The sequence below is a fragment of the Staurois parvus genome, unplaced genomic scaffold (assembly GCF_062004578.1).
Source record: "Staurois parvus isolate SC_StPar_1 unplaced genomic scaffold, SC_StPar_1.0 ptg000544l, whole genome shotgun sequence".
NCBI classification, from domain to species: domain Eukaryota; kingdom Metazoa; phylum Chordata; class Amphibia; order Anura; family Ranidae; genus Staurois; species Staurois parvus.
The window spans coordinates 7,592,239-8,415,022 of NW_028318340.1; the positions used below are offsets into that span (position 1 = coordinate 7,592,239).

Consider the following 822,784-nt stretch of genomic DNA (forward strand, 5'->3'; position numbering starts at 1 on the left):
CAATGTGTTCAACATAACGGAACAGATTGTTCAATGAACTAATGCAGAGGAAAACCCCCGGAGTGCCCATGTCTATTAATTGACATTTCTGCATAGGGGCCCCTGCTCTGGGGGATTCAGAGGAACATGGGACCCTTCCCCCTCCCTCATGGGATAAGTCACCTGACTCAGTGGGACCAACATGCGGGGGTGTTCATTTCCAGCAGGCGGCGCTGTGTTGGAGGGGTCTGGTTGTCAGGGTAACAATGGAGGTAGATAGGGGGTCTCGGCGCCCCGGAGGTGCAAGCAGCACAGGCTATGAGCGCTGACCTCTCCTCTACACTCCCCGGTCCTCTCCAGCCCTACCCCACCCCCCCGGTCCTCTCCGGCCCCCAGCACACCCCGTCTCCCCGCCCCCTCCTGTAGTGTGATAGAGGAAGCGGGCGGGGGACAGAATGGCTGAACGGCTCATCAGCTCCTTCGGGAACTTGAGCCTGGACGGGCCGCCTCGGCAGCGCCGTAGACCGCGACCACCTGACAGACACCCCGCTCCACAGCGACCCCCACGGTCCAGGTTCAGCAAGCACATCTACCTCCTGAGGGGGCTGCCGGGCTCCGGGAAGAGCAGTCTGGCCAGGTATTGAGAGCGCCGTGTCCCTACACCCTGCTGATGTGTATGGTCTGCACAGTGTGTGGAATGGGGTGTCACTGTGTCCCCTTCTAATAAAGTTACAACAAAGTAAACAGTGCCATGTGTAGTGACAATGTATCCCGCCCCTCCAGGGTACGCCTGTTATCCCGCAGCCTGGTGTGTGGGGCCCCTGCCTTACTACGCCTCATACTGCAGGGGCGGACTGACCATTCCAGCACTCGGGCCCTCCCCGGGGTCAGTAGGGGGCCCCATGAAATGCCCCTGGTACCTTTTTATAGGCTTTGTTTGAGTGTGGGCGAGGACACAGGGACCCCATGATCCCCTATGGTCCGGGGGCCCCATGAGTTGTCAGTCCACCCATCAGACTGGTTACTTTTTTAAACTTTATTATAAGGCTCACAAAATGACACTTTATTCCACACTGAATTAACCCCTTGCCCCCCAGAAGATTTTCACCCCCCCCCCTTCCTGACCAGGCCTTTTGTTGCTAACTGCGTTACTTTGACAATTGCGCAGTCATGCAACACTGAAATGTATGTCCTTTTTTTCACACAAATAGAGCTTTATTTTGGTGATATTTGATCACCTCTGCCTTTTTTACTTTTTGTGTTTATAAACAAAAAAAGACGGACAAAAAAAAAATATTTTCTGCTATACAACATATCCAGTAAAATGTAAAGAGAAAAAATCAAATTTCTTCATAAATTTAGGCCAAAATGTATTCTGCTACATATTATTGGTTAAAATATTCCAATAAGTGTATATTGATTAGTTTGTGCAAATGTTGTAGCATCTGCAAACTATGGGACATATGCTGGGATTTGTTAATTCATTTTATTTTATACTAGTTATGGTGGCAATCAGTGACTTATAGCGGGACGGTGATATTGGGGAGGACATTTGTACACTAACTGACACTTTGTGGGAACCAATGACACCAATACAGTGATCAGTGCTAAAAAAATACATTGACACTGTACTGACACTGGCTGGGAAGGGGTTAAACATCTGGGGTGATCAAAGGGTTAACTGTGTGCCTAGCTATGTGATTTGTGTACACTGGTTGGTGCTTTTATTAGGGGAAGTGAAGGATTGTGTTCCCAACTTTGCAGGGACAGACGATCCTTCACTCCTCCACCTGTCAGAACAGAGCTCTTCCTTGTTTACATAGGCAGAGCTCTGTTCTGTGTCCTGCCCAAGGATCGGCATGTGCCGGCGGACATCTGTTCACCGGCACTTGCAGATCGGCTACTGCTGTGAGTGTTCACTGCAGAAGAGATCCACTGGCGGCGTGCGTGCCCCCTATGGTGGGAGTGCTAGATCACGTGTGTGTATATATGTGTGTGTGTACATACATACATACACACATGTGATTTTGCACAGGAGGCCCGTCCTGCAGCAGTAAACTGCTATAGGATAGGCCTTAAGTGGTTGCCCCATGTCTGCGTTATACACCACACACCTTAGTGCAGCATTGTGGTTTCAGCTAGGCACAGTGGAAACAATTGTTTTCTATGTGCCATTCTGCTGAGCACATCTACACAGCTTATCTGATGTGGTGTGAACGAGCTCTTAAAGTGATTTGTAAAGTTATTTTTTTTTTCTGTTTTTAATTAAAATAATAAACATGGTACACTTACCTGCTCTGTGCAGTTATATTGCACAGAGCAGTCCTGAACCACCTCTTTTGGGGTCCCCCGCTGGCGGTCTGGGCTCCTCCTCTTCTCCGAGTGCTTTCATAGCAAGAAGTTTGCTATGGGGACAGATGTGCAGGCTCAATCCCAAGCTGGACTATGTGTGTCTATAGCCACACACAGCACAACTGGGCCTCGCTCCCTGACAGCAGCAGGAGTCAATGGCTTCCACTGCTCTCAGCCAAGCCCATGAATGCAGGGAGAGAGCACAGCAGGGCTGCCAGCAGGGACAGCACTTTATCGCGAGTGGTGTCAGTGTTCAGGGGGACACACAGATAGTGGAATGTTTTTTTTTACTTTAATGCATAAAATGTATTAAGCTAAAAAAAAACCCCTCAGCCTTTAGAAAACTTTAAAGTAGTTGTTAACCCTGTACCCAATGAAGTGACTGGCCTCAGGTGATACACAAATGAAGCACATCCTTCAACATAAGGTGTACCTGTTTATCTGAAGCATTCTTCACTACAGGCATTCAAATTTCAGAATTTATACAGCTTGCCTGAGCTTTCAGAAATCAGAGTGGGGAGCTGAAATTACACACTGCAGAGCTCATTGAAAAGAGCTCTGAGCGCTGAGGGTAGACACACATCCCCCTTCACACAGCTCACAGAAACAGAGCTGAAGCTGTCAATCATAGGCTATGTGCTGGAGGTCTCTCTCCATCACAATTTTTTTTTGGTGTCAGGAAAACCTGTCAGAAATGATTCATGCTGATAGACGAGGAACAAAACAGCAGACAGACATGACAATTAGTATTGTATTGAAACAAGTACACACTATAGAGGGATATGCTTTGTTCATATTTCAGGTCTGAGATTTGGAACCACTTTAAGCCAGCCATGCACTGATTGCAATTCATCTGGTTTATCAGGGAGAGGCTGAATTTTGCTCAGTGTGTGGCTGTCCCTGTCTGATAGAAGTTAAACTATGAAGCTGTCAGGATGGAAAGCGGGGGGGGGGGGGGGGAAGCTTGGTAAACATGCGTATACCAGCCCTCCTCCCTTTCCTTCAATGGATACCGTCAGCAATCACTTCTTTCTGATCGCTCTTGTATGCATTGATAACAGGATAGTGAACTGCTTGTGTTACATGTGTCAGTTTATGAATGAAAAGGAGACTATACGGACTCCTTATTCATTCATGTAATGTGCAGCTTAGGCTGCAGAGCAAGGGACTGTCTGTTAACAATGTCCCCCCCTCCCCAAAAAAAAAACAATTAAAAAATATTTAAAATAAAAAAAAATATAAATGTAAAAAAAACCCCATAGTAAGTAGGAATGCACCGATACCCCTTTTTAAAAAATCTGTGAGTACGAGTACTGATACTTTGCGGTGCGATTTGGTCCATACAAAACGAATGGGTGCAAATCGCACCTCAAAGAGTGGCATGCAATTTGAACAGGAATGCGGTGCGATTCCTGTCCAAATCACATGGGGTTTCCCCACAGCCCCTGTGTGAACCCAGGCTTGTCATAGTGATTTCAGCCTGAGTTCTTCGCACAGCATTCCCGTTCAAATCGCATGCCATTCTTTGCAGTGCGATTTGTGCCCAGTCATTTTGTATGGATGCAAATCACACCAAAAAGTAACAGTTTCAAGAGTACAAGTGAAAATACTCGGCACTGGTGCACTCCTAATAGTAAGACCTTATTCACACAGCATATGTCCCTGCAAGGCTGTGTTGACCTGCACATGGATGCACAAGTGTTCCGTGCATCCATCCCTGTGCAGGTAGTCCCATTGATGTAATTTGGGATGTAGCAACTGCACAAACACAGCCGTTGCTCCCAATTTGACATCCATGTAGGTCCGGGTGCATGTCCCTGAGCTCCCAATGTCTGCGTTCTGGGTCATGCACCCAGACCCACACAGATGTCAAACATGCAGCCGTTGCATTCCTTTTGACATTATTGGGACTACCTGCATGGGGATGCATGGAACACCTGGGCATCCCCATGCGGGTAAAAACGGCCCTTCATGGGCATAAACTTTAGTACGCCCCACATGAACGAGGCCTTAGTAGCAATTTAGCAGGAATTTAAAATTTGTGTTTGTGTGCACTATTAATGATTTTAGTATATTTTTTGTGAAAATAGCGATTTGATGAACATTTGCGCAACTATTGCGGGGCCTAAAAAGATCAGAAAATGTATGGTTTGGGGGTCTTTTACAAACTCTGAAAGCTGTAAGGGAAAAATAAAACACAATGGAAAAATTGCAAAAACGGCCTGGCCACCTAAGTTTAAAAGTGGAGTGTAGGGCCTGGCAGCAAAAGGGTTAAAGCAGATCTGACCCTTAGTTAGATGACAAAAAAGCACCATGTTTCCTAAACATTTGCCAAGTTTTTTTTTCATAAAAAAACATTTTTATCCTTTTCGTATCTCAGTGCTGCTGATCTTTTGCAGCCTTTTTTAGTCACTTCCTGTCCACATGCGCTCACTCCAGCAACATCTGCTCATCATTGCTCTGGACCGGCTTCCTGATAGTGACAACAATGAATCTTGCTTGTGCAATTAATCTGGCACAGCTGTGTGTAGTCTCCAGCAGAGGTTCATGTAACAGGTTGACAATACAGGAGCCCAAATGGGAGCTGTCACCCCATAACATGAACTGCTTGAACAAGGACAGTTATACAGGATCACTAGGTCTCTTTTCATGAAAGCTGTGTACACTTTTGAAAATACATTCACAAAGGTAAAGCTTATATAAAATTTTAAAACAGGAGTATGGTGTTTAGAAAAAAGAAACATTTAATTGTTTAGCATTTTGAGGAAGTGCTGCTTTATTGGCAGTAGCACCACGTTCTTCCTGTTATTCTGTTATTTGTATTCTTTGTGAAGCATGGTGGAAGTCAATAGACTATTAAACTGATATACACTATTTTGCCAAAAGTATTGGGACACCACTGCATTGTGTAAAAAGGCCATTTGATCCCAACTTCCCTGATCCTCCCCTTGTTCCAGTGTCCCCTTCAACTCCTGAGGAGACATGTGGAGTCACTCTGCACATGCTCAGTTTGGTGTGTATTGCTAGAGGTTTTTTTTTTTTCAAATCATTGGATTCAGGTGTTCCAATCACCTCCATGGCCACAGGTGTATAAAATCAAGCACCTAGGCATGCAGACTGCTTCTACAAACATTTGTGAAAGAATGGGTCGCTCTCAGGAGATCAGTGAAGTCAAGCGTGGTATCGTGATAGGTTGCCACCTGTGCAATAAGTCCATCCATGAAATTTCCTTGCTACTAAATATTCCACTGTCAACTGTTAGTGGTATTATAACAAAGTGGAAGCAACTGGGAACAACAGCAAGTCAGCCACGAAGTGGTAGGCCACGTAAAATGACAGAGTGGGGTCAGCGCATGCTGAAGCACACAGTTTGCAAAAGTCGCCAACTGTCTGCAGAGTCAGTTGCTAAAGACTTCCAAACTTCGTGTGGCCTTAAGAGTAGCACAACAGAGAGAGCTTCATGGAATGGAGTTTCATTGCCGAGCAGCTGCATCCAAGCCTTACGTCACCAAGTGCAATGCAAAGCGTCAGATGCAGTGGTGTAAAGCACGCCGCCACTGGACTCTAGAGCAATAAAGACATGTTTTCTGGAGTGACTAATAATGCTTCTCTGTCTGGCAATCCGATGGACATGTCTGGGTTTGGCGATTGCCAGGAGAATGGTACTTGCCTGACTGCATTGTGCCATGTGTAAAGATTGGTGGAGGGGGGATTATGGTGTGGGGTTGTTTTTCAGAAGCTGGGCTTGGCCCTTTAGTTCCAGTGAAGGGAACTCTTGAGGCATCAGCATACCAAGACATTTTGGACAATTTCATGCTCCCAACTTTGTGGGAACAATTTGGGGATGGCCCCTTCCTGTTCCAACATGGCTGTGAACGAGTGCACAAAGCAAGGTCCATAAAGACATGGATGAGCGAGTTTGGGGTGGAGGAACTTGACTGGCCTGCACAGAGTCCTGACCTCAAACTAATAGAACACCTTTGGGATTTATTAGAGCAGAGACTGTAAGCCAGGCCTCCTCCCCCGACATCAGTGCCTGACCTCACAAATGCACTTCTGGAAGAATGGTCAAACATTCCCATAGACACACTCCTAAACCGTGTGGACAGCCTTCCCAGAAGAGTTGAAGCTGTTATAGCTGCAAAGGGTGGGCCAACTCAATATTGAACCCTACAGACTAAGACTGGGATGCCATTAAAGTTAATGTGCGTGTAAAGGCAGGCGTCCCAATACTTTTGGCAATATAGTGTATTTCATTGTCACGTGTTAAAAATGGTTTCTGCACCAGTACAATGACAAACAATAAGTTGTCTTAATTCGTTTAGGAAGCTGAAGAGAGATTTTCCCAGTGCTGTTGTGCTTAGTACAGACGACTATTTCCTACTGGAAGACGGAACCTACATATACAACCCTGATCTACTACAAGATGCACACAGGTGGAATCAGAGGAGAGGTGAGCTACTGATTTGTCTGCAGGCGGTCAGACTACATTCATCAGTCAGTGTCTGCTGCTGTACAGTACAGGAGGGGTTTCAAGAAAGGTAAATTAATACAATGAACTTTCTGACTGGAGTTCTTCTGTTTAGTAATATGTAGGGGTGCCTACCTCCCAGAACACAATAGTGGGGCTACCCTTGGGAACTCTGTTGCCAGCGCTGACATCTTTGTCATCATGATGCAAAAAGGAAATAAAGGCCACAAAAATTGAAAACGAAGGACAGATTGCAAAGGATAGCAGGATAAACCCCCCAAAATTCTTCAAATATATTAATAGTAAAAAGGTCAGGTCCGAGCATGTAGGCCCTTTACAAAAGAATCTAGGATGGGTGACTGGGGACAAAGAAGGCAAATTTATTAAATACCTTCTTCAGCTCTGTGTATACAAAGTAGCATGGGGGAGCTCTTGTCCATAATGGGCATGGTATTGACACAGCTCCAGATGATCCACATGGAATCACAATTGATATGATCCAGAAATATTTAGACAGAATAAAGGTGAATAAAGCACCTGAACCGGATGGCATACACCCACGGGTCCTTAAAGAATTGACCTCTGTCATTTCAAAGCCATTGTTTCTAATTTTTTTTTTATATTAACCGCTTCCATACTGGGCAGTTTTACCCCCTTCCTGCCCAGGCCAATTTTCAGGTTTCAGCGCTCTCACACTTTGAATGACAATTGTGCGGTCATACAACATTGTACCCAAACTAAAATTTTATCATTTTCTTCACACAACTATACACACTTCACACAGCTTTCTTTTGGTGGTATTTAATCACCGCTGGGGTTTTTATTTTTTGCTAAATTAACAAAAAAAGACCAAAAATTTTGAAAAAAAAAACCCCACATTTTTCTTTGTTTCTGTTATAAAAGTTTTCAAATAAATAATTGTTCTTCATAAATTTAGGCCAAGATGTATTCTGCTACATGTCTTTGGTGAAAATAACCCAAATTAGGATGTATTATTTAGTCTGTAGGAAAGTTATAGAGTTCACAAGCTATGGAATAGATCTGAATATTGATCAATCTTGAAGTACTGACAGCCAATCTAATTTCTTGAGGTCCAAGATTGTCAGAACAGTACAGATATCCCCCAAATGACCACTTTTTGCAAAGTAGACAGTCCGATGTATTTCATAAGAGGCATGGCGAGTTTTTTGAAGTTGTAATTTTTTTGTCATAATTTTTCAGAAATGAAGAAATTAAAAAAATGATTTTCACAATTTTTTTTTTACATACTGTCACCAGTGCAGTACAGCGTCATCATATAACTGGCATGGCGGCGATCAAGGATACTGACTGGTGACAGTACAACAAAAAAAAAAAAATTATAATTTTTTTTATTTTTGTATTATTTTTTAATTTTTATTACATTTTTTTCATATTTCACTATGACCAAAGTAGTATAATGTTACCATAGGAACATTGTACTACTTTGGGGAAGTGATCAGTATTTTTTTTTTTTACACAGTTTGCTTATAGCAAAGAATTACTTTGCTATAAGCAAGCATTTACCTGAATGAAATTAATTCATTCAGGGTTTTTTTTTTTGTGCTTAGCTGTGATTTGGCCCAGCTGGGCTGTGATTGGCCCAGCTTGTGCATGTGATCGCTGTGATCATTCACAGCTAGACACACTTGTATACAATGGATGGCATGAAAGGAAGCCATCCATTGTATACAACTGTCATGTGACCTGCTGTGATTGGTCACAGCAGGTCACATGGTACTGGCAACGGGGCCGGTACACAGATCTGTCATCGGCTGTGTCCGAGGTACACGGCCGGTGACAGGTTGCGCGGCCCTGCGGGCAGGCTCAATGCGCATGCCTGGAAGGACGCCATATGGCGTCCACCTGGAGGGACGAGCTGTTCGTGCAGTCGCCATCTGGCTATAGGCCGGGTGGCAACTGGTTAATGACTGCCATAGTGCCACTGGATAGGCGGAAGGCCAATGTGGTGCCAATATTTTAAAAGGGGTCAAAATCTTTACCAAGTAATTATAGACCTGTTAATTTAACTTCTATAGTTGGGAAGATACTGGAGAGTTTAATAAAAGTCCACATAGATGAGTTCTTGCTGCTGGAAAAAAATATTTTAAGCAACAGACAGCATGGATTCATGACAGACAGAAGTTTTCAAACAAATCTGATTTCTTTTTATGAGGAGGTGAGCAAAACCTTGGACAGAGGGGTGGCGGTGGACGTGGTATACTTGGGTTTTGCAAAAGTGTTTGACACAGTTCTCCACACACGGCTAATGTGTAAGGTAAAGTCTACAGGCTTGGAAAAATCTGTATGTAAATGGATAGAAAACTGGCTAAAAGATCGTATTCAGAGAGTAGTGGTAAATGATTCATACTCTGAATGGTCTAGGGTTGTCAGTGGTGTACCCCAAGGTTCAGTGTTGGGACCCTTACTTTTTAATATATTTATAAACAATTTAGGGTCTGGGATTAATAATCCCATTTCAGTCTTTGCAGATGACACCAAGCTGTGCAGTGGAATAACGTCCTTACAGGATGTCTCTTATAGATCCCTAAGTTGGAAGGTAGGTTTGTTAAACTGGTTGTTACAGGGGATAGCTCTCAGAAAGTGTCTCAGATGACATCCAATGCTGGGGAAGTCAGATTTTGTTTATCTGTATAGGTAACCAGCCAGTTGGGGTTAAAAAGTGAAAGTGTAGGAGGTAAAATCTGTTAACATACAGAAGACTTTTGATTATTTTCTGTATTAGGAGGGAAATACAGGTCTCCCAGGACTGGGGTATTAGGTGATGGGTGAGGGGAGATTGTTGGCAGGGGAAAAGTTTTGGTGATAAATCAAAGCATAGCTCCTATTGTCAGGGAGGAAAATAAAGATCTGGAGTGGCATGAGGGTAACCTTGGAAGACGTTACAGGGATATAGGGGCATTGGATGAGTGGCCACACCGGTCCATGACCTATGTGTGGTGCAGTGCCCTGTAATACTGGGCCAGGTCTGATAGGCTGATACCAGCATTGCCTTTTGGAAGGCTAAGGCATTGCGCACTATTCCCTATTTTGTCCCTGTAGTGACGAGTTCACTTTAATGACTTAGAAAGTACTGGCAACAGGAATAGTACCGTCCTCTTTTTAGGAGTAAAACTGCCATTGAAAACCTTTTTATGAAAATACTAGTTTCTGATCTATTTTGTTGACTTTTTGACTTCAATGCTTTGTCACTAACTCAGAAAAAGTAGTGGCAGTGCAGATAAAACCTGTGATGTCATGAAAAAAAGGAAGTCACAGGAAGAGGAACTGTTTATTGACAGCAACCCTTTCAAGCAGAATACTTGTATACTTGTACACAGGGACTCATTTATTACTGAACACACGGCCCATTGCAACTAGAATTCGGTGGGTTTTCTTCTCTAGAAGAGGGCAAAAGAATGAAAACTAACATCAGACCAGTTTTTACAACTTGAATTCAAAAGTTGATATCGTGTCATTGGGACAGTAGGTAGTTGTGTATGTGTGCGAAACAATATTAATTATTTTTGCTTTGTTAATGACTTTTTATAGCTGATATTTATGTTGCTGTAAGTGGGAACTACCAGAAGCTTTTCTTTCCACAGCACGCAAGGCAATGACCAAGGGAAGGACACCAATTATCATCGATAATACGAACATTCTGGCCTGGCACATGAAGCCGTATGCGGTTATGGTAAGTACAGTTAGGCTTTCCTGGCTTAGTGGTTCATGGAGCAGTTATAATTTGACATCTCATTTTTGCTGCAGTTGTGTAGTTGCTTATCTATATGTAGTAAATGGGAAGATCATAAAGCTCAGTAGACACATTTTCTGAGTAGCTGTTTACCCATGAAAATAGATTATTAATAATGAGCTACTAAATTCAGAGGTGAACAAGATATAGTTAGGGTGTTTTTTTGTTGTTTAGTGGAGTTTGCTAGATAATGGACTGATGGTATTTATTACAGGTACCTGTATAGCACCATCAATTTATGTAGCGCTTTATTATTATTATAATACAAGATTTATGTAGTGCCAAAAGTTTGCTCAGCGCTTTACAATATAATGGGAGACGATACAGCAACAATACAGTTCAATACAAGATAGGAAAGAAGGGCCTGATCCTTGGAGCTTACAATCTAAGAGTTTTACATACATATATTGTACATTCACATCAGTCCTTAACACTCAAGGAGCGTACAATCTAATGTGAGTCCTTAACTCACATTCATACATACACATACTAGGGTCAATTTAGACCGGGACCAATTAACCTACCAGCATGTCTTTGAAGTATGCAAGGAAACCGGAGTACCCGGAGGAAATCCACACAGGCACAGGGAGAACATGTAATGACCCTAGGTGCTACTTAGCCAGTGTGCTGCCCATGTATTCATGGGCACAAGAAATATATGGCTGTCAAACCACTTCGTGACAAATTATCGGAAGTGCAGGTCATCACTTCATAGTCATTGTGAAGGCCTTGTTGTGATTCAGCCAGCAGAATGCATGCCTGCAATGTAGATATATCATTGGGCTGTGTTTGCAGCACTTCAAGAGGAACTATAGCTATGTTTTGGTTAATGTGGGGAAGGTTTAAATGTCTGTGAGGTTTTTACTGCAGTGCTCCCATTAGAAAGTTTTCTCCTCATTTCTGATCCCAGTGAAAGGCAAATTTCCAAGAATTAATTAAAAGGAACATCTCTTCAGTAAATACAGAGATAGAAAAATGTGATCTTAAAAAATATGGAAGGGTTAGAGCTCCTGGAGAGATCTCATCACCCTTATTGCCCTTGGCAGCCACTGCTCTTAGGACAAAAAAAAATTCCTTAACAGGTTAAAAAAACACCCGGCCAGAAACTCTAACTATAATTTACTAAAATAAAGTGCTCCTTTTGTTATCTGTGTGGTCTTATATCCACTCTCACTGGAGCTGGAAGTAATCGGGGCACAGAAAGTAATGCAATTCTGGTGAACTTCCCTGACTCTATTGCAAACTAAAAAAAATTGAAATTGCATTTAAAGGCTAATATTTTTCATGTCCTCACTTGTCTTCAGGCACTTGAGAATGCATATCAGGTCATATTTCTGGAGCCTGACACACACTGGAAGTTCAATGTCAAGGAGTTAACAAGGTACATTATTAATCTCAATTCTTTATTCTATAACACGTTGACTACAAAGGATGAATACAGCTATCCTTTCAGCTTCCCTTCCCTGACCTAATCCAACCCACTCCTCTCCCCAAGTGAATACTTATCTTTATCTGCTGTCAGAGATGCTTGAGGTACAGCCCCATAGAAATCTATGAGCTGTCATGCACAGGCCCAACCAGGACACCAAAGACTTGCAACGCTGGATATAAAATGGTGGAGGCTGCACCCTTTGCTTCACGATAAGTATTCTTCTGGAGAGGAGAAGGGTGGCCTGGGTTAGGGAAGGGAATCAAAAAGTATAAGTGCACTTTGTTTGAAAGCTGAATGCCAGGTATGGACATTTTTTTCAGTTACATTGGTCCAGTTTGGACCAATTTAAAGGATAGGTTCACCTTTGGAACATGTTACATGTTCCACCCACAGCCGCTGCCCCCCTCCCTCTGACAGATAGTAAGGGGAGAAGTCTCCCCTTACTTTCTGTCAAATTTGAAAAGAGCGCGTCTCCCCCTGCACAGCCACATTATTAATTCACAGACTTCTGTGAATGAATGAACTGCAAGTCCTGGCAGCCTTAGCAGCTGTGGGCTTGTAGGTTTCAATGAACTTCCACAGTGCTGTGGAGCTCCCTGGTAGTTCATTGAAGCTTCCTGTCAGTATATCTGCGGCTCGCACATCCTGTACAGCAAACAGATATTCTGACAGGTCTGCAGGAGACCTGCATGACATCAGCGATCTACTGATCACTGGTGCAATGCTTTCCAGGCTCCTGTGGACAAATAATAAATACATTTTTTTACCTGCAAAAAATGTGCATTTATTATTTTTGTCCAAAAGGTGAACTTATCCTCTAAGTACGTTGCATGCCTGATTGACCCCCAAGGAAGCTGGAAATCGCTGTAGTAGGCACCACTACTACAGTGATTGTCACTGGCTTCAGTGCCGAGAAGCTGCCCTGCTCCTTAGTGAACACAGGAGGTTACTCACTCAACATGGGCGCCATTTACAAAACACTTTGCATTTACTCAATGAATGCAAAGTGTTCTCTGATTGGCAGAGGTGAAGAGGCATCATGATTTCCCCCTTGGCCGATCAGAGAATGAAAAAGGTAAAGAACTGTTGCCCATCTGTTGCACTTTATATCTCCATCACCGGATGATTGTTAACAAGCTTTAAATACACATTTGCGTATAGCTCCACTAAACAAGAAAAAAATAATAATGCAGTGACCCATAGCAACCAATCAGGAATCTTCTGACATGTGCGCTGAAGACTGGAGCTCAGTCATTTGTATTTGGTTACTGTATGTGTTCTCATCCTGCAGTAGTAAAACATCTTCTTCTGTATATACAACAAATGGAGTGTAAGCTGAATTGCTCTATTGCCTTCTAACCTTTTTATGAGATCATATAAAGTGTTTATAAAGTGTTTACATTCTGTAACCTGAATCCAGTCTGCAAAGCACTAGTCTCGCCTACTGTACAGCGATGAGCAAACTCAGAGGATGATTTGCCTCCTCTACTCACTTACATGGTTCTTAAAGGGGAAATCCAGAAGAAACAAAGTTGCCAGTAAATGTATGGTAGTGCAAAGTCCATAAAGCATGTCAATCATAATTCAGTTTGCAGTAAAAGGACTTCATTTTGTACTGCTGTAGATTACTGCACTTTTGAACAGGATCATTGCTCTGTACAGTGTCTGAGTAACCAGTGGCTAAATCAGAGATGTAGGTGTTCGGAACCCAAGGCTTGGGCATGACAGCCTACCCAACATGAGATGATGCAGTGCCTTTTCCAGCACACTACAGGTCTGATGGTTGTAGGAGATTGTTGAGCTGTCACCACAGTATTTGTTCTAGAATGGTCCTAATGTTTCATGTGCTTCATTAAGATGATCCTAAAAATCTATTGATATTAAAAAAAAAATGGTCCTGCTAATATCTGTAATTGTAGGAGAAATAGTCATGGTGTTCCCAGAGAGAAGATCCAACGAATGAAAGATGTCTATGAGCACAATGTCACTTTCCGTAGCGTCCTGCATGCAGAGAAGTCATCTTAAACTAGAAACCGCTGCTGACAGGAGGAACAACTCCCAGGGGGGAAATCTATAGGCAAGAAACTTCTCTATAGGTGTAGAGTAACTACAAGTCTCAGCATCCCTGAGAGTCCTACACAGTGCTGTCCTTCAAAAGGTAACTTCCAAATGACATACAAAGTTCTGAGAAATGTGGGGTATGGGTGTTATGCTGCTTAAAGGGGCTATGGACAGCTGCATATATACAACTTTAAATTCACTTTATCTCACATCAAATGACAGTACAATGCTGGGAGTGAGTAGTATATAGTCTATGGGGAAAAAAAAATGGCAATTTTTATTGTGCCTTGCATTGTTACAACGCAAGACACCATGGCCAAAATACAACAAACACTAGTCATGTCTGAATAGGATCTTACTGCAAATATTCCCCAACAAAAATATTTTGATACAGAATCTAAAGTGGTTGTAAACCTCAGATGTGAAATATGCACAAAGTATATCCTTCTACAGTGTGTACTTGCCTCTATCCAGAGCACTGTCATCTCTCTGTTCAATCCTGTACCTTTTGCTATCTGCATGAGTCATGTCTGACAAGTTTTTGTGACACCAAAAGGAAAAAAGGGGACAGGAGAGGGATCTGAAGCACACAGCCTGTGACTGGCAGCTTCAGCTCTGTTTCTGTGTGGAGGGGATGTGTCCCTTCCATCCAAACAGCTCTCAGACCTCTCCTCACTGAGATCTGTAGAGTGTAACTTCAGTCTCTGCTTTCTGAAATCTCAGACAACCTGTACAAATTCTTAACTTTGAACAGATGTAGAGAAGATGACAGATAAACAGGTACAACTTATGTAGGAGGATTTGTATCATCTCTGTGTATCACCTGAGGCCAGTTACTTCACTGGGTATATGTAAGGGTTTACTACCACTCTAAGTAACCTGTGCAAAAAGAAACATGGAGGCTGCCATTGCAGACCTCTTTCTGAAAAATGCTATCTAACTGGCCATCTTGCTGAACCCCTTGCTATTTTAAGTCACTGATCATAAACCAGTATATGTTCCCTGATCTGCATTCTTATTGTGGGTCAAAGATTTAAAAACAAATGGCTGTATTGCATACATATGACATTAATGCATACGTTGACCACCAATATGTCCTTGGTAAAAAAAAAAACCTAAATAAAGAATGAAAAAACAAAACTGTAGAACAACAGATAGGCACTTACCATTTTTAGAAAGTGATCCTTTTGACCTTGAAATGCTGGTCTGCATACTGTAGAAGCAGATGTACAAACCCTAACCAAACTATATCAATTTTGCTAAGAAATGCAATTTGAACATCACTGACAACATTCCTGTATAGATTAACAAGAGATGACAGCAAGAATTGCTTATGGTTAGACATTTTCTGTCATGTCCTTACAGTTCCTTCAGTATCTAGTTCATCTCTGAGTCATGCTAGGATATGTAGTTCCCTAAACGTGATTTCCTTGCTATTAAACATGTCCTTAATTCTCACTAGGGCCCCATGTCATACAACTGATCTGTAGCACTAATTCTGACTTATCATTCAGCTTGATGGAAATCAGCGGTATTAGGTAAATATTTGTTGTAGTTTAGTGAACTGAGCCTGCAGTGTCTTAGAATGGTCCTGTCACATACAGTTGTGTTCAAAATAATAGCAGTGTGTTGAAAAAAGTGAATAAAGCTCAAAATCCTTCTAATAGCTTTTCTTTCCATACACACAAATGCATTGGGAACACTACACATTCTATTCCAAATCAAAACATGAAGAAAAATATATCAAATTTGTGTTCCTATAAAAAAATTGAAGAAAAGTGAATATTAGACTGTTCAAAAAAATAGCAGTGTTTGTATTCTTCTTTACAAACTCAAACATTCACTATATAAACTGAAAAATGTTTGAAGATTTTGCTTTCCTTTGAATCACTTAATGAATATTTAGTTGTATAAGCACTGTTTCTGAGAACTGCTGTACATCTGTGTTGCATGGAGTCAACCAACTTCTGGCACCTGTGAACAGGTATTCCAGCCCAGGATGATTGGACTACATTCCACAGTTCTTCTCTATTTCTTGGTTTTGCCTCAGAAACTGCATTTTTGATGTCACCCCACAAGTTTTCTATTGGATTAAGATCCGGGGATTGGGCTGGCCACTCCATAACGTCAATCTTGATGGTCTGGAACCAAGATGTTGCGCGTTTACTGGTGTGTTTGGGGTCGTTGTCTTGTTGGAACGCCCATTTCAAGGGCATTTCCTCTTCAGCATAAGGCAGCATGACCTCTTCAAGTATTCTGATGTATTCAAACTGATCCATGATCCCTGGTATGTGATAAATAGGCCCAACACCGTAGTATGGGAAACATCCCCATATATGATGCTTGCGCAACCATGCTTCACTGTCTTCACAGTGTACTGTGGCTTGAATTCAGTGTTTGGGGGTCGTCTGACAAACTGTCTCCGGCCACTAGACCCAAAAAGAACAATCTTACTTTCATCAGTCCACAAAATGTTGCTCCATTTCTCTTTAGGCCAGTCAATGTGCTCTTTGGCAAATTGTAACCTCTTCAGCACATGTCTTTTTATCAACAGTGGGACTTTGCGGGGGCTTCTTGCAGATAGCTTGGCTTCACATAGGCGTCTTCTAATTGTAACAGTACTCACAGGTAACTTTACACCTTCTTTGATCTTCCTGGAGCTGATTGTTGGCTGAGTCCTTGCCATTTTGGCTATTCTTCTATCCATTCGAATGGTAGTTTTTCGCTTTCTTCTACGTCTTCCAGGTTTTGGTTGCCATTTTAAAGCATTTATGATCATTTTAGCTGAGCAGCCTATCATTTTCTGCACTTCTTTATATGTTTTCACCTCTCCAATCAACTTTTTAATCAAGATACGCTGTTCTTCTGAACAATGTCTGGAACGACCCATTTTCCTCAGAATTTCAGAGAGAAATGCACTGTAACCAGCATGTACAACATTTGCTGCCTTCCTTCCTTAAATAAGGGCAATAATTGCCACCTGTTTTTCAAAGAATGAATGACCTCACTAATAGAACTCCACACTGCTATTATTTTGAACATTCCCCTTTCAATTAGTGATTCAATTACACAGAATCAGCAGCATGCATGTCATGACTGTTGGGTCTGTTGGATTTCTATTACTCTACTACACCTGCTAGTAAATTATTTGCCATGTAGAAATATCATTTACCAAAAACAGTGATTGATCAGGTTAGTGATGTCTGACTGCTATTATTTTGAACACAACTGTACATAGGATATGTGCTGGTTCCCTTCCATGTAGCAGAACTATAGAGCTCACTGTCATAGCTGGAGCTCAGAACTAATGTCTGAAATGCAGCTAATTGGTGGACATGCACAAGGCACTAAGGCTTTTTGCTGGCAGAAACAGTCCAAAAACCCACCAGCATCCTACCTGCAATTCCTTTCCTATCTGTTGCTGCTAGGTGATCTTCATTGTTCCTTTGGTAATCCTCCTAGGGAGTCCATAGTCATACAAGCGATGGATTCACAATTAGGGCCTGAGTCCTACTAGTGTTGAGAGTCCCTGACTGATCCCAACAGTGCTGTATGGCAGACAGTAAAAGATTCCTTATGGCTTTTCAGCAATAGTAAGGTCACAAAAGGCCTCCTTCAATCGTGTTTAGGAGAATTGTGAAGCTTTTGCTCTAAGTGGTGTATTTATAAAAATGTGAATGGAGGCAAAAATGAATGTTAAGCTATTTTCTCTTCAGATTGAATATTTATATTGAAATCAGGAAATACTGCATTATGGCTTTTAGATGGAGCCAACAATCTTATTAAGGGTCCATGCACACTAGCAGATAAAAAAACAAAAAACAGTAATTTTGAGCATTTTTTTTCTGCCAGAAAAACGCTCTAAAATATGCAAAAACAGAAGGTTTTTTTTTTCTGTCTCTAAACGGTGAGCTTAAAATATGCCACTAAACAACCCAATGTGCATGGACACATATGATAACATTTATTATTTCAGGTACTTATATAGTGCTGTCAATTTATGCAGCGATTTACATATATATTGTACATTTACATCAGTCCCTAACCCTCAAGGGTTGTACAATCTAAAGTCCCTAACTCACATTCATACATACACATACTAGGGGCCATTTTAGACAGGAGCCAATTAATCTACCAGCATGTCTTTGGCGTGTGGGAGGAAACCAGAGTATGCGGAGGAAACCCACGCAGGCACAGACAGAACATGCAAACTCCAGGCAGGTGGTGCCATGGTTGGGATCTGAACCAGCGACCCTAGTACTGCCAGGTGGAAATGCTAACCATTCAGCCACTGTGCTGCCCATGATAATCATGCTAATGATAACATTAGTTGCTTCTACAGGCAAAACACTAAACTCCTCTAGAAGCAGCGTTTTTATTTAAGCCAGTGTGCACAGAGCTTTAATAAGTATTTATTTCCTGCGACCAGCAGCTGCATATAGTAGCTTTATTGCAGTTTTTGCCTACCTCACTCTATTCCTTATGCATAAATAACATTCCACCAGGAAGAAAATAGCCTAATGACATTTCTTGTTGTCCCCCCATTCAAACAGAAGGAATTACATGTCATTTCAAGGACAAAAAGTTTGCATTTTTTTTTTTTAAACAAATACACCACTTTGTGTTCTTTTGTGCTGCATGTACTAATCCAATGACAATACAAACTTGCACATTTTCTCTTTAAACATAACTTTCTTTAGTACCTTTAACATTGCACAATGATGTTTTTATATTTAACTAAAAATCTAGTTGTATTTTTTTTTTCTTTTTAATCAAGGTAACAGATTTATATTTGTTTTTTTTTATGTGTTGTAAGACTTTTACTGGCAAATGCTGTAATCTGTACAGGGATTTGAAAACAATAATTTTTAAGTATAATTAATTGTACAAGTGTATTTAGTGTTTTTGCAACTTCTCCTAAACACAGTTCTGTTCCCAATACCAGCCATACAGAATGACAAACACCTGCTAGGTTTGTCCGTCAGGAGTAAAACCACAGGAAAGGTTAGCAGTTGATCACCTAGTGGAAACATTCTGATTTCTTTGTGAGTGACAGTAAAGCAAGGTGGGGGGGGGGGGGGGTGATTCATAAAGTGCAGCCCATGTCAACTCTAATGCAGGCTATAGACGGGTCGTTTATTGGCCGAACTTTCATCCGCATGGAAAATCGGCTGATAATCACGCTGTTAGTGGGGTCAGCCCGTCGGCTGTTTTTCGCGAATCTCCTCAATTATTTTTATCGGTCATGCTGGAAAATCCGCAAAAAACAGCAGTTTTTCGTGGATATGGGTGGCAGCATCGACAATTTTTCATTTATCGTCCAAAAATTTGGCCGATAAACGGCCCGTCTATGGCCTGCCTTACTAAACAGATCTGATAAATTGGTTGCCACAGGCTACCTGATTAAGTCCAGCCCCACTATATAATATGGCTTGTGTATGACATGTAGAGTAAACAAATACTTTTACAGGGTCTGTCTGTGTATTGTCTAATGGTGACAAGCACAGAAGGAAGTTTGAGAATAAAAGTAATATATTTGGAAAAAGTATATATGGGGACCAGTCCAAGCCCTATATTGAAGTTTCTGCAAACCGTACCTGCCAAGTGTATGGTGGTAAAGGGCTCCTATATTTCTCCACGTATAAAGTTACAAAACAAGAGTCAGGGATATTCTCCTATTATAAGAGCCCAACTCTGAGTTCCTTACTTCACACTAGACCACTTAGTCCAGCATGTCTGAGGTGACCTAAGCAGAGTAGCCTTGGATGGATTAAGGCTAGGTTCACACCTCTGCATGTTGCGATTGATGCGTTTTTTGGGCTTGTTTTACCGTGCATTTTTGAAGAAGTGTTTTTAATACTTTTCTGTTGCCAATAAGAAAGTATTGACTTTGATGCTACTTTGGATGGATGTGACTTTAATGCTACTTGAGTGTCAGAGTGTAAAGTTGCATCAAAGTCGCACTACATGAACAGAACTGTCATACATTCCTGTTAGCAAAAAAAAAAAAAAGTATGACAGTTCTGTTCATGTAGTGCAACTTTGATGTGACTACATTCTCTAGCACTCAAGTAGCAATACAGTCACGTCCAAGTCGCACCCATCCAAAGTAGCATCCAAGTCACCTCCAAGTGCACCCATCCAAAGTGGCATCCAAGTTGCATACATCTAAAATCACATCCAAGTCACCTCCAAGTTTCACCCATCCAAATTCACATCGAAGTGGCTTCAGTACTTTCCTATTGGCAAAAAATACACTACATCTGTTTCTGCCACATGTCTATTGAAGTCTTGAACCACAAACACACCGTACTTTGTTTAAAAAAAAAAAAAAAAAAGTCCCTGACCCTTTACAAAAACACAGCTGCTGAAAAACACATAGTTGTGAACATGTACCATAGGAAGTCATATTAAATGAAGATTAATGTGTTTCAGCAAAATGCACTAATAAAAAATAAAGGTTAGAATCAGGCCCAAGGAAAGAGATGAATGCTGAGACATTAGGTGGCACTTAATTTGGGATGAGGGGGTTGTCTAAGAGGTATCGTAGCTTTCATGATTTTGAATCCCATCACATTACCAGCTATTATTGCACAGTTGTCTCTAAACTTTGTCAGCCACACAGGCATCTAGCAGGATGTGGTTACCTGTATAAAACGACTTCTAGAAATGTCCATGCCTATGGAATACTATCATGTATCTTTTTATATTAACTTGCTTCCTAAGAAATATTTTGAGAAATTGTAATTACTTGTGAGCAGTTTATAGTTGCATTAGAGCATATCCCTGACACCGGGAAGGTTTTACCAGCATTTGCAGACAATGCCCCAGGGCTGAACAATTAGGCCTAATCTACAATGGATTAATGCAGCGGCTGCATGAGGACATTGCTAGTGAAGGGGATGCAGTTGCTGGATTAAACTCACCCATATAGTTTAGGTCTAAAGCTGCAGACAGGAAGGCTCACAGGCCTGTTTATACTCCTGACAGGCCTCTGTTGTACACTTGCTGGAGGTCTTTAAATCTATTCTTTCCAGAAAATACTGTGATAAAAGTGTTTTAATGTGTACATTCCAACACAACAATTTTTATATTTACACTGTATTAACATTTTAAACATATGTACAGTTTCCAGTGTCTGTATAAATAAAGGCCAGATGTTGTTTAAAGTTTGTGTTTCCTTCTTCTGCGGAGTTTTCTTTGGTCAGTGAAGCCTGTGTCTTCTTTCTTTGTGGTTGTATCAATATCTGTATGGCTGCTGGTAACTGATGGATCAGGTTTACCCGTGGACTGATTAGGAGAGATCTTTCCTTTTTGCAGATCAGCAGATGTTTCTGCTTTTGGCTGTCTATTCCCTTCCTCTATACCTGAAACAAGAGCTTGTGTATTAATCATGGCCAGTTCTTCATCGGCTACAAATTCTCTTTTACTTATTAGAATGGGCTGTTCACTTGTCTGTACATCTTTCTGCATGTTTCGAGGAGGACGAAACGCTCTCTGTAATGATGGTGACACAAAGGGGTGCACTGGTGTTAGCGGTGGAGGGGAAGGTATCCGGCTAAGGAAGTCCAGACCTTTCATCTTCTTGCAAGTCTTTGGATCTCTGTCGCTGATAGAGCTGATTATTGTATTACTACTGTCCGGGGTATTCAGAGGATTCATCTGGGCTCTTCCAAGTTTGGCCACTGGCGTCTACAAGTGAAAATATTAGGGTGCAAAGCTTATTGCTTTATACAATGATATTATAAAACAAAATTCATGTTTTCATTTCAATGCCTGATAAATTTATGTTATTCAGAAACAATGAGATGGATACAAGAACTATAGTTCCTACTTGCAGGAAGACAGAATGCCAAATACTTTACACACATCTGCTTCAATATGTTACAGTAGTAAATACAGTGGAGGACAGGTAGCCCACATTCACGTACAAAATGTACATCATATGGAAGCATACATACATATGCCATTTTCTCTTGGAAAAAGAAATATAATTGGAAAAGAAAATGTGTTACGCTTGCCGTGCCATTTATGGTTCATGACATCCCAAACACAAGCAAGGATGCACAATAAACACAAGGCTGAAAAAAAGTGCAAACTGCAAAAAGGCACATAAGCTTCTATGCTGCCATTAAGGCAACCCATTGAGATGATAGGCTGTCCAACACGTGAAGCGCAGCAACACTCGGCACCTGATTTTGAGCTGCAGTAGTGTGAATGGAGGCTTAAAACTATCAAGTTTATTTCCTAAATATTACGTACATCAGTCACTGGTCTCGTGCTGACAGAGTAACTGCTGCACCTTGGTCGAAGGTCTGACTTCTGAACATTCACATACGTGTCTCTGTGATTCCATACAGTATGGCTCTGCTAAGAGTCTGCAAAAGCCTAATCACAGAGCTACAAGTGGTACTACTATTACTAATTAAAGGGGCAAGCAAGTATACAATCAACACTAAAGACCCTGATTTTTGGCAGGTCTAGCCTGCCTTCCAGAAACAATTTATTGTGTTCCTGTTCTTCAACCACTCAGGTATGTTGGCTGATTTATTTCAAGTTGCTGTGTAAACATAACATGGTCCTGCCAAGACCGGGTACTATGTTAGAAAAGCAGCAGTGAACTTACCGAGAACTTGTTTGTGACAGTGTGTGAATCTGAACTGTGCTGAGCCAGAGGCCTTTTCTCCTCAGGATGGGGGACTCTTAGGATGTCGAACAGTTTTATCTCTGCTTCATGGCGGAACTTCTGGATAGCCTGTGTACAGAGTATGTTCAGGTTAGCACGGTAATAGTCACCCTTTTACCTTGAATGCACAATATATCCAATGCGTTTTGTCCCTTCTGCTTCACGTCCTTAGATCAGTTGTATACTTACCAAGACAGCCTCATTCTTTTATTGAATTTTAAACGCGATTACCCTACTACTGCCCAAAATTTGTTTCGTGGGGGGATGGGATTCAATCTCTGCCTGGTGTTGACAGCTCTCAATGACATCACTGGTGGCAGTACTGGTCAGCACTTTTTAAGTGACCTGATGGAGTTCTCCATTTATTTTATATGAACATTCCACTAAAAGGTATGAGTGCAAAGACTGCATAACAGCAGCAAGTGTCAAATGGACTTTTATTTGACCTCTTCACTTCCTCTTCTACTAGCACAGTATCTACCAGGACACATGCATCTGCCATCGCAGCCTACAGCCATTGTTTTGCATGCTAGTCTCACATCAAAAATGAAGAGGTTGCTAAAGTTTCGAAAAGTCTCGTAAGACAGAGTACAACTTCGGAAGTGATGTAATGTACCCTGAAAACCCATCTCTTCAGGGAAGCCTACCCCACCCCCTGCTAACTTGCTGACCTCCTCCACTCTTCCTACCACTCCATCCCCCACAGCTATTTCCTCCTGTGCCACCATCCCCTCCCTTCTAGATTGTAAGCTCGAAAGAGCAGGGCCCTCAATCCCCTCATGTTTTGCATTGTATTGTATTGTTATCGTTCTGTCCCCCATTGTAAAATACAGCGCTGAGCGAACTATTGGTGCTTTATAAATACTGTATAATAATAATAATGTATTATATTCTTTCATTTCCGGGCATACTCCATCTTGTTAACTCGATTTTTTTTATGGACGAATACTGTACTGAATAAACGAAAATCTTCCATTCTGCTATTGTATGAGAAAAATTTTCGTGCTTGTCCGTTCGGTATTTTCACATGAACTGTCAAGATCGGCTCTTGCAAGCTGTGTACTAATGAACAGATTACCGGACGAACGCTCTGAATGCAGTATTTTTTGGCTGATTTTCTCATCTAATGTTTTTACTATTTTAGTGTTTACTTTATCAAAAGCTTGTGAATAAAATGATGCATATACTACAAGGGACAAGGATCCTGCTAATAAATAAAGTTCAGGATCAATAGATATGTTAAAACTATGTAGTATTTCCTAAAAACATTCCATAGTCTCAAAAACTGTTCATGTGTTGTGAAGGTCCACAGAGCTGGAAAAATCATATTGCAGGGGCACCAAAGATTTAACTTGTACAGGTGTGAAACTTGACATTGAACTGAGCTATGTCCATGTCTAATAAAAGCCCAAATGTAATGTGCACAGCCATCCTGAGCAGTGTGCCCAAGCTGACAAGGAGGAAGACTGTCAGTAATCACCGGGTGCCGGTGGGCAATCACCGGCTGGGACACGGTGATTGACATCCGCGGCCGCGAATGGTGGCGCGGGTAGGCAGCGCGCGCCCCCTACCCGGAACTGAAAAATCACGTATATATACACATGATTTTGCGCACAGGTACCGCTCTGTAGCAGTATTTCTGCTATAGGGTTGTCCTTAAGCGGTTAACATAATGAACTTCTGAATGGATCCTATAGCCTTCAATGTGTCGCTTTTTTGTGTTACAAACAGAAGTGGTACCTGGACAGACTGGCGAAGTTTGTGAATAGTCTTTTGCAAATGTTGCTCTTTGGGGTTAGCAGTAATATAGGACAGATCTCCAAAAGACACAATGGGAATTCCAGCAGTATATTCTGATCTCCAGCGAAGGTTACTGGCTGCAATTAAAGTACCAGGTTTTGTGAGTTCCTCCAGGGTCAGCTGGGATAGGTCTGTCCAGAATTTAACTGCTACAATGTCTTGGGCTTCATCAGACAAATACACAATAGGGGCGGCACCTGTAAAACACAATGTTCATACATGAAACACTATCTGCTTTAATCTGGCATTCCAAATCTGTGCATTTTCATTATATCATTTTTTTTTTCAAGTGTTAGTATAGTCTTTGGTTTGTACCTATTTTTTGGTGTGTGGATATCACCAAGCCCACAATGTCAACCTCACAGTACTCTGTTGCAAAATTAGGCTTCACAAGCTGGCTGAAGTCAGTCACTTGCCTCTCTGTGTAAATCTGTTCCAGGATATCCTGTGAGGGCTGACACATACACACTGATAAAAGCAGGGGTAAATTTAAATTGGGTAATCAAAAAACAAAACCATACTTCTACCAAACATAAAATGTGTACTCATTAATGTTGCCTAAAAAGCCAATAGGATTTTTTAACTCACCATAAAATCTTTTTTTGGAATCCATTGAAAGAAAAAAAAAAAAAATAGGTCAGTCCATGATAACACCTTCCACTAACAGCAAGCCTTGGTTTGTAGCAAAGCAGTACTGGGAGCATGATCACAAACACAAAGGGGTGGGACCCGTGAATCTCAATGGACTCCATGAAAATGGGATTTTTGGTTTACTTGTAAAACCCTTTTCTTGGAGTACATCACAAGACACAGTTTATCTTCATCATCTGGGTTACGATAGGGTTATGCTGCTACCTTCAGGTGATGAACACTGGACATAAAGATCCCCTGCTAGCTGTCAAACTGGGTGAGCGGGGACAGGTCCCAATCATAATATGTTACACCCTGAACTTATCCTTTAAAAACGGAAGGGCATCACAGCAACAAGCCAACAGGCCCCAAACACCAAACCAAACAGGTTTGAACCTCATGAAGCAATCTGTAATACTCGCTGACCAAAGGAAATGTCCCCTGCAGCTTGAACATCCACTTGGTAGAAATTCATAAACGTATTAACTGAAGACCAGGTAGGAGTCTAAGTTACAGAAGCCTCATGATTAATAGCCCTGAAAATACCAACACTCCTGGTAGAATGAGCTGTCACCAAAAACTTTTCAGACTATATGCTTGAGAAATAAGCTGACTGATCCATTCAGAAATGTCAGACTTAGAAGCTATGTGACACCTCTCCTTGGCCCTCGGGAAGCACAAAGAGGGAATCCGACTGATAAATTGCAGCAATCTGTGGTTTAGCAGAGAAGGATGGCAAGACAAGATGAAATGAAGAAACCACTTTAGGTAAAAATTATGGCTGATGCCAAAGAACCTCCTTGCCACAGAAGAGCACCAGAAACTGTTCCTTACAGGAAAGAGCAGCCAATTCCAAAAACTTGACAGAGCCATCTATACCTCCTCCCTTGGCAAACTCATACACTCCCACGGCTTCAACTATCACCTCTATGCTGATGACACTCAAATTTACCTCTCCACCCCTCACCTCACCCCCACAGTCTCCGCCCACATCACTCACCTCCTAAACGACATCTCAGACTGGATGTCGCTCCATTTCCTCAAGCTTAACCTCTCCAAAACCGAGCTCCTCGTCTTTCCCCCTGCCCACGCCCCCCCCCCCCATCCTATCCATCACTACCAACGACACCACCATCAATCCTGCCCCGCAATCCAAAGTCCTTGGCGTCATTCTGGACTCAAACCTTTCCTTCCAACCTCATGTCAAATCACTTACAAACACATGCAGGCTCCACCTCCGCAACATTGCCAAGATACGCTCCTTCCTTACCCCAGACACTACTAAACTACTCGTACACTCCCTGATTATCTCACGCCTTGACTACTGCAACTCCCTCCTCACCGGCCTACCCCAGCGCAGGCTCTCCCCGCTTCAGACCATCCTGAACTCAGCGGCCAGACTCATCCACCTCACCAACTGCTCCACCTCTGCCCCCCCCCTCTGTCTATCCCTCCACTGGCTCCCGATTGCCCAATGCATCAAATTCAAACTAGTAACTCTGACCTACAAAGCCATTCACAACACTGCCCCTGACTACCTTACCAACCTGATTCCCAAGTACCACCCTACCCGTACCCTTCGCTCCTCACAGGACCTCCTATCTTGCTCCCTGGTCTCCTCCTCCCACGCACGACTGCAAGACTTCTCCAGTTCCTCCCCCATCCTCTGGAACTCACTACCCCAATCCATCAGATTATCACCTTCCAGCGCTCCCTGAAAACCCACCTCTTCAAGGAAGCCTACCCCACCCTCACCTAACAGCCGTTCTCCTTCATTCCTCCTACCACTCCATCCCCCACAGCCACTTCCTCCTGTACCACTACCCCCTCCCTCCTAGATTGTAAGCTCAAAAGAGTAGGGCCCTCTAACCCCTCATGTGCTGTTTGTTGTTGCTGTACTGTTTCATGTATTGTCCCCCCCCCCCCTCTTTTGTACAGCGCTGAGCAAACCCTTTGGCGCTATAAAAGCTCGATGTAATAATAATAATAATAATAACAACTGGTGAAACAATGCGACGCCTTGTACAAATGCACATACCAAGGAATGTGTAGCAATTGGTCTCTGAAAAAGGACTGAAATATAACCCGTAATCGTAGTCAAGGCCAGTCCCAGATTAACTCCAGACTGCAGAAAAGCCAGGATGCGACCCACAACATAAAATCTCCTAACATCATGCTAGGCAAAAGCTGATTTCCAAGTTTTGTGTTCAATCTTCCTTCAAGTCGCCTTCCTAGCTTTTGGCAGGGTAGGAATGAAAAAAATAGCTACTAGAGTTGGTTCTGGCCAGCTCAGTGGATTGCTTCAAAAAAGGCCTGGATTGTTTCTTAGATACACAGAAAATAACTGGATACTAACATTTATAGGTAAAGTTGATCCAGGGAATATCCGATTGCCTCTCGGGGGATCAGGAAGGATTTTTCTTCCCAGCAGGAGCAAATTGGATCATGCTTTGCTGGGTTTTCTTGCCTTCCTCTGGATCAACTGTGGGTATAGGATTATAACTTTCTTTTTTTATTGTTGAACTGGATGGACTTTTGTCTTTTTTCAGCCAGACTAACTATGTAACTATGTACCCTGTCTCGCAAGACTCTGGCTTCAACAACCATGCCAGTGATTGTAGTAAAGAGGGATTGAAGATTGAACCTTGCAGCAATAGGTCAGGTTGATCCGGAAAGGTCCAAGAGGTTCTCCGCCACCATGTTCACAATGTTGCAGTACCAAGTTCCCTTTGGTTAGGATGGGGAGATCAGAATCACCAGAATTACTTCCACTGAAATTCTGGGAAGCAGATTACTTAGAAGCCACAATTATGGAAAGAAATATATTAGGGAGAACTGGTCCCACATTGTCCTGGAAACAAACCCCTCCAGTTGAACATTGTACTTGGACTCTAAAAAATCCACATCTGGGGTTTTGCACTGTGAACACCTCTAGGTGAAGAGCCAATTCCCGCCGGAGGCAGTTAACAGCTGACAAAATTCACCTGTCAATTTTCCTACCTGGAATATGGATGGTGGAATGTGCAGGAAAATTAAGTCCTGCCCAAGACAAGATGAGGTCCACTTCCCCCTGGCTGCCTGCCTCCTGGTGCCTCCTTGATGAGTTATGTACACTGCCACTGTGACTCTGTCTGACTAAACCCTCACAGAGAGGCCCTTCAGCTGCAACAACCAATGCAGCAGGGCAAGGTGAATCTCTACTGTGGTGGCCAGGTTCCCTGGACTGAGAGATTGTCCAGAATTCCACTCAAGCTCACCAGGCTAGAATCCATCGTCAGGACCCTCTAGGATAGAGAGGGAAACGATTTTCTCATCTCCAGCATCTGTGAGCATATCCACCAGTCAAGAGCCAGTCCTGTGGGCTTTATCATCATTGGGAATCCAATAACTGTATCATACTGTCCCATGCAGCCAAGACATTCCATTGGAGGATCCTGCAATGAAACTGGGCAAAGTGCACAGCCTGGAGGGAGACTACCATGTGTCCAAGAACCTTCATGCAAAAGCGAATAGAGGGATATTTTTTGTTAAGCATCTTGTGCATGTCCAGCTGAGTGCTTAGAACAAGACAAGTAATAGAGACAGCCAGCCTGCCCAAAGCTCCAGGATGTTGATTTGGGAAGGAGGTCTCAAAAGCCTGGAATGTTCACAGTAAGATAGACCAGTATTCTACGAAATCCTCCTCAAATCGATAAAAAGACTAGTAAACATTTGGGAGGAGTAAACATTTTTGTTTGGCTGATTCCATTCACCGTGGAGGAAGACTTGGAACAGCAGGTGCAAGAAGAATGTTTTTGCAGTTATAGGGAACTCTAAATATCTAAGACTGGAAGAAGCGCTGGTAGAAACAACAGTCTGATTTTCTGTGGCGTGGTACATACTGCATCGATAAAGTGGTTGTAAAGCCTTACATATATCTAGTAAAGTGAATAGCTTCAGGTGATACACAAAGATGAAACAAATCCTCCTACATAAGTTGTACATGTTTATCTTCAGCCCTCTCTTCTCTACAGCTGTTCAAAGTCCAGACTTTGTACACACTTGTATGAGATTTTAGAAAGTGGGGAGCTGAAGTTACACTCAGTGAGAAGAGCAGATTGAAAGGAAGGGGTACACTCCTCTTCACACAGTAACAGAGCTGAGGCTGTCAATCACAGACTGTGTGCTAAAGCTCCCTCTCGTCATCTTTAAAGCTCTTGGTGTCAGGAAAACTAGTCAGAAGTGACTCGTACACACTATAGAGTAGGGGTAGGCAACCTCCGGCACTAGTGCCAGAGGTGGTACTTGACAGCATCAAGGACGGCACCCAAGACCAGTCCTGGGATACCCACCTCCCAAACAATAAAGCTGGACAGCAGCTGCATACTGAAGAAGCAGCGTGGCTGGTGCCTGCCCACCTCTATTCCCACTGGTGTCAGTGTCTGTGTTGATTTCTTCACACTGAAGCTGTGTCTAGTCGGTTTCCCCAGGCTGCTTGTTCTCACTTTGGGAAGGGTAATTAAATTGAGTATTTTTACTCCTCTGTGATACAGCACTGTAGCCTGAGCCAGCTCATTTCCAGGCTTTTACCATTGGTGGACCTGCCCTCCCTCTGAACTTTTCTCTCCCTCAGCATCCATGCGTCTAGCTCAGCTTGGAGGGAATATAGCTAGAGAGGTTTATATTCAAGTGGATATTAATCCCTTCCACAGCAATCTTTTATGAGTAACTCAGCACAAAGAAGGTTTTAGAGAATGTGGAGTTTTCAAGGCTTGTCTGACATAACAGCTATTGGGAATTACTAATTTAGGCTTCATTCACATTGGCATTTAGCCATGGTGTGAATGGCAGTGACAGGAATGTGCTGATTCCTACTGCTATTTTCGACACCAGTGAGCAGTTAGCTGCAGTCGCCAAGCCCATACAGTACACTACAATGACAGGTTACTGGGTGCTGCAGATATTCATGACTGTTCACATAGTCAGTGATTACCTGCATTGATGGCTGCTGAACACACACTTTGTGTGCATTCAGCAGCAATCACCACAAGTAATTGACAGTTGAGTGAACAGCCACAAATAGCTATGGCCACCGGCAACTTGTAATAAAAGTGTACTGTACAGGCTTCGTGGCGGCAGATAGCAGTTCACAGGTGTCAGAAACAGCAGCAGGAATCAGCAGATTCCTGTCGCTGCTATTCAACGTGGCGTCCAAATAGAAGGAACTACTACTTTAAAACAAGATTTGGTAACTACTACTTTAGAACTTCTATGGCGAACTACAACTTCAGAACAGATATTGGAAACTACAACCTTAGAAAAAGGAATTAGGAACTGCAGGAACTGGTACTCAATTCTCCAATTCTACTGCGGTGGTGATGTCTTCACTGGAGCATTGGCTGGTATTAATTTCTAGAGCATCTATCTGGAAACAGCTCTGGTCCATTTATGCCAGAAGGTGCAGGAATTGGGGCTGATCTGAGGTCTGAAGGAGCAGAACTTGGGGCTGATCTGGGGTGTGAAAGTGCAGGAATTAGGGTGGGCTGAAGTGTGAAAGTAAATTAAATTAGGTGATCAAAGGTGTGAAGGTGCAGGATAGGAGGTGATCTGAGATGTGAAAATGCAGGATTTGGGGTGAAGTGTGAAGATACAGTAATTGAGGTGATATGAGCTGTAAAGGTGCAGGAATTGGAGATGAGCAGAGGTGTAAAGTTACAGGTATTTGGGTAATCTGAGGTGGGAAAGTGCAGGAATTGGGACTAATCTGAGGCCGGAAGGAACAGGAATTGAGGCTGATTTGGGTTGTAAAAATGCAGGAATAGGGGTGAACTGAGGTCTGGAGGTGCAGGGATGGGGGCTGAACTGAGGTCTGGAGGTGCAGGGATGGGGGCTGATCTGAGGCGTTAAGGTGCAGGGATTGGGACTTACCTGAGGGTTGAAAGTGCAGGAATTGGGGCTTCTCTGAGGTTTGGAGATGTAGGAACTGGGGTGATCTGAGATGTATAGATGCAGGTAATTTGTGTGATCTGAGGTGGGAAACTGCAGGAATTGAGACTAATCTGAGGCCTGAAGGAATGGGAATGGGGGCTGATCTGGGTTGTAAAAATGCAGGTGAACTGAAGTCTAGAGATACACGAATTGGGGTAACCTGAGGTGTGAAGGTGCAGAAATTGGGACTGATCTGTGGTGTGAAGGTGCAGGAATTATGGTGATCTGAGGTGTGAAGGTGCAGGAATTAGGACTGATCTGTGGTGTGAAGGTGCAGGAATTATGGTGATCTGAGGTAGAAGGGTACAGGGATTGGGGTGATCTGAGGTGTGAAGGTGCAGGAATTGGGGCTGATCTGAGGTGTGAAGTTGCAGAAATTGGGGCTGATCTGAGGTGTGAAGTTGCAGAAATTGGGACTTATCTGAGGTGTGAAGGTGCAGAAATTGGGGCTGATGGTGTAAGGATTGGGGCTGATCTGAGGTCTGGAGGTGCAGGAATAAGGGGCTGATCTGAGGTCTGGAGGTGCAGGAATAAGGGGCTGATCTGATGTCTGGAGGTGCAGGAATTAGGGGCTGATCTGAGGTCTGGAGATGCAGGAATTAGAGGCTAATCTCAGGTGTGAAGTTGCAGGAATTGGTGTGATCTGAGGTGTGAAGGTGCAGGAATTGAGGCTGATCTGAGGCCGGGAGATGCAGGAATTGGAGTTGGACTGAGGTCTGGAGGTGTAGGAATTTGGGTGATCTGAGGTGTGAAAGTCCAGGAATTGAAGCTAATCTGAAGTGTAAAGGTGAGGGAATTGGGGCTGATCTGAGGCATGAATAAAAAGGAATTGGGGTTGTCTGTGGTAGGAAGGTGCAGGAATTGTGGTTGTCTGGGGTGTGAAGGTGCAGGAATTGGAGTCCGATCTGGTACATGAGAGTGCAGAAACTGGAGCGGATCTCATGCCTGAGGAAGCATGAATTGGGCCTGATCTGGGGTATAAAAGTGCAGGATTTGGGGTGATTGGAGGTGTGAAAGTGCAGGGATGAGGGCTGATTGAGGGTCTGAAAGGTGCAGAAATTGGGAAAAGGGGTGAGTTACCATTTACCATCCTTGATAGCTCAATGTTTTCTTGCTATTATTTAAATAGTTACAGCATTTACTGTATAAAAATTCCTTCTCGTGATTGAGTGTGTAAAGTTGACATTTTTTCTATAACTGACACTCTCAGTTTCTTCTAAAACATTTTTCGGCACACCATGCTCAAAAGGTTGCCTAACCCTGCTATACAGAAATATGCTTTATTCAGATTTCATGTCAGAGGTTTACAACCACTTTACTGAAACAGTTTCTCTTGTGAGTAAAAGCAAAAGCCTGCGACTCCTACACAATAAGCTAGTCAGAAAAAGATTGAAGCAACTCAGAATCACAGAGCCTCTGTGACCAATGGCCTAGAAGCTGCTAAGGGTCAATCAAATAGAAAATCTGCAAGGCTTTGTGGTCAGTCAGCAACTGGTTCGGGCCATAAGGCACGACTGTGGTAAAAACATTCAACAGGACAGAGGAATTGTCTACACCCAAAAGACCTAGGGAGGACTAAGAATAGAGGGCAACATGATTCTAGGCTGCAGACATTGACCACAAGTGCATTGCAAGCAGTGCTTCAATGCAATTGTGGCCAATGTCTGCAGCCTAGAATGCTGCAGACATTTCATGCCACTTTCAAAGTCACTTAAATCCCCTGATGCTCGGGTTGAACTTCAGCAAGTCGTCTTCACCATGTCTAGATGCCTAAATGCATTGAGTTGCTGCCATATGATTGGATGATTAGCAATTTGTGTTACCACGCAATTGAACAGGTGCACCTAGTAAAGTGTCCGGTGAGTATATGTCTCCAGTCCATGACTGTCACCCGAAGCATGGCCCCAGCCTCCAACAACTCCCTGTAGCATGTACAGTCTCTGTATCATGCCTATAGTCTGCCTATATCCTGGTTGTGTGTCTGCTTTCTCTGATAACAAATATTCAATTACATTTTCATGCAAACCTTTGGTAATATTGGGGGCCACACTTGAGGCCCCCATATCAAAAAAGTTCACCACTACTGGTCTACATACAACAAAAATGAAAATATCCCCCAAAAAATGAAAAAAAGTGGATTTTCACCAAAAAAAAAAAAATGACAGTCAACGTCATTCTCTTCCTTTTCCTTTAGCCTTTGGTATGTATGTATTTCTTAAAGGTCAGCAGCTAAAGTACAAGTAGCTGCTGACTTTTAGTTTTCCAATAGCCCGATGAAAATCCTCCTGAACTGTGCATATCTGTGTAGGTCTGCATTTCAATGCAAAAACAGTGGTAGTTTTAATAGATTAGGAAAAAAGCTGCAAGGGTAGCTACAGTGCCTTGAAAAAGTATTTTGTCATGTTACAACCAAAAACATAAATGTATTTTATGTGATAGACCAACACAAAGTGGCACATATTTGTGAAATCTCTGATCAAAGCATATTCATGTGTTTGAATGGTCCAGTCAAAGTCCAGACCTAAATCCAATTGAGAATCTGTGGCAAGACTTGAAAATTGCTGTTCACAGACGTTCTCCATCCAATCTGACAGAGCTTGAGCTATTTTACAAAGAAGAATGGACAAAAATGTCACTCTCTAGATGTGCAAAGCTGGTAGAGACATCCCCAAAAAGACTGTAGCAGCTGTAATTGCAGCAAAAGGTGGTTCTACAAAGTATTGACTCAGGGGGGCTGAATACAAATGCGCCACACTTTTCACATATTTATTTGTAAAACATTTTGAAAACCGTTTATCATTTTCCTTCCACTTCACAACTATGTGCCACTTTGTGTTGGTCTATCACATCCCAATAAAATACATTTACGTTTTTGGCTGTAACATGACAAAATGTGGAAAATTTCAAGGGGCATGAATATTTTTTCAAGGTACGGTATACAGACATTTTTGTTTCATGACTTTCATGAATATACATGCCCCACTGGCTGTCAAAATATCCAAATTGTGGTTGCTTCCGACTGGATGCAGTCACTGTTCCACAATTTTTAATCGAACAATGTCAGATGAGAAGGAGCCAACAGGGCAACCTGCTAAGTGAATTTTGGCCAGCTCATCAAGAACCAGACGAAATTCGCACTGTGTGTGGCCAGCTTAAGTCTTTTTAGCTCTAATAGTATCTCTGAATAGGAATATTCACATCCAGCAGATGAAGAACCGTTCATGGTGTACATGTTTACACAACTCATACTGTAGATTTACTCAGGCAGCCCCAGGCCCAGTGCCAGACTCTTAGTTTAGTTAACCTATGTCAATAGCAATAGTACAGGGATCAAAGTACACAGACTAACAATAGATGGATGTCTAGTATGCTTTTATTTTCTCAGTATAAAGAGGAAATGATAATCACTGGCTGAAGACATGTGGCCCAACACACCGAAAGTACATACTCCACTGTCAGAAAGTCTCACCTGCTGTTGCTGGAACTGCGTCTTCTTTGTAGCGGTCAGCTGCACAGCTGCCATGTCTGCTTTGCATTTTGAGTGGGAGGCGGCCAACTGATATATCTTGAAGCGGCATCCCTCTTTAAGAAGGGAGACTACATCAGGTAAAGGACGCCATATGTTGAGCAAATAGTCTATTAAAAGGAGAGGTGAAGATAAATATTTCAGATAGGACTGCCACAAATGCACATGTTATGAACTTTATTTTTTTTCACTGAACATTGCAGATTTTAGGCCAAGAGAGAAAACTACTGTGAGCAACACAGACAGTTCTTAATTGAGGCACCTTGATGGAAAGACCTGCATGCAGATTCTTACTTTTAGTTCATGCGTAGAGTTCACAACAACATTTTCATACACAGGGGAATCTTATATAACAGCATAGTATCCTGGGAAATCCACAATTCAAAATTCTTCTTAACACTTCTAAACACTTCTTAAGTATCTGTTACAGTAGCATTCCATATGCATACATTTAATCCTACTTATACCCTACAGATCTAAATAGCACGACCGGTCATACACTAAACACCTCCAAAGCATTCATTTATCATCAAACTTACAAAAAAAAAGTAAAGAAAGCTGCTGCTGCCAGCTCAGATGTAATTCAGAGTTTAGGGCTAATTATTGCTTTTACTGTATGCCTGCAAGGATGGGATCAAGGTGGAGGTGAGGCACAGGAGACAGGATCAAGTTTGTACTGTACTGTGAGCAGGAAACTTGATGGATTGCTGGGTTACTATAAAGGAAGTTACTGTTTCCAACACTGGCAAATGAAGTCAAGTGTGTTTTAAAGTTATTGTAAAGCCTTTTTTTTTTCTAATAATAAATATGTTATACTTACCTGCTCTAAGCAATGGTTTTGCAGAGCAGCCCCAACCCAGCCAACCTTTTCTTCTGGGGTGCTTTGCCGGTGATCTTGGCTTCTCCTCTTCTTCGAGTACTCCCATAGCAAGCTGCTTGCTATGGTGGCACTCATGTGGGCTTGATCCTGAGCTGGGCTGTGTGCGTCCATAGACGCAGCACTGCTCAGCTCAGCCCTGCGCCCCACTCTCCCCACAGGATTTGACTGACAGCAGCGGGAGCCAATGGCTCCCGCTGCTGTTGTGTCTTTTGTGAGAAGAGGGAGAAGGGAGAAGAGCTGCTGCAGATAGGCACTGCGCTGGATCAAGATCAGGCTCGGGTAAGAGTTTAAGTGGGGGCTGGGGGGAGCAGATTTTGAAAGTTTGTTTTTACCTTAACGCAGAGAATGTATTGAGGTAAAAAAAACCTTTTGCCTTTAAAACCACTTTAACCACTTCAAGCCCGGACACTTTTACCCCCTTCCTGTCCAGGCCAATTTTCAGCTTTCAGTGCTATCACACTTTGAATGACAATTGTGTGGTCATGCAACACTGTACCCATATGAATTTTTTAGCATTTTTTTGAGACAGATAAAACTTTATTTTGGTGGTATTTATTCACCACTGGGATTTTTATTTTTTTTGCTATATAAATGAAAATGTCAAAATTTTTTTTAAAAAAGTGTTTTTCTTATAACATTTTGTAAATAAATAATCTTTCTTTATAAATCTGGGCTAAAATGTATTCGGTTATCTTTTTAGTAAAAAAAAAAAAATAACCCAAATTAGTTTATAACCAAAAATTATAATTTAAAAAAAAAATATTTAACATTTTTATTTTGTTTTTATATCATTCTTTATGTTTTATTTAATTTTTTTAAACATACTGTCACCCTAGCAGTACAGTGACACCATAGTGACACTGTACTACTTGTGGGGGGTGATGAATTTTTTTTTTTTACACTGATTGTTTTTACACCCTTAAAGGCTGTAAAAGCAATCATTTCTCCTCCTCTCTACCTGCATTCCTGCAGCCATTGAGAAATACTGTGAGAGCTGTGATTGGTCACAGCTTGTCACATGGTACAAGGCTGTTGTGAATAGCCTTGTACCATGTGACCTCTGTGATCATTCACAGATTTCACAAGCAGTAAGCAATGATGTCACGAAGTGACATCTTGGCCAATCAGTGATCACATGATCAGGATCTCACACAGCGGTCCTGTACAGCGATCGGTGTTCCGCTGTGACCTCCGGACACAGTGGGCAGGCACTGGGTCGTGGTGCTGTGCGCTCTCAGGGAGTGCGCACAAACTGAAAATGCGGGTGCCGTTTGTGAACGGCAACCCGCTCCTGCACTGCTCCTGTCCGGCCGTTTATGTACATGGGTGTGATGGGAAGTGGTTAACGGTATTCCTGGCTTATGCAGGCCATAGATGGGGAGAAAAACTGCAGATTTTTCTTTTAAAAAACGAAAAATCGGTTGTTCAAGTGGCCGACGTTACCATCAATGGTAAAAAAAATCGGCCGATTTTCTACCCGTCTAGAGCCGGCAAAAAGTGTCCCTGCAGAGAGCTCTGCTATTTCTTTGACAGTTCTCTGACAGTTCCTTGACATTTATAGAAGTTGCAACAATGTATCTATTTGTTTCCATTTAGGATACAGATGTTTTTATTCGGAAACAAATAGATACAATGTTTCAACCGCTGTAAATGTCAAGGAACTGTCAGAGAACTGTCAGAAATAGCGGAGCTCTCTGCAGAGACACTTTTTGCTGGACTGGAATTCTTATTTTCATCCTACTTCTTCTTCTTCTTCTTCTTCCTCTTCTTCATCCTCATCCTCTTCTTCTTCTTCATCCTCATCTTCTTCTTCATCCTCATCTTCTTCTTCATCCTCATCTTCTTCTTCATCCTCATCTTCTTCTTCATCCTCATCTTCTTCTTCATCCTCTTCCTATTCTTCTTCTTCATCATCCTCATCCTCTTCTTCTTCATCATCATCCTCTTCCTCTTCTTCATCATCATCCTCTTCCTCTTCTTCATCCTCTTCTTCTTCATCATCATCCTCTTCCTCTTCTTCATCCTCTTCCTCTTCTTCATCCTCTTCCTCTTCTTCATCCTCTTCTTCTTCCTCTTCTTCTTCATCATCCTCTTCTTCATCATCCTCATCCTCTTCTTCTTCATCCTCATCTTCATCCTCATCATCCTCTTCTTCATCCTCATCCTCCTCTTCTTCATCCTCATCCTCTTCTTCTTCATCCTCATCCTCTTCTTCTTCATCCTCTTCTTCTTCTTCATCCTCTTTTTCTTCCTCTTCTTCATCGTCTTCCTCTTCTTCTTTTTCTTCTTTTTGTCTTCCTCTTGCAGGTCACTGCTCATGCACAGATTTTTTAATCGGTAAAAAATCGGCCGATTTGCCCACTAATTGCCGCGAAAATCGGCCGATCGGCAAAATCGGCCGATTTTTTTCCAACTTTACCGGAAAAAAAAAAACGGCCAAAATACCGAAAAACGGCCGACCAAATCGCCCACCAACGATCCGAAAATCGGCCGATTTTATTTTCGGCCGAAAAATCGGCCGATTTTCGACCCATCTATGGCCTGCATTAGAATTACTTATGCACATCAGCTACACTATGTAGAGAACACAAGATGTTTTACGTTTCATACCATTTACAATAAGATTATTAATATAAAATAACAAGACTAATATATCATGTAAATGTGAAATAAATAACATGTCCTGTGTTTAAGCAGACCTGAAGTTGGGTCCTGCTCCTTGTAATCCACAATCCGCATTTTCCATACAGGTGTCACCTCTCTTCTTGTGCACCCTTCAGATCCCTGCTCAGCAGATTCAATGGCTTTCCTGAATTCTGTCTGTATCAGAGCTTGTTTCTTATCAGTAATAAACTGTTTGTGGTGATTCAGGGCACGCAGTTGCTCACCGCTCATACATGACTGAAATCAGAAGAAATTATTATAACTTAATTAACATACTGCAACGCAGAGAGGCATATTTTATTTAGGAAGGTGCCCAAATAAGCGAACTATCCTTTCAGTATATATGAACACAGACCAGCCTTTCTCACCTGGGGTGCTGGTAAAATCTTCAGTGGTGCCGTAACTAAAGGATTAAAAACTGCTCCAACTAAGGAGGTTAAATCAAGCCTTTTTTTCTTCTGCCCATGCTGGTCCAGTCCAATTTAAATCCTCATTACATCTAAACAGAGTTTCTGTGCAAGGCTGGCTGCCCACTTGCGTCCTACCAATCGATGGGGTTGGTTGCTAAGGACACGTCGGGCGCCTGCACAGTTTTAGGGGTTACTGCTCTCCTGCCTCTCTAGTGCAGAGGCCAAATGCAGGTGTGGGGAGAGCAATGGAGGGAGAAGGCTGATCAACAGGCTGCATATGAGCTCTTTTGAGCTTCTTTAGGTACAAAGCAATATCTGTGGACAGTTAGAAAAGTGCTAAAGCAGAACGTCACCCTCTCAATACACAGTGACTATTTGTAATCCTTATGCTGCTAGCATTAGTAAATAGTTAGAATAGTATATCTTATTCACTTGTTTTAAACTTTTTATTTTAATGTTTCTTCAGTTACTTCCTGGTTTCCAGGCATAGGCAAATGATGTCATACATGTCAGGAGACTTCAAAGGAGGGGAGGAGGTGTTTTATCAGCTAAGTACACCCTTCTGCATATGCATGCCTGAGTTAAGGGCAGATGGATTCCAGCAAATAAAAGCTACATGAATCATCTGCACTTACTCAAGATGGCCATGGCCAGAATAGCTAAGGGTGTTTTTCAAAGTGATTTCTTAGCAAAATAAAGCATGGAGACATGGAAGGAAGTGGGTGTTTGTGCTGATTATTAAAAATGAATGAAATGGCATTCTTGGCTCAGATGCCATGTAGTTCTGTTTTAAGTATATGTAATATTTTCATATAACGGTTTTTCTGCGCTAAATACTACTGATCTGTTAATTCTGCTTTTCTATCTACTGAACTTTGAGTGTAGAGTTCAGTAGTTTGTAATGCAGAGTTCTCTGCCCTACAAACTACTGAACTCTGTTTTACAAACTACAGATCTCTGCATTACAACCCGCTGACCACTCAACTCTGCTGCATAAACTACATTTTAGGGCTTGTTGATACCAGGTGTGCTGTGGGAATGCATGCAAAGTTACACATTTTTCCACAAAAATGTGCTGCCTTTTGCAGATGTGTGTGGGTGCCAATAATCTAATGGCACCCCTGAAAATCCAGCAAATACATGTGTTTGCCCCATTGTGCAGGCACCTTATATGCGTTTCTCTCATGCATAGGATAGCCCACTAAAAGATGCGGAGTGCAAGAAAACGCAAAAAAGTGCATGCTAAGATGCTCCTCCTGGAGCCTCAGACTGGTGTGCCCCGGGATTGTGCACAATTCTAAAGAGTGTGTGGACTGATAAAAGGTTGGGAAACACTGCCAATAGGCATTAGAAGGTGGTCAGACCGACTTCAGCACATCTTGAGCACTTCATGTTGAGGCTTATGGAGAGTCTCCTTGCAGACACCTACAACGCTGGCACAGGTGAAAAAGCAAACAATAATAAGACAAGGTTTACTAGCCTAACATTGTCCAGTGAAGGTGCCCCATTATATTATATTCCAAGCCAAGCGATAAAAACTAATCAGGAGACTCCGCTAATCTCTATGTGCACCCTTAAAGGAAAAAACACACAGACCTGACATTGCTGGCTTCCTTCAAAGTATACTCTTTTCTGGCTGCCTAGGGATTTAAAATTTTTAATCGCTGACTCAGAACATACATGTAGATTAGAGAGATATTATCTACATACTTCTTCCACCCTGGTGACAAGTACTCAGTCCAATAAATCAGCATGATAGCCAAGAATTTCATATTTTCAGTATAGGTTTCTTTCAATCTTTGAACTATGAGAGAAATCCAAAACTGAAAAGCAATAAAACATTAAATAACATTTGTGCAAAAACTGAAAATATTGACTTTGGTTGAAGGCAGTTAAAGAAGTATGGCCAAAGTTCTTTTAGCCATACTTCTCTTGCAGATCACAGGAGTGCACTAGCTTACTGTTTCCTGGACTTTTCCTTTACTTTACAATAATAACAATCATGAGGTGGTTTTCATAAAACCACATAACACAAGCAGACAACAATACAGAAGGCTAAAAAAAAGTTGCTGAGACTTTACTGCACTTTAGCCATTGGAAAGTTTCCATTTACAAAGCAGGCAGCTCCATGTAAAAGAATGCATCTCTCTAATCATACCTCTAAGTATCCTGGATCAGGTTCATTCTGAAGGGCTTCATAGATCTCTGCACCATCCTGAAGCGCAGCAATTTGGGTTACACTTAAAGAATTTCGCTTCGTACCTTTTGCTTTTCTTTCACATGCTAAAAAAAAGTAAAATATATGTAAACGTGTTCTTGGTAATCCACATATGTCTTTAAGGTTCTCATTTATTGCATTTCAGGTCATGGTTGTGTTCACTGTGGTTATTTAGATATGACAGGATTTGTTCTGTAATGTTGCAGATGTTTTCTACTCACCCAGACCAAGTAGAACTGAACAAGTAGCTTGGATAAGCAGTAAACCATCTTCAGCATTACAGAACAAGCAGTTTATTGTGTCTACCAGTAATGATATGTGAAATACAATTACTGCTATAAATTAAGAACTTTTATTCAATGAAACAAATATGCTTTCAGGGAAAATATCATCTTCATCTGCTTATAACACCGAACCTTAGGCTTATAAATATTATTTACCAGTTGTACAATACCCTCATTTTCTCTCAAACCCGACAGCATTCATTCACCCGATCATCAACCTGCCATGTTACTAATTGCAGCATGAATAAATGCACATTTCCTATCACAGGTAATGCTGGATTTGTACCCTCTTGCTGTTCGAACGCTTGCTGAATCTTCAAAAACAAGGCTTCCAGATTTTTCTGCTGGTTTGAAGAATGTCGTTCTGCTTCTCTTTCCTCTGCACGGTCATTACGGAATACATATGTACCGTTGGCCATTTTTTCCATCCACTGAAAATAAAGATTTTTTTTTTTTAAAGATTCTTCATTTCTGCTAACATCAAGAAAATTACTGCTAAACAGATTGAATGTACAGCAACACCGCAAATAGCAGGTCTTGCGAGCTATAAAGGTCTTTTTGGCTTTGATCCCTCTCTTTTTCACCTTACAGCCAGTTCCATTTTTGCGGACTTGCACACCAGAATATTTTCCTAGCTGCTAGTGTGATTTTTATTACACAGGCAGCACTGGATGCTAGTGATGGTGTGGGCTCCTACAGAACTACAAAAATATATTGGTAAGATCTTCTAAAAGATCCCACTGATCACAGCTTGCCCAACACCCTGAAATGCCCATGCATAAACAGCTTGTTGAGAAAGAAGGTGACGCCATTAAGTGCAGCACATCTGAAACATTTAAAACAAAAGAAAGCAACTCACAATGATGCTGATATAAAGCGCTTGTATAGGATTGGTCATTAGCTGTGTTCCGGGTGTAACTGTGTCCACAGGAAAGCTGGGAGCCACCAGCGCTGCCCCAAGACATCGACCTGACACCCCGGATCACCTACACATCCCGGAACACAGCGGATGACTAATCCTATACAAGTGCTTTATATCAGCATCATTGTGCGTTTCTCACTTTTGTTTTAATTGTTTTGGATGTGCTGCACTTAAATGGCGCCGTCTTCTCTCTCAACATTTTATCTCCAGAGTCCTTCTAGCTCTTCACAGCTGACAGCCTCCAAGTCAAGCACCTAGTTTATGAACTATATAAGAGCATCTTTTTAAAAAGACTATCTTGTTTATAAATACAGTGGCCACTGAGCCTGCGCTAAGTGTGCCAAACACTCCTGATCTTATTCATAAACATCTTGCCTATAGGTGTGATCTGTGCCTGGCTAAGCTAATCACATGGTACAGGTACCATGTGATTGCTGTAGGCCAATCACAGATCACAACAGTAAGCAAGATGTTAATGAATGGAAAGCCAGATTTACAGTGTTATGTGATCGCTATTACCAATCATAGCAATCTCATGATAACCGGTTAGGATTACCAGTAACAGTGATCACAGGAGGGGAGCACGGTGAGGTCCTAAACCGCAGCAGGTTCAATCATGTATATAGACGTGACTGAGCCTGCACTTGCCGCCCTGCCGCAGTAAATGTATTGTGGCAGGGCGGCAACTGGTTAACCCTTTGAGGACCAAGGGACGTATTTGTCCCATGTTTGTAATTGCGTGTATCATCTGATTAAGAACTTAAAACTCTTTTTTTTTTGGTTTGAGTCAAAATATTAGTTCTTATCAACAAACAACAAATGGATCTAGCTTTTTGCCAATTATTTCATGAAATGGCTTAGTTACAGCAACTGAAGTGTACGAACTTTAAAAACAAAAAAATTGATTCTTTTGGCATTCCAAAACCTTACGGTCCTCAAAGGGTTAAGCACATCTGAAAAAATGACCACAGCAATGGTGGGAAAAGGCTAGAGCACCACCTTCTGTCTGGATAGGAGACTACACATGATTAATTTACAATATTTCTTCTCTACTAAGTGATAGATATAGATAGATATTTTATTTTTTGTTATGTCTTGACATAATAAAAGAAAATATGTACAGAATCACTATACGTTTATTCCCAGGCCTACCTGCATAGGGTAGATCCTTTGTATGACAATGTCAATGCACCCCACAATGCCTCCTTCAGCAAATAGGGATGATAGAGGAACGCAGAAAGGTCTGGGGTCACAAAAATACCCAAGCTTAGCATACCAGCGAGCAGGACGAGTACTGTTTGCCGCAAGCTAAGGGAAAATATGAAAAGATAATTCAGTGTTAATTGGTTTACTAAAGCCTAAAGTCAAAAACACATTTAAGCACTGCTCCCTGGTTGTGTAAAGCTCTCTGTGTACAAGTTTTGCTTATGAAACAAAAATAATATCCATTCTGACAATATGTATGCATAAGTAAGAAGCCATAATGAATAGCAGGAAAAGAAAATCTCTGTATTTCTGGTCAAAGAAAGCACATGGGATGGCTTTTGCTACTTCATATAGTTATATGGAAATATAGTGTGTGGCTGAGAAAAGGAAATAATTACTTAATTGAAGGAAGAGTTCAAGATTAAAAAGGACCAGTAAGGAACCAGAGAGCATAGATGTCAACTGACCAATAAGAAAGGCCTTGAACAGCAATATTCAACTCAGCTGTCCCTATCAAATTTCTAAAGACCTGCAGATAAATCCAATTTCTCTATGTGTAAGGGCCTGTTCACACAGGGATGCACACGTTCTCATGAGGTCTGGTTTTGCAGCCCATTCATTTGCATGGTTTGCCAAAGTCACCAGAATGGGGAAAATGTAGTGCAAGCACTACTATTTCAGAATGCATTACACCAAACTGCATGGAGATGTGTTAACAATTCATTGTCATCCTCACGCTTTCACAAGGGCAGTGCTACCACCTACAGTGCAGGAAACTCGCATGGAACGCAACTTCCCCGCACAGAGTTTTGGTGTGAACCAGTCCTGAATGGCAAAGCATGGGTTTGCTTTAAAAACACTGAAAGGAAAAAAAAATAGGGGAGCCTAATCTTCTAATGCCATTCAATTTTTACTTGATATACAATTCAAAAGTTTATCCAGTAAGATCTAGAATTGAGAGAGGATGATTTATGAAAACTGGGTAAACTCAGGCTGATGCCCATAGCAACCTGACAGGTTCCATATATTATTTATGGTAACAAATTAAACAAGGAATCTGATTGGCTGTTGTGTGGAATTGATTTTTTGCTCCAATTTTTTAATATTTGCCCTTAGAGATTGCTGCATCCACTATCCAATTTAACTTGCAGTGACCAAAAAGCCTTCACACTTGAAACAAGCATCCCGCTGTTATGGAGATGAAGAGTGTGGAATTTTGAATAGTCTTAGGAGGCCTTCTTTAAAATATACACTCACCGGCCACTTTATTAGGTACACCTGTTCAGTTGCTTGGTAACACAAATTGCTAATCAGCCAATCACATGACAGGAACTCAATGCATTTAGGCATCTAGTCGTGGTGAAGACAACTTGCTGAATGTCAAACTGAGCATCAGAATGGGGAAGATAGGGGATTTAAGTGACTTTGAACGTGGCATGGTTGTTGGTGCCAGATGGGCTGGTCTGAGTATTTCAAAAACTGCTGATCTACTGGGATTTTTACACACAACCATCTCTATGGTTTACAGAGAATGGTCAGAAAGAGAAAATATCCAGTGAGTGGCAGTTGTGTGAACGAAAATGCCTTGTTGATGTCAGGGGAGAATGGGCAGACTGGTTTGAGATGATACAAAGGCAACAGTAACTCAAATGACCAATCGTTACAACCAAGGTATGCAGAATATCATCTCTGAACGCACAACACGTCAACCTTTGAAGCAAATGAGCTGCAGCAGCAGAAGACCGATTAGCAAGGTGTACCTAATGAAGTGGCCGGTAAGTTTATATCCATTGTTTCTATGAAGCATAATTCAGCAATATACAGACCTTAAATTCAGAAGCATCAAATGTTCAGAAAAATACAGAGGAGAATTATTTGTACCTTCAGCATAAGAGATTGTGGAGCTTCCAGAGGACTGCATGCATCTTCTGAGCCCACTAATTCTGCCCCATGTACTATTATTTTCTGACCAATGAACAACCGCCTTCTGTGGAGCAGTGCAGTTAGTGAAGTGTCCAGCAAAGCCTTGATTCCATACCAGCCATCAGTCACCTCAATGACAGCAGAAGCTTGCTTGGGATCATTGAACTCACTCTTATCATTGCCTCCCCAGGAAATGACTTTAGAAACACAAAGCACAAGGGTCTTAGCTGCTGCATCATCTCTCTCCATGATCCTTCTGAGAGCTGATCTCCGGCTTTTATCAATTTCCACTTCATACCTTCGAAAGAGAACATTTCACAGTTGTACTGTTATTTGTAATTGGAGAAGCTATGTTCACGTTACCCTGAATTAAATTTACACATGTGAATCCGCACTACTGTGTACTGCTTGGCTGCAGACAATAATCCCTTAATGTGGTTTTAAAATAGGCAAACATTTTCAGTTGTCAGCTGCTCTATAAACTTTGTATAGCACAGAGCACAGAAACATTGACTTGAAATATTTGAGTGTCCAAAGCCAAAATGCTGATTTTTTTTTTTTCTTGTAGTCACGAGGAAATAATAAAAACTAGCATGCTTATCAAACACTTTACTGAAATAGTAAGAGTCTATTTACAATACTACCACCTTGTTTTACAGTGTAATCTGTCAGAGGTAATCAACTACTGTAGATAAAAGGCTATAGAAACCTATTGTTTCCACTGTAATAAAAATAAAACCCGAACTGAAGCCCCAACTACCACCTACTGTGTAGCTATCACTCACTTTTGCCTTAACTTGCTTTTCCTCACCCATTCTACCATCCTGGGCCCTTGCTGCTGCCCCTGCAAAAATCCAAGTAAGGATTAATATCTTATGGTTGTCACCTGTACCCTGCTGTTCCCCTGTGGACAGCACTTCAGTATGTCGCTGGCCATTTGGGAACCAAGTACTGCATTTTTGGAAGGTAAGGGGAATGTGCATGCATGCTCCATACTGGGACTCGCTGGGGTTACAGCACAGAGTGGCTGGGGGACAGGATTGGAGATGGCAAGTAACAAAGGATGCTTTCTGCACACTGAGAAAGATGGGGTGTAGTTTTTCCTATCTAAGCAAAATGTATTTTTAAAGCACTGGACAGAATGAGGACGTTAGAAGATATTAACGTCTTTGTTTTGGTCTTTGTCCACACACCAATAAAAAAGTCTTTAACCGATTGCCGCCCACCCACTGCCAACCCATGCGGTGACTGGACACAGCACAAGTTTGGCAGCTGATTTCAGCCAATGATTTTATTGGCTGTGGCCAATCACACACAGAGTTCTGTGTTTACAAAAACACAGAACTCTGTGTACTGTGAACAGTGATCTGCCTGCTTCCTCTCAGGAAGAAAAAACAGACTTGATAGAAAAGTAAAAGCACATATTGCACACATCACTAGGCACACAGTTAACCCTTTGATTGTCCCTAGATATTAACCCCTGCCCAGCAGTGTCATTAGTACAGTGACAATGTACAGTAGTAACACTGATTACTGTGTTAGTGTCACTATTGATGTCAGTGTCAGTTAGTGTACCTCCCAGCCAGCATCAGCTAGCACTAGATTGCCCGCCACACTATCACAGTACTACTATAAGTCACTGATCACCACCATTACTAGTATAGCGTCAGATGTGAAAATTTAAATATATACACAATAGTTTGTAGATGCTATAACTTTCATACAAGCCAATTGTTTTTCAACAAAGACATGTAGAAAAATACATTTTGGCCTAAATTTATGAAAAAACATTAGATTTTTTTTATTGAATGTGTTTTATAACAGAAAGTAGAACACATTGTTTTGTTTTTTCCCAAAACTTTTTATCTTTTTTCATTTATACTGCAAAAAATAAAACCCAGTGATGATCAAATACCACCAAAATAAAGCTCTGTGTGAAAAATGATAAAAATGTAATTTGCGTACAGTGTTGCATGACTGTGCAATTGTCAGTTAAAGTATCGCAGTGCTGAACAGCAAAAAAATGCTCTGGTCGTGAAGGGGGTAAAACCTTCTGGAGCTCAAGTGGTTAAAAAATTATACTAGGAGAAGCACTGAGGAAGGTTACCCAGGATTCGGCCATTACTGAATGGTTTCTATAAATGTATATTTAAAGTGAAAGCAACTAATGCAATGTTTGGTTTTTCTACATTGTGACTTAAAATTACTCACAATTAACCTCTAACACAATGTTAATTCACACATAAATGGTCCAATAAATGTGTATGTGCTACTGTCCAACAGGCCTTAAGTTCCTCAGAAAATGACTGAAGCTACATAGTTAGTCTGGCTGAAAAAAGACAAAACTACATCCAGTTCAACCATAGAGAGAAAAAAAAAGTTATAATCCTATAACCACAGCTGATCCAGAGGAAGGCTTGAATGTAACTGTTTGATCTGGATGATACTTCCTCCATAAACCAGTTATCTCTAGAAACAGCTGCCCACCATGCACTGCATTAGAAAGGAAATGCCACTATAGCCAGGTAGTTAGTCACTGGACCAAAGGGTTTACTAGTATATATAAGACATATCATGTAATACTGACCTGTATTTGAGCTGTAATAAGACTCGCTCTGGTGTCAAACATCTGCCTGCAAACTGCTCAGGGAACATGACCTCCATTGCTGCCAGTTTCCATACAATCCACCTATAATGATTATACACCCACTCTGAAGAGATCAGCTTCGGATCCACGCCTGTGGTATCACACAGAGCTCTGTGGGGACATGGCATTTTCAGCACAATGCACAGGAAAAATGTTGAAAGCTTGTTAAACCTTTAACCAACTCCAACCCGTTCTACATTCAAGTTAAAATCAACATAATTAGGAAACACATTTTTGTAATACACCAATAAAAACACAGTGTAACATGTAACAAAAAAAATTCCCAGAAAAGCATCAATCAACATTAAAGTTGAGCACCAGTAACAAAATATTGCCATTTAGTGCTGGATAAAATAAAGAAGAGTTGGATTCATTATCATGTTTTTATTGCTTTGTGTTCTCATTGGAAAGCTCTCCCCTTACTTCTTATTGTGTCATGGGAGAAAAGGGGACATGCAACTTTGAGGAAGGGTCAAAAAGCAGTGTCAGGTTTTTACCTTCTGTGTCACCACTGGAGAGATTTGTCTCCACAAAAACAGGAAAAAACAGGAGCAACAAAAACTTGGCAGAGGTTCAGTCCCCTCTTTTGGCTGATGTTCTACTATAAATCATTATTACTTGAGAATATTGGTGACAGCACAAAGGGCAAACCTTACAAATCTTGTATGATATACACACACACATACACACACATCTACATACATACATATACACACACATTTACACATACACGGGGGTGTGGAAAGTTTTTTAAAAACTACTAGTCCAAGGACTACATCGGGGTCCCAAACTACTTGTCCCTTATGACAATTTACTTGTCCTGATGAAAAAATATTTTTTTTGCAGGATGGAAAATACGAGGGGTTGCTGTTTATTAGGCTGAGGTGCTTAAGAAAATGAAAGGGGTTTATGGCAAATTCAACTTTTAATATTTTTTATTCATTGCTAGAAAATTTCTTAGAATAGCCAAACATTATATATTTTTTTTAAAGCAGAGGCCCTAGAGAATAAATTAGTGAGGGTTGCCATTTTTTATGTCACATGGTATTTGCGCAGCCTCCCCATGCCATGGCAATAAATAATGTATATTTTATTATCCATAGTTGCCCATCCAAAAGCCTTTACAGGTTACCACTTTAGATTTACAGAGGAGTCCTGGAGCTAGAATTACTGTCCATGATCTGACGTTCGCGGTGATACCTTGCATGTGTAGGACGATTGCTGTTTGCATACGTTCGCTTTTGTACATGCGCACAGGAGGGTGGGGACCCAGATCCCTCTTCTGCCCTTAAAAGCATTTAATCACACCACGATCAGTGTGATCAAAAGCTTTCCATTTTTAAAATTGGGGCTGGGGAAAGTGCAAGCGATGTATGGTCATCTCTTCCTGTTTCCTATATCATAGAGGTGGACAGAGTGGGTGCGGTCTTTTTCTGCCTCTTGGGAGGTGCAGCTAGAACCTTCAGAGCCCCATTGTAAAAAACCAAGAAGGACCCCCGTGACCCTTCTCAACGATCCCAAGGCCCGCAGCGGACCCCTTTCCTGTCGTCTTGGGGCCCTCCCATGGTGGTGAAATGGCAGGGCCTGGTTGCAAGTGTGACCTTTGAGACCCTGGTAGTTCCATCACTTGGTTAATCGTGTACAAATCACCAGGGATCTTCCAGCAATGAAAGTTTAATTGCTAGAAGATTCATGGTGACTGGACATGGTTAACCCTTTTATTGCCGGCAGATGAGATTCCAGTTGGAAGTGCATGATTAACCCTTTCAGATATGTGTTGGAAGCATATGTTTAACTGTTTTAATGCTAACCATACCCTAATGCAAATGCATATTTCCACCAGGGATCTGCTAGCAATGAAAAGGTTAATCATACACTTCCAACACAGATCTGAAAGGGTTAATCATGCACTTCCAACTGGAATTTCATCTGGCAATAAAAGTGTTAACCATATCCACTCATCTTCGGCAATGAAAGTGTTAGCATTTGTTTCCCGATCACCATTTCTCCACTCAGCCGCTACACAGCACACATACCAGTCCTGCAGACTTCTCTCAAATCAGCACACCTGTGGCAAGCAATGATCAACTCCGAGGCCTGCCACACCTCCTCCTTGAGTTCTGCCCAATCACAGCGAGCCTCATAGCAGGCTCCTCCTCGGGATCGGGGAGGAGTAGAACACTGGGGAGCTGTGATACATATGTGACATGAGTGTATAGGATGTATGGATGAGGAGTGATTGACACTCAACTGTCATAATGCTAGCGATTATATCCATTAGTTAGGTAACTGGAGTTCAAAACAACAAGTTGGAAGTATACATTAAGCTGGATAAAACCAGTTGAAACCATAGCTATAACTCATATTCACCAGATGTGCATTCTATCAAAATAGGTAACTAGGCATGACGGCACAAGCCGATCACGCGTTGACTCTAACTACTACGCAGAATCATACATGATGTTATATAACCAGGAGATACTGCGCATGGCAGTAGATAAGGACACTGCAAATTATGTATATAAAAGACGGGGGATTCTAGGGGAATTTGGGACTCATTGAAGATGTGGCAGACATGCTTTACGGTGATTTCCCGGATTTCCCCTGCTGATGTCCCCCAATCGTTGGGCAACGGGTGATGCTACAATATCCAGTGATGTATTGATGCTTTATGCTCGCTATAATACGATCTAAATATGATTTGCAATTCTGACAATTCTTATGTTATACTAACAGAACTTATTCAATAAATCATGTTTTGCTTTAATACTTATTAAGCCTAATACGTGTATTAGTGAGCGATTGTAGTAGTCTTAAAAACACTTTGTTTTGAGGCAAAACAGGAGCTGCCTGGTCTCTGCTAGGGGAGAAAGTACTGATCTGCCCACCACTGCCGCCTCTATTATCAGCATACTGCATGTCCTGGGCATCGGCAATAGGAGTTCAACGTGTGTGTGCGTGTGTGTACGTGTGTGTGTACGTGTGTGTGTACGTGTACGTACATACACACACACACACACACACACATATATACACACACACACATACATATATACAAACATATATATATACATACATATACATACATACACACACACCTGCAGGGAATCTGAGCTTGAGTCATTTAACTGTGTAATCAGTTAACGTTTTTACAACAAAATATCACCAGAAAATATGTAATAAGATGACAAAAGTTTTAGGTATTGGCTGCATGGACAACTATATAACATTCAGTATACTTGACTAAAGCAAAAAAAGATTTTTGACATAACATAAAATATTTAAAATGTAAACTTGTTCTCTTCATTGTTCAAGGATAGAAAGAATTGTGAGACAGAGAATGTTCAAAAGCAGTCCCACTGAGGAATGGGAAATACAGCAGCAAAACACCAACAAGTCCACAACAAAAGCGTAAAACTGGGGGCTACTTGCAGCTCAAAAAGCGTCTTGAAGGACTTTACGGCCAAAGCCTGCATCAGCTAGTGGATGAAGTAGAACCTTGTCCTTAAGCCTGCAAGCTTGACTGATGAGCTGCTTAAGCCACCTAGAAATGGTGGAATGTGGTGGTGGGGACCCCCAGGAGTGACTAAAAGAGAGTCAACCTGAAAGATGTGGCTGTGAGATAAACTCAAACATCTTGCACTACATCCAAACAATTAAAGAAAACCTGGGGCAGGACAGAAAGTCGGAAAACGAATGTACTGGTTAAAAGAAAAGTATGGTTTTTTTTCCCTCTAATTACAGTTGTGTCCAAAATTATTCAACCCCCAATGCTGTAAAGGGGTTTAGGGACTATAGTGTACATTTGGAATTGTATTCAGAATCAAATCCTACAAGGACGTTGTAACTACCCAAATGCAACTAAAATGACATCAATTGTTTATGTAATACAGTAGTAAATGGTTCTTATGTGGTTTCTTCATTGCCACAATTATTCAACCCCTTAAAGACTACCACTCTGAAGAACAGAGGTTCATACAGGTGCTTTCCATCAGGTATTGAAAACACCTGTGGATGTCACCGAGCAGCAATCAAGCATAATAAGCACCAATTAGGCAGCTTTAAAATGACTGTGATACTCAGCTCCTTCTAGACATTTACTGGTGTGGTTACAAACATGGTGAAGGCAAGAGAATGGTCCAGGAAGACAAGAGAAGAGGTGATTTCTCTTCACAGGAAGGGCAATGGCTATAAGAAGATTGCAAAGATGTTAAACATACCAAGAGACACCTTAGGAAGCATCATTCGCAAATTCAAGGCAAAGGGCACTGTTGAAACGCTACCTGGTCGTGGCAGAAAGAAGATGCTGACTTCGACTGCTGTGCGCTACCTGAAGCGTAGAGTGGAGAGAAGTCCCCGTGTGACTGCTGAGGAACTGAGAAAAGATTTGTCAGATGTGGGTACAGAAGTTTCAGCCCAGACAATAAGACGCACACTGCGTAATGAAGGCCTCCGTGCCAGAACTCCCAGGCGTACCCCCTTGCTGTCTCCAAAGAATAAGAAGAGTCGACTGCAGTATGCCAAAAGCCATGTGGACAAACCACAAAAGTTGTGGGATAGTGTTCTGTGGACTGATGAAACAAAATTAGAACTGTTTGGGCCCATGGATCAACGCTATGTTTGGAGGAGGAAGAACAAGGCCTATGATGAAAAGAACACCTTGCCTACTGTGAAGCATGGTGGAGGGTCAATCATGCTTTGGGGCTGTTTTGCTTCTGCAGGTACAGGGAAGCTTCAGCGTGTGCAAGGTACCATGAATTCTCTTCAGTACCAGGAGATATTGGATGGAAACGTGATGCAGTCCGTCACACACCTGAGGCTTGGGAGACGTTGGACCTTTCAACAGGACAATGATCCCAAGCATACCTCCAAGTCCACTAGAGCATGGTTGCAGAGGAAAGGCTGGAACATTTTGGAGTGGCCATCGCAGTCACCAGACTTAAATCCGATTGAGAACCTCTGGTGGGACTTAAAGAAAGCAGTTGCAGTGCGCAAGCCTAAGAATGTGACTGAACTGGAGGCCTTTGCCCATGAAGAATGGGCGAAGATACCCGTAGATCGCTGCAAGACACTTGTGTCAAGCTATGCTTCACGTTTAAAAGCTGTTATAACTGTAAAAGGATGCTGTACTAAGTACTAAGATTGAATGTCACTTGGGGGTTGAATAAAACTGATAATGCTGTGAGCACAGAAAAGACATTTGTGGTTATTTCATTATAACTGTTATGTTATATTTGTCTGACCTACAAGTGCCTCTTTAATGTAAATGTAAGCAAGATGACTGAATGATCAAAAGCAATGTCAAACTGGCCAAAACACTCAATTTCAGTGGGGGTTGAATAATTTTGGACACAACTGTATACTTGCCTAGGTGGATGCATCATTGATCCAATGCTGCATCTGTCCCCTGCTGGCTCTAAGGGTGAGAATTGGGTGATCAAACACCACTTGTTGCTCAGTGCTCTCTGTCGCTCTAAGCAGAGAGCAGTGACTTGCAATCTCCGGCTCTCTGCTCTGCCCCTCCAGTGCTCACTGGAGCGCTAGGCTGTGGAGGGGGAGGGAGAGGCTGGCTCAGGCTCTTGACGGCTCGCTGATAGGCTGAGCCAGGTACTGGTCCAGGCTCCTGGGTGGATCCCAACCATATGCTGAGTGATGTCAGCTGACAGAGGACTTTAGCCCGCTGTCAGCTGAAAACGGGTCACAGGAGTGCAGAACGAACTCAACACAACAAACACTTTTCTCCTGCGCTAGGAAAAGACTCAGTAGACCCAACAGGGATGTTCTGGAATTTTCTGGAATATGCACTGCTTGCTGCCCTCAACAGACCGGGGTGGTCCAAATACACTGGATGCAAATGGAGAAACAGAAAAAGGGCGCACCGACCTAGTGCATTATCGTTTAAAATATTTATTGAAGAAACAAAGTAAGTATCATACTCACAATAGACATAAAAACACAGGCATGTCAAACTGAACAAGATGTATGATCCAAACAGCATCTGAGTCCATAAGATGGAACCCTGGATGACCAACTGGCTAACGTGTTTCGAGGACCAAAGGTTGGCTCTGAGGAAGAGGTTATGTCCTCGAAACACGTTAGCCAGTTGGTCATCCAGGGTTCCATCTTATGGACTCAGATGTTGTTTGGATCATACATCTTGTTCAGTTTGACATGCCTGTGTTTTTATGTCTATTGTGAGTATGATACTTTGTTTCTTCTATAAATATTTTAAACGATAATGCACTAGGTCGGTGTGCCCTTTTTCTGTTTCTCCATTTGCATGCAGAACGAACTAACTGCATACCTGTGACCCATAGAAGTACAACCAAATGGGCCTTGGCTGTACTTCTACTTTAAGGTGAAAGGAAAAGAAAAAATGGACCTAGGCTTCAAGACAGCTTTTCCTAATGTAGGACAAGAAGGGTTTCCTTACACGAAATAATGCATCCACCAACTCAAACTTGCTTCACAGAGGTGATAACAGGAAGGTTACCTTGAATGAGTGTAGACAGAAGAATATCTCTAATAGATTCAAATGCGGTTTGTGAAGAGCTGACATAACCAGGCTGAGGTCCCATGGAGTCACAGACAGACATACAAAGGGAACTATGTAAGCAACACCTTGTATGACAGCTTCTACCACAAAATGAGGGGCAAGCGGTCTTTGAAGAAATAAAACAAAAAACCGCTAGAACCGAGATCTGGTCTTGGATAAAACTCAAAGCCAAATGTTGATCCACAGCACATGCCGAGAAGGAGATTTCCTGACTTTTTCTTTACCATTGTCTAATCATCTTAAGATGGCAGCATAACCCTATCATAAGGGATATGAAGAAACCCTGTGTCCTGGGATGTACGATAAAAAATGCTCTGCTGTGACACTGGGGGAGATTCAGTAAAGCATTTGAGTCACTTTTCTGTCGGTATGGCGCTTTAAAAGGTTCTGCGCCAGATTCAAGAAGCCCAGCCCACAGTTTTGGTAGCTTTACTGAAACATGCAGCAGATTCAGGTAGTTCTTAATAATGCTACCTTTACAAAATGGTGCCATAGTTGCACTAAATTCAAAAGGAATTATCTCCGTAAATGGAGGTAATGAAAACAAACTCTAGGCTGGTGTACAGAGATGGGCAGAGTGCCTCTCTCTGTACGCCGCTGTTTAGCAGAGTGGTATGTTTACCACCACTATCCCCCCTCCTCCCCATCTGTCACCGGTTGTCATGGACACTGTCGGTTTCAGTCAAAAAGCTCCTAGCAACCTAGTTGATCCAGGGAATATCCGATTGCCTCTCGGGGGATCAGGAAATAATTTTTTCCCCTGAAGGAGCAAATTGGATCATGCTTTGCTGGGTTTTTTGCCTTCTTATGGATCAACTGTGGGTATAGGATTATAACTTTTTTTTTTTTTTTTATGGTTGAACTGGATGGACGTTTGTCTTTTCTCAGCCAGACTGACTATGTAACTATGTAGCCAGTGGGCGCAGCCTGATGGGGAAGCCGAGGATTAGTTCCCCCCTATTAGGACTGCTCTCTTCTTGTGACTGACAGCAAGCAGAGAACAGATTCTATAACCAATAGCAGGCTGTCTACTGGTTGTGGACCTGTCAGCTGCCATTCTCAAGGGGAGCAGAACTGATAAAGATTTAGTTTCTCTGACACACACCAAGTCCCAAAACTCCTTGGCTACTGCGCTGTCTTTGTGGCAGGAATTATAAAGAGTGTCGAAGACATCCTTTATGAATTCCCCAGACTGTATATAGGGGGACTTGTGGCTGGCTGAAGTTTGGCATCAACTGGTAAAAGTCCATGCCCCATTCCTTTCTGATAAAACAACCCACCTGCTTGAAGCCCTGAACCTCCACAATATTGTAAAAAAACACACACAAGATGTTGCAAAGCATGCTCACAAGTGTACTGAATAACAGGCATTGTATCTTATTACACTCCGCTCCAGCACTGGGACAGCCCAATTGGTCCCTCAATGCGATAGGCTTACGTGTTTTGTGGACGCACCCCCTTCCTCAGAGCTAAGAAATTTAGGACCATCATCCTCCTTTTTTATATAAAATGTAACCACTCTCTGCCCACTCTCACTTTAAGTCAGTGGAGCCAGTGTAACAGGTAGGGTGGTAGGATAGTCAAATTGCCACATAATGTTGTACACAGTCCCCCCCCCAAAAAATGGATGAAACAACATCTCCGTAAACAAAAGAACAAAAAAGTAACATCAAAGATAACACCAGCTTATAGATATAAACATTTATTATAAATTCACATTAACCAGATCTACATCACCTTGCCACTCCACCATATTGTGCCCAACTCCTTGACAGAGGCCTTCCCATGTCATCCCTGGCCATTAGCTTTTATACCCCCAAAGAAAGGATGGTCCACATAAAGGAAGTATAGTTGATTTACTGATGTTACTTCAAAAGATGGCATTTACAGTCACATCAGTAACATACAATCCAGGGTCACTTAACAGTACTTTGTCAATCACACATAGTGGACAATCCGCAGCAGTCCCATGTGAAAGCAGCATACCCTTAAGTCATCTTTCCTTTGCAAAGTCTCTCTTCTTCCCAGGGTGATTAAAACTCACCCAGAGGGCTCTGGCTTGCCTTAGGCTATCTGTGTCCAGCTCTCAACCCCTTGAATGCAGTTTCTGAGACAGGATCACTGCATTTACACCTCTAGCTTTAGCACACTTCTGCCACGTCCACCAGGGGGATAAACTCACTTCAGAGAACACCTAGCCTGGCCCAAAAGGCCTTTTGAAACCTGCTCTAGCCTCCGCCACCATAAAAGACAGGATAACTACAGCCAGCTCTAGTGAGTGCAGGACTACCTCACCCTGTATTTCAGCCCTGTCCAGGACCTCCACTTAGCTGACTACATTTGCATAGATGTGGGTTATTTGGCTCCCATGCCCTGACTACCCTAGGCTCCTCCAAACCGGCAAATATATGCCTACTGACTCAGTGACGACATCAATACAAGAGGGCTCTAGATAAAAGGGACCTAGCACCTAATTACACTATCCACGCACTATTCTGGGACAGAGCCACCTAGTGGCCAACTAGCTAACTGCACCTGCATACACCTGTATACCCTTTTTTGGTGTTTAACACACTGGTATACACCCCCTACAGTGCATGCTGGTTTATTATAAAAATTGGGACAGCAAATGTTTAATTTTTAATATGCTGTCCCTTCCATTGAAGTCAAACAAACATCACACAAAATGTGCCCATCTGATATCCACCATAGGTCAGGGTTTTCACATCAATCCAACATGGAAATAAAAGAAACAGCATTACCTGTAGAACTCCTCCTTGCCGGCAGTCAGTTTATCAGAAGGTACCAGCCAGGCACCATCTGCGATCTGCACGCCACCACTAGACAGACAGCTCTTTGTGAAATAATCCAGACAATGGAAGTCAAACATTTTGGCTGTCTCACTGTTGATTCCAATGTGTTTTTTCAAAATGCCAAACCTGTACAACTGAATGAGTTTGAAACAATCACACAAATAGTATTTATAGTCAATATCATATATATATTTTGAAGAAGCAGTTTGAAGCAGCCTTAACTGGTCTCAAATACAATCCCCTTTCCCTGAGCATCACAAGACTCAATTTATATCAGTGTTGCCTACTGAAAAAAAATATGACCAAACATTAGACAAAGGTAACTAGGCACATTAACATGGTTTTTGTTTTTTAGAACCTACCCATGTTTAAAGATACCCCGCCACCAACTAGCAAACCCAGGCAAGCAGTCTGTATTAGGTGTACTTGCAGAAGCTTTGCCTGCTGCAGCAATCTGACACGTCAAAGGATAAATAACACTGAAATGCTACTAGAAAATTAATTTTTTTTCTAATGTTTTCCTATTTGAACAATTTCTTTAAAGTGGCTGTAAAAGCTGAAGGTTATTTTTACCTTCATGCATTCTATGCATAAAGGTAAAACACTTTCTGTGTGCTGTTCCCCCCCCACACCTCTAATACTCACCTGAGCCTCCTCTCCCATCCTGCGATGTGCACGGGAGCCTCAGCTGTCCCGGATCTCGCTTTCCTCATTGGCTGAGACACAGCAGCAGGAGCCATTGGCTCCCACTGCTTTCAATCATAGCCAGTGAGTCAATGAGGAGAGAGCAGGGGGCGAGGTTAAGCTGCAGCTGCATGCATCTTATGGATGCATAGAGCAGGGCTCAGGGACCGAGCGTGCACCACTGTCCTCATAGCAAGCGGGTTGCTATGGGGGCACTGGTCAAGGGGGAGGAGCCAGGAGTGCCGGCAGGGTACATGAGAAGAAGAGGATCAGGGCTGCTCTGTGCATAACCATTACAAAGAGCAGGTAAGTATGACATGTTAGTTATTTAAGGAAAAAAAACACCTTTAGAAGCATGAGCAAAATAAAGAAGGTACTGTAGGTCTTTTCAAATTCATAGAATAGTACAGATCTTTTATTACAGAAGTGTGAATACAACCACACTGGCTTTTGATGGGTTTGGTAGTACAGATACTCGCTTATCTAAGGTGTTAGGACTCTACCTACCTGTGCCTTTGTGTACACTGTAGGCAGCTTTCCTTGTACTGCTGACACCAATGGAATTCTGTCTGCAGAAGAGGCTTTTAGCAGATACAATGATCCTGGGTGCGGTTTAATTCTCTGCCTTTGTTTCTTTCGTATTCTCATTTCCTGCATATCTCTGGCACAATGTAGATTTGCAACCAATTGGGAAACATCTTGTAACAGAGAAAAAAAAAATACTGAAGCTGTTCATTAAAAATAGGACTTTTGTGCTTACCTTAAAACCTTTGTCAATGGAAGGGCAGCATAACTTCAAGTTATATTGCCGCTTGCAGAAGGATTGAACACTGGCAAACAAAAAACTGTAGGCCAGCCCTTGAAACTTCTCTCTCTACCAGCATGCCTTGGGTTTTGCAATACGATGACACGATCATAAACACAGTATGATGGGATCTGTGTCCCTCATTGGACTCCAAGAAAAGAAGTTTATGGCGAATAGGAAAATCCTATTGTCTTTGTCTATTGAGGGACACAGGAAGACTAACCTTTGGAATGACCAAAAATGGTCCAATGCAAGAGTGAGCACTTGCAGTTCTCCAACTGTCCTGGAACTATGAGGCACTGCAAGATTGACAGTTTATAAGCATGATTCCCAGAGACATGATAGGACTTGTAGTTCCTCAACAGCTGGAGAGCTGCAGTTGCCCAGCCCTGAAATAAGGGGTAGGCTAAACCAAACTAAATCCTACAGGCCCAAGAAATCAAGGAACTGTGGACTTCCTGCAGCTTAAAGTATATTTTCACTGCTGCAGCCAAACTGGGCGAATGCTTACTTTATATTTGTTACATATCTTTATTCACATAGCATGTTTTAAAGTGGTTGTAAACCTCAAACATGAAAACTAAACAAAGCACATACTTATACTGTGTTTACTTGCCTCTCTCCAGAGCACTAAGTGTCAAATATCTCTGCTGTCTAATTCCTCTGTTATCAGCCTGAGTCACTACTGACATGCCTTCCTGATACCAAAAGCTAAATAGGTGACAGGGGAGGGAGCTCCAACACAAAGCCTGTGAGTGACAGCCTCAGCTTTGTTCCTGTGTGCTGTGTAAAAAGGGTGTGTCCTTTACCTCCAATCAGCTCTCAGAGCTCCTGAAGAGTGTACCTGCAGCTCCTTGCCCCCTGCTTTGTGAATCTCTGAAAAATCATTTTCATCTCCAGGTTTTCTAAAGATGTACAAGACAAATGGCTGCAAATAAGCAGGTACGAACATGTATCACCTGAGGCTAGTCACTTCCCTGTGTATAGGTAAGGGTTTACAACCACTTTAATACATTTAATTGGAGCTTACCTTTTTAAATGCTTTATTCTGAAGCCTCCAGCAAAGAAAAACTGCTACTATAGTTCTATTAGTACTATTGTTTGTAAGGGGGCTGGGCAGCTGTGTTTGCCATAATTAATATTTTCTGTACTACCCAGGCAAATTTTAATTACCAATTTGAACACAGTTTGTCCTAACAAAGGGTTAAAAATGTAGACACTGCCCTCCTAAATTGTATGTAATGAGGACAGACCTTGGGACATACTAACTCTAACACTATTCAAAGAACCTTACAGTCAGTCATGACATCTCCTCCAGAGAAACATCTAAAAGGTAAGAAATACTTCTAAAAATATATATATATTTTTTGGCATGTTGTATGAATAGGAACACAAAACAAATAGTGGGGTTTTCTCAAATTTTATTGCAAATGTGGAAATACGTTTTAAGAGTCACTAAAAGGACTTTACGCCTGAAGCTGGCATAAGAGGAGGTCAAAACATCTATCAGGTATAGCATAGAAAAATTGTGAACAAAAGACAAGGTGACATCCCTGAAAACCTGGGAAACAATTATTTGATGCCGAAAAGTGAAATAAGCACTCGCAGATCTAGTAAAGTTAGCCTACACAGGAAAGGATGGAACCTGACACTTGAGACCATAAGCTTGGAGGATGGTCTGCCAGCACCATCCAAACAAGATGCAGTTGCACTCTTATGGGGTCCATACTGAAAAAAGGTTGTAGGCGAGAGACTCTTAGCCCTAATCCCATCCAAACAATGAAAGAAAATGTTCTTGTGATGAACTGGGAGCCAGACAGAGGGATAGAAGAATAATATTAATAACATAATAAATAATAACATAATAAATAATAACAGACACTTCCTTAGGCAAGAAGGTATCCCTGGACCTCAACACCACCTAGTCCTCATGGAAAACCAAAAAGGGTTTTGTACAGAATAAGGCTGCTAGTTCAGATGCTCACATCTGGTGATGGCTACAAGAAACACCAACTTGTGGGTTTAAACAGCAGTTTCTGAAGTACAAAGAGAACCAGATTCATATCCGACAGAGATATGGGGGAATGGATAGGGGAGCTACATGGAAGACCCCCCTGTACAAAGATCTTAAATAAGAAGTGAGAAGCCAGCAGTCTCTTAAATTTAACAGAAAGGGCAGAAATCTGACCCATGACAGTGCTAAATGTCAAACACTGGACCAGACCCAGCTTTGGGAAGAAGATTTGTCTCACAGACAAAACCCAGAGACTCACACCAATTAAAATATTCCTTTCAAGTCTGATGACAGACCTTGTAGGAAGTAGACTTCCTAGCTTTTAGCATCACAGAAATTACAGAGTCAGATGTCTCTGTCCCTCAGAACCTAAGCTGCAATGGCCATGCCTTTAAATAAAGTGAACCCTAGAGCAGGGTAGCAAATCGGTCTTTGTAAGAAAAGATCTTGATGATCCAGGAGAGCCAATGCAGCTTTTGCCAGGAGCCTTACAAAGTTGGCATACCACATCTGCCTGGGCCAGTCCAGAGCAATGAGATTCACTGGAATGTTCTTCATCTCAAACCTGTAAAGAGTGTACTGATTCCAGGGACCCACCAGAGTATCCAATGCTTCCACTAGAAAATCCCTGTACATGGAGACAAACCTGTCCAGTTTGTTGTTCAACCTGAAGGCAAGGAGATCCACATCCAGCATCCACCATGTGCAACACTGGTCCTGGAACACCTCCAAGTGTAGGACCATTCTTCTGGTTAAAAATGTCTGCCACTTGTCTACACCTGGAGTGTACACAGTTGACAAAAAAGATTATAACATGAAGTTCTTGCCCAGTACAGAATACAATCTACCTTTCTTGCTATGGGAAGATTGATGATTGATGTACTGTACAACACCACTGTAAATCCAGATTGGATGACCCTCTATTAAGATGCCTCAGAGCTGCAGAAAGCCAAAGCAACCAACGTTACAGGGTGTTCGGACACTAGACTTCTCAAGTGTGAAAGTCTCCCAGGGTGCCTAGGACTCCTTCCCAGCCTGATGGCCCATCACCAGTTTCATCCAAAAGATGGTCCTTACTGATTAACAAATTAGTCTGTCCAGGGACTGGATCAACTTGTCCCACAACAACAGAATGTTGTAATGCAGGAATCAGGAGTGTCATGGGCATACAAAGCCACCTCAAAAGAAGTGGAGAGGCAAAAGTGGAGACTCAGAAAGCTCTTGAACTGGAAGCTAGACCTTTCTATTTCTGAACCACTGTAACAACTGGACAGTCAACTCACACTCTCAAAAAGCCTGCACCAAATGTTTCCTCAAAAGGAGAACCTTTGAGACCTTGGAGGCCAAAGGGTAGGCACAGATTGCAGTCACTAATGAACTAGAAATATGGGGATACGCAAGTAAGCATCTTTGACCTCCAGAGAAGCCAGGGCTCAAATAAAGACATTCAAAACATTGAGATGCAAAATGGGGTGAATGGCCCCTTTGGTCTTGAGAATGGTAAATAGGTTGGAACAAAACCCCTGGAACTGTTCTGCTACAGGGACTGGGGCAACAACACCTTGATCGGGGCGGGAGGTAAGAAACCAAGGTGGCTGCAGCTCCAGTCTATATCCCTAGAAGACCACCTCCAGCCAAAAGCACCAGAGGTGCAAGCAGGCCAAGAGTCTACAAAGTTTACCAAACGTCCCCCTTCTTCGGAAAGTGTGCATGACCCAGGACTGGAAACTGCTTTGGCAAAATAAACAGGCTAATACCGTGTTTTTATGCATAAATGAGCCACAACACAGCACCAATAAAGACCTGATTCCCCACTCTATCCAAAATATATATATAAAAAAAAAAAAACTATTGCAAACCACACAGAGTTATAGTATATCCCCACCATTTATAATAAATAAATATTAGACATTGATCAAAATATGCTCACCTGAATCAAACTCTGTACACTTTTCAGACTCCAATTTACCCTCACTATTATGTGGTTCTAGGTCAGTTTGGTCACTTGCTTGTTCCTCAGATGACATATGAACTGCCTTCTTAAAACAGGAGACAAGTGTGCCAGTGGCTGGTCTATAAGAAAGCATGTCGTTCAGCTGACTTTCATCATCAGATGCATTTGCAAAGTTGCCTGATGAGGACTGTTGAAAAGCAGCAGATCTGTGATAAAAATTGCTCTGAGTAGTAAGCCGAGATAGCCGGGCTTCCTGCTTTCCAGCAGAAAAGCTGAAAAAGAAAATAAATGTATTTACACTTTATCATCATAAAATAGCCACAAAATCTAGTGGAAGATTTACTAAGTTCATACACTAAGTTCCATACAGTGACATTAGCAAGTATGATACACTATGGATACAGTGCAACTACTGTATTACTTCTTCAGATACTTTAAATTCCAACTGTGACTATTACACAGATATCCCAATTACAGTCAGGTCCATAAATATTGGGACATCAACACAATTTTAACATTTTTGGCTCTATACACCACCACAATGGATTTGAAATGAAACAAACAAGATGTGCTTTAACTGCAGACTGTCAGCTTTAATTTGAGGGTATTTACATCCAAATCAGGTGAATGGTGTAGGAATTACAACAGTTTGCATATGTGCCTCCCACTTGTTAAGGGACCAAAAGTAATGGGACAGATAATAATCATAAATCAAACTTTCACTTTTTAATACTTGGTTGCAAATCCTTTGCAGTCAATTACAGCCTGAAGTCTGGAACGCATAGACATCACCAGACGCTGGGTTTCATCCCTGGTGATGCTCTGCCAGGCCTCTACTGCAACTGTCTTCAGTTCCTGCTTGTTCTTGGGGCATTTTCCCTTCAGTTTTGTCTTCAGCATGTGAAATGCATGCTCAATCAGATTCAGGTCAGGTTATTGACTTGGCCATTGCATAACATTCCACTTCTTTCCCTTAAAAAACTCTTTGGTTGCTTTTGCAGTATGCTTTGGGTCATTGTCCATCTGCACTGTGAAGCGGCGTCCAATGAGTTCTGAAGCATTTGGCTGAATATGAGCAGATAATATTCCCGAAACACTTCAGAATTCATCCTGCTGCTTTTGTCAGCAGTCACATCATCAATAAATACAAGAGAAGCAGTTCCATTGGCAGCCATACATGCCCACGCCATGACACTACCACCACCATGCTTCACTGATGAGGTGGTATGCTTGGGATCATGAGCAGTTCCTTTCCTTCTCCATACTCTTCTCTTCCCATCACTCTGGTACAAGTTGATCTTGATCTCATCTGTCCATAGGATGTTGTTCCAGAACTGTGAAGGCTTTTTTAGATGTCGTTTGGCAAACTCTAATCTGGCCTTCCTGTTTTTGAGGCTCACCAATGGTTTACATCTTGTGGTGAACCCTCTGTATTCACTCTGGTGAAGTCTTCTCTTGATTGTTGACTTTGACACACATACACCTACCTCCTGGAGAGTGTTCTTGATCTGGCCAACTGTTGTGAAGGGTGTTTTCTTCACCAGGGAAAGAATTCTTCTGTCATCCACCACAGTTGTTTTCCGTGGTCTTCCGGATCTTTTGGTGTTGCTGAGCTCACCGGTGCGTTCCTTCTTTTTAAGAATGTTCCAGACAGTTGTTTTGGCCACGCCTAATGTTTTTGCTATCTCTCTGGTGGGTTTGTTTTTTCAGCCTAATGATGGCTTGCTTCACTGATAGTGACAGCTCTTTGGATCTCATTTTGAGAGTTGACAGCAACAGATTCCAAATGTAAATAGCACACTTGAAATGAACTCTGGACCTTTTATCTGCTCATTGTAATTGGGATAATGAAGGAATAACACACACCTGGCCATGGAACAGCTGAGAAGCCAATTGTCCCATTACTTTTGGTCCCTTAACAAGTGGGAGGCACATATGCAAACTGTTGTAATTCCTACACCGTTCACCTGATTTGGATGTAAATACCCTCAAATTAAAGCTGACAGTCTGCAGTTAAAGCACATCTTGTTAGTTTCATTTCAAATCCATTGTGGTGGTGTATAGAGCCAAAAATGTTAGAATTGTGTCGATGTCCCAATATTTATGGACCTGACTGTACCTTAAAGTGGTTGCAAAGGCTCAAGGTTTTTTACTTTATGTGTACAGCAGCCCTCCCCTAAAAATTACCTTAGCCCCATCCCTCACGGCGGTGTGCACAAGAGCCTTGGCTTTCCACGGACTCTCTCTTCTCATTGGCTGAGACAGCAGAGAGAGCCAATGAGAAAAGAGAGGGGGCAGGGCCGAGCTGCAGTTCTGTGTTGAATGGACATGCAAAGCAGCAGCTCAGGAGAGAGCCTGCTTGGGTGCCCCCCATAGCACACTGCTTGCTCAGGGGGCACTCAGCAGGAGGGAGGGGACAAGAGCGCCAGCGGGGGATCCGAGAAAAGAAGAATTGGGGCTGCTCTGTGCAAAACCATTGCACAGAGCAGGTAAGTATGACATGTTATTTGGAGGCACAACACATATTTGTCTATATACAATTAAAATGGTAATAAATGTGAAGAAAATCAGGATATTCTTATTGTATGGAGAAATATAATAATACCAATAATAATGATAGTAAAGGCTTTAAAACCATTCCAGATTCTTCATTGAGGTTTTAAAAACTTGTGATAACTTTCCTTGGCTTTTCTAAAAAGCTACACGCATGGTATACCTGGTAGACCATTAAACTTTTTCAATCATACAGAGTGGAAGTTGTTTTGTAGGCAGGAAGGATAAATTGTAGAATTTAACCTACTGTAGCACTAGAGTTAGCGATATCAGCGTTTCATTCTGTTCTTTGGACACTCCATGGGAGTGATCTCGTCAATGTGCTTCATAAGAACAATACCAATCGTTTTTGATATGAGACGCTGTATACTGGACAAGCCATAAAAAGAACTGTTGCTACAATATACTGCATGAATGACACATTAACAAGGAAGTAGGAAGAGGATCCTGAGGATCACAAGAGAGCGCATCATTCTTCACTCCTGTGACCCATATTTTCAGCCGTCAAGACTCTGGAGAGATCCCAACATTAATGTTGGGATCCACTCAGATGCCTGACCGGCAGCTGGCTCAGACTCTTAGCGCACTGCTGAGAGCCTGAGCCAGCTGCTTCTGCACACTCCACAGCCCAGTGCTCCAGTCACTGGCTCTCTGCTCATTGAAGACCGAGAACTGAGCGAGCAGCGGTCTTTGATTGCTCTCTTCTTGGTGTAGAGGCGGAGGGGGACAGATACAACACTGAACCAATACTGCATCCACTTAGGTATGCAGAAATGTTTTTTTTTTTATCCCACACTTCTCTTTTAATAAATCAGATTTTATCATCAGAGAAGCAAATCTGCATACTGTAGGAGATGGTCCATTTATGTTACTTGTGAGCAGACAATAATCCAATTAAAAAAGATCTTACAACATACTGATCAAACCATTCTATTTCATCTCTGAGCAGTCTTACTACAAAGAGATATTTATATTCTACACAAATTTAAGTAGTTATTCTGAAATAGTTCATTAGTGCTTTAAGAAAGATCTGTCATTAATTTTGACATGTGTGTTGGTACCAGATGAGTAACGGTCTGAATCCCCCCCCCTTAGTCAGAGCTTCAATGGTACATTTGATGACACTGAAAAGATACAGCCTTCTTAATCCCAAATTCTAAGCATTTTCTGGCTGTCTATATTTTACAATGCAGATAAGATTTTGAGGTTCCTTTTTGAAAACATTTCACAGAACCAGCTGGACTTAACTGCATTCAAGATAATTATTTCATTATGTGTTCATATTTCATGTCCAAAGACAAGAGATAATATACAAGAGAATAACAATATCAACATAGCAGAACATTAAATGTGTGAAGTTTCCTGGGGTAATGGATAATTATATCAATTTAAATACAATTCAACAGGCTTAGCTATTATCAGGAATAAACGTATGTAAGGTTTTGCATTATTTAAATATAAGAACAGCTGTTAATTCTTTAAATAAATTATGGAAGAGGACTAAACTGCTTATCAGATGACGGACAAATTCTTCCGGAAAGGATATTTATCTTCCTGGTAATTTCCATTTAGTTTGAAAGCACTAGCCAATATGTACAGTACATTATACAGAAAGTATAAAAACAGTGGCAGATCGTATTTGCTTCCACTTTACCTCATAGGATCACAGAATGAGGCTTTTAAAGAAACGTTGTAAATACATTTTCTTCTATCTTTAAAATCACCTACAAAAAAAAATACATAATTAAACATTAGAAGGTTTAATGTGGACCAAATCTAGAATTGCTGGAATTACAGAAACTAATTAAAAAAGGGTTAAACATGTGCAAATGATAAAAGGCTAAATGAAATCATTAAAATACAAAATATCATAAAAAGGGAGAGCAATACCTTTCTAAATTTACTAACTCTAATTTTAAAGATAAAAAAAATTTAATAAAAGTTTAGAGTAAGTATTCTTTTTAACCATTTGCCTACAGGGCACTTATACCCCCTTCCTGCCCAGGCCAATTTTCAGCTTTCAGCGCTCTTACACTTTGAATGACAATTGCGCAGTCATGCAACACTGTACCCATATGAAATTTTTATAATTTTTTTGAGACAGATAGAGCTTTCTTTTGGTGGCATTTAATCACCTCTGGGTCTTTTATTTTTTGCTAAACAAACCAAAAACACTGAAAATTTTGAAAAAAAAACAAAAAGACCCAACTTTTTTCTTAGTTTTTGTTATGAAATTTTGTAAACAAGTGATTTTTTTTTTCCTTCACTGATGTGCACTAATGAGGCTGCAGTGATGGGCACTGATAGGTGGCACTGATGAGGAGGCACTGGTAGGTGGCACTGATGGGAATTACTGATGGGCACTGAAAGGCAGCACTCATATATGGCACTGATAGGCAGCAACTGGCACTGTTAGGTGGCACTGACGGGAACTGATAGGCAGCACTGACTGGCACTGTTAGGTGGTACTGACAGGTAACACTAAAAGGCAGCTCAGATGGGCACTGATATGTGACACTGATGTGCACTGATATGTGGCATTGGCAGGTGGCATTGATGAGCACTGACAGGTGGCACTGCTGGGGCTACACATCATCAGGACACACTGATCATCAGTGCTCTCATGATCAGTTCACATGTCCCCTCTGAGTAAAGCCGATTACCAGTTCTCCTCTCGAGTTGTCAGCGTGACAGCTCGTGAGGAGAGAAATGTCGATAACCGGCATTTCCCTATTTACATGTGATCAGCTGTGATTGGACACAGCTGATCACATGACTGAGCCGACATCTTTGGCTCTTTCCGTTGATCGGTTATCCGCTGTGTCTGAGGGACACAGTGCACCATCGATCGCCATGCGCTCCCAGAGCCACGCACGCCTTGCGCCCGTCATTATCTTATATGGCGGGTGGGGAGGCGGTTAAAGTGTATGGAAACTCTAAACAAAAACAATTCACTTAGTGAGTCATGCAGGAGCCACTGCTGCAAATCTGATCAGGTACTGCTCTTAGGAGCCCATCTTCACTCCCTAAAGATACAGGAAAGGAGAAGCCGCACACCAATGATTTCACTTGGCTCAAATTTTATTCAGCTATAAAAAGCAACATACAGTAGATTTTGTAAGTTTGCTCAGAGACAGGATAATCAACCAAAAATCCAGAAAAAAAAAAAACACGATACAAATGTTATAAACTGAATTGCAGTTCAGTGAGTAAAATAAGTATTTGATCCCCTAACAACCAACAATAATTCTGGCTCCCACAGACTGGCTATGTGCTACAGAGATTAGTTCTGTCAATTTATCAGCTTCCGCGCCGCCCTATAGCAGAAATACACAAAATAACAAACAAACACACACACTTTGTAGTTTGGGGTAGGGGATGCACGTGCGCGCCCTAACCGCACTGCTATTCGCGGCCTCTGTCAATCACCGGGTCCCCACTGGTGATTGACTAGTATCTCCGACAGGGGAGACCTGTGCATAAACGACACAGATCTCTGCCCTGTCAGCTCCTGCACACTGCTTTATATGGCTCTGCATAGCAGAATCATACAAAGCAGTGTGCTTACAGTGTAATCATTCACACAGTGCAATCATTCACACAGTGCACAGTGAAACCGCACACAATTAACCCTTTGATCACCCCCATGTTAACCCCTTCCTGCCCAGTGCTATTAGTACAGTGTCAGTGCTTTTTATTAGCACTGATCACTGTATTGGTGTCACTGGGGATGTCAGTGACACCAGATCAGTTCCCCCAGTGCCAGAATGCCCACTGCAGTCCTGCTATAAGTTGCTAATCACCGCCATTACGAGCAAAAACAAAAATTCCAGTATACATACTGCCATTTGTAAATGCTATAACTTTCACGTAAACCAATTATTTTACACATATTGGGATTTTTAGTTAGTAAAGACATGTAGCAGAATACATTTTGGCCTAAATTTATGACGAAATTTGATTTTTACATTTTTTTCTGGACATATTTATTTGCAAAAAGTAAAAAATATTGTTTTTTCTCAAAATTGTCGATCTTTTTTTATTTATAGCGCAAAAAATAAAAAATGCACAGGTGATGAAATGCCACCAAAAGAGAGCTCCATTTGTGGGGGAAAAAAAAAAGGACATAAATTTATTTGGGTGCAGCATTGCATGACTGCGCAATTGTCAGTTAAAGTAACGCTTCGCCGTATCGCAAAAAATGGCCTGGTCAGGAAGGGGGTTAAATCTTCTGGAGGGCAAGTGGTTAAGAAGGCGCTCCTAACAACAACTTGTTATGTTTATAAAAGACACCTGTACACAGGATCTCTTTCTTCCATTCAAACCTCACCACCATGGGCAAGACCAAATAGCTATCAAGGACAAGATTGTAGACCTGCACAAGGCTGGAATGGGCTACAAGACCATCAGCAAGAAGCTTGGTGAGGAGACAACTGTTGGAGTGATTATTTGCAAATGGAAGAAATGCAAGATAACTCCAAGATTTCGTCTCATGGGATAAGGATGATCAAGAGAAAAATGAGGGATCAGCCCAGAACTACACAGGAGGAGCTTGTGAATGATCTCAATACAGTTGGGACCACAGTCATCAAACAAACCACTGGTAACACAAATACGCCACCATGGATTAAAATCCTGCAGTGCCCGCAAGGTCCTCCGCCTCAAGAAGGCACATGAACAGGCCCCTCTGAAGCTTGCCAGTGAACATCTAAATGATTCAGAGAAGGATTCGGAGAAAGTGTTGTGGTCAGATGAGACAAAAGTTGAGTTCTTTGGCATTACCACCATCCCTACAGTCAAGCACAGAGGTGCTTTGGGGCTGTCTTTGCCGCATTGAGGGGCCAATGGACACAGCCATGTATTGTAAAATCTTGGATGAGTACCTTGCTTCATCCAGAACACTGACGATGGGTCGTGGATGGGTCTTCCAGCATGGCAATGACCCAAAACATACCACCAAGGCACAAAGGAGTGGCTCAAGAAGAAGTACATTAAGGTTATGGAGTGGCCTAGCCAGTCTCCAGAACTTAATCCTATGGAAAATTTATGAAAGGAGCTGAAACTTTGAGTTGCTAAGCAACAGCAAAGAAACCTAAAGGAATTAGAGAAGATCTGTAAAGAAGAGTGGACCAAAATCCCTCCTGAGATGTGTGCAAACCTGGTAACTACAGTGCGTCCAGAAAGTATTCACAGCGCTTAACTTTTGCCACACTTTGTTATGTTACAGCCTTATTCCAAAATGGATTAAATTTATTTTTTTCCTCAACATTCTACAAACAATACCCCATAATGACAAGGTGAAAGAAGTTCGTTTTGAAATCTTTGCAATCTATTAAAAAACAAAACAAAACAAAAAAACATATGTATATAAGTATTCACAGCCTTTGCCATGACACTCAAAATTGAGCTCTGGTGCATCCTGTTCCCACTGATCTTCCTTGCGATGTTTCCACAACTTGATTGGAGTCCACCTGTGGGAAATTCAGTTGATTGGACATGATTAGGAAAGCCATAAGCCTGTCTATATAAGGTCCCACAGTTAACTGCATGTCAGAACACAGACCAAGCCATGAAGTCCAAGGAATTGTCCTTAGTCCTCCGACACAGGATCAAGGCACAGATCTGGGGAAGGGTACAGAACAATTTCTGCAGCATTGAAGGTCCCAATGAGCACAGTGGCCTCCATCACCCATAAATAGCAGATGTTTGGAACCACCAGGAATCTTCCTAGAGCGGGCCACCCAGCCAAAATGAGCAATCGAGGGAGAAGGGCCTTAGCCAGGGAGGTAACCAAGCACAGGTATCTTGGATTTGAAGATATTTTCAACGTTTGAAGATCTAATAGTGTGGACTTGTGGTGGACTAATTTTGAATTTATGTAGGACATTTTTGAGATAAGGAAGGGGAGTAATTTTTTCATGAATGGTTTAAAGAAAAGGTTTTTTATATTTGTACTTTCAAGGGTGAAAGGTTTACTTTTCTTCGGGAATATTTAGAGAATTTGAATTTGTGACTGTATGGTAGAGTGGCCAGACGGATGCCACTCCTCAGTAAAAGGCAAATGGCAGCCCACCTGGAGTTTGCCAAAAGGCACCTGAGGGACTCTCAGACCATGAGAAACAAAACTCTCTGGTCTGATGTAACAAAGATTGAACTCTTTGGCCTGAATGCCAAGCATGATGTCTGGAGGAAACCAGGCACCGCTCACCACCTGGCCAATACCATCCCTACAGTGAAGCATGGTGGGGATGTTAGTCAGGATCGAAGGAAAGATGAGTTCAGCAATGTACAGAGACATCCTTGATGAAAACCTGTTCCAAAGCACTCTGGACCTTAGACTGGGGCGACAGTTCATCTTTCAACAGGACAACAACCCTAAGCACACAGCCCACATAACAAAGGAGTGGCTACGGGCCAACTCTGTGAATGTCCTGGACTGGCTCAGCAAGAGCCCAGACTTGAACCCGATTAAACATCTCTGGAGAGATCTGAAAATGGCTGTGCAACGACGCTCCCCATCCAACCTGATGGAGCTTGAGAGGTACTGGCAAAGAATGGGAGAAATTGCCCAAAAATAGGTTGTCTTTTACTCTCTCTCACCTCCCCCTTCTCATCTTTCTTTACCCCCCCCCCCTCCTACTTTTCAATCTCTCTCTCCCTCCCTTCTTCTGTATCTATCTCACTACCCCCTCTTAAGTTTCTAACAGGAGTTTCTGTCATAAAATCTGGCAGATTTTTCATGGTCTGTCAGGAAAAAAAAAAGGTTTGTGGGGGGTTAGCACCCGTCAGGAAAGAGGCTGAGTGGGTGCTGAACAGCCACACAAGGCAATTAACCTCTCAGTAGATATTTAAATACCACCCTATGCAGCTGAGCTGCAATATGTAGGTGGGGCATTGTGGGTGTGGCTTGAGTGTGGGCGGGGACACAGGGGGCCCCATTATCTCCTATTGCCCAGGGCCCCATGAGTTGTCAGTCCGCCCGTCTGTGTGTGTACTGCCAACAGAGATGGCATATGTTCTGTCCCAGACAGAACGTTGTTCACCTTTTACTGAACCGTACAACTCCTGGTGCCGCCCTGGTGGTTGATATACGCCACTGCCATGGGATTGTCAGACCGAATCCTGACCACAACCCTGTGCAACTGGTTCGTCCAATAATCCAGAGCAAAGCGTACTGCCTGAAGTTTCAAGATATTAATGGGCAGTATTCCCTCCTGTGGAAACCAAGTCGCCTGCACTATAGTCACTTCCAAACCAGTCCCCTCATACCACAGAGACTGGCACAGCTATTGTCAAATGAATGTTCTGTTGCTCCTTCAATATCTAATCATTTGGCTGGGAGAAGTAACTAAGGCAGGTCATAGAAGATGTGATTTTCTTTCCTGCAACCACAGGCTGCAGGAAAGAAAATTGCTCGATTCCCCCAGCGCAGGGAGCTGTTCCTGAATGGAGAACACAGTGGTTATTGCTGCTGTGAATAATCACATGCTAAAATTCCAACACGCTGGTTGTGTTCAAGTCGTTTGATGGATCAACTTGGGTACAATCAGGCTGCCCATACACCCACACATGGTACAAATCTCGGACCAGTCCCTGCTGAAGCATCTATGGCTGGCTTTAGAGAGCAGCATTTCAGAAGGCCATAGCAAGCTTACTAAACTGAATATCAGGAGGAAGTTGCCAGCTATAAGAAGTAAGGTAGGGCCATATAGTGCCGATCCTAGGAAGGGGAGGGGGGTTGTTTGAAGCTAATTAAATTAAATGTTAAATAATTTGTATATGTTTGTACTGAAAACAATAGGGAAAATTTAAATTAATCATTTGCTGTTAAGATGAAGAATGTTTTCAATTTGTTTACACAATAACTTACTAATCTAAGTGGTGGGGGTTACAAGATAACTTTAAACAAAGAAAACCTACTATGAGGGCTGCTTGTTAAAGGCTTCAAAGTCAGATTTGATTCTTGACACAACGACCTGTCAAATTCTGGTAAAAGCTGTCTTTTGATTGCAGGTTCACCTATGGACAAAGTTTTAAAAGAAGTTAAAGGGAAACTATAATGGTATTAGGACTATTTTATTATAAACAATCAATGTGTTTTAAATCACATACAAACACACACAAAATCTTGATATACAAATATCTAATACATGGAGAATTATTCCCAGGGGCACAATGGGTTCCCTAAAAAGACAACACAGAAAAACTTGGAAGCTTGGAAAGAGGAGTCATTCACTTGTGTATTTACATTTAAGCTTGAGCTATTGTAGTCAAAAACTGTATCCTAAAACTCAGCCCTCTGACATAAAGGAAAATGCATGTATAAATATACAATATTCAAATATTGGCAGGAAATTTTTTTTTTTTTGCCCTGAAAATAATAAAGACAAGCCCACACCTTGTCACAGCTACAATTCAGCATTCAGCAGTACGTGCTCTTTTGACTTCAAGTGAGCTTTAAATACTGCAGTGTTTTGGGTATGCATTGCTTTTAATAGCAAATAGGTGTTGGCCACATTACGTATTCAGTAAGTTGTATGAAATCACAAACCCAAACCCCTTAAGAAGTGGATGGTTTTCACAAGAAACAGAATTTTTGTACTCAATGTGAAATCCTTTTCTTGAAGGCCATTGAGGGACACCCAAAGTCTGACATTAAGCAAAGATACACACAGCAAGTCATACATCCCTTCCATATTTACATTTTCTGTATAAGCTTTACACTGGCTTAAAGCTGATTTCCATGCTTCCTGTCACTTTAAATAGTGATGGAGGGCCAGGCTGATGATGTCACCACCTAAGTCAATCAAATGAAGCTTTGTATTTACTCACATAATATGAAGATGCCTATGAATGCCTAAGCACCACTCAAGACTGACTCTGTATTGTCCCGGGTGTGAGAAGGGATGTCTGTCTCACAGCCCGAACCCAGCACTGTATGTTATTGAAGCTACATGCAGTATATGCAGTGCTTAAAGACACTGCAGCATTTAGTGAAGGAACTGGTTCATTTGGACCAGCTTGGTCCAAACTATTTAAAGTGAAAGGATACAAGAAATCAGCTTTAACCTCTTGTCAACCGAGCTATAGCCGAACGATGGCTACAGCGTGGTTGTCCAGTTCTGGGAGGACGTCATAAGACGTCCTTCCAGAACGCACCCTCCCGCATGCCCCCAGCGATCTCCTTGATCGGACACAGATAATCATGTGATGAGGTAAAAGGCCAATCACAGCAGCCTTTTACCACATGATTGCCTATGTCCAATGACACAGCAGATCACTGAGTAAATACAGTTGCCGGTTATCGGCAGCACTTTCCTCACGCTGTCACAGTGTGAGAAAAGTACTGCCGATAACCGGCAATTGTCATAGAACAGATTGGCAATGATCATCAGAGCACTGATGATCAGTGCCCAGCAGTGCCACCCACCAGTGCAAATCAATGCCCAGCAGTGCCTCCTACCAGTGCAAATCAATGCCACCCATCAGTGCCCAACAATGCCGCCCATCAGTGCCCAGCAGTGCCACCCAGCACTGCCGCCCGTCAGTGTCACATCATCGGTGCCACCTCATCAGTGCTATCCATGCGACCTCATTAGTGCCACCTATCAGTGCAGCCTCATCAATGCACATCAGTGAAGGAGAAAATACCCCTTTGCAAAATTTTAAAATAGAAACAAAGAAAAACTTTTTTTTTTCTAATTTTTTGCTACTTTTGTTTATAGTGCAAAAAATAAAACACCCAGTGGTGATTAAATACCAGCAAAAAAAAGCTCTATTTGTGTGAAAAAAATGATAAAAGTTTCATATGGGTACAATGTTGCATGACCGCGCAATTGTCATTCAAAGTGCGACAGCGCTGAAAGCTGAAAATTGGCCTGGGCAGGAAGGGGGTAAAAGTGCCCGGTAGGCAAGTGGTTAAGATGAGGCTGAAATGTCCATCTAGTAGAACTTAGAGAACTTGTGAACAGAAGGTCATGGTGGCAACTTTGAAAATCTGGGGACAAATTGTTGCTTGATGATATAAAGCCCAAGAAGCACTCACAGATCTAGTTGAGTGCACCTTGACATGAAAGGGTGAAAAACGGTCCTTGAGAACACAGGCGTGGGTGATGGATTGTCTGAGTCACCTAGATAAAGGAAACAAAGCTGGAGAACAAAAAGTGGCGCAGACAGAGGGACAGAAGAATGCCATACGACAAACTATTCAAAACAAAAGTTCTGAGTCCCGACACCACCTTGTCCCTATGCAGAAACAAAAAAGCTTCCATTCAGGAAAGGGCTGCCCATTCAGAGACACGCCTAGCGGAGGTAAGGACTACAAGAAACAGCTTGTGGATGAGGGAAGGTAAATAATGTCTCTAATTGTTTCAAACAAAGGTTTTGAAAGTGCAGAAAAAACAACAGATTCAGAGTCCATGAAGTCACAGGAGAAAGTACAAAACTGATCCTTGACAGGGCTGAAAGCCAGACGCTGGTCCAGACCCAGTTGTATGGAGAAACAGGTGCAACAAGGATCAATGGAATTCCCTCTAGCTTGATCTTGTGAAGCAGAAGAAGAAGAATTTTAAAGGAAGAATGGCATGGATCAGGGTGTACAGATCCTACTAAAGTATCCACTGTTAGAGGATCCCTGTACCTGGATACAAAACTGTCCAGTCTGTTGCTGAACCTGGAGGCCAGGAGATCCACATCCAGAGCCCCCCACTTGTGGACACAGGCCCTGGAACACCTACAGGTGTAGGAAGTTCAAAATTCCCACTGCACATGTTCCTGAAATGGGCTCAAGGATAGCAGAAGTTGCAGCAACAGCCAGCTGGAGCCTGGAAACATCACAGAGCAATGTACATATTTGCCAGCACATGCTGGAACTTCAGGTAACGTCTAAAAGTGTTTATTTAAAGTGAATAATCACATCACAGCGGAAGAGCGCAATGTTTTGGGGCCACGCAGGACCCCTTCGTCAAGCAAGTGATGATCACATGCCTGATTAAGAGGTCCTGCGTGGTCCTGAAACTGCATTCTTCTGCTGTGATCACTTTGAGTAAAAATCTTTGGACATTATCTGATCCATAGAGTGCTGGCAAATATGTACATTGAACTGTCTACGCCTGGAATGTACAGGACACACAAAGCTGGTATGTTCTGCAGAGGCCAGGATCCAATATACTTCTCTTGATACAGTGAGACTTCTTGCTCCTCCCAGATTGTTGCGTGCCACCACCATGGCATTACTGAACTGGATCCAGATTGGATGACTCTACAGTAGGATGGTTCAACACAATAGACACACAAATTGTCCAAATTTCCAGAATGTTGATCGTGAGAGTTAACTCCAACGACCACCTATCCCCTGCACTAAAAGGGTGCCCAGGACCCCTTCTAGCCTGACAGGCTGCCATCCGTTGTGACGATCCTCCAATCACTGCACTAAAAGGGTACCCAGGACTCCTCTCCAGCCCAACAGGCTGCCATTTGTTGTGACGATCCATCAAAAGATGGAAAGAACGGACTTCCCCAACTATAGAGCTGGATCCCTGAGCCAGATACAACCCATTCCCAGATGATAGACGAATCAGACCAGTTCGCCCTGTGATGGCAGAATGTTGCATTGGAGTGAAACTGGGCAAATGGGACTGCCTCGAAAGAGGCTACTATCAGACCTAGGACACATGCAGGTTTAAAGTGGTAGTGATTTAATTTGGGAGTAATAGTAATAGAATGCCCTCAGAGGCAAACTCATCAGTCTAGAACTGAGGAAGCCCAGATTCAGACTGTTTCTGCGACTGGAGGCTCGGATGTAAATAAGGCAGCAGGCAAATCAGACTTAGGATCTCCAGGAGAGGACATGGTATAACAGTGAGCTTGTAGTCTGTGCGATCAGTCAGCAAATACCTGGGTAATTGTGGGACATAAAATCTGATAGTGGTAAACAGACTCTGATCAGAGGATAACATAATTTCAGCATTGTCAGAAGGTGCTCTGCAAACAGACCTGAAATGTCCAATATAATACTTGCTTGCCTGTCTGATGTCAGCTACACTTTTTTCCTAGATCACCACAAAATGTACAATAACACAGCTATAAGGAATAACTTTAGTGTCTAATGGATCATAGAAACACCTGGAATCTAGATTTCTCAACTATGTATTCCTTCGTTAGACAGGAACATCTGAATGATGCCCACAACAACTAGTTTTCACTACGTTTTGAAACAGATATTAACAAAACTAAACAGTAGAAAAAAGTGACATACCATATGGAGTTCTATCTTCAGATCTTAATCGCTTCCCATTTCTAAGATTCAGAGGCTTGCTGGTAGCTTCTACTGCCTTTATACCATCAGTCAAATCTTCATCATCCATAAAAGCTTTTGCACTTTCAGCAGCCTCAATTTCAAAATAGTTCTCAGGTGTGTGAGATGTAATTGAAGAAACAAACTTCTTCCTAATAGGGACTCTTGTATTGTGAAATGGAGTGGAATGCCTCAGCATCGAACACTTCACATCAGAAGAGCTTGTAACAGTCGGTCTACCCACACCAATATTCTCTATAGTCCTTGCCCCGTGGTTCTGCAAGTCAACAAGCTTTTCATTAAAGTTAGTAATAATTTCAGCTTTGTTTACTAATGGATTGACCATGTTTGCCTTCTTACTACCGTCGCTATCACCTTTATAATTTGGACAATGTTCTTGAAGGTGTTCAGATTCTGTAAACTCTTGAAATAGATCTTTAACTGTCTGTACTACAGTTTCTGAAGCAGAGACTTGTTTTCCACTTGCTGTGCTACATCCAAACATATTAGTAGTTACTTTAGTTAAATTACTTGTTTCTGTTCTTTCTAAAGCTACTTGTTCTGCTGTTTTTTGATGTAATGATGTATGGACTTCGGATACACATAAAGGATGGTCACTAAGAGCATCTTTAGGTTTGTCTTGTTTCAATGGGCAGTTTTCTATTTCTGAAAATATTTCTTGAGCTTTCCTCAAAGCCTCGTCTGATAAAGTTACAGTTTTACCACTGGCAGTGCTAAAACATGACACCCCAGGCATAAAACTGTTCTCTAAATCTCTGGAAACATTTCCAGGCATATTATCTTTAGAAAAGGGACACATACCAGAGTTCTTTTTAGGAAGTGACATTAATTCTTTAATGTCTGAGTGAAATGTACCAGGCTTTAAAGTAATTTCATTTTCTTCACAATTTTTAACATTGATTGATTTTATTTTGCTTTGAGCTATACTCTCAGCAGTATAGCCATCTCCACCATCAGTAAACAAAATCCTTGCTTTATGGAGGGCATCAGCAGACACTGCTACAGTCTTTCCACTTGCAGTACTAAAGCCTGGAGCTGGAAGGCCAAGGACTGTTTCCTTGGACAATACAGTAGGAAATGCTAGATCTGCTAGGCTACTGCTCTCTGGGGTATTCCACTTAGTGTTTCTTTCTACACTCTGTTTAAATGAGTATGTGTTTTCTAATTGCTTATCTATTTCAGAAAACATTTCCTGAGCCTTTTTCAAAGCATCATCTGACATTTGAACAGGTTTACCACCTGCTGTGATAAAAGATGGCTTCATCATCTTGGGGGCATTTCCCTGTGGTAAATGCACTTTTTCAGGCTGTGCTAGTTTAGATGTTTTTACTATAGGCGGTAAATCAGGTTTTTCCAAACAAGAATCAGTAGTGCCATCTCTAAGGAATGGGTTCATTGAATTACCTTCTGCTAGATGTATCTTACTAAGTTTTGTGTTTTCTGAGGAGCACAAAACACTATCCCTGCATATTTCCTGATTACCTATTCCAAGTCTAGAGTGACTGGATTGAAATCCATTTTCCATATTACTGTTGTCAGTATCAGCTAACATCACCCTTGCTTTTTGGAGAGACTCATTAGAGACTGCTACTATCTTCCCACTAGCTGTGCTGAAACCTAGAGGTGGAAGGGCATTAGCAGTCACTTTTGTGGTGTTCTTCATGGCAATATCACAACCCTTTATGTTCTGCTTACTCAATTTAATTTCAGCTGGATTTGACTGATATCTGTTTTGCAATTGCTGGGACTGTATTTCCTCAAGTCCATTATGTATTGCCAAATCAGCTTCTGCAAACAGATTTCTTGCTTTCAGCAGAGAATCACAAGAGACTACTACAGATTTTCCACTAGCTGTACTGAAACCCATTGGAGGGAGGACAGGCTCTTTTTCTTGCCGTGTTTTGCTTAATATATCTTGTACGTTGTTGGTATTGGGTGACCTAATACCGATCTTCTCTACTTCACACAGACTGACCTTAGAATTCTCCCCAACAGTTACCATCTGTTGGTTATCCATATCAGCAAACATCTCTTGAGCTCTCCTCAAAGACTCTTCAGAAAGATGAACAGGTTTACCATGTGCAGTGCTAAATTGCACCTTCTTTGTAACAAGAGTATCTTCTTTAGGCAAGGATATGCAATGAGCCAGTTCTGACCCAGAGACACTCTCAAAAATCTGCCTTGCTTTCTGGACAGAATCATGAGGAATTGCAGCACCTGTTCCACTTCTGGTGAAAGCAACTGCAGATTGTTCAACAATTAGTTCATATGTTTCCTTGCCCTCTTCACCTTGACTAATTGTGCTTATATTTTCTTTTACAACCACACTGGAGGTCACACCTTGATTTTTATATATATTATCTGGATGTAATATATCATTAAAGATGACTTTTGCCTTTGATAGAGCTGCCTTATCAACACTAATAACTTTGCCTTTTCCAGTAGAAAACGCAACTGGCATTGTTGAGGGACATGCAGCAGAAGTAGGACTTCCACAGGATACATTGTTGATATTTTGTTCACAGAATCCTTCTGCAGAATCCCTCACCTCATTATCACCATCCACAAACGCATTCAAATTGGTTGTGGGATTCTGTTTTTCCATATTAAACGTACATTCATTAAAAGCTGAACTCCTTTTCTCAAATGTTGTAGAGGATTCTGTTTTGGAGTATACAATGCTGGATTCCTGAACATTATGTGGAACAGCAATACAATCTTTTGAAACTTGCTGAACGTTTGCTGTTGCGGGAGCAGCTGAAGAATTTGTTAGAAAATGACTTTTGTTGAAATCTGTTGAGGGGTGCTTTAACGACAGTGTGGTATCATCTAAATCATGAAATAATTCAAAAGCCTTTATCATATCCTCATCAGTAATGTTTATGCATTTCCCACTTGCCAAGCTAAATCCACCAAATTTCTTTGCCTTGTCTTCGGAAACTGATTTTTCAGATGCCAAAGGCACACCAGAGTCACAAGCAGTTGGTCTGACAGTGGTATCTAATGACAACTTGATACAGGAATCTTTATTTTCTACATGTTCTGCTCCAGCTGCAAAGCTATCATTAAAGTCAACGTCTTTCCACACATCAGAATTATTAAAATTCTCAGATTCAATCATATGATCTTCTGCATTCTGCAAGTTTTGATTATTTAATGTTACAGTACCAGTTTTCTTAAACTGTGTGAAGTCAAACTGACTGTCTACATTCTCCAGAATAGAAGACAGTTCGCTGACTTCAGCTTTTTGGCTTTCTGTCAGTATCTCACAGAAGTGAGACTGTATTTCAGAAGATAAACTTGTTTTTTTCATCTGGCTTTTTACATCAGATGTGCTGTCCTTGCTATGTTGTGGGAGTAAAATATTTTGGTCACTCATCCCTTTAGTTTGGACTTCTTTGGAGGACTGTTTGTCTAAGCTTAATAGAATTGAAGTTTGGCTATTATCCTTTGTCTCCTCTGATGACAGCTTGTTCAAGGGCTCAAAAATATCTCGTTCTCTTACTTTCTCATTTCCTGATGCCAAGTTAGCAGCCGGCCTAAGAAAATCCTCCTTGGTAATGTTTTCACATATTCCATCTTCAATATCTTTAAACAAGAGCATTCCCTTAGAGATTTTACTTTCAGGAACGTTGATTTCCTTATGTGACGCTGTTCTGAATCCACGGAAAAGAGATGTTGAATCAGCAATGTCATGGGTGTTGTTGATGTCAGCAATTGGAGGTAAAGGGTGACTGATATGATATACAGGATCATCGTCTTTAAACAGAAGTTCTCCTTTTCTTAGGTTTTCTTCTGAAATATGAATATTCTTATTAGATGCTGTTTTAAAGCCTCCAAAGTTCTCAAACCTAGTTATACAAAGAGATACGTCAGGTGGAAGCCTGTCAGTGCTGGCATTGTGATGCTGTGTACTTGAAAAAGCACTTTCTTTGTGGCTATCTAGCTGTTCTTTATTGTCTCTAGTAACATCTAAAGAACGGTCAGTTTCCTTCACCTGTTTTTTAGCTAACCTAACATCACTGTGTCCAACATTATTATCGTCAATATTGTTCTTTTTGGATGTACTAATAGATTCCAGCAATGACTTTATTATTGATGCATCTCCAGTTTTCCTGTGTTCTGTCCTCTTTACAGCCTCTTGGATATTAATGTTTATTGAATTGTCAGCAGTAGTGTCTAAACAGGGCGCTTGCTCTGAAATTGGTCTGTCCACATGCTTCAAGTTCAAGAGATTTTCTTCAATTTCATGGATATCCAGAGAGTCCTCTTTTAAATATTCTGAGTTTTCTTTAGGTGCTGGTTGTGCGTCTTGCTGGCTAGGTGCACATGCTACATTTGCCGAATCCCGTGCCTCTGAAATTACAAAAACACAAACACTATTTAAATTCATTCATTTTTAGTAAGGAACCAGTTACAACATGAACAAACATTGTTTAACTGCTTACTTGTCGCAGTATAGCAAATATACTGCTACAAGGCAGAACACGTGCACAAAATCACGTATATATACGTGATTTTGCATTGCCCGGTAGGGGGCGCATGCGAGACGTGAGCACGCCCTACCCGTGCCGCCATTCGCGGCCGTGGATGTCAATCACTGGGTTATGGCTGGTGATTACCCGCTGGCGCCCAGTGATTACTGATAATCACTGACGGGGAGGAAGACTGTTTTTTGTTTACAAACAGTTTTCCTCCCTGTCAGCTCGGCACACTGCTTACAGTGAAGCACACAACCCCTAGTAAAACACTCCCTACACACAGTTAACCCTTTGATCACCCCTCACATTAACCTCTTCCTGCCCAGTGTCATTAGTACAGTGTCAGTGCTGTTTTTTTTTAGCACTGATCGCTGTATTGGTGTCACTGGGGATGTCACTGAGACCAAGTTAGTTCCCCCCAGTGCCAGAATGCCCACCACAGTCCCGCTAAAAGTCATTGATTGCCGCCATTACTAGTAGAAAAAAAAAATCCCAGTATCTATACCGCCATTTGTAAACGCTATAACTTTCACGTAAACCAATTAATTTACACGTATTGGGAATTTTTTTAGCAAAGACATGTAACAGAATAAATTTTGGCCTAAATTTATGATGAAATTCGATTTTTAAAATTTTTTTACTGGACATGTTTATTAGCAAAAAGTCCAAAATATTGTTTTTTTCTCAAAATTGTCGGTCTTTTTTTGCTTATAGTGCAAAAAAAAAAAAAAAAACGCACAGGCAATCAAACACCACCAAAAGAAATTTATGGGAAGAAAAAAAGGGGACGTAAATTTAATCTGGTTGCGGCGCTGCATGACCGTGCACTTGTCAGTTAAAGTAACGCAGCACAGTAACGCAAAAAATGGCCTGGTCAGGAATGGGGGTATTTACTCAGAACATAGTATCATATAGACAATGTTCTGGGGACACACAATCCTACTTACTATGTAAATACTAAAAAGACATTTACAGAGTGCTGGCCTTTCCTTAACTTACTTTCTACAGTGCCACTGTCACCCACACAACTAAGCCAAACACGGTGCTACTGCAGTACATGTGTGAGGTGGTTATCTTCAACAATGAAGGGAAATTAAACGTAGGAGCTAACCTACGTACATTTAAACAACTTTGATTGTAGTGGACTATTCCCACACAAATACCTACAATTAACTAGAACATACTTTAATCCATGCAACTTCATGCTCCCACTGGCACATATTGTGGATATGGGTCCAATGCCCAACACTTGCTCTTCACACTCAGAATTAGTCATACTGTGGAGATTACTGTGGAAATACTTGGTGCAATTAAAAGATCTCGAGAACACTAGCCAACTCTGGGCAAAAAAAAAAAATTTCCCTTGCAGCGGGGCTGTGCCCGCATTACAAAGGTTAACTGTTCATTTTTATCTATGGATTGGAGAAGGGAAATGTACTTCCCTAATCCTCTGATCCTCTCTGCGGGTCCCCCACCACGATATACAGCAGTGGAATGTTCCCAATGTCATCAAGCCCATAGACCTGCTCTGGATAAACGACGTCAGGAACATTCCACTGCTGGATGGTGGGGGGGGCTGCCTGCCACTGGATTACTCTCTCTGATCTCTCCTGGTCAAAACAAGCAGTTACCCCATGCAGTGTAGGCACAGCCCCACTGCATTGGGAGATTTTTTTTTGCCCAGAGTTGGGCTTTAAAGATTTGCTGCACAATGGATTTTTGATTGTCCAGTTGCACAATGAACACTCTCACACCCACACCTGACTGCAAATTAGGCACTTTTTTTTCGTTCAGCCAGCAGGCTGTATGGAAAAATTCACTGATATCACCTCAAGTGTGTGGATGTTGTAGATCGACTTCTGTTCAACTGTAGAGGCCACACATGGATCGAAATTCAGCTAGTCTTTGCTGAACTTGCTGAATTTTGATCCACATATGGTCAGCTTAACTCCAGGTTTGATTGAACTTTAAACAGATTGTTTGGACCAAGCTTGTAAAAGCGAATTACAGAGGCTAGACAAAAAAAAATGGAAACACTACCTGATTTGCAGGTGTGAAAGTTATGACGTTTCACACTGAAAGCAGAAGTGATGTAACACTCTTTTGCTTCCACTGTGTGATGAGACACCTAGCTAACAGGTACGAAACCTTACTTTCGTCATTCACTGCATGCGCTGCTAGTACTACATGTCAGAGCTTACTGAGCTTCAAAGAGGGCAAAATGTTGGTGCCCACATAGCTGGTGCCACTCTGACTGAAGTTGCCAAATTATTTGCTGTGTCGCGGGGTACGGTATCAAAGGTTAAGACTGTATATACAGTTTCCAGGAAAACATTGTTTGAAAAGTATAAGCGTGGTCGACTGACTGAAAGAGACAAAAGGACATAGCACAGAATTGTGACCCAGAATAACAAAACAACTGCTGCAAAAGTGACTGCAGAGCTCAATCTCAGTCCCGTGAAGACTGAATTACGAATGAGAGGCTTGCCAGCTGTTAGCTAGGTGTCTCATCACACAGCGAAAGCAAAAGAATGTTACGTCACTTCCGCTTTCAACGTGAAAAGTTCTCACTTTCACACCTGCAAATCATGTAGTGTTTCCATTTTTTTTGTCTAACCCCTGTATCTCCTTCACTTGCTCCTACACTGTGTTTGCTGTCAGTGCTGTATAAACTGTATGCAACATCAGCTACATACAGTATACAGCAATGCTCAGCCATTCAGATTTGTATTTCCTGGATGAATATAAGGCTTTTTCCGATTGGCTGTGGTGGAGATTGTACATGTCGTTTATATAGCACTGTCAGCAAGAGCACCTGTTAGCGAAGGAAATAGTTTGTTTAGTTCAAATGAACTATTTAAAGTTCAATCAAACCTGGAGTTAGGCTATAACTGCAGCTAGTCTAATTCTGCAGCCTGCAGAGATACGCAACTGCTGCTAACAAAAAAATCGAAACGATCAGAAACTATTCGTTTTCTCTGATCTATGAATCAAAGCAAATTGACATGAGGAACTTACTAAATATGCAGCTAACTGCAGCGGGAGGAGGACAAGCATAAACTGTAGTGCATACAGGTATGACTTGTGTAGCAAAGACCTTCCCTAATTCCAAGTATTACATTAATTTGTAATACTTGTGATCCTATGCCTGATTTTGTTACTATAAACATGTTTAATATAGTACATATGAAATATTAATATAGTACAGAATATCACGCTGCTACCTTGGGTGATTAGTAGTTTTGCTGTCTCTTTAGTATTATGTTAGCATATGACACACAAAGTGACAAAATGTATTTTGATGTATTTGATTCTACTTTTTTCTGAGAAAAGGTAATTAACATACTTGGAATTCCTCCAAATCCAGCCTCTTTTTCACGTGTTCTAATAGGCTCACTGTGTGAAACTTTCACAACGTCCCTTGTTTTTCCATCTTCATCATTTTTCACACCATTTAAACAATACAGAAACTTTGGCTGCCTCTTCAGAACAGAAAGTGTAGACTTTATATTAGTACTCTTCATCTGTGGTCTTTTTTCATTTCTTTCGAACAACACTTGTTGACCAGACAGCTCCAGGTCAGCTGAAATAGTTCCGCCTACGTCTCTAGTGTTATTATGACCACTGTGAGTGAAGTCCACATCAGGTTTTTTGTCAGGCAATTTTTGTTGTACAGTATTGGGAATGGCCATTTCCAGAGAATTGGCCACTTTACAGGAACCAGTATGTATATGATATGAACTCAATTTTTCATTGTTCCTTGTTGGTGAATAATTAGATATTGAAGGCCCTAAATGATTTCCTCCCCCATAAATCACAAGATCTGTTTGAACTGGCAAATGCATGTCTCTCTGTGTGTTAGGCAGATCAGGCAGGGCTAGTGGAGACCATTCATATGAGGAAGGCATAGAAGAGGGATCATAATTCGGAACTTGTATGTTTCCTAGTTCAGGTTTGTTCCATTTACTCTGGCTCTCCACATCAAGAAATTTATCCAAGGAAAATATACTCTGACCAGCAGCAGATTCTTGAATCACGTTGTTATCAATTTTTTTTCTTCTTTTGGCTCGACTATCAACCTTCATTTTTCTCAGTCCTGAAGGTTTGTCACTAGTAAAAAATATGGACAAGATGTCTTCCATCCCCTCAAGAACATTCTCAGTCACCCCACAAGCATCTTCGTTCTTTTGCACCTTCACAAACTCAGAAGATTCAAATGCACCTCTGGCTGCTTCACTAGGTACAGCAAAAGCTGAATCAGCTAAAACAAAGCAACACAATCAAATATTTCATGGAACTTTATATGCTTACATGTTCTTAATTAAAAAAATAAAATCATATAAAGAGGTCCTATAAAGCAAATCCAAAAGGATAGAACACATTTCTTCAGGACAGCTAGCCATACATTAATAATTTTTTTTTATTCGTTCAAAAAAATGTTTTTAAATAACATGTCATAATTACTTGCTCTGTGCAATGATTTTGCACAGAGAAGCCTAATTCCACCTCTTCTCGGGTCCCCTGCCAGCCCTCCAGACCCCTCCCCTCTTCTGTGTGCGCTGTGGGGCTACAGGCCCCTCCTCCTGCTGCTTGCTCTGTGGGCATTCAAGCATGCTTGCTCCCCAGCTGCCTCTGTGTGTCTATGAGACATACAGAGCTCGGCTCAGCAACATCCCCAACTCCCTCCTTACTGGCTGACTGACAGAAGCAGAAGCCAATAGCTCCTGCTGCTGTGTCTTAGCTAACGAGGATGCAGAGACTCAGGAGAGCTTCTGCTCTCACACACATCGGATCAGGCTCGGGTAAGTAGAAGAAAGGGGGGGGGGGATGAGGGGGGGGATGAGGGGGGAGCTGCAGTGAAGGTTTTTTATACCTTCATGCAAAGAATGCATGAAGGTAAAAAAAACATCAGCCTTTAGAACCACTTTCAGCTAACCGGATGAATCTTGATCCGTGTATGGCAGCCTCCATGTATGCAGGGTTTTAATGTTAATAGAATGCTGGCACTCATACTTGATAATACTATGCAGAGTCTTGTTCTATATATTCACACTATTATTAAATACTGCCATGATCATGAGTCTAATTTCTTACTTACCCAGGTGGTCATCAACCTTCACATGCAAGTCCTTGTCAATATTAGGGTCAGTTGGTGCCATGGAAGATGTCGCTGCATCATTATAAAGCTTAGAAAATAGGCTCCGCACAATCTGCCCAATAAAGTAATAGATAGGATTAAACAGATCTCCATCAGTGAGGAAAATGCAGTAACCATTATTTTTATGCAGATCAAGTTCAAAGAAACTGGTGACCATATAACAAACCCAAATATAGGGAATGTGAGCAGACAGAAAGTATTACTGAGTACTGACACTAAGACCAAATTAGGAGAACATTTCTACCTAGTTCACATACACAGGAACACACTGTATCTTGATAACATGATTAATAAACATAATACAGTACTAATTATCTGTGATCATTATAATGTGCACTATCCCTTTAAAGTGCTATAGCTAAAAGTGTCTGTGCTCCTAAGACTTCTTAAAACATCTTATATACATACAATGCAAGCAATCCTGTGCAAAATACAATAAATCTTACTCTGTTGGAAGCTGTACATGCACCAGTTCCTTAACATATAATAATGTGCAAATATAAACAATTCTGAGCAAAATACAAAAAGTCTCTGTACAAAAGTCCTTCGTGCTACACTCTACCAGAAGCTAGTAAAGCTGCCAGAAGAAGTAAAATGGTTAGACTGAAGCAAACTAGGCCCCTAGTATAACGATCCTGATGATTATCAAAAATTAAAAACAAGACTACAGTCTACAGAGTAATAAAGTAACTTACCACTGCATCTTTATTATCAAAAAGCCTTCTTTTTGAAGTCTCATCGTTAGCTTGAGCTTAAAAAAAAAAAAAAAAATATATAAAAGATCAAATGACAGATGGCATTCAGGAAAAAAAAGAAACAATTCATAAAGCAGAAAATTACAGTACAAAGATATTGGTCCACATTAATTTCTAATTATTTTCATGACTAGAACAGCGTCTTTCAGTTTTTAAACATGGGAGGAACCCTTGAGATAAACTTTCAGATCTACTTGTTCACAGGACTATAGTCTAAGAATGTTCTAGAATTTTGTTTTGTACCTTTTATAAGCATAAGGTGTAAGACACAAATCTCAGTAAAAGTTTTATCCAAAATTCAGTAAAGACTTACCAATTATCACTGTTGGAGAGGGTGGTGTTGCTAAAGAGCTTGACCAGGACATCTCAGGGTCTGCTTCTGCACCAAGACTTTCTGATATACACTTTGAAGTTGTGTTCTAAAAGAGTTAAATATGTATCCCTATTATATTACAGTAGATTAGGAAAATATAAAAAATCAATAAGTATGGCTAAACAGTTTGTAACAAAAATTGCGACAGAAACAATTGAGTACTGTCCGTGATACTTTTTTTATTTGCACTAACATACAATTTTGAGGACAAGCTTTCGGGGTATGTCCCCTTCTTCAAAGTCCAAACAGTACTATTACAAATCACAAAGTTTAAGCAGAATGTTAGAAGGGATTGACAAAAAAAAAAAGGTTACAGATAAGTTTAGTTCTGAAAGGAAAATTCAAATCCATCCAGGAAAGAAAAACATTTGAACGAAGAATGATAATTCTATTTGACACAAAAGATAACGGCCTTAACTTGGACATGGGATTCCTCAACCATTATCCAACAGTTTTATGACTATTAGCTGAAGCTTGACCCCCTCTGTGTGAGTGTAGTATCCCCCCCCCCCCGTCACTTTTGATGTATCTTATCTGTAGCCTTTTTTTTTTTTTCAATCCCTTCTAACATTCTGCTTAAACTTAGTGATTTGTAATAGTACTGTTTGGACCTTGAAGAAGGGGACATACCCCGAAAGCTTGTCCTCAAAATTGTATGTTAGCGCAAATAAAAAAAGTATCATGGACAGTACTCAATTGTTTCTGTCGCAAATGCACTAATACGGCTACAATCACCTCTAACAAAAATTGCAAAATCAGTCCAGTATCTCTCCATATGTAGTGGAACTAGTGGTTAGCAGGGTATGGGGTAGTTGGCCATTCCACAATTACTGGAGAGCCAGAATATCACAATGCACCAACCTCTATGATACCATTACTGAATAACAGAAAATATTTGCTAACTTTTTTTACTGTTTTATTGAGATTTACCAAAACAGGCAGTTTCTTAACTTTTTCAATAATTTGTTTATTGGGATTCTTCAAACGTACTTAGCATTAGGATACCAAGTAAGGTCGTAAACAAAAGCAGAGGTACAATCTAAACATCAAACGTATTATCACACATATGTGCATAAGGAGGAAGGAGAGCACTGTTAGCTGGTTTGGATAGCAAGTTTGAGAAGTAGAAACATACTGATCCAAGTAATTTCAGTGACAGTGATCACATTTTATTCAGCATAGGTAAACTGTAAATTATGTGGAGAGAAGGAAAAGAGGGAATGGGGCAAGCTTGGGGGTATTAAGGAGATGGGAGTGAGAAGAGAGAAAGAGGAGAAAGAAAAAAAGGTGATAAATAAAATATTGCTGGATCTAAGTGCTGAATTGGCTTGTTAACCTCCTTTCATCATATAGATAAAAGACAGAGGTCAGGTCAGACAGAGATCAGATGGCACAAGTGGGCAATCCAGGGATTTCAGATTTTATGAAAACATGGGGATTTTGTCTTGCTTTAGTGTAAATAACACTCTGACTGGAATTTCCCCTATAAAAAGTTAAAATTTCACCCTTGAAAGTGCAAAATATATAAAACCTTTTCTACAAAACCTGTATACAATATAAATCTTCCTGTAAATAACCAAAGTAAGTCCAAAATGTCCACAACAAATATAGTCCAAAGTTTCCACAACTACTGTTTTTCAGTCTTCCAGTCTTCCAAATCGTGAGAAAATCCCAGATACCTCAAAAAAATTAGAAAACTGCATATAGTGCATTACCCTTATTCAAAAACAAACATTGAATACATGCACACCACTCGTGAGAGAAAGAAAAAAAACAAAAAAACTTTTAAATTTATATGTATATGCACTTACATAAAGTGAATCAAAACACACAGCACTCTGTGACACTAAACAAACATACTAAATACTCCAATTTGTAAATAAACAGTCTGTGACTCTTCATAAATCCACAGCAATTACACAATCCGTGATAATGTGCTCAATTAAGTGGTTCTACACTTTAGTGTTTTAGTGTAGTTAATTTTTCATACAACATGCAATGGTGCATGCAGGATTTCAGTTTATCAAAGGCAATGGTGGAGTTTTAACATGGTCTAACAATTGTTTAGCTTTTAAAAACATGCCTCAAATAAGATTCTGTTTTGATGCAAAAAAGGTTTTTGTTTCATTCAAAACCAGCCACCCAAGGGTCCATTGAGAAGTTTTGGCTCCCTGGGCATCATATGTGGATAAAGAAACCAGAGTCTAAATAGCCCCAAAAATAGATGGATGGACTGTATTTAGTTTCAGTCGCAGGAGACTAAAGAGAACTCTTTGAGGTAGCTAGCGAAAGGATCGAAGGCATTCCGTTTTTTCTGCTGGTTGAATGAAAAGAACTGCCTCAATTCCCCCATCCACAGAGTCTATGTGGATGGGGAAATCCTCCCCACTGAGGTAATGTACTCTGTAGAGAGTAGGGAGACTTCCCCATCATCAGAATACACTGATCTGCATTGCAGGTTATAGCCTGCAGTACTGATTGAATGAAGAAAATCTGACAGGGTGACTGTACAGAAATCTTCAATTGATTTCTGTAAATCTCCCTGCCCATACATGGATTGAAATTCAGCCGGTTCAGCAGAATTTTGATCTATGTATGGTCAGCTTAAAGTGGAACTTCACCCTCTTACTTAACATTGACTATTTTGAATCCTTATAATGCTAGCATTAGAAAATAGATAGGAAGGTATAATATATTTACTTGTTTTGAATTTTTATTTTTACATATCTTCAGTTACTTCCTGGTTTCTTGCCTAGGCAAATGATGTCATACATCCCATGAGTCTTCAGGAGCAGAGGAGGGGTTTTCACAGCTAAGCACACCCTCCTGCCAGTGTGCTTGAGCTAAGAGCAGATGGATTCCAGGAAGTGCTACATGAACAATCTGCCTTTACTCAAGATGGTCACGGCCACAAATGCTGGGAGTGTTTTTCAAAGTGATTTCTCAGCAAAATAAAGCACGGAGTTATAGATAGATGGGGGAGGTGGCTTTGAATATTACAAATGAATTAAATTGTGCTTTTGTGGTGAACAGTGAATTTCCACTTTAAGTTGCTTCTCTCATTGAGTAGAGTAGGTCAGCTGGAAAGAGGGCGTGATGGTATACAGAGGATGATACCCTAGGTGATTGAAGGCCATTCTTGCAAAGAAGTCAGGAGTAATGGTAAGGCAATGTGGCAAAGAGAGGTGCTGAAATTTTTCAGCTTTAGGTAGTGGAAAAACTTCTGTAAGAGGGGAGCCAAGGGAAATTTCCTAAAGAATCAAAATGTTTTGACTTCTAGGAGAGAAATTAAATAATAGATCAGTGAGATATTAGTTGACCACTAATGTCAGAAGTCAGTGTAGGCAACATGCAAACTGGAGCACTGAGTATAGGAGCCACCCTTTAGGATCTTACTGATGGCTGCAGCGAACTGAGGGTACAGAATTGCAAAGTTCTTTTCTTTTTATAAAGCAGGAAAAAGCTGTCTAGGCCATATTGTTTGAGTAGATCGGACTTCTATAAAATGGAGCATTTTCTTTAAAAGACTTTTAGGACAGAAAATGGTATCCAGGGCAAAGATATGCATGCAAAAAAGACAGCTCACTTTCTGTTGTTTAAAGGGTTGTTGTCAGAAGTATAGGGCCGATCTGCGGCACTGAAAGATTCCGATAATTTCAAGACGATCACTAATTATTGATTTATCAGAGGTTTTTAATTTAATAGATTTGCAAATAAGGTTGGGGTGCTGGTGAGAATTGGGCTACTGGACAAAGAATCAAATTTTTGGCACTGAAGCTGGAAATTCGCATTGCTGAGTGGAATGTGCAAACTGGACACCAAATTGGACAAAAAAAACATGCCGTGGAATTGTCAAAATGTAGTTTGGATACTGCAGCGATCAATATTTCACATTTCACTGGGATACGGACATCCAGCCACCAAAGATGAAACAATAACGCTATTCTTCTCTGGCCAGTGAGAAAAAGAGAAGTGGACATTGGTTTTAGGGTGCAGATGGCATTTTTATGAGCTTCCCTTGTGAACATCTGCAATGGTGAAAATGATTTTTAAAAGCTATGAGCAAAAAGTGAGATTGAAATGAAAAGTCCAATAAGATCATTGAAGAACAGAAAGGCACCCAGAGTGGACCAAGTCACTGCCGAAAAGTAGCAGTAGACATCCTGCCATAACAGCTTCACGCTCTGACACCCAAGCCATTTGCTTCATCACCCTCTTCTTTTTAGGCCCTTTCACAAGGTGGCGGATCTGCTTGCTCAGCAGGGGATCCGTCTGCTGATCCAGTGGATGACAAGTCCACGTCCATTACGCTTTTGCAGAGCGGACACAGCCCACTGTCCTCTATGGACGGTCGGATGGAAACAGACCGCGCCTCTTAGTTTCCAACTGACTGCCATGCAATCCGACGAAAGGAAGGGGAACAAATCCCCACCCATCTCTTTTTGGCGGATCAGTTGTCAGCACTTGTGAACGGACACATGTCCATTTATACCACCCCTCCGTAGAGAAGAGAGGTTCTGATCGGGTCCGCCTGAAAAATGAGCAGGCGGACCCCATCAGTGTGAAAAGGGCCTAAATGTTGGCAAACTATGTATGAAGATCATACAATCAGGGCTGCAGAGAAAATGTGAACAGACCAGCCAAGAAGGACAAGCAGGATTTAGGCCACATCAGGACTGCAGAGATCAAATATTCACCACTCGTCAACTGGTGGAGGAAAGGATCAGGTTTGGAAAGCGAGCCATCATCATCTTCATTGACTTCAAATCCACATTTGACTGTGTTCACTGGCCAGTCTTTTAGAGAGCATTGGAGAATTAGCAAGTAATCATCAAACTTCTCCAAGATCATGTAACGGGCCAACCAGCAGCGTGCAGATCCAAAATAAACTATCAAAGTAATTTCCTATTCAAATTAAAAGTCAGAGAGATTAAACTTCATCCCTGCTTTTCAATATCAATGCCATAATGAGAAAAGCATTCAAGGACAGATGTGGGGTCCAGTACAAAGTGAGTAATTCGCTAAGGGTGGAAGTGTTATTGTGATCATTTGGAATCCAGTGGCGCCTACAACAGTGTACTGGAAGGAAAGAGAGAGAAGAAAAAAAATAAAGAATGAAAGAAGAAGGAGAAAGAAGAAGAAGTGGAAGAGAAGGAAGAAAATAGAAGAAAACCGATGGAGAGAAAAAAATGGGAAAAAAAGCAGGAAGTAGAGTAACAGGTGGGGACAGAGGTAACTAGGGTATTAAAGGAAAGGTAAGGTAGTGATGATTGGAAAGGGGGGGTGGGGGGGATATAAGGACTGGGGTTTGTTAAAGAAGGTGGGAGAGCCTGAGGTTCTGTTAGTTGGGTTTTGTATCCCTGGGGAGGTAACTCAGTGATAGAAAACTGGGAATGACAATGTACCAGGAGCACGGACCAAGCAGGAGGGACTGGGTAGACACATAAGACATACAGAAGTGCTACAACTGTATTAAGAAGCTTTAGCAAGCTAAGAAGAGTCTATAGGCAGCATGTCTAAAATACAAATTATGTTAAGATAGTCAGTAACAAGGGAAAGCCATCAGGAAAGGTTGGGCTGCATCCCAGCACATCATTTGAAAGGTAAGCATCAACAAGCAGGAAATCAGTGATGGCGGAAAAAAAGCCCCCTTCTCCATTCTCAGTAGAAAAAAAATCCACTCACCCCAATAAACTTTGGTGTGCAACAAAGGCTATCAAATACATCTGAAAGGCATAAAATTGATACATTAGAGACTGTGCAACAAGATACACTTTTACCAGCTGAAGAAAAAAAAGAGAACTACTCACCATTTTTCGCATCTCTCTGGGGTGTTCTGTGTGTGTACTTTTTATCCCACAGAGGAGTCTTAAACATCTCCCTCATAGCGCTAGGACTGAAAACATCAGGATAAAATTTCAATAAAAAGTGCTGCGCTACAAAGGACTGATTATAAATAGTAGTTTGCTGAAGGCCTATAAGCTTTTACATTGATGGTATCATAACCCTGCTAGACTAAATAAACACTTTCCTTCCCACTCACGTATTTCAGGAACTAAGCAGAGGTTGGCACTTGACATATATTATATGGTGATACTACACAGTGGCAGCACAGATTGGAAAATGACTTCCTATTGACATTTGTGAGTTGGATTTCATTAACTCCTTGGTCTGAGGTATTTAATATTTATCCACACTGACTACCCTCACTCCCAATAACAATGGCGGTGGCATGGGGGGGGGGGGGCACGAGGCTGTCCAAGACGGCTGTTCAACCCCAGGGGTGCCTGGAGTTCTACATGCCACCCTCCTTTGTTCCCTGATGCAGGGTCACCTTCCCCGTGTTATGTGGGTTCACCTTGATGGCGTTTTTTTGGCAGCATTTAATGGATATTTCCGCTCATGGCGGTATGCCCATTATGGAAAATTGTTCTTCTCTTCTAGGGTTTCCCTCTCTCTTTATGGTAACCCTTTTACTCTTCTTTTATTTATTTTTTTTTTCTTTATGATCACCTTGAGGGGAGTGAGAGCTTCGTCCTAGGGCCCTGCCAAATATAACGGATGCTCAGAAAGATATGTTAGGTGCAGATTTCACACAAGATGAACTTAGACAATTCAATCTCTAAAAAGGTACACAAGCGCGCAGGCCCGGATGGCTTCCCAGCTCTCTTTATAAGAAATTTAGTGATATTGTAGTTCCTTTCTTAACCCAGGTATTCACCCAACTCAAAAGGGATGACCAATTGACCTCGGAAATGTTGAAGGCCCATATAGTGATGATCCCTAAACCAGGGAAAGACCATCAATCCTGGCCAAACTACCGTCCTGTCTCTTGCTGAATATGGACATAAACATTTTAACGAAGACCCTAGCTACCAGATTGAACATGTTAATCCCTACCTTAATCAATAAAGCTCAAGTAGGTTTTGTACCTAGACGTCAAGCAGCTGATAACGTACGACGCTCTGTACACTAAAGTTCGTTATCACGGGGTTGAATCCCCCCAATTTCAAATACGAGGTGGAACGCGCCAGTGCTGTCCTCTGTCTCCTCTTCTCTTCATTTTGGCCTTAGAACCCCTAGCCATTCATATACAGCTTCATTCAGACATTTCTGGCCTTGAGTTGGCGGGACTGCATCATAAACTTGCACTTTTTGCGGACGACATTCTGGTATAGCTTTCTTCTCCGTATGTCTCTCTCCCTAACCTCCTGACGCTACTCACCCGCTTCGCGCATCTCTCGGGCTTGCATGTAAATCCAGCTAAATCGGTGGCTATGAATATTTCTCTTCCTCGATCGACCCTGACACATCTTTAATCACAATTCCTGTTCCAGTGGACTTCCACACTCCCATATCTGGGCATTATACTTACCCCTTCTTATGATTCATTGTATCAAGCAAATATTCCTCCTATAGGCTACGTTCACACTAGCGTTGTGTGCAAGCGGCAGAGAGGCGTTTGGGAAGAGTTTTTACCGCTTCCCAAACGCCTCAGACACTTCTGCACATTGCAGCACATAATGCTGTTCTAACGGGAGAGTTAGCGTCGTGGCAAAACGGACGTCTCTGGTCAAGTGAGGAGGCGTTGAAGCCTCCTATTCTAGTCTATGGTGCCGCTCCGCAAACGCCCGGTCGGCGTTTGCGGTGCGGTTGCGACGCGGTTGCGGGGCGTTTGCAGTAACACCATTTAAACTTTATTATAGGCGTTTGTGGGGCGTTTTTAACGCTCGGCAAACGCCTAGCAACTGCCGTTAAACCGCGCATGCTCCGAAAACGCCGGACCAACGCTTGCCAAACGCTATAGGGGTGTTTGGCAAGCGTTGGTAAAACAGTCAAGTGTGAACGAGCCCTTACTCTCTCATTTAACTAAACTAATTTCCTTTTGGCAATCCATGAACTTGTCTTGGTTCGGTAGGGCCCATGCGATCAAAATTACATCTTCCTAAACTGTATCCTTTTTGAATGCTTCCTATTCGTGTTCCACCCAACATATTACGTATTTTACAGCGTTAAATTCTTCAGTTTGTCTGGGCCTCGGTCATCTAAGCAACAGCTTTATTGACCAAGACTTCGGGGCGGCCTTGGACTCCCAAATATTCACCACTACTACACTACAGCTCAAATCACTTCCCTTATCCAACTTTTTTATGACAGGGATTTACCCCTGTGGTCACTGATATCATAGATACGCATCCCGCTCTGCCTTCTGCTTTGTTATGGCTTCCTCTGTCTTCCAGTCCTAAACCATTGAACCAGATCCTGGCCCACTCCTTAAGAATTTGGGATTTGTGTAAATATTCTGTGGGCTTAGTTTCTTCTCACCTACCCCTTCTTCAATTATTTGATTGTCCATTATTTCCTCCAGGTGAATCTGACAAGGAGACCTTTCGCTGGTGGATAACTCATGGTTTTACGACTATTTACTCACTGTTAATGGTTCAAGGTATACGTACGTTTGCTCAACTCCTTGAGAGTCATGATATTCCACCCTCTGAGGTTTTTAGATACCTACAAATATGCTATTTTGTTGAACCTCTCGTTCGTAAGCAAGATTCTTCCAGAACTTTAATAGGTTTCAAATCACTTTGCAAGGCGTCGGCATCCACCAAGGGCGCTCTCTCACGCATCTATTTATCAATCCGGAATCATATAGCAGAACCCTTACCTACCTATTGTATACAATGGGGTAGAGAGCTCCAGGAAGAGTTCTCTACTGAGGACTGGGTGCCTATTTGGCAGGCGGTCTCTCTGTGCTCCTGCTATATACAATCGCTGGAAAACTCGTATAAGGGGATTTTGAGATGGTATTTTAAGCCGGTTCAAATAGCTAAATATGTATCGGGTTATGACACTAGATGTTTCCGTGGGTGTTCTCTACACGGTACAATGCTTCATATATGGTGGACCTGTCCAATGGCTTACCGCTTATGGACCAGGGTCTAAAACCTTATCCATTCCATTATGCATGTCAATTTCAGGAAAGATCCCATTGAAGCATTGCATTTCAGACCTCTACGAAACCTACCTCGTAAAATCCATGTGCTTGTTAGTTTTTTTTTTTTATGATGGCTAAACAAATCATAGCCAGCTCTTGAAAGTCCCCCACGCTCCAATTTGAGGAAGTCAAGTCTAGGATCCAAGGCTTCTTTATGAACGAAAAACTGTCAGCGGTGCTGGAAGATAATCATTATAGGTTTCTTTCAGTCTGGTAGCCCTAGGTGGACTATTGTCTGATCTCACACTTCACCACAAAACTAACTAATCTATTATATGAAGAGAAATACTCCTCCTGTCCCCCTTCCACGGGGTGACGTCTTCTTGTGCTCCTCACAGGTAAACTTTTCTTTTTTTGTTCTATTTGCTCTTCTCCTTTATTTTTTGCTCTTTTTTTCTGCATTTTTCTTTTTTTTTTTTTTTTTTCTTTCTTCAGTTTCTCCCGTAGATGAGAGTTCTTCTTTCCCCACCCTCTCTGTGCTCTCTGGACTTCATTTCACTTTTTTCCTACCTTCCCTTTTGAATGATTTATTTATCTAAGACCTAGAGGTCACCATTTGCTACTGATGTCCGTTATGCCTCCATATCCTTTTTATATTTTCCAAATGTCTATGGTAGTGGTCACCGCTGTCCTGTCCCTTCGCTGTTGTTTTCCTCTTTCCCCATTTTTTCGGAGGTGAACCAGATGTGATGTGGATAGGTGACGTTTGGACACATAAGCCTTATGACTCTACATTGTTTATTGCAGGCTATTAGGTTTCATCATACTTCTGGTCTTTATGTTTGGCATCTTTTTATGTTCTTATTGTTATAGTTAGTGGTTTATCAGGCTTCTGCTTTTGTAAACCATTTAGGCCCCTGTGTGGGTCATATCTGTTTTCTTATGTGCATGGTATTTTTTTTTTTGTCCTCTAGTTGATTGTACTTTTCTGTATCGTGCAAGTCACTATACTTTGTATAATTCTTTGCTATACTTAATAAAAATCTTTTGGTACCAGAAAAATGGTGGTGGCATAACCTAAGCCAGACCTACCACTCATCATGGTATATGCCAAGTTCTCCAATATGTATATGAATGAGAGAATCCTTCATATACTGGAAGATATTCCAACCAGTGAGGCAGTCATGGGAGGCATAATCTCGATCCCACACTTCTCTAGTGCCTCAGGGAGTGGCCCAGCCTGGAGATGGTTAACTACTTGGGGACTTCAAATAATGAACATTTAAATAAGCAGTTTATAGGGGAATTATTGTAATAATATATGCTAGTATTAGCCTTAGGGATGTCCTTTCTTGAACTACATCGCATTGGAGAATTTTGTACTCTTTATTGTAAACAGTTTGTTTTTGAGTTTTGTGTTGCAGGCACAGCAACGTAACTGTATGTTGCATGGCTCATGCGAAAAGGTGTGCCCCTGTGCAATGGCGCAATCCTGTGACCACTGTATTCAGTGGATCACAGTGCCAAATACCTGGCCACTGTGAGTGGCTGGGGTATCATGTATCCAATCATAGTGGTCACAGAACATAAAAAAATGGTCATGAATGGCAGCCTTGAAATCTTGCTTACTACTGTGATCGACCACATAGCACAAGGCCATTCACAGCAGCCTTGTACCATGTGATAGCTGTAGCTAATCACAATAGTAGACAAGCTGTAATGAATGAAAGCCATTCATGACAGGTAAAGCGACTGCTTATAAAACAGTGACACTGAACTATTCTGAAGACAGTTATGTAAATAAATATGTATTTACTTATTAATGTATTTTTTACATATTGCCATCAGTCAGTATCTCTGATCACTGCCACACCACTCATATGATGATGCTGTACTGCATTGGTGACAGTATGTATAAAAAAAAATTACAACTTCAAAAAACTTGCCATGCCTCTTACTAAATACCTTGGCCTGTCTACTTTGAAAAAGGGATCATTTGGGGGGTATTTGTACTGTCCTTGCATTTTGGGTCCTCAAGAAATTAGATTGGCAGTCACTGGCAATCACAGCCAGTGAGCCAATGAAGAGAGAGAGGGAGTGGGGCTGAGCCACGGCTCTGTGTGTGAGAGCAGTGGCTTGGGAGTGAGCCTGCTTGAGTGCCCTCATACCGAGCTGCTTGCTCTGGGGGCACTTGGCAGGAAGGAATGGCCAGGAGAGCTGGCGGGAGACCAGGGAAGGAGAATTTGACTGCAACTGTGCAAAACCACTCCACAGAGCAGGTAAGTATGACATGTTTGTTTAAAAAATAAAAATGGCCTTAAATATCACTTTAATAGCATAACAGAGCCTAGAATCCATACAAATTGTCAGCAGGTATTACCTGTTATTATGACACTGCTTCAAGGTACCAAAGACTTCATCACGAAGACACTGTGTTGCATCTCCAGGACATTTTTCTGGTTTACTGACGCTTCTGACATTCGCTATTAAAAAAAAACAAAAAAACAAAAACACAGGTGTATATGTATACACAATATAGAAGAATAAAAGGTGCTACTTAGGCCTAAGTAAACAAGCACACAATACATAAAGTTCTGCTACAGACTTTGTCAAGTTATGGAGAAAAAAAAACATGGAAAAGACACTGATCATAATATATTTGGGTATAGTTCATTAAAGAGTGCCAAAACAAGAAAAGGAGTTTCAGAGATGTACAAGGGAGATATGCAAGATGATTATGGGATGACTGTTGTTATTAATTTCTGGACTATTCTGACATGCACAGTCACCTTGAAGGGCCCCCTTAGACTCATAGGCAATATTCTAAGGCCTCATGCACACTGGACGTTTTTTCAGCTGCTCTTAGGGGCACCTGGTGTTTTTTGTTTTCTGACTCTAAATGTCCTTGCATGTTAGCCTATTTGTTCATGCACACATAGGCTTTTATAGAAGTTTAGAGGAATTTAGAGGCAGAAAAAAACCCACAGCCATTTTGTTCAGAACAGCAGCATTTTGGCCAAAAAAAGGCCTGACGCCTGTAAAGGCATGTTAATGCTCGGCGTGTTTAGTGCTTGAGTGTTAATTGATTTCAACAGACAGAATAAATTTTTATTCTGGCCAATTAAATCAGTTAATGTCCAGGCATTTGACATGCCTAAACGCGTTACACACTTTTACAGGGAATGCATTAGAGTAAAAAAATGTCTTTAGAACCACTTGAATGCGATCAATTAAAAAAAGGCAGGAGAGCATGTAGAGTCTTCTGTGCATTATCCTTGTCTAAGTCTGCGCCTACACTGACCAAGATGCATAGTCATAAGAAAAATAAGGGAACACAGACTGGTTCAATATCAGCAAGGGCGTTAGGTCACCATTCTTATTCAACCTACAGTATATGCTGAACATATAATGAGAGAAGCAGGTGACAGAGTTTTCTAGATTGGTGGTTGACACTATTGCTGTTGACACTATGCTTATAGCTAGAAATGTAGTGGGCCTCAAAGAGAAAGATAAAGAACAGATTGTGAGAAAAGATGAGAATTTAACTAAATATCAAGAAGACAGAAATAATAGACATCTTCTGCGTCCTTGGATTAATTATTAACAAGGGATCCACCAAAAATATGACATAGGCTGCTCATTGGAATAGCAATGTTTTCTGTCACTCTCTATGTAATATGCCCAAAGAAGAAACAGGACAGAAAAAGTATGATGCCTTTCAACTTAGTTGTTGGTGAACAATTCTATGAATAGCATAGGACAGCAAGGAAAACAGACAAACTGATCTTTCAATAAATCAAGCCCACCCATTCACTTTGAGCTTAGATGGCTAGGCTGAAGCTGTTGTATTTTGTATGTCTTATGAGAAAACCAGCTCACTGGAAAAAAAGACAATTGTGCTTTGAAAAGTTAAAGGAAAAAGAGGAAGACAACCACTAATAAAGGTGGATGCATACAGTCACAGACATTATGAACATGCCATTGTCAAGATTTAGATCCCACTTCCTATAACACCACAAGGGTTAAATGCTTGTTAAACCCTAAGTTTATCAAAGCTAAAAACATAAAAATCAGCACAAGGGACATAATTTACAGTTCGTATGAGGCACCCCTTGCCCTGATTGTTCCAATTTTAGCAAAAAAAATTGCTGTGTCCTACCCCCCTGTTCCCTCTCACCGCAGTCACCTTGCTGTGCAGCAGGGGTTCATAAAGCTAAGGGGCTGTCAGGAGCCGTCATCAAGAGAGCTCGACTATGCCCACCCTTTTCTGCCTGATTTACCATTCACAGAAGCCGTACTACCGCTTCCACGAATGACGCAGAATCTGGAAATGGAGGGGGTGGAGCTTTCAATCATCTGCCTGTCAGTTCAGAAATCCTGTGTCACTCATAGAAGCTGTAGTACAGCTTTCGTGAATTGAAGATTGGGCAAGAAAGTATGGGCATAGTTGAGCTCTCTTGACAAGAGCTTCTGACAGCCAAATAGTTGTATTAGAGTGATATTAAAGCTTCACTTTTTTTTGTAATTAAAATAATAAACATAATATAATTACCTATAATAAGGAAAAATGAGCGCTAGATCTATGAGGGTGGAGCAGCTGGCATGAAAGGTAACAACCTCAGAACCTTCTATGTACAATGTATATAACGACATGCAGCGCTAAGATAGATATTGTTCATAAATCCATACCAAAATGTAATACTGGAACAGTATATATAGTCATTATATGAATAAAGATTAAATAGTAGTTCAATGCTCCATAAGTCTGGTATGTGGTATATGGGTGACAGTCTATATCAGACGAAGGCGGTAGTAGTGACACTGGTAGTAGATATGAGTACCGTATTTTTCGCTCCATAAGACGCAGCTGACCATAAGACGCACCTAGGTTTTAGAGGCAGAAAACAGGAAAAAAAAATTCTGAACTAATGGACTGCAGACATAGTACAGGAGATGACCAGAGACTGCGGACAGCACAGGGATGACCAGAGACTGCGGACAGCACAGGGATGACCAGAGACTGCGGACAGCACAGGGATGACCAGAGACTGCGGACAGCACAGGGATGACCAGAGACTGCGGACAGCACAGGGATGACCAGAGACTGCGGACAGCACAGGGATGACCAGAGACTGCGGACAGTACAGGAGATGACTGCTGACCTTTGAGGAGGGGGGGGGGGAGCGGGTACCTGAATTTGACAGGTACCCGCTCTTACTTCCGCGGAGTTGTTCTTTGATCTTACCTGTTCCTCTATCCAGCCGCGCGCTGTCTTCCCGGCTTCTGTAGTGTGGGCGCTCGGCATGACAGCCGGGTGCCCAATGCGCATGAGCAAGAAGCGCTGCGCTTTGTGATTGGTCCGGCGGCTTCTGGGATCTGTCATGTGTCCCAGGTACCACCTTACCATTCACAAAAAGCACCGCTTCTTGCGCATGCGCACTTGGCACCCGGCTGTCAAGCCCAGCGCCCACACTACAGAAGCCAGGAAGACAGCACGCCGCTGGATAGAGGAACAGGTAAGATCCATGTTGTGTATTTACTTGAATGTACCTGTGGAAAACAGTACATCGGTAGAACTACGAGAGATTACGAGACAGGCTTAGAGAGCATTTGACTAACATTAAATAAAGGATGCAGAGAACATTCTGTCTCGATGCATTTCCGGGTTGCCCACAACAAAAATCCACATAATCTTAAATTCATCGGGATAGATAATATCAACAGTCATTGGAGGTGTATTGTTAAACGTAGAGCTGTGTCGAAACTTGAAACGAAGTGGAATTATATACTACATACTTCAGCACCACTTAGCCTTAATATTGACTGGTCCCTAAATACTAGATACGTTTTAGGGGTATTGCCCTATCATAACATATCCTTCCTGGTATATTATAAATCCAACTAACATTGTTTGCATATATTAAGTCCAAGCAATGGATATTGGAGGGATAATACTATATTAATTAAAGATATATGTGTCATTTTTCAATACTCTACTAATGACAGGCCCTCATCATCGCTATATTCCGTCTTGCCCAGTCCTCATGTTAATAGAGAGTGGTGGAATTGGTTTAAAATGGAAGAACAGATATCCTTACCTATCGTAACATAAATATTCCTTCAATAAGAATATGATGTTTTTGTTTTATATATATATATATATATATATATATATATATATATATATATACCTATGAGATTTTAATTTCTATTACCTTTCTGATTTTATATGTATTGAGGCTGTTTTTATATATTAATTTGTAATATCTATTATGTATGCGGGTTTTGCACATGCTATATAGATATTTGCTGGCACTTGTAGTCCTACTGGTGGTATTAAACAATCCCACTTGTATAAATCAAATAGGGCCACCTTTCAACAAGTGTGCCTCTCCTAAATAACAAATACTCATTCATGGATCACCTACAAAACGTTTAAGATCTTTTTGTTATCTTAATTTGGCTATTTTGCCTCTTTACTGAAGCATAATATCAGAACTTCCATGGGGAAGAGATAGAGTGATGATCTGTTCACTTCTCCTTATGACCTGCCATGTCTTCAATACAAGTCTATGGAAACATTGAACTTCAAAAAAATGGCCGCCGCGAGCGCGATCTGCGCATGCACGAACGGACGGCGCAGTCATTACCGCTAATTGATGTGCATGTGCTGCCCTGGATATATAAGAACTGTCACTGAGGGGGCCAGTTTCCTTTGAAAACGTGCCATAGCACGAAACATGTCAGGAAGCTGCCCTCAGTGACACTTACCACGTGGTTTCATTCTTGGCCAAGGGCCAGCCACACTTAAAGTGTAAGTTTTATCTTTTGATTTGTTATGCACCTTAATAAAGCAATGTTGCACTAGGACATTCTTTGTGCTTTGGCTCATTTCCTTTGAGCCTGCCTTTTTCTAACGAGTTCGGAAACCTGGCTGACATGTTGTGATTCCTGTCGCTGCCCGTTAGAAAACCTGAGTCCAGATGTCCTAATCCAGATGACCGGGTTGGTTTTCATCACCTACATGCTCTTATAATAGCGCTATCTGGTTAGTGCAATATATACTCATATCTACTACCAGTGTCACTACTACCGCCTTCGTCTGATATAGACTGTCTCCCACATTCCACACTTATGGAGCATTGAACTACTATTTAACCATTAGCCGCCCGGCCAATGGCCGTTTGGCGGCTTCAAATGTGTCTCTGCACTCCGGGTGCACGCCATTTGGCGTGCTCCCGCACATGCGCAGTTTGAGCTAATGCAGAGCGGCGCAGCAGTGCGATCTGTCACCGGCCGTGCACCTTGGACACGGCCGATGACAGATCCGAGTACCGGCTCCCGTTGCTGGTACCATGTGACCTGCTGTGACCAATCACAGCAGGTCACATGACAGTTGTATACAATGGATGGCTTCATTCATGATGCCATCCATTGTATACTAGTGCCCAGCTGTGAATGGTCAGTGATCACATGCACATGTCATGTGATTAGCTGTGACCAAATCACAGCTAAGCACAAAAAAAAAAAAAAAAAAAGAAGCTGAATGAATCGATTTCATTCAGGTAAATGCTTGCTTATAGCAAAGTAATTCTTTGCTATAAGCAAATTGTGTAAAAAAAAAAAAATACTGATCACTTCCCCAAAGTAGTACAATGTTACTATGGTAACATTGTACTACTTTGGTCATAGTAAAATATGAAAAAAAAATCTTAAAAAAAAAAAAAAAATGTAATAAAAAATTAAATATAATAAAAAAATTAAAAAAAAATATATATATATTTTTTTCATACTGTCACCAGTCAGTGTCCCTGTTCACTGCCATGCCAGTTATATGATGACGCTGTACTGCACTGGTGACAGTATGTAAAAAAAAAAAAAATAGTGAAGATAATTTTTTTAATTTTTTCATTTTCCGAAAAATTATGACAAAAAAATACAACTTCAAAAAACTCACCATGCCTCTTATGAAGTAAGTCAGACTGTCTACTCTGCAAAAAGGGGTCATTTGAGGGATATCTGTACTATTCTGACATTCTTGGACCTCAAGAAATTAGATTGGCTGTCAGTACTTCAGGATTGATCAATTTTCAGATCTATACCATAGTTTGTGAACTCTATAACTTTCCTACAAACTAAAAAATACATCCTAATTTGGGTTATTTTCACCAAAGACATGTAGCAGAATACATCTCGGCCTAAATTTATGAAGAACAATTATTTATTTGTAAACTTTTATAACAGAAACAAAGAAAAATGTGGGGTTTTTTTCAAAATTTTTGGTCTTTTTTTGTTAATTTAGCAAAAAATAAAAACCCCAGCGGTGATTAAATACCACCAAAAGAAAGCTCTAGTTGTGTGAAGAAAATGATAAAATTTTAGTTTGGGTACAGTGTTGTATGACCGCGCAATTGTCATTCAAAGTGTGAGAGCGCTGAAACCTGAAAAATGGCCTGGGCAGGAAGGTGTAAAATTGCACGGTATTGAAACGGTTAATCTTTATTCATATAATGATTATATATACTGTTCCAGTATGACATTTTGGTATGGATTTATCTTAGCGCTGCATGTCGTTATATACATAATTACCTGCTCTGTGCAATGGTTTTGCATAGAGCAGCTTCAACCCTCTTCTTCTCCTGGCTCCTCCCCATGCTCAGTGCCCCCATAGAAAGACGTTTTTCATTGACAGGAGTAACAGCCAATGGATCCCGCTGCTATCAATCTGCCCAGTGAGGAGACACAGAGGTGGGAGAGCAGCAGCAAAAGCTGGATCGAGATCGGGCTTAGATAAGTAGGGGGAAGGGGGGAGTTTGTGACACAGAACGTTTTATACCTTAATGCATAGAATGCATTAAGGTGAAAAACCTTGAGGCTTTAAAACCACTTTAACCCCCACTGCACCAGAAGATTATGGCAGTAGGTGAGGGGGAAATGAGAATCACTGCTGCCAGTTTTTAATTTTAGCTAAACTTAGGCCTGAAGTCTAGGCGTAAAGCAATGAGCTGTAAAATCTTCCCTATTTCTCACTCTGGCAAGCTTCCTTCATGATGTGCAACTGATCTCCTGAAGCCTCTTCTCTAAGGCACTACAGCCAGTTGTGGCATTCTGACATCACATGCAACACAAGACTATTAGTCTCAGCTTTAACCCCTTCCCGCTGCCACCTCCGGGCCCCTTAGGAGGCTCTAAATGCCGGGTATCGAAGGTGGGCCTTCCAATCATGTGACCGCTGTGATTACCAGCAACAGCAGTCACAAGATCGGAAAGCTCCCAATCGCACGTATGTATCAAGAGCTTTCCTGTGCCAGCCAATTACTGTGCCAGGACTGAGAGCGCACTCTCAGCACAGTAACGAGCTTACATAGGGATGCGTATATGCGGCCGCTCGGCATTAACGCCCACCCGCCAAGAGGCCATTTATATGAGTACGGCAATGTGGCGGTGCGATTCCCAGTGTGAACCAGCCCTGACAGGTAATTTCAACTGCAGATGATCTTTAAGCTGTATGCACCTGTTTCCAGCTTCTTCTGCATTTCTACTGACTTATAAAAGAAAAGCAGTTCTTCAATAAGAAACAATCAAAAAATTCTTACTTGCCACAGGTTGATTTCTAGGCAAATCTCTTGTAGGTGAAAGGAAAAGGGGTGAACACAGGCTTTGTTCTTTAAATATGATTGGTGTAGAGTCAAGCTGGCTGTAGATGGCCTGTTTGTGTTTGGGGGTTTTAAAAAGGCTGTCATCCAGTCCTTCAACTCCTTGCTCTTCATCTGCACATAGCCTGGACTGCCTGTGTACAGCTTCTGCAGTAAGCTCCTCAAACCAGTTCACACTAATAGGACCTAGATCTGTAAGAAAGATTGCAAACAGTATAAAAAAGAAATCTCAACAATATGGTGTTACCAAAGAAAAAAAAAAAATATATATATATTTACATATAGTTACACACACACACAAATTACTGTCCAAAGTAGTGGTGCACCAAAATGAAAATTCTGGTGCCAAATCAAAAAATTTTTAACTGAAAAGTTTTTAAAAATGACTATATATCTTTTTGAAAAAAAATACACTTTGATTAAAAAAAACAATATATACCCCAATGTTTTTGTAAAATATGAAAGAGGATGTTATGGAGAGTAAATAGACCAAACATGTCACGCTTTAAAATTGCGCATACTCGTGGAATGGCATGAAACTGCGGTACTTACAAATATCCATTGTTGATGCTTTAAAAATTTCTACAGGTTAGCAATGTAATAATTCTAGCGTGAGAATTATTGCTCTTGCTCTGACGTTCGTGGCGATACCTCACGTGTATGGTTTGAACACCATTTGCATGTGGGCATGACCTATGTATGTGCATTCACCACTGCATGTGAGCACGGGGGAGGACGGGGGCACTTTAAACTGCATAGGTGTGAACCTAGCCTTGGGGGGGTGCTTCCCAGGATCCATTCTGTTGAGAACAGGATTCTAGTATAAGGGGGAATGCTGCACACTCTGATTTAAAAAAAGGGGGGGGGGAATATGATGGAAACGGGGCTTATTTTGACTGCTGCACTCTACATGTTTTGTAGAGTGCACGTTAATAATACCAAGTACACATGTACCATACTTTTGGTATGTGTGTACTCTCTCTTCAACAGTGTATTCTGGCAGGGGGCTCAGCATGAGAGATCCCTGTATCACACATCGTTGTGTTAATCCAGGGATCTATCATGTTTTTGGACATTTTCACTTTGGGGTGTCCTCACATCTCTTGCCAGCGGTGTAGACATTAATGGCTGTGTGTTGAGTTATTTTGAGGGGACAGCAAATTTACACTGTTATACAAGCTGTACACTCACTACTTTACATTGTAGCAAAGTGTCATTTCTTCAGTGTTGTCACATGAAAAGATAGAATAAAATATTTACAAAAATGAGAGGTGAACTCACTTCTGGGAGATACTGTATGTGTGTACAGCCAGCTTTACTGCTGAAATCTGCAACTGATATGTTATGTAGCTCTGACTAATGGGTTGTCACAACAGTTACAGGTTTTAATTAAAATGGTTGTAAACCACCCCTGATGTCTCATTAAGGAGAACCTGTCACCAAAAAAGCATCACACGGGACTATTTGTCCCCTGTGATGTAAAAACAAAGTTAAGCAAACAAAAAAAATGCATAACAGTGTAAAACATTGAAGTTACACCCAAACACTTAAATTCCCCTCCCACCCCTCACATACAAATGTAAACACTTACAGCGGGGCACCTACACATGGAAATGTTGATTCTGCTACACATATTACAGATCGTCAAGCATGCCAGAGTGAGAGCAATAATTCAAGACCTGTTATTTATGGTTAACTCTAAACTGATGACCTGTAGGGGCTTTTAAAATATCGCCTATGGAAAGTATAGGGTACCAAAGTTTGTGGCGGTTTCACAGGTGCATGCAATTTTAAAGTGATACTAAAGGTTCCCATTTTTTTTTCTTAATAACAAACATGCCATACTTACCTTCTCTGCGTAATGGGTTTGTGCAGACCAGCTCCAAACCTCCTCTTCTTTGGTCCCCCGCCCGCGCTCCTGGCTCCTCCCCCATAGCAAGCTGCGTGCTCTGGGGGCACCCATGCATGCTCACTCCTGAGCCACCTGTGTTTGTGTCTACAAGATACACAAGGCACACTGTGTGTCTATAAGATACACAAAGCTCCAACAGCTGTGTCTCAGCCAATGCAGAGGGAGAGCCGCTGCTCTCGTTCACATTGCTGGATCGAGATCAGGCTCAGATAAGTATAAGAGTCCATTCACATTTGTGCGACTTGCCATGTGACTTTGGGGTCTAAAGTTGTATGACAAGTTGCACCCCACATTTCCCAATAAGTACCATTCAAATCTGTGCAACTTCAAGTCACAGCAACTTGAAAGTAGTTCCAGCGCTACTTTGGTACAACTTTAGTCCAGTGAATAGAAAGTCGCATCAAAGTCCACTTTGGAGACAAGCTAATGTGAATGGAGCCTTGGGGGGGGGGGGGGTGTGCACACTGAGGGTCTTTTGCCTAAGAAAAACCTTCAGCCTTCAGAGCCACTTTAAAGTTTGGGTATCAATTTACTCTGTACAAGATCATTTTTTATATTTTATCAAGAATTGGGTAACTGTTGTGTACCATAAAATTCACTTTAGTGTATTATTATTATTATACAGGATTTATATAGCGCCAATAGTTTGCACAGCGCTTTACAATATAAGGGGGCAGTACAATTACAATACATTTCAGTACAGAAGGAATAGGAGGGCCCTGCTCATGGAGCTTACAATCTAAAGGAAGGAAGGAGAGGTGGTACAAAAGGTGATAGCTGTGGGGGATGATCTGATGGAGGTGACTCAAGTACAGTTCTTAACTACATGCTGCCCAGCCACTGTACATATACGGCGGCAGGGCGGCACGCACAGGCAAAACCACGTTTTAAGACGTGTGTTTTGTAAACAAATAGGGGGCGCGCACGAGGCGCGCCGCTGCCCTATCTGTCCTGCGGATCACCCCCGCAGATGTCAGTCGCCGGGTCACAGCCGCTCATTAGCGGCTATGTTCCGGCGATCGGCGGCAAACAGTGACAGACAGCACAGCTGCAGTAGCTGTGCTGTCTGTCATTTCCCTGTCAGTTCGAGGATGAGCTGATCGAGAAAGAACAGTTTCTCTTTCTCGATCAGCCTTGTCCCGTCCAGTACACACCCCCGCCCCCTAGTAAAACACTCCCCTCACTCCTATAACCCTTCCCTGCAAAATAAAGTTAACCCCTTCCTCCCCATTGCCATTAGTACAGTGTCAGTTTTTTTTTTTTTGCACTGATCACTGTATTAGTGTTTTTGGGGATGTCAGTGACCCCAAGTCAGTACCCCCCAATGTCAGAATGTCCGCCGCAGTCCCGCCATAAGTCGCTGGTCGCTGCCATAAGTCCCTGATCGCCGCCATTATTAGTATAAAAAAACCCTAAAAATCCCAGTATCTTTCCCGCCATTTGTAAACGCTGTAACTTTCACGTTAACCAATTAATTTACACGTATTGGGGTTTTGTTTTAGCAAAGACATGTCGCAGAATACATTTTGGCAGAAATTTATGACTAAATTTGATTTTTGCATTTTTTTTACTGGACATGTTTTATAGCAAAAAGTCCAAAATATTGTTTTTTTTTTCCTCAAAATTGTCAGCCTTTTTTTTTATAGTGCAAAAAATAAAAACCGCACAGGCGATCAAATACCACCAAAAGAAAGCTCAATTTGTGGGGAAAAAAAGGATGTAAATTTCATTTATGTACCGTATTGCATGACCGCGCAATTGTCCGTTAAACTAGCGCTGCGCTGTATAGCAGAAAAATGGCGTAAATTGCAGTATCTATACCATAGTTTGTAGACACTATAACTTCCACACAAAGCAATCAATATACACTTACTGGGATTTTTTTTTACCAAAAACATGGAGCAGAATACATTTTGGCCTAAATTTATAACCAACTTTGAGTTTACTATATATTTTTTATAGCTGAAAGTAAAAAATATTGTTTTTCTTCAAAATTTTTGGCCTTTTTATGTTTATAGCATGAAAAATAAAAAGCGCACAGATGATCAAATACCACCGAAAGAAAGCTCTATTTGTGTGAAAAAAAGGACGTAAATTTCGTTTGGGTGCAGCATTGCATGACCGCGCAATTATCAGTTGAATTAGTGCAGCGCCAAGTAGCAAAAAGAGGCCTGGTCATTAAGGGGGGTAAATCCTCTGGAGCTCAAGTGGTTAAGCTTTCCTATATAAGTGAGTTTGCAAAGATCACCTAAAGGCGGACAGCGTGGGGGCTGACTGTACATACTAGGGAAGGGAGTTCCAGAGGATAGGAGATGTGCTGGAGAAGTCCTGGAGGCGAGCATGTGATCAGGTGTATGATGTTTACTGAAAGTTTGTGTTTCCTAAACCATTGCACTAATATAGTGCAATAGCATTGGGCTTGATGTTCAAGTCAAACATACGTTCGACTTATCAGCAGTTCGTGTGTTTGGCAAACACATGAACGGTAAGGGCGTTGTATCCCACAGGTCAGGTGCAATTCTTTGGCCAATTACATGATGATGTCACAAGAGGGTGGGGGTGACCTTGCCCCCTTGTGACATCATCACAGTATTTAAGAATGTCATCCAGGTGCAGCTGTTGGACAGCGGGAACCAGCGTCGAGTTTCTTTTTTTCGGGACGGCGGGCATTGTGATTGATGTTGGCTCTACTTAGGGGGGCATTTTTTTAAATTTTTGTTTTTAATAAAGGACTTGTCAAAAGGCGGTTTACTGTCAATTTTACACTGCACTTTTTTTGTGAATAAGCAGTACCTGGGGGGCGAGATCTAGGGGGATCCACAATTGTGGAGAAGAGGCCCTTGTCCCCATCAACATGGGGCAAGATGCTTTGGGGGGGCCCTGCCCCACAGCACCCCCTCCATACTGAAGGCATGTGGCCTGAAATGGTACAGAAGCTCGCTCATCCCCCTCCTGACCGGCATGTTCAGATAAGGATCTGGTATGGATTTTGGGAGGACCCCCACACCATTTTTTCAAAATCTCTACCAGACCAGAAGGGCTTAGTATTCATGGGGCGGGGGGTTAAACCCCAGACAGGTTTATTTTTTATTGCTGGGCAATGCTGGCTATTCGTTGACATTCAGCTGTCAGAGAGGAACCCCGCTGACATCTGAAACATTAAAGGATGTCTTCACTACTATAATACCACATGACTTAATAATAGAACTCGTGATATTGTAGTAGCAGTGCAGTATGTCACCGCACGCTCCGATGTGGCAAGATACCGAGCGCTCCGATGTGGAATGTCACCGTGCGCTCCGATGTGGCAAGATACCGCACGCTCTGATGTGGCATGTCACCGTGCGCTCCGATGTAGCAAGATACCGCACGCTCTGATGTGGCATGTCACCGTGCGCTCCGATGTGGCAAGATACCGCACGCTCTGATGTGGCATGTCACCGTGCGCTCCGATGTGGCAAGATACCGCACGCTCTGATGTGGCATGTCACCGTGCGCTCCGATGTGGCAAGATACCGCACGCTCCAATGTAAAATGTGACTGCGCGCTCCGATGTGGAATGTCACCGCGTGCTCCGATGTGGCATGTCACCACGCGTTCCGATGTAGCAAGATACAGCGCGCTCCGATGTGGCAAGATACCGCGCGCTCCGATGTGGCATGTCGCCGCGCGCTCCGATGTGGCAAGATACCGCGCGCTCCGATGTGGCATGTCGCCGCGCGCTCCGATGTGGCAAGATACCGCGCGCTCCGATGTGGCAAGATACCGCTTAGTGAAATGTCCTGTTTGAAGTTGGCGGTCGAACTTTCGATACGTTCAAACCGAACAAGGGGGGTGTTCAGCCCATCACTATTGTACAACATAAAAAACTGGCACTAGCACTATTTTATTCTCCAGGGCGTCTGCCTTCAGAAAATATATAATACTTTGGGCGTTCCATGTAATCATCAGACCTAAAATTATTTTTTTATAAACCCGTTGCTGGCAGCAAACAGGTTAAACAGAAAGCCCAGTGTGCCCTCTTGACCTTGCTAGTGGGTCAGTAGTCAGATGTGCACAGTAACCGCACTGTCAGGCTGCGCACACAGTGCAGCAGGGCCATTCCTCCTCCACAAACATGGCGCTCGTGTACACAGGGCTCCACACACCCCTATACCAGCCAGTCCAGTGCACAGCAGTCGGGATAATAACACACAGCCATAGAATGCCATGAACTCAGCACAGTACCTGAGGGCGCGCTGTGTGCACGGAGGAGGTCCAGGAAGACGGAGCCCCCCTGCTGTACAGCAGCCATGTCTGTGTAGTCGCAGTGCAGGAGGAGCACAGAGCGAGGGCCACAGGAAGTCCTGCACTGCCCCGCACCGATTCCCCGCTCATGCCCTTCCACACAGGGACACCACTCCACGCTTCAACTTCCCGCTACCTACAAGAACGCATCCCCTACACCCGCTAAAGCCAATCAGAGAGCTTCTCCTGTGCCGTGCCAGGTTCCCTGTAGATAGAAAAAGAGCTATGATTGGCTGTGGCGCGGCAGGGCTCCGCCTCCACTTGTTGTGGAGCTGGCGGAATATTGGAATGATAGGTCTCGGCATGATTTGTAGTCTTCTGACGCCATTCCCTCACAACTGCCCCATTGTAGGCCTGATGTACACAGCTCGAGAAATAAACCAGCAGACAGCAATATGGCCGTATTGCATATGAAATATCTGAAAATGGTGCCAACCCTGCCGCCTTTTGGCACTTTCTGTGCAGCTCTCATGGACCACTGCAGACACAAAAGTTTATTGCCCTGTGTTAGCAGCCATTTCAAGCACTCTCAAGTAATATGTCCCCGTCCCTTGCAGCATGTCCACACTCTGACCATCTCTAGTATCCTGTCTGCAGTCTCTGACTGTCCCTTGCAGCATGTCCATACTCTGACCATCTCTAGTATCCTGTCTGAAGTCTCTGACCATCTCTAGTATCCTGTCTGCAATCTCTGACTGTCCCTTGCAGCATGTCCATACTCTGACCATCTCTAGTATCCTGTCTGAAGTCTCTGACCATCTCTAGTATCCTGTCTGCAATCTCTGATTGTCCCTTGCAGCATGTCCATACTCTGACCATCTCTAGTATCCTGTCTGCAATCTCTGACTGTCCCTTGCAGCATATCCACACTCTGACCAACTCTAGTATCCTGTCTGCAGTCTCTGACCATCTCTAGTATCCTATCTGCAATCTCTGACCGTCCCTTGCAGCAAGTCCAAACTCTGAACATTTCTTGTATCCTATCCACAGTCTCTGAATCTTTTCTAGTATCCTGTCTGCAGTCTCTGACTATCTCTTGAAGCATGTCCACACTCTCTGACTGCCTCTAGTATCCTGTCTGCAGTCTCTGGCCATCTCTAGTATCCTGTCCGTGGTCTCTGACCGTCTCTAGTATCCTGTCCGCAGTCTCTGACCATTTCTTGTATCCTGTCCGCAGTCTATGACCGTCTTTAGTATCCTGTCCGCAGTCTCTGACCATTTCTTGTATCCTGTCCGCAGTCTATGACCGTCTCTAGTATCCGGTCTGCAGTCTCTGACCATTTCTTGTATCCTCTCGGCAGTCTCTGACCGTCCCTTGCAGCATGTCCACACTCTCTGACTATCTCTAGTATCCTGTCTGCAGTCTCTGACCGTCCCTTGCAGCATGTCCACACTCTCTGACCATTTCTTGTATCCTGTCCACAGTCTCTGACCGTCTCTTGTAACCTATCCGCAGTGTATGACCATCTCTAGTATCCTGTCCACAGTCTCTGACCATCTCTTGTATCCTGTCTGCAGTCTCTGACCATCTCTTATATCCTGTCCGCAGTCTGACCGTCTCTAGTATCCTGTCTGCAGTCTCTGACCATTTTTAGTATCATGTCCGCAGTTTCTGACCATCTCTAATATCATGTCCGCAGTCTCTGGTATCCTGTCTGCAGTCTCTGACTGTCTCTAGTATCCTGTCTGCAGTCTCTGACTGTCTCTAGTATCCTGTCCGCAGTCTCTGACCATCTCTAGTATCATGTCCGCAGTCTCTGGTATCCTGTCTGCAGTCTCTGACCATCTCTAGTATCCTGTCCGCAGTCTGACTGTCCCTTGCAGCATGTCCACACTCTCTTACCATTTCTTGTATCCTGTCCACAGTCTCTTTTCTTTTTTTTTTAGCCAAACAACTTTTATTGTCAAGATAACTGAGAAAATGGAACAGTACTTACAGAATCCACAAATGACATTACTGCAACAGCAGGATTACACATAAATAGAACAACGTGGATACGCAGATCCCGTAATAAACAGAATAACAGAAATGGTAATCAAACAAAACAGAGACCACAAGGATCCAAAGGTTCCTTGACAATAGCTTGCTTTTTCCTTTTTACGTCTTATTCCTTCCCATCCAGATGTAAACAGAAATGGGGGAAAGGAACAAAGCCCAAAACATGCCTTCAAACAATAAAAAAAAAACCCACATCAACAACAACCTCTGGCACATAAACTCCCCCAGGGGGAGAAGTGGAGCCTCACACCTGATATAAAATGTCACAGCTGCAGAAGTCGGTCCACTGTCAATTGATGGGCAAGCCCAGGTGTATCCGGCCAACCCCACCATGCCTACTGGAACGTACGATAAGCATTGCGATGTTGGTACATTTCTCCCGTGGTAGTAACGAATTAACATAATCTATCCATTGCTTACTAGTCAGAGGAGCCGACGATAACCAGTACCTTGCTATATCAACTTCCTAGCCAGGTATAAAAGTCTAGATACCATAATATACACTCCTGGTTGGAACAGTTCTTGGTCCAGTATCCCCAACAGACAATGCAAGGGATCCTGGGAAACAGTGTATTGCGATACTAGAGAAATAAATATGAGAACCTCACTCCAATATCTATGTAACTTGGGACAATGCCAGAGTATATGAATGAAATCGCCCTGTTGGACCCTACACCTCGGACAATCAGGTGAATCCTGCCTGAATGAATGTGACAAATTCCTGTTAACCCAGATTCGGGCACTAGGGGCCGCATAGAGAAAGAGCACCCAGCTAATGAACTTGGGACCAAAGACGAATCTAGACAATACTTCCCATAGATAAGGGCATTCCACACTATCAAATGCCTTGGCCTCATCCAAAGATAAAAGTGCCCTCCCCCCAGGATTGTCCAATGGAATTTGCAAATTCAAAAAAAGTCTGCGAATATTATTAGCCGCCGCTCTAGAAGGAATAAACCCCGACTGATCTTTATATATATTGCCAATAATACACGCCAGTCTAGTAGCTAGAACTCGGGCCAACAATTTAGCATCCGTATTCAGAAGCGAAATAGGTCGGTAGGAGTCAGGTTTTAAATGATCTTTCCAGGCTTCAATAGTACTATAATAACAGCTTCATTCATGGAGGGGACAAACCATTTCCATCCATGGTGGCATTCAGGGCATTGACCAATGCCGGGAGGAGTTGTTCACCGTATCTATTATAGATTTTGAATGGCAATCCATCTGAACCCAGAGATCTATTACTGGGGGTGCCTTCCAAAGCTTCAGATAGCTCCTCAACAGTAATTGGCATCTCCAGTTCTCTCTGGTCAGTCTCCGATAAAACAGGAAAAGAGCAGGTGTCTAGAAACTGAAAAACTCAGAATGGGTAGTTATAGTTTTAGAAGCATACAGATTGTCATAAAAGTGATGAAAAACTCTCAGGATTTCCACATGACTTGTGCAGATCACTCCATCAGAATCCTCAAATCTTGTCTATAGTGGACACCCCTTGTTGTGACTTTGCCACAAGAGCAAGAAGGTGCCCTGTACTTTCCCCCTCCTCAAAATATTTTGTAGCAAAATATACCTCTTTTTATCTGCCACTTGAATAAGCACTGATTCATAAAAGGCCTGGGCCTCTTTCCAGGAGGTGCTGTTACAGGGGCTCGGGTCTTGGATCATCCCTGGATTTATGCTTAACCGATGAAATCTCCTGGATAGTCAAGCCCCGCAGGAAGGCCTTCATCGCATCCCAAACCATTCCTGGCGGGGACAACTCCCCTGGAATCAACACTGACTCTGGAAACAGTGTCAACCAAAATGGGTTCACCTTCCACAGCGGACGAGAGCGGGTGTAACACACCTGTAGCTTGACCCAAAAAGGGGCATGATCAGATAGAGCCCTGGGTTCATACGCATCAGACACATATGGCAGGATAGTCATGTTCCCAAGGCCCAAATCTATATGTGAAAGCCCATCATGAGTAGCAGAAAAACAAATAACATTTTGCTGTCGGATACTTCATCCACCACACATCCCAGAGGCCCAGTTCCACCATTAAGTTAGCAAATGGGTTAGGCTAAGAGGATAATTGTCGGCCCCTACCGCCCAAAGGCAATCTATCCAAGCTAGAGAGTAAGCAATTGTTATAATCACCCAATGCCAATAGGGGAACATCAGGATGATTGGCCATAAATTGAGCTAGGCGTTTAATGACCTCTGAAGAGTAGGGCGGAGGGATATATATCGCAGCCACTATGCAGCAAAACCCATTCAAAGTACACAACAGGAAAATATACCTGCCCTCCGCATCGATCCACTCCTGCACATGAACAAATTGAATAGAATTAGAGATGAGGATACACACACCTCTAGAAAACGTGGAGTGGAATGATATTGTACGGGAGATAAACGAGAGCGGAGGTTACCGACAGTTACAGATTTCAAATGGGTTTTCTGCAAACATACTACAGACGGTTTTAAATGTTTAAGTACATGGAAGACAGCACCCCGTTTGGTTTTATCTCTCAGGTCCCTTACATTCCAGGATAAAAACATATATTCTTTATGGGAGACAGACATAGTGTAATACATATGTATTAAATGGGAAGGATAACTCAATCGTGGACAGATATAACGCCCTCCGAAGGGGGCAAAGAGTGGGTAGGCAGTAAGAGGGGCACAGATCACATGGGTCGGAATGACCAGGAGGACAGCCGCAGGAAGCGGGGAAGATAAACCCAGCAACATGCACTCCACTAAACACAGACATACCAGCTGAACCATAAACAAAACAAGGGAGAATACTGAAATTATTACCAGCATGTAGGCCAACAGAGCCATAATAAGATTAACTGAAAAAACTGGCAGGAGGACAAAAGGTCCCATCAGGACCAAACGCAGGTTGGGGTTTGCACAATGTCTCATGGACAAGCATACAGCAGATGAATGTAAGGAAAGCCCAAGAGGGGAGGAGCCCCAACTTAAGCCAGAAAAAAATCCAATACAAAAAGGGAGGAAATGTCAGAGCAATACCCCGCCGTTCTGCAAAGCTAAGTTTAAGGCACTAAGGATCAACCAGGTCCCCAAGGTCAGGTTCCAGGGGAGTTTGCCAGGCGATGTTCTGCTCCATCCAACCACTGCAAGACTGCAGTAGGATTATCAAAGAAGTGAGAAGCGTCATCCACGACCACGCAAACTTTAGCCAGATATAGCATGGCATATTGAAGGCCCAATGCCCAAAGCTGTTTCTTGACATCCAGGAATTTTGTGTTGCTTTTGAACTTCCACGGAAAAATCTGGAAATAAGGATACTTGGAACATTGTCAACTGACAGGGCACCCTTGCTTCTGGCCCTGGATAGAAAGGTATCTCTGTCCCGATAATTGAGGAGTCTGAACAAAAAGGAGGAGGAACGCCGACCGGAGGAGCACATGCTAGGACTCTGTGCACGTTCTACTGCAAACATGGGGGACAATGCATCACTGCCAGAGGTAGAGGTCAGCTAGACTTCAATAAAGGCTACAGGATTTTTACCCTCAGCGTGCTCCGGGATACCCACTGCACGCACATTGTTGCGGCATAACCGATTTTCCAAATCTTTCAATCTAGAAGCATTAGTAGAAGCGATCGATTGCACATATCTCATGTCCCTATGTAATGGTTGCCAATCGTCTTCCAGGGTACTCACTCTCCCCTCCAAGGCCGCAGTGCGATCCCGCAGTTTCTGCATATCTTGATGCACCAGGGTCAATTCCATCCTCATCCCCTTCACCTCCCCGGTTAGAACCACTACAGATGAGGTGCATGTAGTGACTGCGGAGAGAATCTCTCTGAGGATGGGTTCAGGATGATCTACAATGGAAACAGCAGGCTGTGCCCGATGAGACTGGAATGGTGGGATACTCATGATGGGACTGCAGGATGGGATCTCTCGGTCTGCCAGTGCAAGAGGGATCTGAGTACAGCCTGCACAGTCTAAGTCTGGATCAGTAGCTGAGTCCAAAAGTAGTTTCTGGGATGTTTCCCTGGTGAGCAGACTGGCAAAGAACTTTTGAGCAGCCTCCCTCTGCTTCTCCTTGGATGCACGGATTGGAGTACCGCCATCTTGCCCAGCTGACTCAGGCAAGGCCCGAAGTTCTTTCCCCCTTTTAGCCATCTCATATCAGGATAATCGGGGCACCAAGTGACAGCAGGGGGGTTGGAGCACACCCTGGGGACCCAAGATGCCGTTGTAGAACAAGGTGCCAAACAGGATAATTGACAGCATGCAGAGCAGAGCTCACTGAGCATACGTCCTACTGCATGCAAAGATGGCCACGCCACCCTGTCCACAGTCTCTGACCATCTCTTGTATCCTGTCCACAGTCTCTGACCATCTCTAGTATCCTGTCCGCAGTATCTGATCGTCTCTTGTAACCTGTCTGCAGTCTCTGACCGTTGCTAGCATCATGCTCGCAGTCTCTGACCGTCCCTTGCAGCATGTCCACACTCTCTGACCATTTCTTGTATCCTGTCTGCAGTCTCTGACCGTCCCTTGCAGCATGTCCACATTCTCTGAACATTTCTTGTATCCTGTCTGTAGTCTCTGATCATCTCTTGTATCCTGTCCGCAGTCTCTGACTGTTTCTAGTACCCTGTCTGCAGTCTCTGACCGTCTCTAGTATCATGTCCGCAGTCTCTGACCATCCTTTGCAGCATTTCCCCACTCTCTGACCATTTCTTGTATCCTGTCTGCAGTCTCTGACCGTCCTTTGCAGCATTTCCCCACTCTCTGACCATTTCTTGTATCCTGTCTGCAGTCTCTGACCGCCCCTTGCAGCATGTCCACACTCTCTGACCATTTCTTGTATCCTGTCTGCAGTCTCTGACCGTCCCTTGCAGCATGTCCACACTCTCTGAACATTTCTTGTATCCTGTCTGCAGTCTCTGACCGTCTCTTGTATCCTGTCCGCAGTCTCTGACCGTCTCTAGTATCTGACTGTTTCTTGTATCATATCTGCAGTCTCTGTCTCTTGTATCGTGTCTGCAGTCTCGGATCATCTCTGAGCATACCATCTGTGGTCTGCATCACTTATTTTCTGTGCAGCAATCAGATTGTATAGCGTAAAGGTCAGCCTTATGGTGGCCACACACATTTTGATAAATGATCGGTTTATGATCTAATCGATCCTATCTAATAGAAATAATCGATCTATAGTCAACAACCCACATGATATGCAAAACATGGGGAAGTGGATTCTAACAATAGATAAGTGACAATCGTAACCTAAAACTATCACATTTTCTCACCTTTTTCCTCCTTGTAATCTCATAATCTGATTGACTGAAATGTAATACTTGAATAGTCAGCTCTGTCCATCAATGGAAAATGGTTGATAATTTTTCTGCCCCAATCGACTCGGTTTATTCAAATCTGATCTCTTGAATCTACATTGATCGGAAGGAAAGTTATGGCTATTAAATCATTTGCAGATTTGATCATTTTGATCAAATTACACATCAATCAGACATTACAATTAAAGTGTGCATGGCCACCATAAGGGTCACCATACATGTTACAATCCAACCATACAATCCCTGTATATATTTAGATTTACCAAAACTGTGTAATATAAGGGCCTACCTAAATTATCCGATAAACTTGTATGCAACTTTGCACTACATTCTTTTGTGTTTAAAATAGAAGATTACTGATTCGAAATTGCAGAATGACATTACTAGTTGCACTACCTACTTGATAGATCTACTGGAACTTGTGCAATCAGATTGTAATGTGTGTGGTGAGGTTTAAAGTTACCAAAAATATGTAACAGGAGTACAACCCTAAGCAACTAATTCAAATAATTTTGAATCAGGCAGGCCCTTACACTACATACAGTGAAGGAAATAAGTATTTGATCCCCTGCTGATTTTGAATGTTTGCCCACTCACAAAGAAATGATCAGTCTAAAAATCGAATGGTAGTATATTGTAACACTGAGAGACAGAATAGCAACAAAAAATTCAAAAGAAATGCATGTCTAAGAAATGATGCACTGATTTGCATGTTCATGAGAGAAATAAGTATTTGATCCCCTTCACAAAACATGAATTAGTACTTGGTGGCAAATCCCTTGTTGGCAATCACAGAGGTCAGACGTTTCCAGTAGTTGGCCACCAGGTTTCTACACATCTCAGGAGGGATTTTGGCCCACTCTTCTCGGCAGATCCTCTCCAAGTCATTAAGGTTTGGTGGCTGACGTTTGGCAACTCAAACTTTCAGCTCCCACTACAGATTTTCAATCAGATTAAGGTCTGCAGACTGGCTAGGCCACTCCAGGACCTTAATGTGCTTCTTCTTGAGCCACTCCTTTGTTGCCTTGGCCGTGTGTTTTAGGTCATAGACATACTGGAACACCCATCCACGACCCATTTTCAATGCCCTGGCCCTGGTTCTCACCCAAGATTTGACAGTACATTGCCCTGTCCATCATCCCTTTGATGCAGTGCAGTTGTCCTGTCCCCTTAGCAGAAAAACACCCCCAAAGCAGAATGTTTCCACCACCATGTTTAACAGTTGGGATGGTGTTCTTGGGGTCATAGGCAGCATTCCTCCTCCTCCAAACACGGCGAGTTGAGTTGATGCCAAAGAGCTCGATTTTGGTCTCATCTAACCACAACACTTTCAACCAGTCCTCCTCCGCATCATTCAGATTTTCAGTGGCAAACTTCAGACGGGCCTGGACATGTGCTTTCTTGAGCAGAGGGACCCTGTGGGCACTGCAGGATTTCAATCCTTGTCGGCGTAGTGTGTTTTTACTAATTGTTTTCTTGGTGACTGTGGTCCCAACTGCCTGGAGATCATTGACAAGATCCTCACGTGTAGTTCTGGGATGATTCCTCACTGTTCTCATGATCATTGACACTCCACGAGGTGAGATCTTGCATGGTGCACCTTACCTAGGGAGACTGACAGTTGTTTTGTGTTTCTTCCATTTGCAAATAATTGCACCAACTGTTGTCACCTTCTCAGCAAGCTGCTTGGAGATAGTTTAGTAGCCTAGTCCAGCCTTGTTGTTAGCAACCGCCTAGCGGTACCTCTAGCAGCCCACAGGACAGGATTCCCCAGAGCGCGGAGTCTAAGCCCCAGCCTGCTTGTTCACCAGGGCCCCTGATGGTGGGGATGGACTTGGAGCAGACTGGAACCAGGTTGCGGCCCCTGAGTACACTTGTCTGCGGAAGAGGAATCCGCCAGGGGTCTGTGCAGGTGGAGAGCCTGACGTGAAGAGGCAGAAGGCGGAAGCAGGGATGGCTGGATCCGTGCCGGATGGATGAGCGTGGTCAAACGGGCCAGGTCGGTTACAGAGGGGTCAGGGTAGTACAAGGCAGCACTCGCCGGAGTTGGTACCAGTAGTTCAGATCAGGTAAGGATATCCAAAAGAGGGGTCAAACTTAGCCAGGGGTCAGAGCAGGAGAAGTCAGCAGAGGTCAGGTCCAGGCAGGTCAGCAACGAATCTCAAACAACAGGAATACAGGAACACAGGAATAAGACCATACGGCAATGAGTGTAGGTGCAGGGCAGGTTTAAATAGTGCGCCCTGCCATTGGTGCCAGGCGAGTGGCCGCGATCGCAAGTGCGCCTGCGCGGCCGCCGCCATCCAGGTCCTAGTGTCTGTCGGCTAGAATGGATCGGCGCTCTGCGCATGCGCGGAGCCATTCGTTGCCGCAATCCCTGACACTTGTGTAGGTCTACAATCTTGTCCCTGACATCCTTGGACAGTTCTTTGGTCTTTGCCATGGTGGAGAGTTTGGAATCTGATTGTTTGATTGCTCCTGTGGACAGGTGTTTTTTATACAGGTAACAAAATGAGATTAGCAGAACTCCCTTAAAGAGACTGCTTCTAATCTCAGCTTTTTACCTGTATGAAAGACTCTTGGAAGCCATAAATCCTACTGAATGATAGTTGATCAAATACTTACTGTATTTCCCTCGTGAACATGCAGATCAGTGCATAATTTGTTAGACATGCATTTCTTTTGAATTTTTTTGTTGCTATTGTGTCTCTCAGTGTTACAATACACCCACCATTTGATTTTTGGACTGATCATTTCTTTGTGAGTGGGCAAACATTCAAAATCAGCAGGGCATCAAATACTTATTTCCTTCACTGTAGTTGATAGTAGAGCCAAAGGAAATTGTACAATCAGACTGTATAGTGTATGATCAGTCTTATGGTAGCCATTAACGTTATATAACTGAATAAGTGATGTCCGATTCAACAAAATGGTCACAGTGGACAGTAACTAGGTGAGGAAATGACATGGCCAAGTAATGAGCGTCAGAAAATGAGAGTTTTGCTCAGTTGTGGTGGAAAAAAAATCACGATTGATGTACATCTAAAAACAAACATCGCCCCTAGGGTGTGAAAAAACACTATCAATTGGCCCCATATGATCGATTTCTTCCATCACACACAATCATCTTGGGTAAATTGAAAGTGTCCCTATCTGTCACTCATCCATGCTGTTTTTGGCTCGCCCACTAGATGTCTGGTTCGATCATTTTGCGTAATCAGGCAATGATTTTTCAGTTGTATCTTACCTTGTATGGCCACCAATAACCTACTCCCAGGGGTCAGTGATCGCTCCCAGGATTGCAGCAGTATATTGCAGTGCTCTACAGAAGTATATTGGAATGGTCTATATGTACTGTATATTGGAGTGCTCTATAAATACCTTGGCAGACTGACCACACCCGAAATCTCAAACGACACAGTCGCGAGCTGGAGCAATTATGGCGTAAAACCAAATCCCACCAAGCATTCACCCGTTATAAATCTGCCTTCCTAACATACACTTCCTCCCTTCACACTGCCAAGCAAGCTTACTTTGTCACCCTCATCAATACCTTCTCTTCGAGTCGTTGGCTCTTCTCTACCTTTAACTCTCTACTTTCTCCACCCCCACCGCCACCCAGCGCCTCACTAACTGCCCACGAGATTGCACACCACTTCCAAAACAAGACTGACACAATTCGTAGGGATATCGCCACTACACAGACACCCACCCCACTTAGCATTCCTCATACCATACCTCCCTCAACATTGTCCCCCTTTTGACCTCGCTACCACCGAAGAGGTCCTTAAGGTCTTCTCAGAAGCCCGCTTCACCACCTGCCCCCTCACAACTCCTTCGGTCACCCCCCTCTTCCATCCTTTGCTCTCTCACTCACATCTTCAATCTCTCCCTCACTACAGGTGCATTCCCCTCCCCTCTAAAGCACGCACACATCACTCCCATACTTAAAAAACCCTCCCTAGACCCCACCAACCTGAACAACCTTAGACCCATCTCCCTGCTGCCATTTACCTCTAAACTCCTAGAACGCTTAGTCTACAATTGTCTGAGCTCTCACCTCATGGACAACAACCTTCTCGACCCCCTACAGTCTGGCTTTCGCCCCCTACACTCCACCGAAACTGCCCTACTAAAGCTCTCTAATGACCTACTAACTGCAAAAACCAACGGCCACTATTCAATACTGCTACTACTTGACCTCTACGCGGCTTTTGACACGGTTGACCATCCCCTCCTCCTCAAAAAACTACACTCTTTTGGCCTCAGCGACTCCGCCCTCTCCTGGTTCTCCTATCGCAGCACTCCTTCAGTGTTACCTATAACGCTGCCACCTCCTCCTCACTCCCTCTCTCTGTAGGGGTCCCCCAAGGTTCTGTCCTTGGGCACCTTCTCTTCTCCATCTACACCTCCTCCCTTGGTCACTTGATAAGTTCCCACGGCTTCAATTACCATCTCTATGCTGATGACACGCAAATCTATCTGTCTACCCCTCACCTCACCCCTTCAGTTTCCACCCGCATCGCTAGCCTACTAAGCGGCATATCGGCTTAGATGTCACTCCACTTCCTCAAACTCAACCTTTCCAAAACTGAGCTCCTAGTATTCCCCCCAGCCCATGCCACCTCCACTGACTTCATCATAAACATTGCTAACACCATCCTCAGTTCATCCCCTCATGCCAGTGTACTAGGGGTAATCCTAGACTCCCATCTGTCCTTCCAGCCCCAGATCCAATCGCTGACAAAATCATGTAGACTTCACCTCCACAACATCTCCAAGATACGCCCATTCCAAACCCCGGAAACCACTAAGCAACTCGTTCACTCCCTTGTCATATCACGCCTCGACTACTGTAACTCCCTCCTCATTGGCCTACCACATCACAGGCTATCCCCCCTCCAGTCTATCTTGAAAGCTGCTGCCAGACTCATCCACCTCACCAACTGTTCTATATCTGCCACCCCTCTCTGCCAATCCCTCCACTGGCTCCCAGTTGCCCAACGGATAAAATTCAAAACTCTGACAATGACATATAAAGCCATCCACAACACTGCCTCAACTTACAAAACCGATCATATCTCTAAATATCACCCAAACCGTACACTCCGCTCCTCGCAATACCTCTTACTCTCTAGCTCCCTTATCTCCTCCTCCCATGCTCATCTCCAAGACTTCTCCATGGCATCACCCATCCTCTGGAACTCCCTACCCCATTCTATCAGACTATCACCTACTCTACTTGCCTTTCGGCGATCACTGAAAACCTTTCTCTTCAGGGAAGCCTATCCTGCTCTCTGCTAATTCTGGAATCCTCCACTCTTCCATCCACTCCATCCTCCACAGTGACTACCTACTGTACCACTCACCCCTCCCTCCTAGATTGTAAGCTCCAAGGAGCAGGGCCCTCAAATCCCTCTTGTATTGAACTGTATTGTTACTGTATTGTCTCCCACTATAATGTAAAGCGCTGAGCAAACCGTTGGCGCTATATAAATAATGTATAATAATATATATTGGCGTGATCTATAGATATATATTGGAGTGATCTATATATATATTGGAGTGATCCATAGACATCTATTGGAGTGATGTATAGATATACTGTATATATATTGGATCGATCTATAGATATATATTGGAGTGATGCATAGATATATATATTGGAGCGATGTATAGATATATATTGGAGCGATGTATAGATATATATATTGGAGCAATCTATAGATATATATTGGAGTGATCTATAGATATATATATTAGAGTGATCCATAGACATCTATCGGAGTGATGTATAGATATACTGTATATATATATTGGATCGATCTATAGATATATATTGGAGTGATGCATAGATATATATATTGGAGCGATGTGTAGATATATATTGGAGCGATGTATAGATATATATATTGGAGCGATGTATAGATATATATTGGAGTGATCTATAGATATATATATTAGAGTGATCCATAGACATCTATCGGAGTGATGTATAGATATACTGTATATATATATTGGATCGATCTATAGATATATATTGGAGTGGTCTATAGATATATATTGGAGTGATGTATATATATATATGTTGGAGCAATCTATAGATATATATTGGAGCGATTTATATATATTTATATATTGGAGCGATCTATAGATATAAATTGGAGTGATCTATAGATATAAATTGGAGCGATCTATAGATATAAATTGGAGCGATGTATAGATATATATTGGAGCGATCTATAGATATATATTGGAGAGATCTATAGATATATATTGGAGAGATCTATAGATATATATAGGAGTGATGTATAGATATATATTGGAGCGGTCTATAGATATATATTGGAGTGACCTATAATTATATATATTGGAGAGATCTATAGATATAAATTGGAGCGATCTATAGATATAAATTGGAGCGATCTATAGATATATATTGGAGAGATCTATAGATATATATAGGAGTGATGTATAGATATATATTGGAGCGGTCTATAGATATATATTGGAATGATCTATAGATATATATTGGAATGATCTATAGATATATATTGAATCGATCTATAGATATATATTGGAGTGGTCTATAGATATATATTGGAGTGATGTATAGATATATATTGGAGCGATCTATAGATATAAATTGGAGCGATCTAGATATATATTGGAGCGATCTATAGATATATATTGGAGAGATCTATAGATATATATAGGAGTGATGTATAGATATATATTGGAGCGGTCTATAGATATATATTGGAGTGACCTATAATTATATATATTGGAGAGATCTATAGATATATATTGGAGTGGTCTATAGATATATATTGGAGTGATCTATAGATATATATTGGAGTGATCTATAGATATATATTGGAGCGATGTATAGATATATATTGGAGTGATCTATAGATATATATTGGAGAGATCTATAGATATATATTGGAGTGATCTATAGATATATATATTAGAGTGATCCATAGACATCTATCGGAGTGATGTATAGATATACTGTATATATATATTGGATCGATCTATAGATATATATTGGAGTGATGTATAGATATATATTGGAGCGATGTATAGATATATATTGGAGCGATGTATAGATATATATATTGGAGCGATGTATAGATATATATTGGAGCGATCTATAGATATAAATTGGAGTGATGTATAGATATATATTGGATCGATCTATAGATATATATTGGAGTGGTCTATAGATATATATTGGAGTGATGCATAGATATATATATTGGAGCGATGTATAGATATATATTGGAGCGATGTATAGATATATATATTGGAGCGATGTATAGATATATATTGGAGCGATGTATAGATATATATTGGAGCGATGTATAGATATATATATTGGAGCGATGTATAGATATATATTGGAGCGATCTATAGATATAAATTGGAGTGATGTATAGATATATATTGGATCGATCTATAGATATATATTGGAGTGGTCTATAGATATATATTGGAGTGATGTATAGATATATATATTGGAGCGATCTATAGATATATATTGGAGCGATTTATATATATTTATATATTGGAGTGATCTATAGATATAAATTGGAGCGATCTATAGATATAAATTGGAGCGATCTATAGATATAAATTGGAGCGATCTATAGATATATATTGGAGCGGTCTATAGATATATATTGTAATGATCTATAGATATATATTGGAGAGATCTATAGATATAGGAGTGATGTATAGATATATATTGGAGAGATCTATAGATATAGGAGTGATCTATAGATATATATTGGAGTGGTCTATAGATATATATTGGATCGATCTATAGATATATATTGGAGTGGTCTATAGATATATATTGGAGTGATGTATAGATATATATTGGAGCGATCTAGAGATATAAATTGGAGCGATCTATAGATATAAATTGGAGCAATCTATAGATATAAATTGGAGCGGTCTATAGATATATATTGGAATGATCTATAGATATATATTGGAGCGATGTATAGATATATATTGGAGTGGTCTATAGATATATATTGGAGCGATGTATAGATATATATTGGAGTTGTCTATAGATATATATTGGAGTGACCTATAATTATATATATTGGAGAGATCTATAGATATATATTGGAGCGATCTATAGATATATATTGGAGCGATCTATAGATATATATTGGAGTGACCTATAATTATATATATTGGAGCGGTCTATAGATATATATTGGAGCGGTCTATAGATATATATTGGAGCGATGTATAGATATATATTGGAGTGGTCTATAGATATTGGAGCGATCTATAGATATATATTGGAGCAGTCTATAGATATATATTGGAGCGGTCTATAGATATATATTGGAGCGATGTATAGATATATATTGGAGTGGTCTATAGATATATATTGGAGCGATGTATAGATATATATTGGAGCGGTCTATAGATATATATTGGAGCGGTCTATAGATATATATTGGAGCGGTCTATAGATATATATTGGAGTGGTCTATAGATATTGGAGCGATCCATAGCCATCTATCGGAGTGATGTATAGCAGTGTATGGGAGTGCTATGAATCCCGTCTCTCCCCATCCCCGGGCGGTGATTAGTGATGGCCCTCAGCTGTTCCGCGCAGTGATAAGCTCCCTCTCCCCGCTCCTCCTCTCTCACACTCAGGACAGGGATGGCGGGGTTCATGTACTCGCCGTACAGCGCCTACCAGCACTACAACCCCCCGGCTCCGCAGCCCCCCGCCCGGAACAAGCAGGCCAGCTGGAAGTCCGGGAAGAGCTCGGAGCCCGCCGACTACCTGGACAATCTGCAGAGAGCCCAGCTGAAGGCCATCCTGTCCCAGGTGAACCCCAACCTCACCCCCCGCCTGCGCAGGGCCAACACCAGGGATGTGGGGGTGCAGGTGAACCCACGGGTGGACACCGGGATACAGTGCTCTCTGGGGCCCCGCACCCTCCGGAGACCCCCTCCTACTCCTCCACCACCGCCCGAGGCTACACGATTCACCCGCCCGATGGCCGTCTATTCGCCGGTTCTGGAGCGCCGCCTCCTGTCTTTGCGTCCAACCGACTACAAGAACGACCAGACTGAGGAGCGCGGGGCGGAACAAGAAGAAACAGAGGCGGAGCCGAGCACAGAGAAAAGCGCAGCTGACGAGGAGGAGCTCGGGAAATCTGCCTTTCAGGTAGCCGTACTAATCTCTACTGCACCCCCACAAGATACCCTGAACCCTACTATCCTTCATCCTGTAATAGGACTGGACAGACAAATCTCACTCCCTTCACCCCCCCCAATCTGGTACATCTGAACCCTAGTATCCTTCATCCTGCAATAAGTCTAGATGGATGGAGTAATGTAACCTCCACACTGGACACCCTGCACTCCAGGTCTCTGGTATTAACCATGCAAGAGGACTAGATGGAATCCCCCTCTTCTCCCCCCCCCCTTGCAGTCCCTACTCTCATGCAGTAAGCAGGACTAATCCAGACTGCTCCCCCCCCTCAACCGGTGTCTTCCATCCTGTTATAGGGCTAAATGGACTATACCAACCAATCCCTTTCCTGGAAATGCACTGCACCCTTCACTTTGAATAGGACTAAGCCCAACTGTGGACTGGTACCTCCCCCCCACCCACCCCACCCCTTCTCAGTGGCAGTAATCCTCAGTGCACTTCTCCCACCAAGTGGACACCATGTACTCTTTGGCAGAAAAATGCTTGTCAATGTCTAATATTTTTACAAGTCTTTAGGTGCGTTTATTACAAGCATCAAGTGCTTGGGCGTTAATTCATTTTATTGGCTAGAATAATTTATTTTAGCCATTGAAATTAATTAACGCTCAAGCAATAAACATGCCTAGCGTTGACATGCGTTTAGACACCTTTACAATAAAGCAGGGTTTTTTTTTGTCTGCCGAGATGCTGCTGCTCCTGAATGCACTGGCATTGGGTTTTTCCTGTTGGTAAATGCTGCTGCTAAAAGCTTCTACGTGTGTGTGTGTGTGTGTGTGTGTATGGACACATAGGATAACATGGAGGGCTGTTTTAAAGCAGTAAAACAAAACACCTGACACCCCTAAAAGTGGCTGCAAAAAACGCCTTGTGTGCATGAGGCCTTAATGTGCCATGCACTTTATGGCTTTATCTGGAACTTTGCTTCAAATTTGTAACTAGTGTATACAATTTTGGAGCTTAGTAGTGATGGGACGAACACCCCCACGTTTGGTTCATGGTCGAACATTCAAACCAAATTAACAACTTCAAATTTTGAATTTAAAGTGTTACTAAACTCACAACAGTAAATTCAGTCTGTATATGCAGTAAAACATGCTTGTTATACTTGCTATGCAACCAAAGGGGGTTAATCCTCTTTGTGTAAAAACACTTGTTTGATCCTGACCTCTGATCCTCCCCTTCTTCCAGTGTCCCGTTATATCTTGATGATACCCCCCCTAAATTCCTACCAGACCCCTGATCCAAGCACAGGCCTGGCAGGGTAGGAAAGGGGGGGGGGGTATAATTTCCCACAACCCTGGCCTGGTGGTTGTGGGGGTCTGCAGGAGAGCTCATTAGCATCTGGGTACCCCTTTATACCCCCCTTGTAAATAAGGGGTACTTGCACCCCCTACCAATTCACTAAAGGGTTAAATTTAGTAAAAAATAGACCAGTATTTTTTTTTTTTTTAATTCCTTAACAAAACAAGTTTGAGTCCTTTATTAAAAAAAAAAAAGAGCCAAAAAATTAGTCCATCGTGTCCAGCATTGTCATGACTCCAACTCCATGGGGGAAAAAAAAAAAAACGCCGACCAGTCCGCACTTGTGTTCGACTAAAACCTCAAGCCCATCCCTACTTGTCAGAACTAAACTCCACTCCCTTGCCTCCAACTCTATTTCCTGGTTTTCCTCTTGCCTCTCCCAGTACATTTTCAGTATCGTATACAACACCAGCTCCTCCGCTCCTTTTCCTCTTTGTGGGTTACCCAAAGACTGTCCAAGAGGTTGCCTCATATTCTATCTACACCTTTCCTTGGCCAATTGATTACCTCCCATGGCTTCCAGTACCACCTCTATGCTGCTGACACCCAGATCTACCTCTACTGCTGCAAATCCGTTCACTGGTTTCTACTAGCCCAAGGTATACAATATGAAATTCCAACCACAACACACAAAGCCATCCACAACACTGCCCCCCAGCTACATCACCAACCTTATCTGCAGATATTGTCCAAATCGTCCTATCCACTCCATGACATCTTGCTTTCTCGCTCCCTTGCCGCCTCCAGAACTTCTCCCATCCTCAAACTCCCTACTTCAGTATGTCTGGTCAGTTCCCAATCTGGCCACCTTTAGGCAATCTTTGACTGCTCTATTCAGGGAAGCCCACTCCACCTAAGAACTGAACTTGAATTGCATCCATCAGATTATCGCCTTTTGTACCACCTTCCCCTTCCTTTGGACTGTAAGCTCCATGAGCAGGGCCTCCCATTCCTTTGGGATTGAAATTTATTGTAATGCACCGCACAAACTGTTGGCACTATATAAAATATGAATCCTGTATAATGTGATCTATAAAATGTTGTGTTGAGTATGGCTTTACACATGCTATGCATTTTTCTTGTCTTTCAGTTCTTGGAACAAAAATATGGCTATTTCCACTGCAAAGACTGTAAAACGCGATGGGAGAGTGCATATGTCTGGTGTATTTCTGGAAGCAACAAGGTGAGTGCATTATCGCATACAAAGTAGAATCCCTGTCTTGACAGGTTACCTGTCACATTAGATGGCTTGGATGTTTCTTGGTTTGTACTCTGCTTTGCGATTAATAGGCTCATGGTGTGGCAATATGAAGGGGGAAAAAAAGAATCTGGCATCTTGAGATGAGCTGGGTAGTTGTGTGGTGGTTTCTACTAAAGTTTTTACTTTTCACCTGTTGGCTCAGCCAGAAACACATTTTCGTCCTAAAGTGATTAAACATTTTCTTTATTGCGTAGAAGGGGGTTTTCATTCTATTACAGAATAGATGTGTAAAAGCTGGTAACATTGAGATTGCTACAGTACACAGTTACAAATGTGCTGGAGTTTTTGACAAGTCCAGCTGACATTTTCTGTACCTACAGCAAATGTACTTGGCCTGAAAACACTAATGCAGGCACCATTCTAAGGATCAATAAATTGAAATAATCCCTTGATTGTTCTTGGCTTTGGATATTCTACAGTATATTTAGTGCTTGTTTACACCAGATGCAGTATGAATACACACAAGAAACCTGTTTCAGTGATGCTAGTTTATGCCATCGCAGTGTTTTCATGTGCCGAAAAAATAGTTTTGTGTTTTTTTTTTTTTTTGTTTTTTTTTTTTAATATGGGTAAAACATCCTTTACCCTAGGTTTACGCCTCTGCATTTTGCAGAAACGCAGTACAGTCCATTTAACATTTCCTATGGGACATATTTACACCTGTGCATTTTTGGAAAGGGAGTTTTTCTTTCTATAGACTTCAAAAATGCAGCAAAAACGAAATACATGCTTTTTTGCAGCATTTCCACTGATCTGCCTAGGCAACAAGAAAAATAATAAAAATGAGTCCCACAACCTGCTTAGGTGTGTACCAGTGGGTTTGAGCTACCCGCTGTCACAGGAAGGGTGGATTTGGGGGGGGGGGGGTGTTAGTGGCAGGGAGGTTGCAGGTGCTGGAACATGTCCCCTTTTTTGAAGGGGAACTTCTAGAAAAATGCAATGGACACAACCAGGGCTGGCAATAAGGGGGTACCACTTGATGCCTGGGAAACAAGCAGAAGGGGAACCTGGACAGGGGGCAGAATTTATACGGACTAATCCTTGCAGTTCCCCCTAAAGCAGCCAAAAGCTGGTTTCTCTCCCAGAAAGGTGAAATGTTTGCATCACCCCTGCCTGTGGGACCATGGCAGACCCCAAAAAGTCTTCACCTGTTCTGACTTCTACCATATATAGATTACCTAATTGCTTTTAAATGTAGTGTTTGTCACTCATGGATTTGGACAGCAGTCCTGTCATGAGGAGCGAAGTGTGTGGGGAAAAATTGGCAACATTTGAAAGCGGACAAAGCATATTGACTATTTTTATTTGAAGTTAGTCTATTTGCCAACTCTAGCTGTGATGGCTGAGTTGATCTTGTGGCTTTATAACCTTTGTGTTCATTTAGTCTTGGTTTGGTCAGGTTCTGGTAATTTCTTGCCAGTAGGCTAAAGAGATGGAGACCTAATTTGCATGTTTTTTGGGAGTCCAACCAATCCCAGGTTTGGAGACCCTGGTAGAGTGGTGGACCAGCCCATAAATATAGGATAGTCTAGTTGGGTGGATGATGGAGTGCTGAGGAGACTGGCCTGGGAGGGATCCCTTGGGGTCAGCAGTACAGGATTACCAGGATCAAGGACAGTACATCAGCACACCCAGGGATTCACAAGGGGTCAGACTGCCACATGTAGCAAGCTTTCAAAGGACAGCTCTGTGCTTTAGCCTTCTGGGAGATCTTCAGAGCAGCCAGGAGGGCTGGTAGGGTCTACAGGCTGGGGAGCTGTTCTACAGGGGAGAGGAGACCTCTGCATGTAGTTTACAAGTCAAGCTGGTTTTCAGAGGGGGGCTGCAAGTCCCTCAGCTGTTGCTACTGATCCACAAAGACTGACTGCTTTCAAGGAAAAGAACAGTCCAGGAAGTTGTCCCAGCGCATTGATTTAGTCAAGTTGGAAATCCCATACCTATTGCCCTATCTTAATATTTATTTTTTTTTTTCCCCTCTAATATAACTCCAAAGCTCATGGACTGTTCAGACTGTAGATGAATGTGGAAAATGCATGTTGCCTGGCTGTGCAGAGCTTAGGGGTACCTAGAAACGGTGATCTTCATGAGCGTAGTGTTTCCCTAAACTATACAGCAGTTTCCCTCAATGCCTTCAGGTTGGAGTAAGTGTAAACATGTTTAAATATATGGAAGAGAATCGGTACTTCATGCCATTTCCTTGAATTACTTTCTAGTCAGTGGTAGAACCAGGTGTCACCGGCAGGTAAAAAGTTTTCCTCTTTGGTGTGGCACCAAGTGTAGTGCTTTAGCCTCCAGCCATAACTAGCACACAAGCTGTAATGGATGCTGTGAAGGTCACAGCGTCAGACCCCCAGCCCTTCTCACCAACCTGTGACTGAAGGACTAGCCAATCTAAAACCAAGCTGTCATGTGCGTAACAATGCCACACTCAACTGCACCCTGCACAAAGATTTTCCAGCTAATGGACCACAATCTATGTACCTGAAGCCTGAGAGCGATTGTTACTTGGTCAGGTTAATTATGCAATTAACCCTTCATGCCACCTCTGCCTTTTTGTGGAGAAAAGGAGGAAACTCGCCAATATTAGCAATGACACTATGATGTTTGAATAAGCGTCTGTATACACCATGTCACCGCAGACAGATGTATGCAGAAGTTTAAAAAAAACACAGTATCGTTCTTCAGAAACAGGGATTCTTAGTTTGCATTAAAGAGCTTTAGAAACAGTTCAACACTTTTCAGGAAATAGTATTTATTACTAAAAAGGTCAAAAGGGTGCAATCAAAATATTTACAGACAAAGGTGTGTGTGTGTGTGTGTGTGTGTGTACACAACAGGGGGATAACAGAAAGTTAGAGGTAGAATACTTGCCGTCAGCCTTGGTACCCTTTTGTTCAGGAAACTTGAATCTTAAACCATCTCCCAAGTTGGTTCCTGATGTTAAAAGGGGAGAATTCTTTAACTTACTGCTCTAAGCATAACAGCCTTTTTCTAGGAACCCAGCAGGGTGTCCTCTTACAGCAGAGAACTAATCGCCTCATTTGGGGAGGGGTGTTTTAGGCTATGACCAAATTACTCAGTTCATATCATGGTCAATAACCTTCCCTAGGTGCATGTAGCAGCCTAGCCACTAGTAGGTTCATATGCAGAATGATATCCTGAACGTCCCGACCTCAAATGCCATATCGAACTATATGGCTCTCTGCTCTCCCCTAGACTTCAACTAGGGGTGTAAGATATCAGGTGACTCGCATTAAACTGAGCTATCCGAATATATGCTTTGCTTCATTGCAATTTCCTAGCTTAAGCAATGAAATTGTATGGACAAGTGGGTTTTAAATGTGATGCCTGTTTTTTGGCTATCTTGGAATGCGTTTGAAGGACTGGTTTATAGCTTTATGATCACCTCCAAACAAGAGTCTGACATACTGGGCCCAGGCTAATTGGGGTTTATTACCATGAAGCTCTCCCGCTGTGCCTGATGCCTGTGATCTCCGCATACATACAGACCACATTCCTGAAGGAGGGGGATTGGAGGGAGACAATGATGCAAGATGGATGACCGCATCTGTCACGATTGCAGCATCAGACCCCAGACCTTCTCACCCAAACTCGTGACTAAAGGGCTAGCCGATCTAAAACTGCGATATGACGTGTGTAACAATACTGCACAACTATTTTCCAGCTAATGGATACAGATCACTGTACCGGCAGCCTGAGCGATTGTTACTGGGTCAGGTTAATTACGCAATTAACCCTTCACACTGCCACCACTTTTTGTTCGAGAGGAAACTGGGCGATCTCAGCTATAACACTATAATGATTGAGAATTGTCTGTATAAAACGGTCATAACACAAGCCTGTTATACTACAGTGTTAAACAGTAGCGTTCTCTTTAGAGGCAGGGATTCATAAATTTCAATACAGAGCTATAGAAACAGTTCAACACTTTCAGAGATTTATTACTAAAAGGTCAAACTGGTGCAATAAATATTTACAGAAACAAGATGTAACTAAGATATACATATGCAAAGATATCAGAGGTGAAAGGGTTAAGGTACTTGCCAAAGTCCTGGGTTAGCAGATCCAAGTTTCAGAGCAAGAGGGCACGTGTCTCCCCAGGTGGTATTGCTGTTATAAAATGGCAGACTTCTTCAACTTAACTAGTCTTAGGCCTGACAGCCCAATTTGTAGTTCCCAGCAGGGGGTGTTGCTGAAGTCAAAGGACCAATACCTTGTTTGGGAGGGAACGTCTGGGCATAGACCTAAACTAGAGCCAAAATCTTTCCTAACTCATATTTTGGCCTGTGGGTAGATTATTATGCAGATAAGTCTGAGGATTGATTAGATATGAATTATGTAATTCTATATTGAACGGTTCATGATCTATTTTTCTGCTTTCCTGTGTATGCGAGACGAGTCGAGTGACCCATCAAACTGTTTGGCTCCTCCTAGTCAATCTGACGGTATGTCTGGTTTTTATGTAAATTTCTCATATTCCAAGATATGAGAAATGGATTTTGAGGAGTGTTATCTGATTCTGTCACCTATGCTGCATTAGGTTCATTAGGTCAGAATCTTTCAACTCTTGAGAGCTTGTCTTCTCTTCCGAGGTGGGAAATGGCACAGGTTCTTGGGACAGTGAGGCACCTCATGGCTACCTGCTGGGATCTGGCCTGTGACACTTTTAACACATCTATCACTGCCTCTGAGTGGGGGGGAGGGGGGGAAGAATGAGGGAATAACATGGCTACTCTTAACAAAATGGCAGACTGCGTCAGTCTCTGGTGCACATGTTTGCAACAGCGTCAGTCTCTACGTACAGATGCAGTCTGTAATTCTATAAAATTGGTGGCATGCAGTTTCCTTCACCAACATGTGTTCTGTGCAAAAAAAATTTGGCTATACTTTTTGGCGCATTCTCACTGACTGCTGTATACGGTAACATTTTTCATTGCCAATGTGAGGGAGCAGTAAGCTTTTCAGCAGCTGCAGTTCTGCTCTAAGCTGTACTGTCGCCTGCAGTCATTGTCCTAACACTGCTGTCATGATGCATGGAATGCCAAAATGTTACTTATGGAAGTTAGAACCTCTGTCAAGTGTCTGTGCCCTACTGGGTAGGTTCACACTCCATTATGGTGACCATTGCCACAGGTACATAGTTGTAACAGGGACAAGAATATTTATTTTGGGTAAAACCTTTTCTGGTGACAGGGGGATAATTTCATGTTTTGGAGAGATCTCAAAGGGAAACTTTACAAAAAAACATCTATGTGGTGTGGGGGGTGCTGGGGTCTTTAGAACTAAAAGCTAGTTTTAAAAAAGAGAATCAAGCTTTTATTGTAGAAGACATGGAATGTATACTGACCTGCTTAAGTGCAGCTCCATTCAGTCATTCCAGCACACAGATCTATGCCAGAATGAGCTCCTGTGCTAGTGATGTCCTCCAGTGCCAACCAATGAAGACATCTGCAGCCCGGTAGATGCCAGAAGGTTGCATTGGACCATTAGAGGGGTATCAAACTTTAGTTCTGCTTTAACATTCTTTCCTCTTGTCCAAAAATGTTTCCATACTTGGTTTGCCATGTACAGAATGGTAGCTTTGACTTTTCTCTTTTCAGGTGTATTTTAAACAGCTATGCCGCAAATGCCAGAAAGGATTCAATCCCTACAGAGTGGAAGAGATTCAGTGTCAGGTGACTGTTCTGTTTGTTTTCAGTTCTAAACAGGTTTGTATGTATGGGGGGGACTGCAAGTCCACATTTGAGGTACTTTAACTTTGTACTAGTGTGTAACTTTGTACTGGTGTATATCCTAACTTGGGTTTTGGTTGGGTTTTTAAAATGTGGATACCATTGTACAAATATTAGGCTTATACAGCTTCCTTAAAGCCTTTAAAGTTGAAGGCTAAGCATGTGAACACCTGTTTAAAGTGCAGGTTGGTGTTTTGCCTGTCTCTTGTGATCAGGCACATCTACCAGGTCCTATGGTTGGACAAAGGATCCTGTGTAATACTAGTGGACTGTTGGTGCACAACAGCATTCTTCACTTGGTAGGTGCCAAGTCCTGATCTGGGTAACCATTAGTCTGTGTTCTGCCACTTCTAGTGCCAATGCAGTTAGAACCCTCTATTGACATTGCTTCTTCCCCTGCCTATAGATGGCAGCAATGTATTGCCTGTTCAATGCTTGAGTTCTTTGTAGAATAAGCATGTTGTCATGTAACTACATCAAACATTGACGCTATCTTTGCAGCCATCCTGCTAAACTGGAACTGTGGCTCTTTGGATCAAGGTGGTCGGGGAGGTTACAGCATGCCCCAGGGTGTTCTCTTCTGTTGCCTTTTTTTTTTTTTTTATTTTTTTTATTTCACCTGGTGATCTGGCCAGCAAGTGTTTCAACAGGAGCTGACCTGCAGATGTGGCAGTTGGGTTTGTGGCAGGGTGCTTACAATGGTCAGCTATTTATGTAGAACCTTTATCCCAAAAACGAAACCATTGAACTCTGCCTAACTCTTTAGGCAGTTACAGCAACTTTATTTTAGTGTATCTAAATCTGCTAGTACACTTAGCATCCCCACCCCATTAACAATACTGCTGTCCAAAAGGTGCTTCTGTTGCTGCTTCAGAGGGCAGCATCAGTCCAAGCATTTTTGTTGTGTTGGGCCCTCAAAGTCACGTTGGGGAGACCCCTGATCTAGAGTGTAAGCAATCTTAATACATGTGGTGTTACTGGCCAGATCACCAGGGGGAAGGCCTAACGAAAACTAATGCAGACATTCAGTCTAAGTATTGATGAAATGCAATATTTGTTTTTAATGCTACTTTAAGCCGCTACCCAATCCTCCCATTTGGATCAAATAAGTTTGTGTAAAAAAACAGGATAAACAAAACCAATAAATATGCATGGAGCCCCATAATCTACTGCAGAACTGTCAAAATATGGTATAATGGCACTGGTGTTTAACTGCAATTATCCTGCTACAGTGTAATCTGCAAACTACTGTTGAATTGCTTGCAAAAAGCAATGGAAGGTTGGCTAGCTATATTAAAGCCAGCAAGGCTCCTAATTGCATGTGCTTCTAGAATAGGGCAGTTGAGGCATACATAGGGAGCTATGCAATGCTTCTATGTAGAAGAGTAAGGCTTGTCTTCATATGTGCTTCAGCTTGTTAAAATAGTGTGAACTTCAAGCTTTTATAAGCTTTCAGCCTTTAAAATTCCTCCTAGTGCCTGTCTGGAAATGATGAACCACAGATCTGAGTGCTGATTGTATTTTTTCAGTGTGCTTCAATTGGTACTGAAAGCTGCTAGCAGCTTATATAAAGTGGCAATCAACACTTCCATTAGGATCAGTCCCAACATTTACAAACTGGAGCTGAAAGCTCTACAAATGCTTTGTAGAAGCTTGCTGTTCCTCTTTTACAGGATGAAGCCTTTGGAAAATAGGCCTAATGGACCAAAGATTGCTTATGGGTGAAGACTATGGCACTTGAACTCTGGGCATAGATCTCCAAATGAACATCTTGCAAGTAGCAGCTCTTGGTCTGGCACATGGGTATCCCACTTCCTAGCAAGGGTTTTTTTTTTTTTTTTTTTTTTAAGACCAGTAGTTTTAATCATGCATGTTATGTTGACCTTTTCATACTATATTGGCTTTGACAGAGGATTCAAGATTTTGCTTGTGGCGTTTTTGTAATCTGATGTAAAGGCAGACTATCAAACTTTATATATTTTATATATTTTTTTTTTTTCTTCCCTTCCCTCAAGGTTTGTTCAAAGACTCGTTGCTCCTGTCCCCAAAAGAAAAGACACATAGATCTGAAGAGGCCTCACCGCCAGGAACTGTGTGGTCGCTGCAAAAACAAAAGGCTCTCTTGTGACAATACATACAGCTTTAAATATATAGTCTGATGTGGAGCATAGCATTGTAACTGCAGAGCACTTTGTTCAACTGCATAGCACTTTGTGGCGTTACTTGAGATTACACTGAATCCTGGTTTTTGACCCCGGCACTGGATAATGGACTGATTTTTGTATCTGTCTTGTGTGGCAATATTTTGTATACTTTGTAAATAAAGTTTCTTTGACAGTATGTTTCACAAGACTTTGATTTGATCAATCATCCTGGAATTCATGTCAGATTTTGTTGGGAGCTGTGCTGCAGTTGCCACATACTTGGCGCAACAAAGGCACATGTTGGAAGTGGCATGTCAATACTAGGCTAGTGGCAAACCTTAATGTCCACTTCCAAGTCTGGACACTTTCACACCTTCCTGTCCAGGCCAATTTTCATCTTTCAGTGCCATCACACTTTGAAAATTCTGCAGTCATGCAACACTGTACCCATATGAATTTTTTAGCTTGTTTTTTGAGATTACTTCATTTGTATAGCAAAAAGTAATCCAAGTGGCTAATAAAAGACTAAAATAAAGTCCAAACATTTTTGAAACATTCTTATAAAATGTTGCAAATCTTTCTTCATAAATCTTGGCCAAAATGTATTAGGCTATTTTTTTTTTTTTTTTTTGTGAAAAAATACCCCAAGTTAGTCTTATAACCAAAATTTATTATATTTTATATTTTTTAGTCACCCTAGTAGTACAGTGTCACCATAGTGACACTACTTGTGGGGGTCATGGTTTTGTTTTTACACTGATTGCTTTTACATCTATAAAGGCTGTAAAAGCAACTCTCCTTCTCTGGCTGTATTCTTGCAGCCATTGAGATGCTGTGATTGGTCACAGCTTGTCACATGGTACAAGACTGTTTATAGCCTTGTACCATGTGACCTCTGAGGATTCAGATTTCACATGGTACAAGTAGTAAGCAATTATGTCTGGGAGTGACATCTTCTTTACTACTATTCATGTGATCACTGATTGATTAATCGGTGATCACATGAATCAGGACCTCACACAGATGTCCTGTACTGCAATTGGGCATCAGATCATGGTGCCACACGCTCCCAGGGAGTGCAGAGGCAATTAATGCAGGGGCCATGCACTGCTCCAATCCAGCTGTTTATGTACATTGGCCGGATGGGAAGTGGTTAAGGTTCGATCTTGGGTTGATTGTGAAGGGCAAATTGGATAACTGCCAATGAAGTTGCACTTGTAAGGGAATTTTTCCAGAGCTTGGGGCAGAGTGAAATTGTCACTTTGTACTTGGAGCTCTGCCAACTTCAGCCAATCATTCTGAGGCAGCCTCCCTTGCAAAGTGATCAGTCTGGTTGCCTTTAACAGATTGTCCAGTCTAGTTGCCTTTTTAATAACTGTGTAGTAACTGTATGTGAGTAGTTGTAATTAAGACATGTGTAAGCATACATTGGTACCTAAAAGCTAGTTACTGAACACATAACTGTAACTTTATGTATGGAAGGGTGTCCATTCAGAAAAATGGAGGGATCTTTGCAAACTCCACTTTAGGGGAACTTTTGCCTTTTGGAGACCATGTTCCCTTGTCTGTGGTTTATGGAAGACCACCTCTAGGGAGAGTAGGCAATTAGCTAAGTTCCTTATTTTCAATTTCTATAAACCTTAGTGACTAAAATTGGAGGCAATTCCCTGCTGTCCAGGAAAGTGAGTTACCAGAGAAATGTTTCTTGAACCTCTTCCTGGACAGCACATGAGGGGGAGAATCTGAACTGTATTTTCAAGGTTCCTCCAACTACCAAAAAGGCCTTACAACATCAATGTTCAAATTGTTCTAGGCCTAACAGGTTGTTTGTGCTTCTGTCTGTCAGTGTTTCTCAACCTTTCTCTCTGATGCAGAACCCCTTAAAAGTACATAAAATCTGGTGTCACCCCAGTCTAAAATATAAATGTTACTTATGAATTGGAAATCTGAATTAATTTCTGAGATCATGCATAACTGCCTTAATGAAATTTTAGGTTCACATCAGAAGCCCCCCTTCATATGAAGATGTTGCCCTCTTGCCTCAAGGGACCCCATCATTACAGAACACCCCAATCAATCCCCTCTTCATATCAGAACCCTACCCTTTTGGCTCCAGCAGTGTGGCAAAGGGCAGGAGATAGAGGTGGAGTTCCATCTTCCACTGAATGCTGTATGCTACCTACCCTGGATCAGTCATGTAATGCCATGGTGGGTGAGCCAGCTGCCATCACCATAGCAACAAATGATGCTACATGTCCTGGTCCAAAGTGTTATTGGTTGTTATGGTGCTGACAACTTGTGATGCGGATCCAGAACAGGCTGGGTCTTGTGCTCACACCACCCAGAGGGAGCTCTGGTTTAGAGACACTGATCTATGAGCCTTGATTCCTGTTTTTATGTTGGCAGAGCCACAATATTTTCTGTGCTGTCCTAAAAGTTGACTCGTGGTAACAAAGATTTTACTATACAGTATTTTATCTAGTTTTGCAGACTTTTTTACTTTAACAATATAAAATTGAAAACTATTGAATCTGGCTTTTCAAGATGATAGATCTGTCACTTTAAAAGGCAGACTCATCATCCAACCAGCTGTGACATCAGTAACTGAGGTGGGAATGTATGTGTTTTTGTAATGTATCAACTTGAAAGGTAAAAGCAGGCTGCTGTAGCAGAATATACCCAAACTGTTACAAGTGTTTTCTTTCAAAAGAACAAAAAACGGCTCCAGGTCAGTTCCTTCTTCCACTACCATACACATACTAAATGCCAGGTACTGGCCTTGTCTGCACCAGACTCCAATATACAAACATCTGATGGCTACACATCCAGTAAAAACACCTTTTATTTCTCCTAGCATAAAGGTGAAACTCAAAGAATTAGAATATCGTGCAAAAGTTCATTTATTTCAGTAATGCAACTTAAAAGGTGAAACTAATATATGAGAGACTCATTACATGCAAAGCAAGATAGTTCAAGCCATAATTTGTCATAAGTGTGATCATTATGGCTTACTGCTCATGAAAACCCCAAATCCACAATCTCAGAAAATTAGAATTACATGCAATCAATAAAACAAGGTTTGTACTTAGAACAATATTGGACCTCTGAAAAGTATAAGCATGCATATGTATTCAGTACTTGGTTTGGGCTCCTTTGGAAGCAATTACTCAATGCGGCGTGGCATGGAAGCGATCAGCCTGTGGAACTGCTGAGGTGTTATGGAAGACCAGGATGCTTCAATAGCGGCCTTCAGCTCTTCTGCATTGTTCGGTCTCATGTCTCTCATCTTTCTCTTGGCAATGCCCCATAGATTCTCTATGGGGTTCAGGTCAGGCGAGTTTGCTGGCCAATCAAGCACAGTAATCCCACGGTCATTGAACCAGGTTTTGGTGCTTTTGGCAGTGTGGGCAGGTGCCAAGTCCTGCAGGAAAATGGTCAGCATCCCCATAAAGCTTGTCTGCGGAAGGAAGCATGAAGTGCTCCAAAATCTCCAAGATTTCCCTTCAAGGAGTATGAGTCCCGGGTTTGGAATAAATAGCCAAAGGTAAATGCTGCCTTCTCACACGTGTCCAGCTGTACGGACTTTGCGCTTGAGGATATGGGCATCCTCAAGGATGCGATGGATAAAAGGGTGGATTCCCTCCTCAAAAAACATCTGTCCAACCTTAAGCTTGCGATGGCTTCAATGGTAGTGGGCAGGAATTTAGAATCTTGGCTCGACCAGTTGAAGGAACACATGGAGGCAGGGACCTCTAGAATAGAGTTGTTAGAATCCTTCCCAATTCTTCTGAGGGCAGTAAGAAACATGGTGGACTGTACATGGTGGAATCAATTAGGATGTCGGCCAGGTCCTTGGCTCTGGTTAACTCGGCCAGGCGAGCCATCTGGCTCAAGACATGGACCAGGGATACGACTTCAAAGGTAAAGTTGTGTGGAATTCCCTTTTCAGGGGACCTACTGTTTGGGCTGGACCTTGAGACCATTCTGTACAGGACAGCAGATAAGAAGGCCTTCCCAGCCAAGAAAAAGAAGCAGCCAGTCAAGTGGAACTTTTGTAATTTTTTGCAGTCCCAAAGAGATGGGAAGCAGAGCCAGAAGAGAAGTTGGAACCCTCGAAAGAATAGGGGAAAAGGAGGGGTGCTCTTCAGGTCTCCAGCACAGTCTGCAAAGAGCCAATGACGGTCCCCGCTGGGTAGGGGGAAGGCCTCTGTCCTCCTTTCCACAGTGGGAAGAGGCAACATCAAGCACGTTTGTCAAAAACATCATCGCTCAAGGTTACAGCCTGGAGTTTTCAGAAGTTCTGCCGAAAAGGTTTTTAGTTACCAATCTCCCAAGGGACCAGGAGAAGGCACTGGCAATGACTCTTAGAGGAACTGATGCAACAAGAGGTCATTGTTAAGGTTCCCAGAGAACAAGAGGGTCAGGGTTTCTAGTCACATATTTTTCTTGTCAAGAAATCCTCCAGGAAGTTCCGTTTAATTCTGAATCTTAAAAACCTCAACAGGTCCATTCGGTACAAAATGTTTCCGTATGGACACAATTTATTCTGTAAGGAAACTACTGACTGTAGGTTGCTTCATGGCATCTATAGACCTCTGAGATGCTTACCTGCACATTCCAATAGCCCTCTCATCACAGAGATTTCTCCATTTGGCAGTCAATCTAGGGACAAGAATTTGGCATCTGCAGTTCAGAGCACTACCTTTTGGACTCTCGTCTTCCCCCAGGGTGTTCACCAAGGTGATGGCAGAGGCTTTGGAACCCTTAAGGGACAATTGAGATCCCCCTTCAGCCTTATTTAGATGACCTGCTCCTGTTTGCAGAGTCCAGGAGTCGGTTGTTGTCGGAGTTGCAAACGACCCAAGTACACCTTCAGAGGTTGGATTGGCTCTTAAATGTAGAGAAATTGAACTTGACACCAGCTCAGACAGTGAGGTTCTTCAGCTATACAATAGATTTGGTGCAGCAGAAGATATTTTCCTTCCGGAAGCGAAGATGGAAAAAATCCAGTCAGCCCTGGCTCAGGTCCTGTCCAACCTCTAATTATCAGCAAGTGTCGCAATATCAGCTCTCGGACTTCTCACAGCCCCCATTCCGGCAGTTCAATGGGCTAGGCCGCACGTTCTTCCACTCCAGCAGGCTATTCTTCAGAACTGGTCTCATCAGGACTCTCTGGAGAAACCTATAAGGATCTTTTCTTGGGTGAATTTAACAAATTTAGAGAAGGGGCTGCTCTGGTCCTTCCCCATAACCAGGCTCTTAATAACAGATGCAAGCACAAGGGTTTGGGGAGCCCATCTAGAAGATCTAGTGACAGGGTTCATGGTCAAAGGAAGAGGCCAGAAGATCATCCAAATGAAGAGAACTAAAAGCGATGCAGCTGGGTCTCTTACATTTCCAGCAGTCGATCAAAGGCCATCATGTTCAAGTCCTGTCAGACAATATGACAGCCATTGCATATATATCAAAGCAAGGGGGAAGGAGAAGTGAGAGTCTCCTGGAGCTTTCACTCCAAATCCTAACCTGTGCAGAACAGAATGTAGCTTTCCTGTTGGCAGTCCATCTAAAAGGCGCTCAAAATTTTTTGGCAGACTACCTAAGCAGAAAGCAGGTGTTAAGAGTCCGAGTGGAGTCTGAATCAGGAGGTTTTCCAGATGATCATAGAGCTCTGAGGGGGGTTCCCCAGGTTGACTTGCTCGCAAGTCAGGAAAGCTCAAAAAGCCCTGATTTCTTCTCCCTATGTAAAGATCAGGCAGTGGGATTAACTCATCGGTGGGATTACCCCCTGTGCTACATGTTCCCCCATTTCAACTGATATCCCGAGTGCTCATGAAGGTTAGGAAGGAAACCACGGAGTTAACTCATCGGTGGGATTAACCCCTGTGCTACATGTTCCCCCATTTCAACTGATATCACAAGTGCTCATGAAGTTTAGGAAGGAAACCACGGAGTTGATCCTAGTGGCCCCATTTTGGCTAAAAGGCCTTGGTTTTCGTCACTCCTAAACCTCTCTGCGAGCCCCCTTGGATTTTGCTGAACAGAAGAGATTTGTTGGTGCAGGGTCCTCTATGCTATCCTGAGGTGGAAAGCCTCAAATTAACAGCTTGGTTTCTGAAGAAGACCTATTAAGAGGAAAGGGACTGTCAGACAAGCTTATAGCTACCCTCCTTTCAAGCAGGAAGAGAGTAACCAAAGTGATATACTTTAAAGTATGGAAACATTATAATTCTTGGTATTCATCCAAGGGTTTTCAGTTGAACAAGATCGTTTCAATGTTGGAGTTTCTCCATGAAGGAATGGAGATGGGCTTAGCGGCAAGTACTCTCAAGGCTCACATAGCAGCTTTGTCGGTGTTCCTGGAGAAGACGCTATCGCAGAAACCTTTCATTATATTTTTTAGGGCTTTGGCCAGGGCTAGGCCAGTGTCTACTAAATTTTTTCCCAGCTGGGATCTTTCTTTTGTGTTACAGGGGCTCACAGGGGACCCATTCAAGCCCCTGAGGGAGGCCTCGTTAAGGAATCTGGTCCTCAAGACAATCCTGTTAATAGCAGTCACTTTGGCTCGAAGTATAAGTGAAATTCAGTCACTATCCATTTTTGAGACATTTCTAGTTATGTTTTCAGATCGAGTGATCCTCTGGACAGACCCAGATTTTCTTCCAAAAATGTCACCTGCATTTCACCACACTCAAGAAATTTTTTTACCTATCTTTTGTCCAGCTCCGTCTAAGCCAGGACAGGAAGTCTTCCACGCGTTGGATGTAAGGAGCTGTCTCCTACAGTTTTTGGAGGCAACTAAAAGCTTTAGGAAATCAAGCTCTTTGTTCTTTTCTCCAGAGCTCGCAAGGGCGAGAAGGCTTCCAAGAGAACCCTGGCAAGGTAGTTCAAGCAGGCTATTAAGGAAGCTTACGTGGCAGTAGTAAGGCAACCACAGAAGGGAAATACAGCCCACTCGACAAGCAGTGGTAGCATCCTGGGCTGAAAGGGCTGGTGCATCACCAGATCAGATATGCAAGGCTTCCACTTGGTCTAGCTTCTCTACTTTCATCTGACATTATAGGTTAGACCTACTGTTGGCAGCTGACCAGTCCTGTGGTAGGAAGGTGCTGCAAGCAGTGGTCTCACCCTAGGGTAAGTTTCTCAGTTGTCATCTCCAGGTGCTGTCCTGAAAGATGAGGTGAGAAAACTTACTGGTAATGGTATTTCTAGGAGCCTTTCAGGAAAGCAGCTTCTACCCTCATTAGAACATTAGTTTGCTTTTTAAGTTATCATTTTATGGTGGCACTTGGTCTGTTTGTTTTCCAGCAGACGAGGTTTCTACAACTGAAGGCATGGTGGAAGAGGCTGTTTTAAAGTTTGGCTGCAGTGTTGGTGGGTGGAGCTACACTCTCTTCAGGTGTTGTCCTCAAAGGCTGCCAGAAATACTGTTACCGGTAAGTCGAACTGAGGTTTTTTGTTTTTTTTTTATTGGCTGGGAGACTTTTTTTATTTAAAAAAAAACAAAAGTTGGGTTTTAAAAGCAGAGCTCCACACAAAAATAAGATACAAATGAACAACCCATTAAAAAATAAAATACCTTTTGCTGAAATATTCCACTTCAAACTAGAGACTTCTCCAACACCCCTTTTTTCTGCTGCTCTCAGTCTAATTTAACCCATTTTCTCTGAGCTCAGGTTGTTCTGAATCTGACTCCTGGCTCTGACAGGAGGGGTGTGTTTTTGATGCGTTTTTGCTGTGTTCTCCATTTTAGTGGGGAGGTACATTTTTGTTGCATTTTTTTTTACTGCACCAAAAATGCGACACACCCGCAACTGACCAATCCGAAGAGTTCCATAGAATTTATTGGTCATGCGTTTTTCTTCCGCTTTCTAAGCAAATTTAGAAGAAAAACGGATCAGTGTGAAAACAGCCAAAAGCAAGCTTTACTGGACCATGTATCCCATTGATGTATTTGCTTTGTATTTGGGGTACAACATGTATCGTGATGCAAATGGAATCCTCCACAGCAGCTGTTACTTTTGAAATGAATAAACTCTAAGTCTTGTCTGCCACCATGCCAGACAGACTTGTAGATGTCAATGGAAGACAAGTATGGTGTTCACCGCACTCAGAGTCCACTGACACTTCCTCCAGCTCTGCAACTGAAAGTCCATACCTCGGTATAGACAGGAGCATGGCATTGCACCTGCCATCCTCTAATCTCCTCTAATCGCAGGTGCAATGCTTTGCAGGCTCCTATGCAAAAAAAGATATTAAAGTGATACTAAAGCTAAAAACACACACAGCTGCATATTTTCTCCCCTTCCTTCCTCTTTATACATAGACTCAAACAACAGCAGCCATTCGCTCCCGAGCTGTGTGCCTATTGAGCCGTGCTCCATAGACACACACATCAGAACTTGGCCCTGCCCCCCCATTCCTCACTGCATTTGATTGACAGCAGCAGGAGTCAATGGTTGCAAGGTGTCTGGCACAGGAGTTGTGGGAAGAAAAACATGGCAGCCCAAGGGGAATTTTTTCTTCCCACAATTCCCAGGGCAGACACCTGGCAGCGATTTCCATTTGGAGGTGTTAGACTGCTTTTATAGCTGATTTGTAAGTATTGTTCTATCAGTGGACATATATAAACACTATACCATCTCCCCGTTTTGAGGGGATTTTGTGAACATACTTTGATACTGTTTTTTTTTTTTTTTTTCAGGCTTACAGACTTTATATTGGGCATCTTCTCCTGAAGAAGTGCGATTATTGTCACGAAACACATTGAGCCAAAGGGTGTACCCATTATTATGTTTTGTCAAATACTTGGAAAAATGGAATTTATACATGTATTATCATGTGAATATCATATATAGGTGCATCTCAATAAATTAGAATATCATCAAAAAGTGAATTTATTTCATTAATTCAATTAAAAAAGTGAAACTCCTATATTATATAGATTCAATATACACAGAGTGATTTTTTTTTAAGCATTTCTTTCTTTTAATTTTGATGATTATGGCTTACAGCTAGTGAAAACCCAAAATTCAGTATCTCATAAAATTAGAATATTGTGAAAAAGTTCAATGTTGTAGATTCATGGTGTCACACTCTAATCAGCTAATTAACACAAAACACCTGTACAGGTTTTCCAAGCCTTTAACCACTTGCCCTCCTGAGGATTTACCCCCCTTAATGACCAGGCCTCTTTTTGCTACTCGGCGCTGCACTAATTCAACTGATAATTGCACGGTCATGCAATGCTGCACCCAAACGAAATTTACGTCCTTTTTTTCACACAAATAGAGCTTTCTTTTGGTGGTATTTGATCACCTGTGCACTTTTTATTTTTCACGCTATAAACAAAAAAGACCAAAAATTTTGAAGAAAAACTGTATTTTTTACTTTCAGCTATAAAAAATATATAGTAAACTCAAAGTTAGTTATAAATTTAGGCCAGAATGTATTCTGCTACATGTTTTTGGTAAAAAAAATCCCAATAAGTGTATATTGATTGCTTTGTGTGAAAGTTATAGCGTCTACAAACTATGGTATAGATACTGCAATTTACGCCATTTTTTTGCTATACAGCGCTGCGCTAGTTTAACGGACAATTGCGCGGTCATGCAATACGGTACATAAATGAAATTTACATCCTTTTTTTCCCACAAATTGAGCTTTCTTTTGGTGGTATTTGATCGCCTGTGCATTTTTATTTTTTGCGCTGTAAAAAAAAAAGGCTGACAATTTTGAGGAAAAAAAAAAACATTTTGGACTTTTTGCTATAAAACATTCTTACTCTATCCAAAATGAAAAAAACACAGAAAATTGTATCATACTTACCGTAATTTTCCTTTCCTGACGCTAATCCATGGCAGCATACATGTGATATAGCTCCGTCCCTATATCCACGCACAGGACCTGTGTATATCTATAAAAGTCTGACTGAGAGCAACCTTCCCCATTCTCTTTTTTGTCCTCAAGATCTACACCAGACACACAACATGGAAATGCAATTATTTTAGTAAATATAAACTGCTAAATACCTTTTCTCATTAGTATTTAGATCAGTCTTCTCTGTACAATCAAGATCAAACAAGGGAGGGTTCGTATGCTGCCATGGATTGGCGTCAGGAAAGGAAAATTACGGTAAGAATGGTACAATTTTCCTAACGCCAACATGGCAGCATACATGTGATAAATAACTAGCTAAACAGGGAGGGCTAAACTGTATAATCAAACTGCATTACAATGAACATGGAAGCCTAGACTACCATTCTGTTGAAGTCCATTGATGTATAAGCCCCTGGATCTTCCCCGTAGTGCCTGAGGCAGGTGCACTGTGGTAACTAGCCTGCTGCTTTGCAAAAGTCTTCATAGATACTTTGCATGCACTGCCCCGAATGTAGAGATGGACTGGCCTGAATGAGCGTCTACCACTTCTGGTAGCTCTTGCCTGGCTGCACTATGTTTTCAGGATGACTTTGACACTCCAAGATGACAAGGTTTGCTGCAGCTTCCTCCTTTTGCCTGATGGAAACACGAACAGCCTCCTAGAGGATTTAAACTATGAAGTAGCTTGAAGGTAGGCATCTTAGATACCTGGTACATCCAGTTTGTGTAGGTTAGGTACCATCTGTGCCAGAAAGGATGAAATCGCCAATTTGTAAGATGAAAACTGAAGCCACCTGGGGACAAAGGTGCTTGAGGGGCATAGGCCCCAACTCGTTCAGAAGAAAGAAGATAAAGGACTCTGTAGCTTGAAGCGCTTGAAGGTCCAAAACTCTCCCCTTGAAGTTATCGAGGGACACTGCTTCTTGAGTGATGTCCTAATGAAGACTCCTTTCTATTGGAGCAAACAGAGTCCTCGCAAGGACATCCAGTGCCAGAATAAAATCCCACAGGGGGAAATGTTTTTCCTCCTCAGGGCAAAGTCTCAGGACCAACCTCCTGGAATGCTCCCCTGGAATCTCACATGCTCATATTCCCTGATGAAGCTGAAATGGCTCAAATTTAAGCCCTTACAGAACTAGGCTGAGCCCCAAATCTAGATCTGTGGGAGGAAATTATAGCAACTGGGCGTCCACCAGGTTGCTAGGATCAAACTCCTGATCAGCTGCACAGACTGTGATTGGTAAATCCTGCAGGGTTTCAGGAAGGACGCCACTGAAAGGATGGCCCTAATCCTTCCCTCTCAATTTCCGATCCATCCTGGGCCAAGTATTGTGGGAACACTGGTAGCTGAAGTGCTTGGTCCAGACACCTGTTCCATGGCTAGGGTAAAACCCAGACCTGCAGGCTAATCAGGCATGTGTGTTATCACAGTGAGAATCTTGGACAAGTCTCCGCTGGAACTTCATGATCAAAGGCAGTAGAGGAAAGCCATTTGCTAGGCAACTGTTCCTTGGCTGAGTGAGCGTCCACTTCCTTCACTAACGGGTGTGGGTAGCATGAGAGGCAGCTTGTGAAAGGATGGGGATGCAAACAGGAACAACTGAGGGAGGTCCTTGAGTAATATGGTCAAGATCTTTTCGATTAAAGAACCAAAAACACCTGGCGCCACAGCCTCTTTTGGCATCCTGGGCACCCGCAGCCTCTGAAGATTACATGCGGTCATGGACATGATAGCTCCACTTCCATTGGAACAGGCCATTGAGTTTCCTTTATTTCTAAATGCATGACACTGCTGCGATGTGTGAACCACCAAAAGTAACCGAGTTTGACCATAGAAGGCACCCATGGATCCCAAAAATGGGCTTCACCATCTGTGCGCTGAATCAGCCACACTAGCCTTGGGGGGGGGGGGGTTCTCTCAACAAAACTCCTGTTGGGGTTGAAAGGAACAAAATGGTTCTTTCTTCAGAAAGGTGCCTTTACCCACTCTTCCACTCACTCTTGAAGTTTCTAATTCTGGCAAAATAGTCTTGAAATGTAAAGTGGGCCAAACTAGCCGAGAGAACTCACCTGAGCCTTGACCTCCTATGAAGAGGAAGGCCAGACTAACCATTGACAGCTCTTGAAATAGTGCTTAGTGTAGGGATGATTGGTATACAGAGCTGCCTGTCAAACATGAGCATTAGGGCTTGCTTGAATGTGCGGATAACATAGCCGCTCCTCTGAAAAATGATCGCACGTAATCGCTTTTCATAGGACATTTAACAGTTTAGTATTGTCCATATCTTTGCAGTGGAGTGCAGTGCTGTAATGTGTGTTACTGCAGTGCATGTTAAGTGTGTTAGCATGTGGCAGTGCCTGGTCTTCAACAGAGAAGCAGCGTTTTCCTCCTGGGTAGGGTATCATTTTGCAGCTGCTTACTAATGAAAAATTTCCTACCACTATTGCCACTCCTCTTGAAACAACCTCTTCATCCTTCCATTCATTGGGGGGAATGGAAGGCTGTGCCTTGAAAACGTGAAGTATGTTCTGACTTCAAAATGCAGTCATCTGGGTCATCCTGTTCTGGGCCTGCTACCCTAATGAATGACTGGACTTGAGACACTTGAACCCTGCTTAGCCTTTTCAAGGAGGATGATCAACCTTCTTCTACCTCTGGTGAAGCCAGGTGCAAGGCAAAAGTGAATGGCTTGTATAAAGGTGCCAGGAATAAAGATGGCTATGATGGGCTTGGGGCCTCCTTGGTAAGGAGGGCTAACTGGTGCCCTGTACTCCTGTGCAGGGCTGTGTCCTTGAAATTGTGCCTGGAGTCTGCTGGCATAAGTGGTTAGAGAACTCAGAGGATCATTAAAGTGTTACTAAACCCACAACAGTAAAATCAGTGTATATGAGGTAAAGCATGCACATTATATTCACTGAGGAACCTAAGGGGTTAATCCTCTGCATTGTGTAAAAAGGCTGTTTGAACTTTCCTTTCTCTGCCCCTCCTCTTGTTGAAATGACCACCTGATACAGACTGAACCCATGGTCACATGCACATGCTCAGTTTGGTGTGTATTGCTATAGAGGGTTTTTTTTCTTCTTCTTAGGGAGGGTGCATGTGATCAGCACAGGGCCAATCAGCACTGTCCAGACAGAGGGTCAGAGGTTTCACATCCTCCTAGAGCAGAATGAAAACTCCTCCTACAATCTTTAACCAATGCTCAGCTGAACACTGATAGAAGTCACAAGACTGATCTAAATACTAATGAGAAAAGGTATTTAGCAGTTTATATTTACTACAATAATTGCATTTCCATGTTGTGTGTCAGGTGTAGATCTTGAGGACAAAAAAGAGAATGGGGGAGGTTGCTCTCAGTCAGACTTTTATAGATATACAAAGGTCCTTTTGGTGGATATAGGGGTGGAGCTATATCACATATATGCTGCCATGCTGGCATCAGGAAAAAGTTTTACCTGTAGTCAAGCCGGCCATACACGTATAGATTTTCATTCAAGAATTTTCATTTGATTTATTAATCATTAGTGGGGACAAACCGATGTTCGTTTTCAACAGCAGTGACGGGAAAATTTGAAGGGGAAGGAAGGAAAACCTTTCTCGATCAAATGAATTTTTGGCCAGTGTATGTTATCGTTCAGAAATTATATTAATTTTAAAATCGAATGTTAAAAGCAAAAGACAATTTTTGAACGGCATTCATCCATTCATCGAATGTTCAAAGAATTTTCGTACGACTTACGGATATTCTCTTCTGAAAATCTACATGTGTATGGCCAGCTTTAGTTATTGTTCTACTTTAAGGCAAACACACTGTGCACTTTGTGAATTGCTTCAGAGCTTAGTAAATGAGGTAACGCTTCACTTTACAAAGAATACCCAATCACATGCAAGGAAAAAAAAAAAAAATGAATTGGATGATGGAAGTCTGCAGAGCTTCCCCACATTTACTAAGCTCTAGCGCAATATCACTTGCAAAGTGCTCAGCCTATGCGCCTTTAGTAAATCCATCCCATTACATGTAGTAAAATATTTATTTTCTCCTGTCATTTCACCAGATTTCAAGAGACTTTTTTTTGTGTATATAGTCACGGCCAATCATTTTGTCCAGTCCATTTTGGGGTTTTGCATGGAGAATGCCTAAATATTCGCAACAATTGTCTGGGCGAAGTGGTGCATTACCTGACAGAAATGCAGGGGTGCCAATATTTTTGGCCATGACTGTAGAAGCATATACATCATTTCCTGCAAAAATCCTCCCAATCACTCAAACATAATACAATGTACATGCAAATCACAATGGTCTAATCCCTTGATAGAACATACGTTATATGTACTGGGGATACTTTACTTTTTCACAATTATTTTTAGAGATCACTATGGTGCAAATATTCTGAAGAGAGAATCGGGTTTAGGAAAAGACAAGTATTCTTACAAAGGCGAGGACCTTGAGGTGTTAGGAAAGGGGTGTCATCAACTGGAAGGTTGGAGAGCTAGATACCAGACTGACACTCTCAAGAACATCAGACAATGACAATAGCTGTCCTCTAACACAGCGGTTCTCAACCTGGGGGTCGCGACCCCTTTGGGGGTCGAACGACCATTTCCCAGGGGTCGCCTAAGACCATCGGAAAACACATATTTCCGATGGTCTTAGGAACCGAGACACCGCTCCTCTGACTCAGTCGATGTGTGGGCGGGATGACACGCTGCCCTGTCACCTGGCCACACCTCCGGGATCCCTCAACAACTCCGCCTCCTCGCCGCTGATTGGCCACCGGAACTGTAGCTCAGGAGAGGCACACAGGCGGCCAATCACCGGCGAGGAGGTGGAGCTTGGAGAGGAGGAGCCGAGCGGCAGCGCGCGGAGATCTAAGAAGATCGAGGGAACTGCCGGAGTAAGTGAAGAGGAGAGCGGCCAGAGAAGGAAGACAGCTGACAGGTAAGTGAGAGAGCGAGCCCAGGCTGGAGCAGGGGTCAGCAAGGTAAGTATCATTGGTGTCAGTGGGAGGAATAGTGCTCCATCATTTGTGTGACTAATACCAACAATGGGGCACTATTTCTCCCACTGACACCAATGATGGGGCACTATTTCCTCCCCCCCCCGCACTGACACCAACGATGGGGCACTATTCCTCCCCCCCACTGACACCAACGATGGGGCACTATTCCTCCCCCCCACTGACACCAACGATGGGGCACTATTCCTCCCCCCACTGACACCAAGATCGGGGCACTATTCCTCCCCCCACCGACACCAACGATGGGGCACTATTCCCCCCCCTGACCCCAAAGATGGGGCACTATTTCCCCCTCCACCACACTGACATCAATGATGGGGCACTATTCCTCCCACTGATACCAATGATGGGGCACTATTCTTCCCACTGACACTAATGATGGGGCACTATTCCTCCCACTGACACCAATGATGGGGCACTATTCCCCCCACTGACACCAATGATGGGGCACTATTCCCCCCACTGACACCAATGATGGGGCACTATTCCCCCCACTGACACCAATGATGGGGCACTATTCCTCCCCCCACCGACACCAACGATGGGGCACTATTCCCCCCCCGACCCCAAAGATGGGGCACTATTTCCCCCTCCACCACACTGACATCAATGATGGGGCACTATTCCTCCCACTGACATCAATGATGGGGCACTATTCCTCCCACTGACACCAATGATGGGGCACTATTCCTCCCACTGACACCAATGATGGGGCACTATTCCCCCCACTGACACCAATGATGGGGCACTATTCCCCCCACTGACACCAATGATGGGGCACTATTCCCCCCACTGACACCAATGATGGGGCACTATTCCCCCCACTGACACCAATGATGGGGCACTATTCCTCCCACTGACACCAATGATGGGGCACTATTCCTCCCACTGACACCAATGATGGGGCACTATTCCTCCCACTGACACCAATGATGGGGCACTATTCCTCCCACTGACACCAATGATGGGGCACTATTCCTCCCACTGACACCAATGATGGGGCACTATTCCCCCCACTGACACCAATGATGGGGCACTATTCCCCCCACTGACACCAATGATGGGGCACTATTCCCCCACTGACACCAATGATGGGGCACTATTCCCCCCACTGACACCAATGTTGGGGCACTATTCCCCCCACTGACACCAACGATGGGGCACTATTCCCCCCACTGACACCAACGATGGGGCACTATTCCCCCCACTGACACCAACGATGGGGCACTATTCCCCCCACTGACACCAACGATGGGGCACTATTCCCCCCACTGACACCAACGATGGGGCACTATTCCCCCCACTGACACCAACGATGGGGCACTATTCCTCCCACTGACACCAACGATGGGGCACTATTCCCCCCACTGACACCAACGATGGGGCACTATTCCCCCCACTGACACCAATGATGGGGCACTATTCCCCCACTGACACCAATGATGGGGCACTATTCCCCCCACTGACACCAATGTTGGGGCACTATTCCCCCCACTGACACCAACGATGGGGCACTATTCCCCCCACTGACACCAACGATGGGGCACTATTCCCCCCACTGACACCAACGATGGGGCACTATTCCCCCCACTGACACCAACGATGGGGCACTATTCCCCCCACTGACACCAACGATGGGGCACTATTCCCCCCACTGACACCAACGATGGGGCACTATTCATCCCACTGACATCAGTGATGGGGCACTACTCCTTCCACTGACACCAATGATGTGGCACTAGTCCTCCCACTGCAAAATTACAGTTATGAAGTAGCAACGAAAATAATTTTATGGTTGGGGGTCACCACAACATGAGAAACTGTATTAAGGGGTCGCGGCATTAGAAAGGTTGAGAACCACTGATCTAACAAGATAAAACAGTCCTGTCCCAAGATATAGCAATGACTTTGCCAAATATCACAGAAAAAAATGACATTAAAGTGTAACTAAAGGGAAAACTTTCTTTTTCATTTTGGATAGAGTAATGGAGGGTTAGGACCCCTGTCAGGGTTTTTGCCATCTGTGTCCGATTGTGATTTTCGCCACTATTAGTGTTTGATGTCAACCAAAAATGTGGAAATTGCTTTTCCCTTCACTTTCAGTGATGAGGAAAAACAGTAACAACAGAGAGGGTGAATCTTCCTAATGGGGGCACAGAGAGCAATAAAAACCTGACAGGGGTTCTAATCCTTCTCCACTCTATCCATTCCACAGGATATCACGTCATGAGATAAAATACCAAATGGTTTCATGAGATAAATACTGCACATTTCCATGAAACACCACATGCTTTATTTTAGTAGAGTTCTTTTGTGAATTTCGAAAACATTTAAAAAAAATACCTCAGATCCTAAAGAGGAAAATAGCGGTTTGAGAATGGAGCCCGAGTGGTTAATGTTCTGGAATGACCGAGGCAGAGTCCAGATCTCAATCAGAGTATTTTTGGCTATACTATAATAAGGCTGCTCACTTACAATCCCTATGTGACTCGGCATAGCTGGAGCAGTCTTGCAGAGGAAGACGCAACAATTTGTGGTGCCCAGGCCCCTATCTCCTGTAATTTCTGCCAAAGGTGCACCTGCTAAATATTGAATTAAAGAGTGTGTTTACTTCTTTACAATTAAAGTGTTACTAAACCCAGGACCCTGCATTCACTATATCTGGTCTCCCACAGTACATGGAAATGCAATTATTTTAGTAAATATAAACTGCTAAATACCTTTTCCTTTTTAGCAGTTACAGCAGTCTTATGACTTTTATCAGAGTCCAGTTGAGCACTAGTAAAATCTTGTAGGAGGAGTTTTCATTCTCCTCTGACTGTCCTATGAGGCTGCATAACCCGAAACTCTGTCTGCACAGCACTGATTGACCCTGTGCTGATCACATGCACTCCCCCAAGAAAAAAAAAAACTCTGTCAATACACAGCAAACTGAGCATGTGCAGCTTGCCCCCATGGCTCTGTTCTATCAGCAGATGGATTGGGGACAGTAGAAGAAAGGGAGGATCAGAAAAGACAGGATCAAACAGCCTTTTTAACAATGTGGATGATTAACCCCTTAGGTACACAGGGAGTATACCAAGCATGCTTTACTGCATATACAGACTGATTTTACTGTTGTGGGATTAGTAACACTTTAAGTTACATTACTTTTCATTACATTTAATATACATTATTTTGCAGAGAATTGATTACTGGTACTTTAGAAAAATAAATAAATTGAATCCACTGTGATTCAATCTTTATGGCATTAAAACATTCACCCAAGAGGGTAAATACTTTCTCCAATAGAATTGAATGTTTCAGAATCATTGTGGAGACACTATAAAACAATGATAATTGAAGCCCACATGCATTCCAGCTTTGTTCCATACAACTCGCACCCATCCTGAACTGCCAGCATAACACATAAGCAGTCCAAAAGTATATTTTAATCTAAAAACTTGGCCAACTGAAACAAGTCTATACCGATAAAGAAAAGATACTCCATTGTCAGTAGTGACTGAATAACTTTATCATGTGTCTCAGTAAGTGTACTCAACAAAAATAGTCTTCATTACATCACAAAACTTTAAGTTTTCTGTACAAGGTGAATAAATTACATAGGTTATTCAAGAATGGAAATGCCTCAAATGTGCGAAAGAATTACATGCAATTCAGTTCACACTCAACACCAAGAAAAAAAACAAAACATACATTTATACCAATATATATATATATTAATATAATATGCATATAATAAATCAGAATTATCTTCTACTAAATAAAAAGAACTTAAAACTCCTCTTTGTGACATTCAGACTTTGCATCATCCAAATATACATAAAAAAACATGCGTGACAGATGAAAAAAAGGTGTAGTTATTAAACTCCCACTTTCAATATGGTCGTCATATCAGCCGCCTTTGTCATAGTATAAATAGTCAAAAAAGCAAATTTTCTTTTAATAAAAACTAGCCAGATTTTTTAAAATAAAAGTTATTTTTTAAAATAAAAGGGCATCCTGATACAGATTATAATCCAGTATCGCGGCCACAGTAGCGCAGTGACAGTAGGAAATGTCAGTTCTAGCAGCGTTTAATACAGTATTCCTTCTCAAAATGACAGTGTACAGGATAATTACAATCTCATTATACAATCAGCCTTCATCCGAACAGGCTCTCAGCTATAGACCAATCACAATAACCAGTATTCTTCGGCCAGCCTCATTCTGCCTGTGGACTGATTAAAAGAAATTAAAAAGTATTTTAAACGTATTAAGAGCAACAAAAAATATACTATACATATATCATTTTTTTTCTTCTGTAAAGGAAACATTGCACTTTTACCATCCTAAGATTAAGGATTAATATAGAAAGGAAGTAGGGTTCAGATTAGTAGGCTTTGGTACACAATGGAAGTCACTTTAGACAAAGTATTTTGTTGAAATAATAAGAGCTGTCTAAAGCAACAGGCTATCAGCGAGATCGTCCTGGGCCGCTGTGGTGCAGCTTCAACCTTTGCTGTCCTTACAGTATTGCTACGGATCCAACTAGCCTGCTTGCTTTGCCTGACAGTAAGGCTGGAGGTCAGCAGGAATGATAACATTGTGATTGAGTCATAGGAACACTGAGTAGATACTGAGTGATGTCAATCAGGCAGGGCAGTACCTCCAGCTGGGGAGAGTTGAGCGGCACAGGATTCTTGTCAAAGATTAGTGCCAGAGACACTGGAGTCAGGGAGGTAAGTTGAAACAACACGATAATTCTGGGCACGTCGTATCATGTCCCGGATCTCCATGTTAAGGTCCATAAGCTTGGTGCAGATATCAGTCAGGTTCTGGTTGGAGCCCACAAGAGCGTATGTGCCAGTCTGTCCAAGGGTTTGGTGACGGAAGTAGATGTTCAGTAGTGTTTGGACCTCATCATCAGCACTGCTTCCAAATATGTCATTAGGCCACAGTTTCCTACAATACAAATATACATTAGTTACCAATGTGCTTGTCTGTGGTTCCACCCCCATACTCCATTCATAAACTGTACTACTGCTTCCTGCAATAAAAAGCTCTCTATGAATGAAGGACGACGACCTTTCATTCATACATCTGTCCTCCATTCATAGAGTGAGTTTCATTCTGGCCAAACCCACTGCGTGTACTAAATGGATTTGCATATGCCGATATTTCCCTGTTAAAGTAATGGTGACATCATCACTGTACTTTCATGGACGTTCTCAGATCATTTTCTGCAGAATGCCTTACTATGTACATTCTATCCCTTCAAAACGTCTCAGTTACAGTATCCCTCTCCAAGCTGCTAGCTTAGACAATCACAATGCGCTGTGTAGTTTTTACACACCTGACAATACATTTTTATACACGTAACAATATGTTTATTTCAGTTGATAGTGTGGGCACAAATTTTCTGAAACCATCATTCAATAAGTGGAAACAACTACAGTATAACAGGCAAACTCACTTGCCAAACGTAAGACTGTGCTATGAATAATTTTGTTTCTAATTTTTAATCCATGTAAAAGGATACCTGGAATCTAACTGGTTAAGTACCTTCTACATATTCCTCAAAGTTTTCTACATCATTGCTCTCAGGGAACGAGTACTTGTGCAGCTAATGTTCGCATGCATGTGAAAGTACATAGACGGACTCAGGCTAGTAACCAGCATGCACTGACACACTAGCGCATTAGTGTGCACCAGCACGCATCAGCACGCCTGCGCACGTCCAGTCTCAAGAATGGCAACAAGCTCTCCAATCAATGGAGGTCCTAACGTGCTGAATGCTGGATGTTCTGCAGCTCTGTGATTCTTGTTCCTGTGCTTTCTGGTTACAAAGTTGCCCGACTTCTTGTTACAAACTCTGACTGTTCCTGGATTTCCCTCTGACTATCCCCTGATCATGGACCCTGGCTTGCTGCTTGGCCTCCAGCTTGATCTCCTGTACTTGACCCAGCTTGTCTTCAGACTCTGCTCCTTCTACCTCTGCTCATCAGTGTATGATGCTGGCCTGGCTCTTGATGTCTGACCACGTATAACCTTCCAGACTACATCTCTCTGCCTGCTCCTTCAGAACCAGGTTACCAGATCTGCCTTCCAGACCCTGCCTGGCATTCCCACACAATCAGTGCATGGTCTGTGTACTACTGCTGATCGTGAGGTGCTCTCTTACCTGCATCAACCTCCATCCCTGCAGACCATCTCTACTGATCACCACCTGCCATCCAGGACCCAGCACTCGTGCTACCCTGAGCCTTGCACGCCTCTTCTGACATTCAGGTGTTTCCCGTGTACATTTTAAAGCAAAATCTGCTAATTATGCCACCTGGCCAGTGCTGTGACCAAGGGGTTAACAAACACAGACTCAGTTTCCCAGTTCTGGGCCCAGTTTAGGAAGGCCTGTCTATTTAAACCAACAGGAAACTCTTACAATCTACAACAGAATGTCTCACAGAACCATGGTTCATTGTTTTGTGATCAGAAAGTTTGCATATTAGCTAAAATTGTTATTTACAATATTGGTAAAATTGTCATAAGGTTATATTTACAGTGAGGAACAGAAGTATTTGAACACCCTGCGATTTTGCAAGTTCTCCCACTTAGAGTGGGAATGCACCTACAATGTGAATTTCAGACCCCTCCATGATTTCTGAGAGACAGAATTAAAAAGAAAATTCAGGAAATCACATTGTATGATTTTTAAAGAATTTATTTGTCTTGCACGGCTGAACATAAGTATTTGAACACCTAAGAAACAGCAAGAATTCTGGCTCTCAAAGACCTGTTACTGTGCCTTTAAAAAGTCCACCTCTACTCCACTCATTAATCAAACTTAGTAGCACCTGTCTGAGCTCTTTAAGGACACCTGTCCACCCCTCAGTCAGACGCCAACTACTACCATGGGCAAGACCAAAGAGCTGTCAAAAGACACCAGAGACAAAATTGTGGACCTCCACAAGGCTGGAAAGGGCTACGGGGCAATTGCCAAGCAGCTTGGTGAAAATAGATCAACTGTTGGAGCAATTGTTAGAAAATGGAAGAGGTTAAAGACGACTGTCAGTCTCCCTCGGACTGGGGCTCCATGCAAGATCTCACCTCGTGGAGTATCACTGATAAGAAAGGTGAGGAATCAGCCCAGAACTACAAGGGAGGAGCTGGTCAATGGCATGAAGAGAGCTGGGACCACAGTTTCAAAGGTCACTGTCGGTAGAACACTGCACCGTCATGGTTTCAAATCATGCATTGCACGGAAGGTTCCCCTGCTCAAGTCATCACATGTCCAGGCCCGTCTGAAGTTTGCCAATGACCACCTGGATGATCCAGAGGAGGCATGGAAGAAAGGCATGTGGTCAGATGAGACCAAAGTAGAACTTTTTTGTCTAGACTTCACTCGTCGTGTTTGGAGGAAAAAGAAGGATGAGTTGCATCCCAAGAACACCATCCCTACTGTGAAGCATGGGGGTGGTAACATCATGCTTTGGGGGTGCTTTTCTGTAAAGGGGACAGGAAGACTGCACTGTATTAAGGAGAGGATGAATGGGGCCATTTATTGTGAGATTTTGAGCAACAACCTCCTTCCCTCAGTCAGAGCATTGAAGATGGGTCGTGGCTGGGTCTTCCAACATGACAATGACCCGAAGCACACAGCCAGGATAACCAAGGAGTGGCTCCATAAGAAGCATATCAAGGTTCTGGAGTGGCCTAGCCAGTCTCCAGACCTAAATCCAATAGAACATCTTTGGAGGGAGCTGAAACTCCGTGTTGCTTAGCAACAGCCCCGAAACCTGACAGATCTAGAGGAGATCTGTGTGGAGGAGTGGGTCAAAATCCCTGTTGCAGTGTGTGCAAACCTGGTCAAGAACTACAGGAACCGTTTGACCTCTGTAATTGCAAACAAAGGCTTCTGTACCAAATATTAACACTGATTTTCTCAGGTGTTCAAATACTTATGCTCAGCAGTGCAAGACAAATAAATTATTTAAAAATCATACAATGTGATTTCCTGAATTTTTTTTTAATTCTGTCTCTCAGAGTGGGAATGCACCTACAATGTGAATTTCAGACCCCTCCATGATTTCTAAGTGGGAGAACTTGCAAAATCACAGGGGGTTCAAATACTTCTGTTCCTCACTGTATATACCTAAAGAGCACTATTAGAAGCTAGTCCAGTGTCCTTTTTTAAGGGTTGCGATGAACATTTCTATTGATTTTGCATGCCTGGACTCACCTGCACTGGCGAATTTGCCGTATTGCTTTCCCAAGCTCATTATTCTTCAAACATTCCAACATGGACTGTATGGCAAACTCAGTGGAACTGAAGGAGGGCTCAAAAGAGGTGGCATCTATATTGAGAGACTCTGCTACAATGTATACACTGGCCTCTTTCAGGTTCTTCTTAAGCTCATTTAGTTCTCTTGACATGTTTAACAACTGTAAGGGAAACAATGAGAAGGGTTTATGGAAGAATACTTTTTCAAAACTGATACAGAGGATTACGTCTCTCAGTACAATGAGATGCATATTGGTAGCTCTATGGAAGCTAGCTTTAAAGGATAAGTCCACCTTGTGTAACGTTACACCCCTATTCAGGTAACATATTACAGATGCACAAGCCTCCACTCCCCCCAAAGTCCCCATTTTAACATTGAGTGGGGGATCTTCTCCCCTCACTGGTTGTCGACAAACTTTGCTGATGTCGACTTGTAGCTCTCAATGAGCTACAATGGTAGTCCATTGATTTTTCCTGTGAGAGTGTAACGGCCTGCCTGTATCAGAAAAATGGGCAGACAGATACACAGACAGTCTGTAGGACTGTGGCATTACACCCACAATCTGCTGATTATGGGTGCAATGCTTTACAGGCTCCTAACAATGAAAAAAAATAATAAATTCATATTTTTTCACCTTCAAAAGCATGTACATTTATTTTTTTGCACCATCAGACCTGACAGGCTGTCATGAGCAAAACTACTAGGTGCTATTTCTATGTAAACCAGCCACATAAAATATATGCATGCCACATTTAGAAAAATATTCACCCTTTCTGTTACAAATGACTGTTTGTAGTGCCTCTTTGCGGTTATATACACAGTACATATGCAGACACTGGAATTTTAGATAATTTTAGATTCTTTCTATGAAGTATGTTATAGGAGCTACTGAAGTGGGAAAAATGCACAGATCCCATAAAGCAATAGAAAATTCTGTTCTCAATGGGAAACTTCTTCTCAATGAGCTGTATTGTCAGCCAGCAAGATGTAGTGGAGAGCTGATGGATGCAGACATATTTTAGGAGGTTAAATACTACATACAGTTGTGTTTAAAATAATAGCAGTGTGTTGAAAAAAGTGAATAAAGCTCAAAATCCTTCTAATAGCTTTTATTTCCATACACACAAATGCATTGGGAACACCACACATTCTATTCCAAATCAAAACATGAAGAAAAATATATCAAATTTGTGTTGTTCTTCTAAAAAAAAATTGAAGAAAAGTGAATATTAGACTGTTCAAAAAAATAGCAGTGTTTGTATTCTTCTTTACAAACTCAAACATTCACTATATAAACTGAAAAATGTTTGCAGATTTTGCTTTCCTTTGAATCACTTAATGAATATTTAGTTGTATAAGCACTGTTTCTGAGAACTGCTGTACATCTGTGTTGCATGGAGTCAACCAACTTTTGGCACCTGTGAACAGGTATTCCAGCCCAGGATGATTGGACCGCATTCCACAGTTCTTCTCTATTTCTTGGTTTTGCCTCAGAAACTACATTTTTGATGTCACCCCACACGTTTTCTATTGGATTAAGACCCGGGGATTGGGCTGTGACAGCCGGGTGCCCACTGCACATGCACGAGAAGTGCTGCGCTTTGTGAATGATACAGCGTCTTCTGGGACACATGACAGGTCCCAGAAGACTCCGGACCAATCACAAAGCACAGCGCTTCTCGCGCATGCGCAGTGAGCACCTGGGTGCTCACACTAAAGGGAGGACAACCCCACGGAAGTGGGAGCGGGTACCTGTCAAATTCAGGTACCAGCTTCATCCTCCCTCCCCAAAGGTCCGCAGTCTCTTGGTCATCCCCTGTACTGTCCGCAGTCTCTTGGTCATCCCCTGTACTGTCCGCAGTCTCTTGGTCATCCCCTGTACTGTCCGCAGTCTCTTGGTCATCCCCTGTACTGTCAGCAGTCTTTGGGTCATCTCCTGTACTATGTCCGCAGTCTCTGGTCATCCCCTGTACTGTGTCCGCAGTATCTGGTCATCTCCTGTACTGTCCACAGTCTCTGGCCATCATCTCCTGTACTATATCTGCAGTCTCTGGCCATCTCCTGTACTATGTCCGCAGTCTCTGGTCATCTCCTGTACTGTGTCCGCAGTCTCTGGCCATCTCCTGTACTATGTCCGCAGTCTCTGGCCATCTCCTGTACCATGTCCGCAGTCTCTGGCCATCCCCTGTACTATGTCCACAGTCTCTGGTCATCCCCTGTACCGTGTCCGCAGTCTCTGGTCATCCCCTGTACCGTGTCCGCAGTCTCTGGTCATCTCCTGTACCGTGTCCGCAGTCTCTGGCCATCTCCTGTACTATGTCCGCAGTCTCTGGCCATCCCCTGTACTGTCCGCAGTCTCTTGGTCATTCCCCGTACTGTCCGCAGTCTCTGGGTCATCTCCTGTACTATGTCCGCAGTCTCTGGTCATCATCTCCTGTACTATGTCCGCAGTCTCTGGTCATCTCCTGTACTATGTCCGCAGTCTCTGGCCATCTCCTGTACTATGTCCGCAGTCTCTGGCCATCTCCTGTACCATGTCCGCAGTCTCTGGCCATCCCCTGTACTATGTCCACAGTCTCTGGTCATCCCCTGTACCGTGTCCGCAGTCTCTGGTCATCCCCTGTACCGTGTCCGCAGTCTCTGGTCATCTCCTGTACCGTGTCCGCAGTCTCTGGCCATCTCCTGTACTATGTCCGCAGTCTCTGGCCATCCCCTGTACTGTCCGCAGTCTCTTGGTCATTCCCCGTACTGTCCGCAGTCTCTGGGTCATCTCCTGTACTATGTCCGCAGTCTCTGGTCATCATCTCCTGTACTATGTCCGCAGTCTCTGGTCATCTCCTGTACTATGTCCGCAGTCTCTGGTCATCTCCTGTACTATGTCCGCAGTCTCTGGTCATCTCCTGTACTATGTCCGCAGTCTCTGGTCATCTCCTGTACTGTGTCCGCAGTCTCTGGTCATCTCCTGTACTATGTCCGCAGTCTCTGGTCATCTCCTGTACTATGTCCGCAGTCTCTGGTCATCTCCTGTACTGTGTCCGCAGTCTCTGGTCATCTCCTGTACTATGTCCGCAGTCTCTGGTCATCTCCTGTACTGTGTCCGCAGTCTCTGGTCATCTCCTGTACTATGTCCGCAGTCTCTGGTCATCTCCTGTACTATGTCCGCAGTCTCTGGTCATCTCCTGTACTGTGTCCGCAGTCTCTGGGTCATCTCCTGTACTATGTCCGCAGTCTCTGGTCATCATCTCCTGTACTATGTCCGCAGTCTCTGGTCATCTCCTGTACTATGTCCGCAGTCTCTGGTCATCTCCTGTACTGTGTCCGCAGTCTCTGGTCATCTCCTGTACTATGTCCGCAGTCTCTGGTCATCTCCTGTACTATGTCCGCAGTCTGAGGTCATCCCTGTACTATGTCTGCAGTCCGAGGTCATCCCCTGTACTATGTCTGCAGTCCATTGGTTCAGAATATTTTTTTTCTTGTTTTCCTCCTCTAAAACCTAGGTGTGTCTTATGGAGCAAAAAATACGGTATTTGTTTTGAAAGAGTTTTACGTACGGCTGTAAATTCCGAAATGTGGGGTGATAGGTTGTCTATGAACATAACCTTTTTCTCATGGACAAATATTTTGGACAATAAAACATGCTGATTATGTGCTTGGTCTTTTCCAGAAACAATTTATTGAGGGCTTGTATTTAGAAATATATTACAATGAGCAAGCTTACTTACCTCTGGCATTGTGCTGACCTCATGGATTTGCCCAATTAGTTTACAATAAGACTGAAAAAGCAACAGCAGCTGGAAGTGAAGCTTGTACAATCGCTGACACAGTTCCAATTGCTGCAATCAGATGAACAAATATTTATATTAGAATACACATTTAATAACTTGCTGCAATAAAGCTGAACTCCAGGTATGATCTTTACGGCATACTTACATTGCTCCAGCTTGGACCAGTGTAAGGATGCATACCTCATACCTGGCTGCTGGGGAAGCGGACATTCACTGCAGTAGTAGGCGTTACTACAGTGGCAGCCGCAATCTTTCAGGTCCCGAGCTGCCACTAACAGAACACTTTGTATTTTTTCAATAAATACAAGGCTTTGATCTGATGAGGTGTAGATCATGAAGTCACTGCCCCTCCTCTCCACCTTGTTCAATCAGAGAACACCTTGTATTCACTGAAAGTAAAAACATAAAACCACATTCTGTAAATGGCAGCAATGGTATCAAGGTTACAGGTATCACTGTAGTGGTGCTGACTATTACAGTGATTATCTGCTTCCCCAGTGGCCCCTCAGGTATAAGAAATGCATGCTGACATTGTGTCAAACTGAGCCAATGCAAACATGCAATACAAATCATACCTGGAGTTCAGATTTAAACCAATGTACATTTTATTCTATACAAGCCAATGTTACCATTACATGCACAATCCAAATAATCACTTCTCTTACATTTATGCAAATGAACAGCCTAAGTCCAGGCTTTGTATATTTGACAGATTGAAGCAGCACATGGGATCTGACACTAAAGTTTATTCGACACAAATCAGTACTTACAATGGGCACAATGTGGAGTTGGTTTATTATTTTTAATCCAGCAAACTGCTTTTTTTTTTGATGTCTCAAACTTTATCTGTTTGGAATACACGTGCCATGAAAGCTTTTTGAAGAAAACCATTGCACCAAAAAAGGTATAAACTGGCATTTAAAATCTTAAGTGGGTTCCCAGACAGAATACAATGCTTCTGTATCCTCTGTGGGGCAACCTCCAAATTTCACAGGGACCAGTAAAATTAGATTTCAACTCCACTGCCTGCTGCTGACCTTGTGATCTTGTTTTTAGAAATATTACTGTTCTATTCTCTCTGTACCCTACTCACCTCTATATACAAGCAGGCAAATCATACTTATGTTTGCAGATATTTAATCAGACACCTTGAGGTTTATTAACTAAGTGTAAAAATGATATTCATTTTGCAAGTGAAATTGCACTCCGCAAAGGAATTTGCCCCAGAGCTTAGTGAATGAAGTTCCATTTTGCAAAGAATACCCAATCGCGTGCAAGGAAAATAAAAAACAAACAAAAAAAACAAATTTTTGCTTACAAATGATTGTATGACAGAGGTCATCAGAACTTCACCTCATTTACGAAGTTCTGGAGCAAATTCACTTGCAAAGTGAGCAGCCTACACTCACCGGCTCAAAGTGAGCAGCCTACACTCACTTTATTAGGTACACCTTGCTAGTACCAGGTTGGTTCCTCTTTTACCTTCAGAACTGCCTTAGTTCTTCATGGCATAGATCCAACAAGGTGTTGGAAACATTCCTCAGAGATGTTGGTCCATATTCACATGATAGCATCACGCAGTTACTGCAGATTTGTCGGCTGCACATCCATGAACCGTTGATACAAGGCAGGATGGATCCATGCTTTAATGCTGTTTACACCAAATTCTGTCCTTTCTATCTGAATGTTGCAGCTGAAATTGAGATTCATCAGACCAGGCAACATTTTTCCAATCTTCTATTGTCCAATTTTGGTGAGCCTGTGCGAATTGTAACCGCCATTTCTTGTTCTTAGATGACAGGAGTGGCACCTGGTGTGGTCTTCTGCTGCTGTAGCCCATCTGCTTCAAGGCTCAACATGTTGTGCGTTCAGAGATGGTATTATTGCATATCTTGCTTGTAACGAGTGGTTGTTTGAGTTACTGCTGCCTTTTTATCATCTCAAACCAGTCTGCTCATTTTCCTCTGACATCAACAAGGCATTTTCGTCCACACAATTGCTTCTCACTGGATATTTTCTCTTTTTCAGACCATTCTCTGTAAACCCTAGAGATGGTTGTGTGAGAGAATCCCAGTAGATCAACAGTTTTTGAAATACTCAGACCAGTTTGTCTGGCACCAACAATGCCACATTCAAAGTCACTTAAATCCCTTTTTTTCCCTATTCTGATGAACTTCAGCAAGTCATCTTCTTAGCATCTAGATGCCTAAATGCCACGAATTGCTGCCATGTGATTGCCTGATTCACAATTTGTGTTACCAAGCAATTGAACAGGTATACCTAATAAAGTGGCCGGTGAGTGTATTTGCCTTTAGTAAATCAACCCTTGTGTATCTTCTAGCAATCACTGTACCTCATTGCCTCCAGATTTATTTTTAACAGCATTTTCCAGATTGCTTTTCTACTATACTAAAAGGTAAATCATAATAAAAATGCCTGGATTTACTGTGTTAATAAACTCCAAACTCCTTATATGTTAGCATGAACTCACAAATGTGAACTTAAGTCAACTTATTTATATTTGTATTCCACCGTGCAGTGAAAAATCTAATATAGGATTTATATACTGAGGTTAGGTTTGGTCTATTTTTGCTGTTGTAGCCATAATCCTGAAGTGAGGACTAGAAGAAAGAAGTCATGGATGTACTGGAGACAAGCTTGTAGTAATATTTCATTTCACATTTTACAAAATGAATACATACCACTACAAGTAAACTGTGAACCAGTATATTTCAAATGGGGTGCCATTTGGGTTCCCCCAGGGTGCCAAGAGCATGGGACTCAGTTTGCCCTGGATCAGCATCATGGTGCAGGCAGGATGGCCACTAGCACCATAACAACCAATGACACTCTAGGGCAGTAAGAACAGCATCATTCATTGCTATGGTATTAATACTCAGCCCAGCTGCACCAGGGCAGCTCATGATGTTGAACCAGGGCTGGCAGCATGCAGGGCCACCTCCAGAATTCAGGACAGGACAAAAATCCGGCTCCCTCAGACCTGTTTCACCTCCTGGCCTTTGCCGCACTGCTGCAGCCAAAAGGTATGACTCGGATGTAAAGAGTGGACTGTGGGATTGGGGACTCTGTGATGAGAGACTGTGTGATGAGGGGGAAGGTTGGGCTGATTTGGGGGATAAGTAACATTTGCATATTTTACAATTCAAACTGAAGTGCCTCAGGATTCTGCATAATTTTCAAGGGTGCTATGACTTATAAATGGTTGAGAAACTCTGCTGTAAGCGGTCAACCTTCAGCCCTTTGAGCATTAATAGTGGGATGGGCCGTGTTGCTCGTAAGTAGTATGTAATACATGAAAGGCCCAAATACACTGAGGAGAAGCTGGCTAATGCTGAGGTTTGTCTAGAAAACCACTTTAGGGCTTTTATTTATACTACAGCTTCTCCATCTGGGCATTTGCAGATGGTTCTGACCTCTGGCAAAAGAACGGGAATAGAAGTGCATACTGTGATGATTGGCTCAGTTCACTTTCTCAATTGGGGGATGTTGCTACATGGCAATCCATATGCATATTGCAGTATGTTGCGGGTGTCAATTGTTTTCTATGGTGGTCCAACCCAATACAGTCATCAAGACCTAAAGTAGATGACAGTTAATGCAGTAAATGGTATGGACACCTGTGTATAAACAAACCAGGACTAGAGAGTTTAGAGCTTAAATGTAGTGCTTAGAATATAAAAATGAAAAACAACCACCTCTCTAACCCCCAAAATATATTATAAACAAAAAGAAACTATGTGTTGCCACCAAGCACTCATATGCGTTCCCACACCTCTCAAATATTTAAATAAAAAGTGCATCGCAACAAAAATGATAATATATGAAGAACATAAAGCAAATTTCATTTGCAATCATATATATAAACGAATAAACATGACCAAAAAAGGGTTTTCCCTATGAAGAAATCAATGTACCACGTGACGAAACGCATCAGTGGTGGAGCTCCGTGATGTTTACAGAGGTATAAGATTAGCCATCTTTACATATCCTCTCCATAGATGTTTATGCTTAAGGGGGCAATATGAACATTGTTTAAAAAGAAGATCCTGTGCAGTGCACTGGATGATTTAGTGCACTTATTTTGTGAGTAATCTTTTAACTTTTTGTTTAATAAAGCATTTTAGTGGGATCACACTGCACCATGAAGGTTTCTGTTTTTTATTTTTACTGCTGAGTAGGACGGTTCCTGAGCTGCAGAATGGAGTAAGACCTATCATATATTCTTTGAGAGGATTGCTGCAGTGATGTAACCCTGCTATTTGGGAAAGCTCTGGCTGACCTTACCATTGTGTGGGTCAGTCTTTGAGGTAAGAGGCAGCAGTGACAAGTGGTGGACACAGTGATGGAGCACTTTTGTGGTGTCATGCATTATTAATATTGTGGAGATATACAGTTGTATGGACTATGATTTAAAGCGGAACTTCACTCTCTCAATCAACATTGAATATTTTTAATCCTTATGAAGCTAGCATTAGTAAATAGATAGGAATGTATATAATATTTACTTGTTTTAAACTATTTTTGTAATGTGTCTTCAGTTACTTCCTGGTTTCTTGCCTAGGCAACTGATGTCATATGTCCCAGGAGTCTTCTGAAGGGGGGAGGTTTTTTCTCAGCTAAGCACGCCCTCCTGCTTGTATGCCTGAACTAAGAGCGGATGGATTCCAGGAAGTCAATACTACATGAATTATCTGCCCTTACTCAAGATGGTCATGGCCAGAAATGCTAGTTGGGGTGTTTTTCAAAGTGATTTCTCAGAAAAATAAAGCATGGAGACATGGATGGATGGAGGAGTTTGCTTTGAATATTAAAAATGAATTAAATACCATTTTTGCCTTGTGGTGCTCAGATGCAGTGCAGTCCAGCTTTAAGAAGGAATGGTGCACATAAATATTTATTTATAGTCATATTATCAAAATGTTCACGTTCATTCATACACATATATGATTGCAAATGAAATTTGCTTTATGTTCTTTGCATAGTTTTACACATATCATTTTTGTTGTGCTGCTTGTAACGTCTAGCTCTCTGGTTATGCGCAAATAATATTCAGGCTGCCTACATACCAGACATAGATAAAAAAGAACAAATAAGACATTGGGAGGAGGCAGATTCCTGTGGATTTGGCTGCAAATTGGTCTTCTGCAGTGCTTGTTTATTAAAGTCTCTGAGCTGCAGATATAAATCATAAACATAGGCAAACATGCAGCCAATTACACAGCCCATTCATGTCCAAAGACCTAATACAGCAGATTTTTAGTAAACACATATACAGCTATTGCTGTAAAGATGATCATACAGTGACTTTTAAATTGGCTTTGCAGTTATTACATCCATGGTTAGCTGTACTACAAATGTCTCCCTCAAAGTGGTTATATGTGTTTCTTGTCAGTCACTGAGCTCCTGAGGTTAAACACACTGGTGACTTTTTGTTTCAGTTTTGGATAGAGTGGAGAGGGATTAGAGCATCTGTCAGGTTTGTACTGCTGTCTGTGCCCCCACTAGAGCAATTCACTCTATTTGTCCTGTCTTCTGTTATCACTGAAGGTGAAGGCAAAAGAAAATTCCAAATTTTGGGTTGTCACCAGCAGCAAAAGATGGGAAATCCTCCAAATGGGACACTAGTTCTGATGACAACCAGGGATTCTCTCGCCTTGGAGGGACTTCCTCTCATGTACTATTGTGGTTATGGGGACAGCAGGTGAATGGAAACAGATTAAAGAAATTACAGATGTTGTAACCCTCCCTTAAACTGGCCATATATGGGTCAACTTTTTACTGGCTGCTTGAAAAAGAAAAACTGCACCAATGCCCCCAATCCATACAATTGAGGTAGATGGGGGAATTCTCCCCACTGTGTTATTGTATTGTGAAAGCAGAGACTCCTCCGCTGTCAGAATACACTGATCAGCGCTGTAGCCAATGGGCTGCAGTGCTGATCGAACTACAATTATTCAGCAAGACCTTCATGAGCAGTCGATCATTAGATATACTGGACCGGTTGAATTTCAATCCACCTGTGGAAGCTCTACTCTATCCAAAATGAAAACAAAATGTTGCCTTTAGTTCTTCTTTAACCACTTCCCACCGACATCACACACAAATATGCCGCCTCACAGAACTGGGCTGTTTTCCGTAAGGCCGCATATTTGCGTATCTGTCTTTGTGCTGGAAGAGCACCGACAGCGCACCGACACCGGGGTGTGACTGGGAGCCCCGGGTCCCATTCTAACGATTGGGACCCAAGACTCCTGATTCCCGAGTCACATGATCGCTGTGATAGCCTCTGATTGGCTATGACAGTGATCAGTCCCTGTATCTCTATTTCTTTGCAGAGAGAGAAAAAAAAAACCTGTTTGTAAAAAAAAAACAATAATAAAAAATAAAGAAAAAATACCTAGATCAAAGTTTGATCTAGTTCAGTGCCAGGGTTAGTGTTCAGGTCAAGGTTAGGGTCAAAGGTCAGGATTTTGTTTTTATTTTTAATTGGTATCAGTGTCAGTGTGTTTTAGGTAATAGAAAAAAACAAAACAAAATGCGCACTATTGTTTCTGGGCTGTACTACAGGTACAAACAACAAATCACATACACATGTATGGTATCGCTGTGATCGTCAAGAGCTGGAAAATTTATTTTGGGTTGTTCTTTGGTGGTAAGTTATGGTAGTAACAAGAAACATACAGCTAAATTACAAAAAAAAATAAAAATTATGTGTTTTTTTACTATTTTAGGCTAGTTTTGCTTTGATAATAAAAAAAAAAATCAGGATATTAATATTTACCACTAAATGAAAGCCCAATTTGTCCTGAAAAAAAAACGTGGTATAATTCACCTGGATGTAAAAAGTAGTTGTGATGATATGTACGGTTTTACTAACACATGCCAAAGCTGTAAAATTTTACTTAGGCTTTAAGATTTGTTTTACCCTTAGGCGTGAAGGGGTTAAATCTCAGCCATACTGAAGAGCATATTTTCAATCAGTGTCCAGGCTGATAAACTGTGAGAATATAACAGTAAGGTGACCACAAATGGCCCAATAATAAGCAATGCTCCTGAGCTTGAGAACAGTTGTGATTAGAGATGAGCGAAGTATTCAAAAATTCGATTCGACTGATTCGGCGAATTCGTGGAAAAATTTTGATTCGAGTCGAATATATTCGCTGCGAATTTAACTTATAAAAGGGTGTTTCTAGGCTTCAGAGAGACTTTATATTAGTGCAGAACACTGTACCTTTAATTTAAATGCCCTTGGAGTCTGCTGGGGAAGAGAAATAATACTGACAGTCAGTATGACATGCAGATGAGTGCCATCGATCTTAGAATCACCGCACACTTCACTCATTTGGGCAGTCACGGGGCCAAAACCACAGTGTGGAGCCACAGTGTGGCAGTGGAGGCAGCAGCAATGGGAGGCCATACAGCACCCTATGACAAAAATGGAAACCACCAGCAGTGTGAGGAGACCTGAAAGTGGCACATGGCAGAGTGTGGCGATGGAGACAGCAGCAATGGGAGGCCGTACAGGGACCCATGACACACTCTGGACCTGGCAGCAGCATGAGGAGGCGGTATAGGGGCCCATGGCAGATTAGGGGCCTGGCAGCAGCTATGGGAGGCCCGTAATCTGCCAGCACCCTATGACAAAAAATGGAACACACCAGCAGTGTGAGGAGACCTGAAAGTGGCACATGGCAGGGGCATGATTCATGGCGGATTTAGTCAGTTGTGTCAGGAACTGGTGGTTTGAAATCCAGACTAATCCACGCCTGATTCATTTTCACAAACGTGAGTCTCTCCACACTTTGGGTGGACAGTCGTGTCCTCCGCGGAGTTGCAATACCTCCTGCCGCACTAAACACGCGCTCCGATGCCACGCTACTGGCCGGGCATGACAGCCTTTCAAGGGCAAATTCAGCTAGTTGGGGCCAAAGGTCAAGTTTCGTTGCCCAGTAGTCAAGGGGATTGTCTACCTCGGTTGGCAGGGTGCTGTCCAAGTAGGCCTAAGCCTGTTGTTTGAGGTCCTGCTCCAGGTCCAGCTGATGCTGCTGCTGCTGCGGCTGGTTATTAGTTTCCTCACTGCGCTGGTGAAGAAAGCTACTCATCATCGACTGCAGACTGAGGCAGCTGCTGCTGGTGGAGCTGCCACTGCTCCTACCACCCCACCCCTCCCCTGCTGCCATGGCAGCGGAACGCGAGCGCACAGGGCCCACAGTGTCTGAGGATGGACGTTGGCGCAGACAGGCAGAGACCAGCTGACTACATAGGTGGTTTTTATAGTACGTTATTTTGGCCTCCCTCTCAGCAGGTGTGAAAAAGGCCACCATTTTTGAACGGTAGCGAGGGTCCAACAAGGTGGACAGCCAAAAGTCATCCCTCTGTCTGATGGTTATTATTCGGCTGTCGGTACGCAAGCAAGCGAGCATGCTATGGGCCATTTGTGCCAAGGAATGCGAGGGACTCCCTGCCTCCATCTCCACAGCATACTGCCACGGTGCGTCTGGGTCCTCTGTCTCCTCCTCTACCACATGCTCCTGCTCCTCCACTCCTGTCCGCTGAGTGGAAAAACCACCCATTTCACTCAATAATTCCTGAGCACCAATGTCCTCCTCTACCTCCTCCTCTTCTTCCTGTCCTGCCCCCACAGGGGTCATGTGGCGTTGAGATCTGTGCGCCACGTCTACCGCACCCTGACCAGCCATTGTTAACAGCATTTGTTCCAGGACGTGCAACAGAGGAATGACGTCGTTCATCCCATAGTCCTGCCGACTCACGAATAGCGTGGCCTCCTCAAAGGGCCTGAGCAAGCGCAGGTGTCACGCATGAGCTGCCAATGGCTGACATCTAAGTTACACAGGGAGTACCTTTATCCGCTTTTAACATCAGGAAATCTGTGATGGCCTTTTGCTGTTCGTAAAGGCGGTCTAACATATGTAGGGTTGAATTCCACCTTGTTGCAACGTCACAGCATGAGGAGTCGGTACGGGGGCCCATGGCAGATTACGGGCCTGGCAGCAGCAATGGGAGGCCCGTAATCTGCCAGCACCCTATGTCAAAAAATTGAACACACCAGCAGTGTGTGAGGAGACCTGAAAGTGGCACATGGCAGAGTGTGGCGATGGAGACAGCAGCAATGGGAGGCCGTACAGGGACCCATGAGAGACTCTGGACCTGGCAGCAGCATGAGGAGGCGGTATAGGGGCCCATGGCAGATTAGGGGCCTGGCAGCAGCTATAGGAGGCCCGTAATCTGCCAGCACCCTATGTCAAAAAATTGAACACACCAGCAGTGTGAGGAGACCTGAAAGTGGCACATGGCATGAGACACTGTGGACCTGGCAGCAGCATGAGGAGGCGGTACAGGGGCCCATGGCAGATTAGGGGCCTGGCAGCAGCTATGGGAGGCCCGTAATCTGCAAGCACCCAATGTCAAAAAATTCAACACACCAGCAGTGTGAGGAGACCTGAAAGTGGCACATGGCAGAGTGTGGCGATGGAGACAGCAGCAATGGGAGGCCGTACAGGGACCCATGACAGACTCTGGACTTGGCAGCAGCATGAGGAGGTGGTATAGGCGCCCATGGCAGATTAGGGGCCTGGCAGCAGCTATGGGAGGCCCGTAATCTGCAAGCACCCTATGTCAAAAAAATTCAACACACCAGCAGTGTGAGGAGACCTGAAAGTGGCACATGGCATGAGACACTGTGGACCTGGCAGCAGCATGAGGAGGCGGTACAGGGGCCCATGGCAGATTAGGGGCCTGGCAGCAGCTATGGGAGGCCCGTAATCTGCCAGCACCCTATGTCAAAAAATTGAACACACCAGCAGTGTGTGAGGAGACCTGAAAGTGGCACATGGCAGAGTGTGGCGATGGAGACAGCAGCAATGGGAGGCCGTACAGGGACCCATGAGAGACTCTGGACCTGGCAGCAGCATGAGGAGGCGGTACAGGGGCCCATGGCAGATTAGGGGCCTGGCAGCAGCTATGGGAGGCCCGTAATCTGCCAGCACCCTATGACAAAAAATGGAACACACCAGCAGTGTGAGGAGACCTGAAAGTGGCACATGGCAGAGTGTGGCGATGGAGACAGCAGCAATGGGAGGCCGTACAGGGACCCATGACAGACTCTGGACCCGGCAGCAGCATGAGGAGGCGGTATAGGGGCCCATGGCAGATTAGGGGCCTGGCAGCAGCTATGGGAGGCCCGTAATCTGCCAGCACCCTATGTCAAAAAATTCAACACACCAGCAGTGTGAGGAGACCTGAAAGTGGCACATGGCATGAGACACTGTGGACCTGGCAGCAGCATGAGGAGGCGGTACAGGGGCCCATGGCAGATTAGGGGCCTGGCAGCAGCTATGGGAGGCCAGTAATCTGCCAGCACTCTATGTCAAAAAATTGAACACACCAGCATTGTGTGAGGAGACCTGAAAGTGGCACATGGCAGAGTGTGGCGATGGAGACAGCAGCAATGGGAGGCCGTACAGGGACCCATGACAGACTCTGGACTTGGCAGCAGCATGAGGAGGCGGTATAGGGGCCCATGGCAGATTAGGGGCCTGGCAGCAGCTATGGGAGGCCCGTAATCTGCCAGCACCCTATGACAAAAAATGGAACACACCAGCAGTGTGAGGAGACCTGAAAGTGGCACATGGCAGAGTGTGGCGATGGAGACAGCAGCAATGGGAGGCCGTACAGGGACCCATGACAGACTCTGGACCTGGCAGCAGCATAAGGAGGCACTATAGGGGCCCATGGCAGATTAGGGGCCTGGCAGCAGCTATGGGAGGCCCGTAATCTGCCAGCACCCTATGACAAAAAATTGAACACACCAGCATTGTGTGAGGAGACCTGAAAGTGGCACATGGCAGAGTGTGGCGATGGAGACAGCAGCAATGGGAGGCCGTACAGGGACCCATGACAGACTCTGGACTTGGCAGCAGCATGAGGAGGCGGTATAGGGGCCCATGGCAGATTAGGGGCCTGGCAGCAGCTATGGGAGGCCCGTAATCTGCCAGCACCCTATGACAAAAAATGGAACACACCAGCAGTGTGAGGAGACCTGAAAGTGGCACATGGCAGAGTGTGGCGATGGAGACAGCAGCAATGGGAGGCCGTACAGGGACCCATGACAGACTCTGGACCTGGCAGCAGCATGAGGAGGCGGTATAGGGGCCCATGGCAGATTAGGGGCCTGGCAGCAGCTATGGGAGGCCCGTAATCTGCCAGCACCCTATGTCAAAAAATTCAACACACCAGCAGTGTGTGAGGAGACCTGAAAGTGGCACATGGCAGAGTGTGGCGATGGAGACAGCAGCAATGGGAGGCCGTACAGGGACCCATGAGAGACTCTGGACCTGGCAGCAGCATGAGGAGGCGGTATAGGGGCCCATGGCAGATTAGGGGCCTGGCAGCAGCTATGGGAGGCCCGTAATCTGCCAGCACCCTATGACAAAAAATGGAACACACCAGCAGTGTGAGTAGACCTGAAAGTGGCACATGGCAGGGGCATGATTCATGGCGGATTTAGTCAGTTGTGTCAGGAACTGGTGGTTTGAAATCCAGACTAATCCACGCCTGATTCATTTTCACAAACATGAGTCTGTCCACACTTTGGGTGGACAGTCGTGTCCTCCGCGGAGTTACAATACCTCCTGCCGCACTAAACACGCGCTCCGATGCCACGCTACTGGCCGGGCATGACAGCCTTTCAAGGGCAAATTCAGCTAGTTGGGGCCAAAGGTCAAGTTTCGTTGCCCAGTAGTCAAGGGGATTGTCTACCTCGGTTGGCAGGGTGCTGTCCAAGTAGGCCTAAGCCTGTTGTTTGAGGTCCTGCTCCAGGTCCACCTGATGCTGCTGCTGCTGCGGCTGGTTAGTAGTTTCCTCACTGCGCTGGTGAAGAAAGCTACTCATCATCGACTGCAGACTGAGGCAGCTGCTGCTGGTGGAGCTACCACTGCTCCTACCACCCCACCCCTCCCCTGTTGCCATGGCAGCAGAACGCGAGCGCACAGGGCCCACAGTGTCTGAGGATGGACGTTGGCGCACAAAGGCAGAGACCAACTGACTACATAGGTGGTTTTTATAGTACGTTATTTTGGCCTCCCTCTCAGCAGGTGTGAAAAAGGCCACCATTTTTGAACGGTAGTGAGGGTCCAACAAGGTGGACAGCCAAAAGTCATCCCTCTGTCTGATGGTTATTATTCGGCTGTCGCTACGCAAGCAACCGAGCATGCTATGGGCCATTTGTGCCAAGGAATGCGAGGGACTCCCTGCCTCCATCTCCACAGCATACTGCCACGGTGCGTCTGGGTCCTCTGTCTCCTCCTCCTCCTCCTCTACCACATGCTCCTGCTCCTCCACTCCTGTCCGCTGAGTGGAAAAACCACCCATTTCACTCAATAATTCCTGAGCACCAATGTCCTCCTCTACCTCCTCCTCTTCTTCCTGTCCTGCCCCCACAGGGGTCATGTGGCGTTGAGATCTGTGCGCCACGTCTACCGCACCCTGACCAGCCATTGTTAACAGCATTTGTTCCAGGACGTGCAACAGAGGAATGACGTCGTTCATCCCATAGTCCTGGCGACTCACGAATAGCGTGGCCTCCTCAAAGGGCCTGAGCAAGCGGCAGGTGTCACGCATGAGCTGCCAATGGCTGACATCGAAGTTACACAGGGGAGTACCTTTATCCGCTTGTAACATCAGGAAATCGGTGATGGCCTTTCGCTGTTCGTAAAGGCGGTCTAACATGTGTAGGGTTGAATTCCACCTTGTTGCAACGTCGCAGATCAGGCGATGCTGTGGAATTCCGTTCTGCCGCTGCAGCTCAAGGAGGGTGTGCTTTGTGGTGTAGGAATAGCTGAAATGCATGCAAAGTTTACGTGACATTTTAAGGATGTCTTGCAGTGGGATGGTGGATTTTAGGAACCGCTTGACAACCAGATTGAACACGTGAGCCATGCATGGCGCATGGCACAACCTTCCTTGACGTAGAGCAGACACCATGTTCTTTCCGTTGTCGGTCAACATGGTTCCGATTTTGAGTTTGCGCGGAGACAGCCATCTGTCGATTTCTCTGTTCATTACACTGAGAAGTTCCTCCCCTGTGTGACTACGTTCGCCAAGGCATACCAGGTGCAGCACAGCGTGACACCGTTGCGCCCTGCACATGTGATATGCCGGTCGGGTAATGGGACTTGGCACGGGGGTGGCGGCTGAGGACACGAAGGAAGAAGAGGTGGTAGAGGCGGACATCTTTTGTGGACCAAGGACGTGCAAACGTGGAGGCAAAAGCGGCGTGACCTGTCCAAGTTGCTGGTGCGGCTGTGACGGCACCACGTTCACCCAGTGGGCCGTAAATGACATGTACTGTCCCTGACCGTAGTTACAGCTCCACACGCCGTGCACTTTGGCAGAGACCGACATGCTCAAAGACTGGCCCACCATCTCTTCTACATGTGAATGCAGGGCTGGCACTGCCTTTTTGGCGAAGAAATGACGGCTTGGCACTCTCCACCGCGGCGCGGCACAAGCCATCATTTCTAGGAAAGGTGCTGAGTCCACCACTTGGAAAGGGAGGGACTGCAGCACCAGCAACTTGGACAGGAGGACGTTCAGCTTTTGCACCGTCGGGTGCGTGCTCGCAAACTGTTGTCTCTTGGAAACGGATTCCAAGAAAGACTGCTGACGGAATCCGTGAAGAGGAGTAGCAGGAGAAGGAGCATCTGAACGAGCGGAAGATGGCAACGAGCGACAACTCCCCTCAGCAGAGGTGTTGGAGCCTTGACTGGCTGATAAAGGGCGATTGACGTCGGGTGACGGAGCAAGTAACGGAGCGGGTGATGGAGCGGGGGCTGGGGCAGGCAGAACCGCCGTATCTTTATCACGGTTTTCCCAGGCCACCAAATGGCGACGCTGCATATGCTGCCGCAACGCTGTAGTCCCAACATGGGCCCCCTGGCCACGCTTGACTTTCTGGCCATATAGTCGACATACGGCTACGTTTACTTCCTCGGGCGGCTTGACAAAAAATTGCCACACCGCCGAGTAGGAAACTTTGCCCCCGATACTCCTCACTGGCTGACTGCTGCTTCCTCCGTGCACACCGGCACCACTACTGGCCGTGGTGGTAGGCTGCAGTGGAGCTGGTGCTGTACTCCGTGGCCGTTTGCCTCCACTGACACTGCTGCGACCCTGCTGCCTCCTGGGCAACCCACCGACTGTTTTGCTCACTGCCAAGCTGCCACCCTCTTCTCCTGATGATGCGGAAGCAATAGCCTGATGACGACGAGGCTGCCAAGTGCAATCAGCCTCCTCATCATCAATTAGGGTCTCCGCCTCACTACTAGCCCCCTCGGCTGCGTGTGGGTCAGGAGACAGACCTGTCTCTAGACCGGCTACCGAGCCACTCTCCTCGCCACTACTTCTTTGCCTAGCTGCTGAAGAGGCGGATGTCTCCCCCCGTTCCTGACCGCCCTCTGTTTGCTCTTCCTCACTGTACAGTGGGGCTGAGCCCACAGCATGCGATACTTCGCTTGTGTCTGACGTACCCACCGACCGTTGGCTGTAGGTGTCAGAGGTGACCTGGGAAGAGGAAGACGACCGAGCCAACCAATCGATGACGGCAGGGTTGTCGGTGGAGACACGACCGCTGGATGACACCGGGAGCACTGGCCTCTGGCTGCGAATAGTGCTGCCTCGACCCCTTCCTCTGCTGCCACGTCTACTCGCTCCTAAAACATTGCCTCCTCTGCCACTCCTCTGCATGTTGTCTGACATACTCTTTAATTAAACGATTCTGTGTCCCTGAGTAACAATTCTGTGTCTGTCCCTGAGTAACAATTCTGTGTCTGTCCCTGAGTAACGTTTCTGTGGCCCTAAGTAACAGTTCTGTGGCCCTCAGTAACAATTCTGTGTCCCTCAGTAAAAATTCTGTGTCCCTCAGTAACAATTCTGTGTCTGTCCCTGAGTAACAATTCTGTGTCCCTGAGTAACAATTCTGTGTCCCTGAGTAACAATTCTGTGTCCCTCAGTAACAATTCTGTGTCCCTCAGTAACAATTCTGTGTCCCTGAGTAACAATTCTGTGTCTGTCCCTGAGTAACAATTCTGTGTCCCTAAGTAACGGTTCTGTGTCCCTCAGTAACAATTCTGTGTCCCTCAGTAACAATTCTGTGTCCCTCAGTAACAATTCTGTGTCTGTCCCTCAGTAACAATTCTGTGTCTGTCCCTCAGTAACAATTCTGTGTCCCTGAGTAACAATTCTGTGTCCCTCTGTAACAATTCTGTGTCCCTCAGTAACAATTCTGTGTCCCTCAGTAACAATTCTGTGTCCCTGAGTAACAATTCTGTGTCCCTGAGTAACAATTCTGTGTCCCTCAGTAACAATTCTGTGTCCCTGAGTAACAATTCTGTGTCTGTCCCTGAGTAACAATTCTGTGTCCCTAAGTAACGTTTCTGTGTCCCTAAGTAACGTTTCTGTGGCCCTAAGTAACGTTTCTGTGGCCCTAAGTAACGATTCTGTGGCCCTAAGTAACGATTCTGTGGCCCTAAGTAACGTTTCTGTGGCCCTAAGTAACGTTTCTGTAGCCCTAAGTAACGTTTCTGTGGCCCTAAGTAACGTTTCTGTGGCCCTAAGTAACAGTTCTGTGGCCCAAGTAACAGTTCTGTGGCCCTCAGTAACAGTTCTGTGGCCCTCAGTAATAATTCTGTGTCCCTCAGTAACAATTCTGTGTCTGTCCCTGAGTAACAATTCTGTGTCCCTAAGTAACGTTTCTGTGGCCCTAAGTAACGGTTCTGTGGCCCTCAGTAACAATTCTGCGTCCCTCAGTAACAATTCTGTGTCCCTCAGTAACAATTCTGTGTCTGTCCCTAAGTAACAATTCTGTGGCCCTAAGTAACGTTTCTGTGGCCCTATGTAACGTTTCTGTGGCCCTCAGTAACAAATCTGTGTCCCTCAGTAACAATTCTGTGTCTGTCCCTAAGTAACAATTCTGTGGCCCTAAGTAACGTTTCTGTGGCCCTAAGTAACGGTTCTGTGTCCCTCAGTAACAATTCGGTATCCCTCAGTAACAATTCTGTGTCTGTCCCTGAGTAACAATTCTGTGGCCCTAAGTAACGTTTCTGTGGCCCTAAGTAACGATTCTGTGGCCCTAAGTAACGTTTCTGTGGCCCTCAGTAACAAATCTGTGTCCCTCAGTAACAATTCTGTGTCTGTCCCTAAGTAACAATTCTGTGGCCCTAAGTAACGTTTCTGTGGCCCTAAGTAACGTTTCTGTGGCCCTAAGTAACGATTCTGTGGCCCTAAGTAACGATTCTGTGGCCCTAAGTAACGTTTCTGTGGCCCTCAGTAACAAATCTGTGTCCCTCAGTAACAATTCTGTGTCTGTCCCTAAGTAACAATTCTGTGGCCCTAAGTAACGTTTCTGTGGCCCTAAGTAACGGTTCTGTGGCCCTCAGTAACAATTCTGTGTCCCTCAATAACAATTCTGTGTCTGTCCCTAAGTAACAATTCTGTGGCCCTAAGTAACGTTTCTGTGGCCCTAAGTAACGTTTCTGTGGCCCTAAGTAACGATTCTGTGGCCCTAAGTAACGATTCTGTGGCCCTCAGTAACGATTCTGTGGCCCTCAGTAACAATTCTGTGGCCCTCAGTAACAATTCTGTATCCCTCAGTAACAATTCTGTGTCTGTCCCTGAATAACAATTCTGTGTCCTTAAGTAACGTTTCTGTGGCCCTAACTAACGATTCTGTGGCCCTAAGTAACAATTCTGTGGCCCTAAGTAACGTTTCTGTGGCCCTCAGTAACAAATCTGTGTCCTTCAGTAACAATTCTGTGTCTGTCCCTAAGTAACAATTCTGTGGCCCTAAGTAACGTTTCTGTGGCCCTATGTAACGGTTCTGTGGCCCTCAGTAACAATTCTGTGTCCCTCAATAACAATTCTGTGTCTGTCCCTAAGTAACAATTCTGTGGCCCTAAGTAACGTTTCTGTGGCCCTAAGTAACGATTCTGTGGCCCTCAGTAACAAATCTGTGTCCCTCAGTAACAATTTTGTCTGTCCCTGAGTAACAATTCTGTGTCTCTAAGTAATGTTTCTGTGGCCCTAAGTAACGTTTCTGTGGCCCTAAGTAACGATTCTGTGGCCCTAAGTAACGTTTCTGTGGCCCTAAGTAACGTTTCTGTGGCCCTCAGTAACAATTCTGTGTCCCTCAGTAACAATTCTGTGTCTGTCCCTAAGTAACAATTCTGTGGCCCTAAGTAACGTTTCTGTGGCCCTAAGTAACGATTCTGTGGCCCTCAGTAACAAATCTGTGTCCCTCAGTAACAATTCTGTGTCTGTCCCTAAGTAACAATTCTGTGGCCCTCAGTAACAATTCTGTATCCCTCAGTAACAATTCTGTCTGTCCCTGAGTAACAATTCTGTGTCCCTAAGTAACGTTTCTGTGGCCCTAACTAACGATTCTGTGGCCCTATGTAACGTTTCTATGGCCCTATGTAACGTTTCTATGGCCCTAAGTAACGATTCTGTGGCCCTAACTAACGTTTCTGTGTCCCTAAGTAACGTTTCTCTGTCCCTAATTCTCTCCCTGCATACAGCCAGGTCTGCCTCTGTTGAATGACTGGAGGCAAATGGAGAATTCTAAAATGGCCGCCATTTATAGCTCGACCATTACACAGTGCTGGCTGGCTGGCTGCTGATTGGCTAATGCGATCACATGTCATGAATGAATGCATTATGGGTCAGCGCGCCTTGTCTGCGCGCCTTCCCAGACATCCCCGCTCCGTCGCCGCACATGTCGCCGCCATTTTAGGAAAAATTTCGATTCGCGCATCCGAAGTCTGCTTATTTTCGGATTCGAAATTTTCCTAATATTCGAAACGAATTCCACTTCGCCTACTTCGATTCGCTCATCTCTAGTTGTGATCATCAGGCCACTTCTGACTCTGACCTCCTAGGGGTTGATAATGAGTGTCTGTGATCAGAGTCTGATCCTTCCTTCTATTAGAGCACAGTATAAAAGAGCACTGAACATGCACTGCACAATCTATTAGTCAGGCACTGTGGTGGATTCTGAAATTAGAGACAAATTTGAGGACAGCTTGGAGGAAGCAAAGCCTCAATATGTAATGAGCAGCTAATGATGCCCATATTACAAGATTACAAGCTGTGCATAAAAGCAAGGATGTTAAAACAATATCACACAGTGATTATTACATAATTGGTAAGTTACATCATTTGTAAGGTTGAATAAAAACACCAGTTCATCCAGTTCAACTTATGTGCATGTGTGTTTAGGTCACTACCATTTCCCATACCCTTGTATACTGAATTCACTCCCCACTGGTTATTTACATTAAACCAATCATTCTCACACTTATATCAAACGAAGCTTTAAAAAGACTATATTTTCCTTTTAAAGTGTAATGGTTAATCAAAGATTTCTTTGTTTAGAACAGTCTCATTCACTGGAAACTAGTGACTAGTTAGGCATAAGGTACAAGTCTGCGATTAACTAGTTTCTAGGCATTATTTCCATTGACCCTCTATAATTAAGTTTTAGCAGGGGTTCCCTAACACCTGAAAATTACTGTACTTCAAGGGTTTCTGTTTGGTAAAAAAAAGGATGGTATAATCCCTGGTTCACACTAGATCCGACTTGGCAGTACAACTTCATAGGCATCTGTGCAACTTCATGCACAGATATCTATGAAAGTCGCACCCCAAATCGGCAAAAGTACTGCAAGAACTACTTTTCTAATAGTTATGACTCCAATGAAGTCGGAGTTGCAGTCATTAGAACTGTTCCATTGCCAATCATTGGATGCGATTTGCCAAGCGATTTGAATGGTCAAATCACATGACAATTCACATCAGTGTGAACCAGGGCTAAGGGTTCACAGCTCAGGAGCAAAAACAGAAATGCAGCATTTCAGTGCACATACTTAGATCATGCAAACGTGTAGGTCTACAAATATGCCTCAAACATACAAATATGGGCAAGATTTCAATAATGGGAGTTAATATATGTGTCACCCAGAGCAGCTCCTTCCCCCTGCTTGGATTACCTATTTTATACCTAATCTTCTTGTTTTAATGATTCTAACCTACATTAGAATATTGTTACAAAGACATATACAGTATCTCCCAGGAGTGAGTACACCCCTCACATTTTTGTAAATATTTTATTCTATCTTTTCATGTGACAACACTGAAGAAATGACACTTTGCTACAATGTAAAGTAGCGAGTGTACAGCTTGTATAACAGTGTAAATGTGCTGTCCCCTCAAAAAAACTCAACACACAGCCATTAATGTCTAAACTGCTGGCAACAAAAGTGAGTACACCCCTAAGTGAAAATGTCCAAATTGGGACCAAAGTGTCAATATTTTGTGTGGCGACCATTATTTTCCAGCACTGCCTTAACCCTCTTGGGCATGGAGTTCACCAGAGCTTCACAGGTTGCCACTGGAGTCTTCTTCCACTGCTCCATGATGACATCACAGAGCTGGTGGATGTTAGAGACCTTGCGCTCCTCCAGCTTCGGTTTGAGGATGCCCCACAGATGCTCAGTAGGGTTTAGGTCTGGAGACATGCTTGGCCAGTCCATCACCTTTACCCTCAGCTTCTTTAGCAAGGCAGTGATCAAACTGGAGGTGTGTTTGGGGTTGTTATGTTGAAATACTGCCCTGTGGCCATCTCCGAAGGGAGGGGATCATGCTCTGCTTCAGCATGTCACAGTACATGTTGGCATTCATGGTTCCCTCAATGAACTGTAGCTCCCCAGAGCCGGCAGCACTCATGCAGCCCCAGACCATGACACTCCCACCACCATGCTTGACTGTAGGTAAGACACACTTGTCTTTGTACTCCTCACCTGGTTGCCGCCACACACACCTGACACCATCTGAACCAAATCAGTTTATCTTGGTCTCATCAGACCACAGGACATGGTTCCAGTAATCCATGTCCTTAGTCTGCTTGTCTTCAACAAACTGTTTGTAGGCTTTCTTGTGCATCCTCTATAGAATAGGCTTCCTTCTGGGACGACATCCATGCAGAAGAATTTGATGCAGTGTGCGGCGTATGGTCTGAGCACTGACAGGCTGACCCCCCTTCAACCTCTGTAGCAATGCTGGCAGCACTCATACATCTATTTCCTAAAGACAACCTCTGGATATGACGCTAAGCACGTGCACTCAACTTCTTTGGTCGACAATGGCCAGTATACGTCAGATACGTCACTTCCGGCCAGACGCATTGGCGCCATATATGCTGACCGTCAGTGGAGGCAGCCATATACGCTGGCCACGAGCGGTGCAAGGCTGCACAAGTACCGGGGCGGGAGCGGAGCTCGTTGGATAATAGTCCCGATGGTGGCAGCTGCCTCCGGGACTGCAGCTGGATATCCAGATGAAGGAAACTCAGTTAGAGTATCACCTATGGCCTTGGTGGTTAGTGAACAGCAACATAACTAAAAGGAAACATGGCGCATGTGCGCCACTGCATATTTACTACCAAGAACTTATATATTGACTCTCCATATGTCACGCATTTGTTTCAGGATGGGGACATCATGCTTCATTGTATAGGTGCATGGCACCCTACACTTATTACAAGGCACGGAAGGTCCAGCACTTTACATTACAACATCAATATTAAGGTGGTCCATAGCCCGCATGTTGCGGTGAAGAAACCCCTTAAGGCAGGGCCCTGCCAGATCTTCTACATTGAGGAAGCCAAATGGTGACCTGTATACTGTCTATTCAGCTTATTCTATATATTACTATTTACATTTGTATTGCTGCTTGATACTTCACCACCTACATTTGCCATTATCCATTGTCATTATTGTTTCATCTGGCCACCATAGAGGCTACCGCATCCCTCTCTATATATCTCAATGCATTTTAGCCCAAATATTTACAAAAATGTGAGGGGTGTACTCACTTCTGGGAGATACTGTATATGTACATATACAGTGGATATAAAAAATCTACACACCCCTGTTAAAATTTCAGATTTTTGTGATGTAAAAAATTTAGACAAAGATAAATCATTTCAAATCTTTTCCCACCTTTAATGTGACCTATAAACTGTACAGCTCAATTGAAAAACAAACTGAAATCTTTTATGGGGGGGAAGTAAACATAAAAAACTAAAATAAAGCGGTTGCATAAGTGTGCACACCCTCTTATAACTGGGGGATGTTGCTGTGTTCAGAATTAAACAATCACATTCAAAATCATGTTATTAAACAATCACATTCAAAATCATGTTAAATAGGCATCAGTACACACCTGCCATCATTTAAAGTGCCTCTAATTAACCCCAAATAAAGTTCAGCTGTTCTAGTAGGTCTTTCCTGACATTTTCTTAGTCACATCCTACAGCAAAAGCCATGGCCCGCAGAGAGCTTCCAAAGCATCAGAGGGATCTCATTGTTAAAAGGTATCAGTCAGGAAAAGGGTACAAAAGAATTTCCAAGGCATTGGATATACCATGGAGCACAGTGAAGACAGTCATCATCAAGTGGAAAAGAAAACTGGTCTGGGAGGCTGCCAAGAGGCCTACAGCAACATTAAAGGAGCTGCAGGAATACCTGGCAAGTACTGGCTGTGTGGTACATGTGACAACAATCTCCTGTATTCTTCATATGTCTGGGCTATGGGGTAGAGTGGCAAGATGGAAGCCTTTTCTTATGAAGAAAAACACTCAAGCCAGCTAAATTTTGCAAAAACACATCTGAAGTCTCCCAAAAACATGTGGGAAACTGTGTTATGGTCTGATGAAATCAAGGTTGAACCTTTGGCCATAATTCCAAAACATATGTTTGGAGCAAAAACAACACTGCACATCACCAAAACAACACCATACACACAGCGAAGTATGGTGGTGGCAGCATCATGCTTTGGGGCTGTTTTTCTTCTGCTAGAACTGGGGCCTTAGTCAAGGTAGAGGGAATTATGAACAGTTCCAAATTCCAGTCAGTATTCACACAAAACCTTCAGGCTTCAGCATGACAAAAACCCAAAGCATACATCCAAATCAACAAAGGAATGGCTTCACCAGAAGAAGATGAAAGTTTTTGAATGGCCCAGCCAGAGCCTAGACTTGAATCCGATCGAAAATCTGTGGGGTGATCTGAAGAGGGATGTGCACAGGAGATGCCCTCGCAATCTGACAGATTTGGAGTGTTTTTGAAAGGAAGAGTGGGCAAATATTGCCAAGTCAAGATGTGCCATGCTGATAGACTCATACCCAAAAAGACTGAGTGCTGGAATAAAATCAAAATAGTGCTTCAACAAAGTATTCACTTGAGGGTGTGCACACTTATGCAACCATATTATTATTTTTTTTATTTTTACTTCCCTCCACCTAAAAGATTTCAGTTTGTTGTTCAACTGAGTTGTACAGTTTAGAGGTTGCATTAAAAGGTGAAAATGGTTCTGAAATGATTTGTTTGTCTCTTTTTTTACATCACAGAAACCTGACAATTTAACAGGGGTGTGTAGACTTTTTATATCCACTGTGTATATATATATATATATATATATATATATATATATGGAAAAAAAAGTGTTTGTTGAGAAAAGTATATTTGGATAAGCTGCCCTTTACCTCTGCTGTCTATACGCATATGCTTACTGGGCCTGATAAGAAGTCCTGCCCTTCCTACCAGTAAATTTGCCTTTGGCTAACTTTGTACTGTCTGTGTAGCCTCTTTCCAGTGATGGACATAATTTCATTCCAATCCTACAAAGACCAGCTTGCTGGGATAGTAATTCTGCAGCACCAATTATTATAGACAATAAAATTAAAGACCATGTGAGAGAACCGTTCTAGCTGGAAGAGAATATAGTAAAGAAGGGACATTTACTGCAAAGAGAACATAGTAAAGAAGTGACACTTACTGCAAGAGATTCCATTTGCTAGTCAGGGAGCATGGAGTAAGAAAATAGGAGAAGAGAGGACAGTGTCAAGTCAATGCATGCAACACAAAGAACACAGATCTGTCACAGCTTCACGCTAAGCAGTGCTAGCGGCCATTTTTCAACCTTCCGAGGGGTTGAAAAGATGTTATACCTAAAGCATGCAGGGTGGCTACACAAGCTAAGTAAAAGAGTGACAGGAACACCAGACTACTGAGAAAAAAAACACTATTTTATGAAAACAGTGGACTCTGTGTTCAAGTGGGATGGAAACATGAACTGTATTGTCCCTTATAACTTTCTCCTTCATCTCACTGCAGTCCGTTGCTTGAAAAATAACATGTTTGCTAATGGCAACACAGACAGTCCATCTTTCAGGCACTGCCATAAACAAAGCCCAGTGTCACAGCAATGAAGGCTGTTACTGGTTTTAAGTAGTAAGAAAGAATGGGCCTCACAAATAGAAATTGGAGGTAAGTATGAGACGGATGTTTCCAATAGCAACCAGAATCCAGATGTAATTTTTTGCATGTACTGTGAAACTCAAATCAAGTAGCTGATTGCTAGAATTAACACTTTCATTTTTCTTTGCGTTCAAATTTTTTCTTGTAAGAGTCCCAACAGAGACAGCTGTCTAATAACACACAGTGAAATACTTATGACTATTGTTAGTGGAATGGACTTCTTATTTTATATTTTGCTTGGTCTACTGTCAAGCCTCCAACATTACTTTTTATTAAAGGATAAGTTCACCTTTGTCAAAAAATAATAAATGCACATTTTTTTTATAGATAAAAAAAAATGTGCATTTATTTTTTGTTGCAGGAGCCTTAAAGCATGCAGGACTCCTGCAGACCTGTCAATATATCTGCTTGCTGTACATCCTTTATGAGCAAACCGATCCACTCTGATAGGAAGAATCAATGAACTACCATAGAACTCAACAGCATCGTGGTAGTTCATTGAAACCTACAAGCTGACATCTGCTAAGGCTGTCCGGTCTTGTAGTTTTCTCATTCACAGAAAAAGCGCTGCGCTTTTTAAATATTTTGAAAACTAGCAGGAGGAGAAGATCCCCTGCTAGCTGTCAAAGCAGGGGAGCAGGGAGAAGTGGAGGCTGATCCCTTCACATGTTACACCCTGAATATGGGTGTAACATGTTATGAAAGGTGAACTTATCCTTTAAAACTAATTTCAGGCTGCAGCAACACTGTTCCCCATCTCCGTGAACTGGACTGGCTAGGAGTACAACCTACACTGATATATAGTACCAGTATCCTGCTTTTATTTTTTAACCAACTAAAGTGATTGGTCTGTTCATGACTTCACCCAAAACCTTTTATTTAGTTTTGGATAAGGCCTGGAAGAGGTTAGATCCTTCATAAGGTGTTTCTCGTCTTTCCCTATTGGGAAGGTTTCATCACTTCCTTCTCTTGATGGCAGACACGGAAAAAAACCCAAAATCATAGTTTAGAAGAATGAGAAAGGCTTAAAAAGGTGATCTTCACCCTCAATTGGTTGTTGCCTGCCCTCCACCCCTCCTGCTGTGAAAAATGGGCTCTCTTTTTTTTTGCCATTTACTTTTTTTTAAAGAAAAATCTCCAGGCCTATATTGAAATTTGACAGGTACAGCCTAATTTCGATCTGTGCGGCTTTCCCTGTTCGACATTAATCAACTGTTAGAAGAAGTTTGAAAATTTTTGTCGATCGGCAGCTGTACTGGGCCAGAGAATTTTCTCTAAATAATTCTACAAAGAGAACTGTGTTATTGGAGGAGAGGGTAGTCACATGACTGACAGCGCATATGATCAGGCTTTCTCCTCTGGATTTTTTCTATTTCTCTGCTATAAATACTTTGGAGTCCCAAAGGAAGTGAAACACGATGCACATTAATAAAGCATAGTGCTGCGCTGTGGCAAAAACTTATGGTTAATCTTTCAAGCAAAACAAGGAATCTGCTGTTATGGTCAAACATTTTTGTTAAAACCCACTGATTGTAGATTAGGAGAGGACTACTAATGACTCAAGCATTCAAATAAAATATGCATGTAAAATAATACAAACGCAATGTGGATGAAGGACTCATTTTCTACTGGTTGAAAAAAATCTGTATATAACAGAAAAAGTATGTTGACAAAGAGGAGAAAATGCTCTGGTTTTAAAAAATGTATTTGTTAAATGTATTAGAATTATATGGTTATTGCTTTGCTGAGTTTGAAAGTCTATTAGGTAATGCAAATAATAATTGGTTTGTGAAAAGTGTTAGGGTCACACATATGCACGCTAATCGCACACATCCCCCCAACCTACAGGCAAAACGCACTGATATTTTGCAGACGTGTGGGAGTGCTATTCATTCTTAATGGCACCCCCACAAATCACAAAACGCTGCATGCTTTTGAGTGTGTGTGAAACCGCATGGTGCCACAGCATCATATGGTTCCATATGGCTGTGCTTTTAAATAAAGGTCAGGGACATTTTCCCTTTGCTTCCCTCAGGTACAGCTGCCCATTTAAATGCATGGACTGCTGTGCACGCACAAATGCGGCACACAGAACCCACTACAGTGTGAACCTAGGTTTACCATGTAATTGTAAAAGTGTGAACTGTATTTTTTTAATACAGTCTGAGGGTTTTTTGAGGAGTCAATAGTGCTCAGGAGAGGGGTTTAATCCATTAGCTTTTAGGAGGTGTCATTAGTCTGGGGAGGGGGTCCTCTGCTGTCTTCAATCCAAAGAGTATGTCTGGGAGTCCTCCTTAGGTATCATGTATGCATAATGGATTTATTATAAGAAACCATGGAGATGATTTACTAAAGGCAAATAGGCTGTTCATGTGGCAAGGGAATTTTACCCAGAGCTTAGTAAATATGCCCCAAAAAAATACCCAATCACTTTGCAAGGAAAACAAATCCAGGATCTTTACTTGCACAATTAGATGATGGAAGACAGCAACGCTTCACCTCATTCACTAAACTCTGGGGAAAATACCTTTGCAAAGTGAACCTCCTTTCAAATGAACAAACTTTTGCCTTTAATAAATCCACCCTAGGTGTCTGAATGCATGACCAAGTCAACTGTGTAAAAAGTTAGGATGACAATATCAATATGAGGCCATGGCTTATCTACCAGCAGACATTCAACAGAAACAATATAATCAGATTCAAAAGAGGCCAGTCTAAAGCAAGTGAGATGAAATGACAGTGTTGCCTTTAGCAACTAGACTATAGTAACATACTTAAAAGGCAAGTCTTTAGTAAGTCACCACCCTCTGTCTAGCTGGCCTTTCAAAACCCTTGCAGATATTTTCCATACATTTTATTGAGAATTAAACTGAATGAGATGGCTAAGATGCATTATGAAGGGTTTTACAGAAAAAGGAATTCAGTACAATATTTTTCAGCTCTACCTAGATGGTTCTATCACTAGATCGTAATAGGAATTTAATCTCCTATCCTGGAGAGTGTCAGAGATCTAATTTAATCTGCAACACAGATATCACAAAGTGAGCTTGGCTTCTCCATCAAGGTATCATTATAAAAGGGACACTGTAATTTTGCCCATTAAGTAAAAAGTGACTGTGCCCCCTAAAAAAGCACCTTTCAGTATGATATACAGTATTCACTTATCTACCAACCATCAAAGCCCTACTCCAACAGAGCAGGTCTTTCTTGTGTGGGAGAGAATGTGATTTCCCACATGTGCTTGGGCATAAACGCACAATCACCAAAACAATTTAGTTACCTGTATGAATATCTGCAAAATATAAAATTTTGTTGGGAGTGGAGGACAAGTCTTAAAGCTGAATCCTACACAAACAAATGAATTTTCTGTGTCTGCTGCAGAAATGTAAGGTGAATTAACTGGTAACACCAGCTCAGCTAAAAATTAAAACACGGTCAATTTGACTCTGATAGGTTCTGGTTGACATTAAAGAACCAAGAGAGGATTACCTCCATGCTGCTCCTCCTGAAAAGGACAAGTATTTTTTGGGTTGAGGTTCAGGACCCTATTAGTAATCTCAGTCCTGATAGAATCACATGAGCTATAATGGCTATTGCTACAACACTGATCCACATATTTTAACAGAGCCACCTCATGAAGATCTGTTTTCTGTGGATGGGCTTGCTGCTGGTGTTAAGACAGGGGCTCACTTTACAACAAAATGAGTACAGATATGGTTACAATTTGCCATGGGAACATTAAATTAAGCACAAGCAGCAGTGACTCAGAATATTATTTAATGGAATATATGATAAAATTGAGCATATATACCTTTGCCAGATGATATAAACTTAACCTGAGGAAATATCTGAGTCAGCTGTGTCGGCTTAATCTTAGCTACATGGAATGATTGTATTTATTGAAAAAATAAATGTGATTATGTAAGCAGGAAATATGAATGTTATGAAGGTTGCAAGCAAGGGCCGCTATTGCCATGCTATGATTACTGAAAGATATGACATACGTACAATCTTGGCGGAACCTGATGCAACTTGTGTCAAGCACATCCTGACTTTTGCATAAACAGAACCAGGTAAAACTGATTTCATTAACGTACAAATGAATGAAATGAGTTAAAGAAAACAAGACATATTGCTACCACGCCATGCAACCACACAGCATTGTACAATCTTACCAAGTGTGTAAGGGTTCCTTTTAATGCCTGTATCTATATTTTAAGTTTCAAGGATAGAAGTTTTAATTACGAATTCTACCTAAAATTATAACTTGGTTTACGATGAAACATTCTTAATAAACCCAAGGTGTTGATGGCAAATCAATTTATCTCTGCATACAAAGTGTGCAAGAAAGCCTAAACTGTTTTACGAATGATACTTTATTCACACGTGGAACTCCGACAAGTTACTTAGTGGTGTGGCTACTAGATAGCCAAGGTAGCGACTGCAAATAAGCCCATAGCCCTGGAATGAACTATCAAAGGAATGCATAATGTCTATGGCACTCTCTGTAATTCTATTGTTGCTTCATACAAATGGTGGCGTGGACTATAGATTCACATACATGTTGTAAAAGCATGCAGAGGTGTCTGTAATAATTGATCGCCATCATTAAACTTGCCAAACCTTAGGTTAATACCTGAACATTTACATTTTTATGTAAACTGTACAATGCTGTGGCTTGCAGATACATTATTTTCTATTGTTGGTATTCTTACACTGAATACATTAAATGAGCTGTGATGAGTGGGATGGTATGCTAATGATCTGCTTTAATGTTTAATGTAAACATCGAAGTATGCTTCCTTACCTTCTCTTCTGAGTCTCCAGGCTGACAAGTGATGACTCCATCTTTTGAGCCCCCCGCAAATGTTGACTTACAGTTTTTTAGCCACTATTAAAAAATATATAATTTATAATATTATCAGTACTCTAACAAATACATGGGTAAACATTACATTTTTACTAGTAAAACTGCTGAGGTCTGGAGGTGTCCATACATATTGATCCAATACTTTACCACTACCATCATACACTAGACTGAAAACACAGAACCACAGAAGATTTTGTTTTCCTCTTCCATTAGCTCATACACCTTGCATGGGTATACCCTATATGTACTCATATCCATGTAGTCCTTTTACACCTTCCATGCAGCCCTAATGTGGTAAGAGCAAAGGTGACTGATGGGGGAAAAAAAGCTGTCAAACTGATACTCTTGTGGAGAATAACTGAGTGTGGTGAACTGTACTCTTTCATTTGCCTACAGGTATGCTGATTACTGCTTAATCCTAACATTATTTTAATATTTTTGAATACCTTAAAGGGTTACTAAACCCAGAACCCTGGATTCACTATATCTGGTCTCCCACAGTACACAGAACACGTAAATGCAATTATTTTAGTATATATAAACTGCTAAATACCTTTTCTCATCAGCAGTTAGAGCAGTCTTGTGACTTCAGCACAGCACTGGTTAAAGCTTGAAGGAGGAGTTTTCCTTCTGCTCTAGGGGGATGTGACACCCCCTCGCCCTCTGTCTGGACAGTGCTCATTGGCCCTGTGCTGATCACATGCACTCGCCAAAGAAAAAAAAAACACCTCTCTAGCAATACACACCAAACTGAGCATGTGTATGTGCGCATGGATTCAGTCTGTATCAGGTGGTAATTTCAACAAGAGGAGAGGCAGAGAAGAAAGGATCAAATAGCCTTTTTACACAATGCAGAGAATTAACCCCTTAGGTTCCACAGTGAGTATAACAAGAATGCTTTACTGCATATACAGACTGATTTTACTGTTGTGGGTTTAGTAACATTTTAAGAGACACACTAAATGTAAATGCTTTATGCAGCAGATGTGGGTGTTGTCATATTCATGAATTATAAAAAAAAAAAAAAACAACTCGTGGTGATAAATGCTATACTAACCTGGGATGCCTGGTAAATTGTAGCACTATCAGGTGCCAATTCATACCTTTAATTTTACAGCCATGACAACATTTCTGTAAATCTCTCTAAACTCCCTATGCAAATAGTGTCTTTCTAAAATTCATTATTTCAGAATGCTAAGGTACAGTATGGAACTAATGTCGGAAACAGATGGTTCGAATCTCAGCCGGTTCAGCAGGAACCGGCTGAGATTCGAACCATGTATGGCCAGGCTGAATGTACTCAAGTTGATTGATCTATCAACCTGGGCACAACCAGTCTGCCAGATTTTACATGCGATTATCGCTAGGGGCTGTTAATGCAACACAATGGCTTGGAAGGAGGGATTTTTGTCCTGTCAACACATACTGTGGTTGCAGGACAAAAATTCACTCTGTCAATGGCCTACCTAATTACAGGTGGTGATTGAAAGCAATCCAGCCAAGAAATACAATGCTGTCCTGTGTACCTTGCAATGTGATCTCAAACAATGTTATCAGCCCTATCCAGTTCAACTCTGTTAAGGACAGAACACCTCACCCCATGTCATCGCGATGAGGAGAGGGGGAGGTGTTCTGTAGTCCCAATGGCACAGGGTGACAATGCTTATTCTCCACAGGTATAGTACAGTGAGTGCTGTCCTTCTAGGACAGGAAGCTTGCTATTGGCAGGATCACCAGGTCAACATAAGAGAAAAAAAAAACAGTAAAAAAAGACAACTAAAGCAGTCACAACATTTAAGGACTGCAATATATTACATTTTTGTTCTTTAGATTCATGTCAACTGAACGTGGATACTTACAGAGACTGTGGCTTCCTTTCTGTTGTTGTATGTGTCCAGATATTCCTGCAGTTCCAGCACACTGAACTTTAGTTTTTCTAAAAGTCCACAGGATAACAGCTGAAAGGAAAACACATCTTTATTAGTTGTGCATTCACACAACAGACACTCCAACAGACAGTGTTTACTATCTGCACAGGCCACCCAACATGTCATCCTGGTAACTAACATTCCATAACATACTGAAAACCATAAAGCTTCTATATAACAAGTGTTATTCATACACATTTACATAACACATTCATAACTGACTAATCGCTTACCCTTAATTATATTATATATTTTATTAAAAAAAAATTTCTCCAGTAATCACTAAGTATATAACTAAAAAAGAATCCGAGCTTGTTGTTAAAGGATGAGAACAGATATAACAGCATGAATCGGGTGTACTCTGTATGACTAGGACACTTAGGATGCAGGGAATGTTACAATTTCAGGTGCTATATTTTACCTCATCTGAAGTCTCGGGTTCTATACCTCCTCTAACTCAGTAGATAGGATAATGCTCTAATATCATTGTATACATACAACAATATTTATCAAGGTACTCTTTACAACAGCAATTAAAAATATATTTCTCAACACGACCATACAGTCTGCAGATTTTATTTGCCCACTTACAAAGAAATGAAGGGTCTATAATTTGTATAATAGATGTATTTTAAATGATAGAGAGAGAATATCAACCAAAAAATCCAGAAAAAAACATATGATACAAATGTTATAAATTGAGTTGCAGTTCAGTGAGTAAAATAAGTATTCAATCTCCAAGTAAAATATGACTTAGTATTGGTGGAGAAACCCTTGTTGGCAAGCACAGAGGTAAGACGTTTCTTGTAGTTGGTTACCAGGTTTGATAATAACAGAGTGTAGCGCTGCACTCTGTTATTATCATTCCGCTTTTTATGGGTATACTGTGATAACCTTTAGTGCTAGCTGCTTGGTTAAGAGCGCTCACTTTATACCATTCTTATTGGTTACCAGGTTTGCACACATCTCAGGAGGGATTTTGGTCCACTCTTCTTTACAGATCTTCTCTAAATCCTTAAGGTTTCTTGGCTGTCACATGGCAACTCAGAGTTTTAGCTCCCTCCATAAATTTTCTATAGGATTAAGGTCTGGAGACTGGCTATGCCACTCCATGACCTTAATGTGCTTCTTCTTGAGCCACTCCTTTGTTGCCTTGGCAGTATGTTTTGGGTCATTTTCATGCTGGAAGACCCTTCTTTAGTTTTCAGCTGAGGGAAGAAGGTTCTCATCCAAGATTTTACAATACATGGCCCTGTCCATTGGCCCCTCAATGCGGCAAAGTCAGCCTGTACCTCTAGCAGAAAAGCAGCCCAAAAGCATAATGTTTCCACCTCTGTGCTTGACTGTGGGGATGGTGTTCTTAGGGTCATAATCAGCATTTTCCTTCCTCCAAATATGGCGAGTCGAGTTGATGCCAAAGAGCTCAATTTTGGTCTCATCTGACCACAGCACTTTCTCCCAATCCTTCTCTGAATCATTTTGATTCATTGGCAAACTTCAGACATACTTGTACAAATGCCTTCTTGAGGAAGGGGACCTTGTGGGCTCTGCAGGATTTCAATCCATGATGGCGTATTGTGTTACCAGTGGTTTGTTTGGTGACGGTGGTCCCAACTGCATTGAGATCATTCACAAGCTCCTCCCGTGTAGTTCTGGGCTGATCCCTCACTTTTCTCATGATCATCCTTACCCCATGAGGCGAAATCTTGCATGGAGCTCCAGACCAAGGGCTATTGATGGTTATTTTGCATTTCTTCCATTTGCGAATAATCGATCCAACAGTTGTCTCTTTCTCACTAAGCTTCTAGCTGATCGTCTTGTAGCCCATTCCAGCCTTGAGCAGGTCTACAATCTTGTCCTTGATGTCCTTTGACAACTCTTTGGTCTTGCCCATGGTGGTGAGGTTTGAATGGAAGAAAGATTCCTTGGACAGGTGTCTTTTATACACATAACAAGTTGTCGTAAGGAGAACCTTCTTAATTTGACAGGGCTAATCTGTGTACCACATGAGAATATAGCCAGTCTGTGCGAGCCAGAATTATTGTTGGTTGGTAGGGGATCAAATACTTATTTTACTCACTGAACTGCAACTCCATTTATAAAATTTGTAATCATGTCTTTTCTGGATTTTTGGTTGATATTCTGTGTCTATCATTTAAAATACACCTATGATAAAAATGATAGACCCTTCCTTTCTTTGTAAGTGGGCAAACGTACAAACTCTGCATGGGATCAAATTATTATTTTCGCCACTGTACATACCCCTAGCACATGCCCACATATCTATATAACATATTTTTAAAAAAGTAAAATTTCACATAAAATTCCTAAAATTTTGTACTTGGTGGACAATACAGCCCTGGGGAGAAAACTATACTTTAAGAGATTAGTGTGTGTTTTGAGTGTCCTACATCTTCTTCTTGGTGGCAACAGGACAAACACACTGTAACTTGGATGGGTTGGATCACTACTAAAAGCTCTTGTCCGCTTCTTTAATCAACTGGCATATTCTGTGTCCAAATTCAGTAGCTCCATAAGTAAGATCCTGTGTGTTGTTTTCATAACACAAGACAGGTAATTCTTATCCTCCACCCTGCAGTTAGTATACCACACTACAGCACAGTGGAGTAGAATACTCTGAATGGTACAATGATATAATTTGACCAGAAGCCTTAAGGGCAATTCAGCCTGTTTCAATCACCTAAAGAAAACAGTCTTGCTGCTCTTTTTTTCACTAAAATTTTGAGACCATGACAGCTCCCTTGCAATATGCACTCCCAAAAGTTTGATACTGTCAACCCTTTTACCTCCTCACTGCCTATATATACTGGGCAATGATTGATCTGTCTTGATTTCCTATAATCCAGTATTATTTCTTTAGTTTTTGCAGTATTAACTATTAAATCATTTTCTCTACACCACTCAACCAAATGTTGAATTTCCTGCCTATAAGCTGTCTTGTCATTATCTTGTATGACTCCAATTAAGGTGCTGCCATCAGCAAACTTCACTATAAATTGGCAATAATCTGCCCATAATTTAAACTGAAGGAATAATACATAACCTAACATGGATCACAGCTGGATTACAGCCAAGATCAGACTACAAAACATCACAAGCCAAGTTTCTGGGCAGACCAATTGGCAGTAAACTGTTGCCCAACATCCAGGCCTGATGCCCATCCATGAGAATCCACGTATGGTCAGTGCAGGAAGGCATAGCCAGCCAGCAATAAAAACATTGTCAGATATTCTAAGCCAGGGGTAGGCAACCTTTGAGAGGTGGTGATCTACCTGAACAACATGAAAGAGATCAAAGATCACCAGGGTTAACTAGCAAGGTCTAGCTATATAGTAAGGAAAATTAGAAAAAAATATAACAAATGTCAGCGTAACAATATAAACTTAGCGTACCTTAGAAGTGAACAGTGTCAGTCAGTAGGGCAGTGGACAGTGTCAGTTTTTTATTTTTGTCAATTTATATTTTATTAATTTTTACAATTTAATTAATTTTTTTTTTTACAATTTCACTTTTTATTATTTTTCACATTTTTTAGCAGTCCTGCTGGGGGACTTTGGTGAAATAGGTCTCAATTTTGAGATAAAGAAAGGAGATTAAGGACACAGTGCTTATTCTCTGCAGCAGCATAGAATGAATGAACAGAAAGAGCTCTGCACTGTCTCCCTGTTCATTCACAAATTGAAGCATAGTAAACACAGCTTACTATGCTTCAGTTATGAATGAACACAGTGAGTGATCAGTACCGTGGCTGGTCGGCCAGGAAGGGACACGATCTACCTGTCACCTACCCGAGTTCAATGGGTAGATCATGTTTCATGGGTTGTTGCCCCCCCCCCCCGTTCTAACTCATTCCCACAATACTAAGAATGTGTTTTTGTTCCTGGCTGTGTTCCCATTGGAGAGATTTCCCATAGCATCCTGACAAGAAGGAAGAATCTCCCTAACAAGGGAACAAGGGAACAAAGGCATCAGAAATCCTTCCTTCTGCTATAAAAAACTAAATGTGTTTTGGCTGGAGTTGGGCTTAATCTCTGGCGGACAACACCTATAAGGTCACTGTGGGGTCAATTCACTAAGAGTTAAATACTAACATGTGGCATTTATCTAAAACAAAAAAGTCAATTAAAGTATTACTAAACCCACAACAGTAAAATCAGTCTGTATACAGCATAGCTTGCTTGTTATACTCACTATGGAAACTAAGGGGTTAATCCTTCGCATTGTGTAAAAAGGCTGTTTCAGCCCGTCTTCTCTGATCCTCCCTTTCTTTAACTGTCCCCAATCCATCTGCCATAGTACAGAGCAGCAGTGGAAAGTCTGCACATGCTCTGTTTGGTGAGTATTGCTAGAGGTTTTTTTGGGGGAAGGGTGCATGTGATCAGCACAGGACCAATCAATGCTGTCTGGACAGAAGGTCAGGGGTCATGCAGTCTCATAGGTCAATCAGAGAAGAATGAAAACTCTTCCTACAAGATTAACCATTGCTCAGCCAAACACTGACAGTAATCACAAGACTGCTCTAACTGCTGATGAGAAAAGGTATTTAGAAGTTTATATTTACTAAACAATTGCATTTTCATGTTGTGTGCACTGTGGAAGACTGGACATAGGATCCTGGGTTTAGTAACACTTTAAATAAAAAACATGTGTGACTTAATAATGCATTTAAATATTTATTTGCGATACTTAGCACTGAAAGTGGAAGTTAACTCTGTTAGCTACAGGCAAGTCTTTAATAAGGCTGACCTGTAGGTACTGTAAATATCTCCTAAACATGCACTATGTCTAGGAGATATTTACTGTAGAAGAGCTGGTAATGTCACCAGTGCATGCGCACTGCACACTCAATGGACGGCATGTAGTCCATTGGCAGAGCCGTGCCGTGGCCAAAACTCCGTTCGCGCATGGGCGGGAGTGATGATGTTGCGGCTTGGCCAATCAGATAGCTGCAGCTTGCGAACCCGGAAAGAAGACCGGGTGAAGATGGAAGCCTCGGGGATCCATGACAGTGCTCCGCTGGAGGGCTTCATTTTCAAGTCTTTCCTAAAGTACTAATATATAATTCAAAGTTTTTTTTTTCATGGTTTACTACTGCTTTAAAAAAATAGTGATGCACCTGTGAAAATTATCAGCCGTTTGTGTTTTTAGGCAGTTGTCCATAAAAATATGGTCTGGCAATTCTGTCTGGCACCATGGGAAGTTATTTTGGTTCCAAGTTCTGACAGTTGTCAGGATGAGCATACTCACCGTTTCTGCATCTACAAAGAGTGTTGGGCATTCGGAGCACAGTGTCAGTAGCTGCGATGTGCTTACAAACTTTGACCCGATGCCACGCAGACTGTCCCCCAGGTAACAAGCTGCATCGCATGTCAGGAAGCAGAACCTCTTCTGTATACTCTATGAGGTGCAATAGGGTCCAGTTAGGCTAGGATAATAGCTTGCAATAGAGCAACACTGGGCAAAATTACACTCTTACAAGAAAAACTGTAATGAATAACAAAATCTGCAGCACACTTTGCAATACTGTCATATGTAATATTCCGTATTGTTGTATTTAAAGTGGTTGTAAAGTCAGAAGGCTTTTTACCTTAATCTATCCTTTGCATTAAGGTAAGAAAACCTTCTGTGATCAACTCCCCCCCTCCCCGAGTCCCCTAAATACTTACCTGTGCCTAATCTTTACCCAGCACTGCTCTCTCTCTCCTCACTGGAGGCAGCAGTGGGAGCCATTGGCTGAAACACATTGCTAACTACACTAAACAACAAGTCAAAGAAATATTTAACATTTTTCAGGAAAGGAAACAGGAAAAAACAAACAATGCAAGGAAATATTTGCTTCTCCTATTTAGAAGGCTACAAAATGTTCCACATAAACAATTCTGAACTGTACACTTCATTGATTTTATTCTATCTAATGCCTTCAAGTTTAGCATTACGCTGTAACCTTGTGCCAGGCACTGACAGATTTGGCACAAACAAGTCATTTCATCTAACTGCTGTATGTTAAACATTGTTGGGCAAATTCCCTATAAATGTAAGCCTTTACTAAAATGTACATTACATGTATTCTACAGTGAAATATATGCATATTCAACTCTGCAGAGATAGGTGGGTGCGCTTTGTCTTCTAGTCAGCCTCCCTCCTAGATTGTAAGCTCCAAGGATCAGGCCCTCCTTTCCCTCTTGTATTGAACTGTATTGTTGCTGTATTGTCTCCCGTTATATTGTAAAGCGCTGAACAAACTGCTATATAAATCCTGTATAATAATAATAATAGTCTTATACACCCAGTTTTTGGACCAACATCAGAAAGTTCAAACTGAATAACAAAATAGGTTCTACACTGCTTAGTAGACTACAGTATACGGAGGAGCCTTGACATGGGCAAGGTGGCTTTCACATATATTTGCAAATGTGTGCAACAAAACCCTATTTTAATGTGAAATGCTAGACAGGGTCACTTTGGTTTGTTTGCAGGCTAGCTGGTAAGTGTGCTGGGAAATCTTTGTTTGTGATGTGTGTTGCCCTACCTTTCCCCCCTCCTGCAAAGGCTGGTTATAAATTGGAGTGGTTGCCATCTTTTTGTATAGCTTGTGCACTGATTTGGTGTGGGGACACCAGGTAAACCAGCCTTAATTTATTTACTGCTATATGTGCTCCAACTTGGAGACTTTCAAAAATATAGAGTTAGGGCCACCGTATAAAAAAGAGACTTGATGTGGGCACTGAGCCTTTCACATACTGTAGATTTGCAAATGTGTGCAACAAAACCCTCTATTTTAACACGAATTGATGGAAAGGGTCAAATTGGTTTGTTTGCAGGCTAGCTGGTAAGAATGCTAGGACATTTTTGTTTGTTTGTGAACTGCTTAGTCTGAGTCTGGGGGATGTATGACTCAGTTCCAGAGTTGTATCTATTCCCGTAAACAAATTAAATATTTTCACCAAATGACTATTCACTATACAATTTTGGAACTTCTCATCTGCAAATTTCTCAATGGAGCTCATTTTTTTTCATTAATAGATTGTAGGCCATCTTTTGCATACCATTCCAAGTTTAGTAGCTGGCAAAACCCTTTAAACTCCTATAACTGTATCCTGCTGGCATGCAGTTGAAATGGCTAATCGCAAAAGAGGAGATGACACTGATTATTGGCTTGTTCCCACCAGAAAGCTGTGCTTTATGCGTAGCTCCTGATGCACCAATCCTTGCACTGTTTACTTATCATGACATGTTATTCTGTTCTACGCACTGAAGTGGGGTGACACACTGAAAAAAGTGCCACATTAATGCAGGCCATAGACGGGTCGTTTATCGGCCAAATTATCGTCCGACCGAACAATCAGCCAATATTCACACCGTTAGTGGGGCAATGTCGTCAGCCGATTTTCGCGGTTCTTCTCATTTCTTTTTATCGGTCATGCTGGAAAATCTCCGAAAAACGGCCATTTTTCGTAAGCATTGGTGGCAGCATTGGTGGCAGCAATGAACGATTTTTCAATTCGGCTGATAAATGTCCCGTCTATGGCCTGCATTAGTAGTTTTTTCCGTGCACGCCACCACAATGTAGTGGTGTGAACTGACTGCTTGGCAAACAATGCAAACTGCCTTATCTCTGCATTTGCATTGCACTAGGCTATGTTGCCCAGGGCGGCCAAAATGTTATAAATGAAACCTAAATCTGTCTTACAGCAAGGTTGTGCTAAACAGAAACAGTTTTCAGACAGATTTAAGGTAAATAGGCAGCTTTATTTATAAATTCCTTTCACAGCTGCTTTAAAGCAGTACTGGACAGAATAAAATTTAAAGGTGTACTCACACTCGGGCCGGTTTAATTGAACCATGCCAAATTTGATTCTCCCCCCTTCCCTGTGGGTATGTACTCAATCAGGTTTGTAAGGAAGTGTTCCTGGTAACACTTACAAGTGTTCCTGGGCACACTTCCCTTCTAATCAGACCAAATATCCCTGCTCAACTATACAGTTCTCTATGGCAAGAACTGTGCTCCGATGTGCTTTCACACAGACTGCAGCAAACTGTACCAGATCGCAAATAAACCATGCCAGGGATCACCCATTCAACGCTGTCCTGGACACTTTTCCTTTCTGTTAAAAGTGCTAGATGGAATGCACCCTAAATGTTTCATCTAAATTTCAAAATCTGTTTCAGCTGCCCACCTAAAGCGGAGCTCCTGACTCCCCCAAAAAATGTAAAAGTCACCAAGCAACAAATACTGTAGCTGCTGACTTTTAATATAAGGACACTTACCTGTCCAGGGATCCAGTGATGTCCTCACCTGAGCCGATTCTTCAATTGGCTTCAGGTGCAGGCGCCGGCATCTTAAGGGACACTGGCAGTTCACAGCTGCTTTCCTACTGCACATGTGCTGCACTTTGTGAATAGTCCCTCAGTCTTCTAGGACCTGTGAAGTGTTCCAGAATGCTGCGGGGGAAGGAGGGGGAGCCAAACTTCCGGCTCAGATCACCAAGGCGCATCTGACCGGAAGTGGGAGAGGGTACCTGTCAAAACCGATCCCCCTGAAAAAGTGCCAAATGTGGCAGTGGAGGTGGGATGCAAAAAGTGAAACTTCCCCTTTTGGGTAAAATTCTGCTTTAAGTGCAGAGATTACAAAAACACATAAAACTGTTACAAAGACTTATTGCCAACTGGCAGACAGCCTAATTAACATCAAAATTTGTCACTAAATTTGTTGATAAATTTCTATACAGTACATCTGAAAGTCAAGGGACAACTTGCACATGTCTGCACATCTGCTGCTAGGTGGATAGAGCTTTTATGTGTAGTCACACAGTATTGTTGCTGCATCCAAACGTTTTTCAGGACAATGCTCCTATCTTTGTATTCTTCAAAAATAACATTATTATTTACAATACTTTAAAACCTTGTTCCAAAAATATTGGGACGCTGTGTAAAATCTACATAGAAACAGAATGCAATGCTTTACAAATCTCATAAACCCTACTTTTATGCACATTAGAAAACATATCTCTTGATTAAACTGAGACAATGTACCATTCTGAACAAAAAAAAAGGAAATTTTGAAATTGATGGCAGCCACATGGCTTAAAAAAGTTGGGACAGGGCAAGAAAAAGCTGGCAAAGTAAGTGGTACTAATAAGAGCTGGAAGAAAATGTTGCAACCAATTAGGTTAATTGACAACAGGTTAGTAAAGTGGTTAGGTAGAAATAGAGCATCTTAAATAGTCAAGAGTTTCGCAGAAGTAAAAATGGGCAGAGGTTCATCAATCTGTGACAATTTAAAGAACAATGTCCCTCAATCAAAAATTGCAAAAACCTTAAGTATATCATCTACTGTACATAATATAATCAAAAGTTTCAGAGAATCTGAAGAAATCTCTGTGTGCAAGGGACAAGGCCAAGACGCAATACTGGATGGCTGTGATCTTCTGGCTCTTCAGACGGCACTGCATTAAAAACAGGTATGATTCTGTGATGGACCTCAGGAATGCTTACAAAAATCACTGTCAAAATGACTCTATTTTTTTTCTTAAAATGGTACATTTTCTCAGTTTAAACATTTTATTTTTTAGTAATATATTTCTATGCAATTATGTCTATTGAATAAAATATGGATTTATGAGATTTGCAAATCACTGCATTCGGTTTCTATTCTTTCAACTATTTTATAATTCACAATTTCTAAAAGCCACACTAACGAAGAACAATTTTTCTTATTAAGGCTAGATAAAGAAAGCTCATCTCTGACTGGCAATTAACCACTTTGTTTCTCACACCTATTCACCCCCTATGGACCAGAGCAATTTTTGCATTACTACAATGGACCTGTTTATTCCACGATAACTTTGTCATTACTTAAAGGATAAGTTCACCTTTCGTAACATGTTACACTCATATTTAGGGTGTAACACGTTACAATCAGACCGACCCCCACTCCCCGCTTTGACAGCTATCCCCCCTGCTAGCTGTCAAATTTTAAAAAACTGCGGCTGTGTGAGACTCCGCCCACGTCACTCATTCACAGACCTCTGTGAATGAGAGACTACAAGTCTCGGACAGCCATAGCGGCTGTTGACTTGTAGTCCTCAATGAACTACTACAGCGCTGAGGAGTGCCGTGGTAGTTCATTCATTCTTCCTGTCAGTATATGTGCTTGCTCGTACATCTTGCACGGGAAAGCAGATATACTGACAGATCTGCAGGAGACCTGCATAGCCCCAGCGTTTTGCTGATCGCTGGTGCAATGCTTAACAAGCTCTTATAGGCAAAAATAAAAAATGCAAATTTTTTACCTGCAAAAAAGTGCATTTAATATTTTTTACTAAAAGGTGAACTTATCCTTTAAAAACGTAATATTGTTTTTTAAAGGACAAACAGGGCTTTCTTTCCGTGAATATTGTCTTGCAACAATGATTTTTTTTTCACAGTCCTTAAACAATTAAATGTAACAAAACAGCCTTTTGTGTTAGTTTAAAAGTAAATAGTGTTACTGCACATAAAAAGTGCAGATTTTATTCTGTAATTTGTCCTGTTTTAAAATGAAACAAAAATTGTGATTCTGGTACAAAACATTGCAAAGTTATTTACAAATAAAATAAAGTGTTTATTTTTTTTTCCAATCTTGCACTTTTTTACATGTGAAACGTGTAAATATATGCTAAAGGTGTAAAAATATTAACAGACAAAACAAAAAAAGTTTAAATATTATTAGTTAATAAAATAGAGACTAACGAAAAAATCAGCAGGAAAACAATAATTGAATTGAGGAGAAGAAAAAGGAGTAAATTAGAGCTGATTTGAGTAAACTAAGGGTTAATAAGGGGTTAAACAGAGGAACATTAAATTAAAAAAAACAAAACAAAACAACTTTTGTTTACTTGTCAGGTTGCTTTAACTGACTTCATCTGCAGATCGAAGTTCATCTCTTTGATCTGTAGATGAACAAACAGAAAGATACAAAATGAAACATTGTTTCTTTTGACCAATGTTTTTATCAAACATTGGCAGATTGCTTTTCTTTGCCAGTTCCAGCTGTCAGAACGTTCGCTTTCTCTGTGTACTAACACTTTGATTATTCAGAGCTGAATTGCCTAGTACTGTGACAGGGGAGGTCCTGGAAGCAAGGCAGAAAGACTGGATGTATTACACATGCCCTGTGTACAATGATTTTTTTGGGGGGCGTGTCTAACACATCCAGAGTCTGCAACTGGCTATGGACAATACCATGGTCCTTCCCGTGTTCCATCCTCATACAGCAAGCCAACAAGCTTTGCAAATAGAAAACATACATTTCCAAGCACTCTAGACTTTTTCATTGATTCATAAAATACTTCATTTAAATCAGAATGTACCTTAAACAAGGAAGAGAAAACATGAAATGTGTAAACTGCACAGGACCCATCAGAATCTGACATTAGTTGATTGATATGGCTTCGCCATGCTTCCTCTGCATCATCACATGCTGTTGGTTGAAATGCAGCCAGGATAGCCGAGAAGAAGGGTGATGGAGGAGGAGGTGTTATCCTGTCCCCATCCCCAAAGCTAAAAATGTAAAGGAAAAAAAATAAGAGGACACATGACCTTTCTTGATCATTTTATCCTGCAGTGCATTGGTGTATGGAGTCACGGGGACCTAGCACATACCTGCAGTATAGGTCCATTCAACAGTGGTTGCATTTAGCATACATCATATCTACCTAAACTAATACTCATACCTGTGCCTAAATGTGAACAGTAGAAGACATTAAACCAGATGCTGCATGCTACAGGTGTTTTCAGTCTAGATCACACTACACAGACACTAGTCCTTCCATACTCCTTTATAAGTGGACACTACAGCACACATTATCAACCAGTGGCATCCCGAGGCAGGTGCGGGGGGTGCGATCCACACTGGGTGACACCGACCACACGGGGTGACACTGGACCCGCTCCACAAAAAGGTAAGTTGTAAAGAAAGCCGACAATACCTGCGGAAAACACTTAGGTGTGAACCTAGGGTGACTGACACTTCCTGAAGCCCTGGGGACACATCAAACACAATATAAAGCTGGCCATATATTGAATTAATTTCTCCCAGTTCAGCAGGGAGCAGCTGAATTTAGTGTGCGGCCATCCCTGTTCAACAGAAGTCACTCATTCAATCAACTTCTTTCGAACAGGGAAGTTAGGAAACTTGTGTCAATTAGTGGCTGCAACCAATCAGCTGTAGCAGCTGATGCGTGTTTCCTTAGTGAAGCAGGTCCCACTATCCGAATACAATGTTCAGGGAGGTAGGTGTGTGTGTGTGAAATTCCTCCATTCACCTTGTTTGTGTGGATGGAGGCATCTGTTATGGCCAGCTGAAGTTAGTCAGTGATTCTTGTGGGAGGCTGGGAGTCTACAAACAGGAGGTGAGCCTTCAGCAATGATCATTAATGAAAATTTCGGGGCACGCAGTGGGAATGGGAAGGTGAAGGGGAGAAAATTACAGGATAACAGCAAAAGATTAAGGCCTCAGGCAAATTTTACTGCTGTCTAAAACCTGCTTTTCCCTCATTTCCCTCCCATGTGTCTACTAAAGGGATCTTTGAAATTCCATTTACACATCCCCGGAGAGAGCTGTGGCTCCTTCCACCAGCCCCTAAGTCCCTGCAGAATACAGTAGTGCTATACATGTTGGCGGAGGAGAAGAACCAGGAACCAGACACACCTGGAAGTGTGTCAGGTGAGAACTGAAGCTCAGTGGCAAGATCTCTTCTTTATAGCAACTGAAACTATCTCAATGTGCACATGGACTGCTAATAGAAAGCCACAACATTATGGTATAAAGGCTAAATTTGTCAATTTGTGTAAATTTGTTTAGGCACTTAAGGTCTGGATCTTCTACTTTAGTATTACAAATGCTTATATATTCAGCAATTTTCCAATAAGAAGAAACTCACATAAATATAACCTACCCTGTCAGTGCATAATGCTCCATGATTCGGTCATCCTTCTCCTCCTCAGCCATTTCTAGGTTAAAGCTGTCATTACATTCAAACACAACTGGCATTTCACTCATTGACCCCGATAGGTCATCTTCTTGTACAGTTGCATCATCTTCATCAAGAACAGCATCAGCCTATAAGATAAAGAAGCGGGAAATTAAAATATTAGAAACCTTACTGATTTCTAGATCAAGCAACTAGAGACAGGTATTTCTAATAACTTGATATACATTGACACAGAGCACACAAATGTCTGAAGGAGGAACCCTGTTAGAGGACATAGTAACAAATTACCTTTTTCAGAGTCACACTGGGTCTCATTCAGTACAAATGAGGGCAGCATCTAAGGGTCAATTCACCCAAAACCTATTTTTTTTTTTTTTTTTTAGTTTTTGGTAAACACTTGAGAATGAAAAGAAACCTGTGGACACTGCATAATTGTTCAGGGTTGGAAATGATGGAAGTCAGTCAATCAGCATGGCAAGCAGGCAGCCAGCATTTCTAGGAGAGGAGTTCAGCTCAATAGCAGTCCACATGTTTTAGGTTTCCTTTAAATCCCTTTTTTAGAATAGGAAGAAATTGGGCCATCCCTGTTGTAGCAGGAAAATTTGTTACCAAGGTGGACAAGAACTATTTGTGAGAGATATCCCTTCTGAGGTTCCAAAACATAAAAAGCTTGTACTAAAACTTAGCCAAACTCCAGAAAAAAAGTAAACAACACCTTTGGTGGACTGACCCATTTAGCAGCTGCTCTGTGATTGTGCATTTTCCTGTCTATTGCAGCTACTGTATTGTTTGTTTTTGCCCTTTTAGGCCACATTTACTTGGGCAGTTTGCCTTAGCGTGAACGGCAGTTGCTGGATGTGCATCATGTGTCCAACATCAAACACCGCAGGTGAGAACTGGCTGTGCAAACCACAAGGCATAGCTGCAGCCACCGACAACCTGTCATTGAAGTGTATGGGCTCGGCAGCCACAGCTATTACCTCAGCACAGCGGAAGGAATCAGTAGATTCCTGCCACTATCATTCCTATTGGGACAAATTGCTTGTGCTTAAGTATCCTTCTAACGTGTGTTTCTATGTAATGCATACTTAAAGGGTAGCTCCACTTTCTTGAAAATATTAGCAAATAAAAAAAAAAAAAATAATATAGGGAATACAATTGCAACACAAATCATATTGTAATTGACTTATTAAAAATTACCTTTCGTTGTCAATCTACAGCACTGTAATTTTCTGCAATGCAATATGGCTACCTGGAGGTGCTCTGTACACAGATGATATACAGAATGCCCCCTAGATATGTCATTTCTTGCTTGTGTGATTGGCTTACTGATTTTCCCAGCAGTCTGCTCTAAGATACAACTAAACATCTAAAGGGATCCAGACCCTGCAGTTTTCCTCATTAGAGCCCTGTAAGTGGGGCAGCTGATGGATAATTATGAATCCACTCCCATACAGATTCACTATGCACATGGACACAGACAAACAAACAGCTACTCCTTCAGAATAAGGAATATCTTTATGAGGGAGGAGGTCTGTTGTTGCTGGCTGCTGGGAGAACTATTTTTGCTGGCAGGGGTCTATTGTTGCTCAGGTGGGTCTACTGTTGCTTGGTGTGCTTTTGTTGGTGGCAGCAGGGGATCTATTTTACTGCTTTTTATGTTACCATTAGCAAATTCTATACAATTACTTAAAGTGTTACTGAACCCAGGATCCTGCATTCACTATATCTGATCTCCCACAGTACACATGGCAATGCAATTATTTTAGTAAATATTAACTGCTAAATACCTTTTCTTATCATCAGTTACAGCAGTCTTGTAACTTCTATCAATGTCCAGCAGAGCACTGGTTAAAGCTTGTAGGAGGAGTTTTCATTCTCCCCTGATTTTCCTATGAGGCTGCATGACTCCTGACCCTCTGTCTGGACAGTGCTGATTGGCCCTGTGCTGATTACATGCACCCTCCCAAGAAAAAAAAAAAAGAAACCGCTCTAGCATACACACCAAACTGAGCATGTGCAGCTTTCCCCCAAAAGCTCTGCTCTATCAGCAGATGGATTGGGGACAGTAGAAGAAGGGGAGGATCAGAGAAGACAGGCTCAAACAGCCCTTTTACACAATGTGGAAGATGAACCTCTTAGGATCCTCAGTGAGTATAACAAGCATGCTTCACTGCATATACAGGCTGATTTTCTAATAATAAAAAAGATTTATTATACAGGATTTATAAAACGCCAACAGTTTGCGCAACACTTTACAATGCAAAAAATAAAAAACAGAGCAGGGATTTTATTAAACCAAATCCCAATATGTTCTTAAAAAATCTAAAACTTATTTAAGTGGTCAAACCAGTTATAGTTAAACTAATCTAAGTATGTCCACACTGCCGCAACTGTTAAAAAAGTATGTCCACACTGCTAAATTTGTTCGGAACATCTAGGCTTCTTTTTATTTTTGTATACGGCGTAATAATGACACGTTTAAGGTGGCCAAGTAGCGAAGAGAAGGGTTCCAGCAAAGAAGTTGCCCAGAGCAACATCAAAGTCTTCTTAGAGCTACAAGTGCCTCCTGAGCCACCGAGTAAGGCCTTCCGACCCCTGAGATTAAACAGCCATTGGTGTATTGTGCTGAATCTGGTTAAGGAAATAATTCACTGACAGTATAACTGGGAGCATAAATAACCACAAATGCATAGGAATATACAGTATATTAACAGCATCAATAGGAAAAGTATTAATAGAATGGTCCACAAACTTTAATACCATTGGTTGACCATCCTTAACTATATACGTACCCTTTCATTGTTCATCCAATCAAAACATGTCTGTATGAAAGCACTGTACACTGTATAAAAACAGAGGCCGTTTTGTGTGACTGTAGTAAAGTGCAGTCACAGTTCCATGTATGAAGGCGTCCTTGTACTCATGCTAATGTTTTGTTTCTGTTGCAATGCGTTAAGTATAGGATATGCTGCAGTTTGTTTAGAGCTCACAAATAGAAAAGAAAACAATCATCAACTTTCACCAACCTTTGATAATGAAAGAATCGAGTCTCCAATGCACCGATCTTTTCAAACAGGAGCATAGAGCAGTTTTTGTGCGAATCTAGCAAAATACTGTGGTCGGAACTGAATATTCTGACAGCGAGCCAGAACGGCATGCATTGATTCAAATGTGCTTGGTGCACAATAGACTCCCACACAGAAACAAAATCACGTAGAGGACATGCAGCCCACATCATACAAGGCATTTTGTGCCTAGTGCCTACTATATGTTGTGCAATTCATAGTCCAACATGCAACACATTGGCATTAATAGAAATCAAATTCAGTAGTACTGTTGTTAATAAATCAGTGACAGAAGTGTTAGGTGAAAGAGACAAACAAGGAATAAAGCAACATGTCAATATTTCACATGTAATATACATAAAAAATAAAATCCCGCTGCAATAAACAATGATTGCTGATTGGTCTTTTCTGGTTGCTCTCCATACTTTTTTTTTTTAATAAGATACTTATGTTTTTTCTACACTGTAAATACTGCAAGCGCAAGCATAACTGAAGAATTATTTCTGATTAACATTTCAGGGGATTTTTTCCAATCATAAACGTCAATCATTTTTCAGCTGCTACTAGCTTGTCTTGCAAATCAGAATTGCAGTTAATGGCCATATCACAGATGGTTCTATGCCTGTTTTAGTCGGTTTTTAAAAATCCTGTCAACAGTCTATTTAATGGGGGAGCTACTATAAAACTTGCACAAGTTAAAACAAGGGGCAGTGTTATGTTTTTTTTGTAAACTAATGCATATAAGCTATTTAGCCCACAAAGTGAATATAAATAAATAACACACTTTGTTAAAAAAAAAATATTGGATGAAAGCAGAGAAACGGCAGTTTTAATCTTCATTTACTGAGCAAGTATCACAAAGACTTGGGTTACTCACAGCAACCAGCTCATTCTAAATGTGCAGGCATAGAAATGAAATGGAGAATGTACTTGCCATTGGCAGCTAAGACATGTATTTAATGCTGTACAGATTATTGTTTGGCGCTATTGAGCACGAAACTGGGTGCAAATGGATATACTGGTAGATCCCAGTGATCAGGTGCAAATATTTCATTGCTCAGTGCCAACTTCTCAGATTCTTCCATGTATGGAAGTCTGTACACACGAACGTAGAAATGCAGGTATATTACATAACCATATTTACAAAAATGATAAAATATGTGATTTTAATATTATAACTAAGGCTTAAAAAAAGAAATGCAATTCTAAGAACATAAAGTTTATATCTAACAGTAGAGGTATTATAAAAATTGATCCTGACTAAGAGCTCAGAGTATACCATAAGACACCCATAAAGAGGTCTTCCACTTTATGAAGGCGAGCTTGAAGCTTATTCACCCATATTAGTTTGGCAATAAAACATACATGTGAAATACAGGCATCATATACGTCTATGCAAAGGGTCTACCATCAGTTCAGACCGAGAGGTTAGTAGAAAAGATTATTAAACCCTTTGCTGCCAAAAGTGGCCAGCGCAATGTCCTGGACCCCTCCTGCCATAGACAGCTTAATAGTAATCATCCAGTCTATATATTAGTGTCCTACTAGGCTATCATTGGGGTTACAGGTAAATCAGCTGAGAGAAGCATTCATTGCAAAGATTTGATTTCTACCAAAACTCCATCACCTTAGATTCCTCAGATAAGAGTGGATTAGTGATTTCAGGCAAAGATGCATCAAAACTAGAGGTTCTTGTGTTAAGGGAATGGGGGTCAGCAGAGGTTGTGTCACATGATGTGGAGGGAGACTCCATGTGATTTGTCTCTTCAGAAGGAGAAAGGCTTATGATCTACAACACAAAAGACAAACATGGCACAAATGTTAGATCCAAAACTGTAAACCTTTTCTTTTAGTTAGAGCTTCACTGCCACCAATAAAAAAAATTACCAATAAAAGTATCAACTGAGAGTATCAGAGATGAATTGCAACATTTCCAGCAGATAGATTATTGTTTTCAAGTGAAGAGCAGCACCATGATCAACTATTAGGCTTCATGCACATGAGTGTTTTTAGGCTAAAAAAAAAAAAAAAACACTGGAAAAAATGCTAGATAAAAAACGCCGGTATTAGAGTTTTTTAGGAGCGTTTTAGTAGCATTTACGTTTTATTAGCGTTTTTACAGTACATGCAGAAAAAAGCTGCTAGGAATGTTTTAGTAGCGTTTAGCAGCATTTAGGAGCTTTTTTTTCTGCTGAAGAAACGTTACAAAATACCTCTACAAAAATTATTTTTCTGCTCCTGGACGCTGAATAGCCTAAAGTAGTGTGAATGGACACATAGGACAGTGATGGCGAACCCGTGGCACGCGTGCCACAGCCGGCACGCCGAGCCTTATCTGTGGGCACGCCAGGAGAATACCGTATTTTTCGCTCCATAAGACGCACTTTTTTTCCCCCAAAAAAGGGGGGAAAATGTCAGTGCGTCTTATGGAGCGAATATAGAGCGGCCGGTCCAGTATTTCCACCGCCGCCGTGTCAGAATACCGGGCCGGCCACTCAGCTCTGCAGTGGGACCGTACCTGTCCCTCTATCCAGCGGCGCACTGTCTTCCCGGCTTCTGTAGTGTGCGTGACAGCCGGGTCCCAAGTGCGCATGCGCAAGAAGCAGTGCTCTTTGTGAATGGTAAGGCGGTACCTGGGACACATGACAGATCCCAGAAGCCGCCGGACCAATCACAAAGCGCAGCGCTTCTCGCGCATGCGCACTGGGCATCCGGCTGTCCGACGAGCGCCCACACTACAGAAGCCGGGAAGACAGCGCGCGGCTGGATAAAGGAACAGGTAAGATAAAAAAAAAACTCAGGTACCCGCTCCCCCTCCCTCCCCAAAGGTCAGCAGTCATCTGTACTGTCCGCAGTCTCTGGTCATCTCCTGTACTGTCCGCAGTCTCTGGTCATCTCCTGTACTGTGTCTGCAGTCTCTGGTCATCTCCTGTACTGTCCGCAGTCTCTGGTCATCCCTGTACTGTCCGCAGTCTCTGGTCATCTCCTGTACTGTGTCCGCAGTCTCTGGTCATCTCCTGTACTGTCCGCAGTCTCTGGTCATCTCCTGTACTGTCCGCAGTCACTGGTCATCTCCTGTACTGTGTCTGCAGTCTCTGGTCATCTCCTGTACTGTCCGCAGTCACTGGTCATCTCCTGTACTGTGTCTGCAGTCTCTGGTCATCTCCTGTACTGTGTCTGCAGTCTCTGGTCATCTCCTGTACTGTGTCCGCAGTCTCTGGTCATCTCCTGTACTGTGTCCGCAGTCTCTGGTCATCTCCTGTACTGTGTCCGCAGTCTCTGGTCATCCCTGTACTGTGTCCGCAGTCTCTGGTCATCCCTGTACTGTGTCCGCAGTCTCTGGTCATCCCTGTACCATGTCTGCAGTCTCTGGTCATCCCCTGTACCGTGTCTGCAGTCTCTGGTCATCCCCTGTACCGTGTCTGCAGTCTCTGGTCATCCCCTGTACTGTGTCTGCAGTCTCTGGTCATCCCCTGTACTGTGTCTGCAGTCTCTGGTCATCCCTGTACTGTGTCTGCAGTCTCTGGTCATCCCTGTACCGTGTCCGCAGTCTCTGGTCATCCCTGTACCGTGTCCGCAGTCTCTGGTCATCCCTGTACCGTGTCCGCAGTCTCTGGTCATCCCTGTACCGTGTCCGCAGTCTCTGGTCATCCCTGTACCGTGTCTGCAGTCTCTGGTCATCCCTGTACCGTGTCTGCAGTCTCTGGTCATCCCTGTACTGTCCGCAGTCTCTGGCCATCCCTGTACTGTCCGCAGTCTCTGGTCATCCCTGTACTGTGTCCGCAGTCTCTGGTCATCCCTGTACTGTCCGCAGTCTCTGGTCATCTCCTGTACTGTGTCCGCAGTCTCTGGTCATCTCCTGTACTGTGTCCGCAGTCTCTGGTCATCTCCTGTACTGTGTCCGCAGTCTCTGGTCATCCCTGTACTGTCCGCAGTCTCTGGTCATCCCTGTACTGTTAATTAGTTTGCACTACTGTACGAGTTGTTTTTTCTAAACCAAAAGCTCGATATTCAGGTTTCATTGCAGTGTTGGCACTTTGAAAGAAATAAGTTGATTTTGGGTTGCAGTTTGGGCACTCGGCTCAAAAAGGTTCGCCATCACTGACATAGGATAACACTATATAGCTTCTAGGAGCAGAAAAAGAAAAGCGAATACCAGCTTCCAGGAGCTTAAAAAACGCTAGTGTGCATGAAGCCTTAGACTGCTGGACTGTGTTTTGTTTCTAAACAATCTTTCCACTGAAATATCTTAATTACCAGCAAATACTATATACATTATATTACATTATTTGTATGACTGGAATATTAAAGTATATGTAAACCCAACCTTTCATATTTCTGATATGTGTCTGCTGTACCATGTATTTGTATGCAAAAAAGTATCCAGTTCTCTTTGTATTGTTCCCTCTGTGTGAAATCCCTGGTGTCCCTGCCAGTCCCTTTGCTTTCCTGTTAAAAACAGACCACACTAGGCATGAGAGCACAGCGTGGGCAGTGTTCTGGCTGTGATGGGAGCTAATCCAATGGTCAGGTTTGTGCTGATACCCCCCATTACACAGTCATTAGCTGGAAAGACTAGTGACCTGCTGTTCCTCCTTCCGAAGCTTGTTATGCAATATAGAACAGAGGGTATGCGGTGCTTATTAAAAAGGGAAAAAGGGTATTTATAATGATTTTTTGATGTATACACAAATGTTTTGTTTTTCATTTCTATTTAAACAGAGTGGGTTGTTTTACAAAGTGAGGGTTTACATGTACTTTAATATGACATGAGCCATCAAGCTTACTTCTGTACTGACAGAGGACAATGATGTAGATGGCACCCACTCGTGCTGCTTAAGCCCCTGATACTACAATGATGTCAAAGGTTTTGGGTTCTTTCTTTATTAGCCTTTTAGGCTAAATTTGGACTAATGTTTATCCCAACAAGAAGGGGGTGGAATGAGTTACTGCTCTGACTCATTCAGCTGTGTCAGGAAACTGAAACTTGAGTTATTGAGCAAATGTATGGGCAGCACAGTGGCTAAATAGTTAGCACTTCCGCTTGGCAGTACTAAGGTCATTGGTTAGAATCCCAACCACCGGCACCACCTGCCTGGAGTTTGTATGTTCTCCCTGTGCCTGCGTGGGTTTCCTCTGGGTACTCAGATTTCCTCCCACACTCCAAAGACATGCTGGTAGGTTGATTGGATCCTGTCTAAATTGGCCCTTGTATGTGTATGTATGAATGTAAGTTAGGGACCTTAGATTGTACACCCCTTGAGGGTTAGGGACATATGTGAATGTACAATATATATGTAAAGCGCTGCGTAAACTGACATTACTATATAAGTACCTATAATAAAAATGTAAAAACAGGCTTTTTTCATCAATGCAGCCAAAAACAGATAGGTAAAAATGTGAAAGCATGCACATAGCTTCAACGCATAGCAGGATATATAGATATGAAATATTTATGTGGATTTTTTAATATATACCGTGAATGGAGAAAAATTAAGAATATTATAAAAGTTAGTAAAGTAAATGTAAAAAAAACCTATACATTCACTCTAAAATGTTTAAAAACAACATGCCCCAATTTGGTAAATTATAAGAAGACCCCTTGCTGCTATGATTCATTAGCAAGGCAATGTTAACCAGCTTGTGTCCAGTAACGCAGGCATGCAGATACAAGTGTGCCCTATAAGCAGGACTATTGGTTCTTTGCAGGAGTTTGCAACATGGGGATGATACCATATTGCTGTGCAAGGTGGTCCCAGGGAGAAAGGTGATGTACATTCTGGAAATCCGCTTTTAAGGTTTAGTAGGTCACAAAGGGGTACATAAACCATGCTCTCCCATTCCTATCAACAATGGCATTACACTTACTAAGTCAGAGGTTTCCAGAATCTGACTTGTGGTTAGATCTTCTTCTTCAGAAGATTCATCTGAGTCATCCTGGTTCAATTTGCTCAGACTGTGCGTGCTTCCTGACAACTGGCTTTCTTCCAAGAGCTGCATATCACACTTGTCCAGACTGTCCAGAGAACGCCTACGAACTCCCCAGTTGAAATTATCCATGCTTTCTCCCTGCAATAACAAGCATTAGAAGCTGATGACCAAACTGAACTGATACATTCTAAGGATCTTATGATACAAAAAATAAAAATGCATTGCCAAGTGAAAATTATTTACTTATCTGTAATGCTGAAATAATGTCTTTAACTAGAAGAGCCCCAGCGTCCTCAGTCAGACGTGTATAAGAGTTTTTATCTGCACGTTCCCATTCTCTAAAAATGACTGCCATGCAGACCCACCCAGTGCCTAAGTGTTTAATTAGATGTCATATGAACAGTATGTTTCTCTGGCCACTCTTCAAAGATCCTGTATTTTCACAAGATCAGCGAATGCATGGGCTGCTTTTTCCCACAGCCTACTGCCAGCCAACGATACATTCAGGATGAATCAAGTTACAATTCAGAGAGATTCATAATCTTTGCAAGCCTCGCCTTCCAGCCAGGGGCCTCTGCAAAGTGGTATATAATCAAAAAGCCCACAGCAAATGGTCAGGCTGCACATAGTGTGTGGTTTCCAGATTAAGCATTGTGATAGAACCAGTCTTCCTGTACTTCATGCTATAAACAATGTACTAATTACTTGCTGTACCTAAAAGGAAGTAGTCCTTATGATTAAAAGAAAAGCAGGAAACAAACTTCATTTGTGCTAGTGTTCACTACACATACATACAGTATGAAGGCCAATGTAAAATGTATATAAAGCCACATTTTTTTTTTTATAGTAGATTTGATACGATAAGTGTTAATGCCATCAAGCTTACTTCTATACTGACAGAGGATAACAGCGGAAATTGCTCCCAATCCTGCTGCACAAGCCCCCAATGCTACAATGATTCCAAGGATTTGGGGTTTTTTCTTTATTAGCCTTTTAGTCTAAATATAGACTTATGTTTATCAACAGGGGCGGACTGACAACTCATGGGGCCCCCGGGCAATAGGAGATCATGGGGCCCCTGTGTCCTCGCCCACACTCAAACCACACCCAAAAAAGTCTATGAAAGGTACCAGAGGCATCTCATGGGGCCCCCTACTGACCCCGGGCCTTCGGGCAGTGCCCGAGTTCTTGAATGGTCAGTCCGCCTCTGGGGTGGAATGAGTTACTGTTATGACTCATTCAGCTGTATGAGTAAACTGGAGCTTGAGTTATTGAGCACTGTAAAAAAAAAGGATAGGTAAACAAGTGAAAGTGTGCTATAGCTCCAAAATCTGTGTACCTACTAGGTAGATTCAACCTATTTGTCATGGTGACTCTCTACAAATCCAATCCTGACAGGGGTCCTAACCATTCCCTACTCTATCCAAGACTATGAAAAAGCTTTTAGTCTTACATATACTTTAATAAGAAAGTGCAAGCCCAGTAGCCCAAAGCAGCCAATCTACAACCATCCTTTATGGTTCTGACTGATAAAAGGTGAAATTCAGTCGGTTGTTGTAGGTTAATGCTGGCTGTAGATGGATCGAAATTTGATAGGTTCAGCAGAGACTGGCTGAATTTCAATCCATGTGTGGCCACTCTGGCGCAAGAGATGTTGATCTAATGATTGACATCTGTCAAATGAGCTTGTTGGAAAATTTTTCTCAATCAGCAGCTGCAGCCAATGGGCACCTGCTGATCAGTGGATTTTAACAGCAGAGAGTCCCCGCTGTCAAAATACAATGTATAAGCAGGGAGGATTCTTCTATTCATCTCGATTGTATGGGTGGAGGGATTAACTAATTTTTTTTTTGTTCAGACCTCTTGCCTTTTGCATGGTCTTAACTTGTTTTTCTTTCTTTGCTCACAGATTTACCCCCAATGCTGTCAATACCCCATGAAAAAAAACATATAAAAACAAGGTCCTACAGATAAAGGTTTTCATCACCCACCGTGAGAACCCACTTTCCCTATGTTATTCTTTCGACATATTGGTGAGAAGGAAGAAAATGGTAGTTTAAAGAATGTACATAAGAGTATGGCTGGCCCCAGAAAGGTAATGAGGCATGTTTGAACACAAAGCTGAAGAGTGAGATGGAATTCATGGTGATTTTCCATCCATATTTCCAGAGGGCTGGAAAATCTGTCAGAAGTATTGATTGTCACCTTTTAAGGCAGCACTACATTGCCCAATGCCTAAACATCACAAGAAATGCTGAAACTGGATTGTGTATGATCACTCCACAGAGAAAGTGTAAACGTACCCACACACAAATGATTCTGATTGATAAGAACAAACAGATGCTATAGAGACCCCTTTAACATCCAATGTACACTGTCTAGTGTATGCTGAACTAAACTATAGTATCTTCTAACAGCAAAGGGGAGTCAGTGAAAGCTTTCAAACCTACAAAATGGATGTGTTTGTAGACCCAAATCTGCATTTCTTTTTATTTCTGCACACTTAGATGCACAAGTGTACCAAAACTAGTTTTTCTGCATGACAATTTGGTTTTCCGTAAACCCATATTCCATCGCAGGATGGATCTATGTGTGCCAAGTTATAACAATTAAAACTTTGTAAACCTTTTACTTTATCTCTTGTTCAGTTTTGGGCCAAACAAGTTTGTATCCTTTCCCTTCACCAATTTCTCATAGTTAAATGCAGCTTTCAGTGGGTAGGTCAGACAGACTTGACTAGGCTATGAACACCAGAGAAATCATATAAACAGGCAGTGTGTGCTCTACATTTCATATAGTAGTTTTCCAAATACGTAAACATTGTTTATGGATGGACTAAAAGGAAAAGTATGGGATTTAAAAAAAACATACATACTCACTTTCATGCTGCAGCATCTGTGTGATGCTGCAGCTGTCCCACGTAGGCTATCAGAGAACTGAGACCACTGATCAATCAGTTCTCGGTCTGCTCTGAACAGAGAGCAGTGATTGTCAAGCACTGTTCTCTGCTCTGCTCCTCCAGCGCTCACTGGACAGGAGTGGCTGGCTCTGGCTCAAAGCTACGTCCTGAAAGGCGGAGTCAGCTATCAATCAGGCAGTGGGGTGGATCCTGACAATATTGTTGGGATGTTTCCTGTGCCTGAAGCAGCTTTGCTCCATCTACTGCTAGTGGGCAATCCTGGGTCACATGAGGACTAAAGTCATTGTAGTTCTGTAACCCATAGGGAAGTAGAGCCAAAATAAGCATACTTCTCTTTTAACTTTAAAAAGCATTTGCACCGACAAGCAAATGGAGAACGAGGTGGGTACAGTTTGCTTTCTTCACTTACCTGCTGCTGTCCCCCTGTTTTTCCTTTACAGTAACATACACTGTAAGTTTATACATATCTTATCTTACCTGTTTCTACTCCTTATACTGGCCATGTGCATAGAGATGAGATGGTACAGAAATGCACATTTAGAGCCCAGAATCATGCTTGGTTCATCTGACATACACATCCACTGTTTCACCATATCAGACAAACCCTCATTACTGCCTCATTGGGATGCAGTTTACCTTCGTTCATTCTGGAGATGAAGAAAAAACTGTGCAAAAAGGTCTAACCTGCCTATTTGCTAGTACATCAGATCTCCAAGTTTGTCCATGTGCTATACAAAAATTAACGTTGAATTCCAGGACCACCCTAACAACTCTTAAAACTGCCCCCCCCCCCCCCTTTCCCCACAACTATTCTCACGAATCTAAGAAAGATATGTATACTTATTTTCAGGCAGCTCCGGACCTGTGATCACGCTCCCCTGTGTCAGGGAAGAGGAGAGAGCACTCCAACAATAGCTAGTAAAGCATGGAGTGGTGATCACACTCTTACACTTCAAAGGTCCATTCATTGTCAGTGCTCCCTCCACTTCCCTGCAGCGGTGCTGGCTGACACAGGGCAGCGAGGTCATGTGACCAGGTACGTATACACATTTTTCTTACACAGGTTAGTAAGCAAAGGTGGCAGGAGGGGACAGTTGTAAGAGTAGCTAGGGTTATCCCGGAATTCCACATTAATTGCTGAACTACCTTCTGTACTCAGTGACAATACATGTGCGTATATAAGTGTAAGTATGTTCTGCCTTCCCTGAGGGCACATAATCAACAGATTCTCTATGTTATCTTGTAGAAGTCACTCACAACCATCAGATGTCAACAGTTTTACGTTATCTCCATGGGTACTTTAAAGTCCTCTAGATATTATCCACCTTTGTTAATGTCTTTCTTCGCAAATGTAAAAGCTGAATTCTAAGAATTACAATAAAAGGTAACCTTGCAATGGGGCCTCTCTGCACTACAAAGGTTAAATGCTTGCTAAGTCTAGGGCCTAGAGGATAAGGTTGTAATACTTAGCTTATTTCTTGTTTCTCTGGCCAGGGCACTCTTCTCTTTAACACTTCAAGCTGTGGGTGGGCCCTCACTGTCTATATATACAATGCAGGTTCTGCATTGTATATGACGTCAGTGTGTGACTGCCAGCCGGAATGCCCTACAGAAGAGGCTGTGGCGGACTGGTCACACAGTTTGGTGAGTGGCTGGTGGAGCAAATAATATGGTGAGTATTACAGCTTATTCCTCAAATCCTAGACATAAAAAGCATTAAAAGTGCAAGTTCACCTTTTCACAAAAAAATAAAAACATGAACATCCTACACCACAACCCCCTGTCCCATGCTGCACTCACCTTCCTGGGTGATGAACTGTCAATGCCCACACAGCTGGTTTAGCGGTCCAGGGATTTGAAATCCCTGCACTTGTTGCCCTTCTTTCTGTACGGCTTCTGGGCTGAATCTGAGTGATTCTGATTGGTCTGCGCTGGCACGATTGCTTTGAACAATCAGAATTGCTCTGATCCATCCCATAACCCTTAAGAAAAGAAAGGGAAGAAGGGCGGGGATTTCAAATCTCTGGAACGCTGCACTGACTGCGTGGGCAATGGCAGCTCATCACCACGGAGGTAAGTGCAGCTGGGATGGGAGAGGTGGGTATTAGTTCACCTTTTCATTTTTGTGAAAATGTGAATATACACTCTAACCATTGCAGTGCAGGGTGGCCTCACTGCAAGGGTATATTTTCCTGGTGCCCAGACATGGGCTTTGAATATGTTAATGAAATCTTGTATGAACCAGTACTATTTGGACATTTCTTTCTACCATTCTGTTCAGTGAATTTTTTTTTTAAATTATGGAGTAATTTAGGCATAACAGAGCGGAGGGAGCTGCCTTGTAAGGCAGTTAAAAAGGCAGTTTTCACAACAGCCAGCTAGAAGTGTACTCTCCAAATAGTGTGAGACATTACGTCCTCTTAATTTAGCAGCAAAACCCCCTTTAGTCATTTGCCAAAACCACAGCAAAAATGTTTTCATGCCACCAACAATATATTTTAGGTGCACAAGTCATGCATCTAAGAAGATCTGCTCCCTCTAATAGGGCCTTATATGGCTACCGAGTGGTCTGTGAGAAATCTACTATGAAAATGGACAGACAGTGCCTGGAAAGTCAAAAACACTTTCACTTTTAGAACATCATCATCTTACCTGAAGCTCCTGGATAGCAGATATAACAAGAACAAAACAAAACAAAAAAAAAAAAACGAAGAGAAAAACTGTTTTAAGTCTCTAGAGAATATATTCACCACAGTTATACATACATTTGTTATGAGAATGAGACAACACTGATAGCGGTAAACACTTATAAATGGAATGTGAATGTTTAAATGTATACTAATGAAGTGCTAATGAAAATAGAGCCATATGAATGATCTAAACAAATCAGGTTAAATAACTTTTAATTTAATGTGTATTGTACATTAAAACATAGATGGCAATATTTTATTGTCTGTCACTCAATTGTTTTTGTCATAGTCAATTCTGCAGTGGTCCAGGAGCCTTACATTAGTCCTGATCCACAGCTGGCACCCACATAACTTGTGTACACAAAAATCCAGTGAAATCCCTGTCTTTCCTGGTCAGAAATTTTGTTAGCAGTGACAAGTACAATTTCGCCAAATGTGTCAGAGTTTCTTAGGCCATTGCTGCAAAGATACAAGCTCAGCAAACAAAATATGTCCACAATGTCTTAAGCAAGACACTGTTTACCATTATAAATTAGTGATTAGTTTGTTCCAGGCCTGGACCTGCTATCTAGCAACATGTGCTTTATTCAACCTTGCTCTAGTAAAAAAAAAAAAAAAAATATTTGTTTTAGTCCACAGTCATTTGTTTGTAGTCTCCAGTACTGTACTGGGCAGCTTTGTAATGTTTGTTTATGCACATTTAATTACTTTGTGTAATTTAGATGCAAGAACTGATTAAAGTCCAAGGCCCGGCATCTTTCAGAAAGCATAATGCCACATGAAAAAAATGTCCCTCTTTTACAAGGAACTTTTTTTTGTAGATATAGATTTTTTTTTGTTGCATAATTCTTTCTTGAAGAAAACATATATTTTACATAAGGCCCAACTCCGGGAATTAGACAAAATCTACCAGTGCAGTGTAACCCCCATTTACAGATCTCCTCTCCTGTGAATGAACACGAAAGCGATCTGTATTACGTCACTTCTGGGTTTGGTTGTCACTTTCCCCGACTTCTGTGGATGGGAAAGAAGTTGATAGAGCAGGATCTGTGAAACTGCAGTATTAGTATGCCATCACATAGGGGACTACTTCCCCCCTATGTGATAGGTATAACGTTAATTGTAAAAATGCATGCAGAGGGCATGCCTACATATGAAAACAACAATTGTGCTTCACTTCTTACACATCCCCACAAACATCGGAGTGAGAGTTCTAATTCTACGACCATCATTTATGATTAACTCTAAACTGATAACCCAGAGAGCCTTTTAATATTACACCTATGGAAAAGTGTAGGTACCAAAGTTTGTTGCCATTCACGAATGTGTGCAATTTCAAGGCTTAAAATACTGTCTATTTATTTACTCATCACAACCTCATCTTTTTTATGTTACAAAAATTGGGTAATATATTGTGTTTGTGTGCACTAAAATTAACTTTAGTGTATTAGTTTATGGAAAATATGCATTTGATTAACGTGTACTAGTATTATATGAAACATTGAAACTACTACCATTGTATTTTCTAGGGGTTTTGTTTTATAGAAAATATATACTATTTGGGGGTTTATCTAATCTTCAGGACTAAAAGGTGCATGTTAACATGTGTGCAAAAAGGGAAAAAGACCCCTGTGCTCATATCATGCTGCAGCCATCTTCTGTCTCTTACCTCTCCATCCTCAAGCTCCACATCCAGGAAGTCAAAATCCCTGAAGACACGGAATTGCTGCTCACTGTTTGTATCATCCATGATCTCCTGCTCTCTGATTGTATCCTCTGATGACACCAAACTGGTCTGGTGTTCGATCAAATCCAGATCACCGCATGAAGAAAAGATGACCTGGGAATATTAAGTAGAATTAAAATCTTCACCAGAAAACAGCTCCTTGTAATAGCTTCTGTTAGTAATGCTGGCATCCAGCTTTCAGCTGTAAGGCTTTCCAGTCCACACCTAATTCCTTTGCCTGTTATTTTTAGATTGCACTTTAACTATTTATGTTGGACAGGTGCCTTCAAACCGAAGTTGAACAAAATGAACAACTCAGGCTCAAGGAACTTTTCCTAGGGAACAAGACGGCTGCTTCCTCCTAGTGAACCTCTTGGTATTGTGTAAATGTTTAGATTAAACATCCAGAGAAACAGAAAGCTGCAGTGATAAGGATTAAGGGAAAACCGAAGGGGATGGGGAAACATGTAAGCAAACTACTTGGTCTAGTGGGTGGGAAAGTCTGGTGTCTCTAAGGAGTTCATGGACACACGTGTTCTTTAATTAAACTACCATATATACCCATTAGTCTGTCCTACTTATTTAAGTGCCTTTCCACAATAGCCATTCATATTCTTATATATTGGTTTACTATAGGCAGCATTAATATTTTGATTGTTTATTGCCCAAAAGTGTACAAGCCATGAGTATTTGTACAAATATTTCAAGGTGTGATTCTCGAGCGGAAACTAGGTTTTAGGGTATGGGTGGAATAATTACAATTCACTGATCAAATCTGGGACAAAGAAAGCTGGAGCAAGATTTGCCCTATAGCATTTTACATTTGTATAATTTTAAGGTACATACGGCAGGTAGCATGGTTGCAGGTTTTGGGCTTTATATGGGTTTTCTATGTTTTAGGATAAATGTAATGTCACAATTTCCACATCACAACTTAGAAAGTCAGTTACAAAGTACAAGTTCAACTCCAGGTTAGAAAATCTCTAAATTAGTAAGTTTAAAGTCAATCATAACAGCTCAGAAACAGCCATACAGGTCTAAAACACATTCATATGATAACTGGCATGTTAAAATAAGTTGTACAGTGCGTTTACCCAAAATTCTGTGACAGTGGGGCTTATTAACCATTTCCAGTATGCTGCCTCCCAGCGGGTGGGCTTTAATGCTGAGCAGCCACATATGTGCATCTATTGGTAAACACTTTACTGTGCTGAGAGTGCACTCCCTGCAAGCTCCCAGCACAGCAACAGTTTCCAGAAAGTTTTTGATGCATACTTCCTGATGCGATCGGGAGCTTTCTGATTTTGTGACCGCTGTGACTGCCAACCATAGTGGTCACGTGATCAGAATGGTCGCCTTCACCTCCCAGCATTTAGATTCACTTAAAGGGCTGGAAGGCGGTGGCAGGAAGGGGGTTAATAAAAACTGAAGTGGTGACAACAATGTGTGTTTCCATAACCACAGTTATAGCTGTCATTTTGCTTTAAGCAGGTTAGATAAGGAAGGGTAACGCTTTGGTTGCAATGGAAAACACAGACATTTTCTAGCTGGTGTTCATATTGTAACAAGATTATAACTACCATTTTCTATGATTCCTTAGCGTTAGGATCCCCCTGCTGCCTAAAACTAGATAAGCATGACCCTTTACGATTAATTATGTTATTACATTTGCAAACGAATACTCACAGAGGGGTTTTTGCTGAGCCCCACTTCCTGGCCACATAGTGTAAGGACATTCACCAGTTTTTCCCTCGTTTTCTTCTTCAGCAAATTTGAAGGAAGTAGGGAAGGAGGGAAGGAAGGAAGAAAAAAACCATATCATCATAAATAAATGAAAAAAAAAAAAGAAGCCCAATGCATTCAGCTAGTCAAGATGTTATCAAGTTGTAATGGAACCAGAGCTAACAACTACTACTAAGCCTTGGCTTGAAATATCAGAGATTGGTATGATTCTTAAAGTTGTAGAACTGCAACAGCTGCACACTGACCTCAAAACAAGCCCCATGATCTGGAACAACAACAAAACTGCAGAGTGTAGAAAATATAAGTGACACCAAAACAAGACAGCTAAACTCGTAAAACAAAGATTTGTTCACGATTATGCATTCATAATAAATCAAATCTTGCTTTACAAAGGCCCAAGCCACTAATAGCAAGAATCAGCCCCCAAATGCTAAGATTATCAGCACAGAAAAAACAGAGGTAGATAAGCAAAGACGACACCAACAGAGTGATTTTTATGCTTCCAGATGCAGACTTACAACACCTGATGGAATAAAATTCATTTGTAAAAGAGTTGATGGTGGTGCTTGGTGCTGTCACTTTAAAGCTATTGTAAAGGTTGTAGTTTTTTTTATTTTGTTTAAAAATAACAAACATTTTATACCTACCTGTTGTTTGCAATGTTTTTACTCAGAGAAGCCCAAATCCTCTTCTTTTTGGGTCCCCCTATGGAAGTCCTGCCTCCTCCCCCTGTCGTATGTCCCCAATAGCAAGCCTCTTGCTATGGAGGCACTTGAGTATGCTAGCTCCCAAGCCATGCTCATGTGAATGGACATTGTCCATTCACACACACAGCGCAGCTTGGCCCCGCCCCCAGCTCTCTTCTCACCAGTAGTGAGTGACAGCAGCAGGAATCAATGGCACCCACTGCTGAGTGAGCAAACAAGGAGAGAGAGACCCAGGAGAAATATGGCTCTCATGCACATCACTGGATCGAGATGGTCCTGAGTTAAGAATGGGGGGCTGGGGAAGAGCTGCACCCATAAGGTTTTTCATCTTAATGCACAGATGCAAATTAAGGTATAAAAAACAAACAAAAACCTTCTGCCTTTAGAATCACTTTAACAAAATTTAAGGTAACAAGTATACATGCAGAAGAATGATTTGAATATTGCCTGATTTCAGGAAGTGTATGAATAGTAAATTAAGGACAACAGGCATTCCAAACCAGAATATAAGAACCTTAGGTCTCTTTCACGGAATTCTACAAGCATGCTTAAGATTTTCTACTGTTCCAGTATGGAGTCAATTGAAAATAATATTCAGTAATGTATTTGGCCTGACTGGCGTGGAGCTTACATGTCCTAATTTATGATATTACGTCTGCAGGTATAAAATATTCAAAATCGCAGAAAATATCAACTATCAAATATTAATACAAGTTTACAGGAGTATGCAAACATCTATTTCATCAGTATCAGTATAGCTAGATGTTTAAAAAAAAAAAGGCCCCCATTACAACATCTGATGGAAGGAATGTCATAACACAAAGGCGAGAGCAAGGCATTTCTGTAATGCCTGTTTAATATCTCCATTACTTGGCTGCTCAGATTCCTCACATTGCAGCTAGATACTTCTGCATGATTTCACCACAACATCATTCTTCAGCTAACCACAAAACAGTAACAAAGAGAGCTAACGCACACAGGCTAAATGGTTAGCACTTCCGGCAGTACTAGGGTCGTTGGTTCGAATCCCAGCCATGTCACCACCTGCCTGGAGTCTGCATGTTCTTCCTGTGCCTGCGTGGGTTTCCACCGGGTACTCTGATTTCCTCCCACACTCCAAAGACATGCTGGTAGGTTAATTGGACCCTGTCTAAATTTGACCTAGTATGTATGAATGTAAGTTAGGTACCTTAGATTGTAAGCCCCTTGAGGGTTAGGGACTGATGTGAATGTACAATATATATATCTGTAAAGCACTGTGTAAATTGACGGCGCTATACAAATACCTGTAATAAATAAATAATAAACGCATTCTTTTGAAGTATACAATGAATGAATGAAGGTTACCTGAGAGGACTGGGGCCGCTTCCAGCTGACCGGGACTAATGCATTAGAGTTGGATCCAGAGGAAGTGGAAGATGTACTTCGTGTAACTGGCATTACCCTAGGTTTACCATCTCGTCCTGCAGACCCTTGTAGATCATCAAACCTTCTACCAATGATGGGGGTCTAGGGACATAAATACACTTTTGTTTTACGAATATCAATGTATTATTTTGGAACCTGACACACAGGCAGAAAGCTATATTATACTAAACTTCACAAACCATGCTTCAGAAGCAATAACTGAACCTCAATATAATCATAATCCAACTTTTTTATGACAATCTATTCATCCAAGATAACAGCAGCTTGAGGGAATCATGAATAATGCTCATGACTGTAGACTGCACAATTTGTCTCCTAGATTGTAAGCTCCGAGGATCAGAGCCCTCCTATCTCTCTTGTATTGAACTGTATTGTTGCTGTATTGTTTCCCGTATATTGTAAACCGCTGAGCAAACTGTTGGCGCTATATAAATCCTGTATAATAATAATTTGTCAATGGGAAGCCCTGAGAACAGTGAATTGTAATTTTCATGCCAAGTATCACATTCAGAATTTAGCCAAACGATGTTGCACTTACAACTGTTTTCAAAATGAAAAAATAACCCATTATGCATTATCTTGACGGATTTGCACCAAGGTACCCGTATTTGGATACGCTCCTACATGACCATATTTGGGTATGAAACGGGACCTTTTCAAAGTCTTTAGGAGCTGGAATCAGGAGAATATTATGGAAAGGTGGAGTGCTGCAAACTATGCATACATTTATAGTTAGCCCTGTGATCCCTCCACCAGTATTTTGCATCTTTTCATGCTGATAATTACTGCTCCATGCAACATGCTTAGTATTCTATACACCTGATACATTGTACAAAATTTTTTGTTGCTTATCACAGCTTAAAAGCTAAAAAAAGTTACATCTGTAAGCAACATACAATTTTCAAAACTTATGGAGAAAAAAAAACACTATCCAGAATTTAACGCCTTCACACCTAAGGGTAAAACAAATCTTAATGCCTAAGCACAATTTTGCAACGTTGACATGTGTTAGAGAAACCATAGATATCATCACAACTACTTTGTACATCCAGGTAAATTATACCTTGTTTTTGTCAGGACAAATTGGGCTTTCATTTGGTGGTAAATGGTAATGGATATATCCTGATTTTTTTATTATCAAAGGAAAACTGGCCTAAAATAGTAAAAAAAAAAAAAAAATAATAATTTTTTTAAATTTAGCTGTGTGTTTCTTGTTACTACCATAACCTAAAACCCAAAATAAATTTTCCAGCTCTTGACAATCGCAGCAATACCATATATGTGTATGTTATTTGTTGTTTGTACCTGTAGTGCAGCCCAGAAACCGTGCATATTTTGTTTTTTGGGGTTTTTTTTTTTAGCGAAAACACAGTAACACTGATACCAATTTAAAAAAAAAATAAAAAATCCTGACCTTTGACCCTGACCTGACCCAAACACTTACCCTGGCACTGAACTAGATCAAACCTTGATCTAGGTATTTTTTCTTTATTTTTAAATATTTCTTTATTTTAACAAACATTTTTTCCCCCCTCTATGCCAGGAGTTAGAGAGATAAAATGTATCTCTCTCCACCATTCATAGAAAAAAAAAAACTAGGGGGGGTGGGCTATACAGTGACTGATCACTGAGACAGCCAATCAGAGGCTATCGCAGCAATCATGTGACCCAGAATCGGGGGTCCCGATCGGTAGAAGGGACCCGGGGCTCTCAGTGACACCACGGTCTTTGTGCTGGGAGCACGCTGTGTGGCGTGCTCTCAGCAAAAAGACAGGTACACAAATATGCGGCCCCATGGAAAAAAACCCAGTTCTGTGAGGCCGCATATTTGTCTGACATCGGAGCGAAGGGGTTAATGAACAAACAGCAGTTAACTCCCCAAGAAGAATGTGTAAGAACTATAACATGAATAAAATAAACAAAGTGGTGTGTGAAAGGTGTTATGAGAGCTATGTTGTATTATGGTAGCATCAGCAGTACAGTTATATTACATGATTCTACCTGGGAGACATCAAAGTGGAAATCCAAAGTCTTCCCTGGTAGCTCTTTGGAGGAACTCGTCCACAGTCTGCTAATCTCCAGTTTTGTCAAATCGCCGTGTTGATAAGCTGGTAACACCAAGCTGGCAGATCGACAAACAACCAGTTTCAATATATTGAGGGCTTCCTTCCAGTGGATACTCTGAGACACAATGACCACAAGTTAGCACCTGAATTCACCATAAAAAGCTTTTCTAAATACAGGTAGTAATGTTTAGTTGGGAATGATACCATGTACCCAGCTAACGGATACTTTTTAAACTGAAGTTCAGGATTTTCACCTTCTCCCAAATCTGGGCATAGACAGTTTTTCATTAAACCGCCACAACCAGTGGGTTGGACAAAAAAGGACTCTCCGCTGTCAGTATACATTAAATCAGCAGCTGAAGCCAATCTGTACAGCTGTTGATCAACAAAAGATCAACTTCTGTTGAACAGGGAGGGCCGCACACGCATTGAAATATTGCAAGTCTCTGCTGATTGGACCGAATTTTTATTAGTCTATGCCCAGCTTAAAGGGTAGGCAAACCCTAACATATTTTCTTTGCTACCTTTTTGTCTGTTAAATATCCCACTGAAAGTGTTAGGCTCTTGCTATGAGGGGCATTCATGCAGGCTCAATCCTGAGCTGCAGTGTGTGTGTCCACTGACACACACAGCACAGCTCTGCCTTGCCCCCCACTCCCTCCTCACAACTGTGATTGATAGCAGCAGGAACCAATGGCTGGTGCTTCCATGGTCAGTGAGGGGAGAGAATGAGGAGAGAGTTGCTGCTCTAAGGCACAACACTGGATTGAGATCAGGCTCAAGTAAGTATTTAGGGGGCTGAGAGGGATCACAGAATTGTTTTTTTTACTTTTTTTTTTTAATGTACAGAATGCATTAATATGTCTTTCTCTGGATCAACTGTGGGTATAGGATTATAACTTTTTTTTTTAAATGGTTAAACAGGATGGACTTTTGTCTTTTTTCAGCCAGACTAACTATGTAACTATGTAAGACATGACTAGTAAAGAATGGCTACAGCTGAAATACACTCACTTAATGTATACTCAATTACTGTGATTGCTGAATCAATTCACAAGTTGGTCAACTGCAAATGTTTTGGCTCGATTCACTAAACATATGCAGATCTGCAGACAATCATACAGTACATCAATCTCAAAACATCAATCGCAGTTTAGCAGTAATAAATCCAAAACCAAAAATGTAGTATTTTGCAGCTTACCAGTCATCTGATGTGGGGGCTGCATTCATTTTCTTTTTTAGGCTTTTTACCCCCGTTTTCACCTGGTGATCAGGCCAGTAACACACCCCCTGTACTAGCGTACCCCCACTCTGTATGAAGGAGCATAGTATGCACATTTGGGCAGCAGCATTGTCAGTCTGGGTGGTGTGTTAGGTGTACTAGCAGATTTAGATAGACTAACAAATTGATGCCAAACTTCAGCTGACACCTATTAATCAATTACAGCAAAGAGTTATTTTTCCTTTTAGGATAAAGGTATAACATAATGAAGAAAAAAGCCGATCATAAGAACCACTATCAGTACTAAATGGTTTGTCTTATCCCTGTAACTCATACATCTGCAGGAGAGCTTGTTTTGTTGAAAAACAAAATCCTTACTGGCTGGATCGCCAGGTGAAAATAAAAGAAAGAAAACCTAAAAAGAAGAAAACGAATGTAGCCATTATATCTAGTGGATAACTTTTGAGCCTTCAAAGGTAAAAGCACACTAAAATGACCAAGCAGACTGGCAAAGCTTGGGAGTCAGGTGAACAGTGTTCATGGCTGGAGCATCAAGAAAATAAAAATAGAAGAATGGCTGAATAAGCCAACAAGTCTGAAAACATAAAACCTCAGTTTTGGAGGGGCTGACCTTAGAAGGACAACAATGTGAAAAACTGAAAGAGGACAATGATTCTCATACAAATCAACTTATTTTTTATTAGAACCCACCCTCCATGTATTTACCACACACTATACTGAGTAGTAAACAATTACAGAATAATCATACCTGAACAAATTTTTCAATTGTCTTTAGTACTTCCATGTTGAACTGCTTGCCAGGAATGAGAGACATATCCATATGACTCAAAAGGCTGTAAATGATTTGCAGAAGCGACTGCTGCATGCTGGGAAGGCCTTTTTCAAGCAACTAGAGAAAAACACATATTGGGGATACATATATTAAAAAAGTATTACTATATATTCTCCTGCAGAAAACTGGCGACTACCTATCTTGCATAGCAGATACAATTTACTGCTACTCCAAATCTGGGTATGTACGTGTTACAGTGTATCTCTGGACAAAACCTTTTCTTATAATGCTGGACACAGAATTATACCCCCTGTTATGTGTTTATTGCCATCTCTGTCCACACTGGTAAGTGCCAGTGATCTTTCTATACTGGTGACTATTGGCATCTAGAAAGTGAAAAGGAATCCAAAATGAGAACGTTATCCCCAGAAAAAGAGGAAAGGAGAAATCTATCAATGAGGGATAAATCTGGGGACAACAATCTAAAAGGAGGAATTCCCCTGACTAGTTTTCTCTAATTTCCTGTGGGACAGAAGGTAAAACAGAAACCTTCCCAATGGTACACAGACAGCAAAAAATTAACTGGCAGTGGTTTTAACCTTTCCGTAGTCCACTCAAAACTAAAAAGTAAAAAAAAATGTTTTGGCTACAGATACACGTTAATCTGTCTGTTCAAGAAGTGAGTGCGCACAGCAACCTTTTTAGACCAATACAGCAGCCACTCCCTGGGCTATAGCAATCAGTTAAAAAATAACTCATATTCTCGTTTGTTTACATCATGGCAGTAAATAGCTAAAAATCCTTCAAAACATAGCATGGTGATGTTTCAAGCCCGTAAAGTCCTTTGTCAAGCATGCAGTGTAACAATCCAGGCTTTACAAAGGGCCGTAGAGACCAGAATTTTTACCATGCAACAATGTACTACCATGATGTAAATACAAAAAAGAATGAAAAAGTTATATTTGTAACTTGTGTGTTAATCCATCTCACAGTATAAAATCTTATATTATGCATAATATAATATTATATAACATTGAAGTCATATTAAAAGAGGTATATGTTGTTATCAGTATTTTTGATAGCCAGTACCACTATTCAGTTGAAGCACGTGTATGTGGCATGTATGAGTTTAGTAAATAAAAAATGAAAGATTATACATGATTTCATTAAATGCTGACACAAGAATTCTGTACTGTTCGTGTTTGGTCCATATGGTTCCAAAGAACAGTACAATGAATTTGCCCGTGTTTCATCCTGATTTCATGGAGCTGAGTGCCTGGGTGCATGAGCAACAACAACTAAGCTCTGATGCAACTGCGGTATAAAGCATTTCATTGTCAAACATTACCTCTGCCAAGTAAGTCACCATATTGAGAGTGATGTCAGCAAAAGCTTCATGTAGGTATCTGCAGACCACATTCACCCATGTGGCACAGTCTCTTGTGTAGCTGTGTGTCTTGTACAGAGTCATGACATGGGCAAGGTTGGATAACTTTGGGTTCTTTTCCTCCAGACAAACCTATAGAAAGTGACACATTCATTGAGTTACAGTTATTGTCAATAACATAGCCAAACATAGCAATGATAGTGTGGGTGTTTAAACATCAAACCTGTGCAATCCTCTCTGCTGCTTCTTTGCAGAAATGGTTGGGATTTTCAAAATGCTGGATCAAATGAGGCATCAAACACAAAATATTCAGGGGAAAGCCTGCAACCAACAATAGTTATTGATGTCAATATTATTATTATTATACAGGATTTATATAGCACCAACAGTTTGCTCAGCACTTTACAATATAACGGGAGACAATACAGCAACAATACAGTTCAATACAAGACGGTTAGGAGGGCCCTGCTTCTTGGAGCAGACTGAAAAAAACACATTAGGGCTTATATATGCTGGCTTTTTTTTGGAATTGTGATACACTGGAACTAAAATGACCTTTTCCATTAGAGGGGGATCTCAAGACTTTTTTTGAAAGAATTTAGTGAAACTGTGGTTTGAATAAAGCACAAGCTCCTTTGTTCAATTAAGCTTTGGCAATAAAACCTGGAAGCGGATTGGTTTCTATGTAGAGCTGCGCCAGATTTTGCATGCCCCCTTTTTAGTAAATAACCCCCTTGTGCTTATTTATTTATTTCAGGTACTTATATAGCGCCGTCAATTTATGCAGTGAGGGAGTAAACCAGAGTACCCAGAGAAACCCACACAGGCACAGAGAGAACATGCAAACTCCAGGCAGGTGGTGCCATGGTTGAGATTTGAACCAATGACCCTAGTGCTGCCAGGCGGGAGTGCTAACCATTTAGCCACTGTGCTTATGGGCATTATGTCCACGGCTGCTCCATGAACTCCAAAAGCTGAGGCCCACATATGCAAACTAACCTGCAACTCCTTACTGAACACTGATGCATATACATAACTCTGAAGAAAGAAGAAGGGCCACACAGTTTAGTTTCCCTTAAAAAGCTGTACATTTGTAATTAGAACTCTCCAGGCATTCATGAAGATATTGGGAGTTACTAGCAAGCACAGACATTTAATTCAGTTTGCAATTTTCCTGTTTTTTTAAATAAAATTATTAAGACAAAATGATCCTCCAGAAAATTGAACTCTAACCCAATGTTTTTGATTTTTGGAGTAATGTAGGATTTATTCTCATACTGCTTCTTAATTGCAATATGTGACCCTGACAAGAAGACCACCATTCCCCAAGCTTGGTCCTATTTAGACAAATGGGATTTTGCTATAAAATGAACTTCTCTATTCTCCTGTCTAAAGAGCATTTTCCATATACTTCTATAGGCTGTGTTTCCCAAACCTATCATCATGTTCCATGCTAATGAGGTATTACAGGTACCTTTACATATGCACAGTAGTATATGGTGTACTAGGAGTGCAATTTAGCTGTCTGTATGGATATTCAAAAAAACAGCTGTTGGCGAGACTGGTGGACAGGTTTGGAAAACAATTATATAAAGAAACCAAACGGTTTAAAGAGTCACCATGATGCTGTTTTCATTATCCCCTAGTTGATTTTCTGTAGAAATATACACCAATCAGCCATAACATTATGACCACTGACAGGTATTTATTATTATTTATTATTTATTTCAGGTACTTATATAGCGCTGTCAATTTACGCAGCGCTTTACACATATATATTGTACATTCACATCAGTCCCTAACCCTCAAGGAGTGTACAATCTAAGGTAAGTGAATAACCTTGATTATTTTGCTACAGTAGCACCTGAAAGTGGGTGGGGTATATTATGCAGCAAGTGAACATGTTGTCCCTTAAGCTGATGTGCTAAAAGTAGAAAAAACTGGGCAAACGTAAGGATTTGACTGGTCTGCAGTGGTCAGGACCTACCAAAAGTAGCTCAAGGAAGGAAAACTGGTGAACTAGTAACAGAATCATGTGTGGCCAAGGCTCACTGATGCACATGGGGAGTAAAGGCTGGCCTGTGTAGTCCAATCCAATAGAAGAGCTACTGTAGCTCAAATTACTGAAAAAGTTATTTCCTGTTTCTCCCAGAAAGGTGTCAGAACACACAGTGCACAACAGTTTATTGCACATGGGGCTGCATAGATGCAGATCAGTCAGGGTGCTCATGCTAACCCATGTTCACAGTCAAAAAGGTCTACAAAGGGCATGTGAACATCAGAACTGGACCACGGAGCAAGGGAAGGTGTCTTTGAGGCAATAACTTGGCCTACAAATTCTCCAGATCTCAATCTAATCGAACATCTGTGGGATGCACAGGAAAAACCAGTCCGATCTCCCAACTTAGAAGTGCTAAAGGATCTACTACTGACAGCTGGGTGTCATATACGACAGCATACCTTCAGAGTCAGGTGCAGTCCATGCCTCAACAGGTCAGGGCTGTTTTGGTCATGTTATAGTAGGTGGTCATAATGTTATGGCTATTTGGTGTATGGATAATACTAGAGAGAGGAACCAGAAAGTTTAAAACTGTAACAGAGAGAAGTTAAAGCTACAGTAGTTAAAACAAATGATTTTTGGCTGGGAATTATGTAATTCTACTTATGATGACACTAAGCTAAATTACTCTAATTAAAGGCCTGTCATATGTAAAATTATTGGAGGTTTAAGCCTTCCTGCACACACAGAAAGCATTTGGGGGATATCTGCAAACCACCTCATGCATGTACAAGGACTTTTCATCATGTTATAGCAGCACAAGCAACTATACCAGTTACTCCAGAAAAAACATTTTTAAAATAAATCTCCACTTATTTCAATGTATCCATATTAAACTTGATGAAAGGTTCACTAGTAATATATTCGCACTAGGCCCACTAATACAGTAAAGGATAAATGCCCTAACAGATCATATTTTCCTCCACAGCAGGTTTATATTCTGTGCTGTGTAGGAAGCTACTTCTGGCCATGATTGGGAAACCAATTCAAAGAATAGTAGGTACATTCATTTTTTTTTTTTCCTTAAGATGCAAGTAGGACCCTTATATGTCGTATCCTGTAGGTGCATTGTCTAAAGCTATAAAGATTGCTTCCAGTAATTCATAGCTGATCAATAACAGATCAATATACAGTAACTAAAAAAAGCAAGGAAAGCCATTTGTTTTGATATTCTGCTGCTTTCCACATTCTTCGCAAGCACGCCATAATAAACCATTATATGCTAGACTTAAGCTGCTTCCCACCACTATACAAATCAAAAACAAGAAAACAGGCAGGGGTCTTTTTCAGGGTAGGTGAGAACATTAAAACATGAATCTTGTAGGAAAAGGCATAGTTAAAACTAATGAAAGGTTCTAGAGAAGACATTGGATTCACTGCAAGCTGAAAAACCAATTTAAAAAGACATACCTGCATATATAACATGGAGTGTTTTCCTTGTGAAGACCGCACTTTGACAGTTCTACATGATGTCTAATTCTTTTTAATGGGGGACAACATTTAGAAATTCACGTGGAGAGGAAAGCTGACCGCAACAAAAATAGGTCTGGCCTCATGATTACCAATCATGCTATCCTCACATAAATTGATTTATTCACTGTTTAAAGTAAACCTGTCACAAACCTAGACAATTCAAACTTAGCAGATGAAATAAATGACACAAAAATGAAATGCTAATAGCAAAATCCGTATCAGCTAGACACAGAAAAATATATACAAAAAAAAATCAATCCAGGTGAAAACTGTGCTGAACAAGAAAAAGATACAGGCTGCTATACGGAAAGCTGAACTTTTCCTGTAAAAGTGGAGCAACAGTGTTCTGGGCAATGGTGAATTCTGCCCCTTATGCAAACATAGGAGAACCATGATATACAAAGAAGGAGGTATGGAGAGCCTATGTGGTCTGGGCAGCGAAGTGAGCTGAAGCATACAAGTCAAAGAGAATCTCTCCTTTGTGTTGTCCCGGCACAGCAGTTGGGAGACCCTCTGGACAAGACATGTTTTGCAATTGTGCATGCAATATTAATTTAAATTGCAATTTCAGACTGTTTGCATAAAAATGTAGGTCTGCTTGGGCAGTTTTATCAACCAATATGGAGTCTATGGAGCCAAGAGCAAGCACAAACTGAACAGGAAAACTTGGGAGACAATTTCCCTGTTATTCTGGAACTTTTATATGGGAATTAAAGACCTGTATATAAAACCTTAACTGCTCACATCTCTGGATCTGCTGATTGTTCTGATTGTTGTGACAGTTTTTACTGAATGATCCCCCCGTGCAATTTTTATTATATTCTCATTATAAACTGCTTAGATTTGTGGCTGTTTTACATTTAAGTTAAACAGACAAATATAGGAAACACAGGTATAGCTGTATCTATATATTTATCAAGGCATGTAATACAATGTGAGTAGAGTATGTGCCTACATTTAAAAAAATAACAAGTAATCAGGAATACATGCAAAAATATCCAAAGTTTATTTGAACACACAATACATAATAATAATCCCTACTTTTATGACACCCTCAGCCTAGGCATTCAAGTAAGCACTATTATTATGTATTGTGTGTTTCAATATATTTTTGATATATTTTTGCATGTATCCCTGATTACCATTTCTTGTTATTTTTTTATGGTTTACTCGGTTTGGGATACTTGCATTTACACATTAATGTGTTACACTCTATCCTATAGGCAGTTATAGTTTTAATTTTTACTGGTGTGTAATTGCCTAAATTTAATTTACAAGGAGCATGCTGATAGGAGGAGAAAGAAAAGGGGAAGAGGGATAAGCATGTCAGCCTGCTGCTATTCCTTTACTGTCCAGTCAAATGCTGGGGGGGAGGGGAAGGGTGGGGGGCAAGCTGTATTGGGAGACCTAGCTGTATTACCTAGCGTCAGCAGAGAAAAATCAATTTAGAACTGAATGGACAGAAAAACAAATTATTTGGCGGCTTCAGCAGCTCCCTCATATATTATTTTGTGTATTTAGCAGTTTACTTAAATTGTAGCTTTAAAACTGCAATTAAAAAAATAGTCACTTAATGATAACCAAGCCATCATGTTCTTGGATGATAATTTTACCTATGACTTGTGTTGAATCCACCATAGAAACCCGAGAAACTGGGGTCAGCATGCTAAACAGCTGAAGGGTTAAGTCTGTAGTTGTAAGAGATGTGAACCCTTTGAGCAGCAGTTGCTGTAGCCCTGAAAAGTCTGTCCATTTTAGCTGCCCCTGTAGCTTCTCCAGCTTCTCTCTGTTCTCTGACTTGTCTAGGGGCAAATGAGACAAGAGCTTGTTCAGCAGCCTCAACGCCATCAAATATTCAAACTCAAAGTCTGATTCCATCAGGGCAACAGCTACCCAGAATATGGTGGACAGCAGGTTGGTGGGATTATTGATGTGAGAAGGATCAGTGATGTTGTCTTTCAGTGATGAGGAACTCCTGGTTTTCGGAGAGAATCCTTGCTGAGTACAGGCCTGAATCCTGTCTAGTGTGGCACTACGTGGTGGGTCAGAAGACTTGTCTGAAACACCAAATTTTTTAGGAACAGAAAAGCTTCTCTGGTGTCGACTGCGTTCAGATGTGGCTGTATTTCCACCAACAACCCCAGAGTTAATGTTCAATTGCCCTGTGCTCTTCCGGTTTGCATTTAATTTGGTATTCGAGGCCAGATCGGGAGAGGATGACCTGTAATACAAGAAAATATAAACATTGAATATGATCAGTCAGGTAGAAAATATGTGGACAATGCGTGTTTTTAAGATAAAAAAGGACTTATCTGGAAGCTATAATGTATTTTCATTAACTACATAATATGAGTTATTGTAACATTTATCTGGTAATGCACTTTTGATGTTTACTTGCTTACTTGATGTTTACCTGCTTTCTTTTTCACATTTAATTATTTAACCACTTGCCCTCCTGAGGATTTACCCCCTTTCCTGATATTTTTTACTGTTGGCTATAAAAAATATATAGTAAATTCAAAGTTAGTCATAATTTAGGCCAAAATCTATTTTGCTACATGTCTTTGGCAAAAAAATCTCAATAAGTGTATGTTGATTGCTTTGTGTGAAAGTTATAGCGTCTAGAAACTATGGTATAGATACTGCAATTTATGCCATTTTGTGCTATACAGCGCTGCACTAGTTTAACTGACAATTGCACGGTCATGCAATACAGTACATAAATGAAATCTATGTCCTTTTTTCACACAAATAGAGCTTTCTTTTGGTGGAATGTGATCTCTTGAGCGCTTTTAATTTTTCACGCTATAAACAAAAAAAGACCAAAACTTTTGAAAAAACCCCCCGATATTTTCTCATTTCTGTCATAAAAAATATCCAAAAAAAAATCAAAATTTCAGCATAAATTTAGGCCAAAATGTATTTTACATGTTTTTGGTAAAAAAAAATCCCAAAAAGTGTATATTGATTGCGTTGTGTGAAAGTTATAGCGTCTACAAACTATGGTATAGATCAGGGGTGGGCAAACTTTTTGACTTGAGGGCCGCAATGGGTACATATATTGGACCCGGGGGCCGGACCAAGAGTAGATGAATGATGTGTATGTGTCATCCATAGTAAGTATAGTAATATTCCCCCATAGTAAGCATAGTAATTAATCCCCCATAGTAATTCATCCCCCATATAGTAATTCATCCCCCATAGTAATTCATACCCCATAGTAATTCATCCCCCATATAGTAATTCATCCCCCATAGTAATTCATCCCCCATATAGTAATTCATCCCCTATAGTAATTCATCCCCCATATAGTAATTCATCCCCCATAGTAATTCACCCCCCCTATAGTAATTCATCCCCCATATAGTAATTCATCCCCCATATAGTAATTCATCCCCCATAGTAATTCATCCCCCCTATAGTAATTCATCCCCCCTATAGTAATTCATCCCCCCTATAGTAATTCATCCCCCCTATAGTAATTCATTCCCCATATTAAGTCCCCAAGTCCCCCCTGTGTCAATTCACTTACCTTTGCTCCGCGCGTTCCTCTCGCCGTGTTCCCGCGCCGTTCCGGTGTAGCATGAAAATCTGTCTCCTATGAGGATCTGTCCCCCTCGATGTATCTGCGCATGTGCCAGTTTCAGGCATTAGCAGCCGATCGGCGATCTCCGGCACATGCGCAGATACGTCGAGGGGGACAGATCCTCTTAGGAGACAGATTTTCATGCTACACCGGTCTTCAGGGCGGACTGTGAGAGGAGCCTAGCGGGAACCTAGCTCCGCGGGCCGGATTAAAAGGTCCGCCGGGCCGTATACGGCCCACGGGCCGTAGTTTGCCCATTGCTGGTATAGATAATGAAATTTACACAGCTTTTACTTACTATCACATTTCTTGAGGTGCTAAAATACCAGGACAGTACAAACACCCCCAAATGAACCCTTTTCGGAAAGTAGACACCCTAAGCTATATGGTGAGAGGCATATTGAGTCCATGGAAGATTTATTTTTTTCCACAAGTTTCTGGAAAATGACAAAAACATTTTTTTTTTTACACAAAGTTGTCACTTACATGATATATTGCTCACACAAGCCATGGGCATATGTGAAATTACACCCCAAAATACATTCTGCTACTTCTACTGAGTATGGGGATACCACATGCGTGAGACATTTTGGGAGCCTAGCAACATACAGGAGCCTGAAATCCAATGACTACTTTGAAAGCATGAAGGTGCGTAACTTCCTCATTTCACTTCCTCACTACCTATCACAGTTTTGGAGGCCCTGAAATGCCAGGATAGCACCAACCCCCCCCCCCCAAAAAGACCCCATTTTGGAAAGCAGACATCCCAAGGAATTTAAAAAGAGGCATAGTGAGTATTTTGAAGATCTCAATTTTTCTCACAAGGTTTTGAAATATAAAAAAAGAAAAGAAAAAATGTTTTTGTTTTCTTTATTCATTTTCCAAAAACTTGTGGCAAAAAACAAGATCTGCAAAATACTCACCATGCTTCTTTTCAAATTCCTTTGGGTGTCTACTTTCCAAAAAGGGGTCATTTGGGGGGTTTGGTGCTATCCTGGCATTTCAGTGCCTCCGAAACTGTGAGAGGTAGTCAGGAAGTGTAATGAGGAAATAAAGCCCTTTAAAAGCCTGAAGGTGCTTATTGGATTTTGGGGTCATGTACTTGGATAGACTGCCAAAAAGTCTCTCACATGTGGTATCCCCATACTAAGAAGTAGCAAAATTTATTTTGGGGAGTAATTCCACATATACTCATGGCATGTGTGAGCAATAAATCATTTAAGTGACAATTTTGTGTAAAAAAAAAATATATTCTTTTAGTCATTTTCCAAAAAGTTTGTTAAAAAGAAATTCTTCTATTGACTCAACATGCCTCTCAGCAAATAGTTTGGAGTGTCTACTTTCCAAAAAGGGGTCGTTTTGAGGTGTGCCCAGCATTAAACGTTTATGCCACCCATCACTCACTCTTCTAACCACCTCGACCAAGCCTTTTCTGACACTTTTTATTCACATTAAAAAAAAAATCAGTATTTTTTGCTAGGAAATTACTTTAACCCACAAACATTATATATTTTTTAAAGCAGACACCCTAGTGAATAAAATGGTGGGTGCTGCAATTTTTTATGTCACAGTACTCATGCAGCGATTTTTAAAATTATATTTACACTGTCCCTTTCTTTTTTTATTAACTTTTTATTAACTGTAATTTTTTTTTTCTTTTTAGAAATTTGGGGTCTTTCAGACTCTAGATATCTTCTCTGCCCTTACATTATCTAATCTCACCAAGATCGGTGTGATCAGATGCTTTCCCAATTTACAAATGGCGGTGTTTATATTCTGCAAAACTGTAGTGATGGAATGCTCATAGCTTCCAATTTCTTAGACTATAGAGATGCTTGGCACCATTCCAGTCTCCAATCAGCTCTATGGTCAGCTGGCAGAAACACCGGCTGCATTCTCAGGTTTCTCCAATGTCACGGGACTGCCCAAGAAGGCTATGGAAGGCAGCAGGAGAGGGGCAACGTCTTCCGCTGCTTGTAAAAGCAATCCTGCAGCTAATTAGCCACTAGGATTGCTTTTACATGAAATCCGATCGCCGGCTGAAAAAAACAATACCAAGATGATGCCTGCAGCTGCAGACATCATCCTGGTATAACCACTCAAAGTCTAGTGATATACAAATACGTCACTGGTCCTTGTTGGGTGTATATGCTATGTTCTTTTTTTGTATGTAGCCTGTGGGCTGAATGAAAAAAAGAGAAGAAATCTCTTCCAGAAAAAGTGGGACTCAGCACCTTCTGGATACAAAAGGGCCATGATCTCTTCCTGGAATTTTAGGAAGGATCCACTTTGTCCAGTTGCTTTGTAAATTACAAAAGCGTTGTATATAGCCAATTGAAATAAATAAATAGACACCTTTTTGTACCAGTGTCAAGCTTTCCAGGAAACTAGGTAAGGATTCATCATTTGGTCGTTGCAGTCCACCCCACCCATGTTAAGGTCATAGTCGTGGACACAGGGGGGTTACCGTGTTAATTTGGACTGTCATGTCTGCGTGAATGGAAGACAGGATGAAAACATTCCGTTTGTCCTTCCACCTCACTGCAAGCAATTCATCATTCCTCAAGCAGGCTTTCTCCCCCTTTCTAACTCGGGTTTTACAAGACGTGTGAGGAAGCCCAGGTGATTAGGTCACACGGTGTCACATGAGCCAATTCCAAGATTGTACAAATGTCTAAATAGTGGCACGCTTGTATACAAATCGTCCACATATAAGTGGTACCCCTTACAGAAGAAAGACGACACCAAGTCCCAAACTATCTTGCCACTGCTCCCCCTGTAGTCTGGACAGTTGGGGGTCTTTACTTAGCTGTCTCTTCCCTCAAACCCCAAATTTGTATGTACAGCCAGTGGCCCTCTCACAGAGCTTATACAATGTGACCCCATATCTGGCACGCTTGCTGGGGATGTACTGTTTGAATACAAATGGCCAGTAAAGTGAATGAGGGACTCATCCACGCAGATGTTTTGCTGGGGCGTATACACATCTGCAAATTTCTCAGTGAGGAGCTTTCAGAGGGACCAAATTTTGTAGAGCCTGTCATGTTCAGGGTCACCCCAAGGATGACAGAGTGTGTTATCACTGAAATGCATTAAGCGCATTATTGGCTCATATCTATGCCTGGTCATGGCAGCAGAGAACACGAGCATATGATGAATCGGGTCTTTGAACCAATACGACCACAACTCATTCTTTTTTGTAATGTCCATGTTGAGGGTTAGGCCCAAAAAAGTTTTAAATTCGGAAACCGTAATGGGATTCAATGTGAATGGTCTGGCAAGGTTTGAATTTGGGTTTGCGGTGATATATTGTTGAGCATATAAATTTCTTTGGCCCACAATCAAATTGTACAAATCTTCTGTGAAAAACAGCTCCATAAATTCAAGGGGAGTAGTTAAATTTGCTGTATCCACCTGAATTCCAGGTTGGGCAGTGAATGGGGGAAGTACGGGTGCTGCAGAATCTGTGGGCTGCCAATCCAGATTTGCAAGCAAATCCGGAAGGACACTAGGGGCTCTACGAGCCTGTGTGCAAATTGTTGGTGGCTGTGGGACGCTACTTGTGCTCACCACCACACTAGCTTGTACTGCACTTATGGGACTCGCCACGCCACCAAGAGATACTGCAGTGCTGGTAAAAATAGACCAGGATATACTAGGCCACTGCTGCTCGCCAGTTCACCAAAAGGTAGTGCGGCACTAGTACTGGCACTCTGCTGTATATGAGAAAATTCATGCGATCCTAGCACTTCAGCTTCATGGGGTCGGGAATGCCTGATCTTAACAGGGACCTCTTCTCCATCATCCGAGCTACCTGTCAGGGTGCCGCTGCTGTCTACAGGTTTGTATTCTGAGGCTGATTGTGTCAGGGAGTCTTCCCCTTTGCTCTCACCTGACATGCTCAGAATCCTGGAGGCCTCTTCACTAGTGTACCTTTCGTTGGACATTTTGTACTCTAAATTTACAGGTACCTAGTGCGACTCAAGGGAAAAAGAGCACCTGGCTGTCAGGGGCTGTTTGAACCGCTACAAAAAAATTTACTGGCAAGTGCTAACAGAGATCAGGCCTGATTCTGTGAACACTGCGGTTTTGTGTGCAATGTATTACAGGTGACAGTGATCAGAAATTATACTGACACTGCACTTCTTTTTAGGGGTGGGGGGAGCGTTGGGGCTAAACGCTAGTGCTGGCAGCGAACGGGGATGATCCTGCTAATGCTGCGTTTTTGGGGACACTAATACTAAGGGGGCACTGGTATAGTTTTGTTCGTGATCAATATATTAGTAATGGCGGTGATTAGTGACCTATAGGTGAGTGCGATAGTGTGCGGGAAATTTAACGCTAGCTGACCCTAGCTGGGAGGGACGCTAACTGACCCTGACGACACTAGTTGCACTAATACAGTGATCAGTGAAAAATACTGTACTAATGGCACTGGCAGGGGGCAATTAAAGGATTAAAATGTCTCTATCTAACATGTGCGGGTGCAGTGTGCTGCTTTTACTCATGTGTGATGTCTTTCTTCTCTCTCTGGAAAAAATGGTTCCAAGGAGAGAAGAACCAGCTAGATCCTGTGCCTGTATTTACAAATACAGGCACAGCTCTACATCTCCATTCGCTGTAGGAGATCGGAAGAGTCCCAGCCAAAATCACTGGCCAAGACCTGCTGACATACACCTCCAACAACGAATGATAGCAAGGGTCAGCGCGCGCGCGGGGGGGTGGGGGTTGGGGGGTCACGCGCATGCACGCTCTAAACCTGGAAGAGCAAAGCGACGTATGGGTACATCACTTTGCCTGCAGCTACCACCCGTCTGCAGTACATTGCGGGCAGCCATGCGGGAAGTCGTTAATATACACAAGTATAAATGATTTATCTCTTTATTTGTATACTGGAGATTGCAAACAGCATCCCTGGTTTAAGGCCCGCTGTTATAAGAAGAATCTTTTGTTTTTAGTCTACCATCTGAACCATAGGCTTTCACAGTTGCAGACATTCATTGTGCACTCAAGCTATAGTTGAATGGTTGATATAAGATTTTAAAGCGCTGCCGATTTTTTTGTTATTTATTCATTGTGCAGTACTACTAAGCAGGAAGCAGAGCATGCAAGTGTACACATGGCTGCTCCCGAGTACATACATAAAAGTATATACAAATCTTTACATAGAAATATGGTTATAAAACATTACCACTCATTGTTTTCAACAAACATCAAGTTTATAACCTGCCCAGGATTAGTGGGGAGTTGCAATTAACTACATGCCGCCCAGCCACTGTACATATACGGCGGCAGGGCGGCACTCGCAGGCAAAACCACGTTTTAAAACGTGTGTTTTGTAAACAAATAGGGGGCGCGCGCAAGGCGCGCCACCGCCCTATCTGTCCCGCGGATCACCGCCGCAGATGTCAGTCGCTGGGTCACAGCCGCTCCTTAGCAGCTATTTCCCGGCGATCAGCGGCAAACAGTGACAGAGAGCACAGCTGCAGTAGCTGTGCTGTCTGTCACTTCCCTGTCAGCTCGAGGATGAAGAGTTTCTCTTTCTCGATCAGCCTTGTCCTGTCCAGTACACACCCCCGCCCCCTAGTAAAACACTCCCCTCACTCCTATAACCCTTTCCTGCAAAATAAAGTTAACCCCTTCCTCCCCATTGCCATTAGTACAGTGTCAGTGTTTTTTTTTTTTGCACTGATCACTGTATTAGTGTTTTTGGGGATGTCAGTGACCCCAAGTCAGTACCCCCCAATGTCAGAATGTCCGCCGCAGTCCCGCCATAAGTCGCTGGTCGCTGCCATAATTCGCTGATCGCCGCCATTATTAGTATAAAAAAAACCCTAAAAATCCCAGTATCTTTCCCGCCATTTGTAAACGCTATAACTTTCACGTAAACCAATTAATTTACACGTATTGGGTTTTTTTTTTTAGCAAAGACATGTCACAGAATGCATTTTGGCAGAAATTTATGACTAAATTTGATTTTTGCATTTTTTTTTTACTGGACATGTTTTATAGCAAAAAGTTGTTTTTTTTCCTCAAAATTGTCAGCCTTTTTTTTTTATAGCGCAAAAAATAAAATCCGCACAGGCAATCAAATACCACCGAAAGAAAGCTCAATTTGTGGGGAAAAAAAGAATGTAAATTTAATTTATGTACCATATTGCAGGACCGCGCAATTGTCCGTTAAACTAGCGCAGCGCTGTATAGCAGAAAAATGGCGTAAATTGCAGTATTTATACCATAGTTTGTAGACGCTATAACTTCCACACAAAGCAATCAATATACACTTATTGGGATTTTTTTACCAAAAACATGTAGCAGAATACATTTTGGCCTAAATTTATAACCAAATTTGAGTTTACTATATATTTTTAATAGCTGAAAGTAAAAAATATTGTTTTTCTTCAAAATTTTTGGCCTTTTTTTGTTTATAGCGTGAAAAATAAAAAGCGCACAGGTGATCAAATTACACCGAAAGAAAGCTCTATTTGTGTGAAAAAAAGGACGTAAATTTCGTTTGGGTGCGTGACCGCGCAATTATCAGTTGAATTAGTGCAGCGCAGAGTAGCAAAAAGAGGCCTGGTCATTAAGGGGGGGAAATCCTCAGGAGGGCAAGTGGTTAAGGCGATACATATAAAAGAGGAGAGAAGAAATTTTTTTTGTTAGAGAAATTGTGAAACAAATAGATGTAGTAACAAAAAAACAAATCAATGTGTCCATATAATACATTTAGTGTATTTAACTGAGTAAGCGGAGATTCTAAGGTTAATGGGCATGGAGAAGATAGAAGAAAGGAATTACGTCATTAACACTCAATTATAAGACAATAAAAGGTCATTACCACCTTCCTTTCTGTACTCTTGGGATTCTGGAAGCATACAATATCTAGGTATCAAGTTAAAACACACGTTCCAGAGCTTACATGATGTCAACTACCCACACCTCTTTAAAGAAATTAGACAACTTCTTCAATGCTGCACCCCTTATCATATATCATTGGTAGGCAGAATTGAGTAAAATGACAGTTCTACATTTTCAAACATTCCCTGTAAAAATCCCTCTTACAGCCTTAATAAAAAACTCCAGCAAGACCTATTATTCGTGTGGGGTGCCCGTAAGCATCACAGTATATTTAAAACAGTTCTCACAGCTACTAGACCTCAGGGAAGTTTATGGTTACTGAGCATGTTAACTGAGACCAGTACTGATCTGAAAAGAGGAGAGCCACTCACCATGAACACCAACTTCTAATTTATTAAAGCCAAACAATGCACAGGCAGTTCACCTGGTGTCATAACGCATTTCACTCCTCACAGGAACTTAATCATAGGGTGATGCCCACCATGGGGTGATACACATCAGATATCTCAGGCAGTCTTACCTACCACAAGGCATTACTGTGGGAAGGTAAATCCCCTTTCACAATGGCAGCATTTTTGGTGTGCAGACAAAATTTCTCCTACCTTTTACAACCATACTATGTTTTGAAAAAGTATTCATACCCCTTGAAATTATCCACGTTTTGTCATGTTACAACCAAAAACATAAATGTATTTTATTGGGTTTTTATGTGATGGACCAACACATCTCTCCTACCTATATATCAAGATGTTACTGCCTCTTTCTTTCCCATTACTATCCTTCCCAGCTGATCTCATCTGTTGGTGACTACTCATCTGGCGTGCTGCCAAGAACTAATTGTATAACCTCTATTGACAAGATATGCGGCTTTGTGAACATATGAGTTCTTAGGAGAAACAGTTTTGACCTAATTAACTGTATTTTGTGTGAGTGATGCTACCAGCTGTTGCATCTCTGTATGCTGCAGACCAGACTTTTGTTATGTGAAACCAGAAATGTCATTTTTTATGGATATATTGTTCTATGCAATACTTGTGATCATTTCCCAACTGAAAGATTCCCTGTCTATTCCCATTCTGGTGACAACTCAAAATTTTGACTATTCTCCCTTATATTCAATCATAAAGACGACTAAGAGATTGAATCTCTTTAGTGGTGACACAAGCAGCCATAAAAACAGATAACAGATTCTAACCCTTCCCCACTCTGTCCAAAACTATTAAAAAATGGCTTTAGATACACTTTTAATGGGTTTCCTCTGGGTACTCCGGTTTCCTCCCACACTCCAAAGACATGCTGGTAGGTTAATTGGCTTCTGTTTAAATTGTCCCTAGTATGTGTATGCATGAATGTGAGTTAGGGACCTTGGACTGTAGGCTCTTTGAGGTTAAGGCTACTTTCACACTGAGGAGTTTTTGAAGCGTTTTTGCGTTAAAAAAAAGCACCTGAAAAGCTCAAGAAAAACTCTTCCCTATGTATGTGAATGTATATCTATGTATGTTTTCACACTGAGGCATTGTGTTTGGGGTGCGGTGTAAAAACTCCTGCTTGCAGCATCTGTGGGGCATGTTTGGTGAGGTAAAAAAAATGCCTCAAAAAACGCCTCTTCCCATTGAAATAAATGGAAAACGCCTGAAAAATGCCTGAAAAGCACTTCAAAAACTCCTGTGAGAAGCATTTTTGGTGCAGTTTTTAAGTCAACTGTCCTTTAAAAATGCTCAGAAAGCACGGCAAAAACTCTTATGCGTTTTTGCTGTTTTTACAGTGGATCAGTGTGAAAGTAGCCTTAGGGAGGGATGTGAATGTACAATATATATGTAAAGCACTGCGTGCATTGACAGCTCTATACAAGTACTTGAAATACATAAATAATACAGCTCAGTCAGCGAGGCAAATCTGAAAGCACCACGCTTCATCAACCCCTGAAATGAGCCTAGGCACCCGGCACATCCAGTACAGCACTGGATATAGTGCATGCACATGCAGTGCACCAGATTTTCTGAGCATTGTTTCTTAAGCCTCTTCTGTATCATTATGAAGCGCAATCCTGACATTGTGACATCATACAGTTCAGTCACCATATTTAGGAGGTTATAGCAATGCAGTGCAATGAGTGGCTATTTGGTAATGTTTGCATAAAAATACTTCTGGTGTCTGAGGTAATGCATCTGAGCTAGACAACTGTGTTATGGTATGTGGAGTCAAGCGTAAAGTAAACTAAGATATACAAAATATTTCCTAGCAATCCAACAGCCAAATAATAGAGTGGCAGCTGTACCAGTTGAGACCAAACGGGAGTGTTTTCTTTTTCCTTTCTCTACTCTGCTTGAAGCAAACGTACACATTTCAATTTTCAAGGTAACTGGTAAAATAAGTACTGCTGCAGTCCAGAAAATCCATATCATGGATGGTGACAAGCAGGGTTGGACTAAGACTAAAAGGCAGATCAAGACTACTGCCATCAGTCCACAATCAGATTTCAGTGGTGTAATCCACAGAGGTTTGTGTTCTGGCAGACAAAGACACAATGCATATGAATTACTAGAGAGGTGAGATGCTCAATGGTATTCTCAACCATGCATGTGCAGCTCAGTGTACATTCAACTTTCCAATTGTGGAAAGGCAGCTAAGTGTACTTTATTGTAGAAGAGACACTGCATATCTCTTCTGCCAGAAAAACCTTGCCTGTTTGCAATTTTTTATAATTTAGCTTTAACCCCTTCACACTTTTCCCCATGGAGCAGATCACTTTGACTGGCTCCCACAGTGGTCACATGATTGGAAGCCTGTCCCACTGACTCTCAATCAGAAGCTGTGACCAGTATTATTAGTGACAGCTCAGTAAGTGTACTGGGAGGGTGCAATTATTGCACTTTTAGCACATATGCTTGGACCACTGTGGATGTATATATGCAGCAGCAGGGCATTAAGGCCCACTCTACCTACAGCTGCATTTATGCTTTACACAGTCAGGAAAAGGTTAATTATGGACCAAACAAATATTGTGTAAAGGGGAAAGTGTATTCAAACCTAAATCATGATGAACTTGTGTTTTTTCCAGCTTTAAACAACACTTGCTTCTGTGCAGGAGTTTCCTGTCTTTAAGACAAATTAGTGCTCACTGTAGTCTGCTCATCGCAGCGTCAGCTGAATAAGGCCAACACAGTTCACAGCACCTGATGAGGAAAGCTTCCCATCCACTTTGAATGCTGGCTTACTCAACTGTGGGTTTTTTTCCTAGGATTTAATGGTATGTATTGTCTTGAGTGAGTTTAGTTACCCTGTGCAGTGAATGGGTGCAGGCATAGATCCCATATATACAAACATACACAAACTCAAGTAAAACAATGTCATGTACCTTGACAGGACAGCCAGTAAATCACTGTTCTTTAGGCAGTCTGATAAATTATCCACCGCTGCTTCCAAAGTGAGAAGAACTTCCATGACATAGCCCTAGAAACAACATTAAATTAAAGCTAATGTTCAAAGCAAACGATATTCAATTGGTATAAAAAAGTGTGGATTGCAATAGACCATGTTTGGAAATGTGGAACAGCTACCTACGGCAATGAGAATCAAACTTTCCTGGCTTCAGAACCCTCATAACTTATTACGGTTAAGAAATCAAATGACATATCTAATAATAAACATGGCTCTTTATACTTTTTTTTTTTCTTTAATAAAAACCCTATGATGCCAACGCACAGCTGTTGATTTACTAAAACTGGTGCAGCAGTGCATGGTGGCCAATCAACTTAACTTTAGTTTGTTCAATTAAGCTTTGGCAAAAAAAAAACAAAAACAAAAAAACCTGGAAGTTGATTGGATTCTTAGCAGAGCTGCACCAGATTTTGCACTCTCCAGTTTTAGTAAATTAACCCCATAATAATGTTGGACTGCAACTCTCACACACACGCTCTCCTATAGGATGACATGCCACTATAAACACTGGTCTTTTCAACAACACTCTCGCAGCTAGAGCAGCGTTCTTGATCAGGCACTGTTCAGGGGGGTATGTCTGAGTGCTGGATGCTTAAGTGCAAGTTTTCTTAACCTCCCTGGCGGTATGATTATTTCAGATTTTTGGTGCTGAAAGCGGTACCATTATTTTGAATGGAAATATGTATTTTTATTAATTGTAGGCTGTAATTTTTAGGAATAACTCACTGAAATCTGTCCGAACAAGAGTCTAGTAAACATTCCGGATATGATAAAACTTGAAACAAGAAATCATAAATTATAATTTAATAAATAATCAGAAAAAATAATAATATAATAATAATACATTTAATTCAATAATATAATCAAACCAAAAACACAGAAATTTGAAATATAGCGCCAAGTTCGCACATCGGTGAGCAAAGTCGCAGAATCGTTTTCAGTGTCTGATGACGAATTTCCCCACGAATCATTATCACTCAGTTCTGCAAGTGGTTCTGATTTACTATCGCTGTTCTCTAGCCGGTCTAAAACCGCTTTTGACCTAAAGGGACACTTTTTGGACGCCATGGACTTTTTTTGCAGGCAGGGTACAGGACAAAGCAGTAGGGACAAAATGTATGTGAAATGGTTTGAAACAGCAATGTTTTACTATGTAATATTCGTTTACAAAAAAATGACATTTTTTAAAATGTTTAAATTTGCTGCTGGTTATGGCCGCCGCACGTCTCGACGTCACAGGGACCGGAACACGGAAGTCGGATGCCGGCATCGGCCGGAGGAGATGGCCGGGGACACTGCAGGGGACGCATCGCGGGAGCGAAGGACAAGGTAAGCGCTGCAGGGACTCCCTGAGCAACGCCGCATGGTAAGCCCAAGTGTAGCTCGGGGTTACCGCTCTTGGTACTGAAATTTTACCCCGAGCTACACTAGGGAATACCGCCAGGGAGGTTAACCCTTGCTAAAGACGAATAACAAAGTAGATACTTATTATTGTGTATTTAGGATGACTGCATTACAATAATAAATTACATGCATTCAGTTTAGCTTTTAACCTGAGTGGTCTTTGTTAGCTTTTTGCATGTGATCCCATTTTTATAAATCAGCCCCACATGCCTCTTCCCTGATTTCTCGGTCAAGATCAATAACTATCAACCCATCCCCGCATGCCAGGGTGGTAGGGGTAACCCTGGATTCTGAACTATCCTTTCAGTCCCACATCCAATCCCTGTCCAAATTATGCCGCTTCAACTTCTGCAACATCTCCTGAATATGCCTCTTTTTAAGCAATGATACCACAAAGCTCCTAATTCACTCCCTGGTTATCTTTCGCCTCGACTACTGCAACTCCCTCCTCATTGGCTTACTGTTACATAGGCTATCTCCCCTTCATTTCACATGAATACTGCTGCCAGGCTCATTCACCTTACCAACCATTCAGTGTCTGTTACAACTCTCTGCCAATCCCTCCAGTGGAAACTCATCCAACGAAAAAAAATTCAAAATACTAACAACAACTTACAAAGCCATCCACAACTCTGCCCCCAGCTACATCACCAACCTGGTCTCAAAATATCAACCAAACCGCTCTCTTCGATCCTTCCAAGACCTTCTGCTCTCTAGTTCCCATGTCACCTCCTCCCATGCTCGCCTCCAGGACTTCTCCTGAGCTTCTGCCATCCTATGGAACTCTCTACCCCAATCTGTCAGACTATCTCCTAATCTATCCACCTTTGAACAATGCCTGAAAACCCTTCTCTTTAAAGAGGCCTATCCTGCTTCTAACTAGTAAACTTCTTTTTTACATTTTACTTTTTTACCTCCATCAGCTCATCCCCCCACAGCAATTACCTTTTACATCACTCAACCCTTCCTCCTAGATTGTAAGCTCTATTGAGCAGGGCCCTCTGTTTCCTCTTTCCAAATTGTATTTTAACTGTAATGTCTAACATCATTTTGAAAATAGCACTGCAAACTGTTGGTGCTATATAAATCCTGTATAATAATAATAATAGTATGTGTCACTTTTAAATACTCTATGGTATTTGTGACTGACCAAGTGATGGATATAGTACTGTAACTAACATATCTATGTCCTGGGGTTCTTAAAGTGTAACTGCACTCCATCTGAGCACCAAAAATGCTATTTAATTAATTGTTAATATTCAAAGCAAACGCAGCCACCCATCCATGTCTCCATGCTTTATTGTGTTGAGAAATAATTTGGAAAAACACCCCCTGGCATTTCTGACAGTGGCCACCTCAAGTAAGGGCAGATGATTCATGTAGCATTTACTTCCTGGAATCAATCTGCCCTTAATTCAGGTATTGGCTCCCTCAATCCCCTCCAGAAGACAGCTGGGTTGTATGACATCTTCTGCCTAGGCAAGAAACCAGGAAGTAATGTAAAAACAAGTAAATATGATATACTTTCCAATCTATTTACTAACGCTAGCAGCATAAGGATTAAAAATAGTCAATGTTGATTGAGAGAGCGAAGTTCAACTTTAAGGAATTGCTATCTGTGTTCCCACTTGGTGGATTCACCTTCTGTGCCTGTGTTGGTGATCACAGTCAACGAGCAATCTGAAATTTAAAGTTGTTACCAGAACATAGAGGTCATTATAAACCTTCCAGTGAAAACACTTATTCTGTGTAAAATGTCTTAGGACCCATTAACATAGGCATTACTGGTACAGCAAAACTAGGCAGCTGAGGCTTGTTTTTAACAAGCCTCAGCTTCCTGTCAAAAACCAGGCAATGGATACCAGATCTCCCCATACACATTGCCACAGCCATTGCCATTGCAGGGCCTTGTGCCACATTGCAGCAAAAAAAGAAAAAAAGAAAGAAAAAAAGTAGGGAGTGTCGCATTCAGGAGGTGCTGCAACCACGGCCAGTGAACACAGTTGTGAGATCACTGTGGACCATGAGTAGCATTGCCATGTGAAAGGGGCCTAAGAGAGAATCCCCCCCACTTTGTAATACTTTGGATTTCAGGGACAGGAGGAGAAAAGAAATCACTTTTGCAACTGTCATTGCAGTTTTGAACCACAATATCATTGGAATCATGTTGTGCTGATTGTACAAATACATGTCAGTGCAGAAAGCAGGATACATGTTTACAATACCTGAATTTCATCCCCATATTCTCCGATGACTTCCACCAATCTAGACAGAAGGTCAGATAGGGCGTGAGCAGAAAGCGGCTGTTTCAGAGCTCGCAGGATCTGGAATGATCGACCTGCATAATGGCGGGAGGAGCTGGAAAGCGCAGTCTGTAAAGCCACTTCACTTAGGTGCTGCTCCAAATGGAAACCTTAGGAAGAAACCAATGCTCCTGTATTTACAATATTCATTATTTAGTCTTTTGCAGTTATTTTTGTTACCTTGTTCAGGAGTAAAAAAAAAATTAAGAATTTTTAAAACATTACTTTTTGGTCAAACAAATATCAAAAATTGCATATGATTATTTAATTCTTAACCCTTGCAACCTGCAGGGTGTGAGTAAAAGTCTAATAATCAATTTTTAGAAGGCTAAGTTACTATTATGCTTTGAATAGCCTGAATATGTATAATTCAAATCTGCAAAACATCTTAATTTTTACATTGTACCCAATAAAAATGCCATCCCAATTGTTACCTGACTTTGAGTCTTTAAACACAGACACCACATGGCGCAGGAAGTTGGTGAGCTGTTCTGCACTTCTAGAATTTTGGTTCTTGGGTGTAATATCTTCATGGCACCAGAGAGGACCAAAGGCTCTGCAGTCAACAACAAACATTTAACTCTTATATAAAGGGTAGCAGCTAAAACCAAAAAACAATCCTTTCCCTATTTTGTCTTTCACATATCTGGCAGCAGATGGTGCTGTTGATCTGCATTTGCTTAAAACAATTTCTCAAGAGCAGGAGCTTCAGAAGATAGTTGGCATTTCTCAGATTGTTGAAGTGCCTCACAGTGTTTTGGGATTAAAGGAATGAAATTAAGAACTTTGTCTTCAAAAACATTTTTCAATAGTGATATTATCATATGATGTAAATATACAAGATCTCCAGGATCAACCATCACATGCAAGGGTTAGACAAATAAATGCCATGGTCCCATTATTAAAGCAAAACTCCTGGAATTTTTTTTTTTATCTACAGTGTAAAACTAAATCTGATGATCCACTTTAAGAAATGATGTACTTTTTGTCTTTACACTTTCATTTATGCCAGGCGCTGCATCAGGAGAACTTCTACTCTCATACACTGAAAACAGAATGTCATTTGTCCACCCCTCCTCTCTCCTTGCCCATTCACAGAACGCTTTGTATTCTGTGAACCAGTCACAGAATACAAAGTGTTCTGTGAATAAGCAAGGGTAGATAGGGGTGGACATTGACCTCAGCATTTGCACAGTAGGTGAACACTCCCAGCATTTGTAAGAGAGTGTAGCCAGGCGGTGGGATTATATAATTGCAGTGCGCAAGCACAGGAGTTACATACTCAGTGATCAGTGCCAGAAGAAATAGCAGAGAAAATGTGGCAGGGAATGCAAACCTATCAATGCTGAAGGTAAGAGCTTAGTTGTTATTACCCTGTCACAAATGTGGGACATCACACTCAGCATAGTGAACTCTGCACAAACAGGTAAATCCCCATATTCTAACTTTATGTAGCATACAGACAGCTAAGGTTACAATGCAGTCTCATCATTTCCTGTAGAAGTTGAATATGGCCCACACCCTTCCGCCTTCAGGGCCTCACAACTGGTCAGTGTGGTTTCTCATCACATAGAAGAGCCCATAGTAAAGGTCTGGAGTTAAGAGAAAATGGACCAACATTTGACTTTTAAAGGAAAGGAACATGGTTTGTAAATAACAAGGGTGCTTAACCCGTGGCCCACGGAGCCCTCTGATGTGGCTCATAACCTCAAACCATAGAAGCACATGCCCGGGGTCGGCAACCCGTTGTTTGTGATCTGGGCTTGCCGACCAGCCATCCCAGAACATCAGAGCGCAGTGAGCTGGCGCTGGCAACGGAGGGAGCAGGGGGCCACAGAGGAAGCAGGAGCTGCATAGGCCGATGCTTCCTCTTTATCGCCAACTCGTGTCCCAGGCTGAGTGATACAAAGTGCACTCTCTGCCTCTAATCCTTTCTAGTAGCCTGGAGAGCAATGCTAGCAGCAGCTGCAAGAGGAAAAGAAGATCAGTGTATTAAACAACACACTGGGCATAATAGCTTTTGCAATGGGCATATTAGCACCTAGAAAAGGGTTAACAACTATTAGGCTGCATTCACACTTATCTACGGGTGCAGCGCAATGCACCTGCGGATTTCCTGAGGGTTAGCTGCACTGATCCATAGACTTCTATTATATCCTGCGGATTTGGTGCGCTCTCTGAAAGTGCAACAAAACTCCTGCAGAAGTTTTGCTGCGCTTTCAGAAAGTGCATCACACACACAAGATGTAATAGTAGTCTATGGTAAAGCACAACTAACCCGAAGGAAAGGTGCAGCTGCAATGTGCTGCACTTGCAGTACGGGTAAACCGCCCTGCATTGGTGTGAAAGCAGTCTTATAGGAGGCTCAAGACAGTAAGGCCTCGTTTACATTTGCTGTTTGGGGGATAAACCACATACCACATTCATTCATACATCACCTAAGTGGCCCTTGCTCTTCAGAGATTGAGCGCTCCTGGTATGTATCTTTAGCTGACTAAACTCTGGATCTACGAATTGCTTTGACATGCAGCTTTCAATTGTAAATTAACTAGCACTACAATTTATGTGTAAAATCAACATAGATAAATATATTAATGTGAACACTCCTTTAAATACCAAGAGGCCAGCAGGGGTGAAAAGTACAACATGGTATTCATACGAACAACGATAATTCCAATCTCCGACTGTTTTGCTATTACGCTCACTCTGTGAAAAATGTGTTTATTTACAGATAGCAGCAATCTGCTTCTTGTGGGCGGCTCACCTGGTGGTCAGAAATTCAATCAACTTGTTGGCTTTTTCATCCGTCTCTGCTGATGTATCAACATCCTCAATCTCCTGGCTGATCTGAGGGATGTTACCGCTGCTTCCTCCCAGACTGATGCTGGAGGAGGTTGAGCTGGAGCTCAGGCCAGAGTCTGGCACTGGAGAGGACTGGTACTCCCGCAGAAAGTCAAACCCTCCTGCCACAGATAATGAAAGAATGTGCTCAATCAGTTTCTTCCTCCAACAAGCATAGACACTGTGAAAGGCTCATCCTGACAGATACATCTGCCAGCATCTGTGTGGCGTAAGCCTCATTTGCATGAACAGCATGTACATGGGTTAATGTGCATTGTACTAAAGTAAGTCTAAAGTTCATAAATGCTGGAGAGAGGCATGATTATTTACTTTATGTATCAACATCTAATGAATTTAATTAAATACACTATAAAAGTGAGAGATTATGGGCAATTTTGATAACGTATGTAGCTAAATCATGTTAACTGGTATAAATATATGTAACATAAAACAAGTAAACTAATCTTAAAGTGGTGTGCTAATACCTGTAAAGCACAACATACTTGAGAGAGAAGTATGGGTTTAATATTGTCATGATCCTTCCAGAGCCAGAGTGACTCTGCTCTTCAGCTGATAGCGGATAATAGACTGATATCAGCGGACTCTGGGTCACAGGACAAAAGTGAGTGCACTCCTGTGATCCACAAAAAAGCTTTGCTATATTTCTCTTTTAAAGTGGAAGTAAACTCTATTTTGAATCTTTTACCTACAGGTAAACCTTTAATATGGCTTTCCTGTAGGTACTGTAAATATCTCCTAAATGTGCACGGTTTAGGAGATATTTACTGTAGATGCGCCGGTAATGTCCCAGGCTCATTGGCACTGTGCTCTCAATGGACGGCGTTACGTCCATTGAAAGAGCTGTGCCACGGCCGAAACTCCCTTCGTACATGCACAGTAGTTACGACATCACAGCTCGGCCAATCAGATGGCCACAGCTCGCGAACCAGGAAGGAACAACGGGTGAAGATGAAATCCTCAGGGAACTGTGAAAGCACTCCGCTGGAGGGCTTCATTTTCAGGTAAGTCTTTTATAATGTGCTAGTATGTGATGCATAGCTAGCATGTGCACTCACCTCCAAATCTAACTTATAAGCTAATATAGGTCACAATTTTTATTCAATTAATAAAATATACTCGCATAAAAAATAGGTCTCACAGACCCATACAGGCATGTGTAATATTAAGCATAGGGATTGGGTGTACCAAGATGTCGGCTGCCACCCGAAAGTGGAAAATATGTCACCACGCTTCTGCCCAACACGTTGAGTCAAAAATCAGTGACTTCCTCAGGGATCCCTGCATTGCAGATGAGGGGACATCCAGGAGAACTTCTTGGGAATTCACTGACCAAAAGCGTTTGTGACCTATATTAGCTTACAGGTCAGATTTGGAGGTGAGCGCACAATCCAGACTGTTTTTTGCGCAATAGACTTTATTTATCAATACACATTTTATACCATTTGATTTAATTTTTTTTTTATATGAAGGGTGCCCAGCTGGGTGTTTATTGATAATTTATTTCAATACAAATTGTTTCACATTGATCATCTCATTTGGGACATTAGAAACATTGATTAATACTGCCTCTGTACTTTAAGGCAGACCTTAGGGAGTTTATTTCATTAAGTATATATATATATATATATATATATATATATATATATATATTTTTTTTTTTTTTGTGCATATTTTCTTGGCTTCACTTATATTGAGTTTAATATTTCAGTGTATACTTTTCACTTCTATATTGTTTATCATGTGATATTATTTATTTAAGGGGAGGAGCGTAGTCGTATGTTTACTTTTACTCACTTTATATGTTTGTTTATGGACTGGGTCTATATCAATGGATTAATTATCAGTCACTTTTGCTCACTCTAGGGAGAGGTGCCCAGCCAAGCGTTTATTTTTATTCACATATTTTATATTCCTTTTCACCACTTTATTTGTATTGATGGTTAGTTAGTTCTGTTAACGGAGTAGCAAAGCATCATTTCAGGAGTATAAAGCTTCATTAATGTTGTGTTACTATTAATAATGTCAATGTTAATATGCTTATGATTAATAAAAACAATAATAATTCTTATTAGTATTAATGTTAATATTAATGTATAATGAACAATTATACACTTTGTTGCTACACTTAAATTTTAAACCTTTCCCACTCTACCAAGAACTTAAAAAGGTTTTGGCTGGACTTAGGCATTAAGAACATAAGAATATTTATTATTAGTTATACATGAACCAAATCACTAACAAAAAAATGTGGTATCATAAAAACAGCTCATGCAAATTCAAGCCTACTCAGACAAAATGTGTTGATAAAGCGTGGCTACACATGAGAACTAAAACCTAAATCCTTTCACATAATGACTATTCTACACAAAAGGCTGTAATTTTTTTTTTTTTAACAACAATGGGTTATGTTATTTAGTAAAACATATTGCTGAGTAGAGTACTTCCTTAGTTGCCGTTAACACCATTGCAAGATACTTTAAGTTCTGGTTTATAAAATATGCATTACAGTGCAATTAATGCATGGATAAACATTAATCTCGTTGAATAGTGAGAGTTCAGTGCCATTATAACACCGATCCATCTCTAATCACCTGTATAGGGATACTCCGATGAGCAGGAAGATTGCACAGTCAATGTCTTGGCTTCATTTATCTCCCGAGCATGCAGGAGGACAGATGCAATAGAAGAGTAATTGCTGTTGCAGGACAAAGCAATCAAAAGGTGGAGAAGGAGCTTTCTGCTATGTTCAAAAACCTCGGGCCGGTAATGATCAAGACCTAAGAATCATGACAGACAATATTAGTATTCAGACATGCAACTACTTACTTTTTTCATTACAAACTGATCTCAGTGTATTAAGCTCCACTTTGACTGGTCCCTGTGGAATACTGTGTTGCCTTTTCTTTGCTCTTATTACTGAATACATTTTTTATACTGTATATCTAAAATTAGGTTCCAAACCTAACCTTACAAAAAATCTAGAATGAAACATAATTTCTAGTACCATAGGTATCCAGCTGACATTGAAGTTCACCTGGAATAGTATACATAGTTTTTTTAAGAAAGTTTTCTATATTGACTTTAATTATAAATAAAGTGAACCTTTGGTTTGCCCCAGGACAAAGAAACATATTCCCTTTTAAGTCAAGCCCGACAGCCACCTCTCTTACTTCACTCCATTAGTCCCCAAATAAAAAAAGCGCTGTGTCAACACCAAGGAATATCTTAAAGCTTACACAGGCCTTATGACTCTCTCTCGGCACCATGTGACAGAGTTGCTGCCTAAGTACCAGTGCAATCATGAGAGAGGAAGGTTCGTGTCTTACATACTCCTCCAGTGCTCTCAAGTGCTCTAATATCAGAACAAATAATTACCATAAATGTTCCAGGTCTCTCAATTTCAATGACAAATTTTAGGGCAAATGCATAAGACACAAAATCCATGAATAAATAATAAAGTAAGATTAAACTTGTTATATTATCTTTATTTTCAAATGAATGAATCTGTGCTGTTTCAGACTCATCAAGAATAGTATGCCAAATACTAATATCATTAAGGGTTGAGACATGATTTGAAAAAGATAATAATTAAAACTGCAAATATTTGGGAAAATAACCTAAGGCTGGTCTCTTGAATGATAAGACTCACATTGCAGAAATAAGTAAAGCAAAACACCTTTGAATGTGAATTCAGCTGAACAAATTAATATAAGTAGTATAAGTGGATGCTAATAGTAGGACAGGAAGGAGTGAGAAAAAGGGCAGGGTCAAAAAGGTATATAGCCAGTATATTTTATATATATATATATATATATATATATATATATTTATTTATTTATTTTTTTTTTTTTTTACAAAGGTGAACTTATCCTTTAAAAGAGAGGTAAAGGGGAGGAAGGGCATGGTAGGGAAGAGAAGGACATAACGGAGGGAAAGGGCATAATAGGAATTAAAGGGGCATGTTAGGAAGCAAAAGAACATTTTAGGGAGGAGATGGACATGGTAGGGAGAATAAGTGCATGGTAGGGAGAATAAGGGCATGGCAGAGAAGGGCATGGTAGGCAGTGGAAGGCCATGGTAGGTAGGGGAATAACATGATAGTAATGAAAGGGAAATGACAGGGAGTAGAAATACATGGTAGGGAATAGAACTACATGGCAGGGAAGGGAAAGGGAGTTTTGCTTACTTTGCCTAAATTTGTTTACATGGCTTGGGATATCCATAGCACCCCTTTGTGGTCCCGAAGTGTTTTCTCGGTACATTACCCTGCTGAGGTAGCCCTTCTGAATGGGCCTCTCCTCCTGTTGTTGGCCCTCCGATCCCTAGGTTCAACAAGGTGAATCATGATACTGGTTGAAGAGTCTCCTTCCTTCAGGGATCCTGTGGACCAGCAAGCGGAATTGGTACCCAGCACTAGGTTTATAAATGCTGGCTGGACACTGCGGCCTGTTTTTAACCACTACCCTAGTATCTCAGACACTCCCTGAGTGAGTGAAGCTTTTACACCAAGGTCTGGATTGAGAGCAAGTGTCCCTGCTCTGTGTGGATCTTTTGGACTAGTTGGTCCAGGAATGGGCATGGCAAGGAGAAGAAAGGCACTGTAGGAAGGAGAAGGACATGGTACAGAAGGTAAGGACAGGGACAAGAAAGAAAGAGAGAAGCAGGGAATGGAAGTATATGGCACAGAAAGCAAGAGTATAGTAAAAAGGAGTAGATATCCAAATGGAGTGGAAATGTAAGGGCAGAAAAAAAAGAAAAAGGAAGTGCTAACAAACAATTCAATGCCATTTTTTTCATTTTGATTTCATTTTTACAATTAAAATCTGTGCCTCATTTATTTTGTGTTCTAATAATCATTTTCTAATCATATAGCATTTAAAACACACAATTCTGCTTTGAATAGTTCAGTTATCAGAGTGCCTGCATGTACTGTTTTTGTTGCCCAACTACAGCCAAATTAAAGCATTTAGGCCTCATGCACACAGGGCATTTTTGTAGCCACTTTTAGGGGCGTCGGGCGGTTTCTTACTACTTCCAAACGCTCCTCCATGTTATCCTATGTGTCCATGCAAACATAGATTTTTAAAAGCATTTAGTGGTAGGGGAATTTACCAGCAGAAAAAAAAAAATCCAGGGCCAGTGTGTCCAGTAAAAGCAGCGTTTTGGCAGAAAAAATGATTGACGCTAGGCACGTTTAGTGCTTGAGTGTTAATTAATTTCAATGGCCAGAATAAATTATTATCGTGGCCAATTAAATGAATTAATGCCCACGCGCTTGACACCTCTAAACGCTTGTAAAACGCCTACAAGTGTCAGGCATTTCTTCTGCCAGAACGCTGCTGCCAGCATTTTTAAAACATCCTGTGTACATGAGGCCTTATTCTCTAAAGATTATATTCTACTGCAGAATTGAAATGGACTGAGAAACAAAGACAATTTTTATTTTAGACACTGTCATAAATGAGGACGTATTTCTGCTGAAAATTAGCTGTGTAAGGGTGGAAGAGACTTTCATGCTAAAAGATATGTAGATAGAAGGTACTTGCCCAAGAAGAGAGCATGGAGCAGCAGAGGAAGGTGCAGGGCCCAGTCTTCTCTCACACTATGATCCACCACCATCTCCGTCATGAAAATGACAGCAATATTGCACCTGCACAGGTAAAACAAGAGAGCTCAGCCAACCACTGTAAGATGATGATGTCCTATTACACTCTTCAGCATCCTGTCTGTGAAACTGCCATCAATACTTTGTACAGTAACTATATACCATGGCTGACTGTATTTGGGAAACACAGTGATGGCTGGTATTTAACTGCAAAATACATAGAACTAAAACTAATGTATAACGCATTACTAAACACAAAGAGGTATGAACATTGTATATTTTTTATTTTCAATTAAACCTGCCAGTAGAGGAATACATACATGTACTATGCTGATTTCCTTGTGAAAATACTAGTTGCCTGTGTGTCATTCTGGTTCTCTGACTTCGGGTCTTACCCAGAAAAGGCAGGAAGATCCAGAATTTTGATTTCACTTGATGAATATGTATTTTAGGTCAGTGTCTTAAGGTTTGAGTCCAGAGGATCAACATGACAAAAAATAGCATTTTCAAATGGAGACCAACAATGGAAGCCCATGTAGTTTCCTTTACTAAACTCCAGGAAGCGCTATTCACCTCTACATTATTCAGAAATTTTAGAATGGACACATGTCAAAGAGAAAAACAAAGATTGTTTTAAACAGCCTTAACCTCAAACATTGGTAAAAGTACATCATATGCTGCTCCCAAGACCTGAATCAGGACTTCTCCAGAGCTTCCCCCATCCTCTGGAACTCTCTACCCCAATTTATCAGACTATCGCCTACTCTGCTCACTTTTAGGGGATCTGTGAAAACCTCTCTCTTCAGGGAAGCCTATCCTGCCATCAGCTAATAATGGAATCATCTACTCTTCCTACCAGTCCATCCCCCACAGTTACTACCTTTTGTACCACTAGCCCCTCCCTCCTAGATTGTAAACTCCAAGGAGCAGGGCCCTCAAATCCCTCTTGTATTGAACTGTATTGTTACTGTATTATCTCTCGTTATATTGTAAAGCGCTGAGCAAACTGTTGGCGCTATATAAATCCTGTATAATAATAATAATATCCAGCGATAAACACCAGCAGGAGCTCTTCCTATATCCCACGGACTACATAGATCAAGACCAGTCACTAGTACAAGCAGAGATTAATCTCCCCAGTGTGGACAGAGAAACATGATACCCCTTTCCCTACAATATCCACAACATAAATAAAAAATAAAGTTTTTAGCTTTAGAATTTGGTGAAGAAAATGTTAAAATTCAGTTAGCCAAATAAAGTATGAAATAAAAGGTGACAACACTAATCAACATCTGAGTGTCAATGGCTGTACACTGCATAACCACAAAGTTAGATGAGTGTCTGTTCTCACTTTTAATAAATATTGTATTATTAACTTATATTACGTAGTCCCCCAAAGGTCAGAATTTTTTTCTAGACCTGATCAAAAACATGTACTGTGAGGGCCAAGGAGGCACACTTATAAATGGTAATACATTTGCAGCTAAACTGAGGAAAATAAACCTGTGTTTTTTCTTTAAAGCAACCCTGTCAGGGTAGGGAAAAAAACAGGAAGGTGCCCTGCAGGAGAAGAGCTCTTTTACTTATGTGTCCGGAGGCTCATGTTCTCTATCTCTGAAGCCTCTGTCTCTTGGGCATTGGATGCCTCTGTCCCATGCATCAGTTCTATCCTCCAAGCCCTTCATCACTGTAGCTTGCATTCTTGACATATTGGGCATAAAAGTATAACTATATGCAAAACTTTTTATTTTTTCATTTTGGATAGAGTAAGGGAGGGTTATAACCCTGTCAGATTTTTTTCTTGCCTTCTGTGTCCCATAGGGGAGATTTCTCTTCACTTTCTAACCCATAGCCAAACAGGAAGTGAAAGTAAATCCCTGAAAATGAAAGGAACCCTTAAGGGCCCCCCCGGGTCACCAGAATTAGTGTTCCAATTGGATTCTACTCTAATACTTTTCTGGGGACAACCCAAAATTTTGGATTTTCATTTACTTTCAGCTTCAATGATAATGGTAAACAGGACAAATAAAAAGGCTGAATCTCCATAACAGGAGCAGAAGTAGAAATAAAAACAGGTGTTCTAATTCCTTTCCACTCCAAAAGTTTAAAAAAGTTTTGCTTTTAGTTGTACTTTAATATGAGTTTTGATCTTTGTAATAATTTCTATGGGTTGTAACGGTGACAATGCCATGAATGGCAGTTGTTCTGCCATGTCCAGTGCCGACACGGCTCAGAGTGTACTCTAGAGGAGGAACTCAATACCAGCATCAGTGTCTCTACATCTCTTCCTTCATTTACAGAGGTAAACTTACATAATAGAACCACATGTCATTCCTACTAAATCTTTTATGGAACAAATCAAATTTAAATTAGTTCCCAGTGTCATTTGACCACATTGCGCTATATCAACTAAAACCTCTTCAGGGTCTTCTTCTCCTAGAAACCTGAAGAAGGCCAGCTAGATCATGTGATATGACTGTTGAAAATTATTATGTGGTATTTCACAATATATTTTTATAAAAGAGTTTATATGCTTGGAGGGGAGGTCTCTAAGAAATCTCTTTATCTTGACAACTACCTAACACCAGCCATACATCAGGGAAAATTAGATAGTCTGGTGCAGACAATCAGCACCAGTCACTGTGTACATTATTGGTGTAATAAGAGAAGCACCTGTGTTCTGACACGCACACCAGTCATGCAGAACAGAACTTACATGTCTGTTTCTATTTCCTAATGTCTGTTTTCAACACTAGCATGGAAAATAATTCAAAAAATGTCAGCACTGATAACAGTGTGGAATGAGCTCACTCACATGATCTTAAGTCTGCACGCACAAAAAACCTACAGAGCGTGCTTACCGCTGCTTCACATTTCTTCCTAAGTCTGCCACCTGCATTCCTTGATATACAGCTTCACGCATAGATTTATGCAGTGATATGGGTTTTCTGCTTTCACTTCATAAATATCCAGTCCCATTTGAGCCTCTTGATAATTTCCCTCAGTACAAAAATCTTTCAGCTTCAAAAACCTGGTGACAGTAGCATAGGTGAAAAGTAAACAGTGTTCCACATGCTCTAACCTCCAATCTTATACTTACCCTTAACCATTCTCATCATAACCCTACAACTTAAAGAGTTTCTAAAGGCAGATGGTTCTTTACCTTAATGTATTCTATGCATTAAGGTAAAAAAACCTTCTGGGTGCAGCTCCCCCCACCCTAGTCCTCCCTTATACTTACCTGAGCCCCATCTCGATCCAACAATGTGCATGAGAGCATCAGCTCTCCCGGGTGTCTCTCCGCATTAGCTCACACGGCAGCGGGAGCCACTGGGTTATGCTGCTGTTAATCACAGCCAGTGGGCCAATGAGGAGTGCAGATGCAGGGAAGAGCCCCTCTCGAGCCTGCTCAAGTGCCCCCATAGCAAGAGGCTTGCTATTGGGTGCACGCAGTAGGGGGGAGGAGCCAGGACCAATAACGGGGACCCAAGATGAATAGAAATAACAAATATGTTATACATACCTGTTCTATGCAATGGTTTTGCACAGAGCAGGCAAGTATGACATGTTTGTTTATTTTTTTTAACTACAACCTTTACTTTAAGGCTGAACTCTGGGATTGAAACAAAACTACTCTTGCGCACTCTTTTATGTAGTTTCCTTGAGAATTTTCCCTCTATTCTTCCTGGTCTCACAAGGAGATCCTTCACTGATTTGTTCAATATGTAGCAGAATATGGCCCATGGGGTGACAGGGACAACTACATCACAAGCCAGAGAATGAAAAGAGAGTTCTAGAGTAACAAACTTTATTAAGAAGGAGAATACCTGGTACGTATATTTATGGTTTAATTAACCAAACAATGTATATATTTAAAAGTAGTAAACTGAACACCTAAACTTGCCAGACCAGGACCAACAATCTTAGCTACAAGGGCTGGCCTGTTTTCTCAACTATCTTGGGTTGACGTGCTCTCCTTTAGTCTATAAACGTGCAGGAGTCTGGTAAAAATGCACCTGCATGAAAATATATTCCAAAATTTCTATTTTTTGGTTACAAGTGTGCAAAACGTATAAGGGACAAAAACATGTAAAAATACTATTTTAGTACCAAATGCCATATAATCCATATAACACAACAGTTCACAGTAACAGTCCAGGCAATGCATCACAGAGTGGACATAGGTGAGTACCTATTTAGACAAAGAAACATTAAACTTTATTTTAAACATAACAGTGTGGAAAGTTGACACAATCATGCTGCTCCTCTTTACCTATGAAGTGGTCCCCGTGGGGTTATAGTTTCAGGCAGGTAGTCTACCAATGGCGCCCAGCATCCTCCATTGCAGGGCATGGGCAGCGGTTGTGGCTGATTGCTTTCCACTATGTTTAAAAGCCAGCTGATGTAAGGAGACACTGGATCATCTACAAAAGAGGAAGATGCGTGTTAGTCCAAGTTCATAAAGGCAGACACAGGGTTGAACAATACCAGTTTATAAAAGCACAGGAAAAGCTAAACAATTCAAGAGCAAAGTAGTCAAAGTGCCTTAAAAATTACAGCTGGTGCCTAACTTTTGAGCCTTTCTATTGCAGTTAGTAAAAACTCCCATTTTCTTGGCTTCATGTTGTCATTGGTAGTCTTAATGACACTAGACATTAATGAGTGGCATGGGTCTATAACCACACCTACCAAAGCTGTCTCTCACAGAAATGGCGATTGTTTTAGGAGAAGTGTTGGAGTCAAAAGAAAAACAAACATGCATACTAACCTTTATGACTGCAGAATTAGCCTGATACTACAGTTGTCCCCCACCACCTCTAAGCCCGACAACTGAGCGATTAAGTGACCGCTAATTGCTCAGTTCTCAGTCTGCTCTGATAGTCACCGCTCTCTGCTCTGCCCCTCTAGAGGTCATTGGAGCATCAGGCTGAAGGGGTGAGAGCACCTAGCTCAGGCTCTCAGCGGTGCTGAGAGGCTGATCCGGCTGCCGAACAGGCAAATGGGTAGAAAATGACATTATTGTGGGGCTCCTTCCAGAGCCTGGAGCAGCTCTGTGACTTTAGCTGAAGGCATGCTTTAGATTCAGCTGGGGCGGTAACAAGCTCTGAGTCTAACTGGATGAGCTCAAGCGCTTTATTTTGTCTGTGCGTATGCTCTTTATCTGTAATAGATTATCGCAATGGATTTCTAACATGAACATGTTAAAGTTAAGTTTTACATGAGGGTGATCTGATGTTTTCAGTTACATAATGATCTAAGAAGCTTCACACAATACATTGTGTAAATATTCACATACATTATCCATTTGAATCCAAAGTTATTATATAAAGATTCTCAGTTCATGTAAGAAATTAGCCAAAAATTGCTGAATCATATAATATTTCTCAAGAAAGCATAACAGATTAATTCACAGTGCAGAATTAATAAAAACTGATTTCAATAGCTTTGAAAAACCATGCATATAACCAGGCCCAGACTCTGTAAGGCATCTAACCATACTTCTGCCTCTATTGCTGCTTTTTCCAGTGCACATACATGTACACATAATATGATGCCTGATTACCCAAAGGACAGCAATGATTACAGGGTTTTTTTCTAAGTTGAAGAAATTTAAGCGAAGGAAATTGCAGCAGACGGTGCAATCAACACCCTAGCTAAGAAATCAGGAATGCTACGAAAGTAGGAAATCTAATTAGGAACAACCACCATTTATGGTTAGGACAATCAGATTATGTCCTTTCAAATTGTTTTTATAGCACAAAACTGCTAAAAAAATAATAAATAATAGGCATTGCTTAGGACCCCAAAGAAGCAAACCCGATCAGTCCAAATAATTTTACCAGGAAATGCTTTGAGTAAGATTTGTATATGTATACTTTCTTCATACATAAAATGTAATGTAAAATATGACAAATGGCATGACTGGAATGACTTTCCTAAACAATCTATCATACTCTGTGGCATTGTTATGAATTTTAGTGTTAGTACAGGTGCATAGGTCTTGGTGCAAAGGCAATACTGCATAACCAGATTACATCAGTGTAGTGTATATAGGAAGGTGATTTCTGTCTAATATGTAATATTGGACACTGAAAATGTATTTTTGTTTTAGTAAATTGAGGTTACTAAATAGCATTTAACATGTCTAGTACAAGCAGAAAGAAGAAAATCAGAAAAATAAATCTTACTTTTATCATCATCATAGGATCCTCCAGAGCTGTTACTGTACCTGGATTCTAGTCTTGTATGTGCTCTGATAACAATGCCAAACCTTACAACAAAACACAATAGTATGGTTTATTAAAAAAAATATATTATGGATTTTCCCTAGCAATATTTAGAAAACAAAATGATAAATGTTTTCATACAGCCTGTGCTCATTCCTAGTGGAGCAGTGTAGTATCTTTTATCTATTTTATACATTAAATAGTATAGACCTCAATTATGAAAACGGTATACTAGTAGTCTTTGTAGTCATATTATCACATTCCAGGCCCCTGTAGAAAATACAACTGGCAAGCATCTGCCTACTATGACTTGCTAGTGGCAGATTAGAAATCTTTATGCTACCGCAGGTCCACTTTAGTCAATTTAGCAGACTTTATTAACTTTTACTTTTGTGTATAAACTGTTTGGTGCTCTGTGCTTCATATCTGATAAAAGACTGTAGATTTAGACTGAAACATCATTCAGCAACACTGAAAAATATGTAACTCTGTAAACACTCATGATTCCTGCTTGGTCTGATTCTTAAAAACATAAATCTTAAGCAATAATATTGCACAAAAACAGTAACAAATACAAGTAAATAATATAACTGTAGCAGAAAATGAGTACAAAAGTAAAACTCATGCGGCTTGCTGTCTACCACACTTTACGGTTCATTTTCACACTACGATCGAACCCAGCTGGATCTAGCACATAATTTACAACCATCTTTAAAAGAAAACTTGCGGAAAAGAAGAATGGTACAGTTCATATGATACTGGTTACTCACCTCTCATCTGCGTCTTTGGCTTGTCTGCTGTCATCCAAATCAGGAAAGCCATCCTGACCAGCAACCACTGTGTTGCTACTTGAGGTGGTACCTGGTAGACAGAGTAAAAAATATCAATAATAGCACAAGGTCAAACCTTCAAAGCAAAAAACAGTTTCCATTAAGTTTCAGGTTTCTTTAAAATTTGCAAACTGTATGTTATTTTTTGACACAGAAGCAAAAGCTGCCTGTTTTTGGAATGGTTGCCTATCTATAAGTAGAGGTAATCATAAGCCTGCACTCACACCTGAGCAGACCGTATTCCTGGCAATTCTGAGGAGTATTACAGGCGTTTTTGCACATGTATCAAGCTTCAAGAGGTTGTTTCCTGGGCTGGGCAAATGCAATTGTCATGCATTTATAGAAGCTCCCATTGAAGTCTACGGGACCAAAAATGCTTGAATATGCTACAAAGAAACCCAACACGTGTACTTTTTTGAAAGTAGATTATACAGCAATGTACAACATGAACAGAGACAATTAGAAAGAATGAGATTCCGTGTAGTAAGGCATAGTCAGGGCTAGGGAAACAAGCACAAAAATGCTCAAATGTTAATGGGGGCTAAAAAGCTTTAATGACAACTTGAATCAGGAGGTAGCTGTCAATAACCTGAATTTGATTTATATCTCCAAGTATACATGGAGATAAAAAGTACCTTTCTCATGAGAAAAATACAATACATAGTATTTTTAACACCTTAAGTTAGCTTATACAGAGTGTGTCAAACTTTAAACACTTCAACCTTTTCACATTTAAGCAACGGCTAACACAGTACAAGACTCAACTTCACTACAGACTCCATTACTGGTTAAATAAAAGGAAAAGCTATAGCAATCTAAAGAAAAGATGAAGGCCCTTTCAGTTTAATTTCAAAGACTGGCAGAGTGATGAATCAGGTTCTGCTCTGCCTTCTGCTGCTTCAATGTCCAGTCAGCAAGCTCAGGGTAAGTTCTCTATCAATTGTACTGTTACTGCACTGGAGGTCGAGGACCTGTTTGTACGCTTTGGCTGAGCTATCTAGATCAAAATTTGGCAGCACGGAATTACAAATCCTTTGGTAGGTAAACCAGTGCCCCTGTATGTATTTCAAGTGCGTGTTTAGCCGCTTGCATGGGGTTCAGATTTAAGTTGCATTTTTAACTCATTAATCTACGGATTACTGTTTTTTATGCTCTGGGGACGTAGAGGAGACACAACCAAACACTTCACTGAGAAGGATTTCATTTAGGCCCCATGCTACTTGAAGTGAAAGAACACCATGAAGGACACTTTGAAGTGAAGTATCACATTGGGGTGAGGGGACTGTAGAAGCACAAAGCTTCAGCAAAATATTCTGAAACTATTCCATCATCTTACTATCCAAAAGCAACAATGTCATTAAAAAGAACCCTTGACGAATCGGATGTTTCAATGTTGGATGGAGTGTGGCAGGGCATAATATCCCAACTTTTCTTCACTGCTGTCCAGCAATGTGCCAAAAAAGCCCTCCCTCATTCACAGAATGGCTATGACAGGCCATGATTGTCTTTTAAAATGGTACACTGCATGGTGTAAGTAAATTCTCCATTTTAGCATTTTTACTTGCACCAGATTGGATGGTGGAAGTCAGCAGAGCTTTACTATATTCACTAAGCTCTGAAGCATTTGCAAAGTGCACAGTCTGTTTGCCTTTAGTAAACCAACCCCAAAATGTTTTTAGCACTGTTCTACCTGTAGATTATCAGTAGAAATATATGAGAACTAGTCACCTGGGTCAGTGAAAAAAGTAGACTGGCTGAAAAGTGTCCCGTTACAGGCAGGCTCAGGGTGCACACCCCATGGGAGTTCTCAACAGTCTTAAGGACCTGGTGGGTAATCAAACCCTGCCTAAATCCAGCCAAAACAGAGAATATGTTCACTATATGTTGTTTCTATACTAGACAGCCTGATACTGATACCAATTCCGCTAACGACTGCTATATTTCCTTGTTTAATCTGTACAAGAAGTAGGTTCTCAGACTTATTAACTCCCACCTCAGATCTTCAAAAAAGAATGTAATTTAAACAGCTAAGTTACAAAATTCTGTGTCAGATTGCTGCTCTTTCTTGTTGAATTTCAATAAACTTGCTTAGAGGAAAGGAGACGAATTTCCCAGTACAAGAACCGCTAACCAGATCTTGACAAGAAGAAAATCCTTGAGGACAGAATTATTTTTCTCTGTTTGTAAAATCAAACTCTTTACTGCAGAATACTTCATAGTTGAAAGCTAAAAGCGCATGAAGGAGCAGAAAAAAGGGTTACATGTTTAAGGATCAGACTTTACACATCAAACACATTTCTTCTGTACCGGAGGGAGCAGCAGAGGCCTTATTGCTGGCAGTGAAGCGATAGAAGGGGGGGTTATCGCAATGTTGAACTATAGGGTTCACTGGATCAGTCTGCTGCAGCTCAAAGAGAAGTTCTTCCATTGTCTGGATGGTGTTATTTCTACACAAGTAGATTGCCACTTTTTTGATCTGTTGGAATAAAAAAAAATGTCTGTGAGAAAATTTTCTTCCTGAAACTTTTCATAATAAAATTATTATTTTTATTTTATATTTAGTTCTATTTTAGGTATTCTCATTTGATATACTGTACCTAAACCAACTTAGGAACTATTTTAAAAATTCAACCTTGAAAAGAAGTTTAACATTTATTACCAGTCCGGTAGGTGGTACCTCCGAACTTTACATTCTTGCATAGCTACCGTCACTAAAGAAACTGTAACATCTGAAACACATCCATGTGTTCAGTGTCTGGTCTGCTGCTGTGCACTCTGCTTCCTTTTGACAACTATTCTGCCACTACAGAGTCATTTCACAGCAGATGGCGGGTGGAACCACAACATCTAAAAAATACTAGAAAGTGATGCTGAAAATTACTCAGGGGCTGAAGCTCTAGAACAGTATGAAGACTGGAGTCACCACATGCCTGACTGGTAAGTATTATTGATCTTTTGCAGGGTGCAGTTTATTATTTTTTTTCAACACAGTTGCTTTATGGGCAGTGTAAGGGATTTAGTCAAATATACCTTTACATTTACAAACTGATTTTTATATTTATTAAATTATTTATTAAAGGTGTTTATGTAGCACTACCCCCTTAGGAGTCACTGAGTTTTTTTGGTCCCCCTATAGTCCTGCACAACCAGGTAACACGCATTTTTCTCAGACTTGCATTCTGGAGAAAATAAACAGTCCTTGAGCTTATTTTTTTTTTTAGTTTTTATTAGGGGTATTGAGCTTGGATGGGGTTGAGAGGTGTATGGGATGCCCAAGGGAAATGTAACTGAGGACAACTCCTGAATACCTATAAACAAGTCCAAAAATAGTGTGCAATTACTTGTGAGCCAATGGGAGGTCCTCACATATATATCTCTATATACAATATAATATAATAGATCGCCGGCTTCCTTGCTCACCCTCACTTGGTGTGCATCAAAAAACAAACAGTGAATTCATGTGATGCCGCGCTCTATCAATCATGCAACATCAGAAACATAAACTAATCTATAAAAACAGTTGTGCACCATATGTGTGTATATATATATCCCTTATATCGATCATTACAATGCATTAAATCTAGACACTATTATACAATAGGTTCTTTAGTTGATAATCTAGTTGACAATTTATAATAATTGTAACCACTTCAATATATGGTTACAATGTGTGTACCAGCATCCTACAAGTGGTTACAATTATTATAAACATTACACATTCTAAACTTGAGTTAGAATCCTTTAAGATGGAAGCGTTCATTAGGACCACAACAAAATGGCGCCGAAAGGGTATATATAGACTCTGTGCATGGTGATACGTAAAACTACATCCCCCAGAGGAAGCCACGAGTCCCTGTGGCGTAACGCATAGGGGAGGGGCAGTGACGTCACCACGCATCCACACTGAGACGCGGCGAGTATTGACAGTGTGCGCAGGCACACCAACGAGGCTGACCTCACCGCAGTCGGCGGTTTTATATACATATACAAAGCGCATCTTTGTCTTTTTACATGTGAGTGCATTACCAACGCACATTAAAGTCTTACACCCCAGATAAGACACTATGCATCTTCTCTTCTTTTACATATATTCCACTCGAGGAGGATGTGATCAAGTAGCCAGCTGAGGAAGGAAAGGATTCCGTTTATTACAATGACCTACGGTGCAGCTTCTATTGTACACCACATCTACCATATCTTAATTACCATAAAGGAGAGTATACTGAACTCAATGGTGTATTGCATTTATTGGGAGACATTCATATTGTATAAAGGATTTCTCCTATAAAGTTTAAGATCACCACCGGATTATCAACTAAAGAACCTATTGTATAATAGTGTCTAGATTTAATGCATTGTAATGATCGATATAAGGGATATATATATACACACACATATGGTGCACAACTGTTTTTATAGATTAGTTTATGTTTCTGATGTTGCATGATTGATAGAGCGCGGCATCACATGAATTCACCTACAAACAAGTCCCTATAGCAGATCTCTTTATGGAGAGCTCTCCAGCCTCTCCTGGTATACCACCCCAAATGAATCCTCTTCTCATCCAGCTCTACTGAAGGATTGCTTGAGCAAGGAGTCCCAGAATCTGTTGCTTTAAGTTCACAGTCCCAGATGGGGGCTAATCAGGTTTTCCAGCAGAATGACATCTCCCCTTATCTGGCCCAAGGGGTGTAGGAATACTCACTGTTCCTCGCCTGCAGACTTGTTAGGTTGGTGGCTCTACAGGTGGTCCTCTCTCTGGGGACTGGTGAGGTCAAGCCATACTCCTCTCCAAGTTTAACATGGAGGCAGGCCCCTCCCCAGTGGGCCTCTTCCCAGGCTCCTAAATCCCAGACTCTCACTCCATCTTCCACCCAAACTCTCCTGCTGCTGAGCAGGCTCAGTCATACTTAAGGGCTGTCCTGGCCCCATGCCAAGCCTCCTGCCTGGGGATTGGTCAGGATCCTTTAAGTATGCAGATCAGCCCCTCTTCACCCCCCACCCATTGCCTTCTAGATACTTCTCAAGACTCTAGAGCAGGGGGAGGTATCAGGGAACTAATCTGCAAAGCCATCAGAACTGGCCTAAGGTGACCTGGCTGACTTACACCCAGGCTGACTCATGCCCAGGTTGCTACTCAGCCTTCCTCACTGAAAAAAAACAAAAAACTAGCTGGCTACCTAGAAGGGTGCTACATTTATATTACAAAAAGGTCCGATACGAGGAGCATCTATAATGCTCAATTTGACAAGCATATTGGTTGTTCTTAAGAGACAGCTCAGCACTAATTACAAGCTTACTGGCAGCCTTTGAATGACTTGACTAAGCCAGCAGGTTCTATTTCTGCCAGAGAGGAGGAAGGGTGAATAACCCTTGTGTAAGACATTGTACTGTGTAATATTGGAAAATGGAAGTAGGTTTTGAGAATGTGCAAATGTAATACTCAGCTTGGAGCTCCAGATTTGTAAGTGGTAAATATGAAATATCCACATGAAATAATATTTTTACATTTCCCTGATTCAATAGTTATATACATATATTAAAATAATTATTTTTTCAGTACTAAACATAAGAAAATATATTAAAAACACTTCTAAGGTTCTGTTCTGCAATCACAGATACAGTTACAGAGGGATCTCTTTATTGTACAATCTAAATGTTTGCCAATTTGCCAGAACCTCACCATTGCTAAAAGAGGAACAAGAACTCCAAAATTCTCTAATAGAAAAGCAATGGCAACTGACTGTTGGGATCTATAGATAAGGAATTAGAGAGTTGATGTGTAGATATGTCAATTTTATGTTCTTCAACAGGACGGGTACACTTGGTTACACTTTTTATATGCAAGTTGTTTTGTTAGAATTATAGTTTGAGGTTTACCTTTATGCATTTAAGGATGCAATTCTGTAACCAGACTGTAGGTAACACTATAGTCTGTATATATGATATGTAAATGCTAGACAGGGTGTCGGCAACCCGCGGCTCCAGAGCCGCATGCGGCTCTTTTTCACCTTGGCTGCGGCTCCGGAGCACACTGCCCACCAGGTGACAGGCAATAGGGCAGCAATGGGCAAACTACGGCCCGCGGGCCGTATACGGCCTGGCGGACCTTTTAATCCGGCCCGCGGAGCTAGGCTCCCGCTCGGCTCCTCTCACAGTCCGCCCTGAAGACCGGTGTAGCATGAAAATCTGTCTCCTATGAGGATCTGTCCCCCTCGACGTATCTGCGCATGTGCCGGAGATCGCCGATCGACTGCTAATGCCTGAAACGTCGAGGGGGACAGATCCTCATAGGAGACAGATTTTCATGCTACACCGGAACGGCGCGGGAACACGGCGAGAGGAACGCGCGGAGCAAAGGTAAGTAAATTGACACAGTGGGGACTTGGGGACTTAATATGGGGGGTGAATTACTATAGGAGGGATGAATTACTATATGGGGGATGAATTACTATGGGGGATGAATTACTATGGGGGATGAATTACTATATGGGGGATGAATTACTATATGGGGGACGAATTACTATGGGGGACGAATTACTATATGGGGGATGAATTACTATATGGGGGATTAATTACTATGCTTACTATGGGGGAATATTACTATACTTACTATGGATGACCCATACACATCATTCATCTACTCTTGGTCCGGCCCCCGGGTCCAATATATGAACCCATTGCGGCCCTCAAGTCAAAAAGTTTGCCCACCCCTGCAATAGGGTCTTCTGTGTGCCGGGCGCCCGCTCCCCTCCCTCCTCTCGGGCGGCCACCCCAAAAGTCAGGACTCTGCAGCTAGCCCAGCAATGGGCAAATTACGGCCCGGCGGACCTTTTAATCCGGCCTGCGGAGCGTGGCAAACATTGGCTGTCAGGATGTAGGCGGGGCAGCGTGACGAACTCCTCTCACAGTCCGTCCTGAAGACCGGAACGGCGCGGGAACACGGCGAGAGGAACGCGCGGAGCGAAGGTAAGTGAATTGACACAATATGGGAAATGAATTACTATAGGGGGGATGAATTACTATATGGGGGATGAATTACTATGGGGGATGAATTACTATGGGGGATGAATTACTATGGGGGATGAATTACTATGTGGGGGATGAATTACTATGTGGGGGATGAATTACTATGTGGGGGATGAATTACTATGTGGGGGATGAATTACTATATGGGGACTGAATTACTATATGGGGAATGAATTACTATATGGGGGATGAATTACTATATGGGGGATGAATTACTATGGGGGATGAATTACTATATGGGGGATGAATTACTATATGGGGGATGAATTACTATATGGGGGATGAATTACTATATGGGGGATGTATTTTCAGTTTTAAAAATGTGGCTCTCAAAATAAATTTCAACCGTGGTTTTGGCGAGATTTGGCTCAGTTGAAAAAAAGGTTGCCCACCATTGACCTAAGGCTATGATTGTGATTATGACTATACACTGTGGCCCTGATTAACCCTTTGCTTACTGGGCCCTTAAACCCCCTTCATGACCAGAGCACTTTTTGCAATATATGCAGTGTCGGATTTGTTTTAAATGTTGCAATGGTTTTGCGGCTCCCAGTCTTTTTTTCCCTCTCGGAAACGGGTCCAAGTGGCTCTTTATGTCTTAAAGGTTGCAGACCCCTGTGCTAGACCTACAGTGAGAAACAGAAGTATTTGAACACCCTGCAATTTTGCAGTTTCTCCCACTTAGAAATCATGGAGGGGTCTGAAATTCACATTGTAGGTGCATTCCCACTCTGAGGGACAGAATTTTAAGAACAAATTCAGGAAATCACATTGTATGATTTTTAAAGAATTTATTTGTCTTGCACTGCTGAACATAAGTATTTGAACACCTGGGAAAATCAGTATTAATATTTGGTACAGAAGCCTTTGTTTGCAATTACAGAGGTCAAACGTTTCCTGTAGTTCTTGACCAGGTTTGCACACACTGCAACAGGGATTTTGGCCCAATCCTCCACACAGATCTCCTCTAGATCTGTCAGGTTTCGGGGCTGTCGCTGAGCAACACGGAGTTTCAGCTCCCTCCAAAGATGTTCTATTGGATTTAGGTCTGGAGACTGGCTAGGCCATTCCAGAAACTTGATATGATTCTTACGGAGCCACTCCTTGGTTATCCTGGCTGTGTGCTTCGGGTCTTTGTCATGTTGGAAGACCCAGCCACGATCCATCTTCAATGCTCTGACTGAGGGAAGGAGGTTGTTGCTCAAAATCTCACAATAAATGGCCCCATTCATCCTCTCCTTAATACAGTGCAGTCGTCTTGTCCCCTTCACAGAAAAGCAACCCCAAAGCATGATGTTATCACCACCATGCTTCACAGTAGGGATGGTGTTCTTGGGATGCAACTCATCCTTCTTTTTCCTCCAAACACGACAAGTGAAGTTTAGACCAAAAAGTTCTACTTTGGTCTCATCTGACCACATGACTTTCTCCCATGCCTCCTCTGGATCATCCAGATGGCCATTGGCAAACTTCAGACGGGCCTGGACATGTGATGACTTGAGCAGGGGAACCTTTGAAACCACAACGGCGTAGTGTTCTACCAACAGTGACCTTTGAAACTGTGGTTCTAGCTCTCTTCATGTCATTGACCAGCTCCTCCCTTGTAGTTCTGGGCGGATTCCTCACCTTTCTTATCATCAGTGATACCCCACGAGGTGAGATCTTGCATGGAGCCCCAGTCCGAGGGAGACTGACAGTCGTCTTTAACCTCTTCCATTTTCTAACAATTGCTTCAACAGTTGATCTACTTTCACCAAGCTGCTTGGCAATTGCCCCGTAGCCCTTTCCAGCCTTGTGGAGGTCCTCAATTTTGTCTCTGGTGTCTTTTGACAGCTCTATTGTCTTGCCCATGGTAGTAGTTGGCGTCTGACTGACTGTGGGGAGGACAGGTGTCTTTAAAGAGCTCAGACAGGTGCTACTAAGTTAGATTAATCAGTGGAGTAGAGGTGGACTTTTAAAAGGCACAGTAACAGGTCTTTGAGAGCCAGAATTCTTGCTGTTTCTTAGGTGTTCAAATACTTATGTTCAACAGTGCAAGACAAATAAATTCTTTAAAAATCATACAATGTGATTTCCTGAATTTCTTTTTAAAATTCTGTCTCTCAGAGTGGGAATGCACCTACAATGTGAATTTCAGACCCCTCCATGATTTCTAAGTGGGAGAACTTGCAAAATCGCAGGGTGTTCAAATACTTCTGTTCCTCACTGTATATCTCTACGCGCATTTTGACACAATGCTTGCTACGTCATAACTTATATCTTCAATACGTAGCAAAAACAAAAGAGATATACTTTTAAAAACACTTCTAATGGACATGTTGCCAAATAAAACATATCAAGGTGTTGAAGAATTAATTATTGCCGAATAAAGTGAAAATGTTACCAAAGTACAGCTGTGCTTTCTCTTTTATACAAGTGTCTCTCTTGACTACTAATTTTTCTTGCTTGTAGCCAAGCTGTCCAAAAGTGGTTCCCAATCGACAAGCATCCCATTAGTGTTTGGTGTCTGTGCCTCCATTGTCTATGGACTTTAGCTACTTTTTGGCTGAGACAGTCAATCCTTTAATGTCCTTCTATTTAATGGAGGGCACACAGTTCCTAATACCTACATTTAAAGCCTAACTCTATACACATATGTGGAGTGTTCACAAAGTGTAGTGCAGTGTTCAGCAGAGGTCAGCTTTCAGCAGGTTTGTTAGGCAGATTTATAAACACCGATTTCTAATTTGCTGCAACAAGTATACTGCAAACCACTGCTGGATTTTATTAACTTCTTGTAATGTACAGCCCTGAGCGAACTGTTGGCTCTATATAAATACTGTATAATAATAATAACAACTACTTGCCGACCACCCTATTGCAGTGTTACTGCTACAGGGCGTTCACTCTGCACAGAATCATATATATATATATATATATATATATATATATATATATATATATATATATATATATATATATATATATACACACACATATACATACATACACACACACACACATATATATATTTCTGCATTTCTGGGTAGGGCGCATGCCATCCTACCCATGCTATCATTGGCTCCTGTCGATGTCAATCACCGGGTCCCGGACAGCGATTCATGGCCGAGACTCAGCGATCAGTGGAGCAATTGACAGGAGAGAGATCTGAGTATAAAAACACAGATCTCTCTCCTGTCAGCAGGGGCATGCTGGTTTTTATCTCCCTGCTAAGCAGAAAGATAAAAACCAGCACATCCCTTGGTAAAACACAACAAATTACATACAGTGCATCCAGAAAGTATTCATAACACTTAACTTTTACCACATTTTGTTATGTTACAGCCTTATTCCAAAATGGATTCAATTCATTTGTTTCCGCAATATTCTATAAACAATACCCCATAATGACATTGTGAAAGAAGTTTGTTTTTAAATCTTTGCAATTTATTAAAAATAAAAAACGAAAAAGGAAAAAAAAAAACACATGTACATAAGTATTCGCAGCCATTTTCAGATCTCTCCAGAGATGTTCAATTGGGTTCCAGTCTGGGTTCTGGTTGGGCCACTCGAGGACATTCACAAAGTTGGCCCATAGCCACTCCTTTGTTATGTGGGCTGTGTGCTTATGGTTGTTGTCCTGTTGACAGATGAACATTCACCCCAGTCCAAGGTCCAGAGTGCTCTGGGACAGGTTTTTATCAAGGATGTCTCACATTGCTGCATTCATCTTTCTTTCAATCCTGACTAATCTTCCAGTTCCTGCCGCTAAAAAACATCCCCACAGCATGATGCTGCCACCACCATGCTTCACTGTAGGGATGGTATTGGCCAGGTGGTGAGCGGTGCCTGGTTTCCTCCAGACATGACGCTTGTCATTCAGGCCAAAGAGTTCAATCTTTGTTTCATCAGACCAGAGAGTTTTGTTTCTCATGGTCTGAGAGTCCCTCAGGTGCCTTTTGGTAAACTCCAGGCGTGCTGCCATTTACCTTTTACTGAGTGGCTTCCATCTGGCCACTCTACCATACAGGCCTGATTGGTGGAGTGCTGCAGAGATGGTTGTTCTTCTGGAAGGTTCTCCTCTCTACACAGAGAAGCGCTGGAGCTTTCTCAGAGTGACCATCGGGTGCTTGGTTCCCTTTCTGGCTAAGGCCCTTCTCCCTAGATCGCTCATTTTGGCCGGGCGGCCCACTCTAGAAACATTCCTGGTGGTTCCAAACGTCTTCCATTTACGGATGATGGAGGCCACTGTGCTAATTGGGACCATCGATGCTGCAGAAATGTCTCTGTACCCTTCCCCAGATTTGTGCCTTGATACAATCCTGTGTCAGAGGTCTACGGGTAATTCCTTGGACTTCATGGCTTGAATTGTGCTCTGACATGCACTGTTAACTGTGGGACCTTATATAGACAGGTTTATGCCTTTCCTAATCATGTCCAATCAACTGAATTTCCCACAAGTGGACTCCAATCAAGTTGTGGAAACATCTCAAGGATGATCAGTGGGAACAGGATGCACCAGAGCTCAATTTTGAGTGTCATGGCAAAGACTGTGAATACTTATTTACAAGTGTTTTTTTTTTGTTTTTTTATTTTTAATAACTTGAAAAGACTTCAAAACAAACTACTTTCACGTTGTCATTATGGGGTGTTGTTTGTAGAATGTTGAGGAAAAAAATCAATTTAATCCATTTTGTAATAAGGCTGTAACATAACAAAATGTGGCAAAAGTTAAGTGCTGTGAATATTTTCTGGATGCACTGTAGTTAAATCAATCCCTAACACACAGTTAACCCTTTGATCGACCCAGATGTTAGTCCTTTCTGCCTAGTGTCATTAGTACAGTGTCAGTGCTTTTTATTATCACTGATCACTGTATTAGTGTCACTGGAGATGTCAGTGGCAGTTAGTTCCCACCCAGTGTCAGAATGCCCACCGTACTATTGCAGTCCCGCTATAAGTCACTGATTGCCGCCTTTACTAGTATTTAAAAAAAAATCCAGTATATATACCATTGTTTGTAGATGCTATAATTTTCACGCAAACCAATTAATATACACTTATTGGGATTTTTTTTACCAAAGATGTAGCAGAATTTTTTTTATTATTATTATTATTGCATATGTTTTATAGCAAGAAGTAAAAAAATATATATTTTTAATAATTTTCAGGTTTTTTTTCATTTACAGCACAAAAAAAATCCAGTGATGATCAAATACCACCAAAAGAGAGCTCTATTTGTGTGAAAAAAATATATACATTTAATTTGTGTATGGTGTTGCATGACCGCGCAATTGCCAGTATAAGTAGTGCAGCGCCGTATAGCAAAAAATGGGATAGTCATGAAAGGGGTAAATCTTCCGGAGGGCAAGTGGTTAATGTATGTTTGTGTGTGTAAAAGATTTTATTACCTGTGGAGATCAGGTATGGAATAACAACACATAAACAAGTAAAGGAATGTTTGGAATCTTACATAAGGCAGTAGAGTAGTATCGCTGCTGACCCCGCAGAGGCTAAAAAGAAATTGCAATGTTATCCGAAGGTTGTTGCTCCACTTTTCATTATTGGCCAAAGCATTCCAAGCATTTTCCACCTCCTGGCCAGGCACCTCATCTCCATACTGCACAACAAACAGAGAAAAATAAAAGAATAGTAGGTGCACTAAAAACAAGTGATGGCTATTATATGTACAGGACCACTCTTCATTCACAAAGATATTCTGAATATTAATATGTATTCATGTACACGGACACACTGCAGTTCTCCAATTGTTGAAGAACTTTCTGGGATGTTCATCTACAACTAGAAGAATGCAAATTGATCAGTTCTTCTTCAGAAGCACAAAGTGCTTAATGTGTAAGACCTGTGTAATCAATGTTGATTTTAATGCATAGAATAGTATAGTATTACATTTCTCTTAGCATTCATCGAGGGATATGGTATCACATCTGTGGGATGTGCTGTGTCTGTAAGAAATTGGACACAAAAATAAAAAAAAAAAAAGTTGGGGCTTGTGCCCTGATAAGTATGTCCATGCACTTTTTAATAAAAAATGGTTTGGGGATCTATGCTCATGCCTTATCCTACAAACCTCATCGTGAACACCTATGTATTCCCAGTTATTCTACATTCTCTGGAAGCAGCCAGCTGGTTTAATCTCCTTATATTTGCTCACTATTTTATGTATTGTCACATAAGATGAATTTGCTCAATGCTATATTGACTTTTCGATTGTGTTTGTACATGAATAACTAATTTTCACTAAAAAAAGGATCGGATTAGAAAAAAGTATAACCATACACTAGCAGTTAGTACATAATATTTTATTTCACTAGTTCTTTTGGCCTGGGTTCTTAAAGTGTTACTAAACCCACAACAGTAAAATCAGTCTGTATATGCAGTAAAACATGCTTGTTATACTCATTGTCCAACCTAAGAGGTTAATCCTCCACATTGTGTAAAGCTGCTGTTTGATCCGTACTTCTCTGATCCTCCCCTTCTTCCAGAGTTTCCAATCCATCTTCTGATAGTAAAGAGCCCTATGATAAACTCTGCACATTTACAGTTTGGTGTGTATTGCTGGAGAGTTTTCTTCTTTTTTTTGGGGAGGGTGCATGTGATCGGCACAGGGCCAATCAGCACTGTCTAGACAGGTGGTCAGGGGTCATGCAACCTCATAGGACAGTCAGAGGAGAATGAAAACTCCTCCTACAAGATGAATCGGTGCTCTGCTGGACACTGATAGAAATCACAAGACTATTGTATACTGCTGATGAGAAAAGAGATTTAGCAGTTTATATTTCGGAAAATAATTGCATTTCCATGTTCTGTGTACTGTGGGAGACCGGATATAGTAAATGCAGGGTCCTGGTTTTAGTAACACTTTAGTATCACTGACCAAGTGAATAGGAGTTCAGACTTTTCACTTGGCTGCATGTGCTGGGTCAGTGATTCATTGGGTAGTGAAGTCAGTATCACATTTCCAGGACCTGACAGAACAAGTATGCAATGACAGCTCACCTATTTTTATGCTTGCAAGTGCCATTTAAGAATGCCATTAGTGAGACAAAGGCATGACATTGCTTTAATGTAGGATTTTCTCGAGATTTCTGTATCCCTCTATGTGGGAGACCAGATATAGTGAATGGAGGGTCCTGGGTTTAGTAACACTTTAAGTGACTCTAAACGATATGTTTATTCTCCAAAAATATTTTATACAGATACATTGAATAATAGCCATATAATCTATTCTTCTTGAAATAATGTATTATTATGTTTTTCTGCTTCCTTGTTATCCATAAGCTACTGATCCTCTCTTTTCCCTCTTCACGTTTGTTTGGAATGAACAGTATACGTTACCTGCAGTCATGTGCACTGTTCTATGCACACTACAAATCCCATAGTCCATAGTCCCTAGTCTTTCTGGGCAGCAAGCAAGAGCTGCGTTCCTACATGCAGAGGGACCATGAGCCACACAGAAAATCAGATCAGAGAAACACAAAAAGTAATCTGAAGATTTTGTGGCAGCTGAGAGCAATAGAAGGTACTTTTTTTGAGTTAATAATACATACTTGAATAAAATTCCCTTTTTTTCGTTAGTTCTCTTTTTGCTAGTTACTGTTTTAGCCCTCACTTTGTGCTGCATACTGTGGAAGATGAAGGTGCTACTTACAAAATAATTATTATACTTTAACAGTATATGCACCTTAGTTTTTGGTGCAGTGATGACACTACGTATATATGGAGATCTGTGATATCATAGTTCAAAAGTGTAACTTTTACAGGGAACTGGGGTCTGAGCACAAAAGTGAAATGATAAGTTTGTCTAGCTTTTAAAAACACCCACTTAAGCCGGCCACAGATGGATGGAATCTATGCCCATCTATCTATGGGCAGGCTGGCTGTACTGTTCCATCAATCAACTTCAGTACAACCGCCTGTTTGATTTTTTTACTACTGTCGGTGGCAATAGCAGCTAGTAGTAATTGTTGGGTTCTCTCAGCAGGGAGCAGGGAATGCTTTCCGCCAGGAGAACACAATAGCTCCATGGAAGGGATTTCCCCATCAACAATGATTGTGTTGACGGGGGAGTTGAGTGATTTTATTTCCTGCAAACGAAAATCGCATCATCTATGGCCTGCCAATGCATTACGCTCCAGGAGGAGTGGAAGACGTCAGGTGGACATTGCAAGCAAACTTAGGGTTGGTCATTTTGACTTCCGTAAATTATTTTTTCTTCTCAATGGTGTATTATACAGAAATGCTTTGATTGGTAAATTGCCAGAAAAATTGCATTCTGAAAATCACCTTATCTTCGCTTTAATAAAGTGCAATCTTCCTTTTTTATCAAAGAGTTTCAGTGAGCAGTAATCTACCAGCATATGCTTTGGCTATTACCTTTGCGGTCATGTACATGAGATTATTAAGCACTAGTGACGTGGCTTCTGGTGATCCCCATCCATTTCCTTTCAGTCCAATGGTGCTGGCCACTTCTCCATCCTCATCAGTGACTTCCTCCTCTGGGGTGCTGGGGCTGGAGTCTGGAAGGAGGAGTCTGCTATCCACCAGCTCTATGTTATGCAGCCATGGCAGCAGGTAGGTAAGCATGATCTGACGCCCATTCGGATGAGTCGTTGGGAATCTTTGACTCACTTCTGTTGGTACCAAGAAGCAAACATAAAATACACAATAACATATTGTTTATCATAACTAAGCTAATACAGAGGAATGAGATTTGGCAGAGTAAAACTAAGGTTGTTAACATATTCGGAAACAGCTTTATTGTTCTGTAGATTAGTCACGATTGTAACTTACATCCTGCAGACTGTTTAGCAGAGATTGGAAAATGACATAAACACTGGTTTAAAGTCTATGTAAATTCAAGCAATACCCTTTTCATATTCTCTCTTTGGTAATTTACATATACCATTCAAAACATTTTGTTATATCTGTTCAATACATGCAGAAAATACCAGTTGACCCTGCTAGAAAGCAAACTGTTAGACTGAAAAAAAAAACCTAATTTCTTATCCACACAAGCCTTGGATGGAGGAATCCTCCCCACTGTGTTATTGTATCCTGACAATGGGGATTCCTCCACTGTCAGAATACATTGATCAGTGCTGCAGCACATGGGCTGCAGCGCTGGTCGAAGGAAAATATTTTAATAAGCCAGTTCAAAAGAAGTCAATTATTAAACTGACTTCTCTGGAATGGGAATAGCTATAGTTATAGGTTTGATTCATCTATGGTCAGCTTCTGTTGTGGATATGAGCAGAAACATAGGTGTTCTGTAACACTTCTAATGTTTGAAAATGTTGCTCATTCATAGATCCAAATAGTTACTGATTGTTGTCACTCTAGGACAGGAAGTGTGTTAGTGCCAAGATTACTAGGTCAAAATAAAGAAAAGAAAATTCTGGAAAAGAAAAATAAGGCAGCCACCACATTTAAAGACTAGTAGAGCTACACTTACTATATTTTTATTCTTAGGTTTACATATGTTTAGGAAAGAGTCCCCTTTTTGGATAAAAAACACATCAAAAGTACCACCATATGGATGTTTAATGGAAAGTTGCTGCATTTACTTGACATGCAGTCAGCTTTCTTTGGTGTTATTAAACTGCTGCATAGGGAATGCAGATAGAGGCCATTTCTTTTTATCAGTCTTGGCCAACAACAGCAGGCTCAAAGCAACAATCTTCTTGCTCCTTTTTCCAGACTCTTATGGAAATCATCTAATTAACAATACCTAAGTGAAGTGAATTGAAATTGCACCTCACAGGCAGCCAACTACTGTTTTTAGTCCAATGCTTTTGTCCTACAATATGAGTCTAGGTGATTCTGATATAGAGATGAAGGCATGGAAAACATTGCATACAAATATATATTCATATTGAAGCTGATTAAATAAATCATCTCATCAACAAGCATAGCTTGGTGACATGCTTCCTTGCAAGCTCTATCTTTAATTATCCAGTTGCAGCAAAGGACTTTATTTCCATAAAATGTGTATACTTTTTCTGTATCTGTCCCAGTTTCCTCCCACAATACAAAGACATGTTCATTGTTAATAGGTACTTGGTGTACCAGAGACATGGATTAATGTGAATAGTTCTAAGTCTTCTATAAACCACTGCATATTTTGTCATTGATATATAAATACAGGTGCAGGACCCTTTATTTTTGTCCACACTAGAATCGGATTGCATGGGTATTGAGATGCGATTCTGCACATCGCACTGTGTTTTGGGAACCAATTTAGGGGTGTTAACGTAACCTCTTGGCACCTGCTGAACGCAAATGTGTGGCCTCCCAGCATCTAGGCTTAGACGCCAAGCGGCTGCACATTTGTATTCTATTAAAAGAAGACATATGTGCTGAGAGCGTGTGCCCTGCATGCTCCCAGCACACATGTCCGGTTCTCACGGAAAGGTCCCGATCTCCTCTTTCGATCAGGACCTTTCCCGATCATTTGACCGCCTTGACGTCGTGTCAAGGCGGTCACATGACTCTAAACCCCGCCCCGCCTCCCAGCTTCTGAAACCCTTAAAGGGCTGGGAGGCGCCGGCGCCAAGGGGTTAACATACACACCCGCAGCGGTTCGCATGAACAGGGTGCGATCGTGATGTGGTGCGGTGCGGAATTTGCACAGAAACCACTGCGAATTCCGCGCCACAGCAGTGTGAACCCAGGCTGAGACACTGTACTCATTAGATACTGTATCATCTCTAACAGTCATAACTGAGGGGTGGAACTATAACAATTGTATTACTGTAGAAACATAATACAAATCTATAAAACCTAAAAAAAAAAAAAAAAAAAAATCAGAAAAGCTATATCAACTAAGGGCACACTCTCTAACTGATATTGTGCAAAAAGACACTTTTACTTCCTGTAATTTTATAAAATTTGCATCATTGTGATTAGAGTGCTTTACATTGACAGGACTCTGCTGCACGGCAATGGCATTGAGCAGGAAACTAAACAAACGGCAGATGCTGATAATTAGAATCTTAATGCTTTGTTTTTAAACCAGTGCAAATATAGCTCTTTTCCTAGAACAAACAAATGGAGCATATCATTTGGATCCATTTCAGAGCTTTAATTTTGTAGCCATTATAGTGCAAAGTAAAAAAAAAAAAAAAAAGATGAAGAAAAAAAGGAAATGGAGTGGAACCCAAGAAACAGACCTAATCAATTATTTTAAAAATAAAAAGGCTTAATACCATAAAACAGTATTATCAAAATTGTGTTAATTGGGGAGTATTTCAAAATCCTGGACTCCCATATGAAAGTGGTATGTCTTCCCAATGTCACTGGCATTTATTACATGACATTTATTACATGACAATCCTATAGTTCTCCATACGGCAGCGAACAGCTACTACATGCAGCTCAACTTATCTGTCTGCAGTCTATCAATTTAAACACTATGTTAATGTATTGAGACATACAAAGCAAGGCCTAAAAGGAGAAAGTACCTGAGAACAGGGGCAGTGTCAGCTCAGGATACATCCGTGCCAGCTCGTTAGAAAGGCGAATTAATGAGACACTGTACAGGTGTGGCAATATGCCATGTGTGCCATACAAAATACTTCCAGGCTTCTGTTCTGCTACTTTTTTGGAATATACAAACAGTTTTCCTTCCAGAACCTACAGGATGAACAGAGTGGTTTTCAGCTCCGTTATTCTTTATAAAAACAGTTTGATACCAATCTTACTAACACCCATTGTAAGCACATTTCAAGAATAAATACAGTAAAATCAAAATGGCCATTATATATAGCTACTGTATGTATACAGCATATAGAGCAAAACATTGTTTACATCCATCTGTTAACCCCCTCTTTCCTTAACCCCTTCATGACAGAAGGTAAAACAAACCTTAAAGCCCACACCAAATTTTGAAACTTTGACATTTGTTAATAAAACTGTACATATGATTGGAACTACTTTGTGCAGCACATTCCCAGCACAAACACAAAAATACGTATATGCGGCAGCAGGTTTAAAGCCCACCTCCTGGACACTGTACGTACACTATATTGCCAAAAGTATAGGGACATCCCTCCAAATCATTGGATTCAGCTGTTCAGCCCCTGCCCGTTGTCACAGGAGAAGGGGTGAGGGGGGCAGGTACTAGAATGTGTTACACCCTAAAAACAGGTGTACATGTCACATGTTCCAAAGGTGTACTTATTCTATAAACCTGTGAAGGTAATTCTGCTTGGTGTTGGGCTTTAAACTAATGAATGTGACATTTACCAATAATTCACTGTAGGTGTATTTTCCTGGTGACAGTGTCCGATTCACCTGCAGTGAATATTTCCCTATGTTAATCTTCAAAATTCAGATGCAGAACTAGGTTGTAAATCATGTTAATTATCTTTGTACAACATACAAATACTGCAGCTCAGGAGAAAGTTATTTAAATCCACAAGCATGCAGGAAACATTTTTCAGATACATAATATGTAGGGAATTTATGGAATTAACATGATACAGAATAAACATGTTGCCTGAATCTAAATACTCTGCTGCTCCGTTGTATTAAGACAGGTCAAGGTTTACGCATACCAGAACTAAGTCGCCTTTAACAACTGAAAAGTACTATAATGGTTTGTCTGATGCTAAAAAATAAAAAATAATATATATATATATATATATATATATATATATATATATACACACACACACTGTATATATTGTAAGTGTATATATACAATATATTGCCAAAAGTATTGGGACACCCCTCCAAATCATTGGATTCAGGTGTACCAATCACCTCTATGGCCACAGGTGTATAAAATCAAGCACCTAGTCAATGCAAATTGTTAGATTCAGTGGTGAAAAGAACGCCGCCAATGGACTCTGGGGTGACAAATTATGCTTCTCTGTCTTCCATTCTGGAAGAATGGTCAATATTCCCAAGAAAACACTCCTAAACCTTGTGAACAACATTCCCAGAAGAGTTGAAGCTGTTATAGCTGCAAAGGGTGGGCCAACTCAATATTGAACCCTATAGACTAAGACTGGGATGCCATTAAAGTTCATGTGCGTGTAAAGGCAGGTGTCCCAATACTTTTGGCAATATAGTGTATGTGCTATCGTGTCGTTATGGGGTTAATATTTGAATCGATGTCATTCAGGTAAATGCTTGCTTATAGCAAAGTAATTCTTTGCTATAAGCAAATTTGGGGGAAAAAAAATACTGATCACTTCCCCAAAGTAGTAAAATGTTACTATGGTAACATTGTACTACTTTGGTCATAGTGAAATATGAAAAAAAAATATTAAAAAAAGAAAAAAAATGTAATAAAAAAAATATATATAATTTTTTTTTTCATACTGTCACCAGTGTCCCTGATCACCGCCCTGCCAGTTATATGATAACGCTGTACTGCACTGGTGACAGTATGTAAAAAAAAAAAAATAGTGAAAATAATTGTTTTTAATTTTCCGAAAAATAACAAAAAAAATACAACTTCAAAAAACTCCCCATTCCTCTTATGAAGTATGTCGGACTGTCTACTTTGCAAAAAGTGGTCATTTGGGGGATATCTGTACTGTTCTGACATTCGTGGACCTCAAGAAATTAGATTGGCTATCAGTACTTCAGGATTGATCAATTTTCAGATCTATACCATAGTTTGTGAACGCTATAACTTTCCTACAAACTAAAAAATACATTCTAATTTGGACTATTTTCACCAAAGACATGTAGCAGAATACATTTTGGCCTAAATATATGAAGAACAATTATTTATTTACAAACTTTTATAACAGAAACAAAGAAAAACTTGTTTTTTTTTCAACGTTTTTGGTCCCCCAGTGTTGATTAAATACCACCAAAAGCAAGCTTTAGTTGTGTGAAGAAAATTATACAATTTTAGTTTGGGTACAATGTTGTATGACCGCGCAATTGTCATTCAAAGTGTGAGCTCTGAAACCTGAAAAATGGCCTGGGCAGGAAGGGGGTAAAAGTGCCCGGTATGGAAGCGGTTAATGTTTATAAGTCATAACACCATAGATTGTGCATGTAGGCTTTGATTTTTTTTAGCAATTTAATTTTCTACTGGTTGAACTTGAGGGTATTGTGTCTTTTTTCAACATAACTATACTGTATATAAATGCACACAGTAAATTTTCAGAGCTCTATGGTCAGTTCTATTATCTGACATATTTAATATGCATATGTGCACACACAATTATGTTAATTCCCCCCCTTCCCTCAACTACTGCAGAAAAACAAGTACTAGTAGGTTATGTGCAAAGATAAAAAAACACTTTCTTGAAAAAGATGGGAACCTCTACTGTGGGTAAGCAGCACAGTCAGGTCTCCTCCAGGTTACATTTGCTCTGGCAGCCTGGAGTGCTTGCAAATTATTGCATTCTGAGAAGCAGACTGAAATCAATGGGTCTCTGAACTGTAAAACGGGCAGGTGTCAGCCTGTCAACTTAGTCACTTTTAATTCTCCAAACTGGAAAATAGAAAAGCCTGTCAATTAAATGTCAGGATTTATTTCAGTTAGTGAAAGGATTCACATACCTGCATTAACTGCACTGAGATCTCATAGATTTCCCGACTGGTATCAGAGGCTTTAAAGAGGACAAGATTCAGCAAGGTCACAATGTCAAATGGATAATTCCTAGGATTAAAGATACAATGATAGCAGTTTAGCCAAATTACAAATTATACTCTTGTCCACAGACAATACCACTGAAATAACACCTTTTCATTCAATCACAGAGTTTAATCAGTATTTCGGCATATTAAATTGAACAGGCGGCTCACTTTCGTTGGCTGTGCTTTAAACTAACCCAAATAATCTACTTCATACATTTAACACTCCTACTGTCACAAACATAACTATTACGGCAAAGTAGTAGGAAGATGTAAACAAACTCATAGTCAAAAAAATGCCAGCAGACATGTATTAGCTGTTTTTTCTGTCTATGGTAGAAGTGATCTGGGCAGCTGTTAAGTCATCAGAAGGTAGAGAGTGTGACATCACTACACTGCGTCTCCATGAGGTGGAGATGAATTGGTGACATCACGCTCTACACCTTGTCCAATCACAGAATGCATTGCATTCATTCAGAAAATGCAAAGCATCCTTAGAATGGCACTCATGCTGACCTCCTGTGTTCAGAAGCAAAAGTGCAGCCGCTTGGCACAGGACCCAAAAACAAAGGAAGATCAGTGGAGTAGTGGTGTCTACTTCAGTGATTTCCAGCTTCCAGGGGCATCAGCCAGGTATGGTAAATACATAGTTACTTTGGTCCTAGCTGGACCAATGTAAGTAATTATGTGCAAAATATCTATACCTGGATTTCTTCTTTAACATTATGAATGAAGGGAAGCCAAGTTAAAATTTACTTTTCATAGAATCCCAATCATGTGCAAAAAAAAAAAATGACAAAAATTGATTGCACTTTGCATTGGATTACTGAAGTCAGCACAAGTACGCCTCATTCACTAAGCTAAGTGAGAATTCACTTTGGAAAGGGAAAATTCCCTTGTCTTAGTGAATAAGGCGACAAAGTTGTGCTCACTTCAATTATCATTTGCAAACAAAAATCCATTTTTTTTTTACATTTTTTTTCCATGCACATGATTTGTTTTTTTTATTAAGTTAAAATTCAATTTGTATTTTACACATAACGCCTCGCATTTACAAGACTACTCCAGGTCGCTTACTCCATTTGAGAAACTTTGCTTCTCGAATTCCCCCCAGCGACATGTTATATCCAAGCTTTACTCCCTTCTTGAAACTACTAGTATATCTCAACCTCGAAAAGCGTGTGAGGCTTGGATACGTGATCTACAAATACCTTTGTCAACTGACGACTGGGATCACATTTATGAACACATACATTCGGGCTCCATGTGTGTTTCCACGCAGGAAAGCAATTACAAACTATACTCTAGATGGTACAGAGTTCCGTCCCTGCTGCATAAATTTGACCCTAATATTTCAGAGTTGTGCTGGAGATGTAAACAGACAACAGGCACACTCCTACATATCTGGTGGGATTGTCCCTTGTTGCAGCCTTTTTGGGAAAAAGTGCGAGATATAGTCTCACAAGTGACTACTTACACTCTGGAATACAGCCCGGCTCAATTTTTACTTCACCACTCCTCAATTCCGTTAAGGATGTACCGTAAGTCTCTTACCCTACATATGCTAAATGCGGCAAAACAATGCATTCCTGTCCACTGGCGTTCAGAACAGATTCCTACTGTGCGGGAGTGGTTTCATAGGGTCATCAGGGTTGCGGAGATGGAGGAATTGATTTCAGTGACAAGAGACCACCCGGAGAGATTTCGGAAAACGTGGGCGTGTTGGAAACACTTCCAAACTACCAATTTCTATAAACTCTATATGTATAACTAAAACTACTCTACAGGTCGTGAATACCGTTCAAAGTTATCACCTCTGGAATAACGCCGCGGACCGTGTTTATCGAAATGTATGTTAAGTCCTAAGGATAATACCTATTAGCTTGTCTACTATATTATATTATGGTTGGCTTAATATCTATTACCTATTACTTGATCCATCCCTCCTTTTTCACTTCCTTCCCACCTCCCCCCCCCCCCTTTTTTTTTTTTTTTTTTTTTTTTTTCTTTTCCTCTCTCTCTCACTCCTCCCTGTGCTTTCTAAATCTTCCTGCATATACAGTACTCTCCTCTTTTTCTTTTCTCTCTTTTCCTTCCTTTTGTCTCATATTTCTCTCTTAAACAACTATTTCTACATACAAGCAGAAACTTAACTTAACCGGGTGCGGAATTGCACGAGGCGTCCGCCTCAGACATCAATGCTGCTTTTTGCTCCACTACTCGATTACTTAAGTGCTTTTTACCCCCGACACTTGCATCCTCTATACCTCTATTGCTTACCATCCATATTTGCGAAACTGTTATTCTACTTTGTTTACTGGGTAGCGTGATCTCATGTTTATGTTTACTGCATACTTCAATTACATGTCTGACTACCCGTCTGCGTTACGGGAGATTGCTTCAGTTATACATGTGCAAAATGGGTTCCGTACATGTCTTTAATCTCAAATGTCTTGTATTTCAATAAAAATTTTTGGAAGAAAAAAATTCAATTTGTAAGGTGAAATTATTTACTTTTAATTAGCCCCACTTTGAGAAAGAGCAGCAAGACCCAAGCAAGACACAAAGGGGTTTATTTACTAAAGCTGGAGAGTTGCCAAAGCTTCATTGAACAAGCTGAGGTTAGAGGCTGATTGGTTTCTATGCAGAAGGGAGTCTGATTTTGGACTCTCCAGCTTTAGTAAATAAACCCCAAAGAGTCTTAAGAAGCAAATATGGCTGCTTCTAATTATATAATTCATGCAATATTCAAATAGGTTGATGTACTAAAGGACCTCAGAATTTTCACTTATCCAGTATTGTGCAGATAGAAAAAAAGGAAATAGGAATTAGCTTTTCACATGATTGGATACTTGAAGTGCATATTCGCACATTTTATTTGTGAACATTCTCAACTCTTTCAGTAAATGAGCATTAAAGTTTTTAAATCATTAATACACATGGATATGTATTTAAATCAAGTATCTCTTATCTGCAAGGTTATTTAAAATAATAATGTTAATAATAATAATAAAGGACTATACATGTCACATAGTGGGTGAAGACTTCAGGCACATTGTTTGTATTGAATGGTTTGTAGATGGCTATGCCAACTGGAAACAACTGGATGGCAGTGGTTCTACCATGTCCATTAGCAGTTATTGAAACACAAGAACAGAATATCAGGGAATTCTAGAAATCTGCCACAAATAGTAGAAATATATCTGGTCAGAAACTGCATTGCCATGTGATGTATATATTTAAAGTACTTTTGGTCCCAAACAATTTTAAAATGTCAAAATTTTAAATACTGCAGCTTACAAGTTTTTAGGTGTGGCGGCTGCATAATTTTCATTTTTAGGCCTTTCCCCCTCGGTTTTCACCTGTAACACACCTCTTGTATTAGAATGCCTATACACTGAATAAAGAAGCACAAGGTCACCTTTTGACAGCAGCATTGTCAGTCTGGGGGAGGGGAGTGTTAGATATACTAGCAGATTTAGATACACTAACAAATTGAAACTGAACTCTAGCTAATACTTTATAAGCGGCTTCCTTTTGGGGTAAAGCTTTTATATAAATAAATAAATGTTGATCATTGTAAGCACCCATGTCAGTGGTAAATGGTTTGTCTCAACCATCTAACTGGTTAACTTGGGTTTAATACCAAGTTAAGCAAAGATACATGGACACTCAAAGGTCTTCCAACAAAGACCAAACGTACAACTAGGTTCTTTATTTAGGTGTAACGTCTTGGTGAGGCACAGCCCACTTTTCAAGAGGGGGCTCTGCCCCACAAAAACACTGGACCTGGCTAAAGAATCTTGATTTACAGTCAGTCACTCTCCCTATCTATCTATATCTACATATACACACATTTTTAAATATTTAAATCTAATGAAAAAACAGGAAATCACTTTAAATGGAAGCATTACATTTTTAAGTTCTTACAGTATTTAATATTTAATTGACTCCCTCTACATGTGTTTGTTTTTTTTACAGATAGCAGCTAACATCACTTCTGAACAATTGCTGAGACTACAGGATAATTCACATAGATTCTCCTGTTTTCAACCAATTTCAATGTAAGAAATGAACAAAGCTATAATCATTGAGCAGCACCACTAAGCAGGAAGCACAGACGCTACATAAAAGCATAGTTTATCCCCCCTTCAGTCTATTATGAATGCTACTGCTAGACTCATACAGCTTACCAACCAATCAGTGACTGCTGCCCCTCTCTGCTAGTCCCTTCGCTGGCTTCCACTAACCCAGTGCTTCTCAAATAGTGAGGCGCGCCCCCCCCTCCATCAAGGGGGGCGCGTACAGGGGTGGGCAGAGGGCTGCTGCCGCTTACCTGGCTCCCACGATGATCCATCCAGGAAGCGCTGCTCCTTCCGTCACTCCGGCCACTCCCTCACTCCTGCCGCTCGGCTCCGCCTCCTCACCGGTGATTGGCCGCCAGAACTGTAGCTCAGGAAAGGTACACAGGCGGCCAATCACGGGCGAGGAGGCGGAGCCGAGCGGACCCGCGAAAATCGAGTGAGGGAAAAGCCGGTAAGTGTGCAGTGCAGAGGTGCTGCTGCAACCACATATGCTGGCTGCAGCAGCACCATACTGCAACAGGGGTCAGCAAGTGTCATTGGTGTCAGTGGGAGGAATAGTGCCGCATCATTGGTGTCACTGATACTAATGATGGGGCATTATTCCTCCCACTGACACCAATGATGGGGCACTATTCCTCCCACTGACACCAATGATGGGGCATTATTCCTCCCACTGACACCAACGATGGGGCACTATTCCCCCCACTGATACCAATGATGGGACACTATTCCTCCCACTGACACCAATGATGGGGCACTATTCCTCCCACTGATACTAATGATGGGGCACTATTCCTCCCACTGATACTAATGATGGGGCACTATTCCTCCCACTGACACCAATGATGGGGCACTATTCCTCCCACTGACACCAATGATGGGGCACTATTCCTACTTATAACAATTTTATAGACAAATGATACTATTTACAGTCGCGCGGGGGGGCGCAAAATGTTTTCTTCTTCCCAGGGGGGGCATGACAGAAAATAATTGAGAAGCACTGCACTAACCCAACGTATAAAATTCAAAATACTAACCACAGCTTACAAAGCCATCCACAACACTGCCCCTAGCTACATCAGCAACCTCATCTGCAGATATCACCCACTCCGCTCCTCCTAAGATATCTTCCTCTCTAGCAAACTCATCGCCTCCTCCCACACTCACCTCCAGGACTTCTCCAGAGCCTCTCCCATCCTCTGGAACTCCCTACCACAGTATGTCTGGTCAGCCCCCACCCTGTCTGCCTTTAGGTGATCTTTGAAAACTAATTTATTCAGGGAAGCCTACCCCACCTCCGCCTAAGAACTGTACTTGAATCACCTCCACCAGATCATCCCCTGCAGCTATCACCTTTTGTATCACCTCCCCCTTCCTTTAGAATGTAAGCTCCTCAAGCAGGGCCCTCCTAATCTTTCTGTACTGAAATTTAAAGTAATTGTATGGTCTCCCTTATATTGTAAAGTGCTGCACAAACTGTTGATGCTATATAAATCCTATATAATAATAATAATAGTTTTATACAACTTTAACCACACTTCGATATACTTATTCCCATCAAGCCCATTGTGATTGTAGCCATATATATATACAAATAAATTTAAAAGAAAATCTGTGCTTAAGAGTGAAAAATCAAACAATAGCATCTAGGCACTACAACCTGATACCAGTCATTAAGTAAATGTGTATAACAACAGTGCAGCGATTAACTCATTCAAAGTACAGGACAATTTAAACCTACCTATACCTGTTAGTGTAACAAATATAATAAATATTTGAAAAATTGTGATCATAAAGTGTCCAATAGGTGAGTATTGTGAACAATTAAATAAATCAGTCCCACATGCCGTGATGGAAACAGGAAACTTCAGACATAGCCAAGGTGACACCAACCACTTCCATGCAAGGCTTACCAGAAGGATTGCGACCTCCTACTAAGAGTGGTCACTGATTGCTCCTTAACCGGTTTCCCGCTGCCCTATAGCAGAAATAATGCTACAGGGCAGCAGGGCTGCGCAAAATCACATATATATATATATGCCCTACCCGTGCCACTACTGGCAGTCTCAGCTGTCGATCACCGGGTCCCAGATGGTGATTCACCACCGACACTCAATTGCCGAATATCACTGACAGGGGAGAGACCTATATGTAAACAATACAGATCTCTTCCCTGTCAGCTCCTGCACATTGCATTGTATTGCTCTGCATAGCAGAGCAATACAAAGCAATGTGATGACACAGCAAAACACACACACATAGCACAAATAAAACAGCACACAGTTAACCCTTTGATCACCCCAGATGTTAATCCCTTCCTGCCCAGTGTCATTAGTATGGTGTCAGTGCTTTTTATTAGCACTGATCACTGTATTGGTGTCACTGTGGATGTCAATGACAGTTAGTCAGTTCCCACCCAGTGCCAGAATGCCCACCGCAGTCCCCCGCTATAAGTCGCTGATCACCGCCATTACAAGTATATATATAAAAAAAATTCCAGTATCTATACTGTCATTTTTAGACGCTATAACTTTCACGTAAACCAATAATTCACACGTATTGGGATTGTTTTAAGCAAAGACATGTAACAGAATTCATTTTGGCCTAAATTTATGACGAAATTAGATTTTTAAAAAATTTGTTTACTGGACATGTTTAATAGCAAAAAGTCAAACATATTGTTTTTTTCTCAAAATTGATAATCTTTATTTTGTTTATAGCGCAAAAAATAAAAATTACAGAGGCGATCAAATACCACCAAAAGAACGCTCTATTTGTGGGGAAAAAGGACATAAATTTAATTTGGGTGCAGCGTTGCATGACCACGCAACTGTCAGTTAAAGTAACGCAGCAATGTATCGCCAAAAAATGGCCTGGTCAGGAAGGGAGGTAAATCATCTGGAGGGCAAGTAACTAAAGCTGACATCATGGAAACCGGATGGTCATCATCAAGAAGCCAATGTTATCTTCTTAAGGAACAATCACTGATCACTCTTAGTAGGGGGGTCACAATCCTTCCAGTAAGCCTTGCATGGGAGTGGATGGTGTCACCCTGGCTATGTTTGAAGTTTCCTGTTTCCATCACAGCATGTGGGATTGAATTTTGATTATTCACAATACTCACCTTTTGGACACTTTATGATCACAATTTTTCATATGTTTATTATATTTGTCACACTAACAGGTATAGGTCTAAACTGTCCTGTACTTTGAAAGAGTTAAACGCTGCACTGTTGATATACACATATATAAAAACTATACAGATTCCCTTTAAAGAATAATCCCATTGACTCCCCAACTGACATCTCATCCTCCACTTAACTCAAAATATACTCTGTTATCTGGTGACTGAGGCCTCCCCTCTTTTCTCCACTTGTCAATTGTTAGACTGAATGCCTTCCACCCAGCTGTTTATTATTGTTCATCCTTAGACCCATCCTTAATATAGTTTCAAACTATATTAACAACTGTGTAATGTTTTTTTCTTATATTGCCTCTCTCACTGTTACCAGCATTCTCGCATTAAAAATAAAAATATAAAAAGAAAAGAATAGTCCACCCAAAAATGGCATTTCTGGTTTAGAAGAAAAGTGAGAAATCGGGGTCTCTAAAGATATATATGACCCAGTTGCTAGTTGAGGTACCAAACTGCAATTTTAGAATAGGGCAGCTAATGAAGCTAATCATTTGGGTAGACTTATTGGGGTTTACTAACTAAAGCTGGTTCACTCAGAATCTCATGCAGTTCTGCATAGAAAACAATCAGATTCCAGGTTTTATTGCTAAAGCTTAATTGAAAAAGCTGAGGTTAGAAGACGATTGGCTACCAAGCACAGCTGCACCAGATTCTGAGTGAACCAGCTTTAGAAAATAAACCCCATTGAATCTTGGATTGACTGCATAACGATACTTGTCAATGGGAGACTGACAGTGTGCAATGACATTGTGAGCAACTGTCTCTGACAGTCTACTGTGACAATTGAGCAATCATTCTCTCGCAGTCTCTAGTTATCTGGAAGTAGTTTTTGTTTTGTTTTTGTATCATGTGAATGGTAACAGTGGATGGCAGGAAGGTTTGGCCACAATGGTACTGATTAAAAAAAGAATGAAAACTTTGTGCAAAAACATGCCTCTTCTTTTCATACTAAATGAGAATAAGCCTTTGCTTTTACACCATGCCCACTGAAAGTAAGCCACATCCACTCTCTGCTGTGATGTTCTGTGGGCCCAAGTTGAAGGTGGTACTTCATTCTAATTTTGTATCTGGTGGGCCCCAGGTACTCTCAGTGCTGTTGCCACCTGCATCACAATGCAATTAGAGAAAAGCTATCAGGACAATAGGACATTAGGTACATAAGGTGGTTAAAACCTTGCCTATCCCCTTCTCCAGACAGTCAAGCCTTCAACTGCCAACCACATTATCCACTATGTAAAGAACATCTCTGAGGCCTGTCCATCAAACTACTGTATATAGAATTTCTATTTATCCACCATAATAAGGCAGCCCTCTTCCCGGCTTTAATCAGTATCTGAAGTCACCTTTGCAGACTGCAGTTGAAAGCTGATGGAAAGCTCCATAATTACCAAGTGTATGGCAAGCATTATTGCTCCTTCATAGGGGTACTTGTGCTGTACTTCTACAAAGCTTTAAAGTGGTTGTAAACCCTTACCTGTGCCTTGTGAAGTGAATGACCTCAGGTGATACACAGAGATTAAACAATTCCTCCTACATAAGTTGTACCTGTCTACCTACTATGTTCTCTTCTCTACAGCTGTTCAAAGTGCTGAATTTATAAAGCTTGTCTGAGGGTTCAGAAAAAAGGGGGCTGTGAGCTGATATTGCACTCTGCAGAGCTCAGTGAGGAGAGTTCTGAGAAATGATTGGAGGGAAGGGACACACCCCCTTCACACAGCTCACAAGAATAGAGCTGAGGCTATCAATCTGCTGAAGGTATCTCCCCTGTCACCATTTTTCTGCTGGTGTCAGGAAAACTTGTCATAAGTGATTCATGCTGATAGCAGAGGAATAAAGCAGCAGACAAATGACACTCACTATAGAGGGATATGCTTTGTTCATTCTTCATGCCTAAGGTTTACAACCACTGTAAAGCTGTAGTCCATGATCTTACTTTATACTACATTGGACAATATCTCATACCTGAGGGGTTGCTGTGGAAGCAGACAGTCACTACGGTGAAAACCCCTTGACCTGGAGGTCAGCTTTATATGCACAATGCTGTACCTAGACACATTAAAGTGGTTCTAAAAAGCTGAAGTCGTTCTCTGCATTAAGGTAAAAAACCTTTCTGAGTGCAGCTTTCGTCTGGCCTTCCCTTATACTTACCAAAGCCCGATCTGGATTCAGTGCTGTGCATGGGCGCAGCGTCTCTCTCTGCTCTCTATCTTCTCCCTGGACATGGAGGCAGCATTGTCTCCCACTACTGTCAATCACAGCCAATGGAAAGGGGTCAGGGGGCAGAGCCAAGCCGTGCTCTCTGTGACTATGGACACACAGAGCCAGGTCGGGAGCAAGCCTGCACGAGTGCCCTCATAGCAAGCGGCTTTCTATGGTGGGCACATTACTTGGAGGAGCTAAGATCCTTGGCAGGGGACCCCAGAGGAGGAGGATCAGGGCTGCTATGTGCATACAGCAGGCAAGTATAACATGTTTGTTATTTTAAAAAAAAATGAAATTGCAGTCAAACACAAACGCTGGCTTAATGCAGAACTCCAGTAAATTTCTTTTTATTTTACCATGCAATGGGGCTGTGCCTCCACTGCATGGATTGGCTGCTTGTTTATTTTCTAGGGGTGAGGACTAAGCTCATACTCATCTGACTCGCTGATCCTACAGAAAACCGTACTCCCCCACAGTCCAGCGGTTGACTGTTGTTGTCTGTGGAGCACGCCTTGAGTGTGCGGACGTCAGGAACAGTCCATTTACAGGACTGCTGGGGGGGGGGGGCAGGAACCGAAAGGACCAGTCTTGTGCTGGGAGGATCGGCGGATAAGGTAAGTACCGTATTTTCCGGCGTATAAGATGACTTTTTACCCCTTGAAAATCTTCTCAAAAGTCGGGGGGTCGTCTTATACGCCGGTAACGGCATGCTGACACTTTTTAGGGGGGCGCCGCCCCCCCTTCCAACAGAAGGGAAACTAAGTACAGGGGTGGGCAGGGGCTGCTGTCTCTTACCTGGCTCCGGTCCCACGACGATCCGGTCCAGGAAGCGCAGCTGCTCCTTCCTTCGGTTCGTCCACTGGATGTTCGCGCGGCTGCTCGGCTCCGCCTCCTCACCGGTGATTGGCCACCAGAACTGTAGCTCAGGAAAGGCACACAGGCGGCCAATCACCGGCGAGGAGGCGGAGCTGAGCGGCCCCGCGAAAATCGAGTGGAGATGCAGGTAAGTGTGCCGTGCTTAGGTGCTGCTGCAACCACATACGCTGGCTGCAGCAGCACCGTACTGGAACAGGGGTCAGCAAGTGTCAGTGGGAGGAATAGTGCCCCATCATTGGTGTCACTGATACCAATGATGGGGCATTATTCCTCCCACTGACACCAACGATGGGGCACTTTTCCTCCCCCCCACTGACACCAACGATGGGGCACTATTCCTCCCCCCCCCCCCCACTGACACCAATGATGGGGCACTATTCCACCCCCCACTGACACCAACGATGGGGCACTATTCCTCCCCCCCCCCCCACTGACACCAACGATGGGGCACTATTCCACCCCCCACTGACACCAATGATGGGGCACTATTCCACCCCCCACTGACACCAATGATGGGATACTATTCCTCCCCCCCCCCACTGACACCAACGATGGGGCACTATTCCCCCCCCCCCCACTGACACCAATGATGGGATACTATTCCTCCCACTGACACCAAAGATGGGGCAATATTCCACTGACACCAATGATGGGGTGCTATTCCCCCCAATGATACTAATAATGGGGCACTATTCCTCCCACTGACACCAATGATGGGACACTATTCCTCCCACAAATACCAATGATGAGGCACTATTCCTCCCACTGATACCAATGATGGGACACTATTCCTTCCAATGACACCAATGATGGGGCACTATTCCTGCCACTGATACTAATGATGGGGTGCTATTCCTCCCACTGACACCAATGATGGGGGACTATTCCTGCCACTGATACTAATGATGGGGCACTATTCCTGCCACTGACACCAATGATGGGGCACTATTCCTCCCACTGACACCAATGATGGGGCACTATTCCTCCCACTAATACCAATGATGGGGCACTATTCCTCCCACTGACACCAATGATGGGGCACTATTCCTCCCACTGACACCAATGATGGGGCACGATTCTTCCCACTGGTGTGCAGTGGAAGAGGGGTAGTCTTATACGGCGAGTATAGCCCAAACACTACATTTTAAACAGGAAAAGTAGGGGGTCGTCTTATACGCCCAGTCGTCTTATATGCCGGAAAATACGGTATATCTTTTGTGTCCTCTGCCCTAGAATAAAACAATCCTTTGACCTTGACCCTAGAATAAAACAATCCTTTGACCCATGCAGTGCAGGCAGAGCCCCACTAGAAGGGCCACACTTTTTTTAACCCTTCCCTTAATCACCTATTCCCTGTTTAGAAATATATACATTTTTTTCTGCAATTTGCACCACAATCACTGAATAGGACATTGAAAGTTTTTTTTCCAGGCATACAAAGGGGCCCTGGTCAGAATCTGCACCTGAGCCTTATAACACTCAGTCACCTTTCGGACCACAAATGCTTAAACCACTAATGATTTACTATGTGAACTGCACCCCTAAGAATAATATAAAAATAACATTCATTTATGGCCGCCTGAGAATTTTTACCTCATGAAATAATGTTATTCCAGCAGCATATTAATAGCTCTGCAGGCTGCCTTGTTCAGCCCAGTGATAAGAGGAAGTCAGCTGAGGGAGATTAAGCTTCCCTGTGACTCTGCGGAATGCTCAGACACTGGGAAATCGCCCTAATCAGGTTCCCAAATGGTAACCTGACCCTTTTCCAGAACAATCTGTCCAGCCTGATCAGCACATGGACACAAGGGAAAAAAAAAGAGGTCAAGTTCAAAAGGTTCGTTAATGGATTTTTCTTTTTAAGGACAACAATACAGCCCAGTAAAGTTAGCATTATATCCCAGCAAATGTAAAAAGCAGTTCAGAAACTGAGCTGGCTGCAAAATGACAATATAGCAATGCCCAAAGAGCCAGATAAATGGGAAAGTAGATTACGGTTTTACAGGACGGGTTGACTCTTTTGGATTAAGCGGGGAACTTCTGTCAGATAATATTTTCCTGTCTGTATCCTCCTTGAAAACAAATCTTCAGGTCTCCTTTTCTCCTCGTTCCTCTCTTTCCTTCTGTTTAGTCTGTTTTTACGTTATTTGTGCTGATTGTGATTTCTGCTTTGAGTGCCGTACCAGCAATACTATATCCATATGTTGGACTCCATCGAGAGCCCTACATATGGAGTACCTATTTGCATTCAGTGAAGCTCCATTTCTCATCTTCCCCGCCTTCTGTATGCTGATATAGTGACAACTTTTTCTTATAGTTTAATATGTCATTGGTTTCTAAATGTCTACCATTTTTGCAACTTATTGTACAACACTCGTGTACAAAGTTTTTTATGTACAACACTTGTGTACAAAGTTTATTTTCTTGTCTTTTCATCAGTACATACTCTGTATTATTTACCAGCAAACTTGTATGTCTTATTCCTGTCGGTCAGTGCATCTGTCTTCGACTGATTCTCTGCTGTTATCTATTCTGCAATAAATCCTTTGTAAAAGAAAACAAATCTTCAGGAAGGGTGCCCAGAAAGCTGAACTTTGGGAAAATGAAAAGTCTTCCTTTGCAGTAGGTCTGCGCCCACACTGCAATGGGTAACTGCTCATTTAAGTCTAGGGGACTGGGAACAGCAGTACCTGATTTTTAGTGATAGCACCACAGAATCCTATGTACTGTTAAAGCGGACCCTGCAGCCTCTACTTCCCTATGCTCCAGTGGTTCTCTGACATCCAGACCGATGCAGGGCCCATAGTCACTGTAAATGAGGACGCCAAGGAACAGTTCTCTACCGGAGCATAGGGGAGTGCCGTCTGCTGGGGAAGTAGAAGATCAGGTAAGTAAAAGTGCTTTTCCTGTCCCCTAGACAGAAACAAACAAGTACAACTTGCAGTGGTGACACAGAACTTTTTACGTTGTTTTGGAATTTAACTTTAAATCAGAAATGGCACAGAGAAGGACATCAAAATGAATAAGCGAGCTGGAGGACCTTAGTTATATGGAATAATTACAAAAAATAAATATATATTCCCTGGAGAAAAGGAACTGAAGAGGGCATATGATTGCAATATCAAAATGTATCAATAATCAGTATTAACGGGAAGAAACAGTTTAATCCAATACTTTATGTCTGAAGAAGACATGCGGCCAATGACGATGGAATAGAAGTGCTTATGGGAGTACATATTGGCATGAGAACTCACAATTTACTAACTATGTAATATTTCCCTGTTTACGTTCTGGTGACATAACAGAAGCAAAAAAAAAAAATGCTTAATTTGGTAAAGTTAGAAGCCCTGTCGGGTGTCAAGTGCTGTCTGTGTCCCAAATAGGGAGATTTTATCTGATTTCAAATGTTATCACCAGGACAGGAAGTGTTGGGAAATCGCACCGCAATAAAACCCATAGAGAGGTTCTAACCCTTCCCTGCAACTAAAAATGTTTTGTCTGACATTCCACCTTAAAATGTCAGCTAACCTTTTCATTTACACAACAATATTTATGTCTAGCTGTAATCTACCCATATCTGGAAACACTGCTTTAAAAATATCTTTGCAACCTTTGTCTGCATATACATTCTTACATTCTTGGTGGTGGTGGTAGGAGGTGGGATTGCCACAGAGGCGTACATAACATACATTTCATACCTGTTTCCACAAACTGTTGCAATTGCCTTGAAGCATCCAGATGCGAGCTGATATGATCCAGTGTAGCAGCGGTCAATAGCCCAGTTAAACAGATTAACCTGGTCCGGATTAAGTTCTAGCAATAACACAACCACTTCGCAGCCAAGCTGGTGAACCTGGACATGGAATAACATGCACAGCAATCTTAGACTGTTTTACTAGGATCATTTACTATAGTCATATGCTGCCCTAATCACTTTACACTCTTTGGCGAAAAAAGGTTCCCACAGAGGAATTGCTTGCTACTGACCAATCACTGTTCTGGTTTAGGCCCCTTTCACAGTGATGTGGTGTGGTCTGAGCACACTGCAGGTGCAGAGCAGTGTACCCACGGGTTTGGTGGGGGTTAGCTGCACTATCCATTTATTTCTATTATGTCCCACAGTTTTGGTGCACCTTCTGAAAGCACACCAAAAGCCCTGCATGCATGATACGAACGTGAATCGGGCTTCAGAAGCAAGTGTCAGGTATGTAAAGTGCACATTCAGGCGCAAAACTGTTCTAGTGTACAAATTAAAAAAATTATTAGAACAATAAGTCCATAAGGAAAGCCCATAAAAACGTGTAACGTTCATGCAGAGGCAGTGTTAGCAATCTCTCCTTCACACAGGATTTGGGACAATTCCCACCAGCAGAACATGTAAACACCAAAAAAGAAAAGAAAGAGGGAGAGAGAGCACCAAAACCTCAGTGTGTCAGATAGCAGGATCCAGGAAGAATACCACAGAACACACCAGCAAGAAGCATCAGATGAACCAGCAGTATGTAAAATCCAAGATGGCAGTCACTGGGGGCATGATCATGTCATACTAATGTGAGTGGGTGTGGTAACATGTTTCGGGGTGGGTAGCTCCTTTCCCAAGCATCCTTAGGAAGGGGGCGCCCCACCTCTAAACATTTGCCACACCCACAAATGTCATATATGACATCATCACACCCCCAGTGGCTACCATCTTGATTTTCACATATTGCTGGTTCATCTGCTGGTTCTTCCAGGTATGCTCCCTGGTATACTTCCTGGATCTGGGTATATGACATCTGTTGTAACACCTCTGACCACCTGGTATACTGTCACCTACTGGGCACTTGACAGATATGCTTGTATATTCATTTTACATGTGTGCAATATAAACTTTTCATTTTTATTGAATTTTAATAAATACTATACTCAGGTAAAGGTGTTCTCTCTCCTTATTTTATTTTTAGTGTAAATGCTTCAACTTGTCTTTACAACAAGTTGCACACACCAACTGGAAGATGAAATCAGGCATGCACTGGGAGTGCCCATTCTGTGAGCTGAAGAGAGAAAGAGGTACATAGATAGACTTAAAGGGGTGGAGCAACTCATGGTGGGTGTCAGTAATGGGGAGATGGATTGTTAGTAGTCCAAAGATTTAGCGGCATAAAAATAGCACAGAAATTGTCAAATCTGAAAGTGCAAATATTAACAATATAAAATGTTTATATACTATATAACTCTACACTCACCGGCCACTTTATTAGGTACACCTGTTCAATTGCTTGGTAACATAAATTGCTAATCAGCCAAGTACATGACAGCAACCCAATGCATCTAGGCATCTAGCTGTGAAGACGACTAGCTGAAGCTCAAACAGAGCATCAGAATTGGGAAGAAAGGGGATTTAAGTGACTTTGAATGTGGCATGGTTGTTGGTGCCAGACGGATGGGTCTGACTATTTCAAAAACTGCTGATCTACTGGGATTTTCATGCACAACCATCTCTAGGGTTTACAGAGAATGGTCCGAAAAGGAGACGATATCCAGTGAGCAGCAGCTGTGTGGAGAAAATGCCTTGTTGATGTCAGAGGAGAATGGGCAGACTGGTTCGAGATGATAGAAAGTCAACAGTGACTAATGTCAACATGGACTAAAATCTCTGAGGAATGTTCACAAAACTTTGTTGAATCTATGCCACCAAGAATTAAGGCAGTTCTGAAGGCAAGAGGGGGTCCAATCTGGTACTAACAAGGTGTACCTAATAAAGTGGTTGGTGAGTGTATATACTATATAAAGGTAACTATATTACCTGCCAGTCTTGTGTGTGCCATACTGGAAGGAAGGTGGACTCTAAGGAATACATTTACCAAAACTAGTTTACACAGAATCAAGTGCAGCTGTATATAATAACCAATCAGCTTGTTCAATTAAGCTTTGGCAATAAAACCTGGAAATTAGCTATTACAGTATGTACAGCTGTACCAGATTCTGTGTAAACCAGTTTTGGTATATTTCCCCCTAAATCTGGAGTAATACAACCTACAATCCACATGCACTCCTGCTTATATATCTATCTCATAAACCAGACTAGCACAGACCTACTTGAAAATACTGCTCTCCAAATGATAATTGTTTAAAATATAACCTTATCTAAAATGTTTGCCAGGGCAAAATAAAAATAAAGACACATTCAGTAAATATCTGCAGTATATGAACTTTACTCCATATTTTGTTTTGTAAAAAAAACTAAGCAAGTACAGAAAAATACCTGTGGATCCTGCCAGAAATGAAGTGTTTCTGTTCTGGGCTGACAACAGTACCTCTGCTGCATCAAAATCCCAATCAGCTTTGTGAACCCTGTTTGAGTTCTCCCTTCTGGGCCACACCACCCTGTTCCTAATGTTATTGAGATGAGGAATGTTGAGATGTTCTAAAGTCCAGCAGGGGAGAACTCAGGCACAACTGGCAACACTGCTTGGGATTTTAGTTCAGCAGAGAAAACGTTGTAGGCTCACTACAGGACGATAGGAACTCGCTGGTTTCTGATAAATCAACAGGTATTTTTCTGTACTGCACGATAAAACATGGGGAATGTATTGCAAAAATGTACTGCATAAGGTTTTTTTTTATTTTTTGGTCCAGACATATACTTTAACAATTGAAAGAGTAATCAATCCAAAGACAAATCTTGACTAAAAGTATCAGGCCCCTTGAGAAAGTGTATTGCCAAAAAAAACAGACTTTGTCTTTAGTTGACAAACTTTTAATTATTAATTACAAACGTGAATTTCTGCACTAAAGGCAACATCATGTTCCTTAGGCCCCTTTCAATGGGTGGACTCCCCCAAACGGATTCACCTACTCGGGGGGGAATCTGATGAGCAGGCAGATGACAAGTCTGTGTCCACTCCGCTTCTGCAGAGCAGACATGGATACAGCCTGCTGCTCTCCATGGGGTGGTTGGATGTAAACAGACTCCCTGTCCATTTGCATCCTACTGTCATCTGATGCAATTCCCTAGATGGATGGGGAATGGATCCCCCATCCGTTTGTTTTTAGCGGATCAGATGCAGGTGGGTGTAAATGGACACATTTACATCCTCCTCCCCATAGAGAACAATGGGTGGTCCGATTGGGTTTACCTGAAAAACGGACAGGTGGACCCAATCGATCCGCCAGTGTGAAATGGCCCTAATGCTTTAAAGTCCTATAGCACAGCAGAGTTTCGTAGATCATACAGCAGTGTATTCAACCCCATTGATGCAATTGCCTTTTTAACAAGTATTTTGTACAACATTATTCCAATTTTCACATTTATAACTGAGATAATGAGCAGTTCAGCTTGGAATACGGTCTCCTTGTATATATATTTTTAGGAATATATCAACAAACCTACCCTCATGTCCTGGCAAGCTAAGATGTTGTCAAGCCATTTGTAAAGATAGCCATCAGGAGACAAGCCAACATTGTCAAACACAGGTCCACAACAAAGTACAGCCGACATGGCCTGGTGAGAAATATAAAAAAAGAATAAATGGCAACAGCAAAGAAGACTGCAAAATGTCTCATTTCATTTCACAAATTGAACAAAGGAACAAAATAGTTGTGAATTTAAACTGTTGCGCCAACCATATTTAAATCCATCAGGATACAGTTAATATTAGAACTTCAGTCAGCTTTTAAAATTGTCTATGTTGATGTTGGAAAGACTTCTTAGTTCATGCCTTGGAGACCAACATGTATAACCTTATTCCGCAACATTTACATATTTGTGTGAAGGCACCGAAATCAGGCAGGGAATGTCACAAAAAAATATAGCTCTCTGACAGGACAAAGGCTGTTACCTAACTGTCAGAAACCTCCCTGCTTATTCTATTGCACTTGTACGAGGCAGGCTACCTGTTCAGGACTCTGTTTCCTGGTTATCCCCAATGATGCTCAGACCATCTGGACATATCTTAGGCCAACCCATGACACACCATGTTCTTTAATATTATAGATAAGGACTAGCCTATTGTTGGCACAGTGAGGCAAGCCATAGATTATGCAGTTTTCTTTCCTTCAACCACAGGTGAAGAAAAGAAAATCACTTGATTCCCCCATCAACACAGTCAGTGTTGATGGAGAAATCCCTCTTACTGCGCTATTAAATTCTGACAGTGGGAGGTTTCTCAGCTGTTAGAATATAATGATCACTGCCGGTGGCTATCGTATGAAAAACATCCTGACAGGTTGCTTGTACGGAAGTCGATCAATAGACTGATTCAGTACAACCAGCCTGCCCAAAGATGGATCAAAATTAGGCTGGTTCCTGCAGAACTGGATGAATTTCGATCCATCTATGGCCAGCTTAAGTGCATAGGCAGATCATTAGGCCTACATTTTTAAGTGTAGCCTGTTTTACATGTCTATACTATAACTGGGTTATTTAAAGTGTTAGTAAACCCATAACAGTAAAATCAGCCTGTATATGCAATAAAGCATGCTTGTTATACTGAGTGTGTTTATGGGGGAATGCTTCCTACTGAACGATTGTATTCTACCAGTGGGGGATGCTGGGAGCATTCCCAGCCAGCAGAATACAATGGTTAGTGCTAGTATCTATAGCTGCTGGCATTAACTGTATGTGAAAAAAGCAGATATGCTGGTTGTACCCAAGTTGATTGAATGGGTACAATCAGCCTGCCCATACATGGTTTAAATCTCGGCCGGTCGCTGCTGAACTGACCAAGATTCGAACCGACTATGGCTGGCTTAAGAACATTTTTAGCAAGTACATAAAATACCTGTTAACCTTGCCAGAAATGCATTGTCCTTGTCACTTTATGTAAGCTGAAAAGAAAGCAGTAACAATGTTATATCTGTTTTGTGAAGTACTTTCCCTATCAATCCACTGTGTAAAGGAGATAAACTAAGACAGACATATTTGAAGTCCAGCCTATGTAACAGCCATCGCTCACTCCATAGAGGAGTGAACGTAGACCCAAGGTGAAAATAAAAAGAAGAAAGCCTGAAAAAAGAAACTGCAATATATTCCATTTTTGTTCTTGGTTTGAACACTTTACATGGCCCTAACACATAACCCTTTACATCAATGTGTTGATCATAAATGAAAAGTGAGCTGTGGAGAGTGTTACTTACTTTTAATGCACAATACTGGTATCTTGTAATTTGATGGTTGCGATCACTGTATCTGTCTAATGGAGTAAACATGATGCTGAAAGGGCCAGCCCACTGGCTGAACAGAATAAAGAGGTGGTGGCGCAAACTCTGCTGTGGGAACAGGAACCTCCGATGGTGAACTACAGAAAAACACATATGACCCATGTGTGTTTATACAGTCTTTTCAAAGAGAAAAATATACCCATGTCCACTTCTTATATCTAATATATACATGCAAAAAAAATCTGCTTGAAGTCATCGTGAAAGGATTCTAGAGAAGTGAGGTTTATCTGAATATAAAGTGGTTCTTGCTTAATTTTTCTATGTGATTTTGATTGTTTAACCTGCCATAATGTGAAATATGCATATGACTTAAAATAACTCAGTTGTGCACACTAGAGAAAATGGGAGTGTTGTGATACGGCACATTCTGGAAATCATAAAGAACAAGTCTGTATGTATATAAGCTGCACACTACTGTCTCCCTCCCTATACAGTGCATTATACAATATACAGAACAACAGTATTCAATGTTCTCTACTATACAGTATTGATACGGATTGGACTTGTGATGTGGCCCTGTGCGTTCAGCTGTTTTGTCTATGTATTTTATTGTAATCTGATTTCTAAGCTGATACACCTAAGGTAATGTGTAGCAGGACTCATAATGAACTTGTGAACAGGGTCAATATGAGGCTCATGGACTAAACAGTTACCAATATTTCCAATTGTTAAAATAATGCAAAATTACCATATTTAAATGTTTTTTTCAGGAATGCGGCAATGACGTAAATCTACATCTCTCCCCTGAGAAGCCCTCCTTCAGCCAGACAGTCTACCTGTTGTCAGAGATTTTCCACAAATTCTTTTGTGGAGATCAACTGAAGCCTTCAAGGTAAAATGGCACAAAGCAAAATGCCCACGCAAACAGTCTCAGATGGAAGAATATAATGCTCTGACTTTTGGGTCGCCTACTAGCTCCACTGCATTACTACCCCAGAACTACTATATAGAACAGAAATCAAGGACTGATTTTGTAAGGGTGTACTGCTGCAACATATCACAAAGATGAGCGTCTCGACCTAACGTGCAAAGTAGCTAAACTGGTTCTGAATGGAGTTCTGTGAACTTCAAATAACAACTGAAAACCCCTTAATACAGATGTAAAACCATACTTGCAGCAAAAGCGGCAAAGGTACCCCATATTGGACATTTAATACTGCCTGACAGCAATGTTCCAGTACTATTAACTCATACCTGGCACACACTGAATCAGGTTGGCAATCATGGCACTGAAATGTGCTCTAATGTCCTTTAGAATTTCCACTTCTTTATCATTTTCTGCTTCAAGTAGCATGCGTGTAAGGTCTACATACTCCAAAAACAATGCGCCAAGAGCCAGGGTGTCTCTCTCTAGGGCCCCATTGGTACTATGCAAAATAAAAAAAAAAAAGTCATAAGTAGAGAAAGTAGAGAGTGGTTCAATGTACACACATATACTGTACATACTGTACATTTTAGCACCTACTTGTCACTTATTACTCCAGCATCTGCCAAAAGCTCAAATATCCTCAGCAGTTGTAACCTCAGCAAGTCTCTGCGTTCCCTGCGCTTCTTGTTCTGGAAATAAAATATACTGTACAGTTAGGATAAACTGAAAGTGACATTTACTTAGTGGCACTCCAGCCAAGAGTGCATATGATATGTAAACAACACACTATGGTCCACATCAAATATTTCACATAATTTCAAGAGGCAGAACTGTTTAGGTCTAAAATATGACTATTGTAAGATTGCCAATCAGCTGTATTAAATTAGATGCTTTGCATACCTTTAGTCTGTGCCCATTATGATTTAGGATTATTAGAAGTCGGATGCAGGTGTGAGTTCCTGCATTTGCTGTTTTTACAAAAACAGCACCCTTGGCATTCCTTCAGCTGTGCTGGAATCTGGATTCTCTGTTCCAGCCGCAGCAGCCTCTACACGTGTACGCCATTCCCTGTGTTCCTCCATGCATGCCTGTGCTGGCTTGTCCCTGCCGGCTACCGTGGCTTCTATACTTGTACGGCGTTCCTCTAGACATGCCTGGGCCACAGGCTGAACTCTCCTGGGCTGCATGCGGCCCGCGGGTTGGGCACCCCTGATTTAAATGTTTTCAGTATTTTCAACACACATATATATATATATATATATATATATACATATACACACACACATTTTGATAGAAAGGCACTAATTTCTTATCATCTAACCTCTGGCCTTCTTTCCAAAGCTTCCTTCATCAGAGGGTGAAGCTCTTCCACCAATTCCCTAAGAAAAACATATGCGTAAGAAAAGCAACACCTACTTTGCACATAGAATGAAACATATAAAACAGTAAACTAAAAAAAGTCAGTATATCAAAATATTCAAAAGCGAAAATGTTAAACACAATAAAAATACAAAAATAGTAGATCTAATCCCAATCGCAAAAATGTCATTGAAATGTCAAAAAAAAAAATTTCATTTCAAAGGTTGTTGGCATTCCTTTTAAATCTGCATTATTAATTAAGAGAATAACTGGCAATTCTCTCATATAGGTCCTTGTTTAGCAGCTTCCTGTTAAAAGGCGACAACTGCCCTGTGTTGTCATCCTGTTGAGCACTCCCCTGACGGTAACTATAAACATCAATATCGGCACTCTCATTCAGGATGAAAAAAATAAAAAGAGTATTTTATGGGAAATAAAAATCTTGGCAATTGTTTCAAATACACAAAGCGTTAACAAATTCATGTTATACAGTTAGTGTTTAGATCTACTTTAAAATGTTATTTGCAATCAGCTGCAGATATTTTGTTTCTTAAAACAGGTGCAACCTATGCCAACCATTTCCATGATGCCACCACCACTCTGGTCCTTACTTATGTGTCTAGGGTAGCAAGAAATTAGTCTGCCAATCAAAACACAGAGATGTGTTGTGGTAGAAAGAGTGACCAATTGTGTGTGTGTGTGTGGGGGGGGGGGGGGGGATTATATACCATACCTGAAGACTAAAGCATTGGTTCTTCCAAAGCCCAGTACAAGAGACTCTGTGATTTCTATACTCTCAAGTCTCATCATAGGAACCAACTGTTTGAGCAGAGCACTGATTGAAGGGGTTCCAATGACCTGGAAATAAGGCATCCAATATAAACATTGTTCTAGGCTGAAAACTAAAAATATTATAATAATGAATGCTCAAAAAAAGAGTCCTACTTTGTTATCATAGCTGACAGAGCCATCTGGGGTCGTCGCCATGATTTCTGGTGTGGATGCTCGTAGGTGACCTGGACTCATTATACTTGGTCTGGCCACTCCAAAACAAAGAATTAGATAATTCCTCCACAAGGTAATATAGTTGTCCCCACTGCCAGCTGTACTTGTTTTCTTCGCATTAATTGGGCTGCTGTAATAGAGAATAAAAATAAATGTTATTAAAAAAATTATTTCAACGCAGTTATAATAATGGGCACTATGTGTAATATTGTTGTTTTTCCCTAATGCACAGCAGGTTCTTAATTTTCAACTCTGCCTTCCTGTCATGCTAACCTGTCTTTGAAATCCAAGACTGCGGAAAGTGGAAGTGAAGGCAAAATAAAATAAAACCCGTCGCTCCAGAAGCCATTATTTTTCCCCATTTCTCACACACATACTAAAATGCACATTTGTAATATGAAAGGGAGCCTGAACCTCCAAAACACTGTATAATTTCTGAGAGCAAGTGCCCTGTAGAACAAAATGATGGTAGCTGCAATTTATTTATGTCACAGGATTTTTTTCAGTAAAATATATGCTCAAATTCATTTAAGTGCATACAGACACAATATGATCCACACTTTTTGTAAGATGAGGTTGTGTTGAGTAAACAGATACAAAAAATTTGATAGCTTAAAATTTGGAAAAAAATCCACTTAATAATGTTTTTTTAACATTCTTTTTTACTTTACTGCTGTCACAAGTGGGCTGAAAAGTGCAGGTAACAGCCTCTCCTTATATAAGGGGTCTAGTTTATTAGACTATTTGACTACTCTGAACCTGGAAGTAATCAGAGCTGAATGCTTCCAGGAACTTATTAACTAGATGAGATCAGAGGGCTGCAGCTAGACACACATATATAAGTAATCAGGTATTCAATCTATTCCTACCACAATGTCATCAACATAGTGATCTTGCCTGCTATAATGAGTTTGTTTACATGCTAATACAGAAAAAAACTTGGTGTCAGCCCTGCCCAGTTGTATTGTTAAAACTACTAATTCCCACCCATTCTTCTTATTTCCACAGCAGTGTTCTATAGCGCAAGATAACAATTCCCTGAGCTAACAAAGGAAGTGTGCACAGGACAGCATGAATAGGCATGAATGACATAACGAATAGGTTTTATTTTGCACCTAAGAGATATAACAAACAACATTCCATTATACAATTACCATTAAATGCACAGTCATGTTTAGACATCCTGCACAACTGCTGTAATAAAAAAGTAGAGGAAAGACTATGAAAAGGTGTTAGTATAATGTACAGTTAGGTCCATATATATTTGGACACAGGCACAATTTTAGATTTTTTCAGGTATTTACCAAAATATTTTCAAGCTATAGCTATATAATGGATATGGGCTGAAAGTGCACACTCTCAGATTTAATTTGAGGGTATGTACATCCAAATTGGAGGATGGGTTTAGGAATTACAGCTCTTAAGAGTAGCCATCCCTACTTTTTCAAGGGACCAAAAGTAATTGGACAATTGAATCAAAAGCTGTTTCATGGCCAGGTGTGGGCTACTCCTTCGTTATTTCTTCATCAATTAAGCAGCTAAAAGGTCTGGAGTTGATTCTAAGTGTGGTATTTGCATTTGAAATCTATTGCTGTGAACCTACATCGCGTGTTCAAAGGAGCTGTCCATGTCAGTGAAACAGGCCATTGTAAGGCTTCAAATGCTAAAAAAATCCATCAGTGAGATTGCAGCAACATTAGGAGTGGCCAAATCAACAGTTTGGTACATTCTGAGGAAAGAAGAACGCACTGGGGAGCTCAGCAACATAATAAGGTATGGAAGTCCACAGAAGACAACAGTGGTGAATGATTGCAGGATCCTCTCTATGGTAAAGAAAAACCCATTCACAACATCCAGACAAGTGAAGGACACTCTCCAGGAGGTGGGCGTATCATTGTCAAAGTCTACAATCAAGAGAAGACTTCACAAGAGCAAATATAGAGGGTTTACCACAAGGTGCAAACCATTCATAAGCCTGAAGAACAGAAAAGCCAGATTAGACTTTGGCAAATAAATCCAGAAAAATTCAGACCAGTTCTGGAAAAGCATTTGTTGGACGGATGAAACTAAGATCAATCTGTACCAGAATAACGGGAAGAAAAAAATGTGGAGAAGGCGTGGAACAGCTCATGATCCAAAGCATACAATGTCACCTGTAAAACATGGTGGAGGCAGTGTGATGGCATGGGCATGCATGGCTTCCAGTGGCACTGGGTCATTGGTGTTTATTGATGATGTGACAGAAGTCAGAAGCAGCCAGATGAATTCTGCAGTGTTTAGAGATATACTGTCAGCCCAGATTCAGCCAAATGCAGCAAAGTTGATTGGACGGTGCTTCACAGTACAGATGGACAATGATCCAAAACACACTGCAAAAGCAACCCGGGAGCTTTTGAAGGAAAAGAAGTGGAATATTCTGCAATGGTCGAGTCAATCACCTGATCTCAACCCAATTGAGCATGTATTTCACTTGCTGAAGGCAAAACTAAAGGCAGAAAGAACCACAAACAAAGAACAACTGAAGACAGCTACAGTTAGAGCCTGGCAAAGCATCAGAAATGAGGCTACTCTTAACAGCTGTAATTCCTAAACCCTTCCTCCAATTTGGATGTACAGTTGTGTTCAAAATAATAGCAGTCAGACATCACTAACCTGATCAATCACTGTTTTTGGTAGAAATGATATTTCTACATGGCAAATAATTTACTAGCAGGTGTAGTAGAGTAATAGAAATCCAACAGACCCAACAGTCATGACATGCATGCTGCTGATTCTGTGTTTTTGAATCACTAATTGAAAGGGGCTGTTCAAAATAATAGCAGTGTGGAGTTCTATTAGTGAGGTCATTCATTCTTTGAAAAACAGGTGGCAATTATTGCCCGTATTTAAGGAAGGAAGGCAGCAAATGTTGTCCATGCTGGTTACAGTGCATTTCTCTCTGAGGAAAATGGGTCGTTCCAGACATTGTTCAGAAGAACAGCGTACCTTGATTAAAAAGTTGATTGGAGAGGGGAAAACATATAAAGAAGTGCAGAAAATTATAGGCTGCTCAGCTAAAATGAAGGGAAATGCTTTAAAATGGCAACCAAAACCTGAAAGACGTGGAAGAAAGCGAAAAACTACCATTCGAAAGGATAGAATAGCCAAAATGGCAAGGACTCAGCCAACAATCAGCTCCTGGAAGATCAAAGAAGGTGTAAAGTTCCCTGTGAGTACTGTTACAATTAGAAGATACCTATGTGAAGCCAAGCTATCTGCAAGAAGCCCCCGCAAAGTCCCACTGTTGATAAAAAGACATGTGCTGAAGAGGTTACAATTTGCCAAAGAGCACATTGACTGCCCTAAAGAGAAATGGCGCAACATTTTGTGGACTGATGAAAGTAAGATTGTTCTTCTTGGGTCTAGTGGCCGGAGACAGTTTGTCAGATGACCCCCAAACACTGAATTCAAGCCACAGTACACTGTGAAGACAGTGAAGCATGGTTGCGCAAGCATCACGATATGGGGATGTTTCTCTTACTACGGTGTTCGGCCTATTTATCACATACCAGGGATCATGGATCAGTTTGAATACATCAGAATACTTGAAGAGGTCATGCTGCCTTATGCTGAAGAGGAAATGCCCTTGAAATGGGTGTTCCAACAAGACAACGACCCCAAACACACCAGTAAACGTGCAACATCTTGGTTCCAGACCAGCAAGATTGACGTTATGGAGTGGCCAGCCCAATCCCCGGATCTTAATCCAATATAAAACTTGTGGGGTGACATCAAAAATGCAGTTTCTGAGGCAAAACCAAGAAACAGAGAAGAACTGTAGAATGGTAGTTCAATCATTCTGGGCTGGAATACCTGTTTACAGGAGCCAGAAGTTGGTTGACTCCATGCAACACAGATGTACAGCAGTTCTCAGAAACAGTGCTTATACAACTAAATATTAATTGATTCAAAGGAAAGCAAAATCTTCAAACATTTTTCAATTTATATAGTGAATGTTTGAGTTTGTAAAGAAGAATACAAACACTGCTATTTTTTGAACAGTCTAATATTCACTTTTCTTCAATTTTTTTAGAGGAATAACACAAATTTGATATACTTTTCTTCATATTTTGATTTGGAATAGAATGTGTAGTGTTCCCAATGCATTTGTGTGTATGGAAATAAAAGCTATTAGAAGAATTTTGAGCTTTATTCACTTTTTTCAACACACTGTTATTATTTTGAGCACAACTGTACATACCCTCAAATTAAACCTGAGAGTGTGCACTTTCAGCCCATATCCATTATATAATGATATCTTAAATATGTTTTGGTAAATACCTAAAAATCTAAAATTATACCTGTGTCCAAATATATATGGACCTAACTGTATGTCTGACACCATACTATTTTTCTGTGACTTCACTTGGACAAATACATGTATATGAAATGAAATAACACTTACTTGGGATCCACCAGGGGCATCAGTAATTGCAGCCTGGTGAAGGCGTAGGGCCATGCGTAGCTGAGGGCAGTAGGACAATGTTTTGGAAGGTGCTCTTGGCGAAGAAACGTGAATAGACAGAGAACCCATGGGTCTTTCACAGATTGTGCAAAGATCCAGACATGGGAAGGGCTTTTGACATCATAGTGACTGTTCACTAGAACTGCATTCCACTCCACCAACCATTGAAGGTCCACATTGTGTGTAAATGGCAGGGCAGCCTGGTAAGGATATGAAGTCCATGTTTTATTCATAACACAAATGATGAGTAATGCAATAAAAAAACTAAACAAAAACAAAAAAAAAACATTTGGCCCCATCATTAAAGGGAATAACAAAAACCTCTCTGGATCCTGTATTCCCCATAACCACAGCCACAGTTATAAGATGTCTCACTTTTCTTACGACTTAACACAGGGCTGTTTTTGATGATCTGAGGGATGGTCACAGGCTGACCAAAGTTCTGGAGGTATACAAAACCACAAGTAACCATTCATTCATATGTAATCACTTGCAAAAAGGTCTCGGGAGCCCTACTCTTAAAAACAGTAGCAATCTGAGCAATGAGAAAGTAGAATCTGGGGCACATGTGACATACATTCTTTCTGAAGGACTGCAATGCGTAAGCCACGTGAAACAGTCATTGGCTAAATTTTTTAACTTTTGTATTTAAAGCTGCAATTATAAGAGAAAAAAAAAAAAAAGGATTGCCACAGATTCTAATTTCTCACAGTCAGAACTCCAAGCACATAAATTGCTTTCTCATTGCTGAATTATGTATGGGAATAGTGGAGCAACCACCACAGCTAAATGATGCTGGTGCCCTGTGCAAGGAAGATTGAGATCTTAAAAATTAAACTTTAGCATTTCATCTCAGAACCTAAACTGTAGTTGTTTCCCATGCCATGGGTGAACACTTTAAATGGACTTTTAGCTTTTTTTTTTTCAATATAATGGCTATTCCCCATTTTCTCTGCTTTTGCTGCAATGTGGAAAAATTTTACATCAGCATTGTTAACTCCCTTCATCCATTTGGGAACAGAAGAACATATTTTCATTTAATTGCAATCAATTTAGGAGCATAAAACAGCTGGATACAATAAAGCACTATCTCATATTTCCCAGGTATTGGACCATTTATGATACCTAGGAAGCATACTCGAGTAAAATGATTTTTAATTGTGTACTTACAGAATCAGACACAGCAACATGAAGAAAGCTTTCAAGTATTGAAGGACTGAGTTGGTCCAGGACATCAATCATAGGCTTGTCATCTTCCTAAAAAGACAAAAGTACAAAATCAATGTCACACTGGACCCAGGTAGAATAAATTAAGCTAAATTTAGACATTGTTCACATAATACGTTCATCCTCTGCTTTGTGCAACCAGTCAATCTGCACTTAAAATGCATTGCAGGTTCCTCTGTGAAACATCTACAGAGATAAACAGCAAATTATCTTGAATGCTTCCAACCCTCCCAGATGAAGTTCCAGCTCTGAAGACAACCACCATCAGGCCATAAACTGTCAGATACCTGCATGCATGTGCATGGATTGGCAAGCACATGCATACATAAGTAAAAAGGTGGGGGACAGGGTGTTGTAGGTTTTTTCAGGATGAGACTGATTAAGAGGCAGAGCTAGCAGATCAGCAGCTATGTCTGAACACTAACCCTTTCCTTCAGCAGAGATTACGTGACCGATGCTCCCGCATTCATTCAAGTGGCCAGCACTGGAGGGGTCCTGGAGAAGGACATCTGCAGGAATGCTAAATATTTCAGCACACTTTATGATTTATCAGGGACAGCATAGACAGAACAGATAGGATGGTTTTGGTATAGTTACACTTGAATAATTTACTAAATGGACCATGTTTGCACTGCTCCTTCCTGCTTATTCTTCCATATATATGCTTATACTGTATGGTAAATTTTACTGTATTATCTGTAACACAGAATTAAAATACAAACAAAAATAAAGTCTCACCTCTGCTTGTCCAAGTGCAATAAACAATGCCCGGACCTCTTTGAGAATTAATACTGCTACTTTACGTGTTGCCAGCTGGAAACTGCAGAGTAACAACAGTGCAAATCCCTCCACTGCATGCAGCACATTGGAATAAGGACCCCGTTCTGACTGTATCCTATGGCTGGAGCCATTCGGAATGAGCTGAGAAAAAGCACATTAGTTAGATTAAATGATAAAGAAGAACTGGGTCTTTTCTGATTAGAATAACAAATATAAAACGGAGAGGCAAAGCTACAAACAGTGAATGCATCTGGCTGACCAGGGACATCATTAGCACTACTTAGTCTGCAGCTCGTATCCTGAGTAAACCTAGGGAAACGCTCATTTTTAATAACAGATTTTCCTGCCTTACTTACTTATTCACTGACTGTGGCGTGCTGCTGTGCAGTGTACCTGTGCGCTTTCCTATAGACTACCATTACATAGGGTGTTTGTGGTGTGTTTTCTGAAAGCGCACCAAAAGTCCTGAAAACTACGCTTTAAAAAAATGCACCCCCCCATATACTTACCCTCGATCCAGCTCCATGTCTTAGAGCAGCATCTCTCTGTTGCACTGCTCTCTCTCCTCACTGGACATGGAGGCAGAAGTGGGATCTATTTGCTCCTGTTGCTGTCAATTTAATCCAGCGGGGAAGGAGTGGGGGCAAGGGACCGGGAGGGTCTATAGATACACAGAGCCCGGCGCACTGTTTGCCCCTATCGCAAGCGCTTGCTATGGGGGAAGACACTGAAAAGGAAGAACGAGCAGCACTCACGGGGGACCTGAGAAGAGAAGCTATTGCAGAGTAGGTAAGTATGACCTGCTTGTTATTTTAGTAAAAAAAAAATAGCCTTTAGTAACGCTTTAAGAAGTGATTAGTAGGGATCCCCAAAACTTGACTTTATCTCTCCCCCCCATTTCAGTAGAAGTGTCAGGATCCCTGTCACATTTTTACTGATGTCTGTGTTACAGATAGATAGATCTATCTTCTCAATTGGTCATGTTGACCATTGTCTCTTGTACAGAAAAAGATGGCAAATCCAAATTTTTGAGCTGTCACAAGAATAGGAGGAGAGGGGAGATGTTCTAACAAGGGGAAACCTGTTCTGATGACAGTTGTCTTAAGAAGAGATACCCCTTTCCTCAGGAGACATCTCCTGATCCTGTTGCATCCCTGGGACACCAAGTGAAGGAAAATCTGCCAACACAACACCTGATGGGTCCTAACCACTCCCTACTCTATAAAAAAAAGTTTAGGCTTTTCATATAATTTAATTTACTTTATTTCCAGCCATTTTTAGAATTAAACATGTGCACCATACATAAGATGGAACATTCTGCACTGGATGGCAGTAAAAAACTTTGGCTGCCGCAATCTAACCCCACCTCATACTGGCTTCTAAGGAAATTTAAACATAAAAATCAAGCTGAATGCCAGGTAGATAAAAATACTGTACACACTACCCACTCTAATCGTGTTATAGTTTCATAGCTCACGTATATGTATTTCAACTGTCTAGTCAGCTGTTTGCTTCAGCCTAAACTTTGCTACGATTAAAAAAGTTAGTGAAAGATGCACTGGTTTAAGGTAACTTACAGCAACCAGTTCTTAGTCTACACAATAGTTGCCACATAAAAGTTACTGCACCACTGCTATCTACTGTTCATCATTTATTATTAAAGTGGATTTCCAGACACATACACAACTGGCATACATACAATACACCAATCAGCTATATCTTTATGACCACCCATCTAATAATGAATATGTCTCTCCTTTTGCTGCCAAAACAACCCTGACCCAGCAAGGCATGGATGCCACTAGGCCTCTGAAGGTATCTGGTACCAAGCTGTCAGTAGCGGACCCTTTAAGTCCTGTAAGTTACAAGGTGGGGTCTCCATGGATTAGGCTTGCTTTTCCAGCACATCCCTCAGATGCCAAATTGGATTGAGATATGGAGAATTTGGAGGCCAAGACAAGACTTCAAACTCATTGTGTTCCTCAAACCATTCTTGAACCAGTCTTGTATTGTAGCAGGTCACATTATTCTGTTGAAAGAGGCCCTAGCCATCAGGGAATACTGTTTCCATGAAGGGGTGTACCTGATCAGCAACAATCTTTAGGTAGATGGTAAGTGTCAAGCAGCATCCACATGAATGACAGGACCCAAGGTTTCCCAGCAAAACATTGTCCAAAGCATCACACTGCCTCTGAGGACTTGCCTTTTTCCCATACTGACCTAATGCCATCTCTTCTCCAGGTAAGCAACGCACAAGCACAGGAACATCCACAATATTGTAAAAAAAAGTGTAGTTCATTAGACCAGGCCATCTTCTACCATTGCACTGTGGTCCAGTTCTGATACTCACATGCCCATTGTAGGCTCTCCTGGCTATGGACACAGGTCAGCACTCTGACTGGTCTGCAGCAATGCAATGCATATGTTCAACACCTCAACTTCAGGGACAACATGTTTACTGCTACCTAATATATCCCATGAACTTTCAGATTCATTGTAACAAGATAATCAATATTATTCACTTGACCTGTCAGTGGTTATATAGATGACTACAGTTGAGGAATACTGTGGTGCCCCCTCTCCACCAAATCAAATTCAGGTACTTAACTTCTTGCCGACCAGCCACTGTAGAAATACAATGGCAGGTCAGCACGGCTGGGCAAAACGCGCGCGCGAGGCGCGTGCCTGCCCTACCCGTCCCGCCGATCGCGGCCGCGGGTGTCAGTGACCGGGTCACGGCCAGTCATTACCTACCGTGTCCCAGCGATTAGCGGCAATCACTGACAGAGAGGACGGCTGCAGTGTTTACAGTTTACAGTGTTTTCTGTCAGTCCCGTCAGCTCCTGACATGCTGATCCGGAGAGAAGAGTTTATCTCTCCGGATAAGCCTTGTTCCCGTGCAGTACACCCCCGCCCACTAGTAAAACACTCCCTTCACACAGTTAAGCCTTTCAGTAAAAAAAGTTAACCCCTTCCTCCACAGTGCCATTTTTTTTTTGTACTGATCACTGTATTGGTGTCACTGGGGATGTCAGTGACCCCAAGTCAGTTCCCCCCCAGTGTCAGAATGTCCGCCGCAGTCCCGCAGTCCTGCCATAAGTCGCTGATCGCCGCCATAAGTCGCTGATCGCCGCCATTATTAGTATTTTTTACTGGACATGTTTTATAGCAAAAAGTGCAAAATATTGTTTTTGTTTCCTCAAAATTGTCAGCCCTTTTTTTTATAGCGCAAAAAATAAAAAACGCACAGGCGATCAAATACCACCAAGAGAAAGCTCAATGTGTGGGAAAAAAAGGATGTTAATTTCATTTATGTACCGTATTGCATGACCGCACAATTGTCCGTTAAACTAGCGCAGCGCTGTATAGCAAAAAAAGGCGTAAATTGCAGTATCTATACCATAGTTTGTAGACGCTATAACTTTCACACAAAGCAATCAATATACACTTATTGGGATTTTTTTTATCAAAAACATGTAGCAGAATACATTTTGGCCTAAATTTATAACCAACTTTGAGTTTACTATATATTTTTTATAGCTGAAAGTAAAAAATATAGTTTTTCTTCAAAATTTTTGGTCTTTTTTTGTTTATAGCGTGAAAAATAAAAAGCGCACAGGTGATCAAATACCACCGAAAGAAAGTTCTATTTGTGTGAAAAAAGGACGTAAATTTCATTTGGGTGCGGCATTGCATGACCGCGCAATTATCAGTTGAATTAGTGCAGCGCTGAGTAGCAAAAAGAGGCCTGGTCATTAAGGGGGGTAAATCCTCAGGAGAAAAAGTGGTTAAACTAATTGCTTTAAATATTGTAATGATATAGCAATAAAAACCAAGCTATATTAATTTGTGCTTTTATATCTGAATTCAGTTCAGCTTTAAATAGGTTAGAATGCATAACAATACTGCAAGTTTTGGTCAATTTTAATAAGCAGATACTTTAGGAAACCAGTGAAATAGTGGACAGAGGAGAAAAAAAAAAAGTGTCCTACAAAAGTTACCTCCGTTACCCTGATTTTTGCTTGCTCTTGTGATTTCCCAGGAGTCTGTATTACGATCCTCCACTGAGTTAGGAGCTGCAGTAGTAGCTTCAGAGATGTGTCAAGGAGTGTCTGGTGTGTATCAGTTACATCACGCAATAGAAAATTAATGAATCCGAACAATACGTCTTCCCTCCAATCCACAAAGTCAACCAAAAGGCCCTGAAGAGAGTTCTGTGCAATATGGCGGAGTTCATCATCCATGTGGATAGACAGCCTGCAAGAACATATATAGTATACTGTATAATAAACACAGTGACAAAATAAACTATCACAAGGTGAAAGAACATGAATAATGGAACTGGTGTATCATGGCACAAATACTCAATTGTCCTCAGTGGTCCCGATTAGCAAATATTTCTACACAGAGGCCTGTGACAACGCTCTGGTGCCATAACTGAAAAGGAAGCTCTTCACAGGTCAAAAAACACAGTACAACATTTCCTTTTAGTCCTTTTGCTGCTAATATTTAATTCATGTTAGCATTCTTTTAATAGGGTACTGTTTCAGGGATCCAGATACAGTTCTCTCCATCCTATGTAGTTATGCCCTAGTTTGTTAAAAAGCAAACACAGGTGTCATGTGAAATCTGTAAGTTAAGTTAAGTAGACCATAAACAGTGATATGATCAGAATGTTCATTTAGTTTACTTTAAAGGGGAAGTAGATATTCCCAAACCCCACAAGGATGCTACTATAGTCTCTAATTATCGACCTATCTCCTTAATTAGATGTGATCTAAAGATTCTTACTAAAATCCTGGCTTTACGCCTCCACAAATTTTTGTCCCTTTATAATCATGATGATTAGTCAGGATTCATCAGAAGTCAACAAACATTGGACCAAATTTGTCAGACTTTGACCCTGCTGCCAGATGTACAATCTAATTGGGACAAATCCTCACAGAGGGAAATCTTATTATCACTAGATATTCATAAAGCGTTTGACAGTTTATCTTGGGACTACTTATTTCAGATGTTGTGTAGGTTAGGGTTTGGTCCTTGTTTCACGACATTAATACGGGCCCTATATTCTAACCCTTCAGCTCAAGTCCCCATTCGCGGATACAAATCAGCCTCCCCTAAAGGGGGGGTGTATGGGTATGAGATGATGTTTTATCAATTATTGGTGTATTTATTGCCCCTGATTATACATATACAGTCAGGTCCATAAATATTGGGACATCGACACAATTCTAACATTTTTGGCTCTATACACCACCACCATGGATTTGAAATGAAACGAACAAGATGTGCTTTAACTGCAGACTGTCAGCTTTAATTTGAGGGTATTTACATCCAAATCAGGTGAACGGTGTAGGAATTACAACAGTTTGCATATGTGCCTCCCACTTGTTTAGGGACCAAAAGTAATGGGACAATTGGCTTCTCAGCTGTTCTATGGCCAGGTGTGTGTTATTCCCTCATTATCCCAATTACAATGAGCAGATAAAAGGTCCAGAGTTCATTTCAAGTGTGCTATTTGCATTTGGAATCTGTTGCTGTCAACTCTCAAGATGAGATTCAAAGAGCTGTCACTATCAGTGAAGCAAGCCATCATTAGGCTGAAAAAATAAAACAAATCCATCAGAGAGATAGCAAAAACATTAGGCGTGGCCAAAACAACTGTTTGGAACATAAAACTTAAAACTTAAAAAGAAGGAATGCACCGGTGAGCTCAGCAACACCAAAAGACCCGGAAGACCACAGAAAACAACTGTGGTGGATGACCGAATTCTTTCCCTGGTGAAGAAAACACCCTTCACAACAGTTGGCCAGATCAAGAACACTCTCCAGGAGGTAGGTGTATGTGTGTCAAAGTCAACAATCAAGAGAAGACTTCACCAGAGTGAATACAGAGGGTTCACCACAAGATATAAACCATTGGTGAGCCTCAAAAACAGGAAGGCCAGATTAGAGTTTGCCGAACAACGTCTAAAAAAGCCTTCATAGTTCTGGAACAACATCCTATGGACAGATGAGATCAAGATCAACTTGTACCAGAGTGATGGGAAGAGAAGAGTATAGAGAAGGAAAGGAACTGCTCATGATCCTAAGCATACCACCTCGTCAGTGAAGCATGGTGGTGGTAGTGTCATGGCGTGGGCATGTATGGCTGCCAATGGAACTGGTTCTCTTGTATTTATTGATGATGTGACTGCTGACAAAAGCAGCAGGATGAATTCTGAAGTGTTTCGGGCAATATTATCTGCTCATATTCAGCCAAATGCTTCAGAACTCATTGGACGCCGCTTCACAGTGCAGATGGACAATGACCCAAAGCATACTGCAAAAGCAACCAAAGAGTTTTTTAAGGGAAAGAAGTGGAATGTTATGCAATGGCCAAGTCAATCATCTGACCTGAATCCGATTGAGCATGCATTTCACATGCTGAAGACAAAACTGAAGGGAAAATGCCCCAAGAACAAGCAGGAACTGAAGACAGTTGCAGTAGAGGCCTGGCAGAGCATCACCAGGGATGAAACCCAGTGTCTGGTGATGTCTATGCGTTCCAGACTTCAGGCTGTAATTGACTGCAAAGGATTTGCAACCAAGTATTAAAAAGTGAAAGTTTGATTTCTGATTATTATTCTGTCCCATTACTTTTGAGCCCTTAACAAGTGGGAGGCACATATGCAAACTGTTGTAATTCCTACACCTTTCACCTGATTTGGATGTAAATACCCTCAAATTAAAGCTGACAGTCTGCAGTTAAAGCACATCTTATTTGTTTCATTTCAAATCCACTGTGGTGGTGTATAGAGCCAAAAAAGTTAGAATTGTGTTGATGTCCCAATATTTATGGACCTGACTGTATGTAGTAGGCGCTTGAAGGATTATGAACAGTAACATTGCCAATCAATATTTAAATGCACCAACAATAAGTCATTATTCCTTCCACTGACACCAACAATGGGACACTATTCCCCCCACTGACACCAACGATGGGGCACTATCCCCCCCCCGACACCAACAATAGGGCGCTATTCCCCTCCTCCCCCACACTGACACCAACGACAGGGCACTAATCACCCCACTGACACCAAAGATGGGGCATTATCCCTTCCACTGACACCAACAATGGGGCACCATTCCTTTCGCTGACAACACAGGGGCACCATTCCTTTTGCTGACAACAATGGGGCACTATTACTTTTGCTGACAACAATGGGGCGCTATTCCCCCCCACTGACACCAACGATGGGGCCCTATTCCCCCCACTAACACCAATGATGGGGCATTATTTCTCCCCTTAATATCAGAGAAGGGGCACTGTTTTCTCCCACTGGGCACAGTCCAGCCCCCTAAGGTTTGAAGGACAGTAAACTGGCCCTTTGTTTAAACAGTTTGGAGACCTCTGGTCTAGGGTGTATAATTGGTGGTATGAAATGTTAATTCTCTCCCTTCTATGTGGTTCTCAACAGTAATTTTCCCAGGGATGTGCAGTGAGAGATAAAAATAAATAGAATTACAATTTCTTGCCTCCAATAATAACTCAAAATAACATTTTAGAATAAAAACTATACAAGCATAAAACTGGGACTCATCACTTGCTGAGCGAACTTGTAGCAAAACATGAGCTGCCTCATGAGCCAAACAACTTTCTAGTCTATGCTAAAAACTTAAACTTGATTGGATGCTGTAAGAAAGGTCAACTATTTTAAGCAAACTTGCATAACTTAGTCCTACTCAGTAATGGAACGGAGTGACTATACAATAAAAGCAGTAAACATAAACAGCAGCCATAAGCATTGCACCTTGAAAGTAAATCGATTAGCTCCAGTTTAGACATCCCATCTGGAAGCAGGCGAGGAATAGCAGCCACACACGTTCTGAAGAGGTCAATCTTTGGCTTTCGTTCTCCACTGAAATGTGAAAGCATTACATGGAGATCACAGAGCACTGAACACTTTGTACATAAACAAGTCATTACTGGGGTTTTAGAACACTGCCGGCTGACAACGAAAGGCTTTGCCATGGCACAGTAGTACAGAGTCTCTGCCCTGTTTATTTTAGGAAATATTTTCTAATGAATTGTAACATCAAAAGGCTGAATTCTACAATATCCGATGATGAAAAGCACAAACCAAATCAGTATTCTGCATGATCTCTCCTAGCAGAAAATAATATATCTCTGAGCACACCAACATTGTCTAACACAGCATATCATACCATAACATTAGAGCACAAGCCTTGCTTAAAGGAAGTCCATATTTGTTTTTTAGATATACTGTACATGTGAAAATCTTGACAAATGTATCTGAACATTATTAAAAGTCTTTACATATACATGAAATATCTATATTCATGTAAATACCCAGTAGCAATGATGGTTCCCAACCTCAAGGTGCTTCTTGGTTTTCCCATTACCTGGAGATGCTCTGTCAGATCTCCATTACATAGACCCTTTCCCAAGAGATAAACTTGGTATTTTGGATCATCTATTTAGAGATAGTTTCTCTTTGTGAGTCTAATCAGATGTACTATTGTCTGACTAGAGGTGTTAATATTGTGGTTCATAATGTTCAAGTCTCTTCCTCTTAAAAAGGCCACAAGGTACATAACCTACAAACACCAGATACAGTAGTTTCTCTTTAGATTGATCATGTCAATTTTAGGAACAAATTAATATATATTAGTTTATTGAATGCAAGTGTATGGAAGAATGATATCTTTAAACTACCTACGTGATCATGTCCTCAGGTTCCTTGTTTAGCATCTGTACATTGGTCATCATCATGCAGCGGCCAACTTCTTTATCTAGGTGCCTTAAGATGTTGTCTACTGCTTTCCGCACTTGGGAGTAGTACAGAGACATGCCTAGCAAAAAAAACAAACAAAACACATATATGACCACCTTCTTTAACCCTTTGAATCTGGCACTAATGCACACAACCCATTGCAGGGCGTCACATTCAGCAGGTGGTACTGTTCCCTGAACACGACAGCGGGGAGATGTTTTTGCTGCATGAGTTAAAGGGGGAGCGGTTGTGGGGCGATAAAACTGCAGCTCAACCTCCTGGTTTTACTGTCCCCCTAGTTACACCGCTAGTGTAAACAAGCCCTTTATTATTATTATTCAGGATATATATAGCGCCAGCAGTTTGCTCAGCGCTTACAATATAAAGGGAGACAATACATGAACAATACAGTTCAATACAAGAGGGTTAGGAGGGCCCTGCTCCTTGGAGCTTACAATCTAAGAGGGAGGGGCTGGTGGTACAAAAGGTAATAACTGTGAGGGATGATATAAATGGCTTTATATGTTATTGTTAATTTTTTGAATTTTATCCGTTGGGCAATGGGAAGCCAGTGGAGGGATTGGCAGAGAGGGGTGGCAGATATGGAATGGTTAGTAAGGTGGATGAGTCTGGAAGCAGCATTCATGATAGACTGAAGAGGGGATAGCCTGCAATTAGGTAGGCCAATGAGAAGGGCGTTACAATAGTCAAGGCGAGAGATAACAAGGGAGTGAATAAGTTGCTTAGTGGTTTCAGAGGTCAAGAACGGGTGTATCTTGGAGATGTTGCGGAGATGAAGTCTACAAGATTTGGACAGTGATTGGATTTGGGTCTGAAAAGACAGATGGGAGTCTAGGATTACACCTAGTACCTTGGCATGAGGGGAGGGACTGATGATTATGTTATTGATCTTGATGGTGAAGTCAGGGGAGGGGGCACGGGCTGGGGGGAATACTAAGAGCTCAGTATTAGAAAGACTGAGTTTGAGGAAGTGGAGTGGCATCCATGCTGATATGTCACTTAGTAGGTTAGTAATGCGAGAGGAGACTGAAGGGGTGAGGTGAGGAGTAGAAAGATTTGTGTGTCATCAGCATAGAGATGGTACTTAAAGCCATGGGACCCTCTTTTGATCCTGGCTCAATGATACTGCCTCTCCTCCAAGTGTCCCTTCAGTAAGCCATATACCAAGCCAAATATAACCACTTTAAGATACACAGTGCTTTATTAAATTTGTATAGCTGGATTAAGTATTAGTTTTAAGGTTAATGTAGGGTTGATTGTGAAGGTCATGTGAATTACTGCATTGAAGGGATATGGCTGCTCTTTATTCACACAAGGGTTAGCAGGGATGTTTAAGTCACATGGATGATAAGCTGAAGAAAATTAGAAACATTTTGGCAAGTAAAACAATTAACAGATATGTATACCATTTATGTTTTAACTGCTTGGCTGGAGTTCCACTTTAAGCATAAAGAACATTTTCTTATAGATGTACCACATAGAGCGAAAACCTGCATTCATCCAGATCTACTCTGCTCCAAAGCTTCCTGCCAAGCTTCCTAGCCGGAGATCACATTGTACAGAACGATTTCATGCTGTCAAGAGGTAGTTGACCCATGAAGATCTTACAACATTCATAATCACACAATGGATATTGAGTGAGCACTTCTATAAATCACAGACCATACAAATGAAGACAGCAAAGCTGTAAACTGCTCTGAATGGCACCTGCTGCAAGCAGTGCAGTTCAACAGTTGGGAGAGAAGAGCTATTCTATGCCAGATCTGCACCACTTGCAAACATTGCAGATTGACATAACCATTTTTTTTTATTACAAAATACACTCACCAATCATTTTGGCCTCCTCTTCAGTGAGAGTTTTACTCAAATATGTTTTCTTTACTCGTAAGGTGTTACCAGATGGGTGAATCGCTCCAGTGACAGGCATAGGGGGCTCCCCATCCTTCTGTTGCAAGCTGTCTGCTATCACCAGGAAAGCTCTTAAGCCTATGTTCATTCTCTGGTGGAGGCAAAGATGTGACGTAATTGTTCTTTCCACTAATTCACAGTAGAACAACATACTAACAGAAAGATTAAGCAACACATATAATTATACAATGCAAATGGCGAGAACCCACTGTAGTAAGCTTTCCTCTCTCGGCAGTTTACAATAACTTAAAGTTGGAGTAAGTTCTCTTTTTTGCTTTGTACCTACAGGTAAGTCTATAATAAGGCTTACCTGTAGGTACCGTAAATATCTCCTTAGCTTGCACCGTTTAGGAGATATTTACATGCGCAGCAGCCGTTGATGTCACCAGCGCATGCGCACTGTGCTCTCAATGGACGGAATGCCATCCATTGAGAGAGCTGTGCCACTGCTGTGACTCCCGCGCACATGCGTGAGAGTGATGTCATCGCGGCTCGGTCATTCAAGATGGATTCCCTGTCAGCAGTGACAGAGCACTGTTGGAAGGATCCGTTTCACAGGAAGGTCTGTCATAATATGTTAGTACGCAGTGCATATGACTTTACCCTGCGAGGGGGGGGGGGGGGAGCTCAAGCTGAAATTCATATGCTGGCCAAGTTTCAATCAAAGAGGGCAGAATCTGCTGTGCTCTCTCTATAAATAACCTAAAGTGCTCTGGGATTTCTTTCTCATTCTCATTGAAAACAGTAAAAAAAAATTACCCAACACCATTACCATTCCCTGTTAAAATGTTGGAAGAGAACATTTAATTATTGAAAACCTTATTTTTCATGAATTTTGTTTTTAATCAGGTGCATATTTATTGGGTTTACAACTTTTCATTTACACAAGCAACCTGTTTCCATAACCCAGCATTAATCCCATGTGATAATCTTTTTAATAGAATTTTACTCTCAAAATGCTAATAAAACTGACAAAACACAATGGGGTTGATTTACTAAAACTGGAGGGTGCAAATTCTGGTGCAGCTGTGCATGGCAGCCAATCAGCTTCTAACGTCAGCTTGTTCAATTAAAGGAGAAGTCCACCTTTTAAAAAAAATAATAATAAATGCACATTTTTTTTGTAGGTAACAAAATGTGAATTTACTTTTTTTTCACTGCAGCAGCGATCAGCAGATTGCTGGTGCCATGCAGAACTCCTGCAGATTTGTCCGCATAAGATGTCTGCCCATACATTATGGCGAACTTCTCATACTGCTGTCGCACAGAGGGCTGAGATAGCCAAGCAGCTGCAGGAACATAAACATGTTACATGTTCCACCCTAAAAGCTGATTGGTTTCTATGCAGATGCACCACATTTTCCACTCTCCAGTTTTAGTAAATCAATCCCCAAGTGCATGTAGTAAATTTGTTGTAAATTTAGCAAATCCTTTTGTCAAGTGAAAGCACATATTTCAAGCATCAATAGGAAAGAATGCACTTAATAATGCCTCATGCTTTAGTGAACTGACCTAAGAACAGTACAAACTGACAGACAGCATCAACACCGGGGTTTACACCCACTGAAATGTACAAACATTAAAATAGTAGTGACAATACTTAACAATTTGTATATGATACTTCTTACAGAAACAATAGCTTACCTCAGGATTAAGGCTAAATGCTTTTGCTGCTTTTCCCACACATAAAAGGTCAAAAATTATTTCTTTCATTGCAAAATCTAGACGCTCCTTTAGGAAAACAAAATGACGCAAATTAGTAAAAAGAATTACTAAAATAGTGTGTTTTCTCCTTTGTTACCTTAAGAAGAGAATTTTTTTTTATCATGGATTGGGATAAAAAAAATTAGGCTATTGTGTGTAAAACAACCACAAACATACTTTGGACCTATGTATGCATTTTACATAAAGTTTTAAAATGAATGAAATAAAGTTTTAAGGCTTTGAAGGTGAAAGTACTCTAAACTGTTGTTGTTTGGAGGTGCCAGGGGACAATTTAGGCATGCATTGCTACAATATAAAGGTGAGTGGCCTTTTTAAGACAAGGAATGCGTTGTTTTCTCTGTATAGGATGCCATTTATCCCTTTCAAGATTTGTGGTATGTGTGTTTACATGTGAACTTCCACAGAAACCATTTACTTCCTGATGTGGAAAGGATCACAGTCAGGGTAGAAACTAAGGCTGGCCATAAATTATTATACATCTCTCAAGTCTCTTGTTGCCCGATACAGTAATCTGATAGCCATCATCTGCAGTTGTCAGAATGCTCAAACAGTGGATGCAGCTGATTGGCTGCAGTTATTGTTCTTCCTGGTTGCTTCAATTTTCTGACTGAAGCATGTCGGGTGGAGTGAGCTGTCAGGACCACCCACGGCTTGAATTTAGCTCCGTGCATGGTCAGATAATGGGTATACATCTATAATATGGGCAGCACAGTGGCTAAATGGTTAGTACTTCCACCTGGCAGTACTAGGGTCATTGGTTCGAATCCCAGCCATGGCCCCACCTGCCTGGAGTTTGCATGTTCTCCCTGTGACTGCGTGGGTTTCCTCCGGGTACTCCGGTTTCCTCCCACACTCCAAAGACATGCTGGTAGGTTAATTGGCTCCTGTCTAAATTGTCTCTAGTATGTGTATGTATGAATGTGAGTTAGGGACTTTAGATTGTACGCCCCTTGAGGGTTAGGGACTGATGTGAATGTACAATATATATGTAAAGCGCTGCGTAAATTGACAGTGCTATATAAGTACCTGAAATAAATAAAATATACATCTACTTGATGGTACTTTAAGATCTAGTTCGTTTTGACAAGGCATAGTACATGCATGACACTGCCATTACCTGTGCAATGAACTGTATGATCTTCACAAAGATGTTAAGGGGCATATCACGAGGCACCACACCGCGAGAGCCTTTTGGGAAAAGAGTCCCCACAATAGTTGTGAGACGGCTAATCAAGAAGAGAAGAAAAGATCACTATTAAGGATTTTGTGCTACACACACCATATATACCCAAGATGAATACCTGAAATCTGCAGGGAAAGATCGCTGCAATTACAATAGTAAACAAAGCTCTGCTTTCATTTTAAAAAGGGATTTGTCTAAACTGCTGTAACCTCCCATAAATGAGGATCTCACCCAAGCTAGAGGCTATGCTAACGTTTGTCATGGCATACTGCTACAGCATCATACACAATCACTTCTCTGCCCTGGAACTAGCACCAATTCAGAAAGTGCATGACGGTAGGCCTCAGCACTGCATAGGGGCCTAAGCTGTGCCAGCTAGCAACTATCCTGACAGGTGCCCTTTATTCTTTTTAAAGTATTACCACTCTGCACTTGCATAACACATGTAATTTCAAGGATAACAGTGCTAAAACACAATCAGAATTTCAGTCTAGATGCATGAGGTTTGAGAATCATTGATGGAAATCCACATAAAGCCACCTTTGGGATCAATAATAGGAAAAAGGGTCCATGCGCAATAGTGACAGAAAAAAATGCCAGAACCTCTGGCAGAAACAGCAGCATACAAATATGGCTCATATTGCACAAGAGTTTATGAACAATTGATTTTATAAGCATTTTTTCCCAAAACATTCCCCTCTGCTCATTTTTCAATGTGCGCTTTAAAACGGACAGACTCCTTCCGCGTTGATGAGTAGTAATCTTTTTTTTCTGCCTAAAAACGCGATTCTGAAGGGGATTTTTTGCCTCTAAAAGCTCCTCTGAAAATATGCCCGTAAACTCCCTAATGTGCATGGACACATAGGCTAACATAGAGCTGTTTCTACAGGCTCTATGGATGTAACCTAAAATTTGGAAATTGTATGCACATTCTGTTAAAGATGTATTTGTTTTTCCCACAAACAAGGGAAAGCACTACAATCACTACAGAAGTTTATTGTGACCCAAACTGTACTGGAAATTCATAGCAGAACAGATCTGGGTGATGACAGACAACATTCATCTCCTGTCACTACTGATTTCCATCTAAGAAAACTCCTAGGCTATCTATAAACATTACAGGGTGGACATGTTAATCACCTTCATAGCTGAAAACTGAATGTATCAACATGCAAGGTGGGCCCTGCCATATGACTGGGGGTTTGGGGGGAGTTGTAAAAGCAGATTATGCTAGCTTCGTTTAGTTCAGGGAAGAAAACACAATTTGGGACAAATTCTCTTAGTCACATGCAACGGGACTTGTTCTTTAACCACTTGCCCTCCAGAGGATTAGAGCTTTCTTTCTGTGGTATTTGATCGCCTCTGTGGTTGAGAACATTGAGAAAATAGCTCATTGTAAGGAAACTTATGGTGTATTTACTTTGGTGATTGTGAGCACAACACAAGCTATACCTTACATGAAAATGAGCGTTCTAAGCATAAGTAGTAACAGCTCGTTACTGAGGAGATGTCTGAACTGCATCAACTCTTTAGAGGTATAGTGATGTGTAGGGGAAAAAAAAAGAAGAAAAAGAAAAAGATGAAATAAAAGTCGGAAAAGGAGAGAAGAAGGAGATGGAAGGTAAAGATGGAAAATGGGGGGGGGGGGGGATAAGGGAACTGACAGAACCTGAGGGAACCAGTGTGTTTTCTTTTGAAAACTTTAAGGCAAGGTTGATGAACAGCCAAGGAAGTGGCTATTCCATGTTGTATAGGAGAACCTGGATAGCTGGGTATGCTGTAGCATAAGAGTCAATATTTATATATCTGAATAGGAGGAATCATGAAACATCATATTACTAGCACTTTAGTATAGTAGTCATGTCATACAATTGGGATTTGTGGTTAGTGTGGATAGTTGTAGGATCAACTATGTTTACTCAGCAATTAACGTGTCAGAAGTTCTTGTTGTTCTGATATAAAGTTCCAGCGATATATTGGTGCCATTTGCGGGCAAATGAGTCCATTTTATGAGGGCAGGATAACAGTAGATCTAATTTTTCCTTTTGGAGGAGGCAGTTGAGATCTTGTTTAACCTCTTCACGCCGGCAGCACACAAATGTGCAGCCTCCTGGCATTTGCGTGCATTTAACAAAAAAACATATGTACTGAGAGTGCACACCCTGTACGCCCCCAGCACACATGTCCGGTACTCACGGAAAGGTCCCGGTCTGATCTTTCGATCGGGACCTTTCCCGATCATGTAACCAACATGATGACGCGTCACGGCGGTCACATGAGCCCTAAACCCCACCCCGCCTCCTGGCTTCTGAAACTCTTAAAGGGCCGGGAGGCGCCAGCCGGAAGGGGTTAACATCAGATATGGTTGGTGGTGTGGTTGAGATCCATTTCTTCAGAACAGCTCTCCTTGCTGCTAGGAAGCAGGTTGTTAGCAATGGTTTATTTTTTCTGATGAGCATAGGCTGCGAGTTGGGGAGAACGAAGGTTGTGTGCTCTAGAAAGAAGATGTAGAGGATCTTTCGATAGTTGTAAACCAGTGATGAATTCTGCAAACCGGTTCACTCTCAGGTTTAATTTGAGGGTATGTACATCCAAATTGGAGGAAGGGTTTAGGAATTATAGCTCTTAAAGAGTAGCCATCCCCTTTTTCAAGGGACCAAACGTAATTGGACAATTGAATCAAAAGCTACACCGTTCACCTGATTTGGATGTAAATACCCTCAAATTAAAGCTGACAGTCTGCAGTTAAAGCACATCTTATTTGTTTCATTTCAAATCCATTGTGGTGGTGTATAGAGCCAAAAATGTTAGAATTGTGTCCATGTCCCAATATTTATGGACCTGACTGTATATATATACACACATATACTTATATACATATACACACACTGCTCAGCATAAATGAGTACACCCCAACAGATTTGTCAGAAAATCTTTCCTTTCCTTTCAGAATCAACATTTTATACTACAAAATACTCCCACAAATGCGGGCCATTGATTGCAAACAAGATTTGTTAATTTGCACACACAAAAAGTATTTTTCCTAACAAATTCATTCAAGACCATGTTGCAAAAAATTAATACACCCCAATAAAAGTCTTATGCAGGCCATCCATGGGTCGAATTCTGAAATAATTTTCTCGAAATTCGAAAATTTAGTATGTTTCGTAATCCAATTGTGCCACCATTGATTTCAAAATTCGACCAACCAAGCCTTTAATTTCACCTCATGTTGCTACAGAAAAGAAAAACGATTCTCCCATCATTGATTAGAAATTCTTTCGTTTTTCAAGGAATTTTCAACATGCCCGATCACTCAAATTTGATGGTAGCTCGAAAATCTCATGTTGCTGTGGCCCACTAATGGTGCAAAATTCAAACAAAAATTCTTAGAAAAGATTTTCGATAAAAAAATTATTTCGGAATTCGACCCATGTATGGTCGGCTTTAAAAGTAGAGCTAAATTTTAGACAACAAAATCCTAATTACAAGAATTCAATTACAGATGAGTTAGTCATTAAATAGGTGTCTAGCAGATAGTTGATTATAAAAGGGCATTACTTAAAAAAGAAAACCCCTTCCCATTTCATGCTGTCAGCAATGGCACCACATGGAATAGAAAGGTCACAAGGCCTGAGAAAGAAAATAATTTCTTTACACAAGAAAGATGAAGGCTACAAGAAGATCAACAAAGCTTTACTTATCAGTCAGAATAATGTAGCAACCGTGATAAAAAATATAACAAAGATGGAACTGCAACCATCTCACAGAGACGTCCAGGCCATCTACGGAAGTTAACAACTCAACAGGAGCATCTTCTGATGAGAAGGGTTGAAGAAAATCGCCATGCAAGTTCACTGTATTTAGCTAAAGAAGTAGAAAGCTAAAATGGGGTGATTGTTTCCAGTGACACAATATGGCGTACACTGCAGAGGAATGGCATGCATAGGTGTTATCCAAGAAGGAAGCCTCTACTAAAGCCCATGCACAAAAAAGCCCGCCTAGAATTTGTTAGAGCCCATGCTGAGAAAGAAGACTACTGGGACTCTGTACTCTGGAGTAATGAGACCAAGATAAATGTTTTTGGATCTGATGGCTTCAAGACTGTATGGAATTGCAAAGGTGAGGAGTACAAAGAAAAATGCATGGTGCCTACAGTAAAACATGGTGGTGGCAGTGTCCTTCTGTGGGGCTGCATGAGTGCTGCTGGTGTTGGGGAGCTGCATTTCATTGATATTAACATGAATTCAAAGATGTACTGCTCTATGTTGAAAGAGAAGATGCTACCATCACACCGTGCCCTTGGTCGCCGTGCACTTTTCCAACATGACAATGATCCATAACACACATCTAAGGCCACTGTTGCATTTCTGAAGAAGAACAGGGTCAATGTGATTTGGTGGCCAAGATGATTCAGTGGCCAAGTATGTTTCCTGATCTGAACCCAATTGAACACCTATGGGGAATTCTGAAGAGACAAGTTGAGCATCACTCTCCATCCAGCACCCAGGCTCTAAAAGAGGTCGTTCTTGAAGAATGGAAAAAAAGATAAATGTTGCAATATGCTTCCAACTTGTTCATTCCATGCCTAGAAGACTTGATGCTGTCCTTACAAATCATGGAGTTCAAACAAAATACTAGATGTAGTAGTTTTTGTTGTGGGGTATATTCATTTTTGCATCAACTTGAGTAAAACTGAAGATCTTGTAATCTAAGTTATATTATCAACCTTACTTTCAAGTAATGAACTAAACAAACGTTCTATAAAATTCAAAATTGTGGAAATTGTTCTTGAGTTCATTCCGATATTGATAAAAATCTTACTTTTCAAAAGGGATGTACTCATTTATGCTGAACACTGTACACACACACACACACACACACACACACACACACACACACACACACACACACACACACACTATAGATAGATAGATAGATAGATGAATGAAATGGGTTGTTGCAAATCAAACAAAATGTGATGGTGCGTGTTCACTTTCATTGAAAATAGCAGTTTTAAATTACCTGAAGCTTTCAGCACAACCCAAAGATGAACATAGCATATCACAGCTATATGAACATCAAATGGACCTAAACAGTCTCTTAACCTTTTTAACATACTTCCTAACCTGTAACTTGTTGATTTTTTTTATATATTAACTTACCACTATTTTTATCAAGTAGGAAATATGCTCAGGCAGAGAAATTAATTGGCCAACAATGGCCACAAAGATCCCCACCTTCACCCAATCCCGCACACCGCAAGTAACAAGTAACCAACCTCTGGGTAGCTGTGTTACTTTCACATTTAATTCGAATCATATACACCCACAGTAGTCTGTACAAGGATTCCAGTGCAACTCTGGCCATTTTGGGATCTTTATTCTGCAAAAGGAAGACAAACCCAACAGTTACATTCCATCAATACTGCCAGGCACAGTCATAAATATACAACACACGTGTTCTTGCACCAATGTGCAGTGTCTGCTGAATTAACTTTTCATTTGGAGGGGTGTGTCAGATTCTTCTTCACACTGAGCTGACATTTGATGAAAACACACATGACTCATTCCATTCCATGCTTTGTAAGTCATCCAGCTACCGCAGACAGGTTGTAAATACAGAATATACAGAAATTGGAATATGGTGGCAATAACAGTGTATGTATCACTATAAATAATTTATAGTCTTTGTGTTTAGGTAAAACTAAATTGATTAAAATTACAGGTCTTTATACAGTGTGGAACAATTTTTCCATCTTAAAAAAATAATGCAAAAAGCATACTGAATATGCTTTTGAGAAACTAAATTTTCATAGTGGACTAATATTCAGCTTATGAAAGCCAATGTTGACACCCATAGTAACATCTTATGCAGAAAAGAGGTAATCCAGCTGGTTACTATCAAAACATTTCCCTGAGGTTATACTATTCAATCCTAAAAATACATGAAAACTCCAGTATATAATGCAATTATGCACATAAACTACAAAAAACAGATTCTAATCAATAACTTACTACTCTTAAAGTTAAAAGTAGATATCTGATTAGTGTTCCACCGTGATAACCAGAGAGTCAAGAGGATATGATGAGCAGGTTAAATCCTGTCTTAGGGCTCTTTCACACTGATCAGTTTTTCAGGTAAAAAAATGGAAGAAAAAAGAATGAAAAATGCATCTCTTTAAATCCTATGGAACTCTTCACACAAGTCAGTTTAGTTTTAGTTGCGTTTTTAAAAGTCCTGCTTGCTGCATTTTTGGTGCGTGTTTGGAGCATGTTATAAAAAACGCAGCTCCCCATTGAAATGAAAATGCACGAAAAAAAGCACCTATGTTTGTGTGTGTTTTTTTTAGTCACATGTTCATGTTTGCAGGTACATGCTAGGTAATAGGCACCCAGAAAACGCACTGAAAATGTAGCAAAAATAAATATGTCTTTTTACGACATTTTTCTAACGGAGCAGAGTGACTGTTACAGTTGTGGTCATTCCTCTGTCCACTCTTGTCCCCGATCTGAATGCCACAATGCCAATTTAAAGGATAAGTTCACGTTTTGAAAAAAATAAATAAATACATTTTTTTTTTTTGCAAGTAAAAAAAAAATGTACATTTTTCTTTTTTCAAAGCAGCCTGCAGAGCATTGCACCTGCTATCAGCAAATTGCTGGTGCAATGTCAAGCTCCTGCAGACTCTCAGGATAGCTGTATGCCTGTACCTCCCATAAGGGCAGACAGTTACTTGAGAGCAGGAACATCAATGAACTACAAAAGCACTCACCAGCACCTTCGTAGTTCATTAAGAACTAGAAGCCATCAGCAGCTATGGCTGATGGTACTTGTAGTCTATTAATTAAGAAACCGGTGAATGAATGGCGCGGCGATGTGGGCGGAACCCTGCCTGGCCGTGCTGTTTTCAAATTGTGACAGTGGGTGCAGGGAGAGGATCCCTTGCCTCCTGTCATGGGGAGAGAGGTGGTGCATGCTGAACATTGCTTACGTTAGACCCTAAATACGGGTGTAACATGTAACATGTTCAGAAAGGTGAACTTAGCCTTTAAGTAGAGCAAAGAGTAAAGCTACTGATTAAACCCCACCAGAGGACTAATGCAATTTGCAACTCAGATTTACACTGAATAGTTATGATATTTACAGGAAGCAGTATGGGTATAGTAACCCACAGCAGCCAGAGTTCATAGTTTGGTGGGTATATAGTTGGAGACATTGTTGGAGCTGATAAAATTGATCTTCATGAAACCTGGATGTAAAGGATCATACAAGTTTGGGGTGAACAGGCTGCAGATACAGGCAGGTAAAAGGTAGAAAACCAGCTATCAAAAACTGAATGAGCAGTGCTACTGATTTATCCTTGACTACATGAACACCAAGAATATGCCATGGAAGAGTCATAATCACAATGGGCAATAGCCCACTATTTAGCATAATCCTCTGTGTCTCAGCCTGTTTCTACCACCATCAGAGTTCAGTCACATTAAAGGAACAGAGGACGATGATGAGCTTTTGGATGACCTGTTGGACCAAGTCTTTCTTAATCCAACAAGCGTAGATTTTGCTAGGACCCACCTGATGGGAGTGTTCAAAGAATAGACAGAGGCCTTGTGTGAGATAGATTGAGAATGAGTATGATATCTTAAAAAAAATACAAGAGCAAAAGGGTATGCGCATATTCCAAGCTCACATTAGAGACATTTATCATTCACAGACATGAAAACAACGGCTTTTCAAAACAGCCACTTGATCAGGCAAACAATTTGCATAATGTAGAGACTTGTTTTGAGTTTGGAAACGCAAGTGCTATTTTTTTATGTTTATATGGGTCTAAGATGAGCTTGTGATGGGCCAGTGACACCTTTCCTCCTGTCAGCTTAGGACAGTGGAACCATCAGTCATTTGTTTTCTACAGTACTTGCTTGAATCTTGGCTACCTTACTGTCTGGAGTGCTCCCCAATTCTTGTCATTTTTGACCCTAGAGATATAGACCCCCTCTTCTCTCCATTTCACTCCCAATGTCCCCTTATGCTTTCTTCTTCTTGTGGTAACAATTTAATTTATGTATATCCCCATTTGTAAAGAAACCGAACCCTTATTTTAAGATCCATTTGTTCTTCAACAAAATCAAGGCACCCCAAAATAAGTATACTCTATGGAGATAATATATATATTTTGTACTAACAAACTGAATGCATATCTATCTATCCATCACTTGATATCTCTGTTCCAAGACCTGTGAGTGCTTTCCATTATTTTGTATAAATTGGATGAATATCTATCCATCACTTGATATCTACTTTTCAAGACCTGCAAGTGCTTCCATTTCTCATATCTGTATATCTATTCCTCAATCTCTGGCTCAGTACATGCTTCCATGTTTGTTGGTCATAGCGGTATATCACACTGCTATTGATGTAAATTACTGGCCCAACAGGAGAATGTTTGGAGTGCAAACGAAATGTCATAAGAATATCACAGACTCTTTTTCAAAGAATTTTCAAAAAGGATTGCTATCTTTTGTTTTTGCATAAGGTCCCAGTTAATAGAATAAAAAGTGTTAAAAACGGTGGCAATCTAGTATCTTACAATACAAGCTACGTTTGAGTTAGAAGAATCTAGTGTCACCCAATGCACTGGTCATGGTTTTGTGGACTTTAATTAATACCTGCAATCTCTGAGAGAGGTGGCTTGCACAAATAGCACAGGGTTTAAACATGAACAATCCCAACCACTTTGATGTTTCCTAAATGGTACCTAATTATCGCTGCACACCGCTACACTTTGAAATATAGAATAAAGAAGAGTGTGTATGTTCAAAGAACAACAATCCTGTATCTGTCTGGCTGCTATGGACATCACAAACACTTTCACGGTTTTTTGTTTTTCACACAAAAGCGAAGATATTTAACACAAATAACCTTTCAACACACCTATATTAACTATTCACATAGCATGAAACATTCTACTTTTTAGGCTTTCAGCTAAAACATTATTATGTCTTCAATCAGCAAAACACATGAAATGTGACGGAAGGTACAGCTGATGTGTTTACCTTAAGGTTAGATAAGCAGTTGTTGAGAAAAATATGCCATCGGTTCAGAAAGAATTGTTTCTGACTGACGCACAGCAGACATGTCACCAAGGGATACAACGCCTAAAAGAATCAGAAGTTAAGGAGCTGATTTCTATGAATACACTTTAACAAACAACACACAGCTATGCTTTTATTTATGCAGAAGCATCATCTAATCACTCACCACACATGGAGTAAATGTTTTGACTTTTGGGTGTAGTGCAGACTTCTCGCATTTCATTTGTGACTTGTGAATGGCAGTCCCTGCTCTAAAAACTGTTTGTTAACCATTAGGGGAGCATTCTACTTCTATCAAGAAAGTGGAAAGGCCAATAACTGGAAAGTAGATATAGGCTAATCTCCAATTGTGATGATTGGCTGGATTGGGTGAAAGGTATTCTTTCCGGATGAATCGGGATTCTCTGATGCTCCAGAACATGAGAAGAACGGGTCTATAAACAGTTACTAAATTCATGAGGACATGAACTCGAGACACTAAGGGCTCAGTATGCAATTCACTGTTCACAATCTCTAAATGCATTTCAGTCTGACAAGCTCTGTTCATTCCTAAGATATACACACATTAACAGATATCAGCATTAAAGTGAAACTGTATGGGCAGCACAGTGGCAAAATGGTTAGCACTTCCACTTGGCAGCACTAGCTCGTTGGTTCGAGTCCCAACCACAGCACAACCTGCCTGGAGTTTGCATGTTCTCCCTGTGCCTGCATGAGGGTTTTATATATATATATATATATATATGTAATATGTAAAGCGTTGCATAAATTGACAGCGCAATATAAGTACCTGTAATAAAAAAATAAACTGTCACAAAAGCAAGTAGAAAAGTGCTGATGCCTGAATGTCTGACTATTCTGATCAGGCAAAGGTTTTGCACTGACTGTTGGTGTCAAAGGTTATCAACCCCATCCATGCACACTCCTATTCAACCACTGAAGAAACCCATCACAACCGGAACGTATGGAGGGGCAAAAAAGGAGCAGGCAAGATCAGAAATGACCAGAAAGTACAAAGGCTCTGCCTTTTTTGAAAGCCTCTGCATTTCAGCATAGTCCAGGCACTAATAATCGGCTGTACTTTATATCTGTCAGCAGCATTTTTCTTTTTAGCAGAAAAAAACGGGACTATGCATGGCATTGCCCATTAATGTGCTCACCTGCACTCACACACTCACATTTTTAACAGCTTGGTTTACCAAGGTGATGAAAGGAGTCTACCAGGCACAATAGCATGGGTTTCTGAGTCTGGTACTAAGCTACATTCTAATAGACTTTGACTTTCACATACTTTCCTTGCTAAGAGATCTGCAGAAAATGAAAAGTGGAGGTGTGACCCACAGCGACCACCTAATGGTAATATTTTCACTTTGACCCTTTCCAGATTCTTTTTAAAAACAAGGCTGTATGCAGGCAAAACATTCATACTGTTCTATATTTAGTAAAGAAATACCAATGCTTTGTGAACTCATCAGATATTTTTTTTGGGGGGGCGGGATAACTGGAAAAACTTCAGCACACAACTCACCAGTGAGTGTTTCTTCCTGGAAGACAGCTCAAGAGTTGTGTCATAAAGACTCTCCACAAAGTTTCTAAGACAGGGGACATTAACTTCATTTTTCACAGCCTGCAAAACAGGTTAAGAGATCACTGAGCTTCAACAGGCCTCATCCCAACACATTATTCAACAAGTCATTTAAATGTGACTTACAGCAGCTACAGGTACAAGGATTTCCACAAACAGGCCGGCCAAAGCATGCTTGATATCCTTGTCTTTTACTTCGAGGAAATAATGTGCACATTCCTATAACAGACATAAAACATGTTCATGAATAATAAGGACATTGAATGAAAAAAGAATGCAGCTAATGCACACGTTTAACACGCACAGCGCTTTTTACAGTGCATTCAAAAAGAGTAATGTTACAGTATTTGCCTTGTTAAAGAGAAACTGTCAGGAGAAAAGAATGGAAACTGCCACTGCTTCTGAGAATGTTGATTCACGGACTTTCATGCTGGTGCTTTTGCTTCAATGCTGCCTAAGTTACACTTTTCTGATACTGTAGGTTATTCCTTTACACAATAGTGTCGAAGAAAAAGATGTCTATCCCTTTAGAACACTAGCAAAAACAATGAGACATGCTGGAAGTGGAAGGGGTTTCTCTTTGGCTGTGCTACAATTTGTTTTGTTTGATAGTGTCCAATCCTCTTGTAGGCAGCAGTATACCCCAAAAATATTTATGAAATTAATTAAAAAAGAAATAAAAATCCACTTTTGGAAATAGACTAAAAAATAAAAATCCACTTTAAAAATGTTTTACACAGTAATACATATATGCACCTTTGATTAATTTAATTGAATCTCCATTGAATTCTACATATGTGCTGTATCCCCTTGGACATTTTTTCTATGAACCTCTTGCAAACTGAGTGTTGCCTGCTGCACCTTACAGAAAAAAAACAACCAGACCCGTGCTACCTTTAACTTGGAATGTAGCCCAGAGAGTAGATAAAGCTATAAATACAAGGATATGGTCTCACATGTGTTTCTGTTAAATGGCTTTACTTAATAAAATTCTGTGAACAGTTATGATGTGCAGAAGCACACAACCAATCACACATTGGTACCCGCTGTGTATTAAAAATGAACTCCAACTTTACCTTCCATATCTTGCACAGTTGTACAGAAAATGATGTACTGAATTTGCTTACTCTTCTTTCACTGCACACTATAAACATCTATCAGTGTGCATTAGAAGCTGCAGCAAGTCAGATACACCCCTAGCTGGAGAATATAATTTGCAGGCTGATGAATACACAGCATCACCTAGCCCTTTTTTCCCCAGCCTGACTGTCCCAGACCCCCTCTTTATTAATTAGATTCTAGTCTTTTAAACATGGAAGCTCAGCAACAGATTCTTGTTTTCAGGGTACTATGTACCTCACCCTGCTGGCTCCTCGCATCTGCATGCATTGCATAGAGAAGCAAAGATAATGTCACTGGGTCTAAAACAAGGTATGCAATGTAGTTGAAAAGCTTTTATTTAATCATTTGAATGTATGAAAGATTCCTGCATAGATCCATTATGTGCATGAAAAATAAGTCTTCAGTGTCACCCTCTGTACTCTGTCACAGGTGATAAGAAAGCATACCTGCATAAACTGGAGGGAGGCTTCAAAGTCCTCCACAGGATACATCTTAATACGGAAGAATTTCATTCCCATTATAAGACTGATGATGCTTTGAACCACATACGGGTTCTGTTCTTTGTGCCTCAGCTCTTTCAACTCAGCCATAAATTTCTTCTTCACGGAAGGAAACCTGACAAATTAGAGATGACATCAAATAAATGATATGAAATGACTTTCATTCCAGAAGTGAACAATTCTCTATAAAGCTCACTCATGTGATTTACTGGTGTAACCAAACACCCTGAAGCCCTGCCAGACAAGGCAGTGGCTCTGCAAGATAAAAGAAGGCTGTGTCCTAAACAGCATCTTATGTTGAGTTCAAATGACACTCTTTATATCTTATGTTTAAGTTTCATTAATAGTAATGTTAAACTAAGTAATCCTGTAGCATGGTACTGCTGCCAATCTGTACTGCACTGAAAAAAAAAAAAAAACATAAGACCAGACGCTGAATGCTTAAGGGCCTCCCAATGATCTTCCACTGCATTACCCAATTAATACCATTACAGGGCAGAGGCTGGCATCTAAGGTTACAAATAAAAACGTTTCATATGGGAAGCATTCTTTAAGTTGCTGAGGCTGGCCTTAAAATATCAACTTCTACACTAGAATGCAGTCAGGTTCACTTTGTCCTGACCTTTTGTGGACATAGAGTTGTATACAAAAGTTTGGGTGTCAGCAAATGCATGCAATGTCAGCAAAGGAACAAACAAATATATTTCTACAAATGTGAATGCAAAATTAATATTTAGATTCTGAAACTGACTTAGTAATATTTAAACCAGTGTTTCTCAACCTTTTTTCAGTCAATCAATGACAATGTCAAGGCATTTTCTAAAATTATGGACAGTCTTGAGGCACCCCATACTAAAATGGAAAAACTGTTCCAATAGTTTTATATAACGCAGCAACATCCACACATGTAGGACACCCAACATTAGAGCTGATTTATTCTTCCAAAGCAAATACACTTTTGTACACTGGTACTGACTAGTATTCCAGCGTTTCTCTTCTCCCTCAGTTTTTTCTCCATCACTGAGCTAATGTGAACCCAGCACTGATGGAGAGGAGCAGGAGAGGGTCAAAGTAAGATGCTGTGCAGTCAACCAGCACCCTCCTTATCAACTGATGTCATTGGTTGTCAAGACGCCGGCGGCTAGAAGGTCATAATGGTGCACAATGAAAACCTGTGGCTTTGTGTAACTAAAAGGCAGGCTTGTTTCACCCGCTGGCTTATATACAGGTTTTGGGTAATTTTCAGACATTTTGCCAAGGCACCCCTGAAGAAACCTCAAGGCACCACAGGGTACCTGGGCACCCTGGTTGGAAAACCACAAGATGCAGAAAGTTTGGGCAACCTGTCAATCAACACTTAGTAACTAGATCAGATCATCCCAACACCTCATGTAACATTTTTTCTTCAGAAATGTTTTCTCAAACTTGCAAACTGCTTCCATTTTACAAACAAATGGTCATAAATGGATTCTGATTGTACAATCTCTATACAGTTTCCACTAGTTGCATCTGTGTGTAACTCGAGTGCAGGCCCTTGGACTACATATTTGTCGGCAGATCTAAATGAGAATGTCCAATCAGATTGTATGGTCAGCTTTAAATACCCATATATTTAACAACTACCTATAATTTTTCAACAATTTATAATGTATTTTTTTTTCAAATTGCTAAAGATCAATAAGCTTTACGAGTCACCGTCCAGGATCGATCAGCTTACGTTGCAAGGAACACTTCAGTTATCATAGGGGTCAATATTTTCTTGAATGAATGATACCCAATCACCATGGATGACAGGGCAGTGCTTTATAGGTGGAGAGCCACCAGCCTTTACAAGGCTAAGCAGTCTCATCAAACATGCAATGACAACATTTCTCTTTATTTATTCTCCTCTGTGTTTATTTCCAATGTCCTCTGCCCCCCAAATTCTATAGATTATAAGTGACATATACAGACAAGTATGTGAATTCCTGCAAGGAAAATAGTGAAGTAGCTTGTGATCTCAGGGGAACAGATCTGCTTTATGCATACCACATGTGAAAATGTCCCCTGCTCTCTTAAACTGGTTAGGCACTTGACATGGAACAAAAAAAAAAAAAAAAATCTTTTGTCCAGTCTTATATAAATGTCTTATAAAAGTCTGCTAGTAGAAGTCCCCAAAATCTGATATACACAGTGTTGCCAATCTAATATGCTTTCAGGTACCAGGAGCTGGAGCTGTTTAGGTAGCTGGGATACAAAAGCACAGAGAGGACCTCAGCACTGTAATTTCTGATATTTTATTCTGGGATCCAATAAAAATCAGTGTAATAGAACTGCAGCTACTTTGGACAGGCCAACAGTCCACAAACATGTATTTCGACTTGTGGTTCCTCCTAAAAAATATTCTGTATTGTTGCACCTACTTGATTGCCACATTCTGTTCTATGACTAAGATTACTCACAGGATGTCAGCTGTGTATGAGAAAAGATTCCCTCACTGTGATCAGAATATCATCTCAAACATATATGAAGTTCTCATGGTCCTCTGGAGGGACCTTAAGAGAGTTATTCAAGGCTACGCTACATAAATAATTTTTTAGCGTACTGTCCTTTTAAAACTAGACCTATAACCAAAAATCACCATAAAGCTGTGTTAACAGTCTTTCAGGGGTGTGCAAATAAAACAAATCAGAAGGGCTAACATCCTCACGTTTCCTGGAGGAATTATTCCCTGCTCCCTTCAGTGCTAGCTACATGTATGAAAGCCTAGGTCTTATGTTCTAAGGGGGTTAATTTACTGGAGCAATGACAGTGTGATTTCACTTTGCAAAGAGAATGTTGGTAAAGAAGTTGAAACTGTGCTCCAATTAAATACCCAATCATGTGTGAGTGCAAAAATTGATTTTTGATAGCAAATAATTAGATATTTCAAGTAAACACTAGATCACCTTATTTACCAATACTCAATTTAAAAACTGTGCGCTTTGCTAAATGCATAAACTTTACTGTTTCACCGGCTTGCTATAGGGGCACGCGGAGAGGAGGAGGAGGAGTCAAGGTCGCCGACGGAGACCCCACAAGAGGAAGTTTGGGGCCGCTCTGTGCAAAACCATTGCACAGAGCAGGTAAGTAAAACATTTTATTATTTCCAAAAAACTACTTTCAAAACACTTACAAGTCTTATCCTTCCCTACCCTATGATGTACAGTGAAAGGAGAAGCGGAAGACTGATGAGATAATCTATTTGGTACTCCTCCTTTGATTTGACCTCTGCTGTACAGCAAACTGTAAGAGGCTGATACCAAATCTAATTCTGATACCTAGACTGCTTACATTACAAAATACATTTACTGATTTATTAATAAATACGGACATGTATTAAAGCAGAACTAAACCTTCCTATTCATACAGCCAAGGAAGCTGCCATCTTAGCCTCTGTTTGATCTGCGGTTGCGATGGTGCTGCATATGTGACACCAGCCATTTCATGACTTAACATTTCATTTGAGAGCTCAAGCAACTGTGACAATTATCATTCATGGCATGCCATGGATGTAACCGTTTTGCAAAACATTTAAATTGATAGGTTTAGTTCTGCTTTAATTTGTGTCTTTTATATGTGCCCACATTCTGCATCAAGATAGCTCCACGAAAAACTATATTTGGCGCTTCTTAAAGCGGTACTAAACTCAAAACATTTTTTACCTTAATACTTTCCCTGCATTAAGGCAAAAAACACCACGCTACTTGTTCATCTTTAAGCAAAACAACGGTATAACATTCAGTGATAATATTCACAAGAGTATACTTACTTCGACTGTGCTAATACTCCTATAACTTCTGCGTATAGATCAGCCACTATATGCATATTACCAGTGTTTGGACCTAGATAACTAAAGGGAACAAAAAAAAAAAAAAAAAAGATTATGAGCAATAAAATATATTATTAGGAAAAAAAATAATAATTATGTAGTCAGTTCTGAATCACATTACCCTTCCTTGTATTTAAAGTGCTTAAAAGCCAATGTAATTACATCATGAACCAAGCTGTCAATTACTGGATGTAAGGGAATCTAGAAATACAAAGAATATAGTTTAATAATTTAATAGTATAACAACCTTGTCATAAAAGATAATAGCCAGTTAAGATTTTTTAAATCAAATAATTTTAACTTGCTAGAAAAAAAATCCTTTACTTATATAACATGCAGTATGTTTTAACACGCTTCAACATGCTTGTTTTCTTACTAATGTCCAATTCTCCCATAAACTTCCTTGTTTTGCATATTCTAAACTCTAAATTTTTAAGTATGTAATATTGGAATGTATAACAACATATGTGTTATCTGTATGTTTGTCGCACTGTATAGTGGGATGGAAGCAGGAATCTGGCACATGACCCCTTGCTCTTAAAGTGCCTTAGGGGTCTCTCCGAGTATTTGTAGGTGTGGGACCAGTTGAACAAGGATGGTTCTTGGGCACGAATTCCATTTTCCTTGATACTATTAGGGGATTCTCATTTTTTGCCCATGGAGAATGTTTAACCTTTTTTCCTTTTTAAAGAATAAGGGGTGTGTTGAGGTTAGGCATTTCCGCATGCTCAAGAGTTTCCATTCTAAAACACTTGACTCACTGGGGTTTATTTACTAAAGCTGGAGAGTCCAAAATCAGACTCCCTTCTGCATAGAAACCAATCAACTTCCAGGTTTCATTGCCAAAGCTTCATTGAACAAGCTGAGGTTAGAAGCTGATTGGTTTCTATGCAGAAGGGAGTCTGATTTTGGACTCTCCAGCTTTAGTAAATAAACCCCACTGCATCAGGAATGGGACCCTTCTTTCCTAGAGTCTTGGAAATAGAACCAGCTGCTTAATTTTCAGCATAGCCTAAGGACACCGTTTAAGTTGTGCAAAGACCTTACCCCCTTTGAGTTGCTGTAAAAAATCATGACCCTTCTCTTTGGCCCCTCTCAGACACCTATAAATTGCTTATGGGAAAAATATCTCAGTCTATCCCATATTATGTCGAGGCATTAGAGATGCAGTTGGGATGCACATATTTAGAGGCGGTTGATCTCTAGGACTGTCAAGCTGACTCACACCTCCTCTATTCAATCTAAGATGCAAGAATCTTGCTATACGTTTCTATCTCGGTGGTATAGGGTGCCTGCTAAGGTGTCTCTGATATACCCAACAGTTTCTGCACATTGTTGGTGGGGGTGTGGTGAGCAAGGTACAATCTTACATCTGTAGTGGAAGGATTCCCCCAACTTAGGCTTTTCTGGAAAGAGGTACAAGATCTCTTTGTGAAGGCCACACAACACATTCTTCTGGACAACCCCATTCATGCAACCCTAAGTCAATTGAGTAGTATAAAAGATCCTCTCTACCATACTTGCTAAATACTGCAAAAAGCTTGCTACTTTTATTATGGAAGCAAAGTAAAGCCCCTACATTGAAGGGGCTTACGAGAGTTCAGTTTACCACGTGTACCAAGTTGCAAGATCATTATCAGCAATTTTATAATTCTTGGGCCTTTTGGATTGAATTTACCCTCCTCTGCAGCATAAAAGCCAATCATGTCAGCTCTCTGAATGTGGTTGTCTCTGTAATTTTGAGTGGGCTCTATGGGCTTGGATGATAGAAATTGAGATGGGTGACAAGACAGATGGATCTTTACTGTTTCCTTCCTTTATTCCTCCTCCTTGCTGGTTTTGGGTCTCACCTGTTTTTCACAATCTGGATTATTGGAATACTGTAGGTCATTGTTTTTTGTTTGCAAACCTTCACATTGTGACTATATCAATGTGAAGACTGGTTCAAAGCTATCATTCCCGTAACACGGTTTCAACAATGTGATATACTGTATGCATGGAATTTTCTTATTGATTTTATTAATGAAATACAGATTTTGTGTTCTCATTGTCTTGAAAGGGAATAAAAGCAGTTATGAAGCCCTTAAAAACTAGTTAATAACCCTTTTTAAGTGTAAATTGGATGAACAACCCTGCAGGCAGCATGGCTTTTCTAGTATGGACTAGAAAAGGGAGCTAGAAGCATGATTTCCCAGAATAAGAAAATGGATTAAAAAGCATGGCGTTTCTAGACTAAGTTTAGGCTAAAAAAAAGGGAGCTGAACTCTGGTTGCCAAATGTAACAAAAGCAGGTTCCTTAACTCTAGTTCTTATAATGAAACCAAAGAATGTTATACAGTGCAGAAAGATACATATTTCTATGACAGCATATGGGTAGTCAAAACAATTCAGTAGGCATCCACAGATATCCTATAGCTAAATTAATATAAAAGGGCATCTGCTGGCCACATAATGTATACAATGTCACTTAATTCAATCAACTGTGCATTATCAGCTTCCTGAAACCATAGGAAGAAATTCTGTTGAGCCACTTAATGAAAACTATGAACATGTACTCAGTGGCAGAGTCATCTTACCTGTTTTAAAACTTCAATAAGAACTAATGAAAAAATAAAATCAATTGCCAGATCCCTCCTTTCCATCAAGTAATCTTTTTGCTGCTCATCACTGTATAGGGCGAAAAAAAGGAAATAGACATTACTAATTGATTTTCTTATAATACGGAACATCAATCTATTAATAATCTAATTATGGAAACAGCAGGAAGTCAAACTGCAATAATGGCTATGAACATTCAAAAATATATTAATGGAAAAGAAAGTACTTTTGTAAACACTAATATTGGTTGAGTGATAAGATTATTTTCAGTGTGATCGTACTTGTACAATGACTGCACATATGTACTGTATTGTGCATAAGAGTGTAAACGAGTGGCTGGCAAGAGCAACGAGATTGTCCATTTAATGGCTCCATATGAAATATCTACTATATGTCAAACCAACACCATGGCTCTGCAGGACTTAGATCTTCATTTGTTGCAATGACAACCAATTTGCATACTTCCAATATAATCCCACTTGCTGATATGGAGAGGATTTTTGGGCTCAGTATATTCAATGTAAGAGTATTGGCAAACATTGATGCAGGATTTCACTCTCCACTATAACCAGGCCCCATAGATCTGCTCAATACAATAATCTTTTGAGCACAACTGTAAACTGCAAAATTCACATAGGGTCTTCACGGCTGCTTGATGGCTTGTGTGTAAGAGAGAGCATAATGACCACTGTGGTATTTCATCTAATACACTCTAGGAATGAAGTGGGAAACTAATAAACTTGAGCTGCCTGCCCAACAGTATGCAGAAAAATGTAAATGTTTGGCTACTAAAAAGCAGGTTTATGTCTCATATTAAACATTTTTTGAAAAGAAGCAGAAAAGTATACAGATAAACTAGAAAATGAATATACAGTATTTTCATACATATACAGTTGTGCATAAAAGTTTGCATCTCTGGCAGAAATCATGAAGTTTTGGCATTGATATTGAATATATGACTGATCATACCAAAAAAACTTGTTTAAGTCTTATTTTATGATAGTGACCATAGAAAGCCATTTCTCATCACATAGTTGTTTGGCTCCTTTTTAAATCATAATGATAACAGATCACCCAAATGGCCCTGATCAAAAGTTTACATACCCTGGAATGTTTGGCCTTGGTACAGACACACAAGGTGACACACAAGGGTTAAAATGCCAATTAGAGGTTAATGTCCCACATCTGTGGCTTTTTAAATTGCAATTGGCGTCTGTGTATAAATAGTCAATGTATTTGTTAGCTGTCACATGGATGCACTGAGCAGGCTAGATACTGAGCCATGGGGATCAGAAAAGAACTGTCAAAAGATCTGCGTAACAAAGTAATAGAACTTTATAAAGATGGAAAAAGATTTAAAAAGATATCCAAAGCCTTTAATATGCCAGCCAGTACAGTTCAATCACTTATTAAGAAGTGGAAAATTCGGGGATCTCTTGATATCAAGCCAAGGTCAGGTAGACCAAGAAAGACTGAAGCCACAATTGCCAGAAGAGTTGTTCAGGATACAAAAAAAAAAACCTACAGGTAACCTCGGGAAAAATACTGGCTGCCTTGGAAAAAAGAAGGTGTGGTTGTTTCAAGGAGCACAATATGATGCTACTTGAAACAGAATGAGCTACATGGCAGAGTTGCCAGAAAGAAGCCTTTACTGTGTCAATGCCAAAAAACGCCCAGTTACAATATACCTGATAACACCTTAACATGCCACACAGCTTCCGGTATACTGTAATCTGGAATGACCAGACCGAAATAGAGCTTTATGGTCACAACGATAAGCTTTATGTTTGGAGAGGGGTCAACAAGGCCTACAGGGACAAGAATACCATCCCCGCTGTGAAGCATGGTGGTGGTTCACTGAGGTTTTGAAGGTGTGTGAGCTCTAAAAGCACGGGGAATCTTGTGAATATTGATGGCGAGATGAACGCAGCATGTTGATTATGAATCCCATAAGAAATAAAAAGTATATGTTTTGCCTGCTCACTCATGGTTTCTTTATTTTACATACTGTATATTACCAATTCTCCAGGGGTATGCAAACTTTTGAACACAAATGTATAAACATACACACAAATTCATTAGAGTGTAACCAACAGGCACCTACTGGTCTGAGCCTAAGGTAGCAGGGTTATAATTAGCGCACCTACGTTCTGACACTTGGAAGTCCAGTATCGCAACTATGCAGGAACTGCTGGAGGAATCACAAGATTCTCTGACTCTATAACCCAAGAAATGGCAGGAGCAGTGTAGTAATCTGCAAGCTTTCAATACACATGCTGCCATTAGAATGGTATACTAGTTTTATGTTTTGTACTAATAATAATTATGCAACTTGGTTGCTGGTAGTAATAGAAAAGCCAAAATCATGTACATTTGGCTAAGGTAAACACAGCTCTATTAACAGATTGTATACCTAAGTGAGGTGATGGTTCTTCATGCTGAGAGCTACAATGTGCTCTCTGGGTTCTCTGTTAATGCATCCCTATACAGAGGCAACATAACATATCTTACCGTACTTGGCCACTGAAGACCAGAAGATGAGACGGTCTTGGCACATACACAAGCCACTTCTCACACATGATAAATGAATACAAGGAATTTCACTCAGGGGAATTAGAACACTTGTGTTAAAACTGGAAAGCCCTTGTCACTCCAGTAAACACAAAAAAGAGAGAGTCCAGCTGTACAGAAAGAAAGGGTGGTCTTCCCTGGAAGTTGCGGGTACAACACTTTAAATGAACAGAATTAAAGCTGTCCTTTCTACATCAGTATTACAATAAAATCATTGAAGAGTCCATGAACAACTCAGAGGTAATGAATAAATAGGCTTTAAAAGACGGGACACTTTTTTTGCAAATCGGTCTGTTGGGAGTTATGGTATTCTGGAACATATATGTGTAAAAAAAAATTCATTTTTCCAGACAACTTTTTACAGAACTAGTTGTCCTCTTAACATTTTTTTCCAAAATATACTTTATTTTAACTCCCTAATGGCAAAACCATTTTCTTGCTGTCTCATTTTTTAAGATACTATTCAGCTTAGGGCTTTACTGATGCCTTACCTAATTTCTGCACTGGCTGAAGGGGCCAGAAGTATCCTATAGGAGTAACATCCTAAACTAGACCAAGTTGAAATCTCAGCTGAGAAACAGAACAGCTGTGTCCACAGAACATTGGAAAAGTTAAATAACAGGGTAACACTGTATATTAACAGCCAATTGTAAAGCTGCACAAAACTTTTAAACCTTTTTTTTTTTATTTACAATAAGGCCCCTTTTACATGGGAAGGATCTGTTTTTCTCAGCATGGGATCTGTCCGCTAATCCCCTGCTAAGCAGAACAGAGCAGGCGGATGACAGGTCCATGTCCGCTCTGCTTATGCAGAGTGGCATGGACAAAGCCTGCTCTGCTCTATGAGCAGTTGGATGCAAGTGTACCAGCTATCCTTTTACACCCGTGACGTGGCTGTGTGGTGACTGGATGTGATTTGAGAACCAGAACCGGAATTCATGCGGTAATGAGGTCTGAGTAGTCTGACGGTGGTGAGAGCCATTATCATATTACCACACCTGATGCCTATCCACATATATACAGTATATGATGAACGATTTTAATACAATGTATCTTGTGAGTGGCATTTCATTTTAAATAAAGCTTTATGTATTGGTTACTGTACCATTGGAGGTAATTTTTATCTTTTCATGGTGGTGATACTTGGTGGAGTGGAGTTGTATGAAGGTTAATGCATCAGATATCTAAAGTGGAATCTCAAAAGTGAATCATGCCAAACATGAAAGTGGAAGGCATGTAGGTCTGGTTAGTGTATATCCTGAACGGAGTGATTTCTTATGAGAACTTGGTGGTGTTTTAGGCTGTTAAGCAGCAAGTTTATGGACAATCCAAGCACTTTGATTTGCACATAATGGATATTATAAACTTATGTTACGAAGGACAATTTTTTGATGATCCACAGTTTTTGCTAAATTTTTGATGTTTATTATTTACAGCACCACTGTGAAGGGCATATATCACATTATACTTGTTATCCTTTTACATCCGACTGCCCTCAGATTGGAGATAGGCGAGTGTAAACGGACCCAATCTGTTTACACCTGCTGCTCCTACATAGAGGGTCCAATTAGGTCTGCCTTAAAAACAGACAAGCAGACCCAATTAGACTGCTTGTGTGAAAGGGACCTTAGGTAACACTGTTCAACAAATTTTTATTTTTTGCCAGTTTTGGAAACAAAAGGATCCATTTCTTAATGAATTTCACATTCTGAGTTCAAATATAACAATGAAATTTGTCAATTGGCTCTAGTTTTTCTGTAAACGGAAAGTTTTCTACTATAGGCGTAATGACTACATAATGCACAATAATTATATAGATAGATGTCTTTCCACAAATATAAAGCAAGTGATATTGACTACATAACAAAGCCTAAATGGCATAATATATTGCATAGGATTACCAAGAAAAATTATAGCCATAAGCTAAGTTGAATCATTTTAATACTTAGGATTCTCACTAGTTTTGTGTTCAGTTTGTGTCGGTTTTGCTTCTCTTGGCTTTTCTCTTGTATTCGAGGAAAGGGCTATCTCTTACAACTGCACGTGACTACACGCTTCAGGTTCTTCCTCACTTGACTCAACCACGAAGGATTCTGGTGCTTTAGGAATTGGTAGCCCCTCTCCATGAGGAACTGGACGTATTGCCGATGGAATATTTGGATAGTGCACAGATAACTTTTTCTTCTTATTTAGCCCTTTTACAATTGGAGGCACCATACAAAAGTAACAATTACTAACATGATCTGTTGGCTCTCTCCAAATCATTGGCACAGCGAAAGGCATAGATGCCTTTTTTCCATTCAACCATTGCTCCAGTGCCGTCCCACAAGAATTGCAGCATATATGTGGTGCCCAGCTCTTGTCCTGGTCTCCTATCTTGCAGCCAAAATACAAGTTGTAGGCTTTCTTAATCATTCCTGTTACCCTCCTTTTTTGTGAGATAAAAGTTATTTTACCGCAGATATAGCAGAAATTATCTGCTTTATTCACACAAGTTCGAGGCATTACTGAGTAGCCTATATAAGCATAAAACGAAATGTAAAGACGCTGTCGAACTACAATCAGCTACAGATACTGCAGCTTTTATGCAGTGAAGTGATGCAATTAAAGGCTAATATTGCATCATCTCAGTATACATGCAATTTTCTATTGGTCACCAGTATCAATTGCGCAATAGCCAGCTGAAGTTGCATCATAATTTTGAATGGCTTGCCTCATTAGATGGGTGAATATATCATGGAAACTAGAGCCAATCAACATTTTTTAGGGTCATTTTCATTTTCAGCACCCCAAAATTATGTAAGATTAGCTAATTTTATGCCCAAAACTTTTTACCTGTTGAACAGTGTAATTGATCTAATTTGGAGCAACCAGAATCTGGAGCAGCTGTTCATGGCACCCAATCAACTTCTACCTTGAATGTTCAAAGCTTAATTGAACAAGCTGAAGATAGAAGCTGATTGGTTACCATGCAAAGCTACTCCAGTTTTAATAAATTCCTTTCATACACTTTAATAAAATCTTAAAAAGTACCTGTCAGGATCCAAAAAGGGTCCCTGTAATGTCCCTGCATTCCAGACCCAGGCTATAGACAACACCACAACTTCTGTCCAAGTTACCACTAAACCTCACATCTTCCTAACATTTAGCCTTACCCCCTGCCATTCGGCAATGCAGTGGTACTGAGTACTGATGTACTGGCATTGCATTGTTTAATGAAAAGGGGGCAGGGTTAACCACTAATTTGGGCAGAAGTTGAGACCCCTGCATATACGCCTAAAGCCTAGTACACACAATGAGAAAATCAGACAAAAAAACCCCACACTTTTCTGATCATTCGTACGCAGCTTTGGAGAGCCGATCATGACAGTTCATGCGAAAATATCTGAAGGAACAAGCATGAACATTTTTCTCGTACAATAACAGATCAAACAGTTTTCGTTTACTAAGTACAGTATTCGCTCATAAAAAATTGAGTGACCAAGACTGCACATGATCAAAAGAATACATTACAATACAATACATTCTATCACCACAGGAAGTTGTATTCTGTCTTACGAGAATTTTCTTAACTTTAGTAACCTATTAATTTTTTATGTGGGACTAGCATGCAAAAAACAAACAAAAACAAAAACAGACAATCATTTGTCCGATATTCTCATCATGTGCCCGAGGCCTGGAAAGCAGGAGATCCAACAGACACAGAAATCAGTTTGAAGACTTGCACTGCTATATAAGCCAACACAAGGTACCTTAGGCACTTATAGGTTTTCTTGATAATTTGGCAAGTGCCACAAAGCTGCTTTATTTTCTCCAGAATATTCTGGCAAATTCTTTTGACAAGCTGTGCATCTTGGCTAACATATGAATTTAGCAGATTGTAAGCTGAAAAAAGGGGTTGAATTACACAAGAATTGTTGTAACTCTGGTTCTCAACTACTTTTGGGGTATATCTATCAAAATCAAAGTAAAGAAAGACAAAGCTAAAATGAAGTTAATCCCAACAGCAAGCAATCAGGTCTTTATCTCATTCAGCAGAGCCACAAAACAAGGAATTCATTTTTGGTCCTATTTCTTGTCACCAATTTTGGAAAGTTAGTGTGTGTGGCTTCAAAGAACCCTTTCATGAGAAAAATATGGAATCTGCCACCTACCTTCACTCTGCAAGTCATAACTTTAAACAAAAGACCACAATGACAGTCCCCTATTTCTATCCTGATAGGTTAATTTTAACTCAAAAGTTTCACTTGTTTAACCTACTATGATTGATTCTGGGCAATTTCAACCATAAATCTTAGCAGGATAATCTAATATGTTTACTAGTGTGGCAAAGTTTTAATACGGCAATAAAGGGGAAATCACTATTTTTTTGTAAAAGATATAATAGAAAAATTTAATTGGTTTTGACAATTCTTTGCCTTTGTTATTGGCAAGTGCCAATTTGTGTAATTATGCTATTTATGCTACATACAAACATAGATACATAAAGAACAGGAAGCATGTTTGCCCTTTATTTAGTTCTTAACGGTATAATATGTGATACTCATTAGCTGCCTCACACACACACTACATACAATATATATATAGCAATCTTACCCTTTGGATTTGGTGTTTGTCCTTGGCCTATATTCATGTGACTCATCTTCGATGCCATTCTGACGTTTGTACCAGTCAAACAAAGTGCGCAGTATAGAGGGTAAGCAATAGTCTGACAAAGAGCTCATTGAGCTAATTACCTGGCAAGAGAACAAAATAATATAGATATTAATACAATTAAACTTCTGAAAGATGAACAAACAATCTCAAACAGGACTGAATGTCAACAGATAAAGGCCACTGACTTAAAAGGAGAATAATCAAAACTTATGACAAGTTATATGCTATTAGTCATGATAAAAGATCCAGCAATGAGAGGGGTTATGCCTGGGAATGCACATTATAAGAGTATGATTGGGCAGTATGGTATCGTCAAACACAGCCAGCTTTGCAAAAGTGCTGACACAAGCCCCTCTCCTTTGGGACTAAAAGCGGACCATCCACAAATTCTGAACAAAGCAGCTGCAGGACCGGGGTCAACTGTCTGATGTTGAAGTGGGAGAAATTTTGGGTTCTATTGATCACCAGTGTCTTTGGCTCAATATTAAAATAAGAAATGAAAAATCATTTACAAAAAGAAAAAGGTTTTAGATTCCAAAACGACAAATATTTCTGAAATGGTTAAGTTTTTAAAAAAATTAGTTGAAAGGTTGGAGTAAAAAGACAGGAGTAAGTATTCAGTGAGCACTGTTAAAGTCTATCATCCTGGGAGCAACTAATTATATGTCAGGCAAGTTATTAAGAATAAACAGAAGAAAAAAACAATTGGTTCACTAAAGAGGTAAGTAGGATAGCAAAGGAGAGACAATCAGCATATAGAAGATTCAAGGAAACAGGAGGTGTAGCTGACAAAGAAGACTATAAAAATAGACAAAAGGAGGCCAAACTCATCAGTACAGAAAGTAGAGGAAATTGCTAAATCTGATAAGGAAAGAGATAAAACCTTTTTTAGGTACATTTAGTGATAGAAAGAAAGAACATAATGGGATCACTAAAGTGAAAACTGGGCACAATACTTGTGTTGAGGGAGAGCTGGATGTAGCAAACCACTTAAACAATTACTTCTGTTCAATCTTCTCAAAAATAAAATTGTAAAATTTAGGAATTTTGGAGAACGAGATAGAAGAGGAACTGGATCTTTTTAATCACTCTCTTCTAGCAGGATAGGTTCCCCACAGTGACGCACAGCTAATATTGTACCTATCCACAAGAAGGGCAGCAAGGTAGAAATGGTAATTACAGGCCAGTGAGTTTAACATCGGTTGTCAAGTTAATGTAATCACTCCTGAAAAGAATGATCATGGATCACTTACAAATTTAGAACTCAGTGGACCCAAAGCAGCATGGCTTTGCTGAGGGCAGATCAATCTAATTGAATGTTTTGATCATATTACCAATGTTTTTGGGCCAGGGTGGTACTGTGGAGATAGCATATCTTGATTTCAGCAAGGCATTTGATACAGTTCCACATAATGAACTAATACAAACGTTCTACAAGCTAGGACTTAACCCTTGGGTGTTTCAGTGGATATGCAGTTGGCTAAAAGATACCAGAGTGTGGTTGTACATGGAGTTCACTTGGAGCAGAGACCAGTTATCAATGGTGTACCCCAGGGCTCTGTACTAGGTCCTATTCTATTTAATATATATGTAAGTGGTATAACTAAAGGTTTGTTGGGCAAGGTTTGTCTTTTTGCTGATGATACAAAGTTGTGTAGAAGGGTTGATATCCCTAGAGGTGTCTTTTAACATGGAACATGATTTGGCATTGCTGCAAGACTGGTCAAAGAAGTTTGAATGTTTCAAATGTAAAATAAAAAGAATGCACCTAGTGAAAAAGAATCATTGGGGGTACAGTGTTGGCCAGCACTACAGAGGAAAAGGATTTGGGGGAACTTATTTCAGATGATCGCAAAATGAGAAAACAGTGTGGCCATGTAGTAGGGAAAGTGAATGGAATTCTAGGATGCACTGGCAGGAGGAAGGAGGTTCTCATTCCCCTATATAGATCTTTAGTTAGACCTCATTTAGAATACTGTGTCCAGTTCTGGAGACCTCACTTACTAAAAGATATTGATAAGATAACATGAGTTCAGAGACGGGTAACAAAAATGGTGAAAGGTCTGGGGAATAAAACATACCAGGAGAGACTTTGAGAACTTAATATGTACAGTCTGGAGGAAAGGATGGAAGGAGAGACACGATTGAAACCTTTAAATACATCAAGGAGGTGGAAAAGGTTCAGGAGGGCATTATTTTCAACATGAAACCAAAATAAAGAACACGGGGACATGACCTCAAACTAACTGTCCATACCTCTGTACGGGCTGCCCATTATACAGCTGTGGAAGTGTCACTGGACTACAAGGGCACTCACCAGTACCTTTGCAGACCACTGAGAACCACAAGCTATCTGCCGTGGTGGCAGACGGGACTTAAAGTTTCTTTGTTCACAGACCCCTGTGAATGAATTAGACAGCCCTGCATAGCCACACCTATTTCAAAATGTGGAGCTGAAATATGTTACACTAAATTCAGGTGTAACATGTTCTAACAGGTGAACTTAGCCTTTAATGAGCATTTAACCCTTGCAGTGGAGAGCACTGCAATGATATTTCATTTTGTTTTGTTTTTTTTAAGGAAAAGTTCACCTTTGGAACATGTTACATGTACCACATGTATTTAGAGTGGAACGTGTAACATGTTCCAGCTCTTTCCTCCGCCACACCTTCCTGTGATGTCCTCCCCGCACCCCGTGTGAGAATTTAAAAACAACATGGCCACACGGGGCTCAGCCCACATGGCAGCGTCATTCATTCATGGGGTTCTGTGGATAAACAGACTACAAGTACCAAACAAATGTATTAAATAAGTGTGTTAAATAAACGTGTATGTGATATTTATCAACACCTATTGTATCAAATATATTCAACAGATCTATATGTTAATCAAAAAACTGCTGCCACTTTAAATAAACTTTATTGAGTACAACACAATAAAATGTGAATAAATTAAGAAAAAAATTTCAGTGAATTACTGCGAATACAAAAATTATATATAATAATCCAAAATCCACAGAAATTGTTCCTCCTTTGGAATCCACCACGTGCTGTCTAATAATAATGTTTGTATTCACAGTAATTCACTGATATAATTTTATTGATTTATTCACATTTTATTGTGTTGTACTTACTATATCCTCTCATCATTATTAATTTAGCGCTACTATAACACTTTATTTGTTGTTTTATTCAGACTACAAGTACCATCGGACACCACGGTCAGCAGCTTACAGTTCTCAATGAACGGCGACGGCACTGATGAACACTCTCGCAGTTCAATGATTCTTCCTGTAGTTCAGTAACTACCTGCCTGTACGGGAGGTAGGAGCAGACAGCTGACTGAGAGTTTGCAGCAGTTTGGTATCACACCCGCCATCTGCAGATAGTGGGTACAATGCCTTACTGTCTGGAAAGAAAGAAAATAATGAATGCACATTTTTTTACCTGCCACAAAAATGTGCATTTATTTATTTATTTTATAAAATTGTGAACTTAGCCTTTAATTACCATGGCATATTCATGGATCACATAAAAACAGTGCTTTTCAGAGTTCCTCTTTACTACCCCAAAAATAGCCAGTAGCTCCTTTAAGAATTAAAAATAGCCTTCTGGTCCAGTAAAGAAGGCAATGGTATAATAATATACGGAATAAAAAGGCACATTGCAGACTGTCTGTGTGTGACATACAGCACACTGCCAGCAGCAGCAGGCATAATTCCGGAAAATGATTTCATTCATAAATAAAGAATGTCATACATAATGAAGGAGGCTTAGAGCAAGCTCTGTATTTTACCTATACAGATGATGCTATACAGTCAGAATAAAGGTCAGCATGAACGCAATATCTATATGTACATAGGCGCACTCCTCTCTTTCAAGTGCCTGCAGGAAGGAAGGGTGGGATTTCAATAAAACCTGACGCTCAGTGAACAGGAAGGGAGGGAAGTCTAGCAAGCAAGCTGGTGGCTCAACCCATTCATTTATTGGAAGTAAACCCAATGGAGAGATGAATCCTGACTCTGTGCTGGTGCTGGAAGGGAGGGCTCTCTTCTATAAATATGTCCTTGTTGTAGTCAATGAGCATGTTCTTCCATCATAAATGAACTACTTACAGTCCAGGAATATCAAGTCCAGGCAGTGAAAAAAAAACATACTTCGCCTTATATTTATGTAAAAATCAAATGCTATTTATGCAGCTACCTTCAGAATGTTTGTCTTCACAATTCTAATGTATAGTTGGAGACAATTTAGCTTTCACACTCGAGTAGTAAACCTATCAATGAAGGATTATGAATATTTACCTCATTTAAACCACATGGAGCAGAACGATAAACCTAAAGAATCCATAAACTAAAGTACAGTAAAACTGCAACACTTATGTTAACAAATGGCCTAAGAAGAGCCATCAGCAGTTTTAAAAGCCCAACTGAACATTTAAAGTCTAAAATCTAACTCTCACAGTTGTTTATACTACTTGTTTAATGACTTGACAGCTGAACTGTCAAGTCATTAAATGGCTGGTGTCATAATTGATCGCATGTGGAGCACCATGGCAACTGCAAATCAAACAGAGGCTAAGATGGCAGCTTCCTTGGCTGTAAAAAATAAGAGTTTAGTTCCGCTTTAAAGTGTTTCTAAAAGCTTAAGTTTTTTTTTTACCTTAATGCATTCTGTGCATTAAGGTAAAAAAAAAAACATCTAGTATCAGCCCTCTTCACTCCCACTCATATATTTACCGGACTCCTCTTTCGATCCTGTGCTGTGCCCATTACTGCTCTATCTCCTCACAGGCACAAAGGCAGCAACAGGTACTATTGGCTCCTGCTGTTTCAATCAAATCCTGTGAGGAGGAAACAGGGGCAGGGCCAAGCCGCACTGTGTGTGTGTTTACCACAGCCTGGCTTGGGATCAAGCCTGCACCTCTGCCCCCATTGCAAGCACTTGATATGGGGGCAGACACAGAAGAGGAGGAGCCTAGAGTGTCAGCAAGGGCCCCAAGAGGGGGAGGTTTGGGGACACTCTGTGGAATACTATTGCACAGACCAACCAAGTAGAACATGTTTATAATTGAAAAAAAAGCTGAGCCTTTAAGTTTAAATCAGCTAAATAAATTACAGGGGAATCAAAAACGGTGTTCAAATTCTCATAGTTCATTTTCTGTAGTAAAAGCAACCACAGGCTGAGTAAAAAAGCCTGCCAACCGCCAGCCTGCTATAAGAAGGAACCTTCCTCTCTGTATGGAATCAATGGTCTCTGCAGAGCTCGAACATGCTCCCTGCTGAGATCAATAGCTCTGCAATCAGCACACTTCATGTTCCCTACTGAATGGAAGCTATAGCTCTGACCCAGAAGGCAGCATGTTGAAACTCTGTAGAGAGCCCACTGCTTCCACACAGAGGAAAAAGGTCACTGCTATGCAGGCAGGAAACAGACCTTTCTAGTCTGGCTGTGGCTGCTTTCAAAAGAAACATTTCAAGACTGCACAGCTTTTGCTTTTATGCACCAGGAATGTATTTGGCCAACTGAAACAACGTTCTATAGGGCTTTAAGAGCAAAGCCCTTTCAAAGGGCAAAAAAGCTCGCCTTTGTGCAACCCTTTGAAAAGAATTTTACTTTTTATTTTATTGTTAGAATAGCCATCTACCCCTGTGTTGTCCAATCAGCCTTTATTGGCCAATGAGGCACTCACATTGGACAGTAGGATGACAGATCAACAAAGGTTAATCCTAAAGCTAATAAAGTTAAAGTGGTTATAAACATTGAAGGTTTTTTTCTTACCTTAATGCATCCTCTGCATTTAACAAAAAAAAAAAAAAAATACCTTGTTTGTTTCCCCCCTCCCCATCCTCAACTCATAGCTGACTCCTGTATCGATCCAGGGCTGTGCCTAGCTGCAGGTCTTCTCTCCCTCTATCCATATTCAACAGAGTTTCTGAGTTCCTGGTGTGACAGAACTATAGAATACACTGCAAAGACACTAACCACGCTCTAAAACAAGAACTGTTGGCAAGATTAGTTGACAGGTTTCGTAAAAATACTTTTTGGAAAAATCAATACACTTTGCCTTTAATGCACTTTCATAAATTTGGTCAAAAATGGCGCACCTACAGTAAACAATTATCGCAAGCAATGGTTGTGAATGTACACTCAAAGTATAACTAAAAGTCAAATCTTTTTTTTCTTTTAGTTTTGGAAAGAGTGGAGAGGGATTAAAACGCTTGTCAGTTTTTACTGCAGCATGTGTCTCTATTGAGGAGTTTCACCCTCTCTTTTTGTCCTGTTTACTTTTATCATTGAAAGGGTAAATCTTCAATGGGGACACTAGTTCTGGTGACCTGGGGGGCCCCCAAGGAATTCCCTTGATTTGCAAGGATTTCCTCTCTCTTCCTGTTTGGCAATGGGACAGAAAGTGAAGACTGAAATCTTTGTAATGGGACAGAGATGGCAAAAAAAAAATCTGACAGGGGATGTAACCCTCCCTTACTCTATCCAGAATGAAAAAAACGTTTTGCCTATAGTTCTACTTCAAGTCTTTTCCATACTGTTACACAAGTATGTTTATAAAGAATTCTAGATGTCACCGTCTGTTCATGAGAGCAGTTTTGATTCTAAGTTCAATTGATGACACCACACCACTGGCCCTGTAGGTTTGTGCACAGTGTTGTATTGTTGCTTCCTGTCACTTCCCAGATAAAAGTGCAATGTCGCGGGAAAGGACAGTAAAGGACAGTAAAGACTGCACGGTGCATATTTTCTTTTCTATAAAGTGTGTGCCTTATTCCCAAAAAACACAAATAAAGTGCAGGCTATTTCTCTACGGTGGTTTTTCCTCCTCTATTCTTCTAAGCAAATTCTATGTAAGCTGAATTGTAGTATACACATAACGCACCTTCCCCTGTCCCTCCTCACCCCAGTGAACATGAAAAATGTCTTACATCAAATTATTTTATTTCTCCAGAAATACCTCTTTGAGTCCAAATGACACCATTACTGGTAGTCTCTGCTGCTCTTTGCTCCAAGTTTGGTGGAAAGGGCTGGCAGGCTACTGTAAACATCACAGCATTCTCCCTCAGACCTTTTTTAAAATCATTACATTAAAGAACAAATCCACAGGATCCATTTAGATGTGCATGCCCCACCCTGCTGAGTTTAGCTGAGCATTCTGTTGATTGGTTGCTGTGTCATTTACCACTAAAGGGTTACTGCCGATAGGTTCTTTCACAAAATGCTAGGGAACAAATTGATTTAAGGCGGGGGGGGGGGGGGGAGTGAGTGATCGATGAACTGAAGTTGATCAAACAGGAAATTAACCTGAGCTCAAGATGGTTACTGCAACTTCAAAGGGTTACACTGGGGAGATGCAAGTCTACAGCAAACTGAGTGTAATCAAATCGAAGGCTTGCTATAAGTGTGAGGAAAAAAGATTAGGCTCCAGTTCAAAACACCGCCATTTCATTCAGTGGTCACACCACTGTGACAGTGGTCAGGCATGGTGCACAGCTCCTCAGACCCAAACATTGTGACATAACGCAGGTCACATATTCCCTGTACCTAAAAGCTCTGCTTTGTTAATGAGAGTTCCGTTAATGCAAGTGGCAGCAAGGGAGTTTATTTGATTTGGGTTTGGGCTATGTACCTGAATGGGTAAAATTATAGCATCTCTAATTTTACAGGATAAACTGAAAATTGTACATAATTTCAGTAAATGATGACCACATTCACACCTGAACACTTGGTCAGGTGATTCCTGAAGTATGACAACCCTCATGATGCCATTATTTCCCATTCACACCGTTACAGGAAATTTGAAAAAGTAAGTGAGCTTCTTTTGGGCAGAATTGTGTGATTTTAGCCCCTAAACATTACTGAGAGTGCCTGGAAAACAATTAAAAAACAAGTGTTTACATGTGTATTTCAGGTGCTTCTATTTAAGGTCTTTGGGGACAAAAACTATGCTCATGCTAAGTGTGAATGGGGGCTTTGTCCCTGGACCTACTGATTGCTTGGACTTACAGCTTTCAAGCAGTAAACTCTGCTCATCTTTTTTTTATATGCTCAGTTTGAATTACCCAGGTTTATGATTGGATTACTTTACCCCTGTCAACAATCACTTCCCTTGTTTTCCGCATAGTCTTGAAGGGGACTATAAAAGTGACTTTACTGCTACATTTTCTCAACCAGAAGGAAGAATATCTGCCAGACGACTCACAAACAGCTCTTCAATATAAACAGCTTGCTCAAACGGAGAATTCAGTGACAGACTTGCTGCCTTAGAGAGGAGTTCCTGTCCCCTCCACCTCCCAAAAAAAGAAAATAAAAGTCAGCAGCTACAAATACTGTTGCTGCTGACTTTTAATAGTAGAGCACTTACCTGTCCATGTATCCAGCGGTGTCCTCACCCCGAGCCAATTCTTCAATCAGCTGACAGGTGCTGCCGCCGCCGCCATGTTGACTAAGGGAAACTGGAAGTAAAGCCGCCGGTTTCCTACTGTGCAGGTCTGTGGGAGCCTTCCGGCTATGGCGAACTAAGCCGGAATGTGGCAGCAGAGGGGGAAGGAGGCCGAAAAATGGAGCTTCCACTTTTGGGCGGAGCTCCACTTTAAAGCCCAAGTGTACTTCAGTCTGCTCATAAATGATTCTGTTTTATTTTGTTTAACCAATGGGTTCAACAAAAAAAAAGAAACACTGACCCAATTCCCCATCCATACACTCGGTGTGGATGGAGAAATCTTCCCTGCTGAGTCATTTTCTTTTGACAGCAGGGAGACTCCAGGTGAGGAAAATCCAAAGGGGCAGTAGTACAGAAGTCAATTGGCAGATCAATACATTATTATTATAATAATATTAATAATACAGGATTTATATAGCGCCAGAGGTTTGCGCAACGCTTAACAAAATTAACAACATGGATTGAAATTCAGCTGGTCCCTGCTGAAGTGGCCGAATTTCAATCCATGTATGGCCGGCTTAAAGGCTTTGTAATACAAAAAGCTCTAGTGAGGAACAACCTTGAACACAAACCTATACTGAGGGAAATATACAGGCTGCCATGGATGACCTTCTAAGTGGGTGATACTGTTGCTGGGACACTTTTTACCTTAATGCAGGGAATGCATTATACTAAAAAAATGTTAAGGCTTTACAACCACTTTAATGCAGTCCCTGACAGGAAGATGTCAGAGCACTCAGTGCATCGCAGTACAAACATTTATTGCAAGTGTGACACAATTTTTTGTGTTCCTTATGTCAAGCCCTGGAGTGCCTCAACCACTGTGAGTATGTCTTTTTCATCTATATGTGCAGATCACCCAGGCACCTTATCGTTAATGTGTGATTTATGCACTACTATATATATATATATATATATATATATATATATATATATATATACATACATACATACACACACATATACACAGATATACTGTATGTATACTGTATATATAAATAGGTTCTAGCCCTGCCAACCCAAAGTAATACTGCTATTGTGTATGCAGTATAGTTTTTAAATTTACACTATATTGCCAAAAGTATTGGGATATTGGGACAACCTCCAAATCATTGAATTCAGATGTTCCAATCACCTCCATGGCCACAGGTGTATATAATCAAGCACCTAGGCATGCAGACTGCTTCTATAAACTTTTGTGAAAGAATGGGCCGCTCTCAGGACCTCAGTGAAATCAAGCGTGGTACCATGATAGGTTGCCACCTGTGCAATAAGTCCATCCATGACATTTCCTTGCTACTAAATATTCCACGGTCAACTGTTAGTGGTATTATAACAAAGTGGAAGCAACTTGGAACAACAGCAACTCAGCCACGAAGTGGTAGACCACGGAAAATGACAAGGAGAGGTCAGTGCATGCTGAAGCACACAGTGAGCAGAAGTCACCAACTGTCTGCAGAGTCAATAGCTAAAGACTTCCAAACTTCGTGTGGCCTTCAGATTAGCACAACAGTGCGTAGAGAGCTTCATGGAATCGGTTACCATGACCGAAAAAATGTATCCAAGCCTTACATCACCAAGCGCAATGCAAAGCATCAGATGCAGTGGTGTAAAGAACACCTCCACTGGACTCTAGAGCAGTGGAGACATGTTCTCTGGAGTGACGAATCACACTTCTCTGTCTGGAAATCCAATGGACGTGCCTGGGTTTGGCGGTTGCCAGAACTGTACTTGCCTGACTGCATTGTGCCAAGTGTAAAGTTTGGTGGAGGGCGGATTATGGTGTGGGGTTGTTTTTCAGGGGTTGGGCTTGGCCCCTTAGTTCCAGTGAAGGGAACTATTAGGGCGTCAACATACCAAGACATTTTGGACAATTTCATGCTCCCAACTTTGTGGGAACAGTTTGGGGGATGGCCCCTTTCTGTTCCAACATGACTGCACACCAATGCACCAAGCAAGGTCCATATAGACATGGATGAGCGAGTATGGGGTGGAGGAAATTGAATGACCTGCACAGAGTCCTGACCTCAACACGATAGAACACCTTTGGGATGAATTAGAGTAGAGACTGCAAGCCAGTCCTTCTCGTCCAACATCAGTGCCTGACCTCTCAATGCGCTTCTGGAAGAATGACCAAACATTCCCATAGACACACTCCTAAATCTTGTGGACAGCCTTCCCAGAAGAGTTGAAGCTGTTGTAGCTGCAAAGGATGGGCCAACTCAATACTGAACCCTACGGACCAAGACTGGCATGCCATTAAAGTTCATGTGTGTGTAAAGGCAGGTGTCCCAATACTTTTGGCAATATAGTGTATGTGTTTTTAGAGTGTAAACTTAAATGAGCAAAGTCCACTGATACCTCCTGTATTGAACTGTATTGTAAATGCACCATCTGCCCTCATGTGGTAAAGCTCGCCTCAAACTGTTGGCACTAGATGAATCCTGTATAATAAGAATACTATGTAGCAGAGTCAGCAAGCCATTTTATTGATGTGTCCAATGTTTTGGTGGGGCGCAGTACATCATCTTTTATCAAGGCAACCAGCACAAGTGAACAGAAATACTTTCATACACATCGTCACGTATCCCCCAAAAAAAACCCTAACCCTGAACATGGTATCAGCATCTTCTGTGTAAATTACAGAAGTTTATTTTATTAATGTTTCTTCTACCATATAAAGTATGGGGGCTGCTGCCATTTGAGGCTTGATATACTATATAATACTTGCAACCAGATACATTCTTGAATGTTTAAGAAGAATTCCAGGAATGTTTTTTCCCATGCAGTGGGGCTATGCCTGCGCTGCATGGGTTAACTGCTCATTTTTTGTTTTCGAGGGGCGAGGAGAGCGGAGATATACTTACCTAATCCACAGATCCTCCAACCGCAAGACTGGTCCCTGCTGCTCTGCCTTGTGCATGGACTGTTTCTGACATGATCACACCCATAGACCAGCTCTGGATGTGAGGATAGCAGGAACAGTCCACCGCTGGATGTGGGGGAGCGCTGTTTTCCAGAGAATCAAAGGATTGGGTAAGTATAGCCTTTCTGTGTGCCCCTGGACAAAACGAGCAGTTAACCCATGCAGTGTGGGCATAGCCCCATTGCATGGGAAAAATAAAATGAACAGAGAGTGCCCCATCATTGGTATTAGTTGGAGGAACAGTGCCCCATCATCGGTATTACTGGGAGGAATAGTGCCCCATCATCGGTATTACTGGGAGGAATAGTGCCCCATCATTGGTATTAATGGGAGGAATAGTGTCCCATCTCTGGTGACAGGGGGAGGAATAGTGCCCCATCATTGGTGTCAGGGGGAGGAATAGTGCCCCATCATTGGTATCAGGGGGAGGAATAGTGCCTCATCATTGGTGGAATAGTGCCCCATCATTTGTGTCAGTGGGATGAAGAGTGACCCATCGTTGGTATCAGAGGCAGGAATAGAGCCCCATCCTTGGTATTAGTTGGAGGAATAGTACCTAATTGTTAATATCAGTGGGAGGAATTGTGCCCCATCACTGGTGCCAGTGGAAGGAAAAATGCCCCATAGTTGGTGCCAGTGAAAGAAATGTTGCCTCCTTGTTCATGTCAGTGGGAGGTATAGAACCCCAAGGGCCGCAGTTTGGAGACCACTGCTCTAAGGAGACTGGGAACACCCATGAGAATTCTGGTCACACTGTGTCACACTAGTACAACGAAGCACCCCGTTCACCATGCAGGGGATCCTCAAAATCCTGAAGGCACCGTGTCCAACTCTAGTAGAAATTCACTTCTGTCCAGGCTTGTACAACATGAGCAAACTGATCCACTATTCACCAACAAAGTCTAATACTGCCTTTTGCAGGTAAACATGATATTGCGTAAGCAGAGGGCACAACATTCACCATGCTATAGGAAAAGTCCTCCCTTACTGCTCTATCACCACAACATAAGAGGGAACTCCCAACCACTCCAATACAGTTAAACAAATCTAGAATAAACTGACTAAAAATAAAATTAATATGGATATCCTTTTTCCTACTGGCTAGAATATGATTTTGTACTTTTAATTTTTATATTTAAAAAAGCAAAGGAAAAAAATTATGCCAATATTAACATGACATGGATATAACACCAGACTGGTGCGGTTTTCTTTTCTGGGTTCAGAAAGAATATTATTAAGTAAAGTAAAAGAAAAGTTTGTATATACTGTATACCAAAAAAGGTTCACTCATTTATCATCCCTTCAGATGCCCACTCTATACATAATTTACTGTTGTATGCAGCTACTTATGAAGCCATGATTGAGTGAGGCCCGGGTGGGTTATATAAATCAGGCTGCTAAAAATACTGCCTGATGGGGAGGAAGAAACAAAGTTTCCCGCTGCAGGGGGCAGAGGGCACTAGGTGGGAAGCAATCTATGTGGATTGCTGTTAAACCATTTCCTTTTTCCATTCACTATTACAGAACGCAATTCAGAACTTTCCCTTCCACCAGAATTATTAATTAATCTAATTGGGAGCAGATGTTTAATACAGTTGTTAAACAAATCCTGACTACTGAGATTCACCATGTCTTTTCAATTTCAGTAATGAAAAGAAAATGCATTTTCTTCCCTTACATACACTACTGGCCAACTGTAAAAAATCTTATTTTCTTGGTTGTATCAGTGTCTTCCATGCAATATGGCTGTTTTGGCAGGAAGCCTCAGGTACAGTATTTCTCAGGGGTGGCTCCTAAAACATTTCTAACCTGGTTCTGAACCTTGAGTCCAGACCAAACACTTCTTTAACCCACACCAAGATGTTTAAAATGGCCTTTTTCAAGTTTCAGATGGGTGTCTAATGAAGAAAGCAGTATGTCACTCCAAGTGGTTTCATGCTTGCCCACTCTTAGCTAGGTGCCCATCTATCTTGTCTGCCTAAAAGAGAAGTATGTGTTTAAAAACAAAACAAAAAAGAAAACCATTATACTCCCCTAGGTGGATGCAGCATAGATCTGATGCTGTATATGCCACTTGTGGGCTCTGCACAGAGTACTGAGCGATCAAACACTGATCGCTCAGTTCTCCCCTCCGCTCTGAGCAGAGAGTGGTGACTGTCAGTCTCTGTATCTCTGCTCTGCCCCTCCAGCATTCATTGGAGCACTGGGCTGTGGAGGGGGCTCAGGCTCGCAGTGGATCGCTGAGAGGCTGAGCCAAGTGCTGGTCCAGGCTTCTGGGTAGATCCTGACCATATGGCCAGGATCTTTTCAGAGCCTTGAACGGCTCTGTGACGTCACCCGACAGATGGCTTTAGACTGCTGTTGGCTGAAAACAGGTCACAGGAGTGCAAAACAAACTGCACTCCTGTGATTCATAAGATAAGTATAGCCAAAAGAGCTTAGGCTATACTTCTCCTTTATTCATGATTAAGTGCCGGTGTGTGAAACATGTGAGAGATATCCATTCATCTCCTGTGTATGGTTTTTTTGAATAAATAAAAGAGTTCAGAAATAGCTGGATATTGGTCCTCTGCTTTTCTTGTATAGCTTTTATATACTTTATTTTGGGAGCCAGTACAAATCTGTACATTGGCAAAGCTAAGAAGAGTAACAGGTATGGTATACAGCAGACACATTACATTGCCTGTAGTTAACTTCCCTGTGTTCCCCCACCTACCAACTCCAATGGAGCCCTGGAAACACCTCTAGGTATGGGGGGCTTGTGACATCCACTTTTGCACAATTCAGCACTTAGTGCCTGAATAGACAACCACACGCCCTAAAGCTGTCACATGTAAGTGCAGTGAAGCTTGCTTAGCTCTGTGCAAGTTTCAACTTTCAAGAGACATCTGAAAAGAAACGTGAGGGAGTATGGAGAAGATAAGTGCATGTGTCTACTACAAGCAAAACAGTTTTGCCCAACATAAGAAAGCGCCGGTTCACGGAAAGTTAAAGTGGAAATTCACAAAAAATCAGAGGCTCCGCTCATTTTACTCCTCCTCTCCTCTCCTCTCCTCTCCTCTCAGCCATTCATGGAATTTGTTTTTTCAGGGAGTGGGTACCTAGATTTTACAGGTACCTGAGCCAATAGTAAGCCACAGCCAGCTTTCCACACTCAATATAGCAGCGTTGTGGACCCAAAGACTAAAGACTGACAAAAAAAAAACGCCCTGGGTGATGACAGCACTGGATCCCTAGGCTGCTTGGTACCTGTTTATTAAAAGTGAGAAGCTACAGTACTTAATTTTTCTGCAAAATGGCTGAAGTTCCTCTTTAACCCCATACAGCATAAATTGAAGAAGTACAGCCAAAGATCTTTTGGCTTTACTTCTCCTGTGGATCACAGGAGTGCAGTTTGTTCTGCACTCCTGTGAGCCATTTTCAGCTAACAGGGCTGAAGCCCGTCAGCTGACGTCACTCAGCCAGACCAGGCTAGGGAAAAATCCCGACTTTAAAGTCGGGATCCACCCCAGAGTTTGGAGTGGCGTCTGGCTCTACCTGTCTTAGTGCCAGCGCGGAACAGATGCTGCTTCGGACTGATGCTACATTCACCTAAGTATAATTTGGGTAAAAAAAACAAACTTCTCTTTGATTATTATTATAGAAGATTTATACAGCGCCAACAGTATGTGCAGCACTTTACAAAATGAAGGCAGACATTACAGTTGCAATACAATTTGGAACAAAGGGAATCAGAGGAGGGCCCTGCTTGTTAGAGCTTACAATCTAAGAGGGGTGGGTCAAGTGATACAAAAGGTAATGGCTGTGGGGGATGAGCTGATGGAGAATGTAAAAACACAGTGAACTACTTAGAAGCAATACAGGCTTCTTTAAAGAGAAGGGTTTTCACGGATCGTCTAAAGGTGAATAGATTAAAAGACAGTCGGACAAATTGGGGTAGGGAGTTCCATAGGATGGGAGAAGCTCAGGCGAAGTCCTGGAGGCAAGCATGGGAGGAGGTAACACGGGAACTAGAGAGCAGGAGGTCTTGAGAGGACTGAAGAGAGCGATTTGGTTAATATTTGGAGAGCAGGTTAGTGATGTAGCTGGGGGCAGTGTTGTGGATGGGTTTGTAAGTTGTTATTCGTTGGGTGAGTGGAAACCAGTGGAAGGATTGGAAGATAGGGGTACTAGACACTGAATGGTTGATACAGTGGATGAGTCTTACAGCAGCATTCAGGATGGACTGAAGAGGGGATAGTTTATATAAAGGTAGTCCAAAAATATGTTTATCATTTATTTCTTGTATAAATGTAAATTAATTTAATACCATCTATTTTAAACTTTGCAGTGCTGCTGCACAAACTGTACACTATCACTTTCTAAGAGAAAAAGGACAGTCACATATCTTCACCATCTACAGTACATGTCCATTCAGTATAGGCGTACTGGAATGATCTCAGCTAAATGAATGAGTGACTAGGTTACAGTGGGAACTGTGTGGGAGGAATCTATTTCTAGTACTTATACTCTAAAATAAAAAGTAGTTTTGGCAGTTTCCGCTCTGGAAGCTCTAGAGACTAAACATGGATACACTACTTGTCAGTTCAAATCATTAATGCCATGACATTTAAAAAAGTGTGTGTATATATATATATATATATATATATATATATATATATATATATATATACACACACACATATACACACACTTTTTAACTTTTTTACGTATGTGCACATATTTATTTACAGAATCACATTGCATCAACCTCTTCCAGAGTGCTTTACAGGTGAGGACATACACGGGGCGAGAGGCTAGAACAATGACAACAGACAAAATATTAACGTTAACCTGTCATTGGGGGGAACATATAAACATCAATTGTTGACCTCTTCTCAGCAAATGCTAGCTGCCTGGCATGCTAACCCTCTAGGAACTGACCAAGCACAAGTACACATAAATGCCTCTGACTGCATGACTTTCCTGACCTGTATAGTTGCTCTGGGTCAGGGATCAAAGCATTAAAATCAGTGGGTCAGAAAAACAGCCAAGCAACTTGCCTTTTCAGCAATCGCAGCCTTCACATTTCTCTCACAGAAGATTTTCTTTAAAGTAAAACAAGGCTCCTGTATGACAATCTAAACAAGTACAACATCCATTTACTATGTGATTCAATAGTCTCAAAGTTCTTAACTTTCCCGTCTGAGCCAAATGCTCCCTTCTTTGTGTCTCACGCGTTCCTTCTCCCTGATACTGCAGCTCACAGTGGGAGGGTTTCAGCAACAGAGGCGGTGCTGTCAATCCAGAAAGCAGTAGACAGGGCTACGTGTGATCAGTCACTGATTGACAAGCTTCAGAATCAGATGTGACAATATGGCTAGCTACATAAGACTGTCAACTCTGCTCTGAATTCAGGAGCTGTGCAGCATTGTTGCATCATCAAAGGAAGCTGCATTAGATGGACTTTACTGGCAGGATCAACAATATTTGTAAGATTTTGCAGAAGGGCAAACAGGAATATGTAAGTGTAGGTGGACTTCTAATATTACACGTTTTAATGGGAGGCCAACATTCTACTTCAAACTAATGGATAAAAAATCCTGACCGAAATGGCTTTCAATTTCTTAAGGTAAGGACTGATACAATAGGTGACAGCGAGTTGGTAGCAGAAATTATGTGCTAGAAGCAGTAGTATTTCCATCTACTGAAAAATTGGGAATCTTGTATATCCAACACAGGGTTGATATAGGAAATCAGCTCTTCTAAAAAGATCGAATCAGACCTTCTTGAATCTATTCATTAACCAGTTTTAAAGAAAACCGTACTATATACTGTGTATATATATATATATATATATATATATATATACGCACACACACACACACACACTGGACATACCTGTTTTAATATGCCTCTGCCTTTTCTTTACCTGCACTTTGAAAGATGTCATCATACCCGCAGGCCCCTATAAACATTGCTTTGTTTATATTCAGCCTGTCTACAGTTTATTATTATTATTATTATTATACAGGATTTATTTAGCGCCAACGGTTTGCTCAGCACTTTACATTATAATGGGAGACAATATAGTAATAATACAGTTCAATACAAGAGGGATTTGAGGGCCCTGCTCCTAGGAGCTTAAAATCTAGGAGGGAGGGGTGAATGGTACAGTAGGTAGTCACTGTGGGGGATGGAGTGGTTGGAAGAGTGGAGGATTCCAGAAATTAGCAGAGGGTGGGATAGGCTTCCCTGAAGAGAAAGGTTTTCAGTGATCGCCGAAAGGCAAGTAGAGTAGGTGATAATATGATAGATTGGGGTAGGGAGTTCCAGAGGATGAGTGACGCCCTGGAGAAGTCTTGGAGACGAGCATGGGAGGAGGAGATAAGGGAGCTAGAGAGTAAGAGGTATTGCGAGGAGCGGAGTGTACGGTTTGGGTAATATTTAGATATAAGATCGGTTATGTAAATTGGGGCAGTGTTGTGGATGGATTTATATGTCATTGTTAGAGTTTTGAATTTTATCCGTTGGGCAACTGGGAGCCAGTGGAGGGATTGGCAGAGAGGGGTGGTGGATACGGAACGGTTGGTGAGGTGGATGAGTCTGGCAGCAGCATTCATGATAGACTTAAGCGGGGATAGCCTGCGATGAGGTCGGCCAATGAGGAGGGAGTTACAGTAGTTGAGGCGTGATATAGTAAGGGAGTGAATGAGTTGCTTAGTGGTTTCCGGGGTTAGGAACGGTCGTACCTTGGAGATGCTGCGGAGGTGAAGTCTACATGAGTTTGTCAGTGATTGGATTTGGGGCTGGAAGGACAGATGGGAGTCTAGGATTACACCTAGCACCCTGGCGTGAGGGGATGGACTGAGGGTGGTGTTAGCGATGTTTATGGTGAGGTCATTGGGGGTGGCGCAGGCTGGGGGGAATACTAGGAGCTCAGTTTTGGAAAGGTTGAGTTTTAGAAAGTGGAGTGACATCCATGCCGATATGTCGCTTAGTAGGCTACAATGTTTAGTAGTTTACACTGTATAGTGTGTGGAGTTAGGCTCCTTGTTTTTTCCTTGTGACTTACATGCAACGTTTGTGATTTATCATTGCTGTCTATGCCATTCAAGTCACAGAAAAGTAGTGCAGGAACCTTTTTCTTGGCTCTGCAACTTGAGTTGCATTTATTAAAAGAGCACGCATTGAAATTAATGTGTTTGGCCTGTCATGTAACTTTATGTGTTGCAATTTGCAACAGTGTGAACCGGGGCTATTGGCCAGGTTTGCAGATCCGGTTGATCCTGATGGTATCATCTGGCGGTCTTAAAATGGAACTACGTTCCACTGTGCAGGGGTGGGCAGTCAGCGTAACACTCTAAATGTACATGTACAATACAGCACACTTCCCGCTCAGTGTACCCTCCTCCAGCTGTGACAGGTCCATGTTTCAGTTACCATTTCTTCCATCACCACCACACCATCCCAGGCCAGCTACTGATGAAGTAATTCCTTTGCAACTGCACATGGGTTATATTGTCCCCAGCAACTGGCTTTATTCTTGCCATGCCAAGAATGAGCCACAGTGTATACTGCATAGCAGATGTACAAGGAAGAAAACAAAAATGCTAGCAGCTAAAGACCTTGCCTGCCAAAAGAAACTACAACTGCTACCGTTTTTTTTAGAGAAGGACTTTAGATCCGCTTTAAAGATTAAAGCGTCAAACCCAAAAGCAAACATTTATAATATTGCTGCCTACTGAGTCTTAGATGTGATGGCTGCATTCGTTTTTATTGAAAACAGAGGGGAAAAAGCCTAAAAATAGAAAACGAATGCAGCCACTATCTAATGACTGGTAAGCTGCAATATATAACATTTTTGCTTTTGGGTTACTACCACTTTAAGCCATATCAATGTAAACACACAAATCCTGTTCAATGGTAAATTGCTCAATCAGGGAATGCTTTACCCCCTGTTCAAAAATATGTGGCCGTGCAGAGCGCGTTTTGCACGGGCACGAGAGCCCATTCATTTGAATGGACTCCCCTGCCCGTGACACGCAGGGAAGAAGTCCCAGCACTTCTTTGGAAAGCGCAGCCCGCACGGGAACCTGGGTTCCCAGTACGGCTGCGTTTTCCAGTGTGGGCGGCGTGCCATTAGAACTAATGGTACCCACCCGTGGGTCCACATTTCTCTGTGCGGGTGGTGTGGCTGCACGGATTTTCATGCGGATCCGCAGTGGCACCACCCACACAGATGTGAACCTAGGGTTAGGGATTTTTGAGGATGCATATTCTGCATTCCACAACAGAGTGTCAGGGGCTTAATCAAACGTTTGCATGGGTGGTCTTCTTCCTGTAGTTAGTGGTCTGTCTCTACAGTGATTACATGACTGCAGTTCAGTATGGAAATCAGCAAAGAATTGCCTAAAGTGACCTGGATTTTTGATGACAGCATTTAAAGTAAAGAGCATGGATAGTAAATCCAGAATACAAGCACCAAACACACGTATTGTTTTTCTTTGTTCAACCCACCGGGCTGAAGGAAAAAAAAACCTGGCAGATTGCCGTACTAACATGTGAGTCTCCCCCACCAGAACAGCAATAATCAACTCTCTCAGCCATCGGCTGCCAATGCTGATTGGATGCTGGTTTTCCAACATATCCCTTTGACAAAAGCCGATCGTTAGACCGGCTTCTGTCAGAAAGACGGCTGTACACACTGACCAAAATGTTGGCCAGTTTCTGCTAAACCGGTCATTATTCGACCTTAAAGGTGATATTTCAAAGCCAATTTCTATTCTTGGGTATACTGAAGCTAGGTATACACGTTACTTTTTTTTGTTCAACCAGCAGGCCGAAAAAAAACTGACAGATCCCTGCATCAACATAACAACATGTGATGCAGGGATCTTTCCCGCTGTGATATTGTATTCTGACAGGGGGGAACCCCCCCCCCCCAGAATACACAGATCAGCTTTTGCAAGCGCTGATCGAATGCTGGTTTTTGCAGCAAAACTGTTCGACAGAAATCAGTTGTTAGGCAGTAGTACACATGTACCAAAAGTGCTGACTTTCAGTACATGTGTACCGGGCAGCTGACCAATCAGGTGCTGTCTAGTCCAAACTGTCTTCTCTGCAAGTAGAGAAAAAAAGGTTTGGGGATTTCAAATCCCTGCCACTTTCTCTCCTCTCCTACCACTGAGACTCAGCATGGGATGCCTGCAGGGAGGTTTCCCACACCACTTCTGTGTGAACTGGGGCTATGACAAGCCTGTGTTTACACAGGAGCAGTGGGGAAACTGCATGCGATGTGGACAAGAATCACATTTCTGTTCAAACCACATGCTATTCTTTGCGGTGCAAATTTGCATCCATTAACACAAATTGCACTGCAAGGCATCGGTACTCGGTATTGGCGAGTACTTGACTGAAAGTATCAGTACTCCCCGATAAAAAAACGGTATCGGTCCATCCCTACTTTGAATAAAAAGTACAAAGACTGAACACTATGAGGTTGATTTAAAAAAGGCAAATAGACCTTGCACTCTGCATATGCGTTTATTCAGAGATTAGTAAATGAGGTAAAGCTTCACTTTGCAAAGAATACCCAATCATGTGCAAGGAAAATTAAAAAAAAACAAAACAAAACAGGAAAAAAACAGCATTTTGGCTCGAACATGATTGGATGATGGAAGTCAGAAGAGTTTCCGCTCATTTACTAAGCTCTGGAGTAACTGCTCTTGCAGAGTGCAACTGCACTTTACAAAGTGCACAGTCTATATACCTTTAGTAAATCAACCCCTGTGTGTGAATAGCTATAAAACAAGCAGAGAATATAATATTTTATGTCAGATAATACACCTTTTTTTACTGAAGAAAGCTAAAGTTATGACAGTACAGGTCGCAGCCAGTTCTCCAGCTCACAGCTGTCAAATAATCGCATTACATGAGTGATACTAATGTGTGATAAGATCCCAAATCACAGGAAGTGAACAAAATGCTGGCAGACTCTCCTAAACTAACAAGTATGTGTAAAAAGATCACATCATTCTTTATTAAACAGAGGCATTATTATATTTGGCTGAGTGAGCCTGCTTACTTCATAGCGTATCTTAAAAGCCAGCAGACTATAAACATGTAAGATACTGGAACAGCACCGAGGCGACACACTCTGCGGATTACAGAACAAATAACTTCATTGACTACAGCCGAGCTTGTAACAACAGGAGTGCCAAAATATGATGTTTCTGTACATTCAGCTGGGACTCTGACAAATATATTGTATTAAAGGGAAGTGAGCTCATATTTTCAGTTGTTCTATTGTTTACCTAAATGTTAAAAATTAAATCCATAGCATGAACCATAGCAATTATGATAATGTGCAAATATTCACAGAATACCTGTATGTTTCAGCAGAATAAAAGGTTGTAAACTTACTTTGTGGTGATCCCACACATTTACTTCCTTGAATTCTGTGACACATAGTCACTATGCTCTCCCTATGAGTAGGCACTGCTGTGTCACATATTTCAAAGAACCTGTCTTCTGAACTACATAGGTGCTGACAGGAGGAGCTTCAGGAGATGAAGTCAGTACAGGAATTACTGCTTGCCGGCTGCAAGGTACCATGGGATAATGGGCAGCACAGTGGCTAAGTGGTTAGCACCTCCGCCTGGCAGTACTAGGGTCGCCGGTTCAAATCCCAACCACGGCACCACCTGCCTGGAGTTTGCATGTTCTCCCTGTGCCTGCGTGGGTTTCCTCCGGGTACCCCGGTTTCCTCCCACACTCCAAAGACATGCTGGTAAGTGAATTGGATCCTGTCTAAATTGGCCCTAGTATGTGTATATATGAATGTGAGTTAGGGACCTTAGATTGTACACCCCTTGAGGGTTAGGGACTGATGTGAATGTACAATATACAGTATATGTAAAGTGCTGCGTAAATTGGCGGCGCTATATAAATACCTGAAATAAATATAGTCCTCAGAAATTAAAAAGTAAACATTAGTGGGGGCTTTTGCAAAGCATGCAGGGAATCCAGGAAGTTGTGGAAAGAGATGCCCAGCAGACAGTCAGCACTCACAAGATGAAGAGATTTTTCACGTAAACTTTGATTGCCAAATATAACTCTTGCTTGTACTGCTATTACAATGCCGATATTATAAATTGAAAGTGTGTGCTGTGACCATAGATTTCCTTTGAAAACTCTGTTGTCTTTTATAGCCTTTAGGAAGATCTCTGTTCATATCTTGTTTTGGCTTTAGATACACTAAAAGTTTCTATATAGTTGGAAATTATACATATGTAATATACAGTGAAGGAAATAGGTATTTGACCCACTGCTAATTTTGAATGTTTGCCCACTCACAAAGAAATGATCAGTCTAAAAATCGAATGGTAGGTATATTGTAACATTGAGAGACAGAATAGCAACAAAAAAATCAAAAGAAATGCATGTCTAACAAATGATGCACTGATTTGCATGTTCATGAGGGAAATAAGTATTTGGTTCCCTATCATTCAGCAGGATTTCTGGCTACCAGGTGTCTTTCATACAGGTAACAAGCTGAGATTAGAATCCGTTTCTTAAAGGGAGTTCTGCTAATCTCATTTTGTTACCTGTATAAAAGACACCTGTCCACAGGAGCAATCAAACAATCAGATTCCAAACTCTCCACCATGGCAAAGACCAAAGAGCTGTCCAAGAATGTCAGGGACAAGATTGTAGACCTACACAAGGCTGGACTGGGCTACCAAACTATCGCCAAGCAGCTTGGTAAGAAGGTGACAACAGTTGGTGCAATCATTCGCAAATGGAAGAAACACAAAACAACTGTCAGTCTCCCTAGGTAAGGTGCACCATGCAAGATCTCACCTCGTGGAGTGTCAATGATCATGAGAACAATGAGGAATCATCCCAGAACTACACGTGAGGATCTTGTCAATGATCTACAGGCAGCTGGGACCATTGTCAACAAGAAAACATTTGGTAACACACCACGCCGACAAGGATTGAAATCCTGCATTGCCCGCAAGGTCTCTCTGCTCAAGAAAGCACATATCCAGGCCCGTCTGAAGTTTGCCACTGAACATCTGAATGATGCAGAGGACTGGTTGAAAGTGTTGTGGTCAGAAGAGACCAAAATCCAGCTCTTTGGCATCAACTCAACTCGCCGTGTTTGGAGGACAAGGAATGCTGCCTATGACCCCCAAGAACACCATCCCAACTGTCAAACGTGGTGGAAACATTCTATTTTGGGGGTGTTTTTCTGCTAAGGGGACAGGACAACTGCACCACATCAAAGGGACAATGGACGGGGCAATGTATTGTCAAATCTTGGGTGAGGACCTTCTTCCCTCAGCCAGGGCATTGAAAATGGGTCGTGGGTGGGTGTTCCAGCATTACAATGACCCAAAACACATGGCCAAGGCAACAAAGGTGTGGCTCAAGAAGAACCACATTAAGGTCCTGGAGTGGCCTAGCCAGTCTCCAGACCTTAATCTGATTGAAAATGTGGAGGGAGCTGAGATGTGTGCAAACCTGGTGGCCAACTACAGGAAATGTCTGACCTCTGTGATTGCCAACAAGGGATTTGCCACTAAGTACTAATTCATGTTTTGTGAAGGGGATCAAAATATGTGTCCATAAGACATAGCTTGGCCCTGCATCCTGCTCTCTCCTCATCGGCTCACTGGCTGTGACTGACAGCAGTGGGGGCCAATGGCTCCCGCTGGGGTCTTAGCATATAAAGAGAGGGAGTCCTAGGACAGCCGAGACTCTCATACACACTGCTGGAGTGGGAGGGGTCTCAGGTGAGTATTAGGGGGGCTGTGGCTAGAACTGTACACAGAACAATGCATAAAGGTAAAAAACCTTTGGTTTGGCACAAGGCCCAGACACCACGTCCTGGGACAGGAGCAACCGATATTTATCCTTCTTCTGGCAACAGGCCCATATAATAACTCTTCCCCACAGAAGTGTCACAATGCACAGGCACCGAGCAATACCTTTCAGAGTCAAAACTACATTTCATATAATTATTTGACTTCTTACAGCAATATAACCCCTCTGTTGCAATAAACAGGTTCTCACTTGGACTGGAATAGTATATGACAACACTGCAAATGTAGATTAGATGTAGAGGGATACAGAAATCTCAAGAAAATCCTACATTAAAGCAATGTCATGCCTTTGTCTCACTAATGGCATTCTTAAATGGCACTTGCAAGGATAAAAATAGGTGAGCTGTCATTGCATACTTGTTCTGGCAGGTCCTGGAGCTGTGATCCTGACTTCACTACCCTATGAATCACCGACCCAGCACATGCAGCCAAGTGAAAAGTCTGAACTCCTATTCACTTGGTCAGGGATTAAAGTGTTACTAAAACCAGGACCCTGCATTTACTATATCCAGTCTCCCACAGTACACAAATTATGGAAATGCAATTATTTTAGTAAATATAAACTGCTAAATACCTTTTCTCATCAGAAGTTAGAGCAGTCTTGTGACTTTTATCAGTGTCCAGCTGAGCACTGGTTAAAGCTTGTAGGAGGAGATTTCTTTCTCCCCTGATTGTCTTATTAGGCTGCATAACCCCTGACCCTCTGTCTTGACAGTGCGGATTGGCCCTGTGCTGATCACATGCACGCTCCCAAGAAAAAAAGAAAACTCTCTAACAATACACACCAAATGGACCATGTGCAGCTTTTCCCCAAGACTCTGTTCTATCAGCAGATGGATTGGGGACTGTGGAAGAAGGGGAGTATCTGAGAAGACAGGATGAAACATCCTTTTTACATAATGTGGAGGATTAACCCGATAGGTTCCACAGTGAGCATAACAAGCATGCTTTACTGCATATACAGACTGATTTTACTGTTGTGGGTTTAGTAACGCTTTAATTAGATATAAGTATAAATACATACGGCTGGAACCTGTACCAAAAAAAACAATAAGGATAACTATTTCAGTTACTTTAGGCCTCCAAAGGCATTGAGGTTCTGAGCCAGCTCAGATTTTTTGTCATGGCTCACTGAAAATCATGTGAAAGTGGCAGGATAGCTGTCATGCAGCTTTACTAACATAGGAGGCAGGCATCATATTTCCCTAGCGTAAGGCATTTACATACATCAGGACCAGCAGTGTATAATGACAATACAAGCTGGTATTATATTTTAGCAGATCTGAATCACGAAAAAAAAAAGAAAATCCATTCTCATAAATCAATAGGAACTATACGTGATTCAAGTATGTATACAACATGGCTCCTGCTTATCATCAGTGAACGAGAAAATGTAAGTGTACCTAAACAAAAATGGAATATATTTCCGCTTACTGATCCTTAGATATGGTGGCTGCATTTGTTTTCTTTTGCGCAAGCTTTTTTTTCCCTTTACCTTTATTTGCACCTGTGATTGTGTCAGTACGACACTTCAGGGGTTATTTACTAAAACTGGAGAGTGCAAAAGCTGGTACAGCTCTACAGAGAAACCAGTTTCCAGGATTTATTGTCCAAGCTTAACTGAACAACTTGAAGTTAGAAGCTGGTTGGCTACCATGCACAACTGCACCAGATTCTGAGTGCTCCAGTTTTAGTAAATGATCTCTTTCTGTCCTAGGGTGGCAACTCTCACACACTGTACTTATGGAGAAGCAATGTTGCCACCCTAGGACAGGAAATGTGTTACAACTACAACACACCCCCTCCCCTCAGCACCAGTGGGAAGGTGTTCAGCAGTTCACAGGTGAAATGAGTAGGGCTGATACAATGCATAACAGCACAGGATTACTGACAAGATCAACAGGTATTTTTTTCAGATATAACAAAACCCCTTCCATGCAATAGTTAACAGATCAAAAGGGAACAAATATGAAAAGTTTATTAAGAGTTTGCATACACTTTAAACCACAGACCACAGATTATTCTGGAGGAGAGGTTTAAGAAGCTGGCTGATTTGCATAAAACCAGCCTCTTGGCTTAAAGTGTTACTAAACCCAGGACCCTGCATTCACTATATCTGGTCTCCCATGGTGCACAGAACATGGAAATGCAATTATTTTAGTAAATATAAACTGCTAAATACCTTTTCTCATCCGCAGTTACAGAAGTCTTGTGACTTCCATCAGTGTCCAGCTGGGCACATGCTAAAGCTTGTAGGACGAGTTTTAATTTTGCTCTAGGAGGATGCAGAACCCCTGCCCTTTGTCTGGATAGTGCTGATTGGCCCTGTGCTGAACACATGTACTCTCCCAAGAAAAAAAAAACCCTCTCTAGCAATACACACCAAGCTGAGCATGTGCAGAGTGACTCCACATGATATGTCTTATCAGCAGATAAGAGGGTGGCACTGGAAGGAGAGGATCAGAGAAGTCAGGATCAAACAGCCTTTTTACACAATGCAGACGATTAACCCCTTAGTTTCCACAGTGAGTATATCAAGCATGCTTTAATGAATATACAGACTGATTTTACTGTTGCGGGTTTAATAACACTTTAGGACCTGATAGAACATTGTAAAAAAAATTAAGTTCTGCCAAAGTGATACAAATGATTTTATTTAGGTTTAAGTTCTGTTCAATCCTCACACTTACTTGATCAAACTGTGGGTCCTCTCCTCTTTGCAGAGATTTTGTTAATGGCTTCTCCTGCAAAGAAAATGTAAGCAGGTCACAAACTGGATACATTAGCCAACGGTTTGCAAAATTCAGCAGATACAAAATGATCAGTATGAAATTATGGAAGTGTAGCTATCTCTGGAACCTGATATAACACTTCTTTTTCCCTTTGTAGGGTTTGTCTCACTGTAAGTCTGTATTGCCCATGCTCCAGTCATAAAAGGTCTTTTCTGAAGGCAGAGTTTTACCTCCCGTTTCCACTATATCTCTCTATCTATCTATCTATCTATCTATCAGAACCAAAGCAGGGAACCACCTGTCAAATTAAAAAAATATTCAATACTTTTATTTTTTTCCTGCAACTTTGCTTCCCAGACAGTATATACAGTATGTCACACAGCACAGTGTAGTTTTATGCTAATTCAATTGCGTAGGTCTCACAAAACATAGCCAGGAACACTAGAATTGCACTCTAAAATATTTATTTACCCTGGTCAGTCACTATTTAGCAGGTAGACATGATCATATTGGAAAAAACAAACAAAATAATTTGTAGTTCAAATCCCAAGCTGTTCCAACAAAGGCAAGCTCCAAGGATTCGTGATCGCGCCGAAGCTTACTGACCTATTCATGCCACTTCTACTGGACAGTGAGGTTGTGTGGAGCCCCCATGTGTGTCATCGTAGCAAGCAGCTTTCTATAGTGGCACAATCAGGCCATAAGCACCAATGGAGGACCCCCAGAGGAGGGGGGTTCGGGGATGCCGACTGCACTGAACAGATATGTATACCAAGTTTATTATTTTAATTTAAATTAATTTAATTTAAAAAAATACCCTTTACAACCGCTTTAAAGCTTCACAGTGTTTTTACAAGCAATGAGGCCCCTTAACTGCACAGTGCTCTTTTTTTTTTTTTTTACAAAGGTGAACTCAACTATGATATAAACGTTATTTCAAGAAAACTGAAACACTGGCCTTTCGTGATAACATTTTTCAAAATGCTGTAAGAAAATTTTACAATTTTTTCAACACACATTATTTATTTAACAGATTATATACAGAGGAAAATATTTAAATATAATCATAAAAATGTTGAAGACGTAGCGCACAAATCAATACTGTACGGACAGGGAACTGTGCAAGTATGAGGAAACATTAGACAGGTCTACAGTACACAGAGCTGCAATGCAGTAACACAAGGTAAACAAGGAAAATAAGCCAAGGAAAACAGTCCAGGTGAAATTCCAATCTCCTCAAGGTCAGTTCTGCTGGAGCCGGGCCAGAACTGGAGAAACCCACCAGCTGCTTGTGGCTGTCCAGAGATAAGACAGACTTCTGTTCAGCTGGTGAGACTAACAAAGCACCATATAAAGGATATCGCTATTTTTGTTGAAGAATTAAATACAGTATTTGCCACACAATCATTTTTTGATTAATAGAATTTTTTTTTTGTGTTGGGGACTTAATATACTGTATAGGTGCATTCTGTACATTTTCTGTGTAATCACCCAAAATGGCATTTTCTGTTGTGATCGGTTCGCTTCTGTCATTTTTTCTTTGATTACAATGCTTGGACTGATCATGTGAATGTCAGTGGTATACTTGCAAACTTCAATACAAACCACAGCTGAAAAGTCTGTAATGAGGTTTTTCAAAAATCTGGTAATATATCCAAATCCTAGATTGTAAGCTCCGAGGATCAGGGCCCTCCTATCCCTCTTGTATTGAACTGTATTGTTACTGTATTGTCTCCCATTATATTGTAAAGCGCTGAGCAAACTGTTGGAGCTGTATAAATCCTGTATAATAATAATAATAATAATAATAAATAGTTTAAAGAGTTATCACTGTGTTATTCCGACTACTTTATATTCACTTCCTCAGCGCTTTCCTCCCACAGCCAGTGTAAAATATCAGGAGCTTTCAGGAATAGCGAAGCTCCTCTTCACCTCCCATAACGCAGTATTTTGGGCCTAGCAGCCAACCACTATTTCCAAGCACTGTCACTAAGCTCAGAAACTTGCCGACCCCCATGTCTTTTGGCAGAAAGAAGCAGCAGGGGATTTGCTCATATCAGTGGATGAGGGGGCAAAGTGACAGTTCCTCTGTAAACAAAACACAATTAACCACTTGCCCTCCAGAGGATTTACCCCTCTTCCTGACCAGGCCATTTTTTGCGATACGGCGCTGCATTACATTAACTGACAATTGCGTGGTCATGCAACGCCGTACCCAAATGAAATTTACGTCCTTTTTTTCCCCCACAAATTGAGCTTTCTTTTGGTGGTATTTGATCACTTGTGCGTTTTTTATTTTTTGTACTATAAACAAAGACCAACAATTTTGAGGGAAAAAAAAAACAATATTTTGGAATTTTTGCTATTAAACATATCCAGTATAAAAAATTTTTTAAATCAAATTTAGTCATAAATTTGGCCAAAATGTATTCTGCTACATGTCTTTGCTAAAACAAAATCCCAATACTTGTAAATTAATTGGTTTACATGAAAGTAATAGCGTTTACAAATGGCGGTATATTTTTTCCTACTAGTAATGGCGGCGATTAGTGACTTTTAGTGGGACTGCGGCGGGCATTCTGACACTGGGCGGAAACTAACTTGGTGTCACTGACATCCCCAGTAACACCAATACAGTGATCAGTGCTAAAAACCAGCACTGGCACTGTATTAATGACACTGGGCAGGAAGGGGTTAACGTGAGGAGCGATCAAAGGGTTAACTGTGTGTAAGGAGTGTTTTACTAGGGGGCAGGGAGTGTGTGCTTCACTGTAAGCACACTGCTCGGGATGGCTGTGCTGTGCACAGCCATCCCAAGTAGTGTGACTGAGCTGACAGGGAGGCAGACTATTTGTAAACAAAACAGTCTTTCTCCTTGTCGGTGATTGTCGGTAAGCACTGGGCGCCGGCGGGTGATTGCCATCCACAGCCACGAATGACGGCGCGGGTAGGGCACACGCCCCCTACCCGGAAATGCAAAGTCACGTATATATACACGTGATTTTGCACACACGTGCCGCTGTGTAGCAGTATATCTGTTATACGGCGGCGGGTAAGTGGTTAAGATAAGGGTTTTACATAAACAAACAAAAATGATCATTGTAAGCACTCCTGTCAGTATTAAATGGTTTCCCTCAACCCTCTAACTGCTACATCTGCAGGACAGCTTGTGCTGTTGAAAATCAACTTACTGGCCAGACCACCACATGAAAATAAATGAAAAAAGACTAAAAAAAAAGAAAATGAATACAACCATCACATCTAAGAATTGATAAGCTGCAATAAAATAAATCATTAAACCATAAATAGGCGCTTGCACAATGTAACATATATACTGTTGGATTCACAAAATTATATATGAAGTGCTCTCCCAACACCAAGTATGACAATTCTATAAATACAGGGTATAATATAGCCCAAAAGCTTGTATATGAATAGGAGGGTGTCACATAAATACAGTGAATTCTTCTCCACCACTTGTAGGTAATAAATGAATTTCCCACTCACCTCCACTTAGGGTGGTCAAATCATGCTAGGTAATCAAATGGTGTATGGATTCCCACCTGCGGGCTCTCATACGATGGATCTCCAAACCCCTTCTCATTGTAGCGCTCAAGGAAGCTCAAATAAAAGGGGAATTCATGAAATTGTTCTAAGTGTAATATTTATTAGGAACCATGGTCCAAATAATAGATTAAAATGCACTCGCATGTAAAGGTGTCTATATCCCGGCACCAGTCTGTGCAGCCAATAAAAGAACACTGATCTCACTGTGGATTGCCGGTGTGCACTCAAAGCCTCGCTTTACCGGAAGTAACGGGATCATGCTTCACTCGACCCTCTAACTGCTACATCTGCAGGACAGTTTGTTCTGTTGAAAATCAATAGACATACTGGCCAGACCACCAGATGAAAATAAATGATAAAAGCCTAAAAAAAGAAAAGTAATGCAGCCATCACATCTAAGAATTGCTACAAAATAATAAATGTTTGTGCTTGGGTAGAATATCACTTCTAATATAGAATTGACTATTATTTATTTCAGGTACTTATATAGCGCCATCAATTTTACACAGCGCTTTACATATATATTGTGCATTCACAGCAGTCCCTAACCCTCAAGGGGCGTACAATCTAAGGTCCCTAACTCACATTCATACATACACATACTAGGGCCAATTTAGACAGGATCCAATTCACCTACCAGCATGTCTTTGGAGTGTGGGAGGAAACCGGAGTACCCGGAGGAAACTCATGCAGGCACAGGGAGAACATGCAAACTCCAGGCAGGTGGTGCTGTGGTTGGGATTCGAAACAACGACCCTAGTACTGCGAGGTGGAAGTGCTAACCATTTAGCCACTGTACTACCTTTTTTGTGGGTCTTCACATAACCTGCCGCACTTTAACAATAGAAACTCTTGCAGGTTAGAAAATGAAAGCAGACACCTGACCGATAACTATGAGCAGCTTTCCCTCTATTCGTAGTTTGTATGGAACCATTTTCTGGAATGTTTCCTGCTATGCACTTAGCCACGCTGCCTGAGGAAATACCCCAGTAAATGAAGGGGTAAGGTGACACCCGGGATTAGAGCTTCCTGGTGCCCAGAGCCGTACAAGGTGAGGTGAGCCGAGGACAAAGTTATTTCGGTAACTGTTAGGGAGGTAAAAATCGCACATTCAATGTTGCCTCACACTGACAGTTCTACGTGATAAAACCACAAATGCTTTCATTTAAGCTCCAGGGCCGGCTTCTTGTGACCTCTGACAAAACATTCTCCTGCCTTGTGAACTAAAACAAACAGACTTTCACAAGGAGGACAACAATCATTTCCACACCAATGTATTGTAAAACCTCCAGAACGCTTGAAGATACACAAACAGGATGGAAATATCGGAGAGGTTTCTGCAGGTTTTCTATTCTGTTACAATTCAGCTGTAGGAGTCAATGTTCTCAAACAGCCAACTGTCTGACATTGAGTTACCAAGAGGAAAAGCAGCCAGATTACTCTCAATGATATGATTACGTGTTCTCGCATGGCACACCACTTACCGTTATCTCACATATATATTCTTATAGCCAAATTTACCACCCTAACTCCTCCCACAGTTTTTACACTACATAGACAGTAATATACGGAAACGTGCGGATTGTTCCCGATTGGTGTGCTATTACTTTGTGGAACGTTTCGCCCGAATGGTTCACGAAATATCGGCGTTTTTGTGGTGAAATTGGTCCCATAGGAATGAATGGCGGAATGTTCAAAACTAGAGTGGGAGCTGACAAAAGCTAGAGTGTGAGCTGAAAAATCAGGACATGATTTCTAAACTGCCATCACTCCCTCATTTTCAAGCCCACCTACACAAATCGTATATCAAAACGTTCAGCTATCCCTGCTGCCACTAAAAATGTCCACGGCTAAGCCATAGTTCTGATAATTTTCACAATATGACCATTTGTTTGCAACTCAAATTTGAAGGGCAATTTCTAAACTGCGACTGTGCCTTCATTTTGAATATTTCAGAGACATACTATGCATCAAAATGTAGGTCTGGGTCTTGTGATTCTCACAATATAAAGCTCTTCGGTGTAGGATTTATAATTTTTAAACTAAAACCATTTGAAGATGGGAACCGCCAGTGATGTGAGCAAGTTGGAGCAGTTTGTTTTTAACTGCTCTTCTCTGCCCTTGCTGTAGAGTGAGTTGCCATAGGAACCCAGGTGTGTGAGCAGGCAGCAGAATGACAAGCCACTCCACCCAATTACTCCGCCCACTCCAGTTGTAGACTACTGGTGGAGACAAGAACACTTCACACAATTTCCCCAGAAATTGTAGCTTTTCTAGTATAGCATATGCAATTGTTACAAAAGCTATATTGTAATTTAAAGGACAGGCTCACCTTTTGACCAAAAACAATAAATGCACATTTTTTTGCAGGTAAATAAATGTGCATTTATAATTTTTTGTTTCTGGAGCCTGTAAAACATAGCACCAGAGATCAGATCGCTGGTGCCATGCAGGTCTCCTACAGACCTGTCAATGTATCTGCTGGCCTGTACAGGATGTATGGGCAAACAGACATACTGACAGGAAGAATCAGAGAACTACAAGCCGACAGCCCCTAAGGCTGTTGAGCCTTGCAGTTTATTCATTCACAGAACACCGTGAATGAATGACACAGCCAGGCAGGGGCGCGACAGCTAGGGGAGAGAAGATCCCTCGCTGGCTATCACAACGGGGAGCAGGGGCCGGTCTGTTCGTAACATGTTACACCCTAAATATGGGTGTAATATGTAACATGTTATGAAAGGTGAACTTATCCTTTAATGTTCTCAAAAACGACCTTTCCTTGTCAATCTGCAGCTCTGTAATTTTATGTAACATTCAATGCAATGACCTAGAGGTGTTCCGTTCACCACTGGTGTATGGAATGCTTCCTGAAATGTAATTTATTGCTTGTGTGATTGGCTCACTGATTTTCTCAGAAGTCTGCACTAAGACACAAGTCAACTTTTAGGCATCCTCTGTAATAAAAATTTCAGTGATCTACTCCCCAAGGGTTCAATATTTCTAAAAGGATGCAGACACTGCAACTTTCTGTATTAGGTCTCATTTACACAGGCATACTGATCCGTACACTCATGTGAAGGCGCCTGCTTTATCCATGTGTTCCATACAGACCTTTGCCGTGCACGCAGTGTATCCAAATCAATGACATTGCATCTGACTGTATGGACCTGCATGGATCTCCATGCACATCACAGAGTGTATGCACAGACAGACTGCATTCTGATCCATGCATCAGACCTGCATGGATGTACACTCCAGAATGAATGTAAATCTCCATGTAAGTCCATACAGTCAGCTTCCAGTCAGTGATTTAAAAGGCTTCCTGCACATAATAACTGTGCTTCTCATGTGGGTGAAGACCATTACTTTGCTCAGGTATAAGGATCAGCAAGCCTGTGTGAATGAGGAATTAGAACACTGAAAGTGCACCAGTGATTTTTGTAATGTTCCTACAGGCACTGTGATGTACCTGTACGTTGCTGCCAGTTTCCAGATTCAGGGTGTGCAGGCTGATCACTTGTGTCCAATCACAGACCAGAGCCCTGTGTTGACAAACAAAACAGGGATCTGTACAGAAGGAAGGATTTCTCTGTTTCTTCTCCCTGCTCTGATCTAAAAGAATTTTAGTATAAAGCAGCACACATTAACACTTGTTAGGCATGCACATAACCCCTTGAATTCCCTGAGATGTTAACCCCTTCCAAGAAAGTGTCATTAGTACAAGGGCAGTGTAAAGTATTGTCACTGATCACTGTATTAGTGTCACTGGTGATGTCAATGCCCATTAGTCCGTTACCACCCAGTTTTGGCCTATATTTATGAAGAAATTAGATTTTTTTTAATTTGATATGTTTTACAGCGAAAAATAAACATTTTTTTTCATTTTCGGGCTTTTTAAATTCATATAATAAAAAATAAAAAATCCAGTGTTGATCAAATACCACAAAAAAGCTTTATTTGTGTGAAAAAAAATTATATAAATTTGATTTGGGTACAGTGTTGTATGACCATGCAATTACCAGTTAAAGTAGCGCAGTGCTAAATAGCAAAAAATGGCCTGGTCTCTGGCCTGTTGGACTGGGGGTTAAACGTTCCAGTGGTCAAGTGGTTAATAAAGAAAACTGTCATACAATCCATTGCATTGCAATTAACGTGTATCAATTGTGCATTGTATTGCGGCAGCCCTTTTAAATTAGATAAGTAATTATTTTGAATAGGCTGCCTACTCATCATAACAGACGGGTATCATTTAGCCAGTCTGCAGGACAGAAACAAAATATACTACAGACTGCACAATAGGCTTAGAGTGACTCTATCAAACATTTTGGTACTTTTAAAGGCTAATTTTACAAGATGGTCACAATTACATTTATTAACCAGAAAACTCTCTTCAGTGTGCCTCTCTGAAACTAGTTTCACTTTGTTACAGGGGCCTCACTTTCTGGACTTCAGGCACAAGGCCTGATTCCTGCAATCCCCCATTCTAATAACAGTGCCTCTGTGGGCAATGAAAGTGTTCAGCAGCTTTGTCCTTAAGCCCTGGTTCACATTGGATGCGATTTGTATGCCCTGTGACTTGCAAATTACATTCCAAGTCGAACCCTATTGTCCGCAACTGGAGCGGTCATATCGGTGTAGTTCCGACTTGGTTGGAGCTGCACCGATTTCAATAGTACAAGCACTACTTTTGGTGCAATTTGCATAGATATCTGTATCAAATGTCTTGCAAATCACACCTGAAATCGGTGGGACCCCTGACTTTGAAATCGTGCGACTTCACTGTAAGTCGCACGATTTCAAAGTCGGTCTTGATGTGAACGGAGGGTAAGTCAGGAAAGTGAACTCCTTAACAAAGTGAAATGAGTTTCAGAGAAGTATGTATTCTAGCTAATGGCAGCCATGATATGCTGTTGGCGATTACGTAGGACTCCTATGTTTAAACACCAAAAGGTGCTGACAAGTTTATTTTAAGGGCACACTGTTGGTCACTTTCATGGCCCGTTATCTGATATTACTGCCGGTGCTTACCAAACACTACTTCTATGCAAAATCGCTGCACTGTGCAACAAAGGCATGGCTATAGCATATTATATTATCATATTACCGGTAAGGAGTTCAAAGCTGCAGTGACCTGTTATGAGGTGACACAGAAAAGCTCCACCCTGCACCTTTAATTACAGAAAGGCAGTCCAGTCCTAATAATCTGAACTAGAGAAATTTAGCACAAATTGTCTAATAAAAACAAATTATGCATAGTAATAAGCCAGCTTTACCACATCTGCATGTCTACTATAAAAATAACTTACTGATGAGTAGAACATAGATGTCAGCGTGAGATAGTATATTAGGCTTTCTACCTCCCACTGTCTGCATAACTATTTGCTCCCAGGGACCAAAAATCTCAATTCAGCACTCCTATAAAACAACAAAAAGACTACTCTTCCATTATAGCTATAAAACTATACCAGAAAATGAGTTCCGGTACAGTAAAGTTAAGTTAATGAAATTTAAGAAGATTTTTTAAAAATGAACAACGTTTCCTTATGGCTGTTGAAGAAGATGTATAAAAGCAAAAAGCTGCTACTGTGATGCAAATACCGAAGGTGCAACAGATAAGTATTAGGATGGAGGCAGCAGCTCAGGAAGTTGTTAAGAGCCCATCCAAGTATAAATAGATCTAGAACAAATATAGACTGAGGCTGGTGGATGGGACAGACAGAGCAAACTCTGCGTACCAAATAAAACCACTGCAAAGTGCTGGCTATTGGCTTTTACTGATGGAGAAAATGAGACAACAGGCCATGCAAGCCAGAATCAGGAGTACAGGCTTGAAGCAATAAAGGATAACATACACATGGGGGGATTTATTAAAACTGGAGCACTCAGAATCTGGTGCAGCTGTGCATGGTAACCAATTAGCGTCTAACTTCAGCTTGTCCAATTAAGCTTTGACAAGGAAACCTGAAAGCTGATTGGTTTCTATGCACAGCTGCACCAGATTTAGCACTCCCCAGTTTTAGCAAACAACCCCCATAGATTATCTGGTTTGGAAAAGCATCATGTAGACAGCATCTCCAATGGTTTTCCTTAAAGTGAAATGAAACCCTATTTTTTGTTTTATTTTAAAAGTGGAGGACCACATGTAGACAGGTTGCCTACTTGCAGCTAGTTCATGCTGCCTTGGTCTGGAGGGTTAGAGTTAATGTTGTGCTGTTGTTTCCTGGGTCTTCCTTTGTGGGTTATCTAGGGCCCGACCTACGAGTCCAGTGTGGATATAACAGGGACTTGGGTCAGGGTCCCAACAGGCATGTTCCTGCATCCCAGGTATGTTGGGGAAACCACAAGCCTGAGTTAGGGACTAGGGTTGTTAGGGAAAGATTGCACTTTGTTTGAAGTTGTAATGTTTGGAACTTCCAATAAAGCTTTTGAAACTTTTGCCTTTGCCTGGTCTGAAGTTCTTAAAGAGGTGTAAAACAGCCTGTCGTGAAGTGTGTACCTGTGAGAGGTAGGACAACCTCTTCTAACGTGAGAGTGTTGTCGGCATTATCTCCCCTGGCGGTCCATCTCTCATAGCAACAGGAGTGGTTTAGTGGTCCCTAGCCTGAGCACAGATACGGAAGAGAAGGAGTTAAGTGAGTGCAAAAATTGAGTCACCGCTAGGTGCACCACGGGATTCCATTCCATTATTTGAAGAGAGGTAGCAGAGATACGCTGGACAGGTGGAGAGGGCATTGGCTCTGCATGTCCCTCCTAAATGCAACAAGTGACAGTAGAGGTGTACACTGACATGGAGCTCAAGAGAGGTAACTAAAGCTCAGTCATCTGTTCAAGTGTACACGGTGTATGACCACCCTTGAGTCAGAGGTCCGCCTTAAGGTTGAGTTATCACTGAAAGCAACCTCCGCCCTGTCCCTGGGCATTTATGCACATGGCACAACCAAAGGTCCCCCATGTGCAAAGCAGTGACCCTGTTCTAGGTGCCCGGAATAGCACAGAAGAACCCATCCAGGGGTTGACCTAATATGTGACTCACACTTGGCACCCAATGAGGAGGGGAACAAGAAGAAAGTGCTACCCACCTACCCCTTACACATTATTATTATTATTATTATTCAGTATTTATAAAGCGCCAATAGTTCGCTCAGCGCTGTACATTACAAAGGGGGACAGAACATGTGACAGAACAATACCAATACAATGCAAAACATGAGGGGATCGAGGGCCCTGCTCTTTCAAGCTTACAATCTAGGAGATAATTACATATTATGTCCAGTCCTTTCCTTAAGCTACCCAACTGCTATGGAGATATCAATGTGTGCATACACCTGGCAGAAGCAAATCTCTCCTCTACAATTTTGGGAACAGCGCAGACTGTCCCAGAGCCAGTGGTGGTTACAAGGAACAGTAGGTAAGTGTTTGGGGACAGAGGGGTATGGAAAATTACTGGGGCAATTATTACCTTAATGCAGAGAATGCATTAATGTAAAAATCACCTAGCATTTAGTACTACTTTAAAGCATCACTGTCAGCTGCCCAAAAAATTCTTGATGGCTGTTCTTGAAGAGACAAAAAAGATATTATCCCATTTCCAGTGGACCATGGCTCCAACTCTGCTCAATTCAAGTGCTGGAGCTTCTGTCACTTTGTGAGAGTTGAATGCCTTGGCCCCCTTTGCACTCTGTGGTTCCATTTTCTGACCCATACATCACTACAGGACACAGCAGTGACATAGGTTGAAAGTCGGAACTACAATGTGCAATGGGGGACAGGGGCATTCAATATTCCCTGAAGTGTTGAATGCTGAAGAGTCTGTTGGAGGCTGCAGTGCTTGAACATGTTGGGGACAGGGCCCACCACAGTTGTGAGCACGACACCTCTTCTACTGCAGTGTTAAAACTTTTTGGGGTAATTGACAGTGTTGCTTCAAACTGCATACCGATTCAGTTCTTATTGGTTTGCCAGGTCCCTTTGTGTACATACATCAGATGGACTGGGCTGCATTGATGAATTTTACAGTGCTGACAAAGCACAGGACAGCACACAACTATAAGCACAGCCCACCAACACCCACAGTACTTCTCTGGGAAAAGGGCCCACGTGCAGTGTTTGAGGGAAGACCTAAACTTGTTGCCCACAGCAGACTTCATCTTATGTTCATGTCTTTAATGTAGTATGAAAATAGAAAACGTGAATGTGGTTGACATAGGCAATGCAGTAAGGTCTTCCTTCAGATATGCTTAAGCATGAGATTTTTTCCCTTATGAGGTTTATGTTAGTTCTCATTGTTGGGTTTAAGTGGGTGCTGTACTGATGTTCCTTTTACTGTTAAAAAACCAATGACAAGGTAGATTTCATACATCAAAGGTGCTAGCAAAAAAGCCTGTATTTTACGCAATAATCCATTGGGTTCCATCTTTCTACGGCACATTAAAAAAAAGAAAAAGCAGATGCCGGTTGCAGTTGGCAATGCAGTCATACTTTCTTTACAGATTTTAATCCATGAAGCCCATTGCTCAGTATAAAAGTTCCTTCTGACCTAAACAGTTACAATCTACTTGTTTAAGGTTAAATAGACGCTGTTGATTTGGCTATTTAGGACAAACTGGCTAAGTAACTTCAAAGCACACCCGATCCACTTATATTCATCTTCCCTGTGCCTCCCACCATTCCTTCCTCCATTGCAGCCACTGTAAAATACCCTGTATAAGCTCCATATCAATTGTTACTGGAGCTCACCCTGAATTGATGATGTCACCCCCTCCATCATATGACTGTACCAACTAGCTTCACAGGCCAGAGAACTGCATGGGATGAGGTCACTTGTTCCACCATACCTGAAAACACCAAGCACTTTATGGTAACTGTGACAGCTGGAGAAGCAATAAGGCAAGGAATGCCATTGATAATGTAATTTTCTTTCCTGCAACCCCTGAAAATCACTTGATTCCTCCATCAACACAGTCAGTGTTGATTGGGGAATTCCTCCTGCACAGCTGTTGTCTTCTCCTAGTGGGGGGTGACACGGGGAGCAGTCTCTGCTGGCAAAACACAGTGATTACTGTTAGCGGCTATAGCCATTGGCAATAATCACATGCTGAAATTCCAACATGCTGGTTGTACCCATCATGTACAATCAGCCTGCCCCTAGATGGATCAAATCTTGGCCAGTCCCTGCTGAACTGGCTGAGCTTCAATCCATCTATGGCTGGCTTAAAAGATAAGTTCACCTTTTGACCAAAAATAATAAATACACTTTTTTTTGCAGGTAAAAAAAATTTCATTTATTATTTTTGGTTGCAACAGCCTGTAAAGCATTGCACCAAGGATCAGCAGATTACTGGTGCCATGCAGGTCTCCTGCAGCTATGTCAGTATATCTGCTTGCCTGCATGGAATGTAGGGGCAAGAAGATATACTGACAGGACAGCACGGTGGTAGTTCATTGAGAACTACAAGCTGACAGCCGCTAAGGCTGTCAGGACTTGTATTTCATGAATTCACAGAGCACTGTAAATGAATGACACGGCTGTGTCGGTGGAGCCCCACATGGCCGCGCTCTATTCAAAAAGTGTCCACTTGTACGGGGAACTTCTCCTCGTACTGCTGTCTGGAAGGGGGTGGGGGGTTAATTGGGCGGCAGCTGCAGCACTATGACATGTTCCCAAAGGTGAACTTATCCTTTAAGGCTCTGAAGGTGAATATAAGTGGGTCAGGGAGCGGCTAGAAAAACATTCTGTGACTTTGCCTGTTCAAAGTCTCTTTAAAGAAAATCTACTTCCGTGAATAAAAAGAAAATCAAACAATTAAAGTGATTGAGTCACTCACCAGGGGTTCTGCCATTATGATTCGAATCTTGCGTTCCGCTTGTGTAGTAAAATTAGCAAATAAACTCTTCAGTATGTACTCCCCGGGTTTGCTCTCCGGGTCTATGCTAATGGGCAACATGGTTGGTGGCCCCTTTTCTCTTTGCGCACTGGATACTGGCTGCACTTGTGGTTTGATGTATCCGTTGCCCACTGGAGAAGCTAAAAATACAAACAAAAATAAAGATACATTTACTACTGAGCTTCTTGCTTTCCCTACATTTCAAATAAACAAAGTCCATTAATATTTGATGACACTTTAAATACACTAAAAAGTACATTTTCATTATAAGCTTCAAAGAAATATAAACTGTACAGTATAAGCAGTTAAAGGGGCACATCTGCAAATCTCACCCTAAAAAATATGCAGGGAAAGTTTCATATATTGCAGTTATGTTTCTCAATTAGCTTTTTTTCTATTAAAGTTGTAAACCTCAGAAATGAAATATGAAGAAAGCATATCCCTCTATAGTGTGTACTAAGTGTCATTTCTGACTACTACCTCCTTCTTCTGTTAACCACTTCCAGACCGGACACTTTTACCCCCTTCCTGACCAGGGCAATTTTCAGCTTTCAGCGCTATCACACTTTGAATGACAATTGCACGGTCATGCAACACTGTACCCAAATTAATTTTTTACCATTTTTTTGAGACAGATAAAGCTTTATTTTGGTGGTATTTATTCACCGCTGGGATTTTTATTTTTTTTGCTATGTAAATGAAAATGTCCAAAAATTTTGAAAAAAAGTGTTTTTTTTATAAAATTTTGCAAATAAATAATACTTCATCATAAATCTTTGCCAAAATTTATTCCATTATCTTTTTAGTAAAAAAAAAATCCAAATTAGTTTATAACCAAAAATTATAATTTTTAAACATTTTTTGTTACATTTTTATATTCTTTTTTATTTTTTTTTATTTTTTTTACATACTGTCACCCTAGCAGTACAGTGTCACCATGGTACTACTTGTGGGGGGTGATGAAGATTTTTTTTTTTTTTTACACTGATTGCTTTTACACCCATATAGGATGTAAAAGCAACCATTTCTCTTTCTCTCTGTGTGCATTCTTGCACTCATTGAGAAGTACTGAGTGAGCTGTGATTGGTCACAGCTTGTTACATGGTACAAGGCTGTTGTGAATAGCCTTGTACCATGTGACCGCTGTGATCATTCACAGATTTCACATGTAGTAAGCAATGATGTCACAAGTGACATCTTGCTTACTACTTTGCATGTGATCACTGATTGGCCAATCAGTGATCACATGATCGGGACCTCGTACAGAGGTCCCGTCCGACGATCGGTGTTTCACTGTGTCCGGAGGACACAGCGGGCACCAGATCGCGGTGCTGCGCGCTAAACGGCCACCCGACCCTGCACTGCCACCGTCTGGCCGTTTATATGCAACGGCCGGTCGGGAAGTGGTTAAGTGAATGAGTCACATCTGACAAGTTTTCCTGACACCCAAGAGATAAAAGGTGACAGCGAGGGATCTCAAAAAGATTGACAGCCTCAGGTCTGTTTTTGTGTGAAGGGGGGTCTGCTCCTCCAATCAACATTCAGAGCTTTGCTCACTGAGCTATGCAGTATGTAATTTCAGCTTTCTGCCCTATTTTTCTGACAGCTCAGACGAGCTTTATAAATTCTGGACTTTGAATGGATGTAAAGAATAGAAAAATAAAGATACTCCGGTACAACTTATGTAGGATTTGTTTAATCTCTGTGGATCACTTGAGGCTTGTCACTTCACTAGGTATATGTAAGGGTTTACAAACACTTTAAAGGATATCTTCCAGATAGAAGCACTAATTCTATCAAAGCTGACTTCTAATTATGAAAATGCTATTTGCCTGCTTGTCATACTGACCATCTTCTAAGTCAAGCAACTAGCTTTATCAGATGAAGGTCAGCAGCAGCAATCCCCATATTTCCCCTAGCAGTAGTAAGCAATAAGGGGTGAATTTATGAAAAAACAAATTGCATAGCAAGTGAGAACACACGTACATGTATTCTATGTGAATGGGACAAAGAAATGAATGTTAGGCTGTTTCCCATACTGGTCAAATGCTTATCACTGAATAAAAAGAGAGAGAGAGAGATTACTCCACCTTTGGACTAAAACAACTATCCACATACATGTTTTGTGTCGAACATTCACAACACAAGTTGTGGATTGAAGCAGTACATTATCCTGCGCCTTTCCAAGTTCTATTACCCATGACGAGGATACATGAACACCAATCATTGGGAAGAACAAACTGATCCCTTGTATGAGGCAGTGGATAGCTAGTATGAAGGCAGGCTTCGCATTATATCCAGGTTTACATATCAGCCTGACTTCTGGTAAATACATGGCACACAAGAGCTGTCCAGGAAATGGAAACTTGCTACTGAAACAGTCCTTTATATTACACCCTACTTGTTTATGGAAGTTTCCATAAACACACATTATAGTAACAGCTGAAAGTATTGCGCCATTTATAGTTGATATATATGTTGAAAGAGCTCCATCTTTCTGGAAGAGCTAGAAAGGATTTGGTTTAAGAAATATTTACAATACAAATCAATGCAGCTCTGTAATCTTTAACACACATTTTTAAAGCTATATTTTAAATACAAGCAGTGTAAGTACCTGGATTAGACCTGGAATCAGCCTCTCACAGGCCTTGTACAGCAGGGCTGGAGTGTGAGAGGAAGAAGCAGCACAAGGAGCTAATCAGGTCATGTACTGACAAGTAGTATGCTGATATGAGGAGAAGCAGGGTGACAGAAAGATGAGCTCATCAACGCACTGCTTCTCCTTTCACTCTGCAGTCAACAGCTGGGGAAGGGGGAGGGATTCAAAGAAGACCTGGGCTCAGGGGAAGTGGGTAATGAATACTGCTCATCAAACTGATGAAACAGCAAAAAAACAGTACTGGGGAAGGGTCTCTAGATTGATGATTAATATTGCACCAAAAGCTGTTTTTGGGGGGGGGGGGGTTATGTTTTTCTTTATTTTGTTTTTTTTTTTCTACTATTAATTTTTCATCTTGGTATTTTTTGCTGGAGTTCTGCTTTAGGCATCCTTCGCATTTAACTGCATACAGTGGCAAGAATCGATGAATTCTTGCGAGCAGAATGACAGGTGTATGTGAACAGCGGCGGCCACTCAGCCTGTACCAAGCAATGACAGGCTGACAGCAGCTGTCGCTGTTTGCATGTATCTGCACAAGGTGGTTAGGAATGGATGTCCAATCATGGATGCAGGAAATCGCCCATGTGAGGGAGGTTAAACACTGTGCAACCAAGCACGTTTCAACATTTCAGCACGTTTTTCACGTGTTTCCACATCGAGCAACCCATTCATTTTAATGGGCTGCACTACACACAAGAAACGCAGAAAATTAACCCCTGACTCTTCCAGAAACACACCACACCAAACCGATTGGTGCTCGCTTTGCAAATGCCCAAAGGTGTCATTAACAATTAATGGCACCACTGCGTGTCTGCTAAATGTGTCTGTTGGGAAAGCACACAATTTTGTGCACATTCCCAACATGCAGTAGTGTGAATGTAGGCTAAAGCAGTTAGTTGGTGTTCATATTGCAGGCATCAGTAAGGCACCTCTGAAAAGTACAAACCTTAACAATAAGATAATTGCAATCAGGTTCTTGTAGCCCGAGCGCTCATTTACATGACTGCAATGTGATGACCCGCACCAAAACAGACTTTCTATTTCCAAAAGGGTACAGGGCTAAAACCGCTTGGTAACAGAATATTATGCTACATGTTTCCAGGCCTCTGTTAAATATCTCAGGTTTAGGAAAGCCAGTCAGGAATGGGTATTTGTAAGTTATTTATAAGAATCTGAATCTTTAAAGAGATTCTGCCATTGGGGAATGGGGGCAGGCAGACTGCAGCAGATATGGAATGTATGCACCTAGAGGTCCCTGCACATGTCTGCAGCAACCTTCCAAACATTGCAGTTACTGTTGAACCTGATGACAAGCAACGTTTCCGTACTTCCTAAAGGATCCAACGCAGCAGGGCTTAGGGCCAGTTCACACTATAGAAACGCAGTCCAGATGCATTCCAGATGCGTTTTTGCATGCGCATTTGACACGCTCTGGGGTGTTTTTGACGCATTACAGTTACCGTATTTTTCGCTCCATAAGACTCACCTGACCATAAAACGCACCTAGGTTTTAGAGGCAGAAAACAGGAAAAAAAAAATTCTGAACTAATGGACTGCAGACAGTACAGGAGATGACCAGAGACTGCGGACTGCACAGGGATGACCAGAGACTGCGGACAGCACAGGGATGACCAGAGACTGCGGACAGCACAGGGATGACCAGTGACTGCGGACAGCACAGGGATGACCAGAGACTGCGGACAGCACAGGGATGACCAGAGACTTCGGACAGCACAGGGATGACCAGAGACTGCGGACAGCACAGGGATGACCAGAGACTGCGGACAGCACAGGGATGACCAGAGACTGCGGACAGCACAGGGATGACCAGAGACTGCGGACAGTACAGGGATGACCAGAGACTTCGGACAGCACAGGGATGACCAGAGACTGCGGACAGTACAGATGACTGCTGACCTTTGGGGAGGTGGGGAGCGGGTACCTGAATTTGACAGGTACCCGCTCTTACTTCCGCAGAGTTTTTGTTTGATCTTACCTGTTCCTCGATCCAGCCGCGCGCTGTCTTCCTGGCTTCTGTAATGGCGCTCGGCATGACAGCCGGGTGCCCAGTGCGCATGAGCGAGAAGCACTTGCGCTTTGTGATTGGTCCGGCGGCTTCTGGGATCTGTCATGTGTCCCAGGTACCGCCTTACCATTCACAAAAAGCACCGCTTCTTGCGCATGCGCACTTGGCACCCGGCTGTCATGCCCAGTGCCCACACTACAGAAGCCGGAAGACAGCGCGCCGCTGGATAGAGGAACAGGTAAGATCAAAGAACAAAGAAGAGCGGGTACCTGTCAAATTCAGGTACCCGCTCCCCACCTCCCCAAAGGTCAGCAGTCATCTCCATAAGGTCCCGCTGCAGAGCTGAGCGGCCGGCCCGGTATTCTGACACGGCCGCGGTGGAAATACCGGACCGGCCGCTCCATATTCGCTCCATAAGACGCACTGACATTTTCCCCCCTTTTTTGGGGGGAAAAAAGTGCGTCTTATGGAGCGAAAAATACGGTAATTTTTTTCACTCAATTTAAATAGGGACATTTGCATTCCAGTGTGTTTTTGGTGCGTTGCGGTGAATTTTTTATGCATTTTACCATTTTCCGGTACAGATCTGTGCAGAAAAAATGCAGCATGCTCTACTTTTTTTTTCTGCAACTGGAACGCACTGGAACTGCAAGCACTGATGTGAACTATGACATTGACAACCATATAACTTACTTTCTGTGCGTTTTGGATGCAGAAAAAAAGCAACTGAAACACATGCAGTGTGAACTGGCTCTTAGCTGCAAGTTCCAACACTATCTGGAAATGCAGAGACGTTGTTCATTAGAAGAGCCTGACCATCAACAGTAAGCTCAGGAAGCTGTTACCGGCATGTACAGGTATACATTTACAGCTGCAGCATTTCCCCTTGCATCCCCAGTGACAGAGACCTGAAGTCATTATAAAAATGCAGCCTCACCTCTTGGGGAAAGATGTGTTGCTATTCACTTATATGCTCTTCCTGGCAGTGGAGACATGCCAACTCACTATCAGGCTGTAAGCCCTCAAAGAGGTTCTCCTGCCCAATTTTAGTAACCGTAAATTACATTTTTGTCTGGCTGGGCTGCTGGAGAAGAATAAGGACTTTGTCAACATGTTTTTATTTGCATCAAGCAGGTTTTGCATTCCCATGCAAGTCTATGGGAATGCAAAACTTGTCTAAAACAGGTCAAATGCAGGTAAGAAAGTGATCAAATGCAGGTTTAAATACATGAGTCAATTAATGTGAAATGATCTCAGTAGAGAGACAAATTGATTTCAAACTGATGACATAGATGCAAGCCCAATGCTTTACTTTTTTATGCATGCAGTTACATAATTAGTCTGATTGAAAAAAGTCCATCCAGTTCAACCATAATAGGGAAAAAAAATGTATATCCTACACACACAGATGATCTTGAGGAAGACAAAAAAACCCAGCAAAGCATGACCCAATTTGCTCCTGCAGGGGAAAAACTCCCTTCCTGATCCTTTAAGAGACAATCGGATATTCCCTGGATCAACTATACCTATAAATATTAGTATCCTGTTATATTCTGTGTATCTAGGACAGAATCCAGACCTTTTTTAAAGCAATCCACTGAGCTGGCTAGAAGCAACTCTTGAGGAAGTCTATTCCACATTTTCAGAGCTCTCACTGTAAAGAAACCTTGCTGTATTTGGAGATTAAATCTCTTTTCCTCCAGATGTAAAGAGTGCCCCCTTGTCCTCTGTGTTCTGACAACAACTATACGCTATACTCTTCTATAGGACAAATTTCTGAAAGTTGACTCTCAGTCATAATGTAGGATAGCCTTATAGCCCAAGCCCTGGTTCACATCTATGCGGTTTCCCTGTGTCCGCGTTTCCTCGGGCACAGCAGCCCATTTACTTGAATGGGCTGATGTACCCACTGAAAAAGCAGGGCAAAGGTACCCACACAATTTCAGAAAAGATGGCTGCAGGGAAACCGCATACTTGCACTGCGGTTCCCACTGCGGGAAAGCTGCATCACAATTTTTTCTGTGGGTGCGGGAAAGTGTGGGATTACACGCCTTCCCGCAGTCCGCACTAATGTGAGCCTAGCTATATACATCGTTGTATAAGGTTTTAGACAGGAGCATCAGGAAGAATCTTTAGGAAGCTTTATTAAATCTAAAACTTGTTGTTTTGATGTAACAATTCTTAATTCAAATGTTACTTTTTTTTGTAACTAAAAAACGTAACAATTTTATCATGATAGCAGCGAAACAGACCTTGGCAAAGGCATAGAAATCAGAATTGCCAAGTGCAACACAGATTAAAGTAGAACTATAGACATTTTCTTTCATTTTGGATAGAATAGAGGAAGATTATAACCGCTGTCAGATTATTTTTTGCCATCTGTGTCCCACTGCAGAGATTTGCCTTCACTTACTGCCCCCCATCCAAAAAAGGAAGTGAGAGAAAAAAGTCCTGCAAATTAAGGGAATTCCTTGGAAATCCCCATGTCACCAGGACTAGTGTTCTAATTGGAAAATTACTGTTACTTTTCTGTGGACAAAGATTTGAGGTTTCGTTTACTTTCACGTTTGATAACTAAACTGACTAAAAAACTAATTTTGCCTTTAGTTATACTTGAAGTGAAAATCTGATAAACTAAAAATTTTCCACTATATTGCATGATTCTTCTATTAACAAATTTTACAAGGTCTGTACGCCCTGAATAATGCACCACACGTCGTTTGGTTTTGATGGCATTTTGTCTCTCCATGATCTTGTGGAAGAATCTCTAGAAACATTTCTGTAGGATACGGTGTGATACAAATGGGATGTTACATGGGGGTCCCCAATCAGATGTTACATGGGGGTCCCCAAATGTTTCAGTACAAGTGCCACATTGTATATTTTACAAATATTCCTGGGCAGAAAAACATCTCCATCAAAGTTCCGTTACATAGGGAGTGGGGTTCATGCACAGAACATAGGCAGGTTCTGCTAACCTTAATCCTCAGTATGTGTGCATTAAAGAGGAGTTCTGCCCCACCCCACCCCACCCCCAAAAAAATGAAGTCAGGAGCTACAAATACTTTAGCTGCTGACTTTCAATATTAGGGCACTTACCTGTCCAGGCATCCAGCGGTGTACTCACCCGAGTCGATTCTTCAGTCAGCTATTGGGTGCTGGCGCCGCCATCTTGACTAAGGGAAATTGGCGGTGAAGCCTTGCGGCTTCACCGCCAGTTTCCTACTGCGCAGGGCTGCGGGGGGTGCCAAACTTCTGGCAGTAGTTTCCTACTGCACTGCGTTTTGTGTAAGGGCTGCAGTCTTCTGGGACCTGTGAACTGCGAAGAAGGGGGGGGGGGGGCTGAACTTCTGGGAACTGAGCCGGAAGAGGGAACCTGTCAAAACCAGGGGAGGCAGACAAGTGGAGCTTCCCCTTTTGGGCGCAGTTCAGCTTTAAGGATATGCCACTGACTTTAGCTGCGGGCTGGATAAAGTCTTGTAGCAGGCCGCAGTTTGGTGACCTCTGGTATAACTCATACAAAGAGAAAGGACAGTCAGGGCTGTGAACTTGAATATATGAAGGGCAATGTACATTTTTAAAATAATTTTTAAAATCATTACTCACTATATTGTTTGGAGGAAAACAGTTTGAACCCCGCTGAATGAAAACCAGGTATGTCACTTTTCTGTTTCATTTCGACTGGAAAAGAGAAGACAGCAAATACCAGGCTTTCTTTCCATACATGAAATTCCATAGCTAAGATTCTCAGGCCAACGGCCAGGACCAGCTTAATGTTCTGTGGAAGCATCAGGCTGTGACTTTCCAAAAGTGATGGTTTGTCTGAAACGGTGTGCAGTGCCAGCTGTCTCAAACTAGAAACCAGCTTCCAACAAACAAATATTCACCTTTTTGTTTAGTAGACAATTTATAGACCTGCAACATACGAATCAGCCCTAGTAATAATACGACTAAGACAGAAAGTTTGGAATTTAAGTGATTCTCTTTATTGTCTAACTTGAAGGCACTATGAAACTTCCTTCCTGCACCTTGTGTTTTTCACCTGCATAAGATGTGTATTGATCCTGTAGTTTCATGGTGTCCTTTGTTGGCCTGTATGTACAACCTGTAGTAGTGTAAATCATCACATTCCAGTGTGGAAGATTTCTGTTTGTTTGACCCATGAGGCACTCTGCATGGCACTTCACGGGTTAATGCATGACCTCTGTCTGCAGTCCAAGGCAACCCATAGACAATTCATTTATTCTGCATTCAAGCAGCGCTGGATCCCTGGACTGGCAAGCTCATGTTTAATTAAAGTCAGTAGCTACAGTATTTGTAAGTGCTTGCTTTTGTTTTTTTTCTTGTTTCCAGAGTGAAGTTCTTCTTTAATATTTGGCTCTTATCTCCTTCAGATCGACTGAAAACCCACCCAGCCATAGCAGTTTTGTACAAATGTTCAGCCTCTCTAAAAGCAGAGACAGGCAATTCTCCACTTTACAAAAAAAGGAGCCAACAATCACCTGCATTTTCAAAAATAAAGAAGCTTGCAAGCAGTAAATCAAGGGTAGGTCAAGTCAGTGTAAAGGCTACGTTCACACTGCTACGATATGACTTTGATCTGACTTTCAGTGCACTTATGTAGTGTTACTTGGATGCAACTTTGGAGTTGCATTGATGTGGACAATCACCACTGAAAACAATGTGATTTCGCTTGTCATGCGATTCGGTGTGACCCAAGGCACATCTGAAATCCCTCTAGTCTAGTGTGAACCAGGCCTTCGAGCTACAAAAAGAAAACTTGTTTATTGAAACAATCTGCCTCATTCTCTGGGATTTAGAACATTGTTAACTCACAAATCTATAACAATAGAATAAGAATCTTGATTTTCAAAAATGTGAATCTTTTGCAGCTCAGTCCAATGAGATTTGAAAATGACTCATATAAGTGAATATAAAGATCTACTGTATATCCTCATGTAAAGCCTTGTGAACTTGTTCCCAGTAATTTCATAATGTTAAAGTATATGAAAACTTGCATAATCGATAAACGTTAATGTAATATTTGCTCCCTCTTGGTCTGTTAATATATATCAATAAACCATTGAATGTGTTTTATTATATCTGTTCGATAAGTGCAAAAAAAAAAAAAAGCTGTTTATCCAACTAGAAATCTTGTGAGCTGATCAATCCCTATACTCGCTGCCTCTGGAATGTTAGCACTGTTAGTTTATTTATTTGAATTATTTCTTTCAGCTACCTCTATAGCACCGTCAATTTATGCAGCGCTTTACATATGTATTGTACATTTGCATGTTATCTGCTATCTTCATGGACTACAAAACTCCTCCCTGTTATGGAGAGGAGTGGAAGGTGTTATATCGTCCTAATAGAGTATCACATAGTCCTAACACACTCCCTGTGCTAGGGTGACAACAATGCTCAGTATGGCTGTCACCCTAGGACAGGGAGTGACCTAATGGCATAATTACCAGGTTAACTGAAAGGAGAAAAAACTATTGCAGCCACCACATCTTAGGATGTAATACCATACTTTTGTTCTTGGGTTTAGATATGTAATGTGGCCCTCTGCATTGTAAAGGATAAGAACTATATATCTCAGTTTCAGCCAGCTACATTGACACATACATGTAATATTATTATTATACAGGATTTATATAGCGCCAAGTTTGCTCAGCGCATTTCTATGGAATCATGTCCATACACATCATTGCACGGCCAATATCAACCAAATTCCTAACTTATAAATACAACACAAAGCACACAAATACAAAAAACAAAACAATCACTACATTAGTTTATACTAATTGGATATAAATAACTTTTTATCCATATACATTTCAACTTCAGAAACAGTACAGGCAATGCACACATGATGCTGTAAGGATTACATATGACTGGTTCATAGTTCCTGAGGTGTAATAATTTCCTATTCTGTAATCACACAACACTTGCAACATCTTGGACAAGCCCATAGTTGGTCCCTCAAAAATTGTCCCCGCCAGCCACCTTTCGGTGGCTCTGGAGAAAACGGCAGGTCGACTTTCACGGCGGTGTCTACCACAGATGAGAATACACAACTAAGGTTGGAGCTATATAGAATAATTAAAGAGGGATAAAATCAAATCACGTCGCCAGCTAATGTGACCTATATTCACTTACCTAGCCCCTTTATAAAGTTGATGACACTCGCTCGGCCCCAGCAAATGGTGGTCGTCTCCATAGGCTCGAAGAAAGAAATCCAATAGTTATATTAAGTTGGGAGTCCTGAGTACAGTTAAGTAAAGCTCCTGCAACATGATGGTGCCTTCTCCTGCCTTATCGTTAAGTTTTCAGGAAGGCTGGTTTCCCAGGTGGACAAAAATCTGCATAAAACTCAGTGTGGTTATGTGTTACAGAACGCCCACTGTTTCTCTGGGAAGTATGAAAGGGGTCATTTTTAGCCTGACTGTGTAATCACACCTACAACCAGCACAGGCTCTATATTTATCCCCGCTACGTGCAATGCTGACACATAGGAGGCTCTGAGCTCTCTCCAAGAACATGACACTGGCCTATGCAGCTTGAGGTAAACAGGGATACACCTCAAAAAAAATTAGTTACCAGGAGATACGAATGCGATAAAGAATACAGGATATTATGAGAATCAAAAGATTATAAGGTCACTAAATATACTGTTCACATTAAAGTAAACAGCAACTGAAAAAGCACAACTTCGAAAAAATTAAAGGCCAACTCCACCCAACATAGATACATCTGTTTTGTATGGCTTCTGCCAAGCTGATTTGACTGCTAATGTCCTATATTTTTTTGAGAGATTTGGAGAGAGATCTTTTCCAAACTTCTCAGTACGCCCCCCAATGAGAAAACTGTAACATCGTCAAGAAATGGTGTCGTTCTCTCCCAAAATATTCTCCCAGATGTTGATTTAACAAATATTTGGGGATTCCAGGTGCAAGAAAATGACAACTTCATTATGAATGTTGAGAAATCTTATCACTGCAGTCTCGAATACCTACAACAAGTCAGTAGGTATTTCAACTCTCCCAAATCTGAAACATCAGCTTTGAGTAAGTGTATAGCACGAATGCTCCTATAAATCAATTTCTTTTAAAACAAGATAAATAGAGTAGATTCAACTACCTAAAACCCTACATGGAGGACTGCTAAGATTCAGATGGGCAACTGACTTGCAACCCACCAGCCATGTCTGAATAGGTCCACGGTAAATAAAGTGGACCCACCTACTTAAACTCTACATAAAGGAATGCTAGGACGCATACAGGCAACTGACATGCAACCCATCAGATATAACTGAATAGTACCAATTTTGTGTCCATTTCTGCCAGGACCATGCCAGTGAACACAAAATTACCTATTCTGACACCCATATGTATGGGTCAGTCAAGCACATACAAAAGCATTCAAAAATATATAATATTAAACAAACCTCCTCAGCATGCTGTAGTTGTGGAAGATTGCATCAGCAAAAAGACTCCAGTCCCATTATGCTGTGAGAGCTTTTTTTTATATTTGGCTTTATGCAAGCTGGACAGATGGCAAGAGGAAATGAAGAGAACCAGACACCAATCTATCAGGGCCCCACACTTCACCTATTGTGCAACTTGATTTAACAAATTATACTGTATCATAGTTTATTAAAAACACTAGATTGAGGCAAAAGCAACTTAAATAGTTTCTGTCCAGCTTTAGCATTGGTTCTCTATGAACGTCTATGGAGAAGCTATCAGAGAACACAGGATGTAGTGCTTCTGGAGCAGGCTTTTTAAACGAGGGTGCCCAGGCACTCTGGGGTGTATTTGGGTTTCTTCAGGGGTGCCTTGGCAAAATGCCTAAAAACTGCCCAAAAACAGTATAAAAGCCAGCAGGTGGATCAAGCCACCTTTTTAGGTTACACAAAGCCACAGGTTTTCATTGTGCACCATTACAAGTTTCTAGCTGCCGGGAACATTACAGCTAATGATGTCATCCATTGATAAGGACATCGGACACCAGCACAGCATCCTTGCTTGCCCCTCTCTGTCAGCACTGGGGTCACATTAGCTCAGCTACAGTGAAACTGAGGGAGAATTGAAACATTGGCATACTAGTCAATACCAGTGTGTAAAGGTGTATTTGCTTTGGAAGAACACATTTTGTAATGAGTGCCTCAAGATTGTGCTGAATTTTAAAGGGTGCCTTGACTGAAAAAAGCTTAAGAAGCATTGTTCTAAGTGTAATATAAAAAGGTAAAACTCATTTGGGCTGGGGAAAACAGCAAGTCTATCAAAGCTGTGTCAGAAAGGTCAGATCTTCTCACTGGGGTACCAGGAAGCTGCACCTGGTCACCATAAATCAAACAATTTTAGGCACTTGCTTCTTAAAGGGAAGATACATATAGTGGTAATGTACTTTATACTTTTATTAAGGTCAGGATTATACAAATGAAAGTGTTTCTTTTTTTTTAATATGTTAATTTTTTCAATGAGGTAAGTAAGAAAAATAGCACATTAATCTTTTTTCTGCCTTTGAGCCAGCCAGTAGAGCTGTCGGCTTTTTTATATTTAAGACTCGCAGTTTGCATATTTGATGAAAGCCTGTTTATAAAGCTCAAGGACTCATCAGCATTAAAGTGATTGTAAAGGGATTTTTTTTTTCATATACAAACATGGTATACTTACCTGCTCTCTGCAATGGTTTTGCACAGAGCAGCCCCGATCCTACTGTTCTCAGGTCCCTCACTGGTGCTTCTGGCTCCTCCACCTATTTGTGTGTCCCCATAGCTGGCTTTGCCCCACCCTGCCCCGCACAACATTTTTCCAGCAAAAGCAAAGTGACTCATGTCACACAGCAATAACATACAAAGACCATGTGCACAGAAAGCTTCAGCCACTAGCAATGGGCCAACACCACCCATATTATTTATTCTCAATGCATTCAAAGGGTTATCAAGTGTACCAAATATCAAGCAGACTGGGGACTCAAAATTACATTAGCAGGTACCATGAAAGGTAAGGGAGCCCATCTATTGGAGACAGATGAAAGGGTCACCTTCAAACAAGGGCTTGCCAAAAAACCAAAAGTACAGAGACTTGTGCCTGAGGGTATTCACTGAAGGTGTAGGTGGTAGTGGAGGTCAGCAAAAGAGGCCATAAGCAAATATGTCCAGCCAGGGAAGGGAGAGAATACTACCCCAACCCCCCCCCCCCCCCACGACCATATGCATTGACGTACCCAAGCAATGTTTACACCTACTGTTAAGGAAATTTATTGTCTGCATATACAGTCAGGTCCATAAGTATTGGGACATCTACACAATTCTAACATTTTTGGCTCTATACACCACCACAATGGATTTGAAATGAAACAAACAAGATGTGCTTTAACTGCAGACTGTCAGCTTTAATTTGAGGGTATTTACATCCAAATCAGGTGAACGGTGTAGGAATTACAACAGTTTGCATATGTGCCTCCCACTTGTTAAAGAACCAAAAGTAATGGGACAGAATAATAATCATAAATCAAACTTTCACTTTTTAATACTTGGTTGCAAATCCTTTGCAGTCAATTACAGCCTGAAGTCTGGAACGCATAGACATCACCAGATGCTGGGTTTCATCCCTGGTGATGCTCTGCCAGGCCTCTACTGCAACTGTCTTCAGTTCCTGCTTGTTCTTGGGGCATTTTCCCTTCAGTTTTGTCTTCAGCAAGTGAAATGCATGCTCAATCGGATTCAGGTCAGGTGATTGACTTGGCCATTGCATAACATTCCACTTCTTTCCCTTAAAAAACTCTTTGGTTTCTTTTGCAGTATGCTTTGGGTCATTGTCCATCTGCACTGTGAAGCGGCGTCCAATGAGTTCTGAAGCATTTGGCTGAATATGAGCAGATAATATTGCCCGAAACACTTCAGAATTCATCCTGCTGCTTTTGTCAGCAGTCACATCATCAATAAATACAAGAGAACCAGTTCCATTGGCAGCCACACATGCCCACGCCATGACACTACCACCACCATGCTTCACGGATGAGGTGGTATGCTTAGGATCATGAGCAGTTCCTTTCCTTTCCCATACTCTTCTCTTCCCATCACTCTGGTACAAGTTGATCTTGGTCTCATCTGTCCATAGGATGTTGTTCCAGAACTGTGAAGGCTTTTTTAGATGTTGTTTGGCAAATTCTAATCTGGCCTTCCTGTTTTTGAGGCTCACCAATGGTTTATATCTTGTGGTGAACCCTCTGTATTCACTCTGGTGAAGTGTTCTCTTGATTGTTGACTTTCACACACATACACCTACCTCCTGGAGAGTGTTCTTGATCTGGCCAACTGTTGTGAAGGGTGTTTTCTTCACCAGGGAAAGAATTCTTTGGTCATCCACCACAGTTGTTTTCCGTGGTCTTCCGGGTCTTTTGGTGTTGCTGAGCTCACCCGTGCGTTCCTTCTTTTTAAGAATGTTCCAAACAGTTGTTTTGGCCATGCCTAATGTTTTTGCTATCTCTCTGATGGGTTTGTTTTGTTTTTTCAGCCTAATGATGGCTTGCTTCACTGATAGTGACAGCTCTTTGGATCTCATTTTGAGAGTTGACAGCAACAGATTCCAAATGCAAATAGCACACTTGAAATGAACTCTGGACCTTTTATCTGCTCATTGTAATTGGGATAATGAGGGAATAACACACACCTGGCCATGGAAGAGCTGAGAAGTCAATTGTCCCATTACTTTTGGCCCCTTAATAAGTGGGAGGCACATATGCAAACTGTTGTAATTCCTACACCGTTCACCTGATTTGGATGTAAATACCCTCAAATTAAAGCTGACAGTCTGCAGTTAAAGCACATCTTGTTTGTTTCATTTCAAATCCATTGTGGTGGTGTATAGAGCCAAAAATGTTAGAATTGTGTTGATGTCCCAATATTTATGGACCTGACTGTAAATAAAGAATATTGGGTCTATAAACCTCAGCTGCAAAATACGGTTCCAAGAGACTATGTACAACAAAAGGAAAGAAAAAAGAATATATCAGAAGAGTAGATGGATGCATAAATGGAAATTGACCAGGACCGTGATCGCCCACACCGACTTGTGCTGCTGATAAAAAGGAGTGATGGTTCAGAGGCTACATAAAAAAAATAAATGAAGAAAAACAAAGCAATGACTTCTTAGGTCAGGGGGCACAAAGTATTTTACCTTAATGCAGAGAACGCATTAAAGTAAAAAAAAAGTCTGCCTTTAGAATCACTTTAACTCATTCTAATGACTCATTCCAAGATTCAATGACATGAGAAATGCGCTCTTCCTGGTGCTAACCTAAAGTGCTCTGGGAATCCAAAGGGGCTAGAAAATAGAAAATGAAACTGCAGGAGGAGGAGGGTACAATCAGAGAGAAAATACAAGCAAAGTAAAGGGGAATTCAAGGGACTTAAGTTTTGTATGACTATCACAAAAAAAAAGGTTTATAAAATCACAGCTTAAAAATGGAAAAACCTAAACTAAAATAGAACTGATACAACACCATTATAGTTTGATTACGCTTTCACTTTAGAGAAGAAAACAGATGTGTAAATGCCAGCAAAAGTTGGACAATCAAATTATTTTTACATTTGTCCAACTGAATGCTTATAAATTTGCCAAAGTAAATGACTGTACACGAGACAGCCTTTGCCATAGCTACCAACTGGACCCAGTGTGCACCCAGTTATCTAAACGAAGCAAGATTCAGCAGCAGAACAGAGATATTGGGGCGAGTTCTCCTTGACACAACAATAAATTGCTTTAGCCCTTGAACGTTACCAGGTTCTGACAATACAATTCACTAAATAGGGAAAGCAAAGGTATAGAGTTGCTCTGTGAAGCAAAGGCTAGTTGTATTTTGTTTCGAGAAAAATGGAGCAATTTATCTTTGGTCTAATTTAAAAAAAAAAAGGATGATCATGTTTACATGAAGGAGTTACAAATCCCTAAAGTGGTATAAGGCTTCATGTACATGAGCAGCTCCTAAACTCGAGTTTAGGAGCTTTTGGCATTTTTTGCCAAAGCTCCTAAACTCAACTCCATAAAAGCCTATGTGTCCATGTACACATAGGCTTTTAGCAGAGTTTAGGAGCTGCCGCGTTTAGGTGAGGTTAAACTTCCCTCTCCTGAACGCGGAAAAATCGTGTTCAAGATAGGAACGTTTTGACCGTCGACCGCCGGAAAACGCAAAACACAGCAAATCACGGTACCCCGCGGTTGCTGCGATTTGCGTTTTCCTGCGGCTGGCGATCAGGATTAGACTCATGTACATGGAGCCTTAAAGTCACATTTTTTTTTCCCCAATTCAAATTTTCAATTGTCCCCCAACTGTGCTGCCATATTCCCATTCTTTCTGTGCCCTGGAACCTATGAAGTCCTGTGTAAATCATTTTCAACATGCATGCCTCCGCTTTGTACAACTCTATGGGATTGATTAACTGAGGGCTCATGTACACTGCAGCTGCTAAACTGAAGTTTAGGAGCAGTTGTTAAGTTTTTTTGAGCAGCCCCTGAACTCTCCTTTATGTTTTCCTATGTGTTCATGTACACATAGTTGTTTACAGTAGTTTACAGGCAGTTGAGGTTACAGGCATTTTTTTTGAAAGCACAAAAATCGCATTCAAGAGTAGAGTTTACCAGCGTTTCAAACGCCAAATGCTTGTAACTGCATGTAAATGCTTGTAAACGTGTTTATAAGCGTTTGCATTTAGACACGTTTTGGGGCTGGTCCATATCCAGATGCTGTCCAGAGCCTTTTTTTCTTCACCAAAAATGCATGCACAGCGTTTTCCATCTATTCAAATGGACCTAGTACACCAGTGCAGTCGATTCCAGGTTTCGCGTGCAGAAAAAATAATAGAACGTGCTGCATTCTTTCTGCACAGAACTGTACTGGAAAACATCAAAACACAGCAAAAAGCACAAGGAGTGTAGTGTGCACTCCAGAATGCATTCGGAGGCATTACAGCACTATGTAGCTCCTCCCAGAGCGCCAAGCATGTTTCACAAGCCACTTTTGCTACAGTTGCAACACCCATCGGAAAGTAGTGCTCTCTCTGCTTCTGTTCTCTCTATTTCTCACAAAATATCTGAAATAGTTAATTATTTACTATTTTTCAGTGCATTCTGGGAATTTGAGAGGGTCTCCTGAGGTTATCTTCTAAAAACACTTCTAAACGCAAATGTGGCTAAACGTGGTAGTAAATGCAGCTAAACTGACATTTTTAACCTGCGTTTTCTAGCAGTCAGTTTCCAGCGTCCAGAAAAGTTTTTCAAACACTGTGTACATGAGCCCTGAGACTGCAAAATCTGGTGCAGCTGTGCATGGTAGCCAATCAGCTTCTAACTTCAGCTTGTCCAATAAAGCTTTGGCAATAAAACTTGGAAGCTGATTGGTTTCTATTAAGAGAGGCACCAGATTTTGCACTCTCCAGTTTTAGTGAATAAACCCCTATGTGTTGCTCTTCAGAGCTCGTATAGGGTATGGGGATATTTCAAAAGAATATTTTCTACTGTTGATGTACACCCATACACTACAGTGCGTCCAGAAAGTATTCACAGCGCTTAACTTTTGCCACATTTTGTTATGTTACAGCCTTATTCCAAAATGGATTAAAATAATTTTTTTCCTCAACATTCTACAAACAATACCCCATAATGACAACGTGAAAGAAGTTAGTTTTGAAATGTTTGCAATTTATTAAAAAAAAAAACAAACAAAAAAAAAAAAAACACATGTACATAAGTATTCACAGCCTTTGCCATGACACTCAAAGTTGAGCTCTGGTGCATCCTGTTCCCACTGATCATCCTTGAGATGTTTCCACAACTTGATTGGAGTCCACTTGTGGGAAATTCAGTTGATTGGACATGATTAGGAAAGGCATAAACCTGTCTATATAAGGTCCCACAGTTAACTGCATGTCAGAGCACAAACCAAGCCATGAAGTACAAGGAATTGTCCGTAGAACTCTGATACAGGATTGTATCAAGGCACAGATCTGGGGAAGGGGACAGAAAAATTTCTGCAGTACTGAAGGTCCCAATGAGCACAGTGGCCTCCATCATCTGTAAATGGAATTAGTATGGAACCACCAGGAATCTTTCTAGAGCAGGCCACATGGCCAAAATGAGCGATCGAGCGAAAAGGGCCTTAGCCAGGGAGGTAACCGAGCACCCGATGGTCACTCTGAAAGAGCTCCAGCGCTTCTCTGTGGAGAGAGGAGAACCAGAAGAACAACCATCTCTGCAGCACTCCACCAATCAGGCCTGTATGGTAGAGTGGCCAGGCAGAAGCCACTCCTCAGTAAAAGGCAAATGGTAGCCCATCGGGAGTTTGCCAAAAGGCACCTGAGGGATTCTCAGACCATGAGAAACAAAACTCTCTGGTCTGATGAAACAAAGATTGAACTCTTTGGCCTGAATGCCAAGCGTCATGTCTGGAGGAAACCAGGCACCGCTCACCACCTGGCCAATACCATACCTACAGTGAAGCATGGTGGTGGCAGCATTATGCTGTGTGGATGTTTTTCAGTGGCAGAAACTGGGAGACTAGTCAGGATCGAAGGAAAGATGAACACAGCAATGTACATAGACATCCTTGATGAAAACCTGTTCCAGAGCGCTCTGGATCCTAGACTGGGGCGACAGTTCATCTTTCAACAGGACAACAACCCTAAGCACACAGCCCACATAACAAAAGAGTGGCTATGGGCCAATTCTGGGAATGTCCTGGAGTGGCCCAGCCAGAGCACAGATTTGAATTCAATTGAACATCTCTGGAGAGATCTGAAAATGGCTGTGCACAGATGCTCCCCATCAAACTCAAAACGACTTGAGGCTGTAATTGGCGCTAAAGGTGCTTCAACAAAGTATTGAGCAAAGGCTGTGAATACTTATGTACATGTGGTTTTTTTTTGTTTATTTTTAAAAATTTGCAAAAATTTAAAAACTAACTTCTTTCACGTTGTCATTATGGGGTATTGTTTGTAGAATGTTGAGGGAAAAAATGAATTTAAGGCTGTAACATAAACAAAATGTGGCAAAAGTTAAGCGCTGTGAATACTTTCTGGATGCACTGTATAGGAGTGTTTATGCGAGAACTTGCGTTACAGCCATGCACAGTCATTCATGTCTATGTAAGTGTGTATACAGCACCTTAGCTTCCCAGGAGGGAGAAATAAACTGGCATTAATAATGCATTACCTCAGGTGCCCTCGATGTGTCTTGATTTTGCAGCACTTCTTTCTTGACCTCTCTTATCTTTTTTGTATTCGTTCACAATTTTATTTTTTTTTCTCTTCACATATTTATTGAGGAATTTATATTAAAATGTTTTTGCTCACTTCATTTTTACTTAGATATTTTTAACTCGTTGGTGCAGACAGTGCACAAATATGTGGCCTCTCAGCAGCTGGGCCTTGACGCAGAGAGGCCGCAAATTGGCACAGTTACCGGCTGTTCGCAGAAAGCTTTCGAAACTGTGACCGCTGTGACAGCCAATATGACCCTATACCCCAGCGTCAGAAACCCATTAAAGGGTTATCCATTCTGGAGCAGTATTATTTAGTCTATATATTTCTCTGGTACCAAAGAAATTTTATTGAATAAATCAACAGATTATAGGAACGTATGTGATAGATAATAGCACAATCGTTCAAAAGAAAAAAAAACCTATGTAGTTTCATAGGAACAAATATGACCCACACAGGGGTCATTTTAACAGAAGCTTGATGTACGGTCATCTACAGTAAAAACTTGAACCTACACCTATCACATACCAAGCAGTATAGCAAAACCTGATAATCTACAGTAAGTAACCACTGTAGAGTGCCGAGATATCTCCCATCAATGACTCACCCTAGGGGAGGAAAAAAAAGAAAAAAAGGGGGGGGGGGGGGTGAGGGTCAATTCCATAATCCTTAGAAGGAATTAAGAAGGATGGGGAAGTTTGACGTACAATGACACCAAACAGTGGCCTCAGCGGCCCTAGTAATTAAACCAGTCAAGAGAAGACAGAAAAAGTAAAGAGTAAAGAATAGCCAGCGAAAAGCGGAGGAAGATGAGAAGAGGGAGATACCATCAGCTTGGAAGGAGACAAGGATGAAATGGAGAAGAAGGGGTAGAGGGGAGAGGTAGGGGGATACAGACTAAGAGAATAAAAGGAGTTCACCAATGAGGGTTGTATGTTAGAGATTGGTCAATCTCATGGTGAAGCGGGAGACTGGATGATGGACCACCCAGGGTTGCCAGACAGAAAGAAACTTGTCATGGTTATCTTCCAACACCGCTGTTAGTTTTTCTTTGACAAAGAAATCCTGAATTCTAGACTTGACTTCCTCAAATTGAAGAGTAGGGATTTCCAAGAATGTGCTATAGTTTGCTTAGTAGCCATGAAAAAAAAAAACTAATCAGCGTTCGAGTTTTACGAGGTACATCACGGAGGGGTTTAAGAAGCAATGCTTCAGTGGGGTCTTTCTTGAGGTTGATATGCGTGACAGAGTAAATAAGGTAATAGGCTCTGGTCCTTAGTCGATGAGCTACCGGACAGGTCCACCATATATGGAGCATCGCTCCATCCGCGTTATAACCACTGAAACAAAGTTGGTTATATCCCGATACATATTTAGCGATTCTGGCCGGTATAAAGTACCATCTGGATAAGACCTTATATGAGTTTTCCAACACCTGTATGTTGCGGGAACAACCTAGAAACCACTTTCCATATGGGCACCCAATCTTCAGTGGAAAATGTTTCCTGAAGCTCTCTACCCCATTGAATACAGTAAGTATGTAGGGGCTCTGCTATATGATTTTGGATTGATAAATAAATACAATAAATCGAGAGAGCGCCCTTGGTTGACGCTGACACCTAGCAAAGTGATTTGAAACCTGTTAAGGTTCTGGGGGAATCCTGCTTGTGGACAAGAGGTTCAATAAAGCGGTGTAACTGTAGGTATCTAAAGACCTCAGAGGGTGGGATATTGTGACTTTTGCGAAGTTGCGTGAACATGCTTAAACCCCGGATCATTAGCAGTGAGTAGACTGTCGTAAAACCATGAGTTATCCACCAATGGAAGGCCCTCTTCTCCGATTCGCCTTGGGGAAATAACGGGCAATCAAATAATTGAAGAAGAGGTAGATGAGGAGACAATAAGCCTGCAGAATATTTACATGAGTCCCAAATTCGTAAGGAATGGGCCAGGATCGGATTTAATGTTTTAGGTCTGGAAGATGGAGGAAGCCAGAGCAAAGAGGAAGGCAAGACAGGGTGTATATTCAAAATATCTATCAATGCCCACAAGGGCAAATCTTTTCCAGAGAAAAGTTGGGTAAGGGGAGTGATCTGGGCTGTTATATAATAGTGGTGAATGTTGGGGAGTCCAAGGCCGCCTCGAATTCGCAGGTGATACAGCAAGTGTCTGGACAAGCGAGGTCTTCCCGAAGCCCAGACAAACTGCAGGATTTGATGTTGTAGAATATGTAGTATGTGAGATGGAATATGGATGGGAAGTACTCAAAGAGTATAAAGCAGTTCGGAAAGATATGTCATTTTCATTGGCTCTGCCAAACCAAGACAAGGTCATAGTTTGCCAAGATGAGATTAATTTGTTTAGGTGGCGAACTAAGGGTGGAATGTTTGCTTGGTATAACGAATCATAAGAGGGCGTGAGTATTATGCCTAGATAGGAAAATGTAGATGTCCATTGGAACAGGAATTGCATTTGAAGGTGCGTTTGGGTCGACAGGGGGAGAGATATGTTCATAGCCACTGATTTAGTTGGGTTAACGTGTAGACCTTAAAGATGTGCAAAGCAGGCAAGAAGTGCCATGAGACTGGGGAGAGAAACACATGGGGAGGAGAGATATAATAGAATGTCATCTGTGAAAAGTGCAACTTTGTGATGTAGTCCTGCCAACTCGAGGCCCTTGATGTCTGGGTGAAGCCATATGCAAACAGCGAGAGGCTCCAGGGCCATAATGAAGGAGAGGGGGAAGGGGACAGCCCTGATGCGTACCCCCTCGTATCTGAAATTGGGAAGATCCGAACCCATGATATTGGATCTTGGCCAAGGGAACACTGCAAAGCTTGTAGATCCATTGCAGGCATTCCTCCCCTAAACCCCATCGTTTTAAGGCCATATGTAGATAGGTCCAAGAAAGGTTATCGAAGGCCTTAGACATTTCATGAGACAGGAACATAAGGTCACGTGAGCGTGTTCGCGCAAAGTGACTAAGTAAGATAGAACGCCGTACATTGTCAGCAGCCTAGGCACTAAGCCTACTTGGTCTTTATCAATTAGAGGGGAAAATGTGTTATTCCATCTAGTAGCTAGAGTTTTGGTTAACATTTTAACGGCCACATTCAACAAAGAGATGGGACGGTAGTTTGACCAGGATTGATGATCTTTCCCCGGTTTGGGGATCATCAATATATGGGCTTTCAACATCTCAGAGGTCAGTTGCTCATCCTTTTTAAGCTGATTGAATATGTGGGTTAAGATAAGAACTATGATATCACTAAACTTCTTGTAGAAGAGAGCTGTGAAACCATCCGGGCCAGTGCGCTTGTGTACCTTCAGGGATTTGATTGCTTGTCTAAGTTCATCTTGCGTGATATCTGCCCTTAGCATATCTTTTTGGGCATCTGTTATATTTGGTAGAGGGGTATCACAAAGGAAAGCCGCAATGGCATCTGTCAGAACATCTTTCGCGCCTGCATTTAGTTTCAATAGGTGGTGAGAAAATTCATCCACTATCTGCATCGGGTTAGAAGTTCTCAAACATCGTCTCGTTTTCAAGGTATAGTGGTGTTGCTTGGGAGCAAACGAGCGCAGTTTGTTAGCTAGCATAGTCCCTATTTTGTTTACATTCGCATAAAATTTCTGTTGTGACCAATGCATATGGCGTTCTGCCTCATTTGTTAAACACAGGTTGAGGTCAGGCACTTTCTGCCTTAGTATAACCATCGGGCTCTATTTAAAGAGTAACGTAGATGGCCTTTTCAAGTTCTCTTTCTAAGGACAATCTGTGTTGATCACGTTCTTTTCGCCGTCTAGAGGCTAGTTGTATAATGTGGCCATAGATGACTGCCTTGTAAGCCTCCTAGGTAGTGGTAATGGTTGATGTCATTGACCACTGGGGAAGTCTATATATTTTTCGCCAGTTGGCCACTGTGGACAAACCATAGATATATGGTGAGTGTAATATATTAATACAGGTAGATTTCAGTTTTTGTTATCTAAGATTTGCATCTTCTGATTAATAAAACTGGATTTAATACCGATGGAGTTCTTCTAAATGGAAGTTTTTAGTTTTTATGTTCCCTTATTTGCACTGTAGAAGTCAAAGTATAACTAAAGTCAAAACTTTTTTTTTAATTTTGGACAGAGTGGAGATGGATTAGAATACTTGTTAAAGTGGTAGTAAACTGCCACAAAAATAACAAAAAATCAGGCTGCCTGCAGGTTTAAGTCATGAAGTACTAGTATGCACTGCATACTAGCACAGTATGACAGACTTACATGCATGCAGAGCCCTCCAGTGCAGCACTGTCATGGCTCCCTGGCGCTTCTATCTTCACCTGGTCTTCCTTCTGGGTTTGCTAGCACCAGCTGATGAATGGCTGGGGTAACTATGACATCACTCCCATGCATGCACGCAGGAGCCCTGGCCCGGAGCACTGAAGATACGGCACGGGTATGCCATCCCGTCAGAGCACATGCAACGGTGACGTCACCGGTTTAATCCTTTGTGAATATCTCCTAAACGGTGCAAGTTTAGGAGATATTCACTGTACCTCCAGGTGAGTCTTATTATAGGCTTACTTGTAGGTACAATTAAAAAGTAAACTTTACTTCCACTTTAAGTTTTTATTTCTACCTCTGTCCTTGTTAGGGAGATTCACCTTCTCTATTTAACCTGTTTACCATTACCATTGAAAGTACCAAAAAAATTCAAAATTTTGTGTTTTCCCCTGAACAGTAATAGAGGGGAAATCTTCCATTCGGGACACCAGTTTTATGACCTGGAGGGCCCAAGAGACTCCCTTAATTTGGAACGGTTTTCTCTTACTCCCTGTTTTGGCTATGGGACAGGAAATGAAGGGAATCTATCCAATGGCACACAGGCGCCAAAAAAAAAAAAAAAATCTGACAGGTGTTATAGCGATCCCTTGCTCTATCCAAAATGAAAAAAAAAAAAAAAAAAGGTTTTGCCTATAGTTCTACTTTACTTTTTCTTTCTTCTTGGTTCCCATTTGTTTCAACTATGGTATTGGCTATGACATGCTGCAAATAAATTTTCCACTCATTTCATGCATATGATTTTGGTGTTAAAGGCATGGGGACACCCCATACATTCTGTTTCCTGCACAGCAAAGATCACAGAATTAAAAATAACTTTTTGGAGGGCTTTAGATATACCTATTTCTTAGTGGAGTTTATTTTAAACTTCCACTCTTGTGGGAGAAAAAAAAAAGCAAATAAAACATAATTGTAATTGAATGCTATTAAAAATTAGCTTCCTTTTCAATTGGCAGCTCTGTAATTTTCTGCAAAATGCAATATGGCAAACCTGGAGGTGTTCAGTACACAGATGGTATACAGATGCCACGCCCCCCCCCAAAAGGAATATAATTGCCTGTCTGATTTTCCTACAAGCCTGCACTAAAGGTACATGTCAGATTTTGGCATCCTCTGCAACACAAATTTCTTTCTTGGTGAGATACTCCCAAAGGGAAATTACATCTACAGGGATTCAAACCCTGCCATTTCGTATTAGAAACTTGTAAGTGCAGCAGCTGATTTATAAAGTCACTCCCTTTCACAATCAGTTTGCACATGGACACAGACAAACAGCTATTTTTTTAGAATAACAAAAGGTAGGAATCTACAGCAAAGTTTGCTAAAATCCCTGCAAAGTACATTGATCACCCACAGGGGAATTTTTTTTTCTCAACAAAAGTGGAGTTACTCTTTTGAATAATAATTTACTACACGTTTTAACATAAGAATTGGTATTTCTACAGTCAGGCCTGCCAGATAACTATTAAGGAGGGCAGCAACACTGAATTAAATAATAGCATTACTAAGCTAAGCTGTTAACAGACATCAATAGTTTGTGTGTGAATGAAGGCTGATGATTTCATCCTAGGCAGCAGTTCCACATACAAACAAAGCAAGCACAGTACTCACATCTTGCCAAAAGTTGGTGAGAAACCACACACCCATAAAGGAAAAGTACTCAGTGAACATCTGCCGGGGAAACAAGTCATTTCACTGGTTTTAAATGGTGATTATATGGTCTAAAAAGCACACTGTGAAAACCAAATTTTAAGTGCTTTATTTACATGGCTAGCCAATAATTATCAACCTAAGAAAGATACAATTAAGATTCTCTTTTTAGAAATTACGTATGTTTTCTCAAAGCTATGCAGCATATTGTTTCCTATGGAGGTCACTGTAGAGGGGCAATCTAACAAACCCATGTAGGAACATAACATTATTATGTACCATAGTGTTATAAACCCCGATTCATCCACGTTACCCAAAATGTTTTCTATATCTCGAAGCAGCAGAGCAAACATCAGCAATACTTCATTTAATCAGACCTGTGAACCTGAAGGTGTCTAAAAACCTTATTTTATGTGGTCGTAGAGAACCAGAGACATGTTAAGTGCATTATTATCTATGGCAGGCCCTCAATCCCTTCTAATTCTTGCCATAAACTTGACATATCAACAATATCAAGGACTTTTAACAAAACCAAAAACATCTGAAACAATCTACCACCAATGGTTTCTATTGAAGCCAACAAACAATCTAGGTGGTAATTTGCCTTCATTCATTTGGCAATTTCTGCAAGTGAATGCTGCTTAAGATTGAAGCTATACCACCACTATATCAAAGACTTGCAGTCCATCATATAGGAAGACAGATGGTTACCGTTATGAAAGAACACCAGATTAAAAATAATACCAAAATTATATCATTTATGAAGGGAAAACCTGCAAAGTTAACAAGCCTTGAGGTCTGCCATTGAGAAACAATGATTTAGAGCCCAACTCACAAGGTACAAAATCCAATATTTGCCAAGAAGACGACAGCAGATTATATTGCCTATAAAATTCTGCAAACCTGTTACTTTTAATTTATAAACATGTTTTCTGAAGAACCTTTACATTTTTATTAAGAGTTGTCTTCATAAAGGCGATCCCTGAAAACACATCTCTTCAGGGAGGCCTATCCTGCTTCTACCTAATAAACTGTACTTTTACTTTCTCCATCAGCTCATCCTTCACAGTTATTAGCTTTTGTATCACTTCACCCGTCCTTCTAGATTGTAAGGTCTCTTGAGCAGGGCCCTCAGAACCCTCTTGTATTGAATTGTATTGTAACTGTGCTGAATCCTTTTATTGTGTAAAGAACTGAGCAAATTGTTAGCACAATAAAAATCCTGTATTATAAAATTAAAATTGTTTAATCTCATGAGAAAAGCTCTGCTGACTCCCAACAACCGCTGAACAAGCAAAAATGCATTTTTTATTTTCCTTGCATGTGATTGGGTATTCTTTGCTAACTGAAGATTCACCTTATTTACTAAGCTCTGGAGCAACTGCGCTTACAAAGCACACAAACTAACCCAACTATCTCAATAATAATAATGAATGTCTCCATGCAACACACATTAATTTGGGTCCTTCTTTTTTTTATCAGTTTTAGGTTTGCTATAAAGCCAGCCATAGATTTATAAAATCTCAGACAGTTCAGCAAGGATCGGCCAAGATTCAATCTATCGATGGGCAGGCTGATTGTACCCAAGTCAATCCATCCATTGTCTTGGGTACAACCAGCATGTTGGATTTTTTAGCACGTGATTACTGCCAGTGGCTATAGCAGCTATCAGTAATCATTGTGCTCTCCCAGTAGGAGACCCGTGATTGCAGGAAAGAAAATCGCATAATTTATGGCCTGCCTAAGAGATTACATGACCAAAGCTGGCTGTAAACAATAGTTGACTATAACTGACAGACATAGTTCCAGGCAAATTAAAAGTAGGCAAAACTCTAAATCCAAGAAGCATAGCAGTTGTGATAAAAATGTGTACATAGGAGGAACATATCTGTGGTGATTAAAAAAAAAAGCTAAATGAAAATAAGGCTTCATGCACACTAGGAGCTTAAAAAACTATGGGAAAAAAATGCTGATTAAAAAACGCTCTAAATTAGCACTTTGGCCGGCCTTTTTCAGTTTTTGTGTCAGCATTTTTCAGGTGTTTAGCAGTGAATAGTGGGTTGTTAAGGAGCGGACAGCCTCCAGTGTCCTTAACAACCGATGACTCATCAGCTGTCAGTGGAATTCCCCACTAACAGCTAAATGTGAACAAAAGAATGCCGGCATTTAAAAAAAAAAAAAAAAAAACTGTGTACGGGGCCCCCCCCCCCCAATTCTTGCTAAAGGGGGTTTCCATATTCCGATAAGTCCCCCCACCTAGAGATCCCCACAACCACTAACCAGGGTTGTGGGGAAGATGTCCTTGTCCCCATCAACATGGTGTTTTGAGGGGGATCCCCCCGTCCCAAAGAACCTCCCCCCAATGTTGAGGGCGAGTGGTCTGGTATTGTTCAGGGGGTGGTCGCTTTCCTGGCATTCCAGGTTGCATTTTAGGATAAAGGTCTGATATGGATTTAGGGAGGGACCCCACGTCTTTTTTTTTTCACTTTTGCGTGGGGTTCCCCATTAAATCCATACAAGTTTCCCTCAAAACCAGTACCTAATCCGAAGGGGCTGGTATAGATTGGGGGTGGGGCCCCCATACAGTTTGTTTGTTGTTTTTTTTTACTATTAAAATGCCAGCATTCTTTTTGTTTACATTCAGCTGATGAGTGATCAGTTGTTAACGCAGCAGTTGTCTCGGAGGCCGTCCGCTCCTTAACATCCTGCTACTTAGCAGCAGTTAGGAGCCTGTAGGAGTGTTTAGCTTTTTTTTCGCTGCCAGAAAATTGCTCTCAAAAATGCAAACCAGAGTTTTTTTTTCTGCTCCTAAATGCTGAGCTTAGCCTCTTGGCACCAGCCGAACGCAAATGTGCGGCCTCCCGGTGTCTGTGCCTAGACGCTGAGCGGTCGCACATTTGTGTTCTATTAAAAAAAAAAAAAAAAAAAAAAAAGGTGCTGATAGCACGCGCCCTGCACGCTCCCAGCACACACTTTTGGTACTCACGGAAAGGTCCCGATCTCCTCTTTCGATCGGAATCTTTCCCGATCATGTGACCGCTGTGACAACGAATCATGGCGGTCACATGACCCTAAAACTCCGCCCTGCCTCCCTGCTTCTGGAACCCTTAAAGGGCCGGGAGGCGCCGGTGCCAAGGGGTTAAAAATGCCTCTAGACTACAAAGTGTGCATGGACACATAAGTTAACATTTTTTGCTTCTAAAGAGAGAAAAAAAAAAACCTCTAAAAGCTGCTGCTAGGAACGTTTCTTGTAAAATAGTGGCCATGGAGCCTAAAAGTTGCATAAAAGTCTACAATTTTAACAATTTTTACAACAGCACAAAAAAAATAAAAGCATGTACAATAAAAGAAAATAACAGGAAATAATAATTCCTATCTGCCAAGAGAATCCCTATTTTTACAACATTATTCAGCAGTCAATCATCTTCAGTAGTGAGAAACAAATGTCTACAATTAGAACTGCAGAGAAACAGAAGATTGGCACTCAGCTGCCTATACTAACAGGAGACTCCTCGTTCAGGAGATCTGTGATACACTTCTCTGGGTAATTTATGCTAATCTTTTAAACATTACAGAGATTATCTTCGGATCCACAAATCCATTTAGGTCTAAGTGTAGGATACACAGTGCCAGCTAAGCCACAGGACTTTCTTCAGCCTGGATAATATTTCAATGCTGCTCAGATAAAGCATAGCAGTCCCCCAAACTTTAGGCATACAGTGCATATAAAAAGTCTACACGCCTCTGTTAAAATGTCAGGTTTCTGTGATGTAAAAAAATGAGACAAAGATAAATCACTTCAGAACTTTTTCCACCTTTAATGTGACCTATAAACTGTACAACACAAGTGAAAAACAAACTGAAATCTTTTTTTTTTTTAGGGGGGGATAAACATGAAAAACTAAAATAATGTGGTTGCAGAAGTGTGCACACCCTCTTATAACTGGGGATGTAGCTGTGTTCAGAATTACGCAATCACATTCACAATCATGTTAAATAGGAGTCAGTACACACCTGCCATCATTTAAAGTGCCTGATTAACCCCAAACAAAAGTTCAGCTGTTCTAGTAGGTCTTTCCTGACATTATCTTAATCACATCCTAGAGCAAACCCCATGGTCCACAGAGAGCTTCCAAAGCATCAGCATTTCTCATTGTTAAAAGCTATCAGTCAGGAGAAGGGTACAAAAGAACTTCCAAGGCATTAGATATACCATGAACACAGTGAAGACAGTTATCAAGTGGAGGAAATATGCCACAACAGTGACATTACCAAGAACTGGATGTCCCTCCAAAATTGATGAAAAGACGGGAAGAAAACTGGTCTGGGAGGCTGCCAAGAGGCCTACAGCAACATTAAAGGAGCTGAAGAATATCTGGCAAGTACTGGCTGTGTGGTACATGTGACAACAATCTCCCGTATTCTTCATATGTCTGGTCTATGGGGTAGACTGGCAAGACAGAAGTAAGACGAAGAAAAACATCCAAGCCCGGATACATTTTGCAAAAACACATCTGAATTATCCCAAAAGCATGTGGGAAAATGTGTTATTGTCTGATGAAACCAAGGTTGAACTTTCTGGCCATAATTCCAAAAGATATGTGATATGTTTGGCGCAAAAACAACACTGCACATCACCAAAAGAACACCGTACCCACAGTGAAGCATGGTGGTGGCAGCATCATGCTTTGGGGCTGTTTTTCTTCAGCTGGAACTGGGGCCTTAGTCAAGGTAGATGGAATTATGAACAGTTCCAAATACCAGTCAATATTGGCACAAAACCTTCAGGCTTCTGCTAGAAAGCTAAACATGAAGAACTTCATCTTTCAGCATGACAACGACCCAAAGCATACATCCAAATCAACAAAGGAATGGCTTCACCTGAAGAAGATAAAAGTTTTGGAATGGCTCAGCCAGAGCCCAGACCTGAATCCGATCAAAAATCTGTGGGGTGATCTAAAGAGGACTGTGTACAGGGGATGCCCTCGCAATCTGACAGATTTGGAGTGTTTCTGCAAGCAAGGAAGAGTGGGCAAATATTGCCAAATCAAGATGCTCCATGCTGATAGACTCATACCCAAAAAGACTGAGTGCTGTAATAAAATCAAAAGGTGCTTCAACAAAGGATTAGTTTAAGGGTGTGCACACTTATGCAACCATATTATTTTAGTTTTTTATTTTTACTTCCCTCCACCTAAAAGATTTCAGTTTGTTTCTCAACTGAGTTGTACAGTTTGTAGGTTACATTAAGGGCTCGTTCACACTTGACTAATGCTTCAGTGTGAACAGCACTGTGTGCTGCCATGTGTAGAATTTTTATAGGCATTTGAAAAGCGTTAAAAAGCGTTTACATCACAGAAACCTGACATTTTAACAGGTGTAAAGAAATGTGTGTAGACTTTTTATATCCACTGTACATAGCCATTAGAGAGGGCATACCAAAAAAAACATACTTGGAGCGTCTTAAACCTTAATTCACTGCCTGACCCTGAACATCTCATGTGTGCTTATGAGCTTTTGAAACACTTTACAAATGTAATGTACATTTATGAATGTCTTATGAACTGTACCTTACTCCATCCACCGATAAAGACAATAAACAATAACTTTGGATGCTTTTAGTGCAACTTCACTCTCTCAATCAACATTGACTATTTTTAATCCTTACACTGCTAGCATTATTAAATAGATAAGAAAATATATCATATTTAATTGTTTTACACTTTTTTTTTACATTTCAGTTGCTTCCTGGTTTCCATGCCTAGGCAAATGATGTCACACATCCCAGGAGCCTTCAAAGAGGGGTGGGAGGGTTCTCAGCTCAGCCAGTGCCTGAGCTAAGGGCAGATGGATTTCAGATAGTAAATGCTACATGAATCATCTGCTTTTACTCAAGATGGCCACTGACGAAAATATCAGGGATGGTTTTCAAAATGAATTCTCAGCAAAATAAAGCATGGAGACATGGATGGATGGGTGAGCTTGATTTGAATATTAACAATTAATTAAATAGCATTTTTGGTTTGTGGTGTTCAGATGCAGAGCTGTTCCACTTTATTCTTCTACATAGACGAATTAAAGATCAGCTCCGTTCATATGAATTTAGCCACCATGTATATTTGTGGATGTCTAAATTAATCTTTCCTGGGTAGTAGTTTGCCTGGGACAATTATTAGTCTCTCATTTGGCTTCTCCTGTGTTGGAATTGCTACAGTATCCTGCTTTCACCACTAGGTGTCACTGACCCTTGGAGCCATAGTTATAGAACAGAAGTAAATCTTGTCCCTTCTGGCTCTCGCTAGTACTTTTCTGCAGTGATGTATGCTGGGAGAAGTTCTAGAAGTTTGGGGAGTGGCCTGCTGAGAGTCTTTTTTCCGCAGGCTTCATCTTGGGGAGGATGTTTGTGCTGTGTAGGCCTAGGTCCTATGAAGCCTAGGACAAGATGGTCTGAGCTGCCCTGACTGGTAGAAGAGTGTTTGCTTTAGAGGTAGAAGAGTCCAATAGATGCCTGCTAGAGCAGCATTGGTTGCTGCCTGCCGAGAATCCTGGCAATTCTTTAGCCTGATGAATTTTGCCTGCTGCAGGGGGACCGGTACTACTTTGGAGTAATAGAGTCTGGAAGCCTGGTTGCTACTTGAGACCTAACCCTAGCTCAAGTACAATATTCCAAGCACACACGTTCCTGAAAGTGGCTGTAAATGTAAATGGGTGCTGCAATGACCAACCGCTGGAAACAGAAGATATCCAAAGTGAGAAGTACGTCACCAGCACACCAAAGATCTCCAGAATAGGTCCAAAACTTTATTCAGCGATCACATCATAGTAACAGAAACAACATTTGCAGAGCTATGCAGGACCCCTTCATCAGGAATGTGATTAACCCCTAGCCCTCTCTCCCTGTGGGTCAGAGTAATAAAACTACGAGAAGACTAAAGTGACCGGCTCCATTTGTTGTCATGTGACGCTATCCACTGAGGCCATGGATCCACCCTAAAATAAATGCATTAGAAATAGAATGATATTGTTTTGCAATGTTTAAAATCAAGTTAACAGAATTTTTACTGGGCAGTGTAAGGTTTCCTCTGAAAGAACATTCATTTATGGCCGGGCTCAGGGAACATGCATGTCCTTGTAGGCCATTTCTGAAGGGTCTAGTTGATGACTTGGCAAAGTGACCGGACATAAAACATTTTCCCATCCTATCACTATTATTTTACCACCAAAGACTCCAAAACCAAATTCATGTATGTTCACCCCAAATTAATGTAAACACTAGGATAGTGATCCTTCATATCCTGGCTTCTAGGAAAAACATTGTTGCAAAGATTGACTGCTTGGTTCCTTATTTCTCAACTAATTAAATTGAACTCTATTAGAGGTCAGCTGATAGATGATCTGGGACCTTCTTTCACTATTACAGCCATTAGGTAAAAATGTGCTAGGAGTAGCAGTAGAAATACCAGGTCATCTATACACTGAGAAATTGCAGACTCTGATTGGTTTGCTACAAATATTCAATTATTTGAACAAAATCATTTTTTTTTCAGAGCTACTAAGATAGCAGAATATGAAGGTGGGGGTCATGCATGTCCCTGGATCACCTGCTAAGTATCTCTACTCCAAATTACTGATCCTTCAAAAATCTGTCAGGACTGCATAATGATTACTTTTTACTGGGGTTCTCACATCTCAGTAAAGACCATTGGCAGATGAATTTTTGTCAGTCTTTAGAATTTCTATCAGGGTCAATGACACAGAGAAATGAGGGGAACGGGAGTCACCAAGATTGTAAAGCACATATGCCTCACTGAGGTTCTATCCTCTCTCCACTCAACTCCAATGTCTTTGTTGCTATGTCCCAAATTGAGAGATTTCCTCTCACATCCCACACAGTCCCTCTGACTCCCTGTCATCGAGAAAGGATGGGAGAGGAGGAAAACCTCACTCAATCCATAATAAAAAAAAAAAAAAACATATATACATAGAAAACCATCAAAAGAATATGTTAAATTAAAGTCTTGATTGAATGTCTACATTATGCATTGTTCCTAAAATACTATGGCTCTGGGCAAAAAAGAGCCTTAAAATTAGCCCTAGGTGATATAATATACAGGTAAAACTCGAAAAATTAGAATATTGTACAAAAGTTCATTTATTTTAGTAATGCAACTTAAAAGTTAAAAACTAATATATGAGATAGACTCATTACATGCAAAGCAAGATAGTTCGTGATTTGTCATAATTGTGATGATTATGGCTTACAGCTCATGAAAACCCCAAATCCACAATCTCAGAAATTTGAATATTGTGAAAGTGTCCCACTCTAATCAGCTAATTAAGCCATAACACCTGCAAAGGATTCCTGAGCCTTTAAATGGTCTCTCAGTCTGGTTCAGTAGGAATCACAATCATGGGAAAGACTGCTGACCTGACAGTTGTGCAGAAAACCATCATTGACACCCTCCATAAGGAGGGAAAGCCTCAAAAGGTAATTGCAAAAGAAGTTGGATGTTCCCAAAGTGCTGTATCAAAGCACATTAATAGAAAGTTATGTGGAAGGGAAAAGTGTGGAAGAAAAATGTGCACAAGCAGCAGGGATGACCGCAGCCTGGAGAGGATTGTCAGGAAATGGCCATTCAAAAGTTTTGGGGACTTTCACAAGGAGTGGACTGAGGCTGGAGTCAGTGCATCAAGAGCCACCACACACAGACGGATCCTGGACATGGGCTTCAAATGTCGTATTCCTCTTGTCAAGCCATTCCTGAACAACAAACAACGTCAGAAGCGTCTTACTTGGGTTAAAGAAAAACAGACTTGGTCTGTTGCTCAGTGATCCAAAGTCCTCTTTTCTGATGAGAGCAACGTTTGCATCTCATTTGGAAACCAAGGACCCAGAGTATGGAGGAAGAATGGAGAGGCACACACTGCAAGATGCTTGAAGTCCAGTGTGAAGTTTCCACAGTCTGTGTTGATTTGGGGAGCCATGTCATCTGCTGGTGTTGGTCCACTGTGCTTCATTAAGTCCAGGGTCAACGCAGCCGTCTACCAGGAGATTTTGGAGCACTTCATGCTTCCTTCCACAGACGAGCTTTATGGGGATGCTGACTTCATTTTCCAGCAGGACTTGGCACCTGCCCACACTGCCAAAAGCACCAAAACCTGGTTCAATGACTGTGGGATTACTGTGCTTGATTGGCCAGCAAACTCGCCTGACCTGAACCCCATAGAGAATCTATGGGGTATTACCAAGAGAAAGATGAGAAACATGAGACCGAACAATGCAGAAGAGCTGAAGGCCGCTATTGAAGCATCCTGGTCTTCCATAACACCTCAGCAGTGCCACAGGCTGATAGCTTCCATGCCACGCCGCATTGAGGCAGTAATTGCTGCAAAAGGGGCCCAAACCAAGTACTGAGTACATATGCATGCTTATACTTTTCAGAGGTCCGATATTGTTCTCTGTACAATCCTTGTTTTATTGATTGCATGTAATATTCTAATTTTCTGAGATTGTGGATTTGGGGTTTTCATGAGCTGTAAGCCATAATCATCACAATTATGACAAATCACGGCTTGAACTATCTTGCTTTGCATGTAATGAGTCTCATATATTAGTTTCACCTTTTAAGTTGCATTACTGAAATAAATGAACTTTTGTACGATATTCTAATTTTTCGAGTTTCACCTGTATATAAAAAAAAGCAGTAATTAAGTTACTTACTGTAATTCTTTGACTTTTCACATTCTATATTTCAGTGTCTGTTTGTTATATAATAAGCGTCTTTCTGTGCAGTCTCTGTGGATGACATCAGTGAGTGAACATTTCCCCTCATTGCTGCTGTTGCTCAGGAGGCCCCTGTTATGACTCGACCACAACATAGCCAGCTCAGGGCTCCCGTCTTCAATCTATTGTTTTATTTTAATAACTAAATAGTTTCCTTTGTAAAGGGCAAACCAGGAGGTTCATAATGATGTTTAGGAAATCGTAACATTTCCATCTGGCCTATAACCAACCAATGCATTTCTTTGTCTTCACATCAAGCAATTTGCTACTCACAGAAAGAGTGAATGATGCTTTTATTTACCATGGTACATTTAGAATTCCAAGGCACTGTTAATGATTTACAAGTATTATGCTTTTTTTTTAAAAAAAAACACTGAAAGACGCAAAAATAAATAATGTACATGCTGTAAAGGATAGACAACATATTTTACCAATTTATATAATATTATTTATTACAGGTACTTATATAGCGCCGTCAATTTATGCAGCACTTAACACACACAAACATATTTATTATTGTACATTCACATCAGTCCCTAACCCCCAAGGGGCCAACAATCTAAGGTCCCTAACTTACATTCATACATACACATACTAGGGCCAATCTAGACAGGATCCAATTAACCTACCAGCATGTCTTTGGAGTGTGGGAGGAAACCAGAGTACCCGAAGGAAACCCACGCAGGCACAGGGAGAACATACAAACTCCAGGCAGGTGGTGCCGTGGTTGGGATTCGAACCAGCGACCCTAGTACTGCCAGGAAGAAGTGCTAACCATTTAGCCACTGTGCTGCCCATATAATACACAGCAATCTATGAAAGCAGACATTCAAGTATCCTTATGCCTTATTTTCTAACCCCCCTATATAAAATTACCAAATATGTTGATTGTATTAGTACATTTTGGAAGCATGGTGCTTAATACAATCATGTCAGAAGGTAAAAAAGTGACATTAGCAGTACCCTTTATATAAAAAAAACAAAAAAAAGTATTATGGGAAACTGGCTGCCAGATATAAGGACTACAGCTGATAAACTCACATTTAGGAGTTGTTCACGTTTTTTTCAGCAGCCCCTGAATTCTCCCTAATGTTTTCCTATGTGTCCATGTACACATCTTCGTTTACAGTCATCTACAGTCGTTTTTTTGAACGCAGAAAACTTGTGTTTTGCAGTCGATTTTATCATAATTTCAAACGCAAAACGCTTGTAAATGCAGCAAATCGCATTTGTAAGCATTTGCGTTTAAACATTTTTTTTAACTCTTCTATTTCCCAATGCTGTCCAGAGCCTTTTTTCATCATGAAAAATGCATACAAAGCGCTTTCAAGGTACTCAGATGGACAAAACACTGAAAACAGGATGTTCCCACCAAGCTTGTCACACATTGTAATGGCCAATTCACACCTCAGACCTCTCCCACCCTTGGAAACAAAAGATATGGTAATGACCATTCACACCTCAAATTCCTCAGGAAGACCCCCTGCCAGGTGACCTTAATGACTCACTCCACCAGACACCTTCCCACACTTGGAAACAAAAGAAATGTTAATGAGCAACTTCCACCTAAGCTAATCTCAACACATACTGCTGTCTTTGCTTCTACTCTCTGTATTTCCCTGAAACAGTCTGAAATAGTTAATAATTTACCACTTTTCAGTGCATTCTGAGCATTTGTGAGGTTCTCCTGTGCTTATCTTTAAAAAACGCTTCTAAACGTAAACGCACATAAATGCACACAAACGCATTATGAAAAAGCGGCTAAACAGGCGTTTTCCAGCAGTCAGTTTCCATTGTTTAGAAGTGCCCTGTGTACATGGGGCCTAAGGGCCAGGGTTGACAGGCTTTGGATTGTTTTGATGGCATCAGTTCGACACCAATTTGAGACACTTCTGAGATCATTCAGAATCCATTGACAGATACATTTGCTTGTTGACCTCCTTCTGACCTGCATTTGATCACGTATAAGCTAGCAAGAGCAAATGAGCCTTAGCTCACTTAAAAGGTGGGATGGAGCTTAACTTCAACCTTCCAAAGTGCAATTATAGTTCAACGCCAGAATGTAAAGAAAAAAAATTCTGGAATGTTAAATAAAATAACCTTTTGCAGTAGGCTAAATGTTTGTTAACTTTAGGTGTAGAGCGGGGCCGGCAACCCATCAATTGCGGTCTGCTATGACCGTGGACTGCGGGCAGATGACAGGCAGTCCGCCCAGCCTCCTCTGCTGATGCTGTCATCCTCAGTGCAAAATGGAGAGTGGAAGGCAGCACAGCTCAGGATGACACCGAGGATGTCAGCAGTGGAGGAGGCTGGGGGAAGACACTGTCAGTCCAAAGGTAGGATACTGCTTGGGACACTGCTATGGGAGGGAAGGGAGGAGGCAGAGGACATTGCTGGGGGGGAGGGGGCCAGGAAGTCACTGCTATGGGGCAAAAGGGGGGGGGGCAGAGGACACTACTGGGGGGAGGAGACGATGTGTGGAGGCCCCTCCCTCCCCCACCGGCAGTGTCCTCTTTCCCCCCTTCTCTCCCATGGACAGGTATTTTTCAAAAATCTGAATTCCCAACAAGTGGCTGGGAATTGGGATTTTTCTGCCCCCTTCAATCCCCAGCCACTTGCTGGGAACTCAGATTTTTAAAATACTTGCCTTCCGACGATCCCCTTCAGTGTCCTCCTGGAACAGCTGAAAGCTAGCATCTCCTCCTCACCATCTCACCAGCGCACAGCTGCCAGTGAAGGAAAATCCAGGGGATCGGTTCTAGTAAACGCCTCCACCGCTGCCCCTCCCGTCCTTGTTTCTACTTTTTTCTGCTGCCCAGCCCCTCCCCCATGTGCTCCCCTGGGCTGCTGACAAAAAAATAGTGAAAAATAATAAAATTGTATAAATAAAAACTACTGACACAATCCACTGCCCTACTGACTGACACCATCCACTGCTCTACTGACTGACATCAACCTCTGCCCTACTGACACCATCCCCTGCCCTACTGACTGACACTGTCCATTTTTAAGGTAGGCTAAGTTTGTATTTTTATGGTGACATTTGTATTATTATATTTTTCTACATTTTCCTTACTATTTAGTTATGCCTTGCTTATTTTTTTTTTTCTATAAATGGTACTTAAACCCCAGTGATCTTTGATCTCTTCCATGTTGCTCAGGTAGATCTCCACCTCTCAAAGGTTGCCTACCCCTGGTGTAGAGGAACAGGCTGTTTTACTTACCATAATACTTGACTCTGACATTCTTCTTTTTTCCATGACACTCCTGGCAATGGGCGGTCACTAAGCATCACCATGTACAATGCAGGACTACTAGCCCTGCACTGTATATGAGAAGGTAAGCATGCAACCGCAGGCTGGAGTACTATAGAGAAGAGAATATAAGCAATTGATCACACAGATTCAGGAAGCCTGCCAGTGTAGAGGAATATGTAATATACCTGATCATTTATTGCTCTATCCCTTGACACAAAGTATTAAATGCTCAGTGTTTTTTAAATATAATGCATTCTAAGCAATTACACAGTCCTTTTTTTTCTTTGTAAGTGTTCAAATGTTTGAGCACACTTTTACTCACTCACACTCACTACCACTTGCTTCAGATCCCTAAGCACAGCTTCCCCGAACTTCCAGTGGGCCCTGTGTACCTGGTCATAAGGATAGCAGCTGTCCATCTATTGGCTATAAGGGGAGGAAGAGGAGGGAGCAGGGGAGTCGCTTTCAGTGTTAAGGCTTCGGGCCCTGTGTTTTCATCAGTGCACCCAGCTCATGGCCTGAAGCACACACTCTAAAGTGGTTCCACATTCCCCTTAAAAGGGAAGGGAACTACTCCAAAAAGGGAGAACTTTCCCAGTGCTGGGTAGCCCATTGGAATCCAGAGGATAGGACAACTGCAATAATGAAAGCAGCTGCATATAGATCAATATGTTAACATTAGGAATTGAGGAAAAAAAAATTAAAGCTTTACAACGATTTTAATGAGCATTTAATCCCTGCTGTTTGGGAAAAAAATACCGTAAAGCACCCCTTGACAGTGCAAGGGTAATTTTTTTTTCTTGTGCCCAGATTTGGGTTTTATATGTTTATTAAAAAACATCCCTTTTTCCACATCTTGCTTGTCAACGCCTGCAGGTATAGCTTAACATCATTACCTTTTTCCTAAAACACGCCACAATTATGTAAGCGGGCACTATTGAAAATAATGTGATTTCCATTGTTGTGCAAAGCTGTGTGACAAAAGTTGCATCTGAAACTACATGAGTGTGAACAAGGCCTTAAAGTGGTTGTAAAGGCTCACGGTTTTTTACCTTTATGCATTCTATGCATGAAAGTAAAAAACATCCTGTGTACAGAAGCTCCCCTAGCCCCCTCAATACTTACCTGAGCCCCACTGCGATCCAGCGATGCGCATGACAGCCTCAGCTGTCCCGGGTCTCTGCTTCCGCATTGGCTGAGACAGCAAGTGGGAGCCATTGGCTACTGCTGCTGTCAAGCACAGCCAGTCAGCCAATGAGGAGAGAGGAGGTGGAGCCAAGCCACAGCTCCGTGTGTGAATGGACACATAGAGCAGTGGGTGCCCTCATAGCAAAGCTGCATGCTGTGGGGGCACCCGACAGGAGAGAGGGGCCAGGAGAACCTGTGGGGGACCCGAGAAGAGGAGGATCCAGGCTGCTCTGTGCAAATCCACTACACACAGTAGGAAAGTATAACTTTTGTTATTTTCCAAAAATAAACAATGAACCTTTAGAATCGCTTTAAAGTACATAGCGACTTCACCTGAATACATCTGCTCACACAATTTTATTTTAGAGATATTTATTACCATTCCAAATACACACACAAGCACAGGAATCTCGCACTAAACATAGACATTCAGAGCCGTCTTACAAACAAGATGGATTCATATGCTTTCTCTACAGTTAAAGCCCTGGACGCATCTGAGTACACAGATTTCCCATGATTCACATCACAAGTTACAACATTAAAACAAAAGATCAAAAATTATTTTTAGCAGAAGCTTAACCAAGATGAAAATTCTGCTCAATAAAGAATTGTTTTTGCACCTTTATCCAGTGTAGCTACTTCAGTGTACTACTGCAATAGGAAAAAAAACTAATCAACAAGGACCATATTGGTGCACAGGGGACACCCACACTGTCTGGTTAAAAACTATGAACTGGACAGGTGGCAACCCTATCTCCAATCCTTTATGGGAAAATATGCTCACAAAACCAATAAAAAGCCATTGTATGCGGTCACACTTCTTCCATATCATGCCATAGCTGGCAATGAAGGGGAAAGCCACAGAAACAGCAAGGCTTCCACTGACTTCCTATAATGTTAAAGCAAAGGTGACAACTCACATTGGTAGCCCTGCTAGGTTTACCAGCTCGGCCATTCAAAATGTGAACAAAAAAATTCCAACACTGGAGTTTTTATTTATAGCCTCCAAGGAAATGGTTGAAAAGTAGAAACCATTTAACTACACCTGTAAAGTCTGTAGCAGTAGGTGGAAGCCCATAAAACTGATATTTCCTTTCAGTGGTATATATCAATGGTCGCCAAACTGCGGCCCAGGGGCTAGATGAGGTCCTTTGCTTGCCTTTATCCAGCCCTTGGGGAGCTGTTCTTCCAGCTGATACCAATGAGGGGACACCATTCCTCCCAATGACACCATCATTAGGACACTATTCCTCCCACTGATACCAACAATGGGGCACTATTCCTCCCACTAAAATCAATTATGAGTCATCATTCCTCCCACTGACACCAATGATAAGGCACTATTTCTCCCACTGACACCAATGATGGGGCACTATTTCTCCCACTGACACCAATGAAGAGGCACTATTCCTCCCACTGACACCAATGATGGGGCACTATTCCTCCCACTGACACCAATGATGAGGCACTATTTCTCCCACTGAGACCAATGATGGGGCACTATTCCTCCCACTGATACCAATGATGAGGCACTATTTCTCCCACTGAGACCAATGATGGGGCACTATTCCTCCCAATAACACCAATGATGAGGCACTATTCCTCCCACTGACACCAATGATGGGGCCCTATTCCTCCCCACTGACACCAACAATGGGGCACTATTCCTCCCACTGACACCAATGATGGGGCACTATTCCTCCCACTGACACAAATGATGGGGCACTATTCCTCCCACTAACACCAATGATGAGGCACTATTCCTCTCACTGACACAAATGATGGGGCTCTATTCCTCCCACTGACACCAATGATGAGGCACTATTCCTCCCCACTGACACAAATGATGGGGCTCTATTCCTCTCACTGATAGCAACAATGGAGCACTATTCCTCCCATTAAACCAATGATGAAGCACTATTCCTCCCAATGACACCATAGAAGGGGCACTCTTCTTCCCACAATAGCCAATGATGGGGCACTGTTCCTCCCAATGAAAACCAATGATGGGGCACAGTTTGCTCCCAACTGATTTCAGGGCATCTTTTTCTACCACAGGTCAGAGTCTGCACCCTCCCCCCTTAAAAAAACAGTAAACCGGACCTTTGTTTAGAAAGTTTCCTGACCCCTGGTGTATATGAATAATACATATGCACAATTTATACAGTTAATTTTTAATTTCCTAAAAAAAGTGTAGAAAAACTCAAAATTGCAGTTTCATACTGCAAGGTGGGGCAGCTAAAAAATCTCCAATAACTATTTACCACCCATTATCTTCCTCTATGTCTGCACCAGCTCTTGATGTATCCTCATGAGCAATGCTCTACTTTAGGCCACAGTCACAGATCAATGCAACATGGTGCAGTGCGATTTTTGAAAAGGTGCATTTTTGGGTCGTAGACTTGAATGGGAATGCATGAAAAGTGCATATTCGTCTGCTCTAGTTGGTGTGTTTTTGGCAAGGTTTAGTGATCTCCTTCCACTACAAAAATGAAACATGAAAATGCATCAAACGTGCTTTAAAAATGCACTGATCAACCTATTTGCAGCAGCACTAGTGTAAACCTAGGCTTAAAGGACAAGTCTACAATTGTCACAAAAGTAGCCCAGCCCTACTCCCTAGCCGCCTTAATTAGTCTACGCTGGCGATCCCCTCCCCCCAGGTATACGGTTACCTCCTCAGACATCAGTCACTGTCGATATTGTCTACAGCTTGACCAGAAAAGAAAAAAAAAAGTGCCAAGCTGGCTGTACCTGTGCACGATCATCCCAAAGACATGAATGGGACATTGCTCCTGCAGTATGTGTATGTTCTATTCAAGTCTTTGAGACGTTAATGCACAGAAGCAGCCAGACCTGCACTAGATAGTTACCAGCCAAGCTATATTAAATGTGAGAGCCCGCTGTCAGGCTACTACTACTGGGCCAGGTAAGTGGGGACCTGCAGTAAAGGATTATCAGTTTACCCCAAAGAGTATGGAAACCTAACATACAAAATATACACTGCAGCTTACCAGCCTCTAGATGAGAGAGCTGCATTCGTTTTCAGCATAAACATCCTTATTTTTCCTGTGTAAACTACTAGTCCTATTGAACCACCATGTAATAGAGATGAATGGCAGGCATGTTCGAAGTTCAGCCTGGGTGGCAACCATGGCTCCTTCCATAGATACCATGTAGAAATTAGTGTAGCCACAAAAGGGAAAAGAATGGTGTTACTGGCTGGATAATCAGATGTAAATAAGGGGAACAATTGCTAAAAAAAAATTAAAATGAATGCAGCCACCACCTCTGGTAAGCTGCAACATATTACACTTTTGTTTTTGGATTTAGATACGCTTAAAAGGGTCCTTTTACACAGACGGTCCATTTTTTTTCCATCAGTTCAGTCACATTTTTAAAAAAAAAAAGGATCTATTTTTCATCAGTTTACATCAGTTATTACCTCAGTGTTTTACATCCACTACCAATTCAAAAATGGATGCAAAAATGGACCGTTTGTCCTTTTACATCCATTTTTTGTCCGTTCTTTTTTTTTTAACAGAACAAAAATAGGGCTTTGATCTGTTCCAAAAAACAGATGATCATCCATTTATATCCATATCTGTCAACATCTGTTTACATCCGTTTTTCCATAGAGATGCATTGATGTCCGCTTTTCATCCATCAGTGGATGGATGAAAAATGGACAAAACAGAAAGCCGGTTTGAAAGGGGCCTTATGCAGGCCATACACGGGTCGAAAATCGGCGGATTTTTTGAAGAAGAAAAAAAAAAACACAACGAAAAATTGGTTGTTCGGTCGGCCGATGTTACCATCAACGGTAAAAAAAAAAAAAAAAGATCGGCCGACAAAATCATAACGTTCACCCCATAACTTCAGTCCCTTGCAGGTCATGGCTCATGCGCGGATTTTTTATCGGTAAATCAATCAGCCGATTTACCCATCATTGCCGAGAAAATTGGCCGATCGTCAAAATCGGCTGCAAATTTTCCAACATGACCGGTACAAAAACTGTGCAAAAAACCCGAAAAACAGCTGACTAATTAACCCATTAACAGTGTGAAAATCGTCCGATTTTCGACCCGTCTATGGCCGGCATAAGGGTTATAGGGGTGGGGACTGGAGGAGTTTTTGTGACAATCATGCATACCCAGGTATGGTAACGATTCATTTTTATACAGGGTTTATTTTGATGATTAAACGGCAGAAAAACCCACACCGAAGATTAAATATCTGTTTCCAGAAGATATGTCCAGATTTGCAATAGAGTGTGGGAGGGTCCTATGATACTGATATACATGGTCTGTAGCTGTGTCACACTTCACATGGAAACCTCTGGACAGTGAATATATTCTAGATTACGGACTTGCACAGCATCTTTTTCATATATGCAAAAATATAAAACCAAGCAGTGGTTTGTTTTTTTACTAATTTCTTTGTTTTGTTTGGAGTTTGTTTGCCTCCTAAATCAATCCACAGCTGTGCCTGTCAAGGGACAGAACAAGTGTATAACTTTATTCATGGACCCACACAATCACCAATTTACAGCAACTGATTACACAACCAAGACTAGTGAGCATAATGGGGCCGCCATTATTACATCATGGTATGAATTAATGGCAAACAAAGACTATCGACTAAACACGTGTGGTTTCCATGACTATCCCATTGTGCATTATTCAGGAATCCTGGGACTATTACATTCTCAAGTACTGAAATCAGTCACATGCATTCAGGGAAAAAACAAAACAATGATATTGGTTCTTTAAAAGGAAAAACACTTTTTTTTCTATTTTTCCTTAAGATATGAATCTGAATGTTGTCATTTAATGTAAATAATCATATAAGGGTGTATGAACATAGACCTGAACTCAAACAGTGAAGATCCGCTGTGCTATATGGAACATCTAGAAATGGTAATTAGGCCCAAAAGGTAGGAATTGGAAACAACGTTTGTTAAAAAACCTAAAATCCCTGCAATGTACAGAGGGGAATGTTTTTTGTCAACAAAAGTGGAGTTACTCTTTAATCATAGTGGCTCAGTGGTTATCACTTCCGCCTGGCAGTACTAAGGTCGTCGGTTCGAATCCCAACCATGGCACCACCTGCATGGAGTTTGCATGTTCTCCCTGTACCTGTGTGGGTTTCCTCCAGATACTCCGGTTTCCTCCCACACTCCAAAAGACATGCTGGTAGGTGAATAGGCTCCTGTCTAAATTAGCCCTAGTATGTGTATGAATATAAGTTAGGGACCTTAGGTTGTACGCCCCTTGAGGGTTAGGGACTGATGTGAATACAATATATATGTAAAGTGCTGCGTAAATTGGTGGCGTTATATAAGTACCTGAAATAAATAATTAAATCTGTCTACAAACATAACACAGCAGCCAGGCCATTCATTTGAGGCTGGGAAGAGGGAAAGGGGCAGAATGGGCACCTGCTTTTTAGAACCCTTTCAGTGCCCTGTTCTCTAGCTGTCTGAAGGACTGGCATTGATGCTGCCATCACTCCTGTCATTCCGAATGGAGCATAGAGCAGGGGCAATGATAGCTGCTGGTGGGAGGATTCTACTCTGTTTCCATCCAACAGCAGTGTGAGATGGGGGGGGGGGGGGGAGCAGCAGGAAGACATCCATGCAGAAAACACAGACCCCTTCTTCTCTGTATAGGTACCTGCCAGAGAGTGAGGGCAGACAGCCCTTCTTCCTAACGCCCCGTGTCACATTTAGCAGGCAGTATCACTCACCAAACGTGACCCATTTACTGAATTAGGCCATGTCCCAACTGTGTACATTGCAGGAGGTGGTACAGGCGTTTAGGGGTTAAAACAGAAGGTCAGTAGGCAATATAACACCTACCCCATCCCTGTCATACACCCTCTGAAAAGCAATCCAACACTCCAGTCAGAATTAATTACTTACTAAACAGATTCTACATTTAGATTGAGAGAATTCCTGCCTTTGGGGCATATATCCAAGAACGTGTACGACCCTAAACATGAGTACTGCACAGTAGTGTCCAGGAGCAGCACATTTACGGCCAGTTCACACCACAAAAATACACTCCAGATGCATTCCCCATACGTTTTTGCTTACAGTTCACACCACACGCAGTTTCGGTGCAGTTTGCTATGTTCCAGAACAGTTCTGTGCAGAAAAAATGCAGCATGTTCTACATTTTTTTCTACACCAGAAACTGACTGGAATTGACTACACTGGTGTGAACTAGGGCCTTTGAAATATATGTAAAACACTGTGCATGCATTTTTTATGCAAAAAAAAATTAACTGGACTGCATCTGGTGTGAACTGGCCCTTAACCCTTTTGCTCCGGCGCCTCCTGGCCCTTTAAGAGTTTCAGAAGCTGGGAGGCAGAGCTGGGTTTTGGGGTCATGGAAACGCCGTCACATGATCGGAAAAGGTGCCGATCGCAAGGGGAAATCGGGACCTTTCCGTGCGTCACTAACATATGTGATGGGAGCTCACAGGGCGCGCACTCTCAGCACATATGTATTTTCAAATGGTACGCAAATATGCGGCTGCTCAGCGTCAAGGCCCAGATGTGGAGAGGCCGCATATTTGCGTGCGCTCGGCATCTAGGGGTTAAAGCAGGTTCACATGATAGAAACGCAGTCCATATGCGTTCCGGATGCGTTTTCGCATGTACATTTTTTACACATTTTTGTCATGTGCGTTTTTCATGCATTCCAGTTAATTTTTTCCCTCTCTATTTTTCTTCAATTTAAATAGGGACACGTGTGTTCCAGTGCGTTTTTGGTGCATTCCAGTGCATTTTTTTTATGCGTTTTACTGCGTTCCAGTAAAGTTGTGTCCAAGAGTAATGCAGAATGTTCTACTTTTTTTTCTGTAACCGGAACACACTGGAACTGCAAGCACTGATATGAACTATGACATCGACAACCATATAACCTACTTTTTGTGCGTTTTGGATGCAGAAGTAAAGCCCACTGAAATGCATGTAGTGTGAACTGCCTCATAGGCTTATCAAAGATTCTGACAGGCTGCTGGCAGTGGATCTGGATGCTGCACCTGTGCCTTCCAAACTGCCTACGGCCTCATACACACGGATGTAAAGAACACCACTTATAGGGGCATTTGGCATTGACTTCTGTTGTTTCAAACAACTGACTTCTGTCGTGCAGGAATGGCTATGCTTTGAGCGACATTTGATCAGTGTATAGCCAGCTTACAGTTGGAGCAACCAGAAAGTACAGAGGATACTCGATTTCCATTGCTATATAAATGAAATGATCTGCAGGACATAAAAGTATGATTGTGGGACAGCGAAGTTCTCCAAAGGAATGTTTGCCTGCTTTAAAGGCTAAGTTCACCTTTCAGGAAAAAAGAATACACATATTTTTGTAGAAAAAAAACAAGCGTTTATTATTTTTTTCCTACAGGAGCCTGCAAAGCATTGCAGCTGTGATAAGTGGGTTGTTTGGGTACTATAGACATGTCCTCCAGCTTTCTTGCCTCTTCTGCACTCATCAGCACCCGCGCAGTCCATTGAGAACTACAAGCCGTGTACCACGGTGGCAGACAGGAATTCGTTTCTTTAGTCGTGGATCACTGTGAATGAATGCTGTGTGGGCAGAGCTCTGTATAGCTGCACCACTTTTGAATGTGACAGAGGCTGCGGAGGAGAGGAGCCCCTGCCCATTGTCACAGGAGAAGGGGTGCTAGAATGTGTTATACCCTAAAAACAGGTGTACATGTCACATGTTCCAAAGGTGTACTTATTCTCTAAACCTGTGAAGGTAATTCTGCTTAGTGTTGGGCTTTAAACTAATGAATGTGACATTTACCAATAATTCACTGCAGGTGTATCTTCCTGCTGACAGTGACTGATTCACCTGCAGTGAATATTTCCCTATGTTAATCTTCAAGATTCAGATGCAGAACTAGGTTATAAATCATGATAATCATCTTTGTACAACATACAAATACTGCAGTTCACGAGAAAGTTATTTAAATCCACAAGCATGCAGGAAACATTTTTCAGCTACATAATATGTAGGAAATTTATGGAATTAAGAAGATACAGAATAAACATGTTGCCTGAATCTAAATACTCTGCTGCTCCGTTGTAATAGGACAGGTCAAGGTTTACACACACCAGAACTAAGCTGCCTTTAACAACTGAAAAGTACTATAATGGTTTGATGCTAAGAAAAAAATATATAATAATAATAATATATATATATATATATATATATATATATACACACACACACACACTGTATATATTGTATGTGTATATATACACTATATTGGCAAATGTACTTGAACACCCCTCCCAATCATTGGATTCAGGTGTTCCAATCACCTCCATGGCCACAGGTGTATAAAGTCAAGCACCTAGGCATGCAGACTGCTTCTACAAACATTTGTGAAAGAATGGGTCGCTCTCAGGAGCTCAGTGAATTCAAGCGTGGTACCGTGATAGGTTGCCACCTGTGCAATATATGTCACCATCTGTGACATTTCCTTGCTGCTAAATATTCCACGGTCAACTGTTAGTGGTATTATAACAAAGTGGAAGCAACTGGGAACAACAGCAAGTCAGCCATGAAGTGGTAGGCCACATAAAATGACAGAGCGGGGTCAGCACATGCTGAAGCGCACAGTGCACAGAAGTCGCCAATTGTCTGCAGAGTCAATAGCTAAAGACTTCCAAACTTTGTGTGGCCTTCAGATTAGCACAACAGCAGTGCATAGAGAGCTTCATGGAATGGGTTCCCATGGCCAAGTAGCTGAATCCAAGCCTTACATCACCAAGTGGAATGGAAAGTGACAGATGCAGTGGTGTAAAGCACGCCACCACTGGACTCTAGAGCAGTGGAAATTTATTCTCTGGAATGATGAATCACACTTCTCTGTTTGGCAATTGGATGGACATGTCTGGGTTTGGCAGTTGCCAGGAGAACGGTACTTGCCTGACTGCATTGTGCCAAGTGTAAAGTTTGGTGGAGGGGGGATTGTGGGGTTATTTTTCAGGGGTTGAGCTTGGCCCCTAAGTTCCAGTAAAAGGAACTCTTAAGGCTTCATTTTGGAAAATACTATGCAAATTTGGGTTGGAGGAACTTGACTGGCCTGAACAGAGTCCTGACCTCAACCTGATAGAACACCTTTGGGATGAATTAGAACAGTGATTGCGAGCCAGGCCTTCTCGTCCGACATCAGTGCCTGACCTCACAAATGCTCTTCTGGAAGAATGGTCAAACATTCCCATAGACACCCTCCTAAACCTTGTGGACAGCCTTCCCAGAAGAGTTGAAGCTGTTATAGCTGCAAAGGGTGGGCCAACTCAATATTGAACCCTACGTACTAAAACTGGGATGCTATTAAAGTTCATGTGCGTGTAAAGGCAGGCGTCCCAATACTTTTGATACTTTAGGCAACATATAGTGTGTGTATTATATATATATATATATATATATATATATATATAGACACACACACACACACACACACACACACAGTATATGTGCATATATTTGGTTATACAACCTGCACCATAGAGGCCATTAGAACAGGAAAGGTAACAGGTAAATATTAAACACTGCATTGTTTACCTATAGTCAAAGTGGCCAATCACATCTTAATTTCTACATTGTATTTCAATCATTTCTAGCCTATTCCTATTAATCTGAATGATCTTGAAGTTTGTAAACTTCCTTTGCGAAGATCCTACACATTTCCTTCCTTGAATTCTGTGACACCTATTCACTAAGTCCTATGAGGAGGCTCTGCTGTGTCACACTTTTCACAGAGCCTGCCTTCTGATCTACAGAGGTGCTGGGAGGAGGAGTTGCAGGAGGTGGAGTCAGTATAGGAATCACTGCTTGCAGACAGCAAGGTGCCATGGGGTATATAGTCCTTAAAAATTGAAAGCAAACGGCAGTGGAGAAGCTGCAAAGCATGCAAAAAATCCACGAAGTTGTAGAAAGAGATGTCCAGCAGACAGACAGAAATCACAACATAGAAAGAGTTTGAAGTGAGACTATATTGGATTGCCATTAATCGCTACTCTTTGTATTGTTATTACCATACTGATGTTATAAGTTGAAAGTGAGTGCTGGGACCATAGAACACCTTTAGATTAAATTCATTAAGGGACATTTATCAATCCTGTCACATCCATTGTGGTTGGTGGTGGATAATTTTTGCCATACCCGTGGCAACTCTGATGTAAAGGGCTCTGAGGGGCAATCTGATGTACATGGGGACTCTGACGGGGGCATGGATGTGAGGTAGGACGCTGATGGCCTCACGTTTATTTGAAATCCCTTTACTTTGTCTGCATCATAAAATGCTAATTTAAACAAAAACTCTAAGTAAAACGTGTTCATTCATTTACATTTTATTTGTTAATTTATAAAACAGATTTTTTTTCGGGCCATAAATATTTGTAAAATATACTATGTGACCCTTGTACTGAAAAGCACAGAGACCCCTGGATTAGAAACATTTCAACCCGAAATTCTACTATGGGTAGAGTATGGGCATTTCAGTGTGAAGATCTTGCTGGTATATTGCCTGAGAGAGAGATTCATCTCATCTGGAACGTTTCACAAATTTAACGTCATAATATAGGAACGTACGTCTGTCAGAATTATCCATCACCAACTATTATGGCACACCCCACACTTTTCAATCCAATTGTTACTAATATTGTTTCAGTTTATCAATATTCAATATATGCATTTTGACACTGGTCATCAATCTAATATTTATTAGGTCTAATTACATTAGAAGTGACAAGACAGGTTGGCATATAAACTTTTTTTTTCAATTCCATCATTTGTACCTGTAGTAACTAAATAACCTAGTATTGCCCAACCTGTGATTCTGTGCCGCTTATCCTCAGGCCTCTGCAGACAGCAGTCAGTGTTTTCCTTACCTATTCTACAGACTGACTTCTAGTAGCTAAAAAAGTTTGCTTTATTTTTTCTTACACTATCTTACTTTTTTCTGTCCTGTCCATCCCTTTTCTCATGTTAGTTTTTCTTTCTATCTTATATAGTGGATCTTGCTGAGAGACATATCAGATGTGACGCAGATACATTTTAAGGGGGCTGTAGGGAGCACAATTCTAGAAGCATCGATGTACACAAGGACTGTAATAGCAGTGATCTCTTGCAGTCTCACATCATGTGTCTGCAGGCTCATAGGACTCTGGGATGAAAGACACAGCTCTTCTTTTGACCCATTGAAGGGACATCTGGTATATATGGTTGTTATTAATGCCTGTGTACAGCAATATAAGTGTGGAAGGTTGGTCTCTGACCATCTCAATGTGCACGTCTGCAGTGTCTGACCACCTCAATGTGCACGTCTGCAGACTCTGACCATCTCAATGTGCACGTCTGCAGTCTCTGACCATCTCAATGTGCACGTCTGCAGACTCTGACCATCTCAATGTGCACGTCTGCACTCTCTGACCATCTCAATGTGCACGTCTGCAGTCTCTGACCATCTCAATGTGCACGTCTGCAGTCTCTGACCATCTCAATGTGCACGTCTGCAGTCTCTGACCATCTCAATGTGCACGTCTGCAGTTTCTGACCATCTCAATCTGCACGTCTGCAGTCTCTGACCATCTCAATGTGCACGTCTGCAGTTTCTGACCATCTCAATGTGCACATCTGCAGTCTCTGACCATCTCAATGTGCACGTCTGTAGTCTCTGACCATCTCAATGTGCACATCTGTAGTCTCTGACCATCTCAATGTGCACGTCTGTAGTCTCTGACCATCTCAATGTGAACGTCTGCAGTCTCTGACCATCTCAATGCGCACGTCTGCAGTCTCTGACTATTTCAAAGTGCACGTCTGCAGTCTCTGACCATCTCAATATGCACGTCTGCAGTCCCTGACCATCTCAATGTGCACGTCTGCAGTTTCTGATCATCTCAAAGTGCACATCTGCAGTCTCTGACCATCTCAATGTCCACGTCTGCAGTCTCTGACCATCTCAATGTGCACGTCTGCAGTCTCTGATCATCTCCTGTAGCATTTCTGCAGCCTCTAACCATCTAATTTTGCATGGCTGCAGTCTCTGACCATCTCGTTGTACGTGTCTGCAGACTCGGACAGCTTTCTGCATTAAATTAGATATAGGTTTCTAGTTTATCTTTGCATTAATATATTCACTGCATACTATCTGCGGCTATTTGCTGATGTCAGGGGCCACACTTGAGGTCCCTTTTATCCTGCAAGTTGACCACCACTGCTTTTTGTCATTCTAATTAAAAAAAATAATATTGAACAAAAACCATGCGACACATTGAAAGAAAATACTAATAAAGCTGGAAATTCCAACCATAAAACGGTCTATTGATGTGCGCATGACACAAGGTAAACAATACAATACCAGGTGAAATTCTCTGATGTATTTTCCAACCCCGCATATAACCGAGGTACAGAAATGTAAACAACATGAACATGTGGGCTTATGCAGCACAGCAGTGCAAACAAAGAAAGTGCAAAGCACATAAAACCAAAACAACATAATAAATACTGTAAAAGAATCAGTGTAATAAATGTGAATAAAACAATGTAATAAATGTGAATAAAACAATGTAATGATGTGAATAAAACAATGTAATGATGTGAATAAAAACAATATAATAAATGTGAATAAAACAATGTAATAAATGCTATAGATAAAACATGTAATACATATTGTAAACAAAACAGAACCAGTGCTGACAAAACACCAATGAGAATAAAGCTCTAGAATGGTGATATAAATTTAGGCTAGCTGTGTGATGTTGGCTGGTGTATTTCATTTAACCTTCACTGCAAATGGTAAGACACTTATGGCCACTCTACATTTATGTGCTGTGGAAGCGTATCAAGTCAACGCACTGCAATGCACATTATATGGATTGGCACAATATGATGCCACTCATTTTGTATAGCATCCCCACACACGGGAGGGGGGGGTTGATTTACTAAAGGCAAACAGACTGTGCACTTTGCAAGTGCAGTTTCACTCTGCAAAAGGCATTTTCACCAAAGGTGAAGCTTCACTTTGCAAAGGATACCATCATAATCATATGCAAGGAACTGCATTTTTGCTTGCACACGATTTTTGACTGGACATGATGGAAGTCGGCAGAGCTTCCCCTCATTTACTAAGCTCTGCAGCAAATTCCCTTGCAGAGTGCAACCGCTCTTCCAAAGTGCACAGTCTATTTGCCTTTAGTAAATCAACCCCACTACGTCAATGCACTGGGATGCCATAGTACACTGCAGGTGTTTTGGTGCATCATAATCCTACTGATTTCAATGGGTTGCTTCAAAGCTATGCACAATAATATGTGTTACTCACCACGCAAATGTAAATGGGAGTCTAACAAATGCTGATGGATTCTGTGTAAGGAGAGGGGACTGGCAACTGATGGCCTTTGCTTGTTTACATTGTGTAAGGCAGTGCACAGTCATTGGGAAGTCTTACCATGATCATGGCCAAACAAACAAGCTTGTCCTGATTGATTTAAAAAGTCCCAATCAGACACGACTGAAAAGAAAGAAGCCTTTGGGAACCTACAAGTTCCAGCATGGATGTTCAGCCAAAGCTTAGGCGTGCTGAGTCTTGTAGTCCCTCTAAGGCTATGACTGCAATGTAATATGTCCAGATACAGTGTATGTATTAATAGTTCACAGTATATTTAATAAGCCAACACCAGGTGAAATAATCATGTAAAGGATTTCTCACTGGTTGCTGAGGGTTAATGCACGTCACTCTTCAGTTTATAGTTAATCAAGCCATTAATGTTTCTTTTATATAGTCTATTATCTGACATGTTAATGTTATAACCCGTTTGGTGTGTTTAGTTAGTTATTTGTTTTGTCAAAAAAAAAAAAAATCCAATAAACCGCATTATAACAAATAAATAAAAAATGAAAGCTACAGGATTCCATATCCAGATGAATCACAGGAGGTGTTATTGGGGGTCTTCCGGCAGCTCGAACTCTAACTTATACCAACGCTATTGAATATACACAATAAAAATTAGGAGCGGTTTAATGTACGGAGTTCCTGTACTGCATCCCATAATCCATGGGAACGAAATAATCAACTGTGACAATAATGTATACTATTTGGTTTCATTATTTTGAAATATTCATTAAGCCCAGCAAGATCAAATGTTGAACGACGGATGGTTGCTATGCCTATGTAGACACACTTGTATAGAGTGATCTACATGAATCTACAGAATGGTGCATAGCCACAGCATCCACGTATCCACAATTACCCCATCATGCCAACTCTGTTGATCCCTGTGCGTTGCTGTGTTTGTTTACACTGTATTGGGGTGACATACAGAAGGAAAGGCAATGCACAAATACAGTATATACTGTAGGGGCATAGGTGTGAATGCAGCTCTAAAGAAATCACAAATAGTGAGCTATGAGTGACTAAACCCCCATCTACAGTATGATTTGGGTCAATTAGTTATTCATTGCAGTATAAATGATGCTATCCTTTGGATTGAAAGCTCTTGTCCCTCCTGTGCTGAAATGTATTGCAAATGTTCCGTCTTCCTTTATTTTATAAACTGTTGGCGCTATATAAATCCTATATATATTGATATATCAGCTGGTAAAGCCAGGGTAACTGGCTTGGTTCACACACTGGCGTTGCTGCAACACGCGTGGCAGAGCATATCACGTGCTGGCGCGATGCAGTGCCATTCATTCTTATACATGGCATGCTCTGCCTATGGATGGACCGTTCTATAGATTGGTTTGAATTGCTCTATACAGGTGTGTCTACATATGTCAATGTTGCTCCTCAGTGGGCTTTATCTATATTTTTAAAGTCTGTAGAGCACCCTTCCTCAACCTTTTTTACCCCAGAGGAACCCTTGAAGTAATTTTTAGATCAAATAGTCTATTGGGGGTCATTAGGAAATTGCCCCTTACATTGGTGGTATTGGGAAGAATGTCCCCCTTACTGTCTGCTAACAAAATATAAATACATACATTTTAAATAAAAAACCAATGGTGCCATGCTACTGGCTCTGCCAAGTGGTGATGGACTTGGGACTATGAAGGCACCATTAAATGGGAGGTCAAATAGCTACAACCTTCCAAGCTGCAGCCCTTTGCTTGCCTTTATGTGGCCCTTGGGACACTATTTCCCCCACTGATATGAAGCATTATTCCTGCCACTGACACCAAAGATGTGTTACTCTTCCTCCCACTGACACCAAAGATGTGGTACTATTCTTCCCACTGACACCAATGATGAGGAACTATTCCACCACTGACACCGATGATGAGGCACTATTCCTCCACTGACAACAGTGATGATGCACTATTCCTCCACTGACACCAATGATGAGGAACTATTCCTCCACTGACATCAGTGAAGAGGCACTATTCCTTCACTGGCACCAAAGATGGATATATTTCTTCTCACTGACACCAACGATGGGGCACTATTCTTTTCCCTGATACCATTTTCTACTCCCATGAGCCACAGTCCGGCGCCCCTACGGTCTAAAGGAAAGTAAACTGGCCCTTTGTTCAGGAAGGATGGAGACCTCTTCTCTAGAGGAAGCCTACGGTTACACTGAACCCTGGTTGAGAATGGCTTGCTATAAAGTAACAATGATACTAGGTAAACATCATCCTGAATGGTGCCTCAGTGTGCCTTCCCAACAGTCATTGTTGTAGTGCAGTGTGACAACATGCTACGGTTTGCTGCCAGAACAGGCCAATGTCCATGGTTTGGAACATTGGGGTGCATGCCAGTCTATTCATTTGGAATGAGCTGCCTAATGAAGTGAATGTTAACGCACAAAAAAAGCAAGTGTGAACCTAGCCTTAGATATGATTGGCTGCAACGTTGAACAAGACCATCGTGTTTACCACTAGCTGCAAGGCCAGGACCTGGTGCACATACCCCTGTGTGGAAGAAGGTGCAAAGGTGACGCGTGGCAACCACCAAACCTTTCTCAATAACACCAATCTAACATGCAAAAACATTGTAGACGTGTACCTAGGCTTAGATTGGATTGGCTGTAACTTTGAACAAGCCCATCATGTTCACAACCATCTGTAAGCCCAGGACCCAATGCCCATACCCGGATGTGAAGCAAGGTGCAAAGGTGACACATGGCAACCCCCAAACATTTTTCAGTAGCACCAATATAATATGCAAAAAAAAAATGTAGTCATGAACCTAGCCTTGGATCAGATTGGTTAGAACTTTGAACAAGCCCGTCATGTTCACAACCAGCTGCATGCCCATACCTTGGTGTGGAGTAAGGTGCAAAGGTGACGCAAGGCAACACCAAACAATTTCCAATGGCACCGATCTGACAACAAGAAGCAAACGTGGCTTCTTGTACACCACACCTTGTAGATCAGCCCAGGAGCCAGGCCTCTGCCAGCCAGCGGGCACCCTCTGATAGATCCCTACCACATGCCTAGGACCAGCGGGCACCCTCTGATAGATCCCTACCACATCCCTATGACCATGGCTGGGCACCCTCTGATAGATCCCTACCACATCCCTAGGACCATGGCTGGGCACCCTCTGATAGATCCCTACCACATCCCTAGGACCATGGCTGGGCACCCTCTGATAAATCCCTACCACATCCCTAGGACCAGCGGGCACCCTCCTATAGATCCCTACCACATCCCTAGGACCGTGGCTGGGCACTCTCTGATAGATCCCTACCACATCCCTAGGACCATGGCTAGGCACCCTCTGATAGATCCCTACCACATCCCTAGGACCATGGCTGGGCACCCTCTGATAGATCCCTACCACATCCCTAGGACCATGGCTGGGCACCCTCTGATAGATCCCTACCACATCCCTAGGACCATGGCTGGGCACCCTCTGATAGATCCCTACCACATCCCTAGGACCATGGCTGGGCACCGTCCTATAGATCCCTACCACATCCCTAGGACCATGGCTGGGCACTCTCTACTCACTGTTACTCCATGATTTCAGCAGATATTTGATGCTGATCTCAAAGAAGCCCGAGTCCTGCTGGCTGGCCATGTCCTCCTCCTCAGGTATGATGTCTGCCTCCAGGTCCTGGATGTGGAGGAAATGAAGAGGCTCCTTCCTCCTAGGTGCTCCTCATCACACACGAGATGCTCGCCCTCCTCCTCCTCCGGTTCTCCTTCACTGCAGCCTGTCAATGGCCGGGCACGGATCAGCGCCTCTCATCTCATTGTCTGCTCCGGGGACGGATCCTTCTTCTCCCCAACCACAAATCCGGTGTCACTGTATGGGAGGGGGCGGGGTGTCTGCACCACCTCTACACAACACACGGCGCCCGGCTACTGCTACTGGGGGCGATATCCAGCATCTGTCCTCCCCGAACAGCACAGCCAACTACATCATGCTGCGGTACGGCGCAGCTGCACCTCCGAGCTGCCAGTGACGTCCGACCAGAGCAGCATCGGCACAGCCGCAGATCGGGAGAGCCGGCCTCTGTCCTCACCCTGTCCTCATCTCATCACACTGGACACTCACTGCCCGGGACACCTATGGCCTGGCCTACCGGAGTCATACCTGACTGATAAAAGAATACACAGTGCACTTCCTTCATCCCTACCTGACAATAATAAACAGTGCCACTTCCTCCGTCCCTACCTGACTGATAATAAACAGTGCCGCTTCCTCCATCCCTACCTGATTGATAATAAACAGTGCCACTTCCTCCGTCCCTACCTGACTGATAATAAACAGTGCCGCTTCCTCCATCCTTACTTGACTGACAATAATATACAGTGCACTTCCTCCATCCCTACCTGATAATAATAAACAGTGCCGCTTCCTCCATCCCTACCTGACTGATAATAATAAACAGTGCCGCTTCCTCCATCCCTACCTGACTGATAATAATAAACAGTGCCGCTTCCTCCATCCCTACCTGACTGATAATAATAAACAGTGCCGCTTCCTCCATCCCTACCTGACTGATAATAATAAACTGCACTTCCTCCATCCCTACCTGACTGATAATAATAAACAGTGCCGCTTCATCCATCCTTACCTGACAATAAACAGTGCCGCGTCCTCCATCCTTACCTGACTGACAATAATACACACTGCCACTTCCTCCATCCCTACCTGACTGACAAAAAACAGTGCCACTTCCTCCATCCCTACCTGACTGACAATAATAAACAGTGCCTCTTCCTCCATGTCTACCTGACTGATAATAATAAACAGTGCCGCTTCCTCCATGTCTACCTGACTGATAATAATAAACAGTGCCACTTCATCCATGTCTAATATTATAATTATTATTAGTCAGGTAGACATGGAGGAAGTGGCACTGTTTATTATTATCACTCAGGTAGACATGGAGGAAGTGGCATTGTTTATTATTATCAGTCAGGTAGGGATGGAGGAGCTTCCTCCGTCCCTACCGAACTGATAATAATAACAAGTGCCAATTCCTCCATCCCTACCTAACTGATAATAATAACAAGTGCCAATTCCTCCATCCCTACCTAACTGATAATAATAAATAAGTGCCACTTCCTCCATCCCTACCTAACTGATAACAAGTTCCACTTTCTCCATCCCTACCTAACTGATAATAACAAGTGCCAATTCCTCCAGGTGTAATAATAAAGGCCTTGTTCATATGAACGTACTTAAACATACCCCAGTGTGAAAGACCGTGTTGGCCCATACGGAATGCTCAGGTGCTCCACAGTCAGGCGGTCCACTAGGACAAAAGGGGGTTGATTTATTAAAGGCAAACAGACTGTGAACTTTGGAAAGTGCAGTTGCTCCAGAGATTAGTAAATGAGGTAAAGCATCACTTTGCAAAGAAAAATTTAGAAAAAATAAAAAATACAGCATTTTTGCTTGCACATGATTGGATGGTGAAAGTCAATAGAGCTTCTGCCCATTTACTAAGCTCTGGAGCAATTGCAAAGTGCACAGTCTATTTGCCTTTAGTACATAAACCCTAATGACTGCATGGATACAGTCACTGCTCCCGATGTGACATCTATGTGGGTGTGTGTCCCCGAATGCAGACAGCGTGAGTTCAGGGACATGCACCCGCACAAACATCTGTGCATCCCATGCTGGCAAACACAGCTGTACATTTAAAGTGGTTCCTCACCCTGTAAACAAAAATGTAAAAGTCAGTAGCTACAAATACTGTACACAGCCGGCTGCCCTCTGCACGTGTGCCCCTTGAATGGTCCCACAGTGTCCTGAGACCTGTGATGTCTCCCATGAGGCTGAGGGGAGAGGAGGGTGGGTGAACTTCCACTTGAATCGCCTAGGCAGTCAGAGTGGAAGTAGGAGCGGGTACTTCTCAAAATCAGGTACCCGCTCCCTCCCCCAAAAAGACATTCTGAATATGGCGGGGGGGGGGGGGGGGCATGAAGAAGAGCAGAACTTCCCATTTTGGGGAAACTGACCATAGTGACCATAATAAACAGTGCCACGTCTTCCATGTCTACTTGAATTAATATTAATAGTAAACTGCCACTTTCTCCATGTCTGATCAACTGAACAAAACAATGCTACTTCACCCATATCTACCTGACCAATATTACAAGGGGCGTTCAAGTCAAACCTGGACTTTTCATTTTACAGGTATAAAAAGGGATGGAAGCGTGGTGGTACTACACAGTCGTAAGTGGCAAGTGTGTCCTATTACTGATAGACATTTCTTGGGCCACTCCAGAGAACGTTAATCAAGGTGGCAGACAACAGTGTTAGTGCATGCATGGAACATCGTGTGGTGATGAACGAAGTCGTCTGAACAAAGGCATAAAACCTGTGGATATCTACAGAAGACTTCAAGCATAGTACAGTGATGAGGCACTCAGCCGCAGTAAGACATTTGAATGGTGTAAACGTTTCAAAGATGTCCGTACATCTGTCAGTGACGATCCTGGCCATGGTGGTTCCCAGCCCACATTAGTCATTCCTGTGAATATTATTATTATACATTATTTATATAGCGCCAAAAGGTTTGCTCAGCTCTGTACATTATAGTGGGGGACAGTACATGAGACAATACAGTAACAATACAATACACGAGGGGTTCGAGGGCCCTACTCTTTCGAGCTTACTATCTAGGAGGGAGGGGATAGTGGTACAGGAGGAAGTGGCTGTGGGGGATGGAGTAATATTCAGCGTGTGGAACTCCTGATCCTGGATCATTGACACATAACCTGACGTGAAATTGCACAAGAGACAAATCTTTCTGTGGGAACAGAGAACACAATCATTCACAAACATTTGCATTTTCAAAGTTAGTGCACGCAGGGTACCAAGACAGTTTTCTGCTTTTGACCGGCACAGAAGAGTTGAAGTCTGCACTGTGTCAAAGGAGTGTTTTGACAGGGAAGGCCAGGATTTTCTGGATCGCATCATTACAGGTGACGAAACCTGACAACGCGTGAGCTCATACTGCTCACTGCTCTACATGCACATTACAGCAACTCAGCTGGGAAGTATTGCCACATCCTCCTTATAGCCCGGACTTTGCACCAAGTGATTTCCACCTGTCTGGACCCCTGAAAGAGTTTCTCGCAGGTCACCATTTTAGCACTGATGACTAAGCGAAGCAGGCTGTCCTAGAATGACGAAGCTTTCCAGACATTAGTTAAACATTGTAATAAGTGTATAAATGTAACAGGGGAGTATATTGAAAAATAAATGCAGTTTCCACTTTTTGAAATGTGTTTTTTATTATATAAACTCAGAAGTCCCAGTTTGACTTGAACACCCTTCATATTAACTAACCTGTGCTACTTCTGGGCCATATCCACCTGACCAATATTAATAATAAACTGTGCCACTCCTTGTCTACCATTTAATAATGAATATACTGTAAACTGTGCCCCTTCCTGTAAATCAATCTGACATAATAATAATAAACGGTGCCACTTCCTCCATGTTTGCTAGACCAATATCATCGATAAATTGTGCCACTTCCTCCATGTCTGCTTGACCAATATCATCGATAAATTGTGCCACTTCATCCATGTCTGCTTGACCAATATCATCGATAAATTGTGCCACTTCATCCATGTCTGCTTGACCAATATCATCAATAGATTGTGCCACTTCCTCCATGTCTGCTTGACCAATAACATCGATAAATTGTGCCACTTCCTCCATGTCTGCTTGACCAATATCATCAATAAATTGTGTTACTTCCTCCATGTCTGCTTGACCAATATCATCAATAGATTGTGCCACTTCCTCCATGTCTGCTTGACAAATATCATCAATAGATTGTGCCACTTCCTCCATGTCTGCTTGACCAATATCATCAAAAGATTGTGCCACTTCCTCCATGTCTGCTTGACAAATATCATCAATAGATTGTGCCACTTCCTCCATGTCTGCTTGACCAATATCATTGATAAATTGTGCCACTTCCTCCATGTCTGCTTGACCAATATCATCGATAAATTGTGCCACTTCTTCCATGTCTGCTTGACCAATATTATCAATAAATTGTGCCACTACCTCCATGGCTGTCAGTTGATAATAAAAGCAGTGCCCTTTGTGGTCTACTTGACAAATATTAATAAAATGTAAATGGCACCAATTCCTCCAGGTCTACCTGACTAATATTATATTAAATGGTACCACATCATCTATGTCTACCTGAGCAATATTAATAATAAATACTATTGTAGCCACTTTCTCCTTGTCTACCTGACCAATATTAATAATACGTATAAAAACTGAACCACTTTCTCCTTGTCTACCTGACTAATAATAATAAGCAATATAAAAACAAAGCCACTTCCTCCATGCAGGTTCGTGATGAACCACAGTTGGCTCCCCATTGCGCATGCGTGAATTCACATGATACTCTAAATGGTCCTGCAGCATGATTTTTACCCAATAGACCTGGCAGGCAGCCCAACTGCTAAATGAAGGAACATACATGGCTTGCTGACAAAGCTGCTGCCAATCATGAAGAAGAGGCTCAAGGTTGTCAGCCTGCAACAGGAAATGCTGTTACTGGCAGAATCTCCACATAAGAAAATTTGCACTAGATTTAGAAAAAAAAAATGTTTAAAAATGTTACAATACAGTGAGGTATTATGCCAAACATACCAAAAATAGATTTGGGGGTTTACAGAGATTGTAAACCGCAGACATAAAAAATGAAAAAAGCATATCTTTCTATAGAGTGTACCTGTCTTTATCCAGAGCACCAAGTGTCATTTCTGTCTGCTGCTTTGTTCCTCTGATATAAGCCACTTCTGAGAAGTTTTCCTGACACCAAAAGAAAAATGGTGACGGGCAGGGACCTCCAGCAGATTAACAGCCTCAGCTCTGTTCCTGTGAGTTGTGTGGAGGGGGGCTGTTTCTCTTCCCTCCAATCAACTCTCAGAGCTATCTTCACTGAGCTCTGCAGTGTATACCTCCTCCCCCTTTTTTCTGACAGCTCAGACAAGCTGTATACACTTGGCACTTTGAACAGATGTAGAGAAAAGAAGACTGCAGATAAACAAGTTGAACGAATGCAGGAGGATTTGTTTCATCTCTGTGCATCACCTGAGGCCAGTCACTTCACTGGGTACATGTAAGGGTTTACAACTACGTTAATGCAGGTTACCACAGCAGGCACCCATGCATTATATATTTGCAATACAGCACATGTACACTGTGGCACTCTGCAAAAAAAGAGCCATGGGCATATTCTGCATAGCATGGGAATTTATCCTAAGTAAAGAGTAGTATTAGTATGTTTATGATATTAATAATAATAATACAAAATAATCATAGTTTATTATTTATTTGATTCCTACCAACTCACATATTTCATAAAACAGCAAACAAAAATTACCAGCTCACTTACCAGCCAGCCTGCAACAAACCATACTGACCATGTCTAACAGTTCACATTAAAACTAAGGTGTTTAGTTGGCACACAATGCAACTATGTGCGTCCGCTGCAGCTTACGTATATATACGCAATATGGTTTATTGCAGGCTGGCTGGCAAGTGAGCTGGAAATTTTTGTTTGTTGTGTTTTGACATGCGTCACCTTTCCATGTGCTCCTTGCTGCAAAAACCGATTATATATACCAAGACATTCTAAGATTTTATTTTTGAAGTGTAAGTCTGAAGGTTTTAGTTGTATTACATTTTTTTATGCTTGCTCTTTTTACCATTTGTCTGTTTTCTAATATTTCCCTCTTTTCCAGACTTTACAAATATGAAACTATTTAAAGGCAAGACTTTTTTTTACCTTAATGCATTCCCTGCATTAGGTTAAACAACGTCTCAGTATTTGTATAGCCCCCTAACCCCCCTTACATTCACCTGAGACCTTTCTTGATCCAGCACTGTGCCCACCTGTAGCAGCTCTTCCCTCTCTCCCCCTTCATTCACAGGGCAGGTGCTCCTACATAGGAAGCAGTTTCCTATGGTGGTGCACAGATAAGAGGAGGAGCCTAGAGCACCAACAGGGGACACCAGTAGCATTGCAAAGAGCAGGTAAGTATAATAGATTTTTAAAAAGTTAACCTTTACAAATCACTTTAAAGCGGACCTATTAGGTGTATACATTGCAAGGAGTATAGCACACTTCATTTCAAATTACTTGCTTCTGCTCTGAAGATATAAATGTAGGCCCTGTCATAGACCTTGCTGTATACCACGTGATCAAATTGATTGTTAGTTGCAGTATCACTTTATGCGAGCAAGTCTTTAGGAGGATCATGAAAAGGATAAAACACCTATTAAAGACTTCTGAGAAAGCAGTGAGCCAAAAACATGGAGAGGTGTATGATATATGATTGTAGTTCTGCACACAGAACACTCTTGGCATGGCTGCAAAGCATGAAAGAAAAATAGTCAACTGCAGACTAAAATTCAAAGATTAAAAGGATAAGTTCACCTTTGGGACAAAAATAATAAATGCACATTTTTTTGCAGGTAAAAAAAATCTGCATTTATTATTTTTGTCCAAAGAAGCCTGGAAAGCACCAGTGATCAGTAAATCGCTGATGCCATGCAGGTTTCCTGCAGACCTGTGCAGAATATCTGCTTGCCATACGGGATGAATGACGTGGCCCTGTAGGCGGAGCCCCGCACGGCCGCGCTGTTTTAAAATCTGACAGATAATACGGGGAGAAGATCCCCTGTACTATCTGTCAGAGGGAGTGGGGGGGGGGGGGGGGGCAGTTGCAGCTATGGTAACATGTTTTAACACTCAACTCCAGTCATTTTTATTTCTTGGGTAAGAAGTATTATACATTTTTTCAGGATTTCATTGCAGTTTTTATTCTTTTTGGGTCTATTTCCACCTTACTACCTGTCTTCCTCACCCGAAGGGTGCCACTGGGACAGAACGTAAGGTTAGCTATACATGGTAAGCATGGATGGAGTAATCGCATACTGCAGGCTCAGAGGCGTAGCTGGGGGGGGGCACCAAGGTACAGGGGCGCCAAAATGAGGTCACAAGATCACTGGAGCAGACGTGTCATCTGATACGTCTTCCATCCACAGTGAGTTATGAGAGGAAAGAGGAGCCGTCTGGGAGAGGAGGGCAGTGAGTTGGGCATGTACCGGAGGGGACAAGGGGAGAGCCGAGCCGGGTGAGTAGTGCCATGGATGAAGGGGAGGGGCAATGTGATCGGGACGGGGGGGTGTCTACAGGGACCATATGAAGCAGGGGGGGGTGTCATGAGGTGGCCGTTCGTCCCCGGGCGCAAAATATCCTAGCTACGCCTCTGTGCAGGCTATTGTATTTAGATAGCTGCATCACCCACAGCTGACCTGAATATCTGAACAGCAAAGGCCTCTGATCGAATGTGGTCACTGTTCAGCTGACAATTTTCTACCCAGCTCCTTTGATTTTGAAAATGACTTTTGGTGAGCCAGGTAATCACAAGGCCACCAACAACTCAAATGTCTGGATGATTCAGCAGGAATTGGCTGAAATTGAAACCATGCATAGCCAGCTCAAGGTAAGTTATCCCCAGGTAGACACAGACAGCAATAATGCCAGACAGAGTTTCTTTCCCGACATTACTGCCTAGTAGAAATCACATAGTACAAGCTTAATCTACCAACAAATACCTCCCCTTTCTTACAGATTTCTGAACATTACATAATGGCTGAAAAAGTTCTAGGAATGTTCAGCAACTTGCATAGCTTCAAAGATATTCTGGAGATGACTCCAATTATTGAAGTTACTGGAAATTCCATTTTAAAAGTTTGGTTTGACTGAGAGAGAAAGAGTACCTCTGACAGGTTTAGGTCTGTTTATTTGGCCAACGGCAGACATTGGACACTGTGAGCTTTGTTTTCCAATGGTTTAGGCTTCAGGAAGGCAGATTACAGTACTAAAACACCTTGTCAAATATTTTATGTCTGGTCTGCAGATACTGCAGTAGCATCACATTGTACAGATAAGGAATCCATAATGTATTCCCCATATAACCCACTTTATACTACTATATAGTATATACACATATACGGTATATACACATGCATACATATGTACACACACACACACATTTTTGTATATACTTTTTTTCTGATAAAATAACAGAACTGCCACATACAGTATATAACCGTCCTAAAATAGGTGTATCAGCACTCCCATAGGGGCCAGCAGTTAGATAGGTCCTGTAGTTTTGCCCCGCAGCTAGGCACACAAACACAATCACTCTTCGGCTCAGTAAATACTCCAGGGGTGTCCTTTTTGGTGGTTTCTTTTTGTATTTTTAGGGATAGCCCGGACAGGGATTGGAGATGGGTGGGGTGCTCCAAAAGGAACTATGTACACGATGAGGACACTAACTTTTTTCTGGAGCACTTTAACCACTTGCGAACTGCGCTATAGCCGAATGATGGCTACAGTGCGGTTGTCCAGTTCTGGGAGGGCGTCATATGACGTCCTCCCAGCATGCGACCTACCGCGCGCCCCCAACGGCGTCTCCTATGGACACAGCTGATACACGACATGGTAAAAAGGCCAATCACAGCGGCCTTTTACCACGTGATCAGCCATGTTCAATCACACATGATCACTATGTAAGTACACTTGCCGGTTATTGGCAGTACTTTCCACTCGCTGCCACAGCATGAGGAAAGTACTGCCGATAACCGGCAACTGTCAAAGGTGACATCTGCACTGATAATCAGGGCACTGATTATCTTATCAGTGCAGCCTCAAAAGTGCCCAACAGTGCTGTCCAGCAGTGCCCAATAGTGCTGCCAATCTGTGCCGTCAGTAAGTGCCCTTCAGTGCTACTTATTAGTGCCCATCAGTGCCGCCTATCAGCACCCATCAGTGCCACCTATCAGTGCTGCATATCGGTGCAGCATCATCAGTATCTCCTCAATGCTCACCAGTGCCACTTCATTAGTGCTGCCTCATCAGTGCCCTTCAGTGCTGCCCATCAGTGCAACCTCATAAAATGCACATCAGTGAAGGAGAAAAATTACCCGTTTGCAAAATTTTATAATAGAAACAATGAAAACCTTTTTTCCCCCAAACAATTTTCACTCCTTTTTAATTTATAGTTCAAAAAATAAAAAAAAATATAAAATATTTTTTTATTTATTTATATAATATTGCCGCCCCTTGAAGATGTCGGATGATGAAACGTGTAGGGCGGGGCTTAGTGGATAGGACGTCAAGATGCTCCTCGAGACTGTCGGCTGTGATCGCGGTAAGTGAGGCTCCTCCCTGCTTTAGCTTTTTGAGACTGATATTGCTGGTGTCAGTTGGACACCTTTCTTGTGAGTGCATATTTATGGCTACAATAAAAATTATCTTTGTTTTAATATACTGCACCATGATACTCTTCTTTGATTCCCCGAGCATTTCCAAAGTTATGAAGGCATGATGACCACTGGCAGTTAAGGCTGTTCCATGTGTGCTGATTTGGCTGATTGCAGTCTATTGCTGCTGGATACTCCAACAGATCATCGCTCCCAGAGCAATTGCTATTTTTGCTGATTTATAATTTGATCAGCAAATAGCTCTGGTGAGTTTACCCATTTCATTCGGTGGTGGATTTTGCTACACAGTATTTTTTCTTGTTTAAGAGATTTTTTAATCACTTATATTGGTGTTTGGACTTATATATGAATTATGGACATTTATAAATATATTTTTTATTTTATTTATCTATTTATCTGCATTTTCATGCGATTTGGTATTTAGCGCATTCCTTTATATATTTTTTGTCACTTACTTTTTCTTTGGTTAGGTTTGCAGCTTTAATTAGAATTTATTGGCGCTGTGTCTATATATTTTACAAAAAATAAAAAACCCAGTGATGATTAAATACCACCAAAAGAAAGCTCTATCTGTGTGAAAAAAAATGATAAAAAATGTCATATGGGTACAGTGTTGCATGACCGCGCAATTGTTCATTCAAAGTGTGACAGCACTGAAAGCTGAAAATTGGCCTGGGCAGGAAGGGGGTAAAAGTGCCCAATAGGTAAGTGGTTAAGCACATACCTTGTAGGGGCCAGTAATGGACTTGGCTAAATTCAAACAGACAAAGGCACAAACTTCTTTCTTGAAGCAACTTGACAAAAAATTAGAACAAGATGGACTAAGCTCTTCAGGATACCAACCAGTATCCCCTTTTCCTTCAGTCTCAGCAGACTCTCAAGCATCAGAGTGGTAAAAAAAAGCCCACAGCCTCTAGGTAGGATCTCTCAGTCTGTACTCGCAAATGTCTTTAGACAAATGGATGCCTCCTTCCAATGTCCTCCAGGCACCTCTACCAGTGATCCCAGACCAAATCCAACAAGAGAAAGTCCCTCAGCCCAGCTGAGGCCTCACGAACAAGCACATGGTAGGACTGCCTAGAAGGCAGCAGGCCCTCCAGGATGGACTACTCCTCTCCAGGACAAGGACAAGAAGACTCTAGATCTCAGATTATTTATACCCATTTCCAATTGCCACTTGTGCAGGGCCCACAAAGCTTGGCTGGGACTGTATACATATTCATGCTGCCCATTACATTACTCCATACCTATGACCGGTTAGCTCTGGAGATACAAAGTGAGAGCAATTACATCTGCAGCCTATGAGACACAGTGAACCTGAACGTAAATCCTAAACAATCACATGCAGCTGCACTGACTACAGTGAGCTGAAACAAAATTTGCTTTACTCAGAATTGCAGAGACACTGAGTACAGTGAGACAAGATAAATTTACCCAAGCAAAAATGCAGCTCCACTGGGTTGTGAGCCAGAAGTAAATCTACAATATCTAGACCTAGCACCTATCTAGGACTTATCCCCAAACATTTCTTTGGGATAGAGCAGCACTAATTTCCATCTCCAAGAGGAGCTTAGTGGTGAACACTTCTGCCTTGTAGCAATGGAGCGCCTGGTTTGAATCCTAGTCAAGACACAATCTGCATGAAGTTTGCATGTTCTTCTTGTGCTTGTATGGGTTTCCTTCCACACTCCAAAAACAAACAAACAAACAAACAAAAAAAACAAGTTGGTAAGTAAACTGGCCCTAGAGTATGTGAGGTAGGGACCTTGGATTGCAAGCTTCTTGCGGACGACGGGACTCATGTGAAAATATGGTATGTAAAGTGCTGTATAAATTTAAAAAAATGTATTTTTTTGTTTTAATCTATGGGCAGACTGCCGTTTGGTTTGACTAGTTTGAGAGGGAGGGTATGGGTTTATCTTTGAGCTGTAGGGGAATATGGTTACAGGAATACATGACATAACTTGGCCGCATAACTCCGGAGAAAGGTCTTTGTGTCTGCTATAAAAACAGTGTACTTAAGATTTTAGAAAGCATGACTTGAGCTCAGAATGATGCTAGAAAAATAACCATCCCTGTATTCAGCCTCATAGATGACAGTCTACATTCCTACACGTCCCAAACATGGCAGAACCCAAGGACATCTTGTAATCATGTGAGTTTAACAATTCCAGACAGAGCCATGGTGACTGACACTCATGATGTATATCATCATTAAAATGTTCTTTTTTTGTCGTCACTCATGGGAGGATTAGCAAAGCTGTGCTAAGAAGAACATCTGAGGGAGTTTGTATCTGCCAGTACACAAGAACACAATATAATGGTTTTCAAATGAGGTAATTTCTTTTTTTTTTTATCTCTGCATGCTGTTGGGTGTGGTGCACATTTATGTATGTAACTGCATTAGTAATGTGAATTAGGCCTGCATCAGCAGTTTTTGGACGGCTTGGAAATAATTGCTCCACCTCAGCTCATGTTGTTTTAACAAGCTGTTGTGATTCGTTAGTTTTATGTCACCTGAGGTGCACATATGTAAATGACGAGAAGCACTTGTAATGCTAGATTGCGGTTTTGGGTTTTAAAAGCTATACCCTCTTTAAACACAGAACTGCATTTAAGGTGAAGTAGAGTCTATCTCCCTCTAATCCCAGTGGTATGTTTCAATGACCCCTTCAGGGTAATTCTAAACAAACCTGTCATATGGAGATTACATTGCTGTCCAGTCTCTGGGAAACCCAACTGCCTGATTGACTCTGGTTTTAGAACTTTCAAAGACTCCAAATCAGCATGCAAACTTGTTTTGGGTCAGTGACTCCAAAAGTCATCACAGCCAAGCAACTAGAAATTTCAGTAGGAGGGGTCAGCAATGGCAGTTTACAGATTCTTCTAAGTCTTTCTCAACTTTTTACTCCTGAAAAAGACTCAGTGGAGAAGCTCCACTCCTTACATTGGTGGTCAACAGAAATGCTCTTCCTTTATTGATGGTTGATGAAGAAGGGCCCATACATTGGGGGTAAGCAGAAAAGGTGGAAAAGGGCCCCTTACATTGGTGGTCAGCAAAAAAGGGTCTCTTACGTTTATAGTCAGTAGGGCAAGGGGGACACTTACATTTGTGGACAGTTGGAGGGAGAATATACTTTACTAACCACAAAAGGAACCCCTAGAAAACTTTTGGGAAGCTCTAGATTTCCACTGAACCCCGATTTAGAAAGATTGCTCTAGGTGAAGTTTCCTATAGGGCATGTTTCTATGTGTAGACCCAAGTATTAATTTATTAATAGGATACAATATGGTAATGAAGGTCGCAGGCTACGCTTTGTTTTAATGTTGTATTTTAAATGTAAAACTCTTTTTGATGAGAGAAATAAATCATCTGCGGGCTAATGGCATACACTGGAAGGATTTTAGGAAAGAAAACTTATATATAAAGGTAATTCTGTCCTCACTAGGGACAAATGTTACAGTGACAGCTGTCTAGAATGATATTTTACTCAGTTTAAAGAGATTTCCTCTAATTTCCTATTGCATCCTCTTAACAGGACTTGAAGGTAAACCTCCTCAGTAAGACAAAGACAGCAACAAATAACCTGATATAGATTTTAGACCTTTCCTATTCTATCCAAAACAAAAAATAGAATAAAGTTTTTTATACATACACTTTAAAGTGGATCTGTCTTCATTTTTAGCTGTATGAATGGAAAGTAAAATGTCAACACTCACAGTATTCTCACTGACCATATCTTTATTTACCCTTTTCCCCAAAACACCATCATTATTCTTGTTCAGACATCATCCAGGATCTGCTTCTACTTCCTACAGTACAGTTCTTCGCAATATTGTAAATCCTGAAAAGTACATGGAAGCCAATATGCTCCTGGCTTTGTGTGTGAATCATACATAAAAATTAACCCTCCATCTATTGCCTTTCACTTTGAGTAGTGCCAAAAAATTACAATGTATAGTCCAGGGGCGGACTGACCATTTGGAAACTCGGGCACCGCCCGAGGGCCCGGGGTCAGTAGGGGGCCCATGAGATGCTCCTGGTACCTTTTTCATAGGCTTTTTTGAGTCTGGGCAAGGACACAGGGGCCCCATGATCCCCTATTGCCCGGGGGCCCCATGAGTTGTCAGTCCACCCCTGGTACAGTCTGAATGACTCTTGGGGAGTAAATTCTTCTCCCTGTCTCTTATAGACTTCTCCCTGTCTATAAGACTTATGACATCTTTGTTCACGATTTCTCCTCCCAGGGGAGAGGACATTCCATGTACACAGTTGTTTAGGGTGAGATCAAGAACTAATATTTAATAATAAAAGATTCCTAAAAGGTTTTTAAAACCAAATGGTACACAAAACGTAGATTTCCTGAAATCTGGAGAACCGCCTATGGATGATAAACCATAATACCTTTCTGCCATCCTGTTATCTTAACTGAATGAACTGCACTTACTTTGGCTAAAGTACTATGAATCTACAAAATCCCATTTTTCTTGATGGCAACACAATGCACTATGCCTGGTAATGTGTCCTTTAATGTCCACTTATAGTTTCCATTGGAAGGCCATGTGAAAGGGTGACAATACATGAGCGCAAGGAGAGATAGGGACAGAGCATTTCACCCTTAGAACAAGAAGTGCCTGAATGACAACCTTTATGGCAGGATCACCAGGAATTATCTTACCCACTGGGGAATCTGGGCATGCGTCACATGTCCAAAAATCTACATGGAAGTACACAGGCCATGTGTAGTCCTTCCTGTACTTCTGCCCTGCTGCTGCTCTTCCCCTCTATTACTGTGTTAATAGAGCAGCAGTAGAAGCTGCTTATGTAACACAAAAAAAGGACCATCTGACCAGGGGCGTATCTGTCATGAGGCAAACAAGGTATCTGCCGTCGGCGGCATTTTTCAGGGGGGCGGCATCGCTCCCAGGCGGAAGGGACCAGTGCCGTTGCTGCAAAGGGTTGTGCTTGGCCAGGGGGGCGTGCTCGTGTGTGCTAGAGCGGGGCGTGTTCGGGCGAGTTCGTGTGTGCTCAGCGGTGATGATGGGTGAGGAGACAGAGAACCTGTCAGCCATGGAGAGGGGCCGGGTGGAACATAGAGGACCGTGCATTTCTCAGTTGCTCTATGTGCCGCCTGGTCGCCTCTCCTATCCATCTCCTGCATGCGGTCAGCTCCTTTATGCTCCCCCAGGGCCGCACCCCCCTCCTCCAGCACTGCATGGGATCTGTAAGCATATGCAGTCCCCAGTGCTGACAGTCCCCCCCCTCACACAGATGGGAGAGAGAAAGCTGCCCCTCCTCCTCCTGCCCTCTCCTCCTGTGTCTGCCCTGCCCACACTTCCAGCCAGCCTTGTGTCTTCTTTCCCCCTTCTCTCTCTCTCTCCCCCCTCTCTCTTACCCTCCTCTCTCTCTCTGCTCTTCCCTCTCTCTCCCTCCTCTCCCCTCTCTTCCTTCCCTCCTACAAAAAAATTAAAAAAAATAAATTTGTAAAAATGTAAATAAAAATAAAAACCTACTGATACTAGTGGCGGAACTACCAGGGTTGCAACGGCCGCTCTTGTGACCAGATCAGGGGCGGACTGACAACTCATGGGGCCCCTGGGCAATAGGGGATCATGGGGCCCCTGTGTCCTTGCCCAAACTCACAAAAGCCTATGAAAAAGGTACCAGGGGCATCTCATGGGGCCCCCTACTGACCCTGGACCCTCAGGCAGTGCCCAAGTTTCCAAATGGTCAGTCCGCACCTGGACCAGACCCTTGCGTACCGCCACCAGGCTCTGAGGAAAGGGTCCCTGGGCTTTGGGCTGCTCAGTCCAAAGTGCCCGGGCCTATTTTTTGTCCCAGTCCAGGCCTGGCCACGACCAATAAAGGGCATAACGTCTATGAAGATCTCGTTGTTCTACTCATTTTACTAGGAGGTGCAGTATGTGAGTCTTCTCTAAGGTGCTGGATGTTTAACTATATTGGTGAAAGCTTGATGTAGACTAGACTCTTTGAGTGGCTTCAGAGTCTAACAGGTTGTGCAGCACCCATCTAATGCGTGTAGGCAAACCAGATATCTATAGTGCTTGGTATAGACCAGGCCTCTCCAGCTGGTTCACAATCTCTGACCATTTCCTGTATCCTGTCTGCAGTCTCTGACCATCTCCTGTATCCTGTGCGCCGTCTCTGACCATCTCCTGTATCCTGTGCGCCGTCTCTGACCATCTCCTGTATCCTGTGCGCCGTCTCTGACCATCTCCTGTATCCTGTCCGCCGTCTCTGACCATCTCCTGTATCCTGTCCGCCGTCTCTGACCGTCTCCTGTATCCTGTCCGTCGTCTCTGACCGTCTCCTGTATCCTGTCCGTCGTCTCTGACCGTCTCCTGTATCCTGTCTGCCGTCTCTGACCATCTCCTGTATCCTGTCAGCAGACTCTGATCATCTCCTGTATCCTGCCCTCAGTCTCTGAACGTCTCCTGTATCCTGTCCAGTCTCTGACCGTCTCCTGTATCCTGTCCAGTCTCTGACCGTCTCCTGTATCCTGTCCAGTCTCTGACCGTATCCTGTCCAGTCTCTGACCGTCTCCTGTATCCTGTCCAGTCTCTGACCGTCTCCTGTATCCTGTCCAGTCTCTGACCGTCTCCTGTATCTTGTCTGCAGTCTCTGACAAACTCCTAGAGGTGGAGTTCTAATAGGAAGAGGTGGAGCCTAAAGTAGAAGGGGTGGAGTTTACAGATGAAGAGGTGGATCCTAAACAGGAAGAGGTGGGACAAATTTAGATGGGGGGTGTGATTTTAGTCTTGCCTAGGGCAGCACAAAACCAAATATACACCACTGCATCTGACACAGTGTTGAGATAGAGAGATACAAAGCTACTTTGTTACTTTTATATATGCTCCGTTTCATTCATCAAAGGGATGCACTTCAATCTGCTAGTGAAATCAGTTTAAGCAACCCAACAAAAAAATTTTTTTTCAGATAACATTTGTTCCTATTTAAACCCTTATTAACCCTTAGCTTACCTTAATCAGCCCTAAGGAACTCATTACTCCCTTATTTTCCCTGATTTTTTTTTATTTCTATTTTTCGAACCATTAATAATTATTTTTTTCTGTTTTGTTCATTAATTGTTTTCGTTATAACATTATAAATACTTTAACTTTGTAATGCTTTTTACCTGAATCATTTTATAAAGAAGAAAAATAAAAGAAGAAGAGGAGCCAAGTGCTTCAGCGGGGGAAACGAGGAGGATCGGGGCCGCTCTGTGCAAAATTATTGCAGAGCAGGTAAGTATAACATGTTTGTTTTAAAAAAAATATATAAAAGGAACCTTTAGAATCATTTTAAGTATAGTATATTATTAGGTTAGTATATGAAGTAATGACAAAGTTATTGCTCAATAAACAGGCCTATAGCAGAAATGTACAAATTGAACTGAACTGGTTAATAAAAGCTGGAGATTTAAAAATGTTGCATGACTTTTGAAATTGCATTAAAATTCTAAAGCTTATATGAGATTTTAGTGATTGGATTTACATATACTTTTAATAATACATATCCATGCCCTCATAAAACAGAGGAAAACAGATGACTCTTTGGCACAGCTCTTAAGCTGGGTACACTTGACTTAAAATCCATTGATTCAACGGGGACCGGCTGAACCTCTATTTGCGTTTTTCCCTCTCTGTTTGACAGAAGCTAATCTAATGACTGGAAATTTTTCATTTGATCACTGGCTGCAGTGCCAATCAGTGTATTCTGACAGCAAAAGTCCCCACTGTCAGATTACAATGTCCCAACGGGGGGGATTTCTACATCCACCTCCCTTGTGTAAAGATCTGTGCGCACCCAGTTTAAAAATCTATCAGTGCTGCACAATTGCTGTCCATAAACATAATGGACTGGAAATTATCATCTGGAAATAAGAGTACAAGACACCCTTCTCATTAGAATCCACTAATAAATTAACATTCATGCAACACCAGATGTAAACAATTTCCAGAGCCTGTCCACAAGATTGGTTACAAATTTTGTTGACAAAACACATAATTCTATTGTTCTTACTTACAGTATATCATATGCATCAGAAAAAAGCAAGTGCTAAAAAAAAGAAAAAAAAAAAAAAAACTCTAATAAAAAAAGAAAGCTGAACCTGGAAAACTAAACATGAAATTTCAAATAACATAGCATTACCTTCAGGATTTCAGATGGAATGACACCATCAGAAAAATAATCTTTCATAGTAGACATAAATAAAGCAATTTCTAAAACGGATAATACAAAGAAGTTGGTAGAAATTTGTCTTTTTTGCCAAGTATTCAATACGCATGATGCTTTTTTGAATTTTTTATTCCCATGATTTATTTCATGCAGATTTATCTGATTTATCTATTGTATTACTCTTTGTAGCTTGCATGCTAATATTCAGGAAAATATTATATAATAGCTAAGATGATTTTTAAATAGCAAAAGCTTAGCTACTTACTTTCTATCAGAAAGAAGAAATGCTACCATGTGTCTTTAGGCTAGGTTCACACCTATGCAGGTTGCATTTGAGCAGTTTCTGCATTGCATTTTGTGTTTTTGCACCTGTGTTTTTGCCACATTTTGCAAGGGTTTTTTTTTTTCATTTTTTTTCAAGTTGCTAGATTTAAAACGCAAAACGTATAAAAAAAAGTGCAGCAAAAACCCATTACATGCTTTTCTGCAGCATTTCCATTGAAGTCTATAGAACCAAAAATGCTAATTTTTGCAGTCAAAAAAGTCCCTGACCCTTTCCAAAAAAAACAAGTGAAAACGTGGAGATGTGAACATGTCCCATAGGAAATTATGTTAAATGGACTGTACTGTGTTTCTGCAAAACGCTGTGGAAAATGCTTAGATGTGAACCTAGGGTAATTGAAGTTAACCACCCTGCAATTCCCTAAGTCTCAGTTCACACTACTGCTACCTGAAAGTCAAGTGACTTGCAGTGTGACTTTGCCAGGCGACATGAGTATTACTTTGAAGCAACTTCGAAGCAACTTCAAAGCAACTCTGAAGCAACTTTCAGGGAATGCCTAGCTAATATTTCTGTAATGTAGGATGCAAATCACATCAATATAAATGAGGATCCGACTTGGAGGCCACTTCCATTAAAGTATATGGACACAAGTCAGATAGAAGTTGCCTTGAAGTAGTACAGGAACCTTTTCTTAAGTCGGATCGATTTCAGTAGTGCTAATTAAGACGGCTCTCATTGGCTAACATGGGATTTCACATGTCATGCGACTTGGGGTCTCACAAGTCAGATCCAAAGTCTTGGCAATCCTACACAGGCCATATGACAACATACTATACTGCAGACAGTTAGCAAACTTACAGTTTAAGAATGTTTAATTTAAAATTACTCGGGAAGTTAGTTAACAAGCTGCATATTGTTACAATAAATTTTAGATGGCTACAAATGTGATCTCAAACCTGTGGCCCACAATGCCTTAATGGAAACCCATCATTAGAGAAATACCGGGGCTGCCATTGTTGATCTCCTTCTAAAAACACTAAATACCTGGCTGCCTGTATCTTCAATATTCGGTGCCACTAACTAGGTGTGCAGATCAGGAAATTTAGATCAGGAGAATTAAGCAGGACTCAAAGTTTTGCACATTTGTTACACATCAGTGACTTGTTCAGAAGCAAAAAGTCAGCAATGGAAGCCTCCATGCATCTCCCATAACATGACTTCTGTAAAGCAGCCCTGACTAGAGTGCAGTAGCAGTTTAATCATTGTCTGCAAACTGAAAAAATGCAAGAAGCTGCTCTGAGTGTTGTGCTTGGCCTGGTGCCCAAACAAAACAGCTATTGTCACATTATTTAGGACACATGGCATCCAGTATGATATTTCCATGATGCGTTTTGTGAACCTGCATTGCATAAACAGCGTGACAAGTGTATTTAGAAAACAAAGTATTCAATTAATACATAAAATAACTGGAATACCCAGCAGAAATGGTGACATTTTTATTTGAAACTCAGTGAAAAGTGTAACACAATGGGTATTACATTACAAAGCATCTAAGATTTTTAGATAGCCATCAGATATTCTCATTACAAGCTGTGTTGAAAAATAGATAATTAACACAGAGCATTTATAGCATGATAAAGCAGCAGGAAGTTTACTGACTATGTTCTTCATAGACTTTCAGCAAACTATACAAAGATTAAAGTAGAGCAACATCCTCCATGGTTCACAACACCAGAGCCAAGTAGTAGCATTTCCTGCACACCACTATCCCTAAAAAAAATCTCAGACCTAGAGTAAGGCAAGTATTCCAGGGGGCTTTTTAGTAGTTTGTAGTTAGAGAGGGTGGGGTTGGAGTAGAATAGCTAGCTTTTCCACATGGTGCATGGTAAGAACTCCCTTTTGCTCCAGAATTCCCTGTAAGCCAGAAGAATGTCTTCTCCTCCAAGACACAAAATGAGATGAGGCCTTGACTTTCTAGCTCAGGAATTTTTCCCCCGATACTACCAAACTAATGAGAATACCTACAGTAAATGGACAATACCATCATGCTTATTCGGTTAAAGAAAGAGAAGGGCATGGTTTAAATGAAGAGAAAACTGAGATCTGTATATATGGTGTACCCAAGGTTGAAGAGGTCCCACTGATAGCACAGGAAAGAGTTTTGGAGCCTACCAGAGGATTTTTCAGGCACCTTATTATGGTTGTACGTAAAGTGGTTCTAAAGTCAAACAGTTTTTTACCTTAATGAGTTTCCCGCAATAAGGTAAAAAAATGCCCCTCTAAACTCTTACTGTACAGTACCTGCCTTCTCTCACCGATCTAGCACAGTCTCTACTGCAGCCTCGCTCTCCTCTCTTCCTGGTCTCACAGGAGGGACTGAGGACAGTGGGAGCTATAGGCACACAGTTTACTATGGTTCAGCTTTGAATGAGCACAGTGAGGGATCAGTACGGATCACTCACTGTGTTAATTCATAAATGAAGTGGCTGGTAAAATACATATTTACCAGCCCCGTTCTCCATCCTGAAAGGTTGGTGAAGGGAGTGCGGATGGCACATCACAGGGGGAGGGCACATAACAGGTTAAGTATGCCATAATGTGCTGTGCATACTTACAAATTATGGCAAAAGCCCGCACACACTGCAAGTGTTATAATCAGGGGCGGACTGACCATTTGGAAACTCAGGCACTGCCCGAGGGCCCGGGGTCAGTAGGGGGCCCCATTAGATGCCCCTGGTATCTTTTTCATAGGCTTTTTTGGGTTTGAGCAAGGACACAGGGGCCCCATGATCCCCTATTGCCCAGGGGCCCCATGAGTTGTCAGTCCACCCCTGGTTATAGTTTCATTTTAATAGAATAGAATAGCAAAATGCAGGTAAATTCAGACAAAATTCAGCATGCAGGACTTTATTTTACAAATTGTCACAATGCAGCCCCTTAGATTGTGTTTTCTTAAGTCTATGTCTTTTGTCTACTTAAAAAAAGCAACAAAACATACAACACACAATAAATTAGTGAGTAGGACTGCACAGATGTAGAATTTGTATCTATTTGTACAGATCGCCAAATAAGGGGCAAATGACTGCTACTGTCTACTCTCCCTAAAGTCTAATGACTCCTTTCAACAGACCAGAAACCCTCACTACTTTCAGTTCTTTTACTAGAGTTATCTATTCCAGAGGTGACCCTCTGGATATAAAAAGTAAAGTGGTACAAACTCAACTCGTCATCTCAAAATACAAAGGAAATATACAAAATCATTTAATTTATTACCTATATCACAGAAAGTTGTATACGATATCCAACAATACCCAATCTACATTCTGTTTTCACTGATCTGACTACAGAAATGTAGTTGCTATAGGTTATTGAATGTTGCACACCTCTGATACCTTTACAGAGGTGGAGATCTACCTGAACAACATGGGAGAAATCAAAGATCATCAGGCACAGTGTTGTCTCATCACAACTGATTTAAACCTCTTGTAGAGCCCTCATAGGCAGCTAAGGGGAGCTAGATTCTAATTTGTAGACAGAGGGGGAGTAGCAGGTGAAGCAGTCAGAGGGGTCCAATTTTGGTCAGAGCTGAGAGGCTCTGCAGATCAGCTCTCTGGGACATCCCCCTGCTGTAGGATTTTGGAGAAAATTCTAGAAGCAGTGGGAGGGAGTGAGGAGTGACTGGTCTGCACTCTCAAGAGATCCTGGCCAATCCTCAACAGGAGGCATGGATGGGGCCAGGACAGCCCTTTACAGTGTTTGAGCCTGCTCAAAGGCAGGGAGAGTTCAGGTGGAAGATGAAGAAGTGAGGCTGGAAAGCAGGAGCCTGGGGGGGGGGGGAGGAATCAGATGGGAAGGGGCTCACCTAGAGGCAGGAAAGCTTGGAAGGAGGAAAGCTCAGGACTTCACCAGCCCCACATAGCGAGGACCACCTACATACCTCCCAACTTTTTGAGATGGGAACAAGGGACACCTATTAGCAAAACTATGTAGGCATAGGACACACCTCCTGTCACATCCTCTTAAAGGAGAATTATACAATTTATTTACCATTACTATGCCTATATATTAGCTTTTGATGTACAAATGCAACAATTTAGAAACTGGATGAAAAATGAACACTTTTTGAAAAATAAATAGTGCATTTTATATACAACTATATGGATCAGTCCTAAATTAAGGACAAATGAGGAGTAGAGGGACAGAGGGACTTTTCGCCAAATCAGGGACAGTCCCTCGAAATAAGGGACAGTTGGGAGCCATGCACCTATGCAGCAGGGAAGGGGCAATCCAGAAGAAGGCCTGAGAGCAGCCACCAACCCAGCAGCAGCACAGGAGAAAGGACTGAGTGAGTATACCTGCACCCCCTGGGATAGTAAGAGAAAGGAGCACTCCGGTGAGAAACTGGATTAAGCTACTACCTGGGACTGTCTTGTTTAAACGTGACAGGCACTGGATCCCCTGCCCAGGGATTCACCCTGGGGGTCTGGAGTGGTGCTAGAGGAGATGCTAGCTATCTCCCTGGAAGAGAATTGTTGCTGTAAAGACTTGTACATAGTTCAGGAAGATTGTCATCTGTTGCGATTACCCTTGGGCATCCCATACACCCCTTACCCCATCCAAGTTTATATTCTTCTAAAATAAAATCCAAAAACAAGCTCAAGGACTGGTTACTGTCTCCTGGATGCAAGTCTGAATGGAAGATATGTGTTGCCTGGCTGTGCAGAACTATAGGGGGACCCAAAATTTAAGCAACTCCTATGGGGTTAGTGCTACACTCTAATTGCCATGCTATCGTTTTGCAATCATGTGCATTGCATGGCAATCATGGGTTTAAATCAACATATTGCCTCTTCACACCTGTCAAACACATTGGATAGCTTTTCATAGGAGCAGCAGTGTCTGCTGCACTTGTTAATGAGCCCTTAGATGCATTCAGCAGCGGCACCCTTAGGGCATGTTCACATAAAGTTGGGGGGTGGTAAAATCCTGAGGTTGAGTCACGGTTTTACCGCCCCCAGTCCCTATCCCCTTTAGTTGCTGAGGCAGCAGCCAACCACAACCCATTCAAGTTAATGGCACCACTCTGCAAGAGCCCTGCAGCAGCATGCTTCTGCAGAATCCAAGAGGTTAAAGCAACACAATGCTGCCTGCTTTAACCTCTTGTTTGCTGTACTGCACAAGGTTGCAGGACACTTGCAGAGCAGCCTCATTCACTTGAATTGGTCATGGTTGGCATCTGCTACACCCACTAACCATGACAGGGCACATAACTCCTGCTGGGGCTGCGACATGTGAACACCCATGGCCACTGCAACTAAAGGGGGTGTGGTGGGGGTGGTAAAACACATCTTAACTATGGTATTTTACCACCTCCCAAACCTCAAATGTAAAATGAACCCTTACTGTTTTAAGCCCCCCACAAGGCTGCTTTCACACTGATGTGCTGCAGTTGACCTGCACCACGGAAGCAGCACAGTGCATCTTTAACTTTCCTGGGTTAGCTGCGCTTTGCCATAGACTTCTATTATATGCTGCAGTTGTGGTGAACTTTCTGAATGTGCACCAAACCCACAGGATATAATAGACGTCTATAGCTAAGTGCAGCAAACCCACAGGAAAGCTGCAGGCAGGGGCGGAATGACCATTTGGAAACTCGGCACTGCCCGAGGGCCCGGGGTCAGTAGGGGGCCCTATGAGATGCCCCTGGTACCTTTTTCATAGGCTTTGTTGAGTTTGGGCAAGGACACCTGGGCCCCATGATCCCCTATTGCCCGGGGGCCCCATGAGTTGTCAGTCCGCCCCTGGCTGCAGGTACACTGCGTTGCAGCCGCGGTGTGAGTCAACAGCAGCACATCAATGTGAAACCAGCCCTAAACTATTGTGTCCAGTGTATTGCTTCACACTCACCTGAAGATCTCTTTTTTCCTCCTGCTGGCACCACTCTGGAGACCTCAAGCTAAGATAAGAGGTGGAGTGCAGTTGGTATTACTCTGCATGGAACTAGAGCAGGCACTAGGCATTGGCTTATACAGCTCTTGATCTTTACTACAGTTTTAACTTTACAAGGATGGTGGGTCAGCAAGCCCAGACTGCGATCTACTAGATACCTGGCCGCGATCTACAGGTTGCTGACCCCCGCTTTAGAATATGCGCTTTTGATTTTATTCTGTTGCCTGCAAGTAGCGAAGTACTAAATGCAAAGTACATAATCAACTTTATTAAAATCAGACCAGTAAAATTTGAGTTCTGATTGCTCATTGTGGGTGCTGACTCATGTGTGTGTTGCATGTATTTTTATTGAATACTGGAATGATTCCACCTACTGTAAGCACAGTATGAATAAAAACTGGAAGATAAGACAGCTGTGAATTGACCGCATAGCAAATGTTGTCCGTTTTCATTTTGTAAAAACAGTACTTCCTCCAGACAAACAGACAACTTAGAGCCAAGAACTAAAAGCCATCTTCGAGACCAAAGACAGTCAGACTACAGACACAAACTAAACAGGTTTAGCCAATAAAGCAATGAGCAATGTACAAAGGCAGTATCCCATAGCACAACCACAATTCAGGTGTTATTGCTCCGAGTTAAGTTTACAGAAATCTGATTGGCTACTACATGGTAACCGTCTTTGTATTTCTTTACAATATTCTACGGAACGTGGTAGTGTCTAAACTCATAGCAACCTGCTGTGGGCCACTAAGACTTAAAATCAGTCAATCAATAAATTAAAAAGTACATCCGTTCATTAGCAATAAAAAATAGATTTAAAAAAGCTAAAATTTTCCATCGTTATAGGAGTGTTGTTAGTACAGGTACATCTCAATAAATTAGAATATCATCAAAAAATTATTTTATTTCAGTAATTCAATTCAAAAATTAAAAACTCATATTATATAGATTCATTACACACAGAGTGATATATTTCAAGCATTTTTTGTTTTTTAATTTTGATGATTATGGCTTACAGCTAGTGAAAACCCAAAATTCAGTATCTCAGAAAACTAGAGTATTACATAAGACCAATAAAAAAAGGATTTTTAATACAGAAATGCTGGCTTGCTGAAAAGTAAGTCCATGTATAGTATGCACTCAGTACTTGGCCGGGGCTCCTGTTATATGAATTACTGCATCAATGCGGCATGGCATGGAGGCGATCAGCCTGTGGCACTGCTGAGGTGTTATGGAAGCCCAGGCTGATTTGATAGCTGCCTTCAGCTTGTCTTCATTGTTGGGTGTGGTGTCTCATCTTCCTCTTGACAATACCCGGCAGATTCTCTATGAGGTTTAGGTAATTTGTGTTTGCTGGCCAATAAAGCAAAGTGATACCATGATCATTAAACCAGGTATTGGTACTTTTGGCAGCTGGTCAGCAGAGGGAAGCATGAAGTGCTCTAGAATTTCCTGTTAGAGGGCAGCGTTGACTTTGGACTTGATAAAACACAGTGTACCAACACCAGCAGATGACATGGCTCCCCGAATCATCACCAACTGTGGAAAATTCACACTGGACCTCATGCAACTTGGATTCTGTGCCTCCAGACTCTGAGACCTTGATTTCCAAGTGACATGCAAAATTTACTTTCATCCGAAAAGAATACTTTGGACCACTCAGAAACAGTCCAGTCATTTTTCTCTTTAGCCCAGGTAAGACAAGGAATGCAACAGTTGTAGCCCATGTCCTGGATAAGTCTGTGTGTGGTGGCTCTTGAAGCACTGACACCAGCTGTAGTCTACTCCTTGTGAATCCCCACATATTCTTGAGCAGCCTTTGCTTCACAATCCTCTCAAGGCTGTGGTTATCCCTGTTGCTTGTGCACCTTTTTCTACCACACCTTTTCCTTCCAATCAACTTTCCATTAATATGCTTGGGTACAGCACTCTATCAACAGCCAGCTTCTTTAGCAATGACCTTTTATGATGTACCCTCCTTGTGGAGGGTGTCAATGACTGTCTTCTGGACAACTGTCAAGTCAGTAGTCTTCCCCGTGATTGTGTAACCTACTGAACTAGACTGAGAAACCATTTAAAAGCTCAGGAAACCCTTACAGGTGTTTTGAGTTAATTAGCTTATTAGAGTGTGACACCATGGGGTTTATTTACTAAAGCTGGTTCACTCAGAATCTCGTGCACTTCTGCATGGAAACCAATCAGCTTCCAGGTTTTATTGCTAAAGCTTAATTGAACAAGCTGAAATTAGAAGCGGATTGGCTACCATGCACAGGTGCGCAAGATTCTGAGTGAACCAGCTTTAGTAAATCTTACCCTATGAGTCCACAATATTGAACTTTTTCACAATATACTAAATTTCTGAGATACTGAATTTTGGGTTTTCACTAGCTGTAAGTCTTAATCATCAAAATGAAAAGAAAGTAATGCTTGAAATATATCACTCTGTTTGTAATGAATCTATATGAGTTTCACTTTAATTGAATTACTGAAATAAATTTACTTTTTGATGATATTCTAATTAATTGAGATGCGCCTGTATAGGGACTCCAGTACCATATAGGTTCATACTGGTCAGTGACTAGTGTGCTTGGAAGAGTCAAGTCTTCCAATATCTCACGTTCAATAAGTGCCCTGTGAAACAACCGTGAGTTTAGACTAATAGCTTGCTAGCAGAAAATTCTCTTGAAATAAAGGGAGTCATTAGAATTTCCTGTTTTTACTAGAACTGGTGGAAGTCTGAGTAAAAGTTCTGAGGGTTGTACAGATGTATGTGACAGGTAAACTGGAGAAAATGAGAGTAAATTGAGGCAATGAGAAAGCAAAGAGACAGAGAATAAGAAAATAAAGTAAACAAGAAAAAGAAAACAAGGGGAAAAGGTCTGTGTGTGTGGGTGGAATAGGGAAAGTAAAGGAAGATGGAGGTCAGTAGAGAGGGGCACAAAAGCCACTAAGTTTAGAGCAAAGCCTGCCCTACATGAGGAGTGTACAGTTATGAATAAGGATACAAGTTTCTTCCTGGTGCTCCCTCTCCTTCCTGTCTGTCAGTATATGGTGTGTGAATTATCATCTATTCAACTTGTTGGGTGATTTTACCTTTAAGGGGCAATTGTTATGTCAGTGGGGTTCAGAACATGCCAAATGTTTTGGATGATTTAAACATCATCCATTTTGTCCAGTTCTGGAGAAATTGGGTCATTCTTTTCTGGCTAATATGGATTATTTTCTTAATTTCAAATACTCTCATAACTAAGATAACATTTATCATATGGAGAGTTAACGATGTTTTGTAGTTTTTTAATAAGCTGACTGACCAAGAAAGTAGGCTGTAACCTATATAGTCTAAAGCCTTTCCAGTAATCAAAATGGCGTACTGCAGTACAATTTGACCAATCAATCAATTAAAAAACTACTAAAGTACAGTATATCTACTGTTTTTTTGTGCACATCTCTGGGATTTCTGTATACATTTTATGTAGTATCAATGGTGTACAATACCATCAGGCATTGCACAATGCAATTGTCCCTTTAGGTGGGGTACTGTTTAGTGCAAAAAATACTGATTGTTTTTTCTTAAAGTTGAAGATATGGTTAAATTAATCAAATGCAGAAGTCGCTATAGATCCTGGACCAAGTTCTGAAGGACCCTAGCACTCACTGCTGCTTTGCAAAGGAAGCAAACTGATAAATCAGGTGAGAAGACTTATCTTCACTGACTCACAAATGCTTACTATAGCTAAATATTGGGATCCAGACCCTCACAGACTCATTAAAATGTTAATATTTTTAAGGGTTATGGTGAGTCTTGGTCATCATTATGGTCTTTATATCATACCCATTCTGTTTTAATAAGACAAAGGATATGATTAAATTGATCTTGGAAACTGAAATACCTCTTCAATATTAGGCTTTCAATTACATATGGATATATCATAGTCTTAGCTTTTATAACTTGTTGGTTTTTATAACTTGTTGATGGGCCAGGTGCAAGTGGCTATTTTGCACCTAGATTAAAATAACTTTACAAAAAATATTTTTTAGCAAAATCTTGTGACAACCTACATATGAGATATGTCAATCTTAAAAGACTGATGTCAATGTTAAAAGGAATATGGTGTGTTTGAAAATTTTGTACAATATGCTATTTATATCTGTTGATAAATGAAACAAATGATGACATCGGGGCCCATAGTAGTTTAGCTACACTTTGGTAGAAAAACAGCATTAGATCCCAAAGTACATAATTACTCATAAACAGCTTCTCTGAGACTAAGTAGGCATGAAGTATTTTCCTTGTAATGTTTTCCCATGCTGACAGAATGGAAACTTGCACTTAGAAATCTCTGTAGGTTAAAGCAAAATTAGAAAGCAAATTCATTCGCCAGTGTTTTAGCTGTGGTTTCCACTATATAAACATTTAATAAAAGTTTGCATTTGTAAAACTGACTGAACTGCAGACGTCATGGGCATAGACAACAGATTATTGTGCAAGTATAGAAAAGTATATTTAAGTCAACTGCAAAGCTGTTCATATGCCAATTCTGTTATTTAATCACCTAGTTCTCAATTATCTAGTGATTTTATTGATGAAAGCGTGAAAGCAACTGATAGCTTTCTATTGGCACCATGTTCAATGCATTTTTTATACTTTATCTAGGTGTTAAAGTCCCTCCATCAAGATCTACTCAAATATATTTACAAGAAAGCTTTGGATAATGTCAGCTTGGTGGTGACAAGTTATCATACTTTGTAAGCAAAGCCAACATCTAAATCAGGGAATAGACAGATCAAAATTTGGCCAATACAGTGATGACCAGCCAAATTTCGATCTGTGTGTGGCCCTCCCTGTTCGACAGAAGTTGATCATTCCAGACTGGAAAACTTTTCTCGATCCATGGCTGCAGCCACTGATCAGTGTACCTGACTGCTGTGGGAGCCACTGTCAGAATACAAGGTCCAAGCATGAGGGATTCCTCAATACATCTGGCTTGTGTAGATGGACGAATCCATTAGTTTTTTTTTTTGTTCGACCAGAAACTATCCTTCTATGCCCATCTTAAATCTCAAGGATTCCTAACTCCTGGAAACCTAAAAACTCTCACAGTGGGGCTACGCCCACACTGCAAAGGTTGCTATTTTATGTCTATGGGGTAGAAAGGCAGCTTTATTTACCTGATCTTCCACTCCCTAGATAAGACTGTGCTCTCCTACACTCCAGTGGTGGACTGTTCCTAAGCAGTCGCACTTCAAACATAGGGCTCTGGTCCCTGCAATGGTCTTTATGACGTCAGAGGACCTTAGACCATCATAGCATAGAGGCTGCAGGAGCTGGTCTAACAGAGCAAGTCTGCAGAACAAAGAGTCGGGTAAGTAAAAGTACTTTACCAAGTATCCTAGACATAAGCATAAGACGAGCAGTTAACTCTTGCAATGTATGTGTGGCTCCACTGCAAGGGAGGTTTTTTGGGTTGTGTTTTAAGCGTAAGTGTAGGTAAAAAGCTAAGTACACAAAAAAAATGCATACTTGCACACTGTGGTATCTGACAAAAACATTTTATTTCTCTTAAGCTTGTTTTCTAATTCAGGCATCACTACCAGATTAATTTTCTACACTAAAGTCAAAGCAATACAATTTATGCTGGCATATTCCTGTTGAGTCAGCTGGAATTCAAGCTGTGCATGGCCCTTTCAACACCACTCAGCTTTACAAGCTTCAGTCTGAAAACTAAAGGACCCAGGAGGAAAATTTTCAGTCAAACAGTGAGTGTAGCCAGTCAGATGCAGTCACTGTTTGGTTAATCTGAGAGCTGCAAGAGCAACAGTTTTCAGATTACATTAGCCAACAGGGAAGATTCCTCCATCCATGCTGTTCAGAAATCTAAACATGTATGGTTAGCCTTAGTCAAGGCTGTAATTGAATAATGAAGGAGTATTAGCTCACTGGCAAGGTCATTTTTCTGCTCCTTCTTCCATTCTGCAAGCTGTTTGTTAGAGTCACAGCATCATGCAAGGCAGGGAAGCCTAATAGGCTTAAAGACCACTCAAGTATTTATATCAATACATACCTGGATTAAACAAGGGCAATATCAAGCTAGAAATAGCTTTCCAATATGAAACTGAAATGTAGTTTCCCAAGCCCCCTATTGATACAGTAGCATGAACAGTGCATTTGAAGAGTGGTCACATTATATCTCACATTCAGATAAAACATGGGAGTTTGTCTATGTGTGCATGAGGGACTAGTATTTAGAAGGTTGAATACAGAGGCTTATTGCTTCCCTAAAAATCCCTTTAAAAATTAGAACTTGTTTATTTTCTTAATCCCCTTCTATACTCTTTAAAATTAATTTCCTTCAAATTCTGGTGAGGAGGTCCTCCAACTTCTTCAGAAATTGAAGTCATTCTGTATTTTTCTTGTCAGAAATGTTTATATCTGACAGCTTATAAAGACTGAAATGACAAGGGTGCCATTGCTCACCTATCCTTTTGAAAATGGTATTTTGGTTGTCATGCTGATTCCTGAGCTTCAGCACATTACATGTTTTAGACCTTGATGAAGTAAGCAGACCAGGGGGTTCTGACCTTTCTCTGATTAGCTGTATGCTTAGTCAAGATCGGTACAGGTCTCAAAAACTACCAGACAATTAGCTTTTTCTAAAGGAAGTAAACAACAGCATCTTTTATTGCTTCCTTTAAGTTGCACAATTCCTTGGCAACTGTAAGGTGCATCAAATCAGTAGAACTAAGGGGACAAACCTTGCCATACCAGAAGAGGATAGGTATGGACGTATGATCAGATGTTTAAACAAAAGCCTGAAAATTAAAAACAATTGTGAAAAAGGTTGTCCCTATTTTGTTTCTCTTGTCTACCTGCCTCTAGAGCAAGGACCTACCTCAACCATTCTAATAAGGAAGCTGTCTGCAAAACATATTTCTCAATAAATCTAAAGAGGATTGCAAAAGCACATTGTAACAGAATTGCCCAGTTTTGTTTTGTAACTGCAGGCACTGTGGATAAACTCATCCACAAATTCCATGCCTGAAAGGCTCCCAAGTCATTGGTGGATGGGAAAAGCAGAGAAAGCTACCCAAGTGAATGCCCTCAACAACTCAAAGCCTTTGCGGTTTGTTGTACATTCTTAACTGCTTGTGAGCAGGGTGCAGCAAGGTGTAATTGGCAGTCAGGAGTCACACACGGGCCGAGGTGAACGTCAACAGTGAATTCACAAAAAGTTCTAACAAGGTACAGCAGGTAGGCACAGCCATCCAAAGCCACTTCCGGAATTGCAGTGAATAAATTATTAACTTCAGATTATGCTGATAGCTTCTGCAACGAGGAGCGGAAATGCGGCCTGATTGGTTCACACTCAAATGGGAGGTACTCCAGCAGAGGGTAAGCATAGCCCTTAAGCTGTCCATACTCCTCCAGAACCTCTTCCTAGCTCTCATAACTTTTCCTGACAGATGGGGAACCTGTCCCTACACTCAAATGTGCACCAAACCCAGGAGTCAGTGTCTTAAATAGACACTGCCCTAACCCAAGATGCCTGTGGGGTTAGCCAGGGCAGCAGTGTCCAATCAGACAACTGCTTTTCTGATGACAGCAGGAAGTTGCAGAGGAACTAAGTTCCTCTCACTGTCCTTCCCCTTTGGTCTTGCTGCTGTGACCCAGCGCCACCTACAGATGGGAGGACAGCCTGCACCTGCCTACATGCTTGTAAAGAATTTGCGACATGCTCTGTCATCTGTCTGTGGGCAACTTTAGGAATGCCAGATGGCCTGGTCTAAACAATATATATTCTGTAAGAACTCTTACACACACCAAAGCAGGTGACTCACATGTTGCTAGTTTTGTCCTGACATGCATACCTTTTACTCTTCTTTAATCCTAATGAAATATTGGCAGATAATGAAAATATCAAATTCAGCATGGCTATCCTGTATGTATCCCCTTCACTCCAACACTCCATGGCACAAAGAATACTGTTTGTCTAGGCAGTTGAAGACCTATTTTCTCTGCTTACAAGGGTCATGTTTGTTGTGTATATACTGCTTTATATTAAAGCTTACAGGCAGACACAACAGACAGTGCTAACTCTCTCATCTGAAAGGCTGGAAGGCAGAAATTAAGATTTCTATGACACCAAGTCAGTGTAGCAATGCCTAGCTGTGGGTTATTTATGCTGCTTTCGGTTTTTAAAGCAACCAAATATTTTCTGAAGGAATGCAAAATGATATACACATAAATCCACACCGCCCAAAAGAAACATTATTAGCATATCACATGCTCAAGGAAACAAAATAGTATCTAATGAAAACGTGCATTTTTTTTTTAATTGCTAAAATAACCAATTAATACCTGTATCCCATTTTGTTGAAATGGGAACTAAGATTAGAGCCAGACATCCTAGAAACACTTATGTCCCCCACCTCTCCACTTTATTTTAGTATTATTAACAGAGGCTATTACTTCATGGGTGCATTTTTTTTATATAAATTACAAGTAGAGGAGAAAAAGATAAAATAAAATCAGCAGTATGTCTTAAGATGCATACAATATACATGCATCATTGTAATGCATTCCAGTTGAAGTGTGCAGAACAGTAGGTAGACAGTGAACCTTAATCTTTCACTTAGTCACTCCAGATCATTCAGTCTTTTGGAGAGTGGTGACAGATGTTATGGCTTGGCTTGAGTACATCATTCCATTTATGCCTCTTTCACATTTGCAGAAATTGCTGTTCTGTATATCATCATGGTGTTGTTTAGGGAGACATCTATTGGGTATTCACTGCAACTGCACCTGGTTTTGTTATTCCTTTCAACAAGAATAGGGAGTGTCTCAGTAATAATGATTTCCCATCTACCACTGCAACCATTTTAGCTTCCTTAAAAGCACCAGTGAAGGTCTCCTTCATTCTCCCTTTGATTCACATATGCCTGTAAGTTCACTTGTGTTTTTTAAAGTCATATATATATATATATATATGTATATATATATTATGTGTTCACTGAATGCATTTGTGAGAGACATGTTTACAAGCATACTGTAACTTTGGCTTATGTAATTTTATTGCAGTTTTAGAGAATTATTCACTGTAAATTCAGTTTTGGAATGAAACACAATACTGCTTCTGTCAGTTTAGCTAGCTAGCTGTCGGCTAACTGTTAGTAGGTCAACACAGGGGCCGTTCCTGATTACAAGCAGGAGACCCAGCAGGGTCTGCAACTGCTCACATTTCATTGCTCATGGAGCAATTATCTAGGAATAATCGGCCCTGCATGCAAACTATTTCATGAAAGTGGCTGTGATTAGCTGCGGGAACTTCCCACTGTTTTCAGTGGGGCTGCCACCTGCAGCTAATCTCCAGGAACCCCCTCCATTCACAAAGTTGAACTGCTGTAATCCAAACACTCCTGCAAAGCCAGGTCCCTGACCTCTAGTTCAATAAAGCAGCACTGCTTAATCAAAGATCCACTCTGGCCTACTGATATAAAAATAAAGAAGCAACATAATAGTGGTATGTTTTAGGATGAATACAATATACATGCTTCATACAGCTGGTGTGCAGAACAGTAGGTATACAGTGAACCATTATCTCTCACTTTGTCACTCCAGAGGTAATGTTCTCCAAGAAAATAATTTGCTATTCTGGAGAGAGGTGACAATTGTTATGTATATAATGTACAATATGTATATTAGGTAATGTTGGGAGTGTTGGAGTGCCCACAATCAGGCCCTCAATTTTTAAATTTGCCCATATATATGTAATTAATAAAAGGAAGTTTACTCGAATTGCATTGGGCTTAGGCTATGTGACTAGTTTATACATTTTGTGATCCATGATAAATGTTTAAGGGTCCCTGCTCAGACTGTTAAGGTCCAATGAATTTGGATCCCTCTGACTAGTGATGGTGCAGGCTGAGGAAAGGTCCATCCAGACCCAAAGCATACTGCAGAAATAGGAAGAGATACCCAGGCCACCATACACCTCACCCAGCCTTAGTGGTTAGCAGGTAAAAGCAGCCTCAGCTCGATTCATCCAGACCAGGGGACGGCGCAAAACATGTTGGAGACGCTGTCTGGATGAATCGAGCTGAGGCTGATTTTACCTAACCACTCAGGCCAGGTGAGGTGTGCGACGGCCGGGCTATCTCTTCCTAGTTTATACATTTGTCAATATTTAATACAAAATATGCAGGTGTACAAGTAGATCACCCTTGCTAGATGAAAAATTAAGACATAGACATGTTCACAAACAGCCCTTGTACAGGAAAGTCCTGATGTTATTTTTAAGTAAACCCTAAACTTCTTGACCTACGGCAATCAAGGCATTACATTAATTTTATAAAGTGTAGCTAAAGACATTACTTTTTTTTTTTGTAATATATTTGTTGATGTTTTAGGTATACAGAACACAGCAAAATGAAAATGAAGGTAAAATAAAACTTTCAAAGTATGAAAGTACAGTTTACATTTCTATATGCCAAAGTCAAAGCAATCATGGCTTCTAGTATTAACCACTTGACCTCCAGAGGATTTACCCCCCCTTAATGACCAGGCCTCTTTTTGCTACTCGGCGCTGCACTAATTCAACTGATAATTGCGCGGTCATGCAACGCTGCACCCAAATGAAATTTACGTCCTTTTTTTTCACACAAATAGAGCTTTCTTTCGGTGGTATTTGATCACCTGTGTGCTTTTTATTTTTCACGCTATAAACAAAAAAAGGCCAAAAATTTTGAAGAAAAACAATATTTTTTACTTTCAGCTATAAAAAATATATAGTAAATATGGTATAGATACTGCAATTTACGCCATTTTTTTGCTATACAGCTCTGTGCTAGTTTAACGGACAATTGCACAGTCATGCAATATGGTACATAAATGAAATTTCCATCCTTTTTTTCCCCACAAATTGAGCTTTCTTTTGGTGGTATTTGATTGCCTGTGCGGTTTTTATTTTTTGCGCTATAAAAAAAAAGGCTAACAATTTTGAGGAAAAAAAAAACATATTTTGGACTTTTTGCTATAAAACATGTCCAGTCAAAAAAATGTAAAAATCAAATTTAGTCATAAATTTCTGCCAAAATGCATTCTACGACATGTCTTTGCTAAAAAATAAAACCCAATACGTGTAAATTAATTGGTTTATGTGAAAGTTATAGTGTTTACAAATGTCCGGAAAGATACTGGGATTTTTAGTTTTTTTTATACTAATAATGGCAGCGATCAGCGACTTATGGCGGCGATCAGGGACTTATGGCGGGACTGCGGCGGACATTCTGACATTGGGGGGTACTGACTTGGGGTCACTGACATCCCCAGTGACACCAATACAGTGATCAGTGCAAAAAAAAAACAAAACACTGACACTGTACTAATGGCACTGGGGAGGAAGGGGTTAAGTTTATTTTTCAGGGAAGGGTTATCTGTGTGAGGGGGAGTGTTTTACTAGGGGGCGGGGGTGTGCACTGCAGGGAACACCGCTGATCGGGAGAGAGAAATGCTTCTGTCCCGATCAGCTTGTCCTGGAGCTGTCAGTGAACTGACAGAAAGCACAGCTACTGCAGCTGTGCTCTCTGTCAGCTATTGCCACCGATCGCCGGGACATAGCCGGTAATGATCGGCTGTGACCCAGCGACTGACATCCGCGGCTCTGATCGGCGGGACAGGTAGGAGGGTGGTTAGCTGTCTTGCATGCAACAGGAGGATATAACCAACCTAAGGCCTATGGCCTGGATGAGTCTTCGTGAGCTAGTTATATATCATGGACATACAGAAATAACATAAGAAAGCAATTTCCAATTATGCGACTTATTCATGCTCCTATATCATACATCTTAACAAAATGTTAGCATAAAAGGATATTAGGGTGTGGTTGGCCTCCAGTAAAACACAGTTCAAACAGAAAGGGAGAGAATATATACAATACAAGTATATGAACAGAAAGCTGTAAATCAAAGAGCTGACATTTTTATTTTGCCCAAGGAGTTGGAGAGATAGGCCTTGAGGAACCACTCCGTTTATTGAAAAGATGTCGAAATTACCTTTTTATTGGCTAGAGTAGAAAATTGTTAGAAGCCCAGTTAGTTTTTATTGCTTCCCTATTGGAACTAGTCATCATTGTCACTGGGACTAAAAGTGAGAGAAAATCCAATATTCTGAGCTGTCACTATAACAGGAATAAGGAGGGAAATATTCAAGGGAAACACTTGTTCCAGTGACAGCTGTTTAAGAGGGGATTTTGATTCCTTTGGAGAGACTTCACCTTACTTCCTGTGGTATCTTGAGACAGGAAGTATAGAAAGAAAAAAAGGACAGGGGTTATTAACCAGACCCTATTCTATCCAAAACAAACACAAAAACATTAAGGCTTAAAGCCTCATAAACACAATGAGAATATCAGATGAACTATTGTCGGGTTTTTTTGCATCCTAGTCTTATATCAAAAATGATGGAAGTGATGTAATGTATTGTACTGTAATGTATTATTTCATTTCTGAGCATGTGTAGTCTTGGTCTTCTGATTTTTATCAGACAAATACTGTACTGGTTAAACGCAAATAGTACGTTCTGTTATCATATGAGAAAATGTTTCATATTTGTCCCTTTGGATAATTTTGCATGATCTGTCGTGATCGGTTTTCAAAAGCTGTATACTAGTACTTTATTTTGTATCGTATGATCACTTTGAAAGCGGTATTTTTCATCCCATTTTCTGATAACGTGTACTAGACATTAGGTAGACTTGAAAAGAAGAGAAAATGGAAGGGTTATTTAAAGTAGGCACTCCTACAGTCATCCTTCACATACAAGGCTAGAATTGGAAAATAAAATGGCCCAAGAAGCAAAACCAATAGCCTATAGCTATATATCCGGGTTAATCTACAACTGAAACAATGAATAGACAACAGCACCAGTTCTGCTCCAGTGTGTATTATTCCTCTGAGTGTTTTATTCCCATAGATATCATAATCTGCATCATTATAGTAACTACTGGCTTAATACAAAAAACAGACATTACAGGGAATTTTTGCTTATACAATGTTGTTTAGAAATATAAAAGAAGATATCAGATCAATTACCCTGAAGGCAATCATTTTTTACTGCAACCTTAAATCTAACTTGTGCCCACAACATCAGATACTCAAAAGCTAAAAAAAATTTTGAATGAGGAAGGCTGATTTATTGCTGGATAGAAATAGACAATCATAATCTGTGAATCGATTTTTCTGTTCTAGTAACTGTTCTAGTGCCAGCTATGCCAAAACTACTCAACTACCAAAACACTGAGAAATTAGGCTCCTTTACAGTGAGTGATAGCATGATAATAACGATAAGTATATTTTTATTGTAATTCCGAATGAAAGGAAGGAAATAAGGTATCACAGTGGAAAATAATAAAAATCAAGACAAATCTAGGAAAAGAAAAATAAGTATGTAAAAATAATTATAAACATAAAAGTGTGATAAAAAAATCAGAATATTAAAGTAGAACGAAAGACAATCTTTTTTTCTCCACTTTGGATAGAGTGAGGGAGGGTTGTAACATATATATAGTTTTTTTTTTTGCTATCTGTATCACATTGGAGAGATTTCCCTTTACTTCATGTCCCGTAGCCAAAGCAGTAAGTGCGAGGAAATCTCTCCAAAGTGAAGGAATCCTTGGTTGTCACCAGGGTCACCAGAACTAGTGTGCCCATTGGAAGACTTCCTGTTACTCCCTATTTCTGTTCTGGCGATAACCCAACATTTGGGCTTTTCTTTCACTCTTGGTGAGAAGGGCAAACAGAACATATAAGGTGAATCTCCCTAATAGGAACACATACAGTCATCAAAATGTGAAAGGTGTTCTACTCCATCTCCACTCTATCCAAAACTAAAAAAAAAAAAGGTTTTGTCCTTATATACACTTTAAATGAATATTTATTTGTTCAATGTGAGCAACAAGTACACATAAAAAGCAGCAGGATGCTCAGTAAGATTGCATTATCAAGCAAAAAGTGTGGTATTCTCAAAATCAAATTGCCACAATGCCAAGAAAAGAAATAATACTAAAAAAGCAATAATTCAGGATGATGCAAAATGTGCCTTATGTATTATCTGTATCATTGAAAGAAGAGTCACAACTCTAGAGGTACAGTAGAAAAATGCTTTAATTTATTACCTGGGCAAAACAATATCACAAAGTGTGTCTGAAATGTGAATCCACACTAGCTATAAATTAAAAAAAAATTATATTTCTAGTCAGAAGTTTTGCTATTGTATATTGTACTTTCATTTCCATGTTGTGCTAAACAGCTTCTTTCAATAACATGCTATTGTATGGCACAGCAGGTGGTAACTGAACCTGCTCCTGAACTTGGAGCAGAGAGGAAACATTTCTTCCATGGTTCTATTTTTTGCTAAACAAATCAACATTTTATCAAATGTATGAAATTGTTGAGCTTTGGAATATGCTGATGAGACAAAATAAAGGTAAGAGATAATAAAAATGAAAAATGTAGCATGGAAACACATAGAAGGATACAGGGCAGTCTTATCTGCTCCAGACTTTTAGGGGTTTATTTACTAAAGCTGGAGAGTCCAAAATCAGACTCCCTTCTGCATAGAAACCAATCAGCTTCTAACCTCAGCTTTTTCAATGAAGCTTTGGCAATGAAACCTGGAAGCTGATTGGTTTCTATGCAGAAGGGAGTCTGATTTTGGACTCTCCAGCTTTAGTAAATAAACCCCTTACTGTCCATATTGACATGACTTGAGTTCCATTTAGGCCCCATTCACATTTGCAACCTGGGACGTTAGTGATTACAAGCGGGAGACCCAGCAGGGTTCCGGGTGATTAGCTGCTCACATTTCACTGCTCATGGAGCAATTACCTGCGAATGATCGGCCCTGAAAGTAAATAATTGCATAGTGGCCACGATTAGCTGCAGGAACCTCCCATTGCTTTCAAAGCCACCCTCAGCTACTTGCCGGGAACCTCTGCTAGGTCTCCCGAATGCGATTGCCAACAACCCCATTTGCAAGTGTGAACCGCCATAATCTGAACACCCCCACACAGCCAGGTCCACCTTAGTCAAGTATCCAACCCAGCCCAGCCTACTGATTTGAGAATAATGGAACAACATCACACTGATAAGGTTAGCCCCATGCTTTCTTTATCAATAAAATGCAACAATGAAATAACATATGCTAAAAAGATCCTTTTATGAAATGGATAGTCAGCTTTGAATCCTACTTAAAGTGGAATTTCACTCTCCCAATCTACATTGACTATTGTTAACAGATAAGAACATAGGTAGGAACGCATATCATATTTTCTTGTTTTAAACTTTTTTGTTACATTTCTCCAGTTACTTCCTGCTTTCCATGCCTAGGCAAATGATGTCATACATCCCAGGAGCCTTCAGGAGGGGTTTTCTCAGGTAAGCCCACCCTCCTGTCTGCATGCCTGAGTTAAGGGTAGATGGATTTCAGGAGGTAAATGCTACACAAATCCTCTGCCCTTCCTGATGGTCATGGCCAGAAATGCTAGGAGGTGTTTTTCAAAGTGATTTCCCTGCAAACTAAAGCCTGGAGACATGGATGGATGGGGGAGTTTGCTTTAAATAACAATTAATTAAATAGCATTTTCGGTTTCTGGTGCTCAGATACAATGTAGTTCCCCTTTCATTTTCATGAAACACATCTTTCAACTCTTGATTCTGTAGCTTGAAATCTAGGACAATTAGCAACCAGTATCAGACCGGGGTACCTGGGGTCCAATAGAGGAAATTAAAGTGATGCTTCACTCTCAAATTAGCACAGTTTAATAGCAACCACCTGTTCATAGTCAGCACAGAAAAGATGCACAGGCTTCCAATATTTGTTTTTTTAATCACAAAAGTTTACATTTCTATTTTCAGTTGCAGGATAGCCAAGTTTACCTGCAATACACTATTACAAGCAGGGATTTTTTTCAGCAGGAACCTGGGGGAACACAGTTCTGGCACCTCCAGCACTGAATGTATGTAATGGCATGTGGTGCTGGGCTGTGCTGGAGGGTCTATTGATGCTGGCTGCTTGAGATCTATTGTTGCTGGGGGGGATCTCTTTATGAGGGAGGGCTCTGTTGTTGCTGGCTGATGGGAGATCTATTGTTGCTGGCAGGGGTCTATTGTTGCTCGAGTGGGTCTGTTGTTACTGGGGGTGCTTTTGTTGCTGGCAGCAGGGGATCTATTTTACAGCTTTTTATGTTACCATTAGCAAATTCCATACAATTACTTAAAGTGTTACTAAATGTAGGACCCTGCATTCACTATATCTGGTCTTCCACAGTACACACAGCATGGCAATGCAATTATTTTAGTAAGCATAAACTGCTAAATAAAGTTTCTCATCAACAGAGCAGTCTTGTGACTATCAATTAACCAGCAGAGCACTTGTTAAAGCTTGTAGTAGGAGTTTTCATTCTCCCCTGATTTTCCGATGAGGCATGACCCCTGACCCTCTGTCTGGACAATGCTGATTGGCCTTGTGCTGATCACATTCACTCTACCAGGAAAAAAAAAACTAGAGCAATACACATCAAACTGAGCATGTGCATCTTGCCCCCAAGGCTCTGTTCTATCAGCAGATGGATTGGGGACAGTAGAAGGGGAGGATCAAAGAAGACAGGATCAAACATCCTTTCTACACAATGCGATAGATTAACCCCTTAGGTTCCACAGAGGGTATAAAAAGCATGCTTTACTGTATATATAGACTGATTTTACTATTGTGTGTTTAGTAACCTCTTAACACCACAAAATGATACTTGGGGCTGAATTTACTAAAAGGGGTGGTACTAGTAGGTCGGTAGGCGGTGGAACCAAATGCTCATAGGGGGTTCCTGCAACTATTCTCTGAGAGAAAAAGCCCTGGTTACAAGGCACTGACAGATACCTGCATGTATCAATAACCAGTCAAACTGCTGCGACAAAACAAAAGACTATTGTGGATTGCTCACATGTAACAAATAATGGTTACATATTAATGCATCACATTGTTTTTAATTAACACAGAATTTGTTTTGTAGATAGTCCAAGCCACACACATTTGCCATAATTTCCCTATTCCACAAACATAATTTGGTACTTCACACAATAACCATATAAACTCACCGGCCTCTTTAATAGGTACACCTGTGCAATTGCTTGGTAACACAAATTACTAATCAGCCAATCACATGGCAGCAACTCAATGCATTTAGGCATCTAGACGTGGTGAAGACAACCTGCTGAAGTTCAAACTGAGCATCAGAATGAGGACAAAAGGGGATTTAAGTGACCTTGAACGTGGCATGGTTGGTGCTAGATGGGCTGGTCTGAGTGTTTCAAAAACTGTTGATCTACTGAGATTTTCACGCACAACCATCTCTAGGGTTTACAGAGAATTGTTCTGAAAAAGAGAAAATATCCAGAGAGCTGAAGTTGTGTGGATGAAAATGCCTTCTTGATGTAAGAGAAGAATGGGCAGACTGGTTGGAGATGGCAGAAAAGCAACAGTAACTCAAATAACCACACATTACAACCAAGGTATGCAGAATACCATCTCTGAACGCACAACACGTCGTACTTTGATGCAGATGGGCTGCAGAAGCAGAAGACCACACCGGGAGCCACTCCTGTGAGCTAAGAACAGGAAACAGAGGCTACAATTTGCACAGGCTCACCAAAATTGGACAACAGAAGATTGGAAAAACATTGCCTGGTCTGATTTCAGCTGCGACATTCAGATGGTAGGGTCAGAATTTGGCGTAAACAACATGAAAGCATGGATCCATCCCGCGTTACGTCAATGGTTCAGGCTGGTGATGATGGTGTAATGGTGAGGGAGAACATTTCTTGGCACACTTTGAGCCCCTAAGTACCAATTGAGCATCATCTTTTAATGCCACAGCCTACCTGAGTATTGTTGCTCACCATGTCCATCCTTTTATGACTACAGTGTATCTTCTGATGGCTACTTCCAGCATGATAATGCACCATGTCACACAGCTTAAATTGTCTCAAACTGGTTTCTTGAAAATGACAATGAGTTCACTGTACTCTAATGGCCTCCATAGTTACCAGATCTCAATTCAATAGAACACTCTTGGGATGTGGTGGAATGGGAGAGTCACATTATGGATGTGCAGCTGACAAGTCTGCAGCAATTGCTTGATGCTATCATGTCAATATGGACCAAAATCTCTGAGGAATGTTTCCAACACTTTGTTGAATCTATGCCATGAAGAATAAGGCAGTTCTGAAGGCATCCGACCCGGCACTAGCAAGGTATACCTAATAAAGTGGCCGGTGAGTATATAATTAATAACATAAAAAGCTAGCAACAAGAAAGAAGGAAAACCAGTATGTGGACACAAAGAAATATATTTGGCAGCTTGACTTTTATAACCAAGAAGGATTCAGTAGCAGAAGTCATTTTGTTGTACTTGTGTTATGCAGCAGTTTGTGAGTATAAATCTATTTTAATACCTAAAAAATCCCAAATTTTGGGTTGTAACCAGAACAGTAATAGAGGGGATTTTTTTCCAATGGAGACACCAATTCTGGTGACCTGGGGTCCTGATGAATTTCCTTTCATTTACAACGATTTCCTCTCACTTCCTATTTTGGCTATGGAACAAGAAAATGAAGGTAAATCTCCCCAATAGGACAAAGATGACAAAAAAAAAAAAAAACTTTGAAAGTGGTTATAACGCTCCCTTACTCTATCCAAATTGAAAAAATATGCCTATAGTTTTCTTTAAGTCTTTATATCAGATACTAAGCTGGGAAGTTTATTAACTGAAAAACACTTCCTCTGTACTGTACTCTGAGAAGAAAAATGCATTGGTTTCAACTTCTGTGTCTTACTAGAGAGTTAAAGAGGAACTTCACCCAAAAGGGGAAGTTTAGCTTGTTTGCATCCCCCCCCCAATTGGTGCTTTTGGGAGATTGGGGGAGTGGATGCCAGGTTTTGAAAAGTACCCACAATCCGACCAGAAGTTCAGCCTCCCCCTCCTTCCCCCACAGCCTTCTGGGACACATCACAGGTCCCAGAAGACTGCAAGACCATTCACAAAGCACAGTGCGACCCAAACATGCGGAGTGGGCAACTGGCTATGAATCCGCAAGGCTTTACTGCCAATTTCCCTGTGTTAAGATGCCAGCAACTGGACCAGAAGCCAACTGAAAAATCAGCTTGGGTGAGGACAGCGTTGGATCCCCTAGACAGGTAAGTGTCCTTATATTTAATGTCAGCTGCTGCATTATTTGTAGCTGCTGACTTTTACGTTTTCTTGGGGGAGACTGGAGCTCCTCTTTAAGTGGTCTGTGGATTTTGATGAATCAGCAAGTGTCATACGGGCAGGAGAGACTGAGATCTATGAAAGTGGTATTTTAAAGAGAACAAAAGTTACAATTTTTGGGCCATGCAATTCTGCAGACGCCATTCCAATGTTGCTCCGATCTACTACTAAAAAAAGAAAAAAAAAACCACACATTTGTAACATCCACCCTGAGTTCTCTTCTTCTAAGTTCACCCATGTACCACCCTGTCCACCAGCCTACAAAATAGGCACTCTCACCGCAAGTCTGAAAATCATGAAGGAATTATTGCACTGGTGGAATGCCTGTATTTAGACATCATACAGTACAGCCCTACATACACAAGAATGTATGTTCTACAGGCTCCACCCTTTTTGTCTAATAATTATATATGAAAGAGCTAAAAAAATACAGGCAATTGCAGACCACATGCAGATTTATATGCAGTTGAACCCCAATGTACTTCCTAAGCCTCCCTATTGAATAAAAAGACCATCCATCACACCAAAGGACTAACAGGGAGGTTTGGATGGCAGGTGGAAGAGAGAACATATTCCATTTTCCTGCATACGGCAAGTTATTGGTAAACCTCAGTTGTTGCCTGTACCTTGGCTCTATTGATTGTTTTGGAATAGGTTTTCACTGAAGGAAACCTTTGCTTGATCATTTGTCATCATGTGCGCAGTTTGATTTAGCCAGATTTGTGTTTTACTTAAGCAATATAAAAATTCAATTTTCACCTTGTAAATTCCTAAACAGTTTTTGAGAATGTGGTAAAAAATAATCTCTTCTGAGGTAAAATAACAATCTTATTAATAACTCTATCAATGACACTGCTGTCGCTTTGAACAAAATATGATGAAAATGTAATGCCTCAAGGAAAATGAATATGTAATTTACAGTAGAACAAATACATTAAGTTGTTTAGCCATGTATATATTACACACAGGTCACTCCCCAGTATCCATGCCACCAGCAAGATCTGCATTCCAGCATATACAACTCACTTCCCAATAGCCATGTCACCAATGAGTCCTGCCCCCCAATGTATACAGCTCACTCCCCAGTATCCATGCCACCAGTTAGATCTGTATTCCAGCATATACAACTCACTCCCCAGTATCCATGCCGACAGTTAGATCTGTATTCCAGCATATACAACTCACTCCCCAGTATCCATGCCACCAGTTACATCTGTATTCCAGCATATACAACTCACTTCCCAGTATCCATGCCACTGATGAGACCTGTCCCCCAGTACATACAGCTCACTCCCCAGTATCCATGCCACCAGTTAGATCTGTATTCCAGCATATACAACTCACTCCCCAGTATCCATGCCACCAGTTACATCTGTATTCCAGCATATACAACTCACTTCCCAGTATCCATGCCACTGATGAGACCTGTCCCCCAGTACATACAGCTCACTCCCCAGTATCCATGCCACCAGTTAGATCTGTATTCCAGCATATACAACTCACTTTTCAGTATCCATGCCACTGATGAGACCTGTCCCCCAGTACATACAGCTCACTCCCCAGTATGCCACCAGTTAGATCTGCATTCCAGCATACACACCTCACTCCCCAGTATCTATGCCACTGATGAGACCTGTCCCCAGTACATACAGTTCATTCTTCAGTATCCATGCCATCGGTTAGATATACATTCCAGCATACGCAGCTCACTCCATAGTATCTGTGTCCACTTTGAGATCTGTCTTTTAGTATACTGCTTACTCCCCAGCAGGGGCGGACTGACCATTCCAGCACTCGGGCACTGCCCGAGGGCCTGGGGTCAGTAGGGGGCCCCATGAGATGCCTTTGATACCTTTCACAGGCTTTTTTGGGTGTGGTTTGAGTGTTGGCTAGGACACAGGGGCCCCATGATTTCCTATTGCCCGGGGGCCCCTTGAGTTCTCAGTCTGGCCCTGCTCCCCAGTATTCATGTCCCCAACAATATTACCATTCCAAAATACACAGTGAAAGAAGATATATTCCCCAGCACACACAGATCACTCCCCCCCGTATTCATGCCAAAAATTATCCACCACAGCAACACATTTTCTTCACTCCACAGTACCCATGCCACACAAGTGATACTTTCACTAAAGCACACACAGCTCACTCCCCAGTACCCATGCCACAGGTGAGATCTTCTCCACAGCTCACTAACCACCATCAATGCCCCAAGTAGGATCTTCAATCCAGCATGCACAGCTTACAAGTATCCATGATCCCAGTGAGATGTGTACAACAGCCTACACAGCTCACTCATGAGTATCCATGCCACAATTGAGATCTTCTCAAACCCCCCACCCCCCCACCCCCACCCACAACATATCACCTAATTTCCAAGTATCTATGCCCCAAGTGAGATCTTCACTCCAGCGCACACTACTCACACCAACGCGACAAGTGAAATCTTCCCCACCCCCCCCCTCCCCTTCCCCAGCACGCACAACTCACTCCTTAGTATCTATGCCTCAACTGAGATCTTCACTCCAGCATGCACAGCTTATTCACCAGTATCCATGCTCCCAGTGGGATGTGCACTCCACCACACACAGCTCACTCCCCACAATCCATGTCACTAGTGATACAATATCTGCACTCCAGCACACACGCACACACGCACACACACCACTCTTTGGTATCTGTGCCTCCACAAGAAGACAACCATGCCAACGCACACATGGAAACAAACACACAAGTACATACACACACACCATTACCCAGTATCTATGCCCTTACAGTAATACTTGCATTTCAGCACAAAACATCAGTCCCCAATATTCACATGACCATTGGGATCTAAAAGTTAAATGTTTGGAGAGGTTATTTATCCATATGGTGCAAGCATCTAGAATGCCAACATATGGCGATTTTTGTGTTTTAAAAATCAGATCTAGCTGCAGGTTCAAATAGAAAGGTGATTTAAAAAAACAATATGGCTTGTGTAGAAATTCATATACATTTCCTTGCCACTTTCCCTCCAGAGGATTTACCCCCCCCCCCCCTTCCTGACCAGGCCATTTTTTGCGATACGGCGCTGTGTTACTTTGACTGACAATTGCGCAGTCATGCAACATTGTACATAAGTATGTCCTTTTTTTGCCACAAATATAGCTTTCTTTTGGTGATATTTGATCGTTTGCGTTTTTAATTTTTTGCACTATAAACAAAAAAAGACCAACAATTTTGAAAAAAAAAACAATATTTTTAACTTTTTGCTATAAAACATATCCAGTAAAAAGATGTTAAAAATATAATTTCTTCATAAATTTAGGCCAAAAAGTATTCTGCTACATGTCTTTGCCCAAAAAAAAGAAAATATATATTTTTTTTCACTAGTAATGGCGGCGATCAGCAACTTATAGTGGGACTGCGGCGGGCATTCTGACACTGGGTGGGAACTGACTAATTGCCACTGAAATCCCAATGACACTATTACAGTGATCAGTGCTAATAAAAAGCACTGACACTGTACTAATGACACTGGGCAGGAAGGGGTTAAAATCGGGGGCGATCATAGGGTTAACTGTGTGCTGTGTGTGTTTTACATAGTGTGCTGTGTGTGATTTACTAGGGAGACAAGCTGCTTTGAATTGCTATGCTGTCAGGGGAGAGATCTGTGTTTACATACAGACCTCTCCCCTGTCAGCTCCGCCGAAAAGTCCCATACGAAAATCGGCGTCCGGGACCCGGTGATTGACATGCCGAGGAGCCAATAGCAGCACGGATAGATAGTGCACGTGCCCCCTGCCTGGAAAAACAAAATCACGTATATATACATGTAATTTTGCATATCCCTGCCGCCCTGTAGCAGTACTTCTGCTATAGGGCGGTCGGGAAGTTTGCCCAGTGCAGTCCTGCCACAAGACAAGGTGAAATGCCCCATTTCCTATGAGGACCGTTCATACCACAGTGTTGCTGTAGTGTGGGCTGAAAAAAGTACTGCTTACAGTAAAGCTTCAGGAAAGCTGATTGCTACGCAAATCACCGCATTGCAATGAGATGGTTTGCGTTGAAGTGAACAGAATTGCATTTAAATGTCGCTCAAAATATTTCAATAATATTCTGTGAAAAAAGTAAACAGTGTGATTCACTGGCTCAGCTCTTTGGTACGGTGTCCCCCTGCAGCACACCAGCGGATATGCGTTCAGCTTGACTTATTGGGGTGAGCAAGGTCCTCAAATATAAATCTGATTGAAATGGATATAGAAACTTGAGGTTTTGTGAGCCAAATACAGCACTAGGACAGTTTAGGAATGTTAATTGAACGAGGCACCAGATTTTTATGTAGCTTCTTTGCATAAACTTGCAAAGTTGAATATTTTAGAACGTTTCCCGGCACCTTCATTATGGCAAACATTTGCAGTGAATATTGTACCTGCAGTTAATATTATTATGTTAATTAAAGTAATTTTTGATGTTACTGGGTATGGCGCCCAGAAGACCTATTGTGGTTGATCTACTCAATTCAGAATCCTGTTTCCATTTGAGTCTGACATGCCTGTGCTGAGAGAAATGGTGGCAGCCACTGCTTACAAAAATGGGAAAGTATCGAAGCCATTGGCACATAAAATAGAGCTGTTATCTGAGGACTTTTCAGGTACTACAGTGATGATAACACGATTTAGTAAAAGTACTCATTTTCCCACTATACAATTCTATTAAAACTTGTGGGCAACTAGTGACCAAATCTTAAAATATGTTGCATGAAAATTTGGTGTCTAATTGGGTTTCAGAACAAATTAGACAATATCCCCCTACACTCGGTGTGCTCCCCAGCTGGGCACCTGTGTCAACTTTCCGGGCTGAGGAGTGGGCCCTCCTTATACTTCAGTAATACCTGGACAAGAGGTCCCTGAAAACTTCTGAGCACCCCAGAGGCTCAGGCATAATACTGTATTATTATCACACTTTGGGAATGTTACAAATACATTGTTGTATTTCTAACACTGTTGTTGTACTCAACTGTATTGAAAAATTTTGTAATGAGGGGCCCATGGAAGTCAAAGGAAGAGCAGGAAAACACATGATTTGTGCATCCATGAGGGTTCTCATTTATACAGGTCATGGTCTAACCAATAGTAAGTCACTGGATTTGTTCTGTAATGTTGACATTTTGTAGCTTGTCCTAGAAGCCATTTCTTCAGCTCTAATGGGTGTCAAAAATGGGTGTTACTCATTAGAACTGAAGAAGTGGCTTTGATAAGCTACAAAGCATCTTCTGCATTACAGAACAAGTTTTGTTAAATGTGACTACTACTAGATAGGCATGATATGTGTGTTTTCATGTGCTGCAAATACATGATTACTGAGACCCACTTCTCTTTTGGAAAATGTCAGACTGAATGTCATTCCTGAATGCAAGCACATAACTCAAGGAAAAACATGAATATGTGTTAATGCATGAAAACGTGTAAAACTGAATGAACGTGGAAGTACAATGATACAACAGCTACCTTAAAGTCCAAATGAGTTTATAGAGAAAATCAGCTAAATACATTACAGGTGCATCAAAACAAAAGGTGTTCAAAGTTTAAAGTGGAACAGCGCTGCATCTGAGTACCACAAACCAAAAATGCTATATAATTCATTTTTAATATTCAAAACAAACTCCTCCATCCATCTATGTCTCCATGCTTTATTTTGTCGAGAAATCATTTTGAAAAACACCTCCTGGCATTTCTGGCAGTGGCCATCTTGAGTAAGGGCAGATGACTCATGCAGCAGTTACTTCCTGGAATCCATCTCTCCTCAGCTGAGGCATAGGCTGAGCTGAGAACACCCCCGAAGACTCCTGGCATGTATGACATAATTTGCCTAGGTAAGGAAACTGCTACTGGCTTCTCGGCAAGTCAATCACTGGGTCCCGACCGAGACTCGGTGATCATCGGCGGAGCTGACAGAAGAGAGGCTGTATGTAAACAACACAGATCTCTCCCCTGTCAGCATGAACAGGCTGCTTTGTATTGCTCTGCACAGCAGAGCAAAACAAAGCAGCTTGTCTACATAGTAAAACAAACACAGCACACTATGTAAAAACACAACACAGCACACAGTTAACCCTTTGATTGCCCCAGATGTTAACCTCTTCCTGCCCAGTGTCATTAGTACAGTGTCAGTGCTTTTTATGAGCACCGATCACTGTATTAGTGTCACTGGGGATGTCAGTGGCAGTTAGTCAGTCCCCCCCAGTGTCAGAATGGCCGCCGCAGTTCCACAATAAGTCCCTGATCGCCGCCATTACTAGTAAAAAAAAAATAATAATAAATTCCAGTATATATACCGCCATTTGTAGACTATATAGACAACGTAGATAATAACTTTCACATAAACCAATTAATATACACGTATTGGGATTTTTTTTTTAACAAAGACATGTAGCAGAATACATTTTGGCCTAAATGTATGAAGAAATTTGATTTTTCTAATTTTTTTTACTGGACATGTTTTATAGCAAAATGTCAAAAATATTGTTTGTTTGTTTTTTTCCAAAATTGTCTGTGCATTTTTTATTTTGTGCACTATAAACAAAAAAAGACTGATGATCAAATACCACCAAAAGAAAGCTCTATTTGTGGGAAAAAAGGGCATAAATTTCATTTGAGTGCAACATTGCATGACCGCGCAATTGTCAATTATAATAACGCAGCGCCATATCACAAAAAATGGCCTGGTCAGAAAGGGGGGTAAATCCTCTGGAGGGCAAGTGGCTAAGAACCCGTTTCCCACCATTTGCATGGGACGTTGCAGTGCTGTGAGCTGAAAAAAGTATTGTACTTCTTTTCAGAGCCGCATGTTGCCACACAAACTACTACATTGCAATGCAGTTACAGTGAATAGAACGGATTAAAATGTCACTTGTAAATAAAGTTCTAACAAAGAAAAAGTAAACAGTGCAATGAGCCAAAATCGGCGCATCGGCACTGTTCCTCCCAGCATACACCAGCAGTTGGGTGTTCTTTGCTGATCTCAACAAGCACTTACAGTTTTTCTTCAGAAAACAGCTATAGCCTGAGTAGAAAAGCTTGTTGCCTACCAGTATACTGCAGAGAAGGACCCTTACTCTCTGTGTGGAAGCAGTGGTCTTTCTGCAGAGATCTAACATGTCATTCTGAGCCAAAAATTCACTTTGGCCTTGGGGTGCCCACAAACATGGGATAGTTGGATGTACAGCTCCAACCTGCCCACCATCTAACATGCTAGTCTCCCAACATGCATACAAACCCTATGCACAGTGAGAGTCTGCCTGATTGTGAACAGGGGAGCAGGCTGAGGACAACGGCACAGGTAGACGACACTAGCGCCATCTACCTCACACAAAAACAACAAAGATCAGTACAGGTTTTCTATGAATGCTTTTCTATGTGAACTCATATTTATCACATCAACACTCGGATAATACCTGGAAATTATTTCCATAACAAACTATCATTTCAAAGGACTCAGTGCTGTTTGAAATATGAGACATGGAATTCCTCACCTTTGTCCATTCCATAAAAAAAAACGTCTAAAACAAAGCCGTATTTTCTTAATGCAAGGAAGTTCCTTTTCTTGAAGTTACAAAAAAATGGTTTAAACCCTTGTAACACTGTCTGCAGGTTCAGCCAAGCCTTCAATAGGACCTCCAATAAAATGACAACATAGACTGCTAATGCTAATTTGGAAACACTGACACCAGTCTGATATCCACATTACCTGTAATACAGACAGTCTTCTCACTTGCTTTGTGCAACCTCCCTCTCCTGTTTCAGTGTAAATGGGTATGGCTGCACTGCACTCAGATAAAACAAAGACAATCTGAGCAGCTCTGCTTGTAGACACTGGGCACATGGCACCATGAAAGCATACTGTATTGCTGCAGTGATGATGACCATTATATCAAAGGGCTTAAAGGGGCTTGGTCACCAAATTCAAATAAATTGCAGGTGAAAGCACAGAAAAACCAAGTATTTAAATGTTTATTTGTCTTGGTATTACTTTCCCTTGCTGATATTTTATTATTCCCTTACAAAGTGCCTTTGAACTTGCTCAGGAATTTAATTATTCCACGAAGAGTCCATTTGCTAGCAAAGCTACAGATCCACCTTCCTCCAGTCACATCATAATCCTCTCCTCTTCTGAGTGTGTTGAATTGCTGTCTGTGCTGTCCCAGCTCCTACACACATCCCTATATAACCTTTTATGTACCTGCCAGGTAAGGATCAAAGGGGAAAACTATAAAACTATAGCCTTTGAGTGACAGCTGTGAGTCTGCTGGGACTGCTAACATCACATCCAAGACTGGGAAACCAATAACTTTCTCAAAAAAGTTTTGACAGATTAGTCTATGCTGTGGGGAGGGGGGGTTAGTGGGCAGAAAAAAGTGTGTTTGTGGAAAAAAACAACAAACAATTTAGCAGAACATGCATGTTCCCCTATATTTTATCCCTTTGAAAACTCTAAGTACAGGAAAATACAGATCGATCTGCCAAAAATACAGCAAGTTGCCAACTTCCTGACAACACTTCCTCTGCTTTCCTAAAATTTCAAGCAGTGTTTTCAGCCCTTCCTGGGTTCTCCCTGCTGGACTACAACACACTCACCCCTAATGTTACATAGATGAGGAGAGGGGGATGTGTTCTATAGTCCAAAACAGAGAACTGTGCAGGACTGACAACACTAGTTTGGATATCATTTGCAGCAGACTTCACTGTGTTGTCAGCTCAAATAGAAATTTATGCGCTCACATGATTCCTGGCAAATCAGAGGGTACCTATCTGTACTACATACTAAACATGTAAACATGGGGCAATGTGCTTGTATTACAGATGTGTCATTTGTCTTTTAATTACTATAATATTGCCCAAAAACTTTAAAAGACCCTCATACTTTGCCCCGCATGGACTAAAGGATCTCAACAGGCACAGCATAACCAATTACATGTAAACAACTTTAAAGCAAAACTGAACTATCTCAGTCAACATGAACTATTTTTAACCAGTATGCTGCTAGCCCTATTAAATAGATATGACAGCATAATATATTTATTTGTTTTGCATTTCTACAGATGCTTCCTGCTTTCTAGCCTAGGCCAAAATGTCATACATCCCAGGAGATTTCATGGGCATTTTTTTCCTCTCCCATCTGGAGGAGGGGTTTTCTCTGCTAAGCACACTCTCCTGCCTACATGTCTGAGCTAAGGGCAGATGGATTCCAGGAAGTGACTGCTACACGAATCATCTGCCCTTACTCAAGATGGGTATTTCTCAACAAAATAAAGCATGGAGACATGAATGGATGGGTGATTTTACTGTGAATAGTAAAAATGAAGTAGCTTCCCTAGCAGGCTGATTATGTCAGTATTTCTGTGCTCAAAGCGGTACATTGTTTTCAATGGAAATATGTTGTTTTTTTATTGCAGGTCTGTAATTCTTAGGAATAACTCACTGAAATCTGTCCGAACAAGAGTAAACATCCTGGGTATGATAACATTTTAAACATGAAATCATAAATTATAATATAATAAATAATCAAATCAAATAAATAATATAATAATAATAATAATAATAATAAATTTAATTCAATAATGTAATCAAACCAAAAACACTGAAATATGAAATATAGCGCCAAGTTCGCACATCACTGAGCAAAGTTGCAAAATCGTTTTCAGTGTCTGATGATGAATTTCCCCACGAATCATTATCACTCAATTCTGCAAGTGGTTCTGATTTACTATCACTGTTCTCTAGCTGGTCTGAAACTGCTTTTGACCTAAAGGGATGCTTTTTGGACGCCATGGTCTCAGTTTCCAGGCAGAAAGAACAGTAAAAATGCAGGCAGGGCACAGGAAAAAGCACTCGGGGCAAAATGTATGTGAAATGCTTTGATACAGTAATGTTTTACTATGTGATTTTAGTGTATTGAGTGAATGTCACTTTTTAACATTTTTAAATTTCCGCCGTTCCGTCCCCCGTACGTTCCGATGTCGCAGGGAATGGAACCCGGAAGACGGATGCCGGCATTCGCCGGAGGAGATGGCCGGGGACACTGCAGGGGGGACATCGTGGGAGTGCAGGACAAGGTAAGTGCAGAAGGGATCCCGGAGCAACGCTGCAGTGTATTCCCGAGTGTAGCTCGGGGTTAGCGCTTTCGACTTTGCTGACAGGGCCCTGAGTAGTATAGAGCCTTAAGAGACATTCTCCAATACATTAGCTTTAAGTTAGACCAGTGTTTCTTAAGCAGGGTTCTGCAGAACCCAAGAAGGATTTCTGCCTCAAGTCATCATTACCGGCCATTGGCACTGCCAATTCCCTGCTCCAATGTGTTACTCAGTACTGCTGGGTGCATTGGTATCATTCGGCAATCCTCCTGAAGATCAGGTTCCTGATATCAGAGAGAAGAGCAGTGCATGATGAGAGAAATGGTTTACAAAGCCAACTACTACTCCAGATTAGTACCAGTACCAAGTTAGACACCTTTCTTTTTAATTGCATATTAACAACAATGAAAATATATTGTACATTTACATCAGTTCCTGGCTTTAACCCCTTCATGCCTAAGGGTAAAAAATGTTAAAGCCTAGGGAACATTTTGCAACTTTGATATGTGTTAGCAAAACTGTACATAACATCACAATTACTTTGTACATCCAGGTGGATTATACCTTGTTTTTTTTCAGGACAAATTGGGCTTTCATTTGGTGACCTTGACCCAAACATTAACCCTGGCACTGACCTAGATCAAACCTTGATCTCTGTATTTTTATTTATTTTATTTTTTTCATTATTATTTTTTTATTTATTTTTTTTTACAAACACTTTTTCTCTCTGAAAGGACAGAGGGAGATACAATGTCTCTCTCTCCTTCATTCAGAGAGAGAAAACAAAGGGGGCGGGCTTCACAGTGACTGATCACTGTGACATCAAGTCAGAGGCTTTCACAGTGATCATGTGAATTGGGAGTTCTGGGTCCCGATCATAAAAACAGGGCCCGGGACTCTCACTGACACCCCTTGCGGCGCACTCCCAGCATAAAGATAGGTACGCAAATTAGCGGCCCCACGGAAAAAAAAACCCAGGCCAGTGAGGCCACTAATTTTCATACGCTCATCGCCAAGGGGTTAAGGATCTCACAATCAAAGGTCATAGACATGCAATGGTCCATTTTGGAAAGGAGCCAATTCACCTACCATCATGTCTTTGGAGTGTGGGAGAAAACTGGAGTGCACAAAGGAAGCTCGCAAGTACAGGGAGAACATACAAACTCTACACAGATAGTGACTGATGTTCAAACCAGAGACCCCAGAGCTGCAAGGTACAGAGACTAGTCACTAAGCCACTGTGGTGCCCCAGACATTTTTTTCTTTATGTAACCACACCTCCATCACAATAAGCAGCCCCTGATTTTACAAGGTGCACTAAGTATTGTTACTACTACAGGTACTTCTATAGCGCCGTCAATTTATGCAGCGCTTTATACACACACACATACACTTTTTTTGTACATTCGCATCAGTCCCTAACCCTCGAGGAGCGTACAATCTAAGGTGCCCAACTCACATTCATACATACACATACTAGGGCCAACTTAAACAGGAGTCCGTTAACCTACACTAATAAAAATATACACCACTTTTAATTTACATCTTGCTACTGCCATTTATAGTCTGAATATACAGGAGAAAAAAAAATCTACCAACATTTAACACCTATATATCATTTATGGTTCATACAGTATAATTGTAGCACGGTAGTATATATGTTAAACTATCATATCATAATTGTACTGTATGATACATAAATAAAAGTGCTAAATGTTGGTAGATTTGTTTTCTTATGTATTTTCAAACATTTTATATAGATCAAATATTTGCATTGACAATGCCATGGCCATATACCGTATCTATTTAATTTTTTATATATATTCTATTTATTATTAAAGAATAATATATGCTGTCATATCTACAGATCAAATGATCACACCAACATTCAATGAGAGGTAGATCAGAAAATAATTTTAAGGCCTACCTGAGATCTTAAAATGTTTTTAAGGGTTCCTCCAAGGTAAAAAGGTTGAGAAAGGTTGAGCTAGACCAGTGGTTCTTAACCTTGTTGGAGGTACTGAACCCCACCAGTTTCATATGCGCATTCACCGAACCCTTCTTAATTGGAAAAATAAAATATGATTTTTAAAATTCAAAACATAAGTATATATTTAGGTATATATTTATACATAGGTGCACAAAATGAACAAAACCGTTAAGAACAAAACCATTAAAACATGATTTTCACACAAAAACAAAAACATAATAATGAATATTTACTGCACGAATCATATGAGTCGGGTGTGGGTCTTCACCTCCGCCGAACCCGCGAGACTGACTCACCGAACCCCTGGGGTTCGATCGAACCCAGGTTAAGAACCACTGAGCTAGACTATAAATGTATATGTTATGACACTGAAAATGACTCACTTTACCTCGACAGAAGGCCTGTCCATTGTACCAACTGACCCCAGAGACACATGAAACCATTACATTCTCAGCACCTGTTAGACAAAACCTACTGTGTCTGCAAGTCAGCTTAAACCAGACAGCAAAAGTTACATGGAGTCTCGTATGAATAAACCTAGTCTGTCTGTTCTGGCTCCATCTGCTTGCTAGAATCAACAAATAGCTAAAAGTCACACGAACATTGCATATTTGCAGAAATATTGATTGAATGTAAAGTATAACATACAAAATAGGGGAATCATCACGTTTTAGGACCCATTCACACCATATGTGTTGAGTCGCTCTAGGCAGCCTTGGCCAACAGTCCCAATGTATAAGCAAGGCCATTTGTTTCAGGTCCTATTAATTTACATGACCATTCTGTGATGGAAATGCTTCTTTTTTTTTTCCCCAGAGTTGCATGTTGTGATACACTAATATAGATTAATAAAATGTTATTCATTTTGTGACATTTCAATAAAGTTACAGTGCAATGCATCATTACAATGCACAGTAAGGCGTGCAGGTGGTATGATTAAAACCTTACTGAAACAGATTTCCTCCTCCTGAAATTTGCACTTTAGAGGTACATAGACCTAAAGTGTAACTCACCTTTTCATGAAAAAATTAACTAACCGTACACCATCATAATGCTGGCATAATGAGTACCCATCAAAATGCTGGCAATGGCATATGCTCATTGGTCAGTGCTGCCACATGAGACCATGCTGACCAATAAGAAATGAGTTTGAGGCATCTTCTTTCAGTAAGGTGTCGCAGAAGAAAGGACCACATCTCATTCTTCATGGGTGCTTGCCATTGCAAGCATTTTGATCGGTACTTACTATGGGGACGTGTATTGCATTGTATGGACTGCTGTACTGGCAGCATGGGGCATCACAGTCGCTATATGCTGTGGGGTTTGGAGGGGTGGCCAGGATATTTGGAGTTATTTCACCTTTTCAAGTTTCAGAAAAAAAGGTGAACTAATCCTTTAAAATATACCTCTCAACTTTAGAACTTGAGAAAGAGGGGCATCTTGATGCACAGATTACATGTGACACACGTAGTAGTAAAGAGTGATGTGGCTTCTTTTTACTGACTATTGGGAGTGGTTCAAAGCAAAGTTAAATAGGCTCAGTAAAAATGCCCTTGCCTTGATGGGAAGAAAATACGGTGGAGCTGATGGACAGGGGAAGGAGAAAATGACCCAGCATCATTGGTAGAGCTATTGGACTTCACATTAATATGGTGGCCAGCTTGGCCAATGGCAGCCTGTTTACTTCTATGGCAGATAGCTTGGCCTGACAATTGCCTATTCATTTCTATGGTGAAACATGTGTTGGACCGACCAAATTCTGTTCAAATACTGGGAAAGTTGGGGCACATGACTAATATAACACTATTGTGTGCAAAAATGTATTTCATGGCAGAAAGCATTGTTTTCTCGTTGTTACGGTGCTGAATTTCAGCTCTAAACACCAGAACACACTATACAGGGCATGCACAGTGTTTATATCTGCTTTGACTCCCACTCTGGTAGAGTAGGTGCCTGCTGCCAGAGGAAGACAGTGGACAGGGTCTACACAGACTCCAGCCAAAGTCATAAACAGTCACTGTACTGGACCCTTGCAGACTATGGGCAGTGAGAATAATAGTGTAGATTAGGGGTCTCCAAACTTTCTAAACAAATGGCTAGTTTACGGTCTTTCAGACTTTAGGGGGGCTGGACTGTGGCCATTGGGAGTAGATTTTGTCCTGGTGACAGTGGGAAAAAACAATGCATCTTTGGTGTCAGTGGGAGGAATCGTGTCTCTTTGTTGGTATCAGTGGGAGGAATAGTGCTCAGTCATTGGTGTCAGGGGGAGAAATAGTGTCCCATCATTAGTGTCAGTAGGAGGAATACCTGCCCATTATTGGTAGCAGTTTGAGGAAAAGAGCTCCATCGTTGATGTCAATGAGAAAAAGAGTTCCCCATTGCTCATGTCAGTGAGAACTATGCCCCATTGTTGGTGTCAGTGGGAGGAAAAGTGCCTCCAGGGCCAGTTGAAGAGAAGCAAAGGGCCACATCTGGACCCCAGGCTGCAGTTTGAAGAACACTGGTGTAGATGCTAGACAGGAGCTAGAATAAATTTAGGATTTTGCTATGTATGCAAGTATCTCAAGCCTGCAGTGAAAAGAGTAGTAACCCTGTAGAATGTGACCATGTACTACAAATATGTCCATGTGGATCTCTAATGAGCTACACACAAAGTGCATTTTAGGCAGGAAACAGTAAGTATTACTATGTCTCTGAGGTCTGTTAAGGCAGAATTGCACTTACCTTTATTGGGCTCCAAGCCCCTCACTACAAGTTCTGTAAGGAGATTTATTTACATGTTTCCAGCATTCTGCCAAGATCTGTATTATGTTGTCTCCTCAACACCGTACAGCCTCTTCTAAATCCTACCAGTAGTGCCTGTGCCTCCAATGTATGCAAACCATGGACTCCTTCAGGGTGTTGGAAAACCTGTGCTCCACCTATACAGGTGGTGAATGGAAGAAAGGCATGTACAGAGTGTGCTCCAACAGAAGAATAAAACACACCTGTCTCGTAGTATTAATCAGTATTTTCTAGAGCTAAGCCATGTGCTTTTATAGGACATTTTTATGAAGCACTGCAACAAATCTGAACAGTGTCATTGCCTCTTATGACTATATACAACCATCAGAGCTAATGTTACTGCTTGGTCGCAGTCAGTATTGTCAGACCTGCAACTTCCCAATAGTTATCAGTCTTACACTCTCCTGACACTTTTCACATATAAACACAAAAACATTTTAAATTACAATTTCAGTTTAAATGGGCTAAAACATTTCAGGCCAGGTGCATTTAAAAAGAGGTGTTCTTTTTTATTTTTACCATGATGTTCTTTATTGAAATGTAGGCATGGTACAATAAAAGTAACGTGCACAGTGGTACAGAGAATTACAATAAGGACAATCACAGTACTGCATGGTGCAAGCCCACATAGGCCAAAGAAAGTCAAAATCACAAACCACAAAGTAGGCTCATAGTGATAGGATGACAGAACAGTTCATTTTCTGTAAAAGATAGTCACAGCCTCAGCAGAAACCCCTGCCCATTATCAGAAAGTGGCCGCAAAGGACCCTTGCCCTTTGTGGAAGCAGTGGTGTATCTGCAGAGGTCCAACACGCCCTCTGCAGAACCAGAGCTAAAGCTTTCCAATCTCATGCTCCACTTTGCGAGTTATAATATTCTAACTTGCCAAAAAAATGTACACTTTTTTTGCTTGAACAGATTTGGGTTCAGAGACTTTTGCTTGCTTTCAGTGGGTTTTTCTTTCCCATACAGATTTATGAGAATGCAAGGTCTGCTTGATGCAGACCCATTGCAGGTCAGAAGGAGTTCAACTGCAGGTCAAATGCCCCTATCAATGAATTTGATTAATTTCAGAATCATCTGATTTTGATGTCAATGTACATCTTTGCTAGCACACCACGGATCAACAAGTACTGTCTGAAATAATGCCAAAATTCTCATCGCACTGGCTCCTGGGTTAGGCTCAGAGGAAGTGGGTGCTGCATCAACAGACAGCTGGAGACTGGCGGTATCACAAGTCAATGTACAGCTTTGCCAGCACACCACTGATCAACAAGTACTGTCCAAATGGTTTATTGTAGAATGATCACATTACAATGGATAAAGTGCAATGTTTCGGATTCGCACAGGACCTGTTCATCAGGAATGTGATTTTGATGTCAAACTGATGCCATTGGCGCATCCCAAAGCCCATCAACACGGGGCCTAAGAACTGGTTCACACTAAATGAAACTTGAAATTGTGCTACTTCACTTGAAGTAGTGCGATTTCAAAGCCGCAGATCAGTGCGATTTGTACCTTCGATTTCACTGCAGCTTGCTACTTCATTTAACAAACGTCAATGCAAGTCATAATGAAATCGGAAAAAAGCAGCGCAGGAACGATTTTTGAAACTGCACTTTTTCAAATTACACTGATTAAGACAATTCCATAGAAATACATTAGATGTGACTTCAGGTGCGATGACTAAATTGCATGTCGCACCGGTGTGAACCAGAGTTTTGACAACCTACCACCAACAGATTCTACTGCCTCATGGTTATAACAGGTTGTCTAGGTCTGCTTAGTTTGGTTTGTGATTGAAAGATAGCTAAAAGTGGTTGACATTTCCTGACAATTACCATCGTGAATGGACAGCATTGCCAGCTAAAATCCTTGAAACGTATATAAGTGGCCAGAAGAAGAACTTCAATTAAAGTAAACCTATCATGAGAGGCTTCCATTCTGGATTTTCTGAAAATGCTTGCCGACTATTTATGTACTCATACTGATCAAGAGGCTTCAATAATTAATATGTCATTAACGCAGAACAAGTATGCAGATTAATAAACTCAGAAGTCTATGTCTGCATACATACCCTGCATAAGAGACTCAAGAGGGAATATTTATAAAGCAGTGATCTGACATTCACCAGTCAACGCAGGTGAATCATCCAGGTGCATGTGTTTTAAATGACGGGATTGATTCACCACCAGTGATTGTTTGGTGAAAGTCAAATTCACAGCTTTTTTTTATTGAATAAAGTATGAAGCCAGATGATCAGATGACAGCCAGGTAATCAGCGTTTTTCAGAAATATCAACTATGGCAGTCTTCATGTTTCCTTCATGACATAATTGGCTGGCCATAGATGGATTGAAATTCGTCCGGTTCAGCAGGGACTGGCCAAATTAAGATCTATGTACAGTATGGGCAGACCAGTGCTGCAGGCTATAGCCAGCAATACAGATCAATGTGGGAAGGTTTCTACACTGTCAGGACACAATAGCACAGTGAGAGGATTTCTCCATGCACCTAAAATGTGTGGATGGGGAAACTAGGTAATTATTTTTCATTCAGCCAGCTGGATGAAAAAAAAAAAGAACTATAATGTATGCCCCCCTTAAAGTGCCCTTTAATGTGCTACAATAATCTGCAACAGCAGATGCCCCTAGGAATAGGATTAAAAAAGGCCATTGTGCATGAGGCTTTATGTGCTACAATAATCTGCAACACAAGATGCACTAGAATGATTATTGTGTTACTACATATGGGGATGCATATTGCTCGTTAGATGTTGATGCACCGATGCAAAGCATAAATGCGGATGCACCAAAGACGATATAGTCTCTACAACTCTGTGTTGTTTCTGGGTACAAAGAAATGCCTGTAAAATTCTTGGCGATCCTGTCTTTCACTTTGGAATGAAGATATGCACAGACAATGATTCAGTATGCTAATTATGGCTTCTGCTTTTGCTGTGGCTGATATGAATGATAACACAATAGGGTGACCAGTGAGGGGGTTAGGGAGAAACAGAAGATATTCAAACAATGGAATTTAGTCTCTAGTAGATAAAATATTTAGGTATTACTTTTCATGTGCGATACCAGACATTACTGGTAATTCATGTAGTGGTATTATATTCTGTGATAGGCAGGAAGAAAAAAATTGCATATATAATTCAAATTAAAGTGTTATGAAACCCTTGTTACCAAACTGAATATGCAGCACCACACCTACTGTCCTAATATTGTCCCTTTCCCATTGGTCTCTGCAGCCTGTTTTTGTAGCCCAGTCTTCAAAATCTCTCTCTTTAGCACTTATAATGTGACTCCAATAGCATGCACTTTCTCCCTGGATTCACCTCTCTGTGCATGCTCATAGCAGAGGCTATAAAGTTTCGGTCACACATGACCAGAGTAGTCCAGGCAGGAGGATCCAGGAGGCTGCTAATGCACACACATACGCAGTATAGACTAGGCACAAGTATTCTTGAGACGTGAATGTTGACCACACGCTACTAGATTTTCAAATGAATGTTCATATGAATATTTATAAAAAAATGTTTGGTACTTTTGTTGACGTGATGAATGTTCTTGGAAAGTACTTCAAAACTGAATTTGCTTTTAACAATTGATTTTAAAACGAATGGACTTTCCTTGACAAAAACCACATACACTTTTAGAAATTTGTTTTAGAAACATTTTCCATCCTGCTCCTTCAAAATTTCTCATCACTGTGGTTGAAAAAGAACACCGACTTCACCCCATAAATGATTAGAAAGTCAAACATTCCAAAAATGAAAAGTTTTAAATACATTGTCCTTGTGTATAGCCAGCTATAGTCCCGATGCAGGAGGAGTGTACAGAGACTAAGGGGAGGTGAGATGACCTGATGCGTTCGTGAAGCAGCACTTTAAAGATGGCAGCATAGAGGAGCACCAGTTGTATGCGTTTGCAAACACATATGCTGTAATAAAACTACTGGGAATTGTCCCCTTGACTGGTTAGAATGAAATTAGCTCGGAGAGTTTTGTTATACTTTGTTATACTTTAAGCATGAACAAAAAAAACAAAACAAAAAAATGCAATAAAATAACTGAACTTAAAGTGTAGCTCCACTATTGTTGAGAAAACAAACCTTCCCCACCTTTCTCCTACCTCCACTCTTAACTCCAAAACGCATTGACTCCTGCTGCCTTCCTCCTGGGTAAATGCACCTTTCTCCTACCTCCACTCTTAACTCCAAAACGCATTGACTCCTGCTATATTCAGAACAATTGGTGTATTTATATTTTTGTATATGTTGACCAGCTCTCACCTTCAGCTGCACCCGTTTTACGATTGGTGTCTGTTTCCTGAGAGAATCATCCCCCACTCCTCATGTGATCTTTATCAGCTTCTAATTGGGATGGAGTTGAATGCTCATTTGAGCATCTCCCTATAAATTTAGATCAGCTCATGGGGGAGATCTCTGATGGGGGGCACAGTCTCTGATGGGGGTGCTGCTTCAGATTGAGTGCGGCTTTGAACGAGTGCATAGAAGAAGCAGTTAAACGCAGCAGATGAACTAAAGCAGGAGAACTCAAGCAGCAGGAAGACACAACAACAGCAAGAAGCTCTACTGCATGCTGGAAGACTGCAAGCAAACACCCTGGGAAACCTCTTACATGCCTGAGTCCCACTCTGTGTACCTTTATATAATACACCCCTCTTCTCCTTATCATATTACTACCCTCTGTTCCCAAATCTCATTTCTTTACCCCTCTGCTCCACCCCACAACCTGTACATCTCCCCCTCACTGCTATCATCTTCCTACTATTGCTCTCTTCACCTCCCCAAAATGCATCTTCCACTCCTCCTTCTCATTTTCCTCTCCTCCGTTCCCAAAATCCATTCACTATATCCCTCTGCCCCTCCCAAACAATTGTATATCGTGTCCTCACTGCTTCCCTCACCCCTCTATGGCACCCACCACCTCCTCCTATTACTCCGCTCTCCCACTGACCCCAACACCTCCACTAGGAGTTTCTCACGCTCCTGCACATCCCGCTCCCATGCCACCTTTCTCACTCTTCTCCTCCTCCTAGCCGCGGGGGACATCTCCCCGAATCCTGGCCCTCCACCTCCCTCACCCGCTCAACACCCTCCCGCCTCCACGTCCTACTGCAACCCCCACAACTTAGTATCTGTCCCCCTGCTCCCTAAAATCTCCCCCCCGTTTTCATGTGCACTCCTGAACGCCCGTTCGGTGTGCAACAAGCTTACCGCCATCCACGACCTCTTTGTTTCCCGCTCCCTCAACCTCCTAGCGATCACGGAAACCTGGATCCAGCCCACTGATTCTACCTCCCCTGCTGCACTCTCCTACGGAGGTCTCACCTGGACCCACTCACCCAGGCCTAACGGTTGTAAAGGTGGTGGGGTTGGTCTGCTCCTGTCACCGCAGAGCACCTTCCGAGTCCTCCCAAACCCCCCCTCCCTATCCTTCTCCTCCTTCGAGGCCCACTGCCTCCGACTATTCTCCCCAACCCCCCTGAAGATTGCTGTGATATACCGGCCTCCTGGATCCATACCCCGCTTCCTGGATGACTTCTCCTCCTGGCTACCCTTCTTCCTCTCCTCTGAGCTACCCACCATAATTCTTGGGGATTTCAACATCCCTGTCAACCTCGACAACCCGGACACAGCCCGTCTCCTCCACCTAACCTCCTCCTTTGCATTTGCACAGTGCATACAATCCACCACCCACTCCGACGGAAATATCCTGGACCTTGTCTTCTCCAACCGCTGCGCTCCCCACAACCTCACTAACACCCCCTTCCCTCTCTCTGACCACAACCTGATCACCTTCTCTATCTCCTCGTCCTCCAATGCCTACCCCTCCAAGTGTCACACTACTACAAGCCGTAACCTCCGCAACCTTAACCCTGCCTCCCTCCACTCTGCAGCTGATCAACTCCACGACCGCATCCTCCCCCTGTCCTGCCCCGACTTGGCTTTGACCGCCTACAACAATGCGCTCTCAACAGCCCTCGACTCACTAGCGCCTTTAACCACACGCAACATCAGACCCCAACCGCTCCAGCCCTGGCTGACTGATCACACCAAAACCCTCAAACGACAAAGTCGTGCCCTGGAGCGACTATGGCGCAAAACCAAATCCCAACAAGCCTTCATTCGCTACAAATCTGCCTACCACACATACACCTCATCCCTCCATGCTGCCAAACAGGCCTACTTCTTGACCCTCATCAAGGCCCTCTCCTCCAATCCTCGCCGACTCTTCTCTGCCTTCAACTCTCTACTCTCTCCACCCCCACCTCCACCCAGCACCTCACTCACTGCCCTTGAGATTGCCAATCACTTCAAAAACAAAATTGACACAATTCGCAAGGACATTGCCGCAACTCACACACCCTCTCAACCCGTCCCCTCTCACACAGCTACCCCCTTATCCCCCCTCCCCCTCGACATAACCCGCAGGGACTTCGTCGCTGCTCAAACTCTCTCCAACCCCCTTCACCCTCACTCAGCTACCCCCTCATCACCCCTCTCCCACAGCCCCACCACTGCTCTGACCTCCTCTTCCACCCCACCCTACATTCCTCATACTGAAGCTCCCCCAACACTCCACACCTTTGACCTTACTACCATCGAGGAAGTCTCCAAGATCCTCTCTGATGCCCGCCTCACTACCTGCCCCCTCGACCCTATCCCCTCACAACTCCTACGACCTTCCTCCTCCTCCATCCTACGCTCCCTCACCCACATCTTCAATCTCTCCCTCTCCTCAGGCACTTTCCCCTCCCCTCTGAAACATGCACACATCACCCCCATACTTAAAAAGCCCTCCCTGGACCCCAATGACCCGAACAACCTCAGACCCATCTCCCTGCTCCCATTTACATCTAAACTCCTCGAGCGCCTTGTCTACACCCGCCTATGCTCTCACCTCAACGACAACAACCTCCTCGATCCCCTACAGTCCGGCTTCCGTCCCCTACACTCCACCGAAACTGCCTTACTCAAACTCTCCAACGACCTGCTAACCGCCAAAGCTAACGGCCACTATTCAGTGCTCCTACTCCTTGACCTCTCTGCGGCCTTCGACACAGTCGACCACCCCCTCCTCCTCAAAAAACTACACTCCCTCGGCCTCAGAGATTCTGCTCTCTCCTGGCTCTCATCCTACCTGTCACAACGCTCCTTCAGCGTTACCTATAATGCTACCAACTCCCCCTCTCTGTTGGGGTCCCTCAAGGCTCTGTCCTCGGGCCCCTTCTCTTCTCCATCTATACCTCCTCCCTTGGCCAACTCATACACTCTCACGGCTTCAACTACCACCTCTATGCCGACGACACACAAATCTATCTCTCAACCCCCCACCTCACCCCCTTGGTCTCAGCCCGAATCACACACCTACTGAGCGACATATCAGACTGGATGTCGCTCCACTTCCTTAAATTGAACCTCTCCAAAACCGAGTTTCTTGTCTTCCCCCCAGCCCGGACACCACCCCCCATTGATTTCTACGTCACATCCAACAACGCTACCATCAAACCCGCCCTGCAGGCCAGAGTACTGGGTGTCATTCTGGACTCCAACCTATCCTTCCAGCCCCAAGTCCAATCTTTAACAAACTCGTGCAGACTCCACCTCCGCAACATCGCCAAAATACGCACGTTCCTAACCCCAGAAACCACTAAACAGCTCATCCACTCCCTCATCATATCACGACTCGACTACTGCAACTCCCTCCTCACTGGCCTGCCTCGCCGCTGGCTATCCCCTCTTCAGTCCATCCTGAACACGGCTGCCAGACTCATTCACCTTTCCAACCGCTCTGTCTCTGCCACCCCCCTCTGCCAATCCCTCCACTGGCTTCCGATTGTGCAACGGATCAAATTCAAAATCCTAACGCTGACGTACAAAGCTGTCCACCATACTGCCCCGAACTACATCACCGACCTAATATCCAAGTACCGCCCAGCACGCACACTCCGCTCCTCACAAGACCTCCTTCTCTCTAGTTCCCTGGTCTCCTCCTCCCATGCCCGCCTCCAGGACTTCTCCAGGGTGTCGCCCATCCTCTGGAACTCCCTGCCCCAACCCATCAGATTATCACCTACTCTCCTCTCCTTTAGGCGCACCCTGAAAACCCATCTCTTCAGGGAAGCCTACCCCACCCCCTGCTAACTTGCCGACCTCCTCCACTCTTCCTACCACGCCATCCCCCACAGCTATCTCCTCCTGTGCCACCACCTCCTCCCTCCTAGATTGTAAGCTCGAAAGAGCAGGGCCCTTGATCCCCTCATGTTTTGCATTGTATTGGTATTGTTCTGTCACATGTTCTGTCTCCCTTTGTAATGTACAGCGCTGAGCGAACTATTGGCGCTTTATAAATACTGTATAATAATAATAATAATAATAATCTATGTCAGTGTTTCTCAACCTTTTTCCAGTCGGGAAGCCCTTGAAAAGTATTTTCAGTCACGAGGAACTGCAATGCAAGGCTTGGTTCATGTACTGTGCGTCATTCATGGAGCGCACGTGAAATTGCGCTCATTCCTGACACGCAGACAAATGCTCTGCTCTATAGGGGTACCCGCATACATTGGCAAACGCGGGGTGTTTTTGGTGTGGTGCAATTTTAAAACTAAGGTCAGGGATGGCTTTCATTGCATTTCTGCAGGTAAGGCAGCTCATTGAAATGAATGGGCTGCCCTACACACCAGGGGCGGACCGACCATTTGGAAACTCTGGCACTGCCCGAGGGCCCGGGGTCAGTAGGGGGCCCCATGAGATGCCCCTGGTACCTTTTTCATAGGCTTTTTTGAGTTTGGGCAAGGACACAGGGGCCCCATGATCCCCTATTGCCTGGGGGCCCCATGAGTTGTCAGTCCGCCCCTGCTACACACAGCCACACAGATGTGAACCAAGGGCCTGTTCACCTGTGAGGTTGGAGGGCGATAAAACCACGCAATTGAGCTGCTTTTACCACCCCCAACTGTTCCCCGCTTAGCTGCAAAAACAGCAGCTAGGGGTATACATATGCTGTTGCCACAGCTGAAAGTATACCTCCAGGTGAATGGGGTTGAACTACAATCACCTCGCAACTGTGTGCGCATTGCACGCAGTTGTGGTGTGGTGATGGATGCTGCTTTTTACGGGGTTAAACTAGGTGGTGAGGAGGCAACATATTGCCTCTTTACCACCTGTCAAATGCCTCTGAAAAGTGATCTGAGCATGGATTGTTTTTTAGAGGAGCAGTAGTCCTTGCTGCTATTATGAACAAGTCCTAAAAAAGCAGTTCTTAAAAGGACAGTAATAGGGGGTCGAGATTAAAAGTAAAATACATATACACACACATATAAAAACAAATACAAACACGTATACAGCATTATGAAAAGTTGTAGTACCTTATCTTCCATCACACAGCCAGGTACTGCACTCTAGGGGGAAGCAGAGAGCACAGAAGACACTCCCCTTCCCTCTTTCACTTTGCTGAGCGGTGTGACAGCTCCCAGTGCTGATGTACAGTGTGGTTGGGGATCGGGAGCTCGGGCTCAAGTGACAGCCATTCTCCCCACGGCACCCCTGAAGACCTCTGGCGGCACCCCGGTTGAGAAAGGCTGATCTATGTACATTACATGGATTTGAACAAACTTTGTTGCAACGTCCTACCTGTTGTTATTCTGAAGAAAGAGCTGTTTGTTTGACTGTGACCATGTTGAAAAATCAATTTAATTGGAATGGTATCATAATTATCAATCAGCTGCTGCACATGCAGGGCTCTAATGAGGAAAATTAAGTCTGCATCCCTTTAGATGTGATTTCCTATTGGGAGTATCTCACTAAAAATGTAATTTATGTTGCAGGGATGCCAAAAATCTGACTTGTATCTTAGTGCAGACATCAGTGAGCCAACCACACAAGCAGGAAATGATGTTGCTGGGGAGCATTCTGTACACATTCTGTGTACAGAACACCTCCAGGTAGCCATATTGCATTTTACAGAAAATTACAGCACTGCACATTGAAAATTTTTTAATTTGCTATTTTTTTGTCAGCAAAGTCAAGTTACCCTTTAACCACTTGCCCTCCTGAGGATTTACCCCCCTTCATGACCAGGCAATTTTTTTGCATTACGGCACTGCGCTACTTTAACTGACAATTGCGCAGTCATGCAATGCTGCACCCTAATGTAATTTGCATCCTTTTTTTTCCACTAGTTGAGCTTTCTTTTGGTGGTATTTGTTCCCCTGTGCGTCTTATTTTTTGCGCTGTAAGCAAAAATAAGACCGACAATTTTGAGAAAAAAAAACTATATTTTGGACTTTTTGCTGTTAAACATGTCCAGTAAAAAAATTTTGTCATAAATTTAGGCCAAAATGTATTCTGCTACATGTCTTTGCTAAAAAAAAATCCCAATACATGTAAATTAATTGGTTTACGTGAAAGTCATAGTGTTTACAAATGGCGGTATAGATAATGGAATTTTTTTTTCTACTAGTAATGGCGGCGATTAGTGACTTTTAGCAGGACTGCGGTGGACATTCTAACACTGGGGGGGAACTAACTTGGTGTCACTGACACCCCAGTGACATCAATAAAGTGATCAGTGCTAAAAAAAAAAAAAAAAAAAGCACTGACACTGTACTAATGGCACTGGGCATGAAGGGGTTAATGTGGGGGGCGATCAAGGGGTTAATTGCGCGCGCCCCCTACCCAGAAATACAAAATGACATGTATATATACACATGACTCTGCGCACAGGTGCCGCCCTGTACCAGTATATCTGCTATAGGGTGATCCTTAAGCGGTTAAAGAATATGCAAACCCAATATTTCATATTTATGATATGCACCTACTGTACTATGTACTTGTATGAAAAAGTATCCTGTTCTCATTTTATTGCTTCCTTTGTGTGAAATCCCTGGTGTTCCTGCCAATCCCTCTGCTTTCCTATTAAAAACTGACCACACTAGGCATGAGAGCACAACATGGTCAGTACTCTAGCTGTCCTAGGAACTCAGCCTGACCTCCTCCAATGATCAGACTTTCAAGCACAGCCTTTCACTGGGAAGATCTGTATCCTGCTACTTCTCCTTCCCCACTTCTCTTTTATCCTTATGCAGCTGAAAACAGAGGGCAATTATAAAAAAGGGAAGAAAGGAATTTATATATTTATTTATGTTGTATAAACAAATGTTTTCCCTTTCATTTCTATTTTAAACTGAATAGGTTGTTTTACAAGGTGTACATACATATACTTTAACAACAGTGCGTGTGTGGGAGTAAGCATCAAATGTAAGAGGACTACAAGCACTTTGATAGTGCTTGGCACCTACAGAGCTGATTTAAAGAAAAAAATCCAGGTACAGATATTTTTGCATAGTTACCTTGATCCAGCTTGGATCAATCAAACTATGTATATACCATACCTGTGGATCCCTCTAGAAGCTGGAAATCACTATACTAGACACTACTACTATAGTGATCCCCATTAGCTTCCAGATCCCATGCCAAGCAGCAGCCCTGCTGCATAGCGAATACAGGAGGTTGCCTGCTTGGCACAGGTGCCATTCAGAGAATGCTTTGCCTTTTCTCAGTGAATGCAAAGCACTCTCTGAATGGACAAGATGGAGTGCGTTGCATCATTTCCCCACCTCTCCAACTCGTACAATCAAAAACCGCTTTGCAGTCACTGAGTGAATGCAGTGTTCCCTGAATGCTGTCCATGCTGAGTGGGTGACCTCCTGTGTTCACAATGCAGCAGGGCAGCTGTTGTGGAGTAGCAGTATCTACTACAGTGATTTTCAGCTTCTAGAGGGATCCACAGGTTTGGTATACGCATGGTTACATTAGTCCAAGCTGAATCAATGTAACTATTCAAAAATACCCATACCTGGAATTTTTCTTTAATGTCTGAACCATTTAACAACTGGATTTCATAGTAGGACACAGGGGTGGACTGACAACTCATGGGGCCCCGGGCAATAGGGGTCATGGGGCCCCCGTGTCCTTGCCCAAACTCAAAAATGCTTATGAAAAAGGTACCAGGGGCATTTCATGGGGCCCCCTACTGACCCAGGGCCCTCGGGTAGTGCCCGAGTTTCCAAATGGTCAGTCCGCCCCTGGTAGGACATGCACTAGAGAGCCAGTAGTCCTTGTCTGCCCCTTTTTCTGAAATCTGGCATACTGTAATCTGTTTGTCGAGCTGCCCCTAATGCCTTCTCTGCTTGATCTATCATGTGTATTTGAGCATTAATAGTTTATGGTAGCCACTGCTAATAGTGCTGAAATACACCTTGGCTGCCTCCTGCAGCTCCTTCCTAGTTCCAATCCCTAGCATGCAAAGAATGATTTCATGCTGCTGGAGCATTGGCCAGAGCTAGCGTCCTAGGCAGGTGCTGGCTTCCAGGAGCAGAGGCACTAAATTCCAGGCAGGTTGGCTTTACACAACTCTTTCAGGCCTGCTGTGTCTGAGGTCTACTTCAAGGTACACTGAAAATAAATACATAACATTTACAGTGGAGCAAAAAAGTATTGAGTAGTGTGTTACTGATGGTAGCCTTTGTTACGTTGGTTCCAGCTCTCTGCAGGTCATTCACTAGGTCCCCCCCGTGTGGTCCTGAGATTTTTGCTCACCGTTCTTGTGATCATTTTGACCCCACGGGGTGAGATCTTGCGTGGAGCCCCAGATCGAGGGAGATTATCAGTGGTCTTGTATGTCTTCCATTTTCTAATTTGCTCCCACAGTTGATTTGTTCACACCAAGCTGCTTGCCTATTGCAGATTCAGTTTTCCCAGCCTGGTGCAGGTCTACAATTTTGTTTCTGGTGTCCTTAGACAGCTCTTTGGTCTTCACCATAGTGGAGTTTGAAGTGTGACTGTTTGAGGTCGTGGGCAGGTGTCTTTTATACTGATAACAAGTTCAAACAGGTGCCATTGATACAGGTAATGAGAGCAGGACAGAGGAGCCTCTTAAAGAAGAAGGTACAGGTCTGTGAGAACCAGAAATCTTGCTTGTTGTAGGTGACCAAATACTTATTTTCCACCATAATTTGCAAATAAATTCTTTCCAAATCAGCCAATGTGATTCTCTGGATTTTTTTTCTCATTTTGTCTCTCATAGTTGAGGTCTACCTATGATGCCAATTACAGGCCTTTCTCATCTTTTTAAGTGGGAGAACTTGCACAATTGGTGACTGACTAAATACATTTTTGCCCCACTGTATGTAAGTAGCACAAGAATCCTTGCCCTACCTATGTTTCACAGGTGCCAAGAGGATTGTTGCGCCACAGAATATACTAAAAAAATGCATAAGTACCTTACTTATGCTACAACAAATCCACCTCTGGTGCAATAATCCACATGTGTTTTTATAGATTTTAAACGAACCTATACGTTTCCACACAGGGAAAAGTAACAGGCTCACATTAGCCTCCCTCCCTGAAGAAGCTACACATACTCACCTTCCTTTTGCTTAGTACTGTACGTTTTAGATCTTTTTGAACACATTTCTGCCAGTGTCTGTACAATGCGGATTGTGACTCTGGGGACATGTTTCTGACAGTGTCAGTATGATACTGATTGAATCTCTGACGGTATGTTTCTGGCAGTGTCAGTTTGGTACTGATTGTGTCTCTGCGGACATACTTTCATCAGTACGGTACTGACTGGGTCTCTGAGCATGTTTCCATCAGTATCAGTATGATGCTGATTGTGTCTCTGAGCGTATGTTTCTAGCAGTGTCAGTACGGTACTGATTATGTCTCTGCGGACAAACATTCATCAGTATGGTACTGTTTGGGTCTCTGAGCATGTTTCCATCAGTATCAGTATGATGCTGATTGTGTCTCTGAGCGTATGTTTCTAGCAGTATCAGTACAGTACTGATTGTGGCTTCGAGGACATGTTTCCATCAGTACGGTATCGATTGTCTCTCTGAGCATGTTTCCATCAGTGTCAGTACGATACAGGTTGTGCCTCTGAGGGTATGTTTCTGCCAGTGTCAATACGGTACTAATTGTGTCTCTGAGGATATGCACCTGGAGACATGTTTGTGCTTGCGTCAGTACACTACTGGTTGAGGATCTGAAGAGATTACTGGTTATGCTGTCTCTGCAGACATGTTACTGGCTTTGATTGCAATAATTGGGTTTTAATTCGAAGTCAGTACTTATGATCTTCATTTTGCTAAAGTTAAACTACTGCAAGTCCTGATAAATTGGTTTTGTAGAGTTGGGGGAGGCGGTACAAGGAAGTTGGCTTAGGAAAAAAAAAAGAAAGAAAGAAAAAAGGAGTATAAATCTATCCAGAGCCACCCATGAGGTCAGCTGAGGTGGCCGCCTCAAGGGCCACTGTTAGAGATTCTGCATATAACCAGAACAGACAGTGTACAGTCCACATGTATTTATCTGCTGCTTCTCTACTAACAGGAACCAGGAACTTTATTATACAGAGAAAAGACAGTTTAACATACAGTGGGGATCGAAAGTTTGGGCACCCCAGCTAAAAATTTGTAATAATGTGCATAAAGAAGCCAAAGAAAGATGGAAAAATCTCCAAAAGGCATCAAATTACAGATTAGACATTCTTATAATATGTCAACAAAAGTTAGATTTCCATCATTTACACTTTCAAAATAACAGAAAACAAAAAAATGGCGTCTGCAAAAGTTTGGGCACCCTGCAGAATTTATAGCTTGCACTGCCCCCTTTGCAAAGCTGAGATCTGCCAGTGTCATGGATTGTTCTCAATCATCGTCTGGGAAGACCAGGTGATGTCAATCTCAAAGGTTTTAAATGCCCAGACTCATCTGACCTTGCCCCAACAATCAGCACCATGGGTTTTTCTAAGCAGTGGTCTAGAAAACTGAAACTGAAAATAGTTGACGCTCACAAAGCTGGAGAAGGCTATAAGAAGATAGCAAAGCGTTTTCAGATGTCAATATCCTCTGTTTGGAATGTAATTAAGAAATAGCAGTCATCAGGAACAGTGGAAGTTAAAGCAAGATCTGGAAGACCAGGAAAAATATCAGACAGAACAGCTTGCAGGATTGTGAGAAAAACAATTCAAAACCCACGTTTGACTGCACGATCCCTCCAGAAAGATCTGGCAGACACTGGAGTTGTGGTACACTATTCCACTATAAAGAGATACTTGTACAAATACGGTCTTCATGGAAGAGTCATCAGAAGAAAACCTCTTCTGTGTCCTCACCACAAAAACCATCGTTTGAACTTTGCAAATGAACATATAGACAAGCCTGATGCATTTTGGAAACAAGTTCTGTGGACCGATGAGGTTAAAATTTAACTTTTTGGCCGGAATGAGCAAAGGTACGTTTGGAGAAGAAGGGGCACAGAATTTAATGAAAAGAACCTCTGTCCAACTGTTAAGCATGGGGTTGGATCAATCATGCTTTGGGGTTGTGGCCAGTGGCACAGGGAACATCTCACGAGTAGAAGGAAAAATGGATTCAATAAAATTTCAGCAAATTTTGGATGGTAACTTGATGCCATCTGTAAAAAAGCTGAAGTTAAAGAGGATGGCTTCTACAAATGGATAATGATCCTAAACACACCTCGAAATCCACGGGGGATTACATCAAAAGGCGTAAACTGAAGATTTTGCCATGGCCTTCACAATCTCCTGACCTCAACATAATTGAAAATCTATGGATAGACCTTAAAAGAGCAGTGCGTGACAGACAGCCCAGAAATCTCAAAGAACTGGAAGACTTTTGTAAGGAAGAATGGGCAAAGATACCTCAAACAAGAATTGAAAGACTCTTGGCTGGCTACAAAAAGCGTTTATAAGCTGTGATACTTGCCAAAGGGGGCATTACAAGATATTAATTCTGCAGGGTGCCCAAACTTTTGCAGACGCCATTTTTTTTGTTTTCTGTTATTTTGAAAGTGTAAATGATGGAAATAAAGTCTAACTTTTGTTGACATATTATAAGAATGTCTAATCTGTAATTTGATGCCTTTTGGAGATTTTTCCATCTTTCCTTGGCTTCTTTATGCACATTAATACAAATTTCTAGCTGGGGTGCCCAAACTTTCGATCCCCACTGTAGATGTAGCTACAAACACTGCAATCTACTGATTGAAGAATATATCTGAAATCGTTGCACAAAATACATGAACAATGCACTCCAACAGCCGCTCATGGAGACATGGTGGGGATGGCACTGAAGCTGTATACTGGACACTCTATCCTCTTCTTCCTCTTGATGTATGAAGAAGAGGAAGCTGTGCCTGTGTCAAATTGACCATAATTCACTATAAGCTCACCTGAAGAAAAACTAACACTCCCCCACCCCCCCCACCCCCAACTCACACACACACACTGTGACAAGATCAGGAGCACCAGCACAGCAAAGAACACTGGGACAATGAAGTTCTACAACCCTGGATAAGACTGCAACCAAGTACACAAACTGCATGAAAAGTCTGTATAGTTTACCAACGTTTGGATTGTTTCCTACAGGTGTTCACCCCCAAAGTATACATATAGTATACGTGACCATTCAAGTCCCTGGGCCCTTTGCTCCCAAAATCCCCTTGATTGATGGAGTGTTTTTTTTATGTTTGGTGATGTCTTGGCTTCACATGTTATACCATCAATATATTGTTTTGTTTAGTTTTTTTCATACATACAGGGCTTGGTAGCAAATCTGGAGAGGGAGGGAAGAGAGCAAGAGCAGCAGTCCCTTTGCTGTCTTAAAATGGCACCTGGGATTTAAGTGGTTAAAAGAAAACTGTACTCAGAGACAGCGCAGTGGTCTTTTTTTTTTTTTGCCTAAAGCCGGCCATAGATGGATCAAAATGTGGATGGTTCAGCAGAAAACGGCCAAAATTTCAATCCATGTATGGTTGGGATGGTTGTACTGAAGTCAGTCTGTCTATCGATCGACTTCAGTACAACCAGCCTATCAAGTTTTTTTTTGTTTGATCACTACCGGTGGATGTAGCCACATGCTACTTCAGTACAACCAGCCTATCAAGTTTTTTTTTTGTTTCATCACTACCGGTGGGTGTAGCCACATGCAATGATCATTGTATTCTGGCACACACTGGGAAGCCTCCCGCTCTCAGAATACAATAGCGCAGCGGAGGGATTCCCCTATCCACACCGACTGTGTGGATGGGGGAATAGAGCAATTTTCTTTCCTTCAACCCATGGGAGAGGGAAAGAAAATTGGTTAAAGTGGAGCTCCACCCAAAAGGGGAAGCTTCACTTATTTGCACCTTCCCCCTTCCACTGCCACATGTGGCACTTTTTTGGGGGGAGTGGGTACCTGGTTTTGGCCCCCCTCCTTCCCCCTCCAGTCTTCTGGGACAATTCACATGTCCCAGAAGACTATGGGACCAAATCAAAAGGCCCAGCGCGACTTGCGAATGTACAGTAGGAAACCGACTGTTAAGCCACAAGGATTCACTTACGGTATCCCTTACTTGCAATTCCATTACCGGGAACCCATAGGCTAATGAAGAACTAGCCTGGGTGATGACAATGCTTTTTTGAGGAATATTACCGGGGAAAGTTTCTGAAAGATTTTTTTGAACACATTATCACTCGAGAAGGATTTGATCTAATTTTGGACTTATAGGGTTTGGACTGCACGGATTTATTTATTATTGAAGACTTATTTTATAGCATCTTCTGCTTATTAATTTTTATACTAAAAGTAAGCAGCTATGGTATTTGTACCTGCTGAATTTAAATTTTTTTTTTGGGGGGGGGGCCTCCTCTTTAATGTATGGCCTGCTTAACCCCTATTCCCCTCATTGTAGTCTTAACTCAATCAGATGGTATCAGCATGCAGCAATTTCTAGATCCTTCACCCAAAATCTCTGATATGGCAGAATCTGTGTAGTCGATCCCTATCAATTTCTACCCAGTTGATCCCTTGCGAATTGCAGGCCAAAGACATAATATATTACAGAAAAAGATTCAGCATGGCAGCCACGCAATTAGTATTTTAGGATGTGGAGGTTGGCAATGCACCCAGATTCTCTCATCATGGGTTTCCTTTAATTGGACAAGTGGATTTGACTGTGGCAGAGATGTAAAATTTCTTCATGGGCCAAGACTAACGTTAGAAATGTATGCACTCTCTAATGTGCAGATGTATGATATATAATTAAAAAAAAAACATTTATTCTAAAACACAAATGCTTTTCCCATAATTTACATATTAAATGTAATTTTTTGCTCCACTTCTTGTGTAGGAACAGAATGAACAGCAGGGAAGGAACAGCATTCTATTATATTTAAACAAGCTAAAAATATCCCAGGCACATTAGCCAGACCACATCCACAAGAATATGTACAATTTTAGACTTTTGCTGTACAATGGCTTATTTTAGTATACTGAACCTTTTTATAAATAAACTAACAAACAGTTACAGTCCCAAGCAGGAAAGGGAAAAAATAAAAGGCAAAAGGAAAGGAATAAATACAAATTCATAGACATGCAATAAAACAGGTTATCATTTGCCTTGTCAGAAAAATACTTCTTGAAAACAAGAAAAAATATTTTTACTGGAAACAGTATTGACTCATACACAATTTTATCACAAAAATAACAATGCAAGTGCCTGGGTGGAACCTGCTCTGAGTGATATACATAACATTACCGCTGTAACAACATACTTACACTGTAGTATGTCAGTAGTATACTTTAAAATGAACATATGATGAAAGTGCGCACAAGACAATTTTATCTTCAGTGAAATCACACATCATCACTGTTAGCAGATCCATAGATATAGGTAAAGTTTAATACAAATCCCGATCTTCCCTATAAAAATTAAACTTGGTCCCACCTATCTCCGGAGCCTAATTATTGGTCTTTTTTATTATTATTATACTTGATTTATATAGCACCAACTGTTTGCTCAGCGCTTTACATTATAGTGGGAGACAATACAGTAACAATACAGTTCAATACAAGAGGGATTTGAGGGGCCTGCTCCTTGGAGCTTACAATCTAGGAGGGAGGGGTTAGTGGTACAAAAAGGTAGTAACTATGGCGGATGGAGTAGTTGGAAGAGTAGAGGATTCCAGTATTAGCTGAGGGCAGGATAGGCTTCCCTGAAGAGAGAGGTTTTCAGTGATCGCCTAAAAGTGAGCAGAGTAGGCGATAGTCTGATAGATTGGGGTAGAGAGTTCCAGAGGATGGGGGAAGCCCTGGAGAAGTCCTGGAGATGAGCATGAGAGGAGGAGACAAGGAAGCTAGAGAGTAAGAGGTCTTGCGATGAGCGGAGAGTATGGTGTGGGTGATATTTAGAGACAAGATCGGTGATGTAATTTGGGGCAGTGTTATGAACGGCTTTATACGTCAGTGTTAGTGTTTTGAATTTTATCCGTTGGGCAACGGGAAGCCAGTGGAGGGATTGGCAGAGAGGGGTGGTGGATACAGAACGGTTAGTAAGGTGGATAAGTCTGGCAGCAGCATTCATGATAGACTGAAGAGGGAATAGCCTGCGATGAGGTAGGCCAATGAGGAGGGAGTTAAAATAGTCAAGGCGATATAACAAGGGAGTGAATAAGTTGTTTATTGGTTTCTTTTAATATAACAGGTGGGTTCACTGAACAACAGGAGGAGTGAGAATTGAAAGGGGTTAGGGACAAACTTACTGTAGCTCTTGGGAAAAGCTGAGGTTCTGCGTTACAACTATAACATTTATGGAAAAGTAATTTGGATGCAATTCTGACATTTCAGGTTGCTTTCTGTTCCATAGTATATTTCATAATACAGAAATACTCTCTCTAGTGGTCACCTGTACATCAGGGAATGTGATTAGCATCCCTGCTGAAAAAGACACTGTCAGTAGATTGAAAAAGAGGCAGCTTTGAAAAGCAAAAATTATAGCATTTACCAAAATGTTGACTCAGAGCTGGAAATACCGCCAAACCCCTGAGCATCAAGCACTTCTACATACACTGGATGTCAGTCTCCCTGGTGTGTGCTGTGGATCCCCTTGTCAGTCACCTTTGTGTTCCTGTGCGGTTATATGTGAACAGCCACAAACACTATCAGTTTGTCACAGGTTAGAAATACCTGGCTGTGCTTGCAGCAGAAATACTCTGATCTGGTCAGTGCATGGCCCTGCACGGCCATGTGAATGAACCTCAAGGCTACATTCACACTTGCACTCCTGGGTTTCAGAGCAGTTATCTGGGAAGTAAACACAACCTGCATGCTTCAAACATCATGTTTTTCTGCCTATAGAAGTTCCTGTTTTAAAGTGGGTTTAGCCGTGTTCAGAGTTAATCCAATCCTGGATGTACAGAATTCTAATTTTTCTAAAACGCAACTAAACTGACTGCATCTAAAGTACAGTTTGAATGATACCAATGAAAAATCATTATCTGCATTGTAGGTATTCTAAAAACACATATAAAAGGTAGGTTTGGCACTGCCAGATGAATAAAGCCTTAGCAGTGACAATTTTGTTCATTTAAATAGTGTCTGCCTGTCTCTCTGCTATAATTAGCATTGCATTCAGATCTCATTTTTATCACCATATTCATATTTACTTCTCCTAAATAGAGAAATGATTGCCAGAATAATATCAAGACATCTAATCACGATCAAAGGTAATTACATCATTATTCCCAATTGTCAGCATGATGCATCTGCTTTAGGTTATTGACAGTGTAACAAGTAGGACCTCACATGGTTGCTTCTTCTTTATTAAATGAAGCAATTTTTTTTTAACAAATAGAGTTTAAATTATATAAATATATATATGTGGCACGGTCTACTATATTTGCAGATTTGTAGTCGATCTGTTGACTGGCCCTATCCAATAAGTGCACATCATCCAGATTGCCCAATGAGTTTACTGGGACCAGGACTTTAATGGAGAGAAAGATATATAAACAGTTTTTGTTATGGGGGAAGGGCTAAATATGAACAGAGCTAGGAATTACTGCGGGCGACAGGTGAAAAAGAACAGAGTCAAGAATTATGGAGGGGGAATCATGCAGAGTATCCAAGAAACATGAGAAGACAGGCTCTACCATTACATCTGAGTACACTGGTCCTTTATCATAGAAGAGTTTCTGCTGTCGCAATCCCATGGGTTTTCTCAGGACAGAATGCTGAAATGATACATTTTAACAGTAGAACATGGATGGGAGTAGTTCAGAATTTTATTTTTTGCAAAATGTGGGGTGAAATTTAGGAGATACTGGCGCAATACATTAGAATCAATAGAGAATGGTTAGTGCATTTTTTTTTACCCAAGCAACTGTTGCCTAAGAAGCTTAATGTGCAAAACTGAATGTTTCCGCATTAGTGAAAATTTCATGCCTAAATCAATTTATCTAAAATCACTCCAGTCAACTCTAAAAAAAAAAAAAAAAAAAAAAAAAAAAAAAAGAACTAGTAGTGGAGTGGCATCATGTCCCTTCTGGTTTTGATCATAGAAACTGCTTGTGGTGGCAAGACCTAGGGCCACAAACTAGCATGTAGCACAGAGTCTCATAAGATCCCACAAATGCAGCTTCCAAAATGACTGCTGAATCCTCTGATTTGACAGCCATCTATGCTCATGGATCATTTGCCTGACCAAGAAGTATTTGTAGAGGTTTGAGACTGCCAGATACCCCTCTAGCCAAAGTTGCTCTAGCACAGTTAAGTGCATTTTACCCATTACATAAGAACCCACGCATATGTGTTTAAAAACAGACCTCAGAATTCACACAGGGAAATTCCAAAAGGACATATAAAAATACAAAAAGTACATTAGTTTTTATGAGATTTGTCTTTCCAGTTAGTAAAAAAGGAAAGTCTTTCCATATGCATTCAATTTGTTCATAAGTAGGAGGAGGGAGACATTCAAATGGATGAAATCCAATACTGATTTGGCTAGGACAATTCCCAAATATTTAATCTTGGAAATCCATTGCACTGGAACAGCAGGTTCAATGAGTCTAATGGATCTAAAGGTAAGACCTTCAGCTCTGAATAAGTGTAAAAATGTATATGTATTGTTTCCAATAGAGATGGGCTTGCATCCTCTAGAAAAACCACTAAATCATAAGCATAAAGCAGCATTTTCTCCTTCAAGCCACCAATATTCAAACCTTTGATCAAGGGAGAGGTGCAGTGGTCTCGGGCAATGGGATCAGCCATAAGGGAAAATAAGCTGTGGACACAGGGCAACCCTGGCTCGTGCCACTACAAATGGGGGACCTATGGCAAAGAGTGCTAAGTGCCAAAACTCGGTGAGGCTGGTAGAATGTGCCTTCCATCACCACAATGCAGTATTCTGTAGTTGAGAGGCAGCCTTTTATTTTATCCAAGTCCTGCCAGAGCAGGCCACATTACAAGGCAAGCAGTCCATTTTAGACATACTTTAGACATACGCATAGTCTTGCTGGCTTTAATGGCTGCCAGGATGGCTGTAGCGGGACTGGACTCCAGGGGATCCCCTGCCATCACAGTGTTGCACCACCAGTCTGTTTGTGCAGCTGCAGAAAAGAGATATGTGGATGCTGCAGACAAGAGCCACAACAATTTCCTACAAAATGTGCCACTTTAAGGGTGCCTAAAAATGCAGAATATATCACCAACTGCTAAAATGCAACTATTTATTGTAAAATCATTAAAACCTGATTTTTGCCTGACAATACATTCATTTGAAGTGTACAGACATAAATATAAAAGTCCTTAACACACAGTAAATTGTTAAGTATGCCCCTTCATTTAACATAACGTGACTATTTGATATAGACTAAAGTCCTGTCAGGGGAAGCAAAATGATAAATCATGACACGTTTTGGAGGAAATCAAACCCCGCTTCCTCTGGTTCTTTAAAATTTATACAACAGAGTTATCCAAAATTGGAATTAGGAGACTGGGGAGCAGCATCCAAACCAAAACGTCCCCCTAGGAGAACTGGGAAGTAAATTGTGTATGTGGGAGCTTAACAATCTTCCCTTCCAAGGAAACCAGAGAAAGGATGTGTACACATCATTTTCCTTTGAGAAGGAGACCTCTTCACATGTAGCTGCCATCTTATCACACGTAATGGGAATATGAAAGGCCTTCTTTTCCAGAAGTCTGAAGGGCTGGTTGTGGCAATAAGCAGGAAACAGGGCTCCTTAGCTCTATCTCGACTGAGTGTATTCTCCTGTGGTTTCCTTGGAAGGGAAGACTGTTAAGCTCCCACATAAACAATTTACTTGCCAGTCCTAGGAACTCACTGAACTGCAGCCTTTGATTCACAAAAGTTTTCAAACTTGTCGGTTTGACAGAAGTCAATTTAATGACTGTAGAGCAGGAACGGCCACACACAGATCAAAATTTGGCCGATCTCTGCTGAACTGGCAGACTTTTTATCTGTCTATGGCTAGCTTTAGTTCTAGACATGTACAATACTCTGTGTGCCTTGTGACTTGTCTTATTCAGAAAGTTTTTTTATACAGCACAGTGGCTGAATTGTTAGCACTTCTGCCTGGCAATACTAGGGTCGTTGGTTCAAATCCCAGCCACGGCACCACCTGCCTGGAGTTTGCATGTTCTCCCTGTGCCTGCGTGGGTTTCCTCCGGGTACTCCAGTTTCCTCCCACACTCCAAAAACATGCTGGTAGGTCAATTGGATCCTGTCTAAATTGGCCCTAGTATGTATATGAATGTGAGTTAGGGACCTTAGATTGTACGCCCCTCGAGGGTTAGGGATTGATGTGAATGTACTATATATATACACATATATATATGTGTGTGTGTGTGTGTGTAAAGCGCTGCGTAAATTGACGGCGCTATACAAATACCTGAAATAAATAAACATATACTGAGCAGCCATTTGCTATGGACCAGTTCTGTCACAAGGGGACAAGGAAAGAGCCTTTAGCCCTACGCAAGCTTCAAACAGAATGACTTGGCAATTATACAGGGCTTCTTCTTCTTGTAGCTCCTGCAGGCTAAGAGTGGTGGCGGAACAAGGAAAAAGAAACATAGGCAATGGGGGCTGGTGTTAATCTGAACCTTAATAACAAAAGCACATGTTCACTTTAACCTAAACCTAGCACTATTTCTAAGCCCCACGTGGTACTTATACCATGGGAAGGATAAGCATAAGAAAAGTAACAATGATATAATCATTATGCTGAATATACTATGTGTCAAAAAAAGTCTATCCAACAAATCTTTCATGGCCTATTTACGATATGTCAAATTATTGTCCCAAGTAGGTCTGTGTCCTAAACCAGTGATCCACTGCGCACAGAAGTGGTTGCAGATGTACATCCGAAATCCACACTTTGTCATCTAGCATGATGTATGCAAATCAGGATCAACAAACGCGCACCCCAGTCTGTGTTCAATTTAGCACAGGAAAACTCTGCACAAAACCCTACTCTTCACTAAGGATGAGCTCAGGTGTGTTTGCATCCTATTCCGAACCCAACTGAGCCCACCAGGAAGAGGACACCTGTACTGGGTCAATCATCTGCCCCATGAGGTGTCCCCCACCCGACAACCACACGTATACATGTGACTGTGGAGCGGGGAATGTCTTGGTCCAGTGTAGGTCACAGCATCCTGGTGGGATCAGACTAAGATCAAACCACCCAGTTCCACACAAGTCTCCTGCATTAAAGGAAACATTCACCTTTTGTAAAATGGTTTGGTACCCCAACTCTCACCCCCCCCCCCCGTGACAGCAAGCAAGAGACCTGTGAGTGAATGAACTACAAGTCCCATCTGCCACGGTGGCACAGTTGTAGTTCTCAATGGATGCTGATGAGCACCCTCATATTTCATGGACTCTTCCTGCACTTCAGTAACTGTCTGCCCATACGGGAGGTACAGGTAGACAACTGTACTGAGTGTCTGTAGAAGCCTGACATTGCATCCGCTGATTGCAGGTGCAATTGTTTGCAGGCTGCATTGTAAAAAAAATTAAATAAATGCACATTCCATTACCTGCAAAATCAAGTGCATTTATTATTTTTTTTAACAGGTGAAGTTTTGGCTCGTGTACAAAGTCTTAGGGGCCCTTCATGTCTACACTCTTCTGACTTTGACAGGGGTCAGCAGCTATCTGTCATAAGCTTCTTTCTCATGGGCAACAGACTTTTCTACCCTCTGAAAGGCAATCCACGCTAATTCACTTTTCAGACTATGACTGACTGCCAGTTTACAGGCGTTCAAGAGGATCAAAATGGGGATATTTTTTACCCCAGTTGACATTTTATGTTGAACTACAATGCTGCAACTGCCATAGCCATGTTCGACACACAGTTGTGTTTTGGTCCCATTAACGTCAATAGGTAAAAATGACAGATGTTGCCGCACGTCAAACTTGACATGCCAAAATAAAATTGCTGCACTGTGAATTGTTTCAGCGCGACTGTGGCAATGTCAACTCACCCCTCTGGTCTCCATGTAAACTTGTAAGTGGGTGGTCTGGGGGAGGTAAAAACTTGGATCAACCACCTGTTTTTACCACCACCTCTGTGAACTATGCCTTAATGTTTACTATTATGATGAATAGAGGTTACAGCAGAACAAAAGTACATGTATCAGTGAGCATAAAATGCAAACTATAATAGAAATAAATGGTGGGTCACAGATTTGGCATTAGATCCCTCACTGCGTCATGAAGTGTGCCCCATGTGACAAGTCCCAGCACAAAATTGACCACAATCAGATCATTTCTTTGACCTCAATCTGCTTGTCAATGGCCAAGTCATCTGCATTTCTCTCAAGGCAAGAACTACCATGTTCATTTATACAATTTTATAGAAGCTGATTTGCCCATGGATAGGTTTTGCTCCTGGAATGTCTCTGATTATAGGAAATAACTAAAATGCATCATAAAATATAACCTTTTATGAATGCTTTATCAAATTGTCATCTTTTTCTGTCTTCTCAGATTTTTGTACTGTAAATTTACTAAGCAGCGTGATATAAAGAGTATTTAAATTTGGGAATTAAAACCATTTCTAGACCTGTGGTCTTGTTATGGCACCTTTATACACTATATGATCAGCAAAGTACAATGGAAACAATTTAAAAATGTCACCTAGGCAATTTAATGTCCGCAGGCATGCAGGGTAATTACAATCCCACAGGACTACAGGGATGATGTAACACTGATTGATTTTCTATTATAGTATACAAAAACAAGGAGACCTAGAATCTGTCATTCTTATAAAGCATTGGCAGTGATTTAACCTCTAGCTTGCCTTACCTGGGATGATTGAAGGTCTCTTCTTAGTCCGTCTTAAAGGATCCATGATTTTGATGTTTTTGGGAAGCCTCCCTTTAGGATCCAATCCTGAGAGCAGCTCTGGAGGAAGGCTGCACCATCTGGATACCTCAAGATCATTGTGATTGAGCCAAGGCTTACTCTTGGGCTGTTCATACAGGCTGCTGTCATCCAGTGCCATGATGCTGTGCTCCCCTTTCCTAATCAGCAGAAATTAGAATACAAATACAGGGGTTTCCTCTGGTGCGGGCTCATGCTTAGCCATGCACTTGTTTGGGAAGTGTAGCCAAGAAAGGGGCGTGGTCTTGGACAGGTGTAGGATTACTAAACAGCTCTGCCCTGCTTACAGGTAAAAGGCTGAAGGCAGCAGGAGGAGGGGAGGAAAGACAAAACCATTAGATTGAGAAACTGATTTGTACTGACTACAAAGGCGCAGATAATCTAACATCCGGATGTACTACCACATACGTTCTGGCTGCTATGACCAAGGTGTTGCTTGGTATGTCATGTGATCATCTTAGTATGATTCACTTATTATCAGTCATTTGTTTACAAAATGAAATTCATCAACGTTTAGGCTGCATTCACACCTGAGCTGGGCGTTTTTGGTTGTAGAAGTATTTTTGCTGGTGTATTTTTTTTTCATGATTTTTAGTCATTGGAAAACTATTTACTAGGGAAAAGAAATGCGCAATACGTGCATTTTTTGTGTGTCTTTTTCAAGTATGTTTGAGCATTTTCAGGTGCTTCCATCAAGTTGATTGTGGCCAAAAATGCTTCTAGTTCTAAAGAAGCTCATGGACTTTTTCCAGCTTCAAGAGACAGAATGCTCAGGTGTGAACAAGCACAGCTGAAAACCATGGGGTTCTAGATGTGGAGTGTTTAGCTACAAAATGCTAAGGTGTGAATAGACAACGTCATAAATAATGATTGCCAATAAAAATGGCTGTGGAAGGACAGTGACAATGTTTGTCCTCATGCACACTGGGTGTCCAATCCCAGCGTTTTCATTTGCCCAAGTACAGCATTTAGCTCCACTGACTGCAGTTTGTCTATTTAGGAAGAGCTGAAATAATCTGCAGCTGGATGCCGTACCATGTGGTACTCATGCTTTGGGCTGTATACCACTTTAGGGATGTTTGCCCGGAACAAAGGTGTTCATTTATACGTTCCTGAGCACATAAGACCCTAAAAGGTGCAGCATTCAGTTCCATCCAGCCGCTGCATATTTTTTCAACCTGCCTTGGATTTTTACAGGTTGCAGGCAATGGGGATGGACGTTGTACCTTTGCCCCCCGGACACATGAATACACTGGATTGGACGCACAGCGGCATTTCACATGTAATGTTGAAGTCTAGTTGCTATACTATCCTTATACTGTTTTCTTTTCAGCTTTTACAATGTATAAAGCAAAATATTGTATTGGTATATACAGTACAGGAAAAAAAAATTTCCTTTCATTTCAGGTTTTGTTCACACTTTCAATCGAAATAAATGCACATGAAAATGTCAATGTTTGTTCACTCATGTTGATGTGGGTTGGTGCATGTTTTCACTTGCATTGACACACAATGTAAAGTGTACTGCAATGACTATCCAGTCCGAGCCCTGTTTTTTTTTACTCGTGACATACATATCCCAGGAAGCTTCACAGTGCTGAAGACAGCTTTCATAAATTATGCAATATCCACCCGTGGTGGAAGGAAAGAATATTGCTCGATTCGGTCAACATAGTCAGTGTTGATGGTGGAATCCATCTTGAAACACTATTGTGCTCTGCCGGTGTGGAACTTTCCTGCAGGTAGAGCTCAATGGTAGCGGCAATGCTAATCACCTGACAGGCTGGTTGTACAAGTCGATTGGTTGGTTGAGAGACTTTAGGAGGGATTTCTCCATCAACTTTGACTGTGTTGATGGGGGAATTGAGCAATGTTCTTTCCTTCAACCTGTGGTGAAAAAGAAATATAACTGCATAATCTATGGCCTGCCTTGCTTAGGCAAGGATGACAGTGTGGAAGGAGCAAAAAAAATTCTGTACCCGGGAGGTGTGTGTGCATCCAGTGGGTGAAGTTCTGCTTTCAAGGGAATTAAAAAGAAAGGGCTGATAGAACGTGCAGGCTGCTGACCTCTCCTGATGAAAATGCTAGTTGCCTTGCTGTCATGCAACCATTTCTGGGCCATTGACCTTAAACAAGTATGCAGATCAGGAGTTCTAACTTCTCTCGTACGCTTGTTTTCAGGTCAAAAATTTCAAAACGGTTGAAAACAGACAGGCAGGTTGTATTCTCAGAACAAGGTTGAGAATGGTGCCCTACGTATTTCTGTCATTAAATGTTTATTGCCAAGAAGCATAAGATAACAACGTAGTTTAGATTTGAGATGAAAATACTGTCATTGCTGGTCTCATGCTGATAATGCGATTTGCTTGGCTTCCTCTGTGTTCAATAATTTGTCACTAACCCAGAAAATGTTTGCTGTTGGTTACTGAAGAAATCAAACGGTGGTGTATGCTGCTTCTGATGGCGACATTAAAGTGAACCTGTTACATCATGTAATCCTGCTGTGAGACAAACACAGGAGCTCACATTGTTGAACATTTTTTGAAAATACAAGTTACCTGGCCTCTGTACTGACCTCCAGTACTTTTCTACCTTGTAAAGTATGCAAATTGGAGATTTAGAAGTCCATACCTGCAAGCTTCTTCCAGGTCAGTGACCCAAAGTACTGAAGCCAGAGCATCAGAATGTCCTCCAGGGCAGCCAGTATTTTCAGAGGGAGTGGTCAGCAATGGCAGCCTCTGTGTTTCCTCTAAGGACACAACTGCCCATCTATGACCTAACCCAGCTTTCCTAAACCTTGCATTGAATGAGCTGTTGATGTAATTTATAGCATGATAGGAACAGACATGTGAACAACTGGGTTGTGGTAAATAAATATTTGCACACTGTAATTGTAGAACACATAATTCTGGCAAGACATTACAATGAGTTGCTTTTCAGCCCTGCACTCAAATGTACCCCATTAACAAGACAGAAGTGAGCAGCAGGTTGAGAACCACGAGGGAACTTCAAGTTGTGGGCCAAATGGATAGACTTGAGCACTACTGTTGAAAATTTAAAAAAAAATAATCTTCACTAAGATTGTTAGCATGGATAATTTTCTTCCCCTGTGCACATCAGATGTCGTGTATGAAGACAAATTAGTAGAGCAGAACATATTCTGTGAGAATACAATACTGAACCAGAAACAGGAGCTAGCACATTGCTAACATAACACCTACTCCAAGAAAAAGAAAAATGTCTCTGGTGTTGATTTCCATGAGGGTGTTTAGGTTGAACCTACACACTTGACCTCCCTGTTCATTCTATGAAGGGTCTAGAGCAGTGATGGCGAACCTTTTTGAGCCCGAGTGCCCAAACTGCAACCCAAAACCAACTTATTTCTTTCAAAGTGCCAACACTGCAATGAAACCTGAATATCGAGCTTTTGGTTTAGAAAAAACAACTCGTACAGTAGTGCAAACTAATTAACAGTACAGGGAAGACCAGAGACTGCGGACAGTACAGGGATGACCAGAGACTGCGGACAGTACAGGGATGACCAGAGACTGCGGACACGGTACAGGGATGACCAGAGACTGCGGACACGGTACAGGGATGACCAGAGACTGCGGACACGGTACAGGGATGACCAGAGACTGCGGACACGGTACAGGGATGACCAGAGACTGCGGACACGGTACAGGGATGACCAGAGACTGCGGACACGGTACAGGGATGACCAGAGACTGCGGACACGGTACAGGGGATGACCAGAGACTGCGGACACGGTACAGGGGATGACCAGAGACTGCGGACACGGTACAGGGGATGACCAGAGACTGCGGACACGGTACAGGGGATGACCAGAGACTGCGGACACGGTACAGGGGATGACCAGAGACTGCGGACACGGTACAGGGGATGACCAGAGACTGCGGACACGGTACAGGGGATGACCAGAGACTGCGGACACGGTACAGGGGATGACCAGAGACTGCGGACACGGTACAGGGGATGACCAGAGACTGCGGACACGGTACAGGGGATGACCAGAGACTGCGGACACGGTACAGGGGATGACCAGAGACTGCGGACACGGTACAGGGGATGACCAGAGACTGCGGACACGGTACAGGGGATGACCAGAGACTGCGGACACGGTACAGGGGATGACCAGAGACTGCGGACACGGTACAGGGGATGACCAGAGACTGCGGACACGGTACAGGGGATGACCAGAGACTGCGGACACGGTACGGGGATGACCAGAGACTGCGGACAGTACAGATGACTGCTGACCTTTGGGGAGGGAGGGGGGTACCTGAATTTGACAGGTACCCTCTCTTACTTCCGCAGAGTTTTTTTTTTTATCTTACCTGTTCCTTTATCCAGCCGTGCGCTGTCTTCCCGGCTTCTGTAGTGTGGGCGCTTGTCGGACAGCCGGATGCCCAGTGCGCATGCGCGAGAAGCGCTGCGCTTTGTGATTGGTCCGGCGGCTTCTGGGATCTGTCATGTGTCCCAGGTACCGCCTTACCATTCACAAAGAGCACTGCTTCTTGCACATGCGCACTTGGGACCCGGCTGTCACGCACACTACAGAAGCCGGGAAGACAGCGCGCCGCTGGATAGAGGGACAGGTACGGTCCCACTGCAGAGCTGAGCGGCCGGCCCGGTATTCTGACACGGCGGCGGTGGAAATACCGGACCGGCCGCTCTATATTCGCTCCATAAGACGCACTGACATTTTCCCCCCTTTTTTGGGGGAAAAAAAGTGCGTCTTATGGAGCGAAAAATACGGTATTCTCCTGGCGTGCCCACAGATAAGGCTCGGCGTGGCACGCGTGCCATGGGTTCGCCATCACTGGTCTAGAGCTTCATACATATTGGGCATTTAGCCCCTGCACCTAAGATTCTGTTGGTGTGGTGGAAGGCACAGGTGCACCATCCAGACCTGCTGCCAGCAAAAGTCTAAAAAGGCTGAAAAATGTGGTAGATGTGGTGTTTAGGGTCGCATGCATGCAAGGACAAATACCCAGAAAGAAAGAATCTGAGGAACAGAGGCTAAATAACCAGTGTGCATGAGGCCTGAGGGCGTCTGTAGACACAGGACAGTTAGATGTGCAGAATGAGAACGCTGCATATACATGAATGTTTGGCTTGGGTGGTCGCTCATTTGTTTGTCAATGGAGACAAGAAGGTTCAGGAACCATTGCACAGGCAGATATGGAAGGGGGGGTTTAATGTTTGGAGTTGATCAATAACATTCAGGATTGGCTTTCTAATATGTAGATGTTCCCACCTTTACCCATGCAAGACAAAATAAAAGGATTGCCCAACGCCTTTCATTTGCAAACCCCCAGCAGCATACACTCTCAGTAGGAAAAGAAGTTCTGGATTGCTGTGGACAGGGCTATCAATGCCTCTTCAGCCAAGGCCTCATGCACACTCAGGGGGCGGACTGACCATTCGGAAACCCGGGCACTGCCTGAGGGCCCGGGGTCAGAAAGGGGCCCCATGAGATGCTCCTGGTACCTTTTCATATGCTTTTTTGGGTGTGCTTTGAGTGTGGGCAAGGACACAGGGGCCCCATGATCCGCTATTGCCCGGGGGCCCCATGAGTTGTCAGTTCGCCCCTGTGCACACTGCAGCTCAAAGAAGCTGCTCCTACAGCAGTTTGAGCTGTTTTTGATCTTTTGTTTTTCTCTGCCTGTTCACTCCCATCCATGTTAGCCTATGTGTCCATGCCCACTATAGGTATTTTCATGAGTTTAGTGGCAGGGGAGTTTATAGGCAGAATGAAAAAACATCACGTGTGTTCAGAAGTGGAGCTTTTGAGCATAAAAAAATGCTCAAAAGTGAAAAAGCACACAAACGTGTACGTAGTAGTGCATTCTAATGGCCAGAATTCTGGCCAATAGGATGCATTAATGCCAGATGCAGGAACACACATGAATGTGCATTAATACGTGTTAACACATATGCAAAAATGCGTCTTTTTACCATGTTTTAGATTCTGAAAACTCCTGTAGCCCAAAAAATGTTTTTGAACTCCTCAGTGTGCATGAGGCCTAATAGTGCTGAGCCAATGAGGGGAAATGAGTCACATGCATGCCCATACCTAAAAGTACTAGGCATTGCACTTTGCACTGGTGCCTTGTGATGGGCTTATATCATCATATGAGGGGGACAAGGAGTCCATAGTTTTGTGTAGACTCCAACAAGTTAGACTGGCAGACTTTCATGTCACATCTATGTCCACACAGGAAGAACTCTGAGATTGGAGACCATTAGATTTTCACAATATTCTTGCCTCAATCATTATACTATACGCATCCACTTTAAGTGCATGTCAGGTTACTGCTCTTCTTTTTTGCTTTTTAGCTAGGAAGAATCATCTGTTAACTTAACGATTTCATCTTACCCAATCATTAGCAATGCAATATTCTAGCGATTTAACAGTCTGCTGTCTAATATTCTCACTCATGATGGGGCTTTCATTTTTCCTGTCGTTTAATATAGAATCAAATATTTTATTTTGATATACATGTATTTATATAACTACATTAGGTTTTCCTAAGATAAATGATAGAAAAGATGATCAGTAAAGTTTGTTGATCATTGGTTCTTCTAATGACTATGAAGAAACCTACATCGCACAATGGTCTTTTTCTGCCAAACCTAGGCCCCTTTCACATGGACACCTTCTGGTCTGCTCAGCAGGGGATCTATTAACAGATTCCTTGCTGAATCTGTGCAGAATGGAACAGATGTCACTCTTGTGACAGCATTTAGCTACATTTAACTAGAGTTTTCCAGATTCATATTAGATTTATGGGCAAATGGATGTAAACACACTTGTGTCTGTTTACATCAGACTACATCTGATCTATCACATTTAGATCAGGAAAAAATGAAAAAGATGCAAGCCTTTTCCATTTTTCAAATTTTTTATTTTTTTTTTAAGACCTAGACAGACTCCAGGTCAGAAATGCATCTATTTACATCCGCTTTTCCATAGACTTACATGCAACATCAAATCGGAACGCTTGTGTGAAAGAGGCCGTGTGATTTTTCTTTAAATGTTTTTGAGAGCTTGCAATAACTTGTTGACTAATGATAACACTGGATGTTTTACGTGTTATAAACATCTATTACATCCGGTGTGAACTATATACTTTATCAGCAGAGAACAATAAAGAGTTGGCCAAGAATGTGCAAATCACCTGCTTCAGAATCAACCTCTCAAAATACTGACATGAACCAGTGACATGGCTAGAGGGGAACAGTAATGCAAAAAGCCTACTAGATATAGAATACACAAATAACAATTATTTGTTCACCTGCATGTTTGCTAAACTACAATTATCAATAATATTGAGCTAGATGACTTGTGGCAACAAACACCTGTTGGCCTGCAGGGCCTGACTAGGAGGAAACCGGATTCCAAACATCTAGAACCTGGCTGTGCAGTAACATCAGTGACTCTGTAGGAACAGTGCCCCCAGCGGTTATCATAGCTGACAACTTTTTAAAATTAATTAGGAAACGTGTTCTGCAGCTAAGACAGTGTATTGTGCATAATATGCACATTGCTGTCTTTCACAATATCATAATTGTAAAGTATACACATATTTATGGCAGAACTTCACAAAGCACTGTTTGTATCCAAATTGCAGTATACTGTACCACCATAGTGTGTTTGGTTTTTTTTACTGTAATTTGTTTCTAAAAAAACAAAAAAAAACCCCAACATAGACAAAGAGTACCATAAATGAGTAAAGCTTTTGGTTCTGTGGTCCCCCTCCTCAGTAGTACTTTGCATTGTAAAAGCCCCTGTGGGCTCCTCCAGTGTATCTGACATATACCACCCTAAGCACTCAGTCCTCGTTTAGATTACAAGCAGACTGGATTTGTTTTAGCATCTGTATCCACACCAAGCTGAATAAAGGCAGCCAACAAAAGTAGATGCAGCACATGCATGGACAGAGTAGCTGCATGACCCTGAGCCCAGAGAGTGTGCGTGGCCAGGCTTGGCAGCCACTCCCAAACAGCTGTCAAATTTTGATATGCAGCTGTGTACATGGAGATACTACATCTGCATCCACTGCTATAGGCTGCCTGCACGCAGCTTGAGACAGATGCAGACCCCAAAAGAAAGAATGCAATGTTTCTTCTGCAATAAGATATACCTAGCTACCTGCTCACAGCAATCTCCACCATGTAAACTGGGCTGTGCATGTGCAGGTCAGCTTACATCGCCGACATGGTCCCTGTGCTGGGATGACTGACTCCTGCACATGCACAGGAGTGAAATCATCTCATGCTGGCCAATAAAGATGGCCGGAGAATGGCACCTAGAAGAAAATACCGGTGAGGGACGGGACTGATAAAGGAAAGGTAAGTTTAGCTCTGCATTATTTACGGCTCTTTCGTATAGTTGCAACCTGCTTTAAGCTACATTTCACATTGGTTTATAAATTTTACTGATTTATTACACATGCTATTTTCTAGCACAAAAGTTCATGCGTAATAATCAGTAAATACTTGCGTAACACTGTCCTGTGTTTATGCACCTGTGTGAATGTCTTCACTGAAAACAATGCAGTTGCGTTCAGATCTGTAAAAAAAAAAACACTTGTAAATGCATTCTTGTTTTCCCTGACTGTGTGAATGAGGCCTTAAAGCAGGAGCCTAAAACAGGAAAAAGTGATCCACAAAGCATAGAAATGTTGGGTATACTTCTGCGTGTAGAAGAGCTAAATTCAAGTGTGCCAGTGTGAATGAGCTGTACATTTTTTTTTTTTTTTTTTTTTTTCCCCATAATTTACATATAGCGCACTGCAGCCCATTTGATACTTTTGACAGCTGATACTCCATCACATGAATATAGCTGCAAATAATACAGCATTTTTCTTCCCATTTTATATATATATATATATATATATATAATATATAATTTTTTTTTTTTCTTTTACAAACATGGGCTTGAGTGGTTTTATGGTTTGCGAACAGCTGCAGAAAGATCAGTAAACGTACGCTGTGTTCAGATATGTAAAAACAAAATGGAATCATTTGAATCCAAAGTCCTGTGCATGGTTCATATTTTAATCTATAATCATTAAAACTACGTATTGTAGTACAAGAACTGGATTGTATCCTAGAACATTAGCCAACAGGAGCCTCATCCTACCAACAAAGGGGGTTGAAAATTCAAGGAAAGTCAGGTCCTTAGAATGGAATTACATTTTTTTTTATTTTTTTTAAGCTGCTTCTCTGGGTGATGGACATAAGTTACTGCATGCAATGGAATTTAATATGTATATAAAATGAGAGTGCAGATTCCCACACCTGCTCCAGCAATGCATCACATCAGAGTTCCATAGGCAGTATCTACATCTTCTCTTGGTACAGGGTCTTTTTTGCTTCTCGATAGATCAGTGCAGGTTGACATAACTCAAGCAATGAGCTGTGTGTAAAGGTTGGAAGGAGGAAGAGATGAACCCTTGATTGCACAAAAGACATCAAGGGGGAATTTAAAAAAGCAGTTACAATCTTTTTCCGTCAGTATGGCTCCTTTTAAAATGGCCTGTGCCTAATTAATTCATAGAAGCCTTGTGAAAATTTAATTAGGAAATCTGACACGTGTGCCAGATTTAGGTAGTTCTTATTCCCACCACTTTAAGAATCTGTCCACAGAGAAGCAAACTAGTGGTAAATAGGAGCAGCTCTGAGCTGACATACAGAAATACTCCAGTGGTCAGATAGGGGTATTTTGTGATGGAAAGCTGCCATGAATGTGATGGCTTCCTGCACAGGGCTCAAAGTTGCTTTGAAGGAGGCAGCTACCAGCACCATAGCAATCAATGACTTGTTCTTATCCCCATTTAACTGCCAACTGTGAGATTTCCCTGACTGAGTGGTGTGTGTAAACAAAGGGGCGAGAATGCTGACTGACACAATTTTTTTTATATCTGACAGTGGTTATATTTGGACAATTGTCAGCCAACTTCCTTACCCCTTTGTTTTCTTTCACTGTTGGCCAATGAATATCCCAGCCAGCAGCTGAATGGGGCCAGGGATAAGTCATTGGATTCTATGACACTGGGCCCTCCTCCATGTGACAGATTCATGGGCCTTTTCTCGGTAGGTACCTGAATCAGTTTCCCAAACTGACATTTATTCTGAAAGGTGTCAGGATTATAAAGAGTTTCTATGATACTCTATATAAATCCCTCTAGTTCTGTATTATACCTTCCTGCTTCCATTGTCTTGTTACAAGGCCACAGTTCTGCTTTAAAGCAGGTACAAATGCAACTCACATTACAAATACTGAAACACAAATAATCTGTACTGTATTTCTGTCCCACTTTGAGTTATTTCCAGTATACTGTATTCTCATCTTTAAATTAACATAATAGTAGAGGAAAAAGAGAACGGGAGATGGAGACCCACAATATGGTCTCTCCCCCCCCCCCCCCCCCCTTGCTAGTAGGATTTATTGGTGCCACACCCCTTAATTATGAGACACTGAAAGATACATGACCCTAAGTGAAAAAACTAATTGGGTTTTAAAGGCACCATACCACAAAATTAAATAATATTCGGATATAACAACTACAGCTTTATTAATAAAATTAAAAGCACAGTTGTGGTAATGAAAGTTGAGCAAATAACAAGTTCATTTTAAAAAGCATGTTTTGCTTATGACAGATAAAATCAATGTATAACATTGCAAAATATGGCCTTTGATAACATGAATGTCATAAACGTTCCAAGTGGATACTTTTTATTTCTCCGATGCGTTTCACGGGATGCAGCCCGCTTCTTTAGGGAGACAAAGTATCTAGTTCTAAAAAAGAAAAAGATAAATATGTAGCATATTGAAAAAAGTGATATAGAATCTAACAAACGCTGTATTAGCATTTGCCCATCAGTAACATCAATGACTCTGTAGGAGGCAAGTGGAAAACATGAGCATTGGATCCAGACAGAAGTGGAAGAGGTCCCTCAATCAACAATGTAGATGTCCGCCAATTGGACAGGATTACAAATCCACAGTGGGAAGTTGAAAAATTATCAAAAGATCATGATGTTTAACGTGTCCCAGGGCATTACAAACTACACCCCATACTTCCCAAACTAATTATATACTGAAACCCTAAGAATGGGGCAACAAAGAGAAGACAAAGTATATACTATATCCCTAAATAGACTATCCACTTAATACTGTGTCATATACTAAAATTGTTTCAAATCATTATACATTTGATCCTAACTATACCCTCAAAAGAAGGAAAAAGGGGTAAAAAACATAGTATATGGGTCCATTTATAGATGTCACCCAAGAACATACCGCATCAAAGTACTTAAATGAAATCAATCCTTTGTCTAGTGATAACAGTTCTCCCAGTCCTCTCAAGGAATATAGGCATGAAAAAAATGCATCAGTTCACAGGTTTTAAATAGCAGACTATGCCACCAAATTGCCGGCGTTTCCGCCGTATGGAGCAGGTGTCATGACGCCTGACGGTTGCAGCCATCTTAAAGAAGCCCATTCAGGAAGACAAAGTACTGGACACAAATCTGCCACCATAAGTACTGAAGAAAGAGGGATTAGCAAACCAAAAGAGAAAAACTGTCCAGATTCAACATCTATGCATATATCAAGGTTACAGTGTTATAAAGAACATGCATTCATGATTCCAGATGACCTCCTTAGTCAATTTTGATCACCAGCTAACTTTTACAATTTACTATTTAGAAAACCAAAAACGTGAATTACACATAAATAGTACATAACCAAAATCATAATACATCAAAAAAAATATAATGGTAAATTACAAAAGTTTTAGAGTACACACAAAATTTATACAAAAATACCAAATGCAGCAAATTTAAATATAGGAATATATGATGGCTGAAAATGTAAAAAAAAAAAAAGAGAGATTTAAATAATTCAGGGTAAGAAGGGTTTAAAACTCAGTGAGTCATTCAAACCCGGAAGCTGTGTCGCCGCCAGGTTATGTATCCATCTCGCTTCTTTTTGAAGGATATGACTAGAGATGAGCGAATTATTCAAAAATTCGATTCGGCTGATTCGCCGAATTTCAGGAAGAAATTCGATTCGATGCGAATTTATTCGCTACGAAGTTAACTTATAAAAAGGGTTTCTAGGCTTCAGAGAGCCTTTAAATTAGTGCAGAACACTGTACCTTTAATTTAAATGCCCTTGGAGATGAGGAAGGAGAAGGAGAAGGAGAAGGATGAGAAGGAGAAGGATGAGGAGAAGGATGAGAAGAAGAAGGAGAAGGATGAGAAGAAGGAGAAGGATGAGAAGGAGAAGGATGAGAAGAAGGAGAAGGATGAGAAGAAGGAGAAGGATGAGAAGGAGAAGGATGAGAAGAAGGAGAAGAAGGATGAGAAGAAGGAGAAGAAGGATGAGAAGAATGAGAAGAAGGATGAGAAGAATGAGAAGAAGGATGAGAAGAAGGAGAAGGATGAGAAGGATGAGAAGAAGAAGGATGAGAAGAAGGAGAAGGATGAGAAGGAGAAGGATGAGAAGGAGAAGGATGAGAAGGAGAAGGATGAGAAGGAGAAGGATGAGAACATGGAGAAGGAGAAGGATGAGAACATGGAGAAGGAGAAGGATGAGAACATGGAGAAGGATGAGAAGAAGGAGAAGGAGAAGGATGAGAAGAAGGAGAAGGAGAAGGATGAGAAGAAGGAGAAGAAGGATGAGAAGAAGGAGAAGAAGGATGAGAAGAAGGAGAAGAAGGATGAGAAGAAGGAGAAGAAGGATGAGAAGAAGGAGAAGAAGGATGAGAAGAAGGAGAAGGATGAGAAGAAGGAGAAGGAGAAGGATGAGAAGGAGAAGGATGAGAAGGATGAGAAGGAGAAGGATGAGAAGGAGAAGGATGAGAAGGAGAAGGATGAGAAGGAGAAGGATGAGAAGGAGAAGGATGAGAACATGGAGAAGGAGAAGGATGAGAACATGGAGAAGGAGAAGGATGAGAACATGGAGAAGGATGAGAAGGAGAAGGAGAAGGATGAGAAGAAGGAGAAGAAGGATGAGAAGAAGGAGAAGGATGATAAGGATGAGAAGAAGGATAAGGATGAGAAGGATAAGGATGAGAAGGATAAGGATGAGAAGGAGAAGGATGAGAAGGAGAAGGAGAAGGAGAAGGATGAGAAAGAGAAGGAGAAGGATGAGAAGAAGGATGAGAATGAGAAGAAGGATGAGAATGAGAAGAAGGATGAGAAGGAGAAGGATGAGAAGGAGAAGGATGAGAATGAGAAGGAGAAGGATGAGAATGAGAAGGAGAAGGATGAGAATGAGAAGGAGAAGGATGAGAATGAGAAGGAGAAGGATGAGAATGAGAAGGAGAAGGATGAGAATGAGAAGGATGAGAATGAGGAGAAGGATGAGAAGGAGAAGAAGGATGAGAAGGAGAAGAAGGATGAGAAGGAGAAGAAGGATGAGAAGGATGAGAAGGAGGAGAAGGATGAGAAGGAGGAGAAGGATGAGAAGGATGAGAAGGATGAGAAGGATGAGAAGGATGAGAAGGATGAGAAGGATGAGAAGGATGAGAAGGATGAGAAGGATGAGAAGGATGAGAAGGATGAGAAGGATGAGAAGGATGAGAAGGATGAGAAGGAGGAGAAGGATGAGAAGGATGAGAAGGATGAGAAGGAGGAGAAGGAGGAGAAGGATGAGAAGAAGGAGAATTCCAAGCCGGCAAAAAGTGTATCTGCAGAGCTCCGCTATTTCTTAGGCTATTTCTGACAGTTCTGTGACATTCACTCCATACAGCGGTTGAAACCGCTGTATGGAGTGAATGTCACAGAACTGTCAGAAATAGCGGAGCTCTGCAGATACACTTAGCGGAGCTCTGCAGATACACTTTTTGCCGGCTTGGAATTATTCTTATTTTCATCCTACTTCTTCTTCTTCATCCTCATCCTCATCCTCAGAAGAAGAAGAGGATGAAGAGGAGGAAGAAGAAGAAGAAGAAGAAGTAGGATGAAAATAAGAATAATTCCAAGCCGGCAAAAAGTGTATCTGCAGAGCTCCTCTATTCTGCAGATACACTTAGAGGAGCTCTGCAGATACACTTTTTGCCGGCTTGGAATTATTCTTATTTTCATCCTACTTCTTCTTCTTCTTCTTCATCCTCATCCTCTTCTTCTTCTGAGGATGAGGATGAAGAAGAAGAAGAAGTAGGATGAAAATAAGATTAATTCCAAGCCGTCAAAAAGTGTATCTGCAGAGCTCCTCTTAAGTGTATCTGCAGAATAGAGGAGCTCTGCAGATACACGTTTTGCCGGCTTGGAATTATTCTTATTTTTATCCTACTTCTTCTTCTTCTTCATCTTCATCCTCATCCTCTTCTTCTGAGGATGAGGATGAAGAAGAAGAAAAAGAAGTAGGATGAAAATAAGAATTCCAAACCGGCAAAAAGTGTATCTGCAGAGTTCCTCTATTTCTGACAGTTCTCTGACAGCTCCTTCACATGTACAGCGGTTGAAACATCTGTTTCCGAATAAAAACATCTGTATCCTAAATGGAAACAAATAGATACAATGTTTCAACCGCTGTACATGTGTTCCTTCTGTCAGAGAACTGTCAGAAATAGCGGAGCTCTCTGCAGGGACACTTTTGCCGGCTGATCGGGAAAAATCCGATTCGCGCACCCGAAGTAGGCAAATATTCGGATTCAACGCGAATCGAATTTTTCCTGAAATTCGTATCGAATTCCGGTTCGCCTGGTTCGATTCGCTCATCTCTAGATATGACTGTCCCAGTCACCACCTCTAGGGTTTAAGTGAACTCTTTCAAGAGCAAAGAACCTAACACATTGTGAATTCTTAGAGTGGTACCAGGTACCATGTCTACCTATAGGGGATGAGATATCTCCCGTTTGGATTGCTGAAACATGGTCATAAATTCTTTTCCAAAATTTGCGTTTGGTTTTACCTATATAGAAGCTGCCACAGCTGCATGTCATCATGTAAACACCTGCCGTTTGGCAGTTGGCATAGTGTCCTGGTTCATACATCTCTCCATTCAGCAGAACATGTTTTCTGCCTTGGGATATATATTGACAGTATGCACAGCCACCACAAATGAAGGTTCCCTTATGGTGACATGGATCTGCCCTTCCTGATCTGGTAAAATGACTGTGTACTAAGGCATCTCTAATTGACCTATTCCTACGATAAGTAATCTCAGCTTTGTCCTTCATGCACGTAGCTACAGCAGGATAAGCTTTTAATAGATACCAGTATTTATTTATGATATGACAAACTTGTTGCTGTTATACCGCATAATTAATTTAGTTACTGTATTAGGACTGGGATGCAACGTCTGAAAAATCAGATCTGTACTTGACTGTAGATTTACTCGTTGATATGCTTTTTTTCAACATTTTGTTTGAGTATCCACGAGCTAACAATCTAATTCTTAATGCACCAGCTTCTCATTTAAAATCTTGATTGGAACAATTGCGTTTAAGACATAAGTATTGGCTATATGGTATAGACCTAATTAGATTATGTGGATGGCCACTACTGGCTCTTAAGATGGTATTGCCAGCTGTGGCTTTACGGTATAGAGTAGACCCTGAAGTATAATCTTCCTGTATAAAGCTCTCCACATACAAAAAAGAGATGCGTTTAGGATTACGTGTCATTGTGAAAGACAGGTTGAAGTCATTGATTCCTAGATGTGTTATAAAGGCATCCAAAAGTTCTCTGGTGCCATCCCAGAGGATGTGTCATCAATGTGCCATGACAAAACATGGTACAGGTACATTGAGAGAGACTCCTCCCCAAATATCTGACGTTCCCCCCCAGGTACAGATTGGCGTAGGTTGGGGCACAGAAAGTCCCCATGGCTATGCCCTGCACCTGGAGGAAGTGGGAACCATCAAAAGTAAAGTAGTTATTGTTGAGAATGTATCGAAGAATTTCAAGGACAAATATATTGACTTCAGTCTGGTCCTTGCTTCTTTCCTGTAAAAACATATTAACAATATCCAGGCCCTTACTGTGTGGTATACTGCTGTAGAAAGCTTCTACATCCAGGGCCACTAGTAAAGTATTGGCAAGGACCTGCATATCTTCAATTGTTTGTAATAAATGAATTGTATCCTGAGTGTATGATGGTAAGCTGGTAACATGGTCTTAAATGCATGCCCACCAAGGTATTTGCATTTTCTGTGAGCCCACCACATCCAGAAATGTTGGGCCTACCTGGGGGTTTGTTTAGGTTTTTATGCACTTTCGGAAGGGCATAAAAGGTAGGGAGACGTGGCCATTCGTTATTCAAGGATTCCCAAGTGCTCTTCTACAGGGCATCATTGCTAATATTATAGGAAGTTAATTTTGCCTTATTTACCTGATGTTGGGAAAACATTTTTATACCATTTCATATTTTTGTAGAATCTGCAGGCACATGGCACTATATTGATCACAGGACATTACTACAACATTACCTCCCTTATCAGAGGGTTTTATCACTAATTCCTTTCTTTTCCTTAATTTTTCCACTGGCCTCCTACAGAGTCATTGATGTTATTAATCGAGGTAAGAGTGTTTGTTAGATTCATTATCACTTTTTTCAATATGCTACATATTTATATTTATTTCTTTGGTCTATCTTTGAACAATTTTAGAACTATATACTTTGTCTCCCTGAAGAAGCGGGCTGCGTTCCGTGAAACGCAACTGAGAAACAAACACAGTGTCAACTTATAACGATTATGCCAACTATGACATTCATGCTATCAAAGGCCATATTTTTCAATGTTTTATATATTGATTTTGTCTGTCATAAACAATACTTGCTTTTTAAAATGAATGTGTTATTTGCTCAACTTTCATTACCACAAATCTGGTTTGAATTTTATTAATACAGCTGTTATATCCTTTTTGAGTATTTTTGTGGTATAGTGCCTATAAAATCCCATTAGTTTTTTCAGTAAGGGTCATGTATCTTTTTATGTCTTTAACCACTTGCCTATCGGGCACTTATACCCCCTTCCTCCTCAGGCCAATTTTCAGCTTTCAGCGCTGTCGCACTTTGACAATTGCGCGGTCATGCAACACTGCACTCACATGAAATTCTCATTTTTTTCACACAAATAGAGATTTCTTTTGGTGGTATGGACTTGCCGCTGGGTGTTTTTATTTTTTTGCGCTATAAACAAACAGAACAAACATTTTGAAAAAAAAAGGTTTTCTTTGTTTCTATTATAAAATGTTGCAAAAAGGTAATTTTATCTCCTTCAATGATGTGTGTTGATGAGGCTGCACTGATAGGTGGCACTGATGAGTTGGTACTCATAGGCGGAACTGATGAGCTGGCACTAATATGCAACAATGATGGGCACTGATAGGCGGCACTGACTGGTGGCACTTCTGGACACTGATGGGCACAGCTGGGTGGCACTGATAGGCACAGGTGGGTGGCATTGCTGGGCACTTGTGGGCGGCACTGCTGGGCACAAATGGGCAGCACTGGTGGGTGGCACTGCTGGGCACTGATCATCAGGGCACTGATAATCAGTGCCCTGATGATTGGTGTCTATCCGTCCTCTGACAATTGCCGGCTGTCGGCAGTAAAGTGCAGCCAATCACCGGAAAATTCAGTTGCTGGTTATCTGCTGTGCCATTGGACATGGTTGATCACGTGGTAAAAAGCCGCCGTGATTGGCCTTTTACCACATCACGTGATCAGCTATGTCTGTAGGACACAGTGATCAAGGGGATTGCCGGGTGTGTGCCCCCGGGGGCGTGCAGGAGGGTGCGTTCTTGGAGGATATAATATGACATCCTCCCAGAACTGGCCGGCTGCAGTGTAGCCATCATTTGGCTATCTGTGGTCAGCAAGTGGTTAAAATAACATGTGTTCACACAGTTTCTTCCATGTATGAGTAGAAAGTTTAGTACGCTTCTTCATATATTACCTTTGACTCACACATCCAGAGAAATGATTCATGGTAAAAAATATTTCACAATAATACACATGCACATGAGGAACAAACACACCTGAATGTGTCGGGTCGTATGGGTGCATGTCGAATAATAGGAGTCTTGCCTAATTTTTCACCTAAGTACCCTGTCAATCTCTACTTTGTGAGGTAATTAACAATATAGGTGTCCGTTTATGACACAGAATAGCTGCGATTCAGAGGATTGCAGCTATTCTCTGGTCATTCACAGTTTGACACTCAGGAGATCAGCGGAGAACATGTTCAGCCCTTCGCTGGAGATCTGTGTTCTCCCTCCAGATTCTCCAGCCCAGAGCTGGAGAATCGGAGGAACCGCAAACTAAGCAGCGATAATTTACCTCTGTTTAGTAAACTGATCTTTTACTGTAATCACACGAAATTATAGTAAAATCAGCCGTTTTCCACTGTTTGTAGAACGTTCTCCCTTCCTTCGGAAAACTGCTTCATAAAAGGCATTCACAGGAGAACTGTGTTCTCCGAGACTGCCGAGAACTGAGCAGTGATTATTTATCGCTGGTTCACAAACGGACACCTTAGTCTGTCAGCCCATAATAAAAACCCCCAAAACCAGAGAAGATGGCAATTCTTTCGTTAAAATTTGGAGGATTTAACTTGCACACGGGATCCTAAAAATTAAACTGGAGGTTAAACCACACTTTTATGCAGCCCCATTTATAAGCTGCAATGGCAGCCATATGGTGGCATTGCATGCCACGATGATTTTCATTACAGTGCAGCAAAAAGTATTCCCTCTATTGCATTTGGAAGGCACTCAACAAACACAACCCACTCTTTGACTAGGACCACACTGCAACTGCCCAGCAACCATATGTTTTAGGGGTTAAAACAAGGCGTTATCTCGCTTCTCAATGGCCCTTTCAAAAGTGATCCACCAATGAGGGCCTTACAGAGGGAAACTCCAGTGTAAACGAGACCTTTTTCACATGGGCAAAAGTAAGAATGGTGGCTTGGGTGGTATGTACTGCTACACATATAAGAGAGCCCTGAGTGGAGGGGGGCACTCTGGAAGAAAGTTGCATCCCTAGTGGAAACAAACTAGATCCCAGAGCCTCAAACACCACACAGAATGTAAAGTGTCCAGTACAAGCCTGTACAAGTGAGTTTTTCCACATTGTACAGTTGAATTGTTTCTCTGTAAATTTTTGGTTTACCAATGACTACGTACTGCAAGAGACTACCTGAAAAATCTAATTAGGAAGGCCCAACCATAACAATGTTGCTGTTAATTCTGAAGAGTACTGTACAATCAGATTGCTGTATATGTGATCAGCATTCCACAAATATCGCCTGAAAAACTGACTGTAGAACTGGAATACTCCAGAGAATATTTTACTTGCATCTTTTTCCCTTCTTCGTCTTTCAGGACAGCACTTTGAAAGACCTTGGCTCCTCCACACCTGAGGAAACACCTCCACCCAAAATAAAACGCCTGCCTCCCCCCTCCGACCTAATTTTTTCGCTGTTTCCTCCGGTGGGGTGACACGCGATGGAGGCCTATCCAGGTGCGGTCAGAGACCGGAGGACTGGTGAAGGGAGAAAGGAAATTTACACCACCCTGGACATTAAAGAGAATAAAAAGCCCCTGATGTTACATGACTAGATGTATCAGGGCATGAAAGAGCAGTTCTAGTGGTGGTTCAGGGGATAAAGCAGTGAGCTTGAAAGCATGAGGTCATGAGTTTTGAATCCCCAGACCGGCGAGTTGGTTGGTACATAGTAGGTAGGTGGTACTCATAGCTAGATTTTTTTGGGTCCTTGACCAGACAAAGACACTTCAGGGGATAGACCATTTCCTAAATGGGATCTGACAACGGTCCTTAATGTACTGACAAGATCCCCGTTTGAACCTCTAGATTTGAGCTCCCTAAGGGCCCTGACTCTCAAGATGGTTTTCCTTGTAGCGATTACTATTGCAAGAAGAGTGACTGAATTAGAACCTCTGTCAATCATAGCCCCCTTTTTTTTTTTTTTTTTTTTTTTTTTTTTTTCCCAGGTATTTACGGATAGGGTTACATTTAGGACAGTCCTTTGTACCCAAAGTGGCCTCGAGTTTTCATAGAGGTCAAGATATTACATGCCTTCGTTTTGCTCTAATCCTTCGTGTGACCAGGAGGTAAGGTTTCACACGCTGGATGTGAGAAGGTGTGTTCTTTATTTAGAAAGGACGAAAGAGTTTCGGAAATCAGATTTGTTTTTTGTTTCTTTTTTGGGTGTAAGGAAGGGTCAGAAAGCTTCCGGATGCACATTAGCTAGGTGGCTAAGGCTAGCAATCGGGCAGGCATATCTGGACGAGGGCCTGGAGGTCCCAGAGGGCATCATGGCACATTCTACTCGTGCCATGGTGGCCACACAAGCTGAACGGCCCGGTGCTTCCCCGAGGCAGATCTGTAGAGCTGCGACTTGGTCCAGTTACGGCACCTTTTGTCAGGCATTAGACTCGACCTGGTCTTGGTGCAGGAGCAAGCCTTCAGACGTAGGGTTCTGCAAGCAGTATTCCCACCCTAGAGGTGAGTGCTCGCTTATCCTCCTCAAGGTACTGTACTGAAAGACGAAGAAGGGAAAAAGCAAAGTTACACTTACAGTAATGCCTTTTCCAGGAGTCTTTCAGGACAGCACCGGTTTCCCAACCTCTGTTGCATGATTTTCAAGAGATACATTTTGTGTTTTTTGGTGTCTTATGTGGTGTCTCCCCAGGTGACCGGAGGTGTTTAAGCGTGAACTGAGGTCAGAGGGGAGAGGCAGGCATTTTATTTTGGGTGGAGGTGTTTCCTTAGGTGGAGAGGATCTGAGGTCTCTCAAGGTGCTGTCCTGAAAGACTACTGGAAAAGGCATTACCATAAGTGTAACTTTGCATTTTTTTCCCATATAAATGTAGCGCTACTCCTGAAGAAGCTGCTAAGTGTAACAGGTTCTTTTCCCGAACAGTGCGGAGGCAGTCAGGCACACAGCAACAGTCCATTCACTTCAACTCAGGGCTCCAGGGGCAGTCAGCCCCTCTCCTCTCAACTCACAGATCCATCTCCACAGGCACAGGGATAACATACAAACCTAAGGCCGGTAGGGCCGTGCACGTTCGCTTGATTATCTAAACATTAAAGGTGAGGATTTGCTAATCTGTTTCGACCAAAATAAGCAAACAGAAGGACAAGGATGGAAAATTTCTGTCAAATCTAATGGGAACGATCACATTCTAATGATTGAATTAACTTTCGTCCGAGAAATTGTAACTTTTCTTATGTACTTGTCAATCCTAAAGTTTAGCATTCGGTCTATGAAAATCAAAACATTGGTATGATACTCAAAGAAAAGTTATTCAAAATTAGTCAAATCCATGAAGAATTGAACGATCAGACGAACCATTTTATAATTTCATGTCCAAACATTTAAACTAAATTCTACAGGTGCAAGGCCAGCTTTACTGTACTTTGCATATTCAAGCAGCAATTTGCTCTACCTTACTGAAAGCAGCCTGTCTGTCTGACAACCATCTCCAGTCTGCACATTCTAGCAAAGACAAGCTGTATGCAGTTATAAACTGTGAAAATAAAGGGATCTTATTCTGGCTTTCAGTGGTGTGGAATTCCTTTAGTGTTATTGCTACATGTTACAAGTCAGACCTGCAGTGAAGCGTTAAATTCTTTCAGAAGCATTAGCATATCTGAGAAGAGTCACTGGGCTGCAGAGCTCTTAAAAGACCAGTTTGAGCTGGAGAACTCGTTTTAATTATAGGTTTTAGCTGCAGTCTAACTAGATTTTGCACCTAGGTTTTTTCTGTATGCTGTTTTCCAAGTGCAAGCTGTCGTTAAGCATGCTGGCTGTAAAGCTGCACAAAGCTAGAGTTATATGAGAGTAGAAGCCGGGTGTAACATGTTAGAATTTGCATAATTCAGTCGTTTCTTCTGACCTTGAAAAGAGTCATCCCTTGGAAAATATTGCTCTACCCACCAGAGGTGCTTAAAATAAAACACATTCCATTGAGGAGGGGGATAGACTGGCAAGGCTATTCAGAAAATCAGTGACAACAACTACTTCAGATCCTGGAAGCACCCTTTTCCCATCATTACCCATAATTGGCCCAATTAATGCCTAAGCTTCATATTGGATGTGGAATCCACCCATTTATGGCCTTGGGCTGGCCACAAGCATTCGTTTTCAAGCAATTTCATCATAAATTTGTATCATAAAACTAACAGAATGGACCAAGGCAACCAACCATTAACAAAGATCATTTCACAGTGTCAATGGAAAACCGTGGCAGCTTGAGTTCATTAGCTTGGTCAATTTTGAGAATGAAAGCTAGTTGGTGATGTTGTTGATATTGCCTTAAAATTGCCACATGTATTGGCAGGTTTCAGATCAGAATGAAGGGATATCATTTGAATGGACCTTTTAAAATTTAATGGTAAAATGTAATCAGTCTGACAGATCAAATCTGACTTGTGTGACCAGCATTATGCTTTTGACAACTGAATTGAATTAGCCAGCAGTAGAGTGGTCTTCTGTACATTCCTGTAAGCACCTGTCAAAACATTAAAGTGTAGGTGTTGATAAGCAATTTGTGATGGTTTGCAATGGGGATGAGCAGAACAGCTTGTCCCATACAATCCCCCCAGGATAACTATGTACCCCTTACTAATTCAAGTGGGCCCCCTTATTTTTAAAGCCCCCTGCCCTCAGACACCCACAACCACTGCCCAGGGTTTTGGGGAAGAGGCCTATGAATTCATTAATATAAGGCCCCACCCCCATGTTGAGCATGTGCCCTGAAATAGTTCACCCCCCCTTTTCTGGCCAGTCAGCCTGCATGCTTGTATTATTTGTCTGGTATGGGTTTCCTGAGAGACCTCATTTTTTATGGGATACACCTTTAAACATATTTGGAGGACCTTTTGGGGGTGATCTCTGTGGCATGTATTGTGTGTGCGCGTGTGTGTTTTTAATAGAAGCCAGAGGGGAAATCACACTGGTACATGTTCCCCAGGGTACTGAACACCCCTCCAGTTTTTTCTGACAATCCTTTGCCTATCAGTCCAGAAAATTGAATATTCTTGATTTGACAGATTCAGTTCCCATTGATTTCAATGGATTTCAGGTCTGGCATTGAATTGAACCCAGGGTAGTTTGTCTCATCCCCATAAATGTGTGAAGATCCCAACACATTTACATCCTTGAATTCTGTGACACATATTCACTATGCCCTGTGAGCAGGCACTGCTGTGTAGTGGTGCATCGAAATGAAAATTCTGGTATCAAAACTGAAAATTCAGGATGCACTTGCCATAGACTGAAAGCAAAATGGACAGTTTTTAAAAATGCATACATTTTTTAAACGCAATTTTTTGGGAAAAAAATACACTTTAATGAATTAAAAAAAAAACAAATTACAATATATACCACAATTTTTTGTAAAATATGAAAGATGATGTTATGCTGAGTAAATAGATACTCAACATGTCATGCTTTATTATTGCACATGCTCGTAGAATGGCCCCAAACTATGGTAATTAAAAATCTCCATGGGTGAGGCTTTAAACATTTTTGCAAGTTACCAGTTTAAAGTTACAGAGGAGGCCTAGTGCTAGAATTATTGCTCTTGCTCTGACGTTCGTGGCGATACCTCACATGTGTGGTTTGAACACTGTTTACATATATGGGCGTGGCCTACATACGCGTTCACCACTGCACAGGAGCACGGGGGGGGCAGTAGGACTTTAAACATATTTTGTTTTTTATTACTTTTTTTTTTTACACTGTCCCTTTAAATTTTATTTAATTACTTTTATTCCGATCACAAGGAATGCAATCATCCCTTGTGACAGAAATAAGCAGTGACAAGTCCTCTTTGTGGAGAGATATTGGGTCAATAAGTCCCTACATCTCTCCTCTACAATGTAAAGCATTAGATAAAAAAAAAAGTATTGATCTAGTGCTTAAAAAAAACCCAGTGTATTGGTGCCTATTTTCATATCAGTCAAAGGGCGATAGGGGTATTTGCAGCCGAACCGTTTCAGCTAGCGAAATTTCAGTGCATCCCTTTTGCTGTGTCACACATTTCACGGAATCTGTCTTCTGAACTACAGAGGTGCTGAGAGGAGGAGTTTCAGGAGGTAGAATCCGTACAAGAATTGCTAATTGCAGGCAGCAAGGTATCATGTGATATGTAGTCCTTAGAAATTGAAGGTAAATAGGAGAAGCTGCAAAGCATGCAAGGAACCCAGAAAGTTGTGGAAAAAGATGAGCAGCAGACATGCAGCACTCACAACACGAAATATAAATAAGCTTACAGTATATTGGATTGTCAAAAATAACTATTGCTTGTGTTTAATGCCTAAGGGTAAAACAAATCTAAATGCCTAAGCACAATTTTGCAACGTTAACATGTGTTAGTAAAACCGTACATATTATCACAACTACTTTGTACATCCAGGTGAATTATAGCTTGTTTATTTCAGGACAAATTGGGCTTTCCTTTGGTGGTAAATGATCATGGATATCTCCTGATTTTTTTTTTTTTTTTTTTTTAATCATCAAAGGAAAACTGGCCCAAAATAGTAAAAAAAAAATCATTTTTTTTTTATTTAGCTGTGTGTTTCTTGTTACTACCATAACCTACCACCAAAGCACAACCCAGAAGTAATTCTCCAGCTCCTGACGATGGCAGCGATACCATATATGTGTATGTTATTTGTTGTCTGTACCCGGAGTACAGCCCAGAAACAATAGTGCACATTTTTGTTTGTCTTCTTTACCTAAAACACACTGACATAATTTTTTTTTTTTAAATCCTGACCTTTGACCCTGACTTTTTGACCTTGACCCAAACACTTACCCTGGCACTGAACTAGATCAAACCTTGATCTAGGTATCTTTTCTTTATTTTTAAATAAAGTTAGAGAGATGCAATGTATCTCTCTCCTCCATTCATAGAGAAAAAAAAACAAGGGGGTCAGGCTGTACAGTGACTGATCACATTAATAGCTAATCAGAGGCTATCACAGCAATCATGTGACCTGGAATCGGGAGTTCCGATCGTTAGAACGGGACCCGCTGCTCTCAGTGACATTGCGGTCTTAGTGCTGGGAGCATGCCGTGTGGCACGCTCCAAGCAGAAAGACAGGTACGCAAATATGCGGCCCCACAGAAAAAAGCACAGTTCTGTGAGGCCACATATTTGTGTTACGTCGGCGTCAAGGGGTTAATATTATTATTAGTGTAGCTAATATAATGCCAGTGTTCGAAAACAAACATGTATGCTGTGATCATAGAACTCCTTTAATGGTAGCATAAAGAATGTCTTTTGATTCTGCTACTGAAGGTATTACGAAACCTAAAAGTGATACAAAAACAATTGCAAATTACAGCAATAATGAACAGTTTTACAATCTTTTCATTAACACCGATAAATCAAGTGCTTAGTTAAAAGTAGCAAAATTGATCAATGTCAATGACATATGTACTCACTATATTTATACAGAGGGCCCTTCAGGGTTGGGATCCAGAGACATGTTCTTCCTGTTACTGCTCTTCTGAAAGTGTCTTTACCAGTGAAGTCACTAATCTACAAACTTTGTCCAAGTTTCCTTGCTCTAGACCAGGGGTGTCCAGCTCGTGGCCCAAGACAGCTATGGATGCGGCCCCATATGAAATCATAAACTTACTTAAAAATTTTGATTTGTGGAGGGAATTTTTTGCAAAAATGCATTTGCACCCAGTGAACACATGCGTGCGCAGAAATATTTGACAGTGTCTCTTTACTGGACTTTTATAAGCTTTATCTTCCCAAAGAAAAATCTCCCACTCTTCACAATCACGCCTTATTCATGTCATCAGTTTTTGGCAGCACCTATATTTGTGAGCAGCTATTTTCAAAAATAAAGCAGATAGCAACCCGGTCACATCGGGTGCCACTTGGCATGCGATTTGCATGCCAGGTGACTTGCAAATTGTATGTCAAGTCACACCCTATTGTCTACTTTTAGAACGGTCGGTTTGGTTCCAACTTGGTCAGAGCCACAACGATTTCTAAAGTAGTACATGCACTACTTTTGGTGTGATTTGCATAGACATCTGTGTCAGATGTCTTGCAAATCGCATCTCAAATTAGCATGTCACCTGACTTTGAAATCCGTGCGATTTCACTGTCCGTTACACGATTTCAAAATCGGCTTTGATATAACCAGGGTGTTAAGGGCAAAATTAGAACTAAAATATCTGATGAGCACCTTAAATTCATTGAGAATTTCTATTACAATCAAATCAGATAATGATGTGTTAGTTTATCAAAAACAGTGTCAAATATCACACTAGTTTTATGTTGCCCTCTTTTACTTTTATAATAAAAGAAAAATGAAACTTTATTACTCAAATAGGTACATTGTCTATATCAATGATCTAGTGGTGCCCCGAAATGAAAATTCTGGACCAAAACCGAAAATCCAAGATGCAAATCCAAAAAACGAAACCAAAATGGACTTTTATTTATTTATTTATATATATATATATATATATGTATGTATTAAATTTAAATTTTTAATTAATATTATGATGAATATGCATTTATTTACAGCACCTTTTTTGACAACAGACTGCTTTGACACTGAGCAGTTTTTGAAACGCTTTTGTGTTTAAAAAAAAAAAAAAGGTGCAAGAAAAAAGCTCATGCATCCATTTAAATTCAATGTTCTGTATGTCTTCACAATGCTTCCCTTGCGGCGTTAAAAATCCTGCTTGCCGCAATTTTTGGCGCAAATTTGGCGAGTTAAAAAAAAAGAAAACGCACACAGTGTGTTTTTGACATGTTTTTGATTGGTTTTGCGTTTTTTAATCTGCCCAGCAACAAGTTGTCCAAAAAACATCAAAACCGTGTGTGCAAAAATGCAAACCGCAATCCAAAACACAGACTGCATTGGTATGAACCAGGCCTGAAATGTACTGAAATTGCAGCAAAAAAGCACATGTGTTGTGTATTTGATGCATTTTGTGTTTTAAATCTGCCCAGCAAAAAGTTGTCCAAAAAAAAAATTAAAAAGCAAGATGCATCAAAAAATGCATAAAAAAATGCAAAACGGACAAAATGCAAACTACATTGGTGTGAACCAGGTCTGAAATGCATTGAAAACGCATGAAAAAGGCACATGGGTTGTGGTTTGATACGGTTTTTGTCACGACTTATGAAAATTGCACACTAAACGTGGTAAAATTGTGGCCAAACCGCAAGTAAAATCACAGGTAAAATCGCAGCAAAATCATGTGTTTTTGGCGGCCATTATCGGCACCTTTCTTTTTTTTTTTTTTGCTATCAGCAAAATGCTGATAACACTAATTTTGCCCAATACATTTTGGCCGCCGATATATCGATGCATCCCTAAAATGATCGTTAACTTGTGATCTGTTCAACTTTTTTTGCTCATTATTTATTATTATTATAATACAAGATTTTTATAGCCGCAACAGTTTACACAGCTCTTTACAATATAAAGGGGGATAGTACAATTACAATACAGAAGAATAGGAGGGCCCTGCTGATGTAGCTTACTGTCTGATGGAGTACAGTTCTTCGGTGAAGGTAGGGTAGGCTTCCCTGAATAAATTCATTTTCAAGGATTGCCTAAAGTCGGACAGGGTAGGAGCTTAACGGACATACTGGGGCAGGGAGTTCCAGAGGATGGGAGAGGCTTTGGAGAAGTCCTGGAGGTGGGAGTGGGAGGAGGTAACAAGGAAACTAGAGAGCAGGAGGTCTTGGGAGTTGTGGAGAGGATGATTTGGGTGGTATTTGCAAATGAGGTTGGTGATGTAGCTGGGCGTGATGTTGCGGATGGCCTTGTATGCTGTGGTTAGTATTTTAAATTTGTTAGAGGTTACTACACATCATTACTGCTGATTGGTTGCTAGAGGTTACTGCACCTTTATTATTGTTTACTGTTTGGTTGCTAGAGATTACAACAGATCATTACTGTTTACTGATTGGTTGCTACAGGTTACTGCACATCATTACAGCTCACTGATTGGTTGCTAGAGGTTACAGCACACAATTTCCTCCATTTCTTCACACCACAGACTGCAGAGGGGACAAGACCCACCAATAGAAGGAAAATTCTAGCAATAAGCTTAGCAGAAAACACACAACTATGGAGGTTGAGTGCAGGTAGGAAAAGAGCCCAATGTGAGCAACATCTCCGAGGATGGGCTGCCAGGGTACATAAAGAGTGCAGGGTTGAAGGGGGCAGTAAGTACAGACTGCAGGGTTGAGGGGTGCGCCGTGTACAGCGTGCAGGTTTAAGAGGTGCGCCGTGTACGGAGTGCAAGTTTAAGAGGTGCGCCGTGTACGGCGTGCAGGTTTAAGAGGTGCGCCGTGTACGGCGTGCAGGTTTAAGGGGTGCGCCGTGTACGGCGTGCAGGTTTAAGAGGTGCGCCGTGTACGGCGTGCAGGTTTAAGGGGTGCGCCGTGTACGGCGTGCAGGTTTAAGGGGTGCGCCGTGTGCGGAGGGCAGGGTTGAGGGGTGTGCGGAGGGCAGGGTTGAGGGGTGCACTGTGTGCGGAGGGCAGGGTTGAGGGGTGCACTGTGTGCGGAGGGCAGGGTTGAGGGGTGCACTTTGTGCGGAGGGCAGGGTTGAGGGGTGCCCTGTGTACATCCAAATTCTCCCCCTCCACCCCCCACCCCCAAGTGCAAAGCTCTCTTCTTAACAGATTTCAGTTCATAGCTCCCCCACCCACACACAGCCCACACACACACACCTTTCAGTAGAGAGCTTCCCTCCTGCCCCAATTCCTTTCCATCCACCTAGAAATGTTCACAGTGTGGCTGCAGAGGAATGCTTACAGTGTGTCCGTGCAAGCTGCTGGTGAGGAGGAGCTTTTGCCTGTGTGGATTCCCTGCCTACTCCCTCCTCTGCTTTTCTATGGAGATGATGTGTAGAGCAGGGAGGGATCTGAGCGGTCGCCGGGAGAGGAGCGTCTGTCACTTATAAATACAGAAGCTGTATTTACAAGTGACAGAAGTGAACAGCGCTGGAGGTGGTGGAATTAAGGCTGAAAAAATACCCTGACGAGTAGCGTGGGCTCAGGGGGCAGCTGCTTTGGGTCCCACAACAATGACTGGGCCCTGGGTAGCTGCCCCTTTTGCCCCGCATGAAAGATGGCCCTGTGTATTAGTTTAGCAGAAGCATTCATATAGACTGAAGGGGGGATAGCCTTTGTAAAGGCAGGCCAGTGAGGAGGAAGTTGCAGTAGTCAAGGCGGGAAATAATCAAGGAGTGAATAAATTGTCTTGTGGTGTTGTTAGTCAGGCTCATCAGCTACTCTTTGTTAGTGTATTGTATGTGATGCCCAAGACAATTCTTCCAATGTGGCCCAGGAAAGTAAAAAAGTTGTCTCAATTACAGTTTCCATATCTCTTTCTTTCTTTTCTTTTTTCCTTCTGTCTCTCTCTCTTTATTGTTCTTTCCTTTTCTTTCTCTTGCTCCTTCTTTTGCTCTCTCTCTCTCTCTCTTCCTCTCTCCCTCCCCCCTCTCTCTCTCTTTCCCTCTCTCTTCCTCTCTCTCTCTTTCCCTCTCTCTTCCTCCCTCTCTCATTCTCTCTCCCCCCTCTCTTCCTCACTCCCTTTCTCCCTCCCTCTTTCCCCCTCTCTTTCTCTCTCCCCCCCACCTCTCTTTCTCTTTCCCCTCCCCCTCTCTCTTTCCCTCTCCTCCCGTCTCTCTTTTTCCCTCCCCCCGCCTCTTTCTCTCTCCCCCTCCCTCTCACTTTCTCTCCCCCTCCCCCCGCCTCTTTCTCTCTCTCTCTCTCTCTCTCTCTCTCTCTCCCCCTCTCTCTCTCTCCCCCCCTCTCTCTCTCTCTCTCGCTCCCTCTCTCCCTCCCTCTCTCTCGCTCCCTCTCTCCCTCTTTTTTTCTCCCTCCCCCCTCTCTCTCCTGTATATTTATTACTATATATAAAATGTATCTATATTTATTATTACCATATATAAGTTACTGATTCACCTTCCTGACCTTTGTAAAGCTTTTTGGATGATGTCTCTGCCGTGCTACCCTACTTTCCAATCTCTGAAATATTCACCTATCAGCCTTCTCAACCTAACCTCATCTTCCAACTTAATACAATTGATCCACACTCCTATTCACTCTGGTAGCAATATCCTTGACCTTTTACTCTCTCATCTCTGCATCTTTGCAACCTCTCCAATACCCCATTTCCTCTCTCTGATTACAACCTTATCAGTTTCACACTCTCCCTGTCTTCACCCCCCTATTCTTTCAAGAAGTTGACAATTACCCATAGAAACTTACACGTTAACCCTTCTCTTCTCTGCTACTGACTGCCTCTATGTTGGGCTCTTTGCCCTGTCCTGCATGACCTTCACAGCTAACTCTTCTCTGGACACATTTGCCATTAGGCCCTGACTGCTACAACCCTGGCACATAGACAGCACCTGAAGTCTCAAAAGACATAGCTGTGTTCTTGCATGAGGCGAGTGTAGTATAAAACTAAATCCCTTCAAGGATGCATCTTGTATAAATCTGCCCTCATAAAATATAATTGCTCCCTTTGTGCTGTCAAACAGACCTATTTTATCATTCCCATTAACACGCTCTTAGCCATTCCTTGTGAACTCTTTTCTACCTTTTAAAGCTCCACTTTATCTCCCACCGCCTCCACCTAATAACTAATTTACAGTCCAGGACATTACCAACAGTTTAAAAAACAAAACAGATGCAATTTGTGATGAGATCTCCACTGTTCGCTATACTGTACTTGACACACCGGGGTTTATTTACTAAAGCTGGAGAGTCCAAAATCAGACTCCCTTCTGCATAGAAACCACTCAGCTTCCAGGTTTCATTGCCAAAGCTTCACTGAACAAGCTGAGGTTAGAAGCTGATTGGTTTCTATGCAGAAGGGAGTCTGATTTTGGACTCTCCAGCTTTAGTAAATAAACCCCACCTTGTCTACCACCACTTTTTTTTTTTTTTTTTTTTTTTTTTACCCTGTTACTACAGAAGAGGCCGCTAAACTTTTTTGCTGCCCACCTAACCATCTGACCCCTGAACCCTGTCTCCTCACCACCTGTTCACTCTTTCTCTATTCTGTGTTCTCTAACTAGATCTTCAATCTCTTCTGCTCTACTGGCATCTTCTCTCCCCCCTCTTAAACCTGCCCTGTTCATCCCCATTCTTAAAATCCCCTTGCTAAATACCACCAGTCTGAACAATTTAAAACCTCTTCCTTGCTCCTGCCTACCTCCAAACTTCTGAATGCCTAGTTTACAACCATCTGAACTGCTTCCTCACCAATACCAACCTTCTCAACCCCTTACAGTCTGGCTTTTACCCACAACAAACTGCCCTCTTAAAACTCACTAACGACTTACTAACTGCTAAAACCAATGGTCACTACTCTTCACTCCCTTGGCCTCCAAGACCCTGCTCTTTTCAGTTTCTTCTTTTACGATCTAAGTGCTCCTTCAGTGTCACCGGCACCTTTTGTCTCTTCCTTACCTCTTTCTCTTGCCATAGGGACCCCCCTCCCAAAGGCTCTGTTCTCAGACACCTCCTTTTCTCTAAGCACATCTCCTCCCTTGGTCATTAGATTGCCTCTCGTGACTTCCAATACCATCTCTATGCTGAAGACACCAAAATCTATCTCTGTCTTCTGCTCTCTAACTCCCTCATCACCTCCTGCCATGCTTGCCACCAGGACTTCTTTACAGCCTCTCTTATTCTCTGGAGCTTCCTACCCCAATCTTTCTGTCCACATCCTTCTCTGTCCACCTTAAGGGGATCTCTCAAAACACATCTTTACAGGGAAGTCTACCCTGCATCTACCTAACTGAACTTCTACTTTTTCCATCAACTCCCCTCCCCCCATAGTTACTACTAGTTACACAGTTACTGCACCACCACCCTTTTACATTATAGGCTCTCACAAGCAGGGCCCTTTTCTCCATGGTACATGGTATTGTAACTGTACTGTCCCCACTTACTTTGTAAAACAGTTTGCACTATATAAATTGTGGTATTGTAATAATTATATGTATGCTATTATAATTTAATAATAAAAAAAGTGTGTGTGTGTCTATCTATATCTATATATCTATATATATATGTGTGTGTGTGTGTGTGTGTGTGTGTGTGTGTGTTACTATAACATCTGTTATCTTAAAACCTAAACCTTAATATTTCCTTGCTTTCATTTGTTTCCTCAAGCCATTAGTTGATGGCTGAGAATATCGCTAAATGTAAATTTACAGCTGCACATTCTAAGCTAATATTAATATAACTGGGTTATTCTGAAGTGTTCTATATGTCAGCCACATATCTTACATGAAATAATTGAGTTGTTTAACGTCACAGCAGAAATGTGTAGTGGAAGATTAACTTCATTTCCAAACTCATCACGGTATTCACTGGGCATTGTGATAACATACCTTGTTATTATCTATTGTGTTACATTTGATCTATTTGCCTCTACCACAACATCTATCTATCTATTTATCTTAGTATGAAATGTTGAAGTAAACATTAAGCAAGGTTAAAGTTGATCTCCGATCTGTAACAGACCAAGTATTTTTCTATTAAACATATTTTTAAATTCAAGTAGCAACAGCATCATAATTTGTATTCTGTTGATTTCCAGCAATCATGTGTACAGCAGAACTCGGACTGGGATGAGCACTCCCAGGGATGAGAATGCTGTGGGATGAGACAATCGGCCTTTAGCTCATTGCAACACTGTAAGAATTCTCAGATGAGGTGAAAATAGACTTATGACCTCATCAGGGTGCATTTTTATTGTCCTAACAGCAGGCTGGGGGAGGGACCTTAATCAAGCTTAAAGCAACCCTGTCGCCAATATAAAAAACTAAATAAAATAGTTAAAGAATGTACTTATTCATGTTGCTGGGGGAATCTTTGCTTAAAGTGTTCCTAAACCCAGGACCCTGCATTCACTATATCTGGTCTCGCACAGAACATGGAAATGCAATTATTGTAGTAAATATAAACTGATAAATATCTTTTCTCATCAGCAGTATATAGGTCTTGTGACTTCTATCAGTGTCCAGCTGAGCACTGGTTAAAGCTTGTAGGAGGAGTTTTCATTCTCCTCTCACTGCCCTATGAGGCTGCAGGACCCCTGACCCTCTGTCTGGACAGTGCTGATTGTTCCCTGTGCTGATCACATGCACTCTCCTAAGAAAAAGAAAAAACTCTCTAGCAATACAAACCAAACTGAGCATGTGCAGAGTGTCCACGAGGCGATGAAATGGGGATGTGGAAGAAGGGGAGGATCGGAAAAGACAGGATCAAACATCCTTTTTACGCCATGCGGAGGAGTAATCCCTTAGGTTCCACAGTGAGTATAACAAGCATGCTTTACTACATATACAGACTGATTTTACTGTTGTGGGTTTAGTAACACTTTAGGAGTTCCCCTAACTGGAATTAAGGGGCCAAGCCCAACCCCTGAAAAACAACCCCACACCATAATCCCCCCTCCACCAAAATTATCACTTGGCACAATACAGTCAGGCAAGTACCGCTTTCCTGGCAACTGCCAAACCCATAAATGTTGGATTGCCAGACAGAGAAGTGTGATTTGTCACTCCACACAACACATCTCCACTGCTCTAGAGTCCAGTGGCAGCACACTTTACACCACTGCATCTGATGCTTTACATTGCACTTGGTGACGTAAGGCTTGGATGCAGCTGCTCGGCCATGGAAACCTATTCCATGAAGCTCTCTACACACTGTTGTCGTGTTAATCTGAAGGCCACACGAAGTTTGGAGGTCTTTAGCTTTTGACTCTGAAGACAGTTGTGGATATCTGCGCACTGTGCTTCAGCATGCACTGACCCCGCTTTCACGTTTCCCATTTCATCGCCTGATAGATTTTACGTGGCCTACCACTTCATGGCTGAATTATTGTTGTTCCCAGTTGCTTCCAATTTGTTAGAATACCACTAACAGTTGACTCTGGAATATTTCGTAGCAAGGAAATTTCATGGATGGAGTTATTGCACAGGCAACTTGAATTCACTGAGCTCCTGAGAGCAATCCATTCTTTCACAAATGTTTGTAGAAGCAGTCTGCATGCCTAGGTGCTTGATTTTTTACACCTGTGGCCATGGAGATGATTGGAACACCTGAATCACGATTTGGAGGGGTGTCCCAATATTTTTGGCAATATAGTGTATGTGGCAAATGAGGTTTAATGATGATATATGTAAAGTTTTTTGCACTTGGGGGTTACGAATATGCACATATCATACATACTGGGGGGGGTGGTACAACTGGGGGAATCAATGGTGGAGAAGGATCTGGGAGTTCTGGTAGATCACAAGCTTAATAATTGGCATGCAATGCCAAGCTGCAGTTTCTAAAGCGAGCAAAATCCTCTCTTGTATTACAAGAGGTATAGACTCCAGAGAGAGATATCATATTACCCCGGTACAAATCATTACTAACACCTCATCTGGAATATGCAGTTCAGTTTTGGACACCAATTCGCAAAAAAGATATCGAGGAAATGGAGAAAGTGAAGAGAATGGCAAAAAAACTGATATGAGGCATGGAGGAGCTCAGCTATGAGGAAAGATTAGAGGAACCAAATTTATTCTCTCTTGAGAAGAGGAGATTAAGGGGGGATATGATCAACATGTATAAATACATCAGTGGTTCATATAGTGAACTTGGTGTAGAGTTATTCACTTTAAGGTCATCACAGAGGACAAGAGGGCACTCTTTACATCTGGAGGCAAAGAGATTTAATGTCCAAACACTGAAAGGATTTTTCACAGTAAGAGCTGTGAAAATTTGGAATAGACTCCCTCAAGAACTGGTTTTGGCCAGCTCAGTAGATTGCTTTAAAAACCAGCTGGATTTTTTCTTAAATATACATAATACAGATGAATACTAACATTTATAGGTAAAGTTGATCCAGGGTACCTCCAATTGCCTCTTGGGATTTTAGGAATTACATTTTCCCCTGCAGGGGCAAATTGGATTATGCTTTGCTGTTTTTTTTTTGTTTGCTTTCCTCTGCATTAACTGTGGGTATAGTATTGTGTGTGTATATAGGTTTGTATACATTTTTTTTTAATGGTTGAACTAGATTGACTTGTGTCTTTTTTCAACCAGACTATTTAACAATATAAATAAACGTATGTAACAGTGTTCAGTAGTATAAAGTGTATTAATCTAACAAACATATAAATGTAAAGTGCATTATCCTAATGAACATATACCAATGCAACATACAGTATGTCACATACATATATAAAATAAAACCTGGTCAAACAAAGTCCCAAATGTCCATATGAGATGAATTTTCCACAATAGTTCTTACGTTCGTGCAATAATGTCAATATGCAAATTATCAATTCTTTAGTGCGCTTCTCCCATCTATATTCATATTCTCTCACCTTAATGTTTTGACCCAACAATAGGTCTCATGCGCCTTTCCCTTATAGTGGGGTCTCCATCAACATGGTTGCTTCCTCTTTCTCCTTTCCACTGATGATCTCAATCCACCTCCATCTTCCGCAATCCCGCAACATACATGTGAGATTCTCTACAAAAGAAATAAGATATGAAGTATTTTATTAAAACATTTTAATTTACTCCACTTATGTTGTACAGTATAACTGGTGTACTTCAGTATTCAAGCTCATAGTATGGATAACCTCCAACAAAATGGCCACCTGCATACATCTGTATTAGTGGCATGACATCACCGGCTCCTCCCTATGTGTTACGTAAACCAATTACGTGACTTCATAGATATTTTTTTTTCCTTTTTAGATTATTACTTACAGTATATATCTGATTACTTAGAGGATATCACTTGTTCAGCTAGGTGGGGTGAATCCAAGAAATCATTTTATTCTCTAACCACACTAAGCAGCATAGATGGACAAATCTGCAGTGCTTGCCATTGTATTCCACAAAGCAGAGCCTTGTCTGGCAGACTTGATTTTTATATGCTGCAGTAACACTTACAGGTCTTATCCTTCTCCCAGCTCGTAAGTGGGCTGTAAGGCCCGGTTCACATCTGACGATTTGGGATTGTGACCACAATTGCTGCGATTCTGCTCACAATTCCAAATCACGTGGCAACCACTGCACAGCATGCAATGCACATTAAGGGATAATGGCACCCAAAACATGATGCAATTCTGCCATGACTGTCGCGCAACAATCGCGGCAAGCTGCACTTTTGCTGCGATTCTGCTCACAATTCCAAATCACGCGGCAACCACTGCACAGCATGCAATGCACATTAAGGGATAATGGCACCCAAAACATGATGCAATTCTGCCATGACTGTCGCGCAACAATCGCGGCAAGCTGCACTTTTCAAAATCAAATTTTGGGTGACAAAAGTGGGTATGGCAGCCCATTCAAGGGAATGGGCTACCCTCAGGGCAGCTGATGAGGCAGTACAACTGCTCCTCTTGTACCGGGTCTGGGGCTTTTCACCTAAACATGGGGGCCTGGGTATCTTTGCCGTTTATCTATAGTGCAAGCTGTCTTTAATAGAAGACCTGGCTCCTAGGCTTGCTGGGATATAAATTACATTTCCCTGGGCCCCGAAAGTTCAGCAGAGGCACCCAGAAAATGGGATCAGAGAGGAAACTTTTATTTGGGATCTCAGGCACATAAAGCCTGTGCCGTGGTTCTCAAAGTTTTGGTTGGCCGTGGCTATTTGTTACTTTTCCCTGGCTGATGCTACCTGCCTGAGTAAGCACTGAGGAGGATGGAGGGTGAATCTGTAACTGGGCAGCTGGAGGTAACTAAACAGCGCGGGAAGTGAGGAGACTGAACAGAGCCGGCTGCAGGAGGTGAGGTGATTGAACAGAGAGAAGAGAGCACAGGATAGGGATCCCTGTGCACAGGCAAGGCACAAGGGGCAGCACTTATTTCTGGAAGAAGGTACAGAGAGAAACAGTAACTTTAGCACTGCAAGTGGCAAGCCAGAGCAAACATCCATGTGCCTGACAGCCATATAGAACCTGCTGTACTGTGATTATCATCCTGCTAATGATGATGATCATAGGCACAGTGGAATGAAACGCTGTGTTTTTACTACCCCCCAACCACTCCCCTTATGCTTCAGATGCATTTCAACCATATTCTGTAGTATGGTGGTGGATTCACACATTCCCGATGGCTGCAGCAACCAGAAGTGTGTGTAAAACGTCCTGCCACCACCACTGTATTACAGACTACAGTTGAAATGCCTCTGCAGCATAAGGGAAGTGGTTGGGGGACAGTAAAAACACAGCTGTCCATTTTTACTGCCCCCCAAACAAAAGTGTAAATGAGATCTACAACGAAGCATCATACTGTACTGAGTGTATGTAAATCTGACAAGCCAACTGTAGGTTGTCAGATGGAAATGATCCAGCTGATTGTTTCCCCATACCTTGTGAGTGCCAATGCCCCTGCCTTGTTTCCTTATCATAGCGTACCCATCGGCAGACCCAGGACCAGCATAGCAGATGCTGCCAGGTAGAGGGGAAGGGAGATCAGTGAACGTCCATTCGCTGATTTCCTCTTACTGATAATGACCCAGAAGCTCTGTGTAAAAGGCCACTTCCAGGTCCTAGTGTTGCTTTCCCCAGCCATTATGATTAGGCAAAAACCTAACCCCCACTTCATCCTCACTGCATTTGATTGACAGCAGCAGAAGCCAATGGCTCCTGCTGCTGCTTGAGTCCTTATGTGAAGGGGAAGAGAGGGGAGAAGAGATGTTGCTATGCACAGGGCTGTACCTGTTCTTCCCTCTCTTCCCCTTCACACAGGGATGCAGGAGGACAGAGGAATAGAAAACGTTTTTTACCTTAAAGCAAGGAATGCATGCAGCTGTTGCGGAACTACAAGTCCCATCATGCCTCTGCCTGTGGGAGTCATTCCTGTAACTGTTAGCCTTGCAATGCCTCATGGGATTTGTAGTTCTGCAACAGCTGGAGGGCCAACAGTTTGAATGTTTTTAGATTTAGTATCACTTTAAGACTTGAGGAATCTCTATTAGGCCTTAAAATCTGAACACACATACTGTAAGCTCATCCCTACCAATGAGATTTCTATAGCCAATTTTATCTAGTCTAAACACACCTGAGCTATCCTGCCAGGAAGCTATCACTGCATACTGATAATCACTGCATACTGATAATCACATGTGGCCAAGGCATTCCATGACCCACATCCATACGTAAACATTCTGCAGAGTAGGGAATGCCTCAGCCGCCTGTGATTGGTAAGGCGAGGTGACAAGGATGGGGTGGGCCTGTCAGGTAGGCTGTACGGGGCCCCATGATTTCTCTCAGCAGCCCTATGCACCATGCAAGATCACAAGACAATTGCCCGTCAAAATCACGTAGCAGGAACGCTTGTTCCAGCTATATGGAAGTGTGAATGCAGCTTTAAAAGAGAAGCAGCAGACTGATGAACTTATCTTTCACTCACTCTGCTCTTTCCTTCTATCAGCATGTTTCTTGTGGGCTGACTTTTCCAATGGATTCTTATATTTTTATCACTCTTTTGTCTCCACTGTCTCCAAAATGTAAGAAAATTGTACCAAAGACAGTGAGACTCCTTGCAAAGGACTGGTCACAGTGGAAGGCAATAAACTGCTTTAAATTTAGATCTCAATCTGTATTGGTTGTACCTGCTAAACCAGTTTTAGGAGTTAAGGGTGGAGAGTTAATGTCCTACATTAACATCACTTTCTCTGTGACCACAGGGTTCTGAAAGACTGACAGGATAGAAAGCGAACAGCACATCTAGAAATGCATATGTGTAGCATTATCCCCTTGGGTGTTGCTGTTGAATTTTAGGTCCCCCTATAGTCCTGCACAGCCAGTCAGTTAGCATTTTCCACTTGGCTTTCATCCACAGACAGAAATTAGGCCTCGAGCATTGCTTTTGTTGTTTTATTGAGGGGATTAAACTTGGGCATCCTATACACCCCTTTACCCTATCCAAGGGAACTGAAATTTGAGGACAACATCCTGAACTATTCACAGCTTCTCCTCTTTCTGACACAGTCTCTGTTGGAGGGCTAGCCAGCAACTCCAGTTGTACTACCCCAGACTCTAGATGAACTTCTCTTCACCCAGCAATCTGAAGGTGTTCTTCCTGAGCATGGGACCTAGCTCCTGTTCAACTGGGCTGTTCCTTCCTTGCCACACACATGGTCCTCTCTCAGGGAACCAGTGAGTCCTGAGATTTCCTCTTTTCCAGCTCCAGGCTTGCAGGCAGGCCCCATTCCAGCAGGCCTTCTGGCAGCCTTCTTCCTCCAGCCTCACATCTTTCTGACTCGCACTCCTCTTCCACCACCACACTCCAACTCCCGCTACTGAGCAGACTCTAACACCTTTTAAGAGAGTCCAGCCCCTTGCCAAGCCTCCTGTTGGGGACTGGCTGAGGTCCCTCAAAGGTGCAGCCAACTACTCTTCAGATTCACCCACTGCCTCCAAGGCTCTCCTCCGAAAGCCTCAGAGCATTGGGAAATTCCAGAGGGGCTGGCCTGCAGAGTTTTTCAGCCCTAACCCAAGTTTGACCCCTCTAGCTATTGCACCTGAGCCGCTATTCAGCTCCTGTCTACCCATTAGGGTTCTACCTCCACCTAGTGTAACTAGGAGGGTGCTACAGATGTATGAAGTCAAATGGTGTTTACTTACTACAGACACTACACTATTTTGTATTGCAGTTATTTTATATAGGGCTTACAATTCTACACAGTGATTTACATGTTGTAAACATGGGTCCCTGAATTTAAGGAGCTTGCAGCCCAAGGCCCCTATCTCGCATAAATACACATATGATGTAGGGTTGCCACCTCATCCCTCTAAAACCGAACACAATAATTACACAGGTTCTGAGGTTGTTAATGCACACAAGGCACTAAGTGAGTTTAATTACCACCTTAATCAGCCACAGAACCTGTGGAATTAATGTGTGTTTGGTTTTAAAGGGATGAGGTGGCAACCCTAATATGATGGCCACTATAGACAGGATCCATTAACCTAACAGCATGTCTCATAAAGTGTGGAAGGAAACTAGGGGGAAACCCATGGAAGCGCAGGAAGAACATGCAAACACCATCCAGGGAGTGTCCTGGTTGGTATCTGAGGCAAGGACCTTGGTGCTGCAACCAGGGGTGTATTTACCACAAGACAAACAAGGCATTTTCCTAGGGTGGCATTTTTCAGGGGGGACAGAACTGCCCCTTGGAGGAAGGGACACACACGGCATGAGGACTTGGTGGGTTCCGAGAGATGCTGTGGGTTTCATGACGGTGTATGCACAGCCTGACTCTCTTTCCTGGGGATGTCAAGAGCTGTGAAGGTGAGTGTCTTTCTCTCTCTCGCCATGGGGAATGGTGGCTGGTGTATGGGGGGCAGTGGTAGTGGAAGGCTTGGGTGGAGGACAGGGGTCTTCTTGGTCAATGTCAGGCTCTTTCTGTGGGGGGGGGGGGCAATTTTTGTATTGACACCCTTTACTTTATTTTTCTTTGAAAAAGTACCTGAGATTGTAAAATGACACATATTTAGCTAGAACTGTGCTACAATACTCAGTCCTGTGATATATCTTATCTGCCTCCTGGCTTTGGAAGAGTATGTGTGGTTCTACCGCGCAAGCACAGACATCTTGATAGGGAAGCTAACCTGAAGTAGGTACACTGTGGTGGGCCTTGGAGGCAAAGACTTGTAAGGTACAGATCTTTGGGGGGGGTCTCCTTTTGGCTCAGGGGGTTGAAGGGAAAGACAACAAAAATGTTGAATTTTCTTTACCTAGTACTTGGTCCCAGTAAGGGTATCTAAATTTATACCTGGCTACCCCTTCGCGTGTTTCTGTGGTTGTGGGTAAGAGAGCACATGTGCCCATATTTGGTGGACTTGCCTGCTTGTGCAGTAATTCCGGACTGAGATTTTCTGGATGGCCTGCACCCTGATCAGCACTTCACTAGAGCCTGATCCGGTCCTTGCAGTAAATCCTAATACCCTGGATCCCACTATAACTCAAAAATGCCTTTTGCTCCAGCTTATGATGACAGCTAAGCAAACAATAGTTCACTTTGGAGAATAAAAATAAGAGTTACTCAACTCATGATACATAGTAAAATTGAAGCAACTATACAGGATACAATCCCTAAAACATCTTAAAATTTGGCAACCCTGGGAAGATACAGTGGGGATCGAAAGTTTGGGCACCCCAGCTAAAAATTTGTATTAATGTGCATAAAAAAGCCAAGGAAAGATGGAAAAATCTCCAAAAGGCATCAAATTACAGATTAGACATTCTTATAATATGTCAACAAAAGTTAGATTTTATTTCCATCATTTTACACTTTCAAAATAACAGAAAACAAAAAAATGGCGTCTGCAAAACTTTGGGCACCCTGCAGAATTTATAGCATGCACTGCCCCCTTTGCAAAGCTGAGACCTGCCAGTGTCATGGATTGTTCTCAATCATCGTCTGGGAAGACCAGGTGATGTCAGTCTCAAAGGTTTTAAATGCCCAGACTCATCTGATCTTGCCCCAACAATCAGCACCATGGTTTCTTCTAAGCAGTTGTCTAGAAAACTGAAAATGAAAATAGTTGACGCTCACAAAGCTGGAAAAGGCTATAAGAAGATAGCAAAGCGTTTTCAGATGTAAATATCCTCTGTTCGGATTGTAATTAAGAAATGGCAGTCATCAGGAACAGTGGAAGTTAAAGCAAGATCTGGAAGACCAAGAAAAATATCAGACAGAACAGCTCTCAGGATTGTGAGAAAAACAATTCAAAACCCACGTTTGACTGCACGATCCCTCCAGAAAGATCTGTCAGACACTGGAGTTGTGGTACACTATTCCACTATAAAGAGATACTTGTACAAATATGGTTTTCATGGAAGAGTCATCAGAAGAAAACCTCTTCTACGTCCTCACCACAAAAATCATCGTTTGAACTTTGCAAATGAACATATAGACAAGCCTGATGCATTTTGGAAACAAGTTCTGTGGACCGATGAGGTTAAAATTTAACTTTTTGGCCAGAATGAGCAAAGGTACGTTTGGAGAAGAAGGGGCACAGAATTTAATGAAAAGAACCTCTGTCCAACTGTTAAGCATGGGGTTGGATCAATCATGCTTTGGGGTTGTGTTGCAGCCAGTGGCACATGGAACATCTCACGAGTAGAAGGAAAAATGGATTCAATAAAATTTCAGCAAATTTTGGATGGTAACTTGATGCCATCTGTGAAAAAGCTGAAGTTAAAGAGAGGATGGCTTCTACAAATGGATAATGATCCTAAACACACCTCGAAATCCACAGGGGATTACATCAAGAGGCGTAAACTGAAGGTTTTGCCATGGCCTTCACAATCTCCTGACCTCAACATAATTGAAAATCTATGGATAGACCTTAAAAGAGCAGTGCGTGACAGACAGCCCAGAAATCTCAAAGAACTGGAAGACTTTTGTAAGGAAGAATGGGCAAAGATACCTCAAACAAGAATTGAAAGACTCTTGGCTGGCTACAAAAAGCGTTTACAAGCTGTGATACTTGCCAAAGGGGGCAGTACAAGATATTAACTCTGCAGGGTGCTCAAACTTTTGCAGACGCCATTTTTTTGTTTTCTGTTATTTTGAAAGTGTAAATGATGGAAATAAAATCTAACTTTTGACATATTATAAGAATGTCTAATCTGTAATTAGATGCCTTTTGGAGATTTTTCCATCTTTCCTTGGCTTCTTTATGCACATTAATACAAATTTTTAGCTGGGGTGCCCAAACTTTCGATCCCCACTGTAATTTCCTTCCACCAGGTTTTGATGATTCTTTACTTGAGCCCTAGTCTTCCATCTTGCCTCAGACTTGTTAGGAGCAGATGACCTCTTTCACTATTTCTATTTTTCCCTTTTCCTTTCTACTTTTTACCATCAGTCATGTGAAAATGATTTTCGAGTTATATAGCCACACATATTTCATGTTCTTAACTCTTAGATTGAATGCAATAATTTTGTTCCTTGATCTATTTTTGACTATTACGTTACGTTTTAGAGGCTCAGTGCCTCTGTTCCATGCATATATATTCAACAGAATACAGTACTGACTCTTTAAATACTCTTTTGGTTACATTTATTGTGTAGTTATGACCTTTTTTACAGCCACTGCCTGGATAACCTAGTATACATGTACAGTATGTTGTATGGTAATGTTGTTTCTTTGTATTTTGTTCACCAACAATAAAATGAACAAGAAAGTTTCTTTACCTTTTAACGAAAACCACGACTTTTAAAATATTGATACCAACGCCGCTAATGACGAATGTACTGTACATCAAATTCTCCAACACAAATGCCAAGCTTTTTTTTTTTAAAAGTATATTTCAATTCAGCAAAGTGCTGGAGCTATTTTTGTTCGTTTCCATTTTATGCGATGTACATTTTAAAGTACTGTTACTAATCTGCTGCATGTGTAAGGTCCAGTTCACACCTGAGCGACTTGAAGTGCGTTTTCAAAACACCTGAATGCTCAAGATCAAGATTCCCATTATATTCATAATGTCTGCTTACACCTGAGCATCATGTCCCATGAAGATTGTCACTTGAAGTGTGAAAAAGTACTTCAGGTTCTTTGATGCAGAGTCAGGCGGTTTTTGTCCCTGTAGACTTCAATAGAAATGCCTGATGTTCTTTGTGCAATTTCTTTCCTCTTCATTTTGTTTTAGCCAATGGTACTAGGAGAAGAACAAGCCTGAAAATACCTGAAAAAGGCATGTAAAAATGTGCATTATAAAAAGACACTCCAAAAAAAACTTGAAGCTCAAGTGTGAACCAAGTTTAAAAGCCATCTAAGGACACTATCCTTGGCATAGCCGCTCCGTGGTACCCTCGAGGGCTTCTTACAGGTACATGTGTACCATGTTCACTTGGCAAAGTAATAAAAATGGAGGACAAGGGATACTTGCATGTGTTGAAAGGTAAATATCTAAATAATAAGGGGTACAATCACATTTTATATGCAGAAACATATTTACGGAAAACATTTTGGAGGGTGGAGCCTAACCACTACTTTCTTAGAGTACTAAGGTAAACAAATGAAAAAGAGAGTGACACACATAGATTATTTTGGCATATATCTCAAATATTGGAATTTAAAAACTACGGCCAATCACGAACAGACCTTCTCTTTATCCATTGTGCTGAGTTCCAGTTTTTTTCTTGCTTCTACAGTAGCTGGATTCTAGCATCTGCAAAATGGTGAATCACTCAGCCTTTTGTACAGTCTTTAAAAAAAAAAGAAATTCTGCAACATATGTCCAAAATCAACAGAACTGGATGAATGTTGCGGGAAGCATTTATAAAGTATGAACACATTTTGCCTTCAATATGGGCTTTATTCATTGATTGCAGAAGCAAATAATTAGGTCAACTTGTATAAGAAGCAATTTGTTCCAAATCAATAAAATTAGCCAAGCAATATCTACGTATCACCGTTAGACAGCGAGGCTCATAATGTTCACTTTAAAAGCCTGGTGACTGGATGGCTTCTACAAATATTTGCTCTCTAAAGCTGGCCACATTTAAGTGAATGTTTATCATTATTATTGAATCTGGGGCACATTTGACACTGTACTATACAGGCACTGGGGAGATTTTACAGCACTGATCCTTCATACGTCCTTTTAATTAAATTTTACTGAGGTGATGCAATTTTGCCTAAACATTTACCTGCTTACCTTTCAAACTGAAAAAAAGGGAACACATTTCTGAAATCACCCAAGCCTCAATAGTAACATGGCTATATTTGACGTGCCTATGTTCACTTTTGAAATATACCATTCGTTTGAGGATTTATGTGAGCCTGAACTCAAAAAGTGAAAATTTGTTCTCTTATAGGAAACATCTTGATGTGTTAAAGTTTTACTAAACCCCAGACCCTGCATTCGCTATATCTAGTCTCCCACAGAACATGGAAGTGCGATTATTTTGGTAAATAGAAACTGCTAAATACCTTTTCTCATCCACAGTTAGAGCAGTCTTGTGACTTCTATCAGTGTCCAGCCAAGCACATGTTAAAGCTTGTTGAAGGAGTTTTCATTCTGCTGTAGGAGGATACAGGACCCCTGACCTCTGTCTGGACAGTGCTGAATGGCCCTGTGCTGATCACATGCACTCTCCCAAGCAGGGGTGGACTGACAACTCATGGGGCCCCCAGGCAATAGGGGATCATGGGGCCCCTGTGTCCTTGCTCACACCCGAAAAAGCCAATGAAAGGTACCAGGGGCATCTCATGGGGCCCTCTACTGACCCCGGGCCCTTGGGCAGTGCCCGAGTGCTCAAATGGTCAGTCCGCCCCTGCTCCCAAGTAAAAAAAAAAAAACCTCTCTACCAATACACAGCAAATTGAGCATGTGCAGAGTGACTCCACACGCTATGTCTTATCAGGAGATAAGAGGGGGACACTAGCAGAAGGGGATGATCAGAGAAGTCAGGATCAAACAGCCTTTTAACACAATGCAGAGGATTAACCCCTTAGGTTCCACAGTAAGTATAACAAGCATGCTTTACTGCATATACAAACTGATTTTACTGTTGTAAATACTTTAACTGTGCTGCAACAGTATCCTGAAAATATTTTGTCTTCAGTTTCTCTTCACAAATAGTAGTGAAATAACTGGTCTCCCCATCATATCAGATTCTGTCTTTAGCTCTCCAACACCAAGATGGATGCTGCATCCTGCTTATCCTCTGGGGAGCCCTGCAACATTTATCTGAAGGTCTCTTTAATATACTGTATATACCTGGGTATGTGTACACAATTTCACCAGGACTCCTGGTGCCCCTTTGCTAATATTAACTCTTTATACATTGGATGTATGTACTTTTTATTACTTTCCTATTTTTAATCTTTTATTATATAAACCTCATATTATTCCCTTACTAGTGTGTATCTATAAATTTAAGGATAATGGTATATGCTGTCTGCAATTTGTCCAATTACTTTGATTGGATTATTGGTTTATTTCCCAGGACAGCAATCCCTTCTGCTCACAGGGGCCTTTTCAGGGTGGAGACACTGCCAACTTTGTTATTAAACCCACTCTTCCACTTAGAGAATGTTCTGGTTCTCTTATCTCCCTTCACGTTTAGTGCAATTTATTGGTTGGGGAGGGACATTTTTCACATATCATCCCACCTCTCCCCAAAAGAGATCTACACAAGCTTGCCCAGCTACTGCGTGCAAAAAAGGAGAATGTCCTAAGGTTTTGAATTCTTCCACATCACAACCAGTATGATTCTTTTGCATAGAAAATATTGATTCTGATATTATTTTTTTATAGTTCCTCAAAGATAACCTGCAATGACATAACAATACCAGCAGGGACAGCTCAACTCAACTTTTAGCTCAATTTTTGTACTAAGTGTACTGTCCTGAATGAGTCTAGAATGTCTCCTGTGCCAGTGAAGCTGCCTAGCCACCCTAGTGATGGACTTATAGCTGCACATTTCCATTACCTTTCCTAGCCTTAAGCAAGCCATAGATTTATACAATTTTCTTTCCTTCCACCACAGGAAAATTGTTCCATTCCGCCATCAACATGGTCAGTGTTACTGGAAGAATCCTTCCCTGCAGAGCTGTTCTATCGGTAGGGAGTACTCCATGCTGGAAAAACACAATGATCACTGCTGCTAGCAGTGATCTCATGCAAAAAATCTGACAGGCTGGTAGTACTGAAGACGATTGATGGATCAACTTCATTGCAACCAGCCTGCCCATAGATGGATCAAATTTCAGCTAGTCCCTGCTGAACCGGCCAAGATTCAATCTGTCTATGGCCAGTTTAAGAGATTAACAAAATTAAATCTTGTTATAGCAGCCGCTGGCAAGCTTGAAGTGCTGTTGTTCTAGTAAGTTATAAACATAGTTGAGTATTTGGATTGTATGTATACAGATTGAACTCTTCATTTACACATTTATTCGATCTTGTGCGCTGTCCCTCTGTGCATCTCTCTTGTGAATTACCAGCACCTTCCCAGAATAAAGATCTATTTAACTCTGGAAATACTGTAGATATTACAAATGATGTTTTCTCCATAGTTTCTAATATACTGTATATCTGGATTTGAAACACAAATCACTCTGATTATTCCATTTTACTTAGCATGAGGGTAACTAGGCTTTTTATGTGCAATATGAGGGAACACACTGGGTGACGGTTGTAAGGAAGTGCATGGTTTCATTAGAATGATGGCTAGGGGCTACAATAATAGCAGTAGGGGGCTTTTATGATGCTACCATTATTGAAGGATTATGCTAGTGGAGAACAATTATAATGCTGATTTTGAATGTTACAGCATTGAAAAAGCATATTACAATTGCTGTTATTTTGATGGCTAAATAGTACTCTATGTACTCCACTTTGGCAGTCTTGACGGTGAATAGCATTCTGTTTGTCTACTTCAAGATGAGCAATGGCTCCTGGACAATGGACAAGTAAATGGATAAATGGGTAAATGGACAAGGCTGACTTATCTCTCCTTTTTTATAAATATATTGACATTTTAAAAAATGATTTGGTAGGTCAGGGCTAACTAAGATATCCATGACTTCCCGACAATGTTTTTACAATATAAGGTAGAAGCATTTTGTGAGGATTTCATTTTCACCATAAATCTTCTTCAGGTATCTCTGTCAGTGCACAACCACAGGCATCCCTAATCCTACAATGTAATGAACTGTGGCACTCAGCAGGGAAAACAGACAGTTCACCACAATATAAGGAGAAGAGTCTCTACAGTATATGGGTATTCCAGGGCTATAATCCAGAGGCTGCACCTGTATAGAGTTAGAAGAGATTCTGCAAATACGCATAAGATGAGAAGCAGCGCCGATCTGAGTGTAGCACAATGGATTTATTTCTGACAAGCAACAAATTGCACAACCACAAAATAAGAAGTAAAAACAGACGCTCATCAAAGAAAGCTACTATCTGCTGTAGGTACCACCAGCCATGACCAATTCGAGTGGCACTCGTTCGGAGCAAACGAGCTCCTTCTCTAGCCTGAAGGAGCGCACATGCGTCGAATGTGTGCCACGCCCACTGCTACATACCCGATGTGTCGTTCTCATGTCTGACACCCACAGAGCCTCTGGATCATTCAGGAAGTGTTGGAAGCCACCAGCACCACCAAGTTCTACCAGTGTGTCTACCAGCGTGAAGCGGCCATGGCCAGCGGTACCTACAGCAGAAAGGCATCCCTAATAGTGCTCAGACCAGCATTCAACCATAAACATTTCTACCAGTGCTCAGACACCAGGATCCCTATCAGCACTCAACCAGAAGCATTGTTGCAGCGCTCAAACAGGGGCATCCCAACCAGCGCTCAACCACAAGCATCTCTACCAGTGCGCAAAAAAATAGATCCCTACATAAGGTTGCTACCTCATCCCTTTAAAACCGAACACATATTAATTACACAGGTTCTGAGGCTAAATTAATGCAGACAAGGCACTAAGTGAGTTTAATTGCCACCTTAATCAGCCACAGAACCTGTGTAATTATTATGTGTTTTAAAGAAGTGAGGTGGCAACCCTACCCTACCAGCATGCAATCAAAAATATCCCTACAGGTGCTCAACCTGAAGCATCCCCACCAGAGCTGGGCCAGTAGTATCCCTACGAGCTCTCGGCTAGGAGCATCTTTACCAGTGCCCAGCCAGAAGCACTCCTACCAGTATGAGGTTTTTTCGGTAATTTCAGAGTAAGTAAAAAATAGACATTAATAAATATTGAAACTAAGAGTTTCTGAACTAGCTGGCTGTATTATGTGGAACACAAAGCCCATAAACTGAAGTATCCCGCAGAAGATTATCTGCACTTTTTTCTGCACTTACAGGATACTAAAGGCTCAATTCACAAAGTCTAATGAGATCTCAAAATTACAATCACATAGCTGAAAATAAAGATCCTTATCCTTGTGTAAAACATTGTGTGTTTAAACCTATAGTGAAAAGAATTACAGCCAAAACTGACTAGTGAGCACCAGCAAACGGCAAATAAATTGTCTGTGACTTTGATGAATCATAATTGTGTTGCTACATTTCCAGCAACCCTAGTACAGTGACTGAGAGAGAGTGTCCAATGCTGCCTGCTTGGATGTAGAAAAAGAGCAGGTAGGCACATGGGATGATTGGAAAGCAAGGTTCTTGGGAAACCCTTCCGAATCTCACCAAAAATGGTGGGAAATGTCTTGGCACAAATTGGGAAAAACTTTGAAGATATGTGTATTTGATCAAGAATAAATGTAGATTCACACTAATCAGTATGCACATCTCTATTTCGCATCAGATTCAATGAGCAAGCATGGCATTACTGTGGAAAGTGTGAAAATAAAAAGTAAAGGGCACCCCCTGCAGGCAAGCAAAAGAACACCGTGTATGCATTAAACTGCCAAACATAATATTTGGAAAATATTGTTTGCTTATTTTATCCGAAAACGTAAAAGTACTTGAAATGTCTAGGTAAAGCTGGTATGTGCAGATAATGCACCATAAGGGCGTTTCCCTGCACAGTAGATTTATACTTTTACCCTTCAAGCTTTTCAACTGCTGGTACATTGATGGCAGAGAACAAATGGCTAAAGGGTAACATTTTTTTAATCCATAACAACTTCTGTAGTTGTTCTTACCAGATCGGCAGCCCAACTGTTGAAACTGAAGATAACAGATGACGGACAGTTAATGTAATTGGTATTGTCTATTATGCAAGAAACAAAATTATAATTCATCAGATGAATTCCAGATATGGATATTTTACATAGGTACATTGGTCCAGCTTGACAGAAAATATGAAGCTTTTCTGAATTAATAAGGACTTCTTCTGAGTCTCTGTAGGTAAGTGAGAAAAACAAATGACTAGCATTTTTAGGAAGGTCAGCAACGCAATGGCAGTTTGAGACCCCTTTCACATGAAGGGTCCGGGCAGGTCCACCTATCAGTTTTTCAATTGGACCTGATCAGACAGTCCAGTCACTGCTATGGACAGGCAGGTGTAAACTGATCTGTGTCTGTTTACACCTACCTACCTTCGGTCCAATTTGGTCCGCTAAAGAAAAGGGATCCATCCTAGGCCGATCGGATTAGAAGGCAGTGGGGTGTAAACCGACAGCGGCGTCCGTTTACTCCCGGCCACTCATAGAGCAGAGCAGGCTCTGTCTGTTCATTCTGCATAAATTGAGCAGTCATGGATGGCTCATCTAACTGATCTGCAACAAGGCTGGAGGAGATCGGAAACCATGCCATATAAAAAAGGAAAGAAAAAAATTAAGATCAGCATTTTCTAAAATTAAAAAAAAAAAATTAATGCAACTAGGTAGCCAGCTGTGGCTGGATCCTTAGGGTGTGATGCAGCAGAATCTGTCCTTTTGCAAATTACCCTTTTATGGTTTCACTTTTTACATGGGATTTTCCCCTTTGTGTAAAAATATGTTTAAGCCCTCTGACTAACCAATCAGTTTTTTTTTACAGTACTGACAAAGCAGAACAAGGCTCTGTGATCATATAGGGTTCACTGAGTGTTAACGCAACACAATGGCAGTTTAAGACATCTTTCACACCAAGGATCCGATCAGGTCCACTTATCAGTTTATCAGGTAGACCTGATCAGACAGTCCATTCACCACTATGGATCAGCAGGTGTAAATGGACTTGTGTCTGTTTACACCAACCTACATGCAGTCTAATTTGGTCCTCTAACCGAAAGGGATCCATCCTCTTCCATCAGTTTACTCCCGGCTGCCCATAGAGCAGAGAAGGCTCTGTCTGTCCTGGATCTTCATAAACAGAGCAGACACAGATGGCTCATCTGCCTTCCCTGCTCCATTCAACAGGGAATCGGCAGATTATTCGTTTTGCCAGCACATGTTTCCTCTAACTTTATTGTATTATGTTCATTTTGTAGTGTCAGATGTTTTTCAAGCTTTATAAAAGACATTTTCAAGTAATCTAGGTATTGGTCTAAACACAGCATTTCATTGTGCTATTACTGTGTGAGGAGTTAATGTAGGTCTAAAAGAAATGACTAAAATCTCATATTGTAGTACTCCCTAAAAAAAACCCCTAGAGGCTATTAGAGACCCCCATAGATTAGGTAAGCCAACATGTCACCTCAGGGTTGAATTCTTGACTTGTAGTGATGATGTGAACAGATGGGCTTCAGTCACTTTTGGACATTCTCCAGGGAAAGAGGGTTAGGGCACAGGACACCTGGACAATGCACAGATTCCAAGAAAACCACCTAAAGCTGATATACAAAAAGAACCTTTAAGCCAGACTAGTGCTTTGTTTTGTTTTTTTTCTGACTAAGCAGTTGTAGCACATGAACCCTTTGGACAAGGCACCAGACTTCTTGCAGTCTTCAAACATTTATGGTGTTCTTCAGAGCAATCTCCTACCTGGTGCTCCCAACAAAGATTCCAGCTGTACTACGGCTAGGAAACATCTCCCACCAGGCAGTGCATGCTTCATGCCCTAGCCTTTTGGTTTGCTTTTCCAAACAGATGTGCTCCCCAGCCAGTAGACCTGGAAGGTCAGGAACAACGGCACGCACACCCTTCCAAACAAAGTCTGTGAGGCAAGAAAGGATAGTTCTCCAAAATGTTTATCACCTACCAATGCACGCCTGGTAATAAACCTCACAGTGGTTGTCCAGGGAGATATAAATATTCCTAACTAAGGCAACTGGATTTCCCCACACTATTGCCTGGGGCATTCCCCGGCAACAGGCAAAAGTGAATAATAACCTGAACTTAGGGGAAAGCAGAACTATAAAATCAAGCTGAGGCTGACTACAGCCCAGCAACACTACATTTAGAACATGGACACTACTGCTTGTGACCCAATATAATGGTTATGGTCCCCGTTTAATCTTCTAGCATGTAGAATGTAAAAAGTAGTTTTTAATTTTCTATTTTATTTGCAGTTATTAAAATATTTTTGGTGATCCTCCTATGAAGATCCTTGTTCAGGCACTTCCTGTTACATGACGATAAGCAAGCACACTCTAAGCAATACCATATACTTGTGCTGGAACAAGTGCATACAGACAGGACATTTCTGCATCAAGGCTGGAGGAGATCAGCAGCAATGTCATACAAAAAAGAGAAGAAAAATGTTGAAAGCATTATTTTGTTAAATAAAAAACTTAATGCAATTAGGTACTCAGCAGTAGCTGTACCTCCAGGGTGTGATGCAGCAGGATCTGTTCTTTTACAAATGGTTTTACTTTTACTTGGGATTTTCCCCTTTATATAAAAATATGTAAAACCCCTCTGACTTTGTTCTGTTAAGAACTGCTCCTATAGTTTTTTTTTTTTTTCTTACAGTAGTGACAAAGCAGAACAAGGCTCTGTGATCATCTGGGGATCACTGACTTTTAATCTGGAGATATATTTTCAATACTGCACAACATTTACCACGGTGTGCCATCTGACAAACACAGGAGGGTTTTTTTGGTGAAAGTGATAAACCTTTTTAGCTCTGGAACATCATCTAATCCATCATACAAATAGAAACGTCATACTACAGTAACTAGAGCCTGTGCCTGACACACTCTATTGAAACAAGCGTGCAGTTTGGAAATACCCATCTATTATATTCTCATATACACAAAAGGAAAGCGGGTGACTTATTATTTACATCTGACAGCTGTTTCCTGTAACCAGAGAGGTGTCATCACAACAGATGAGTTGACCAGGATGAGAAACATTGTATGAGGGGTATTTTATGTACTACCCATATCTAAATGAAACACTTGACACATCATGTGGTGCTGATCAGCTCAATGTCGAATCCAAATGGCAAACATTTTTGAAGTCTCTAAAGGCTTCGGAATAACCTTCAGCAATAAAATTACTACTATTCACATAAAGAATGGTGGAATCCTAAGGCATTATTTCATTTAGTGCTGAACCAGAGACACAGATGGCAATAATCATGCTGGTTAAGCAGAATTGTTCAAATTAACAGATAATTCAATGACACACAGAAGTCAACTGTCCCGGATTTGCCGGGAGAGTCCAATATCTCTCTCCCCTGTCCTGATGATGTGTCCCCGGTTGTGTCCTGAGATCACAGCTTCCCCCTTATTTGAGTTCCTGAGCGTGCATATTAACTCAAGGGTATTAGCTGAGGTAACCGCAGCTGCTAATAGGTGGTTTCAGCATAATTAGGGGTGGGACTGGACAGAAAGTAGGCTTGATCTTGGTTGGACTGTCCAGAAGGTGGACATATCAGTTGTGAGCAATGATTGATAGTTTCCAGTCCCCTCTGGGATGAAGATGTTGGTAAGTATAGACATGCTGATTTATTATATCTTCCAGGGACTCCTTCAGCAAAAGTCCCGCCTGCTTTTTTCCAATCCTGCACAATTGTTAAGTCATATTATGGTATAATGCATCCCCAAATGATCTTCTATCCTGTAGAGAATAAATATATATTTGTGTCTTTAGACAAGTGTGTCACAAGCTCAAAATGGTCTTGAAGGGCAGGGAAAGACACTACTCTAGGGAAATCCTGAAGCTAGAGTTCTAAAAACTATTAGTAAGTATTAGGCAACTTAATGAGGTCCAGTCAAAATATTTGTTTTGAGGGATATTGACCTTTTTAAAGTTTATTTTAAGGCTATATGAAAACTTGACTGGTTGACTGGTGCTTCTGACCTCTACCACACCCTCCCCATTATGACGTGCAGGGCAAAGCAACAAGCTTTTTTATGCCCCTCCATCCCCAGCAGTACATAGTAAACATGTATTCAATCTCCCACCTCTGCATTTAGCAGAGGAAAACAAAATATAAAATAGCCAGTATTTCTAGGTAAGGCTCATTGACAGCACTGGACCAATCCCCAAGCACCAATGCTGTCACCTGATGAAAGTCCATAGCCATATGACTTGTGCAGATTGTACAGGTTGGTTTTTCACAAGCCCAGATTCACTTTAGGAGAGCTATATTGATATGGATCAATTTTAAACTGTTTAGGGCTTTGTTTTTAATATTTCTATCAAACCTTTTGTTTGACAAATAGACATTTAATGTAGGATACACTCATGACAAGGATTCCCAGAGCACTATGGGTATTCTAAGAAAAAAGGGTGGCAGAGGCTTTGTGCATATTTGAATCTCTGTCTGTAATTGAAATTTCAGACCGAAGCAGAACTCATTGATAAGCTGCTCGTTTTTGCTAGGGGGAGGACAAAGCTCATACCCACCTGACCCCACGCTCTCCCGCAGTTCAGTGGTGGACTGTTCCTGTCTGTGGAGCGTGCTTTGAGTGGGGGGGGGGAGCAGGAGCAGAAGGGACCAGTCTTATGCTAGAAGGACCAGAGGGAAAGGTTAGTATACTGTATCTCCACTGTCCTCCCCCTATAGCATAACTGTCAGGGCAGGGCTGTGGAACGGACAGGTAGGCCTAGTGGCAGGGTAACACACTGACTGATGACAACCACCACCAACAGACCAAAGTCCCTCAGGGTGCGGAGTCTAAGTCCCAGGCTGCCCTTCACCAGGGCCCCTGATGGTGGGGATGGACTTGACGCAGCCAGGAACCAGGTCGCGGCCCCCGAGACACCCCGGCTGCGGTAATGGTCGCCACCAATGGCTTGTAGCTGGTAAGAATGACAATAGCGTAGTCAGGCAGGCTGGGTCGATAACAACGGGACAAAATGGTACAGAACAGTAGACAGAGAATCACAGGTCACGGGCCGGGTTCAGCAACGGAAGGTCAGATCGAAGGAAAACACAAAGAATGGTCTAGTTACAAGCCGAGTCAGATACCAGAAGAGTCACGAGAGTATACACAGAGCTGTAGCAACACAAAGACACAAGTGCAAAGAGCATGTGCAGATCACAGGCTTATATGTACTCAGCCACACCCCTCTGGGGGATGGACCTCAGAGACCTGAAGGCATAAAAGACTCCCACCATGCTCTGCAGAAACCCAAGATGGACGCCAGTACATGAAGCCGCACAGTCTCTAGGAAAAGGTAGGACCTTGACAATAACAAGCAGTTAATCCATGCAGTGCGGGCACAGCCCCACATTTTGCCCAGAATTCTCCTTTAATTAACAGTACTGTCCTATTTTTCCATCAAAAGAAGTCTTTAACTGTTTAAGTGTTTTTTTTAATACTCTTTATATAAAATCATTGGTTAACAAGTATTCAATCTTTGGAACAATTCCTACCCAAATTCTCCTCAGCTAGTCCCATTGTGTGCTCCGTAATGGAGAAAGCAAAGCCCATGCGTTGGCCCACCTCAGAAGATTGTGGTTGGTGGCTGTGTGAACTATTCCTTTGCAAATAATTGCAAATCCTTTGCAATAAAATATTCCTTTGCAAAGTTAACCGCTTATTTGCTTTTAATAAATTAAACCTGGTGTGTTGAACAGGTAGTCTTCCACCCCTGGAGTAAGGTGGCTGGCTAGAAGAAGCTACAGAAAACAACAGGTAGCTGTTCTTAATGCCCCGTCCCACAAATATAACATGTGAACTGAGCCATTTGCTCACTTTTAGACCAGTCAGTTGCAGGATGCTGGCCAGACCCCTCTGTCAAGCATCCATAACCTGCTGGTTTGTGAACCTACAGAAACTGTCAAAGTTTTTTTTGATACACAAAATTTTGTATAAAGACTGAGAATATATATTTCAACATGTAAGCCTATTCTTTATTCTCTGGTTCAACACTTGATGGCAGTGCACAATAACAATAGTTTGTAGCCACTGAACCTGTCTTTTACAGAGACTGTGATATTTATACTCCAAGGGGGACTCCTGCTAGGCATAGTTACATTCATAATAAGAGTTTACCATTTTACAAGCAACAAATAGTACAAGATATCAGCTTTAAATTATTACAAACATCAGAGGTATTTTGGTTACATGCACTGTATATTAATGGGTATAGGTAATGCATGTACCAAAGCCAAGAGTACTTGACGTTTACGTAAACCAGTAGATACTGAGTAAAAAGACAGAGGTACCTAGTTTAAGAGTTTAAAAGAAGAATTTTGCCTTGTCTGTAAATTCCATATCTTAGAGTATAGGACAGACCACAGGCAAAGTTTTCATAGACTCTGGGTTACAGGCTGGTACATTCAGGTGATTGGACACTGGCAAAGATTTCTAAGACAAGCCCCCTTGGCATCTCCCCTATAACCCTTGGCATCTCCCCTATAACCCTACCTCACTTGGTTTTGTAGAAAGCAATACAGAGTAACCAGGAATTGGAAGGGAGGATGGCCTGTGAATGTAGCTACAGTTGTGTTCAAAATAATAGCAGTCAGACATCACTAACCTGATCAATCACTGTTTTTGGTAGAAATTATATTTCTACATGGCAAATAATTTACTAGCAGGTGTAGTAGAGTAATAGAAATCCAACAGTCATGACCTGCATGCTGCTGATTCTGTATAATTGAATCACTAATTGAAAGGGGCATGTTCAAAATAATAGCAGTGTGGAGTTCTATTAGTGAGGTCATTCATTCTTTGAAAAACAGGTGGCAATTATTGCCCTTATTTAAGGAAGGAAGGCAGCAAATGTTGTACATGCTGGTTACAGTGCATTTCTCTCTGAAATTCTGAGGAAAATGGGTGGTTCTAGATATTGTTCAGAAGAACAGCGTACCTTGATTAAAAAGTTGATTGGAGAGGGGAAAACATATAAAGAAGTGCAGAAAATGATAGGCTGCTCAGCTAAAATGATTGCAAATGCTTTAAAATGGCAACCAAAACCTGAAAGACGTGGAAGAAAGCGAAAAACTACCATTCGAATGGATAGAAGAATAGCCAAAATGGCAAGGACTCAGCCAACAATCAGCTCCAGGAAGATCAAAGCAGTTCTAAAGTTACCTGTGAGAACTGTTACAATTAGAAGACACCTATTGGAAGCCAAGCTATCTGCAAGAAGCCCCCGCAAAGTCCCACTGTTGAAAAAAAGACATGCTGAAGAGGTTACAATTTGCCAAAGAGCACATTGACTGGCCTAAAGAGAAATGGCGCAACATTTTGTGGACTAATGAAAGTAAGATTGTTCTTTTTGGGTCTAGTGGCCGGAGACAGTTTGTCAGACGACCCCCAAACACTGAATTCAAGCCACAGTACACTGTGAAGACAGTGAAGCATGGTTGCGCAAGCATCATGATATGGGGATGTTTCTCATACTACGGTGTTGGGCCTATTTATCGCATACCAGGGATCATGGATCAGTTTGAATACATCAGAATACTTGAAGAGGTCATGCTGCCTTATGCTGAAGAAGAAATGCCCTTGAAATGGGTGTTCTAACAAGACAACGACCCCAAACACACCAGTAAACGTGCAACATCTTGGTTCCAGACCAACAAGATTGACGTTATGAAGTGGCCAGCCCAATCCCCGGATCTTAATCCAATAGAAAACTTGTGGGGTGACATCAAAAATGCAGTTTCTGAGGCAAAACCAAGAAATAGAGAAGAACTGTGGAATGTAGTCCAATCATCCTGGGCTGGAATACCTGTTCACAGGTGCCAGAAGTTGGTTGACTCCATGCAACACAGATGTACAGCAGTTCTCAGAAACAGTGCTTATACAACTAAATATTAATTAAGTGATTCAAAGGAAAGCAAAATCTTCAAACATTTTTCAGTTTATATAGTGAATGTTTGAGTTTGTAAAGAAGAATACAAACACTGCTATTTTTTTGAACAGTCTAATATTCACTTTTCTTCAATTTTTTAGAGGAACAACACAAATTTGATATATTTTTCTTCATGTTTTGATTTGGAATAGAATGTGTAGTGTTCCCAATGCATTTGTGTGTATGGAAATAAAAGCTATTAGAAGGATTTTGAGCTTTATTTACATTTTTCAACACACTGCTATTATTTTGAACACAACTGTAGGTAGGAATAGAAAACTCAAAGACCACTCTGTCTTTTAAGACATTAGTTTCCACATCCACACTGTTAAAGTAGGAGATTGTGAAGGAGGGATACATGACCCTGAGATAGCAGATCTGACCTGTTTTGAAGAGGCCAGGGATCGTCTGCTAGTCCACGCATGTCATTGTACCAGGTTCTTCTGAACCAATTCAGTGAAATTAGAATTGGTATTTGCCTCTCTTGTTCTACCTTTTAGAGCAAATGAGTCAGAACTTGCACTTGAGGGAAGGCATAGATTGGCCTGAATTGAGACCAGGGAATTATCAAGGCATTTGAGGCTAGGGTTTAAGGATCTTTGGTCCTGCCTTCAAACAGAGGGCACTTATTGCATCTGGAGGCTAGGATGTCTACATATGGAGTCCCTCATTTCTGACAAATCAGATTGAAGATGTATGGGTGAAGGACCTATTCCCCTTGATCTAGGCAGTGGCAGCTGAGATTGTCCACTTTCCAGTTTTCCACTCCTGGGATGTGGACTACAGAGATCACTGGGCATTGAGTTTCCATCCATGAGGTTATCTGTCTGGCTTCCTTCGAGGCTGCATGACTCCTAGTAACCCCTGGATGGTTGATGTAGGCCACAAGCTTGGCATTGTCTGACAGTACCTTGATTAGCTGCCTCATAGAAGGGGGTCCAATGTTGTAGAGCCAACAAAACTGCTCTGGGATCCAGGATGTTGATAGGGAGTTTGGCTTCCATTGGCAACCATGTTCCCTGGACCATGAAGGACTGGAACACTCCATTCCCGCTTGAAAGATCGACATCACATGTTATTGCTTTCCAGTGATAGGGAAGGAAAGACCTTCCTATTGCTAGAGGTAGGCTTGTTATTCACTAAGATAGATATTCCCTTGCTTGGCTGGACAACAGCATGGGTAGTTTGAGAGAAAGAACATGCCTGTTCAAGTTCAACATGATGTTGTGCCAGAAAGCTCTTTAAACTCAATTCTCAAGTATGGGCTCTGAGAAAATAAAATTTCTCTTCTGGAAAAAAAAACCTTTATTTGGAATGTGTCCAGGACCAGAAGAGAAGACTGGAGAGCAGATTTTTTTTTTTAAATTTGATCACCCATCTGTTAGCTTGGAGCATGTAAATTCTTCTGTGGACATTGCTGACAACTGGATATGAGATTAATTAATTAATACAGGGCGGTGCAACAAACTATAAGTAATTATCTGCCAATGCTGAAAGTGCTAATGAGGTGGATAAATAGGAAACATTCAGATAGGCATCTTGGATGTCTACAGATGCCATGTAGTAGTCTCAGAGAGGCAATTACCAACCCCGCAAATTTCATACAAAATTTTCTAATTTGAAGGTACACTATACTGCCAAAAGTATTGGGACACCCTTCAAAATCAGATTCAGGTGTTCAAATAACCTCCATGGCCACTGGTGTATAAAATCAAACACCTAGGCATGCAGACTGCTTCTACAAACATTTGTAAAAGAATGGGTTGCTCTCAGGAGCTCAGTGAATTCAAGTGTGGTACCATGAAAGGTTGCCACCTGTGCAATAAGTCCATCTGTGGAATTTTCTTACTACTAAATATTCCACGGCCACCTGTTAGTGGTATTATAACAAAGTGGAAGCAACTGGGGATAACAGCAACTCAGCCACGAAGTGGTAGACCACGTAAAATGACAGCGCGGGGTCAGCGCATGCTGAAGCGCACAGTGCGCAGAAGACACCATCTATCTGCAGAGTCAATAGCTACAGACCTCCAAACTTCGTGTGGCCTTCATATTAGCAAAACAACAGTGCATAGAGAGCTTTATGGAATGAGTTTCCATGGCCAAGCAGCTGCATCCAAGCCTTACTTCACCAAGTGCAATCCAAAGCGGCGGATGCAGTGGTGTAAAGCACGCCGCCACTGGACTCTAGAGCACTGGACTCTCACACTTCTCTCTCTGACAATCTGATGGACGTGTCTGGGTTTGGCAGTTGCCAGGAGAATGGTACTTGGTTGACTGCATTGTGCCAAGTGTAAAGTTTGGTGGAGGGCGGATTATGGTGTGGGATTGTTTTTCAGGGGCTGGGCTTGGCCCCTTAGTTTCAGTGAAGGGAACTCTTAAGGCATCGGCATACCATGACATTTTGGACAATTTCATGCTCCCAACTTTGTGGGAAAAATTTGGGGATGGCCCCTTCCTGTTCCAACATGACTGTCCACCAGTGCACAAAGCTAGGTCCTTAAAGACATGGATGATCGAGTTTGGGGTGGAGGAAGCCTGCACAGAGTCCTGACCTCAACCTGATAGAACACCTTTGGGATGAATTACAGCGGAGACCTTCTCGTCCGACATCAGTGCCTGACCTCACAAATGCGCTTTTGGAAGAATGGTCAAACATTTCCATAGACACACTCCTAAACCTTGTGGTCAGTCTTCCCAGAAGAGTTGAAGCTGTTATATCCACAAAGGGAGGGCCAACTCAATATTGAACCCTACGGACTAAGATTGGAATGCCATCAAAGTTCATGTACGTGTAATAGCAGGCGTCCCAATACTTTTGGCAATATAGTTTATTTGTTTAGGGATTAAGTCCAGAATAGTATGACTACCCCCACTGATCTTTGGTATTGCAAACAGGGAACCAGTTACAGAAGTAACATTACAGGCCATCCAAGTATGGCTCTCAAAGTTTACCGAGGTTGCGCAATCTGGATGCACTGTGTCTATCTGTGGTATTACAAGGCAGCGAAGAGTTTGAAGAAATCAAGGATAGAATAAAATGGTTACACCAAGGTTGTTTATTCTCCGTGTAGCAGAAGAGGTCCATCACCTTAAGACACTAGAAAAAAACTGTGGACTCACTGAGTGGAGTAGGGTTATAGAGGTGATGCCCAGTGGGCTCTGGAAAACGTTGCCAGTATCCATTCACCAGAATGTACGAGCATATAACCCAGGATCTATGAATACATTGCCTGTGTCCTCTGCTGTACAATTAAGATAAATGGTTTTCTGTTAAATGAAACCTAACAAAAAACAAGTATACAGCTTAAATTCCAGACATTTTCTTTACTGACTGAGAAAGTACTGAAGACCGAGGACTCCAGCCAGACTAATGGTATTTCAGAAGAAGGTCAGCGATGGCAGCCTCTATATTTCTCCCAGTACAGATTTCCTCCAAAGTGGCACCATGGCAGCAGCAAGGTGAGCAACTTTTAAAGCTAAATTCTGGGCATTACTCTTCAATAGTCACAAAATATATAAATCCAGTTTTTGTGCACCAAATTACTTAGTAAAAGTAGAAGTGACAGCATCACTGTGCTATACATATTCTGTGCAGAGAGCAGAGCTGTGAGAAGGATCTAACAGGTCCACCCACTACAGGCTGCCTGCTAAAAACTACAGGAGGGGCAGACACAAGACCAGTCATGTTGCATAGGGAGAGAGAGTAGCAGTGACTGGTCAGGAAGCTCCTACACAGAGGTAAACTATCATGCTGGATTACTGCATAGGTCTTGAAGAACTAAACAAAGCACAATACGATTAAAGTAAGCTTCGGATCACACTGGGTCCGACTTTGAAATCATGTAACTTCACTTGAAGTCACACAATTTCAAAGTTGGATGGCACTGCGACTTCAGGTATGACTTAATAGACATCTGTGCGACTTCATGCACAGATGACTATGCAAGTCGCACCCGCAATCAGCAAAAGTAGCGCAGGAACTACTTTTTACATCAGTGCAAGTTGCTCTGATTAGAACGGTTCGATTGCCTGTCACTGGATGCATTTTATCATGCAATTTTAACGGTCAAATTTCATAACAATTCGCATCAGTGTAAAGCAGGGCTAACCGTACATATGCTTCTTGTATTTAATAATATTTGCTAATCCCAGGGTTTATCCTTAAAATCTAATTTTACTATACCACATTGACTACCACAATAGAAGTGGAATTTGATTTTGGGTTTAAAGCTATTTTAAAATGTCAAATCTAACTTGATGTGGGAAAGTGGGGAAAAAAGCTTTAAATAGGTTTTCCATTTTTAGGCAAAAAGTGCTAACCTGTTGTCTTGCACCTCCTGGCCTTTACTTATTGGTGGAGCTCTTCTCACTTGGCACTCCTGTTAATTAAATGTTGTAATCTAACACTGAAAACAGATGGATTTTTTTAATACTAGTAACAAATGGTATCCCCCATCCACACATTCGAGGTACATGGGGGAATCTTCCCCAAATGCGCTATTGTCTTCTAACAGTGGGATTCCTCCGTTATCAGAATATACTGACTATACTGTATATCAACATTCCCAAGCTGATCATTAGATTGACTTTTCTCTAGAAGGAATGACCATAGATTGTAAGCTCGAAAGAGCAGGGCCCTCAATCCCCTCATGTTTTGCATTGTATTGGTATTGTTCTGTCACATGTTCTGTCTCCCATTGTAATGTACAGCGCTGAGCGAACTATTGGCGCTTTATAAATACTGTATAATAATAATAATAATAATAGATGGATTGAAATGTAGTCACTTCCTGCTGAACCACACACATTTTGTTGCATCTACAGACAGCTTTAGGGCTCCTGTACAACAGGCTTACAAAATGCCACTTTTACAGGTGTTTTTTTTTTTCTGTCTGGAAATGAAACTCTGTTAGCCTATAGGTCCGTGCACACATGGGCATTTACAGGCATATTCGAAGAGTATTTATAGGCAGGAAAAAAAACATCACCACCACGTTCAGGAGAGGAGCTTTTGGGCAGAAAAAACATGGAATGTTCAAAACGTACCTAAACGCTAGATGTGTGCATGAGCATTCATGTGTAGGAACATTTATGCATTCTAATGGCAAGAATTAATTAATATTCCAGCCAACAGAATTCATTAAGATGCATATGCATGAACGTGCATAAACGTGTGTCCAATACACAGCTCTTACTGCATTTTTAAAGCAACTTTTCTCTTGCTAGGAGAAAGGGCCTTCAGAGGAGCTGAGCAAATGCTCAGTTTACATGAGGCTTTAGGCTATGACCACACTTTCTTTAAAAGAACAACCCAGCCTAGGAAATCAGCTGTGTTTCATTAAAGACAACGCCTTGCAGGTATAGCCAACCTTTACCCCCCGGTCACATCAAGCCCGACTTTGAAATCGTGCGAGCAGGGGCGGACTGACAACTCATGGGGCCCCCGGGCAATAGGGGATCATGGGGCCCCTGTGTCCTTGCCCACGCTCAACCCTACTGACCCCGGGCCCTCGGGCAGTGCCCGAGTTCCCCAATGGTCAGTCCGCCCCTGCGTGCGACTTACAGTGAAGGTGCATGATTTCAAAGTTGGGTGAGATGCCGATTTTCAGGTGTGATTTGCAAGACATCTGACACAGATGTCTATGCAAATCGCACCAAAAGTAGTGCATGTACTACTTTAGAAATCGGTGCGGCTCCGACCAAGTCAGAACCGTACCGGTTTGACCGCACTGAGGACAATAGGGTGCGACTTAGCATACGATTTGCAAGTTGCATGGCATGAAAATCGCATGCCAAGTCGCACCCGATGTGACCGGGATGTCAACCCGTTCTAGGTGGAAGTAGCTATCTGCAGTGCTGCTAACACAGCTGTTCAAAGAGCCATCTGCCAACAAGCAGCTGAAGAGGCATGTGAAAGTGTTTTATAGTCTCTGCCATACAATAAACATGCCCAGACCCAGGCATACTTGGAAGAGAAGTAGGGCTTTTTCTTTTTTTTCCCCATTTATACTTACCTAGGTGGATGCAGTATTGGTCTGATGCTGCATCTCTCCCGTACGGCTCTAAGACCAGGTTCACACTGATGCGGTGCGGGAAATGCTGCGAATACTGTGCGTTTCCTGCACCGCATTGCAATCGCATGGCGTCATGTGATCTGGTGTGGGTGCCACCTCAATGTTAAATTATTGACACCCCAAAATAGACTGCAAAACGTGATGCGATTGCCAGAAATCAGATTGCATGAGTGAGAACACCCATGTGATGCAATTCAGGTGCGGGTAAAAAAGGGTCCTGCCCCTTTTTGGTGCTGATGTGATGCGATTTTGTTTTATAAAAAGTTTAATGTACATAGTTTGGGTGCAGGTACAGTTTAAGCCATGATCAGATCCCTTGCTGAACTGGAGCAGAACGGAGATCACTTTTCTTTGGAGATTGTCTATAAAGTGCCCAGGGAGCCCATAAACTGAAGGCACTCTGTTAGACAAACAGCGATCTGCTTCTGTGGTTGTATGCTAGCTCTGGCCTGATCTCTCCTGTCTTCTGTACATTAGTGTAGGTTAGTAATGCTGCCAATCAATTGAGAATCAATAATAAAAGCACGTTTTAGGGTGAGCCAGAGCCAGCAACCATGGAAGCTGGTTGCTGTTAAAATGACCCTGGTTTTTGGGATCCACAAACGTTATACAAAAGAATAGAACTCTCATACAGGCATCTAGAAGAAATTACAGCTTAAAGGATAAGTTCACCTTTTCAACAAAAAAATAAATGCACATTTTTTTGCAGGTAAAAAAATGTGCATTTATTATTTTGGTCTGCAGGAACCTGGAAACCATTGCACCAGTGATCAGTAGATCGCTGATGCCATGCAGGTCTCCTGCAGACCTGTCAGAATATCTGCTTGCCGTACGGGATGTACAAGCAAGCAGACATACTGACAAGAAGAATCAATGAACTACCACTGTGGAGCGCTGTGGAGAATAGTTTATTGAGGACTACAAGCCGAAAACCGCTAAGGCTGTCGAAATTTGTAGTCGCTCATTCACAGAATGCTGTGAAGGAGTGATGCAGCTGGGCGGATAAGATCCCCTGCTAACTGTCAAAACGGGGGTCTGGGGGTAGTGGGGGCCTGTCAGATCGTAACATGTTACATGTTGCACCCTGAATATGGGTGTAACATGTTACGAAAGGTGAACTTATCCTTTAATGGCTTCCCAGAACCTTTATTCCTTCAGAATAAGCGGTAGTTATCAGAAACCATCTTGTACAAAGCAACGAATCATGCCTGAAGACAATCATGTCACCACAGGAATTGGGTCTAAGGCGTGCATAGGTCTAGATTTTAAACACAAATCCAGTGCAAATTATTTTAGTTAAAACTTCCGTAAATGTTTGTAGTGCTGTTTGCTTCCATGTTGAGGAGATACCACTCACTTTTTGCCGCAATAAAACCTTGTCCTACCCTGATATAGAGGCATGAGTGTAGAGCAGCCTTTCTCAACCAGGGTGCCTTGAGGTTTCTTCATGGGTGCCTTAGCAAAATGTCTAAAAATTGCCCAAAACTTGTATACAAGTCAGCGGGTGGAACAAGCCTGCCTATTAGCTACACAAAGCCACAGGTTTCCATTGTGCACCATTATGACCTGCTAGCCGTCTGCATCCTGACAACCAATGACATCATCAATTGATAAGGAGGAGGTCCGTTGCCTGCACAGCATCCTAGTTTGATCTTCCCCTGCCCCTCTTCATCAGCACTGAGGTCACATTACCTCAGTGATGGAGAAAAACTGAGGGAGAAGAGAAGCACAGGGATACTAGTCAGTATCAGCGTGTAAAAGTGTATTTGCTTTGGAAGAATAAATCACCTCTAATGTTGGGTGTCCTACATCTGTGGATGTTGCTGTGTTTATATAAAACTACTAGAACAGTTTTTCACATTTTAGAATGTGGTGCCTCAAGACTGTGCATAATTTTAAAGGGTGCCTTGGCATTGTCCATAATTTGAGGGTGCCTCAAGACTGTCCATAATATCAAAAGGTGCCTTGACTGAAAAAAGGTTGAGAAACACTGGTGTAGACCCTTTTTTTCCTAGAAAAGGAAGGGGGGGGGGGGGTCCCTGGATCGCCAGGGTGCAGCATACTTTTTTTTAAAGGTGATAAACTATGAAGGCCCCATTAACAAGTAAGGAAGCTTTGAACTGTTCAGGGGACAGAAGTAAGTGTAGACCCCTCTTAGTTTGCTGGTTATTAGGTAAATTTCTTAACCTCTTTTTGAATAATGCGCAGATGAACAAAGGAAACATAGTCTGTACTGTGCAATCTTAATATTTATGGGACTTACACCAATCCATTGTAAGGCATTGCCCAGAAGGTGGGGGAGGAACCATTAAAAAGTCTGAGCCTGAGCAGAAAGGAGAGTCTGCAGCATGCTGGTGTAAGGAAGCATTCCAGGGTGAAACCAGGAGGAGACCCCTGTTGAGGGACCTTGCTCCCCTGGGCAGAAGTCAGGGAAGGAGCCAGCAAAAGGCCAAGAAGGGTCCCTAGCTGGGGGGACCTGAAGAAAAAAAATTCCCAGGAATCCAGGGGGTCAGGAAAAAACTCAAGGGAGGAAGCTGAAAAGAAAGCTGTGGGAGAAAACCAAAGATGTCCTGGAGGCTGAGTGAGTCTGTGTCTACTTCAAAAGGAATGAATCTAGTGGATATTGTAAGGAGGCAACCGATGGCTGAGTAAGTACAAAACCCCAGTGCTACAAGAGTGACCGTTTAGTGCTTAGCTTTGAGAAGAGGACAGGATCACAAGCAGCTGGTAGATCCCATGGGCCTTGTTACTAAAGTAAACTACAGACTGAAGTGTGCCAGTACAGCCAAGCAGGGGTACAAGTGGTTCGGGTATCGTACAGGTGCAGCTGAAGGAGTACAAGTTCTTTTTGTTGCTTTTTTGAAAATAAGTGAACACGTGCAACCAGAAGGTTAGCAATCCTCAACCTGTTCAAGTTTAATTTTTACAGTTCCAGGGTTTCCCATGCTCTAAGTTCATTGTTCCCCAATAAAATACCAAAAATAAAACCCCTAGACTGATTACTGATCCTGTGGAAGTGTGTGGAAAATACCATTTGCCTGGCTGTGGGTGCTGTAAAGGGGGGAAATAGGCCCAATTACCAGCGGCTCCTACAGGGGTAGCACTACATAAGTAATGCAGAGTGTACGGGTCAGGGGTATGTAATGCAGAATGCGGGGGTCAGGAGTAAGTAACGTAATGTAGAAGGCTCAGGAGTAAGTAACACGCAATGCAGAAGTCAGTAGTATGTAATGCATAGTTCAAAGGTCATTAGTATATAGTGCAGGGACCATTAGTAAGGAGGCAGAGTTCCCAAGGTCAGTAGAAAGTAATGTTGCAAAGTTCCTTTCTGCAGCTGCTAAAATACCATTACATAGCAGCAAACAGATATTTGAAGCTGCTGGTGCCTCTGGAGTCCCACGGACATCAAGGTATAGAGTCCTCCAGAGTCTTGCAACTGTGCATAAACCTTCTATTCGGCCACCAATAACCAATGCTCACAAGCAGAAACGGCTGCATTGGGCAGAAAAATACATGAAGACTAATTTTCAAACAGTCCTGTTCACTGATGAGTGCCGTGCAACCCTGGGTGGTCCAGATGGATAGAGCAGTGGATGGTTGGTGGACGGCCACCCTGTTCCAACAAGGCTGCGATGTCAGCAAGGCGGTGGTGGAGTCATGTTTTGGGCCAGAATCATGGGAACAGAGCTGGTTGGCCCCTTTTGGGTCCCCAAAGGTGTAAAGATGACCTCTGCAAAGTATGTGGAGTTTATGACTGACCACTTTCTTCCCTGGTACAGAAGGAAGAACTATGCTTTCTGTAATAAAATCATCTTCATGCATGACAATGCACCATCTCATGCTGCAAAGAATACCTCTGCATCAATGGCTGTTATGGGGATAAAAGGAGAGAAAGTCATGGTGTGGCCTCCATCCTCCCCTGACCTCAATCCTATTGAGAACCTTTGGAGCATCCTCAAGCAAAAGATCTATGAGGGTGGGAGGAAGTTTACATCCAAACAGCAGCTCTGGGAGGCTATTCTGACATCTTGCAAACAAATTCAAGCAGAAACTGTCCAAAAACTCACAAGTTCAATGGATGCAAGACTTGTGAAGCTGCTATCAAATAAGGGGTCCTATGTTTCAATGTAACGTGACCTGTTAAAATGTTTACAAAGTTAAAATGTTGTTAAAAGTTTGATTGAAATAGCTTTTGATTTCAGTAAATATGCTGCACACACAGCAAATGACAATTTTCAGTTCTTTACAACCTATAAAGTGTTTTGAAACTTACTGTGCGTAATAATTTGGAACAGTGCATTGTAAGTGTTTTATGTTTAACAAAAATACTGTTATCATTAGGAGGTTTGTTCAATAAAATTGGAATTGTACTCTTAATAGTTGATAACATGAGAATTATGCTGACTGTTATTTACATCAATTATTTAGGTCAATGAGAAAAATATCATTTGCATAATAATTTGGAACATGGTGTAAAGTGAAGCAAGTAAGTGCAGCGCAGTACAGTATATGTGAATGTACACAATAACAGTGTTTCATTGAAGTACTGTATGTAGGTAAAGAATGAATCTGGGACAAGTTACAGTAAATGTGCTCAGCAAAAACATCATTCGGACTTCATTTCCAGGCCGTTTCCTCCCCGAGGACAAAACAAGAAATCCTACATCTTTTTTTTTTTCTCCACATTTGTCACTGCTCGTCTATTTATACTTTAGAGAAGATTCAAGGGTGGTGTTGCCATGGCAAACTTTATTTAGACTATATGTAGGGGCACAAAATCACGTATATATGCATAACATTTCCTGTACTAACCCAGACTACCCGAACGTCACCCTCTATATATGTTACACGCTCCTAAATCGGTTAGGATAAGCGTTTCAGAAGGTGCAAAGAGCAGTAATAAAAACATGCTGTAACGCATGACAGCCAAACTAACGTTGCCTGCTTCAGTTTAAAGCAGAACTCCAGGCAAACCGCTAAATGCACAGAAGAAATTCCGATATGTAAGCTGTAGATTTACACAGGTCTGCCTGGCAGGGCAAAGGACCTGACATTTCTCTGCTGCAGGTCATTAACACTTAGGGCTCATGATAATGGTGCACTGAAATGAAAATTTTGGTGCCAAAACCGAAAATCCAGGATGCACTTGGCTGAAAACTGAGACTGAAACCGAAATGGGCAATTTTTAAAAATGAATATATTTTTCAAATGCAATTTTTTGAGAAAAAAAATACACTTTAACCACTTGCCCTCCAAAGGATTTACCCCCCTTACTGACAAGGTCATTTTTTGCGATACGGCGGTGTGTTACTTTAACTTACAATTGCGCAGTTATGCAACCCTACATCCAAATGAAATTTATGTCCTTTATTTTCCCACAAATGGAGCTTTCTTTCAGTGGTATTTGATCGCCTGTGTGTTTTTTATTTTTTGAGCTATAAACAAAAAAAGACCAACAATTTTGTAAAAAAAAAAACCCACTAATTCGACTTTTTGCTATAAGTCATATCTAGTGAAAAAAAATTTTAAAAATCAAACTTCATCATAAATTTTGGCCAAAATGTATTCTGCGACATGTCTTTGCTAAAAGAAAATCCCAATACATGTAAACGAATTGATTTACCTGAAAGTTATAGTGCTTACAAATGGCGGTATATATACTGGAATTTTTATTTCTTATTTTTTTATACTGGTAATGGACTTATAGCGGGATTGTGGTAGGCATTCTGACACTGGGGGGGAACTGACTTGGTGTCAGTGACATCCCCAGTGACACCAATACAGCGATCAGTGCTAATAAAAAGCACTGACACTGTACTAATGACACTGGGCAGGAAGGGGTTAACATCTGGGGCAATCAAAAGGTTAGCTGGGTGCTGTGTGTGTTTTACAGTGTGCTATGTGTGTGTTTTACTGTGTAAGCATGCTGCTTTGTATTACATCTCCCTCATCAGCGATACTTAATGAATGCCAGGTTCCGGCGGGGAATCACCGGCCGGGACTGGCGGTCCACAACTGAAGTCGCCAATGGTGGCGCAGATATGGCTCATGCACCCCCTACCTGGAAATACAAAATCACGTATGTATACGGTATTTTTTGCACAACCCTGCCACCCTGTAGCAGTAGTTCTGCTATAGGGCAGTTGGGAAGCAGTTAATGAGTTTGTAAAATATGAAAGATGATATTACACCGAGTAAATAGATACCCAACATGTCAAGCTTTAAAAATGCGCATGCTCTTGGAATGGCGCCAAACTACGATACTTAAAAATCTCCATGGGTGATGCTTTAAAAATTTCTACAGGTTACCAGTTTAAAGTTAAAGGGGAGGTCTAGTACTAGAATTATTGCTCTTGCTCTGTCATTCACGGCGATACCTCACATGTGTGGTTTGAACACCGCTTACATATGTGAGCATGGCCCAGTTATGCATTCACCACTACGTGCGAGCATGGGGGGCTGGAAAGAATGTCACTAGCACACCAAAGAACTCTGATGTGGGTCCAAAAGCTTTAAGTGAAGTGAGGGATGGTGGGGCGGGGTTATTTTCTGAACCTGTATCGGGGCTTATTTTCGTATCGGCCGAAAGTGTCTTATGCAGTGCAGGATTACCAAATAGGTAGAGTAGGCACCGGCCTATGGATCCCACACCTTTTAAGGGCCCCACGACAAAGGATCAAAATAATACTGATTTGATCTTGAAATAAAATTACAAAAAATTTTAACGCTGTTTACAAAAGATAGAAAAAAATGAATCAACTTAAAGAAAATAAAAATTTTACAGTAAAGACTCTACAGCAGGCATTACTAAATGGCGGACCGTGGTCAGAATATGGACCGGGTGACAGTCCTTTCTGGACCGCGGCCACACCACTTAGCAGACTGAGTGGACTGCTCTCCTCCTGCCGCTGCAGCTGTTAGAAATCAGGATGAATGGCAGTGTGGACTCCTATTCTGTATGTACTCGCCGTAGTTACCGCTGCTGTAGAAGTCACAGCAGGGAAGAGGGTGGGAAGAATGGAAGGAGGGCGGGAGGCACTGCAGGCCTACAGGAGGAACGGGGGAGGGGAGCTAACCTTTCATATTAACAAGCGGATCACTTGCTTTTTAACAAGAAGAGTTGGGCAGCTCACGCCCTCAGTGAAAACTTTCTATGTCTCTTTCCCTGCCCCGAGTTCAGCAGCGGCAGCAGCAGGTCGGTACATTCAGAAGAGGAGACCTTCCTTCCATTCCTCCTGCCCTCTTCCCTGCTGTGACTTCAACAGCAGTGGCGACGATGGCGGCACCTGCGAGTACATGCAGAACAGGAGTCCACCCTGCCATTCCTCCCGCCCTCCACAATGCTGAGTTAAAGTAGGGGGGGGATTATGGGAGAGGGGGTTTGTGATGTCAGAGTCGGAATATGTGATATGGGGGGGCTGTGATATGGGGAACTGTGATATGGGGGAGCTGTGATGTGGGGGGCTATGAGAGGGGGAAGCTATGATATGGGGAGCTGTTAGAGGGGGGAGCTGTGATATGGGGGGGCTATGAAGTGTCATTACTTAAGATAACAACATAATACATATATAAGGACAAACAAGGTTTTCTTATTGTGAATATTGTTCTGCAACAATGACATTTTTTTCAGAATTCTTAGACAATTAAATGTACCAAAACTAAATTTTAAAAATGCACTTTTCTTTTTTTGAGCAGTGTTAGTTTAAAAATAAATACTGGGGCGCATGCGCGGCCGGCTACGGGATGGACACGCTTTGAATACAGCTCCGTCCACCCGCCACCTACAACGCGGCACTCACCGGCCCCGGGGGACATAAATCACCCCACAGTGTCACCGACCTCTGCCCGCATCCCGACCACCATGCCCCGCAGGAGGAGAGCCCCTGATCATCCAGGGAAGCTCACTAACTTCTTCCCTGCTATTGTGCAGGGAATCCAAGATGGCGGCCGCAGCAGAGACACACAGGGAGACAGCAGCCACGAGGAGGACTACAGGGCTCAGCACAGGGATCCGAGGCTGCAAGAATCGCTTTACCCAGGGGACCCTGGTGAGTTCTCACCCCCTCTGTCACCCACAACTAGCAGCCCTGCCAAATCTAGGCCACGTTTAGACCAGGACCCTAACACATCCTACCAAGCCCTAAATATCACACCTCCACCCGCTACTTTAAACCTGCCAGATATAGACGCATTCCCAGCAGCAGATCAGCCGCTAACAGAGGTGTCCATGAAACACCTGCTGACGTCACTCCGTCAATCTCTACAAAATGACATTTTTGCGTCTTTAAACCAAATAACTAATGTGGTACAGCACCAAGAACGTAGAATTTGCCATATTGAAAGCAGTCTAGGTGACATCATAACAGCGCATAACGATTTGATTGACGCCCATGCAGATCACTCGACTGATATCGAGCAAATCAATTTAAAATTAGCAGACTTAGAAGATCGCTCGCGTCGCAACAACATTAAATTCAGAGGGATCCCTGAATCAGTGCCGAGCGAAAGTCTGCTACCCTACATACAGCAATACTTCAAACTACTCCTACCAACACTTCCAGATCTAGAGCTCGCGATTGATCGAGCCCACCGACTGCCTAAACCGGCGTTTCTGCCGGCTTCTATTCCAAGAGATGTGCTGATACGGGTGCATTTTTACCACATTAAAGAAAAAAATATGATTGCGGCTAGAAACCCACCACCTCTCCCGCCATCACACGCAAATCTACGCCTCTATGCAGACCTATCCAAAGCCACGCTCCTTAATAGAAAAAAAATGATTTCCATCACTAAGGCCCTAAGGAATCATGGCATAGCCTACCAATGGGGCTTCCCAACTAAATTATTAGTGCGACGACAAGGCAGAATATTCACCGTCAGGAACCTGGAAGCAGGCTTAGACCTGCTCAGGACATAGAACATTCTCCCTGCAGATACGCATGACACCACCTCTAACTCTGCCCAACGCATGGAGACATCTCAAGCTGTTACATAGAGCATTCCAGGTGCTGACATCTTTCCTTTTCCCCCCGGGGGTTATTTTTCAATGCTTACACTTCTGGCGATCGGCCTACATATAATGAAGTTCGCCCTCCAAGTTTACGTGTGGCATGACCCTCTCGGCGGTCAAAGCCTGTTTATACCCCCCAGCTCTAAAGTAGCGATGTTGGCTACTTGGCCTATTTGCATTTTTTGCAAAACTATTTTTAGTATCCCTTGTGTTTCCTCTCCTTTTTTCCTACGGCACCGTCAGCTAACCCTCCTTACTTCCAATCGTCTTGTCTTTGAGGCTACATGGACCACTTCCTCTAAACCTTCACTCGAGCCTTATGGGTACCATGACTATCCTATTACTATCCTTTCTCAGGAGATTACCGAAACAACAACCCGACATTATATTTTCAACGCAGAAACTTATATAAATGATTAATATAACATCTCTTAACGTTAGAGGCCTAAACTCTCCTTTCAAGAGATCGCTGCTCCTTAAAGAAACCCGAAAATCCCGAGCCGCCATTCTCTTTATACAAGAGACTCACTTCGCCACGGAAAAAACGCCTAAACTACACCTGCACCATTTCTCACAAATATTTATGGCAACCAATCTCAAAAAGAAAAACGGAGTAATTATAGCCATTAATGACTCTCTCCCTTTCCGATTCATCTCGAAAATGGCCGACCCACATGGACGCTTTTATATCCTCATTTGCCAGATAAATGACATAACCCACACATTGGTGAATGTATATGGCCCAAACAACAACCAAATGCAATTTTTTCGAATGCTCTATAAGACCATCTCGGATCATAAACAAGGCAAACTCATAATTGGCGGAGACCTCAACGTTATGTGCAACCCACTCGTGGACTCAACCTCTAAGAAGCCACCCACTAAATATACCTTCAATCAATTTCTACATGATCACGACTTGTATGACATATGGAGATGCCAACATGGCTCTGAGAGAGACTATACCTACTACTCCCCAGCGCATCTCTCATACTCCAGAATAGATATGTTTCTCACTGACAAATGGACATTACAAGTGACTTCCTCTAACATTGGAACCATTTCCTGGTCAGACCACGCATCAATCAGTATATCCTGAAATGACGATCGACGCTCGGCGCTTCCACCGATTTGGAGACTCAACTCTTCGCTCCTGAAACATCCGGACAATCAGAAACATATTTTAGAAGCCCACAAATTGTTTTTTGATACCAACACTACTCCGGATATCTCAATTACTACACTTTGGCAAACTTACAAGGCCTACATGAGAGGTATCCTCATACAATTAAACTCCCAAATAAACAGACAGCGCACTCAACAAATTGACCAGCTTCTAACCTCCATTAACCTAAATGAGGAAATTAACAAAAAATACCCTAACCCTGCTATTTCGGCAATTCTAAACCAAGATAGAAACAAATTACGCACCCTTTTACTCCACTCTTATGACACCAACCTCCAAAAAACAAAGACCAAATTTTATGCGCTCGGAAATAAAGCTAGCTCTCTTCTTGCTAAGACCATTAAACAAAAACGACTTAAGACCAAAATATCTACGATCCAGCATCCAATCACACGTTCTCCTCTTACAAATCCACTAGATATTGCTAACGCTTTTGCAACATACTATCAGAAGCTATATAACATAAAAGACGACTCTAATACAACCCAACCAACGATCCCTCCATTGAACGCTTCCTGCATAAAACCAATCTCGCCCACGTCAACCCTTCTCAACTCGAATCTCTATCGGTACCAATCTCAGCCTTAGAAATTGAAAAAGTCATAACCACTCTACCTTTAAATAAATCACCAGGGAACGATGGCTTCACTAATGAATACTACAAAACATTTACATCCGACCTTAAGACACATCTCTCTGCCCTCTACAATCACGTGGCATCTGACGGGGAATTTCCCCCTGACATGCTACAATCAATTATCACAACCATCCCGAAACCAGGTAAAGACCCCCAACTCGCTCAAAATTACAGACCAATCTCGCTACTTAATACAGACATAAAAATATACGCCAAGATAATTGCTCAAAGATTACTCCCATTCCTACCTACATTGATCCATCCAGACCAAGTGGGTTTTATACCTGGTAGACAGGCTCCTGACGCCACCAGGCGAATTATTTCTCTACTCCACCACCTTGAAACTGACAAACGTCCCTCCCTTTTTTTATCACTAGACGCGGAAGAGGCTTTCGACCGAATTCACTGGAAATTTATGACACTTACATTACAAAAGTTTGGCTTTACGGATTGGATCTTGTCGGCGATCCTCGCCCTTTACTCTAAACCCTCTGCTAGAGTCTTAACTAATGGCACGCTCTCACAGCCCTTTTGTATATCCAATGGAACCAGACAAGGTTGCCCTCTGTCCCCCATCATTTTTTCCTTACTTATAGAACCACTAGCGACTAACCTTAGAAACGATCCAAACTTCACGGGAGTCAAATACCTCACCACTGAACACAAAATCAGTCTCTTCGCAGACGACATTATACTGATGGTTACAAATCCATATAAATCACTCCAGACGATTCGTACGCACATTCAAGACTACTCAGCGGTCTCATATTGCAAACTTAATGAATCCAAATCATCAATAATAAATTTATATATGCCTTCTATTACCCAGGACTTACTATCTAAACAGTTCCCTTTTACCTGGGAAAAACACAGCATTCCTTATTTGGGGATTAGACTCACCCCTACTACTACTCACCTTTACCCAACTAATTACAGATCGCTACTTGAAACTATCCCACGGGATCTCAAGAGCTTTCGCACATCTAATCTATCGACATTAGGTAGAATAGCAACACTAAAAATGTGTATTCTTCCTAAGATACTATACATTTTCCGAACACTCCCCATCCCAGTCCCATATTCTTTCTTCACTAAACTCCAGGCCATATTAAACAAATTCCTATGGAACTCAAAAAAACCCAGATGCACCACGAATCTCCTAATACGTCCAACCGCCAGAGGTGGAGCAGGCCTCCCACATATGAAATCCTACTACCAAGCTGTTCTATTAGACCAGCTCTTCTTCTGGTGGCACCCCTCCCCGGAAAAAATATGGACCACCTTGGAAACATCTTTGTACCTTCCATACGCGATAACGGACATACTATGTCTACCTCGAGCGGCTCAGATTCAAGCGTTTCACAAACACCCATGCATACAGGCCTCCTTAATGGTATGGCACGATTTTGTTGACTACAATAAATTAGGGAAAAACAATGTTCAAACCCCTACCCCACTTTCGTCCTTGCATCACATCATACCTCATCTAAATTTAACAAAGTGGACGACCCTTGGCATACATCACATTCAAGACATATTTACCTCAAGCAAATTGGACTCCTTCTACACCACTCAAAGCAAATTTCACCTTCCTGACAATGAACAATTTACATATATGCGCATAGCCCATGCACTCCACAAAACAAGTATCCCGCACACAACAGAAATTCCTGCAACTGCGCATCATTTCTTTCATAGAACCAAATACCCAAAAAAAGGAATCTCTGTCTTTTACACACTTATAACCGAGAGGCAATTTACAACATATACTTCCTCTTTAACCAACTGGGAGAAAAATTTCCACCAATCAATATCCCCAAGCATATGGGAAAAAACATTTACCATTACGTACAAGGCCTCGAAATGTTCCTCCCACTGGGAAACATATTTAAAAATCTTACATGAATGGTACTTAACTCCCACTAAATTATCACTATTTTATCCACAACACTCGCGATCCTGCTGGAGACACTGCGGAGAGTCTGGTACGCTATTACATATACTCTGGAATTGTAGGTCAATTAAATCTTACTGGAACAAAATTTTTCAAATAATTTCCTCAATTACAGGTACGTTAGTAACACCAAACCCCGCTTTAGCTCTCCTGCATATTGGCGTAGATAAGTTTCCTACAAATACACGTACCATTGTTATACATACTTTAGCAGCAGCAAAAACCAATATTACCAGACTATGGCGCTCTACCACCACTCCCCCTTTGTCTCGCCTCTTTTCCGATCTCAACCTTCAATGTGAAATGGAAAGAAGGATCGCCTTACAAAACTCCACTTCTCACAAATTTATTACCCAATGGTCTCGATGGCTAAAAAACCCAAACTGTTCTGTAAAATGATTACTAATTATACCCATTGTAATACAAGTAACCCGTCATCCACTGGTGCCCTCTCCCTCTCCCTCCCTTTCCCTTCCCTCCCCATTTTCCACTTCCCCCCCCTACTTATAATCTTTCGTTCTCTAGACTGGTTCACATGACAATGAGCATACCTCTCATGTACACAATTGGAACCTAAAGTATCCCCGGCCTATTGGTGGGGATCTTCCACTCCTACTTCTTTACTCATGCATTATGATCCTTCGAGTGAACCCTTCTAGTTTCATGTTAATATGTTATTATGTTTACCCTTTTGTATGTTGACAAAATTTTTCAATAAAAACCATTTGAATATAAAAATAAATACTGTTACTGCACATAAAACATGCACACTTTATTCTGTAATTTGTCCTGTTTAAAATGACACTAAAATGATGATTCTGGTACAAAGCATTGAAGAGTTATTTACAAATTAAATAAATAATTTTTTTTCAATTTTGTGCTTTTTTTCAGTGTGAAACATGTAAATGTATATTAAAGGTGTAAAAATATTAACAAAAAAAGCAAACAAACAAAAATTGTAATTATAACTAGTTTATAAAACAGAAATGAACAAAAAAAATCAGCAGGAAAATAATAATTAAATGGAGAAGGAGCATAAGGAGTTAATTATTAGGGTTGATTAGAGTAAATTAAGGGCTAAAAGGGGGTTAAACAGAGGAACATTCAATAAAAAAAAAACAAAAAAGCCCCAAAAATTCTTTTTTAACTTGACAGGTTGCTTTTAACTGACTTTATCTGCACAACAAAGTTCATCCCCTTGATCTGTAGATGAATAAATAGATAACTTTCTGTTTTAATTTTTTGACAGCTCCAATTGCCTGAACCCCACCAATTGCCCCCCCCCCACACACACAGAGACACACTGAATGAGTCATAGCTTGTTAAAGTGGAACTTCACCCTCTCAATAGATAGGAAAGTATATTCTATTTACTTGTTTTAAACTTTTTTTTTACATGTCTTCCATTACTTCCTGGTGTCTATTTCTAGGAAAATGATGTCATGCATCCAAGCAGTCTTCAGGAGGGGGCGGAGGGTTCTCAGCTCAGCCAATGCATGAGCTAAGGGCAGATGAATTCCAGGAAGTAAATGATACATGAATCATCTGCCCTTACTCAAGATGGCAGTGACGGGCCAAACATTAAAACCTAATGAACGTTCAACCGTGAACTTCGAACTTAATGCAAGTCTATGGGACTCAAACTTGTAAATTCAAAAGTGCCCATTTTGAAGGCCTAAATGGAAGTTATTGGCTATAAAAGGGGTATGGCGAGTCAGGTACTGCCCTGAGGGACATGAATCGGTGGGAAAAAAAAGTACCATTTTTAAAGGGACAGTCATTTTTCAATGCTTAAAGTAAAAAAACTCATTTAAATGTCATGCCTGGGGGAGGGGGGCCCCTTAAATTACTTGCAAAGATGTACATCTGCACAATGTATAGAACCTGCTGCAGCAGGACTAACATTTTTTTTCAAAATAAAAACAAACAAAAAAAAACAGCATTGCACCCCCCCCCCATGCATACCAGACCCTTTAGGTCTGATGGGAAGGTTATAATAAAAAAAAAAAGTGTGTGGAGTTCCCACAAAAAGCAATACCAGGCCCTTTAGGCCTGGTAGGACATTTAAAAGGAACCCCACCCCAAAGAAATAGGGGGGGGGAGCAAAAAAAATAGTTCCATGATTGTAATTCATCATCAATCACGACGTCCAGCGTTGTCACAATGATGCTGACTTGCCTAATTAGAAAAAACCCCAACGCTCTCCAACCCATCCGGACCTGCCGAGCATTCGCTGCTATCTGACATTTGCCAGTCAGATCTAAACAATTGGGCAGAGCTAGTGGTGATGTCACCGATAGCTCCACCCAATTGTGCTGTAATTGGCCAAAGCATTGCATCTGACCTGTAGTCAGGTGCACTGCTTTCGCCAATCACAATGTACTGTCAGACAGCGGTGCATTGTGGGTGACTATGTGTTTGCCGAATCCTGTTGACAACTGAAAGAACTGAGCTTGAAGGTATCAGTTTCAGGTATTGGAGCATTTGCACGAGTACTGATAGCGGTGCAATGCTTAGTATCAGTATCTGTGCAAGCCTACATGTGATCAATGTCTCTGCACATGCCAGGAATGTAACTGCTTTTGAAACTGTTAAATTGATGGCTTTAGTTCCTCTTTAAAGTACATAAACCACAGACCTCAAGTTCACAATACAGTTTGTCTCTTAAAAGCTTGCCTTCTTTAAGCTGTCAGTTTGTAAAAAATGTGTGTATGTGTAATATGCAGTAGTGATGGTCATCTCCATCTAGCGGCTGATATGCACACTACTTAGTTAAATAATATCCCACTAGAGCACACGCACGCACGCACGCACAAGAAACCTCCAGAAACCTGGGACATGGGGAACTACTTAGGAGCTTCTATAGCAGGCATCACTAAATGGCAGACCATGGTCTGGGCCTGGACCGAGCCACTGTTCCATCTGGACCTGTGGTCTCCCCATAGGAGCTGCGTCTTTCCCCCAGCCTCCGCCACTGTTATTATAACAGCAGAGCCTTCCTCTGGCAGCACTTTCCTCACGCTATCACAGCATGAGGAAAGTACTGCTGATAACCGGCAAATGTCACAGGGGAGATCTGCATTGCACTGGTTATCAGTGCCCAGCAATGCCACCCATCAGTGCACAGCAGTGCCACCAATCAGTGCCCAGCAGTGTCATACAGCAGTGCCGCCAGTCAGTGCCCAGCAGTGCCGACAGTCAGTGGCATCTGTCAGTGCTATCAGTCAGTGCCGCCTATCAGTGCCGCCTACCAGTGCATCATCAGTTCCTCCTCATCAATGCCCACTAGTGCAGCCTCATCAGTGCCCATCAGTGCCGCCTATCAGTGCAGCCTCATCAATGCTCATCAGTGAAGGAGAAAAATTACCTGTTTGCAAAATGTTATAATAGAAACAAAGAAATCTTTTTTTTTTCAAATTTTTTGCTCTTTTTTTGTTTATAGTGCAAAAAATAAAAAGCCTAGTGGTGTGTAAATACCACCAAAAGAAAGCTCTATTTGTGTGAAAAAAAGTAATAAAAATGTCTTATGAGTACAGTGTTGCATGACCGCTCAATTGTCATTCAAAGTGCAACAGTGCTGAAAGCTGAAAATTGGCCTGGGCAGGAAGGGGGGGGGGGGGGGGAGAGTGCCCGGTAGGCAAGTGGTTAAAGCCTACTACAGATTCAATTTTGTTCTGGGAACAGGGCAGGAGGTCCCTGTACCACTGCTGGAACACAGCACTGTTGCTACATACAGATTATACAGTGTTGGCAAGGGACGCATGTATTAATGAAGGAGAGTGTATGTTTCGACCAGCTTGGTCCAAACTAACTATTTCAAGTTAAAGCAAACCTGGATTTAAGCTTTAAATTCAGGTACTTATAGCATTTAAATTTTTTAAAAAAGTACATTTAATGAAATACAAGGTGGAATCAAAAATTCTGAGACTAGCTCTGTTTACAAGAAAGTACTTTATCTACGTTTACATACTATCACCTTCAAAACAGTTCCCTTGCACAACAATACAGCACTTCCAGCATTCCTGCCACCTTTGGAATGTGTCCTGGAAGTCTTCTTTTTGAAGCCTGTCAAGCACCTTCTGCTATTCGCGCTGGATCTCCACAATATTTTCAAAACAGTAACCTTTGAGTTAGATCTTCATCTTCAGGAAGAGGGCGAAGTCCGCAGGAGCCAAATCTGGTGAGTAGGGTGGGAGCGGAAGTGAGATCATTGCAGCCTGGGGATGAACTTGGCAGCAACACAACGCACATTCAGGATTGCCTAGACTGTTTTGTATGACACACCGACAATGGCAGCAATATTGTGGATTGTTCTCCGACGATCATCATGCACAAGTTGCCGAATGGTTTCGACATTTCAACATTTTTAGAGGATGAGCTCGTTGAAGGTCTTCCTGATCTCTAGTTGTCTTCCGGTGATGTTCTTCCGCTCTTGAAGCATGCATGCCACTCAAAACGCCTTGAACAATTCATTGCAGAATTGCCATAAACTTGCCGAATCATGTCAAATGTCTCTGTGGCAGATCTGTCCAGTTTCACACAGAATTTCATGTTTTCTCTTTCTCACTTGCTGTCCATGATGAAATAGCAGACGTGGTAAAACGCACATGGTCAGAATAGCACCAGCTGCACAGCTCCCGATGTACACAGGATGATGTCTTTTGGCACACTGACTTATGAAGTTTGGTGCTCCTTGGGACTGTGTGTACAGCTTTGTGCTGCCATCCATCTGTTGGCATGTTATAAAACTAGTCTCAAAACTTTTTGATACCACCTCATATTATTGGATAATGAGTGCATTATTTGTATCTTTTATATCTTTCTGTAGTTCTGCTTTACCGTCAACCTGTGCTTTGTCCAAGAGATCCAATCATAGTGTATTCGGATAGGCTGCCATTTCTAGCCCCATTCTAAGAAACCTGATCACCTGACTGTCTTTGGCTTCAATAACTTCTATGTCACTCTTTCTGAGAGACTGGGAACAAGCATGAAAAATAGAAAGTCAGAGTACAGTCCTGGTCAGTGTATTGGTCCTAGGTCAGTGACTCCTAGAGTGCTGATTCAATATGGCACCCAAACAGTTTCACAAAGAGAGGTCAGGGAAGGCCGCCTCAATTTCTCTCAGTACAGGTTTTCTTTCAGCAGAAATAGCTATTCTCTGACCCACGTTCATCCTACAACACCTTGTATTCAGTAATGCCTACAGAGATCTATTCTTTAGGTTTTTTAAAATGTATGCTAACCCCAATTAACATATAATTGGATCCGGGATGTGGCTGAATAATTCAGAGGGCATGCAGCAGCTCATGTTTCTTCTTTGCTCCTTTGGACGAGGTTTCTCTTTCCCGTAGGGACACCTTTGTATTAATACAAAAGTCAGCTGGCTGCTAAACTTCTTTTATCATCAACTCTAAAGCCATAGATGGATAGAATTTCAAACAAAAATTCTTAGGAATAGTCTTAAGAAAATTTCTGTGAAAAATTTCAGAACAATCAAATGTCGTTCAAAAAATTAAGTTTGGTGAGATGCCAATTTCAAGTGCGATTTGCAAGACAAATCACATGCCAAGTCGCACCTGATGTGACCTGGGTGTTAGGAGTGAATAGACTTTAACCACTTGCGTACCGGGCACTTTTATCCCCTTTCTGGCCAGGCCAATTTTCAGCTTTCAGTGCTGTTGCACTTTGAATGACAATTGCGCGGTCATGCAACATTGTACCCAAACAAAATTTGTATCATTTTTTTGAGACAGACAGAGCTTTTTTTGGTCGTATTTAATCAAAACTGGGTTTTTATATTTTTTGCTAAACAAATGAAAAAAGACCAAGAATTTGAAAAAAAGGTTTTCTCAGTTTCTGTTATAGAGTTTTGTAAATAAGTGATTTTTCTCCTTCACTGATGTGTGCTGATGAGGCTACACTGATGAGGAGGCACTGATGAGGCTGCACCGATATGAGGCACTGATGGGCTCTGACAGGCATCACTGATGGGCACTGATAGCCAGCACTGATGGGCACTTACAGGCATCACTGATGGGAACTGATAGCCAGCACTGATAGGCACTGACAGCCAGCATTGTGGAGGCACTGATAGCCAGCACTAATGAGCACTGATAGGAAGCACTGATGGGCACTATTAGCATGCACTGATGGGGCTACACTGATAAGTAGGGCACTGATAATCAGTGCCCCGATGATCAGTGTAGGTATCCCCTCTGAGAAATGCCACTTACCGGCTCTCCTCTCCTAATGCGCTAATGCGCTGTCAGCGTGAGGACAGTACTGTCGATAACCGGCATTTCCTGTTTACACTGTGATCAGCTGCTATTGGACACAGCTGAGCACATGGTAAAAGGCCGCTCTGATTGGCCCTTTACCTCAAACCATGATCGGAAGGACACAGCAATCACAGTGCGTGCCCCAGGGGGAGCGCGGGGGACATAGTTCTGGGAGAACCTTCCCAGAACTAGCCGTCTGCGCTGTAGCTGTCTTTTGGCTATAGCGCGGTTGGGAACTAGTTAATGAACAAAATCCACATACACTGTTGGAGATGTTTGTTTTAGAAACAATTTCCATCATGTGCCTGTGAATATTGTCTTTATTGCGGATGAAATGAACATCGATTGGACCCACTAATGATGAAAAAAAATATAAACTTTCTTAGAACATTCTTTTGCTAAGAATTATCATTCAAAATTCTACCTATCTATAGGCAGCACAAAATTCAATAAGTTCACTTTCAGGAGCATGTTAGGGTATTACATATTTATGGTGTAACATGTAACATGCTTCTATATACCCACCTCCTGCCTTCTCCCTGCACCCACTATCACAATTCATAAAAAGCTGGCAGAGCCCTGCATGTACACATCAGTCATTCACAGTTTCCTGTGAATTAGCAGACTACAATTATCATCTGCCATTGCGGCACATGACTTGTAGATGTCAATAAACTGCAAGGGCACTGGTGAGCACTCACGTGTTTCATTGCCTGCCTGTGCAGGAGGTATGGTCAGACAGCTGACTGAGAGTCTGCAGAATGCATGCATTGCACTTGCGATCTGCTGATTTGAGGGTGCAATGCTTTACAGGCTACAATGTAAAAACAATAATAAATGCACATTTTTTTTACTTCAAAAACTATGTGCATTTATTTATTTTTTTTTACAAAAAGGTGAACTTAGCTTTTAAATGACGCTCAGATTTCCAGACTCCTAAACATACATGGATGTAACATGTTCATACACACAGCAGACATACATGGCACCAGCCATATCTTGACATACAGTAGTCTGCTGACCAGAATATTCTAATCATCTATCTGCCCCCTGCCTTGGATTTGCAGGTGAAGAGACTATAGAGTCAGGCAATAAATATATCTATTAAGTGGCGGGTTTTGATTGCGTTGTGAAATTCTTAATTCAATCATTTTATTTTAATTAATTTTAATTAACTCATGAATATATGAACTCTACACATAAAGTTAATAACATTGCTAAAACACACATGGCGATTGTTTACACTGCCAAAATCATTTTGGTATGCTCTTTCTTCTGTGTTCCACCCTCTCCTGCACTATTTGGCTGCACAGAAAAATGAAGGTGATCACACTTTCTACCCACAGTGGTTTTACAGGCCCTGTGTCACTGCCCCGCCTCCTGTCTGCTCTTTGATTTACCAGTCAGTGCTGTTACCCTTGTGACAACTGCTGAGCTCTCCTTTTGTTAAGTATTTTATTATATTTTAATTTCTGAAATTCATACTGCATGTGAGCTGCAATGAATAAACTATTAGATAGTGCTTGTGTAAGAAAACTGAATGTGAGCGTGGAAACAGATTAGCATGAAAAAAAAATGAGGTCAGTGCCTTTTTTTTAGTGTAATCTCTGACTGACAGATCTCCTGGGAATATCTATTCTTAACTGGCTAGGCTGCTGGAGTCTCCTGTGCTTCCTATGCACGCGTGTGGTATGGGCTGAGCACAGTTAGTGTGTTATTAGACAACTTTAAACTGACGTAAGAATTAGATTTATACTTCCTGCCATCTTAGGCCAAAGGTCTTGCAGTGCCCCTCTTCTACACCACTTAGTGGGCTGGCTTTGGTATGAGAACATCAAAGTCTAAAGCTGACCATGCAATGTTCAAATTTCAGCTGGTTACTGATGAACTGGATGAAATTCACTTAGTGGGTGGTCCCATTGGCCCCCTCCCACCCCAAAACCTTCAATTGGAAGTCAAATTAGCTGAGTGGAAAACTGACAGAAAAACAGCAGCTGCATCCAATAGATGCAGCCGTGGTTTAGGTAATTGCACAGCCTTCACTGGAAGCTGTCAGAATGCAAGGGACCACCAGGGGTATTCATGAATCCATGCTGTACTGGGTGTATGGAGGAATCTGTTAGATTTTATCTTTCAGTCATCCTACGGCTGAATTAACCATTTAAGGACCTCCCAACTGCAATGTACTGTGGACAGGCAGCCTGTACAGGCCAGCAGCATACAGGTAATTTTTTTTTTAATTATATCTTTTATTACATTTTTCAATACAAACAAGAAAAGAAAACTTTTAATACACAAAACATAAGAAGGAAATACAAAACGCAAATACCTCAACAATACATCAATTCCATTTATATTTTCTACTCCTACCCCATCTTCCTTCCAACAGCCCTCCCACCACATACCCCAGTCCATATCCTCTTGTTCTCTATCTATATCTGTAACCCTTCACTCCATTCTCTCTCTGGGGTTCTCCTTTAAGCTCTCTCTAATGTCTTTCCACCATAGCTCCAACCAGTTTCAGATCATTTTTAGATGTTTTAAAATTTAACCAACTACTCCACGTTTTCCTACATTTGTCTATTTTATCCTCCTCAATGTGGTATAACTCCTCCATCCTATAGCTATTATCTACTCTATTTATCCAATCATTTATTCTCGGTGGTTCTGGGACTTACCAAAATTTGGGAATCAAGCCCTTAGCCGCACTGATTAAATGGTATAGTACCCTATTCCTGTATAGATCTACTGAAGGCTCACATTTATAAAACAGGCACATCCACGGGTCTCTTTGTACAATAATCCCACATATTTCCTGAATATATTGTATTACTCCGTTGTTCCCTTTTCCCCCTAACCTCTCCAACACACCAGTGAAACATCTACTTGTTGTTTATGTGCCCTACTTGGTGTAATATACCATCTCGCCAAACATTTGTAATTCATTTCAACTGTGCTCATATTCATCACCCCATGTGTTGATTTAAATATTGTATTCCTTTGTTGTTCATTCAATTCTGTTCCAAGTTCCTGTTCCCATTTTCTCAAGAACCAAGGAGGATCGGGACTCTCCAAGTCCACAAGAATCCTATAGATCTTGGAGGAATGAAGTTACATTCAACAGTTTTTTAATACATATAGATCCTCCATGGTCCTCAGTGGTTGTGGTAACGTTGAAACAAAATGACATAATTGACCATACCGCCACTCATCTAATGTGAAAAATAAATCTTCATTCTTCTTTAACTCTAAAAAAGTGTACAATTTCCCTTTATTCAATATATCCTTCAAACCTGCATTTTTATCTTTAAACCATTTCCCAGTGAACTACTATTCACATCCAATGTGCAAAATTTATGTGGTACTTGTAGCAATTGTGCATACAAAAGATGGACGCAGTCCTCCATCTAGCTAAGGATCCTCCATCTTGTATCTCTCTCTCTCTCCTAGACAAATCCCCCCCTCCCTCTCTGTTAAGTGACACGTGGTCCCTGGATGCTGAGTTCAAAAAGGCATCAAGGCCCAGCGGGAGAGCTCATGGTTATAAAGCCCAATTAGCCTGGCCCCCGTATGTTTGCGAGACTCTTGCTGGAAAAGGATCGTAAAGCCATAAACCAAGCCCTTCACTGAGCACATAGCAACCCCTCCTACACTGGTGAGTCAAGCTTCCCCTCACCCAACACCTGCAGTACTTGGGGCCAAGCCATCCCTGCCTGACAACCGCAGATATTACACCTGTGGGAAATCCGGACATCTCAGGCGCATTGTCCTGAGCAGAAGCAGATGACATCACCTGGCCAGCCGGCCAGCAACTCTTCTTCAATGCTGTTTGTCTGCAGGAAGATGCGGGTAACCCCCGCCAACTTGCAGCCAGTCACTTTGGGCAACCGGTCTGTAACTGGTTTTCGTGACACCGGGGCAGAAGTCACCTTGATCCGACCTGAGGTGATTAAGCAAAGGAACCTCATCCCAGGAAAGTTCCTTACCCTCACTGGAGTTGGGGGGAACCGTTCACGCATACCCTGTGCACAAGGTATTCATCGATTGGGGTGCAGGAAGGGGGATGAGGGAGGTGGCGGTCTCGGATGAAATTCCCACACCTGTTTTGTTGGGTGCCGATTTGGGTACTCTTGTGTCCTATTATGCCTCTGCCAATAATACCCTGAAGGCCCCCCTGGAACTCTCTGGACATGCCAAGGTACTGTGTGCAGATGTTGGGGTAATGTTTTGGCAACCTGTGGATGGACAGACGGAGGGGGCTGGGAATAGAGTGGAGCTACAGGAGTCTCCATTAGCTGGAGAAGGAGAGGAAATCCCCTTGCATGGGGAGGTAATGAACTCATGTGTCATTGATGGTACAAATGTAACTGTTGATAATGATGACGATGATGATTATATTGATAATGTCAATGATAATGATGATGATGGTCATGATGATGATAATGATGTAATTTTATTGTTGGGGGTCACCCACAGTGCTGTGAAGTGGGCAGAGGTACAATCTTTGGGTGCTGAGCAAAGGGATGGTCGGGATAGGCCTTTTCCTTGCCCCGGCACAGAGGATTCTACCTTGATAACCGCCCAGCCGTTGTCCTTGCATGGTACTGGACAGCTGGTTGGGACTTGTGGTCCCACGTCCAAGGCAGCACTGGGGAATGGCCAAAATGTTGCATTCAGCAGCAAACTAGCTGTGAGCTTCCCAGCTGAGAAGGTAAACATCAGCTGGTTGGGACTTGTAGTCCCACGGCCAAGGCAGCACTGAAGAGTGATCAAAACGTGGACTTCAGCAGCAACCTAGCTGTGAGCTTCCCTGCTGAGAAAGGTAAACAACAGCTGGTTGGGACTTGTAGTCCCATGGCCAAGGCAGCATTAGAGAATGGCCACAATGTTGCATTCATCTGCAGGCTAGCTGTGATCTTCCCTGCTGAGAAAGATAAACAATGGCTTGACAGGGACAGTGAAATGAATGGTCTACCAGTAGGGAGCTTGGGGACTGAAAGAGTGTTACCTGATCTGGCCTGTCAAAGTGTACAGGGAACATCTGAAGCCAGGGAGGAACCGTCCTCCAACTATTTCTGGCTTAGATTCCCTCCCCAAACACCAGGCAGACAAACATATGTCATGGGCAGTGACAACACACCTGAATTGGAACTTTCCATTCAGGTACAGAAGCTGCTTGCACGGCCTATGGTAGATGGTGTCTGGGTTCAGGGAAACCCGGGGAGAGCTCACCGTGCTGTTCATGAATTGGACAGCAGGGTGTATCCTTCCCTCATGCCTTCGGCCCACCTCATCTCACAGGGGGTGCAGACTGAATGGGCCAAAGAGACAGAGGGAATAGCACATTCAGGGATCCAGGAGTCCCGCGGGGTCTGGGCATCTCCGGTAGTCTCGGTCCCCAAACAGGATCAGATGACCAGGCTTGGTTAAGACCTTGGAAAACTGAGCGCCAGCCCTGTGGTTGTGGCCTACCCCATGCCCAGGAGCCATGAGGTAATGAAGCATCCGGCAGGTGTCCGCTGTCTAACCATCATGGACCTGAGCAGAGGGTATGGGCCACCATCTCTAACCCAGGAGGCTCAGGACGAGTCGGCCTTCACCACCCCATGTGGCTTGCCTGAATTCACGGGAAAGCTAGTTGGGGTTGAGAATGCACCAACCACCTCCCCAGGGGTCAGGAATGACCTACAATGTAGAATGGAATTGTGTGCAGTTGCCAACTTTATGGGCCTTGCAGTGTTTGGCCCTCTCTGGGAAAAGCAACTGGGGCCCCTGTCACTCGTCAGGAACAAACTGCCCGTGCCTAGTCTGACAGTTGAGAATGGTAACTGTCAGAGGGGCGTGTTAGTGGTTCAGCCTTGGGAACCACCAGTAGGAAGAGACCCCCAGAGGTCTGGTAATGGGGAGACTGAGGCAGTTATGGCCTGGCCTACTCCTCAGGCCAAAAAGCAGGTTATGTCAGTCTTTGGTACAACTGGCTACGGTAAGATGCTTGGGTGCAACTATCATGGCTCAGTTGAACCTGTGACTGACCTAGCAGACAGGAAACTGATGGAAATGGTGTCCTGGATGCTAGCAGGTAAAGAGGACTGTTCATCCTGGACAAAGGTACCTGAAGACACATCTGGATGGCGAGTTCCAGAATTTGCCTGTCCGGTTCCGGTGCACACAGGCGCCACTACCTTTGGGCCAGATGTAGTCCTGGGCCTGAGGAAGGAGATTGGAGAGGGAAATCACATTCTCTACCTCGACAAGAAGCTACATCTCAATATGTTAGCATATGACACCCCTGAACAGAAGTGTTGTGGGAACAGGTGGGCACCACGGCAGTTGCCACGATGTCCGGGTAGTCACAGCCGATTGGTGCTCACTCCTGACAACTCACTTGGTTGGCACACCAGTGTTGCTGGGGAGAACAGCACCCTTCTCAGAAGGTACCTGGTTCTCCTGCAGTGCAGTTGTACTAGATCACCCCACGGTGACCCTCTGGGCACAATGGATCTGTTCCCTGGTCAGCCAAACCAGCAGCAGGTGTCGGTTGCGTCAGGAGGAAAATTGCAGTTCCCTCCCATGCAACCACCTGAGGGGGGATGTGTAGCAATTGTGCATACAAAGATGGACGCGGTCCTCCATCTTGCTAAGGATCCTCCCTCTTGTATCTCTCTCTCCTAGACAAATCCCTCCCCTCCCTCTCTGTTGAGTGACACGTGGTCCCTGGATGCTGAGTTCAAAAAGGCATCAAGGCCCAGGCTCATGGTTATAAACCCCAATTAGCCTGGCCCCCGTATGTCTGCGAGACTCTTGCTGGAAAAGGATCGTAAAGCCATAAACAAAGCCTTTCACTGAGCTTCAAAGACATTCCAGATAAACCGAAAAACAGACATCACATTCAAACTCCATTTTCCCCTATGATTTCACATCTTGGAATATGAAAGACTTACATAAAAACCAGACATATATTCAGACCGGTCACTTTAATACAAGTCGTCTGATATATTATACTCTGCTCTCTGTATATTTATATATATATATATTGGCTGCATCTTTTTCTGTAAATATTTTTATTGCACCCTTTTGACCTTTTAGTAATAAATCTTACTTTCTGAAAGCGTTGAACTGTTTCTAAAGCTCTTTAATGCAAACTAAGAATCCCTGCCTCTGAAGAGCGTTACTGTGTGTTTTAAAACGTCTGCATACATCTGTCTGGGGTGACATTGTGTATACAAACGATTATTCAAACATCATAGTGTTATTGCTAATATTGCCGAGTTTCCTCTCTGTACAAAAAGGAGGTTGTGGCAGTGTGAAGGGTTAATTGCATAATTAACCTGACCCAGTAACAATCGCTCCCAGGCTGCAGGTACACAGACTGTGGTCCATTAGCTGGAAAATCTTTGTGCAGGGTGCAGCTGGGTGTGGCATTGTTACGCACGTGACAGTGCGGTTTTAGATTGACTTCGGTCACGAGTTTGGTGAGAAGGGCTGGGGTCTGACGCCGCGATCATCACAGTATTCACACCATTTTCCCTAACTGTGCCCTACTCAAAGTTTCTTCCAAATTCACCCAACCTATCCCTTGTGCATTAAATGTCCAATCTATTACACATGATAGTATCACCGCTTGGTAGTATTCCCTAGTCGTTCCCTTTTGCTATACACAATACTTCATAGTTAATTCTCGGTTTCTTATTTGCACAGATAAACTTGAGTATCATCTTCTTCACTGTCTCAAACAATGATCCTGGTAGGTGTACTGGGAGCATTTGAAACTTGGTACTATCGCCATCTTTACCAGGTTTCTATGCCCTATCCGGGAAGCTCTACCTTTTAAAAGTCTCCCCAATGCCTCCTGGATGCACAGGATCTGCCCTACGGGGAGGAGCCAAAATGACGTCGATGATGAAACGCGTAGGGCGGAGCTTGATCGATGTGACGTTTGTCTACGAGCTACTGCGCATGTGCTGAGTAGCTGGGTTCGTTTTCTGTGATTGCTGTTATGCTGTTGACGCTGGTGTCGGCTGGGACACCTCCTGAGTTAAGTGCATTGAGTACCTAATAAAGGAATTTGGTTTTTAATAATACTGCACCATGAAGTTCTCTTGTTTCTCCCGAGTGTCTGGCATCTTCTTCCTTGGATACGATTAAAGGTGGCTTTTCTGGAGAAGTGGATTTCCTTGATGATAATTTGAAAGCATTTTTTTTCCATTTGAAATTGGTCTATGTGGATCGGTGTTCTGCAGAATTTCATTTCCTGAAGATATATCTACGAATGATTTGCCATCATATCATCGCCCCCAGAGCAATACATGTTTTTTGTTTTATAGCTCTGGTGAGTTTATTTAGTTTTTTGGTGGTGGTCTGTCATATTTAGACATTTTTTTGCACATTTTTTGTGTTACTTATATTTTAAAGTGTGGACTTATTATTTGAACTTTTTCTCATTTAATTATTATTTATATATATATATATATATATATATATATATATATTTGGTATTTTTTTGTGTCACGGATATATTTTTATATTTACTAGCGCAAAATATTTTTTGTAATAATCGTTACACTTTATTTACTTATGGTGATTTTTTGCAGCTGGTATATCACAACAAGTGATTTATATATATTTTTCATTTTTCCATAGGCGCTATTATATATATTTTCTTTATCTCCAGCAAACTCTCCAACATCCCGGGACCACTGCACCCTACCCCGGAGACTAGCCTGGTCCTGTACTGTGGACAACAGCTGGGAGTATACATGAGAAATCATGCCCTTCTTATGGGTTGCCTGAGTTACATCCTTAAAAAAAAACTAAGTCTGTCAATGTGAGATTAGAGAGCAAAGAGTGAGCCTGTACCGCATGGAGTAGCTGAAGATATTGATAAAAATGCTTATGTCTAGATGTAAATTCCATTTGCAGTTGTGAAAAGGACTTTAGGATTACCTCTGAGTACAGCTGAGATATGAATTTCAGGCCAGGATCCCTCCAGTCGTGAAAACCCTCCAATTTAGCCAGTTCTATATACTGCGGATTGTTCCACAAGGGAGTACAGGAGAGAAAGCCAGTAATATGAAAACATGCTTTTACCGTACTCCAGACACGCCTTAAGAGGTTTGGAGCCATAGATGGAAGGACCAGTAGAGCCATCTCAAGATGAAAAAGAGCAGAAATGGTGGAATCAGGAAAGGGAAATCAAACTTATAATGTGATCAGTATTATCAGGCGAATCCCAGCCAACCAGTTGCTGCAATTGGGCCCCCAGAAAATAAAGTCTAGGCTCAGGAACCGCCAGCCCCCCCAACTCCTTGCCATATTGCAATGGGGACAATTTTATTCTAGCCACCTGTTTTTCCCAAATAAGACTCCTAAACTGCGGGGCCCAAATCATTTTAATTAAATTGACTCTACCCACCACCGACAGGGAGTTTGCACCAACTGTTACACTTAAATTTTTGCTGCTGGAGTGGAGGTAAAAGATTAAGAGAAATAAACTGTTTAGGATCAGGAGAGACTACCACCCCCAAATACTTAAATGTAAACACTACTTGGATGTGTTGTGTGCAAACTGGGAGGGGGAGATCTACAGGATCCAAGGACATCAACACCAATTTATGCCAATTAATTTTAAAGCCGGAAAATCTACCAAAACGTTCAATAAGGGACATAACAGCATCTAAGAATGTGGAAGTATCGCCCAAATATAACAGTGTGTCATCAGCATAAAGGGATATCTTTTCTGAGAGAACACCCCTTGTAAAACTGACGATATCCGCAGATTGTTGCACCAAAATCGCCAAAAGTTCTAACGCCAAAGTGAACAAAAGGGGCGAGACAGGACAGCCGTTTCTCCTCTGCCTCTGCAGCCTGAATGAATTTGATAAATCCCTGTTAACCCGGATTTGGGCACTAGGGGCTGCATAGAGAAGACGCACCCAACCAATGAACTTGGAACCAAAGCCGAATCTAGACAATACTTCCCGTAGATAAGGCCATTCCACATTATCAAATGCCTTGGCCGCATCCAAAGATAAAATTGCCCTCCCCCTAGGATTGTCCAATGGAATTTGCAGGTTCAAAAAAAGTCTGCGAATATTATTAGCCGTCGCTCTAGAAGGAATAAACCCTGACTGATCTTTATGTATGATATTACCAATAATCCACATCAGCCTAGTAGCTAGAACCCGGGCCAGCAATTTAGCATCCGTATTCAGAAGGGAAATAGGTCGGTAGGAGTCAGGTTTTAAACATTCTTTTCCAGGCTTCAATAGTACTATAATAACAGCTTAATTCATGGAGTGGGCAAACCATTTCCATCTATGGTGGCATTCAGGGCATTGAGTAATGCTGGGAAGAGTTGTACACCGTATCTATTATAAATTTTGAATGGCAAACCATCTGAACCTGGAGATTTATTACTGGGGGTGCCTGCCAAAGTTTCAGATAGCTCCACAACAGTAATTGGTATCTCTAGTTCTCTCTGGTCACTCTCCGATAGAACAGGAAAAGAGCAGGTGTCTAGAAACTGCAAAAGCTCAGAATGGGTTTCTACAGTTCTAGACGCATACAGATCATCATAAAAGTGATGAAAAACTCACAGGATTTTCGCATGACTCATGCAAATCACTCAGTTAGCATCCTCAATCTTATCTATAGTGGACACCCCTTGTTGTGACTTTGCCACAAGAGCAAGAAGGTGCCCCTTAATTTCCCCCTCCTCAAAATATTTTTGGTGCAAAAAATATCACTTCTTATCAGCCACTTGAGTAAGCACTGATTCATAAAGGGCCTGGGCCTCTTTCCAGGAGGTGCAGTTACAGGGGCTTAGGTCTTGGATCATCTGAACCTCCCGCTGTTGAACATCTAACCGTATCTTCTCCTCCCACTCCCTGGATCTACGCTTAAATGCTGAAATCTCCCGGATAATCAAACCCCTCAGGAAGTTCTTCAATGCATCCCAAACCATTCCTGGCGGGGACAGGCCTTCATTCTGCTACAGAAAGTCTGATAACTCCTCCGGAATCAACTCAGACTCCGGAAACAGCGTCAACCAAAATGGGTTCACCTTCCACAGCGGATGAGAGCGCTCATAACACACCTGTAGCTTTACCCAGGAAGTGGCATGGTCAAACAGAGCCCTGGGTTCATACACAGCATCAGACACATATGGCAGGATAATCGAGTTCCCAAGGCCCAAATCTATGCGTGAAAGCCAATCATGAGTAGCAGAGGAACATGAATAACATTTTGCTGTCGGATACTTCATCCACCACACATCCCGGAGGCCCAATTCCACCAATAAATTAGCAAATAGAGTAGGCTGGCTGGGAAGATAATTGTCTGCCCCTACCCCCCAAGAACAATCTATCCAAACTAGAGAGTAAGCAATTGTTAAAATCACCTAACGTCAATAGGGGAACATCAGGATGATTGGCCATAAATTGAGCTAGACACAGGCAAGGTCCCTAAGCCCCTTATGCAACAGAGATTAAGTGATCACTTACAGAACAAAAACAAAAAAAGGTACTTTTTTATGTATATACACAAAGTTTTGCCTTTCATTTCTATTTAAAACTGAATGGGTTGTTTTACAGGATAAGGGTTCACTTTAAGGGAACTGTTAGTACACAGTACATTATCCCATCAATAAAAATAAAAGAGCTGTGCAAGGACAGCAACAATGAAGACCCAGCAGGACCTGGCAGGTAGTGCGGCAGTCTGGAACAATTTTCTTATACACAGGAACTGATGGCAACATGTATAGGAGGCTTTGTGCCTCCCTGGCTCCCATGCCACCCAAAGCTACAGTCTACATTGACTATACAGATATTTGGTCCTAGATGCTATGTGGTGCCTGAAAGTATCTTTACCTGCAAGCGGGTTGTCTTCTGTGTGCCAAGAGAGCCCATGCATGCTGTGGCTTTAATATATGTTGTGCCACATACTTCCACAGCACAACCCAACCTAATCCTGAGAAATCACTATGGTGATAAACTACATGCTGACCAGAACCAAAAGTCCCTGTGCCCAGTGGACTAAAAGTGCTGTTCATGAATCAATGTTTTGGTTTGTACACCTCTAGATGAGGCATTAAAACAATAGCCTGATGTGCAAATTGAATCTTTACTTTGCTCATACAGGCCTAAGCAACAGGATTAATTAATGCAAAGCTCTTTCCCCAGCCATGTGTATGGCAAGGGGGAATAAATAGAGACCACAAATGGAGAGCACAGCGCACATCTACAGAGTAAGCATGGCCTGAGTGGGAAGAAAGCCAAGTGGGTCAAACAAGTTCCAACCTCTGGGCTGCTTGCTTAGCTGTACTGTACTAAAAACTGGTTGGTGGGGGTCCAATACCTCACCACTCAGCAGCTGAGTGTGGGGTGGTGGAAGCAAGCATAGAGGTCATCTGCTTTCTTTCTGCAATTGCAAAACAATATACTTTTGGACATAATCCACATATGTATTTTCAAAGGGAATTGTGGAGTTAAAAAGGGACAGAGATACTTGAATACAGTTTCCAGTGGAATCAATGATATTCTATCTGAATATCATTTAATTCAATGGTGGATTATAAAAATAATTACAGTTACATTAAAGTGTTACTAAACCCAGGACCCTGCATTCACTATATCTGGTCTCACACAGTACACAGAACATGGAAATTCAATTATTTTAGTAATTATAAACTGCTAAATACCTTTTCTCATCCGTAGTTAGAGCAGTCTTGTGACTTCTATCAGTGTCCAGCTGAGCACTGGTTAAAGTTTGTAGGAGGAGTTTTCATTCTCCCCTGACTGTTCTATGAGGCTGCATAAGCCCTGATCCTCTGTCTGGACAGTGCTGATTGGCCCTGTGTTGATCACATGCACTCTCCCAAATAAAAATAATTCTCTAGCAATGCACACCAAACTGAGCATGTGCAGCTTGCCCCCAAGGCTCTGTACTATTAGCAGATGGACTGGGGACAGTAGAAGTAGGGGAGGACCAGAGAAGACAAAACTAGAAAAAAAAGTTTTTTTTTTTAAAGGTGGCCTACTAGTAAATTTATATAACAACCAAAAAAACTCTCAAATGTTAAAATCCACATATAATATTTTATTACAAATTTCTTAAAAATACACATCTCATTATGAACACATCAGAGAATACAGGACCAAGTATCCTTTTTACACAATGCGAAGGATTAACCCCTTAGGTTCTACTGTGAGTATAACAAGCATGCTTTACTGCATATACAGACGGATTTTACTGTTGTGTGTTTTGTAACACTTTAACTTTATATACATACAGTACATAAAAAAAATCCCCAAAAAATAATAAAGTCTGTCTTGACATCCACATTTTCTCATTCCACCATACAGCATACCTTAGATAGAAAGAGGGAGGGGAGCATTAGGAACACAAGGGTATGCAGTTGCATGTGCTGACGGGGAGCTTGCTGATTGGAGGACAGAGCAGAGTATATGATCTCTCTGTGTTGGTGCTCCTTCATTGTCCAATCAGTAGGATACAAAATGCAAAGGTGGCACCACTGTATTTCTTAACTGTACCAAAGAAAGTGGTGTCACTCTCCTGGCTGAGCTGTTTGGCCTGGAAGTATAAATCACAAAGGTAGCTAGACAGAATTACAAATGCTTTAGCAGATAAGGGAATTTACAAATGTATATTTCAACTGCACATTTAGCTCTTTGCCTGGGGCTCAGCTTTAATACAGACTATAAAGACATTACAACCTGTATACATGCAATCATTTTATTGCATAAGCCTAATTTGTCAGTGCAGAGTATGCAATAAAAATGGCAAAATCTGTTTACCCTGTTCTGTACTATAATAAAAATAATAAAGAATGCAACGAAAAGTTGCAATATGCCAACTGATAAGTACAATCCTTTTAAGCTGGAGTTCTGAAAAAATTGTGTGAATTTATTGAATGAAATCCCTTTAAAACTGCATTAATAATTCATTACATTTGTTATTCTTAAAGAAAAGAAAATCACAACTTTACGTTTCTGACACAGAAACACTCAGTACATAAGCTTTACTGCTAAGATATAAAGGGAACACTTTACCTTTTGATGCAGTGTGACATCCACTTTCTTTCATCTGCTAGAAATTACACTGCTGTTCACATGCTGGATCCTCTCTGGGAAAGAAAATTAAAAATAAAAAGATTTCAGTAAGTCTGCAGTTGTACGACCTGACAAACTAAATTGTGCCTCCCAGGGTCGGGCATGAGTCTTTCTATTAAACATGCATATTGTAGTGATGTTTCCTGGGGGAAGAGGACAAACGATAAAGCTGGTCATATAGTGTTAGATTTTTGAATGGCAGTTTTTTGTTGAAGTGCCATACTAATCTTTAGAATTTTAATTTTCTATTTTTGATCCCTGATGTCCAAATACAACACACACATTTTTTCCCAATGGAGGACCACATTTACAGCTAGAGTTTCATTTGTTCACATAAGAAACAAGAAATATTTTCCATCCTGAGCCTATTAATTTTCTTGTCCGTATGGTCGCAAACAAATGTCAATTTGTTCCCATTAACTATTAGAAAATTGAACAAATGTTTTGAAAACAAACATATTTGAATTAAATTCTACCAGCGGCTGGCTAGCTTTAAAGGTTCATAAATTTCTAACATGAATGTTATCTTCGGTAGCAACAAGAGTGGATCTTCTGTCCACATTGGCAGAGATAGAATTGATGAGAAATGATACATGCCTCATATACTGCTCCTTGAGTTGTTTATAAGGATCACTGGTGAATGACCTGTCTTAGCCAATCCGCGTATAATGCCGGCAAAAGAGAGCGTATTGCTCTGTATTGCTGCTCTTTCAAGGAATGCATACAGGAGCAGGCAATGGAACCAGTCCTGGCAACAAACAGCTGATAGCGAACCATCCCTGTCCAGACAGGTGGTGTTTAGAGTTGGGTGAAAGTGGTATTAAACCTAAAAGCAAACATTTCATTATATTTCAGCTTACCAATTCTTTCTTAGATGTGATGGCTGCATTAGTTTTTTTTAGGCATTCATTTCTTTATTATGACCTGTGAGCCAGCCAGTAAGCTTTTCAACAGAACAAGCTGTTCTCTTGCAGTTAGAGGGTGGAGACAAACCATTTACCACAGGGGCGCTTACAATGATCAGCTTTTATTTATTAATGAAGTCAAACTTTTAACCCAAAAGGAGTGTATCTGACAATAGCAGCCTCTATGGTAGCATGAAGGCAAGTAAAACTACTACTACTACTACTACTACTACTACTATTACTACTACTACTACTTATAACCCCTATTTTTTCTGACTATTTTAGCTTGTTATACATCGACACATTCTTGTTTTAGAGCAAAGACCATCCAGTACCTTGCTACTGGCTCCTCCTAGGTTAGTACATGTTTTATTTCATATTTACCAGTCTGCTTGACGTCTGCTTTATTGTTGATCCAATAAAGTTCTTGAACCTACTACACTATTGGCATTCCCTCTTTCTTGACCCTCTTTCTGGAGGGTTTCAGATCTGCATCTACCATTTCTGGGGTACCTGGAACCAGGAGGGGGACCCCTGCCTGCCTAACTTTTGGAACGAAAGGGCTCTATATACCTGGAGGTACTGCACCCAAGGCCGATGTCAGTATTTGAGAGGGATGGTCCATGTGTCCTTAGGATCTGCATGTCTGGCTGGTCATCCGCATAAGAGTGCACAAAGGCGCATTTAAAATGTGCGGTCGGTGAGTGCGCATTTTTTCTATCTGATACCAGTCACCTTTATAAGGAGGAAGACCTTCATACACCTATGGTCACTTAATTGTGGAAGGACTTTATGAACTATTTCATTTGTATTCATTTTAGCATGTTCTTTTTTAATTAATACACCAGCGCTGCACTATATATTATTATTCTTGCTTAAAGGTCCAGTGATTCCTTAGAGTGTTCCAGCAGCTGAACTATGAGCGCTCGCTTTATCCTTATGCCAGAATTACTAATACACACTATGTTTTCTATGGCCTGGTGCAGCCCAAATGCTGCACGCTGTACAACATGAAGCCACACCTGCAGGGCTGTAGATAATATTTTTATATTTTTTCCCTGGAGTGGGGGGGGTTCAGCCTTGGGTACCTAGAGAGAGGTCCTATAAAATATTTGTTAATTATTGTGCCGCGCGCAAGAGTCTATTGGGATCAATAGTGCATTTATGCACAAGTATAGCATAAATTTACCTTCCTTCCTAGGCCAACATCCTCACTCCGGTAGAGATTTCTCTCCCTCCCACTAGTTACGATATCCTCCCCACATTACAGATTCCCCCCAATATAGATCCCCCCCCCAGTACAGATACTCCCCCAGTACATCTCCTCTCAGTATATATTTGTCCACTACCCCAAGTACATCTCCCCCCCAGTACACCCGTCCCCCCACCAGTACAGATTCCCCCAGTGCAGATGCCACCCCCACTATTACAGCTTTCCTACCTAAACCTCTTTCCCTAGTATAGATCGCCACCCCACCCCCATCTGTACAGATCCCCCCAGCATATATTCCAGTACCCCCCCCCCCAACAGTACAGTTTCCGAACATACACCTTTTCCTTTGGTATGGATTTCCCCTCATGGTCTCCTCCATTTGTCTTACTCCCCCAGAACAGATTTCTCCCCTCCCCTTGGCTGTGTCATGTGACGGGAACTGAGGAGGAGTCAAGAGAGTCTTCCTCGCTCCAGTTCCAACAGGTGACAGGAGTGGCAGGTGCAGTGCTAGCAGTGTGCAGTGATACTGTTTAACCATTTGCCTTCCAGAGGATTTACCCCCCTACATGACCATGCCAATTTTTGCGATACGGTTCTTTAACGGACAATTGCGTGCTCATGCAACGCTGCACCCAATATAAATTTACGTCCTTTTCCCCCACAAATAGGGTTTTTCTTTCAGCTGTATTTGATCACCTGTGTGTTTTTATTTTTTTGCGCTATATATAAAAATAGACCGACAATTTTGAGAAAAAAAAACAATATGTTTGACGTTTAGCTATTAAACATGTCCAGTAAAAAATGTTAAAAATCAAATTTCGTCATACGTTTAGGCCACAATTTATTCAGCTACATGTCTTTGCTAAAAAAATCCCAATATGTGTAAATTAATTGGTGTACATGAAAGTTATAGCATTTTCAAATGGCAAAGCCATACAAAGCAGTGTGCAGGAGCTGTCAGGGGAGAGATCTGTATTGTTTACATACAGGTCTCTACACCATCGGAGATACTTGGTGATCACTGGGTGCCAGCAAGTAATCACCGGCCAGGACCCGGTGATTGACAGCTGAGGCCACGAATGGTGGTGTGGGTAGGGCGCGATCTGCAAAATCACATATATTTAGATAATTTTGCGTACCCGTGCCGCCCTAAAGCAGTATTTCTGCTATAGTGCGCAGCGGAACTGGTTAAATAATGTACTCCAATAAAATGTAGACAACTACACAGCACCACTGCAAAATCTCGTCGCAATACCTGTGCTGTTCCCCTCATATTTGTTATTTAACTGTGCATTGTATCACCAATTCTTATTTCACCATGTTTGTTTCTATGTCTTGATCTGTTGCTGCCATCTGCTGGCCAGAATTTGCATGCTGCATGCCTCTGTTATAGCTAGTAAGTTTTTCCTCTGCTGGGCGTGGTTTTAGGCAAGCCTTGGTCCTGGTCACTTCCTGCAGCCATTTTATCTGCTATATAGCTGTGTGACAGGACATTCAATACCCTGGGCTTGTGAAGGCATCAGTTTTTGACCAGCAGTTAGCCTCAGGACAGCATCAATACCTCTACTACCTTACAGTATTGTATCACTGTTTGTCGCTGTATTTTGGACCAAATAAACCCACGCTGATTTCATTCTCATGTATACGTTTGGATCCATCTAACCTGAGCATCTGCCGGTCCGGTCTGCTCCACTGCCTGGATACGAAGGTAGGAAGTTACACAGCTATTGTCAGTTATACCTTCATTCGCCTTCATGTGGGGACAGAACAGTCAAAAACTGCCTTAAAGTCCATACCCCGCTACAGATTCCCTCAGAGTCCAGTACCACACTCAGGAATCTCCCTAGCAACAGGCCCACTTGCAGCAAATCTGCCCGGCTACAGTGCATGTTCCACAAGCCTATGCGGAAGCACTGCACATACGCAGTATCTATACTCTCGCCTGGAAGTCCTCCAAGCCATTCCTAAAGTCCTATATTAACTTTTGCTCGCATAATAGAAGTACTGTTTATGCACGTTCCTTACACTGCCGTGGCCGCCGCAAAACCCCGCAATTCATTCTAAATATCTTAGAAATTTTGTCAAGGTGCCCTATCGGAGCTGTACTGCGATTTTCAGCCCCCAATTCAAAAGTTCATTTTCTTAAAGAGACAGCGCACCTTAAGTCAAAATGGCCGAAAAGGACTTTGCACAGTTCCCCAGTGATGAAATAAAGCAAATGCAACCTGATACTGATCATCATGAAGGGCAGGGAACAGAATCCACACTTCCAGCAGAACAAGTCGTGCGACCAAGACGCTCTCTCAAACCGACGGTAAAGGTCACTGAAAATTATCACACCACGAAAGATGAGCTATGTGATAACCTGGAGGAGCAATGGGAACGAGTTTCCTCCCTCATGTCCGGACTTAAATCCTCCTCAGGTGATGCCACAAGCTTACAAGTTGCCATCGGGCGGCTGGACACAGCTCAAGAAAGATACAAGAGACTGTCCACAAGGTATATAACCTTTCTAAAAGACTCCAATATCGATGAAGCCCTATCAGAACTGAGCAAGGCAGAATCAATAGCCAGACAAAGAGACGTCATGGTGCTGGATGTTAAAGGTAAAGCGGAACTCCGTATCTCTCATTTGCAAGAAACTAGATCACACAGATCAAATTCATCTAAACATTCCTCTCGGTCATACAAATCATCGTGCTCAAGAAGCTCAGCCTTGAGCGACAGATTACTAGAGGCCCGCATAAACGCAGAGCAATCCAAAGCGAGACGCTCCTTCACAGAAAAGGAAGCTCTTGCAAGAGCAGAGGCAGAGGCCAAGAGGGCAGAAGCAGAGGCAGAGGCCAAGAGGGCAGAAGCAGAGGCAGAGGTCAAGAGGGCAGAAGCAGAGGCAGAGGCCAAGAGGGCAGAAGCAGAGGCAGAGGTCAAGAGGGCAGAAGCAGAGGCAGAGGCCAAGAGGGCACAGGCAGAAGCAGAGGCCAAGAGGGCAGAAGCGGAAGCAGAGGCTCGAATAAAGATTTTCGAATCAGAGATGCAGGAGGAAATTGCATTAGCTAAAGTAAGATTACTCGAGCAAGCATTGAGCCAAGGTCTTGATCCAGTCTGCTCGCTACCACAGGAGATAGATGATCCAGTTGATCGCACCAGTGACTATGTACTGAATCAGTTATCTGCGCCACCCCCAGTTTGTAGTACCGTCCAAGCCGACAACACTGAAACCTCCAAGTCAGCTCTACCTGCGGTACCAGTGCCACCCACAGCACCCGAGCAACCTAATAACCGTTACCCGGATGTGCCCTCTCAAAGACGGTTGTTACAGAAAGATCGCTATCAGGCGTTTTCTGGCCTACCTCCACAGCTCAAGCAGCAGTCATCACAATATACAGAGGCTAAACGAAAGCTTAACCCTGCAGCTACATCATTCTACCCGGAAGCATCTCACCCTTTCACGCCAGGCAGCCCATACGCCCCAGGGGCATCACAAGTCGTCATGGCAACAAGCAGTGAGAAATCAGATATGTCTGAGTTTGCCAGGTTTATGGTGAGCAGAGAGCTAATCAACACCAGTCTCTCAAAATTTGATGACCGTGCAGAGAGCTACAGAGCTTGGAAGGCAACCTTCAAGGCCGCCATCGCTAACCTCAACCTAACCGCAGAGCAGGAGTTTGACCTCTTGATCAAATGGCTGGGCCCAGGCTCCACAAATCGCGTCAAGAGCCTCAGAACTGTCTACATGGGACAAGCAGAAGCAGGTCTCGCTGCCGCCTGGCAGAGACTTGAACGTACCTTCGGCAGTGCAGAAGCAATAGAGAAGGCCCTATTCAAGAGACTGCAGAACGTTCCAAGGATCAATCTCAAGGATGTCCAGAAGCTTCAAGATTTAAGTGATCTGCTCATGGAACTGGAGCTTGCCAAGGGTGACCCTCGTCTGTCCGGGCTGTGCTACCTGGATACAGCTCATGGAGTGAACCCAATTGTCGTGAAGCTACCATACAGTCTGCAAGAAAAGTGGGCGGCATCAGTCTCAAGGTACAAAAGAGAGCATGACATCACCTTTCCCCCATTTATTCACTTCTGTAGGTTTATCGATGAACAGTCCCAGATGAGGAATGATCCCAGCCTCGACTTCCTGGAGCTCAACACTACAGCTTCAGCAACATCATCATCAAGGTATGAAAGCATCACGCATAAACACAGAGACTTCAAGAGCAGCGTGAGTGTTAGAAAGACTAACCTACCATCTCCTGCAGTACCCACGGGTAAACAGTACACTACCTCATCAGGAGATAAGACTTTCAATCGTGAATGTCCCATTCATAAAAAACCACACTCTCTGAACAAATGTAGAGGGTTTAGATCCAAAACCATACAGGAGCGCAAGAAAATCCTCACCGAGCTTGGGGTATGTTTCAGATGCTGCGCTTCATTGGAGCACATGGCTAAGGACTGTAAATCTGTCATCAAGTGTGAGGAGTGTCATAGCGAAAGACATCCCTCAGCTATGCACCCAATCCCACTCTCCAGAGATTCACCCACTGCCATCACCACCAGTCCTGCTCCAAGTCATGGCGGGGAGCCCCAAAATTACGCTAATGCAGCGACTGCTGTTTCCTGCTCATGCTTGGATGTATGTGGGGAGGGCCAGTGCGAGAAATGTTGTGCCCGAATATGCCTGATCAAGGTCTACCCAGAGGGACTACCAGAAAAGGCAGTAAAAATGTATGCCATCATTGATGACCAAAGTAACCGGTCCCTAGCAGGTCCTAAATTCTTTGAAGCCTTTGGAATAAAGGGACCATCCGAACCCTATACCTTAAACACCTGCTCGGGCCGCATAGAGACTAGCGGCAGAAGGGCACAAGGATTCATCGCTTCTCCTGTCAGTGGGGATACGGAAATACCCTTACCGACGCTGATCGAATGTGATCAAATACCCAACCATAGGGATGAGATTCCTACCCCAGAAGCTGCATTTCACCAACCTCACCTAAGGCACCTAGCCAACGTTATCCCACCTATGGACATCAACGCCGAGATTCTACTCCTGCTCGGCAGAGACAATCTAAGGGTACACAAGGTGCGTCAACAGTGTAATGGTCCTGACTATGCGCCATATGCCCAGAGACTGGACTTGGGATGGGTAATCATAGGAAATGTATGCTTAGATCAACCAAAAATCGACTCCTTCAAAACGTACGTGCGTGCAGATGGACGCACAACTTGCATTAAGCCGTGTCCTCATCACTATGAGGTGAAAGAGAAGTCTCCAGGCCTCGTACAACTACCTGACGTCATTACTCCCCTCTTTGCCGACAACTTGGGGAGATCAGTCTTTCATACAACCAAGGATGACGATAAGGTAGCCTTATCAGTAGAGGACAGAGAATTTGTCAAGATAATGGACAGTGAGTTCTTTAAAGACGAAACCAATCACTGGGTTTCTCCATTACCCTTCCGAGCTAACAGGGTAAGACTCCCGAACAACCGGGAACAAGCTCTGTCTAGATTTAACTCTCTTCAGCGTACCATGAACAGCAAGCCTGAAATGAGAGAACACATTGTTGCCTTTATGGATAAAATATTCCGTAACAACCATGCAGAACCAGCTCCATCCTTGAGGAAGGACGACGAGTGCTGGTACTTGCCTTCATTTGGAGTATATCATCCACGAAAACCTAATCAAATTAGGGTTGTCTTTGATTCAAGCGCCAAACATCAAGGTGTATCTCTTAACGATAATCTCCTCACAGGTCCTAATCTGACTAATAACCTAGTCGGAGTGCTGATGAGATTCAGGAAAGAGCTTGTCGCCATCACTGCTGACATTGAACAGATGTTCCATTGTTTTGTAGTCCGAGAGGACCACCGGAATTTCCTCAGGTTCCTGTGGTACAAGGACAATGACACCAACGCAGAGATGATGGAGTATCGTATGAGGGTACATGTGTTTGGAAACAGCCCTTCACCAGCCGTAGCGACTTACGGGCTTCGGAGAACTGCAATAGAGGGGGAATCTGAGTATGGTACAGATGCCAAAGACTTTGTGGAAAAAGACTTCTACGTGGACGACGGGCTCAAATCGCTACCAACTGAAGAAGCGGCTATCGATCTGCTCAAAAGGACTCAAAATATGTTGTACCAAGCTAAACTTAGGCTACACAAAATTGCTTCAAACAGTCTAACCGTAATGAGAGCCTTCGAGCGAGGTGATCATGCACCTGGATTCAAAGACATTAACCTGGGACTGGACAGTCCACCTGTGCAGAGGAGCTTGGGCCTCAGATGGGATCTCTCGGCTGACTCCTTCGGTTTTCAAATAAGTTGTGCAGACAAGCCATTCACAAAACGTGGTGTCCTATCAGTGGTAAACAGCCTATTTGATCCGCTGGGATTTGTAGCGCCCATCGCCATACAAGGTAAATCCCTACTGAGACAGCTTTCTGAAACCATCAAGGACTGGGATACCCCACTTCCCTCCGATAAAGAGCAAAAATGGGAAGCCTGGAAGCAATCTTTGTGTGCTTTGGATGAGATCCACATCCCAAGATGCTATATTAAAACCTCACTTACTTCTAGCGTAAAGAAGGAACTCCACGTGTTCTCGGACGCCTCCACAGAGGCCATAGCAGCGGTCGCCTATCTGAAGGTCACAGAACCCAACAAGCAAAATCACGTTGGATTCGTCTTTGGTAAGGCTAAGTTAGCCCCCAAGCCTGATCATACTATTCCCAGACTTGAACTCTGTGGGACTGTGTTAGCAGTGGAGATTGCAGACTTCATACAAGAAGAACTAGGTGTCAACATAGATGAAGTTCAGTATTACACGGACAGTAAGGTCGTATTAGGTTACATCTACAATCAGACAAGACGATTTTATGTTTACGTCAGTAACCGCATAGAGAGAATCAGGAGGTCCTCCAAACCTGAAGAATGGTACTATGTACCATCCGAACTTAATCCAGCAGATCATGCCACTAGACCTATGTCTGTAGGTTCCTTTACTAACTCTACTTGGCTTACAGGTCCGGAGTTTCTGCTAAGACAGGCGGACGAATGTGTACAGGAAGTTTTCAGCATCCAGGATCCGGATAATGATCCAGAAATACGCGCTGAAGTCAGTGTATTGGTCACTGGAACAAAGCAAACCTCCAGCCTCGGTTGCCAGCGCTTTGAACGTTTCTCTAGTTGGATGAGACTCGTCAGGACTATCGCAAGGTTAGTGCACATTGCAAAATGTTATCACAATACTCACAAAGATAAGGATTGTCACGGTTGGCACGTCTGCCATAAACCCTTCTCTGCGGAGAACATCTCTCATAGTGAGTCCATCATAATACGTCACGTCCAACAAGAGGAATTCAATGTAGAATGGAAGTGTTTATACAACAAACAGCAGATTCCAATAAAAAGCCCTCTTGCCAACTTAAATCCAGTTATTGACAGTTTTGGCTTGCTCAGAGTTGGTGGTCGTTTGAATCAAGCCCACCTAAGAGTTGCAGATCAAAATCCTCTCATCATTCCCAGCAAACACCATATCACCGTCTTGCTGATCCGACACTACCACAAAAAGACTGAACACCAGGGCAGGCAAATCACTGAGGGCAAGTTACGGTCTGCTGGCCTTTGGATTATAGGTATGAAAAGACGTGTGGCCCAAGTATTGCATGACTGTGTTCACTGTCGCAAAGCTAGAGGAAAACAACTACACCAACAAATGGCTGATTTGCCTGCGGACAGACTATGTACAGAGCCGCCTTTCACCTACGTTGGCCTAGACGTCTTCGGGCCATGGATGGTGTCCGCACGCAGGACCCGTGGCGGTCACGCAAACAGTAAGCGTTGGGCTGTACTATTTACTTGCATGAGTGTGCGAGCCGTTCACTTAGAGGTCATAGAATCCATGGACACATCCAGCCTTATTAATGCCTTAAGACGGTTCTTCGCAATCAGAGGACCAGTGAAACAGTTGAGGTCTGACCGTGGAAGCAACTTCATTGGAGCCTGTAGAGAACTGAACATAGACACCAAATCCATTCAAGATCACTTGGCGGAAAAGGGTTGCACCTGGATTTTCAATCCTCCTCATAGTTCCCACATGGGGGGCTCCTGGGAGAGAATGATCGGAATCTCACGCAACATCTTGAATTCTATGTTGATGGATGTAAACTCTTCAAGACTCACACATGAGACTCTAGTCACCCTTCTCGCTGAAGTTTCAGCTATCATCAATTCTAGACCCCTCGTGCCAGTATCTATGGATCCTGAAACACCAGCTGTACTGACTCCAGCTATTCTACTTACCCAAAAAGCTGAGATTACACTAATGCCTAGTGGAGAATTTACTCATGCGAATATCTACCAAAAACACTGGAAACGTGTACAATACCTAGCTGATTACTTCTGGAACAGGTGGCGAAAGGAGTATCTCAATATTCTTCAAGGAAGAAGAAAGTGGCAACACCACAAACCAAACCTAAAAGAAGGTGACCTCGTGTTGATGAAGGAGCAACAAACCGTACGGACTGACTGGCCTATGGGACTAATTACAAAGGTTCTTCCTAGCAAGGATGGCAAGGTCCGTAAAGTGGAGTTGAAGATCTTCAGAAAGGGTGAGCTTAAAATGTTTGCAAGGCCAATTAACGAACTCATTTTGATACTACCCATCGAGAACATTCCTGCTGGGTGAACTCTACTGAACTTGAACTTTGTGGTTCTTCTCTATTCCAACTCGGAATCTACTATATTGTTATGTTTATTGCATTCTAACATGTTCTTTGTTACAGGTTGTTTTATATTTTATGGACATTCGTCATAGTGAAATCCCTTATGGAATTTCAGACGGGGAGTGTGCTGTTCCCCTCATATTTGTTATTTAACTGTGCATTGTATCACCAATTCTTATTTCACCATGTTTGTTTCTATGTCTTGATCTGTTGCTGCCATCTGCTGGCCAGAATTTGCATGCTGCATGCCTCTGTTATAGCTAGTAAGTTTTTCCTCTGCTGGGCGTGGTTTTAGGCAAGCCTTGGTCCTGGTCACTTCCTGCAGCCATTTTATCTGCTATATAGCTGTGTGACAGGACATTCAATACCCTGGGCTTGTGAAGGCATCAGTTTTTGACCAGCAGTTAGCCTCAGGACAGCATCAATACCTCTACTACCTTACAGTATTGTATCACTGTTTGTCGCTGTATTTTGGACCAAATAAACCCACGCTGATTTCATTCTCATGTATACGTTTGGATCCATCTAACCTGAGCATCTGCCGGTCCGGTCTGCTCCACTGCCTGGATACGAAGGTAGGAAGTTACACAGCTATTGTCAGTTATACCTTCATTCGCCTTCATGTGGGGACAGAACAATACCCGATTTATTTTTGTGGAAAGACTGCCTCTCATGCAGTGGCAGACTTTCTTCTCACAGGAATGAATTCAATTTGTGCATACATGCGCAGAAGACTACAGGACTGTCTGGAAGTTTCGACCGGCATCTGTATGGTTTCTGTGGGCAACACAGAGTAGGTAAGGTAAGCCAGGAGCATGGACAGGTGAGTATAAGACCCTGGATCATGGGGTCAAAATAATGAAAGTAAATTGATCCTTTAAAAGCTCCCCACTGTAAAAAATTAAGAACAAATTTAGTTCTAGTTTATAGAAAAAAGACTTTATTATACAAGTGGACAAGGATAAGCCTGGAAAACAAATTCGAAAGACAAATCTGAAATCGGTGAAATGATGCTGAAGTAAAAATTGTAATTATATGTATTATTACTGTAATGCCAGAGAGAAACCTGCTGACTGGCATTGCTAATTATTTGCAGTATTTCTCTGTTATTTCAGTGCAGGCCATCTGTTCCTGCTTTGCTTAGGTGAAAAGTTTACAATATTGTATATGTTTTTGTTGAAATGAATATTTAATCCAAGCCATTGTGTGAGTGATTCTACCCCTCCTACAGGCCCAGGTTATCTATGCCAAATGAGATTTTGAAATACTGGGAAGACATCATAGACAAGACTACTCTGCTGGGACTCAGTGATGTCCATTACATAAAATATACTGTAATTAATTCACAGGCCAACACACGTTTCCCTACCAGCTCTAATTTTTGAGATACAGCATACATGCCATATTTCACTCTGGTTGTCCGTCAAAAATCAGGATATTTTAATGTAGTCTTTTATTTAATCTCCTTGTAACATGAAAGAAACACATAAAAAATATCTATAACCTATGTAACTATGTAACAAAATTTGCTGAATAAAGCAAACATAGGCCAAAAATTAAATGTAGCAGTACCCCAAAGGAGCCACTAGGTAATCTGGGTGATCTGCACCTCAAATCCAAGAACAACCTCAGCCCCACTGACCCACCTGGTTGAATGAAAATTACTGCACTTATGGGAAAACAAGTGTGGATACCTTTTAACTCGACAGTGAATTAGCATCAGGAAATAGATACAAAATTGTTTAGTGGTAAATTAACTCAATATTTGGGAACGGGTTAGAATAAATGATGGTTTCAGCATAAATGAAGACACAGAAGGCAGGTTCAGACGCAGTCCACTAGACAGTAAAATCACTAGGCCAAGGTAACTTAAAATAGAGTTCTGTACCACTAGACTGGGTCTAACTCACAAATCAGCAAAGACAGCTATAAACAGTGCTTATACCTGTAATGTGTTTTATTAATGCTATAACTAGTCTAGAATGCACACTAGGAGAATGGCTATGAAATGGTGATTCCCATGTCCACTGTGAGGTACCTCTTAGCATAAGCAATAGATGAACACTTCTGTGTAGCGGCTGCAAAGTGGCAGTCATTAGTCCTAACACTTAGCCGGCTAGCATTGAGGCCCAAGTGCCATGCTGGAGGGGATGCTCTGTACTGGTGGGGAAGGAGGAGTACTGTACTGGTGGGGAAGGAGGAGTACTGTACTGGAGGGGGTCCCAGTACTGGTTGGGGGGAGGAGGTTTGTACTGGAGGGAGGGTCTGTACTAGTGGGGTGGGAGCGGGTCTATATTGGAATGGGGGCTCTGTACTGTTGGGGAGAGAAGAGTCTGTACAGGTGGGGAGGGAGAAGGTCTGTAATGGTAGGGAGGGAGCTGGTTTGCACTGGGGAAGGGATCTGTACTTGTAGGGAGGGGGTTTCTACTAAAGAGGGACTAAGAAGAGGCTGAGAACGGTATATGATCTGTGGGGATGGTCTGTACTGGGGGTCTGTACTGAGAAGGGGCTGGGAGAGGGGTATGCGCTCCAGGGAGTTTAGCACTATAGGGGAAATTTGTATTGGAGGGAGAATCTGTACTGGAAGGAGGGGGTCATTTTTGGTTGTACTCCGTACATTAATCTGTGAGTTATGCACTCCTGAGTCCTCCAGAATAGACACTATGATGTACATTTGTTGGTGTTTATAACTGTATACTATGCAAGAGTTGTTGGGTAGTCACAATGCAAATAGACTGTATTAAAATTGTAGCTGTCTAAACAAATACATAAACAATTTTATTAGTGAATAAAATTGAATTTGTTTCTGTCCTTATTATGATAAATCATCAAGTACCAACCTCTCACTGACCACACCCACTTTTGGCAATGATGTATTACATGCGCTACATTCTGCCTCTTCAAAAACTGGCTCTCTTTGTCAATTTTAAAAGTTGGGAGGTGTGGTATTGAATCTTCACTCTTGAAACAAAACATTACAATTATTAGTGGTTGTGTAATCGAGAGAAGGGTGGAGAGAAATGGCCAAAAATACAGTAAATAGTGAAAGGTCCAATTTAACTGTAATGGGCAGCCTCTCTGGCAATCAGTGGAGACTGGGTCAAGCTTAACTTTAACCCTCATGTACACGGGGCGTTTTGATAACGCTGGTAACGTTAGCTGTGTAAAATCATGTTAAAAATATGATTTGTTCAGCTTTTTTTCAGCATTTTTGCATTAGCGGTTAGAGGCATTTTGCCACGATTAGCGTCGTTTTCTCGTGTTTGTATTTTCTAGTGTTTAACAAAAAACCCCAATTGTTTTGATGAAAAAAAAGTCCAAAGACGCCGGTTTGCTGCGTTTTGTTGCATTTTTCAGCATTAGAGCGTTTTTATAGCTAAAAAAACTCCTCTAGAAACCGACTAGTTCTGGGTTTTTTTCCAATCAAAAACGTTGATTACAGTCTATGTGTGCATGGACACATAGGATAACATGCTGGGGGGTTTACTGGCTGTAGAAAAAAACGTCAAAAGCCAAAAACAGCCGCTGTAAAAACATCCAGTGTGCATGAGGACATATAGGACAAAAGGAGATCTGCATAAGACTTCATTGCACCACTTTGATGTGCCATTTCTTAGAAGGCAGCCTCTGCTTATGCATTCTTTTCATGACATCCTCAGTTTGGCTCAAAATTGTGATAAATTTATTTTGAGCCAACAGTTGACTGTAAAAGGCAGGCCAAAAAAACGGCATCTCTGCTGTAAATTCAAATGTCATGAGTTCAGTGTGCCCAACAAAATATAATTTTAGCTCCAGTAAACATTTGAAGCCTCTGCAGCCTAACTCTTCGACATGAGAGAAGATGGGGACAAGAGCGCAGAGGATGGAGGATTAAGGGCTCATTCACACAAATGCTGGTTTCTGAAGAGTGATCTGCATCACTTTTCAGAGAGCATTTGACAGGCAGTGAGGAAACATTGTATCAACTACTCACCTCCTGCTTTAACCTCCTGAACTCTGCATAAGTGCACCATATCGAGAGGTATAATTCCTGCCTAGGGTCCCCTGCTAGCGCTCCTGGCTTTTCCTCCCTTCCAACTGCTCCCATACCAAGCTGTTTACTATGGGGGCACTTGTGCGGGCTCATTCCCAAGCTGGACTGTGTGTCCATTGACACACACAGTGCAATTTGGCCCCATCCCCCCCTCACAGGATTTGATTGACAGCAGCAGGAGCCAATGGCCCTTGCTTCTGCCTCCATGATCAATGAGGAGAGAGAGCAGAGCTGCTGATCTCAGGCACAGTGCTGAATTGAGATTTGGTTAAAGTGGTTCTAAAGGCTCCATAGAATGCATGAATGCATAATTAACAATTACCTAAGCCCCATCCCGATCCAGCGATGTCCTTGAGAGCCTCAGTTCTCCATTGAGCCAATCAGGAGAGGGAGGGGGCAGAGCCAAGCTGTGGCTCTGTCTGTGAATGGACACGCAAAACAGCGGCATGGGAGTGCGCCTGTTTGGGTGCCCCCATTGCAAGCTGCTTGCTGTGGGGGCACCCGTCGGGAGAAAAGGGCCAGGAGCACTGGCGGGGGACCCGGGAAGAGGAGGATCCGGGTTGCTTTCTGCAAAAGCACTGCACACAGCAGACATGTTTGTTATTTAAAAAAAAAGACTTTACTGACACTAAAGCTAAAAATGTTTTTTTTTGCATCAAGGTAAAAAACGTTTTCTATTTCTCTGCTCTGCATGTCTGCATCTATTCTCTCCTCTCTTCCTCTTCACACGGCACTTGAGCGAGAGCCAGAGAGCCATTGGCTCCTGCTGCTGCCAATTAAATGCAGTGAGGAGGAAGTGGGAGGGCAGGGCTAAGTCCCGCTGTGTAAGTCTATGACGCGTGGCTCCGTAGACACACAGCTTGGAAGCGCACCGACACAGTGGAGTTTATTTACTAAAGCTGGAGAGTGCAACATCAGGCTCACTTCTGCATAGAAACCAATCAGCTTGCAGGTTTTTTTTGCCAAACCTTAATTGAACAAGCTGAGGTTAAAAGCTGATTTGTTTCTGTGCAAAAGTGAGCCTGATGTTGCACTTTCCAGCTTTAATAAATAAATCCATGTGCCCCCATAGCAAACAGCTTGCTATGGGGACACACGAAAAAGAGGAGGAGCCAAGACTGCCAGCGGGGGACCTGAGAAGAGGAGGGTCAGGGCCGTTCTGTGCAATACCACAGCAGAGAGCAGGTGAGTATAACATGTTTGCTATTTTAATTTGAATTTAAAAAAATGTAGTATAGTATTTTCAGGAAAGAGGGGGCGCTGTGTGAAGAGGGGGGAGGAGGAGCTGATCACAGAAGGATTTTTACCTTAAGAGAATGCATTAAGGTAAAAGCCCTTCTGCCATCACAACCACTTTAAGCATGCAGCAAAAAAAAGATATGAAGAAAAGCAAAGCAACTCCTGTGTGTAAAAATCATAATGCTGAGTACAGGTATGAATTAAAGTGTATCTATGATTAAAATGTAAAATCATATATCATTTCCACATTGTATTTCAGTTATTTCTAGCCTACTATTATTAACCACTTGCCCTCCAGAGGATTTACCCCCCTTCCTGACCAGGCCATTTTTTGCAATATGGTGCTGCGTTACTTTAACTGACAATTGTATGGTCATGCAACACTGAACCTCAAATTAAATGTATGTCCTTTTTTCCCACAAATAGAGCTTTCTTTCGGTGGTATTTTATTCCCTGTGCAGTTTTTATTTTTTGCGTTATAAACAAAAAAAAGACCGACAATTTTGAAAAAAAAAATAATAATATTTTGACTTTTTGCTATTAAACATGTCCAGTAAAAAAATTTAAAAAATCAAATTTCTTCATAAATGTCCCAATACGTATAAAGTAAATGGTTTACGTGAAAGTTATATTGTCTACAAATGGTGGTATATATATTGGAATTTATTTTCCTTATACTAGTAATGGCGGCGATCAGTGTTTTGTAGCGGGACTGCGGTGGGCATTGTGACACTGGGGGGGAACTGACATCCCCAGTGACACTAATACAGTGATCAGTGCTAATAAAAAACACTGACACTGTACTAACAACCCTGGGCAGGAAGGGGGCGATCCAACTGTGTGCTGTTTTACTATTGTGTATGTGTGTGTGTTGTACTGTGTAAGCTATGCAGAGCAATACAATGCAGTGTATGTTGTTAACATACATACCTCTCCCCCGTAAGTGATACTTTGCGATCACCAGGTGCCAGCAGGGAATAGACAGCTGAATCCGCCAATGGTGCCACAGGTAGGCCCCCTACCCAAAAATGCAAAATCATGCATTTATTTTTGCGCAGCCCTGCCTCCCTGTAGCAGTATTTTTGCTATAGAGCGGCGGGCAAGCGGCTAATCTGAACAATCTTGAAGTTTGTAAACTTACTTTACAAAGATCCTCACACATTTCCTTCCTTGAATTCTGTAACTTGCATTCACTATATCCTATGAGTAGGCCCTGCTGTGTCACACATTTCACAGAGCCTGCCTTCTGAACTACAGAGGTGCTGAAAGGAGGAGCTTCAGGAGGCGGAGTCAGTACAGGAATTGCTGATTGCAGACAACAAGGTACCATGGGATATGTAGTCCTTAGAAATTGAAAGCAAACAGCAGAGGAGAAGCTGAAAAGCATGTAGTGAATCCAGGAAGTTGTGGAAAGAGATGACCAGCAGACGGGTAGAATTTACAACATGGAAGGAGATTTTTCAAGTTAGTTTATATTCGAATGTCAGTAATAGCTCTGGTTTGTATTGTCGTTATATTGCTGATGTTATAGAATGAAAGTGAATGCTGTCCATAGATTTCCTTTAAGACGTGGGCATAGTTCCCCCTTTCTAAATACATCAGAAATACACACCGAGGTCCCCCTCTTGAGGTCTGTGCACACAGGCCCTTAGGCAGCATCAATTGAAAATGCCGTACAGAAATGTCAGCCGCTAAATCAATACCCTCTCCTTCATCACCGACTCCCTTACCATATCGCACATCATTTGTGGCAGAACACAGTGTTCTCCAACACTTTAGTTGTCATTAATGTTTTTTGTAATCTTCAGCATAACAATTAGCAGACATCAAGGGAATATATAGAATAGCAATTGTAGCCGTGTCCTGGAACAGCTTCTCACATTTACTGACACTGTTGTTTAATTAATTTGCACCGAGATCCTGGTAAAGATGAAAAACACATGAATTTGTCTGAAAATACTGCTGATTTCTCTGTTTACTTGAAGATTGTAATGCAGGCCTTCCATACAGATTTATCACCCAGATCACTCCATTTCCACGAATTATAACAAATCTGCTTATTGCAGAGTACACAGACAGCCACAGCATTTTCATCTTGTGTAATTTCTTTTTTTATCAACAGTGAGAGTATGACACACTTTTTCTGGAAGAAAAAGGAATCATGGTAAAAGCATAACGCCAGGTAAGCAGCTAAATACAGTAATTGAAATATACAGTATATGGGAACAATTGTACCTGCCAAGGGTTTGTATTTATGTCCATGCAGTCCTGATATTTACACAGCCCAGCCAGGACAGCCAAGTTAGTGACCTGATTGCTCTCTTCTGTATTTAGGCAGGCCATGGATTATGTGATTTTCTTTCCTGCAAGCATGGGAAAATCGCTTGATTCCCCCATCAACACTGTGTTGATAGGGAAATCCCTCTCGGTGACCTATTGTGTCCTCCTGGCAGGGGGAAGGGGGCACAGGGAGCCGTCCCTGCCGGGAGAGCACAGTTTTTAGTCCTAGCAGCTTTAGCCACTGGCAATAATTGCATGCTAAAAGTCTGACATGCTTGTCATACCCAGGTTGATCATTAAATCGACTTGGGTACAATTAATCTGCCCATACATGAATTGAATCTCAGCCAGTCTCTGCTTAACCAGCCAAGATTCGATCAATCTGTGGCCAGCTTTAGAGCTGTACAGCTTAGTCACCTCTCTGGAACAAGTCTGTAAAGGGTAATACAACAAACATGTTGAGAGCTGATGGGAGCAGACAGTCACTGCTCTATGCTGCGAGCAGACCCAAGAACTGAGCGATCAGTAGTCTTTGATTGCTCAGTTCTCAGTGTAGAGGCAGTGGGGGACAGATGCATCATCGGTGAGTATAAATGTTTATCTTTTTCAAATCCTGAACTCTCATAATGTCCCTGTAATCTATTTTAAATTTGTTTACTTATGTTTTTTTTCTGACTCCTTGTATTGTCCTCTGTGAGTTCCTAAAACTTTCCTTTTTCCCCTCACTTCCATTTGTTTGTAAGGAACAGAGCACATGCATTTCTATCATGTGCATTGCACTATACACACTACAAATCCCATAGTCCATATCCATAATCCCTAATCCATCTGGAGAGCGAGCAAGGGAGGCTGGTTATGTCCCTACATACAGTGGGACCATTGAGAACATGGTCACCCTCTAACAAGAAGTTAGATCACAGCAGCAAAAATGTGACTTTTGAGATTTGGAGGAGGCTGAGAGCAATAGAAAGTACTTTTCTGATGTAAATCCATTGTAGTTTTACATGAACTTGTCTATTTTATTGAAGTTGGGCCTGTGCGCCTGCCATCTCTTTAAATATTTATTCTCACTCTCATTTGTCAGTGATCAGAATGGTATAATTACACTTGGAAGGCTGACAGTGCTTTTCAGCAGCATGTGCAGCTGTGTCATGACTGGCTCCATGCATGAGGATGGCCACAGACATGATTAACTAACAGCCCTTTGTTCTGTAATGACAAGGCCTGGGTATCCAATGTACGCTACATTTGCATTACAAACTATTTATGAACCGTTAACCATGGACATCTTTTATGCTGAAGTACAGGAGAGTGTTCATTATAAGTAATAGATATGTATTCAACTCCCTCCCTTCATACACAAATTACATAGAAAGGCAGAAGCGTCCCACACCCATATAGCTAATATTGAAAGGTTGAATGCTTAGTGTCAGGGACTTGAATGGTCATGACGTACTGCTGGGGGCAGGAGAAAGGAAAATATTAACTAAGACTATATGTAGACTGGCCCATAAGAGAGGATTGTGTGCAAAATATTAAAAAGGCTTATTTTTTTCCCGTAAAATGAAAAAAGAGGCTTATACATACCTGCTCTGTGCAAGGATATTGCAGACAGTGGTCCCTTACCTCCTTTTCTGGAGTCCCCTGCCAGCACTGTCCACTCCTGCCTGTGTTCCCATAGCAGGCTGTGTGCTACATGGGCACACGTGCAGGCATGTGCCAGACTGTGTGCATCCATAGACAAACACAGCACAGCTCGGCCACACCCTCTGCTCACTCCTTATTGGATTTGATTGACAGCAGCAAAGGTCAATGGCTTCCGCTACTCTCAGTCTGTTCTGTGAGACCAGGAAGAAAGATCAGCGCTGCTGCAGATGGGCACACCACTGGATTTTTTTTTTATATTTAAATATTTTAACCATTAGCCGCCCGGCCAATAGCCGTTTGACGGCTTCAAAAGCGCTGCAGCTTTCCGGGTACACGCCATTTGGCGTTCTCCCGGACACGCCCCCAAAGCGCGCCCCCAGCGGCGCGCATCGGGCCGGTCTCTTGTCCGCTGTGTCCATGGGACACAGCTTTGCCTGATGAGGGTAACAGCCAACACTATTGGCTGTTTACCCTGCGATCGGCTGTGTCCTATCACAGCCGATCAGAAGTAGCAACAAGGAGCTGTCACTTGGCTTCCTCCCGGACACGCCCCCAAAGCGCACCCCCGGCGGCGCAGCGAGCCGGTATCTTGTCAGCTGTGTCCCATGGACACAGCGCTTTCCCTGATTAGGGTAACAGCCAATACAATTGGCTATTTACCCTGCGATCGGCTGTGTCCTATCACAGCCGATCAGAAGTATAAACAAAGAGCTGTCACTTGTTGTCACCACTTCTTCTCCTCACACGGATCCTGTGTGAGGAGAAGAAGGGGAACCGTGAGTTACAGCTCAGTACAGTGCAGCACATTATAGATTGCCAGAGTGTACCTGTCAGTGTACCTGTCAGCCCATAACAGTGTACCTGTCAGTGTACCTGTCAGCCCATCACAGTGTACCTGTCAGCCCACCTGTCAGCCCATCACAGTCTACCTGTCAGCCCATCACAGTGTACCTGTCAGCCCATCAGGGTGTACCTGTCAGCCCATCAGGGTGTACCTGTCAGCCCATCAGGGTGTACCTGTCAGCACATCACCAGCCCATCACGGTGTACCTGTCAGCCCATCAGAGTGTACCTGTCAGCGCATCACCAGCCCATCACGGTGTACCTGTCAGCCCATCAGAGTGTACCTGTCAGCCAATCAAAGTGTACCTGTCAGCCCATCACAGTGTACCTGTCAGCGCATCACCAGCCCATCACAGTGTACCTGTCAGCGCATCACCAGCCCATCACCGTGTACCTGTCATCAGCCCATCACAGTGTCCCTGTAATCAGTCCATCACAGTGTACCTGTCAGCAGCCCATCACAGTGTATCTGTCAGCGCATCACCAGCCCATCACCGTGTACCTGTCATCAGCCCATCACAGTGTCCCTGTAATCAGTCCATCACAGTGTACCTGTCAGCAGCCCATCACAGTGTACCTGTCAGCAGCCCATCACAGTGTACCTGTCATCAGTCCATCACAGTGTACCTGTCAGCAGCCCATCACCGTGTACCTGTCAGCAGCCCATCACAGTGTACCTGTCAGCAGCCCATCACCGTGTACCTGTCAGCAGCCCATCACAGTGTACCTGTCAGTGTACCTGTCAGCGCATCACCAGCCCATCACCGTGTACCTGTCAGCAGCCCATCACCGCGTACCTGTCAGCAGCCCATCACCACGTACCTGTCAGCAGCCCATCACCACGTACCTGTCAGCGCATACAACTGTGCAGCCTGTCAGTGTACCTGTCATCAGCCTGTCATCAGAGTACCCATAAAAGCCACCATCACTGCAGCCCATCAGTAGTGTACCCATTACAGTTGCCTGACATACTGCCAACATGTCCAAAAAATATTATTCTAGTGAGGAGGCTTTCCAAATCCTGAGCATGACGGACGAGAGCAGCGGGGAGCTCTCACCGTCCGATTCCGATTTGGATTACGAGCCAAGAGAAAGCAGTGGATCGGTGACCGAATCGGAAGAGGAAGTAGTCCCTACTAAAAGAATAAGACGCTCTGAAGAGCAGGCAACAACAAGCAGCGCCAACATACAAGTGCCATTACACACAAATTGTCAGTCAGAAAACACCAACAGAGATAGACCCCAGGATGACAGGCCCAGTACCAGCACTGGGATATCACGCCAGACCCCAAGAGTCAGGTCCCAAACCTGCCTCCCAAACTCTCTTGCAAACCCTTTGTGACTGCCTTCCAACACAGGATCAGCTACAATCCACCCTTTCACCGCACAACCAGGAGTGCAGATCAACACAGAAAATTTTTCCCCAATTGATTTTTTAAATTTATTTTTCCCTGATAGTTTCCTTCAGTCAATTGTCGATCAAACCAACCTATTTGCCCAACAATTTATTGCAGCCAACCCCAATTCGTGTTATGCCCGTCCATTCGAGTGGAGACCGCTAACACTAGAAGAGCTTAGATTGTTTTTGGGCCTTACGGTCAACATGGGGCTTACAAAAAAAATGTACTACATTCATATTGGTCCACCCACCCCATCCATCACATTCCCATATTTTCATTCGTAATGTCCAGGTCACGTTATGACATGATAATGCGTTTCCTGCATTTCAGTGATAATTCCCAGTGCCCTCCCCGAGATCAGCCAGGCTTTGACAAACTGTACAAAGTTCGCCCCCTAATTATTTTTTTTTCTAGAATATTTTCTGAAGTTTATGTCCCTGACCAAAACATCTGTGTGGACGAATCTCTTATCTACTTTACTGGCCGGCTGGGAATCAAGCAATACATGCCCAGTAAGAGGGCCAGGTATGGACTTAAGCTCAACAAGCTGTGTGAAAGTGCCACGGCTTATGTGCATGCCTTTCGCATGTATGAAGGCAAAGACTCCCACCTGCAGCCCCCTGGGTGCCCAACCTACATTGGCATAAGTGGCAAAATTGTCTGGGACCTGGCCTTTCCACTCCTCCAAAAGGGGTATCACATCTATCTTGACAATTATTATACAAGCCTGCCCCTTTTCCGCCACCTGTACCTTGAAAAAACAATGGCCTGCGGTACTGTCCGAACAAACAGGAAGGGCTTCCCACAAAGTTTAATTAGAACGACTCTACAAAGAGGGGAATCTGCAAATGTTAGGAACGAGGAAGTGCTGGACGTGAAATGGAGGGATAGGAGAGATGTTTATGTCCTGTCCACAATCCATAATGACATCATGGTGGACATTCATAGAAGACGAGGGGAAGTCCAAAAGCCAGAGTGTATCTTCAATTATAATCAGTTCATGGGGGGGTGGATTTAAACGATCGCATGCTGAAGCCATACTTACCATCAAGGAAGTCCCTCTACTGGTACAAAAAAGCTGCAATATACATTTTCCACATGGCAATTTATAATTCATATATAATCTATCAAAAATCAACTGAAAGACCTAGCCACCTCTTCAAATACACTGAAGATGTCATCACTGCCCTAATCTATCAGCAAGGATCTCCACCACAAACCATTCGCTCCGATTGTGTCAGCAGACTGCATGAACGCCATTTCCCTGAGAGAATTCCACCATCAGAAACAGGAAGAAGACGTCGAAAAACATGTAAGGTATGCAGCAGAAGGGGAATTAGGAAAGACACCAGTGTTCATTGTCCCCAATGTCCCTCCCAACCAGGCCTATGATTCAGAGACTGCTTCAAACGTTATCACACTTTAATAAGATATTAGTTCCCCATATTTTCAACAGCCTGCAACTTCCCCATTTTTGTTATCTGTGCTGATCTTTTGCCTACTGCCATGATTTACCATGCCTCTGCCTTCTACCTTAACTGACCCTGGCCTGTTTACCGACAATGCCTCTGCTTGCCGTCTGAATTCCTTCTACACCACATTTCTGCTTTTCACCAAAACTGACCATGGCTTGTTTATCGACTATGCTTCTGCCTGCCATCTGGATTATTAACCACGTTTATGCCTTTTTCCTGGACTGACCTTGGCCTGTTAAATCGACAATGTTTTTTGCCTGCTGCTTGGATTGATCTTTTGCCCTGCTACTGCAGTAGTGGGATTCAAGATAACACAGGGGTCTCGCATATGTGAGGGGCTTCAGAATAGATAAAAACCAGTTTTTGGTTTTCTCCGGGTTTTGTTAGTCCCGGAATAGGGTCTGTTGTCCGGAGGCTTCGAAGAGATTGGGTGGGACGAAGCCTCTACTCCTGTGCCCCAGTCATACCTGATCAAGGCCCTAAGCCTGACGTTCCTGTCTGCTGCCTGGAACAATACTTTGGCTGTGCTCACCATATCTCCTCTTGCTACCTGTACTGACCCAAAACTTTCGTGGGCAATGTTCCTGCCTGCTGCCTGGACCAATACTTTGCATGGACCAATACAAACCAACACAGGTTAATCATATCTCTGCTTGCTGCCTGTACAGACCTAGGACTTTTTATGGACCATGTTCCTGCCTGTTGTCTGGACCAATATTTTGGCTGTGCTGACCATATCTCTGCCTGCTGCCTGGACTGACCTAGGACTTTGTATGGACCATGTTTCTTCCTTCTACCTGGATCTCAGCCTGCTGCCTGTTCTGACCCTGGCTTGTTTATCCACAATATTCCTGCCTGCTGCCTGGTTGAATCCTGTTGCTGTTGCCTGCTTCCTGGTCCAATGCTCTCCTAAAACCATAGGTAATCTTTTGCTTATCCTTTCTTTAGCTGTGAAAAAGTTTCAGATTGTGGTATTGTCATGTTCAGGAGGAGTAGTAAAATGTATTTTCGAGTATAGAAGAAATATCCTATAAATTGACAACTTTGTGTAAAAAAAAAAATACTTTTTCATTTTTTTCCACATTTTCTAAAAACTTGTGGAAAAAAATAACATGTTCAAAAAACTCATTATGCCTGATACATACCTTGGGATGTTTGCTTTCCAAAATGGGGTCATTTTGTGGGTGTTTCTACCATCCTGGTGCTCCAGGGCCTTAAAAACTGTGATAGGGAGTCAGGAAATTAGATGTGTAATTTATGCCCCTTTTATGCTCCTAGAATGCATGGAGGTGCTACTTGGATGTTGGGTCTCTGTATGTGGCCAAGCTGCGGAAAAGTCTCACACATGTGGTATCGCCATACTCAGAAGGAGTAGCAGAATGCATTTTGGGGCATAATTCTTGGTATGTACATGCTGTGTGTTAGAAATATCTTAGAAATTGACAACTTTGTGTGAAAAAAAAAAGTTTTCATTTTTCTTTCCACATTTTCTAAAAACATTTGGAAAAAAATAACATGTTCAAAAGACTCATTATGCCTGATAGAATATACCTTGGGATGTTTGCTTTCCAAAATGGGGTCATTTTGTGGGCGTTTCTACCATCCTGGTGCTCTAGGGCCTTCAAAACTGTGATAGGTAGTCAGAAAATTAGATGTGTAATTTATGCCACTTCTATTCTCCTATAACGTGTGAAGGTACTACTTGGATGTTGGGTCTCTGTATGTGGCCAGGTTGTGGAAATGTCTCACATATGTGGTATCACAATACTCAGGAAGTGTAGCAGAATGTGTTTTGGGGTGCAATTGCAAGTATGCCTATGCCAGGTGTGAGAAATAACTTGTTATTTTGGCAATTATGCGTGAAAAAAAAAATAATAATTTATTCATTTTCCAAAGAATTGTGGGAAAAAATTACAACTTCAAATAACTCACCATGTCTTTTACTAAATACTTCGGACTGTCTATTTTCCAAAAAGGGGTCTTTTGGGGGCTATTTGTACTTTCCTAGCATGTTAGGGCCTCAAGAAATGAAATAGGCCATCAGTGCTTCATGTGTGATCAATTTGCAATGATTGGTGCCATAGCTTGTAGACTTTATAACTTTCACACAGACTAAATAATATACACCAATTTGTTTTTTTTTTACCAAAGGTATGTAGCAGTATAAATTTTTGCCTAAATTTATGAAGAAAAATTACTTATTTGCAAAATTTTATAATAAAAACAAAGAAAATCTTATTTTTTTTCTAAATTTGCGGTCTTTTTTCGTTTATAGTGCAAAAAATAAAGAACTCAGGGGTGATTAATTACCACCAAAAGAAAGCTCTATTTGTGGGAAAAAAATGATAAAAATTTCATATGGGTACAATGTTGCATGACCGTGCAATTGTCATTCAAATTGCGACAGCACTAAAAGCTGAAAATTGGTCTGGGCAGGAAGCTGTAAAATTGCACGGTATTGAAATGGTTATTATTAAATTTTCAAATTGCAAATTTATACAGACAAACCATTTAAAAATATAAACACAAAAAAACCCATCTTCTAGTTTGTTTGTCATCATGTCTAATTATTAACCTTAGTCTTAATATTTTTCCCCCACCTATCCCCCCCCTCCACTAAACCACGTACCCCCCCTCCCCCCTCCAACCCCCCAAGACCTCCGCTCTGCATCCTTCCTACTCACTCTGGAGATCCTAATTCAAGAATATGACCACATTATTTCTAGATTAATCCCCCATATACTCCAGGATTAATTTTGACCCTTTAAATTCCTCCCATCTTATCCAATTTGCATGGAAACTCTCCATCTTATCTTCTTCACTCAGGTGGTAAAATTCTTCTAATCTATATATCTGATCCACCCTGTTTACCCAATCCTTTATTTTTGGTACCTCCGGTTTCTTCCAAAACTTGGGTATCAATCCCTTTGCTGCATTCAGATAGTACAATAGACCATATTTTTTATATTTCTTAACCAAAAGCTTAGTACCATGAAAAAGGCAAATCTCTGGGTCTTTTCGAATATCAACCTCCATTATTTTCTGAATCAGGCATACTATTTTCCCCCAATACTCCTGAATTTTACGACACTCCCACCAAATGTGATACATTGTACCTCTACTCCCACACCCACGCCAACATAAAGGTGAAGGCACAGCGCTTAATTGAGAGAGGATTCAGGTAAATATCTGGGGGGAAAGACACAGCAAGTGGAAAGTTTTTTTACCTTAATGCAGGTAAAAAAATCCTTTTGCCTTAACAACCACTTTAAAGAAACTGACATTACAATTTTACAAGTTTCTATTGTAAATACAGAGACCCTGTCGCTAGACAATTCATTTCAATAACACTCTTCCCATAAGATTAAATGTGCATTTTGGGCATGTTATTTACCTGTAAAACCACACTCAAGTCCATGCTATGGCAGTTGCTGATCTTAAAGCACAGCCAAAGAAACTTGCAGCCCAATACCACAAAAGGTAAAATGCTAATCTTGAAAAACAGAGAAGAGAAGGTAAGTGCACCAATCTGGCGCAATAAAAATGTACATTGTATTGAATAATTAAAAACAGTATTAGGGCTCTTGTACACAGGCTGGCTGAGCCCATTCAGTGCAATGTGCAGGGAATTTCCCCTGCTGCTCCCCCATTGACATGAATGACTGTGTACTTGTGTATACAGCAGTTCTATCCTCAACATGAATACAGTCTACAGGCATATGCAAAAAATGAAAGTTTTGCACATTCCTCTTATACACAAGTACATTGGCATACAGTCATTCATGTCAATGACAGGCTGTATGTTGCACCATGGCTGCCTGGGCAAAGGAAATATACTCCCGGCATTGTGGTGAACAGACTTAACTGGCCCATGTGCAAGAGCACTTGAAATGCTCTTCTGAGTTGGGAGGAAATATCAACCTTGGTTTGAGAAAGTGGGACCCAGACCTGAAACACTTTACTCAGACAACCAGTACACTCTGTACTATTGGTGGATGGATACACACTCCCTGTAAGATGAGAGCTCTGGTCTATAAAACACTGCAGATGTGGGTGTGTGCCATCTTCTCCATCCATTCTGAGAATTCAACAGTGCTGGAAAAGGAAGGTTCCAGTTTCACCTCAGCAGCACTGCTGGCCCTGATACCTACTGTGTCTCTTCCCTCTCATCCCAGAAGAAGGTGGTTTTGATACTGCAACCCACAACTCAGGAAAATGTGAATGCATTTTAACACAGGTTTTATCTCTTAATAAAATGTAAGTTTTAATTGTACTACATCAGTGCGCATCCCCTCTCTCTTTCTTCTTCCTTTTTACCTGTAAAAGCCTTTTTTCTGTCACCTCCTGTCCTTGTGAGGAACTGGGAGACAGTCTCCTGAACTGGGACAAAAATTGAATTGGACTTTAAGAAAGAAGCCTGCCAGGTCTTCTGAAAAGAGTTAAAACACTCTTTGTTGTTTGAGTAAAGTTGGCCATAGATGGCTAGAATTCTGAGCAAAAATCTTAGGAATAGAAGGTTCTAAGAGAGTTTGTTTTTCTAATCATTAGTGGGTCAAATTAACATTCGGTTTCAACCGCAGTGACAAGAAGATTTGAAGGGAAACTTTTTATCGAACAAACAAATTTCTAACAATGTATGTGGTTTTCCTTTGGTAAAGTCCATTCATTCCAAAATCAAATGTTAAAAGCAAACAAAATCTTTTGAATGACATTTGAATATTCTGAGAATGTTTCGAGAATTTGATTACGAATTGTCCTAAGAATTTTTGTCCATCTATGGCCAGCTTAAGATGTAGCCATTTCCACTTTCTCTGCAGGTTGGAAAGATCTAATGCACACTGCAGGTGAAAAACAGCTGTTGCTTTTCACATTGTTTTTCTGCCTCTAAATGCCTCTCAGTGTTAGCCTTTGTGTCCTTGTACACATAGGTGTTTAGAGGCAGGAAAAAAAATCACTTCCCCATTCAGGATAGTAAGGTTCCAGCAGGAAAAAAAAAACAACAAGAGAGGATCAGGGCTGCTCTGTGCAAAACAATTGCACAGAGCAGGTAAGTATAACATGATTGTTATTTTTTTAAAAATACAACCTTTAGAATCACTTTATGATATAGTAAATATTTGTGATTTCTTGTACACATATTGGGCTCTCCCTTATACATTATATGAGTTAGCTAGATCAGGCTTTCCAGTTTCTGAGTACCCTGTACTAGCTTTATGTTAGAGCTATTTTGGTGTCATCTGTGGGCTGTGAATTTTGTGTTCTGTCACAGCAGAGTGTGGAAATGATCGGCCCCAAACAGATTGAGCTGGAAAATTCAAGTTGGATCACACAGAGGGATATGCATATGGCGGAAATAGAATTTGGCTAGGAACATTTCATCTGACATAACAAAATAAAAAATAATTAACCTGTCAGAAATGATGTAAGTTGTTTCACAATTACTGAACAATTGTCATGAAAAATGAATAAATTTAAAATCAAACCAAAAAAATCAAGCTGAACTAAGCTGTGACATTAGGTCCACTTTAAAGAAGAATTTTAGGTATGGATAGTTTTACATATGTGCATTGGACCAGCTTGGACTGATGTAACTGTGCATATACCAAACAAATGATGTACATACCATACCTGTGGATCCCTCTAGAAGCTAGACATTGCTGTAATAAGGACTGCTACTCCAGCGATCTCCACTAGCTTCCGGGTCCCATGGCGAGTGGCAGCCCTGCTGCATTGTGAACACCTGATGGAGGTCGCTTTGCATTCTCTCAATGAATGCAAAGCATTCACTGATTAGAAGAGAAGGAGAGGTGGGTCGGTAACTTCATGCTCTCCACCTTTATTCAATCAGATAACGCTTTGTATTTTGTAATTCTGGCATATACTCAAACATTTGAACACAAGAAAGAGGGACATCTCGGTTGGTGGAAGATATGCAGTCCATGCAAGGTACATAACAAATAGGAATAGCTATAGTGCTGAATATCTGGTATGGTTAAATACCCAAACCTGCTCTCTGTATGCACTGCAAACATATGCCACAGTCCTTGTACCCACAAAGAACTGTGCAAATACTGTGCGAGAGTCTCACAGATACACATAAACCTCAGAACAAAGGATATTTTTTCAAAATGAAACTCTTCTATTGCATATGCTTTTCTGCACACAGAAAATAAAGATAAAGCTAACACAAAACAGCTGGGGACCACTAAGCAAGCAGCAACTGTTCAGACAATAACCATTTTGATAAGGAGTATATAGTATAATGTACAACACAGTTTACAGAGTGCAGTGGTCAGCAATATATAATGTACAGCAAGGGTTAGCAGAGTACAACATAAACAGCCCAATTTACAGAGAGCAATAGTCTGGAGCATTTGCCGTAGTGCTCCTTACATTGGTGATGAGTGGGATTTTGAATTATTTTGGTGTGCTTGTGGCATACCTAAATCTTCAGTGGAATAAACATGCCCCCCTCCCCAGAAAGGGGTCATTGGGAGATGAATCAGGGACATATCAGTGTTAAGTGGCATGCCTCACAACCTACTGCACAAGGGGCCGCTCCCCTGTGCCCCTGGCTTCCAGCTCTGACAAATGACATCAGGGCCATAAAAATTTTAGAACTTTTTATATATCTACAGGGGAAACTCTAAAAATTAGAATATCGTGCAAAAGTTCATTTATTTCAGTAATGCAACTTAAAAGGTGAAACTAATATATGAGATAGACTCATTACATGCAAAGCAAGATAGTTCAAGCCGTGATTTGTCATAATTGTGATGATTATGGCTTACAGCTCATGAAAACCCCAAATCCACAATCTCAGAAAATTAGAATATTACATGCAATCAATAAAACAAGGACTGTACATAGAACAATATCGGACCTCTGAAAAGTAGAAGCATGCATATGTACTCAGTACTTGGTTTGGGCCCCTTTTGCAGCAATTACTGCCTCAATGCGGAGTGGCATGGAAGCTATCAGCCTGTGGCACTGCTGAGGTGTTATGGAAGACTAGGATGCTTCAATAGCGGCCTTCAGCTCTTCTGCATTGTTCGGTCTCATTTCTCTCATCTTTCTCTTGGCAATGCCCCATAGATTCTCTATGGGGTTCAGGTCAGGCGAGTTTGCTGGCCAATCAAGCACAGTAATCCCACAGTCATTGAACCAGGTTTTGGTGCTTTTGGCATTGTGGGCAGGTGCCAAGTCCTGCTGGAAAATGAAGTCAGCATCCCCATAAAGCTCGTCTGCGGAAGGAAGCATGAAGTGCTCCAAAATCTCCTGGTAGATGGCTGCGTTGACCCTGGACTTAATGAAGCACAGTGGACCAAAACCAGCAGATAACATGGCTCCCCAAATCAACACAGACTGTGGAAACTTCACACTGGACTTCAAGCATCTTGCAGTGTGTGTCTCTCCATTCTTCCTCCATACTCTGGGTCCTTGGTTTCCAAATGAGATGAAAAAGTTGCTCTCATCAGAAAAGAGGACTTTGGACCACTGAGCAACAGACCAGGTCTGTTTTTCTTTAGCCCAGGTAAGACGCTTCTAAAGTTGTTTGTTGTTCAAGAGCGGTTTGACAAGAGGAATACGACATCTGAAGCCCATGTCCAAGATCTGTCTGTGTGTGGTGACTCTTGATGCACTGACTCCAGCCTCAGTCTACTCCTTCTGAAAGTCCACAACACTTTTGAATGGCCCTTTCCTGACAATCCTCTCCAGGCTGTGGTCATCCCTGCTGCTTGTGCACCTTTTTCTTCCACACTTTTCCCTTCCACATTAATGTGCTTTGATACAGCACTTTGGGAACATCCAACTTCTTTTGCAATTACCTTTTGAGGCTTTCCCTCCTTATGGACGGTGTCAATGATGGTTTTCTGCACAACTGTCAGGTCAGCAGTCTTTCCCATGATTGTGATTCCTACTGAACCAGACTGAGAGACCATTTAAAGGCTCAGGAACCCTTTGCATGTGTTATGGCTTAATTAGCTGATTAGAGTGGGACAGTTTGAGCCTAGAATATTGCACCTTTTCACAATATTCTAATTTTCTGAGATTGTGCATTTGGGGTTTTCATGAGCTGTAAGCCATAATCATCACAATTATGACAAATCACAGCTTGAACTATCTTTCTTTGCATGTAATGAGTCTATCTCATATATTAGTTTCACCTTTTAAGTTGCATTACTGAAATAAATGAACTTTTGCACGATATTCTAATTTTTTGAGTTTCACCTGTACTTTAAAATAGATCAAAACCCAAACACTAAATGTTATGTAAACCTTTCTTACTACAGGGGTCGCAGGTGTCGCAATTCCAACCCTGCCCCATGCTCCAGGAGGCCTGTGCAGCCTCCCTGTACATCTGAATAGGAGGGCAGCATAGAGAAGTACTGATCCCCTACATTTTCTTCCTGCAGCTGCTGAAAACCTGCTTCTCCTCCTTTTCCTCCCGCAGGCATAGAGTGGCTGCAGGAGGAAAATGGAGGGGATCACTTCTATAAGCCACCCAACTGCCCCCTATCCAGCTTCCTCTTCTTTCTGCTACCACTGGGCCTCTGCGTGATCAAGTGGCCTCATGGCGCTACCGGATTTCCCCTTCCCCTCTCCTGCTGGCTGCTGCAAGGAATCTGTCAGGATGGAGAGCGGGGGAAGGGGCTGGTAAATATGTAATTTACCGCCCCCTTCCTTGTCTGAATGAACAGAATCCATGATCTATACTGATCACTGACTCTGTCCTTTCATAACTGAGGCATAGTATACAGTGTTCACTATGCTTCAGTTTGTGAATGAATAGGAAGCTCTGTACAGAGCTATTCCTGTCCATTTATTCTGTGCTGCTGAGGCTGCAGAGAAGGAAATTGAGGGCTATATCTTCAATCTGCTTTCTCTTCCTCAGTGGTGAAACCCGAGAGGTCTGTTTACACCCTTGGCTTATCACCAGAGCCCCCCAAAGAGGCTCCTAAAAAATATGTAAACAAATAAAAAAATTGTAAAAAAAAAAAAAAATAATAGTAAAAATAAATAATAAAAAACAATTGACACCAGTGATGCAAAAGAGGAGGAAATCAGCAGCAATGAGATACAAAAAAAGCAAAATAACCCCAAAAAACATAAAAAAGTATTTCATGCAAATAAAAACTGTGTTTATGATGCACAGTGCTTTGGCAAACTAAAGGCTAATTCAACCATGCTGCATTTTTTGTCAGCGCATCATGCTGTGGTACAGCGACATGAATGAAGTGTACTTCTATACACGTCAAATAAATGTACAAAAACAAACGCGCACCACACTGCCCCCTACTGCAGTTGGGAATGGACAGCTACCGAAGAGGTAAAGCTCTCCAGCAGCTGTCCGTTTTTTTGTGAATACAGCCTAAATGTCATCCAATTAGAGCTTCCATTTACTTTAACTTCTTGCCAACCACGTAACGCAAACATGCTTTAACACCCAGCCGCTGTACATATGGGTCCATGTCAGCAGGAGGTTGTGTGCTTATAGATGTACTGACAGCTTTCAGTTAAGGCTTCTGGTTGGGAGGGGCCCCTGATCATGTGACACTGTGAAAGCCAATCACTGCGGTTACATGATTCAGAAGGCACGCCTTCTCCCAAGTGTGCCTTCTGAATAATGTAATCGCAGTGATTGGCTTTCACAGTGTCACATGATCAGGTGCCTCTCCCAACCAGAAGCCTTAACTGAATCCCACTTAAAGAACCGCCTGGAGGCAGTGTTAAGGGGTTAATGCCTTTCATTTTTATCAGCTGCACCAATACTGAGGAATATTCTTAGTTATTTTTTAACTCTTTTCTCTCACAGTTATCATTTGTATTACTTCACCCTCCATTTTCGATTGTAACCTCTGATGACTTGCATTGTCGTGTAACTGTACTTTCTCTCTTTATATTCCAAAGCATTGCACAAACTGTTGATGCTAAGAAAAATCCTGTATAATAATAGTTTACCTGGTGATATATTAGACCTGACAGGATTTCTCACAAAACAACTCAATCCAATAGAGCTGTATAGTAACTACGCTATGCTAGGGAACCTGGCAAAACAGAAACATGGGAGATGCCACTCCCTTTAATTCCCCTGGAACCCTCAACACTCTATAGCCATTCATTAAAAGTTGTGGGAGTGTTACCAAGTGGGTGCGTCTCAAAAACATTTACTTAGCTGTCCATTGAAACTGCATGCAAATCTGTTTTATGTGAGTGGGGCAAAATTGAAAGTTCTCAGGTTATGCTGTCTGCAGATCGGATGCTATTCATTGGAAGAAAAATTTTCATTGGGAAACATACAGGAATATTATTACCAATAAATGGAGCTGAGGAGAATAAGTAATTCCTATGATACTCAGTGCCATGTAGTGACCATAGTTTTCTCAATGCATGTTGTCTATTCTCAATGAATAGGAACATTTGGTCTTGCCCCACTGGCACAGAACAAATTTGCATGCAGTTTTGATGGATAAACACTAAGGCTTGGTTCACACTGCCGCGGCTTGGGATCCGACTTGTGAGACCCCAAGTCGCATGACATGTGAAATCCCATGTTAGTCAATGAGAGCCGTCTTAATTAGCACTATTGAAGTCGCTCCGACTTTAGAAAAGGTTCCTGTACTACTTCAAGGCAACTTCTATCAGACTTGTGCCCATAGACCTTAATGGAAGTCGCTTCCAAGTTGGATCCTCCTCTATTTTGATGTGACTTGGATCCGACATTACAGGAAGATTACCCAGAAATGTCTTGAAAGTCGCATAAAAGTAGTACTCAAGTCACCAGGAGGTTGCCTGACAAAGTCTGACTGTAAGTTGCACGACTTTCAGGTTTCAGTAGTGTGAACCGAGAATCAGTAGTGTATTTTTATAAAATGTGTCACAAAGCAATAAACTCTCCACGTGATTTTCATTTTATTCCTGAAAGGGTAAGTTCATCTTTTCACAAAAACATGAAAATGTGAAGTAACTCCATAATGCTCACAAAAGGCAAGTACTCATGGGTCACGTTACTGCGGTGACCAATGAGAAGCGCTTCTTTCATCTGGAACACCTTACTGGAAGAAGCAGCTTCTCATTGTCAGCAAGGTAATGTGGCTGCTCTGACCAATAAGCACTTGCCATTGCAAAAATTATGACTGATGCCCACTTCGAGGGTGTATGGTGTACACACTACACCAGCAGCATGGGGCATCACAAATGCTATGTGCAGCAAGGTCCAGAGGTGGTGGCCAGGATATTTGGGGTCTGTTCACCTTTTAATTTTTGTGTGAATGGGTGAACCTACCTTTTAAAGCAGGGGTAGGCAACCTTTGAGAGGTGGAGATCTACCTGAACAATATGAAAGAGATCAAAGATGACTGGGGGTCAGCACCATTTAAAAAAAACAAAAAAACTAGCAAGGCCTAACTAAATAGCAAGGAAAATGTAGGACAATATAATAAAACAAATGTCACTGTCAAAATACAAACTTAGCCTACCTTAAAAATGGTCAGTGTCAGTCAGTAGGGCAATGGAAGGTGTCAGTAGGGCAGAGGTTGTTGTCATTCAGTAGAGCAGTGGATGGTGTCAGTCAGCAGGGCAGTGGATGGTGTCAGTCGGCAGGGCAGTGGATGGTGTCAGTAGGGTACAGGTTGGTGTCAGTCAGTAGAGCAGTGGATGGTGTCAGTCAGCAGGGCAGTGGATGGTGTCAGTAGGGTAGAGGTTGGTGTCAGTCAGTAGAGCAGTGGATGGTGTCAGTAGAGCAGTGGACAGTTCCAGTAGGGCAGAGGTTGGTGTCAGTAAGGCAGTAGATGGTGTCGGTAGTTTTTATTTTTATTTTTTAAAATCTTTCACAATTTCTTTAGCAGCCCTGTTGAAAAGGGAGCACTTGGGGAAAGGGCCAGGCAACAGAAAAAAGAAGGAACAAGGATAGAAGGGGCAGCGGGGGAGGCGTTTACTAGAACCGATCCCCTAGATTTTTCTCCTACAGCAGCTGTACGCTGGTGGGAGGGTGAGGAGGAGATGCTAGCTTTCAGCTGCTCCAGGAGGACAATAAAGGGGATTGTTGGAAGGCAGGTATTTTAAAAATCTGAACTCCAAGCAAGTGGCTGGGGATTGGGATTTTTTGCTCCACAGCTACGCTGGTGTCCTAAGGCGGCTGCCTAAGCAGCTGTATGCTGGGACACTGCTGGTGAGGGGAAAGGGGGGCAGAAAACATTGCTGGGGGGGGAGGGGGGCCAAAGGTTACTGCTATGGGGGAAAGGAGGGGCAGAGGACTCTAGTGTGTCGAGGGGGGGGGTGATGTGAAGGGCAGTAGAGGACACTGCTATGGGGGTGGCCCTGCCAATAGCAGTGTCCTCTGCACATCACCCCTTCCCCCAGTAGTGTCCTCTGGCCCCCCCAGCAATTTCCCCCCCCTTTCCCCTAGCCTCCTCCACTGCTGTCTTTCTCAGTGCACAGCGGAGAGCTGAAGACAGCATGGTTCAGGATGGAGGGCGGGAGGAGGAGCTGGCCAAATAAACTTTTCATATTAATCCACAGATGATTGCTTGCTTGGTTGGTCCTAGCAAGCAATTAGCAACTTGTTAATATGAAAAGTTAATTTGGCCAGCTCCTCCTCCCACCCTCCATCCTGAGCCGTGCTGTCTTCAGCTCTCCGCTGTGCACTGTGGAAGACAGCAGTGGAGGAGGCTGGGTGGAGGAGAGGGACCTGATCGCAGTCTGTCACCTGCCTGCGGTCGACACATAGACCGCGATCGACAGGTTGCCGACCCTGCTTTAAAGAAATTTTTCAACTTATAGAACTATTTCACATACATACATACATACAAGTCTGACCTCTAGTGGCTGCAATGTGAATATAAAATATTGTCATTAAAATCAGACACAGTAAACAAGCAAACACTTTCAAAACATTTTGAGATAAATGTTACATTACAGACACAAAATAAATACAAAGTGAAAATGCAGTATATGATACAGATAATAACCCACTGTGCGATGATATTATGCATTGATCGTAAAAGGCTGGCAGGCTAATCCCATCCTAAGTGCAGAAGCATTTTGTCTCTAACCCTGATATTCCCAACAGACAATCTGCCGCCTGATACAAACAGTCTTTTATACACTATCTCTGTCCATGCTCTGAGGATTATGTTTCATTGCCTTAAGCCAAAATCTCTCTGTTTTATACTGAGCCATGAAACATGTAATGAAACGGTTTGAGTAAGGTGGGGTGATCAGAAGCCCACAGGATCGCACACACACCGCAGTCTGATAAAATAAATCTATCTTGTATCCTTGCGATTAGATTGTCTGTCTTTTGGAGCCAAATACTTCCTGGAGATTTGCATTGAAATTGTTATGCAAAGTACTCTGCAGCAATCACACTATCAGCCTCAGCCTTGATTCATACAGTGAGCTTGATATGGCACTAAACCCACAGAGACCAAATGAATCTGGACCATCTGTGCTGCAAATGCCACTGGGACAAAAGGCTCTTCTCCAGATCCTCTCATTGCTCTTATAAACTCAATTTACAAGAGCAAGGAAATTGTAGATGAGAAATCACTTTACAAGATATTTCTTTCTAGATATTTGTTCTCTATTTCTAGATATATATTTTGTAACTCATAAAGTTATTCTTTTCCAATTCAGGGTTAGTCTGGTAGTCTTGTATTTCCTTTGTGTACTTTTCATATACTGTATGGTAAGTGGGGGCACCTGCCTAAAGTATATTGGGAAGAGAACCCTGAAGCATTTTTCTCTGAATTTAAAATTATTCTAAACGTTAATTTGTTCTCTTTTTGTTAATAATAAACATTGTATACTTATTTGCTCCTTGTAATGGTGTTGCACAGAGCAACCTGATCTTCTCAGGTCCCCCATCGGTGCTCCTAGCCCCCCCTCCCCAGCCAAATGCCTCCATATCAAGCTGCTTGCTATGGGGCATTTGTGTGTGCTCGCTCCTAAGCCAGAGTGCAGCTCGGCCCCACACCTTGCTCCCTTCTCACTGGCTGTGAGTGACAACAGTGGGAGCCAATGGCTCCCACTGCCGTTTTTAGGCCCATAAGAAGTGAGAGTGCCAAGAAAGCCTCAGCTGCAGATTGCTGGATCAAGATCAGGCCCTTAGTAGTCGCTGAGTTTTGGGTCCCCCTAAGCTATGCATGGCCAGGCAACATGTATTTTCCACACCTTGCACACTGGAGTCAAAGAACAGTCCTTGAGTTTTTGTGATTTTATTAAGGGGCTTAAACTTGGAAGCGTCTAGGGGTATATGGGATGCCTGAGGAACTGCAGAAACTGAGGACAAACTATGTACAAAGATGTGGATAGCAATAGTCTATCTTTAAGGAGTGCTAAAGCCCCTTTGGTGTACCTCCTGAGACCCTAAATGATTCTTCTTTTTCACCCAGCTACCTTGAGGTGATCCTTGGGCAAGTGGGCCCAAGAGCTTCTAATTTAAAACAGTTCTGGATGAGAAGATAGTTGGGTCTTACACCTGACTGCCCTCTCCCCTTATCCAGCACAGGGGGTGTAACAGTACTCACAATGTCCTCTCCTAATAGCTTAATGGGTTGGTGGCAGCCCTCAGGCATTTCACTGGGCTGGCTCCTTCCCTGCTACACAGGCTGTCCTCCTCCAGAGATGCTAAGGCAGTAGAGATCTTCTTGTCAAGCAACCAGCCTGTGGGTAGACCCCCTCCCAGGCTACACACTTCAGCCTTCCTCACTCCATCTTCCACCTCACATTCACTCTGCTGTAAAGACTCCTCCTGCCTGGGGACTGGACAAGGTCCCTCAAACATGTAGATCTGTGTTATTTTAGTGTAAAATACACTAAAGCTAATTTTGAAGTGTGCCTGTGAAAAGGCAACAAATTTTGGTAGCCTATATTTTCCATAGGTGACACTTTAAAAGCACCTACAGTTCATCAGTTTAAGCTGGTCATACATTACACAATGTTCTTATTCAATTTCCTTTAGATTTACTACCTTCAGCTATGTAGTGCAAGGGCCTGCCTGACTGCATACAAATTGCAAGTGTTTAGGTTTGACCTCATATTATATGGTTTTAGTAAATGTAAAGGAAAATTGTACAAGAAAAGTGTATAATGTATGGCCAGCCTTAGAGTTAAAAACAAACGGCAACTGCCCCAATCTATAACTGGCCTTTGCAGCAAAGAAGGGCGATGCATGTCAAACAACAGCAAAGAAAAATTCCCAGCTCAAATACCAACCAGCCTGCAACCAACTAAATTGTCCTGTCTAACAGTTCATGTTAAAAACCGGGGTTTAGTGTACACACATTTGCAAATACATGCATACGCTGCAGAGCCTCTTCACGGCACCCCAGTATTTTCTGCAGTCCTAACTGTATAAATTTGAGAGCCTCCATAGTAGAAGCACATGTACCATAATGGACAGACCGAGAGCCTGGAGGGAGCCCACCCCTCAAAGTTTAAAGAAAAAAAGAACTTCTATTGGTTATATAGTGCAGGCATCTAGGGATGTCTACACACTAGGCCAGGGAAATTGTCTACTCTGACTGACACTGGGGCATTTTCTACTCCCATAGCTATAGTTCACCTTCCTTAAAGTCTGAAAAACAGTGAGCTGGCCCTTTGTTTAGAAAGTTTGAAAACTCCTGGTCTAATTCCACATTTGGCAGCCCTTTACAATAACAAGTACAACAAGCATAGTTTGGTAATATGTGATCTCAGCAGAGCATGTATGGAAAGCATTCATAGAAGCAAAGCATACTGTCAATATGTAAAATACGGCTCTACATCGTACTGGCTTACCAGCCATCTTTCCCTTAAGGTGCATTCACACTTATGAATTCATCTGACAACCATTAAAAGCGATAAGCCCAGTGGGGTTTCCCTACAATGGGGAGCTGGCAGCATCCCATTGCTTTCAGTGAGCTGCCTCCCGCAGCTAATTGCTGGGAACCCCCACTGGGGTTCCTGCATGCAATCAGTGTTGCTTACATTTGCAGATGTGAGTGCACCCTACAGTCGGCAATAGATGGTTCGATCATGGCTGATTCAGCAGGGTTCGGCCGATAATTGAACCATCAATGGGCAGGCTGACTATACCCAATTCAATTGTTGTATGATTTGGGTATAACCAACCGTTTGGATTTTCATGCGATTATTATCAGCAGATATAGCGCTAGCTATAATCACTGTGTTCTGACAGGGATGGCTCCCCCACCCCTGCACCTCCCTGCTGGGGAACATAGCAGCTCCACAGGAGGGATTTCTCTGTCAACACTACTGACTGGGGAATCAAGCATTTTTTTTCCCCTAGCAACCCGTAGTTGCAGGAAAGAAAATCACATCATCTATGGTCGGCTTTAGTAATAGCCAAGTAATCTTGACTTTCTAGTCTACATTACATGGTCTAATTCTAACTTGTTTATAGTAACTTAAGGACAAAACTATTCAGAAGTGAAGAAAAGACTGAAATATGAGTAGATCTAAGTAGTTATCACTAGATCTATATCATAAATAAATCACAAAGCATGCATGTTAAAAAAGACAAGCAGGCCTGAACAAGGAGATACAGTTCTATTATATTTGTGTGTTTTTGGATTATATTGTTTTGGTGCAATATAATCTCACCTCTTCCAATCACTGTACAAATTATATAAAGACACAGACAGCTCTTACAATTACTGTTAGAAATGTTTCCATACCTACAAATCATGGACATGTATTGTATAGGATGCATGATAAATTCTTCTTTTGATTTTTTTAAACATATTTTCAGAAAAACAATAATGAATGATTATTTGAAAGCAGGCATTTTCAGCCTATGGGGAACTTGTTCTTGGTCACCCTATTTAGCAAGATCTGAGCTGTAGATACTTTTCACGTATACATATTTTGGGGTTATTTACTAAAATTGAAGAGTGCAAAATCTGGTGCAATTCTGAATAAAAATCAATTAGCTTCCAGGTTTAATTGCCAAAGCTCAATTGAACAAGATGAAGTTAGAAGCTGAATGGTTACTATGCACAGCTGCACCAGATTCTGAGCTTTAATTAATCCCCCCCCCCTTTGTGTTTTATATCCTTTTATGTTTAAAGTTCTTTATTCTCTTTGGTGTCTTGTGGATTAAAAAAAATCCAGATCATGGCATCTTTTGTGAGATTTCCAACAAAACACCCACCCATAGCGGATAAATAGTAACATAAGTGAAACGTGCAAAAGGCACTACAAGTAAAATGAGTTATGAATGTAGCCTATATGCTGTCTCCATTACCCCCTCCACCTGTCACCCTGCACAGCAGAAATTTAATAATCCTTTATTGACTTCGGATTCTGGACATTTTTCACCACATTGAAATATTTATCTAACAAGTTCTTTAAAAGAACTCAGGTGTTCAGATACTATAACCATGGGAAATTCTCAGATGTTCTTATATTGGCTTCAATTGCATGACTGTTGCAATTGCAGATTTGAAATCCTGTACAGGTTCATAAATGATTTCTTTTTGTATGTTATATAAAGCAAAGAAAGTAAAAAACTTCAGATGGATATACTGTATAATGCAGTTGCCTAGAGATGTCTATACATAGCTTCATGGTCATGCTACGGCCATTCCTGTTCCTCCTGTATGTTCCTATTGGTCAGTTAGGCAATACATCATAATGATGGACCAAAAATAAAAGTGTGGGGGTGGGGTAGAATGGCATGCAGTGGAACTTTGTTTATCAGAATGGTCTGAGATATGGCTGTAAAGGTGGTCATAGATGACTTGATTTGTTTTAACCAGCCAGCGGGTTGATTGAGAAACAAAAAGAAAGGAATAGTTTCCTCCATCCACACAGCCAAAGTGGATAGAGGAATCCTCCCCAGTGTGACATTGTATTCTGACAGTAGGACTCCTCCGCTGTCAGTATACACTGATCAGTAGCTGCAGCCACTTATCCAGAAAACGTTCCAACATTCCCATTCCACAGAAGTCGACCTAATGATCAACATCTGTCAAATGGGTACAGCTATACATGGATCAAAATTCAGCTATTCTATTTTAAACCATCCAGAAGGCCCCCTCCTTTATAAAGGTATAGCTACAAACAAAATGCCCAGTGCATCCCAAAGATGGCTAAAGTCCCCCATTGTGTATCTACACTAAATTCAGCAAAAACAACAATGGTCACCACTCTAACCATTTTAAAACTAAAGCCGGCCATATACCGATTGAATCCCTGCTAAACTGGCCGAGATTCAATTAATCTATGGGTAGTCTGGTTGTACTGAAGTTGATCCATCGGTCAACTTTAGTACAACCAGCCTGTTGAATTCTGAATTCTGCCGGCAAGGAAGGCTCCTAAAGACAAAACACACAAATGCTACATGTGGGATTCCCCCATCAACACTGATTGTGTTGATGGGGGGAATCAAGGAATTTTCTTTCCTTCCACCACAAGTTGCATAATCTATGGGCTGCTTAGCAAAGAAGGAATAATTTGGGAATGGTGTACATGATCAGGGCTATGCATTAAGCAATACCATGGTACCCCAGCACAAAAGTTGTGCCCCCCCCCCAAAAAAAAAAAAACTAACCTAGCTCTTGCTGTTGCTTGCACAACACTATACCTGACAGCAGTTTTTGTGACAGAGTTACTTTAACTAGCAAACAGCAAAATGGTCTCTGTGATACAGCAACCCTTAAAGTAGGAAAAAAAGCAAAAATAATAATAAATAAAATTAGGTTAAATAAAAATTAAAACAATAAATAACATTAAAAATGAAGGATGTAGCTATCCCAATTGATCATCTATATAATTATTATACTACTATAATATATTAATAGAAAAAGACTATAAAGCCAGCATGCATATATGAAAAAGCATCTTGTCTTAATATACAGTTCTGTAATTCAGCTTATGGTAATGCAGCTTATGTAAAAAGAATCCATATGTTTTGTATGTGCCTGTCAATGGACACTACAGCTTCTAATACTTTGCATCTCAAAGCATTCAATACATAAACCAGCTCTATTTTTAGGGTTTTGCAAATGTAAAGAAAATACAATTCATCAGAAACAGAAGGCCTTGGTAGGGTTTGGTAGAAGTGCCGTGTTTAATTCATGCATGAGGTCTGAGTATGTTTTTTTTTTTGGCACAGTTAAACCTTAATTGATATAAAAAAAGCGATTAACCTCTCAAAGTATAAAATGCATTTAAATGTTACAGAATATTTTCAGAACTGCAGACAGCTGAGACAGAGGTGTTATTGTGGGGTTAAATTCCAAGCATATATAAAAAACAAATTGAACATAGAGACTGAAAGGAAGTTACTTAGGCACTACATTAGGCACTACACCAATAAAGAATACAGAAGATAATTGTTGTACGTACTGGGATTTTAAGGTGCCAATGATTCAAAACAGATAATTACTTAAAATATACTTTTTTAAAACATATAACCGGAAGCATCCTTACGTGTGACCATTGTTCTCTGGGGTTCCGGTCAATTGGGAAACACTGGTCACATGTAGGGATGTTGAGAGGTGCTATACTAATAACCACACACGCATTGCCAAACCAATTCCATCACTACAGTGCCACTTAGATTACCCTCCAATATTATTACAAACCCATGCTGACTGTGCAGGTGTCTCTTTCTTCTTCCTCTGCACATATAATCATTTTTGTTGTAAAAAGTGGGTGCACTACCCCTATTAACTTGTTCCCTGTGTTCCATTTCTAACCCCCCCTTGGGTATTGGATGTGACCATTCTGATCTGGCTATCATTGACGCATGTTGTTTTCTCTTGAGTGGGTGCAGCATATTTGTACTAACCAGTATATCTTCCCGATGAAGCTCACTGTCAAACACGTTGAAGAAACTACTTGGCAAAATCTATGAATAACTATTTCTGTTCATGGAATGCCTATAGGAATTTGTTGTGTCATATGATATAGGTTTTGATGTGTAAATAATGTGCATGTAATGTGCTGTAAGCACTTACCTATCCATCTTTTTTATAAAGATGGATTTAAATGAATGACACATATTGTAATAAAGTAACTTTTAAGTAATTATTTGCTTTGAATCATTGGGACCTATAGGCCTCATGCACACTGGACGTTATAAAAATGCCAGTAAAGTTAGCTGTAGAATGCTACGTTAAAAATGCAAGTTTTGTTGCTTTTTTTCCATTTTTGCATTAGCGCTTTTTAGAGTTTTTCAGCGCAAAACGCTCATAAATGCCGTGTTTTCAGCATTTTTCAGAATTAGAGCATTATTACAGCTGAAAAACTCTTCAGACGCAGTAGTTCTGTTTTTTTTCCAGCCTGAAAACACCCCTGCCAAAAAACGCTGATAAAAGCCTATGTGTGCATGGAGACATAGGATAACATACTGGAGAGTTTACTGGCTGTAGAAAAAAATGCCCGACGCCAAGAACAGCAGCTGTAAAATTGCATAGGTAGTCTGGCTGCAAAAAGATAAAAGTCCATTCAGTTCAACCGTTAAAAAAAAAAGTTATAATCCTATACCCACAGTTGATCTAGAGGAAGGAAAAAAAACCCAGCAAAGCATTATCCAATTTGCTCCTGCAGGGGAAAAAATTCCTTCCTGATCCCCAAGAGGCAATCGGATATTCCCTGGATCAACTTTACCTATAAATGTTAGTATCCAGTTATATTCTGTGTATCTAAGAAAAAGGCCAGGTCTTTTTTAAAGCAATCCACTGAGCTGGCCAGAACCAACTCTTGAGGGAGTCTATTCGACATTTTCACATCTCTCACTGTGAAGAAACCTTTCCATGTTTGGAGATTAAATTGCTTTTCCTCCAGACGTAAAGAGTGCCCCCTTGTCCTCTGTGATGACCTCAGGGTGAATAGATCTACATAGAGTTCACTATATGAACCACTGATGTATTTATTCATGTTGATCACATCCCCCTTAATCTCCTCTTCTCAAGAGAGAATACATTCAGTTCCTCTAATCTCTCCTCACAATTTAGCTCCTCCATGCCTCTTACCAGTTTGGTTGCCCTTCTCTGTACTTTCTCCAGTTCCCCAATGTTCTTTTAGTAAATTGGTGCCCAGAACAGAACTGCATATTCCAGATGAGGTCTTACTAATGATTTGTACCGGGGTAATATGATATCTCACTCTGGAGTCTATACCTCTTTTAATACAAGAGAGGATTTTGCTCGCTTTAGAAACCGCAGCTTGGCATTGCATGTCATTTTTAAGCTTGTGATCTACCAGAACTCCCAGATCCTTCTCCACCTTTTATTCCCCCAGTTGTACCCCCCAGTATGTATGATGCATGCATATTCTTAGCCCCCAAGTGCATAACCTTACATTTATCAACATTAAACCTCATTTGCCACATAGTTGCCCAATTAAACAGTGCATTGAGGTCAGCTTGTAAGTTGGAGACATCCTGTAAGGACATTATTCCACTGCACAGCTTGGTGTCATCTGCAAAAACTGAAATGGTATTTTTAATTCCAGACCCTATATTGTTTACAAATATATTAAAAAGTAAGGGTCCCAACACTGAACCTTGGGGTACACCACTGACAGCCCTAGACCATTCAGAGTATGAATCATTAACCACTACTCTCTGAATACGATCTTTTAGCCAATTGCAGGAGGCCTTAAAGTTTCAGTGCCCACAATTGCCATATATAAAAATCAATCAATGCAGTTATATAATCATTAAATTCTAAATGTGTTCCTAAATGCAATGTAAACATTTTAATTTGTAAGTTTCAGTATTGTTTTAGACAAAGGTCCCTTTTGACACTGGTGGGCTGATCAGGTCCGCATGCCAGTTTTTTAGGCAGACCCAATCGGATCCTCCATTCTCCTCTATGGAGTGGTGTGTGTAAACAGACATGTGTCCGTTTACACCCACCTACATCCAATCCGCTAAAAGCAGACAGATGGTGATCCGTTCCTACATCCAATCCGCTAAAAGCAGACAGATGGTGATCCGTTCCCCTTCCATCTAGCGGAGCGGAGCAGATGTCAGTCATGTGTAAATGGACAGGCGGTCCGTTTACATGCGACCGTTCATAGAGGAAAGCAGGATGTGTCTGTGTCCAGTTTGCATAGATGGAACAGACATGGACCAGCCATCTGCCTGCTTAGCAGGGATCAGCGGACAGATCCCTGCTGAGCAACCAGACTCTTTTAGTGTAGCCCACTCCATGTGGAAGGAGCAAAATGTGTTTTTATTGTTTTTCAGAGACACAAGACAAAGAAAAACAAAGTTGATGCACAATATCTCTGCAGGAGGGTAATCCAGTTATTTACTTCAGAGAGAGTACAGCAGTACAAAAAGAAGAAATCTCAGTACCAGGAATGGGACATCCTGCGTAATTGAATACATCAGAATAAGATTGGAGGATGGAAGGAAACAAATGTATCATGAACCTGTGTCTATAGAAGTGTCATATTCTCTGGGTGATCAGGTCAAAAGAGGAGAATAGAAAGAAAGAGGAAGAGAAAAGAGGAAAGGGAGTGAAGAGCAGGAATAGAAAGATCGTAGATCCATAAATAGGGGTTGGCAGTGAATCTCGCACAGCGATGAGGATATCAGGAGGGAACCCCTTATGGCAGCATGAAGTGCTAAAAAAGCAATGGGTATGAAATTAGAAAATAGGTGAAAGGGACCCCAACAGTGGACTTCAGCGAAGGTCTTCCAAAAAGTTATGTAGCTGGGGAGAGTCCTTGAACATAATCCAAGCCAGCCAGACCTGTTTACATTTCTTGTCTCATGGTTTATGGCTACCCGTTCTTCCATATGCATTATGTCATTGAGAGTCTCAAGCCATTCAGGAAACGAAGGGATAGTAGAAGATTTCCAGGGATTGTCTAGAGATCAATTGTCTAGCTGCAAAAATGAAAAAGTGAAGAAGCTTGAGATAGCGATTGAGTTAAAAGGGCAATTTCAAGAGTAAGTTTCAGTATTTTGTTTAAACCAGCTCTGTGGGAAAAAAATGCTGCCATGTATAAAGTGGAGAGGGAGGACCAGCACTAGAAATCAATCCAATTTTGTTGAGAACACAAGTGCTTAAAGTGGTAGTAACGTTTTGTTTGTTTATTTATACCTACAGGTAGGCCTATAATAAGATTTACCTGTAGGTACAATAAATATTTCCTAAACGTGCACTGTTTAGGAGGTATTTACTTTAGTAGCAGCCATTGACATCACCGGCGTACGGCGCTCTCAATGGACAGCAAGCTGTCCATTGAGAGAGCTGGGCCGTGTCTCCCACATGCATGCCGAGGAGTGTGACACCATTCAAGCAACCAGCGCCTGCGAACCCAGAGGGAAGACTGGTTGAAGATGCAAGCTCTGTCAGAGGTGACAGTGCTCTTCTGGAGGGCTTCGTTTTAGGTAAGTCTCTCATAATGTGCTAGTATGCAATGCCATGCTAGCATATTATGCTTTTAAAGGAATATTAAAGGTTCGGCTATTTTTTTTAACAAACCTGTCATACCTGCTCTGTGCATAGTTTTGCACAAAGCAGCCCCAATCCTCTTCTCAAGTCCCCCACCAGCACTCCTGACTCCTCCCCCTTGACCAGTGCCCCCAATAGCAAGCTGCTTGCTGTTGGGTCACTGGTGTGTTCCCGCTTCTAAGTCCTGTTCTATGAGTCCATAAGCCACATACAGCCACAGTTCAGCCCCACCCTGTGCTCTTTCCTCCAGTGTCACTCGCTGCTGTCTCAGCCAACAAGGAGAGGGAGTCCTGGGACAGCCGAGGCTCTCGTACACATTGCTGGATTGAGATGGGGCTCAGGTGAGTATTGGGGATCTGCTGCACACAGAAGGTTTTTTACCTTCATGCATGAAGATAAAAAACCTTCAGCCTTTAGAACCACTTTAACTTGCAGGGTGAAGATTCTTTGGGCTTTTTTTTTTTTGTTAACTACTGCAATTAATAGGGAATAAAGCCAGCTGAATGAAAAAAACTGAATCAGTTCCCTCATTCACATGTTCAAGATGGATGGGGCAATCTTCTCTGCTGTGCTATTGTATTATGCCAGCAGGGAGACTCCCCCAATGTCAGAATACACAGATCAGTGCTGCAGCCTATTGCCTGCAGTGCTGATCGAGCGTCTTTTAACTGACAGGGCAGTTGAAGAGAAGTTGATCGGTAGAATTTTGATTCATGTATGGTCAGCTGTACCCATCTTGTAACCCCAATCATCAAGCTACATTCCTTAATGTACACTTCACCCCAAACAGTGCCTGCATGGCCTTATATATTTGTGCGGGAAGGCTACCAGATACCTGTGATAATCTTTCCAGTAAGGAATTGTTCTACAAAGAAGTAAAAAAAAAAATAATCACATTGTCTTTAAATGATTTATCTGTTAGGGGTTTGTTAATAATTAAAGACATGAAACCACATTATGAAATCGGTTAAGGAGATGAAACAAGACATAATCCTGATCGTTTTTTAATGATGCCAAGTGAATCAGCAGCATGTGTGTGTTGCTGTAATGAACCAGCCTACCACCCTGCACCAAAAAACCACATGCTTAAGCATATTAATACACAACTTTATTATGGTAATGATTTCAGAGGTAGAACAAACATGGAAATTACAGGAGGAAAAAGGACAGCAGAATGCTGCACAATCCCCAAACGTAACATAACAGGCACATTAATAACAAATCATCATGGATAGATAATCTTAGTACTAGGCATTGCATAACAGACTACATGCGGTACACACTGTAATAGCAGGAATAAAGAAATCTATCTGCAGGGGTGAAACCTATTCTAATATAAGATGAACCAGAAAAAAGAAAATTCTGCAGTGACAGCTGCCAATTTATTTTCAAAGTGAGTGAAAGACTTTTTTCAGTATAATAGATTACATATTTTTTGACAGTATAATTTGTTATAGTTGGAACCATAGCATAAAATGAAAAAGACACTTACTCTTGTCCATGTTAACCAGTTAGCTTTCTTCTTTTAAAGGCCTGCTTTAGTAAAAATAAATGTAATCTGGGATCTGTATGTGGCTATCAGATGTGAAGAAGATAGTATTTCTTATATACTATATTATATATGTGTTTACATGCATTTATTTAGATTTTTCTTCACCTATACATGCAGAACAAGTTATCCAGTAAAAGTGATAGTTGGGGTAAACCATATAAGACTCTCATGAGAGCTTAACCACTTGCCCTCTAGATGATTTATCCCCCTTCCTGACCAGGCCATTTTTTGTGAAACAGCGCTGTGTTATTTTAACTGACAATTGCATGGTCATGCAACGCTGCACCCAAATGGACTCTGAAAGTGTTAGCTGGAGGTAGGAATTAATTTGTTTGGTATTTATTTACTTTGTTACTTAAAACTATTTTAAACCCCAAACCAAAAATGTAACATATTGCAGCTTACCAATCATGTGGTGTGGTGGCTGCATTTGTTTTAGGCTTTTTCCCCCCCTCTGTTTTCATTTGGTGATCTGGCCAGCAACACACTTCCTTTATTAGTGAGACACCACTCTGGATGAAGGAGCGCAGGGGGCACATTTAGACAGCAGAGATGTCAATCTGGGGGGAGGGGAGTGTTGGACATATTAGCAGATTTAAAGACACTAACAGGTTGAAACCAAACTCCAGCTCACACTGCGGTTACACAGGCAGTTACAGCAACAGTATTTTTATTTTGTGATAAAGTTTTACATAAATAAATAAAAGCTGATCATTGTAAGCACCCCTGTCAGTAGTAAATGGTTTGTCTCAACACTCGTAACTGATACATTTACAGGAAAACTTGTCCTGTTGAAAAACAACAGACTTGCTTGCCAGATCAATAGTCAATATCTCTGCACGCTCCTAACTATGCCACAAAAATTCCTATCCCAAAAAGAAAAGTAAAACTTTCACCCTTGAAAGTAAACGTACATAATAACTAAACTCTTCTTTACATAGATCTATCCCAATCTTAACTTATACAAAATAATAAGAATAATACAAAAATGTCCAAAAATAGATAAATGTCCCAAAAAAACCCATAAATGTCCCATAAATAAATATCCAAAAATGAAGTCTTTTCCACCTCCAAATCACTTTGTGTCACTCTGTCAAAATCCAACGTGATGTTTTCAAATTCTCCGTAGACCTCAAAAAAATATATAAACTTTTGATAGTGTATTACCTTTTAAATGTAATAAACCAACAAAAGGTGCAACAAACCGTGTATCATGCAAATGCAAACTGCATATCATGTGTACTGTAATTCACACGTGAAAAAAAAAAAAACCTTATAAAAATAATCCAATATATAATATGGATATAATTTCAATGAAATACACACATGAATAGACTCAAAAAGTGAACAATCCAACTGCAAATAAACAATATGTGGTCACCTCTACATGCAAATAATGATAGACAAGTTGAGCTAAATGTGACCAAAAAGTGATATTTTCCTCTAACAATAAATAATGGTGTAAATCAGGTGAATCACTCCAACTGGTGCAACAATGGATAATTACCCTATACCAGGGGCGGACTCACCATTTGAAAACTCGGGCACTGCCCTAGGGCCCGGGGTCAGTAGGGGGCCCCATGAGATGCCCCTGGTACCTTTTTCATAGGCTTTTTTGAGTTTGGGCAAGGACACAGGGGCCCCATGATCCCCTATTGCCCGGGGGCCCCATGAGTTGTCAGTCCGCCCCTGCCCTATACAGGTAATAGCAGGCTCTACCCCAAATCAGGGATGATAACACTCTCCAGGCTTCTAAATAATCCTGTTGTTAATCTTCCATGATCCTCATGAAGTAAAAATCACCAGATCACCAAGTCAAAATAAAAGAAAGAAATCCAAAAAAAGAAAACTAATGCAGCCATTTCACCTATGCACTGGTAAGCTGCAATATAATAAATGTTTGCTTTTGGGTTTAATACCGCTTTAAATCTTTATTTTAAACTAACTTGTCTTCAGAGTAACAGTGTTGCAGTGTTATTATTGCAGAACCAACAGTGTTGTCACCCTATTATAGGAAATGAAGAATCAATGGATGCATTGGCAGGAAAAACAGGTAAGACAAGCATGTTACAGGGAGACAGAGAAAAAGCCATTTGTGTTAATACTATTGATAGACTACATCTTATGACATTTTTTTCTTTTGGGCATAGATCCGTGTCATAGTCAAGGTACAGGATGACGTTAATGGAAGTCTCTAGGTAAGCTTGCCCTCAATATAGTCATTACTGTTACATGTCCCAGTTTCACTCATGATAGATGAAAGTAATAAACACACTTGCAGCAGAATATGACAATGCAGTTTGGCTTTCAAATGGGTTTGCAAGCATATGAAAGGGTGACCTCTGGTAGATTTCATGGTTGTGGTTGCGGGTAGCAAATCCCTCACCTGCAACGACCCGAAGTCTACACGTGCTGCTGTTTGGAATCTCACAGGGCTGCCATTCATTCTGAATGGTACTCCCCACGCATCTAAAAAGCGGGTACAGAAACATCAGGGAAATCGCATGGTGCAAAAGCACCATGCAATTTCCTGGCCGCTGTGTTTTTAGAACGGTGCAGGAACCTTTCTCCTGTGGGAAACGCAGGCACGGCAGCCCATTCACATGAATGGGTTGCTGTGCCTGTTCAAACCCACATAGATGTGAACCAGGTCAGGCATTTCCTTGAGTAACTAATTCCAAAGTATGTTTTACATTTTTTTTTTTTTACAGAAAGTGCAAATACTATATATATATTTTTTTCTTTTAACCACTTGAGCTCCAGAGGATTTACCCCCCTTAATGACCAGGCCTCTTTTTGCTACTCGGCGCTGCGCTAATTCAACTGATAGTTGCGCGGTCATGCAATGCTGCACCCAAACAAAATTTACGTCCTTTTTTTTCACACAAATAGAGCTTTCTTTCGGTGTAATTTGATCACCTGTGCGCTTTTTTTTTTCACGCTATAAACAAAAAGAGGCCAAAAATTTTGAAGAAAAACAATATTTTTTATTTTCAGCTATAAAAAATATATAGTAAACTCAAAGTTGGTTATAAATTTAGGCCAAAATGTATTCTGCTACATGTTTTTGGTAAAAAAATCCCAATAAGTGTATATTGATTGCTTTTTGTGGAAGTTATAGCGTTTACAAACTATGGTATAAATACTGCAATTTACTCCATTTTTCTGCTATACAGCGCTGTGCTAGTTTAACGGACAATTGCGTGGTCATGCAATACTGTACATAAATGAAATTTACATCCTTTTTTTCCCCACAAATTGAGCTTTCTTTTGGTGGTATTTGATCGCCTGTGCGGTTTTTATTTTTTGCGCTATAAAAAAAAAAGGCTGACAATTTTGAGGAAAAAAAAACAATATTTTGGACTTTTTGCTATAAAACATGTCCAGTAAAAAAAAAAGCAAAAATCAGATTTAGTCATAAATTTCTGCCAAAATGTATTCTGCGACATGTCTTTGCTAAAAAAAACCCCAATACGTGTAAATTAATTGATTTACGTGAAAGTTATAGCGTTTACAAATGGCGGGAAAGATACTGGGATTTTTAGGGTTTTTTTTATACTAATAATGGCGGCGATCAGCGAATTATGGCGGCGATCAGGGACTTATGGCAGCGACCAGCGACTTATGGCGGGACTGCGGCGGACATTTTGACATTGGGGGGTACTGACTTGGGGTCACTGACATCCCCAAAAACACTAATACAGTGATCAGTGCAAAAAAAAAAAACGGACACTGTACTAATGGCAATGGGGAGGAAGGGGTTAACTTTATTTTGCAGGGAAGGGTTATAGGAGTGAGGGGAGTGTTTTACTAGGGGGCGGGGGTGTGTACTGGGCGGGACAAGGCTGATCGAGAAAGAGAAACTGTTCTTTCTCGATCAGCTCATCCTTGAGCTGACAGGGAAGTGACAGACAGCACAGCTACTGCAGCTGTGCTCTCTGTCACCGTTTGCCGCCGATCGCCAGGACATAGCCGCTAAGGAGCGGCTGTGACCCGGTGACTGACATCTACGGCGGTGAACCGCGGGACAAATAGGGCGGCGGCGCGCCTCGCGTGTGCCCCCTATTTGTTTACAAAACACACGTTTTAAAATGTGGTTTTGCCTGTGAGTGCCGCCCTGCCGCCATATATGTACAGTGGCTGGGTGGCATGCGGTTAAGTATTTCCTGTTTAACCCTAAATTACCTCCATGTCATCCATAACTAGCTCTAGATATTTTCTACTTCCTCTCATTTTTTTTTTTTGACAAATACTTATTTTATGCTTTGTAACAGAAACTTTATGTTGGCATCATAATAAATGATCAATTAGAACCAGAAACGAACTCTCCTGCGCTCTGAGACCCAAGAAGGGGCGGATATATGGACCCAGAACTTGAAAAATTCGACCATCAGTGCATATGGGGTTGTGCAGCTCCAAACAAGGCTGGGGAAGCCCGAGCAGTACTGCGAAGCGAAACAAAACAGCGCATTTCTGCTATAGGGAGGCGCAGAAGCGGTTAATGTGCAAAAGATCAATTTAAAACAACAACAGTTGCTAGATAGATAACAACTGATATTTGTTTCTGTGATTTGTTTCATTTATTATGACTGTGAAGCGAAACAAAACAGAAAGTGTACCAACCTTGCGTATTACCTCAGTAAACCAAAATTTATTGAATACAGAATGATACTCACAAACAGCGAAGTAAATCAAGCATGTAAGTCCTCAAGGGAACTTTAAAATAGTAGAGCCTGCGCGAGTCCCATCATAGGGGTAGACACTCAGGGTAGATCTGACGCGTTTCGAAGGGCGTCCCTTCTTCATCAGAGCTAACTGAACACTGAGTGCTCTCTCCCATATATACTCTAAGACTAAAGCTGGACCCTCCCTTCTGGGTTGGGCCGTATCAGGCAGGGAGGAGGGGCCACGGTGTCAACAAAATATCTCAACAGTAAATACTGATTTTACAGTTACCATGGTGATAGTAAAATGCATTTACAAGCTTGATACAATTACAAATACATGAAAAAATACATGAGCAATCCATAAAAAAGAAGAGTTAAAAAATCTTACTAATGATGTTGTTATACGAACATGCCTGGATGTAGATGACTGATTAAAGATGGTATATGTATGTGTATTTACATCCGTATAAATCAATAAACATATATTTAAATAAATAAAATTGTTAATTAAATAAAATATTATACCATGAGGAAGGATATCTCTAGGTGAAAAAGAGAAAATGAAACATTCATATAATGTAATGTGAAATGAATGAATAATTAAATAAATATATACATACATAAATATAAATTATGAGATGATATGATCAGGTATGGTAGAACCTAAAAATTACCAGGCAACCAGGGTGTGCTTGCTTATATAGTGATTCCACATCCATGATGTTTGTTGGGGGTGATAAAGATACAGTTGCAAGAAAAAGTATGTGAACCCCTTGGGATTACGTGGAGTTTTGCATGAATTGGGCATAAAATGTGCTCTGAACGTCATCTAAGTCACAACAATAGAAGAACACAGTCTGCTGAACATAATACTACACAAACATTAGATGTTGCCATGGTTTAATTGCACAAATCATGTAAACATTCACAGTGCAGGGAGGAAAAAGTATGTGAGGCCCTAGCTTAATGACTTCTCCCAGAGCTAATTGGAGCCAGGAGTGAGCCAACCTTGACTCCAATCAGTGTGATGATATTGGATGTGTTGCTGACAGCTGTCCTGCCCTTAAAAAACACACACCTGTTTTGGGTTTACTGGTTCCAAGAAGCACTGTCTGATGTGAACCATGCCTCGCAGAAAAGAGCTCTCAGAAGACCTACGATCAAGAATTGCTGACTTGCATGAAGCTGGAAAGGGTTACAAAAGTATCTCCAAAATCCTTGATGTTCATGTGTCCATGGTAAGACAGACTGTCTACAAATGGAGAAAGTTTAGCACTGTTGCTACTCTCCCTAGGCGTGGTCGTCCTGTAAAAATGACTGCAAGAGCACAGCGCAGAATGCTGCATGAGGTAAAGAAGAATCCCAGAGTGTCAGCTAAAGACCTACAGAAAACTCTGGCACATGCTAACATTTTTGTTGACACATCTACAATAAGGAAAACATTAAACAAGAATGGAGTAGAGGAGCCCGAACATGGCGGCCGAGGAGAGCGTGAGGCACTAGCACTCTGCTAGGCTCCGCTTTCCATCCTTCCCAGGGACCCTCGGAAACAAAAAAATGAAGGGGCAGACTCACCGGAATTAGGTGGGCCGAGCAGGAGAGGCCGGAGAGCAGGGGAGCTGAGTGGCCCGTGAAGAGAAGCAGGAGCCGGGTCAGCCGGGAGACGAGGAGACGCGGCGGGACCATGTGACAAGCCGCGGAGGATCTCTGGGAGGAGGTGAGACCGGCCGGAATCCCGAGCAGAGAGGGAAGTGCCGGCTCACTCCTGGCCTCGTTCACCGGCGTGCAGACTGGCCCTGGACCCTGGAAAATTGGGAAAAGCAGCCTGTAGCCTTGTGATGACCTCCAGGTGACCGAGAGGCCAAAGGAGACCCAGAGGAATCCCCCTGGGACTGAGAAAGCCCCTCTACCCGACGACCAGAGCCTCTTACAATAAAGAGACGGGTGAGTGAGAGCGGCTGGGGCTTTTTACATACTGGAATATTGTGTGTGTACTATAATCTCCTGTGGAAGGTGAAAGGGAGGAGGGGGGATTCCCAAGGGTCAAGAAGAGGTGGAGAAGAGAAGAGGAATAAAGAGACACAGAAAAGTAAAATAAAAGGAAAAATAGCAAGGCAAGGCTGGGTTAACAAGCCATAGACATAGGACTTACATCTGTATAAGGGGTCATAGAAGAAAACAAGACCCATAGAGGACATGAAGAATAAAGGAATTAAAGGAGCAGGGCTCAAAGGGTCCCAAACGGGAACGATCAAGAAATATACTACTCAAGGAAATAGTACTCCAGAAAGGCCCCAAGATACTAGTGAAAAGGGTGAAATGGAAATCAGTCTGGGAAGTAACCCTAGATTATCACTGGACATGAATAGCAGCTGTAGTCAACAAACGGTGGAAAGGCTGGAGAAAAACGAACCTGAGGGTGAACTACATGTACCAAATAAAAAAGAGATGACAGAAATGTTTCAAAGTCTGGAGAAAATGATAAAGCAAGAAATGACATCTATTCGGAATGATTTGGGGCACCTGTTGCTGAGAGTGGAGGAAACAGAGGAGAAAGTTAAAAATCAGGCCCAAACCATTGTTAAATTAGAAAGGAAGATAATAAATATGGACTTAATTCAGAAAAAACTTCTTTATAGGATGGAGGTTCAAGAGAATAAAGAAAGAAGGAGTAATCTTAGGGTACGAGGAATCCCAGAGTCTGTAAAAGGGGAATCACTGTATGAACTAGTTAGTAAAATTCTAAACTCCATAATGGATAGAGCGGAATCAGAAGTGATTAATCTGGATGGAGTGTTCAGAACAGGAAAGTTTAAACAGATCATGGGGAAGGAGAGACCGAGGGATACAGTTGCTCAATTTCAAAAATCTGGGGACAAAGATAAGATTTGGAGGAAGATTAAAGGAAGATCAATAATTAAATATAGAGATTTAGATACCCAAATCTATGCGGACTTAACATCAGAGACCCTATGGAGAAGAAGATCCTTGAGACCTTTATTGGAACAAATGAGAAAGCAGAAGGTGCAGTATAGATGGGGAACCCCAGAATGCCTAATTGGATGGAGAAACGGAGTCACAGCCTATCTGAGATTTCCAGAGGAACTGAGAGTCTTTTGTGAGAGATTGGACTTGCAAAGAATAGAAATAGAAGGATGGGAAGAAGAAAAAGGAGAATTAGAAGATATAAGAAAAGAGGACTGGCTGCGGGTTAGGGGAAGAAGAGGGGGCGGTTTGGGGCGGGGGAGGGAGGGGAGAAATAGAGACTCAAATTTTTTTTTTTTTTTCTCTCCCTTCCATCCACTCTCCTCATTTTCCACCCACCCCCTTCTGAAAATAGGGTATTTCTTCTGGACTGATTTCATCTTTTTTTTTTTTTTCTGAGTCAAATTTTTAGAGAGAGGTAAACTGGGGAGGATGGAGGAGAGGTGAGCCGCCCATGGGCGGAGGTCAACCCCAAAGTCTTAAATCAAGGGTGGGAATGATCCCACAAATGATTAGTAGGCACTTTACAAGCCTAAAAAGGGGTGGGGGGAAAAGGCGGAGGGAGGGGACGAGAGTTGGGTGGGAGGGAGGGGAGGAGGTATTGGGTTAATACTCTGCATGACAGAAGGGATAAAGAGGAAGAGGCAATCTGGAACAGAGATGGAGTTAATTGGGAATGATGGAAGAAATACAGTTTATAACCTATAATGTGAACGGGTTGAGTTGTCCAGGGAAGAGATTTAGGTTGTTTAATGAGTTACATCATAGGGCTACGTCAGTGGTATTTTTACAGGAGACGCATTTTGAGATAGAGGCAAACGTGAAATTGAAATCCAAACACTACCCAACATGGTACTATGCAGATTCTCCAATTAAAAGAGCAAAAGGGGTTAAAATAGGTTTTGCAAAGAATATGAGATTTGAGCTGGAGGATAGAAGAACCGACCCGGAGGGGAGGTTTTTATTCTTAAAAGGTAGACTCCAGGGGATTGAGTGTACTTTAGCCAATATATACTGCCCTAATAAAAACCCGGAGATGTATATGAAGGGTCTGCTGAAAAAATTAATGGAATTTAAAAAAGGGCGCCTGATAGTAGCTGGAGACCTAAATTTCTGTATGGACCCACAAAAGGATAATACCTCTTCCGTGCAAAGAGAGGGGAGTAGGTCTCTGAGAGCTCTGAAAAAAGTGATGCATGAATATCAACTAGTGGACACTTGGAGAATAAAGCATATGAAAGACAGAGACTATACCTTCTTCTCTAATGCACATGAGATATACTCGAGATTAGATTACATCTTAATAGACCATCAACTTATAGATCATCTGGTTAAAATTGACATAGAGACAAGGACGTTCTCGGACCATGCTCCGGTTGTAATGAAAATGGGATGGGGAAGAAGGTGGACGAGAGGATTAGGGTGGAGGTTAAATGAGGGTCTTCTTCTGGATGAGGATGTAGTTCAGAAAATCGAGAAAGAGATTAAGGTATACTTTAAGGAGAACGAAACAGAGGAAGTATCGATAGCTACAGTCTGGGAAAGCCATAAGGTATTCATAAGAGGAATCTTGATTGCGGCAGGAGCAAGGAAGAAAAAGGAAAGAAGAGAAAGGGTCAGTGGGCTCTTAAAAGAAATATTGGACTTGGAGCAGATCCATAAGAAGAAAATAACAAAAGATACGAGACAGAGGTTATCGGATAAAAAAGATGAGCTAGAGAGGTTGATGGATGAGGAGAAGAGAAGAGTATACAACAGGGTTTTGAACGAGAGATATAGATGGGGGAGACAGACCAGGAAGATATCTAATGAGAGCTTTGAATAAAAAGAAAAATAGGAACTATATAGAAAAGATAAAAAGTCCAAAGGGGGAGTTGGTCTACTCAAATAAAGAGATTATTAAAGTGTTTACGGAGTATTACAAAAAGTTATATAATATTAGCCCCCAAGGCCCTCTAAAAGAAGCCCAAGAGGGAATTAATGAAAAAAAGATGACATACTTAAAAAATGCGGGATTACCAAAACTAAGTGAAGCACAGTTGAACTCCCTAGATGCAGAAATCTCCCAGGAAGAAATTAAAATAGCATTAAGAAGCACAGGGGGGGGAAAAAGCCCAGGCCCGGATGGATATACAGTTAAGTACTATAAGAAATTCAGTGAAGTACTGCTACCCAAGTTGGAGAAATATATGAATGCTCTGGGAGGTGGGATGGAAGTGAGGAGAGAATCCCTACAGGCCCATGTAGTACTTATTCACAAGGAGGGAAAAGATCCATCTCAGTGCTCCAGCTATAGACCTATCTCATTATTGAACACAGACACTAAACTGTATGCAAAGGTGTTAGCAAACAGGTTGAGGGATCTGATGCCTGAATGGATCCATGGAGACCAGGTGGGCTTTGTACCGGGGAGAGAAGGTAGAGATAACGGCTTGAGAACCCTGATGCTTATTCAGAAAAGTAGAAAAGGGAAAGCCCCGGTGGTGCTCTTGTCAATTGATGCAGAAAAGGCATTTGATAGAGTGGACTGGGGCTTTATGATGGACAACTTAAAAGTGCTGGGGATAGGTGATAGAATGCGAGAGTGGATAAGTAAATTATATAGGGAGCCTACTGCAATCATCACGGTAAATGAGGAGAGATCAGAACCCATCAGAATGTCTAATGGTACAAGACAGGGCTGTCCACTGTCCCCTCTGCTATATGTATTGTCACTCGAACCTCTGTTGTCAATAATAGGAAATAGTGGATCGGTAAAGGGAATTCAGATAGAATCCATAGAACATAGAGTAGCGGCCTTTGCGGACGACTTATTGTTCTATGTGGGGAATCCCCGAATAACTCTCCCAAATATAATGAAGATTCTGAAGGAGTATGGTGAACTATCAAATTTAAAAATTAAACCAACGAAAACAGAGATCCTGAATATTAATATACCAAAGAATGAAAAAGAAAAACTACAAAAAGAATTCCCCTTTATATGGAGAGAAAAAGAGATAAAATACCTAGGAATAAAACTCACTGCCTCATCTAAGCATTTGTATAGATTAAACTATATCTCTTTGATAAATGAGATCAGGGAAGATTTAAAAAGACTAGAAGGAGGAAATCCATCCTGGATAGGACGTATAAACCTAGTCAAAATGGTAATTATGCCTAAAATACTGTATAGATTTCAAATGGTACCAATTAAAATTCCAGAAGCCTTCTTTAAGATAATGAAAAAAATGTTAACAAGATATATTTGGAAGAATAAAAAACCTAGAATAGCATATGAAACATTGAGTGGGACTAAAGAGAAGGGGGGAATGGGCCTACCAGATGTCAAGAGATACTATAAAGCAGTGGTTTTAGCAAGAATATATGACTGGACATTTAACCATAAGGGGAAAAGTTGGGTAACAATTGAAAATGATCTTAGTGGCATTAGATTGAGTCAGATGATATGGGTTCCACCACAGTTCAGGGGAATTAAAGAAAGCACAAGTATCTACACTTTAAAAGTCTTTAGGGTATGGGACAATTTACACAAAAACATGAAATGGGAATTTAATTCTATATTAATGCCTCTCACAAATACTGAGTACTTCCCCCCGGGAAAGAATAAGATATCAGGGAGATGGTTTAGAAAGGAGGATACCCAATTGAGAGATGTTTTGGTGGAGGGAGAACTGAGATCACTTAAAGAGTTAATAGAGAAGAAGGGAGATATTTTTATTAGAATAGATGAGTGGAAATATCATCAATTGAAAAGTTTTATTGGAAATCTACCGAAACCCCTGAGAATAAAACAGGAGTGGAATATGTTTGAAAGGTTGTTAGAGACACGAAGGGATGGGAAGCACGGTATCTCAAAAGTGTATAGAATACTCACAGAATTAGACACAAACACAAAGTTAATTTTTATGACAAAATGGGAAAGGGATATGGGAGTTGGGTTTGACGAAGATAGACAGAGAAAGATGTTTAGATTGATACATGATAATGTAAGTATGAGAGAGGTTGAGGTTAATTATAAGTGTGTGACACGATGGCACATTACACCGAGTGTAGAGCACAAGATGAATGGGGAAAACTCAAATATGTGTTGGAGAGGATGTGGAGAGATAGGCACGGTGTTTCACATGTGGTGGGAGTGTCCGAAAATCCAGGCTTTTTGGAAGATAATAGTTAAATTAATTGAAGAAATAACTGGAATTGACATAGGGTTAGACCCAACGACGTGCCTCCTACACAATCTGGAGACATCTGTAAATAAATATAAAGATTCAGGTATTTGGTACTTCTTGAATGCGGCGAAAGGGTTGATACCCAAGTTTTGGCGGAAAGCTGAGGTACCGAAGGAGGTAGACTGGATTAATAGAGTAAACCAGATAGGCAGAATGGAAAGATCATACCATATGCAAGAAGATAGGATAGGAGTTTATTCCAGGAGATGGGAAAAGTGGGAAAGAGCAGGATTGAAAGAGAAATATAGGAAGATATGAACTAGGATGTTAGCAAAAAAAGTAATAAGCCTCAAGAGATTAGAAAGGGCTAGAGTCTACAGAGGGGAAGGAGGGGGGAGGAGGGGCGGGAGGGGGGGTAGTGGGATGGGAAGGAAAAGAGTTTTTAGTAAGGGAAAGGTAGAAATGTTATATAATTGTCTACTTGTATGAGAATTATTTCCCTTTTTGGCTTTTTGTATTAATATGAAAAATTTAATAAATATTTAAATTAAAAAAAAAAAAAAAACAAGAATGGAGTACATGGGAGGACACCACAGAGGAAGCCATTGCTGTCCAAAAAGAATATTGCAACACGTTTGAAGTTTGCAAAAGAGCACCTGGATGTTCCACAGCACTACTGGCAAAATATACTGTGGACAGTCAATCGCCGGATCCCAGCCGGTGATCACTGTATTTGTGTCACTGGGAATGCCAGTAACACCAAGTCAGTTCCCTCCAGTGTCGGAATGCCTGCCTCAGTCCCGCTATAAGTCGCTTATCGCCGCCATTACTAGTAAAAAAAAAAATTCCAATATATATACCGCCACTTGTAAACGCTATAACTTTCATGTAAACCAATTAATTTGCACGTATTGTTTTTTTTTTTTAGCAAAGACATGTAGCAGAATACAGTTTGGCCTAAATTTATGATGAAATATGATCTTTTAATTTTTTTTTACTGGATATGTTTAACCTCTTGGCGCTGGCTGCACGCAAATGTGCGGCTTCCCGGCATCTGGGCCTTGACGCCGAGCGGCCGCACATTTGCATGCAATTAAGAAAAAGAGCGCGCACCCTGCACACTCCCAGCACACTTGTCCGGTACTCACAGAAGGGTCCCGGTCTCCTCTTTCGATCGGAACTTTTCCCAATCATGTGACCGCCGTAACGGCGAATCACAGCAGTCACATGACCCTAAAACCCCACCCCGCCTGCCGGCTTCTGAAACCCTTAAAGGGTCGGGTGGCACCGGCGCCAAGGGGTTAATAGCAGAAGTCAAAAATATTGGGTTTTTTTTCAAAATTGTTGGTCTTTTTTTGTTTGTAGTGCAAAAAATTAAAACCACAGAGGCGATCATACACCACTGAAAGAAAGTTATATTTGTGGGAAAAAAAGGACGTAAATTCAATTTGGGTACAGCGTTGCATGACCACGCAATTGTCAAAGTAAATCAGCACTGGTCAGGAAGGGGGGTAAATCCTTTGGAGGGCAACTGCTTAAAGAAAAATGTTCTTGTCATTAATATATACCATTCGATAACACTTGGAAGACAATATTACCAAATGAAAACTTTGTTTTAAAAAAAAAACCAAAAAAAACAAAACAGTATATGCCTATTTATTGCGGAATTATTTTGCCCTTAGCTGTAGTATGAACATTGCTCTGGAGCTTAACTGGTTAAAAATAGAAGAGCCTCTGCTGGGAGCTATTCTAATAGTAATAAAGTATTGTGCTCCAGATCTTCTCTCCATTGTTTCACTCACCTGGGCTTACTCTCTTGAAAAGCATTAAATGCCCAGTATACCTAGACAGAGAGAGAGGGTCAGGACTGGAATGTTTTGTACCAACTTGGAGAGGGTTATGATGGGTATAGTAATGTGCAGATACACACATTAACCATGCTTGACAGCAGGGGCGGACTGACCATTTGGAAACTCAGGCACTGCCCGAGGGCCTGGGGTCAGTAGGGGGCCCCATGAGATGCCCCTGGTACCTTTTTCATAGGCTTTTTTGTTTGGGCAAGGACACAGGGGCCCCATGATCCCCTATTGCCCGGGGGTCCCATGAGTTGTCAGTCCGCCCCTGCTTGACAGTACAGGCAAATGCAAAAAAAAAGTAAATCTCCATTTTAAATGTTCCCCAACCACCTGCATAACACATGATCAAAGATATCCCAATATGGTCCACTAGTACGGGGCTTAAAATTTCAAGCCCTGAGCTACTAGCCAGGCCTTAGAGTTACTCACCACCAACAAACACACACAAACAGAGACACCTGTACACACACAGACATGTACATACACACAGAAACATGTACACACACGCACAGAGACACATGTACACACACAGACACATGTATACACACAGATACATGTACATACACAGAAATACACACACACAGACACATGTACGTACATACATACACAGACACATGTACACACAGACACATGTACGTACAAACACACACAGACACCATGTACATACACGCAGACACATGTACAGATACACACGTACATACACACAGACACATGTACAATTGTACATGCATACACAAACGCACACACATGTACACACACACACACACCCCCCATAAAAAGTTGCACTATTTCATTTTTCACTCACAGATCCGGGTACTGCACTCTAGGGGGAGGCAGAGAGCACAGAACTCACCCCTTCCTTTGCTTTCACTACGCTCAGCTATTGAGCAGTCTGACGGCTCCCAGTGCCAATGACAGATCCGGCCTGAGCTCCGAGCCTGCTCAGCAAGACGGCCCTGGGGGGGACACTCGCCCCCACCATAATTTCCACTTGCCATTGGCGAGCAGGCGAGTGGAAATTTCAAGCCCTGCACTAGTACATACAAAAGTGCAGTCAGTAGCAGAGCTACTATACAAGATTCAGGATAGTATGCAGCTGGGAGAAGGAGAATGGGTTACTGCTAGTTGGGAGGAGGGTGATCAGATACAGTAAAGCAACCCATACACTGTTAACCTGGCCAAACATAGAGCGAACTTGGGCAGGATCATGATGAAGAGACCAAAACTTTCTCCATAGGCGGCGCTGTCACCAGCTTCCTGTCCAACATTCTTCAATTAAAAAAATTGAAGGAGCTGGGTGGAAATAGGTTAGCAGAACAGTGGTCTGAATTAAAGAGATTTCTCCATACATGCTAAATAGCACTGTTAGAATGAATTATCCCTGCTGGGCTGTTATACTCGAATGGCGGCTGCATCTGTGTGGCTGTTCGGCTGAGAAAGTTACAGTAGGTGCTTTGATTTTTGTCGAATCGAGCAGCCAGTGGCAACCCACTAAACAAATTTCAGCCAGTTCATCAGGAATTGACTGACATTTGCTCAGTGTATGGCCAGCTTAAGTGTATTACTCTCTGAAAGTATACTTACCCTGTTGACTAACTATAAGCAGGGCAGTATAGACTTTGGGCTTAAAGTGGCTACAAACCTGTGACATGAAATATGAACAAAGCATATTCCTCTATAGCGTATATTTGTCTCAATCCAGAGCACTCATTTCTGTTTACTGCCTCATTCCTCTGCTATCTGCATGAGTTACTTCTGACAGATTTTCCTGACACCAAGAGGTAAAATGGTGACGGGGACAAATTTCAAGCATACAGCTTGTGATTGACAGCCTCAGATCTGTTCCTGTGTGCTATGTAAAGGGGGGGTGTCTGTGATGAACATGGCTGCCGAAACAAAGAGACAATAAAGCAACAGAGAAATAAAAAGGAGTGGAAAATGAAGAATACTTGCAAATCCTGGTTTCAGCAAAGTCCAGTGCATGAGCAAAAATGGTACAGTGGCTCTCACAAGTCCTGTTAGGTGTTCCTTGATGTTAAAACGAGAGCTGTCAAAGTGTCCTGGCATTCTCATTTTCTGTGGTATCAAAGGGGTGTTAACAGAGGCCATCTGACCAATTAAGCGTCGGAGGAATGGTTGGTGGGATGTTACCACTTTTATGATCAAGTCCCAGATATACAGTCAGGTCCATAAATATTGGGACATCGACACAATTCTAACATTTTTGGCTCTATACACCACCACAATGGATTTGAAATTAAACTAAAAGAAGGAACGCACCGGTGAGCTCAGCAACACCAAAAGACCCGAAAGACCACGGAAAACAACTGTGGTGGATGACCAAAGAATTCTTTCCCTGGTGAAGAAAACACCCTTCACAACAGTTGGCCAGATCAAGAACACTCTCCAGGAGGTAGGTGTATGTGTGTCAAAGTCAACAATCAAGAGAAGACTTCACTAGAGTGAATACAGAGGGTTCACCACAAGATGTAAACCATTGGTGAGCCTCAAAAACAGGAAGGCCAGATTAGAGTTTGCCAAACGACATCTAAAAAAGCCTTCACAGTTCTGGAACAACATCTTATGGACAGATGAGACCAAGATCAACTTGTACCAGAGTGATGGGAAGAGAAGAGTATGGAGAAGGAAAGGAACTGCTCATGATCCTAAGCATACCACCTCATCAGTGAAGCATGGTGGTGGTAGTGTCATGGCGTGGGCATGTATGGCTGCCAATGGAACTGGTTCTCTTGTATTTATTTTTTTTGTTTACAAACGATTTTATTGTACATGAGTAAACAGTAAAACAACAGCACATTTTTAAAGTGATATTGTCAACAAAAACAAGGCATTTTTGAAAAGTACATTACATAAAATTGTATTAACATAAAAAAGATGAAAGAAAAGAGGAAGTTACGAGTGCATGAAATGCGTAAACGATAAAGTAGGTTGAGTGATACATCTATCAACAGTATATGTCAGCCAGCTTTTACTGGGAATGTTGTTAAGCATGCAATAAATGTCTACAATCTCTCCATGACTCCCATTTTTTATCGTATAAGTGCATCTTATCCAGTAGGGTATAATGAATACAGTCCATGAGCATTACAGTATCAATTCTGTGTAGAACGGAGTCCAAGGGCACAGCATTGGACCTCCAATGTAAGGCAATAGACCATAAAGTGGCAATACATAATGTATGTATCAATCTCAGATTGGCATCTGAGACCCCTGGGATATGGGCCCCCAATAAACAGGTCTGTATAGACAATCGTATCGGGGTGCCTGACAGTGAGGTAGCCACCTCAGATATCTTACGCCAGATCAAAGATATGTCCGGGCAATCCCAAAATACATGAACCAAAGTACCTGTGCGGCCACAGCCCCGGAAACATAAAGGGGACGTTTGTGGAAACATTACATGTAGTCTTGACGGGGTATAATACCATCTGGTTAAAACTTTAAGGGCCGTCTCACGAACCGAAAGAGATCTAGAGCTCTTGCATATATTATCCAACATGGAATCCCAATCCTCATCTGAATATGTGATACCACAATCCTCCTCCCATTTTCGTCTGTACAAAGGGGGAGCATGAAAAAGACAGATCAAAAATTGGTGATAAAGATCTGAAATAAGACCCCTACCTCTGGGAGAGTCACGGCTGATACGTTCAAAAAAGGAAATCGGAGAAGATGGGGTAAGGCCAAAGTGCGCATTAAAAAAGTGTCTAATCTGTCTATAACGAAGGTACTCACGAAGAGGAACATCAAATAACACGCGCAGCATATCAAAGATAATGTAAGATCCTCCTCTTTGGAAATCAGATAATCTGATAAAGGAGCGATCATACCACCAACGAAACATGTGAGGGGAAGAAAAGGCTACAACAAAAGTAGGATCACCAAAAAATGAAACACCTGGGAGAATAGGAGAGACTAAACTCAATTTAGATTTGTATTTGGACCAAAGTGTCAGCGAGTGGGTCACTATGGAGTTATGAAAAGTAAGCGAGCGCGGGGAGATTTTAGACCATAAAATTCCCGGTAAATAAAAAGGACGTATTGACTGAGACTCAAACTTAATCCATGGGATTTGAGAGTTAATAGTAGCCCATTGTGATAATTGCGCAAAACGAGGTAATATAGCCAAAAGTTGGGGAGACGGAGACCTCCCGTTCGTTGTGAGCGATACAAAATGGATGAGGCAAAACGTGGATGCTTATTTCCCCAAATAAAATTGTTAATAGTCCGCTGAAAGTGATCCAAAAACGTTTTTGAGACCGGAATTGGAAGTGCTCTAAAAAGATAAAGCAGTTTGGGCAAAATATTCATTTTAACCGCCGTGACTCTACCCAAAAAGGAGATATGATAACCATGCCAAATCTTCAGTAGGGTAGAGAGACGTGACACACATGGTGGATAATTAGCTGTAAACATATCCGAGTATCTGGGAGTGAGATTAATCCCTAGATAGGATATCCTGTCCTTGGCCCAGTGAAATGGGAAAGGACTACGGAGAGATGCACTTAGGGAGTCAGGAACATTAATAGGCATAATCACCGATTTGGTAAAATTAACGGTGAGACCTGACACTTTAGCAAAATCGTTCAATACGGCACACAAATTAGGCAAAGAAGTCAACGGGTTAGTAATAAAAAGCATAACATCATCAGCATACATGCTCAGCTTAAAATGTGAAACTAATAATGAATAGCCAGAAATATCCGAATGTGATTTGATCGGCAATGCCAAAGGTTCCAACACCAGCGCAAACAAAAGAGGTGAAAGAGGGCAACCCTGACGGGTACCTCTACCCAATGTAAAGAAGTCAGAGTTACAGCCAGGAAGCCTTATTCTTGTTTTAGGAGAGTCGTATAGGGCATGTATGCCTGCCAAGAACCCATCACTGAAGCCCATTTTCTGTAGCAAGGAGAACAAGTAGGGGCAAAGAACACTGTCAAAGGCCTTGTTTAGTATTTATTGATGATGTGACTGCTGACAAAAGCTGCAGGATGAATTCTGAAGTGTTTCGAGCAATATTATCTGTTCATATTCAGCCAAATGCTTCAGAACTCATTGGACGCCGCTTCACAGTGCAGATGGACAATGACCCAAAGCATACTGCAAAAGCAAATATAAATCATATAAATGCTGCGCTACATTCAAAACTAAAAGTGAATGTGGAATCCAATGACATAAATCAATATATTGACAATAGAAACCATATAGATGCTACGCTACATTCAAACTAATTAAAGTGAATGTGGAATTGAATAGCTCAAATAAAATGATAACAGTCATGATAAATATAGTAAAATATAGTAAAAAATGTGCTAAGTAGTAACACAAAAATGATGGCAGAACACAAACTTAAATCAATACGCATGTGCATAAAAATATATTACATCACACGTGCAAAAATGTGAAGTGAAATTACATCTAAATAATACACGCAACCTCAAAGTCCAATAATGGAATATAAAGGTGAAAAAAGTCCAATAATGGAATATTAAGGGTGAAAAAAAAAACATTTTTTGGTTTTGGTAAACTGTGTTTCCAATAGGCTGTAAAGTGACCACAAGTGAAACAAAACGTGCAGGTATCTGGGTGTAGATAACTTGTGAATCCAACCACCTTCTGGATTAGCCTCTCACCTCATCTCTTCGACCCTTGCGGGTCAAAGAGCAGTATGGATCCCTCTCACAGATCCTCCAGGCACCAAAGCACTCCAAAGCCACTTCTCAGGATACAATATTCCCACTCAGCTCTTCTCCAAGTGTAGATGAAATATTACTTTCCCAGAATAAAACAAAGGGATCCTCCCATAGTGTAGTAAGTTTATTATACCATAGGAACATCAAATGTATAATAAAAAAGCACTCACGTAGCAGCCAGTCCACATTAAACCCTCATGCTCTCAAATGAGGATATGTGTCTGTTACATACACATATCCTCATTTGAGAGCATGAGGGTTTAATGTGGACTGGCTGCTACGTGAGTGCTTTTTTATTATACATTTGATGTTCCTATGGTATAATAAACTTACTACACTATGGGAGGATCCCTTTGTTTTATTCTGGGAAAGTAATATTTCATCTACACTTGGAGAAGAGCTGAGTGGGAATATTGTATCCTGAGAAGTGGCTTTGGAGTGCTTTGGTGCCTGGAGGATCTGTGAGAGGGATCCATACTGCTCTTTGACCCGCAAGGGTCGAAGAGATGAGGTGAGAGGCTAATCCAGAAGGTGGTTGGATTCACAAGTTATCTACACCCAGATACCTGCACGTTTTGTTTCACTTGTGGTCACTTTACAGCCTATTGGAAACACAGTTTACCAAAACCAAAAAATTTTTTTTTTTTCACCCTTAATATTCCATTATTGGACTTTTTTCACCTTTATATTCCATTATTGGACTTTGAGGTTGCGTGTATTATTTAGATGTAATTTCACTTCACATTTTTGCACGTGTGATGTAATATATTTTTATGCACATGCGTATTGATTTAAGTTTGTGTTCTGCCATCATTTTTGTGTTACTACTTAGCACATTTTTTACTATATTTTACTATATTTATCATGACTGTTATCATTTTATTTGAGCTATTCAATTCCACATTCACTTTAATTAGTTTGAATGTAGCGTAGCATCTATATGGTTTCTATTGTCAATATATTGATTTATGTCATTGGATTCCACATTCACTTTTAGTTTTGAATGTAGCGCAGCATTTATATGATTTATATTCACTTGATCACTGGTATATGATTTAATGCTAGCAGCTGTTTGGGGTTCATATATTTTATTTGTTAATTGTTTAAAACACAATATTTGGAGCGCAGGAGGGTCACACCACTAATACTGCAAAAGCAACCAAAGAGTTTTTAAGGGAAAGAAGTGGAATGTTATGCAATGGCCAAGTCAATCACCTGACCTGAATCCGATTGAGAATGCATTTCACTTGCTGAAGACAAAACTGAAGGGAAAATGCCCCAAGAACAAGCAGGACTGAAGACAGTTGCAGTAGAGGCCTGGCAGAGCATCACCAGGGATGAAACCCAGCGTCTGGTGATGTCTATGCGTTCCAGACTTCAGGCTGTAATTGACTGCAAAGGATTTGCAACCAAGTGTTAAAAAGTGAAATATTGATTTATGATTATTATTCTGTCCCATTACTTTTGGTCCGTTAACAAGTGGGAGGCACTAATGCAAACTGTTATAATTCCTACACCGTTCACCTGATTTGGATGTTAATACCCTCAAATTAAAGCTCACAGTCTGCAGTTAAAGCACATCTTGTTCGTTTCATTTCAAATCCATTGTGGTGGTGCATAGAGCCAAAAATGTTAGAATTGTGTCATTGTCCCAATATTTATGGACCTGACTGTAGTTTTCTATAAGTATTCATATCTGTACATATCTGTAGAGTACAGTTGGCTACCCTGCATATTATTGTCCAGCATAAAATTAGTTTCGAAATGGATGTAGATGTGACAGGTCTCGGATATCTATTTCTCATAGGAGGGGTGCGGAGACCTAATCTATTCTTGTACCTCCTAGCGAAGCTACCCAATAACCAATGAAGGTGAATATGACCATATTCTGGCTATGTGGTCAAAATTTCAGAAGTTATGAAATATAGTGGGATGAAGATGGCTTCTACTGAGAGACAGACCTGTGTTCTACAGACTTCCAACTAAGGTATTTATAACCCAATGTCTGTTAATTCTTCTAGTCACTGAAGTGGCTAAGTCAGACACTTTTATGGGCCCTGAAATGTATATTGGGGGTTAGATTCTGCTAGTCCTATTAACAGACGGATACGGGGTGTCTGGCATTAGTTAACAGTTGTGTATTGTATAAACTGAAGAAAGGAAGGGAGAAAGGTCACTGTGGCTATGTCTTCTAAATGGCATGGGAGACTTGTGACCTGAACAAAATGGCTGCTACACACACAGCTATTCACACAACAGGTACACACAACCATTACAGTGTCCCTTACCTCCAATCAGCTCTCACTGAGTTTTGCAGATTGTTACTTCAGCATCCCACTCTCTGCTTTCTGAAAGCTCAGACAAGCTGCAAAAATTATGGACTTTGAACAGATATAGAGAAGAGAAGACTACAGATAAACAGGTACAACCTATGGAGGAAGATTTGTTTAATCTCTGTGTATCACCTGAGGCCAGATACTTCTCTGGGTAAATATAAAGGTTTACAACCACTTTAATGGTCTTAACAACTGGATTAATTTCCCATTAGCACAAATCAGATTTAATATAAGGTCTGATGCTGGTTGTAAGTTAAGGAGTGGTAATTCTAGTTCTAATAAAAACACACAATGATACATAAGGCCCTCTGTCATTCACCAGGCAGACAGAGCCTCCAATATGACTCATTTTATAATTTTCAGAATACATCATATATAGGTTGAATTCTGAGCAAATTTTCTTTCGAAAGTCAGAAATTTTGTGTGTTTTGCAATCCGATGGTGCCACCATTGATTTTGAAATTCGACAAACCAAGCCTTCAACTTCACCTCATGTTACTACAGAAAAGACATTTTGTGGCCAGGAATATTCTTTTCTTTCCAGGTAACAGCTCATGCACATTTCTTTTTCGATTATATTTCTTGCACAATTCTTCCATCATTGATTAGAAATTTGTAAGTTTAAAAAAACATTTTCCAACATGCCCTAACACTCAAATTTGATGGCCGCTTGAAAATTGACTGTTGCTGTGACCCACTAATGGTGTGAATTTCGTACGAAAATTCTTAGTTACGATTTTCGAAATAAATTTTGTTTGGAATTCGACCCATGTATGGCCGAATTTAGTCACACTCCCTCGCAGCAATAATTCACTGACTAAATGCAGCTGATATCAATCAGAGCATTTTGAACTAATGGACTGTCCTACAAGTTTAGGTAGATTTGCAACCATTGTCACTAATACCTTGTGAGATGCTAAGAAAGTGCTTTGGCGGTAGGGTTAGTTGGGGCTGAGTGGGTCAAACAACTCTCTCATGTACACACAGTCATGTACATGACAGACCTACCCAGTTGTCACTATGAACCTGGCCAAGTTGTATATAATAGGAAGAAACCTCATCTTTAGGTTTAGTGCCCTATAACAATAAACACTATTCTTTGCCAAAGCTAGAATTAGAATTGAGATCACATTTTCTGCTTGGAGAGAAGTGAACATTATTTAGAGCTTTCACTAATAATTTCCTCTAGCATATTTATTTGACATGGAGGCGAGTCTGGCTGCACCTGTTCAGAGCACGTGGTGTATGTTGAGGATCCAAATAAGATATATCAAGTTATTAATTCAAGGATGGTGAAAATCCACAGTAATTTAAAGGCCCAAAAATTGTAAAGATATATAATGCACTAGATTAGGGTCGTCAGTTTAAATCCCAACCAAGGCACTACCTGCCTGGAGTTTGCATGTTCTCCCTGTCCCTGTGTGGGTTTCCCCCAGGTATAACGGTTTGCTCTCACACTCCAAAGACCTGCTGATAGTTTAATTGGCTCTTGTCTAATTTGGCCCTAGTATGTGTATATATGAATGTAAGTTAGGGACCCTAGATTGTACACTTGTTGAGGGCAGGGACTGAATGTACAATAAATGTTCAATAGATTGTAAGCTCCGAGGAGCAGGGCCCTCCTATCCCTCTTGTATTGAACTGTATTGTTGCTGTATTGTCTCCCGTTATATTGTAAAGTGCTGAGCAAACTGTTGGCGCTATATAAATCCTGTATAATAATAATAATATATGTACAATTTGTGAATATACAAAATATGTGTAAAGCATATCCACCTTACCAACCACTCAGTGTCCGCTACCCCTCTCTGCCAATCCCGCCACTTTCTTCCAGTTGCTCAGTGAATACAGTTCAAGTTATTAACAACAACATACAAAGCCATTCACAACTCTGCCCCAAGCTACATCACCAATTTTGTCTCAATATATCACCCAAATCATCCCCTCCGCTCTTCCCAAGACGTCTTGGTCTCTAGCCTACTTGTCTCCTCCTCCCATGTTAGTCTTCAGGACATCTCCAGAGCCTCTCCCATCCCCTGGAACGCTCTACCCCAGTCAGTCAGTCAGACTGTCTCTTAATCTGTCCACTTTTAGGTGATCCCTGAAAACTCATCTTTTCAGAAAAGCCTCTCTCACCTCAACCTAACAACTGAATCTTTATTTTTTCAGCTTATCCCTAACAGTCAGGGGCGGACTGACCATTCGGACACTCGGGCACTGCCCGAGGGCCTGGGGTCAGTAGGGGGACCCATGAGATGCCTCTGGTACCTTTCATAGGCTTTTTTGGGACTGGTTTGAGTGTGGGCAAGGACACAGGCCCCATGATCCACCTATTGTCCGGGGGCCCCATGAATTGTTAGTCCGCCCCTGCTCACAGTTATTACCTTTTGTTGCACTAGCCCCTCTCTATTAGATTGTAAGCTCCCAGGAGCTGGGCCATAAAAACCCTCTTGTGTTAAATTGTATTGTTGCTGTACTGTCTCCCTTTATATTGTAATGCGCTGTGCAAACTGTTGGCGCTATATAAATCCTGTATAATAATAACAAAGTACTTTGTAAATTGATATATATAATGATCCATAAGTATCTGAATACACTATATACTGTAAATATATAATGCAAAGAAAAGACTGTCACCACTTTAGCCCTAAATCCAGCATTCAGATGAGGGCAAACTATTTTTGCAAATAGAGTGAACGGCAATGACTTTTGTTCTAAAAAAAAAAAAAAAAAAAACAACAAATAAAAATTCATAGTATACTGGGGTGCCGTGACATTGCCTCTGCCCTTACGCATATATTTCCAAATGTGTGCAAACGAAATCCATTGTTTTAACATGAACTGTTAGACAGGGTTCATTTGGTTTGTTGCAGGCTGGCTGGTGAGTGAGCTGGGAATTTTTTTGCTGTTTTTTTACATGCATCACCCTTCCATGTGCTCCTTGCTGCAAAGGCCAGTTATAGGTTGGGGTGGTTGCCATTTGTTTGTATAGTTGGTGAATTGGTGAATGGATGCACTGGATACCTTCAACTGCCATTGTGCTCTTGCTGGGTGTCCAGTGCCTCCCTATACTTTTAAGAAAGGGTAGGCTCCCCCCATGCATACCTGCCCTTAATCTATCCATTATTCTATATGTGCTCCAATTCTGGAGACTGTCAAAATGTATAGAGTTAGGACTGCAGTACACTGGGGTTCCGTGGCCTCCGCAGCTTAGGCATATATTTGCAAATGTGTGCAAACTAAAACCCTTATTTTAACGTGAACAGGGTTCATTTGGTTTATTGCAGGATGGCTGGTAAGTGAGCTGGGAATTTTTGTTTGTTGGTTTTTGACATGCATCACCCTTCCATGTGTTCCTTGCTGCAAAGGCCAGTTATAGGTTGGGGTGGTTGTCATTTGTTTGTACTGTTGGGAAACTGAGTGGTCAATCTGCCATAATATGCAAGTATGCTGTACTTGCATGTGCACTTCTGTACAAACAGCGCTGTCACCTCGTTAATGTAAGTGGAAAAATACTGGATCTACTGATAGAAGCAAAAGGTAATAAAATTACAGGGAAAGGGGTGTAGGGGGGACTCAGAAAAAACAAAAAATTGCTGTATTACTGCTATTAACAGAAGGCAGTGTGTTTATTTTAAATATTTTTTTTGAAGTATGGCTTCACTCCAGCATTGAATGGAATGAATATAGGTCTACCTTATCAGTCAGCAATCAGTGTCCAGTTTACTACTTAAATACAAAATTGTACAACCGCCATGACTATGTCTTATATATGGCCACATTCTTTTTCTGGCATTGTTTTATTTGCTTTTAACCACTTTTACAACAAAACCATTGCGTGCCAATGCTGACTTTCAATATAGATGAATTGGACTGGTCTCTCTCCAAAGAGACAAATGTGTAGGGTTGTCGTGTATCGCTTGTGAGAGTCGTAAAAATGAATGAACAAATGGAAATAGTCATTATGCTGACCATAGTTCATGTGTTCTGTTGTACCAGCTGTGGGAATGAGTCTTTACATGATCACACTTTTATACTTTTATAAAGTGTCTCTGGAATTTTATGATGCTATATTACTTTGTGGTTTAAAAAGTGTTTCCCACCTTCAGAATTAATTAATTTTCCCTTGAATGGCATTCTATAAAATTCTCAGAAAACACAGGTTACTCGTTATGGTGTCGTGTTAAGTATTTAACCCTTTAATTTTCAGACTGCCAAGCTTACAGAGGCCTTTTACATATTTCCCCTCACCGGAGGACCAGAGCAAGCAAAGTACAGGTCCACATTAAAGAAAACCTTGTAATAAACTGCATGGTCTACTCAAATTGCCTGGGCCCCCTCCACTTGAATAAATTACTTAACCACTTGACCTCTTTACCCTATTCATGACCAGGGCATTTTTTGCTATTCAGCAGTGTGCTACTTTAACTGGCAATTGCTCGGTCATTCAACACTGTACCCAAATGAAATTTATATAATTTTTTTTTCACATAAATAGAGCCTTCTTTTGGTGGTATTTGATCAGTACTGGGTTTTTTATTTTTTGCTATATAAGTGAAAAAAATACAGGAAAGTTTGAGAACAAACTTTATATTTTCTACTTTTTGTTATAAAACATATCCAATAAAAAAAACAGGAAATCAAATTTCTTCATAAACTTAGGCCAAAATGATGCTAAATGTCTTTGATAAAACAAATCCCAGTTAATGTATATTAATTGGTTTGTGTGAATGTTATAGTGTCCACAAACCATGGTATATATGCTGGAATTTACGCAACTATGATGCTATACTAGTAATGGTGGTGATCAGTGACCTATACTGGGACTGTGTTAGTTTGGTGGTCAGTCTGGCATAAGCTGATGCTGGCTTGGAGGTACACAACTGACTGAATCTAACATCAATAGTGATACTAATACAGTGATCAGTGCTAATACTGTACACTGTACTAATGGCACTGGGAAGGGGTTAACTTTAAGGGGCTATCAAGGGGTTTACTGTGTGCTTATCAAGTGTATTGTGTGTGATATGCACTGCTTTTACTTACAGATCTGGCTGTTTTTTTTCTCCCTGTTTTGCAAGAAGAAACAGACAGATCGCTGATCTGTGTACAGAGCTCTGTATGTTTGTAAACACAGGACTCTGTGCTGTGATTGGCTACAGCCCATCAGCAGGTCTCAATCATAAATCATTGGCCATGATTTGCTGACAAAATTCCACTGTAACCAGTGACAGCAGGGGTTAGCAGTGGGCACGCACATACATGCCCCTAGCTCAGAACAGGCTGGCTGACATACATGTACATGAGCCAGCTTACCTGTGCCGCCCACCCACAGTAAATATATTGTTGGCGAGCGGGCGGGAAGCAGTTAATGTTAGTGGGGGAACATTTACCTGTAAAGACCTTATTCAGAAGGCCACAGAGGGCTGTAGAAAGGAGCAGGAATTCTGCACCCAGGAGTCACAGGTGTTTGTATACAGCTGCAGGCAACAGCCTGTGCAAATCAATGAGAAGTCATTTGGATTCAGATCCAGGACCCCAGTGCTGCAAGGCAGATGTGCTAACTGGCAAAACCACTGTGCTGTCTATATCAGGACTGTCTTGCACAGTGCACATCACTAGGCAGCTATGCAGGGAAGAGGGTAAAGCTAAGTCATGGATGACTAGATATTACGCACTTGCCCCATGGGCCGAATAAGAGAAATCACTTGATTCCCATATCCACAGTAAACAGTATTGGTGGAAGAATCTACACTGCTGGCTATTGTATTTTAACAGCTGCCTGAATACCCAAACCAGGGGTGTATCTACCACAAGACAAACAAGGCATTAGCCTTGGCCGCATTTTTCAGGCCAGTGGCTTATCATCCATAGGTGCAGGGTGTTAACTGAACGCGGGCCTCCAACATACACTGCACCTATGGATGATACTGACAGGCACTACAGCTATAGCAGGGGTTAAGTGTCCCCTCTGCTGCCCCCCCCCCCCTCTCGCACTAGCCCCGTCCCCTCACACCCCTCCCGTGCCGGCCTCACTCACTTAGCTCAGTTGGAGCCTTTTCTCGGCGACCTGCTGTTCCCCTTCCCTGGGTGGCTGCATGGTGATTCTGCTCTGTCTGGTAAGTAGTGTGTCCTGGTGCCAAGGTGTCCTGCCCCCTTCCCCCACCTCTGACAACTTTCCCTAGGTGTCTCAGCTGCTGGGAGGGTTGGTCTGCTGGGTATTGTAGTGCAGGTCAGTGATTCGCAATTGTGGGGTTCCCAAACCCCAAATACCCCCCTTCCCCCTCCCTGCCTCTCCACCCTAAACAATATCCCCCCCACCTCACCACCCTAAATGATAACCCCCATCCCCGCCTCTCCACCCTAAACAATAACCACCTCCCCGCCTCTCCACCCTAAACAATAACCACCTCCCCACCTCTCCACCCTAAACAATAACGCCACCTCTCCACCCCTAACAATAACCTCCTCCCCACCTCTCTACCATAAACAATAACCCACCTCCCCACCCTAAACAATAACCCCCCTCCCCACCTCTCCACCCTTTACAATAACCTCCTCCCCACCCTAAACAATAACCCCCTCCTTTGAAGAAGTGGAGCTCTAATGGGAAAAGGTGGAACCTAAAGAGGAATGGTAGAGTTTACAGATGAAGGGGTGGATCCCAAACAGGAAGGGGCAGGGCAAATTTATATGGGGGGCTCTCGATTTTAGTCTTGCTTAGGTCAGTCCCAAACCAAAATACACCACTGACCCAAGCCGTGACTGCATTTGATAGGGTGCAGACACAGTTCAGCCGAAAAGTTCCACCCGGCGCAGGTGATTTTTAAATCAACTTTTTTCAATCACTGATGGTGACAGGTCCATCAAATGCTTGAATTTTGGTAGATTCAGCAGGAATTGTCTAAAATTCAAGCCAAGTATGGCATACAGGAGAACTTAACCCCCTCCCCCTCAATATAAACTGCCACCATTAAAGTAATATTTATTACAAAATAAACACATGTAATCATAATAACTTGCCAGATTTGTCTCTATATTCCTGCATGCTATTGCACCTCTTCTGTTCCTCCCCCAAACCTGTACCACCATCTTGCCTTATCAACATCATCAGTGGTTGGCTTTTCTCTTCCAGCTGAGTGAAGATGTCAGTAACAGATTAGTGTAGAAAAAGATAATGAAAAGGCTTGTCATAGGATCTCAGCAAAAGGCCCTTACAGTTTTTCCCCCCACACTGATCTTGCTGTGTGCATTTGAGATCTCCAGAGAAGGCACTGGTGATGTAGCTTTCCAAGGGGCAGCTGTATGGGTCTGGCTATGTCACCAGTGCCTCCATCAAGCAGGAAGTTTGTTTACTATAACTGCAACATGTTTTAATATCAGCATGCAGACCTACTGATATCTGGGAATTTTTGTGTGGGGCAGGAAGGTCCACTTTGAGCTAGTTCTTTGGTCAATGTGAGGAATAGTGGGTGATCTGGACATTATAAAGGGTAACAGGGTAGAAAGGGAAAAACAGGATGCTTGCCTGGATTTTAAGGTGACTTGACATAGCTGAGCCATATACAATTATATCAGATCAAAAAGTGGATCAGCTGAGTAAGAATGAAGAACAGAGGGATTTGGTACCAAAACAGGTACAGTATCTCCCAGAAGTGAGTCCATCCCTCACATTTTTGTAAATATTTTATTATATCTTTTCATGTGACCACACTGAAGAAATGACACTTTGCTACAATGTAAAGTAGTGAGTGTACAGCTTGTATAACAGTGTAAATTTGCTGTTTCCTTAAAATATCTCAACACAGCCATTAATGTCTAAACCGCTGGCAACAAAAGTGAGTACACCTCTAAGTGAAAATGTCCAAACTGGGCCCAATTAGCCACTTTCCCTCTTCGGTGTCATGTGATTCGTTAGTGTTACAAGGTCTCAGGTGTGAATGGGGAGCAGGTGTGTTAAATTTGGTGTTATCGCTCTCACTCTCTCATACTGGTCACTTGAAGTTCAACATGGCAACTCATGGCAAAGAACTCTCTGAGGATCTGAAAAAAAGAATTGTTGCTTTACACATAGATAGCCTAGGCTATCAGAAGATTGCCAAGACCCTGAAACTGAGCTGCAACATGGTGGCCAAGACCATACAGCGGTTTAACAGGACAGGTTCCACTCAGAACAGGCCTCGCCATGGTCGACTAAAAGAAGTTGAGTGCACGTGCTCAGTGTCATATCCAGAGGTTGTCTTTGGGAAATAGATGTATGAGTGCTGCCAGCATTGCTGCAGAGGTTGAAGGGGTGGGAGGTCTGCCTGTCAGTGATCAGACCATACGCCGCACACTGCATCAAATTGGTCTGCATGGCTGTCATCCCAGAAGGAAGCCTCTTCTAAACATGATGCACAAGAAAGCCCCCAAACAGTTTGCTGAAGGCAAGCAGACTAAGGGCATGGATTACTGGAACCATGTCCTGTGGTCTGATGAAACCAAGATAAACTGATTTGGTTCAGATGGTGTCAAGCGTGTGTGGCAGCAACCAGGTGAGGAGTACAAAGACAAGTGTGTCTTGCCTACAGTCAAGCATGGTGGTGGGAGTGTCATGGTCTGGGGCTGCATGAGTAATGCCGCCACTGGGGAGCTACAGATCACTGAGGGAACCATGAATGCCAACATGTACTGTGACATACTGAAGCAGAGCATGATCCCCTCTTTTCGGAAACTGGACCGCAAAGCAGTATTCCAACATGATAACAACCCCAAATACACCTCCAAGATGACAAATGCCTTGCTAAAGAAGCTGAGGGTAAAGGTGATGGACTGGCCAAGCTTGTCTCCAGACCTAAACCCTATTAAGCATCTGTGGGGCATCCTCAAATGGAAGATGGAGGAGTGCAAGGTCTCTAACATCCACCAGCTCCGTGATATCGTCATGGAGGAGTGGAAGAGGACTCCAATGGAAACCTGTGAAGCTCTGGTAAACTCCATGCCCAAGAGGATTAAGGCAGTGCTGGAAAATAATGGTAGCCACACAAAATATTGACACTTTAGGCCCAGTTTGGACATTTTCACTTAGAGGTGTACTCACTTTTCCTGCCAGCGGTTTAGACATTAATGGCTGTGTGTTGAGTTATTTTGAGGGGACAGCAAATTTACACTGTTATACAAGCTGTACACTCACTACTTTACATTGTAGCAAAGTGTCATTTCTTCAGTGTTGTCACATGAAAAGATATAATAAAATATTTACAAAAATGTGAGGGGTGTACTCACTTCTGGGAGATACTGTAGGTCTCTTCTAGTTCAGACAGTTTGGATCTATGCATGCCTGTTAGCCTAGGATAAATATTCTAATACCCTACCTCAGTGAAACCCAGTTAAAATGAGATAAAAGGAAGAGTCTGAAAGCACTGGCTATCAACCTAGACTGACAGTAGGCAGGCCAGCTCCCTCATACTGACATTAAAATTAATGAAGTGTCACATGGCACATCTTCTTGTCCAGAGCAACCAAGGGCTGCTCTAGTGCAGCTGTATTGCCGTGCAGACATAAACCAAGCAACCTTTCACAAATCTGCCTGACTTCTGGGCTGTAGTAAGCATGTCTATTTTTTTAATAACAAGTCAAACATGGGGCCCAAATTAGTTTTCGCAATATAAAAGCAGTGGTAAAAAAAATATTACTTTGTTTTCAAGATTTCTAATTCCCAGCTGAATAATTCTAGCCATACACCGGTTGAAAAATCATTCGAACGCGTTTATTTGTTATGTCACATATGCGCAGTACAAACAGTTTGATGCCTTGTTGTGTCATCAGAGGTTTAAGGAGACACCTTTGCTCCAGTTTAATTTTCTTCCATTTCTATAAATTAGCCAATACTAAATTTGGATAGCAACAGACATAAGGTGACGATTGCCTGGTCTGGGCTATTCTACGGGCTATGAGGTTAGAAAAACTTCTCTGAACGTCGCTGTCTTCTCTAAAGTACCTGCATGCACTCCACTCCTCCATAGTATACGTGTAAATGCTTGTCGCATTTGAATGTTTATATACAGCTATCTTCCGATATATACAGACACCATAAAACAAATCTGTTCTTTGCCCTTTCAGGTCAAAGCAACAGGTTACCATTCAGTTCATCTGGTCTCTTGGTGATGGAAGTGCTGACTTTTGGATATAGAGACGCATGTGAATCACTCCATATATGATGGTGCATTGCACTTGGTAAGTCAAAAGGACATTGCGCAGAATTGTAACCCAGAATAAGAAAACAACTGCTGCAAAAGTGACTGCAGAGCTCAATCTCAGTCTTCATAACCGTCATAACCTTTGATCAGGGGCGGCCTGACAACTCATGGGGCAATAGGGGATCATGGGGCCCCTGTGTCCTTGCCTAAACTCAAAAAAGCCTATGAAAAAGTTACCAGGGGCATCTCATGGGGCCCCTACTGATCCCGGGCCCTCGGGCAGTGCCCGAGTTTCCAAATGGTCAGTCTGCCCCTGCCTTTGATACTATACCTTGCAACACGGCAAATAAATTGGCAACTTTAGTCACAGAGGCACCAGGGAAGCAGGCACCAACAATTTGGCCTCCTTCAAGCTCAGTAAGTTCTGAAACGACTCTGTATTATTAGCAGAGCACTCAGTGAATAATGAAAGTGAGGCTTCCCACCTGTCATCTGTGTCTCATCACACAGCGGAAGCAAAAGAATGTTACATCACTTCCACTTTCAATGCAAAACATGTTGTCAGTTTCACACATGAAAATCATGTAGTGTTTCCATTTTTTGCCTAACCCCTGTGTTTGTCCTGTTTACCATTATCATTGAAAGTGAAAGAAAATCCCAAATTAGAAAAGTAATAGAGGGCAAATTTCTAACGGAGACACTAGATCTGGTGAGCTGGGGGGCCAAGGAATTTCCTTAAAGGATAAGTTCACCTTTTAGTAAAAAATAATAAGTGCACATTTGTTTTGTAAGTAAAAAAAAAATGTGCATTTATTATTTTTGTCTGCAGGAGCCTCTAAAGCATTGCACCAGCAATCAGCAAATTACTGGTGCCATGGAAGTCTCCTGCAGACCTGTCAAAATATTTGCTTGCCTGTATGGGATATATGAGCAAGCAGATATACTGACAGGAAGAATGAATGAACTACCATGCTACTTCACAGCACCTTGGGAGTTCATTGAGGACTACAGACCTACAGCCTTAGTGGCTGTCAGGATTTGTAGTCTCTCGTTCACAGCATGGCCGCATCTAGGGGGGTGCTGAGGTGGGCTATGCCCCCCCCAGACTTTAGTTGTGCCAACCCCAAAGCCAACCCTAAGCTGCCAACCTAAGCCAACCCATTATGCTGCCCTAACCTGCCACTATACCTCCCTAACCTGCCACTATGCTGCCCTAAATTGACATAATACCACCCTAATCCGGTACTTTACTGCCTTAGTCTGACACTGTACTGTCCTTGACTGACACTATACTGATCTCAGGTATGCATTGTGTGGGGAGGAGCTCTGCTGCCTGTGCCCAGGCTGTGTGCAGTGCAGGGATGGCAGAAGGAGCTGTGCCCCTGTCCTCTGTCCTGCCAGCACTGACCTCTGTCCTCTGCCCTGCTGACCTCCCATCCTCTACCCGCCTCACATTTTTTACTGCACCCCCACATTGGACAGGCTAGATCTGGCCCTGGATCACAGAGGACTCTAAATGATTGAAACAGCCAGGCAGGCAGAGCCCCGCATGGATGCGTTTTTTTTTAATGTGACAACTAGTGAGGGGGAAAAAGATCCCTCACTAGCTGTCAAAGCAGGGAGCTGGAGCCTGTCTGATTGTAACATGTTACACCCTGAATATGGGTGTAACATGTTAGGAAAGGCGAACTTATCCTTTAATTTGTAGGGATTTTCTCTCACTTCCTGATTGGCTATGGGAAAGAAAGTGAACATAAATCTCCCCAATGGGACACAGAAGGCAAAAACAAAACCTGACAGGAGTTATAACCCTCCTTTACTCTATCCAAAATGAAAAAAAAAGTTTTGCCATTAGTTCTACTGCATGGTGTCTCTGGAGTGAAGAATCTAGGGAGCTCCATATGCAAATGGTGACTTTTCATTTAAAAATAACAGATCTCTGCCTTCCCCCTTGCACCGTCCTTCTATTGGGTGCAAGGTCTCAGCACTTTGCATCAAGGAACCAAGGAATGCAATAGCGGGATGGCCAAGACTCCATGCTAGAGACTGCCAATACTTTATTGAGGGTCCTGGATTTTGGGGAACCTGGGACTCTTTACATCATAACACACAGTAAAATGCGGGCAACCTCCCCCTCATATGTAGGATCTGTAAATGGAAAGACTACTAGTCAAATCTGCTACAGTGGACCTCAATGAAGCACTTGTAGTCCATTATTTACTTCCTCCAGCCCCATAACAGTCCCTCAATGGAGCACTTGTGGTCCATTATTTACTTCCTCCAGCCCCATAACAGTCCCTCAATGGAGCGCTTGTAGTCCAATATTTACTTCCTCCAGTCCCATAACAGTCCCTCAATGGAGCGCTTATAGTCCATTATTTACTTCCTCCAGCCCCAGAAGAGCCGTTCAATGGAGCATTTGTAGTCCATTATTTACTTCCTACAGCCACATAACAGTCCCACAATGGAGCATTTGTAGTCCATTATTTACTTCCTCCAGCCCCATAACAGTCCCTCAATGGAGCGCTTGTAGTCCATTATTTACTTCCTCCAGCCCCATAACAGTCCCTCAATGGAGCGCTTGTAGTCCATTATTTACTTCCTCCAGCCCCAGAACAGTCCCTCAATGGAGCACTTGTGGTCCATTATTTACTTCCTACAGCCACATAACAGTCCCACAATGGAGCATTTCTAGTCCATTATTTACTTCCTCCAGCCCCATAACAGCCCCTCAATGGAGCACTTGTGGTCCACTATTTACTTCCTACAGCCCCATAACAGTCCCTCAATAGAGCACTTGTGGTCCATTATTTACTTCCTCCAGCCCCATAACAGTTCCTCAGTCAGGAGCACTTGTAGTCCAATATTTACTTCCTCCAGCCCCATAACAGCCCCTCAATGGAGCACTTGTGTCCATTATTTACTTCCTCCAGCCCCATAACAGCCCCTCAATGCAGCACTTGTAGTCTAATATTTACTTCCTCCATCCCCATAACAGTCCCTCAATACAGCACTTGTAGTCCATTATTTACTTCCTCCTGGCCCATACAGAGCCCCTCAGTCAGGAGCACTTGTAGTCCAATATTTACTTCCTCCAGCCCCATAACAGCCCCTCAATGGAGCACTTGAAGTCCATTATTTCCTTCTTCAGCCCAATAATGGCCCCTCAGTCAGGAGCACTTGTGTCCATTATTTACTTCCTCCAGCCCCATAACAGCCCCTCAATGCAGCACTTGTAGTCCAATATTTACTTCCTCCATCCCCATAACAGCCTCTTAATAGAGCACATTAAGTCCATTATTTACTTCCTCCATCCCCATAACAGCCCCTCAGTCAGGAGCACTTGCAGTCTAATATTTACTTCTTCCAGCCCCATAACTGTAGGTCTATATAGACCTGGAGCTGAGGGAAGAGTCTACAGGAACCTTTTGCATTGAACCTGTGATGCTCTGATCACATCTGCAATGCTCTGCAGGCTCCAATGCAAAAAAAAATGAATACATTCACTTTTTTTTTTATTATTGTCACTATTTTTTTTATTATTGTGAGTGCATTTATTAAATGTTTGCAAAAGGTGGCCTTTGCCTTTAAGGATAGGTACAGGTTTGTTTTCCTCCAAGACACATCTGTTTTTGAAGAGAAGGAAAAAAACTCAGATGATTGAAGTATCCTGGTTTTGAATTTTCTAACAATAAAACAGGAAAAAAATGTAATCTATTTAGTAAAAGACATACTTTACTCACAGAAGATTTTGTGTTATATACTTTATGTATTACAGTTTAGGTGTGAGCCGAGCATTTCTGTGCATATAACATACTCACACATACTGTATTCAAAGACATCAACGTGACCTACTTCATCTTCTAAAGACAACATGAAATGTCAGCTCCATGACCTGGATCCAAGCCTTCCGCTTTCAGTCTTCTGCTCATACCTGGTCACCTGGTACAATCACAAATTTACCGGCTGACTAGAAACATTTTCAGGTTTGCTTGTCTACTGAGTGAATCGATGTGTACTACATATCCACCATGGAATATTTACACCTAAAGTGAATCTGTCACAGGAAAACACGAAACAAAGGGGTTGATTTCTGAAGCCTGGGTTCACACTGATGCGGTGCAGAATTTGCACCGATTTCTGTGCGAATTCCGCATCGCATCATAACCGCACCCCGTTCATGTGAACCGCTGCATATATTAAAGCATAGTTCCACCCGAATTTGACAGGTACCCGCTCCCACTTCCGCTGCGATCGCCTAGGCAATTGGAAGAGGAAGTTGTCCTCCCTCCCGTAGTCTTTTGGAACACGTGCAGGTCCCAGAAGACTACGGGGTCGCTCCCCAAAGGTGCCAATCCTTAATGGAGAGCAGTCCTTAAACTGGAACTTCCCCTTTTGGGTGGAGCTCCGCTTTAAATCGTGATAGAAAACAACTTGATTTAAATCAAATCCACTCTGATACAAACCATGTGAAAAAACTCCACCATAAATATATCAACGTAATATAATGCACACAATATAATATAGAGCATTAGGAGAGAAAAATTTATTGTGAAACAATGATCACTAGATATGACCAACACAGATAGGGTCATTGCCAGTGGACCTGTAGGAGCCTGAGATTACCCTACATAGACATGAAAAGTATCCATAACACAGTTATAGTGAAAACATACACCACGTGGAAAATTAGGCTATCAAATCTAATTCAATTAAGAAATATAATACCTGGGAAACATGTAATGTATCAAATCGCCCTGCTAAGTGATTCATACCAAAATACAATAAAGCAGTTACTGGGTAGCAAAAGGACAGAAATAGGAAAGTTAAAAGAAAGAGAAAAAAAAAAGGGGGGGGGGCGGAGCTCAAATAGCAAGAAGACTGTAGACCTAAGCTGAAAGAAAGGAGCCAAAACCCGATGAGTACCTAAAATGAGAGCACACTGTCCACACAAGTTTGACCAGTCAGATTTATCCTCATCTCATGCAATCAATTGTTCCATACAGTCAGTCTTGTCCACCATTCAGCCATGGATGGAGCCTCCGTCTAACGTCAATGTTTGGCAACCACAGAACGAGCGGCTGTAATAAAGTACCTTACTAAATTTCTTTCAATTTGCTTACCCCTGGTTCACATATATGCGGCTGTGCGGGCTGCGTTTTGCGTGGGCACAAGAGCTCATTCATTTGAATGGACTCCCGTGCCTGGGACACACAGGGAAGAAATCCCTACACTTCTTTGGAAACTGCAGCCCACACGGGAACCTCGGTTCCCAGTGCGGTTGCGATTTCCAGTGCGGGCGGCGTGTCATTAGAATTACTGGCACCCGCCCACATGTCCGCATTCTTCTGTGTGGGTGGATTTTTGTGCGGATCCTCAGTGGCACCATCCACACAGATGTGAACCAAGCCTTATAAGAGCCACACAACACAGACAATATAGTAATCTGAGGTTCATTTGGGATTTTATCTCCAACTAATTTATCAAACAGATTGAATATTTTATCCCAAAATGGGAGAATTTTTGGACAAGTGCCCCAAATATGGGTCATAGTACCAAGTTCCTGCAACTATCTCCAGCAAGTTTCAGGGGTAGATGAGTCAATTTAATGCAAAATCGCAGGGCAGCAATACCATCTAGAGAAGATCCTATGATTTCGCTCGTGTGCGTGAGAAGATTTAGACAATTTGTATGATACTAGCAGTATTTTGTCCCAATCTATCCCCTTCGCCGGTATGTGTAGTTCCTGTTCTCATTTAGAAAGACACAGAGGAGGGTTCGGGTATGACTCCTGCAGTAAGATCTGGTATACCTGCGAAAGTGTACCGCTGCGATTTAAAATTGCGTGATTTGTGTTCAATTTCAGCACGATTTCAGGTGCAATTTATAAAGACATTATTGCTACTTGTGAAGATTTTCAACGATTGCTTGCAATTTGCAGTGCGATTTCCATTATATTCTATGTATGAGAAATCACAACAATACTGCAGATGAAGTCATGCAAGAATTACTTTAGAAATCACAAATGTTAAGACACTGATATTCCCATTCATTAGATGCAATTTCAGGTGTGAGTTCAATTCCCAAATCACACTGATATGACCAGGCACTTTACTACACAAGTCAATCTGACTTTAGAAAAGGTTCTTGGACTACTTTGGTCCGACTTTGATATGACTTCAATGCCACAGAGTGTAAAAAGTCACATCAAATTCGTATCAAAGTTGCACTGAAAGTCGTGCGACTCTGTAGTCGGGCTACTGTGAACGGAGCCTTATACCCCGTACACATGATAAGAAAATAGTGCGAAAAATTTTGCGGTACCACTGATCAAACGATTTTCTCTTCGTTGATGAGCAGGATGTTTTAACCGATAACGATATTGTGAACGGAAAAATCTGGTTGAACAACAGTGAAAAATGTTTCATTTACAAATGAGCAATTTTCTATGCGGTGGTATGACGGTTGTATGAAAAAAATCTATCAAGCGCTATCACGCATGAGCGGAAACAGAAGATGACCCGGATGTTTATGTCCAAGGAATCTTTGTAAACTCGAAGGAAAAATCCAAATGTTAAAAGTAGATTGGCCTAATGAGATCATGAAACCAGACTTCTGCATTTTATATTTTATGTATCACTATTTATGTATATAGGTCATGTAATGAACTATATTATACTCATTATGGTAATTGTTGTGTATATCGCTCGTTATGGGCATGGCTACAAGGTCACACGCACACTGCATCACTTCCACTTGTACGGAAGACCTCAACACTACGTATTGCCCAACAAACTATTTTTTTTAGATTGGTTAATGTGGGCCACGATTTCGATCAACGAACAAACGCCTCATCGGATGACCGATTGGTCGATTTTCTGATCGTGTATTCCCACCTTTAAGCTGGCCATACACGTATGGATTTTCGTTTGAGAATTTTCGTTTACAGAATATTTGTTTGATTTTCTAATCATTAGTGAGGTCAAATCGATGTTTGTTTTTGACCGCAATAACAGGAAAATTTGAAGGGGCAGGAAGGAAAACTTTTGTCGATCAAACAAATTTTCGGTCAGTGTATGTGGTTATCATTCAGAAATTACATTCATTTTAAACTGGAATGTTAAAAGCAAAAGACAATTTTCGAATGATAATTGTCCATTCACCGAACGTTCAGAGAATTTTCGTACAACTTTTCGTACGAATATTCTCATCCGAAAATCTACACGTATATGGCCAGCTTTAGGTGTTCATTTCTGTTGCAGATTTTCCCTCACATCTGGACAGAAAGTGAGGGAAAATGTTTCCAAAAGAGCTCCAGATAGCAGGAAAAAGATGACAAGAATTCTAAACTGAAAGCGTTTTTGGGTTCGACATACTTTTTGAGGCCTAGCTGGTGGAGAGGACCATACAGCATGAAGGGGTGCGTGTGGTGCTTACCAATGACAGGCTGTGGCTCTACTCCTGTATGCGTGTAACCGCACATCCAAACCTATGCAGGCATACAGGGACCGATGAATGGTTCTGTTTGAAGACAGTTTGGATCCAGGGCCCCAGTACACATGGAAACCACAGATGTTCAGTGACACACGTACAGCCACAGTCTGCCATTGATTTGTACAACACCTGTGCCTCCCAGCAGCATAAGCGCATGCTTCTTCATGCTGCACGGCCCTGTGTGAATGAGGCCCAACGGTTGCTTCTCATCACAAAATGGTCCCCCCCCCCCATATTCCACTAAGAACTATACAACAAAGTTGGACAAATCCCAGGAAAACAGCCCCCCTCATGGCACAATTTTGAGGCTGCCATTGTGCTCAAAGTACTGAAGCCCCCTCCCGCGTCAGTCAGACATCACTGAATATACTGAGACTCTCCTCTCTGGGAGAAGCATTGTTGTACTTTATACCTTCTTATTCTCCTCACCACCTCTCCTAGATGCTTCATCTGAGTGGGGGGAATTAAGCTGGCTCAGGTGGCTCAGCAAGGACCGGACAAAGTTTTCATCCATCTATGGCTGTTCCTGCTCCAGGGAAGTCGATCTAATGATTGACTTCTCTCAAACAGGATTGTTGGAAAATGTTCATTTGATCTACACCTGCAGCCAATCGGCTGCAGTGTGGCTCAATGTATTCTGAGAGCGGAGGAGTCTTCTCTGTCAGAATACAATAGTGCAGCAGTGAGGATTCCCACATCTACCTCGCCTGTGTGGAAGGTGGTATGCGTTTTTTTTTCTTGATCAGCCCGCTGACTAAAAAAAAAAAAAACAGCCCATGTATGTCCACGCCATATACTGTAAGGCTACGTTCACACTAGCGTTGTCAGCAGGCAGCAGACAGGCGTTTGGAAAGCGATAAAAACGCTTCCCAAACGCCTCTGAAAATTCTGCACATTGCAGCACATAGTGCTGTTCACATGGAAGCGTTAGCGTCGCAGCAAAACGGACGCCTCTGGTTGAGTAAGGAGGAGTTGAAGCTTCCTATTCAAGTCTATGGTGCCGCTCTGCAAATGCCTGGCCGGCGTTTGCGGTGCGGTTGCGAGGCGTTTGCAGAGTGTTAACACCTTTCAAACTTCATTATAGGCATTTGTGGGGCGTTTTTAATGCTTGGCAAATGCCTACCAGCCGCCGGTAAACCGTGCATACAGAGTTTTTGGAGCGTTTGCGGAGCGTTAAAAATGCTTCACAAACGCCGGACCAACGCTTGTCAAATACTATAGGAGTGTTTGGCAAGAATTGGAAAAAAAGTCAAGTGTGAACGAGCCCTAACTCCTGGAGTGCACCATACTGTCATGAATATCATACCATCTGTTCCAATCTGTTTACTTCCCACTATGCCAATTGTATTTTTTGGAGAAAAACAAAGAAAATAAAAGCTGATACCAGCAAGCCTGGGTTCACATATGTGCGGGGCTGGTTTGCAGCAGTTTCAAGCTCTGTCTGGTGCAACTGCATTCAGCGATTCAGGTGAGAATTGTTAATGTGGATGACACTGGAAATTGCACCTGCACCAAGTGTAAAGTCATACCGGACTCTTTTTTACAATGCACTGTGGTCGGCCCATACATATGTGGACCAGCTCCATAGAAAAGGCATATGGCGCGAATCGGATGTGAACCATGTGAAAACGCATCCAATTCGCATTTATGTGAACCAGATCTGAATCAACATCAGCCAGGACACTCCAATAGAAGAGGTTAGCAATAGAGGACTCCACATTGCCCTCATAAAAGCTATGCTTTAACCACTTGCCCTCCAGAGGATTTACCCCCCTTCCTGACCTGGCCATTTTTTGCGAAACGGCACTGCGTTACTTTGACAATTGCGCGGTCATGCAACACTGGTCCCAAATGAAATTTATGTCCTATTTGATTGCCTCTTAATTTTTTTTTTTGTGCTATAAACAAAAAAAGGTTTCAACAATTTTGAAAAAAAAAACACAATATTTTTGACTTTTTGCTATAAAACATGTCCAGTAAAAAAAATTTAAAAAATCAAATTTCGTCCTAAATTTAGGCCACAATGTATTCTGCTACATGTCTTTTCTAAAAAAAAGTCCCAATACGTGTTCTTAGATTGTAAGCTCCAAGGATCAAGCCCTTCTAACCCTCTTGTATTGAACTGTATTGTTGCTGTATTGTCTCCCGTTATATTGTAAAGCACTGAGCAAACTGCTGGCGCTATATAAATGCTGTATAATAATAATTAATTTAATTTTCTCTTTATACTAGTAATGACGGTGATCAGCGACTTATAGCGGGACTGCGGTGAACATTCTGACACTGGGTGGGAACTAACTGTCACTGACATCCCCAGTGATACTAATACAGTGATCAGTGCTAATAAAAAGCACTGACACTGTACTAATGGCACTGGAAAGGAAGGGGTTAACATCTGGGGCGACCACAGGGTTACCTGTGTGCTGTGTGTGTTCTACTGTGTGTGCTGTGTGCGTTTTAATATGTAAGCATACTGCTTTGTATTGCTCTGCTATGCAAAGCAGCATGCTAGTGCTGACAGGGGAGAGATCTGTGTTGTTTACATACAGACCTCTCCCTGTCAGTGTTCCTCGGCGATCACTGGGTGCCGGCGGGGAATCTTCAGCACTTGGGCACTGCCCGAGGACCCGGGGTCAGTAAGGGGCCCCTGAAATGCCCCTGGTACATTTTTTATAGGCTTTTTTGAGTGTGGGCAAGGACACAGGGGCCCCATGATCCCCTATTCCCCGGGGGCCCCATGAGTTGTCAGTCCGCCCCTGTACGTGGCTTTGCAGTTCCGGGTAGGGGGCCATTCGTGGCTTCAGCTGTTAAGCACTGGGTCCCGGACGGTGATTCCCCACTGCCACCCAGCGATTGCCGGGTATCACCGTCGGGGGAGAGACCTGTGTAGAAACAACACAGATCTCTCCCCTGTCAGCTCCTGCACACTGCTTTGTATGGCTCTGCATAGCAGATCTATACAAAACAGCGTGCTTACAGTGTAAAGCACACACACAGCACACAGTATAACAGCACACAGGTAACCCTTTGATCACCCCAGATGTTAACCCCTTCATGCCCAGTGTCATTAGTACAGTGCCAGTGCTTTTTATTAGCACTGATCACTGTATTGGTGTCACTGGGGATGTCAATGACACCAAGTTAGTTCCCTCCCCCAGTGCCAGAATGCCTGCCGCAGTCCCACTATAAGTCGCAGATCGCCGCCATTAATAGTAAAAAAAAATCCAGTATATATACCGCCATTTTTAAACGCTATAACTTTCACATAAACCAATTAATTTACACATATTGGGTTTTTTTTTTTAGCAAAGACATGTAGCAGAATACATTTTGGCCTAAATTTATGACGAAATTTGATTTTTAAAATTTTCTTACTGGATATGCTTAATAGAAAAAAGTCACAAATATTGTTTTTTTATTTCAAAATTGCCGGCCTTTTTTTGTTTATAGCGCAAAAAATAAAAGACTCAGAGGTGATCAAATACCACCAAAAGAAAGCTATATTTGTGGGTAAAAAAGTACGTAAATTTCATTTGGGTACAGCGTAGCATGACTGCGCAATTGTTAGTTAAAATAATGCAGTGCCGTAACACAAAAAATGGCTTGGTCCGGAGGGGGTGGGGGTAAATCCTCTGGAGGACAAGTGGTTAAGCCTAGGTTCACACTAGTGCAGCTGCATAATGATGCTTTTTTTGTGCGTTTTTGTAGCGTGTTTTCTGCGTGTTTTTACTAATTTTTTCATGCTTATTTTTTTTAGAAGGAGACAGGATTTTATACACAAACTTTGGCAAAAATGCACTAAAACACGTGTACATTTGATTGCCATGCATTCCTATTGAAGTCTATGAGGCAAACAACGAGCTGCACCGTACCAGAAGAAGCGCCTGCACCTTCTTTTTTTAAAAAAACGCTGCACTGTTGAGAATAGTCATCATAGCGAGGATTGTGGTTTCCATTATCGTGACAGCAAACGTAGGAAAAAAGTAATGTGAACGGGGGCTACCAATTGAATAGCCATGGCAGCGCTGCACATCTGCAAAAGAGTGGAGGGTTTTTGTGCATTGTGGGAAAGAGTGCGTTTCCGTGACGCACAAGTGTGAACATAACCTAAATTCAGAAACGTGCATCAAGGCGTGTTTGTTCGTGACGCACAAGTGTGAACATAACCTAAATTCAGAAACGTGCAAGGCGTGTCTGTGATGCACAAGTGTGAACATAACCTAAATTCAGAAACATGAGCATCAAGGCGTGTCCGTGATGCACAAGTGTGAACATAACCTAAATTCAGAAACATGAGCATCAAGGCGTGTCCGTGACGCACAAGTTTGAACATAACCTAAATTCAGAAACATGAGCATCAAGGCGTGTTTGTGATGCACAAGTGTGAACATAACCTAAATTCAGAAACGTGCAAGGCGTGTCCGTGACGCACAAGTGTGAACATAACCTAAATTCAGAAACATGAGCATCAAGGCGTGTCCGTGACGCACAAGTGTGAACATAACCTAAATTCACAAACGTGCATCAAGGCGTGTTTGTGACGCACAAGTGTGAACATAACCTAAATTCAGAAACATGAGCATCAAGGCGTGTCCATGACGCACAAGTGTGAACATAACCTAAATTCAGAAACGTGCATCAAGGCGTGTTTGTGACGCACAAGTGTGAATATAACCTAAATTCACAAACATGTGCATCACGGCGTGTCCGTGACGCACAAGTTTGAACATAACCTAAATTCAGAAACATGAGCATCAAGGCGTGTTTGTGACGCACAAGTGTGAACATAACCTAAATTCACAAACATGTGCATCAAGGCGTGTCATCTATGCATGTTAAAATCAACACACATACGTTGACGCATTACAACGCACCTTGCTCAAAAAAACAAACAAAAAAAAAAACACCTTTGTGTACACACAGAAGGAAATGGGTCCTAAATAAATGGGACGCAGGAAGCTAGCGCGAATGTAGCCTATTTGTTGTAACTTGTTTCTATCATACATATTGATACAGTCTATACAGATAGAAGACATACAAGAGTGGACGCACAAGTGTGAACATAACCTAAATTCAGAAACATGTGCATCAAGGCGTGTTCGTGACGCACACGTGTGAACATAACCTAAATTCACAAACATGTGCATCAAGGCGTGTCCGTGACGCACAAGTGTGAACATAACCTAAATTCAGAAACGTGCATCAAGGCGTGTCATCTATGCATGTTAAAATCAACACACATATGTTGACGCATGACCAGGGGCGGACTGACCATGTGGAAACTCGGGCACACTGCCCGAGGGCCCAGGGTCAGTAGGGGGCCCCATGAGATGCCCCTGGTACCTTTTTCATAGGCTTTTTTGAGTTTGGGCAAGGACACAGGGGCCCCATGATCCCCTATTGCCCGGGGGCCCCATGAGTTGTCAGTCCGCCCCTGCGCAAGACAACGCACCTTACGCAAGAAAACAAATAAAAAAAAAATCCCTTGTGTACACACAGAATAAAATGGGTCCTAAATAAACGGGACGCAGGAAGCTAGCGCGAATGCAGCCTATTTCTAGTAACTTGTTTCTATCATACATATTGATACAGTCTATACAGATAGAAGACATACAAGAGTGGAGTAAATGATGACACAGAATGGAAGCATTCCTCATGTGTCAGGACACAGAGAAGTGATCGGGTACATGTGGGGAATGAAGTGTGTGTGGCTGACCCAGGAGCAGCTTCTCTCCTATGTTGTCCCCCCCCCCCTTCCCTATACTATGACACTGGGAATACATGATGATGGCAGAAGTGTGGGTGGGAACAAAGCAACGTGCTGGGAAGATGCTGATCCCCACCCTCAGCACCAAACTTGTGACCCCCCTGCACACATCATACAATACCTCCGGAATACAGCCCTGCAATGAGGGATAAGAGGACCTGTCTTTTCCTCCCCTCCTTCCCTGCCCAGTCTATACACCTGCATGGATCACATGTGTGCGACTCACCTGGATCAGGCAGGGGGAGAGTCTCCGTCCGGCATCAGTGTATTGTCAGTGCTCCACTGTTCTCTGCCTGCTCCCCCCTCCAGGTCCTGCTGTCAGTGTCTGCTCCTCCTCCTCCAGCAAGCCTAGGCAACCGGCTGTGGATTCTGCCTCCCACCACATCCTGATTGGGCTCCCAGCCTCTCATCACTGCCAGTACAAGCTGCAGGCTGAGTGCAAGCCTTGTGTCCTGCTTTCCAGGGACAGCCTGGGCTCTGGGAGATGATGGATTCTGGGAAGTGGTTCTGCTCTTCAGGGACAGCTTATGGAGATGGACTCCTGAAAGTGGTCCTGATTTCTAGGAACCGCCCCAGGTTGTAGGAGATGATGGATTCTGGGTAGTGGTCTTGATTTCCAGGGACAGCACAGGGTGTAGGAGATGGATTCCTGGAAGAGATATTTACCTGAAGAGCAGGACCACTTCCCAGAATCCGTCATCTCCCAAAGCCCAGGCTGTCCCTGGAAAGCAGGACACAAGGCTTGCACTTTTCAGGGATAGCCTGGATTCTCAGAGTGGGATTCTTGAAAGTGGTCTTGATTTCCAGGGACAGTCTGGAATCTAGAAAATAAATTCCTGTATGTAGCCTTGATTTCCAGGGACAATCCCATATTACTGAAAGTGAATCTGATTTTCTTGGGACAGCCCAAGATCTGGGAAATGGACTCCTGAAAGTGGTCCTGATTTCTAGGAACCGCCCCAGGCTGTAGATGATGGATTCTGGGTAGTGGTCCTGATTTCCAGGGACAGCACAGGGTCTAGGAGATGTATTCCTAGAAGGGATATTTCTTTTCAGGTATAGCCTGGGTTCTCAGAGTCGGATTCTTGAAAGTGGTCTTGATTTCCAGGGACAGTTTGGAATCTAGAAAATAAATTCCTTTATGTAGCCTTGATTTCCAGGGACAATCCCGTATTACAGAAAGTGAATCTGATTTTCTTGGGACAGCCCAAGATCTGGGAGATGGACTCCTGAAAGTGGTCTAGCATGCAAGAGAAAGCTTAGGAGATGGATTCTGGGCTTCTGAAAGTGGTCCTGCTTTCCAGAGACAATCCCAGATTCCTAAAAGTGATTCTGATCCTTATTTCCAGGGTCTGGGAGTTGGACTCCTGGAAGTGGTTGTTTTCCAGGGACAATCCTGGGTTTCTGAAAGTAGCTCTGCTTTCAAGAGACAGCCCGGGCTGTAGATGATGGATTCTGGGAAGTGGTCCTGCTTTCTAGGGACAGCTCGTGGTTTAGTAGGTGGACACCTGAAAGTGGTCCTGATTTCCAAGGACATACTGGGAACTGGGAGATTGATTCTGGGAAGGGTTCTTGATTTCCAGGAACAGCCCAGGGTCTGGGAGATGGACTCCTGGAAGTGATCCTGCTTTCCAGGGACAATTCTGGATTCCTGAAAATGGTTATGATTTCCAGGGACAGACCAGAGTCTAGGAGATGGACTTTTGAAACGTATTCAAAGGACAACATGAGGTCTGAGAGTTGCTGAATAACTGGAAGTGGTTCTGATTTCCAGGGACAGCCCAGGATCTGGGAGACAAATTGTTGGAAATAGTCTTGTTTTCCAGGGACAACCCTGAGACTGTAATACAGACTTCTGGAGATATTCCAGCTATCTAAGGAAAGCACGGGGTCTGCAGTATGGACTCCTGGAAGCAGTACGATGTACCAGGTGCAATCCAGGGTCCATAGGTTGGACTCCTGGAGGTAGTTCTGCTTTCCTGGGACAGCCAGGGTCTGGAAGATGGTTCCTGGAACTGCTCCTGCTTTCCAAGGACAAAGATTCATGAAAGTGATTCTGTTTTCCAGAGACAGCTCAGGATCTCTTCATGAAATCCATCTACCATACCCTGTGTATTCCCTGGAAGAAAGGGCCACTTCCAGTAACCATTCTCCCTGAGCTTGGACTGGATTCATCTCCCCAGACTGTCCCTGGAAAGCAGGACTGCTTCTAGGAATCCATCTCCAAATCTCTGGGCTATCCCTGGAAATCAGGACCACTTCCAGTATTGATCTTCAAGTCCTCGGACTGTTCCTGGAAATCATCACCATTTCCAGAAATCCATCTATCCAACTCCTGGATGTCCCTGCAAATCAAGACCACTTACCCTGGGCTATCACTGGAAAAGAGGACAACCTCCTTGAATCCATCTCAAGACCCCTGTTTGTCCCTGGAAAGCTTGACTACCTCCAGGAATACATCGCACACACTCCAAGCTGTCCCTAAAAATCAGCCCAATTTTAAGGAATCCATTTCCCAGACCCCAGGTTTCTCCTGGAAAGCAGGACTACTTCCAAGAATCCATCTTCCAGACTTGTTTTGTCCCTGGAAATCAGGACCACTTCCAGAAATCTCTAGACCTTGGACTGACTCTGGAAAGCAGAACCACTTTCACTATTCCATCTCCCTGATACCAGGCTGTCCCTGAAAAGCAGAATTGTTTCCAGGAATCCATCTCTCCAACCCTGGATTTTCGCTGGAAACAGGACCACTTCCAGGAATCAATCTACCTGACCCAGGGCTGTCTCTGGGAATCAGGACCACTTTTCCTAATCTGTATCCCTGAATCTGGGCTGTCCCTGGAAATCCGGACCACTTCCAGGAATCATCTCCTAAAGCATGGGATGTCCCTGGAAATTAGGACCACTTCTCTGAATGCATCTCCAGACCCTGGACTGTTCCTGAAAATCAGGACAGCTTGAAGAAATCAATCTCAGTACCCTGGGCTGTCTCTGAAAAGCAGAACCACTTCGAGGAATCCATTTTTTCGGACCCCTGGCTGTCCCTGCAAATTAGAGCAATTTAATGGAATCACTCTGCAGAGCCTGGGCTGTTCTTAAAAAGCATGACTACTGCCAGGAATCCATTTCCTAGACCCTGGGCCATCCCTGGAAATCAGGACTAGTTTTACAAATCTGTCTCACCCTGGGTATTCCCTGGATATAGGGTCACCTCCAGTAATACCTATATCTTACCCTGGGCTGTGTCTGGAATGCCAGATCACGTCCAGCAATTGCTAGACCCTGTGCTCTCTCTGGGCTCACACTTCCATTAAGTCCTTTCCCAGTTCCTGAAATGTCCCAGTATATCAGGACTACTTATAGGAATCCATCTCTGTCCCTGGAAAGAAGGACCACTTTCAGTAGCCTATCTCCCTGATGCCGGGCTGTTGCTGGAATGCATCTCCCTGACTCCTGGCTGTCCCTGGGAGTGGATACCACTCCTAGGAATCCATTTCCCTGTCCCTAGGATGTCTGTAGAAAGCATGACCACTTCCAGGAATCCATCTCTCAGACTCTGGGCTGTTCCCAGAAAAGAAGGACCACTGTCAGGAACTTATCTCCAGAGCCTGGGTTGTCCATGGAACTTAGAAACACTTACAGAAATCCATTTCCAAAAACTTAGCCTGTCCCTTGTGTAGCGCTACCTCAGAAGGGGCCGCTGGTAATAACTGGTTCTTCCCTAAAAGTGCAGAGACTGCCCACCATGGAAATCACCAATCCATTCCCACTGGCTCCAATAACACAGTCTGGGGATGTCTTTTTAGTATTTATTGCTTGAAGAAACTTTAACAGGAGAAGGGTTTAGGGCCACAGGGTACTCTAAAACAATCAATAGCAATAATGGGAAAACAAACTTCTCGCTAAACTTCTTATAGCAGCCTTTCCTGGAGGTCACAGGGAATAGTCAATATATCTAGGACTCTATCACATCAGCCCTAGTGCTTGTTGCAATCTCTGGCACTTAGATAACTTCTACCACAAGTACACCCAAAGCCCGCAGTAAGGTCTTTACTCTCCATATCCTCCAACAAATGCTCCTGTAGCAGTCTTCCCCAGGTCTTCAGCCCAGCTGCTGCTGAGACCCAGACTTCAATGTCCAGTTTCAGAAACTCAGTAGTCCCCAGAAGATTGGAACTCTCCCTGAAGAGGAAAGACACTCATCCAGAGCGTCCCAAATATTTATCACCTTCCCAAGTGCCTTCTGGACACCTCCTTCCAGGGATTGGCTGAGATATGATAAATATTCATATAGGTCATCTGCATCTCCCTGCCCTACATCCTGGAAACATCTTCCAAAGACAGGTGGGAGAAATCAAACACCCAGTTTAGGAAATCCTGAACAGACAATAACAATCAATCACTGCTCCACTCACTACAGTGAAGCCAAAAACTACATTTTCTCAGCAGCCTAACTAGAAGGGTACTACACTTGAAAGAAGGACAACTACCATGAATCCATCTTTAGGCCCTGGGTTTTCCCTGGAAACAGGGCCACCTCAAAAGAAATCCCTCCTCCAGACCATGAGCTGTCCTTGGAAATTAGGACTGCTTCCAGAAATGCACCTGCAGACTCCGGGCTGTCCCTGGAAAGGAGGACCATTTCCAGGAATCCATCTCTCCAACCCCGGATTTTATTGAACAGACAATAACAATCAATCACTGCTCCACTCACTACAGTGAAGCCAAAAACTACATTTTCTCAGCAGCCTAACTAGAAGGGTACTACACTTGAAAGAAGGACAACTACCATGAATCCATCTTTAGGCCCTGGGTTTTCCCCGGAAACAGGGCCACCTCAAAAGAAATCCCTCCTCCAGACCATGAGCTGTCCTTGGAAATTAGGACTGCTTCCAGAAATGCACCTGCAGACTCCGGGCTGTCTCTGGAAAGGAGGACCATTTCCAGGAATCCATCTCCCAGACCTTGCATCACACAGGGGGAACACCTCAGTACAGGGCGTACTGACACATGCATTGAGAGGTACTGCTACTGCCCTGGATTATGGGTGTAGAAAGCTTGTCAAGAATGTTCAAATTGTACTGTGCACAAGGGACAAGTGGACACACTGGAGAACTATTTGAACTGCTTACTTTGGACTTTCTTACAGTGGTGGAGACCTCCTCAAGGCTTGATTATGCCGTCAACCACTTCTCGAAATTTGCCATTGTGGTGCCCACTAAAGGTCAGATTGCTATTACCACTGCAGAACTCTTCTGGAAGCATGTGATCGAACCCTATGGGTGTCAAAAACCAAGGCCCTAACTTTGAATCCAGGTGTTTTTTAAACTGTGCAACCTTACAGGGATCTGAAAGAAATGCACTATATCCCAAATCATTCACACGTGAATGGGGTTTGTGAAGGTTTTACCTGTACCCTCCTGAGAATGCTTGCTATGCTTGTAGGTGGGGTGCAGTGTGATGCAGCGGTAATAATACACACAGTCCAGGTGCGATATGGGAACTTGTATTGGAACAATGTCAACAGTCACAACAAACTCTGTGGGAAGACACCCCAGCTGGGAATACTCATTGGTCCCAACAACGAGTTAAGAGCAGCTTTCAGTCAAACAGTGCCTGTATTGAGAGGCAGAGTGCGGCCGGGCCGTCTGGTACCCAGATGGGAAAATGCTTATAGAGGCTGCAAAACCTATGCTTTCCCTCCTTGTCAGGAACCTTTTTCTGCCTCTAGATCTGTCCCTAGCAGGTGTATCTAACACCACTCTATCCACATGCAAGTGCACGCCAAACCTGGGGGCAGGGACCTATAAAGCCTCTGCAGGCCCAAGATGGCTGCCAAGGGTCACCTGAATGCAGTGCAGCCACCCGGGACACTGTCTTCAGGGGCCAGTAAACCATAGAGAAGTTTGTTTTCTTCTGATTTCCTCTCCAGGCTGTGGTACTGCTCGGGGCGAGCGCCAGCTGCCGTGGTGATAGTAGAGTGCACCTGCCTACATGCTGAAACAAGAACATCAAGCTTGTTGGCCTGAGTACTTGGGAGATGTTGTGTGGACCTACAATCATATGGTTCAAATATCACAGGTTACTCCCCCTTCTTTTTCATGTTTGGGTGCTGTCATGCGATCACTGTTACCGACTTGTTCTTTGTACTGGCTCCCAGCAGTCACCCTTGGGGAGCCTGTGTCTGATTGAGCTATCCTGAGAGCCACTATATATATAGCCCCTGTGGGAATTTTTTTTGCCACTCCCTGCAGGGAGATATCATATTCTTCTTGCCTCTCCTTTGAAGTATCTCTTCGGACATTTTTTGGTACTGCTTTCCTAGGCTGGCTATTGCAGTAAATCCTCCCCAGGTGTCTACTCATGAGGGAGAAACCTTCCACTCCTCCATCAGCTGCTTACTATTCACCGAGCAGGTACTCAGTAACTTTTGCCAGTGACAGACCATACCACCGCTTTTGCCATTGACAGACCATACCACCGCTAACAACTTAAATTTAAATGAACTAGAAGAAAAAAACAAAACAGGGCGCACTCTCCTCGTGCATTAACGCAAAAACCAAAAATGTATTAAAAAGATGCAAAAACATACTCACAAGCCATAAAGGTGATAAAAACAGAGACAAGAAGTCAAAGGTGCCAATCGTGGCCAGCATGTGTCCTCGGATAAAGTGCTAACGCGTTTCGGAAGTCAAACTCCCTTCCTCAGAGCAATAGATGAAGGTTCAATGCATTGGAAGGATGCTTATATATGGAACTAAATGACAGTGGGAGCTGTGGCCACTCCCCCTCTGTGCAGCAAAGGGGGCGGGGATAAAGTGAAAAACCGCCCCAAATGTCGCCCTTTGCTGCACAGAGGTGTAGTGGCCACAGCACCCACTGCCATTTAGTTCCATAAATAAGCATCCTTCCAATGCATTGCACCTTCATCTATTGCCCTGAGGAAGGGAGTTCGACTCCCGAAACGCGTTAACATTTATCCGAGGATGCATTCTGTCCATGATTGGCACCTTTGACTTCTTGTCTCTGTTTTTATCTCCTTTATGGCTTGTGAGTATGTTTTTGCATCTTTTTAATACATTTTTGGTTTTTGCGTTAATGCACGAGGAGAGTGCGCCCTGTTTTGTTTTTTCTGCTAGTATCAAGATTCCCCAATCTATCAAGGGTGGCACCTCAGCAAGTGCACTATTCAATTTTGAGTGCAGCAAGAGAGATTTGAGCGCCTGTTTCTGGTTACTGTTTAAATGGACTAGAGTCTATCTTTACTCAGCGAGATTATACACTCATTGGCCACTTTATTAGGTATACCTGTTTAATTGCTTGGTAACACAAATTTCTAATCAGCCAATCACATGACAATAACTCAATGCATTTAGGCATCTAGAAGTGGTGAAGACAACTTGCTGAAGTTCAAACCATATATCAGAATGGGTAAGAAATGGGATTTAAGTGACTTTGAAAGTGACATGGCTATTGGGGCTAGTCTGAGTATTTAAAAAACTGCTGATCTACTGGAATTTTCACGCATAACCATCTCTAGGGAAATTGAGACTCATCAGAACAAAGAAATGTTTTTCCAATCTTCTATTGTACAATTTTGGTGAGCCTGTGCGAATTGTAGCCTTCGTTTCCTGTCCTTAGCTGACAGGAGTGACACCTGATGTGGTCTTCTGCTGCTGTAGCCCATCTGCTTCAAGGTTTGACATGTTGTGCGTTCAGAGATGCTATTCTGCATACTTTGGTTGTAACGAGTGGTTATTTGAGTTACTGTTGCCTTTCTATCCTCTCGAACCAGTTTTCTCATTTTCCTCTGACCTCTGACATCAACAAGGCATTTTCATCTACTCAACTTATGCTCACCAGACATTTTCTCTTTTCTGGACCATTCCTTGTAAACCTTAGAGATGGTTGTGCATGAAAATCCCAGCAGATCAGCAGATTTTAAAATACTCAGACCAGGCTGTCTGGCACCAACAACCATGCCACGTTCAAAGTCACTTAAAGCATTACTAAACCCATAACAGTAAAATCAGTCTGTATATACAGTAAAGCATGCTTGTTATACTCACTGTAGAACCTAAGGGGTTAACCCTCTGCATTGTGTAAAAAGGATGTTTGATCCTGACTTCTCTGAGTCTTCCCTTCTTTTTCTGTCCCCAATCCATCTGCAGATAGAACAGAGCCTTGGGAATAAGCTGCACATGCTCAGATTTGTGTGTATTTCTAAAGAGTTTTTTTTTTCCTGGGAAGTGCATGTGATCAACACAGGGCCAATCATGCTGTCCAGACAGAGGGTCAGGGGTCCTGCAGCCTCAAAGGACAATTAGGGGAAAATGAAGACTCCTCCTACAAGCTTTAACCAGTGCTCTGCTGGACACTGATAGAACTCAAAAGACTGCTCTAACTGCTGATGAGAAAAGGTGTTTAGCAGTTTTTATTTTCTATAATAAATGTATTTCCATGTTGTGTGTACTGTGGGAGGCCAGATATAGTGAATGCAGGGTCCTGGGTTTAAAAACACTTTAAATCTCCATTCTGATCCTCGGTTTGAACTTTAGCAAGTCATCTTCACCATATCTAGATGTCTAAATGCATTGAGTTGTTGCCAAGTGATTAGCTGATTAGCAAATTGTGTTACCAAGCAATTGAATAAGTGTACCTAATAAAATGGTCGGTGAGTGTAAATAACCCCTGTAGTTTTTTGGGGGCATGTTCTGCAGGCTAGGGAGTTGAGACAGGACAGACACCTACTGGGGAAGAATGGCTACGTTCAGCTTTGGAAAGGGTCAAGTGGAAGAGGGTAAGCATAGTGTTTCTCTTGCAACTCTTCAAGCCACTTGGTTTGGGAGAGCGATACAGATACTTTAACCCCTTGACACCGAGCGCACACAAATATGCGGCCTCTTGGCGTCTGCGCCTTGACGCCAAGCGCCTGCATATTTGCATGCACGTGCCCTGCGTGCTCCCAGCACATATGTCTATGACTCACGGAAAGGTCCCGATCCCCGCTTTCTATCGGGACCTTTTCTGATCATCCGATCGCCATGATGGCGAATCACGGCGGTCACATGACCCTAAAACCCCGCCTGCCTCCCGGCTTCTGAAACTCTTAAAGGGCCGGGAGGCACCGGCGCTAAGAGGTTAAGATTACCACCACATTGTTAAGGGGGGTACGATCACCATGTATAAATACATAAGTGGTCCACAATGAACTTGGTGTAGTGTTATTGAGTTTATGGGCATTAGAAAGGACAAGTTAGCACTCTTTACGTCTGGAAGAAAGAGATTTAACCTCCACATACGCAAAGGCTTCTTCTTCAGTAAGATCTGTCAAAATGTCCCTTCAACAGCTAGTTCTGGCCAGCTCAGTGGAGTGTTTTACAAAAGGGCTGGATGTATTCTTAAATGCACAAAATATAACTGGATATTAATATTTATATTTAATACCGCTAGAAAGTCTTGGTTCAGGGAATATCTGACTGCCTCTTGGAGGATCAGGAAGGAAGTTTTTTTTCCTGCTGGAGCAAATCAGACCATGCTTCATGGGTTTTTTCCTTTTTCTGGATCAACTGTAGGTATAGGTTTGTGTACACCCTGTTCCAAATTATTATGCAAATTCTATTTAAGTGTCACAAAGATGAAATATTTTGTTTTTCAGTGTAACTCATGGATGGCATTGTGTCACAGGGCTCTTTTGATCACTGAAAACAATCTCGGACAACTGTGATAATTAGATTGGCCAGTGAGCCCAATTTAAGGAAAAACTACTAAAGGAGGGTGTTCCACATTATTAAGCAGAGCACCATTTTCAAGCAATATGGGGAAGAAAAAGGATCTCTCTGCTGCCGAAAAGAGTGAAATAGTTCAATGCCTTGGACGAGGTATGAAAACAATAGATATTTCACGAAAACGTAAGCGTGATCATCGCACTATTAAGAGATTTGTGGCTGATTCAGAGCACAGACGGGTTTGTGTAGATAAAGGCACATTGAGGAAGATTTCTGCCAGATACATGCATCGGATCAAGAGAGCAGCTGCTAAAATACCATTACATAGCAGCAAACAGATATTTGAAGCTGCTGGTGCCTCTGGAGTCCCACGGACATCAAGGTGTAGTGTCCTCCAGAGTCTTGCAACTGTGCATAAACCTTCTATTCGGCCACCACTAACCAATGCTCACAAGCAGAAACGGCTGCATTGGGCAGAAAAATACATGAAGACTAATTTTCAAACAGTTCTGTTCACTGATGAGTGCCGTGCAACCCTGGATGGTCCAGATTGATGGAGTAGTGGATGGTTGGTGGACGGCCACCCTGTTCCAACAAGGCTGCGATGTCAGCAAGGCGGTGGTGGAGTCATGTTTTGGGCCGGAATCATGGGAACACAGCTGGTCAGCCCCTTTAGGGTCCCCGAAGGAGTAAAGATGACCTCTGCAAAGTATGTGGAGTTTATGACTGACCACTTTCTTCCCTGGTACAGAAGGAAGAACTATGCTTTCTGTAATAAAATCATCTTCATGCAAGACAATGCACCATCTCATGCCACAAAGAATCCCTCTGCATCAATGGCTGCTATGGGGATAAAAGGAGAGAAAGTCATGGTGTGGCCTCCATCCTCCCCTGACCTCAATCCTATTGAGAACCTTTGGAGCATCCTCAAGCAAAAGATCTATGAGGGTGGGAGGCAGTTTACATCCAAACAGCAGCTCTGGGAGGCTATTCAGACATCTTGCAAACAAATTCAAGCAGAAACTGTCCAAAAACTCACAAGTTCAATGGATACAAGACTTGTGAAGCTGCTATCAAATAAGGGGTCCTATGTAAAAATGTAACATGTTAAAATGTTTAAAAAGTTAAAATGTTGTTAAAATTTTAATTGAAATAGCTTTTGATTTCAGTAAATATGCTGCAAACACAACAAATGACAATTTTCAGTTCTTTTTCAACCTATAAAGTGTTTTGAAACTTACTGTGCGTAATAATTTGGAACAGTGCATTGTAAGTTTTTTATGTTTAAAAAAAATCCTGTTATCATTAGGAGGTTTGTTCAATAAAATTTGAATTGTACTCTTAATAGTTGATAACATGAGAATTATGCTGACTGTTATTTACATCAATTATTTAGGTAAATGAGAAAAATATCGTTTGCATAATAATTTGGAACAGGGTATATATGGATTTTTTCAAAAAAAATTTTTCCTATTAGTTGCACAAGATGGAATTTTTTCAACCTATGTAACTATGTAATAGTTGTACTTTGCATTATTTATTACATCAACTAGAACATTCCTAAAAGATGTTGTTTCACCTGGTCTCTGTTATTCATTGCCAAACCAGCTAGCCCTACACACATGAAAGTGAATCTGCTTTCCAGACAAAGCCTGGGTTCTGGAAGATGGACTCCTGGAAGCAGTCCTAATTTCCAGGGATAGCCCAGGGACTGGGAGATTGGTTATTGAATGTGCACCTGTTATCCAGGGGCATCCCAGGGTCTGGGAGATGGACTACTGGAAGTGGTCCTGCTTTCCAGAGACAACCCAGGGTCTGGGAGATGGACTAATGGAAGTGGTCCTTCTTTCCAGGGAAAGGCCAGGGTCTGGGGGATGGACTACTGGAAGTTGTCCTGCTTTCCAGGGACAGTCCGTGGTCTGTGGGATGGCCTACCTGGAGTGGTCCTGATTTTCATTGTGTATTGTGTATCTGTGTGGTGTTGCTTCTGCCTTTAAGAAGTAGGGATAAGTTAGGTGAATGACTACATGGACACAGGGAAATCAATCGGTCATGACACTACAAACTGCAGCAGCAACATATGAGCCCATCATTACAAGGTAAGGCAAACAGAATCAGAGAATATTACTACATTAATACCTGGTTGAAACAACAGTAACATTTGAAAGCATACAGGAAGAGGGAAATCCCCTCTTAGACAATTGTCATTGGAACAAGTGTCTCCATTGGAAGATTTCCCCTCTATTCCTGTTCTGATGCCAACTCATAATTTTTTATTTCTTCTCATTTTCATTCCCAAAAATACTAGTGATTAGGAAAATTAGAGAGAGAAAATCTTCCGAACAGAACACAGACAGCAATAAAAATCTGACAGTGGTTCTACTCTCACCAGTCACTATTAAAAAAGTTAAACTTTAAAGCCAATGGAAGCCACCTCAAATATCAAAAGCTTAAACATACTGATAAAAGATAAAGTGTATGTTTAAAGAAATCTAAAGAATACCTCAGCCCTAGGTAACTATGCTGCAGGGAGGAACGGGTAACGTTGCCCAGCCTCATCGTTGCCTTCTAGCAAAACTTGGTGCTTGAAATCTAGCTACAATATAGAATAGTAACATACAGCTTTTAAGGAAGGCAGTGCTGATATCATTCAAATTTCCTGGAAGCTGGGGTAAGGTGAGTTTATTAAAAACATTTTTTGTAATAGCATTTTATAATCTGTATTTTTAAAATATTGGTAATTGGGGGAGATCAATAAAGCCTTCTATTTTCACTGTCTGTTTTAGGGCCAGTTCACACTACATGCATTTCAGTTGCTTTTTTTCTGCATCGCAGAGAAAGTAGGTTATATGGTTGTCATAGTTCACATCAATGCTTGCAATTCCAGTGCATTCCGGTTGCAGAAAAAAAGGTAGAACATGCTGCATTTTTTATGCACAGAACTGTACTGGAACACTGTAAAACACATCAAAAATACACCGAACCGCACTGGAATACACCAAAAATGCACTGGAATGCACATGGCCCTATTTAAATTGAAGAAAAAGAGAGGGGAAACAATGAAATGGAATACATAAAAACCGCGCTGGAACACATCAAAAACACACCAGAATACATCATAAATGCGCATTGCTATAGCGTGAACCAGCCCTTAAGGTCCTTTAGAACTCATTTACACTGTATGCGGTGACGCGTTTTTCCACACTGGATAAATGCAAGTTCATAGCAAAGTGCTGGTGTGATGCAGTGCAGTGCAGAATAATGCAACATGTCAGGGGCAATTAAAGAGTCAATTGTGATGCAGGGGCGGACTGACCATTTGGAAACTCGGGCACTGCCCGAGGGCCCGGGGTCAGTAGGGGGCCCCATGAGATGTCCCTGGTACATTTTTCATAGGCTTTTTTGAGTTTGGGCAAGGACACAGGGGCCCTATGATCCCCTATTGCCCGGGGGCCCCATGAGTTGTCAGTCTGCCCCTGTTGTGATGTGTAGGACGGATTAAGGAGAACACTCAAGCGAGAGGGCTGTCTAGGTGGACCTGCAGATACTGGGGGCATGGAAGCAATAGTCCAAACAGAATAATACAAGATAAGCCTTTCTAAATCTCGCATCATCTGAGTGTAATAGTTGTATAACCACTTGAAGACCAGACTTTCACCCCCTTTCTGCCAGGGCCATTTACAGTGCTGTCACACTTTGCTGACAGTTACTCATTCATACAACACTGTACCCAAATTAATTTTATATCATTTTTTAAGAAAGATAGAGGTGTCTTTTGGTGATATTTACTCACCACTGGGTTTGTACTATTTGGTATATAAAGGAAAAAAGGCCAAAACTTTTACAAAAAGAAAGATTCTTACTTTCCGTTATAAAACTTTACAAATAAATAACCTTTCTTCACAAATTTAGGACAAAATGTATTCTGCTTCTACATTTATTTGGTGAAAAAAAAAATCAGTGTAAAATTATTTAGCCTGTGTGATACAGGGACAGGGACAGGGAGAGGGTGCTCGCTAGTGCCCCCAGAGGCAGGCTGGGGCTGTTGTTTAATGCAAGTATAGCATTTAAGACAGCACTCCATTTTAAAAGCAACACTTCTCCACACAGACATAATTAGCTACTTTCTAATCCGTAGTACAATTCCTTACTTCTTATACTCTGTACACACTGGATAACAGTTTTTCATTACACTTCATAACACTTCTCAATTCTGTTGTGAAGCATTTCTGAGCTGGTACCACAGAGTTTCTATGTCAGGGTCCTGTCCAGAACTTCTGGAAGATCTGGCATTTCTGCCAGTACCCTGTATGGCCGCAGAAGCACGCACCAGCCTCAGTTTGGTGCCAGGCAGCCTTTAAAAGGAGGCTCATCACTTCCTCAAGTTGCTGGATGATCTCTAGCTCCCCGTGCCTTGTTCCTGTGATTGTGACCTGTGACTTCCTGATACCAACTCGGCTTGCGCCTGGACCTGTCTACTCTGCTTTATCCCTGATCTGACCTTGGCTAGGCTTACGGATACTCTCTCTCGCTCCTCTGTGTATGACCTCGGCCATCCCATCTGACTACGTCTGCTCTGATTCCCACCTTGTACCTGACCTTGGCTTGAACCGACTACCCAGTAAACATCTAAATCCCAGAAGGGCTTGCATAGCACGCACAGGTGCCTCTTTTCTGCAGACATATCTCAGTGCACCAGCTGTGCTTCTGAGTGGACCACCAACCAGCACTCTTACAGGCGACCCGTGCAACTTTGGGCCTGACTCCCACTGTCCCACTCTCAGGGGAGTCCGGAACTTAGCTGCAAGGGAAGCCCTCTCTCCATTGGCCTCCATCACCAGGTACGTGACATTGCAGCAGACTCCACCAGCCCAATTACCTGTCACCTCATCCTAATGATATTGATACATATGTTACATTTTAATTCTAGGAAGGTTTCTATATGTTGTGATGGATTTGGTAAAATGCCTATTTCGTTTCCTATTGAATATATATACAGTCAGGTCCATAAATATTGGGACATCGACACAATTCTAACATTTTTGGCTCTATACACCACCACAATGGATTTGAAATGAAACGAACAAGATATGCTTTAACTGCAGACTGTCAGCTTTAATTTGAGGGTATTTACATCCAAATCAGGTGAATGGTTTAGGAATTACAACAGTTTGCATGTGTGCCTCCCACTTCTTAAGGGACCAAAAGTAATGGGACAGAATAATAATCATAAATCAAACTTTCACTTTTTAATACTTGGTTACAAATCCTTTGCAGTCAATTACAGCCTGAAGTCTGGAACGCATAGACATCACCAGACGCTGGGTTTCATCCCTGGTGAGGCTCTGCCAGGCCTCTACTGCAACTGTCTTCAGTTCCTGCTTGTTCTTGGGGCATTTTCCCTTCAGTTTTGTCTTCAGCAAGTGAAATGCATGCTCAATCGGATTCAGGTCAGGTGATTGACTTGGCCATTGCATAACATTCCACTTCTTTCCCTTAAAAAACTCTTTGGTTGCTTTTGCAGTATGCTTTGGGTCATTGTCCATCTGCACTGTGAAGCGGCGTCCAATGAGTTGTGAAGCATTTGGCTGAATATGAGCAGATAATATTGCCCGAAACACTTCAGAATTCATCCTGCTGCTTTTGTCAGCAGTCACATCATCAATAAATACAAGAAAACCAGTTCCATTGGCAGCCATACATGCTCACGCCATGACACTACCACCACCATGCTTCACTGATGAGGTGGTATGGTTAGGATCATGAGCAGTTCCTTTCCTTCTCCATACTCTTCTCTTCCCATCACTCTGGTACAAGTTGATCTTGGTCTCATCTGTCCATAGGATGTTGTTCCAGAACTGTGAAGGCTTTTTTAGATGTGGTTTGGCAAACTCTAATCTGGCCTTCCTGTTTTTGAGGCTCACCAATGGTTTCCATCTTGTGGTGAACCCTCTGTATTCACTCTGGTGAAGTCTTCTCTTGATTGTTGACTTTGACACACATACACCTACCTCCCGGAGAGTGTTCTTGATCTGGCCAACTGTTGTGAAGGGTGTTTTCTTCACCAGGGAAAGAATTCTTCGGTCATCCACCACAGTTGTTTTCCGTGGTCTTCCGCGTCTTTTGGTGTTGCTGAGCTCACCGGTGCGTTCCTTCTTTTTAAGAATGTTCCAAACAGTTGTTTTGGCCACACCTAATGTTTTTGCTATCTCTCTGATGGGTTGGTTTTGTTTTTTCAGCCTAATGATGGCTTGCTTCACTGATAGTGACAGCTCTTTGGATCTCATCTTGAGAGTTGACCGCAACAGATTCCAAATGCAAATAGCACACTTGAAATTAACTCTGGACCTTTTATCTGCTCATTGTAATTGGGATAATGAGGGAATAACACACACCTGGCCATGGAACAGATGAGAAGACAATTGTCCCATTACTTTTGGTCCCTTAAGAAGTGGGAGGCACATATGCAAACTGTTGTATTTCCTACACCGTTCATCTGATTTGGATGTAAATACCCTCAAATTAAAGCTGCCAGTCTGCAGTTAAAACACATCTTGTTCGTTTCATTTCAAATCCATTGTGGTGGTGTATAGAGCCAAAAATGTTAGAAGTGTGTCGATGTCCCAATATTTATGGACCTGACTGTATACGCTATTTCTATAAGTTTTATAAATATTTACTTTATACTTTAATACATATGTTGTGTGAATATTTTCTGCCTGCTGGGCTTTGTGGTACTATAAGAAATCCTTGTCACCAATGTCACCTGTGCCTTTTCTCTCCAAAGTCTCACTCCATCTTCCTTGACTTCCAGGCTGGGTCCCTACGGTGCCCCATGCTCAAGTTGTGTTCCGGTCGCTAGGGAAGGAGGCTGAGCACACAAGTTACTTCACCACCAGGACCCCCCATCACCTATGCCATGTCACCACCGTTCCCTACCGGCTGGCTGCTTGTACACATAAACAATAGTACTGTAGTCATTGGTAGCTTCACTTTAGACATATGTACTAAATCTTCTCTATCCTGTCTTATCCCTTGGTGTGAACCATGTTCTATGATATGCCAAGCATGCATGCACCCCTTTAAGATTGTCATGGAGTGACTTCATATCAGGCCAAAATGAATGTAACAACAAAGTTCCTTACTAAATGCTGTTTAAGTACAATAAATGTACAGGCAGTTCTTCATACACATGTTTTCTACTACAAAATACTTCTTTGTATCCACTAGGTGTTTACCTGGTGCCCCCACCCCATGAGGTAGTCATACCTTAAATAGGTGAGAAAGTCCTTTTAGAGTCCATTGGTCTATTAGGTAATGGCATAAGTCCATATCCCTGGAACTTCAACTGGGTTTCCACAAGGGTTGGCTTCAGTAGAAGTGTCAATTACATCTTAGCTTAGCTCCTGTTCTCTTCCCAGGTATAGAGCAATTAAAGACAACTCTACCCTAGGGGCATTTCCCCTTCTAACTTTGCCCCAGCTGAGGGCAGTACTTCCCATAAAGCCTGTTAAAACCTGGCCAGCAGTGTTAATCCGTTCTTCTCAGGACTTATCAACTCTGTAGGGCAACATAACTAAACAGTGCAATTAACCCACATTGAAAATACAAGAGTTTAACCAACACATATTAACTTAGAAACAAAACAGTTATGATAACCTTACATTACTTTAGAAACACCTGCTTACACTCTTTTCTCCCCTTAGGGTTAATCCATCCCCAGATCAACTACTCACTATCAGAAGCAGCTAACATAATATCAGAAATTTAGCATGTGCAAAATAAAACCTTTATTTGTACAAAAAGGCATCCATAAATACAAGGTATCAAAGTGCAATATCTTGATGGCAATTTTCCCAATTAGGTATCAGCATACATGATAAACGTAAGCATGAGCATTTAAAATCACATTCTCAGACATAATAAGCTGGATATGGAAATCTTATCCAATCACCCATGACTGGGTGCCTTCCTCTAGTTGGGACATTTGTGAACCATTTGCCGGCGCGAGAAAAGCATCTGGCATGCGGCAACAGTTCCTATAATGTCAGTGCACCTCCATACAGAAACATTGCTGTCCCAGTGCGGACACTGAGTATACCAAACAGTCCTCAGTGATGATATGGTAAAAGTCTCATCCTTGCTACTGTCCATGGCCAAAGACTGCTCTTCTCAAGAACTGGGTGACAATTTAGTTGAGGTAGATATGACCTCTGTAGGGTCCTACACTGGAGGGTCCTCCAATAGCAAGTGAGCATCTTGCACCCCAGAGATGGCGGAGTCATCTGGCTAGGATTCAGGCTCAGCAAGCAGCAGGTAGATGGCTTGACAGCGGTTCCTTCTGTGGGTACAGAGGTGGGCTCTATTACATCCTCATCCAGAGATGGGGTAGGGACAGTGAAAAAAGTATTGTTTTTGATTTTGTTGTTTCCTCAGAGGGCTCCCTCTGTGCTGTCTCAACCCCAACCCAGATGGGGAAAGCAAGGAGTGATCCCTCTGGTTCGGCAGGCATGGGTCCTGGGGTACCTGCTGTAGACTTGAGAAGATGCAACAATCCTTGTCAGTAGGAAAGACATGACAAGAAGAACAGTGAATAAAGGCAGTCCATCCACCTCCCAAATTTCAGGTACGCTGGTTAAGCCCTGCTCACACCTTAAATACTCAGCAGCATATAGAATATTTGTCCTCCATAGATTGTGCTACCCAAGGTGTTTCCATGGTTCGTCTGGGAGCAGCTTTGGCAGATTGTCCAGAGAGTGTGACTTACCTGTTTCAAAAACCACATAGCGCACCTCCATAATCTGGCAATTAACTCCCTCGAAGATGATGCTAGGAGATCTGTACTCATATTGCCAAATGCTGAATGGACCACTCTGGCACAACTTGTGGTCCATTTAGAGAGTCAATATGGTGAGGCCACCCCTGTAGCTTATGCAGCAAATAATTTTTTGATGCCAAGAAGATAATGAGACCATATCCCAAATTACAGTGGCAATTCAGGATGTGGCAATGGCTAGAAGAAAAAGACCAATAAGGCGATGCTACTATTGACACTCCAGATCAAGTGATGCAATTTATCTTGGGGATCTGAGATGGCTTCCTGAAAAGCACTGTGAAAGACCGTGTGAGAGCTGATGCAACATTAAAACGTAATGCTATCCTACTAGAAGCAGTAGATTGACAACAGGAAGAGACAGAAGCCAGAATGGCGGCTATTAATTGAGACGTAAGGTCATTGTTTCAATCAAGCACAAATTATCTGGTTCAGGCATGAGTGCCCTGCAAAAGTTTTAAGATGACTACTACAATAAGCTACAGTATGTCTAGTAATATACCCAAGGGATCAAAGGGAACAGACCTATCTCTAAAATCGGATCAGTACTTACCAGGCCCAACAGATGCAGAATACCCAGCAACAGCAAAGATGGGGGTGGTGTCATTGCCACCATACCATAGACTAAAGATATACCTCAACATGAGTTAGCTTATCCACTCCCTGTGGGGGATATGAAAAAATTAAAAGGATCCCCAGAGTGATCTGAAGGTAATTTGAAAATGACTGGTAGGGTTCTACTAGCACTTCATTCACAATTTTGCCAAGCTTGCTGCTCCCCAGGGGCGGATTGACCATTTGGAAACTCGGGCACTGCCCAAGGGCCCGGGGTCAGTAGGGGGCCCCATGAGATGCCCCTGGTACCTTTTACATAGGCTTTTTTGAGTTTGGGCAAGGACACAGGGGCCCCATGATCCCCTATTGCCCGGGGGCCCCATGAGTTGTCAGTCTGCCCCTGGCCACGGGTAACCCTAATGTGACCAAAATTGTGTATAAATAAATATCAGCTGCTGCAAACTACTTAGTGTAGGTCACCCCAAAAAAAGATATACAGTATGTATAAAAATGTATTCTGCTGCTGGTTGATTGCAAACCAATCAAAAACTGAAAACCAACTGCTTCCCAATGTATTTTGTGTGTCTCTAAATTTGAAAATTTCAGCAGCACATTTTATACATAATGTGCTCATTCCAAAGCTATTGATACACTCATGTAACGACTAACCACTGCACCACTGGCTTATGCTGATTACTTCAAACCTTTCCACATGTACACATTGTACACCGAATGCAGGTCACAGGGACATGGGGCTGTGCTTTTCCCATAGCAGGATTGGGCCAACTGAGCACAACCTGCATAACTATAATCAGGGGAGGACTGACAGCTCATGGGGCCCCCGGGCAATAGGGGATCATGGGGCCCCTGTATCCTTGACCACACTCAAAGCACACCCAAAAAAGCCTATAAAAAGGTACCAGGGGCATTTCATGGGGCCCCCTTCTGACCCTGGACCCTCGGGCAGTGCCTGAGTGCTCTAATGGTCAGTCCGCCCCTGACTATAATTTCCTCAAGCTAAAATTGGTGGCACTGGTATGGGCCATAACTGAGAAGTTTGTGTAATATTTGTTGGAGGGACAGGCAAACATTTACACCGACAACAATCCTCTAGAATACCTAGAACTGCCAAACACAAAACTTTCATTACAAGCAGGTTATAGAGTAATGTTGATGCTCTGTCATGATATCCACAAGGGGGTATGGATCAACATCTGGAGGAATATGAGGTTGTCCTTTCTCAAACAGGGAATCCGGAAAGGGCAGCTACATTGGCTGTTCAGAATGGACTGCAAAAACAAAGTGTACATGAAATACTATACACTCTAGCAGAATGCATTGAAATGAAACATTGTGATCCTGACATCAAGGGACAGGCAAAAAAGTGAAATGGGCTATTATACCGATGGGCCCATATTCCCACTAAACAGTGACACAATTATCAGTTATTCATTCCCCAATCAACTGCTTTAGGATTCTGCCAGATACTGCATTACACCACTGGACATTTCTGTGCCAGTCATACTATGGCGTATGCTCAGAGGTACTTTTACTGCCCTGGGTTGTCATGATATGTGCAACAAGCTTGTCAGGGGTGCCAGAATTGTGCTCTTCATTAAGAACAGGCTGAGCAAACCACTCTTCTCATGATTACAATGGCTGAACCCCATGAGCTGTTGACCATTGACTTTCTGACTATAGCTGTCTGAGATTCTGTCTGTTCAAGTTCCTGATCTTGAATTCCAAGTTTTTTTCTGAGTTATTCCATTTGAAGGATGTGAGTTCTTTAATCAGACTCTGCTAGGCATAATTTGTACCCTGGATCAAGAGTATCATGATTGATGTCCGCAGCATGTAGGCAATGTGCTTTAGGCCTATAACCAAACAGCTTACAAAGCCACAGGCTATGTGTCCCATTTTCATTGTTCGGGCTAAACAACAATTTACCTGTGGATCTGTTCTTTCACACACTCAAATCTGTGCATGAACAATCACCTGATGAGTATGTGCAGAAGCATCCATGTGCCTAATAAAAGCTAAGTAGGTGGCAGTAGACTGATTGATTCATTTATTAACCCTTCAACCTAGGGATAGGTTTCTTGTTCATAATCCCAAATATGAGCAGATCAGTAAATTGAAGCCCAGATGGGAACTTTGTCCAAACCGCACTGAAAAGCAATACTTTCAAGATCATTCTGTGTATGATGTTATCTCAGAGGACCAGGAAGGGCTTTGGCAGTGGACATTGGAATCTGCTGCTATCTTGTGTCTTCAGTACAGACTGTCTTCCATCGTTCTCCACACTGGTTCAGGACTAAAAGACTTGCCCCCAATTCTGGAAGCTCCACTAGAGTGACATTTGCCATTCCTCTACTTCAGGAACCTCATTTCCTTCTGTTGAGGATGCCCCATCTGTGAGTGACAATCAATTTTCATTTCAGGGGGTTCAGGATGAGCAGCCTTCCCCTGCTTCTGGAGCCTCAGATCCTTCTGTCAGGGTTGCTCTATCTTCATGCAGGGAGGTGGATACTGTCCTGGGGCCCTCTTCCTATCAAGGGCTATCAGAAGACTTATGCCCACCAAATATTCTGAATATGTTTTGCAAAAAAGTTGTTGATATGTATGCTAGTTTTATTACTGTTTCTCATACTTTGTATGGTTGTTGTGACTCATTTCTTTCTGCCGTTTCTTCAAGTTGACCATTGAGGACTAATTTGTCTTCTTTTATGGGCTCTAGGCAGCTATCTTGGGGAGGTCCCAATTACCTATCCTGCAAGATGTGGGAGTCCATACTGATACAAAAGTGCTTAAATAACAGGTTCTACATCATTCAGTGCACTCACAGTGTGGGAGTAGCTCAGGCACAGTTTCTTCGTCTCCCATTGGCAAAGACTTTGGGGATCAAAGGGTGATAAAGTAAACTTATACCTTCACCAAGGTAAGTGCTCTTCAGGTGTTCTGTGATCTGGAAGCTCATGTTATATCACTACTGACAAAGTGCCTTGATTGTAAACATCACTTTTTCTGCCTGAAGAAGTGTATGGTGTGAAACATATGTATTTGCATTTGCTGAAAACTGACCTATTTTTGTGCTCATTCAAATCCTGCAGTTTAAATAATGTTTAAATATCCATATGGGTTGACTTCTCCCAATACTAGGGTACACACATGACCCCCCTATCACTTAACCCATGAGGCTCCAGTCACATCTGGCCATTCTGTATCATGGGCAGAATCACAGCAATTCTTCCCGCAATCCCAAAATGCTTTGCAAAAATGACAGATCGCACCACACGTTTTCAGGTACCATTCATTGCCCTGCAATCACGCAAACCGCATTGTGCGAAGCTTTTTACCTCAAAGAAGCTCCTGCTACTTTTTGTATGACAAGCTTCATATGATGTCGTTTGCCACATTTTATTGTGTGACAATAGTAGCAGGGTGCTTTGTGGGGGGAGCCATCCCTACCCCAAAGCACCCTCCCCATGTTGAAGGCATGTGGCCTGGTACAGTTCAGGAGGGAGGGGTCCTTGCTCCCCCCCTCCCTTTCCTGGCCTGTGCCATTTCCTGCCTTATTGGCTCTCACTGCTGTCAATCACAACCAGTGAGCCAATGAGAATAGAGAGGGGGCGGGACCGAGTGGCAGCTCTGTGTGTGAATGGACATATGGAGCAGTGGCACAAGAGGGAGGGGCCAGGAGAGTCACTGAGGGACCTAAGAAGAGGAGAATCTGGGATGGAAAACCACTGCACACAGCAGGTAAGTATGGACATGTTTGTTATTTTAAAAAAGAAACCTTTAGAATCACTTTAAAGTCATACATGTGTCACAGAATATATTTGCATGTTAAAGTCAACCAGCATGAACACAATAATAAATACACAATTAGCCTATGAATACACAATCCGAGCATATACTGTGACCCTAAGGGCATAAACAGTAGACTTCCATATGTAATAAATCGCCCCATGTAGCCAATAAAGTAACAACGTGAATCAACTACTTGAGAGCTCTAAAACAATGGGGCTAAATTTAGGCCTGAGAGATTAAGGTTTAAAGCTAAAGCATAAAGTAATCTGAGTATACTGTAGTCTTGGAGGTGAATCTTCTGCTGGCTAAGTTGGGGCTCTTTGAAAACTTTGGGGCGCACAAAGATAAGGGGAGTGTCTTTAGACTGGGTTTTACAGTACAGTAACCTGAGAGGTTGGCTTTAGCAAGGGGAGAATCTTTAGATGCAGCAGTTAGATAGTAGGTTGTGTGCAGTATCAGCATACTGGGGAGCAAGGCAGGTAACTTGGCTCTAGCCTCTAGCCTTGGGACTAGCCTCGCAAAAATATGAGCAGTTAGCACAACAGTGGGTGCAGGCTTATATCTGAAATTATTTGAAAATGAGGACTGACATGTAAAAAAGTGCCTTGGTGTTTTACTCCTGCTGTTTATTTATTTATTTTTATTTATTTATTTCAGGTGCTTATATAGCATCGTCAATTTACGCAGCGCTTTACATATATATATATTCTACATTCACATCAGTCCCTAACCCTCAAGGGGTGTACAATCTAAGGTCCTTAACTCACATTCATACGTACACATACTAGGGCCAATTTAGACAGGATTCAATTAACCTACCAACATGTCTTTGGAGTGTTTCCCAGCGGGATTGAGCGATGGCGGCCTGGGTCATGGACTGGTGTCTCAAAGTAGGCACTGGAGCAGCTGACGGTGCAGCAGACTCAGCTAGGTCTAGCCACCTGATTCAGGATACAGCAAAACTAACCACAACGCAGCTCAACATAGCACAGCACTTCTTCCCCCATACTGTCTCTGGTTAGCGCGCTGCCCAACTGCCCCACTCATTCCTGGGCTTTTCCTTTTTATCAGACCCCTCCTGCTCTCAGGTATCACTGGGTATTTTAGTTGGTTTCCCAGTGACGGACATGGCTCAGATACTTCTCCAGACTAGATCTCTAAGAGTGCCACAGCCTAAGGTCTTGCCATCTTGTGGAAGAAAAAGAGTTCTTCAGACAGTAACATAACCTTCTGTTACAAAAGCGTGCTCTTATCTGCTGTCCATAAGGGTCACTTTACCATGGTTCTGGGACTCCAAAATGCTTTATTATTTCCTAAATTTGTGGATCCAAAAATGTATTTTGGGACCTAACTTTGGGACTCCAAATCTTGGTTACGCTCCATAGAAATATATGTACTGTGGATACAGCTTAGTGACAAACAAAACTTGGCAGAACACTGTTGTGGGCTTTTGAATTATGTCTCAAAAACATGATTTATCAAGACATAATCCTATATAACATCAAGTCAGCATAGCCGGATGTTAAGGGGTTAATTTGTCTTGGTTGAAAAGTCAATGACCATCTAGCTAGAGAAATGTAATGGGTGAAGGGATTGTTTTTCTTTCCTCCTAGAGACAATACTATTTTGAAGTTCTACAGGTGATCAAACACCATTATTCAGACTTCAATAAGCAGGTAAACATATACAAGGTCTGGACATGACAATAGAGGAACCAAACTGATTGTCTGAGAGCTTACCCAAACCTTGTAGAGTGTGATGAACCAACAGACCTCTGAAACTATTACCATATACTATTGTTCACCAAGGGTGAAAGCATTAACAGTTGTTTACCATGAGTCCAATACAAGGGCCAGGCAAACAGAGTTTTTTTTTCCTACACAGAGAAAATGTTGATTCTGAAACAAAGAGGTGAAATTTAGGACACTTAAGTCTAAAAGTTGACTGTATATAAAGTCTAAAAGTTGACTGTATATAATTACAAAAATATATTACAAAAACATATTATAAATGAGATGTTATGGATTTTACACACCACTAAATATTCAGAAATGGGAACTATATATATCACTAACTTGAGTATTGAGATGATGGGAAGTAAGATGTATTATAGACTAGCATTAGTTACATGTCTTATCAGGAAACAAACAGGATGGTACTTCAAGGAGGAATAACTGAATATACACCTATATTCCATGGTCCCTATTTAGAATAGTATAGGTATGATCACTGCTATATCTGGAAAGAGCCGTATATTTAATTCCTGAAATTACCTGAAGATTCCACCCAAGGTATGAGTCATCTCAAATACTCACATTGTTCTGTGATACATGACCGCCACCTGGCGGGCAGGTGAGAAATAGCTTATGTACACACATTTCTCAACTAGCCAATCAGGAAGCCTGGTGGGAAGGTATCTTAGAACAATGGACTAGTGGATATAAAAGCCCTTGTGCTTTAAGATAAAAAAAAGAACCCTCATAAAAACCTCATGGAAAGACCTGATCAAGAAGAAGATCTCTGCTGAACAACTACTCTTCCATCTTTTAAAACTTCCTAAAACTTTAACTAAATTCCTAAACCTCTAATCTTATAACTTCCTACATTCTCCCCTACTGAGAATCTTTCACTTACCCTATATATCAGTCCAAAGGCGTTCCACTGCCAGCTAAATCCACGGGAGAGTTGCCTAGTCTGAATTCCGGGTGTGGTGAGATGTTTATTTGATTTTGTATTAACCTATTTTCTCTGTTGTGTGGAATCATAAAATTATCTTAGTGTATCACAACAATATTGGGTAGTTAGATATATGTAGAGAAATCCTATTTTACTGTTAAAAAATTGTTTATTGCCATATTATAAATTTTTTCATATTTCATAATTTATTGAATATTAATAACCAGAGTATCATATATCAAGGGCTTGCTTCTTGCAATCCTATGGCCACGGCTTGCGAGAATATAACCTTTGAGATATTCGAAATTATTAATTATTAATAAATTTAATAAATAATCAGATCATTTAAAAATTGTGATTGATGTAATTAGTTAGAAACTTTATTATTGTGTCTTACATTGGTAGGATATATTCTTGATTGTGTGTACCAATATTCATTTATCACCAGTCTTTTGCGTTTTGTGTTAATATATATATAATTTTTGTACATAAATAAATTTTTATATTTATCTATTATAAGGCAAATTTTGTGTGTATGGTACGAAATCATATTGGCTAAAAGAATTCAAGGTATAATAATAAGTGGTGATCAAATTATCAAGGTGTCCAAATGATTGGTTTACTAAATATTTGCCGTATTTTAACGGCTGGAGGCACTGTAATATTTCATCTAAGGGAAAGGGACACGCCCTTTATAAATAATATATATCCTTACATAAACCACCACAGGATAAATTTGGAGGCACTGCTGAGATCCATAGAAATCGTACCATAACACAAAACGCACTGGTGATTGTATATTTGTACACTTTGTCAAACATATATTTTATATCAAAATGGCATCCAGTAATCACGGATCCACCTCTTCCAAGCATAACGAGGAAAATATGGCGGCTCAAGGCATTGAGCAGGAAGCTATGAAGCCAGCTCGGAAAGCTGCCGGTGCTTGGCAGAAGTATGTTGAATGTGAAGTAATAGATTATCTCCGCAAGAGATTAAATTTGGGGGATAGCAATAATGAATTTGTGGATGAAGAGAAACAGCAGGCCATGAGCACCTTTGAGGACCTGTTCAACCAAAAGGGCCAGGTTGTTGGGTTTTTAATAGCATTTGCTGGAGCAGAAAGTGATAGAAGCCGTGACAGACTTCTCCTAGAAGCTTGGCCCATGTTATGGTTCATGACCGCTGGAGCTGCCCAGCGGACCATGACTCTAAGGGAAGAGTTGTCAGAGGCCCGCCTCTTGTTAGAAAGCAAAAATCAGGACATTGAGTCTTTGAAAGGGAAGCTTGGTCATGCCGGTATTCGTTTAGACGAATCCGAGAAATATTATGATAAATTGGTCGGAGACTTTCGAAGTGCTCAGGACCTGTATGAGAGAAACTTTCAGGAATTAAAACAACTTCAAGAGAAGTATCAGGACTTAAAAGATGAGGTGGAGTACTTCAGATCAGAGAGGTTATCTCCTGTCAAAATTAAAGTTCACCCAGGGGATAAGCATGACCAGTCAGAACTTACCTTGATAAAATCTGAGCAGAAAACTCTGGAGGAGCAGATTATAAGGTTGACGGCCCAAATAAATTCTGGGGTCCAAAGACGGACCAACCCAGTCAAGCCAGAGGCTGATGAGCGGAGATACCCGCATCACAGCGAAGTATCTGATAGTGAGTCAGGGTCAGAATATAGGTCACCTCCTAAGCTTTCAAGATACACTCCAGAGCGCTCTGAAGAAAAATATGAGGTTTCATATAGGCAGGAAGGGAAATCCCAGGGGTCATTCAGGAGATATGACACCCCAAAGGTTATTAAGTTCCTGAAGGACACTGTTCCTATGTTTTCTAAGAAAGGGTCCCTTGAGATCACCGAACACATGAGAACATATGAACAGACGTTAGAGATTCTGGGCATTAGAGATGACCACACCAAAATAGAATTGCTGCCATGGGTGTTTGAAGAGAAATACCGGCAATTCTTTGATACCTTGAGGGCCTATTCCAGTCAGTCCTGGAGAGAGGTTAAACATAAGTGCCACATGGAATTTGGGCCTTATAAAACTGTAACCTCTGCCAAGGCTGCGGCCTACAATTTAAAGTGTGGTCCTCACCAAAGCCCTGCAGAATTTCTGGCTGTCCTCAGAAATGCCTATTTCCTGGCTGAAAAGGATCCCAATCCTAACCAGCCAGAATTCAAGACCCTATTCTATGAAGCATTACCTGCTTACATAAAATTGGGACTTGCAAAGGATTACAGAAAGGGATGCTCTCTTGATTGGTTGGTGAGAGAGAGTGACTATTTATTCTCGATCCAACAGTCCAGTGAGGGCGGGATAAAAAGAGAACCTAAAAATAGCCCCAAGATAGTAGCAGCCACTACCGTTTCCCCTCCAAATCCAAATTTGCAGGCAGAGAAGAAATCATATGCGGAAGTAGTCCGTGGGGGTAAAACCAATGGTTCCCCTAGATTTGTACCTCAAACCCAGCAAGTGAAGGAGGTCCATAACTTTGCACCCCAAAACCAGTGGGTGAGAAAGGATAGACAAAAGCCAGGAAACTACGGTAGTGGAAGTGAGAAGAATAAAAAGTATGGTAAGGGTCAGTACAGTGATGAGAATCAAAGGAGTCAGTGGTATCCTCAGAGGTTCTATTATCCTCGCCAAAACCAACATGGGAATTTTTATGGGAACCCCAATTTCAACAGGAACCATAATTACAATAAGAATCCCAATTTTAATAAAAACTCCGACTTCCAAAGATTTCCTCCACGCCAAGAACACCCTCAAGCTCAAAGGGGGGATACAGTACCCCAGGCTCCCTTTAATAACAGGGAGACCCCAAAACCTCAGAGAGAACAATGGCGTCGGGACCAGAGCAGTAGTTCTGACTCTGAGTCTCATTACCAGTCCCGGCCAAAATATAAGCGCAAGTATAGGAAAAGAGAGAATCAACAGAATAACTCCTCTGAGCGTATTGGACAAATAGAGGCACAGGTCAGCAAAATGGCTGAACAAATGGACAGGCTTGTCACTCAATTTCCATCCAATCCTTTTTTAGGAGCAGCTCCTGTGACCAACCAAGGGTCACAGAATTAATAGGCAACCAAGCCTTAAACCAACAGGGGAGAACACTGAGTCGAATGACAGGAGATGTGTGTACCGTCCCTGACACGCCTACTAATAGAGAATCTAGTTCTCAGGCAAAGGGGGACCAGTTGTTGGGTATTAACGATTCTCCTGTTTTTCAGTGTCCATCTATTGCCCCTAATATAGTCGCGGCATCGGAAGTCGTCGGGATTGACAAGCCAGACGGAGCACCAACTTCTAGTTGTGCTTCTGTCTTGAGACAGTCCAAGAATCCCACCAGGGAGGATAAGGGTGATGTGTCCACCACATGCGGTGAGATAAGAGCTAGTCACATGTTATTGAAGGGCCCACAGATCTTCAACCACACTAATTTCATGTGTGAGCTGACTGAATCTGATGGGAGATATTATGCCACAGTACAGGTGCAGGATGCCAGTGATCTTTCGATTGTCGGTTTAATAGACACTGGATCCCAAGCAACCATCATGTCACAGGAACATTTTGATAAAGTGGCGAATGTCATGCCCACCAAGCCGAGACTTAAAAGTTTTGACAGCTCATTGATTGGTGTAGGTGGAGACCCTTTACAAGTCATGGGTACCGCCTGGCTTAAACTGAAACTGGGTAATAAGGAACTGAGACACCCCATCATCATTGCCAGCATCTCCCGGCACCACATGATAATTGGGATGGACTTCCTAAAAAGGCTGAACACCATAGTTGACTGTGTGAACCAAGTACTGTGGTCACAGGTAAATACCCCGATTAAATATGGGAAACTTAAAACTCCCCATTCCCGACAACACTGCCACCTGGTGGAAGAAAGGCCTGGATCATTAGAAATCCATTTCAGGAACAGCCAACTTCCTGATGTAACGGTTATCAAACCTGATGACCATAACCCTATCAGAAGAGATGAGGAACACATTTTTAGAATTCCCCAAGATAAAATAAAAGATATTTCCCTCCAAGATGACATCCTTACGATATCTTTTCATCAGGAGGATAAACCAAGGAAAGGGGGAGATCATACCCAATTCTTGACAGGTATTGAAAGGGTTAACAGCGACTTGTTTATCCCCATCCGGATAAATGGTCTTAATAGGTCAAAATATGCCAAACTAGATTTGAGACAGGAACACAGCTTTGTAAGCCATGGGTTGATAAAACACCTGACCGAAATGGAAATGATCCGTTTCTCCACACCTCAGCGTCATTGGATTTCAGACTACCTTGATGACTCTGATGATCACAATTCAATGGCTAGGTGTCTCTTAAACGTCACTGTAGGAAACAAAACAGCCACCCATGTGTTCCTAGTCTTGGATAATCCCCAAACTAAAATTTATTTTGGCAACGATGTATTACATCGCTTTGCAATGCAAGTCGACCTAATTAATGACTGTTTATGGAGTCGACTAAAGGGGGACCCCGAAAAATACCAAAATCTGGACTTAGCTTTAAAATCCCAGCAACAGATGCCTTATGCTGTTGAAGTCCAGGTAGCCCAAAAGATTACAATTCCTAAGGGCATAAATAATTTCATACTCCCCATCCAAGTTAAAAAGGGACGTAGACTGAAGGGGTCAGATGCATTAGTATGCCTCTCCCATAAAATGCAGGGGGAGGGACTGAACATTACACACACGCCCCTAGTCAACACACATCAATCCCCGATGTACATTTACGTACATAATCTGTCCAATCAGGACATCGTCTTACCCAAAGAGACCCTTATTGGTCTAGCGGTAGAGACTGAATATTATACCTTTGGGGTCACTAACCAGGTGATTGGACTCATCCCCGATGAATATTTGTCGGAGGAACAATTAATTGAACAAACATTCCATTCATTACCAGAGGGTATTTTCACCATAGAGTCCATTTATCCATTCGACTCTAAAGATGGCACCTGTCGAATCGAAGAGACATCAATTGTCTTTGATCACCCAATCAAAGAACAAGAGTACCCCAAAGAACCTGGATGGCAGGAGAACACACACACACATCACATACCCAATGACCTCACCACGAAACTTGAGGAGGCATATGAGATAGGTCAGCCGGAAAGCTTTCCTGGATTCAAGGAGTTAGTGGAAGAGATGGTGGCCCTCGCCGACGCGTGTGCCAGTGATCTCGACCGACAATTGCTCCGAGAGCTTCTCCTTGAATTCCAAGAGATCTTTGCCAAGGATTCTTACGATTGTGGGACTACTGACCTACACATCGCTAGGATCCAAACAGATCCAGATGCCCCACCAGTATTTGTAAGACAGTATAGGTTACCATTAGCTTCCTATGAATCTCTAGCTGAGATTATCAGGAAGTTACATGAAAGGGGTATAATTCGGCCCATCCACAGCTCCTACAACCACCCGATCCTGGGTATATTAAAACCCAATGGACAATGGCGTCTGTGCGCTGACCTCCGTCAGCTAAACAAGCGTGTGTACATGTCAGGATGGCCTGTCCCATACATAGACCAATGTCTAGCCCAGCTCCAAGGATCCCAGGTTTTTACAGCCTTGGATTGTGCACAGGGGTATTGGACCATTAAGGTGAGCGAGGAAGACCAATACAAACTGGCTTTCAGTTTTGGGAATCGACAATATTGTTGGGTGAGAATGCCTTTCGGATTCATAAATTCCGGACATGAATTTGCTGTGTTCATGCACAAGGCCATGCCAGACGCCTTCGAAAGGGGGACGTTGGCATATGTGGACGATATCCTGATCAAAAGTACAGATATGGCCAAACACATTACAGAACTTCGGCATGTCCTGGGCCAATTGAAAGCAGCAGGAGTTAAACTGTCCTTACAAAAAGCCCAGTGGTGTCGCACGAAGGTAAACTTCCTAGGCCATGAAGTTACTGCTGAAGGTTTGAACCCACAAAAGAAGAAAGTTGAGGCGGTTCTGAACTGTAAAGTCCCTACAACCTTAAAGAATTGAGATCCTTCCTAGGTATGGTAAACTACTCGCGTAAGTTTATTGATAATTACGCCGAGATAAGCAAGCCACTGCTTCACCTACTGAAGAAGGATGTCGAATGGTCGTGGGGTAAGAAACAGGAGGACGCCATGAAGGAGTTAAAAGAACGTCTTACACAAGCCCCGTGTCTCGGATATCCCGAAGGGGGTAAAAATTTCTATCTAGAGACAGGGTTTACGCAGGTAAGTATGAGTTCTGTTCTTTACCAGAAACGTGATGATGTCAGTAAGGTGATTGCCTATGCCAGTAAAACTTTGTCCCCGGTTGAAGTAAAGTTCAGTGACTGTGAAAAAGCTCTATTGTCCACCGTGTGGGCATTACAGAATTTCCGCAGTTACATTCAGGGAGAGAGAATCATTGTTGAAACGGCACACCAGCCTTTACAGTATTTAAAGAGTGAACGTATCAAGGGAGGAAATGTGTCTAATAGCCGCATCACTGCTTGGACTTTGTCTTTGCAAGGGTGGCCTCTTGAAATTCGGTACAAACAGAACAAGGAAAGTCCAGTAGCCCAGGGCCTAGCCGAGCTCCATGATTGTTCCGCAACTACGCCTGCTATGGAGGGCCCGGACACTGACTTTCTGGAAGAACAACTGTTCTCTCCCTACAAGGTTTACGATGAAGAATACTGTAAACAGCTGCCGTGTGTATATGTGGATGGTTGTGCTTTTCATCACAAGGATGGGGAACAGCTCCAACTAGTGGCAGGGATTGGAATCGTTTGGACCCAAGGTGTCACCCCAATTTCTGTGGGATACAAACTTGGACCAAAAAGCAGTCAGGTTGCTGAACTTACTGCAATTCTTAGGGCAGTTGAGATGGCTATAGAGTTCAACATTAAAGAGTGTGCCATCATAACCGATTCCAATTATGTCAGGAATAGTTTTGTGGAGTATTTCCCTAGGTGGAAGCGAAACAACATGAACAAGAGTAATCACAAACCCGTGAAACATGGTAAGCTCTTTTGTCACATCGATGAACTGGTAAGGTCCAATGATCTCACCCTGCACTTCAAGAAGACCAAAGGCCACTCCAAGGTTCTAGGTGCCGAGAAAGAAGGGAACGATCTGGCCGATTCTCTAGCCAAGGAAGGGGCAATCACCGGTGAACTGTTAGACATTGACCAATTTTTAGGTACCGTACAGGTTGAAGCTGTCACCAGGCAACAGGCCAGAACAGCTGGTGATCCAAATGCATTACAGTGGAGTCACGATTCTCCTAGTGAGGATTTAATTACTGCCCAAAAAGAAGACCCAATAATTGGCTTATTTTATAGTCATATAGAAGATCCCAACCAAAATCCCATAAATAAGGAAGTATGTAGTGGGAAGGAGGATTTACGTATCTTAATGAAATCCAAATCCCAATTCTCTTTATACCAGGGATTGTTGATACGAACCTCAAAGGGTGGCGTACAACAATGGGTCGTCCCACTTAAATTTAGAGGTTTGATGCTACAGCATGCCCATGATGCTCCCACTTCCGGTCATCGTGGAGAAAAGATCACGTATGAGATCCTGCGGGATTATGCCTACTGGCCTCATATGTTACGTGATGTGAAGGAGTACTGCCAAGGTTGCCTAATATGTCCCCAATTTCAACCTACCAAGCCAACTCACAGAGCACCTCTCCAGAAGAGGGGGATATGTATGCCTTGGTCAGACCTTCAAATGGATTTTATTGGGCCCGTAACAAAATCTTCACGAGGAAATCGGTATATGTTAACAGTTACATGTTTATTCACCAAGTATGTCGAATGTATACCAGCACCAAATAACAGCTCCGAGACATGTGCTGCATTGCTAATAAATCATGTATTTTCACGTTTTGGTTTACCTCAGAGGATAGAGTCTGATAGAGGATCGCACTTCACTAGCGAAGTGATGGCCAAATTGTGGAAAATTTTGGGGGTTAAAAGGAAATTGCATATCGCCTATCGGCCAGCCTCTAGTGGTGGTGTAGAACGATACAATCAGACCATCGTTAATGTCCTTAAGAAATTTGTTAAGGAAACAGGCAAAGATTGGGATGTCAAGCTCCCGCTGGTCCTGATGGCGTTGAGGGCTACCCCGAATACAGTTACAAAAATGTCATCTTTTGAACTGATGACAGGTAGATGGATGGTACTGCCCCAGCACTTATTGTATCGCACTACAGATCAAAATTTGATCAATGCTACCACCACACACCAGTACATAGAGGATTTACGTAAACATCTGCAATATGCTTTTGCCTTTGCCCAGCGAAATTTGGAAAGAGCTGCAACTAGTGCTAAGACATACTATGATCTCAAAACCTCCAAGAAGGAATATGAGATTGGTGACAAAGTCTATCTATACAACTTTGCAAGAGACCAGATCAAGGAACGGAAATTCCTTCCATCTTGGAAAGGTCCGTTCTCTATCATTGATAAAATCTCTCCGGTCGCATATAAATTGCAGGTTACCCGGTATGGTGAAATCAGTGATAGATGGGTGCACATCAATCAATTACGTGCTTGCCATCCGAAGTCTCAATTGCAGTTGTTGGAAGACTAACCCACCAGTTCCTATCTGGAGATATTGAGATCATCATTAAATTTCCTTTGAACATATAATCCATCTTTTGCCTTACAGGATCCAGTAATATAATTTTATGTATATCCATTACTCAAACTGTTCATTTTAATAATTTAGAAAGGAAGGCCCAGACTGTGATCAGACCGGCGATCGGAGGTGTCAATGACCAGACCCTAGAAGGAAGCTATAATGTCCTGTGGGAAAGACCAGATGCCAGAGATCGATCCGGAGACGATAACCTGATGTCCCAGGCCACCAAGGGCCAGTCCAGAGGAAAAGACCCTCCTAGGAGACCGTCTAAGAGACCTGTCGTGCGGAGGACCCATGGACCCCAAGGTGGATGTGCCAGGCCGGCCTCATCACAAGACCAGGATCGTCATCAGAAGTGTCCATCTAAAGACGCCGAGTCAAGTTGAGGACCAACCAGCATCACCGCTGCCATTTTATTATAAAAAAAAAAAAAATTTTATTTTTTTTTATTCATTCACTTCACCGGAGAAGACGAACAATCACTCTAGCCAAAAGCCCCACTCATGTTTTGCGACACAGACACCCCTATACACGTGCCTGTACCCCAAACAAAGGGGGATTTGTTGTGGGCTTTTGAATTATGTCTCAAAAACATGATTTATCAAGACATAATCCTATATAACATCAAGTCAGCATAGCCGGATGTTAAGGGGTTAATTTGTCTTGGTTGAAAAGTCAATGACCATCTAGCTAGAGAAATGTAATGGGTGAAGGGATTGTTTTTCTTTCCTCCTAGAGACAATACTATTTTGAAGTTCTACAGGTGATCAAACACCATTATTCAGACTTCAATAAGCAGGTAAACATATACAAGGTCTGGACATGACAATAGAGGAACCAAACTGATTGTCTGAGAGCTTACCCAAACCTTGTAGAGTGTGATGAACCAACAGACCTCTGAAACTATTACCATATACTATTGTTCACCAAGGGTGAAAGCATTAACAGTTGTTTACCATGAGTCCAATACAAGGGCCATGCAAACAGAGAGTTTTTTTTTCCTACACAGAGAAAATGTTGATTCTGAAACAAAGAGGTGAAATTTAGGACACTTAAGTCTAAAAGTTGACTGTTTATAAAGTCTAAAAGTTGACTGTATATAATTACAAAAATATATTACAAAAACATATTATAAATGAGATGTTATGGATTTTACACACCACTAAATATTCAGAAATGGGAACTATATATATCACTAACTTGAGTATTGAGATGATGGGAAGTAAGATGTATTATAGACTAGCATTAGTTACATGTCTTATCAGGAAACAAACAGGATGGTACTTCAAGGAGGAATAACTGAATATACACCTATATTCCATGGTCCCTATTTAGAATAGTATAGGTATGATCACTGCTATATCTGGAAAGAGCCGTATATTTAATTCCTGAAATTACCTGAAGATTCCACCCAAGGTATGAGTCATCTCAAATACTCACATTGTTCTGTGATACATGACCGCCACCTGGCGGGCAGGTGAGAAATAGCTTATGTACACACATTTCTCAACTAGCCAATCAGGAAGCCTGGTGGGAAGGTATCTTAGAACAATGGACTAGTGGATATAAAAGCCCTTGTGCTTTAAGATAAAAAAAAGAACCCTCATAAAAACCTCATGGAAAGACCTGATCAAGAAGAAGATCTCTGCTGAACAACTACTCTTCCATCTTTTAAAACTTCCTAAAACTTTAACTAAATTCCTAAACCTCTAATCTTATAACTTCCTACATTCTCCCCTACTGAGAATCTTTCACTTACCCTATATATCAGTCCAAAGGCGTTCCACTGCCAGCTAAATCCACGGGAGAGTTGCCTAGTCTGAATTCCGGGTGTGGTGAGATGTTTATTTGATTTTGTATTAACCTATTTTCTCTGTTGTGTGGAATCATAAAATTATCTTAGTGTATCACAACAATATTGGGTAGTTAGATATATGTAGAGAAATCCTATTTTACTGTTAAAAAATTGTTTATTGCCATATTATAAATTTTTTCATATTTCATAATTTATTGAATATTAATAACCAGAGTATCATATATCAAGGGCTTGCTTCTTGCAATCCTATGGCCACGGCTTGCGAGAATATAACCTTTGAGATATTCGAAATTATTAATTATTAATAAATTTAATAAATAATCAGATCATTTAAAAATTGTGATTGATGTAATTAGTTAGAAACTTTATTATTGTGTCTTACATTGGTAGGATATATTCTTGATTGTGTGTACCAATATTCATTTATCACCAGTCTTTTGCGTTTTGTGTTAATATATATATAATTTTTGTACATAAATAAATTTTTATATTTATCTATTATAAGGCAAATTTTGTGTGTATGGTACGAAATCATATTGGCTAAAAGAATTCAAGGTATAATAATAAGTGGTGATCAAATTATCAAGGTGTCCAAATTATTGGTTTACTAAATATTTGCCGTATTTTAACGGCTGGAGGCACTGTAATATTTCATCTAAGGGAAAGGGACACGCCCTTTATAAATAATATATATCCTTACATAAACCACCACAACACCTGATCTCAAATTCTCATGACTATACTAGAGGTAGGTGAGGTCAACTTCTTAGGATCCCTGGCAGGGAAGACACTATTCTGAACTAAATGGAGATGTTTGTAACCCCTAATTGGTGACACCTCTGGGGAGTCATATCACTGGAAAAAACCATGTGTACAACTAACAGATTACATTTATTTCTTTCATTATACTGCACCCCTGGATTCTAGAATCTCTCAGTGAAAAAGTGATTGATTCACTCTAATAAACCAGACTATTCATCAAACTTATCTCCCTCCCTACACTAAAGCTGACTGAAAACAAGAGCATTATTAACTTACACCATGAAAGACTGGGTGCATGGTGAGATAAACATCATTATCAGTCTCCGGCTTAATTTCATCTGCTTGCTGCTACTGATCCCAACCTGACATATTATCACTCTTTTATACTGCAGAATTGCCATGTGCAGACAGCTTGTAAGGAGTACCTGTCAAGTATACATATACAATGTGGGTAACTATACTGTAGTAATCAACTGTGGTGTAGCAATCCACTATTGACAAATGTAATGAAACCAAAAACATAAACCTGGTTTGTAAAAAAACAACAATTTAAAATAAAAAGTAATAGAAAGTACCATCGAGTATCTTTCACTGATTGTCCTATGCTGCCTTGGGAGCTCTTGAAACTAGGAGGCACATAATATGTGTAACCCACTTAATGGTGGTAGATGCAGTACTTTAAAATGGACTAGATTAGATGGCAGTGGCCTACCATTCAGGATCATTCACATTTGACAGAACAGCCCTCTGGAACTTGTATGATGAACAGCAGGACTTGAATGGTGAGCAGGACTCCCAGGGACTGCATTTCCCAGGGACGGTAATGTGGGGGTGAGAGCATATAAATATCAAAGCCCAGGAGACTGGTCAGGAGAGTGAGGGGAGAGGCTGAGAGAGAAGGAAGTATGCTGAAGTACTGAACTAGGCCGTGGGTCCAGAGTTGGAGAGGGAGAAGGAGCGGAAAGAGTCTACTGATCGCCCATCCTGCCACGTTGCCCAGCAAGCCAATCTATTAGCAGAAGACCAGACGGGACGCCGAATTAAGTGTGTGTAGGGCCCCCATCCAAATTATGGACTGCTACGGTCTGCCAATTCACATTGATTGGATGAGAGTCCCATGTATCCACAAACCAAGTAACCACTGACAGTTTCTTCACCTCAGCTACCTATCTGTACATAGTTGTGAACGTTACGTATAGTTGCCCCAGGTTGTGACCTAGTTCTCCCAGCCGCCACTGTTGGGATACATCTGCATTACAGTCTTATCACCCAAGCTGACCACAGGACATACAGTTGCAGGCCAGAATACAGCCGTGTCAACTGAAACAACAAGTTCCCTTTTCCAGAAGCGTGGGATTCCCACTACTGTTGCCTTTGGCCTTTGACATCCAGAAAGAGTTGTCCTTGCCCATAGATATTTATTCCAATTAATACCCTCCACTATTTCAAGTCTGCATTTTGTCTAGTGCCTTAAAGGGAGTATTAAATCTTTCCCTTTATTTTGTCCTCATTATGTTCTTTGGGTTACCGTTTGAGGAACTATTATCTACACCTTAATTCAATTACATACCAACTGGGCCTCAACAAGCGTGCAGACGACTAGTATTTTTAAAAGGAAATTGATCAATCACTGGGTATTTTAGTTTACCTGTTTTGAAGTTCTTGCTCACTGGGTCTTCTCAGATTGGAGGCATTGGATTATTTCTGAAAGCAGGCCTTCTAACAGTTACGTGTATGTTACTGCGAATGTTGTTACTTTCACTTAATATTGACAAGAGTGATTATCTTTGCTAAATATACCCATGTTATTCTATTCTTTTTGATCAAGCTGCATTCAATGCCAATATAAACTTCACATTGGTTTATACTATCTTGCATGTGGGTCCATTTTACAATTGTGGTTTATTGTGGTCACAAGAGTACGTTGGTGTCAGCAGAGGTTGGGTTTTAAAAAGGAGGCCCAGATTGACAGGGAACCCTTAAGAGGGTATGTCAGGGACCCCCCACACGCACACGCCCACAGCGACTAGCTAACCGAGGTGCGGCCGTGACGGGGTGAGAGGGAATAAAGGGGACTTAACTTTGAATATATAAAACCGTATATAAGATCAGCCGTAATACCTTTTCACAGCCTGCACTACCTTTGGCCACCACCAGATGGAGACTCCACTCCAATCCAGCTGGTCAACCACACACTGGCAGATACAAATCTTATATACAATCTGATGCACTGATTAGAGTTGAGGACCAGCTTAGTAATTACACACCCTTCTAAGGTCCCTCCAGCTACCTACAGCTTGAACCGCGGTGTTAATCACCCTTCCACTGTCCACACCCCTCCCCCCCCTCCCCCACACCAGACACACCACAAAAGGTAGCCTGCCACCACCCAACAGTTTATCCGCAGAGCGGTCTGCTGGGACACCCCACACACACAGATCTCCGTCTGGTCGATCTGTTACCTTTTACAATCTGCACGCAATCTGCCCACACACAGTGCAATTGCATACAGATTGGCAATGAGCTTGACCGAGCATTTAAAGGCACTAAAATACAATACAATCTAATCTAATCCAATCTAATCTCTCCAATCTAATCGAATCTCTCCAAACTAATCTCTCCGAAGATATGAGCACGTGCTTAAATACACAGAAGTCCCTAATTAATTTTAAGCTTTAATTTCCCGAAAGTGGGCAGTGCATAAAATATGTACAAAATATAAAAAGTTACAGAAATACAAAAAATACAAGAAGACACACAAATGACTATTCACTAAAAAATAAAAAGGGAATAAAACAGAATAAAACTTTTACCAAGATCTATCCTGCAACTGGAGCAAGTCAGGGAGAAACAACAATCCGTTGGTCGATCGAACCAGCTCCATATGAATCACGAATATCCCAATGCCCGGGTACTCTTTTTATGGGGATATGGACATAGGCGGGACATTAGTCCTCAGCCAATTGACCATGGGGGGCTGCTCCTGTACCTGCCTACAGGATGTTCTGGATGCTAAACTGCCCAAGTTCAATCGGACTAGGACTGGATTGAAACACCAAGTTGGGGATTGGATTTCCGACACCAGCGCATCAGTCCGATCGCGACAGTACCAAACACCATTTGACTGTCGCAATCCAGCGCCACCTAACCATTCCCTGCATTTTCCTGGCATTCTACCTATAATATGGTTTTGATATGCAGACGTAGCCTACAGAGAGCCCAAATAGAAGGGAGTATGTTTATCTCTCTGCAACTAATATTTTAGCTTTTATGAGAGATTAAACATACCCCTTTTGATGGATGGATATACCTTTAGCTCCCTGCTGTCATGAAGCCGGAATGTCTGGAGCCACTTCCTTTAAACCGGTTTCACCAGAAGGTGACAACCTTATTAACACAAAGGTGTCACATCCCAGAACCCGGGCTTTTCAGCCTAATTGATGCCTCTGTGTCTGAGTACCTCTGACTGAATATACATCCCTAATGACAATGGAATGTCCCTACAGAATATACATCCTTAATGACAATGGAATGTCCCCACAGTTACGATTACATATTGCTACTGATCACATCTTATCTACCCAAATCTGTACATTTATGTCACATGCACGTTACATCATGTCACATGTACGTTACAGGTAGTGCTACATATGCAATTGAGGAGGGGGGTAATTCTGCATTTAAAGTATACATGTTGCAAGAAAATATATACTTCTAAAAAATAGTGTCTTCATTATGTCTGACCCAGAACAAGCTTGCAGGAAACAACAGTCAGAGAAAAAGTAAATTCCTCATGTTGTTTACTCTTTCTCTGTGACTCAGAATGTATTGAAGCCAATGTATTCTTAGAAAAAGAGGTCAGCCTCCTTATTTTGTTTATGCTAGTGTACAGGATGCTATAGGTGGGTCATGTGCAGGAGATATATTTCCCCATTATTTGTGCTGTGGATCCTTTAATGGCGATGATGGGAACACATTTTTAGTACTTAGGGGTTCTCACTCGTGCAGGGTGCTGGGTAGTTCAGCCAGAGAGCAGAATACTGATTTACAGTACTATGTAGATGTCCATTTGGGACCCGGAATTCTGAGACTCTGAGAGACTTTGGGCAGGAAAAGCCTCCATCTCCTGATTGTAGGGACTTTGGTACAGACGTAGTTTGATACAAAAGGCCTGCAGAGAAGGCCTGAAAGAGAGGAAGGAGTCATCACCTGTCAGTGAGATGGAGTGGAATAGTTCACAGCTGTGAGAAAATATGGACTACTTGGCAACTGAGACATTGTTTTGCTGAGCTCCTGTGGCCTTTGCAGTATTCTGAAGCAGATAGGAACCCTAATCCATGGTGTGGGACCGGTCTACTAACAGTGAGCCAATGTGCTAATTCCATTATAAGAGAATTAGGGAATTACAATAGGTATACTTTAAAGTGTATCTCTGGCCAAAAAATTGTATTTCTACAAAGAAAAGAATTTTTAAAAGCCTTGTGGGTGTTATTTTTTGCTGGTAGTGTCTTATTGGGGAGATTTTTTATCTTACTGTTCTGGAGACACAACTGGAAATGAGAGAATATCTCTCGAAATTGAGGGGATGTCCCCACTAAGACAGTTTCAGTTGAACAGGTATGACAAGGTAAAAGCATCATTTCCCTAAAGGGCTTGCTAATTTGGTCCCAAGGTGGCACTGGTCACTGTGGTGACACTGTACTGCTAGGGTGACATTTTATTCAAGTTTTATGAAGAAAGATTATTTATTTGCAAAATTGTATAAGAAAAACACTTTTTTTTCTACATTTTCTGTCATTTTTCATTCATATAACAAAAAAATAAAAATCCCAGTCCCAGTGGTGAATAAATCCCACAAAAAGATAGTTCTATCTGTCTCAAAAATTCAGAAAAATTTCCAAGTGCGACAGCACTGAAAGCTGAAAATTGGCCTGGACTGGAAGGGGGTGAATGTGTCTGGACTTGAAGTAGTTAATTTTTTATTTGAAGTATCTAGAGAGGGAGGTTGGCAATAGTGTCACCCACTGATCAAATTTAAGTCGGTTCATCAGGCACCAGCCAGGATTTGTACAGTCCAGCTTAAAGTGGTTCTAAAGGCTGAAGGTTTTTTTACCATCATGCATTCTAGGTATGAAGGTAAAAAACCTTCAGTGTGCACCCCAGCCTCCCCTTTACTTACCTGAGCCTGTTCTTGATCCCATGATGTGCAAGAGAGCTGAGACACAACAGCTGGAGCCAATGGCTTCTGCTTCTGTCAATCACAGCCAGTAAGGAGGATGGCCCCCACTCTGGGGGTGAGGCTAAGTTGTGCTCTTTGTGTCTTAAAGAAACACAGAACAGGAACAAGCAGGGAGGGAGGAGCCAGGATCTCCTGTGGGGGACCTGAGAGGAGGAGGATTGGGGCTGCTCTGTGCAAACCCATTGCACAGAGCAGGTAAGTATTACCTGTTTGTTATTTATAAAAAAAAATTAATCTTTAGTATCACTTTAAATTATAAGCAAAGGTAAACCTTTTTTGTTAGGGAGATTCACCCTCTTCATTTGTCTTTTTTACTATTATCAATGAAAATGAAAGTAAAAGAAAATCTCACATTTTGGATTATCCCCAAAACAGGACTAGTAGGGATGTTTTCCAATGGGAATACTTGTTCTGGTGACAGCAACAGATTCCCTACCTTTAGAGGAATTTTCTCGCACTTCTTGTTTTTGGACATGAAGTGAAGGGAAGTCTACCCAATGGGACACAAATGGCAAAAATAAACCTTACAGGGGTCCTTACTGTATCCAAAATGAAAAAAGAGTTTTACCTTTAGTTCTGCTTTAACTCTCACACTAACCCTCCCTGTCACCCTAATATTAACCCTCATGTTATCTCTATCACTCTAACACTAACCCTCACACCAACCTTCCTTGTCACCCCAACACTAAACCTGTAACTCAAGTACTAACCCTACCTGTACCTTAACCATCACATGATGTTGCCTGTGAACATCACACTAACCCTTCCTTATGTAAACTTAAAGTATATCTAAAACCAAGAACAAAAAATGTAATATATTGCAACTTACCAGTCCTTAGATGTGGTAGCTACATTTGTTTTCTTTTCCCTTTTTTATCTGTAGATCTTGGTACTAACACACTTCCTGTACTAGGATGGCAACAATAAATTACTGCACTGTATCTTTGGAGTGTTGTCACCCTAGACTGCTCATCTCAATAACATGGGGGTGAAGTATTTTTCTTAATTTGTAAAAAATATGATTAGCTTGAAAAAAAAAATACAACTAATGCAGCCCCCACATCTAAAGATTGGTATTCAGCAACATATTATATTTTTTCTTGGGTTTAGATGCACTTTTATCTCACTCTCTTGTGGAGTGGAGGGTGTATCAAAACTGCATTGAAAGATACCAGCTCAAGTATTTATTTCTTCTCTGACATTTATTTCATATGGATTAGATTTTCTTTAATATGTAGCAAAACAAAAATGCCAGCTTAAACGTCAGGCAATGTGTTATTGGAAGCTATATCAATTTTACTTTACAAGTATTACTGTGAATTGTGCATGGCAACAGCTGTTTGACCAAGATAAAGGGAATATTTGATATTAGAACTTTCTTTTTATCCACTTTATATGTGTCTTTAGGTAATTAGAATGGCAAACTGTGAAAATCTAATTATCTTGCCTGCACTGTACTTGGGGCCAAGAAAGTGCAGGAGATGTCAGGATGTATTCATGTAAATCTTGTCTTATAGAAGATTATGCAGAGCTCTTAGAGTATGTATTACCCCACAGCTAAATCATTATTGTTATAATTTTAATGAATATTCATGCACAGACAGTGAATTGGAACATTTAGGGTTATTAAGACAATTGATAAAATGGCTGTTATCTGGTTGTTTTTCGCTGAATAGGTAAGCATGGCAACAAAATCCACCAAGGGCATTCATGCCTGAAACAATCATATATAACAATTTTAAAAAAGCTAACACAGTTTTTGTTTTTTGGCATGCCCCTATATTTGTAACTGTTCGGGCAATATGGACTAACTCAAATATTCTCTCCTTTGCTCTTTTTTATGATTTCTTATGTAAGTGATGACATAGAAAGTATTAAAAATATAAAGATATTATTATATGCATGTAGCGGGGCAAGGCCTAGTCCGCCTTATAGCTGGGATTCCCGTCCAGGGGCGGACTGACCATTTGGAAACTTGGGCACTGCCCGAGGGCCCGGGATCAGTAGGGGGCCCCATGAGATGCCCCTTGTACCTTTTTCATAGGCTTTTTTGAGTTTGGGCAAGGACACAGGGGCCCCATAATCCTCTATTGTCCAGGGGCCCCATGAGTTGTCAGTCTGCCCCTGTTCCCGTCACCACAATAATGGGCATCAGGGTCTGCCTAGGTGTTGGTGGCCCAAAGATTAGTAGGAAAACAATTTTTCTACTTAACATACTTCATGTATAAGAAGCCATATATTCAGGAACCAGTTCTGCGTGATGGGATACCTTCCATCAGAACAACCTGCAAAGTCCATAGGATGTTTGACATGATCTCCGCTGTACACTTACAGAGACTTACTGGTGTCAGTGGCATTCAAAGTACAGTCAATGGCATCCAAAGTACAGTACCTCATTCTTCCTATAGACTAGGCATGGAATGGAATCCTCAACATTCTAACTTGCCAATGGAGGATCACAGGAAGGATGCCAGCTACTCCAGCCCTTGGTAGTAGCAGACTCTGAAAGGGTGCACATAACCTTAACACTGAATAGTTTACTCACTCTGTGTAACATAATTGTTGTTTTTCTTGTTTTACTTGCAGAAAAGATTATTTACAAAGTCCAAATAATTGGCGATAGTCAAGGTATTTTCTTGAAAGTAGAACAAATAGCTTCTCAAAAATAGTTCCAAAGAAATAGACAGTAACTATGCTTTAGATAAACTTCTTACCACCTGTCAAATATTTGCCAATGCCTCATAATAAGGTACTTTCCTTATCTGTCCCAGTGTAGGTGTAATTACCTGGTCCACCCTAAGGGGGTGCCCCCTTCTGTGGAAAATTTTACTTTTCTTCTCCTTACATATTGGCCCCACCACTGGAGTCACTTCCCAACTCCAACCATCCACTATATGGCTCACCCCATAAATATATCCCCAATAGGTGGGCAGGGTAGCCACCCTCTATGGGCAGAAAAAATGACCAGGAGAAACTGTAAAGAGAAGTAACACCCCTCTACACCCACTCTTCAGATCTTGGCATATCCTCATGCCAAGACTAGATTTTAAATGCATGCGTTATAAACTCTATATAAAACAAATTTAACTCAACAATGCATAAATCATTTGGAACAATTACTTTTAATCATGAAATTAACACAACAGTTTAGAGGTAGCAACATGGGTCAGGTGGGTAAACCCACTTCCCACTGTCGGGGTGTTTTTGGTGCACATACATGGCTAAAAATATTGGCACTTCTGCATTTCTTTCAGATAATGCACCACTTTGCCCATAAAGTTCTTGCAATTACAAATGTTTAGGCATTTTGATGGGTTCTTTTGTTTGTATTGATATGACAAAAAAAAATGGAGAAACAAAAAGCCAAATCTGACACATTCCACGCAAAACCCCAAAAATGGACTGGATAAAATTATTGACCCCTTCTCAAAATTGTAAGAAATAATTGCATAATGCTCCTGTACTTTGTAATTAAACTCACATGTCTCAATTAACAGGTGCTGACAATATAGAAATCACACCGGCAACCAGTTAAAATGGTGAAATATTGACTCAACCTTTCGGTTGTGTGTCTCTGTGTGTCACATGAAGCATGGAGAAGAGAAAGCACAGCAAAGAATTGTTTGAGGATTAGAGAACAAAAATTGTAGAAAAGCATGGACAATCTCAATCTTGATCAAACATTGCAATGAAGGATTGTCCGAATGATGGATAAAGAACCTCGATCAACTTCAAGACAAATTCAAGTTGACCTTCAGGCACAGGGTACAACTGTCTCAGCTCGCACTGTATGTCGCCATCTGAATGAAAAGGGACGCTATGCTAGGAGAGCCAGGAGGACCTCACTGCTGATACAGAAACATAAAAAATCCAGATTGGAGTTTGCCAAAACTTCCCTGAGGAAGCCTAAATCCTTTTGGAAGAATATGCTGTGGACAGACAAAACAAAATTACATCTTTTTGGTAAAGCCCCTCATTCTACTGTTTTCAGAAAAAGCAATGAGGCCTTTAAAGAAAAGAATACAGTCCCTACAGTCACACATGGTGGAGGTTCACTGATGTTTTGAGGTTGCTTTGCTGCTTCAGTTACTGAATGTTTTGACTGTGTGCATGGCATTATGAAATCTGAAGACTCCCAAAGAATTCTGGGGTGCAATGTGTCAGAAAGTTGGGTCTCCGTCAGAGGTCATGGGTCTTACAGCCGGACAATGACTCAAAGCACACGGCAAAAAGCACCCAGAAATGGTTTCAAACAAAGCACTGGAGAGTACTGAACTGGCCAGCAATGAGTCCAGATCTCAATCCCATAGAGCACCATAGAGCACAGCAGTTGGGAAAAGGAACCCTTCCAATCTGAGAGACCTGGAGCAGTTGGTGAAAGAAGAGTGGCCCAAAATTCCAGTAGAGAGGTGTAAGAAACTCATTGATGGTTACAGGAAGCAATTGATTTCAGTTATTTTTTTTCCATGGGGTGTGCTACCAAATATTAAATTGAGGGTGCCAGTAACTTTGTCCATTGCATTTTTTGGGTTTTGCATGGAGTGTGTCAGATTTAGCTTTTTGTTTCTCAACTTTATTGTGTCATGCCAATACATACAACAGAAATAAACATGAGAATGTCTAAACAGTTGTAATTGCAATAATTTTCTGGGCAGAGTGGTGCATTATTTGACAGAAATGCAGGGGTGCCTATATTTTTGACCATGACTTGTTACTGTGTACATACAGTACCATGCAAAGGTTTTAGAAAGAAGTGAAAAAAATGTTGTAATTTAAGAATGCTTTTAAAAATAGAAGTGTCAATAGTTATTTTTAAATGAACAGAAGAGAAATCCATATCCAATCAATAATTTGTGTGATCACCCTTTGTCCTTAAAACAGCATCAACACTTCAACTATTCTAGGTACACTTAAACACAGTTTTTGAAGGAACTCGGTGGATAGGTTGTTCCAAACATCTTGGCGAACTAACCACAGATCTGTGGATGTAGGCTGCCTCCAATCCTTCTGTCTCTTCATTTAATCCCAGACAGACTTGATGTTGAGATCAGGGCTCTATGGGGGCCAAACCAACACTTCCAGGACTCCTTGTTCTTCTTTACACTGAAGATAGTTCTTAGTGACATTGGCTGTATATTTGGAGTTGTTGTCCTGCTGCAGAATACATTTGGGACCAATCACATGCCTCCCCGATGATATGGTATGATGGATAAGTACTGTATCTGCCTATATTTCTCAGCATTGAGGACACCATTGATCCTGACCCAATCTCCAACTCCATTTGCAGAAAAACAGCCCCAAACTTGCAAGGAACCTCCACCATGCTTCACGGTTGCCTACAGACACTAATTATTGTACCGCTCTCCAGCCCTTTGGTGATCAAACTATGTCCTGATACAGCCAAATATTTCAAATATTGTCTCATCAGTCCAGAACACCTGCTGCCATTCTTCTGTACCCCGGTTCCTAGGTTTTTATGCATTGGATGTAGAAACAAGAGATTCAACTATGCATGAAAACATGGGTAAATTTAATCTTTTTGCTCCTTCTGTAATCAAGGGAGCAGTGATAGTTTGTTCTGGTCTGTTCAGGGTTTCACAGGCTGGGGATCTGATTGCTTCTCTCTGCATCAGGAAGAAGCATCAAAAGTTTAGAGCAGGAGTTTCAAATAGCCAGCTTGAATATTTATCATGCTTCTGCTAATCCCTGGAAAGGAGGGTCCAGAAGGGGTCTCAATAGGAAATAAATAGTCTGAAGCACTGGAGAGTGGGGTTCTCTTTCCTCATGAGGGTTCCAAAGCTTGAGGGATTGTTGCCCTTAGACAGCCCATGGACTGTGTAGTGATCCTGGAGCAAGGGCGGACTGACCATTTGAGCACTCGGGCACTGCCCGAGGGCCTGGGGTCAGTAGGGGGCCCCATGAGATGGCCCTGGTACCTTTCATTGGCTTTTTCATAGGCTTTTTTGGGTGTGGGTGAGGACACAGGGACCCCATGATCCCCTATTGCCCGGGGGCCCCATGAGTTGTCAGTCCGCCCCTGTCCTGGAGGCTCCAGCGGTGTCAGGGATGGATCCTCCTAGAAGCTGATTGCAGAACATTACCACAAGGGATCTGGTCTGGACTATCTCACTCACTGGACCATGTTTAGAAGAAGCTGTCCTGGGGGCTTGTAATTAAAGACCCTAAATTGATCCCTGTGACTGTGCAGGGTTCTGGAAATCACATTGGGTACCAGTAGTTTTGCATAGGAGCAAGGTAACCTCAGCTCTTCAGCTGTGAGGCCTTAAAGTTTCTTCAAGCAATAAATCTTAAAACGACATCCCCTAGTTTTAATAGCCAGTGTGAATAGACTGGTGCTTGCAGTGGTGTGCAGCCTCTGTACTATTAGGGAAGAACCAGTTAATACCAGTACCTTTTGGGGTAGCGCTACACCTGTCAGTGGTCATAATGTTATGGCAGATTGGTGTAAGTCTTCAGTACCTGGCCGCACCAGTACCCCAAAGGGGGCTAACACCTGGTTACATGCATGTAATGTAGTGTGAGTACCTGAATTTGACTTGGCATCAGCCTCTTGTATTCCCCTGTACTGTATTCAGACTGTTAGAAGGAGTGGCAGCATTAGCAGCCAATGAAGTGTACTGCTTGCAAATGTGCTGACAAGTAATAGAGAGCAGAATGAGCAGAAAATCAGGCTATTGTTGCTTCTATAATATTCAGTCAAAAGGCAGGTTGCAGTGTGGTGTCAGCAGTGTACTCTTTAATTATAACAATTAGAAAGTGGTGTTAACGTTCTTAGTTTCCATGCATTAAGCTGAGATGGGTTAAAGCAGAAAAATAACCGCTTGAATATTGGATCTACTGTATCCCTTCATTATCAAGCAATTTTTTTGTTTTCAGCATTGTGATAGTTGGAATGACAATTATTCAACCACCCCACATTGTGCCCAAATACATTTTATATCATTTTTTGAGATAGAAAGAGCTTTCTTTTGCTGGGGTTTAATAACTATTGGGTATGTTACTTTTTGTTACTGTATAAAGAAAAAAATAGATAAAAACAACACATCCTATAAAAAAAATCTAAAAAAAATGCCAGGACAGTACAAACACCCCAAAAATGGTCCCTTTCTGAAAAGTAACAGAATGCATAGAATGCATTAAGGTGAAAAAAACCTCCTGCCTTTAGAACCACTTTAATGTAGACAGTAAATCTGAATCAAGTACTAATATTGGGATTATCACACATCTTATGTGATGTTTTTTGTTTGAGTGTGCTAGTGACCTAGGTTAATACTTCTCAGTTTATTGCTACTTGATGCCTAAGGCTCATTATTGTTTTCTATGCAATGCTATTTAAGGCTTCCTAGTTTTGATGTTTTTGCACACAGGTGATGCAACAGAGCCCCCTAGTGGGAAGAAAAGAAAGCTTTTCTAAACAACGATTGATAAAATGTCATAGCTCCCACTTGTCCCTCTTTCGGAGGGACTGTCCCCCTTCTGAGGGCAAATTCCTCTGTTCTTCATGCAGCCTCAGTTGTCCCTCTTTTTGGTTTAATTTGTGCATCTCTATACAAAATGTACTATTTTACTCAGGGCTTTTTTTTCCTCATAAAATAGGTGCAGGTACTCCAATGGGACATTGCGTCGCCCTTTGTCTCTGTCTCCCCACATGGAAGAATGTTCTTCCCAAATATATTGAAATATATTTGAAATGCTACAATTTTGGCCATATTCAATATATTTCAAAATATAGTTCAATAAATATATATATATACACAAAATATATGAAACATGTTTTTAAAAATACATTTCGAATATACTGTATGTCTTTAAAAATACAAATCTACATTTTTCGAATGCATTTACAAATATATGTTAAAAATAATTTTTATATGTTAAAAAGAATCTGAATAATATATTTAAAAAATATATATTTTTAAAAATATATTTTTTTAAATTTTTTTTTTAAAATATATTCTTCAGATTTTTTAACATAAAAAAGTAATTTTAACATATATTTTTACGTATATGTGTAAATGCATTCCAAAAATGTAGATTTGTATTTTTAAAGACATACAGTACATTTGAAATGTATTTTTAAAAATATTTTTCATATATTTTGTAATAAAAATGCATTTCAAAATACAGTGTGTATATATGTAAATGTGTGTGTGTGTGTATATATATATATATATATATACACACATACATACACACACACAGTTGTGTTCAAAGTAATAGCAGTCAGACATCACTAACCTGATCAATCACTGTTTTTGGTAGAAATGATATTTCTACACGGCAAATAATTTACTAGCAGGTGTAGTAGAGTAATAGAAATCCAACAGACCCAACAGTCATGACATGCATGCTGCTGATTCTGTGTAATTGAATCACTAATTGAAAGGGGCATGTTCAAAATAAAAGCAGTGTGGAGTTCTATTAGTGAGGTCATTCATTCTTTGAAAAACAGGTGGCAATTATTGCCCTTATTTAAGGAAGGAAGGCAGCAAATGTTGTCCATGCTGGTTACAGTGCATTTCTCTCTGAAATTCTGAGGAAAATGGGTCGTTCCAGACATTGTTCAGAAGAACAGCGTACTTTGATTAAAAAGTTGATTGGAGAGGGGAAAACATATAAAGAAGTGCAGAAAATGATAGGCTGCTCAGCTAAAATGATCGCAAATGCTTTAAAATGGCAACCAAAACCTGAAAGACATGGAAGAAAGCGAAAAAATACCATTCGAATGGATAGAAGAATAGCCAAAATGGCAAGGACTCAGCCAACAATCAGCTCCAGGAAGATCAAAGAAGGTCTAAAGTTACCTGTGAGTACTGTTACAATTAGAAGACGCCTATGTGAAGCCAAGCTATCTGCAAGAAGCCCCCGCAAAGTCCCACTGTTGGAAAAAAAGACGTGCTGAAGAGGTTACAGTTTGCCAAAGAGCACATTGACTGGCCTAAAGAGAAATGGCCCAACATTTTGTGGACTGATGAAAGTAAGATTATTCTTTTTGGGTCTAGTGGCCGGAGACAGTTTGTCAGACGACCCCCAAACACTGAATTCAAGCCATAGTACACTGTGAAGACAGTGAAGCATGGTTGCAAAAGCATATGGGGATATGGGGATGTTTCTCATACTACGGTTTTGGGCCTATTTATTGCATACCAGGGATCATGGATCAGTTTGAATACATTAGAATACTTGAAGAGGTCATGCTGCCTTATGCTGAAGAGGAAATGCCCTTGAAATGGGTGTTCCAACAAGACAACGACCCCAAACACACCAGTAAACGTGCAACATCTTGGTTCCAGACCAACAATGTTATGATGTTATGGAGTGGCCAGCCCAATTGGGCCAGCCCAATCCCCGGATCTTAATCCAATAGAAAACTTGTGGGGTGACATCAAAAATACAGTTTCTGAGGCAAAACCAAGAAATAGAGAAGAACTGTGGAATGTAGTCCAATCATCCTGGGCTGGAATACCTGTTCACAGGTGTCAGAAGTTGGTGGACTCCATGCAACACAGATGTACAGCAGTTCTCAGAAACAGTGCTTATACAACTAAATATTCATTAAGTGATTCAAAGGAAAGCAAAATCTATTTTTTTGAACAGTCTAATATTCACTTTTCTTCATTTTTTTCTAGAGGAACAACACAAATTTAATATATTTTCTTCATGTTTTGATTTGGAATAGAATGTGTAGTGTTCCCAATGCATTTGTGTATATGGAAATAAAAGCTATTAGAAGGATTTTGAGATTTATTCACTTTTTTCAACACACTGCTATTATTTTGAACACAACACACACACACATATATATATATATATATATATATATATATATATATATATATATATATTGAATATTACTAAAAATTGTAGCATTTCAAATATATGTCAATATATTTGGGAAGAATATTTTAAAAATATATTTCAAATATATTTTTGTTCCATATGGGCCTGACCTACCTCTACGCATTGACCCCTTGTTTTGACTCTCCTATCCACCTTCTAGTACTGCTCCTTAGAGAATACAGAGCCAAGTATAATGTTGTGGTGTTAAGTAATTTGTATGGAATTAAATAATGATTATAGACCCCTCCAGCAACAATAGATCATTTCCAGCAACAACATACTCTCTGCCCAGAAAATACCCCAACCGCCAGCAACAATAGATCTGCCCCAGCAACAATAGACCACTGCTGGCAATAGTAGATTCCCAGCATCAATAAACTCACCCCCCTAAACAGTAGATCCCTCGACAACATAAGAACCCCAGAGCAAAAATAGATCCCCTCATCAACAATAGACCCCCCATTAGCACTACACCCCAGTTACAATAGATCTCCATAAATCAACATTATTAGACCCTCCAGCACACCCCAGCCCCCTTTGTCATTACATGTGTTCTGTGCTAGAGGTGCTGGAACTGTGTTCCCTCGTGTTCCTGCTAAAATAACACCCTGATTTTACTACCAAAAGTGTTATGCTGCCCTACACTTTTTATCCAACCTCTATATTACTGCATTTGCTATTTTGAAAAGCCAATATAAAGGAAAAGATAGAGGTAAAAAAAAAAACACCTGTATAGTTTAGTTGACACATTTCTGCATATTTTCTGCATATTATCAAAATGTCCCTGGTGTTTCTATCTATCTATCTATCTATCTATCTATCTATCTATCTATCTATCTATCTATCTATCTATCTATCTATCTATCCTAAGTCTGATTCCAGCTCTTTGCTCTATTGTGGAAGTGAAATTCACTTTCAGGCTCAGTCCCCCCCCTTCTTCCTTGCGGCACCCCTTCACCCATAAAAAAAAAGGATCAATATACAGTACATACCTTTTTCCTGGTGTCTTTGGTCCAGTCAAGCAATGTTTTAGGCCCCCCTCTGGCCATATACATCTCGTATATCAGATTTTACCCACTGCAACAATAACTGTCACTCTGTTCTCAACAGAATTACAACATTGTCTTTGAGTTTGTAAACGCATTGCAAGATCTAAAGTTCTAGCTACAGAGCTGCAACATTTTGGCATAGGGTTTCCACAAACATAGCACTGTTTCTCTTCCTACAGACAGCCATTTTAAAAATATACATTTTCTCAAACATTAATTTTGGTGAAATCCCTGTGATGATCACACACTCTCAGACACACCCTGTGTAGAGATTCTCCAATGTTCAAAACAAGATTCTAAATGCCAGCAGGCTCAGAGGGACTGTCACTGGGGCAGGTCAACCAAGCATTTAACCCGTATATACATGGTAGCCGCCACGTGTCTTACCTGACACACTATGGGGGGACTTACTGTAACTGGAGCATTCAGAATCTGGTGCAGCTGTGCATGGTAGCCAATAGGCGTCTAACCCAGGGGCGGACTGACAATTCATGGGGCCCCCGGGCAATAGGGGATCATGGGGTCCCTGTGTCCTTGCCCAAACTCAAAAAAGCCTATGAAAAAGGTACCAGGGGCATCTCATGGGGCCCCCTACTGACCCCGGGCCCTCGGGCAGTGCCCGAGTTTCCAAATGGTAAGTCTGCCCCTGGTCTAACCTCAGCTTTTTCAAATAAGCTTTGACAATAAAACCTGGAAGCTGACTGGTTTCTATGCAGAGCTGCACCAGATTTTGGACTCTTTTAGTAAATCTCCCCCCTATGTTACATGCCTAGTGGAGGAGCCTAAAGAGATGAGGACTTGCACAAATGGAGTGCCAGACCAAAAGATTAAAGAGTTCAAATTCAATTACTAGTTTGTGCTAAAAAAAGTCACGCCTTTCAAGGGTCAGAAACACTCTCCCTTCATCAGGGTTAAAAGAAAAACACAGTGGGGACATTTTCTAAAGCTGATGCACACAAAATCTGGTGCAGCTGTACATAGTGACCAATCAACTCACCTCCAGAACTTCTCTCGAGCTTCTCCCGTCCTATGGAACGCCCTACCCCAATCTGTCTGACTATCTCCTAATCTATCCACCTTTAGACGATCCCTAAAACGTTTCTCTTTAAAGAAGCCTATCCTGCTTCTAACTAGTAAACTGCCATTTTTTTCCTCCATCAGCTCACCCCCCCCCCCACAGCTATTACCTTTTGTATCACTCAACCCTTCCTCGTAGATTGTAAGCTCTAATGAGCAGGGCCCTCTGTTTCCTCTTGTACCAAACTGTATTGTAACTGTAATGTCTGCCTTCATTTTGTAAAGCAAACTGTTGGCACTATATAGATCTGTATAATAATAATAAAATTCAGCTTGTTCAATTAAGCTTTAACAATAAAACCTGGAAGATGGCTGGTTTCTGTGCAGAGCTGCACCAGATTCTGTGTGTACCAGTTTTAATAAATCTCTACCAATACAATGTAAATGTGATAATTACAAGTTTAGCAATCATAGAACATAATGTAGAACATACATATACTGTACGTACATACATAAATAGATGCATACACGTACACATGCATAGAAATGAAGATTAAAAAAAATTCAGATGGTAAGTGATAATGTGTAATAGGTCCATATTTGGAATTAATGTGATTGTAAAGGTATTTGTTTTTAATAATAAACATGTCATACTTACTTGCTCTGTGTAATGTTTTTTGTTTTTTTCAAAGCAGTCCCAATCCTCCTCTTCTGGGATTCTCCAGCCGGCACTCCTAGCTTCTCCGCCATTCTGAATGCCCCATAGAAGGCCACTTGCTATGGAGGTGCTCGTGCGGACATGATCCCGAGTCGGGCTTTGTGTATCCATTTGGCCCCACCTCCCGCTTTCACCTCACAGGCTATGATTGACAGAAGCTGGAGCCAATGGCTCCATGTCCAGTGAAAAGATAGATAATGAAATCTTAGACATCTGTGCAATAATGACAAATTTCAGTTATATTTATACTTGTATTACCTCGTGTATTGTTTCAGTTACATGTACAATGGTATAATGGTATGATTAGCCAAGTAGAATCTGATGAACCTAATGCACATTATCACATACCATCTGATTTTTTTTTTTTTGTATCTTCATTTCTATGCGTGTCTACTTGTATGTGTATATTTATTTATGTATGCACGTTTATGTACTGTAAAATTCAGGGGTTATTTAGGTGAGGGTAGCGCTTACCAGTGAGTAGGGTCCACGCCAGAAATTATTGTTTGAAAGTTTGTTGGCCCACTTTTATTAAAGAAAACAAAAAAAGACCATACAATGTATGTTTCCCACGCAGGTGTTTCCACCACCAATGCAAAAGAAAAAGATTCAGCCTCCTGGCTCTCTGTAGCAGCACCGCTGCTCAGGCTTTATGCTTTGGTCCTCCTAACAATACCCATACAAACGTTGTACCTAAGTTAGCGCTCTTTCACAGCATTCCTGCTTCTCCAGCCCACAGGCTTAAGCCCTCTGTCTGCTCTGTCAGACTACACCGAGACACCATTCACGCTTGTGGCTGCACCATTGCACCCACATGGACTCCTTTGGAGGGTAGAGCCCAGAACCCTGGTCCTGACTCTAGAAGAGACCCACACACCTGCACAATCAGACTCTTGGCCATTCCTAAAACCTGGTCCCAGGATCGGAGATTTCCTCTCACCCAGATCACTGTGAAATCTCCAGGTTCTAGGTTCCAAACAGAGATTTACAAAGAACCAAGGAAACTGAAAACAAGCACTCTGGAGCCCCTCAACCTAACTTGTTGAGAATCCTGGGTGAAATAATATCCTTCTTACATCGTAGAAGACCACCACACTGTCACAGTACACATAGGCATATGTATGTTATCCATGATGATCTATGATTGTTAAACCTATGATTCTATTACACTTACAATCTATCGTGTTTTGTTGTAGCCCTGATGAAGGTAGAGGTTTTTTAGTAGCACCCCCCCCCCCAAAATGTGTTGGCTGTTTTTTTGTGAATTTTGGTCCTGCTGGGGTGTCCACTGGAGGGTAGCCTTGCCTGTTGTGAGCAGCCTAACCTGAGCCAGTAAGCACTTCAAATATTTTTGTCCTGTCACCACTTTGTATGAACTCACATCAGAATCCTAGTGCCTTTTGGATGCTTTTTCTTCATTGAAGAGATAAGGACATGCCTCTCTTACACCTCTAGGTTCCTTGTAATAAGAATAGGTGGTTCAAGGGCATGGAGCAGAATGAATGCCTCACAGTTCTTGTCAGCAGCTGGTACAGGTATACAGACATATCTGAACCTATACAAGAAATGTGGGACAGGAGACTGGACTCAGGGATACCAGACCAGAATTTCGAAGGCCAGGACTTCCTGACTGAGAGATGTAGATGGCAGTCTGACGACCATGCTCTAGGCCTCTATTCAGGTTTTTGAGCTGAACATGGGTTTTGAAACACCATGGAGGAATATCATTCTATCCTGAGAAGCTGGATGAAGCTTGGTCCTCAACTAAAGTGTGGTGGCCTCTCCCCATGGAGGCAATAGTGGAGCCAATAGGTACAGTCAGGGGCTGCTTTCACAGAATGTCAGTTTGGCTTAATGGTCCTCCATCTATGAAGACTATAAATACTTTTTTTGTCCCTCATCTGGAGTCAACTTAGTCCATCGGTGTCCTGTACTCCAACCCCTTCTCCTTGTGGTTTCGAACAAGAGCCAATAAACTTCCTGAATTGAAGAGTGACTGGTGTCCATCTGTAAACATTGCTCCACTATTGCTAAGGATTAGACCCTCAGATGATATGCTAATCTACACTGCTTCTGAGGAACCTCACATGCTTTGGGGGTCAGAGGGTGCTACAAATACATAAATGGTTCATATAGGGAATTTGGTGCAAACTCATTTACTTTAAGGTCGTTGTAAAAGGATAAGGATGCACTCCTTGTGCCTGGAGGAAAATAGGATTAACCTCCACATACAGAAAGACTTCTTCACAGCAAGAGCTGTGAAAACGTAGAATAGATTGCCTCAGGAACTAGTTCTAGCGTGCTCAGTTGTTTTAAAAACAGGATGCATTCCTAAATAAACAGAATATAACTGACTACTAATATTTATAAGTAATAGTACGAGAGATTATTGATCCAGGAAATATCTGAGAGAAGGACTTTTTTTTCCATTGGAGCAAATTGAACCATGTTTTATAGCAGTAGTTTCCAAACTGTGGCCCACAGGTCAGGTGTGGCCCTTTGCTTGCCTTTATCCGGCCCTTGAGGCACTACTCCAGCAACTGATACAGTGCACTACTCCCCCTTTTGACACCAACAACTGGGCACTATTCCTCCCACTGATACCAATGATAGAGCACTATTCCTCCCACTGATATCAATTATGGGGCACTATTCCTCCCACTGATACCAATAATGGGGCACTATTCCTCCCACTGATACCAATAATGGGGCACTATTCCTCCCACTGATACCAATAATGCGGGCACTTTTCCTCTTAATGACACCAATGATGGTGCAGTATTCCTTCCACTGACACCAATGATGGGTCAATAATCCTCCCACTGATACCAATGATGGGGCTCTATTCCTCTTAATGACACCAATGATGTAACACTATTCCTTCCACTGGCACCAAAGATGGGACATTTTTTACTCTCGGCATTTTTTACTCCCACTGGCCATAGTCCGACCCCCTCACTGTCTGAAGGACAGTAAACTGTCCCTTTGTTTGCATAGTTTGAAGACCCTTGCTTTGTAGGATCAGCTATGGCTATAGGGTTGTCTTTATGGAGGTTTTCAATTTATTTATTTATTAATTTTTTACTTTTTTTCAATCTCACTAACTATATAACTTTACTAAAACAACCCAGGAAATCCTTACACATCAATCATGCGTGCTAAAATGAATAGGTCTTTTAAACTGGTACAATAATACATTTAACCACTAGAGAGCAGACTTAGAAAATAAACTATAAACTGATATTGCTTGTTGCACACATCACCTGCCCCGTTTATGTGAGCTCGTACTTGTATTAATATCTTGCTCTGTTTTAGTTCATATTTAATTTAACAGAATAAGCTGAATACAAACTATTGATTTCAGTAGCATCTATGTGTCACTTGCAAATCTGGGACAGCTGGAGAATGAATAAAAACTGGAAATGGAAAAGATTGTGCGATCTCCTATCAAATCCTAGTTGCTGATGGTACATGTGATCTCAACTGCCACCTTGGCTTTCCTTAAGCTTGGCCATATACATGAAATCCTTATTATACAATCTCTGGATAATCTCATTGCCAAAACCTTATAGTGTAAGGAAGGGCCTAATTTAAAGTACGGGTAAACCCTCACTTTGTAAAACAACCCATTCAGTTTAAAGCAGAAATGAAAGGCAAAACATGTGTAAACGTATAAAACAAAATTATAAATACAACCCCTAAAAAACCTTATTTTTAGAAGTGTTCACATTTCCTCTGTTCTTACCTGCATAAGAGCTGGGGGAGGAAAAACAGCAGTTCACCGATCTTCCCAGTAAAAGACTGTGCGGGGGTTGTTCAGGACAAGTTTGATCATTGGAGGAGACACAGTTCCCAGCATAGCTAGAAAATGGACCATGGTTTTGCTCCTGCTTAGTGTGGTCTGTTTCTTTTAATAGGAAAGCAGAAGAACTGGCAGGAACACCAGGGATTTCACACAAAAAAACAAGATACTTTTTAATACAAGTACATGGTACAGCATGCACATATTAGGAATATGAAATGTTGGGTTTACGTACTCTTTAACAAGCTGAATGATTTGATCCAGGAAGGCCCATGTACTACATAGTTCTCAGTAGATCTGAAGGAGATTGTATGGTTAAATTGTGACATCTATGGTCAGCTTTAAACAGGGAAAATATCTTCAGAGAATGTTTGGCAGGTAGACACTAGTCAGCCCTTAAGAGCACCTGGACTGCCCACTGTGTCTACAAGTCTCACCTGATGGGTTGAAGATTTGCATACTTGGTTTCCTCCATTTACACTTATGGTAAATTGTGTTATCTTTGTTGACATAATCACAAATTGCAATTTCATGCATGGAAGGTCAAATCCACTCAAATATTTAAATATGGATAATACATATGGATAGTCCTCCTGATTTATTTAAAGCTGAAGTTGAAAATGACAGCCAGATTCAGCAGATTGTTCACAGAACTTATGGTTGGAACTGCAGCCTCCTCTCATATGCTTCTGTGTAGCCGCTCACTCTGTCCCCCCTTGTACATGAGGCCATCTAGCTGCAGTGCATCCCTAATGGTGTTTTAGTGTGCCTGGGATGGACAGGTGTGGCAGGCAGCCTGTTAAAACCTGTGGCAGACTGTTCCTTGGACAGGACTGAAAGGTGTACCTAGTGATACCTGTGTTTAGGGTCCTGCAGCTGAACGTACTCAGAACACAGATGCTTGACCCTGGGTGCCTAAGAACTGCTAATGGCAGTGCAGGGAAAACCAACATGCTTAACTTGCATTTCTTCAGCAATATAGTAGTCCTCACTCAGAAAATAAGGGTATTGATAACCACAGTAATTTAGCAAATGATCTAGTGAACTGCACAGAATGAATGCCAACATAAAACTCAGAAAATAAGCAGTGTCAATTTTGTCAATTTAAATAAAAAATATTCATACTGCACAAAGTGTGCCTTTAACAGGTTGCATGGTACAGATGAACCTACCGAGACCTGCTTCTAGTCATTTAGTCACAGTCCAGCTATGGCTAGGAGTAAGTGCACATCATCCATGCTCTCTGTACTAGCCTATTAATTAGACCCATACACTGTACATGTATCACAAGTTGTTAAAAAAATGTTCTTTTAAGTTCATATTGCAGAAATGAAGCATAATAAGGGCAAATAATACATGCATCTTGGTGTTTGCATATCTACATCTACTATAATTCAACACATTTTCATTTATTTTCAAACAGTGATTTTCGGTCCATAAAGACAGCTGTCGGATCCTAGTTAAGCTAGCTAGTAGATCTAAACTGACAATTAGAAACCACAAACAGACATCTGGTAGAATAAATGCTATGTTTTTGTCTCCAGATGTGCATGTGGCTTAATATTACAGTGTTTTTAGCACATACTGTATGTACAAAGCTAATTAAATAGAGCATCGTGTTTCAGCATGTACATTATAAGCAGAGTTTGTAACTCTTAAAATTACAGTGTTGTTAAAAACTATTTGTCCCCCTTCTGATTTTTTGTGTTTTTGCATATTTGTCACACTTAAATGAGTCAGATCATCAAACATATTTTATTACACAAAGTAACCTGAGTAAATACAAAATGCAATTTTTAAATGATGATTTAATTTATTAAAAGAAAACAATCTGTCAAACCTGCCTGTGCCTATATGAAAGAGTAATTGCCCCATAAACCTAATAACTGGTTGTGCCGCTCTTGGCAGCAACAACTGCTATCAAGCATTTGCGTTTCACTGTGGAGGAAGTTTGGCCCACTTTTCTTTACAGAATTGTTTTAATTCAGCCACACTAGAGGGTTTTCAAGCATGTAGGGCCTTTTTAAGGTCATGCCACAGCATCTCAATTGGATTTAAGTCTGGACTTTGACTAGGCCACTCCAAAACCTTAATTTGTTTTTTATGGCATTCAGAGGTGGAATTGCTGACATGTTTCAGATCATTGTCCTGCTGCATAACCCAAGTGTGCTTGATCTTGAGGTCACAAACTGATGGGCGGATATTCTCCTTCAGGATTTTCTGGTAGAACACAGAATTCATGGTTCCATCGATTATGGCAAGTCATCCAGGTCCTGAAGCTGCAAAGCAGCCCCAGACCTTTACACTAACGCCACCATGTTTGACTGTTGGTATGATGTTCTTGGGGATAATCAAGACATTTTCTGGTAAATGCAAGACAAGCCTTTGTGTTTCTTTTGGTCAGCAGTGGTTTTTGACTTGAAACTCACCCATGGATGCCATTTTGCCAGTCTCTTTCTTATTGTTGAATCATGAACACTGACCTTAATTGAGGCAGGTGAGGCCTTCAGTTCTTAAGATGTTGTTCTGGGTTCTTTTCTGACCTCCTGGTCATTGTGCTCTTGTCACTCCTGGGAAGGTTCACCACTGTTCCATGTCTTCTCCATTTGTGGATAATAGCTCTCACCATGGTTTGCTGGAGTCCCAAAGCCTTAGAAATGTCTTTGTAACCCTTTCCAGACTGATATATGTCAATTACTTTATTTCCCATCTGTTATTCTTCTTCTTATTATTATTCTACAGTATTTATAAAGCACCAATAGTTCGCTCAGCGCTGTACATTACAAAGGGGGACAGAACACGTGACAGATCAATAACAATACAATGCAAAACATGAGGTGATCGAGGGCCCTGCTCTTTCGAGCTTACAATCTAGGAGGGAGGGGATGGTGGCACAGGAGGAGAAAGCTGTGGGGGACGGAGTGGTAGGAAGAGTGGAGGAGGTCGGCAAGTTAGCAGGGGGTGGGGTAGGCTTCCCTGAAGAGGTGGGTTGTCAGGGTGCGCCTAAAGGAGAGGAGAGTAGGTGATAATCTGATGAGTTGGGGCAGGGAGTTCCAGAGGATGGGTGACACCCTGGAGAAGTCTTGGAGGCGGGCATGGGAGGAGGAGACTAGGGAACTAGAGAGAAGGAATTTCTTTAGATCCAGGCATGATGTGTTGCTTTTTGAGATCTTTTAGCATGCTTCACTTTGTCAGACAGCTTCAAATTTAAGTGATTTCTTGATTCAACAAGTCTGGCAGTAATCAGGCCTGGGTGTGGCAAGTGAAATTTAATTCAGCTTTCTAAAAATTGTGGTTAATCACAGTTCATTCATGATTTAGCAAGGGGAAGGGGCAATTACCTTTTTAAATAGGGCCAGGCAGGTTTGGACAGCTTTTTTTCCTTAATAAATGAAATCATCATTAAAAACTGCATTTTTGTTATCTTTGTGTAAGATTAAATTTTCTTGATGATCTGAATCATTTAAGTGTGACAAATATACAAAAAAATAAAAAATCAGGAAGGGTTAAATATTTGTTTACAGCACGGTAAATCAGAATATGTAGTCTGTCTACAAAACAATCGTGTGCTCATGTACAAAAACAAGGGCACAAGAAACAACAGACAGTCCTCTCTTCAACCTGGTGTTGTTAGCCATTTGTAAAATAATGGACACTTTACCTAAAATAAACATACTGCTATTGGTAACGTCTAAGTGAGAACATGTAGTCAGTACAGCTTAAAGTACATCAAAAGGTTCCTATAAGATAGTTCAAACAGGTACCAAATCCAGTCACACTCAGGTGCGGTCATCTATAAAAAGCTTTATTTATCTTTAGTGATGATGAGTAAGACTGCTTTTTTACAAGCTCATGGCCAGATGCAGTGGAGTCTTCTACAGCCTGAACCCAAGTTCCTGAGGCAGCAATATCATGGGCTATGGAGTGGTGGCAAACCATCTACACATACACAAGTTTCAAATTTAGTTACTATGTCATGCACATGCCCTATAAAGTAAACAAAAAAACTTCCTTTACTGCCTCTGCCTGACCAAATCTTCCTTTTATTGTGTATCACATACTTTCAATCTCAGACACTGCCGCTCACAGGGAGGGTTTCAGCAACAGAGGAAGTGCTGTCAATCCATAAAGCAGGGCTAGGTGTGGCAAGGTGCTCATTGATTTTGTGAATCATCAGTGTTAATGCTGATAGCTCGCCCCGCAACAATTTTCACCCCACTGTAGTGAAGGCAGACACAGCCTTCATGGGAGTGGCAAATCTGCTCTGAATTCAGGAGCAGTGCAACATCGTTGTGCTGATCCCGCTCTGTCATTTTACGTGGCCTACCACTTCGTGGCTGAGTTGCTGTTGTTCCCAGTTGCTTCCACTTTGTTATAATACCACTAACAGTTGACCATGGAATATTTAGTAGCAAGGAAATTTCATTGATAGACTTTTTGCACAGGTGGCAACCTATCGTGGTACCACGCTTGAATTCACTGAGCTCCTGAGAGTGATCCATTCTTTCATAAATGTTTGTAGAAGCAGTCTGCATGCCTAGGTGCTTGATTCTATATACCTGTGGCCATGGAGATGATTGAAACACCTAAATCCAATGATTTGGAGGGGTGTCCCAAAACTTTGGCAAGAAAGTGTATATATATATATATATTGTGAGGGATTAGCCCAGTAGCGGGTTGTGCTTGACCCCCTGGATGAGTCAAAGCACGATGAAAGAGGCTCAGCACGACAACAGGTTCTTGGTGAAGAAAGTTGTGCTTTATTTACAAGGCTGGTGAACACAAGGTGCATATTCAAAACAGCAAAAAGAATACAAACAGAAAATAAAGCCTTGCAACACTAGGCATCTAACTGCAAACACAGGTTCCTATCTGTCTGGATACAGCCTATCACTGCTCAGACACAGGGTAATCACACAGAGCGTCTCCCAGTCCAAGATCACAGAGATTTACTCTCACCACAGTATGGTTTGGTTGCTCCCCAGTCTGTCCTGCACAGCCAACTGGTTCCAGGTTGGAGCATTCTCCCTAAGCAGATTGGGAGTTTTATAGAGCCCGGAGCCCTTAACCTACTACAGCTGAGATAATTACATCATCAGTGAGCCAAACATGCTGACTACACAACACCAAAGGAGAAACAGTCAATGTAAAGCATGAATCTGGGACAAATATACCTCCCATCCTGGACACATCACTTAGTTCTTCCTGGCTTCCACTGGAGGGATTGCTGCTCCGAGTGGTGCCCCATCCTAGCTTTTTCCAAACTCGCCATCGGTAAGAATAACAAAAAGCCCTGTAGAGAGGCAGGGCAGGTTAACCTATATGAAACAATAACACAATATTAGCAGCAAATTCTGGACAGAATACAAGTATATCCAAACAAATAGGATAACTATCTGGCCTGTCTAGTATGCAATGAGCCCTACATACACCACTAGTCAGTGGTCTTTAAACCGTGTACTAGTGGTTGGACCCTGGATCTCTTGTAAGAGAGCTCTTTCTGTGGTGCAGCAGGGACCATAAAATTATTAACAAAGCTGGTGGCCAAGAGGCCTATCACCACCAAGTTAAGATCCCCATCTGTCCTCTGGAGGCTTAGCGAGGGGTCACTCCACACACACAGGGCTCCCCCTTCAAGTTAGCGTTAGATGGATCTGTGGCCCTCCCCTTCCCTCAGGTCCTCAGTCCTCTCCCTAGCTCTTTACACTGTTCTTTGTGTCTCTGTCCTGTACTTTTATGCCACAGATGCTCTCAACTGCTGATTTCTCTCTCTGGGTACTCAGCAGGTCTGCCAGGGTCCTGCAGCAGCCTCTCTGTCTCTCCCTTCCAGCAGCATCTGTACAGCAGCTCCCCTGGGCTCTCTGGCAACTCATTCTGGCACACAGCTCCACATAACCCTCTAGCATTGTGGCTTCTTCCCCTCTCCTGGTCCCACTATTAGCCACCACGATTGGACTATGTGGCAGTGAGAAGAGATGAAATGACTTCTATTGGTGATTGGTGGGACCAGAATTGAGACTTTAGCCTGCCCACCAGACTGGAGAGGAGCAGAAAAGCCTGGGTCTTGTGGGAGGGGGATCAGGAAGGGGAGGCACTAGATATGCTATGCTGCTAGAATGCCCAGGGAACTGTAAAACAGAGCAGGAGAGAGAGACTTGCAGGTTGCTAATATCAGGGGGTGCTATGTGCAGAGCTGCAGTACTGAATGGAGCTGCAGGGAGAGCCATAAAGTGGGCCAGATTTGGTTTTATTGCTGATCCCAGAGGCCTAGTCACATGCAACGAGAGGGATCCTTAAGAAATCCATAGAGGCCTGCAGACTTTAGAGAGGGAGAAGCCGAGAAACAAGCTGATGCAGGCTTGAGAGGGAACCCCATGTGTGGTTTGACCTCTCTTCTAACTTCTGGACACTATTGGTACTGGAGAGTCAGCCTGGGATTTTTGGGGTATTTCCTTTGGATTACAACTATTCTCTCTTAGGATAGGGAGGGTGCTCCAATGGACGTTCGTGGGCTCCAACACTGGCAGGCTGTGTGTTAGACTCTCATTGGCATATTGTATATTTGATATGCAGATAGGCCATATAATTAACCCCTAGATCCAGTTATATCAGTGTTTGGTTTTGAAATTTTGCCTATTTTTTCTCAAAGTGGTGTTAAACACAGAACCAAACATTTAATATATTGAAATATATTATAATATATTATATTAGAATATATTTAAGTTTACTTATAGAAGTGGTGGCTGCATTACTTTTAGCACTGGTTCACACCATGCGCTGCTCTTACGTGATGCATGCTGCTGCCATTCATTCTAATTGGCACCCCCACATCTCAGCCCTCAGCACATTTGCAGGTGTGGGAAGTGCGGTGAAATCGCATGGTCAAAAAGCCACACAGCCCGCAATAGTATGAACTGTGCCTGAGGCTTTTTTCCCCTCTGTTTACAGCTTATGATCCAGCCAGTAACACACATCTTGTATTCAAGTGCCTACACTCTGGATGAAAGAACAACAGAGACACCTTTGGACAGCAGCACTGTTAATCTGGGGGCATGGGAGTGTTAGCTGTACTAGCAGATTTATATACACTAACAATTTGATGCCAAACTCCAGCTAACACTTTATAAGCAGTTACAGCAAACATTTTATTTTTTGGGATAAAAGTTTTACATTAATTATTAAAAGCTGATGATTGTAAGCACCCCTGCTAGTGTTAAATTATTTGTCTCAACCCTACAACTGCTACATCTGCAGGACAGACTTACTGGCCAGATCTCCAGGTGAAAATAAAGGAAAGATAGCCAAAAAAGAAAAAATAATGCAACCACCATATCTAAGAATTAGTAAGCTGCAATAAAAATATAAATATTTGCTTTTGGGTTTAATACCACCTTAAATAAAGCCCATTTACCACTACTGGTGTGTAAATGAGTTTTGGGTCTCATTAAGGTGGGTGACCACTGAGGAGGGCTGGAAACCTGAACATCTCAGCAGTTCCCTAGGGAGTGTATGCAACAGATGCATTTTGTTTTGCTTGTCAACCTATGATTTAAGCAGTATTAAACCCAAAAGCAAACATTTATTACATTGCAGCTTACCAGTTCTTAGAGATTATTTTTCTTTTTTAGGCTTTCTTTCTTTTATTTTCACCTGGTGATCTGGCCAGTAACTCTATTGCTTTTCAACAAAACAAGCTCTCCTGCAAATATATCAGTTATGAGTGTTGAGACAAACCATTTACCACAGATAGGGGTGCTTAAAATGGTTTATCTCCCCCAAAAATGTTGCTGTAACTGCTTGTGCAACTGCAATGTAAGCTGGAGTTTGGCTTCCATTTTTTAGTATACAGTATCTAAATCTGTTAATGCATCTAAGCTAAGACTACCCTTCCTCCAGATTAACAATAATGCTGTCCAAATGTGCCCCTGTGCTCCTTCATCCAGAGTGTAGGCACTCTTAATACAAGAGGTGTGTTACTGGCCAGATCACTAGGTGAAAACAGTGGGAAAGGGCTAAAAAAAAGAAAATGAATATATATATATATATATATATATATTGGTATTGGAATATATTGGTAAGCTGCCATATATTCCATTTTTGGTTTGGGGTTTAATACCGCTTTAAGGCCACGATGATCTGAAATGGGTGGTTTTTATCCTAATGTTTTTATGTGAATAATGAGGACCATTAAAGTGGATACTTGGAGAGTGCTGTGTGTTACATATTGTTACTTCAGTGAGTTGTAGCCAAGCACCGCCATCTGCCAGCAATCCAGTCACTTGCAGGGAGGTGAGCTAATCTTTTTTCATTTCCCAGCTGTGCATTCAGCCTAATGCAGAGATTATGCATGGGAAGCCCTGTTAACCACTTGTCATCCTGAGGATTTACTCCCCTTAATGACCAGGCCGCTTTTTGCTATTCGGCGTTGCACTATTTCAACTGATAATTGCGCGGTCATGCAATGCTGTACCCGAACGAAATTTATGTCCTTTTTCACACAAATTATTATTATTATACAGTATTTATAAAGCGCCAACAGTTCGCTCAGCGCTGTACATTACAATGGGAGACAGTACATGCAACAGTACAAAACAATAGAATGTGATACACGAGGGGTTCGAGGGCCCTGCTCTTTCGAGCTTACAATCTAGGAGTAGAGATTTCTTTCGGTGGTATTTGATCACCTGTGCGCTTTTTATTTTTTACGCTATAAACAAAAAAAGACCAAAAATTTGGAAGAAAAATTATATTTTTTACTTTCGACTATAAAAAATATATAGTAAAGTCAAAGTTAGTTATAAATTTAGGCTAAAATGTATACTGCTACATGTTTTTGGTTAAAAAAATCCCAATAAGTGTATATTGATTGCTTTGTGTGAAAGTTATAGCGTCTACAAACTATGGTATAGATACTGCAATTTTCTTTTTCACACAAATAGAGATTTCTTTCAGTGATACTAGATCACCTGTGCGCTTTTTACTTTTGGCGCTATAAACAAAAAAAGTTTTGACATTTTTTTTTAAAAGAAAACCCATATTTTCTAATTTCTGTCATAAAAAATATCCAAAAACTAAAATTTCGGCATAAATTTAGGCCAAAATGTATTCTGCTACATGTTTTTGGTTAACAAAATCCCAATAAGTGTATATTGATTGCTTTTTGTGAAAGTTATAGCATCTACAAACTATGGTATAGATAATGGAATTTACACAGCCTTTACCTTCTGACTGCCCATTTCTGGAGATGCTAAAATATCAGATCAGTACAAACACCCCCAAATAACCCCTTTTAGGAAAGTAGACACCCTAAGCTATCTGCTGAGAAGTATATTGAGTCCATGGAAGATTTTTTTTTTGTCACAAGTTTTTTGAAAATGACAAAACCTTTTTTTCTTTTTACATAAAGTTGTCATTTAAATGATATATTTCTCCCACAAGCCATGGGTATATGTGGAATTACACCCCAAAATAAATTCTGCTATTTCTAGCGAATATGGGGATACCACATGTGTGAAACTTTTTGGGAGCCTAGCCACATACAGGAGCCTGAAATCCAATGACTACTTTGAAACCCTGAAAGTGCATAACTTCCTCATTTCACTTCCTCACTCAAAAAAACGGGCGGTCTCACAGTTGGAGATAAAGTGGGTGTACGAACTGGGTACCTTATACCCCAGGGGACACACTATAGAGGTGGATCTAAATTGCTTTATTTATCGAGTTTATATAGCGCCAAAGGGTTTGCTCAGCGCTGTATAGAGGGGGGGGGCAATACATGAAACAGTACAGTAACATCAAACAGCACACAAGGGGTAAGAGGGCCCTACTCTTTCGAGCTTACAATCTGGGAGCGAGGGGGTAGAGGCACAGGAGGAAACGGCTGTGGGGGATGGAGTGGTAGGAGGAGGGAAGGGCAGCGGCTGTTAGGTGAGGGTGGGGTAGGCTTCCCTGAAGAGGTGGGTTTTCAGGGAGCGCCTGAAGGTGAGGAGGGAAGGTGACAGTCTGATGGATTGGGGTAGTGAGTTCCAGAGGATGGGGGAGGACCTGGAGAAGTCTTGCAGTCGTGCGTGGGAGGAGGAGACCAGGGAGCAAGATAGAAGGAGGTCCTGTGAAGAGCGAAGGGTACGGGTAGAATGGTACCTGGGAATCAGGTCGGTGAGGTAGTTAGGGGCAGTGTTGTGAATGGCCTTATAGGTCAGAGTGAGCAATTTGAATTTAATGCGTTGGGCAATGGGGAGCCAGTGGAGGGAGAGGCAGAGGGGGGTGGCAGAGGTGGAGCGGCTGGTGAGGCTGATGAGTCTGGCAGCTGAGTTCAGGATGGTCTGAAGCGGGGAGAGCCTGCACTGGGGTAGGCCGGTGAGGAGGGAGTTGCAGTAGTCAAGGCGTGAGATAATCAGGGAGTGTACGAGTAGTTTAGTGGTGTCTGGGGTAAGGAAGGAGCGTATCTCTACTCTCTCCACCCCCACCTCCACCCAGCACCTCGCTCACCGCCCTTGAGATTGCCAATCACTTCAAAAACAAGATTGACACAATTCGCAAGGACATTGCCGCAACTCACACGCCCTCTCAACCCGTCCCCTCTCACACAGCTACCCCCTCATCCCCCCTCCCCCTCGACATTACCCGCAGGGACTTCGTCACTGCTCAAACTCCCTCCGACCCCGTTCCCCCTCACTCAGCTACCCCCTCATCACCCCTCTCCCACGGCCCCACCACTGCTCTGACCTCCACTCCCACCCCACCCTACATTCCTCATACTGAAGCTCCCCCAACACTCCACACCTTTGACCTTACTACCATTGAGGAAGTCTCCAAGATCCTCTCTGATGCCCGCCTCACCACCTGCCCCCTCGACCCTATCCCCTCACAATTCCTACGACCTCCCTCCCCCTCCATCCTACGCTCCCTCACCCACATCTTTAATCTCTCCCTCTCCTCCGGCACTTTCCCCTCCCCACTGAAGCATGCACACATCACCCCCATACTTAAAAAGCCCTCCCTGGACCCCAATGACCCGAACAACCTCAGACCCATCTCCCTGCTCCCACTTACATCTAAACTCCTCGAGCGTCTCGTCTACACCCGCCTATGCTCTCACCTCAACGACAACAACCTCCTCGATCCCCTACAGTCTGGCTTCCGCCCCCTACACTCCACCGAAACCGCCTTACTCAAACTCTCCAACGACCTTCTAACCGCCAAAGCTAATGGCCACTATTCAGTGCTCCTACTCCTTGACCTCTCTGCGGCCTTCGACACAGTTGACCACCCCCTCCTCCTCAAAATACTACACTCCCTCGGCCTCAGAGATTCTGCTCTCTCCTGGCTCTCATCCTACCTGTCACAACGCTCTTTCAGCGTTACCTATAATGCTACCACCTCCCCCTCACTCCCCCTCTCTGTTGGGGTCCCTCAAGGCTCTGTCCTTGGGCCCCTTCTCTTCTCCATCTACACCTCCTCCCTTGGCCAACTCATCTCCTGGCTCTCATCCTACCTGTCACAACGCTCTTTCAGCGTTACCTATAATGCTACCACCTCCCCCTCACTCCCCCTCTCTGTTGGGGTCCCTCAAGGCTCTGTCCTTGGGCCCCTTCTCTTCTCCATCTACACCTCCTCCCTTGGCCAACTCATACACTCTCACGGCTTCAACTACCACCTCTATGCCGACGACACACAAATCTATCTCTCAACCCCCCACCTCACCCCTTCGGTCTCTGCCCAAATCACACACCTACTGAGCGACATATCAGATTGGATGTCGCTCCACTTCCTTAAACTGAATCTCTCCAAAACCGAGCTCCTTGTCTTCCCCCCAGCCCGAACCCCACCCCCCATTGACTTCTACATCACATCCAACAACGCCAATATCAAACCCGCTCTGCAGGCCAGAGTACTTGGTGTCATTCTGGACTCCAACCTATCCTTCCAGCCCCAAGTCCAATCTTTAACAAACTCGTGCAGACTCCACCTCCGCAACATCGCCAAAATCCGCACGTTCCTAACCCCAGAAACCACTAAACAGCTCATCCACTCCCTCATCATATCACGACTCGACTACTGCAACTCCCTCCTCACTGGCCTGCCTCGCCGCTGGCTATCCCCGCTTCAGTCGATCCTGAATACGGCTGCCAGACTCATTCACCTTTCCAACCGCTCCATTTCCGCCACCCCCCTCTGCCAATCCCTCCACTGGCTTCCGATTGCGCAACGGATCAAATTTAAAATCCTAACACTGACGTACAAAGCTGTCCACCATACTGCCCCGAACTACATCACTGACCTAATATCCAAGTACCGCCCAACACGCACACTCCGCTCCTCACAAGACCTCCTTCTCTCTAGTTCCCTGGTCTCCTCCTCCCATGCCCGCCTCCAGGACTTCTCCAGGGTGTCACCCATCCTCTGGAACTCCCTGCCCCAACCCATCAGATTATCACCTACTCTCCTCTCCTTTAGGCGCACCCTGAAAACCCATCTCTTCAGGGAAGCCTACCTCACCCCCTGCTAACTTGCTGACCTCCTCCACTCTTCCTACCACTCCATCCCCCACAGCTATCTCCTCCTGTACCACTATCCCATCCCTTCTAGATTGTAAGCTCGAAAGAGCAGGGCCCTCGATCCCCTCATGTTTTGCATTGTATTGGTATTGTTCTGTCACATGTTCTGTCCCCCTTTGTAATGTACAGCGCTGAGTGAACTATTGGCGCTTTATAAATACTGTATAATAATAATAATAATAATAATCTTGGCGATGTTCCGGAGGTGGAGCCTGCATGTGTTTGTAAGGGCTCGTTCACACTAGGCTGTTTTGCCAACGCTTGCCAAACGCCCCTATAGCGTTTGGCAAGCGTTGGTCCGGCGTTTGCGGAGCGTTATTAACGCTCCGCAAACGCCGCATGCGCGGTTTAGCGGCGGTTGCTAGGCGTTTGCTGAGCGTTAATAACGCCCCACAAACGCCTATAATGCAGTTTGAGTGGTGTTACCGCTCCGCAAACGCCCCGCAACCGCGTCGCAACCGCACCGCAAACGCCAGCCGGGCGTTTGCGGAGCGGCACCATAGACGAGAATAGGAGGCTTCAAAGCCTCCTGACTCGTCCAGAGGCATCCGTTTTGCCGCGACGCAACGCGACGCGACGCAAACGCTCCCGTTAGAACAGCACCATGTGCTGTAATGTGCAGAATTGGCAGAGGCGTTTGGGAAGCGGTAAAAACGCTTACCAAACGCCTCTCTGCCGCCTGCACACAAGGCTAGTGTGAACGTAGCCTAAGTGATTTGATATGAGGTTGAAAGGAAAGGTTTGAGTCCAGAATGACGCCCAGGACCTTGGCTTGCTGGGCGGGATTGGTGGTGGTGTTGTTGGTAGTGATGGAAAAGATGGGGGGGGGGCGCGGGCTGGGGGGAAGACGAGAAGCTCGGTTTTGGAGAGGTTGAGCTTGAGGAAATGGAGCGACATCCAGTCAGAGATGTCGTTTAGGAGGTGAGTGATGCGGGCGGAGAATGTGGGGGTGAGGTGAGGGGTGGAAAGGTAGATTTGAGTATCATCAGCGTAGAGGTGGTAATTGAAGCGTATGGGAGTGTATGAGTTTGCCAAGGGAGAAGGTGTAGATGGAGAAGAGAAGGGGTCCAAGGACAGAGCCCTGGGGGACCCCAACAGAGAGGGGGAGGGAAGAGGAGGTGGCATCGTTGTAGGAAACGCTGAAGGAGCGTTGGGATAGATAGGACGAGAACCAAGAGAGAGCGGTGTCTCTGATGCCAAGGGAGAGTAGTTTATTAAGGAGGAGGGGATGGTCGACTGTGTCAAAGGCCGCGGAGAGGTCTAGGAGAAGGAGGACAGAGTAGTCGCCTTTGGCTTTGGCGGTTAGTAGATCGTTGGTGATTTTGAGGAGGGCAGTTTCGGTGGAGTGTAGGGGACGGAAGCCGGACTGTAGTGGGTCAAGGAGGTTGCTGTCAGTTAGGTGGGCGCTTAGGCGATCGAAGACCAAGCGCTCAAGGAGCTTGGAAGTGAGTGGCAGCAGGGAAATTGGTCTGAGGTTGTTGAGGTCAGTGGGGTCCAGGGAGGGCTTTTTGAGTATGGGGGTGATGTGCGCATGTTTTAGGGGGGAGGGGAAGACGCCAGTAGAGAGGGAGAGATTGAAGATGTGGGTAAGGGAGCGGATGAGGGAAGAGGGGGGTGACCGGAGGAGTTGAGAGGGGATAGGGTCCAGGGGGCAGGTAGTGAGGCGGGCTTCTGAGAAGACTCTGGTGACTTCCTCAGTGGTAGTAGGGCTGAAGGAGTGCAGTGATGGGGGGGTTACGGTAGGCAGGGCCTTGGGTGTGGTGGGGGGCAGTGCCGTTGCGAGGTCAGAGGAGGGGAGAGATGAGGGGGTGATGGAAGGGGGGAGGCTAGATGGGGAGGTAGATTGCAAGTTGACTATGTCCTTGCGGATTGCGTCAATCTTGTTGTGGAAATGAGTGGCAATCTCGTGGGCGGTAAGTGAGGTACTGAGTGGAGGAGGGGGGGAGAGAGCAGGGAGTTGAAGGTGGAGAAGAGTCGGCGAGGGCAGGTGGAGAGGGTGTTGATCAGGTTAACGAAGTAGGCCTGCTTGGCGGCGTGGAGGGAGGAGGTGTAGGTGAGGAAGGCAGATTTGTAGAGGGAGAATGCATGAGGGGACCTGGTTTTGCGCCATAGTCTCTCCCGCGCGACTGCGACGTTTGAGGCATTTGGTATGGTCGTTCTGCCATGGTTGGAGCGGTCTGGGTTTGATGTTGCGTGTGGTTAGGGGTGCCAGAGAGTCTAGGGTAGCTGATAGTGAATCGTTGTACGCGGTAGTGGCTAGGTCAGGACATGACAGTGGAAGGATGCTGTCGTGTAAGCGGTCGGCAGCCGAGTGGAGGGGGGCCGGGTGCAGGTTGCGGAGGGTTGCGGCTGGTGATGGTTTGGCGCACTGGGGGGGGGAGTTAGGGGAAGGGAGATGGAGAACGTGAGGAGGTGGTGGTCGGAGAGAGGGAAGGGGGTGTTAGTGAAGTGGTTAAGAGTACAGAGGTGGGAGAAGACGAGGTCCAGGGTGTTCCCATTGAAGTCATCCAGGAAGCGGGCTATGGATCCGGGGGGCCTGTAGATCACTGCGATCCTTAGGGGGGTGGGTGAGAAGAGCCAGATGCAGTGAGACAGTAGACAATAGTTATTATCATTATAGGTTTCATACAGGTCCCCTTTCTATTATATTTTTCTGGTACTAGATATATATATTTTTTATGTGATTTTTATGTGATTTCACCAATTTTAGTTTTTATTCACGGGTATTTTTACATTTCTTGTTTATGCTATTCTATATAATTTTTAGCTCATTTTATCCAGCATCTTTGATTTTTATCATTTTATGTACTTAATAGTAATTCTCATATGGTTATATATGTTTTTATGATCGATCAATTTATTCCTCGGATTCATGCTTATCCTGGTCTATCCTGCAAGGACATGCATTTGATTTTTAGATTTTTATGGTTAATTTTATTGTATTTTATTTTAATATCTCTGAATTGGTTTTTATACAGTTTTATGTTTTTGATTTTCTGAGCGCAGTTTTTGATATGGATCTTTTAGTTACCCCCCTTTTTTACACCGGCTTCTCTCCTCCTTTTACTTATTGGTTATTTATTGTATCTTTTTTACCTTTCAGTATATATATTATATCGCTTATACTGCATCCATGCAGCATAGCGACTATTTTAATATGCTTTAATATGCACTAATTGTGGATATTTACCTTGCTGCACTGGATTTAAGTCGTATACTATCCCTTTAAGTATGATGTAAACCTAGACTGATCGGTTCACATAGTTCATATCATTTTTATCTCTTAAACCTTTCTCAAGTATTTCACCATATCATCTCCTTGAAAAGGTATATTGGTTTAATAAACCATCTTGCATAATTTCTTGTAATATTTTAAGCCGGTTGTCGGATGTTTAATCAAATAAGGTCTTCAGCAAAGTATATTGACTCTATTGATATTACTGTTACCCGAGACCCACAGCAAAATGGCGCTGACATGTCCGCGCATGCGGACTAGCCGCCCTTTGACAAAATGGCGGCGATGCGGAGCGCATGCGCTGGGTCTCTGAAGATGTGCTTGGCATGAAAGGCCTAAGGAAATCAACATGCTGTGACGTCACGCCGTTGCCACGTTTTGGTCCGACGGCCATCTTTACTCATGGTCAGTGTACCTGTGTTTTTTACTACTGTACTGTCATTTTTGGATTCTAATAAATTTACTTGGAAGTACTACACTATGGGCACCTTTCTTATGGCTTCTTTATGGAGCCATTAAGTTTGTAGAACCAGTGGAGATTACAAGTCTGACCCATTATCCAGAGGAAGGGAATTCCTGCAAACAAGTGGCTGACCCTATCCATCCTAAAGGGGACCTCTGGAGTAAAGCAGACATCATCCATTGTCTGCTTTACAAGGGATCCCTTGTAAAAGTCCAGGAAGTGACGAAACGCGCTGGGAGACATGACGTCTGACGCACTCGCGGAAAACGGAAGTTCGGTTCCCTGCATACAGGACAACACTAAAGCGATTTTAGATGGTTGGAAGCTGATATTCTCCTATTACAATGTAAGATACTTAATAAAGATTTAAGATATTTTTATATATACCGCTGACTATCTCCTGTTTCACCTTATGAGGCTTATGGAAGAATGGCACAGGAACATTAGGAGGTCTGGAGAGTGATATTATCCATTGGTTTAAAGCTTGCCATTTATTTCCAGAGGGTAATTATCCATTTGCTGCACCAGTTGGAGGAGATCATTTGGGTTTCACAATTATCCACTGGTTTATAGCTTGTTACATATTCTTAGAGGGTAATTATCCATTGTTGCACCAGTTAAAGGAGATCACTTCTTTGTTTCACTATTATTGAGTGTATAGTGCCAACTTTTAGAGTTTTGGGGTCTAATTCACTATTTATTTCACTATTTAGAGTGATCACTTATGTTTTATAGTTTGTAGTTGGAATGGTCACGATTTTTGATTATCATCAAGAGAATTTTTATCCATTGAGAGATTAATTCACATATTTAAATTTTTTTTTTTCTTTCATGTGTGAGTACACGTTATGTAATTGGCATGATACACGGTTTTCCACAAGTTTGCATGTTTGTTCAAGTTTAAGGGTAATACACTATAATGAATTTATATTTTTGAGGTTCATGAAGATTTTTGGAAGATTCAACCTTGAATGATTGAAGGATACAAGTGGGTTTGAGGATTTGGAAAGACTTTTCTTTAAGACTTTTCTTTTTTAGGGGTTTGAGGATTTGGAAAGACTTTTCTTTAAGACTTTTCTTTTTTAGGGGTTTTTATTTTTGGACTGTTTTCTTATATATATATTTATATATTTTTGGGATTTATTTATTTATTTTTCATTTATTTATCATATCTATGTATTTATATTAAGTTAGACATATTTAGGTGTAAAGAAGAGTGTGGTTATATGTATTTATGCTTTCAAGCGTGAAAGTTTTACTTTTCTTTTGGGTGTAGTAGGTATTTTGATAGTGACAGAGTGCGGATTTCTGTTTATTGATCATCCTGGTATAACCATTTAAAGTCCACTGATATACCAGTACGTTGCTGGTCCTTGTTGAATATATATACTATGTTCTTTTTTTTTTTTTATACAACCTGTGGGCTGAATTGAAAAAAAGAGAAGAAATCCCTGCCAGAAAAAGTGTGTGGTAGGCCCACCATTAAAATACATCGCCCTGCATCCACCCACTTCTAATGGTGGGCACGCATTAGGTTGTACGGTGCCACATGCAGCAATTCCAAGATTGTACAAATGTCTAAATAGTGGCACGCTTGAATAAAAATTGTCAACGTATAAGTGGTACCCCATATGGAAAAAGGAAGACACCAAGTCCCACACTATCCTGCCACTGCTTCCCATGTAATCTGGGCATCTGGGGGGCTTCACATAAACCTGAAACTTATAAGTAAAGCCTGTTGCCCTCTCACAGGACTTATACATCCTGACCCCATATCTGGCACGCTTGATGGGGAGATATTGTTTGAATGCAAGGCGGCCAGAAAAATTAAAGAGAGATTCATCAACGCAGATTTTTTGCTGGGGAGTATAGACATCTACAAATTTTTGATTAAGGTGATTTGCGAGGGGCTGAATTTTGTGGAGCCAGTCAAATTCAGGGTTTCCCGGAGGACAACAGAGTGTATTGTCATTGAAATGCATAAAACACATATTACTCTCATATCTATGCCTGGCCATGGCAGCAGAGAATATGGGCATATGATGAATCAGGTGTGTGGACCAATACAACCGCAATGCATTTTTTTTTTAGTAATGCCCATGTTGAGGGTTAGGCCCAACAAAAATTTAAATTCGGAAACTGTAATGGGTTTCCATACGAATGGTCTGGCAAGGTTTGAATTTGGGTTGGCGGCGATAAATTGTTGTGCATATAAATTGCTTTGATTCAGAATCAATGCATACAGATCTTTCATGAAAAATCAAGGGGATTAGTTAAATTTGCTGTTTCCACCTGAATTCCGGGTTGGGTAGTGAATGGGGGAAGTACGGATGCTGTAGAATTTGTGGGCTGCCAATTGGAATTTGCAAGCACATCTGGAAGGATACTAGCGGCTCTACGGGCCTGTATGCAAATTCTTGGTGGTTGTGGGACAATACTTGTGCTCGTCACCACACCAGCTTGTACTGCACTTATGGGACTCACCACGTCACCAAGGGATACTGCAGTGTTGGTATGTGAAAGACCAGGATGTACGAAGCCGCTGGTGCTCATCAGTTCACCAAAAGGTAGAGCGGCACTAGTACTGGCACTCTGCTGCATATGACAGTGATCAAAATTTACCGGCAAGTGCTAGCAGATATCAGGCCTGATCTGTGAACACTGCGGTTTTGTGAACAATGCAGGGGCGGACTGACAACTCATGGGGCCCCCGGGCAATAGGGGATCATGGGGCCCCTGTGTCCTTGCCCAAACTCAAAAAAGCCTATGAAAAAGGTACCAGGGGCATCTCATGGGGCCTCCTACTGACCCCGGGCCCTCGGGCAGTGCCCGAGTTTCCAAATGGTCAGTCTGCCCCTGGTACAATGTATCAGGTGACAGTGACCTACTGACACTGCACTTGCTGGAGGAGAAGGGGGGTAAGTGTAGGGACTAAACGCAGGTACTGGCAGGTGCCAGGGCGGATCCCGCTAACGCTGTGTTTTTGGGGACACTATACTAATGTGAACGCTGGTATAGTGTTGATTTAATTAAAGATATTGATCCGTTCAGACACTATACTAGCAATGGAGGTTTATTGTGTATGAGCGTGTTCCTGGCAATCAAAGGGTTAAATGTGATGACTGGTGTACTGACGGGCAATCTGATGCTATCTGGGAGGACTATGAAAACCATGGGAGTGCGAATCATGTAAATATATATGTGATTTTGCGCACTTGTGCCGTCCTGTAGCAGTATCTCTGCTATAGGGCAGTCAGGAAGCGGTTACAGAAGCTGTTTGCATTATGGCGCTGCGTTACTTTAACTGACAATTGCGCAATCATGCAACACTGCACCCAAATAAATTTACATCCTTTTTTCCCATGAATTGAGCTTTCAGTGGTATTTGATCGCCTGTGCGGTTTTTATTTAAAATTAAAAAATCAAATTTCATCATAAATTTAGGTCAAAATGTATTCTACTCCATGTCTTTGCTAAAAAAAATCCCAATACATGTAAATTAATTGGTTTACGTGAAAATTATAGCGTTTACAAATGGCAGTATAGATACTGGAATTAATTTTTTATACTAATAATGGCGGCGATCAGCGGCTTATAGCGGGACTGCGGGACTGCAGCAGACATTCTGACACTGAGGGGAACTGACTTGGTGTCACTGACATCCCCAGTGACACCAATACAGTGATCAGTGCTAAAAAAAGCACTGACACTGTACTAATGGCACTGGGCAGGAATAGATTAACATGAGGGGCAATCAGAGGGTTAACTGTGTGATGGGAGTGTTTTGCTAGGGGGCGGGGGTGTGTTCTTCACTGTAAGCACACTGCTGCCCTGGATGGCTCTGCTCAGCCATCCAGAGCAGTGTACCCAAGCTGACAGGGAGGAGGGCTGTTGGTAAACATTTAAGCATAAGAATAAATCTTATGACATACCTTGCATATTTGACACATCATTTTTTACACTATCCTACACTATACAACAACATTGTAATTAATGAAATAATAGCAGATAATAATAGCAATAACAACAGAAAAGAAATGCAGATAGTAAAAAGTGCGGGTTCCCTAACATTAGTGATCTGAGAAGAAATTCCCCTTGGCATTGATGGTCAGTGCAGGTAGGAGATCAATTCACTATTGCTCACTGCTTAGGGAACCCGCAGCAACCTTAGGAAGTACTCTAGTTGGGAAAGGCTGTTCTAACCTTTTTTCCAATGCTGCATATAGAGAAATAACCTACACAAATTGTAAATTATGCAAATTATAGATTTTGTTGTACATTTGTTTTTTTTTACTGGCAGTATGTGAGTTTGTAGTGTATGTGGGTTTGTACAGGACGTGCTGTCCATTCCGTTGCCAAGTAGCCATACCCAGTTATTTCATAATTAATTGGTTGCATGAGCTTCATATCACCCAGACAATGACATACTAAGCTAATGAACTTTAACATTTTAAGTATTTATCTTCATGCTTGGGTTCTGTCTAAGATACTGTGGTTGATTGCTTGGTAGGACAAGAACAGCAGATATCTCCTCAAGTGCTCATGTAAGACATACTGTAGATCCTGTAGCTATAACAGTTGGATGTGACTAATAAGTTGGAATTTGTGAAATACTTGGGATTCCAGTATTGTCTGGGTAATGTGGTTAGAGGATAACTGACCCTACCTATTTAGCCGTGAAAAACACCCTTGGCAGCTATTTTCTTAAAGGAATTCTGTTAAGCTAATCAAAACTTCTAAAATATCTGCAACAGCAGTGTCAATGTGAAAGAGGTCCCCTCATTGTCCAGAGAAGTAAAGAAGTTCTGGTCCTTAAAGAAACTGTGCCAACACTCTATGGTCTTAATATATGGTGTAAATGTAGGCATTAGGCACTTATTGAAGCTTCCTGTGAGGTTTGAATCTATTTTTGTAATTTTATATGTAAGCAGCTTGGCATATCTCAGCCACCTCTAACACCAGGAGTCTTAGAGGCTATGTCTTTTCACCAACCTAGAGCTTGCTCTGGCAGGGTTAGCACTAAGCAAATTAGATGAAAGCCTGGTCATGCAAGCCTAATGATGTCAGCCCAGGGATGGGGCTCCCTTGTCCACATCTGGTGGCAATGTCCAATAGTGAATAGATTTTGGATCCGGATATTGAATTTTATCTACTCAGTGACAGGAGTAAACATCCGCAGATCCCCTGAGTCAGCCCTTTTTCAAAAACTTCCTGATGAGGTTCCCAAAAAGTCAACAAAATTAATCACATATATGTTTTTTGATGGCTAGCATTACTATTGCTAAATACTGGAAACAGTTGGGGGTCCCACTTGACTATGTTAAGACTAAACTTAACTGGATCATGGTTTACGACAGACTCACCTGTCTTCTTCATAATAACACCAAGAAGTTTGACAGGATTTGGGATCCGTATATCTCTGTCCCTTAGCAAAGCACTGGGTTGACCCTCTTTCTCCCTTTCTCATTCTGGATTTTTCCTTCTTACTTTCTTATTTTTCCTTCTTTCTTTCTCTTCATGTTCCTTTTTTCATTACAGGAAGTTGACCGATATAAGAGGTCTTAGGGACCTTTTGTGGCTCTGAGTGTACCTAAGATCTCAGACTGTTTTGCTTTTAGACTTGCTGTTAGAATTTATAGTGCCCGGGTCCCTTGCTGAGTGGATGTGAGCTGTTTAGCTTCATAATATTTATCTCTCCCATTGTTTAAGAGATCCTCCATCTGTAATTGTTCTTTTGCCATTGATCTTTCTATAATTATGTTTTTTTTCTATATATACTAACTCTTTGCTATATTTCTGTTACATTGTTATATTGTTTACTTGACCTTGGATCTCTGTTTAAGTGATATCATTGTCATGGCTCATATACTTCAATAAAAACAATGAAATATAAAAGTCTGTTGTCACAGACAGTGATCAAGTTCATTTTGCAAAGTCTGCTGGAAAGACTGTAATGAAGTAAACACAGATATGTGAGCACATTAGCCTTGTAAAGACTTTGATTAAGTAAACTCTTGGTGTAGAGTAAATATTGTTTTTAGTTCTACACATAGATTTTTTTTATGTCTTTGTACTTTTGGTTCATCTGGAGCCACGGGAATTTTCTTTGAAAATACATTGTTAGCAAAGTGAAAAAGAGAAAGAGAAAACATGTAACAGAATTATACAGTATGTGCATGTTAATACATGCAAGTAATGGATAGTAAAGCATATGTCCTGCATTGTAGAAGATACAGTATATGCAATGATTGGGACAAGACAAATCATTTTTGGTTACAATATTAAAACAGTTCAAATGTTGAGGTAGTATAAACTACTAACAAGACAAAGAATATTTTGTTACAATATTAAAACAGTACAAATGATGAAGTAGACGAAATGACTCATTATGGTTTAATTTACATATTTTAGGATGATATAATTTAAGAAATCCCACTGTGCATTCTAAAACAGTTCTAAATTAAAGGGTGGATGGAAAACAGAGTTGGTAAGCATGGGTTCTAATCCTCACTGCTAAGTTAGACCCATTAGTTAGTCAGTCAGCAACAGTGCAATGTACAGCCTAGTCATCCACAGTGTCATATCCAGCTTCTGGAGTGTTTCCAAATTTGGAATTGAATTAACAGACTGATGACTTGCACAATAAAATTATTTTACTGCTTAAGTCTTGTAAACATTATGAGAATATCAGACGAATGATCATCCGTTTTTTTTTTGCATGCTGGTCTCATATCAAATAACCAAGAGGTTACTAAAGTTCCGAAAATTCTCATACGACAGAATACAACTTTAGAAGTTATGTAATGTGTTGTATTGTATTGAAATGTATTCTTTCATTACTGAGCATGCAGGGTCTTGGTCTTCCGATTTTTTTTTTGTGGAATACTGTACTGATTAAACGAAAATCATTTGTTCTGGTATCGTACAAGAGTTTTCTTGTCTGTCCCTTCACATGAACTGTCGTAATCGGCTCTGAAAAGCTGTGTTCTTGTATTAGATTATCATAAGATTGCTGCTAAAGTGGTATTTGTTGTCCGTTTCTCTGATCGTGTGTACTAGGCATTAGGCTTAACTATGGATACATGGATGCTTATGATCATGGAGTGAACTTGAATTATGCTAAATCTGCTACTCCTATATCCAACACCATTCATTCTAAATGTTCTCTGTTCTTTTAACTTTTATGTACAGTACATGTTATACTTCATTAGCAGAATATACGAAGACTGAAATGAATTCATTATATTTAAAAAAAATAGCTGAAAAACCTTTTCTAAATCAATTTGGCATGTTGCCAGTGTACACTTTTTTTTCTATGCCAATGATCGTTTCCTTTAGTAGGATGGGCTTAGATGGGTCTCCAGGATTCATTTATATAAAGTGCACCTACATAGAGAAAACAGTGCATCAATTTTTCTCCTTGGATCTGACACTGCTCCTCCTCATTAAAATGGAGAATATCCTACTAAAATGCATGGTCATATAGGCTTTGTTGAGGCCCTGATTCCCATTGCAGCAGAGAGGACATTCCTTGGTCTATTGCTGTTCTATACCAGGAAGGACAAAACCATGAGCTGGAAAAAACGTGTCCTCCTTCTCTCCAATTTTGGAAACAATTAGTGAATTCAGATCCACCCTTGTACCAAGATACCTTTTCCAACAGAGTCCTTTTTCTACTACTTGTCCCTAATGGTGTCTTGACCATGAACGGGCATATTTTCCTACTGCTGTGCTTTTACATTTCATAACAGGAGACACACACATACTTTCATTCACTGTTGTTTGTCTGTTTCTATGTGCTTTGTTGAACAGTAAGGTGACATACCCCTTTGTGGGCTTAATCATTTGGTTTATGTAAAACCTTTTCTTATAAATGCAATAAAAAAAAAAACTTATTAGAAAGAATAAAAGATGCATGACCAAAAATAACAAAATAGAAGATAAGCAGAGTATTTGATCACAGAACACGGGCCTCTTTGTTATTGACTGTGTTTTTCCACTTTAATGAAAGGTGCTCTTTGCTTTAAAATATAGCCCATGGGATTTGAAACCATTAAATTAAACATTTTTTATCATACAAATAAGAAATAAATATTGTATGGTTATAAAACTTACATATATGAGACAGCTAACAAAGTGGAGAGTTAAGAAAATGGAGTCAGTTGTGGATAAAGTCGAGTCAAAACATCATGCTGTAAATAAAACAAGATAAAACACACTCACAATAATCTAATAGGATGAAACAAAGTTATTAGCAATACATAGACAATAACTTGAGGATTGTGGACCTCTATGTACATCAGTCAATGAATGCATTCTGCATTACATGATAGGTATACTGTATGTTCCATAAATGCTGATGTTACTGTATGCTTACCAGGATTCTGCGCTCATTTTACTAGTACAGATGCCAGTTGAGGGCAGGATTGAGAAACCTTACTGAAAATACAAATTATCTTTTCATTATTTTAGGAGAAATGAAACTGATTTGAATATCATCTGTGCCAACTGGGCTGTGCCTGGGTCATAAAAAACACTTGATAGAACTAGAGATGTAAAATTTTGGAAATTTTGAAGCCAAGGGAAAAAAAAATTTTTTCCATGTTTTTTTCCGTTTTTTCAGAAAAATTTAAAAAAGATCAGTGCGCAGTAGTTTTACAAATTGAAAGTCATTTCATTACACTGGGAACAAGAAAAGCAGTGTATATAAAAGTATTCTGCTTAAAATTAAAGTACAGCCTATTCAGTAAATAAACTAAACTTGCTTTTTAAAATATTATTTTTTAAACTACAAATGGAATAACAAGGACTGTAGGTATTAAGAACATTTCAACTATACATGAGAACAGGTAACCACCCCCCTTTCCCTGAAAAGCAACAAAAAAAGCAAGGAACCATCAACATACAAAAAAAAAGATTTGCCCTTTAGCACCAAGAGCAGAAAGTGTTTCTGAATTGAGAACCATCAAGGGAAAACCTACTTGCACTTTCATTCTGGTCCTCGTCATTTCATTCCATAAAGTAGTTTTCAATGTCTTTAGGGCACCTCTATGGAACGGTGTGTTTTGTCATTCTTGTAGCATTTGGAAAAGAATATTTCTTCTCACAATATTTGCAAATTGCAGCTTTGCTCTCAGCAGAAAATGCACTGTGGAAATGTTTCCAAACTCTATATGTTGGTCTCACCATTTTACTGAGAGGAGGAAAAGAAAAACCAATGTCCTGACCAGACCATAGGTATACATTATGCTGTGATGGTGGCTGACATTAATAGAAATCATTTAAAAGTTATAAAGATAAACTAATATGTCAGATAAATGTACCCTTTTACCTGTCAATTAAGGCCTGGGAGGACTGAAACAATCATCTACTGTATCCCAACAATCACTCAACTGTATGAGGTACAAGATGGAGCCAATAAGTAAACTAAACTGGATCCTTTCCCCTGCAGTGTTCACTAGTGGCAGAAATGCAAATTTCTCTTGTTTGAGAACTGCATTGAGAAGTAATGCGGTTGTTTTACTAAAGGCAAATATACTGTGCACCGCAAGTGCAGTTGCTCCAGATCTTAGTAAATGAGCAAAAGCGCTGCTGATGTCTATCATCTACTCATGCGTAAGCAAAAATGCTGTTTTTTTATTTTCTTTGCATGTGATTGGGTAGTCTTTGCAAAGTGAAGCTTTAGCTAATTTACTAAGCTCTTGAGCAACTGCACTTGTAGTGCACAGTATATTTGCCTTTGGTAAATCAACCCCACAGTGTTACTGGAATTGTATTCCAGGATTTGCTTGTCTTCAGCTGAGAGAACTTGCAATAATTTAAGATTTTATATAAAGTTTCAGAAATCTTTCAATAAAGTCTTCATGTTATGTAGTTTTAGATTTATTATCATTGTAAAAGAACATATTCCACACTCCTTTTTTTTTTTTTTCAATTTTTCAGGAAAGAACAAAAAAATGGGTTTGGAAAAAATTGGAAAACTTTTTCCCCAATTTATCCATTTTTTTCCCCAGGCCTTCCCATCTCTAGAGAGAACAGGAACTGTTCTTGTCACACAAAGAGATTTGCATGAACAAGAGAGCTCTTACTGTTATAGCAGCCTGAAGTCAAGGCATATACTGGATTTTGCATTCATAAATACAAAAATTACTTGACATACATCATTTAGAAACTGACTGTGAAAAATGGTGAATTAGCTGAAAAATTTGCAGTCCATCCATTCAGCATTTTTTTTTGCAGCTTTAGTATCCTGAGGTTATCTATTACAGAGTCACACAATGTCCAGTTGTCCACAACAAAGCAACGTAAATTCTGACTCCAAATGGCAATCTTCATTTGTGAGCACATCAAAGCAGACCTGTAATTGAATGTTAACCTAAACTGTAAATGTGAACAGTCTTGCCAGGATTGATAAATAAAGCATCAGAATAGGGCTTTTCTTCATAGTGGCGCTCAAATAAGCAAATTTCTAGGCATTTGGTCAAGTTATTTTTTTTCTTAAAGGGACAGTCAACCAGTTTCAACTCTGATCCAGCTCTTCAGTAAAGAAAACAGCATCATATATTTGCGCACTGGCATCCTATATGTCTCCATGATGTGAGAACATCACTGTAAGTGACACCAAACTTTTCCACAACCTAAAACATTACAGCTTCCATAAGCAAAAAGGGTGCGGCTTAAAGTGATATTAAAGGCTGTGTTTTTTTTTTTTAAATAAAAAGAGCTCATACTTACCTGCTCTTTGCAAGTATATTGCACAGAAAGGTCCCTTACCTCTTCCTTTGGCAGTCCTCACTGGTGCTGTCCACTACTTCCTCCCCTGGGTGCCTCCTTAGCAAGCCAGTTGTTAAGGAGGCACTCGGGCATTTGTGCTCCCGAGCTGGGCTGTGTGTGTACATATACATACACACCGTGCCGGTAAAACATGTCCCCATTCCCTCCTCTTAGGAGAGCAACTGACAGCAGCTGGATCCCCCTGCCCCCAGTTTCTCCTTTAAAAGCAGAAAGAGATGGGAGTGGTGCTGCAACTGAGAGAGCACTGGAGTGGTGACTGGAGTCAGGTAAGTGCCTAGGGATGAAGGGAAGCAGGACATGTAGTGGAGCATTTTTTACCTTAATGCAGAGAATGTATTAAGGAAAAAAAAAAGCTTAACTTTAGGACCACTTTAATGCTAAGGTGTGGAATTAAATTTTTGTCAGTGAGAGGAGCTTAACCAGTATAGAATGTAGGACTTACAAACAATCCCAAAACCTTCATATTTCAAAAACCATGAGCCATGCCTACTTGCCTTCTTTAACAGCTTGCCTGCCACCCTACAGCAGAAATACTTCTACAGGGCGGCAAGACTGCGCAAAATCACATATACAGTCATGGCCGAAATTGTTGGCACCCTTGATATTTCTCCAGGAAATCATGTATTTCTCACGAAACGTATTGCATTAACACATGTTTTGCTATACACATGTTTATTCCCTTTGTGTGTATTGGGACAAAACAAAAAAAGGGAGGAAAGAAAGCAAATTCGACATAATGTCACACAAACCTCCAAAAATGGGCTGGACAAAAGTATTGGCACCCTTTCACAACTGCGGATAAATAAGAATGTTACAAGCATGTGATGCTCCTGTAAACTCACCTGGGGCAAGTAACAGGTGTGGGCAATATAGAAATCACACCTGAAAGCAGATAAAAAGGAGAGACGTTCACTTAACCTTTGCATTGTGTGTCTGTCTG

General features: G+C 41.8%; 4 protein-coding genes and 1 pseudogene across 12 annotated transcripts; 3 read left to right on the top strand and 2 right to left on the bottom strand.

The window, feature by feature from the left end:
• Positions 1–215: 215 nt before the first annotated feature.
• On the top strand, positions 216–41,591 carry N4BP2L1 (NEDD4 binding protein 2 like 1). Of its 3 annotated transcripts, XR_016315131.1 has the most exons (6): positions 217–616; positions 6,657–6,784; positions 10,426–10,514; positions 11,879–11,955; positions 13,926–14,164; positions 41,401–41,591. XR_016315131.1 is itself a non-coding variant. In XM_089690878.1 (5 exons), the coding sequence occupies exons 1-5, from the start codon at positions 435–437 to the stop codon at positions 41,402–41,404; spliced, it is 480 nt and encodes a 159-aa protein (XP_089547004.1). In that variant the 5' UTR covers positions 216–434; the 3' UTR covers positions 41,405–41,591. The 3 variants fall into 3 exon arrangements, 2 of the variants coding, with proteins under 2 accessions (XP_089547004.1, XP_089547003.1); XM_089690878.1 differs by lacking the exon at positions 13,926–14,164 and having other exon boundaries at positions 216–616; XM_089690877.1 differs by lacking the exon at positions 41,401–41,591 and having other exon boundaries at positions 13,926–21,236.
• Positions 21,109–113,241, bottom strand: BRCA2 (BRCA2 DNA repair associated). Its single transcript, XM_089690875.1, has 26 exons — positions 113,026–113,241; positions 106,827–107,078; positions 99,611–99,713; positions 94,103–94,188; positions 93,978–94,018; positions 88,233–88,338; positions 87,860–87,915; positions 87,105–87,216; positions 85,353–86,267; positions 77,466–81,881; positions 73,130–73,228; positions 66,864–66,933; positions 62,633–62,928; positions 58,391–58,581; positions 57,149–57,333; positions 47,771–47,941; positions 45,142–45,481; positions 43,207–43,362; positions 41,419–41,563; positions 40,789–40,913; positions 38,256–38,457; positions 34,620–34,786; positions 24,869–25,007; positions 24,494–24,750; positions 22,694–22,822; positions 21,109–21,759 (listed from the first exon to the last, which is right to left on the bottom strand). Exons 1-26 carry the CDS (start codon positions 113,090–113,092, stop codon positions 21,232–21,234), a joined length of 9,354 nt encoding a protein of 3,117 aa, XP_089547001.1. The 5' UTR covers positions 113,093–113,241; the 3' UTR covers positions 21,109–21,231.
• Positions 113,242–129,099: 15,858 nt separating this feature from the next.
• ZAR1L (zygote arrest 1 like) lies at positions 129,100–140,300 on the top strand. The gene is made up of 4 exons (XM_089690876.1): positions 129,100–129,612; positions 132,053–132,145; positions 137,845–137,919; positions 139,992–140,300. The coding sequence occupies exons 1-4, from the start codon at positions 129,100–129,102 to the stop codon at positions 140,133–140,135; spliced, it is 825 nt and encodes a 274-aa protein (XP_089547002.1). The 3' UTR covers positions 140,136–140,300.
• A 3,898-nt stretch (positions 140,301–144,198) lies between these two features.
• LOC149451259 (uncharacterized) lies at positions 144,199–145,308 on the top strand (annotated as a pseudogene).
• A 13,196-nt stretch (positions 145,309–158,504) lies between these two features.
• On the bottom strand, positions 158,505–736,637 carry FRY (FRY microtubule binding protein). 7 transcript variants are annotated; one of them, XM_089690883.1, is made up of 64 exons: positions 736,501–736,637; positions 642,313–642,386; positions 580,854–581,002; positions 403,503–403,702; positions 390,067–390,120; positions 363,068–363,207; positions 355,879–355,969; positions 353,424–353,503; positions 353,243–353,323; positions 349,399–349,567; positions 347,957–348,049; positions 347,774–347,872; positions 346,207–346,308; positions 342,429–342,532; positions 337,082–337,190; positions 335,884–335,970; positions 334,159–334,330; positions 332,257–332,389; positions 331,327–331,434; positions 327,532–327,787; positions 323,489–323,671; positions 322,694–322,780; positions 321,464–321,723; positions 316,960–317,149; positions 316,748–316,872; positions 315,977–316,034; positions 315,253–315,344; positions 314,982–315,154; positions 313,704–313,864; positions 311,959–312,069; positions 308,285–308,439; positions 294,153–294,252; positions 291,086–291,257; positions 288,000–288,256; positions 285,076–285,222; positions 274,902–275,070; positions 272,535–272,625; positions 271,726–271,808; positions 269,811–269,961; positions 265,479–265,582; positions 262,524–262,709; positions 259,835–260,033; positions 257,505–257,626; positions 256,993–257,180; positions 253,281–253,375; positions 241,092–241,699; positions 236,170–236,267; positions 235,908–236,078; positions 234,536–234,676; positions 232,480–232,659; positions 230,398–230,559; positions 228,287–228,361; positions 226,544–226,714; positions 219,202–219,402; positions 214,961–215,122; positions 210,230–210,393; positions 208,643–208,832; positions 202,539–202,688; positions 197,202–197,300; positions 195,280–195,363; positions 189,991–190,008; positions 166,999–167,109; positions 163,234–163,436; positions 158,505–159,959 (listed from the first exon to the last, which is right to left on the bottom strand). In XM_089690883.1, exons 4-64 carry the CDS (start codon positions 403,620–403,622, stop codon positions 159,701–159,703), a joined length of 8,904 nt encoding a protein of 2,967 aa, XP_089547009.1. In that variant the 5' UTR covers positions 403,623–403,702; positions 580,854–581,002; positions 642,313–642,386; positions 736,501–736,637; the 3' UTR covers positions 158,505–159,700. The 7 variants fall into 7 exon arrangements, with proteins under 7 accessions (XP_089547009.1, XP_089547006.1, XP_089547005.1 ...); XM_089690880.1 differs by lacking the exons at positions 580,854–581,002; positions 642,313–642,386; positions 736,501–736,637 and adding an exon at positions 460,712–461,136 and having other exon boundaries at positions 228,287–228,358; XM_089690879.1 differs by lacking the exons at positions 580,854–581,002; positions 642,313–642,386; positions 736,501–736,637 and adding an exon at positions 460,712–461,136.
• Between the last annotated feature and the right edge of the window lie 86,147 nt (positions 736,638–822,784).

What these genes read in the sequence shown, in the direction of transcription:
- N4BP2L1 (XM_089690877.1), top strand. Translation starts at nt 435, where the DNA reads ATGGCTGAACGGCTCATCAGCTCCTTCGGGAACTTGAGCCTGGACGGG. An exon ending in TGAAGCCGTATGCGGTTATG is followed by an intron (nt 10,515 to 11,878) that starts GTAAGTACAGTT and finishes ACTTGTCTTCAG; the next exon opens with GCACTTGAGAATGCATATCA. An exon ending in AATGTCAAGGAGTTAACAAG is followed by an intron (nt 11,956 to 13,925) that starts GTACATTATTAA and finishes CTGTAATTGTAG; the next exon opens with GAGAAATAGTCATGGTGTTC.
- BRCA2 (XM_089690875.1), bottom strand. Translation starts at nt 113,092, where the DNA reads ATGGCTGCTGTACAGCAGGGGGGCTCCGTCTTCCTGGACCTCCTCCGT. An exon ending in TTATTACAGCTCAAATACAG is followed by an intron (nt 45,482 to 47,770) that starts GTCAGTATTACA and finishes TCTCTTTCGAAG; the next exon opens with GTATGAAGTGGAAATTGATA. An exon ending in GGAGCAGGACCCAACTTCAG is followed by an intron (nt 34,787 to 38,255) that starts GTCTGCTTAAAC and finishes TCCTTTTAATAG; the next exon opens with ACTATTTGCTCAACATATGG.
- ZAR1L (XM_089690876.1), top strand. Translation starts at nt 129,100, where the DNA reads ATGGCGGGGTTCATGTACTCGCCGTACAGCGCCTACCAGCACTACAAC. An exon ending in TCGGGAAATCTGCCTTTCAG is followed by an intron (nt 129,613 to 132,052) that starts GTAGCCGTACTA and finishes CTTGTCTTTCAG; the next exon opens with TTCTTGGAACAAAAATATGG. An exon ending in GTATTTCTGGAAGCAACAAG is followed by an intron (nt 132,146 to 137,844) that starts GTGAGTGCATTA and finishes TTCTCTTTTCAG; the next exon opens with GTGTATTTTAAACAGCTATG.
- FRY (XM_089690879.1), bottom strand. Translation starts at nt 460,781, where the DNA reads ATGGCCAGCCAGCAGGACTCGGGCTTCTTTGAGATCAGCATCAAATAT. An exon ending in GGCTCAGCAAAAACCCCTCT is followed by an intron (nt 226,715 to 228,286) that starts GTGAGTATTCGT and finishes TAATATTCCCAG; the next exon opens with GTCATCTTTTCTTCATGCGG. An exon ending in GAAAGGAAGCCACAGTCTCT is followed by an intron (nt 195,364 to 197,201) that starts GTAAGTATCCAC and finishes ATTTTTTAATAG; the next exon opens with TGGCTAAAAAACTGTAAGTC.